This window comes from Lissotriton vulgaris, chromosome 1_1 (genome assembly GCF_964263255.1).
Source record: "Lissotriton vulgaris chromosome 1_1, aLisVul1.2, whole genome shotgun sequence".
Lineage (NCBI taxonomy): Eukaryota > Metazoa > Chordata > Amphibia > Caudata > Salamandridae > Lissotriton > Lissotriton vulgaris.
This window is the reverse complement of record NC_141685.1, coordinates 1,794,486,865-1,795,640,297: the sequence shown is the minus strand read 5'-3', so window position 1 is coordinate 1,795,640,297 and position 1,153,433 is coordinate 1,794,486,865.

The following is a 1,153,433-nucleotide window of genomic DNA, read 5'->3' as shown; positions in this document are numbered from 1 at the left end:
CTTACAAAAATATAGGAGCAAAAATATAGATGTCAACAATATCGACATCCTATCTACAACATGGTAAGTACAAAAATATCGAGAAAGAAAATATCGATGTCAAAAATATCGTTTAAAAAATATATTGTTTTTTTAAATTAAAAATAATATGTAAAATAAATTAAATAATTCTCAAAAATATAATAAACATAATTATTTTTTATAATAATTAAAATTAATCAAAAATGTACATAATTAAATAAATAATTTATTAAACATACATATATGTAATATAGATACTTATTAATCAATTTTAATAATTATTTTAATAATTTATAAATAATTAAAAATATTATAAATTACACATTCATCTATACACATAACATAATAACAAAAAAAACATTAAATAATTATGCAAAACAAATTAAAAACAATTAGAAAGATTTGGATAGCCTAGTGTGGAAAAAGGTAGGGCTGATGACCTTTTTCAGAGTTGCCCGGCGTTAACCGCCTCTATACCCACTCAAGTTACCAAACAAAGAGGCAGGCGCTGGAGACTGGAAGGCAGGAAACAGAAGTTTTATTCCGACGGAGCAGAACACATCAAATCAGACAACAGGGTATCTTCTCAAGGTGCTCTAACCGCATCTCTGAGGCCTGGCCTCTTATACACAAGTTTATTGTTTTATTACGTCAAACATATCGCTGTCATTACTTTGATGTAAGGAAAGATATCCCCGGAATCCCCGCTTCAGGCCCGTTCCCACACACATTTACAGTTGAAGTCCCCACCCCGGTCACAACAGGTGATAATTATCGCGCAGCTGGACATTCCGCCGATTCACGGAATGTATGAGGTCGATCGGATCTCATGGGGTGGGGGCTTCAATCAACTCATGGATCCTTTGATGGGGGAAGCTTCCTACTGTACAGGAGGGGGGGCACTAACAGTATCCGCAGGGCCAGGTGGCGGCCTGGGAACGAGTAAGACAAACGGGCACAAAGGAAAGGGGGTTTTATCAAAGGATCCGGGACCATGAAAGGAATGGAGGGAGGTGTCCCGCTGGGAACAGGATGGGGTTCCGAGGCAGAGCTGCGTGGAAGAGGGGTTTATGACCCAAGGCATGTGAGAGCGGGGGTTGTCAGCGTGCGGGGGATGCTTTGCGAGGTCAGGAGAGAGAGAGAGACGCGCTGGCTATCGACGATGGGCAGAGAGGCCATGGTACTCAAAATGGCTGCCGCTTACTTGCACGAATGGGCTCGAAAAGGGGGCAAGATGGCGCCGATAATGTTGACGCTGCAGCCTAAGTTTTAACACTAGGGGTAAAAACTACTATTCCAACTCCAGAAAGTGCAACAGTAGGGAAAGTGTTGGATAGCGTAGGGTTACATTTACTATTCCCACTCCAGACAGTGGAACAGTAGGGAAAGTGTTGTATAGCGTAGGGGTAAAAATTACTATTCCCACTACAGAGAGTGCAACAGTATGGAATGCTTTAGATAGCGTAGGGGTAAAAATTACTATTCCCACTCCAGAGAGTGCAACAGTAGGGAAAGTGTTGGAAAGCGTAGGGTTACATTTACTATTCCCACTCCAGACAGTGGAACAGTAGGGAAAGTGTTGTATAGCGTAGGGGTAAAAATTACTATTCCCACTCCAGACAGTGGAACAGTAGGGAAAGTGTTGGATAGCGTAGGGGTAAAAATTACTATTCCCACTCCAGAGAGTGCAACAGTAGAGAAAGTGTTGGATAGCATAGGGGAAAAAATTACTATTCCCACTCCAGAGAGTGCAACAGTAGGGAAAGTGTTGGATAGCATAGGGGTAAAAATTGCCATTCCAACTCCAGAGAGTGCAACAGGAGGGAAAGTGTCGGATAGCGTAGGGGTAAAAATAATTATTCCCACTCCAAAGAGTGCAACAGTAGGAAAAGTGTTGGATAGCGTAGGGGTAAAAATTACTATTCCCACTCCAGAGAGTGCAACAGTAGGGAAAGTGTTGGATAGCGTAGAAGTTAAAAACAACATACTTATAACTAAATTAATATTTTAAAATATTAAAGAAATTAATTATTAAATAAATCTAAACTATTTACAAATACCAATAAATAGTTATTAAAAACATAATTACCAATGAATAATTAAGTAACAATAAATTAATAATACATACCAATTAATAATAATTAATAAACATAATTACCAATTAATAAACATTGAACAATAAAATATTTCTTATAGCAAAAGCATATTAATTATTAAAAATAAATTAACAATGAACTAATTTTGAACAATTACATAATTTGCTAAACCAAAAATATTATTTATCAAACATTAATTACCAATAATAATGACTTATTAGTATATGAACTAAAAATATCAATGCATATTATGTAGTAATATTTAATTACCAATGAATGATTAAACAACAATAAATTAATTTTCATAACCAAAATATTATACTTTTAAATAATTACCAATTAATAACTAATATCCAATAAATCAATTATCAATACCCAACTACAAATGTAATAATTATTTAATTACATATCAATTACTTTACACAGTATTCCCCTATACACACACAAACTCCAATAATAAAATAATGCACTTAACATAATCATCAAATAATCAATTAATTAAAATGAATTACCAATTAATAATTCATTAACAATAATATAATTAACAATACAAATTAATAACAATAAATTATTACTTAATTACATTTAAATTACTTCCCACCCTATTCCCCTATAAACCCAGAACCCGCAACGGAACATAATTATCAATAAATCAATTAATTGAAATTAATTACCAATTAATAACAATGAATTACCAAAAATTAATTAGCAATAATATAATTAGCAATACCAATTAATAAAAATAAATTGTTACTTAATTACATTTAAATTACTTCCCACCCTATTTCCCTAAAAACGCACAACCCACTACAGTACCAAAATACAAAATTAACTTAAAATAACATTAAACAAAATAACACATACATATACATAATAATATACATAAAAATCGATATTAGTAACATCGATATTAAAAAACGATATTACTTACCTTAGAAATTCTGTCTCTTCGATATTAAAAAAATCGATATTACTTACTTTCTATATTCTGCCCGTTCAATATTTTAACTTCGATATAATTGTAGGTCGATATTTACATTTCGATATTTTGTCTGCCCACTGTGACAAACGCCTCTACAGATCCATCTTTTCCAAGACCTCTAAAACCTAAATGATACCTTTTCAGTAGTATACTGACCTTTGGCAAATAATGTAAGTCAAGTTTAGTAATTTTGTACTCATTTCGTTTAGCAATTTCATACTCATTTAGATCTCTTGTGTCATTTGGAGTTAGCTCTGGTAAAATTTACAAGACATATTGTCCTTCTGCTCTCAAACAGTGTAGTAAAAGGGCATGCATTCTTTCAGCGGTGAGATTTTTGCCACAAACCTTTGAATAATTCCCAAATAATATTTTCTATTTACTCCATTTGAGAACTGGCTCCCCAGGGAGGGCAAAACTTATGATGGTGTTGTGACATTTTGTATTTCACACCACTAATATTGTAAATAATCACAAACAAAGCAAAACCACAATGTTGACTGTGGAGCTATTGTTTGCAGGTTGGATAAGCAATAGTAACAGTCAGAATAAAAGTACAGGAAGTAGTTGTACAAGGGCCGGGTGAAGAACTACCACTAGTCACACATAAATAAACGAAATAGGTCATATCTTTGAGCGACATATCGCAAGTATAGCCAGTGTGAATTGTCAATGCTGAGGAGTTGTAGAACCAAGAAAAGCCCACCTCAAGGAGGAGTGGGGGCTTGGAGGTGCGGGAATCACCCGAGTCTACTCTTACCCTCCTTATATAATAAAGTGGACCCGGAAACCTTCGTCTGCAGAGAGAACCACCTTTATTACAATAGACCGGGCTATGGAACAGAGTCCCAAGCTAGTCAGAGACAAAACCCCGGAGGCTGCTGCTTTATTCCACCGCGAACAAGCCTTATATACATTTTTATTCCACTCTTTTGGCATTCAGTCCATTGTTCAATCAGGGCGGTGTTTGTAGTTGATGAACTGATCAAGGCGGTGTTTGTAGTTGATGACCTGATCAAGGCTCGGCATTCAGACCATTGTTCAATCAGTTTGATCAAGGCTCGGTCAGTCAGACCATTGTTCAATCAGCTTGATCAAGGTTCGGTCAGTCAGGCCATTGTCCAGATGATCTGATCACGGCGTCAAGGATGTTTACCAAGCAGGGAGCAGAAGATGAAAAACAAGCTTGTTTACACAGGGCGTAGGTGTCTCATGGCTCTCTGTTGATGAATTCGTTAACTGCAAAGAACAGGGGGGTTTGGTATGTGATACTTTTCTTAGCGTCAGCAGAAATGGAGGCTGTAGGCAGGGTTTTGGCACGAGATGGCAAGAAATGCAGGAATGTAAGGAAATTAATAGGACCTAGTAAAAACTCATTTTCTTCAGACCCTCCTTTTGCCATTGAGTGGCAAAACATGTTCTTAGGAAATGTCTATCTGCATTAGGTCCCCAATCTCTTGTTGAAGCATTATCCTTACGTTGGTGTCACGTGTACTGACCGGGGAACTTTTAAGGGCCTGTATACACATAGCACAAAGCATAGGCAAGCACTGGATACACAGGAAGCATGAGATGATGACTGCTGTTCCTAAGGCAACAAAAAATGAGGATCCCCCATCCCCATCTGGAAAGGAGGCTCCAAGCTCAGCCCATGAGGGACCAGTTGTCTTGTTGTTGATGAATCTCAGAGGAAAGTTTATGCAGACGTTGGATAGCTTGATAGACTGATGGAGCATTATCAGGTATGTAAATGCAGCAGCTGGAGCCGATTGGCTAACATACACCACCACGGTCAGCAAGGATGATGTCAAGTACCATTCGATGTTGTAGTGTCATCAGGCGGTCCGCCTGAAGCTCTGTGGTGATGTTGCCCAATGCCGCTGCTGTTTCATTAATGTTTGCCTCCACCACTCGGGTAAGGTGTTGTATGTTGCGGCTGTTGACCATAGGACCCAAGAACGGCAGGAATCCTTTGAAGAAGTCCCCCGCCTCCTGTCCTTCAGTGTCATCAGCCTCAATTACTCTCCTAGGCATACGATGGTGGAGGTGGGGATTGGTCAAGTGATGTGTCCCAACAGCAGTAAAGGTAGGGGGAAGAAGAAAGGCCAAATAGCACACACCCGACCAATTTCCCGGAAGCCAGGTATAATCAGACTGTCCACAAACAAAATGGGTATTTGGAGAAGCCATTAGGAGTGGTGGTGAGGTAATTTTCAGTGTGCTGACTATTGCGCAGTCACGGACTCCTACCTCCCGGGTCCCCGGTCCTTTAATGCACACTTGGCCATGCGTGTTGATCACATTGAAAGCCTGCAATTTGGTAGGAACTTTGCGTCTGGACTGAAAGCGGGAGGAGATTAGTCTACTTGAGGTGTTGAACACAACCATCTCATTGCGTTCAGCACGAGAGATGTTCAAGATTTCAGATGTCGTAGTGGGGCAGAAAGGATTACTGACATTGCCTGTTCCGTTTTGGGGGAAAGTGTCATAAAAATCACCAATGATGGAGCTTGTTGTTCCATTGATCGTATATGCATCGGTGACGAGCATCCTTTAAGCCAGACAAAACCCAAAAACAGAAAATGGATAGACGAAATAGGGGACAGTGTGTGTCATAGAGTGTGGCATGAGCCCACATACCCAACAGTTTGAGGTATTAATCACAAGCTGATGCTGGTGCAATAATTGTACAAAAGTATTGTTCATGAATTCCAGGCGTCGTGGTAGTTCATGGGGTGACAAGGTGGCGTGGAGATGTTCTGCAGGTGTCAGTGTCGTAGCCAGAGGAGCAGGGGGAGAGGTCAGTAACAGAAACCATCCAACAACCAGCAGGATGAAGAGAGCAAACAGTATAATTATCGTGGAAAGGAAGCATTTATTGTTCAGAAGTTTGACATATTTCTTGTGCGCTTCAGACCCTTGGACCGCTGCCATTGTGCTCAGCCTGTTGTCACTAGCGGCTGTCTGTGAATGGTGGTTGCTTCACTGAATGTGGATACCAAGAGTCCTACGGATTTCCCATTGGTCCAGCATATCAGCAACGGTCTCAGCCGGAGATATCACAGACCTGCAGCCTATTAGACACCAGACCGAGTCAAGGGCCTGCCCCTTTTCTTGGTCTCAAGTTGTAGCGAGTGGAAGAAGGTATGGATTGGTGTGGAAAGAGAGCTTCTTGTTCCTTCCTCTGATCCTGCAGAGGAGGGATGGCTGGACCCCCTAAGATTCGATCAGTTTCGGCTTCCGTAGTGGTGTAATGAAGCTGAGCATCACTGAAAGGGACAAAGGTCGGTACTACTTCTGTGTCGCAATCCAGCAGTCTTTCTTTCACCCATTGGTCGTACGGGAGGGGGAGAGGCACCCTTTTACAATGGGTGGCATGTATCCAGTTCTTTCTCCCTTTGACTTTTACAGCAGTGCGGGTGGCCAGAGAACCTGTCGGGGTGCGACCAGCGGGGCTCCAGACACTGGTATGCTGAAAATTTCAGATCACCACCCAGTCACCTGGTTGAATGGTGTGACCTGGGCCTTCGCTCTTGTTGGGGATAGCAGTGTGTACCTGATGATAAAGAGTACGAAAAGAACTGGTTAACTGGTACAGGTAGTCAGTCAATACTGGGAACTCAACATCAGACAATTTCTTTGGCCTTGGTACGCCCCATACATTAGCTGGTCTGCCGAATACCAATTCATAGGGAGATAATCCAATGCTTGAGTGGGCAGTCATCCTTACTGACAAGAGAGCAAGGGATAGGGCATCTACCCAGGTAACACCTGTTTTGGCCAATTTTAATTTAAGTACCCCATTGTATTTCTCCACTAATCCGGCTGAAACATTTGTCTGACACCAAGCCCGGAACACACAAACTGGACCACATTGGCTGTAAAATATTGGCCATTATCACTCCAAATCAAACAGTGCAACCCAAATTGGGGAAAGCATTCTTTCAACAAAACTTTGGCCGTTAATAGCTGTGCAATCCTTGGTGGGGGAGGCCTCCACCCATCTGCTGAAGGCACAGACCACTTCAAGGACATATTTCAAATTCGCACACCTGTCCATGTGGATATAATACATCTGGATGGCCGCAAAAGGAAACGTAGGTGGGGAGAAGCCACCAGCGGCGGTAACTGTACCTTTACCTGGATTGTGCATAAGGCAGATCATACATGACTTAACCACTCGGTCAGCATATAGGGGTATTTTTTCATTATACCAAGTTGGCTCTAGTAACTTGCATAGTCCCTTTGCACTGATATGGGCAGGGCCATGGGTCATAATGAAAACTGGGAGGACATGCCTCCCTTCGGATATACGCACCCAACATCCCTCTATCTCTTTCTCTGCCAGATGTTCCTCCCATGTGTGCAGTTAGTTTACAGTGGCATGAGATTGAATCTCGACCACACTCTGACTAGTATTTTCCACCATTCCTCCTTCCACCACCCATCTGGCTGGTCCTGTCACAAACATTCCATCTGATTTACTTAGAGCAGTCTGTCTTGCTGTTTGGTCTGCAAGGGCATTGCCTTCCCCTACATCATCAGCCATTTTCTGGTGGGCTTTACATTTAATCACTGCAACTTTTCTAGGTAATGTCAAGGCGTCTAGAAATCTGTGTATCAGGGGCCATGCTGTATTCTGGTCCAATGTGAGGTGAGAACATGTCTTTCTTTCCAGACCAAAATTGTGGGCCACCCCAAAAGCGTACTGCCTGTCCGTATAGATATTAAAAGTCATATTTTTACTGAATTCACAAGCTTGTGTCAAGGCCATTAATTCAGCCACTTGGGCAGATACCTGTGGAATTTGTGCTGTCTCAACTACTGTAACAAGAGTGGTGAGGGCATATGCAGCAGATGTAGTTCCATCCGATCTTTTAAGACATGAACTATCTATGTATAGTGTTCCCTCAGCATCTGTTAGGGGGGTGTCTTGTAGGTCCACACGACACTTTGTCTCTTCTTCAGTCCGTAATATGCAGTCATGAGGGTCAGAATTTTTCCCTTGTGTCTCAGTAGGGAGTAGTGTAGCTGGGTTTAGAATATTACATCTCCTAATGGCAATGTGACTGTAAAAAAGAGTGAGCTCATAACCTGTAAGTCGTGCACTGGTAAGGTGTTGTGTCTTGGTGTTATTGAGCAAGGTACCTACTGCATGTGGGACCATTAAGGTCAAGGGTGAAGACATAACAATACCTGCGCTCTGGTGCCCATAAGTGCAGCAGCAGCAGTTGTGCGTAAACATCCAGGGAGGGTTCGTGCTACTGGGTCAAGTGTAGCCGAGAAATAAGCACAAGGGTGATGTTTGTCTCCAAAAATCTGAGTTAAGACCGCTCAAGCGCAGCCATGTGTCTCATGGACAAAAAGGAAAAATGGTTTGCCAAAGTCTGGGGTGCCTAACACTGGAGCTGTACATAAAGCATCTTTGAGTGTCTGAAAGGCAGCCACATGCTCAGTTGTCCATGGAAAACCTCTTTCTGGCATATCTTTAGTAGTGAGAGCTAAAAGAGGTTTGACAATGGCCGAGAAGATAGGGATCCGATGTCTGCAATAGGAAGTGAGGCCTATAAAGGCACGTACTTGTTTCTGTGTCAAAAGGGGAGGCATGGAGGTAATAAGGGACGCTCGGTCAGCGGTAAGTTGTCTTCCCTCCTTCGAGAGGAGGTGGTCGAGGTAGGTCACTGTCGCTTGGCAAAATTGCATTTTGTTCAAGGAAACCTTATGATTGTGGGAGGCAAGGTGGTGAAGCAGACGTACTGTTGCTTGTTCACAAAGTGGAGCAGACGTGCCTGCAATTAAGAGATCATCTGCATATTGCAACAGAGTGGCTCCTGCTGGGAGCATCAGGGAGTCCAACTGATTCTTGAGAGCCTGACTATAGATGCTGGGGGGCGCGGCAGAACCAGAAACTACGCCCTCCAAGGGAGAAACCAAAAGGATGTCTACTGTCCAGATGTATGGGAATGCTAAAAAACGCATTCTTTAGGTCGATAACAGAACAATGAGTGGCAGTCGCTGGGACTATGGTCATGAGGGCTGTGATATCAGGGACAACAGGATACTGTGAGACCGTAATTTTGTTGAGAGCCCGCAGATCGATGACAAACTGATACATTTTGGGGGCCGTGGGAGAGGGATCAATACATTTTTTAAGAACTGGAATAATTGGGCTGTCACACTCATTACCACATGTCTCCTCAACTACTCCCGTCTTCATGAGATCTGACATTATAGATAATAGGGCAGCCTCACCTTCCTGGGGAAGGCAATATTGGTGAAGCCAGGGCAGTTGGGCACCTTGCTGGAAACGGACAGTATGTCGAGAAGTCCTACATCAGTGTCAGAAGTGGCCCAAAGTGATGAGGGTAAGGCCTGCAGAACGGGAAGGAGGGGTCCAGAGAGGAACATAGTGGTGGAGGAATCTGGTAATATGGTAAGGGACACGCCTCAGGACTACAAGAAATGGTAGCATGTAAAGCCTTTAACAAATCGATACCCAGCAAATTTTCACTACATCCAGTCGTGAGAATCAAAGGAGCATCCATATGAGCTGGACCAAGATCCAGGGGGAGAGACTTAGAGAAGGGGTTGGTGACAGGGACCCCAGAAAAACCCACGGAGACATTGAGAGACCCAGAAAGGGGTGCCTCCGGTAACAAGGTGGGTGCAACAGAGGATCTAGTAACCCCGGTGTCTAGGAGAAACTTCTTTTTATCCCCCTGCAACTGACATCCGGACATAGGGACCTCGCTGATCCACAGGAATCGTCACTCTTAAATTACCCCTTTCCTGGCTTTCCTATGGCTGGTAGAAACCTGTCTCATCGGTCTCAGCATAATCATTGTTAAAGTATGTCCTAGTGACCTCATACCTGTTGTCAAATCTGTTTACTGTACCCTGGGGCGGACCCATACGGGGTCGAACATTAGGATCTGGTGCACGCCTCTGCCTAGGAGGTCCCATATTTCCTTCCCTTTGAGTTCGGGCCTAGTTTTTCCTGACTGAATAGTCTGGGCTAATACCAGGCATTCACTAACCCAGTGGCCATAAGCTTAACAGTAGGCGCACTGGTCTTTATCGCCAGCACCTGCCAAACTGATGGACTTCTGTAAAGGAGACTGAAGGGGGCACTGGGGCAGCCTCTGGAACTGGTCCAAAGGCGGACCTTGGCCTCTAGCATTTTGTCCCCGGGGTGGATAAGCTTGTTGTAACAAAACTTTCATTTTAAGGTCCTTGTTCTTACTAACCTCTTTGTCTTTATCTTTATTCTCTCGATTCTCATGATATTGGGCCATGGCAAGGATGCCTGCCATAGTCTGAGCTGACCACGTACTCTCAACCTTCTTAAGGCGGGCAGAGAGATCCGGTAATAAATTAGATACAAATTTATCAATAAAACACTGAGCCCTAACCAAGGGCTCTAGCGTCCAATCCACTGTGACTTTGGTACTCAGTTTTGAAGAGGGTGAAAAAATCAGCAACAGACTCATCCTTACGTTGTTTACATGCATTTATCTTATCCCAATTAACAGCTTTTTGCGGGCAAAAGAGTCTTCATGAGTTGCAACAGATGGCCTGGAAGAGCCAGAATAGCCGGATCAGGCTTAGTCCCCCCCTCTCTGTCATGCTCCATCTTCTCAAAGTCGGTCCAGTCACCATGCAAAGCGGCATTATGGTTGGCATGGCGTATTTTGTCCCACATGTTGGGTGGTACTACTGACCCAAATAATAAGTCAATATCCTCTAAGGTAAGGACAACAGAGGAAACAATCTGACCTAATTCCTGATAGTAAAGAGCCGGATTCTTACGGGGGTCTGGTAATTGGGATTTCAATTGAAGAGCATCCGCTCTTTTCCATGGGACATGCACCCACATCCTACGCCAGTGGGCTGGGGCTGCTCCAACACCCTGGTTATTGGCGAGCACTGCAGGGATAAAGACTGGAGCTGTCTCTCTCATAGGCATAGCTTTGTCATTCGGAGATGGCGGAAAAGCCGTTGTGTCTCTGAACGTAATCATGGTAACAAGGGCTTCATGCATATCATCTCCCTGAACGTGACACTTGGCAATGGTTAGTTTTAAGTCAATCAATCCCCTAGGATTATCTATAAACAATGCTTTGTATCTTTTCATTATAAGTGCACATGTACTCGGCCATGTCTGTTTGTTGTGTGGCCGTCCATTGTCTAAACCCCGAACAGCTATCTTTAACGCCATAAATATTACCATTATTTACCCAAAATGCACATTGTTTTCGCATAGCATCCCTTTCACTACCGCCAGCGAGTTCAGCAGACCTCAAAGACTCCTTTCTAGGGGTACCGAAGAATCCAAACAGGGTATTGGGCATAAGGAAGGACCATCTTGTTCATTCCGGAGTGGCATAAGAGTCACCAACAGGGGTACCAAGAGACTTATTATCAAGCAGACAGGAATGTATGGTGGGGGTTGGGTCAATAGGTGGGGCGGTATGAACTCTCGGAGGGAGGGGTGCTGGCACGATGACGGGAGTCAAAGGATCAGGCAGTGGTGCAATGGGTGGGGCAGCCTCAACCACCACTGGTGGGGGTGGAGCGTTAGGAACATTTTGAGGAAGAGTGGGATACATAGGAGCCGGAGCATAGGCAGAAGGTAGACCTTCAAGAATAGCATTCAACAACGAGTCCCCCTCTTCTCCTTCAACCTCAAGGTCCCTGGGAGAACGAGCGGGGTAACATTTTGTTGCCTTAGCCCTGAGGTTCCGTGACGATCGTAAGTGGTGTTTTGGACTCGCACGAATATGGTCGAGTCTGGTATCTATGAACCGCAAATGACGAGTTTAGTGGGTGTACGCGTTTTCGCTGTGCTAGCCTAAACCGTTCGTTTGTTTCGTGGGTTTCTACATCCGAGCCCACGGGTTCCATCTTAGATGCGGCATCCATTTTGTTTCTTGCCCTCAAGTAGCCAGCGAACGGACGCTGTCCGCTTCGCGACCCTGGGATTCCCAAGACTCTTGCGGAAGACACGTTTCCTTTGTAAGTGTCTTTATGATGAGGGGGATGACACTGTAAGGCAGATGGCCCCGCTCGAGGCACATCTTGCCGTGTCGCTCTATTGTCTCAGCCGTGCATCTCAATAGGCACGTCCCTTTGATGCCTGTAGCTCGTGTTTTCCGATACCACCCCTTTTACACCCTTTTCGATCTCCCCACTGTTTCTGTCTTCCTCTGCACCTGTTTCTGTTCCTTCTTCGATCTGTTTACTACCGATTGGAATGTACTAATGGTGGGAAGATGGGTTTTTACAGTTGGGAACAACCAAACGTTTCCGTACTTATGTTCCGGGCTTTGAATACATGAAAGCAACCCCTTATGTTGTTATGATGGGAACCGAGTTGTAAACCTTTGTGTACTATGTTAACCTATGAGCCAAAACTGTATAAAAAGGAGCGACCCACAGTAGCAATTTGAAGCAGTCTCCTCTAACCTACACACGTTGTACTTCTTGTGACTTCTGTGTTCCCTGCAGTAATAAACCTCGAATCTTTGACGCCGAAGGAAGTGTCCCGTGTCTCTGTCATTTGTACGCCGGAACAGGTTACCCACAAAGGTTTTAGGTGTTATCCCTGGCACCGCTGGGTCTTAGCAGAACCCAGTCCTTCAGTTGGCGCCCAACGTTGGGCTGCATCAGTGGTACCGGTCCAAGCCCGACGATCGTGAGGAACTTCGTGTGAAATCTCCGAGGGAAGGTGCACCCCGCTTCATCGATCCTGTTGTCGAAACAAGTGGCCCGACGACTTTTCCTGCGAAGATCCCCGCCTCCTGACGGCTGCGACGGACTGCTGCCCTGACTGTAGACCTGTTTTGGCGCCTGGCGTAGACCGTGGTACAGCGAGACGATAGACGGGCCTTCCTGGTGACGCCATCGATCTTTGAGTTAAGTATTTGTGGGTCGCTCCCAGAGTCCTTAGTTGTGGGTGCTTAGTTGTTGCATGGTTCCATTGCATTTATGGTTCTTAGTACTTGGTTCTTTGTTGTGATATTTGACGTCTGCAGTCGCCAAAAACCGAGGGTTTTTGCTCTTTGCAGGGACTTTGTTAATCCTATAACCCTTGAAGTTTGTGAAACTCGGTTAGTGTACAAGATGCCTGGCCGTAGTACTTTGTTCAGTTGTTTTAGACGTTGTGGTGCGGATTCCCAATTGGAGGACTCGCGTCCGATACCTCCGATTGGAACTCCAAATTATGAGTTGTATAGCAAGCAAGGGTTAGGTCCGATTACATTCAATGAGTGTTGGATGCGCTATACTAAAAATGACGGTGCCCTTAGTTGGCCACCTCATGGTAGCTTTGAGATCCCGATTCTAGATAATCTTGAAGCCAAATTGTTTAAAAGAAAATCAAGGCCGGCCATGTTTGATTCCTTTCGGTTGTGGCGTAAAGAAGCCAAGCAGAAAGAAATCAGACAGATTAAACGTAATCAAAGAGACGGAGTTGTTACTACGGTAAGAAAAGCAGAGCAGTTTCAGCGAGAAAAGGAGGAAAAGGAAAAGGAAGTTTTCGATAGATTGCAGCGTATGTCTGTAGATAAGTGCTATCCCGCTTTACCGGCGGATACGGATAAAAAGGAGGAAGGTACCGAGGACCCCTTAATGTCTTATCTCATGAAGTCACCACCTCCGTATGTACAGGGTACTACTGCTCCTGTGGTTCCCCCTGTTCCTGTTCCCCAGCCAGCTCCTGTCCCTGTACTTCCAGCTGTCCCTGCTCCTCTACCTGCTTCTGTCCCTATTGCTCCTCCGCTTGTACTTCCTCATACTCCTGCTCCCGCTGCCTCTGCTGTTCTGGTTTCTCCTGCTGTTTCTTTTGTTCCTGGTACTTCTCTTGTTACCCCATTGGGTTATTATACTACCCCGTCTACTGGACGTCGTGTCCCTTCTGTAGCCGCTAACTTCTTCAATTCCCTTGGTCCGATTCTTGAGACCGCTGGTTCGGATGGTCCTCAGAGACGTAGTCAGCTTCCCGGTAGTCGGGAACGCGACTGTCTACACGATATGGCGATGGCTTGGATGAAATACCCTAATAGAAATCCACCACGTGTGGTACTCAACACGTTTTCTCAGTTTAATATACCGACACAGAGGTTTGTATTTGAGGAAATGTGCAAGGCTTTGCGAGATCTAATATCAGTTGATGCATCCGAAGAAACGATGTCTGCTTTAACTAACCTTCAGCTTCAGTTTTTGAGCGGAGTGGTAGTAGGTAGCAATGTTCGACGTGCTGTCGAGCAGTTGCTGTCTTTTCGTCCTTCTATAATGCCTCGAGCATTGTTTTTAGAAGACATTGAAGGACCGCTAGGAGCACCTGGTCAGTACCCCATGCGTGAGGTTCCACCGGTGTGGATGCCAGGTGACGCTAATGCCGTTCCTATCGTCCTGCCGCACTTTCAGAGAGTATGGATACATCTCCCGTGGAAACGATCAGAAGTTTTGCAGGTGAAGCAATCTTTGCCTGATCCTCGCAAAAATCCTGCAGGGTACTACAAAGAATTATCGCAGCTCGTAGATGCTACGATAATGAATCTTGCTGATATCGATATGTTGTTCGGTAATGTTGTACCGCAACCGGTATGGGCAAAGATTCGTCAGGAAAATCATGCGGCAGAATTAGGTGGTGACTGGCCTGCTCTTGTGGCGGCAGACACCCGTCAAATTGGTGAGGCTAAGCCTGAACAATTGATTACGGATCTTCCTCAGAGAATTATCACCCTTATGAAAACACTTATGCCAGCCATGAAGGTGAATTGGGACAAACTGTCTGCTTGCAAACAAAAGAAGGACGAGAGTGTCTCTGATTTCTTTACGAGATTTGAGGAGGCATTCATCGATCATAGTGGTCAGGATATGGGTACTGAGGGTGGACAGTGATTGTTCGTGGATAAGTTTGTCTCAAATTTGTTGCCTGACCTTAGCAACAAATTGCGTAATTCAGAAAGTGCTTGGGCTGTTTCTACTTCTGCTCAAATATTGGCCACAGCACAATATTATGAGAACAGAGAGAAAGAAGAGAATGATCGCGCTGATAAAAAGACGAAAGAGCTCAAAACGAAAGTGTTGTTGCAGCAAGCGTATCCTCCACGTTTGAATCAAAATGATTCGCAACAGCGGAATAGATCGCAGTCTCAGTCGAACAGATCGCAATCTCGGAATGACCCTTCTTCTGACAGATCTTCATTGGGGTACAATCAGTGTGCCTATTGTCGGAACGAGGGTCATTTGAAATTCGATTGTCCGGTTTTGCGTGATCGCAACAGCGGTAATTCTTCCAGAGGAGGTCGTAGCGGCCCCCAACAAGCATCACGTGGTAGGGGTCGTGGTGTTCAAACTGATCGTTCCAATAATTCTTCTGATTCTAACAATTGCTTTGATCAGCGTGGATCGTCACAAAGCAGATCTCCTCAGTACAATGTAGACGATTATTATGTTGATCACAATATTGATGATAGTAATTACTAGGACAGCCATGTACAAAGAGAGGGAGTAGTATCAGTTCCGGTTGATCAGAGAGGGCCTTACGTCGCAGTTGCCACCTCGGGCGTCGTTGAGCCTTTTCTGTTGGACACTGGTGCAGCGAAAAGTTCTATCATGCATTCGAAACTCCCTGGCGCACCTTTGTCTGGCTTAACAAATGTTTCAGTTGGATTCTCTGGCGCCCCTGTTAGCAATCCGGTTTCGTGCCCTTTGCCCCTTACAATTGGGCCTCGTGAGCTGCAAACTCCGTTGATTTTGACCACTGGTTGTGGTGAAAATCTTTTGGGCCTGGATTTGCTAAAAAGATTGTATGCAACTTTGTATTGTTCTCCTGCGGGAGTAAAGCTGACGTTGGGTGAGAGAGTTATCTCTCCTATGAACTTGTCTCTTGATAAGCTTCCACCGGAATTGAGTTCTCTTCCTGCATCTTTGTGGGCAACAGGTCCCAATGACGTGGGCCTGCTTGACATCTCCCCTTATGTTGTTCACTTGAAATCTAATGTGCGTTTGCCACGTATTCCCCAGTATCGTATCTCCCTTGATGGTGAAAGGGCATTGTTAGCTATCATCTACGATTTGATTGAGAAAGACGTTATCGAGGAGACTCGGGGAAACGTGTGCAATAGCCCTGTACTTCCCATTTTGAAGCGCACTGATCCATCGAAACCCCCTGTTTATCGTTTTGTCAGCGATTTACGGGAGGTGAATAAAATTGTGGTTCCTCAGTTCCCTGTGGTGCCCGACATCACGGCACTACTAACTCTGATTCCAGCCTCTGCATCTTGGTTCTCCGTGATCGATCTGAAAAATGCGTTTTTCAGTATAACGATTGCTGAGGAGAGTAGAGATCTTTTCGGTTTCTCTATTGGTGGCCGCAGCTTCCGGTTTAAACGTGCTCCTCAGGGCTACTGTGAAAGTCCATCGATATACAGTCAAGCCTTGAAGGGCCAACTTGATGCGTTTGTGTTGCCGGCCGGTGCGGCCTTAATCCAATATGTCGATGACTTATTGGTGGCTGCAGACACTCAGGACATTTGCAGAATTGCTACGGTGTCGTTGTTGCAACATCTCTGTGACTTACATCACAAGGTGTCACCTTCTAAGCTACAATATTGTTGTCAAGAAGTAACCTATCTAGGTCACTTATTGTCAAAGGAGGGAAGAAGGTTGACCCCAGAGAGAATTGCAGCGATTGCTCGAATGACTGTGCCAACAACTCAGAGAGATGTGCGTGCCTTTTTAGGTATCACGTCATACTGCAGGCAATGGATTCCAAATTTTTCATTGCTAGCGAAACCATTGGTGGCTCTTACGTGCAAGGATGTTCCAACTCCTTTGCCATGGATGGAAGAATGTCAGAAAAGTTTTTCTGAACTGCGTGACGGATTGTGTTCGGCTCCTGTGTTAGGTACCCCTGACTACAGTAAGCCGTTTACACTATACGTTCACGAGAGGGAAGGTTGTGCGTTGAGTGTTTTGACGCAACAATTCGGTGGTAAGCAGCGTCCATGTGCATATTTTTCCTCGACCTTGGATCCAGTAGCAAGAGCATTGCCGAGTTGTCTAAGGGCAACAGCGGCAGCTGCGGTGTCCATCCGACAATCTGCAGGATTGGTCATGGATAATATGCTTACGGTGATGGTTCCGCATGCAGTTGACACTCTCTTGAATCGTACGAAAACTCAGCACTTGACGAGTGCAAGGTTGTCTGGGTATGAGTTGACGCTTTTGGCAAGTCACATTCAAATAAAACGCTGTAACATCCTGAGCCCGGCGACTTTGTTACCAATCAGTATGGAATCAGATGAAGTAGCAGCTCACGACTGCTACTTACGAACCGAAGAGGAAACCAAAGGTCGTGTAGACCTGAAAAATACTCCTTTGGAAAATCCCGATGGGACTCTGTATGTGGATGGGTCGTGTTTTAAATTGCCGAATGGTGATGTGACGACCGCGTATGCTGTAGTGACATTGAGTACGGTTGTGGAAGCTGCAAGATTGAATCAGAATTCTGCCCAGGCTGCAGAACTGATTGCTTTGACTAGAGCGTGTGTGTTGTCGAAAGGGAAACTGGTGAATGTGTTTACCGATAGCCAATATGCTTTTGGCGTCGCGCATAGCTTTGGACGATTGTGGCGTGAGAGAGGTTTTATGATGTCGCATGGCACTAAGATTCAGCATGGACAGCTTGTGAATGATCTTCTGGATGCACTTACATTGCCTGAGCAGGTGGCGATTGTTAAATGTAGTGCGCATCGTAAGGTGACGAATGATGTTGGCCGTGGGAATGCGTTTGCGGATGAGACTGCTAAGGAGACTGCTCGGAACCTTAGCACGAGAATGTATGTGACTAGTTCGGTAAGGTGGCCTACAGAGACTGGTATGTGTGAGGATACCATCGAGAGTGTGAAAGCGATACAGAATGAGGCCACCGAGACTGAAAAGACGAAGTGGAAGGAAAGTACGGGAAAGTTGGATGTGAATGGTTGTTGGATTGATTTGTCGGAGCACAAGAGATGGATGTTGCCAGATGCGTATGTACTAGCCGTTGTGACGATGGCACACAGGTTAGCACATATTAGTGCGAAAGGTATCTGCAAGTTGTTGTCCCCTGTATGGAAGAATGACGGTATCACTAAATGTGCTGAGAGACTGGTTAAGAATTGTATGATATGTATGATGTACAACCCTGGAAAAGGAACCCCTACACCTCCTGGCCATTTTGCACCCCCTTCATGTCCCTTTGAAGTAATTCAGCTAGACTTCATCCATATGGAGCGATGCAATAACCTGAAATACGTTTTAGTTGTGGTTTGCGCATTCTCCCGATGGATTGAAGCCTACCCTCTCAAAGACAACACTGCTATGTCCACTGCGAAAATCCTGCTGAAGGAATACTTTCCTCGGTATGGAATGCCACAAATTGTATGGTCTGATAACGGAAGTGAGATTGTGGGGAGTGTGATGAAGAATGTGTGTAAGGGCCTTGGAATTACTCAAAAGTTCCATAGCGCCAATCATCCTCAGTCAGAGGGTCTGGTTGAGGGCTATAATGGCACGCTCAAACTAAAGTTGGCGAAGATTCAGGCCACTACTGGTCTCTCATGGCCTGACGCTTTGCCTCTAGCTTTGTTGTCAACAAGGGCGACTGTACACTCCCGAGTAGGGCTCAGTCCCTATGAAATAGTGTTCGGCCGACCTGCAAATGTTTGGGGGGTCCCTAGGCCAAGTGTGTTCTCTGATCTTGAATATCCAATGTTGATCGATTATCTTCATGATCTGACTGCTAAACTGAGGTTAATTCACCAACAGGTCTTTGAAGCACTGCCGACGCAAACGGAGGGTCCAGGCCACCAGCTCCAGCCCGGAGACTGGGTGGTGATTCGAAATTTTGGAAGAAAAAGAAATCTCGAACCTCGCTTTACTGGACCCTACCAAGTATTACTCGCCACGAGGACTGCAGTTCGTCTGGAAGGTCGAAAGCACTGGGTGCATGCCACCCACACCAAAAAGGTGCCTATACCTTTATCAGCAGACTCGTGGGTGAGGAAAGGCATTGCTTCATCGGAAACGGAAGTTCCACAGACTTTCGTCCCTTTCAACGACGCTCAACTTGTTGGAGAGCCCTCAGTGCAGCAGAAAGACATTGTTGAACACTTACCATTGAGAAATTCAAGATCTGAACAATTGACTGATCAGCAGAACTCTGTCCCTCCATCGGATCAGTTGTTTGACGACCAGACACGTCCCGGGAAAACACGATACTTTTTGCGATCCAATACCAAGGACTAATAAAAAGCTTTTGCTCCCCCCTTTTGACGTTCGCATTACCCCATTGATACCATTCAAATCTGAACACACTCGTATGATTTTGGTTTTTGTAAATATTGTGAGTTTGTTTCCATATGTGTTTTTGCTTCCACAGCTAGGAGATTTTTGTATATACTTGTATATAAAATACCTTGCATTCGGGTGAGCCGTAGGGCCGCGCGTGTACTTCCTTCTGGTTAGTAGGTCTTGACACTAGGTCGAAGGCCGTCGGTTCCTGGGAACTCCTGGGGATTGACTACTGCTACACAGAACGAAGTGCGTCAAGAAACGTTGCGGACGGTTTTAGAGGATGCCGTTCTCTAAGCTAGTGGATGTGGAAAAAGCTCAGGCGCAAAGATTCAGGTTGCAGCAAATCACTCGTACCAAATGCTTCATGTTTCAAGTGTTCCTTTTGTTTCTAACTGTTTCTTCGCTATTGGTGGGTGGGGTGTATTACCTGATATTGACGTTCTTGCCTTCTGCCTCACCTACCCCTTCTCCCGAGCCTAAACTTACCTCTACTGTTTCCCCTCATTTTTTCCACATCTTACCTCAACACGAACAGGCTAGACGTGCGGAATTTATGAACAATTCCTTCATTCAGCTCCTTCATCAACATCAGTTGGTGGTTAACACTACCAATTGTTGGGTGTGTGGGTTGATGCCACATACCACCGATAAGGGAATTCCGTGCTTGGTTCTTCCTTATAGTTCTCAGGGTTCAGCTCGAGCATTCCAAACAATGTTTCGAAGTGCACTAGATTCCTACCCCAATCGAGAGCCACGTCCTCCGCACTTTGGTCCCGGTCCGTACCACAAGCCTTTGGCTATAGCGATCGCTGATTTAGATAGGGATATCTTATCTATGAGCCGTCGCTCATCCCAGAGGAAGAGGTGCGAGCCTATAGGGATCTGAGTGAGGCTGAGTATAGTGCGCTCGTGGGTGAAAGACAGCTTAGAAGCTCGTCTCCAATATGGATCGTACCCCACCTTGGTAATTTTTGTCTAAAAGGTTGTGGCCGAAGATCGAGAGCATATCTTGGAGAGAGTGCTTGCTCCGAGACGTATGTCTTACCAATGCTCTCTTCCCCTGTGTTTCTGACTGCCAAGGGTACGTACTTTGTTTGTCATGATCGTGCGTATACGTGGTTGCCCTCCGACTTTGCGGGCACCTGTTACATTGCAAATTTGTTGCCACCGACTTTTACAGTCGCCTTCGATTACCACAAGACTCGAATTGTGAGGGGCGTGATTAGCGAAGAGGACACTGCCGGTCAAGAGGCAGGAGACTTTTTCAAGGGTTTCTTTCCGTTTTGGGGACCTATAATCAATAGTAGGAACCTGAGACAGTTGACCCGAGTGGTGGAATCGACAGCTAATATCACTGCCAGTGCCCTTGGTAACATTACGGCAGAACTTCAGGCGGATAGGCTCATGACGTTACAAAACCGTATGGTTTTAGACGTTGTTTTAGCAGATCGAGGTGGAGTATGTAAGGTGATCCATTCGAGCTGCTGTATTTTCATTCCAGATAACGCTACGACTGTCTATCAAGCCATTTCAAAGTTGCATAAGATCTCCGAGTCCATACACGTGGACATAGGGGATTGGACGCTACTTGGGTGGTTTTGGGGCCTAATGTCGACCTGGGGTTGGAAGATTCTGATGATCATCGGGGTTGTTGCAGCATTTCTGTTCACGTGTTGCCTTTGTGTACAGTGTGGTCCTGCCTTATGTGGCCTCTGTGCTACGACGTGTATAAGACAGCCGCCTGTTACCAAAGCAGCTCAGTTGGATAGAATGATGTTGCAGCAGCATCTGGATGGTCTGATGAATATCGAGTATGATTCCGACTAGTGCTTGCCTACATGAGGGCAAAAGGAGCGTCTGAGGTTCCGTGACGATCGTAAGTGGTGTTTTGGACTCGCACGAATATGGTCGAGTCTGGTATCTATGAACCGCAAATGACCAGTTTAGTGGGTGTACGCGTTTTCGCTGTGCTAGCCTAAACCGTTCGTTTGTTTCGTGGGTTTCTACATCCGAGCCCACGGGTTCCATCTTAGATGCGGCATCCATTTTGTTTCTTGCCCTCAAGTAGCCAGCGAACGGACGCTGTCCGCTTCGCGACCCTGGGATTCCCAAGACTCTTGCGGAAGACACGTTTCCTTTGTAAGTGTCTTTATGATGAGGGGGATGACACTGTAAGGCAGATGGCCCCGCTCGAGGCACATCTTGCCCTGTCGCTCTATTGTCTCAGCCGTGCATCTCATTAGGCACGTCCCTTTGATGCCTGTAGCTCGTGTTTTCCGATACCACCCCTTTTACACCCTTTTCGATCTCCCCACTGTTTCTGTCTTCCTCTGCACCTGTTTCTGTTCCTTCTTCGATCTGTTTACTACCGATTGGAATGTACTAATGGTGGGAAGATGGGTTTTTACAGTTGGGAACCACCAAACGTTTCCGTACTTATGTTCCGGGCTTTGAATACATGAAAGCAACCCCTTATGGTGTTATGATGGGAACCGAGTTGTAAACCTTTGTGTACTATGTTAACCTATGAGCCAAAACTGTATAAAAAGGAGCGACCCACAGTAGCAATTTGAAGCAGTCTCCTCTAACCTACACACGTTGTACTTCTTGTGACTTCTGTGTTCCCTGCAGTAATAAACCTCGAATCTTTGACGCCGAAGGAAGTGTCCCGTGTCTCTGTCATTTGTACGCCGGAACAGGTTACCCACGAAGGTTTTAGGTGTTATCCCTGGCACCGCTGGGTCTTAGCAGAACCCAGTCCTTCAGCCCCTTGATGCCTATCTGCCATTTCAAGCCCTTCCTGAACCTTATTTTCTAAATGTGCTTTTTCATGATCAGCCATAGACATCCTCTATTTCTTTTTATTCAACGCTTGCTTTTTCTAATATTTTGATCTATTTCTTTCCTCCACAACTCGGTGGTGTCAAACATGGCTTGAAGAGACCGTTTGCATAGGCAGCTGATCCTCCAGGCTTGAGAGGACCTGGAGATCAAAGGAGCCAAACTGTGGCGACTGTAATTCAACATTGCTTCGTTTCGTATATTTTACCCATAAGGAAAAAACATGATAGCAGATGGCCCATATTTAACATACATCTCATAACTTGAAGTTCCTCCTGGAGGAAGTGGGCAGGCTGCCTCCAGAAGGGAGTCCTCTGTACATACGCAACAACATAACTTTCGGAACTTACTACTGGTGGACTTGGCCCTTCTGGCAGGTTCACCCCTGAACTTTTTGCCTTTTAGTGTTACCTAATTATAATGATTTCTGGTCTTTGCGCACTTTAATACTGTGGTGCAGTGTAAAGTGCGTGCGCTCTCTGAGTGCGTGTGTGAGAAAGGCCTGCCCTCCCATAGGAATGCATGGGGAATGTGTGTTTCCATGGTAATTCCTGATGCGTGGGGAGTGCAAGTGCGAGTTTGGTATGTGAGGACTCGTGTGATTAAATGCTGCGCGATGATGTGTGCGGCGTTCATATGTCTAGTGTGGCAGTGCCACTTCTAGAAGTTGGCCTGTCTGTGCAGTGAATGTGCTGGCTTGTGATTGGCTGGAGCTGGCTGGTGTGCCAGGCTCCTGGAGTCTGGGTGGGTCTGCCCGGGTGGTGAATGGGGAGATCTGCATGTTGATGGCAGGGAGGGGCTGCACCTGGGACCTGAATAGGGCTGGGCTTTTCCCACACAATGCTGGCTCCGCCCACTGTGGTGCATCTAATGACCCTAGCCTGGCCAGTGAATAGTGAGAGGGGCTGAGCCCATCAGAGTGCTCCCAAACCAGCTGCGTCTGGTTTTGCCCCCACTCTACACCCTAGAGACAAAGGGATTTTCTGTATAAAAAGAGGCTGTGACCTCTTGTAAAATGTTCTTGTTTCTGACTGGAATCTACCAGGGGCATGCTGCTCCTGGGGCCCAGGGGAAGGCTTGCCTCCCTGGGCCCTGCCCAGCCCCTGGATGCTGGAGGACACTTTGGGACCCCTCTGCCTTTCCTGGGATGATTGGAGACTTTGCTTGACCCTGGAAACCTTGTCCTGTGTTGCTGGGACCCTTCTTGCTATAGGGGTCATCTCTGGGGGCCTGTTGGTGCTATCTATGTCCCCAGCGCCTTGAGAGCGCTTTATTTTCCTTGCTGGGCAGAGCGCTGCTGTTTTCCCTAGGACGGAAGCGCTCCTGCCCCTTTTATGCCCCTGAGTGCACAGGTGCCCACCCCGCATCTTTATTTGCAACTTTTTATTATACAGGAGCCCGCCCTGTTTATGTGCTCCTTAGCGAGTGCCCACCTCGCTTCTACATTTTAATTATCCACCAAGGGAGCCTACCCCTCGTTATGCCCAAAAAGAGTTCACCACCGCAGCCCGGGGGAATCGCCGGAAGGAGATGTCCGGCCCTCTGCCTGGTTGTGGGCGGGGCTGGGAGGACATTGTTTCCGCTTCCCCCTGCCAGGGTGAAGCCATTGTCTGCCCTTCCAGTCTCCCGTGTGGCCAGGACATGGGCGGGGCCTAGCGCATTCTTCTTCCGCTTCCCCCGGCCTGGGGGAAGCCGTGCAGCACCTCGCCGGTCTCCTAAACATGTCGCCGGGCAGAGTAGCGGCTGGAGGAAGCCCCACGTTGGCCAGGGAGAGAAGAAGTCCGAGCTTCTATGACACCGACCAGTAAAAGAGGCTGCCGAGAAGGTGAGCAGGGTCCCGGGGGTGGGAAATAGCTGAGGTGCCTGCCCCCACCCATGGGGGCCCCAAGAAATCTGCTGGTGCGCCCCCCGAGAGAGAGGGGGGGCTGAATGCCCCACAGTACTGGTGCCACCAGAGGACATGAGCGGAGCCCGGTCAGAGGGCTCAACCTTATTCCCTGTCTTGACTTCATGAGCGGATCCGCCGTCGCGGGCCACAAGGGGGGTACATCATTGTTTAAAGGGCCTGAGGGGCCGTGCTCTTCCCCCGTGCTGTGCCCAGTACTCATTGATTAAGGGGCATAGTGGTGGCCAGAGCCACAGAGTCAGTATTTAATCATCGACCCGAGGTCCCATTGACCCGTTGTTTTAGGAGCCAGTGTGTTCCCTGGGGGCAAAGTTATTTGTAGAGCCAGCGGGCTTCAACGATGGGCATGTTTATTTTCAGAGCCAGGGGGCTCCAACGGGCACAGCGTTAGTTCCTGAGCCTAGATGGCTCCAGAGGGGACTATATTTCTTTTAAAGGCCTACGTTCTTGCCCACACTTCTGCCTTGTTTTTCCTAGAGCCAGAGGGCTCCAACGTTTTGGGCGCAATGTTCTGAAGGGCCAGTGAGGGCCCCTGTCGCAGTCTTGTCCTCAGCTGCCCAGCAATTAGTGGGCAGCTGCTCCGTTTAGGTCTTTCTTTTAGGGACTTGTTCTTTGGACTTAGGAGCGAGTTGCACTCCTTCATCCCTACCTTGGCCTTCCCCAGCTGCAGCGTTTAGGTCCTGTTCTTGTCCCTCAGCTGCCCAGCAAGTAGTGGGCAGCTGCTACGTTTAGGCTTTGGCGCAGTAGCGCAACCTGGACTTTGATGTGAGTTATATGCCAAATGTGATTTCTGCGCTAATGTGCATTATGTGCTGTTATGATTTATGCGCTAATGCTTTGGGTGTTAGGAAATGTACTGTGTGTAGTATGTTTTGTGCACCCTGTGTTCGAACACCTCTGAATATGTTTTTATGCATTGTGTCTTACCTACACCTTTGAATGTGGTTTTATGCATCATGTGTAATGCTCCTTACCCATACCCCTAAATGTATTTTTATGCTTAGTTGGTTGTGTATCCTAGTATAGCTATGCTAGTGAGTTCATGGTTCACTGCGTAATATTTTCCTAAGGTGGTTAGGGTTGCGTAGGTGGTACTTACCTTTTACTAGTGGTTACTGGTTGAGTGCTACATTTGCTATTCGGTGCTTAAAACTATCTCCAAGGGCTTGATACTGAGCTTGCCCCCTGACCAGAGTCCCAGGACCAGTGGACTCTATTGTGCTTTCCCTGACAAATTGCTGGGACTTATCTGATCTCCTTGGGCTGCTGGGGCCTCGCCTGAAGTGTGCCTTGTTCACCCCCCTCTGCAGCGCGTGCCTGGCCGCCCCTGTCTAGAGCTGCACCGCTCCTTGTGAAGCCGTGCTCTGCTCCGCCTGGGCCGCCCGCATCCTGCACCTCGGCAGCTCGTGCCTGGCCGTCCTCATGCCTCGAGCTGCGCCGACTCCTCTGAGCCGTGTCCGCTTCGCTGGGCCGCGCGCACCCTGCCCCCCTCCTCCTCTGAGCCACACACCTTGGTCGCCCCAGTCAAATGCTTGTAGCATGCTGGTCGCCCGCTCAGGCCTACTGAGGAGATCACTCGCATTATCCCGCGCAACTAGAACGGAAGGTACTGTCCGTATCCACCGCCAGTTATTATATGTTCTATGTTCTAAAAGTGTTACTTCTACAAAGTGCTAATTCTACCAACAGCTAGTTCTAAAAGTGCTTATAACTGACAGTGGTCCAGGTGGCCCTATCCCATGTACATAATCCCTTGTAAATTCTGCCCGTGCCAATGGCACATTGTAAAGTGTGTGTTTACTATCTAATGTGTTTGGTAATACAAAGGCTATATTTACATATACTTTGTGTGGAGTTCCTTTTGTGGGGGGCCTGGGAAGTTGTTGCTGGTGGGTGCGTGCGCAAATGCTTTACACATCGCCTCTGAGATAAGCCTGACTGCTCGTGCCAAACTACCAAGAGGGTGAGCAGGGGTTATCTTGGCGGGTGACTTCCTTGCCTTGACTTAGAATGGTGGTTTCTGCCTGGCTTTGGCGCAAGCCTTAGCCAACCAGAAAATCCCATTTCTAACAACTACTGACTGGCATATTTTTACTTCAGGCAGACAACAGTGGGAGAAAAACACTCACCTCACTGGCTTGGCTTTTGCAAAAGTCAATACAGACAGAAAACAGAGCACAAGTGGTGGATAACCAGTCCACCCTTACCCGAAAATGTTGTTCTCTTCTGCAGACGTAGGCATGAGTCCAGAACCAGACAGAGACCGCACTAAAGGGGGCACCAGCGGGTGTCAAGGCGACGCTTTCCTCAGGATCTGTCGTGAAGTTATAAAGACCCACCTCTCGATACCTCCAATTCCGAATGTAATTACTACACAGAATCTTGGAGTGATCAAGCGGGGGGGAAAAGGGAATTAGGAAGGGGACAGCAGGGAAGGAGATCTGGAAAGGAAAGGTTAGTAGCAACACATTCCGTAAATCACAGTTGACCATAAAACCTAAAACCAACACTGAATTCTACTACTGAAACCTTGTTGCTTAATCACAGACTCTGAAGATACATGAAGCTTCAATGAAATAAATACTAAAACTCTTATTGCATCCTTTTCACCATTTAGTTATTCTCTTGTGAATAGCGACCAAAACATCCTTAAAACAATTCTGTTATTCTCTTGTGAATTGCGACTGATTCACCTTAAGCAACAACAAACTCACTCCTAGTAAATAACCTCTTTACCAAGGTTTAGTGAAACAATCCAAAGCACAAATCACACTATTATCTTAGTCTTCAATTAGAACAAAGCTTCTCTTGACCTTTCCCCCAAAAGACATTTCAAGGAAAGAGTTGCGCAAAAACAAACTGTTCAAGAAATGAATGCATGCGCCTTTATATACTTTGCACCTTTAAGTTAAACATCTCTTGCCAGCAACCAGATGTAAACGCAGTTTCAATGTGCAAAATATAACAATGATTTCACGCTTCTGCGTTCATAATTATTCCTCAAAAAACATGAACTATTAGTTTTATCAAACATAAATCAAGAAAGTTTTCCTTAAAGACTTTAGCGCCAAGAAACTAGGATTTGCTAAGTCCTACCTGTAGAGTACGACCTACTCTACTACCTTGAAGGACAAGACGTCCCCAAAATGGCTCTTCCAACCGATAACCTGGCCCTCAAAGCAAGCAGGATCAAGACACGCCCCTTGGAAAACGATCCTCTAGGCCACCGATGGATTCCTTCTTTGAAAGCAGCTGGAACTCTGCAGAAAGGAGAGGGAGCAAGAAGAGAACACTGCCACTCCCCAGACGATTCCAGAATAGTGAGCACAGAGGATAGGGCGCGGTCGCGTAAGCTAACGTGCTTACGGCGCCCACGTATGCGACCGGGCTAACAAACCTCACGCATTACGCGTGAGCATGCCAAACCTCACGCATTACGCGTGAGCATGCCAAACCTCACGCATTAGGCGGAAAACACAGCAAACAGCAGCCAAAAGACCTGGAAACCTGCACAAACCTATAAACAGGGATGAAACTTAGCAGCACAAGCAGGTTTGAAGCACATCAGCCACCAACGCCCTCCCAAAGAGGATTGATGCATTTTGCCACAAGGGCAACTCTGAATGCAGAGTGGGGCGGGCCCTAGACCACAAGCCACCCTAGCCCTGACAGTACTCCCCCCTCCCAAGAGTGGTCTAGGGCCCGGCTTCAAAGGGTGGAGGAGGTGGAAACGGCGTACCAAGCGTGGGGCATGAACATTTGCAGCCGGTTCCCAGGAATCATTCTCAGCACCGTATCCCTTCCAGGAGACAAGATACCACAACCTGGAACCCCGACGTCTAGAATCCAAAATGTCTCGCACCTCATACTCCCAATTACCATGGACCAAAATCGGGGCTGGACGGGGAGCCAGATTCTGATTAGCAGGTTTAAGCAGGGAAGTATGAAACACTGGATGAATTCTGAGAGACCTAGGCAACAACAACTTGAATGTCACAGGGTTCACCTGTCGAAGAACCGGGTAAGGACCAATGTACTTGGGTTGAAACATACTTTTGTGTTTGAAGTTCAAGTTCTTGGTAGACAACCAAACTTTATCCCCAGGGGCATACACAGGACCTGAACGATGTTTTTTGTCATACTGTTCTTTGTATTTCTTCTTACTTTGCAACAAGTGATCCTGAATTTGACGGTGAATAGTTTGCATGAGTTGTACAGAGTCTCTAACTGCTGGTACACCACCATCATCTTTAGCCATAGTTAATGGTATGGTGTTAGGTTCATAGCCATAGAGTGCCTGGAACGGAGAGGAACCGGTTGATGAATGTGAGGAAGTGTTATATGCAAATTCAGCAATCCAAAGCAAATCCAACCAAGATTTCTTAGAGTCCGTAACATAACACCTCAAGTATTGCTGCAGAGTTTGGTTCAGTCTTTCAGTCTGCCCATCAGTTTGGGGGTGATAACTAGTGGACATATTGGAGGTGATGTGTAGATCTTTGCACCATTGCTGCCAGAACTTGGAAGAGAATTGAGACCCTCGATCCGAAAGCAATACTGAAGGCAGTCCATGTAAGCGCACCACATGTTGCAGAAATATTTGTGCTAACTGTGCCGCAGTGGGTAGCTGTTTACAAGGGATGAAATGAGCATATTTGGTGAAACTGTCCACAACCACTAGAATCACAGTATGATGTTGAATTGGTGGTAGGTCAGTAATGAAGTCCAAAGAAATATGTTTCCATGGTTCAGTTGGTGTCGGTAGAACCTGTAGAAAACCATTAGGCTTAGTGTGATCGGATTTAAATCTGGCACAGACCTCACAATCATTAGCCATTTTCAGCACATCCTTTTGCAGCGTTGGCCACCAAAACATCTTTTGTATTTTTTCCACAGTCTTTCGAGGGCCTGGGTGCCCGGCCATAGGATGTGAATGTAACCAGTTAAACACAGTTTCTTGTAATTGCAAAGAGGGCAGATAAACTTGTTTTCCATGGAAAGGTATCCCTTCTTTGATGGTTTGGTTAGAATTGGAGTTCAGCCATGATTTCCACAGAGAAGAAGGAAAATTTTCATGAATATTCTCTAAAAATTGGTCTGCCGAAAGTACATTAATAACTTTGCCTGGATCGATTATTGGTTGAGGAGTTCCTTCAAAGCGATGCAAAGAAGAGTCTTTTCTGGACAGGGCATCCGCTTTCTTGTTGTCTTGGCCTGGACGGAAGGTGATTATAAAGTCATATTCGGCAAAAAACATCATCCACCTGAGTTGTCTCGGGGTCAACATTCTGGCTGAGCTCATAAACTGTAAGTTTCTATGATCAGTGTACACGGTTACAGTAAATTTCGCTCCCATTATGTAATGTCTCCATTCTTTAAAAGCTTCCAAAATAGCTAACAGTTCTTTTTCAGCTATTACATAGTTTTGCTCTGCGGGATTTAGTTTTCGAGACATGTAGGCAACCGGATGCATTTGTCCGGTAGTGTGATGTCTTTGAGAGAGGATGGCTGCTATAGCTACATCAGAGGCGTCAGCTTCAATGATAAAGGGTTCCTCTACATTGGGATGCATGAGAACCGGAGCTTCAGTAAAGGCCCTTTTTAACTTCTGGAATGCAAGTTCAGCTTCTGTGGACCATTCAAAGTTCACCTTCTTTCTTAACAATCGTGTGATGGGAGCTACTACAGCAGAAAAGTGATCAATGAAGCGGCGATAAAAGTTTGCAAATCCCAAAAAGCACTGAATGTCTCGAACAGATGTCGGAGTGGGCCAATCAGCAACAGCCTTGATTTTTCTGTCTGTCATTTTCATGCCAGTTGGAGTGAGGAGGACTCCTAGAAATTCAACTTCATGAACATGGAAATCACATTTAGATAATTTGCAGTACAAATTATGAGATTGCAGGGTGCTCAAAACCTTTTTGACGTGACCTTCATGTTCAATTTCCGAATCTGAATAGATCAAAATATCGTCTATATAGACAATAACAAAGAGATCTAGAAACTCTTTCAAGGCGTCGTTCAAGAAAAACTGAAAAGCAGCTGGTGCATTGCACAGTCCGAATGGCATCACCAAGTACTCAAACAATCCATATCGGGTTTTGAAAGCAGTCTTCCATTCATCCCCTTGCCTGATACGAACCAAATGGTAGGCTCCTCTGAGGTCCAACTTAGTGTAGATTTTTGCCTTTTTAACTTGGTCCAATAGCACAGGGATGAGAGGCAATGGGTACTTATTTTTGACTGTGATTTTGTTCAACGCCCTATAATCGATGCAAGTCCTCAATTCCCCATTAGCTTTCGGAATGAAAAATAAAGGAGACGCTGCCGGAGACTTGGAGGGGCGGATGAATCCATTCTCTAGATATTGATCGAGATATTGTCTTAGATGTTGATTCTCTTTTTCAGATAAAGCATAAATGCGACAATTTGGTACACTAGATCCAGGTACAAGATCGATTTGACAGTCATAGCTTCGGTGAGGAGGAAGGATGGCTGCCTTAGCTTCACTGAAAACTTCTGCGAAGTCCTTGTAAACTTTTGGTAACAATGTTTCTTTTTCCTCAGCTGTGGCCACTTGACTCAAAATTGGTTTTGAGGTATTGAGACAAGACGAATGACAAAAATCAGACAGGAAAACCAGTTCTCTCTTTCGCCAATCTATGGTTGGATTGTGTAAGCAAAGCCAAGGCATTCCTAAAATGAAACCATACTGGGGTGCTTGGATCACATCAAATTGAAGCTCTTCCTTATGTACCTGTTGCTTAGCATCTTCGCAGAACATAACAACTTTAGATGTTTGCATGGTTACTGGACCTCCAGCTAGAATTTTTCCATCCACAGCTTGCACTATTTCTGGAGTCTCTTTTTGTTCACAGATGATTCCTAAACGTTGGGCTGTTTCCAAATCTACAAAATTTCCTGTAGCTCCAGAATCGACTAAAACTTCCATTTGGCATGTTTCATGAATTAACCTGATTTGTACAGCTAACCTGAAATGAGCTTTGTAATTAGAAACACATGAGTTCACAGAAGGGAAGGCAATAGTACCCAAGAGATCTCCCTTCAAGCATCTTGGGTCAGTTAGTTTTCCGATTTTGGATCTGTTTTTTCCAGAGCAGCTGATTTACTAGAATTAGGAAATTTTCCCTTTGGCTTAGTTAAGCAGTCCTTCACGAAGTGACCTTTTCGACCACAATAAAGACATTGTCCATTCTTTCGACGGTTGTCCTTCTCCTCTTTTGACAATGGTTGTCTTAAGGTTCCTATTTCCATTGGCTCTGAACCAGTTTCTGAATTCGCAAATTGAGGCCTGGATTTAGCTTCTGATCTCCAGTTTGGCTTATCTGTTCTTTTTTTATCTGACCTCCGTTCAGAGAGTCTATGGTCTAAGCGCAGCGTTAAATTAATCAACTCAGAGCAAATTACAGGTTGAGGATCAATTTGTGCCAGAACATCCTTCAGGTCATCTTTTAAGCCTTGATAAAAGAGGGCTGCTCTTTTTTCCTCTGGCCAAGAAGTTTCAGCGATTAATCTATTGAAATGAGACAGATAAGAAACAAGATCCCTATTGCCTTGTTTCAATTGAAGTAGTTCTCGATCAGCTGACAGAGTAACAGTTCTGCGATCAAAAACTTTTTCAAATTCCTCCACAAATCGTTTCCAGTTGTAGAGCAAAGTGTCATCTTGTCTGACCAAAGGAACTGCCCAGTTTGCGGCATCTCCGGTCAAGTATGAAATTAAGAACGCAATTTTAGACTGTGGGGTTGGGAACGCAGTTGGTCTACAAGCAAAATGTAACTCGATCTGGGTCAAAAAGATTTGCACCTTGGAGGGGTCCCCAGAAAAACGTTCAGGAGCTGCCAAAGGAATTTGAGGGGGCACGGTAACAGCTATGTTTGTATTACCCCTGCTAGCACCAGTTTCTTGAACCTCTTCCGGAAGAGGAGTATTCTGTAATTGAATATTTTCTACCTTAGCTGCTAACAAAGCAGTTACATCCATGGTTTCTTTTAAATCTGTTTGTATACGCATGATTGCGGACATTAAATCATTGATGGTGGTCATTATGACTTCACGTTCAGACCAGGAGGAAAAATAATTCGTGGGCTCACTATTCTGTCAAGGCGACGCTTTCCTCAGGATCTGTCGTGAAGTTATAAAGACCCACCTCTCGATACCTCCAATTCCGAATGTAATTACTACACAGAATCTTGGAGTGATCAAGCGGGGGGGAAAAGGGAATTAGGAAGGGGACAGCAGGGAAGGAGATCTGGAAAGGAAAGGTTAGTAGCAACACATTCCGTAAATCACAGTTGACCATAAAACCTAAAACCAACACTGAATTCTACTACTGAAACCTTGTTGCTTAATCACAGACTCTGAAGATACATGAAGCTTCAATGAAATAAATACTAAAACTCTTATTGCATCCTTTTCACCATTTAGTTATTCTCTTGTGAATAGCGACCAAAACATCCTTAAAACAATTCTGTTATTCTCTTGTGAATTGCGACTGATTCACCTTAAGCAACAACAAACTCACTCCTAGTAAATAACCTCTTTACCAAGGTTTAGTGAAACAATCCAAAGCACAAATCACACTATTATCTTAGTCTTCAATTAGAACAAAGCTTCTCTTGACCTTTCCCCCAAAAGACATTTCAAGGAAAGAGTTGCGCAAAAACAAACTGTTCAAGAAATGAATGCATGCGCCTTTATATACTTTGCACCTTTAAGTTAAACATCTCTTGCCAGCAACCAGATGTAAACGCAGTTTCAATGTGCAAAATATAACAATGATTTCACGCTTCTGCGTTCATAATTATTCCTCAAAAAACATGAACTATTAGTTTTATCAAACATAAATCAAGAAAGTTTTCCTTAAAGACTTTAGCGCCAAGAAACTAGGATTTGCTAAGTCCTACCTGTAGAGTACGACCTACTCTACTACCTTGAAGGACAAGACGTCCCCAAAATGGCTCTTCCAACCGATAACCTGGCCCTCAAAGCAAGCAGGATCAAGACACGCCCCTTGGAAAACGATCCTCTAGGCCACCGATGGATTCCTTCTTTGAAAGCAGCTGGAACTCTGCAGAAAGGAGAGGGAGCAAGAAGAGAACACTGCCACTCCCCAGACGATTCCAGAATAGTGAGCACAGAGGATAGGGCGCGGTCGCGTAAGCTAACGTGCTTACGGCGCCCACGTATGCGACCGGGCTAACAAACCTCACGCATTACGCGTGAGCATGCCAAACCTCACGCATTACGCGTGAGCATGCGAAACCTCACGCATTAGGCGGAAAACACAGCAAACAGCAGCCAAAAGACCTGGAAACCTGCACAAACCTATAAACAGGGATGAAACTTAGCAGCACAAGCAGGTTTGAAGCACATCAGCCACCAACGCCCTCCCAAAGAGGATTGATGCATTTTGCCACAAGGGCAACTCTGAATGCAGAGTGGGGCGGGCCCTAGACCACAAGCCACCCTAGCCCTGACAGCGGGACGCAGTCAGGTGGCCCAGACCGGATGGGGAAGACCGTGTGCAAGACTTCTGGTGTACCGGACTCAAAATGGTACCTCGCGTAGGGTACTTCCTTCAGACTTGCACCACAGACCCCCTCACGACCACCGGGCCAGACCTACGTCTCCATGGTGTTCCTGTTCAGGCGCCATTTGTAGAACCAAGAAAAGCCCACCTCAAGGAGGAGTGGGGGCTTGGCGGTGCGGGAATCACCCGTGTCTACTCTTACCCTCCTTATATAATAAAGTGGACCCGGAAACCTTCGTCTGCAGAGAGAACCACCTTTATTACAATAACCCGGGTTATGGAACAGAGTCCCAAGCTAGTCAGAGCCAAAACCCAGGAGGCTGCTGCTTTACTCCACAGTGAACAAGCCTTATATACATGTTTATTCCACTCTTTTGGCATTCAGTCATTGTTCAATCAGGGGGGTGTTAGCAGTTGATGACCTGATCAAGGTGGTGTTTGTAGTTGATGACCTGATCAAGGCTCAGCTTTCAGACCATTGTTCAATGAGCTTGATCAAGACTCGACATTAAGACCATTGTTCAATCAGCTTGATCAAGGCTTGGTTAGTCAGACCATTGTTCAATCAGCTTGATCAAGGCTCGGTCAGTCAGACCATTGTCCAGATGACCTGATCACGGCGTCAAGGATGTTTACCTAGCAGGGAGCAGAAGAAGAAAAACAAGCTTGTTTACACAGGGCATAGGTGTCTCATGGCTCCCTGTTGATGAATTGGTTAACTGCAAAGAACAGGGGGCTTGGGTATGTGATAGTTTTTTAGCATCAGCAGAAATGAAGGCTGTAGGCAGGGTTTTGTCACGAGATGGCAAGAAATGGAGGAATGTAAGGAAATTAATAGGATCTCTCAAAAACGTATTTTCTTCAGAGTAAAAGTCCTGTAAGCTATATCAGGTATTTGTTCAACATTAACAATGTTACATGTTTTTTAAAGAAGATAGTGAAGGATTAATTCGGATTTCAGAAGGTAAAGAATTCCATGTTCTAGGGGCAATGCCAGGGAATGCCAGACCGAACATTTCTTTCTTTTTACATTTCTGTGGTTTTAGTAGTAAGTACGAAGTGCTTCCTGAGGATCTAGTGCCGCCAAACGGCTCCAGTTTTTGTGTAATGTACCTCAGGTGTTGGAGTGTAAGGCTTGGTGTGTCATGCAGGCAATTTATAGTTAAACACTTGCCTCAAGAGGGAGCCAGTTTAGTGATTTCAGATCCGGTGTGATGTAGTTGTTGTATTTAGATCCGGTAATGAGCCCAGCAGCTGAGATGAGGAAGGCCCTAAGAGGGGCCAACTTAGATCTTGGAAGGCCTGAAAGGTACTCCAAGTACAACAATGTACTATTTCCATAGTGCAGCCTGAAGATTACTAGGTCTTGAGTAACTGACTTGAAGTCATCGAAGGGAAGGAAGGGTTTCATTTTCCTTAAGATGCTCATTTGGAAGTTAGCTCCTCTGGTGGCTGAACTGATGTCTTCCTGCATGTTCAAGTTCTTGCAATTCCCAATGATTTAATTGAGTCGATAACATGTAGATTGCAATTGAGTGCTGTTAAATGTTTCAACAATTTCACAATGTTGACTGAACATTTTGGGGGGTAATTGACAGCAATTTTGTTTTTAGAGTATTTAGTCTAAGGTGGTTGCAGGTCAACCAATTTTGAGTTTTTCGTAGAGTTGCATAAAGAGACCTAATATCTTCAGGGGAGGAGATTTTCAGGTAAAGTTGGGTGTCATTAGTGTACATGTGATAATTGATGTTTGATAATTTCATAAGTTCAATTAACGGTACCATGAACAGGTTAACAGGAGTGGGAGATAGCACGGAACCCCGCGGAACAACTAATGTGACAGTCGTGGGGTTAGATAGAGAATGATAAATCTTCATTCTTTGGGTTGTATTGTGGAGGAAACAGGCAAACCAGTCTTGGACAGGACCGGAGAATCCCATCCTGTGTTCCAAAAAATCAAGGAGGCTGTCATGTTTGACCGTATTGAATGCTGAAGAGAGGTCGAGGAGGATTACAAGACAGGATTCATTATGATCAAGCATTTTTAGCCTGTCATCAACTATGTGAGTGATGGCTGATTCGGTGCTGTTGCCCTGACGGAAGCCAGATTGGTATTCGTCTAAGAGATTGAAATGATCGATCTGATTGCACACCTAGGTATGGACACAATTCTCAAGGAGCTTTAAGAGAGTTGGGATGTTAGAAATAGGGCGGAAATTATTTAGATCTGTGTGATCTGCCATGGGTGTTTTAAGAATGGGGGTTATCTGTCCAGATTTGAGACAGTCTGGCATAGTGCCTTGAAGTAATGAAGCATTTACTATTTTGTTCCAAATTGGGAGAAGAGGGGTTTAATCTCCCTGCAGAGATTGACAGGAAGCAGGTTGTTGAAGTGGATAGAAGGTGTCAGTATTGATAGGATTTTTAGAATAGTAGTTTCATCAACCGATTTGCATGAACTCCACGAGGTGTTATTTTTGGGAGTGAAGGCTAGGTGTTCCTGCTCCAAGGGTGAGGGGGCTAGAGTTTGAAAGCACCAGGAGAAGCTTCATTGCATTTCCTAGGTCACTTTCAATCTTTGCCATCTTCCCAAAATCTCTGACTCATTGTCAGTGAAATTGCTCTCCTTCCTTCGCAGCTCCACAATTAAGTGAGGCCTTCCCCGAGCCCCTGCACTCTTGAGTGTTGGTGTTCGAGGCCCTCCTCCACCCGCAGGTTTCACCTGCACCTCACTCCTGGTGGTCCAGTGGACCTCTGTCTCCATTCTCTCGCTCCGCTTTTTCTCTCCTTTTCTACTAGTTTTTTGCCCTCACTTCTATCTCCCCTCTTCATTCTCCTTCTGGGTCCCAACCTTCATTTTCTGTCATTTTTCCCTCATTTCAAGCTCTCCCCTTCACTCTCCTGTGTCTTTCCTCTGTTTTTCACTCATTTTGTACCCTCATCTCAATCTCCCCCTTTCACTCTCCTGTGTCCTCTGTGTCTTTCCTCCACTTTTTCTTGCACTTTTGCTGCCTTATTTGCACTTTTCTCTCTTTTTGCCTTTTCCTTTTGCCTTTTTAAGCCCATTTTCCCCGCCGCGGCTGCCCCTGCGGCCTTCCCCTAGCACCACCAGTGCGACTGGCCCAATCCAGCTCCCCTCCTCCTCCCACCTCCCAGCTGTCCAGCCCTCCCCGACCCCTACTTAATGGCAGCCACTGCAGGGACAGGCGAGCAAGACCACTGACTCACTGTCAGTGAAATTGCTCTCCCTTCCTCGCAGCTCCACCATTAAGTGAGGCCTTCCCCTGAGCCTCTGCACACCCGAGTGTTGGTGTTTGAGGCCCTCCTCCATCCGCAGGTTTCACCTGCACCATATCCCTGGTGGTCCAGTGGACCTCTGTCTCCATTCTCTTGCTCCGCTTTTTCTCTCTTTTTTTACTTGTTTTTTTCCCTCACTTCTATCTCCCCCTTTACTCTCCTTCTGGGACTTAACTTCCATTTCCTGTCATTTTCCCCTTATTTTAAGCTCCCCTCTGTGTCTTTCCTCCACTCTTTCTTGCACTTTTGCTGCCTTATTTGCACTTTTCTCTCTCTTTTTGCCTTTTTCCTTTTGCCTTTTTTAGCCCATTATTCCCCATCACTGCTGCCCCCACGGCCCCTCCCCCACGGCACGACCAGTGTAACCTGCCCAATCCAGCTCCCCTCCCCGCTCCGGCCTCCCAGCTGTCCAGCCCTTACCGACCCCTACTTAATGGCGGCCAGTGCTGCCGAGGTGCCAAAGTTAAGTCAGTCTGCGCCCGTCCGCCAGGAACCCTGGATCTCTGCACCGCCAATGCAACGACCCAGTGACACTCCACGCTCTCAACCCAGGCCGCAACAACAACTGCAAGCATGCATCACCAGCCAATACCCACGGACCCTTCAGCTGTCACCGCTGCAGACACACCTGCAGCACCGCCAAGACCACTTACCCAGCGCAATCTCCAGGATGGACCGCCCACCCGCCCTGGAGGAGGAATTGCCATTGTCCACAAATCCCCCCTCCGCCTGAGCACACTTCCAGACGAGCCCACAGACCTGATGGAACACCTCCACTTCAAGATACTGGCCAGCCCTACCTCCACCCTCTGTGGAACCCTCGTCTACCAACCCCCTGGACCCCACAGACTTTTCACCAACTCCATTATGGACATCATCTCCCTGCATGCCATCACGTCCACCAACTACACCCAACTACACCCTACTGGGAGACCTCTACTTCCACCTCGACAACCAACTGGACCCCAGCACAACATACCTCTTAGACAACCTCCACAACATTTGACTCCACCAGATCGTGACCGAACCCACGCACTAAACAGGAGACACACTCAAACCCCTCTTCACAACAGGAAACTCCATCACCTTCAGCCACACCACCGAACTCCCATGGACTGACCATAGATGCGTCCATTTCACCTTCAGAACACCCACCATCCACAGACACCAGCACCTGCTCCCACGAAGAAACTGGACTAGAATCACGAAGACCAGCTAACCTCATCCCTCAGCAACTCCACCCCAACCATCGCGGAAAACGACAACGCCAATACTGCAGCCCGAACCCTGCACAGATAGATCTCCGACAGCGCCAACATCATAGCCCCCCCTCAAGAAAAACAACAACACCCATGCCAAGAAAGCTAGATGGTTCACCACCAAACCTCAAGAGTACAGACGCACTTGCCACCGCCTCGAAAAGGCCTGGAGGATCACCAAATCCACAGAAGCCCACAACATCGTCAGACGCCCACCACCAACTCATTAGAAAAACGAGGAAAAAAGCGATTGAAGACAGAATCTCCACTCATGCACACAACAGGAAAGAACTCTTCAACATCATCAAGCCACCACCAGCGAGTCCACCGACATCCCTCCCTCACAAGACCTTTGCGACAAACTCAGCACCTTTTCCACCACAAAATCAAGAGCATCTACGACAACTTCGGCGAAGACAGCCAACACACTGAACCCTCACCAACCACCTCGACACCCTGAAGCCAGCAATCGACAACTGAACAGCCCTCACCACTGAAGACTCACTGAAGACGATGAAGTCAATCCACTCCGGGGACCCCACGGACCCCTGCCCTACCACATTTTCAACAGAGCCGCTAATCAACACCATCGCACCCATGCTCTGCCACACCATCAACCGCTTCCTGGCAACCGCCTCATTCCCTGATGACTGGAAACACGCTGAGATCAACCCCCTCCTGAAGAAACATTGGCGGACCCTACTGACCTAAAAAACTACAGACCCATCTCCCTGCTCCCGTTCCCAGGGAAAGTCATCGAGAAAGCCATATACCTCACAGCGGCGTTCGATACCATCTCCCATCCAATATTGATAGGGAGACTAAGAGATATTGGAATTTCGGGGGTAGTACTGGCGTGGATTATCTCATTTTTGACGGAGAGATCACAAATAATTGCATTGGGTCCTTTCCTTTCCAAGGAAAAAAAGGTATTGTCTGGAGTTCCTCAGGGCTCCATTTTGAACCCACTCTTGTTCAATATTTATATGGTTCCTCTCATCTCCCTTATTGAGTCATACGGCATACTTGTGACATCTTATGCCGATGATACTCAACTTATTGTGCCTCTTGAGAAGAACTCCACCAATGCGGAACAATACCTCAAGAACTGCCTTGAGGATGTGTTTCTTTGGATGGAAAGGAACCATCTCAAATGCAATGTAAATAAAACAGAGATTCTTCCTATGGGAAAGTCCCAGAATTTTTGTCCCAGCAAATGGTGGCCAGAGGATTCTCCTGCTCCCCCACAAACTGTGATATCAGCAAGAAATCTAGGTGTCTTATTTGACACCGAGCTGTCATTTGACCAGCATGTGAGGAATGTGGCAGGAAGTTGCTTCAGTATTATAAAATCTTTAAAGACATTTTTTGACTTCCTGCCCTTTGACTCACGAAAAGCTGTCGCTGTGGCCTTAATCCTCGCACGTCTGGATTATTGTAATGGTTTGATGGCAGGTGTTAAAAAAATTACACTGAAAAAACTTCAAAGCGTGCAACACGCAGCTGCCAGACTCGTTCTTAAACTGCCAAGGAAATCTTCAGCGTCAGCCGCCTTAAAGACCCTTCACTGGCTGCCTTTACATAAGAGGATACTATTTAAAATCCTGATTGTCGCCTTTCGAGCATTTAACGGTGCAGGCCCGAAGTATCTCATTAGGCGCTACCCCCACTACAACCCTTCCAGGATGTTACGATCTGCAGGAGACAATCTAATTAAATTGGCCAAATTTAACTTTAAAACCAAGGGGGGTAAGACCTTAACCTTCCTGTCATCCAAAGCCTGGAATGCAATGCCTAAGAACCTCAGATTGCTGACTCAGGAAAACCAGTTTAAGAAGCACCTTAAAACCTGGATTTAGCGCCAGGATGCTCCTTTCGGAGCGATAGTCTGCGCTTTACAAATAACCAATACAAATACAAATATACAGCCAACTCGCCACATTCATCAAAGAGCACATCCTCGACTCCTCCCAATTCGGCTTCAGAAAACACCACAGTACGGAAACCGCCCTCCTTGCCACAACAGACAACATCCATACCTTACTGGACAAAGGAAAAACAGCAGCCCTCATCCTCCTAGACCTCTCAGCAGCGTTTGACACAGTCTCTCATCACACCTACTATGCAGACTTGACGACGAAGGGATCCAAGACAAGGCCCTCGACTGGATCCACTCCTTCCTCTCCGGCAGAACACAGCGGGTCAGACTCCCCCCTTTCCTCTCAGACCCTACATCTACCACCTGCAGAGTCCGCCAGGGGTCCTCCCTCAGCCCTACACTCTTCAACGTCTACATGGCTCCGCTCACCCCATCGTCACAACCTACAGACTCAACATTGTGTCATACGCAGACCACACCCAACTCATCCTCTCCCTATCCTACAAATCCAACACCACCAGACACAACTTTCGAGAAGGCATGGAAGCCATCGCCGCATGGATGAAAAACAGCTGCCTACAACTAAACACAAACAAAAAAGGAAGTACTCATCAGGGGCCCAAACCCAGATGACTGGAACGACATCTGGTGGTCCCCCGCAGTTCAGAAGCCCGCCCACCCCCAAGGACCACGCACCCAACCTGGGAATCATCCTGGACTCAGAGATCAAAATGGACTGCCAGATCAACTCCGCCTCATCCTCCTGCTTCCACACCCTCCACCTCCTACGTAAGACCTTCAAATAGATCCCGCTCGAACACAGAAAGATAGTCACTCACACCCTGGTCAACAGCAGGCTTGACCACGGCAAAGCACTCTATGCCAGAATAAACAAAAACCTCACCCGCAAGCTACAGAACATCCAAAAACACCTCCACAAGACTGGTCCTCAACCTGCCAAGCCACTGCCATATCTCCCAGCACCTACTCACACTCCACTGGATCCCCATCGAAGCTAGAGTCCCCTTCAAGATGCTAACCCACGCTCACAAGGCCCTCCACGACACCGGACCAGCATATCCGAACAGCCGACTCAAATTCCAGGCACACCAAAGGACCCTGCGATTAGCCCAGCTCTCCTACTCTATTGATCCCCGCACCAGAAAGACCAGATCGGGAGGCCGCTCCTTCTCCTTCCGTGCGGCCAGGGCCTGGAAGAACCTTCCGCTCCACCTCAGACAGATAACATCTCTCCCCATCTTTGCAAGAAACCTCAAAACCTGGCTCTTCGACAGACCCCCTTCTTGATGGACTGGAACCTGCAAACCCCCCACACCCCCAGTGCCTTGAGACTTTTACAGGTGAGTAGTCACGCTTAACAAACACCTGATTTGATTTGATTTGAAAGTGGCAAGTTCTTTGTAGTTTATGTTGCAGTTTAGACCCCAATAGAGGTTTGGGTGATCTGTTAGATTGTGATTTCACAAGTTCAAACAGTTTTTTTGGTCTGTTCCTGGCGTCATCCAGCTGCTTCCTAAAGAAGTTAGCTTTTGCGCTTCAAATGCACTTGTTGTAAATCCTTCTCAGAGATCTAATGTGCGTGAGGTGATCGTGACTGGGGGAGACTCTCCGTGAACTTTTAGCTATTCTTAGATTGCATCTTATCATGTTTAGGCTGCCAATGAACAAAGGCTTAAAGTATTTCATAGACACTCTTTTTAGTTGGAGAGGCGCCATATAGTCTAGAATGTTTGTAATTGAATTATTGTTATGATCAGTAAGGACCTGGACATCTGACATGTTATCAGTTGGGGTTAGTATATGGGTGGTAATAGATGTCAATTCATGGAGGTTTATGTTTCAAATGTTCCTTTTGCAGTGACTTGTTTTTTTATTTGTGTCTTATAAGAGGACATTGATTCCGTGATGTGGAATTCACTGGTAAGATTTCCTGGTGTCTAGTGCACCTCCTTGAGGAGTAAACCCCCAAATCTGCCCTAAAGATGGTTGACGGGATTTATGACGAAAGGAGATGGGGGTATGAGCCCATAACGAGGGGACAGCTCCACTCCATAGTCTATATTTCAATTCACAAATCTCTGGTGTTTAGTGGCCCTTGTAACCTTCTCTGGGAAAACTCGGAGGGTAAACTGCCCCCATTCTGCATCTTTGGTTGGGCTGAAAGTGATTTATGATTCAGCGGAGTCGTGGTCTGATCTGTGCGTCTAACGCAATTCTTCTGTCAGCCACTTCTAGGGCAATAATTATTGATGTAATTTATCTGGCAAAGGAGAATCAAGGGAATGATGTGTAAGTACTTTCACATCAGCCCATGGTGGAGGAGGAAATGAGGAAGTCTCTGGTGAAAACCAGTTCTTTCCCCATGCCCCATGTTGAGATTGTCACTTCCACATCTTCCTCAAAAAGAAGTGCATATTGAAGGGGTTACAAACAATATGGCCTGAGCAGAACTTATCTCATGATGGGTAAATTATGTGAAAGGTTTTTCTATAGAGCATTTATGGCCCTCTGCCTCTTCATCCTAGTACAATTAATCACCAAACACTGATCCAAACCCTGGCAGTATGTTTGACACAGTTTTGAAAAGGTTCACCTCCTTGCTTACAAACCTTCATCAACTCGTACAGAATACAACTGAAAAATTCTAGAAACTTCCCATATCCTGCAGAGCATTCCACTCTTTCCCATCATCTTCAAAGTTTACATGAAACTCCTCAGACAGATGATCTCTGATAACATATAGATCCATTTATACGAATGGTGGTACTCGTCTCTTTCTCCACAACCAATGATGCACAGTGATTTAAAAATGCCTTAAATGAACCAAAATGAATAAAAATCATCTACCCAAAATACAACTGAATGAATGAATGAATGAAAAATGTATTGTTCAGTTACTAAAAACTTACAATTAAAACAATATTATACAATTCTTCCTACATTTCATACATTATTAAGACCACATAATTAAAAGAAACTTTTCATCAGTGTATAAAACCGATTATAAATGAAACCATCCGCATTGTCCACAGTTAAGCAATTTCTTCTCCACTATTTCTATAAACTTCAGAAGTCTACCCGTAAGTGAAGGTTCATCTTACGGCTTCTGGCCAGTTCCATTATAAGAACTAGCATTTGAATATTAATAATCATCCCCATGCCATTAATAAACCCTGTTTGATTTTTTGGGAGTAAATTACTGGCAGCAACCCAAGCCATGAGTTCTGTTAGCAGACACTTAGCAAAAAACATTGCTTTGCAATCCATTAAAGCTATAAGTTTATAGTTAGCAGGATCCGAGACTTGACCAGCTTTGTAAATCGGAGCCAAAATTGAACCCCTCCATTTGTCTGGGACTTTTTCCTTCCATAAAACATAATTGAATAAGTTTGACAAGTTCTTTGCCAAATATTGTGGATTTTCTTTACATAGTGCTTGAGGGAGGCCATTTGGCCCTGGTGCACTACTCAGTCTGCTAGAACTTATAATTTTTCCACTGTTGCCAGCTGGATCATTTGCTGGGCGTTTTCCCTTTCATTATCATTGACCCATGTATTTTCTACTGAATTTACTTCTGTTGGCTTTATTATATTTCTGGTGTAACCTGTCATTGATCCCAAATGCTTCTCCCAGACTTCTTCCAAAATGTTTGTAATCAGTTGTTGTTGTTTCCCTCCATTGGCTTGATTGACCAGTCTCCAAAATTCATGTGCATCTTTACGTTTTGCTGTATAATTAATTTTACACCAGAACAGATCAAGCTCAGTTTTTGTTTGTATCCATACTTCTTTTTTATAGAATGACCTCAGTTCTGGTAATATCTTACTCCTGACATTGGAGGATGGGTAATTTCTTAGGACCCTCAGCCATTTGTTCAATTTCCTTTTTGCTATCTTAAGTTGAACCGTAATTTTTTGGGGAGAGCTGTAGCTGATGTTACCATGCCTTTTGAACGCACAGCATATTTCTCCACTAGATTAGTTATGAACTGCTCCCAGAGGGTCAATGGATTTTGATCTATTCTATTGAACTCTTCCTCCCACTGGTCTCTTGCTTGCTGTTCAATCTTTTGTATATTATTTACAGTCCAGTTTATCCTTCTAGAGGTCAGACCCATAGGTTCCCCTAACTCAGGGGCGCTTTGTTCGTGTCGGGTAATATGAAGATTGAGGCTGATCATTTGTGGTTGGTGATAATTTTCCAGTCTATTTCTCAGATAATAGCTTATTATTGATTGGTATAATGGGAGAGACACTATAGTGTAATCAATAACAGCATTGGATTGTGCCGTAAAATGGGTCGCCTGAGCTGGGATGTCCAGATCCAATCGGCCGTTCAAAACTCGAAGGTCATGATGTTCCAGGTTTATAACTGTATCTTTGCCCATTTTGTCCAATCGTTGTTTAGTTGCATCAATTGCTGGGATATGGCAAAATTGATCAGTCTCCTCTAATATTAGATCCCTAGGCGCCCAATGGAAGAAATTTATATATATATATGAAGTAGCATGGTATCATCCATCTCTCTTGAAGGAAGTGAACACTCTCTTCCAGAAACATTCAAGCCCCTCTGTAAGGCAGCAGCTGTCTCCTCAATAGCGATCCAGACACCACTTTTGCACCCTCAAAAGGCAGTCAACAAACTGCATCATGTCTCATCAAGGGAGTAAATGAGCTCAAATATATCACCCCTACACAGAAGGAACAATACTGGCTTCTTCTGCAGGTCTTTGGCATCTTCAGGACCAGCTGTATCGCCTACAAGACCATCACAAATGACATTCCTGCATATCCGGCAAAGAAAAAACCATTGTGCGTGGACAACACCACACCAAGAGACAGGATTATTCCTGTGGAGGCAAAGTGGTGCAAGAGGAGCATAACTAGAAGACACAGATTCATCAACTCATTAGGTGTGAAATAATATCCCATCACCAAAACAACCACTCCATCCCTCATGGAACTCAGAAAGAAACTAAAGGTGTATCTCTTCAAGAAGTATTATCGTTTGACATATCAGAAATTACATGTTACATATCTCTTTGTAAATTCTCAGATTCATACTCTTGGACTCTGCACAATGTGCAGTGGTCTGTAGCTTCTGAGTTCGGTTGCACTTGTATACATATATAGGTAGGTACATATATACATAATCCCTCTCACCTGTATCCACCACCCTGATCAGAGTTCAATGGAGAGCATAGGTGGGCAAGGGAAAGGTGTCTAGAATGAGAACTTAAGAGAAAAAGGAGAACCTACTAAAAGGAGCACATGAAGGGCATCTGGGTAAAACTTTTACTAAGAGAAGGGTTTGTGAACATTTTTGTGGCCACAGATGGATAAAGAAATTGACATGATGTGGAGGAATGTGTTGTTTGTTCTAGCGCAGAGAAGAGTCTTAAAGTACGTTCTCCACCTCTTCGTCCTATTCCTTACCCTGCTAGACCATGGGAAAAGATTGGAATAGATTTAGTTGGACCTTTTGTTTTATTGCCTTCTACTTCAAGATATGCTAGTTGTTGCCATCGATTATTATTCCAAATGACCAGAGGTTAGATTTATAAGTGAACCTAACTCAAAAAATGTGATTGATTTCTTGAAGGATTTGTTCTTACGTGAAGGTTTTCCTTCTTCTATAGTAAGTGACAATGGAGTACAATTTTTTTTTTTTTTTTAAATTTTTGAAAACCTTTATTCGTGCATGTAAAAAGAACAAATACGGGCCTACAACCATCAGGCCGGCCACGATACTTTTAAGCACTGGTACAAACATTGCGGCCCCCTAGCGTCAACGGACAAAAATTAGCAACAATTTATGAATGTTACACTGAGGGGAAACCATGACACCAGGGGAAAGGAGAAATTAAGGTTAATTTTAAAGTCTTTTATAATTTTATCAGGGAAAAAGGCAGTGAAGAATAAGTCCCAAGGAGATTCGAGTCCGCATACCATCTTCACATCACGGGAGAGCGGCAGTATTTCGGAAAACAACCGTGGAAGTTTAAATCTCAGGCAGTGAGGCGGTGCGAAGCAACAGCAGGATAGTCACACCAGTAAGTACGCACCCCTTCAGCGCCGCCCCAATTCAGCCAGCCCCAAGCCCGGACCCCGAATCGAACCAAGGAAAAAGCACAGAAGACAAAAGAAAGAAATAAAGGCCCATAGAACCAATAAGAAATACTAAATTACCCCCCCACCCTACACCAATGCGGAGGCTACGGCCTACCCCCCCCCCAGCATAGTGCCTGTCGCCCAGTAAACCCGAAATATAGAAGAGAAAGAAGAGCAAGAGAAGAATGAGGAAGAGGAAAGAAAAACGTGAACACCTATGATATAGGGGGTGAGAAAAGAATGAACTATTCTGATCTAAACTCCCAAAAAGAAGAAGGTGGGGAGGAGCCTACGTAGCATCAGAGCACCCGGGACCCCCGGCCATCTACAGCTTCCACACACTAATACCTCCTACTCCGAAAGCAGCAATGCTGTAATCAATTGCAACAATAGCATAGATGGAAGAAATCATTTCGCAATGTGTGCTAACAACATATACAAAGCAGTTCCAATCCCTGTTCAGCCCACCCGGGAAGCCATATCGTTATGAATCAGCCCAATCCTGGCTTGATAGCGGGCGCAGGACAAAGCCAGCTCCTATAAATAAAACATTAACACTTAGAACCCCGGGCCCGTACAGAACCGCCTTCCCGTCAGCAAGAAACACAGACGAACGTAATAATCGCAATCTCAAATGGGAAAAAAAGCTGCACTTGCAACAAATCAGCATAGCAAAATACAGTACAGTCCGGGTCTCCGCCAGCCGGTCAAGCAAAGCCGAGGTGAGGGGCACCTTCAACCCTGGCCAGTACGACGAAATCTCTCCAAGCATGACCATCTCCGCGGACACTTTGCAGGCAGAACAAAGGAGCAAGATGGCCGCTCTCGACATGGAAGGAGCAAAAGTGAAGAAGACGAGTGTTCCCAGTCTCTAACAAATGCAGCGGTCAAAATGACGAACCCCCCCTGCCGTGCAGGATGACACTCACTCCAGCTGCGTGGAAAAAAGGCTCCGAAGGCAAAATCCTCGAAGGGGGCAAACAACTGGAAGGGCGATAAACGGAGCTCTGGTAGCAGTTGTTCAGGCACAGTCACAATTCCCGGAGTGAGGGTAGACTTTGTAGCAATGGCATCGTCGGTAGGGAGACACGCAACATTGTAGCCAGGGACACCTCGATCTTCCGCTCACACATGCAGCAACATTGTATCCATTGTAGAATCACACGTAGGCAGCAGGGAGATAGGCAACCTCGGTCGCCTTGTGGAAAACGTAGCCTCTTCGATCTTTCTCCCCAGCTCTTGAGCATTGCGCCGCCATGTTGCCCGCAAGTCTGCAAGGGCATCAAGGATATCACCACAGGTCAGAACACTCTGTAGCCCCAGCCGATCCGCTCTGCACAGCGTCACATTCCGATCAGCCTCCGGTTCAAGTGCAGGCAGGTCCACGCAAACTGGGGATAAGGGAGCAGCCCTCTGTCCATGCCGGAAGGCAGGCGCCATTGCCATCTCTTCCGCGGAACCACCCTGGAGGGAGGGGGGGCGGCTCCGTTATAGAAGAACCGTCGTCCCAACACGAAAGGGCACGCGGCTATCAGTGCAGGGGGCCACGCATAGTGGGAGCCCCCTCGTCCCTCGGCAATCGGCAAGCAGTCCCAAGCACCGGTATCTCCACAGCCCGTCCTACCGGCTAAGAGCAGCAGCGTCCAGCGGCGTCAATCGGCGCAGGGTTCATGGGGAGCCCCGGTGATCGGCTAAGTCCACAAGTTTCCATCAAAAACGGCCGGCGGAGACCGCAAATGAACGCGACTGTCACCAGCGCGTTCATGTCCTCATCTGAGCGCGGTGTAGGAAAGGATAGAGTCCAGTATATCGATGCGAAGTCAGACGGCTCGGGGAGCTGGGCGCTCACACGTCCGTCCCGTCCGCCATCCTGGCTCCTCCCCGGAGTACAATTTTTGAGTCAAGATTTTAGTTTGTTTTTAAATCAGAGTGGTATTATTCACTTAAAAGGCGCTCTTTATCATCCACAAACAAACGGTTTAGTGGAGCGCATGAATAGAGTTTTAAATAATTGTATACAGTGGGCTCTTTCTCAAAAGTGTAATATTCAAAATGCTGTCAGGTCCATGTTATGGTTCTATCGTACTACACCACATTCCACCATGAAAGTGTCTCCTTATGAACTTCTCCGTGGAAGGAAACCTTGTTCTAAGATTTGTCCAGGATGGATGTCACAATGGGTGAAATTGAATTCTTTAGAAAATATAGATGAAATTGTGAGGCACAATGTTTCTCAAGCTCAAACCCAACAAAAAGTTATTTTTGATTCTAGAAAAAGAACAATTAGGAAAAGTTTTGTTGTTGGAGACAAGGTCCGCATTAAAATACCTACTCATAGAAACAAAGGTAGTTTTATATTCTCAGAGATTTTCACTATAGACAAAGTGTGTGGAAATGCCATAAGATTGAATTTTTAGAACTGGTGGAATGTTGCAAGAGTTGTAAATATTTCTAAGTTATCTGATCATCTTTCTGTTCCTGATGTTACTCAAGGAAAAGATAAAGATCAAGGAAAGATAAAGACTCTAATGATGAAAATTTTTCTGTTCCTGATGTTGTTCAAGCAAAAGTCAAAGTATCTAATGATGTGTTGCGCAGAAGCACTCGTCAACATAGTATTCCGGTTAGGTATCGTTAGCAGTCCTCTTAGGTATTCATGTTTGATTTATTATGGTATGTTGCCTTGTTTATCCAAATGGAAATATACTCTGTTTCATGTTTTTTTTAATTCTATTTTCTTTTTCTTTTTTTGTTTTTTTATTTTTTTTATTTGTTCAATTATTCTAAGGAAAGGGATAATGTAGTGTTCTAGTCTTTCTAGAATGCTTCAGTTAGATTTCTCAGGGAGATTCTTTAGTAATGTTCTATGCAGAGCTTATGATTCAAATGTGTATTCTACAGTTGGTGTCCATGTGAGTTAGCTGCTGCGCAGCACCTGTGTCACAATAAACTCACTTTCTATCCACCTTTTCATTGTTGTGGATCTAGTAACCTAATGTATGCTCTGTACCATTGATTATCTGAGTGAGTACAGCTCCCAAACCCACTCCACTTGCATCTACCATAATGGTGCACATAGCATTGGGATCAAAAGGTTTTAAAATTTTAGTTCCTACAAGTTGCTTCTTAATCCATGAAAAAACAGAATCTCAATAAGAGTCCCAAATAAAAGGAACATCTCTTTTGAGCATGTTGGAAAGATGTTGTACTTTTGACGCATAGTGAGGTATAAATCTTGAATAAAATTTGCACAAACCTATAAAGGATTTCACACCAACTTTATCTTTTGGAGGAGAGCTATCCGCAATAGCCTTTACTAAACCTGGTCTAGAATCTACACCATGTTCAGACAAAACATGACCCAAATACTCCACCTTTTGTGCCCTGAAAACACACTTTTCCTTCTTCAACACCACTCCTTCATCCCGTAAAGCTTCCATAACTTTCAACAAAGTGTTGTCATGCGATTCACAAGTAGAACCATGAATCAAAACATCATCTTGGAAGACAAATACACACACAATGTCTTTCAAAAGGTTGGACATAATTCTTTGAAATACTGCCGCCGCAGAGGCCAACCCAAACGGCATGCAACAGTACTGAAAAGCACCAATAGGAGAAATAAAAGCAGTTTAGTGTCTGGAAGATGGATCCAAAACAACCTGGTGGTAAGCTGAGGCTAGGTCCAGCTTGCTAAACCATTTTGAACCATTAATAAGGGACAACATATCTGGAATCTTTGGCAACGGGTGCGAGTCCTACCAAATGTTTTTATTAAGACAGCGCAAGTCCACGCAAACACGAAGATCGCCATTTCTCTTTTTAGCCACAACCAAAGGAGAAAGCCAAAGAGAAGACTCAATTGGCTCGATAATTCCTTTTTTACAAAGACCATTGCGTTCTTCTTCAAGTTGATTTCTAACACTGAAAGGTACATTTCTTAACCTATGCTTAACCTATGCTTAGCTGGAATAGCATTATCTTTCACTTCAATAGTATGCCTGAAACCTTTTACTTCACCAAGATCATCACCAAAAACCGTCGGAAATTGTTCTATTAATTCATCAACAAAATCCTCAATTTGAACAACAGAAATAGGATCTTTAGTACCTGGTCTAAGAACCATCTGGAACAGACCTTGATGAAACCAACCAAGGATATTTAATCCTTTGATTAAAACATAAATTTTACCAAAAATTCTTCTACCTCTAAACTCCAGTGTGTCCTCAAAATAACCTGCAAGCTCAATCTTTCTGCCCTTGTAAGAGACAGGAGACCTATCTGGTGGTAGTAATTCACGATTATCCCAAACTTCACTGAAAAGTTTCTGAGTCAACATGGTTATTCTGGCTCCAGCGTCAACCAATAAACAGACAACTTTATCACCAATACCTATGTCAGTGTATGGATGAACACATTCAGTAGCCAACTCAGGATTGTTAGACGAATTTCCCACAACAACAACAATGTCCCTCAAATCATCCTGAATGCTGCTCCAATCCTCTTGTTTGCATTCAGAGAAATTCACATTAACAACTGACAGAGAAGACACCACTTGTTTGTTATCATGAAAATTTGCCAAATTACATTTCACATTCTGACTCACTTGCAAAATGCCCTAACTTTCCACACAACCTGCACGTGACATTCCTAGCAGGGCAAGGTCGACCAGACTTAAAATGTGGGTAATTTCCACATTTAAAACAAATATTACTCTGCTTAAAGAACTTGTTTTCATTTCTTGTATACATATTGTTTCTAATTTCTTTTGTTTTGACAACACTCACACAATCTTCCTTAGTAGACGTTGAAGGAACTTTTTCTTTTAATTCTTTAACAGATCATTTTGAAAACTCAATACTTTTCGCAACACGTACTGTTTCCTCAAGAGTCGGATTACCTAAGGAAAGTAATTTTTGCTGAATACTTTTTACTTTTCAATTTAAATCACCATTATATTTGCATAGACATACAGATTTACTAATAAAACTATAGAGTGCACAGACGGATATGTGTGGAAATTGAATCACCTACTGTAATGATTTGTTTTGATCGTATTAAAGTGTTTGTTTCCAACATACTTCAGAATTAACAAAAAAATAGCTTTATTTGTGTGCCTAATTCTGATATATTCTGAAATATTTATGCAGTTCATTTAAATGATGTGTGCTAGAAAAAAACTCTTTCCTACCCCCAGCATCTAGCAAGATTATCACATAAATCCTCTCCCTTTGAAGTCAGCGAAAAAAAAGTAAACAAGAGCACTCAGAAACCAGAGCCTGGCATTTGACCTTGGTCTTTGAAAGCACATTAAATGTGACAAGATAAGAACAAGATTTACAGGCCTGTTTGCAAAAAGGGAGCACTTGGAAGGATATTGTAATTAAGGTTTGAGCAAGGGAAGGTAGGAACTCAAGCTTGACAGCCAAAAACAAATAAAGCCAGCAAATGAAATGAAAGAAAACATTATTTATAAACCACAAAGCCAATGGCAAGCAATGGGCAGAATGCATTCATAGGCCACCTTTCTGAATGTCCCCAAGATGTCTTTAGCAAACCAGACAGCTGCATTGTCTAGTAGGCTGTGACCTAAAAAATACCTCACTTCACATTCCACAACTGAATTGTGGATTGAGCATTAGACACCCTAGGGCGAATCACCTGACTAATGTCTCCATCAACATCCCTCAATCAATTCACCGTTAATAATAGTAACCATTTGCTGATTTTTTTATAATGCGTTTGCTCTTGATAGCTATTCTCTGGTCCAAAAAAGCCACCTGTTATAATCCAATGCTGGATTTTTATTAAAAAAACACCTTTATTGGTAGCAGCACATCACACACAGGACTGCACAAAAATAAGGATTCTAGAATATCTTTCCGGAGAAAGCAGAATAAGAACAGCCCTTAAAAGTGAACACTATTACACATAAGGTGTAAACAAATGTAACACATCTCTCCCTGTTAAACAACAAACACAAAACGCAAGAATCTAAGATAAGTCGTCAAACTTTTTTGGTGGACGACTGATCCTACAGCTCATTTTAACCATGACCCCACAGATTCATACTCAGTCTTGTGGTGATCGGAGGCGACTGTAAAAGTCGGTGGCAACAAATTTGCAATGTAACATGTGCCCGCAAAGACGGAGGGCAAACATGTGTACGCACGATCAGGACAAACAAAGTACGTACCCTTGGCAGTCAGAAACACAGGGTAAGAGAGCATCGGTAAGACATACGTCTCGGAGCAAGCACTCTCTCCAAGATATGCTCTCGATCTTCGGCCACGACCTTTTAAACAGAAATTACCAAGGTGGGGTACCATCCATATTGGAGACGAGCTTCTAAGCTGTCTTTTACCCACGAGCGCACTATACTCAGCCTCACTCAGGTCCCTATAGGCTCGCACCTCTTCCTCCGGGATGAGCGACGGCTCATAGATATCCCTATCTAAATCAGCGATCGCTATAGCCAAAGGCTTGTGGTACGGACCAGGACCAAAGTGCAGAGGACGTGGCTCTCGATTGGGGTAGGAATCTAGTGCACTTCGAAACATTGTTTGGAATGCTCGAGCTGAACCCTGGGAACTATAAGGAAGGACCAGGTACGGGATTCCCTTATCGGTGGTATGCGGCATTAACCCACACACCCAACAATTGGTAGTGTTAACCACCAATTGATGTTGATGAAGGAGCTGAATGAAGGAATTGTTCATAAATTCCGCACGTCTAGCCTGTTCGTGTTGGGGTAAGATATGGAAGGAATGAGGAGACACAGTAGAGGTAGGTTTAGGCTCAGGAGAAGGGGTAGGTGGGGCAGAAGGCAAGAACGTCAATATCAGATAATACACCCCACCCACCAATAGCGAAGAAACAGTTAAAAACAAAAGGAACACTTGAAACATGAAGCATTTGGTACGAGTGATTTGCTGTAACTTGAATCTTTGCGCCTGAGCTTTTTCCAAATCCACTAGCTTAGAGAACAGCATCCTCTAAAGCCGTCTGCAACGTTTCATGACGCACTTCGTTCTGTGTAGCAGTAGTCAATCCCCAGGAGTTCCCAGGAACCGACGGCCTTCGACCTAGTGTCAAGACCTACTAACCAGAAGGAAGTACACGCGCGGCCCTACGGCTCACCCGAATGCAAGGTATTTTATTTACAAGTATATACAAAATCTCCTAGCTGTGGAAGCAAAAACACATATGGAAACAAACTCACAATATTTACAAAAACCCAAATCATACGAATGTGTTCAGACTGAATGGTATCAATGGGGTAATGTGAATGTCAAAAAAGGGGAAAGCAAAAGCTTTTATTTGTCCTTGGTATTGGATCGCAGAAAGTATCGGGTTTTCCCGGGACGTGTCTGTTCGTCAAACAACTGATCCAGTAGAGGGACAGAGTTCTGCTGATTAGTCAATTGTTCAGATCTTGAGTTTGTCGATGGTAAGGGTTCAACAATGTCTTTCTGCTGCGCTGAGGGCTCTCCAACAAGTTGAGCGTCGCTGAAAGGGACGAAAGTCTGTGCAACTTCGGTTTCCGATGAAGCAATGCCTTTCCTCACCCACGAGTCTGCTGATAAAGGTATAGGCACCTTTTTGGTGTGGGTGGCATGCACCCAGTGCTTACGACCTTCCAAACGAACTGCAGTCCTTGTGGCGAGTAATACTTGGTAGGGTCCAGTGAAGTGGGGGTCGAGATTTCTTTTTCTTCCAAAATTACGAATCACCACCCAGTCTCCGGGCTGGAGCTGGTGGCCTGGACCCTCCGTCTGCGTCGGCAGTGCTTCAAAGACCTGTTGGTGAATTAACCTCAGTTTAGCAGTCAGATCATGCAGATAATCGATCAACACTGGGTACTCAAGGTCAGAGAACACATTCGGTCTAGGGACCCCCCAAACATTTGCAGGACGACCGAACACTATTTCATAGGGGCTGAGCCCTACTCGGGAGTGTACAGTCGCCCTTGTTGACAACAGAGCTAGAGGCAAAGCGTCAGGCCATGAAAGGCCAGTTGTAGCCTGAATCTTCGCCAGCTTTAATTTGAGCGTGACATTATAACCCTCAACCAGACCCGCTGACTGAGGATGATTGGCGCTATGGAACTTTTGAGTAATTCCAAGGCCCTTACACACATTCTTCATCACACTCCCCATAAACTCACTTCCGTTATCAGACCATACAATTCGTGGCATTCCGTACCGAGGAAAGTATTCCTTCAGTAGGATTTTCGCAGTGGACAAAGCAGTGTTGTCTTTAAGAGGGTAGGCTTCAATCCATCGGGAGAATGCGCAAACCACAACTAAAACATATTTCAGGTTATTGCATCGCTCCATATGGATGAAGTCTAGCTGAATTACTTCAAAGGGACATGAAGGGGGTGCAAAATGGCCAGGAGGTGTAGGGGTTCCTTTTCCAGGGTTGTACATCATACATATCATACAATTCTTAACCAGTCTCTCAGCACATTTGGTGATACCGTCATTCTTCCATACAGGAGACAACAACTTGCAGATACCTTTCGCACTAATATGTGCTAACCCGTGTGTCATCGTCACAACGGCTAGTACATACGCATCTGGCAACATCCATCTCTTATGCTCCGATAAATCAATCCAACAACCATTCGCATCCAACTTTCCCGTACTCTCTTTCCACTTCGTCTTTTCAGTCTCGGTGGCCTCATTCTGTATCGCTTTCACACGCTCGATGGTATCCTCACACATACCAGGTTCTGTAGGCCACCTTACCGAACTCATCACATACATCCTCGTGCTAAGGTTCCGGGCAGTCTCCTTAGCAGTCTCATCCGCAAACGCATTCCCACGGCCAACATCATCCGTCACCTTACGATGCGCGCTACATTTAACAATCGCCACCTGCTCAGGCAATGTCAGTGCATCCAGAAGATCATTCACAAGCTGTCCATGCTGAATCTTAGTGCCATGCGACGTCATGAAACCTCTCTCTCGCCACAATCGTCCAAAGCTATGCGCGACGCCAAAAGCGTATTGGCTGTCGGTAAACACATTCACCCGTTTCCCTTTCGACAACACACACGCTCTAGTCAAAGCAATCAGCTCTGCCGCCTGGGCAGAATTCTGATTCAATCTTGCAGCTTCCACAACCGTACTCAATGTCACTACAGCATACGCGGTCGTTACATCACCATTCGGCAATTTAAAACATGACCCATCCACATACAAAGTCCCATCGGGATTATCCAAAGGAGTATTTTTCAGGTCCACACGACCTTTGGTTTCCTCCTCAGTTCGTAGGTAGCAGTCATGGGCTGTTACTTCATCTGATTCCATACTGATTGGTAACAAAGTCGCCGGGTTCAGGACGTTACAACGTTTTATTTGAATATAACTTGCCAAAAGCGTCAACTCATACCCAGACAACCTTGCACTCGTCAAGTGCTGAGTTTTAGTACGATTCAAGAGAGTGTCAACTGCATGCGGAACCATCACCGTAAGCATATTATCCATGACCAATCCTGCAGATTGTCGGATGGACGCCGCAGCTGCCGCTGTTGCCCTCAGACAACTCGGCAATGCTCTTGCTACTGGGTCCAAGGTCGAGGAAAAATATGCACATGGACGCTGCTTACCACCGAATTGTTCCGTCAAAACACTCAACGCACAACCTTCCCTCTCGTGAACGTATAGTGTAAACGGCTTACTGTAGTCAGGGGTACCTAACACAGGAGCCGAACACAATGCGTCACGCAGTTCAGAAAAACTTTTCTGACATTCTTCCGTCCATGGCAAAGGAGTTGGAACATCCTTGCATGTAAGAGCCACCAATGGTTTCGCTAGCAATGAAAAATTTGGAATCCATTGCCTGCAGTATGACGTGATACCTAAAAAGGCACGCACATCTCTCTGAGTTGTTGGCACAGTCATTCGGGCAATCGCTGCAATTCTTTCTGGGGTCAACCTTCTTCCCTCCTTTGACAATAAGTGACCTAGATAGGTTACTTCTTGACAACAATATTGTAGCTTAGAAGGTGACACCTTGTGATGTAATTCACAGAGATGTTGCAACAACGACACCGTGGCAATTTTGCAAATGTCCTGAGTGTCTGCAGCCACCAATAAGTCATCGACATATTGGATTAAGGCCGCACCGGCCGGCAACACAAATGCATCAAGTTGACCCTTCAAGGCTTGACTGTATATCGATGGACTTTCACAGTAGCCCTGAGGAGCACGTTTAAACCGGAAACTGCGGCCACCAAGAGAGAAACCAAAAAGATCTCTACTCTCCTCAGCAATCGGTATGCTGAAAAACGCATTTTTCAGATCGATCACGGAGAACCAAGATGCAGACGCTGGAATCAGAGTGAGTAGTGCCATGATGTCGGGCACCACAGGGAACTGAGGAACCACAATTTTATTTACCTCCCGTAAATCGATAACAAAACGATAAACAGGGGGTTTTGATGGATCAGTGCGCTTCAAAATGGGAAGTACAGGGCTATTGCACACGTTTCCCCGTGTCTCCTCGATAACGTCTTTCTCAATCAAATCGTAGATGATGGCTAACAGTGCCCGTTCACCATCAAGGGAGATACGATACTGGGGAATACGTGGCAAACGCACATTAGATTTCAAGTGAACAACATAAGGGGAGATATCAAGCAGGCCCACGTCATTGGGACCTGTTGCCCACAAAGATGCAGGAAGAGAACTCAATTCCGGTGGAAGCTTATCGAGAGACAAGTACATAGGAGAGATAACTCTCTCACCCAACGTAAGCTTAACTCCCGCAGGAGAACAATACAAAGTTGCATACAGACGTTTTAGCAAATCCAGGCCCAAAAGATTTTCACCACAACCAGTGGTCAAAATCAACGAAGCTTGCAGCTCACGAGGCCCAATTGAAAGGGGCAAAGGGCACGAAACCGAATTGCTAACAGGGGCGCCAGAGAATCCAACGGAAACATTTGTTAAGCCAGACAAAGGTGCGCCAGGGAGTTTCGAATGCATAATAGAACTTTTCGCTGCACCAGTGTCCAACAGAAAAGGCTCAACGACGCCCGAGGTGGCAACTGCAACGTAAGGCCCTCTCTGATCAACCGGAACTGATACTACTCCCTCTCTTTGTACATGGCTGTCCTAGTAATTACTATCGTCGACATCGTGATCAACGTAATAATCGTCTACATTATACTGAGCAGATCTGCTTTGTGATGATCCACGCTGATCAAAGCAATTGTTAGAATCGGAAGAATTATTGGAACGATCAGTTTGAACACCACGACCTCTACCACGTGATGCTTGTTGGGGACCGCTATGACCTCCTCTAGAAGAATTACCGCTGTTGCGATCACGCAAAACCGGACAATCGAATTTTAGATGACCCTCGTTCCGACAATAGGCACACTGATTGTACCCCAACGAAGATCTGTCAGAAGAGGAGTCATTCCGGGATTGCGATCTGTTCGACTGAGACTGTGGTCTATTCCGCTGTTGTGAATCGTTCTGATTCGAACGTGGAGGATACGCTTGCTGCAACAACACTTTTGTTTTGAGCTCTTTCGTCTTTTTATCAGCGCGATCATTCGCTTCTTTCTCTCTGTTCTCATAATATTGTGCTGTGGCCAATATTTGAGCAGAAGTAGAAACAGCCCAAGCACTTTCTGAATTACGCAATTTGTTGCTTAAGTCAGGCAGCAAATTTGAGACAAACTTATCCACAAACAATCGCTGTCCACCCTCAGTACCCATATCCTGACCACTATGATCAATGAATGCCTCCTCAAATCTCGTAAAGAAATCAGAGACACTCTCGTCCTTCTTTTGTTTGCAAGCAGACAGTTTGTCCCAATTCACCCTTATGGCTGGCATAAGTGTTTTCATGAGAGTGATAATTCTCTGAGGAAGATCCGTAATCAACTGTTCAGGCTTAGCCCCACCAATTTGACGGGTGTCTGCTGCCACAAGAGCAGGCCAGTCACCACCTAATTCTGCCGCATGGTTTTCTTGCCGGATCTTTGCCCATACCTGTTGCGGTACGACATTACCGAACAGCATATCGATATCGGCAAGATTCATTATCGTAGCATCTACGAGCTGCGATAATTCTTTGTAGTATCCTGCAGGATTTTTGCGAGGATCAGGCAAAGATTGCTTCACCTGCAAAACTTCTGATCGTTTCCACGGGAGATGTATCCATATTCTCTGAAAGTGTGGCAGGACGATAGGAACGGCATTAGCGTCACCTGGCATCCACACCGGTGGAACCTCACGCATGGGGTTCTGACCAGGTGCTCCTAGCGGTCCTTCAATGTCTTCTACAAACAATGCTCGAGGCATTATAGAAGGACGAAAAGACAGCAACTGTTCGACAGCACGTCGAACATTGCTACCTACTACCATTCCGCTCGAAAACTGAAGCTGAAGGTTAGTTAGAGCAGACATCGTTTCTTCAGATGCATCAACTGATATTAGATCTCGCAAAGCCTTGCACATTTCCTCAAATACGAACCTCTGTGTCAGTATATTAAACTGAGAAAACGTGTCAAGTACCACACATGGTGGATTTCTAATAGGGTATTTCATCCAAGCTAGTACCATATCATATAGACAGTCACGTTCCTGACTACCGGGAAGCTGACTTCGTCTCTGAGGACCATCCGAACCAGCGGTCTCAAGAATCGGACCAAGAGAATTGAAAAAGTTTGCAGCTACAGAAGGGACACGTCGTCCAGTAGACGGGGTAGTAGAGTAACCTAATGGGGTGACAAGAGAAGTACCAGGAACAGAGGGAACACCAGGAGAAACCAGAACAGTAGAGGCAGCGGGAGCAGGAGTATGAGGAAGTACAAGTGGAGGAGCAGTAGGCACAGAAGCAGGTAGAGGAGCAGGGACAGCTGGAAGTACAGGGACAGGAGCTGGTTGGGGAGCAGGAACAGGGGGAACCACAGGAGTTGTGGTACCCTGTACATACGGAGGTGGTGACTTCATAAGATAAGACATTAAAGGGTCCTCGGTACCTTCCTCCTTTTTATCCGTATCCGCCGGTAAAGCGGGATAGCACTTATCTATAGACATACGCTGCAATCTATCGAAAACTTCCTTTTCCTTTTCCTCCTTATCTCGCAGAAACTGCTCTGCTTTTCTTACCGTAGTAACAACTCCATCCCTCTGATTACGGTTAATCTGTCTGATTTCTTTCTGTTTGGCTTCTTTACGCCACAACCGAAAGGAATCAAACATGGCCGGCCTTGATTTTCTTTTAAACAATTTGGCTTCAAGATTATCTAGAATCGGGGTCTCAAAACTACAATGAGGTGGCCAACTAAGGGCACCATCATCTTTAGTATAGCGCATCCAACACTCATTGAAAGTAATCGGACCTAACCCATGCTTGCTATATAGCTCATAATTTGGAGTTCCAATCGGAGGTATCGGACGCGAGTGCTCCAATTGGGAATCCGCACCATAACGTCTAAAACAACTGAACAAAGTACTATGGCCAGGCATCTTGCACACTAACCGAGTTTCACAAACTTCAAGGGTTATAGGATTAACAAAGTCCCTGCAAAGAGCAAAAACCCTCGGTTTTTGGCGACTGCAGACGTCAAATATCACAACAAAGAACCAAGTACTAAGAACCACAAATGCAATGGAACCATGCAACAACTAAGCACCCACAACTAAGGACTCTGGGAGCGACCCACAAATACTTAACTCAAAGATCGATGGCGTCACCAGGAAGGCCCGTCTATCGTCTCGCTGTACCAAGGTCTACGCCAGGCACCAAAACAGGTCTACAGTCAGGGCAGCAGTCCGTCGCAGCCGTCAGGAGGCGGGAATCTTCGCGGGAAAAGTCGTCGGGCCACTTGTTTCGACAACAGGATCGATGAAGCGGGGTGCACCTTCCCTCGGAGATTTCACACGAAGTTCCTCACGATCGTCGGGCTTGGACCGGTACCACTGATGCAGCCCCACGTTGGGCGCCAACTGAAGGACTGGGTTCTGCTAAGACCCAGCGGTGCCAGGGATAACACCTAAAACCTTTGTGGGTAACCTGTTCCGGCGTACAAATGACAGAGACACGGGACACTTCCTTCGGCGTCAAAGATTCGAGGTTTATTACTGCAGGGAACACAGAAGTCACGAGAAGTACATATCATGTAAGTTCACGGAGCCTGATTCGAATTGCTACTGTGGGTCGCTCCTTTTATACAGTTTTGGCTCATGGGTTAACATGGTACACAAAGGTTTACAACTTGGTTCCCATCATCAAAACCATAAGGGGTTGCTGTCATGTATTCAAGGCCCGGAACATAAGTACGGAAACGTTTGGTGGTTCCCGACTGTAAAAACCCATCTTCCCACCATTAGTACATTCCAATCGGTAGTAAACAGATCGAAGAAGGAACAGAAACAGGTGCAGAGGAAGACAGAAACAGTGGGGAGATCGGAAAGGGTGTAAAAGGGGTGGTATCGGGAAACACGAGCTACAGGCATCAAAGGGACGTGCCTAATGAGATGCACGGCTGAGACAATAGAGCGACACGGCAAGATGAGCCTCGAGCGGGGCCATCTGCCTTACAGTGTCATCCCCCTCATCATAAAGACACTTTCAAAGGAAACGTGTCTTCCGCAAGAGTCTTGGGAATCCCAGGGTCACGAAGCGGACAGCGTCCGTTCGCTGGCTACTTGAGGGCAAGAGACAAAATGGATGCCACATCTAAGATGGAACCTGTGGGCTCGGATGTAGAAACCCACGAAACAAACGAACGGTTTAGGCTAGCACAGCGAAAACGCGTACACCCACTAAACTCGTCATTTGCGGTTCATAGATACCAGACTCGACCATATTCGTGCGAGTCCAAAACACCACTTACGATCGTCACGGAACCTCACACTGGGACTTCCTTCTTCTGATTCCCTTACAATTCTGTACTTGATCACCCTTCTCACATTCCACACCCTATCATCTTGAGTGACCAAACTGTTCTTTTTAACCTTCACCACCTTCAACGCTCGACCAAACTTGGATCCATCCTTCATAATAAACCACAATTTGAGTATCCTCACCCAGTCTCCCACTACAAAAACAGGCTCTCTTGCTTTCTATTTTTCATCATACCTCATTTCCATCTTCTCCTATTTCTCCTTCACCCTTTCAACTACTTTAGCAAGATCCATACTGTTCACTTTTGTCATGTTCTTCTTTAACCTCCATGGACACAACTTCTATACTGGATCTTGTCCTTTCAACAAGTGGAAAGGACTCACTCCATTAACCGAATGGGGAGTAAAGTGATACATGCATAATCTCTTTCTTAGAACATTCTTCCCAGACCTTTGTGCTACTTCAATACCATCCTTAAGAATGCAGTTGAAGTGCTCAACCTCACTATTCTACTGTGGTTCCTATAATGCTGTGGTGGCATGCTTGCTGCCACATTTAATCAAAAACGACTCTATCTCACGTGACTTAAGTTGCACCCTGTTATCAGTCACCAGCACCTCTGGGGACCCTTCCAAAGCAAAAACCTCTTTAATGACCTCAAATACTCCAGAGAGGTGCCATGTGCAACAACCCAGACCTTTGGCCAGCTTGAGCGATAGTCAATTATGACCAAAGCACATCTGGCTTCCTGGGGAAAACTGTTATACAACCCCAGATATCGAAAGCCACTTTCGCTCAAGGTGAATTCAGCCATTACACAGGTTTGAGGGAGGCAGGGAACACCTTGAGTATTTTGTCACTGTACACACACAGCACACTCCCTCACCATTTGGTCTACCATTATATCTATGTGAGGCCACCAAAAATTAGGCATGATGAGCCTTTTCATGGAAGGCATCCCCTGGTGCCTATCATGCGCCAGTTTCAAAATCCCTTCCAGCATGGCGTCTGGAGGAAAACACTTCTCCCCTTTGAAAATGAAATCCCTCTGTATTTCCAAATCCTCAGAAACTTTGAAGAAATGCCTTATCTAAGGAGATACTGTAATGTGTTTGATTGGTTCAGATGCTTCGTCCATCACCACCCCCTTTTGTCCCGCTTTATCTAAGGAGAAGCACATTTCTCCTTGGGCCACCCTTTTATTAAGTACTTTTTTACAAGTTTTACACTGCATCCTCATCTATCACTCTTTTCCAAACCTCCTCTGACATGCCCATGAATTCTGCACTCACAAAGTCTTTAACTGTCGCAACCATCTCAATTTCGTTTTGCTCTTCAGATCTTCTTTCATCCTGGCATGGCAATCTGGAAGAACAATCTTCAGTGACACTATATTTTCCTGGCACATACTCAACACTAAAGGTGTATTCCTATAACCTAGATGTACACACCTGACTATGTGCATAGTGGCTTTCCACCCTTGGCCTGGTGACAAAATCCCCACCAAAGACTTATGGTCAGTCTTCAGGATGAACCGACTTCCCCACACATAGCTGCGGAACAGTTCAACGGCTCACAAACATGGCACAGTTCCTTCTCAATTGCAACATACCCCCTCTCTCTATTACTGAGTGCTGTGGACGCAAATGCCATGCAACATTCATCTTTTCCTCACTTTTGACCCAATACCCTTCCAATATCATAATAAACTGGCATCTACAGTTATAATGCAAACTTTTTTCAAACAAAACAGCTTGCAGAAAGAAAGAGCAACTCTTTGCTCCTGTTCCATAGAGTATGTGTCATTGCTGGTCTTCACACATTACCGATCTACATCATATGGCAACCGAAGTGCTGGATATAAGGTCAGTCTGGTTTTCGATTCATTTTGTGCCAATAATTTCAGTGAGCTGCACTCCTGCATGGTGCACAAGATCAAGGAAAAGGCCTTAGGTTACTAATAATCATAATGTCTGATCTGCAAGGATTGTTTTCTGTTAAGCCATTCTGCCACCACATGGTGCCTCCACCTTATGGCTTACTTCTGGGGAACAGCGCTGTCCTGCCTCCAGTTTTCCTCTTCTCTGGGCCCTTTGGTTCTGTCTCCTTGTCTTTAAAGGTCCAGCACAGGTACTGTTTTCTGCCTCTGCATTACAACACGGACAATAACTGCAGTTGCTGCCTAAGAGCCCAGTGACTGTGGGTGGGTGTACGAGAATTCATTTAGAACTCACTGGGTAAGGATGCGAGCCCACACATTGTGTGCTTTCAAAGCTGTCTCTGGGGAGTGCCTAAGTGCTGATAGGCACATTTATATCTCTTCATTATGTCAGGATGCAGCAAGAAAATGTTTCTGCCCAGGTGGCACCTCAGAGCACCACACAAACACTACCCTCTTCCTTGGTGGGCAAGCTTTGTCCCCTATTGTCTATTATCAACCGTTCACTACTTCCGAAACTCATTCTCTGTTGTTTCAGACCTAAGAAATTCATTGTATATCTAAGCCTATAACTTCAATGGACCTGCTGCTAACAAAATCAACATAATGTATTAGTCGCTGAGGTTCTACTACTTCTGATCTACCCATCACTTCATGACTCAAACGTTGTAATGATAGCCTTGGTATTCATGTTTCACCTGATCTAATTACTGCACCCCAAATCAAAAGTGACACTTTTGTTTCCATCCATGAGCTCTATCTATACAGCATCCTAAAGATCATGAGTTCTGTGTCCTTTCAAAAACAGTTTGAAAAACCTCAAGCTGAAACAAACACCCGCAATTGTCCCAAATAACAATACTAAGTGTCAAACCAAAGCCACTTGTTGACCTCCCTGTGATACCAGAGTGAATAACTAACTACTACCCAAAACAGGATGACCAATTGGATTAGCACCCAAGTAATGCCAAAGTGGTCTGGGTAGATAATCATCTGCTTCACTAGGCCTAATAACCACTTCCAAGCCCATCACCAAACTCCATTTTGAATCCTGTGTAATAAATTAGTCAAGTGGTACTGCTAGATGAACATCTGCTGCTACATCACTTTTATTAGATACCCCAATGCACAACAAAGATCAAAAATGCCTTAGAGCCAAGGAACCATCACTGACACACCTGATAATACAACTATGATGGCCTTGGGGGTGTATTTTCAGACCACTGTCCAATTATTAACATCAAAATGCTAACTCAATCTTCGGAGAAGCAATTTCATTCAACAATGCTTGTGGTCTTGGAAAGTGATCTCATCATTGCAGATTATACCCTAAATGTCAACATCCAGACAAAATAATGTGAGATAATGGTAGCATTATGAACTACTCATCTGTGTGAATAAGAACACTTCTCCACATTTGCCTTCAGCTCCTGTTCCCCACCACTCCTAGATCTCTCTAATGCCACCTCTTGTTGACAACCCTCCCTTATTTCATCTAATTCCCCACAATGTTTTCATTTCCATCTTTCCCTTCCCTCCATAATGTTATATTCCCTTAATTTTTATAATACAGGTGATCATTACGAACCTTTTCAGTCAACATCGAAAGTTTTCAAGAATCAGCCTTGAGGCGCAGAAGCCTAATGGTCTCCCAGTGTAACTGGTCCTCCTAGTCTCCCTTAACTGGTATTCTTTACCATGATATATTGTGGAACATGTGCGGAGGGTCAATGTCCACAGCTATGCATGTTTTTAGATAAGTGCAAAATCTAAGTAGGTGTCTGACTGAGTGCATGGGTGAGTCCATATGACTTCACATGTGTGTGGCAACCTCATATGACGGCAGGCTGTTAGACCTGGCACCATTGGCGTGGGTCTTCCTTCCCTTTTTGCTGTTGCCTCATGTATTTTTGCTGGTGTTAGATGCTTTGGGCACTGTGCAACTGCTGTCCAGTGCCACAGTGCGAGTGCTCCCAATTGTAAATTGATATTTTAATCAGTGGTAACATGTTTGGCTATTTGGTTTACTTGTCAGACCCTAGTCTAGTGCACTGAGTGTGCCCAGGGCGTGTAAATCCAAATGATGCTGGTGGGCCTGGAGCACTCATTGTGCCACCCACAGAAGCAGCCTTGTAAAATGTGTCTAAGGTCTGCCATTGCAGAACCTGTGTGTAGTCTGGTACTGTCACACTGACTGGGCAAGTGCACCCACTTGCCAGTCCCTAAAACCTTCCCTTTACTTCATATCAGTCACCCCTATAGTAGGCCCAAGGGCAGGGTGCATTGCAAGTCTAGGGTAGGACATGCCCTGATGTGTGTGGCACGTCCTAATAGTGAATTACAGCCGTTTTCGTTTTTCACTATTGCAAGGCTACCTGTTCTCCATAGGCCAGAATGGGCTGTTGAAATTATTACATTTTATAATCCTAACTGACTCAGAGAACATGGTTGAAATTTGAGTTTAGTATGCCTGAACTCAGAATGAAAAAATACATCTTTTAGTGAAGTTGGTTTTTAACATTCTGTGTTCGCAAATACCACTTATAGAAAGTAGGTATTTGCATGCCTAACATTTCAAGCCTGCCTCTGATAGGTTGTGTATTCCTTTGTCTGGTTTTGTGAGTGACAGGGCTAGGGGATTCCAAGAGACAGGATGAGTCAGCCCAGTGGTGAATAGAGAGATCTGCATCTAGATGGGAGGGAGGAGTTGCACCTGAACCTTGAATAGGACTGTGCCTGCCTTCCACAATGCTGGCTTCACCTCTGGGGGAACGGCTGATGTCTCTTCCCTGCACACTGAAAGAGGAGAAGGAGTCCTGTAAACAAAGTGCTCCAGGACTGTACTTGCCTTCCACAATGCTGGCTCCACCTCCTATGTTTCTGCCCTGCACTGTGAAAGGGAAGGAGAAGTCTGGTAAACAGAGTGCTTCAGAACTGATTTGGACTGGGCATAGGCCCCTCTCCCCTCAGAGAACAAAGGATTTTGGGGTATAAATATTGGGACCCTGATCCAAAGAAATTAGATCACTTTGGACTACAAGAAGACCTTTACTGAGGAGAGGAACCTGAAGAAACTGACAAGAGACTATTCCCAGGCTGAAGTGCTGCTTGGGGGATTGGCCTGCAGTGGTTGCCTTACTGCCAAAATAAGGAGAAAGGAACTCTGTGTACTTTACTTTCAACTTGTGAAGGATCTCCAAGGGCTTGGAAAAGAGCTTGCCTCCTGTTGAAATCTCAGGGACAACAGACTTCACCCCCAGCTCCCCAGAGTTTTTTGGAAGTGCCTGCTGCTGTTTTGGGCCTTCTGAGGAACTGCGTGTCGCAAGGAGCTGGAAGCGCGACTCATCAAGGAAGAAGCGTGTCGCTGTCGCTGTGCCTGCCATCGCAACTCCGAAGGAGGGTGTCGCCACTGGAACTGTTGCATTGCACCACATCGAGAGAAGCATCTTGCAACGAAAGGAAGCATGTTGTCGTCACTGCTGCTGCCGTTGCAACTCCAAAGGAGGGTGTCGCCGCTGTAGCTGTCGCATTAACAGGCATCAAGAGAAGAGTCTCGCAACAAGGACAGAGCGTGTCGCCGTCACTGTGCCTGCCGTCGCAACTCCGAAGGAGGGTGTCGCCACTGGAACTGTCGCACTGCACCACATCGAAGAAAAGCGCCACGCATCCCCGAGAAGCGCGCCGCCATCGGAGCTGCTGCAGTCGCATCGTGGATGTCGCCGCTGTAGTTGTAGCATTGCGTGGAAGCTTCATGCATCGTGGGAGAAGAGTGTCGCAGTTGGAGCTGTTGCCGTCGCATCGCTGAATAAGGTGTCACCACTGCCGTCCACGCATCGAACTGAGAACTTCTCGCATCCCCAGAGAAGTGTGCCGCATCTGAAAGATCTTCATGTCTTTATTTCTTTGTACTCGAACTTTGCCCCATTTCCCTCGCTGCGACATTGCTTGTTGTGGAAATGCAACGCAACCTAAAGTACATTGATGCAAAGTGTTGCATCTTAAGAACTCAACTAAACTAAGCTAAATCTACCATCTTAAAGTAACAGTTTTGTGTATTTTTGTTGTTTATTGTTTTGTGGTAACTATATAAAGTATACTTATTTTTTACATAAAACCTTGTGTGGTGTCCATCTGTAGGGTTGTCACTGGGTTACTGTATGTGGTCACAAATGCTTTATACACTGCCTCTGAGATAAGCCTGTCTGCTCGTGCCAAGCTACCAAGGGGGTGAGCAGGGGTTATTTTACGAGTGTAATCCCCTTACCCTGACTAGAGGCAAGGGTACCTACGTGTCACAAGTACCTACTTGTGCCAACTAGAGACACCCACATCTAACATTGGTGGCAGCTGTGAGATTCTGGACTTGCATTTGTGACTCATGTACAGTGATTGGTGATCACACTACTTAGTGCAGACTATAACACAACCACATACTTTTTTTTAAAAAATTTTTTAAATTTTTTCTATTTTTGAAAGATGCCTGGTTCAGTTGTAGTGGAGAGAGCAGAATCCATAGTCTCTACTGATCTTGAATGGGAAGAAGAGAAATTGGAAAGCTACAAAGTATCACAGCTTAAGCACTTTTGCAAAAAGTTCAATGTTTCCACTGCTGGATTAAAAAACAAGGAAGAGTTTTACAAGGCGCTGAAGGCCTGGGTAGAAGCAAGGAAACCCCCTGATATTGAGGAGGGGGATGACCATGCAGAGGTACAGAAGGAAGGGCCATTGGGCTTTGGAGGATGGAGAGTACCTTCCTCGGCATGTAGCAATGCTTCTAAAAAGAGTCTGTCTCCAGAGGAGTTGGAGGACAGAGAGAGATCAAGAAGGCATGAAATGAAGATGACCAAGTTCAAGGTGAATAGGCAACTGGAAATAGAAAATAGGAGGTTAGATATAGAGGAAAAGAAAATACAGTTTGAGCATGAAAAGGTTTTGAGGGAGTTGGATTTTAAAACCAAAAGTTTGGAGGTTACTCCCTCTGGTGGCAGAGAACTGTCAGTATCTGTGGAGAGTAGAGTGCATATTCCCATAGATATGGTGAAAGAGTTTAACAAAAATGATGATATTGGTCAGTGGGTCCAAGCCTATGAGGTAGCCATGTCTTCCCACCGGGTCCCTGAGAGAGTTTGGGGAGCAGGGTTGTGGGGAAGGTTCCTTAATGAGGGGCGGGACACACTGTTAGACTTGCCTTCTGAAGTCCACAATTCATACAGCCACATGAAAGATGCATTAATGACTAGATATGGTTTGACCCCTGAACTCTATAGACAGAGGTTCAGGAAATGGAAAAATTAGAAAACAGTACCTGGGTTGAATGTGTCAATTTCTTTTGCAGAGCATTGGATGTTTGGGTGAAGGGCCGTAAGGTTAATGATTTTCAAGGTCTCTGTGATTTGATTGCATGGGAGCACTTGTCTGATAATTGTTTTCCAGAGCTGCACCAGCATCTGATAGTTAGCAAGCTGACTAACCCTAGGAAGCTTGCTGAGGAGGCGGACTGCTGGGTGAGCACCCGGGTCCACAAGGGTTACTTGGGAGACTCAGCCAAAGGTGGGCAGGGTCCCCAGCAGAAGAGTGGGGGGGGGGGCAAGGGTAAACAAAAGGAGTTCTGCAAAGATCCCCAAAGTAGTCCCCAAGGAAACCAAGGGCACCAAGGGAAAGGTTCCCAGCCTTCCCCTGAGAGAAAACCAGGGGCCCAACAGGTAGTCCTGTTCCCCAGGGGCCCCTGAAAGTGTGGCGACCTGGGTCATAAGCGAATGATACCAGGTGCCGCCTGTTTGGCTTCATGTGAGTCTATGGTAAAACAAAATGGAGGAGGGCCTTATTCTGCCAGGGAGCCTGCACTTTACATCTCTTTCCCTCTCTCATATCCTCATATAGGGGGCTACAGTGTCATGTTGGTGGCCCTTCTAAATACCTCCCTTCGTGGAGCATCTGCAGTAGCCCACCACAGCAATATTAGCCCCACTCCCTCTTTCTGCTGGCCCTGCATCACAAAGGAGTTGACATAATATCTGGTAGGTGTGCCATAAGGAAAGTATCTATTACCGTATACAATGTCTTGAGTCCAGGGGAAGGACTGTCACCACCAATGTCTTGTAGTGAGTCCCATTTGTCACTAACCTCACCATCTCTACTCAATACCTCCATGAGACTTTGAAGAGTGCCTTGGTCTCATCACCTGCAAAAACCCCAGGTGATGGGCAGAATGCAGAACAATGTCATACATTCACCCCAGTACAGAGATTTGGGCCTAAATCCATCGTTTTTTTGCCCTCCACACCACCTCAGTTCAGACCTGGCCATATGCAAATCAGCCTTGACCCTGTGCCTCATGGGAACAGTCCTGCCCGAACTGCCAAGCCATGCCTTCCCTGGACCCGAAACAAGCTTCTGAGGACCGGTTTCTGGCATTCCAGCCTTCTTCAGCCCGGCTTGCTTGAATCCAGTGGTGTGGAGTGCATGGGACTCACGTCTGAGTATACCCATCCCACTCGGGGTGACAAATGCAAAAACGATGGATTTAGGCCCAGATCTCTGTACTGGGGTGAATGTATGACATTGTTCTGAATTCTGTCCATCAACTGTGGTTTTTGCAATTGTCACCCCGAGTGGGATGGGTATACTCAGACGTGAGCCCCATGCTCTCCACACCACTGAATTCAAGCAAGCCGGGCTGAAGACGGCTGGAATGCCAGAAACCGGTCCTCGGAAGCTTGTTTCCGGTCCAGGGAAGGCATGGCTTGGCAGTTGGGCTGGACTGTTCCCATGAGGCACAGGGTCAGACTGATTTGCATATGGCCATGTCTGAACTGGGGTGGTTTGGGGTGCAAAAAAACAATGGATTTAGGCCCATATCTCTGTACTGGTGTGAATGCATGACATCGTTCTGCATTCTGTCCATCAACTGTGGTTTTTGCAATTGGTCTCATCACCTGGCCTGGAGATTGTCACAGAGGTAGTTACGAGAGACTGGTCTCAGCACTGCAAAGAGGAATGTGTGTTTTCATACTATGAGCTGTAAGACTCATGAGTGAACTGCTTAAAATATTACTTATATGCATTGATTTGGGATCTTTAATGCAATAACAAAATTATATAAAGTTTGTCTAAGCCTTTATTATATGTGTCTTAATGTTCTTTCCATACAAACTCTGCATACAATTATCTGATTTCTAATGCATGATGGAGAGAGAGTCATGGATCATTTTCAGAACATCAAGTACTTTTGCCTTTGTTCTGTATAGCCACAGCAGAGCTTCTGGTATGCGTGATTCTTGTTAGATTGAACTTCTTCTAAGGTATGGTCTTCCAATTGTAATACTCTATTTCTACAGCATAGTTCTGAGAGTAGCGTATTTAAATTTGATCACTAATTTGTGAGTTGGCTACTAATTATTAGTCCTCCTTAGGTTGCCAGCAGTTCCACTGCCTGATTTCTCACCCCTCACTGTGACAAAGCAAGGTCGATCGGAGGACCAATGCCTCTATGTAAGAAGTTAAGAATCTGAGTAAAGTGACCAAGTTGTAAAGTTATTGTTGGGCCCAGACACTGTCACGAAGATCACTTGTAGAGCGATTCATTGACCAGTTTTATTATCCATTCTAACATCTACATCTAACATATACAAATGCAATTACAATACGATACAATACAATCTATTGGCCCAGTGGTTCATACCCTCACAGTTAAGTATATGCTCTGCCAACACCCAGTGACCCCTGATACTCCAAGGTCAGCCCACCAGTTAATCTGCTGTGCATTTGTGTAGGGTACCCATAATGAATTCATTATCAAGTGATCAAGTGATCTCCCTCTGGGGCACTTTACTGTTTCATCTATACATACACCCTGAATTCAGCCTTCAATCAGAATTAACATTACATAAAGGTCTAACAGCACTCCAGCATCATTTATAAGAACAAAAAACTAAAAATCCACAAAGGAATGTTACAGCAATTTCTGTCATTCCCAGACAGTAGTACCCAAAACGTTCAGCAATACTGACACATAAAAAGAAAATTGGAAAGTATTCATGAAATTCACATCCTTAAATTCTGAGAGCCTGACACGTGCGTTTCCCATTCCTTGATGTGGAATATGTACGCCAGATGCTCTGTTCAGTCACGCAGAGCGAAAACACTGGCGAATCCCGGGGAATGTTGTGCTTGGTTTCTTAAAATGGCTCGAATGGCTTGTTTTCCTATTTGTCACTGCTCAATAAATCACACATCAAGAGGGAAGGTCAGCTTTAAGGCAGGGTTTATGTTTACAAGTTAGAAGAGAGGTCTAAAGTTAGATTGCACTCAGGATAAAACCGCTGATGGGGACAGCAGAAGTCAGGGGCATCGGTGCCCATGCGCTACCAGGAAAGGTCAGCCATTTGCCTTGAAGACTCATAAAACACGTCTAGCGCCACATTCCCCTAAAAAGAGAAAAAAAAAGAAGACAAAACAAATCAATATGCGTGCTCTCTCTGCGGGGCTTTAGGACGGTTGCAAATCTTACAAGTCAAACAGCTTTCTAGACCTGGAATGGAATGAAGGGGGTTGGACACAGGGGAACAGAAAAAGAAAGCCGGTTGGAAGGAAGAGCGGCCGTTTACACGCAATTCAATTGGCTTTATACTTTGAGACACGTTTGTACGATGCAAGGATGGTTGAGAAGCAACAGAGGAACCTCGGAAGTCCATTATTGATAAGGCAAATACTCCTCACAATCAAAGCTATCGCTATTGTCTTGAAATATTTCAACTTCAGATCCTTGCACGTGCAGTACGTGCCATTAATTGAATGCCTCCTTGATCCCTCTGTTTTTATCTAAATATTTTTATTTTGATCGGATTGAATGAGACAAATTAAAATGTTTTAAAATATTCATTTGACTGGGTAATGTTATATTAAATTATATAGCTATGCATTTTTATTAAATTGTATATCGGTGCCAGCGCTCTAACAACTCATGAAATGCACAGAGTTAATAGTCTGGCTACAATCTCAAGTAGCCATACTCTCGTGGGTTAAAACATGCTCCGATATAAACACCTGTGAACTTCTGTGACGTTCTCAAGCCTCTCCACTCATCCTCATTTAGAGGTTGACAGATTCCTCGGAATCATCTTCAATCTCTCCGCACGCCCATGACTCGGAGACTTCCATGGGATCACCCTTCCACCAAAACCATCACTTTGGATTTGTTGACTGTGAGCTCACAATTCTCAAACATCTCATCATCCTTGTTGTTGAAGTAAGAGAAGAGTACCCGTTACTTGAAAGGACTTTTCTTGTCAGCTCATTCAGATTGAAAAACCTTTGCTTTTTGTCGTAAGCGGTGGCAACACTTTTTTATATTTCAGAAAAAGGTTGGAGGGAGAAATGTACCTCGTCTTCCCCTAGGAATGAATGGCAGAGGGATGATGATCATTAAAGAGGAACATTCCAAGCAAGAGCCAACCCTCGCCATTTTATTAACAGCTGTGAGACTAGGTCTCTACTTACTGCTCCATGGGACCTGGTTGCAGTGGCATAGCGAAACTTGAGGGGACCCCTCTGCAAAGTAGATTGAGCCCTAACACCCGGAGACTCATTTAGGAGCTCTCAGGCCAAGGTACAGTGCTGAGGGGGTCCCCTGTAGCTCGGGGCCCCCTGCACTGCAGGAGGCTACGGGGGTCTTTGTCATGCCACTGCCTGGCTTTCTTTTGCAACTAATCCTCAGTGCCCGTAACTCCTGCATATTGGGGAAACTCTCTAGGGGATCCCGTTCTTGAAAGTGTTGCTGTGTCCTACACGTGGCGTGTTGGACACAGCAACGTCATTTTGAGTTCACGTGATGACAAAACTACTCATAGTGCTTCATTGGGCCTTCTTCACCATATTGAAAGATAGCATTTCTACTACATCTGCTGTTCGCAAGTGTGTTATACGCTGCCTTACTATGTGATCGGAAAATCTCTGACATGATGGGATAGTGTGCTCCAACAATGCACCTTTTAAAATGCTACATTTCCACTTGTATAGTGTGTTTAGCCTGTCTGAATGTATTACAGATGCATTATGTCAACCCCATCTCTCCGTCCACAGTTTCAGAGCTTGATCATTGGAGGAGGTCATACATCATTAAAAGTCTTGAAAGAGCGCTACCAGCCCAAAGCGAGGCTACCAATGAAAGGGACTGCCTGAATGTCTTGAGAATATTAATATAGAAATAATATGCCCAATGTGATGCGTGGCTCTATCTACTAAGCCTAATCTTGACGGAGATATGCATAGTATGGGGAATTTTTCACCCATATCCCCATTGCTTGGTTATCATTTACAAGTCAATAAGAGAGAAGAGAAATGGTGGAGAATAGTGCAAGTGTTGTATGAATAACATTCTAAATGTCTGATATCTCACAGTGATGAGTGTAATATGTAGCCTCCAGTTATACCATAACCCTTTCATAATAAGGGTATATGAGCAAGGCCCGACTGGGAACAGCAACCAGCACTGGCAGATTGCTGCCCGACCGTCCCTTGGAGCGGTGGGTGCTGGCAAAAAGCACTGCTGAAAAACCGGCTCCCTGTAGCAAAACCGGCCACCTTTGCTACATCCAGGCCCCACCCCTCCGGCTCACCGGGGAAATGCCTGGTGCCCGCTACAGCCAGTCCGCACCTGTATATGAGTGTGCTTCTAGAAAGTGATCATGCTGGAGAATCTCCTCAGATAACCCGTTGGGCTACACATTGGGAATCATTGAGTTCTTTACTATTCGTAAACAGATTATAAATCCACCTCTGTTCTCTCTCCAGCAAAGTCCTAGTTGGTTGTCTAGTTGATGCAGCAATCTGTATTTGTTTAGAAAATGTCCACTTGAAGTCCTTCTCTGTGTGACCTTTAATAATCTAGTCGGTAGCCATCTTGGTAGTGGGCCCCTTACACCTAAATCCTCTTCGGTGTTCACAGATCTTTAATTTAACTTTTCTGCATGTCATACACACATAACGTAAATTACATGGGCAAGTAATGAGGTAAAACACATGGGTTGAACTGCAATGCCTATGTTTCTTCTGAATCCATTCCTTATCTAAGCCCAAATTAAGTTTCTTAGTCGCTTTTGCCAAGTGGGTCAGACTACAAAAGCTGCAGGGGTAGTGACTCGCAACCTGTGGCTTGCCCCTAAGGGTTGAGCCAGAACCTATATCCTCCCCCCTTTCACGATTCTTAGTATGTGCCAAGGAATATTTTAAATTCATATCACGTTTATATGCAAAAATAGTTTTTTCGCGCCTACGGTGAGCAGTGTTGAGTATCCACCAGCTCCTGTTTATTGCCTTTTATACTTCATTAGATATTACATTGTATGTGGTAATGCTGACCAACTGGTCCTTCTTCTGTTCAGGATGGTTGTGTTCTATTAGGACTTCTTTGTGTTTCTTTGCTCTCTTAAGTGATTTCTAGATGATGGTCTCTGGGTAATCATAGTTTTAACCTTTCACTGAGCAATGCTTCTTATCGGTTAAAATCACTTATTCTTGTTCAGTCATAGCAGAGTCCCAGAAATTGCCTGAACTATGAATTCTCCCTCACATTACAGGGAAGAAAGCTACTGAATATAAGAAGGTTATTCCTGTCAATTGGTTTCTGCTGTGTATCTGTTCTCAGAGTCCCATTATCCTGAAAAGTTTTACATCCAAGAATGTGGGAGTCTCCTTATCAATTTTGTGAGAGGAATTCAAAAAGTCATTCTGCATGTTTAGCCACTCTAAAAAAAACCTTTGCTTTCTCTTGATCTCTGTTACAGACTACTAAAATAGTGTTTCCATAGTTGCATAGTTCATCTGAAAGGATTATCGGGAGTCAGTACTTTAGACTCCTCAAAAAAGCTGTTCACACAAACAGGCAGGGCCGGACTGGGAACCACAACCGGCCCTGGCAAAGTGCTCGACCGGCCCCCCTACCCACTCGGGGAGGTTGGAGGTGCCGCCAAGCTCTTTGCCAGGGCCGGTTTTGGTACAGGACCGATTTTGCAGCTATGCTGCATAAACGGCCCTGTAACAAAAACGGCCCCCAGGGGCCCAAAACCGGCCCCCACCCGTAAGGCGTATCGGGGGATTGTCCGATGCCCGCTATGGCCAGTCCAGCCCTGCAAACAGGCTGCGCTGGGGGCAAATGTACTGGCCATCGAGGTACCAGGCACCCGTAGGTAAATGGTGGCCTTGAAATGATTTTTATCACAGTCATTTGCATGCCCTCAAAGACAAAGTGTTATGCATCCAAATGGTAGAGTGCAGATCTATGACTTATTAGCATCTCTTCTTGACGAAAGTTTCAAGATTTGGAACTGACTGAAAGATGAAGACCAACAAGAAGAAAGAGCACAATTTCTGCTTTTTATACACCTATTTTTAGGTCGAGCTATTTATAGCTCTGAACTATTGGGTTTAAACAAACTCTCTTGAACAAGCGGATTTCTCAGAATGCATGTTGTCTGCTGGAGCGTGAAGCTTCGGCAGGCGCGCGCTTGGCCTCACTCACACCCCATATGCCTGCTCCCCTCCCCGGCCCCCCACGCCTTGCACCAGACTTCATTGGAATGTGCTCCCAAGCTGCTCCCCCGCCGCTCGCCATATGCTCATTCCCTCTCACTCACTCGCTGCCCTGCTCCTGCAGCCTCTTTCACTTCTCCCCACCACCACAAATCCCCAGCATGCCACCCGCTGCCTATTCCACCTCTCCCCATCACCACCAGCCCCGGCACGCCATCCGCAGGCTCTGTGCGGGAATTAATCTATCCCTCCTCTCCTGGTCTTCCCTGGCAGCCCCCACCCCTCCTCTCCCCTTCCCCAGCACCCACCGGCCTGGGCAACTTATTTCTCAGAGCCCTGATCAGCATGCTGCCGTCCGCTCATACACTTCCAGCAGCTCTGGGCTCTCATCCTCTCCTTCCCAATCTCCTCCTTCCCACTCTCTCCCGGCCGCCTCCCTCTCTCCTCTCTTCCTCATCTCCTCCCCCTTATCTGACTACCTTCCCAGTAGTGACGTTTTCTCCTCAGTCACCTCTCACCCTAGTTCCCTCCCTTCGTCTCCTCTTCAGGCTTCCTCACACATACAGAGGCCGCTTTCCCAGACCGATGATAAACCTCACGCAGCAGCGCCTCCTCCTTGTTTTTATTTTTTATTTACATCTTAAATAATGGCGGTCAAGCATCTAGTCCTGTGCGGCTTGATTTAAATTTCTCACACTCTGTTTGTGATCTCCCTCCTCCCTCTCTTTCCCCCCTACACTTCCCTCCTACTATTTACCCCCCAGGACGAATGTTATCTCCATCTCTGACGGTGCCAGAGACTCTCGAGCAGACTGTAACATTTGGGCCAAGCAGGCAGTAGCCCTTCCTCGGGAAACTGAGCCCCTTCTCAGAGCCACAGGCCCGACTCTTCACAACCCCCCCACACACACACACACACAACCCCACACACACAAGCCCCCCCACACACACACAACCCCCACACACACACAACCCCCCCCCCACACACAGCCCAACACACACTCAGACAACCCCTCACACACACAACCCCCCCCACACACAGACAACCCCCCACACAAACACACAACCCCCCCACATACAACCCCACACACACAACCATACACACACAGAGACAACCCCCCCACACACAACCACACACACACACACACAGACAACCCCCCCACACACAAACACAACCCCACACACACAACCCAACACACACACAACCCCACACACACAACCACACAACCCCCCACACACACAACCCCCCCACACACACAACCACAACCCACACACACAACCACAACCCACACACACACAACCCAACACCACACAACTACCCATACACAGCCACAACCCCACACACACCCACAACCCCACACACACAACCCCCCACACACACAAACACACAACCACACACGCAAAACCCCACACACGCAAAACCCCACACACAACCCCCCACACACAACCCCACACACACAACCACACACACAACCACACACAGACAGCCACACACACTCACACACACACACAACCATGCACACACAACCCCACACACACAACCACACACACAACCACACACAACCACAGAAACACACCACACACACACAACCACACACACACACAACCACACACATACCCACACACACATACCCACACACACCCACACAACCACACCCACACAAACAACCACACCCACACAAACGCACACAACCACACACACACAACCCCACATACACAGCCCCCACCCACAACCCCACGCACTACCCCCCACACACACACAACCCCACCCACACACAACCCCACACACAACCGCACACACACACAACCACAAACACAACCACACACCAGAATAGCAAAACATAGCATAGCAAAACAAAACATAGCATAGCATAACAAAACATAGTATAGCATAACAAAACACAACAAAACATAGCATAACAAAACACAACGAAACATAGCATAACAAAACACAACAAAACATAGCATAGCATAGCATCACAAAACATAGCATAGCATAACAAAGCAAAGCATAACAAAACATAGCATAGCATAACAAAACACAACAAAACATAGCATAGCATAACAAAACATAGCATAGCCTAACAAAACATAGCATAACATAACATAGCATAGCATAACAAACAAAACATAGCATAACAAAACAAAATCTAGCATAACAAGGCATAGCTTAACACAACACAACAAGACATAGCATAGATTAACAAAGCATAGCATAGCAAAACACAACAAAACAGCATAGCTTAAAAAACACAACAAAACATAACACAACAAAACATAGCACAACAAAACAAAGCATAGCATAACAAAACAAACATAGCATAGCATAACAAAACACAACAAAACATTGCAAAACAAAACCTAGCATAACAAAACAAAGCATAGCATGGCATATTATAAACAAACACAACAAAACATAGCACAGAATAGCATAACAAAACATAGCATAGCATAACAAAACATAGCATAACAAAACACAACGAAATATAGCATAACAAAACATAGCAAAACAACATAGCATAACAAAGCACAGGATAACAAAACAAACCATAGCATAACATAAAACATAGCTTAGCATAACAAAACACAACAGAGCATAGCATAACAAAACATAGCATAGCATAACAAAACATAGCATAGCATAACAAAATAAAGCAAAGCATAGCATAACACAACAAAAAATAGCATATCATAACAAAACATAGCATAGCATAACAAAACACAACGAAACATAGCATAACAAAACATATAATAGCAAAACAAAAACATAGCATAGCATAACAAAGCACAGCATAACAAAACAAACCATAGCATAACATAAAACATGGCATAGCATAACAAAACACAACATAGCATAGCATAACAAAACATAGCATAGCATAACAAAACACAACATAGCATAGCATAACAAAACATAGCATAGAATAACAAAACGTAGCATAGCATAACGCAATAAAGCAAAGCATAGCATAACACAACAAAACATAGCATAGCATAACAAAACGTAGCATAGCATAACAAAACACAACTAAACATAGCATAACAAAGCATAGAATAGCAAAACAAAACATAGCATAGCATAACAAAGCACAGCATAACAAAACATAAACAAAACCTAGCATAGCATAACAAAACACAACAAAACATAGCATAACAAAACATAGCAAGGCATAACAAAACAAAGCATGGCATATCCTAACAAAACACAACAAAATATAGCATAACAACTATTGCACTCTCTATCGCCATCACTCTATTTATCTATCTATCTATCTATCTATCTATCTATCTATCTATCTATCTATCTATCTATCTATCTATCTATCTATCTATCTATCTATCTATCTATCTATCTATCTATCTATCTATCTATCTATCTATCTATCTATCTATCTGTCTATCACCCTCACTCTATCTATCTGTCTATCTATCTATCGCCATCACTCTATCTATCTGTCTATCTATCTATCGCCATCACTCCATCTATCTATCACCATCAGTCTATCTATCTATCGCCCTCCCTCTATCTATCGCCCTCCCTCTATCTATATTTCTATCGCCCTCCCTCCCTCTATCTATCTATCGCCCTCCCTCTTTCTATCTATTGCCCTCCCTCTATCTATCTATCGTCCTCCCTCTATCTATTTATCGCCCCCCCTCTATACATCTATCGCCCTCCCTCTATCTATCTATCGCCCTCCCTCTATCTATCTATCGCCCTCCCTCTATCTATCTATCGCATCATCACAGCATCACTCAGGGGCACCACAACATCACTATTCGCTACCACAGCATCACTGAACACCATAGCATCACTCGTCACCCCCACAACATCACTCAGCGCCAACACAGCATCAATCTGTGCAGTCATTCAACAACAACTTGTTCAAATATGTTCTCTCTCAATGTTTCAAGCTTTATTACAAATAACACAAAAAAATGTTAATATTTCACTTCTGTTCTTGGATTTTCGTCACAATAAAATACACTGAGCATAATCTTCACAAAAGTTATTTACAAAAGTTTAAGCTATTGTCATTATAAATTACAATAACTTTTATTTAAGTATTCATTCTTAAAAAAAAATTAAAAGCCATTGTTATTTGTAATACCAATACATCTATGTCACGTAAATACAACGCATATTGCATTACAAATGCTATAGGTGTCACATTTGCGAAAGTTATAACTATTGGCATTGTAAATAACAAAGCTATTAATTTCGCTGTTTTCAAAACCAACACATAAATAAAAGATTTGTCATTTACAATACCAATAGCTCAAACTTTCCTAATGCGAGACCTATTGCATTGCAAATGCTTGTTTTAACCTGTCAAGGGCACCCCCTAATAATCAAAATGAAGGTATCACCTACAGGCAATTTTAACTGTCCTCCAAGGATCCCTATGACGTTAGAAAAATCTGTTGTCTGTCAATGTCAAAGTGCTCCCTCCAAAAGTGGGGTTGAGCGCACCCGGTAGATGCACTTACACTGGATAAGGAACCACTAGCGAAGCATGCCACATGGGAATGATAGACCTCTTTTGATATAGACATAGCAATCTGTTGTTTGGAACATTTCAACAACTTGTATCAATACCTAAAACACATATCCATTTTGTAGAAAAATGGTTGACATTTAGCCCTCAATCCTTGTTGTACATCATGTTCATACTCTGGCTCTTCCTTAACACTCATATTTATGTTACATTGAATGTTTGCCTTCCTATCTCTTTTAAGCTTTCTCACTCTACACTAGGCCAGCAACCTATGCGAAGTCAATCAGACCATGTCAACCCTTTCACTGTAAGTATTTGCATGGCCAAAATCTAGTTAATTTTAGCTTTTTCTACACCACCTGATGAATGATCTGGTTAGTCAGGTTTCAGGTTTTAAAGTCTTTATTTCGATATAAAAATCATAAAAGACAGCATTGTAACATATTTAAGAGTTTCGGTGTTTTAAATAAGCTTAACAATGTTCATAGTAATGATATTTTTAAAAAAACACCAACATCGGCATAATTCCATATAACTAGACTAAAAACACTTTTAAGATTAAAATGTTATTAAACATCCAAGAAATACAAAGACAAACCTGACCAAGACGTTTAAAAATTGGAAGAGTTTGAAAAGGTACAAATAAGCGAAACCATTCCTAATACAAAAATACGTAAAACATTATCCTGTATTTAGGAAAAAAACGGTTAAACTTTAAGTAAACACATTGGGAAGCCCTATTAAGGGTTTTGTCTGCTTTTTACCCTGATGAGCCAAGCCCACCCTAAAAATTTGGCTAAGCTCACCACAGTTACCTCTGAGGTATTTGTTTTTAAAACCCGTATAACCTCAGAGGACTTTCTGAAGGGGAGGCGCTGGAACAGGGGTTTTAACCATTTAGTTCGCGGCGCTGAGTAGATCGGGCAGGCAAACAAAAAATGACCCTCGGTTTCCTTATGACCTGGACACCATCTGCAGAATTCCGTGGCTCCATTGGCCCAATTTTTTGTGAAGGAGTTCAATGGCAGAGCTCCTACCCCAAACTGATGGTAAAGTTTCTTATCCAGCGGTTTAGTGATAGTGTCGCAGTATGTCTCACGGGAGGGATCCAACTTAAAAGTCAGAAACCTTCCCGTTAGACTGGCAGAGCTGGAGGCAGACGCTCGCGATTGACGAAGCGAGGCCCAGTACAGTGGCTTGAATTCCTGTTTGGAGGGAAAGACGTTGGTAGTAGGAGATGTCCACAGCTGTTCTAGTCCCATATCTGTCAAAATGGTTTTTATCGTTTGTAGCCATGGAATTCTCCCAGAACCTCTGATTGACCTGACTTCGGACAATTCCTTAGCAAAAAGGGTAAGGTCGGGGGAGGTCCATATGCGCCTCCAAAAGGCCACCAATCTAAATCTAGCCATCTCGTTAATTGGATGGCACCCCAGATCCAAAACAGAGGGGTATGGATGGAGATGATTGGGGTAACCCTATCAGATTCCGTCGGAACTTACACTGGATTTTGAATAGGCTTGAGAGATCCCTGTATACCCAGAGGTCTGCACCATATAGGACTGCAGAGTTAATCTTGGTATCATAAATCTTTAGCGCTGGGGTAACCCGTTTTGTGATTGATCTCTTTTGCTCATTCAAAAGACAGCCCGTGAGTCTGGCGAGCTTAAGCTGTTGAGCACTGACTTGGTCTTTCCATCCCAAGCGACGATCCAGGGTAACCCCCAAGTACGTCATGGTCTCAACTTGTTCAAAGTTGACTCCACTCATGCTTACAGAGCTCCGGACAGAATGGTTCCTGGTAAGGACCATAAACTTGGTTTTACCCACATTTACCTTAAGGTCATTGGTGACACAGAACTCCTCGAAGCGGTCCAACGCCCGCTGTAGACCGCTACGTGTTTTTGAGAGGAGTAGGGTGTCGTCGGCAAAGATGAGCATTGGGAACCTTGTACCTGCCAGCGAAGGGGCATCAGTGGAAGTGTCTGCGAAGAATTTGACTACCTGATCGATGAATAGCAGGAAGAGTGTTGGTGCCAGGACACACCCCTGACGGACACCTCGGGTCACGGGGAAGGGTTCCTTCACTTGTCTCGGACCTCCCCACCTCACCCTTGCATAGTTGTCCTCATGCATTTTAACTATTAGATCAAGTAGTTCCATTGCTAATCCTAAATCCCTCAAGACGCACCACAATTTGTCCCTCGGCACTAGATCAAAAGCGGACTTCAGATCGATAAAAGCAGCAAAGATGGTACCACCGCCGTGCAAGACCACCTTCCAGTAGATCAGACAGAATCTGAACACCTGGTCGATGGTGCTCGTACCCGATCTGAAGCCCGCTTGCATGGGAGATAGTATGTCCTCTAGTTCGATCCAACCTTGAACCCTGCCCTGAACCATGCGTGCAATAATTTTTTGGAGGGAGTCGATGAGACTAATCGGGCGGTAATTGCCCGGATTAGACCTGTCACCTTTTTTGTGGATTGGGAGTATCTCCGCCCCCTTCCACGACTTGGGGATTCTAGCTCCTTTGGCTATTGCATTAGCAATCTTTGTTATGTAGGGCACCCAGAGGGCGGGGTTAGCTTTGAACAGGTCAGCAGGGATAAGATCCATCCCTGGTGCTTTCCCCCGCTGGGTCAAGCCAAGTGCTAGTTCTACCTCAGTTTGAGAGAAATTAAGTTTCTCCCCACAGATAGGTCACAAGAGCGCCTCACCCGATGTAAAAGGGGGATCAGTGTTCTCAACACTGAATTGTGCCGAATAATGAGTCACCCAAACTTCAGGGGGCACATGGTTTGTAGGAGTACGTGAGTCTGGGTCCTTGCCCCACTTTACTAAGTCCCAGAATTTAGTCGGGTTATTCGAAGTGGAGGCATCCAAAAGGTCGGACCAATACATATCCTCCCACTCCCGTTTGGCTTCCCACTGAGTTTTCCTATAATGCACCCTAGCTGCCTTAACGGTGCACATGTTCCTGGATTTAACTGCTTTAATAAGGTGACTGTGGGCCTCCCTGCACTTTTTATTGTACCATTTCTGACGGGGGACATTTAATTTAGTAGTTCCCTTCTTACATGGAAGAGAAAGGAGAATCTTTAGTTAATCAAAACAATGCTCATGGAGGTCAATAATAATGTTTGTGTTTTCAGGGCTACCCCCCTGCAAATCATAAGGCAATATTTCATTAAACATATTAGAAACCACAGTCTCAACATTCTACTGCAGGGTCTCATCCCCTGCGAACCTGGACCATTTTAGCCTTTTTTGGTCGTTAGTCAAAAACACATCCCCTGTCCGGGAGGTGTCTAATTCCTTCAGTCTCTTCATTCCCGGCGGCCTTAGTTTGAGTGTCAGGGGGTTGTGATCGCTTTCTGGCGGGGTACCACTTCCATGTCCACCAACAGAGGCCAATATTCCAACTTTAACAAAAGATAGTCTATCCGACTTTTCCTGAGTCCATTATCAAAGGTGTAATTGGCACCTAGATCTGATCTTGTGCGACCATTAATGGCCCGTAGACCCCGGGTTAGACATAGAGCCATCCAGTTCACGGCTGCCTCTGTCGAATTAACAGTTTTATTGGTCATCAGATCAGGAATGTTCCAAGCTGCATCCTCTGCGGACCCCCAACTGTCCCCTGCATCATAAAGCGGCTCAAAAGTGCAATTTAGATCTCCTGCCAGGAGAATAACATTTTCACTGACCAGTCCAGCAAGATAATGGTCCAGTACATCCAGCATAGCGGGGCACCGGCCGCCGGGTAGGCCTCGTGCATATATGTTAAAAACAACCAGGTCCCAATGGCCATCCTTACTCAATTTAATTGCCAGAAGGTCCGGGTTCTCTACAAGTATCTCAGTTGGGTGGTATCCCAATGACTGCTTCACCCAGATCAACAAACCCCCTGAAGCTCGCCCTTTACCACCTCTAATAGCTGATTTGAAAAAGTTTACAAAACCTACCCTATAGATTGGATCTGGTGCCCAAGTTTCCTGTAGTAGAATAACATCAAATTTATCAACAAACTCGCGGCGATGAGGGCCTTTTCTGTGCTGTAGTTGCTGTGGAACCCGGACTGGGACGGGCCCAGGATGTTGTTCTTCACGAGGTAGCGAGTCAGCTGTTTGTTGACAGTTTTCTCGATGATCTTCGCCAAGAACGGGAACAGGGTGATGGGCCGGAGGTTCTTGAGGTCCTTGGGGTCTGCTTTGGGCTTCTTGAGCAGGGCGTTGATCTGGGCATGCTTCCAGCTCTCCGGGTAGGTCGCGGTCTCGAAGGAGATGTTGATGGCTTTGCGGAGGTGGGGTGCAATGGTGGCGCTGGCTTTGTTAAAGATGTAGTGTGGGCACGGGTCTGACGGGGGGCCGGAGTAGATGGTGGTCATGATTTTGATGGTGTCGTCGTCGTTGATGTTGGTCCAGTTGAGGAGGGGGTCGCCGTGGGCGGTGGTCGTGGGGTCTTAGGTGTCGCGGGCTGTAGTGGAGGCCTGGTTGTCAAAGCTGTTGTGGATGTCTGCGATTTTTTTGTGGAAGAAGGAGGCCAGGGAGTCACACAGGTCTTGCGAAGGTGGGATGTCTTTGGTGTTGGCGCTGGGGTTGGAGAGTTCCTTCACAATGTTGAAGAACTCTTTGCTGTTGTGCTCGTTGTTGTCGAGGCGGTCCTTGAAGGAGTTCTTTCTGGCGGATCTGATGAGGTGATGATGTTGGTGTATGGCGTTCTTGTGGTTTGCTTCGTTCTCTGGTGTTTGTTTGTGGAGCAATTTCTTCTCCAGCTTTTGGCAGTTTTGTTTTGGAGGTCTGGAGGTCCGCGGTGAACCAGCCGGCAGTCTTGTTGGTGTGGCTATTGGAGGGATTCTTGATCAGGCGAGGGTGTTGGTGTAGTCTTTGATCCAGCGTCTGAGGTTGCTGGTGGCAGCGTCAGGGTCAGTGGGGTCTGTGGGTGGGCTGTGGGCAAGGGCGGTGTGTAGCTGGTCTTCGGTGATTTTCCTCCATTGGCAGTGGGGGATCTGTTTGGTGCGGTGATGTGTGGTGGGCTTCTCGAAGGTGAAGTGGACGTAGCGATGATCGGTCCAGTGGAGTTCGGTGGTGTGGCTGAAGGAGACGTGGGAGCTTGCGGAGAAGATGGGATCAAGCGTGTGTCCAGTGGAGTGGGTGGGAGTTGTAATTAACTGTTTGAGTCTGAGGTTGGCGAGGTTGTTGAGCAGGATGGTGGTGTTGGTGTCATTGTTTTTCTCGAGGTGGAAGTTCAAGGAGGATGTAGTCCGTGGATGCAAGAGCTTACGTGCTGACGAAGTCGGCAATGGAGTCACTGAACTGTGGCCAGGGTACGGGGGGCATGTAGATCAGAGTTCCTCTGAGGGGGGTGTTGGTGTCAGAGTGGATCAGGAAGTGCAGGTGTTCGGCGGTGTTGAGGGTGTCGTCAGAGTTGGTTGAGACCTTGAGGGTGGATTTGTGGATGATGGCGATTCTACCTCCTGCTCTGTTGGTGTGGTCTCTGCGGGTGATCTTGTAGCTGTCCGGGATGACTGTGACGATGTCAGGTGGCGAGGAGTCGTTCATCTAAGTCTCAGTCAGGAGAGTGATGTCCAGGGAGGATGTGTAGAGCAGGTCCCAGAGTTCGATGGCATGTTTGCGTGTGGAGCAGGTGTTTAGGAGTATGCATCTGAGGTGGTTGCATCCTGTCCTGGTGGGTGGGTTGGCGGGTCTGTTGCTGGTGAAGCTGCAGTTCTGGCTGGAGAAGCGTCCTTGGGTGTGCTTCAAGGCAGCCTGGAAGCAGGAGTGTGTTCTTCCGGTGTTGAGTACGAGGAGAGTGCTGTCATTGTAGCGGAGTTGGGCATCTTGGTGTTTGTGCGGGCCTGGGGTTCTGGTGCTGGGTGCGGTCCAGGTGCGGATGGGCGCAGACGGGCTTGCCTTAGGCATGCCTCTGGCGCGCTAGCGGCGTGGCCGCACAGAGCCGCCATAAGAAGGGGAGGTGGGAGGGAGAAGCAGCTGGGAGGGAGGGAGCAGACGAATGGGAGCGGGAGGCGAGGTCACAGGGGATGCAGCGGCGTGAAAGCAGGACCGGCGAGGAACAGAAGGAAAAACGGTACAACAATTGGGGGGTATGAAAGGAGGAGGAAAACAGGAAATACAAAATATAAACAGTACAGAGCAGGCAATGACAGTAAAAACAACAGTGAAACAGTCAATCAGGGGGAGTGAAGTGTATGCTAAGATGTTGGACTATGGTTACACACTCTATTTCTCATAAAAATGTTTATCATTAAGGCCCTGTCTGTGTTTGCTTAATCTATACGCCCCTCTTTGTTCCCATATTGTTAGCATCATGGAAGTGTTCTGGGTCATTTTTACTTTTTCCAATACCTTCCATTTTATATCTTCTTCGCTATGTCCTTTAGATATGAATTTGTTTGTTATTTTGGTAGCATTACAGCTATATCTAATTGTATTGTGATGCTCTGTAATTCTCAAGAGCACCTTTCTTGTTGTCATTCCTATTTATCACAGGTCACATGGACATGTGATCATGTATATTATGCTGCTTGAGTTACAGTTGGTGTAAATAAGCATGTATTGAAGGCCAAAATCCAAGGTGTCTGTGTGTGTAGTATATATTTTTTGTTATAGGGGTATGTCTAGTTAGTTTTTTTGAAAGATTCTGTTACTTTACATCATAATCTGCTCTCTTTATGGGGACAAAACACAGACTTTTACTCAAGACTGACATTTCTTCCTCTGTGAAAGTATGTGGTGTCAAGTTCACTACTAAATCTACATGTCACTTGTCCGTGATTGGGGTTGGAGTTGTGGTTGATGTTCCAGTGGTTTGCTTTTGGTGGCACCCCTTTCTGTTGTTCCCATCTCACTTTTTGATCCGGTTAGTCCGTAAAATGATATTTGTGTCATTGTTGGAGATGGACCATATGGTGTAGGCCAGATGTACATTTATGGTGGTGGGGATAGAGGACAATTTCGCAGAAAAAGTGTAACCTCTGTAAAGCCTCCTCCCTCTTTGTTGACATCTCCTGTTTCTGGTACTTTTACTGCTGCCTCCATCTGAATCTATGTAAGATGCCCAATCCTCATGTGAATTTCCCATTTTATTTGATAATCTGTCTTTGCATTGTTTTATGTATTCATATGTTGTATATGGGTACACCTTGGAATGGGAAAAAGTCTTAACATCCTCTTGTAGTTTAGCTATTTTGCTTTGTGTCAGGAACGTCTTATACCCTTAGTTTCCTTGTTGATCCATGAATTTCACAAAATGATTCTGTGCTTAGTCTGGAAAATGCTTAAAGAATGTCTTCCTGGACATGTAGACTATCCAAACAGCATTGTGTGTTGCAGAATGGCGATTTGAAGGCAGAATATTTCATTCAGTAAACAGTAACAAGCATTGGTCAAGCCAGTTGGTTGGACATGGCAAGCTGATATGATGGTCAAAATTTTTACAGTTTTTTATTACAAACATATGTCATAAACATAAGAGGAAACAAGAAAATATGCAGCTTCATAATGTGGTGCAGGTATCTTTGTAATAAAATGTGTTAATCTAGAAGGTCGGCGTTTTAATTTTAATGCACATCAGAGAAAACATGATGTTTATTGCTTCAAAGAAAGGATGCTCTTTGCCTTAAATTACCGCAAAGTGACAACAATAGCTAAAATACACAAATATGACAATAAATTATAAAGGATGAAGAGAAAAAGCATTGATAAAGTAGTATTGACCTACCACCTCTGGCACTGAAATGTGCTTCTTTTTGTTCTTATGTGCACAAATGATCCATGAAATACTGTCCGTCACAGTGCAAGTGAGCCAATAGCTTAAATATGCTGATCCGTTGGTCCATTCTGTAAGCTGGGGTTGGCAGAGCATTATGTGAATTACAGTTGAACAGACCAATGGATGAAGAGAGCTCACTCAATGCCCCTCTATGTATGTATGTTTGTATCATGTATTCATTTTTATTCTTACATGAGGCTTAAAAACAGCTAAAGTTGCCTCTATGCCAGTCCTGAAAGTATCGCGTTTTTCAAAAGGGTCAGGGCAAATCTGATGATTCTAATGATGCTGTCCATTCTTGTATTTATTTACAAATGTCAAAATCCATGGCCATGTCTGTCTTTATTCAATTAATGCACAGAACTTTATTTTCATTAAGCCACTGTGGCACCCACAAGCCCTTACAAGGCCTGTACGATTATTATTTATTGTGACAACGGATATTTTTGATCACACTAAGATGTCTCTGAACCAGCTTCTACTTCTATGTAGTAAATACTACAGGAGGATATGTCATCATTATGCAAACGTTAACCCTTTGCTCCAGTTTAAAAAGAAACATCAACTTCCCTCCTTAAACTACATAAAAATGACCCCTTGCGTTTTACGATGAAAACCACAAGCTATGAATGGACAAGAACACAGGGACAGTGATGGGGAAGAAGCTGACTCAGATTATTAATGATTAGCATTAAAGTAATTGGGCAGTTCCACTGGTACTTCCTCATTGTCACAGGTCTTACAAAAGAACATTTGCTTATTTAATATGTTTATTTGTTTTCTAGTGTTCAGATTAGGCCCAAATGGAGAGATGAACAAAATGTTTTATGGAAGAAGAATATTCAAAGCCTACATAACATCAGCATAGCTAATCGAAAGACTAAGGGCATCTTTTTAATCGTAGTGGACTAACCACTGATGGAGCGTAAAATTTAAATAATGGTAGCCTCTATCAATTCTCACTTTTAAAAGAGATGTGCGATAAAACTTACTTGATGTAATCGTGTACAATGGCTGAAACGAAAAATAGGAGGTTTCCTACTGCATCGTAAAAGGATGCAGAAATGTTTTGGAACATGGAATTGTGAAAATGTAAATAAAGAGAGAAACAATGTTTATATAGCTATGCATGTAAACACATGTTTGAGAGATTAAACATAGTTAACATAGAAAATGTTCTGACTATAACTTCTAAAACGTGTCAAATTAAATTAATGTCTGTATAATAAAACACAAAAAATGGTAAAATGCTTTGTTCACAGATGATTAATTAGCATTTGGGAGATAAAAACATGTAATTCAGAATGACATGTAAACATTTGTTTTGAAAATTAAAAACATGCAAATGATTTTTTGAAGTAGTGCCTAATATTGACATTTAACTTTTGAGAAAACAGTAATGATTGAATTAACTGGAAAAATTGAAATACTCATATTAATGTGTGTTCTATATTAGTTATAACATGGAAATGATTCAGCAAATTTTAATGTAGGCCTCAAATGCTTTTCATTTCTTGTCCGAAAGACAGAATCTAGCTGCAGTAGGCACTTTAGACGCTGTGAGAACTTTCCGTGAAGTTTCTTTCTTGTGCTCTAAGACAAAGACCTCTCTTTTGATTCAGCAGCACTTTTGCAAACCTAGAGAGAGCGTCTGGGACTGGACAGACAGTGAACAAAGTGAATTTTCTTACTTCCGAGGAAAGGATGGAAATATAAGATAATTGAATTTGATGACTTTGCCAAAGGATTACTTAATGGTTCTGGATTTTTCAGTAGGGCATTTATCGCACCATTAACAACCCACTGTGGAGGACCAATGGAAATCACATAAGATGACCAAAATGGATACTTTGTGGGCATAAACTAGAACGTTTGGAAGTATAATTGCACCTTGAAGGAGGAGTCGGGCTGGCTATCATTTTCTAATTTCCTGCATGGCATGCTGTCAGACTGAACTCTGATTTCTTTTAATGCCACACTCATTTGAACTTAACTTTCCTCAACTGACTCAAACCTGCACTTTGCCGGCTGGTAAAGTGTGCAGAGGAAACTTTTCAGCTGAACGGTTTACAGACTACTTTGTGTGGCACGTTGTGATTAGACTCTGCATTATTTGGTTTGTTTAATCTAAATGCTGAATCTCGATTTTCCCATGTTTCTCTCTCATTTCCTTCCCTAGGCAGCCTGCAAATGTTTTCTTTATTTGAATGTGTATGGTATTGTGTGGCTAATTTTATGAATTGACTGTTATTAAATCTGATTACGAAATGCAATTTCAAGCTTCTTGACCATTCAAATCAAGGCTTTAGATAAATAATTTACATGAGTAAACTTTATCATATTTAAGTCATTCTTGGAGTGGACTTCCTACATTTAATGAATTATAAAGTGGGTGACCTTGTGAAATAGCTTATTTTTGACATTTCGTTTTCCAGATTCTCGTAAGAATTGTCTCTGAATAGCCAAGTCCTATTAGCTCACTTAAAAGATCCATTGGAGGACCAGTGATTGAAGAAGGTTATTATAGTGGGCCCAGTGGATGAAAATGATTAAGACTGTACATTAGGGGTTTTATAGGAAATTTTTCCCAGCTTTCTGCGGCATCACCACCAGGCTGCTTGAGCAGTGAAGGCCCTCTACTGCCAACTCTGCAATGATCCTTTGGCCAAATATAGACTCCATGCTGTGCTGGCTAGATTTGTTTGCCCGAAGTGCTTCACCAACATGGTGGGAGAACTTTCAGTGAAAAAACAATGCTGGCTGGACTGCCATATCATGACAGCTTAGTCCATATAGTTTTGTGGGGTGTTTTGAAGCAACTTTTCAAATTTGTAATTTGTTTCTAAAAGACAAGAAAAATGAATGCTCCTGATGTTTTTGCTATTTTCATGTTTATGACTACTATTCCTTGCATACCAATCATGAATCAAAAGAAATCTGCATCAAAATACCTTCCCTAAATAGGGCGATCAGTGTCCTAAGGCAGCTGGCCCACTGGTGGGTTGTTTCCCTGGCGGAGCTGGGTGAACTCTGCCATCAGAAACTAAGCACTTCTGTTACTCTAAATGAGACTGGTGAACCGTGATTTGAACTTTTGATTAGGACTTTGGACAAAGGCATGATTTTAATGCTTTACAGAATTTGTTGATGATTGTCACTTCTCCTTATTTGAGTAGGCATTGAGTTTCAATGTTTGGCTGATAGAATGAAAAAGCAGGTTCGACATGTGTCTATCATTTTTAATGGAGGCACAGACAGAAATGAGACACGCCTTGACTGCAAAGGTCTAGCCTGAGTTTGGATATGAAAATATTTTGAAGGAAGATTGCCCAAGTCACATGGATTGCTTGGTGAGCTACAGCTATTTTGTAAATGTGATTCGATTGGCCAATGGGCGCCATTCTGAGGAAATTAGAGTGGGCTTCATGAACAACGCTTCTTAGTATGCTGTGCTGCTCTTTGGTAGCCATACTTTAGTTTATCAGTACATTTCAAAGCCTTAGTAGGAATGTATATACCATTGGAGTAGTCAAATGGGAGAATATTAGCATTATGGTGATTGGAACATTTGTGGAATCATTGTTTCTCCTAAGTATCTTAGAAGATCAAATGTGAATCAAAGGCACAGTGCTGGACTGGTTCAAGTACTACCTTTCAAATTGTTCTCAACATTTCAAGCTTTCTAACTCTCACTCCAACTCTGTGCCTCTGCGTCAAGGAGTACCATCAGGTTCCATTCTGTCACTACTACTATTTAATCTTTATATCGAGCTCCTGGAAATTTCAAAAATGTATTTTCATCCTTATACTGGTCAAGGTCAAGGTCAAAAGAAATGTTTATTTAGATGCTTGGCCCTTAAACAGAAAAGAGCTTAGCCCCCTTTTATTTATAAATAACATATCATTAAATATAAAAAGCCATAATAATTATACATTTCATAGTTATTCAATTTTCCTACATAGTACATTTCATCATAAATTATGATACCTAAAAATCGCAACTCTATACACTTAAAAACTTTCTAACTTCAAGCATACATCTCACACTTGCACATGCTATTTCCAAAAAGTGCATCTCGGTTAACAGGTCTGCTGCCCGTACACAATTTTCAATACTATATATTTTTTTAAAAGCTCGTAAAAACAATTTCCATGCTGCAAGGACCTTAAAGCAATCTAATAGTATGTGCAAGAGATCGCAATTTGTGCCCAGGTTGCAGGTACACTTCCCTCCAGAGTCCATCATGGTCCCTTTTATTGTGTTGATCGCATAACAAGGATTAATTACTATTCGTAAACTTAAGGTAGCGATTGGGTAGTATATCTATATACAGGAACTATAGGTCGGATTGCCATAACTTAATCATGAAATTCACAGGTTTTTCCACTCTATGTACTGGCGCTCCTGATCTTTCGAAATTTCTTTCCCTAATATCTTAAGTTCTCGCTTTATGTCATCAATTTATAGGTCCTGGGGGCACAATTTAACTGTGTGTAAATCAAAGGAGAGAGTAAGGGAAATTACACCGGCTATGTGTAGTGGGAACTCCTGGTCCCCTAGTAAAGAGTTTAATAACAATGGAGGAGTACCCCCTAGATGCAAGATATACAGTGTAGGGATTTCCTCTGTATCTAAAGCATAAGGCTTAGGTTAGCAATAAGTGCCCCAACCTTGAACCGGACAATAATTGTCTTTTTGAGAAGACCCCTCACTCACCAACCTAGTTGGTGACATGCTTCATCATCGGGGTCCCACCCCATAAGCCGAATGCCTATGGGGTGTGCTGCGACACCTGGTTACAGTGGAGCGGGTTCTTTTGTTTTTTTTATATGTGAGAAAAATTAAGTGAAAAGTGTGTTAAAAAGGGACAAAACTGCTCACTGCAAAGACTTTATTCTTGAGTGATTTGTCCCTATTAAAAATATCGTGTGGCACCAGTGCCTATTTAGGAAGGCTGTGGTGTCTCAAAACGTGTGGTATATCTAAAAATAGCGTAGTGTGCTATGTGTGGTTTAAAATTTAGGTCTACATGTTTCAACCATTTCAAAAAGATTCTATTGGTTTTCTTCAGGACCGTGTTTTTTGAACGGGGTGGTCCGCACACGCTAAGGCGCGTCCAGCCCTCGTCCAATTTGAAGACCACAAATTATGGTCTTGTGTAAAAAGTTGTGTTTTATCCTGGATCAGGAAAAAACACGTGAAGCGTTAGAATTTTGCTTCATGGGCAGCGGGAGTTCCAAGACGGCAAGGATCCGTCGCTTGCGGCTTCTGCTCGTCTGTCTGTAAACCTACTTGGTTTCCTCTCTGTCCTGCCCCATCGAACCGAGTATGGACCAACACGAGGTGCTGTAGATCGGTTTCTACAGCACCTCGTGTTGGGCCTGTACGCGTTTCGAGGTTATTTGGGAATTTCCATGATATTGGAGTCCACACAATGAATTGCGAATTTCGGAATTGGAATCTGGCATAAACATGAAATCGAGAAGAGAAGTGATAATAATTTATTGACATCATCTATATGAAGATAAGAATACAGTAGCCTAGCTATAGCCCTGAAGAAGTCTGTGGCCAGAACCACGATAGACGAAACACGTGTTGGCGGCTAGACTGTGTTTGGGAAGATTATTTTTTGTGAATAAAAGAAGAAACAAAGACTTCTCGACTTATAATTGATTGTACCAACCATTTGTGTTATTTTTAGCACAGGATATATTGTGATTTTGGTTCATACATGGTATTGATTTTTCACTACCGGTTTGGTTGATGGTGGATGGCCATCTCCTTATCTTTTGAGCTTGCTTGATTGTACATACAGAGACTCCCTTGTCACCACTCAGCGCAAATTATCACCCAGCCATCCAACTCTGTTCTTTTCCATTTTTGATTGGAATTTTCTTTGACAATGCCCCATCTGTATTCAGGATGACCTATGCCCAATTGTGGCTTTGGAGCCCTTGTATCATAACCAAATGCCCTTTTGGATATTAATACTTGTCAACATTTCCCACAACCATTTTTGGTCTACTAGATCAAATGGCACCTGATAGTCGACACAGCAGATAAACAGCCTGCCCCCCTGCTCCACTGACTTCTGCGCAATGGACCAAAGGAAAAAACAATGGTCTATAATACAGTGCCCTTTCTTAAAAACCCCCTGTTCCAGGGCTATCTCCTGAGAAGGATGGTAAACCAATCATACTTTGGGTAAGGACTTGCTATTAGGAAGGGACACCATTGTCGGGCCATTGTCCCTAAACCTATTTTGATTGATTTAACATGTCCATCAACCAATTAATCCCCCCAGGCCTGATCCCCATAATGACCTTTAAGCCTACCTCTTGCATGCTGCCTTTTACTACAGTCACCAGCCTGGTGGCACCCATATAAAACAAACCATTGCACCTCAACCTTACTTCTCAATTCAGCTAATTGCAGTAGAAGCAACATCAAGCTGGAAAAATAGAATGAACTTGCCATGTTTACAATGATATGGATATTCTCAAGCATATACTCTTTAATGTAGAGACAAATTGTAAAACACGCTGTGCATGCATGCACTGCTCTGGAAATACTAAAGGAATCATGTTTTCCTAAGGGCAGGCTTTGCTAGGAAAATATTCTAGCAATGGACTATGCCTACTTTATTTATTGTTACTGCAACAGGCAGATTCTACTTATTCTACCTTTTCATCCTTGCACATAAAAAGATACTTGAAGCTAATAGAAGACACTCAGAGTCCAATTTAATTCTTGGCAGGCAGCCATTTCTTCACCAGGGCAGTGGAGTAAAGTTCTCTGTTACCCTGAAGGAGGTGCCGCCCACCAAATTCAGAAATGTTCACTAGCCCAACAGACGTTTCTAGCATTGACAGGAACCGCCGCCATGGCAGTTTCTGTCAATGTATGGAAAGTTTTGATGCACGGCTCCATTAATGTGATGGAGCTGTCTGGCAAACTTTCAATGTTGTTTTTGATTCTTCAAAATTAAAAAGATCAATGCCCTCCTTGCCATGGGAGTTTCAGCCCAAGGCGAGGGAGTTGTTGAGCACTTCTCAATGCCTCCTACAGCCACATTTTTACTGGTGGTGACGGGTATTGAAAATCTGCTGTATGCCCATACATCTAAATTAGATGGGGGGACATACAGCCACATCTCCGACTCATACATTGTTGAACCATTAGAGGGGTTCCACCTCGTCAGAGATGGAGTAGTTTCTGCTGTCATCAAACCTATGGTCAACTCGATTCTAAATCAGGCAAGCTGATTATAATGTTGGTGGGGAGGGAATTCCATTGCTGTTGCAATGAAGTACCCTCTCCGCCAAAATTTAAAGCAGAACCTCGATTACTCATCTCTTCATTACCACTGTATTGATCAATCCATGCACCATCATCTTTCCAAATGGAGACAGAATTCTAAAAGAAGAAGTCATCTTTCCATGCCGGACTGTCATTTTAACTTTTTGCACCTATGTCTATCCTTGTCTTTGTAAGGAAAATAAGAGACCCATTGATGGAACACACAGATATTCCACTAACTCTTGCTAGTGAATTGGCAGTTTAAAAATTATATTTGTGCTCAATAGAATATTTTTTAGGTTTCAGATCATTTCCTAGCAAAGACAGTAACTTTCTTGAGGAAACTTTCCGTACCTGAAAGCTTTAGTCACATACTTCATTAGAAATGTGCATCAGGCAGTGGTTTGATCTACGTATGAGTATCAAGGTTCTCCAATGTGGTGCTTGGGTATTCTGGGAACACATTCCACAAGTAAACCTGATGACATCGCCTTCAGCCACGCCACTGGACTCCACTGGAAGGACCACAGCTGCGTCCACTTCACCTTCAGAAGAACGATGATCCACCACCACCAGCAACAGGTTGCCCGCAGAAGCTGGAGCAAGATCACCGCCGACCAGCTCGCCGCTTCCCTGAGCCAGCACCCTCCCGCCAGCTCAGCGAACCCCAGCCAGGCCGCCGACAACCTCACGAAGTGGATCAGCAACTGCGCGGACGAACTCGCCCCAGTGAGGACCCCGCCCAGCAGACCCGGCAGCCAGAAGGCCCCATGGTTCACCGACGAACTCAAGAGCTCCAAGAAGAACTGCCGAGCCCTCGAGAAAGCCTGGAGAAGGGAGCCAACACCGGACAACATAACCACCCTCAAGCTTGCCACCCGGAAGCACCACCAACTGATCCGCGCCACCAAGAAAACTGCATTCAAGGACCGGCTGGACAACAACGCACACAACAGCAAGGAACTCTTCAACATCGTGAAAGAGCTCTCCAACCCCAACGCCGGAAACAACGACATCACCCCATCACAAGAACTCTGCAACTCCCTCGCCTCCTACTTCCACAACAAGTTCGTGGACATACACAACAGCTTCAGCACCCAACCGACGAACGCCACGTCCGACATGACTGAACCAACGCCCCCCACCACCACCCTCCGCGCCTGGACCCCGATCAGCACCGAAGACACCGTCCGCATGATGAACTCCATCCACTCCGGATCTCCGACCGACCCCTGCCCTCACCACATCTTCAACAAGGCCGACGCTGTCATCGCACCCCACCTGCGGGACATCATCAACACCTCCTTCACCACCGCCACCTTCCCTGAGAGCTGGAAGCACGCCGAACTCAGCGCTCTACTCAAGAAACCAACAGCGGACCCCACCGAACTCAAGAATTACCGCCCCATCTCGCTGCTCCCGTTTCCGGCCAAAGTCATTGAGAAGACCGTCAACAAGCAGCTGGCCGCCTTCCTCGAGACGAACGGATCCCTCGACCCCTCGCAGTCTGGCTTCCGGGCCAACCACAGCACCGAGACTGCCCTCATCGCTGCCACCGATGACACTCGAGCCCTGATGGACAACGGAGAAACAGCAGCCCTCATCCTCCTAGACCTCTCCACGGCCTTCAACACCGTCTGCCACCGCACCCTAGTGCAGCGCCTCTACAACGTCGGAATCCAGGAGAAGGCACTCGAATGGATCATCTCTTTCCTCGACGGAAGGACACAGAGAGTCCGCCTACCACCGTACAAGTCAAAGGCCACCGAAGTCATCTGCGGCGTACCCCAAGGATCCTCGCTGAGCCCAACCCTCTTCAACGTCTACATGAGCCCCCTCGCGGCCATCGCACGCCAACACAACCTGAACATCATCTCCTACGCCGACGATACCCAGCTGATCCTCTCCCTGACCAACGACCCCGCCGCCGCCAGAGCCAACCTTCACGAAGGAATGAAAGAGGTAGCCGAGTGGATGTCGACCAGCCGCCTGAAGCTGAACTCGGACAAGACGGAAGTCCTCATCCTGGGATCCTCGCCCTCCACCTGGGACGACTCCTGGTGGCCCCCCGCCCTGGGAACCGCACCCAAACCGACAGACCACGCACGCAACCTGGGCTTCATCCTGGACTCCTCCCTCTCCATGACCAAGCAAGTCAACGCCGTCTCCTCGTCGTGCTTCAACATCCTGCGCATGCTACGGAAGATCTTCCGGTGGATCCCCACCGAGACCAGGAAGACTGTCACCCAGGCCCTCGTCACCAGCCAACTAGACTACGGCAACGCCCTCTACGCCGGAACCACCGCCAAGCTCCAGAAGAGACTCCAACGGATCCAGAACGCCTCAGCCAGACTCATCCTCGACGTCCCACGACACAGCCACATCTCCGGACACCTAAGAGACCTGCACTGGCTCCCGGTCAACAAGAGAATCACCTTCCGTCTCCTCACCCACGCACACAAAGCCCTTCACGATCAAGGCCCGAGCTACCTCAACAACCGCATCAACTTCTACACTCCCAAACGACACCTCCGATCAGCCAGTCACGCCCTCGCCGCCGTCCCCCGCATCCGAAGAGCGACGACAGGAGGAAGGTCCTTCTCCTACCTGGCCGCCAAGACCTGGAACTCCCTCCCGACCGACCTGCGCTTGACCCAAGACCACCTCGCCTTCAGGAAGAAGCTCAAGACCTGGCTGTTCAGGTAGTAGCAGCACCCCCCCCCCCCTAGCGCCTTGAGACCCTCCGGGTAAGTAGAGCGCTCTATAAATGTCTATGATTGATTGATTGATTGATTGATTGATTGAATATGCCTATGGAATACATATCCAAATTTCAGAAAACCATGCGGAAAACATTGCGAGATTCCATAGGGTGCAATCTCCTAATGGTGCAGTAATTCTGCACCAGTAAATTACCAGGGATTAGGATTTCTATGTATTACCGATGTATGCTGTTATTGCATCGGTATCATGTTAACTAACTTTATAAATAAATAAATAATGAGAGCTAAGGACCTTATTAGATTTTAGCGGAGGGGATACTCAGTCAAAACATGGCAGTAGTCCTGTTCACCGTATTACAAGTAACGTAGGCTATATGGCACTTGTAGTATGGTTTAAGGGGCAGCCACCAAGTTACTGACATAGTATCCCATTTACCAAACTCTAAATACGTTTTTCTGGAGATGCCAACACATCACACAGCAACAAGGACTAAGTAAGTGACCCGTTAGTAAAGAAAAGGTGATTAAAGTATCTTGCTGCATACAGGAATATCTCTGATGAAGGACTGAGCACAGCTTTGTCAGACACTAAAGAAAAGCATTCATCACTGTACTGTTCTGCTGGCTATCAGCTTCCTTCCAGTCACCAGCAAGATGCCTTGCAACCCATTACTTCACCCTTAAAACAAAGTGATTGAGATTTGTCCCACCATCCCGAGTTATCAATTACACCCCAGGGATAACCAGCTGCTGCCTTATCCTGTATCCCATATCTCTAAAATGAATCCAGGGACTTATAAATGGAAATGCAAGGAATATGTTGCAAAGTCAATGTTTAACGTGAACAATACAATAGCTTGTGCAGTGACGGCTTGTCTGGTCACATTCCACGAAGGACTTTCACCGACCCCTTTCTCTTTTTTTATAAAGAAACAACCTCATGTTTTTATGCATAATCTTTAAATTGCTTGTAAAATTCTACTTCTAAACTGAAAGGAAAAGCCTATTGTGAAATCTGTTTCTCATTCCACGCTTTAAGCATCTCTCGTTTAATAGCCTTTCACTTGGAAGCAGGTTGTAGAGCGATCTTTCCTTTGAAGTGCCCTCCATAATTACTTTAGCAGACTGCCTGCTGGAATCCTCCAAGTCTGTTTACTCCCACAGTTTTACACAATGAAAAAAGATTTACTTGATTGAAAAGTTTACACCCCCTTTTCCTTATACACACAATCATAAATGTGAAAAAGATGTGTCCTGTCTTGATTGATGTGATTCATGTGAAAAGCGTAGAGAACAAAGTATTTTGTTTGTATACAAGTCTTAAGGTCTTTAGGTTATTTCAGTGCCAGGTTACTTAAAAAACAAGCAAAAGATTGAGTTCATCACGGAAGGAAACAATGAAATGAGTTTGATGAAAAGTATCTGTAAGCATAGTTAAAGCTTATTGGAGAAAGAAGGCTTACTCCAAGACAATATTTGTGGTACTGTCATGGAAATATCGGAATGAAAGAAAAAGAAAACAAATGTATAAAGGATAGTAGTAGAACACACATTATTTTAAATAGTTCAAATCGTTCATTTTCGCATTTAAATGCAAGTTTTATAATTCCAAAATCAGCACCCTAAAAATCCCAGAAAAGTAATAATTGCAATGCAACGTTACCAGAAACTCCATGACACGTTGGCTAAATATCACCTCTTTGCATTTTCACCATCTCTGCTGAATCTACTCACATAACTCCGTGGAAGAGGTGTGGAGCAGCGGCCAGGGCGTCTGTGGAAGAGGTGTGGCGCAGCAGCCAGGGCGACCAACGCCGGACGCTGGGGATCACGGTTTGATCACCGGCGGCAGGGGTCTGCCCAGCGCCATGTGACTCTGGGCAATAGCTCGCTTAATCTTCACCACGGCCCCCAGCGCTGGGAAACCTACGGGTAGCTGTGCGCTTTACAAATACAGGATTACTATTATTGTTATGTTGCACTTCACTTATATAAGTGTATTTAACCCATTCCGTTCTACCGTCGGCCGTTGGCCAACAGGAGCACTGCCTCCCCACTGCTGCCGTTGGCCAACGGGCGACGAAGCCCAGCCCACCCTTTAGAACGCCCGCACCACGGCGGAAAACCCGCCACTTAAGGCGTTAAAGTAGTGATGTTAGTGATGTCCTACCGTGGGTGTAATCCTGACAACGTGCTTCATGTCTTAAACAGTGCATTGGGAAATATTTTGGTGCTGAAGTTCACTATAACAGGCTCATTTTTGAATTGTAACAATATTACTCTTTAAAAGTAGTTCATTTTTGTTTAATGATATAGTGTAGCAAATACTTTAAAATCGGATGTATCACTCCCCTCAGAACTCTTTGGTCCTGATTCGCAAACTGCATTTTGCAAATCACAAACCACACAATACACAAACCTCTAAGTGGAAAATCTTCACCTCCACCTCTTCTATCTTTTCTATGGGGAAAACCTCACATATGTAAGTTTACTACTAAAGGCTAATAGCCAATTGCTGAGGAAAGCCCCTGAACCTGTGGTAAAGGCCTGGAGGGCCTATAACGAGGGAGAGAGCCTCTAACAATTGGTATAGCACGAGTCAGAAAGTCTATAAGGCTGTTAGATAATTCCATCCACTAAGGGTAGAATGTTCTAAATTAGAAAGGGAGAAACGTGAAGACATGCATTGGAATGTTGGAGCTTCGGGCTTATACCAGCCATTATAAGCCCAAAACTACTTCATTGTCTTCAGTGGAACTCTCAACAGGATCGGTTTAGGGAGGGCTAACAATGTTGTTTAGAGAGGGACATATATCCAGGCACAACAGAGTAAGGTCCTTTCTTATGGCAAACTACACTTCTATAGTTACTACATTAGGAAAGGACCCACAACAGTAATATATATACTGCTGGAAATAATCCAGGTCTAAAATGAAGTACATATACTACTGTTTTGGGCCCTTTCCGACTGTAATAACTATAGAAGTGTAGTTTGTCAATAGCACACCGCTTCCGTTAAAGCCCCTGAAGAGAAGCAGATGGAGCTTCGAAACGCGTCGGGCAGATCCAGTACGGAGCGGCGTCTACAAGCGGATCCCCGTCCTCACCTACACATAAATAAAGCTGCTGCTCGCGTGCTACTCAAAGGTGGACAACCGGGGAGCGAGAATATATATATATATATATATATATATATATATATCTGCAATACCTCGCAGCAGCAGCACTCCACCCCTCAAGTGGAAAAACGAGGCATGGACAAACTTGTTGCAGCATTCAATTATTTATTGTTCCCAAACAGCTTTGCCACGACACGCTTCGGCCGTCCCTGCGGCCTTGATCACATGACAATGCATTATATATATATATATATATATATATATATATATATATATATATATATATATATATATATACAAAACAAGGTTCCCCAAAGGGTGGAGTCACACACAGGGAATCGCATGCATCTCACCAGAACATAAGCCCTTCCATCTTTCTGTCGAAGAGTTTCAGGCCAAACCACCCTTCCTCATGGGGCAGCCTTTGATGAAAAGATTAATGGCAAACAAAACCACCAGTTTGTGTCCTTCCTTTATTGCCATTACAACACAATTAGGTCATTCTAAGCATTCTGGTACTGGTAGTCTTCATACAATCATCCCCAAATGGGGTGCCGCCATTAAAACCATTCAAATTCAATCAGTTCTTTGGGGAATGTCTGAATAGATGCAAATGCAATCACACGCATCTCCTGTTCCGCTGCCGCTCAAATCATCTGGCAGCAGCCGAGCCGGAATGTTCGTGCGACGGTGCCATCCATGACCGGGGCGGTCACTAAGATACAAAACAAGGTTCTCCAAAGGGTGGAGGCACAAACAGGGGATCGCTCGCATCTCACCAGAACAGAACCCCTTCCATCTTGCTGCCGACTCGTTTCAGGCCAAACCACCCTGCCTCATGGGCAGCCTTTGATGCAAAGATTATTGGCAAACAAAACCACCAGTTTGTGTCCTTCTTTTATTGCCATTACACCACAATTAGGTAAAAAAAGGTCAAGGCATTCTGGTACTGGTAGTCTTCATTCAATAATCCCCAAATGGGGTGCCGCCATTAAAACTATTCAAATTCAATCAGTTCTTTGGGGAATGTCTGAATAGATGTTTGACAGTAATCTTTGCATTAAAGGTGAGCAGACGCTTTACTACAGTGATCTAATGAGCAACTAGAGTGCTAACATTCAGAATTCATGGCAAATGTGTGACACATCTGAATGACCTTTTGATGGAAGCAGAGTAACCAAGCATTGAAAATGCAATAGGTCTCGCCCTGGTTTAAGTTAAAGCAATTCTGTTTGTAATTAGGTGGCTTTTTAGCTTTGCTTTTATTATTTTTTTACAAACGTTCATGTACATAACATGCATATGTATGCATATATATATATGAATAGGTATGCATGCATTTATATTTGTATTTATATAGATATGCAGATTATATACAGTTTATATATGTATGTATATATACACAAACATATATATACATTCATATATATGCACATATATATGTGCATATGTTTGCATGTAGAGAGAGTTAGAGAGGCTAGAGGTGTAGAGGTAGAGGTGTAGAGGTAGAGAGGTGGAGGTAGACAGGTAGATGTAGAGAGGTAGAGAGTAGTAGTGAGAGAGGTAGAGAGTAGAGAGTGAGTAATAGAGAGTAGTAGAGAGTAGTAGAGAGAGTAGCAGAGAGTGAGTAGTAGAGAGTAGTAGAGTGACTAGTAGAAAGTGAGTAGTTGAGAGTGAGTAGCAGAGAGTAGTAGAGAGTAAGTAGTAGAGTGAGTAGAAGAGAGTAGTAGAGAATGAGTAGTAGAGAGTGAGTAGAAGAAAAGCAGTAGACAGTGAGCAGTAGAGAGTGAGTAGCAGAGAGAGAGTAGTAGAAGCAGTAGAGAGTGAGTAGTAGAGTGAGTAGTGGAGAGTGAGTAGTAGTGAGTAGTAGAGAGAGAGTAGTAGAGAGTGAGTAGTAGAGAGTAGTAGAGAGTGAGTAATAGAGAGTGAGTATTAGAGAGTGAATAGTAGAGAGTAGTATGGAGTGAGTAGTAGAGAGATAATAGTAGAGAGTAGTAGTAGGGAGTGAGTAGTAGAGAGTAGTGGAGAAGTAGAGAGTGGGTAGTAGAGAGTAGTAGAATAGTAGAGAGTGAGTAGTAGAGAGTAAGTAGTAGAGATTGAGTAGTAGAGAGAGAGTAGTAGATAGTAATAGAGAGAGTAGTAGAGAAGTAGAGAGTAGTCAGTCAGTGTCAGTCAGTGTCAGTCAGTCAGTGTCATTCAGTGTCAGTGTCAGTCAGTGTCAGTCAGTCAGTGTCAGTCAATCAGTGTCAGTCAGTGTCAGAGAATCAGTGTCAGTCAGTGTCAGTCAGTCAGTGTCAGCCAATCAGTGTCAGTAAGTGCCAGTCAGTCAGTGTCAGTCAATCAGTGTCAAGTTGAGTAGTATAGAGTAGTAGAGAGTAGTAGTAGAAAGTAGTAGAGAGTGAGTAGTAGAGGGAGAGTAGTAGCGAGTAACAGAGAGTGAGTAGTAGAGAGTAGTAGAAAGTAAGTAGTAGAGAGTAGTAACGTGTGAGTAGTAGAGTGAGTAGTAGAGAGAAGTAGATAATGAGTAGTAGAGTGAGTAGTAGAGAGTAGTAGGAGCAAGTAGTAGAGAGTAAGTAGTAGAGTGTGTAGTAGAGAGTGAGTAGTAGAGAGTTGTAGAGAGTGAGTAGTAGAGAGAGTAGTAGAGAGTAGTAGAGCAGTAGAGTGAGTAGTAGAGAGTAGTGGAGACTGAGTAGTAGAGAGTGAGTAGTGGAGAGTGAGTAGTAGAGAGTGAGTACAAGAGAGTGAGTAGTAGAGAGAGACTAGTAGAGAGTGAGTAGTAGAGAGTAGTGGAGTAGTAGAGAGTAGTAGAGAGTGTGTAGTAGAGAGAGTAGTAGAGTAGTCGAGAGTGAGTAGTAGAGAGAGTAGTAGAGTAGTAGAGAGTAGTACAGAGGGAGTAGCAGAGAGTGAGTAGTGGAGAGTAGTAGAGAGTGAGTAGTAGAGAGTGAATAGTACAGAGTGAGTAGTAGAGAGAGTAGTAGAGAGTGAGTGGTAGAGAGTAGTAGAGTGAGTAGTAGAGAGTGAGTAGTAGAGAGTGAGTAGTAGAGAGTAGTAGTAGAGAATCTAAATCCGAAAAATGCTTTATTCGATTTTTAAATATCATAAAAACCATAAAAGCCACAAATATCATAAACAATGCAATTCATTTAAATATATTAACAAGTTAAAATACATCCAACAGCTGTCCTCAAGATACATATATTTGATTAAGATTATTTCATTTAAAAAGTTACACTTTTCCTTTTTTTATTGCACTTTTCAGAAAGCCAGCCATAATTCCAATTACGTAAACATGTTCCAGTAATTGTAATAATAAAAAGGCTGGACAACATTGCATCCATGCGCCTTTTTAAAAAAAAGGCATAATCCATTTAGCACGTTCATTCACATAGAATTTACAAAAGAGGGTCACATGCATGGTAGTCTGTATGGAAAGATTATCACATGGGCATGGACAGAGCTGTAAGGACCAATCATTGGTGGTAGGGAAAGATACTAGGCGATGGAAACTGTCAAACCTGAACCTAGTCAGACGTATCTGTCATAGCCACCAGGACACACTACTAAATATGGTCAAATAGTGTGGCAAATCAAGGTCATTTGATGCCGGAGGACAGTACTTTTATTAATTTCCTGCCCAAATCTTAAGGACTCAAAATGGCTTAAGCAGATTCCCTTTAACTCTTTTCTAGACATAGTATTCATTACACTAGGATCAGTATAAAAGTCTGTTATCCTTAGATCGTTAGATAGCTTTCTTATGTAGTTTAGCCATGGGATTTTTCCAGACTGTTCTAGACCCATAGAGTCTATTAAGATCTCTCTGTTTAGTGCTAAGTGTGGTGATGTCCAAACTTTGTGCCAGAGTAGAATGGGATGCATTTTGATCAAATCGGCAATGTGCAAAATCCCTAATTCGCTATGACAGTTAAAAACCGATGTACTTTGTCGGACAGCTAATAAAAATCTTAAAAAGGCATTTTCTATGACCGGAATAGGAGAGACATCTTAAAGCCCCCAGATACCTGCCCCATACATGGCTATGCTTAAGCATTTCGCTTGGTAAATTTTTAACAGGATCCTAGGGGGCCTTTTGCCCATTTTCTGTGAAAATAACATCACGGCTACAATTGATCTTTTAAACCGAAGGGACCTATTTTTAATTGCAGATTTCCCAGATCCCATATCCTCTAAGAAAATACCAAAATAAGAAAACCTTTTTGTCTGCTCAATTTTCCCTTTGTCCACAACTAGGTTACATTGATTGTTTCTCCCCTTACCGCAGGACATAACAAAGGTTTTCTTCATGTTAAGCTGCAAGCCCCTATTCTCCATGAAATTAATATAGGTAGAAAGGGCTTTTTGTAGACCTAATTGGGTTCTAGACATCAGCACTGCGTCGTCCGCGTAGAGGAGGGAGACAATGTGTTTGTTATTGATTTTTGGAGGGTCTCTCGCGCTGGCCACCAATTCCTCCTCTAAAGCGTTGGTATATATAGAGAATAGGAATGGAGCCAGGACACAACCTTGTCTAACGCCCTTCTCCACGCGGAACGACTTGGTACATTCTCCCTTTAGGCCATACCTTACCCTTGCAGAGGCTCCTGCGTATATAATTGCCTCAGAAATGGAGAGTGGACAACTGAGTCTAAGGCCGTGGTTAAATCAACAAAAACCATGAATAATTTCCCCTCTTTGGCATGCGTATACTTCCCCTGAATTAAAATAAAATGTAAAACTTGTTCCACCGTTCCCCGGCCCTCCCTGAATCAATATTGCACAGGGCTTAGGATATTTTTGTCCTCCGCCCATTTTTGCAATCTATTGAGAATCAATATGCCTGCAACTTTCATTAAGTAATCCAGTTTTTATGAATCCCTCAGCACAGCAGGCGTTTAGCACTCGAGTTAACAATGGTGACCAAACGTCCGCTATAAACTTGTAGAGGTCTTTCCGAGTCCTGTCAAGACTGGGAGCTTTTCTACCCTTGCTCTCATTAATGGCCATCAGTACTTCTCCATCAGTAAGGTGTATGTCAATTGGGAGGAAAGAAGGAGCAATATCCACTGTTAACTGGTCTGCAGGCGTACCTTCTATCCCATAAACTTTGGAAAAGAAATCGACCCATGTATCTTCGCTAATAGCGATATCCATTCTAGCAGTTTCCTTGTTTGCGAAAAATGGCGCCTTCACTGCCTGCCAAAAATGTGAACAGTCCCACATAAGGGATGCCTCGTAAAGATTCTGCCATGCTTTCTCTTTAATTTCCTTCTTTCTATTCCTCCTCGCACTATTATATGCCTTCCAAAGCCCCCTAATTTCATCATAGTCTCTGACTGTCTTATGTAGAGCAGCCTTTAAAGCAGAATAAGACCTGATGCAAGTTACATCAAACCAGTCATTTTTGTTATGTGATTCATTTCTGCCGGGCCGACTCAATATCTCTTGGATCACTAGCACTATCTGTGAATGCACAATAAGGATGTCCTTGTGGGCGATCTTTTCACTAAGACACTCTAAGATATTATCTTTTGCCCTGGACATGATTTTTATAATCAGGGCCTCTGAGTTCTTATTGCCCCATCTCAAGAAATATCAATTTTTCCTGTCAAGTACAGGGTCTTGTGTCCAAGCCAAGCTCTCAACCACCGAAGTGCCACTATTACAGGGGAGACTAATTCTCCCAATAAAAGTTGGACCAAATTCAACAGGAGGTAAGCACAGCTTATTGACAAAGCCGAGATAATGAGAAACCAGGATCTCATTACAAATTTCCCCACTGTCGGTATGAACAAAGTGATACGTAAGGGTATGGTCATCTGCTTCATTTTTCCCCTGGCCTACAGAGCGCCTGCGCACAAATTCCAGTATTAAAATCCCCCCCACACGATAATAACATCTAACCCTGTCAACGTACATAAATCACACAAATCCTCATTGAGATTCCTTAGAACATTAATACCATTTCCCTTACCTATGTTGTTGTAGAAGTTAATAACTGCTACAACAACTTTTTTAGAAAAATTAATGTTTACTATTTGATAATAGGTACAAATTCTAAATACTTTGATCTTCCTAACCTTCAACAAGTTTGAGATATATACGCAAATCCCCCCTTTATTCCTACCATGAGGGGAATATTGTGCTGGTATGTGAAATGTTTTAAAGCCATCTATATGCAATTAGGCCAATAACCAGGTTTCCTGGAGACATAGTGTATCAAAATTCCTAATAAAATCACTCCATTCCCTATTGGAGACCTTGGATCGTAGCCCTGAAACATTCCAAAAAATTACGCTCACCAGCTCATGTGTTAACTCTGTTTGAGATTCCAATGCCTGTGCTTGTATTATCAGGTTTAGGATTGTCCCATCTTGTGTATCTGTAGCGGGAGAACCTATCACCATTGTTAGAATGGGATTGACGCTAAGTGTTTGACCACCTGACTCAACATTACAAACTTCATTCTCCGTATTGACAGTCGCTAGAGACTCTGGTTTGTTAAAATCCTTGCAGGCATTCAAATGTATAGGGCTACAGGGCAAAAAAGGTAGCACTTCTATTACACCTTCTGCAGTATTCCTTTCCAATGATTTCCCTATGGTTAATAAAGGGTTCTCTATAGTAGAGAACTGCTTTATTACACTAGATTGATTACCCCTGTTATCCTCAAGTCAATCAACCTCTTCTAGGGAGTATCGGGGACGATACCTATTTTATACTTCCAAATTATAACTCCAATCACTGTTCGAACAAGAGGTTCTCACATGGCAAATGTTTTTCTGCTGCCCTGTCAGATTATAAAAACCAAGGGAAAAACCTTTATGCCATCAACCTTTGATTCATTGAAGTCTAATTGTTTCAATATTTCGTGGACTATTGCAGGTGATCCTAATGTTAAACGACACAATCCCCCTTAAAAAATTTGACTATGGGAGCCTACCCATGATACTCGTCTAACCATTTTAAATGACTGAAACATCTCTCTTGTTAACCCTGTCTTAACACCTAGGTAATGGATTGTTTTGTTCTTTAGTGTAACCCAAGATTCATTTATAGTTCCAAGAGATGGTGGAACATTTACCAGAATTATTGTATAAGGGACTGCAGCAGGTGGAAGATTTAGGTTTACATTATTAGAAGAACATTCTCGGGCCTGAAGCGCATATTTACTCTGGTTAAGTGCATTAACTTATCTTCACCACTACTCTGCGGGCCACTAGGAGGTGCAGTTGTGGGAGCTGTAGAGGATGGAGCACCTTGTGGTGGATCGCAGTGGACCTTTGTGATGTTCTTAGGTCTATTATTACTAGTATCAGTGTATTAAGGCTGTCTACAGTTATCCCCTGTACTTACTCCAATTGTCTTAAGAATTGTTGCCAAGACCTGTTCAATTTTGTCTAATCTGGTTACCAGAGTATTAATGGATTCTTTAACTAAGGTAGTTAACTGGGTTATCATATCTGGTAGAACTGGCACACCAATTGGCTCTTGGCCTTTATTTTTGGGCTTAGGTTTTCTGGTGGGACAGGGTATTGGCTCCTTAATTTTAGTTGTGATTGGGCGATCCTTTTGCAGGTTTGGGACAGAATTAGATTTTCCTGGGTCTACTGTAATTGAGACCCGGTGGACTAAAGGTGGCAATTCAACTTGGATCTAATTTTTCTTTTGATTGCAAGGTCGTTTAGGTGAGGGTAATTCTACGCTCTCATGATCAAATTTCAAATATTTCATTTGACCCAGATTGAACACATCCATTGGAGCCAGTAGGAGACCCCGCCGAGCCCTTAGGTGGTGCTTCATGCGCTGCCCCCCCCCAGTTTCCTGAACGTCACTGAAAGACCTAGTGTTCATATTTGAAGGCAAGCTTAGCGATTCTTTGTTCATGGCCTCTTCAACATTATTTATTTGCTTTTCTAAAGCACCGACCGCCCCAGTCAGATATTTCATTAACAAAGTACTCGATTCAGGTACCTTCTTTATTTTCGGGCCCTGCGCTGAAACATGGAGTTTTCTCTTTCTCATATTCGGGCCTGCTCACAAACATTGTGTAGTCCCGAAAAAGTTCTTCACTCCCAATGTACCCAACTTAAATCAACAATAAAAAGGAGCAAATCATTGCTTTTATCTAATTTACTTAATAACACAAACTACCCTGTATAAACGTACTTAAAAAGTCTTACTAGAAATGAAAAGCCAAGAGTCCTGGCCCAGCCCAGCCTCCTCCGGGCGACGACGGGCAAGGACAGGCCTGCCCTTGGCCCGGGCTTTGCCCGGGCAGTGCCTGGGCACGCCTGCGCTTGTCCCAGGCCGCGTGAGCCCACAAGAGTTCTTGTAGCGCCTCCTGGCTCTGCCGCTATGACGCGGTACTCGGCGTCAGCTGGGTGCCGATGGGCGTTGTAGTCCCTGCACGTGGGAGTTGTGAGGATCGTTGCAGTCCCCCCGGGACTGTTTGGAAAGGCAGCAGACTTCTCGGGCGTCCCGCGCCGCGGGAGCCCACGAGAGTTCTTGTAGCGCCTCCTGGCGCTGCCACTATGACGCGGTACTTGGCGTCAGCTGGGTGCCAATGGGCGTTGTAGTCCCTGCACGCTTGAGTTGTGAGCATCGTTGCAGTCCCCCCTGGGACTGTTTGGAAAGGCAGCAGGCTTCTCGGGCGTCCCCGTAGTAGTAGAGAGTAGTAGAGTAGTAGAGGGTGAGTAGTAGAGAGTGATTAGTAGAGAGTAGTAGCGAGTGAGTAGTAGAGAGTGGTTAGTAGTGAGATAGTAGTAGAGAGTAGTAGTAGAGAGTGAGTATTAGAGAGAAGTAGAGAGTGATTTGTAGAGAGTAGTAGACTAGTAGAGAGTGAGTAGTAGAGAGTGAGTAGTAGAGAGCGAGTAGTAGAGAGTAGTAGTAGAGAGTGAGTAGTAGAGAGTAGTAGAGAAGAAGAGAGTGAGTAGTAGAGAGTGAGTAGTAGAGTGTAGTAGACTAGTAGAGAGTGAGTAGTAGAGAATATTAGAGAGTGAGTAGTAGAGAGTGAGCAGTAGAGTAGTAGAGAGTAGTCAGTCAATGTCAGTCAGTCAGTGTCAGTCAGTGTCAGTGTTAGTCAGTCAGTCAGTGTAAGCCAATCAGTGTCAGTCAGTGTCAGTCAATCAGTGTCAGTCAGTCACTCAGTGTCAGTCAGTCAGTGTCAGTCAATCAGTGTCAGTCAGCAGTCAGTATTAGTCAATCAGTGTCAGTCAGTCAGTGTCAGTCAATCAGTGTCAGTCAGTGTCAATCAGTCAGTGTCAGTCAGTCAGTGTCAGCTAGACCAGCTCTGCTGACCTGGTTCTCTGGCTCTAAAGCAGCTCTGCTAACCTGGTTCTCTCCCTCTAAAGCAGCTCTGCTGACCTGATTTATCTGGCTCTACAGCAGGTCTGCTGACCTTGTTCTCTGGCTCTAGAGCAGCTCTGCTGAACTAGTTCTTAGGCTATAGAGCAGCTCTGATGATCTGGTTCCTGGCTCTACAACAGCTCTGCTGACCTGGTTTTCTGGCTCTAAAACAGCTCTGCTGACCCGGTTCTATGGCTCTAAAGCAATTCTGCTGACATGGTTCAATGGCTCTAAAGTAGCTCTGCTGACCTGGTTCTCTCCCTCTAGAGTAGATCTGCTGACCCATTTCTCTCCCTTTACAGCAGCTCTGCTGACCTGGTTCTCTGGCTCTAGAGCAGCACTGCTTACCTGGTTTCCTAGCTCTAAAGCAGCTCTGCTGGCCTGGTTATCTGGCTCTAGAGCAGCTCTGCCGACCTGGTACTCTGGCTCTAATGCAGCTCTGCTGACCCGGTTTTCTGGCTCAAAAAGCAGCTCTGCTGACCTGGTTCTCTGGCTCTAAACAGCTATGCTGACCTTGCTATCTGGCTCTAAAGCAGCTCTGCTGACCCAGTTCTATGACTCTAAAGCAGTTCTGCTGACCTGGTTCTCTGGCTCTAGAGCAGCTCTGCTGACCTGGTTCTCTGGCTCTAAAGCAGCTCTGCTGACCTGGTTCTATGGCTCTAAAGCAGCTCCGCTGACCTGGTTTTCTGGCTCTAAAGCAGCTCTGCTGGCCTAGTTATCTGGCTCTAAAGCAGCTCTGCTGACCTGGTTCTCTCCCTCTAAAGCAGCTCTGCTGACCTGGTTTCTCTGGCTCTACAGTAGCTCTGCTGACCTGGGCCTCTGGCTCTAAAGCAGCTCTGCTGACCTAGTTCTTAGGCTCTAGAGCAGCTCTGCTGACCTTGTTATCTGCTCTAAAGCAGCTCTGCTGACCCAGTTCTATGACTCTAAAGCAGTTCTTCTGACCTGGTCCTCTGACTCTAGAGCAGCTCTGTTGACCTGGTCCCTTGGCTCTGAATCAGCTCTGCTGACCTGGTTCTCTCGCTCTAAAGCAGCTCTGCTGACCTGGTTCTCTAGCTCTAAAGAAGCTCACTGACCTGATTTCTCTTGCTCTACAGCAGCTCTGCTGACCTGGTTCTCTGGCTCTAGAGCAGCTCTGCTGACCTGGTTCTTAGTCTCTAGAGCAGCTCTGCTGACCTGGTTCTCTGGCTCTAAAGATGCTCTGTTGACCTGGTTCTATGGCTCTAAAGCAGCTCTGCTGACCTAGTTCTCTGGCTCTAGAGCAGCTCTGCTGACCTGTTTCTCTGGTTTAAAGCAGCACTGCTGACCTGGTTCTCTCCATCTAAATCAGCTCTGCTGACCTGGTTTCTCTGCCTCTAGAGCAACTATGCTGACCAGGTTCTATGGCTCTAAAGCAGCTCTGCTGCACAGGTTCTCTGGCTCTAGAGCAGCTCTGCTGACATGATTCTCTGGCTCTAAAGCAGCTTTGTTGACCTGGTTCTCGCCCTCTAAAGCAGTTCTGCTGACCCGGTTTCTCTGGCTCTAGAGCAGCTCTGCTGACCTGGTTCTCTGGCTCTAGAGCAGCTCTGCTGACCTTGTTATCTGCTCTAAAGCAGCTCTGCTGACCCAGTTCTATGACTCTAAAGCAGTTCTGCTGAGCTGGTCCTCTGACTCTAGAGCAGCTCTGTTGACCTGGTCCCTTGGCTCTGAATCAGCTCTGCTGACCTGGTTCTCTCGCTCTAAAGCAGCTCTGCTGACCTGGTTCTCTAGCTCTAAAGCAGCTCACTGACCTGGTTTCTCTTGCCCTACAGCAGCTCTGCTGACCTGGTTCTCTGGCTCTAGAGCAGCTCTGCTGACCTGGTTCTTAGGCTCTAGAGCAGCTCTGCTGACCTGGTTCTCTGGCTCTAAAGATGCTCTGCTGACCTGGTTCTATGGCTCTAAAGCAGCTCTGCTGACCTAGTTCTCTGGCTCTAGAGCAGCTCTGCTGATCTGTTTCTCTGGTTTAAAGCAGCTCTGCTGACCTGGTTCTCTCCATCTAAATCAGCTCTGCTGACCGGGTTTCTCTGCCTCTAGAGCAACTATGCTGACCTGATTCTATGGCTCTAAAGCAGCTCTGCTGCACAGGTTCTCTGGCTCTAGAGCAGCTCTGCTGACCTGATTCTCTGGCTCTAAAGCAGCTCTGTTGACCTGGTTCTCGCCCTCTAAAGCAGCTCTGCTGACCTGGTTTCTCTGGCTCTAGAGCAGCTCTGCTGACCTGGTTCTCTGGCTCAAGAGCAGTTCTGCAGACCTTATTCTCTGGCTCTAAAGCAGCTCACTGACCTGGTTTCTCTTGCCCTACAGCAGCTCTGCTGACCTGGTTCTCTGGCTCTAGAGCAGCTCTGCTGACCTGGTTCTTAGGCTCTAGAGCAGCTCTGCTGACCTGGTTCTCTGGCTCTAAAGATGCTCTGCTGACCTGGTTCTATGGCTCTAAAGCAGCTCTGCTGACCTAGTTCTCTGGCTCTAGAGCAGCTCTGCTGACCTGTTTCTCTGGTTTAAAGCAGCTCTGCTGACCTGGTTCTCTCCATCTAAATCAGCTCTGCTGACCGGGTTTCTCTGCCTCTAGAGCAACTATGCTGACCTGGTTCTATGGCTCTAAAGCAGCTCTGCTGCACAGGTTCTCTGGCTCTAGAGCAGCTCTGCTGACCTGATTCTCTGGCTCTAAAGCAGCTCTGTTGACCTGGTTCTCGCCCTCTAAAGCAGCTCTGCTGACCCAGTTTCTCTGGCTCTACAGCAGCTCTGCTGACCTGGTTCTCAGCGTCTAGAGCAGCTCTGCTGCACAGGTTCTCTGGCTCTAGAGCAGCTCTGCTGACCTGATTCTCTGGCTCTAAAGCAGCTCTGTTGACCTGGTTCTCGCCCTCTAAAGCAGCTCTGCTGACCCAGTTTCTCTGGCTCTACAGCAGCTCTGCTGACCTGGTTCTCAGCGTCTAGAGCAGCTCTGCTGACCTGGGTCTCTGGCTTAAGAGCAGCTCTGCTGACCTGCTTCTTAGGCTCTAGAGCAGCTGTTCTGACCTGGTTCTCTAGCTCAACAACGGCTCTGCTGACCTGGTTCCCTGGCTCTAAAGTCACTGTCTGAGTGGCTTCTCCTCTCCTTGAAAATACGACCCATTCAAATGCAGCACTTTGCGATGAAGGGGTGTTCTATGGGTGTTGATGTGTCTGTTCCCACACAACACCCATGGAATAACACATCTCGAGACTTATGAGAAAGTGTAAATCTGTAGATACGTGTGATGGTGCGCCACCTTAGAGGTGGTGGAGCGAGGCACAACAAGGAGAAATGTTTTCATTTCTCCTCGTTATTTCCTCTTTCAATGCATGCTGCATTCCACAGCACACATTGAAGGAGGAAAATGCCTTTAGTGATTGTGTTTGTGCAGGAAGTAGTCCCTTCCTGCACCTAAACAATCTCCCCATGACACAGATATCCTTGCACCATGGCACTAGGGTGCCTGCGTCACTTCATGGCTGCAGTTTGTGTGCTAGTGCAGAGGGAACACAGAATTGTGACATATTCATGTAAATATGTCACATCCTTGAGCTTCAAAAGTGCCGCAGCGCGGTGCAGCTAAAGGGATTGTAGTGTCAAGCTGCAGCACTTCCCCATAGATCTACCCCTATAAATTCACCATACAGTACTAATGCATTATTTCAGTCAATCATGCTCTACACATACATGCAACCAAACTTTCAGACATTACCATGCAATTATAGCTCTTTTTCTAAACCAGATAAGGCAGCTCCGAACTTTTTTTTCTTCCATTTTTTGTTTTCTAAATTTGTTTTTTTTTTAAACAATTTTGTACTTTTTTGGGTATTTTTTTAAAAATTGAACTAAAAAGGAACTAAGTAAACAATTAGCTTGTGGAATTCAACATAATTCCAAAAACAAAATAATAAAAATAAATTGCATTTGTGGTTCCGTGGAGCTGCACAAATAGTGTCCACTGACTGTTCACCATAACAGATGATGGTTTTTCACTTAGTGCAGTGCGGCTGCAGAAAAGCAAATTCTGGGCGAATGTCTACTGGTGGTGCTGAAGTGGACGCTCCGGAGGTACTAGCAATACCTGGTGGTGGATTTTTTGCTGCACACCTCATTTCTTCTCGTGCCAGATTCTTCAGGTGAATGGTCAGCAGATATATATACATACTCGCTGTTCCACAGGAGTATTTCTTGTCACTGGCTCGCAACAGGACCCTGTCACACAGCAAGCATGTGGCTTTTCTTGGGTTGACCTTTTTTCCTCAGGAAAGGTGAAAAATTTCCATACCACTGATTCAGGCCTCTGCTTGGGTGGATATTCCTCCAAGATATCTTCATCTGAAGAATGATGAGGAGCTTGCGAACCAGATGCCATTTCTTCAATGCAATTTTTAAAAACACCCCAAAAATTCCAAAACCACCTCTGGAGAAGAAGAGCTGTCTCTCATCAACTGCTCCAAACAGAATAATTAAAATGGGTGGGATCCTTCAATAGTTATAGCGGGAAATGTTCAACTAATCTCCATCTTGCAGTCACGCCAAAAATTAAAAGGGTGAGAAGCGGAGGCAGATCATTTGCTTACAATGTGGCCAGACTCTGGAACACAATGCCCCCACACATCCATGCTGAATACAGTGCCATAGAGTACAGTGGCATGGAGTGCAGTGGTGCAGAGTAGAGTGGTATGGAGCGCAGTGGCATGGAGTGGTGCAGAGTAGAGCGGTGTTGATTGGTGCAGAGTAGAGTATAATGCCGTACAGTGCTGGGGCATAGAGTGCAGTGGCATAGAGTGGAGTGATATACAGTAGAGTGGTATAGAGTACAGTGGCTTAGAGTGCACTTGCATAGATTATAGAAGTGCGGAGTAGAGTGGCATAGACTTTAGTGGTGTAGAGTGCACCACTGTTTAGTGGTCAAAGAGTGCTGTGGTGCTGTTTGGCGTAGAGTGCAGTGGCATAGAGTAGAGTGGTGTAGAGTAGAGTGGCATAAAATGCAGTGACATTGAGTACAGTGGTGTAGAGTAGAGTGCAGTGGTGTAGAGTAGAGTGGTGCAAGAGTAGAGAATAGTACAGTTGCATACAGTGGTATTCTATGATGTAGAGTAAAGTGGAATGTGCATTAGCATAGAGTGTTGCAGAATATAGTGGCATAGTGTGCAGTGACGTAGAGTGAAGCACCATAGAATTCAGTGGCGTACAATGCAGTGGCAAAGAATGCAGTGGCATAGATTAGAGAGGTGCATGGTAGAATGCAGTAGTGTAGAGAGCAGTTGTACAGAGTGCAGTGGTGCAGAGTAGAGTGGCATAGAGTGCAGTGTATTATTAGCATTTGTAGAGCCCATAGCTACCCAAATGCATCCCAGCACTAGCGTCTAGATTGAGGTTGCGGCTACTGTTTAAGAAGCCAATTGCTGGAATAACCAGATCTTGAGAAGGTTCCGGAAGGGAAGATGACGGGATTCAGCATGGATGTGTGGGGGCATTGTGTTCCAGAGTCTGGCCACATTGTAAGCAAATGATCTGCCTCCGCTTCTCACCCTTTTTTTTGGCGTGACTGCAAGATGGAGATTAGTTGAGCGGAGGCATTTTCCGGGGTGGTTTGGGGTAGCGAGAGGTCTGTTGATAGCCGTGCCAATACCCCAATAGGTCCTATAGCTTATGCACAGAGCCCTAAATTTGATTCTTTCAGAGACAGGTAGCCTTTGAAGCATCTCCAGGACCAGTTTGGACGATTTATCTTTTGGTATCCCCAGCAGTAGTCTAGCCGCACAGTTCTGTACAACTTGGAGTTTCCTTTAAGTCGCTTTGGATACTCCAAGGTAAAGAGAGTTCCCATAGTCCAAGCGTGAGAGGACCAAGGCCTGTAATAGGGACCTCCTTGCACTCATCGGAAGGAAGGAGAGGACCTTGCAAAGTAGTCTACTAGTGCCAAAGCAGGCTCCAGCTACTCTTACTGCTTGGTCCTCGAACTTAAGGGAACTGTCCATCCATATGCCCAGGCTTTTTATCTAGGTTTTTGGAGGTGGGACAGGTCCCAAACAATTGTGCCAGATCTGTTTGAGGTCTAAGCCAGAGGTGTTATCCAGGAGCATTAGCTCTGTCTTTTCACCATTCAGCTTGAGGCAGGAGTGTTCCATCCACGAAGCCACTTCCCACAGGCATGCCCAAAGTCAGTGGGGTAGTTTCCTGGGCCACTGAGGGGGATTACCAGTGGGGTATCATCTGCGTAGGTGACAATTTTGATCCCATGTTGCAGAATGATATCCGCTAGTGGCTGCATATACACATTAAATAATGTGGGGCTCAGGGAGGATCCCTGAGGGACTCTGCAGCTGATCGCCAGGGCTCTAGAGGTTAGAGGTTGACTCCCCTGAGAAGACTTGAAAGGTTCTATTATCTAGATAAGATTGGATCCAGTTAACTGCCTCACCTGAGACCCCTCTCCTCCTGAGTCTCTACAGTGGGATGCTGAAATCCATAGTGTCGAAGACATAGAGTGTAGTTGTGTAGATTATAGTGGTGTAAAGTAGAGTGGCGCATAGTAGAGTGGAAAATAGTTTAGTGGTGTTGAGTGCAGTGGTGCAGAGTGGAGTGGTGAAGAATAGAGTGGCATAGAGTACAGTGGCATAGAGTAGATTGACATAGAAGGCAGTGGTGTACAATCAGGGATTTACCCATTTAGTGTGGATACAACTGAGGCAGATGTACTTCTTAATGACTCACTCTTCACATGGTACCCCACTACCTTCTGATATCTTGGTATCTTTATATACCGGATGTCTGACAACCTATTCAAGGGCAATTTGATAAGAGCCATCTCGGCTATAAGAGCCCACATGCAATTTTGGAAGTCACTCCCACTGAATGTTAGGAGTCACATTACCCTGTTGAAAATGGTCGTTCTTCCCAAACTATTGTAATATTTATCGAATCTCCCACTCTATGTCCCACCTAGGATTTTCCGAGAATTGGAACGTCTCTTCCAAGACTTAATATGCAATAAAGAACGGCCCGAGTTGCCCTTTGGAAGATGTATGTTCATGCTAGTCAGGGCAGGCTGGCTGTCCTGAATATGGAGCTGTATCACATAGCTGCCCAGCTCCAATGGGTTATGAAATGGCTGGAGGGCAGATGTCTGGAAGACACTGCGACTTTGCAACAGCCCTGGACCCACTCTCCTAACTGTCATCTGTTCCACCCGGCTGCCAGGCTTCCACGACCACCCCAATTACACTTGGAATTGGCGAATAAATGTTATAGGATGAGTTTATATCTTACCCACACCACACTTCCATATGCTCCAATTTTAACATTGTTGGGGACACCAAGGGGAAGACTGGGTACCTCAGATGCAGTTCTAATGACCTGGCATACTGCAGGACTAGACACTTTGGGCGATCTATACAGAGACGGCGTATTACTCACGTTCGAGGCATTGGCTGGAGATACTGATTTACCGAAAGGCCAATTCCTCTTGCATACCTCCCTTCTGAAGGCTTTGTCAGCCATATGGGGAAACCTAACGACTACTACTACAGTATTTGCATGTAATGGGGGTGGGATCACATATAGTGCATTGGTTAGTAGAGGCACTACTAGTGCACACGTAGAAGCCGATGCAGCAACTCTGAGTCCGTTGGGAGGCAGACAGAGGCCAGCCTTTGATTCATAAGGATTGGGATCCTAGCTGGCTCCAGGTGTATACCGAGGAACTCTAGGTTCAGGCGTATACAAACGTAGATTATACAAAGAGCATACCTCTCACCCGACAAGGTAAATAGGTACTTTTACATTGCCACTTCTGCATGTCCACGCTGCCAACAGCTCAATGCGGACCTGCTTCATATGTTATGGTCCTGTGCCTCCCTTCAACATTATTGGCAGGAGGTGGCCACAACCCTTGTCTTATGCACAGACATACCCCTGCCAAGTTTGTATTCTAGGGCTTTGAGCCAGATCAAAAAAAAACCAAAGTCACTCAGAGATTCCGGGATCTAGGGTTGATAACCGCAAAATGACAGATAACTAAGAAATGGAAGCATGCCGATCCTCCAGAGGCAATGAACTGGAAACGCTCACTCACAATATGGGCGCAGGCCTGAAGCACAGCATTAAATAGAGAGATAACAGCGGGGCTGTGCAAATACCCTATAACGCAAAGCTGGGATACACGACTCACTGCCCTCCAACACGGCGGAATAGTGGAAAGAGATGATACTCAATCTGTCGTTCTGTAGCAAACACACTAGAGACTCTGAGCTCAGATGGAAGGAGCAGTTACACTTTACAGCGCATAGTACTGACAGCTTATGCACCCCCTGGTCGCTGTGGGAGACTACCCAAGCCCTGCCTACCTCCGGGCGTAGTAGTGCCCCTTATTTTTTGCTATGTGAACAGATTAAAAGCCTGATTAGGCAAGTCACTATGTTGTAGAGTAACGATAATGCACCTCTATACCCAGTCATGCTGGATTGACTTTATCTATATTTCACTGATGGCGGTTTTTATATTATAAAGGTTCAGTTTTGTTTGTACGTTAGAGAAAATATGTCTTATTGGCACCGTTCAGTGTTTTATTCCTTTCTTTTCATCATGTGATCCTTTTCTTGCAGTATTGTGTTGATTATATCCTGTGACAATTTTTGCGTGTTTAGACTGTGTATGTCAGGCACCGTCAGGTCGGTCCGACCTGATGTGTTATAAGCAGGATGTAGGTGGTCTGAATGCAACTTACGAACCGAGATGTAGCAATAGGTGTGAGCAATAGCATGCAGAGATTCAAGAGCAAATATTCATCTATGGTACATGTGTCTGTAACTAAGAATAGTACCCTAGCAATAATATCACGCTGTTGGAATGCGTAATGCTATTCTTTATTTGTACCATACATGTATGTAACTAATTTTTGGATATCCTGTACCAAACTGTGATATAAGAAATGTTCAAATCAAAAAATACCAATAAAGATGTTTAAACAAAAAAAAATAGAAGACAGTGATGTAGAGTAGAGTAGAGTGGCATAGAATGGAGAGGAACAGAGTGTAGTGTCTTAAAGTGGTCCAGAGTGGAGGGGCGTAGAGTGGAGTGCTGCAGAGTGCTTTGGCATAGATTTCAGTAGTGCAGAGTAGAGTGGTTTAAAGTTCAGTGGCTGAGGGTGCAGTGCTGTAGAGTACAGTGGTTAAAGAGTGGCTTAGAGTGCATTGGTGTAGAGTGAATTGCTGTACAGCACAATGTTGTAGAGTAGTGTGGCATAGAGAGCAGTGCCATAATGTGCCGTAGGATAGAGTGCAGTGATGTATAGTGCAGTTGTATAGAGTGCATTGATGTAGATTTCAGTGGCATAGACTGCATTGGAATAATGGGCAGTAGAGCAGAGCAGAGTGGAGTACAGTTAATTTGCAGAGAGTGAATAGTTGCAGCAGAATAGAGCGGCATAGAGTGCATTGGTGTAGAGTGCAGTGGCATAGAGTGTAGAGACAAAGATTAGAGTGGTATAGAGAGCAGCAGTGGTGCAGAGTAGAGTAGAGTAGAGTGGCATGTGGGAGTGGCATAGAGTGGAGCAGAGTAGAGTATAATTCTGTAGAGTGCAGTTGCATAGAGTGGAATGCTGCAGAGGTCAATGGCATAAAGTGGAGTGATGCAGAGCAGAGTGGCATAGAGTGCAGTGGCATTGAGTGTACTGGCATAGAATGTATTAGTGCAGTGTATAGTGGTGTAGAGTTTAGAGGCATAGAGTACACTATTGCAGAGTAAAGCGTCATATAGTGCAGTGGTATAGAGTAGCGTAGATTGCATTGGTGTAAAGTACAGTGGTGCAGAGTAGTGTGTAGTGGCATAGAGTGCAATGGAGAGGAAAAGAGTGTTGTAGTGTAGAGTGCAGTGGCACACAGTGACATACAGTGTTGCAGAGTAAAGGGGACTGGCGTAGAGTGTTGCACAGTATAGTGGCACAGAGGGCAGTGACGTAGAGTGCAGCACCATAGAATTCAGAAGCATACAGTGCAGTATTATAGAATGCACAGGCATAGATTTGAGGGGTGCATAGTAGACTGCAGTGGCATGGAGTGCAGTAGTGCAAAATGGAGTTGTGCAGAGTAGAGTGCATAGAGTGCAGTGGCATAGAGTACAGTGGTTTAGAGTAGAGTAGGGTGGCATAGAGTAAAGCATAATAGAGTGCAGTGTTTTAGAGGGGTGCAGCATGGAGTGGCTTAGAATGGAGTGGCATAGAGTGGAGTGTTGCAGAGTGCAGAGTGCATTAGCACAGAGTGAAGTTGAGTGGCGTACAGAGCAGAGGCGTTGAGTACAGAGGTGCAGAGTAGAGTGTAGTGGCATAGAGTGCAGTGACATAGGGTGCAGTTGTGTAGAGTGCATTGGTGTACAGTGTAGTGATTAGAGTGCGGTGGTTTACAGTACAGTGGCGTAGAGTGCAGTGGCATAGAATGAATTGGTGTAGAGAGGAATCAAGTGGATAAGAGGGCATTGGCGTAGAGTGCAGCAGCATAGATTATTTCAGAGTTGAGTAAAGTGGCCAATAGTGGAGTGGTAGAGGGTAGAGTGCATTTGTGTAGCATAGAGTGATGTAGAGTGTAATGGCATGGACTAAAATGGTGAAGAGTGCAGTGTCATAAACTGCAGTGGTGTACAGTGGAGTGGTGTAGAGTGCAGGTGAGTAAAGTGGATTGGTACATAGTAGAGTGGCATAGAGTTTACTAGCATATAGCGCAGTGTTGCAGAGTGGAGTTATGTAGGGTGGCGTGGCCTAGAATTGAGTGGTGTAGAGTGCAGTGACAAATAGTGATGGCTCAGAGTGGATTGGTATAAAGGGCATTGGTATAGAGTTGAGTGGTGCAGAGTAGAGTAGAAAGGTATAGAGCGAAATGGTGTATGGTTGTGTGATGCAGGGTGGAGTAGAGTGCAGTAGCACAGAGTGCAGTGGCACAGAGTGGTGTAAAATGGAGCACTGCAGAGTAGAATGCAGTGGCATGGAGTGGTGTAAAGTAGAGAGGAGTGGCATGATATAGTAGCACACTGCCATTACAGACAACATATTTTCAAGTGAAATGACCATTGTATTTGCACAGATATACAGTTTTACTAATAAAACTATGCAGTGCACAAATGAAGATGTGTGGAAATTACATCACCTAGTGTATTTGTTTGTTTTGATTATTATGAACAATTTGTTTCTAGCACACTTCAGAATTACCAAAATACTTGCTTCATTTGTGCTTTCCTAATTCGTATATATTTTGAAATACTTGTATTGATCATTTAAATGTTGTTGTGTGCAAGAAAAAATAAACTTTTTTACCCCCAGTATCCAGCAAGATTGTCACATAAATCCTCTCACTTTGAAGTTAGAGAAATAAAAGGAAACACAAAGCTACCTCCAAAGACAGAGGCTAACATTTGACTTGTGCCATTGAATGCAGTGCAAATGTGACTAGTTAAGAACAATATTTAAAGGCCTGTTTCCCAAGAAGCTAGGAGAGGTAGTGTAAAAAGCATTTGCTCCTTTGGAGGGATAAACAGATTAAAACAAATAAAGCCAGCAAATTAAAAACTAGAAAATGTGAGTTACAAACTACAAAGCCAATAGCAAACAACAGGTGGAATGCATTCCTAGGTCACTTTTCCGTATGTCCCCAAGATTTCTTTAGCAAACCAGATAGCTGAGCTGTCTGATAGCCTTTTACTAAAAAGGAGCAGCTGGTATAGACTTGTGTTTATCTGGTAAAATAGCCAAGGCTTTGTATGTCTTACCTCTGTTTAGCACTAAGGGGCTTAGTAACAGACTGCATTTTGTAATGCATGAATAGTGCTACAATAGAACGACTAACATATTACAAAATGGTAACAAAAACTCACAAAGCTATGTGTGGAGGTTCTTTCTTTTTGTGTGTGGAAATCTTTACCTGACAGCGGAGTCACAGCACTCAAAAGTATATGTTTTAGTATTAAAAATGGGAGAGAAAGAGGGAGTTTCTGGGAGATCGAGAATATTTACTACAAAACAATAAGGGTTAAAGGCACAGTAAACAGGGGTTAAGGGAGGACTAAAGAGAGGTTTAGTGAGGGGTGTGCACACACCCACAAAAGAGTAAGCTCATTCCTTTTCACAAACTGCACTTCTATAGTTACGACAGCCACAAATGATGAACAACAGTTGTGAATCTACTCCAGCTCAGAGCAGGAGTAAGTTAATCTCTACGTATGGCACACAGTGACATACAGTGTTGCAGAGTAAAGGGGACTGGCGTAGAGTGTTGCACAGTATAGTGGCACAGAGGGCAGTGACGTAGAGTGCAGCACCATAGAATTCAGAAGCATACAGTGCAGTATTATAGAATGCACAGGCATAGATTTGAGGGGTGCATAGTAGACTGCAGTGGCATGGAGTGCAGTAGTGCAAAATGGAGTTGTGCAGAGTAGAGTGCATAGAGTGCAGTGGCATAGAGTACAGTGGTTTAGAGTAGAGTAGGGTGGCATAGAGTAAAGCATAATAGAGTGCAGTGTTTTAGAGGGGTGCAGCATGGAGTGGCTTAGAATGGAGTGGCATAGAGTGGAGTGTTGCAGAGTGCAGAGTGCATTAGCACAGAGTGAAGTTGAGTGGCGTACAGAGCAGAGGCGTTGAGTACAGAGGTGCAGAGTAGAGTGTAGTGGCATAGAGTGCAGTGACATAGGGTGCAGTTGTGTAGAGTGCATTGGTGTACAGTGTAGTGATTAGAGTGCGGTGGTTTACAGTACAGTGGCGTAGAGTGCAGTGGCATAGAATGAATTGGTGTAGAGAGGAATCAAGTGGATAAGAGGGCATTGGCGTAGAGTGCAGCAGCATAGATTATTTGAGAGTTGAGTAAAGTGGCCAATAGTGGAGTGGTAGAGGGTAGAGTGCATTTGTGTAGCATAGAGTGATGTAGAGTGTAATGGCATGGACTAAAATGGTGAAGAGTGCAGTGTCATAAACTGCAGTGGTGTACAGTGGAGTGGTGTAGAGTGCAGGTGAGTAAAGCGGATTGGTACATAGTAGAGTGGCATAGAGTTTACTAGCATATAGCGCAGTGTTGCAGAGTGGAGTTATGTAGGGTGGCGTGGCCTAGAATTGAGTGGTGTAGAGTGCAGTGACAAATAGTGATGGCTCAGAGTGGATTGGTATAAAGGGCATTGGTATAGAGTTGAGTGGTGCAGAGTAGAGTAGAAAGGTATAGAGCGAAATGGTGTATGGTTGTGTGATGCAGGGTGGAGTAGAGTGCAGTAGCACAGAGTGCAGTGGCACAGAGTGGTGTAAAATGGAGCACTGCAGAGTAGAATGCAGTGGCATGGAGTGGTGTAAAGTAGAGAGGAGTGGCATGATATAGTAGCACACTGCCATTACAGACAACATATTTTCAAGTGAAATGACCATTGTATTTGCACAGATATACAGTTTTACTAATAAAACTATGCAGTGCACAAATGAAGATGTGTGGAAATTACATCACCTAGTGTATTTGTTTGTTTTGATTATTATGAACAATTTGTTTCTAGCACACTTCAGAATTACCAAAATACTTGCTTCATTTGTGCTTTCCTAATTCGTATATATTTTGAAATACTTGCATTGATCATTTAAATGTTGTTGTGTGCAAGAAAAAAGAAACTTTTTTACCCCCAGTATCCAGCAAGATTGTCACATAAATCCTCTCACTTTGAAGTTAGAGAAATAAAAGGAAACACAAAGCTACCTCCAAAGACAGAGGCTAACATTTGACTTGTGCCATTGAATGCAGTGCAAATGTGACTAGTTAAGAACAATATTTAAAGGCCTGTTTCCCAAGAAGCTAGGAGAGGTAGTGTAAAAAGCATTTGCTCCTTTGGAGGGATAAACAGATTAAAACAAATAAAGCCAGCAAATTAAAAACTAGAAAATGTGAGTTACAAACCACAAAGCCAATAGCAAACAACAGGTGGAATGCATTCCTAGGTCACTTTTCCGTATGTCCCCAAGATTTCTTTAGCAAACCAGATAGCTGAGCTGTCTGATAGCCTTTTACTAAAAAGGAGCAGCTGGTATAGACTTGTGTTTATCTGGTAAAATAGCCAAGGCTTTGTATGTCTTACCTCTGTTTAGCACTAAGGGGCTTAGTAACAGACTGCATTTTGTAATGCATGAATAGTGCTACAATAGAACGACTAACATATTACAAAATGGTAACAAAAACTCACAAAGCTATGTGTGGAGGTTCTTTCTTTTTGTGTGTGGAAATCTTTACCTGACAGCGGAGTCACAGCACTCAAAAGTATATGTTTTAGTATTAAAAATGGGAGAGAAAGAGGGAGTTTCTGGGAGATCGAGAATATTTACTACAAAACAATAAGGGTTAAAGGCACAGTAAACAGGGGTTAAGGGAGGACTAAAGAGAGGTTTAGTGAGGGGTGTGCACACACCCACAAAAGAGTAAGCTCATTCCTTTTCACAAACTGCACTTCTATAGTTACGACAGCCACAAATGATGAACAACAGTTGTGAATCTACTCCAGCTCAGAGCAGGAGTAAGTTAATCTCTACGTATGGCACACAGTGACATACAGTGTTGCAGAGTAAAGGGGACTGGCGTAGAGTGTTGCACAGTATAGTGGCACAGAGGGCAGTGACGTAGAGTGCAGCACCATAGAATTCAGAAGCATACAGTGCAGTATTATAGAATGCACAGGCATAGATTTGAGGGGTGCATAGTAGACTGCAGTGGCATGGAGTGCAGTAGTGCAAAATGGAGTTGTGCAGAGTAGAGTGCATAGAGTGCAGTGGCATAGAGTACAGTGGTTTAGAGTAGAGTAGGGTGGCATAGAGTAAAGCATAATAGAGTGCTGTGTTTTAGAGGGGTGCAGCATGGAGTGGCTTAGAATGGAGTGGCATAGAGTGGAGTGTTGCAGAGTGCAGAGTGCATTAGCACAGAGTGAAGTTGAGTGGCGTACAGAGCAGAGGCGTTGAGTACAGAGGTGCAGAGTAGAGTGTAGTGGCATAGAGTGCAGTGACATAGGGTGCAGTTGTGTAGAGTGCATTGGTGTACAGTGTAGTGATTAGAGTGCGGTGGTTTACAGTACAGTGGCGTAGAGTGCAGTGGCATAGAATGAATTGGTGTAGAGAGGAATCAAGTGGATAAGAGGGCATTGGCGTAGAGTGCAGCAGCATAGATTATTTGAGAGTTGAGTAAAGTGGCCAATAGTGGAGTGGTAGAGGGTAGAGTGCATTTGTGTAGCATAGAGTGATGTAGAGTGTAATGGCATGGACTAAAATGGTGAAGAGTGCAGTGTCATAAACTGCAGTGGTGTACAGTGGAGTGGTGTAGAGTGCAGGTGAGTAAAGCGGATTGGTACATAGTAGAGTGGCATAGAGTTTACTAGCATATAGCGCAGTGTTGCAGAGTGGAGTTATGTAGGGTGGCGTGGCCTAGAATTGAGTGGTGTAGAGTGCAGTGACAAATAGTGATGGCTCAGAGTGGATTGGTATAAAGGGCATTGGTATAGAGTTGAGTGGTGCAGAGTAGAGTAGAAAGGTATAGAGCGAAATGGTGTATGGTTGTGTGATGCAGGGTGGAGTAGAGTGCAGTAGCACAGAGTGCAGTGGCACAGAGTGGTGTAAAATGGAGCACTGCAGAGTAGAATGCAGTGGCATGGAGTGGTGTAAAGTAGAGAGGAGTGGCATGATATAGTAGCACACTGCCATTACAGACAACATATTTTCAAGTGAAATGACCATTGTATTTGCACAGATATACAGTTTTACTAATAAAACTATGCAGTGCACAAATGAAGATGTGTGGAAATTACATCACCTAGTGTATTTGTTTGTTTTGATTATTATGAACAATTTGTTTCTAGCACACTTCAGAATTACCAAAATACTTGCTTCATTTGTGCTTTCCTAATTCATATATATTTTGAAATACTTGCATTGATCATTTAAATGTTGTTGTGTGCAAGAAAAAAGAAACTTTTTTACCCCCAGTATCCAGCAAGATTGTCACATAAATCCTCTCACTTTGAAGTTAGAGAAATAAAAGGAAACACAAAGCTACCTCCAAAGACAGAGGCTAACATTTGACTTGTGCCATTGAATGCAGTGCAAATGTGACTAGTTAAGAACAATATTTAAAGGCCTGTTTCCCAAGAAGCTAGGAGAGGTAGTGTAAAAAGCATTTGCTCCTTTGGAGGGATAAACAGATTAAAACAAATAAAGCCAGCAAATTAAAAACTAGAAAATGTGAGTTACAAACCACAAAGCCAATAGCAAACAACAGGTGGAATGCATTCCTAGGTCACTTTTCCGTATGTCCCCAAGATTTCTTTAGCAAACCAGATAGCTGAGCTGTCTGATAGCCTTTTACTAAAAAGGAGCAGCTGGTATAGACTTGTGTTTATCTGGTAAAATAGCCAAGGCTTTGTATGTCTTACCTCTGTTTAGCACTAAGGGGCTTAGTAACAGACTGCATTTTGTAATGCATGAATAGTGCTACAATAGAACGACTAACATATTACAAAATGGTAACAAAAACTCACAAAGCTATGTGTGGAGGTTCTTTCTTTTTGTGTGTGGAAATCTTTACCTGACAGCAGAGTCACAGCACTCAAAAGTATATGTTTTAGTATTAAAAATGGGAGAGATAGAGGGAGTTTCTGGGAGATCGAGAATATTTACTACAAAACAATAAGGGTTAAAGGCACAGTAAACAGGGGTTAAGGGAGGACTAAAGAGAGGTTTAGTGAGGGGTGTGCACACACCCACAAAAGAGTAAGCTCATTCCTTTTCACAAACTGCACTTCTATAGTTACGACAGCCACAAATGATGAACAACAGTTGTGAATCTACTCCAGCTCAGAGCAGGAGTAAGTTAATCTCTACGTATGGCCCATGATTGGTACTGCAGAGCACTCCATTGAAAATAATGGAGGTAGAGACTAAAAATGTAACCCATAGGAAATAATAATAATTCAATTAAACTTTTTAAACAAGTTACAACTGTTACTATATTTTATCTAATTTTCAAAAAAGTATTAAACAGAGTGAAACTATAATTCACAGAATCCACAGCGTGGTTGCCTAAAATACAGGATTATGTGAAGGTGCTTACACTTGAAGCATGAATCTGCATGCATTGTTTTAAATTGAGCAGGATCTTAGGGCAATGGCGGCTATTGCCCATTTCTCAGTGCCTGCCTGTCCAGAGCACCCCCGTGCTGCCCCTCCATAAATTGCATTCGATGTTCAATTGGCTGCCAGTGTAAGTCATGGAGGCGGCTGTAAGAAAGTAAATTTAGGAGAAGCATTGCAGCACCATTTTGCACTATTTGAAGCTGCTTAAACACAGCCTTTGATTCACCCAGATAAGGATGTTACGGTAATCCAGCCTGGAAATAACCAAAGCTTGGATTACATTTCTCTGGGCTCAGACCGGAAGACACCTAAGAATTTTCCATCTAAGAATACCAAAACAGGTGGCAGTGACTTTGGTAATCTGGTGACTTATTCACAGCCTGTCAACAAGACAGATGCTGTGTGTGTCTTGGAAGGTACATCTGAGCACTACCCCTTTTAATTCCATTGGTGATGTCCCTTCTAGGTAGCTCCAAGCAGAAACGTGTGGATAGGAATGCTAACTCCCACATTTACATTCATCTTATCCTGTTAAGATGTCAGGTGAGGACACCAATGCAATTAATGAAAAGCCGATTCCAGCTACATCACCCATGCACCGAAACCTAGGAGCAATTTTTAACGCATATTGCACAGAACATGGAAAATCAGGAAATTCCACCTATGACACACAGGCTGTAGTTTCCCGATTTGCTTAACTAAGCATGAACAACTGAAAGTATGGAAAAATCCCAACAAAAAGCTGTTACTGATGGATGGTGTTAAAGATGAGAATTTAAAAGGATTCTCAGAGGTTTATTAATGTGTGCAGATTCCATTTTATATGCATAGTGGGAGATGAATACATCACTTTGTGTGCCAGACCATCTGATCTCAAATTGCATGACAGTTTTCAGTTTCAGTAATTATGATCTGTTTGTTCCTCACAGGGAATGAGGTGCAAGAGTAGGATCCAAAGTTAAATGCACTTTGGAATAATATAATTCTCAAATAGTAAAACGACACCATTGTCATGTACCCCCCTCTCACAACCTCAGTGTGATGAGTTATCTGGTTTCTTTTTTTAAAAAGTGGCAGACATTCAGACCTCTTTTTCCACTACACTCGACCCTGGCTCCCATCAAGTACAATTCTATTCAGGAAAATTCTTGGATGTCTTCCGGTCTCAGCCCAGAGAACTGTAACCCAGGCCTTGGTTATTTCCAGGCTGGATTACAGTAATATCCTGTATGTGGGTGAGTCAAAGGCTGTGCTTAAGCGGCAAATAGGGGAAACTTCAGCTGCAATGCTTCTCCTAAATGTATGTTCTTACAGTGTGCTAGGATACTATACTATTTAGTAGCAGAGCGCGTTACAAAAGCCTCTATAAAGAATAAAGAATGTGCTCCATAACCTTCACTGGCAGCCAATTGAACATCAAATGCAATTTAAAGCTCTTTGCTGATCTTCTCAGTGGGCTGATCCCTTACTTGCACAGCTCCGCCTGGTAGTTGCTGCCCCCGGGCTCCCTGCTGCTGACCAACTGACCTCCTCCACCTGTTGGATCCCAGCTGCGCCTCGTCCCTGGTGGTCTAGTGGTAGAGCATCTCTAATCTGCTGCTGGGCTGCCCTCTGTGACTCCTTTCTATCTTCTCTGATTCTTTTCATTTCTTTTCACCCTTTTTTGCACTTTTCCTTTTCTTTTCATTTTTGCACCTTGCATCAAGAACCTTGGTCCTGAGACCAACCACTGTTATGACACAGGCATCTTCCCAGCCCTGGACGCAACACTGCCTGCCACCTCGAGAAGTCATCGTACACCATCATCAACAGCACCTTCCCCCGCAGAAGCTGGAACAAGGTCACCAGAGAACATCTCACCACCTCCCTTAGCACAACCTCACTGCCAACATCCACAGGTGCCAACACATCAGCACATAACCTCTACCGATGGATCTCCAACTGCCTTTATACTCTGGCAACCCTCAGAAAGCCCCCAGAAAAGCAACACTCCAAGAAAGCCAGCTGGATCACTCCTGCCCTTCAGGAGTCCAGAAACACCTGTAGACAGCTTGAGAAGAGCTGGAGGAACAACAAAATCCCAGAGGCCCATGAATCCTTCAAAGCCACCGTCACTACACACCATTTCCTCCTCAAAACTAATAAGAAAACGTCCCTCCAAGACAGAATCAATCCTAACGCACACAACAGCAAAGAACTCTTCTCCATCGTCAAGGAGTTTGCCAGACATCGAAACTACAGATGTCGCACCCTTCCAAGACCTCTGCAACAAACTCTGAAACTTTTTTCACCACGAGATTAGGCAGATCTATGACAGCTTCAACACCCAATACCCTCCTACCATGCCCGCCACAACTGCACCCAACATCGCTGCCCCCAAAAAAGATAATTCTCAACTAGACTCAGTACGCCACATATGACACACTCAACACAATGAAGAGCATCCACTCTGGAGGTTCCTCTTATCCCCTGCCCGTACCATATCTTCCATAGAGCTGCCACCTCCATTGCCCCGAGCTACACTGCACCATCAACTGCTAAATTGAGATTGCCACCTTCTATGGTGGCTGCAAATATGCTGAGATCAACCCCCTGCTGATGGAGCCATCCTTCCGACCTGCCAGACCTCAAGATTTTCAGACCCATCTCCCTGCTCCCCCTTCCCAGCCAAGGTCATGTTAAGGGCGATAAATGCCCACTTTTCGAGTTCATCGAAGCCAACCACATCCTAGACATCTCCCAATCCAGCTCTGGACTTCCTGCCCCTGGGTTTGAGAGCTTGTTGCTAGCTTTTGGTTTTCTGTAAACTGCTAAAAATGTGGCTGTTTTAAATTCTCTGATAGTGAACAGGTATGACGCATGTTATCGTCATGAGCTTTGCACTGGGAAACCCTTTTTGTGTAGCCATGAACCTTATAAATTGTGTATAATAATAATAATGTAGCTATCAATTCAATTTCAATTCAATTCAATTTTTATTATGGTTTAGAATTCCGAAGAATTCCACATAAAATACATAATTAAAACACAATTCCATACACCAAAAAATTCTAATAAAATTACAGATTCTCATTTTCATTTAAAAATACATGAGCTTTAGGTAATAAAGTTGCCGTATATGGATCATTACCAATTTATGCAGATTGTTTAAGCTAATTCTGTTCTAAAAGCATTAAATTAAAAGAGAACAATTTTTCTATTCACTAAACTATACTCTGCGGTGGTCAACTTAATTACAATGCAGATGGTCTTTCAACATATACATGCTTATTTCAGATACAACACATCATTGTTTATCAGAGAAACCTGATTAAGTAAGCTACGCAGAAAAATGTATATACGGTTATTATCTAAAAATAAATATCAAACAATACACAACATTTGAAAAGATGTACATGTTTGGTTGTAAACATAAGAGCCTAAACTTAGGGACTGAAGTCAGAAAAAAGTGCAAGTGCTCTGTGCATCTTCTTTTGGAAAAGCTAAGCCAATTAATACAAGTAGCAAAAAGTTTTTATAAGGTGCGCAATAAAGTGCTAATGCTCTAAGCATCCTCTATGGCACACTCTATACCAACAATTAACTGGCAGCAAAAAGTATCTTATAAAGTGCAAGTAAGAACTTGAGCAAGACGACTAACGTGTCAAAAAAAGTGCAAGTGCTCTGTGCAACTTTTTGGGAAAGTATTTCCCAACCACCCCTAGCAGCAGGGTATTTTTTAAAGTGCAAATGCTCTGTGCACTTACCTAGACCAGGGGGCATATGTATGTAATGATTTGTATTTGCAAACGCTGCGATTTGCAAAAAAACTGTGTTTGCGAATACAAAATCGCAAAACGCGATGTATGAGCCTTTTTCGCATCGCATTATTAAGGAATCGCTAATTTTGCGATTCCTTAATTTTGCGTATGCGAATTGCGATTGCGATTCCTTAAATGATATGTAACAAGCACCCAAGTTGTGCGATTTCTCCTTAAGAAATCGCAAATTACCACCAACTCTACTTTGGTGGTAATTTGCTTTGAAAATTGCACTTTTTGGCATTTTTCAAAGTGCCATGTGGCGCACATACATGCCCCTAGGGCATGTATGTGCACCATATGCGCACACATGCTCATTTCAGGGGTGCATCAGGGTGTCCTTATGACACCCTTGAACCCTTGAAATTATTCTCAATTTGCGATTCTCTAATTGTGAATCGCAAAGTGAGAATGACTTCCCATTCATTCCTATGGGCTTCCTGGTCCATAGGAATGAATGGAAAGGTATTCCTTAATTGCGATTTCGCAATTTGCTAATCGCAATTAAGTAATACTAAGGAATCGCAAAATATTTGCGCATTTTTAAATACATCCCGTTTAGCGATTCTCAAATAGCGATTCTCAAAAAATCGCTATTTGAGAATCGCAAAAACGGATTTTGATACATATGCCCCCACTAGCCATATGAACGTGCACATTTTCCCATAAACACATAAGTAAATTCCTTTTATGCATCAGTCCCGAGTTTCGTTCTTCTCCCGTTTTTTATTGCCTCCCTTCATAGATTCAAGACAATAGATACTAGAGTGAAACTAAACCCAGGACTCCTTGAGTGACTCACACCTAACATGGAGCCACTTGAGATGGGGGTATTGATTCTACTTTGCATCTTAGCCTGTTTGTAAAGGAGGGAGTCACACATGAGGAACGGCAGCGTCCCACATGTACACCAAAAAGACATGAAACCGTCACTCATAAGGAAACTGAAAACAGCTCTTCAATTTTACCCCTCCCCCATGACCCAAGCGTCATCTGTATTGTGCTTTAGGGTTCAGTAGTTCTGAGGACACTCCTAGAGTCATCTACAGGCCTGAACTGGCCGTTGCGGGCACCGGACAATCCCACGGTGCGCTGCAAGGGTGGGGGCCGGTTTTGGGCCATGGGTCCGTTTTTTTGTTACAGGGTCGTTTTTGCAGCGCTGCTCCAAAAACGGCCCTGTAACAAAATCGGTCGAAAACCGGCCCTGGCAAAGAGCGTGGTCGCACCCCCAAACTCACCTGCACCCCCCCCCCCCCCCCGCTGGTGGGGGGCAGCCGAGCACTTTGCCAGGGCCGGTTTTGGTTCCCAGTCCGGCCCTGGTCACCCATTGTTTGTGGACATGCCATGTGCATAACTAGGTTAGTAGTGTTTTTTACATGGCGTTAGTTATGACTTGTCACCGAGTGAGGAGTATATTCCTTTAAAAAATTGCATATAGATTCGAACATACCAACAGTGAAAAAATCAGTTTGTTTTGGTGGTTTATGAAGTTCTCACTCTGCTTTTTTTTCATAGGTACATTATGCTTGTGTTATTCCAAAAAGTACAAAATGGTGTCTGCGTTTATTAGCATGGGTAAGGTGGACTGCCAGTGTGTGGTGTGCTGGGAGGCGGTATAATTAGGTAAGACCTGTCTATATGACCATATTTGGGCCAATTCACAAACATCTGTCCTTTACAGTTTGTAAATAGACAAGTATTAAAAATGGTTTTGATGTGTGTCGAGACAGTGTTATGGACAAAAAGAAGCCTTCAGAACTGAAAAATTAATTTAATTGAGTTAGTTTAAGCTTCTAATTTTGTCACCAATATTTACAGCAGCAGTTAAGCTGGTTCGCATGAATGCAAGCACAATCCAACTCAACAAGTGAATTTTTACAAAAACGTTAAAATATCAATGCTTGTGGCCATTGTGATGATACATGAACATTTGCCGATATCTGGCAGATAAACTGTTCCATGTTGGAAAAATTCTCATGAGACATCACATTGCAAGTGAAATGAAAAGTTTTAGAGTGGACAGTCATGGAAAGTAGATCTTTTGTTGATAACGCATGTTTTCAAACATAACTATTTCAAGGTACAGGTTTGAGAAACAAAGAAGAAAAGCTCCAAGCAATGATACCCAAGATTTTTCCATGAACCGTCATCTGGAAAAGTCTTTCGCAGTTAGGCCTGAATTACAGAAATCTAACCAGGTCAAGTTGTTCCTAGGCTGGAATAGCCTCGCAGGCTGCTAAAGAAGGAAAAGAGTGAGTGGCTCAGGTGGCACAAGTGAAAACAGAAAATTATTTTTTGGAAAGAGCATAAAGAACCTCATAGGTCAGTGTAATAATATTCACTGATCTCCTGGTGTGTACTTAGATTCAATACTTCGAAAAGATAGATTTGGGTCCCGCCCACTGAAATATTTGACCCACATGACCTCTGGCGCCCCTGGCAATGCCCTTCACAGCACTTGCCTTAGGCGTCAGGAAGTCAGTCAGGGTAGAATTCTGGAACAGAAAGTGGACAGGGCTCTTAGGGCCCGATCGATCTACCTTCAGTAATTTTCACTTTTCCTTGCCACTAACACCTCAGCAGCAGGTGGGAGGCTGTTTTGGAGTTAATGCCTGGAGAACGGGGAAAATCAATGGTATTCAATGATATGATCATGAAACAAGGAGGTGTGACATCACTTATGCTAGCCTCATTCTTCAAATAGCCAGAGTGGCCCCACCAGTTCGATACAAAAAAAGTACTATCTCCTTCTTCCCTGACTACACGACAACAGTAGCAAAACAAAGGCAAAACTTCTTTGTGGTAATGAAAGAACTACGGAACCGCAAACTTAAATACTCAATGATGTTCCCTGCGAAGTTAAGAGAGGAGGCAGAAGGGAAGGTATGGTTCTTCACATCGCCGGAGAAGGCACAAGAATGGCCAAGTCACTAACCGTGGAAGAGCGGGGAATTACTGTGGTCGACAAACGTCAGGAGCGGCAGTCAAAACTGGGTGGGACAGTGACTGCAAACGAGGACCCTGACAAAGAGAACTGAACATATGGAGGTCTACCTCTCATCAGAGACTACATGCCACAGGCACAACCCTTCACTATGAAGTATTTCCATATGAAAAGTGACGAGGTGATCTAATCACTAACAAAAACACCCGGAAAATAATGACCAACGGCCTGCTGATCGATGACATCCGATGCAACCTTAGAAGCGCCAAGAGACACATACTGAACAGCCGTTATATGTGAACAATGTGATAATTTCTAATAGTTCCAGTTTAATTTTTCGTTATTCTTTGACACAGTTCATGGTCCGACTTACATACATTCTAAAGGGACCTATGACTCAATATCAGAGTCAAGATTCCAATGCAAACAACTCTAATGCCACACACAACTACACAAACTAGCCACACCGCTTCCACGCCCACACGTTCTCAGCACCTACCACTGATCTCATGGAATGTGACTGGCCTTAGAGATAAATTAAAGAGGGGATTGGTATTACAATATCTTAAGCGTAAGGCGCCAATGGTAGTACTGATACAGGAGACCCACCTAGTTGGGACAACTTACAAGGCCCTCGACAGATGGGGCTTTAAACTGGCAGTCCAATCCGAATTCACGCCATGCTCATGAGGGGTGAGGATCTTAATCAAGAAATAATGCCCTCTCATCATCAAACATACGCAAACAGATAAACAAGGTCGTTTTGCAGCCGTCTCATGCCAATGTCAAGGATGGACAATCAACATTGTGACAGCATATATCCCACCAGCACTTCACTCGCTGGAACTCCCTGTGCTTAGCACATTTCTACTCCGACTTCCAGAGGGAGAACTAATAATAGGGAGCGGCTTTAACGCGACCCTAGATGACACTCTAGACCGAACAACCCCCGGCAACAACACAGAACGCACTCCAATTTAGCAGACTTCCTTAAGATAATAGGCCGAGTGGACGTTTGGCGTTCACAATTGCAGCAAACGTGACAATATAGATATGGCTGTGAATGCTGGCACCAGAGGACTGTGTGGGGAGATTTGACAGAATTACTCATTTGCCAAGGGATCTATCGGATCACTCGCCCATATTTGTTAAACAGACATGGCACACATCAGCACAATGTTGTATATTCCCGATGCACCCAGGCTACCTTAAAAACCCAAAGATCGGGAAGGAATGACCACTGCCACAAAACACTATTTTAGCAAAAACGAACCCTCGGTTTCTTCGCCCCTCATCTTGTGGGAGGCATATAGGACCGTTCTTCGTGGACAGGCCATCTCGCTGATCACAGACTACAAAAGAGAAAAGGCAAGAACGGTGTCGAGACTTGAGCCGGAGATGAGCAAATTAGAATCACTCCACTCTCAAGACCCCCGAGACATAAATACACACCAACTTCCCCTCAAAAAACAAGAATACAAAGAATACTTATGGGAGGACGTGAAGACCCGACTGACTGCCACCCAGCATACAGTATATAAAATAGGGGACAAAGCTGTCAAGCTCCTGGACTGGTTTGATAAGCAGGAATGAGCAGACCGATGGGTGGCACAACTCCAACTTGAGAAATCGTAACAGACCCCCAAACAATAGACGACACATTGGCGTTTCACTATGCGCATGTCTATACCCCAGCGACCACAGTACAGCAGGTGTAAGAGGCAGCATTCCTCCGAGACATCCAGTTCTCCACACTCACAGAGGAAGAGACTCAATTACTAGAAACATAACTCTCAACCGAAAAATGAACAATAGCGATAGGGAACATAGTCAGGAAATGGGATCCCTATAGAACTATATAAAAGAAGTGCAACTGCAGCCCCCCACACCTACTGAAAATATACAACACCAGCCTGGAGACAGGAGAGCTCCCTAAAGACCAGAGAATGGCTACGATAGTTTCCATCCACAAACCTAGAAAGCTGGCCCAGGAATGTCGTTCATCATTCTCGCCTTCAAACTTCTCATGTCATCTGCGGTGCAAGGCCCATTCTGTCTTGCTTCTGACAGAGCGGACTCACTCCTCGAAACTTCCCCCTCCCACTTTAGCCAAGTTTATGGAGATGGCTGTCTCATCCAGCACACTCAAGTAAATTAAAATGAACATTTATTAATTATATGATAATGAAACCCTCATGTTTACCACCCACCTTGCACTATTCCCCATTAATGGTACCTAGCATAAGCTTAGTGCAAAAAGTGGCATTAATTATCATTCCAAAGCAGGATGCAACATGCAAACACTGATGCACATGCAGCTTTTTCATTCAACGTCTTCTTTTTCTTACCAAGCACAAAAGTTATTACAGTATGTTTTATTTATGTGTTAGTTATGGCATGTGCCAAGCAGTTTCCCTTGTGTTCATGTTGGGTGTATGTTAGTTTATCTACAACTACTTACTGTTAGTATGTGTTATAGGGCTATCAATTCGAGCAGGTTTCATTTTTGCGAAACCCTGCTCCATCACACAAATGGCCTTTGATATGGCTGAGTGGCCTTTTCTTTTTGCCGTTCTCACACGGATGGGATTCGGGCCGAAACGTTGCTCATGGTTAAGATTACTATATACAAAACCACTCGCACACTTAGTGGCAAATGGGCATATATCCAGAGAATTCCCTTTAGGATGAGGAACAAGACAGGGCTTTCCTTTGTCACAACTCCTTTTTGCTCTCGTACTGGAACCTTTGGCAGCCTGGATAAGGCAAGCTCTGATTTTTCGCGGGCTTCACTGGAAAGAAGGATGGGAAGATTGCATATCCTTATATGCAGATGATGTTCTATTATAAATGGCCTCCCCCAAATGCTCACTGCATAAACTCTTAAATATATGTGAAACCTATGGGAAGCGTACTGGGTACACAATTAATTGGAGCAAATCTCTTCTCTATGTTCTGATGGGCCCACCGCCGATGCAGCCTAGAGGGTGTGAAGTAAAGGTAGTGGAGGATAGCTTTAAATATCTGGGGATCCATATTACCTCAGATTCAGAGGACTTCATAGCCCTGAATCTTCTAGAGCCCATAAAAAGACTACGCAGGGACACCAAACACTGGCAATCCTTACCATTAACATTGCTAAGAAAAGCAGCACTTTTCAAAATGATGGCGCTTCCTAGATTCCTCTAAGCTCTGCATTATACCCCATTCTTAGTTCCCCTGTCATACTTCTGAGCAATAGAGGCAGAGGTAACCAAACTCTTTTGGAATGGAAAACCGTCTAGAATAGCTATGATTAAACTAGTTAGAACTTGGTATGACGGTGGCATTGCTCTCCCAAACATACAAACGTACTATTGGGCGTCCCAATTGACTGTAATTATTCAATGGCTCCATGTCTCTCACATGGACCTGGCTTACCGACTAGATAGACGTCCTGGGAATGGGAGGGATCAACCGAGCGCTATATAACAAGAACCAGAAAATGGCCTTTCTGGGATTGACTAAGCAGACACTCCATATATGGCACACAGTACTTAGAAAGCTAGGCTGGGACAATAGGATAACGCAAGCAACACCACTTTGGGAAACTGACAAGCTAGGCACACTACGCAACAGCAAAGGGTTGCTTTCTCCAGATCAAGCACGCATTAGAAGCAGTCATCCCACCTGACACTATCCTCCCTGAAGCCTCCCCAGTGGAGGACAGACTCCTAACAAAACATATGGACAAAAAAGCCACATCCCTAACCTACCCCAAAATTATTAACAACCAACCTGATCGCACACAGCTTCTCCTTTGAAAATTGGAAGAAAGATGTGGGAGAATTAGATGATATGGACTGGCAGGAGGCATTAGAATCCCCGAGGGAGGTGGTGATGTCCTAAACTGCACCTCATACAATTTACATACTCCCTGTTAGGACTTTTCCCCCCTGTGCTAAGCCTATTTCTTGCTATTTGGTGTAGTTCGCGCTTGGGGCCCCTGTAACTTTTTGACCACATAAGTTATCCACGCCAAATTTGCATCCTTTTTTTCCAACACCGTGGAGATTCTAAAAAATGTCCACGATTTTGGGATTCCACTGGAAGGGACTCAGAAATTAACCAAAATACAGCTAAAGTTATTTTTTGTTTTGAAAAATGGGAAAAAAGAGCTACAGATGAAAGCGTCTGGTTTTTACCCTGCAAATGGTATCAAAAAAGGGCTATGGTGCTGAAATCATCATCTACCCAGCTTTCAGGGACACACAGACTTTTGTCATAAAACAACATTTATTACACAGTTTTGGCATTTTTCTGGGACATAACCTGTTTTTGCTATTTTATGTGCTTTCAACCTCTTTCCAGTTAATGGTAGAAATGGGTAAAAAAGTAATAATGGATCCTCAAAAGCTATGCATTTTAGAAAAGAAGACAACATTTTGAATTCAGCAAGGGGTCTTTTTGTAGATCCTTCAAGGTTTCTTTATAGAAACTAACCATTGAATATAGGAAAAATGGAAAATTAGTTGAAAAATGCAGCCATTTGTGTCAATGTTTTCACCTGTAACTTCTTCTAATTATGACAGCTGTTTGAAAGCCATATACCGTTACATCCGATGGACCTTTCTGATTGTGAAGATATATAGGACTTGTAGGTTCCCCAAGAACCCGACAACCCAGAGCTAATAACTGAGCAGCGTCTTGCAATGGTTTTTTATTATGTACGGGGTATATAGTAATTCATTTGGGAAAATATATACATAGAAAAATCGGTATGAAAGACACCAATGTATTTCTGAAATTGGAATAAAATATAGTGGTTAGAAACAGTAGATATTTGCACATTTCCAAAATTGTGAGTACCCATATTAGCATGAGAATTATAGGTCATTTTTCAAAATGACTTGTTTTTTACACATTGTCTTTCATTTGGAAGGCAGAAATGCATCAATAGTCAGTAGATAATAACAGTTACTCTACAATTCTGTATTACCCTAAGTCTCCCGATAAAAAATGGTACCTCACTTGTGTGGGTAGGCATAGTGCCTGCGACAGGAAACGGCTCAAAATGAAACGTGGACACAGTTTATTTTTACGGTGAAAACTGACCCTTTTTTGTAGAGTGCCCAGCTGTAGATTTTGAACCCTAGCTCTGCCAGCACGTAAGGAAACCTAGCAAACCTATACATTTTTGAAAACTAGACACTGAGAGAAATCCAGGATGGGCTGACTGGCTCTCACCAGGTTCTCTTACCCAGAATCCCTTGAAAACCTAAAAATGTGTAAATGAAAAACCACATTTTCCTCACATTCTGTGGTGGATTGTTATGGAAAGTGCATGGATCCACAAAATTCCTCCAACCCTGCGTTCTACGAAGTTCTCAGAGAAAAATGGTACCTCACTTGTGTGGGTAAACCTAGTGCCCTCGACAGGAAACGGCCCAAAATGCAACGTGGACACACAACATTTTCACATTGAAATCTGACATTTTTTTTGCATTTTGCAGGATGGGTTGACTTGACTGGCTCTCACCAGGTTCTGTTACCCAGGATCCCTTGTAAACCTAAATGTTTGTCCAAAAAAACACATTTTCCTCATATTTCTATGGTGGAAAGTTCAGGAATCTGCGTGCATCCACATAATTCCACCCACCCCACATTCCCTAAAGTCTTCCAAGAAAAAAGGTATCCCACTTGCGTGAGTAGGCCTAGTGCCCACAACAGGAAATGGCCCAAAACGCAACATGGACACACCACATTTTCACAGGGAAAACTGACCCTTTTTTTGCAAAGAGCCTAGCTCTAGATTTTGAACACTAACTCTGCCACCACTTAAGGAAACCTAGCAAAACTATACATTTTTGAAAACTAGACACCCAGGGGAACTCATGATAGGGTGAATCGACTGGCTCTCACCAGGCTCTGTTACCCAGAATCCATTGCAAACCTAAACATTTGTCAGAAAAACACTTGTTCCTCACTTTTCTGTGTTGGAAAGATCTGGAATCTGCATAGATCCACAAAATTCCACCCACCCCACATTTCCCAAAGTCTTTCAAGAAAAATGGTACCCCACTTGTGTGGGTAGGCCTAGTGCCCACAACAGAAAATGGCCCCAAACGCAACGTGAACACACCACATTTTCACAGTGAAAACGGACCCTTTTATTGCAAAGTGCCTAGCTGTAGATTTTGAACCCTAGCTCTACCGGCACCCAAGGAAACCTAGCAAACCTATACATTTTTAAAAAACACCTGGGGGATTCCAGGGAGGTATTACTTGTGTGTATTCCCCAATGTTTTCTTACCCAGAATCCCCTGCAAACATCAAATTTAGTTGAAAAAATCACTTTTTTCCACATATTTTTGTGTGGGAAAGTTGTAGCATCACAGCGCTGACTCGAATTTCCTACCACCCAGTGTTCTCCCAGGTCTCCCAATATAAATGGTGCCTCACTTGTGTGTGAGGCCCAAGTACCCACGACAGGCAAGGTCCCAAAACGTATTGAGGCAACATCAAATTTTCTATCACAAAATAAACTGTTTTTGCAAGAGGGTCACCTGGGTTTTTGGCCCCGTGCTCGACAGCAAGCAGGGGAACCTACCAAACCCACACATTCTGAAAACTAGACACCCGGGGGATTCCAGGGAGGTATGGCTTGTGTGGATCCACCAATATTTTCTTACCCAGAATCTCCTGCAAACCTCACATTTAGCTGAAAGAAGCACGTTTTCCATACATTTTTGTGTGGGAAAGTTGTGGCATCAACGGGCTGACACAAATTTCCTACCAACCAGTATTTCCCCCGGTCTCCCGATAAAAATGGTGCCTCACTTGTGTGGGGCATAACCCTCTCCCACTGTAAAAGAATGGTGTAATGACATGGATATGGCTATGTGGGGAAAAATGGTACACTTTCAGAGTTGGCATATGTACTATACCCACAATGGTGTCTTCACTAAAAGTTGCAAATAACATAATTCTATAAGTGTGCTCATGTAAAAAAAATGCACAATTACAGTTGTAATGAAGTACTGCAAAAGAATATGTAATATGTAAATGTCTCAATGATTGCTAAAGATACAGATACAAGTCATGTACCAAATAAAAAGAGTTAAAAAAATAATAATCACCTATGAAGTGCAACATGCCTGAGGCACTCACAAGTGTAGCAAAACTAACATGACAGCAAGCCTGCCACTGTAATCTTGATGTAGCATTTTTACAACTGTGACCAACAGTAGTAAAGTAGGATCTGCTTTCATTGTTACCCCCACTTTTTGCTTGATGTAATGCTGTTTCTGACTAGTTTGACTGGCATCCTGCTAATCAGGACCCCAGTCTCAATGCTTTCTCCCCTAAATTGGTTTGGTAAGTACTTATGTACATCCCAGATTGGACACTGGTGTACACTTATCGGTTCCTAGTATATGGTACAATATATATCAAATTGCCATCCATGGGAGGCCACTCAATTTGAAACTACAGGCCTGCCTTTGCAGCCTGTGTAACCTGGTGCTAGCACCACTTACAAAAGATATAGGTTACATATATCTTGAGTCACTACACTTAAAACCTATAAGTCACCCCTAAGGCAGGTGAGAAGACAGCACATGTAGGGAGAGAGAGAAATGCCAGAATTAAACTAAAGGAGCTGCGTATAATTATGCAGATGCTCGTTGGGATGAGGCATAACAGAGATGGAGGAAAGCAATAGTTGAGGGGTCTAGACTGTAACCATGAAGGAAGTGAGCGACCCGAAATACCCTTGAGGGCTTGGGTAATAAAAGTGAAAAGGTAAAGTTGCCTTCAAGGGACTCTATTTAGTCTATGTTTTGTTTAATTCAAATTGTTATAAAAGGACCAGTCGATTGTCCTTGAAGTGAATAAATCAACAATTTACTATCTTAAAAAAGAGCATTGCATCAACATATAACATATAAACAAAGACACAAGGTGTATACGAAAAAATGTTTTTATCAAGTGGTTCATTCAAGGAAATCAACTTCATATACAGATTAATAAACAAATAAAGGTTAGGACTGTGGGTACACACATAAGTAAATTACTAGGTGACACAACAGAACCTAAAAAGCACCTATCCCAAGACACATTGAATAAAACAAAGAAAGGGATAAGGTGTATTGTCGACGTTTCGGTTTCTCAGGCGTTAATTGCTGAAACCATCCTCAGGACTGTTATTAATTGTGGTCTGTATAGAGATATTGTAATCTGAAAATCAGAGGATATTTACAGTTACAATATTAAACTGACTGTATTCGTTACACCCTGGTGACAAAACAATAAGACTTGAACAATTGGGGACAAGAAGACAATATCATAATATGTACAACATAAACACCATATAGATACAAGGTTTATTTACATAAAGACAGTGTGAATCTAGAATTCATTTACCTAAAAACAGAAAACTTCACAATAATTCCTATATGTTTATCTAAAACAAACAGAGTTATTCACAGTATTCTCTATTTGGTATATCCAGATGTTTTGGAGACCTTGTTTTTTAAGTCAGAGCAGATATGGGGTTATTAGATCTTTGAGACAAAAAGCTTCTATTTCATTAAGATCTATTATTTCATGTCAGATAGCTCAATTAATTCTGGTCTGATTATTATATCAACATTGATTGGATCAGTCATATAGTTACATAACATAGAACATTGGTAAAAGTTTAACCCTCAGAGATGGTGACTTCATATCTTTTAATTGGAACATTATTTTATAACGGATATTATATGAAACCACATATGGCAAATGTAACTACTTGTAAATCAAACTATTTTTATCACAAGGGTCTGAGTACCTGTTCACAGAGTAACGTTACTGCATCCCATAGAAGATTTGTTTGTGGATCGCAGTGTCTTTAAAGCCTGACTGAAACATAAAAAGTCAGGTGTTTAGGGTCTGTATTTATCAGAACGGCATAAGTGGACCTATTTGGTTAGTGTAAACATACCTATTAGTTGTAAGGCAATGGGCTTCATGTGATATTTCAAGCTGTAGGTGAGATCGAATACTTCCACACAGAGCTCAGGTGTTTTGTAAAGACAAGGAGCATCTGCAAAACGTAATAATCAATATTTACTAGATCTTATCTATATCATAATAAGATAGCCATATAATATTCAAAAATGAATCTTACCCGGTGTGAACGGAATGAAATCTTGTCAATCACCGGTATCAAGATCAAGCAATTCAAATCAATTCGAATTGGAGTAGGTAACACGTTGAGCAGTCATTAGTCCTGCACCGCCTATCCATAGGTGGAAAAGAAATGCATGTGCATTAAGTACGCGAGTATCTTAAAAACTGATGGCATAGAGTCAGTTAACACAATATGTCCCTTTGACTTGGGCGCATATGTTCGAGTTTTGAAGTACTACAAAAGTTACTAGCATGTAGACTTGTTTGGAAAGCTTGTGGCAAATGCGGCGCTGCTTTAAATGTTACAGGCGACAGCGACGACGTCGTTCTGAGCATTTTAGCAGTTCGCAAGATGTGCACCGGCAGCTTGAGCGCATATACCAGTCATTGAGCGCTTTCAAGATTAATGGCGCTTCAGAGATTCAAACAGTATGTACTATGATAGCAAAGTGCTGGACAGAGAAACAATTCGCTAGGTATATATCAATGGCTTAAACGCATATACAATTCGTTACGCGCTTTCGAGATTACTGGTGCTTCAGAGTTGCAAAAAGTGTATTTCAGGATAGCAAAGTCCTGGGCGCAGTAAGATATAAATTCAGTTCCAGTATTCTTACCTAGTATTCAAACGAAATGGAGTTGAGGAGCATCTCGTCAATACGGAGCCACGAATTGTTACTGACCGTTCTCGTGTTTATAAAGGGAATGTTTGGAAATAGAAATAGGACTATACTTGGCGGCCATATTGAACTAGTCAGTGAATAACGTTAAAATAAGACAGGGAGTTTCATGGATTTATTCACAGAACATCCGTTGTTATAATTATCAATTCAGAAGATATCAAGGAATGACAAAGAGTTCTATACAGCATATAATCATTCTGACATTCATAAGTTTGAAATTTATTCTTGGCAGTCACATATCGATCTATAGAGTTGTTATTTCAGTATTAGATATGTATTGAAAAGGTAAATTGCAACATAGCGATCGAACTGCTTGCCTGTTTAATACAGATCTTTTTAGGCAGATGGAAAAAAGTTCAAGTGAGGCATGCAAGGGCATGCCATTCTGTTGCTGAATTCAAACCTCGCTTAACAGTATCAGTAAGGCATATCAATTTGCCTTCTCGCATTGTTAGTACCTTATCAATATTATTTTGCCTTTTGTTGGGCTTTATTACTTCTAAGACCCACCATGTCATTTCAGTTTCCTTATGGCCTAGACGTAGGAAGTGTTCTACTAAGGGAGCTGTTTCCTTTTTGCAGCGGATGCGCAACTGATGTTGCAAAATGCGCTTCTTTATGGGTTGGATTGTCTTACCCAAGTAATGCAGAAGGCAGGGACATTGAATGCAATAGACCACATTGGTGGTATTACAATTTGAGAAACTTTTATTCGTGAACTGAATGTTGTTAATTGTGCAAGCTTTCACTGTTCTGGTGGTAGCACAGGCAGCACAGTTATTGCATTTAAAGTGGCCTATTACAGGACTCAGTGGCCTCATATTGTTTACAATGTTTTCTGTAGGCGGATTCTCATATGCATGAATCAACCTGTCTTGCAGGTTCGTGCCTCTTTTGAAGGCAAACAGTGGTTTCTGCTTTAATTCAGGAAAGGAGTGAAGTAAATTCCACTGTTTTGATATGATTTTTTTAATCGCATTTGAATGCGTGCCAAAGGTAGTTACACAAACTATATTGGTCTCATTTGGTCGTTCTTTTACTGTTAGCAAAGCATCTCGATCTTGGTACCAGGCCCTTTTCATCGATTTCCTCAGTAATTTACCTGGGTAGCCACGAGAAAACAGTTTGTCTTCTAGTTTTTTAGCTTCCAGGAAGTAGTCGTCTTTATATGTACAGTTTCGCCGAAGACGAAGAAACTGTCCAAAAGGTAGACCATCTTTCAACGCCTGGGGATGATGGCTGGTATACTTCAGCAATGTATTCCTTGCAGTTTTCTTGGTGAATAAGGTGGTGAAAAGCTGATTATTCATATCCACCTTGATGTTAATGTCCAAAAATGGCATTTCAGTGTTGTTATAATCAAGGGTAAATTGAAGATTAGTATTTCTGGAATTTAGCCATATATGAAATTCTTTCAGTTGATCCACCGTGCCTTCCCATATTAAAAACACGTCATCAATATAACGTAGCCATTTTAAAATTCTTGATGAAAATGGATTAGAGGAGTGCCAGATGTGTTCATCCTCAAAATGTGTAACATAAATGTTGGCAATATCTGGGGCAAAAACTGCACCCATGGCTACACCTTTTTGTTGTTGGTAAAACGTGTTTTGGTATAGAAAAAAGTTTTCACAAAGAGGTCATCTTGTACACTCTATGATGAAGTCAGTGGGGACAGAGTGGGGTCTCGGTCTAGTTTCCAAAAGTTTGTAAAGTAAATCTAGAACATCGCTCTGTGGAATGTTTGTATACAAACTTTCTATGTCCATAGAAGCAAGTATACTTGTTGTCGAATCAAAATGAAATCCTTCGACTTCATTTATTACAGCTGTAGTGTCCCTCATGTATGTGGAGCGTTCAATAGCAAATGGTCTCACAAAAAAATCTGCGTATTGTGCCAGTGGTTTAAGCACTGAATTACATCCCGAAACTATTGGGCGTCCAGGGGGGTTGTTTAGGTCTTTGTGCACCTTCGGGAGCATGTAAATTACAGGTATAGTAGGTGTTTTATTGACCAGGAAAGACGCCTCTTTTTCATTAAGCCAACCTCCCTTTAACCCTTTTTGGCTTAGATTAAAGATTTCTGTTGTTAGTCTTTTAGTCGGGTTGCAAGTTAGTTTTTTGTAATGAGCTGAGATGGAAAGTTGTTTGAGGATTTCATCATCATATTTTGATTTCTGCCATAAAACTATGCCTCCACCCTTGTCAGCCGGCTTGAGTAATGCATCCGGTAGATTCTGAAGGTTTCGTAAGGCTGTCTGCTGTTCTTTCAGTAAGTTGGAATTGAATCTACGTGGTGTCTTAAAAAGATTTTCTATTTCCAATAATGTAGCATTCTCAAAGGTGATGATGTCTTTATTCACCATAGCGTTGGGTGGGTAAAAGGTGGAAGGATTTCTCAATCCTGTGTAGCCAGGTTTGGGGTCAGATGTGTTATTTGCAAAACAGTTCTTTAATCTGACTGTTCGGAAAAAGCGATACAGTTCTAATTTTGTTTGGAAGAGGTCGTTTTTGTAAGTTGGTACAAAGCTGAGACCATTTGAAAGGACTGCCATCTCTTGTTCAGATAATTTATAAGTTGACAAATTGAAAATAGGTATGGTTAGATCTTGGTTTACCATTCGTAATACCGGTTCCGGGTTTGGCGAAAGCCCGGGGTGTATTGTTTCCGGTACCATCCCCTCTTCGGTGGTTGATGTCTCCCTGGGGGTCTGGAACCTCGTTGGCCCTGCCCTAAAAAAGGGGATTGATGAGATGTTGACGGTTCTTGATCGTTATGACGATAGTTGGAGTTGAATGATCTGTCACCCCCAGATTCAGATCCACTTTCAGAGAATGTAACTCTTTTGGAGGATTGGTTGTTAGGACCTTGTGATGTAAAAAAGTCCTTCCTTAAATACGGATAGGTATTTTCTTTGTTGTATCTTTTTATGTCGTTCTGGAGTTTTTCTGTTTTTTTGTGGGAATTAAATTCCTCAAACTCTTTGTCGGTCTGTTGCACTTTGTCTAATAGAAGTTTACTATTGGTGATGGTGCTGTCACCAGAGATCTTCTTTTGTAAGGCTTCTATTTCTTTAGTCAGTTTTGTAATTTGACGAAGAGCAGTTTCTATACTTAACACCATCCAGGTGCGCAAGCATCGGTTGGCAGAGAAGCTGAAACCAGTCTTGAATTCTTCGTCATCAATAAAAATTATCGGAAAACATTACGAATCTGTAAACCTGCCGGTATGATATTAGCGTTAAGGCAACCTGTTAGAAATTTTGAGTGCAGTTCAGTGCGTACCAGTTTCTTTTTCAGTCTTTCCAACTGGTTAAGATCTGACTCATAAGGTGAAGTGGTGGCTGGACCTTTATTCCCTAAGAGGGAAGGGCCAGATGCAATTTTTAACATATACTCATCAGTATAGGCTAAGGTTTCAGCCTCAGACATTTATTATTCGAGTTATTTAAAAAGGAAGAGGGAAAGGAAAAACTACTGGTTAAAGCGGCTCACACCAGACAATCGTCTGTGCAAGAGTAATTTTGAAGGAAGTGAGCGACCCGAAATACCCTTGAGGGCTTGGGTAATAAAAGTGAAAAGGTAAAGTTGCCTTCAAGGGACTCTATTTAGTCTATGTTTTGTTTAATTCAAATTGTTATAAAAGGACCAGTCGATTGTCCTTGAAGTGAATAAATCAACAATTTACTATCTTAAAAAAGAGCATTGCATCAACATATAACATATAAACAAAGACACAAGGTGTATACGAAAAAATGTTTTTATCAAGTGGTTCATTCAAGGAAATCAACTTCATATACAGATTAATAAAAAAATAAAGGTTAGGATTGTGGGTACACACATAAGTAAATTACTAGGTGACACAACAGAACCTAAAAAGCACCTATCCCAAGACACATTGAATAAAACAAAGAAAGGGATAAGGTGTATTGCCGACGTTTCGGTTTCTCAGGCGTTAATTGCTGAAACCATCCTCAGGACTGTTATTAATTGTGGTCTGTATAGAGATATTGTAATCTGAAAATCAAAGGATATTTACAGTTACAATATTAAACTGACTGTATTCGTTACACCCTGGTGACAAAACAATAAGACTTGAACAATTGGGGACAAGAAGACAATATCATAATATGTACAACATAAACACCATATAGATACGAGGTTTATTTACATAAAGACAGTGTGAATCTAGAATTCATTTACCTAAAAACAGAAAACTTCACAATAATTCCTATATGTTTATCTAAAACAAACAGAGTTATTCACAGTATTCTCTATTTGGTATATCCAGATGTTTTGGAGACCTTGTTTTTTAAGTCAGAGCAGATATGGGGTTATTAGATCTTTGAGACAAAAAGCTTCTATTTCATTAAGATCTATTATTTCATGTCAGATAGCTCAATTAATTCTGGTCTGATTATTATATCAACATTGATTGGATCAGTCATATAGTTACATAACATAGAACATTGGTAAAAGTTTAACCCTCAGAGATGGTGACTTCATATCTTTTAATTGGAACATTATTTTATAACGGATATTATATGAAACCACATATGGCAAATGTAACTACTTGTAAATCAAACTATTTTTATCACAAGGGTCTGAGTACCTGTTCACAGAGTAACGTTACTGCATCCCATAGAAGATTTGTTTGTGGATCGCAGTGTCTTTAAAGCCTGACTGAAACATAAAAAGTCAGGTGTTTAGGGTCTGTATTTATCAGAACGGCATAAGTGGACCTATTTGGTTAGTGTAAACATACCTATTAGTTGTAAGGCAATGGGCTTCATGTGATATTTCAAGCTGTAGGTGAGATCGAATACTTCCACACAGAGCTCAGGTGTTTTGTAAAGACAAGGAGCATCTGCAAAACGTAATAATCAATATTTACTAGATCTTATCTATATCATAATAAGATAGCCATATAATATTCAAAAATGAATCTTACCCGGTGTGAACGGAATGAAATCTTGTCAATCACCGGTATCAAGATCAAGCAATTCAAATCAATTCGAATTGGAGTAGGTAACACGTTGAGCAGTCATTAGTCCTGCACCGCCTATCCATAGGTGGAAAAGAAATGCATGTGCATTAAGTACGCGAGTATCTTAAAAACTGATGGCATAGAGTCAGTTAACACAATATGTCCCTTTGACTTGGGCGCATATGTTCGAGTTTTGAAGTACTACAAAAGTTACTAGCATGTAGACTTGTTTGGAAAGCTTGTGGCAAATGCGGCGCTGCTTTAAATGTTACAGGCGACAGCGACGACGTCGTTCTGAGCATTTTAGCAGTTCGCAAGATGTGCACCGGCAGCTTGAGCGCATATACCAGTCATTGAGCGCTTTCAAGATTAATGGCGCTTCAGAGATTCAAACAGTATGTACTATGATAGCAAAGTGCTGGACAGAGAAACAATTCGCTAGGTATATATCAATGGCTTAAACGCATATACAATTCGTTACGCGCTTTCGAGATTACTGGTGCTTCAGAGTTGCAAAAAGTGTATTTCAGGATAGCAAAGTCCTGGGCGCAGTAAGATATAAATTCAGTTCCAGTATTCTTACCTAGTATTCAAACGAAATGGAGTTGAGGAGCATCTCGTCAATACGGAGCCACGAATTGTTACTGACCGTTCTCGTGTTTATAAAGGGAATGTTTGGAAATAGAAATAGGACTATACTTGGCGGCCATATTGAACTAGTCAGTGAATAACGTTAAAATAAGACAGGGAGTTTCATGGATTTATTCACAGAACATCCGTTGTTATAATTATCAATTCAGAAGATATCAAGGAATGACAAAGAGTTCTATACAGCATATAATCATTCTGACATTCATAAGTTTGAAATTTATTCTTGGCAGTCACATATCGATCTATAGAGTTGTTATTTCAGTATTAGATATGTATTGAAAAGGTAAATTGCAACATAGCGATCGAACTGCTTGCCTGTTTAATACAGATCTTTTTAGGCAGATGGAAAAAAGTTCAAGTGAGGCATGCAAGGGCATGCCATTCTGTTGCTGAATTCAAACCTCGCTTAACAGTATCAGTAAGGCATATCAATTTGCCTTCTCGCATTGTTAGTACCTTATCAATATTATTTTGCCTTTTGTTGGGCTTTATTACTTCTAAGACCCACCATGTCATTTCAGTTTCCTTATGGCCTAGACGTAGGAAGTGTTCTACTAAGGGAGCTGTTTCCTTTTTGCAGCGGATGCGCAACTGATGTTGCAAAATGCGCTTCTTTATGGGTTGGATTGTCTTACCCAAGTAATGCAGAAGGCAGGGACATTGAATGCAATAGACCACATTGGTGGTATTACAATTTGAGAAACTTTTATTCGTGAACTGAATGTTGTTAATTGTGCAAGCTTTCACTGTTCTGGTGGTAGCACAGGCAGCACAGTTATTGCATTTAAAGTGGCCTATTACAGGACTCAGTGGCCTCATATTGTTTACAATGTTTTCTGTAGGCGGATTCTCATATGCATGAATCAACCTGTCTTGCAGGTTCGTGCCTCTTTTGAAGGCAAACAGTGGTTTCTGCTTTAATTCAGGAAAGGAGTGAAGTAAATTCCACTGTTTTGATATGATTTTTTTAATCGCATTTGAATGCGTGCCAAAGGTAGTTACACAAACTATATTGGTCTCATTTGGTCGTTCTTTTACTGTTAGCAAAGCATCTCGATCTTGGTACCAGGCCCTTTTCATCGATTTCCTCAGTAATTTACCTGGGTAGCCACGAGAAAACAGTTTGTCTTCTAGTTTTTTAGCTTCCAGGAAGTAGTCGTCTTTATATGTACAGTTTCGCCGAAGACGAAGAAACTGTCCAAAAGGTAGACCATCTTTCAACGCCTGGGAATGATGGCTGGTATACTTCAGCAATGTATTCCTTGCAGTTTTCTTGGTGAATAAGGTGGTGAAAAGCTGATTATTCATATCCACCTTGATGTTAATGTCCAAAAATGGCATTTCAGTGTTGTTATAATCAAGGGTAAATTGAAGATTAGTATTTCTGGAATTTAGCCATATATGAAATTCTTTCAGTTGATCCACCGTGCCTTCCCATATTAAAAACACGTCATCAATATAACGTAGCCATTTTAAAATTCTTGATGAAAATGGATTAGAGGAGTGCCAGATGTGTTCATCCTCAAAATGTGTAACATAAATGTTGGCAATATCTGGGGCAAAAACTGCACCCATGGCTACACCTTTTTGTTGTTGGTAAAACGTGTTTTGGTATAGAAAAAAGTTTTCACAAAGAGGTAATCTTGTACACTCTATGATGAAGTCAGTGGGGACAGAGTGGGGTCTCGGTCTAGTTTCCAAAAGTTTGTAAAGTAAATCTAGAACATCGCTCTGTGGAATGTTTGTATACAAACTTTCTATGTCCATAGAAGCAAGTATACTTGTTGTCGAATCAAAATGAAATCCTTCGACTTCATTTATTACAGCTGTAGTGTCCCTCATGTATGTGGAGCGTTCAATAGCAAATGGTCTCACAAAAAAATCTGCGTATTGTGCCAGTGGTTTAAGCACTGAATTACATCCCGAAACTATTGGGCGTCCAGGGGGGTTGTTTAGGTCTTTGTGCACCTTCGGGAGCATGTAAATTACAGGTATAGTAGGTGTTTTATTGACCAGGAAAGACGCCTCTTTTTCATTAAGCCAACCTCCCTTTAACCCTTTTTGGCTTAGATTAAAGATTTCTGTTGTTAGTCTTTTAGTCGGGTTGCAAGTTAGTTTTTTGTAATGAGCTGAGATGGAAAGTTGTTTGAGGATTTCATCATCATATTTTGATTTCTGCCATAAAACTATGCCTCCACCCTTGTCAGCCGGCTTGAGTAATGCATCCGGTAGATTCTGAAGGTTTCGTAAGGCTGTCTGCTGTTCTTTCAGTAAGTTGGAATTGAATCTACGTGGTGTCTTAAAAAGATTTTCTATTTCCAATAATGTAGCATTCTCAAAGGTGATGATGTCTTTATTCACCATAGCGTTGGGTGGGTAAAAGGTGGAAGGATTTCTCAATCCTGTGTAGCCAGGTTTGGGGTCAGATGTGTTATTTGCAAAACAGTTCTTTAATCTGACTGTTCGGAAAAAGCGATACAGTTCTAATTTTGTTTGGAAGAGGTCGTTTTTGTAAGTTGGTACAAAGCTGAGACCATTTGAAAGGACTGCCATCTCTTGTTCAGATAATTTATAAGTTGACAAATTGAAAATAGGTATGGTTAGATCTTGGTTTACCATTCGTAATACCGGTTCCGGGTTTGGCGAAAGCCCGGGGTGTATTGTTTCCGGTACCATCCCCTCTTCGGTGGTTGATGTCTCCCTGGGGGTCTGGAACCTCGTTGGCCCTGCCCTAAAAAAGGGGATTGATGAGATGTTGACGGTTCTTGATCGTTATGACGATAGTTGGAGTTGAATGATCTGTCACCCCCAGATTCAGATCCACTTTCAGAGAATGTAACTCTTTTGGAGGATTGGTTGTTAGGACCTTGTGATGTAAAAAAGTCCTTCCTTAAATACGGATAGGTATTTTCTTTGTTGTATCTTTTTATGTCGTTCTGGAGTTTTTCTGTTTTTTTGTGGGAATTAAATTCCTCAAACTCTTTGTCGGTCTGTTGCACTTTGTCTAATAGAAGTTTACTATTGGTGATGGTGCTGTCACCAGAGATCTTCTTTTGTAAGGCTTCTATTTCTTTAGTCAGTTTTGTAATTTGACGAAGAGCAGTTTCTATACTTAACACCATCCAGGTGCGCGAGCATCGGTTGGCAGAGAAGCTGAAACCAGTCTTGAATTCTTCGTCATCAATAAAAATTATCGGAAAACATTACGAATCTGTAAACCTGCCGGTATGATATTAGCGTTAAGGCAACCTGTTAGAAATTTTGAGTGCAGTTCAGTGCGTACCAGTTTCTTTTTCAGTCTTTCCAACTGGTTAAGATCTGACTCATAAGGTGAAGTGGTGGCTGGACCTTTATTCCCTAAGAGGGAAGGGCCAGATGCAATTTTTAACATATACTCATCAGTATAGGCTAAGGTTTCAGCCTCAGACATTTATTATTCGAGTTATTTAAAAAGGAAGAGGGAAAGGAAAAACTACTGGTTAAAGCGGCTCACACCAGACAATCGTCTGTGCAAGAGTAATTTTGAAGGAAGTGAGCGACCCGAAATACCCTTGAGGGCTTGGGTAATAAAAGTGAAAAGGTAAAGTTGCCTTCAAGGGACTCTATTTAGTCTATGTTTTGTTTAATTCAAATTGTTATAAAAGGACCAGTCGATTGTCCTTGAAGTGAATAAATCAACAATTTACTATCTTAAAAAAGAGCATTGCATCAACATATAACATATAAACAAAGACACAAGGTGTATACGAAAAAATGTTTTTATCAAGTGGTTCATTCAAGGAAATCAACTTCATATACAGATTAATAAAAAAATAAAGGTTAGGATTGTGGGTACACACATAAGTAAATTACTAGGTGACACAACAGAACCTAAAAAGCACCTATCCCAAGACACATTGAATAAAACAAAGAAAGGGATAAGGTGTATTGCCGACGTTTCGGTTTCTCAGGCGTTAATTGCTGAAACCATCCTCAGGACTGTTATTAATTGTGGTCTGTATAGAGATATTGTAATCTGAAAATCAAAGGATATTTACAGTTACAATATTAAACTGACTGTATTCGTTACACCCTGGTGACAAAACAATAAGACTTGAACAATTGGGGACAAGAAGACAATATCATAATATGTACAACATAAACACCATATAGATACGAGGTTTATTTACATAAAGACAGTGTGAATCTAGAATTCATTTACCTAAAAACAGAAAACTTCACAATAATTCCTATATGTTTATCTAAAACAAACAGAGTTATTCACAGTATTCTCTATTTGGTATATCCAGATGTTTTGGAGACCTTGTTTTTTAAGTCAGAGCAGATATGGGGTTATTAGATCTTTGAGACAAAAAGCTTCTATTTCATTAAGATCTATTATTTCATGTCAGATAGCTCAATTAATTCTGGTCTGATTATTATATCAACATTGATTGGATCAGTCATATAGTTACATAACATAGAACATTGGTAAAAGTTTAACCCTCAGAGATGGTGACTTCATATCTTTTAATTGGAACATTATTTTATAACGGATGTTATATGAAACCACATATGGCAAATGTAACTACTTGTATATCAAACTATTTTTATCACAAGGGTCTGAGTACCTGTTCACAGAGTAACGTTACTGCATCCCATAGAAGATTTGTTTGTGGTTCGCAGTGCCTTTAAAGCCTGACTGAAACATAAGAAGTCAGGTGTTTAGGGTCTGTATTTATCAGAACGGCATAAGTGGACCTATTTGGTTAGTGTAAACATACCTATTAGTTGTAAGGCAATGGGCTTCATGTGATATTTCAAGCTGTAGGTGAGATCGAATACTTCCACACAGAGCTCAGGTGTTTTGTAAAGACAAGGAGCATCTGCAAAACGTAATAATCAATATTTACTAGATCTTATCTATATCATAATAAGATAGCCATATAATATTCAAAAATGAATCTTACCCGGTGTGAACGGAATGAAATCTTGTCAATCACCGGTATCAAGATCAAGCAATTCAAATCAATTCGAATTGGAGTAGGTAACACGTTGAGCAGTCATTAGTCCTGCACCGCCTATCCATAGGTGGAAAAGAAATGCATGTGCATTAAGTACGCAAGTATCTTAAAAACTGATGGCATAGTGTCAGTTAACACAATATGTCCCTTTGACTTGGGCACATATGTTCGAGTTTTGAAGTACTACAAAAGTTACTAGCATGTAGACTTGTTTGGAAAGCTTGTGGCAAACGCAGCGCTGCTTTAAATGTTACAGGCGACAGCGACGACGTCGTTCTGAGCATTTTAGCATATCGCTTTTTCCGAACAGTCAGATTAAAGAACTTTTTTGCAAATAACACATCTGACCCCAAACCTGGCTACACAGGATTGAGAAATCCTTCCACCTTTTACCCACCCAACGCTATGGTGAATAAAGACATCATCACCTTTGAGAATGCTACATTATTGGAAATTGAAAATCTTTTTAAGACACCACGTAGATTCAATTCCAACTTACCGAAAGAACAGCAGACAGCCTTACGAAACCTTCAGAATCTACCGGATGCATTACTCAAGCCGGCTGACAAGGGTGGAGGCATAGTTTTATGGCAGAAATCAAAATATGATGATAAAATGCTCAAACAACTTTCCATCTCAGCTCATTACAAAAAACTAACTTGCAACCCGACTAAAAGACTAACAACAGAAATCTTTAATCTAAGCCAAAAAGGGTTAAAGGGAGGTTGGCTTAATAAAAAAGAGGCGTCTTTCCTGGTCAATAAAACACCTACTACACCTGTAATTTACATGCTCCCGAAGGTGCACAAAGACCTAAACAACCCCCCTGGACGCCCAATAGTTTCGGGATGTAATTCAGTGCTTAAACCACTGGCACAATACGCAGATTTTTTTGTGAGACCATTTGCTATTGAACGCTCCACATACATGAGGGACACTACAGCTGTAATAAATGAAGTCGAAGGATTTCATTTTGATTCGACAACAAGTATACTTGCTTCTATGGACATAGAAAGTTTGTATACAAACATTCCACAGAGCGATGTTCTAGATTTACTTTACAAACTTTTGGAAACTAGACCGAGACCCCACTCTGTCCCCACTGACTTCATCATAGAGTGTACAAGATTACCTCTTTGTGAAAACTTTTTTCTATACCAAAACACGTTTTACCAACAACAAAAAGGTGTAGCCATGGGTGCAGTTTTTGCCCCAGATATTGCCAACATTTATGTTGCACATTTTGAGGATGAACACATCTGGCACTCCTCTAATCCATTTTCATCAAGAATTTTAAAATGGCTACGTTATATTGATGACGTGTTTTTAATATGGGAAGGTACGGTGGATCAACTGAAAGAATTTCATATATGGCTAAATTCCAGAAATACTAATCTTCAATTTACCCTTGATTATAACAACACTGAAATGCAATTTTTGGACATTAACATCAAGGTGGATATGAATAATCAGCTTTTCACCACCTTATTCACCAAGAAAACTGCAAGGAATACATTGCTGAAGTATACCAGCCATCATCCCCAGGCGTTGAAAGATGGTCTACCTTTTGGACAGTTTCTTCGTCTTCGGCGAAACTGTACATATAAAGACGACTACTTCCTGGAAGCTAAAAAACTAAAAGACAAACTGTTTTCTCGTGGCTACCCAGGTAAATTACTGAGGAAATCGATGAAAAGGGCCTGGTACCAAGATCGAGATGCTTTGCTAACAGTAAAAGAACGACCAAATGAGACCAATATAGTTTGTGTAACTACCTTTGGTACGCATTCAAATGCGATTAAAAAAATCATATCAAAACAGTGGAATTTACTTCACTCCTTTCCTGAATTAAAGCAGAAACCACTGTTTGCCTTCAAAAGAGGCACGAACCTGCAAGACAGGTTGATTCATGCATATGAGAATCCGTCTACAGAAAACATTGTAAACAATATGAGAAAACTGAGTCCTGTAATAGGCCACTTTAAATGCAATAACTGTGCTGCCTGTGCTACCACCAGAACAGTGAAAGCTTGCACAATTAACAACATTCAGTTCACGAATAAAAGTTTCTCAAATTGTAATACCACCAATGTGGTCTATTGAATTCAATGTCCCTGCCTTCTGCATTACTTGGGTAAGACAATCCAACCCATAAAGAAGCGCATTTTGCAACATCAGTCGCGCATCCGCTGCAAAAAGGAAACAGCTCCCTTAGTAGAACACTTCCTACGTCTAGGCCATAAGGAAACTGAAATGACATGGTGGGTCTTAGAAGTAATAAAGCCCAACAAAAGGCAAAATAATATTGATAAGGTACTAACAATGCGAGAAGGCAAATTGATATGCCTTACTGATACTGTTAAGCGAGGTTTGAATTCAGCAACAGAATGGCATGCCCTTGCATGCCTCACTTGAACTTTTTTCCATCTGCCTAAAAAGATCTTTATTAAACAGGCAAGCAGTTCGATCGCTATGATGCAATTTACCTTTTCAATACATATCTAATACTGAAATAACAACTCTATAGATCGATATGTGACTGCCAAGAATAAATTTCAAACTTATGAATGTCAGAATGATTATATGCTGTATAGAACTCTTTGTCATTCCTTGATATCTTCTGAATTGATAATTATAACATTGGATGTTCTGTGAATAAATCCATGAAACTCCCTGTCTTATTTTAACGTTATTCACTGACTAGTTCAATATGGCCGCCAAGTATAGTCCTATTTCTATTTCCAAACATTCCCTTTATAAACACGAGAACGGTCAGTAACAATTCGTGGCTCCGTATTGACGAGACGCTCCTCAACTCCATTTCGTTTGAATACTAGGTAAGAATACTGGAACTGAATTTATATCTTACTGCGCCCAGGACTTTGCTATCCTGAAATACACTTTTTGCAACTCTGAAGCACCAGTAATCTCGAAAGCGCGTAACGAATTGTATATGCGTTTAAGCCATTGATATATACCTAGCGAATTGTTTCTCTGTCCAGCACTTTGCTATCCCAGTACATACTGTTTGAATCTCTGAAGCACCATTAATCTTGAAAGCGCTCAATGACTGGTATATGCGCTCAAGCTGCCGGTGCACATCTTGCGAACTGCTAAAATGCTCAGAACGACGTTGTCGCTGTCGCCTGTAACATTTAAAGCAGCGCCGCGTTTGCCACAAGCTTTCCAAACAAGTCTACATGCTAGTAACTTTTGTAGTACTTCAAAACTCGAACATATGCGCCCAAGTCAAAGGGACATATTGTGTTAACTGACACTATGCCATCAGTTTTTAAGATACTCGCGTACTTAATGCACATGCATTTCTTTTCCACCTATGGATAGGCGGTGCAGGACTAATGACTGCTCAACGTGTTACCTACTCCAATTCGAATTGATTTGAATTGCTTGATCTTGATACCGGTGATTGACAAGATTTCATTCCGTTCACACCGGGTAAGATTCATTTTTGAATATTATATGGCTATCTTATTATGATATAGATAAGATCTAGTAAATATTGATTATTACGTTTTGCAGATGCTCCTTGTCTTTACAAAACACCTGAGCTCTGTGTGGAAGTATTCGATCTCACCTACAGCTTGAAATATCACATGAAGCCCATTGCCTTACAACTAATAGGTATGTTTACACTAACCAAATAGGTCCACTTATGCCGTTCTGATAAATACAGACCCTAAACACCTGACTTTTTATGTTTCAGTCAGGCTTTAAAGACACTGCGATCCACAAACAAATCTTCTATGGGATGCAGTAACGTTACTCTGTGAACAGGTACTCAGACCCTTGTGATAAAAATAGTTTGATATACAAGTAGTTACATTTGCCATATGTGGTTTCATATAACATCCGTTATAAAATAATGTTCCAATTAAAAGATATGAAGTCACCATCTCTGAGGGTTAAACTTTTACCAATGTTCTATGTTATGTAACTATATGACTGATCCAATCAATGTTGATATAATAATCAGACCAGAATTAATTGAGCTATCTGACATGAAATAATAGATCTTAATGAAATAGAAGCTTTTTGTCTCAAAGATCTAATAACCCCATATCTGCTCTGACTTAAAAAACAAGGTCTCCAAAACATCTGGATATACCAAATAGAGAATACTATGAATAACTCGGTTTGTTTTAGATAAACATATAGGAATTATTGTGAAGTTTCTGTTTTTAGGTAAATGAATTCTAGATTCACACTGTCTTTATGTAAATAAACCTTGTATCTATATGGTGTTTATGTTGTACATATTATGATATTGTCTTCTTGTCCCCAATTGTTCAAGTCTTATTGTTTTGTCACCAGGGTGTAACGAATACAGTCAGTTTAATATTGTAACTGTAAATATCCTTTGATTTTCAGATTACAATATCTCTATACAGACCACAATTAATAACAGTCCTGAGGATGGTTTCAGCAATTAACGCCTGAGAAACCGAAACGTCGACAATACACCTTATCCCTTTCTTTGTTTTATTCAATGTGTCTTGGGATAGGTGCTTTTTAGGTTCTGTTGTGTCACCTAGTAATTTACTTATGTGTGTACCCACAGTCCTAACCTTTATTTGTTTATTAATCTGTATATGAAGTTGATTTCCTTGAATGAACCACTTGATAAAAACATTTTTTCGTATACACCTTGTGTCTTTGTTTATATGTTATATGTTGATGCAATGCTCTTTTTTAAGATAGTAAATTGTTGATTTATTCACTTCAAGGACAATCGACTGGTCCTTTTATAACAATTTGAATTAAACAAAACATAGACTAAATAGAGTCCCTTGAAGGCAACTTTAACTTTTCACTAGACTGTAACTAGGTATTACTACTGAAACACCTGAGAATTCAAAAAGAAGAAAATATAGGGGAAAGATGATGAGGGAGCTGGAAAGACATGATATTCCATAAGAGATTCAGGGGATGAAGTTTTGGATACATTGTTAACACACATCCATCACCTTATATGCCCCCTGGAAAAATACTTAGGTGCCTTGACATCAAATATGACAGTGGCTAAAGCCTCTATTGACCCAAGTGCCATTGAAAGTGAAAGACCATCACAGATGACACAGCCTACTGTAACACTTGTGAAAAGAGTTAGGAGTATCTAACCAAGATGAAGAATGCACAGAGTCCTTTATTTATGGATCACTGACATAATATCAAGGGACAGAATATCGACCATCAAGAATATCGTTGACAAAATATCGACAGTCAAAATATCGAGTTTCTATCTACAAACAGGTAAGTACAAAAATATTGAGTTAAAAATATCGTTTACTAAAATATAGTTTTAAAAAATATCGACTTTACTAAAAACATAATGTTAAATTAAATTAATATTAAAAATTAATTACTAAAATATACTTAAAAATACTTACATTAACTTATAATAATTAAATAATTCCTGAAAGTTAAAAAAATTATATTTCATATTTGTTAAAACATATATATATAGTAACAAAATATAATTAAATAAAAGCCAATATTATTAACGTACCTTAACAAAAGTGTAAAAATTACTATTCCCACTCCAAAGAGTGCTAGAGTAGGGAATGCGTAGGATAGCCTAGGGGTTAAAATTACTATTCCCACTCAAGTGGGTGCAACAGTAGGGAAAGCGTTAGATAGCGTAGGGGTAAAAATTAATATTCCCACTCCAGTGGGTGCAACAGTAGGGAAAGCGTTGGATAGCGTAAGGGTAAAAATGACTATTCCCACTCCAGTGGGTGCAACAGTAGGGAAAGCGTTGGATGGCGTAAGGGTAAAAATTACTATTCCCACTCCAAAGAGTGCAACAGTAGGGGAAGCGTTGGATAGCGTAAGGGTAAAAATTACTATTCCCACTCCAAAGAGTGCAACAGTAGGGAAAGCATTGGATAGCGTAGGGGTAAAAATTACTATTCCCACTCCAGTGGGTGCAACAGTAGGGAAAGTGTTGGATAGCGTAGGGGCTAAAATTACTATTCCCACTCCAAAGAGTGCAACAGTAGGGAAAGCGTTGGATAGCGTAGGGGTTAAAATTACTATTCCCACTCCAGTGGGTGCAACAGTAGGGAAAGCGTTGGATAGCGTAGGGGTTAAAATTACTATTCCCACTCCAAAGAGTGCAACAGTAGGGAAAGCGTTGGATAGCGTAGGGGTTAAAATTACTATTCCCACTCCAAAGAGTGCAACAGTAGGGAAAGCGTTGGATAGCGTAGGGGTTAAAATTACTATTCCCACTCCAGTGGGTGCAACAGTAGGGAAAGCATTGGATAGCGTAGGGGTTACAATTACTATTCCCACTCCAGTGGGTGCAACAGTAGGGAAAACATTGGATAGCGTAAGGGTTAAAATTACTATTGCCACTCCTGAGAATACAACATTAGGGAAAGTAAATACTTCATATATTATTTAAAAGTTTAAAAATTAATATCTATTAATAATTAATTAAAAATAATTGAAATTGTTATATAATATAATAATTAATATATTACAATTACTAATTAACAATAATTATTTCAATTGATCACCTATTAATACAAATTAATTAAAATTTACAATTAATTATTTAATAATTAACAATTATTTAACAATTATTTCCAATTAAATAAATTTAAATACATTTAGTTATTTTATTAATTATTAACAAATTACTTCCCACCCTATTCCCCTATAAACCCACAACCCGCTACTGAATTTTTTTTATTAAAATTAACATAATTAACAATTAATCAATTAAATTAAATTAATTGGCAAATACATTTTTTATAATTACCCATAAATACTTAATTAATAATTAATTCTAAATAAATACCAATTAATAATTTTACATATTTAATTAATTATGATTTAATTACTTCCCACCCAATTCCCCTATAAACCCACAACCCGCTACAGAAAATAAATTAGTAAAATTTACATAATTACCAATTATTCAATTAATTAAAATTAATTACCAATTAAAATTTAATTATTTAACAAATATAAATTAATTAACAATTAATTATAAATTACTATCAATAAATAAATTTACATATTTAATGAATTATAATTACATTACTTCCGACCCTATTCCCCTATAAACCCACAACCCGCTACAGAATTAAATTACGCAATAATTATAAAAACAAAATTTATTAATTAAAATTAATTATAACATAAATACACACTTTTCACACATATTATAACATAAAAATACACTAGAAAAAATTAGATCTTATTAAAAATTCGATATTTTTAACTATCTATATTATATACTTCGATATTTTAACTTTCTATATTTTTAACAGTCAATATTAAATCACTTACCTTAAAAACGATATTTTGGTTATCTATATTCTGTCCTGTCAATATTTTGACCAGTCTATATTTAGTACTTGATATTATGTCAAATCGATATTTTGGAGTCGATATTATGTCTGTGCACCTTTATTTATCTCTTTCAAATTTCCATTTTATTTGTGGTTAGGGGCTCAGGGCCTCATTTTGATGTCAATGGGACTGCCAATGCCCGGCCATCGGTGGCTGACCCACCGACATCCAGGCCTTCAGTCGAAACAACGTATTACAATGTGGAAGGTTGAACCACAGTGGTTTGGGGGACTGACTGCTGCTTCTGACAGGCTCAAGGAGCCCATCAGGCTGGGAGTCAGACACTAATTCCTACAATGGAGGGGGTGCCTGCACAGGCACCACTTGAGGGATTAGGATGTCCATTTCCCACAGCCTTTTCATAGTGGTCATACTGCCATGAAAAGACTTACAGACAGGGACTTTGGGGGCCCCAAGCAGGGCACCCACCCCCATGGGCCAGAGCTAAGTGGCCAGGGTGCACTTTTTTCGGCTGCAGCTTGTTCTGTGGCCCTTTTCCAGGCTGCACCAGAAGCTGTCGCTGAAAAAGGTATATTACGCCTACCTGCACAATGATCCTATCGTAACGGGGAGGCGGGACTGCCAAAGTCTTGTCGGGTGGTCACCTGTCAACAGCGATGGCCATGGTGATGAGGCCCTCAGTGTTTATTCCACTGTCGGTTGTTCCAACAAAAGGTTACACCTATTCATAGTACTCTGTGGGCAGCCCACACATGTTTCGCCCCCTGTACAGCTCAATAGACTTGAGCTTTCTCAAAGTTGCAAAGATACAAATAGTGTAGTTGTGGTAAGTCATTGGGTTGGCGGTATCCATAGCCCCCATACTTGCACATGGAGTTCTCCTAGTTAAGCTGGTTCAATTTGTAGGAGTATAGTATGAGGCACGCAGAGTTAAGGTAATTAACCTGTGCATGTTTTTATAGTGCTTGACACTTGCCTGTAGCTGAAAATCAAGAGAGGTAAGTGACTAAGAAAAACAGCGCAGTGAGATAAGGAAGGGCCCATAGCCAATTGGTGATATGACTCTCTGAACACAAAAAAAAAGCTGTAGTGAAATAGGAAAGGGCCCATATCCAATGTGTGATATGTTGCTCTGAATATTATACAATTGTCAAAACAGAAATACCTCCTTCCTCCATTTGGAAGTTTCCTTTTTGACAGCTCTCTCCAGGGCCTGAAAGTTGTTTCTTCCTGAAAGCGTCTTTGACTGGGTCTGTCGAGATGTGCCAGTACCTGAGGTATCAAAAACGTCATTAAGTCTGCTGTTTCTTTGCTCTCTGAAATTCCTGTAGTCCTCCATATCATCAGATGTTTGCAGGTTTCAATTATGTTACTGATAGTAAGGGTCTCAGGCAAGACGGGCGAGAGGAGTGTAATTAAATGGTTATGATGGTGTGCATCAAGGTCCCGCTGTCCTTCCTGTTGAGTAATGCCTATTGTCCAGGGTGGGTAGTCCATTTAGTGTGGTGTGCACCTACTTAGCCTCTGTGTTATTATACTTGTAGAAATAGTTAGGTATATCTACCCAAAGATGAAGAATGCCACTACCCCGTACTTAATTCTCAGCCCCAGAGCTGTGCAGACCCCACACACTTGGATGCACCTGAGATGCTCTACAGCCAATGTGCTATCTGACATATTCCTTTATGCTGTGACCCACTGGCTTCCAATCAACCCAATGCAGCACAAACAGCCTAGTAAACTGATTGACTTGAGCCGGAAGGCCATGCACACTTCAAAATATTTGATGGCAGGGAATCTATGCGGACTAGGTTTGTCATACTGTAAATAACAGACTCTCCTGATGACGATACCCGGTCCCTAACTGTCTATATTATTTTTATTCTCTAGATTAATTTTCAATTCTGACTGAGCCCCATGCATATCTGGCCTTACAACCATGCAATTCTCATAAAACTTGTGATTTCCGATGGCCAGACTTCAAGGCATGTTATATAAAATGTGCCTGCACGAATTGAGAAAGTTCCAACAATGATACGTCCAGGTGTTACTGCTTCTAGTGTAACTGTACCACCACCTGTTACTAGGGTTGTAACAGCACAGCTATTAGAAATTTGTACAACAATTGCTCAGATTAATATTGTTCCAGATGCTGTAATTCCAAGAACTACTCAGGGAACAACTATGACAGGGTTTATCCCGACATTGCAGAAATTGCAAATTGTTGCTTGGAAATCACCACAAAGAATTTAATTTCTGAGAGAAGGTATTAGGGTTGTCGTTCCAACACCAATAACACATTGTAAGACAAACCTATTGAAAGATTGGATTTTTCCCCTATGGTTTGAAGAAATGTCAGGGACTAAAAATACTGAAAATCAGGTTCCCACTGCACAAAAGACAGAGAAGGAATGACCACTAAATGTCTCAAGATTAAAGACAAAGCTAGAAGAAATAATTAGAGGTTGTTTGGATCTTGCGCATGTGAATAGATTCCAGGAGAAAGAGCTGATATACTTTTGCAAAGAAATTACCAGACGTACAGCAGTTACTCATACTAAACTAACTGATTTAACTGGAAAATACAAAGTCGATCTTTCAAAAAGATTCCCATTGCAGAAAAATGTCAGGATAGATTTGGATGATGAAGCTATTGAGACAATGTGTTCTTATGAATACAAGTACACATAATGAGTTAGTAAAATGCATTTGGAAATGGAGTGATTTTGAGACAATAGAGAGCAATTGGGCAAGGAAGCATGAGAAGAAACAGAAACAATCAGAGGCAGTTGGAAAAAAATAATACACCAGATGAAGGACGAGCTCTGGCTTATGCATTGAGAGAGATACCAAGTGGAGGGTATGTTCATGTATCTTGGAGCAGAGGTGATCTTTCAGCATCTACGAACACTTTTCCAAAATTGATAGATAAGCCTGTACAGTGGTACACACAAGTTGACAGATTTGTTACAAATTTCAAAAGTGCTGTGGATTGATTTGAATACAGTTGCTGATATTGTAGTGGCAAGAGATTTTTAGGCCGAGTGTAAAGTTCCTGCACAATAGCCACAGGGAGAACCAATGAGAGATGCCTACATTAATGCGCCATCTCTTGTTGTTACGGAAAAATATAAAGCAGTGATTACATTTCTGAAAGGCAAGGTTCCTCCAAAGGATAATGAATGGGTAAAGATTAAAAGAACCCCACAAGACCCAAAAGCATCAGTGCATGATTATTATGAATGGTTGCTTCAGGTCTTTCAACAACACAGTGTAAGGAAATATCCCAAACCGAGTGCTATGGGATTTTGTGTGTCTCAGTTTGCTCTTTGTTATACTGCTAGAACTGTGGAAGTACTACACCTAACCCTCTCGGTAGAGAAGATCCAAGTAGTAGGAGTTTCAAATAAACTCTTCTGAGAGCCCTCCTTCAGAAGATCCAATTGTGGGCAGATGACAATGCGATCTTATCCCAATACCAGGCCGGCTTTAGTGGAAAAGATGGGGACAATCAATCAGGCATTCCGTCTCCTACTCCTTTATTGGAAAGTGGTAGTGATTGGCAAGGCAAGACTTTACTTAGCCTTTATCGACTTATAGAATGCCTTCGATTTATTCCCCAGGTACAAACGTTGTCACTTAAAAACATAGGCATCCCGCTATCTATTCTTAGCCTGGTAGTTTGGTTGCAAAAGAGAACTACGCAGAGATCAGCTGGGGGTCACAGGGACAACTCACCTAGCGTATCCCAGTCAGCAGGGGAGTTCGACAAGGCTGTGTTTTGGCAACCACCCTATTCTCTCTGTACAAGAATGGAGTGGTCAGCTTTTTGCAACAAGAACATGCTGACGCACCAACCCGGGGGGGGGGGATAAGGTATCAACTCTCTTGTTCGCTGAGGACACCCTGCTGGTGTCGAAGACCCCGGCAGAGTTGCAGCTCCTACTCAATAGATTTTTTCTCTTCTACGACAGAAGGGGGTTTGGTTATTAACACCACTTCAACCAAATTCATGGTTTTTAACTGTCATAAGTCTTATTAAGGCAATCCAATGGTAGATCCCTCTGGAAAGAGTCAGTACTTTTGATTACTTAGGTGTTCGCCTTTCAGACAAAATGTCATGGAAGCCTCATCTAACTAAGATGCTACTGGCCTGGTCACAAGCGAGACACGGGCCCTAGAAAAGAAACAGTACAGCTCTGTATGGAGCAGAACTGTAGAGGTTCGATAAGATACTTGAGCTCAGGAGATCACTGCATAAATTCCTAAGGGACCTTGTGATGCTGCCCCAAAGTAGCCTGCTTACTCCCCTAATGCTTGATATGAGCAGGTGCTCCATTGGCGATATAGCGAGGCTCTCATCAGGCGGACCCCAGAGCTCCTGCCATACGCGAAAGCCCTATCTGAGGTAATCCGTTTAGACACAAGTAACAAGGTAGGCTGGATCAGAAACGCCAGGAAACTGATGTCTGAATAAAGGCTTCAGGCCCTATGGGAAAAACAAAATCCACCCCAAAAAGAGGTACTCAAATGACATTATTGGGAATGGGTTGAGCAGCAAGAATTTAACAAACCCAACCAGATAAACCTCACCTCAGAATTTCATCTCCATAAACAGACCAGTTTCCTGGAGCCCTACTTAGACATAATCCAGGTCCCTCAGGACAGGATGTTAGATATTCATTTTAGGATTGTTACCCTCCCTGTTTGTGAGGTAACAGCAAAGTGCCATCCACATGACCCAACCCCCAGCTACTCCTCAAGTTGCATGGCACCAGTGGAGTCTGTTTCTTGCTCACGCTATGTTTACCTGTCCTGCTTATGCCCAGCCCAGGTCTCAATACCTAAGACCGACCTGCCGTCAATTGGGCACACTGAACCATCGGGAAGCCATGCGCTTTTTAAAATCGGATCCCAGACCACTTTTTGCTTGTGGAGTGGCCACGTTTTTAAGTCATATGTGGGGTATCAGGAGGAAGGCCCTAACAGGAGAACCACAGTAACCAGCAGGATGATCTCTATACCTAGTTGTCCAAGGGTTCATTAGCTTCCCAACCCACAAAACTCTCGATTCCTTCAGCTGTTATGCACATACACTTTATTGTACATGGATGCCCCCACCTTTCAGTCAGCTCTAAAAGCTGTGGCGGGCAGGATGGCGAACAATCGACTCCAACTTAATGCCTCTAAGACCGAGGTCATTATTTTTGGTAGGGAAAGTGGCTTATGGGGAGATCAATGGTGGCCTTCTAAATTAGGCCCTGTTCCCTCCCCCGTGACTGAAGTCAGAAACCTCGGGGTGTGGTTTGATGACAAGCTCTCTTTCACCTCCCATACTAAACGTGTGGCTGGCACTTGCTTAGGTACTCTGCAGTGTCTCCGACCAATTTTTAAGTTTATTGATGCGGAGACCAGACAGATTATAGTCCAAGCTCTGGTTCTTACCAGATTGGACTACGCCAGCTCCCTGTTTCTGGGTCTAAATCAGGCCGAGCTATCCCGCCTTCAGAGGGTCCAAAATGCGGAGGCCAGGATGCTTGTCGGCCTCCCGAAGTTTGTCTCGGCGCGTCGAAATATCCATGATCTACATTGGTTACCGGTAGGGCAAAGAATTAAGTTTAAAGCTCTCTGCTTAACTTTTAAAATTCTTAAATTAGCCTCCCCTCCTATTCTCTCACAGACTATTCTGCACTATGTCCCTGCTAGAGCTCTTCGCTCCGCTGGATCAAATCTTGCCATTGTACCACGTTTTAAAAAAGCTAGAATGGGTGGACGCTCTTTCTCAGTGCTGGCGGCAGCCCTCTGGAACTCTCTGCCGGGTCCTCTCCGTTCAATCCCTGACCTGTTCCTTTTTAGGAAGGCACTAAAAACCTTCCTCTTCTCTACAGCTTAGTCCCTGACTCTTTTATTCTCTGATGTGTTGTGTTACTCAATTCTCCAAAGCGCCGGGACGCCACTTTGCTGCGGCATCCGCGCGCTATATAAAATAAAATAACATAACATATATAAGCACTTCATAATTCTGCCTTGAGAGGGTCAAAAAGGTAACCAATATGACTGCTGGGCATGAAGACTAATCTAGGAGACTCTAAGTGTTGTAAGACTGCGATGGTCTATCTTCCCCATCCATACCATTTTAAGCACTTTTTAACCTTGTAATGATTTGTCAACTGTTTTTAACACTGACTTTTTAACTCCATGGCTGCTAAGGCAATTCCCCTCCTGTGCTGCAGATTGCTGTTTTACATTGTTTTATGACGAGCTGGGCTCGTCATCAGTGTTTGAGGAGGCTACACCATGACGAGCCCAGCTCGTCATGAGTGTGGAAGGGGTTAAATCTTCTATTTTCTCAACTGTTGCAGTTCCAAACTAAATGAATTTATATTTCTGTTGTAAGAATGAACTTGTTCAACAACTTGTTCTTAATTTATTTATGTTGAATGGGCTTGGCACCCCTTCACTGCCTTACAATCCGAATTGCCTTCCACCAGAGGTGACATACGTAATAGCACTGTGTGTTTTAAGGTACTATTGTATGCTATTTTAATACGACATCCCAGCATAGGAAACAGGATGCTGAACCTGTACTATTGTAGAAGGGAAAATCTGTATGCTTATTGTAATATGTGTTGCATGAATTGTCCATTTTTACATTTTACTTGCATTATAACTGGTGTTCCTTTTATAGCTTTTATGACACGAGTTATTGAAATAAAGCTTATACATACAGAATAAACAAATAAAAAATCCAGTTCCAGAAAAGGTCCCTGTAAAAAATTGGTTAGTTTGAATAAAAACATTGGTTCATTGTCCGTGGGTTCTAGTCCTGTGAACCTGTTAGGAAGAGATTTATTGTCCAAGTTAAATTGCACCATTTACTGTATGGCGGAGATTGTCGAATATTAAATGCATGATGAAGATGTTGAAGTTAAAAGGGCCCGACAAGACACAGCTGTAGGATTGTACCCAATGAGAACTGAGGAGTGGCCTCCAGATTTAAAAGATACAATGAACCCAGAGGTATGGGATTTCACATGGAATGATATTGACTGAATAAAGATGTAGAACCTGTCTGAGTTACAGTGAAACCCAATTTTGTGTAAAACTGATATACAATTTGACCTCCGAAACAAATGCACTTTCTGAGGTCCCTGTACCTCTCCGATCATTGGTTTGCAGAAGCTCAATGGTAAATATTGGATTATGCAGGACATTAGTAATTCTTTGTTTTTTCATGTGGTCTTGTGGTACTGAACCCAGTCACCCATACTCTTCCAGATCCTGTGCACTGCAGAATTGTTCACAGTTGGGGACTTCTGCCAGGCCTTCTTTTCTGTACCATTGCACGAGGGCAGCCAGTTCTTGTTCTCTTTTGAATTTCGACAGAGGGTTTTGGCATAGTGTTGAGTTCCACAGGGGATATACAGAGAGCCCGTCTATATTCAATCAAATCTTGAAAAAGAATCTTGAATGTCTGAGGATCACCTTACAATTCAATTTTCATGCTGTACACTGATGGCCTACATTTGGCATCAGATACACGAGAAGCTTGCAGCAGGATATGATTGCACTGCTAAATCACCAGCCTAGAATGGAAATAAAGTGTCTCCAGGTAACCTGCACTACAGTCAAAAAGAAGTCCAGTATTTGGGACATATCATTGAAAAATTCAAAAGAAAGGTGTCACCAGAGAGAGTTGAGATCATTCTTTAAATGAATCCTTGCAGAACACACAGAGAAATCAGAAAGTTTTTGGAATGGTTGGCTACTGTAGACAGTGGATAATTAACTCTTCCCTAGTGGCTATGCCTTTACTGAGACTGACACACAAAGATGTGCCTGATCCACTTTCATGGGGCAACGAGTGTTTGAAAGCTTTCCTAGAGCTGAGAGAAAGTCTCTGTTATGCCCCGTCACTAGGAATGCCTGATTAGAGTAAAATGTTCACACTATTTTGCAGTGAGCGGGGAGGCTGCACTCTCTCAGTGCTTACTCAAAAGCAAGATCTGTGGCTTATTTTCTACTCTCCTTGACTCTGTAGTTGCAGTACGTCCTGAATAACTTAAATCAGTAGCTGTGGTTGGTGTTGATATCGAGGAATTTGAGAACATAGCGATGGGTCATTCCTTAACTATTATTGTCCCTCACTATAATAGTCTCACCAGAATTAAAACCAAGTGCATGGCAAATAGTAGACTTACATGGTACAAGCAGCAAATCGTAACTGGATAGAATATCATTTTAAAGAGTTGCCAAATTTTTAATCCGTAAAACCTGTTGCCTTCAAATGAGGAATTCAACGGAGAAGTTGAACATGATTGCCTAAATGTTATGGATGCATGCACAAAGCCAAGGCCAGACGTAAAAGATAAACCTTTTGAATGAGCCTGATTATGTCATTTATGTTGCTCGTTCATGCCTGAGAAATAATGAAGGTACCATGAGAGCAGCTTATGCTGTCTGTACAATTTATCATGTTGTGGAAGCTTCATAGCTTCAAGGTGTTACCTCAGAACAAGTTGCATAATTATTTGTCCTTGCAAGAACTTGCAATCTAAAAGCCCAATTGAGAGTGACTATATTTACCGATAGTCGGTATGGTTTTGGTGTTGTCTATGATTGTGGTCACAAAGAGATTTCATGTCTTCTTCTGGTACTCTCATTAGAAATGAAGAAATGTAAGAATACTTTTTGAGGCATTACAATTAGCAACAGAAGTCGCAGTGGTTAAATGTACAGGTCATAGTAGTGGCAATGGATATGTCACAGTTAGAAACAGATATGCTGACGGAGTTGCCTGAAATTGTGCACTTGTGGCATGCACATTTAAAAAGGGCTTACACAAAGGAATCTGAAGAGGACACTGTCTTTTTGATGTTGTTGTCAGTAGCTGACTCATGGGAAGAGCTCAAAAGATTGCAGGAAAATGCTTCAGAAGCAGAACAGCAGGGATGAATCAGAGCAGGATGTGTTAAAATGCAAATAGAAGGGTAAAATTGCCTTCAAGGGACTTATTCAGTCTATATTTGTTAGTTGAAATTATTCTAGAAAGGATCAATGGATCATCCTTGGGGTGAATTAATCAAAACTGATCAATTTATATTATCAACATATAACATATAAACAAAGACACAAGGTGTATACGAAAAGGTTTTTATCAAATAGTTCATTAAATCAACTTCATATACAGATAAATAAACAAATAAGATTTTAGGACTGTGGGTACACATATAAATAAATTGCTAAGTGACTCAACAGAACCTAAAAAACACCTATCCCAAAACACATTGAGTAAAACAAAGAGGGGGATGAGATGTATTGTCGACGTTTCGGTTTCTTAATAATGATTTGATGAAACCATCCTCAGGACCATTATCAGTGCTGATCTGTATAGAAATATTGTAATCTAGTAGATGTGGAAAGCACTCATCAAGGCTGGATATGAAGTCAAATCTTCACTCCCATGCATGTATATTATAACGCAGAAATCGCCCGGTGTCACTCGTGCGGAGTCTTATCTGCTTTTTAGACACAGTCTGAAATAATTGTGACCAGTATGAATTTTAAACAGGTCAGTAAACAGTCATTTGTCCTGCAGCGCCTAGGATTCTGGCGAAGTGGAATCACAAACACGTCCCGTCTGAGATGAAGCCACTCAGACGGGACGTGTTTGTGATTCCACTTCGCCAGAATCCTAGGCGCTGCAGGACAAATGACTGTTTACTGACCTGTTTAAAATTCATACTGGTCACAATTATTTCAGACTGTGTCTAAAAAGCAGATAAGACTCCGCACGAGTGACACCGGGCGATTTCTGCGTTATAATATACATGCATGGGAGTGAAGATTTGACTTCATATCCAGCCTTGATGAGTGCTTTCCACATCTACTAGATTACAATATTTCTATACAGATCAGCACTGATAATGGTCCTGAGGATGGTTTCATCAAATCATTATTAAGAAACCGAAACGTCGACAATACATCTCATCCCCCTCTTTGTTTTACTCAATGTGTTTTGGGATAGGTGTTTTTTAGGTTCTGTTGAGTCACTTAGCAATTTATTTATATGTGTACCCACAGTCCTAAAATCTTATTTGTTTATTTATCTGTATATGAAGTTGATTTAATGAACTATTTGATAAAAACCTTTTCGTATACACCTTGTGTCTTTGTTTATATGTTATATGTTGATAATATAAATTGATCAGTTTTGATTAATTCACCCCAAGGATGATCCATTGATCCTTTCTAGAATAATTTCAACTAACAAATATAGACTGAATAAGTCCCTTGAAGGCAATTTTACCCTTCTACTTTCATTACCCAAGCCCTCAAGGGTATTCCGGGTTGCTCACTTCCTTGATTAAAATGCAAATGACATTTGGATTTCAGCAGATGAAAGGCCAGTGTTGCCCAGCAGTTTGTTGTTTTCTATGACACAACATTTTCATGGCTCAATGCATCTAGGAAGAGTTGCAATGGTCAGGCTATTCAGACAGAGTTGGTTTAATCCAGGTTTAGCATGCTTGCAGAAAAATTGTACCATCGATGTGTGACATGTCAACAGATGAACCAAGGCAAGAGAACACCAGTAATACTAAGTCACATAGGAATGCCACATGGTCTTTTTAACGGAATGCAAATTGAGTTGATCAAGATGCCTCTTTGTAACGAGTTGAGATATGTGCTCGCTCTAGTGTGCATTTTCACTCGATAGGTGGAAGCCTACCCAACAATGAGAAATGACAGTTGCACTGTAGCTAAACTGCTGTTGAGGGAGTTGATACCTAGATATGGACTACCAGTTTTTCTGGAGTCAGATCGGGGGACTCATTTTAACAATGAGGTCATAAGGATGCCTTGTGCAGCATTACAGATTTATCAGACATTACAGTGTAGCTCTAGACCAGAATCCTCTGAAATGGCTGAACAGCTCATTGGAGTCATAAAGTCCTGATTGGCAAATGTTTGTGCCTCTACTTCACTGATATGGCCAGCTGCTTTATTGTTGGTGTTGATGAGTCTCTAAAGTGTTCCTGACCGGAAGACTGATTTACCTCTTCACCAGATATTAATGGGTGTGTGATGAGTCTGCCTGCTGTACCTATAAATGCATTTTTGAAAATCACAGATGACATGATACTCGATTATTGCAAAGAATTGGCTGATGTGGTGTGCTCTGTTTCTCACCAGGTTGAAGCTGTTATCCTAAATCCGCATCAAGAACAGTGCCACAACCTCAGTTCAGGTGACTGAATGTTAGTGAAGATGCGAGTGTAGAAGTCCTGTTTGGAACCAAGAAGAAAACGTCCCTTCCAAGTGATTCTCATCACAAACACTGCTGTTAAGTGTTCCTGACTACCAAGAGTATTAGTGTCCGAATCACCTCAAGTTGGTGAATTGCAGGGGGCAATACAGAAAGAGAGGTGACAGGAAGAAGGAGAAAGAGATGAAGATCTGCAAACAGTTGCATCGATCCAACTTCCTGTGATTTCGCAAAGTGGAATTGAAGTGTCCAAAGAAGCAGAAGAACAGAACAAATCTCAACCTGAGAAAGCAGTTGAAACAGCTCCAGAACAAATAGACCATCAGGGCAAAGGAACAAACACTGGATCAAGAAGATTCACCAGCAATTCTAAATGGCCATGAAATTATGGTCAAAGGAGACTGAGAACAAGTGTTTCGGTTGACATGCATTCCAATGACTATTGCTTAGGAGACTGAGTCACATGGTGTGACAGGGAAGATCAACAGACAAAAAGAAGATCAAAGAGAGCATGAGTAACTTGTCAAAGGTATTCTGCACTTGAATGAACACACTACATGAATCAAGTGCTAAATGCATCAGTGGAGGATTTGATTGACCTGAGATCCGAACTGTATGAGCCCCCATGACATCACAATAAGGAGAAAAATTGTGACAAAGCTACTTGAAAGATTTCTGAAAAGAAGCAAAAGATGGGAGACATTATTAAATAAGGAAGTACAAAAGTCTGGAATAATAACAAAAAATATTGTTTTAAAGACGATTTGCCTAGGGCCAAGGCGGCTGAAGAAGACTAGAGATAACCCAGTTAGAAGAATATGGAGTAGGTTTAATGTTGACTATATAAAGATTGCTTTAAATATGAGACTGTTTAAGGAAATTATCTGCAAAACAAAACTGCTTGAGAAAGACTGAACTGAACTGTTGAATTATTTCTGCTATATTATTGCTTAATGATCTGACTACAGACAAACTTGTTTCCTAATCAGAAATATATGCAAGATTATAATGGGTATTAAATAGTTAGTAACAATATTAGTGATTATAACAGTATTAGTAGGGTTTTAGTTCACATCTGATAAGGATATGTTTAGGTCAACACTTGCTCCTATGACATCTACATACAGATGATCCTAAATTCAAGGCATCACTTGTGAGTTACAAGAAATAAAATTATTGTACTAATGTTTATTCTAGGATTGCTCAAGAATACACACAGGTACTAGACAAAAGGGACTGTTATGGCTGTGCCCACCAACATTCATCAGCTTAAGAAGAAGTAACTTGCCACCACATACCTTTATCATAAGCAGTCACATGTAGTATTTTGCCTGGGGACCTATTACGAGTCTGGCGGTCCATGGACCGCCAGACTTATGGTGGCCCGGCGGTGGCGTATCCAGCCACTGCCCCTCCGGCAGTCCGACCGCCCCATTAAACGTTCGGCAGTCAGACCACTCGTGGACTGCTGGCTCTGCACACCGTTCCCTGGTGTTGGAAAGGCAGTCAGAGGCCGCAATATGCCTGACGAGACCGCCGCTGACCTGCCAAGCATATTGTGAGTTTTCTCTCCTCCAGTGTTTACATGGAGGTTCTTACTCCATGTAAACCTTGGATGAGAGGAAACAGAGGGGCCCTACAGGCCCCCCTGTTCCTCAACCTCATGTGGATGCACAAGGGGGGGATAACATGTCCCGCCATGTGTACATGCTCATATGTTCCTGTTCTTTTGACTGGGTGTGAGTGTTTGATTGATACAGATGCTCCGTCCATCACCACCCCCTTTTGTACCGCTTTTGGACTCCATAAGTGTGGCAGGCTATGCTCAGACGTGAGTCCCTTGCTCACTTTGCCACTGGATTCAAGCAAGCCGGGCTGAAGACGACTGGAATGCCAGAAAACGGTCCTCGGAAGCTTGTTTCCGGTCCAGGGAAGACATGGCTTGGCAGTTCGGGCTGGACTGTTCCCATTAGGCACAGGGTCAGACTGATTTGCATATGGCCATGTCTGAACTGGGGTGGCAGAGTGGGCTAAAGAACGGTGATGGATTAAACCCAGATCTTTTGACTGGGTGTGAGTTTTTGATTGATTCAGATTCTCCGTCCATCACCACCCCCTTTTGTACCGCTTTTGGCCACCATAAGTGTGGCAGGGTATGCTCAGACGTGAGTCCCTTGCTCACTTTGCCACTGGATTCAAGCAAGCCGGGCTGAAGACGGCTGGAATGCCAGAAACCGGTCCCCGGAAGCTTGTTTCCGGTCCAGGGAAGACATGGCTTGGCAGTTCGGGCTGGACTGTTCCCATTGGGCACAGGGTCAGACTGATTTGCATATGGCTATGTCTGAACTGGGGTGGCAGAGTGGGCTAAAGAACGGTGATGGATTAAACCCAGATCTTTTGACTGGGTGTGAGTGTTTGATTGATTCAGATGCTCCGTCCATCACCACCCCCTTTTGTACCGCTTTTGGCCACCATAAGTGTGGCAGGGTATGCTCTGATGTGAGTCCCTTGCTCACTTTGCCACTGGATTCAAGCAAGCCGGGCTGAAGACGGCTGAAATGCCAGAAACCGGTCCCCGGAAGCTTGTTTCCGGTCCAGGGAAGACATGGCTTGGCAGTTCGGGCTGGACTGTTCCCATGAGGCACAGGGTCAGACTGATTTGCATATGGCCATGTCTGAACTGGGTGGCAGAGTGGGCTAAAGAACGGTGATGGATTAAACCCAGATCTTTTGACTGGGTGTGAGTGTTTGATTGATTCAGATGCTCCGTCCATCACCACCCCATTTTGTACCGCATACGTTCCTGTATGTCATGGACTTTCAAGTCCATGCCCTGCAGGAACATTGAAGTGCGGTCCCACTGCAGTGCCTTTTTTAAAGACACTACCCGCCTGCCAGACTGCTGAAAAGATGTCATGTGGCGGGTGGGCGGCGGTGACCTACAGCAGAGCGATGGAGCGGCGGTATGCACCGCCACGCCACCGCCGCCAAAAGTCGTAACCGGGGACTTAGTGTAAAGGCGAGCACATTTTGAATATTTTTATACAAATTATTACATGGTTCTTTGAAGAGTACTATTATAGATGAGTATGAATTTATACCCACAGGCAAAAGAAATGTACACTTCTTGGTATCTTTCAAGAACATCCATGCCTACAGTTAGTGCTAAGGCTTATGAAAACAATGTAAACTGCTTGATGAGACCTTTAGAGAAAGTATTCATTATGACATTGAAGGGAAGGAGTACAAACATTTCACATAGTAAAAATAGAGAGGAAGATATTTTGAAAAACGCTAGGAAGAAAGAAGAAGATGAATTTTCAAAAGAAAGTGATCTATCCAAAATTAAAATTAGACAGGGAACAAATGGGTAAAATATGTGTTTACAGAAGAAGGACCCAAATTAGAAGTAGACACATAGGAATTATGTGTTGAGACAACACATTTGAAAATATGGAGGACACATGGTAAATCTTATAAGGCGAAGAAACGGTCAGTCCCGGACTTTATTTCATTTGTGGAAGGATGCGTATTTTCAATTACTACTTGAGAGGGAGGGTATTTGCTCATTAGCTTGGTTATGTCCTAAAAGTTATCATGTATATAGTATATTGTTAGACCTGGCACCATTGGTGTGTGTCTCCCATTTTTCGCTGTTGCATCCTGTGTTTTTGCTGATGATAACAATTTTAAAATAGATTTCATGTTTGTTATCCCTATCGCAAACCATCAATAAGAGAGACAATTTTAACATCAAATGCGGTTTTGTATTTAGGTCAATTATCGATATTGCCGATGCTGAGTATATGCCGCACCTAAATCATTACGCTCCATGGTGACAATTATTTTAATTTCAGGTAATGATCCAGCTAGACCTTTCTATATGGAATTTGGAGATTTGTATTGAGTAGCCATATTTTGAACGGCGGGCATGACAATAGGAGAGCTATTAAAAACTTACCTATAACGCCATAATAATCATGGGAGCAGAATGTGAATTAAAAAAAACATTTTCTCTGTACCTGACCATAATATGTGACTAGTCATAAACATCGTTCAAATGTCACTACAGTAGTTAAATATGAATGCATGAAATAGTGTATGCCAATTTTAAAGCAACCTTTGTCTGTCAAAATGCGGTTTACTTATAACGGGGTTTCAAGATGCAATTAGAAATTTATATCTACGGCAATACAGAATAATACTGTTGTAATATTGTATTCACTTGGCAGAATTAATTATGTTCTGAGAATTTCCATATGCATATATTACAGATATTGTTACCATTTGAGTAAGCAGCGAAGACATCTACAGTTAATAGTCAGTTTACCTGTGATTCAACAATTAAGGTACATATATATGCAAAAGTAAATGTCTATTACTATTACAAATAGTGCCCCATCTGGAATTGAAGGATACAAAGGCTATGGGCGATTCAATGCACCCTGTCCGATACTGGTGAAATCATGTGTATGGTTAATGAAAATTTGTCACAGGATATAAATTATGAATTATCTTAATCATAGGAATTTTGAGGTGTGTTACATTTCTTAAAATTAATTTTACAGTAAATATTTGCCCAAAAGGGAGGTTGATGTAAAATATCTGTTTAAGTTAAAACAGAATATGGGTGTTATATGTTTAGTGACTAATCTTATGTAATTGATATGATATAGAATGTTTTTTAATAATAACTCTATATCACTTTTAGGGTCTTCAGAAATTGTCCTTTGTCCTGAAGATGGTCTCAACATGGAATATATAGGAGACCGAAACGTCGCATCACGCTTTTCCTACCTGGATTAGTTGATCAATTGTAATAAGGAAGGAAAGCGTAGACAATTGTTCCAAAGAAGTGCTCATTTGATTGTCTATCATGTACTTCTTGTAACATTGTTGACATTGATTTTGAACCCTGTTTTTAATCTTTTTTAGAATATTAAATACAATTTTTCATATACACCCACCACCTCTGTTATTTCTCCTCTGATCACTCACTGTGACTGTTTTAGAGTGAATGAATTATTGTTGTTGCATTTTTGCAGCCTTGTCCTAAATTGATTCCGGTCATCAATTATTATTACAAGCTTGAAGCTCTAACTGACATTAACAAAATCCCTTGAAGGTACTCTCATCTTTCCATATTGTTTGCCCGAACCCTCAAGGGTATATTGGGTTGCTCACTCTTTTTGTTATCCTTCAAGCATCGTATGAAAAAAACCATTTTGTCGCATCGTACCGGATCGTCACATTGCATCAAGGCACCATCTTGTTGCATCATCACCGGGTCGCAGTAAGAAACGACGCATCACCTCCCCACACAGTAAGGAAGTGAGTCTCAACTTCCCTGCACAGCAGTAAGGAACCGACACATCCACTCCCCTGAGTGTAAGGGATGGTGCATCAACTTCCCTGCAACCCATTTGTTTGCATTGATTGACGCATCTAATGTACTTTGAGGGTAAATTGACGCATTTACCATCTACATTGAACTAAGCTACTTTCTACCATTTTAAAGCATTATTTTTGATTACAGTATTGTGGATTTTTGTCGTTTGGTCTTGTGTTAAGTCTAGTAAATGTTATGTATTTTTCTAAACTGGTGTGGTGTTCATTTGTTGTGTTTTCACTGTATTACTGTACGTGGTCACAAATGCTTTACACACTGCCTCTGAGATAATCCTGTCTGCTCGTGACCAGCTTCCAAGAGGGTGAGCAGGGTTTATCCAGGAGTGTACCCCCTTTCCCTGACTAGAAGCAAGGGTTCCTATTTGGACAAAGGTACCTACCTCTGCGAACTAGAGACCCCCATTTCTAACAACGCTTTAATAATGACACAATTGCATAGACATACACGCAGTGCAGGAGATGGAACACAATTAGTGGGAGACATTTTTGGTGCAATCATACCACCAGTGGGGGTTATATTAAATGATGAAAAGAATAGAAAGCTTTCAACAGTTGTCAACAAATTGGCAATCAGTACTTCTGGAGCTGTCTATTTCTTGAGCTTTCCATGAACATTTTTGCAGATAAATAATTGTTGCAGAAATATTTTCATTTAAACTTTGCAAAATGCTTCTACTTGCACAGAGAAAACTGTTAACTCTTAATTAGTTTGGTCATTTAGTGAGGTATTGAATGCAATGAAGGAATTCATATATAGAGAAGCAGCATGTTAAAGGTGAACATGACCTTTTTAACTTACTTGTGTTTTTCCAATTAATGATTGTTATGCTAAATGTTTTATTTTTGTTACTACAGATGTTTCGATTTCTACATACACCATTATTTGAAATTTGAATGATTTGATATTTTGAAGGTTAGAAATATAGTATTATACATGAGAAAGTAGTCTTGAATTAAGAAATGGCCCACATGAACTTAGAAACAATTCAAGAAAGTTACAAACTCAACATTCCTCTCTGTGGACTATTGTATTCTGGTGAGAAGAAGGAAAGTGATACTGTTCCCAGGAGAGGATCAAAAGTTGATTGACTGAATGGAGATGGTAGAAGCAACATGTTGCAGAAGCTTAAGAATGTGTTTTCTATAACAGTGTGTTTTCCTAGAGTATGTTACCATTTGCCCATATGATATTTCCATTTTATTTTTATTCCACACTGTTCTGAGAATTGACTGAGTTTCTCATACCTCTCTTTAGGGGAAGTTCAGCTTTGATCGAATTTAGATTTATTGAATTGTTTTATGTGGCGAAGCTTTATGTTTACATTCTCTCTCCCTCTCATGCTCGGATTGAAGCTCTTTATGGATTCTGACTGACACAAATTTCTCCTGATTCCTAGAACAGAGATTCCATCCTTTATGGAATGCGCTTCATGCTTTGTCCTGTAATTTAATTGATTGCTTATTGAATGATTTTTAATAAGATTCTAATGACTAAATTCGATGAATTTAACTTGTATCTTAATAAAGATGACTGCAAAAATATGTGAATACTAATCCTTTTTCTCATACCTAACTCTCATTATTGTCTGAAAATGAGATTAGAAAGTGTGATTATAATTAATGCCATGTTCCGCTGCTGATATTCACTAAAACAATGGCAAAGATTCATTGTCACATTGAGAGAGGGAATTGGCTCCTGAAATGGTAAACAGAGAAACTTTAAATTGAAAAACTGATTCCCACTCCAGTAAACTAATTAGCAGAGGGAATAGAAGTGATAAAATAATTACCCCGAGTTAGAGTAATGCCGAGTTCCATATCCCAAACCTAGAATTTGAAGACCATCAAGGAGTGGCTTCTAAATGGGTGGTTGTACTGGAGGTGTGAGCATCAATAGGGTTATGCGTCATGAATTATGATCATTGTTGTGTTTTTGAATATGAGGTATTGGAGTATGCATGTTGAATGAATTGGTGATGATGTTACACATGAGGTACAAAAGGGGGTGGTGATGGCAGAGCATCTGAATCAATCAAACACTCACACCCAGTCAAAAGATCTGGGTTTAATCCATCACCGTTCTTTAGCCCACTCTGCCACCCCAGTTCAGACATGGCTATATGCAAATCAGTCTGACCCTGTGCCTCATGGGAACAGTCTTCCCTGGACCGGAAACAGGCTTCCGAGGACCGGTGTCTGGCATTCCAGCTGTCTTCAGCCCGGCTTGCTTGAATCCAGTGGCAGAGTGGGCTAAAGAACGGTAATGGGTTAAACCCAGATCTTTTGACTGGGTGTGAGTGTTTGATTGATTCAGATGCTCCGTCCATCACCACCCCTTTTGTACCGATGTTACACATGATACACCAATTCGATGTCTTGCCGCTCCCAACATTAATAATGTCCTTTCTTCCAATAAATGCCTTCCAACGACAACAACTACTGCGGCTACACCCGTTACGTTATAATCATTTTCATACCTTTGGACCTTGGCCTCCCCCTGACACACAAATGTTACCACCACATGCAAACTGCTCTCCTTTATCCGTGCGCCACACTGCGTCATATTTCTCACAAATGTATGTTACTTCTATGGTAAAAACAATATACCTTATGTGATGATCGCTGGTTGATGACAAAACTATTACTGCTATCTAACTGTACTTTAAACCAACCAATATTGTGAACTATCTGTACTATGCAAACTCATATTTGAAATGTGTTCTACAACTTGCCCACTTGTATTGTATTGTATTGTATTGTATTGTATTGTAATTGTATTGTAATTGCATTTATATAGCGCTTACTACCCCTGACGAGGCGTCGAAGCGCTTTTTCGGCGGGTAGCACGCTACTCCGGGACCCACAGAGGGTTAGTTTTGAATTAGTATAGTGAAACATGCAAGTACATTTTATTGGTGGATAGGTAAGTCAGTTATTTGGATTTGGAATGATAGCAGAAGGATAGAGTAGGACAAAGGTTAGTATTTATTTAGCGCTCGCTTGTTGACGCATGCTATTCAAGGAGCCTATAAAGGATAAGTGGTGAATTAATATGGTGAAATATGAGGTAATTTCAGTGGTGGATATTAGTCTGTTACTTGGAGTGAGAAGGATAGCGGATGGAAAAAGGGGAAGAAAGATTTGCATTCATATAGCACTAGTTACCCCTTATGGGTGTTGAAGCGCTTTTTTGGCGAGTAGCACGCCACTCCGGAACCCATAAAGGATTAGTGTTTAAAATTAGTATAGTATAAATATGAAGTAATTTGAGTAGTAGATATGTTATTCAGTTATTTGGGCAGTATATTAGTATAGTTGAATATGGAACATGGAATATGAGAAGTGAACATGTTAGTCTGTTAATTTTGATAGAAAAATGATAGTGGAGGGATAAAAGAGTGATGGATTTTTTTTAGGAGCAAAAAGGGCAGCATTTCTGGCCCTAGTCCCGACCAGTCTCGAACAGGCCCAAACAGGCACCTACCCTTGTCCTATCCACCCTTAGCCTCGACGCCCAGGCTGAGACGCCCTAAGCCTGGCCCTTTTTGTAGCCCTAGTAATCAGGTGACCCCTTCAGCCAATGGGAACCCTAGCCCTAACACTATCCAATCACAACACTAGCCCTAACATCTAGAACCAATAGGAGACCAGGAGCTTGCAGCCAATCTTAACCCTAGTGCAAGCACCCAATCAGTTCAAAAACCCTGATCTCGACATCCAATAAAGGCCTTAGTCCTACCACTAGTCCCAACCCAAGTCCAAGCAGCCAATAGTACAGATAGCCCTAGTCCCTACTTCCAATAGAAAGCCGAACCCTACTCTTAGTCCGACAACTGGTCCAACAACCAATCACACCAGAAGCACTAAATACCTACTTCTAATTAAAGGTCTAACCCTAGCCCTAGTCCCACCCTACTCCCAACAACCAATAACATAGGAAGCCCTAGTCCCTACTTCCTATAGAAATCCGAACCCTAGCCCTAGTCCCAAACCTGCAATGATTGAATCACAGACCGAGAAACCATTCAGAACCCTCAAATACCCAACCAATGAGGACATTAACCCTAACCCAATAGAAACACCAGATACAACCACCAATCAGTGTACACATGTGCCAACCATGAGCACACCATATAAGGTCCCAGCAACCTCAGACAAGGTTTGCTGGCTGGGGAGTTGGAGCTGCTTGCTCCTGTTCAGAATCTCCTAGGAGACAGACAGGCTCAATCCACAACTTTGGACTTCAGCAGGTAAAGGCTTCACTAACTCGAAATCTAACAATACTGTTTGAATAAAGCTTTACTCCCCCTGCTGGCCAAAAAACGAAGTGCACAGGCCCCAGTAAATACAGTTTCAACAGCTCACAGAAGCACCCTCTGATGTGGAAAATCCCTGTTGCCTGTGGGGGGGGGGGGTGGAGGGGGGGCAGGGGGCTGGCCTCACTGGCTTGTGAACACAAAATGGTGGCTGGGGGTGCACTGTTTCAGCACACAGGCCTAAGCACAGAGCAGAGGAGAAATTTGGAGGGAAAACAGATTTGTCCCCAAGGAATGAGAGGGACAAACTACAGAAGTTGGACTGCAAATCCCACAATTCAACACACTAAATGAAGGCAATCATTGGCAGGGAAAACCACACATTTAAAACACAACACAGGTGATAAAATATGCAATTACAGGCAGGCTAAAACTACAATTTTTAACTGTAACAACCACAGGCATAGACAGTAAACACAGAAAGTGAAAATCGTTTTTTAAACAACTTTTTGTCTTGGGAAGAGACAGCACTAGTCTGTCTCCTTACCACTTCCTGGACTCTGCTCAAAGCAATCTGGGGCACATGTGGGCTGCAACTCACAAGATGGAGGAGAATGAATGATTTGGGGTGCACCCAGCTAGTCCTTCAGGGGCCTGGGCAGGTGTGAGAGGAGGACTCAGACTTGCCTGGTAGCTGAATAGCCAATGGTCTGCTGGCCTGGGGGTGGGGTCTGGGCAGCTGCTTGCTCCTGTTCAGAATCTCCTAAGAGACAGACAGGCTCAATCCACAACTTTGGACTTCAGCAGGTAAAGGCTTCACTAACTCGAAATCTAACAATACTGTTTGAATAAAGCTTTACTCCCCCTGCTTGCCAAAAAACGAAGTGCACAGGCCCCAGTAAATACAGTTTCAACAGCTCACAGAAGCACCCTCTGATATAGAAAATCCCTGTTGCCTGGGGGAGGCTTGGGGGGGGGGGCAGGGGGGCTGGCCTCACATGCTCGGAATGCTTCCTACCCCTTCTCCTGTCTATATCCCTTCTCTTCAAACCCTGTCGTTGTGTCACTATTCTTGATTTCCCTTCCCTGTCTTTTCTCTCTCCTTTCAAATTTTTTCCAATCCACTCCCCACCACCCAATCTACGGCCACTGCCCCAACTAACAAAAGTTCCCGCCCTGTGCCTTTCTCCTTTACTAACAAACTCTGTAAATATTTCACTTCACATTGGGGTATACACATTACCCCCATTTGTTGTTAATTATGTCTGCATGCACAGCCCTGAAGAAGCCCCAGGCCAGATGGCCATGTAAAGGGGTGAAATACGTGTTGGTTGTCTCTTTACTCACTCTTAAAGATAGAGTGACAGTACTTTCATAAACAACTCACACCACAAAAACCAGTGTGTAATTGGAATTTTTTCCAGGAAAAGCTCATGAAACCATTTTTGCCCAGACAATCTGGTTGAACCGTGTTTTAGAAGATTGTTGGCAGTTCCATAATGCTGTTGTACCTATGTCTGCCACAAAGGAATTAGAAGACATTGGTTATAGTCGCAGAAGAGGCAAATTTTAATAGATTATCTGGATAAACTGTAGCTGAAATACATTATAATTGTAGTTGTAATTGGATTTATATAGCTCACAAAGCCTTCTCCCACCATACTTCTGAACTCTGCTTAATTTCCCTACTTTTCTTCTTCGCATTGAGCCTCCTTTCATCCTCTGAATTCCTTTTACATCAGTGCGAAAGATTAAATAGACAGCACATTTTTTTACTCTAATTTTCTTACAGTGTTTAGCAAACAAGAGTTTAAGATGTTGTTTTTATAGATGTTTGAGGAGAGCTGATATAACATGGAAAGTGGCAAAGAGAGTGTTATTTTACACTCTGCTTTGTTGGAAAAAGTAGTCCTGCAACCTTATTTGTACTGTGCCACAAATAATGAACACAGATTTGTGTTGATGAGGTGTAGGTGCAACATGGCGCATCGATTAGTGATATTCCGAAAATGGAATGATTGGTCCAGGTCGCTGTCTTTTTGTCCTTGTGATGGGTTTCCCCAACAAAGCATATTGCACTTTGTTATATTTCTGTACATTTTATGATGTGGTTAGAAACACCACTGTTAAATCCATTATTCTGAAGCGCTTAGGCACTGTAAGCCAACGACAAGATACCTTTAGCAATTAGGCTTAGTAGGGGGTTTGTCTCACAGCATCAACCTTTATTTGGCATGCCATTCACAGTTTGAAGAGGACAGGAGATGTATGACAGGCATTATAAAACCATCTGTGAACCAACTTTATCCTTGACCTTTGCATTTGTGGATTTCTATTTGTGATGATTTTTAAAAATGTTTTTACGATCGTAATTTTATGTCCTGTTGAGGCAGTTTAACATTTTGACATTTAAAGCATCTTTTATTACTGTCTGTGTTTTTACAAGTGTCAGAACAATTTGTATGATTTATTATGAGGTATTGTTCTATTTTACATATATATACTTAATTTTTTTTAATGAAACCGAATAAAGTTTATACCGACTAACTGATATACATCATTATGTGACAACTATCGAAAGCTACTTTAATGTAATATAGGAATATTTGGATTGATCAAGTTAGATTTTTTTAAACAAACAAATAAAGTGAAGTGGATTGAGGAAACAGTTGGCTGGGAGCGGGAGGGAGGTGCAGAAAACACTGTGACTGAATTTGTCTTCACAAACCTTTCACACCTTTTTTCGGCGCCTTGCGACAATGAGGGCGAATTCCCATTAATAAGTGAGGCACAACACACACTCCCTAGGGCAAGCTTGACTGCCGCCGAGGAGCATTTATTTAGTTTCCTTTGACTTAACTTCATTGCAAGAGTTTGATAAATGAGCCTGCTTGTCTTTTTTTCCCCAGTAAGAACCAACATGTCTGCACGAGAAGCCAAGAAAAAGGAACGTTCGGAATGAATAGTCCCTTGTACCTTTCGCTTGCAGTGGCCTGGCTCCATGCACAGCGCTGCATGGCGAGCTCAGCCATGAAACTCCTCGTGAAAAACCTACCGCTGCATAGCATCATTGCCATTGCTTCCCACAAGAGAAGCGCTTTGAACCCATACCGATGGCAGGATGAGTGCTACCCAATACCAACAGCATAACATTAAAAGGACAGCTGAAATGTCATTATCAAATGAAAACTTATCTCAGAACGATAGCTTAAGCCTCTTTTATGACGTGACAGCCAGTGTTGCACAAATTTTACTATTACTATTTAGAGGCAGTTGCTGCTCCCAGTCCTAAAACAAGCATTGGCATAGCCAATAGGTCTTGCCTTTGGGAACTTATAACAGGCTCTAGGCTCATGGAGGCCCTGTGCAGGGAGCGTAGGTGGGGGCCCCGGAAGAGGGGGTCCGGACAGGGCGGAGCTCAGGAAGGTGTTTTAATAATACGTCCAGAAAAGTCATTAGATGATTGTTTGATTTACAACAAAAAATGTTTTTAAGTCTTACAATTGTGGTATAGAAACAATATAAATTTCTTATGTCTCAAAATTACTGCAGATGACGCAGTGCTCACAGTGAACAAATATTTATAAAACATGGAACAAGACTCTGAACAGGACCTAGGGTTGCATACACATTTTGGGGAAATAAACAAAAGTAGAGATCCTATCTGCACATATACAGTATCTTCTAGGGAACCCTGTAATTCTTGAAAGCAATGTAGGGATGGGATGTTGACTTTTCAACCCGTGACAATTTTTCGGGTCTCATCTGGACATGTCTTCCATCTAAAGTTCCCTCAAACTTAAATCTTGGGACCTTCAATAAATCATCCATTCAACATTACAGATAGAGAAATTCTAAAAAAGGACCAACAAAGTACTTTGGGCCGCTGTATTTCCTTAAGGGTCCTGCCTGTAATTCCAAACTAATCAGAGTAGATACACCATTCCAATATGTGTCAGTCAAGCTGCCACCATGTTTCCATAAGGCTCTCTTTAATTGTTGAATATATCAGTGATCAATTAAGTTTGCACACCTCTAAACTATAGGAAGAGCATAGCTGCCAAGGTTTCAGATTGCCATGTGTGACATTTTCATAATTTCAGAGTAATTATGAGTGACATTTTAATGAACATGAGTGACATTTTCTTGCGCGCAAAATCAAGCTATGAAGATAAGGAAAAACATAAAAATGTGAGAAATTACACTCATTTGAGGAACGAGAAACTCTAAATTAACTGGTGCACAGAGTAAGAAATAATTGTTAAATGACTTCCATGTATCAGAGTCATGTCTAAGTCATACACTTGGAATCATACAAATATCCGAAACAGGCACCATTTAATTTATGAAGTGCCTCTAAGGCCCGGCTGGGGCCCATCGTGCGTGCGCACGATTTAATTTATTATAAGAGGCCGTGTCACTGGTTGCGGGCGTGGTGCGCAGCATTTCATTGGAGAAGTGTGGCTCAATGGTTAGAGCAGGCAGACCTCGATGCAGAGCTCTGGCCAGGGACCAGGGTTCGATTCCCACCTCGGCGGGTCTCGAGCTCATTAATTCCCCTGACCGGATATTCTCGCCTCAGTGCCTATTCTGATCATGGGTCCCACGCTGCAACTCTGGGCAATAGCTTGCTTAGTCTCCACAATGGCCCCCACAACACGAGGGATGCCTGGTCTGCACCATGGGGGTGCCCAGGATAGGACACTTCACAGGGAAAGCCAGGAAGGGTTCCCTTGCGGTATTCGTACAAGCGCCTGGAAACCCACTGTGAGTAGCTGTGCGCTATACAAGTACAAAAACATTTAACATTTACATTCATTCATAAGCAGCAGAAGTCAGAAAAGGCTTGCTGAGTTGAGTGGGCCCCTGAAGTGCGGGCCCCCCTCGCATGCCTCGGGCAGACTCACCTGACTGACTTGAGGGCAGGCCTGCAGCTTCAGACTCAGAGGCAGGCGCGAACCGGCAGCACAAAAGGCACGGCAAAGGCAAGCTAGCCAGGCACTGCAGCAGGGCCCAGGGCTAGTAATAATTAAAATTATGGCCCGGGGCCGGTGACGGTCCTTTTCAGTGTCTGGCCGGGGCGTTAGGCATAGTGTGACAGGGTCACGATGCCTCGCCCTCGCTCACCTCAGGCTCACAAGTCTTACCATCAAGCGCACTTTTAATTGCGGGCGCGCCGCTTCGCAATGCGCATGTTTGACAACTAATTTAAAATAAAAGGCATTGGTTGGTCATCAGCCCCTGACGGCCCACTCGCGATGACACCAGCGCGCCGCCAACTAATTTAAAATAAAAGGCATTGGTTGGTCATCAGCCCCTGCCGGCCCACTCGCGATGACACCAGCGCGCCACCCACACGCACCCGCCACAATTTAATAAATTAATAAAGATCCTCAGTCAGGCAGAGGCTCGGTCCTGGCCGGGGCGCACACCACCACCATTTAGTGTGTGTGTTTGAGTGACAGTGCAAATGTATCACTTCATTACCCCATTCACTATTTGCACATCTCATCATCGACATCACCGGAGGTCCGGCCGGGGCACAGGCGTGCGTGCGCACCTTGACCATTTCATTAAGAGGCTGCCAGGCGGCCCGGGCCATTTAATTAATGAAAGGCTGCTGAGTCTGTGAGGGGGCCCCTGGAGCGCGGGCCCCCGGAGGTGTGCATGCGCACCATGTCATTTTATTTGGAGGCCGTCAGCCGGCCAATGTGCATCATAGTTGCTGAACATGCTCCTCAAGCAGCTTTGTGGTGCAGAGCCCCTCCTGTGCCTTTAGCTGACAAAAGTAATGAGGACACGAAGGCACTCTCGAAAGTTCAAATATTTTATTTTCCTTTAAGTTGTTTGCTAGTCCTTAGTGAGTGAAATGCCATAGATTGCCCAAACCAATTCAGACCATGTTCAATTACTTCTTTGTACAAATTTCTCACCTAAAGACCAGCCAACGCATTTCGTATCTCTACAGGGAACTTCTTCATGGCAATATGTGGCATCGAGGTTACTCAAAATATATGCTTCTGCCAACACCCTTGGCCCTGTAAGCTTAAAAAAACTGTTGCTTGTATATCTGAGGTCAGTACTAAGTAACTTTGTTTTCACAGGTACAGTTACACTCACGTAGTGAGATTCAGTGCGCTTCTTTAAAACTCTTTTGATCTTCTCTAATTTATGTTAGTCACAGCTTTGTAGAAAAATGCAAACATAATTTGAGTCTCTGGGACCCTCACACCCCTGAGCCTCATTGCCACTGCTTTCTGCGCCATTGATAGCCAAGTCCCTGAAAAAAATTCATGAAGAGAGTCTGTGTTATGGGGCCCCTGGAGCGGGAGGCCCCCGAGGCGTGAGTGCAGCACGCATGGCGCACAGTTTTATTAAGAGGCCGCCAGCCGGGCATTTAATTCATGAAGAGGCTGAGGGGCCCCCTGGAGCGCGCCCCCTCCCCCGCCCCCCCCGGCACTGCGTGGGCCTTTGTTACGCCCCTGCTCCCAAGTGAACAATTCACTCACAGGTCGGGGATGATGCAGTCACATATGAATTGAAGACAACAACGCTCACGCTGCCATTGCCCGGAGGCCGCCAAATCCTGCCAGGGGGCCGCCAGTGACCTTCGGCTTCCGATCCGATCCTCGTTGTGGCGGCCCCTGGAGTTTGGCGGCCCTGTGCAGGAGCACAGTTTGCACATGCCTAGGGCCGGCCCTGCTTATAAGTATTTAGTTTTGCAGCGGGTCCCAAAGGCTAGACCTATTGGCTATGCCAATGCTTGTTTTTAAGGGAGCCACGCCATCCAAGGCATTTACATTCCAGTCGGTGTAGCTATACACCATTTGCTCTACACTATTGGTGGCCTTGGCCGTGTATCCAAGAGTGCTAAGGTGCATTTTGATCTCTGTAAAATGAGTTATGATCCACTAATGCGCTCAATTGTTTCCCCTGGGTCTCTACTTGCCAATTAACTGCAAAATGATCCATCCAGCTTAATGTCATAGTAATCTGGCCATTAAAAGGGGAGTCATTAGAAAAGATCCAGTCCAGCATGTGGCCAGTGCGATTGGTGGAGTTGTTGGCTCTTAGTGAGAGCCTGAACGCTGTCATGGTGTCTATAAGTCTTCCGTTGTACAGGTCGGACTTCTTTTCGAAATGGAAATTAAAGTCGCCTAGTATTGTAAAGTGGAAGTTAAGAATATTTGACTCCATGAGAGTGCAGATATGGTCCGCAAAACTCGATCTAGGTCCTGGGCGATGTCAAAGAAGGATACCATTAAATGTTTGTGATTTTATGAGCTCAATGTTAAACAATCTATCCCAAAAACTGGGGGAAAAGTTGCATATAGATGGTCACGAAAAACCATCGCTAGCCCTCCACCTTTTTTTTCTCTCTGTCTAATGGAAAGATATCTTGGCCTGGAGGAACTGCTGCTATGATATCAGGGCCAGAGCATTGGTCGGCCCAAGTTTCTGTCACAAACATTATATCAATGAGGTACATTAGTAAGAATTCACAGAATACCGAATAGTGCTTCACTAAGGATCTGCTATTCAAAAAAGAGCAGTTGAACTGAGAGGAGTCCTTGTGACCCTTTCCCTTAATGGTAGAAAGTACTGGTTTAATGGCCAATGAGTGCTTCAAGTGAGGTGGTGAGCGCCCACTTCTATTACATGATTTGCACAGTGGAGTAACAGGTTCCAGTAAGGTATTAGATCACCAGGTGGCGCATTGCATGGTTTTACAAGGGAAATTTAAGGCCAGAAGTGCTTTACGGGAATAGGTGAGCCTTTGGCCCAGGTCTGGAATAAAATAGCCAGGGGAATGGGTGCTGGGCGCTACCAGCTGCTTTTTCAAGCCCGTCATGAAAGGGTCGTGGTCAGGGATGTGGCGAGTGCCACAAGCGTTCCGGTGGAGTTGAAGAAAACAGATAGGGAAAAGTAAAATGCAAACTGAGGTCCAGAGACCTCTGACCTCAAGCACAGGCTCCCCTGTTCAGAATGACCACTGGCAAAAATGAAGTTTTAAGGCAAATTAAAAGGGAGTAAAAACACATAAACTTATTAAAAGCAAGCTAAAAAGGGATGAGCCATTCACCCAAGGTGGCGCCACTGAGGGAGTCAGGGCACGCTAATAATCGGCACCTCCATGTTGTCCAAGGAAATTAACTTGCACCAACCTTGTTGCAGCTGCGCAGATGTGCTTCCAGCTGCTTTTTCAAGGGAGGGGTGTGGTCAGGGGAGTGGCGATTGCTGGAAGCGGTCTGGTGGAGTTGAAGAAAACAGGTAGGGAAAAGTAAAATGCAAACTGAGGCCCAGCGACTTCTGGCCTCAAGCACAGGCTCCCCTGTGCAGGAAGACTACTGGCGAAAAGAATGTTTAAGGCAAATTAAAAGGGAGTAAAAACACATAAACTTATTAAAAGCAAGCTAAACAAGCATTTGCAATGCAATAGGATTCGCATTATTAAAGTTTGAGCTATTGGCATTGCTAAATAATGCAACACCAATAGCTCAAACTTTAATAATGCGACGGTTCGGTCAGAAATGTCATTGTAGGGCAATAGAAAGAAATAGAGTTTCTAGCGAGATTTAGAACAAACTATGCCATACTCTCACTAACACAGAAGTGAAAGATACAAATATAAGAATGGCCACAGGAATTATGTGAATACGCAGCTTCTGCATTTTCCACATAGTAATTTACCGCATTTGCCGTATAAACCACCATCTTCTGCATAATCTGCAAAAGTTACCAAATATGCAGCAACACGTTTTGTTGTGCAGTAGAAGTACCTTCGCAAAGGTTGATTGGTCACCTTTCTGTTTATTATTACTGCATCTGGATGTTATATTGGTACTAATGAGGTGAAACCTGCATCCAAACAGTGTTAAATTGACAGTAAGTAAATAATACTACCAAAAAATGTGCTGCATAATTTGTCTTTTATTTAATTTGGATAGCACCAGCATCCATTATGGTCCTCAATGCCAATGCCCTGGAGTTAGCCGGGTGTTGGTTAACAGCATCTCTCAAGGTATAGAACAGGAGACAACTGCCTTGTGGTAGCTGCATGAGGACTGCACTCATTGGGGGTTCGCACTGCTGCCCCCATCTGTTACACGCGTGCGTCCCACTGTTAAAGTTACGGGATCCCGAGGCCTTTTAATAAGAATACTAGAGGAGTGCCCTCGCTGCAGGCATCCCCTCCCTCCCCAAGTGATGTGCCCTGTGGCACCTGGTGCCCAGAGGATCCTCCACTGCATGCAATGCATGGCCTGGCACAGTATGCACAGGGAATTGAAAGTGAAAATAAAACCCTTTGCAATACACTTACTGAATGGTCTGGCAGTCATAGAACGTTCCCGGGCCAGAAAGGACATCTCATCTGAGTAGAAAACAGAGCCCACTAAGAGATTAAACCCGGATGAGAATGGTTTAGAGAAGATCTGTACAGGGATGTTGGTTGGCAAAGTGCTCTACACGTGTTCACCTCCAGCCCCAGCTGTACCCCCAAATCTTAGCATGAGCCTGTAAGACAGCCCTGTAATGCAGCCACAAACCCTCTGCTCCAAAAAGGTTGTGCTTGATCAACGTACCAAGGGCAGGTTGTTATCTGAATATTTTGCACTTGTTTATTCATTTTTAATAAATAACTAAAGATGGTATTGTTCAGTGCACAAAAGCAATACCCTTGAAAGGTTCTGCATAGCACGGAAACCTAAAGGGTTTGCGTTTCTGCAGAACCGAAATGAGTGTAGACATTGTAGTACCTGAGTCCCAACGGGTCCATCAGGCAGAGACGCAATCCCTCCCCCAATCCCCTCTTTTTAGAGCACACAATGTATGCATTTCAAAATGCACTACACATAATTATACTTCTCCGTTAGCGCTAAAACATGTTTAACAAAAAATACTCCGGAAGGATTTTCACCCGTCCCATGGTGCGCTAATGCATGTTAGAATGTATATGTCAAAACAGACAACAAAGAAAGTCTGGCATCATTTGTAATGCACAGTGCGTGCTACCCAGCTCACCCTCCTATATAATGTCTTCCCGGATCTACTAAGACAGGGTTAGATCAAGTTTTCGTAATCGATTTTCTGCCTGTGGCGCACATGTGGCTCTCACAGATTGCCCTCCTCTCTTATCTGTCCCTGACAGGCCTGGATCGCATTCTCGCAGCATGACAGCATTCCTGCTGCTGGTACGGAGAGAGCACCTTCCGAGTATCGGCTCCTCACAGAGCGCCTTTGTTCCCTGGAAGCCTGCTCTGCACTGCTGTGTGATAACTAAATCAGGCATGCTATTCCAGTTACTGTGGAAGGTTTCGGAAGAGCCCACGGTCCCACAAGTACACAGTAATTGTAAAATACACGGCATCCACAGAGACCAAAGTTTCCTTTAAGGATTTATTTATCTAGATGTTATTAGAATGCCAAAACGTTGCCTTGGTCACTCCCCAAGCTAGTAGGATATCGACCAGGTGAGATATTGCATCGATTGTCAAATTGGTAGGGTCCGCGCCCTCAACATGGAATGAACCATTCTGGTCCGTCGAACCCATGTCAGTCTCCTCCATCTGTGAGAACCGGGAAAGGTGCAAGCAGTCTGCGAACACTTGCTTCTTGCTGCAGTTGAAGCACATAATGAGACCTATTCTCGCAGCCAAGTGAAAATTCCAGATGGTCGGTTACTAACGGACTCACTCCCTGCAGCTCCTCGAAGGTCGAATATTTTTAAAGAAAGTGTCCTTCTTAGAATGTTTCCAAAATGTAACAAAAGACTATTCAAGCAGCCATACTTGGAAAAGTGCCACAACTGGCATCCCATGGTACACAAGAAAAAACTTGTGAAACTCTCTTCACCTTGCTTCATTCCACTACACACATATCAGTTACACTACCAGAGCGACATGATTAGTACATTAGACTACTCATCACGCATACCACCAAAACAATTGCCACATCCCACATTTGTTCCGAGCACACTCCTTGCTGTAGTATGCTACCCATTCAGCGAGCTCTCCAGTGCCTCATAGTGGGTAATAGGAGCTATATTAATGCAACTCCAACCCAGAACGAGACGTCAGAGATTCTTTCATTTACTTGCTTCCCCGTGAAATGGATAAAAAAAAAAGAAGCCCGGGAGTGGTGCGCGTTCGCGAGCCACAGCGAGACATGTGGCTTCAATTATCACGCCTGTGTCGGGGCACGATAATTGAAACCACATGCGGGCCGGTGCGCGTAACAGACACCAATAGGCCATGGGCGGAGCAATGCACCTGCCTTTGGCCTATTGCGTGCTCTGTTTGTGAAATACACGCACGCACGAGCCAATCCTGTAATACAAAAGAAAAAGCACACGCACAAGCGTGTGCCATTTCTAGGTACATTTTAAAACCCCCTTCAAAAGGGCTCATGCTGCGCGATAGTGCTGCGCACTGCAACGCATGCACGAGCCCTAAGGGTGTGGTCAAGGGGGGTGGCGAGTGCTGCAAGCGGTCTGGTGGAGTTGAAGAAAACAGGTAGGGAGAAGTAAAATGCAAACTGAGGCCCAGCGACTTCTGGCCTCAAGCACAGGCTACCCTGTGCAGGAAGACTATTGGCGAAAATAATGTTTAAGGCAAATTAAAAGTGAGTAAAGACACATAAACTTATTAAAAGCAAGCTAAACAAGTATAGGCATGGAAGACAAGCCTGAGAGTTGTGTGCGCAAGCACGTGACGCGACCGTCAAAGTGAAAATGATCGCAATTGAGGGCTCGAAGGGTGCTGCGAGCGATGCACTTAATGAGCCACGACGGAAGCGCGCACCCGTGCGTGTAACCGCAAGCTCCAGGCCACAGTGGTAGCATTTTCTGAAGCCCTTTCTAAAAGTCTCGCCAGGCAGCGCATGCGCTGGCTCAGGCGAGACCTAAAAAAGCAGAGCAGGAAGCTGTTCCTGTTCCGCGCTCAGACTCAGCGCGAGGACTGTCGGAAGCGCCGGAGGGACTCAGCAATAGTAAGATGGTGTTGGAGGTCGAGCTTATGTGTGTTTCAGGGTGTGTTTGCACCAACTTTGATTGATTCTGATGGCTAGCAAATGCGAGTCCGAACTTTAGTTGGGACCGATATACGATCAAGAGCGTTGTATGCTTTAAGAATGAGCAATAGCCGTATATGTTGGATTGGGGGTCCTAGTTAACAGCATAACTCCTGCCACTTATGTCTGCAGTTGGCTCTTTGCAATCGGGAGAATGATGCTGGATTCAAATGAAATGTCCTTTGGAGTCATTTAATAACGAGCGTAGGGCTTCATACTGCTGGGGAATAGGAACAGTATAGTTTTCTCCCACTACTTCCTACCAACTTGTCATTAGCGTTCTAGCTCGTGAAGTTCCATCTGACGCTTAATCTGTTTTTAACATGTACAGGTGGCTGCGACTTTTTCCGGTCACATTTGGGACACGTGAATATTTGGCACGGTGTCCTAATGAGTGGTGCTGGTACGTGCTGACGTAGCGCCCTCAAGGTAAATATGCCTTATCTGTGTGTCAACATATGCTGCATCGGTTGTGCCCCCTATGGGAGGGGCATGAACAGCGCTTTGAGCGTTTCTTTGTTTTATTCCTTCACACAGGTCCACATTTGTTTGAAAAGACTGAGAATAGATAACCCCTCCTATGCCCTGATGAAATCGCTAAAACGTGGAGCGATGAAACATGTCGGCTTGAGGACATAAATCACCATGGTATACAAGTAACGATTTTTAAACTAGTGGGGTTTGCTGCATCAGAATAAAACGGTAAAGCAACCAAAGCCTTGCTACACAATTATCTTTTTGTGTTTTATTAGGGGTCTATTTATATGTTTCCGTACACTACAAGTGGGTGTCAGTGTTGATAAATTTCTCACTATTTGTGTTTTTCACCACTATTCTCACGTCCGCACTGCTATTCTTTCTAGTGCACGTTTGTCTTTTCACATAGAGAGAGTGGCCAATGATGAGAAGTGGGTATAACGGCAATTGTTAACCGGGAACCCCCTCGGGTTGTTCTACCGTGAGGTACTCTCTCTATTTCTCACACCTTTCTCTGGGTGAACTGAATGTGGTCCTGTGTGATTTTATATATTGAAGAAGTACGCATCTTGACCTAAGGACTTATGTTATTGGACATATTCCGGGGAGTATTAATGATAAGTAGTCCCTATCTTGTTGGTCTTCTATATGGATGCAGTTGCATTTAGGTGAGGCTCTAATTGTTTGAATACTGTGTGAGTGGGGGGCTGCCTTACCTATTCCCCTCCCCCTCCACCCCTTAAGATTGTTTTGTTTTTTAAATGCCTATCTAGGCCCAGCCTCAACCTCCTGTTTTAATTCTATACCCTTCCCATTCCACGTTGCTTCCCTACCATTAAATTCTCCATTGCTCCTCCAACCCCTGTGGTCATAATTTTTCTTTCATTTAATTTTTTCTGCCAGGATTGGTAACAAAACATGGCACCCACACCATTCCCTAGCCAAGTGCATTTGTGGTGACGGATATATCATCACACATACCTGTGCCTAAGAAATGATGCCGGATTCACAGCTTTGGCAATAAAATGGACAAAGCCTACAGGTCAATAAGGCAAGAACAATTGGCTTTGACATTGCTTGTGTAATTCTGGCTGATTCTCATTTCCTTTGAGAGTTGTTTAAAGTACTTCTATTAGCTCTGAGAATAAACTAGAAAAGGCTAACTGCATGTGCCCAAAACACATTTAAATATAATTTACGTAAGAGATTGGATCCACCTCTTTCCTTAAAAGATTTGTTACTAGTTTATCAACATGAACATTAATATTTTGCAATGATTTACTCTGATGCAAACATGTATGTTAAGGACTGTTTGTCAAGGAATGTTCATTAATTCCAAAACAAATACATATGAACTGAAAAATAACTGACAACCCCGTTCCTTCTCTACAGTCTGGGTTAGGTATGTTTTTTTATTTAAATCGATCTAAACCTAAGAACTTCAATAAGCAAAGCAAACTCACATGTGGAAGTGGCTTTATTAGTTTGAGGAACTGTTCAGAGTTACCTTACAGTTTGAGGAACTGTTCAGAGTTACCTTACAGTTTTCTTCATAAAGGAATAGAGTTGGCCTACTTGCTGATCCAAGGATATTCAAACAGCGGGTCCTGCACTTGTGCAGTCTAAGAAAGCGAGTAGAAGAGTGATACTACTCAATATAGAACACTAACATCCGTCATAGGAGATTCTGATAAAAATGTCTTTCTTTATGCTAAAATGCTCCCCTGTGCATGCCGACTAGGGCAGGGGCTTTGCTCAGAGAGTGGAACTTAGTGCCTGGAAATGTAACTCTTGCAGTATGTGAACATCAATGCCTTACATGAAACAGGGGAGAGTATGGGCCCAATTTATATCTTGACTAGTGGTCCGTTTCTCAACTAGGGCCACAAAGTATATTAGTCTGTCGCCCTAATGGAGGTGTCACTCACCAAATTTAGAAATGCCCACTGCATATTTCTAGCACTGGCAGTAACTGCTGTAACTACACTTACTGTCAATACGGATGAAGGATGACTCTGTCAAAATGATAGAACCATGCAGCAAACCTACAATGTTTTTTTTATTCGCAAAAAGAAAATACGAAGCAGGTTATTTTTTCGAATATAACAAAGTCACTTCCCCCCTTGCCACAAGAGTTTCCTCCCATGGCAAGGGTGGAATAGAGAACGTTTTAATGCCCCTCATAACCAGATTTTCCCTGGCCATGACAGGCATTGAAATTCATCTGGATGTCAGCCCATCTAAATCTGATGGGCAGACACATGCCCAAACATTTGACGGCCCTTTCTCGGTTGGGCCACCGGAACGGGTTTGGCCACTGTGGAGACAGAATAGTCTCCCCATCGTCAAAGCTATTCCCCCCCCCCCCGAATCTAAATCAGACAGACAAACCATAATAATGGCAGGGAGGGAACTCTGTTGCTTTGACGACAGAGTTCCCTTTCTACCATGATTTAAATCAGGTCCTAAGTCTTTTCTGCTTGACCTCCCCAATTGCCTTACCTAAACTTGCAACTTGGAGAGATGCATATAGACCTGGCATAGTCAGGTTAAGCCCTTCATATGACTGTCCCCTAGTTGGTTTCGGCTAGGGAATTATTATTTCCAGCTGAGGCCAGCTCACCACTTTGTCCACAATCAGTGGCAACAGAGTTTTCGGTGTCTGCCAGCCATAACTCTCTTGAAGCTCAGTCAAAAAGTCCCCAGAGGAGGTACCTATTCCTAAGACCTTCCAATGATTACTTCCCATTCAAATAAGGCTGAGGGAGGCAGGCACTACCTCCCATCCTTCACAAGGGATGGTACAACCTTTTCCAATCTTAGGTAGTGAGATGCAGCAAACTGACTGATGCAACAGTTGACAGCTTAGAGCAACACTGCTCACGACAGATGTCCGCATTGCGGTGAAGTTTAGGACCTCATTTCCTTTACACTTGAACACATTGAAAGGTCAGACCTATCTGCCAAGTATGAACCATGAGAGTAAAGCGCTGACGCTCTTTTGGGGCTTACGATGGAGCCAGACACACTCATGCTGAGGCTAGGCTGGTGGGGTCGCCAGTCAAACTGATTCCTCCGGTACCTGAACTGTGTTGAGCGCGCATGGTTGTTTTCTAAAACTAGTACTGATAACGCTGTCCACTGGCATGTCTGTTTTTCCGTTTTCGTGGCATTGTTTTCAGTCGACACAAGTCATGTTCAGAGAACTCACATAATCTTTAATGCACACACATATGAAGAAAGCCAACTATTCACCCACACAGCAACAAGAAGAAAGACTTTCGCCATAACACAGCAGAGCGTCCATCAACTAGCAGTAACAGAAGAAACAGACTATACACGGTCCTGTGACAACAGAGGCGAACACCGCAGAGGAAACAAGCCACGCCCCTTTTGCGTTTACCAATGCCGATATGATTCTTTCGCTGACTGAGCCAAACTTATCTGGAAGAACTAATCCTTCTCCCGCCGCGCCACCAAAAGTACACGCCTATCCCAGCCTTCGCACCTACCCTCTGTGTCGCCGGCCTCATCCCCTCTGCTGCTATTATTGTTGCCCCATTCCGCCACGCATCACTGTCCCGCAAGACACCGCCTCGTCCTATTCCTCAAACCGCCTCCCCCTGTCCACCCGCCGCAGGCTGCGCACATAAAAGTCACGTGAACTGTTCATGAGGCACGCGTCGTGATCTGATTCTGCCACTAATGTAGAAGCTCAAGCGCGCGACCTCTCCCATTCACAATGATGCGTGCGTGGCCATCTCTTGTCTGCTGAGCCAACGACTATCACTTTCAAAAATGTATCTACTCTCTCTCAGAATGACATTCTGTTGCTACCAAGTCACATCATTAAAAAAAGCCAACAGCACGAGAACCAGGTTACCTTCCAGAGATTCTTTTAACGGGGTCACAAACCGCTGGAATTCCATCTCCTCAGTGGCTCTGTTAGAGGAAGCCCCGTGAGAGCCCGTGGCCGAGAGCTCCGCTATAAATGATTAATTGGGGGGGGAGTTAGGAGGGGGGTGGTCCTGCCATCTCTGCATCGAGAGCAGATTTCAGCTCCTGTAAAAGGCACCTAATGCCGTAGAGCCACAGTGAGGGGCATACCAGACGGTGGCCCCCATCATTCCGAGCCCCCACGACCCCCCAATTAAGCCCACGGTCTGCTAGTGTCTCTGAGATGTGGGAGTCTCTTGGGGCTTTCACCGCACTTGGCATGGGGTCTGATGGCATGCCGCCACTCGGCACAGCACCCCCTCCCATGGGAGCGCGGCCAGCTGTAGTGTGTGAGGAACGTGTTGCCGTACTTACTTCTAATGCAGTGTGTATCCTTTGGCGCCAGTTTGTCGTCCTCGTAATGCAGAATACTTCCTTTCTTGCCAAAGGGTATTTATTATTCAAAGTTTTGTTTAGGGCCACATGATGTTTTTCGGTCACTTTGCAAAGGAGCAAATCAGGAGGTGTTTGGCTGTATCGTCTCAATGGCTGTATCCCATACTATACCAGGGCGTCCATGGCAGCTAAAACATCGCCCGCATTCAACGTTTTCCATTTCCCTTTCAAAGCGAAATTGTTTGCACTAAGGTTATGGAGACAAGTAATAATAAAAAGAGCGACGGGGTGGCGGCGGCGGGGTGGGGGTGGCGGGGGAGGTGTGGTGTGTGTCTGTATGTGTGCGCTTGTGTGTGTGCGTGCGTGTAGGTGCGCTCGTGTGTGTATGTGCGTGTGTGTCTCTCTGTGTGTGTCTGTGTGCGCGTGCGTGTGAGAAAGCAGGGGGAGGCTGGGGAGGCGGTCTTAGTGGCGTGAGCAACTGGAGGCTTCCAACGAGCGAAAGTGAAGATGGGATATGGGCACAGCAAGCGCGTGTTCAAGCGCGTGACCAAATCCTCCTGCTCGTGCTCATCTCTTGTCTCCACTTTCGCTCCTTGTCGGCTGAGCCGACGACTATAGTTCTCTTGTGAGAACGCGCTTCGCGCGCTTCTAGCCGAGACCTAAAAAGCCCTTTAGAATGCAGAGAAATACCCTAATAACTTGTATGACAGTCGACTGTTTGAGGGCTTGGTATGCTGAAGGATACTCAACTCATCCAGCCACAAAGTTAGAGAGCAGAACATACATTTCTTATAGGAACCGAAAGTATTTGCTGCTGCTACAACATAATGCTTCTGATCGCTGCGCAAGGGCGTGGAGTGCTACAATATATTATGGAGTTCTCTTCGGAAAGTTTTTTTAAAGAATATGACATTTAACCATAATGTTCGTAAAATGATGGTGCTGTTAAATTAATATTTCTTTTAAAACATTCTTAGTGGAAGAACTCTCTTGCTTCACACCATAAAAACCTACTAAATATATATGAGCTATCTTCTACACAATTTGCTATAGGGGACAAGTTTTAAAACATTTTATATAACTGCTCTTAGCTACAAATATTGACTGTTAGTGGTGCACTCCTGAATGAGAGTTGGCCTCAGTGCAAGGATACCATCGCACACAGCTGAGTTAAACACTCACCAGCACACAATAAGCAAACACAAAAGGGGAACTGGCACAATAGGAGGATTGAATTGCAAACTTCCATTATCCACTTGGAACAGGAGCCGCGCAGGCACCTTCATCCTAAGTGTCCCTTATAAATAGAATAAGTGCAATACAGAGAGCATTGCTGCAAGCATTGACCGCACAGAAAGGCTGGGATGAAGACTCTAGTTCCTAGCGGCCACATGCATCATTGCACCCGTTTGCGATTCCTAAATTGCGAAAATTCAGGAATCGCAATTTAGAAATCGCAAACTGCAATGCATTAACAATTCGCATTTATTTTTGCGAATCGGTATTTTCCTTAATTGCGATTCACAATTTGCGAATCCCAATTAAGGAAAACCCTTCCCATTGATACCTATGGGCCAAAAGGCATGAGTGGGAGGGCATTCACATTTTGCGAATTTCAAATTGCGATGTGAATGCAATTTCAAAGGTGCAGGAGGGGGTCCAAAGAACCCCTCCCTGAACTCCTGAAATGTAACTTTAACTGCAATTTACACACACACATGCCCCAAGGGCATGTGTGTGTGTACATTAAACTTTCAAAAATGCAATTTGTGCGTATTTTAAAGTTTTCGGTAAATTAGCATGAAGTTCAACTTCATGCTAATTTACCACTTCCAAATTGCGAATTTGCAATTAAAAAATGATCATGCATTGCATTTAAGAAATCTGAAATTGCGATTTCTTAAATGCAATCGCAATTTTAGAAATCGCAACATGGTTGCGATTCCTAAAATTGTGAAATGCATGATGCATTCCAAATTAGTCAATTGCATTTGCAAACGGCCGAAAATTGCGATTTGTAACATTTGCGAATGCAATTGACTTTGATGCATGTGGGAAAGTACTGAGTGGTGCCCTGTGCACCACTCTGATTGAAAGAGAGGTAGGTAGCCCCTGGGCAGGCCACCTCACCCCAACAACAGTTCTTTAAGATTTCCTGGAGCATATCAACTCAAAAATGAATATTTTAATTTTTGAATAGTTTACAAATCTCTAGGCTAAAATGTTGGTTGTAAAGCCCCACTGCCTGTAAGAATAGAATGAGGAAACATATTTTCTAAGTATACTTATTTATTAAATAATGAACCAATAGATCAATATAAATCTTCAGTTTAAATCTTTGTAGTTCAGTCCTAGCTAAAGCTGTCTTGCCAGACTCACGTAATGTAAAAAAGCATAAATAAAAAATACATACATCTAAACATTTGGAGGAGATTGGGTCCGCTTTTTTAGGTCGAGGACTATCGGTTCTGCCGTAAGGCAGAAACCGGATGTCGGAGATCTAATGATTCTTAGAGTGCTGCATTTATCCCTCCCTCTTTTTGCTCGTTCTCCATTGGCTGGCTTCCTAAAAGGAGGCCAGCCATTGAAGGAGAGAGCCGTCCATCCAAAGAAGCTCCGTCTTTTTCGGATTCGGGGGCGTGATTTTTTGCATTCTTTAGCCCTGTGACGTCGTCTGTCACTCAGGGCGCAAAAACACGCCCCCGATCCCGAAAATGGCCGTGCGTTTCTCCGAGGCATTGTCTCCTTGCCTCGGAGAGACGTGGTCGTGTTTTCGTAGTTGCTCGCCTCCCTTCCCTGCTGCTTTTAGCAGCTGCTCGAATCCGCTCGCCTCCCCCCTCCCTCTGCCCTCCTCCGTTGTGCTCTCGCCTCTTCCCCCTCCCCCCTCCCTCTGCTGCAGCTCTCGGCCCCCACCCCTTCCTCCCCCCGCCACATCCTGATGCGCGAAGCCGACCCGGCCTTCCTCGGAGGTCCAGCAGCAACAGGAGCCCGGGTGAACCTGAGGATTGGGCTGTCGAGCCCTGCTGGGCCTGCCACTGCATCACAAATCGCATCAGGTAGGTGGTCCTTGATGTTGTCTGTGTTTTTGGGCTCCTGATCCAGCGCTGCTGAGACCGAACACTGACCAGCCTCGCTTCCGGGGTGGCCTAGCTGAGACTGGGCTGGGTGGCGCCATGGCTTTCCATTAGCGACCGTGCAGCGAGGAGACACAGTGAGGTTTCCCCCCCGTCAGAGACATCCTTCGCCCTGTAGTAGGGTGCGACGGGGGTTCAAGTTCAGGGCTGCGGGTGAGTTTCTCCATACCTTTAGGAGATCCCAGGCTATATTATCCTGCGGCCTTGGTCGGGCCACCACTTGCTGCCTGTGCGTTGCCTGCAGCTCTAGTGTGCTACCGCCCTAAGACCCCTGCTTCTCTCGGGGGTCTGGATACCCTGCACTGGGCATTGCTGTTTCCCCTCTGGGGGCGCGGTGGGGGGGGGGTGAGCCCCCAGCTGTGCTGGAGCGCTTCTAGCCACATCGTACTCGCCACTCTGGGCCCTGCTTGTTGGGAGCATACTGGCCCAGCTTCCACACATTAAAACCCCTGCATCACCGGACAATAAAACAAACCTCTGCCTACCAGACCCGTCTCCCTGGTCCACGTACCTACATTCCTGAACTGCATTAGAGGCTCCTTGGGGGACAATGCGCCACACGTGCTGGATCACTCCCACTCTAACGCACTTTGCCAGCCAGTGCCCTCGTGGTGCCCCTTTTTTGACCACGATGAACTGCTGTGTGTGGGGCGCTTCAATCCAGTGCCTCGAACTGGGCCTGTACACCTCCTCCTCTGCAAAAGCCTCTGCTAATCATCCCCTATTGCCACCATGGGTAGGGGGGATCCTAAACAATGTAAGCTCCCATTTGAGAGAGACAAACAGTCTGATAAAGCGAAGATCATGTAAGACTCCTAGGAGCAAGTGTCTGATCATGGAGCTGTGAAGCAATTAACAAGGACAAATGCCATCATGGCAGAGTTGCGGGCTGGATTCTACTCAACAGATGCTATTTCAAAACATTAACCAGCCGCCTAGATCGCATGGGAGAAGGAATTGAACATCACAGCACTCACTTTATGGGGCGGAGGAGCGTATCGCAGGCCTGGAGGATAGCACTACCTTCCTTAATAAATGTCTGGATAAGGTGGAATGACTTCTCAAAGCAGTTGCTGCTAAGAACGAAAGTCTGCCTGTTGAACTTTGGGGCCAGAGATACAGTGCTCCGTCTTGCTCACGAGTGGGGCCCATTACAGTATCTGCCAGATCCTTATATCAAGATGTCAAACCTCTCCTGTGCACAAAAGGCTTCAAATATGGTATGTTATACCCTGCTTGGCTCTGGGTGGATGTAGACTTAAAGGATAGGTTCTTTGATTCCCCAGCTGAATAACTTTCCTTCTGTAAGGACCTTCCATCTAGCAGTGCCCGGTCGCCGCTATCCACTCCATATCGTGTCTTGGCAGATTTGCAGGACTTGCAGAGTGTGGGCCTTTTCCCCCTGGCTGAGATGCTTGTACTCCGTTTCTAAATAGTGTTATTCTTGGATGATCATCTGCTGAGCAGTCTCTTACACTCACCTTCACAGTAATGTCTTAGACAGGACAATCACACATATGCCTGTAGCCATATAATGTATCACATCAGATGTTTATTCTTGTGGGCTCCGTTTCGTAGAGTTGTCCACTCTTGTGAATACCATACCATAATTTGTGTGTTTTTTATTTGCTTGTTGGTTTATTCGGGATCTACCTAGCAGTTTGGTATTCATTTTACTTGTAGATTGTTGTTGTCTTTTGTTTTTGCACTTAACAAATGCCTGGAATGAATTACTCTCGCTGTTTTATTATGCAAATCATACATATTCCATTACAACTGTGACTTCAAAAGGGCGATCTTCTTTTGCTGAGATAACATTTCTGGCTTGGAACGTCAGAGGCTTAAATAAACACCGCAAAAGCAAGCAAGTATTGGCTTATCTCAATAGACATCGGTCAAAAATTACTTTCTTGCAGGAGACACAGCTCCCTCCACAGGACTCCCCCGGATTTACAAAAACCTTGGGATCTCACAGATATTTTTCTAGCTACAGTACTTATTCACAGGGGTGAGGGGTGTACATTCATAAAAGCATCCCCTCCAGCCTTATCAATAACTTCATTGATAAGGAGGTCCGTTATGTTGTCCTTGCTGGTCATTTGGCTGACCACTGTGTACTACCAGTGAATGTGTATGTCCCTAATGTGGATACCCCTGATTTCTTTCACACGCTCTCATCCATACTGGGACATTTTGACGCTGCCCCTTTTAGACTGGGAGGACCACAACAGGGTGCAGAGCAGTGAGTGCAGGTGCAGAGTGCTGTGTGCTGTTGAGTGCTGTGTGCTGTTGAGTGCTGTGTGCTGTTGAGTGCTGTGTGCTGTTGAGTGCTGTGTGCTGTTGAGTGCTGTGTGCTGTTGAGTGCAGAGTGCTGTTGAGTGCAGAGTGCTGTGTATTGGCAATGTAAATGACAATGCCATTTATTTGTGATTTAAAGAAAAAAAAAGAAATGTCGTCGTCCTGCTCTGCCCCCCCTTCCCTCCGCCCGCAGCTCCGTCGTCCTGCTCTGCCCCCCCCCTTCCCTCCGCCCGCAGCTCCGTCGTCCTGCTCTTCCCCCCCTTCCCTCCCCCCGCAGCTCCGTCGTCCTGCTCTGCCCCCCTTCCCTCCGCCCGCAGCTCCGTCGTCCTGCTCTGCCCCCCCTTCCCTCCGCAGCTCCGTCGTCCTGCTCTGCCCCCCCCTTGGAGTAATGTCATGCTAGCTGCTCTCAACTAAACACGTACAAGAAAGTAGTTGCCAACACTGAGAAGTGATTACACAAATTAAGCACTTGCTATTGACAGTTGTTGGGATTTGCAGATGGCATAATCAACTCGGCCTTTCATCCTTCCAAGGCACATAAATTAACTGCTTTAAATACTTGCGGCAATAGTAAGACGTGTCATTTACAGCTCTTGAAAATGACTCAAAACTGTGAACTAGCGCATTACATAAAAGTAAGGAGATCTTGCAAGATAGGGCAGTGGAACCTACAAAAGTGTTCCGAAGTGAGGTCAAAATATCAATTTTGTTTCATTTGGTTGCAAAAATATTGTCAAAACCAGGTGAGTACAGGGCCGGTGGTAAATTTTCCATCCACGCAAGGTTTACTAAGCTTCAAGCTCAAAATGACAAACCTCACACTCTTGGTTGATGGGTTCGCTGGAGTGCTAGGTAGTTACTGCCGGAACAGGGGAGGGTGCCCAGATCTAATGCCCCTACCTGAAATGTAAATAACCAGGAGACAACACTAAGAGGAGGAATTTTCACTATCTTTGACAACCTAAACCATACCTCATAGCACTATCTCTTAGGTATTTGTGACTTTCTAGAAACACACACGGGTCGTAAGTGGATTAAGGGGCGTGGCTACGTTTTTTTACAAAATCACTTCTCTTGCCAATTGATTAGGCGTCACAAGATCAAGCGGGTCAATAGGTGACAAGCTCATGGTAGGATCTGCCCTTTACGCTTCCAAACATGTATACCTCCCATTGTCACCAGAATTTCTTGATTAGATCCTAAGATTGACATTCCAGCTCTCTTCCATACAGATCCTGCTCTCAAATACTCGGAGTATGCTAACCGTTGTAGGAGACTTCAATAATAAGTTTTCACAGTCCAGCTCTGTCCTTCCCTCCGCACGCAGCTCCGTCCAGCTCTGCCCCCCTCCCCCATCACTCCGCCCGCAGCCCTTCTTCGCCCCGGTCCCGCTCCCCCCCCTCCCTCCGCCCGCAGCTCCTTCGTCCTGCTCTGCCCCCCCCCTCACTCTGCCCGCAGCTCCGTCGTCCTGCTCTGCCCCCCCCCTTCCCTCCGCCCGCAGCTCCGTCGTCCTGCTCTGCCCCCCCTTCCCTCCCCCCGCAGCTCCGTCGTCCTGCTCTGCCCCCCTTCCCTCCGCCCGCAGCTCCGTCGTCCTGCTCTGCCCCCCCTTCCCTCCGCCCGCAGCTCCGTCGTCCTGCTCTGCCACCCCCTTGGAGTAATGTCATGCTAGCTGCTCTCAACTAAACACGTTCAAGAAAGTAGTTGCCAACACTGAGAAGTGATTACACAATTATATAAAGTCAGACAATCAGGCGGCAATACTGTGGCTCATATAGGAATGCATTACAACCACTGCATTACAACCAGGGCTGCTTTATCCCTCCCTCTTTTTGGCTCACAACTACCTCACAACTTTACTCTCTATCTCACTCTCTCTCTATCTCACTAGCTCACTCTATTTCTATTTCTATCTCAATCTCACTCTCACTACCTCAGTATATCACGACTCACTCCCTCAAAAATTCACTAACTCACTCTATCTCACTACCTCACAACTTCACTCTCTCTCTATCTCACTACCTCACTCTCTCTTTCTATCTCACTAAGTCACTTTCACTCTTTCACTACCTCACTCTCTCTCTATCTCACTACCTCACAAACTCACTCCCTGTTTCTATCTCACTACCTCAGAACATCCCTCTACCTCACTCTTTCACTACCTCAGTCTCTGTCTCTCACTACCTCACTCTATCTACCTCTCTCTCATTACATAACTCTCTCTACCTCACTACACCACTCTATCTCACTACCTCACTATCTCACAACTTCTCTCTCTCAAAACATCACTACCTCACTCTCTTACTACCTCACCCTCTAGCTCACAACTTCACTCTCTCTCTCTAACTCACTACCTCAATCACTCTCTATCTCACTACCTCACTCTTTCTATCTCACTAACTCGCCATGAAACCCCTGGGTGTCTGTGCGCTTAAAAAGTTTAGAATAACATAACTCACTTTCACTCTCTTTCACTACCTCTCTCTCTCTCTCTCACTACATCACTCTATGCTTATACCACTACCTCACAACATCCCTCTCCCTCCCTCACTCTTTCACTCCCTCACTCTCTATCTACCTCACTCTCTCACTACCTCACTCTCTCTCTATTTCAATACCTCACTCTCTCTCTCTCACTACCTCACTCTCTCTCCGCTAATGCAATAGGTATCACATATGCAAAAAAAGCTAATGCCGATAGAAATGACAATGCCATTTATTTAGGGATACAAAAAAGATAAAAAAAAATAATGAGCAATACCAATAGCTCTACCTATAATATTGCCGAGACCATTGCATTGTAAATGCTTGTTCTTCCATTGGTCTGCTGAACTGTCATTCACATCTTGTTTCAAGACCACCACAGCATAGAGCGAAAACAATAGGTAAGTCCACTTGAGCTATTGGTTCTCTTGCACTGTGAGTGATGTCATATTCCTCATCAAATATCCTCATCCACCTAAAATAAACGCACTTCATTGCTAAGGCTGGTGGGCCCATATTTTACTCTGAGTGTTTTCTTTCCGTTCTTTATTCTCGTGTTAGCCTTTCTAGTATGTTTAAACTTTGCCTTTAAGCTACAGTTATTCAAAACCAGTAGTAGACTCTTTGCATTAATAAGAATAATGTTTCGCTGTGATATGCATTAAAACTAAAAAAGGATTTGGTATACCATGTCTAAAAAACAACCTGCCTGCTAGGAAGTACCTGCGCGTTCCTAATAACATTACATACGATGGGTAATTTCTGAAATTAAATGAAAATATTTTACTGCAAGCATATAGTCGACATTTAACGGGTGCAGGGTTTTCTTTAATAATCATTAACATTTTTGTGGCATATGCTGTGGAATAAAAAAGTAATAAGAAAATTACCCATCACACCAGCCTTTTAAGGCCATGTGTGGCTCGGCCAGAGCTTGTTAATATATATTGAAATCGTCATTGAAAAAAAAGCAATTCGTGAACAATTGTTACCCACCGCGCTATTAACAATAACCTCTTTTAACAAAATAGTATATTTAGAAAAACATTGGGCCTTTTTTTTTTTTACAAAATACCAGCTGACAAGACTACCACTGTCTTGCTGAGGAGGATTTCCAATAGACAAAACATTTCTAGAAGTGGGGATTGGCTGCATTGCACCTGGTGCGGATGAAGGCCCATATTTACAATAACATTTCACACTTCCAGGCAGTGTCAAGCTACCAGTGACAGGCAGCGGGGTTAAAGGCTACAACACCTGGGCCTGCCTCTAAAACTAGAAATGTCAAAACACTGGCTGATCATTAAGTTCAAGTGTTAAAGATCAGAGCCCGGTATTTTTAAAACCTTCTGCCTACACTCTGTACTGCTTAAACTGTCTGCGCGCGAGCAAGAGGTTGCTTTTAACTTCCTGCTAGGTTTATGGAGTTTTACTACGCTGCTTTTGTGGAACTTGAGTCATGCAACGTAACCTGCTTCCTCGGTGACCCCCGCAGATACGACTGGCATCAGACTGCCCCACCTGGGCCAATGGCGTGGCCTCCCCTTTCCCAAAGGTACTGCCTTGTTCTTGGGCGGGATCAAAGGCAATGACCTGGCCGGTGACTTCAGCGCAGTGAAATACGCTCCTGTCAATTGCAGAGGAACTCGGAGAGCACCTTCAGGGGTCAATTGTTTAATTAAAAGTTCAGGGTGCTAGCCTAGGTGAGGGAAGAGTGCTTGTAACAGAGGAATGCTTCTTCTGTGTTAGAGGTAACTATACTTTTAGAAAATGAGCATCTTGAGTTTTACATTTATGTCATCCTCCAAGATAGACAAACATTGGCCAAGCCAATAGGTTTTGTCTATGCTACATCTTATGCTTTTTCAATGTTTATTTAGACATGTTGCAAAGCAGTGCAAGCTGCTGTGAAATACGGCTTAAAGTTAAGTAAAACCAAGCGCCACGACACCGCCAGAGTTGACCCCATCCTAGCTCTTTATTTTTCATTAAAGTTGCACAGCAGGTTGCGTACTGTGCATTATGTCTAAATAAATATTGACAAAGTCAAATAGCTCTCCCGTTGTGCGAGGTTAATATTTTTTGTGATAGAAGTGAGTGGTGGGGCTGCAACATTACACCAGAGCTGCCGACACCTAGGGAATTTGAGGATGATTTCCTAAGCACAGTCGTAATTTAATCACAATATCGCACAAGTATTTATTTATTTATGTATTTATTAAAAGTTTTATATAGCGCTAGCTTGACCCGTAGGTATCAGAGCGCTTTACATACACACAGAACAACAGCAGGAGTACATTACAATTGCATAGTAGGCCTACAGTAAGGAAGCAAACCATAGATCCGAAAACAACAAGGGAATGAATGAATATGCAGTACAGCGGAGGGGGAGAGAGCAAAAAGAAAGGGTGAGAACGACATTGTCCGGTCACCCACTATCCATGAAGGTCGACGGAGAGGGGAGACAACTTAGAAAAGGAAGACTGGGTTAGTTGACAATGGTCATGAAAGTATTTGTTTAGGAGATGGAGTTTCAGGTCCCTTTTGAAACAGGAGAAGGAGGGGTTGCATCTGAGGACTCCAGGGAGAGCGTTCCATATCCTGGGAGCGTTGCCAGAGAACGATCGGTATTGGGTACTTTTCTTTTTCACTTTTGGAGGAATAAGAAGGAGTGAGTTGGTGCTTCTTAGTGTTCTGGATTGAGTAGTTGGGGGTAGGAGAGTGAAGGGTTTTGTGTGTGATGCAGGCCAATTTGTAGATACATCTCCCTTCCATGGGGAGCCTATTGAGGCAGGAGTGATGTGTTCAAATCTATTAACTCCAGACACTAGTCGAACTGACATGTTCAGCACTGCTCTTAGGGGGGCTAGGTGTGCTTTAGGAGTCCCTGTAAGGATGGCATTTCCGTAGTCGATTTTGGAGAGAACTAGGGATTGGACCACTGTCTTGAGGTCATCATGAGGTAGAAAAGGTTTTAGTTTCTTGAGGTATTTTAGGGCGAAAAGAGCACTTTTTGCTGAGTTTTTTATGTGGACCTCCATTGATAAGTTCTTGTCAAGGGTGATGCCTAGAGACTTGACTGAGTCGGATAGGGTAAGGTGGCAGTTTAGGGCAACCAAATTCTTGAGCCACTCCTGGATTGGGTATTGGTTACTTTTTGGAGAGAATAGGATTAGTTCTGTTTTGTCAGGGTTGAGCTTTAAGTGGTTAATATAGAACCAAGTTTGGATCTAGGTTAGGGTAGTATTAAGGAGTTGAATGTCGCTGGGAGACTTGATCCTGAAGTAGATTTGGGTGTCGTCCGCGTAAAGGTGGTAATTCACTCCGGCTTTTTTCAATATGATTGTGAGGGGCTCCATGAAGAGATTGAAGAGGGACGGGAGAGGATCGAGCCTTGCCGAACCCCTGGTGTAACTTTAGTTGGTTTTGAGAGACAGGAGTTCATTTTAATTTGTTGCGAGCGGTGTTGAAGGAAGGAGGTGAACCATTTTAGTACTGTGCCATTGATGCCGGACCGTTTCGACAGGGTCTTCAAGAGGGCTGGGTGGTTTACAGTGTCAAATGCCACAGAGAGGTCGATAAGGATGAGTAGGCAGGCATCCCCTTCGTCTAGGGCTTTGTGAATGTCATCGGTGACGTTGAGCAAAGCTGTTTCAGTGCTACAGCCTTTTCTGAAACCAGACTGGAAAGCATCAAGGAGGTTGAACTCATTAATGTGATTATTGAGTTGGAGGAGAACACATTTCACTAATGTTTTTGCAAGGAATGGGAGGTTAGAGATAGGTCTGATTGTCCTTGTTAAGAGCTCTTTCCAAGTGGTCTGGGGAGGTTGAAGGGGGGCCGGTTAAGGGGGAAGGGGGTTAGCAGTTGGTAAGAAGGATTGATACATTTTAGAGACTTTATTTGTGAAGAAGGTGGCAATTTCTTGACAACGCTTATTGGTGGCTTCGATTTTTCAAGAGGGAGTGCAATTAGTTTGGCTTTTAACAATGTTAAATAGTTCTCTTGGTCGGTTTTTTGCTAGATCTAGTTGGCTGCGGAAAAAAGATGCCTTTTCATCGAAGTTGTGTTTTTGTAGGACCGTCAAGCAGATCTAAGATGAGTTAGGTTCAGGGATAGGGGTTTTGTCTCCAAGAACTTTCTGATTGTCTGAGTTGGCGCCGTTCATCATTCAGCTCCACGTTAAACCAGGGTTTTGATTTGGTTCTTCTCAGTTTTTTTTTTTTTCTATGTACTTACAAGCACAAGCCAACAAGAGACAGTGTTGAGACAGTGTCCGCGCGACTCCCTCGAGTTTGAGAGGAGCTACTTGGTCTAAGACCTCTGTCATTCTTGAGTTGAAGTGAGAAGTGAGGTCATCAGCCGACCATGATGAGGGATGGAGTTGAAGATGGGAAAGAATCTTGGCTTCAAGTTCGGAGTGCGTTCCCCTCTGTCAAAATTAACTTATGCTATAAATGCACAGCTAGAGCAAAGGCTGTCGTTCCAGTAAACAACCGGAAGTAGCATGTATTTGCAAAGAATGAGGAATCAAAATAGAGATTATAAATCCTGCCATCTCACCCTGTCCTGATATTTTACTTGGAATTCTTAGATCTTCAATAGTGGGCCTATAAAGCTAACCCGAAAAAGCAAGACCAGAATGTAAATAATAAAAAAATGGCTAGATCTACACTCACTTCACCTAGTAAAACTTTCAGACAGCTCTTTCGCTAAATTTGTAATGTGTTGGAAATGCTTCAGAAGATGGAGGATCCGGTTAATAATATGCTCTCTCTCATGACAGAAACCTCCGAGTGCCAACGCTAACAAAACAAGCAAACAAGCAGCAGTAGGCAGTAGCTGAATGCATGGCTCGCTGGTGGGGGGGCGAGTACGGGGAGGGTAGGGTTGCGTGGGGCGGTCGTGCGGGGAGGGATTTTGGTCACATCATAATTACATTTTTGTTTTTTTAAATCTACCTATCCGCCGGGTCCCGCGTCTTCTCTCCCCCGCTCTTCTGCTCTCCTGACTCCGAAAGGTACAGGAAGCAGGCAGCCATGTTTCCTCCCCTAAACCAATCAATCGTTGCATGCGTTGACCCGTGAGGGCCGACTGAGCAGTCTTTGAGCACCCAGGAGTGGCCTATCAACTCCTCCAATTCCCTGCTCGGAGAGCAGAGCAGCCCCGCCCACCCGCCCGGGTTGGCTTCTCACACAGCGCGAAAGCAGTGGGGCGATGCTCCTCCGCTACGCCCCTGGTAGTAGGCTCAAAAGTGAGTCACTTGCCTGCTATGAGAAAGCAAGGCCGGCAATCAGGAGTCGATAAAAAAAAAAAACGGGTCCCAGAAACAATACCTACAGGACCCGGTAAAATAACACCCAAGGCCCTGGGTAAATAACCTCAGGCCAAAAACAAAACCGAATTTCAGAGTCAGATAAAAAAGACAAAAGCTGGGCCAGGAAAGGGGGTCTGGGGACCCAGAAACAAAAGGTCAGCCATCCCCAGGAAACAAAACTTTCCGGCCCAGCTCAATAAAGATCACTGGACAAGGATTAAAAGAAAACCAACATGCTCCTGATATAACAGCCATTAAAAAAAAATATATATATGGGCCCCAGAAAGAAAGGCCAAAAGGACCACCGACAAAGCAAAGCCCCATCCCCCAAGAAAATAAGCCCTAGCAGAAAGCACCAGGCCCCGAAAAATAATAAAACATGGATGGGAGACGGGGTGCAGGGGTTTAAGTGGGGTAAAGTGGGGTAGACAGAGCCTACAAAGACATGCACTCTTATGGAGTGTCTGATTAAAAAGAAAACAAAAGTACCTGTACAAGCTGCAACCAATGGAGGGACACTGGCTGCAGACCCAGAACTGTACTTGGTCCAAGCTCCATCTATGACCGGATGTCAGTAAGCAACGAAGAGAAAATGGATGCAGCAGGAGACTCTGACAAATCAGAAGCAAGAAGATGAGAGCGATCTGGCAGGCAGCCACTGCTAAGTAACGATAAGTATGGGAGAGGTTGTAAGCCCATTTTTGAGGATTTTTTAAACAAAAGTTTTTGCAGAGAACACACGCGTATTGTACATGTGAAACCTAAGAAATAGTAGGAAAAGGGTTGTGGTGGGACATGCCCACTTGATCTTGTAACCCTAAAGCAACTTTCTGACCTGATGCTCTCTTACCTGCTCACAAATACTCTTCTTTTGATTAATACCAATTGTTTTTTGCGGGTTAATATTGAATTCTTGAGGGTTAGGCCAATTCCACCTCTTTGAATCCCAAAGTCTTTTTATGTAATATCGAGTTTGTATATCCCAGAGCTCGTTTGTAGTAGTACAATGTAATTATTGTATGATGAAATACATGATCAACTATAGTAAATAAAAATATATATGACGAATGCCACAACATGAAAATTTCACCTGTCCAATAATTCTGCAACACGTTTTATACCTTATAACTGCGGTACACTAAATTAAACTTACCTTGCATTTCCCTACTGCATACTAGCTCTGGGAAATTCAGACTCGATATTAGATATAAAAGGACATCTTCTAAAGCTGTTGCATAAGAATGTACAGAAAAGGATAGGCTGCACATTTTTAAAACTCAATAATAAATAATATGTCTTTTAACACAACATTTTCGTTTCGCACAATAGCTAGTCAACTATTTTCTGAACAAATCACTCCATGTCAAAATAGCACAGTATTGCAGCCCAGAGGTGAAATCTTTGTAAATAAATCACGATAATGCAAAACTGACCAATTACACGGAGCACAGCACAAACTGTTTTGTTCTGTTAATTTATATATGTTGTTATTTTCTCTAGAAAAGTACACACTTGATCTTGGAGTTGACTCAATAAATTGAGTTGTATGGTGGTCCTTCATCATTTGTACTCCTTTTTTATTCAATCCCCAAAGGTGTTAGAGCGCATTCAATAAAACAGGTTTCATTACAGGAAATGCAAAGTTAGAAACATTTGCTAGTTATGCTAATAACACACAGAGTGGTGGGTCGAAACAGGAATATTTGCTAGTTTTGGCTGTTACAAAGGCATGCATTACATACATATTAGAAGATGAGGTAGGGGTGAAGGTTTTAGCAGGAAGGTTCTCTTAGATGAGACAGGAGTACTGAAAATAGACTCAGTCTTGGGTACATTATCTTGAGGAAGGTTGGCTAAGAGGCCGAGTGCCTCTCCGGTGTGCTTCAACGCCAGAATTACTGCAGAGCTAGTTAGTGAGAGTGACAAGTGAAGGTGATTGTGTGGTGGGTTCGTTGAATGAGCTGGATAGATTGATCAGCTGTCTCACTGTGCGTGGTCAACATGTTTCTACCTTTATGGTGCTTGGCTAGGCATTCTTCAGGACGAAAGTGGGAACCTCTGAGGTATGAGTGCGCTAAGGCTCACCCTAACCAAGAGGTCCAATGTGTGAACAATGAAAGTTAATAGTAAACTACTGTTACTGAGGAATCCTTCCTATTTGGTGGAACCAAAATCTGTAACGAAAGACAAAAACAAACACAAAAAGAAAGAGAACAAAACTGTTTAAAATGCAGTAGTGATGCGTTTGCCATTTGAAGTACATCATGCACTTGCACTCTTCTCAAGGTGCACTGTAACCTTACCTGTGAAAGCTAAGGTGTATTATGATGAGTAAAACTGTGCACAGGTTTTCACATTATCGCTTATCGTAGTGGCTGAGCGCACTCATAATGTGAAGGTACCTTGTCTTTAGCGCATATTTAACCTGCACGCCAGCTTAGGCGTAAGCGGTCTCCGTGCGTTAGTGAAAAAACGCTGGCGTTAATTAAAGGAACACGCTGATGTAGATTCAGCGAGTGATAAGAAAACACAGACAGAAAAAACATCTTACATGTGATGCAATAATTTATCACACCATAGGTCTCGGGAGAGGGGTGGTGGCTAGTAGGCACACCCTGTGTGGGAGAAAAAACAAAGGGAAAGTAAATCTAGATGCCCAGCGGCAAGCAAGTTACTTATTTCGTTATGTAGCATGGTTGCAGAATCTCACTCACTCCGGCAAAGCCAAGCACCTGCTTGGTACCTGAAGTAGCCCCCAGTAACCGGACCCCATCAATGGGTGATCCGGTGTTCCATATGTTGATTTATAGGACCAGGCAATCCAGTTAGACACCACCCGAACAGGGGCGGGGGATTGTCAATACCGTATTTGCGCATGCGCGATTGCGCATGCATCATTTCGTCAAAGAAGTAGAACGGATTTAGCCAACCCGGGAAGTGGATAGTAGTCAGGTGCCGCGCCGTACTCTGTGAACCACTGCACTGCCGCCTTCAGTAGGTGGTGGGTTTTCAACCAACTTTATTGGCATTAAAAAGAGAGAGAGAGGCAGTACCCATAGTATTTTGAGTGCTAGCCAAGCGCGACTTGCACATGCAAGCTACAGAAAATGTGAAACAAGACCAGGAGAGCTGGAAGGTAAAAGGGAAAACTAAAAAGTCTGTCAGAGCCCTCGGAATCCATGCGATTTCTGAACTTTGTGGGTTTATGAGACATGAATCTAGCATGAGATGTCTTGTGTACTAGGAATCTATTTGTTATAAAATATGTCTATAACGTGATTCTGCTAGTGTTTTGTATTTGTTTATTTTAAATTTTAAGTCATTCTCAGGGCAAAGGTGGATGTGCCCATTTTCCTTATGGGGTGGTATATATAGGAGCCAACAGAATCTCTGCAAGAGCAATATCTACCAGTTCAGGGGTGTCATGAAATCAACCATGTAGCACAGTACCCCAGGGGATTTTATCATTGAGCCCTTGTTTGTGTGTGCCCAAACGGTAGACCCACCTCTGCTCTTTTTCAAACAGGGTCTGTTGTATGTTTCTCCCTGTATTCACCTGTTCAATAGTCGCCCATCTTAGATCATTTGTTGTGTGGTTCTGTTGTATGTAGTGTTCACTTAATTTCGTCATGATTCTCCTACATCTGATGTTGCTTCTATGCTCGCTCAACCGTTGCTTAACCTTCCGTGTCGTCATACCCACATATTGCAACCCACAAGGACAAGTGATCAGATAGACCACATTTGTGGAGTTGCAATTACTGTGGGTGCGCTGCGTCCATGTTTTCCCTGGTTCTAGGTTGAGGACCTTTGTGTGTGTGGTTAAGTGATATATGCTACAGGTTGCGCAGGGAGAGTGTCCCACTATTTTTGGTAAACCCCATGCATCCGTTATAGTGAGAGTGTCCGTGGGGTCTCTGTCTCTGGGGCTTGTGTGCACCAGGGACTCTCTAGGCTCTGTCCCTTCCTAAATGAAAAGAGGGTTTTTTCCCATGCCCTATTGCTGCTAGTAATTATCCTCCAATGTTTGTTTACTGCCTACTTCACAGTGGTGGATGTAGTGCTGTAGGTCGTAACACAGGTCAGTGGGATTTACTTTGTCTCCCTAGGGTTATCTTCTAGAAGAGTCTCCCTCGGTTGGTTGCGTGCTCTCATACAACTTCTGTTGAGGATTCTTTCAGGGTAGCCCTGGTTTTTCAGTCTTGTTGTCAGGTCAGCTGATTGGTTGCGAAAATCCTCCAATTTACTACAATTTTTCCTGATTCGAAGATATTGTCCATAAGGCAGATTTTCCTGTAGGGGCCTTGGGTGGAAGTATGAAAATTCTAGCAAGTTGTTTTTCACCGTTGGTTTAAAATGTGTCTTGGTAATCAGACCCCCCTCTGATTTAGAAATGACTCATCCAGTAATACCACCTCCTGTTGGTTACAGGTGTGGGTAAATTTGAGGTTCTGGTCCAGGGTGTTGATCCAGAGAAGGAAATCATTAAGGACATCTTCTGGTCCCTTCCATATTATGAGGACGTCATCAATATACCTCTTCCAGAACACTATGGAAGAGGTGTATGGGGGGGCAGCAGCTAGAATAAATCTGCGTTCCAAATCATGAGCGTACAGCTCGGCCACACTGGGGGCAAAAGTGCTACCCATCGAAGTTCCAGTTCATTGGACAAACTGGTTGCCTTTGTATTCAAAGAAGTTATGTTTGAGTGCCAATATGGCACACTCCAATATGAACTCTTACGAGTCTGGTGTTCCCAAGTAATTCCGTCCAATGCCTCACCCCGGACACTGATGGTTTCGTCATGGGAAATACTTCAGTATAGACTTTCTATGTCGAGAGCCACTCGTATGGTCGATTCCTCATCGATGATTACTTCCTTCAAGAGGTTTAGAAGGCTCTTAGTATCTTTAAGGTACGTGAATGTCTGTTGGATGAGCGGTTTGAGAAAAAAGTCACAGAAGCGTGACAGCGGCTCAAGTAGTTAGCAGTTCCCACAGGCCATGGGGCGGCCTGGAGGGGGTGTCCAGTTTTTATGCGTTTTAGGTAACGTATTAAAATATGGTATTATGTTGTCTCCCTCTGTCAGTAAAGCGGCCTCATGTCTGGTAATGTGGCTATTTTCTTCTGCCTCTTTGACCAGATGCTTGATCTGTGTCTTCAATTCAGTCGTTAAGTGTGTGTAATTCTTCCTGTCATTCAGGAGGCGTTGGCATTCTCCCTCGTAATCTACTGTGTTCTGAATGACCACACCTCCACCCTTGTCAGCTGGTTTTATGGTGATTGCAGAGTTTGATTGTAAGCCCTGGAGTGCCTGAAACTTAGCTGTGCTTACATTTTTTAAATGTGTTAGACTCTTCAAATGAATCAATTTCATGGAAGACCGCCTGTTCACAGGCTATGATTTCGGCGGGTACCACATGTGGAGGAGGGGTAAATGATGACTTCAACCTAAGCCCTGTTTACTTCGTCTGCAGGTGGTTTCTTGTCTTCTTTCCCTTCAAAGTAAGCTTTCCATTTAAGCTTTCTAAAAAATTCAGCTAGCTGACAATGCAGTCTGAACTTAAGTGGCCAACTATCCAAAATGTGTTTGAAGGAGAAGGGCTTTCCACTCTGTTTTGAAGATCGGCAATGAGGTGGTGGTACGTCCTTTAGGGGCTATGTTGCTTCACATTCTAGTCACACTACTCGAGAAGGATTGTACCATACAACATTCCTTTGTAAAAGCTTGTTCAATTTGCAATGGTCTAATGCCTTTGGAATGTTTCAGTTTGTTAGCTGGGTAGCGAGAAGTGGCTGTATGCAAGGCCTTGTCGGTGATAAAGGCAGTTTTATATTTTTATTTTATTTTATTTTATTTATTATTTATTTTGAGAGTTTTATACAGCGCGAACAAGACCCTTGAGGGTATCCTAACGCTTTACAGGGAAGTGTCTTAGTTACATAGTAAATGTAAATGACATAGGGTTCAATTTAAGTCAATGACAGTATAGACATAGCCTCGTAGATACATAGTTATATGGTAAATAACAAAAATGATCCCAAAATAACAAGCATCATCTAGTTACACTATCTAGGATATCTGGATGGACAGTAGGCATTCTAAAGTTCCATATAGAAGATACGTTGGGTCGTTGTTAGAAATGGAACTTCCGGTTGGCTAAGGTCTGCACCAAAGCCAGGCAGAAACCACCACTGTAGTCAAGATAAGGGAGTTACACTCCTAAAATAACCTCTGCTCACCCTCTTGATACCTTGGCGCGAGCATTCAAGTTTATCTTAGAGGCAATGTGTAAAGCATTTGCACAAAACCAGCAGTAATACAATGTAAGCACTGCAAAAGGACACCACACTGGTTTAGAAAAAAATCCAATATTTTTATATACTTAAACAAGACCAATTACGATAAAAATCCACAATACAGTACTTTAAAAGTAGTTGCTTCACCAGATGTCTTTTAAATGGCAAAATTACATTGAAAACATAGTTCGTACGAGTCGGTAGATCGGTCCGAGTCTGCCGCGATGCTGAAAACAACTCTCACAGTTCTAGCTGACCGCGTCGATACGGGCCAGCGACAGCGGGCCAGACTCGTTTACAGTACCTTTTTTAGTGTGGCTCACATGGAGGTGCGAGTCGGTCTTGGCCTCCATCGTGGTTGGAATATAAAGTGGCAGCAGTGCACGGTGCGGTGTCCTTCGATGCGGTGTGAGCAGCGGCTCGGTGATGATCATCTAGATGGTGTCGGTGAGACCAAGGTGGGCGGTGCAGGGCGAGACGGTGCTCAATACGGTGCTGGCAGGTTGTGATGCAGGGGACAGAGGCGGTTGTGGCGTCTGTCGCGGTTACGATGCAAAGTGGAAGCGGTGCACGGTACGGATTCCCACGGTGCGAGCAGTGGCTCAGTGATGATCGCCCAGGCGGTGTCGGTGAGACCAAGGCGGGCGGTGCAGGGCAAGACGGTGCTCGATGCGGTGCTGGCAAGTTGCAATGCAGCAACAGAGCCGGTTTGTGGGAATCAGTGCTGCCCGAGCCGGACAGCTGTACGAGACGAGGCGGTCAAGGGTGTCGAGCCAGTGACGACCGAGTCGGGGAGACCAGGCCAGCGAAGTGAAACGAAACGGTGCTGGTTGCGGTGCCTCTCGATGTGGTACAGACAATGGCTTGGTGACGATCGTGCAGACGGCGCCGATGAGACCAAGGTGTGCGGTGCAGAGCGAGTCGGTACAGCCTGCGGTGCCTTCAGGACACAAGGCCAGCGGCGGAGTTGGTTGACGGAGTCGGCTGACGGAGTCGGTCGCGTTTCCCTTTTCTCTGTGGCAACTGAAACAGTGGTTCCAGGAGCGGTACCCAGAGGTTGGTGAAGTCTTTGCAGTTCCTGAGACTTCTTAACAGGAGGCCAGCTCGGTTCCAGCCCTTGGAGATACTCAGCACAAGTAGAGAAAGTTCAGTCCAGGGCTTCTACTGCCCAAGGCAAAAGCAGCAGCTGCAGGCCAACCCAATAAAGCAACAACACAGCAGAGGGGGCATTACTCCTCCTGGCAGCTCTTCCAGCTCTTCTTCTTGGCAGGTTCCTTGATTCCAGCGAGATGTAAAGTCTAGGGGTCAGGGCCCCAATATTTATACCAGCAATTCCTTTGTCCTCTGAAGGTAAAGGGGCCTGGACCTAGTTCAAAACAGTTTGGGGTGCCATCTGCCAGGGTGCACCTTCTCTATTTGTCAGTGTGTGCCAGGGTCCTCAGACGCACCACAGGAGGTGGAGCCAGCTTTGTGGAAGGCGAGCCCAGCCCTATTCAGACCCAGGTGCTACTCCCCCCACCTATCTAGGTGTAGATGTGCCTATTCAGCCCGGCTGTATCACCCTGTCTACCCCCAGCTCCTGTCACTCACAAACCAGACAGACAATACACAAGCTAGCAGAGGCTGGCTGGCTGGTTAGGTCAGAAAAGACCCACTTTCTAAAAGTGGTATTTTCAAACACAGAATGTTAAAACCAACTTTACTAAAAGATGTATATTATCATTCGGAGTTGAAGCATACAAAACTCGAATTTCTACCATGTTCCCTGGGTCAGTTAGGATCATAGGATGTAATGATTAAACTGCCCATTCTAGCCTATGGAGAACAGGTAGCATTGCAATAGTGAAAAACTAAGTAGGCTGTAATTCACTATCAGTGTTAAAAGCAAAATGACAATTGTGAACATTGCCTGCGCCATCTTGTTTAGTGGAAATTTCTATGTGCACATAAGCTGGAGCCATTTTATCCATCACAACCATTTTGTACTCTGTTGGTCACCTTTGTTTTACCCTACACTTACTAGCATCCATCTCACCCACTGATCAAACCGGATATGTGTGCTGGGGGCTTTAAACCCTATTGTCAAGACAAACCTCAGCGCCACGTGCTGCCACAAACTAATTTTTCCTTTCATCTCTGTTTGGAGGCAAACCTTTGAAAAATCTACCCCTCAACGCACCAAGTTACTCAAACCAGTTCCAGACACTAAAATGACCCTTGCAAATATGCTTTATTGCACTACAAACAGCGTGACTTGTTTTTACCAACAATGGGACCTGTTTTTATCAACAGAACGGACTCTTAGATCTGGCCGGTCTCACATGTTTTAGACCTGAAGCAAGGTCCAGCTGCAAGATAAGATTGTCTGTTTGACCTGGGTGGGAAGAGAAATACTGTTGGGCTTGTGTGGAAACCTGCCCGGGACGGTGACTCCAAGCTTGTATAACCATGTTGATGAAACAAATGCATTGTATATAACCTGTATAAATGGAAGAGCTAAAAGAGATGCCAGCAGAACACCTCCCTCAGACATCCCGGTGTCTGCAGTTGACGTGGTCGCCTCATGAGAAATTAATCTTTTTCTTGTCTTCCAGTTTCCAGCGCTTGCCTCTTTATTTTGATAGCGAACCCAAGGTGAACCCTGCACCAGGCAGCATTGGGGGTCTTAGAAGACTTGCTGCTTTTCACTAATTGGCGCCCAACCGGGGGCCCATCAGCGACACGTGGGTCCGGTAGAGAGGTCCTAACCATGGAGTGAGCGTCTAAACGACTGGGTTATACCTTCCTGAGAAGACCCTTGTCTAGTTGCCGATCGACTGAACTTCACCGGTTTCGAACGGACCTCTCTCGAGGGACCTGCGGTCCTGACTGGGACCTTAGAGGAATGCCGCATTGATTATTGGAGTGAGAGGATAACCAGGCGCTGGGAGGGGAAGATGAAGAACTGTCCATACGGTCCGGGTAAGGTCGTGAAAAAGCGACTTAAATTGATTGATTGATTGATTGAATAGTTTGATCGAAATACTAGTATTCCTTTTTTATATTGAGTTATTTGAGACATTCCCTGCTTGCAAACAACAGAGAATAGGAATATTCTCTCTCGTTGCAGACAGCAAAGGACAGGTAGTGCAGACTTTTTGTCTAAATTGATTGAAATATTCATTTTGACCGGTAAATACGTCATTCCTATTTTCTCTAGATTGTTTTGTAGTTGTTTTAGACCGGACCGTTTGTTAGAGGTCAGTCAGCCGGCGCCGCCGGAAGGCACCCCTAACAAACACAAGGACAATATGGATTAGCCACCGTAGTTTATAGCAACCTATGGCATAAATACACTAGGAAGGACCGGGTAAATCAGTGGCCACTGATGGGATTTTACGATCCCGCTAAAATAGAAACGTTAGAATTAGCTCTCCACAAAAAGAAAACTACACCAGCCATGCTTGACAGTTTTGGTCTATGGCAAAAAGAGGGAGCTCAAAGAAAGAAAAGAGACGAAGCTAGACAAGACAAAGAAATGCCAACATCGGCTTACCAAGCCTGTAAAAAGTTAGAAGAAGAACTAAAAGAAAAAGAAACCGATAAAAAGGAACATGAATCAAAAATATCAGGTCAATACCCTGTTAGAACTTCCTCGACTCTTTACCCCGAGTTACCGGCAAAACAAAGAATAGATGATGATTTATTATTAGGTCCCCCAATCATATACATGCCACCCCCTGACGCCCCTACTCATCCCGTAGCACAATGCCAGGAACCCTAAAATATAGCCGGAGATGGCACGATGGTCTCGGTCTCGCTGCCTCTGCTCCCACTGAGTCACTCACACCAAATGCCTCATCAAAGGATACAGTAGTGGAAGTAGGATCAAAGAAAAAAAGGGTGCCCAGGGTCCTGCGATTACGTTTAAATGAGCAAGCAGGCATTGATAAAATAGTTAAAACCCTCATGGATAGGGAGGAGACAGAATAATGTGTAACTGACCTATGCAACTCCTATGTCGAAAACCACAAACAATACTTTATTGTACGTCTCTGTTACCACACTCTTAGTGCATATGAAGAGAAGTACCAGGATGTAGGGCCCGAGTGACTAGTGGCTCTCTATAGGAAGGTAGACACTGGAGATGAAGGCAACAACGATGTGACAGAACTCTTTTCATCCACACTAGAAGTATTCCGTCACCTCATAGAACAAGGACAGATAGATAAGGACAGGATATCTGAAATAGCAGGACCCCCGGTAGAAAAACCAGATAGTATGATGCCGATAAAAGAAGCTGCCCCTTATTGGGTTCCTCCTAGAGGACAAGGGACTCATGACGATATAAACCATTAAGAGTTAGAGGAAGGGTGGTCTACAATTGGGTATATCAGCAATGGGACAGAAGGACATCTTGACGTTCCGTAAATCTTTGCCGGATTTTTCGAAAGAACCCCACCGCCTTTTACACCGAGCTAGGTACCGCTTTGGAATCAACAATAATGACACTTGCCGAAATAGACATGTTCTTCGGGTTATTTGCCAGCAGATGTGTGGAAACAGATTAGGAAAATAGACCACACAGAACTGCTCGGTCATACCTGGGAACAACTCAACACACTAGATAAACAGCGGAACCCTGGTCAAAAACCGGTTAAAGCAATATTGGACCTCCCTGACAAAATAGTGCAGAAAGTGAAAACGCTGATCCCAGAGAAAAAAATAGACTGGTCCATAGTAACCGCGTGCCGCCAGAAACTACAAGAGGATGTCTCAGAGTATTTCTCCAGATTTGAAACAGTGTTCTCCGATTATAGTGGACAAGACATGTCCACCGCAACCGGACACCACTTATTTGTGCAGAACTGCATCAAAGGACTACTGCCAGAGGTATCCCAGAAATTACAAACCAGCGAAAGTAGCTGGGCAGCATCTAAACCGGCGGCCATCCTCAAAATGGCCCAGTACTATGAACATCAGAAAAACGAAAATGACAGGGCTAAAGAAAGGAAAAAGAAAGACTTGAAGGAAAGGGTGATAATAGCACAACTCCAGTGGGTGAATACAGGGTGGGAGCAATATAAGGGAGGATACCAGCAGAATGCCCCGAGAGTACAGCCACCTAGAAACAATTCATCGACATCATATGTAGGACGCCAAGACCTAGGACAAGATCAATGCGCATTTTGCAAAGAATATGGACACTGGAAATCCCAATCCCTGGCTTTGTTAGGAGCTGGTAAGAGCAGAGGGGTGAGGGAAATAGCAAGTGGACAGAGAGGAAGAGGACGTGGGAGATGGTACGCGAGTGAACCAAGCGAGGAAAGGCCTGGAAGACTGAACGCATTTGACCATCCCAAACAGAATCAGTACCAACAGACAGATTATGACAATACGTACGACTTTGCATAGGACAGCCAGGGGCAAGGGTAGGATCCAGTCGAGCTCTATATTGATCAGCAAGGCCCTTATGTTACCGCAGAGGTCCTGGGCATGGAGTCGCCATTTTTGGTAGACCCGGGAGCAACACGTAGTGCACTATCCAAACGACTGATTCCAAGGGCACCCTTGTCTAGCTCACAAATGACCTCAATAGGATTTGAGGGTTTGCCCTCCACCAACCCTTTGTCCCAACCAATCCCTTTTAACCTTGACAACAATATCGTTGAAACAACATTCCTCCTCTCTTCTAACACCCCAGACGTCATTATGGGTCTCAACCTTTTGAAACACTTCCATGCGACTATCAGGTGCTCACCGGACGGAGTGCATGTCATCCTGTATGACAACCCCCAGTACCATAGAGAGAACCCTTCTCAGCACATGTTTCCCATCTCTGAGACTGGCACATCCATACTGGACACTTTGCCACCACACTTATGGGCTAGGGCTGATTCAGACGTAGGACGAATGATGATTGATCCAGTAGACGTAACAGTACGACAGGACGCAACCCTACCGAAAGTACCGCAGTACAAAATATCGCCAGAAGGTGAGCAGGCACTGACAGAGATCATACACTCTTTGGTAGAGGCAGGGGTGGTAGAGGAAGTAGTGAGCAACGTTTGTAACAGTCCTACCGATTGTAAAGAGACAGGGAGAAGGAGACGGAAAAGCCTACCACTTCATCATTGACCTGCGGGAGATAAACAAAATCGTAGTGCCACAATACCCAGTAGTTTCCGACATCACAACAATTTTGACTTTAATCCCCTCCACTGCTACCACCTTCACTGTAATTGACCTCAAGAATGCGTTCTTTTCCATACCTATACACAAGGAGAGACGCTATCTATTTAGATTTACCCTAAATTCTCATTCGTACAGATTTTCCAGAGCACCCCAGGGGTACACTGAGAGCCCAAGCATCTATAGCCAGGCGCTTAAAAGACAGTTGGATGCCATACAATTGCCAGATGGAGTGGCACTAATACAATGTGTAGACAACATCCTTCTCGCAGCAGACACCATACCAATAGCCGTCACAGCCACCATCAAACTACTCAAATTTTCTTGCTGAGAATGGTCACAAGGTCTCCCGAAAGAAATTGCAGTTCTGTAAATCACAAGTGACCTATTTGGGTCACCTTTTATCAGAAGAAGGGAGGAATCTCACGCCTGACAGGATCCAGACAATCCTAGACACCCCTGTCCCCAAAAATCAGAACCAAGTCCGCTCTTTGATAGGTCTCACCTCGTTTTGCCGCCAGTGGTTACCGAACTTTAGCCTCATTGTCAAACCCCTTCTCTCCCTCCTAGCTAAAGACATCCCCTCACCTCTCCCCTGGATCCCTGAATGCCAGTCAGCATTTAAAGAACTATGCAATGCCCTTTGTTCGGCGACTGTCCTAGGAACCCCAGATTACTCCAAACCATTATTCCTCCACACGCACGAGAGGGACGGATGTGCATTGTCTGTTCTAACACAATCAATTGGTCACAAACAACACCCTTGTGCATATTTCTCTGCCACCCTCGATCCAGTAGTCAGAGCACTGCCAGCGTGCTGGCACGCTGTGGCAGCTGCAGAAGTAGTAATACGCCAGAGCGAAGCAATAATGCTCTCCAATCCAGTCACTGTTTTAGTACCTCATGCAGTCGACACACTACTAAACCAGACCAAAACCCAACACTTGACTAGCGCCTGACTGACAGGATATGAGTTGACCCTGCTAGCACTGCACATTTCCCTAAAGTGATGCACCACCCTCAATCCAGCCACATTGCTACCCCTACCCGAAAATGATCCTAGCGTGACTCCACTACACGACTGTGTGACACTAACCAATGAACAAATAAAGAGTAGAGTAGATCTTAGAGACACTGCCTTTCTAGAACCAGATGGAGAACTATGGGTGGATGATTCGTGCATCAAACTCCCCGACAGCACCACCTCAGCTGCATACGCTGTCACCACAGCCCGAACTGTTATAGAAACAGCCCGTATTGCCCAACGTTCAGCCCAAGCGGCAGAACTCATTGCCGTCACACGAGCATGTATTTTAGCAACTGGCACGACAGCTAACATATACACCGACAGCCAATATGCCTTCGGGGTGGTTCACCATTTTGGGATCTTATGGAAAGAAAGAGGGTTCCTGACTTCACACGGTACACCCATCCTGCATGGAGATTTAGTCTCCGCCTTGACGCAAGCAGTCCTCCTCCCCAAGAAGCTAGCAGTGATAAAATACCAAGCACATAGGAAAGTGACTGATCTCATTGGACAGGCAATTGTGCTAGCAGACGTTACTGCCCGAGCCACGGCAGAAGACAGAACTACAACCCGAATGTATGTGAACAGGTCACAAGCTGAACAATGGACTGATGCTAGGACCACTGTAAGGGACATACAGACTACAGGCACACAAGACCAATTGACCGAGTGGGAAAGGGTGGGACTAAAAGACGAGGAAGATTGCTGGAGAACTGAAGACGGGAATAAATGGCTGTTACCCAATGCCTATCTCATCCCCATATTGACCATGGCACATTTACCAGCACACATAGGCTCCACCCCATGATTGAACTATCACCAGAGTATGGCATAATGTCAAGATAACAGAATCGGCAAAACGCCTGGTACAGCAATATATAGTCTGCCTACAACACAACCCAGGGAAGGGGACAGTAATACCACTGGGAGGGTTTGGAGTCCCTGACCACACCTTTGAAATCCTTCAAATGGATTACATCCAACTAGAGAGATGCTATGGTCTGAAATATGTCCTGGTGGTTGTGTGCGCTTTTAGCAAATGGGTGGAGGCATACCCCACCCATGACAATACCGCCCTAGCCACTGCAAAAGTATTGCTGAAAGAATTCTTCCCCTGATACAGCCTTTGTAGAATTTTATGGAGCGACAACGGCCCTCACTCCGTAGCCGAGGTGATACAGAACATACTGAGAGGGTTGGGGGTAAAACAAAAGTTCCATGCCGTCTTCCACCCCCAATCAGCGGGCCTTTTAGAAATACACAATGCAACATTGAAACTAAAACTAGCCAAAATAGTTGCCACAACTGGGTTGAAATGGCCCGACGCCCTCCCATTGGCGTTGCTATCGATGCACTTGCTCCACCCCAACCAAACACAGACTGACCCCGTATGAGGTGGTCTTCGGCAGGCCTATGAGCATTTGGGCGGCACCAAAACCCACCTCCATTAACAATGTCCCGAACATATTAATGTCGGATTATTTGTATAAATTGACAAACGAGCTAACAATTATCCCCCAACAGGTGCAGCAAGCCTTGCCTGACATATCCAGGGGCCCGGGACATACAATAAAACCTGGAGACTACGTCCTAATTCGAAATTTCCAAAGGATGAAGAGTCTGGAGCCTAGGTGGATGGGCCCCTGGCAAGTCCTGATCACTACCTGAACTGACCTCCGAGTGGAAGGAAAACTAAATTGGCTGCATGCTCACCACTGCAAGCGAGTCCCTCCAACACTGGCAACCTGTGAAGAGGTGGAGGTGCAAGAGGAAATACTCGTAAAGGATCAACCAGCTCTGAGTTGCAACCCACAAGAAGACACCCTCGAACTTTTAGAATTTCCCGACCCTACGGTGCCATCCAAGAAAGGGTACAACCTAAGATCGACAAAAGGAGGGTGCTCCAACGACCAGGCCACTAACTGAGTCATGGTCTCAGATCGGTAGCACAGTCAACCAACGCTACCAGGAAAAGCACCAGACGAAAGTCTGTGGTCCTAACAGTCGTTGAGCCCCTTGAAGATGATGGAAAAAACTGAGCACCTGAAGAGCAGCCGCAAAGACACCATGACCGCCAACCTGCACAGCACAAAGACAATTGCACTTGTAGCAGCATTTCTCACCTGTCTCCTACTAATGGTCGCATTCTGGATCATTGAAGAGAATGCTCTTGCATACAGAACATTGTCACCCACCATGCAACCAACCACGAAGAAAGAACATTACCTGGTATCACTTCCGCCACATCTCCGAAAACGACGCAAAGAATTCTGGAATAATTATTTCATGCAGCACAATCTTGCCACCAATGCTACCAACTGTTGGGTCTGTGGGCTGTTACCACATGCCACTGAACATTCCATCCCTTTCATCCCTTCACCCTTTTCTATTCACAGATCTTGCCTTGCCTGGATGATGCTCCTACAAGAAAGTTACAAAGACAATGCCACTTCTGACGGGACAATCTCTCAGTTCTACAACAAGTTCTGGCTAAACAAAACAGGAAGAACAGTCGCCCTCTTTTGCCCTCACACCTCTAATGTGACTTTCCCGATGAATGTCCCCTCCAAAGAACGAGTGAAAATACAAGTGTTCAATAATCCTGTCAGAAACACATTTTCCTACCTGAAGAAAAAAACTTCTGCAACACTGACTGTGGCCCTATCTGTGGTGAACGTCTCTGGCCTTGTATGCTTTGAGGGCAGTGGGACTAAGAATGTGAGTCACAGCACTTGTAGTATTGTAAGCACTTTGAACACTGCCAACCCTCCAGCGTTTGTTGCATCACCCAATATGTCCGTGGAACCAAAGCCTACACCTGGCTCCCAAGAAACTGGGGGGGTACGTGCTACATCGCCTTTGTTTTGCCACCAACCTACACAGACCCTGCAGAGCATCATCGAGAAAAGTGTTCTAAAGACACTGTAGAAGCAGACTCTGCCGCATCACAGTTCCTCAACGCAGCAAAAGGGCTCGTCCCACCATGGGGTCCGATGGCAAACAGCCGAGCCATCAGAGATCTGTCTCAAGCGGTGGAAACTACCCTGAACGTCACAGCTGGCATCCTCACCAAACAATACTGCTGAGCTCCAAGCCGTCCGTCTGGTTGCCCTACAAAATTGCGTGGTCCTGGACTTGGTACTAGCGGACCATGGAGGAGCATGCTGCATCATCGGTACCAGCTGCTGCATATACATTCCTGATAATTCATCTTCTGTCTATGGAGCAATCGAACATTTCTATAGACTATCTTCGGAAATTCATCAAGGATCAGAGACTTGGACAATTGGAAGTTGGCTTTGGGGCATCTTGAAGGAGTTATGTTGGAAAATATTAATGATTCTCTTGTTTCCAGTATTGACAATATATGGTTGTTGTTTGGGTATACACTATATACCACCTTTGTGTTCTCTTTGCATAAGCATCTTGTACCCTAAAGCTATGGACACTCAGATAACAAAAATGAGAGTAATGTATGATCATGAGATACAGGACATTATGGAGATCGAAATAGACTGACAAGCTGGCTAAGTTATGTTCAAAGGAGCCACTGTAAAAAGTAAAATGAAAATCGTGAACATTGCCTGCGCCATCTTGTTTAGTGGAAATTTCTATGTGCACATAAGCTGCAGCCATTTTAACCATCACAGCCATTTTGTACTCTGTTGGTCACCTTTGTTTTACCCTGCCCTTACTAGCATCCATCTCACCCTCTGACCAAACCGGATATGTGTGCTGGGGCTATAAACCCTATTGTCATGACAAACGTCAGCGCCACTTGCTGCCACAAACTCGTTTTTCCTTTCATCTCTGTTTGCTGGCAAACCTTTGAACAATCTACCCCTCACCGCACCTAGTTACTCAAACCGGTTCCAGACACTAAAATGACCCTTGCAAATATGGTTTATTGCACTACAAACAGCGAGACTTGTTTTTACCAACAATGGGACCTATTTTTATCAACATAACGGACTCTTAGATCGGTCTCACATGTTTTAGACCCTGAAGCAAGGTCCAGGTGCAAGATAAGATTGTCTGTTTGACCTGGGTGGGAAGAGAAATACTGTTGGGCTTGTGTGGAAACCTGCCCGGGGCGGGGACTCTAAGCTTGTATAACCATGTTGATGAAACAAATGCATTGTGTATAACCTGTATAAACGGAAGAGCTAAAAGAGATGCTAGCAGAACACCTCCCTCAGACATCCCGGTGTCTACAGTCGATGTGGTCTCCTCATGAGAAATAAACCCTTTTCTTATCTTCTGGTTTCCAGCGATTACCTCATTATTTTGATAGCAAACCCAAGGTGAATTAAAAGGTGAACCCTGCACCGGGCAGCATTGGGGGTCTTAGACGACTCGCTGCTTTTCACATCAGGTCATGCCACACACATCAGTGCATGTCCTACCTTTCATGTACAATGCACCCTGCCCATAGGGATACCGTGGGCCTACGAGAGGGGTGACTCACATGTAGTAAAGGGAAAGTTTAGGGAAGTGCAAGTGGGTGCACTTGCCAAGTCGACATGGCACCACCAGGCTGCGCACAGGCTCTGCGTTGGCAGGCTAGAGCTACACTTTACGGGCTGTTAGCGTGGGTGACACAATCCAGTGCTGCAGCCCACCAACAGCATTTGATTTAGAGGCCCAGGCATTCGCAGAGGTACACTTTACTAGGGACTCACACATAAATCAAATATGCCAATCATGGAAAAACTAATCTAAAGCAGTGAGGAAAGTGTGGAAAATCATTACCCCAGCAAAAACAGAGTCAAAACCGGGAGGTCAGAAAGCAAAAAGTCAGGGGAAATGCACCAAAAGATGGCAGGTCTAACAGTCGCATAATATCAGTAATCCAAGCTCAGGTGAATAATGCCATGAGAAGCGATTTCACTTCTTTTTTGAAAGATGCAGTAGAGGGAATAAGTCTAGTTTCTGGGGGAAGAGCATTCCAGATTCTGGGCGCCATCCCTGAAAAGGATCGTTAATATGTTTTCTTCTTGTTGAAACTTTGCGGTTTCAGTAGCAGGTTTTTCGCACTTCTTGAAGATCTGACATAACACGAGGGCGCCAGTTTCTGTGCCAGATAGCTGGGTGCATTGTGATGAATGGCTTTCTGTGTCATACATGCTTTTTTCAAATGAATTCTGGCTTCATAAGGAAGCCAATTAAGGGATTTTAGGTCTTGAGATATATGTGGAAGCGTCTTTTCGAGCCAGTGAAAAGTCTCACTGCGGCGTTGATTGATGCTCTTATCCGGGCTATTGCGGCTTTGGGTAGGCCACAGAGAGAGACACTCCCGTAATCCACTCTTGGGATGACTAGAGCTTGTACTGCCAGCTGGAAGTCCTTTTCCGGCAGGAAAGGTTTCAGCTTTCTCAACGTATTTATCAGAAAGTTTGCTCCTTTCCTTGCGTTGCTGATGTGCTTTTGCATATTGAGGTTTCTGTCCAGTATTATTTCCAACGATTTTGCGGAGTCCACAATGATAGGTTGGCAGTTGAGTGCAGTGAGGTGTTTGATCCAGCCTTGCATTATGAGTACTTGGAGGGGCGATTAGTAGGAATTCAGTTTTGAGGGCATTCAATTTTAGATGGTTTTCTGCCAGCCAAGTCTGAGTTTTTCCAAGAGTTGTGTTGAGCGATTTTATGTCTTCTAGGGCGCGTATCTTAAGGTATAGTTGTGTGTCATCAGCATACATGTGATATTGCACGTTTGATGCGTGGCGAATTTCGGTGAGTGGTTCCATAAAAAGATTGAACAGTGTTGGAGATAGTGAAGACCCTTGTGGGACTCCTAAAGTGACTGGGAGTGGTTGACCTTGAATCGTTGTGATCTGTTTTGGAGGAACAAGGTGAACCAATTTAGAACTGATCCAGATAATCCCATTCTGAGTTTCAGAAGGTCTTTCATGTTTGACGGTATCGAAGGATGAGGAAAGGTCTAGCAAGATGAGTAAGCAGGCTCCATTCTGATCTAGGATTTGTAGAGCATCGTCAACTATATGGGTCATGGCTGATTCTGTGCTGTGACCTGCACGGAAATCTGATCGGTATTTGTTGAGTAGGTTAAAATGTTCAATATGTCTTATCAGCTGGAGGTGTACACATTTTTCTAAGAGTTTGGACAAGGTAGTGATGTTGGAGATAGGGCGGTGGTTGTTTAAGTCCGCTGGGTCAGCCGTAGGTTTCTTTAGAATGGAGGATACTGGCCCAGCTTTGAGTGTGTCTGGGATACAACCTTGTCGTAAAGAGTTCTTTATGTTCTTGGTCCAGAGAGGTAGCAGCAGCAGGGTGAAGTATTTTACAGTGTTTGCTGAGAGAGACTCAGTGAAGTGATTGGCAGGGTTCAGGGCAATAAGCATTTTGCGAATAGATTCTTTGTTGTAAGTATTAAAGGATGACCAAGATGCATTATTTTTTAGGTTGAACTATGTTGAGATTTGATGTGGTGCAATTGGAAGGGATGGTGAGTGGTGCGTATGGGAGACAGAGTGCCTGATTAGAACAATGAGGAGGTCCTTCTTGATGCTGCTATTCTTCTGAGTGTAGAAGGAAGCAATTCTTCACAGTTGGGTCGTGGGCCTAATGTATCATGGGGGCGGTGAGGTGCACCCTTAGATTGAGTTTTGATTAACTCAAAAAGTTTATTGGGCAATTTTTTTCTGGTCTAATTGGTGGCTGAAAAAGTCTGCTTTAGTGTGCTTGATATTTCTGTAGTATACGTTTCTCTTCTTTCTTAGTATCTTGAGGTGATTGGCAGTTGGATCAGATCTCCATATGCATTCAGATGTTCTTAGGGATTGTCTGTCCTCGTTGAGTCTTCTTTTGTATCAAGGCTTAGAATCTTTAGTGGAGACTCTCTTTAGTTGAAGGGGGGCTACCTCATTTAGTATCAAGTTCATGGAATTGAAGTAGTGGTTGGTGAGATCATGAACTTCAGATATCCCTTTAGTGGGTAGAAGTAGTTTATAGTTGGAAGTTGTGAATATGTTAGGATCAATGTTTTTCAAATTCCTCTTCCATTCTTTACCTCTTGTGGGTTGAACCAAGTTGAGTTTGACAGTTTTCTTGATGAAGAAGGTAATAATATGATGATCGGATTAATCACAAGGATGGATCGTATCTAACTGATTGGAGTCAACTTTAGAAATTACTAAATCAAGGATTGATCCTTTATCGTGTGTAGAGCTGTTACAAATTTGGATGAGGTCGAGGTCAGAGAGGAAGTTTTGAAACTATTGACCACAGCATCATTGGGGTCATTCCAGTGGAGATTGAGGTCTCGGAGAAATATTTTGGTATTTTGATGTCGGTATTAGGAGAGACAATATCCATGAAATGTTTGGTAAAGGTCAGGTTATCACCTTGTGGGTGTGCAGAGAGCATACTGGCTTACCATTGCAAGTTATGTTGAGGTATAAGTATTCACAAGAAGGCAATACAGGGGATATGGATCTGTTTACTGAAATATTATTATGGTGTATGCAGGCGATACCACCCCCTGTCTTATTAATTCTATCCAGTTTGATGATGTCGTAGTTTGGGGGTACTAGTATGTCAATGATGGGTGTAGAGGATTCCTTTAGTCAAGTTTCGGTTAAAATTAGCATGTCCGGCTCTTGTGTGAGAATGAGGTCAGCTATGTTGGCTGCGTGTCTTGAGGCCGATCTACAGTTTAGGAGTATACAGTTAAGACAAGGCGAGATGTGGGATGTATTGGGTTCCTGAATGAAGGGAACTTGTCTAAGGTTGTGTTTAATTATTCCTCTTGGGTTGTGTTCAGTGTGTCTGTGAGTATTAGGGGGAATAGTTGGGATTGAAGCCAAAGTTGGCTCAGAAGTCCCTCCAATAAAGCTTGTAATTCTTCTTTGATTTGCTGTAACAAGAGTATGATCTCATCAAGTCTAGAGTCTGGTGAGGGAAGGAGCAAGATTGGAGGAAGTATTGTGGTTGTGGGAGGTGTGCTTAGGTTAAGTGGTTGGTAAGTTGTTGTTGGGCATCTTATCTGGTTCCCTCTCTAGATCGGGGATGGGTGACCTGGAATGGGGACGTTTGAGGCGTAGAGGTGTGCGGTGTGGATGTGGTCATGGGAGTGTTGGTTTTGCACTGGATAGTGTTGACAATGGGGTTAGATATGTTCGTTCCAGGGGAGAATGCTGCATCTGTTAATGGTGTATATGCTGGTGCAGTAGTGAGGAGGGAGTGTCTTATGGGGGAATCACCCTGGCATCAAGGAGTAACCAGCAAAGACTAGTAAGCATTGGTGAGATGTTGTCGCTTCTCTCTGCCCCATAGACACAATGTCCTACTAAATGTAGAACCGATTTCAGAGAGGTGAGGTGGGTTTTAAGGAGACCTATTAAAAGAGGATTGTAATAGTTGCTTCCGGAGAGTACCAGTGATTGAGCAATAGATTATAGATCTTACTCAGGAATGTAGCGGCGTATTCCACAAAAAATGCATAGTTGATGTCGCACATAACTTGCCTAGGTGCTGACTTGGGTTTGAAAGTTTAGCCTTTCATCCGGAGTGACTCCCAAAGATTTGGCACTGCCAATGATGATGGGTTTGCTGTTAAGGATGTTGAGTGTATCCATCCAGGATTGTACAGACAGTGGTGAACTCGAAGAGAAAATAAGGATGAATTCTGTTTTGCAAGGGGACATATTTAGGTTGTGAGAGGTCATCCCATCTTGAACAAAGTTTAAGGTGTTGAGATGATGGAAATTGTCATTTGTGGATAAGACCTTTAAATAGAGCTGGGTGTCGTCTGCATATTGATGGTAGAGGATTACAGCCTTTGTTAGTACGACACCACAGGTTCAATATTGAAGTTGAACAGGGTAGGAGCCAGAATAGTTTATCGGCAGCCTTCAAAAAAGATAGGCAGTTGTCAATTTTGATCCTTTGTGATCTGCCCAAGAGGAAGGATTAAAAACGGTTTAGGACCATGTCATCAGTGCCCAACTGATTACATAGTGGGTTTAGAAGCCTATGGTGATTTACTGTATCGAAAGCTGCCAACAGGTCAAGGAGAATGAGAAGACAGAAGCTGCCTGAGTTTAGGACTCAAATAGTGTAATCAACAACCTGAAGCAGTGCTGTTTTGGTATTGCATCCTTGATTGAAGCCAGATTGGAATTTTTCCAGAAGGATATTGTCTTTGATGTGTTGGGTGAGTAGTTACGTTACACTTCTTTCAATGATTTTTGCAAGAAATGTTAGGTTTGTGATAGATCACGCGCTAGTGAGCTCATTTGCAACTGCTGCAGGTTTTTTAGAAGTGGGGTTACTTAACTAGCTTTGAGGCAATCAGAAAAAGATCCTTGGCTGAGAAAGAGATTTACTAGTTTTGTCCAGTAAGAGAGCATGCGTGTTACAAGCCTTTAAAAAAATATACACTAATGTTGACGAGTCGCCCTTTAAAAGAATCACTGTGCTAATTTGTAATTTCTTCCTTTTTTCTCTTTTTGCCTGAGTTTGTATCTGCTGCTATTATATAACGGCATATTCCTGCCCATAAGTTTACTGACCACAAGCAAAATTGCTCATGGGGGCCAAGAATTGAAATAAAGAAACAATGTCAAGTGTTACGGGGAACAGATGAATCCAGTTAAGGTAGGAACGTTAAAATTATGTGGTGTGATTTTGTCTTTGCTGTCGCCTCTGCAAGTTGGATTGAATTTGGATGATCATTCAAATGCGTGCTACAGGTGTGCCTGCATTGAGGTGCAGTTTTAACGATTTATTGGTATTTCGAGCGATTTTGCACAATCTCAGCTTTTGTTGCTGAGGCATATTTACAAACCGATGTTAGGCGCTATACTTTATGAGAACTTGATGTTAAAGCTTACCATTGAATTGGTATGTATCCTACGGGTTCTATGTTTCTGCTCCTAGGGGGTAGTATTTTAAATTTCTCCTCCCCTTGGCATTGGCTTACCGATGAGGACGAATTGGGTTATGACCTTAATGGGCTCCCACTTGATTGGCCGAGTTGCTCTCAGGTGGTGGTCCAACAAAGAACTGCACTTGGTCTAACAATGCACTGATGTAGGATCTGCGAACTTGCATGTGTTATAATTGGAGAAAATTATATATGAGATTGAGGACAAGGGCACCTAATATATTCTAAACTTCAGGGATTCTCGTTATTTATAGGCTTGGTTGCAATATACATCCACCTATCACTTTGGAATGGTCGGAGAAAAGGAATGTGTATATAAAATTACAGCTGTGTTGTGAATATTAATACTTTTGGAATCCCTATGAGAAGCATTAAAGAATCTCGCCAATGAATACGGTATGCCATATTTAGTATTTGGACGCACATTTGTTTTAGGATTTAATTGCATCATCAATCTTTTGTCTTCATGCTGGATCAGGGGGGCCTTTATCTTTGTCCCTCCCCTCCCCTTCCCCCTTTACAATTTGGTTACGGTTTGACCAGTTCTGCTGTGCCAGGAATGAAAGAAAGTATAGATTTAAGGAGCGAACCATAGGGATTGCACTTACCTATTTGGAATAACAATGAAGGACTACCATGTGATTATAGTGAATGTCTTTGATACATAATCATGCAATCTTCTTAACTTAGAGTTAAAACCTGGTAGGGTTCAGATTAATTTCTTTACTGATTTTTTATATGTAGACACTGTCCCTGATGTAAATATTAATGTCTGTGTGTTTGACCTTGTCTCTTATTAGACTTTTAACATTGTATTGTCTTGGTGTATATAAATGTGATGTTGTCTATCCATGTTGTGCTCTATGTTTGCATTATACTTTTTATATTTTGTATGTTCTACGGCCCTGATGAAGTCCACAGAGGTGGATGAAACGCGTTGGTTGGTTTTTAAAAGATATTTGTGAAGATTAAAGGATATTCTGAACACAAACTTGACTGTATGGACTATGTCTTTTTGGAAATTACTTTATGGTGGTGCATTTTACAATTGAAAAAAGGGAGCATGTGTGTGTAAAGATCTTTGGAACTCTTGCTTGAAATAGGGTTCACAAAGTGATTTGAGGGTTAGGTTTTCATTAACCCTGGGCGAAGCACTACGCTACGCTCGCGTAGTTTGCGAAGTTTGCGCTACTTCCCACTACGCAAATTGCACGTAGCACAGTGCAAACACAGTAGCGTAAAGCAGCTGTCATTTTTTGCTTGCTCCTGGTCCTCAACGGCAAGTTGGCGACCGTGAGCAAGCAAAATGACATCCCGGCGAGACTTTTTCCTCGTTCCCGATCAGCAACATCAAGTTGCCGATCGTGAGCGTGGAAAATAAACCTCCTGGCGAGATTCTCAACGTGGGGAGGTCAAGTTTATCATTGCTAGGGTCGCGTATGCTTGCGACTGCTCACAATGAGAAACTACCAGTCCGCGTTGAGAAAGCTGCCGCTCGAGTAGAAACTGAGTGGCAGAAAACGACCTCTTGCACTGTGCAAGATGCGGTTTGCACTGATTGCACAGTTCGTACAAGCATCCGGCACTGTGCAATCAGTGCGAACAGCATTTTGCACAGTGCACTACGTCTATCGCATAGCTCGTGTAGTGCGAAGTGCACTTCGCATAGCTACGCGTAGCGCTACTATGCAAACAATGTCCAGGGTTATTTATCATGATGTTTTTAAGTAAGACTTTCTCCTCCATAAGGTCAAAGATTTGCCAGGTTTTCTTGGCCTTGCAAACCGTGGTGGTGATGGGATGTTCCTCTTAACAATAGAACAGTTTCACTTTGGAATCAAAATCTTTTTACAAATTCTACTGCTTTCTTAAAGGGGTCCACAAGTTTCATGGCAGAGGCCATGGGAGGGCTGGTGGCAGTTTTGATCAAATTGAAGAGTTTTTTCACTTGGTTTATGGCAGAGTAAAGAAGGGATTTGAAGTGATTTGATTTCTCAGAAAATATGTGCCTTTGCTAATGTGATCTTACATTGTGGAGGCATGCTAGATTAATGGTGAAAGCTGTCTGTTTCCATTTCCTTCATTGCAGATTTTCCGGCTGTGCTGATGTCGATGTTCTTGATGTTGGGTGACCAGTAGACTACTCTTTTTGGTTGGCTTCTGGTCATGGTGTGAGAAAATTGTTATGAGGAAGGTATAAGAAAGTGGTCAGACCAGTTTACCAAAATTGGTTTGTCGACAGACAGCAGGTCATCTTTGTTGTTTATTAGGTCAAGTATGGAGCATTTCTTTTGTGTTGCTTTAAGAATGTGTCGTACCATCTCATTTGCCGAGAGAAAGGTGTTAAGCTGGTTAATAGAAGAATCTTCTGTATTTCCCCAGTGAAGATTTAAATCACCTAGAAAGATCACTTTCTTGATTGATGTTGATTGGTCACTTGGTAGGTGATAGATAACATTAAGTCTGAACGAGGAGCTGTGTTGCACTCGTAGTTCCAAGGTTAGGCATTTGAAAGTGCAAAAAGGGCCATAGAGAAGCTCATAGCATTGTAGGGAGTCTCTGAAGATGGCAGCCACACCTCCCTTTACTCTACCTACTTTGTCATTTCTGATGGTGGAGTAGTGAGGAGGAAGATGAAGGCCAAGTATGGTGTGTGATTTGTTATTGAAGCAGGTTTCTAGGAAAATGATTAGGTCCAAGTTATAGTAGATAATAGTGAATGAGAAGGCATTTGAAAGTGCAAAAAGGGGCATAGAGAAGCTCATTGCATTGTGGGGAGTCTCTGAAGATGGCAGCCACACCTCCCTTTACTCTACCTACTTTGTCATTTCTGATGGTGGAGTAGTGAGGAGGAAGATGAAGGCCAAGTATGGTGTGTGATTTGTTATTGAAGCAGGTTTCTATGAAAATGATTAGGTCCAAGTTATAGTAGATAATAGTGAATGAGAAATCAAGCTTGTGTTTTATTGATAATAAGCAGTTGCGAAGCATGCAACGTAGAGCGAATGTGCATGGTTTGGTGTAAGGAGTGTCCAGGGTTTTGGTTGCAATAGGGAGCATATTTCTGTTAGCCAGTGTCTGATTTGGGGGGGACTGGATTTTAGATGGAGTCAGGAAAAAATTGGAATTAGGTGTAGGTTTGAGTTGTCTGGGGTAGTGACAGTAGGGGAGTTAGAAAATGGCAGAGTTGAAAATATTGTAACTTGGAAGAAGGTGTGCAATATCAGCTTAAGAGAGGTAGGGGTGCATCTCTTGGGCTTAAGGAGGCATTTGCTATTTGGCATTGAATATCTGGGGTAATGTGCCTCGTTTTGGGGAAATAAAGAGTTGAAAGCAGTAGATAGTATAGAGCTTGGGTGGCATATAGTGATGTCAAGTTAGGAGTGTGTTGAGGTGAGCTTATCAAGTTTATGTTCTAAGGTCTGCAGAAAAAAGGAATGTGATGCAATGTGGTAATTGTTTGTTGTTGGAGGATGGTTATTATGAGTGGTGTTTGTGGGATCCATTGGTGAGGTGATATGCAGTTGGTTGTAGGGTTTGTGCAGCATTGCCTGGAAGCTACCAGTGGCGTGTGGAGGAATGTGTAGAGTGGGGTATATGTGGCAGGTTAATGGGCCATGGTGTGTGTGAGGTGAGTCGTGGTGACTTGGGGTGAGAATGTACTCTGTTGAGTTGTTTTAAGGTACAAGGGGAGTGATTAGGTGGGGTCTTGGTGCTGTGGGGTGAGAATGGTAGTAGAACGTGTGAGACGGGGGGGGCAAGGAAATTGTTTGTTGGGAGGACAGCCAATGAGTTATGAGAGTTTTGTTTGTATGGTAGATTAGGGAGGGGAGGAGGACGAGGTGGTGTGAGGTAGTATTAGTACATGGGTTGGAGGGTATAGTGACAGCTGAGGTTTGTAGGTTGTAAGTTAAGGTGTTGGTAGTGTGTAAGGGAGGTAAAGTAGACCAGGATGGGTGGAAAGGGTGATGCTTCATAATATGATAGAGGTGGTGAGAAGTTGCAGTGGTTGAGAGTCGAAAGCAAATTGGCCAGTTGTGGTTTCTCCATAAGGGGCACACGGTTGGCAACCCCTCCAAACATCACGCATCACTATGCATTTTACTGACTACAAATTCCAGCTTTTGCATGAAAACAAACAATCTGCTGATCATTTGTTTACATGTAAATACTGTTACAGCCCATCCTCTCACAGACCTAATACATATATGACATGCTGTACTGGCCTCATGGAGTGCAGCAAGTGAGATAATGGTGATTTGGGGGCCTGACAACCTCTCATTCTATCTGAACTTCTGATTGGGCATAAGGTTCTGAGCCTTGCTCTGGACTTGTTCGTTGGTTCTGGGTAGTTGGAAATTGTGAAGTGGAGTTGAGGACTGCCCAAGGTAAGTTTCTAACTTGTGTGTTTATGTGACAGCATGTTTATGTTGTTTATGTATGTGTCAGCCAGTGTGCACCAGTGTATGTTTATGTGTGTGTGTTTGAGTGTTTGTATGCATGCAATTATACATAATGTTATCATCAAGGAAGATTATGTTAAAAAGCAAACAAACACTGACTATCTCAGAAAAACAGTACACATTTAAGTCAGCGTCTTTGGCATTGAGCGGCTCTGAGAACAAACAAGAGTTTGGGGAGAGTTGAACTTGTTACAGGTCTTGACCCGACCTGACATTATTTTTTTTTTTACCATTTCCCCCCTTTAAGGCTGTACTGGTTCAAAACAAATAGATAAAACAACAGGGGCCATATTATAGAAAGTGCCCTGGAGGTGCAATGGGCACATGCGGCCACTTTGCTTTTCCCCGGGGCACTTTGGTATTACAGAAGGGGCCGCAGATACTTATGCGGCCCTTTCTGTGATGCAGATAGTGCTGGTGCACATATAGCAGCAGTGCTATCACCAGAGGGTGTACCTTCATTTGCATGAGAGCATGTCCCCATGCAAATGAAGGAATTCCTTTACCTCTGTGCCTGCACTGAATTACAGATGTGGACGCAGAGGCAAAGAAGCTGTCTGGAGGCATACTAAGAGTGTGCCTCCTAAAAGGTGACGCACTGTCAGTGTGCCCCCTGATAGCAGCCCTCATGAAGAGGGAAAGGGATTCCTATGCCCCCCCCCCCCCGACATCCCCCTGCAGGGGGGCAGTCACTCAGATCTCTAATTCCCTTAAAAGTGCAGGCAGTTGCCGCCTGCTCATGAAAACAGAGCGGCTGCTTCATAGCTGCTCTGTATTTCACTTGAATGCGCTGCCCCAGGGCATCATGAGTTTGCAGCTGCCCTGGGGCAGCGCAATCAATGTAATATGGTGCACTCATCTTGTTTGTGCATGGTGCAACTTTTAAATGGTGCACCGATGCCAACAGGGAAAATGCGCTGCATTCCGTATAATACACCCCTTGTTCAGTAACCTCAGCGCAAGCGCTCAACAGAATTGGCAAGGAGTACCAACCATCCCAGCATAAGCAAAAAAGCAGTTTATCTGATAAGACTATATTTCAGAACGATTCTTAAGTTCAGCTGAAACACATATTTTCTAGAATGAATCACAGCCTCGCCTAAAATACTTCTCATAAATATGACTGTCATTGCTAAATAACACCTGCAGCATGAAAAGTAAACATATTTTAACATTTCATTTCTTTTTTTAAACCTTCATTTGAAAAACAGCACAGCACATTTCTGAGGGATGTGCTTGGAAAGCCACAACATTTAGTACAATTGGAACTAGCAGTCTTTTTAAAAAACAGAGGGTTTTATTCCTTTTGGTATTTGGTGTACTGCTCTTTTACAATCTATTGAACTATTTATCCTGCAACCTCACTGATTTCTTAAATTCTCTGTGACGCATGTTCCTTTCTGACATCGAATATTAGTGACTTGTGCTTAATGCTTGGGGGATGACATTAAAGCCTTTGTAAAAGGAAGAATTGGTGTTTTACTTTTGGCAGTTTTACATTGAGTTAACTTTGCCCAAGGACATAAAGGCGCTTTAAACCCGTCCTGCAGCAAAACCACGTCTTCTGTTCACTCATAAATACTCAGAGAGTACTCCACCTTCTCGAGATTAGCCTGAGTACGAGCCTTTTGCAACAGGTCCCTGGCCCCCCATCCTCTCTTTTGCCTTCAAATTGCAACCCCCATACTGCTTCCCCATGCCGTGGCCACGAGAGGCACCCCCTTCCCTGTTACAGCAATTGACAAGGGGCTGTTGCCCAGCGCATTTTGAACACTCATGGCATAATTTGTGGTACTCCTGCATGCACATTCCTTTGTTGAAACCCCAGCAAGTGCCTCTCACCCTGTTAATGCCTTTGAAGCTCTACCCACCCCTCCAGGGGTATGTAACGTGCAATATGGCAATTGCGTCCGAACAAGGGAATTTGGTCTTTGATTTAAATTAAAAACATGATTATTTCCTTGGGCACGAGCGGTGAAAAAATACTTAAAATCAGCATGGGCTGATTGGATGCACTATATGGCTCATAATCACTATGGGTGAACATCTACTACAGACTGATATAGTTGACGAGTGAGATCAATGAAACCGATCAATGCTGATGTTATAATGCTTTGAAGATCGAGTAGTCTGTTTCACTTGCTAAAAATTATCATCTAATGAACAAACAACCAAGACTTATTTAAACACCTGTCATGTGATTTAATTTATGCAACCAACATTGAGAAAGGCGATTGTGCTGAAACGCATCTGTTAGGCTTGAATAAATCAGATACAAGAGACCCGTGAGTGCTCCTATTTGCTCTGTGAGGAGCATTGTATTTAAGATAAACATGTATATATATATATATATATGTTCAAACCCTCTCTCCACACTGAAAGAAGCTGAGTCGCACACGTGACTTCGTTATAGGTCATTTTAATTAAAGGAGCAGCATGATACCGGACTTTACGACGCGTTTCGTTTCACCAGGAAACTTTTTCAAGTAGTGTCCTGCACCTCAAATCCAGTCCGTGGGTTCCACAGTTTAGTTGATGTTTTTGCCACATTTCCTTCGATGGAATTTTAATACGGAAAGCATTCCCATTTAATGTTGCATTTTGGAGCCTGTGGTTCCGACGGCTGTTGTTTTCAAACCCTCCAGTGGGCGGTGAATTAAATCTTGCTGTCCAGATGAGCAGTTTTAATGGCTTGAAGTTACCCCGTGTCAGCCCACTTTTCGAGCTGACTAGGGACCAATACCGAGGTCCAGTCCTCGGCGGCACCTCTCTCCCGGTCCGTTTTGTCGGTCCAAACTTTGGTTCCTGCTGGGAGAGCATTGGCGCTCTTATGGCGGTGCGTGACCTCTTCGGCAGAACCACGCCGATGTAAATGTTCAAACCCTCTCTCCACACTGAAAGAAGCTGAGTCGCACACGTGACTTCGTTATAGGTCATTTTAATTAAAGGAGCAGCATGATACCGGACTTTACGACGCGTTTCGTTTCACCAGGAAACTTTTTCAAGTAGTGTCCTGCACCTCAAATCCAGTCCGTGGGTTCCACAGTTTAGTTGATGTTTTTGCCACATTTCCTTCGATGGAATTTTAATACGGAAAGCATTCCCATTTAATGTTGCATTTTGGAGCCTGTGGTTCCGACGGCTGTTGTTTTCAAACCCTCCAGTGGGCGGTGAATTAAATCTTGCTGTCCAGATGAGCAGTTTTAATGGCTTGAAGTTACCCCGTGTCAGCCCACTTTTCGAGCTGACTAGGGACCAATACCGAGGTCCAGTCCTCGGCGGCACCTCTCTCCCGGTCCGTTTTGTCGGTCCAAACTTTGGTTCCTGCTGGGAGAGCATTGGCGCTCTTATGGCGGTGCGTGACCTCTTCGGCAGAACCACGCCGATGTAAATGTTCAAACCCTCTCTCCACACTGAAAGAAGCTGAGTCGCACACGTGACTTCGTTATAGGTCATTTTAATTAAAGGAGCAGCATGATACCGGACTTTACGACGCGTTTCGTTTCACCAGGAAACTTTTTCAAGTAGTGTCCTGCACCTCAAATCCAGTCCGTGGGTTCCACAGTTTAGTTGATGTTTTTGCCACATTTCCTTCGATGGAATTTTAATACGGAAAGCATTCCCATTTAATGTTGCATTTTGGAGCCTGTGGTTCCGACGGCTGTTGTTTTCAAACCCTCCAGTGGGCGGTGAATTAAATCTTGCTGTCCAGATGAGCAGTTTTAATGGCTTGAAGTTACCCCGTGTCAGCCCACTTTTCGAGCTGACTAGGGACCAATACCGAGGTCCAGTCCTCGGCGGCACCTCTCTCCCGGTCCGTTTTGTCGGTCCAAACTTTGGTTCCTGCTGGGAGAGCATTGGCGCTCTTATGGCGGTGCGTGACCTCTTCGGCAGAACCACGCCGATGTAAATGTTCAAACCCTCTCTCCACACTGAAAGAAGCTGAGTCGCACACGTGACTTCGTTATAGGTCATTTTAATTAAAGGAGCAGCATGATACCGGACTTTACGACGCGTTTCGTTTCACCAGGAAACTTTTTCAAGTAGTGTCCTGCACCTCAAATCCAGTCCGTGGGTTCCACAGTTTAGTTGATGTTTTTGCCACATTTCCTTCGATGGAATTTTAATACGGAAAGCATTCCCATTTAATGTTGCATTTTGGAGCCTGTGGTTCCGACGGCTGTTGTTTTCAAACCCTCCAGTGGGCGGTGAATTAAATCTTGCTGTCCAGATGAGCAGTTTTAATGGCTTGAAGTTACCCTGTGTCAGCCCACTTTTCGAGCTGACTAGGGACCAATACCGAGGTCCAGTCCTCGGCGGCACCTCTCTCCCGGTCCGTTTTGTCGGTCCAAACTTTGGTTCCTGCTGGGAGAGCATTGGCGCTCTTATGTCGGTGCGTGACCTCTTCGGCAGAACCACGCCGATGTAAATGTTCAAACCCTCTCTCCACACTGAAAGAAGCTGAGTCGCACACGTGACTTCGTTATAGGTCATTTTAATTAAAGGAGCAGCATGATACCGGACTTTACGACGCGTTTCGTTTCACCAGGAAACTTTTTCAAGTAGTGTCCTGCACCTCAAATCCAGTCCGTGGGTTCCACAGTTTAGTTGATGTTTTTGCCACATTTCCTTCGATGGAATTTTAATACGGAAAGCATTCCCATTTAATGTTGCATTTTGGAGCCTGTGGTTCCGACGGCTGTTGTTTTCAAACCCTCCAGTGGGCGGTGAATTAAATCTTGCTGTCCAGATGAGCAGTTTTAATGGCTTGAAGTTACCCCGTGTCAGCCCACTTTTCGAGCTGACTAGGGACCAATACCGAGGTCCAGTCCTCGGCGGCACCTCTCTCCCGGTCCGTTTTGTCGGTCCAAACTTTGGTTCCTGCTGGGAGAGCATTGGCGCTCTTATGGCGGTGCGTGACCTCTTCGGCAGAACCACGCCGATGTAAATGTTCAAACCCTCTCTCCACACTGAAAGAAGCTGAGTCGCACACGTGACTTCGTTATAGGTCATTTTAATTAAAGGAGCAGCATGATACCGGACTTTACGACGCGTTTCGTTTCACCAGGAAACTTTTTCAAGTAGTGTCCTGCACCTCAAATCCAGTCCGTGGGTTCCACAGTTTAGTTGATGTTTTTGCCACATTTCCTTCGATGGAATTTTAATACGGAAAGCATTCCCATTTAATGTTGCATTTTGGAGCCTGTGGTTCCGACGGCTGTTGTTTTCAAACCCTCCAGTGGGCGGTGAATTAAATCTTGCTGTCCAGATGAGCAGTTTTAATGGCTTGAAGTTACCCCGTGTCAGCCCACTTTTCGAGCTGACTAGGGACCAATACCGAGGTCCAGTCCTCGGCGGCACCTCTCTCCCGGTCCGTTTTGTCGGTCCAAACTTTGGTTCCTGCTGGGAGAGCATTGGCGCTCTTATGGCGGTGCGTGACCTCTTCGGCAGAACCACGCCGATGTAAATGTTCAAACCCTCTCTCCACACTGAAAGAAGCTGAGTCGCACACGTGACTTCGTTATAGGTCATTTTAATTAAAGGAGCAGCATGATACCGGACTTTACGACGCGTTTCGTTTCACCAGGAAACTTTTTCAAGTAGTGTCCTGCACCTCAAATCCAGTCCGTGGGTTCCACAGTTTAGTTGATGTTTTTGCCACATTTCCTTCGATGGAATTTTAATACGGAAAGCATTCCCATTTAATGTTGCATTTTGGAGCCTGTGGTTCCGACGGCTGTTGTTTTCAAACCCTCCAGTGGGCGGTGAATTAAATCTTGCTGTCCAGATGAGCAGTTTTAATGGCTTGAAGTTACCCCGTGTCAGCCCACTTTTCGAGCTGACTAGGGACCAATACCGAGGTCCAGTCCTCGGCGGCACCTCTCTCCCGGTCCGTTTTGTCGGTCCAAACTTTGGTTCCTGCTGGGAGAGCATTGGCGCTCTTATGGCGGTGCGTGACCTCTTCGGCAGAACCACGCCGATGTAAATGTTCAAACCCTCTCTCCACACTGAAAGAAGCTGAGTCGCACACGTGACTTCGTTATAGGTCATTTTAATTAAAGGAGCAGCATGATACCGGACTTTACCACGCGTTTCGTTTCACCAGGAAACTTTTTCAAGTAGTGTCCTGCACCTCAAATCCAGTCCGTGGGTTCCACAGTTTAGTTGATGTTTTTGCCACATTTCCTTCGATGGAATTTTAATACGGAAAGCATTCCCATTTAATGTTGCATTTTGGAGCCTGTGGTTCCGACGGCTGTTGTTTTCAAACCCTCCAGTGGGCGGTGAATTAAATCTTGCTGTCCAGATGAGCAGTTTTAATGGCTTGAAGTTACCCCGTGTCAGCCCACTTTTCGAGCTGACTAGGGACCAATACCGAGGTCCAGTCCTCGGCGGCACCTCTCTCCCGGTCCGTTTTGTCGGTCCAAACTTTGGTTCCTGCTGGGAGAGCATTGGCGCTCTTATGGCGGTGCGTGACCTCTTCGGCAGAACCACGCCGATGTAAATGTTCAAACCCTCTCTCCACACTGAAAGAAGCTGAGTCGCACACGTGACTTCGTTATAGGTCATTTTAATTAAAGGAGCAGCATGATACCGGACTTTACGACGCGTTTCGTTTCACCAGGAAACTTTTTCAAGTAGTGTCCTGCACCTCAAATCCAGTCCGTGGGTTCCACAGTTTAGTTGATGTTTTTGCCACATTTCCTTCGATGGAATTTTAATACGGAAAGCATTCCCATTTAATGTTGCATTTTGGAGCCTGTGGTTCCGACGGCTGTTGTTTTCAAACCCTCCAGTGGGCGGTGAATTAAATCTTGCTGTCCAGATGAGCAGTTTTAATGGCTTGAAGTTACCCCGTGTCAGCCCACTTTTCGAGCTGACTAGGGACCAATACCGAGGTCCAGTCCTCGGCGGCACCTCTCTCCCGGTCCGTTTTGTCGGTCCAAACTTTGGTTCCTGCTGGGAGAGCATTGGCGCTCTTATGGCGGTGCGTGACCTCTTCGGCAGAACCACGCCGATGTAAATGTTCAAACCCTCTCTCCACACTGAAAGAAGCTGAGTCGCACACGTGACTTCGTTATAGGTCATTTTAATTAAAGGAGCAGCATGATACCGGACTTTACGACGCGTTTCGTTTCACCAGGAAACTTTTTCAAGTAGTGTCCTGCACCTCAAATCCAGTCCGTGGGTTCCACAGTTTAGTTGATGTTTTTGCCACATTTCCTTCGATGGAATTTTAATACGGAAAGCATTCCCATTTAATGTTGCATTTTGGAGCCTGTGGTTCCGACGGCTGTTGTTTTCAAACCCTCCAGTGGGCGGTGAATTAAATCTTGCTGTCCAGATGAGCAGTTTTAATGGCTTGAAGTTACCCCGTGTCAGCCCACTTTTCGAGCTGACTAGGGACCAATACCGAGGTCCAGTCCTCGGCGGCACCTCTCTCCCGGTCCGTTTTGTCGGTCCAAACTTTGGTTCCTGCTGGGAGAGCATTGGCGCTCTTATGTCGGTGCGTGACCTCTTCGGCAGAACCACGCCGATGTAAATGTTCAAACCCTCTCTCCACACTGAAAGAAGCTGAGTCGCACACGTGACTTCGTTATAGGTCATTTTAATTAAAGGAGCAGCATGATACCGGACTTTACGACGCGTTTCGTTTCACCAGGAAACTTTTTCAAGTAGTGTCCTGCACCTCAAATCCAGTCCGTGGGTTCCACAGTTTAGTTGATGTTTTTGCCACATTTCCTTCGATGGAATTTTAATACGGAAAGCATTCCCATTTAATGTTGCATTTTGGAGCCTGTGGTTCCGACGGCTGTTGTTTTCAAACCCTCCAGTGGGCGGTGAATTAAATCTTGCTGTCCAGATGAGCAGTTTTAATGGCTTGAAGTTACCCCGTGTCAGCCCACTTTTCGAGCTGACTAGGGACCAATACCGAGGTCCAGTCCTCGGCGGCACCTCTCTCCCGGTCCGTTTTGTCGGTCCAAACTTTGGTTCCTGCTGGGAGAGCATTGGCGCTCTTATGGCGGTGCGTGACCTCTTCGGCAGAACCACGCCGATGTAAATGTTCAAACCCTCTCTCCACACTGAAAGAAGCTGAGTCGCACACGTGACTTCGTTATAGGTCATTTTAATTAAAGGAGCAGCATGATACCGGACTTTACCACGCGTTTCGTTTCACCAGGAAACTTTTTCAAGTAGTGTCCTGCACCTCAAATCCAGTCCGTGGGTTCCACAGTTTAGTTGATGTTTTTGCCACATTTCCTTCGATGGAATTTTAATACGGAAAGCATTCCCATTTAATGTTGCATTTTGGAGCCTGTGGTTCCGACGGCTGTTGTTTTCAAACCCTCCAGTGGGCGGTGAATTAAATCTTGCTGTCCAGATGAGCAGTTTTAATGGCTTGAAGTTACCCCGTGTCAGCCCACTTTTCGAGCTGACTAGGGACCAATACCGAGGTCCAGTCCTCGGCGGCACCTCTCTCCCGGTCCGTTTTGTCGGTCCAAACTTTGGTTCCTGCTGGGAGAGCATTGGCGCTCTTATGGCGGTGCGTGACCTCTTCGGCAGAACCACGCCGATGTAAATGTTCAAACCCTCTCTCCACACTGAAAGAAGCTGAGTCGCACACGTGACTTCGTTATAGGTCATTTTAATTAAAGGAGCAGCATGATACCGGACTTTACGACGCGTTTCGTTTCACCAGGAAACTTTTTCAAGTAGTGTCCTGCACCTCAAATCCAGTCCGTGGGTTCCACAGTTTAGTTGATGTTTTTGCCACATTTCCTTCGATGGAATTTTAATACGGAAAGCATTCCCATTTAATGTTGCATTTTGGAGCCTGTGGTTCCGACGGCTGTTGTTTTCAAACCCTCCAGTGGGCGGTGAATTAAATCTTGCTGTCCAGATGAGCAGTTTTAATGGCTTGAAGTTACCCCGTGTCAGCCCACTTTTCGAGCTGACTAGGGACCAATACCGAGGTCCAGTCCTCGGCGGCACCTCTCTCCCGGTCCGTTTTGTCGGTCCAAACTTTGGTTCCTGCTGGGAGAGCATTGGCGCTCTTATGGCGGTGCGTGACCTCTTCGGCAGAACCACGCCGATGTAAATGTTCAAACCCTCTCTCCACACTGAAAGAAGCTGAGTCGCACACGTGACTTCGTTATAGGTCATTTTAATTAAAGGAGCAGCATGATACCGGACTTTACGACGCGTTTCGTTTCACCAGGAAACTTTTTCAAGTAGTGTCCTGCACCTCAAATCCAGTCCGTGGGTTCCACAGTTTAGTTGATGTTTTTGCCACATTTCCTTCGATGGAATTTTAATACGGAAAGCATTCCCATTTAATGTTGCATTTTGGAGCCTGTGGTTCCGACGGCTGTTGTTTTCAAACCCTCCAGTGGGCGGTGAATTAAATCTTGCTGTCCAGATGAGCAGTTTTAATGGCTTGAAGTTACCCCGTGTCAGCCCACTTTTCGAGCTGACTAGGGACCAATACCGAGGTCCAGTCCTCGGCGGCACCTCTCTCCCGGTCCGTTTTGTCGGTCCAAACTTTGGTTCCTGCTGGGAGAGCATTGGCGCTCTTATGTCGGTGCGTGACCTCTTCGGCAGAACCACGCCGATGTAAATGTTCAAACCCTCTCTCCACACTGAAAGAAGCTGAGTCGCACACGTGACTTCGTTATAGGTCATTTTAATTAAAGGAGCAGCATGATACCGGACTTTACGACGCGTTTCGTTTCACCAGGAAACTTTTTCAAGTAGTGTCCTGCACCTCAAATCCAGTCCGTGGGTTCCACAGTTTAGTTGATGTTTTTGCCACATTTCCTTCGATGGAATTTTAATACGGAAAGCATTCCCATTTAATGTTGCATTTTGGAGCCTGTGGTTCCGACGGCTGTTGTTTTCAAACCCTCCAGTGGGCGGTGAATTAAATCTTGCTGTCCAGATGAGCAGTTTTAATGGCTTGAAGTTACCCCGTGTCAGCCCACTTTTCGAGCTGACTAGGGACCAATACCGAGGTCCAGTCCTCGGCGGCACCTCTCTCCCGGTCCGTTTTGTCGGTCCAAACTTTGGTTCCTGCTGGGAGAGCATTGGCGCTCTTATGGCGGTGCGTGACCTCTTCGGCAGAACCACGCCGATGTAAATGTTCAAACCCTCTCTCCACACTGAAAGAAGCTGAGTCGCACACGTGACTTCGTTATAGGTCATTTTAATTAAAGGAGCAGCATGATACCGGACTTTACGACGCGTTTCGTTTCACCAGGAAACTTTTTCAAGTAGTGTCCTGCACCTCAAATCCAGTCCGTGGGTTCCACAGTTTAGTTGATGTTTTTGCCACATTTCCTTCGATGGAATTTTAATACGGAAAGCATTCCCATTTAATGTTGCATTTTGGAGCCTGTGGTTCCGACGGCTGTTGTTTTCAAACCCTCCAGTGGGCGGTGAATTAAATCTTGCTGTCCAGATGAGCAGTTTTAATGGCTTGAAGTTACCCCGTGTCAGCCCACTTTTCGAGCTGACTAGGGACCAATACCGAGGTCCAGTCCTCGGCGGCACCTCTCTCCCGGTCCGTTTTGTCGGTCCAAACTTTGGTTCCTGCTGGGAGAGCATTGGCGCTCTTATGGCGGTGCGTGACCTCTTCGGCAGAACCACGCCGATGTAAATGTTCAAACCCTCTCTCCACACTGAAAGAAGCTGAGTCGCACACGTGACTTCGTTATAGGTCATTTTAATTAAAGGAGCAGCATGATACCGGACTTTACGACGCGTTTCGTTTCACCAGGAAACTTTTTCAAGTAGTGTCCTGCACCTCAAATCCAGTCCGTGGGTTCCACAGTTTAGTTGATGTTTTTGCCACATTTCCTTCGATGGAATTTTAATACGGAAAGCATTCCCATTTAATGTTGCATTTTGGAGCCTGTGGTTCCGACGGCTGTTGTTTTCAAACCCTCCAGTGGGCGGTGAATTAAATCTTGCTGTCCAGATGAGCAGTTTTAATGGCTTGAAGTTACCCCGTGTCAGCCCACTTTTCGAGCTGACTAGGGACCAATACCGAGGTCCAGTCCTCGGCGGCACCTCTCTCCCGGTCCGTTTTGTCGGTCCAAACTTTGGTTCCTGCTGGGAGAGCATTGGCGCTCTTATGGCGGTGCGTGACCTCTTCGGCAGAACCACGCCGATGTAAATGTTCAAACCCTCTCTCCACACTGAAAGAAGCTGAGTCGCACACGTGACTTCGTTATAGGTCATTTTAATTAAAGGAGCAGCATGATACCGGACTTTACGACGCGTTTCGTTTCACCAGGAAACTTTTTCAAGTAGTGTCCTGCACCTCATATATATATATATATATGTATAAATGTGATCAAGACAGTGGATACTGTCGAAACGCGTAATGGCGGGCATGCTGGGCGAGATTGAGCAAAAATAAACGCACTTGTTTGGCACCATTCCTGGGTTCCTCTCTTCGTTTGTCCAGGGCTGTGTGACATTTGGCAGCGTTTGGAATTTCGAGACGAGTTTTCCTTGATATATATATATATATATATATATATATATATATATATATATATATATATATATATATATATATATATATATATATATATATATATATATATATATATATGTATATATATATATATATATGTATATATATATATATATATATATATATATATATAAAGATATATATATATGTTTGTGAGTTTTTATATGAGTTTATATTTATATACATATATTTTAAATATTAACAAAATATTTAGTTTATATTATTTTAATGTTATATGTTAAATGAAATTTGATGTACTATTTTTTACTTTATTTACAAGAATATTTTTGCATGTTTTACCAATATTTGTGTGAAACGACATTAAAAAAAATATTTTTGTATTTACCATTATAAGTATACAAAAACTATATTTTTATAATCGATATTTTTGACACAATATTTTTGTATCACAATATTTGTGTGATCGATGTTACCTTCCATTTGCATTATAGCCAATTTACCATCTGCATAAATATAACAATATTTGTTTCTAAAAATATGAGCCTGCTTTATAAAATGATTGACTATTTCTTACTTTGCTCTCATTGTCATTCTGGCACCGGAGTTATGTAATTGTGGTCAAAATCAGTTTGTGTTTAGTTATAAAGGTCTACATATAATCCCACGTGGACATTTACTGTACCAACCTCACATTATGACAGACTTTTTTCAAATTTTCTTCCCAGCTTCACCTCTTTTGGTTTACTATAACGTCGTGCAAATCAGACATGAATGGCAATAGATCCTATATGTGTTGTTCCGTTCAGCTTTTTTAAAGGAAAAAAATAACAGAACATTTTAAAAATAATTGCAGAACAAGTACTTTGCTTCAAACGTTTTGTCAGTTGAACTTTTTAAAGATTTTATTTTATTGTTAAATTAAAAATGTGCCTTAATCGCAGTGAACATGCTGTGTTTTTGGACGCATTTATCTAAAAAAAAATGTAAGAGAAGAGCGCAAACTGGGACAGGAACCGGATTTTCCTGCGTACCATTGTGGTCTGGATGCCTGTCCTTACTTATTGAAAAACCGAAAAAAGTATAGGCCAAAAAGATCTTAATCAGGACCTCTGAGATCCAGAATGTTTTGATCAAAGATATGATCTTAATGTGCTAATAAACGTGTCTGCAGTGATAGCTTAATTGCATAGGCGTGGAGCTCCAATCATAGTAATTAAGCTCAGTTTGTGATAAAACTGCTTCCAAGAAATAATACATGGAAAGGATTCAAGTTAAGTTCGTGGAGTGCAGTCAAGATGTTAGTGTGAGGCATCCATGTATTACCCGTGTCATCCTGTTTTGCAGAGGAAAATAAAAATAAAATGCAGCCACAATGTTCTTCTGACACAAGTTCATGGTAGAAATGACTTGATGCTTAGAATAGAACTTGAACAGGAATTGTATTCTTTTCATGGGGAATTGTTATTGGTCCGCAAATAAAAGTGATGGATTGAGGAAACGTGTGTGTGTGTAGCAAAGTGTTGAACAGTGTATTGCATACACAGCCTGAAATTCAATAGTTGTCTCTCAATTACAATTTTTTGTCCTTTGGGAATGGGACTATCTTTAGTTCTTGGCAGGTGTTAATAGTTTTTTAGAACAACCTTGAATTATAATATTGACGGAGCTTCTCTGAGGTCCACTTCCATCATTAACCAGTGCATAGGCTCAAGTAGAGTGAATGATCAAAATAAAGATTTCACCTTGGAAGATTTACAGGTGGACGGCAGTGATGAAACTGATGACGGAGTGGATATAAACTGGCAGAAGTATAGTGAAAAGTACAGGGATTTTAGAGGCTGGGGTCTTAGTATGTTTCTGTGTAAGGAATTTCTATAAGGGTTTATAGTAGGCAGAGAAATAGTGAATGGTGAATTGTAATAAAGTAACGGAATATTTCATTCTCAAATCAAGTATGGATAGTGTCAGGTTTCGGGCTCCCCTTGCGCCTACCTAGCGTATAGCTACAAGTCCCATGAGCCTCCACAACAGGAAGGTACTTAACGATCTCACGCGCATGTGCGGATACGCGTAATTGTGTTTGATTTTCCAGTTCCTTGGTTGTGGTCCGGAGGAACGGGTCTCACTTCGTTGCTTGGTTGCATCCGCCTCGATGTCCAGAGGCTTTTTTTGTTCTTCACTGCAGCAGCGGGTGAGTGTTCAGCTGAGCGCTCCCTCCACTTGTAACGGAACGTTGTGAGTCATCCTACCACACGTTACCGTTATCCTTTAGCTCTCTCCTGTCCTCGGGGCTCCGAGGTGTTTCAGCGCGGCTGCGCTTTTCCTACTTACTGAACGCTGTGTGTCGGCTGGCCACGCGTCCCTGCAGTTCTTCCTTTATTCTACATTGGATAACGGAACTTAGTGGTGGCTGCCACAGGTTACCGTGTTCTCCCTTCCTTCCTATGAGCGGAGCGCCGTGTGTTACCTGCCACGCGCTACCGTAAATGAATAATCATTCCGATGATTGTAGCGGAGCAAGGTGTGTTGGCCAACCACTTGCTGCCGTGATTCCTTGGGGGTACTTAACTCACTACAGAGCAGATTACAGCGATAGCTGCCACTTCATATCGTTTGTTTTGTTTGCGGTGTGATTTCACCCTCATCCTGATTTCCTTTTTGTTTCGAGCTAGATATGCTTTACAATATTTCAGCTGTTAACCACATCAATGCTTAGGAAATTCATCGTCAATGCTGAATTTTTTCAAATCCCATTGTTCATGACGAGCTCAGCTCGTCATGAGTGTATGGAGGTGTACATCATGACGAGCTGAGCTCGTCATGAGCGTCCAAGGAGTTAAGGAACATTGATACTAACCTAAGGAACCTTTGGTGTACTTTGCTTTGGCGGCATTTTCAGGAAGTTGCTGAGAGTCCGTGGTTCTCTCATTTGGAGAGTTCAAACACCATCCTTGTTTTACCTCTGTATACTCTGCTGGTTATCTATTGACTCTGTGTTTCAGGTGTGTGTTAATGTGCCAAACAAGCATTTCACTCTTAGCGAGAATTGATGAGAGTAGTCATGTTGTTGCTATGCTAATTTTAACTGTGTATTCTGTTCTTATATTGTTCCAGAGCCTTTGTCCCAGCAGTCCCCTCCCCGTTCCTGATATCCCTCGCCTAATGGTTCCAATTCCCTTTGTTATATGATCAGGGAGCTGGTAACATTAGCAACGACCGATCTTGTGGAACGTAATCTTGACAGAATTACGCGCCCACGAATTGTGTTCCACCCGATCCGGTGGTTCTGGGAATCATGGCCACTATGGATGATGTGCTTCAAGCACTAGTTTTAGTGCAGCAGGAGTTGATTGCTTCTAAGTCTGAAGCAGCTGCTTTGCTTGAAAAGGTGGACAGTTAGCCAGAAATCCTTTTGACGCTACAGCTGCTACTCCTCCTATTCAGGTTACGATACTCCCTCCCATTACACTGGCTAACCCGAGAGGTATTCTGGTGATCCAACTAAAACTCAGGTTTTCTTGACTCAAGTATTGATGCACTTTTCTTGTAAGCCTTCTTCTTTCCCTTTCAATCATTCGCGTGTAGCTTTCGCGATTTCTTATTTAAGTGGTGATGCGGCCAACTGGGCAGTGCCTCTGGTGCGGAATGATGATGCCATATTGTCCGACTGGACGGCATTCCGTGCGGAGTTTGAGAAGGTGTTTGATAGGAGGGCCACCACCTTTAGCGCTGATAGAGAGCTATTAGAGTTAAGACAAGGGAGACAGGATCTGGTAACCTATCTTACCACCTTTAACAGGTTTATAGCAGAGACAGCATGGCCTGAAGAGAAGAGAATGTCTATATACTATCAAGGGCTACGCGAGGGCTTAAAGGATGTCATAGCACAGATAGATCCTCAGCCTCTCACATGCTCTGACATGATTAACCTTTCCCTACGACTGGATGGGAGGCTCACAGAAAGAGGGGGTGAGAGACGCAAGGCAGAGAGAGGGAACTATCGCCCTGAGTATTCCCCTCGAAAGGTAAGCCAACCTACAGACACAGGCAGCGAACCCATGGAAATAGCTGTAAGGGCCCCTTTGTCTAGAGCAGAGAGGGAAAGCCGTAGAGTCCTAGGCCTGTGCATGTATTGTGGGAAAAAGGGCCATTACTTCAGGGAATGTCCCACAAAACCTAGGGCTCCAGGGTCTTGGTCAAAAAACAAGAAGGCAACTGTATCCTCAATATCTACGGAGGAAGTAACCCCAGTAGCGAGGGAGGAGAAGAACTGGAAACTCCCTTCTCTCACAGCCCCAAAGATACAGGAACATGAATCGTACATTGTGCTCACCATGTCCCTGGAAAACCAGGCTCAGGTTCACCAAGTAATGGTAATGGTGGACTCAGGGGCTACGGGGAACTTTGTAGATAGCGGCTTAAGCAGGATTCGGAGAGACAGCCCAGAGGAAGTATGGGCGGTGGATGGCAAACCGCTGAAATCAGGCCTCATAACTGAAAGAACGGAAGACCTGGTGTTGTCCTTGCCTATCCCGGGGGGGGTGCATAGCGAGGTGATAAGTCTAAACATTATAGAGGCACCCCAATATGAAGTCATTCTGGGTATGCCATGGCTGAGCCACCACAATCCTTTGGTGGATTGGAGAGAAAAGACATCACAGTTCATAGATCCTGGTTGTAAGGTCCATATAATGTCTGAACAGACTCCCCATGTCGTAGCGCTAACGTACTCCCATTGTCTAGCCACTGCGGCGGAAAAGGTGGTGGTCCTTCCTCCCTGCTATCAAGGGTTTCAGGATGTGTTCAGTGAATCTATGGCGGAGCAATTGCCCCCACATAGGGAGTACGACTGCCGCATAGATCTGGTGGAAGGCGCAGTGATCCCTACGTGTAGGGTATATGCATTATCAGTCCCTGAAACAAAGCACCTGAAAGAAAACCTAGACCACTACGTGAAGATAGGTTTCATCAGGCCTTCACGCTCACCTTTTGCTTCTTCTTTGTTTTTTTATCTCAAAGGCGAACGGTGATCTATGGGCTTGTGTGGACTATCGCAAGCTCAACAAGGTTACAATTCGCAATAGATGTCCTTTACCCCTCATTACGGTGTTACTGGACCAGGTTCGTAATGCCAAGATATATACCAGACTTGACCTCCGAGGGGCTTATCACCTAGTCCGCGTCAGAGCAGGGGATGAGTGGAAGACCGCATTCAAGACCCATTATGGCTTATATGAATATTTGGTCATGCCCTTTGGACTTTGCAATGCCCCTGCCGCTTTTCAGTTTTTCCTCAATGACGTGTTGAGAGAGTACATGGACATCTGCGTGGTTGTATATATTGATGACATTCTGATTTACTCTGAGGAGGTTGACACACATACAGCACAGGTCATCATGGTACTCCAAAAACTGAGGGAACATAAACTGTATTGCAAACTTAGCAAGTGCGAGTTTGGGGTGGACTCTGTTGAATTCCTAGGGGTTATGTTACACCCCGAGGGTCTGCGAATGTCAGATCGTAAAGTCTTAGCAGTCCAAGAATGACCCACTCCTAAGTCAGTAAAGGAGGTACAGAGTTTCTTGGGCTTTGCTAATTGTTATAGGCGTTTTATTGTGGGGTTCTCGCAGATGGCGGTTCCCCTGACCCGTTTGCTCTGGAAGGGAGTGAAATTCTGTTGGTCGTTGGAGGCTGAGCAGGCCTTTGGGTGCTTGAAACAGGCATTCACTTCAGCGCCGGTGTTGGCCCATCCAAAGACCGAGTTGCCTTTCATCGTAGAAGCAGATGCCTCCGATGAGGCACCCGAGGCTATTCTTTCGCAAAGAGACTCGGAGACCGGACAACTACATCCTGTGGCCTACCTTTCCAGAAAATTGATCACGGCCGAAAAGAACTATACGATTGCCGAAAAAGAACTCTTGGCGGTAAAGAGGGCCTTCCAGGAATTGAGACAATACCTTTGGGGTGCTGAACACCCGGTGACAGTGTATTCCGATCACCGGAATCTTCAATACATGCATACGGCCAGGCATTTGTCTCAATGCCAGATGAGATGGATGCTGTTCTTTGCTGAATTCAACTTTGTCATTACATTCAGACCAGGCAGTGAGAACAGAAAGGCTGACGCACTGTCCAGACAAGACGAAGGTGATACCGCCACTGTTCCTGCAATGGAATCCATAATAGAACCCGCGAAGGTAGTTTGTGTACTCAGTGCGGAAACATTCCTGAGTAAGGTGCGGAACGTTAAAACCCCTTCGCTTTGGAGTTCCTGGGCGGCAAAAGACAGCAATCGATCCATGAAAAAAGGATTGCCTTTTGTTAACACCCAGTTATTCTTGCCATCATTGCCTTAGAGCAAGAGGCATTTCGGTGGTGTCATGTGTCTCCTCCGGCAGGTCATCAGGGAGTGCTCAAAACAATACATTTGGCCCAGAGGCACTTCTGGTGGTTGACTTTGAGAAAAGAAGTTGCCTTATGGGTAGCCCGTTGTGATGTGTGTGCACGTTCAAAGTCCGACAGCGGAATGAAGAGAGGTAAACTGATACCCATGCCTACGCCCAGAAGACCCTGAGTAAGGTGCGGAACGTTAAAACCCCTTCACTTTGGAGTTCCTGGGCGGCAAAAGACAGCAATCGATCCATGAAAAAAGGATTGCCTTTTGTTAACACCCAGTTATTCTTGCCATCATTGCCTTAGAGCAAGAGGCATTTCGGTGGTGTCATGTGTCTCCTCCGGCAGGTCATCAGGGAGTGCTCAAAACAATACATTTGGCCCAGAGGCACTTCTGGTGGTTGACTTTGAGAAAAGAAGTTGCCTTATGGGTAGCCCGTTGTGATGTGTGTGCACGTTCAAAGTCCGACAGCGGAATGAAGAGAGGTAAACTGATACCCATGCCTACGCCCAGAAGACCCTGGCAAAAGATAAGTTTAGACTTTGTGACTGGGTTGCCGTCTGATCAGGGCAAATCAGCAATCCTGGTAGTAGTGGACAGCCTGACCAAACTGGGACACTTTATACCTTGCATCAACCTACCTACGGCTGGTCAAACGGCACAACTGATCCTCACGGAAGTGATCCGTTTACACGGGGTACCTGAGGTGGATATATGACGGTACCACGCGTACCGTTACCACGCGTACCGTTACCACGCTACTTTTACCACGCAAGTCGTTACAACGACTTGCATGGAGGGGAGCTGGATAGTAAATTATTTAATTTACTATTCCAACTCCAGTCCCCGTGGACTCCAGGGAAAGGAGTTGGATAGTAAATTAAAGTATTTACTATCCTGGAGCGCCCCCCAGCGCATTTCGTTGTAACGACCTGCGTGTTAAAAGTAGCGTGCTAGCGGTACCGCGTTGTAAAAAATGCGTGGTAACCGTTGCATACCACCTGAGGTCATTGTCTCAGACAGGGGCCCCCAATTCATAGCCAGATTCTGGAAATACTGGTGCATTGCTTTACAGATCAAGTCATCCTAGTCCACAAGCTTTCATCCTCAAACGGATGGTCAAACGGAGAGGCTAAACCAGACACTAAAGAAATACCTCCGTTGTTATGCCAACGCAGCACAGGACTCATGGGTGTCGTTGTTGTGGATGGCTGAATTGGCATACAACAATGCTTGGCATAGCTCTGCAGGTGTGTCTCCTTTTTATGCCACATATGGGGTTGATGCTAACATCCTTCTTGTTAAGATTCCTGAGAGCGTGTCTGCTCAACCCACCGTGTATAACAGAGTAAGGAAGCTACACTCAGTCAAGAAGCAGCTCATCAAGCATTTAACCAGGGCCAAGGTGGCCTACAAACGGTGGGCCGATGTTCATCGTAGGGATGGTCCTGACTATCAGGTGGGGAACAGGTTGTGGCTCTCTACCAGGAACATAAGATTCAAGCTGCGTAGTGTGTTTCATCCCCGTTTCATTGGTCCATATGTCATCATAAAGAAAGTGAATCCTGTGGCTTTCAAATTGAAACTGCCTGCAAGTATGCAAATCCACCCTGTGTTCCACAGCAGTCTTCTAAAACCGCTTTGTCAAGTGCCAGGAGGACAGCTCCTCCGGTGTTGGTCGATGGTGGTGATGAGTACGAGGTTAGGTGCATACGTGACTCGAAATGGAAACATGGCCCCCTGTGGTATTTGATTGCCTGGAAGGGTATTCGGCTGAGGATGATACATGGGAGCCGTGTCAGAACGTTCATGCACCTGCGGCTGTGCGTCGCTTCCATGCCACATTCCCGGCTAAGCCTGGCCCTAGGAGGCGCTGAGGAGGAGGACCAACTGTCAGGTTTCGGGCTCCCCTTGCGCCTACCTAGCGTATAAACTACAAGTCCCATGAGCCTCCGTAACAGGAAGGTACTTAACGATCTCACACGCATGTGCGGATGCGTGTAATTCTGTTTGGTTTTCCAGTTCCTTGGTTGTGGTCCGGAGGAACGGGTCTCACTTCGTTGCTTGGTTGCATCCGCCTCGATGTCCAGATGCTTTCTTTGTTCTTCGCTGCAGCAGCGGGTGAGTGTTCGGCTGAGCGCTCCCTCCACTTGTACCGGAACGTCGTGAGTCATCCGACCACACATTACCGTTATCCTTTAGCTCTCTCCTGTCCTCGGGGCTCCGAGGTGTTTCAGCGCGGCTGCGCTTTTCCTGCTTACTGAACGCTGTGTGTCGGCTGGCCACGCGTCCCTGCAGTTCTTCCTTTATTCTATATTGGATCGTGGAACTTAGTGGTGGCTGCCACAGGTTACCGTGTTCTCCCTTCCTTCCTATGAGCGGAGCGCCGTGTGTTACCTGCCACGCGCTACCGTAAATGATTAATCATTCCGACAATTGTAGCGGAGCAAGGTGTGTTGGCCAACCGCTTGCTGCCGTGATTCCTTGGGGGTACTTAACTCACTACAGAGCGAATTACAGCGATAGCTGCCACTTCCTATTGTTTGTTTTGTTTGCGGTGTGATTTCAACCTCATCCTGATTTCCTTTTTGTTTCGAGCTGGATATGCTTTACAATATTTCAGCTGTTAAGGAACATTGAAACTAACCTAAGAAACCTTTGGTTTACTTTGGTTTGGCGGCATTTTCAGGAAGTTGCTGAGAGTCCGTGGTTCTCTCATTTGGAGAGTTCAAACACCATCCTTGTTTTACCTCTATATACTCTGCTGGGTATCTATTGACTCTGTGTTTCAGGTGTGTGTTTATGTGCCAAACAAGCATTTCACTTTTAGCGAGAATTGATGAGAGTAGTCATGTTGTTGCTATACTATGTTTAACTGTGTATTCTGTTCTTATATCGTTCCAGAGCCTTTGTCCCAGCAGTCCCCTCCCCGTTCCTGATATCCCTCACCTAATGGTTCCAAATCCTTGTGTTATATGATCAGGGAGCTGGTAACGTTAGGAGGTGGACCCCCATTAGCAACGACCAGATCCTGTGGAACGTAATCTTGACAAATGGGGTGTATTGAAAATATACTTCAAATGACTATGGAATTATGAGATAATTAACTTTTGTGGACTTTATGTTCTAGTATTGGAGCTAAGTAAGGCATGGTGAGTAAGTAATTTGGAGTCTGGTAGAAGAGAATGTAATACCAGACAAGATAGAAAGGATGCTTAGCAGTGAGAAGGGTTGGTTCGTCTGCTCATTGCTATGTGCAGAATTGAAAACGATCACACTAAGAAAGTATCAGGCGTAATTTCTCAAAAGGGGATTACACTCACTTGGGTTAAAAACACTAGTGAAGTGTATGTTTGTAGAGTATTAGATTTGTTAATTCTTTCCCCATGAGAGGTAATACTTGTAAATTGACAGTGTCTTTCTGTAATAATGCAGTTATGGAGTGGAATGTCAGATTGGTCTGATGATTTGAAGTATTGGACCAATTCTGAGAATAGGTCGTCGATGGAAACTTGGTTGGTAGAGGAGGCTATGATTGTAAAGTATAGGTTACTTTAACCTCAGTTAATGGGGGATCTGGGAGAGACAAGCATGACTTGTTAATTGGTGTGGCTATTTTACCTGTGGTAGAAATGTTAACTATCCAGTTAGTTAATAAATATCATTAAGATGGTCTTTGTCTTGCAGATGCGAAAATGGACAAAATTCGATCTGCGGAATTGAGCAAATAGTACATCTCACAGGATAGTTGTTAGAACTGGCATCTTTTGGCGTGGTTTTCTCTGTCTTTTTGCCTCTGACCTCCTGTTTTTGATTGTGTGCGGGATTTCGGTATTAGCAGTAGGGCTCTGGGCACTTTACCACTGCTGACCAGTGCTAAAGTACAAGTGCCTTCTGTCTAAAATGTAATGATATTTGGTTTTTCCATGACTGGCCTCTTTGGTTTACTAGTAAGTCCTTAATACGGTGCACCGGGAGCGCCCAGGGCCTGCAGTCAAATGCTCTAGTGGACCTGCAGCACTGATTGTGCCACCAACATGAGTAGCCCTACAAACTGGTCACTGGAGTGTCTGTGTTTACAGTTTTAATCTGCCATTTTGACCTGGCAAGTTCACCCACTTGCCAGGCCCAAACCTTCCCTTTTCTTACAGGTAAGGCACCCCTAAGGTAGACCAAAGGTAGTCCCAAGGGCAGGGTGCATTGTATTTAAAAAAGGTAAGACATGCACTGTTGTGTTTTACACGCCCGAGTAGTGAAATACTGCCAATTTCACCTATCTCTCCCGTAGCTTAGCACTGGAGCTGCCTTGTAACACCTTACAAGTGTATCTTCCAAATGGCAGCTGATAGACAATTTGAGTTTGCTGTTGTTGGGCTTCCAATTTAAAAACACTTATTTTAGTGAAGTTGGTTTTTAAATTGCAGGTCTGAAAATGCCAATTTTAGAAATTTTGCATTTTCTTACTTTAACCATTCTGTTCCTTTGCCTGTCTCTGAATACATGTTTTGGGACAAGATAACAGTTGGGTTGTTTGTGCATTCACTCTAAACAGTCACACAAGGGAGCTGAGGTGTACCCTTCATCTCCTGATGACTCATCACCAAGCTGAAGCGTCTTCCTGAGCTAGAGTGGTGGGAGGAGTTGACACTGACACCAGAATAGGGCTGTGCCTGTCCCCACCAAAGAAGTCCCCACCCCTCGTAGTATGTCTGGAGCTAGGGCAGGGAAGGGCAGGGTCTTGTGCACTACAAAACATTTCTTTGAAGGTTTCCTACTTCAAAGGCTGAAATGGGTATAAGTACTGGACCTCTGACACTACATATTCAGGACATTTTTGGACTGAGGACAGAAAGAGCTGCGTTACTGACAGGAGGGACTGCCACTTTGCTGCTTGCTTTGCTGTGCTGACCTGCTGCCTGCTGCTTCTGTCCTGCGAGTGAAAGGACTAGACTGCTTTCTACATCCTTCTTCCAAAGCTTCTCCAAGGGCATGAGTTGAGCTTGTCTCCTGTCTGAAGTCTCATGTTCATCAAAGACTTCATGTGTGAGCCACTGGGCTACTCTGCTGACAGCCCTACTCTGCCAAGTGATGCCAAATCCAGTTCCTGGACCCCTTTTGAAGTGAGTTCTGGTGCACCAAAAAGAAAACTCCATGCTTCAACATCAAGCGTCATTTCCGAACCGGCATTTCATCACAGCACCGTAGCATGATCCCCGGATGATGCAATGACCGCGGCCTGACATTTTGCTTCATCACCTCCTTAGAATCTATGCTGCATGAATCGCAATCACTGCATCACCAAAGTCAGTTGTGCACTGCCTCGGCTCCAATGCAGCACTGCCTTCAATGCTGTGGAATCGACAAAGTGTGGTTTGACTTTCAATGCATCATTGTTATATTGTTCCTGAGCGCTGCTTTCATTATTGACACCACACTGCAGTAAGGAATCGCAGCACTGCAAACAACGCATCACCTCCCCTGTACCGCGCATCATCACCAGGCATTAGTGGATCAATGACTCCACCTTAAGGAACCGATGGATCACTGCCTACAGAGACGCATCAGCTCCTTTGGGTAATGCACTGTCCCCAAGTGGCAACGTGCCAACGACCAGCATAGCAGTAAGGAACCAAAACATCACCTGCCTTTTTGACACCTCACCTCCCCTGCGCCATACATTGTCTTTGATTTTTAACTAATTTTGATATTTTTCATGCACAAATGATCATTTATATTTAGCGCTTTGTTATTTATTGAGCTGGACAAACTATGAAATGAATTGATGGAGGAGCAAGTTTTTTTTCTTCTCGTTTAAAAAAAGAAAAAGCTGCCTTGTTTTACAATAATTTTATCTTTTTTTTATATATGATGACATCCTAAATACTTTTATAAATTTATGGTGTTGTTTGTTGTTCAAAATGGGGTTTCTGGTTGGCTAGGGTATGCACTTAAGCCAGGCAGGATCCACCACTCTAGTCAGGGTAAGGGAGTTACACACCCAAGATAAACCCTGCTCATGCACTTGGTTGCTTGGCAGAGCAGTCAGGCTTAATCCAGAGGCAATGTGTAAAGTTTTTTTACAACACACACACACACACCAGTGACTCAATAAATACACCACAAAAGAGACTCCACACAGCATAATATAAAAAAAATGTCATATACTGTATATAAACATTTAGACCACAATCACATAAACCATAAATCACTTTACCAACTAGGCAATTTTCATAACAATACAGGTAGTGCAATAAAGAAATTAATTATAGGTTGCACACACCATTACAATCACATCACCGCGCACATATTACGTAGCTCCTGAAAGTATATTCACTATCCTATCACCGCAAGGCATGACAAAACATCAATCATCACCACAGGGCAAAAAAGTAGGCTTTTTGATTGCACATAAATCGCCCAAGTTCACTGTACATGAATCACCAAATATCGCTGTTCATGAATCACAAAATGTTCACCCTACGCATGAAGCAACAGTGCTTCTGGGCTTCTCTTACAGGTTATTGGGTAACTAGGCACCAAATTCGGGACATAGCAGTGTCTGCATGCCTTTTAGCAGGAATACAGTATTTTCTTTCCTCCACATGTAGATGACAGGGCAACCTGGGTGGTGCACAAGAAGAACACCGTTATTGGGGAGGACCCTCTGCAACCGGGGTCCTCCTCAATGAGCAGCGCGGTGCCCACACAGGAGCATGACACACGTCCTCCACCAATCAGTCCTGAGCTAGAGTGACTGCTTTGGTTGGGGGGGGGGGGCTGCTGCGCTGGACAAAGCCTTCCCTTTGCCGGCGGGGCACGAAGCAAAGTCTCAGCCAGTTCCGCTCCCTTCTTTCTGGCCTTATGTTTTGGCTGGATCCTGACATCTGTGACATTGATGTTGCAAGGCAATGTGAGGGACTTCAGCCCAGGATTTCCTTCCTCCTTTGTGGCTCCCTTGGCAGCTTACGATCGAGTTCATCAGCGCCACGCTGCCTTGATGAGAGCCACACAGTTCTGCGGTGCCTGCTGTGTGATATCTCTTTGGCAACTTAATCCTCCACAGCACAGGACACATAAGAAGATCTCCTGCTGTAAATTAAAATTTTAAACACGGCACGTGCACTGGCTGCTAGGGAAAGGAAGAGTTTGTTTACCACAATAGAAACCGCTCCTAGAATGTGACCAAATTAAATGAAAGTGAGGTGCCAAGTAATAGTGGGGCAGCTCACAAAAAGTGATGGACTGGCATCACACACCACCAGGTGTCATGCTTCATCATCTGCCAGTCGTCGCCCTCCTGAAACCGCGTTTTTTGGAGGGCGGGCATGCACCCGGAGACAGGGATGCACTTCTAAAGTGAGTGGGGGCGCAAAGAAAAGAGAAGTGAATTTAAAGGCCATCACAGTGCACCCATAGAAACTTTATTCAATAAGGAGACTGTGTGGGGTTAAAATGAAAAGTGAATAAGGATCCAATGATCCCGTCGCCACTGTGAAGTTATTTAAATAGGTCAACATGTTTCTGCCAAATGTCCCAGTGGGTACGTGGCTTTCATCAGGACCAGAATAGAGGGGGGCTCCAATCATACCAAACGTTATTGGCAGTACCACTCTGTGGGTGTGATAAATAATCACTCTCCACTGGCGGGGTCCATTGACCTGTAACAATATATACAAAGATAGAGAACATATTATTTGATAGCATGTGATCAGTAGGGTTTGGTCAATGAGGTTAAACAATTATAAACCCACATCCATAGTTGTGATGTGGGGTTTGTTTAAAAAGAGGAGAAATGCCAGTTGACAGTAAATATGCTGGGAACTGGAGCAACTTCCAAGTCATAAGTCTTACCCTTTAAGACAAGACGACTTGCCCCATGGGAGGGGGAGTGTCAGAGAGTCCTCGTGGTCACACTGTGCTGGAGAAGGAAGACGAGGTATAATGTATACAGAGCATTTTATATCCAATAAAATCGGATATCCGTTGTATAACAACGAAATATTCAAGTGCAAAGTTAAAAATTAAAAACTCACTGATTCCGAGAGCCTTCTCCGTCCGATCACCTATGATATGCGTCTCTCCACCTCCCCGGCGATAGAATGACATCGCGGTAGGTGGATTTTATAGTGTTGCCCCGATACTAATTACTGTGCATCAGCGTAGTCAGTGAAAGGCTGCAGGTGGGTCTGCGCGTTCTGATGACACTGAATTTCCTGTGTCTTCAGCGTGTTCGGTAAAAACCCCACCTTATTGGTACAGATGCCTGGAAGAGGGCGTGATAGAAGCCTCATCTGTCAGCGAATTTGAGTCGCATACGCGGGACGCGGAGTTGTATCCGGTGCCCCGTAGTGGTGTGCCTGATTTGCCTGAACGTGCGTCCTTCCGGGACGCGATTGGCTGAAACAACCATGTGACGTGTCACGTGTATTCCAACCTGATGCGTTCTGCGTGAAATCCCTGGTTACCGGGAGACGCTGGGGGACGCTAAGTTCAATATACATCACATCGATTATCTATCGAGAGTTTTTGATGGTGAATAATTCATAGGGGACGTTGGTAAAAGATACAAATGTTTTTTTTAAAAAAATGAACCCATATAAATTTGTGATCCTGCGTGATGTACTTTGATTTCACCGGGTTCCGCATCATCCGGAAAAAAAACGGAGAGTAAGGACTACATGTTTAGGGGTCTCTTTATGCAGTTAAACCCGTTTAAAACAGAGCCAGTGTGTTTTAAGATATGTTTTAGGTTATGTTAAAAACCGGGGGATCATATTACCAAAAGTATTAAAGGAAATTGTATAAGGCTGCCACAAGGGTCGGACATTGTTGTCATGGATTACAATTTTCTTGTACACAACAACGATTGAGAAGAGGGTCTAAGGGCAGGTTTAACGACTAACCAGGTACACGCTCCGAACTCAATATCAAAACACCAGATTGTACCTAGTAGTCAAAAGAGTAAGTTATTCACCATGGATCACTAGACAAATACTATACAGATAACACCCGTGGGAACACACCATGCAAACTTTTATGTGATGTTGGCCGAGTAAGGGCTCAAGGACGTATGGAAAAAATTCCCATCAGAAGCCACACTGTACTGCCCTCTTTTGCATCATTTGGGTTCTCCTCGCCCAGGAGACAAAACAAAACGGCCGGTCAGATGTTACCGTGACCGAAAAAGAAATGTGAGAGGGAAGTAATGCATGATTTTCAAGTGTTGAGGTGGCGACTGGAAAAAGCAGTGTGAAGTGATAGGGGTGAAATGGTGAGGGGTTATAACATTAGGTGAACTGGGTAGAGGTCAACAGTTTATTAGTGTCTCCCAGTCCCTAAGGCTAAAAGCCAAGTGCAAGTGCGGATTTGACATAATATCCACATTCAGTAGTGGTCAACATGTTTCTGCATATAAAGAAAAGAGTTTCCATGCATTCTTCAGGACCTGTTGTTACAAAAAACGACTGCTTTTCGTGAGAAATATTTAAAAAGATATCACCTGAAAATTCCAGGTTGTGTGTTCAACCATGTACCATAAACGATAGTTGAGGAGCTTCACCCCACCTGGCTGCGGCTCAGGTATGAGGAGCACCGCTCTATCCGTCGGTGTCTCCCGACAGTCATCCGAGCAGCTTCTGATGGAAATTTTTTCCATACGTCCTTGAGCCCTTACTCGGCCAACATCACATAAAAGTTTGCATGGTGTGTTCCCACGGGTGTTATCTGTATAGTATTTGCCTTGTGATCCATGGTGAATAACTTACTCTTTTGACTACTAGGTACAATCTGGTGTTACAATTTTCTTGACCTGGGCTGGATTGTAGACTGTCAGTGTACCATTGGTGTATGGAAAAGCCACAGATCATACAGAGCATTAATGTCCCAGGTTTACATGTTATTAGTTCATTTGTAGCCATGGAATATCATCGTTAAGACCACTTTCAGAAGTGTTGAGCCTGTATACCCATTGCTGTTCTCTTATGTGAAAGGCATGTGTGAGATTAGCTTTCTCTTTCTTTAGTACTTCAAGCACTGTCCACTTCAGATCCCATTCTGTGTGACTCATCTCAAGAAAATGTCTGGTTAACCTAGTGTTGTCTTTTTTGCACCTGAAGGTGCTGCGGTGTTCACTATTGCGATGCTTCACTTTACGTGTGGTCATACCAATATACATTTTCTTGCAAGGGCAGGTTAACAAGTACACCACATTGTCAGTGTTGTAATTGCTGAAATTATTTAACACCCACGGTCTGTCAGTGCCTATATCGACTTCTTTCATCCTGCTGGAAATTGGCACGCAACAAAGTCGCTGCATGGGTAGTGACCCACCGGTCGTTGGTGGCCCCATAGTGTTAGCTGGTTTTCTCTTTCTTTTGTTGTATTTTGTGTATGTACTAGTTTATCCTTGATATTGCGACTCCTTTTGAAAGCAAAGAGTGGTTGTGCCCATTCCTTCTGGCTTGTGTTCAGAATATGCCATTTCTTCCTAATGATATTCTGAACCCTGTTTGAAGCCGGGGTGAACGTTGTCACACAGACAAGTCTGTCTGCGTTCTCTTTGTGTGTAACTTCCAAGAGTGATTCACGATGGTTATTTCTTGCTTGTTTCTTCGCTTTGGTTATCAGTTTCTTTGGGTAATGCCTGGCCAAGAGTTTCTTCTCTAGATCCTCTGCTTGTGTGTTGTAGTCTGTTATTTACGAGCAGTTCCTTCGTATCCTCAAGAACTGGCCCACAGGGAGGTTCTGTCTCAAGGATTTGGGATGATAACTCTCAAACAGTAACAGACTGTTCTTATCTGTCGGTTTGTTGTGGACTTTTGTCGGTATGCCGTATGGGGAGATCAATGTCTAGATCCAGAAAGATGGCATGTTTTTTATCTATTTTGTGAGTGAATCTCAAGTGAGGATCAATGCTATTGACCCACTCCATAAACAAAAGTGCTTCCTCAGTCATACCATTCCAAACAATAAGAACATCATCTATAAATCTTTTCCATGTTTTCAATTTAGTGATGAAGGGGTTGTTATCTGTGAAGATGTTGTCTTCTTCGAATTTGTGGACGTAAAGGCACACCAGGCTGGGAGCAAAAGTGCTCCCCATCGACGTGCCTTGTGTCTGATGGTATATAACGTAGTTGAATTTGAAGTAATTCTCTGTCAGCGCTATTTCTGCTCATTCCATCACAAAATGCTGTGGTGTGATAAAGTTCCGTTCCTGATCAAGGAGTAATTGTTCGACCACCTCCAGTGTGCGTTTCTGAGGAATACTCATATAGAGCGCCTCTATATCCATGGTGATAACGATGTCTTCTTCCTGATTGATATCCATATCGCGGAGATAGCAGAGAACATCTTTGGTGTCTCAGAGGTATGATCTTGATGTTTGGACTATTGGTCTGAGGAACTAATCACAAAACTGCGATAGGGGTTCTAACTCAGAGTCAATACCTGAGAAAATTGGTCTGCCAGGTGGTGGAAATTTATTTATGTGAATTTTGGGCAGAGTATAAAACCTCGACATCCTGGGATCGTTGTTAACAAGAAAGTCTGCTTCGTTTTTAGTTATCCAATCGTTCGTTGTTGCTTCATGGACAATTGTCTTGATTTTATTCAAAAGGGTTGGGGTGGGGTCTCTCTGGTAGATCTCATAGGTGGTTTAATCAGCCAGTAGCCTCAGGCATTCGTCTTGGTTCATGACGGTATCTAATATAACCGTGGCCCCACCCTTGTCCGCTGGTTTGATTACAATTTCTTTGTTTTGTTTTAATTTCTGTAGGGCTGATCTCTCTTCCCTGGTCAGGTTCTGAAATACTTTCATATCATGAAAGTTAATTTTCTCAATTTCGGTCAAGACTGCTTGTTCGAATGTTAGAATATTACACAGAACATTTTGCGTGGGTGGAGAGAAAGAAGACGTATTCCTAAGGTTGGTATGTCCATCATCCTGGGCTATATTGACATTTGCATCCCCAAAATAGACTTTAAGTTTGACTTTACGAAAGAATTGGGAAAGTTCAGTGTGAAGGATAAGCTGATCATTTTGTGGAGTAGTAACAAAGCCTAGTCCTTTCTACAAGATGGATTATTCATCACTAGAGAGTTGGTGCTTACTCAGGTTCACGATGTTTGTTACATCCGGCTCATTGATGGGGCATTGCCTCTGCCTCTGCTCCATGTTACTGCTCCCGGGATCCTCCCAATGAACCCTGGGGCCTCTTCATGGCTTTTGTTTTCCTCGTCCCACTCCCTCTGCCCCTGGCTTAAAAAAGGCTGGGGACCTGGTAGGAAGCCATATCCTGGTGGATAATATGGTTGTTGCCAATAGCCATACGGGTTCATGGGCGGTGCAAACATTTGTTGATTTGGATACTGTCTGGGTTGTTGTCCCTGGTGTGATGTTGTCCCATCTCCTTCATCACTGCTGCCTGAAGAGCTTTGGTCATCCCTGGAGCTAAAGGTCCAGTTCTGGGATGTCGATCTGGCACGTGGTTGTCTCTTGGTTATCTGTGGTTCCGGTGATTTGTCATAGTACTCATCAGTGGTGTATGGATAGACTGTATCTCTATTGAATTTCTGAACATCTTTCCTGAGTTTGGTGATCTTAGATTGTGTCGAAATTTGCGATATTCAGAGTGATCATTGTTAACATCTTCCAGTTTTTTCTTAAATATTTTGATTTCAATACTTGTTTTTAAAGCATTCTCACTTTATTGGATCTCAATGAGTAAAGCGTCCGCTAGTTGTCTCGCGGTGTTGATGATCAGGACTAACCAGTCCTTAGTGCATTTCCCTGCAATGCCAGACCCATTGACACGGAATTCTCTATTATTCAAGAAAAATCTTGGTTCGTTGGTGACTACAAGGCCCCTAGGGGCAGTGTTCTTCCGGAGATACTCTGTCATGAAAGCCCCATGGAGGGCTGTGCGTATCTGTTACTTCTTCTTAGATGTTAGTGTCTCCCATTCATCCGAATGTTTAACTGTGTTTGCTACTACTGTTTCTGCCAGTAGTGATGGTGTTCTTAAAATCTCTGCATACGCGCCTTCACTGAATGTGAGTTCAGTCTCCATAGTGTGAGAGTAAGGAACTTGTAAAAGTCTTTGTGAGGTAGTTGTGGGAGAAATAAACAATTGTATTAAATCCCAATCCCCATTGGGGAGGACGCCCTGTTAATTTGTTCCTGCAGCCAGCCGCTGCACTACGGTGGAGAACACAAAATATCTCAGGCACTAGCCTGAGGAGGGAACAAGAGGCAGTAGGGCGCTGGGAGACGGTCAGCCTCTAAACAGAAATGTTTACCACAATAGAGACCGCTCCTAGAATGTGACCAAATGAAATGAAAGTGAGGTGCCAAGTGATAGTGGGGCAGCTCACAAAAAGTGATGGACTGGCACCTGGTGGTGTGTGATGCCATCGAAACCCCACCCCCCAACCGGACCCCACCTACCTAGCACTCTTACCTGCACGGGCTGTGGCTGAGTATTTCACTATCAGGACATGCCAAAGACACCAGCACATGTCCTACCTTTCACATACACTGGACCCTGCCCATAGCGGTACCTTAGACTTACCTGAGTGGCACCTTACATGTAAGAAAGGGGAAGGTTTGGCCCTGGCAAGTGGGTGCACTTACCGGGTCAACATGATAGTTAAAAACTGTGTGCGCAGACACTGCAGTGGCAGGTCTAGGACACATTTACAGGCTACTCATGTGGGTGGCACAACCAGTGCTGCAAGCCCACTAGTAGTATTTGATTTACAGGCCCTGGCAAACACCATGCACTTTACTAGGAACTTACCAGTAAATCAAATATGCCAATCATGGATGACCAAGCATAATCACAATTTGCACAGAGAGCATGTGCACTTTAGCACTGATCAGCAGTTGTAAAGTGCCCAGGGTCCTATAGCTAAAAAAAAGAGGCGCAGATGGTCAGACCCTTGAATCTCGGGGGATGGACCACTGTCTCTAGGGATCTTCTGATCCCGTTGGGATAGCTGTCAGATTGGTGATCCTGAAAGGAGGCGAGGCCTGCTCAGGCACTGCTGTTTTGGATCACAATGTCCCTTTCCAAATGCCTTTTCTAGCAGCCCCATCGCCACAAAAAGGCAGACAGAAATGCACTTTGGAGCCCCAGGCCGGGCTCCTGTCCCTGTGGGCTACTGCTAGATGGCCAGAGAGGGGCACATGTGGTGCCATCCAACACATCTATGCACCGTGTGCCAGACACCACTTGATGTCTGGTACATGGTCGTAAATGTTTGTAAAGTGTCTGTCAAGCCCTTTTACAGGCCACAGCAGAAGCCACAGTAGAAAAGGCATGTTATGACAGCCTTCAGGGTGGTCACATGGTAATAGGGTGTGTGGGACCACAAATCAATCAATCAATCAATCAATCAATCAATCAATCAATCAATCATCGCATTTCTATAGCGCACTACTCACCCAGAGGGTCTCAAGGCGCTGGGGGAGGGGGGGTCCGCTACTGCTCGAACAGCCAGGTCTTGAGTTGCTTCCTGAAGGCGAGGTGGTCCTGGGTCAGGCGGAGTGTGGTGGGGAGGGAGTTCCATGTCTTGGCGGCGAGGTAGGAAAAGGACCGTCCCCCTGTGGTGGCTCTTCGGATGCGGGGGACGGCGGCGAGGGCGTGGCTGGTCGATCGAAGCTGGCGTTTGGGAGCGTAGAAGTTGAGGCGGCTGTTTAGGTATCCTGGGCCTTGGTTGTGTAGGGCTTTGTGTGCGTGGGTGAGGAGACGGAAGGTGATTCTCTTGTTGACAGGGAGCCAGTGCAGGTCTCTCAGGTGTCCGGAGATGTGGCTGCGACGGGGGATGTCCAGGATGAGTCGTGCTGAGGCGTTCTGGATCCGCTGGAGTCTCTTCTGGAGTTTGGCGGTGGTTCCGGCGTAGAGGGAGTTGCCGTAGTCCAGACGGCTGGTGACGAGGGCCTGGGTGACCGTCTTCCTGGTCTCGGTGGGGATCCACCGGAAGATCTTACGTAGCATGCGCAGGATGTTGAAGCATGACGAGGAGACAGCGTTGACTTGTCTGGTCATGGAGAGGGAGGAGTCCAGGATGAAGCCCAGGTTGCATGCGTGGTCTGTTGGTTTGGGTGCGCTGCCTAGGGCGGGGGGCTACCAGGAGTCGTCCCAAGCGGCGGGTGAGGATCCCAGGATGAGGACTTCCGTCTTGTCCGAGTTCAGTTTCAGGCGACTGTTCTTCATCCATTCGGCTACCTCTTTCATCCCTTCGTGAAGGTTGGCTCTGGTGGTGGCGGGGTCGTTGGTAAGGGAGAGGATCAGCTGGGTGTCATCGGCGTAGGAGATGATGTTGAGGTTGTGCTGGCGTGCGATGTCTGCGAGGGGGCTCATGTAGACGTTGAAGAGGGTTGGACTGAGCGAGGAGCCTTGAGGAACGCCGCAGATGACTTCGGTGGCTTCTGATCTGAACGGAGGGAGGCGGACTCTCTGTGTCCTTCCGGCGAGGAAGGAGATGATCCACTCCAGTGCCTTCTCCTGAACTCCGACGTTGCTGAGGCGTTGTACTAGGGTACGGTGGCAGACAGTGTCGAAGGCTGAGGAGAGGTCGAGGAGGATGAGGGCCGCTGTTTCTCCGTTGTCGAGCAGCGCTCGGATGTCATCGGTGGCTGCGATCAGGGCGGTCTCGGTGCTGTGGTTGGCCCGGAAGCCAGACTGCGAGGGGTCGAGGGATCCGTTCGTCTCGAGGAAGGCGGCCAGCTGCTTGTTGACGGTCTTCTCGATGACTTTTGCAGGAAACGGGAGCAGCGAGATGGGGCGGTGAGTTCTTGAGGTCGGTGGGGTCGGCTGATGGCTTCTTTAGTAGAGCGCTGAGTTTGGCGTGCTTCAAGCTCTCCGGGAAGGTAGCGGTGTCAAAGGAGGTGTTGATGTTGTCCGCAGGTAGGGTGCGATGACAGCGTCGGCCTTGTTGAAGACGTGGTGAGGGCAGGGGTCGGTCGGAGATCCGGAGTGGATGGAGTTCATAGTGCGGACGGTGTCTTCGGTGCTGATCGGAGTCCAGGCGCGGAGGGTGGTGGTGGGGGGCGGTGGTTCAGTCGTGGCGTTCGTTGGTTGAGTGTTGAAGCTGTTGTGTATGTCCGTGATCTTGTTGTGGAAGTAGGAGGCGAGGGAGTTGCAGAGGTCTTGCGAAGGGGTGATGTCGTTGTTTCCGGCGTTGGGGTTGGAGAGCTCTTTGACGATGTTGAAGAGTTCCTTGCTGTTGTGTGCGTTGTTGTCCAGTCGTTCCTTGAATGCAGTTTTCTTGGTGGCGTGGATGAGTTGGTGGTGTTTTCGGGTGGCGAGCTTGAGGGCAGTCATGTTGTCCGGTGTTGGGTCTCTGCACCAGGTTCTCTCGAGGGCTCGGCATTGTTGGCTGGTCACCTGCCTGCGGTGATGTCGGTCAGACACCCATCTGACTGCCATTGTAGTATGTCCCTATAACTTTATTTCACTTTGAAAATTCAAATCTTGAGTTGATGGAGTTTTGTCATTTTGGTCTTGTTTTAATCAGCTACATATTGGCTATTTATCTAAACTGGTGTGGATTCCTTCTTTTAAGTGTGTGTGGTGTGTGTGTATGTACACGAATACTTTGCACATTGCTTCAGAGATACGCTTGACTGCTTTTTCCAGACTACCAAGGGGGTGAGCATGGGTTATTCTGAGGCTATAACTTACTTACTCTGACTAGAGTAGGGGTCCCTACTAGGACAAGGTGCAAACCACTGGCAACTAGAGAACCCACTTGTTATACTGTAAGCAGTTAATGTTTTAGTGTTTTATTTGTTTTATTTAGATTTTCTTTTCAGTGGGAATGAAGAGAATGATTCCATGTATATGCTATTGAGTCTCAACTGTCCCTATTTTGGAGGGAAGCAAGGATTTCTAGGCCTCTAAAGAACATGTCTATATGTATTTTAAATATTTTGACACTTACAAATTCCTCCAGTCAAGATTCCTTCTCACTGACTGTTCTCTAAAGCTGACCTAACCTCCTTCTATCACCAGTTAATGTTTAGCCTGGACCATTCAATTGCAAGGTGTAGCACCATATCTCTGAAACACTGTAGACTATTTTAAAACAAGCTATTCCCAATACAGTGGGGTAGTAAATTGGTCTTGGTAGCTGAAAGTTAGTTTTTAATCACTGGTCTAATGTGGTAGTCACTTGAAAAAACATAATCCTTGGATTTAGTATCAGTGGGGTCTCAGGAGAGAAGTGAAACAACAGACAAATAGCAGAGAAAGTAACCTGAGATACAAAGCTTAACCTTCACCCATTTGAGGTGGGGATTCCAGCACTCCCCTAACTGACACTATGTCATTTCACAGAGGGCATCATGCTCACCAGCTTCTTTACAGATTGTAATCTGGAAGCCATGAGCACACCTTTGCTACAAAGAAGAACAGCATTGCGGGGAGCAGCAGCACAGTAGTGTGAGGAACGAAAGGTGCTGCTGTAGTGTGCCAACTCGTCATGGCATGGTAATGCGCCAGTAGTACTGCATGTAGGTTGATAGTTCAGTAAACATAAAAAATAGATGTGGGTTGATGTCGGAGGCACCACAAAGAAATGGCATTAAAGATATTACCACAGTGATAGAGGGAGAACTTGCATTCCCAGGGTGCATTGATAGAAACACAATATTAGTATATGAGTAAGGCAAGGGCCGGCATCAGATACGCCGCATGTATGGCGGTCGTGCCGGCCCAGGATGGCGCCACGGGGAGGCGGGCCAGGCCGCACACAATTGTGATGCGGCGGCCGCGCCTCCCTTGGGATTGGTTTGCCGGCATGTGCCCCCGGAGTACTAGAGATCACTTCCGGTGCACGCGTCGGCCAAACGCCAGGAGCTGGTTAGAACCGGCACCCGGCTTGAACTGAGGGTATAAAGCTGGGGAGCGGCGAGAATGGCCTCTTTGCTCGCCACCTCCACAGCTTACTCAAGGGAGCTCCGTCAGCCTCGCTAGGAGGCTTCATTCAATTTCTCTTTTGTTTTTTCAGGTTGGCACGCTCGACAGACACGGAGCATTCTTCTTTATTCTGCAGACTTCAAGTGTGAGAAGGAACTGCTTGGGCAGCTGGAGCTCCCAAGTGGGGTCAATTTTCTCTTTGTTCTGAAGGTTTTTTCGGCGCTAAGTGGAAAGGCTTACAGGGCACAGAGGACCAGCAGACACCACCAAGCAACTGGGAGCAGTGTGTTCTGTTTTCTGGATTTGAACTGCAGAAAGCAGCAGCGTGGGAGCTGGTTTTGAAGCCTTTTCTTAGTGCTCGTGTGGATTTCAAGGGGACAAAGACAGGCCAGCATTCCAGCGCTTCTGGGAGCCACGCTGGTTTGAGAATACTCACCTGACCCACTGGATTAGCTGGTGGGAATGGCTCTGGTTGTATGGGTGCTGTGGCCGGTCGTGTACCCACTATGATTGCGAGGTAAGGGTCTGGGCAGTGTCCCAGGCCAAGTAGCACTGTGGAAGTTTATTAGTGACTAGTTCTAGTCTGTGTGGGCTGCCCCAAGGGTGCCTTAGCTTTGTTGGGGTGGCACTGGCAAGTTTGGTGTGTTAGCATATCTGTACACGTGTGTAAAAACATTTTTGCTGTTTATAGTGCAATGGACCCTAAGGCAATGCGGAGTGAGCAGCGCTCCTGCATTGAGAATCTCATGGAAGCAATGATGTGTAAGATGGTTGATATGGAGGACAGATTAAAAAAGGTTCATAAAATGGGCCAAGCCATTGCGGACTTAAGGGATAAGGTGGATGGGCATGAAGAGACAGAGGAGAGGTCCCGAAGAACCATGGTGGCCCCCAAGGCAGCATTCCCTCCCGTGACAAGAGGAGTAGATTCAAGAAAGTGGGGGCACCTAGGACAGCATGGGAGCGAATGGACCCATTGAGCCAGTGGCCCCTATCCCAGTCCCGCCGGCAGTTGGGTGGGCAGCCAGGGCCAGCTGGGGGGCACTCTGCCAGGCAGTAGTGGGGTGATACTCCGTCAGGTACAAGAGGGCAACTGGGACCATCAGGTATCAGCCCATAGACCCCATGCGTCCCTGCGGCAGGGGCCCCGGCGGGGGCTCCTCTGGTTCAACCAGATTTGGTAGCCAGTTTTGCAGTGGTCCTCCCCTGGTTAGAGAAAGTGGGTAACTGGTCCCCGGCAGCTAGGATGTCTGGCAACTGGAAGAACATACTGGATAAGGCCCGGAAGTTAGTGGCTCAGTTAGACGGGGCATTGGGGTCAAACCAGGGTACGGGCAGGGAGCTCCATCTCCTGGCGTTCCAGGGAATGGAGCAGCTCCCCCTGTGGCCAGTAAAGAGTTGCCAGCAGTAAGCACAGGCATGAATACAGCAATAGAGAAGCCAGCGGAGCCAGCAGGGGCAGCCGCAACAGGTAAGCGGCAGACATTGCCAGTGTTAGGTGTGGGGGAAACGCACATGCCCAGGGAAAAGCTGGCAAGACATGTGACACAGGAAATGAAAAAGAAATGTGGAAAGGTAGTTATTTTAATATGTTTTCACTGCTGCTTGATGAAACTGAAAGGGAGGAGGCTAAGAAAAAGAAAGATTTGATGCTCCCAAGAGAATGGGCCAGTAAATTGCAGAAATATAGGACTGAGGAGTCTTTGATTAATTGGGTGAGGGACTTCTCAGTATATATGGCAGTCATGGCCGAACGGTTTCCAAGCCTAGTGGCAAAAATGGTATGCTACCAGAGCAGGATCACTGGGGCACATGACACATATGGGGGGGCTGGGGTGGAAGGAGTATGATAAAGACTTCAGGAGAGCGAAGACTTCAGATCATGCCCTCACATGGGACCAAATTGACATGATTTCGTGGTTAAACCACTTGGGGCATGGGGCGCATGGGGAGCAAGACAGTGTGAAGGGCCAGTCCTTTCGGTCATTCCCCCAGCTAGCTCCAGCAGTGGGGGGGGAAGGGGCATGCTGGGATTTCAACTTGCAAACAAGCACTAGGGCTGCAGGCATGTGTAAGTTCAAGCACTCATGCTCTTTCTGTGACAATACATCCCACTCCGAAACCAAGTGTTTTAGGAAATCAAAGTGTAGGGGGGAAAGAAGCAGGATTGATGGTATTTCACTTACTAAAGCCCATTCACCCATAATAACAAGTGCCTTGAGTCCATGGTTAAATAGATATAATTGACCTTCATCTGCCAGGTTGTTACTACAAGGTTTCAGAGATGTTTTTAGGATTCCCACTCCAGATTATGTAGGGGCACCCGAATGCAAGAACCAGCTCTTAGTGATGGCCAATCCAGGGGTGGCAGCAGTAAAAATAGAGAAGGAGCTGTGCCTGTGCAGAATTGCAGTCCCATGTGACAGTGTCCCAGTAAAACATTGTGTCTTTTCTCGTCTGGGGGTGGGTCCTAAAAACGAACCTGAGGAATTTAGGTTGATTTATAACATTTCAGCACCTAAGGGTCAATCCCTGAATGACGCCATTGATGATGAGCTGCGCACTATCAGGTACTCATCATTTGATCAGGCTGTTGAGATGATCAGGTGTTTGGCCCCTGGCGCTCTGCTGGCAAAGAAACACATAGAGTTAGCGTTCCTCTTGTTGCCGGTCCATCCTTTAGATTTTCATTTTCTGGGTTTCCAATTCCAGCGGAAGGACTACATGGATAAATGCATACCTATGGGTTGCTTGGTCTCCTGTGCTTACTTTGAAAAATTCAGTTCCTTTTTGGAATGGGTTTTTAGACAAATGACGGGGCACCAGTATGATTTGCATTACCTTGATGATTTCTTTTTCCTGGGAGCACAAGGCTCCCAGGAGTGTGGGTGAGTACTGTGGGAATTATGCACGCTCATGCAGGTTTTTGGGGTAACACTGGCACAAGGGAAGACGGTCGGGCCATCCACAGTGATTGAATTCTTAGAGATAGAGTTGGACTCAGCCACGGGTTACTCTTGGCTGCCCAAAGAGACAATCATAAAGTTCAGGTCAGCTTTGCAACAATTCTTGGCAAAAGAGAAGGTTACACAGCATCAGCTGCAGCAGACCATGGGTCAGTTAAACTTTGCTTTGCAGGTCAACCCTATGGCGCGACCATTTTCACGGTCCATCTCACAAGCCATGTCAGGTATCAAAGAAAAACACCATCACAACAGGCTGACCAGCGAGGTTAAGCAGGATATGCGGATTTGGATTGCATTCCTGTGTGACTTCAACGGCACACTACTATGGCCCGGTCCACTCACACCTTCCACAGAGTTAGGTTTAATGACTGAATCTGCAGGTAGTGAGGGTTTTGGAGTTATACTAGGTACTGAGTGGATGGCACAATGCTGACCGGCAAGGTGGCTTCAAAACAGGTTAACATGCAGCATTGGGTTTTTAGAGCTGTTCCCCATCTTTGTGGCATTGACGGTGTGGCCAGAGCGACTGAAGAATCTATCAGTGTTTTTTTGGTCATACAATATGACAGTAGTGGAATGCATCAATCAGCACGCAGCAAGTTGTAAGATGATCCTACGTGTGTTGAAGGAAACAATTCTGTTGTGCATGAAACTGAATATGCAATTTAGGGCTAAGCATGTCCCTGGGGTGTTAAATCATGCTGCTGATGCACTCTCTTGCTTTAAGATGCAGGTATACAGGGCACATTTCCCAGCAGCGGCAAAGAATCCGACGTCTTTTCCAGAACAGCTTTGGCAACTTGGTGCCCCCAACTACCGGACCTTGTGTTAGCTAGCATAGCACCCAGAACTAGGAGGGCATACGAAGGGGCATTTTGGGCTTACTGTAACTTCTTGGGGAAAGAATGGGGAGAGAGGCGGCATGACACAGAGGCAGTTCTCTCTTACATGGGGGCATTGAAACATGAGGGGCGCTCAGTGGCAGCAGCAAGGCGACATGTAGCAGCTATCTCTTTCTTTGCGCAAGCAAGGGGAGGAGGGACCCCACTAGTACTTTCACAGTCAAGAAAGCTTTGAAGGGTTGGCAGCGTCTCCAAGGTTCACATCCAGACCCAAGGCGGCCAATAGGTGTAAATACCATGGCCATGATACTTGGGATTCTGGGCCAGGTTTTCAACACCGAGGCAGAAGTTTTCATGTTCAGTGCTGCCTTTTCACTGGCATTTTACAGCGCTTTTAGGATTGGGGAACTGGTGTCAAAAAACAAACAGGATGGGCCGGTTGGACTACAGTTTAGCCATGTCAGGATCCAAGGCGACTCCGTGTTCATATCAATCCAGAAATCTAAGGCTGATCAGGAGGACCGCAGGGAAGGGGTGGTGCTGCGTCTGGCACAGAGGACCCTTTGCTGCCCTATCACCAACCTAGAGGCCTTCTTGGCGCGCAGACCCAAGGGTGCAGGGGGGCCATTGGTAATTCATGCTTATGGTACCCCACTCACGAGATTTCAATTTAAAATGGTTATGGCAGTGCAGAAGGCAGGCATGAACCACAGCACTTTTGGAACACACTCATTCAGGATAGAGGCCGCCACCGAAGCGGCTGCAAGGGGTTTCTCTAAGAGCGAAGTGCAGAGGATTGGCAGGTGGTCCTCTAATTGCTATAAACGCTATGTGCAGTTGCATATGCTATAAGATTGCCCAAACGGGTTTTGCTTCTGCTACGTTCTTTCTGTTCATTTTACAGTTTCACAAGCCTGTCATGCAGGAGGGAAACTGGCGGCAGCACAGCAACAGTCTTGATCTACGTAACCTGGGACCAGGGAGCACACAGTGTGTGGGTCATTGGCCATTCGTATGTGAAACATTTATACAAATACATTTTTTCTTTCAGGCAATTACGAGAAGAGTTCAAGGCAGTCTGGTTTTAGGATATCCTTCCATGGGCAGAGTGGACTGCGCTTTGACCATTTCAGGGGCCTAGTGTTAGATCTAGAGCTAGACAGGGAAGGGACCCACCCTAGGGTTTTTATCCTACACTTGGGATGATCTCTAACATCTGGGTAGACAAGGTCTGGTTGAAACACTGATCACAGAAGTGAGTTGGTTGGCACAGCTATGTCCAGGGTTCATCCTGGTGTGGTCACATATGATCCCTAGAGCCCAATGGCGGGAGGGAGAGGCCTTGAGGGCATTGAACCACTCTGTGAAAAAAATCAATAACAAAATGGATAGGTTATTTTGAGCTCCACGTTTACAGACTATCGCACATGGGTGCTTCTTAAAAGATGGCATCCACTTTGGTAATGAACTCTTCATTGAGAACCTTCTGGCTTGGTTAGTTGGGTCAAGGGACAGGGCATGACCTTTTGGTGGACTGATAGTCGGGCAACTATGCAGGCCTGTGGCGGTAAGGTCATGATTGGTGAGCATAAATTTAAGGTCCTTATCGGGCGGCGCCATTCTTTAATGGGGTCGCCCAAGAGGGAGGGACAAGTGGTCTCTCATAGAACTCCAGGGGTAGTTAAAGCCGGTTGACTGGAGGGGTGTGGGGGGAGGTGAGCAATGCTTTCCAGTAGGCTGGTTGTCCATCCCACAGGCGCACAAAAGCGCAAGTAAACTGTCCATAACTGCAAGGGCCCCTTATGGAAATAATCTGCGGGGCGTGGGGCGGCTGAGGGGGAGTATTCTCCCGGTGAATGGGCCCTTCTTGCGCATGTGCACTCCGGTTGGAGTGTGGGCATAGTTTGATAAGGATCTGGGGCCAGTCATTGACCTTGCCATAAGCTCAAATAGGGTTAAGCAGAAAGATAATATATTTGATTATTGAATGCTTAGATTCGGATAGGAATGTCTATTTTTTAGAAATATGTTAAGGATTGCAATCAAGACATATGTACCTATCAATGTAATCAATGTAATGCACTGGACTTTCTGTGTACTGTGTATATAAAAAAATTGATTATGAATTTGTAATAAATACGGCTGGGGTTTCTTGACCTCTAATCCAAAAATCCCTTGTGATAATTGACTTGTCGCCTTAAGGGTAAATGGGAGGCGGGCAACCTTGGCACCGGGTAAGGGGCCGATACTAGGGGTTGTTAGTCAAAGGAAGACAGGCTCTAGGCCGTACCTAGCCCTACAGTCTTTATGCAACAGGGGAGGAAAAAGAAACCACAGCCACTCTCTGCAGATAGTGCAGAGGGTGATGAGAGGGAAATGGACAATAAGGGCAGTACGATAGAGTTGGGAAAAGGACACAATATCACAATATCAGTCTTTATGCAACAGGGGAGGAAAAATAAATCACAGCCACTCTCTGCAGTTAGTGCAGAGGGTGATGAGAGGGAAAAGGACATGAAAGGCAGTACGATATAGTTGGAAAAAGGACACACAGTTGTGATAACTGTGACAAGTACTCTACATTCACGAGGTTCAATGCATGATCAGTCCAAATCCAGGTCCAGGGGCGAAGGTTGAAAGAGAGAGGGAGGAATCAGGAGGGGCAGGTACCCAAGGGACATGATTATTGGATAGTTGCAAAGCAGGAAGAGGGGTGCGTCTTATAGTGTGATAAGAAAAGGAGAGGTTTCAAGGGTGTTCCAGTGTATATGAAATTTTAAAATTGAGGGCCATATGTACAAGGACTGGTGATAACTACCGCTAACGCTAGGTAGCGGCAGTTTTCTCATCCCTGTGTACAGCAGAAAACTATTGCCTTGTTAGCGACGTCTTTACAAGTCGTCGCTACAAGGCGATAGATTCAGAGATCAGCAGTGAAAACTGCTGGTAACATTAGCATGATTGCAATAGGAATTCGGGCGTTAGAGGGCCTAAACTAATGAAAGGCCCATTAGCGGCAAAAAAACGCACGTTAGTCAGCCCGACGTGAGTTTTGTTTTGCCTCTATAGGCAAAAATAGCCTATCATTCGACCTCCAATGAAAAATCGGCACAAAAAGAATGAATGCAAAATGGAGCAGCCAGGGACAAGTGCAGCATAGATCAGCAACCCTCTCAAGCCCCCCAACTTCCAGGATGACCAGCCAGAGTCCCAGGAGAAGAGGAAATGCAGGGCTACATCCATGAAAAGAGGCGCATCACGGTGCAACACCAATGATGCATCGTCTCTTATTGCGGACTCTTCGCAACACCATGGTATACTTACCTTGAACTCGCGGACAGTCCCCGGGGCCCAGAGGCCTCGCTGGTCCTGTGTCTGGAGCCTGGATGCCTCGCTGGTCCTGCGTCTGGAGCCTGGATGCTTTGTTGGACATGCGTCTGAAGCATGGATGCCTCGCTCGACCTGCATCTGGAGCCTGGAGTTGGATGCGGAGGTGCTGTGGAGTCAATGAGCCGTACCTGTAGACATTGAGCTGCGGCAATCGGCCTTACCTGGTGGTGAAGTCTGGCAGATAGCATGGAGACACATTGCAGACCTGTGTAAGAAGACTGCCTTGAGCTTCTTGGAGCTGTGAATGGTAGAGGCGCTCCTGCTCATTACTGTAGGGAGGTCTGCATCGCATACTACGATCCACCACTAAACCAGTGTGCACGGAGGGGATTACCAACAGTGGGCGGCGCCTCACTTCATCACAGGCTGGATGAAGTTGCGCTAGCCGGACGCTGTGGAGGGTGATGCCCCTGAGCTGCGCCTAACTTGTGTGGCGGGAGCGCTGCACCTTCATGCCTAAGGGGGCCCTTCTGCATCACCTGCATTGGGAGGTTCCCCAGCAGACTTGGCGGCGACTGCTGTACCCAGGCTTGTGAAATCCCACCTGTCAGAGGCTCCTGCTGGCTGAGTCACAGATTTGGAGAGAATGCAGCTGATTGTGCCACAGTGTCAATGTCCAGGTAAGGTGAAGATGGGACGCGTAGCAGAGGAGCCCCGGGGGTCGAGTAGCTTGGGCCTGGCACCTGGTGTGATGCACCCCTAGTAGTGGCTCATCCACAATGATGGGAGAGCATCACCCCACTGCTTTCAAGCAGTGCAGCAAGAGGAAAACTCATCACATGATGTTAACGATCGGATGTAATCATGCTATGTTTCCTTTGCGGGTGGGAAGCTGGGTATATAGGACTGCTCCACTCATGGAGCAGGGCAGGGGCGGAGTGGTATGCCCACTCAAGTGCACAGTGACTGTTTGGTCGGCCCACTCAGGCTGCCCAAAGCAGGCATGCTCACTTCCCTGTTCGCAGTGCAGGCTGCATTCCAGCATGCATGGATAACATGCCCACCCCTTCAGCCCCTGGCTGAACGCCTTGTCACAGCGCTCAAGAGCAATCCCAATGCTGCATTGCAGCATTGAGATTGGCTTAGGGGAGGGAGCCTGGCTGCCTACTTCCTGTTCCTGGAAGCAGATGCAGAAGCAACAAAGACATGGTACCCCGGCCTTGAGGTAAGATTTCATTCATTAAAATATTTACAACACCCGCTCACACACACACTCCCATGTCCCCACCCCATCCAGCGCCCTTTTCCGCGTTTCCCACCTCCCAGCTGTCCCGTCCCACCCCCTCAGCCCATGCGCATTGGGCGTACCACTGGTGTGCCAAAGGTATATATGACGTTAAAATGCATACCATTGCATTCCATTGCAATGCATATTAATACTACGCATATTGCAACAGTAGGGAAAGTGCACCCCAAAACACCCTGAACCCTAAAGATCATCTTTGACCCCCAAAACAAACCCTAAACGTCATCTCTGACCCTCAAAGCACACCCTAAAATTCATTTGACCCCCCAAAACACACTCCAAATTTCATATTTGACCCCATAATACACCCTAACTTTCATCTCTGACCCCAGAAAACCATATCCACCATGAAACTTAAAAATCTCCATTACTAACCTCACAATACATTAGAATGGCAAGCGATGTAAAGGCACCTGCGTTGTTGAAGTTGCGTTGTAATGGATGTCTCCTGTGCCAAAGGTAAGCTTTAGGCAAGTCCTTCTGCGTCCGTCTGCACCTGGACCACACTCAGCACCAAGGACACTTCCTCTCTGACACTCCACTACAATGATGCCAGCACCTTCCTTGCCATCAACCCTGGATGCAACATCACCAGCTAGGACCAACATCTTCTCCAGACCGGACATCACCATCTGCATCAGTGAATGCTACTAAATCACTCGCAAGGACCACCCTGACTGTCCAGGATGAGGCATTGTCATCACCTACAGAAGCACACTCTGACTGACCATGCACTCTAATGACCCAACGGTGACCATGGAACACCTCAACTTCCAGATTCGGACCAACCCCAAGCCCATACTCTATGTCACCCTCATGTGCGGTGCCCTGGGCCATGGACCCCCATTCTCCAATACCATTGCAGACCTCATTGCACCCCAGGATCACATCCTACTTGGTGAACTCTACTTCCACCTGGACAACCCCAGTGACCAGAACACCACCCTTTCCTGGGGAAGCTCGCCAACATTAGACTCAAGCAGCTACTCACCCCACCAAGCCACATAGCAGGAGACATGGTCGAGCACGTCTCCTCTGCCAGCAGGAACTACAACTACAGCCACACTACCTGACTCTCCTGGACCGACCATCATTGTATATATCATGTCTTCACCATGCTCACTGTACACCACTGCCATCATCGCCATCCCTCGCAGCTGGATCAAAGCCACCAAAGAACTTCTCATCAATTCCCTCATCACCACCACTCCACCAATGCTTACAGACGATAACACTGCAGCATGCAAACGCCATTGATGGATCTCCAAGTGTACTGACACCCTGGCACCCCTCAAGAAAAGACCAGGCAAAATCTAGCACCACATTGCGCCGTATTTGCAAAGTGACGCATATAAGCATATGCGTGACCTTGTGAAGCCTTGTGCCACATCATACATGCATCAGGTATGATGTATGGAGGATGTGCATTCCCACTTGACAGGGCCTCATAGGAGTGGCACAGTGAAATCCATCAGATTTCACTATGACTATTGTAGGACGGCTCTGTGTCAGTACCTTATGCATGCCTGATGACAGGCGTAAGGGTGACGCAGTGCCACAGGGATAGGCTGGCCCAGTGCATTGCTGGAGTTCCGTCATGCTTGTGGCACAACTGCTGCAATGCGTGACTGTAGCGCTGACAGATACGTCAGGATTCCAGACGTATCTGTTATTACTTACAACATGGAGCGCTGTCCAGTAAATACAGCGCATCCATGGTGTCACAAGAAGGAGTAGTCAAAAGTGTTGTAACGCTGTCTTGTCACATCGCTGCAACACTTTTCATGACAGAGGTCCAGGAACGCACACTATATTATTGATCGTGTACATTCCTGCCCTATAGTTTTGTCGCAGGGCAGTGCAGCAATATTGCTTGCAGCGCTGTTCAACCCAAAACTTAGTGTTCTCTCCATTTTTAAGACCAACTATTTTCTGGTCTTAAAAAACTGCCTCTAACTGCAGTTAGAGGTAGGTATTTTGGTCATCCAAACTTCAAAGATTCCCTTGTAAATTCGCACAGTGGGGTTAGCGACCGTTTTTGTACAGGAATCCCTCCCTTGCATGTCATTATCGCTAACAAAAGTGGCGATCTTTTCTACTGACTTTTTCCCTGGAAAACTGCCACTAACTGAGGTTAGCGAGAGCTTGTACATATTGCGATAAACAATCGCTGCAATCACGTCAAAAAAGTGCCGCCAAGGCAGCATTAACTCCTGGTACATATGCCCCTAAGTTTTCTAAACCCTGTTAAAGCCACAAGGGTCACAGGGGTGACATGCGTGTAATGAGGCCTCAAGGGAAAATACGCAACCAACCCATTATTGCTTTCAGAACTACGCTCCTGCAACCAGCAGCAGTTGGTCAGACACGGTGAAATCACCTATAGGTAATCCCTGCCCACAGGTTAAGTCAATTTCCAAATTGGTGCTGTTGCACATAAATAGGCAAGTCTTTGGAAAGTGTGTCTTAATGTCAGTACATCCCTGATTTATATAAATAGTGATAAATACTGCACAGTTTGATAGGTGCACTTCGGAAGACAGGAGAAACGAGGCATTTTATTCATCAAGTAAAAACCATCAAAAAAAGAACCTCAGTACTGGAAGTCAAACCTTTTCCTTGTTCGAGATCTAGAGCTTACAGTCTCAGAATTGCAAGAAATGTGTTTCACGGTAAATGTAGTGATGCAACCCACTTCCTCACAACAGAAGTATTCAACCTTGAAACAGTAAATTCATTAAAAATTAGATGAAAATAGACAATAGTGGAACAGGGCAACAAAGATCACTACAGGAGACCATACTTTTATAGAATGAAACCTTTGTCTAATTGTAGGTATCTTTACCGAATGAAACTACCTTCAATACTCTACAGAGATTATTAGCCCACTTTCCTCCGTGCAAAGACTTGAAGCCCTGTGGCAGAGGGCAGAGGGCAGAGGGCTCGCGCGCTGAGCGCAGAATTATTTTAAACTTCCTTTCTTTTTGCAGCTGAATACGAGCAGCCCTACACCCTGCCCGTCCCGCTGAGTACGAGCGGCGGATGGTAACTTTTATTTTAATTCACTCCCCTCCTATCCCGCCCTCCTGACTCCTCCCACCTCCCGCGTCACAGCCTATTTAGGCTCCGCCCACTTTCCTCCGTGCAAAGACTTGAAGCCCTGTGGCAGAGGGCAGAGGGCTCGCGCGCTGAGCGCAGAATTATTTTAAACTTCCTTTCTTTATGCAGCTGAATACGAGCAGCCCTACACCCTGCCCGTCCCGCTGAGTACGAGCGGCGGACGGTAACTTTTATTTTAATTCACTCCCCTCCTATCCCGCCCTCCTGACTCCTCCCACCTCCCGCGTCACAGCCTATTTAGGCTCCGCCCACTTTCCTCCGTGCAAAGAGTTGAAGCCCTGTGGCAGAGGGCAGAGGGCTCGCGCGCTGAGCGCAGAAATATTTTAAACTTCCTTTCTTTTTGCAGCTGAATACGAGCAGCCCTACACCCTGCCCGTCCCGCTGAGTACGAGCGGCGGACGGTAACTTTTATTTTAATTCACTCCCCTCCTATCCCGCCCTCCTGACTCCTCCCACCTCCCGCGTCACAGCCTATTTAGGCTCCGCCCACTTTCCTCCGTGCAAAGACTTGAAGCCCTGTGGCAGAGGGCAGAGGGCTCGCGCGCTGAGCGCAGAATTATTTTAAACTTCTTTTCTTTTTGCAGCTGAATACGAGCAGCCCTACACCCTGCCCGTCCCGCTGAGTACGAGCGGCGGACGGTAACTTTTATTTTAATTCACTCCCCTCCTATCCCGCCCTCCTGACTCCTCCCACCTCCCGCGTCACAGCCTATTTAGGCTCCGCCCACTTTCCTCCGTGCAAAGACTTGAAGCCCTGTGGCAGAGGGCAGAGGGCTCGCGCGCTGAGCGCAGAATTATTTTAAACTTCCTTTCTTTTTGCAGCTGAATACGAGCAGCCCTACACCCTGCCCGTCCCGCTGAGTACGAGCGGCGGATGGTAACTTTTATTTTAATTCACTCCCCTCCTATCCCGCCCTCCTGACTCCTCCCACCTCCCGCGTCACAGCCTATTTATACGTCCCCCATGTGTCAGGGCAGCGGACGAGCGCAGCGGTCGCGCCGTATACGCGCCGGAGTTGTGCCAGAGTTAAGCCCGTCTGCGCCCGTCCGCGGCCGGACGGGGCGAGGGGCATGTCTTAATGCCAAATTCACATCGTACTCCTTTGAGGAGCTCACCTCCCTCCAGGGCCACTGGCCATTTTCTGAGCCTGTCCGCAGTCACATTGCCTCACTAGGGCTTGTCCCTCAACTCACGCCTACACTGACGATATCCCCATCGGCCTCTATGCCGCCATGCTCTCTTACGCCTGACCCCTCTTCCCCTGTTCCCTCATTATCTGTCCTCTTGCTCAACACCAGGTCGGCGGTCAAACACCACCATGAGTTGTTTGTCCTTCTTGATTCCGAGAAGCCTGACATACTTCTCCTGACCGAAACCTGGTTTTGTGATTCTTCCCTTCCCGCATTGTTGGCTGTTCTCCCCCCTTCCTATGTTGCTCTGCGCGCCGACCGCCCTGCAGGCAGGATAGGTGGTGGGGTGGCTTTAATTGCTCGGTCTGAATTTAATTTTCAATTTCTCTCCTTTCCTCCTATCCCCCCTACCGAATTCCTTGTAGTCCGTTCCCTTTCTTTTTCCCCTCCCATCACATGCCTTTTGATGTATCGTCCACCCCAGCCTTCATCTCTGTTTTTGCCAGCATTCCAAGACCTACTAGCCACTCTGGCGGTAAACTACGCCTCGGTCTTGGTGCTAGGCGATTTTAACTACTTTCCTTCGGACCCTTTAGAATGCACCGCATCTAAAGAATTTACTGAATCTCTCTCTTCCCTTAATTTTGTTCCTCACATTTCCGTCCCCACACATTCTCACGGTCATATACTTGACCAGGTCTGGTCCCTCAATCTTCCTGTTTCCCTGGTGTCTGTATCCCCCTGTCCTTGGTCCGATCATGCCTTTATCTCCTTTTCCATCTTTCTCAACTCGGTGTCCAAGGTTCCACATGCCAAAAACACCTGGGCGCGGAATTGGAACCGAGTTGATCTTCCCTCCTTGACCTCCCTGCTTCGGAATTCCTGTCCGACCCTCTCTTGTCTTTCCTCCAACTCACAAGCCATCGCTATTAATACCTAGCTGGCTGGAGGTTGTGATTCGGTTGCTCCTTTGCGCCGTATTTCCACCCGTCGACCTAAGGATTCCAATAGGTGGTTCACTGACCACCTAAAAGATCTGAAACTAACCGTACGGCAGGCAGAGAGGCAATAGAGGAGAAATTACTGTCCCTCATTAAAAACTCACTATTTAACATCCCTTACGGAGTAGAAAAAAGCTATTATAGCTGCCAAAACCATCTATTTTTCAACAAAAATAATGACAGCTGAAAATAAACCTAGGGAGATTCTTGGCATAGTGAACAACTTAGCTTTTTCCGATAGAGTCTCACCCCAAATTCCCCCTACCCAGTCCCTTTGTGATCAATTAAATACCTATTTTGTGGACAAAATTGTAACCATCAAAGCCAACATCCCCCTCCCCTCCTCTACTTTTGTTGATCCTCCTTCCCCCACTGTTTTAAGCCATCTTACTGTCATTCCCCCCATTACTGAGGAAGCATTCTTAGGGATACTTTCGAAAGTCAAGTCGGGCTCTCCAGCAGATATCTGCCCGGCAAGAATCTTACAACAGATTTACTCTGCTTGTCCTCAGCTCCCCACCACCTTCCTCAATAGCTCCCTTACTCAGGGAGTGGTGATTCCCGCTCTTAAATCAGCCACAATAGTGCCCATTTTAAAGAAGCCCGGTGCTGACCCCTCTATCTCAGCAAACTACTGCCCCATCTCTTTGCTACCCTACCTGGGCAAGGTGCTTGAGCGCCATGTCACCTCGGTACTCAGCACCCACGTAGAAGCAAATGGAGGCTTAGCTTCTCGCCAGGCCGGCTTCCGTCCCAGGCACTCTACCGAACCGATCGTGGTGTCGGTCCTGGACAACCTCAGGGAGGGTATGGATTACGACAATCGTCAGGCGCTGGTGCTTCTCGACCTCTCCGCCGCCTTTGACACGGTGGACCATACCATCTTACTTTCACGTGTCAGGGCGGCGGGAATAGAGGGCTCAGCCCTGGTCTGGCTCTCCTCCTTCCTGAGGGGCCGCACCCAGGCGGTTCGGCTGGGGGATTTCACCACCACACCTCTACCAGTCACTTGTGGTGTCCCCCAGGGTTCTTCTCTCTCTCCCTTATTGTTTAATCTTTATATTTCTCCTCTAATCTTTGCACTTCAGCAGCTGGAGGTCACCGTGTACAATTACGCGGATGACCTCCAGCTCATCTTTAATCTCTCCTCCTCACCCCTTTCTATCTTAAATTTCCAATCTATTATGATTTTCATCAGGGACTGGATGAACCACAACCATCTCAAACTGAACCCGGATAAAACCGAGTTGGTTCTCACTGGTGGTTCTTCCAATCCCTGGAATTCTCTCTTCTGGCCCTCCTCTTTTGGCACTTCCCCCACTCCTTCTTCCACAGTTAAAACCCTGGGTGTTAAAATCAATAACCAACTCACTTTACACTCACATATCAGTTCAGTTGTTTCCTCCTGTTTTCTTACTCTTCGAACTATCCGCACTGTCTCCCGTTTCTTTTCTCCCCAAGCACTTAAGCTGATCATGTCCGCACTGGTGATCTCGCGGCTGGACTATGCCAATGCCATTTACAACGGCAGCCCTGCATACAGCCTGCGGAAGCTCCAGATGATTCAGAACCAAGCGGCCCGGTTGGTATATGGTCTCCCCCGCTTTCACCACTCCACACCCCTCCTAAAGGAGCTTCATTGGCTCCCTGTTAAGGAACGCTCCCTTTTTAAAACCGGCTGTATGGTTTTTCAGGCTCGCCAGGGCACTGCCCCCGCTTTTATTTCCTCTCTGATCCAAGACTATGTCCCGACCAGAGAGCTCCGCTCCTCCTCTAAATCCTTTCTGCAAATTCCACGTTTTAAGCGTAAAAAGTGGGGTGGAGCCAATTTTTCAACTCTGGCTCCCACCTTCTGGAGCTCCCTCCCTGATCACCTACGCTTGGCCACACAATATTCATCTTTCCGTAGAGATTTAAAAACGTACTTATTTCGACAGGCTTTTCCCTTGTAACCGCCCTTTTTAGGTCTCGGACCGGAAAAGCTGGCTTGCCAGCTTCCGGTCAGAGAATTAATGATTTTGAGTACGGAGCTTGAACCCGCCTCTGTACTTGACCTCTCCTCAATTGGCTGGCTTCCTAAACGGAGGCCAGCCATTGGAGGAGAGATCAGTCACTCCAATGTAGCCCCGTCCTTTTCGGATTTGGGGGCGTGATTTTTTGCGTTCTTTAGACAGTGACGTTGTCCGTCACTCAGAACAGCAAAACACGCCCTCAAATGCGAAAATGACCATGCTTTCTCCGAGGCATTTCTGCTTTGCCTCGGAGAAAGACGGTGGTGGTTTCCAGAGCTGCTCTGAGCTGCTCTGCTCGTCCCCCCTTCCCTCCGCTTTCCTTCGTCCAGCTCTGTCCTTCCCTCCGCACGCAGCTCCGTCCCCCTCCCCCATCCCTCCGCCCGCAGCCCTTCTTCGTCCCGGTCCCGCTCCCCCCCTCCCTCCGCCCGCAGCTCCTTCGTCCTGCTCTGCCCCCCCCCTCACTCTGCCCGCAGCTCCGTCGTCCTGCTCTGCCCCCCCCTTCCCTCCGCCCGCAGCTCCGTCGTCCTGCTCTGCCCCCCTTCCCTCCGCCCGCAGCTCCGTCGTCCTGCTCTGCCCCCCCTTCCCTCCGCCCGCAGCTCCGTCGTCCTGCTCTGCCCCCCCCCTTCCCTCCGCCCGCAGCTCCGTCGTTCTGCTCTGCCCCCCCCTTCCCTCCGCCCGCAGCTCCGTCGTCCTGCTCTGCCCCCCCCCTTCCCTCCCCCCGCAGCTCAGTCGTCCTGCTCTGCCCCCCCTTCCCTCCGCCCGCAGCTCCGTCGTCCTGCTCTGCCCCCCCCTTCCCTCCCCCCGCAGCTCCGTCGTCCTGCTCTGCCCCCCTTCCCTCCCCCCGCAGCTCCGTCGTCCTGCTCTGCCCCCCCCTTCCCTCCGCCCGCAGCTCCGTCGTCCTGCTCTGCCCCCCCCCTTCCCTCCGCCCGCAGCTCCGTCGTCCTGCTCTGCCCCCCGTTCCCTCCCCCCGCAGCTCCGTCGTCCTGCTCTGCCCCCCCTTCCCTCCGCCCGCAGCTCCGTCGTCCTGCTCTGCCCCCCTTCCCTCCGCCCGCAGCTCCGTCGTCCTGCTCTGCCCCCCCCTTCCCTCCGCCCGCAGCTCCGTCGTCCTGCTCTGCCCCCCCCTTCCCTCCGCCCGCAGCTCCGTCGTTCTGCTCTGCCCCCCCCTTCCCTCCGCCCGCAGCTCCGTCGTCCTGCTCTGCCCCCCCCCCCTTCCCTCCCCCCGCAGCTCAGTCGTCCTGCTCTGCCCCCCCTTCCCTCCGCCTGCAGCTCCGTCGTCCTGCTCTGCCCCCCCCTTCCCTCCCCCCGCAGCTCCGTCGTCCTGCTCTGCCCCCCTTCCCTCCCCCCGCAGCTCCGTCGTCCTGCTCTGCCCCCCCCCTTCCCTCCGCCCGCAGCTCCGTCGTCCTGCTCTGCCCCCTTCCCTCCGCCGGCAGCTCCGTCGTCCTGCTCTGCCCCCCTTCCCTCCGCCCGCAGCTCCGTCGTCCTGCTCTGCCCCCCCTTCCCTCCGCCCGCAGCTCCGTCGTCCTGCTCTGCCCCCCTTCCCTCCCCCCGTAGCTCCGTCGTCCTGCTCTGCCCCCCCTTCCCTCCGCCCGCAGCTCCGTCGTCCTGCTCTGCCCCCCTTCCCTCCGCCCGCAGCTCCGTCGTCCTGCTCTGCCCCCCTTCCCTCCGCTCGCAGCTCCGTCGTCCTGCTCTGCCCCCCTTCCCTCCCCCCGCAGCTCCGTCGTCCTGCTCTGCCCCCCCCTTGGAGTAATGTCATGCTAGCTGCTCTCAACTAAACACGTTCAAGAAAGTAGTTGCCAACACTGAGAAGTGTCCACTAAAAATGCTGAGTGAGTCGTCCTAGGGCATATTTTAAAACTGCTCCTCTTGCACTCTAGCTAGCACCCACCCCAGCATATGATGGTGATGCAGTCCTTTTGGGACGCGTCCCAACCACTGGGCATGGACGTGTGGAGTGTCTCCTCGAATGTGATGCTGGCACAAATAGCAGGCTCTCCTCTACTATGAGCGTTGCATCATAATTCAGGGGTTGAGAATCTTTTTTTCAATCTAGCAATAATCTGAATGCTATGTAATAACACATTTATTGCGCTATCAAGTACAACTTTCGGGATGGACTGGTTGCCATGCTACTCTTTTCTACAGTATGGTACAATGTGCCATTGTTATTTTTTTATTTTAAAATGCTACGCTTTGCGTATCGATACATCGTTATAGTTTTTACTTGTGTTGGCTTGGATGCTCTTTATATTTTTTTACTTCGTCCCACCTCAACAAGTATGTCCTTTTATTTTATTTTTTTTAAACACTGGCTTTATTAAATTGATTCAAATACACCTTCTAGTACAAGTTGTACCGACTGAGTTAAGTAATGTGTATGTAAGCTTAGAAGTAGTGTTCTGCTGTGTGACATATTTAGTTTGCTTGACGTCATACAGGTGACGTGCCGCTGTCTGCAGTGAGCGTTTCACCCACTGAGCTACTTCACCACACCTGGCACGTGTCACTTGCAGGTCACAAGACGACCCCTGCAGCAGGCACATCAACACTCTGAGCTGCTTCACGTTGTTTCAATCGTGGTACCTGAGCAAGTCCATTAACGCTGGACATACCTCCCCAGTACAGTGCCCGGAAGCTTACTGCAGCTAGACTAGATCTGTGCAACAGGCGCCTTAACCCTGTCATCTATCTACAAAGCAGTCTGTTGGTGACGAACACAAATGCGTTATTATAAGTTACCCTTTGTTTTCAGATTCTTTCTGCAGAGTTTATATAAATCCTGCATTTGTACCGCCAGCCTGCATTCATGACCGTCCTTCCTGGCTCCGCCCTGCAGCCCCCCCCCCCACCCCTCTTCTCCCTCAGTTTTCAGATTCTCACAGTAAATTCTAAGCACTTATAGTACTACTGATTTATTCATTCATATTTTCTCTCTCTCTCTCGCATGCCTGCCTGTCTTCCTTCACTCACCCCGGCCCAATGCCTGCTCCGCGCTCTCCACCTGCCTGCCACCCTCCCTGTGCCCAGCAGCCTTCTCCGAGGGTCTCCCTAACTCCCCCCCACCCTCCCAGTGATAATCCACTCCCCTGCTCTTTTCAAAAACTCGTCACTTGTGCCACTCAGCTCACAGACAGGACACCCAGGCTCCCTCCTTTCCCCTCTGCTGGGGGCCAAATAATTTTATTTTTCTGTTTCAGGTTGCTCCGTGGACTATGTCCAGCCATGGCATCAACAATTTGAGCAGCAACGAAGGTTCCCGCAGGCACAGATCCGGGGCCACCGGCGGCCCGTAATTAGTTTCCTTTTATTTCCTGCAGGTCTGTTGCGGAGTTGTGCAGGAAGACAACCGGCAGCGGAATTGGCAACACCGCGGGTGCACTTAAACCCAGCAGCAATTCGGATGATGTCATACAGGTGACGTGCCGCTGTCTGCAGTGAGCGCTTCACCCACTGAGCTTCTTCACCACACCTGGCACGTGTCACCTGCAGGTCACAAGACGACCCCCGCAACAGGCACATCAACACTCTGAGCTGCTTCACGTTGTTTCAAACGTGGTACCAGAGCAAGTCCATTAACGCTGGACATACCTCCCCAGTACAGTGCCCTGAAGCTTACTGCAGCTAGACTAGATCTGTGCAACAGGTCCCTTAACCCTGTCATCTATCTACAAAGCAGTCTGTTGGTGACGAACAAACTGAGCCACGAATGCGTTACTATAAGTTCCCCTTTGTTTTCAGATTATTTCTGCAGAGTTTATATAAAGTCAGACAATCAGGCGGCAATACTGTGGCTCATATAGGAATGCATTACAACCACTGCATTACAACCAGGGCTGCTTTATCCCTCCCTCTTTTTGGCTCACAACTACCTCACAACTTTACTCTCTATCTCACTCTCTCTCTATCTCACTAGCTCACTCTATTTCTATCTCAATCTCACTCTCACTACCTCAGTATATCACGACTCACTCCCTCAAAAATTCACTACATCACTCCCTCACTAACTCACTCTATCTCACTACCTCACAACTTCACTCTCTCTCTATCTCACTACCTCACTCTCTCTTTCTATCTCACTAAGTCACTTTCACTCTCTTTCACTACCTCACTCTCTCTCTATCTCACTACCTCACAAACTCACTCCCTGTTTCTATCTCACTACCTCAGAACATCCCTCTACCTCACTCTTTCACTACCTCAGTCTCTGTCTCTCACTACCTCACTCTATCTACCTCTCTCTCATTACATAACTCTCTCTACCTCACTACACCACTCTATCTCACTACCTCACTATCTCACAACTTCTCTCTCTCAAAACATCACTACCTCACTCTCTTACTACCTCACTCTCTTACTACCTCACCCTCTAGCTCACAACTTCACTCTCTCTCTCTAACTCACTACCTCAATCACTCTCTATCTCACTACCTCACTCTTTCTATCTCACTAACTCGCCATGAAACCCCTGGGTGTCTGTGCGCTTAAAAAGTTTAGAATAACATAACTCACTTTCACTCTCTTTCACTACCTCTCTCTCTCTCACTACATCACTCTATGCTTATATCATTACCTCACAACATCCCTCTCCCTCCCTCACTCTTTCACTACCTCACTCTCTATCTACCTCACTCTCTCTCACTACCTCACTCTCTCTCTATTTCAATACCTCACTCTCTCTCTTTCACTACCTCACTCTCTCTCTGCTAATGCAATAGGTATCACATATGCAAAAAAAGCTAATGCCGATAGAAATGACAATGCCATTTATTTAGGGATACAAAAAAGATTAAAAAAATAATGAGCAATACCAATAGCTCTACCTATAATATTGCCGAGACCATTGCATTGTAAATGCTTGTTTCTTTTGCGCTTGGTTACTCCGCCCTTGCTAGTCTTACTACTATAGCGCCAAGAAACCGTATGGTGAACGCTGCGCTTTACAAATGTTTTAAATTCTAAATTCTAGTGTGTGGAGTTTGGTTGAGAAGGGATAACCTAAACCAAAATGTGTTCTCGGGGTATGTATTTGGACAGAACTTTACCAAGGTTTCTTTAACATGACAGCACACATATTTAAACATTTGCCTTAAACATATATACAACTTGGGGAGAACAAGAACATAATTTGAACAGAACGGAATAACATTGCTTTATTAAGGCACTTCATATCAATGCATTTCTCAATGGACTCATAGCGGGTGAAACCCTGTAATACACCAGGCCCAAAATTAGGAGAAGAAAGCTGTCAGTGTTCCAAACGAAGCAGCTCAGCCACTAAAGCACCTCTTCCACATGAGTACATGTCAGTACAATATCTAGTATTTACATCTTTGTTTCAATATGATCGTACTTCTCTCTAACGTCAATATTGAAAAAATAAACACAATTGAAAGTGAAACGAACTCTTTTTGGCCTAAATTACATCCCAAAATAACTCCAATAATACCAATGTGATGAACGACTTTACATGCAAATACGTCACACTTGGCCGAGCAACCAGGTTTCCATAGTATACCTGCTGGTGTACTTTACAATTAGTTAGAATCGAAACCGCGACACAACTCTTACTTACAATTAGAGATGTACTGCAGACGGCCATGTTATAACATAGACAGCTTCTTTCTGTTTTTCCAAATGCTTTCATATTCCCATTCTTCACCAAGCAGCAATGTAAATGCAAACAGACCATATTAGCAGACAAAATCAGCTTTTCTCAGAGACAATCTCCGCTGCCAAATTGTCTGTAAAGCTGAATCCTTTGAAGTCTGTGAACATACACACACAGAAAATCTGCAAAAATGTGTATGCATTACAAGATGAATTGGACCAGCATGTGTAAACACATTTCTGGTTATCCATCTTTCCAAAGTTTAGAAAGCAATACAAAATTGAGCACACACTTTCTAACACAAAGAACAAAAGCAGCAAATGATGTTGTGCATTCAGTCACTATGCACTCCTTTTTGAGTACATATGCCTTATAATTGCAAAAGAGATGCCAAATTCCTAATCGTTGCAAACTGTTAAAAAGATTTTTTTTGTGGCTCATATCTTTCTTCACCTGAAGATTTCGTGTCTCGACAGGCTCTTGGTATCTCAATACTGAAAGAGTTTTAATTGGAGGATGTTTGTTATGACAGACTCCATCATAACTAGGTAACAGCTCCCTCTTCCAACAGGGCTGTGGCAAGGCTTGATCAGTTTCTGGCGCCTCACGGCTGGCGACGAGGATGGTATGCTAAACGAGCAGACACGGATCATTTACATAGTATATATCGATGCTGGGGCTCATGTTTAACACTTAGGCTGGAACACATATAAAGCGTAGATACAACCCTTCAACCTTTGTGTCTTGCACAGATAAAGGATTGTTCTGAGTGCTGAATACAATGACATTTGCTCAAACTTTAGTTGTGCTAGTTGATTGTGCAATCGACTCAAAAAAATCTTGAGCAGTCTATCTTACTAATGTAGATGCGAATTATATTCAATTTCCAGAATTTACATCAATTAGTGAAAAACGATTTGTGAATCTGGTGCACTGAATGCAATAATCCCTTAGATCATTCATGATACAATTTTTTTAAGGCGAGTTAGATAATCCACGTGCCATTAAAACAAAACAGCATCAAATGTTCACTGAACTTAGTAGCGAATAGATTCATTTGAAGCAGGGTCACTCTTTGTAACTGGCAGAGCAGTCGTCCCTCGTCTTTAATAAGCAAAAGACTGCATTTCTTGCTGAATTTATACATTGCAAACAAAGTAATAAAGAGTCAAAAACTATGCTAGTGAATAAAAGCAATTGCAGGAACAACTTTTGACGTTAGCTTAAACTGAATTTAAGTCATGGCCAAGGCAAAACAATCAGGAAACAAGATAATAGGGTAATGTCCAACCTACACATTCCACCAAATGAGGTGATATATTGAAGGAGATACATTTGTGTCGAACCCCTCACAGACACTAGAGAAGGAATTCCGTGGGAGCACAGTGCCTCTAGCTCTATTTCACTGTCTAATGAGTAACCTATTCAGTGCAGAGGGCGAGGCATTCGTGCCATTCTTGCTACTTCACCAGTGTATATGAATGATGTTGCATCCCCTGAAGCAGGGTGTGGGTAAAGCACTAACACTTTCACTGGAGGAATCCGCCATTTTTGGCCCCATGGAGGTCAGACACGAATGTGCTTGTTTAAGCCCTCAGCCCTTCTCACACTGGATTAATGACATCTGCATGCCAGGGGCTGCGCTGACATAATTATTGCTCCTGATGACATAGTCGCTAGAGACTGGTAGGTTTTGTGATCCAGATTCGACGGCATATCCCACCGGGCACCTCAGTGTATTAGAGAAGCACAACAGTGTCTCTACCTGAAGGATTTGTGCTCCTGGATAACTGCCAGGCAGCGATCCAGGAGCTGGAATCCTCTTCTAAACCACCAGAAATTTATTTTAGGTGCAGGTCAGCCCCTGTTCTCATCTCTGTGCCAACAAACCTTAAGGGGCAAAGGAATAAAAACCATTTTCCCTTCCCTGAGCGGCTGATCAGGGCTGGCCCTCCCAGATGTCCTGAAAGGGAAGGGAAAAGAGCAATGGGGAATTTAGTTTTTTTTGTAATTCTGCCTGCGTACAGGCGCCCCCTACTCTCCCCCCCCCCCCGGTCAAATATAAAAGTAAAAGGGGCACCATTGATATTTAGACAAAATATTGAGGGGCATATTCACAAGGAGCTATTGCCAAATTAACAGCACCTCCCCATTTTCAAACTGGTGTTAACAGCCCACAGCACCAGTTTACCCGCTATAGCAGCCGCAAAAAACATCGCCACAGAGGACCTACACAACTATTGCTAATGAGATGCAGAGTAGGCTTTCCAGTGCAAAAAGCTGCGACAGCACAACACCTCAACATTCTCAATGACCAGCCAGATCGGTGGTAAGAACACAAAACTGGCAATAAGGCGTGTTAGCAGCAGGAAATTAATACCTGCTCTGACCTGGTGTAAAGTCAGACAGCAGCCTGCACTACAAAAGGGAGCCCAGCCCAGGGGGTCATTAGAAGGGGAACAGATGCCACTCACCATGCAGCCCGGACACCCAAAAGGGCCAAAACACCCACCGCCACCACCCCAGGACCCCAGCCACCACCCAGAACACCCCCGGACCACCACAGAGGCAGCGCAGACAAAAACAGCAGTCCCTCAGGAAACACACCTGCCTCACAGACCCAATATCTGACAATGTCATTGTCCACTACAGGCTGAAAGGGACAACCATCCTATGCATCCTGACCATCATCGCCTAACAGGCCTACGGTACCAACACAGCAGAAATCCAACATCCCACCCCACACCAAGCTGCTGGCTATGCTGCACCTGTTGAACCCTGGCACACCCCAACCAACATCCTCCAGAGTCGGAGGAGTCTCACAGCCAGCCACATCCAAGTCCCCCACACTCTATCTGGACATCACCATCACCCTGGCACCCCAGGCCCTAACGTATAACCCAATGTGCAGTATCCGCTGGAGACCAACCAAGGACCATATGCCATAGCAGGATGCACGCACGTGTTGGGGGCAATCCACTGCAGACATGTCCTACCTGTGCCCCCTGGTGACACAGCACACAATCACTGCAACAGGAAGCACACGTCACACATCAATGTGCAGGCAACATCAGATCACCGTGGAACCTTCACCAATGTCGCCTCCAAATACACAGCCAGTGTGCATGATTCCTTCATCCTCCGACAGTCCATCAGCAACCAGCGTTCCCAGGATGGCACCAAGGGAAATGCACAACCCCTTGGCAAGTTCCAAATTAACACCCTATCTCCTCAACTCCACAACCATGCAATTCACAACTCTGGCAATGCACACGTCACAAAATCACAACCAACATGCACAACAACATGACCACCCAGCTGACATGACAGAACAACTTACAATGGCAACCTGGGCAAGCCGTGAACATGAGCCATCAACAGCATGGCACCTCAGCCACACAATAGCCAAAAGTGGGGAGAGGTGGCAACCAGGCAAGTGTGAAGGATGCAGTAGAACGATGACTGGGAAAGTACACCATGCCTAGAGTGGCGAAGATGTACTGGACACGCAGTATACAGAACACACCCATATCCACAGTGACATACACCTCTGGTGTATGGAGTGTAGTGGACAATGGACGCAACCATGTCACCCCAGCCAGTGGGGGTCCTCACGGAAATGTTTCCTGTTACATCCCCCGTAAGCGTGAGCAGAGTGGGATGGCCCGGCATACGCCAGGCCATCGTAGGGGTGTGAATAAAAAGCACATAGCCCTGGGCGTGGTGAGGTTTCAGAAAGCCCAACGTCTCTGCCAGGGCAGCACCTGTCACCCCGACATGAGGTCGACGCCATCCTAGTGAGCTGAGTAGCCTGTGATCCTGTGCGCCTGCTGTACCCCGGCCCGCTGGACCACAAGCCTGTCAGGCCCGCCCCTGCGCAGCCAGGCCACACTGATCACCTGCAGACACCGGCGTGTGTCAACGAGGGGCCACCACATGCCTGTGCAAGCTCCAAGCCCAAAGCCCATGACCCTGCCAGCCTCTCAGACCATCGCTTGTCCGCATTACTGCTTCCTCATTCACCTACTACACCTGCGTCCTCTTCGGCCCAGTAGGTCCCATATGTAAAACTGTGTCCTGGGTCCTGAATGGCAGTGACCCCAAATCCGGGGCCAGCGGCAACAGCACCAGACTCCCCAATCCCTGAGGCATAGTTCCATATGGGCATCTTGAGACACGTGGTGCTACTAACCCTGTTCATAGCCAGCCTGCTACACATGATGCCACCAACATTGTTCAACACCAGCCAGCTACACGTGGTGCCACTAACACTGTTCACCGCCATTCGGTGACATGTGGATGAGAGACCAGGACTACCCTACGGACCAGTAGTCTCACATCCAGCACCTAGTTGCGAATCACGAATGGCAGAGTCCACACCAGTGGTCGCATGGAGAGGAGTAAGAGGAAGATTTGGCTCAGTCCGGATGAAAGCTGGGTCACAGTCACAGAGGTGACAGAACATGTGGTGCCACTGAACCTGAACTACGCAGACCACTGGGGCCACCAACCTATGCCGGGAACACTCGTGAATGGCCCACGCTGACCGCTGCCTCTGGCCTACACTGCGGTCCAGTAGTCCAGTAGGTCAATGAGTCTTGGTTTAGCAATGGCGGAGTTCAAATCAGTGTAAAGGCATCATAGCAGACTGCATCCCCTCTCAGCACCGGTGCCACTAAGTCTGTTCCCCGACATTCATGGACACTCACTGGTCGTACATTGGTGGCTTTTGAGTCTATGGACTAGGGGCTAGTTTTCATCCTCATGTAGCTGATACCGAATTGGTGGTGAAAACGAGGCTTGCACTTTCCACTCCTCCATTTGCTGCTTCCGGATAACATCAGACCTTCCACATCATGCCCAGGATGTCACCCGCAACCATCCGCAACATACAACTCGGACTTTGATGAAGACCCGCTCAGGTCGCATGGCACATCTGACTGCACCGCATGTCACCATCCAGTGGCTTGGTGCCTGTGCCGGCTGCAGTGCATCCGGGGCCACTAGCTCTGTTCTGGTGGGGTCCGGGTCCCATTTGGATGGCCCCTGAAGCGTTGGCCTTGGGTTCATCAGTGCCATTTCTCTGGGGTCCTGCGCTGTACGCAGCCTCCATGCCCAACTGATTCCCACCAGGGCTCACACACCAAAGTGAGTCCTGACTGGCCCAGTCGTCACATCACTGCAGGATTGAGTTTTGTGCTGTGTAGCCGTTGTGCAGCTATGTCACCTCAAACAGTGTGGGGGCCCTGAGATGTTGTTGGGGAAGATGATGCAGGTCTAACACACCCCACTGCATCTGCATCAGGAATATATCGAAGGGACACAATCCGAGACTTTTCTTCACATGAGCGCGCTCATCTCTAGTGTCCCAACCCCAGTGCACTGCAACTAACTGACACTTCTGTTTGCATGTTGGCTGTCCTCTAGACTTTCTCCTGCTCACTCCATGTTGCTCAGCAGTTGACTCTGTTATGCATGTGTTTTCTGTTTCTGTTGCACTGGTGTCCAATGTTCAAGTCGTTGCCAGCACCAGACATTCCATGCAGAATGGCTTACCTCACACACATCCCGCACTGGCATCACTGTACATGTGGAACTGCCAATAAAGTGGCAGGGCACATGTGGCCGTAGCCAGTTCAACATAATATATGCGTTTGTCCCTATGGTCTTGTTGTATGCATGAGAGCCCTGGGCCATTATGCTGTGTACATTGGATGCAGACATGTCACCGCAGGCAGTGGGTTTGAGCTTGGACATGTAGCTTTGTCCTCACCCACTCAATTCGTAAGGGGAGTGGCAAGGGCCATCACATGCAGAGCCAACATGGGTGTGTGACTGCTATTTGAGCGCTCCTTGGCATCCCTCTTTACTGTGAATGTGCATCTGCATGTGTCTCTATGGCAGTGTGGGTCTCCTTAGTGGGGTGTGAGTGGTCCCTGAAGGGTGATAGACACCTACTTATGTGTTCTAGTTCGCATTCCATGGGTTCAGCTCCCACCCACACCTGTTGGGCCACCGAATTTTGGCGTGGTGACACATGGCATTGGGGTGCCATGTGTGGGTGGGTGGAGTGTCGTGAGCCAGCTGTGCTTGCGGGTGCTTCCTGCTGTGTGGTCTGTTGCAGGCTCAGTGTTCTCCTCTGAGTGTCTTGGCTGGCCGGGTCCTGATGGGGGTTGCGTAGGATATCCATGGGCTCTTGTAGGCCGCCGGTGTCAACGGTGTGGTGGTCCTCTCCGGCATTACAGATGTGTTGTATTCTGTGCTCTGCTGAAGGTGTTGTGAGCCCCTCTGCAATGTGAAGGGGAGATGCATGTTGAAATTGTGTTGACATGTATGTTGGTGCATTGTGATGGTTTGCATGCAGACTGTATGGCAATGTACATTGTGACTGTTTGGGAGGTGCTGGTTCTGCGGGACAGTGTACATTTGGACTGCATGACAGATGTGAGGTTGTATGCGTACATTTCCATTTCACAGTTTCTGGCTCTGTCAGATGTAGTAGGCATGTTTCTTTGCATGTGCAGAGCCAGTTGTGTCTTCTGTTCTGCAGTGTCAGCTATGTGCATTCTATCATGTAGTCGTCAATGTGGGTGTGCTGTTCTTGCTGTGTGTGTGCTGCAGTGTGCCAAGTGGATCTCGGACATGATCCTGGGTGATTGTGGGCGTGCATTGTGCTACACCTCATTGTTCATGTGTGCCATTGTGCCCATCTCCCCCGTGTCCCCAGTCCCTGTTCGTTGCACTCTCTGTTGATGTTGTGTCAGGTCCCATAGAGCAGTGTCCATACTCCCTACTCCTTCCACCGTCTCACCACTGATGACTGTGGCCTGGGTTTCCTCCAGCTCCTCCTGTGGCGCGAAACTGCCACCTGCTGTCGCCAATGCTACCTTCCTGTTGGCAGTGGGTTTGTGCCTGGTTAGGTTGTCACGTCATGCCAGTGCCTATTGGCCTCCTTAGCACTTCAACTGCATTCCAGGTGGTCTGCTTGTGGGTCAGTTGCTGGTAGTGGTCTGTCACCTCCGTGAGGCTGGTCTTGTTTTCCTGTGGTCTTCACCCCGTCTTCCTCTCCCTCTTCTCCTTGGCCTTCCCCAAACACGTTGTTCCTTGCTGGTAGTCTGTGGGGGTTGTAGGGTTCAAGTTGTCCTCTGTGCTGGGTCAGGGTGCATCCATGTTGCTACGTGCTTTGGCTTGTTTCTGGTGTGTTGTTTCTGTGGTTTTTATGGTGCATTGTCCCACCAGACGAGTGGAATTCGCAGGCCTGTGGCTGGTTTTCACTACTTTTTGTACAGCGATTGGCCTCATCACATGTTTTTTAGCATTCGGGTATCGCATTTTTGCGGCATTGCGTTGATTTTCACGCGGACATTGACCCGTTATCTGGTGTCTATGGCATGCTATTGCCGTGTTGTGAATTCCACGTTGACACAGGGTTATTTTCCCGTGATAGGCTGCGATGTTGAAAGTTCTGTTACGCTACTCTTGTGGGAGTTATCACACGTTCTTGTGAATATACCCCTGAGTTTTTAATATTGAGTGACAGAAATATCTGAAAATAAATATTGTAATTCAAAAATATTGTGATGCAGAAATATCGCTGTCAAGAATATTGCTATTTTAGGTAAGTACTTTTATTGTTAAGAATATCGTTTTTAATATCTTTTTCAATAACATAGTTGGTAAAAATATATTTTTTTGATTAATTTAATGTGTTTTAGTGCATATATTAATTTTGTGTTATTGTTTCCATGATTGTTATTCATTTTTTAAAACATAGTTTGCAAAGGTAAGTGATTTTTGCATAGTGTTGGGTTTGTAGGGGATAGAGTTGGAACCTAATTAAGCAATAATTAATTATTAGTTAATTATTCATTTTTAAGCAAGTATGTGATTGATATTAATTTTGTACATTATGTCATATTGATTTATTTTAGTTTTATTTTGAGTGTGGGTTGCTAGGTTTGTAAGGGTATAGGGTGGGAAGTTATTTAAGTAATCATTAAATATAATTAGTTAATATTTTTATAAATATTTTAATTGATTAATAATTATTTATATTGTGAAATAATTATATATTTTAGTTATATTTTCGTTGTGGGCTGCTGGATTTGTAGCTGGATAAGTTAGGAAGCTTTTAAGTAATAATTAGCTTTTAAATGTTAATTCAATATTTAGCTAATTATCAATTATGTAAACTGTGTTACACTTATTTGTTTTAGTTATATTGTAAGTGTGGGCTGCTAGGTTTGTATGGATATAGGGTGGGAACTTAAGTAATAATTAAATAATAATTATTTTTAATTGAAAAATAATTATTAAATTGCTTATTAATTATGTTGATTGTTTAATTGTTTCATATTTTTTACATTTGGAGTTTTTTATTTAAATGAATCTTGTTTAATTAACAGTTTTATATATTTTTATATATTATTAGGGTTATTCAAATATGTAACGTTTTCGAAGTGAAGTACTTTCCCTACTGTTGCACAGGCTGGAATAGGGAATAGCAACTGTAGTCCTTCCGAAGACTAACACTTTCCCCACTGTCGCACAGACTGGAGTGGAAATAATAAACCTTACTCCTCCGAAGCTCAGCATTTTCCCTACTGTTGTAGGGATTGAAGTGGGAATAGTTAATTTAATCACTCTGAAAGTCCAATGCTTTCCCTACTTTTGCACAGACTGGAGTTGGAATAGTAAATGTAACCCCTGTGAAGTCCAACGCTTTCCCTACTGTTGCACAGACTTGTGTGGGAATAGTAAATGTAACCCTTCCAAAGTCCAACACTTTTCCTACTATAGCACAGACTGGGATAGAAACAGTAAATCTTACCCCTCTGAAGTCAAGAGCTTTCTTTAATGTTATACAGACTGGAGTGGGAATAGTAAATCTTAACGTTCAGAAGAATAACACTTTCCTTACTGCTGCTCAGACTAGAGTGAGAATAGTAAATATTGCCCCTCCGATGTCCAACGCTTGCCCTACTGTTGCACAGACTGAAGTGGGAATAGTACATTTAATGCCGCTGAAATCCAACGCTTTCCCTACTCTTTATTCTATTTGTAGTAAATGTGTTTTTTTGAGTTTTAAATTTGTAATGTTTAATTTATTTTCTAAACTAATTAATATATTATTGTTACTGATTTGTTTATTTTTTATGGTTTTATTGTGTATATATACATATATATATACATATATAAGTGATAGTAATACATTTTAAATGTAAAAAAAATAAAATAAAAAAAAAATATATATATATATATATATATATATATATATATATATATATATATATATATATATATATATATATATATATATATTCACTGAAAAACCATAGGTTATAGACCATATATAGTTAAGAATTAGCATTTACAAAACCTTATTTTACTCACACAAAACCATTGAAATTCCATATATAGTTAGTTGCACTAACTATATATCGCGCACCCGCAATCCACTGCTGATGATGTCACATATTACATCATTCATGACATGGTCAGTGACATCACTGATGACATCACTGATGACATCTCAAATGACATCACTGATGACATATCAAATGACATCACTGATGACATCACTGATGACATCTCAAATGACATCACTGGTGACATCACTGATGATATCATTCATGTGATAATACGATGAACCTCTTCTGACTCTAATATAACCTTAGGTACAATCAGTGTAAACAGACACTCACAGACTGTCACTCATCCATGGAGTTACTCACACACCTAGTCAGTCATGCACAGAATCAATCACACCTCCATTTCCTCAACTATACAGTTATACACACCTTACTTATTCAAACATATACTAACACATATTTACTCTCTTATACAATCCCTGATACAAGTTCACAATGATCCATACAGCCACTCACATATTCACTGGCTCTTATGCACAGTTATTTATATATGTCAACTCTCACATGTACTGTGTTTTACATATGTACTTACTTTGACATGTAGCACTGAGATATCCATTCACTCACCAATACACTCATGCACACAGTCAACCGCCCATACAGCTGTTTCCACATGCACTTTTGAACACATACATCTAGTGAATCAACTGCTCAGACATCTATGCACAGAGTCATACACCTCCCAGCCACCCACACACACACTCAGTCTCCCATACAAATACTTGGGCAACCAATCAATAACCCATATAGTTACTCATATAGCTACTTATCAACACATGCAACAGTTTACAGAACAACAGACATAATGATGCACAAATTAAGACAGTTTAGTCACTAACCCATGCACTCAGTGAGACACATTTAATCACTCACTCATACAGTCAGTCATGCACCTACTAAATCCTTCATCCAGACACTTATACATCCACTCATTCTTCAATATGTAAGACATATTTTGGATAAAGAGATTCTATTGTCTTTATCCTCTTATCAATTAAAAACCATCTTGAAGTCCTCCACATGGGAACTTGGGTTTAGACAGGATAGAGATTTCCGGTTGTTGAAAAAAGGCCGTACCCCTGTTATTGAGTCCTGTACTCTGAGGAAAGCTCAACTCTACACTCACGGGAACATCCCTCATCGCGTTAGACGCTTAGTGTTTTTAATAAGACAGGACCTGCTTCCGTTGAAATCTCTTTATGCCAGATGGTATGGCCACTCAGCACTCTGTGATTTTTGTCAGATGTATGACCAGGATTTGGTTCATGTCATTTTTGTTTGTCCTGCCCTGATGTCTTTTAGGCGAAGATGGTTAAGACCAATTTGCCTACAACTTAACATTTTATCTGCCTCTGCTTTTCAGGCGGCCTTGATTAATCCACCAAATGAAATGTTTTGTTTTAAACTGTACAGTTTCTTCAAATGTTTTTTGGACCTGTATTAAGATGGTAATTTTTTATTGTTGTCATTCTGATGTTATTGCATAATCGACATTTTATGTTTAATGCTTTTGTATGTATATTTTCGTCTTTTATGTGGACCTCGTAAAGAGTTCCGTTATCATAATAAATAAAAACTTGAAAACTTGAAACTTAAGACATATTTTAACTTTACAGAAACATACAGTCACTGAATGTTGTCATCAGTGATGTCATAAGTGATGTCATTTGAGATGTCATCAGTGATGTCATCAGTGATGTCACTGACCATGTCATGAATGATGTAATATGTGACATCATCAGCAGTGGATTGCGGGTGCACGATATATAGTTAGTGCAACTAACTATATATGGAATTTCAATGGTTTTGTGTGAGTAAAATAAGGTTTTGTAAATGCTAATTCCTAACTATATATGGTCTATAACCTATGGTTTTTTCAGTGAATTTTCAAGGTTTTGTAAATGCTAATTCCTAACTATATATGGTCTATAACCTATGGTTTTTTAAGTGAATTTCAATGGTTTTTTAAAAGCTAATATCTGTAGCTGTAAAATGTATTCTTCTTTAAGTCTTAAAATATATTTTACATGTTTTTTATACAATTTTTAAAAAAAAAATTTTTTTGTTTCGCTCCCAGTCCCCGAACCGGTCAGCTTCCCGTTAGCTCAATTTAAAGCCGCGACTCGGTCCGCGAACCGGTAAACGTTCCTTTAGCGTAACTGTTACGTTAGAATGACGTTTTGCGTTGTCGCGTAATACGTCATTTGACGCGCCAAGTTAGCGGACCCGGAAGTGGACCGGAAAGCGGAGCAAAGCGCGAAACGTAAACACAGCAGGTCATGTGACTCGGTAATAACACTTTTCATTGGTTCATTTCACTTTTGGTTTCCTAATGATGTAATACTAGGTCATGTGATCTAAAATTAACACTTTTCATTGGTTTAGAACTTATACTTTTCCCAAATGATGAAAACCCCTCCTTCTTTCCTCACTCTGACTTTCATCTTGGTGAGAGAAAGACCCTTTTTCATAGTTGAGCAATGGCTTCAGTAGTTGCTTCAGCTGGTGCACCCCCACCACCACCTTCACCTCCTCATGGGAAGAGAGGACCACCTGCTGAAGTAATCATACAACAAGAAGAGGAAGATCAGGAAGAGGAGGAAGAGCAGGAAGAGCCAGAGTTTTTGCCAGAGGAGCCCAGGAGGTATAATCGAAAAGAAAACTACATTTGGCAATTTTTTTAATTTCCTGAGGGGCAAAAAAAAGTAAATGCAAGATATGTGTTTTGCCGTATATGCGATGATAGACTGTCAAGGGCGACTGATAAAAAATACAGCTACGGCAATTACACTATGCATAGGCATATGAGTAGGTGGCACCCAAACAACTATAGTGCTGCCCAGCTTCGTGATGAGCAACAAAATCCCCCTGCGATGGCAAGAAGATCGGTTGTTCAAGAAGTGTCGGGACCAGAGGCGAGGGAGATGGTCCCAAACATTCAAATGAACTTTGGGGAAGTGAAGCAAGTGTGCGTGCGCTGTAACCAAATCATTTGCTACAGAGAAAGTAGCATTACTCTAATTATGAAAGCTATTAATAATCATGTTTGCCCAAAACGCCCCAAACAATAAATTCTTCTTTTTTTCGTTGCTCCTGTTGAGCCCTTTTCAATGAATCATTTTTGTTTCCCCCCTCCCCCCAAAAAACCAAAAAAATATCAAAATGTTCAGAAAATACAAAAAAAATAAAAAAAATGTTCAGAAAAATAATTAAAAAAATTTAAAACAACAAAAACAAAACAAAAGTTCTTTTCAGAACTACCTCCCCATTATAAAAAAAATTGGTAGAATTTTTGAAACTCTGCCAACCTCTATTTCTTTTAGTTCGCTTCCCGGTTCGCACTCCGGTACGCGAACCGGGAGCGAACCAAAAAAATTTTTTTTAAAAAAGAACAGTAAGTATAAGGGAAGGAAACAGACAGTTATGTTACAAGAAAGACAGCTATAGGGAGTAAACAAAATATACTGTTACCCGCAATCCACTGCTGATCATGTCACATATTACATCATTCTTGACATGGTCAGTGACATCATCAGCAGTGGATTGCGAGTAACAGTATCTTTTGTTTACTTCCTATAGCTGTCTTTCTTGTAACATAACTGTCTGTTTCCTTCCCTTATACTTACTGTTCTTTTTAAAAAAAAAAATTTGTGATCAATGAGAAGTCGAGGAAGCATGTAAACAAATCTGTTTCAGCTTACATGAGAGACCATGGAATGGGCTCCTTGTACAACAATAACTTGCGTTACTACATGCAAGATATCTACAGAGGAGATGGAGTTCACTTCTCAGATGAGGGCAACATAATTTTCATTTTGAATTTAAGACTGTGCATTGGTACCTACTTATAAGTACCAAAATGTACCATAAACCCAAAAGCTCTTCTCAGAGCTACCCTACATCTGATCACTCACAATTATTATTTTTCTCTAACTTTTTTCTCTAATTTTCAACAAACTACGCTCAAAGAGCGCTACCCGGTACGCGAACTGGAAGCTAACCGCGCAAAATTTCTAAAAAAAATGTTTTTCCCCGTACATATGGTCCTCCTCAGCCACCCTCAGAAAACCTAGGGGGTCAAGATACTTGTACCGTGCCCCCTTCTACCCATTCTGAACATTATTTGCCCTCCATCTTGTATCTTAATTCGACCAAAACACAAAATGGTGGACTCCCGTTACGCTGCTGGTTCGCGGACCGGGACGCATACCGGGAAGCGGTCCAATAAAAAAGGTGGGAAAGTAATTCACAGAAAAACGACTGGAGACACTCTCACCAAATATACATTAGCTCATACTACATAACAATCCCTTTCATTTTCACAAATTTGATTGAAATTCCATTTAGCCATTAAGCCTGTAGACCTCTCTAAATACCGTGAGGTAAATTACTTCACAAAACACATCTGAAGTGTTGGAATTGACAACCAATGAAAATGTTACTTTCATTTTCTACTTTTATTACCTGACATTTGATTGGTTATATACCTGAATACATATAAAGGAAGAGAAGAAAACACAGCCATTTTGACTGCTACTTCTTGTTGTACATTACATTTGAATAGTTACTAAACACTTCAACTTGTTTGTGAAGGTAAGTTGTTATTTTTAAAACTGAAGTATATTGTGCACTATAACTTAATATGGTAGACTTTTTCTGATAGTTATATACTATCCCTCTGTAGTAGTTATAGATTTAGATAGACTTCTCTGTTATAGTTATGGATGGAGTTAGGCTTCTCTTGGTTAAATCACATACACTTTTTTATAGTCCTATTTCCACTCTGATACTATACACTGCCAAAAGATAAATTCACTGATAAAAACTGCCTATCTAAAATTAATCCCAACAGTGCCCTATCTCTACTAATATATATTTTTTTAATCCAAATTTCAGGCAAAATGGAAGGCGAGCAGCAAGTTCAATTTAAAATTGTACTGCAAGAGAGCAACCAAGGAAACATTGATGAAAATCAAAATGAATTTATGGATGAAAGTAGGGACCAGGAACTACTACAATGTGTGGAAGCAGTGGATAACCTGCTTAAAAATGAGGACATTTTACACCCTCATAGACTACAAAATATATTCAATGACAATTTTGAAATTTCTGACAATGAAATGTTAGAAAGTTTAATGAATTATGAAACACAATCAAAATAAAAAAAAATGCTTTAAAAATAAAGAAAACAAAAAAAAAATCAACAAAAACAACAAACAATTAACATACAGTATTTGAAAAGTCTATCATTCTTTTATCCTTATAGTACGCTGCCCAGAACGCTTTCCGGTTCGCGGACTAGGCGCTCACCACGCAAAAAAAAAAAATTTTTTTTTTTTGCCCTGCTGGGCCCTTTTAAAACCTCCACATAAAACCTAGGGGGTCAACGAGGATCTACTATGCCCCCTTATGGTAATTTCCCCCTTTGTTTTGGCCTCCTCTTGTCTCTCGATCCTACCGAGAGACAAGATGGCGGCCGCTCCGGACTGTTTAGAATGTTGACAGACACCAGAGAGCCAATCAGCTTCGCATCGCAAAGTTCCGTTACGCGAAAAGTACGCAAACCGGAGCGCTACCCGGAGCGCTGTTACAGATATATATCTTTTTTTGAACGTTAATTTCTCAAAATCCACTGGAGCACATATATTGAGACCTAGCAAAGGCACATCGGGCTAACAGTCCCTACAATTTTGCCAAGTTTCGTGCAAATCCATTCAGCCGTTCGGGCTAAAAGTGAGGCCAACCGCCCTATGGAAATTAACATGGGAAAAACGTGTTTTGGTACCCCCCTTTTTTCTCGGCCCCCCCTTGCCGAACCCCCCCCAAATTTTCAGGGGCTGCTCAGAAACAAAATGTGCCATTTTCCTGAAAATTTCAGCCAATTCCGCCAATATATGTGTGTGTGTGTGTGTTTATATAATTATATATTTATGTATAGTATTAAATATTAGTGGAATTTATTTGATTTACATTATATTAAATGTACTTTGACAATATTAATGTTGACAATAATTTGTTTGCCGATATTTTTGTACTTACCATTCTAAGTATAGGGACACAATGTTTTGGTAAACAATATTTTTGACATGATATTTGTGCCAAATGGTATTGTTTACCTAAATATTGTGCCCATGATCTACACCACTACAAAGAGGAGAGTCTATTTTGAAAGCATATGGGAGTTTGTGCACTACTTGGTTTGTGCCATTCGATCCCAATCATCGTATCCTTTGTTGCATCTTTTAATATGTTTTTTTTAAGTGCATTACAGTTGTTTGCCTTATTTATGTGTATACTGCAATTTTGAAGCCATTGGCGCTGCAGTGGTTTGCCTTTCAATTTAAAATCATAGATTAAATCTCACTCTCACCTGGACTGTACTACATTCTCTTTTTGTGCTTATATCACACACTTACCAGCATTCTCAATAAATAAAAGTTTCTATGAGTATCTCTGCTCTATACTTAGCATACATTATTTAACGGAAAGATTTTTGATAGGAAACAGACATGTCCTCATGTTGGATAACTGCTGCACAGACCTTAAGCCAAACAATGGAGAGCTCTGAGGTTAAAGCTTCTGATATTGAAACTGCGTCTGAGGAATAGGGTCATGAATCCTGGATCGGGATCTGGAAGTGATTTTCCACTTGGTGGAGATGATGATGACTCCTCTTCCAGTGGTTCTGAAGTATATGGCCATGTTTGGCCCTGAAGCACATCAAAGCAGTCAAAGTCAAAGTCAAAACCAGCTTTATTCGGTATATAACAAATATATCCATAAAAGCATTCTACGTAACAGGGACAAATCATCGTAAATTTTACAATAGTGAAGTAATTTCTCCAGTATGAAATCTCCTATGACCTTTCCCCCTAATAAAATTAATTAAAAAATAGTCACATGTTTCAATATTTTATAGATACATCATGGTAATCACTTAATTTTCCTATCAGCACATAAAACTAAAAAATCATACAAGAACATTTGATATATTATTAAAAGACCAAAAATGTTTAAATCATGAGTGTACAACCTATTCCATTTCATAAACATGTGATTCCAAAAAGGAAAGTTTCTTCCTTTGCTTGATAGCCAATTGGGTGTAGGCAATTACCGCATTACATGTCAAAATATATTCTAAGTCAGAGATAAAATAAAAGGCGGTTTTATAGGAGTACAGTCTTTAAGAAATAAAAAGTGGGCATAAAATTGATTTCCGTAAAATCTCTATAAAAATTACTAAATAGTACAAAGTGCAAAGTGCTTTGAGCAGATTTACCAATCCCATGGGCACATTGGGAGATTTGCGCTCCGTTTACCCATTTTTGGCAATGCTATCTGAAAATGCGGCGTACTCAATCTAAATCTCGTTAAATAAAATTTATGTTGAGTACTTCTGATGAAGATAAGGTATGGCTGTGTCCCACACAATAAAGGCCCTTCGCAGTATGTAACATTTGATTTAGTACACAACACAGCTTCCCTTATTGTTTACCTAGATTTAAAAAATCTCCCTTACTAAAATTCTCAATACTCATTGGATCTCTAAAAGCAAATTTCACACCACACTCAGTAAGGAGACCAAGGATGCATTTTAACCACAGTATTTTCTTCGAATGATCAAGATTTAGACAATCACGTATTATTTCCGTAGTGAAGTGGGTTTCATCCTTTGTCCAAATTCGATACCATAGTGTTAGGGCAGACATACTAATCATGTCGCTTAGGAATGGTACATCTGTTTCCCTGTGGACAATATAGGTGGCCATGGAATTGGGAACTGATAGCACTCTTCCTAAAAATGCATTTTCCACAATTTGTGGTGGGGAGGTATCTGCCATACCCCATAAAGCTCCACCATAGCATACCCCTGTTGTACATTAACTCCCATATAATACTAAAATTTCTTGCACTATCTTTGTACCTATATTTTGCGAAAATCTAAAAATAACCTCGCTTATCCTTAAAAATTTCAATTTGCAAGAGTTGATATGTGCATTCCAAGTACCTTTACAATTAAAAAGTAACCCCAGGTAAGAAAAAGTTGATGTCCTTTCAAGTGGTACACCATCGACGTAGTGGCTTCTGTTTTTGGCTTTTCTTTTCCCACATGTCATAACAAGAGTCTTAGACAAATTCATCGCTAAATTTTTATCAGTCATAAAATTTGCAAATTTATCAATCAGGAGTTGAAGGTCGTTAGCAGTCCTGGAAATCAGGACTGCATCATCAGCATATAATAAAACTGGTGTTACACGTTTACCAATGTTAGGGGCATTGGCCTTTAAACTCTGTAGTAAAAGATCAGCTCCATTGATGTACAATGAGAATAAAAGTGGGGCAAGGACACAACCTTGTCTGATCCCTCGGGTTAATCTAAAGTGCGTTGTGCATTCCCCATTTTGTCTGTATCATATCTTTGCTGTTAGATGGGCATACATTTGTGACAAAAGACTAATAATATTGTGTGGGGCACCCATTCCTTCCAGTGTTTGCCATAACTTAGTATGGTTTATCTAAATAAAACACGCTGGAGAGGTCAACACAGCAAAGATGAAGTAAGCCCGCTTTTGTAAGGGTGTATTTCCCTATCAGCAGTTCCAGGTTGATACACTGCTAAACCATACCGATTCCCCTTCTGAAGCCATATTGAGCTTCAGTTAGAATTTTTCTGTCCTTAACCCAACATTCTAATCTGGCTAGCAGAATTCTGCCCATGAGTTTAAATGTGGAGTCAAGAAGGGAAATTGGGCGGTAACATTTTGCGCTAGCTCTGTTACCTTTTTTAAAAATCGTGACAATCACACTTTCAGCCCAGGTTGTGGGCAGCACCCCGTCAGTAATAGCGTTAAAAAGGTTGACCAAAATTGGGGACCAAAAGTCAACATTATATTTAAAAATATCAATCAGAACCCCATCCGGGCCAGCAGCTTTCCCGCTTGCACTATTTGGAAAGGCAGTTCCAATCTCATCTGCAGTAATAGTTTAAATTTTACTAATTTCCAATAAAATGATGTTACCATCATTATCCACTTCATTTCAACATTTAGTGGGGTTGAAAATATCTTTAAAGTGCAGTAGCTAATCTTCTGGGTTAACTACTGTATCAAAACGTGCAGAGGAAGTGTCCTTAAACACAGGCTAATCTATAGTTTTCCAAAATAAGATGAAGTTATTGGTCTCACCTGCCTGGATCAAGTTCTCCCATGCAATCTCTCTAATTTCTGTTTTCCTTGCTAGTTTATAGCATTTTCTAAGGCTTCTAATCGTTTCCCCATTTCTAGGTTTAACTTTCAACGCTTCCTTTAAATCTCTATTTAATTTCGAGCATTTTTGATTAAATCATTGTGGATAATATTCTCTTTTATTTTTATAATTGTTGTTTTTTAATTTCAGATTGTTATTGATTCCTATAGAAATGTTGTTAAAAGCCATAATGGTATCAATATTGTTAGAGGATCCATCTAAACAAACTTCTATGTCACGCTTATTGCTTGCAGCTAAGTTTCCCATATAATTAACAGGATTAACACCAGTCCATTTATTTGAGATCCCATTTTCTCCTTCTGTTCTGATGTCAGCAGCAGAAGCACAAACCTTTTCAGTAACATATAAGCTGGATTGTAATGTTAACAGGAGAGGGTGGTGATCACTAAATAAACTATGCAGTATAATACAATTGTTTACAAAAGGCCTACTATTCCTTGATGTAAAAAGAGATTAATACATAAAGAAGATCTAGCCCCCTCATAAGTATATTCATCAATAGCTCCATCATTGACACTTAACTTCGTAACTTCCAGGCCATATTTATACATGACGTAACTAAGTGTTTCACCATAGGGATTATAAAATTTACCTTCTTGGAATCTGCCGCACGGAGATTGACTCTGCCTGTTTGCTCCTGAGAGACGGACCGGTATTTTACCTTCAAAGGAGCGGGACTGCAGTCCCATAATCCCCTGCGGGCTGTGATCTGCCGCACCTGGGACCTCTTCCCGCCCCCACCTCGCTGCACTACATTACGGCTCGTGGCCCCCGCTTCGCGGGAGCCGCTCGTAGCCGTGGTCTGTGTGGGTGCTAGTGATTTTACCTTCTTGGAATCTGCAGCACGGAGATTGACTCTGCCTGTTTGCTCCTGAGAGACGGACCAGTATTTTACCTTCAAAGGAGCGGGACTGTGAGGCCTATAATCCCCTGCGGGCTGTGATCTGCCACACCTGGGACCTCTTCCCGCCCCCACCTCGCTGCACTATATTACGGCTCGTGGCCCCCGCTTCGCGGGAGCCGCTCGTAGCCGTGGTCTTTGTGGGTGCTAGTGACTTTACCTTCTTGGAATCTGCAGCACGGATATTGACTCTGCCTCTTTGCCCCTGAGAGATGGACCGATATTTTACCTTCAAAGAAGCAGGACTGCGAGGCCCATAATCCCCTGCGGGCTGTGATCTGCCGCATCTGGGACCTCTTCCTGCCCCCACCTCATCCTATTTTGGCAGGGCTGGCATCCGCATTACGCGGGACCGCGCACAGGACTAGCCGGGCTAAGCCCGGGCAAAGGGCAGTCCGTCTATGGCCGTCCGGGGCTGGCCGAGGCTGGGCTGGGCCACCTTATTATTAATTGCCAGGGGACATGCGAAGTAAGAATACTGTATTGCTTTTTTAGTACTTTTATTCATAGCCCCTGCATATAGTGTAATTTCTACCAGCATCAAGTTGTGATGTCCTTTAAGAACTCCCAAGAACTCCTATTCCCCTGCTGTATTTTCCGTTTTTTGATTCTGTTTGATTCAGCTATATTATTGAAGCTTTTGAGGGAGCATGAGCTTACGTACCAGTATAGGAAGGCCATCGTTGGTGGGTGGATCTGTCAGGGGGACTTTAGACAGTTTCATTACTAGGGCGGCTTCAGTATTAGAAAAGGAAATTGCCATGACGGAAAAACGCCTTTCCCTGGAACTTGTACACAAAAAGCGATCCTCCCTGGGTACTATCAAATTAGCTGTTACCCCCCAAAGACATAGGTTAGAAAAAGAGCTACCTAGAGGGACTAAGAATTCCCCACAGTTACAACAAACCTAAGCACTTTTATCAGTGGCAACAAGTAATGATTTAACCCAAGAAACACCATTAGATATCTCCTCTGAGGCAGTATTATCTGCAATTTCCGATAGATCGTTTTTGAAAGACATACCATCCTTAAAAAATAGAGGCCCAGGCTTAACCTAAAAAAAAGAAAGAGTGGGAGGGATACTAAGGGTGGTAGAAGTACTAAAACATTAAAAGCATCTCAAAGCCCTATAGGGAACGTACGTTCACTCACAAGTAAGACTGGATCAGACCATTACCTTTCACCTTCCTTTACAATTAAAGAATTAATGGAGAATATGGAGCAACTATTTAAATCATTAATATTGCCATTGGTAGAAAGAGTTAAAAGAATGGGCGTACAAATGAGCTCTATAGAAAAGGAAATGGCAACGCATACAGAACTGATCGGCGACCTAGGCCGATCAAGACAAACAGAACTTAGCCATAATATTCTATCTGGGCAGACACTAGCTCCAAATTCAAATAATAATGATCTACATCTTACACAAGCCCAGAATATCCCGGTCCCTCATGACACAGGTAAAGGTTTTACTACCATTAGGGGGGGAAAGAACGGAAGGACAGGTAAATAAACAGGGACCCCCACAAACAATTGTTTCTGGGTCCCCTCTACCTACCAAGAGCTGTGGAAAAAATCAGGAAAAAATTGACTTGCCACCCGAGGCCGTACCCTATGTTGTGGTTTTAACTGGGGTCCCGGAATTAGTGGAAGAAAAAATTTAGGATCATCAACAGCTAAAAAATAAAGTGATATATTGGCTGAGTAAAAATAGGCCATTACCTTCACACATCAATGGAGAAATTCTCAATGTACGGAGATTGGGTTGGGTGGGGAATAGACCAAAGGATATAAGGGGGGACATTATTATTGTCAATTTTAGGGACCGAAGAGCAGTAAAATATATTAGCGAGTGGTATGTGGCGGGAGGTTGTAAGGAAATATCTACACACGATTTAAGCTATTTTTATCCACAATCACTGTTGGCACACTCTCCAAGACCTAGCGCCCCATATGGGTTTGGTACAGAACAGTTTGGTTTTAGTGTCCCCGCTTTTAATAATTTTTCTATGCTTTCTGGGCTCGAAGGAGTTGATTGACTCCATAACCAAGCTACTGGGAAAAATTTCAATTCTAATAATTTTCAACTTTTAGAAGCCCAACGGTTGGCATGGTAGGCAATCAACCTAAATCAGCGTGGGTTGACACTTTGGTACCGGCATCAAACTGCATAGAAATTGTGATAGGGAGCGCCACAACTGGCGGCAAAGACTGTATGCCCTTGGTCACAGCACCATCCACTATTGTTCTAGAAAAAACGGCGGAAATCGGTATACTGCGGACTACCACACCATTGGTTAACGTCGTAGCTACCGAATGTCCGTCGATAAAGTTTCTTTTCTGGAATGTAGCCGTGCTTCGTCCCAAGGTAGAAGATGGCACGGGGTTAAACTTTTTGGAGAACCATAATATAATCTGTCTCCAGGAGACTTGGTCTACCACAGAAATCCATCTGGTAGGTTATAAAACCTATTTTTCTCCCGCAATACCCGTAGCATCTGGCAGGGCCAAAGGCGGCTTGAGTATATTTATAGCAAATATAATAGAGGGTGAAAAATAACACCAATAGAACTGGAAGCAAACTTCCAGTTACTCAGTCTTTGCTTTAATAACAAGGATATTGTTCTCCTTCTAAATTTTTATAATAATTTATCAGAGGTAGAACTGCTAAAGGTTCTGCGCAGACTGCGCCATAAATTAGCCTCCCTGATGAGGGGTTTTGGGGGTGGGGTTGGGGCAACCGTTATCTGGGGGGGGGATTTTAATCAGCACCCATGCTAGTATAATAATAGTAACCTATGCGGGATAGTGGATGAAACTGAAGAACCCATAGTACATTTCCTCCATTCAACCGGCGGAAACTATCTAAATGAAACCCTCTTTTATCAGCAGCTACTTCTCACTCAGGCACACACGTACAATGCGGGCCAAGTCCGGTGGGAAAGGGACCTGGGGAGGCAGCTCACTAGGAAAGAATGGGAGGGGGTGTACCATAGAGCCAGACACTCGGCGCACCACACCGGGCTTACCGAGACATTGACTAAGGTAGCCACATACTGGTACCACACCCCTGAGAGACTACATCAATGGGATGCCCGAATCAGTGACAGATGCTGGAGGGGGTGTGGGGAACTAGGGACATTGGAACACCTGCTGTGGAGCTGTGAGGCGCTGCGCCCCTATTGGGACCCTATCCTGGACCTTATAGATACACATCTAGACACACAACTGCCGCGCTTCCCAGCATACATTATATTAGGCCTCCCAAACGCACTCATGTACCCTCTGAAATCCTGGCGAGGCCGCTTGATCGCACTTGCGCTTGGGGCTGCGGTCCAAAACATTGTGGCCCACTGGAGGGCAATTCAGGCTCCGCAGCAATTGGGGTGGCTTCACCGGCTCTGGGCGATCCTGGGAATGGAGAAACTATCACTGGCGGCAGCGGGGAGGGGGGCGGACTTTGCGGAACTCTGGCGGCCATTCCTCGCCTTGCTTACCGGGGAGTTTCGGGAGGTGAGCTGCCCACGCTACCTACGCCTGCTACGCCTGGCAGAAACACCTCTCCCGGACCCCAAGACTCACGCCCGTAAGCGCACGGGCCCTGCGCGCGCAGCACCAACTGACTGTTAGTAGTAGACCACAACCGATAGTTTAATCCCGGAAATGGACAAGGAGAGGGGAGGGCTGGGGTGGGAAGGGTAGGGGGGTTGTTTACAGTTCTTTGTTTCTCGAGTCGCACTAGCACTGATCAGCTTGCACCGTTGTAGCACCTCTTATGACGCGGCCGGCCCAGTTGGGTTGTAGGCGGCTTGCTGTGTTAACAAGATGATGTACCCGCTGGCCTCGTGAGGGGTGTCAGCGGGGTCGCTGACCTAGGCCTCCCTGGAGTGGTGACGGCCCCTACAGATGTCTCTGAGGTGCATTTCTTTGCCTATGCTCAATAAAATATTTAATACATAAATGAAACCCTCTCGGATTTAGACCTCATAATTTCTAACAAAAAGAATGTTACTGGCCAGCTGTTGGACCCAACATTTTTAGGGAGGGGGAGTCAGACTACGATAGATTTCATTTTGATATCAAGTATTTTGGCCAATCGTGTTATCAGCTTTGCTGCATTGACTAACACATTAAGTGATCACTGTGCCCTTAGCCTAGAATTTCGCCCATTTTATCAGCAATTCATGCATACTATAGCCAGTGCATTAAGACAAAACACCTTGCATCTGGACAGAACAAAGGGATTCTCTATAAAATGGGAGAAAGTTGACTCCTTAGATATAACAAGGAAAGTCATAAATACAGCTTACTCCCCTATTCTTAAATGTTTAGACTTGTCCCCAACAAATGAGGACATTTTAAGTAACTTCGGGGTGGTTCTAAAAACAATAAATTAATTACTTGTGGTTAAGACAAAAAATAGCCAATTAAAGAAAGTAGGGTGGTTTAATCATAGTTGTACTATAGCACATTCTAAATTAAAGATAGCCCTACAAAAACCCAACAGAGTGGCACAGGAAATAGGAAGTCTCAGGAGGGAGTACAATATTGCAATAAAGGAGAGGAAGTCTGAATTAAAACAGGCTTTATGGGATCAATTACATAAAAGTTGCTCTGATAAAAATAGTGCAGCTTTTTGGCTAGTGATTAAATCCCCTTTTTTGATTGATCAGAATAACTTACCATCCCTAGATGTGGCCATTGATGAATCACTATGGGTGGCGCATTTCACAAAGATTTTTAAGAAAGGTCTAGATGACATGGGAGGAGACTCAGGTTCTACTATTTTGCTTCCTGAACCCAGTTACCCAATCATACTAGACATCACTATTGACGAGGTACTCCAGTCCCTAAAAGCTAGCAAAACGGCAAGGCCCCAGGACCCGATGGGGTTCCCATAGACCTATTCAAATCAAACTTCGATCTGTGGGCCCCATTGTTGACTAGGGTACTTAAGTCAGCGACAGAGGTGGGTTTACAGGACTCCTGGACAAAATCAATTATGGTCCCTATCTTTAAGAAGGGAGACCGCCAGGAGGTATCCTGCTATCGACCGATCTCACTGCTGGATTCTTTGGGCAAAGTGGCAGGTAGAGTTGTCCTTGATCGTCTCTAGCAGTGGGTGGATGATGGTAGGGTTCTTTCGGAACTACAATTTGGGTTCCGCGAGGGATTTGGAACGGTCGAACAGGCCTTAAATTTGACCATGTTATTGGGCAAATATGTACGAGCAAAGTCAGGTAGATTATATATGGTATACGGTGATCTATCTGCAGCCTTAGACTGTGTTTCCCATGCCAAACTCTGGTCCGTATTAACATCAATGGGGGTGGATCCACCATTGCTGGATTTTCTGTGAGAATTATACTCTAATGCCTCTGCTAGGGTGAGTTTTGGGGTTAAGGGTGAGTTGACAGCGCCATTTAGGGTAGAGCGAGGAGCTCGGCAAGGTTGCGTCCTGGCTCCCTTTCTTTTTACACTTTATACTAACGGATTGGAGCTTTTGTTTCCTAACATTGTGGCGGGCGGTGCTCACTGCACCGCCCGCCACAATGTTAAATTGAGGAATGCGCCCACCACTGTGGCGGGCGCATCCTAATGGCAAATGTCGGGACCCCCGCCCTTTAGGCGGCCGATCCCGATTTCCGCTAGGGTGGTGGGCGGGCAAAGCCCGCCCGCCATCCTAATGGGCCCCTTGGTCTTTGGATTATTCACATAAAATAGGATGGCTGTTTTATATTAAAAATTTTCTACATGATCTAGGACTAGAAAAATATTATGTAGTCCCCTGCTCGATTCGGGAAATACCAAGGAAGACATTAAAAGCGATGTCTCTTTTACATTTGGAGGAGTTACGAATTGCGAAAGAAGCCATTAAAACTTCTGTCCAACATTCTATGGCTGTCCAATTTACCTTTTTAATTCAGCCATTCCTGACCCACGATTTTACAATCTTTGATAGATTTCTCCTGACTAGGTTCAGGTTAAATCTCCTACATCGTCTGGTTGCCTTTCCAACTAGAAATAATTGGGATCCAATACTTCCATTGTGTCCCTGTGATGAGATTTCTACACAGGCAACCATCCACACTTTCTTTTTCTGCAAATATTATAACGGGCATAGAAAAATCTGGTGGGAGATTTAAGAAAACACCCTGATATTTCTTGGGTTGTTGAGAGTCCTCAGACCCAGTTTTACAAATAGAACGTTTTTGTGGTTTTCCATTTGCTCCTTTCTTGGCAGTACTCAAACCGGATATACCAGATGTTCCCACTGCGCACTTCAAGGCATATTTATCAGGATCAGCCTTCCCTATTTCAGTGTCAGTTGCTTTATTTTTATTGGGTGGTGGTAGCTTGACTGGGTCTCTACTTGGCACGGATTTTGGGCATGTTTTGGGGATATTTTGTTGCCTTAGGTCTGTAATCAGCTCTGGTAATTGGCAAATATCCTTTTGTACTGATTTTATTTCAGTCATAATATGCCTTTCAATGGTGTCAATTTTCCTGTGTAATTTCTTAAAGAGGGTGTTGTTGCCAAGCATATTAAGTGGTAGGTCCCCACGTCCTGTCCCTGCATCCCTGCCTCCCTGCCGTCATGTTTTAGATTCTTCCCTTTTTTTGTTTTGATTTCTGTGGGTTAGTCTTTACCGGTGCAATGTGATGTTTGCTCCTTTTGGCCGGTTGAGAGGTCAGTTTGAGTACATCAGATGCTGTGGAGATTTCTAATGGAGTATTTGATACACATGGGCCTGATATATTTAGAGATTTTAACTTAAGGGTATCAGGGCTGTTACTCCTATTGCTACTGTTCCTCTATTCAAGGTCTTGTTCCCCGCCCTGGACTCTCTGGGCAGAGACTACTATCACAATCATAATTCTCTGTTGTAATCATGGCCTCCCTTTGTGCAACATTCAGGGCTGTTTTAGTGGCTGCAAATGGCTCTTCAACTTAAAAAATTTAATCATTTAGAATCCCCATGACGCTCTTGGAATAGTTTGTAATGGGGGCCGTTTTCCCAGATGACTTCCCTTTGTTTGAGGCTAATTCCCCATTCCTCTTATGTCACTCCAGCCTAACAGGTTAAATGTTCAACTACTCCCTACCAGTAGGTTGGCTTTGTGATCACTTGACCAAGTGATGTGGCCCGGCCAGGCCTTATCCGGTCTCGGACAGGTGCAGACGGGCCCACCCTTGGCCCGGGCGTGGCCCGGGCATGCACGCGCGCGTCTTGCGCTGTGGGAATCCTGGCCGCTATTTGAGTGCCTCCTGGTGCTCTCCTCCTCGTAATCTATATGTAGTAGATAGGAAGGATTAGGCCGGTCAAAAGGTTTATTTTTCCAGGTCGACATGGCAGTTTAAAATGACACACACATGTAGCAATGGCCGGCCTGAGACATGTTCTGAATGCTACTTAAGTGGGTGGCACAATAAGGACGGCAGGTCCACTAGTAGCATTTAAAGTAGGGGCCCTGGGTACATGTATTAGCACTTTACTAATGACGTATAAGTAAATTAAATCTACCAATTGGGTGTAATAAGATATAAGGTGTAACCATATTTTAGGGAGAGAACACAGCACTGTAGCACCTGTTATCCATGGTAAAGTGCGCAGAGCCCTCAAAGCCAACAAAAACAGATTCAGAAAACAGGAGGGTGAAGGCTAAATGTATTGGGATGACCCTGCAGAGAGGGCCAAATCCAACATCGCCACGTTGCATTTAAGGGCATTTCCTCTCGCTGGGGATTGGCTCCACCTAACAAGTAGGGTACCTTTTTATTGTGAGTTTGTGAAAAATTGGTGGTAGGACTTTTGTGTATTCCCAATGATTCTGGATGCTTCTCTCTCATAAATGTGAGGAAAATCTCTAAATCTAGCCAACAATACGGTTTTGCTAATGAGAACTGTCGGAATGCTGGGGGTTAGGACTTTTATTGATTTCTGTTAGATCTGTCAGCATTAGGGTGGCCTTCTCCCAAACATTTTGCCTGCTTAGCTCCTCTTTTTGCTGAAACCTTTTGTTGTCCTTAGGACTCTGAGCGCTTTACCTCTGCTGATCACTGCTAAAGTGTTCTCCCCTAATTATGGTAACAGAGGTGTATACACACTTGTCATATTTAATTTATGTGTAAGACCCTTGTAAAGAGGTATACCATATACCCAGGGCCTGTAAATTGAATGCTACTATTGGGTCTACAGCACTTATTATGCCACCCACACATGTAGTCCTGTAAACATGTATCAGACTCTCCACTACAGAGCCTGTGTTTGAGGTTTTACTGCCACTTCGACTAGGCATTTAAAACCCTTTGCCAAGTCTTAAACTACCCTTTTATTATATATGAGTGGCCCCTAAGGTAGGCTCTAGGTATCCCAAAGGGCAGGTTACTGTGTAAGTAAAAGGTAGCAAACACAAACAGGAAGAAGTGCTAAAACTTTTCAGACACTCACCTCCAGTCACAGATCTTGGTTAAATCCATCATTGTTCTTTAGCTCACTTCACCACCCCCTTTCAAACCCAGCCATGTGCAAATCAGTCTTGACCCTGTTCCTCATGGACCAGTTTCAGGGGTGAGTGGCTGAAAAGTTTCAACGCTCTGTCCATCATCTTGTGTTTGCTTTGTTTGCCCCAAGTGGTAATGATAAATCCTCTTTACCTGTAATGTGGGATTTAACATTACCGTTTTGTGAATTCCACTTTTAGAAAGTGGACATTTTTCTGCTCTTACAGCTCTGTGTGCCTGCAGCCTGACTCCAATTCATGTCTGGAGTGGGTGACAGCTACATTTTGTGCATTCCCTCAAGACAGCCACAACCACAAGGTGACACCTGTGAAGAACTCTGCCAGTAGGAAGGACTGCTCTGCTGCTACAAGGACTGCCATTCTGCTGGGCTGCTGCTCTGAAAGAACTGCTGTTCTGCTCACTGTGCTGCCCTTCTGCCTGCTACAATCTGGCATGCTGAGGAAAAGGACTGGACCCATCCCACTTGAACTCAGAGTGACTCCAAGGAGTTGCTGGGTTGCCCCCAATTCTGAAATCTCAGGGATATCAAAGACTTCTGGCAACCCTGCATCAGCACCTGGACTCTGCCATCTGTAAGTCTCAATCTGTCAAGCGGTGCCAACCCAGTCCTGGGCTTTTGGAAGTGAATTTTCTGTGCTGACTCAGCAGAACAAGGAATATTATTAAGCATGGGAGGAAAATCCGTTTCGCTCGCGGATTTTGCGGATTTTCGGTAAATTCGCAATCCGCGAGATTCGCGAATCTCCTGCAAAATCTGCAAATCCGCGAGCAGCGGATTTTGCTCGCACTGTTCGCACTGTTTGCGTGAGTTCGCGGCTTCCCAGTACAACTTCGCACCCCGCGAATAAGTGCAAAATTGCAGAAATACGATCTTAGCAAAACTGAAACTACTTACCAGGTTCAAAAGTTCAGGCTCATCATTAGTAGCCATTTCCTGTAGTGCTTCCTGAGGGGCCCCTCCAGAGTTCAGTTGCCAGTTGCAACTATTATGTGACCCTGCTCTGAACCTCAGAATAGTTACACATATGCCACAAAGGTCCTGAATTACAGCTAAGGGAGACAAGCAGGAGCCAGGCTGGAAGTTCAAATCCATTAATCAGCCCCTAATTCATTATTGTCAGTTGGGGCAGGGCAGGTGTTGTAACTAATTTTGCAACAATGAAAGCACTTAGCAAGTGCAAAAGATCACTAATCAGGAAGCACTAAGGAAGCAGGTGCCAGCTAAAAAAATATTCTGTGACACATTAATCAGCCCCAAATTAATTCAGGTCACTTGAGGCAGGGAAGGTGTGCTTGCGTTGCCACAATAATGTACACTGACTGGACAACCAGAGGGTGCTGTGATGAAACAGAGGGTGGCATGGGTGGGCCAGAGGGTGGCATGAGTAGTCAGAGAGTGGCGGTGGTGACAGAGAGTGGCAGTGATGAAGAAGAGTGTCCCAAACAGGCTGGACACGTAGAAACAACAAGTTCGCGAAACTTGTGACCCGACAGGTAAGTTTGCAATTTGCAACATTGTACAAAACCCTCGCGAACTGGCAGAAACCCGCGCAAACACACAAAAAAAAAATTCGCGAGAATTCGCGGATTTTGCGGATTGCGAGTTCGCAAATCCGCAAAATTCGCGAACGCGAGATTCGCAAAATTCGCCCATGCTTAAATATTATAGAGCACAGAAGTAAACCTGTTAACCCAGTTGAGACCAGGTAAAGTATATAGTAAAAACAACAGTGTCTCAACCGGTTACCATTAGTAAAGGCAGTTACAAAAAATGTATAAATCACTTGAGGAAGGGAATAAAAAGTGAGGGAGACCAAGAGAAGTTTTTTTGACTAAATGATGTTTTTTGTGAGTAGTTATAACAGCACTACAATAAAATCTACTTTAAAGTAACCCTAACAACCAGGTGTGCACTGAACATGCTAGTGTGAGTGAACGGCGCAGTGACATAAAAGGTGAAAAAAACGGCAAGAACGGTGAAAAAACAGTAAAAACAAGTCAATGATACAAGACAGATCAACACAAATCAAGTATTTTGATTTAGGCAAAGTTGATTGACCCCATGGGAACCGAAATTTGCCCTGCGTATTCAACAGCATTTCGACCTGTTCAGTATCAGGTCGAAATCAGGACGATGGCTACTAAATCACGGATAGTGCTGGGAGAGAAATATTGCAGTAATCCAAACTGCAAAGTTGAAGGATGAAGGAATCTGGTATGGGAGCAACTGAAAGCAATCTGATCGGGTAAGGGCAGAGGATCCAAGGGCTGTTCAGGGAAGTGCAGGGTACAGGCTCGACCTGGGCGCTAGAGCAGTGCTGCCCGGAGTGGCGCAAAATGAATTAGGATAGGGCAAGCGGATATGGAATCGCCGCCACAAGGAGTTTGGAACCGGATGGGCGAGGCGTCAGAAGGCATGGTTGTGCACGCTGATAGTCTGAAGAAACCCGGGGGCAGGTGAGAGAAGTGAATTCCCGCAGGATGAGTAAAGCATCTGTGATCACGGCTAGGCATGCTCTGTGATGACTCAGCAGAACTGACACATCATCTCAACAGTGCGGATCGGAACCGAATCATCCTCTCCAATGCATTGCTGCTTCTGGACATTGCTTTGATGACTGTGTGGCTAGACGACCGTGGACTGTGTACCTTTATGCGGACGTATTGCAAAGGGATTCAATGATGAAGCTTCTCCAACTGCGTGGATCGGAACCGACCAATCGCCTACATCTAAGGGATCAATGATGACACATCGCCTCCTCTGTTTCTCGCATCGGGTCTTCGACGCTGATGCATCCTTCAGCCAAGGTTTTCTAAGCGGGCCAAGGCTGGTCCCTGTGTTTGACCCACGCTCCATCATGGTCAGCCTGAACGTTGGATTTGCCCTGGTCAAGCGCAACCAGATGTCCCTTGTTGTCGTTTTATATCTCTAAGGGCCATATGTATCAACAGCCTGATTTGTGATTCTCAAACAGCGATTTTCTAGAAATCGCTATTTGAGAATCGCAAATAGGGATGTATGTACAAAATCGCAATTTTTTTGCGATATCTTAGTATTCCTTAATTGCGATTAGCATATTGCGAATCGCAATTAAGGAATACTTTCCCATTCATTTCTATGGGCCAGGAGGCCCATAGGAATGAATTGGAAGCTATTCTCGATTTGCGATTTGCAATTTGAGAACCGCAAATTGTGAATAATTTCAAGGGTGCAGGGGTGTCCAAAGGACACCCTGTTACACCCCTGAATTAAGCATGGATGCACATGTGGTGCACATACATGCCCTAAGGGCATGTATGTGCTTCACATTGCACTTTGAAAAATGCAAAAAAGTGAATTTTTCAAGGAATTTGCAAATTATCACCAACTTGATGTTGGTGGTAATTTGCGATTCCTTCAGGCCAATTTTCATTTTTTTAATGCTTCTTACATTGAATTTAAGGAATCGCAAAATTTGCGATTCCCTAAATGCAATCGCAAAATACGGAATCGCAAATTTTACGATTCCTTATTTTGTACGCAGATTTCTTTGAAACATACCACTTAGCACTAATGCGTTCGCAAACGCCGAAATTCTGCGAATTTCGGCGTTTGCGAACGCATTAGTGCTTGATACATATGGACCTTTGTTATATATTTTCATTTAACCTTTAAAAGTTCATACCTTCGGCTCTACTTATAGGATTTTGGGTATTTTGGTCTTGATTTACTCATTAAATGATTGTTTATTTTTCCAACGTGGTGTGGAGTCTTTTTGTGGTGTTTTTCATTGTGTTACTTTGTGTGTGTGTTGCACAAATACTTTATACATTTCCTCTTTAGATAAGCCTGACTGCTCTGTTCCAAGCTACCAGAAGGCGAGCACAGGTTGTCTTTTTGTGTGTTGTGGTTCCTGCTTGAACAAGGTGCAAACCTCTGCCAACCAGAAATGCAATTTCTAACAATTCCCATAGGAACTAGTATTTTCCCTGAAAGAAACATAAGAACAATCTGTAATTTTAGCCAGAGTTTAAAGTTTGCAGGGCATTCCATGAACGAACAATTTGTGGAAACATGAAGGACCTGACCACCTTGGAATTCCACAAGGTGTCTAGTATACAGAAATGTCTCTTGTTGATGGGTTTCCGCGGGTGCTGGCCAACACTGAGCCAAATATTGCCCCAACTGACAATGCCAAAGAGAGTGAAATGCCAAGAAAAATCTTGATGTCCCCACATTACATTTGGGGCATTTCCTCGTACTGGTGATTGTGTCCACCACACAAGGGGGGTACCGTTTTATCTGGAGAAGTATGAGAATGCTGGGAGGCACTTTTTCAGATAGCCATAGATTCAGGAATTTTCCCTCTCAGAAGCATGGGAAAGGTCTGTCAACTAAGCCAAAGATTGATGTTTGAAGAGCACTGTGGTTAAGAAAAGTCAGCCCACCTAGGATTTTGCAGGTGTCTACTTTTCTGTAAGGTCATGTGTTTGTAGGTTTTCCTGTATGACGGGTGACCAAGAATCCAAATACAGCCAGCAAGATTGAAATTTTAAGGAACAATCTTGAAATCTTCATATTGCCCTTGGGGTTCTTTCTTGCTGCGGGTGATCAGGCCACCTACATATGTGGGGAGAGTTTTAATTGAGAAATGAGGAGAAGACAGCATAGTAGAACATTTGTTATTATCTGTTGAATTTCAAATCATATTTGGCTTCAAATTGTACTTCAATTATGAGAAAGAACTTGTTTTCCAAATCACTGCCTGAATCACATTTTGAGTAATCCCAAATGTAGATTTGCATAAATAAACAATATTCCTAAACTCCAATTTGTGGGCACTCATTCCAAATGCAAAGCTTTCCCTCATATAAATGTTTCAATCGTTACATTTAAACTTATAAATTAATGATTGGTCAGTACACAACGAAAATAATTAAAAGCTGCTGCTGAGTTGATGGCTGTAGGTATTGTTTGCTTTTCAAAAACACTACATATCCCTGCAACTAGTAGAGACTGACAAACATAATGGAATGTTACTATTACAAATTGGGCATTGCGGTAAAACAAATTCAGATGAAAACCGTTGTCACCTGTTTCTTTCTACCTACTTTCATCATCTTCTTTTCAATAATTGATTTCAAAACATGGACAATCTACAAAATTGAAACCATGCTGAATTCAGAATGTTTTTCTATATTTCAGAAATGTACAGCTTTCTGGGTTAACCCATGGGTTTCACGTCACTTTGCCCCCACAAACTGCAATGAACCAAAAAATAGAAAATATTGACTACCATTTAGAAGACTGCACACACTGTTGAGAAAAAAATGATGTTTTTTACAACTTTGACTGTTCCGGTTCAATCTGGAAAGAGAGTGACCATTACCATGCAAAACTTCTTGTTGGTACAATTTTCTTGAAAAAAAAAAACTTTCTCGCACAGCACCTTTTCCCAAAAACAACTTCAAATTTTGATATACTTTTTATCTATATTATTATTTTGCGCAAGGGGAATCCACAAAACATGGGCACTTTTAGAATCCCCCTGTGCTTTTTCCCAATGCCATGTATCATCAGCCAAAAAAAAAGAACAACACATGTGTGATGATGCATTCGAGCACCTATGAAATGATGTGCCTATGCTCTTTTTTGTTTTTGACTGATTCAGGATCACAGATGGCACATAATTTGGTAAATAATTAAAAAAACACTTTTTAATAGCCTCATAGTCCAGCAACATTTGGTAGTTGCTGAGCCCTGAAAAACAAAGTCAAGAAACTTTATTTAAATGTGCTCAATGGGTGGTGCAGCACCTAGAGTGGGTGAGGGGTGGGTATGGGAAGCAACGGGGAGTGGGTGCGGGCAAGTGAGCAATGGAGGAGGAGAAAGTGTTTTTGAAATGTAGAGTGACCCAACAACAAATGGCATCTCATGGGTCCTCCAAAAATAAAGTAAAACTAATACATGTATTTTAAGAACCACATGTGGTAGAGGAGCAATGGAGGAGTGGGTTGGGCGTTTTTAAATGGAAGCAACAGGTTGGTATTTGGCAAGGGTAAGCCACTCACAGGTGCCAGACAGAAAAAGCATGCAATTTCATGCTGTGCTTAACTATACAAAGAAGAAAGTAGTTCCCCAAATGTGAGCAGTGGAGGATACAAGTCAGCCAATCAAAAGGATGTTAAAGAGGCTATTTTCCATGGGAGGGACAAACACAAGAACAGTAAAGCAAGCCAATGAATCAGAAGCAAGCAAATTAAAGTGACAATAAAGCCACGAAATGGTAAGCAATGGGTGTGCTATAAGCACTCTGTACTACTTTAATATAATTGACAAGAGGTGTTTCACAAACATACAGCCCTGTAGCCAAAACCTAAAAAGTAATGCACGCTTTTCAGTGATGTACAAAATATTATGAGTTACAGGTGCAGCATTCATTGTCTTTTCAAAAGAAAGACACCCTTTTTTTAGCACCAGCTAACACCCATGAGAAAGACTATATTTTGCCTCATGGAAAGACAAAACATAAAACTCATTGAAATACCCTAAGGCCAATCATTTGAAACAACAATTGCTTTGCTTTTGTAATACAAATGTTGCACACACTTAAACATCATGGAGATGTCACACTTGTCATTCACAGGGTGAAAAGATCCTCCTCACTAGAGCTCGCAGCTCCCTCAGTGGGGGAACAGCGTTTACAACGCAACTTTTACAACGAAGTACCTTTACGATGCAACCATTACAACGCAAGTCATTACAACGACTTGCGCTGGGGGGCGCTCTAGGATAGGGAATCGTTTTAATTTACTAAGCAACTCCTTCCCTACTATCCACGGGGACAGGAGTTGGAATAGTAAATTAAACTATTCACTATCCAGCGCCCCCCAACGCAAGTCGTTGTAACGACTTGCGTTGTAAAAGTTGCGTCGTAAAGGCATGCGTTGTAAAAGCATGCGTTGTAACGACGTACATCCCCCTCAGTGGGCTTTTGTCTAATCGGCCTTTATACATTTTTAAATATCTAGTATTCATTTTATAAGCACTGTAGATAGAATTCATCACAGCATAAGTTAAATTGAGTTTGCGTCATTTCTTATAGGGCATTCCCGCACAAAGGGATTTTTTGCATTCTGATCCTGAAAGCCTAGAAGAGCTAGTCCAATTAAGGGGCAAACCATGCCTTTGGGAGACTCCAAAACCTGAGATGAGATGAAGTTCAGCAAATGAGCTGAGGAAGACTATACCAAAGAGAATGTACCAGAACTAAAAAGGTACAGTATGCTCTCTGTTGTTTATGGGCACAAAAATCCCCTAGTAAATTCTTATCATAAGTGGATGCAGACAAGGAAATAGCTGGGTAGATTTAAGGTTGGGAAAGTTGTAGCAAAAGCATAAATAGCTTACTGGAAAATACAAAGAATCTGCAGCAAGAACTTCAGAATCCCATGGTTAAGGACTGCTGAAATCTGAGGATCCAGGAACAATTGAAGTCCACCTTGAAAGGTGCTACCTTAGAGGTCTTGTTGCCCCATAATTGTGAACTTGTTTTTCAATACTTCGGCTTCAGCCAGTTGCTGTCCATGCAGTCCCTCAGCTTTCCAAAATGCTGCAGAAATCTAGATGCACACATTCACAAAATGTACTTAGTTCTACTCTATCTGTCAAGTTAAATGTGTCTAAAGGTAGACCTATTGATGTGATAAAATTAAAGAACGTTGAACCATTTTTACAGGGGAAATCAGAGGAATAGTAATTACCTTATTATAATAATAAGCAAGGTTCATCAAATTAATAGATCCCCTAGTTAGCAATCAAGAGCCAGGTTTCATAATTTTTCCACTGTCTTTAACAAAGGAAATATTTGATGCTGATATAAAGGTCCAATGAGGTACAATAATTCATTTATCCTTGAACAATCACTTCACTCATCTCTCTAGTTACTGTGTCAGTGATCATAAATGTCCGTAGCTGCCAGTCACCTTTTTCCCTGTGTCGCCGTAAGTTTTTTGTAACACAGTATATAACACAGTATATCTCTTTACAGTATTTTTCTGTCCCAGTTTATTCACATTTCTGTGCATATTCCTTTCCAAAAACTAACAAATATGTACAAGCTGTCTGTCTCATGGTCTTGTGCACTGCTGTGAGTGAAAGTAGTTGCCATTATGTAGAGGTGTATTGGGGGATCAGTGCCAATGAATAAAGGTGTGGTGCAGGTATCAGTGTCTACAGGTGCCTTGGCATACAGGTGCAATGCAGGTGGGGTAGTGTGGAACAGGGGTGTTGTTAGTGGATGTACTTAGCATATGCCTTTGAGAGCGTAGGAGACATTGGGTGAAGGTGCCTTTTTCTGTAGGTGTTTCTGGGTGAAGATGTCAAGCAATTGTTGCTATGTGCAGTGTTGACACCTAGTGGCGGCAGGCAAGCAAGCATGTTGCAGATGCAGGACTGGGGAAGATGGAAAAAGCTGCCAATGTGTATAGGGGGGCTTGATGCTAGTACAGTGTGGTTCTGGTGCTGGTATTTACAAGGTCCAGTAGGTGCAGGTGCTATGCTCTTCTGCTGTGTCAAGTGCAGAGCAGATTCTAGCACTTGGAGGTGCATTATAATTGCCAGGGTTTGCAGGTGCAGGTCCATTGTCAGTGTTGGAAATGGCCCTTTTTTCAGAGTCACCCCAAACCTTTACCTTTACCATCCACTTTTTGTTAAATTCCTTTTTGTTGGCATTAGGTAACTGAGCACTGTAGCCCTGCTAATGTTGCAGGGATTCTGCTGAGAAACAGATCTATGCCTGGGATCACAGGTCATCGCAAGTAGGGACTTAGGGCCTGATTGCGATGTTGGTGGGTCCGACACCGATGGCAGTGTCAAACCCACCGATAACTGCCCCTGCTGTTCGCCCGCTGCATTCTGATGCATCAGGTGGAGGCATCTGTCGGAGGGACAATTCGCTGCACTTCTGACTGGCTCAAGAAGTCCTTCAGTGCATCAGATGAGGGAGGTGTCTGCTCAGGCACCGCCGTAGGGATTACAATGTCCAGTTCCGCCTGCCTTTTCATGGAGGTTCACAACCATGAAAAGGCAGGCAGAGAGTGAATTTGAGGGCCCCTAGTGGGGCTTCCTTCCTCCCTGGCCCTCTGCTATGGGGCCTGGGTGGTACCTATGATACCCACCTAAACATACCGGCACCATGTGGTAGGCACCACATGGTGCCTGCCAAATAGCGAAGGAATATTTTTTATGTGTTTATTTTCTTTTGGACTGTGTGCTTCAGCATTCAGCACATGCTGCAATAGAAGATATACACATAGCAACCACCATAAAGGTGGTCTCATCGTAACTAGGGTAGAGGGACCACTGACTTCTATTCGGGCGGTCCTGCTTCCGCTACATGGCCGGTCCGATCGCATTCAGGCCTTTAGTCATCATTCCACATCAGTACCTATGGGCCCAAAACCAGACTAAATCATAGTGCTTTACCTGCCCTCCTAACGCCAAGAGGGACAGGCAAATTAGCAGCCCACTACACAACACTCTGAACTCCTAAGTTGCAGTAACAGGTCATGACCATTTGTTCTCTTACTCACACGTATCCACAATAAAAGGAAAGAGACATGAAGAAAGCTTACAACAGTTATTGAAACTATTGCGCTCTATCATGAAGAAACTGTGCTGCAATTAGGATACACATGCAAGTCAATGATGTGATTAGCCAATTAATAAACTTTATGCAAGAAAAAGCCCTGTCATAGCGAATGAAAAATCAGCCTAAACCTACCCTTACTATGAAAGTACAGTTTGTTTACTAAAGATCTCAGGGACTAGAGCCGGGCCCCATACCTGATGGTTATAATCATTTGGTCTACATCTCAGATGAGCAGCTCTTTCATCTCAAGACCTTTTCTCTGCAAGCATCACTCCTCTCTGTTTTTAAAATGACAAGTCTTGGCTAATATGATAAGAATTGTCTTGTTCGAAAAACATCAGCGGGATTTCTCTATTATGTCTATGGCTTAGTGTCCAACCACAGAGAATAACAGGGCACATTGTTGTTCGACATTGTACAAAGTGTTCCGACTGAATCCCAGCAAACATCTAAATAACAAAACATATACAGCCTATTTTTGAAATAACAGTATGGCACAAAAACAAGCGTGTTACTCCATAAGGTATACAAAGCAAAAGCGCATTCACAGCCCAGGTACTTACCTCTCTTTTCAAAGGCAGCCTCGATGACGATGATGGACTCTGCATTGCAGCCTCGCCTTCCTCGGAACCGATGCATCACCAGCTGCGTGCTACACCCTGACACCGGACTTTGCATTGCAAGCACCACCAATGGGACCCTGCCCGGACAATGATGCAACAGGACCTTGCACCACAACCACGCTGCAGCTCAGAACTGACAAATCACTCTGGCTTGGCGGCGCATCTTCGATGCGGATCCTTGCAACACTCTAAAACAACGATTTAGGGTACTTTGTTCAGTGGGCGTAACTGGGTCCCTGTAGGTGGCCCACGCTCCATCGCCGTTGGCATGAACTTGTGACTTTGTACCGATGCAGCGCGACCAGCTATCCCCAGTAGCGCTTTGTGTTTTTAGGCACTATTTTCACTATAAACTTTAAAATTCAATATGTTCAGTTGTACAAAGTTGATATTTGTCATTTTGATTTTAACTTACTCTATTTTTCTAAATGTGTTGTGAACTCCTTTTGTGGTGTGTTTTCACTATTTTATTGTTTGAGGTGTTGCACAAATACTTTACACATTGCCTCTGAGTCAAGCATGACTGTTCAGTGCCAAGCTACCAAGGGTATGAGCCAGTGGTGGCTTGCATCTTCAGGGGCACACGTGCTTGCAAATATTTTAATTTATAAAAAAAACTTAACAGAATCAACGTCCTGTGCTCCGGACCTCTTCTCAACTGGATGCTGCAGTGTGGGCACCAATCCTGGTGCTGCTCTCATGCTGTGAGAGCAGCTCACTGATTGGAGGGAGCGGCCTCACTCGCTGGGAGCACAGTTAATTTTAGGTTTGCTTCTTCCTTACCCTGACAAGGATTGTGGTTGCTGTTTGACCAGTGCTCACACCTGAGTAAACCAACAATCCAATTTCTTTTTTTTTTTTAAGTTTGATTTATTGAAGAAAATGAAGAGGGGGGAGGAAGGGGAAGGGGGGATAAGAGTTACAATAAGTAGATGGATAAAATAGGCAATGCATTAACGATTCTCGTGAAAGGTAAGCATAACAAGCATCAGGAATTATGAGCATAGCATGTGAGTACAAATGAAAGGTAAAATACAGTATATTGAGACATAATAATTACAGCAATCGGGTAATAAGAAAATCAGGAAATAAGGAAATCATGGGGGTTTGCGTACTTCAACTGTGCTAGAATCTGGAGAGGGATGTACAGGAGCAGAGGAAGGAAGATATGTTACCAAAGGAAGCCAAATCAGGTCAAGTTTAATGGCCAGGGAGATAGGAGACACATAATTGGTATCTAGACGGTGATGAAAGCAGACCGCATTCCACCAAGATTGGTAGGAAATACTTGCAGCTTGTTTCCAGTTTGAAGTGATGGTATGGAAAGCTTCAGCTATGAAGAGGTCGAGTAAAAGGTAGTGATTGGGAGAATGAGGAAGTTCCGGTGAAAGGGAGCCTAGAAAAACTGGTGAAGGAGGAAAGGGAACCTGGAACCGGAACATTTTTTGTATTTGCTTCCAAACTAGGTGCCAGAACAATCCAATTTCTAATAAGTCGGTGACTTTGTTTGGTGGTAGGGTTTAGGTGATACTGGGTGCATGTTTTACTACTCCTAAAGAAAGAACCAGAAGAACATCATTCCAGGTTGATGTATCCAAACGTTGGCATACCTGTATAATAACTAATATGTTCTCTTCAGTGTATGTCTAAGCATTCTCGGGTGCTCCTGTTCTATACTGGTGACTTTTACTCGTCTATAACCAGTAGCTTTCAGAGCAGAAGACGAAACTTTAAATTGTGCGTGTTTTTTTATGACTTGTATTAGTGATTTCGAATACAATTTGCACAATGCAGTTTGACGTTAAATATATTTTATGAGACGCACCTAAGCTATATTAAGCACCTATTATCAGCTGAGATTGTATAATGTATGTGTAGCCATTCATGTACACAAACCTTCAAGTACGATTTGTAATAAATGTTCACGTGTGTATAAGTTCACACGTGCTTCCCTATGTTGAGGTCTTCTGCACCTGCGTCATTGCGATATGTTCAGTATATCCGGAGATAAAAATGTGGGCAGGAGAAATACACGTGAACTCTGGAAGGTTCGCTGGGGACTCAAAGCTACCGGCAACGTGAGGCCACTGGGGAAATATCCTGCAGAACTCTGCTTTCTAGAGTTTACTCTTTTTAAGCTCCCAGGTATACGTGATAACTATTCCTCTTTCAGCGTAAAATAATTTAATTTGTTTAACAATCAATAATTCCAGACACTGCATAAGGCTTTCATTTCACATTGCACTACCATGAGGACCTTGTGTAGGAATGTTGTCTCAGACTCCTGTCTCTGCATTCATTACTTTGAACTTGACGCATTTCGTGATAGATTTTAATTGTATTTATCACAAATGGTATCAGTAGTTTATTTGTCTAAAATAATAAGCAATCGCTCTAATGATATTGGCAGAGCTTGGCTTTCGTACCTCTATGGAACTGAAAAATGCCTGTGAATGCATCATAATAAGGAAATGATAATGGTCAGAACAGCAGTCAGCCTGTTGATTACACGCATTGTCTAATAGTGCACAGGATAATAATCTGCTATAATTTTTATGAAAAGTAGCAGGACTGTTTAATCAATCTCTTGTGTTTAGAGAGCAGAAAGAATTGCCTGGTGGTTGCTGAGCGATATTATTAAGTGATTATTTAAGACTGATGTACCTAAAACACTAACAAAGCGATGAAGCCTACGGTCTGACTTTCTGTATTGTTATACAGATTTTGAGAGTAAAAACACCGCCAGGGTAAAGAACATGGAAAAGGGACTAATGTAGGATCTTTCCACATTTCTTAGTTTTTTATATAGTTGAGATTTTTGTGTAGTGCAGCCGGCAATCTTGAACTTGCTATATGCCATGCCAGTTAAAGAAAATATTTACCCTTTCATTCTAATTGTGTTTTGGGGGGCGGGAGGAAGGTGTCATTTGCTCCACCAGAGAAGGGTCCTGGCTTTCTGAGAATCTACGTCCCAATGGCGTTCTGGTGGCTTTTATCAGGTTTGGAAGAGGGTTGTAGAAGTTTACCAAATTAAGCTAGCAATTAAAATCTTTACTGAAACAAGTAGTGCTTCAGGGGAAACATCAGAGCCACTTCCAACGTGTTCCATGGTGTTGTTATCGATCAATTAAGTTTCACCCTCATGTGTCTCTATGGGAAGGACAGATATGCTTGTAGTCCTATGGTCTTGCGAGCGCAAGGTAAGCTGTTGTATTTATATTTTTATTTTAATTATCTATCCCGTTGTCTTTCAAATTCCCTCCCTCCATCCGCCTACCCCATCGCTCTTACCTGTGCCCACCGCGCCTTGTACACAGTACATATAATTGATCCTTAGCTTCTCTGGGAGGCAGTGCTATGCCACCAGAATGGAAGAAATGTGCTTGAACAATTTCATGTTCAAATCCATTCACACTTCCTTGTTGTGCAGCTTCGGCACATTTGCTTTTTCATTTTGGAAGACTGTTGACTGATATTTTTAGAAGTTTTTCCACAAAAGTATTGGCAATCTTACTAGCTCCATAGAGTTCAAGAGTTTAGTAGTACAAAAGCATTCCTTAGGATATTTTAATGGTAGAACAAACACTTTTTAGGCTTTGCTTGCACAGCACTTGCGCTGTGCTTGCAAAATCTGTTGTAAATAAAAAAAAAATAAAACGGGCTTAGAAGCCGCCCATTACTTACTATCACTTACTATTGGTTAACTCCTACGTCACTCTTGTTTACTTGCTTTATTTCAATCACCCCATCCTCCTCTCCTCCAGATTCCTCCTGGGGCTTCTCTCTGTGTCCTTACTGTGGAGCATGGACCAAGAACAGATTGCTGTCTGTGGCCAGTGTCCTTCCTCTGGCCGTAGACTCCTCCAGGTAATATTTTTTCACTTTTTATCATGCACTCTTATAGAGTGCATGTCTCTACAGAAAACCTCCCTCCTCCCGCAGTTGCTGCTCGTAGTGTTGCTGTCCCCATCCTCCTCTCACTGTCTCTGTAATCCTCTCCCCGGCCCTCCTCCCACTGTCCCCCATTTCTTTAAATTGTGCAAAAGATTGACAAAGTCATTAGATCTAGTATAGGCAAAACCTATTGGCTTTTCAAATGTTTGTTTTAGTTATTCTTGTTCATTTTATGATAGTGAAAGAAACAATTCAATATGAGCAGTCACATGCGTGCACCATTTAGTACAGAATAGAATATAGCCACAGAAATAGAGCAGATGGATGTGAGTAAAAATGTTAGTGATGGATCAAATCCATCCCATGGCAGAAAAGTCAGGGAGGTGCCTATGCACACATCTTACAGGCGAGAGATTCTTATAGCAACCTATTTATACCAGATGTGATTTGAGAAAAGATGTATCATATTATTGCACATTTTGTATTGAACTATTTTGGTAATTAAGGTCAGCCCTGTGGCTCATGAAAGATCCCAGCTGTCTCTGTGCCTGGTCAACAGCAGGAGAGTGGACAAGTAGATATCTAACTTGTCACCAGAGTAGATAGGGACTTTCAACCAGTCATACACGTTGGGGCCCAGACCCCTAACACAGCTGATCGTGACACAATTTTCTGCTACACAGTAGAGAGTGTTTTTCAACCAGTCATGAACATGGGGACCTGGACCCCTATCGCAGCACACACACCTTTCAGCTAGTAGTTCAATTGCCATGTATTTGCTTAAAAAGGCAGAGACATTCAGAGCATACCCCAACAAAACCACAGAGTTGGATGGGAGCAACAGCATCTCTATCATAATATAAAATGTAGTGAAGATTGCTGTCGACAAACTTGTCACTGTCTGGCAGCTCCAGGCGAGGTGAATAAATCCACCCTCTGGATCATGGAAATGCCAGCATCATGCATCTTATGCTAAGCCTTTTTCCTTTAAGGGACGGTAGTATACCCTGTAAAGGACCTTGACGTGTACAGTCTATGCCTTCTAATAAGAGGCTTCTCTGTTATGATCACAGTAGTGGGACTAATGTGAATCAGAGATTGAGGGCTTTAGGACTACTTTCCACCTACCATTAGCTGTTAATATACCACACATGCACTCCTGGAAAAACTTGTAGAGTCTGGTGTCTAGAGGCCTCCAGTCATGACTGGACCAATATCAGTGAGAATCTGGGGGCTGCTGATTGAATAACATGTACAGAACTTGACATGTGGCCGAAAGTTAATAGTACAGGAAAATGTCTAGCGGCGTACTATTTGGTTCATTCTTAATAAACTTTGTTGGCAAAAACCTGCCTCCTTATGTCTGTAGTCCTAACTTTAGTAACTGGATCTTACCCTGGAGTCAAGCGTCGGCCTGAACAAAGGGTGGTATTACAATGGTTTGTTTGAGGAGTGAAGTGTTGCCATACCAGTGCTGATGGCCAGCCTCTGCCCGGTCCATCTGGCACAGCCCAAGGAATTGAGGGAGTCCAAAGGTTTACTTACAGAATGGAGCGATTTGTGGTCAAGAGGCGGGGTGCGCCATGTCTGCTTCCACAACTAGATGGGTAAGAGTAGCAGGTGGAATCAAAAATGGATAAAATTATGGCCATAAATACTACAGTTCAAACTCAGGTCCTGCGAATCAACTTATATGAAGGAGAGTCAGGGTTTCAAAATCAACACAGGGCTGTTTCCCAGTACAAGCAAATGTGATCATTAGATACTTGAGCTGACCAAATACATGTCACTTTAGCAGGTGTGGAATGTTGAGGAATAGAAATAAGAGTTTCGGTAGCACAACCATTTTCACCAGGGCCATTTGTCCTGCAAGAGACAGAGGGAGACACCCCCATCTCTCCAACTGCTCGGTGATTTTAACATAGGTTGTTCCTTAATGACCAAGCTGCATTGCAGTGTATTAGGACTGTTAGGCAATTCCCATTGGCTTCCTCAGTTTATCATGACACCTGAAAGGCGGCCAAATTGAGAAATCTCCCTGATGACTGGGGACAGATAGGCTCCAGGATTTTTAATGAACAATAAAATATTACATGCATACATTGATAACAGTGTCTCCAGACCGAAAGGTGAAATCTCATAACAGAATTGTTATGATGAACGTACACACTAGCAAGAAGGCTAGCGATGTTAAGTTGGCACAAATATAATTGGAGAAATGGGGCATCCCTACCTAGTTTCTCTAGCCATGTGAGCAGCAAGAACACAGCCCCTTGAGTTTGATGTAAGCCACCGGGCTAAAATATAAAAGGTTTACCCAGCTAACAAATCAACACCCCAGGCACAAAATCTCTAGAATGGTGAATAGATACATCCATCCCAGGAGCCAATGCATTGGTGGCATACATGAAGACCACTACTGCAGGCAGTTTTGAGCACATTTGGATAATGATGGCAAAAACTGTGTACAGGATATGGGATACTGAGTGTGCTAATTTGAAGCCTGACAGACCAGGGTAGCCCAGATCAGGCACAGTGACAGAATTCTATTAGCAAGGACCCTATCTAACATTTTTTTATCAGTGTTAACACAGTGATAATGGCTGGTAAAACTAACATTGTTTTGGAGGCTAACCCAGTTTAAGCAATGTTACCTGGAGGGCTTTCTGCAATGAAGGTAGTAGTACACCCAACGACCTGGCCTCCTCTTACTTGGAAAGGAAATGCGGGGAAAGCAGATCTAGGTATTCTTTGAAAAATGAGAGACCATGGAATCTACAGACCATCACCAGGTGTTTCAGCAGCTATCGGCAAGAGAAAATGATCTGTTCACTAAATATCAGCAATAGTAAGTAGGTTGGGATCTGTTATGGGTATAGTGCACTTAATTGAAGAAAGAATCCCTTTTGTGTCACAACTTGTGATGAAATTTGTTTTTCTTTGTATATTACGGATATTGTCAGAAAACTTTGTATATATAAAAAAAGTGTTTAATGTAACAGAGAGATATCATGGTGATGATATTTTGTACATAGTATGAATAATGGTTTTACATTTTTAGACTAGATGTAATATCGATTCATATAAAGGAAATATTACATTCAGTATGTTTTACTCCCACCCCTTTCTGTGGAGGAGGTTGATCTTTGAATTGGGATAGCAGGTCTATTAGTTCGTCCTCCACAGCCTCCGTCAATGCCGTGTGGTGGTCCAGACCAGATGCCGACTCAACAATCAATAAAATGCTTCCACTCGATTTTGTCTACCATTGAGACTGAGATAAGTGAGCCCCTGACACCTCACCAAGGCTCAGTCAGAAATGCTGATTGGCCCGTATCACACCTGTTAGCAATTTAAACAGTCTGACAAACAGTTGCATGGACCTTGCAACTGTTCCAACTCCAGGGAGTGCAACAGTAGGGAAAGTGTTGGATAGCGTAGGTTAAAAATTACTATTCCAACTGCAGAGAGTGCAACAGTGGGCACATTGTTGGATAGCTTAGGAGTAAAAATGACTATTCCAACTCCAGTGAGTGCAACAGTAGGGAAAGTGTTGAATAGCTAGGGGTAAAAATTACTATTCCAACTCCAGTGAGTGCAACAGTAGGGAAAGTGTTGGATAGCGTAGGGGTAAAAATTACTATTCCAACTCCAGAGAGTGCAACAGTAGGAAAAGTGTTGGATAGCGTAGGGGTAAAAATTACTATTCCAACTCCAGAGAGTGCAATAGTAGGAAAAGTGTTGGATAGCGTAGGGGTAAAAATTACTATTCCAACTCCAGAGAGTGCAACAGTAGGCAAAGTGTTGGATAGCGTAGGGGTAAAAATTACTATTCCAACTCCAGTGAGTTCAACAGTAGGGAAAGTGTTGGATAGTGTAGAAGTTAAAAACAACATACTTAAAATAATTAAAATATTAAAAAATAATAATACATTAATTATTAAATATCTATAAACTATTTAAATATACCCCAAAATAATTAAAAACATAATTACCAATGAATAATTAATTAACAATACATAATAAATACCAATAAATAAAAATGAACTAATAATAATTAACAATCAAAAAATATATTAAAAGAACATAACAAGAAAATATTAATGATAAAAAATAATTACCAATTAACAAATATTAATTAAATAATGTTGTATACCCAAAAGAATTAATAAATACAATTAATTACCAATTAATACAAATTAATTAACAATTATTAAAAATTATTTGCTAAATAATAAAAATTATTTGCCAACTAATAATTAATTAACAATATAATTATGAATACCAATTAATAAAAATATATTATTAATTCATTACATTTAAATTACTTCCCACCCTATTCCCCTATAAACACACAACCCGCTACAGAACTTAAACAATAACATTAATTAAATGTATTGATAATTAATAAAAATGAATAATTAATTTACTATAATTAAATTACTTCCCACCCTATTCCCCTATAAACCCACAACCCGCTACGGTACTAAAACACAAAATTAAAATAAACATATAAAATTATTAACAAAATACATGAAAATAATACAAATATCGATATTAGTAACATCGATATATTTGATATCGATATTACTAACTTCGATATTGAAAACATCGGTATTATTTACCTTAAGGTCAATATCCTGTCCAACAAAATTAATGACATTGATATTTTGTACCATCGAAATTAAAACATCGCTATTATTGTATATCGATATTTTAATTTTGATATTTCGGCTACTCACCCCAAGACCATATTATGCATGGCTACATTTACATAGCAACATTTAGAGATATTCAAAAGTAGTTAAAACTAAATCCTGGCTCTCACTGTGTTTAAGGCTAGAAAAACGCACTATGCCCATTCTCCCCACTCACCTCTCCGTCGGTACTCCGTCGTAGTACAGAAATTAAAACCGGAGGTACCGACGGGAGGAAAAGGAAGTCTCTAAATACCAGCAAAGAACCTGAGTCACGGAGCTTAAAGCCCTCTAGGTGTCCTATGGCCATACCTGTGCGTATTAGTGTGGGTGTGTAGACAAAGAATGTCTTATCATTGCGCATGCTCTTAAGTGTAGTGTACATTACTGTGAGCTGAACATGTGCTGACTCTGCTAATTTTTCAACAGAAAAAGGAAAGACGATCGGTGCTAACTTTATTGAGAATAGCTACAGGGGCATTTTAAACAAAAACTGCAGGAGCAATGTAAAATCCCTGTCACTTTTGGCCAAAATCGATCGTGCATATCTAATAGTATTGTTGGGCAGTTTTTAGAGAAATCAAGGATTTAGGTATTTTGTGAGCAATGCAATTATGACAATTAAATGTCCTGCAGGTATAGAAAAATGGATCGTACATGTCTATCTGTTATGTTGACCTTAAGCATTCAAGAGTTTTGTTGATATGTGCAGAGTGTAAAAGTAATACTCCAATACATTGAGATAATCGATGTTACTCATCAGAAAGTATGAACTTTAGGTGGCTAAGACATATTTCTCATAATGATAGCCAGGGAATTTCTTCATTCAGCCCTGTAACATTGCTCTTAAAACGGTACACCCACCGTTGTTCCTGTCGGAACAGAAATGTTGATATGTCCACGATTTGTGGAGGAACATTCGGTTGTTCAAGAACAGTCCACCGCAATTCCTCTGCATGATGATTCATATCTGAAAAAGTGGTTGGTCAGTTTTGTAGATCTCTTTTTACACCGGATGGTGCTTTTGTGCTCTAGAATTCTTGTTTTTATTTTGCGTGTTGTCAACCCTACATAGCGCAAGGCACACGGGCAGGTGATCCGTTATATTACTTTCTCGCTGTTACAGTTGGTATGCCTTAGTAGAGCCCATGGCTTGTTGGTGCCAATGTCTACCTCAGTCATGCAAAATTTCTGGGGACTCGCTGCAGAGGAACCGCATGCAAAATGTTCTTTAACAGGTGGTAAACCCCATAGTGATTCCTGGTCTGAGGGGTTGTGTAGCAGGGATTCTGCTCATACACAGAACTGTGCATAGAGACTTGGAACGTCAGTGAATTAGGGTGTACCAAAACTCACCATAGTAGCCAAAATCCCCTACCAGACTAGCAATTGGTGTCTCATTGGTTCTTCCATACCCCCAATGATTAGACAACCCAGAACATGGAACTTAGAATATCTCAGGCAATGTGGAACACATGAACACTCTTTCATTATACTCTCATATCAGTCCAAAACGGGGAGTAAATGAAAACATGTGCAAGTTTTAAATATTTATTTCTAATGCCGTGTTCTCAGGCACACTATCTTAGCTAATACAAGCAGACGTATTATAAGCAACAAGATTATCAGCATAGTTACTATTCCATAAAATACAAAAGGAGAAAGCATGATAAATGCTAAATGGAAATATGCTAGATTACACCTAGATTTCACCCTCCCTTGCTAGTAGGTTATTTTATATCTACAGAAGGTCTCTTGGGTTTACAAGGGCGGCCCCATACCTCTGGTCCTAGTAGAAATGGATCACATAATTTTCTACACCAGCTCTCTGCATGCGAATGTTCTCCAAATGTGTTTGCATGCCTGCCCAATGCATTATTAAACGCGCCAAAATCAGAGGTGGTCACAACTGCATATATGTTATGTCTATAACGTGCGCTGATCAGACCGAACAACAACCACTGTGTTGAAATAACCTTGAAGGCCTCGGCACTCACTGTTCAGACAAAACTTATCAAGCATAGCTGCTACTATAGGAAAACATATTATTCTTGTGTGAAACAAAACAGTCTGCTAGACTCTAAACATTTGTAATAATGTGTGCCGTGTGCAAAGGCAGCAGAAAGGAAAAATGGCATTTAAACTTCTAATAAGTTCATGCTAACTTAACACAGTGTAAATCCCCATGACACGTGTGCTTGAATTTCGGCCTTGTGTGTACCATCTGGTCCTTAATGTTTGTGCTCCTTTTAAATGGAAACAAAGGAGTAGGTAGATGTTCCCTACCGATGTTTAGGATTTTCCAATGCTTTAAAATACTCTTCTTGATTTTGTTAGAGTAGCTGCAAAAAGTGTTGACGCACGTCAGCCTTGAAGATTCATCCTTGGGGCAAGCCACCTCAATAAGTGCTTCCCTATTGTTATTAGCAGCTCTCTTTCTTGATCTACGAATTATGTTGCTTGGGTAATTTTTGTCCTTCAGGTGAGTACTTAATGTCCCTGCAAGTTCTTTGTATTTCTCCATAGTAGTACAATTTCTCCGTATCCTGAGAAATTGCCCAAACTGCAAGTTCTCTCGTAATGCCTTAGGATGATAACTATCAAACGATAGTAACGAGTTCCAAGCCGTGGGCTTCTTGTATAATTCAGTGCCAAGGCCTTGTCCTTCCGGAAAGATGCGAATATCCAAGAATGGTAGATTTATATTGGAAAACTCAAAGGTGAACCTCAAGAAATTGTTTTTAGTATTCAACAACTGATGGAAAGAAGTGATGGTGTCCGGGGTCCCTCTCCAGATGACAAACACATCATCGATGTAACGCTTCCAGACACAAATGTGTCTACCAAAGGGGTTACTTTCTTGTAAGACGATGGTCTGTTCAAAATGGTGCACATAAAAATTAGCCAAGCTTGGGGCAAAAATACTACCCATTGATGTACCAGACATTTGTAGATGTATATCGTCTTCAAACTTGAAAATTCTCTTTCATGGCTAAGCGTGCACATGTCATTATGAAATGCACTGGAGTGATGCTTTCCATGGGGTTCGACTCCAGTAATGACTCTATGGTTAAAAGAGTCTCATCCTGGGGTATCGAGGTATATAACGACTCGACATCAAAGGAGACAAGATAATCTTGCTCCTGATCGAATGTGGTCTCACTTAAGAGATGTAACAGGTCATTTGTATCTTGCACATAAGTTGGCATTTTTAGTACCAAGGGTTGCAAGAAAAAGTCTACGAAGATGGATAGAGGCTCTAGGATAGACTCTATCCCAGAAATAATGGGTCTCCCTGGTAGTGGTAGCTGTCCCTTGTGTACTGTGGGAAGTACATAGAAGTAGGGTGTAATTGGGTATGGTGTGACCAAGAAAGCTGCCTCGTCGTCAGTGATCCAACCTTCATTTACTTCATCTACCATTCTCTTTATTTCCGTTGAGAGTCATTTAGTTGGGTCCATTATCAGGGGTATGTAAGATTCTCTGTTTCCTAATTGGCGCAGGCACTCAGCTCTATAGGTGGTGGTATCCAGAATAACTATGGCACCACCCTTGTCCGCCGGTTTTATGACAATGGTGTCATCTTTTGACAGCCGTTGCAGTGCTAGACGTTCCTTTTCCTGTAGATTTTGGAACTGTCTGGTCTCTTGTTCAAATAGATTATCCACGTCTTGGAGCACCGCTTTTTCAAACGTGATAACCTGAGAGGGTGTCAAGTGTGCCGGGGGGTTGAAGGTAGAACGTGGTCTTAGGCCTGTATTCTTTGTGTCTTCGGTTTGAGCAATCACTTGTTTGTCTTAAAAAATTAATGCAATCGTATTTTCCGGAAAAAAACTGCCAACTCTTGTCTGATTTGGAAAGAATCACCTTTAAAAGTGGGTACAAATCCCAAACCTTTCTTGAGGGCAGACATCTCATCTTCGATCAGCGTCCGTGCGCCCAAGTTCATAACCAAGTTGCATCATGGCTGCTTCCTGGCTGTACTGGCGGCTGTGCCATGCTGCGTGTTGTCCTGGATGTCACTGTTGAGTTCCAATGCACGTATGCTTGTTGGTTTCTTTGGCGGCCTCTTAACCGTCCTGGGCCAAACCCTAAAAAAGGCTGTGCAGGGATCATGTTGTTATATGTTTGGAAGGGATACATAGGAGGTAGAAAAGGTGGTTGTGAATATCCAAATGGACCTGGAGACCACCACTGTGGGTGTTCTTGGCTGTATTGGCCACCTCTTCTTTGTCCTCTGTTCCTTCTATTCATGCCTCTACGTCCCCATCCTTCATGTGAGGATGAGTGAGTCATTTGAGTCATCTTCACTTGGGGAAGTGGAGTAATTGGACCCATATCGTTTTCCTCTATGACTAAAATATTGAGGCACAAAGGTATCACTTGTGTAGGGGTACACTTTATCAAGCGCATTTTTTGCAAGGTCTTTTTAGAGCTTGGTTATATTCAAAGCTTGTACAGAGTCTTTGAACTCTTTGTTATTTTTGTTTGTCTCTTCTGCATGTTTCTTATACACAGAGGTCATTAAGACTGACTTACTCTGGGTTAATGTTTGTATCTCAACCAGAATAGTTCCTGCGATACGATTGGCAGTACTAATAATTAGTATAAGCCAGTCCCTTGTGCATCGCCAAGCAATAAGGGACTAGTCTTTCAAGACCAAATTGTCTTCTAAGAACAGACGCAGTGCACTTGTTACGATCAGGCTGGTTGGTGCACAATTCGCTCTCAGGTACTCAGTCAGGATTGCACCGTGTATATACGTGCGTGAATGCGACCGTTTGAGAACCAATAATTTGGTCCCATTGTTATTGGGAGTAGAACTGGTACTAGGGGTACTGTTTAGAATACTTGGTGTAAGAAGGATGTCTCGAGCAATAGTCTTATCAAAGACTAGCCCCAAAAGTTCTGCCAATCTCTGATAGTGTTTTAATGCTAAATACAGCTGTGACTACTATATCAGTGAAGTGAGGGACAACAACACACAGCACCAATACTGGTGAGCGTGTAGTCCACTAATGTAATGAACAAATTCAACAGGACCCGCGGCAAAGCCGTACATTAATCGTAACACAAAGAACTCGGAAGGAGGGTCCAAGGGATAAAGTTTAAAGACCTGCGAGAAGTGATTCCCCTAAAATTACAATTATAACACAAAATACTTTTTCGGGTCTATGGCAGCCTAAAATCAGTATTGAAAACAAGGGAGAGAAAAGAAAAAGAAAAAAGAGGTGAGTATACGCCACCCTAAAAACCTCAAAGGGGAGTGATCCCTTTTAGGATGAATGCCCTCACTCACCATAGGCCGCATGCTTCATCATATGGGGTTCTCCTCCCAGTGGGAAAACCTAGTCCTACTGAGGGCTACAACTCCCTCACTGTGAGGTAGGAGCTCTGGGATGTTTTTGTACATTTTCAACAGTTGTTATGGATGCTAAACTCCCATATGTGAGTAAGAGTAGTAAGGTGTGGTGCGAGTGCAGCACAATAAGTGAGTAAAAATGAGTTTAAACTGTCTAGTGTGGATGACAAAAATTCTTTATTGGCTCTTCCAAACTGGGAGGATTAAAAAGCAGTGCAAATCAGTATCAATTTAAACTGCTAAGGTGTAAAGAGAGATCAACATGTGTCAGCCTTTGCCATCTAAAAAAGTATATAGGCTTTCGTCAGGACCAATGGGTAAACAAAGCTGCTGCTGAAAAATAGTGAAGAAAGAATAAGATAAACGATGATACAAAACCAGTAATACTGTGCATGATTCGGTATTACTGGAACTTTATCTGTAAAGATGAGACGTAGAAAATGGTGTAAATCCCAACGTGATGAAAGACTTCTAATGACTAATTATCCATACATCAATGTAGAGTCTAGAAAAGGAGCTTCTATGTTGTCTACTCACCCAACTTTTTAGGACAAGATACCCCACCTCAACCTGGTTACAACTCAGGGAAGGGAGCCCCATTCTAAAACAATGAGAGTGTGTCACAAAACCTTTAGTATGTAGTATGGACAACTATCTATTGAAATCATACTACAGTTGCATAGGAAAGAACTCAACACATCAGTTTAAATACCAGGTTGAGGTAGGTTATCTTGTCCTACAAATTTGGGTGAGTAGACAACATAGGAGTACCATTTCTAGACTCTATATTGATGCATGACTAATTAGTCATTAGAAGTCTTTTATCATGTTGGGATTTACACCATTTTCTATGTTTCATCTTTACAGATAAAGTTCCAATGATACTGAATCATACACAGGATTACTGGTTTTGTATCATCGTTTCTCTTTTTCTTTCTTCACTATTTTTCAGCAGCAGCTTTGTACACCCATTGGTCCTGACGAAAGCCTATACACTTTTTTAGATGGCAAAGGCTGAAACATGTTGACCTCTCTTTACACCTTAGCAGTTTAAATTGATACTGCTTTGCACTGCTTTTTCATACTGCCAGTTTGGAAGAGTCAGTAAAGAATTTTTTTCATCCACACTAGACAGTTTTAAATCACTTTCACTCACTTGTTGCGCTGCACTCTCACCACACCTTACTATTCACATATGGGATTTTAGCACACGGAACAACTGTTGACAACGTACAAAAACTTCCCAGAGCTCCTACCTCACAGTAAGGGAGTTGTAGCCCTCAGTGGGACTAGGTTTTCCCACTGGGAGGAGAAGCCCATATGATGAAGCATGCCACTTATGGTAGGTGAGGGCATTCATCCTGAAAGGGATCGCTCCCCTTTTGGGGTTCTTTAGGGAGGCGTATACTCACCTCTTCTTTCTTTTTCTTTTCTCTCCCTTTGTTTCTCATACTGATTTCAGGCTGCCATAGACCGGAAAAGTATTTTGTGTTATAAATGTACAAGTACAACCTGTAAGCTGCAAATGTGGTTTATTCACACATGCTGTGTTTTTGGACATTTTGTACTGTCCCATGATTGCCAGGGACGGCTACAACATCACGTGCTCATGAGAAGTAATTGTCAATGATAGTGTTCCTACGGGCCATTCCTGCTGCAGCTGCAGTGGGATGTGGGCCACCTGCCCCATCGTGCCCATCATCCTCCGGTACTTCTGGAGCTGGGATCCATGGGGCATTGGTGCGTACACAGATGTTGTGCAACACACAACGTGCAACGATCATCTGGCACACGATGTCCGTGCTGTACAGGACCTTTCCACCTGTGCCGTCCAGGCACCTGAAATGTGCCTTCAACACGCCAAATGTGTGTTCAACGAAGCCCCTGGTGCGTATGTGGGCCGCATTGTACTGCCTCTGGGCGGGTGTTCGGGTCTCGGAGGGGCGTCATCCTCCAAGGGCAGAGTGCATATCCTTGATCACCTGTGACAGTGCAGGGAGAAAAGAGTCAATACTTGGTTCGGCAAGATGTGATGGTAGGCCCACTAATCCAGTGATGCCTGTGCTGGCTGTGTGTGGGGTGAGTGTAAGCCAGACCTCAGGGAGTAGCTGGTGCTGGCAACAACTCCAACAGTCATCAGGAACTCAGAAATTCAATCTCAGGACAACAAGGGGGATGACTTGAGTCGCACAGGGTTAGTGGCCCCGGATGCATAGCAGCCGACACAGGCTCATCACCGCGGGACGCTGACCTGCGGGAGACTGGGGTAGGGTCATGAGGGTAGAGCAGGGTCTCGTATGTGTCATAGGTGCCTTCCTTGGAGTGTATTTGGGAGAATGGGAGGTCTGCCCCCAGGACATGATGCAGAGGGCACATGCCAGCTGTGTCCAGCAACATGGCGGATATGCATGCCACAGACTCATGCCAGACACCAAGTCCGTACCTGCCCGTTGCTGATGACAACCCCCAGGCCACAGGCACAGACACCAACGATGTTCCGCCGGAGCCTGACAGTCACCCACAGCGCACAGGGTTAGTGGCACCACGAGTTGCAGACTTGCATTGAACAGGGTTAGTGGCACCACGTGTCGCCGGCTTAAGTTGAACAGGGTTAGTGGCACCACATGTCACCGGCTTGTGTTGAACAGGGTTAGTGGCACCATGTGTTGCAGACTTGTGTTGAACAGGGTTAGTGGAACCACGTGTCGCCGGCCTGCAATATGGAATTATGCCTCACTGATCGAAGGGAGTCTGGTGCTGTGGCCGCTACCACGGACTTGGGGTCAAGGCCATTCAGGACTCAGGACACAGTTCCACATATGGGACCGACTGGGATGAAGAGGACGCCAGTGGAGTATGTCAATGAGAAAGAAGTAATGTGGGCCAGCATCATGGGGGCCAGCGATTGTCTGCGGAGGCTGCAGAGGTCGTGGGCCTAGGGCATGCACCCGCAAGTGGTAGGCCCTCTTTGACACACGACGGTGTTGGCAGGTGAGCAGTGTGGCCTTGGGGCACTGGGGCAGGCAGGCCTGGGTATCAGTGTCCTGGGGTGCAGGCAGGCGCAGAAGGTCGCAGGCTCCGCTGCTCACGGCGCCGGCCTGTTGGCGGACTGAGAGCACCACCCTGTCAATGACGTTGGCCTTTCTGGGCGAGAACCACGCTCTGCCCCACAGCGTTTCTGTCCACACCCCTCTGCAGCCCTGGCATACTCAGGGCCAACCCACTATTGTCGTTGTGTACATTCCCATTCACGGGTCACTTGCATCCTTTGCACATGTCTGCATTCTACATCTACACACGTTCAGCTGTTGTATTGTATTGCAGTATTGTATTGTATATTGGATTTATATAGCGCTTATCACCCAGGGGTCTCTAAGCGCTTGCCTTGGGAACCCGTCCTGGCTTTTCCCTGTGAGATAGCCCCTACAGGGCATCCCCAGGGTGAAAGCCAGGCATCCCGCCGCGGGGGGGCGTTGTGGAGATTAAGCAAGCTTAATGCCCAGAGTTGCAGAGTGTGAACCCATGATTAGGTCAGGCACCGAAGCGAGAATTATCGAGTCCGTGGACATTTGAGCTCAAGACCCTGCCGCGTCGGGAATTGAACCCTGGTCCCGGGTCTGACCTCTGCTCCAGGGTCTGCCTGCTCTAACCAGTGAGCCACACTTCTCCACAGCTGTTGTGCGGCTGTGGTGCCATGATATAGCTGTATTGAGTGCAGGGGTAGCCTAAGATCACCATGGAGTAGTGTTGTAGTGTGGTGTTGGTGGGCATGTTGATAGACATGTATGTGGTTTGGTCACATGTGCATTCCCATAGTTGTGCATTATATGATGGTGGCTTTGAGGTGTGTGGTGTGTTGTTTTGCCACTTACCAATGAGCAGGCCAGTTCCATATGTGCCATCCTGGAAGCACTGGTTGATGATAGACCGTCGGAAGATGTAGGAATCGTGCACATTGCCGGGGCAGTTTGCGACAACATTGGTGAAGAGTCCCCATTGGTCCACTATTGCCTGCACATTGATGGAATGCTTGTGATTTCTGTTGAGGTAGTGGTGTGCAGTATCCACAGGGGGCACAAGTAGGACATGTGTGCAGTCTATTGCCCCCAACATGGCCGGGAATCCAGCTATGGCGTAGAAGCCTTGCTTGGTCTCCTGTTGTTCCTGCGCAGTGTGGGCGAAGTAATGGTACTGGGGTATGAAGCTGAGGATGGCATCCAGGATAGGTATGATGAACTTTGATAGGGCTGGCTGTGAGACTCCTCCAACTTTGGCAGTTGTTGGTTGGAAGGTACCAGAGGCCAACAGGTGCAGCACAGCCAGCAGCTTTGTCTGCGGAGGTATGTTGGTTCTCAGCTGTGTTGGTACCGTCAACCTCTGGGCGATGTGGGTCATGACGTGGATGATGGTTGTCCTTTTGAGCCTGTAGTGGGCAATGACTTCCTCAGGCATTAGGTCTGTGAGACTGGTGCATTTTCAGTAGGTCCGCTGTCTTACTCTGTGCTGCCTCTGTGGTGGTCTGGGGGGGGGTCCGGGTCCTGGGGGTGGCGCCGGTAGGTGTTGTGGCCCGATTGGGGCTCTGAGCTGCATGATGAGTAGCTCCATGGTGTTGTTTATTCATCGGTTGGGGCTGTGTGCAGGGCTCCGTTGCCTACTGCAGGTAGTCGTCCGGCTTTACACCTGCAGGAGGCAGGTGTTAAATACCTGCTGCTTATCGCGTGGTTTTGACTTGCATCGCGGATCTGGCAGTTTGTTGTGAAAGTGGTGTTGTGGTTTTGTCGTGTGTTTTTGCACAGGAACACCTACTCTGCTTCTCATATGGTTATTTGGTGGTGTCTACCGTAGACATAACTTTTGGGGCAGTTATCTCAGGAATACTGGTGATGTGTGCAGTTTGCACCAGCTTGTGAATGGGGTCTTGAATCTATCTCCACTTTTGATGCGTTAAGGTGGGGATAAACCGGAGATAAATCCTTGTGAATATCCACCTCAGAGAGTTAATATATAACCAAGGCTGGTATCTGTTTGACAGTCTATCTGCATTTTATGATGGAAAAGCTAAGGATAAGGATATACCTTAAGAGCCCAAAGGCTGCCTGCCTGCTGAGACAGGAAACACCTGTGACTTGCCCTGTAGGGACAGGGACTGTCCAAGAGGAGAGGGCTATATGTTACCAGTGGAAGGAGCAATAAGAGGTAGCTAACAAAACTAGAGATCAAACCAGGAGTGATGTGTGCTACAAAGGAGTCCTCCTATTTTCTTTGTGCAGTTCCCACGTAAACTATATTGGAACTCCATCCGGGTGCAGTTGCAATATAGCAAGTGCTTGAGATATTGATACTACTGCTATTAGCAGAGAAAATGAAAGTTGCAATAAAGTGGGAAGTCAAGATCAGTCTGGAGGCTGCAACCGCCAGAGAGACGTTATTGCAAAGAAACTTGACTGGGAGAACCCAACCGCTACGTCGAATCACTGGTCTGCAAACAATCACCAGGGTCTCCACTGCTTAAGATTGATATGACTGTGCTGTAAGTTCACTTCGCAAACCTAGGCCTGAACAAGGCTGCCACTGTGGCCCCCGTCAAAAAAGGACCTACACTGTTAAGGTGGGAGCGTGCCCTCCTTATAGCTAAACACAGGGCTTACCTTGCATATGGAGAGCAGAGATTAATGCAAGCTGCAAGACTACTGTGCCTCGTAGGAGTTTTTAAAATTGGATTGAAGAGACAATGAACGGAGCTGCTCTGCTTCTGAGTGAGAGTACTTTGCATTTTTTATACCTGTGCCTAAACTTTGCTTACTGAGTACAGAGATGGAAATAGTAGAGACAGAAATTTAGCCATAGTTGAAAGGAGAGGGATAGGAAGGAGAAGAGGGGTCTGTAGCCTTCCTTGTAGATGCAAAAAATTACAATCATGTCAAGTTGGGCTGTTTTGTGGTGTATTTAGTTTTTTGTGTGATGCAAGTGCTTTCTTTTTCCGTAGAAGATAACTGAGCTGGAAATAATTAATGTGTCTATTGGATAGTTGTTGAAGACTGTGCTCTTGCTCCCATACTACCTCTATGAGAATTGTGTGACAGTTCATCATCACTATCTCATTTGTCAACTCCAGATGTGGTTGTACTTGGCGCAGTGTGCAGAACCATAGTAAGACATGTTACAGACACTAATGGCAAATGACCTCCACCACCACAACCTGCCTTATGTCTTGTCTGCTTTACAGCCCCCAAACGGCATCTAACATTGGCGATCGTGGTTCTCAGCTCTTCAGCACTTCCAAGGATCACACGCTTGAACACCACGTTAACCTTGGAAAAGTATGAAAAGGTTTAATTAAATTGAATACCCAGGTTCCTGGGCTTCTCTGTTGGGGAGTGACATTGCTTAACATCAATGTCCAGCAGAAAGACAGTAAACGTCTGCTGCTCCTGCACAAAATCACAACCTGCAGAGTAGATCAATGAATGTGCCATTAAGGTACATGAATCATTCCCTCATGCAATGATGTCTATATTCCAGATATTTATGGGTTCCGGAGTGGTGTGCTACTCGCCAGAAAAGCACTTCAACTCCCATCAGGGGTAGCAAGTGCTATATGAATGCAAATCTTTTTTCCCCCTTTTTAGGTCTCAGCCTGCGTAGGCTGATCGAGATCTTATGTTTTTCAGTGTGGGGTTTGAACCCACCCATCCATTGGCTGGCTTCCTAAACGGAGGCCAGCCATTGGAGGAGAGGGGCGTCTGTCCGTTTAAGCCCCGTGTTTTTGGGATTGAGGGGCGTGTTTTTTTTAGGTTCTTTCTCTCCTCCTCCCATTGGCTGGAATTTTACATTCCAGCCAATGGGACGAGGAGAGAAGGAAAAACACGCCCCTCAATCCCGAAAATGACGTGCGTTTCTCCGAGGCATTCCTGCTTCGCCTCGGAGAAACATTGTGGTGTTTTCATGCTTTATTGTAATTACATTTACTACGGAATTGGAACGTAGCCTATCCTTAATTCTTTGTATTGTATCTGCCATTGGGATATTTTTATATTTGCGCTGGTGAGCTTACAATACAAAATACGTTTTACTATCTTTAAAACGATTGTGCTGTGCTGTATTTTAGAGAAGACGACAACATTGAATAGTCTATTATCTAGTTTCAGGATGGAATCGCTGGTTGAATTACATCGGGGATTGAACTTCTGCCTGGCTTCTGGTTTTCCTATGCCAGAGCCTGAGAACACCCCTCCTTGTGATTGGTGTGGCTCTGGGATCGTTTGGTGAGCCTGGCCTGAGTGCGAGCACCATATTAGAATCTCAACGGCAGAGCCTGGAGGAGGCGGTGCGGCTGTAAATGCCCAATCCTGCGCACGAGCCATGGGTGACCGGTCCCGCCACACGATAAGCCGTTAGAGAGCCCGTCTGGAGAAGATGAACCCCTGGGAGCCTGGCAAGAACCGCTGCTTCCCCTACCAGCTCTAGATGGCTGTGGCCGTGGGCTCATGGGCGCGCTGAGGATGCCGTGGCTGCCCTGCCAGGCGCTCGCATGTCCGGCCCAGCCCTGGACTCTGCACAGTGTAGGATTCTCCCGGGAGCCGGTTCTAAGGAGCATTGTAACAGCTGGCTGGGTGGCATCCTTGCCCATTCCTCTCAAGATGGCGAGCACCTAAAGAAACCTCGCCTCTTTAAAAAAAAAAGGCTGTGGAAGCGACTTTCCGAGCACTATACAGGCACCTAGTTATTACGTGATCTCCCCTTGCTCCCAGTGGTTAATAAGTCACCAGTAAGATAATGGTCGGGTCGGGCACCACCATATTTACTTCCCACATCAGGCAAAGTAGGGAGCTTGAAACAACACCACCCAGGCTTTATAAGCGCAGGGCGCTCCGCCTGACGGCAGTGTAATGGTCTGGCTGACTCCCTACTTCCAAGTCCAGGAAAGATTTACGCTGTTCAACAGACACCGTGATGATCCGTTTCAAACCCAGTAGCAATTCCCGGGATCTGGTTGTTGTCTCTATGTAGTATAGAGATGTTTATGACAACTTGCAAGGCACTGTAAAGGATCCTGACTCTCACATCAGACATTTGAATGTATTTATGCCACTTATTCCCAACGTTGTCAGGATCTTTTGACTCTTCTCCCAGTATCCTCGATTGCAGAGTTAGGTTATCGTAATCCCCAAGATGCAGCCTGAGAGCCTCTCTGACCGCCTCGTTCCTGAACAGCTTACAAGAGCATTCATGTTTGCAAGTCTTTTCTGTGGTTGGGGCACAAAACCCACCCAGTTTGTTTTGGGCGTGTATTATAAGACTAACCTTCTTAAGTCTTCATCGTAAACCCTGACATGGCATTTGGTCTTGACTGCCTTATACTGCTTCTGAACATCTTACCATCGTGCATTTCTCTCTCTGTATTGATTGACATCTGGACCATACAGATCAGGGGGTTTATGAGTAGTTTTTTTCTGAATGTCTAATTGTACCTCGTGTAGAGCTGTGTTTATTCAACGGGTAAGCAACCTTGGAGACTGCAGCCCATGTCTGCTTGCGCTTCAACCGTGTTTTTACTGTAATATATGGACTTTGTGGTCTGTATTTGATTAGTGTTCCATTCTTAATGTACAAGTGGGCGCAGAACATACGTACTGACGTGTCCTCAGTGTCTGCCGTCTTGAGATAAGACGTGTTGGGATCAGGGAGCTTCAGTCTGTCTTCTACCCGAGGAGGACTGAGCCACCGTGGCAGGGTAGCATAGTTATCTTTTAGATAATATAGATATCCTCGCTTGTTAGTGCTTATGCTCACCTGGTGACCCTAGGCAGTTTACAATGCGCGCGAAGACCTATGATGTTGGCATGAGATCTCAGGGCTGTAGCTCTCAACATTCCTTTCTCTGGCCTGGGGAGGGGCAAGGCTAGACACACGCGCGAACACTGTCGAGCACAAGGCGGGGTGTGTGTGGTGGGTGAGTTAGTGGCTTGTGCAATTAGCGGGGGCGTGGAGGGGAATCATTCAGAGCTTAGTCCTAGGAAGCGGGGAGAAGGGGGGTACAGGAGTGGATATGTGAGGGGGAGGCTAGGGGTGTGGAGAGACCCATTACTGTGATTGGTGGTGCAGGCCCTCATTGCGCCTGCCTGCTCCCTGTTCCCTCGTTGTGCTTGCTTTCCTGCCCCCTGTTCCCTCGTTTTGCTTGCTTTTCTGCCCCCTGTTCCCTCGTTGTGCTTGCTTTTCTTCCCCCTGTTCCCTCGTTGTGCTTGCTTTTCTGGCCTCTGTTCCCTCGTTGTGAGCGTGTTTTCTGGCCTCTGTTCCCTCGTTGTGAGCGTTTTTTCTAGCCTCTGTTCCCTGTGTGTGTGTGTAGCTCTGTGTGTGTGTGTGGCTCTGTGTGTGTGTGGGGCTGTGTGTGTGGGGGCTGTGTGTGTGTGTGGGGCTGTGTGTGTGTGTGTGGGGGGGCCGTGTGTGTGTGAGGATGTGTGTGTGTGCGGCTCTGTGTGTTGGGCTCGGTCTGTGTGTCTCTGTCTGTTTGTGTGTGTGGCTCTGTCTGTCTGTCTGTGTGTGGCTCTGTCTGTCTGTATGTGTGTGTGGCTCTGTCTGTCTGTGTGTGTGGCTCTGTCTGTCTGTGTGTGTTGCTCTGTCTGTCTGTGTGTGGCTCTGTCTGTCTGTGTGTGTGGCTCTGTCTGTCTGTCTGTGTGTGTGTGTGGCTCTATATGAGAAAAACAAGGGTCCCGTGAGCAAAGATTAGTTCAAATCCTAGGACAGGGAATTCGATTATGTGTGTAACATCCTAGGCATTGTAAAGGATAAATCACAGTAACAAGGAACTCAGGGAGAACAATCAGAAAGCCAAAAGAATTAATGATAAAAACATAAGCTTTTTAATTCATCCTTCAAACACAATACATTCTTTTATAAAAAAGGTTTATAATAAGCATAAATTCAAAGTTAAAACTGTTGTTTCAAAGAACAACCACAAAGTACAGTTATTATGTTAAAAACATTTAAACAAGTAGTGGCAATATGTTATTTTTAATCGGCGCGCGTTTCGGCGTACAGAGGACGCCTTCTTCAGGAGCCACAAATTTTATTCGTTTCTGAAACATATGAAAAATAAAAACCAAATAAATCCATAATTCACAATATTATTAAAGCAAAATCCATTTCTGAACAATAAAAATGATCATAAACATATTATTATACATATTCCAATTGTATCTCCAACTAGAGTCCCCAGTTTCTTCTTTGGTAGTTAATTATAGTACAGATGTCTCATCAGAAACGAATAAAATTTGTGGCTCCTGAAGAAGGCGTCCTCTGCATGGAGTTATTAACTCAGGAATGCACTCACAAGGGTGTTGTTTTCTCTCTGCTTCTATTTGAGGGGGTTAAGATACACAGCAGCAAAGACCATCCTGACAAGAGACAGTCCATATTCAAACTAACCAGAAGCTGTGGACTCAAATGAGTCAGAAAGATCATGAAAGAGGCTTGTATATATATTTACTTTTGACGAATAAAGAACTGCTACTCAATATTACTATGCCATGAGTCTCTGGTCTTTATGTCATAGCATTTCAGCATCCATTGGTAGATTTCTGGCCACATATGACATGGCTTATCTGATTTGTATTGAAAATGTGTGTGCATCTCGCAGCTATTAATGTGGAATTGGGCAGATCCTTGGATTGTTATATGGAGAGGTGGCCAGCAGAAAGTTTTCAGTCAGCTCTGGTAATGTTGTTGATTCTGAATGAATGAATTACAAGAGTAATGTACAGTACCCTAACCTTATGTTGACCCACGCTTCGCCCTGTTTTGAACCACTCCCCCTTGCTCTTTAACACTTGCCCACTAGAGTGACTTCAGGCTCACTATGTTTCCCCGTAAATGTACACGATGATAATCTGCTGCCCCTGCATGGAGCCTGGATAGAACTCGCTGCCTTTCATGGTATGCACTGGTGTTAACAGAGTGTGCTGCTTCTAATGTTCCAGTAGACTGTCCATGAACTTCCTAGAAAAGGAAATAGTCTTGGGCTATCATCCCATTGTGTACTCTGACCAGAAACTATCGCTCCTATCCGGAGGGAGGATTTTTGATGATTTTGCAGATTTCACATGCATGTGAAAAGTCAATTACTGCCCTAGTTATCATGTCCAGCATGGACAACACCAGCTTCCCCAAAGCAAAACCACTTTGATGTGCAGCACGCACACACATATAATACAGCAAAAAATGTGCAGGTGTCATGTAAACCACTCATGTCCCAAACACTCACAGCTGCCACATATCTCCTACTGAACAGGATGAAGGCGTTGACCCTAGTTATGGTGACTGGACAGGCCTGCAACTGGGTAGTGCCAGTGGTCATCTTTGCCACAGAGGCACACACGAAGATGCCTGTACCCCTGTGTTATGAATAAGCTGCCCTCATCACTGGTCACCAAATATCCCACGGTGAGTGGGCAGTGACTAGCAAGGATTCACACTTGGGGTGCCCCTTTGTCGTTAGATCCTGGGTCTGATGATGTACTTTACAGCAAAAAGATGAACACCTGTGGACTCACATGTGGGTTGAGTTCCCTGCAGGAAAACACAGGACTAACTAGAAACAAAACAATTCCCTGGCAGGGCAACATAGATGTCTCAAGCCCCGCAGAGGGCTTTCGCCCCAACAGGCGTTTTTTCTTGTCTTGGAATAGCTTATCTCCCGCCTATAAATGCATATTTTTAAGTGCTGAGCTCTATTTTTAACATTCAGCTTTTTGATTTAATACATTTTCCTTCTGAACAGCAGCATTATCTTGTATTTCCCAAATTACTGACTGCCAATTATTGCAGACCTTCACAAAAAGGAACTTTACGCCCAATGGAACCAGTGAATTAAACCCAGCCCCTCTTCCCGCTCTTAAGTCTATAGGAAAGAGGCGTTCACATGCAAATGGTTCCGGTCTGTTCCTTCCTGCCACGTGCACAGAACAGAAGCTGGACCCAGGTGCGTTGGGGGGGGGGGGGGGGGGGGCGTGCTGCATCACACCCAACCTCAAAGCATTTTTGCGGGTGGGAGGGTCGTTACCGGGCCGCAATTAGCAAACTGCTTAAATGGTTTCCGCACCCCCACATTGAAAATGTTTCCAGCTCCTTTGGCCGTGTGTACACAAGGTTTTGTGCGCTTGGGAAGCAAACATTGCCGTGTTGATTCCCCCCGGCTTGGGGCTGTCTGCCATTTCCTGAACATCTGCATAGCCAATGAAAGAACAAAAGCCCCCGAGAAGCCTTTGACACGTAATGATTGCCGTATGACACCGTTCAATAACACCATTATCGTTATTAATAGCGTGATCCGGCCTAGACAGAGAGAGGGAGCAATTTGTCTATTGAACAACAGGGACGGCCGGTATGCGGGCGGGTGTGAAGGCGAGAGGGGGGTTAAAAAGCGTCAGTCAACAGTCAAGTATTTCACACCTGAAAATGAATAGGAACAGATGCAGGCCGCCAGGTCACTTGATGCCCATGTCCACAGGTGCAGCACTCGCTTGTTGTGGGATCCGAGGGAGGCTGTGGCGGGGAAGAGGTGTACATTTCAGCGGGGAGCAGCTCAGGAGCACGGGCCCTCTGGCCAAAATATCTGTGACAGTCCGATTAAAGCAAGCATGAAAAGCAGGCTTACCAAAATTAGTCAAAGCACAAAGCCCAGTAAAAGCATGTTGCACGTTTATCATATTGAGATTTCCGCTGTCATATTACAGTGAGTTTCTGTCACTTAGCTGCTACCTGGCGTCTGAGTAGGATTTTATATATTCCCACCGAGTATCGAACAGTTTCTACCAAATACATTTATATAGACCTATTTCAGGGTGTAAAAGTCAGATTTTAGGTGGATAATGTTTTTTAAACTAAGTCTAAGGTGATGATGAGCAGCGTGTTCAATTATTCTATTTACGCACAAATACGTGTTTGTACGCATTGAACGCTCCGAAACCTTGATTAATTGCAGCCGAAAGCAAGTAGAAACTAAACTATTATAACCCCCCTTTCCCCCTACCCCAGTACAGAAGTGTTTGTGGTAAGCAAAGCTTACGACGCCATGCGTCGAAGACTAATCATGAAGGAAATTGTAATAATCCAACGCATGTTTTGCATTTAAGAACTTGTTTTAAATAACACTCGTTAGCACAATTTGTGCAATCACTTAACGCTCTAAATAGATGTTTCTATCACCCAAGGCACCCAGGCACACTTTTCACCGATAATAATGGTGAAAGTCTGAGTTACGATGCTAGATGGTTGCAGATAGCCCCAAAACCTTGCAACAGGCTCTTGCTTGGTCGAATAAACCATTTTACGGTTTAGCTCGGAACATAGATTATTTTATGGTCAGAAGTATAATTTATACAATTGATTTTGTTGTTGTGGCAGACACGTGTGGAAGTAAGCGTGGGGCGCACGGCATCAGTAAGCATTAGGAAGCCCGGCCCAAGGTGGAGCAGCTCTGAAGAGGGAGCTCCTATAAAAATAAAGCTCAGGTTTCAGGGCGGAATGAAAAAACACAGAGGTTTCTGGCCAGCATGTTTAGTCATCTCCAAGCACGGCAAGAGGAGCCCGCCTTTCATGCTGACACCAAGCGTAGCATGTAATGATCTGTGCACAGAACGGACAAATGGGAGCGCGGAGGCATCTGTGATAGCAATCTGGCCTTGCTTCACTTCTCACGCATAAAGGGAACATTCAGTCGAGGTTGCCACACACTTCACGTTGACAGCAGAATTCCTGAGCAAACAAGCCCCTATGTTACACATGCTTGTGCGGCCCGGGAGGCTGGCTGCCATTCATAGCGTTGGGAACATGGCGGAGGAGGAGATCGCATATTTTTCTTGCAAATACACACAAGTACATGCAGGCTTGCTGCAGTCTTGCTCGATAGCTCAGAGCCGTTTCCGAACCGTAAAAGAAACACGCGGCTGGGTACTGTGTGCTGTACAGTCTCTGCTCATTAGACTTGCAAAGTTGGCACCGAAATGAAATAACAAACGATATGCATAGATGATTACTGAGATTTGAAGAAGGATTATAAAGGCTGAAACTGTGCTACATTCTCGAGGTACATCCATTGAACAAGACTTGAACATGCTTTTTTTTAAATGTTGTTTCATTCGATATATATATATATATATATATTCACTGAAAAAACCATAGGTTATAGACCATATATAGTTAGGAATTCGCATTTACAAAACCTTATTTTACTCACACAAAACCATTGAAATTCCATATATAGTTAGTTGCACTAACTATATATCGCGCACCCGCAATCCACTGCTGATGATGTCACATATTACATCATTCATGACATGGTCAGTGACATCACTGATGACATCACTGATGACATCTCAAATGACATCACTGATGACATCTCAAATGACATCACTGATGACATCACTGATGACATCTCATTTGACATTACTGATCACATCACTGATGATATCATTCATGTGATAATACGATGAACCTCTTCAGACTCTAATATAACCTTAGATACAATCATTGTAAACAGACACTCACAGACTGTCACTCATCCATGGAGTTACTCACACACCTAGTCAGTCATGCAAAGAATGAATCACACCTCCATTTCCTCAACTATACAGTTATACAAACTTTACTTATTCAAACATATACTAACACATATTTACTCTCTTATACAATCCCTGATACAAGTTCACAATGATCCATACAGCCACTCACACATTCACTGGCTCTTATGCACAGTTATTTATATATGTCAACTCTCACATGTACTGTGTTTTACATATGTACTTACTTTGACATGTAGCACTGAGATATCCATTCACTCACCAATACACTCATGCACACAGTCAACCGCCCATACAGCTGTTTCCACATGCACTTTTGAAACCATACATCTAGTGAATCAACTGCTCACACATCTATGCACAGAGTCATACACCTCCCAGCCACCCACACACACACTCAGTCTCCCATACAAATACTTGGGCAACCAATCAATAACCCATATAGTTACTCATATAGCTACTTATCAACACATGCAACAGTTTACAGAACAACAGACATAATGATGCACAAATTAAGACAGTTTAGTCACTAACCCATGCACTCAGTGAGACACATTTAATCACTCACTCATACAGTCAGTCATGCACCTACTAAATCCTTCATCCAGACACTTATACATCCACTCATTCTTCAATATGTAAGACATATTTTAACTTTACAGAAACATACAGTCACTGAATGTTGTCATCAGTGATGTCATTTGAGATGTCATCAGTGATGTCATCAGTGATGTCACTGACCATGTCATGAATGATGTAATATGTGACATCATCAGCAGTGGATTGCGGGTGCGCGATATATAGTTAGTGCAACTAACTATATATGGAATTTCAATGGTTTTGTGTGAGTAAAATAAGGTTTTGTAAATGCGAATTCCTAACTATATATGGTCTATAACCTATGGTTTTTTCAGTGAATTTTCAAGGTTTTGTAAATGCTAATTCCTAACTATATATGGTCATAACCTATGTTTTTTTCAGTGAATTTTCAAGGTTTTGTAAATGCTAATTCCTAACTATATATGGTCTATAGCCTATGGTTTTTTCAGTGAATATATATATATACATACATATATAAACATATATCATCTGTATATCTATATAAATACAAACATAAATGCATGCATACATATACTTATATGCATACAGATGCATGTTATTTACATGAAAGTTGAAAAAACACTAATAAAAGCAAAGCTAAAAAGCCACCTCATTACAAACAGAATGGCTTTAACTTAAACGAGGGCGAGATCTATTGCATTTTCAATGCTTGTTTACTTTGGTTCCATCAAGAAGGCATTCAGATGTGTCACACATTTGCCATAAATTCTGAATGTTAGCACTCTAGTTGCACATTAGATCACTGTAGTAAAGCTACTGCTCACCGGGGACGTCTGCTGCTGGTATTCAAAGTGCATGTTTCAGTCTGCATGTCAGAATTTTTTTAATGAAATAGAAGAGGATTTGAGAAGTCACTCAAAATGATCCCTAATTTTTCTTTCTGAAGCACTAATCATACTTTCTATGGCAAAATTAACCCCCTCATGTTGTTCCTTTTTAAATTGAGTGTTTTCAGACTTACCACTTCATTCCAATCAAGATGGCTTCTGGTGTGCCATACTTTTGTCATAAGTAAGACTGTTAGCGCTCTAGTTGTTCTTTAGAACACTCTGGGACATTCTGTCATTGGGCTATACTTGGGGTACATCTGAGTGATATTTGGGCTACATTTAGGCTCTTTTGTCTCTGGTGGCCATCTTGGGAGACTGTATGTCATAATTGTTTAATGAAATTGAAGAGGGTTTGAGAAGTCACTCAAAATGTGCCCTCATTTTTCTTTCTGCAGCACTAATCATAATTCATATGGCAAAATATACCCCTCATTTTGTTCCTTGTTATATTAAATGTTTTAAGAGTTACCACTTTATTCCAATCAAGATGGCTTCAGGTGTGCCATACCTTTGTAATAAGTAGGACTGTTAGCGCTCTAGTTGTTCTTTAGAACACTCTGGGACATTCTGTCATTGGGCTATACTTGGGCTACATCTGGGTGATATTTGGGCTACATTTGGGCTCTTTTGTCTCTGGTGGCCATTTTGGGAGACTGCATGTCAGAATTTTTTAATGAAATAGAAGAGGATTTGAAAAGTCACTCAAAATGTGCCCTAATTTTTCTTTCTGCAGCACTAATAATACCTTCTATTGCATAATATACCCCCTCATTTTGTTCCTTTTTAAATGAAATGTTTTAAGAGTTACCACTTTATTCCCATCACGATGGCTCCAGGTGTGCTATACCTTTGTAATAAGTAGGACTGTTAGCGCTCTAGTTGTTCTTTAGAACACTCTGGGACATTCTGTCATTGGGCTATACTTGGGCTACATCTGGGTGATTTTTGGGCTACATTTGGGCTCTTTTGTCTCTGGTGGCCATTTTGGGAGACTGCATGTCAGAATGTTTTAATGAAATAGAAAAGGATTTGAGAAGTCACTCAAAATGTGCCCTAATTTTTCATTCTGCAGCACTAATCATACTTTCTATGGCAAAATATACCCCATCATGTTGTTTCTTTTTAAATTAAATGTTTTAAGAGTTACCACTTTATTCCAATCAAGATGGCTTCAGGTGTGCCATACCTTTGTAATAAGTAGGACTGTTAGCGCTCTAGTTGTTCTTTAGAACAATCTGGGACATTCTGTCATTGGGCTATACTTGGGCTACATCTGGGTGATATTTGGGCTACATTTGGGCTCTTTTGTCTCTGGTGGCCATTTTGGGAGACTGCATGTCAGAATGTTTTAATGAAATAGAAAAGGATTTGAGAAGTCACTCAAAATGTGCCCTAATTTTTCATTCTGCAGCACTAATCATACTTTCTATGGCAAAATATACCCTCTCATGTTGTTTCTTTTTAAATTAAATGTTTTAAGAGTTACCACTTTATTCCAATCAAGATGGCTTCAGGTGTGCCATACCTTTGTAATAAGTAGGACTGTTAGCGCTCTAGTTGTTCTTTAGAACACTCTAGGAGGCTGCAGTAGAACACAAAGGAATCAACTGACAGTCTCTGTCCTTGTTGGATGTACATGTTTTACTGAGAATGTCAGACTTCATTTTCACATGACTGAGAAAGATAATGTGAATTTACAGAAAACATGCTTTCAGTTTAGCTTATAGATCCCCTTCCAAACCACTGTGGGAAAATCATGAGATATTAGTTTTCTTTCAAACAATATTCATGATATCACAGCAGAAGGTTTTTTCACATGGTAAAATCACCTTAGAACCCACCACAATTCCTAAAACGAGTATGGTACCATCAACAAATGATTTATAATGTAACTAAAGTCCTAAAACCCTCTATTAACTACAATGCTTTTTAATGAGGTGCTATCATGTATATTGGTCCCAAGATGGCTGCCAACACTTCTTGGATGAAGTGCTGACAGCCAATCAGATCAGATGTGTGGTTAGGCTCCGCCCAGATATATATCTTTTTTTGAACCTAAATTACTCAAAATCCACTGGAGCACATATATTGAGACCTAGCAAAGGCACATCGGGCTAACAGTCCCTACAATTTTGCCAAGTTTCGTGCAAATCCATTCAGCCGTTCGAGCTAAAAGTGAGGCCAACCGCCCTATGCAAATTAACATGGGAAAAAAGCGTTTTGGGACCCCCCTTTTTTCTCGGCCCCCCCTTGATGAAACCCCCCCAAATTGTCAGGGGCTGCTCAGAAACAAAATGTTCCATTTTCCTGAAAATTTCAGCCAATTCCGTCCTCAAACGCCAAAGTTATTAGACATAGAATTTTCAAAAATCCCATAGAGAAAAAATCCTAACTATATATACCTACTGGCGACCGCCAGTAGGTAATATATATATATATATATATATATATATTCACTGAAATAAACATAGGTTTCACACCAGTTATAGATAGGAATTAGCATTTAAAAAACCTATTAAATTCACTGAAAAAAACAGAGGTTTGACACCAGTTATAGTTAGCAGGTGAGTATCTAAGTATAATGCTTTGATGGTAATTAGTCATCCAATTCTTATCTTGATGTGAAGAAAAGGATATCTGTGGATATACATAAGAAAAAAAGGGGGAGGGACTTATAATCTGAGTCTATATTTGTAGGAAGTTAATCCAAAACATGCATGTTGTTATAATGCTATGTCTGGGAGTTGTCTACATTCTAATCGAATGGGGCATAATGCATTCTATTTCTATTAGTTTGGCATAAAGTATTCTAGATTTTAATCATTAACATCTATATATCTCTAATGCTTCATGCGCTGAAAAAACCAGGAGCATATAGATTTCCTTGAGTTCTAAGCAAACAAGATTTGTTGATGGCATCATGCCTGACAGCCCAATATGAATTCTATACAATTATCACTATCATTAGTCCTTGTTGTAGATAGGGATGGTATACAGACCATGAGCAGATCTCAAAGGACCCCTACATGTTAGGTCTCCTATTTTCTAACAGCGTCCCTTAAGGGCAGAGTACTTGCTCAGTCTACTCTCGTCCCAAAGAGCCCTCGCCTACCTTCTGGTAAATGTTCGGCCTCCCTGCTCCTCCGTGCTGTCGTCTTAGCGATATTTCGAAGTATACGCTATACTTGTGGGGTCGGCGTTTTTATGCTGACGCTTACCATGGTGACCCGGAAGTAGAGGGTCACGGCGACTCCGTAATTTTAAACTACAAATGGTTCAATGAATTATTCCTATATTATTTATTTCCATATACCGGTGCATGTTGGAGGCGTATTTTCAAGAATAATTCCCCGCTTTGAAACGAAAAACGGGCTCCCGAACCCGGAAGTGGATTGCATAGATGCGCAACCACGGCAATGTCCTTTATTTTAAATATAGACAGTAGAACAAATTCCTTACTTTGTTATGCATTACACAGTATGCGTTTATGCCTGTTCTCTAAAAATAAGTTTGTACATACATATTGTTGAACCTACACGATCCGTCATGGCGGCCATCTTAGGTTGGGAGCGCTAAACTTCGCGTTTATGTAGAGTACGATGTACGACTCTGAAGTTACCATGAATGTGGAACTTTGTGCTTCATATATATGATAACATACAATAATACTAGGTTACCAATGCGGAGCACTTCTACTTAGTTTTTAAAATATATAAACTGTATAATTCCGATAGGACGTTACTATTAACATTGTGTACACGTGATTTATTTTGTACATGCAGTTTCAACAGTGCAAGTCCACGTCTGACACCAATCTCAATATACCCGCAATCTATGGACATTTATCCTTTACTGACAGAAAACATAACAAGTGCTATTTATACAAACACAAGAAGAAGTTAATACCATGCATATTTTGTGGTGATATTGCTATAATTTGATATAGTAGTAAGTGATTTGTTCATCAGCTCGTTTGCATCTGCATAGGATATCTACCCATGTGTACAACAGTTTCATTATTAACAACACACTATTTTCAGACAAATTTTTGTGTGTGTTTTATATGACTCTATCTCATTAGTCCAAAAAAACATATCAAGAAGTTGTAACTGTTCTGTAAATTAAAGCTGGTTATCATGTATTGATCCCATTGTGAGGCTGAATTGGGCATATTTCATGTTTTCATAATTCACCGGGACTATAATGGGATAAGCACCCCAGGCAGAGAAAGAACTATGGAAAGAACAATTTTTACAGTAGTTTGGTTTTTATAGGATTAATCTTTCCCATTCCTCTCTGTTGTTCAATCCAGTGCGAAAGGTGTTAAATAAAGACATGTAAAATTGCTCTCTTTTCTTTCTTTTGCTATTCCCATTTCCGCCTCTTGTACTATGTGATATTACCTCGACCGCACACCATTTTAGGGCTTCCAATTTGTGGTTATGTGCTAACCAATGTTCTACTAGCGGGGCGGATTTCTTCTGTGTCCTAATGGCAGACTTGTGTTCTGTTATTCATGTTTTTACCTCTCTAGCTGTTTCTCCGATGTAGGCTTTATTGCAAGGGCACTTTATCATATAAATCAAATCTTTAGTTTTACAGTTTATGAAACCTTTTATCTTGTGTTCTACTCCATTGTAAGATATTGAGTTGCCCTTCATCTGTGATGAGCAATTCAAACACATATTGCAGACAAAATTCCCTGTGGGAAGGGTGTTTTATTAATTGTACTTTGAGTGTTACGGGTCTTTTCCTTAAAGGTATGGACCAGACAGTTTTTTATTGTTCTATTTCTCCGAAAACTAAACATCGGTTTTGGAATCTTCTCTCCTGGTCTGTCATTGAGTAACGACCAATTTCGATTCATGATATTTTTTATTTTATTACTCGCTGCACTAAAATTAGTTACAAAAATTAATTTGTCCTTAGTTCTGTCGTGTTTTTCTTTATTTTTATCAAAGAGTGCATCTCTGTTGTAGTATTTTGCACGCTTATATGCTCGTTTAATTAGATTTTTAGGGTATCCTCGATTTCTGAGTTTAACGGATAGTGCATCTGCGTGTTTATTAAAATCTTGCATGTTGGTACAGTTACGTCTAATCCGCAAGTATTGTCCAAACGGTATATTGTCCTTTTGGCTATTAGGGTGATTGCTCTTATAGTGTAACAGAGTGTTTCGATCAGTTGGTTTGGTATAAAGGTCAACACCTAAGGCTGCATTGTCTACTCTGATTTTAATATCTAGGAATTCAATTACTTCCTTATTGTAATTGGAAGTGAATTTGAGATTCTTATCGCCTAAATTTAACCAAAGAATGAATTCAGGAAGTAAATCAAAAGTGCCGGTCCAGATAAAGAAAATGCCATTGATATATCTCGACCAACATGTGATGTTTTCACTGAATGGTGCTATGTTATTAAATATGTGCTTCTCCTCGAAGGCTGCTACGTATAAACATGCCAGACTTGGGGCGCAGGTTGCCCCCATACTGGTCCCTTTTATCTGTTTAAAAAATGTATTCTTAAATAGAAAAATATTATTTTTAAAAATAATCTCTGCGCAATCAAGAATGAACGTTGCGTGCTGGCTTAAATCTTCTGTTCCTTTTTTAAGGAGGCCCTCTAACATTTTGATGGTGTCATCCTGTGGAATGTTTGTATAGAGGGCCTCTATGTCCAGGGTGACCAGCCATTGTGTAGTGATGTCATACGGTAAACCTTCTATCTTTTCAATCATACACGTTGTATCTTTTATGTATGCCTTCTTATTCATTACAATCGGTTGAAGGAACCTGTCTATATATTTACTCAGCGGTTCTGTGATAGAATCAATGGACGACACTTAAACCTTGAGATTTATGAATTGTCACCGCATTTGCCAAACAAACAGGAAACTGTTTTCGGCGAACATATAAGTCTTTTACAAGCAAAAATCTAGCAGAACAACAACTAATTTGTTGTACTTGCTCAATGCAATCAAATTTTATTTTAAAAAATTCAATTCCATCTCTATTTCTATAATTCACAAAATCAACAACATGACCCATTGCTCCATTTACCAGACCTCTTTCAACATTTAAATTCCTTCTCAAAATGATACGACAATTTAAACACACATTCAGAGTCTTTTCAAAACCAGCAGTTTTAGATATACTCTTCTCTAATGAATCCAATTTTGTTTTCAAATTTTCTGACAAAATAATTGTTGCTCCCATATGCTCAATTTTATCTATTGCTTCTAGTTTCACATCTCTTCATTTTCTAACTTTACCATTTTGTTGTTGAAGATGGAACATTCTTGCAGAGTTGGCATCAAACATATCCCAGATTTCTTCTCAGTAATTTTCTTAAAAATATTCTCTGGAAGAATGTTTTCATTTGGATACAAATTTTAAATTAATCGAGCATGTAAAGCTTCTTTCCCAAGCTCACTTACTTTTCTGATTCTTACATCTTGTAGAATATTTTTATAATCTTCATCCTTTGCCTGTCGCATATTTTAAAGCAGTTCTGCATATTTAAAATTTAACCATATATTAACATTTCCAAAGCTTCCCAGGGACTTCATGGTATCTTCATGCGTGAGCATTTTAAACACTGGTTGTCCTTTTACTGGAGTCAACTGCAGTAGATCTCCAAAAACAATAATGTGTTTTCCTCCAAATAACACATCATACTCTGTTCTAAAAAATTCTTGCATTCTCAAACGCACAAAAGCAAGCATTAGATTTGAGACCATGCTTACTTCATCAATGATAAGAAGATTCATTTTCTTCAGGACTCTGGAAACTTCAGAACACGCATCTCCAGATATCTTGTTGTAATGCAATTTATTATCATGCTCAACTGGCAGAATCAGTAAACGATGTAGAGTAATCCCTTTAATATTATGTGCTGCTAGTCCAGTTGGAGCGGTTACAACACAAGACAGCGGTGATTCAGTCCTTTTCTGTAAATAAGTTGCAATGGCTTTAATCAGAAAACTTTTTCCTGTTCCCGCTTCTCCACTTACGTACAGTCGGGCAGGCTTAAATGATGTACATGAGCACTCTTTTTTCTCATGTCTGAATCCATGTTCAATCTGTTCTGTGACTTCGTCATATATCTTTTTCTGCTCAATGTTTAGTTGCTTTACCAAATCTTTTAAGTTAACTGCATCCTCTTGAGCTTGTTCCATAGCTCTTTCCACTTCATCCATGGCAGTTGCAGCTTCATTTTGAATAATTGGTCCTCCTAGTGGATCCTGACTCAATAAAGTAGAACTCTGACTGTCTTGAGAACTGTCTCTAGCAATCTCTTCAGCAATTGTGGCTTCTTGCTCTATTTCTTCGTTCAACATTTGCAGATAATTTGGAAAAACAGGACATTCTATGGTATCCTTGGTTGCATTAAAAGAGTCTTCATAACAGAGAAAATCTCCAAGTAGTTCCTCTTCTGTACGCCATGGCTTAAAGAGTTGCAAAAGAGCTAAATAGTAAAATTCTCTTTTGTCTGGAGATTCGCAACTCAATTTTCGATGATTAATCAAATGGCCTTTTCTCTGCTTCACTAGACATCCTTCATACCCAATGACAGCATATTTTCCATTATTGATATCTTCTGTGATGTTCCTCTTATAACTGTAGTTTTGCAGAACTTCATACAAACAAGTGTTCTCAAGGTGAGTACTTCTATTTGGATAGTATGTATCCAACAAGTTTCTCTTAAAAATATCTGTACTGTTTGGTTCTTTCTCTGCCAAATATTCAATTTCTTGTACAGATTTCAAAACTTGGTTTTGTGTTGCAGCAAGACCTAGACTCACCCAAATGATTGTTCTTGATTTGGCATAGAGACTTGCTGATGATAACCGATCAGAACATTCATATGCTCCAATTTCTCGATGCGACAACATCTTCAGACTGAAACTTTATAATTTTTTACTTATACTCTTTTCATGTGAAATGTCTTCCCACATTTCCTTCAGTTCAGTCTTTTCTTTTTTTGTGATGTAAGACGTCACATATCGAGCCACAGCAATAGAGTTGTCAGCAACGAACTGAATATCCATGTTAGCATTCCACATGCATAAAATCACTGGGTTGTAGTCGTTGATGTACGTGGACTCTTCGTTTCTTTTTAAATTGTATGTATTTTTTGGTGATTTCCTTGTCACAGTATGTCGCAGAGAAGACATCAAATTATTTACTCTTCCTTTAGAAATCACTGGTCGTGGAAACGCGAAACAACATTTCGTGTAGAATTTGTCCTTGTTTTGAAATTTCGACGACAGTACTTTCCACAACGATGGGATTGAAAACGTAAAACTTGTTGCCTTAAACTGTTTTCTTCAGTAGTTTTCAGAACAGCACATGTTGAATATTCTTTAATGAAACTCATCACTGTGTCATCCGAATCAGTTCCAAATTTGGGTGCATCTTTAATCCATAACAACATATGTATGTGAGGAGCACCTCTCGCTTGATACTCCTTCCTCCAAAAGAAATCCAAAACCTCTCCAAGGGGAGGATTTTTTTTGTTGGTAATAAAAGACATCATAGCTTCAAATCTATGATTAAAATATCTGCAAACATTTACTGGATCCAAAGAACACAGTTCTCCAGGTGTTTTCAATTCTATATTTTGTATGTTTCCATTTGCCTCTCGTAGAAATTGAAGTAAGTCGTCCCATGCATACTCAGTACAGCTAAGAGTGAGGAACCATGTAGGAGTTCCTAAGTTTCTTAGCATACATTTCAATTCCCCATGACGACGGAACCAATACTCGTTTGTTCCACGCTGACATGCCATGAGATTGATTAGCTGAGATTCCAAAATACTGTCTTGCAGATTGACTTTCTCCATAAAGTCCCTCGCCGAAACATTTTGCAGATGAGCTCCACTTTTCAGTATATGATTAACTGCATAAGAAAGCCCAGACAAATCTCTTTCATACAGTAGATGAAACAAATACCGAATGCATTGACGAAACCTTGGACCTTTAGCATATAATCTTAAAGTCTGGTATTCAGCTGCAGGAATAACTCCTATTTTTTGTTTTATGAGGATATTTTTTCGGATTTTTTTACCTAATTTGCTCCCCACCCGTGTTTTAACATAACTTACATTATTAAATAATTGTGAGGATTGATTTTCCCACCCTGAGGAAGCCTCCCTTCTTCTTTTGGGTGTTATTTCCACCCACTTCGAGCTCCGGTTTCACCAGTTTACTTTATTAAGCTTGTTTTAGTTTAAAAGATCCCTTTCCTTCTTTAATGACGTTAAACTGATCCTTTAAGATTTAAGACTCTGCCTTTTGGGGCACATTTATATCATGACTTTTCTTTTTTTTCGTGTTTCTGAATTACTTCGGAGGTACTTAACCAGACATTTGTGTCTTTGTATCACAGGCTGTTGATTCTTTCTTTTATATTATATAAAAAGTCCCTTCTCTAATTAGTTTTCTCCCTTTGGATCTGGTCCTTTATCTGATATATAAGATCCTCTACCTCATGGGGCTCCCTTATATTGTGCATTTTATTGTGCCACATAATTCTAAGGGCTGCCGGAAATTCCATCTGCACATTAGCCCCAAGAGACTTTAGCTCTTGCATATGCTGCCCCAGTTCCCACTGTCTGTCTTGTGTGGCTTTACATGTGTCAGAGCGAATTTTGAAAGACCAGTTGTCCTTGTTTTGTGTTCCACTTTTTAAACCCTCACTTAGTATTTATTCTTTAAGGGTATAAGTCTTAAAGTTTATTAACATTTTTCTTGGGGTTTTCCTTTATTTGCTTTTCCTGAAGGGATCCCTGTGGACCCTTTGAATGTCCTCCATCAAATTGCAGTCTTTCGTCCAAGAAATTAATTCTTCAAAAAGGGAGACAATAAATGATTTTATATCTGATCCCTCCAAATTCTCCGGTACATTTAGTACTCTAAGATTGATTTTTCTACCTTGATTCTCCAGTGATTCCAGTTTCTCTTTAACAGCTCGTTCGCTGTCTTTTAGTTGTTTAATCTCTTTTTGGTTTATGCCCACCTTTTTACTAAGGGTTTCAACTGCCGTTTCTACTGTGGTGACTCTCTCACCCAAGTCATATAGTTTTTGGTCTAAGCCTTCACAGACCTCACGTATCTTGGTCTGATTTCCCTCAGAGACTAAGAATTTTTCCCTCATTTCACCCATTATTTTATCTAAAAATATCTCCATGACTTTTCCGGTTTGATTCGCTACTAGGAGGTCGTTACTTGCTTGATCCATGGTTTGCTCCGAGATTTCTATTTGAGGTGACGTAGAAATGTCCTTGTTTACCTCCATTAGTGATATATTGCTTAGAGCTATATTTGAGGGAACAATATTAGGTTCAGTTGACATCTCGCCCCTGGTTATTTCTGATAGCCCCCTAGAGTTTGAATTTTCTAACTTCTCCTCAGACGTGAAGATTCTGACTGAGCAATCACCAGTATTTGGAGACGGTGGGATGTTATTGTTCTGGATAGAGAAATGACCTCTCACTTGCACCGACTGCTGAACCTTAAAGTAAGACCTTAGGGAGGGGGTTACTTTAATTTTTTGTTTTGACGCGAGCAATCCTTGTGCTTTCGATTTCATGGATCTTAATTTTATGTTTTCTGACAATTCCGCTAAGTTGGGGGACACTCTCTGCTTTCTTTTAGTACTTTTCGGGGTCACACTCTTTTTCAGGGGAACGAGCTGTTTACCTAACTGACGGTTTCTCAGACAATAGGAGGACTTTCCCCCACTTCCCAGCTCTTTCTCTGACTCAGTTAAAGTATCTGTTTCCACTCCGCCTTCAAGTTTCCTGGATCTTGTATTATAAAAATATCCCTGTTTGGGACATATGATTCATCTTTTCATGCACAAAAAACAAACAGCAATTGGTTTCATCAGAGCCAGACAGCCATTGCTGTCCACTGCATGCCATCTTGTCAATTATTCATTATCTGTTCTACTTTTTGTCCGCATCTTCTTCGGAAAGTGAGGGCCCACAGGGCAGCCTCTCCTTTCAATATCAGAAGTAAGTCTGTCAGCAATCAGCAACCATGTAGTCAGTCAGTAATTTCAGTCCCACTTGAGGGGACACGTCGTAATCCATCCATCTACCCTGAGGGAAATGGATAGGGGGAGTCTGAAGGAGCAGTATAGAGGAGCATGATTGAGTTGTGAACTTGTGAACCTCAGGAATGCAGACAGCGGCACCTTCAAATCAATAAGGAATATAGGATGAAGACAGTACTGCTGATGGACTTGTTGTGATTAGAGTTTTGTTGTGGTAAAAGTTGCTAAACAAAGAAAGACACACAGGAATTAAAGTGAATAAGGACGAAAAAAAGGAAGTCATTTTCAGGGCTCGGTGTCAGGGAAGTAGAGCTCGTCCTCAAACTCCATGAATTGAGATGGGAGTAGGTCAGGTAACAGAGAAGAACTTCCGTCACCTAAGTCGGTGTCCTCATCTTCCTGCGTGCATTCACGTACTTTGTCATCTGGTGGTATGAAGTGCTGAATCATCTTGATCAGTATTAACCTCTCCACATTTTTGGCCGTTAGGTGGGTGCTTTTTGAAGTTACAATGGCACCAGCAGCACTAAAAACACGTTCAGAAGACACGCTTGCGAGTGGGCAAGACAAATAATTTAGAGCCAGGTTGGTGATCAGTGGCCATGGAGCCATTTTCCTGTACCAATACAGCAATGGGTTCTTATTAACAAAGACCTCTATTGGGTCATCCAGATAGGCCTGCACCATCGACTCAAGGTTCTCCACAGTTGCTCCACTTTGCGTACCATCTGTGGCCTTTGCAGCACTGGAACGAGCAAACCCTTGATGAGTTAGCTAATCCGCTTCCGACAATATTATGGCTGGGCCTGGTGCAGGTGAGGATGATGATACGGTTGCTGCTGGTGTCATTAAAGGCTGTGAGGGAAAGTGCCTCCCTTCGCCCACAGATTCAGAAGTGGAACTTGACGCCGGATGGCCTGCTGATTCAGTTGGACTTCTGCCGGCTCCTTTAATTTTCTGCCGATTTTTTTCGAACTGAGTGGCTGACACAGCTAGCCAATGTTTGTACTTTGAAACATCTGCTTCATCAAAAGGAATGAATGTTTTGCTGGCCACTGCCTTTTTGTACCGTGGACCCAGAATAAAGGCACAAATGTAATGTTGTTCTGTATGTATGTTTTTAAGCCTTTCATTGGCAACTAGGCGGCTTAATAACCTCTCCGCCTACTGATATGCGTCTTGCTTTTCACCAGAATCTCTGAATGTTAAAGACACCGCCTTCAGTTGGTGCTCTAGCATGACCAACAATGGGATAGCTTTGCCCAAAGAACAGTCCTCCCTGCTGACTTCACGTGTGAAGACCTCAAAAGGACGAAGCATGTCTGTCAGGCTTTTAACTAGCTTCCATTCCTCCAACTCTAGCCTCATGTCTTTCATAGTAGAACCTAGTCGAAAGACATACTCATTGATTACCATGCACTGCTCAGACAGACGCTCAAGCATGTAAAAGGTTGAGTTCCAACGTGTTGCCACCTCCTGGATGAGTGCTTTGACTGGCACTTTACGTTCATGTTGAATGCTCCTCAGCTCCTTCCGGGCCTTAAAAGAATGGCTGAAATGTGTGCAGATTCTTCGGCAGGTGGTCAGTAACTTCCTGACTGTGTTTTCATTTTTCAAGAAATCTTGCACCACGATCTTAATACTGTGCGCCAAACACGGCACTCTGAAATAGTCACCTTGCTGCATGGCCTTAACTATATTACTGCCATTATCCGTGGAAACATAACCAACTATGCGATTTCTTGGATGCAGCCATTCAGAGGCCTTACTGTTAAACTCCTCCAAAATGTTTTTTGCAGTATGAGATTTCTCCATGGCAAACATGACTAATGTTGCATGTTTCCGAGTAGCTTGAAAAAGTGTGTCCAGGTCAACAACTGCATATGACTTGTCTCTAACCCCTGCAAAAGAGACCCAGTGTGCAGTGATGCACATGTAATCAAGGGCTTGGCAACTGGTCCACATGTCTGTTGTCAAGTGGATAATGTGAACAGCACTCTTCTGCAAAGTTGCCCCAATCACCTCCAGCACATCTTGATGTAGTGCTGGAACCGCAACTCTGGCAAAATAGGACCAGCTAGGAACCTTCCATTTAGGGCAGACTGTTGCCACTAATTCTAGAAACCCCACCCCTTCCACGAAAGAAAAAGGGAGAAGGTCCAGCGCTAGCATGTTAGCCAGCTTTGCGTTATACAGACGTACCGTTGGGTGGTCGTGTTCAAATGGTGCCTCCGACCAAAACATGCTTCTAATGGTGGGCTGGACCGTTTTACGTGATGATGATGATGATGATGCAGACTTCAAACAAGTTAGGCTCATTGATGGACTTTTTTGCATTGGTGTCTGTCCCAGACTCTTAGTGTGCCTCATACATGTTGCAGGGGTAGAGGTTGTGGTCGCTACCACTGCAGTGCTGCTGCCAGGGGTACTGGGTGTACCAGAAAAAATGTCCCTCGATTCTTGACATCCCCCCTGCACAATCAGCCCCTCCTCAGCATCAGATGCAATGTGAATGGATACATTTAGATCAGTTCTACTTTGTTGGGCTTCCTCGATCTTACTTAGGTGCGAATACCACTGGATAGGGTGGTGTTGTTTGAGATGACCTCTCTGGCCTCCGGTACCATAGTTGGTACCAAGCTTACCCCGACTAACGGACACTTTACAAATCGAACAAACGACCATGTTTTCCACCTTTGCGCTAATGGTAAAGAAGTCCCAAACTGGGGACTGGTGATGTCTGCTGGTGGTGGAGGTGCTACTTTGACTTTCAATGCCAGATGAAGTGGAGGATGGGCGTGGCTGAATTCATTTCTGTTGTTTACTTACAGCACCACTACTTGAGGTCGAGCTGGATGGAGGTCCCTGCCAGCCCTTATGACTAAAAAAGATGAAAGCTGTAGGTCGTGTTGGTGTTGTAGTTAACTGCGTTGGTGGTGCTACCAGTGCCACGCCACCCATATCCCGCTCAGCAGCCATTGGGGATAAGGTCAAAATGTCTGTCTGCTGCATGCCCGCTGGGGCTGAAGTGACAACTGTGATGACTGGGTCATCATCAGACTGATAAAATGAAATCCAATTGGAAGTTGGGATGCGCACTCCTTTGGTTTGATATTTTTACATCTAAATTTTTCCCTCAAAGTATTGTACCCCTTTGAGTGAATATCATGTACCACACGTAGATTCTTCCGAATACACACTCGATCTGCAAACACACCGTCACGGACTGTTTTTAACACGTGACTCTTGGGTAGCCAATGGTAACATTTGGCACAACGCACACACCCGGCCAATCAGCTTCACTCTGACGATAAAGTAACTTTCCGCCCGCTTTCTAATCTCTGAACGCGGAAGAATTTTCGAACGCGCATTACCGGAATCCCATCCAGGATTCAACGAGAACTTTTCACCCGGTAAGCCCACTTATTAAACGGAGACGAGACTCGTTTTCCGATTTACGTTTCATTTTAAGATCAGCGCGTAGACTGACCACAGCTTACGATTGCACTTTCCTTTTTCGTTTTTCCCGTAACAGATATATCTGACGCCTGTGTGGCATTACAATACGTCAGACCAGGTTAGATTTCGTGAACCTTTTGAGCACTCACATACCGTTATGTATATTCCCTAGGCACCCCCAATTCACCTTTATTCACGACCATCATCGTATACAGAGTACTCACTCTTTCACACCCACAGTGACTCTCCATTCTTTAATACCTCCGACACCCATTTCCTTCCTCCCTTGCATGTATAGAAAATATGAACGATGTTTGACCGAGTCTATACCTACATGAACAAATGTAGAGATATCATTTGTTGAAACTGTACTTTATTTGTCATTGTTACAGAATTGCACAGGGCCCCCGATGAAGGGCACAGCCCGAAATGCATTGGGCCAATGATTTGAATAATCATATACCATGAGATGAATCATGAAAGGAATAATCAGCAAAGAAAAGCTTTGAAATAAAACTACTTGTCAATCGAACTTTTTTTGAACTTTATTGAACAAATCATTGAACATTTAATTTCGAGTGCCCTGGGGAGACACTATTCTCGACAGAACAGTGCATCACTGAGTTGTATCTAACCCAAGTACAGTGGGTCCAACCTCAGGGGCACCACCCACCCTCAATGAACTTACAAACATATCAAACCAAAGGAGTGCGCATCCCAACTTCCAATTGGATTTCATTTTATCAATTTCTGTACTAAAAACAGTGGATACAGCACCCAAATAACAACATGCAATTTGACGAACTATCACACTCAACTGATCAAAGAGCCGACACTTTGGCATTCACGGAAGATGATTCAAAGAGAATCTACGCCCTAATTCAGGAGGATGAAAGCCCCGGCACCAGTACAGGTTCAACGCAAGCAAACATTAAGCAACTACTATACATGTCCAAACGCATAGTTAACCAACGATTACACGCAAGTACTTTAATAAAGTACCACAAGGCACAGCGAATTCCACGAGGTCTACGGATATCCCTCAAATCAACCCTGTGTAAGAATAATGCTCGTTTCACAGAAAAATGGTTCGCAATATTGAATAAATGTTCCCTTGATCTAATATTACTTATCATAGAAGAATTGGCCAAACTTATTGAAGATTTAAATAAAGAAACAGCTACACTCAAGGATGAATTAAACACCATGTTAACCAAAGAGGAATGGGACGAAGTACTACAAGACATCAACAAACAACTAGATATCTACACCAAAGAGATAAATGAACGTAAAATTAGAAAGTTCAAAAGGGACACCACCGATTACCGTACCGGAGAAGTATACAATTGGGCAGATATATATGCCCGCAGACGACAACAAAAACCTCAGTATAAATCATCGGATGAGACTTCATCAGATGATTCACAATCCAACAGAAAAGGTCCTACAACTTCAAGGAATGCTCAAAGATCCAGAGATGAAAATCAAACACTTGACTCAAACCAACAACAAGCAACTACGTCCACTACCACATCGACTCCTTTTTTAGAGAGAGGCCATGGACGCCCAAAAGAACCAGGAGGGGGAGAAGCAGGAAGAACAAGAGACCAACAACCAGAAAGTATAGCACAAAACACCAGAAGTCACAGGACCTAGTAATCAACATTTCAAGCCAGAACATCAACGAATTTCAAACTAAAACTCTACAAAAAGGTACATCATTCGTCCCTACTTACCACTCAAACTTATTAGAAACACAAATCTGTGTTTACAAATTTCTAAGGAACTTACGCCTCAGACATTTCTTTTCTAATGTAGTAGAGAAACCTACAACAGACACCGAAACAGACAAACTGAGAGGACTCAGGAACCCCAGCCGCTACATACCACCAGTGAGCCACAAGGTACTCGATGCCTTTGAAAAAGTAGTAAATCAAGACGTCTTAAAAATCTTCAAAGCACCCAGACCCAAAAGAACCAACTTCACCCAAAAGGAGAGAATGGCCATTCAAAATCTGGCGGAGAATAAAAACATCACCATACGTCAGGCAGATAAGGGAGGCGCCCTTATAATCATGGACACCGAGTTTTACGAAACGAACGTGAAGGACCATGTGAACGACAATAACACTTACATGAAATTGAGAGGAGACCCAACCAACGAATACAAAAAAATCCTGATTACCATCATTCTAAAAGCGGTTGAAACAGGAATTATTGGCAACAAAGAAAAAGAATACCTCATCAAACAAAACCCATCAGTACCCTACATTTACATGATCCCAAAAATACACAAGCACCCCACTGTTCCTCCATTCCGGCCAATTGTCTCTACAGTCAATTCAATCCATGAACCAGTAGGAAAATTCATTGACAAACATTTACAACCACTAGTACAACAGATTCCGACATATATCAAGGACACCACCCACTTCTTGAACATTTTAGAAGAGCACAAGTCTGCATTCACCACTGAGATGATCCTGACCAGCATTGATGTGAAGGCATTATACACTTCAATTCCTCACGACTTAGGACTAACAGCACTTGAGAACACACTAATCAACAGTGAAACGGTCGAAACAAATCTGAAATTGCTAATCATGGAGTTAATGCATTTTACATTATTCCACAGTTATTTTCAGTACAACAATGAATTTTTTGGACAATGCAACGGGACTTCCATGGGAAATTGTGCCGCCCCGGCATATGCAAACATTTTCATGCACTTTTATGAAACAGAGCACATCCTCAATAACCCATCATGGAAAGACAATATCATATTGTACAAAAGATACATAGACGACATTTTTCTACTGTGGAAAGGATCAACCACCGAACTAACTTCAGCCATTCAAAATCTCAATAATGTCAATGACCGGATCCAATTTACCTACAACATCAACCAAAAACAATTATCATTTCTGGACGTACTAATAATCAAAGAACAAGACAAATTACACACTACAGTATTTCAGAAACTGACAGACAGAAACAACTTGTTGCATTTCCAAAGTTTCCACCAACCCTCATTAAAAAAGCATCTTCCATACTCCCAACTGCTACGAGTAAAACGTATCACATCCTCAACACAATTGTATGAAGAGCAGAAAGAAAACATGATGAAGAAATTTAGTGACCGAGGATACCCTGCAACCATACTGGAACCAGCTGTGGAAAGAATAAAACAAATGAACAGACAACAACTTTTGTTACCATCCACTCCAAGGGAGGAACGGAGATCCGTGTTCATTTCAAAATACTCCACCAGGAGTTACAACATCAAAAAAATCATACTAAAACACTGGCCGTTACTGGCCTTGGAAGATGATTTTAAGGGAATTTTTTCTTCAAATCCCAGATTCGCATATGAACGGACGAGAAACCTCAAAGAATTATTGAAACCAAAAATTATGCAAACTCCCACTACATACAAAGGCACGCTGCCCTGCCATAATTGTGGAAATTGTAATTCCATTATCAGAGGGAATGAAATCAACCATCCTTCCAGCGGAAGCAAAATCAAATTGAAAGTTAATGGCACTTGTGATAGTGCCAACCTAGTGTACATGCTTAAATGTCCATGTGGACTCCCATACGTGGGCAAGACATCCAGAAAAATAAAAATCAGACTGACAGAACATCGTAGTAACATTCGCCTCAAATCAAGTAAATCCACCGTGGCAGTACATTTTAATGAACATTACCACAATCCCAGCCAACTGAAGTTTTGCATTTTAGAAATAGCACCATTACTTCCAGGAAGAGACAATGACCAACACTTGTTAAGACGCGAACTATACTGGATCAATAGACTGTCATCCACAACCCCAAGAGGTCTCAATGAACGTTTGGAATTCAGTTGTTATCTGTAGATAAATGTCTCATTACGATTTGTTAAAATGAATTCCCCTGTTACTTGGACACATGCTAAAAGGTGTGAAAGTTTATAGATATGAGTCTCACGATACTAATTAGTATTCACACAGTATGCATTTATACTTTTCATTTAATTCCTTTAATTCCTTAACCATTTGTTTCTCATTTTTCCACACCGTTTTACATCTAAATTTTTCCCTCAAAGTATTGTACCCCTTTGAGTGAATATCATGTACCACACGTAGATTCTTCCGAATACACACTCGATCTGCAAACACACCGTCACGGACTGTTTTTAACACGTGACTCTCGGGTAGCCAATGGTAACATTTGGCACAACGCACACACCCGGCCAATCAGCTTCACTCTGACGATAAAGTAACTTTCCGCCCGCTTTCTAATCTCTGAACGCGGAAGAATTTTCGAACGCGCATTACCGGAATCCCATCCAGGATTCAACGAGAACTTTTCACCCGGTAAGCCCACTTATTAAACGGGGACGAGACTCGTTTTCCGATTTACGTTTCATTTTAAGATCAGCGCGTAGACTGACCACAGCTTACGATTGCACTTTCCTTTTTCGTTTTTCCCGTAACAGATATATCTGACGCCTGTGTGGCATTACAATACGTCAGACCAGGTTAGATTTCGTGAACCTTTTGAGCACTCACATACCGTTATGTATATTCCCTAGGCACCCCCAATTCACCTTTATTCACGACCATCATCGTATACAGAGTACTCACTCTTTCACACCCACAGTGACTCTCCATTCTTTAATACCTCCGACACCCATTTCCTTCCTCCCTTGCATGTATAGAAAATATGAACGATGTTTGACCGAGTCTATACCTACATGAACAAATGTAGAGATATCATTTGTTGAAACTGTACTTTATTTGTCATTGTTACAGAATTGCACAGGGCCCCCGATGAAGGGCACAGCCCGAAATGCATTGGGCCAATGATTTGAATAATCATATACCATGAGATGAATCATGAAAGGAATAATCAGCAAAGAAAAGCTTTGAAATAAAACTACTTGTCAATCGAACTTTTTTTGAACTTTATTGAACAAATCATTGAACATTTAATTTCGAGTGCCCTGGGGAGACACTATTCTCGACAGAACAGTGCATCACTGAGTCATCATCAGACTGTTCATCAGCACCAGAAGACACCACTTCTTGTTCATCGTCATCACACATAAGTCGAAGCCTTGCGGGAACCTTCCTTTTAGGCTTAGCTACCTTTGTCGGCTCATGGCGTGCCTCACTCCCAGACTGCATTTGTGGGTTCCAATCAGGATCAAGGTCATCAGAATGAAGGGGGCTTGAAGAAGAACTTGTAGTAGTAGTACCTTTTTCTTGCTGGCGATCTGGAAGACAATGGATCATCCTCAGGAGGAGTGGCTTCCTCGGATGATAACGCTTGAATATCAATTTCCTGATGTGCCTCTACTTCTGGAGGAAAAAGCGGTGTAGGCAGTTGTGCTGCTCCATGAACCTCTAGTTGCACCTCTCCATGCACCTGTCCATGCACCTCTTCTTGTGCCTCTACTTGCGCCTGTCCTTGCGGCTCTCCTTGCACCTCTCCTTGCCCATGTACTTGCCCTTGTACTAGTTGCACCTGTGGTTGTCGTTGCGGCTGTGATTGTTGAACACTCGTCAGCTGAGTTACACCCAGCGTTGATTGGATGGTACTTTCTTGTGATGAGCCAAGATCACTGGTCGATGGTGATTGAACAACCAAAGTGGCTGCCGCAGCAGCACTCAGGTTCTTGGACCTAACTTGGCATGGTGGCACTGAGCCCAATGAAGCAGAGGTGCTGCTTCCAGCGTGGTCCCCGGCGGACACCGCTGCTGCTGCAGGCGTAGTTTTTTTTTCCCAAAAAAGGTGTCGGTGGGCACACCAGTCTCCTTGGTAGGTGGTGCCACTTGCTTCTTCTACTCTTTCTTACTGGCAGTGGCACTGGCAACTTCTTTCGCTGAGGTGCTACGGCAACCTTTCTTTGGGGCCATCTTCTTCAGATGTCTGAACAGCAGGCCGCAGTTGCACAAGTTGCAGAGTTGTCTTGTCTGTGGCCACACGTGACATCACGTGACGTTGTGCTGCACACACCGCTGCAGGACTTCTTCCTGGCACTAGTGGATCTCTTGTGCACCTAAAAGCAATGGAAGCCATAGGAACATCAGTTATACACCCCAAAAAGTCGAAAAACACTCAAAAATCACCACAATCCAATGCCACCCATGCCCTCAATGATGTTTAAATTCAAGACACCCCACAGAAAGACTAGGCCCATGCACCACTGAGTACCCCTGGGCATAATGGTTGAAAGCAAGGCAAACTGGGGGCAGGCCTGATCACACTGTCTGGCTTCAAAATGGCCCCTTGAACCCCACCACATGGCCAGGCCCTGCCTGTCCCAGGCCTCAAAATGACCCCCACCCACATGGCCAGGCCCCAACGCCCCAAAAAATCGAAAAACACTCAAAAATCACCACAATCCAATGCCATACATGCCCTCAATGATGTTTAAATTCAAGACACCCCACAGAAAGACTAGGCCCATGCACCACTGAGTATCCCTGGGCATGATGGTTGAAAGCAAGGCAAACTGGGGGCAGACCTGAGCACACTGCCTGGCTTCAAAATGGCCCCTTGACCCCACCACATGGCCAGGCCCTGCCTGTCCCAGGCCTCAAAATGGCCCCCACCCACATGGACAGGCCCCAACAACGCCCCAAAAAGTAAAAAAAACACTCAAAAATCACCACAATCCAATGCCATCCATGCCCTCAATGATGTTTATTTTAAAGACACCCCACAGAAAGACTAAGCCCATGCACCACTGAGTACCCCTGGGCACAATGGTTGAAAGCAAGGCAAACTGTGTGCAGGCCTGAGCACATTGCCTGGCTTCAAAATGGCCTCTTGACCCCCACCACATGGCCAGGCCCTGCCTGTCCCAGGCCTCAAAATGGCCCCCACCCACATGGCCAGGCCCCAACAACGCCCCAAAAAGTCGAAAAACACGCAGAAATCACCACAATCCAATGCCATCCATGCCCTCAATGATGTTTACATTCAAGACACCCCACAGAAAGACTAGGCTCATGTACCACTGAGTACCCCTGGGCATAATGGGTAAAAGCAAGGCAAACTGGGTGCTGGCCTGAGCACACTGCCTGGCTTCAAAATGGCCCCTTGACCCCCACCACATGACCAGGCCCTGCCTGTCCCAGGCCTCAAAATGGCCCCCACCCACAAGGCCAGGCCCCAACAACGCCCCAAAAAGTCGAAAAACAATCAAAAATCCCCACAATCCAATGCCATCTATACCCTCAATGATGTTTAAATTCAAGACACCCCACAGAAAGACTAGGCGCATGCACATGGGCGAATTTTGCGAATCTCGCGTTCGCGAATTTTGCGGATTTGCGAACTCGCAATTCGCAAAATCCGCGAATTCTCGCGAATTTGCGGATTTTTTTTTTGTGTTCGCGCGTGTTTCTGCCAGTTCGCGAGGGTTTTGTACAATTTCGCAAAACGCAAACTTACCTGTCGGGTCGCAAGTTTTGCGAACTTGTTGTTTCTACGTGTCCAGCCTGTTTGGGACACTCTTCTTCATCACTGCCACTCTCTGTCACCACTGCCACTCTCTGACTACTCATGCCACCCTCTGGCCCACCCATGCCACCCTCTGTTTCATCACAGCACCCTCTGGTTGTCCAGTCAGTGTACATTATTGTGGCAAAGCAAAGCACACCTTCCCTGCCTCAAGTGACCTGAATTAATTTGGGGCTGATTAATGTGTCACAGAATATTTTTTTAGCTGGCACCTGCTTCCTTAGTGCTTCCTGATTAGTGATCTTTTGCACTTGCTAAGTGCTTTCATTGTTGCAAAATTAGTTACAACACCTGCCCTGCCCCAACTGACAATAATGAATTAGGGGCTGATTAATGGATTTGAACTTCCAGCCTGGCTCCTGCTTGTCTCCCTTAGCTGTAATTCAGGACCTTTGGGGCATATGTGTAACTATTCTGAGGTTCAGAGCTGGGTCACATAATAGTTGCAAGTAGGCAACTGAACTCTGGAGGGGCCCCTCAGGAAGCACTACAGGAAATGGCTACTAATGATGAGCCTGAACTTTTGAACCTGGTAAGTAGTTTCAGTTTTGCTAAGATCGTATTTCTGCAATTTAGCGCTTATTCGCGGGGCGCGAAGTTGTACTGGGAAGCCGCGAACTCACGCGAACTGTGCGAGCAAGCCATAAAATCCGCTGCTCGCGGATTTGCGGATTTTGCGGGAGATTCGCAAATCTCGCGGATTGCGAATTTACCGAAAATCCGCAAAATCCGCGAGCGAAACGGATTTTCCGCCCATGCTTAGTACCCCTGAGCATAATGGTTGAAAGCAAGGCACTGCAGACCTGAGCACACTGCCTGTCTTCAAAATAGCCCCTTGACCCCCACCACATGGCCAGGCCCTGCCTGTCCCAGGCCTCAAAATGCCCCCACCCACATGGCCAGGCCCCAACACCACCCCCAAAAAGTCAAAAAACACACAAAGATCACCACAATCCAATGCCATTCATACCCTCAATGATGTTTAAATTCAAGACACCCCATAGAAAGACTAGGTCCATGCACCACTCACTACACCTGGGCCTACTGGCTAGTGAGGCTTTTCAGGCAACCCAAAACTTTTAAAAAAATCAACATATAACAGTGAGCTAAAATTCCATGACATAAGAATTAAGTTAAAAAAAATAATCACAGAAACAGTTGTATCATGCACCCATGACTAACCCTGGGCCTACTGGATACTGTGGCTACCCACAATATATATTTTGTTAAAGTTGTGAAAAAAGTTTTAGAACTGTAGTTGCCTCAACTGCAATTCCCCAAACAAGCAACACTAACTTTCTTGTAGAATCTCAAGTCCAAAAGTGATTCAAATTCCAAAGTGCAAAAAGTCCTCAAATACAAATATCCAGCAGCAGCCACAAAAAGTATTCCTTCCAGCTCCAGATCCAAATCAAAAGTGACCAGGACATGGCCAAAGCACTGGAAGGAGCCTGCTGGATAGGAACAGGAAGTTGAAGACTCTGGGGCACTTCCTTCCTCCCACCCCACCCCAAAAAATGGACTCCTGCACCAAAAAGTGCAGCCAAATGTCAATATGAGGAGTTATTCTGATCAATATTATCATTTTCACAAGGTTTATGCTTCCTGCGGTGGATTTCTTGTGCAGAATTGCAATTTTTGCAATTTTGGGAATGCGAGCTGTTCAAATCTCCTGCCGGAAGCCAGCTGCGCGCCGCATCTACGTGTTCGACATTGTTTTCTCCCGCAATGCGTGATCGTGGGCCTTTATGACGCACTCGCGTTGTCAAACTCTCGCTGTGCAAGATGGCAAGCCGCGATAACGTAAATGCGTTTGAAAAACTCTTGTGCGATCACGCAGCAAGATCCAAAATGGTGCAGCACACGCAAACTGGGAGAAAAACAACCCGGCGGACTCAGAATCACGTTAAGTCAATGACGCACGCGCGATATTGTATTTTTCTTTTTTTTTAATTAACTTTGTACTTTATTGCACATCCAATTGTAACTCAGCTCTTATAGCCTACAACCCGGAGGCCGGCAGCAGTTCAAAGCAACACATCCGGATAGTCTTAAAATATCTTACACAGCTTTTAAGCCAGCATCCCTGGGGCCTGGCAGCAAAAAAAATAATTAAAGAAGTACAAACGGTGTTGAAACGTTTTTGGCCTTTCCCCAGCACTCGATCACCTTGGGACCTCTTTGCTCTCGACAGTTGCAGACTGCCCTTAACCACTCTGCTGTAGGTACTATAGTACATCCGAACCCCCAGGGCTATAGGCCAAAAATAGTGTCCTCTCTGTGCCTATTCGTAACACCAACCCGTTGAACTACCCTCCCCACCCCAACACCTATCTCCCAACCCAAAGTGTGCCTGCCTACCCATTTACACTGCACCCCTATGTACTGCCTACGCGTGCATTGTGTTGTGTCCTACAGCTCCACCCACCTGTTGTATACTCAGAGTGTTAAAACAGAACCACCGAGTGCCACACCGCATCCCTCCCAGAGCATGTGTCTTATGTCACACCTATTCACCTCTCCCTCTATGCACTAATAAATCCCATGAGGACTGGACTTATACCTCCCCCTGAAGTACACTTAGGTGCATGAGCCATCACTCCCCGGGTGTCCGTTACCCTCATCCTGTACGTCTCCTCTCTCTTCTCCTTCCAGGTCAGGCCCTGTGTCTGCGCTGTCTCTAGCATTCAGGTAGGTCCTGTACAGCCCCCAGAAATTCTTGGGACGACTTTTCGGAGGAAGTAATTCACTGTACGTCTCCGACTGAGTACAGCAATACAGGAGATCAGTCGCCCACCTTTTTTTTGTCGGTAGCGGCCCCCTCATCCAACACATGGCCACTGTTTGTTTGGCAGTCAGCAAAGCTATATCCGCCAGTCGCCTCAGGGCCACCGGAAGGGTCTTAGAATGACCCAGCAACGCCAGTGCCCGGCAAGGCGGGATGTCTACACCCAGTATCAGTCCCAGCTCTGAGAAAACCTCCTTCCAGAACCTGTAGATTCCGGGACAAGACCACGCCATGTGAATGAATTCCGCAATGGGGAAGTGGCAGCGTTCACATTCCACAGAACCCCTCAGCCCATACCTGTGCAGTCACTCCGGTGTGTAGTAGACACGCTGCAGGTACTTGAAGTGAATCAGCCTATGCCGACTATTCAGAGATATCTTCCTAGTATTGGAACAGCAATAACTCCACATCTCATCAGATATCTGCATCTGTAGATCAGTCTGCCAGGCAGCTCAAGTCTTAGATAGCAGATGTTTCTTGTGTCGGTCCCCTATTTTCTTGAGATTGGTCACCAGTTTGCTGGTCGCTGGGGTTTGAATAACATAGGTGAGTTCCGGCACCTCCGGCGGTTCAGCCAGTTCTGGACCAAGAAGCTCCTGTAATGCACTGCGTACTCTATGGTATTGAAAGCTGTGTTGTAGCGTCTTCCCTGTCTGCGACTGAAGTACCTGTTGGAGAGTTTTCATACTCCCGTTAAGGAATAGATCTCCCATCTTTGTAATACCTAGTTCTTGTAGTGCCTTTGTCACCCCTTTCTCTGCAAATGGGGGTATCCCTACCGCCCACTCTATTTGCATGAGTAGTGAGTACAGTTTTTCACCATCCTGTACACGTAATAACTCATTCCATGCGTGGTTCGTGGCCTTTATGGAGTCCAAAATCCCAGTTCTGCGGTCCACCGGGTGACATATTGTGGCCGGGAGAGGTATAGGGTCCGCAAACAGACGTTCTAGTTTTACATGTGGTATATTGGGATTCCCATGAATCCATGTATGCAGATGTGCCGCTTGCGCTATTCTGTAATACTGTTCTAGATCCGGTGCTCCCAGACCTCCCATTTCATAGGGAAGCATTAATATCTGCCATTGGACTCTGGGTTGTTTACCTCCCCACGCCAGTCTGATGAGTGTTTGCGTGAGTTGTCGAAAAAAGGATTTAGGCAGGACCACCGGTATGTTGTTAAATAGGAACAGAAACCGGGGTAGCACCACCACTTTCATTATCGCTATCCTCCCCATCAAGGACAGCGGCAGTCTACACCAAACCTCCACACCGTCCACTAGCTTACTATACGCTACCCCATAGTTCTCATGAACCAGTAACTCGGGGTCAGTGTGCAAACGTATCCCCAGATATCTTATGGAATCTGAGGTCCATTGTAGCGGGTACTCCAATTCAAACGGGACAGTCACCGGCATCAGCTGGAGGGCCACTGACTTGTCCCAGTTAACCCGCAGTCCAGACAGCGCTCCAAATCTCACTACCTCCCGCAACACTGACGTAAGATTGTCTACTGGTTCCCTGACATATAGCAGGGTATCATCTGCATACGTAGATATACCGATCTTATAAGTAAGGAAATGAATCCCCTCAAATTCGTGGTATTCTCTAATCACACACGCCAGGGGTTCTGCCACAAGCGCATATAAGAGAGGGGAAAGGGGGCATCCCTGTCTAGTGCCTCTGCTTATTTCTATCGGGTCGGTGACTGTGTCTCCTAGCTTCAGCCTAGCTGAGGGTTTATAATAGAGAGCCCCCAGCATTTGTAAAAAGGGCTCTCCCAGTCCATATTTCCTCAGTACCCGTAACATGAAGGGCCATTCCACAGAGTCGAAGGCCTTCTCCATGTCTAGAAATATAGCAATCACCTTGTTGTCTTGCTTCACATGCTGTATAGTGCCTAGCACGGTGCGGAGGTTATATGTCAAGTTCCTAGCAGGAACAAACTCAGCCTGTTCCGGAGCGACCAGCTCCAGTACGAGTATAGCCAGCCGCGCAGCCAGGACCTTCGCATACAACTTGGCGTCCACATTTATCAGAGAGAGCGGTGTATATGAACCGCATTCCCTGGGGGGCTTCCCCGGTTTAGGTATTGTGATAAGAAGGGCCTCCCTCATAGATTTCGGCATACTACCCTGTTGACATATATCATCGAAGAGGGACATCAGATGCGGTATGAGTTTATCTTTGAAAGCCTTATAGAAGGCAACCGTAAGTCCATCTGCACCTGGAGCGCTGCCTGATCTCATTCCCTCCAGCGCCTCCAAAATCTCATCTCGCTGTATGGGCATCATCAGGAATTCTCTCTGGAAATTCTCCAGGAAGGGCATTTTGATATAACTAAGGTATTCATCAATTTCCTCCTCCATTTGCCCCAGCCTTAGACTTATAGAGCTTAGAATGGTAATCCTTAAATTCTGCAATGATGTCTGCCTCCTCCGTAACCACCTCACCCTTGGATGTAACCAATTCCTCAACATCCAATTGGGGTCTACTATTCCGCATTAGTCTGGCCAACAATGAACCAGGGCGGTCCCTCTCCCCGTATGTACATGCCGTGGCATATTTCCTTATATGTTGGACCTCCCTATCCGCTTCCTCGTTGAATTCTATAATCAGTTTTTTGATCTGTTCTTCTGTGTCACTATCCGATGAGCACCTATGTTGCTTTTCTAATTCCGCTAATTGTGATTCGAGGCTTTTAAGTCTGTGTCTAATGGCTTTAAGCACCCCAGAATGTTTTGCCATCGTCATTCCACGGATATAGACCTTGAAGGTATCCCACACTATCTGAAAACTGTCCACCGACCCCACATTGTTTTCAAAGAATGTGTCTATGTCCTCCGCTATTTCCCCCTTGAAGACCTCGTCTAATAAGGAGTATGGAGGGAATCTCCAGGTGAACGGAGGGATCCTCCTAGCAGGAGCATCAAGTAACAGAAGCAGTGGTGAGTGGTCCGACAGAGTACGGGGTAGAATTATACAGCCCTTCACAGAGTTTAGGAGCGAGGTTGACGTGAACCAATAATCAATCCTCGTGTGCAAGTCATGGTAGGCTGAGTAATGTGTGTACCCTCCCTTCCCTGGGTGTTTGTGTCTCCATATATCTACCATATCTAACTTAATCAATTCCGTTTGCATAAGAACGGCAGACGCCGCAGGGCTGCGGGCCGCCCCTGCGGACCTATCCAGGTCCGGGCTCAGTACAAAGTTGAAATCACCCCCCCCCCCCCATACCATTCTAGAACCAACAAACGATCTGCACATGTCTGCTAGGGTGGTGTAAAAACCAGGATTGTCGAAATTGGGACCATAAACATTTACCACAATTAAGTCGTGACCTTTACCTGTACAACGTGCAAGGAGATATCGACCCTCTGGGTCAGCCTACAACAGCGTCAACACCAGTTGCGATTGGGGATTGACCCATGTGACCACCCCCCTGGAGTGAGTAGTGAAACCAGCAGCTACACAATTACCCCCTAGCCCTTTAGCAGTCAACATTTTACTTGAGAGTGGGAGGTGTGTTTCTTGTAGGAGGGCCACATCAATGCGGTGTCTGTGCAGGTAGCTCATTACCTTCCTGAGCTTGCGGTAATCATTCAAACCTCTGACGTTTCAGGTCAACATCCTCACAATACCGGGACCACTGTCCATCCTCATTATCATCCATCTTAACTCAATTCGTTTGGTTATATTAAAAACATGAGATCTCAAATACATAAAACGAATAGGCAGTACCTCAGGCGCATCTCTTATACTTCCATTACTTGGCATTGCACATCTCTGAAACCAAACCTTCCAACTTCCCCAGTTGACCAACTCCAACCCGGTCAGGTAGGAACCGCCACCCCCCCCCACCCACAGCCGACCACCCCCAACCTGGTCAGACAGTGCTCCATTCCACCCCCCATCCCACTTGAGAAACAAACTTAGTCAACAGTCCCCTGGAGGACGCTATCCAGAGCCTTTAGGCCAAAAGCGCAGGGGCAGAAGTTGCCAGCCAAAAGCAGTTAACCACAGGTCCGAAACTGCAATGCTGATATACTCTAGTACCATGCCCCATTCCAACATTCGGCGCCCACTGTAGTCCTGATCCAATTTACACATAGTTAAACTCTCCCTCGTGTTGTACCACATTCCTGTGCGCACCCGCTAGCAACAGGCACCACAATCCAGAAATCCAAACCCCCAGCTTTATGACTTCACACCAATAATAAAGCGCTCAGGCTCCTCATTGTATTGATATAAACCAGAAAGATCTCACCTAGCAAGGGTTTCTCAGAGTTCTCACGTGACCCCTCTGGTTGTGAGCAACCGCTGTGCAGTGTCTTTCCAGCCAACGACCCAGCCCGAAGCAATTTCCCCCCAAGGGGAATGGACCGTCCATAGAAACACAATGTCTGGGCCAAGTAAAAACTGGTTACTCATTCCTGATCCTCCAGCTGCGAGGAGGTATTGAGTTCCTCCCGAGTGCTCCCAGGGCTATTCCTGCGCTCTCTAGACCATTTCTTCAGTGATTATTGCAGCTCCTTTGGGTCAGTAAAGAAATGCGAACACCCTTGTCTGTTTATCCGAAGCTTCGCTGGGTACAGCATCGCATAGTCTAATCCAAGGTCGCGCAATTGTTTTTTGTACGGAGCAAAATGTTTCTTCTCCTCTTGAACCTTTGCAGTGAAGTCCGGGTAGAGTGAAATATCCATTCCCTCATATTGTAACTTGCCTTTATCTCTGGCCAAACGTAGCGCTGTGTCTCTATCCCAGTAGTTCAATATTTTCACTATTATAGGGCGCGCAGGAGCGCCTGGTTGTGGTCTCGGTCCCAGCGTGCGATGGGCTCTTTCTACTATAAACATATGGGAAAAAGCCTTGTTCCCTAGTAGTGCTTTCAGGAGTTTCTCCACAAATAGTTTCATCTTGCCTGTCTGTGTAGTTTCTGCCACTCCTGTAATGCGGATGTTTGATCGCCTCGACCTCGCCTCCAAATCCTCCGACTTGTCCTGGATCACCTGCAGAAGTCTGCCAAACTGTTTACGATCTTTGTCCCAGTCCGACTGTGCCTCCTCCGCTTCTGTCAGGCGTCTTTCGGCCATGTCCAGACTCCAGACATTCAGCGTGCTTATCCACCCGTTCCGACATGCGATCCATTCGATATGTCAGGGCGTCGATTTTAGTGCCAATCGATGCAATGCTGTCTTGGAGACCCTTTTCCATTGATACCAGCATTTCGCGGATATCCGCACCCATGGAGCTGTCTGGGGCGGCACCCCGCGGGGACGCCTCCGAGGCAGACGCGTCAGATCCCTTAGCCCTGCGTTGCTCAAACGTGAGCTTAGATTGAGTCCTATCATTCTTCCCCATGGTGTTCCTACTGGACATCAATGCTTACTATACCGCAAGTTTCTATGCGCGACAGGGGCGTATCAGTGACTGTACGTGGTCCGCTGCGGGTCTCAGGCACCTAATGACGGAGCGCAGTTTACTCGTGTGTGTTACCCCAAGATCGCGTGTAGGAATCACAGTGGCGTGCTCTTCTCGTAGATACCAAGGGCCTCCACGCTGTGGCGACCCCCCCCACGCACTGCACGGTAGTGGTCCCGCTTATTCGTATCACTCCAGGAGTCACCACCTTATTACATAGATTCAAGTCCGTTCCCAGGTCTCACATAGCGCCTCGTGACCCCACCAGCAGAATGCGTGCACTGGTGCACACAATCGTACCTCCTGCAGCCTCTAGTGTGTTCGAGGGCACTCCTCCACTGTCCCCTTTTGCCCCAACCGCAGAGCCGTGTGGCAATCCAGAGCATTAGTCGCTGCAGCAGTCGGCCTCCGCCGCGCCACACAGTACCACAAAATGGCGGCCTTTAGAGGGTCGGTTGCACGATAATGAGCCCCCTACAGATAAACTGCTGTGACACTTCCTCGATCACTCTCCTCCCCCTTCACCTCACTTTGAGGAGAGCACAGCTGTGGCACCGATATCAGGGGTAGCCTGGTCCTCCCTTACGCTGCGGTGACCGGGGCCCCAGGTTTACTCACTGTTGCTCCTCCAAGTTAAGGTCAGCCCACCACCGATCTTCGGCAGTTTGTAAGTGCGCTGCTGTGCCCAGTGCCACACTCGTGCACCAGGTAAACGCTGACAGTATATGGGCCTTCCGCAGTTTGTCCAGCAAGCAGGGGTGCACCAAGCAGGGGCCCCCGAGCTGAGCCAGCCGCCGAAAGCGGCCCGAGATCCCAGTGCCGCCTCGTGTATTAGCTGCTAGCAAGACCCTGTATCGCCACAGTCCTGGGCCTCCCTGGTGTCACACTCACAGCAAGTTCGTGGGGCAGCAGCAACGAGGGGGCTTCTCGATTTGTCACCAGGTCCGCACCCCCGGTCTGCCTCCGATCTCCCCTGCCGCACGTAGAGTGACGCCGCCCGGGCAGCGTCGCATGCCAGTCCGCGGATGTTGGCCTGGTCCGCCACAGCCGGCTCCGTTTACCAGGGACGCTTCGTCAGTCCTCCGTACGGGGTGGAAAGACACCGCCACTCACACCGGATAGTAGAAGGGGAGCTCACACCTGCTTTTAGAACCAGTGCGGCACCTTAAGGATGATTTTGGCGGATTTTAACGGGGCTAAGGCGAGGAGCTCAGCGCTCACACGTCCTCCATGGACGCCGGCAAGCTCTGCCCCCCGCAATATTGTATTTTTCAAGTGGGACCAGGCAAAATAATTCGTAGCTTGCTGATTTTTGGGCAAATTCGCACGATTCGCGAAATTGCCAAAAATCCGCAAATTTGCCTGCAAAACGGATTTTACGCCCAAACTGACTTAGAATCTCGGCCTCCCAAAAGAAGTCATCTTTAAACTTGCAGTTAAGCCTGATCCTAAGAAACTGGCCGTATGGGAGGCCATCCCTGAGTACCCTTGGGTGAGCGCTATGGTATTCAAGCAGAGTGTTACACTCAGTTGGCTTTCTGAAAAGGGTGGTGTATAGTTGATCATCTATACACTTAATGGTAACATTTAGGTAGTCTACCTGGTGTGTGTCATAATTAAATGTAAATTTGACATCTGGTTGGCTCGAGTTTAGCCATTCACAGAATTCCTTCAATGCATCCTCGTTTCAGCCCCAGATCATCAGGATATTGTCGATGTACCTGCGCCAAAGGCGAATTTTGTCATGGTATGGGTTGGTGATGTTGAGAATGATGTTAGATTCCAAGTCATCCAAAAACAGAATGGCAAAATTGGGGGCAAAAATTGCCCCCATGGATGTACCCTTGCACTGTTTATAGTAGGTGTCTTTAGATAAGAAATATTTCTTAATGAGAGCGATCTCAAGTAAACTAATTATGAAATCAGTCGGTACTCGATGTGGCGCTGGTCGGTTATTTAGATGTTTTCTAATCACGTCAATCCCCTTTTGTTGCGGGATAATCATGTACAGAGACTCGATGTCAAGAGTGACAAGGAGTTCTGTATTGGGATGGAAGGGTTGTGATTAAGTTGTTAAGGTGAGTAGTATCTTTAATGTAGGTTGTTGTGTCCCGTACAAGGTCCTTTATGAAAAAGTCAATATACTTTACTAAAGGTTCCAGGATAGACCCACACCCTAAGAGAATAGGTCTGCTTGGTGGCTGTTCTGTGTTTTTGTGCACTTTGGGCAGTATGTATATTACTGGAGTGCATGGTTTCTTATTGTTGAAGAACAATAATTAATTTTTACTAATGAATCCATTCTCCAGAGCTTCTTGGGTGATCTGGAGGATGTCTTCACCAATATTTTTCACAGGGTTGCTTTTCAGTTGTTCATAATGCACCGTGTTGTTCACTTGGCGTAGTATTTCAGTCTCATAAGTGCTTCGGTCTTGGATGGCAATCCCTCCACCTTTGTCACACAGTTTTATCACAATTTCCTCATTTTGTTTAAGCATAGCCAGGCTGTTTTTTCTTCTAAACTGACATTGAAAGGGGTGAATCTATAGTTGTCTTTTAGTTTTGCCAGGTCTCGTAGGAATAGGTGCTCAAAGGTGATGACCCTGGGGGGCATAGTGCCACTTGAGGGATTAAAAGTAGACGCCAGACGTAGTCCTGTGGTGTCAGTCTTTTTGGGGTTATTGCGGCCTTAAAAAAAGGCCTGTAGTCTCACTTTTTTAAAGAACTGCAGCATCTCAGTTAATTCAACTCCTCGAGGGAAGTGAGGAAGGGCAGGATACTCATCACGGCCGAAGACCGCGGCGATAAGTAAGTGTACTTTGCCCCATGCAAGTGATTGCCTGCTTTGCCCTGCTTTTCCAAGTTTTAAATCCGCTTTGTTTCGCTACTTGTTCCCAACTACCGGTGGGACTCCGAAAAGCACATTGGTAACTGTATTGTGCTCCTAACTTTTAACTCCTACTCACCTAATGACACAAGCCTGTGAGTGTACTTTTACTATGTCTCTTAATTATAGGTCGTTGCACTAAGTAATTGTAGCATCACGCAAAAACGTACACTGACTAATGACACAAACCCATGCAGCTAATGAGTGTACTTTTACTATGTCTCTTAATTATAGGTCGTTGCCCTAAATATTAAAGTGTATAATGACTCATAAGTTAGCGTATCAGAGACTGTTTATGCCTGATAAACGTCTCCAGTATGTCCGTGCAACTAATGATTGTGCTTTAACTGTGTCTCCTGATCACAGGTCGTTGCACCCCAAAAGATCCTCTTAATTAATCCGAGCACCATGAGAACCAAGACACTAACTCACAAGAAAGCACTGTAGAGACTGTTTAAGTGTGATAAATGTCTCTAATATGCAGACACCAATTGATTACCCTGTCTCAGTTCACAGAGTTTGCACATACGCTGACCTACGTAAGAGGCCTAACTGATTTTGTTCTCTAATTATGTAAGGAACAAATCCCTCCCCTTCCTCTTCCACCCTCCACCCCCCAAACCCCCTCCCAAAAAAACACCCCCCTTTTTCCGAAAGAATCAGGTTAAAAAGCACTACCAGGAAAACCAATATGATTAAACTGTATTATCCAATATAATAGATCCACCCCCTGTAGGAAATCAAGCGAAGCAACAGCAGAGACATCTGATTGATCTCCCTAAATACTCCCTGACCTACATAAGTGGAGTGGATAAGACCTAAACTGAATCTGACCTTTCTTTATGCAAGAACTTCCCTTCTTTAACTCCAGTTTAGCAAGCACCACCTGGGTGAATTAATATGACTAACTGCATTCTTCCACATAATAGGTCTATCCCCTGACAGAATCCAAGCCAAGCAGCAGCAGCAACGTATTCGGACCAAGTGTCTCCTACACTCCCCATCAAATTGCTCCTTAAAAGAGTAAGTTCTACAAACTCAATGAACTTTAAAAAGCTCGCCCCTTGGATCACAGTACTTAGCTTCAAGAAGGCACCCTGCGTGCCCCAAACACGGTTATCATGTAAATATGTGAACAATGTGCATGTAGATTATACCCATCATGCCACTGGGAGCACCAAGTAACTGTGGAAAGAATAAATTGAATAGGGCTAAGGGCTAATTTATGTTAACTTACTTCAGTTTCAGGATGCTTACCCTGTCCTGATGATGATCTTGACTAATTAAAGATCGAATCGTCGTCGACTCCCCCCCCTAGAAAAATCTCCACCCAATGTATGTATTTCTGTGGATTACCCCTTGTTGGATGTGTGATACTTCGTCTATTTTAACTGTTTCACTCAAGTCACAATATGCACTCCATCACTTATGCGAGTCCCTGAACGTATATCTACATGTTGAAAATATGAAATGATTAAAAGTTCATCTAATTTTTCAGGACCTAATTAGGCCAACCTTGAACCATTCTTTTTTTAAATGCCAAATACATTTGGCCTACCCACACCATCTTCTCCTCACTGTGCAGCCGGCGTGGCTGCTGCTCTGTGTGCACCTGGCACCAACTCCTTCTCCCCACCTAACACCTGTCCAGCCTCCTGCCTATCACCGTGCTGGATAACCGGTGTGCCCAGAGCCCCTCCTGACATCTAGAGGCAGCTCAACCTGCTCCTCTGGGCTGACGGTGCAGCCTTCTCACGCCGGGCGGAAATAACGCTCTTCCAGCCAGCTGCCGGCTCCTCCTCTCGACATGAAGATTGCATCCTGCTGGCCCCTAGAGGCTCTGTCTGCCTCGATTCCCTGCATTACCTGGGTCCTGTGAACATCAGCAATTCCTCCACCAGCTCCACCGTGACAGCCTGGCCCCCCCTGCAATGTGGGTCCCACGGTCTTCTGCAAGGCCCTGTTGACCTGCGGTAAACCCCCGCAGAGGTGTGATCGCCACCCAATGCCGACTTGCTGCTCACACTGGTTTTAGCCTTTCCCCAGCTGCGATCCTGAAGCATGCCTTGTGCAACCCTACAAATACCCCCATTTTGTCTCCTGAATTGATGAGCCTGCTATGGAAGGCCCGGCCTGAGTGGAGCTCATTGACAGCCACCAGTCACCATCTTCAACGCTGCCTACTTCACAGCCACCTCTCCCAGCCTCCGCCGGCCCACAGCTATCTGCTCTTTTGCCACCACAACGGCACCTTCAGTGCCCGGGCACGACTGGGGAGGGGGCTCCTAGGTCCAGAGATCACACTGCCTGGCGCTGTCCCTTGCAGCTTCAGATAGGCCCTACCACCATACCCTGGCCTTCTTGTATTGGCCTCCTCTGCCCCACACGACAGTTGATCTCTGACCCGCCTCATTAGCCCTAGGGTTCAGCCACGGATACCCAGCCTGCCCCTCCCTTCTGACAGTGCAGCAAAGCACCGCCCACCATATCGTACACCCTGCTACACCTACGGTGCCCTTTCTTCCTGTTTACACCAGGGGCATACCTCCCGCCTTAGCCTCAGTTCCTCCTCACGTCCACCCGGGGTGCCGCCGCCATGGGCAAGCCAGACAGACAACAGCCGAAACTCACCTTTGAAGGTCGCAAGTCCATGAGAACACAGGCCGAGACAGATGAGGACCACACTGGTACCCCCACGACTGGTGCCGCCACCTCCACAGAAGACCTCAATGCGCTTCTTCTGGTGGTGCACTCCAGCCTGACATGCATACAGTCCAAGATGGGCAGTACGAACACAAGATTGGACAAACTAACACATAAAATTGACCGGCATGAGGAGAGAATCACGGAAACGGAAGGCCGCCTTTCAGATATCGAAGATACCTCTACCACAACCATTGACAAAACACTCAACATGTAGCAAGTCCCTTAAGGTGATCACTGCTAAGAACAAGGACTTGGAATCTCATTCTAGAAGGAACAACCTGCGGATCCTGGGGGTGCCAGAGTCGGCGGCGACTGGCAGAATGGAGGAGTATGTGGAGCACCTGCTCACCACACTATTTGGAAAAGAGGCTTTCTCTGCAGTGTTCATTGTTGAGAGGGCGCATATCTCCTTAGCCCCCAGCCCTGTGCCAGGCACTCCTCCATGTCCCATCATTGTGAGAACTCTCCCGTCCGCGCTAGTCCGTTGCCCATTGCCAGAACCCCTGGTTGAGTTCTACAGCACATGGCCCCCTACGCCAGGGAGGAGTTACTCGCTCTCCGATGTGAGGCAGCATGTGCGACTCATTTATTGCATCCAGGCGCGCACTGCCTACGATGCTCACACTGTGGTTTCACGGCCACCGAAGTCCCACTGACTTCACCACCTGAAAAGATCATGAAATTAAATTTACTGAGCCTGAACTGTAGGTCTCTAGTTAGGCACCATGAGGATGTCCATGATCTTTTGGTAGATTAATCCCCCGATCTACTATTTTTAACAGAAACATGGCTAACGAATGATTCCTCTGCCATTTTGACTTTGACACTACCTCCTGGCTATTTGATACATACCCAGAACAGACCCAAGAAAAGAGGGGGCAGACTAGATGTGATTTTTAAATCCATCTATTCCTGCTCTCTCACCCATTAACATAGTTAACTGCGAACGTGCCCTGTTTAAGATAAATGCAAACAAAACAGGTGATGGACCGAATGTCACACATTCACCCCAGTCCGAAGATCTGGGCCCAAATCCATCGTTTTTTTGCACTCCACACCACCCTGGGTTAGACAATGGCGATATGCAAATCAGCCCTGACCCTGTGCCCCATGGGAACAGTCCAGTCCGAACTACAATAACCATGTCCTTCCCAGAACGGAATCAAGCATCCGAGGACCGGACCGGTTTCGAGGTAACACCTCTCATCAGCCCGGCTAGCTTGACTCCAGTGGTGTGGAGTGCCTGGGACCCACGTCTGAGCATCCCCAGGGCACTTATGGCGGCAATTGCAAACAAAACAGGTGATGGACCGAATGTGGATCAATGTCACACATTCACCCCAGTCCGAAGATCTGGGCCCAAATCCATCATTTTTTTGCACTCCACACCACCCTGGGTTAGACAATGGCGATATGCAAATCAGCCCTGACCCTGTGCTCCATGGAAACAGTCCAGTACGAACTACAAAAGCCATGTCCTTCCCAGAACGGAATCAAGCATCCGAGGACCGGACCGGTTTCGAGGTAACACCTCTCATCAGCCCGGCTAGCTTGACTCCAGTGGTGTGGAGTGCCTGGGACCCACGTCTGAGCATCCCCAGCGCACTTATGGCGGCATTTGCAAACAAAACACATTCTGTCCATCACCTGTTTTGTTTGCAATTGCCACCACACTGTCATATGTCTCATATTCTGCAGCGCTTACACTGACTACCGGTGACACAACATATCCAATTTAAGGCCCTTTGTCTATTTCATAAAATCCTTCATTGCTCTGGTCCCCTAATCTTGCGAGGTTTGTGTTCCACTTATGTTCCCACAACTGCCCTCCGTTCAGCGGATCTTCACCTCACCTTACCATTAAATCCGAAGGAGCATTGCGGGTGGCAGCTTTTGGGACCGAAATTGTGGAATTCGATCCCCCCAGAGATGCGTGATACAAATAACTTTCTGTCATTAAGAAAGCAAATTAAAACCTGCCTGTTTCCTTCTACCTAGGGTTTCTATGTAGTGCTACATGTGTTCTCCTGGGGTTAGGTTGCTTTGTTTCAAACTGTCTGCAAGCGCTGGGACGCCTCGTTGCTGGGGTAGCCATGCGCTATATAATCAATTTTAACATAACATAACATGTCCTAACTTCACTATTGCCGTCCAGGAGGCCCATAGGAAATTTCTTGAAGACAAGAAAAAGCTCCAGCAAGCACAGATTACGTATGCCATGTTGTTCCCGGCAATCAGATCGAGCCTCCCCTTCTCATCAAGTGGCCGGCACCGAGGTCCTGAAAGACGTGGAATGATGCCCAAACTCTTTTGTGCTGTTCTCCCCCACCTAATCATTCTATAGAGGCTAGAGGCGCTTCAGTTGTCTAATAACAACTATACCTCGGTCTGAACTCTTTGCAAAGATTGGCACCATTTATCAACCTCTGAAACTGTCCCTCTCAGCACCCACCAACAGTACAGAGCCCTGCTTCAGGATCCACCTCATGAACTGAACTCTCCCTGGATTGTGCTTTCCCCTCCACTTGTTACACTGAGAATAGGATCACATCAGAAGTAAGATGAGGGTTATATCTCTCCTTATGACATCTAAATCGGCCTTTATTTGGTATTTCCCACAGCCGCTTATCCCATCAGACCACTGCTTTGTGCTGGCACACCCTTTGCTATGGCCGGCCGCATGGCCCCTATCGGGCCTCTTCTGCAGGTGATATAGCCGCTTCCCTAACCAGCAACACCACACAAGTACTTTAGGCAAGCTAAGACTTTCTTATTTTCCTCCCCGAGTGACCTCACCGACGTGAGGAGACTCTGGCTCGCCCTATGAACGTTACCCACTCAGGGAACCCCAACACTTCTCTGGTTTATTAAGTTCACAGCTCTGCATCCACCTTCCCTCATTGGGAATACTGAGCATGAGTCATTGGGGAAGGGAGGGAGGGGATCATGTCAGAGCAGGATTGGGCTGCTGTTGTGGGTGGAGGGAGGGGGGTTTATTTATTGCCACTTACTGTTGACTTGACATACACAGACACAACTGACGTGACTAACCCATTCACTATGTACCTAACGAGCACTACACAATCCCCAATATGTTACCATGGAGAACCGACCTAGCCCACACAAATACAACCTCTTGACTTGGACGTAAGAGGCCTGGGATACCCTTGCAAACGCGGGAACATCCTTGCTTATCTGGACCGCCACAGCATACACTGTGCTATGCTCCAGGAGACGCATCTTAACCCGACCCCCCCACCCTAATTTTCATCCGGCTGGGCCACCGCCGATGTTTTTTCTCATACTCCACTTACGCATGTGGCACAGTTATCTTGATTAGGTGCACGCTCCCCTATACCCCCATTGGATCCTACTCTGACCTGCAAGGTCGGTACAGTGTCCTATGGTGCAGACTGGCTGCTCAATCCATTACGCTTGTCTCCTGTTATGGCCTGAAAAATGATGACCCCAAATTCTTCCCGGTCCTCTGGGGCAAGATCCTAGACATTGGTTCTATGCATGTGGTGTGGGGGGCAAACTTTAATGTCACCCTTGATCCATCACTGGATCACTCACACCCACTACCCCATCATTACTCCAACGCACATCATACCCTTAACCACATCATTACTGACCACAGCCTCATGACGCATGGCGCAGCCTTTACCCACAAGCTAGAGAGGACTCCTGCTTTTCCACTGCCCACTCCTCCTGGTCCCGGATTGATGGATGGCTAATCTCTAGAGGGTTAACCCAGTGGTTGTCCCGCTCTTCCCACATACACGCACCTACTCTGATCACTCTCCAGTCCTCCTCACGCTCACACCCCCCCATGAAGAATCTCTATACTTGTCCTGATGCTTACCCACGCATGCCTTGCTGGACCAGGTGTTTAAAGCGGAACTAGAGCTAGAAATTGTTGACTTCTTTCCACGAAATGAACACTCAGTCACACAATACTCCACCATATGGGAGGCCTTCAAGGTTACCATGTGCGGATTCTACACCACCAAAAGTGGGGGGATTCTGAGGGACATCCGTTCCATACTCCATAAGATAGAGAATGACATTAAGCACACCGAATCTCAGATACAAGCCACACCCACCCCTGATCACAGACGCGCCTACGGGAGCTACTCTCTAACTATCAAGAGACAGCCGACAGGGAGTGCAAGTTCAGAGGGAAATACTATCAGGCCCATCGCTATGGGGAGGGTGGGAGACCCGGTAAAGCATTGGCGGCCCTAATTCGCCCACCAAGATTCTCCAACACCATCCTAGAAATCACTGATGATGATGGCCACTCACAATGGGATACCTCGGATATAGCTGTCACCTTTAAACGCTTCTACAAAAACATATACACCTCACACAGGACACCCCTTTCTTTGATGACACTGCGATTGCCTGGCTTGGAGACACCCAAAGAGAATTCCTCCTTGCACATCATAAAGACAACAAGATCATTACTGCTATAATGCAGTCACAGTCCGGCAAGGACCCTGGCCCCGATTGCCTCCCAGCTGAATTTTACAAGACATTCCGACCTATACTTACACCCATTCTTTAACATGTCTACGAAGAGGCCCGTGAAACGGGCATACTGCCCCAGACAATGTGCAAGGTGCTCATAATTTCCTTACCGAAGCCAGGGAAACCAGCTGCGCAATGTGATTCTTATAGGCCCCTCTCACTCATAAACGTAGATGCTAAAATCCTGGCAAAGATAATCACAAATTGCATTAGTCCTCTTATGACTGCCCTCGTACTGCCTGACCAATCTGGGTTTGTACAAAGCAGAGACACATCCCCCAACCTTTACAGGACATTAACTCTGACACAAATGCGGTGGCTGTCTTCCTTGACACCACCAAGGCATTTGACTTCCTATAATGGGACTATTTGGTGTTTGTTCTCCAGTGCGTGGGCTTCCCCACTCCATTCTTGGAATGGATTAAACTTCTATACACAGGTCTGCAACCTAGCATATTGGTCAATGGTACCAGGTCCTCCCCCTTCAAAATAGCTAAAGTCACCAGACAGGGGTGTCCTCTATCTCCTCTTCTATTTGCCTTAGCATTTGAGCCCTTGGCTGCCAAGAGCCACCAGCATTTTGGTGACCACGCCCTCGGATACCCCGAAAGGCAGATCCTAATCTCCCTATATGCCGATGACCTTACCCTCTATCTGCGCAATCTTGAGGATAGTCTCAACCCCATTTTAAAGGTGCTTATCCTCTTTGGACACCTCTCGGGAGTCACCATAAACTAGGGAAAATCCCCGATTTTCTCCCTTACTGAGGCTACCCACGGTTCACTCCAGACTATGCCCTTGCGTGGTGTGAAGACACAATTACATACTTGGGAATAGTAATCACTCGAAACTGGAACAATATGATGGCAGCCAACTATGGGGACGTCCTAGAATTCCTTACTGACAAAATCACCAGGTGGATCGCCATGCCAATTCTCTGGCCGGGAGAACCTCACTTATTAAGATGGTCATCCTGCCCAAACTGCTCTACCTTTTCATTAACATCCCCTATTCCCTCAGCATACACTTCTTTACAGTCCTAAAAACTCAACTCATCTGCCTAACCTGGGGAGGGAAACAAGCCAGAATGCGATGGGACACTCTCACCTGGCCCTTTAGTGCTGGGGGGTTTAAAATTCCTGACCTGGGACTATATTTCAGCTGTGCTTAAGCCCACTTTGCGGCGTATTGGATGGACCCCCCACTTAGCAGTCAAAGACAGGTATATGACCCAACCCCCTGTTCTGCATATCTAAGCACATCTGCCATCCCGAGGTGCCTTGCCTCCACCACAGTCAACTGCACCACAAGCGCTTGGCGTGACCTAGCTCGTCGCCTACACATAACCAAAATATACTCCCCCTTCTTGCCTATTCAAGGAAGTCACACAGGAATGAGGCTGCCACCAACTCCTTTGAAAGCTTTCCATTCTGATGTGGGGTAAACTATATGCTAATGGCAAATTTTGCACCAGGGACAAATTCTTTGGTGCTGCCACTCCTACCCCCCTGGAGCGTTTTTTTTACATAAGACTGAGGCAGGACGTTAAGGCTCTCACCTCTTGTTTTCCACAGGAGCCCCCTACTATGACTCTGCTGCACAACCTCCTGCAGAAAACTACCCCCAAACATGTAATTTCACTGCTATTCCGCACCACCCAAAAATATTGCACCCACGACCCCCCCCATTGGCTAGCACCTGCTGGGAAGAAGAACTCAACTCCCCCCTCACTGAGGAACAGTGGTCCTTCTGCTGCCAACAGACTGGGAAAGTGTCTGCCAGCAGCAGGCTGAGCATCATCCACTACAAATACCTAAACTGCCTCTATTACACACCAGACGCCTGGTGCATCTTCACCTTTGTGACACTGACCGCTGCGACCGACGTGGGCATGAGGGAGCGGACTTCAGACACCTAGCTTGGGATTGCCCTTCTGTCCTACAATACTGGTGAAAGGTGTAGGGAGCGCTTGATCAAATGACTGGACTGCACATTCCCGATGACCCCCTTGTCATGCTCCTAGGATACACCTAAGCACTGACTGCTTCAGGGCCGAGATACATCTCCTTGGCGCTCTTGCTAGCTAAGAGGTGAGTCGCCTGTAGACAGGGAAGAGGGATGACGCCCAAATTCAAATATTGGTTGAATGACCTTATATACTGCCAAGAACAACTGCATCAGTATGCTGAGCTCCTGCCACCCTCCTTCCGCCCTGTGACATATGGTCTCCCCTCTTGTCATACCACCTGGAGCAGACCGCCACCAACGACGCAGATATGGAGCCCCATTCGGATGGTTGATAAGGTTAATGCAAGGTCTAAGATATAATACATTAGAAACGTAATAGTGTCTAAAAAGCAAACTCTTATGATGATTGCACACAAGGGGCTATGGTTGGTTCATACTCAATGCTCTGGTCATTTTGATGCTGCGTACTGTTTCTTATTGTCAGGATCTGTAGTTCCCCTCACAGAAAAGAGCAGTCTTTAGGCACTGTGATACAACGTTTAGGGCTCAAGCAGAGAGGAAAGCAGTTAAGGAGCAAAAGAAAATTCACGTCTATGTTATAAATGGTTGCTGAAAAGCGCGACAGCAAGCGGAAGGTTAGCGCTCTACTGGTGAACTCAATCAGGAGATTCCAGGTGGTGAAGCCTGCACAACGACACACTTCACCTGAGCATCGGCGACGATAGGAGGTTGAATTGAGCGCTGCGCAAGTCAAATCCTAGAACCAGCGTCGATCGCAAAAGCATTCAGAGAATTCTCGAGGAAATATGACACGCAACTAACTATTCCTGCAGTAAGACTATTCCGTAATTTTTTGAGTGATTAACAAGAAAATTCTGAGGAGAATTCACGCATTATTATTGGAGCTCTGTAGTTAAGGAAACGAGAGATAGATAGAGCCCGAGCATAACATTTATAAACACATTAGTTAGTTAGTGGAGCCTGTTTGTGACATTAAAAGTGCATTTAACTTCTACTTTTCAATTCAATTAAAGTAATTCGGAGTAAATAGAAAGAAGAGTGCTTCAAGAATCAAAAGCAGTCAAGGAATAGTGACTACAAGAGATAAACTAACCTGTGGCATTGTAGTGTACCATAGTATAAGATAAATAATCAGCAAATCAGAACGTAATTTATCAGAAGAAGGAATAAAACTACTTACCTAGGAAAAGACTTACCTTAATGAGAATCCAATAAAAGACAACAGCTGTAATACTTGGGGTGAGGAATCTAGAATAAATAAAAAGATAAAAGAGTTTAGAGACATAGAAGAATAAGGAGATAAACGATATGTTTGTTATTACAGGAAACAAGAGAAAATCAAGTAAGCAGCTAATAGAAGAGAGGCAAAGGCAGCACCAATACTGGGTAGGTGTAGACTAAGGGAAAAAGAAAGAAGGAACAAGAAAAGACTTAGCATAGAGTAGAGTAGAGATTTAATATTGTTAATTCTTTTACAGTGTTCCAGTATTGCAGCAGATCCAAATAAATAGACGTCTGAAGCTGAAGGAAGAGTCAGACCTAGCCTGCAGTCTCTTCTCTGTCCCATCCCCTTTCCCCCATTTCTCAGCGCTTGTGTTCCTAATAGTACGCGGTGCTGGAAATCACTTGGGCCTTGGGAACTTGGGACATTCTGCTCCTGTGACAGTGAAGCACGGAACCTTGACACTTATGCTCAAATCTCAATAAAGAAATTAAAAAAAACTATACTCAACAAAACTACTTTATAATAAACCATAATATTTTACTATTTCAACTCCAAATCCAACTAAACTCAGCAAAACTGCTGGATATTAATCCATAATAATTTACTATTCCAACTCAAAAAACAAAATAAGTAACAGAAAATAATAACTAAACCCCCTCCCTCCCTTTCAAACCCCAAAAAATGAGATTATTAATAAAAAAGGTTATACTTATTTCGTAATAATTATAAAATAAAACAAATAAAAAATGTTCCCCAAAAATAATTTTTTACAAATATTTTCAAATAGTCTATAAATATAAAAAAATTATAAATAATACAAACAACAATTTCAATTAAATTTAAAATATCTAAAACAATCTTTAAAAATTACAAATGTTTGATAACTTTAAAAAATATATTCAAATATGTAAATATTATTACAAATCTTAATGATTTAAAAAAATGTAAATACTTCTAAAATGTATAATAAAATGAAAATAAACATTAATTAAACATTAAAAAAAATATTATAAATTTATTAAATCAAATTTTCTTAACAGTAAGAAAATAACATTAAAATGTTTTGAAAACTACTAAATCGATATTAATAACATCGATATTTTTACCTTCGATATTTACAAATTTGATATTTCTAAAAAAAAATTAAAACTAGGGGGTCAATTAGGAGGGCGGACGGACAAAGTCCGTCCGCCATCCTGTTGGGGTACAGGACCGTCCGCCACAGGGGCGGAGGTCTCGTGCCTCGAATTAGGATGCACCCGCAACAGTGGCGGGTGCATCCCGCAATTTTTAACATTACGGCGGGCGCTGCTGAAAGCACCGCCCACGGCAATGCTAAAAATGCTTGTTGTGCATTTCAAAGCACAACATGACAGGCACCGCACAGTGCCTGCCATGTTGTATTTTGAAACGCAGGGGATACCTCCCATGTGCACCCCCCCTTCACCCTGGGGGCCCGCAATGGGCCCCCCCAGCAAAGACTGTATGCCTTTTTATGGCAGCATTGCTGCCGTGGAAAGGCATTGCCCACAGCACATCATAATATGGCTGGCGGTGTCTGATAGACACCGCCACCATATTAGACCTTTTCCGCCGCGGTCGCAAGGCGACTGCGGTGGAAAAGTGGCAGACGGTCTTCCCGTTCCCACCGGTCCCCCCCGCCATTGTAATATGGCGGGGGGAAAATAGTTGGCGGACGGGCACGGATGGAGGAGGGATCGCCACCGCCTGCATGGCGGTGGCGATCCGTCCACCATCCTTATCAGCCCCTATATTTTTAACATCGTTAATTACCTCGATATTCTTACCTCGACATTCTCGCATGTCGATAGTTCTGCATCAATATTCTTTCTATGCACATACACAAGCTGAGTCATCAATATGATGGCATTCACGTTGAAGGGAATTCATTGGCTGATGAAGCTGAAAAGGGGGCAGCGTGTACTGCTGCAGTAACTGCAATCACTCGTTCAAAAACGAGAATAGACGGACAGATAATGGTAGCTTATCATAATACTATACAAAAACCGGGGGTCTAATGAAAAAGCCAAATGAATGGGCTAAGGAAGGTCAAGACTGTTATCAAAATAAGTCAGGACATCAGTTCCTATCAAGCCTACGAATAGAGGTACCAAAGTAGACACAAAACAGAGATACAAGTGATTGTTGGTGAGACTCAAGGAAAATAATCCATGGATTCCCATCAAAAGTCATGTGATGATCAATAATCTCATTTGGTCATCCAGAAAATTGGGATGGTCTGTCTCTTGATCATTGACCATGAGAGAAGTAAAGTCATATGGTAACAAGTGCAGTGCAAAAAAGAAGAAAGTTAGTGATGAATAAAATAGAGTGAGGAGACAAAAGAAAATACCTTTAATTGAGTTATTGTCTCAACCCCTAATTAAAATCAAGAACAGTGCAAAGAGGGCAGTATTAAACAAATAGATAACCGACAAGGGTGCCAACAAGTTTCAGCCAATAGGGAAAGAGAACCCACAGCTTTCTTCAGGGCCTCTGTTCTACAATAAATTGCTACTGCATAAGGTGATGGAAATAATAATTAAATTGATCAAAATAAAGGCTATGAATGAGCATATTCCTCCGTGTCAACCGATGTGTCTCACATCTAAAGAAACAAACACAATGAAATCTCAGTTAATGCTCCACTGTGTATCTCAAAAGACCTCCATTTATATGGGACGCTATTAGAAAATGATTCTGCACTCACCCAGTATGACCGGGGATTAGACATCACCTCTCCTGGACCATGCTCAGGAAGTAAGAGGCCCCGCTCTGTGAAGGCAAGACATGGGATACATGAAGCAAAAAACCAGCCCATGCAGCGCCTAATTCTTTACAACCCTGGCGTAAACCCTTCAATTGCCCACCTTCACAGTTACACAAACATTCCAGTTAAAAAACAGCTCTAACTCAGTTGAATTATCAATCATCACTATATCTTTACTACATATGCTGTTTGCAGATGGTTGAGAGTATGAAACAACCCAACCCTGGGAGACTTGATCCCAAACATAGAATAAGACCAGTCTCTCTTTTACCTTCAATCCGCTATCAAAAAGCCAAACATTCCCTTTATGGCAAAACCTGCGCAGCCACTGACCTGTCCGTCGTTGCCCCTGGCAATACCCGAGTCAAGGGGGAGGCAAAAACAGGTCAGCAAACAGTGTTTATATCAGGCAGCGTCCTGTGGGGGCGTGGTTTAGTCGAAAAAGGTGCCCGATGTTTAAGCCAGCTGAATACAGCTAAATCAATAGACATCAAAGAGACTATATGCTCTTATTTCGTCCTAGGCATTATCCAGTTACTTGGACGTAGTTCGCTTGGAAAAAACAAAGTTTTTGGTTAATTCCGCAGCTCGCGTGTGTAATCTCGCGAGATGTAGCCAGAACTACAAAATGATGTTATTACCATCTAGGCTGTAGTCTCCTAGGTGCCGCGATCCCTCCGCGTATCCGTCCTTAACCGGGGAGTTCCCACAATTTGTATTAGATAAGATTTCCCATTACTAGCTGCGCAGTTCGTCAGACGTACTTACTGGAACTGTGCAGTCAACCCCTGGAACAACAAAGTTGGACATGGCTTGCGTAGATAGTTATGAAACTTCAGAATGACGTCATGCTCAATCATATTGTAGTTCCAAAAGGTGCCGCATTAAGTCCCCAACTAGTTTCGAAATACAATTCACAAATTGGGTCACAGAATTATGCCCCCGCATGGCATTATCACATGGGGAGTCAGCATCAAACAGTATGGTACCCCAATACTCATAAACCCAAAGTGAAAATCACAGTTTACTAGTGTCTATCATTTTTAACGTTTTTTGTACACAAACAAGGACCCAAAAACGCAAAGCCAGTGAGGCAAGCATGAAAATCATGCGAGGGATAGTAAAACCAAAATGATGCCTCAAAACTGCATTCAGAACGGAGTCACGCAGCCACGTAATGCTCCTGTCACTTAAAGAGAGTCATGTGTGTTACCAAGGAACCCCAAGTCCTATCAGCTACAATATATCAAGCAGATGTAGGACATACAAACATCTTCTTTTTTGAAAAGAAGTAATGGAAAAGTATTTTGCAAAGGAATTGGACCCTCGCTCAGAATTGCAGTGGTCTTTAACCTAGTCAATAACAGCCTCTAAATACAACAGTAGTCTATCTCATACTTTAGCATCTTGGATCAAAGGATGTTAGTTCTAGTGCCTTATTTTACAGACTACTCCAAGGTATATCATCGTTTAAGCCCTTGGAATTCGTGGATAGTTTATAAATCCATCTTTGTTCCTTATTGAATAAATGTTTGGATACATCAACCATGTGAGATGGTATAAATGGTTTATCAAGGACTGTCCATTCAAAATCATCTTCTGCATGATTTTGTTCGACAAAATGCTTGGTAAGTTTAGTTATCATCTTTTTACACCTGAATGCACTTTTGTGTTTAACACCTTGGCTGCTAGGCATATTTTTCCCGTGTGCTGGAAAGCTTTGATCACCATTGTTCATGACGAGCTCAGCTCGTCATCAGCACAGCTCAACCGTGCATCATGACGAGCTGAGCTCGTCATCAGCATCGAAAGGGTTAAGCATCCTCAAGCGTACCTTTCGAGTGGTCATGCCAACATACTTTTTAGCACAAAGGCAAGTCAATAAATAAAATACATATGTGCTATTGCAGTTGGTAAATTGTCATTGCTCCCAAGGTCTGCCTGTTCCAATGTCTATTTGTGTGGTGTTTGTTGTTTGGGAACAAACCGAACAGCTATCGCAGGGATGATGTCCTATCACTGCCGGCAGGTCCCAAAGTGTGCCCACCGTTCTTTTGGGAGTTTCTCTGGGTCGTGTATGGACTAAACAATCACGTATGCTGCTTGATCGCTTGAAGGCAAACAATGGAGGTTCGATCTTTTCATTACTGCTATTTAGGATGCGCCAATGGCGGCGAACAATTTTTTTATTAGATTGGACTTGATTTGAAAGTGCTTACAAAGGTTAGGCAGTTAAGAGGAGGCTTTTCAAAGGAGAGCTCAAGAAGAGCTTCCCGATATGCTGTTATTCGCCCGCTTTCGAGAGCGTTTATTCAGGTTCTCAGGATAGTGTCTTGCCTGTAGTTGCGGCGATAAACCCTCTGCGTGTTTAACATAGGTTTCTTTAGAGGAGCAGTTCCTCCGAACGAGGAGAAACTGGCCATAAGGCAAATTGTCGCTGAGGGCTTTCGGGTGCTGACTTTCAAACAGCAGTAAAGAGTTCCTGGCCATGGGTTTGCAGAACAGTTCACTCTCTAATCCAGTTTCTGTAGCATAGATTGAGAGATCCAGAAAAGAAAGCCGTTCCTTGCTGATCTCTACCGTGAAATGCAGAAAGCGATTTCTCGTATTGAGGCACTGGTGGAATTGTGCAATCAATTCTATATATCTTTTCCACCATTTAATGGATGGAAAGAAATAATTGGTGGGTGTCAGGACGTGGTGCTTTTCAAATGTGTGCACATAGAGGTTCACCAAACTTGGCGCAAAAATACTGCCCATGCTCGTCCCGGACACTTGGAGATAGGTAGTTTGCTCGTATCTAAACAATAATGGTAGCTGTCATTGCTTCACACAAAAGCAGCCCAGCCTTACAAAAAGATTTTCCACTCAAGTACTCCTACAAGTTAGATGCAAACAACATTCCGAATGCTCAGATTCCTGGAGTGGGGGATAGAGTAATACCAAACATGGATGGCAGATTGGGTAAATACTAGCTGCACATGAGGGTCCAGGTTCTGCACACGCAGGGATAACAGCAACAGTTTAATTGTTGAAACAGCGCTATTGGTGGCCTGGTTTAACAAAACAGTCAAAGAATTTTGTCTTAAAATATGACACTTGTAAGCAAGTGAAGGGTTCCCCCGTAGAACGTCCAGCGCAGACACCTTTACTGATATCAGACAGACCACAAGCATGTGTCTATCTGGAACATTGTGGCCCACTAAATTTGGATGGGGCTACAAGTATATCTTGGTGGCAGTGGATTCATGCTTGTGATTCCTATGGGTATGGCCTCAGCGCCCGGCTGATGCTCAAACTGTTAAAAAGGATTTGCGACTCTTCATAGGGACTTACCCAGTTGGCACGTTACATTCTAACCGTGGCCCCGCGTTTAGCTCTCAGGCTTACAAGGACGCCATGGAAGGTTTGGGCGTTGGATTGTGGTACTCCTCTCCATTCTATCCCAAGGGAAATTCGGTCGTGAACAGGAAAAAACAGAACTTAAAGCAGTCTTTAACAGCAAGAGCATTAGGCTTACGAGGTAGTTGGGTCAATCACCTGTATGGGGCACAGTGTGCCCTCAACAACATGCCAAGAAGTTCTCTAGGGGATAACACTCCTCATGAAGTCCTATTTGGGACAAGAATGTGGGTACCTGATCTCGATTGTGAAGGCACAGTGGTGGATGAAAAACAATTTAACATCAATAAACTTTTGGCTGTTTTACAGAAGCTGAATGAATCCAGAGCAATACTAAGCAACATGCCGATCAAATGCACCGCCACTTGAGAAAGTCAAATCAGACACGGCAAGACCTGTCTGGATCCCTAAAGTCAGGGATCTGGTCGGAGAAAAGATCAAGGACAAGAAATTATTTGGTCCATCCTGCAGAAAGCCTGTACCTGTCCTGGCTGTCGAAGGAACAAGGTCAGTACTTCTTCCGCCTCTTGCCGGCAAAAAAGAAAAGAGATTAGTCTCCATTGATCTGATAAAACCACACTATGTGGCCGATACTGAATAGTAGGCCTTGTGGGCTCCTTGGTAGCCACCGCTCTCCTCTCGCTATCATCAAGGAAGTATAGACAGAAAGACTCATAACATTTGAAAAGTCAACATTTCGAAGTGATGGAGTCTCTGACAATGAAATGGAACTCGTTCCTCTAGGATCAGAACTTCAAAAAATACAGGAAAGACAAATATCAATTCGGCCTCCAATGTATATATAAATATGCCTCAACAAGAGACTGCTACCAGTTCAACACAACCTGCCAAGTTACCAAAGAGTGATTGAACTGCATCTGGCTACTTCATCGATTTCGATACCTTCTCTCTTGATTCCAGCGAACCTGAGACACTGCCAGCTCCATCTTCCCGCAAGCAACAAATTTATGAATTTTACACTTTCCTAAAAGAGTCTTACTTAGTATCACCTTGGCTCCAGCTCTGGATAATATCTGGAATATTGGTTTTTCTGTTCTGGGTTGGCCTAGTGACTGTTTTTGCTTACTTGTGAATGGAAATTATCTCCCAGAATGGTCTGCATTATCCAAACTGAACTTGGTCTTGAAACCTCATATATCATCTCATTGTGAACAGAGAAACTTTTTTTCTGTGAACATTACAGCTGTTCCAATTTCTGATGGGACAAGGTTGATCATGATGTATTTGGTCCCACTGAGCATTTGAAGATTCCACATTTATTTAAAATTTCTCTTAATGATATCATTACCTCCAGTACATTTTCTGATGATTGGGATTTTGAAACTCTGAATAATATGTTGTCTGACTTAGAAAAATCTGCGGCATTTTCAAACAATGAAATGTTGGAAGACACATCTTATTTTGATACTATGTACTGTTACCATCATTATAGTCATCAGTTTTAAAAAAAATTGAGTATCCCTTGAGATGATTTCACATATCACTAATGGGAGCATTGCCAAACCGCTGAAAGCTAGTTAAAAAGTTTTTTTGCACAGAAATGTTAATATTTTTCAGGGTTTAACACTTCTGACCCGACCTCATTTTACTATAAGGTTGCACCTACACCTGCACAGAAAAATATGCTGACTAACACCAAACAGATGTATTCTGAATCCTTTATTGTCCAACTGTCTGAGCAGGGTTTCGACTCATGGAAAGACACATTAGTCACAAAATCAGTCTGGGGTTCTAAGGAATGGCAAGTTCATGGAATAGAAGCGCTATTTAGAGCGTTCCTCATTCTGCAACAAATTATAATTCTGAATGAACCTGTGCAACAGACTTCCTAGCTTGGACTGGCCAAGAATAAGGATTTGAACACACCACAGTTCCCCACACCTTCAAACATCAATTTTACATCAAGTGGAGGGGATACAGTAGATGACATAATGCAGTACAATACAACAGACCCTAATTTTGAAGGGATGGTTAGTTTGGCACATAGACACAAACAGATGTCAATCAAGATTCAGGAGTACAACCGAAGGGTTTAGTATCCATAGGCCAGACCCACGATATGTACAACAAGAACATCCGGGGGCAGTGACATCATACTGTGTTGGAAAGTTTTGCCTGGATTAGCTGAAAACCTTGTCACTGTCCCAGGTGAAACAACGCTTATCCTTACTATCAGATGAGGTGGATTTAAGGAATTTTTTACTAGGTCCCCGAAAGCCACCACAGAAACGTTTCTTTTATGCTGTCTATAATGAACTCTGGAAAATCTCTCAACAAGAAGCTGCAGAGAGACTTCGTGAAACAGGTAGAATTAACCTAGAAAAGGCATTAGCTGTAGTTGACAACGGTCTGACTACATTAACATCCAAGAATTATTCACTGGGTAACATTGTATCTTCTACTATTGATATACTAGAACAAGACTTGTCCATACTACAACACTGACAATCTCAACTACGTTGTATTATGTTGTTAAGCTGGACGCTGCAATTGTTGCATGCTGGTTATGTGCCTTCGCGATTTACCAACAGTAAGTTTCTATTTTCAGCCTACAATCTAACTGAAAAGCAGATTACAATGGCACAAAGGGGAGCAAAATATACAATGCTGAACATTGAAAAATTGGTCAAATTACCTTTTACTGCGGCAGAGTCACCATCCACAGAATGGTTAATACATGGCCATATAACACTACCGGTCACTACTTTCCAGTTTCGATATTGCCTAGAACAACACCAGGCAGGCAGATATGAAGCGATGGATGAGAAATTCATCAAGGAATCTTGAGAATTACGTACAGATTTAGATGTTGGAATGTGGACACAGACGTGTTTCTTAGTGGTACTAACTGTGTGAATTCCTTAAGTGGATCTCTCATATGCCAGGATATTATGCTTCAGGAGGCTGTAATGGTTCAGTTGCATACGTATCCTGCCACTTGAAAGGTTCCCAGCTGCCATGATTAATCCAGTGTTCAAGTTACTTTCGAATGGGAGTTGCTTGATGCTTAATGATCAAGGTTGTTGTGGGATGCTCCAGGGCATCGCATATCTTTTCACTGTAAACTCCAGGGTAACTTGCTCTATGCAAGTTTTGTTTCCACCGACCCACACAATCATGGAGGTACTGCTATGGCCTTCATTGAATGTTTCCTTTATACGGTTTGATACTTTGAACAGAATGAAATCCATGCTTTTACAGCAAACTGTGTCCTTAACCTACGGCCGAGAAACTTATGATCGTCAGGCTGCCAGGTCCTCAGCTGAGATCCAGGCACTGATATAAACAAACTGCCCTTTCCGTTTCACAGAAATGGTACAACGTATCTTTAACATGTCTGATATGATGGGTATTGTTAACCTATTTAAGACCATAGGTTCTGTACAGTTAAGCACCTTTCAGACAATCCTCTGAGTTGTTCACAACTTTATACACTCCCTATTCTGAAGCATTTTTGGAGGATTTATGCTGATCCTGTTTCTAAGATCAGGTATCCATTTTTCTGCTACGCAATGGATATCCTAGTCAACAAGGAGATGAAAAAAACACTCTTTGATCGCATGGTAATCTATCTGGGCACACCTCGTCTTCGAGAACTGAGCGAGTCTTGGTTCTTGTCATTTAGACTAGTCTGGATCAACTGTATTCTGCCTGTCCTCCGATGCCTGTTCTGTTGACAAGAATGCGTGTTGGACCTCTGTCTGCCACTTCCAACATTTGCGCCACCGGACCTTTATGCTTTCCTGAACCCGATCACGGCCCATGTTCTGCAGTGTCCTCAGCATATTCCGATGTTTATGTCTGCATTCTTGGAGCCACCACAGGATGCTACTGCTCCTGTTGGGAAGGATACCGGCTCCTCAACAAATGCTCAGGCCTCAGTTCAGACTAGTACATCCCAAGCAACAGCTGTGGTGAATGCGGAGAAACATCTGTGCTCGATTGACCTGATCTGTGAGGTGTTGCAGGGAACGCTGTCTGTGATTGCAGGCAACAGTAAGGTTGCAACTCCCAGCTAGGACACATACACAAAAGGATCATCGTGTGCTGGGACAATTCGGCCTTTTTCAAAGCAACCAAATTCGGCAAATTAAAACAAGGCACTTTATCTAAACTGCATGGCTTTCAGTCGCTCATTGTTTGGCCTATATATACAAACTGATTTAGTACAGACTTCTAAGCATCCACTTTTTTCCTTATTAGCATTTTTTATAAATGTAAAATTTTTAGTATTTTTATGAACTTATTAATAGCCCGGGATGGAGTTCACAGAGTTGCACTATGTAGAGCTACGCGAAGTAAAAAAAAACTGTTGCACTACACGGAGCTCCGCAAGCTGCAGAGAACGGTAGAAAAATGCCGTTTGCGGTGATTGCACAGTGCCGGATGCTTGTCCGCCCTGTGCAATCATTGCGAACAGCACCAGGTACAGCGCAAGCTTACCTTTTCTGCCGCACAAGTAGATTTTTACTTGAGCTGCAGATTTCTCAATGTGAACTGGCAGTTTCTCAACGCGAGCGGTCGTGAGCATATGTGACCACTCGCAATGAGAAACCTGACCCCCCGCGATGAGAAATCTCGCCGGGAGGTTTATTTTCCACGCTCGCCAACTTGATGTTGGCTATCGCGATTATGGAAAAACGTCGCCGGGAGGTGGATTTTCCTCGCTCGCCAAATTGACGTTGGCGAACACGAGCGAGGCAACAACTCCACTACGCAAAGCAGAGTTTTTTGGAACTCCGCAAGCTCCGGGTAATGCGGAGTGCAGGAAACTCAGCAAACTCCGCAAGCAGAGCGGAGTTCACTGCCCAGGGTTACTTATTACTAGTTGCGTACCAAGTTTTAGCAGTACGTAGAGCTTTTAGTTTGTCGTCCAGTTGGATTAGGAGTGGGTGTTATATTCCATATTGGTAACCTAATATAAGCTCAGATAGTCACCTAACCCTTCATCTATATTCTCCCCTACCATTACACTGCATAATGATTCTTAGTACCGAACTTTTACCTAGTTACGGTAGTCTCCAAAGATGACATGGCATTTTTTCTGAAAAGCTTAAGCCTCATTCATTATGCATGAGTATTCTTTGGAATTCCTGCAGGACAGCAGGCCTACCATCTCCTGCATAAAAACTATGTACAAGGGTCATTCCTTCTGTCATCTCAGTCCGGCATGACACAGCGCTGTATATCCCCAAGGGGTAAACACTTGGGTATATATACACCATCTCTATGCTAAGAAAGTCAGAGGAGAAAGGTACTTCCATGCCAACACACTGACGTGAGACGCTGAGGCTCCTGCACACAGACACTCCAGCTCGCAGTGGTCTAACATACCTTGCAGGTTGTTCATATCGACACCAAGATGGGGGTCCCACAGTCTCTCACTTCAGGTAATGGGTTTGACTTTATCCTAGAGGGAGTCTTGGCTTTACACCCACATCCATGCTAGGTACACTTAGATACATCTAGTTAGGGATGCATAGTAGGAGTATGTATTTTTCTGTCATGTATTTTATACACTTGCCTGTATTCATTGTTTTAGCACAATGGTGGAAATCTACCATCCTTCTACGTTGTTAGTGCTTATTAACATTTATATCTGTTAGATTCTAGTGGTTGTTTTATCACACCTATTTCGCACTAGAATGACGCTGGGTCAATAAATGCTTATTGAAAAATGTCCTCACCATTTATTCTGTGTATCTCTCTGAGACAAAGTGAGAATGAGTGACAGAGCGAAAAGTGAGATAAGTTGTCCAATTCACCATTACTACCCCTAAAGACTTTGATGGCACCCATTGTGCTGCTAAAGTAGAGGGTTTAGGTTTTTAAGAAAACCTATAAAAAATTCCAAGATTTGAAATGGATCTCCTGCCACAAGATTTAAATCCTTATGAGATGAGCACTTTGCAAAATAATTCCAGTCCTCTTATAAGAAGATAGAGTAGATTGTTTCCTTGATAGTTGGATAGCCTTTACAACCTCAGTTGAACAACCTAGCTCCTTTAGGGTTCTTCTCTCAAGTTACAAGCTGTTAACTTAAGATTTTGAAGTTGGGTCAACGGTAGCAATGGGAATTGAAGAGGAGATGGAATTAGAGGGAGTTTGACAAATCTGCCTTGGGGTAGATTCATCAATAAAGGAATCCACAGCGCCTTGGCCAGAAAGGGGCACTTAGTATGACCGACATCCTCTCCTCTAGAATCTTCTGAAGCATCCTTAGGAGAAGGGGAGCCTGGGAAAAGACATACGTAAGCCTGTGAGACCGTAGGATAAGTAAGGCATCTGCAGCCCATGCCTCTTGACAATTCTGTTCCGAAAAAAATTATTGCAATCATTGTAGTTGACCCAGAAGGTCCCACAGGGTCCCAAACTGATGGCAAATCTGACTGACCAGAGGATGAGACAGCTGATAATATATTGATGAGGAGAGACTGTGACCCAACCTGTCAGCTCAAACATTTAGATTCCCCTGTATATAGATCTCTTTCAATGACTCCAGATGTTTTACCGCCCATTAACATATACAAATCTAGAATAAATGAGCACTTCTGGTTCCCTATTGGTGATCTAAGTAACATCAATCCACCTGATTATCTGTGTGAACTACAAGCCTCTTGCCCTGTAACTGTAGGTGTAATGACTGGATTGATTCCCACACTGCAGCCAATTGCCTCTAGTTGGAGGAGTGAGATCTGTCCTTCTTAGACCACTGGCCCTTAAACTCTAGGTTCCATATAGTCGCCCACTAATTTCACAGACTGGCATCAGTTGTTACCTGAAGTGGGGAAGGTGTCTGACAGGGGAATCCTTTCGCCAGATTTGGTTTGTGAAACCACTAGCCTAACTTCTGACTTATCCTGGCTGATAGAAGGACTTATACCGTGGCTGAGGCTGCAGAGGGCATGCAGTTGGCTGAGGCTGGATCCCAATGTCTTATAGAGCACACAGGACTACAGCCATTGTTGCTGACATTAGATCTTGGACTATTAACCAGCACCTTGCCGGTGTGGACTGAAAGGAGACCAAAGTCTGTATATTTGACTGAAGAGTCAATATAAAATATAAGTGTAAAATGTGCAGTTTAAATATTCGGGGAAAAAACCCAAAGCGCATTCCCTACATGTCGCAGACATGAATGAATAACAGGTGGTTGGGGGCGGAGGGAGGGGCCTTTGTCTATGGCTCTGTAATGTAAAAGTAAGACTCGTATGTTAAAGCCCTGTTTGTGGACAGGGTCGACCTCACTAAGTTATGACTGGGACAATGAGGTCCTATCACTGGGTAACATTTTCTACCAGCAAAGATATCAAGTGAACTTTAGTTTGGTACTTATGATGCCATTGAACTATAGTTTGCCACAAACCATCGAAGAACTGAGCTGAAATCTGTGAAGACAATGCATCTTATTTCCATACCACTCTGTAAGACATCTTTCCCAGTTTCTAAGAGTCCCAAACGTGGGCAAAGACAATGGTATGGAGGCAAACGGAGGAAAAGTATTTTCCCAGGTTCACACTTGAGATTGTGAAGTTCACATAATTTGCTTTTGCTTAATTATGTGAAATTCCAGAAAAATTGCAAAAAATTATACATATTTACTAAAAATACAAAACTGGCATGTGGCGTGAAATTTTAGCACGTAATGCAACATGCATTTCAACCTAAACAAATTAGCACCAAAAGCACAAGTGCCGCAAACTGCAACTGTTTGCGTTCTAGCAATAGTGAATAAGTCAGCATTTAGGAATGCAGTTTTTACGCACATGTGAATGTACTGTTGTGTAGGTGAGTATTCATGTACCTGTCTTTATATTTCCTATTTGAGCCGGTAAAGTTGGCATGTGTGTCCAAATTTAGTCTGTCTGTAGATATTTGTGAGTCTGTGATGTTTTGTGTATTAATGCCCTTTAACCAGAGATACCAGATTTTTCAATACTTGTTTATAAATATTGTTGACCCTATTTCCTCAGCCACCTATTGATAGCAATTAATGCCTTCATAATTTTACAAAATGTTAGATTTCGAAACTGATTATCAATCTAACAGGAACGTGGCACTTTATTTGTAGCAGGCACAGTGTAAATTAACAGTGTTCTGAGGAATATAAAACATCGCTTAACGTTTAGTGGCGCTGAGCAGGCGCGCTGTGGTTTGGAAGAGTCTGGCATTCTTGTACTCTCTTCAGATGGAGTGTGTTGGAGCCATGAGGGATGCAGTTGATTATGTGTGGCAAGTTTCCTTTGCAGATTACACTCAGTCTGCTCTCTCAGTCGAGAATATGTAAGAGCAAAAAAAGTATAAACTGTCAGACAGTATGTGTAGTCCACGTAAAAAATAAAATACGAATCATCCCTTTCTCCATTTGTTGCCAAAATACATTCAATATCCGTTTACAGATCATATTATGAGTCAAAGAATTTAGACGTCAGGCAAGTGACAAAATATGGGCGAGAAAAAACAAATACATTGAACCAGCTAATTTACAGACAGGGGTCTTGCTTACCCTCCCATGGCCACAGTTCACAAGGATGCACTAGGTTGGAGACTACCTCAGACCTCTAAGAGATCCTGCACGGAAATTGATATAGATGGGGTACCCCACTGTATTCTGAAAAATAAAAAAAAGCTACAATTGTGCATACTTTACTATTCTATATTTAACACTAACCTAGACCATAAGAAGTGCTATGTAAATATTGTAAAACTCTGTAAAGGATCAGCACACTCGTCTAGTTGTAGTAAAATAAACAGTAAACCTCTAAAATGTTATTAAGGGAAAACAAGCTGCTGTTGAATTGTTGTAGAACTGCTAGAAAAATAAACCAACAAATGATTTCATACATGAATAAAATGAAATGAAATTTGATTTGTAGAGCGCATGGCTGCCTGAAAGCGTCCCAGTGCTTGCTTAGGGAACCCGTCCTGGTATTCCCCTGCGAGATAACCCATTACTGGGCATCCCCAAGGTGAAAGCCAGGCATCCCGCTGCAAGGGGCCGTTATGGAGATTAAGCAAGCTATTGCCCAGAGTGGGACTCCATGATTGGAATAGGCACCGAGGCGAGAATTGTCAGGTCCGGGGAAATTTGAGCCCAAGACCCGCCGAGGCGGGGAATTGAACCCTGTTCCGGGCCAGACCTCTGCATCAGGGTCTGCCGCTCCAACCACTTGAGCCACACTTCTCCACATATCCCTAGGTCATGAACGGTGAGTATGCTTTTCGTAGATTCAATCTCTAAAGTTTATAAGTAGAGTAATCAGCAGACTAACATATTGTTCCACCAGGCAGCAGAGATCACAGGCAACAAATGGTGATACTTCGTATGACCAAAAACGGTGTTGATATGTTGGATGTGACACACAGAGATGGTCAGCTTGAATACAGTTATTATTACCCTACCTAATCAGCTTGTTGTCTCTCTTTTACCTGTGACTTTCCTTGTATTTAACATTGAAAACCTTTAAAAGCGTCTACCTTCTTTCCAGAGTCAGAGACATGTTTTCAGTTTACACCATCCTCTTTGAACTTTCTGAAAATTATCGGCAATTTTTGTCCTCCATCCGCCAACCTACTTTGTAACCAGCTGAAATCCTGCTCTGCTGTTCAGAATTAACGAGGAGAGCTGCCACTGAACCCTTCCATGTGAGAAACTCTAGATGATAAACTTGACTTCTCAACACGTCCTTACAGCAGGTGAAGCCTAGGGGGTCTTTCTCAAAATAGTTATAAACGCGAAAGTGTCACAGATGATCTGGATTCAAAACCACGACAGATAATGAGAGAGATGAAAGTATGCCAGGTGAATCCCACCCCCTCATAGGATCTGTCTGAACTCCAGCTCTAACACTGTCTCTCACTACCTGCACCAACTCTGAGGTCACTACCAGTGATGTATCACTTACACTCTTCCAAAACACAGTCTCAACATTAGATTAGCAGGAATTTTGAAAGTGATGAAATGTCTCACCGTTATGCACAATTCTCGTGTTTGTCAAATCTTTTTCTCATCTTCTTTTCTCCAGATGTTTCTTGCTGCTGACACACCTACGGTTCTCAACCTAATAATAGGCAAATAGTATCCTGAAAATAGTTTATCTAAACAAATTTGTCGTTTTCCTTGGTCAGTGATTCACACAGGGAGTAGCTGAGCAGAGGACTAAGCGGCAGACTTATCAGCACTTTGCTTCACTGCAAAGAGACGCAAAGCAGCACAAAGTGCAGAGGAGGTATTTACTTTCCAGTTATTGGAGACCCAGGGCCCTTCTACACATTCTTTGGGAGTGGAAGGGGGTTATTTTGTGTTGCATCCAGGGCTAAAGGGGCAAAGCGGGCACCGGGCAATCCCCCAGTGCGCCGCAAGGGTGGTGGCCGGTTTTCGGCCCCTGGGGGCCGTTTTTGCAGCTTAGCTGCAAAATCGGCCCTGTACCAAAATCAGACGAAAACCGGCCCCGCAAAGAGCTCGGCGGCACCTCCAACCCCCAGAAGTGGGGAGGAGGGGCCGGCCGAGCACTTACCCGGGCCGGTTGTGGTTCCCAGTCCGGCCCTGGTTGCATTAATGTGCACAGCATTGACACAACATTTCACTATGGTCCCATGACAGTCTGAGGTCATGGGAAGAGAATAGCTGCAGGCCAATTTTAGTAATCTAAGTAGCTCAACACAGAGAAGGGAGCTCTCATGTTGGTACTGGATGCTTATACTTGACGGGGAAGAAGAGTTTACCCTACCTATAGAGATTTGGGGAAAAGACCTGCTGTCGCTGGATGTACAAAATCTCTGGCAAATATCAATGTCTAGCTTGTGCTATATTATCAGAGCAGCTCCCCTCAGGAAAAATCATTTATTTACAATGCACAGGGGATACAGGACACCGAAAAAACTGACAAAAATCAGCAAACAAATGGTGAAGTGCTGTCCCAAGTGTGGGAAATGGAAGCAAGGTACTTTCGACAGTGCAGGGTAAAAAACTGGAGGTAAGCTGGTTAATTGATTAACTGCTGAAGTGACTATAGCGTGAGGATCGGTTCTGACCCATTGAATTCAGAGCATACTGCTTTACCGAGAAACACTGACAAGAGGGCGCCGCTATACCTTCTAATTTGAAAGGGAGCCCTCCAAAATTAACGAGGACCTTCTAAAACCGTGGCCTTTGGAAGCAATCTATTAGACAGGTAACCTTTTTGGGAATCTTTATCCCTTGCGGTGCAAAGTAATCTACCTGTCTGGGACACCTCTTGGCTCCCACAAGGTGACTCCACGGAAAAACGCTAATCAATTAACCAGCTGCGGCGCTATGCAACCGAGTCTTTTGATCCGGGCGCTTATATGAACGAGGGTACTCAAGATATGAAACCCATGTCCTGAGGATGGTCTCCTACATGAAAGAATAGAGACCGAAACGTCGACTGTGGCTTTATCTACTATTGAATGTATAATTGATTTTGTAATAGGTAGAAAAGCTGGAGCAATTGATGTAGTAAGGGCTGTATAGATTAATGTATTTGCCCTTCAGCGTCATTGTTGTCTATTATGTACCCACCACTATTTTAACTTGATTTGAAAAAAGATTAAATATATACTTTTTTTTTTGGAGGAAGATGGCGGCCGGCTGCCGGCGGTCGTGAGAGCTCCCTCCTGACTGGGGAAGTCTGGTCTCTCGGTTTAATGTATCGCCGCCCGTCATAGAAGTTTATGCGGTAAGCGAGCAGTTTGCACCCTTCCCTTCTTCTTTCGTGTAGTAAACTAAAAGGGGGTGTCCTACTTTCTTTCTTACGGAGGACCTCTCCGGGGGAAACGGTGCTGCGGAGCCGGAGGCATTAGGACCCGGCGGGATACCTTCGTGACTGATGGGCGTTGACGTGGAGGCTGGAGGTGGAGGCGGAAGGGGCGATTGTGATCTGCACGGACGAGGCAAGAGAGGTGGTTTCTACGCGGCGAGCAGGTTTGGCTTTTTGTGGAGGAGATTACGAGGGGCTGCTGCTAGAGTTTATCCTAGAGGCCACAGATCGATTGCGGTGAGCGGGTATTGTGGTTGGGGGGCAGAGGAGAAGCTGGTTAATGAGTGTGGCGAGTGTGGCATATTTACATCAAAGGCACAGCAGAGATTAAGAACGAATGACTCTGGAACACGGAGGGGGAGACTGGCCTCTTATATACTTATAGAACCTAAGGGAATGGACTCAGTTACTGGCTCAAAGTCCCGGGTCCCTTTGGATACAGCGGAGAGAGCTTGTCTGCAGCAACAGGCTTGTAAGATAATAAGCCCTAATCTTGATTTAAATACAAGCGATCTTTTGCAAGGTGCTGCCCCTCCGGTAGTAAGAAGTAGATACCTCCTCCGTTCTTTGCCGGACAGAGAACTCTCATATCCCTCCTTTAAACGAGATCGTGGGCCAGTTCCGCTAACCCCATTACAGAAAAAAGAAAAGAGAGAAAGGAATAAGAACGTAGAGGGGAAAAAGCAAAAAAAAAAGACATTCGCAGCCTCAAAACAAGCCCCCTCCTTAACGTCATATTTCAAAATTATGGAGAAAACAGCATCCAGTCTAGAACCATCCACCACTGAGCATCTTTCAACCCCCGTGGCTTCACAAAACTCGCATGAAGTGGCCTTGCAAAATAGATATACACCCTTACTGATAGACCCAGAAATGGAGGTAACAGATGATGTATCCGAGGACGTCCCAAGTGGTGATCTACATAGGGATGACGCACAACCTGTGGTTTCCATAATTGACAATACAGGCCCTGAGGTAGCTGGCTCTCCCACTGGAAATGGTTTTTGTGAGGATAAACATCATAAAGCAGGAGGTGAAAGTATAGAGCACTTGTTTAGATCTCTACAGGATGATCTTTTGGCAAAACTTTTACCTAAATTTGAAATTTCTGAAGGTAACCAAAAGGAAATCGCCCAGAAATGCTCTATCCTGGAAGGAAAATTAGATGATGTATGCACAAGAACAGCAGCATTAGAGGGAGAGGTCGCCGTGCTTTCAAGGGCCTCACAAGCGCAGTCCAACGCAATATCTGACCTGAGAGCCAAGAATCAGACCCTCCAACAGGATATGGAAAGGTTGGAAATCCACGCAAGACGCAATATTTTGAAATTTTTGAGAATACCAGAGGAGTCTGAGAATGGTGATGTTAAAACCATGATTTGCAAGCTCCTGAGAGAAGGTATCTTAAAAGACAGACCGGATATTGACTTAGAACGCGAAATTCAGAGAGTCCATAGAGATCCCTTTCGTAGACATTCTGATAGAAATACCCCAAGAAAAATTTTGGTTAACTTCCTATCTTATTCCGTGAAAGAATTAATACTAAGTAGGGCTCTGAGGGACTCTTCACTCCAGATAGGGTCCTCAAAGTATTTAATTCGTTCTGATGTGGGTAGAGTGACGGCCCAAAGACAGTGGGAGTTAGGATCCAGAATGCAGGAATTGAGAGGTCTGGGTGCCCAGGTGATGATGAGATTTCCTGCCTCCCTACGAGTGGTATGGAATAACAAGACTTATAATTTCGCATTTCCCCACGAAGTAGATGACTTTGTAGTAAGTTTGAAAGAGGCTCAGAAAGTATGAGAATAACGGAATGTTTAAACTTGAGACTTTAGTGGATTATATTAACAGAATAATTACTACTTCGTAGAAATACCATTACAAATAGTTACATTAAAGTTGTAGTTTTGGAATATAAGGGGGAGATGAAGGAGAAATAAAACATAAAGAGATGCTTTTAAAAAAAAAGAAAAGGGAGAGAGAAGGAAGAGAAAAGGAAAGGAAAGGGAAAGAAAGGGGGAAGAAATAAAAATAAAAAAATAAAAAAACTTTATGTAAAGCACAATAAAGAAGGGGGAAGAAGGGGAAAAAAGGAGAAAAAGGGAGAAAAAAAAGAAGAGATGTTTTTTTTTTTTTGTGATTAGTTGGGTGAGGGTACATACAATTGTATAGTATGCATAGATTGGACCAGATCTCCAGTTGGGGGGAGGGGCCTCGAATGGCGATATCTTCGCCAAAGGTAATATGGGAAGGTTCCTCATGGGGGGAGGAGGGTGGGGAGGGTAGGGAGGGAGCGCTTAAAAAAAAAAAAATCCTCATATAGCTAGAAACTACGAGAGCACTAAGAGTCAATATGCAACTAAGATCCACTTCCCCTTAGGGGATAATCAAGGAATATGGAGAATAAATTAAAAATAATTAGCTTTTTAATTTAATTTAATTTAAAAACATTTATATAGCGCTCTACTACCAAGCGGTTTCTTGGCGCTTTAGGATTGCGAGGGGGATGGCAGGAGCGGAGGGGATCAGACCTTGTAGGCTTGGGCAAAGAGCAGAGTTTTAAGACCCTTCCGGAACTCTGTGTAGGAGGAAGTCAGTCGAAGTTCGGTCGGGAGGGAGTTCCAGAACGCAGGAGCGAGGACTGCAAACTTTGTTCCTCCGGCCTTTTTCTTACGAAAACGGGGGATGGTCAGCAGGGCCTGATGGGAGGAGCGGAGCTCTCTGCCAGGTGAGTAGGGTTTGATGGCGGAGCAGATGAACTCCGGGGCGGTGCCCATTTTGGCCTGGAATGTGGTACAGCCGAGTTTGAACAGGGCACGCTCTTTCACCGGCAGCCAGTGCAGTGCCTGCATTAGGGGGGTAACCCGATGGAATTTAGGCAGGCCGTGGATCAGGCGGGCAGCCTGGTTCTGCACTAGCTGCAAACGGCGAATGGCGTAGGCTGGGGCGCCATTGTAGATGATATTACCATAATCAAGGCGCGAGAGCACCATAGCCATCACTATGACTTTTAACGCAGGCAGAGAGAAAAAACGAGAGATCTTCCTAATAGTTCTAAGGGAAAAAAAACAGGAGGAAACAACTGAGGAAACCTGTGAGTGAACGGAAAGTGAAGAATTGAGAAGAATGCCAAGGGTTTTGACCTTGGGAACAGGAAGCGGAGGGACACCAAGTGAGGAAGGCCAGTGGGAGGGGGACCAGGGACTGCAACCACCTCCGGTCAAGACTAACTCCGTCTTGTCTGGATTGAGTTTGAGGTGGTTGCAGTTCATCCAGTCCTGGATGAACAACATGACGGACTGGACGTTCAGGGAAGAGGAAGGGGAATGGGAAAGGTTGAAAATTAGCTGGAGGTCATCGGCGTAGTTGAACACCGTGACCTCGAGCTGCTGTAACATAAAAATTAGAGGGTAGATGTATAAATTAAACAAAAGAGGGGAAAGTGAGGAACCTTGGGGGACTCCACAAGCAACCCTGCGAGGAGCAGCGGTGAAGCCAGCTAGATGAACCGCCTGAGCCCTGTCGCTCAGGAAGGACTCAAGCCAGGCGAGGGCCAGGCCCTCGATGCCCGCCGCCTTGACACGAGTGAGGAGAGTGGAATGATCCACCGTGTCAAAAGCGGCGGACAGATCTAAAAGGATGAGGGCCTGCTGACAGTTAGTGTCAATGCCCTCGCGTAGGCAGTCCATCACTGAGGTCACCACCCTCTCGGTGGAGTGGAGGGGGCGGAAGCCCGCCTGCCTTGTAGAGAGGCAGTGGTTGGCTTCCACATAGGCGCTCAGGGTGCTGGTCACGTGGGCTTCTAGAACTTTACCCAAGTAAGGCAGGAGGGAAATGGGACGATAGTTGGGGGGGGAGGAGGGATCTGCACCAGGTTTTTTTAGAATGGGGATGATGGCCGCGAATTTGTGGGCAGAAGGGACCGCTCCGTTGCTGAGCGAGTCGTTCAAAAGTGTGAGGGGGGGAGTGGGGCAGTTTAGGAAGATTTCTCTTAAGATGTAAGCAGGGGCAAAGTCAAGGGGGGAGCCTGACTTTACCTTATGAAGCAGGGGGAAGAGCGTGGCCTTGGTTAAGGGGGGAATGGAAGTGAGTTTAGACGTAATAGCGGGCGGGGAAGGGTTGGTGAAAGTGGGGGAAGGGAGGGGAATGTTGGCTTTGATCTTTGCGACCTTGTCAACGAAGAAATCGTTGAGTGAGTCGCAAAGCGGTTGGGAGGGGAGGATGGAGGCCGCAGCTCTATTGGACGAAGCAAGTTCGTGAACTGTGGCAAAAATCTCCTTGGTTTGAGATTCTGCTGCCAGTATCCTGTTGGAATAGAACAGGGTCTTAGCATCCAGGATACCCTGCTTGTATGTCTTAAGCACGGAGAGGTAGATGGTTTTTTCCAAGGGGCAGTATTCTCTTCTCCATACGCGCTCTGCTCTGCGAGCGGCCAGTTTCATTGCCTTGAGGTCAGGGGTGAACCAACGGTTAGCGGCGTGAGCTCGCTTAACCGTGATCCGCCTCAAGGGGGCGAAGTCTTCGCCAGCACGGGTCAGCCACCCATCGATCATGGCCAACTGATCCGGGGCGGCGAAGCCGGAAAGATCGGGACAGGCGTTAACTAAGGATGAGTGGAAGGACGGCATATCTGCCTTGCCCCATTTCCTAACCCAGGTGTTCTTGGGGAGGGAAGGTTTAGCCACTGGGGTTAAGGCAAGGGAGAAGGAAATTAAAAAATGGTCAGACCAAGGGCATGGGGATATTGCAGGAGAGGAAGTGGGGATGTTCAGGGTCCAAACCTGGTCGAGAGAGTGGCCATGCACATGGGTGGGACTGTGAACATGGGGGGTAAAGTTGAGGCTGGTCATTAGATCAGTGAACTCCTTAGATTGAGAACTTTCGGCCGGGTCGTTGGGCCAAAAGTTAAGGTCACCCAGGACCAGTACGGACGAATTATTGATGACCAGGGTTGCAAGGATGTCCTGGAGACAGGAAACAAAGGTGGGAGTGGGGTTGGGGGGACGGTAGATAAGAACAGCGGTTAGGGGAGTGGCATGGGAAGTAGAGCGAATAATCAGGCAGTCAACTTCGGGGATGGGGGGACAGGGGAGAATCTGGAAGTGATGGTCGGTATGAGCAATAAGGGCCACTCCACCGCCTCTTCTGCCCTCCGGTCGATCTGCTCGAACGATGGAATATGAGGGAGGAAGTGCTGCTAAGACGTTAGGTAGGGAGTCTGCCTTAAGCCAAGTCTCTGTTAGCTGGAATGTCAATGGACTGAGGGAAAGCAGAAAAATCGGTAGAATTTGTGAATTCCTAAATAAGTCTGGCGCCCATATTCTTCTATTAGAAGAAACCCACCTTAATCCACAGGAGTGTAGATTGGCTTTTAAAAATCAAAAATGGATACAGGATATTTTATGCTCCCAGCAGTGCAATAATACTAGAGGAGTGATGATAATTATCAGAATTAATAGTGGAATAAGGGTTGAGAAATATGAAACGGATAATACAGGCAGATGGCTGACCGCATCATTGGTAGTGAAAAACATAAAGATAACATGTACTGTATATTATGGCCCAAACCAAGATGCACAGAGGCCTTGGTGAGTCTGAAAACTAGCCTTATCGAGCTGAATGCCCCCATTATATTAGGTGGCGATTTTAATTTGGTATTCGATCCTAGATTGGATCGCACTTCTAAGGCTCCTGTACCTCCACTACTTAGATCTAAAAGGGAGCTTGGAAACATAATAAAGGACTTCAATTTGATAGATGTATGGAGGACTAAGAATCGGAATAACAGAGATTATTCATTTTATAGCCACAGACATAAGCACCACTCACGAATTGACTTCTTTCTTATTGATCAAAGTCTTCTTTCTGAGACCCTTTCCACTGCTTATATTTCGGCAATATTATCAGATCATTCCTTTGTGGAGCTAGTGATTAAGCTCCCACAGAATCTACAAGTTAGGAGAGGGACCTTAGATAGATCCTTATTATCACAAGAGAATCTAAAGCTTGAACTATTGAATCATATGACAGAATATTTTCAACTAAATAAGAGCACTGTATCGGAGCAAATATTATGGGATGCTTTCAAGCCTTTCTTAAGAGGTATATTTACATCTGAAATGATAAGAAGAAATAAAATTAGAAAAAAGGAAAATGAAGACTCTTTATCTCTTATAAAGCAAAAAGAGCAAGATTTACAGAAAGCTTGCTTAGAACAACGGATCGATGTGACATCCATTCAAAAAGAGTTAGAGAACTTAAAAATTAAATACCGGGCCAACCTAGATAAAATTATTAAATCAAGGTGGGATACGAATAGACTCCAGAATTTTTCATATGGGGAGAAATGTGGGCGAATACTAGCTTGGAAGGCCAGAGCAGATCGTGTTAGGAATCAGATATCCGGTTTGAGGATACAGAGCTCTGGCGATATATCATCAGATAGCGGTGAGATCTTGAGTGAAGTTCAAACCTACATGCAAAATCTATATATGGGGAGCAATGACAAAATATGTTTGGAAGAGGTAGATCAATGGTTGGAGCGAGTAAGTGCACCACACCTAACAGAGACGGATAGCTCTTTTTTAAGCTCACCAATTAAAGAGGGAGAGGTACACGATCAAATTAAGAGGATGGCCAGTGGTAAGGCTGCAGGCCCAGATGGGCTCCCAGCCGAAATATACCAAATAGGGGCGGAAATCTTATGTCCCATTTTAACAGCCCTTTTCAATCGAATACACTTAGAAGGAGATCCTATACCCCCGACATGGTCAGAGGCCACAGTAACCCTGGTTTTGAAACCTAATAAAGACCCCTCACTGGTTGAGTCGTTTAGGCCAATCTCGCTGCTGAACGTGGACTATAAAATCTTTGCAGGGGTTTTGGCAGCGAGATTGGCCAAAATTATTAAGACTATTGTTCATGAGGACCAGAGGGGCTTTATGCCGGGCAGACAATTAAATGAATTGACCTTTCAGGCTATTGCGGCAATTGATTTTGCTTTAGTGGAGGAGGTACCATTAAGTATAGTAGCCATCGATGCCGCTAAGGCCTTTGACCAAGTAAGTTGGATGTACCTATGGGAAGCTCTGTCAAAGTTTGGCATACCGACTAACTTTATAACATCGATAAAAGCGTTATATTGCCAACCCAGAGCTAAATTCTTAGTAAATAACATGCTCACAGATTGGGTTAAAATTACACGTGGTACTAGGCAGGGTTGTCCCCTATCCCCCTTATTATTTAATCTATACTTGGAGCCCTTTGTTATCAAATTACGATCAGATGATCTAATCGAACCTTTTCGCCTGAATGAGCTAAATTTGAAATTTGCCCTATACGCTGATGATCTCCTAATGTTCACATCTAACCCCGAAACGTCAATCCCTCAATTATTTCAACAAGCAGAAGCATTTGGAGAAGTTTCTGGGTACAAAGTAAATAAAGAAAAAACAGAGGTCATGCAATGGAACCAGGAGGTTAGGTTTCCTGGTGTAAAGACCCGTATGAGATATCTTGGTATCCAGCTTGTACAAAACATTACAGACATACCTAAAGTTAATTTGGAGAGGGTACTTAAAGATATCAACACACTTTTACACCGATGGTCGGGATTGGCGTTAAACATCTTTGGTAGAGTTAATCTGTTGAAGATGATCATCCTACCAAAGATCACCTTCCTTTTCAACTCAATACCTCTTTCATTTAGCCCCAAAGATATTGCCAAAATACAGGGATGGATAGGGTCCTTTATTTGGAATTCCAAAGCGCCCAGAATTTCTATGAAAAAACTTAGAAGAAAGATTAAAACAGGCGGGTTAGCTTTGCCAGACATTCTCCACTACTGTCAAGCTTTTCACTTTAAAAACTTTAGGTCAATGGCCGATAAAGCTGACTCATCCTGTTTGGGTCAATTATTCCAAGCTTTGTTACATAATATTCCTCAAGGTAAAGATTTTTTTTTATTTAAGTTCGGAGACCCGAAGTTCTACAAGAAGGTCAGATTAAAAATCTTGGGAACAGCTTTGCGAAATTGGGTGTTTATCAGGAAAAAACGGGATATTTCTTACTACACTCCCCTTGCCCCCATATGGGATTCCCCGGGAACACCGGAATGCCTCAGAGATCAATTATCAATTCCTCTTAGAACAGCGGGCATTGGACAGTGGCAAGACCTCATCGTAGACTCTAGACTAATGGAGTGGGATTCATTATCCAGATTAACAAATGGAACCCTTACTAGATTCAAATTTTATCAATTATCCAACTGGTGTAGTACTATAACTTGGAATCTCACATCTAATCCTAAATTTGATCTAGTAAAGAGAAAAGGGAGCTGGAAAAAAGAAGTTGCCTTTTGGTACGACGCACTAAATGAGAAAGATCAAGTCACGGAACCTGAACTTAACAAATTATGGGGAGAAGAAATAGCTCTACAACATGGCGAACTACAAGGTCTTTGGGGAGATTCTTTTAAACTGTTGCATACAATTGTTAAATCTGCCCCCTTAAAGCAAAACCATCTGTTTACATTATATAGAGCGTATTTTTCACCCAAGAAGCTGTCCAAGTTTACGAATATGGATTACTCTTGTTTGCGCTGTAAACTTTCCAAGGCAGACGACATACATATGTTCGCTGAGTGCCCTAAATTATCTCTCTTTTGGTCCAAAATAGAGGAATTTATAATAGAAGTGTGTAATATACGGTTTAAAATTACTCCGTTGACCATTTTTTTTGGGTTAGAGCTTGGATCTCCGCTTAACGAGATGAGGACTAAATTTATATTTTGTGCAATGATTATAGCTAGACGAGAAATTTGTAAGCTTTGGAAGTCAGAGATCATTCCTACCTTTACAGATTTTTTAAGCTATATTATATATATCAGTGAAGCTGATCTTGCATGTGATAATTCTTGCCTTGACAAAACCTGGGCGGCCCTGGTGGCTTGGCGGAACCGATGATATATATTCCTATGATTTCACCTGGGTCCTGTGGACGCTTGGTATCCTACCCAACTGAGGGCCGTATCGACTATAGGGTATGGAGTGGACCTAGCTCACAGTGGAGACTGGAGGGGTATCCGACCTTCTCTCCCAATCTGGAGCCAAGACGGTAGCTTTGGTCCAGTTGGTCGGAACATCGCATTGAGGAGAGGAGGAGATACCCTTTCTAGAATACCCACTTTTGGTATATGAGGAATAAAAAAAAATAAAAAAAAATATATATATATACTTTTTTTCTATATACACCTGTCTTTTAATCCTTTTTTGCTCTCTCCCTTTACTGATCACCAGTAAGTGACAGTCTTGAATTCATATAATATCTGTTGTTGCATAACTACCATTAGTGGGTTCAAAATAGTAAGCTCACATGATTTCATCCTCTAAGTGACTTTAAAATTCTTTTGTTTATTAAAATCCCTTGAAGGTACCTTCACCCTATAATACTTTTGTGAATAGACACCTAAATGGCCTAACATAGCAGACTATGTCATTGATTAAATTACATAACAAATCAACACGAACACAAAGTGGTATAAAAAGGGTGGCATGGGCCCTAATAAAAGCAAATGAAAATAGCCCTCTCTACCACTGGTTAGTAAAATAATTATACTTGGGTGCAGGGGATGCCTCGTGCCCATAGGTCCTGGTTCACTGTACCTGCTGAACCCAAGATAGCTGTACACCTGTAAAACTTGCTAGGAAGAGGTCAGTACCGCAGTTTCAAGTAAATAAAATGTTTGAATGAATTGATAGATTTTGCCATCAAGAACAGCAATGTCTACATCAGATCCGATGTGGGTGATACTGTATATTGTATTGTATTGTAATTGCATTTATATAGTGCTTACTACCCATGACGAGGCGTCGAAGCGCTTTTTCGGCGAGTAGCACACTACTCCGGGACCAGTAGAGGATAAGTGTTGAATTAGTATAGTGAAAAATGCAAGTACATTTTAAGTGGTGGATAGGTTAGTCAGTTATTTGGATTTGGAATGATAGCAGAAAGATAGAGGAGGACAAAGGTTTGTATTTGTGTAGCGCTTGTTGATGCATGCTATTCAGGAAGCCTACAAAGGATTAGTGGTGAATTAATATGGTGAAATATGAAGTAATTTCAGTGGTGGATATTAGTCAGTTCCTTGGAGTGAGAAGGATAGCTGAGGGTTAAAAGGGGGAGGAAGATTTGCATTCATATAGCACTTTTTACCCCTGATGGGTGTTGAACCGCTCTTCTGGCGAGTAGCACGCCACTCCGGAACCCATAAATGATTACTGTTGAAAACTTGAGTGAGGCAAAGTCATACTGAGCGTCAGATGTACTATCTGTTGAGTGCAGCCCCAAGGACGTGTGTTTTCATATCATATTAATTTTAGCATTGACTCATCGGGCACGTGATGAATGCCTCATTGTTCAAAGTCCACTGTAGAAGATGCTCCGATTATTTTTGCAGAATTATTATTGCTGCATTACATTTGCTTAGAATGTGAATACAATTGACAAAAAACTAAACTGTGAATCAGAGTAAAGTGCACTTCACAGTGGCAGCTGAATTAGGAAAACCCTACTGCTTGTCCTGCTACACACACACAGAAAAACACACACAGACAAAACAGCAGCAACTCTTGCCAGGAGGAGATACTGCAGGTTTCCTCAAAATGCCTCCTGTTGACCAGCCACTAGATCCTGTATCCACAGCTGTGCTTTCTCAATGTCACGAGCACATAGCTTGCCTTATCATAATCTACCACATATAAACCCAAGTGCGGGCCATAAAGTTTGATTTCCTCCAAGATTGCTTTCTTTTTTTCAACTTCTGTATTACATATATCCCGACATGCCTTGGTGCCACACCAGATTTAAACGCATCAGACAGTATTTTCAAATTTCCTGTTTTCTGTGAATTATATTTTCTCCTGTTTTTAGATTTCGATTGGGCTTCAGATTTCATTTTGATGTGTTTGCGAGCGGTGGGATAATTGAAGCTGGCATAAGGCAAGCATACTTGCAAGAGAGCGGCTTTCCTTCTGTGCCAGAGACAGATTAATGTTTAGGCCATTAGCCCTGACGCCATGTCGAATTAAGCCTAACTGCGGCTCCTTTACATGGTTTACCATTCCTGCTCCCATATATAAAATGTCCCGAATAGTGCTGATTAGATAACAGAACAGAGCATGATTACTTGACTGAAAAGATATGAAAGTAGATCTAAGTTGACATGTTATGGGATATCGAAATATGCGACATGTAAAAAATGATTCCACCCAATTTCTCGCTGCCCGGCAAACGTGTATGCTTCATTCACTAGTCTGTTGAAAAATGCAACTTTATTCAACTTTAAAACAATGGTGTTACATCTAAGAGAGAATGCAAAAACCTGAGGAAATACGTGAAAAGTTTGTGCGTGGAGGAAGAGGACGAATAACTCTTTAGGCATAGTGCGACCCAGAAGTATGTGTGGACACCAGTTCCTTCCGAGGGAAAAGAACATGTACAAGAGATAGAATTGGAGTTCCTAAACAAATATGCTTCATAACATGCTGTAGTCAGTGTTGTCATCAGGAGACTATACAAATTCCCAGAGGGGGTTCTACATGAAAGTCCACCAGCTTCACATACAAGGCTAAGGAGGAACATTCTCCATCCAGATTTTCGTCAGTGATGGCACTAATATTTACAAGACCTCATTGCCACTGAATATGTTTTTTAATACATTTGAGTCGATGGCCCTATAATCAATCAGCCATGACAACAGAAAGAGTTTGGTCCTTAATGCACTCTTGTATTTCATACCAACTTTCATTTACAAGGGCACCGAGGTACAGGTAGCTTCAAAATGTGGGAATTTTAATTTCCGCTTGCTCTTTCTAAAATCAATTTAAGGGTTAAACATCCTGTGATTATGTGATCATACAATGTGACAGTAAAAGTTAGATTTACTGATAGATTTTGACATCACACAATTTATCCTTGTTTGGATGTCTACATATTTCAAGCAACATTGGCTGTTCTTGAAGTTGCAAAACTCTAGGGATATGGAAACAATATATAAACAAAGCATGATAGAAAAGTATTTCCACAAGTAGCTGCCATTTCCCTATGAGAGCATCCCATGCTGGCTCTATAATTGGAAGCATTTCAGCTCTCAATACTTCTCTTGACCAGAACCTGGTCATGAACAAACCTTTTACCATTGGAGGGCTCTTGAAATGAATTGGCTAACTGCAACTGCATGTTAGAATTGAGCCTTGGATTTCCAAATTCAAAGTATGTGGAGCCACAGACTAGGGAGCTTATTTACAAGCCCCTTGTGCTGCAGGTGCGTCACTTTTTATCACATAAAAAGTGACGCACTGGTGGTGGAAGGGGCTTTTAAATAACCGCTAACGGCCTGATATAGAATTTGGCAGAAGGGTTAATGTGTCACAAACATGACAGATATCCTACCGGACTTATTACAAGTAACATAGGATATAACACACTTGTTGTGTATGGCTTTCTTCACTGCTGTGTTGGGCTAGGCTGACATGGCTTACTGAGAGCCTGTTAGTCCAGTGCTGCTTATATGCAATGACTGAAAGCAAAAAGCACAGCTGTAAGAGTTGGAAGGAAACAGAGAAGGTGGTAGGTGCTAGTTTAAGGATGGTAGGTAAGGTATTTATTTTTCACATATGGGTCAGGGAAGAGAGGGTATGCCATGTATAGCTATCCCATGACTACTCTGTTGCTACAGAGCAATTGATAGCAGGCACAGATCATTTTAGGGACCATACATAACATCAATTTATAGATGGTTAAAAAGTGATTTACGGGGATGTATATCACCTCGGGGTTCTGAGCAGTAACGGCCAGTGGAAGGAGTTTGGCGTGGCTGTGGGGCGGGATGGGGGAGGAGTAGGGCGGGGTGTAGTAAACTACGGAATTGGGCCGAATGGAGGTAAATAAACAAATAAATAAATAAAACAAATTTCGCTGCGAGCTTTGCATCGCATTTGGCAATGCAGCGCGCGCAATGAAATTCATTTTATTTATTTATGTGTTTACTTAGCTTTGTTCGCCCATATTCCGTAGTTTACTACCCACCACCCTGTCCCTCCACCCCCCCGCCCTGCCCCACATCCCCGCAGAACTCCCTCCACTGGCCGCTAATGGTTCTGGGTGACATCGTAGACAACGCAAGGTTCGCTCTTATTGTCTATTTGATGTTATTTAGAACCCCTAGGTAAAAAACATGCCTGTAATCACCACTAACCAGCTATAATTCTATATGTAATAAAGTGGAAAGTCTGTCAAATTTGTGACAGAGTGACCCTTCCTCCACATTCTAAAATCAGGCACCAAGGTCCACATGTACAACTATTTCCGTTTGCAACTCGTAGTTTGCAAATTTTAGCAACTCACAATTTGCAAGTCACAAACGGAAATGCACTAATTTGTCTAAAACTCATTTTGTGATTCCCAATGGGGTCGCAAATGACCTGCCTCATCAGCATTAAAGAAACAGGGTGCAATTTGTGACCTATTGGGAATGGGCAATAACACAGGCATGATGGCCTGCTAGGGACAGCACTGCCTGCTCTCAAAAAATGTTTTCCCGCCAATCACAAAGGGGAAGGGATCATCTGGGATTCCTTCCTGTTTATGAGTAGCGTACCATCTACTTGAAGTACGCAGTAAACTGCAATTGTTTTGCGGCCACATTCTGGTTGCAAAATAATCATACAATCCCCTGCGACTCTCTGTTAAGAAGACTCGCAAACCCTATTTTGCGAGTTGGTAATAGGTTACAGACTCCTCAAAAAATAGGGTTGATACATACTGCAACCCTTTTTTGCAGTCACAAATTGCCCAAATCTCCATTTGCGACTGCTAATGATGGTCGTACTTGTGACCCCAGATGTTAAATCTAATTAAGGCATCATGAATCCTGAAAGTAGAATAGAAGTGCTTGAGATGGCCAATTTTTCCTGACTGTGCTTTGGTCTACATTACACTTGTAACACAATTAATTCAGGTAATCAAATTTAATGTGCCTAAACTTTGACATTATGTTTATTTGATTGCATTCCTTACAACGAATTGGATTTTCCTTATTGTGACTTTAAAAAGTAATCAGAAAGATATATGTTTTTTGTTGATTATTGCATTTTTCATGTGTTAGGTCTAAGCCATCGGTGTTATGTCCCCATAATGGCATTGCAAGTTGTTGCATTTTGTTATGTTATGTTATGTTATGTTAAGCTAAACTTATAAAGCGCACTGACACCATGAGTTTCCTGGCGCTGAAATAATGATTGTAAGGTGGCGACAGAAAGACTGGTTGGATTTAGAAAAGAGCCAGGTTTTTAGACTCTTTTTGAAACTCAGCAGGGTGTCAGAGGTCTTAATTGCCAGGGGGAGGGAGTTCCACAACTTGGGTGCCAAGTAACTGAATCTGCGGCCTCCCAGCTTTTTGAGTTTAACCACAGGGGTGACCAGAAGTTGAAGATGGACTGATCGAAGATTGCGGGCCGGGCAGTATGTGTCAATGAGTGACTTCAAAAAATCTGGACACTTGCACTGACGGGCCTTGTATATTAGACAGCCAATCTTAAAAGCGGCCCTCTGTTCAATTGGCAGCCAGTGCAGTTTGAGCAATAAGGGTCTTGCTGACTGCCATTTTGGGACTTTATGAATGAGCCTTGCTGCCTGGTTCTGCACAATCTGAAGACGATGGAGTAGGGACTTGGGAAGACCTAAGTAAAGAGATTTAGAAAAGTCAAGGCGGGAGAGAACAAGGGAGATGACAACTTGCACTAGTGCATCATGCGAGAGTAAATGGGAGATTTTACGGATTTTTCGTAACTGGAACAAACTGGCCGAAATAACAGCTCCAACATGGGTTTTAAGAGAAAGGTCGGAGTCAATATTGACGTCCAGGTTCTTGACTGAGCCAGAGGGGCTGGGAGGTGTACCTAGCTCTGTTAGCCAGAACTGTGGGCCCCAGTGAGCCGCACTGTTGCCAGGCAGGTTGAGTTCTGTTTTCTCTAAATTTAATTTGAGCTGGTTGTGGATCATACATTGCTGAATGTGAAGCATCACTGCCTGAAAATCAGATACGGCATCAGAGGAGTCCAAGGGAAAGATAATCTGCATGTCATCAGCATAGTTGAGGACAGTGCATTTCCAGTTTCTCAATGATTGGATTAGTGGCTGAAGATTCAAATTAAACAATAAAGGTGAGAGGGAGGATCCCTGCGGGACTCCACAAGTTGTGAACACCTGAGTTGCTGTAAAAGGATCTAGGTGGACCGTTTGCCCTCTGCCCGAGAGGAAGGACTTAATCCACTCCCGGGCAGGACCCTGGATGCCCGCCTGTCCGACACGGTTAAAAAGAATGTCATGATCCACCGTGTAGAACGCGGCCAATAAATCCAGGAGTACTAGTGCCTGTGGGGTCCCCCTGTCTGCATTACCCCGGAGAGCATCCAGGACCTTCAGGATGACCGCTTCAGTAGAGTGCGCTGGCCTAAAGCCAGCTTGGTTGGGTTCCAGAAATCCGGAGCTCTCTATGAATGCCGACAGGCATGTGGTCACATGAGCCTCCAAAAGTTTAGACATGTAGGGCAAAAGGGAAATAGGCCGGTAGTTGGCAGGGTTAGCGGGGTCCGCTCCCGATTTTTTCAAAAGGGGAACTAATATAGCCTCCTTGGACGCACTGGGGCCCATACCAGTACTCAGAGAGGCGTTCAGGAGGGGGAGAATACTATCAGGTAAGAAGGAAAAAAACGCTCTATGGACTGAAGGGGGACAGCGATCCTTGGGAGATCCCGATTTAATATGGGTAGTAAGCTCTACTGGGGGTTATAACTGAGAATTGGGTGAAGGAGCAGGAATTAAGAGAGAGGGAATCTAGCAGGCTAGCGGGAGTAGGAGAAGAAATGGTATTCTTAATGTCAACAATTTTCTGAATAAAAAAGGTATTAAGCGCATTACAAGTATCTTGGGTCGGTGCCTGGGTAGGGAGAACTCTGTGATCCGATGAGAAGTCATTCATAATTTTGAAGACTTCTTTAGATTTATTGCGGGCTGAAGAGATTCTTTCAGAGATATGTGAGGCCTTTGCTCTAACAATTGCATTTTTATATTCTTTACGGGCCATCACGAACAACAATCGGCCTGCATCGGAGTAGCCACGCCTCCAGTTGCATTCTAATTGGCGTAGCTTCAATTTTAATGCTTTAAGTTCCTCAGAGAACCATCGGTGGGAATTGCCGTGTCTGGTATGTGCAAATTTAGTGAGAGGGGCAAACCTGTCACTAGCTGTTTGCAGCCAGCTAGCAATCCCACCCTCCATAAAATCAATGCCTGATTCAGGGTCAATAGTAGGACAAGTGTTAGCCACAAAATCAAGAAACCCTTGAGAATCATAGGAGTTCCATTTGCGGGACAATCCACCAGCTAGAATAGGGGCCTTAACTTTCCCTTCAATTGTGATAGTGACCTCTATCAGTGGTGGTCCGACCAAAGGCAAGGGGAGATGATTGGACAGGATAAAACTAGATTATGAGTCCAAATATGGTCGAGAATATGACCCTTAGTGTGGGTAGGTAAAGTGATATGCTGTGTCAAATTAAGACTAGTCAGGATTTCAAATAGTTCCATGGCATATGGTCCGGATTGGTCGTTGTAGAACCAGTAGTTAAAATCACCAAATACAGCGATTCTAGTATGGTTAGTCAGCAGGTCAGCTACTTGTTCACTCAGGGAAATGGGGAACGAAGGCATTGACTGGGGGGGGGGCGATAAAGTAATACAAGAGTGAGGACACCACCATTGGTTTCCAGACTGATGACTTTATTGTCTACCCCAGGCAGTGTTAACGACGCAGTAGTAAGAAATTGAACATTTTTATGTATAATGGCCGCTACCCCTCCTCCGGGGCGACTAGATGGTCGGTTCACATTAAGAATATAATAATCGGGAGGGAGGGCCGTCAAGACGTCCGGATGGGAGTCTGGCATGAGCCATGTCTCAGCTAGTAGCAGGACATCTGGTTTATCCGTGGTAAGCAGGATAAATAAGTCTAACTGGTGTTTCACCATAGAGCGAGTATTGAGATAGAGCACCCGAAGCTGTGTGACATTGCATAATACCTGTAAAGATGTATTTGGAGGAGAGCGGGTAGCTCCATAGTCACTCCTGACACATGGACTTAGCACATTCCGAGAAATAGCCAGGTGTGTAATACGCTCATGCGTGCCTGGAGATAGCAAGATGTTCGATGACTGCAACTCTCTGAGCACCTTCGCTGGGTAAGAGATAAGTTGAGCTAGCAGCGGAGTACAAAGTTCCCCAGAGATGGTGTGTATGCGTGGAGATAAGGGTGGGTATGGTCTATACCGTGACCGGAAGACTTCCCTAGTCGGAACTTGGAGAGCCTCATACACACAGAGTAATCGGTGTGGAAAACACCCTTACTGGAGGGTATCCAGTGTCATCATCGGCTCACTGCCCCTCGACAGACCGGCGCTGCAATGTCTGCCGGAGTCCCGGAAGGTACTCTTTTGGCGGGGTTCTTTAGTTCCTTGCCGATGGTGGGTGTAAGTGAGGAGATAGTGGAGTGTAGTCAGTGAAAACGTGAGTGAAGGTAAAAAGGGTAAAACAGTCCACACTGATCTTTATTAACGTGGCTGGTTCCCTGGTTAAAAGGGGTGAGAGAGGGGAACTAGAGACCGTAAAAGTGTACAGAACTCTAACTCAACCCCCTGGTGTGGTCAACATGTTTCTCGCCTGATGGCGATTCGTCAGGACCTAAATACAGTACTACACAGAAAGAAAAATATATGAACACAATGTTCATACAGTATGTAGAAGGTAAATACAACCTCTCTCATTCGGAGGAAAAGAGGTCCTCGGGGTCCTGCTCTATTTAGGCGACCCTAGGGGGATTGGATAAGGCCTCGCAGTGTACTCCCGTGAGGCCAGCGCTATTTAGTTACAGGAACCTTAGTTTTGGCGCTGGAGTGGCGGAACACCTACCCCTCACGCTCGCAGCACCTGGTCAGGGTGCGGAGCAGCTGGTGAGAGGGAGGATCCCTAAGAGATAAGTTGACCATAGTTCCTGGCCCCTAGGCCCGGACTGACGTGGACGGGCGCAGACGGGCTTGCCTTTGGCGCGCCGCCGGTGCGCCCGCTGCGCTCCTGTGTAAGGTGCTGCATTTAGGCCGAACCAACCCACCTCCAAGCTCCACCCCGTGAAGGCCGATTGGCTGAGGCCTCCGGGAAGTGAGCAGGGGGGTGTTAGAAAGGGAGTCGCATTTCGGGGTGAGTGGGCACACAATTTTAAGAATGCATACAAATTATTAAATCAATTTGTTTTTTGAAAAAGCGTGATTTCGCAAAATTTACAACACAGGTAAAACAAACAGCGCGCACCGACAATCAGAATTGTCTGCCTGCTGGACGGAGATTGCTTTTCAACTAACAGCCCGCCTCGAAGCTCCACCCCGTGAAGGCCGATTGGCTGAGGCCTCCGGGAAGTGAGCAAGGGGGTGTTAGGAAGGGAGTCACGTTTCGGGGTGAGTAGGCACACAATTTTAAGAATGCATACAAATTATTAAATCAATTTGTTTTTTTAAAAAGCGTGATTTCGCAAAGTTTAAAACACAGGTAAAACAAACAGCGTGCACCGCCAATCAGAATTGTCTGCCTCCTGGACGGAGATTGCTTTTCAACTAACAGCCAGCCTCCAAGCTCCACCCGTGAAGGCCGATTGGCTGAGGCCTCCGGGAAGTGAGCAGGGGGGTGTTAGGAAGGGAGTCGCGTTTCGGGGTGAGTAGGCACACAATTTTAAGAAAGCATACAAATGATTAAATCTTGTACCTTGAATTTTATAACCTCACTACTTGCTGTTGTTAATGGTTATATATTATGTGATAAACCACTAAGAAAGCCATTTTGCAATTCGAGTAATTTTACTGTATTAGCAAATTTGCACTTTGTACATGTATGTTTTTATTTTGTATTTCGCCCAAATCGAACACATTGCCTGGGTGTATCACAGCTAATGTTCATCAAAAAGCATATTTTGATTTCATATATGTATGTTAACTCAGATGTAACTTTGTCCTTGCTGGCTCAATTATCTCCGAATTCCAGCTCTCAGCTCTCACGATATTCCATGTAAATACATTTAATAATAACTTGGCAGAAATTCTTGTACAAGTATATTTGAACTTTTATTCTGCAGAAATTGTGGCATAAGGTTCTGGAATGGGTGGTACGTGTGGTGATACAACAGCCGCCATCACAAGAGAGTTCAGAGGAAGGAGCAATAATCAGCCCTTTTAAGGTGAAACCTACTAGACTGTGCATATGCTGTCTGTTACAAGAAATATTGTGGGCTTAACAAGAACATACAGGGGATTGGTTACCATTTGTTAGTTTTCTTGTCACTCATTTCACTGCTTCTTACTTGTGTCTCAGCTTGTCAGTCTTGTCTTTGACTCACCAAAGGAGCATAGCTTTTTACCCCTCTTTTGAGTGGCTGGCGTATATGCTTTCACTGTTTGCTTTTCGAGCACCACTTTTTTCCTTTTCTTTTTTGAAGAAACACTCCATAAGAGTTCATTTGTTTTCCAGCTGTCTCCCTAGTGCACGTCTCTTGCTTGCACTGTGTTGCTCTCTGTTGCCTGTGGGCTTTTACCTGTCAACCTCCATTTTGTGCTCACTCTTGTGTGCCCTCTTGCTTTCCCACCAATCTACTACTCACCCACCTGCTCCACGTTGTCTCTTGCCTGTTGTTTCTCTTTCCTACACCCACCCTCTTTCTGACTTCCCCCAATGGCACCCTTCTCCTTTCAGACCTGTTGCTAAGCCTCCTCATGCCCTGGGTTGCTCCCATCTCCCCATTTTGTGTTTTGCTTCCCTCTATTTGTGCCCTCCTATATAAACAGTTGTTTATCCTCCCATTCCCAGTTTTCCCTCATCTTAACACTCCGTATTGCCCAACCAGCATCCTCCATGTTGCTCCCTGACTCTTTTGCCCTCCATGTTGCTCCACCCACCCGCTTCAGCAATTTATTTATTTTTATTTTCCAGTCTAACTCGGAACAGCAAAGTAAAAGAAAAAAGTCACCTACATCAAAAGCTATTCTTTCTTATTTACCATGCTCTACAGCATGACGCATGACTGAAAACCATTGACAAATGACCAACCCCGTAGGTCTCAAAGGCTACAACTATTAGCTTTGCCAATGTTTTGTTCTTGAAGCATTCACCATCGACCTAAGGCAACTTAAGTTCATTTCTAATTAAACAGATTCAGTGGAAACCCCCTGGCAAACCACTGCTTATTTTCTTATCACTCAGGTCTATTTTATACTTGTCCAGAATTAAAAGAAGCATGCCTTGTAAATTGAACCTACTTGACACTCTTGCTGGGATCTTGCTGGGATCTTGGAGAAGTGACGGGGAAGATGTGCAAGTTGCCCCAATATACAGAAATAGAAAAACAAAATTCTATTTTGTCTTTTCTAAAGTTCACACATTTTCATAATAAGAGAGACTGGGCTTCTTCATGCTTTTTTTTTAAGTTCAAGAAAATTTTATTGACAAATATAAAGGTGTCTATAAAAAAATACATAATAATAACTACATATCGGTACATGCAGAATATGCCCTAATAAGAATATACGCATCAGACTTATAATAACAACATATGAGATACCAGTAATACAAATAAAATCTGAGTATCAGTAAATTACAAGTCCAAACGCTTTGTTGCCAAATTTAAAGGGTAAACAAAAGCAGTATCTAACCTGTGGGTGTGGCAAACAGCGAACCACCAGTCTCTGTAAGAAATTTTTGTGAAGTCCTTCCAATTTATAGTAATTTATTGAAAAGCAACTGCTAATAACAGATCAATAATTTTGACATTAAACATCACATTTTCCCAAACAGGTGAAAGACATCCTAAGAAAACATTGGCAAAGGAGAAAAGAAACCAAGGGCCAGATGTAGGTATCCAAATACCAGTCGGTAACGGCCGAAAATACCTATTTCCAGCCGTTACTGACCGGTATTTCGATACTGAGATGTAGGGCATGTCAAAATACGGATTCGGTAATTTTACCAAATCGGTAATTTTACCGAATTGGTAAATTTACGGATTCTGTAAAATTACCGAATCTGTATTTTGACAAGTAGGAAGCACTTCAAACAGTGCTACAGGGCTTTAAGGATTCGTTATTTACCACCAACTATCAGTTGGTGGTAAATAACAAATTCCTATGTAAGTGCAAATATGTGCATTTACACCTAAGGGCATGTATGTGTGCCACATTGCACACAAGCACTTATCAGGGGTGCAACAGGGTGTAAAAGTGACACCCTGCCACCCTTGACTATTTGCCAATTTTACCGAATCGGTATTTACCGATTCATTAATTGACATTCATTCCTATGGGCCTAAAGGCCAATAATGAAATCTCTCGCCAAAGCTTCATAAGCATCCCATATCGTTGAAAATGGCCTGTGCTCAGTTTGATTAATTTCAAAATACTCTTTAGAAAAAGCAGGGAGGAGGCAGTAAACTCTGGGTTTAGAAGAAGAGCATTATTAAAACGCCATATTTTAGTGATTGAAGATTTAGATAACATGTCGATTCCAATTGAAACAGGAGCATGATCTGTGAGTAAAATGGGGCCAATTTCTGCGTTTGCGAGATATTATGGGAGACAAAAATATAATCAATTCTTGATTGGGTGTGGTGGGTGGGAGAACAGAAAGTATCTTCTCTGGTAGTCGGGTTACATGAGCGCCATGCATCTAGGAGTTTATGTTGGGTGATAGTGTGAACAAAGGATTTATGTGGTTTATTAGGGACAAAAGGAAATCTAGAGTTTATGTCAACAAATGGGTTCAAAAACATGATTACAATCACCAGCTAATACTGAATTATCCTCCATGGAGTGCGAAATTTGCTTGGCCAATGTGGACCAAAAAGAGGGTTCACCACATGTGGGGGCATAGACGTTAATAAGAGAAACTGGAACATCCTTTAACAGTAATTTAACATTCAGCCATCTACCAACGTCATCAGATTCTTGAGATATGAGTGAGATTGGAAGGGACTTACGACAGAGTATCATTACTCCATTACGTTTCCCATCACCTGGAGACGAGAAGACATCCCCCACCCATCCTCTTTTTAATTTTAATGATTTGGTATCTGTGAGGTGGGTTTTTTGTAAAAATCCTATATCAGCATTCAATTTTGCTAAATGAGTGAGGACTCTCTGTCTCTTGATAGGGGAATTTAGACCCCTAACGTTCCATGAAATGAATTTCAATGACTTAAATAATCAAAAATTGAATGACTCAAAATTGTAAGACAAAAGTCCAATTCGCTATAACAACATTGTATATTAATAATAAGGAGTAGAAGGAGATGTAAGAATGGTAAGGATTCAGATAAAGGAGGAATATGTAAACCATGAGCGAAAGACGAGATTAACAAAAAAAGGAGAGGTAGGATTAATGATTAGAGAAAGAGGGGATATGGGACTAGGAAAAGTAAGTGTTATAATAACTAGTAAGATTGTGCAAGAGATAGAATAAAAATGGGTAAAAGTACAAAATACACCGGAATCGAAGAACGAGAGAAATTGTAAGACAAGACAAAAAACGAAAAACAAAATGAACAACATACCTACACTAAGGGAACATGAATATGGGGGAAGGTGGAGCTACACGGAGACGAGACATCCAGTGAGGGCTGGACCGGACCGAGGAGGGAACACGCCATGACATAAACGTAACTGCGGAAGCAAAAAATAAATGAAACAATAAGATTAGCTCTAGCATGAATATTAAACATAAACATATAGGAAACAAAAAACTTTGAATAGTAGTTAGCATTGTCAAAGATAATACTAAAATATAGAACTAATAGAATATATAAAACAGCATGACTCCTGTAATCAACGAGAAACATCTATGACTGAACTTAACTATGAAGGAAAACCCAAGATATTGAACTATGTATTAGAGAATGAGCTTTGAACTCCAAAAGAGTAGGACAAAATAGCAAGAGCCATATCACTATTTGAGTAAAGAATGCCAACATTAACATGAGGGTAACATCATAAAGACTTCAATCAGCGGAAGGATATTGACTCATAAGATCACATCAGACAGGTTCTGGAATATGAGATGAGGAAGGAACTGAAGAGTCCATTTTGAACGTTGTTTGCGAATTGATAAAGCTTTGTAGGTGGACAGGATCTTCATACGTGGTTGTTCTGTTATTATAAGTCACCTTAAAGAGACATGGATGAAAAAGACCATGCCTAGCACCCAAAGAGCAAAGGTCCATCTCATATTTAGAAAAGCCTTTCGTCTAACAGTTGTAGCCTTGGAGTAGTCTTGTGCGAAGAATAGAGTGGAGCCAGACCAAGAGATCCATTTGACGGCTCTAGCCGCTGCCAATACTTTCAGCAAGTCAGTATATTCAAGAAAGTATATAATGACTCCTCTTGGTCTTTGCGAAGGAGCAACTGTAGCAGTAGTAGGAGCTCGCCCTTATCTATGAGCACGTTTTATATTAAGTACTGTATCCTCTGGCATGTGTAAAAGTTAGGGAGGAATGATTTGAAGAATGAGAGAGAGTCTGTCCCTTCAGTTACCTCTGCCAGACCATATATACACATATTATTCCTTCTGTTGCGATTTTCATGGTCCTTGACTTGTTTCTGATGGGTTGAAAGCTGAGAATTCAAAAAGGACACAGTCCTTGGCTTCTTAATGTTGAAATCAAGTAAATCAATAAATTAAAGTATTTATAGAGTGTACAGCTGCCATAAACACGCCCAGAGCATGAAGCAATTAAGAAACGAACAACCAAACGTTAATCACTTTCAAAAGAGCCAAGTCTTCAGTTGGGACCTAAACTGGCTTTCAGTCTCAAAAAGCTGAAGAGCTAAGGGTAACGAATTCCAGACCTTGGATGCCAAGATAGTAAAAGAGAGCCTGCCCCTGGTCATAAAGCGAAACCAAGCACATTTTAAAGAATGCACAGGCTGATGATAGCAGAGCCTGTTGCAGAGAAATCTAGGTACCACCTGGTGAATAGAATGGAAGGTGATGACTAAAGCTATGTAGGTGATATGCTTATTCATAGGAAGCCTTTGAATACCTTTCAATTGGGGGGGCAATGGAGTTTTGGGCAGTCGTAATATCAGATTGGCTGCCACTTTTTGCACAGTACTCAAGTGGTTTAGCCGGCATGAAGATAATCCTAAACAGAGAGCATTAGTGCAGACAAGTCTACAATAATACACAATAATTAAAAATGCGTTGAAAGGAACAAATTCCAATGCTTTGTTTTAGGCTCGCATCAGTGAGAAACATGCCCCCACCACCGAGAAGATCTGGTGGCCAAAGGAAAGTTTATTATCAAATTTAACCCCCAGGGTTCTAGGTATCAAAGCAATGGGGAAAGGTGTCTCAACTCATTTTAAATAGGGTTAGTAAACTGAAAACTGTTACTTTTAATTTGTGTGATCTACACAAGGATGAGACTACTTTAGATTATTATTATTTTATATGACTCTCACCATTTCAGTTACAATTATGGGACATTTAATTTGAGAATCATTGAGAATTTAATCCTAGACCTGCTCAGTATGAGACATTAAGTACTTGGGAAAACCTAGCTCATCAAAAGGAGAAAGAAATATATCAGGAAATATATCGGAGAGCCATAGATTATTATGCCGCAGTTAGCTGGGATGCACAACAGAAAGTATGGAGAGCAGATGTTATTCAGGGAACAAGAATGTACCTTTTAGTACCTGCTGAAGGGGAGATTAGGGGGGAATAAGAAGAGAAAGAGAAACATGCAGAGACAATAAAAAGTGATGCTGAAACAGACGCAGAATGTAGTGATGTAGATAATGATCATTTAACTACTTGTTGATGAATTATCCACCAAAATTCAATGAATCTCAGAGTGAGAGTTTGACAGTTAAAAATACAGCTGAGATTCCAAATGCCACTGTAATGACTAAAGTTCCAAAGGAGACTACACTTGTTTCTCCTGTAAGAGTGGGAACAGAAATACTAGCTCAATTGAGCCCATTTGATTTGAATGTTCCAGATGCTTTAACCGTTCCTGTTACTATTGGTCCTGTTGGGCCTTATAAATCTGGGTCACAGGTAAATACTGCCCATACTCTGACTATGCCTGCAGGAGTAAATACTGCACATGGCAATCTATTACATTTGACAATAAGTTCATTGATTCAGACGCCAATGGTCCCGAATCGAAGTAATACTATCTGTACTAACAGTACTGGTTCCATTTTAAATCAGACCCAATTTGATCCTAGAAGCAGAATGGTTCAGCTGATTATACCTTTTTATATCCCCAGAACGAGTGAGCCTCCTGCAATTAGCTACCATGCTTCTGAAATGACTGCCCCAATGGGAATTTCGTTCCTGATATGTCTTCTTTAAATAAGCAACCTGGAGCAAGCAGAGATTTGACTAAAGGAAATTTGCATTCAAATGTTACAAGTGAAACATCGGGATTTTCTCCACAAGAACTGGATGATTGGCTTTGAAGGTTTAGTACCCCAATTCATAATCAAGGTTACAAAAATGTCACAGTCCCAGTAAAGGGAAATATATTAGTTGTGGCCAAGCTAAAATTAGAGTAAGAAGAAATTATTTTGTGAACTGTTAGTCCATCTTGAGTAGATACATTCCAGGAGGAGGAACTATTCTTTCTCTGTAAAGACATTACCCAACAAGCTAGACAGACACATGAGAAGCTAGTTGAATTGGCTCAGAAATTTTAAATAGATGCTCAGAGAGTAAAGAATTTGCAAAAGATATACGGATTAGACTTTAGCAAAAGAGATTTTGCTAACATGGGACCAGTTGGAATTAAATTGAAGATTAAGGAACTAATGACACAGATCAAGAAATGGAGTGAGAGAGAGAAATGTGAAGGTAAATGGTAAAAAAAATAAGGAAACACAAAGAATTAGGATGCAGACACCTCCAGCTGCAATTGACAGAAGCAAAGTAGAACTGCAGATGCATCCTATGAGGGAAGTACCCGGTGGAGGGTATGTAAATGTGCCTTTGACCAGAGCTGATATTTTGTCATTCACAAATTAATTCAAACAAATTGAGAGATAATCCCATAAAATGGCACAGACAAATTGAAAGGGTTGTAAACATGTTGAAAGTTCTGTGGATAGATTTGAAAACCCTGTTTGACATTGATGTTCCTGGAGATTTATGGACAGGGTGTAAAATTTCTATAGATTGGCCCAAAACAGAACCAGAGAGGGATCCTAGAGCGGGTGCCCCATCTCCACTGGTATTGAAGAAATATCAACAAGTCATTACTTTCCGGAAAACTAAGATTTCTTGTAAAGAAATCAATTGGCAAAAAATTGACATAATGACACAAGAACTTAAAGAATCAGTTCATGCCTATTATGAAAGACTGATACAGGTTTTCAGACAGTATAGTGTAATGGAAAATGTGGCAGAAAAGGATATGGGACATTTTATTTACAGATTTGTGACTGGTTTGTGATATTTGAAATTTCTTCCATGATACATCAGCATTTACTATGCTGGCAGAACAGACCCATTGACAAAAGTTTGCGTTACGCAAAGTACCGCATAGATTATTTAGAGGTGAAACTCTGGGCATAGATTTAATTTAATTGCTGTCAGTCTGACACCTAAATACAGCAATAAGCAACAAAAAGTTAGCCAGTCAACCTTTCCAAAGAGACTTCCACGGTACGCCAACACACACTTGTCACTGTGGTTTTAGTAACTTTTGAACCATTTGATCTAGAAACGAATGCTTCACTCAGTCCCAGAGGAGTACTGCAGTATCCACAGTCTAGAAAAAAAACATTTTAATCACTAGGGGCCTCTTCATCTCTCACCCAATTCTACTAATAGCTGGGGCACAGTGTCCATATCCTGCCCCCTTAAATTGTATTTTGATTGTTTTTCAGGACATGAGGACCCAACATTTTACTGACGTGTTGCAGCTGCCCAATCACGTTTTTAGGTACAATCCTGGAAGAAAAGGCTCCCTCAGCCAAAGTAATTCAATTTTCCAACATTTTTGGTACTGCTGGACTCCCACATATGCACATATATAAATGTGCATATGTGTGCGTGTAGAGAGAGGTAGAGAGAGGTAGAGAGAGGTAGAGAGGCTAGGGGTGTAGAGGTAGAGGCAGAGAGGTAGATGTAGAGAGGTAGAGAGGTAGAGATTAGTAGAGAGAGAGGTAGAGAGAGGTAGAAAGTAGAGAGTGAGTAATAGAAAGTAGAGAGTAGAGAGTGAGTAGTAGAGCGTAGTAAAGAGTGAGTAGTAGAGAGTAGTAGAGAGTGAGTAGTAGAGAGCGAGTAGTAGAGAGTGAGTAGCATTGAGAGAGAGTAGTAGAGAGTGAGAAGTAGAGTGAGTAGTAGAGAGTAGTAGAGAGAGTAGTAGAGTGAGTAGTAGAGAGTAGTAGAGAGTGAGCAGTAAAGAGGGAGGAGTAGAGTGAGTAGCAGAGAGAGAGTAGTAGACAGTGAGTAGTAGAGAGTAGTAGAGAGTGAGTAGTAGAGAGAGAGTAGTAGAGGGTGAGTAGTAGAAAATAGTAGAGAGTAAATAGTAGAGAGTAGTAGAGAGTGAGTATTAGAGAGTGGGTAGTAGAGAGAGAGTAGTAAAGAGTAGTAGAGTAGTTGAGAGTGGGTAGTAAAGAGTGAGTAGTAGAGAGAGAGTAGTAGAGAGTGAGTAGTAGAAAATAGTAGAGAGTAAATAGTAGAGAGTAGTAGAGAGTGAGTAATAGAGAGTGGGTAGTAGAGAGAGAGTAGTAAAGAGTAGTAGAGTAGTTGAGAGTGGGTAGTAAAGAGTGAGTAGTAGAGAGTGAGTAGTAGAGAGAGAGTAGTAGAGAGTGAGTAGTAGAAAATAGTAGAGAGTAAATAGTAGAGAGTAGTAGAGAGTGAGTATTAGAGAGTGGGTAGTAGAGAAAGAGTAGTAGAGTAGTTGAGAGTGGGTAGTAAAGAGTGAGTAGTAGAGAGTGAGTAGTAGAGAGAGAGTAGTAGAGAGTGAGTAGTAGAAAATAGTAGAGAGTAAATAGTAGAGAGTAGTAGAGAGTGAGTATTAGAGAGTGGGTAGTAGAGAGAGAGTAGTAAAGAGTAGTAGAGTAGTTGAGAGTGGGTAGTAAAGAGTGAGTAGTAGAGAGTGAGTAGTAGAGAGTAGTAGTAGAGATTAGTAGAGAGTAGTAGATAGTGAGTAGTAGAGAGTGAGTAGTAGAGAGTAGTCGCAAGTGAGTAGTAGAGAGTGAGTAGTAGAGAGAGAATAGTAGAGAGTGAGTAGTAGAGAGTGAAAAGTAGAGAGTAGTAGAGAGTGAGTAGTAGAGAGATAGTAGTAGAGAGTAGTAGTAGAGAGTGAGGAGTAGAGAGTAGTAGAGAAGTAGAGAGTGAGTAGTAGAGAGTGAGTAGTGGAAAGTAGTAGAAAGTGAGTAGTAGAGAGTGAGTAGTAGAGAGAGAGTAGTAGAGAGTAGTAGAGAGTGAGTGGTAGAGTAGTAGAGAGGAGTCAGTCAGTGTCAGTCAGTGTCAGTGTCAGTCAGTCAATGTCAGTCAGCCAGTATCAGTCAATCAGTGTCAGTCAGTGTCAGTCAGTCAGTGTCAGTCAATCAGTGTCAGTCAGTCAGTGTCAGTCAATCAGTGTCAGTCAGTGTCAGCCAATCAGTGTCAGTCAGTGCCAATCAGTCAGTGTCAGTCAGTCAGTGTCAGCCAGTCAGTGTCAGCTAGAGCAGCTCTGCTGACCAGGTTCTCTGGCTCTAAAGCAGCTCTGTTAAACTTGTTTCTCTGGCTCTAAATTAGGTCTGCTGACCTGGTTCTCTGGCTCTAGAGCATCTCTACTGACCTAGTTCTTAGGCTAAAGAGCAGCTCTGCTGATCTAGTTCTCTGGCTCTACAACAGCTCTGCTGACCTGGATTTCTGGCTCTAAAACAGCTCGGCTGACCCAGTTCTTTGGCTCTATAGCAGTTCTGCTGACATGGTTTTCTGGCTCTAGAGAAGCTCTGCTGACCTGGATCCCCCCCTCTAGAGCAGCTCTGCTGACCTGGTTCTCTCCCTCTAAAGCAGCTAAACTTACCTGCTTTCCCTGGCTCTACAGCAGCTCTGCTGACCTGGTTCTTAGGCTCTAGTGCAGCTCTGCTGACCTGGTTCTCTGGCTCTAAAGCAGCTCTGCTGACCTGGTTCTCTGGCTCTAGAGCAGCTCTACTGACCTAGTTCTTAGGCTAAAGAGCAGCTCTGCTGATCTAGTTCTCTGGCTCTACAACAGCTCTGCTGACCTGGTTTTTTGGCTCTAAAGCAGCTCTGCTGACCCAGTTCTTTGGCTCTATAGCAGTTCTGCTGACATGGTTTTCTGGCTCTAGAGAAGCTCTGCTGACCTGGATCCCTCCCTCTAGAACAACTCTGCTGACATCGTTCTCTCCCTCTAAAGCAGCTCTACTTACCTGCTTTCCCTGGCTCTACAGCAGCTCTGCTGACCTGGTTCTCTGGCTCTAAAGCAACTCTGCTGACTTGGTTCTCTGGCTCTAAAGCAGCTCTGCTGGCCTGGTTCTCTGGCTCTAAAGCAGCTCTGCTGACCTGGTTCTCTCCCACTAAAGCAGCTATGTTGACCTGCTTTCTCTGGCTTTGCTGACCCAGTTCTGACCTGGTTCTATGGCTCTAAAGCAGTTCTGCTGACCTAGTTCGTAGGCTATTAAGCAGCTCTGCTGATCTGTTTCTCTGGCTCTACAACAGCTCTGCTGACCTGATTCTCTGGCTCTAAAGCAGCTCTGCTGACCCGGTTCTTTGGCTCCAAAGCAGTTCTGCTGACATGGTTCCCTGGCTCTAGGACAGCTCTGCTGACCTGGTTCTCTCCCTCTAGCTCAGCTCAGCTGACCTGGTTCTCTGGCTCTAGAGCAGCTCTGCTGACCTAGTTCTTAGGCTATAAAGCAGCTCTGCTGATCTGGTTCTCTGCCTCTACAACAGCTCTACTGACCTGGTTCTCTGGTTCTAAAGCAGCTCTGCTGACCCGGTTCTTTGGCTCCAAAGCAGTTCTGCTGACATGGTTCCCTGGCTCTAGGACAGCTCTGCTGACCTGGTTCTCTCCCTCTAGAGCAGTCCTGCTGACCTGGTTCTCTCCCTCTAAAGCAGCTCTACTGGTCTGGTTTGTCTGGCTCTACAGCAGCTCTGCTGACATGGTTCTCTGGCTCTAGAACAGCTCTGCTGACCTGGTTTTTAGGCTCTACAGCAGCTCTGCTGACCTGGTTCCCTTGCTCTAGAGCAGCTCTGCTGACCTGTTTCTCTGGCTCTAAAGCAGCTCTGCTGACTTGGTTCTCTCCCTCTAAATCTGATCTGCTGGTCTGGTTCTCTCCCTCTAAAGCAGCTCTGCTGACCTGGTTCTCTCCCTCTAAAGCAGCTCTGCTGACCTACTTCTCTCCCTCTAAAGCAGCTCTGCTGACCTGGTTCTCCACCTCTAGAGCAGCTCTGCTGACCTGGTTCTCTGGCTCAAAAGAGCTCTGCTGGCCTGCTTCTATTGTCCTAAAGCAGCTCGGCTGACTTGATTCTCTGACTCTAGAGCAGCTCTGCTGACCTGGTTCTCTGGCTCAAAAGAATCTGCTGACCTGGTTCTCTGGCTCAAAAGCAGTTCTGCTGACCTGGTTCTCTCCCTCTACAGCAGCTCTGCTGACCTGGTTTCTCTAGCTCTACAGCAGCTCTACTGACCTGGTTCTCGGCCACTAGAGCAGCTGTGCTGACCTGGGTCTCTGGCTCTAAAGCATCCCTGCTGACCTGGTTCTCTGGCTCTAAAGCAACTCTGCTGACCTGGTTATCTCCCTCTGAAGCAGCTCTGCTGACCTGCTTTCTCTGGCTCTAGAGCAGCTCTGCTGACCTGGTTTTCTGGCTCTAGAGCAGCTCTGCTGACCTAGTTCTTAGGCTATAGAGCAGCTCAGCTGACCCGGTTCTCTGGCTCTACAACAGCTCTGCTGACCAGGTTCTCTGGCTCTAAAGCAGCTCTGCTGACCTCGTTCCCTTGCTCTAGAGCAGCTCTGCTGACCTGGTTCTCTGGTTCTAAAGCAGCTCTGCTGACCTAGTTCTTAGGCTATAGAGCAGCTCGGCTGACCCGGTTCTCTAGCTCTACAACAGCTCTGCTGACCTGGTTTCTCTGGCTCTAGAGCAGCTCTGCGGACCTGGTTCTCTGGCTCTAGAGCAGCTCTGCTGACCTAGTTCTTAGGCTATAGAGCAGCTCGGCTGACCCGGTTCTCTGGCTCTACAACAGCTCTGCTGACCTGGTTCTCTGGCTCTACAGCAGCTCTGCTGACCTGGTTCCCTTGCTCTAGAGCAGCTCTGCTGACCTGGTTCTCTGGTTCTAGAGCAGCTCTGCTGACCTAGTTCTTAGACTATAGAGCAGCTCGGCTGACCCAGTTCTCTGGCTCTACAACAGCTCTGCTGACCTGGTTTCTCTGGCTCTAGAGCAGCCCTGCTGACCTAGTTCTCTCGCTCTAAAGCAACTCTGCTGACCTGGTTCTCTCTCTCTGAAGCGGCTCTGCTGACCTGCTTTCTCTGGCTCTAGAGCAGCTCTGCTGACCTGGTTCTCTGGCTCTAGAGCAGCTCTGCTGACCTAGTTCTTAGGCTATAGAGCAGCTCGGCTGACCCTGTTCTCTGGCTCTACAACAGCTCTGCTGACCTGGTTCTCTGGCTCTACAGCAGATTTGCTGACCTGGTTCCCTTGCTCTGGAGCAGCTCTGCTGACCTGGTTCTCTGTTTCTTGAGCAGCTCTGCTGACCTGGTTCTCTGGCTCTAAAGCAGCTCTGCTGACTTTCTTTCTTTCCCTCTAAACCAGCTCTGCTGGCCTGGTTCTCTGCCTCTAGAGCAGCTCTGCTGACCTGGTTCTATGGCTCCAAAGCAGTTCTGCTGACTTGGTTCTCTGGCTCTAAAGCAGCTCTGCTGACAAACTTTTTCTCCTCTAAATCAGCTCTGCTGACCTGGTTCTCCACCTCTAGAGCAGCTTTGCTGACCTGGTTCTCTGGCTCAAAAGAGATCTGCTGACCTGCTTCTATGGTCCTAAAGCAGCTCTGCTGACATGATTCTCTGGCTCTAGAGCAGCTCTGCTGACCTGGTTCTCTGGCTCAAAAGAGCTCTGCTGACCTGGTTCTCTGGCTCGAAAGCAGTTCTGCTGACCTGGTTCTCTCCCTCTACAGCAACTCTGCTGACCTGGTTTCTCTGGCTCTACAGCAGCTCTGCTGACCTGGTTCTTGGCCACTAGAGCAGCTGTGCTGACCTGAGTCTCTGGCTCTAGAGCAGCTCTGCTGACCTGGCTCTCTGGCTCTAAAGCAGCTCTGCTGACCTGGTTCTCTCCCTCTGAAGCAGCTTTGCTGACTTGCTTTCTCTGGTTCTAGAGCAGCTCTGCGGAACTGGTTCTCTGGCTCTACAACAGCTCAGCTGACCTGGTTCTCTGGCTCTAAAGCAGCTAAGCTGATCTGGTTCTATGGCTCTAAAGCAGTTCTGCTGACATGATTCTCTGGCTCTTGGACAGCTCTGCTGATCTTGTTCTCTCCCTCTAGAGCAGCTCTGCTGACCTGGTTCTCTCCCTCTAAGGCAGCTCTACTGGCCTGGTTTCTCTGGCTCTACAGCAGTTCTGCTGACCTGGTTCTCTGGCTCTAGAGCAGCTCTGCTGATCTGGTTCTTAGGCTCTACAGCAACTCTGCTGACCTGGTTCCCTTGTTCTAGAGCAGCTCTGCTGACCTGGTTCTCAGGTTCTAGAGCAGCTCTGCTGTCCTGGTTCTATGGCTCTAAAGCAGCTCTGCTGACTTGGTTCTCTGGCTCTAAAGCAGCTCTGCTGACCTACTTCTCTCCTTCTAAATCAGCTCTGCTGACCTGGTTCTCCGCCTCTAGAGCAGCTCTGCTGACCTGATTCTTTGGCTCTATAGCAGCTCTGCTGACCTGCTTCTGTGGCTCTAAAGCAGCTCTGCTGACCTGATTCTCTGGCTCTAGTGCAGCTCTGCTGACCTGGTTCTCTGGCTCAAAAGAGCTCTGCTGACCTGGTTCTCTGGCTCGAAAGCAGTTCTGCTGACCTGGTTCTCTAGCTCTACAGCAGCTCTGCTGACCTGATTTCCCTGGCTCTGGAGAAGCTCTGCTGACCTGGTCCTCGGCCACTAGAGCAGCTCTGCTGACCTGGGTCTCTGCACTAGAGCAGCTCTGCTGACTTGGTTCTCTTGCTCTAGAGCAGATCTGCTGACCTGCTTCTTAGGCTCTAGTGCAGCTCTGCTGACCTGGTTCTTTGGCTCTACAACGGCTCTGCTGACCTGGTTCTCTGGCTCTACAACGGCTCTGCTGGCCTGGGTCTTTGGCTTTAAAGCAGCCCTGCTGACCTGGTTTCTCTGGCTTTACAGCAGCTCTGGTGGCCTCGTTCTATGGCTCTAAAGCTGCTCTGCTGACCTGGTTCTCTGGCTCTACACCAGCTCTGCTGACCTTGGTCTCTGGCTGTACAACGGCTCCGCTGACCTGGTTCTCGGGCTCTAAAGCAGCTTTGATGACCTGTTCTATGGCTCTAAAGCAGCTCCTACAATCATCCTGAAAGAAGCATGTCCTTATCTATTCACTCTGCTGAAACATAAGTGCTTATAAACGTATCCTGCTGTCAACTACTAGCACTCTTGGAGCCTAGTCACTATATATGCACTTTCAGAATAACATTGCATTGAGCATTGAGACAAACAGTGGTATAGTCAAATTTGGACAATATATGCAGTTCCTTAACCCCTTGCAGACTGCTGAGTCAGTCCTGCAACAGTCCAGGTAATATCCATGCTTTTCCGGAATCACACTGTAAGTCTGTGTCCACTCCTACAATCATCCTGACAGAAGTATGTCCTTATCTAATCCCTCTGCTGAAACATAAGTCCTTATAAACTTATCCTGCTGTCAACTACTATCACTCTAGGTACCCAGCCACTGTCTATGCACTTGCAGAATGACTCAAGCATTGAGACAAGCAGTGGTACAGTCAAATGAGCACAGTGTATGCAGTCCCTTAATGACTTGCAGACTACTGAGTCAGTCCTGCAAAAGTCCAGGTAATAGTCATGCCTGTCTGGAATCACACTGTGAGTCTGTGTCCACTCCTACAATCATCCTGACAGAAGCACTTCCTTATCTAATCACTCTGCTGAAACATAAGCGCTTATAAACATATCTTGCTGTCAACTACTAGCACTCTAGGAACCCAGTTACTGGCTATGCTGTTGCAGAATGACTAAGGCATTGAGACAAGCAGTGGTACAGTCAAATGTGCACAATGTATGCAGTCCCTTAACCCCTTGCAGACTACTAAGTCCTGCAAAAGTCCAGGTAATAGTCATGCTTGTCTGAAATCACACTGTGAGTCTGTGTCCACTCCTACAATCACCCTGACAGAAGCATGTCCTCATCTAATCACTCTGCTGACACATAAGCGCTTATAAACTTATCCTGCTGTCAACTACTAGCACTCTAGGTACCCAGTCACTGTATATGCACTTGCAGAATGACTCAAGCATTGAGACAAGCAGTGGTACAGTCAAATGTGCACAATGTATGTGGTCCCTTAACCCCTTGCAGACTACTGAGTCAGTCCTGCAAAAGTCCAGGTACTTACCATGCTTATCTGGAATCACACTGTGAGTCTGTGTCCACTCCTACAATCATCTTGATAGAAGCAAGTTCTTATCTAATCCCTCTGCTGAATCATAAGTGCTTATAAACTGATCTTGCTGTCAACTACTAGCACTCTAGGAACTCAGTCACTATCTATGAACTTGCAGAATGACTCAGGCATTGAGACAAGCAGTGGTACAGTCTAATGTGCACAATATATATATACGGTCCCTTAACCCCTTGCAGACTACTGAGTCAGTCCTGCAAAAGTCCAGGTAATAGTTATGCTTGTCTGGAATCACACTGTGAGTCTGTGTCCATTCCTACAATCATCCTGACTGAAGTATGTCCTCATCTAATCACTCTGCAGAAACATAAGTCCTTATAAACATATCCTGCTGTCAACTACTAGCAATCTAGGAACCCAGTCACTGTCTATACACTTGCAGAATGACTTAGGCATTGAGGCAATGCCTAAGCACTTATAAATTAACTGAGCACTCTGTTTGCAGCACCGTCATCATTCTAGTTACTAGTGATGTTCTTATAGAATGACCTAGGCACCAACACAAGTACACGTGCACTATTCTGTGCACAATCCCTACAAACCTCTAAGCAGATACATACTATTGGTACACTCCACTAAATACTGAAGAGGTACTCATGCAGCCTAGGATACCTCCTGTCAGTCTCACGCAGTTCGTCAATCAGCCATCCAGAACTATGTTCTTATTGTATCACTCTGTCAATACTTAAGCACGTATGGGGCAGATTTACAAGCCCCCTCTGCCACCAGTACGTCACTTTTTGTAACATAGTGATGGTGCTGGGGACTCCTCTATATTTACAAGGAGAGGAAAAGCCACCCAGCGTGGCTTTTCCTCTCCTTGAAAATACGACGCATTCAAACGCAGCACTTTGCGTTGAAGGGGTGTTCCATGGGTGTTGCTGTTTCAGTTCCCACACAACACCCATGGAATAACACAGTTCAAAACTTACGAGGAAGTGTAAATCTGTAGATACGTGTGAATGGTGCACCACCCTAGAGGTGATGCAGCGAGGCACAACAAGAAGAAATGTTTTCATTTCTCCTCGTTTTTTCCTCTTTCAATGCATACTGCATTCCACAGCACACATTGAAGGAGGAAAATGCCTTTAGTGATTGTTTTTGTGCAGGAAGTAGTCCCTTCCTGCACAAAAACAATCTCCCTATGACACAGATATCCTTGCACCATGGTGCAAGGGTGCCTGCGTTACTGCATGGCTGCAGTTTGTGTGCTTGTGCAGAGGGAGCACAGAATTACGACATATTCATGTAAATATGCCACTTCCCTGTGCTTCAGAAGTGCCATAGCACGGTGCAGCTAAAGGGCTTGCAGTGTTACGCTGCCGTACTTCCTCATAGATCTGACCCTATAAATTCACCATACAGTACTAATGCATTCTTTCAGTCAATCATGCTCTACACATATATTCAACCAAATTTTCAGACATTGCCTTGCAATTATACTTCTTTTTTTAAAACCAGATAAGGTAGCTCTGAACTATTTTTTTCTTCTGTTTTTTGTTTTCTATTTGTTTGTAGTTTTTTAACAATTTTGTACTTTTTTGGTGTTTTTTAAAAAAATTGAACAAAAAAGGAGCTAGGTAAACAGTTAGCTTTTGTAATTCAACATCATTCCAAAAACAACAAAAATTTAAAAAATGTGCATTTGTGGTTCCGTTGAGCTGCACAAATAGCGTCCACTGACTGTTCACCACAACAGATGATGGTTTTGTACTTAGTGCAGTGCTGCTGAAGAAAAGCAAATTCTGGGCGCATGTCTACTGGTGGTGCTGAAGTGGACGCTCCGGAGGTGCTAGCAATGCTGGTGGTGGATTTTTTGCTGCACGCCTCATTTCTTCTCGTGCCAGATTCTTCGGGTGAATTGTCCACAGATGTTTATACATACTCACTGTTCCACAGGAGTATTTCTTGTCACCACCCCCTTTTGTACCGCAACAGGGCCCTGTCACACAGCAAGCATGTGACTTTTCTTGTGTTGATCTTTTTTCCCCCTGGCAGGACAGGTGAAAAATGTCCATGCCACTGATTAAGGCCTCTGCTTGGGTGGATCTGCCTCCAAGATATCTTCATCTGAAGAATGATGAGGAGCTTGCAAACCAGATGCCATTTCTCCAATGCAATTTTTTAAAAACACCCAAAAAATTCCAAAACCAGCTCTGAAAGAAGAAGAGATGTCTCTCATCAACTGCTCCAAACAGAATATTTAAAATGGGTGGGGTCCTTCAATAGTTACAGTGGGAAATGTTATGAACCAATCAAATCTTTTTTTTTGAGGTCACATGGCATCCGCGCACCGTGCACTCACGAAGCCCGTACCCGACACGACTACGCGAAAATATATTTAAAAATATCATAAGTTTATTACAAGTAGAAATATATTATTTTATGAATACCTTAGATAAACGTTTGCCCTTATATGTACATTAAAGACACCTACATATAATTTTACAACATAAAAAATTTCACAAGAGTAGTGCACCCAGCGCGCCCAGCTTGTATATGACATTACGTGGGGCCCGCCACCGCGCAAGCATTGCGTAACGTAACATGTGTTTCGAATGCACAGGAGCAGGAGTCGCAGACTGGTCGCATACCGGTCGCGCACACCACGTAACATTGTACGTATATGAGGTAACTGAAAAAAAACACGAACTTGTCGCACACCATACGCGGATCCTTTATGACTTTTCCAAAATGGCAGCTGGAATACGCAGTCCCGCTGCGGTAAGTACGCTTTGGTTGCACAACTCCCCAAAAAATGTTGGAAAAAAAATTAAAAAAGAAAATTATATAAATATTTTAAAATATTTAAAAAAAAATATTCAAAAATATTTCAGTTTTAAATTTCTTTTAATTTGTTTTTGCACTTTTCAGAAAAATATATAATTTTGTTTAATAAATAAAATATTTATTAATAAACAGTTAAAAAACTGTAGAAATTCAGTAAAAAAATAGGTATAACTACTATTGCACTTAAAAATGTGCATTTAAAAAACCTTTGAAATTCACTGAAAAAACCATACGTTTCAGAGATGTTATAATTAGGAATTCGCATTTAAAAAACCTTTGAAATTCACTAAAAAAATAGGTTTCATGAGTGTTATACTTAGCTGGACATTTCACTCATACCAAACCATAGAAATTCCTCCGTTATAGTTAGTTGTGCTAACTATAACTCGCGGCCCGCAATGCACTGCTGATGATGTCACACATTACATCATTCATGACATGGTCAGTGACATCACTGATGACATCACTGATAACATCTTAAATGACATCACTGATGACATCACTGATGACATCATCCATGTGACAATCTGATACACCACATCACACACTAGTATAACCTTTGGTCATTCACTGTAAAATACAGAGTACCATATTTGAAAGCATTTACATACACATACCAGTTACTAAATTCACACTCACTGATTCCTAAGTCTACACACACAATTGTCCATTCACCCACAGAATCACTTATACATGCAGTCACTGATCAATGGTAAAACTGTCAAATATACACATACACCTATATAGACATTGACACATCAGCAGTCATCCTAGTTGGTTATGCAGTGATGCTACTCACTCATGAAAAGAATCAATCACACTTACATTTACTCACCTACACAGTTATACACACACAACACCTGATTATACATACACATAGTAAATCATAGTTACTATGTTAAAAAATCACTATTACAATTATGCACTCATTCATACAGTTACTCTCACAATCACTGACTCTTACGTATACTTATTTATACACACCAACTCTCATATACAATGCCTTTTATTTTTCTACTTTATTGGAGATGTAACCACTGACACATATATTCACTTACCAACACAGAAATAAACACACTCAGCCACCCAATCTACTGTTTCTATAAACACTCCTAAACCCATATGCCTAGACAATCAACCACTCACACATCTATGCATAGAGTTACAACTCCCCCACCCAACCACAGATACACTCAGTCTCCCTTACAATTACTCCGCCAACTAATCAATAACTAATATAAACACTCATGTAGTTAGTGACCAATTGATGCATCAGGTTATACAACAACAGAGACAGTGATACACACATTCACATAGTTTGGTTGCTAACCCATATATTTAGTGAGACACATTTAATTACTCATTTAAACAAACCGTCAGACAACTACAAAATCCTCCATCCAGACAGTTATATATCCATTCAATCTTTAATACAGATTGGTATAAATATAATAGATATGTAAATTTCAAACAAAACCACTTTCACTGGATAATGTCATCAGTGATGTCATCAGTGATGTCATTTGAGATGTCATCAGTGATGTCATCAGGGATGTCACTGACCATGTCATGATTGATGTAATATGTGACATCCTCAGCAGTGCATTGCGGTTGCGCGAGTTATAGTTAGCAACACTAACTATAACAGGGGAATTTCTATGGTTTTGTACGAGTGAAATGTCCAGCTAAATATAACACTCATGAAACCTATGTTTTTTACAGTGAATTTCAAAGATTTTTTTAAATGCTAATTCCTAACTAAAACGTCTCTGAAACTTATGGATTTTTCAGTGAATATATATATATATATATATATATATATATATATATATATATATATATATATATATATATATATATATATATATATACGGATGACCGTCCGCCGAGCCAGCACCACCCCATGATTTCCAGGGGGCCACGGAAGCGGATACACCACTTTCAATGTGGAGCAGAGAGGTCGGATTGAGGAAGGAAACTTTGGTCGGGCCCATGCTGGGGCCGTAATTGCGGCAGGAATAAGCGCACCGCTATTAAGGTTGGAGAATATTGTGGCACTACAACTCCTATAAGAATGTTGCAACGTGAATAAGGGGCGTGACATTATAAAGGGAGTAATTGCCTGCCAAGCACGAACCTTTCCTGAATTGCCTCTGATGAAGAGATGAACTTGAAACGCGTAAGGCGCAGGAGATGCTGCTGATTGCACTGACTCCTGCTCCTTTCCATACCTATTATATATATATATATATATATATATATATATATATATATATATATATATATATATATATATATATATATATATATATATATATATATATATATATATATATATATATATTCACTGAAAAAACCATAGGTTATAGACCATATATAGTTAGGAATTAGCATTTACAAAACCTTATTTTACTCACACAAAACCATTGAAATTCGCATATATAGTTAGTTGCACTAACTATATATCGCGCACCCGCAATCCACTGCTGATCATGTCACATATTACATCATTCATGACATGGTCAGTGACATCACTGATGACATCACTGATGACATCTCAAATGACATCACTGATGACATCACTGATGACAACATCCAGTGACTGTATGTTTCTGTAAAGTTAAAATATGTCTTACATATTGAAGAATGAGTGGATGTATACGTGTCTGGATGAAGGATTTAGTAGGTGCATGACTGACTGTATGAGTGAGTGATTAAATGTGTCTCACTGAGTGCATGGGTTAGTGACTAAACTGTCTTAATTTGTGCATCATTATGTCTGTTGTTCTGTAAACTGCTGCATGTGTTGATCAGTAGCTATATGAGTAACTATATGGGTTATTGATTGGTTGCCCAAGTATTTGTATGGGAGACTGAGTGTGTGTGTGTGGGTGGCTGGGAGGTGTATGACTCTGTGCATAGATGTGTGAGCAGTTGATTCACTAGATGTATGGGTTCAAAAGTGCATGTGGAAACAGCTGTATGGGCGGTTGACTGAGTGCATGAGTGTATTGGTGAGTGAATGGATATCTCAGTGCTACATGTCAAAGTAAGTACATATGTAAAACACAGTACATGTGAGAGTTGACATATATAAATAACTGTGCATAAGAGCCAGTGAATGTGTGAGTGGCTGTATGGATCATTGTGAACTTGTATCAGGGATTGTATAAGAGAGTAAATATGTGTTAGTATATGTTTGAATAAGTAAGGTGTGTATAACTGTATAGTTGAGGAAATGGAGGTGTGATTGATTCTTTGCATGACTGACTAGGTGTGTGAGTAACTCCATGGATGAGTGACAGTCTGTGAGTGTCTGTTTACACTGAGTGTATCTAAGGTTATATTAGAGTCTGAAGAGGTTCATCGTATTATCACATGAATGATGTCATCAGTGATGTGATCAGTAATGTCAAATGAGATGTCATCAGTGATGTCATCAGTGATGTAATTTGAGATGTCATCAGTGATGTGATCAGTGATGTCGTCAGTCATGTCATTTGAGATGTCATCAGTGATGTCATCAGTGATGTCATTTGAGATGTCATCAGTGATGTCATTTGAGATGTCATCAGTGATGTCATCAGTGATGTCACTGACCATGTCATGAATGATGTAATATGTGACATGATCAGCAGTGGATTGCGGGTGCGCGATATATAGTTAGTGCAACTAACTATATATGCGAATTTCAATGGTTTTGTGTGAGTAAAATAAGGTTTTGTAAATGCTAATTCCTAACTATATATGGTCTCTAACCTATGGTTTTTTCAGTGAATTTTCAAGGTTTTGTAAATGCTAATTCCTAACTATATATGGTCTATAACCTATGGTTTTTTCAGTGAATATATATATATATATATATATATTCACTGAAAAAACCATAGGTTATAGACCATATATAGTTAGGAATTTGCATTTACAAAACCTTGAAAATTCACTGAAAAAACCATAGGTTAGAGACCATATATAGTTAGCTGGACATTTTATTGACAAAAAACCAATGAAATTCCATATATAGTTAGTTGCACTAACTATATATCGCGCACCCGCAATCCACTGCTGATGATGTCACATATTACATCATTCATGACATGGTCAGTGACATCACTGATGACATCACTGATGACATCTCAAATGACATCACTGATGACATCACTGATGACATCTCAAATGACATCACTGATGACATCATCTAGTGTCTGTGTGTTTTTGTAAAGTTTAAATATGTTTTACATATTGAAGAATGAGTGGATGTATGGAAGACTGAGTGTGTGTGTGGCTGGCTGGGAGGTGTGTGACTCTGTGCATATCAATGTGTACTTGTATCAGTGATTGTATAAGAGAGTAAGTATGTGTTAGTATATGTGTGAAAAGTATGGTGTTCTGTGTTTAACTGTATAGATGAGGAAATCGAAGTGTGATTGATTCTTCACAGGACTGACTAGGTGTATGAGTGCATATGATAGTGTTGTAATAATGAGTGACTGTATGTATGAGTGATTGTATGGGTGAATGAGTGAATGTGTGTGTAGACGTAGGAATCAGTGAGTGCGTATGTAGTAACTGGTATTGGTGTGTCATGATGTCATCAGTGATGTAATTTGAGATGTCATCAGTGATGTCATTTGAGATGTCATCAGTGATGTCATCAGTGATGTCACTGAAGTATGGTGTTCTGTGTTTAACTGTATAGATGAGGAAATGGAAGTGTGATTGATTCTTTACAGGACTGACTAGGTGTGTGAGTAACTCCATGGATGAGTGGCAGTGTGTGAGTGTCTGCATAGGTGTATGAGTGCATATGATAGTGTAATAATGAGTGACTGTATGTATGAGTGATTGTATGGGTGAATGAGTGAATGTGTGTGTAGACGTAGGAATCAGTGAGTGCGTATGTAGTAACTGGTATTGGTGTGTCATGATGTCATCACTGATGTCATTTGAGATGTCATCAGTGATGTCATCAGTGATGTCATTTGAGATGTCATCAGTGATGTCATCAGTGATGTCACTGACCATGTCATGAATGATGTAATATGTGACATCATCAGCAGTGGATTGCGGGTGCGCGATATATAGTTAGTGCAACTAACTATATATGGAATTTCATTGGTTTTTTGTCAATAAAATGTCCAGCTAACTATATATGGTCTCTAACCTATGGTTTTTTCAGTGAATTTTCAAGGTTTTGTAAATGCAAATTCCTAACTATATATGGTCTATAACCTATGGTTTTTTCAGTGAATTTCATTGGTTTTTTAAAAGCTAATATCTATAGCTGTAAAATATATTCTTTATTACGTGACGTATCACGTAGCCACGTGAGACGCCTCATGACGCGTCGCATAACCGTGACGTATCGGTTCTGCAGCGCAAACAAAACCCGTAACGTAAGCGTGCCGGAGCACGCTTACAGATATATATATTTTTTTTAACCTTAATTAGACAAAATCCACACGTGCACATATCTTGAGGCCTTGCAAAGGCACATCAAGCAAACAGTCCCTACAATTTTGCCAAGTTTGCTGGAAATCTATTCCCTTCATTTTTTTTTTACTGTTTCTCTTGGTTTTCCCCTTGTTACGCTTACCGGGACGCTACCCGGTACGCGAACCGGACGCTCCAAAAACACAAGATGGCGGACTCCCGTTACGCTGCCGGGTAGCTGCCCGGTTCGCGTACCGGGAAGCGCCTCTACCGCGAAAAATCGCGGGGGACTTTAATATCCCCCTCATAAATCCTAGGGGGTCTCGAACCTACCGAGAGACAAGATGGCGGCCGCTCCGGACTGTTTACAATGTTGACAGCTACGCTGCCGGTTAGCTGCCCGGTTAGCTGCCCGGTGAGCTGCCCGGTTCGCGTACCGGGACGCGCCTCTACGGCGTAAAATCGCAAAATTTTTTGCCCCGCGGGGCACTTTAATATCCCCCTCATCAATCCTAGGGGGTCAGGAATGGTCTACCTTGCCCCCTTTCCTTCATTTCCCCCTTCGTTTTTCACCACATCTTGTCTCTCGATCGTACCGAGAGACAAGATGGCGGCCGCTCCGGTTTGTTTAGAATGTTGACAGACACCGGAGAGCCAATCAGATTCGCTTCGCGAAGTTCCGTTACGCGTCAGGTACGCGAACCGGGGCGCTAACCGGAGCGCTGTCACAGATATATATATTTTTTTAAACGTTAATTTCTCAAAATCCACTGGAGCACATATATTGAGACATAGCAAAGGCACGTCGGGCAAACCATATCTACAATTTTGCCAAGTTTCATGTAAATCTATTCAGCCGTTCGAGCTAAAAGTGAGTCCAACCGCCCTATGGAAAAATGAATGGGAAAAACGCGTTTTGGGACCCCCCTTGACGAAACCCCACCAAATTTTCAGGGGCTGCTCAGAAAAAAAATGTGCCATTTTCCTGAAAATTTCAGCCAATTCCGTCCACAAACGCCAAAGTTATTAGACATAGAATTTTCAGAAATCCCATAGAGAAAAAATCCTAACTATATATACCCACTGGCTATCGCCAGTAGGTAATATACATATATAAACATATGTAATCTGCATATCTATATAAATATAAATGCATGCATACATATACATATATGCATACATATGCATGTTATTTACATGAAAGTTTTAAAAACACTAATAAAAGCAAAGCTAAAAAGCCACCTCATTACAAACAGAATGGCTTTAACTTAAACGAGGGCGAGATCTATTGCATTTTCAATGCTTGTTTACTTTGGTTCTATCAAGAAGGCATTCAGATGTGTCACACATTTGCCATAAATTCTGAATGTTAGCACTCTAGTTGCTCATTAGATCACTGTAGTCAAGCTAGTGCTCACCAGGGAAGTCTGCTGCTAATCATGGTTTGCAGCCATTTTCCCGCATTTTTTATCCCGCAGACTTTCAGTCCGCATACCATTATCCCGCAAGGTCATTGAGCTCGCATACCATTATCCCGCATTTTTTCAAAACGCATGTGCATTTATCGCGCATGCCTTTACAAAGAATTACGTTTTAAAGGCATGTATGGTAAATGCATTTGCGTTGTGAAAACCACGATGACGAGAGAGGTAAGTGGGTTTGTGTTAATTTTTTCGTGGGTTAGTGATTGTGTAGTGTAGTGTAGTGTTGTGTAGTGTAGTGTTGTGTTAGTGTAGTGTAGAGTTGTGGTGGTTGTTTAGTGTAGGGTCATGCTGGGGGTAGTGTTTTAGGGTTTAGGGTTGTGTTGTAGTGTTTGTGTAGGGTCATGCTGGGGGTAGTGTTTTAGGGTTCAGGGTAGTGTTGTAGTGTTTGCGTAGTGTAGGGTCATGCTGGGGGTAGTGTTTTAGGGTTTAGGGTTGTGTTGTAGTGTTTGCGTAGTGTAGGGTCATGCTGGGGCTAGTGTTTTAGGGTTTAGGGTAGTGTTGTAGTGTTTGCGTAGTGTAGGGTCATGCTGGGCGTAGTGTTTTAGGGTTTAGGGTAGTGTTGTAGTGTTTGCGTAGTGTAGGGTCATGCTGGGGGTAGTGTTTTAGGGTTTTGGGTAGTGTTGTAGTGTTTGCGTAATGTAGGGTCATGCTGGGGTGTAGTGTTTTAGGGTTTAGGGTAGTGTTGTAGTGTTTGCATAGTGTAGGGTCATGCTGGGTGTAGTGTTTTAGGGTTTTGGGTAGTGTTGTAGTGTTTGCGTAGTGTAGGGTCATGCTGGGGTGTAGTGTTTTAGGGTTTTGGGTAGTGTTGTAGTGTTTGCGTAGTGTAGGGTCATGCTGGGGGTAGTGTTTTAGGGTTTTGGGTAGTGTTGTAGTGTTTGTGTAGTGTAGGGTCATGCTGGGGGTAGTGTTTTAGGGTTTTGGGTAGTGTTGTAGTGTTTGCGTAGTGTAGGGTCATGCTGAGGGTAGTGTTTTAGGGTTTAGGGTAGTGTTGTAGTGTTTGCGTAGTGTAGGGTCATGCTGGGGGTAGTGTTTTAGGGTTTAGGGTAGTGTTGTAGTGTTTGCGTAGTGTAGGGTCATGCTGGGGGTAGTGTTTTAGGGTTTAGGGTAGTGTTGTAGTGTTTGCGTAGTGTAGGGTCATGCTGGGGGTAGTGTTTTAGGGTTTAGGGTAGTGTTGTAGTGTTTGCGTAGTGTAGGGTCATACTGGGGGTAGTGTTTTAGGGTTTAGGGTAGTGTTGTAGTGTTTGCGTAGTGTAGGGTCATGCTGGGGTGTAGTGTTTTAGGGTTTTGGGTAGTGTTGTAGTGTTTGCGTAGTGTAGGGTCATGCTGGGGGTAGTGTTTTAGGGTTTAGGGTAGTGTTGTAGTGTTTGCGTAGTGTAGGGTCATGCTGGGGTGTAGTGTTTTAGGGTTTTGGGTAGTGTTGTAGTGTTTGCGTAGTGTAGGGTCATGCTGGGGGTAGTGTTTTAGGATTTAGGGTAGTGTTGTAGTGTTTGCGTAGTGTAGGGTCATGCTGGGGGTAGTGTTTTAGGGTTTTGGGTAGTGTTGTAGTGTTTGCGTAGTGTAGGGTCATGCTGGGGGGTAGTGTTTTAGGGTTTTGGGTAGTGTTGTAGTGTTTGCGTAGTGTAGGGTCATGCTGAGGGTAGTGTTTTAGGGTTTAGGGTAGTGTTGTAGTGTTTGCGTAGTGTAGGGTCATGCTGGGGGTAGTGTTTTAGGGTTTAGGGTAGTGTTGTAGTGTTTGCGTAGTGTAGGATCATGCTGGGGGTAGTGTTTTAGGGTTTAGGGTAGTGTTGTAGTGTTTGCGTAGTGTAGGGTCATGCTGGGGTGTAGTGTTTTAGGGTTTTGGGTAGTGGTGTAGTGTTTGCGTAGTGTAGGGTCATGCTGGGGGTAGTGTTTTAGGGTTTAGGGTAGTGTTGTAGTGTTTGCGTAGTGTAGGGTCATGCTGGGGTGTAGTGTTGTAGGGTTTTGGGTAGTGTTGTAGTGTTTGCGTAGTGTAGGGTCATGCTGGGGGTAGTGTTTTAGGATTTAGGTTAGTGTTGTAGTGTTTGCGTAGTGTAGGGTCATGCTGGGGGTAGTGTTTTAGGGTTTAGGGTTGTGTTGTAGTGTTTGCGTAGTGTAGGGTCATGCTGGGGGTAGTGTTTTAGGGTTTAGGGTTGTGTTGTAGTGTTTGTGTAGTGTAGGGTCATGCTGGGGGTAGTGTTTTAGGGTTTAGGGTAGTGTTGTAGTGTTTGCGTAGTGTAGGGTCATGCTGGGGTGTAGTGTTTTAGGGTTTTGGGTAGTGTTGTAGTGTTTGCGTAGTGTAGGGTCATGCTGGGGGTAGTGTTTTAGGGTTTTGGGTAGTGTTGTAGTGTTTGTGTAGTGTAGGGTCATGCTGGGGGTAGTGTTTTAGGGTTTAGGGTAGTGTTGTAGTGTTTGTGTAGTGTAGGGTCATGCTGGGGGTAGTGTTTTAGGGTTTAGGGTAGTGTTGTAGTGTTTGCGTAGTGTAGGGTCATGCTGGGGGGTAGTGTTTTAGGGTTTTGGGTAGTGTTGTAGTGTTTGCGTAGTGTAGGGTCATGCTGGGGGTAGTGTTTTAGGGTTTTGGGTAGTGTTGTAGTGTTTGCGTAGTGTAGGGTCATGCTGAGGGTAGTGTTTTAGGGTTTAGGGTAGTGTTGTAGTGTTTGTGTAGTGTAGGGTCATGCTGGGGGTAGTGTTTTAGGGTTTAGGGTAGTGTTGTAGTGTTTGCGTAGTGTAGGGTCATGCTGGGGGTAGTGTTTTAGGGTTTAGGGTAGTGTTGTAGTGTTTGCGTAGTGTAGGGTCATGCTGGGGGTAGTGTTTTAGGGTTTAGGGTAGTGTTGTAGTGTTTGCGTAGTGTAGGGTCATGCTGGGGTGTAGTGTTGTAGGGTTTTGGGTAGTGTTGTAGTGTTTGCGTAGTGTAGGGTCATGCTGGGGGTAGTGTTTTAGGATTTAGGTTAGTGTTGTAGTGTTTGCGTAGTGTAGGGTCATGCTGGGGGTAGTGTTTTAGGGTTTAGGGTTGTGTTGTAGTGTTTGCGTAGTGTAGGGTCATGCTGGGGGTAGTGTTTTAGGGTTTAGGGTTGTGTTGTAGTGTTTGTGTAGTGTAGGGTCATGCTGGGGGTAGTGTTTTAGGGTTTAGGGTAGTGTTGTAGTGTTTGCGTAGTGTAGGGTCATGCTGGGGTGTAGTGTTTTAGGGTTTTGGGTAGTGTTGTAGTGTTTGCGTAGTGTAGGGTCATGCTGGGGGTAGTGTTTTAGGGTTTAGGGTAGTGTTGTAGTGTTTGTGTAGTGTAGGGTCATGCTGGGGGTAGTGTTTTAGGGTTTAGGGTAGTGTTGTAGTGTTTGTGTAGTGTAGGGTCATGCTGGGGGTAGTGTTTTAGGGTTTAGGGTAGTGTTGTAGTGTTTGTGTAGTGTAGGGTCATGCTGGGGGTAGTGTTTTAGGGTTTAGGGTAGTGTTGTACTGTTTGTGTAGTGTAGGGTCATGCTGGGGGTAGTGTTTTAGGGTTTAGGGTAGTTTAGTTGTTTAGTGTATGCTAAAGGCATATTCGTTCTAAAAGTTTTCGTTATTTTAATTTGCGGCCTAATAGTACATGCGGGATTTTTTTTGCCGACTGATGGTATGCGGGATTTCGGCATATATTCGCTAATCATACTTTCTATGGCAAAATGAACCCCCTCATTTTGTTCCTTTTTAAATTAAATGTTTTAAGAGTTACCACTTTATTCCAATCAAGATGGCTTCAGGTGTGCCATACCTTTGTAATAAGTAGGACTGTTAGCACTCTAGTTGTTCTTTAGAACACTCTGGGACAATCTGTCATTGGGCTATAGTTGGGCTACATCTGGCTGATATTTGGGCTACATTTGGTTTTTTTGTCTCTGGTGGCCATCTTTGGGCTACATTGGGCTACATTGGGCTACATTGGGCTACATTTGGGCTCCAACATATATATAGCCCAATGTAGCCCAATTTATATTTTTCAAAGTTAATTTTCGTAAAAACCACTGGAGCCTATATCTTGAGACATAGCAAAGGCACATCGGGCTACCAGTCCCTACAATGTTGCCAAGTTTGGTGTAAATCCATTCAGCCGTTCAGGCTAAAAGTGAGGCCAACCGCCCTATGGAAAATTGCATGGGAAAAACACGTTTTGGGACCCCCCTTTTTTCTCGGCCCCCCCTTGACGAAAACCCCCCAAATTTTCAGGGGCTGCTCAGAAACAAAATGTTCCATTTTCCTGAAAATTTCAGCCAATTCTGTCCTCATAAGCCAAAGTTATTCGACATAGAATTTTCAAAAATCCCATAGGAAAAAAATCCTAACTATATATACCTACTGGCTATCGCCAGTAGGTAATATATATATATATATATTTATATATATATATATATATTCACTGAAAAAACCATAGGTTTCACACCAGTTATAGTTAGCTGGAAATTTTACTGATATAAAACCATTGAAATTCCCACGTTATAGTTAGTCGGACTCACTATAACTTGCGCGTGCAATGCACTGCTGATGACATCACATATTACATCACTCATGACATGGTCAGTGACATCACTCATGACATCACTGATGACATCTCAAATGACATCACTGATGACATCGTCCAGTGAATGTGTGTCTTTCTGAAAAATAAATATATTTTATATATGTATATGTTAAGGTCGATGGAAGAATAAATGTTTAAATAAGTGTCTAAATGGATGTGTTTTTTTTTAAATTGATTGGTTAACTGGCTTATTAAGTGTATCTTAGTGAATACATATATTAGCGAGTAATGTTTAAATATTTAAATATATGTAGCAGTGTTTTACTTTGTGTATAAGTGGCTGCATGGGTTGGTGAGCAGCTACATGTGTGTGTATATGGGTTATTAGATGTATTTTTAGTATCAGTATGAGTGTCTGTATGGTTTGGTGGGGCTGTTACTTAGCACATAGATGCATCAATGACTGACTCACTGTTTGTATGTGTTTTGAAGACAGCATTTGTGTAGGATTGTATGGGTGGATGAGTGTGTATATGTGTGTCTTAGAGAGTGAATGCCTCTCTCACTAGTGTCTTTATGAGTAACTACATATGTTTTAATCTTGTATATATGAGAATTGATGTATATAAGTGAGTATATGTGAGAGTGAGAGATTGAAAGAGTTCCTGTTTAAATAAGTATGTGTTTCTATAAGTGATTGTTTAAGAGAGTAAGTATGTGTAAGTTTCCTTAGAAGTAATGTGCTAATGTGTGTATAGTTGTATATGCAAATAAATGGATGTTTATTAGTTTATTTGCATGTGTGAGTATATGTATGAGTAAGTTTTTGGTGACTGTCGGTGTGTAACAGAATGAATAGGGTTATCACTACATATGATGAGTGAGTATATGTATGAGTGAATACATAAAACTGTTGGTGAATGTGTGAATTTGTATATAGATGGTGAAATTACTGAATTGGTTGTTGTAACTGGTATGGGTATATCCACTTTTTTGTTAATGTTAGTTTCTATTTTTGAATATGTGTTTCAAAGGTTACTTTACAGTGAAAGGAGGTCTGTCACTGTGTCACAAGGATGTTGTCATCAGTGATGTCATGAGTGATGTCACTGACCATGTCATGAGTGATGTAATATGTGATGTCATCAGCAGTGCATTGCACGCGCAAGTTATAGTGAGTCCGACTAACTATAACGTGGGAATTTCAATGGTTTTATATCAGTAAAATTTCCAGCTAACTATAACTGGTGTGAAACCTATGGTTTTTTCAGTGAATTTAATAGGTTTTTTAAATGCTAATTCCTAACTATAACTGGTGTGAAACCTATGGTTTTTTCAGTGAATTTCATAGGTTTTTTAAATGCTAATTCCTAACTATAACTGGTGTGAAACCTATGGTTTTTTCAGTGAATTTCATAGGTTTTTTTAATGCTAATTCCTAACTTTTTATACAGACTCATACCTATGTGTTTTTTAGTGAATTGCTAAAGTATGTTTTTGTAAAAATGAACACTATAATGTATATTGAGATAATATTTTTAATTTAAAATATTTTTTTTTTATATTTCACTTTGGTGCGCTTCCGGTGCGCGCACCGGTGCGCGTACCGTCAGCGCACTAACAAAAAAAAAATAAAAAAAAAATGAAGGAGTGACTGTGTAATAGATAGTAAGACAGATAAAAAGTTTAAAAGGAAGTAACTGAGAAAAGAAAAATGAATAAGGGAGCAAAAGAAAGAAGAAATAGGAAGAACACTAAAGTAGAGGTTAAGGGAGAATATAAATGGATATTGAAAGTAAAAAGAAGGACAGATAAGTATGAGAATGACAGGTAGTGACGGAATCAGAGGAAAAGAATAGCAGTGATTGAGGGAAAGTAAATATCAGTGAATATAAGTAAAGAGGGGTGAAAGAGGGTACATATAAGTGAATAAGGGCAACACATGGGGAGTAATAGAGAGAAAGAAGAGAGAGAGTAAAAGAAAGACAAAAGGAAGAACTAACTGAACTACAGTACAATGAGTGTGAAAGAAAAAAAAATGGAGAAAGAGAAAGAGGGTTAGGAAACTAAAGCAGTGGTACTAAGAGAATATAAAAAAGATAAAAAGTGGTGGAAGGAACTGAGGAAATGCAGATAGTTCTTATTACATTAAGAAGTTGTGAATGAAGTACAGTAAAGAAACAGCAATGAAAAAAGAGTGTAAATTAGTAAAGAGAGGTAAATAAGGGTGAAGAAGAAAATGAGTGCATAACAATGTGAACACAATATAAATTACATAATGCAAACTACACAATAACTTCTACAATATGTTACATTATTTATTTTTGCTGTTCTCAGAATATATTGAATTCCACTTAAATTAGTGAGTTCAAAGTCTTCATCATATAACAGCGGGAAAAAAAAAACCCATTCAAACATACATCTCATATATGTACACTAATCTTTGATTCACTTACTTTTCCATGAGGCCAAGTAGAAGATAGTGAAGGTCCTTTTGGTAGAAAAAAAGTCTGCTGTTCCTTATAAGTTCCATTTCATCGACTTCCTATGAAAAAAGATCTAAAAACATCATACCATACACAATCCTCACGGCCAATTTGTGTCTGATATATCGGTATTTTTTACTTTGAGATCCACTTAAAGTATCTACATGAGATAAATAATTTAAAATATTAGATTAACTAACTAACTAACTAACTTTTATTAACTATTCCCGTCTTCAAAGGCCAATTCCCCTTACTAAAACTTTGGTTTTAAAAACACTAGATAAGAATTTGTAGAGTCATAAGGCAAACGTTGTTTATAAGTTAAATGAGAATCATTGCAGTAACTCCATCCATTTTCAGATTTTAAGTAGCATGTATAATGTCCTGAGGTGGTCGAAGGTCCATCATGATAAATAATAGCTTCAGTTGTAAAGGTCCTTCCAGAAATTGATAACTGAGAAGCCACAAATTTTTTTATAGAAGTTGTCAATTTAGTTCCATCAGGTCTACATCGTTGGAAAACTAAAATGATATACTGCCCATACCTTTGTATAAATAATGTGGACAGCATTGTACAGTTACATTGGGTACACACCATATTATGATCTGCTGCTTTAACTAGATTTTTAAAAGACACTGATTTACAGTCTGGTAAAGTCAAATATATAAATCTTTCAGTGTCTATTCTAGTAGTACTTGATAAACTACAATTGTGGCAGTCATGCTGCCATTGATAAGAAAGACTGAAAAGATTATCTACATCTACTCCTTCATCTTCCAAAACACCAAACATATACATTAAAAATTCCTGACAATCCTGCTGAATGTTTTGTGAAAATTTATCTTGACCAGAACACAAATCTAAAATATTTCGAATTTCCGTTACACTTTCTATTTGTGGTGTACCACTGCTACATTTCTGAAACACAGAATTCAATAAACCACACAATCTTTGATCCCGATTTTCAACAATCTGTTCTTGTAAACTTTTAAGAAAAAAAACAACATTAACCACTACATTAGCATAGCAGTTGACACCAGAACTATTTTCAAACTGAAATCCAACAACATTTTCTCCACAATTCTTTTTCTTCCTGTTTTCAATTACAGTTTTCTCTACTTTTTGTCTTTTTGCAACTACCTCACTACAATTATCCTCATTTCTTCTTTTTCGGCCTACCACACGTTTTTCAAACAGAGGATATTGAGGCAAATGTGGAGCATACTCTCTTCTTAACCTATTGTATTCTTTAACACAATCTAGATCGGCAGAAATCTTTGTCTCATCACACGCAATCAAGTACAATCCTGATAAAGTTCTGACTCGAGATAATGCCACATATGCCATACCCTCTTTAAACACAGATCTTCCAATGTTCACCAATGCACTATCTACACTTAAACCTTGAGATTTATGAATTGTCACCGCATACGCTAAACAAACAGGAAACTGTTTTCGGCGAACATATAAGTCTTTTACAAGTAAAAATCTAGCAGAACAACGACTTATTTGTTGTACTTCTTCAATGCCATCAAATTTTATTTTTAAAAATTCAATTCCATCTCTATTTCTGTAATTCACAAAATCAACAACATAACCCATTGCTCCATTTACCAGACCGCTTTCAACATTTAAATTCCTTCTCAAAATGATACGACAATTTAAACACACATTCAGAGTCTTTTCAAAACCAGCTGTTTTTGAAATACTTTTCTCCAATGAATGCAATTTAGTTTTCAAATTTTCTGACAAAACAATTGTTGCACCCATATGCTCTATTTTATCTATTGCTTCCAGTTTCACAATCTCTTCATTTTCTAAGTCTAACATTTTTTGATTGAAGATGGAACATTCTTGCAGAGTTGGCATCAAACATATCCCAGATTTCTTCTCAGTCATTTTTTTAAAAATATTTTCTGGAAGAATGTTTTCATTTGCATACAAATTTGAAATTAATCGACTATGCAAAGCTTTTTTCCCTTTCTCAGTCATTTTTCCAATTCTTACATCTTGTAGAATATTTTTATAATCTTCATCCTTGGCCTGTCGCATATTTTGAAGCAGTTCAGCATATTTAAAATTTAGCCATATATTAACATTTCCAATGCTTCCAAGGGACTTCCTGGTATCTTCATGCGTGAGCATTTTAAACACTGGTTGTCCTTTTACTGGAGTCAACTGCAATAGATCTCCAAAAACAATAATGTGTTTTCCTCCAAATAACACATCATAGTCTGTTTTAAGAATTTCTTGCATTCTCAAATGCACAAAAGCAAGCATTAGATTTGAGACCATGCTTACTTCATCTATGATAAGAAGTTTCATTTTCTTCAAGACTCTTGAAACTTCAGAACACGCATCTCCAGATAGCTTGTTGTAATGCAATTTATTATCATGTTCAACTGGCAGCATCAATAAACGATGTAGAGTAATCCCTTTAATATTATGTGCTGCCAGACCAGTTGGAGCAGTTACAACACAAGACAGTGGTGAATCAGTCCTTTTCTGCAGATAACTTGCAACGGCTTTAATTAGAAAACTTTTTCCTGTCCCCGCTTCTCCACTTACATACAGTCGAACAGGGTCAAATAATATACATGAGCACTCTTTTTTCTCATGTCTGAATCCATGTTCAATCTGCTCTGTGACTTCATCATATATCTTTTTCTGCTCAATGTTTAGTTGCTTTACCAAATCTTCTAAGTTAACTCCATCTTCTTGAGCTTGTTCCATAGCTCTTTCCACCTCATCCATGGCAGTGGCAGCTTCATTTTGGATAATTGGTCCTCCTAGTGGATCCTGGCTCAATGAAGTAGAACTCTGACTATCTTGAGAACTGTTTCTAGCTATCTCTTCAGCAATTGTGGTTTCTTGCTCCATTTCTTCATTCAACATTTGCAGATAATTTAGAAAAATAGGACATTCTATGGTATCCTTAGTTGCATTAAAAGAGTCTTCATAACACAGAAAATCTCCAAGTAGTTCCTCTTCTGTACGCCATGGCTTAAAGAGTTGCAAAAGAGCTAAATAGTAAAATTCTCTTTTGTCTGGAACTTCACAACTCAATTTTCGATGATTAATCAAATGGCCTTTTTTCTGCTTCACTAGACATCCTTCATTGCCAATGAGTGCATATTTTCCATTATTGATATCTTCTGTGATGTTCCTCTTATAACTGTAGTTTTGAAGAACTTCATACAAACATGTGTTCTCAAGGTGAGTACTTCTATTTGGATAGTATGTATCCAACATATTTGTCTTCAAAATATCTGTACTGTTTGGTTCTTTTTCCGCCAAATATTCAATTTCTTGTACAGATTTCAAAACTCGGTTTCGTGTTGCAGCAAGACCAAGACTAACCCAAATGATTGTTCTTGATTTGGCATAGAGACTTGCTGATGATAACCGATCAGAACATTCATATGCTCCAATTTCTCGATGCGACAACATCTTCAGACTGAAACTGTATAATTTCTTGCTTAGACTCTTTTCATGTGAAATGTCCTCCCACATTTCCTTCAGTTCTGTCTTTTCTTTTTTGGTGATGTAAGATGTCACATATCGAGCCACAGCAATAGAGTTGTCAGCAACGAACTGAATATCCATGTTAGCATTCCACATGGACAAAATCACTGGGTTGTAATCGTTGATGTACTTAGATTCTTCATTTCTTTTCAAATTATATGTGTTTTTGGGAGATTTTCTCGTCACAGTATGTCGTAGAGATGACATCAAATTATTTACTCTTCCCTTAGAAATCACTGGTCGAGGAAATGCAAAACGACATTTCGTGTAGTACTTTTCCTTGTTTTTAAATTTTCGACGACAGTACTTTCCACAACGATGAGATTGAAAACGTAAAACTTGTTGCCTTAAATTGTTTTCTTCAGTAGATTTTGGAACAGCACATGTTGAATACTCTTCAATGAAACTCATCACTGTTTCATCTGAATCTGATCCAAATTTGGGTGCATCTTTAATCCACAACAACATATGTATATGAGGAGCACCTCTCGCTTGATATTCCTTCCTCCAAAAGAAATCCAAAACCTCTCCAAGGGGAGGATTTTTTTTGTTGGTAATAAAAGACATCATAGCTTCAAATCTATGATTAAAATATCTGCAAACATTCACTGGATCTAAAGAACACAGTTCTCCTGGTGTTTTCAATTCTATATTTGGTATGTTTTCATTTGCCTCTCGTAGAAATTGAAGTAAATCGTCCCATGCATACTCAGCACAGCTAAGAGTGAGGAACCATGTAGGAGTTCCTAAGTTTCTTAGCATACATTTCAATTCTCCATGACGACGAAACCAATACTCGTTGGTTCCACGTTGACATGCCATGAGATTGATTAGCTGAGATTCCAAAATACTGTCTTGCAGATTAACTTTCTCCATAAAGTCCCTCGCACAAACATTCTGCAAATGAGGTCCACTTTTTAATATATGATTAACTGCATAAGAAAGCCCAGACAAATCACTTTCAAACAGTAGATGAAATAAATAAGGAATGCATTGACGAAACCTTGGATCTTCTGCATATAATCTTAGAGTCCGGTATTCAGCTGCAGGAATTTGAACTGGTCGATCATCATATCGTCCACCACAACCTGTTGGAAATAATTGTGGAAAACAACGAGCTTCCAAACTTTCTTCCCATACACTAATGGGACTTCCTTTTGCTGCTTTCATTTGAAATAAGTCAATTGCATTTCCCATTACTTCTTTGGAATGCAAAGGATGAACAGTATAATGTTCATATATTTCTTCACTTCTAGACACATCAACTTTTTCAATTTGACCAACTGAAGAATCACTATCTTCTTCTGTAGCTGTTTCCTCTACTCCAACACTTACATTTTTGTAGTACTCATTGTTTTTAACTAAATACAACGTTGCCTTCTTGACTTTTTTAACATCCACTAAATCTTGCCAAATTTTCTTACTCTTTGTTGGAACCCCATTAACTAGAATAACTAAAGGATCTTCTTCTACTCTTTCTACACCAATTGTATTAATATTTTTCTTTACATCTAGAGGCAAATAAACAACTCTTCCCTTTAATCCTCTCAGTAAATCTGATGGAGGCAATTTCCCTGTCTTAGGCTCCATGCGTACAATAGCCTGAAAAGGATGGACACATTGAATCAAAATAGATTCATAAGTATTTAGATCCATCAATTCAGAAGGGATATCTATCAACTGAAGATTATTATAAACTGCTCTTGCAGGCATTCTATTTTCATTTAATTTTTTCAAACAATAATTGCAAATACGCTGATCCAAACTCAAATCAAAAGAATTCTCCACCAACAAATAACTTACAAAATCCTCCCATTCACTATTATTTTCCAATTCACTTTTTGCATATAAATCAACTAACCTAGTCTGAATTTTATAATGAGTTCGTCGACAACACACACAAGTTACATTAGGCCTCTCACTTGATTTCACCTTAAACTTGATAATTTCCTCATCAAACTTTTCAATACTTGAAATTTGTCCATTATCTTCTGCATTACCATCCATTACTATATCTATTTCTACACTGTCCTCTTTGTTCCCAAAATAACAAAACTCAATTTCTTCACAAATAGTCTTCACATCCACTTCAGATCCATGCAAAAGAGCACTATTTAACTGTTTAAGCTTAAGTGCAGGACTTTTTGCATAATACAACTTCCTCACTAATTTCCTTACGTTATTATGATGCACTGCTAACATCCTAAAATGATGAAAAACACTCCGACAAACTTTTCTAGAAAGACATGCTAGTGAATGCCCTTGCAAACCTGTGCTTTCTCTCACTCTGCAAGGATCTAACTCTTGCAGGATCTTCATTTTTTGTTTGAGACTTTTTTTACTATATGTACGTAAGAAATTTCGAAGCAAATCAATTGATTCCTGTCGCACACTACAAATACTACTGCATTTCCATGTGTACACTGGACCCTTAGTACGTCTCCCTAAAACTTCATCAGCTAACACCTCTTCTGCATCTCTAGATACAAGTTTCTCTTTTTCCATCACACAACTATCTTTCACCTCATATGCACGACCACTGGTGTCAACTGCATGCACCAAATCATTTTCCTGAAAGTAACTCTCCTCATTAAAAAAAGGCTCAGAACTTGAACTATGCATCCATTCACCAGAAAATACTTCACAAAAATTACTCCGATTAATAATTCTTTTCCATCTACTGTTCGATTTGAAAACATCCATTGCCTTATTAAGTATCCTAATTCTATTGATTATTAAAATAAATAATTTTTTCTTAACTTCAAAAGCCTGATCAACAATCTTTTCTACACTTTTCTTTTTCTTGTAAAAAGCAGCTTTTAGTTTACTTTTCTTATCATTTTTTAGCAAATTTAAAACTACCCTATTGTGGAACATTCGCCTACGAATGTCCCTAAAAACATTTACCCTTCTATTGCTAACCATTCTCTTCTCTCCTGGTCCAATGGAAACATTTTTTGTGGGCTTCTCTTTCCTTTTTAGATTTGTTGACTTTTTCTGTATATTCACATTAGCAATTTCATTTTTTTTCCTACGACATATGTTGCGAAGAAAGGACTTAATTGGCTTACCAGAAGCTTTTCTGGTGTTTTTTGAAGTACTTGTTGAAGAGGATTCCATAAAGTCTGTTGTTGAAGTTCTCCTTTTCCGTATGGTATTTTTGATATTTCTTTGCCTTGAAGGCATTTTTGCTTCCTTTTCAGAAGTTGATTTGAATCTGTTGTTCTGTTAAAAAAACAAATTAAAGACCACTATTAGCAAACAACAAAGTAATGTTAAAAAGCAAACAATATAAACAATAAATTGCAACATATTTAAGTTTATACAATAGCAACTCATGGCTTTATTTTTAAAGGCCTTGCGCCACCAGTGCGTCACTTATTACCCATGTTTAAAGTGATGCATCAGCGGCACATGGCATTCATAAATAAGGGCCAAATGCATATACCAATCAATTGCACCAAAAAATCGATTTTTGAATAACATGTAAGAAACACTGCGCAGAACCTATGTACAACCACTCAATATCATCAAACAAAGTCAGGGCCTGATTTATAAAGGCCTTGCACCACCAGTGCATCACTTATTACCCATGTTTAAAGTGATGCATCAGCTGCACATGGCATTCATAAATAAGGGCCAAATGCATATACCAATCAATTGCACCCAAAAATCGATTTTTGAATAACATGTAAGAAACACTGGGCAGAACCTATGTACAACCACTCAATATCATCAAACAAAGTCAGGGTCTGATTTATAAAGGCCTTGCGCCACCAGTGCATCACTTATTACCCATGTTTAAAGTGATACATCAGCTCCACATGGCATTCATAAATAAGGGCCAAATGCATATACCAATCAATTGCACCCAAAAATCGATTTTTGAATAACATATAAGAAACACTGGGCAGAACCTATGTACAACTACTCAATATCATCAAACAAAGTCAGGGTCTGATTTATAAAGGCCTTGCGCCACCAGTGCATCACTTATTACCCATGTTTAAAGTGATACATCAGCTCCACATGGCATTCATAAATAAGGGCCAAATGCATATACCAATCAATTGCACCCAAAAATCGATTTTTGAATAACATATAAGAAACACTGGGCAGAACCTATGTACAACTACTCAATATCATCAAACAAAGTCAGGGTCTGATTTATAAAGGCCTTGCGCCACCAGTGCATCACTTATTACCCATGTTTAAAGTGATACATCAGCTCCACATGGCATTCATAAATAAGGGCCAAATGCATATACCAATCAATTGCACCCAAAAATCGATTTTTGAATAACATATAAGAAACACTGGGCAGAACCTATGTACAACCACTCAATATCATCAAAGAAAGTCAGGGCCTTATTTATGAAAGCCTTGCGCCACCAGTGCATCACTTATTACCCATGTTTAAAGTGATGCATCAGCTGCACATGGCATTCATAAATAAGGGCCAAATGCATATACCAATCAATTGCACCCAAAAATCGATTTTTGAATAACATGTAAGAAACACTGGGCAGAACCTATGTACAACCACTCAATATCATCAAAGAAAGTCAGGGCCTTATTTATGAAAGCCTTGCGCCACCAGTGCATCACTTATTACCCATGTTTAAACTGATGCATCAGCTGCACATGGCATTCATAAATAAGGGCCAAATGCATATACCAATCAATTGCACCCAAAAATCGATTTTTGAATAACATGTAAGAAACACTGGGCAGAACCTATGTACAACTACTCAATATCATCAAACAAAGTCAGGGTCTGATTTATAAAGGCCTTGCGCCACCAGTGCATCACTTATTACCCATGTTTAAAGTGATACATCAGCTCCACATGGCATTCATAAATAAGGGCCAAATGCATATACCAATCAATTGCACCCAAAAATCGATTTTTGAATAACATGTAAGAAACACTGGGCAGAACCTATGTACAACTACTCAATATCATCAAACAAAGTCAGGGTCTGATATATAAAGGCCTTGCGCCACCAGTGCATCACTTATTACCCATGTTTAAAGTGATACATCAGCTCCACATGGCATTCATAAATAAGGGCCAAATGCATATACCAATCAATTGCACCAAAAAAATCGATTTTTGAATAACATGTAAGAAACACTGCGCAGAACCTATGTACAACCACTCAATATCATCAAACAAAGTCAGGGCCTGATTTATAAAGGCCTTGCACCACCAGTGCATCACTTATTACCCATGTTTAAAGTGATGCATCAGCTGCACATGGCATTCATAAATAAGGGCCAAATGCATATACCAATCAATTGCACCCAAAAATCGATTTTTGAATAACATGTAAGAAACACTGGGCAGAACCTATGTACAACCACTCAATATCATCAAACAAAGTCAGGGTCTGATTTATAAAGGCCTTGCGCCACCAGTGCATCACTTATTACCCATGTTTAAAGTGATACATCAGCTCCACATGGCATTCATAAATAAGGGCCAAATGCATATACCAATCAATTGCACCCAAAAATCGATTTTTGAATAACATATAAGAAACACTGGGCAGAACCTATGTACAACTACTCAATATCATCAAACAAAGTCAGGGTCTGATTTATAAAGGCCTTGCGCCACCAGTGCATCACTTATTACCCATGTTTAAAGTGATACATCAGCTCCACATGGCATTCATAAATAAGGGCCAAATGCATATACCAATCAATTGCACCCAAAAATCGATTTTTGAATAACATATAAGAAACACTGGGCAGAACCTATGTACAACCACTCAATATCATCAAAGAAAGTCAGGGCCTTATTTATGAAAGCCTTGCGCCACCAGTGCATCACTTATTACCCATGTTTAAAGTGATGCATCAGCTGCACATGGCATTCATAAATAAGGGCCAAATGCATATACCAATCAATTGCACCCAAAAATCGATTTTTGAATAACATGTAAGAAACACTGGGCAGAACCTATGTACAACCACTCAATATCATCAAAGAAAGTCAGGGCCTTATTTATGAAAGCCTTGCGCCACCAGTGCATCACTTATTACCCATGTTTAAACTGATGCATCAGCTGCACATGGCATTCATAAATAAGGGCCAAATGCATATACCAATCAATTGCACCCAAAAATCGATTTTTGAATAACATGTAAGAAACACTGGGCAGAACCTATGTACAACTACTCAATATCATCAAACAAAGTCAGGGTCTGATTTATAAAGGCCTTGCGCCACCAGTGCATCACTTATTACCCATGTTTAAAGTGATACATCAGCTCCACATGGCATTCATAAATAAGGGCCAAATGCATATACCAATCAATTGCACCCAAAAATCGATTTTTGAATAACATGTAAGAAACACTGGGCAGAACCTATGTACAACTACTCAATATCATCAAACAAAGTCAGGGTCTGATTTATAAAGGCCTTGCGCCACCAGTGCATCACTTATTACCCATGTTTAAAGTGATACATCAGCTCCACATGGCATTCATAAATAAGGGCCAAATGCATATACCAATCAATTGCACCCAAAAATCGATTTTTGAATAACATATAAGAAACACTGGGCAGAACCTATGTACAACTACTCAATATCATCAAACAAAGTCAGGGTCTGATTTATAAAGGCCTTGCGCCACCAGTGCATCACTTATTACCCATGTTTAAAGTGATACATCAGCTCCACATGGCATTCATAAATAAGGGCCAAATGCATATACCAATCAATTGCACCCAAAAATCGATTTTTGAATAACATATAAGAAACACTGGGCAGAACCTATGTACAACCACTCAATATCATCAAAGAAAGTCAGGGCCTTATTTATGAAAGCCTTGCGCCTCCAGTGCATCACTTATTACCCATGTTTAAACTGATGCATCAGCTGCACATGGCATTCATAAATAAGGGCCAAATGCATATACCAATCAATTGCACCCAAAAATCGATTTTTGAATAACATGTAAGAAACACTGGGCAGAACCTATGTACAACTACTCAATATCATCAAACAAAGTCAGGGTCTGATTTATAAAGGCCTTGCGCCACCAGTGCATCACTTATTACCCATGTTTAAAGTGATACATCAGCTCCACATGGCATTCATAAATAAGGGCCAAATGCATATACCAATCAATTGCACCCAAAAATCGATTTTTGAATAACATGTAAGAAACACTGGGCAGAACCTATGTACAACTACTCAATATCATCAAACAAAGTCAGGGTCTGATTTATAAAGGCCTTGCGCCACCAGTGCATCACTTATTACCCATGTTTAAAGTGATACATCAGCTCCACATGGCATTCATAAATAAGGGCCAAATGCATATACCAATCAATTGCACCCAAAAATCGATTTTTGAATAACATATAAGAAACACTGGGCAGAACCTATGTACAACCACTCAATATCATCAAAGAAAGTCAGGGCCTTATTTATGAAAGCCTTGCGCCACCAGTGCATCACTTATTACCCATGTTTAAAGTGATGCATCAGCTGCACATGGCATTCATAAATAAGGGCCAAATGCATATACCAATCAATTGCACCAAAAAAATCGATTTTTGAATAACATGTAAGAAACACTGCGCAGAACCTATGTACAACCACTCAATATCATCAAACAAAGTCAGGGCCTGATTTATAAAGGCCTTGCACCACCAGTGCATCACTTATTACCCATGTTTAAAGTGATGCATCAGCTGCACATGGCATTCATAAATAAGGGCCAAATGCATATACCAATCAATTGCACCCAAAAATCGATTTTTGAATAACATGTAAGAAACACTGGGCAGAACCTATGTACAACCACTCAATATCATCAAACAAAGTCAGGGTCTGATTTATAAAGGCCTTGCGCCACCAGTGCATCACTTATTACCCATGTTTAAAGTGATACATCAGCTCCACATGGCATTCATAAATAAGGGCCAAATGCATATACCAATCAATTGCACCCAAAAATCGATTTTTGAATAACATATAAGAAACACTGGGCAGAACCTATGTACAACTACTCAATATCATCAAACAAAGTCAGGGTCTGATTTATAAAGGCCTTGCGCCACCAGTGCATCACTTATTACCCATGTTTAAAGTGATACATCAGCTCCACATGGCATTCATAAATAAGGGCCAAATGCATATACCAATCAATTGCACCCAAAAATCGATTTTTGAATAACATGTAAGAAACACTGGGCAGAACCTATGTACAACTACTCAATATCATCAAACAAAGTCAGGGTCTGATTTATAAAGGCCTTGCGCCACCAGTGCATCACTTATTACCCATGTTTAAAGTGATGCATCAGCTCCACATGGCATTCATAAATAAGGGCCAAATGCATATACCAATCAATTGCACCCAAAAATCGATTTTTGAATAACATATAAGAAACACTGGGCAGAACCTATGTACAACCACTCAATATCATCAAAGAAAGTCAGGGCCTTATTTATGAAAGGCTTGCGCCACCAGTGCATCACTTATTACCCATGTTTAAACTGATGCATCAGCTGCACATGGCATTCATAAATAAGGGCCAAATGCATATACCAATCAATTGCACCCAAAAATCGATTTTTGAATAACATGTAAGAAACACTGGGCAGAACCTATGTACAACCACTCAATATCATCAAAGAAAGTCAGGGCCTTATTTATGAAAGCCTTGCGCCACCAGTGCGTCACTTATTACCCATGTTTAAAGTCATGCATCAGCTGCACATGGCAATCATAAAAAAGAACCAAATGCACATACCAATCAATTGCACCCAAAAATCGATTTTTAAATAACATGTAAGAAGCACTGCGCAGGACTTATATAGTAACATACAATTTCACTTCTAAAACATAACTATCTGCTTCCAAATATTCTCCATAGAGCAAATAAATCTTTATCTAAATTAAATGAATCATTACTTACCTTTACAAATGCTTTTGGAGATTGAAAACAGTGTCAGACACACACACCAATTTTTCTTTAGCAGAGGAAAAGGTGTGCTCTCAATACACTGAAACCAAGACTGGCATAGAAAATCTCTATCTTTGTACACATATGCCTTAATTCAACCAATGAAAACTCTTCCCTCACTATTTTCAAACCAAAACCCATCCCCCTCTCAAACCTTTCTATCTGTTACCATAGCAACTCCCTCCTAACTGAACTGTAAGGTTCAAAAGTTTATCTTACAATGTTGCAAATTAACTCAGCAAGGATGTTTGACCTCTCAATACAGCAGCCTATACAGGGTATTTTTGCTTTTGGTGACTTTTTTTGAACCATTCAAATTGCTTCTTTCACACAACATAACCATGCACCCTAACTTTCAGTTTTCAACTATCTGAATCCACCAATCATTGCTTGTGATTCAAGAGCAGAGAAACTCCACAATTATTTTTTTGTAAACTCCTACTGTTCCAACTACCATTTCATTCCCACACTTCATCTGACTGGACCAGAACCTTCTCACATCATGTACTCTGTCTGGATTATTGGACATAGCTACATCCACTGGGCTCAAAGGTATGCAGCTAGCAGAAATTTTCATAACCTTGATTTATCAAATGTGGAAATCAAGTGGATTGGCCACAGAGGATTAAAATGTCACCAATTGATACCATTGGTGAAAACCTTTTTGCATCTGCCAGAACCTGACCTTATAATTGTGCACTGTGGTGGGAACGATCTAGGCACATTGACTGGGGTAGGTCTGGAAATGCTTTTAAAGGACACCTTTCATCAATTGATGATACTTTTTCCCCACACTGCCTTGTTATATTCCAATATATGCCAAAGACAGAAATGGAACTGGTCCAACCAATTTTGTCCACAATTTGAGAAAGCACGGAAACATGTGAATAAATCTGTTTCTGCTTACATGAGAGACTATGGAATGGGTTCAATATACAATAATAACTTGCGTTACAACATGCAAGACATCTACAGAGGAGATGGAGTGCACTTCTCAGATGAAGGGAATAGAGTATTCCTCCTGAATTTAAGAATGTGCATTGGAACCTACTTGTAGGTACCTAAATCAACCACAGAACCCAAAAGCTCTTTTCAGAGCTACCCTACCTCTGATCATTCAAAACGTTTATTTTTTTTAACTTTTTTCACTATTTTTCACCAAAGTACGCTTTCCGGTACGCTCCCCGGTGCGCGTACCGGGCGCTTCCCCCGCGAAAAATATCACATATTTTTTTTTTGTTTTCACCTTTATGAGCCTCCTAAGACCCCCTCAGAAAACGTAGAGGATCAAGAAGTCTCTACAGTGCCCCCTTCTACCCATACCGAACATTGTTTACCCTCCATCTTGTGTCTCGATTGTACCGAAACACAAAATGGAGGACTCCGGAGCGCGCACCAGTAAGCGCACAATAAAAAAAGGTGGGAAAGTAATTAACGGAAAACCCAATGGAGACACTTTCATCAAATATAGAATACGCCCTACTACATAGCAGTCCCTACCATTTGCCCAAATTTGGTGAAATTCCATTGAGACATTTAGGCTACAGGCCTGACTAAATATCCTGAGGTAAATTACATGACAAAAACACACTTGTAATGTTAGAATTTACAACCAATTAAAAAGTATCTTTCATTTTCTACGATTATTTCCTGACGTTTGATTGGTTAAGTACAAGAATATATATAAAAGAAGAGAGGGAAACACAGCCATTTTGACTACTGCTTCCAGAAGTACATTTGAAAACAAATATCACTGACAACTTCAACTGATTTCTCTAAGGTAAATTGTTATTATGGAAGTATATTGTACCCTTTAAGTTAATTTCTGAAAAAATATTCTGTTAGTTATATGCTATCCCTCTTTAATACTTAGAGATAGAGATAGACTTCTCTGTAATAGTTATGGATTGAGTTAGGCTTCTCTGGTATACAGTACCCTAACTCTACTAATATAGTTAATTTCTATGCAATTTTCAGAAAGAAAATGGAAGGAGAAAATAAGACAAATGATACTTCTATCAAAGTAAAGGTGGAAAAAGCAGAAGAGCAAAAAAAAGAAGTTGATTTCATGGATGACTCTTTGGATGAACAGTTTATAGAATGTTTGGAACAAATGGAATCATGTACTTATAATTATGAGGAAATTCCGGACAATATTATGTTAGAAATTTTATTAAATTATGAAAAAGAATCAGAGGAATAAATTTATATTTAATAATTTCAAATTGTTTGAGACAATATTCATTTTTATATGTAATTCATAAAGTATTACGAAAAAATTTTAAAATATAAAGTGAGACTTATAGTATACTGTTCAACTATTTTTCTATTATTACATAGTAAGTTTACTCATAGTTACTACCTTTCTCACACTATAGTATCTCCTATGTATATTTTACACCTCTTTTTCATAAGGGAGCAGGATAGACTACTCATGATCCCCGAGAAATTCTCAGGGAGTGCTTAAAAGATCTGTTTCTGCTTTCCAGACAGACTATGTTATAACTTCCATATACCACAAGAAATACAATAACAACATGCAAGATATCTACAGAGGAGATGGTGTACATTAAATTAAAGTCTCTGCATTGGTACCTACATGTAGGTACTTACAAAAAATAAAAAAAACAATTAATAAACATACAATTTTTAAAAGTGATTATTTTTCCAAAGTACCCTCCTTGGAGCGCTCCCCGGTGCGCTCCCCGGTGCGCGTACCGGGCGCTTCCCCCGCGAAAAACGCAAAAAAAAAAAAATTTTTTTGAGGCCCCGCGGGGCCCTTTAATGGCCCCCATATCAAACCTAGGGGGTCAGCGGGGGTCTACCCTACCCCCTTATGGTCAATTCCCCCCTTTGTTTTTGCCACCTCTTATGACTAGATTTTACCGATAGACAAGATGGCGGCCGCTCCGGACTGTTTAGAATGTTTACAGACAACTAAGAGCCAATCAGCTTTCTGCGCGCAAGTCGCGTGACGCGCCCGGTGCGCGTACCGGAGCGCGTACCGGAGCGCGGCTACAGATATATATATTTTTTTGAACCTTAATTACTCAAAATCGACTGGAGCACATATCTTGAGACATAGCAAAGGCACATCGGGCTACCAGTCCCTACAATTTTGCCAAGTTTGGTGGAAATCCATTCAGCCGTTCGGGCTAAAAGTGAAATCGACCGCCCTATGGAAATTAACATGGGGAAAACGCGTTTTGGGACCCCCCTTTTATCTCGGCCCCCGCTTGACGAATCCCCCCCAAACTTTCAGGGAAGGACCGGAACGCCGCGAGGCCATTTTCAGGAAATTTTCAGGCAGATTCGTCAACCGGCGCAAAAGTTATTCCAAATAGAATTTTGAGATTTAACATTGAAAAAAATCCTAACTATAACTACCTACTGGCGACCGCCAGTAGGTAATATATATATATATATATATATATATATATATATATATATATATATATATAACATTTCTATGGCAAAATGAAACCCCTCATTTTGTTCCTTTGCAAATTAAATGTTTTAAGGGTTAACACTTTATTCCAATCAAGATGACTTCAGGTGTGCCATACTTTTGTCATAAGTAAGACTGTTTGCGCTCTAGTTGTTCTTTAGAACACTCTGGGACATTCTGTCACTGGGCTATAGTTGGGCTACATCTGGCTGATATGTGGGCTACATTTGTTTTTTTTTGTATCTGGTGGCCATCTTTGGGCTACATTGGGCTACATTGGGCTACATTTGGGCTCCAACATATATATAGCCCAATGTAGCCCAATATATATTTTTCAAAGTTAATTTTCGTAAAAACCACTGCAGCATATATCTTGAACATAGCAAAGGCACATCGGGCTACCAGTCCCTACAATTTTGTCAAGTTTTGTGGAAATCCATTCAGCCGTTCGAGCTAAAAGTGAGTCCAACCGCCCTATGGAAAACTCAATGTTAAAAACACGTTTTGGGACCCCCCTTTTTTCTCAGCCCCTGCTTGACGAAACCCCCCCAAACTTTCAGGGGACGCTCAGAAACAAAATGTGCCATTTTCCTTAAACTTTCAGCCAATTCCGTCCTTCAACGCCAAAGTTATTCAACATAGAATTTTCAGAAATCCTTATTCAAAAAAATCCTAACTATATATACCTACTGGCGACCGCCAGTAGGTAATATATAACATTTCTATGGCAAAATGAAACCTCTCATTTTGTTCCTTTGCAAATTAAATGTTTTAAGTGTTAACACTTTATTCCAATCAAGATGACTTCAGGTGTGCCATACTTTTGTCATAAGTAAGACTGTTAGCGCTCTAGTTGTTCTTTAGAACACTCTGGGACATTCTGTCACTGGGCTATAGTTGGGCTACATCTGGCTGTTATTTGGGCTACATTTGTTTTTTTTTGTCTCTGGTGGCCATCTTTGGGCTACATTGGGCTACATTGGGCTACATTTGGGCTCCAACATATATATAGCCCAATGTAGCCCAATATATATTTTTCAAAGTTAATTTTCGTAAAAACCACTGGAGCATATATCTTGAGACATAGCAAAGGCACATCGGGCTACCAGTCCCTACAATTTTGCCAAGTTTTGTGGAAATCCATTCAGCCGTTCGAGCTAAAAGTGAGTCCAACCGCCCTATGGAAAACTCAATGTTAAAAACACGTTTTGGGACCCCCCTTTTTTCTCGGCCCCCGCTTGACGAAACCCCCCCAAATTTTCAGGGGCTGCTCAGAAAAAAAATTTGCCATTTTCCTGAAAGTTTCAGCCAATTCCGTCCACAAACGCCAAAGTTATTCGACATAGAATTTTCAGAAATCCCATAGGAAAAAAATCCTAACTATATATACCTACTGGCGACCGCCAGTAGGTAATATATAACATTTCTATGGCAAAATGAAACCTCTCATTTTGTTCCTTTGCAAATTAAATGTTTTAAGTGTTAACACTTTATTCCAATCAAGATGACTTCAGGTGTGCCATACTTTTGTCATAAGTAAGACTGTTAGCGCTCTAGTTGTTCTTTAGAACACTCTGGGACATTCTGTCACTGGGCTATAGTTGGGCTACATCTGGCTGTTATTTGGGCTACATTTGTTTTTTTTTGTCTCTGGTGGCCATCTTTGGGCTACATTGGGCTACATTGGGCTACATTTGGGCTCCAACATATATATAGCCCAATGTAGCCCAATATATATTTTTCAAAGTTAATTTTCGTAAAAACCACTGGAGCATATATCTTGAGACATAGCAAAGGCACATCGGGCTACCAGTCCCTACAATTTTGCCAAGTTTTGTGGAAATCCATTCAGCCGTTCGAGCTAAAAGTGAGTCCAACCGCCCTATGGAAAACTCAATGTTAAAAACACGTTTTGGGACCCCCCTTTTTTCTCGGCCCCCGCTTGACGAAACCCCCCCAAATTTTCAGGGGCTGCTCAGAAAAAAAATTTGCCATTTTCCTGAAAGTTTCAGCCAATTCCGTCCACAAACGCCAAAGTTATTCGACATAGAATTTTCAGAAATCCCATAGGAAAAAAATCCTAACTATATATACCTACTGGCTATCGCCAGTAGGTAATATATATATATATATATATATATATATATATATATATACATACATATATATATATACATACGGCTCCAGTCGCCGAGTCACAACCACCGCGGCTCCAAATCGAAGAGTGCGTCATCGTCAAGGACTGACTCGACCAAGTCCTTATGTATAAATCAATCCTCTACTCACTGGCACAGGAAGACAACGCCATGTTCTGCTTTTACCAAAAAAGTTTTATTTTACAAGTCGGCTGCTGGGACTCGTTTCGCCAGTTCACCAGGCTTGTTCACCACTGTGCGAGTAAAGATTGCATTACTTAAAGCCCACTCACGTTCAATAAAGTGAATGAAACTACAATTCAATTGTCACTGAAAACAGACTCGTAGTTTTTACGGGTCAGGTATTTTAAAAGCGGTAACACATTCTTTTAACTCTTGTATTTTTGTAAACATTTACACAGTCGGTATATATATACATATATATATATATATATATATATATATATATATATATATATATATATATATATATATATATATATATATATTACCTACTGGCGGTCGCCAGTAGGTAGTTATAGTTAGGATTTTTTTCAATGTTAAATCTCAAAATTCTATTTGGAATAACTTTGGCGCCGGTTGACGAATCAGCCTGAAAATTTCCTCAAAATGGCCTCTTCAAGCTCCGGTCCTTCCCTGAAAGTTTGGGGGAGATTCGTCAAGCAGGAGCTGAGATAAAAGGGGGGTCCCAAAACGCGTTTTCCCCATGTTAATTTCCATAGGGCGCTCGACCTCACTTTTAGCCCGAACGGCTGAATGGATTTACACCAAACTTGGCAAAATTGTAGGGACTGGTAGCCCGATGTGCCTTTGCTATGTCTCAAGATATGTGCTCCAGTGGATTTTGAGTAATTTAGGTTCAAAAAAATATATATATCTATGGCAGCGCCTAGGTACGCGCTCAGGGGAGCACCCCGGGTGCAACACGCGAGGTGCGCACGGAAATCTGATTGGCTCTTGGGTGTCTGTAAACATTCGAAACAGTCCGGAGCGGCCGCCATCTTGTGTCTCGGTAAGATCGAGACACAACAAAGGGGAAAATGACCATAAGGGGGCAGGGTAGACCCCCCCTGACCCCCTAGGTTTGATGTGGGGGCTTTAAAAGGGCCCCGCAGGGCAAAACATTAATATTTTTTCTTTGTTTGGCGCGGGGGAGTGCCGGGTACGCGCACCGGGGAGCGGACCGGGGAGCGTACCATGGGGAAAAATGAATGATAGAGTTTTTAAAAAAATGTAGCCTTTTTTTAGAAATTGGAGGTAGTTCTAAAAAGAACTGTTTTTTTTCTTCTTTTTGTTGTTTTATATTTTTTATATTGTTTTTTTGAACATTTTGTACTTTTTTTGGATTTTCTGAACAGTTTTAGATTTTTTTTGTATTTTTCTTGGGGAAAAAACGAAAAAATAGGGAATTGAAAATGGCTCAACTGGAGCAAAAAACAAAAAGAAAAGAAAAAATTAGGGTTGATTGGGGCATTTATGGTTGTCCCCAGCAAGGAGGATGAGCTTTACGCTCTGTTCTCCGTAGGAGATGGTCTTCCCACAATATTTACAGATAATTCTGAAATCTGCAAATCGGGGCTGAATGCACAGCATCGTCTCACTTTCCTCTGGTGCAGACGCAGTGGGTTGCTTCCTTTTTGAGCTGGTTCTTGTTGATCGGGGAGGGTTACTGGCCAGTTCCCTCATCTCTGCAGCAGAATAGTTTATAGGATGTTTGCGCTGCATGTGGCATATCATTGTGTGGTTCCCAAATGAATATTTTTTATTTGGGTTTCCCCTGGAAAGTTCCATGCCACAGATTTTGCAACTGACCTTGGGTGCATTTACTTTTTTCTTCCCCTCTGGGAGAGAAAAAAACTACCAAATAATGTGTGGTCTTGGCTGGTTTGGGTATTGTGTTCTTCCAGCCATCTTGAACTCCTCTCCTCCTCCTCCTCCTCTTCCTCTTCTTGAAGACCACCAATGATATCTTGAGGAGGTCCTTTTGGTGGTTGTGGTGGTGGATGTCCTGAGTGATGTCACTGACCATGTCATGAGTGATGTAATATGTGACGTCATCAGCAGTGCATTGTAGGCGTGCAAGTTATAGTGAGTCCAACTAACTATAACGTTGAATTTCATTGGTTTTATGTCAGTAAAATTTCCAGCTAACTATAACTGGTGTGAAACCTATGGTTTTTTCAGTGAATATATATATATATATATATATATATATATATATTAGTTCAAGCATTAAAGGATGCCCCGTTAAAAAGGGGAACTAAAACGTGTTTATTTGCTAATTAAAATAGTATTATGCGACAAAGTTGCATAATATTTCGTAGATGTTTGGAAGTATTGAATTTCTATTGATAGATATTTTTTTTACCATTTTATAATGGAGGGGAAAAGTTAAATGGGGGAATCAAAACCTCGTTTTGCTCATATCGTTAGTGATGATTGATGAACCTACATCAAATGTGGAAGACAGTTAGCAAGTTACACCCAGTGCGTTTCTTAAATGTTTCATGTGGATTCAGTGGGGAATGTGGGGTGGGTTAAATGAGCATGTACAAAATATGATCATTTGCTAATACGTTTGACCCAGTTTAAGAAATTTGCACGAAAGTTGCCAAATGTATTTTTCTGTTGATTATGTCAAGTTTTGATCATGTTGAGAGCAGATCTTTTAGAGGGCAGTAAAAATTAAGTCCACAAATAACTTTGGCTCTACTTGATGAATCAGCATGAAATTTGGCAGCATGTTTGCAGATTAGTCCTGTATAAAGCCAGATAGGCACTGTGACTAACTACCTCTGTGCCCAGAAAAATCGGGTTCGGCACATGTCTGGTCGAATGCCAAACACAGTGCAACATGGGTGTTAGGCAGGTGTACATGTTACATCCTTAAAATAAACATGACATAAATAAAAAGCCACAGTTACAAGTTAGTTATGGTTCACTTAACACAACAATGAAAAAGCTTTAACAATTCACCAGTTATAGTGTAAATGCTCAACGCACCCCATAACTCCCGTCTCCTGCCATTCTCAACACACCCCTTTGCAGATGACATGTAAAAAAATAAAAACTTGCTTACAAAGAGGAAAATATGACAGAGATCTGAATTTGGTATTTATGGAATGTTTTACACCATAAGTGGCGAATATCAGGGCTTCTTCAGATTTGTGTTTGTTGAATCATAATAAGTTTCGGCAGACTTCTGCCTGTTCATATCTTCACAACTACATTAGGTGAGTTTATGTTCACAATTGTCGAGCAATGAAACAAGTAACGTTGCAGTGCCTCACATGAAGAGACTCACAGCACAGCCCACACACCCTTTGAGCAACAACCTAAACATTGGGGTGTAGATTTACAAGCCCCTTGCGCCAATTTTACCTCACTTTTCCCATGTTAAAAGTGACGCAAAATTGGCGCAAGGGGCTTGTAAATCTGCCCCTGAATGTACTATCTTGAACTACATCACTGCACTTACCAATATGAGTGAGAAACGCTGGACCAAGTGCATGCCAAAGCAACCGGCATTGTTCCATAAAACCCTTTTTCTCTCATTTTGTTTTTTCAGATGCAGGCCAAGCTATAACTGAATGTGTCCATTCCTTCTTGAGCAGGGACACCAAGAGCCACTTTTTCTTTACGGGTGAACATTTTTCTCAGCTATAGAACCCATTCTAGAACATAGACAGTGACTACTGAGAAATATGAATAATATTGTAATAATCGGATAAAAATACATGGGCTCACATTATCTAATCAATGTTACAAATTACCCACATCTATGTGATAGATGTGTCTAATGAACACATCTTCCCTATACAGTTTTGTAGGCCATGCAATTAAGCCTTATTAAAAGAATGCTGCAACTACTACTGTTGCCGTGCTTGCCCTCCAGATTGCGTTCCAATGATGACCAGCATTTACAGTGCGAACATTTACTCAATTCAATTCAATTAACTTTATTTCGATAAAAATATCATAAAAGTTCATAAATACATGAGTACAATCATAAAATATCTAAAAAACCATTATATACATAAGAACATCACTAAATACAGGTATTCCCTATGTCTTAGTTAATCGAATTTTTACAATACTACTTCCCAACAGCAGTGAGATCTCGGACCTACAAACGGCCATGTATGCTAGTGTACTTATATCTGGATGGGGTCTTTGTTCCAGGCCATGTGTTGACTCGCAGGAAAACTGCAATTCATCATTCAATGTTGTTTTGTTATAGAAAGCTTGCTATTTGGCTCTTTTCTTGTCCACTCTGGAAGAATTAGTCAGGTTTCTCAAGTGAAATGAAAAACATTCCAGTACAACAGTGAGAACATCTGAACAGGAAAATGTTCCACCCACAAAAATTATCTTCAATAAAAGAAAGGAAGCCTTTGTAGTTGAACAGGCAAATGATAAACAGCCATCTGGTTAATTTGAGAGAGCAGGAAATAGACAGGAAAGAGCAATGTAAGAACAATCAGCCAATCATTGAAGCATACACAGGCTGGGATTTTTAAAAAAATGAGAGGGAAAATATCACGAGACGTTTAAAATACTGTTCCTACATACTAGGACGAGGCCAGTGCAGTGCACAGTAACTTCAAAGAGAGTTAGACTAGTGTGCGCCCAAAGAACATTGAAGCGCCGGTCAGAATCAGAGCCCCTTAAGCAATGAGCACCCCATTTACAAAGCGTGTTTTCTTAAATGTGCTTAAGCGTGGCAAAACTGTAATTTCCACGTACAAAAGCCATAGAGGATTCGCACTCTTGCCGGCAGAGATGTCATAAATGTATGTATAAAGAAATCAAAGTAGGAACAGCCTCTTCTGTCATAAATGACAACTGGTTGCGTAGAAGTGGTAGGCCCAAAGCAATTCACGGAATGCGTAAAAAAAAAGCAAGGCTAATAAGGCAAGCACTCAAAAATGTGTACTTCATGAATATACATAAGCATTTTCAGTACTTGGGTTAAAAGTGCATCATCATTCCTATTTCTACGGAGAGTGTGGGAGAAGGAAGCGATTTTCTTGAAAAATATTTTCCAGGGAAAAAGATTAAAACAATAACATTCTAATTGAATTCATGATGAAGTTTCACAATGAGTTAACTCTGAAGCAACAGTTTTAAGAGCAATAACAGTGTGATAACTATTTATGTACATAGCAGCAATTCTTAGTATGAAGAAAAAAGATAAGTAGACCAGCAATCCCAATGTTTTTCCTTACAAGGCTGACCTCCCTCTGACATGGGAACATGCACAGATTGCGAATATCAAGATCTTGGTTTCATGTCATGCCTCTTTTTCCACTGCTCTAAATTTCCTGTTTCTTTATCTTACATTTACAGGTTGTTTACACCCCTACTTTCGTACTCTACCTTTTCACTTCTGGCTTGACAGGGCAGCTCTCTGCTACACCTGCTGTTATCCATTCTTTGAAATACAGATAGAGTGGATCTGGCTCCACCCAATTACACGTTTCTCTCTTGCCTCATGCTATTGTCCCTTTACTGTATCTTTCTTCCTCCTATGGAGGGCTACCATTGTGATACACACAGGACTATTTTATACCCCCAAAGTATATTTAATAATGACAAATTAAATTATTTAGCTCATGGATGCATTGGATGCATTGTTTTGTTTGATCACTGGACAGTTTATACAGAATTAAAAATTCAAGCTTGACCTATTGGTTTAGCCAGTCTTGTTCTCCTTTAGCTCTGGCCCAGAGATAGCTTTAGCTTGTCAAACCCTCATATACTCAAATGCCTCGATAAACATACAAACATAAATACATACATAGATGGGAGGTTAGTGGGAGCCACAGGCAGGCAGTGAATGGGTGAGAGAGCAGCTTTGATGATTGTTTGACTACAAGCGCCTCTCCCCTCCAGTGAAAAGCTTATTGGACTCTAATTAGGCAACAAACATACCAATTGGGTATTGTATTCATGATTAGGTTAACCGGGAGTGGTTAGAGGGATCATTTACTTTGTTCCTTGGTAATAATTATGGCAATCATTGGAAGGACAGTTTTTTCCTGAGAGAAGGTTTTCCATGAATGAAGGGTGGACTTGTTTTGTTTTTCATGTCTTCCTTGGCCCACTAGGGTCCGTACAGTTGCAGGATACTCATGGTGATTTGTTGAAGAGCCAGATCTTGAGATCCGTCAGGACTGGGAGAGAGCTGGGCTGAGCGGAAGGATCTTTGGGGTACATGGAATGAGAGGTGGGGGTTCATGTAGGCGGGGCCGGTGTTGTGGAGGGCTATGTGGGCATAGGTGAGAAGGTGTTCGGTGATGCGGCAGTGGCGCAGTAGGTTAAGGACTAGTCTGGCAGAGGCATTCTGGATGTTCGGGAGTTTGTGGGTGAGGTTCTTGTTGATCCTGGCATAGAGTGCATTGCCGTAGTCCAGTCTCCTGCTGATGAGGGTGTGGGTGATATTTTTCATGTGTTCAAGGTGAATCCAGTTAACATTTTTTTCGTGGGAGAGGAAGGGTGTGTAAACAGGAAGAGGTGCATTGATCTGGCAGTCCATTTTGAGTTCAGAGTCCAGGATGATTCCGAGGTTGTGTGCATGGTCAGTGGGTGGAGGTGGGTTCCCAAGGGCGGGGATCACCAGGTGTGATTCCAGGCTTTGGTATATGGGCCTATGACGAGCTCTTCGGTTTTTTCTGTGTTCAGTTGTAGGTAGCTGTTCTTTATCCATCTGGTGACATCTTCCATTCCTTATTGAAAGTTGTGTTTCGAGATTTTGGGTTCGTTGGATAGGGAGAGGATGAGTTGATTGTCGTCTGCCTATGATACAATGTTGAGTCCATGTGATCTGATGATGGATGCGAGTGGGGCTAATGGAGGATGCTTTAGGGACTCCCCAGGTGGTCAGTGTGGGATCCGAGAGGAAAGGAGGGAGTCTTACCGACTGCGTTCTGTTGGCGAGGAATGAGCTGATCCAGTCTAGGACTTTGTTCCAGATTCCTGCATTGTGGAGTCTGTGGGCTAGGGTGCGTTGTGAGACTGTTGCAGAGAGGTCCAGGAGGAGGAGGGCAACAGTCTCTCCTCTGTCGAGGAGGGAGCGGATGTTGTCTGTTGCTGCAATGAGTGCGGTTTTGGTGCTGTGGCTCTTCCTGAAACCTGCTTGGGAGGAGTACAGGATTTTGTTCTTGTTGAGGAAGGAGGCGAGTTGGAGTTGGCTGTTTACAGCTTTTTTAATGACTTTCACCGGGTACGGAAGTAAGGATATCGGTCTGAAGTTCTTGAGGTCTGGGGGGGTCGCTGAGGGTTTTTTCAGGAGAGGGTCGATCTTGGCGTATTTCCAGTCATCGGGGAAAGAGGCAGTCTCAAATGAGCAGTCGATGATTAAGTGTAGCTCATGGGCAATGATGTCTGAGGCTCTGTGGTAGAAGTGGTGGGGGCAGGACTCCATGGGGGTCCCAGAGTGGGTGATCTTTATGGCCTTTATGGTGTCTTTGATGCTGAGGATGGTCCAGCTGTCCACTGTCGGTTGTGTGGTGCAGGAAGCGGTGGGTGTGGGTTCCTCGTGGAGGTTGTTGTCGTCTAAGTTGTCATAGATGGTCGCGATTTTGTGATGGAAGAAGGTGCTGAGTTTGTCGCAGAGTTCCTGGTAGGATGGGATATTGGCGAACTCACCGTTGGTTTGGGCAAACTCTTTGATGAAGCTGAAGAGTTCTTTGCTGTTGTGTGCATGGGTGGCGATTCTGTCCTGGAGTGTTTTCTTCTTTGAGTGTCTGATGAGATTGTGGTGGGCGGTGGTGGCTGTTTATAGTTGTCAAGGTCCGCAGGGGTTTTGGAGTTCCTCTATACTTTTTTGAGGTGTCTGCAGGTCGTCTAGATTCCCGGAGTTCAGTGGAGAACCAGACGGACTTCTTGGGGTGAGGATTGGAGGACGTCTTGAGGAAGGCGCTAGTGTTTTTGCAGTCTGTGATCCATTTGTGTAGGGTACAGGCGGCGGTGGTGGGGTCGTTGTCTGAGGTGACGGGAGTGGAGCTGCTGAGGGGGAAGGTTAGCTGGTCGTCGGAGATCTTGTTCCAATTCCGATGTTGGTGCTGGGGTGGGCGTCTGCAGGATATGTTTGCTTCATAGGTGAAGTGGATGCAGAGGTGGTCTGTCCATGGGAGTTCGGAGGTGTGGCTGAAGGAAATGGAGTTTCCTGCTGTGAAAATAGGGGTTGAGGGTGTGTCCTACTGAGTGCATTGGTCCTGGTACAATCGAATTGAGTTCGATGATGTGAAGGTTTTCCAGGAGGGAGATGGAATTGGGGTCTTGGTGGTTGTCGATGTGAAAGTTGAGTTCCCCCAGCAAAGTTTAGTCGCTGGAGGTGATGGCATACAGGGTGATGATGTCGGGGATGGAGTTGGTCAAAAGTGTGCGGGGTCTGGGATTTCTGTAGATGAGGGTGCCTCAGAGGGTGGTGGTCGGGTTGACTTGTATCTTGAAGTGAAGGTGCTCTATTAGGTCTGTGGGCCAGTCGGTGTAGGTGTTCAGGCGGATGTTGGACTGGTGGGCAATGGCGATGCTGCCTCCGAGGCGGTTTGGGCGATCCTTCCGGGTGATTTTGTATCCTTTGGGGATGGCGATCGCAATGTCTGGTCCCGAGGTGGCACTTGTCCAGGTTTCTGTAAGAAAAACGACTTCAGGAGGCGTGCTGTCAAGGCGGTCCCAGATTTCCGTGGCGTGTCTGTGGAGGGAGCGGACGTTGAGGAGGATGCATTGCAGGGTTTAGGCTGCGCTGGGGTTTTTGCTGGTAGGTGGAGGTGGGTCCTGGGTCTCGGCGAAGATGAGGGAGTGGCGGCATTTTCTGCAGGTGAAAGGAACGTGGGTGTTGAGAGGTGAGGGGAACTTGCAGTTGTTATTCTTGCCAACGCTGAGTGTGTGGAGAGCCAGGGAGCTGTAGCATTGGCAGGTCGGAGGAATGGGGTTCCTGGCACTGGTCGCGGTCTGGTCACGGATGGGCACAGACGGGCTTGCCTTTGATGTGCCCGCGGCTTGCCCGCTGCACGCATCCACTGTGCGGCCACGCAGCAGCCTCCATTAAGTAGAGGTTGGGGGAGGGCGGGACAGCTGGTAGGCGGGAGCGGGAAAAATTGAGAGCTGGAGGAGGCACTGGGGCAGTAGCTGCGGGCAAGCAGCAGAAGGCGCGGTATGTGGAGAAGAGAGTAGAATAGAAAAATAAGTAGTAGCAGTAGAAGTAGGAAAACCAGTATAATTGAAAAATAAGTGGAAAACCCATAGGACAGTGTGACAGGGGGATGTGGAAGTAGACAAATGAAAGAGAAAAGATAAACAGTCCAAGGGCGAAGCATAGGGCCTCAAGCCGCGGTCTGCGGTGATCAGATGCAGAGCACAGCCTGAGAGAGCTGTGGAGCTGTGCGCTAGGAGAGCAGGAACCCAAGGGGTTCTGTGTACCATGTCAGTTTTTTTAAATCTAAAGTAAAACCATAAAACAATAAATTAGTTGGGTTCTTAGATTTATGCATGCGCACATATGTGTTAGAATGCCAAGGTGAGCCCAACAAGATGATGTATACAGGCACACGCGCCATCACATAGGTACACATATGGGTCGTAATCAGTGGCGGCTTGCAGTGGGAGTGCTGTGGGACGGTGAAGCGGGGCGGGGGAGTGTCAGGGTCGGGGTAGTGGAGTCAGACACACAACATCCATGAGTAAAGTAAGTAAATAAATAAATACAACTATTTACCTTGCGCTCGCTGCATCACCATCTCGGCGATGCAATTTCAAAAAGAAGGTGATGGGAAGGGGCATGGAGCAATGTTGGAGTGAGCCCGAGGGTGGTGGGTTCAAGTAAACGCTGCTGGCTGGTAGTATCAACGGGGATGAGCATGTGTGGCCATACAATAAAGGATCAGTGTGAGGGGTTTAAAAATGCAACAAAAATGCCGAGCGGATCAAGGTGGGAAATATCGACCAATGGAAGAGTTTTATGGTGAGCAACACAGAGAACCTGTGCCTGTGGGGATGTGAAGGGTGAAGCAGCACGTGATGGAGTATTGAACGAAAAATAAGTAGTTCTCTAATGTGGAGCCTTGGACGGTTATGAAGGATATATGCCACCCACACAAAACGATGGTATTGGACACAATAACTCTTCAAAAAAAGCTAAAATCTACCTTAGGCGACACCTAAACATTGCACATTTCGTTAGATCCTCAGCCAGATAAAGGCAAGCGTTCCATTTTAAATGCCTCCAGACATCTAAACAGCATCACAACCTGCCGAGAGTAAAGTTTGATTTGCATATTGTTTCTGCCGATCTCTCTTTTCTCTAGTTCTGTATTGCATTTACACAGGCCTATCTTGATGCATATAAGACTCGAAACTGCCAGACAGTAATTTTATAAAACTCATATTTTCTGTGAAATTTATGTGTACTTATTCATTCGATTTTCTAAAAGTTTCAGATTACTCAACTTGGATGTGTCTGCCAGCACTGGAATCAATTAACTGTGGATGAAGCGGCCACATTTTCCAGAGAGTTGTTCTCTCTTCTTTCTACATCCTCTGAAATATGCAGTGAATTTCCTTCCTAATAAGTCTGCAACTGTGGAAGAGACAGATTAATGTGTACAGAATCGAGCCTGACGCCATAATGCATTAAACTTTTTTTTCTCTTTATGTACTTGGTTTATTATAGCTCGCTGTTTAGATTCGCACTGTTAACAGAACTGTTTAGCTAATCGAAAAAGGATTAATTGACTGGGAAGATACCAAAATAACAATAACCTTTTGAGTGTAATGGGGGCAGATTGGTCATCAGGGGTGTACTGTCCTGGGTGTACACCCCAATAGAACACTATCTAATAAAGCATTGTAGTTACATGCCATGAGTCTATGCACTTTATTCTGAGTCTATGCACTTCATCATCTTGAGTTAGTGTGGAGGGCAGCTCCCCTACCGCGTCTCCCTGTGCCGTTCTGGTGGAGAGAGCGGGCGCCATATTGGGAGGATCCTTAAGAGCACTGGAACCAGAGTCAGCGGTCCAGTTGCCCGAGGCTCACTCCCATAAAACGCTATCTGTCAACGGGAGCGCAGCGGGCGCGACGAAGGCGCGCCGGAGTTGCGCCTGAGTTAAGCCCGTCCGCGCCCGTCCGCGAGCGTTCGGTACCAAGGGCCACGGATTCTGGCCAAATACACATCTACTCCTCTTCTGAGTTAATCGCATTCAAACCTAATGCTAACTCGCGCCCCCCACTATCCCCACACACACACTTAAGCGCATTTCTCAGCTGGAGATAGTGAACACCAATATCTAAGCTGATGATCTAATACCTATAAATATATTGAACCCAACTACCACCGGCCTTACACAAGAATTCAGATGTATTTACCTCAACACTCGGTCGATGGTTAAACACCAGATCGATATCTTTCTCCTACTAATGTCCGAGAAACCAGATATGCTCTTATTGACTGAGACATGGCTCACTCCTGACTCTTTACCAGACATACTCGTATCTTTACCATCTGATTACTACATTCTCTCAGCCAACCGCCTACCTGGGAAAACCGGGGGCGGTGTTGCAGCTATTATTCTCAAATCCCACCAATTTAGAGAACTACCGTCTCTACTCCTTCCAGATACGGAGAACATTGTCATTAAGCTGGATACTGACAGTGGAGCATTAGTACTGGTTCTGTTGTACCGCCCACCCCAGTCGATGGCCACTTTTCCTTTAATTCTAACAGAACAACTTGCCTCTCATGTTACCAATTATTCTAAAATTCTTCTGATCGGGGACTTAAATTACTTGTTTGATAATGCAAAGTTGAACCCCCAGGCAGCTGAACTGACAGACCTATTAACAGATCTAAACCTGAATCAGCATATACACACTCTAACCCATCAGAAGGACCCCAGCTTAGATCAGATTTGGTCACTTAACCTGCCCTTACAGCTAAAGTCCATATGCCCTTGCAGTTGGTCAGACCATTTCACCATCTATTTCTCATTTTCCATCAAGGGGGCCGCTAAACGTATTTTACAAGCAGGCAGAGAAATCCAGAAATGGAAAACCATGGACCTACCCTCATTTTTAAACTCACTGAACTCTTCCCTCCCCGTGCAAAGTAAAGACATAGAGACAGCCGAAACTATGCTCACTCAGTGGCTGCGCCAAGCTGCAGACTGTCATGCCCCCCTGATTAGTTTTAGTAGATCACGAGGGAACGACGCTCATAAATGGTTCACCTCTGACCTAAAGAAACTAAAACTTGAAATCAGACAAAAAGAAAGAAAGTGGAGAGCGAACTATTTACCACTTGATAGGGTAATTTACTGTTCTGCCAGAAAGGCGTACCAAAAGGTTCTGCTCCAACACAAAACTGAATATTTCTCTGCAAAAATCCTGAATTCAGTGAACAGATCTAAATAAATATTCATCATTGTGAACGTCTTGTGCAATGACGACAGGACAGCCCCCCCTCCTACCCCTACCCCTTTAGATGATATTTTTTACAACCCTTCGACACTATACACTTTTCCTACTATTGATCAAAAAATGTTTGTTGAACTCCTCACACGAGTCAAATCGTGTTCGCCCGACGACATCTGTCCGCCTTACATTTTTAATGAAATAGGAGCCACCATTCCCCAGAGCATCCTTCCCTTACTTAATAAATCTCTTACTCAGGGTAAGGTCCCTAGCAGTTTTAAACATGCACTATTGATCCCGTTGACTAAAAAACTGGGCATTGATCCACTGGACCTCACAAACTATAGGCCTATCTCCCTTCTACCCTACCTAGCGAAAATTTTGGAGGCCCATGTCACCAACTGTCTCTCCAATTTTATTGAATCTACTGAATACCTAGAATTCAGTCAAGCAGGGTTTCGTCCCTGCCACTCGACAGAGACAGTCATACTTGCAGTCCAGAATACCTTAAGAACCAATGCTGATAACAACTTGCATCAGGCTCTGGTGCTCCTTGATTTGTCTGCAGCGTTCGACACGGTTGACTATTCCATCTTGGTCGACCGTGTCGAACAGGCCGGCCTCAGGGGCCCTGCCTTGAGCTAGCTGCAGTCCTTCATATCTGAACGCCCTCAATCTGTGAGGTTAGGTATGTTCACATCCCCAAAATCAGTACGTCTTGTGGAGTTCCTCAGGGCTCTTCCCTGTCCCCTTTATTATTTAATCTGTATCCGCGCCCTTTGTTGTATTCTTTGAAAAATCACAATGTTACGATATACAACTACGCAGATGATTTACAACTTATTTTTTCCCTGAGCTCTCCTGATGCAGTTGTAGAATTCCAAGCCACTATGACCCTCATCCAAAGCTGGATGACTTTGAACCATCATAAGCTCAACCCGGGCAAGACAGAACTTGGCTTGCCCGGGAAAAGTGAAATCAGCTGGGGCCCCCATTTTTGGCCCTTGGACTTGGGAAATCCCCCCAGCAAATCTCACTCCGTCAAGAGTCTGGGGGTAACCATCAGCAAGGATCTCTCACTGAAAAGCCAGATAGGAACGGTAGTCTCTTCTGGATTCTTCCAGTTGAGAAAGATAAGGAAAATCGCCCATCTTTTAACCCACTCGGCTCTGATTCAGGCAGTCATCGGTTCCGACGCTTCGTTTTCTTTTGGCTGCCAGTGAGGATATTTCCAAGCATTTCCTAAGTGCTTTCCAGTGCTTTTAGACCGGACTTTGGACTGCAGGACTGCTGCTTGGTTTCCCCCCGCCGCCGCCACAGGGGACATCGCGAGCGGGGGAAACCGGACTACATCACCCAGAAGCCCTGTGGACTACGCCCCCACTTTAGCACGTGACCAGGGGGGCTCAAAAGACCGCGAGTACTGCGGCAGAGCGGGTTCCGACGCTTCGTTTTCTTTTGGCTGCCAGTGAGGATATTTCCAAGCATTTCCTGTGCTTTCCAGTGCTTTTAGACCGGACTTTGGACTGGAGGACTGCTGCTTGGTTTCCCCCCGCCGCCACCGCAGGGGACATCGCGAGCGGCCGCAGAGCGGGGGAAACCAGACTACATCACCCAGAAGCCCTGTGGACCACGCCCCCACTTTAGCACGTGACCAGGGGGGCTCAAAAGACCGCGAGAACTCCCGCATTGCGGGATGTGCCTGGCGGAGCCCGGGCAGAGGGCGGGCCATCTGTGGCCGTCCGAGGCCGACTGAGGCTGGGCTGGGCCTACCCCCTTACATCTAACTTCGGACCTTTTGCAATACAACATGTCTGCTGCTGCTACTACAGGTATGAGTCCAGAAAAGACTTTTACAGATAAAGTGGGAGGTTTACCAGTAAGGGCACCCTTGATAATTATTTTACCAAAGTACTTAATGACGTGGAAAAAGAGACCATGCTTGCAGAGCGGAGGGCAGAGCGGAGGGCGGAGCGTCGTCGCTCTGTAGAAAATATGAGAAAATATTAAATCAGCTGGGGCCCCCATTTTTGGCCCTTGGACTTGGGAAATCCCCCCAGTAAATCTCACTCCGTCAAGAGTCTGGGGGTAACCATCAGCGAGGATCTCTCACTGAAAAGCCAGATAGGAACGGTAGTCTCTTCTGGATTCTTCCAGTTGAGAAAGATAAGGAAAATCGCCCATCTTTTAACCCACTCGGCTCTGATTCAGGCAGTCATCGCCTTGGTCTTATCCCGCCTTGATTTTTTGAACAGTCTTTATCTCGGTCTTCCAGTTGGTCAGCTTAAAAGACTGCAGTATCTGCAGAATCAGGCAGCCAGGCTTATTTATAAGCAACCTAAGTGGCAGTCCATCAGGCCAGGCTTAGAAGAACTACACTGGCTGCCTGTGGCGCAGAGAGCCGCATTCAAGGCCGGATGTATTATTTTTAAAGCTTTGCAAAATAAGGGCCCGAAATTTATAAGGCAGCCGATATGTAAATATATCCCTTCACGCAGCCTTCATAAAGATTTACTTTTGGTACCCCAGTATAAGAAAAAACGTCAGGGAGGCAGCAGCTTTCACTACCTTGCAGCCTCCCTTTGGAACTCCTTGCCACAATCCTTGCGACAAACTGAAAACCTTCTTTCTTTTAGACATGCTTTCACGACCTGGCTTTTTAAACAGGCATACTCTAAATAGATGACTGCCGAAAATGCCTTGCTGTGTTATGTCTTCAAACCCACTGTTCAATAGCGCCATGAAGCCCATGGGCGTACGTGCGCTGAATACATAAACAATTAACATAACATAACATAACATAACAGTGAAATCACCCTAATACCCATCTAATTGTAACGTTAAATCACTACATAACAGTGAGTTGTTACATAATAGTCTCTTTTCTTTGACATTATAGGCGGTCACCTGAGCATCTGCTTTGTAAAATGCCTTGCAGGCAGTAGCGGCCCATGGAGGGAGTTCTGCTGGGCTGTGGGGCAGGATGGGGGAGGGGCAGGTTGGGGGTAGTAAACTACAGAATAGGGCCAAAGTAAGGTAAGTAAATAAATACAACAAATTTCGTTGCGCGCGCTGCATCACATTTGGCAATGCAGTGCACGCAATGAAATTATTTTTATTTATTTATTTGTTTACTTACCTCTGTTCGCCCATATTCCGTACTTTACTACCCCCACCCTGCCCCTCCCACCACCCCACCTCACCACCCCTCAGAACTCCCTCATCAGCCAGCTACTGCTTTAAGGTGTTTTGCTTTATACCTATATTGACTAATTTTTCCACCTACCAGTGTATCAACAAGGTAAGAGGGTGGAAAGATGGAAGTTTCTTCGCAAGTATGTTTACAATAATCTTTTGTCAAGAATTCTATGTCCATATACCAAACTGCCATATAGATCACACAGTTAACTGCCAGGTCGGAGGAGTTATCTATTCCAAACACTATATGCCACCCTCTCTCTCTTTGGCTCTTTCACACTCCGTGGGATTGACTGATACCCTTTATCTAGATTCTGCAGTGTTCAGAACAACACAACTTCTACTGGTAGCAATAGAGATATTTACCCCCAATGAGATGTTCAGTCCAGGGACATGTTCAGTGATAAAAGTAGGAGAGGAAACTCAGGTCATGTTGCATACTTGTGCCTTGCCCAGTGTATTTTGTTCTTGGCATCTGCATATTGCTCTATGCCACTATTCGTGTGCCCACAGCCAAAGGGCACTAGTCCTGCGATCTAATGTTTGCTTTATTGCATGCTGCTGCTAAGTCCAGAAGGGGTCTGATAAAGAATCTTCAGACTTAGGATACATTCTTAGCTAAGTCAGCAATATGGTCTCACTAACACAATCACCACTGCAACATTATTGAGGAGCCTGTATAGAGCAGAATAGACCTAGGCCTTGGAGTGACTCACTGGACACCTCACCTAGGTAGGCAGAATAAGACAGGAGGCCCCTAGCATGTTTGCAAAGTCGGGGGTTGAGTTTTCACTTCATTGCCTCCTAGAAGCACCATTCCCCTTTATCAATCTTTATTTATGTTTCTTTAATAAAAACCCATAAAAAACATTTTAAAATCTGAAAAGCAAGATTAAAAATAGCGCCTAAAATCCCTTGATTATATAACAATATTAAGTGCAAAAGCAGTGATAATAAGCCCTTCAGAGGTGTACTCCACTTGAGCTATTTCCTTAGAATATATGATGCTACTTAGCATGCCATTACTTCGCATGCTTTTAGTGCGATGTTTTAACACCGCATCTACCATTACTCCGCATATTTTTTATTAGCAAACCATTACTCTGCAAATGCATTAGTAAAATTAGAAACTGCTTTTACTCCGTAAATATGTACCATTTTTTTTTTAAATAAAGTAACCTAACCCCTGAGACGGGAAATAGGGGTTTTGGGTGGGGGAGTATTTTTAAATATAGTTTTAATAATAATAGTTGGTTATTAAATTTAATAAGCATCTTTTTTTCACATTTCTTTTTCTTTTTATAAACACCCAAACACTTTGAAAGGTTTTTAATTATTTTTCTAACTTTTAATAAATAAATAAACACCCCTGCACTACGCAAAATACAAATTGCAAATACACTACACTACACAAACTTTATCTCACTACTCTAATCCCTTCAACACTAGCTTTAGCACGACCCTACCCTGTGCCACAGTCCTGCCCCTACACGCAAACACTTCCCCACACGTCCCCCTGACACTACCCTAAACCCTAAAACACTACCCTACACTACACAAACACTACAACACTACCCTAAACCCTATAACACTACCCCTAGTACGACCCTACCCGTAGCCCCAGTCCATCCCCTACACTGATACACTACCCTACATGACCCCCTTACACTACCCTAAACCCTAAAACACTACACTACACTACACAAACACTACAACACTACCCTAAACCCTAAATCACTACCACTATCACAAACCTACCCCTACTACCAGTTCATCCCCTACACTGAAACACTACCCTACACAACCCTCCGAAACTACCCTAAACACAAAAAAACTAAGCTGCACTACACAAAAACTACAACACTACCTTAAACCCCAAATCACTACCCCCAGCACGACCCAACCCCTACTACCAGTCCGTCCCCTACACTGATACACTACCCTACACAACCCCCTTACACTACCCTAAACCCTAAACGACTACACTACACTACACAAACACTACAACACTACCCTAAACTCTAAATCACTACCCCCAGCACGACCCTACCCCTACTACCAGTCTGTCCCCTACACTTAAAGACTACCCTACACAACCCTCCGACACTACCCTAAACCTTCAAACACTACACTACACCACACAAACACTACAACACTACCCTAAAGCCTCAAACACTACCCTACACTACACAAACACTACAACACTACCCTAAACCCTAAAACACAACCCCCTGCACTACGCTAAAACAAAAAAACTACTACTCAAACACCCTTAAAAAAATACACACTCCCACTTCTCTCTCTTCTACTTGCAAGTCCCGTCGTAGTAAAATAATGCGGAGTAATAGCATTTGAGAAGTAACAGAATGCTATGTAAAAACACGCGAAGTAAAGGTAAAAGCGAACTAAAAAATGCGTAGTAATAGCACTTCGTAGTAATGCCCACGTAGTAATGATGTGTTACCATTTCCTTATTGCAGCCGTGCTATGTGCAATTGGTTAAGGTACACTATATACAGTAAAAGCTTTTTCTAATATATCCGCGTTCGTGCATATTCCTTGTTTTATTCTTCCATACCGCATTTATTATATATATATATATATATATATATATATATATATATATATATATATATATATGTATATATATATATATATATATATATATATATGTATATATACGTCTCCGACTCGTCATAAAAGTGCCTGCCCGCACTGACGGGTTTGCAGACAACAAATAACGCCGACGCCAGTCTTCGTTTTAAAGTGCTTTATTTTCTCGTGGTGGTGCAAGTCATCAGACGCGTTTCGGACATGACGTCCTTGCTCACTCATATACATATATAAATATATATCCAAAACAAAGTTGCTCATACAGTGAAGACACCCGCGCAATGTTTGTACTCAACCTTTAATGGTAAAGCAGGCAGAAGTTCCAACAGTCGCGACCTTCCAGCACAATCTCTGCCATATACGCCATACACGTTTCTGGATAGTCCCCTTGATCACTGGCAATGGCTTTTGGTGGAAAGACAGCTGCGTAGGCTTTTAAATCACACTCGCAATTTTTCTAGAATAGTCCTGCCCACCTGGGCGCAGTGCATCCTGGTTCATGTAGTAGAAAACAATATATCCATAGTGGTGCAGCTGTCATTACTCCCTCCATTCTTTAAAATTCCATCAGGTTGCTGTTCTGGACATTGCTGATGTGCCGCTTGATTTGTGCCACGCTAAACCGGCAACTTCGCTCCTTAAATGCACTCCATATTCAAGAGCACAAGGACCCGCTCAGGAGCAGTGGGGTGTCTTCGTGGCCAGAGTAAGCCCCTTAAGATCCAAAACAAAGTTGCTCATACAGTGAAGACACCCACACGATGTTTATACTCAACCTTTAATGGTAAAGCAGGCAGCAGTTCCAACAGTCGTGACCTTCCAGCACAATCTCTACCATATACGCCATACGCGTTTCTGGATAGTCCCCTTGATCACTGGCAATCGCTTTTGGTTGAAAGACAGCTGTGCAGGCTTTTAAATCGCACTCGCAATGTTTATAGCATAGTCCCGCTCATCTGGGCGCAGTGCATCCTGGTTCATGTAGTAGAAAACAATATATGCATAGTGGTGCAGCTGTCATTACTCCCTCCAATCTTTAAAATTCCATCAGGTTACTATTATGGACATTGCTGATGTGCTGCTTGATTCATGCCGCGCTAAACCGGCAACTGTGCTCCATAAATGCACTCCATAATCAAGAGCGCAAGGACCCGCTCAGGAGCAGTAGGGTGTCATCGTGGCCAGAGCAAGCCATTTAAGATCCAAAAAATTTGTTCATACAGTGAAGACACCCATGCGATGTTTGTACTCCTGATTTAATGGTAAAGCGGGCAGCAGCTCCAACAGTCGTGACCGTCCAGCACAATCTCTGCCTTATACGCCATACGCATTTCTGGATAGTCCCCATGATCACTGGCAATGGCTTTTGGTGAAAAGACAGCTGCACAGGCTTTTAAATCACACTCGCGATGTTTCTAGAATAGTCCCGCCCACCTGGGCGCAGTGCATCCTGGTTTACGTAGAAGAAAGCAATATATCCATAGTGGTGCAGCTGTCATCACTCCCTACATTCTTTAAAATTCCATCAGGTTGCTGTTCTGGACATTGCTGATGTGCCGCTTGATTCGTGCCACGCTAAACCGGCAACTTCGCTCCTTAAATGCACTCCATATTCAAGAGAGCAAGAACCCACTCAGGAGCAGTAGGGTGTCTTCGTGGCCAGAGCAAGCCAATTAAGATCCAAAACAAAGTTGCGCGTACAGTGAAGACACCCATGCAATGTTTGTACTCAACCTTTAATGGTAAAGCAGGCAGCAGTTCCAACAGTCGTGACCTTCCAGCACATTCTCTGCCATATACGCCATATGCGTTTCTGGATAGTCCCCTTGATCACTGGCAATGGCTTTTGGTGGAAAGACAGCTGCGCAAGCTTTTAAATCGCACTCACGATGTTTCTAGAATAGTCCCGCCCACCTGGGTGCAGTGCATCCTGGTTTATGTAGTAGAAAACAATATATCTATAGTGGTGCAGCTGTCATTACTACCTCCATTCTGTAAAATTCCATCAGGTTGCTGTTCTGGACATTGCTGATTTGCCGCTTGATTCGTGCCATGCTAAACTGGCAACTTCGCTCCTTAAATGCACTCCATATTCAAGAGCGAAAGGACCCGCTCAGGAGCAGTGGGGTGTCTTCGTGGCCAGAGCAAGCCACTTAAGATCCAAAACAAAGTTGTTTGTTCAGTGAAGACACCCACGCAATGTTTGTACTCAACCTTTAATGGTAAAGCAGGCAGCAGTTCCAACATAGGTGACCTTCCAGCACAATCTCTGCCATATACCCCATATGTGTTTCTGGATAGTCCCCTTGATCACTGGCAATCGCTTTTGGTTGAAAGACAGCTGCGCAGGCTTTTAAATCGCACTCGCAATGTTTATAGAATAGTCCCGCTCACCTGGGCGCAGTGCATCCTGGTTCATGTAGTAGAAAACAATATATCCATAGTGGTGCAGCTGTCATTACTCCCTCCAATCTTTAAAATTCCATCAGGTTACTACTATGGACATTGCTGATGTGCCGCTTGATTTGTGCCACGCTAAACCGGCAACTTCGCTCCTTAAATGCACTCCATATTCAAGAGCGCAAGGACCCGCTCAGGAGCAGTGGGGTGTCTTCGTGGCCAGAGTAAGCCACTTAAGATCCAAAACAAAGTTTCTCATACAGTGAAGACACCCACGCGATGTTTATACTCAACCTTTAATGGTAAAGCAGGCAGCTGTTCCAACAGTCGTGACCTTCCAGCACAATCTCTGCCATATACGCCATACGCGTTTCTAGGTAGTCCCCTTGATCACTGGCAATGGCTTTTGGTGGAAAGATAGCTGCGCAGGCTTTTAAATCGCAATCACGACACTCCCGGCAATACCATTCTACATGCCGGGAGTTTTCATCCACCTAGCCTCATTGCCAGTATCCCCTATGCTGAGTGCCTCAGGATGAAGCGTAATTGTAGCACACAAGACAGTTTTGAAACATCTAAACACCAATTATTCAAAAGATTACGCAGTAGAGGATACTCAGAGAAGACCCTCAAAACAGCAGAGGCAAAGAGCAATAACAAGAGTAGAGAAAGTCTTCTTTTCAAAGACACTACACAAATAACACCAACCAAACAAATAGAGACACCACGCATCATCACAGGGTACAATGTCTACCATGCACAAGTACGCAAAATTCTATACAGGCATTGGCCCATAGTACGCAGTGAACCCACAATAGGAACATCATGTGCCAAATTGTCGCAGATAACCTATAGAAGGGCCAAGTCGATGAAGCAAGAATTGGTATCCAACATCCCGAGACAAGGTAGCAGCACCAACTGGCTACAAAGTAAAAAGGGATTCTTCAAATGCACTAAGTGAAAAGCTTGTAAAAATGGCACAAACACCAGCAAAGTACAGCTCCCACTCAGGAAGACACCACTAGAAATAAGGGAAAATTTCAATTGTAAAACAGACTATGCCATTTATGTTTTACAATGTACATGCAAAAAGCGTTATGTAGGCAGTACACTACATCCAGTGCATGTAAGGATACTACAGCACTTAAGAGCAATCACCAATGACGACCAGGCTTACCCGGTAGCTCGCCACATCAATGCTTATCATAATGGGAGAGTATAAGACTTACAATATTTTGTCATCGAAGGTGTTAAGAAAAATGTAAGAGGTGGCAACAGACTCTTAGCACTCAGGAGGCTAGAGTCGAGATATATCATCATGCTCGACACCAAGACCCCAAATGGCATAAACTCAGATAAAGCCTTGAGTGTACACTTATAGTACAACACAAAGAATGGCCCTGTATCTACAATCTTCAAGTATATTAGTGCTCCTTTGACGCCCCTAACCCGCTCCTCTGAGAACTTCCTACCAAAGGTGCTTATATAACATGAATAATACTACAATTTTTAACTTATCACATTCAATATTATCACAAGCTGGAGCTTGTAGGTAGATTGGCACCGTGATAACTGATAATTGTAAAATGAATTGCATACTTTGATGAACATTGTCTTCAAATTGAAAGAAAGACTATATGTAATGCAGTAGACTACATGCTGAACATAACATACCTTTTCCATGACTGTCAGTGGGAGGAGATTCACCATGGCAACCAACCCATGTCACGAACAAGCTCCCAAAACTTTGTATATATTGCACGTTGCACCCAGTGTTAAGATGTTGTGAACAAGGCGGGTTCCCCGCTGAAACGCGTCAAGCCACTTCGTTTTGGAATAAAACAACTCTTCTTTGATAATTGATTCCCACGGTGTCAGCGCCTTATTTCAACCAAGAGATTAAGGATTGGACTGTATATATATATATATATATATATATATATATATATATATATATATATATATATATATATTTTTTTTTTTTAAGATAAAACTTCCAAGGGATAGCATTCTAGTTTTCTGAGTCAGCATGCCAGAGTAATCACATTTTTGGTGTGAAAATTCTAACGCCTTTGCAAGTCAAGATAATAGATATGCCCTCCATCCAGCAGATCACTGCTTGTCTGCATGTGCGAATATTTTAATCATTAAAGGTAGATTTTAAAAGTAATTTCCTTAAATCCTTAACTGCAGGACATACACACAGCAAACACGTTATTGTTTCATTGGAATAGCCGCATAATCGACAGTTCGCTGTTTGTTCTTTGCTTTTCCATGTTGGCAGAAGATCCTTGAGTCATGCATTCCTAAACGATATTGGATGAGGCTCTTTTTTTAACTCGGTGCGAAAGTAGGCTGCAAAGTAAGCTTGAGGCTTTATGTGTGTGTAGGAGTTTATCACTGTCCATGCATGTTGTCGTTTGGTCAGGATGTTTTTATTTTCCAGAAGGAATTTCTTGTTTGCAGATTTATTGCAAATGGAGAAGTATGCCGCAGTCAGAGCCTCTGTCGTTGCATCTCTGAACAAGGGTGTCACTGCTGCAGCTGTTACATTGAGCGGTAGCGTCTCGCATCAAGGGAGAAGAGTGTCGCGCCAAAGCCGCTGTCATTGCATTTCTGAGCAAGGGTGTCACCGCTGCAGCTGACACATCGAGTCGAGACATCTCGCAACATCAGAGAAGCGCGATGCATCAAGAAGAAGACGCCATATTTGTTTCTTTGCATCAGATCTTCAACGCATCACCGTCCTTGCGTGCCAAGGACCACCGCATCACCTTTCCTGCAACACTTTCAATGCCCTGCGTGTCGCATCTTGAGTTACATTGACTCAAAGTGTGGCATTTTAAGATCTAAAGAGAACTAAGCCAATTCTACCATTTTAAGTACAGTATTGTGAATTTTTGTCCTTTGTGGTCTTGTATTAAATCTATATAAATAATACTTATTTTTAATATACAACTCTGTGGTGTCCATCTATAGATTTGTCACTGGATTACTGTATGTGTTCACAAATGCTTTACACACTGCCTATGAGAGAAGCCTGTCTGCTCGTGCCAAGCTACCAAGGGGGTGAGCAGGGGTTATTTTAGGAATGCATCCCCTTACCACGACTCGAGGCAAGGGTCCCTATTTGTCACAAGTACCTACCTGTGGCAACTAGAGATATCCAAATCTAACATTGGTGGTCAGCAGTGAGGATTCTGGACTTGCATTTGTGACTCATGTACAGTGATTGGTGAACACTACTAGTGCAGACCAAAACCCGACCACATATTTTTTGGTAGACTGTTTTCCTGGGATTTTCTATTTTTGAGAACTGACAAGTTTAACCATGATGGAGAGAGCAGAATCCATAGCCTCTGTTGATTTGGAGTCCCAAGGGGATAAACTGGAATGCTAGAAGGTAAGGCAGCTGAAGCACTTCTGCAAGAAATGTAATGTCTCCATTATTGGGCTCAGCAAGAAGGAGGAGTTCTAAAAGGTGCTGAGGGCCTGTGTAGAAGCAAGGAATACCCCTGAGAATGAGGAAGGGGATAAGAATGCAGATGTGCAGCTGGAAGGGCCATTGGGTCCAGGAGGAAGGAGAGTACCTTCCCCCGCAGGTAGCAGTGTTTCTGCTGAAGGTCTATCGCCAGAGGAGTTGGAAGACAGAGATAGATCTAGGAGGCATGAAGTGGAGCTGATCAAGTTCAAATTGAATGGGCAACTGGAGTTAGAAACTAGGGAATTAGCCCTAGAGGAAAAGAAAATGCAGATGGATTATGAGAGAAGTTTGAGGGAGTTGGAATTGAAAGACAGAAGCGTAGAGATTGCTCCCTCTGGTGGCAGCACAGCGTCAGTGCCTGTTGAATCTAGAGTGTATATTCCTAAGGATGTGGTTAGGGAGTTTTATAAGAATGATGACATTGGGCAGAGGTTCAAGGCCTATGAGGTAGCCATCTCTTCACACCGGGTCCCTTAGAAGGATTGGGGAGCGGGGTTGTGGGGGCGGTTCCTTAGTGAGGGGTGGGACACACTGTTAGAATTGCCTTCTGCTGTCCATAATTCTTATAACCACATGAAGGATGCCTTAATGTCCAGGTATGGTTTGACTCCTGATTTGTATAGGCAGAGGTTCAGAGGGTGCAAGAAGATAGAGAACAGTACCTAGGTGGAATATGTCACTTTCTTTTGCAGCACATTGGATGGTTGGGTGAAGGGCAGCAAAGTTAATGATTTTCAGTGGCTACTTGATTTGATTGCATGGGAGCACTTGTCCAGTAATTGTTTTTCAGAACTGCGCCAGCACCTGATTGATAGTAGGCTGACTAAGCCTAGGAAGCTTGCTGAAGAGGCGGACCTCTGGTTGAGCACCCGGGTCCACAAGGGTCCAGTGGTAGACTCAGCCAAGGGTGGGCAGGGTCCCCAGCAGAAGAGTGGGGGGACAAGGGTAAACAGAGGGAGTTCCAGAAAGGACCCCAACGTAATTCCCAAGAGAAAGGTTCCCAGCCTCCCCCTGAGAGAAAGCAAGGGGTCCTGACAGGTAATCCTGTTCACCAGGGACCCTTGAAGTGTTACAAGTGTGGGGACCTGGGTCATAAGCTGAATGATACACGGTGCCCCCAGTTTGGAAGAACAGCACCCCCTGAAGCCCCACTCCGGCAGATGGTGAGTGTAGCCTTGGAGGAGGAGATTGGTGTCCAAGGTGGGTGGGGTCCCACAGAGATGTCCCTTGTCTCTTTAGGAGACCGTGAGGTGGTCCCAGATACCCAACTGCCCAACAACACTAAGAAATATGGGCAGTGGGTGAGCATCAATGGCCATAAGGTGGAGGCTCTTAAAGGCACAGGAGCCAGTGTGACAGCTGTCAAGTGTCACCTGGTGTCTCAAGAGCGGATTGTCCCTCGTGAATTTTGTTGAGTTGTTGCCACCGACAACACAGAGAGCCATTGTCCAATGGCTCAGGTTCCCTTTGAATGGGGGGGGGTGTCTCTGGAATTCTTCAGGTAGCTGTGAGGCCGGCCATGCATGTTGATTGTTTGTTGGGGAACGATTTGGAGAGCTCACCTTGGGGAATAGTGGAGCGGAGTACTCACTTGGAGATGTTGGGTCTGCCTGACTGGGCGTGTGTGACCATGCGGCCCATGGCAGCCCGTAGGGGTGCTCAAGAGAATCTGGAGCCTGAGAGGGAAGCCCAGGGACCTGCCTTAGAGAGAAGAGGCAGGGGGCACGGGGAACCGCCCCCGAAGTTCCCACGGTCCATGAGGAGGTAGACCCTGAGGGGGATGCCCTGGAGCCTACATGGGAACAGGTAGCTGAACTGGGGACCTGCATGAGCTGACCCATTGGCAGTAGGAAGGAGGATCCTCCAGGGAAGAATTCTACAAGAAGCAGAGAGAATGCCCTTCTCTTGAGGGTTCGCGGCAACAGACTGCAATCCAGGCAGCAGGTGATCAGCCTGGATCACTTTGGATATACTGGGAGAATGGTCTCCTGTATAGTGAGCCTAAGGTTGCTGAGCCTGGGTCAGCCTGTGTGCTGGTGGTACTTCAGCCCTTCAGAGCCTTCCTATTGTGGCTGACTCAAGATGTGCCTTTGGCAGGACATTTGGGGCAGGACAAGACCTTTGAGAGGCTTGTCACCCACTTGCATTGCCCCCAAATGCGCAACAATTCAGACTCTCATTGCAGGACATGTCAGACTTGCCAGGCAAGTGGAAAGAGTGGGAGGAAGCAGAAGTCTCCTCTCCAGCCATTCCCTGTGGTCAGCACTCCCTTTGAGCGGGTGGGTATTGACATTGTGGGGCCACTGGACCCCAAGACAGCCATGCACAACAGGTTCATCCTTGCCTTGGTGGACCATGCCACCTGGTACTTGGAAGCCATACCTCTGAGGACAGTGACGGCCCCTGTGGTGGGACGAGCACTGATGGGAATTTTCTCATGTGTAGGATTCCCTAGAGAGGTAGTGTCTGACCGGGAGACCAACTTCATTTCCAAGTATATGAAGTCCCTGTGGTAGGAGTGTGAGGTAACTTATAGTTTTACCACTCATTACCACCCCCAAGGAAACGGGTTGGTTGAGAGATTCAACCGAACCGTGAAAGGCATGATTATGGGTCTTGAGGAATCTATGAGGCGTAAGTGGGATGTCCTCTTACCATGCATGTTGTTTGAATACCATGAGGTGCCACAGCATTCTCTAGGGTTCCTCCCCTCTGAGGTTCTCTATGGTCACCCAGTGAGAGGACCTCTGAGTCTGGTCAAGGAAGGCTGGGAGCAATCTCCCAGGAAACCTCCAAAGGATGTATATAGCTACATGCTGGCCTTCAGGAACCAGACTAGGCATTTCAGGCAACTCGTTGAGGCGGATCTGGAAGCCAGCCAGGAGGAGATGAAGTGGTGGTACGACCAGAATGCCACTCTGGTAGAGCTTCAGCCTGGTCAGAAAGTGTGGGTCATGGCCCCCGCAGAGCCCTGCGTGCTCCAGGATAAGTGGCCATGACCATTTGAGGTAGTGGAACGTAAAAGTCCTTTTACCTACTTGGTGGATTTGCGGTCTCCCAGGAACCCCTTGCGGGTCCTGCATGTCAACCGCCTGAAGCCCCACTTGGAGAGGTCATAAGTGGGCATGCTCCTAGCAACAGACGCTGGAATGGAGGAGGAGACTGAGCCTCTTCCTGACCTCCTGTCTGCAACAGAGCGAGAGGGGTCAGTGGATGGTGTAAACCTCTCTTCCACCCTGACCCTTGAGCAACAGAATGACTGCTGCCAGTTGCTGGGACAGTTTTCTGATCTGTTATCCCTGGTTCCTGGTGTCACTGATTGGTGCATCCATGATGTAGACACTGGGGATAGTCTTCCTGTGAAGCACACAACTTACAGGGTGACTGACAGGGTGAGAGATTGCATCAAAGATGGGGTCTCAAAGATTCTTGCAATAGGTGTGGTTAAATCCTCTAACAGTCCAGTGCAGCCCAGTGGTTTTGGTCCCAAAGGCTGCCGCACCGGGTGCCAAACCAGTAGTCCGGTTCTGTGTGGACTACCGAGGGCTCAATTCATTCACGAGGACTGACGTGCACCCCATCCCCAGAGCTGAAGAGCTCATTGATCGGCTAGGAGCTGCACAGTACCTCAGCACATTTGACCTAACGTCTGGGTAATGGCAGATCGCCTTGACTGATGGGGCAAAGGAGAGGTCAGCATTCTCCACACCAAATGGGCACTACTAGTTCTGGGTTATGCCCTTTGGGATGAAGAATGCCCCTGCCACTTTTCAGAGGTTGGTGAGCTAGGTGTTGGCTGGACTGGAAGAGTTCAGTGCCTCCTCCCTGGATGACATCACAGTATTCAGCACCAGTTGGGAAGAATATCTGCACCACCTTTGGGAAGTGTTGTTGGCGCTGCATAAGGCAGGCTTCACAATCAAGGTGAGTAAGTGGTGTACTTGGGACAAAAGGTTGGGAGCGGCCAGGTGGCGCCCCTACAGCCCTAGATTTAAACCATCCTGGCTTGGGAGCCCCCCAAGACCCAGACCGAGGTGAGAGCCTTTTTAGGACTCACTGGGTATTACAGGAGGTTTGTCAAGGGGTATGGCAACATTATTGCACCCTTGACAGAGCTGACTTCCAGAAAGCAGCCCAAGAAAGTGATTTGGACTGACACCTGTCAGAAAGCTTTTGAGGCCCTAAAAGCTGCCATGTACAAGGTGCATGTGCTCTTGGCACCCAACTTCTCCAGAGAGTTTATCGTTCAGACAGACGCTTCAGAGCATGGTGTGTGGGCTGTTTTGTCACAGATGAATGAGGAGGGCCTAGATCAACCCGTAGCCTTCATCAGTAGGAGGTTACTTCCATGGGAAAAGAGGTGGAGTGCTATTGAACGTGAGACATTTGCTGTGGTCTGGGCACTGAAGAAGCTGAGACCATACCAGTTTGGGACTCACTTCCGGGTTCAGACAGACCACAGGCCCTTCAGATGGCTGATGCAGATGAGGGGTGAGAATCCAAAGCTGTTTAGGTGGTCCATTTCCTTACAGGGGAGGGATTTCACGGTGGAACACCGCCCTAGTACGGATGTATGATGGTACAACGCGTACTGTTACAACCCGTACCTTTACGACGCAGGTTTAACAATGCAAGTCGTTACAACGACTTGTGTTGGGGGGCGCTGGATAGTGAATAGTTTAATTTACTATTCCAACTGCATTCCAATTGGATAGTAGGAAAGGTATTGGTTAGTAAATTAAACTATCCCCTATCCTAGAGCGCCCTCCAGCAAAAGTCGTTGTAACGACTTTCGTTGTAAATCCTGCGTTGTACCGGTTCCGTTGTAAAGGATGTTTCCCCCTAGTACAGAACACGCCAACACTGATGGTCTGTCAAGATTTTTCCACCTTAGTGATGAGAACTCCCAGGAGGTAGAGTAGTTCTCCCCACATTTCAGCTGGAGGGAGCATGTGTTAGACCTGGCACCTTGGCGTGGGTCCCCTTCCATTTTTGCTGTTGCCTCGTGTGTTTTTGCTGGTGTTAGATGCTTTGGGCACTGTGCCACTGCTGTCAAGTGCCACAGTGCAAGTGCTCCCTATTGAAAGTTCATGTGTGAATTAGTGATTCCATGAATGGCTGGTTTGGTTTACCTGTCAGACCCTAGTACAGTGCACCAGGAGTGCCCAGAGCTTGTAAACCAAATGCTGCTGGTGGGCTTGCAGCACTGGATGTGCCACCCACAGAAGCAGCCTGTAATATTGTGTCCAAGGCCTGCCATTGCAGAGCCTGCGTGCAGCCTGGTACTGCAATGTTGACTGGGCACGTGCACCCACTTGCCAGTCCCTAAACCTTCCCTTTTCTATATATATCGGACACCCCTATGGTAGGCCCAAGGGCAGGGTGCATTGTAAGTATAAGGTAGGACAAGCCCTGATGTGTGTAGCATGTCGAAATAGTGAATTACAGACATTTTCGTTTTTCACTATTGCAAGGCTTCCTATTCTCCATAGGCCAGAATGGGCAGTTAGATCATTAGGATTAATCCTAACTGACTCAGAGAACATGGTGGGAATTCGAGTTTAGTATGCCTGAACTCAGAATGATAAAATACATCTTTTAGTGAAGTTGATTTTAACATTCTGTGTTTGAAAATGCCACTTTTAGAAAGTAGGTATTTTCTTGTCTAACTATCCAAGCCTTACTCTGCTAGGTTGTGCATTCCTTGTCTGGAGTTTGAGTGACAGGGGCTTAGGGATTCGAGGAGACAGGGTGAGTCAGCCCAGGGTTGAATATAGAGATCTGCATCTAGATGGAAGGGAGGAGTTGCACCTGGGGCCTGAAAAGGACTGTGCCTTCCCTCCACAATGCTGGCTCCACCTACTGTGGTGCGTCTGATGTCTCTGCCCTGCACTGTAAAAGGAAAGAAGGTGTCATGTCAACAGAATGCTCAAGGACTGACCAGAACTGGTTTGAACTAGGCAAAGGCCTCTCTGCCTTCAGAGAACAAAGAGAAACTGTGTATAAAAGAGGGGACCCAAACCCCAGAGAATTAGATAACTTTTGGACAAGAAGAAGAAACATTTGCTGAGGAGTGGAACCAGAAGAAACTGAGAAGAGACTATCCCAAGGCTGAAGTACTGCTTGGGGGATTGGCCTGAAGTGGTTACCTGACTGCCAAAGAAAGGAGAAAGGGACTTTTTGTACTTTCATCAACTTGTAAGGATCTCCAAGGGCTTTAGAGAAGAGCTTGCCCCCTGCTGAAGTCTCAGGGACAACAGACTTCAACCCCCAGCTCCCAAAGAGTTCTTTGAAAGTGCCTGCTGCTGTTTTGGGCTTTCTGAGGGACTGCATGTCGCAAGGAGCTGGAAGCACGACTCACAAAGAGGAAGCATGTCACCGTCGCAGCTGCTGCCATCGCATCTCTGAAAAAGGGTGTCGCCGCTGTAACTGACACATTGTTCTTCTTTGAACTTCATTAGCATAAACTGTCGATCTCTCTCGAAACATAAAAGAGATATCTTTGACCTCCTGGAGACAGCCAGCCCAGCAGCCGTGTTTTTAACGGAAACGTGGCTGAACGAGAATTCCGGCCCTGCCATCGCCATGGCTCTCCCCAACGATTACACCTTTGTGGGGCGAAACCGTGTTCTCAAAGAGGGCGGAGGTATTGCCATAATCTTCAAAAGAGAATTTTCCTGCAAATGGGAAGACTTGGATTTTCCTAATTGCGAAGCTGGCCTTTTTAAATTTCTTCTTTCTCCTTACTTTACTTTGACTGGAACGCTGATCTATCGTCCACCTGGCTCGGCTGTTGCATGGGCTTCCTCTTTTCCTGAACTCATATGGCTGAGATACCCGCCACCCCCTCTCAACACAATCCCCAAGAATTGGGAAACCGGAAACAGTTCTTGAACTTTTGGAAGGCGGGAAGGGAGTTACCCTTCCCGGCCGTATTTATTAAAATATGAAACAAAATCAAAACATTAAAATAACAGTTTCATATTATGTACAATTTCATTTCCACATTACGATGTTTGGCTAACCTTAACAGATCTCTAATACAAAGGTTCTCCTAGCCAAACTAACATCCTACAAAACATTTGACTTGAAATTGTACATCCTAACGTTAAGGGCCAACGGCAAGGTCGTAACCGGTGTCAGATCCCTAAACCAGAAAAACCACCCTCACTTGTGAGGGGAGCGACCGCACAGAGGCGTACCTCAAGTGCATCTACCAATTTCCCTTGGACTTGACGGGGGCCCCAATGAACTCGATGCCATTTAACGGTCGTCCGAGGACTCGTGTGAGGTGTCTAAAAGGTAGCGTAAACCCCCTCCCACACCCCACACAACTTACCCATCTGCCGTCGCAGATGTCCTGGCCCCGGGAAATTCCCCAGGAGGGCCCGTAGCCCCTCCTATCCAGGAAGGGGCCTTGACCACCTTTCCTTTCCTTCCGGCGGCCTATCCTTAGACTGGACCGCCTCCCCGTTGAGGGGCCCATGGCCACCTCCCCCGAGCGCTCCCATCCGTAATGGGTGACGCCCCCCCATAGGGATCTTCCAATTACTGCTCACCGATCATGACCTTACCGCCACAGGCCGGATAGTTGACCGGCTATCCGGACCCCCCACTCCTGCCTAAAGGTCATGTTTTAAACCCTTCAACCAAGCTATGAGGTCTCCTATGAGTAACTCATTCCCCACCCGGGACAAATGAACCCCGTCCCCCAAATACATGCTGTCCCCTTTGATACAACCATGCGAAACAGAATGCAGTGTACTTGAACGAAACAATCTACTCTCTTTGTTATTTATTTTCTTTACTGAATGATTCAGAGCAGAAACCGAAATAGCCCCCCGCCACACTTTTCGTGGGATCATATGGGACCATGCAATTGTGCACCCTGGAACTCTTCTTGCCAACCAACTTACTGTGGAAAGCATTGCCTCAAGAAGAAGTCGTCTACCAGTGGCCACCAGATCGTTACCCCCAAGATGGACTATGATTATAGATGGCGGTGACCTCGTCCGCTCTAACAAACCCTCAAAAAAGGATTGAAACTGGTCAATACAGAGCCCGCCCTTTCCGTAGAAGGACACCCTGTACCCGTATTCCCCAGCCACGTGAATCATATCACCTGCTTTGAATACGTCCGCGGCACGCCTCACGTATGAGTGGCCCACGACCCACACCTCCTTTTTCGCAGACGGTGATTTCTGACCGCTGGTCCCCAGGAGTCGGGTCGATTGCACAGTCCGCCCCGCTTCGTAAGCTTGCGCAACTGAAAACCAAACAAAAACAAGAAGCGTGAGTATATCATTACAGCTTCACAACATGTGCAACCGCACATACCTTTTATAACAGTTCGAGGACCAACGCCCCACACGTTTTACTTGTTCTACACTCAGACCCCTGGCTGTAGCCTCAGTAGCAGCCCCTATCCGAAAGGAATGGGTCCCGAACTCGCCGGGGTTCAAGCCCGCGGCCGAAATCGACATCGCAAGCACCCTCTGGAACTGAAACCTCGTCAGTGGGGTGGCGTCAGCGTGTCTCAACAAGGTCCCCCCCCATGCTGCAACCCTCTGAGCTAAATATTCCTCTACGCATACCACAGGGCACATGGAAGACCCGGGGATCCTCTGAATGATTACGCAGTCCCCGATTGCTCCCTGATCGGATTTGGACCTAACAAATGAGATCGTCATCGTCTCCCCCCTGACCTGAATGTGCTCCCGGCACAGTCCCCCCATCGTATCCCGCTTGTTCTTTGCCACTAATTCGCTTACCCGCATAGCCCCATGGAATGCTAGTGCAAATGCGGCTCGGAACAACACTGCTTCGTACTGGGATGAACACGTTGCCGGGAGCACGGACAATAACAGGGTCAGCCTATCCAGACCTATCGGGTGCCTCTCATCTATTCTGCGACCCTCAAGGCGTTGCCACCCACGTAGCGCTTTCTGCACAACGAAAGACGCTGTCGGGTCCTGGATCCCATGAGCCTTTGCCATAAAGGAAATGGGGGCCGATGCCTCTGGGCCGTAGCTACTGATTTGCCTGCCTGATGTAAAGAGAGCAGAAATTTCACTACAAACTCTTCCTGACCCCAAAGCTCCCCCCTAGCAGTACCCAAAAAGGCCCAATAGGAACGGAACGCCCCTTCATATGCCTTCCTCGTCCTGGGTGCTAAACTCTCTCCCACGAGGTTTTGTAGTTCGGGGCACCGAGAGACCAGAGAGCTTCGGGAAAGGGTGCCGCCACCGGGTCCGCTGTGGGCAGAAAACCCCAGAAGGCCTGCATACGGAAACGAGAAAGCGCATCAGCCGCTTGGTTCATCACCCCCGGCACATGTCTTGCCCTAAACAGTACATTCAGTTGCATGCATGACAACACAATTTCCTTGAGCAGTCTCAGAATCAATTTGCATCGTGCTGCCTGACTATTGATACACTCAACCACGGTCATGTTATCAGACCAGAACACCACAGAGTGATCACGGAACCCCTCGGGCCACGTTTTCAGGGCCACCAAAATAGGAAAAAGTTCGAGAAAAGCAATGTTACTTGTCAACCCGCACTCATGCCACCATGACGGCCATTTTTGAGCCGACCATTGTGTACCAACTATGGCACCAAAACCTATACTCCCCGCCGAATCTGTCCAAAGCCCCAGCTCCTCGGAGGACACCGCTGGTTTGTTCCAGACAATTCGACCATTGAAATCCGCCAGAAATGCCAACCAAATGCGCATGTCCTGGCGAACCTCTGCCGAGAGTCTCGTGCGGTGATGTCCTTCCTTCAGGCCGACCATGGCTTGTGCAATCGAGCGGGAAAAGGGGCGCGCCATTGGCATCACTCTCAGGGCAAAATTCAACTGACCCACCACCTGTTGCAATTGATGCAGGTTTACTTTTGTTGCACGAATACATGTCTCAAGGGATAACCTGAATTTTAACACTTTTTCCTTGGGTAATCGAAAACAACCTTCTACCGAGTCGAGCTCGATCCCCAGAAACTCGATCAAGGTCGAGGGACCCACAGTCTTACCTGGCGCCAATGGCACACCGAATTGATTCATTAAGACACAAAATTCATGTAAAGCCTGTCCACACTCAGGATCCCCGGCTGCCCCCAAAAACAGAAAGTCATCGAGATAGTGCATAACATGTTGAAAACCTGTCTTCCTTGTGAATACCCACTGCAGAAAACAACTGAACTTCTCGAAATAGGCACAGGAAATCGAGCACCCCATTGGCATACATCTATCCATGTAATAGCGACCCTGAAACTGAAAACCAAGGAGACGCTGATCGTCTGGGTGTACCGGGAGCAACCGGAATGCTGACTCGATGTCCGATTTTGCCATCAGCGTCCCGGGCCCCAGGCGATTCAACATGGCAACGGCCTCATCGAAAGATGCGTACCGCACCGAACACACTTCCGGGTCTATCGCGTCATTCACGGAAAGACCACGTGGGGCTGACAAGTTATGTATCAGCCGAAACTCACCCGGGTCCTTCTTGGGGACCACCCCTAGAGGGGAACAAACAAAGTTAGCAACCGGTGGCAAATCGAATGGACCGGCGACACGACCTCGAGTCACCTCTTTCCCAATCCTTACCTGCACCACTGCCGTGTGCTGCAAGACCGACAGTTGATTCTTAAAGTTTGCTACACCCTGAAAATCCCCCACTGGGATGCGGAAACCATATGAAAACCCGTTTCGTAACACCCCAGCGGAAGCATGATCCGGGTATTCGTTGAACCAAGGAATCATTGCCATGGTATCAATCGGGGTAGGTAAAGGCGCCCCTCGGACTATATTAGACCTGTTTGGTGCCTCCCTTACCACCGTTATCACCCGTTTTGGCTCTGCACATGGACTCAGGATGGGATGGCTGCCCACACCCCCCAGACTCATGTCTGAATTTGCATGACCCCTGTGGCCTCGTACATTTCCCTCTGTTAAAATTCCAACAGATCCCCCTTTTACCTGTGTTGCCACTCGGCTTTGAGTGGTACTCGTTACCTGCACCCGTCCGAAAGGGTGTCCCAGAGTTTTGGCGGGAAGATTCCCCCCCGATACTCCCTAACAATGGTACCTTCAACATTCCTGTACTCTCCATTTTTTGCCATGACACGGAGTCGTAACAATCCCAAGTCAAAAATGGGTCGTGTTCCTTAGCTTTTCTAAAAAGATTGTCATAGCAGAACCACTGATTGCCCCCATATGCTACGGAATACTCCATGATACGTGATTGATAAATAGGCAACTCGGTCAGCAACTCGGGCCTGCGCTCGCCCATGATGGAGGTAAAAGTGCCCCACGCTCTGCCCCAAGTACCAATGTTTTCGTCAACCTTAAAGGCGGCCATCTTTGCGCGCCAAACACTCGGATGCATGAGCTCCTTTTGGCTCTTTACATGCTCCATCTCATAGTGATCGGTAAGCAAAGAAAAAATGTTCACATACTTATTCGCCCAAATTTTTTCCTTAATTTCTAGTGGCACATGCTGAGCCACCTTTTCCCTTCGTGAAGGTACAGACCCCTCCCCTGCAATCGGCAATGGCCGCTTACCTGAACCAGACGCTGCATCTGCCACCGAACCTGGGCCTGATGCGTTAACAGAAGATGGTGCCTTCGCAGCCTCCCTAGATTCCCGCAGTTGTCTCATTACTGCCCGGGCGTCGTCAGCCGTGGTGCCCTCGCTATCTTTTCCTAACCACGCTGCCAATTGTGCCGCTAACTCGGGAGGCATATCTTCCCCGTTCACGGGGGTGACCACCATGGGGATCGGGTTCCCCTCTTTCGGCACCGGGGTTGGCTCCTCAAGTGGGGTATCGGGAACCGGGGTTTCCCCCCGAGTGCCCCCCTTCTGGACCTTTTGCCTCTCCCACCGGGGACTGCTCCCTGCAAAGGCCGTTTCGGTCCTCCCTCCCCGTCCTTAGCCGCCATCTGCTTCTTCAAATCGGCTACCTCCTTCATGAGCATGCGGAGCATCTGATCGGTACTGACCCGCTTTCCGACTTTCTTGGGCATTCTCAGACGGAATATCTGTAAGACAAAAGAAAGATTACAATGCTCAAAATTGGCTCTTCGTTCCGTCTCGAGCTCACGTGCAGCGGGGAGGTGCAGCTTCAGAGCACAGGAACAAGAGGATGCTTTCTTGGCTTTCTGCTCCTTTTATCCGTCTTCAGGGCGGGCGTAAACCCGCCCCCGCCTGCCTCCGAGGGCGTGGCCGGCCGCGTCAGTGTCTAGGACAACCCACTCTAGGGCGGGAAAAAGGCGCGCCCCGGCTACGCCGCTTCGGGCATACCAGCCGAGACTCGCCTCCCGCCCAAGATGGCTTCCCGGGGGATCGTGGTACTCCACCATACGTTCGGGGGGACCGAATGGTCGCCCCTTTCCATTGCCCCTCTTATAGTACAATCCACTAATTTTCTTGTTGTGGGTGATTTAAATATTCATTTCAATCTAGCCTCTTGTCCCACTAGCACACGCCTACTACAGGATTTAGATCTTCACTTACACAACTCCGGCCCTACTCATAAGGCCGGCAATTTATTAGATCCTATTATTTCAAATCTTAACTGTATTACTCACCAATCTTCCTTTCCTGTTGTCTGGTCTGATCACTTTATTATTAATTTTTCAATCAAGATATCTGCTCATAACTCTTCCATCACCTCACATCCTCATAAAGCCAGTAGGAACTGGAAATGATTAGATAAGGGCAAATTAAACATCTGCCTTGTAAATTCGAAACCTACGTTTTGCAGTGTGACTACCAAAGAGGTGTCTGCTGTCAGCTCTTGGCTGACAACAGCTCTAGATTCTTGTCTCCCAACCCAGAGAAATAAATCGCAGATTCATCACCCTCCGGCACCCTGGTTTAATGATTCTCTTCGCCAGGAAAAATCTTGTTGCAAGAAACTGGAGCGCATTTGGCGTTCCAATTATTGCACGGATGATAAAACAAAATATAAGGCTGCCCTCCTGGCTTACCACTCTGCCTGTGATACCGCCAGAGCTAATCATGCTAATAGCACTATACTCAATGCCCAAAATAGACCGAAGGCCTTGTTTAAAGTAGTAAAAGATCTCTCTGGTGCGTCTTCTTCACCTAAAGATCCCTGTCTGACTCATTGTCAGTGAAATTGCTCTCCCACCCTCGCAGCTCCACCATTAAGTGAGGTGCCCCTGCCCCTGCACTCTTCATTGTTTGTGATCGAGGCCCTCCTCCACCCGCAGGTTTCCCTGCGCCTCATCCCTGGTGGTCCAGTGGACCTCTGTCTCCTTTCTTTCTTTCTGCTCCTTCACTCGTTTTTCTCCCCTTTCTATCTTTCACCTTTCTGCACCTCTGCTCTTTTGCGCCTTATTTCTGCCCATTCTCCCTTTCTCTCCCTCTGATCCTTCACTCGTTTTCACTCGTTTTTTTCCCCTTTCTATCTTTCACCTTTCTGCACCTCTGCTCTTTTGTGCCTTATTTCTGCCCATTTTCCCTTTCTCTCCCTCTGCTCCTTCACTCGTTTTCACTCGTTTTTTTTACCCTTTCTATCTTTCATCTTTCTGCTCTTTTCTGCATCTCTGCTCTTTTGTGCCTTATTTCTGCTTATTTTCCCTTTTTTCTTTATCCCTTCTTTCCTCCCTTTACCTTTCCCCGCCGCTGCTGCCCCCGCGGCCCCTCCCCCCCCAGCACGACCCGCCCAATCCAGCTCCCCTCCCCGCCTCCCAGCTGTCCAGCCCTCCCCGACCCCTACTTAATGGCGGCCACTGCGGGGACAGGCGAGCAAGACCACTGACTCATTGTCAGTGAAATTGCTCTCCCACCCTCGCAGCTCCACCATTAAGTGAGGTGCCCCTGCCCCTGCACTCTTCAGTGTTGGTGATCGAGGCCCTCCTCCACCCGCAGGTTTCCCTGCGCCTCATCCCTGGTGGTCCAGTGGACCTCTGTCTCCTTTCTTTCTTTCTGCTCCTTCACTCGTTTTTCTCCCCTTTCTATCTTTCACCTTTCTGCACCTCTGCTCTTTTGCGCCTTATTTCTGCCCATTCTCCCTTTCTCTCCCTCTGCTCCTTCACTCGTTTTCACTCGTTTTTTCCCCTTTCTATCTTTCACCTTTCTGCACCTCTGCTCTTTTGCGCCTTATTTCTGCCCATTTTCCCTTTCTCTCCCTCTGCTCCTTCACTCGTTTTCACTCGTTTTTTTACCCTTTCTATATTTCACCTTTCTGCTCTATTCTGCATCTCTGCTCTTTTGTGCCTTATTTCTGCTTATTTTCCCTTTTTTCTTTATCCCTTCTTTCCTCCCTTTACCTTTCCCCGCCGCTGCTGCCCCCGCGGCACCTCCCCCCCAGCACGACCGGCCCAATCCAGCTCCCCTCCCCGCCTCCCAGCTGTCCAGCCCTCCCCGACCCCTACTTAATGGCGGCCACTGCTGGTGCACCGAAGGCGCGTCAAAGGCAAGCACGTCTGCGCCCGTCTGCGACCCGTCCGCAACCAGCACCAGGAACCCTGGACCTCCGCCCCGCCAACGCTACGACCCAGCAGCACTCCACGCACTCAACCCAGGCTGCAACAACAACTGCAAGCTAGCATCACCAGCCGACACCCATGGACCCTTCAGCTGTCGCCGCTGCCGTCACACCCGCAGCACCGCCAAGAACAAGGATCCAGCACAACCCGTCCACAAGAACACAACCGAACCGAAGACCCTGCAATGCATCCTCCTCAACGTCCGATCCCTCCACAAACACGCAACAGAAATCTGGGACCTCCTCGACAGCACCACCCCAGACGCAGCATTCTTCACCGAAACCTGGACCAACACCACCTCGGGACCGGACATCGCCATCGCCATCCCCCAAGGATACAAGATCTCCAGGAAGGACCGCCCCATCCACCCAGGAGGAGGAATCGCCATCGTCCACAAATCCAGCCTCCGCCTGAGCACACTCCCTGACGAATCCACAGAACTGATAGAACACCTTCACTTCAAGATACTGGCCAGCCCCACCGCCGCCCTCCGAGGAACCCTCATCTACCGACCCCCTGGACCCCGCGGACCCTTCGCCAACTCCATCACGGACATTATCTCCCCGCAGGCCATCGCATCCACCAACTACACCCTGCTGGGAGACCTCAACTTCCACCTCGACAATCAACTGGACCCCAACACCACATCCCTCCAGGACAACCTCCACAACATTGGACTCCGCCAGATCGTGACCGAGCCCACGCACTCAGCAGGACACACCCTCGACCCCCTCTTCACTACAGGAAACTCCATCACCTTCAGCCACACCACCAAACTCCCATGGACCGACCATCGTTGCGTCCACTTCACCTTCAGAACACCCACCATCCACAGACACCAGCACCTGCTTCCACAAAGAAACTGGACCAAAATCATCGATGACCAGCTCACCTCCTCACTCAACAACTCCACCCCAACCATCGCGGAAAACGACGACCCCAACACCGCAGCTCGAACCCTGCATAGATGGATCTCGGACAGCACCAACACCATAGCCCCCCTCAAGAAAAACAATACCCGTGCCAAGAAAGCCAGATGGTTTACCACCGAACTTCGAGAGTCCAGACGCACATGCCGCCGCCTTGAAAAGGCCTGGAGAAACACCAAATCCACAGAAGCCCACAACAACTTCAGAGCCGCCACCAATGCCCACCATCAACTCATCAGAGAAACGAGGAAAAAAGCGATTGAAGACAGAATCTCCACCCACACGCACAACAGCAAGGAACTCTTCAGCATCATCAAGGAGTTCGCCCAACCCACCAGCGAGTCTACCATCATCCCTCCCTCACAAGACCTCTGCGACAAACTCAGCATCTTTTTCCACCACAAAATCAAGAGCATCTACGACAACTTCGACAAAGAGAACCAACACACTGAACCCTTACCAACCACCCCCGACACCCGGAAACCAGCGATTGATGACTGGACAGCCCTCACCACCGAAGACACACTGAAGACAATGAAGTCAATCCACTCAGGGGCCCCCACGGACCCCTGCCTCCACCACATCTTCAACAGAGCCGCCAACACCATCGCACCCATGCTCTGCCAAACCATTAACCGCTCCCTGGCGACCGCCTCGTTCCCCGACGACTGGAAACACGCCGAGGTCAACCCCCTCCTAAAGAAACCCTCAGCGGACCCCACCGACCTCAAAAACTACAGACCCATCTCCCTGCTCCCTTTCCCAGCGGAAGTCATCGAGAAAGCCATCAACAGCCAACTCGCCACATTCATTGAAGAACACAACATCCTCGACTCCTCCCAATCCGGCTTCAGAAAAAACCACAGTACGGAAACCGCCCTCCTCGCCTCAACAGACGACATCCGCACCTTACTGGACAAAGGAGAAACAGTAGCCCTCATCCTCCTCGACCTATCAGCGGCGTTCGACACAGTCTCCCACCGCACCCTAATACGCAGACTCTACGATGCAGGAATCCAGGACAAGGCCCTCGACTGGATCTGCTCCTTCCTCCCCAGCAGGACGCAGCGGGTCAGACTCCCCCCTTTCCTCTCGGACCCCACACCGATCACCTGCGGAGTCCCCCAGGGCTCCTCCCTCAGCCCGACGCTCTTCAACGTCTACATGGCTCCACTTGCCCCCATTGTCAGAACCTACGGACTCAACATCGTGTAATATGCAGACGACACCCAGCTCATCCTCTCCCTATCCAACGAGCCCAACACCACCAGACGCAACTTTCGAGAAGGCATGGAAGTCGTCGCCAAATGGATGAAAAACAGCTGCCTTCAACTAAACACCAACAAAACAGAAGTACTCATCATGGGCCCAAACCCCGACGCCTGGAGCGACACCTGGTGGCCCACCGCCCTCGGAAACCCGCCAACCCCCACAGACCACGCACGCAACCTGGGAATCATCCTGGACTCCGAGCTCCAAATGGACCGCCAGATCAACTCTGTCTCATCTTCCTGCTTCCACACCCTCCACCTCCTTCGTAAGACCTTCAAATGGATCCCCCTCGAACACCGAAAGACAGTCACTCACGCCCTGGTCACCAGCAGACTCGACTACGGCAACGCACTCTACGCCAGAATAAACAAAAACCTCATCCGCAAGCTACAGAACATCCAGAACGCCGCTGCAAGACTGGTCCTCAACCTGCCAAAACACTGCCACATCTCCCAGCACCTGCGCACACTCCACTGGCTCCCCGTTGAGGCGAGAATCACCTTTAAGATGCTCACCCACGCACACAAGGCCCTCCACGGCACCGGACCAGCATACCTGAACAGCCGACTCAAATTCCACGCACCCCAAAGGACCCTACGATCTGCCCAGCTTTCCTACGCCGTGGTCCCCCGCACCAGAAAGACCAGATCGGGAGGCCGCTCCTTCTCCTTCCTCGCAGCCAAAGCATGGAACGCCCTTCCGCTCCACCTCAGACAGACAACATCGCTCCCCATCTTCGCAAGAAACCTCAAAACCTGGCTCTTCGACAGACCCCCTCCTTGATGGAATGGAACCTGCACCCTCCCACCCCTAGCGCCTTGAGACCCTTACGGGTGAGTAGTCGTGCTTTAACAAACTCCTGATTGATTGATGGGTCTGGACACTGCACAATGTGACGCCCTGGCAAACTTTTTTCTGGAGAAAATTGATAAGATCTATGCTACCTTTAATGCTACTCCTATTGTATCAACCTTTCCTGAGTATGTACCACCTAGCCCCTCTCTTGCTGATGCCTCTAGTCTAACTCCTACTGTTCCCCAACTCCACTCTAGGGAACCGATCTCCCCCATGCTTTTTAAAAAATATCTTCAAGAAATAAAATCTGGTCCTCCCCTTGATCCTATGCCTCCTCAAATACTGAGCACCTTGGATCCAGCCATACTCCAGATTATTCTGGATATTTTTAATGCTTCATTGATCGAAGCTATTGTCCCTAATGAATGGAAACACGCGATGGTGGTTCCATTGTTAAAAAAGGCCAACGCGGATCCAAACAACCCCTCCAACTTCCGTCCTATCTCTCTGCTCTCCCGTTACTCTAAGGTTCTTGAAAAGCATGTCAACTCCTTGCTTAGTTCTTATGTTGAATCTTCTAATCTTCTTCACTGCTCACAGTCCGGGTTCAGGGCTGGCTTCTCCACGGAGACTACACTTCTTGGTGTGTCTGAGACCATCAGAAGACAGGTGGACAACGGGGAGACAGTGGCACTCATTTTGCTTGATCTGAGTGCCGCATTTGACACCGTCTCCCATTCCATCTTGTTGTCCACCTTGAAATCTGTGGGTATTGATGGCCCTGCCCTGGCCTAGATTGCTAGTTTTCTCTCTAATCGCACTTTTCAAGTCTTTTCTTCTACTTCTGCTTCCTCCATCTTTTCCTCCCCTCACAGTGTTCCCCAGGGGTCTATTCTCAGTCCTCTTTTTTTCAATCTTTATGTGAGACCCCTTGCTTTCTTGGCAGAGCAAGCAGGTCTCACAATCTATTCTTACGCAGACGATACACAAATCGTCTACTCACTCTCCACCAATAAACATCTTCCTACGTCTTCCCTACAGTCTGGACTGAAACATATATCTGACTGGATGTACAGACATAAATTAAAATTAAATGGGGATAAAACAGAGCTGCTCCTGTTTGGTCCAAATACATCGCTCTGGGGCCCACAACACTGGCCTCCTCAGATGGGCCCTTTACCCACCCCTTCACCCACAGCCCGTAACCTTGGGGTCCTTTTTGACAACCAACTGTCTCTGAAGCAACATGTTGTAAAAGTCTCCGCCACCTGTACCACCATCATCGGGTGGCTGAGAAAAATCACGTGGATGCTTCCAGCTGACACCCTGAGGACCGTAGTCCAGGCCCTTGTCACCTCACGAATGGACTACGGGAACATTCTACTTTTGGGCGCCTGTAAGGAGGTAATAAAGAAATATCAGGTGGTTCAGAACTTGGCAGTTCGCCTTATCTGTAACTTACCTGCCAGATCCTCGGCTGCCATCCATTTGCGGAAGCTGCACTGGTTGCGATTTGAGAGCCGAGTAAAATTTAAAGCCCTTTGCATAATGCACCACATTAAGACAGGTAAAGCTCCGAAATATCTGTCCTCTTTGGTGCAGCAACATGTTCCCTCCCGCACGTTGAGATCTTCCACACAAAACAAGTTTCAGATCCCACGTGTCAACAGAGCTAAAATGGGTGGTCGCTCGTTTGCTTTATTGGCACCTTCCTTATGGAATTCTTTACCTCAATTTTTGCGATCCGAAATCTGTTATCTGACATTCCGCAAAGGAATCAAGACCTGGCTTTTTAACACTTAATTTGCATGCATATTATTCCTCACACCTAGTTCACCTTCTGTTTGTTTTAGCGCCGGGAAACCTCCGGGTAGCTGCGCGTTCAATAAATGCAATTATAATATTAAAAATTGCACCGCATCCCACGAAACATCTCACAACACTGAAGAAGCACTTCGCTGTCGCAGCCTCTGCCGTCGCATTTCTGAACAAGGATGTCGCTGCTGTAGCTGACGCATTGCACCGTAGAAGCACCTCGCATCCATGGAGAAGCGTGCCGCCATTGGAGCTGCTGTCATCGCATCTCTGAACAAGGGTGTCACCGCTGCAGTTGTCGCATCGAGCAGAAATGTCTTGCATCAAGGGAGAGGATTGTCGCCGTCAAAGCCGCTGTTGTCGTATTTCTGAAAAAGGGTGTCACCGCTTCAGCTGACGCATCGAGTCGAGACATCTCGCAACACCGGAGAAGCACGCCGCATCAAGAAGAAGACACCATCTTTGTTTCTTTGCATCAGATCTTCAATACATCACCATCCTTGCATGCAAGGGACTACCACCTCACCTTTCTTGCAACACTTTCATTGTCAACTGTGTTGCATCTTAAGGTACATTGACTCAAAGTGTTGCATTTTAATATCTAAAGAGAACTAAGCCTATTCTACCATTTTAACTACAGTGTAGTTTTTTTCGTTTGTGGTCTTGTGTTAAATCTATATAAAGAATACTTATTTTTAATATACAACTGTGTGGTGTCCATCTGTAGTGTTGTCACTGAATTACTGAATCTGTTCACAAATGCTTTACACACTGCCTCTGAGATAAGCCTGTCTGCTCGTGCAAAGGTACCAAGGAGGTGAGCAGGAGTTATTTTAAGAGTGTACCCCCTTACTCTGACTAGGGTCCCTATTTGTCACAAGTACGTACCTGTGCTAACTAGAGACCCCAAATCTAACAGTAGTTGAAAAGGGGCGTAAGTTAGTCTGCCCAGGAGTCAGGTGCTTGCTTAAATAGAGCATTTGGGAGCCCATTCAGCTGTTGTTTCCATGAATCTTCACATATTCCTGCTTCTTGTTGGAGTCTTAGGGCTAGATGTAGGTGATCACAATTTACCGATTCTTAAATACCGAATATTACCGATTCGGTATTTAAGAATCGGTAAATGTGATGTAGGTAATAAATCTGTAACATTTACTGATTCGGTAATATTCCTTATTACCGAATAGGTAATACCGATTCGGTAATGAGGAATACCTTACCATTCATTCCTATGGGCCTGGAGGCCCATAGGAATGAATGGGAAGCCATTCACTATTACCGATTCGGTAAATACCGAATCAGTAATAGCGGGAGCATATTCAAGGGTGGCAGGGTGTCACATTGACACCCTGTTGCACCCCTGAATCTTGCATGTGTCTCTCTCAGGATCTTTGTATGTCGATACCCGTGGGGGTCTAAATTTTAGACTCTTTGGCAAGAAACCTGCAGGTACCTCCCATCCTGTTTATGTTAACTGTTATCAGTATTTGATTGGTTTGTTCCATATCTTTTGTCTCTTCTGGTAAATTTACCCTTGATGTTTCTTCCACTTTGGGAGGTTTTTTCATTTTCCTTTCCAGCACTTTTTTGTTTGTTCTTTGTGCCTCCTTTCCTTGAATTAGTCTCTGTGACCCGAAGGCGCTGTTGCTTTGTGGTCCCATGGGTTTCTTACTGCCCCTTCCTCATTTTTCGTCAATTGTTATGTGATCTTGTCATCCTAAGTTCCTTTTTTTGCTCCCCTTGATGAAGCTCTTGGGTTTAATTATGTTGATGTCTACCAGGTTCATTTCCCTTGGTTGCTAGAAGCTTTATCAGACAAATACGCTTGAGTTTTATTTGCTTTTTTGAGGTCGACAGAGTTAATAGATAAAGTGGACCCCGAAATAGAGGTATCTGAAGATATTTCTTTGTTAATCCTGTTTTTTTATTAAAATCTTATCTGTTGAGTAAATATAGAGTAAATTTGTCCGGAACCAGGGGCGAACTGATTACTAAGCTTAAGCCTAGCCTTTTTGGCATGTTTTCATTGCATTTTTGTTGGTTTTACGTTTGGCGAAATATTTCTGAAGGTTTGTTTTGCCTCGGCTTGATTTTCCCTTGTGCCTTTCATTTCCTCAATTTCCACAAGTAAAACGTGCTCCTAATGACCCATTAGTTGCATCCCCCTAGGCACTCAAAAGTAGGTTCCTCTATAACAAAATGAGGACTCCACACAGTTTATTGAAGTTATTCTCTCTTTCTTTTATTGGTTGAGTTGGAGTTCGTGAATTCTTGCTCAATGAAATTCATTTGTCATTCCATTTCATTTATACATCATTATTCTTTATACAACATTGTTGCTTTGTTTGCTCCTATGCATTTCGGGCAAGAGACAGCCCTTCCACAAGGAGCATCACTGTTAAATCAGAAAACATCATAACATAAATATGTATTGCATATACCGGTGCGGCGCAGTTGCCCATGGATGTACCCACGAGTTGCTGATACCAATCTTCCTTGTACTTGAAGTAACTCTGATAAAGAGTAAACAACATCAATTCCATGAGAAAAGTCTGCATCGTTTTTGTGGATCTTTAGGATCATATACAATACCTTTCTTTTTGGATTCTCTTTTGTTAGAATTCGTTGATGGTCCCTGCGTCATAAGCCTTGTCAGCGATCGCATGACTTTAGTTTCATAAATGGTGGTATTCATGATCACTAAGGCTCCGCCCTTGTCTGCCTTTACACAAATAATTTTCTCATTGTTTGCCAGCTTCCTCAAAGTATCTAGATCCTTAATGACCGCATAGAACTGGCATGTTATCTGTAATAACAAACCATAGCTGACAAATTGCTATGCATGTTGCCCGCAATCTTGGTTCAATCTGGTGTATACTGTTTTATTGATATTTATCATGTGTACTTTAGTTACCTTATATTCTAAACAACTCATGCATTGGAATTATATTTTTTCCCATGCACATACACTGATCATCGCACACTCCAGGTTTTTCTTCAGGCGTTTTTTATGTGTTTTTCGTCAATACCCTATTTTTATATTTTGTCGTTTTTTGAGACCCGTTTGTACTATTGAATAAATGCTTTGGCATTTAACATTTTGATTGTAAATCTTAAGTCTCTGTTTTCTAGTTTGATCCGAAGACACATAACAGGTGATCACGGAGGTAGCATCCAATCGCGTACACTCTGTTTTTGGAACACGGAAATGCCGAGAGCGTTCCTTTCAAATTTGATTTACCACGCCGGAGGTGAACTTATGATGTAAGGTCAGTCCACACGAATCTGTGTTTTTGAACGAAATATATTATGAGTAAATCTGGGTATATGAAACTCATCCTTGACCTTTTTCACTTTTAGACTCACGAAATCGGCAAAGTAAAAGACATGTAAGTCTCTGTTGTTACACGCTCTGCATAGATTTATCCGGTCATTTTCGTTTTGCATACACCACATGGGCACTTTTTAAGATTGAGTTTTGGCACCAAGAGACACGCGTGTTACACCATGGTTTGAATAGTTTGCATTTAAATACAAGTGAGTGTTTAGATGATGTTTCTTTAACACATGATAGATACATATTTATGTTCTGATGTTTTCTGAATTAACAGTGATGCTCCCTGAGGAAGGGCTGTCTCTTGCCCGAAATGCATAGGAGCAAACAAAGCAACAATGTCGTAAAAAGAATAATGATGCATAACGGAAATTGAATGACTAATGAATTTCATTGAGCAAGAATTCACGAACTCCAACTCAACCAATAAAAGAAAGAGAGAATAACTTCAAAAAACTGTGTGGAGTCCTCACTTTTTTATAGAGGAACCTACTTTTGAGTGCCCAAGGGGATGCAACTAATGGGTCATTAGGAGCACGTTTTACTTGTGTCAATAGGACACAAGACACCACCTTGTTCTTGGACGGAAGACACCACCCGCGGAGCACCAAAAACTTCCTTTACACTTTTTGAACTTATTTTTGGAACAGTTAAAAGAAGCAAGGCTGTGCACCTGCATCAAATAAAGTTCTCATTTTCTCTATTTCCTCTGCTTCCACTTCCTCTTTTTTCCACTTTCGACTCGTATCTCTTTTGGAGTCTTTGATAGCTTTTCTTTGTCTTTGTTCTCGGCATTCTGTTGATGCACAGTTATGGATTCTGTTTTGCGTGTTGGTTGAACTGCCCCTAGTTTACCTGAAAGGATTTCCAGGAGCATGGCGAGTTTATGAATAATTTTGCCGCAACCACAGTTATCCAATTGTTGTTGGCTGCTTACTTGCACCTATTTGTTGTTCCTTTTTTCAAGTAGGGTTGTGATTAATTCCAATTTTGTGTTTATTCCTGCAATGTGTTAAGCAATCAGATTGATTAGGTCGATCTGCACCTCCATTTTGTCTGATTAGGAATTCTATACTGTTATAGCTTTCTCCAGAGTGCCTAACAGGGTTTTACATCATGGGGCAATTGGTATCTCTTGTGGAGAAATTCCTGGTGACACCGGCTGTGACTCTATTCTGCTTACTGATGAGATTGTTCCTCTATAACTCAAATGCCAGTGTTCCCAGAAACATCAGTGCATGATGGTATGAAGGAATTGCTGGTGCAAGCCCAAAACTTGGCGTGATGAAACCCTTAGGGAACAAGATACAGAGTGTCTGAAAGGAAAGCCTTTTTGAGACATAATCAAAAGGATTTCGGTAGGAGTGTGGTGAGATGAAGAGCAGCGAAGACATTTTTCTCTTTTGCCATAACTTTAACTCAATGCACTCTACCAACAATATGTAGAATCACAAATGTTGTTTTATTTGTTATTCCCAGATCTCATTTAATTCCTAAGCTTCAGATCACAGGGCTCTTTTTACACATGTGCCCTGCTTCACTACCTACTCCTAAATAGCATATTGATACAGCCTTCATGGTATTGGTTACAGTGATAGCTGGTAATTTGAGCAAACGTGGCGTGCAGAATACACACACATGCATACACTCACCCATTCACATGCACAATGACTCACATCCATGCATTCAAAAGCACTCATGTATACACCCACCATTCACAAGAGTATGCACCTGTGCACACTCATTCACAGCACATATGCAATAATACACATTCATACATATAAGCACACATGCAACAAAGTAAAACAAAAAAGAAAAACACTGGTCTGCATCAGTGATCTGGAGTGGCATAAGGGACGCCTCTGTGGTTCCTAGGGGATTGGGATTGCCACATCCTCTCATTGGCACTAGTTCCTCACTCGTCACAATGTAGGATTGGGTGAGTGAGACTGCTGACCCACACTACTATAAGATGAGAGGTCACTGATAGACTCCTGGCCCTGAGCACTTCAGGGCTTAAAACTGAAACATCCAGGTCCGAGCCCCCCAGAGATGCACCTCTTTGTCATAAGGAGAAGGCCCTCAAAGCTCTTCGCTGTGCTGAGAAAGTCACGCCCACAGGGCTATGAGGTCATGAGCTTGGAAAATTCTGCTGAAGCAGCTCAGAGTCTGCGTATTTAGTGCATGTGTACCACCTGGCTGCCTGACCTGAACATGAACAGTGTCAAACACTCACCACCCAGTCAGAGATCCATTGTTTTTTGGCTCACCACACCATTTCAGTTTGGACCCAGCAATATGCAAAGCCATCTTGACCCTTCTCCCATGCTCGCCATGCTACCTGATTCAAGCTATCCTGGCTGATGAGGGTGATACCCCAAAACTGGTCCTAGGATGCATGTTTCCAGTGCAAGGAGGACCGGGCCTGGAAGTTTGGGCTAGAGTGTTCCCATTGGGGGCAGAGTTAACACTTATTTACAAGTGGCTGGGTCCAAACTGGTTTTCACCTGAGAGCTGTTTAGATATCTAATTCAGTAAAGTATACAAAAAAGTTATGGATGGAATGCTTGAATGAAACTCAGCCAATGGTAAGCACTCTTTGCTGCATTCTAGTCCATCGTTATTTTGTACACCATGTCATCTCAGTTTAGACACAGTCATATACAAATCAGTCTTTACCCTGCTCCAATGGGAACAGTCTAGGTAAAATTAACTGGCCAGGTCCTAATTGAACGGGAACACAAGCAACCAAAGACCACTTTGTTCCTTATTGGGGCTCCTGATTTGGGTATACATTGATTTCAATCTCATAGAGTATTTATTTATTTTATTTTATTTTATTTGAAAAGTTATACATAGTGCTGGCTAGTCCTGGAGGTATCAGAGCGCTTTACATGAGGACCAACATTGTTTCAGAGCATAGTTACAAGTTACTTAGTTACAAGTTACACAGTTTCAGAGCAGTTACAAATAGCTGGAGCGTAGTTACATGAGTTAAAAACATACATACTTAAGGTGAAAAGCAGGCAAGGGGAGAGATTCAGGGGAGAGGGGATAGGAGCAGGGGAGGTAGACAAAGAAGGAAAGAGGGAAAGATGTAGGGGATGGTGAAAGAAGCACAACAGGGAGATGAGGAAAAAAAGTGTCCAACGTCAGGTGTACTGTTATCCCAGTGGAAATGGTGTCATTCCCACACCTCCGCAGTGTGTGGCTCCCTTTTTGCTGTGGACACTCTCAGAGGGGTCTCTGAGACTCCAGGGTATACATACTGGATCCCTCGACAACAAGGGGAGAGGGAGTGCTTTTGCAAGTGGGGCCATTCCCCCATCGTCGCTGTGTGTGGCTCCATTGACGCTGTGGGCTTTCTCAGAGGGGTCTCTGAGATTCCAGGGTATAAATGCTGGATCCCTCCCCAACAAGGGGAGAAGGAGTGCTTTGATAAAGGGCACATGGTGACAATAGTTAGAGTTGCAAAAGTCCAATACAGTAGTCCCCAGGAGGATGAAGATGGGGGGGGGGGGCTGACGAGGTCTGGCCTTATACTGTTTTTTCTCAGAGGAGTAGCACAACGTAAAAGGGAACAATGTGGTAGCCATCTTGAGGTCAGGCAAGGGATTAACCGGTAGTAATAAAGACAGCTTAAAAAACTTGCTATTCAAAAGATCATGGTGGCTCTCATGCCCTTCATTACAGACCAGACCTTGGGTAGCATTCATAGAAAATCAAAAGTGTGTAGCAGCAGCTCCACGTGATTCCTGGTTCCAATAAACAGCAAACATCATAAAAGTAACAGACAGAGACATTAGTAAAAAAGGAAAACCTTCATCTGCTTCACCTCCAAAACCAAGGGTTTTTTATGCACATTGTATGAATAGGTAATAACAAAAACTGCAAATTCAGCATGGCATGACTAGTGATAACTCATATTGAGCAAATTGGAATTGAGTGAATAATAGACATATAACATGAACTCATTTTTAAGGAATGAAAAACTTCAGCAACTTTTGCAGCAATAGTGCTGTCTGTAGATTGTACAACACAATATTAAACATTTTTCAGAAAAGACCCATACACTAGGGCATGCTGGCATGCCCACATCAGAACCATCCTGTGGGGGTAGCTTTACGACTGAAACATTTGGAACACAAAGAAAGAATACTTCACAAAACATGGGGGCATATTCACAAGGAGCCATCACCGAATTACCTGCACTTTAGCGCAGCCAAATTCATGATAAATTTACCTTCCCATTCACAAGCTGGTGCTAACAGCCCCCAGCACCAGTTTACCCGCAATAGCATCGGCAAAAAACATTGCCACAGAGGACCCCCAATACTATTGCTAATGAGATGCAGAGTAGGCGTTTCCGTGCCCAAACCCGTGACAACACCACACCTCAACATTCACAATGACCAGACAGATCGGCGATAAGAACACAAAACACGCGATAAGGAGCGCTAGCAGCAGGAAATTTACACCGGCTCTGACCTGGTGTAAAGTCGGACCACAGTCTGCACCACAAAAGAGAGCACAGCCCACAGCCACACCTGAAGACAAACAGACACCATGGAGCATTTGAACATGCGGCAGGGACACCCAAAAGGGCCAAAACACCCACCGACACCAAACTCAGGCCCGTAACACCCCCTCAACGCCCACCCCCAACCCTGGACCAAGAAACTGCACACCAACACCACAAATACCAAAACAAATATCCTGCCTGATGTCGCACAAGCAGGAAAATCAACATACATGCGTGGCCAGAAAATGGAGACCAGTCATACAGCAATGCAATCACCAACACAGAACATCATATAAACAAATACCAAAACTACCATCCGGATGAGACCTAGCGGGTCCTCAATTGACAATCCGTAGGACACAGCCTTGATCACTAAATCAAATAGAAGAAGGTGTGCCATGCGCCCATCAAAATAAAGAGAGGGAATGAGCGAGGGCGAGAGATGGAGTGAAATTGCACAAGCAGGTCAAGGCCTTGCAGGGCATCTGGCTCCACATGCCAACATGTGTGTGTGCATCGCTATCCATACACCATGAGCCCAAGGCTGTGTTCCAGTCTCAGCGCCAAAGCCACATCACATTCCGAAAACGCAAGTAGAAGACAGACAAACATCAGGGATCAAAGGTCTATTTCCCAATACAGAAGGCGGGAGGACACCTGCACCTCTGACCTTGGTCCAGAACGTACCTGGAACACCTTGAGAAAGATGCCATGACAGCTGTGGATGCCTCCCACACCCCGCATAGCGCAAATGAACTATCCGACTCATCCACACCCCACACACAGAAGCCCCTGCCGGAGGTACCACAGAATGGGATGCCCTTGACACTCATGGAAACAGCAACCCATTCAGCCCAGCGTTGCAATCACATTCGAATCATTGCTCGGAGCTGTGGCATATCCTCCACACACCTGTCACAGTTCAGAAGAGAGCCGGTTCCACGAGATGCACCAAGGCAATGGCAGGCCATACCGGGCACATGCACAACCCCGTCACGTGGAACACTACTGTGCACGTATGCTGCATTCACTGGGCGCAGTGCCACTGTCAGTGCTGCGGATCAGTAACAGGCTCAGCATCCGCATTGCCTACTTCAAATGCGTCCAGCCCTGGTTCCACTGCCGAACAACCACATTCGAGTGTACCATGGATGTCTGCCTATCCAACACAACCGTAGATGAATTGGACTATGACTTGAGTGTGCACCCCTGTTGGAACACAAACTGGAGTGTAACCGAGACAGCCGTGCATGGGATGCCTTGACAGACTGCGTATGCATTGGCAGTTGTGCATGGGAGATTGCAGAATTCCTCGTGTGCAGTGACCACATAGAGGCACTCTCCTATTGCGCTGTCCTGCGGATTCGGGAAACAGCGTGGGCTGAGCACACCTGCCCGGACCAGTTATTGGATTGGCTCACCCTGGTGTTCCTTGAACAGGACAACAACGTACTATTAGAGCACATTGCACATGAACCAGCGTGGGCATTCATGGACGAGTAACTACGTCCCTGTAGCCACATCCCATTGTTACCCACAGCATATGTGCCAATAACTTGTTGCATGGCGGGGATTGCTCCCATATCCCACCACAACAGAGGACACGCCTGCCACTATCTGGACTCTGAATGTATGTGCGTGGCACAACGCGTGTGTACACACACCTGTGCAAGGTGATGCAGGTCCTTGGTTGGAGCAACACAGCATCGCTTGGCAACATTGCCAATTCGGACACACTGCTGGGGGAGAGCACACACATGGCAATGTAGCATGACATGTGAACCTGTCGGACCTTTTCTCCTGAACACTGTCGGCAGAGAAGACAATTGGAGCACTCCGGTGGTAGAGCACTATGCAGATCCCATGGGCAGTGAGTCATGCCCCCTCACAAGGGGCAATGGGCAGATGCCAAACAACACATGACTCATCCAGCAAGGCAAGGTGGGCTAGGAGCGTTGCCATCCGTGATGAGTGTTGTACATTTTTGCACCACCATTTCCTGAACCTTGACATGTACCCATGCTGCGTGCAAGTGTCCTAAGCATATCCCTTACTGTTGTGGCCATTGCTTCATCCACACTGACACGCACATCCCAATCAAGTCTATGCCAGCCCACTGGTGTCTAACTGTTAGGTGTGTTGATTTGATTGTCCACTCGTGTGCCACAATAAGCATCGTCCCTACACAGGGAGGAACTGACTGATGCATGTGTAATGGGGGTGGGTCCCTTTTGCAAGCTCAGGCTCTGTGAGCCAGACATTGTTTTGGGATAGGTGCTGGCCGACATGTGCACTTACGTGACTTCAGCAATGTGAGTATAGTGTCCAACTTCTGACCATGTGGAGCAATGTCATGAATCATAACAGAATGTGTCTACGCAGAGGTGTGTAAGTAGGTATGTGTCGTAAAGTTCTGTTATCACATGTGATGTAGGACACCAGTCCTGGCCTGCTACCAAATTGGTCACTCTTACACATAGCCCTATCCAACACATGGGTGTGTGCCTACGTTGGGGGTTTGTGAGATTGTTGTTGATGTGAAATGAGGTCACAGCTAGTACTCACCTTCACAGTCATCCAATTTTGTATGTGTTTCAGGGATACACATACGCATAGATGTCAGTTACCGTGGTGTGCCTTCATGTGCAATCTTTGTCCCCACATCCAGCCATACTTCCATACGTGAGTGAACAAAGTAATGACACATCTGTGTGATTCAGAATGTTTTATTCACATTCAGGTGATTGACAGAGCTGGAGCTGTACATGGCCATCCAAGCCCACATCACATGGAAACCCAGTGGTGGGCAAGCCACAGTCCTTTGGGGATTAAGAAGTGAGTAGGAAGTGGGAGGGTGCAGTCCACAGCAGGATTGCTGTGTAATTGGCCAGCAGTGATGAAAAGAGAGTCCGTGTCGGGGTCCGGGTGAATGTTGTGAGTGTTCCGTGGGTCCGTTTGGAGGTGTTTCCCAGGGCATGCTGCATAGGTCATCACCAGGCAGGGACAGGGCATAAGGCAGTGATGGATACTACTGCCTCCTTCCTCACATCCCCTTCTTACTCCCCTGATACAGGTTCTGTGTCCGGTGTGTCCAGTGTGTGTGGCAGGGTGATGGCTGCATCACTGTGTGCCACTGACACAACAGACTGAGAGGGGGATGGGGCAGCATCACTGTGTGCCACGGACACATCAGGGGTCAGAGCTGTGAATCGATGTTCCCACTGCAGTCATCTGGGAGCAGCTCGGTGGCAGCAATGGCAAGATGAAGTACTGCAAGGCATTGACGTACTCAGTTACTACTCGCTAGTGTCCAGCCGTGGGAGACATACTTCCAGCCTCCATCTGCTCCATGGTCTCCATTGGCCTCCGCATCTGTGCCGACTCTGTGCTGTAATCTCTGGTGCCTATCTGACCAGACAGTTTTTGTAGTAGATTCACGGCCCCAGCGAGGTCAGCCAAGTTCTGTGGCGTAGCATGGTGCATACAGGGGGGTGTCCAATAGGGACTGTATCTGGTCCCTGATGGGACTCAGAAACCCACGTATGGCATCGAGTGTTGCTGTCAGGAGTTCAATACCCACCGCAGTTGTTCAGCCAGCTCCACCTGGCAACTCCACACATCCTCTTCTCGTTGCCATTCCCCGAACACGGGGTTCCATACTAGTCCTCTGTGGTGCTTGTGGGGTTCGGCATGTCCTCTGCACTCGGTCCGGGTGCATCCATGGTGCTAAGCAGTTAGAATTGGTTATTTTTTTTCTTTCTTTATAGTGCATTTTCCCACAAGACGTGTGGGATTTGCAGGCCTGTGGCTGGTTTTCTCTGATTTTTGTCCCCCGATTTGCCTCATTGCATGATTTTTCACGTTCGTGTATCACATTTTTGCGGCGTGGCGTTGATTTTCACACGATCATTTGACACGTTATCTAGTGTTTATCGCATGCTACCGCCTTGTTGTGAATTCCACGTTGACACTGGGATATTTTCCGCGATAGGCTGCGATATTGGAAGTTGCGTTATGCTACTCTATGCTATGCTACAGACCTTCTTGTGAACATACCTCATGGTTTCTAAAGAAAATATCCAGTTATGTCCAGAGGAAGATCAGCCATTTTGTAGGCTGATCTGCCCCTAAAGAAAACTACTAGACAAAAAGAAATGTAATTTTTGTGAATGTTGGGAAGTGGCCCCTTGGACAAGGATTGCTTAATTCTTTGGCACGTGTTTTGTCCATTCTCTGCTCCTCCTGGGGACAGATCATCCACTTTATAGGCCTATCTGCCCCAAGGGAAGCGGAAAGCTATACACCAGGGATTTTATTGTATATTCATGCTAGAGTGCGCCCCCTTGGGTAAGGGTCACTCCCTGTTATTGGGGACACATTTTGGCCATTTCCTGCCCCCCCCCCCCAGGGGCAGATTGGCTATTTTTCAGACTGATCTACCCCCAAGAGGGAAAGAACACTATTAGGTACCAATAATTTTATTGTAATATGTTTCTGTATGTTGGGGAGTGGCACCTGGTGCATGAAGCCCTCTCTATTTCTGGGCACTTGTTTTGGCTTCTTTCTGCTCCCTGTGCCGGGGGCACATTGGAAATATTTCAGGCTGGGCTGTTCTGGGGGAAATGGGGTGACCAACAACCACTAGACACTGGTGATTTTATTTTAGTATGTGTTGATAAAGCAGCTAATTGCCAATATTGCCCAACAAATGTCCTTTATTTTCTGCTCTCAGAATCAGACTTTTCTTAGGCTCACTGCCCACGGGAGTATTTAGAAAACACTAGACACCCAGGGAATATGTTTCTGTGTGTCTATGTGTGTGTAAAGTGGCATTTGGCTGGTGGTGTGTGTGTTCTGCCATTTGGCTGGCGGTGTGTTTGTGGACTGGCTTCTGGTTGGCGAAATGTGTGACTGACGTTTAGAATGTGTTTGTGTGTGAACTGGTGTTTCATTTGTTTTTGGCTGGTGGCTGGAGTAAGGGTCACTCCCCTCTGGGTGCCAATTTCTTGCTTATGCTTAATGGCACCCTTGGGGGCAGATCAGACATTTGTGATGCCGATCTGCCCCCAGGGGCAGACTTTATAGAGTTTTATAATGTTAACTGTTGGATTACATTTGTGATCTTAATATTTTATTCTCCTTTTATTGTGGTGCAAAGATTTTTTATTACCTTGGTGGCAACTTCTGATTGCAGTTGCAGCACTGGTAGATCTACAGTTTGTGTAGTTGCATGTGGATGGTAAGGAAACTTTTTTATGATGTTTACTTCAAATGAGTATCATTTCTCTGCTTGATTTTTTTTTGTCCAATTTTTTTTTTATTATTCAGCATCATGAGCAAATAGTAGAACAAACATATAGGAGAGAGCGCAGTACCCTGGGTCTAGGCAGTCAGCTAATTATAGTCCAGCTTCACGTGTAACAAGGTCTGTTACAACCCCCCTGCAGCCAAAGAAGAAGATGCCTGATTTTAAACCGTCAACTGTAAGCGTAACCCCTTAAAATGAGAAAGAAAGAAAATATGAAATCAACCCCCCCTCTCAGCCCTCCCTCCTCCCCTCCCCTGGTGGTGGTGGATAGGCATGAAAATGAGCAGATATCGCAGGCGTATCTAAGAGTCAGCATACATAGGGCCACAGCTCCTAAGAGAGTGGCAAGTGCATCCCCCAACCCTCGTTGGAGAGATCAAAACTGAAAAAGATGCATCGCCCTTAAGGAGGGTGGGCAGACTGCTGAGGGCAGGCCACAGGTCAGGTAAGTGACTAACGGGCCCCATTTATATTCAAAATTCTTAAAGTTGTCCCGGAAGATATTAGCCAAGCATTCCATAGATAGGATTCTCCACAGGCAAGCGTGCCTTAGTGATATCGGTGGAGAATCTTTCTTCTTTTTACTGCCCCCAAACAGGCCCAATTATAGCCTTGTCAGCTTTTATTTTGGTGTTCCAAGGCAGGATCTCTAATACCCAGTAGTGATCCTTCTATAGTTATCGGGATGGGATAACCCAGCATGACCTTGATATGTGAAAGGATTTCGTCCCAAACTGCCTAATACTGGGGCAGTTCCATCAGAAGTGGTGGAAATCCCCTTGTACACAGCAGCCCCGCCAGCAGAGATCTGAAGTGTCAGGGAAAATCCGTTTGAGTTTAGTAGGGTAGAGGTACCAGTCCAAGAGTGTCTTGTAGTGCGCCACCCTTAAAGCCATGGAGTGGTTATTATTAGTGATATCACCCCAGATATGTTTCCATTCCTTGTCAGACACCCTCCTTCCCAGCACCTGTTCCCAGAAGGACATATAGTGTGCCCGTGGGGTGTTTATGGTAGCTAATAGCATTGCATATAGCGAGGAGATTGCTCCTATCATGGAACCTGCTTTGAGAACCAGTCTCTTCATGGTTGTGAGCTCCCTAGTGGCAGCTTCTCTTATGTATGGTAATATGGCCTAATGCTTAAGTTGGAGATAGTGATAATGCTCACTGTGCGCCACCTTAAATTCCCGTTTGCAGCTCTTGAATGTCCATATATCAAAGTTGTGGAATAAATCTGAAAGTTTCAAGCAACCTCCCTCCCTCCCTGCCCTTCACGCAGTGCTGTTGGAATTGCCGGGTTAAAATTAATTGGGGTATACGGAGAGGGGAAAGATGTCCAACCCTCCCTCCTCGTGACTTGGACCCAGACCGGATATGCATTTGTCGGAAAGCCTACCTTCGGTTTCCACAGAACATCCCAGATCATTCACCCCATGATTGCTCTATGTTACTCTCTCTTTTATAGCGCACAAATCACCTGGGGGCATCTCGGCGCTTAACTCTATGACAACCCAAAGGGCAGGGAGACCAGAAGGTAGAAGAGAGATTTAGAACAGTAGAGCTTTAAGATGTTTACTGAACATCAGGTAGGAGGGGGTTTCTCGCAGGGACAACGGCAGACTATTCCAGTATTTAGGCGCAAGGTATGAAAATGCCATGCCCCCAAATCTGCGAAGTCTGGTACGTGTGACTACCAATAACTGTTGGGCACTCGATCTCAAAGAGCGTGAGGGGACATATCTTTCCAGTTTCTTCTGAAGGTACTCTGGGCCTTGCCCCTGCAACGCACAGTAGGAAAGGCAGCAGATCTTTAAAAAAGACCTCTGTTTTATAGGGAGCCAATGAAATCGTCTCAATAAAGGTTGTGAAGGGGTGCCAGATGGCAAGTTCATGACCAGCCTTGCTGCCGTGTTTTGAATGACCTGTAACTTCTTTAGGGAAGTGGTTCCCACTTCTGCCAGCAGCGCGTTCCCGTAGTCGATACGGCTCAAGACCAGGGCTTGCGTGACTGTTCTACGTTGTTCGAGGGGAATGAAAGGGAGGATCTTTCTAAGAAGTCTGAGCCTATAATAGCATGCGCCAGACACTGCGGTCACATGGTCCTGCATGGTTAAAGACTGATTTAGATTAATGCCCAGATTATTGACACAAGATTTAGGCGTGGGGGGCGAGCCCAATTGTGCCGGCCACCAGTCACTATTCCAGATGTCTGAGGCTTTTCCTAGGAGCATCAACTCCGTCTTGCTCGGGTTCAACTGGAGACAATTATTAGTCATCCAGTTAGAGATCAACGATAAACCCGTAACAAAGCGAAGTCTGTCCGCCTCAGCATATTGTCCGATGTTAAATAGTAACTGGGTGTCATCGGCGTACGATATTATTTCAAACCCCAGGGCCTCCGCCACCCTGGCCAGAGGGGCCATATAGATATTAAAAAGGGTGGGGCTAAGGCAGGAGCCCTATGGGACCCCCTTATCCAATGATTATCTCTCAGATTGATAAGGGCCCATTTGGACTGACTGTGAACGGCCTACCAGGAATTTCCGTAGCCATTTAAGGGCAAGACCCTTGATACCACAGGAGCTTAACCTCTCCGCGGAGAGGTCCAACAGTATCAAAATAGCAGAACCTCCTGTTTTTCGGAGGGAATCAGTCACGGCTAGGAGGGCTGTTTCAGTGCTGAAACCCCGTCGGAAACAGGACTGAGAGGAGTCCAAGATGTTATTCGCCTCTAAGTAGCTATTTAATTGCCTATTGATCAGGCTTTCTAATATTTTACCAAGAAGTGGGAGCGAGATATCAGGCGATAATTGCTCAGCTCTTTCAGGTCAGCCGTGGATTTTTTTAGAATTGGGCAAACGTAAGCCTCCTTCCAGGATATTGGGATTACTCCTTCCCTAATAGAGAGATTAAATATCCCTTGGACTGTGGGGGCCAGGCTATGAGATAAAAGCGCTATGATTTTGGGTGGGCAGAGGTCTGTCGGTGAGCCTGATTTAGCAGAGGTCAAAGCCATCTGTGTCTCTACAAGGGTGACTGGCTCGAAACCGTCTAAGGAGCAGTCAGATCTAATAACATCATCTTCTGGGAGACTGTCACCTGTTGCTGTCTCCAGCTTAACAGTGGAGAAATTCACATAGATTTTATCAATTTTCTCAGAGAAGAACTCTGCTAAGGAATTACAAAGGTCCATTGTCTCAATGGCAGGTTGTTTGCACACCGTCGGTTCCACAAAGTCCTTCACAATATCGAAAAGGGCCTTGGCTGAGTTCTTAGAATGCTCAATTTGATTGGCAATGAACACACGGCGTGCAACCTTCAGGTTCCGGTGGTAAGCCGCCAGGGCTGTTTTATAAAGGAATTTGGATTTCACCGTTTTGTTATGTCGCCATGCACGTTCCAATTTTTTACAGGCGGCCTTCTCCTGGCTCAGTTTTGGGGTATACCATTTAGCTGAGACCCGGCTAGGAGTGGGCCTGAGATTGTATTTCCTAGGTAAGATAGCAGCAAATGCTTTTTCCAACCCAGCATTAAATTCAGTCAGCATGTTATCTACCCCCTGGGCTTCTAGCTGAGACGGAGGCTGGTAGGCTTCCTCGAAAGCCTGTGGGGTAAGTTTATCCCACGGTCTATATGCGGTAGGACACCGACCAACAGCCTGATCAGTTTGTGGCCGCGTAGGCAGCAAGTATGTAAACTTGATCATCAAGTGATCTGTCCATACAAGAGGCAGTGGAATATCAAATTTAAACGCCTCTACATTGGAGAAGACTAGGTCAAGAGTGTGACCACCACTATGCGTGGGCCCTTGTATTCTTTGATGGAGACTCAGCTGCTCCATATCAGTAAGGAGTTTCTGTACTTCCGATAGGGGGCCTAGTTCACCATTGAAGTTAAAGTCACCTAATACCAAAAATGTGTTCGCCGCAAGAGCGTGCATGGCTATCAGGTCTACAAGTGAGTCTGTGAAATAGGTTTTTGGGCCAGGAGGCCGATAGACTAGCGCTCCCAACCAGCACTCCGACGCTGAAAAAATCATTTTAAAAATCCTGATTTCCAAACTCTCATCCAATTGGGAGTTAGTCCAGGAAATGTCAATATGCTGTCTGTATGCTATAGCAATTCCTCCCCCGTTTTAACCGTCCTGTCGAGGTGAATAAGTTTATAATTTTCTGGGATGGCCATGTTAAATGATGGATGATTTGTGGCGTTCAACCAGGTTTCCGTCATAAAACATACTTCAGGGGAATAGGTATTAAGCAGATCCCAGATTTCAAACTGATGTCTGGGAAGGGACCTGACATTACATAATATAAAGGTAGGGGCCTCCTCCCTGATGGGCCCTAGGGTGTGTTTAACCTCCCAGTGGCAAATGGATTTGTTGCCCTGGAAAGTGCAGCTACTACAGGCCACCGGGCCTTCTAACTGGGACGGGAAATTTAATGGACTGGTTATCATACCTTCCACAGAGCCAGATGCAATCCTCCGAAGGTTATGGAGTTCCGCTGAGGTATAACTTATGTTTTTTCGCTGGGTTGTGGAGTCAGTGCTTATCAGACTCTCTAGCAGTCCATTCCATCACCTGCAGTTGTGCTGTCTGGTACTATAACTGAAAGTCTGGCAGTGCCATTTCCCAGTCTTTCTTTGGGTGTCGCAGGACATGAAATGGGAGGCGCGACCTTTCCCCCTGCCAAATGAATCTAGTGATGAGTGAGCGCAGACGCAGTAGAAGACCCCAGTCATGTTCGATAGGAAGGCCCTGAAATAAACAGAGGAGCTTTGCAAGACCGTCATTTTGATGGCAGTGCTCCACCCAAGCCAGGAGATATAGAGAGGTTTCCATCTCTTAGAATCCAGTTGAAGCTGTGTTTCCAGAGGGGGTAATTAGCCTTGTATAAGTCTTTAAGTCTAAGGGTAAGATGGACTCCCAGATACAAAAGGGAGTGTTTAGCCCATTGAATGGTCGTTTGCCCCTGTAGTCACGTTGCCTATGCGTCAGAGAGTGTGTGGTTTAGTATGGAGGATTTATATAAATTAACTTTAAAACCAGCTACTAGTTAAAAGTTCCTCAATTCCTCCTGTACCGCCTGGAGGGAAGAGGCCGGCTCCATGAGCGTGAGCAAGATGTCATCCACGAAAAGGGACACTATGTTCCGTGCCTCCGAAAAGTATGCCTCGGATCTCCTCGTTGGCACGGAATTTCACAGCCAAGGGTTCAATACTAAGGGCAAATAAAAGGGGGGAGAACAGACAGCCCTGTTGTGTACTCCTGCTCAGAGTGTAGGGGAGCAGTGAGAAACCATTGACCAGCACTCAGGATTGGGAAAGATGATAGTTAGCCCAGACCATGTTAAGGAACCCATCTCCAAAGCCATATTTCTGCATTGTGAGAAAAAGAACCAACCAATCCAACATGTCAAAGGCCTTCTCATCATCGAGGCCCACTAAGATTGCAGAGAGTCTGAATTTAGACACCTTCCTAATAAGATGTATAGTGTAGTGGATGTTATCATGTAACTGCCGTCCCTTAATAAAGCCATATTGATCAGGGTGGATCAGTGTAGGAATCAACTCTTCAAGTCTAGGGGCTAGTATTGTGGAGTACAGCTTCGCATTGAGGTTAAGGAGGGCTATGGGCCTGTAGGAATCGCAAAACTGGGAATTTTTCCTGGGTTTTGGACTAACAGATATTAATGCCTCAGCCATGAAATCTGAGACCTTAGAGTCCATTGATATGGCAGTGAACAGCTCGGTAAGATGTGGAGTTAGTTCGGGAGCAAAGCATTTATAAAATTGTGCCGTAAGGCCATCAGGCCCCGGAGCCTTATATATTTTAAATTTAGAAATGGCCTGACCAACCTCCTCAGCTGTAATGGGAACATCCAAAGGCTTTGCAAGTGCCGTGCGGATGTGGGGGAGATTCACGGATTCTAGGTATTGCTGTTGCAGGGTTGTATCGGGGGGGGGACACAGCAATAGAGTTCCCTGTAAAATTTGCCAAAGATGTTGGCTTTAATGTCATCTGCGTGAGTGAGATGGCCTGCCCTATCTAAGATACCTCCAATGAATTCTCGCTCCCTCTTCACCCTCAGCTGTCACGCTAGGTGAAGCCAACTTTATCACCCTGCGTGTATGATATCTGTCGCAGTTTAAGCATTGTGTATTCAACCATGTTATTGTAGATAGTGCACAGTTTGCCTCTTAACTCGGTAAGCTGTCGCTGTAGCGCTCAAGTGGGAGTTTCCTTATGAACTTTAACTACGATCACGAGTTACTCTTCGAGCAATAGACGTTCCTTTGCTCTTTGCTTATTTAGGACCGAATTGAGCTGGATGCATTTTCCCCTCAGTACCGCCTTGAAGGCATCCAATTTTGCTGTGGATTAGTGGCCTGGGGAGTATTTAGCGTAAAATATTCGGTGATAGAGGTTCTCAGTTCATCACGTAGGGTCTTATCTCGAGTGATTAACACCGGAAATTACCACCTAGAGGTGCCCAACTTATTCCCCCCATGCTAGGCTGAGGGATAAGAGGCTATGATCTGATACTGAAATATGCAAGATCTGGGCTGCCTGTAGGGGACCCATGAGTGCCTGACTAATGAAAATGTAGTCAATCCTGGAGTAGGCTCGATGGACATGGGAGAAGTATGTGTAATCTTTTGGAGGTAGGGTGCAATTACCGCCAAGCATCGCAGAGTCCCAGTGCATGTATTTTCTGTTTAATCTTATTCGAAGAGCAACTGAGGGGAGCCTTATGGTTGTGGGAGCTATCAGGAGACTCGTGCCATGTCAAGTTGAAGTCTTTCATAAGGATCACTGGTCCTTCCGCAAAGCCTCCAATCAAATCTAGTGTGAGGGATGGAAATGCCATCTGACCCGAATTGGTGCGTAAAGGGAAATAAATGTGCAAAGAACACCCTGTAATCTCCCCTTCACCATTATGACTCTCGCTTCCCAGTCAGTCTTTACCGTCCCGGGCTGGAATTTAGCTGTGGAGCTAAAGAGCAGAGCCACTCCTTTGTGTTTCAGTGGAACATCGGTAAGATCCTGTGAAAGGAAGGGCATACGTTCCTTAAGTACTACATTCAACACCTTCCAGAAAGCGATTAAATCAGGCAGGAGTGTGCTTGTTTTTTGTAATTGTTTGCCAGGACCTAGTCTCTCTTTGGGGTCGACCTGTATAATTTGAGAGACCCGCAGTGGACTCTGTCTTCAGTGCTGGTAGGCCCAAAATGCGCAGGCCTTCATTTAGGTCTATCAGGTGATGGGACTCATTCTTGTTGTTGAAGGTGAGCCCAAAGAGTAATGTCCAGCGATAACGAAGATTGTCCTCCAGTAGTTTGGTGGTGATAAGCCAGAACGCCTGTCTACGTGCCAGAGTGGAATGTGCCAAGTCTTGGAAGAAAGTGCATTTGTATTTTTGAAAGGAGATATCCTCCTTCTTTCTGGTGGTGTTCAGGATAGCTTCTTTAACTTTAAATGAGGGCATCTTCACCAGAACGTTGTGAGTCTGTCTCCACTCCCCAGTTTGCTATGTCCCCACTCAATGAACCCAGTCTATCTTGAGATTCATCTGGGGGGGCGCCAGAAGCTCAGAGAAAAGACCCACCACATACACCTCCAGGTCAGACCCCTCAGTGTCCTCGCCCAGGTCCAGAATACGTATATTCTCCCTACGAGATCTATTCTCCAAATCCTCTGCTGTCAGGAGGGGCTGTTGCAATGGAAGTTGAAGACTCTGTTGGGTGTCATGTAGGTTCGGGGAGCGAGCGACAAGTTCTTTGTGTCTGTTCTTCCACCTCCTACACCTTAGTGCCCACCACATCTACATCCTGCCAGAATGCTGTCCTCTTCTCTGTGAGATCGGCCTTAAGCTGATCCATTGATGCACGGAGGTCTTGCTTAATTTCCTGGCAAAGTTCAGCTTTGAAGTCCCGAAGAGAGGCTACTAAATCTGCTCTGGTGAGGGCGATAGTTGGCGCTGGATCACTCTCAGCATGGGGCACATTTGTATCCTGAGGCCAAAATAACGAGAAACTTCATTCACAGCTTTCTTTGGTGGCATAAGGGCAGAGCACGGTATCAAGGTCAGTCGAGAGCTGCCACCTTATGTGATGTTGCCTCGGAGCTGGTGCTGGGCGATTGTCCGGTAAAGATGAGGGGGGATGAGAAGTGCCAAAGATCAGATTCTGGGGGCATCGCCAGGAGAGGAGCAGCCACAGCGAAGGAGAAGCCTTGGTGATTTCTTCCCCTGGCTGGGTGGGAAAGTCAATGTTTAGATTCCTTGCTTACCTCCTACTCCCCCGCCGCCAGCAAAGCAGAGTCAAAGCCGGCCCCAGGAGCTCACTAATGCGCGGGCCCCATTTTAAAGTAAGGCACAGCTACTCAAGGCAGGCCTCTCCTGAAGATCACCCTTGTTCTATTTTAATTCCAGCATAAGGCAACCCGATGGATGGGCCGCATCTTCTGCAGGCAGCATGTTTCCCCAATCAGGCCTCTACAGATAGCATCCCTCACCTTGCTTCTGGCAATTTAGACGTACCGCGGCTCTGACTCATCACTGTTGGGCATGCCGCCGCCCCCATCAAATTTTGTCAGAAAACAAGGGGGACCCACTGAATGGCTTTGGACCATGGGTAACAGTTATTTTTAGAAACGAAGGTCCTAAGCCTACAACATAATTTCAAACCAATGTAATATAGACCACAATCAGAAACTATATACTATTTTCTTATACCCAGCCGGGCAAAGAATTTATTTCGTAAGATTTGACAAATATTTAAAGTCAGAAAACAAGGGGCCGCCCCCATCAAAGCCACGCATCAGACCGCCGAGGACGGCACTTAGTCTCAGAGCTCCCCTGTGGCATCGGTGCAGGTAGGGAACCACATCGCAGGCAGACAGGTGATCTGACAACGCCAGAGGACAGCGGACGTTCCAGTGGTAAAAGGCGCTCCACTTTACGCCATCCTCTGTGCCATTTTGGGGCCAAAAAATAGCCCACCGATCCGCTGTCTTCCTTTCACTTTCCTGGGCTAGGAAGTCAGTGTCAGAGTCCAGAACCTTGCTCCTGGTGATCACGGCCCGGTGACTGAAGAGCCCATGCGAAATATAGCCCTCTGTGGGTGCTGAGATCGTTCATGGCAACCTAAGGGGTCTGGAGCTGAAACGGATCACAACCGTTCAGCCATCTTGCTTGGTCACGCCCCCTGTTTTTTTATTTTTACATTTGTAATATTTGTAGCATATGTAACTTAGCATTTTTTTCAAATTCATGTTTGGATTCGTGCAAGATCTGTATGGTGTTCTCTTGTGCGTAATTTATTTTCCTTTATAGTGGGATATCTTTGCTGCTTGTTCTGTCTGTGCAGCATAGGGGCAAGCAAGAGGTATCTTTGTTAAGTACTAACAGGCACATGCATCAAAGGATTTTGCGATCGCAAATGGTGCGAATCGCAAACATCAGACGTTTGCCATCACAAAATCTGCTTTTGGAATGCATGAAGGGTGAATGCACTCGCAATTTGAGAATTCTCAAATTGCGATTGCATATAAGGAATCGCATTTTGCGATTCCTTAAATGCAATGCATGAAACTTTAAAAAATTGCGATTTCGCAATTAGGGGGAGCAAATTACCATGAGGTTGAACCTCAAGGTAATTTGCAAAAACTTTGAAAAATGCACTTTTGTGCATTTTTCAAAGTTTCATGTTGTGCACACACATGCCCTTAGTGCATGTGTGTGCACAACATATGTGCACCGATTGATTTCAGGGGTGCAACAGGGTGTCCTTTGGACACCCCTGCACCCTTGAAATCGCATTCTCAATTTACGATTCGCTAATTGCGAATCGCAAATTGAGAATGTCTTCCCATTCATTCCTATGGGCCTCTAAGCCGATAGGAATGGATGGGGAGGTATTCTTGAATTGCGACTCGCAATTTGCAAGTCGCAATTAAGGAATTTTAAGAAATCGCTATTTTTTAAGCGAGTTCTTTATGCATAGCATTTTGCTATTCCTTATTAGCGAATCCTTATTTTTTGCAATTAAGGAATCTCAAAAAGCAATATTGATGCATGTGCCTGTAAGTTCATTGTATGGATTGTAGATCACGGTATGTCAATAGTAATATTTCTTGTTTTATACAGCTGAGTTCGTTGACTTCTAATTTGACACAGATTTGTTTATTGTTGTCTTGTTTGTTGTGCGAGTTTCATAAGTAAGCATTTTGGCTGCCTGCAAGCTGACCACCCAGATGGTTTTATGTTTGCCTTTTTAATCTGCCTCAGAGACAAACTCTGCATCTGAGGCAGAGGATTAAATTGATTATTCTGGCAGTGAATTTTATGTTCAAGAGGAATCATCTGATGATGAATTCACTAGTAATGCTGATGAAGTGCCTCTTTTAGAGGAGGGCAGTGATATGCCGTAGTACAGCAAAAAGCAAGCTGGACTGCAACCAGGGTCTGGAAGGCTTTCCATTGGAAGTGCTGAGCCCTGGGTTTCCCCTGACATGGTTCCGCCTATTTTGCCTGCCTTTCGTGGTGTTTCAGAGTCCATACAAAGAACCTTTTGCCTATCAATTTCTTCCAACTTTTTGCCAATGGTTTGTTTTTGACTGATGTGGTTCAGCAGACACATTTGTATGTAGAACAGTTTTTGAGAGACAACAGTGCCACAGTTAAGACCCACCCAGAGCTACCTAGTGGACTCCCACAAGTCTCAATTAAATTAAGCCATTCTGGAGTTTAACTTTCCTGATAAGATTGATATGGAAGCCATCACTGTATTTTTATTGGTCTACAAGCCCCTTGATGGCAACTGCTCTATTTCCAGCGACTATTAGTTGTGTTCTGTGTTTTCTTCTGCAGCGGATGCTGCATTTTGTGCATGAGATCACCCTGATTCTGACAGTGACTTTAAGATTCGGTCTCTCATTGACCATTAGGAGATTGTTTCTCAGAGATCTATGTTCCAGGGAAAAAGATATCTGTGAATGAGTATCTGGTCTTGTCCAAGGGTTGTTTAGTTTCCTGAAAATACATTCCCAGCAAGAGAGCAAGTTATGGTATTAGGCTGTATATGCTGTGTGAAAGTGCTACTTGACATACGTATAATTTCAGGGTGTATACTGGTAGGGGTTCTTCAGTTGAACACCCAATTGCCCTTCCACATTTGGAGTCAGTGAAAAGAAATGTGTGGGAACTTGCCAGCAGACTTTTAAATGAAGGTCACCATTTATATACGGACAATTTCTACACAGGTGTGCAGTTATTTAGGGATTTGTTCAAGGTTAACATCCTGGCATGTAGCAAAATCTGCTTTAACTGTAAAGGCTACCCAAAAGAGGTTGTGTGGAAAAAACTTTAAAGGGGACAGAGCAGTGCCTTGCATAGTAATAAACTTTTTGCTTTGACATTTTTAGATAGCAGAGATAACATTGTCACAACTATGCATTATGGAAGTACTTCACCTGTGCCTGTTTGGGGTTGGGTAACAGAAGTGCACTAACCTGTGTACATTTTAGACTATAACAAGCAGACGGGGGTAGATAGAGTAGATCAAAGTTTGGAGCCTTTAAATGGTGCTTCGAAGTCACACATCTGGTATAAGTCGTTGGGGGTTCATTTGGCATCCTTCAATGCTTACATTTTGTTTCTCAACCCAAAGGTATCAGTGCACTTTACATGAGCACATTAATTTTTGTTGAGCATGGGGAAATTAAGTGATTTGCCCAGAATCACAGGATGCTGAGCGTACCTGCCGAGACACAAACCGCAGTTGTTTTGTACAGTTTCAGCAGTCTGTAATAGGAAGCCTTGTTGGAGGTGAGCAGGCAAGTTTCCTAGAGTCGGAGTGATAGAGGATGTGGAAATATTGAAAGATCGCCACTTTCCTGAATACATTCCTCCAACACCCACAAAAGACTTTCCTTATTGGAGACTTAGAGTATGTAGTTGGTTCTTTCTATTGGAAAATAGATTGCTGATTTTAGTTGAATGTTTTCTTTTTTCTTTCTGTGCTTTGTGTGTGTGTAATCCTTTGATTGTGGGAGTGATTTAGAAATGAAAGTGGTGTGGAGATTTATGGTGATGTCTGAGTGCCTTTGGTTGACGGTGTGTTTGGCTGGTGGTGTGTGTTGATTGGTGTTTGTATGCCAGTGTGTGTGTAGGCAGTGCCCAGCAGCAAGTCACTACACACACACACACTGCAACTGAAATGCCAGCCCACACATTTTGCTAGCTTCTAGGTGGTGTGAATGTTGTGTCTGAACTAATATGTGGCTGGTGTTGTGTGTGGCTGGTCTCCTGCTGGTGGTGTGCGTGAACTAGTATTTGGCTGGTGGTGTGTATGTGTAGGGACTTGCTACTGTTCACTACACACACATTGCCAGCCAAACATCAGTTCACACACTCCATCAGCTGCCAGGCGATGAAAGTGCAGTGTCAGTCATGTGTGCATATGAAAATGAAACAAATACAATGCGATGACCAGGTAATATACAGGCGCTCAAAAAGATTAAGGCAACAGTAAGTTATCCTTTGTAAGAAGTTTCTGCTACAAAGCAAAGAGAAGGAAGGTCACCTTTCTTCCTTACAGACACCAGGGAAATTCCTCCGGTTAAAACATTTACAAAATTCTTTGCTGAGCAGACTATAATGTATGTTTCAGGTCCAAAGTTGTCCTAGCAAATGCACATATCATTGATAAATTTATAAGTGTCCGACTTTATATCCAAAGTGATGTATTCTTCTTAATAACAACACCAAGGTCTGTTGTCATAGCATCATTTTCATTTATTTCAGTCTGGTTTCCATCAATCAAAGACACAGCTAACACATGTTTCGTCGGGCATTAATGTCATGCCTTTCGACTTCTTCAGGGCAAAGCAAAAATCAAATTCTTCCTGCAAATCAGACCTCCAATAGTATAGCCGTGAATCACACCCTCAATTTAGAGGGATTATCTTCAAAGTTGAAAAGTCAACATCTATGTCACAATCTGTACAATTAATCGCAATATCTTCAATCTCGTCAGGTAAACACAATTAGTCTGATTGTGTTTACCTGTCGGCGTACACGCTGTACTTTGGAGATCAACTCGCCACGTACCCGTGTTGAGATTGAGAATTTTAATAGCTTTGGAAACAATCAGCCCAAGTACTGAATAATAAAAATATATACATAGTACATTTTCCGATGAGATTGAAGATATTGCGATTAATTGTACAGATTGTGACATAGATGTTGACTTTTCAACTTTGAAGATAATCCCTCTAAATTGAGGGTGTGACTCACGGCTATACTATTGGAGGTCTGATTTGCAGGAAGAATATGATTTTTGCTTTGCCCTGAAGAAGTCGAAAGGCATGACATTAATGCCCGACGAAACACGTGTTGGCTGTGTCTTTGATTGATGGAAACCAGATTGAAATACATGAAAATGATGCTATGACAACAGACCTTGGTGTTGTTAATAAGAAGAATACATCACTTTGGATATAAAGTCGGACACTTATAAATTTATCAATGATATATGCATTTGCTAGGACAACTTTGGACCTGAAACATTGATTATAGTCTGCTCAGCAAAGAATTTTGTAAATGCATATGAAAGTGATGGGCCCTTGAATGGCACTGTTTGCTGATATGAGAGTTGTAATGTGCTAGGCCCGCGGCTGGCCATGTGAATGGTTTTGTGTGTGTGACATATGAAAGGTGTGCTAATGGCCTGTAAAGAGGTTTGTGCTTTCTTTTGGCTTTACAGCTCATTAGCTATGAGTCACTGGATCAGTGGTACACATCTTATTAACTGTGATTTCTAAGTTTTCATTTTCATGAAATCTTTTGTTATTGAAATTTACATTTGAACTTTTTCCTCACCCATGTCCCAATTCCAACCAGTATATGTGTCTACTTGAGTAGTAGATGGTTGTGCAGTAATATTTGTCTTTTCTATTTTTCTCTGCCAGAGTGTAAATTGTCTCTAGAGAAAATCTACCAACTCTAGATATTTTTGTAAACTATACACCAGGAGGACTCCAGGGTGGCTCATATGGATCCCACAATGTTTTTGTACCCAGAAGCCCTTGCAGCCCTCAAACCTAGGCTAAAAACATATAATTACTTCATATTTTTGTGACTCAAAGTACTGGAATCTGTGGGGGGACGCATATTTCCTGTCACCCAGAGTTCCCAATGTCTCCTGATATAAATGGTAGCTCACTTGTGTGGTTGGACACAGCACCCGCAAAAGGGTGGGGTCCAAGATACAATGCTGCATTAACAACAAAAGGGGTAGCTGCAGTTTTTGGGCCTGGATTAGGCATTGGTTTGCCGTCGCAGGCACTAGTCTTACCTACACACATAATCACTATTTTTTATCAGGAAACTTAGGGTAATAGTAGTAAATTAGTTGCTCCCTGCCGATTTCAGAACTTTCCATCCCAAAAATGTGCGGACAATGTGTTTTTAAGTCTAAATTTGAGGTTACAAGTGCTCCTGAAGCTGACCTAGTGCCCAAAATCCACATCTAGGCACATTGCAATAAAATGGCCAGTTTCCAGTGGAAAAATGTGATGTGTCTATGTTGCGTTTTGGGCCCTTTCCTTGTACAGGCACTAGCCCTCCCCACACAAGTGAGGTACAATTGTTTGTTATAGGGAGATGTGGGGGAATGTTAGGTGGTTGGAAATGTGATGCTCCCTACAAATTCCAGAAGTTTCAATCACAGAAATGTGAGGAAAATGTGTTTTTATCACATTTTGAGGTTTGCAAGGGCTTCTGGGCAGGTATAGCCTGGTGAGAGTCACACAAGTTACCCCTCCTTGGAGTCCCCTAGGCGTCTAGTTTTCAAAATTGTGCAAGTTTGCTAAGTGTCTCTAGATGATGACTGAGCTAGGACCAAAAATCCACAGTTAGTCACTTTTCAAACAAACATTTACAATGCAACAGTCTCGCCTTTGCAAAAGTTAGAGCTATTGGCATTGTAAATGACAACATTTTTATTTGGGTATTGGTTTTGAAAACAGATAAATAAATGGCATTGTCATTTACAATGCCAATAGCTTAATCTCTCGCAAATGCGAGACCATATTGCATTTGCACACACACACAGAGCCACACACACACAGAGCCACACACACAGCCCACAAAAGTATGCACAGCTGTGCTGGTCTAATGTCTTCAAATGACAATCCAAGAGCTATATATGTTCTAATCATATGTCATGCAACACACGCAGGGAGGTTTACTGTACTGTACGTGGAGAAGTGTGGCTCAGTGGTTAGAGGCGGCAGACCCGGATGCTGGGATCGACCGTGGACCAGGGTTCAATTCCCCGCCTCAGCGGGTCTCGGGCTCAAAATTCCACTGCCTCGACAATTCTCGCTCCGGTGCCTACTCGACTCACGGGGTCTCACTCTGCAACTCTGGGTAATAGCTTGCTTAATCTCCACAAAGGCCCCTCGCGGCGGGATGCCTGGCTTTCACCTTGTGGACCCTGCCGGGGCCTCTCACAGGGGAATACCAGGAAGGGTTCCCTAAGCAAGCGCCAGGATGCCCTTTGGGTGACAGGTTGCACTATATAAGTACACCTACATTTACATTTACATACATTCACATCATCACGACTAACACCATAGCAAAAGTAGTGATTCAGAAGAGACAAAACAACCAGTCAAAGAATACTAGAGTCACGGCAGTGGCACAGTATGGTTAGTATAGCTAGCCTGTGTGTGGGAGCAAATCGAGCCTGGGTGATTATATTTTTATGGATATAGATTAATGTAATGAGCCCAAGTTCGCCTCTCATTAAGTACTCTACTCGATAATAAACACAGATTTATTTGACCACCACAGTATATAGGTTCCTTGATTACACAAAAGTTCGGTAACAACTAGTTTTGATGTCTCCAAAATGCAGTGAGCCCACAGCAAAAAAAATATTAAACTAAATTGTTGGCCCTCTATACAGTACTCCTTAAGGCAACAGTACAGTACCATCTAAGTCTCTGAGGTAACTGCATCTCTGTGCTGGTTATAAGTTTAAAATAGTATAGCCATAATAATGCGCCTCTAAGTAGTAGAGCACCCCGCATTTCCCAACAGAATAGAAACACAGCCTTCTGTGTAGTGTCATAAACCTTCCCTCGGTATACGGTGCCACCCACCACGGAGTACCACTGTATCGGCACCGTACATTCCAATACACACTCCTGAGTTTACAGTGCTCTTTATAGTCAGCGTGCATGCACACCTACAAGTGTCTTTTAGACTCCCACAGGGAACAGGGCCCAACAAATGCACGGCGCCATTCAGGCCAGCACCTGTGTGCGCCCCGGCAGACTCCTCACGACCAATATCCAGCACCATTCTTCAGAGTACTCACACGGCAAGTCTAATGTCGAAGTTTTCGATAGAATTTACACTCCACCAGTGCATTACGAATTGAATTTCAGAACAAAGTGTGGACAACCTATAAATTTTCACTTAGGAACCACCACCTTCTACAGTGTCCGCCGAACTCCTCAGCTATGCTTGAGTATGCAAGCACCTGCGTCTACACCTTCTCGCAGTAGTGTCTTAAGAGTCCCAGCTCCCCCAGGACGTACCTGCGTAAAAGCGGATGAGGCAGGCGATGCCGGGCTCCAGCCCCATGTTCTGCAGCCTGCTCTGCTGGTGGAAGCCCAGGCGCTGCAGGTAGTGGTTCTGCAGGTGCAGGGGCTGCTCGTGCGGCCACAGGCGGCAGGCCGGCTCCCCGTGGAGCTGCACATGCAGGGCGGGCGGCTCCCCTCTGGGGGCGCATCCGGGCACAGCTCTTAAGACCGAGGAGGCGCTGCCCCCGCCGGGGCCCAGCACATGCAGTGCTCCCAGGGCCCCGAGCGGCCCACCGGCAGCAGCAGTCACTGCGCCAGCGCCCCGGCCGTGGTGCTGAGGGTGCAGAGCACAATTCGCAGGGCGCAGACGCCGGGGGCCAGGGGGACAAGATGCAAGCAGCAGTGGCCAGCTCTGCCCGCACCCACATCCGGTCGGCCGGCTACAGTGTTGCGGAGCCAGCGGTGGAGGAGGGCAGGCTGTGGCCGCGGGAGACTGCAGTAATTGTCACCATTTTTGGAAGCTGAAAAGACAATGATGGCTATTTATTTACATATCAACCTCCTTTTAAGCTTTTTTGAGAGTATCTTGTCACTTGTTTTTACCTAACAGTTTCCACTCTAAAATGGCCACTCACGCTCTATTTCCGAGGAAGCCTTTCTCCACTTTAGTCCTTCTTTAGTTTGCATTCTTCACGTCGCTCTACCAAAATGACAGGGCAAATATGGGTGGGGCAAATACCCAAAAGCAGCTACATTATAGTGTAGGTAGCCCAAGAAGGCGTGGTCATTACATATCTTTCTCCTAATTGGTTATTGGTGAAATTCCCACACACGCAGGCTGTATTCTTTGTGTTAAATTCAATTTACATTGCAGACCTCAATGTGTACTCGATGACGTCTGTGCTTGCCTATTGTGATGAAGTGGTAATCTCACACCCGAAAAAAGAACTCTAATTCCGTTCAAAGGAAAACACCCGTCAGACGGTGTCACATTGAACGGTGAAGAAATAGGCAAGTCACAGCGCGAGGCAGCTGTACAAGAGCAGTGCTCGAGCCTTGAGAGAACGGAGAACAACAGCGCTGGAAACCACTGCTCAAAACATGCACAGCAGCTTCGGAGAAACAGGTCCTGGCTGAGAACCATTTGCACGTGATGTTTGCACACAGCCTTTTGTTTGTAAGTGCCATCCTTTTCAGACTGGGGGGCGTGTTTTTGACTGTCGTAAACAACAGTGAAAAACACGCCCCCCCAATCTGAAAAGGACGTGGCTTAGATAGAAAGAATTTGAAAGAAGAATGTCACTAGGACCTCTTCTCCAATGGCTGGCCACCGTTTAGGAGGCCAGCCAATGGAGAAGAGGGGCGGGGCTTAACCTCGCTAGTGATGTTCTCTCTACCCCATTAAGTCTCGACAGCGAGACTGCGCATGTGCGCAGTCTTTCGCAGGTGGAGACCTAAAAAGGGTGCATTTTCCGTGGAAAAATGTGATGTGTTAATGTTGCATTTTGGGGCCTTTCCTGTTGCAGGATCTGGCCCTGCCCACACAAGGGAGGTACCATTTTTTATTGGGAGTCTAAGGGGAGCATTAGCAAATTAGTTTCTCCCTAAAGATTCCATAACATTTTGTCACAGAAATGTGAGCAAAATGTGTTTTTAGTCAAAGTTTGAGGTTTGCAAGGGCTTCTTCAGTGGTGTAACAATAGCCTCCGCAACCCCTCAACCCCTGCAGTGAAGGGAAGAACGAGCTCCAGGAGGGGGCTTCTTCGGCACTCTCCATGGGTGGCAGTCCCCTAGCCTGTGAGCTTCTGACTTGGTGGACCTCTTAAGTTTAGTTACGCCACTGAGCTTATAGTAGGGAAACCTGGTGGAGCCACACATCACCCCACCCTGGATTTCCCTAGATGTCTAGTTCAAAAAGATTTGCAGGAATTCAAGTTTTCCATGGGTGCTGGCTGAGATAGATTCCAAAAACCACAGCTATCCACATTAAAAAAGGTTCCGTTTTCAGTGAAAAGTGTGATGTGTTTATATTGTGATTTGGACCTTTCCCAGTCACAGGCTACCTACACATATGAGATTCCATTTTTATCTGGCAACATGTAGAAATACAAAGTAGAAGAACATTTGTTATTTCCAATTGTATATCTCTTCATTTGTGCCATCCAAATGTAAGCCAGTGTGTAAGAAAGAAGACATTTTGAAAAATGCTCACTGAATCACATGCTAGTATGGGGATCCACACATTCAACGATGTACAACTAACTACTGTTCCTAAACTCTGTATCTAGTGTCTATTTCACAAATACTTAGGCTCCCTAGAAACCCATTTTTTAGGCTTTATATTTTGCCATATGAATTGCTCTACACCAGCTACACACTACACTGTAAGGCGCAGTTCAGTTGTTGACTCCGTGCACCTCAGGTTCTTGGAAAACCTACAAACCCTATATATCTATGAAACCATAAGGGTCTAGCGAACATAATGGCATAATGCTTTTGTAAATCCTCCATTGTGACAAAAAGTACAAATGCAAATGTCACAAATGACTGTTTTTTTCTACTCATATTCAATATTTGTTTGTGTCAACAGTTAGTTTCTTTGGGAAAAACGTAAAGGATCTACACAAGTGACCGCTTGCTGAACTTTATCTGTAGCTGGTCAGAAGCACTACTTCCAGTTTGTGGTACACATCGGGGTAATCGGGTTTCACCCTGATGTGTACCACAAACTGGAAGTAGTTTAAAAGCACATTCATTTGAAAAATGGGCTACCTCGTTAAAACATGCCAAAACTGTGGTAAAAATATAGGTGTTTTGATTCAGCACTGTATGTTCCTGAAAGCCAGGAAAATGTTTACTTTAACACAGGAAACCCTTTGTTGATCCAATTTTGTAAGACAAGAAACAGATACTTTTTTTTGCAGAAAACCTGTAATCCTATTCCCCTCCGCCCCCCCAAATGAAACAAAATGTATCTATGTTTTGGCAATTTTTTTCAGTCCCCTCCAGGGGAATCATCAAACCCTGGGTACCTTTGGAATCCTTCAGATGCTGGAAAAAAGTATTCAAATTTGATGTGGATAACGTATGTGGGGAAAAAAGTTATGGAGGCCTAAGCGCGAACTACCCCAAATAGCCAAAAACTGGCTTAGTATTCTAAGAGGGAAAAGCTTATCAGCAGATATAGACAGTTTTGGTGGGAAACCTGGAATGTAATTTCCTGTCCAAATGGATGATGGGAAATTGACTGATGTCACTTCCTGAACAGGTGAACAATGGGAGATCCAGTGATGTCACGTCCTGTGCTGCTGGGTGGTAGGAAATGAAGTCCTCTTGTTTGACTTCTTCTATTAACGTCCTGTTCAGTCTAATAAATTAGAAGCTTTTGATTGGCTAAATGAATGTCCGTATAACAGAATTAAAACGTATTTGAGATGAAAATGTGTGTACTTTTAGAGCCCATTAGATGATGGTTGAATTTCCAGAATATAGTTGATGCTGACATTTATGTGATAAAGTAGGTTGTATTGGGTTGAGTTATTACTAACACTATTACCTTGATACCAGGAGTGTGGCAGCTATGGCTTTTATGTACTACTTGTGTTAAGGCATTCAAACTGGCAACGCCTTTTCTACTTTATTGCTGAGGACTTTGCCTGATGCACTGACATGATTCGTGCTGGTAAATGTGCACATGGCATCCACTAATACAATCTTGTCGAATGTGGTCACTAATACAACATTAATATTATTAGTAGCTCAGGAGAATGTTCATTGAAAATATGTCGCTCATCTTACAGAAAAGGTTCAAGACCCCTAGTCTGGAGGAATTGGATGACTTGGGAGTCTAAACGCTTTGGGAAAATTCAGGAAATTAAGTATACAGAACAGCAGCCTAAGGTGAAACAACTGTAGAAATTTAGAGAGCAGAGAGTCTAATAGCGTGGCACTATTTCTGACCGGCCATTCTGAAGCAAGGCAGGAGAGGTACATTATAAAGTTCCACTGGCTACATAGTCAAATAAATAATGTATTTGACAAAATTATGGTTTTTGTCTACAGCAGACTTGGAGATGTATTCAATATTATGGGCGAGGAAGGGGAGGTGACGAGAACATCAACTTGAATTACAGAAATAATAGCCATAAAAAGTGGAAGCAAAGCCCAACTGTGGTTTTCATGGTCTAAATTTGTGCCTCTAATTGTCAGTAATATTCGTTTTGTCTTCTTGTTGAAACAGATTAACGAGCCTCTGGCTTTGCCGCAATAAGAAATTTAGTAGCATTTAAAAGTTGGAAATTGTTGGCTGTGGGTGGGTGTAGGAATATTAGAAACTAAAATCTAGAAAGTTACCTATAGAAACAGTGTACTTTAATAGAGTTACCACTGTGTTAGCGAACAGCTCAATCAAAGGCAGCCGTTGATAAGATTTCACAATAGAAGAAAGAAGGGTACCATTACTTCCCTGCTAATGTCAAAACAGAAGACATTATTGTCAAAACGGTCAGAATGCGGTGTGGAATATCACTTTGTGCCCTTGAGTATTTGTTTGATTTATTCTTGGAATAGTTGTAAAAAAAAACACATTATGAACATTGAACATACATTGTCTATCAAGTTGTGTCGATAAATGCACCCATACTATGCATTTTTATACTTTTGCAGAATAATTTTCATTTCACTTCCTCATGTTGAAGGCATCTGTTATAGTCCAGAGTATAATGTCCTAAATTACTCTCCTGGCATTTCTTTACAAACCCGCAATATTCCCTCACTATTAAGCATTTCAGACTCCATATTTACATTTTTACAGAAAGTGCTCTCGCCGAGGCAGGGGAGAGCACTTTTAGATAAACTGACAATGATCACCAACTCAGCATGCCAAGGCACCCCAGTAGTCATTGTTTGTTCTTTATATATGCAAACTATGATAGCAGTGGTTCATTTCTGAAGTGTAAATAAAATAGGAAATGTCCCTCTGGACATTTTAAGGATTTTGGGGGCCCTGGCCCAAACGTAATTTGGGGGCCCCTGTTCGGAACAGTTCAGAATGTATGATCCAGTTTCAGCTCGTTCTTGCCGTCTTTGGCCAGGTCACTGACAGTGCACAGGCGCACTTCCCCAAATTGTAAATGTGTTTCCATCTAATATTCAGAGACTGTAATGTGTGTTTGTAATATTGTAACACAGCAGCAGCTCACTAATGTTATTGACGATAATCTCTGTGACCCCCTCCAATTTCACATATGTGAGCAATGGCAAGCGACACAAACAAGAAGTGGTGAGGCGGGTGGAGAGACGCAGGGGGTGTGGAAGAGGGAGCACGGTGGGGGGTTTCAATTAAAAAAAACAGGAGTTATCTGAAGCTGCCGCCGCCTCACTCCTTGCCCCTCAGTGTTCCACTTCTTCCGGTTCCCAGCAAACACTGAGACAGCATCAGAGATTCCCTGTGCAATCCCCACTCTGCTCTCACACTATGAGAGCAGCGCGGGAAAGGCCTGGATGGGCTAGTTTTACGCTCGCTCAGCGCACAGCGAGTGTCAGGGCCGGACTGGGAACCAAAACCAGCCCTGACAAACTGCTCGACCGGACCCCCTGGGATGTTGTGGGGGTGCAGCTGAGCTGTTTGTTACGGCAGGTTTCGGACGATTTTTTACAGGGGGCTGGTATTGCTGGCCCCTGGTAACAAAACCAGCCCCCACCCTGGCGGCCTACCGGGGGAACGCCCAGTACCCGCTATAGCCAGTCCGGCCCTGTAGTGTGTGCTGTTTCTCCAAACCGACTGTGCAATACAGCTGGGTTGGAAAAATCTAACTGACAAGCGCACTTATAGGTGTACTCCACTCTGCCCTCCCATGGCCCTGCCCTGCCCCTCTCTACACACGCTGGCTCAGCCAGCAGGTGAAAAATAAAATAATACTAAAATATTGTATTATTTTTTTAGCTGCTAGCTCTGAGCCAGTGGGGCGATGCTCCTCCGCCATTGCAGAGGAGCTGTCGCTGTATGTGAGGTCCTATTTTGATCACAAAGAAACTTTTTTTTGATGAATGATGCATGAAAGTTAAACGCATACTTTTTCTACAAAATTTTATGTAACCTTTGACATTGGGTCTATGCTATTGTGGCACCTTGGGTAATCACAGTTGTTGCTCAGTTTCTGTGTTTCCTGAATGTCTGTGCAGTCAACATCTTTCGAATTAGGAGTACATTCCAGGCCTTTAGAGTGCCTGAGCACATGATAGAAAGATATTTGATGGCAGATGAAACTCGTGGGTACTATTTAGAATCATGGATATACAGATGGAAATATAGATTCCACATTCTGTGCATTACAAACCTTGGACATGAGGGTATTCTTTCCCTTAACTGTAAGAAAGTTAATTCATGCACCCATGGCCATATTCAGAGATTGGTGCTCAGAGAACCCTCTCGCCAAACCTTTGCTCCACCTGCCTTATTTAGAAACAGGCATAGCTTACGTATTCACTCAATGGACCCCACATTGGCTCCATCAATGGAATGCTTCCTCGATGGATCAGCAGGGTTTCCACACCTTACCAGATCCAACGACGTAAAATATCACACAACAGTACCAACAACTGCTAAAATTATTTTAGGGAGAACCCTGACATTTTTTTAACTGTTCTTACGTTGAGATATTGGCTGCATTTCTTTGAGAACAATGACACCCCATATCATGGTATTGTACAAGAAAAGTAATCTTGATTCAGCTCTGAAAAGGACTCCCCTCCGACTTTTCAAAGTGTTAGCCCCCACTCCCCTGAAGTTTGGGCCTAGTGGCACCCCTGGTTGGAGGTACTGACCGGTCCACAAATTATATAACCTTCTGCAGGCAGACACTTTAACCTCTCAGCTCCAAAGAAAAGCGCTAAAAATATCAAGCAAGCTAAATAAAATATAACCCGCAACCATTCATTCACAGTCTTTGTTATGAGGTCGGTACTGCTTTGAAAATAATTTTTTTTGTCTTTCTGATAAAGATCGAACACACTTTTGCTACCAGTTTAACACATTCTGCTATTTATTTATTTACTTTTTTAAATATCGGACACTAAGCAGCCAACATAATTTCATATTTAAAATTCTGTGTATTTCTATTTTGAAGTGAAGGATTTTAAAAGGTGTTAAATAGCGACTAAAAGAGAGATAAGTGCAATGTCTCCTAGATTAAGAAGACTGCTAAATACCTAAAACAAAGTGGTGTAAAGAAGCATTTAATATTTTAAACAAACATCAATGTTGTGTAGCACAGAAGCTACCCATACTCCAACGGCTCTGCTTGTCCACACACTTCTGCTTAATTGTGCAACTCTGACACTATCAGCAGCAGCAATTACAAGGTGTGTTCCATCTCACCTTTCTGGAGCACAGAGAATATAAGATATGGTGGGAACATGAGCCGACTTGTTAGGGCAGATTGCTTGCAGTTCACTTCACAAAGCCCTGATTGAGAGCTGGGAGAGGTGATCAGCCTGTGTTTGGATTGGCTCGGCCAGCTCGGCTTTCACGTCTCGTGCCAGGGTGGAATGATAATTGGGCGTTGATGAAACGCATCCGTCATCATCTTATTGTGACTGGATCTTGGAATATTATTATGAAGGTAAACTTGACAATGCAGTGAAGGAGTGAGGCGGAATTTGGAAGCTGACTTGAAGAGACGTATCTCCACAGCTATAGGCAAAGCGTGACTCACCCCATGAGTCGACGAATCTTAACCAAATCCTCGTGGATAAGCTCCAAAAAGTTCACAGGGCACCTATGACTGAGTAAATAACCACAGTCCTTTATAGGGTTACCCTGGCTGCATCCTACTCAGTTTGAATATGGAGGGGATACTTTGATGACCTGAGCCCAAAAAAAAGAGGAGGAGGCTACCCCTGCCAAAGACTACCCACCCTTCCAAATGACAGCCTGTGCCCCAGTTTCTGTTGTTTTATTAGATATATCACATCTAAGGCTGTATATATTTAGCTAAGCATTAATTTAAAAAAAACGTGTAATAAATTCTACACAGCACTACTATTTACATAGTTGTAACATAAGTGTGCACCACAATGCAAAGACCAATAGACATCGAATCACCTGCAGCCCAGTACCTTCTTGTGCAACAAAACATTCTGTGAACTCATGGTCTGCCTTTCAACCTGGTCATTCTGGCATCTCTGACCTTGATGGGCTCTCCAATGGCCCTCCCCAGAGCATAAACAGAACAATCACTCTTACACAAATCCTCAATCTCTATATTCATGCAAGAGGCCCGCTCACCTTGAAGCCGCCCTAACCTAGAGCACCCCCAAGATCTGACAGAGACTTAATCTGGGAAACCGGGGCATGTCTTGGTCTCCTGGGGCACACTGCATCCTTCCACCCCCAAAGGACCACTGTCCCATAGCTCCAATTCAAACGTGTGAAAGTTAGTAAAAGGGCAATGAAAGTGACCACCCAAATACCCTGCAAAATTGCAGGTTCTTTCATGAGTGCCTTAAGCATCCCCTTTGAGGTTCCCATGACCCTGTTGTTCTCTGAGTCTAAAATTCCTGTGAGTCGCCAACCAAGAACTCACCCCACCCCACCCTATAAAAGGCATTACAGCAAACCATTTTCTGAAAAAGAACAAAAGAATTAGAGACAACAATAAACTGGAACAGCTTTATGTTACTTGACATTAAAATCATGACCACACATAACATAAAAATGTAAACCCTATCTAATGAGGAATGAGTGACTGAGAGAAAAGATAATCCCACGCACAGCAGCTCCTGATCACACAGCGGGTCTTGCAACGGTTGGAGGCAGCAGTGCTTGCAGTGAACAGTGTAGAAACAAAGAGTCCGAGTCCTAACTCACCGCACCTAGTGTTCGCTTTTGCCTGAGGTCACGCACACTGCCACCTCCCACTGCCACGAGATCTTTGTGTACCACTAGAAAGACATACGGGAACAGGAAGATAGTGGGCAATAGCCAAAGTATGGGTATCGCCTGATGGCTCAACATCTTGGCGAGCCCAGACTCGACACACCCTCCTTAACTGTCAGAAGGAGAGCCATAAGACAGAGTGAGGGGACACATCGATGACCTCAGCACGAACTAAAGGATTGGGGTCATCGATGCTAATTACTACCCACCCTTTACAATGACAGCCTGATAACCAGTTACTGTTATTTGGTTAGCGATATAACATCTGAAGCCTTACCTATTTAGGTAAGCATAATTTAAAAACATATAATAAACACTGCTTTGCATTCCTATTTTCCTGTACGTAACATCATTTTTCTCCACAATACATAGACCGCTAGACATTGAGACACCTAAAACCCAATACCTCTTTGCATATCAAAACATTCTGTAAACTCGTGATTTGGCATCCAACCCTATCCCACTGGCACCTCTGGTGTGATGTGATAAACAGGGCAATTGCTGTTATGTGAATCCTTGCTCTTTATACTTGTGCAGGAGACTTACCACAGAACAGCCTACCTGCAACACCCCCAACATCTGCCAGATAGAAGTCTGGGCAACCAGGCTACATCTTGTTTTCCTGGCACAGACTGCATCCTCCAACCCCCAAAGAGTCAATATCCCATAGTGCAGAAGAGCGGGCATGATAGGTGGGTAAAGGGCCATTAAAGTAACTGCCCCAACCCTTCCAAAATTGTTGATTCTTAAACATATGCTGCTGTCGTGTAGTTCCTATGGAAAATTTACAGGATCTGTATGTTTAGACAACTTACACTGTAAGATAGGTGACCGACGCACTCTGATCACCCCAACCGGGTATGCTAGCCTTTCTGTATCAGCTAGCTCACTGTGCCACTATAATCTCCTCTTACCAAGGAGAGAGTAGTTTCTGGCAACCTCAGAACATGAAAACCCTGATCCCTCAGGACGGTGGAAACAATATACTACTTTTCGCTCAGTCACTTGTGCTTACTTAGTTTATCTCAGAGAGATACACCGAATAAAATAAGCTGGGCATTTTCAATATTCATTTATTGAACAGTTGTTATTTTGGTGTAGAATAGATGTGCTGCAACAACCGTTAGACAGTATGAGATATAAATGATTAACAGTACTATGAAAGTAAAAGGATGGTATAGATTTACTATCCTACTAAAATCATGAATATATTCAAGTATATAAAACACATGATAAAAGATGCATACTCCTACGATGCCTCCTTATCTAGATGTACCTAAATGTACCTAGCATGGGTGTAGGTGTTAAGCAAAGAATTCCTCTAGGATCTAGTCAACCCAATTATCTTAAGTGAGACTGTGGGACCCCATCCTGGTCTTGAGTTGGACACCCCACAAGGGATATTTTCAGACCACTGCGAGCTGGAGTGTCTGCATGCAGGAACCTCAGCGTCTCTGGTCAGTGTGTCGGCTAGGAAGTCTCAATCTCCTCTTACTATCTTAGCAAGATGTAATGTATATTTACCCAATCAATCAATCAATCAAGACATTTATAGAGCGCACTACATACCGGTAGGGTCTCAAGGCGCTTAGGGGAGGGGTAGGGGGGGGGGGTGCCGTTACTGCTCGAACAGCCAGGTCTTGAGCTTCTTCCTGAAGGAGAGGTGGTCTTGGGTCAGGCGCAGGTCGGTCGGGAGGGAGTTCCAGGTCTTGGCGGCCAGGTAGGAGAAGGACCTTCCTCCTGTTGTCGCTCTGCGGATGCGTGGGACGGCGGCGAGGGCGTGGCTGGCTGAACGGAGGTGGCGTTTGGGAGCGTAGAAGTTGATTCGGTTGTTGAGGTAGCTCGGGCCTTGGTCGTGTAGGGCTTTGTGTGCGTGGGTGAGGAGACGGAAGGTGATTCTTTTGTTGACGGGGAGCCAGTGCAGGTCTCTCAGGTGTCCGGAGATGTGGCTGTTTCGTGGGATGTCGAGGATGAGTCTGGCTGAGGCGTTCTGGATACGCTGAAGTCTCTTCTGGAGCTTGGCGGTGGTTCCGGCGTAGAGGGCGTTGCCGTAGTCCAGTCGGCTGGTGACGAGGGCCTGGGTGACGGTCTTCCTGGTTTCCGTGGGGATCCACCAGAAGATCTTCCGTAGCATGTGCAGGATGTTGAAACACGCCGAGGAGACGGCGTTGACTTGTCTAGTCATGGAGAGGGAGGAGTCCAGGATGAAGCAGAGGTTGCGTGCGTGGTTCGTCGGTTTGGGTGCGGTGCCCAGGGCGGGGGGCCACCAGGAGTCGTCCCAGGCGGTGGGCGTGGAGCCCAGGATGAGGACCTCCGTCTTGTCTGAGTTCAGTTTCAGGCGGCTGGTCGTCATCCATTCGGCTACCTCCTTCATCCCTTCGTGCAGGTTGGCTCTGGCGGCGGCGGGGTCGTTGGTCAGGGAGAGGATCAGCTGGGTGTCGTCGGCGTAGGAAATTATGTTGAGGTTGTGTTGGTGTGCGATGGCCGCGAGGGGGCTCATGTAGACGTTGAAGATGGTAGGGCTCAGCGAGGATCCTTGAGGGACGCCGCAGATGACTTCGGTGGCCTCTGACTTGTACGGCGGTAGGCGGACTCTCTGTGTTCTTCCGTCGAGGAAGGAGACGATCCATTCCAGTGCCTTCTCCTGGATTGCGACGTTGCTGAGGCGTTGCACTAGGGTGCGGTGGCAGACAGTGTCGAAGGCCGCGGAGAGGTCTAGGAGGATGAGGGCCGCTGTTTCTCCGTTGTCCATCAGGGCTCGGATGTCGGCGGTGGCGGCGATGAGGGCGGTCTCGGTGCTGTGGTTGGCTCGGAAGCCGGACTGCGAGGGGTCGAGGGATCCGTTCGTCTCGAGGAAGGCGGCCAGCTGCTTGTTGACGGTCTTCTCGATGACTTTGGCTGGAAACGGGAGTAGCGAGATAGGGCGGTAGTTCTTGAGTTCGGTGGGGTCTGCTGTAGGTTTCTTGAGAAGAGCGCTGAGTTCGGCGTGCTTCCAGCTCTCGGGGAAGGTGGCGGTGTCGAAGGAGGTGTTGATGATGTCCCGCAGGTGGGGTGCGATGACAGCGTCGGCCTTGTTGAAGACGTGGTGAGGGCAGGGGTCGGTTGGAGATCCGGAGTGGACGGAGTTCATCATGTGGACGGTGTCTTCGGTGCTGATTGGAGTCCAGGCTCGGAGGGTGGTGGTGGGCGGTGTTGCTGTGGTCCTGGCGTGCGTCGGTTGGGTGCTGAAGCTGTTGTGTATGTCCGCGATCTTGTTGTGGAAGTAGGAGGCGAGGGAGTTGCAGAGGTCTTGCGAAGGGGTGATGTCGTTGTTTCCGGCGTTGGGGTTGGAGAGCTCTTTCACGATGTTGAAGAGTTCCTTGCAGTTGTGTGCGTTGTTGTCCAGCCGGTCCTTGAATGCAGTTTTCTTGGCGGCGCGGATGAGTTGGTGGTGCTTCCGGGTGGCGAGTTTGAGGGCGGTCATGTTGTCTGGTGTAGGTTCCTTTCTCCAGACTTTCTCGAGGGCTCGGCAGTTCTTCTTGGAGCTCTTGAGTTCGTCGGTGAACCATGGGGCTTTCTTGCTGCCGGGTCTGCTGGGCGGGGTCCTCAGGGGGGCGAGTTCGTCCGCGCAGTTGCTGATCCACTTCGAGAGGTTGTCGGCGGCTTGGCTGGGGTTCGCTGAGCTGGCAGGTGGGTGCTGGCTCAGGGAAGCGGCGAGTTGGTCGGCTGTGATCTTGTTCCAGCTTCTTCGAGCAACCTGTTGCTGGTGGTGGTGGATCGTCGTTCTTTTGAAGGTGAAGTGTACGCAGCTGTGGTCCGTCCAGTGGAGTTCTGTGGCGTGGCTGAAGGTGATGTCTTTGCTGGATGAGAAGACTGCGTCGAGTGTGTGTCCGGCGAGGTGGGTGGGGGTGTTCACCAGTTGCTTGAGTCCAAGGTTGGCGAGGTTGTCGAGCAGGGTGCTGGTGTTGCGGTCGTTGTTGTTCTCCAGGTGGAAGTTGAGGTCCCCCAGGAGGATGTAGTCAGCGGAGGGGAGGGCATGCGGGCTGACGAAGTCGGCGATGTCCTCGCTGAATTGAGTGCGTGGTCCCGGGGGTCGGTAGATCAGGGTGCCTCTGAGGGTGGTCTTTGGGTCGGTGTGGATCTGGAAATGCAGGTGTTCAGCGGTGGTTAGGGTGTTGTCGGTGCTGGTCGTGATACGGATGGTGTTCCTGTGGATGATGGCGATGCCTCCTCCCACCTGGTTGGCGGTGCGGTCCCTCCGGGTGATCTTGTAGCCCTCTGGGATGGCGATGGCGATGTCGGGCGCTGAGGAGGCATTCATCCAGGTCTCCGTGATGAAGGCAATGTCAGGGGCTGTGGCGTCTAGGAGGTTCCAGAGTTCGATGGCGTGTCTGTGGACGGAGCGGGTGTTGAGGAGGATGCACTTGAGGTGCTGCCTGCTGGTGTTCGGCTTGGCGGGTGCTGGTGCCGGGCAGGTCCGGATGCAGGTGAACTTGCAGGCGTGGCAGCTGAAGGGTCCGTGGGTTCGTCTCGGGATGGCTCGGTAGCATCCTGGGGGTCGACCGGTGTTGAGTGCGATGAGGGTGGCGGCGTTGTACGTCAGGCGGGAGGGCCGGGGTCGTCGAGGGCCAGGGTCCTGGCACTGGGCGCGGTCCAGGCGCGGACGGGCTTACCTTTGGCGCGCCTTCGGCGCACAAACGGCGCGCCCGCTGCGCGTTCGCACGGTCGCCATATATGGCGAAGTGGGCGGGGGGCGGAGCAGCTGGGAGGCGGGAGCGGGGAGGGTACAGAAGGAAAAGGGGCGGGGTTAGCGGCGGTGGCGGGAAGCGGGGAGGGAGGACGAGGGTCAGAGAAGGCAACACAGGAAGGAATTACCAAATACAGGAAAGAAAAATACAGGCAATACAGAATGACAAAAATACTAAACAATGCAGAAACGGCAAAAACAACAAGGCAGGACGAGCGAGCACGGACCACGCCGCTCTAAGGCAGGGGGCGTGGTCACGCGGCGGCAGCGAGGCAGCGAGGCACACAGGCAGGGAGGCGCACGCAGCAGCTGGTGGCCGTGCGGCGCGGGGGTGTCCTAGAACTCCCCAGGGGTCCTACCTTGCTGTATGACTTTGTCGGCCTAAGGATGACGTCAGGCCTGAACTTTGTACACACATTTAATTATGCAGGAGATGGCAGTCCTGCTGTGCTTCCAAGAACCCTCATGCATAATGTATAAGATTGCAAACTAGGTAAAACCCTCGTTCTGAATGCAGTGTAATATCTAGGTAAAAGGGCAATCCCAGAAAAACGTGACAAGTGAAATTTAGGGAGAGAATATAGATGAAGGGTGACAAGTTTACAGAGTCCTATATTATAGTACCTATATGGAATATAACACTGCCAGCACTAGTGGTCTCTATTGCTAAAATTTAAGTGAAACGGCATGGCAACCTAAAGTGTCCCCCCAACTACGAACTCCCCCTATCATGGTCCAGCATGGTTCACCTACCATCTGGACTCCCCACTGGCTGTGAGATATTGACAGGCATTCCTTTCCACACCTCTTGCCTGCTGAACTGCACCTGAGCGCTGGAGGACTGACACACAGCGACCTGCGTTTGTGCTGAAGTGCATCTGAAAGCGCTACTTTTCGCCGGACCCGCTCCGCGGGTCCCGCTTCACTGGGTCTGCTCCTTGCTGCTACTGTCATCTGAGGAATAAGGGCTTGAGGCACTCAGGGCTGCGAGCGTGCAGACTGCTGGACTCCAACTCCCAAGAGTCCCAGCAGCTGCCTCACCGATCACACCTGGTGACGCTCTCCCTCCAGGCCACGCCCCCTTCTACCCTGCAAAAGGCGCCAGATTCCTACCTGCAGTGGATTCCTTTCCACACCTCTTGCCTGCTGAACTGCACCTGAGCGCTGGAGGACTGACACACAGCGACCTGCGTTTGTGCTGAAGCGCATCTGAAAGCGCTACTTTTCGCCGGACCCGCTCCGCGGGTCCCGCTTCACTGGGTCTGCTCCTTGCTGCACTGTCATCTGAGGAATAAGGGCTTGAGGCACTCAGGGCTGCGAGCGTGCAGACTGCTGGACTCCAACTCCCAAGAATCCCAGCAGCTGCCTCACCGATCACACCTGGTGACGCTCTCCCTCCAGGCCACGCCCCCTTCTACCCTGCAAAAGGCGCCAGATTCCTACCTGCAGTGGATTCCTTTCCACACCTCTTGCCTGCTGAACTGCACCTGAGCGCTGGAGGACTGACACACAGCGACCTGCGTTTGTGCTGAAGCGCATTTGAAAGCGCTACTTTTCGCCGGACCCGCTCCGCGGGTCCCGCTTCACTGGGACTGCTCCTTGCTGCTACTGTCATCTGAGGAATAAGGGCTTGAGGCACTCAGGGTTGCGAGCGTGCAGACTGCTGGACTCCAACTCCCAAGAGTCCCAGCAGCTGCCTCACCGATCACACCTGGTGACGCTCTCCCTCCAGGCCACGCCCCCTTCTACCCTGCAAAAGGCGCCAGATTCCTACCTGCAGTGGATTCCTTTCCACACCTCTTGCCTGCTGAACTGCACCTGAGCGCTGGAGGACTGACACACAGCGACCTGCGTTTGTGCTGAAGCGCATCTGAAAGCGCTACTTTTCGCCGGACCCGCTCCGCGGGTCCCGCTTCACTGGGACTGCTCCTTGCTGCTACTGTCATCTGAGGAATAAGGGCTTGAGGCACTCAGGGCTGCGAGCGTGCAGACTGCTGGACTCCAACTCCCAAGAGTCCCAGCAGCTGCCTCACCGATCACACCTGGTGACGCTCTCCCTCCAGGCCACGCCCCCTTCTACCCTGCAAAAGGCGCCAGATTCCTACCTGCAGTGGATTCCTTTCCACACCTCTTGCCTGCTGAACTGCACCTGAGCGCTGGAGGACTGACACACAGCGACCTGCGTTTGTGCTGAAGCGCATCTGAAAGCGCTACTTTTCGCCGGACCCGCTCCGCGGGTCCCGCTTCACTGGGTCTGCTCCTTGCTGCTACTGTCATCTGAGGAATAAGGGCTTGAGGCACTCAGGGCTGCGAGCGTGCAGACTGCTGGACTCCAACTCCCAAGAGTCCCAGCAGCTGCCTCACCGATCACACCTGGTGACGCTCTCCCTCCAGGCCACGCCCCCTTTTAAGGGCAGTCAACAAAAAGAGTCTTTGTATCCCGCTGCGCGGGAGCGCACGGGTAGCGCCCGGGAGAAGCCCGGGACAAGGGCGGGCCCTCTGAGGCCCTCAGAGGCACGAGAAGGCCAGGCTAGGCCCACCCCCTTAGGCCTGGTAAGTTATACCTTACCCCAAACTACCCGTAAGACCGCACACAAAGCTAGTCTGCAGCCGGGTAGCAACTTACGCTCCCTCCCCTAGAAACATTGACCTGCAGCATAATCCCAGAGTCCCCTATCGACCTAGATCACGTTCCTTTGCAGCGCATTCACGATAGTGTTCCCCAGTCACGATGACAAAGAAACTAAGATCTGGTAAAATAATAGTAGGAAGATCCAGCACTAAAACAAAATCAAATCCCCTTCGAAACAAACATAGCCAATCTACCAACATGAAAAGTACGTGTCAGCTATTCAACTTTTGGGAAAAGGGTAAAAACAAAGTATCGGGGGTGGACAACAAAGTAACGGATCCAAAAGTCTCCGGAGTTATCCATTTAGATTTTACCCCAAATGATGTTCGAGAAAGCCCTGAAATTAAAAAAGCAAAGGCAGACTCAAGTCCAGTTAGGACGTTACAATCCCCCCCCCAAGAGCGAGTTCTCACCTCCCATGTTTTCTACTTTGAAAAATAATATTGACCTGGCTCCTGAGGTAATCATAAAAACAAAAAAAGACATAGAGCAAGATAATTTAAACATCATGGCAATTCCCCTCGATGTAGCTACTCAGCCAGTTAATAGTTCACTAACCAAAACGTCATTTCACAACGGTTTGTCCCCTATGATTTTAGATGAAGTCCTATGTCAACGGTATTTAGAATCTGATCCCACAACAGTTGAGTTACCTCAGAACACCCCGCTAATGTCAAACCATGCCGGCCTACAACTTTACAGCAGTACCCCTTCTAAAACCTCACACTCTCATTTTTCCTCTAGCCCAAATTTAAATCTGACCGGAATAAATTCCTTCCAATTTAAGGGGCCCGACAAACCGCTTTCTGACTCCCTCCACATCTTAGAACATCTATTGGCTTCTATTCTACACTTATTGGAGAAATTTGTGGGGGGATCTGATTGTGTGTTAGATACAGTGACCCAAATTCTAAAAGTCCTGCTGAGGTCCCAAAAAGAGAAGGAAGCAGATGGGAAGGGGTCTTCCCTCCCTCCCACGGCCTCAGATCAGATAGGAATAATTGAGCATCCTCCAGTAGCAATAACCTCCTCAAAAATAGAGCAAGAGATAACAGGTGCTCCCCAGCCATTTCCCAACTTAAACGGCTCAGTAAATCACGAATCTGCAATAAAACCTCTTGGGGAAACCCCGCTAAAAACTGGAAATGACTTATTCCCTATCTTTAAGAAACAGAAGGGGGACGGGGAAATAGAGGAGGAAGCTATTCAGGGGGAAACAGATAATAGAGGGAAAACTGTACCATTAAAAAAGAACGGAAAACACAAGAGGAAACTGTTAAGACGGATAGATAAAAATAGGCGGAGGAAAATTTTATTCAGGAAACACTTAAACTCTCCCCTACTGGAAGCGCCACCCCAAGTACTGAAGGCAGTGGGAAATAAGTCAGCCAAAGAAAGCATTCCCTTAACATCTAAGACAATATCACCCTTCTTACCTACCCATACATCCCCCTTGACAGCAATTACTAACATATTCACCTTTGGCCAACAAAGCAATAATACTAGGGATTCAAAAGTGGCACACAAATCGACCTCCCCAGGTCAGGTTCATAAGCCACTTACCCAAGCAACAACGGCACTTTATCCCTTTGCTTCTGTCTTCCAGGGTGCAACATCTCAGGGTGCTCTTCCCCAAAGCTCTATGAACCTAGAAGCAGATAAACCAACTCCATTAGGGCAAGAGCATAATCATTCTGCCCAAAAAATGTCTTCATTCAATCCCTTTGTCATTACACCCATGGAAGCTCTTGCAAAGGTTACCATAGGCAAAGAATACAAGGATAATAATATAGATACTGTATGGGTCGATTTCTTTCCCCTCTTTGAAGCTGACTGCATTCTGAATAGATCCCTCTTGTTGAAATATTTTCAAGAATCTGCCAATCTGAAACTTATTCAATCGGCCGACCTAGACATAGTTTTGCAACAAAAGTCTGAAGTGGGGACGGTTACGAGGGTGAAGTTTCACTCTAAACTAGTAGCTAACCTCATCCTACAACGGGCTGAAGACCTCCAGAGTAGGGGAATAGATGTAATTCCTGTATTAATGCCCCCCAGCCGGAATAATGCTGTTAAAACGTTAAACCAACAGAATCCACCCTCATCCCTGCTGCTAGCCGCAACAGGCAATATAAATAACTTGGGTGAAATCAAAGAATTAAAAATAAGCAAGTCTAAGGACTATCGTATGGTATCCTATGCTCAACCATCTTTTTTAACTTATCAAACTACCCCAAGAGAGGAAAAGGATCACTGGAATTGGCTTCCCAAAGTACTAGCTGACAAATCTTCGGGAAATTCATTATCTAATCAGTTCCTTTAGCACGGATCTATCCATAATATCGTGGAATTCAGCAGGCCTAAAAAATAATACGGAGAAAATACAATTTCTCTTATCCCTAAAGGCAAACATTATATGCCTCCAGGAGACATGGTGTAATGGAAATATCCAAATAGGGAAGGACTATATTGTACTAGAAGGCAGCGCCATTGCGAACAAAAAAGGCCACGCCAGTGGGGGTATAGCCTGCCTACTATCCAACCATATAAACTGGGACTACAACCACTTCCTGGACCCGAGTAAACTTTTCCAGGTAGTCACCTTGTTTGGGTCAGGCAACCCTTTAGCTGGAATCCGCCTGGCCTTGATAAATGCTTACATCCCCCCTGAAATGGGATTCAATACAATTTTAAATAAAATCTTCCTCCACATACAGAGCATTAAGGAGAAAGATCCCGGAATGGCTATCATCCTAACCGGGGACTTGAATTGTAAAATATCCAACTTTAGTATAAATCTTTTTTCTGATAAAATAAGAGAAGAAACACTCCACATTCCTCGGGCTACGTTCCCCGAAAGCATATTAACAAACAAACGGGGTAAACTATTATTAAACGAGTTGGCAGAAATCGATGGGATAATTGCAAATGGGCGCCTCCCCTCGGACTCTCCAGCAAACTTTACCCACAAATCGTATCAAGGGGAATCGATTCTTGATTATGTCATAATAGGGTCTCATTCATTTGAGTTATTAAAGGATATCGCTGTAATCGACACCATTTTCAGCGATCATAAAATCATTTCCATCTCAATGAATGTACATCCCCCTAAATGTGACCAATGGTCTCTAAACAGTAACCAAATAAATTTTGGTAACAGTTCTGGAAGATGTTATTGGAATACAAGGGCTCACCGCTACCTAGAGGATATGCTAGATATAGCAATCTCTGAGCTCCCCTCTTGGTATGGCCGCGAAAACGAGCTCTTTTCTCTATTTCTGAATGCAATAATAACAAGGGCCCAAAAGCAGAACAAGAAAAAATCGACCAAAATAACCAACTGTCCCTTGAAATCGCTTAACGTAGTCCTGAACAATCTTATAAGGGCCCAATATTTAAATAGAACTGAGGATAAATCCCGACAAATAACAACACTAAAAAGGAGAAGGAGGCGACTTTTATATGCTCTTCGAAAAGAAAAAGAGGATACCATCTGGATAAAAATAAGGGAAGCAGCTACTAACGGAGAATTGAGACAATTTTGGGCCCTTATAGGTGAAGGGTGCGGAACGAGAACCACTCCACTCCCCATACCTATCGAGGAACACATATGGAGGGATTTTGTCTCAAATCTCTACGCAAGTAACCACTCAGTTATACCCCAGGTACGGTTTACAGACACTAGCCTGCCGACAGAGTCTTTTTCAGAAAAAGACATAGAACTCGCCATTGGGGAAATGAGACGTTCAGGGGCCATGGGCCCCGACGAAGTCCCAATCAATGTGTTAAAGCAGAACAGGGTCAAATGGAGCAAGCTCTTATGCCCTATCTTTAATTCCTGCATATTAAGTGGAAAGGTCCTACCTTCCTGGAAGGGAAGTATCCTGGTCCCATTGTATAAAAAGGGTGATCGTCTCCTCCCCCAGAACTATCGCCAGATTGCATTGTTGGATGCAATCGGCAAAGTTTTTACTAGATGCCTACTCAAACGGATAAATGCCTGGGTTGAATCTGCAAATATCCTTCCACTTGAACAGACAGGCTTTAGAAAAAACCATGGGACCATGGATAATCTAACCGCCCTCCAGGTAATTGTTGACAAGTACATAAGAGCAAGGAAGGGGAGAGTCTATGTGGCTTTCACAGATTTCTCCACGGCCTTTGATAAGGTTGACCGCCAGGTATTGTGGAGAAAGCTACACATCCTAGGAATGCCACAAAGCCTCTTACGTTTGGTCCAGGATTTGCATGATGATACATGGTGCAAGGTTCTGTTGGGAGGAGAAAGAGGTCTCTCCCGACTCATTCCATCTGCAAATGGCCTCAAACAGGGTTGCCTTCTAGCTCCCCTACTATTTTCCCTTTATGTTAGTGATCTTCCTCTTACTTTATCAACGTGTGTAGGAATTGCCCCACGCTTAGGCGAAAGACACATCCCTTGTCTAATGTATGCAGACGACATTTTAATATTAGACCTCTCCCCCAAGGGTCTTAATAACCGTCTACATGCACTACACACCTTCTCTGAAGAGCACTTTTTGAAAATAAACATTTCTAAAAGTAAGATAATGTGCTTGGAGGGACGCAACAAACTAAAACTGGACCACATCAGTTGGGAATTAGGAGGTCAGAAATTAGAAAGAGTAAAATCGTATGTCTTTCTAGGTATGGTAGTCACCAGTAATTTGGGTAACAAATTACACATTGAAAGCAGTTCTCGAAAAGCAAAGTCACAGGGTAAAGGCCTAAGAACACTGTATAAATCAACAGGCCAGAGACATTTTGTTCACCTGTTGGAGGCCTTTCGAGCAAAAGTCCCCCCGACTCTGCTTTACGGGATAGAATTAATTGACCTAGCAGAATGGGGTTTTTTAGATACAGTGGAGGGTTCCCTACTGAGAAATTTAACCTCAGTTAATAATAGTTGTAGCGCTGCAACCCTGCGTCTAGAACTAGGTCTTAGGAGTAGCTGGGCTCAGGGACTTGCAGGAGTGATTCGCTGGGTCATTGGTCTGATTAAAGGAAAGCCATCTACTCTCAGATCTCTTATCACAAAAGAGTTGATGGGCCCCCTAAATGAATACTCGATCCTAATAAAGAACTATAGGAGAGCTATTACTCTCTTGGAGTTGGAGGAAGCCTCCATCTTAGAGCTTTCCATGAACCAATTGAAATTACTTCTAAAACAAGCTACATGGAAGCTAAGTTATGAGAGGGATCAGAATTTAATAAAACAAAAAAAGGGGGCCATACAAGTTGCTGATTCTTATTTAATCAGACAAATCCAACCCTACCTGTCATGGAACATCCCGCATGGCTTACGCCGTTTTTGGCTACTTCTCAGGCAGGACTTACTCCCCCTGAATAAGTTGCTGGCCAAATGGTATGGAATATCCAATGTATGTAATTACTGTAACCTAGCAATTCAAGACTCCAAACATGCCCTGCTGGTTTGTCCTGCATTATTGTCTTACCGCCGCCTCTGGATAAAACCGGCGTGTATTCAGTTTGGAATTTCTTCTGCAACAGCGTTGTTGGATGCTATTCTTAGTCCCCCAAATGGAATCTTTTGCAACAAAATTTTTAATTTTTTTAAATGTTTCTTAGAACTTTATTAGTATATTGGTAAATTGCTTTTGTATAATTACTGTCTGCATGAGTTGTTCTTATGGTCAAAATTTTACACGGTGTTTTGTAATTGTATAATATGTGGATCTCCACGGAGTTCCAAAACATATTCAATAAAATTGAATTGATTGACGAATTGATTGACAGGCATATGTGAATAAATTATTAACAGAAATGTTGTTATCCGCACATGACACGGTGAACCCCCATCAGGGAGAAAAAAATTAATTCACGATAAAACTATGGGGTATGCACCCTAGCCTAGGTGACTTCAGGAGCTTAGATGCTTTTCTGTTCAGGCACTTTACGGATTTGTTAAGCACTCATCCTCACAATTCTTGCCTTAACACTATGTACGGCCAGGCAATAATTTTCTCTCAGAAACACTTCATCAACCACATTACTTCTACAACTAGTTAATCAAACAGGTCTCTGCACCCTTGCTCCACTAAATCATGCCCCCCAAATGCAATCCTGAAATTCTTGACACACAGACCTTCTTGGCCATACCACCCTATGATGAAACCCTCTTTCCTGGCACACTCAGTGAAGTCACCCATCTGGGTCACTTCACAAGCTCTCCACATGTAAGAATGGCCCAACACTAACAATTTGTGAGTAGACATAATATCTGATGCACAGACAAGAGACATGTCGGACTAAGAAAAATGTGTCCCTTTAGGTTGACCACCAGATCATGCGAAGACCTACATACTGGTCATAGTATAGAATGGTTGACTAGTGGTTCCAAAATTGGTGACATGGGGGAGGTTGATGCTTTCAAGTGATTGTTTTGAAACACAATTTATACATATATTTTTATTATTCTGTGTTTGTACTATTGTGTTTGATATATAGAACCACATAGGGAATGCAATATTGGGTAAATCAGATGAAGGATCGGTTATATGCATGAGTTAGATAAATGATTGGTGACATGACACCAACCCTACCCACATCGCAGCACACATCCTTTTTTACGTCTAGCAACGGAGTCAAGTATAACCATGTGTCAGAGCTCACCTGGACCTTGCTCACTTTGCCACTGGATTCAATCTAGCCTGACTGATAAAGTGCTTGTTTCCGGTCCAGGGAAGACATGGCTTAGTAGTTCGGGCTGGACTGTTCCCATAAGGCCCAGGGTCACATTGATTTGCATATAGCTGTGTCTGAACTAGGGTGGTGAAGTGATCCAACCCAGACCAAGCTGCAAAGAACTTCTCCCAGTGGATCACAGAATGCACCAACACAATTGCCCTATCCAAACCAGCCAAGTCCAAAGGACCTCCCTGAAGAGCCAGCCGGTTCACCAGGGAGCTGAAATCCACCAAATGCACCTGCTGGCAACTAGAAAAGAAGTGGCGCACCAGCAAAGAGACAGGAGACCATATCACCTTCAAGACAGCAGTCAACCAATACCACCTCCTCCTAAAAAAAATAAGAAGAACACCCTAGCAGACTGCATAGAAGCCAGCACAAACTACAGCAAGGAGCACTTCGCTATTATGAAGAAGTTCTCCAACCCTTCAGCTGCTGAGAATGGTATCACCTATTCCCAAGAATTGTATGCCACCCAAGCGGATGTCTTTCATGACAAGATCTCAGTCAATGACAAAAACTTCAAACCCCCAACCCTCATCGCTGACATCATCAGCCTGCTCACCTACACAAACACAAACCCCAAACAACTGCTCACCCAATGTTAAGCTCTCACACCTCAAACCACAATCTCCATTGTGAACTTTGTGTAATCAGGAGCATCCACATACCCCTGTCGCTATCATATCTTCAAACTTAGGAGCAAAACAATTGATGACATGCTCAGGAAAGTCCTGAACATTACCATCACCACAGCCTCCTTCCCTGGGAAATGTAAACATGCTGAAGTGAAGCCCTCCAAAAGAAAACGTCTGCCGACCCAACAGAATCGAAGAATTACTGGCCCATCTCTCTGCTCCTCTTTCCAGTGAAGGCTCTTGCAAAGGCAATCAACCAGCAACTCACCAAACACCTGGAACACAACAACCTTTTGGACCCCTCTCAATCTGGAAATCAAGCAAATGACAGCACTGATGAAGGCCTGTTTCTAGCCACGACAACATCACAGCCCTTTTAGACTGCAAGAAAATGGCAGAGCTCATCCTCCTGGATCTGTCAGCAGCCTTCAACACCATCTCTAATGACATCTTGTTCAACAAATTCCACCACTTTGGAATCCAGGGAGAAGCCCTCAAATACATCACTTCATACCTCACAGGAAGAACCCAGAGAATCTGTCTCCCACTTTTCACATTCGAACCCAAGCAGATCATCTGTGGCCTCCCCCAAGGAGCGTCCCTCAGCCCATCCTCATTTTTGGGAACAAACCTTGCCATGGAATGAGGCATGGTGGCCTGTTGAACTCGGCCCATCCTCCGCCCCGACAGACCACGCGCGCAACCTCTGCATCATCTTTGACAGCAAGCTATCTATGAAAAACAGGTAAACTCAGTCTCAACATTGCTTCCACACCCTACGGATGCTCTGCAAAATCTTTAGGCGGCTCACAGTCAAAACCAGAAGGACAGTTACACAGCCCCTAGTCATCAGCAGACTGGACTATGGGAACACACTCTACATAGGAAACACCACATGCCTTCTGAAGAGACTACAGACTATACACAACTCAGCAGCAAGATTCATCCTTGACCTCCCCAGTTGGACCCACATCACACCCCACCTGAAAAAGCTACACAGGCTCACAATCCAGAACAGATGGCAGTTCAAGATGTTGAACCACGCTTACAAGGCCCTGCACAACAAAGGACCAGCATCCATCAGCAAACGCATGACCTTCCACCAACTGAGCAGATACCTATGAAACACCTCCCTCTCCCTCGCAGACACGCCCTGGACCCGCCAAAGCAAAAGCAGAGGATGCTCCTTCTCACACCTGGTGGCCAAAGCTTGCAGCAAACTTCCTCTGCACCGCAGGAATTTCTCATCACTCCAGCAATTCAGGAAAGGACTCAAGACCTGGATGTTCGATTGAACAGATCACCAAGAAGAAGTTAGCAACTTGATGAACGATGATGATGATGATGAATGATGAAGTGCTGATACTCACACTACTGCAGGCTATACCACGCGTTTGTTGTGCTTTTAAAAATCGTTTTGCTCACTTGGAAATACTTTTAACTTTGTTCTTTCCCTCGCGCTTGCCTCCCGCTTTGGCCCCGGTCCCCCGCAGCTGACTGCTGTTTGTGGGGAGGACGGACCGGTGAGAGCGAGACACGCCCCCTGCCACAAACCTACAAAGGGCATTCAGCTCAGGGACGCCTGAATGATGAAGTGCTGATACTCGCGCTACTGCAGGCTATGCCACGCATTTGTTGTGCTTTTAAAAATCGTTTTGCTCACTTGGAAATACTTTTAACTTTGTTCTTTCCCTCGCCGCTTGCCTCCCGCTCTGGCCCCGGTCCCCCACAGCTGCCTGCTGTTTGTGGGGAGGGCGGACCGGTGAGAGCGAGACATGCCCCCTGCCACAAACCAACAAAGGGCATTCAGCTCAGGGACGCGCGAATGATGAAGTGCTGATACTCGCGCTACTGCAGGCTATGCCACGCGTTTGTTGTGCTTTTAAAAATCGTTTTGCTCACTTGGAAATACTTTTAACTTTGTTCTTTCTCTCGCCGCTTGCCTCCCGGTCCGGCCCCGGTCCCCCGCAGCTGCCTGCAGTTTGTGGGGAGGGCGGACTGGTGAGAGCGAGACACGCCCCCTGACACAAACCAACAAAGGGCATTTAGCTCAGGGACGCACGAATGATGAAGTGCAGATACTCGTGCTACTGCAGGCTATGCCACGTGCTTGTTGTGTTTTTAAAAATCGTTTTGCTCACTTAGAAATACTTTTAACTTTGTTCTTTCCCTCGCCGCTTGCCTCCCGGTCCGGCCCTGGTCCCCCGCAGCTGCCTTCTGTTTGTGGGGAGGGCGGACCGGTGAGAGCGAGATGCGCCCCCTGCTATGCCCCCCTCGGGCCTGCCCTTCCCCGTCCCATGGGAACATAAAAACCGGCCCCCTTTCAGATCATGCAGCGGACGCGCGCAGCGGACGCGCGCAGCGGACGCGCGCAGCGGGCACGCCGGCAGCGCGCCGAAGGCAAGCCCGTCTGCGCCCGTCCACGCCGGACCGGCCCAGGTGCCTTAGATTCTGGTCAACTTATTACGTATTCCTCTGAGGCATTAAAATTACTGAGGCCCACACTGGAACTCTGCCCTCCTTTAGCGTTCACCACTTAAGACCGTATAAAAACTAATGGTATTGCCATCCCTCACACGGAGTGCAATACTCCCATTGTCACTCGCTCTCCTTCTCCGGCAGTCACATCTAGCACTGACTGCATCGACACCTTTCTTCGTTTCAACTACCTCAGCACGCGATTCCTGGTAAAACATCAGTTAGACATCTTTCTGCTACTTATGTCAGATAAACCAGATGCCCTCCTCCTCACTGAGACTTGGCTTACCCATGATTCTCTGCCCAACATTTTAGCCGCTCTCCCGGCTTATATATTGACGACTAATCGGGCACCTGGGAAGGCAGGTGGAGGAGTGGCCGCCATTATTAACACAACCCTCAAATTCACGACCTTGGCCCCTCTGGCACTCGCCGAAACTGAGAATCTGGTCATACACCTTAACATGGAGTCGGGCTCCCTGGTGCTGGTTCTTATCTACCGCCCTCCCAAGTCAGCGCCCACTTTTCCCACGAGCCTTAGTGAACAAATGGCTACGTTGGTGATTAACCACGACAAGGTGCTCTTGGTTGGGGATATGAACTATTGGTTTAACGACACATCTGGAGGTCCTCAGTCGGCTGAGTTGTCTGAACTTTTATCCAATCTCAATCTTGTCCAACAAATCCTCACCCCCACTCATGAAGGGGGTCACATCTTGGACCATATATGGACCCATAGCATCTCATTTCCCACCCCAGACATCCTGCCTTGCATTTGGTCAGACCATCACCTGATACAATTTACCATCGCCTCCACTATCTGCAAAAAACCCATGATGCCAGCAGGCGGAGAATCTAGGAAGTGGAACTCTTTAAATAAACCAGACTTCATTAAAACTCTAGAGAACTCTGTTCACTCCTTCTGTCGCGATGTCAACACTATGGAGGGAAAAAGTGCCGATTGGCTTATATCTGCAAGTGACACTCATGCCCCCATTAACTTTGCTCGCGCCCGCCGCTGGGAGGCACACAGGTGGTTCTCTCAGGACCTTAAGCAACAAAAACTTGAACTACGCCACACTGAGAGGAAATGGAGATCCACCTACTCTCCCAAAGACAGGGAACTCTTTGTCATTTCTCTTAGAGAGTACACAACTGCTATCTCTTCCACTAAAGCAGCTTACTTTTCCTCTAAATTACTTAATGCCCCCAACAACTCTAAAGTAATTTTTAAAATTATTAACGATTTGTGCAACGACACCAGAACCTCGCTGACACAGACTCCTACCCAAGAGCTCTGTAACTCTCTAAATCGCTTTTTTTGCGATAAAATCTCTGCCATTAAAGCTACTCTCCCCAACACCTCTAACTGGGAACCTCCACAAGACATTGCAAGTAACCAAACTACCCTAGATACGCTCCAACCCATCTGTATTAAAACCTTAGCAGCACTCATGACCCTTGTTAAATCAGGTTCCTCCGACGACTGCTGTCCCCCGTACATCACCAAAGACATATTTACCACCTTGCCCCAGAGCGTGCTCCCCTTTCTTAATGAGTCTCTGTCTCAAGGCATGGTCCCAAGTGCTTTCAAACACGCTACAGTCGTCCCCCCTAAAGAAGCCTGAGGCGGACCCCAGTTATCCTATTAATTACCGTCCTATTTCCCTTTTACCCTTCCTCGCTAAAGTCTTTGACGCCCAGGTGACCAGCTGTGTGTCCAACTTCATGGAATGATTAGATTACCTTGAACCAAACCAAGCGGGTTTCCACCAAGCACACTCCACGGAGGCTGTGATCTTAGCGGTAATGGACACTATGAGGGCAAACGCAGACAGAGGTGAACATCAAGAGCTGGTGCTCCTGGATTTGTCGGCCGCGTTCGATACGGTTGACCATAACATCCTTCTAAACCGTGTCGAGCAGGCCGTCTTGTGAGGAGCTGCCTTAGAATGGGTCAAATCTTTCCTCACAGACCGTACCCAGGCAGTCAGGCTTGGAGAATTTACTGCTCCCAAACTTCCTTCTACCTGCGGGGTTCCGCAGGGCTCCTCTCTGTCCCGCTGCTTTTTAATATCTACCTCAGACCTCTCATTCACTCTCTTAAAACCAGAAACATTACATTATTCAATTGTGCCGACGATCTCCAGATCATTTTTCCCCTCAGCTCCCCTAACGCTGTAAGCGAGTTCCAGGCCACCTTACTCCATATTCAGCGCTGGATGGATATTATTCATTTGAAGCTTAACCCAGGCAAGACCGAGCTGGTCCTGCCTGGAAATAGTAAGTCCAGCTGGGGCCCGCAATTCTGGCCACCCGAACTCGGGCCCCCCCCCGGTCCCCTCTTCCTCCGTGAAAAGCTTGGGGATCATCATTGAGGCCGACCTCTCGCTTCGCGGGCAGATGGGGGCTGTGATCTCTTCCAGCGTCTATCAGCTACGGAAAATAAGAAAGATCGCTCACCTGCTTACTCGCTCTGCCCTGATTCAGGTGGTAATAGCATTAATACTCTCACGGCTTGACTTTTCCAACTCCATCTACCTCGGCCTTCCTGCTGGTCTGCTAAAAAGGCTCCAAATGGTCCAAAATCAAGCAGCCAGACTGATATTCAAACTTCATAAGTTGTCTTCGGCCAGCCCCTGCCTTGCTCAACTCAATTGGCTCCCGTTGACCCATAGAGTGTCCTTTAAGTCCTTTAAGACTGGCTTTTTGGCCTTTAGAGCTGTGCATGGCAACTGTCCCAAATTTATCAGCAGCTGGCTCACCAAATACATCCCGAGGCGCTGCCTACGCTCAGCCCACCACCTTCTGCTCACCACCTCGTCTTTTAGACGTAAATGATTGGGTGGCTGCAGCTTTTCCCATCTTGCCCCAAAACTTTGGAACTCTCTGCCTCTGGCACTCCGAAGCTGCAAAGACCTTATCAGCTTCAGAAAATCTTTGAAAACATGGCTATTCGTGCAAGCGCTGGCTAAGCGTTCCCGTCATAAGAGCCTTCTTCTCTCAGCGCCATGAAACCCATGGGTGTACGTGCGCTTAACAAATATCTGTTAACATAATATAACAACTTCAGTGCCTTGAAACCCTCATGTGTGATTTCCTTGATTGCTTAACTAGATTACAATGTGAGAGGTTGTCTGTGGAAGGATGAATTAGATTGGTAATTAAGTATGTTTGGTTGGACTGTGCCTATCATCTGTATTGGGACGAGACTCTTCCTGCTGCCCTGCTGCCATTCTAAGGAGACCAGCATTGCCTTTCCCTGACACTGGACACCGTCACTTCATGGGGAAAGCAGCTGTGGGAGTACCTTTGGCTGCTGGGGACTGCAAGTCCCAGAACTCCCTGCATCTGTAATCACCTGAGGCTCATCTGCCAGGCTCTATTGTTGGCTTGCTGCAGTCCAGTAGCGTGGGACTGTGCCTGTCATCTATACTGGGGGCAAGACTCTTCCTGCTGCCCTTATTAAGGAGACCCTCATTGCCTTTCACTGGGATAGCCGCTGCGGTTGTACCCATGGCTGCTGGAACTGCTAGTCCCACAGCTCCCTGCATCTGTAATTACCTCAGTCTCATCTGGACAGCCCTACTACTGGCGCACTGCAGTCTGATAGCGTAGGACTGTGCCTGTCATCTATACTGGGGGAAAGCCTCTTCCTGCGGTCCTGCTACTGCTATTAAGGAGACTTGCATTCCCTTTCAGTGGCGCTGGACATAGCCACTTCACAGGTCAAAACAAGCCCATACATGCCCGTCAGAGCCAAGAGGAAGCTGGACTGGGACCTACCAACATCTCTTGTACTTGTACTGCATGCCCAGTGAAATCATTACTGAGGCCTCCACAAGCGATGTCATGTGTTTCCTTTATTTAACTGACTCTTCTATCTAGCATGCTCCTTGACATGTAAAAGCCATTGTATAGCATGGTGAAGCGTAAAGCCTCTGAGGCATCTAAACCCCCAGTCTGTGCAAACAAAAATCAAGAAAGTCCCTAGGGAAAGCAGTGGGTGTGTCTTCCACCACTATCAGGGACCATACTCTTGATGATATTGATCATCTTATTGAAGAAGTCAAATCCTTATTGAACACCTACAATACTATATGCAGTGATAAACCTTCCAAAATCCCTGATATGTTCAAAAACGCCTAGACTGAAGCTAATGATGCTGCTAGCATTACCACTGGTCTGCGCAGATCTATTACATGCAATACTGATTTAATTGGAGCCTCTGGTTTAGTTCCTGTAAAATCTGCTACCTGCACGTAGCTAGCGTTCTTTGGCAGCTAATCTGGCAATCACTCTGAGGATCAAGAGATCTACAATGGGAGGACGAGCGTTCGGCGTAGCAGCTGCCCGCTTATAGAATAGCCTCCCCCCGGAATTGTGGCAAATACAGGATCTGCTGTAGTTCCGAAAGAAAGTCAAAACCTGGCTCTTTCCCAGAGTGTCCCCAGCCGGCCAGTCAGTCTTTGCAGCTGCTTTTTACCTCTTTTTACTGTGTCTCAGCGCCAGGATGCCCGTAGGGTTACAGCGCGCTTTATAAGTGTAAAATACAATACAATGCAATACAATATCGAAACAAGTTCCAGTGCCTGCATCTCACCACCCACAGTTCGTTTCTCTCCCAAAGTGAATATTATTTTAAGCATACCCTACTCCTGCAGATTTCTTCCCTAAACTGCACTGAGGTCACCATCCAGCCCTTTTCTCCTTGTGCTATTTAACCTTTAGCCGGATTGGATTCCAGTTGTGACCCTGCCCTTAATCCACTTTTGCCAACTAGTAGTATTGACTGTGTGTTACTCCATCACAAATTGGACAACCTAAAGAGTCTCCTTAGGTTTGTGCTTGTACAAATTACAGAGCTGTGAAGATCAAATTGCTGCTGCAGGAGTATTTGTGGTACGGGAATCAAACGGAGAGACAATCTGCCACCTGCCAGGGGCAATTCCAATAGACTGGAGCCTTCATTAATGGCTTTGGAGTCCGTTTTGGGGGCTCCTGGCTCAAAGGTTTCTAATCAGCACCCCGGATTTCTTACCAAGGAGAGTGGCAGCTCGGATCATCAACTAAGATCTTTGCAACCAGAGCTGCCTATCTTTATCGTTAACAAAGAAGACTAGCTCAATATGACTATTATTGTTTGGACTCTGACTAGTTTTGTCAGTGAACAATTAAAAGCCGTTTTAATTGTCACTTCACCTACACTGCACTCTCAGTAACATACCAGCTCCGCTGTAATCAGGCGTCGAAGCACACCCGGGACACATTAGGTGTCACTGGGTGGGCCCGATGATGAAGCATGCCACCAACTAGGTTGGTGGGTGAGGGCTTCATGAACACACCAACATGGTGTCCACTGACAAAAATAGTCAGAGTCCAAACAATAATAGTCATATTGAGCTAGTCTTCTTTGTTGATACTTATAATCCCACGGGGACACGGACTAGCTATCAATCTAGTCCTCTCTCTCTCTCTTGATACGTCTATCTTTATAGTTACCCACTCCCTCCATTCACACTGAACGACCAACCTTTAACTATTTCCGCACCGGAGATGGGCCGCTCGAACCACAGAAGGCTTCTTCAGCCCTAGGGGGCTTTCATCATTGATTGACCAAGTTACCAATGCAGAAAGTAGTATCTACCTGACTCAAGCGCCTAAACTATTGTAAGGCATTTTTGAGGACATTGACTCAGTGACAAAGTCATCTATTGGTGTAGGTCCAAACACAAGTGTTTTTCAATAATTAAAGCCCGAGATTGTTTTTTTTTTAAAGGCATTGTTGATTTGATTCTGCTACCTATGATCATATCCATTTCGTTTTGTGTAATGGTTGGCTCAGGGCACAAGTCCTAAAAAAGACAAAGGGGGACTAACCTAGTTAATCAGAATGCAAGTGGCATCAGGCCACGTGACATCGTGGCACGTGAAATCACGGCACGTGACATCACGGCGCGTGACAGCACAGGAATTGGCACCACAGGAAGTGGTATCACAAGAAGTGACATCTGATCTTAAGCCCTCACAGATGTCTTTAACATGTCCATCATGAGTACATTGGAGCATATTTCGAATATATAGGGAAACCCTCCTGATTCTTGCAGAAGATTCACACTTCTGTGAGCTACACACAAAACAATGTTGCCTTTTGTCAGTGTAAACTTCCTCTACCCATAGTGCTTTACAAGGAAAAATAGGGGTACTTAAATGATTTCAACGCCTCCTTAGGAGTAGTAAGGGCTATTTAAATTACATTTATTTTGTGTAATTACTGGGAAAGACCAACACATCTGACATTCTTATGGCGCAATCATATATAGTAAACAGAGAAGTGTGGCTTATTTATGAGGAGAAGTGTGGCTCACTGGGTAGAGGTGGCAGACCTGGAAGCGGAGGTCAGCCCGGGACCAGGGTTCAATTTCCCGCCTCATGGGTCTTGGGCTCAAAAATTCCACGGACTCGACAATTCTCGCTCCGGTGCCTACTCGATTCACGGGTTCACACTCTGCGACTCTGGGCAATAGCTTGCTTAATCTCCACAACGGCCCCTCGCGGTGGGATGCCTGGCTTTCACCTTGTGGATACCCTGCCGGGGTTATCTCACAGGGGAATACCAGTACGGGTTCCCTAAGCAAGCGCTTAGATACCGGGTTGGTGATTTGCGCTGTATAAATACATGTACATTTACATTTACATTTTACATTTACATTTACAGAATGAACAAAGTAAAAAGCTGCCTCTCTTATGTATGTGTGAAGTTCTAACAAGGTGTGAGCCTTTGTTTCCCCTCTACAGCATTTGCTTTTAGGTGTGAGGCTCCTGACTGCTGCCAGCCAGGAGACTCCAACAAAAGGAGGCCTGATGACCCTTCAGATTCACCTTTGTTATGGGCCCAGCAGGAGTCAGAACTAAGAAAGCCCCCTCCCCGCCTGCACGTTGTTGGGGATCGGAAGAAGACAACATGCAGGCGCTGCTGAATGTGTCCCAATGTTTGCAAATTACACCGGGACAAGTTCAGCATACATTTTCAGTGGGGCCCAACTTCTTGGCAGGGTGGACGTCGTCCACCCTGTGAAAAGGGCAGACGCCGTCCACCTGCGTGTACCCCCGACTTGTGCCCTGTGTTGGCTGATTGAAAATTTGATTAACTTTGAACTCTGTACCTGCCACCTTGATAATATGTCAAAGACCAATATTAAGTTGGAATGTTCCTCTCCTGTCATGAATATTATTTGACCCATTCTGAGATTTCCTGTAACCGATGCCAAGGGAACCTAACTTGTACTGTTTTACCAAAGGAGCCCAAGTCGAGCTTGTCACGCGGCAGATCGCCTTGTGTCAAAAACTCCTCCATCTGTCGCCACACATGGTAATTGTAGTAACATTAATACTGTCTCAAATACTAAGTTTGCGACTCCAGGGCTAAAGAAGAGGATCAGTACCTATTGTCCATCTGCTGTCAATTGGATTGATAGCTCACTTTTATATATTGCTGAGTTCTCCAGTAATGGTTGTGCCCCTCAAACTGATATAACTATCATGCATGGAATCTGGCCAGTATTATGTCTAAACTGAAAGACCCTGATTGGTTGTCATATATTAATAATTCTAATGTTTACTTATTGCAAGAGACTTGGGCTTCTAATAAAGTGCATGTAGATGGTTTTGTATTCTATAGTGTAGAAGCCCAGCAACCGAGGAAATTTGGAGGGGCTATTGGTGGGCTTTTGATTTTAATCAAAAATGATCTCTCATCTGCTCATAATGTCTTGATGGTTGACTCGCCTGACATTATGGGGGTTACATTCAAATTCTCCCTGGACTGAATTTGGCAAGAATCAACCTCTATGCAAGATCAGCCCCAGCTGGAAATGTACAGCCTGTCCCGCTTCTCCTGGACAATTAAATTGAATCCTGCAAGCATGATGCTAAGATAATAGTCACAGGTGATTTTAATACCTCATTTGATCCTTCACCATACATCAATAAGTTGACTGAAGCTGAAGATGAACAATGGCAAATCCCTCATTAAATTAGGAAATATCAGCGTAATTTCTCAGCCTTGGTATTAAAACTAGCTTCTATCTCTATAAGTCATGGGTTAAGAGCTTGCAATGGATGCACTTTCTCAGATAAGAACAAGGAGGCCACCTATGAAAGAGGGTCCTACACTCGTACCATATATTAAATTTTCTTAGACATAAAACTCTGGCCACTTTCAATGGATATGAGAGTTGATCCTCAAACATCCAGTGATCATAATTGTTGTTGACAACCTTAAACGATGAATCCCTAAACAGGGTTCAAAAAGACCCCAAGACGACGGTACCAGAACCATATATTGTTAATAACAGCAGATGAGTCTCCTGACCTCATTTTTTGGCAAGTCAGAAACTTCACACTGAAATCTATTGCTTGTTTATGAGATTCCTGTCACAATATGGAAATCTGCCCTCCTGTGAGATCCCTATCTCAAATATACACAAATAGTTTTCTCTTAAACTGCAAGGTATTTTTTAGAGAGAAGTTACCTTTAAACGTCCAGTGAATGGGAAGGCAGCTAAATGTTGTAAATCAGATTGCACACAAACCAAACTAGCACTAAGATGAGCAATCATGAGTTGCAAATTGCCCGAGATGATAGAGGCCAGAAGGAATTATGATGCTGCCTACAAGCAAGCTAAAGCTACTTGGGAAGACAAATTATTGCAGGAACTGCTCCATGCACCAGAACAAATCACAATAGTTCTTTCTGGTGCCTAGTGTCAGATAATAATACTGAGACTTCTAGATCTTTTAACTACCACCTACAGCCTGAAAGTTGGGTCACACATTTTTCTTCTGTGTCTGTTAGATGGTGTCCTGTTCACCTCCTCTCGTGCCCTGATTTGTAGATGCCAACTTGCACATCTGCAGGTAAGCAAATTAAGACTGAGAACCCTCAAGAGAAAATGTTCAACATCCTGGCTGATATGGGGACCCCAGGGAACTTATTATCGAGAGACTGCATGAAAAAATGATGCCAAAGTATGATGGGGCAGAAATGGAGTGAATCCCAATATTGAGAGGAGTATGCCGGGGTGTGTCCTCGCCCCAGCCTTATTTTCCCTGTACATTAATGATGTGGTGAAAGACATTTTGGACTGTAGGAACGATTCCCCTGCACTAATTTGTAGCAAGGGGCCCATCCTACTCTTTGCAGAGAATTCTCTCCTCATTTACAATACCCCTATGTGGGTCTAAATTTTGATCAATAGATTTGTGTGATTTTATAGTGCTAGAGGGCTTGAACTAAATACTAATAAAAGTATGTATATGAACCTTAGGAACTAGTCCTGCGAAGAATGGTGTAGTCAAAGTTGGGCACAAACTGCTGGAAAGAGTTGACAGTTTTGACTACGTGGAGGTTAGGATCTCTGCCAAATTTAAATGGGGACCCCAACTCACCAAAAGCATGGTGCTAGTCCAGCATAGAACTGCGCCTGCACAGGAGAAAACAATCCCATTCAGTTATTCATGCCTTAGATGTTTATCTCACAAAGGCACATGTAGGTAAAGTACATTTACCGATTCTAAAATACCGAATTTTACCGATTCGGTATTTTAGAATCGGTAAATGCTATGTAGCAAAAAAATCGGTAAACATTATCGAATCGGTAAGATTCGGTATTTACCGAATCGGTATTTACTGATTCGGTAATTGCCATTCATTCCCACCTGAAGCCATCTTAATTGGAATAAAGTGGTAACTATTAAAGCATTTAATCAGGGAGTTCATTTTACCATAGAAAGTATGATTAGTGCTTCAGAAAGAAAAATTTGGGCACATTTTGAGTGATTTCTCAAATCCTCTCCTATTTCATTAAAAAATTCTGGCATGCAGACTGAAACATGCACTTTCAATACCAGCAGCAGACTTCCCTGGTGAGCAGTAGCTTTATTACAGGGATCTAATAAGCAACTAGAGTGCTAACATTCTGAATTTATGGTGCAGACTTGTCAGGTATAGTAGTGCTTTACATCAGCATTGGTTACATCACACAAGAACAAATTCATTTTGGTTTTAGACATGGGGAGATTAAGTGATTTGAAGAGAATCACAGAATGTCAAGCTGAAGCAGAAACTCCCACCTGGTTCCCCAGTTTCAAAGTCTGCAGCTCTGGAAGTAAAACCACATCCTCTCCCCCAAGTGTAACATGTAATCAAGTGGTCAACTGAATAAAAAAACATTAAGATAACAAATAATTTAAAAGTGCTTTGTCGGAATTTGAAAACTCAGAAAATATGTCCTCATGTTAGTTTTTTTAGAGCATTAACCCTAATTTGGATGCAAATAAGACCCTCTCATATATATCATTTCTAAAGGAAATGCTCTAGGTATTACAGTTTTGATTACATCAAGATGACGTCAGGAGTTCCACACTTGTAATAAATATAGAATGTTAGCAATCTAGTTGTTCATTAGGATACTGTTGAGAGGCAGAGGCCAGGGGCACGGACTCTGAAAATTGAAGGCAGGTAGGAGGGTGCAGAGGCAACAATTTGACCACACTGGGCGGGCAGGAAGGGCACTGGCAGCACAACAGACTATGAAGGGCAGTGGAAAGGGGGACAGGGGAAACAAACCTACAATACAGGACTGGCAAGAAAGGCTGTGGCAATATATTAGACCATTGTGGGCAGAAGGAAGAGGCAGTGGGAGTACAACCATAGATGCCAACAGACCCGATTCAGCCAGGAAACGTCCAATGTTTTTAAGCCCAAATCGGCTTTATTTGATCTGTCTCCTGTCTACAATCTACACTTTTTCAATGTAAGTCAAAGGGAAAAATCAATACCACAGTTTTTTTTCAAAATCTTCCTCTTACCAAGTACAAAATGTTAGCAAGCTTGGTATCTTGGATCATGGAAGGCAGGAGGATTGGGGTAGGGACATTGACTCGGCTAACAAAGGACAGGAGGGACATGAAGAGGTGCACCAAAAGGACCCTACAGGGCAGGCATCAGGGTTTGCAGCAGCACAATACACCATACAGGACATGCGGGACGGGAGTGCAGCACAATAATCCATAGAAAGCAATAGGGAGGGGACAGGACTATACACATGGACAACAGAGAACAGTGGGGAAAGAGGCAATGGAAGCTAGCTGACCATAATGGGCAGACAGGAGAGAAAGCTGCAGCATAACGGACCATAAAGGGCAGGAGGGACGGATAAGGGGCATTACAATGGAACAGACAAGCCAGGAGGGAGGGAATAGGGGTCTGCACATGGAAACAGAGGGCTAGGGGCAAGGGGGCAGGGCAGGAACAGCAAGATTACCATGGAGGTCAGGCAGGATAGGCACTAGAAGTAAGACACACTATGGAGAGCAACAGTGAGACTATAATGGCATACAGACCATGGAGGGAAGGTGGGAGGGGGTCAGGGACAGCTAGCTGACCACATAGGGAAGGTGAGAGGGGCCGTGGCAGGACAGAAGACCATGCATGGCAAGCAGGAGGATTAGTGGCAGCACAATGGCTATGACGGGCAAGAAGGAGGGTGCAGGGGCATGCACAAAGGACCATGGAGGGTAGAAGGGAAGGTCATGACCTGGGCACAGACAAGAGAGTTCAGGGGAAGGGGCCTCACAACAGACCACGCGGGGCAGGCAGGAGGAGCAATTGCAGCACAACAGACCAGGGAGGGCAGAAGGGTGTAGCAGTAAAATGGAACATGGAGGACAGGAGAAAGGGGATAGGGGCATTTAATATGGACATGCAGGGTGGAGGTGGCATTGACAGGTTACAGTTATCTAACAATGCTAGGCAGGTGGGAGGGGAGTGGCAGCTCAACAGAACACTCAGAGTAGATAGGAGTGGCAGGTCCATGGAACATGGTGGGCAAAAAGGATGGAGCAGGGGCATGCACACAGACATCGTAGGGCAGGGGGAAGGAGAATAGGGGCAGCAAGCTAAGCACTGAGGCTAAGCAGGAGGTCAATGATGGGACATAGAATTGGGAAATGGAGGACAGGAGGAGTGGACTGGCAGTGGCAGCACATCAGACCATGCATGGCAGGATGGAGGAGGCTAGTCCATGGATTCAGACAACAGAGGATAGGGAGGAGGTGGATGGAGTAGCAAGCTAACTGTTCCCTGTTCAGAGAAGGCGGGAAGGCCAGTGGCAGAACAACGGCCACACGGGGCTCTAATAAGGGAGCAGGGACATGGACTTGGACAATGGATGGCTAGGAGGAGGGAAGTCAGAAGCAGCAAGCTTGGGTGGGGGCAGCACAATGCCAGGTCCTGCTTCCAACCCCCCACCATCCATTGTGAAATGCATCTTACTTAACATAAAAAACAACTTAGAAATTTGCCGAAAAAAACTAAGATTACAGGGACGGTATAGTTAGACTCAGATTTCACTCATACACAACCGGTGAAATTCAGAAGGTATAGTTACCTGAGCTAACTATAACTTTAGCCCCCGCAATGTACTGCTAATGACCTCAGGCATTATATCATTCATGACAGGGTCAGTTACATCACTCATGACATCACTCAAGACATCTCAAATGAGCTGTGAATGGAATGGAACTATAATCGCTACAACTTTATTTAGGGATAGTGTGTGTATATTAACACCCCTTTTTTATCTTTTCTTTCATGTAAGAACCATTATAATACGCAAAGGGCCCAGATTAATATGGCCGAAAGCCTTTCACTTTAAAGTAATGTGTTCATGTTGATGTTTGCAGTCCTAAGTATGTTTATTATGAATAAGTCATGTTGGCGAACATACAGGTATCTCGGTCACGGGGCAAGATGACATTTTGTGCATATTAACACTTGTTTTCTTTTCTTTATTGTATCAATTCCTGAATTTTCACATCGTGACCAGACCAATAAGGCCGCCAGCTTTTTAATTAAAGTAATATGTAGTCCTTTGTTAATGTTGGCAACTTTAGGCATTTGTACATTTAAATAAGGATGCTACAATGACGTCTTGTATCATTATCAAGGTTCAGATGAGCCGAAACGCGAGGGTCTTGTCCTTTGCAGATTAAATACTTCCAAACTACAACCTGAGTGCTGAGTCCTTCCTCGTAAAAGTAAAAGGAGATTAAATACATATATTTAAAATTCACTGGAAAAAACGCAAGTTTCAGGGACATTATAGTTAGAAATTAGCATTTAAAGAACCTCAGAAATTCACTGAAAAAAACACAGGTTTCATGGACGTCATAGTTAATTGGACATTTCACTCGAACAAAACAAGAGAAATTTGGCCGTTATAGTTAGTTGTGCTAACTATAAGTCGCGCCCCCGCAATACACTGCTTATGGCGTCACATATTACATCACTCATGACATGGTCAGTGATATCACTGATGACATCACTGATGACATCTCAAATGACATCACTGATGACATCATCCACATGATCATCTGATGAACCTCCTCAGACCCTAAAATACAGACGACCATTCTCGAACCCATAGACACACCAGTACTAGTACAGCTGCAATATTCTGTGCACTATGCATGCAGACCTCTAACCAGCTACATACTATTGATATGCTCTTTTAAATACCCAGTTAGTACCTATGCAGTCTAGGAATTCTTCTGTCTGTCCAATGCACTTCTCCACTCACCCATCCAGCACTATCTACGTATCCTTTCACTCCACCAATACCTAAGCACTTATAAATTCAGCCCGCACTCTCTTGGCAACACTGAAATTACTCTAGTTATTAGTCGTATACTTAAGGAATGGCGTAGTCACTAACACAAGTGCAGGTACAATATTTTGTACACTATGCATGCACACCTCTAACCAGCTACAAACTATTGATACACTCTTCTAAATACCCAGTTAGTACCTATGCAGTGTAGGAATCCTCCTGTCCGTCCCATGCATTTCTCCAACCACCCATCCAGCACTATCTACTTATCCTAGAACTCCACCAATACCTAAGCACTTATAAAGTCACTATACACTCTGTTTGTTATACTGTAATTATTCTAGTTGCTAGTCATGAACTTATGGAATGGCCTAGCTACTGACACAAGTACAGCTATAATATTTTGTGCACCTCTTACTAGCTACATACTATTGATGCACTCTTCTAAATACCCAGTTAGTACTCATGCAGTGTAGGAATCGTCCAGTCTGTCTCATGCACTTATTTAATTACTTATCTACCACTATCTACTTATCCTATCACTCCACCAATACGTAAGCACTTATAAATTCAGTGTTCACTCTATTTGCAGCACTGTCATCTTTCCAGTTACTAGTGGTATTCTTATAAAATGACCTAGGCACCAACACATGTACACATAAAATATTCTGTGCATAATCCCTTCAAATCTCTAAGCAGTTACATACTATTGGTCCACTCCATTAAATACTGAAGTTGTACCCATGCAGCATAGGATACTTCCTATCAGTCTCAAGCAATTCTTCAATTCCCCATCCAGCACTATGTTCTTATTATATCAGTCTGCCAATACCTAAGCACTAATGGGGCAGATTTACAAGCACCCTGCGCCACCAGTACGTCACGTTTTGTAACGTAGTGATGGCGCCAGGCACTCCTTCATATTTACAAGGAAAGGAAAAGCCACCCTGCGTGGCTTTTCCTCTCCTTGTAAATATGGCCCCTTCATACACAGAACTTTACGTAGAAGGGGCGTTCCATAGGTATTGCTGTGGGTGTTCCCACATAACCCCCATAGAACAAGTCACATCTCCAGATTTATGTGAAATCATAAATCTGGAGATGTGTGTGAATGCTGCACCATCCTAGAGTTGGTGTAGCAAGGCGCAACAAGGAGAATTGTTTTATTTCTCCTAATTTTTTCCTCTTTCAATGCATGCTGCATTCCACAGCATACATTCAAAGAGGAAAATGCCTTTCCTGATTGTTTTTGAGAAGGAAGGTATCCCTTCCTGTACAAAAACAATCTCCGTGCGACACAAACATTCTTGCCCCAAGGTGCAAGAGTGCCTGTGTTACGGCATGGCTGCAGTTTGTGCAGCAGTGCAGAGGGAAGCACAGAGTTGCAACATATTCATGTACATATGAGACATCCCTGTGCTTCAGAAGTGCCACCGTGCAGTGCAGCTAAAGAGCTTGCAGTGTCACTCTGCAGTACTTCCTCATACATCTTCACCTATAAATTCAACATACACTACTAATGCATTCTTTCAGTCAATTATGCTATTTACATATATTCAACCAGACTTTCACATTACCTTGCAATTATAGTTCTTTATTTAACCAGATAAGGTAGTTCTGATAAGACCTTTATTTGTTTCTTTTTTCTTTTGTATTAAAAAAAAATGTAAACAATTTTGGATTTTTCTTGTTGTTTTTTCAAAAAATGAGCAAAAAAAGAATAAATAAAACAGGAAACTTTTGGAATTACTTATCATTAAAAAAAAATATTAACAACAATGGTTGCGTTGCGCAGCACAAACTGCATCCACCAACTGCTCACCGAAGCATATAAGTTTCTTACACTTCATGCAGTGTTGCTCGAGAAAGGCAAATTCTGGCCTAATGTCCATTGCAGCTGTTCCTGAGGACGCTCCAGACGTACTTGCCACAGCAAGTGAGGGGTTCAAAGCAGCTCGCCTCATTTCCTCCCGAGCAAGATTGAGATGATGTGTGGTCCGCAGATGCTTGTACATAGGTGCAGTGCCACAAGAGTATCTTTTTTCACTGCCTGTTGACAGGACTTGGTCCCTAATTTTGCACGTTACCTTTCACGCATTTACTTTCTTCTCTCCAGGTGGAAAAGTGAAGAATTTCCACACGACAGATTCTGGCATCTGTGGACGTGGTGCCTCCTGCAAGAATTCTTCTTCAGAAGATACTTCTGCTGTCCAGATGCCATTTTGTTTGATATTTTTTGAAAAACACCAAAAAACACAAGCAAAAAGGGTTCTTGTAGGAAATTAGAGGTCTCTCTAAAGATGCTCCAACAAGAATGATTAAAATGGGTGGGGTCGTTCAATAGTTACAAAGGGAAATTTTATGAACCAATTTTTTTTGAGGTCACATGGATCCACGCACTCTGCTCTCACGAAGCACGCACCCGAGGCGACTTCGTGAAAATATATTTCAAAATAATATAAGTTTATTATAAGTACAAATATATTATTTTTATGAATATCTTAGATAATCTCTTGCCCTAATATGTATATTAAAGACACATGCATATCATTTTAGAACATAAATTCTTTTTGCGGGAGTCGCGCACCCAGCGCGCCCCAGCATGATTATGACGTCACGCGGGACCCGCCACCGCGCAAGCGTCGCGTATTGTAATGCGCATGTGGTCCCAAATGCGCGGGAGCAGATGTTGCAGACTGGTCACATACCAATCGCGCACATCACATAATATTAAATTTATATGATGTAACTGAAAAAAATGCAGCCATTGTACACCATACGTAGATCCTTCACAACTTTTCTAAAATGGTGGCTAGAATCTGCGCACCCACTGTGATATGTACGCTTTGGGTGCGGGACTCTGAAAAAAAATTGGAAAAAAAGAAAATAATATAAATATATTAAAATAAAAAAATTAAACAATATTTCAGTTCGAATTTATTTGTAAACATTTTTGGAAATTTTCTGAAAAATATATCATGTTATTTAATTAATAAAATATTTATATTTAAACAGGTAATAAACTGTAGAAAATCAGTACAAAAATAGGAATAACTACTATTACACATGAAAAGTAGCATTTAAAAAGCTTTGAAATTCACTGAATACACCTTAGGTTTCAGAGACGTTACAGTTAGAAATTAGTATTTAAAAAAAGCTTGGAAATTCACTGAAAATACCATGGGTTTCAGAGACATTATAGTTAGAAATTAGCATTTAAAAACCTTAGAAATTCACAGAAAAAGCCATAGGTTTCAGGGGTGTTATAGTTAGCTGGACATTTCACTCGTACAAAACCATAGAAATTCCTCCATTCTAGTTAGTTCTGCTAACTATAACTTGTGCACCCACATTGCACTGCTGATGATGTCACATATTACATCATTCATGACATGGTCAGTGATTTAACTGATGCTATCACTGATGAAATCACTGATCACATCACTGATCACATCACTGATGACATCATCCACATGACAATCTGATACACCCCATCATACACTAGTATAACCTTTCATCACTCACTGTAAAATACAGAGTACCATATTTAAAACCATTGACACACCAATACCAGTTACTACATACCCACTCACTGATTCCTAATTCTACACACACAACTACCCATTCAACAACAGAATCACTTATACATGTTGTCACTAATTATTAGAACACTATCATATGCACTTATACACATATATAGACATTGACACATCAGCAGTCATCTTAGTCGGTTATGCAGTCATCCTACTCACTCATGAAAAAAATTAATCAGACTTACATTGACTCACTTACATAATTATACACACAACATCTCATTCATTGAAACACATAGTAACTCATAGTTAATATGTTAAAAAATCACCATTACAATTATACACTCATTCATATAGTTACTCTCACAATCACTGACTCTTACATATACTTATTTATATACACCAACTCTCACATACAATGCCTTTTATTTTTTTACTTTGTTGAAGATGTACAACTAAAACATATATTCGCTCACCAACACACAAATAAATACACTCAGTCACCCAGACAACTGTTTCTACATGCACTCTTAAACCTATACACCTAGTCAATCAACCATTCACACATCTATGCATAGAGTTACACACACCCCATCCAACCACACACAACTCAGTGTCCCATACAAATACTCACCCAACTAATCAATAACTAATATACACCCTCATGTAGTTAGTGACCAACTGATGCAGCATGTTATACAACAACATAGACAATGATGCACACATTCACATAGTTTAGTTACTAATCCATGTATTAAGTGAGACACTTCTAATTACTCACTTAAACAGGGAGTCAGACAGCTACTAAAACCTCCATCCAGACAGGTATAGATCCACTCAGTCTTCAATACAGATTGGTATATATATAAAACATATGTCAATTTCAAACTAAATCACATTCACTAGATGAAGTCAACAGTGATGTCATCAGTGATATAATTTGAGATGCCAACAGTGATGTCACTGAACATGTCATGAATGATGTAATATGTGACATCATCAGCAATGCATTGCGGGCGCGCGAGTTATAGTTAGCAGAATCAATTAATAAATCAATCAGAGTACTTGTAGAGCGCGCTACTTACCCGTGAGGGTCTCAAGGCGATGAGGGGAGGGGGTCCTGCTACTGCTCGAAGAGCCAGGTCTTGAAGAGTCTTCTGAAAGCGAGTAGGTCTTGGGTCTGCCGTATGTGGGTAGGGAGGGTGTTCCAGGTCTTGGCGGCGAGGTAGGAGAAGGATCTGCCACCAGAGGTCGTTCGTTGGATGCGGAGGACAGGGGCGAGGGTAAGGCTGGCGGAGCAAAGCTGGCGGATGGGGGTGTAGAAGCTAAGTCTGCTGTTAAGGTAGGTTGGTCCGACGTTGTAGAGTGCTTTGTGTGCGTGGGTGAGGAGCTTGAAAGTGATCCTCTTGTCGACGGGGAGCCAGTGTAGGTCTCTCAGGTGGGGGTGATGTGTCTGCTTTGGGGGACGTTGACGATCCGTCTGGCGGAGGCATTTTGGATGCGTTGTAGTCGTGGTAGGTGTTTGGTTGGGATTCCTGCGTAGAATGCGTTGTCGTAGTCCAGTCTGCTGCTGACGAGGGCCTGTGTCACTGTTCTTCTTTTTCGGTCAGGATCCACTTTTAGATCCTGCAGAGCATGCGGGGGGTTTTGTAGCACTAGGAGACGGCGTTGACCTGCTTAGCCATGGAGAGGGAGGAGTCAAAGATGAATCCTAGGTTGCGTGCATGGTCGGTGGGTATTGATGCTGTTCCCAGTGTGGTCAGCCACCAGGAGTCGTCCCAGGCTGAGGGGGTGGGTCCGAGGATGAGTACCTCCGTCTTGTCCAACTTCAGCTTCAGACGGTTGATCTTCATCCAGTCGGCGACGTCATTCATTCCCTCGTGGAGGTTGGTTTTGGCGGTGTGTGGTTCCTTGGTGAGGGAGAGGATGAGCTGAGTGTCGTTGGTGTAGGAGATGATGTTGAGGTCGTGCTGGCGGGCCACTTGTGCGAGGGGGGCCATGTTGATGTTGAACAGCGTCGGGCTGAGGGATGAGCCCTGGGGAATGCCCCAGATGATGGCGATGGTTTCGGATCGGAAGGGTGGGAGGTGGATGCTCTGGGTTCTGCCAGAGAGGAAGGACGTGGTCCAGTAAAGGGCCTTCTCTTGGATTCCGGCTTCTAGGAGGCGTGTCTTTAGAGTGCGATGGCAGACCTTGTCGTAGGCGGCCGACAGGTCCAGGAGGATGAGGATTGATGTTTCGCTGTTGTCTAGTTGGCACCTGATGTCGTCTGTGGCGGGGATGAGGGCTGTCTCGGTGCTGTGGTTTCGTCTGAATCCAGACTGAGATGGGTCCAAGATGTTGTTGTCTTCCAGGTGGTGGGCCAATTGCCTATTGACGATTTTCTCTATGACCTTTGCCGGGAACGGGAGCAGGGAGATGGGCCAGAAGTTCTTGAGGTCCTTGGGGTCCGCCTTGGGCTTCTTGAGGAGGGCGTTGATTTCAGCGTGCTTCCAGCTTTCCGGGAATGTCGCTGTTTCGAAGGAGATGTTGATGACCTTCCGTAGTTGGGGTGCGATGGCTGCGTCTGCTTTGTTGAATACGTGGTGCGGGTACGGGTGTGACAGAGATCCTGAGTGGATGGAGTTCATGACCTTGCGTGTCTTGTCGTTGTTAATATTGTACTAGGAGGTCAGGCAGATGGGGCTGGTGGTGTTCGCAAAGGAGGTGGAGTCTGACGTAGTCGGCGCGGTTGTGGTGTTGAAGCTGTCGTGGATGTCAGCGATGTTGCTGTGGAAGAAGATGGCTAGTGAATCGCACAGTTCTTGTGAGGGCAGGATGTCGTTGGCCCTGGGGTTGGAGAGTTCCTTTATGATGCTGAAGAGCTCTTTGCTGTCATGTGCATTGTTGTCCAAGCGGTCTTTGAAGGAGGAACTCTTGGCTAATCTGATGAGGTGGTGATGTCTGCGGGTGGCGTCCTTGTGGGCTGCATGGTTGTCCGGTGTGCGTTTGTGGTGCCATATTTTCTTCAGTTTCCGGCATGTGCTTTTGGAGGTCTGGAGCTTGTCGGTGAACCAGGTGGCTCTCTTGCTGGTGTGGCTGTTGGAGGGTTTCTTGAGCGGGGTAAATGTGTAGGCGCAGTTGTCGATCCACTGTCTGAGGTTGCGGGCTGCGGCGTCTGGGTTGGTGGGGTCAGTAGGTGGATTCTGGGCGAGAGTGGTGAGCAGCCAGTCTTCAGGGGACTTTGCTCCAGCAGCAGCAAGGCAGCTGTTGGGTGCAGTGGTGCGTGGTTGGTTTCTTGAAGGTGAAATGAATGCAGCAGTGGTCGGTCCAGTGGAGTTGGGTGGTGTGGTCGAAGGTGACGTGGGGGCCTGTGGAGAAGATGGGGTCGAGCATGTGGCCGGCGGCGTGGGTGGGTGCAGTGACAGGTTGTTTGAGGCTGAGGTTGGTGAGGTTGTCGATCAGGGTGGCGGAGTTGGCGTCATTGTTGTTCTCGAGGTGGAAGTTCAGGTCCCCGAGAAGGATGTAGTCCATGCAGGCGAGTGCTTGGGTGCTGGCGAGGTCAGCGATGGCATTGCTGAACTGAGCCTAGGGTCCAGGGAGTCTGTAGATGAGAGTTCCTCTGAGGGTGGTGTTGGGGTCGGTGTGGATCCGGAAGTGCAGGTGTTCGGCGGTGTGGAGGGTGTCGTCTGCGTGGGTGGTGACCTTGAAGGTGGACTTGTGGATGATGGCTATTCCTCCTCCGGTTCTGTTGGCATGATCCCTGCGTGTGATCTTGTAGCCGTCCGGGATGGCTATGGTGATGTTGGGTGCCGAGGAGTCGCTCCACCAGGTCTCGGTCAGGAAGGCCACATCTGGGGAGGAGGTGTCAAGCAGAACCCAGAGCTCGATGGCGTGTTTGCGAGCGGAGCAGGTGTTGAGGAGTATGCAGCAGAGGTGGTTGGGTCCAGACCTTGGAGGTTTGTTGGTTCTGTCACAGGTGAAGCTGCAGGTGCAGCAGGAGAAGGGTCCGTGGGTTCGTTTCGGGGTGGCCTGGAAGCAGGTGTGGTTTCGGCTGGCATTGAGTGCGTGGAGGCTGCTGGTGTCGTAGTGGAGTCTGGTGTCGTGGCGTTCGCAAGGTCCAGGGGTTCTGGCGCTGGGCGCGGTCCAGGCGCAGACAGGCTTGCCTTAGGCGCTCCTTTTGAAGGGGAGCTGGGAGGGAGGAGCAGCTGGGAGGTGGGAGGCGGGAGGCAGGGAACTGCAAAAGGGCGTGGGGGGCGGGCCGCAGGGGCAGTAGCGGCAGAAAATGAGCAGTGGGTATAGGGGGTGAGAGATAGAGCAGCACCCAGGAATGGGCAGAAAACAGACCAAGATGCGGGCACAAGCGCAGGTGGAGCTGCAGCGGGGGGAGCGACCTACCTAGAAGGTCAAGGGTCGCTCTCCTCACCGCACAGCTGCCGCCTTTTGAAGGAGAGCTGGGAGGGAGGAGCAGCTGGGAGGCAGGAGGCGAGAGGCAGGGGACTGAGATTGGGCGTGGGGGGCGGGCCGCAGGGGCAGCAGTGGCGGGAAATGAGCAGTGGGCATGGGGGGGTGAGGGAAAGAGCAGCGCCCAGGAATGGGCAGAAAACAGACCAAGATGCGGGCACAAGCACAGGCGGAGCTGCAGCGGGGGGGAGACACCTACCTGGAAGGAATTTCTATGGTTTTGTACGAGTGAAATGTCCAGCTAACTATGACACCCCTGAAACCTATGTTTTTTTCTGTGGATATATATATATATATATTCACTGAAAAACATTTCACTCGTACAAAACCACAGAAATTCCTTTATTATCGTTATCTATATCTATAAATATATATATATATATATAGCAGGTACTCGGGCACCAATTTGCAGAGAGAACTTGAATAACAACATCATATGCATATATCGGTACATCGATGATTTATTTCTGATTTGGAGGGGAGAGGTGACATCGGCAAATACGTTTATTGAGGAAATTAATGTAAATTCCTTGAATTTGAAGTTTACCTCTCAGATTAGCAAAACATCAGTTAACTTCCTGGATGTAGAAGTATTTATTCACGAATAGACACTCCACACGAAATTGCACAGGAAGGCTACAGCAGGCAATACCTTGCTTCATGCCACCAGCAATCACCCGCAACATTTAATTCGTAGTATCCCCTACGGGGAGATGCTTCGAATTAAACAAATTTGTAGCAGGCAGGAAGATATGGTGGAAGCCCAATCTGCCTGTCGTGAACGCTTCCTAGCTAGAGGGTACACAGACAAAAGCATTATGGCAGCTATTAGACGCACGCAGCTGCTGCCTAGAAAAGAGGCCCTAATTACTAAAGCGATGAGACAGAACAATGTGGAGGTTCCTGTTGAAGACACTATAAGACTGATAATCACATATAACAAGCAACATCTAGACATTAGGAAGATCATGACTAAACACTGGGATCTTATTAAGAACGACCCGGTGTTAAAAATAGGAACGGTCAATGCCCCAACCATTACTTTCAAAAAAGCGGGCTCTATGCAGAATAGTTTGACTAGTAGCAGCCCTGAGATCTTAGCCAAGACAGACTGGTGGAATAGCCGGAAAGGGTTTGTTAAATGTACCAACTGCAAAGCCTGTCAGAATGGGGTGAATAAGAAAACTTATACCTCTCCCTTTTTCAAGAAAGAGATTTGCATTTCGAAATATTTAACCTGTAAAACTGAGTTTGCAATATATGTTCTTGAGTGTCCTTGTGGGCTTAGATATGTTGGTAGTACGAGACTTCCGGTCCATAAGAGAGTACTTCAACATTTAAGAGCCATCATACATTGCGATGAAAGTTACCATGTTGCCAGACATTTTAAAGATTGTCATAAACAAAACTCTAGTCTATTGAAATATTATGCCATAGACGCAGTCATGCCCCTAAGGAGAGGCAGCGACAGGGATGGGGCTCTCCGCAAACTAGAAACTTACTACATTTTGAACTTAGACAGTAAGCATCCAAATGGATTGAACGCAGGGGAGGACCTCTATACATGTTTGTAATGGGAAACAATCATGTCTATTCAGGTGTTCAAGACATTGAAATCAAAGGTGCTATGCATTGGTTACAGGTTATTCAATAGCATTTAATCTATTTGCAAAAACTCTTAATTACATGTATGTCGTAGTAGCTATATGAAATAATTCATTTTATATTTTTAAATTATAAATCTATTTTGCACTGGATTTTAAGATTTATTGTGTTATAAATGTTATTAAGACATGTCTTGCACTTTTTACATATACACGGGTTGTAATTTATATTGTTTACATTGCACTGCTTTGCACAATAGGATATGATCCTAAGATATTTTTGATAACACATATCATGAAATACCCCGTAATAAGCGTTTAATGTTGGGACAAGAAATATTCTATACTGAAAGGCATTTTGTTCTTTGGTTAGAATACCTGTATTTTACAGTTAGTATCCCGACGAGGTTTTCCCTGGTGTGACATCAGTATGTAGAAAAAATGTCACAGGTTGTCATATGCTACTATAGCAGCAACATATTGCACATTTATGATGATGTTTTTGTGTATGATTTTTTAAATTATTTATCATATATATCTATTTGGGAAAATGCTTTTAACTTTTTTAAAACAGTCCATTCAATGCTGTTTTTTTAAAGTGTATGACTCAATGATGCTAGGAAAGTATTTTGTCTATATTGGTTATGACGTGGATTACCCAATTGTGCACTGCCACTTTAAATTTCGTTCTATCACTCCAAGGCGCTGTCATGTGATCAAGGGTCGAGGAAGACCCGAAACGCGTCATGGCAATGGTGCGGGGGCGCTTGTGCACTAAATAAAACGTTGCACCTTAAATTCCTGGGTCCGCTGTCGTCCTTCTGCATGCTACAAGGTTGCGACTTCCTGAGTTATATATATATGTTTGTGCACAGCCCTGACGAGGACCTCTTGTGAAGGATGAAATGAAAATTTTGATTTGAGGAATAAATCATTTTTGACTTAACGCTGATCCCGTTTCACAAAGGTAAACTTACACTTTTGAGTAAGGTTACTACTTTTCGGTAGTCACAATATTAAGCTTAGTGCAAAAGTATAACTTTACTACTTTTCGCTATTCACAAAGGTAAAGTTAGACCAAATGTTTAAATTACTACTTTTCGGTGATCACAAAGGTAAGTTACAGTTGGTAAAGGTAGACTTTTAATCGAAGTTTACTTTTGTAAATCCCAAAAAGTAGTAAAGTTAGACTTTTGGTATAAGTTTACCTTTGTGAATACCCAAAAGCTGTAAAGTTAGACTTTTGGTCTAAGTTTACCTTTGTGCATACCGAAAATTAGTAAACTTACACAAAAGTGTAAGTTTACCTTTGTGAATCGGGCCACTGACACCTGTGTATTAATGGACTGAAGGAAGATTCATCATTCCAATGGAATGTTTCATATGTTCCATACCATTTAGATATAAGCAATGATAAGTTATATGTTGCTTGTGTGATATTGAAATAGCTCCCCTTTGTATACTGTTTATAGTACCCCGATCTCCATCTCCAATGCTTTGGACTATACGGCCATCTAAGTCTTACCCAGTAGCAGATATGGCTTCCCCTATTCAAAAAGAGTATGAGTTAAAATAGTCCAGATCGATACCTGCTGTACCAAAGACCAATTTCAACAGTTTTTTATGAACTGGAATCTGAACAGTGGAGCTCCATCAGCATGAAGGAACAATGCCCTCTCCTTTCCCTTAGGTGAATAGCAATGTACTCCTCCATGGTCCTGATGGAACAGCTGTGATGTCCAGGAGCTCTGTTAAGGATAATATGGCCCCCTGCCTCCCATCTGTTTTTAGAAAGGCAGGGTCACTGCCAGTAACCCCCAGAGATCCCCATTGATGTCCTTTTTTGATCTCAAAACCAGCTCCCCTAGCTTGAAAGCCCCATTAAAAGCCAAAAGAAAGCTGCCCTGAAAGGCAGACCTTTTATCACAGACTGGTGCACCCCTGGGAGGCCGGCCACAACAATGCCCAGCTTAACCACGTCAACTTGTTGCCTAGAATCTTGCCTACCTCCCTTGAGCCTTTGCCAGCCCCTCAATGCATTCTTAATAGGAAAATAACGAGTTCAGTCTTTATGACCCCCAAAAAGACTGCTGTTGCCTCACATAAGCCAAGGTTTGGTCCTCTTGCCTCAGTAGAGTAAGAAATGCAATCCATGATGCCTCAGAGAATACTTCATCTTCACCCCTTTGACCCACAAAAGACAGATAGCATAGAAATACCCCTTCATAGGTCCTTTTGGTCCTAGGAGCTATGTTAGTTGCCATGAGGTCTGGTAAGACAGGGCACCAAATTTCCATAGATGATCTGGGAGTGGTGCAGGTAGTTCTGCAGCCTTTGGATGAAGGAGCCTGAATTCCTTCAGCTTCATGCAAGATAAAGATTTAGCAGCATTCTTCAACATCACTGTTACATTTACAGGTTTGGGCAAAAATCCAGGTGCAGGCACAACTCGATTAATTTTATCGTAATCACATGGAATTGCCTGAGAATTCCGCAAGATTCTGCAGAATTATGAGAGAAGAGTACTTTCTGCCACAGAACACAAATAGCAAGCAAGAACAGCCGCCCTCGCTCTCTAAATGTGCCTATGGGGTATGATTTTTCCCAAACTTACTCTGGGCATTAAGCGCTATTGTTTAGAAATAGCGCTAAATGCAGCAGAAAACAAATAGCACACATCCGCTTAGGCTCGATGAATGTGCCCTCACTATCAGATTTCCCCCCCAAATTACGTGAGTAGGAGTAATCGTGCAATTTAAAGGGTAATGTGGAATTACTGAAATTACTCAAATTACTTCGGTGTAATTGAAATTCCACCCAGGCCTACAAACATTTTAATTATGCTGGAGTAATTTCTGTAATTTCACATTATTCTTTTAATGCGAAACGACAGAAATTTATGCCATTGCGCCTGTTCGCATAATTACGACTAATTTGGCACATTCTAGTGCAGTAGCGCAGGAACAACTAATTTAGTGAGCTTAGGTGGCTGCTGCTTGCTGCTGTTCCTGTTCTGTCTCATCTAGCTCTATTTTCTTGGCACCAAATGCATTCTCAGGTCCATTTTGGACGCTAAGGTGCATTTTGTGCTAAGAAAATAGCGCTAAATGCTGGGTTACACTACTTGTGCAAATCTGAATATTTACACTAAAGACAATTATGTAAGTTATGCCACACCCCTAATTTCAAGATGTAAATGTGACATTATTCTACTGGCACAGTAAAATTATTTATTTTAGCCACTTGAGCACTGTTTTACAGCCAGCCTGTTGTTGGTTTATGGAATCCACCGCAGCCATGTTGTATGAATAGAATATTACTGAATGAACAGGAAATTGGGCAGGCCACACTGTCAATCCTACCAGTATGGGAAACAACTCTAAAATGGTTGTGTCGTTCACCAAGCCAAACTCTAACCATGCAGTGAGCCATAGCTTTTGCTCACCACTCTGTGCCCAAAATCGCACTAAAACTTGCATTCCTGGTTACATCTGTAAACAAGCCGAGTTCCTGGATGCAAATGAGAGAAGGGGAAGCTGGCCATACTACAGATCCATTGAACTGCTGTACGAAGCATCCCAAATTCACAGATCCTGCCTCACCTCCCAGATGGCCTTGTTATGTGATAGTTTTGCTTAAGGTCAGGCATCACCTGCACAATGGATCTTTGAAACTTGGCATCCCATGGGTATGATGAGGATTGCAAAGCTGAACTGCCCTCCCAGTACCTGAAGTTGGAGATTGGAATGTCACTTTCCTAGCAGCCAAACATTCCCTTACGGATTTCTTTTAACAACTCCACCTTTTCCTGGAGAAGCCTGTACACACATGCAACAGAATCCAATTATATATCCAAGAAAGTAGCATTTATTACAGGGCCACATGTCTTGATAAAGGAACCCCAAACTTGTCAAGGAATCTCACAACCCCTTATGAGTTGTCCTTGCAATGTGAGGATGATGGAGACCCTATACATTAAAAACTCATGACGATAGTCCAAAACCAAGGGGGAACCTGACTCTTTCTTAAATACCCGCTCCAGGAATTAACATAAAACTTCACGTGAGCACCTCACTGGCATTCACATGTCAAATTAGAATGAGTCCTCAAACTGGAAAGTTAAGAGGTAGAAAACTTCTGGGTGCACAGTCAACAACCTGAAAGCTGTCTGGATGTCTGCTTTGGACAATAACTTCCCTGGGCCAAAATATTGTTTTACTCCTTATTTTTTCTCTTAGCACATGTGAGGCATTCTGCAGTAGTTATACATAAAGGAAATAGCCTTGAAGGTTAGTTTTATTGCAGAAAGGCACTTTTTTCTGCTTAAAAACTATCCAAACCATAATGCAGACACTGTAGGGGTATAGTGGAAGGATGCCTGCAAGGTGTGCCAAGTGTAGTGTGTTGTGAGTTACCAGTGAAGGAACCCTTTTGGCTCCCAATGGACTCTGTAGAGCTGTGATGTATGTGTTAGAGGGGAATGAAATGAAGGCTGGTTTAGAATGTTGAGGTTGCAGTTACACACAGAGGAATACAAATCTGTAATACTAAGCTCTGTGTGTGGAGTTGTAATTGGCACGCACCCAGGCATAGGGAGAATTCTACAACTGGCGATGATATAGTAGATAAGTAACCCAAAGATCACCAGTGCTCTCCCGGAGAGTTTGTCACGGTCCAAGCAAACTGCTCATGCGTACTACATGTGCCATTGTCAAAGTATGGAATCAATGCTTCATGCATGTGGAGTCAAAGCGCAGCTCCAGACGATGTGAAGCAGTTGAAGATAATGAAAGTATTGCAGAAAATCTACATGTTGTTGGTCGAGAACCTGCAGGTCAGGCAATAGATAAAGGTAGCGTGCTGCCACGCAAGACAAAGTTATATGTTACACAGAGTGTTAACACTTGAGGCTGATACAACTAGATTTTCAAAGAGCAGTCACTGCTAATCGAAAATTGCTAAATAATGCTGCAAACAGAAGTGCTGCAAGGCGCTGATCAACTAGGTGTCAGAAAGTACAAAATGACATTTTGAGGAGAAGAAAAAATTTACTTACAGAACCCATTAAAGAGAGTCATCATACAACCGCACTCAGTGAAGTGAGTCAAGGAGAAGTACCTAGTGTTGTGCTTGCAAAGCTGTGAATACCCTAAGCGGTGTGCCACTGAACCTAATCAGTGGGGTTCAGAATGATGCTGTAAGCCATAGGAGAGTGAGAGTCAAGCAAGATGTTCGAAATAGTGAAAGGTTGTTTTCCGATGGAGATTAAGAGGAAAGTCATGTTCACAGGTATCATTGAAGATGCTCTATAGGCCAGCATATCGCAAGGCCTCACAGATGGTTTGAATAAACCAATTCACAGTGATCTACAAGCAGTGTAATTAAGTTTCACACTGGTCTACACCGCTTCTGCATTCCTGAAAACACCACCATCTTTTGATACTGCCAAAAAGCAAAATATTGGTGTTAGATGGATTGTGTGGATAGAATCATTAAAAGAGTTCATTGATGCACTTGTAGAGACCAATAACAAAAAGATGATCAAATACCTCTAAAATCTTGCTGGTGATGATATAAAAGAAGTCATAAAGAAAATGCTGTGAATTGACGAAGAAGTCACAGACCATCAGATTGAAGAAGTGTTGAACCTCAAGTTTAATCCAATGTCCAATGTTGATTACGAAAGATACATTTTCAGTCAAGAACAACAGAAAATTGTTGTAACCACTGATGAATTTGTGGAGAGACTAGACACACTCATCAAACGCTGTAAGTACAATGAACTTAAAGATGTTAAGCTATGCATCTTAGAGTCATGGATGGATGCTTGTCAGATTTATTCAGAAAACAAGTGCTGTGAGAAACATTTTGTCGGAGCGAGTGAAAATGGCATGCTGATAGACAAACTGCTGACATGGAGGCCAGAGGTGGCCAGGATGAATCAGTTATGAGTGTGAAAAGTATGGCAAAGCTAAAGACTTAAGGACACAAAGGGATGTCTGCATGTAAAAAGAAGATCCGTTTTAGATGTGGATATCCGTTTCCACACAAAGATAAATGTCCCACCATTGGGTAGATATGTAAAGGCTGTAGGAAGGAGAACCATTTTGTGAGGGTTTGCAAAGAGAAGGAAAAAGCGAGATTGTCCTGGCGTGAAGCCAAAATGCCCACCGGACCATTCCAGAAGCAACGTTTGACGCACACTCACAAGACCAAGCCCAAACATCCGTTAAGATAAATTGACACATAACGAAGTTTATTGTCATCTTGTAGTGTAGTTCCTATATTCCCAATAGGATCTGTGCATTGGAATAATATATCCTATAGATTTGATGTAGGAATTAGGTCTACTAGGTCTCTATCGAATATACTAGACTGAATTGTGAGTGCCAGCTAGCTCAGAGGTCACTAGAAACTTTCTCGAATAAACAAGAAGGGATTATTAACTGACAACCACATAAACATGACAACTTTGTTTCCCCAAGATAAAAACGTATCTCCAGAGTCGGTGAAACAATAGATAGATATTTCACTCAGTCAATTGTGCATTCTTTGTTTCATCAGAGGTGGAGAGAAATAGAGAGACAAGCGTTTTCAATACAAGTATTTATTGAACAGTCTTCTTTCTCATGCAGAAGAAATGAACTGCTACAATCGTAATATTGGCTGTAAAGTATAATGCGTACAGCAAGAAGAGTATTATAAAATAATACTGTAAAAGCATGGTATGGTTTCTAAGCCATAAAATACATACATAAATAAATAAATACTCAAACTTACTCAACTGGTGCTTCTAAAATACGCCTACCCGAATGTACCTAACCTAAGTCTAGTACGAGGGAAGAAGTAAGTGAGGTGAAGTATAAGTTTAGTATTCTTTGCCAAGAATCTATCTAAGATTTCTATTAGGGTCTAATCAGCTCCGTACCTTGGTTTAGAATGAAGGAGGTCTGGTATCTCTCTGTCTCAGGACTTGATTTCCCAACACACCGCAAGGGGACCCTGGAAACACTGGAGCTGGATTTCTCGGCAAGAGAAAAGACAGCGTCTCTCTCAGTGCATCAGCTAGAGGGTCGGCTCCCTTCGGCACTTGCTGCAGCGAGCTGTGTCGCGCAAGTAGATAGTCAAACTGCTCCAAACCACTGTGTGTTTGCTAGGGCAAGTGTGGGCATATTTATACCTTGAAGGTGCTGAGTTTGACATAAAGTTGGACATAATAACTTCATCAAAGAATCGCAGTTCTTTGAAAACTCCATGAGTTCTTGGACAAATCAATATTCAAGCAAGGGGAAGTCCCTAACTGCTTAAGCCGAGTTTTCCAAGAAATCGTTGTGGCTTTTCGGAACTAGTGGAAGTATCCATGCCTGTATTTGGACTGCATGGGCTATGTCTAACTATGGTTATGATTTCTATGCCTATATAAGGACAAGGTGATTTATACCTATATAAGGGCATGAAGCGGGACAATTACACTAGGGTCCTAAAATGCTATACAACAATCTAAATCATTGTCAAACAGTTCTTCAGTATCAGTATGAAGTCAAAGTGAAGAAGGTGGTTGTGCCATGTTGATGTCTACCGCAGAAAAACATGTGCATGTTGGACTGGTCACATGTATAAAAAAGTCAAAGAAAAGTAGACGTGCTAAGCACCAAAGCCATTCAAACATTGTTCAAAGATTACTCTGAAAATAAATGGTTGTTCACCCAAGTACGGGGTGGGTCCCTTAATTTAGACAAGATTTCGCTTCTGGAAGTAAATCACTGAGGAGATTGCAAGATAAGGTGCATTTACAAATTTTTACTTGAACCGACCCTGAATTATTTAGAAAAGGTTGAAGCAAACTGGGCCCAGAAGGTAGGGGACGGGGTGCAAACTTAGATATGTCAATTGCACTGGGGATGAATGATGATTGAAGGCCCAGCACTGTAAAACAGTTTTTAATCTATTCTTCACACCTGCGAAGTTATTCGATTGGGGGAATAGGGAGAATGATAAGTGCCCTAGATGTCAAGAAGGACCCGCTGAAATTATGCATAGGTTTTTTTCTTGCAATACATTTCAACTTTTAAAAATAGGAATTGAGACATTTTGGACCCTCCTGTGATACCCCCGTACTTCTCCTCGGTTTGCACTAGTCTTTAACGTCCAGGATGTTAAGAAGGCTATTAAGGACTCCACTAGTAAAAAGGCCCCCGGACCTGATGGGGTCCCTGTAGATTTTTATAAAAGCAACATCGATCTCTGGGCTAATATACTTAATAATGTATTTAACGCTAGTGTCACCCAGGGGTTTCCAAAGTCTTGATCCAAAGCAATCATAATCCCTGTCTTCAAAAAAGGGCAGAGAAGCGACCCAAAGTGCTACAGACCCATTTCATTAATCGACTCTGCTGTTAAAATCCTGGGGAAGGTAGTTCTGGATAGGGTGTCAGACTGGGTGACTAAGAGGGGGATCCTGTCTGAATCTCAATATGGGTTCAGAGCTGGTAGGGGCACAATGGACCAGTGCCTGAACCTGTATCTATTGCTAGGCAAGTATACCCTGGCCTCTAGGGTCTCGATGTACCTGGGCTTTATGGATTTATCCACAGCCTTTGATCTGGTCAACAGATCAAGGCTGTGGATTATCCTCTTAGATATGGGGCTAGACCATTGCCTGATGCACTTTTTAGCTGACCTTCACCAGGATATGTATGCGGCAGTAAGAGTGTCTCATGATGGTAATTGTACTCGCCCTTTTAAACCAGGTAGGGGAGTGCGCCAGGAGTGCATCCTGGCCCCTCTACTTTTTACATTATATATTAATAGCATCAACAAAACCCTAGGGGAAGCAACGCTGGATACTCCGCGTGTAGGAGGCCAAGCCATTCCGGTCCTCCTATACGCGGACGATGCAGTCTTAATAGCTCGTACCACCCTAGGTCTGCAAAGACTCCTGAATTCCTTCGGTGACTTTATGAGCTCCTTGGACCTAGTTGTTAACATAGCTAAATCTCATGTTTTAACTATGGGCCTCAAAAAAGATAAATCCAGAACCTTTCATTGTATGGGGTCAGCCGTCACCAGTGTTAAGGTTTTTACTTACTTGGGGGTCCTGTTTGATGACAGAGGTTCATGGGCCCCCCAACTCTTAGCTAAAAGAAACAGTGTAAGTCGGTCTGCATCCGCTATACAAAGCTTTGCGCAGCGCTTGGGTGACAAGCCCTGTGAGGTGGTATTGAAAGTTTACAAAGCTAAATGCATCACAGTAGCAACCTATGGAGCTGCTATATGGGGGTACAAGAATGTAGAGGTGATTCAGTTGGTCGAGAATACATTTTTTCGATCCCTTCTTTCTATCCCCCAATCTTCATCCACTTTCGCCGTACATCAAGAGCTGGGGATGGGATATGTTTCCGACCTGTTAAACCTGGCCCCTCTAACCTGTTGGGTTAAAACCTGGCTGAACCCTAAACTCAGTTTGAATCGCCTGATCCTAAAAGACTGTTTGCTCCTGGATAGAGCTTCCGCAATACCCTGGTTTACCTATATAAAAAACATGTTTGTTAAACTAGGGCGGCCTGAATTGTATTTGAAGCCAGACCTGATCACCAAAGGTGATGTTAGCTGGGTGAAAACTAATTTTTTACTATTAATGGCCCAGGATCGTGAGTCCGCGGAGTTGAAAAAACCTACAGCTAGGGCTCATTTTCTTTTAATCCCATCCCCCTCAATAGAACCTTACTTAAGGCTAGTATCCAAGCTGTTTCATCGCTGGCTACTGACAAGGTTTAGTTTTAACCTGATTCATTTTATCTTGGGGAATTATCAGGTCTGGATCAAACCAGAGGAGGGCGCTTTTTGCGAGTATGATCACAGCTCCATTCAAAATACTGCACATTTTTTACTGTTTTGTGACTCATACTCCGAGCCTAGAAAAAAGTTTACTCTACCACTTTTAAAAGGTTAAATGTTTCTCCAGGTCAAACCAGCCATAATGTACCTGCAGCTACTGGATACCCCATGGGTTATTTTTAATATTGCAAGTTTTTTGGTGGCAGCTGCTAGAAAATAAGAAGCCCTGTACAGATTTTCTCTTGATTATGTTTTTATACCCGTTTTTAAAATATTTATATTTGATAGATGTTTTTCCTTTTTTATGATATTTGTCACTTTTAATCATTTTTGGTCTCCCATTTGTATTGAAATGTAACATGTTTGATGAACTTTTATGATTTTAATTAATCGATTAAAGTGATTTTGACTTGACTTGACTTGAGACGTTTTGGCAGGAGGTGTTAGGCAAAGAAAAATCTTGTATCCCGCTCACGATGCTTCTGGGATATTGTAGTTATGCTGAACTGGATGCATCCCAAATCAATTTCATATTTATCTCAGTCGCTGCAGCCTGCATGCTGATTGCAACAGCATGGAAAGACTCAGAGCCCACTAAATATCAGGCTTGGCTTAGTCGCCTCTTGGGTATATACAAGAAAGAAATAGCTCTGTGTAATTGTAAGGCAGATGCTTAAAGAGCAGGGTCCATAAGATCTGGGACCCACTGACGACATATTAGTAACACAAAGAAGGGTACAAGGTTCCCCGGGAAGAGTGACAGAAAAGAAGTGCGTCTACTAGACAGAAGGGGGAATCCCATTGATGGAACTAAAACCCTCACACACTCAGATAACTAGGTGTCATGCTTCATCATATGGGTTCTGCTCCTCGTCAGACTGGCGCTGCAATATCTGACAGGCTCCCGAAACCGGGGCTCTTTATCGGAGATCTTTTGTTCCGGCCATATGGTGCATGCATGTGAGAGGGCGGGGAGGTGTGGTCGTGACGTGAAAAGGTGAAATTAAAAAAGGTGGGTCAGTCCGCAATCTAAATTATTCACGTGGTAGACTCCCTTAATTAAAAGGTGGGAGGGGAGATAAATGCCCTGAAACTATCTGAGCATGTTAACTACTACCCTCTGATTAGGTCGACATGTTTCTTGCCGTGATGGCAATTCCTCAGGACCTCGGTAAATAGTACCACACAGTGAAAAGATTATTAAAACTTGCAATATGGTATACAACCTTCTATGGTCGGTAATAACGGAAAGCAGGCCGATTGGTCCTGCTGAAGTATTGCAACCTGTAAGAATAAAGACAATTCACAGAACAGCAAAGTGAATGCAATATTCCAACATGGAAGGTCCGCACAAGTTCAATCGGAGTACACACACAAAAAAAGTGAAGGGTTAAAAACAAAACAAACAGCATAGTGAGGCGGTAATTGTATCAAACAATCATTTCACTTATGCAGAGTCATACAACAGTGGAGTTGGAAGAAGCAAAGGTTACTCCAAAATGAAGGGGACCGGGTTGAATTGCTTACCCCAGAGAAATCCCTAAGGTACCTCGCAGTCTGCTCCCGTGGGACCGGCTGTCAAGGTATGGTACCTAGTAAGGGGAAATATAGTGGGCGATGTGTAACATCATCGTGGTTCAATGGTTAAAAGGGAAGGGGGTCAGGAAGCCCCATACGGGACAACACTTGGAGGCTGACAGTCAACCTCGTACCCGGAGTGGCGGTTGTTTTGATAAGACAAATGTCCCGTAACTTAGTAGGGGCCAGCAGCAGCTGTAGTCTGCCCAGGGTACGTGGGAAACCAGGCAACAAACACAGCCCGCACCACGTCTCTGCCGGAGACCCGACAGAGAGCAGCGGCTGCGGCGATGCGCAGTGGCCCGGCACACCGCGGACAACCAGGCAGCCAACCAGCCCCGCAGACGGTACCGTGGCACGTAAACAACTGGTTACCTGGACACCTAGATCACCTTCGGTTGATATCATGACACCGGCGAGTTGTGCAGTTCTGACTCTCATCTACTCTTGAGTTTAGGTGTCTAGGTAACCAGTTGTTTACGTGCCACGGTACTGTCTGCGGGCTGGTTGGCTGCCAGGTTGTCCGCGGTGTGCCGGGCCACTGCGCATCACTGCAGCCGCTGCTCTATGTCGGTCTCCGGCAGAGACGCGGCGCGGGCTGCAATTGTTGTCTGGTTTCCCGCGTACCCTGGGCAGACTACAGCTGCTGCTGGCCCCTACTAAGTTACGGGACATTTGCCTTATCGAAACAACCGCCACTCCGGGTACGAGGTTGACTGTCAGCCTCCAAGTGTTGTCCCGTATGGGGCCTCCTGACCCCCTTCCCTTTTAACCATTTAACCACGATGATGTTACACATCGCCCACTATATTTCCCCTTACTAGGTACCATACCTTGACAGCCGGTCCCACAGGAGCAGACTGCGAGGTACCTTAGGGATTTCTCTGGGGTAAGAAATTCAACCCGGTCCCCTTCATTTTGCAGTAACCTTTGCTTCTTCCAACTCCACTGTTGTATGACTCTGCATAAGTGAAATGATTGTTTGATACAATTACCGCCTCACTATGCTGTTTGTTTGTTTTTAACCCTTCACTTTTTTTGTGTGTGTACTCCGATTGAACTTGTGCGGACCTTCCATGTTGGAATATTGCACACACTTTGCTGTTCTGTGAATTGTCTTTATTCTTACAGGTCGCAATACTTCAGCAGGACCAATCGGCCTGCGTTCCGGTATTACCGACCATAGAAGGTTGTATAACATATTGCAAGTTTTAACAATCTTTTCACTGTGTGGTACTATTTACCGAGGTCCTGAGGAATTGCCATCATGACAAGAAACATGTCGACCTAATCAGAGCGTAGTAGTTAACATGCTCAGATAGTTTCAGGGCATTTATCTCCCCTCCCACCTTTTAATCAAGGGAGTCTACCACGTGAATAAATTAGATTGTGGACTGACCCACCTTTTTTAATTTCACCTTTTCACGTCACGACCACACCTCCCCGCCCTCTCACACGCATGCACTATATGGCCGGAACAAAAGATCTCCGATAAAGAGCCCCGGTTTCGGGAGCCCGTCAGATATTGCAGCGCCAGTCTGACGAGGAGCAAAACCCATATGATGAAGCATGACACCTAGTTATCTGGGTGTGTGAGGGTTTTAGTTCCATCAAGGGGATTCCCCCTTCTGTCTAGTACACGCACTTCTTTTCTGTCACTCTTCCAGGGGAACTTTGTACCCTTCTTTGTGTTACTAGTTGTTGGACTTGTACACTGGACCCCTTTAAACATTGTCCTTTTCTAGTCCCTCCTTTGTTAAATAAAAACCCACTGACCACATGACTTACTAGTAGGTGGAGATAATGGGGTGTGCTCATTCCAGAGTATTGTGGGGCTGAGGGCTTTTTAAACCTGTTCCTTTAAGTTCTTCTAACTTAGAGCTTTGAGAAATCCAGGCCCCCATTCCTTATTTAATTAATATTGTGTCTATTGTAATGAAGTATTCTGAATTATTGTATAAAGCTGACTTTCTATTTAGCTTTATAAGTTTTAGAAATGTGATGATGAGATTCTAAAGTGAAGTATATTGCTGGTTTAACCTTACATACCCGGCTATTTATTGTTCTCTTTCCTTAATTCAGCTGACTACTGAATTTTTTCAAGGAAATTAATGAATAGACGATCCATCATATACTATATGTTTTTGAGTCTAACAAAAAAACAAAAAGAAATGGTTGTTTGATGTCCTTCATTATCAACAGTGGTGCATCGATCAACGACTATGCCTGAGGTGAAATATAAAGAATTGTTTCCTTTACTGCAACTTATGCCATTGAAAACCAAAGTGTATACATGGGCTGCATCAACGCCCTTAAAAAGTCAAAGTTTATTTGCAGTGACGATGAAACACAAAGCATCTTTCCATCCAGGTGCTTTAAGGTACAGCTTTAAGTGCCTATCTACTCAGTTTCAGCACAGCTGTTGATATGGAATTGATTACAGCATAAATGCTCACCATGAAATAGTAAGTAATAAATTTGTTGTTTCATGGTTTGAGAAAGATTAATTTCTTTTTATTAACAAGAAGCTGTTGAAAAAGGATTTGAATTGTTACTTAAGCATGATATCATTGAGCGTTCAACTGGTCAAACACCTTGGGTTTTCCCACACTGGTAGAGTCCAAAAAGGACAGTGAAGGACCTGTATGCATATGCAATGACATGCATCAGGCAAATAAGGCAATTGAAAGAGAAAGACATCCAGGTCCACACATGGCTGACATCATAACACAACTACATGGTGCAGAGGTCTTCTCTAGTCCTTGATTTGAATAAAGGTTTGTCAGTTGGTACTCAAAATTGCAGGTACATTACAATCTTTTCTATACATGTTGGTCTATTTCGATACAAAAGACTGTGTTTTGGTGTGTCATGGGCTGCAGAGCTTTTTCAAGATGGCATTCAACTTATCATACAGCCAGTAATAAATGCATTCAATTATAGTAATGACATATTGGTTTTCGGTGCTACCCAAAAAGAGCATGATAAAGCTCTCACACAAATACGTCATTTACTTGATGATGCAAGTTTGACTTTGAGTCTCCATTTACTGCCGAACCTTTTCACGTTGTGACTACCAAAGGAAACATGGCAACTGCCAAGTCCCCTGGGAAGTCTGTTATCAGAGACTCTTCTCATTTTCGGCATTTAACTCATCATTCATCAGATCTACATTCCAAAATAGAGACTGGTTCTGAAGCATCAGGGACAGCTGTCACCTCTACATCATCAATGATGATCCTGGACATTGATAGAGACAGCTCCCAATTTTCCATGATGAGGTCAGGTCAAACAATTAAAGCACCAAAAAGATTAATTGAAGAGATTTAATTGTATGTCTATATATATTTTGTAAAAATGTTAATTTTTAATTTAATAGAGGGGGAGTTCTAGTGTCTTGTGAGTTAGCAATCACGGAACCCTTTTGGCTCCTGATGAACTCCGTAGAGCTGTGATGTGTTAGAGGGGAATGCAATGACGGCTGGTGAAGAATGTTGAATTTTCAGTTACATGCAGACAAATAAAGATGTTTAATACTAAGCTGCGTGTGTGACGTAGTCCTTGGCGGATATCCAGACTGGGGAGGATGCACCATCAGGATTTGCCCACTTAATGAGTCTTGGGTGTATTATAGGACTATCTTCTCCATGTAGAGCTCTGTACAGGGCGAAGGCTGCACATAGTAGGGACTAGCCCGTGCAAATGGGCTTGGGTGTGATGAGAGAATGCATTCTCTGTGAAGATATCTATACAGGGTAACAAGCATGAGCAGTAAAAGGTGGCCACACTATAGGGAGTGGGTGTGTTGAGGGACTAGCCTCTTATTAGAGAGCTCTGCACAGCTACTGAGCTTTTAGTTTCAGTCCTCACCTGCAGGAGCCAACCTAGACCCCAGGTGTGCCCTAAAGGTACTCTTGCAGATCGGCAATGGGGGATTCTTTTTTTATTTTATCTTTGGCTGGGGTGGGTCTCTCTGGGACCCCTCACAAGTGCCATGGAGTCAGAGTACCACTACCCTGCCCTCTTCTATGTTATTATTTTTTAAACTCTGGAACCAGAGACTGAGTTCTCATGTCCTGAAATGGCGGCAGCAACATTTCTGTTCAGATCACTTGCTTCCACAAGTTGATCGGTAAAAAAGACTTCTCGGTGAATAGAATTGCTATTTTTTTTACTTGCTTTCCCATGAGACTCCTATATGACCAGCCTCCCAAATATCTCTATTTTCTTAATGATATTTTCTCCAAAGCAGCTGAGCAAATTTACACCAAATCATACAAACATGCTTTTGGGTAAATATCTTATTTTCTGCCAAATTTGATAAAAGTCTGTTCTTCTGTTTTCTTTATATTGCTGTTCAAAAATCACGATGGGGAAATTGCATTTTGCATGGGGAAATTGTGTTTTGGGACCTATCCCTTTTCTTGGCCCCCACTTGACAGTTCATCTTGAAACTTTATAGTAAGGAGCTGAGATGGATGAACTTATTTTTGGAATATTTCATGAAGATTCATCATACTGTGTAAAAGTTATTAGCACAGCAGAACATGTTCACGTTCTTCCTAGGGAAAGACTGATCTAATTATAACTACACAGAGTTGATTGCCACAATGCAATATATACAAATATATATTCAAAGCGGGGCACAATTTGCTTTTGCACACAGGGATCTGCATGTTAACAGCTCCCTATTTGTAAACGCAATGCCAGCTCCCGCAGGACGTGGCGACCCTGCAGGAACCACGCGTCCTTCAGTCTCCCCTTGCTGTCTCCATCAAAGGCAGTGGGTGCCCTGGGTGGGACCAGGGCACAAACAGCACAGGCTGGAATTGGCCTTGGAAGGGGCCTGCGTGGCCCCCCTCCCATTACTTCAAAAAAATTTAAAAAATGAAAGGCCAGGTCCTGAGGAATGGGAAACCGGGCCTAAATCGCCCCAAGAGGTGGGTTGCTCAGCTTTCCTCCCTAAAAATTATAAAAAAACAAGAAAAGGTCTGGTCCCGGGGATGGGGATGGGAATGGGGTCCCTGGGATCGAAACCGGCCTGGGATGGGGGGCCTCCCTTACAAAAATGGAAAAGAAAAGCCTCCAGCAAGTCACCGGAGGCTATGCCCCTTCACCACCACTCTGACAACGTACCTTCTGGCACAGTGGTGTTGGGGATAAAGTTACTTGGATGATGAGGGTTCTTGAGGCCCAGGAACTCCTTCTGTTACCTCCACTAAGTCCCAAAGAGCAGGGTTGCTGAGAGGACTTGGAGGCCACACTGCCTTTCTCCACCACTCTGCAAGCAAGCCTCCTGGTGGTGCACTGCTGGTTGGGTAATGCAACCCATTTTACTCCTGAGGGCAGGACTCAACCAGTAGTGCACAAGGAGGTGCGCTTGCAGAGCGGTGGAGAAAGGGTGTGATCTCTGAGGAACTCTCTGCCTTCTAGCTGTTTGAATATTTGTTTGAAAGTCCACAAGTGCTTGCTTAAGATTGCTTGACTACTTACGGTAAAATGAATGAAAGGATTAGAATGTATTCGTCACATGAATAAGGGCCAGTAGTATGACTCTTTTTGCATGCGCAAATTGGTTTGCGACCAGTTTGCGCATGCAAAAACCTACAGGGCCATGTACAAACCCTATTTAGAAGGTGCAATTTATTTGCAACTCGCTAAATAGGATTTGCGACTCGAAATTAGGAAGGGGCGTTCTAAGGGCATCACTTCCTAATAGCGACTCTCAACCCCATGTATAAATATTTTGCATCCGCAATTGTGGTTGTAAAACATTTGCAATTTACCGCCGTCTTCAAGAGGGTGGTAATGCAGTCTCATTTGGGAAGAGCTCCCCAGGGGACCCCTTCCCCTTTGCAAATGCAGGGGAAAATAATTTTAGGGGCAGGCAGTGATCCCAGGGACCACTACCTGCCCTTACAAAATGAAACGAAAACGTTTCATTTTATTTTTTAACACAGCCCATTTTGCTTTATGGAAAACGAGCTGGATTTTTAAAAAAACTGCTTTATTTAAAATCAGTCCCAGACATGGAGGTCTGCTGAGCCTAGCCGGCCACCATACCTGGAAGGGCCAGCCATTCTCAATGGGGTTGCAAATTTCGAGTGCCTCATAAATATTGATGAGGTATGCAATTTGCGACCCCTTTGAGAATTGCTAACAGTGTCTCAGACACTGTTGTACATGGCATTTTGAGACTCGCAAATTGGGACTCGCAATCGAGAGCAATTTGGGAGTCGCAAATTGTTGCGGTCGTACACCTGGCCCTAAGTCTTTACTTTCTTCATTTTGATGTAGTAATAAAAAGAAAATTTGCACATAAATATAATTTTCATAAATGTCTCAATACATACAACTGAAAGAGATCAATTCTGATTATCTGTTTTTTTCTTCACACCACTTCATTCTTCCTACAGTTAAAACAGGAAGAATGAAGTGGTGCGAAGAAAAAAAAACAGCCACTCAGGATTGTTAGTAGAAAGGGTGTTGGAAATATGTAGCAACAATGAAGTTTGTGATTATTTATTTGACAGTGACAAGCAAACTATTACAAATACTTTGACCAGGCAGATATTCATCTGGTGAAAAATTCTGTGACACTCATGGTAGGAAGTTAAACAGATTGGGTTGTGGCAGGCGAGCCAACATGGAAGATGCATAGCTTCGTGACTCTACCATAGTCAACACAGCTCACTTTCTGAAGCAGCAGAGATCCCTCCAGTGACTGCTGTGGTGATGATTGAGAGGCAGACATTTGATGCAAGGATGGAGGTGCGGCTGACAATGGTGAGCAGCTGTGAAGGGGCTGCAGGGATCGTGGGCGGCGGAGTGCCTGGTGCCTCTTCTTGCCCTTCGCTGCTAGCTAGCTGGCTGCAAGATCACAGAGGGCTTAGGGGTAGGCAAGTGTTGTGGGGGGCTGGCTATCCGGTTGATCAAGCAGATGTGGCTCCCAGTGGGGCCGTCTCTGATTTCCTTCCCTCATCCCTCTGTTGGAGGCTTGTGGCGCAGGGGCACTAAGAGGACCTTCTTGGGTTGGCGTATGGACCATCACCTCACCCCATGACTGGATGAGAGTGTCTCGGGGCCTGGGAATGGGCCCAGACTATGAGGAGGAGGCATTATTGAAACTGAGAACTAAGCTGAGGCCCGGCTTCTACGAATGCTGTGAATTTCTAATGAGGAACAAGGTTTGTTGAGGGCTGATTGCTGTTGGGTGGGGCCCAGTTTTCTGTCACTGAGCCTTCCGGAGCTTCCGGACTACTAAAGAACCATTAGGAAGTCCTCAGTGATTCTTTTTGTGGGGTTGGGCGATTGATCTCACTGTATTCACACAATCTTTCCAGGTTTTGTGGAGGGTGGTGCTTCCTTTTTAAAAAATAGTTTTTGTCTTCATATCTCCACGGCTTCTGCAAACTCAGGCTATAGCATGAGTATTATCAGTCTCCCAGCCTGGTTCATTTGTGTTGGCCCCACCACACCAACCTTAGTTGAGTGGCCCCTCTCACATAGTGGCGCCTCAGTGTAATCATAGGACCACTCGTTCTGCCTGCTCCGGTACCAACCTACCACTCTATCTGAAGAAATCGGCCCATATCCTATTGGGTCCACCAGACCTAACCTTAGTGCACAGCTGACAGGTCCAGTAGATTGCTTTTCAGTGGCAGGGGGGATAATGGATTGGCCCATGGGCTTACAGATCTCCGGTCTGGCTGAGAGCACAAGATAAAACAACAGACTCCTCTGTTCTATACTCAAAAGGTTGCATGAGATCATTTCCATCCTCAACAGAACCATGCCAGAACTTAGATTGATGCTGATTTCCAGGATTTCCTTTCCAGCATTGCCGATATCCTTCCAAAACTGGCCGGACACTGGGCTAGTGAAGAACAGATGTTCATCATTAGCTTTTCGATGACCACACGCCTACATCTGGTAGTTGGATCCTGCCCAAACTTTGCAGTCTTTTGAGGGGTCCAGTACAGTCTGCTAAGGGTGAAAACATTATTTTGTTTCAGATTGGCTGGCTTAACCACAGAGTCCAATGCCAGTTGGTGACCTCCTTACTTTTAGGCCTCACATCCTGCAATATCAACTCATCTTTCCAGGCGCCCCCCATTTCCCGAGTGACATTTGCAAACCAGGAAAAAGGTTGCAGGTATTTAAACCATGATAAGAAGCCTCCAGTTCTAGCTTTTAAAACTTCACTTGGTAGCACCCCCTGTACTGAAGACAACTCCCCCAGGTAGCAATACCGGCTCTCCCCATGGAAAGGCTCAACAAACACTCTGGGGTACCCAGGGAGTCCTAAATGGGTGAGAAGTCAGAGTAATAGCCAATGCCCAGGACCCTCATGACTCTAAACCATAGAGAGGGTGATGTTTCCATTGTGTTGTTTTATACGTGAGCATTTTAGTTGCTATTGGGTGACAATTGATTTGTCCCCATCCCCTCCTTTCCTGTGCAGACAGTGGTACAAAGTGTCATCAGACTCTTTCCAGGAGGCATTAGTCAAGCCCCGTATTACAGCCTCTGATAACATCAAGCTGGCCTTATCCAAGTATAATCTTGCCATCTCCACCGCGGTTGACTCCTTAGCTCCCATGAAATTATGTAGGCAGCGTCCTGCACCCTGTCAAGAGGTTTGGTACACTGATCAACTACGCTCCTACAAGCAGGCTTGTAGAAAGTTAGAAAAGGAGGAAATCTCACTTGGAGGAAGACAAAAGTGACTACCATACTGCCCTGTCTACATATCATAAAAACATTAGACTGGCCCGGAAAAACCATATCACCGCTCAATTAACTGAGGCAGGCAACTCCTCCAAGGTGCTGTACCGGATCCTTCAATCCTTCACCAAACCTACGGCTTGTGAGAGTCTTGACTTGTCTTCCCAACAATTATGTGACAACATCTCTCTATTTTTTACTAACAAAATAGAGATGATCTACGATAAAACTATCAAGACAAATAGCCCTATGTGTTGCCCTTTTGTGTCACCACAGAATTCCAAGGCCACTGACTCTATCTTGCTTACGGCATTTCCAGCTACAAGTCTAAGCGACATAGAGACACTAATTGGCCAAATTAAGACAGGATCCCCCTCAGACCTTATCCCTGCCAGATTGATTACACTTTTGTGCAAGTCACTCGGTCCCTTGGTCCAATCCTTGGTTAACCTCTCTCTTTCAGAAGGTGAGGTACCACGGGAGTGGAAGAAAGCTCTGGTGAGACCCATCTGTAAAAACTCCACCATCCCTTGGACTGAATTATCTAACCTCCGACCCATATCTCTCCTCCCGCACTTGAGCAAGATAACGGAAAAACACGTCAACACTCATTTGTCGACTTCATTGAGTCAACTGGAGGCTTGGATTATCCCCAGTCCAGTTTCAGGCCCAACTATAGCACAGAATCAGCGCTCCTCTCTGTGACTGACACCATCAGAATGTCGCAGGATAAAGGGAGCTCTATGATTCCAGTGCTATTGGACCTGTCCGCAGCATTCGACACGATATCGCACGACATCTTGCTCAGTCGCCTGATGGAGGTGGGGGTAGGGGATTCAGCACTATCCTGGATGCGGAGTTTTTTATCTGGCCGCACACAGAGTGTTAGTATGGGTTCCTTCCATTCTGCACCTGTGGAGGTTACCAAGGGGGTGCCACAGGGTTCGTGCTTGAGCACCATGCTTTTCAACATATACGTGGCCCCCCTGGTGGACCTTATGAGGTCTTATGGATTCATTCCTGTGTCATATGCTGATGACACTCAGCTTCTCTTCCCTTTCCAGACACTAACTATGGCAGTTAAACAGTCCTTTTCAGAGGGTATGAGGGCTGTATCTCAATGGATGGCCGCAAATTTCCTGCAGTGCAACGTAGGGAAAACTGATGTAATGCTCTTTAGGGAGGCCACCCTACTGTGGACCCCGGACTGGTGGCCTTTAGACCTCGGCCCCCTCCCCAGCCCTAAGCAGGTAGTGAAGAACCAGGGTGTCCGGCTGGATCAAGGCCTGTCCCTAACAGAACACGTAACTCAAACAGCCGGGTCCTGTTTCCACGTAATTGGACTACTTAGAAGAGTGTTTCCTTTAATACCAGACTCCTCTAGGAAAACCCTTGTTCAGGCCCTGGTGCTCAGTCGCCTGGACTATTGTAACGGGTTATTTATATCTGCCAACGACAGTTTACTCAGTAGTCTCCAGGTGGTTCAAAACACCGCCGCAAGGCTGGTTTTGAATGCCCCCCCCCAGATCTCCCTCTCGCCCCTTACTGGATCAGCTTCATTGGTTACCGATTAGACAACGAGTCAATTTCAAAACCTGTCGTATCATCCACAAGGGCATACACAACTTGAGGCCCACGTATTTGGCGGAAAAGTTTGTTCCCTACAATCCAACATGAGCGCTCCGCTCCAGCAATCAGTCTCTACTTCAAATCCCCCCAATTAGAAGGGCGAGGCTGGGCGGAAAGGCTCTTTCCTACCTGGGCTCACGTCTTTGGAACACACTACCCGCCACCCTTAGGCTTTGCACCAACCATCTGGCATTTAGGAAATTGCTGAAAACTTTCTTGTTTTAAATGTAGCTCCTCCTTTAAATCCTGAGAGCATTACTCTCTATCTACTAGGTGAATTAAGCGCAGAGATACTCCTCCGGGAGTCGATTCCAGCGCTATATAAACCTATAAATAAATAAATTAACTATAGGAAGGTGGACTTGGAGAAAAGGGATATTTTTTTTGCTTTGAATGTTTATCACAGTTAATTCAGAAGCAACAGTGCAATGAGTTTCCATGCGATTCCACTATGGATAAGAGGAGCTCAGTGTGACAATCATTCAGCCAGCCGGTGATATGCGTTAGATGGAGATCATCTAGGCATTTCTTATCCCTCCTACTGTGTTGTAGTTACCACGGCCTTACATGTCAGCTCCAAGTTCTGGGTTTGAGGGGGGAGACCGAAAGGAGCCCTTGTGCAGGAGGGGGGTCTTTGTTTTGGAATGTCAACGGCTTGAATAATAAGACTACATGGGGCAGTGATGCCCCAGATATCCTTCTCCTCCAGGTGACATATTTAATAGGAAAACACTGTAATTTCTTGGGGCATCTGGGTTACTAAAGAGTGTTACTCTCTAAATATACCTGTTGTTTGTGAGGGGTCCGCATATTGCTTAAAAGATCCTTCCCACTGGTCATTGCAGCTGCTCTGACAGATACTGTGGGTAGGTACAATATGATCACTGGCTCTGCAAATGATGAACGTGAACGTTGCTGTGTGTTTTCTCCACCAGGTTTGATTGATGATACACCGGCTCAAGTCATGAAAATACTTGCTGATTCTCGGGGGATCTGACATTTCTGGGTGATGACTTCAACTCTGATATGGAGGCAATTCTTGATATCCTGTCTCCTTGCCACCTTTAGACTGAGAAACCTTGTTAAATGGAGTTCGGGGATTGGCGTCGTAGATGACTGGTGCTAGTGGAATGTGGAGCTTCGCAGCTATACTTATTACTCAACACAACATCACTCAGTGGCATGCATTGATTCTTTTTTTGTCCCTGTAGTAGATGACAGAGAGGTAACGGTGGTCCAGGCGCTTCCCAGGTTTCTCTTGGACCATTCCCCAGTGGAGCATCCCTACGAGAGGTTAAAAGGGGAAAATTGAGCCTTTGGCACCTTAACCCAGGATGGCTTCATGATGTTTGACTCATCAACTTGCTCTGGGAAGATTCATTCAACATATTTGGGATTAACTCCCCATCAGTTTCTTTTGCCCTACATTTTTGAGAATTGTTTAAAGTAGTGATTGAAGGCAAGTTGATGTTCTATACCCAGAGGAGGGACACGTATTGTAGTTAGCTGGTTACTGATCTAGAACAAGAATTATTGATACACCCTCTCAGGAACTTACCAGAAGTCTACGTCAAGTTAAGCTCTGGCAGACCTTCTTCAGTACATCTCAGTTGGTGTGGTTACTTTCCCAACACCTATGAGTGGGGTGACAAGGCAGAAAAGCTGATCTATTGGTATGCAACTGAAAATCGGAGGTTAGATTGGTCCCACCCATGCATATGTATATGGGATGACTACTTACAGACAATATAGAGATTATGGACACCTTTGCTGAATATTATCGGAAGTTATACAAGGCCATTACTCCCCCACAGGTAGAAAGAGACAGCCCGATATTGTCTGTTCTCCTACTCCCCTCCTTCACAGATGAAGAGAAACGTGAACCAGATGTACATATTATGATTGAGGCGATTCAATTGGCCATTGCAGCTATGCCTTTGGGAAGACACCTAGGCCCAAATGGGCCCTCCAAAAATAGTACTAAAGAGATGAACCTGCCTATATATAGGATAAACTGTGGCCACTGGGGTTATTAAATAATCAACAATGCTGGGCTAACATATAAGTATTTCCCAAGATAAAAAGTCAAGGAATACATTTTACAAAATGTGTACATTTTTATTTTCATTATTGGCATTCATATAATTTATCAAAATTAGCAGAACAAGGATAAAGACATATATATATTAATACACACCAAACATATAAATATAGATACGGTCCCACACTCAAGCGCTCATAAACCCAGCATTCATTCAAAAATACATGCACACTCAGACATTACTACCAGTGAAAAACATTATAACAACAAACAGATCCATGAGATTTCAAAACAATGGGGGACCCTATACAGAAATGTGATATTAATAGGAGAGGCTTTTCTGCATTCTCTTGGTTGAAGATTGTAGCTAGATCCAGAAGCTGAATTGTCCGTCTACTAGGAGTATATGTGGACGCGTCCCGGTCTGTAGGTGAACTAGAATAAAACAGTATACATTCTGTTACAGGGTATACCACAGCTGTTAGACAACTGCTTCCCATTTAGGAGCACTGATAGGGCCTTTAAGTACTCGGAAATGTGGATTGCAGAGAACCCTAACATGGATAAGCAGCGGAAGTCTCCTCGTTGCTTCGACATATAAAACCTAACTTTGAGGGCTGGACATTGCTCTCGCTTAACATAATGGGACAAACTGCTCTCTTGAAATGATTCATTGCACACTGCAGAAGTATACATTCCCTTTACACAACTCTTTTTCCAAAATCTGCAGTCCCTGTTGTACGGATGTCTGTGTTTGTTTTTAAGTAAAGCACCTTTTCTTTTTTTAAATGTAACCCGTTTTCCTTAAAGGAAAGCAAGATGTGTTTTAAAAAGAAAAACAAAACATTTCTATTTTATATTTTAAGAGTAGTTAGTGTTCCATGGGGCCACTGCCTGCTCTTGAAAAACGGTTATGCTGCCAGTCACAAAGGGGTAATCTGTGGAACCCTTCCTGTTTGCGACTGGCTTACCACCTACTTGAAGTAGGAGGTAAACTGCGATTGTTTTGCAACTGCATTCCGGTCACAAAACAATCATACATCCCTCTGTGACTCTCTATTAGGAAGGGATGCCCTTGGCGCACCCTTTCCTAATAGAAATTTGCAAACCCTATTTTGTGAGGCAGTAATAGCTTACCGAATCGCAAAATAGGGTTTGTGCATAGTAAAATGCGTTGCACATCTGGCCCACAGTCAGAGATACGTGTTTGAGGTAAAGGATAAAGGTAGGTAGCCAAAATTCAGGTAACACCGACTTGTGGCTCTGTGAGGCATCGATGATAACGTATCTCGCTAGGCCAAACTCTACAACTGAGGATTTGGGGTTGGGCTGCAGTTTTGAATTAACACGTTGTGTGCTGGAATCAGCCGGTCAGTTGGCGGGAGGAGTCTTTGCGGAGGCAAAGCATTTTGCGTGTGTGAAAAGGCCCAATGAGCGCAGCCGGATGCCATTTTAGTAGTAATCGTGGGGTTGGGGTAAGGCTGCACTAAGTGGCTGTTGTATTTCATGCTCTTGTTAAAATGAGTCCCGCACCAAAAATTGACGCAAGGGCACAATTTGCTCTAAAATATGGCAAAATTACAGATTTTCATTCACATAATAACGTTTAATTTTGTGTAATTTTGGCGCAATTTCATGTGATTATGCCAACACAAGTTATGCAACTTTCACACACTTCTAGTTCTACTGCAGTTGTGTAGTGTTCGGCTTTGACTGGTTTGTTGTGATGTGCTCTGTTATGTTTTGCATTGCTGCGTTACTTTACTTATGTTATGGTGTTCTGTTTTGTTGCTCGCTTTAGATATGTAAAAAATGCTGCTACATTTCCAAAAGCAGCTCGTGCCTTTGCTGTTCCTTTACGCTGTCTAGAGTGATAAAATAGCAACGGTCCAGCTTTTCGGCTCCTTAGGACACCAATCAGCCCATGGCGGAGACGGTGCCTAAACGTTGTGCTCAATTCATGCGATACATCCCTTCGACATGGAAGGTGAGTCTATTACAGGGCCCGAGTCAGGGTACTACGCAGGTGGATGGCGTCCCCCCACTTATTTTACCAGGAGCTCGATAACTGGAGCAAATGGAGCCACACATTTACTCTTTGGCCTCTCATTCAGAACGCTGCTCACACGCTGGCTTCTCTGATGCAATCGCATCTAAGAGGTGAGGGAGGGGAGGCAATGAGATCAATGTGGTGTAAGGAGGAGACCGCTTTCAATAGAACAATAATTAAAGACTGTCTCCGTCTGGATAATTGGTCTAAGATTCCCTGGCTAAAATACATTGTACATAGTTTTAATGAAGTTTTTAAATTAAATATTTTGGATGACCCTAACGACGTAGCAGAGTTGCCGAAATCAGAAATGAGGAATTTGTTCTTGTTTCATAGGAAAAGAAGGCACATTAACAATTCTGAGCATTTATCAACTTGCCAATTTTATAATTGTTACTCAGATACGGAGGGTTTCCAAACTTATCTGAGCCAGGTAACCAGAATCTCACACAGATATGTACTTACCAGATTGAGATTTGGGCTTGCTCACCATTTGGTAGCATTTCCACGTATAAAAGAGTACCCAGTTTCCCCTTGTCCATGTGACTGCCACACCAAACAAAGCACCTTGCACTTTCTCCTGATCTGTGACTTGTATATGAACTTTTGTATAGCGTTCTTAAAACCACTGTTTTTAAAATATTGCACTTTCACTACAGATGCTGCTATGAGGTTGATCTTTACAATGCAAGTACCCGATATATGTTTTTTTACAGCAACTTTTATCCTTAAATCTATTGAAGCAAGGACAAATATGTTTTAATTGTATTTACCATCGGCTGGATTTTTATTATCAAATGTACAGTAATTAATTTTTTTCCGCCTTTGTATGTCGATGTTTCTTTTTCTGTATGTGCTTTTATGGTTGTTTTTTAATGAACCGAATAAAGCTCATTGAAATGAAATGAGTCTGATGGTGCAAGCCACCTTTCCTGACGTCACTTCCTGTCGTGACGTCAGTGTCCCCCCGACTTCTTTTTTAGGACTTGTGCCCTAGTCTATTATACTATCGTAAACCAATACAATCAAAGCCCGCATTATTTACACCGCATACAATACTACATGTTCCATCAGAGGCTATATAGCATAAGCAGCTGTTCCAAACTCATGAATATTTATTTAGTCATATTCGTTTCCTTTATTATGTAATGATGTCATTTTACTATTTGTTAGTGCCAGTTTATTGAGGGTTCCAAGTTGTAACTTGCGGATAGAGATAGTGATATTTTTCTAAGTACAACCTTCTCAGGCTTCTGACTTGCAGGATTATCCAGGGAATAAACTGCGGGATTAACACATTTAATTGTGTTTTCTAATGCTCCCTGGACGGCTTTCAAAGACCTACCTGGGTGTTTGTCTATGTGAGACATGCTAACTCATGCCGTTCCCTTTTGTGCTGGGCTCTGCCTCTGCGGAGTGAGCTGAGCGCAGGTATTTCTGTTGCTGAATACATGGCACTCGAGCACTGCTTTGCTTTTGCAGTTTGTTTTCTCAGCGGATGCCTCTCTGTTTGGAAGTGTTATAGATGGCTAGCACGGGCATGCCTTGTATGATCTCACGCATCCCAAAACGGAGATGCAAAAGCGCTGTCACCGGCGGTCGTGGTTTGCGTTGGTGACATAACTGAGCTGAGCATGGCTAATTTCAAGGTGACCTTGCTGTTTTACAATCACCCAGGGTTAGTCCTTGAAGTAAACAATCGCGTACATAGCGCTTAAAGGCACGATTCACACAGCAGAACCGACATTAACTCTATAAGTATATCGGGTGTAGTGATTTGAGCAAAATGTACTTGTTCGTTCTGAAGATAGCCAAAAGCGTTTTCATATGGTATCATTTAAAATGTGCTTGCCAAAAGGCGCTGCTTAAAATAGCAACTTATTAGGCACGTGACTATGGGTAAACTGAGGTTTATTAGTCGGGCGAATTCTGAGATTTTCGTACTTCATGAAGAAGTACAACGTTTTCAGAATATTCCCCTGGGGTGCAAAGTAAAAATGTTCCCATCCGTGCAGTCACATTTCCTGGCAGACATGGGTGGGTCACCAGGCTGAAGGGGTTTGGTTCCCTGCTGTGACACATGGTAGAGGGGAAACACATTCTGCTGCTTGGCTGCTTCACAGGATTCATCTCTTGTTCATGATCTTCGAAGTGCTGTCCTGCTTTTATCAGCAACAGGGAAATAAGAAGAGAGCAAAACCAGCAGGGCAAACGGCCAGGGCAGCATGCCCTGGTCGCGCCCAGAATAGAAGAGTACCGACGTCACTGCTAGGCCCCTTTCTTTCAGATTTTTTTGAATTGTAAGTCATGCACTTAGGGAAATTATTTATCTTTTTTAAAACTGTGTAGAGCTGTAAAACTTGCACATCCCTACACCTGTTGTGAATATGTATTGAGCACTAAACTAGAAGCCGAGCACAAGCTGAGCATCATTGATAATATTCTACATGAACTACTCCTGCTGAAGAAGGCGATAATGAAAGAGTGGCGATGGGCAATATAAAGGAATCCACTTATAAGTGGACAGGTGGGCAAAGGGATAATGCTGCCTACTTTCCATCTTCGGGCTGGCCCATTGTATCATGTATGCTGTGGTAGGTATAAGCGAAACGTGTGTGACAGTTGAACAGAGCACTCGATCAAGAGGGCTGATCCGAAGCCCCTCTGTGTATATATTTATATTGTATTACTTTTTTTATCACAAGAGGCTGGCAAGACCTCAAAATAGAAGCTTGTCAGACAGAGCATGTTGCAAACTCTGCCCAAAATAAGCTAAAAGTAGGACCAGCAAGATCCTACTACTTTGGTTAAAAGCTACTAGCTATTACATGGAAGCAAAACCTGGCTGAGCTGTGAAACTCAAGTGAACCTCCCTGTTCCAGTTTCCTATTATTGATAAATTAAGATCAAAAAAGCTGATAACCATAAGTCCAAGGCTGGTGCTATTCTGAGGCCAATGTGGACAGATGTTTCACAATGTCACCTACCATGGCTACAAAGGGTACACATTAGCAATAAATGGCCTTGTATCTAAAGAAGGGGATCACCCAAATGCAAAACACCTTTTGACTAGGTTTAAGGAACACCTTTCACTGGGGCTGCCTTGGTATCAAATTGGGATAGTAATGCCTTTACTAAGAAGATATACTAACGTATACCATTATTATTTTGCACACCATGACACCTCAGTCTGGACACAGCTATATGTGAGTCAGTCTTGACCCTGCTACAGAGGGAACGGTTCAGCTCCAACTTCCAGCCCAAAACCTCCCAGAATTGGAACAGATGCAACCTGAGACCGCATTCGCCCTAGTTGAGGCTTATCAGCCAGGTACAGCTTGGTTCCAGTGATGTAGGTAAAGGTATTACCTTGGGATAGAAATGCCTTCACTGAGAAGACAGGCTTCAAACTCCTATTCATTGACACAAATTTATCAATCATGGTTCAAGTTATAGACAAAATTGTGGGGTAAATTGTGGGCACTCAGCTGCAATGGATGTTTCCTAGAGAATGATTATCACCTGGCACCCTATCTGTCATAGGACTAACGCAGATCATTTTGATAAACTGGATACTTTCTTAAACATAGCAGACTGGACAAATATTTCATTTTGAATCCTTCTTTGAAACTGTGTCTTTCTGAACATTTTAGTAGTTGCAATGGTTCGGAGAAAGTTAGGCTGGTTTCGAGATCCCCAACCAAGGTCTAAAAAGGTAGCATGGGTAGCTTCAGACCTGTTTTATGTAATCCAGCAAAACTGACTTATGGAATGCCTCACACAATGTCTCCAGGGGCATCTGATCCATCAACAGTGCCAGGGCGCCGCCTCATCACTACTTCTCCTGCCGGCAGCCTTCCTCTTCAAATACCTGCTCCAGATGATGGTAAAGTTTTAAATGAAAACAATCGATCTGTGAGATCTATAATTTTTATTCAAAAAGTGCAATATCATGTCAAGCAGCAGTGGGCGCTCTACTATGTCCATTTGTAGTGTGAATATGTGAGTCTGATGGCTGTATCAGCCCAGCCTCACAAATTCACAATACATAGATGGTATGTGGCACTCGCCTTAGATAGGGCAGCATGCCGTCTAATGGAGCCTAAGACCTTGTCTATCTTGCGTCCTCAAGCCCTATCAGAAGTAAGGATAGAGAAGGAGAGCCGTCCTCCAGCCCTTTCCTCACTCCTTATTTGGCAGAAGCTTGCGTTCTCAGCCAGTAATAAGCAACGCCTGGCCATTGTGACGGTTTCCACTGGTTCTTTCTGGATGCTTGTATGCTGAATTTGGGAGGCACGAAGTCCTTGAACCTTGAGAAACAGTAAAAACTAGAGTACTTGCATAAGAAGACCAACTTTGCCGTTCCTGTCTCAAGGTAAGTTTAGATACTAGTTTTGTGTGTGTGTGTGTGTGCGTGTGTCTGTAATGTGTATCATTGTATTTATGCATGTCTGTCAGCGGCAGCCATAAATTAAGCATTCAAGTTTTTATATGAAAACTGCTACTTAAGTGTCACTCCTTGAGCAGTGGGGCATTATCTCTGCTCTTGCAGTAACAAATGAAAAGCATGTTTTGCATGAAAACGTGCATGCTTCTTAAATGCGAAGACCGCTTGGCCTGGGCTAAACCCCATGTGATGCAGAGGCAGAGCTGAGATGTTACTCAGCAATATTGGGTTAGAAGCAGAAGGTGTGTTTGAATCTAGTTGACATAATGGTAGGGTTGTTGATTGTGAAAGGCAATACAAGTTTGTTGGATCACAGCAGCAGTAGTGCCTAATAGGGAAGTGCTGCGAGGCACAACGCGTGGAGATCGATTGGTGGAGAAAGAGAACGCTTTCTTAAAAAGTTTTATTGTGATGCTGAGATTCACATGCACATTAGCACTAAGGCCAGAGACAAAAATGGTCATTGAAAAACCAGACCCTATTCCTGGATATGTTATGTTTTGTAACGTAGACCCCTATTCCTGGATATGTTATGTTATGTGCTAGGCTGTTATTCTACACTACCAGGTTGCACTGCTAATTCTGGATGCTTTGTTGTGCTACAATGATATGCTTTGCTATGCATTGTTATGTTCAATTATACTTAGTTATGTCATGCTATGATAACAGTTGCATTATGACGTTATGCATGGATGTGTCTGTTCAGTTATGTACTGTTTTACCACACTATGCATCTATTTTGTGCTTCTATTTTGTGAGAATTTGTTTGCGATAGCTGATTATATTTCCCTATGCCATCAGTAGAGATATGTGTGTGTGTGTATGTGAGAGAAAGTATAAATTACCTTTGTGCTATGCTATGTGGCTATGTTGTGCAGCCATATTGTGCTGCATTGCACCATATAAAATTCTACCTGGTTATATTACGTTATACTGTTTAACAGTTAGATACCTTGCATGCATGCCCACCCCAGAGAAGGCCCTATCCTACAATGAAAAATACTGTGTTGTACATGAGTCCTAGTATTCTCCTCTTTTGTGCTATGCTGCCTAGCTTTGTTGCACAGTTGGTCGTCTGATTAGGACTCAGAGTCTAGCCTGCTCTGGAAATACTCCAATAGGATTGAAGTCAGTCTTGCAACCAATTTCCATATTAAGTGAGAACATTCTGCCCATTGTGTATGAGAGAGGCAGGGACAAAAAAGTAGCACATCCTCCTTGAGGCTGCTTGATAATTAACCCCTGCTGGATAACGAAAAAACTAGATATTGTAAGCATGACAGTTCAGTGATGTCTCCATAAAGAATTTGAAATGGATATAGAATGTACACTCAATTATATACTCGCAGAAATAGTTACATGTCAAACACTTGGACTGTCTAAAAACGCGTGATAGAAAACATTGAATGCATTTTCTCTATGATTCCTCCTTCTGTTCTACTTCCCAGCATCTATCTGTCATTCTAACTCCCATTTTTGGCCGTCTCGAAGCTTAATCACTACTTAAAGATATTCCTACCTCTTGTTCTCAAAGGTTTCCTCTCAAGACCCTCTTTCTGCAGGCTACATTCCTTTACTTTCGGTATCCACGCTGAGATCTCTGCGCAATTGAAAAACTAGAATTTTAAATGATTCAAGGGAAAAGCGTGTTGTATATTTCACCATTTGTGCCTGTATTTCTCTGCATTTAAGGAAGGATGAACCCCTCTTCAACTGGGTTAAATAAGGGCAGGATTGTTGTTTTTGAACATTCAATCAAAATCGATGAAAATATTTACGTCCGACCCTTTCAATGTTGACCAGCCACCACTGAATATCTCCTTGTCAGTTTTGCACAACAATACTCTTGCATTTTTGCTTTGGTAATATTATGAGAGACCCGCCAATCTTGATGTAATCAAAATCAGATGATATTGGACTGCTGTTGATGATATAATGTGATCCGCACTCCTTCAAGTCGCTGAAAAGGCATCTGGATCACATTGTGCAATGCTCCCCTTCAAGCATGGGATCATTGCAGCGGACTGCCTTTAACTTCAGGTTTGACTACTGAAACACTGTGCTTTGAAGTGGATTGTTAAATTGAAAATAGTACACAATGCTGACATTCCACTTTGAACATGGATTTAAACATTGAAATAAGTGTACAAGATTGCATGTCTCGGGCAATCTTAAGTCCCAGAATAATACTGCTTCAATTTAGGTACAAGAAATGTCAAGGCTAATTAGTCAAATCTAGCACTGTGGTCTGCATATCTCCATCACACATAAAACACCCAATTCTAAATGTTTTCTAGACGGTCTACCACTGTTCATTTTCTAATGAAAATATGGAAGAGCTCTGGATGCAAGTGAATGAAAAAAGACACCATTAGTGGGTTTTGAACGCTATTGAAGTTGACATGGTCAGACAGTATTTATAATATGTACATCCTTTGATGAAAAATAATGATTTATCAGTTTAATATTATTACCACATTAATTATTACAATATGTAGTATTGTTGTGTATCGATTTAGATTCCATATGCATTTTCCAGATTCATGCCCATATATAAGTATAATTCACATTGCCCTTATATAAGCATAGAAATACAGCCCTTATTTAGGCATAGCCCATGGTACCCAAATACAGGCATGGCTACTTCCATCCGTTCATCTACGTCACAATGATTTCTTAGAAAACCAGACTCTTAAGCCGTTAGGGACATCCCCTTGCCTAATATTGATTTCTCCAAGAACTCATTATTATGCATGAACAACTCAAAGTCAATACTGGCATTCCTAAACATCTTTTTTTTTTATTTATTTTTTATTTCCGTAATTTTTTATTGGATAAAAAATATATATTTACATGGAGCATGGAATATACATGAGTGGAGGGAGAGAAAGGAGAGAGAGAAAGAAAGGAAAGAAAGAAAAAGGCGCCGGGGGCGGGGGGAGTGTGGAGTGTTGGCCATCTGCCTTCCTTATCCTTGCAGTAGTTCAGTCTTTGCAATGGTATGATAGATCGGATAGTTCGAGTAGTTCAAAAGTCCGTTTTCCAAGTCCTGCTTGTCGTTGTCTTTTGCCTCCCCCTTTGGGATGCTTGGCGGGTGTCCTTGTTCACGCCCGGGCGATAGAGAGGATAGGGAAGTATAGAAGACGGAAATGAGAGAGGAGAGGAGCCTTGCTTACTGCTTTCTTTTGTTAGAGCGCGGACCCCCAGAGTGTGCCCCTTGATGGTTGTCTATGTTCTGCGCCTAAGGGGGTTTGTGCGATGATAGGTTGAGGGGGGTACAGGCAGTCAAACATGTGGGGGTAGGGGCCCCCACATGTTTGACTGCCTGTGGGTTTTCGGTGAGTGTTCCGCTGCAATGTTATCTGCCCCCCTTAGGAACGTGACCCAGTTGAGCCATGCCTCAGGCGCAGCTTTCGAAGTGTCCTTCCAGTTGCTTAGGATACAACTAAATATAAATGTGAAGGATGGTTATCCAGAGCAATTGTCCTATATAAAAATGCTCACAAGCTGTATATTTTTTAATAATTTTGAATCGTGAATCTTATCCAGAGCAACATCCTTGTTAGTCTTTATCCACAACCTTGTTATACAAACAAATTGTGTTGTAGCCAGCCAACATGTGTTTCATTCGTGATGTAAGTCACAGACTTCCTCAGGGCTACTAAAATAAACAATAAAAACATATAACCAATTCTTGGCATTTCAAATATTCCCTAATCTAACTGAATCTAACTGAATCTAACTAAGCCAAAGCCGAAAAGAAAATTACATTTGTGAACAAGATTTCTATCTTTTGGGAAAGAAGAATCATCCATTGAAAAGATGCTTGATTCTATGCTAAATAGTATTCATCCTTGAGTGCACCATATTCTTGAGGTGCTGAATGTTAGAACATAACATGCGTGTGCTAACAAGAAAAGAAAGTAGGAGGGGAAAGCACCAATCGTGTTCAGTGCTCCCAAATTCACCGAAAGGATATGCCACAGCCTCTACCCATGTGTGAGTTCTTGTGACCAAAGGGAGGTGTGTTTTACCACCCTGCCTTTACATGCATACTACTCACCCAAGCATGTTTTAAATTGTAAGTGTTTTTTTTAAAACCTATCAATAAAGATTATTACTTGCTATTACTTACTTACTCACCAAAGCTTCTTTTTGTTCTAAACAATATTGTCGTCTTTTATAAATTGCTTCCAAAAGCTCAAATGTCTACTGAATAAAAAATCCACACATTATAATCACACCTACAGGGCTCATTTGGTTAAAATAAGTTATTAATATTGAACATATTACCTAAGATCCATGGCCACCTCAAACATCTATTGCGCAATAATCCTATATTCCAATAACCATGTAACATCTGCAGGGTCAAAATGCTCTATTTGCTGTCTACCAGCAAATAGAGATATTCATCATCATTCAATAACCTTTGTGCCAACCATTGTTTAAGATTGGTATTAATATTTTTGGCAATGCTGTGTAGTATTGTGGAGGGATGTTTGTCGTTACAATGCATACTTTTACAACACATACCTTTACAACACATTTTTTGCACCACAACATCCATTACAACGCATGCCATTACAAGGAAATCTTTGAAACTACCTTTACAACGCATTCCACTACAACGCATACTACATTTACAACGCATACCATTACAACGCATACCATTACATTGCATGTATGGTAAGTATTGGATAGTGTAGTGGTAAAAATTACTATTCTAACTCCAGGAGGTGCAACAGTAGGGTAAGTATTGGATAGTGTAGGGGTAAAAATTACTATTCTAACTCCAGGGGGTACAACAATAGTGTAAGTGTTGGATAGTGTAGATATGCGCTGTAATGTTATGCGTTGTAATGACTGCGTTGTAAAAGTATGCGTTGTAGTGGTATGCGTTGTAGTGACATGCGTTGTAATGGTTGCGTTGCAATGGCATGCGCTGTAATGGATGTTGCGTTGTAAAAGTTTCGTTGTAAAGGTAGTGCGTTCTAAAAGTTGCGTTTTAAGTGTTGTTTCCCATTGTGGAGCACTGAACACTTTCGGGCTTCCCCATTAAAATTTCTTTCTTTTATTGCTATCACACGCATGTAATGTTCTAACCTTCACCACCTCTATAATATGGTACACGCAAGGGTGAATGCTATTTAGCATGGAATCTAGCATTTTTGATTGATAAATCTTTATTCCCAAAAGAAAGAAATCTTGTTCACAAATTACATTTTCCTGTTTTACTCTTTTCTTTTCTGCTTGGGCTTCATATAAATAAATGCCAAGGATTGGTTATATATGTTTATTGTTTATTTTTGTAGCCCTGAGGAGGTCAGTGACTTACATCACGGATAAACACATGTTGGGTGGCTACAACACCATTTGCTTGTATAACAAGATTGTGGGAAAAGACTAACAATAATATCACTCAGAATAAGATTCAAGATTGAAAATCAAAGAAAAACTACAGCTTTTCTACTTTTATATATTGGACAATTGCTCAGGATAACCTTTCTTCTGTTTCTGGTGGCTTTTACCTCCGATTGTGTGGCCATTTTTGTATTCCTTGAGCATATTGTACTGATCATTGTGACTCACAAATAAGATTTTCTGCAAAGGATCATTCTTGCCACCTTCCTATTGTAGGTAAACCAAAAACAAGATGTCTCTAGCACCACCTAAAATAGACATTTGGGTCAGAAGGTTTCTTTGTGCTAAACAGTGTGTTGCTCCACACTATGGTGTTATTTTATTTTATTTATTTATTTAGATGATTTATAAAGCGCATGAATCTCCGCGCTGAGGACTATGGAGGTAAAGATCATCTTGCTTAGAACAGGAATGTCTTCAGTTTCTTCCTGAAACTGTAGTAATTGTGAGTTAAGCTAAGTGTCTCAGGTAACTGGTTCCACATTTTTGGCGCAAGTGGGAGAAGGCTTTTCCTCCCCATTTGGCTTTCTTGAAATGGGGGATGACTAGAAGACCTTTGCCTTCTGAGCGGAGCTTGCACGAGGGAGTGTATATCGTCAGCTTGTTTGATAAATATGTCGGGCCAAAGTTGTTTACAACGGTAGTGGCGACTGGTGACATTTAAAAGTAGTGGGGTGTAAAATTTGTGTATGACGTTTATGTAGCAAGAGAAGAGAGTAGGCTTATTGGACTAACATAAGGTCCGGTGGTGTGGGGCACCTCCTCTGGAGACAAAAACTGAAAAAAAAGTGGCAAATGGTGCAATTTAATGCAAATGAATTTAGTAAGAAACTAAGGTTTATAACACAGTGGGAATGTATAGTCTTGAAAAATTGAAACACATTGAAACTGCCCATATCTTACTGCATAAATAAGTTCAACAGTTACTGTATCGTGCAAATTGTACAGTACGACAACTTCAGGCCATTTAAAGTGTGCGCTTGTCTAGTGTCTTGCACTACATGTGGCATCGAATTTGGAAGAAAATGCTCTAACCAGGGTTTGGGAGCATACACAGCTGCAGGCTGCAATCATTCATGCTGAAAAATGTGCATGCAGGTCTTTAAGTGGGCTGAAAAAAGTGGGGGCTCTCAAAAAAGGAACATGAAAAATAGATTCATGTGATTCCCATAGTGTGCCACTCATCATCATCATCATCATCTTCTTTATTAGATCATATTAGAAAATGATCATAAAAGCACATATAAATACATCAATAAAAGTTATGATTACCAAAACTTTATTTTTAAAAATTCAAATATTTCTTCACAATCCTAGAATAAGATGAGAATAGATAAAAGTAAAAAATATGAAAAAAATTAAACAATTCATATTGCAAGTCTAGGTGCGTTCTCATTGCTGATCGTACTCAATGAGATATGTGTCATCACATTCCTCTTCCTCATGCAGGCCCATAAGAATGTTGCTACTAAATAGCAAACCAAAGGGTCTGGCAGTGTTTTTAAAAAGAATAGTGCTACTCGACACTGCCTAACCGTCATTTTCTTTAAAATTGGTTTCAAAAAGGCTTTCCTTTCGCTCTCATAGAGCCCGCAAAATAAAACCATGTGCAATTCAGTTTGGGGTGATAATTATCACACGGGCACAAAGTTAATTTGGAATGGTTGTATGTTTTCTCAGGATAACCAAGCATAAGGGGAATCAGATTAGTACGGGATCTTAGCAAAATGAGTCTGTGTTGCACACTATTTATGTTAACTAAATATGAGAAATCTCCCTCCATTGCTAGAGGGTTAAGGCGATAAAGCTGTGCTGCGTATTTTATAATGGTCCCTAAGCTTGTATTCAGCCATCAACATAAACATGTTGGCGACTTTCTGCTTCAACACCTTTTTACAAGCCAGGGGATCATAAAAAAGTTTGTGGAGCCCTATCTCTTTTAAAACTGACTCTACGTAGGTTAGCCACTTAGACTCTTTCCAGTTGTCCATCGCTATGCAACTCCTTATTACCGTTTGAGTGAAAGGTAGTGTGTCTCTCTTCCAGATAGAATGCCATAGGAGGAGTGGGGCTAATCGTATTTGATCCAATATGTAGGGAAGGGACAACTCTGTGTGTAAGATCCCATTCGTGAAGGAGGAGGGGAGGTCCACTACAAATTTAAAACATTTGTTTTCGATGATTTGTAGTGATAAGGGTTCAACCGTGCCCCAAACCCCAGCTCCATAGGTCACTGCTGCTTTTACTCTAGCCTGGTATATGTTTTTATTGGAAGTAGGGGTATAGCACCCAATTTCTTTGCAACGGATTTTATGGCAATAATACCCCTCCAACCTCCTTCCTTCTGTCAATTTTGCCCATAACAGATCTTTGTCAAACAATATGCCCAAATAGGGGAAGGAGTCTACGACCTCGCTTTTTCCTGTGTCCGCTCTAAAATGTGGGGCTTTGTCTCTTTTAGTACCCCCAGCTATAATTATCTTCACTTAATTACGCACAACAGGCATTTCCGGGGAAACTAGCGAGAGACCTAGAAAAAATCCATTGCTCAGCCTATAAAAAGTTATTCAACCTCCCTGTATGCAGCAGGAATAAGCTAGTGTGGTTAGAATTCAACTTGAATCAACAAAAGCTGGAAGAGATGGACTCTCTGAGTAAATACCTCTATCTTACTATGGCGGCACCAGAGAATACAATGAAGTCTATCATAAAAAATATTTTTCTGGAACCTGGTAACCCCTGGTCAGCCAGCCTTGCTGTTGCCATAGACATTTTGAAACTTGCATTAGAGAACTGGAACCCCGAGACAATCAATTATACTGCCATCAAAAGCACAAAAAAAACCAGTTCGCCTTTTCTCCCGTACCTTAGACATGGAATCATTGGAATCAAGAGGCTTCCATGAATCCCAAAGCCTCCCACATACAGAGTACAATTCCAAACGACATCTTACTCAGGCGGTGGGGAGACAAGCCCTACACAGGATCATCGCGTTCAGATTACATCCTCTCCCCCTTAAAGAACTATACCTCTCCGGGTCGACAAAAATGGTTATCATGGAGTGTTGGGTCGGCAAATACAAACCTGAGTCCTTGGCCCATATCCTTTTTTACTGCCTGGCCTTGCGCCTAGTCCGTAGACTATACCTTAGGCCCATCTTGCTACAACGGGGGACTAGAACTGCAAAGGAGGCAGTCCATCAACTGTACACACTGGACACAGTGAAGCATATGGCTATGTTTGGTAAATTTGTACAACAGACTCAAATGAATCTGATGGTCTCTCCCAGCTAAGTAACCAGCCAAGCTCCGCCACTGAGGTCACATATCATCTTGAACTAATTGCTTAGCTTAACAGGAACATGAACAAATGTGGGCTCAGTTCAAACAAGCTTTATTGGACTTAATGATCATTGAATTTAAGACTTGTAGGTTTTAATCATAATGTTTATTAATTTAAAATTGTTCGTTTTTTTTAAAAAATGGAGCGTTTTTTTTTTAACTTTGTTTTAATGTAATGGTTTTGAGTAACCACACAAATAAACTATTCAAAACTATAATTACGAAGCGCTTAGATTGATTTACTTTTAGGTGTAAAGAGTCCCTGAAAGAGATGTGTGCCGTTATTAGTCTTTGTAGCCCAATCCCCGTTCTTGCAATTAAAACAGCATCATCTGCATAGGACAATATTGGTAGCATCTGGTTTTTGAAAAGGGGAACATCCCTAGTGGCCACTGTGAGCACCTTCTCTACTCCATTTGTATATAGGGAGAAGAGAAATGGGGCTAGTACGCAGCCCTGTCTTACACCTATGGAAATTTTAAAAGATCGTGTGCAATCTCCAGTTTTAGTATACCGCACTGAAGCTGTTGCATTTGCATACAATTGCCTGATAAAATTTAAAATAGCTGGTTCAACCCCAATCTTCTCCATTATGTCCCATAGTTTATCATGGGCCACGCAGTCAAAGGCCGCGCTTAGGTCCATGAATGCCATATATAATTTTCCCACTTTCATGGTGGTATATTTTTCGATGGTCAATGCTAAATTCAAGCATTGTTCCACAGTACCCCTTCCCTGCAGGAAGCTAAACTGGGCCTGGATCTGGATCTTGTTTTCTCTAGCCCAGCTCTCTAATCTAGAGAGAAAGAGGTGACCCATAAGCTTTGATGTTGTGTGTCCAGCAGGGATATTGGTCTGTAGTTTTTTGGGACGGCCCTATCCCCTTTTTTATGGATGGGCACAATAACCCCCGAAGACCACAAAGGTGGGGGGTCTGTCAGGGCTATACTATTTAGGACATTGCTTAAAAGGAGAATCCACAAGTCGGGGTTGGTTTGGAAAAAGTCAATTAGAACCCCATCCGGTCCTGGAGCCTTTCCTGAGCTACATGAGTTCAGCGCTACCTGTACTTCATTTAGTGTAAAAGATACAGGTACATAAGACGTTACCTCGGTAATCGGATGGTGGTTATTAATCTCAGAATGTGGGGCAAACCTGTTCTCCTAGTGAGTAACCCATGACTCCTCATCAACATTTACATCTGTTGTGGGGTCATTGATAGTTTTAAAGTATGGTGCATTAACAAATTTCCCAAATTCACTGCTATTACCCGCGGAGGCTGCCTTTATCCAGGTCAGCCCATAATTCCTTAGTGATATTTTTTTCTCTTGTTTTCCTTACCAATTTAAATGAGGCCCGGAGCATTCTTATCAGATCATTATACCTGGGCTTGGCTTTTAAAGCACACAACAAAGCCTTTCTTGCTCTTGTACATGGGGAATCAAACAAAAACCTGCCACTTCCACTATTTACAATTTTTGTTCTTATTAAGGCCAATTATATTTTTAGTAGAATGTTACAAAAGGCTGAAACCACTACGTCTGGCTCAGCTACCGGGTCTAGGCACAATTTGCTCTCATTTTGTGTATTTGATATAAGTTCAAGGACCAGCTGCATTACGTCGATATTGGCCCATTTCAGCTGTATCCCATTTTTCCTAGACACAATTGGCCTTTCCACATTTCTATGAGGTTGTCTCCCAAATGTTGGTACCTTCAGCTCCAATGAGACCATAACATGGTCACTATATATCGTGAAAAAGTTAGTTATCCTTTCGACCCTCTCAGCTAGGGGGGCAGTCATGAGTATGTAGTGTATCGTGGACTCTATCCCGTTTCGTAGAAAGGAACCCGGCAAACTTTCTGTTTTAAGATCTGGATCAGTGATTATTTCAAAGTTTAATGAACCCATTAACTTATTTAATCCATTACCATATTCACTATGTTTAAAATGGTATATGGGGTTACCCCTCATATCATCTATCCCACACACTGGGGAGTCTTGATAGTTGCAGGGGTGAATGTTAAAATCGCATAGCCATATAATGTTGATATTAGAGATCTTATTTTCACAAAAGATCTCTGTGATCGCTTTTTCGATTTCCCCCCCCAATCGTATGGACCATCACAAACAAAGGCACTAAGTCAAGCGGGGAAACAGTTCTCTGTCCAAATCAGCCGAGCGAGCAGTTAAAACCCGGCCAACCTCAATCAGCACTAATGGGTTCTGACCCGACCAAAGCGACGACTGAAAACGCCGGGGCCCCAAGTGGGTGCACAATCTGCACGGACCACCAAGTGACAGGGCCAACGGCCAGTTTAGTGACCTTGGCCCCCTCTAAATTGGAAGTGCTGCCAGCTCCTCTACCACCTTGTAGCAAGAGAGAGCGCAAACGCCTGCACAAGCAGAGAAATAAAACAAGGGCCAAAGCAACAGCTGTCCACCCGGAATTCTTTCCCCTCTTTGCAACGACAGCTAACAAATAAGCTCTAAGTGAGACAGTTGCACCATTACCCCGAGTAAATTCTAGTGTCAACAATCCAAAAGGGGACCCACTAGCATCCATCATCCAACTAACCGCGGGGAGTTCCCATGATCTAACCGAGCGAGCGGCGCGAACAGCAATAGATGAGTCCAACAATAAGGGATCTCACCTGCGCTCCTAAATATCTAATATTCAAAAAAAGTCAAGTACAGGTTAGAGAAAGAAAAATGAAATTGAGCTTAACACCGCTGTGTCATATAACACAGTTATAACATCATGTTGTAACCGAGTGTAACTGGTCACAAAGGGCAGTATTCATTCCTCAAATCTTGGTACAATAGCTTCAATATATCCAAAAAAGAGTCCAAATTTAATGTCCACAAACTGTATATTCGGTCGTAGAAAGCTTCTTTTACTCTTGATTTCTTTTTCTTGATTTATTTTTACTTGATGTATCAGACTTCTATACATTCAGTTCACAGCCAACACGTGTTTCGTCTGGCATGTCACATCAGCCAATGACTTTATCAGGGCTGCATTATAAACATCAAAATTACATATCAATCTACTGTTGTTGTTCCAAAGTCATTCTTAGTAACTAAGGAATAAGTAAAGGAGTAAGAGATTACAATAGTCTCCTCCAGTGATATGAGGAATGGAAAAAAGAAAAAAGTCCACTAAGTCACCAGGGTTATAGGGTCACCACTGTGCATACCAAATCATCCAAGATCTAGTTAAAATCTCACCATAATCACCTTTTCAACGTAACCAGAATCACGTCATAGAAGACTCATCTCATCCTCTTGATAAGAAACGATTTTCTTGTCCTCTAAATAATACAAATGACTCAAGTAAGTAATGGTTCTAACTTAACCTCAATACCCTATCATATTATCCTCGCCATCTATTGCACGATCCTAAATCCAACACTATCCTAGATTAGGAAATATCAATATATAACATTTGTCGTCTGCCTCTGCTCCGGCCCGTGCCCTTACTGAGATTGAGCACGCGGTTCTGAATAAAGGCTTGGGATTTTTTCCCACAAACCACGGAGATCCTTTCCTTCTATGCTAAAAACTTGAGAAGTTCTTCCGGAAAGTACAACTTCATTTCTTTTTTTCGAACAGTACAAAAGACAATGAAGGAGATGTGAGGGATAACAATACAGGTCTAAAGAGACAGTCTACTTTCACACCACTCCTTCAACAAGTACTTCATATGGTAGGGGCTTTTGAGAAAGTGGTAGCCCATGTTATCATGTCTCTTAATGTCTCAAAATCAACGACATTTCAGAACCTCTCCAACATTGAAAAGCGGCTGCTGATGGTCTGTCCAGAGATATGACCATCACGATAAAACCAGCCGACAAAGGTGGGGCCATAGTGATTATGGACACCACATCTTACCGCACCGAGTGCCTCAGACAGCTTAATGACACCAAATCATATCGGCCCCTGACTACTGACCCTACAAAGCGATTGGCCACCGAGATAGGCTACTTGGTGGAAGAAGCCAGTGCAGAGGGATGGATCACGCCTAAGGAAGCACAGTTTTTGGTCACACCGTACCCAGTAACCCCGTATTTCTACATCTTGACCAAAATTCACAAGGCAATAAGACCTCCACCGGGGCAACCAATTATATCGGGGATTGGTGCTCTACTTGAACCTCTGTCCACTTTTGTGGATTTTTTTCTGAGACCCTTAGTCAAATGCATGCCCACATATCTTCAGGACACAAAAGATGTCCTCATGCTGCTTCCTGAGATAGAGTTCAACGCTGAGACTGACTTTTTAGTAATTTTTGACGTTGAATCTCTTTACACCTGTATCCCCAGGAAGAAACTTTACAGGCAATCAAGGGCCTCCTTGAAACATGCGACCGTGATAGTATAACACCTGTGAACTTCATAATTGATTGCGCAAGATTAGCGCTTAAACTTTTTAAGTTTGAAAAGTCTTTCTTTCTCCAGATCTCGGAGACCTCAATGGGGAGTGTCTTTGCCCCAAGTTTAGCTAATCTATATGTCCATCTTTTCGAGACAGAATGTGTCCTCAACCACAGCAACCCATTTGTCCAACAGGTGTTGCTGTGGAAGAGGTACATCAACGACATTCTTTTCATTTGGCGTGCAGATGCTACCTCCATCCTAGACTTCCAAACCTGTTTAAACACCAAGAACCAGTTCTTGAAATTCACGGTAGAATATAGCAAGTCTGAACTTGCATTTCTGTACTTGCTCATTTTCCCAAACGAGGGCAAAGTAGAGAGTAAGCTATATCGGAAACCTATGTGTAGGAATTCCTTGCTTTCCTTCAATAGTCACCATCCCAGGTCCCTTCGAGAAAACCTGCCGTTCGGCCAATTTTTGCGGGTCCGACGGAACTGCTCGGAGAGGGCAGACTTTGAAAGTCACTCAAAGGACCTGTCTACGAAAGTGAAACAACTAGGCTACCCAAACCATCTGGTACGGAAAGCCCGTAAGAGAGCCTCAAATAACCATTGAGAAGCCCTCTTAGAATCTCCAGTTACTAAACCTCCTTTGGAGAGACTTACCTTCGTCACAACATTCAGCACTCTGTCCACTAAAGTACAGAAGACGGTTCGGAGGAACTGGCACATCCTGAACACAGCAGGAAGAACCATACCTCTCCCACTCAGAGTTTACAGGATGGTCTGATACATACAAGACCTAGACTCCAATGCCAGGAACCTGCCACTACACTCTGGGGCCTCCCGTCTGTCCAGGGCCACTATCCATGGGGCTCTTGTACTGCCTGTCCGCAAACACAAAAGACACTGACGGTAGATATTGGCACTTAAAGACCATGGGTAATAAAGAAACATACAAACTGCAACAGTGACAAGGTCATCTATATGGTCACGTGCCATTGTTCTCTAAGGTACGTGGGGGTGACAACCAGGAAAGTGAAGCTTAGAATTAACGAACACAAAAGCACCATAAGATGCAAGAAACAAGCGACGGGCCTGACGAGTCACTGCTTGACCAAGAAACATAAAGCTGAAGAGATGAAATGGGTCGTACTAGAACAACCCTTCATCCCCCATCATGTCAGTGACATTGCACGCTATGTATTCATCAGAGAACAGCAATGGGTTTTCAAGCTAAAAAGTGACACAGAAGGCCTAAATGACGACATTCCTTGGGTCACGATCTGATTCATATCATGAAATAACACTTTTCACATTTTAATGGTTTAACATGGCAATCTCGAACCTGGGACGTCCATAATGGACCTGTGCAGATAAGATGAGCTGTCACCTATTACAATGATCTCGAGGCGACACAGTGCCATGCTGATGGGTCTGTTGAACAGACCTATATTCGCAATAAGGATTTCCCCTGAAAAATAAAAAACTATATATAGAAAAAACTCTGATATCACGGCTTCATATAAGCACCTGTTTGGTGGTCTAATAAGGGACTTTTGAGGAAGAAACATCACAAGTGGTCCCCACGAGTGCATTTCGAAATTGGACATATCGACACACTCACATGGTAAAGAGCAACTATAATAGCCGCTGAATAATATCTTTGTGAGACATAATTGCCCATTGTACAACCCTGTTTGGACCATTAGAATAAATACCAATATCGATTCTACAGTCCACACATATATTATGTACAATGCCCATTTGGCTTTGATTGGACATCCATCACGTTTGTTAACATGCTCACAATCAGGTCCGCATCCCGTAAAGCATAATAAATAGGCATCTCTACACTAGCCTTTGCCATGTTATTGGTTAGAAATCTAAGTTATGCTTAACCAATGGGTACTGTTTTCGAACCGGAATAGTTTCCGGTTCCCTACTGACATTTGCGAAAAACAGTGTACTGGCTTACAAATGGGCAATTCTACTGAGCACGAACCGGACTGTTTCCGGTTTTTAGACCCTTTTCAAGTTCCCTCTATTGTCCGACACTAGTTTGCATCATTGTGCCTGAATATGATCCAATCAGAGTGAGCAAAACCGGATACAAGCTTATCTTCCGGTTTGTGATCAGTTCCCACTCTGGTCCGTGGGCTCTAATTGAAACACTCAGAAACAGGATATAAATAGCGGTCTTCCTGTTCCGTCGGGTACCTCCCCCTCGGCTTAGGACAAAGCCCAAGATACTTACGGACAGGTATGGCTGCAAGACACTAGGAAGATGTTTGGAAGGATCGGGGCTTTTGCTTTCTCTCGTCGCATTGCTAAATGACGACATTCCTTGGGTCACGATCTGATTCATATCATGAAATAACACTTTTCACATTTTAATGGTTTAACATGGCAATCTCGAACCGGGGACGTCCATAATTGACCTGTGCAGATAAGATGAGCTGTCACCTATTACAATGATCTCGAGGCGACACAGTGCCATGCTGATGGGTCTGTTGAACAGACCTATATTCGCAATAAGGATTTCCCCTGAAAAATAAAAAACTATATATAGAAAAAACTCTGATATCACGGCTTCATATAAGCACCTGTTTGGTGGTCTAATAAGGGACTTTTGAGGAAGAAACATCACAAGTGGTCCCCACGAGTGCATTTCGAAATTGGACATATCGACACACTCACATGGTAAAGAGCAACTATAATAGCCGCTGAATAATATCTTTGTGAGACATAATTGCCCATTGTACAACCCTGTTTGGACCGTTAGAATAAATACCAATATCGATTCTACAGTCCACACATATATTATGTACAATGCCCATTTGGCTTTGATTGGACATCCATCACGTTTGTTAACATGCTCACAATCAGGTCCGCATCCCGTAAAGCATAATAAATAGGCATCTCTACACTAGCCTTTGCCATGTTATTGGTTAGAAATCTAAGTTATGCTTAACCAATGGGTACTGTTTTCGAACCGGAATAGTTTCCGGTTCCCTACTGACATTTGCGAAAAACAGTGTACTGGCTTACAAATGGGCAATTCTACTGAGCACGAACCGGACTGTTTCCGGTTTTTAGACCTTTTTCAAGTTCCCTCTATTGTCCGACACTAGTTTGCATCATTGTGCCTGAATATGATCCAATCAGAGTGAGCAAAACCGGATACAAGCTTATCTTCCGGTTTGTGATCAGTTCCCACTCTGGTCCGTGGGCTCTAATTGAAACACTCAGAAACAGGATATAAATAGCAGTCTTCCTGTTCCGTCGGGTACCTCCCCCTCGGCTTAGGACAAAGCCCAAGATACTTACGGACAGGTATGGCTGCAAGACACTAGGAAGATGTTTGGAAGGATCGGGGCTTTTGCTTTCTCTCGTCGCATTGCTCATTGCCTATAGGCTTGTAAACAGGCGTCTACATAGCGGCCTCTGATACTTGAGGAACCTCCCTGTGAGCAGGATTCGTGAATCACCATTCTTTTCTCCAACCTCGGCTTGGTTTGGGGTTTTGATGAGCTTTCTTATAACTTCCCCATCCATGTGCGTAGAGTACTGTTTATATATGCAGGTACTTTACATCAGCCTGCACATACCCAGGCACCAATTTGATTTTCCACAACGTGAATTGGTTTGCCCACAACGCAAAAGGATACATTTCCATAAAAATATCAATAAAAAATATCATTAAAACATCTAAAGGTCTGCTGTAGACAGTTCCCCCGTGTTTATAACGATTATCAAGGTTGATTGATTGCTAATATGACAAAAATGGCAGGATAATATGTGTTTTCGTGCTATTTTTTCCTTTTTGCACATCTATAGAGCGGTGCCTCATTGCCTGAGCGAGCGCCAGGAGAGGTGAGGTCTGATCCCAAGAGGTTTCTGGGTGAGTTAAGTTGATATACCGGATGGATACCAACTAAGTATGCTGATAGAATACAGTAGCTACAGCATGCAGCTATGTGGCTATTTATATGTTATTATAGTGGCGTCAATAAATTGTTTGTGTCTGTATATGTATATATGTTATCTTGCAGGAAAAGAATAGCATTACAGAGACATCATCTCCAGAATCTGGAACCTCACAAGGGTAGGATGTTTCTCTGATTATTTATCTTTTTTCGCACTTGTTTTTTGCAGTACTGTTAAATAATTGGTCCTGAAGAAAACCACTGGTCTACTTACCGTCCTTGAATGGCTGAAACATGTTGACCTCCTTAATCATCACTAGATAGTTACCATCTATTCATACTATCTAACACTATTTTTAATCTTGACATTATGATGGCCTCTCAATAAACTTGCTCCTTGGCATCATAATAGTTCATTTTAGTCTCACCTTTTGCATTTTCACACATTTTCAACACTGCAAATTGTTTTTCAGCATCACTGCATCTTCATTTTTGGCTGTTTCACATCACTGGTGGATCCAGACTAGGATATCTCCTGATAACAACTAGTGAGACACCTAGAAGAGATACCAGTTTATCTACAAAATCCCAGATGATGATGGTCCGCCACTGGGTGGGCTGATGGGTTCCCTTTTCTCCAATTTTGGTACATCATGGAGACACATATACAAGACATTTTTCATGCCACTGTGGTTTCTTCTTTAGCCTCATACTTCTAGACCACTAGTATCCCTTTTTGTTATTAGTACAGTTGGATTGGGGGATAGGACACTAGAGGGTCAGTAATCTCAATTCCCCTTGGACCTTCTATCAAAAGTTATATTTACAAGCATATTAGTGCCCCCTTCCATTCCCTGGGCAACCTGTCCCCTTCTATTACCTTCATCTCCACTTGGCTGTACCACCGGAGCATGTGTACCATTGTTTAAACTAGGGACGGGGAGGCTAGATAGATTTATCCCCGGTGGTACCGTACCAAGGCTTGTTTGTACATTTACCAAGTTTCCCGGCTGCATACATGGTACAGCCCCTAAGATGTTGCATCGGACTGTCCCATTAGCATGGGTAGTAGATTGGGCGGTATTCCTTGGGTTGCTATTACATAAACTTTGTTCTATCTTTTCTAGCCTTTCAACCACTAAATCCAATCTCTTGGATATTGGGTCGATAAGAGCTGCTAATTGTTTACTTATTAATAAGCAGAGTTCCTCTACATTAAACTGATTGTTGGAGAATGTAACCTGCTTAGGTTGGGAAGTTAACGAAGTTGGTGCTAGATTGCTGGCAGAATTTACAACAGAGATAGTGGCACCCGACTCCCCAAAAATGTGAAACCTATTGGGTTCCTTAGTGGTAGCTAGTGGGTTGTGTTTGGCTAGTTTTCGGCCTTTCCTTTTTTTAGTTGGTGGTTCAACCATGTGACCCCCCATGGCTTTCTTCCCCCTAGTTGTTACCATGAGAGGGCTTTGTATACCAGCCTGGGCTTGTGGATTAGCCGTAGTGGGAGACGAGGACACTTCATGAGACAGACTAAGAGAAGTTATATCACAGGCTGGTTCTGAGTCATTACTTGGCAAATTTTGAGGTATCTGGGCACAAGACAGGGAGCTTTCCCAGGGAGGTAAAGGTTTCAATGAGAGCCTTCGCTCGGTACCCTGAATCTCATATAAAACAGATTTTGCGCGATTTAAAAAAGCATCGAGAGTACCCACCACCCTATCCCCAACCTTCCTTTTGCTCATATTTAAAAGGGCCTCGGAGCCACAATTAACTACAACCAATCAAATTTACAGAGAAAGGAACGCTAAAAAGGGAATGAAATGCTTACAGTTCAACACAAAATGTCAATAACGTGGCCCGGCCCGGCCTCCTCTGACCTCTGACGGACACGGACGGCCCACCCTTGGTCCACGCTGCGCCAGCGCACGTCCCGTGCCATGGGAGCCCGACCGTCCTTTTGGGCACCTCCTGGCGCTGTCTGCTGGCGTCAGCGGCGTGCGAGCCACAGGGGACGCTGGGAGGTGTAGTTTGCCTCCCCTCCGGCGTCCGTCCTCACGAAAATGGCACGATGACTCTCGGCGGTGGCGTCTCCTGCAACAACGATGCCCCAGCAGGTAAGATCAGGGTGAGAATGACTCTTGGCAGTGGCGGCGAAATCACAACGAGCTCCCCATATATATAGCAATCTGACTTGAAGACTGAGTGGATGTATAAGTGGCTGAATGGAGGACTTAGTAGCAATTGACTGTCTAAGTGATGAATTTAAAGTGTCTCACTAAATATATGGGATAGTGAATAAACTGTGAATACCTTTATCACTCTCTCTCTTGTTGTGTAAACTACTACATAAGTTGGTAGCTATGTGAAAGTCTATATTCGTTATTAATTAGTTAAGTGAGTATTTGTATGGGATAGTGAATAAATGTGTGTGGTTGGGTGGGAGGTGTGTGACTGTCCAAAGATGTGTAAATAGTTGATTTAGTAGGTATATTAGGTTAAAACTGTATGAGGAAACAGTTGTTTGGGTGAGTGAATCTCTTTATGGGTGTGGTGATGAGTAAATATATTTCTCAATGATACATGTCTAACAAACTAGAAATATAAAAGGCAGTATATGTGACAGTTGTTGTATATAAATAACTATACATAAGACTCAGTGAGTGTATGAGTGACGCATGGATAACTGTATACTTGTAATAGTGATTTTATAACATACTAAGCATGAGTTACTATCTATATCAATAAATAAAGTGGTGTTTGTGTAAGTGTGTAGCTTAGTAAATATAAGTATGATCAACTGTTTGCATAAGTAAGTAGAATGACTGCATAAGTGAATAGGATGTGTGCTGGTGTGTAATGTTGATGTAGGTGTATAGGTATATTTAATAATGTTCCATTGATCTTTGTTGGCAGGGTATGCTCAGACGTGAGTCTCTTGCTCACTTGGCCACTGGATTCAAGATAGCCTGGCTGATGAGGATTATGAATCCGAAACCGGTCCCAGGATGCTTGTTTCCGGTCCAGGGAAGACATGGCTTGGCAGTTCGGGCTGGACTGTTTCCATGAGGCACAGGGTCAGACTGATTTGAATATGGCCATGTCTGAACTGGGGTGGCTGAGTGAGCTAAAGAATGGTGATAGATTAAACCCATATCAGTTGACTGGGGGTGAGTATTTGATCTTTCTCAAACGCTCCGTCCATCATCCCCTTTTGTATCTCATTGATCTTTGTTAGCATGTATGTGTGAATCTATAGATAAGTGTTTAGATGTGTGTTTTTGATGTAGGAATCACTAAGTGGGTTTTTAGAAACTTGTATTGGTGTGTCAATGGTTTCAAATATGGTACTCCATATTATATAATGAGTGTTGAAAGGTTATACTAGTGTATGATAAGATGTATCAGATTATCACGTGGATGATGTCATCAGTGATGTTATCAGTGATGTCATTTGAGATATCATCAGTGATGTCACTGACCATGTCATGAATGATGTAATATGTAACATCATCAGCAGTGGATTGCGTGCGCACGAGTTATAGTTAGTACAACCAACTATAAAGTGAGAATTTCAATGGTTTTGTACGAGTGAAATGTCCAACTAACTATAACACCCCTAAAACCTATGGTTTTTTTCAGTGAATTTCTAAGGTTTTTCAAATGCTAATTCCTAACTATATCATGTTTGAAACCTATGTTTTTTTCAGTGAATTTCAAAGGCTTTTTAAATGCTAATTTCTAACTATAACATGTCTGAAACCTATGGTTTATTCAGTGAATTTCAAAGGTTTTGTAAATGACAATTTTTAAATGTAACAATTCTTATATTTATTTTTTTATACTGATTTTCTAAATGTTTTTAAATTATTTATTTTTAGATATTGTATTTTTTAAATTACATTATAACTACATTACAAAATATACTTTCTCAGAATGAAGTATTTTAGTTTAAATACTGTGCAAATAGGCAACAGAGGTTTACGTACAGTAGTTACAGTTGTTGCAATGGACAGCACAATTTCAAACACAATGCAAAATTGAGCTGAATGGGAATTTCTAGTTAAATGCAATTAGTTACTTTATGGATTACTTTTCTAGCTACAGAACTGGATCCTAGATTCAGTCCTGGGACATCTCCTCTAAACAGTTGAGTAAAAGCGTTTTGGTTACAGTAGTGATTTTTAAGGAATATTATTGTATTTTAAAAGTTGACACTTACCAATGTTATCCTTTGGGAGGAAATTCACTTAGCAAGTAAGTAGTGTTATCGTTACTTTTATTTACTCACTGGTAGATCCTGGATCCAGCACTGCTGCATCTCCTGTAAACAGTTGAAAGAATGTGTTTAAGTCATACAGGTGATTTTTAAGGTATATTTGTAGTTTGTGAAAATAGACACTTGGAAACTTTTCTGGTGAAAACCAGACAATGGATTGCTATGAAAGGAAATACCAGTTACTTGTAAGTATGGTTAGAATTACTTTTTAGGGTCAGAGCTGGGCTAAAAGATGCAGCACTGAGGTCTCTCCTGATAACAAGTGAGTAAATCAGAATTCGTTGTTTGGCTGATTTTAGGTGAATATTTTAAAGTTCCAAAACTCCACACTAAGAAGAATTTCCAAGTGAAACTAGTCAATGTTACCCTAAGGAAGGAAATTCACTTAGCAGGTAAGTAGAGTTATCGTTACCTTTTCTTACTCAGTGGTGAATCCTGGATCCAGCACTGGTGCATCTCCTGTAAACAGTTGAAAGAATGCGTTTAGGTCATACAGGAGATTTTTTAGGAATATTTGTAGTTTGTGAAAATAGACACTTACAAACTTTTCTGGTGAATACCAGACAATGGATTCCTATGGAAGGAAATACGAGTTACTGGTAAGTATGGTTAGGATTACTTTCCAGCGTCAGTGCTGGGCTAAAAGATGCAGCACTGGGTTATCTCCTGATAACAGGTGAGTAAATCAGAATTCGTTGTTCGAATGATTTTAGGTGAATATTTAAAAGATGCAAAACTCCACACTTAGAAGAATTTCCAAGTGAAACTAGTAAATGATAGCCTATGGAAGTAAATTCAAGTTACTTGTAAGTATGGTTAGAATTACTTTTCAAGATCAGTACTGGGCTCAAAGATGCTGCACTGAGGTCTCTCCTGATAACAGGTGAGTAAATTTGAATTCGTAGTACATCCAGTAAGTGCCACAGAGCTGCATAGCAGAAAGATGTAAAAATGGACACGGTCTGCACCACCTCTCTGCAACGCAGTGCAGTGGCGCTTCCTGGAAGCACCTGGTGGGCTACTTGGCCCCCATGGTCCCTCAGGTTTGAAGTGGAATTTTTCCCCAACTTAAAACGCTCCAAAGGGCGTGTTTGCACACATCTCGTCAGGCCCCTCCCCTTCCTTCACCACTGTGTAAATGCGCCCTGTTACAGTTCTAAGTTGAGAGATTAAGTCCCCTTCAATCCTAAGGGTCCCTTGGGTCAAACTAGCCCACTAGGTACCTCCAGTAAGCGCCACAGACCTGCATTGCAACAAGGTGTAAAAAGGGGAGTGGCCTCTGAACACCTGTCTGCAATTTAGCTCCCTGGCACATACTGGAGATACCTGTTGGCCTATTTGCCCTCAGGGTTCCTCAGTATTGAAAGAGAATTAATTCCCCAACTTAAAACGCGCCACAGGGCGCGTTTGCACAGTGGTGAAGGAAGGAGGCGTGGACTATGGTGATATGTCTGCAAGCATACCCGGTGGCGTGTTTTAAGTGAGAGAATTAATTTCTCCTCAATCCTGTGGGTTCCTGGGGGCCAACTAGCCCACCAGGTCCCTCCAGTATGCGCCACAAGGCTGCGTTGCAGAGAGGTGTAAAAAGGGGCATGGCCTGGAGCACCTCTCTGCAACATAGCCCTGTGGCGCTTACTGGAGGTACCTGGTGGCCTAGTTGGCCCCCAGGGACCCCCAGTATTGAAGGGGAATTATTGCCCCAATTTATAACGGGCCACATGGCGCGTTTGCAGAGTGTGTTTTTGTGAGGGGGTGGGGCCTAGGGACGATCACGTCTTTTAAAAAAAAAAGAATTGGAAGGGAGCTGTGTGGCACCTCTTCCTTTTACTTTTTTGGGGCCCTGGGGACCCCATCTCCCAGGGCCTGACCCCCAAATATATATTTTTTCATTTTTTTGTGGGAAGGGGGCCATGTGGCCCCCCCCTCCCATGGCAAATTCCAGGCCCCGGGGAATGGCCAATTCATTTAATTTTTTATGCCTTCTCAGGCCACTTCAAGACCACGAGGACCCCATCACCCGGGGCCGTCCTTTTTTTATATATATATTTTAATTTCTTAATGGGGAGGGGGGCCGTGTGGCCCGCCTCCCGGGCCACTGGTAGCCCCTGGGACCCCATCCCTCGGGGCTGGCCCTCACCCTTTGGGACAGTGAGGGGGTTCCCAATCCCTCCATGGTCCCTCCAGCTCCCCGCCTAATGCTGGAGCCGGCATTGCTTTTCCATGTGGGGAGCAGCTAACATGCTGCTCCCCATATGGAAAAGCAATTTGCTTTGCTTCATTGAAGCTAGACCAGGTGTCCCTGCTCTCGCTTCAATGAAGCAAAGCAAAGTTTGCAATGGCAGGGTGGGAGTCCCGAGGCTCCCGCCCTGCCATTGCAAACAACAGTGTCCGAGGGGTGGGCACCACGGGACACTGCAGGAGCCGGCCCTGGGGGGTGGTGGTCCCCAGGGTCAAGACAAGGCTCCAGGAGAGGGGTGCGCAGCCCCCCTCCCAAATTTTTCAGAAGCCCTGGGGGTGGCTGTCCCCGGGGCTGTGGGGCCTCACGAGCTCCCCCTTTCCAAATGTTTTTAAGCCCCTGGGGGTGGCAGTCTCTGGAGCTGGAGGGGCCTGAGAGCCCCCCATTCATTTCAAAGAAGCCCCGGGGTGGCAGTACCCGGGCTGCAGGGGGGCTCCGTGAGCCACCCGCATGTATCAAATTAGAGCCCCCAGCTGTTTTAAAGCCCCAGGGGTGGTGGTCCCCGGGGCTTTTGGGGGGCCATGAGCCCCCGCATATATCAAATTAGAGCCCCGGGGGTGGCGGTCCCCAGGGTAGTGTGGGGGGGTTATTGGGACCCTCCACACTATTTTTTTAATAATGCCCCGTGGATTTGGCCCCCGGGGGCAAATTACAATATTTAGCGCGGGAGATGGGGTTTCTTTTTTTTATATCGGTAGGATGCGTGGATCCTACGCGCATCCCGCGATTTAAAAATATTTAAATAATAATTTGACCCTGGGGGTCCTTGTGGGACCCACTGAGCAGGCCTAGTGGGTCAGGGTCTGCCTGCCCCCTTTTCGCTTTTTGCGGCGTTTGTTTTGGGTTTTTTGTGCCTTCGTTCTATCCAGGCACAAGATGACTGCCTTGTCCTTTTTAACTTGTTGTGTTTTGTACTGCTTTTAAAGATATGTTTTCATCAAAATAAAGCCTATTTAATCTGAATCTGACTGCCAACACTTCCTGATTTAGAGTGTTGACAGCCAATTAAAATACAGCTCATGCCCGGCAGGGGGCGTGCAGGCTGTGCTTAGGGTACGCAGACCCTCCGAGCCCATAGATATATAAATGACTTTAATTGTCATTTTCTCAGGAACTATTGAACGGATTTACACCAAATAAGCAAAATTTTGTGTAATTCCGTTAAGCAGTTCGGGCTGTAGCTGCGGCTAAAGGTCCTATGGGAAATTGCTTGGGAAAACGCGTTGTTCTCGGCCCCCACTTGATGAATACTCGTGAAACTTTTAGGATAGGAGCGGATTGGAGCTGGCCAAAAGTTTGGAAAATTACGTGTAGATTTGTCAATTAGCGCCAAAGTTATTCAAAATAGAATGTTGCGGATTTCCTATGGATAATAGGTCCTAAGTATAACTACCTATTGGTGACCACTACGTAATATATATATATATATATATATATATATATATATATATATATACATATATATATATATCTATATATATTCCTTACTTTCAGTCCGTGATTCCGCCGAACCACAGTGTGAAGCTCACTCAAAGCAATAAGAAATAAAGGAATTAATAGCGCACCCCACTGTGTGCAAAGCAGCGCCCGCGACGTCGAGGTGCAATGTCTAGTGGATTAGAGTCTTTAAAGAAAGAAAAAATATATATATATATATATATATAATATACCCAACCCAACCCAACTTCCTGTAAAATATGCCTCTTGGAACTGAGTTAAAACAGAGTTAAAACAGAATATTAATCTCCCTGCTGATTTTTCTACCTTGGAGGGCATCATTATAATTTTTATAATGCATGATTATTTTTGATCCAATTTTTTCCCCTAAATTCTTGCACTTTATAACTAACAGGTTTTTATGGAATAGAGCAGTCTAAGACCATGGTTTCTCTTAGAAAATTAATTTTTAAACAATTTTTTATCCTGTTGATAAGATTGTTAATAACATGTTTTTCCTTGATACTAGGCACTGATTTTGCACATTGTAAATTTGTAAATTTGCACTAGCACTTTTTAGGGAATTAATTGTATTTATAGGTAGTACAGACATCAATAAAATTGAAGGATCTATGAATTAATATGGTTCCATCATCTATGGCCACTTGGCCGATATGTCAATGGTGCTAAAAACAATATGAATTAACTCTGATTTTTAAATTTTGAATAATATTGTGTGTTTTATATGCAAATATTTTATCGTAATTTATATACTTGATCTTAAAGCATATTTATATGTTTTTTTGCTAGTATTTACGATTTACCATGTGAATTGGATCCAGGATTTCAATGTGATTACATAAGTATTTTGTCTGTTTTTACCTATAAGGCAATTTAGCCTGACCAGGAAGTGTAACTATAAATACTGAGCACTATGTCCGGGGTGTCATGTGATCAAGGCTGCTTCCCTGCAGCCGAAACGCGTCCTGCTGGCGAACACCGAAACTGAATAAAGATTCTTGCACTAAATCTTTGACTTGGAGCATGTTTTTGTGGTCGCTACCTGTTTCTGGCGTCTGAGGATTCAGAGAATTCAGGACTTGTTCTGTTCTATATATAAATGACTCATTTTCATCTATGAATTTATTTAGCATAAAAATTGATGTTTACTTTAATTGACTATTTGACTATATTGTGCCTATTATGATAGAGTGAGAATAATGAAGTTTAAACATCTCTCTATGGATTTTGGCTCACTTCATAGTATGTTGTTTATGTTTATATGTCACATGGTGTGCACAACAGCATATACAAATAAGGCATTTCTAATTGCATGTTACTGTAATCAAGGGCATCCGCCCGAAATGCGTCAGTCCGCTGAGCTTTTGAACTTGGTGCAATAAAACCATTTTGCCTTATCTTTGGGATTCGTCTGGTCTCTGTTCGCCGGAGTCGGAGGTTCGGGACTATTCGTTTGAATTCATTCAATCCACGGAAGGTGGGTGCTTCCGTTACGAATCCACTCCCTGAAAGCAGTCCGCCATCATCAACCAGCCTTTTTCGTCTTTGTGTAAGCAAAATTTGACGACAGACCCTTCCTGCATTGATACGCCCACAATCGGCTTTGCCACGCTGCGAACAACACTCGGAGTCAAACCGGAGACGAGACGGGACCGGAGAGCAGTTGTTATCACAGCGGCGTTTGTGCGGGGTGAGTGTCGACACTGCATCACAGGCGGTGGGGAGGCTTTAGGCAAAAGCGAGGGGTTGTAGAAACATCAGATTCCCCACGCTAACAACACTGCACACCATACAACTTCTACTGAAGCGCTAGTGGCAATGTCGGAGGAAACAGTACGAGGGCGGGAGGCGGCCTCGATAGAACTATTTAACAACCTGCCTAAAATAACGAACAAAGGTGCAGCACCTCATCGGGCATTCAATCAAATCCCTTGACTAATGAAGGACAAATAAAGAATCTTATGAAACGTATGGAGAAATGTATGCGCAACGAAGTTACCAAGTGGTGGGAGCACAAGTCGTTGTCAATGTATATAGCGGAGGGTTGCGTTTCACGTGGGCTGTGAATCCTCTTAGCACCCAGCTACGAGAAACCCCACCCAGAGATGTTAAAAAAATGGGGACAGAGCAACTTGGACGCATCCAGCAACCTGGTTAGGATCCTCATAGAATATGCAGAGATTGACCGTTTGGAGCTACTAAAAGAAATTGATGAAATTAATATGGAACTGTTGAAATTTGAACCAAATGACCTTATAGCAACATCCAAAAAAGAAATACAGGAGCGTTTGACCAAACATGAGGAAAAGATAAAGGCTCGTAAAGCTTGGATATTTGCGCGCGACAAAGATGATTACGAACATGGACGTATCAATACATTTGCGCGCAAGTTTGACAATGCCAAACAAAGTAAAATGAGCCAAAAACGAGCCCCCGTAAGTTCAACATCAACTTCAATGGTGGAGCAACGTAATAGTCATTTAGAGTCCGCTCCTGGAACAAGTGATACAGATTCAACAATCAGCAGCCTATACTCGGATGATTGTAGCTCGGCAGGGGAAAGTTCAGGAGGGCCCCAAATGGTACTAGACCTAGGTGAGGAGGTTGATTTTTTAGTGAATGCATGTCTTCAAACTCTGCGGCCACGAAATCAGCGGCAGCCGCAGCAACAAAAAGGGCCAGAATCAACCGCCGACGTAAAGAACGCCGCAAACAACACAAATGTAAACAACAAAAAAAGAAACAACATTGGCGCAACAGAAAATAAAAGACAACACTATTGTCAACCTATCTACCAAAACGTTAACATCAGCGGAAAATCAGCTATTGAGTCTAGGACTGTCATTTTGCCCCCTTACTGACTTCAATTATTCCTCTAAAAGAATCAACGTCTTTCGCTACATACGTAAACTTAAATTGCGCACGTTTTTTAACATCAAAGATTGACTAAACAACATTAATGGGACCAACACAGAACCTCCGGTTTCAACACTTGAGGCCAGGGATGTAAGAGCATTACTGACTTTGCAACAAATGTGTAATATAAACACTAGCACAGACCCAATTGTGTCCACACAGCAAGAACTAGTGGAAGCGGAAATTGAGCAAACAGGCGCGGGTATGAGCCCGTTTAAACCCGTATCTTGCTTTATACCGACTATGCCGAGAGATGCCATAGACTCCTTTCATGAGGTGGTAATATCGGATTTGAAGAAATTGTATCACCAGGTGAAACATCGGAAAAGAATCAAAACGAACGAAGAAACACAATATTGGGCACTCGTATCTAAACTTAAAAATGACTATAAAAACATTGTGTGCAGCTCAAACAAGGAAGGCAACATTATGGTTTGGCCTCAAGAACAATATATCACTGAGGCGAATAGGCAACTTTCAGATACCACATGTTATCAGAAAAAATCTATTAAACAGTATGATCATGCTAAGGACTCCCTAAAAAAATTGCTCCACAAGTATAGAAGAGAAGGCCTAATATCCATCCAAGAGTTCAAGTTTTTGAATGTTGACCAACCGGTCATGCCCAGGTTCTATTTAATACCCAAGATACATAAGGGAACCTTACCAATTCCGGGCAGACCAATAATATCTGCCATGCAGAACATTTGGCGCAATATGTTGATTATTTTTTGCAAAACCTGGTGTCAAATCTACCTACCTTCATAAAAGACACAGGAGATTTTTTAAAGAAAATCAAAGATATACCACGGACAGAAAATCCCTTGTTAATAACTTTGGATATCGAAGCTCTATATACGAGCATAGAACATCAAACGGGTCTGAAGGCATTAGAATATTTTCTGAGTACCAGACCTGTCCAATGTTATAACGATAATAAGATGTTGTTGGATTTTGTATCATGGAGTTTACATCACAATTACTTTGTCTTTGGGAAGGATGTCTATATACAAAAGAGAGGCGTCGCCATGGGGGCCTGCTTATCCCCCAGCTATGCGTGCTTGCACGTTGGCTGGTGGGAGAAGCGGGTCCTCATGGGGGAGCACCACCAGACATTTTCGGAGCATATAGCACTATGGGTTTGTTATATTGACAATGTGTTTTTAATCTGGAGGGGAGATGAAGAGAGTGCTAGAACCTTCATTACTAGTCTTAACACCAATCTAGAAAATTTGAAGTTTACATATTACATTAGTAAACACACTGTAGATTTTTTGGATGTGAAGGTGTTTCTAAAGGGAGATAAAATAACTACTACCCTACATAGAAAAAATACAGCGGGGAATTCCACCCTCCACGCGAGCAGTGCTCACCCATGCCATGTTATTGACAATATACCCTATGGGGAATTGCTCTGCCTGAAACGGATTTGTAGCAGTGAAGAAGAACTACTTACATGCACCACTGAAGCACTTGCTAGATTTAGAGCTAGAGGGTATAGTGAGAGAATTCTCAGCAAGGCAGTCAACAAGATGAAGGAAAGGACTAGAGAGTCGCTTTTTACATCTAAGGTCCCCACTGGTGAGACGTTAGAGTATCCTGAAAAATCCAATATCAGGTTCATTATGTCTTTCAGTTGTCAGGAAAGAGGGATTCGGGCAATTCTGACTAAGAGCTGGCCCATACTTATGACAGATGGGGTCTTGGCACCCCAACTTCCTAGCAACCCTAACATCACTTTTCATAGGGGCCCTTCTATGCATACCCATGTATCTAATTCCTTCCCAGAACTACTTAAAAGTCAGTCTTGGTTTAAACCCTGGCTGGGGTTTTTTAAATGCTCAAGTTGTAGGGCATGCAAGTTTGGCACCAATACCACTAAGTACAACACTCCATTCAGTCCTATTCCATTGCCCATCAGAGGGAGCTACAATTGCAAGACAGAGTATGCTGTTTATGTTCTGGCGTGCACCTGCGGCCTGAGATATGTTGGCAGCAGCAGGCTGCAGGTGCATGCCAGAATATTGCAGCATCTTCGTGCGATTGTCAACAATGAAAGCTCCTACCCTGTCGCGAGACATTTTAAAAGTGTACACAATAATGACTTACAGTGTCTCAGCTATTTTGTACTCACCTCTGTTCCTAAACCTCGCAGAGGAGGAGACAGGGACAAGATGCTTAGGCAATTAGAATCTAAAATGATTCTTGAATTGTACAGTAAAGTTCCAAATGGACCGAACACGACAGAAGACCTCTATTATTTTTTTATAGGGTCCCATCATGGAGGAACTGTTGTTGGCTTGCACCATTTAATATCTGATAAATTAACAACTTGTCTAAAGCCGCCTCCACCTTTTGTCAGTACTATTCCGGAATTTAATAATTTGAAATGTTTTCTAATTTTTGTGATCCAACTATAACTCCCCCCTTTTTCTTTAAGTCACGATTTATATCACTTGGGATGCAGACATGGTTTATTAAATCCGGCTGCATTGGGATCATGTATTACACCAAGGAGGTTATTTCCTTTTTTCTCAGCACATTCAGCCAAATATCCTAGGGTTTAGCCTATAGGTTTACAATACAGAAGGGTTGCCATCTATACGTGATGTCCCAGATGCAAGTTATGCTGTTTTTACCGCATTTTAGCTATAGTTATAACAGTGCTTAAATTATTTGCGTATATTGCACCAATTATCATGTTTACATTGCGAAGATTTGCACATCCTAATGGAAAAAGTTTTTATGTGGTAATATTGTGTTTCCAGTATGGTTTTAAGTATATGAATTATTACTTTTAACATGCGAAAATTTGCACATTTTTCAATGTTTACAATCACGATATTTTACACATTTGCATTACGTTGCAATACAGCACTGTAAACACTATGTTTGGTATCTTCACATATGCATTTATGCAGGGACTCATTTTCATCTATGAATTTATTTAGCATAAATGAAGAATAATGAAGTTTAAACATCTCTCTATGGATTTTGGCTCACTTCATAGTATGTTGTTTATGTTTATATGTCACATGGTGTGCACAACAGCATATAAAAATAAGGCATTTCCAATTGCATGTTACTGTGATCAAGGGCATCCGCCCAAAACGCGTCAGTCCGCTGCGCTTTGGAACTTGGTGGAATAAAACCATTTTGCCTTATCTTTGGTTTTCGTCTGGTCTCTGTTCGCCGGAGTCGGAGGTTCGGGACTATTCGTTTGAATTCATATATATATATATATATATATATATATATTTGTTACCTACTGGCGGTCGCGAGTAGGTAGTTATAGTTAGGACCTAGTTTCCATAGGGAATCTGCAACATTCTATTTGGAATAACTTTTGCGCCGGTCAACGAATACAAGCGAAACTCTCCAAGAAAATGGCCTGCTCTGCTCCGCTCCTTCCCTGAAAGTTTCGGGGTGATTCGTGAAGCAGTGGCCGAGAAAAAAGGGGGGTCCCAAAACGTGTTTTCCCCATGCAATTTTCCATAGGGACCTTTAAGTGAGGCTACAGCCCGAACTGCTGAACGGAATTACACCAAATTTGGCAAAAAGGTAGAGTTTGGTTCACAGATTACGCTTTTTGTTAAATGGTGTAAATCTGTTCAATAGTTCCTTAGAAAATCAAAAGTAAAATCATAGATATATCTATAGACGAAGTACGGTACGCGTACAGTACGCGTACCTTCTCGAGCACAAGCTTTATGCTAATTGGCTGTGAACACTCCAAACCAGGAAGCGTTGGCAGGCATCTTGTGCATACCGAGGCACAAGAAAACAGAAGAAGAAACGTGAAAAATGCGAAAAGGGGGCTGGGTAGAAACACCCTGACCCCCTAGGACTGCTTAGGGGGTCTTATCAAAGGTTATATTAGGGTGAGAGGAGGTCTGCCACTCTTTCACAAGAATGATGTCATCAGTGATGTCATTTAAGATGTCATCAGTGATGTCATGAGTGATGTCACTGACCATGTCATGAGGGATGTAATATGTAATGTCATCAGCAGTGCATTGCGGGCACGCGAGTTATAGTTAGCTGAACTAACTATAACGGGGGAATTTCAATGCTTTTGTATGAGTGAAATGTCCAGCTAACTATAACATGTGTGAAACCTATGTAAACATAGGTTTCAGGCCTTATATAGTTAGGAGTTAGCATTTAAAAAACCTTTGAAATTCACTAAAAAAACTATAAGTTTTAGGGGTGTTTAGGGGTGTTATAATTAGTGAGACACTATAAATTGGTAAACAGTCAATTACATTGCTACTAAATCCTCCATCCAAATATTTATATTTATATATCCACTCATTCTTCAATGCAAACTGCTAGTAATATATTGCATATTTAAATAACAAAGCAAACCACATTCACTGGATGATGTCATCAGTGATGTCATCAGTGATGTAATGAGATGTCATCAGTGATGTCACTGACCATGTCATGAATGATGTAATAAGTGACATCATCAGCAGCAGTGGAATGCGGGTGCGCAAAATATAGTTAGTACAACTAACTATATAGGAGCAATTTTAATGGTTTTGTATGAGTGAAATGTCCAGCTAACTATAACACCCCTAAAACTTATAGTTTTTTGAGTGAATTTCAAAGTTTTTTTAAATGCTAATTCCTAACTATATCAGGCCTGAAACCTATGGTTTTTTTCAGTGAAGTTCCAAGGATTTTTTAATGCAAATTCCTACCTATATAAGACCTGAAACCTATGGTTTTTTTCAGTGAATTTCAATGATTTTTTAAATGCTAATTCCTAACTATATCAGGCCTGAAACCTATGGGTTTTTCATTGAATTTCGATGGTTTTTTAAATGACAATTTTTAAATGTATTAATTGTTATTTTTTTTATACTGATTTACTACATTTTTGCAGGCAAGTGTTCAGAGGGCACGCCCCCTTTTTACAACACTCTGCAGCGCAGCTCCATGGCGCTTACTGGAGATACCTGTTGGACTAGTTCCCTCTAGGGGACCTCTGGATTGAACAGGAATTAATTCCCCAACTTAAACTGTGCAAACATGCCCTGTAAAGTGTTTTAAATTGGGGGATTAAGTTCCCTTGCATACTGGGGGTCCCTAGGGGCCAACTAGCCCACCATGAGCCTCCATTATGGGTTGCTTTTCCCCGGGGGGCGGCGGTCCTTGTGGGACCACCTGGGCAGGTCTAGGGGGTCAGGGTGTTTCTACCCTGTCCCCTTTTTGTGTTCTACACGTTCGTTTTTCTGCAGTCTTGTGCCTCGGTCTACCGAGCACAAGATGGCTGCCACCAGTTCCTGGTTTGAAGTGTTGAAAGCCAATGGGCATGCAGCTCCTGCTCGGAAAGTTTTAGAACTCAAAAAGGGGGCAGGGTAGAAGCACCCCGACCCCCTAGGCCTGCTCAGGGGTCCCACAAGGACCCCCAAGGCCCAAATAATTTTTTTGGGGGGGGGAATCGCGGGGTGCGCGAGCGGTGCGCGCACCCCGCGATTTTTGAATTTTTTGCTTTTTTTTTAGCATTGGGGGGTCCCTATGGGACCCCTGAGCAGGCCTAGGGGCTCAGGGTGCTTCTACCCTGCCCCCTTTTTGAGTTCTACACTTTGGTTTTTCTGCTTTCTTGTGCCTCAGTCTACCGAGGCACAAGATGGCTGCCATCAATTTCTGTTTTGGAGTGTTGAAAGACAGTGGCAGCCAATCAGCATGCAGCTCGTACACGGGAAGGTGCGCACACGGTGCGCGCTTATAGATTTATACATTTTTTCACATTTGATTTTCTCAACAACTACTGATGGGATTTACACCATTTAAACAAAAGGGCGATCTGCGAACCAGACTCTACCATTTTGCCAAGTTTGGTGTAATTCCGTTCAGCGGTTCGGGCTGTAGCCGTGTCTAATCGTCCTATGGAAATTAACATGGGGAAAACAAGATTTGGGACCCCCCTTTTTTCTCAGCCCCCACTTCATGAATCCCCCCAAAACTTTCAAGGAAGGAGCGGGCCGTCTTCTTTGAGAAAATCACAAAGATTCATCAACCGGCACCAAAGTTATTCTAAATAGAATGTTGCAGATTTCCTATGGAAACTAGGTCCTAACTATATATACCTACTGGCGACTGCCAGTAGGTAATATATATATATATATATATATATATATATATATATATATATATATTACCTACTGGCGGTCGCCAGTAGGTATATATAGTTAGGATTTTTTCTCTATGGAACTTTTGAAAATTCTATGTCTAATAACTTTGGCATTTGTGGATGGAATCGGCTGAAATTTTCAGGAAAATGGCACATTTTGTTTCGGAGCAGCCCCTGAAAATTTGGGGGGGTTCCGTCAAGGGGGGGCCGAGAAAAAAGGGGGGTCCCAAAACACGTTTTTCCCATTCATTTTTCCATAGGGCCTTTGGCCTCACTTTTAGCTCGAACGGCTGAATGGATTTACACGAAACTTGGCAAAATTGTAGGGACTGTTAGCCCGATGTGCCTTTGCTGGGTCTCAATATATGTGCTCCAGTGGATTTTGAGAAATTAATGTTTTAAAAAACAGATATATCTGTGACAGCGTCCTAGATAGCGCTCCAGATCGCGTACTTTTCGCGTAACAGAGCTTTGCAAAGCGAAGCTGATTGGCTCTCCGGTGTCTGTCAACATTCTAAACAGTCCGGTGCGGCCGCCATCTTGTCTCTCGGTAGGATCGAGAGATAAGAGGAGGAGAAAAACGAAGGGGGAATTTAATGAAAGGGGGCAAGGTAGACCCCTCTTGACCCCCTAGGAATGATGTTGGGGTTATTAAAGGGTCCCGTGGGGCAAATAAAAAAAATTGATTTTTCGCGGTAGAAGCGCTTCTCGGTTCGCGAACCGGGTCGCAAACTGGTAGCGAAACGTGAATTCGCCATTTTGTGTTTCAATTTAATTAAATTTCAAGATGGAGGAAAAACAATGTGAGAAATGGGTATAAGGGGGTACGGGAGACGTATCCTGACCTCCTATGTTTTCTGAGGGTGGTTGAGGAGGCTCATATATGTTGATACTTGTCTTCCAGCGGTTGCGCATGAGCGTTTTTTTATTTTTTTTTTGCCGCTTGACTTCTGTTAACGATCGATTCGAAGGAAATTAGGAAGTGTTGATCGCAATTTTGACACTGCGAGTAAATATATTGTTAAAAATAATTGTTATAAATTAATTCGTATTGATAAACATTGTCTGCGCCATCTTGCCTTTTTTCCAATGCCACACTTTTGTTGTGTACGGCAGCCATTTTAGATGTCTTGACCAGACCCACTCTCTGTACGCCGCAGATCCTCAGCATGGCTCCCCACCCTCGCAAGCATCTGCCCCACGCACTGGTCACCCGTGCTCTCTCTCTCATGCATGGGCCATAAACTTCCCCCCATCTGCGCTGCTCTTCCCTGAGTATCACACCCTGTGCCCGCCCGACACCTCCCTTTCACCCTGTTCACTACCGCACCCTCTGACACTCCTCTTCCTCTGTGTCTGATTGTCCAGGCCGGTCCCAGGCTATCACCTAGCCCTGCGGATGTAGTTTATGGCCCCAACTGTAAAGAATCACCCCTGTTCAGAGGAGTTACAGTAGATCAAGGTCGCCACCTCATGAGATCCGTCACAGCACACGCGTTCCTACTATCTGATAACGATCCGATATTGTGATTGGGGAGGGGATTCTCACTGTAAGGGTGTGTGGGACCTAGCCTGAAGCGGAAGATTCCAGGGATGCCTTTTTGTACATCAAAGTCTTCACAATTATGAGTCACATTAAAAATATATAGCACTCCAATAAAGTAGTAGGATTATAACACTTTAATAACTTATAAATATATACAACGCTCCAACAAAGTAAACACGTTAAAAAAAAACTTTTTAAACAACTATTTATATGACATTGCTTTAACCAGGATAGACAAAGAAATGACACAGTGATGTAAAAGTTTCGGAAAGAAATGCCAAGAACGTCCCATGTGAAAGTGAATTTTATCTGGCAATTTTTTTCTTCTCCTTCTCATGAAAAGAAAGTTAATGCCAGGTTCGTTACCTGCCTCATCTGCAAAAAAAAAACTCTCGAGAGGGACCGAAAAAAAATATAGCTATGGTAATCATACCATGCATCGGCACATGGAGAGGTGGCACCCTCTTAATTATTCTAAAGCACAACTTCGAGATTTGGTGGATAATCCCCTTTCGGCAAAAACATCCATCAATGACTTAGCAGTAAGTGAGTCAGAGGCAAGGGAAACGGTCCCAAATCTGCAAAAGAACTTTGGGCAGATGAGATTGACTTGTGTAGCATGTTGAAAATTAATTTCATGCGTAGAGATGAGTATTACTTTAATAAATAGATCATATGAAAATCATCAATGTCCAAAACGTCCTAGAAAGTAATTTTTTTCATTTTTGAGGAAGAGAGATAACTTACAGTGGTACGGGGTCGTTTTCGTTCGTACTAGGGGGGCCAGGTGACATTCGTTCGGGGTGGCTTAGGGGCATTTAAAACAACTTCCCTGATACAGGTAGCATATAAAGTAGAGGCTAAATACCAGGATCTTTATCGATTGCTTTATGCTGTACAAAAATGAAAAACACATACAACAAACTTGGACCATTCATATTTTCAATGTTTCTGCGTACTATACTTTTTAACCCTTAACTAATTGAGCTGCTTGATTTCACCTGCTTTTTTAAAAAAATAAATAAAAAATCGGAAACAGTGGCCATTTCTTCGAAACTTACCAATCTACGCGTTACAACTACGTTTGCTTTTTCAAAAACCTTTAATAAAAATGTTGGTGCCCAAATACGGGCCTACAACCCCGTGGGCCGGCCACGGAGCAGGCTGGAACTGTAAATGGGGGGGCGGGGGGGTATTTATTTGTGGAAAACATAACAGAGTCAGTGGTCTTTGATTTCATAGTAAAAAGTGCGACAAGTGCAACAAAATCATATCGATAATTCATTGTGAGCAAGTACCATTAGTGTCGACAATTCCAACCTTCAATAATAAATACAGTAATCAATGATGCATTAGAACTTAATATCAATTCATTGTTCGAACGTGTAATCAGTCTTATCCCATATCAATTAATGTGCTAAAAACTGCATACCTATCTCATGATATCAAGGCTGAGCAATCGGGGCACAACAAGGAGTTGAGAGTTTCATTTGTACCGGCGCCATTTTGGGTGAGGTCAGGAAGGTCCAAGTATAGTCAAAATGTCTCCACCAACTCGTGGTTGGACCGGGACCTCTTTCGGCAGTCCAAAAGTTTTCGTTGAAGGGTAGCAGAGGGGACTGGCGACATGAACCATCAGTGAAAGTGGGGTGGGAGGAAACAATCTCTCCTACCGGGTCATACTGGTGTCCCACCGGAACTGATCAAGTTGGTAGTCTTGCAGGATTTTGATCATTTCAAGACTGAGGCCGGCGACCGGCATGAGCGCGCCGACGTCCCTCGGCTACGTCGTGGTCGTTCCGTGGGTGATCATGGCAGTCATTTCTCATCGGGGGCCCCCGTGGCTCTTATAGAATCTTCAAAGTTGAGGAGAACGTTTCTGGACGCAGGACTCATTTTCTAGCTGAACTGAAAAGCGTCATTGTACTGCAAAAGTAAAGGAGACCCCCGCTGGGTGAGCGGAGCATCATTGCCTCGCAATAGTGGACGAGACCTTTTGTCGGGTGAGTGCAGCGCCGCTGCATCGCAAGAGTGGAGGAACCCTTTTGTTGGGTGAGTGGAGCGTTGGGGGTGCAGCTGAGGGGCCCCCACCTGGGGGGGAGTGGGAGAGGCTCGTTCGTGCCGCCTCTCCCTCCCAGCGCACCCCACGCCGACACCTGGCTTTGATATCCGTGATGTCCGGACTAGGCGATAAGGGGGGGGGGGTCGGAGGCAGAGGCAAGACATCCCCCCCCCCGTGGCCTGCAGGGCGTCGCTTCAGGACCGAACGGGGAGCTCATATCAAGCTGGGGCCAGACAAGGAGATACGAGGGGAGAGTCGGTGGCATTTGCAAGACATTCCTCTCCAGTGTTGTCGCAGCTAGAGTTCCCGTCGGCATTGGCTCTTTGCCTGTTCCAGGGGGAGGGGTTGGTGGCATGTGCAAGACATCCCCCCCAGTGTTCTTACAGCCATTATTGAAGAAAGAAGAAGATACCGTCGGCCTCGGCTCCTCTCCTGGTGCACCTTACGCGACGACCCTTTTGATGGGTGAGTGGAGCGTTGGGGGTGCAGCTGAGGGGCCCCCACCTGGGGGGGGTGGGAGAGTCTTGTTCGCGCCACCTCTCCCTCCCAGCGCACCCCACGCCGACACCTGGCGTTGATATCTGTGATGTCCGGACCAGGCGATAAGAAGGGGGGGATGGGGTCGGAGGCAGAGGCAAGACATCCCCCTGACGTAAATAATTAATTTACTCTCTTAATTTCTATGCAGGTAAGTACTTAATCAATAATAACTCAATCAGAATGAAGGAAAACAGAGTCCGTGGTGTAAGAGTTTCTAAGGGGTTTATTCCTCATAAAGGAATCAGGATATCATGTTCTGACCACCACACAGGGTGTCAGAAGGGATAGAGCGCTACATTTTATTAACAGTACATAGCTTATATACTTATTTCATTCCATAAGTAACAGTGCAAGAGGCGTAACAGCTGAGAGAAGACAAGATAACAATATACACGTGGCACATGTACGTAATCAGGAGGCGTGAACTAGAGGTGTGTTCTGGAAACGTCACTGATAAGTGACACAAGTGGGTGGCACCAAGGGGTGGTGCTAACAGAATGTTGCAATGTCAGCAGAAATCGGAAGCTTGGATGCGCGCGCAGCTGCATGACGTGTAACTGGAGGGGTGCAGGGGACTTGACATTTACACTGACGGAAAGAGACAGAAGTCTGGCATGTCAGATCAACTTGTGCTTCTATCATATCTGATATCTGATGTTTAGGAACTAAGCTATCGGGGCAGAAAGGTCTCTAGGGCAGAAGCTATTCTATACTTGCTGTGAGTGCGTGTATAAGCGCCTGGGTGTCTGTATGAGAAGCGTGGGGCAAGGGGCCTTCCATGAAAGCATGGCAACGGAGGCTATGAATTACTTGCATAGAGACAGGTCGGCCCTTTAGCCCTGTAGCTGAGGAAGGATGTTTACTGAAGCTAGCAGGCTGGAATGTATTTTCGGGGAGGGAAACAGATAACTCGAAGGTTATAGTCAATCTTGGCAGGCAGCAGGCTGAGCTGAGCACGGAGGGCCGCGCTAGAAGTAAGTCAGAGTTCACGGATACGGGGGCTGCCTGGGCAGAGATTTCTCGGAGTCAGAAGCCAGAAAAGAGGTTCGGTGGCAGAGATTCAGGGCCTACTTCAGCCAGGGCTGAAAAACGTAGGAGTACACTACAAAAAGACGTTGGCATAGCATACTTAGGAACGGACCATCCAACTCATTCATGGTGGGTCTGAAAGAGGACAAGTTAACGTTGGACGCAAATGTATTTGCGTCTTCATAGCTGGTACAGGAGGGAAATTACATGCACTTTAACTCGTACATGGAGTCGGTGGGGTACGCGCTAGGGAACATAACTTGACCATAAAATTTATATTACCTCATTCCCTCCTTGTTCCCTACGGACCCTTCATGATATATCGATCCTCATGAATCGATCAGTCTGTTCTTGTAACATTATATGTTCATCTTTCTTTCTTTGACTGTTTGAGAGACAACTGGAATGTTCAATGCACGATGTGGCACACAGTCCACAAATCGCTGGCCCACACTGCAGGCACAGGCAGCAGCTGAATACTATAACAAGGCCAATGCCTAGGAAGGATAAGATCTTCCATCCCCAAGCTGTTAACGTAGTCCAGAACCAACCGGACCAAGTCCAGGTGCCTGGATTCTGATGTATCTGATTTGCAATTTTATGCAGACGGGTAATAGCTTGATAGACAGATGGTGCATTTTGTGGAATGAAAACACAGCAACTTGACCCGATGACCTTACAGGCTCCACCTCTATCTGCCAAGATGACGTCAATTACGAGACGATTTTGAAGGACAACAACCCGCATAGCAGATTGCTCCTCTGTTAAGTTACCTAAGGCGGAGGCAGTTTCATGTACTACTGCTTCAAGTGTTCTGGTTAATCTGCGTATCAATTTACTGTTTTGGACAGGTCCTAGGAAGAAAAAGAATCCTTTATTGAAATCAGTGTACTGTTCCCATGCCGTTTCTGTGTAGTCGACAAGGGGAATATCTCTTTTGGGTCTATTCGGTGCTAGATTCGTATTTCTATGGTAATCAGGGGGAGCTAGAAAAACAGGTGGCAGAAGGAATGCAATGTAACAGGTACCATCCCAATCTGGAGGTAGACGGAGGTATGCGGTATGACCACAAACAAAGTAGGAATGACTGGTAGCTTTAAAGGACGATTTACCATGGTCACTGAACTCGACCACAGTAGTGCATTTACTATGACCTACGTGTACTGAACCTTTCTTGCTAACACATAATTCACCTGTGACTGGTAATACTAACATATGGGGCAAAACTGGAGCAGCTTCGGATTCAACAGTAAGGATCATAAGGCTAATTGTGTAATTACCTAATCCATATACTTCATTTTCTAGATCAGTTCCTATTCGAGTGGGAAGTCCCTCTTTATCAGGGTAACAGACGTTGAGCAGGACTAAGTTCAAGTTTCCCCAAACCCAGCCCCCATCGAAAACAGCAATATCAGGATCTAAGGAATTAATTATTTTAAACCATGCTCCACAGGAGCCATTGTGAGTGAACGGGTACGGAAAGAGGGGCAGAGCTCCCTTGTAATTCTGGTAGGGAGGGAGTCGGCCACATATCCAGCAGTCGGTAGCATTATTTGTCTGATGGGAGTGATGTAACATACTAATGAATGTATTGTTGCGCAGCGCAAGTCTGTAAGAGAGTTCATGTGCAGGAAGTTCACTAAAAGTGTGTTCAGCAGAGACATTGTAAGCAGATTGTTCACGCCTGAAAATAGGCCAATATATAGGTAGCAGAATGCTGGCAATAATAATTAGAATACTTAGAAAAAACATTATTAACAACGTCACTATACAGTGACTACGCAGTGATTTGCAGTAAGTACGTTTCTTTGCTTCTCTCTCTCTCTCTCTATCTCGATCTAGGGGATACATGTCAGAAACTATTTAACCGATTCACCTAGGGGAGGACTTAAACAATTAAACTGTCTGACTTGCTAGATCTGAGTTTCATTCGATATAGTTCTTGGGGAGTCTTTTCTCGTTCGGTAACGGTAAAATCTTTCGTTTCAACACAGTCTTTGGTGGGGGTGGACGAGTCAGAGTCCTGTTTCAGTCCGTTTTTTAGTTCATTGCAAAGTTTGATGTGACTCGTATGGACCCACCCCTTTCTCCCCTCGATTTTCACAGCGGTCCTGGTCGTAAGGAGGACGGTCTTCGGAGACTTCCAACGGGGCTCCAGCGGACTTTTCCGGTCGAAATTCCGGACGAGTACCAGGTCCCCAGGACGGACCTCATGCGCCTTCACATCGGTGTTGTCAGGGAAGGCTGCGGCAACCTGTGAACGACATGATTGGAGTGCAGACATCAAGGAGGCAAGGTAATCTGTCAACATATTACAATCAACATCAGTGATTTTCTTCGGAATGGGCGTCCCCCACATATTCGGTGGTCTGCCAAAGACCACTTCGTACGGGGATAGCCCTGATCTTGAGTGGGCGACCATTCTCATGTAGAATAGTGCCACGGGCAGGGCGACTATCCAGTCGACCCCTTTTTCCTGACAGATCTTGGCAAGGCGGATTTTTAGTGTCTGATTATGCCTTTCTACAAGGCCTGCTGCTTCGGGATGTCGGACACAGTGGAACCTCCACTGATATCCTAGCAAAAGGGAAACCTGTCTCATCAACTCGGACGAGAACGGCTGTCCGTTATCTGAATACACGACACGGGGCAAACCGTACCGTGGGAAGAATTCACGAACCAACTGTCTGGCAGTGGTCGGAGCAGTGTAGTCTGGGACTGGGTATGCTTCGGTCCAACGGGACAGAGCACAAACAATTACAAGGACATATTTAAAACCTCGACAGCTATTCATCTGGATATAATCCATCTGGAGGACTTCAAAAGGGTGATCGGGAGGATGAAATCCTCCTTGCTCAACAGGGACGCTTTTACCTGGATTGAACTGACAACAGATCATGCAAGTACGCACTTTCTGTTTTGCTGCTGCTCGTAAGTGTTTGTTGTACCAGAGATTCTGTAAACTGTCTAACATCGCCTTCTCTCCTAGATGTGCCGGGCTATGTGCTGTATTTATCATGACCTGAACCATTGAGTCGGGGAGAAACCATATAGATTTTCCCTTCGTCACCCAACCTTGATCTGTCTGAATCCCTCCTAGTTCAGTCCATTTCTTTATCTCCTCTGGAGTAGCATGTGTCTGGATATCAATTACGTCTAGGGCGGGATCTCTAACTGCCATACACTTTGTTGGTACTATTGTTTTTGTTATGTCAGTAATCTGGGTGTGAGTTAGTGCTGTATGTTTTGCTGTCTGGTCTGCCAGGTCGTTACCCTGGGAAACAGAATCTGTGACTTTAGTATGTGCCTTACACTTCATGACTGATATGCCCGAGGGCAAATGTATTGCTTCTAACAGTGCTTGAATGAGGGGGCCATGTTGTATCTTGGCCCCATGGGAAGTCAGAAAACCTCGTTCTTGCCAGAGGACTCCGAAGTCGTGTACAACTCCGAAGGCATAACGGGAATCAGTATATATGTTAACATTTCTGTTCTTGGCTAGAATACAAGCTCGGGTCAGAGCGATGAGCTCGGCTGCTTGAGCAGACAGTGTATCAATACGATGTGTTTCTTTAACTTCAGTTTCAGTGGTCACGGCATACGCGGCCACTAATTCTCCTGTACTTGTTCTCATGCATGAACCGTCCACATAAAGTGTCAGGTCTGGATTTGTCAATGGGACATCTGTTAAGTCTCGTCTAGGCTTAGTTACTGCATTAATTATTTCTATACAATCATGTGGAGCTGGATCTGTCATAACTGTAGGTAACAGTGTTGCTGGGTTCAAGATACTGCAGCGTCTGATTTCTATGTGTGGCTGGAATAGTGTTAATTCATAACCTGTCAATCGTGCTATAGTCAAGTGTTGAGTCTGGGTTCTGTTTAACAAAACCTCTACAGAATGTGGAACTTGTACTGTTAACTGATGACCTAGAACAATTGAATCGCTCTGTCTGATTGCTAACGCTGTTGCTGCTACTGACTTTAAGCACGCAGGGAGTGCTTGGGCTACTGAATCCAATGTACTAGAAAAATAAGCACAAGGCTTATGTGAACCTGCTTGGTCTTGGGTGAGGACAGACAACGCTGTACCATCACGTTCTGTAACAAAAAGTGTAAACGGTTTGTTGTAACATGGTGTCGCTAAAACTGGTGCTTGACATAAGGCTTTCTTTAAGTCTTCAAAAGCTTGTGTGTGTTCCTGAGTCCAAGGGAGGGCAGTCGAAATCGCTGCCTCCTGTGTTGTTAACTGGATGAGTGGCTTGGCTAGAAATGCATACTGGGGAATCCATTGTCTGCAGTACGAGGTGAGGCCTATGAAGGCCCGCACTTCCTTTTGTGTCTGCGGTTGTGGCATATTTGCAATTAACTGAATGCGATCGGGAGTGAGCTGTCTCCCCACTTTGGACAGCAAGTGACCCAAGTACACAACTTGCTGAACACAGAATTGTAGCTTCGAAGGAGACACCTTGTGTCCCTTGTCGGCCAGAAAGTGTAGAACTGTTAATGATGCTTTTTCACATTCGGGCTCACTTCGTGCGGTGATCAGCAGATCATCGACGTATTGCAGTAAAGCGGTGTTAGCTGGCATTTGAATACAATCTAGTTGTCTTTTCAGTGCTTGACTATAGATGCTGGGGCTTTCTGTGAATCCTTGAGGTGCGCGCGAAAATTTGAAACTGCGTCCATTTAAACAGAATCCGAAGAGATATTGGCTCTCTGGATCAATAGGCACGCTGAAGAAGGCGTTCTTGAGATCAATTACAGTAAAGAACGTTGCTTCTGAATCAATAGCAGTCAATAAGGATGAGATATCGGGGACCACAGGATACTGTGGGATAATGCATTTATTTAATTCTCGAAGATCAATCACCAGCCGGTATACTGGCGGTGCATTGGGATCAGTACGTTTAAGAATCGGAATGATGGGTGAGTTACAGATATTGGAGTCGGTTTCGACGACCACTCCTTGGGCAATGAGCTCTTCAATGATTTTCAGTAAAGCCACTACAGCATTGGGTGGTAACTTGTATTGTCTGATTCTGGGTAATACAACACCTGCCTTGAGTGTAACGCGGTATGGTGTAATGTGCATACATCCTACATCAGTTGGGCCTTTTGCCCACAAGTAATCTGGTACATTTTTTAATCTGACATCAAACTCACGCAAAACGTAATGGCCCTTGAAATCCCGCAGAAAGAGTCTAACTCCCTCCGGGGAACAGCAGATTATAGCTCCTAGAGCCTTCAATGTTTTAATTCCTAACAGATTTTCTGGACATGATTTCGTGAGTAACAGGTCTGTAACGCGTGATAATGGACCCACAGCCAGGGGAACTGGTTCTGATACTTCATTTACAATAGGCTGTCCTGAAAAACCAAGGGAAACATTTTGTGAGCCTGAGAGGGGTGCCCCTGGAACTTCGTCATGACTTATTGTAGTGCGACTTGCCCCTGTGTCAATTAAAAACTTTCTGTCTTTTCCCAATACTTGACTGTGTACATAAGGACCTTCTTGATCTACAGGAATCTCAATAAGAGGCAAGCCACCTTCCCTCTCTAGGCTGTTTCATGTATATCGGGAATATTCGGGGTAAGCAGACTGGGCATACTGGTACATTTGTTGTGAAACTTGCTGAGTTGCAGCAATGGGCTGTGGCTGTGGTACTGCTACGGTCTGTGCTGTCTGTGCGGATGCATGCATAGGCTGTGTATTCTGTGTAGACTGATGCTGGTTATGGTCTTGTCTAGGCGGATGCGGTCTTTCTTTAGTTTTACCTGTCGCTATGTTATGTTTCAGAACTGGGCATTCGTGTACGTAGTGACCTGGCTGCTTGCAGTAGTTACATGTCCCTTTAACGGGAGCCGTAGTGTGACTTGTCTGGGTCGTACCTTTTCTGTGACTGTCGGATGGGACCGTCTGAGCTACTAACATTTTCATTTTCGTGTCTTTCATACGTTTCTGTTCCTGATCTTGTTCTTCCCTAATTCTATTCTGGTGATATTGTAACATTTGTAACATCTGGGATGGCGTATTTGCTTGCCATGTACTCTCGACTTTATATACTCTATTTTTAACTAATGGTAGGGCGTTCTCGACTAATTTGGTTACAAAAAGGTGTGGATATGACTTGCTACTAGTTTTTAGACCACTATTTATAATAAAACATTTCTCGAATCTTGAATAAAAGTCACTAGTATCTTCATCTTGTTTCTGTTTACAGGACGAGATTGCATCCCAATCTTCCTTTCTAGTTGTCAACAATCTGGGCAGGACCTGTACTATCAAACCTGGTAATGCTTTAGTTTTGTCCCCAAGGCCTAACCCTGGGACCCGTTTTCTTTCTTCGTCCTCTATTTCTGCCCATGCTATCTTTGTGTCTCCCACCTCCCATTCCTTTTCCTTTAATTTCTCGAATATTCCCGTAGGCAATAATACTTTCAACATTTTCATGATGTCATCATACGTGTAATCTCCCATCAGTAACATGTCTTTAAGCTCTCTGTGAAAACCTGCAGGGTCTTTATCATGGCATGGTACTAGTTTCTTCATTTCTAACAGTTCTAATTTAGTCAGAGGCGTGTGTACATACACGCGTTTCAAAGTTTTATCCTCACCCATAACAGGGTGCACTTCTCGTAAGGGGTTCTGACTTTCAATGCCACCCCCGCATTGCATATGGTACATTTTCCTTTCTGGAGGCGGGGCGGGAACGTATTCAGAGCTTACAAAGGTATCATATCTGTGTCGTTGTTCTAGAATTGTTTGAATTAATTTAGTGCTTAAGCCTCTCCATCTATCCATCAGTAGTGCTTCTAGTGTTTCGTGTAAAGGACCTGGATCAGAATAGTGTTTCCTGTATTTGATAAGAAGGTGCTGAATCATGTATACACCTGCTAATTTCTGTTCGTCGGGGGAGAGGTTCAGAAATGTCTGCGCTACTGTGTCATCATTATATATGTCTGCATTTTCGGCCCATGATACAGCTGATCGGGCTAGTTCTTGTTCATCCATAGAATTGAGTACATGGTACCCAACTCGATCTCGAAGCCGTTTATCAGTTTCCTGGAACTGATGCTCAGCAGAATTCGGATTTGTTAAGGCAGAGAAGAAAACTCTCTTGCTCTCCGGACGGATACCCTTCCTAAGGTAAGTTCCCTTACCTACATATGCTATTGTTCCTATATCTCTTTCGGATTCTTCCTGTACTTCTTCCTCCTCGGAGGAAGCCTTTTCTTTCTCTTTCTGGTGTACTGCTATCACTGCTTTCTTAATCTTCTTGTACATGGACTCTATGCAATTTTGTCTGTCATGTTTTCCATCAGCTATATTTTGACCCCACTTGTTCAATGCGTCTAATTCACTCTGATCTGTTCCGGGCCTGTCTCGTTCTCTTATTAGACAATTTATAAAAAATCGTAGTATCAGTGCTTGCATGCCAACTTTCTGTTTCTCCATGGCATCCTTAATACTGTCAGAGTCCTTTCCTGTTTGAACAAACTCATATATTCTGTCTAGACGATCCTTCATTCCTGCATAGCATAACAAGCTATCAGTAGCGGATCTTAACCGTAATGATGCCAATATCATTAAATCGTCCTTTCCGGGTACTGGATCATATCTGCAGACTGACATGTTTTCTTTTAATGCGTCAAGGCGGGATGAATTAGAGGAGTGGGGAGACCTGTACGTGAGAGGACTCTGCATATCTTTGATATTGAATCTGTGAGTTGGTGGCGGGGTCTGAGGACCCGCGGTCGCACCTCCTGAAGCGGACGCTTGTACATTACCTCCCTGTGGGGTCTGTATCTGGACGTGAACTTGTCGTTTAGGTGGATCAGGCAAACGTGGTTTCGGCAGGTCAGTTTTGAGTAGGGGAAGTGGCGGGGCTGGCGGAACAGGAGAAGTCTGTTGTGGTACCGGCGGAACGTGACCTGGGGGCGGAATACCACCCCCGTCCCTGTCTGTAGGCAGGGCACGAACAGGCAGATTGGTGTAAGCTGGTGCTACATCGTCTAGATAGGAATTTAGGAATATGTCTTTAGTAGTCTTGTGCATTACTTTAGTTGGAACCAATGGTGACGGCAAATTTTTCGGTATTTCTGAAATGGCGTCAGGGGTACCTTCGGCCAAAAGATACATGTTGTTCACTTGGCTATTTTGGATACGATCTATTTGTTCTAATTTTACTCGAATTCCCTCAGTAACTAATTCGTTTTCTTGGGCCTTTTCTGATTCTTTAAGTCTGTCTTCTCTACGGAGTGCTCTTTCAGCACGTTTACGTGATTCCTTACGCCAAAATTCTATGGCGTCTTTCTGAGATTGTCTGGCTTTCTTTTTCCGTAATACTTCTTCTACCTTTATGATGCACTCGGCATCCCATGTTCCGTTAACTGGCCATCGGTATCTTTCCTCTAAGTGCTTGGTATAATCGGTCCATAATTCTAGATACAGGATGGCGTCTATGCCATGCTTATTATACATAAAATTACCTGGAGTGTCCCTAGGGGGGATTGGAATCTCTTCCTCTAACATCCCTTTCCTAGTTCCTATCTGCTTTAACTTGTTGAAAAACGGCATTGTGCCTACTTGATACGGAAATGCTTGATCCTTGATACTCAATTTCGACTGTAACTATTTATACAAGAAAACACAATAATGCACAAAAACAATCACATTCATACCACGACATTAATTACAAAAACATTTAAAACATAGATGACTACCCCTCTATACTAGATGTACTGCTCAACAGTACAGATACACTGTTGTAACAGTGCAGAATTTCAGAAATTCGGAATACTAGATATACTGCTAAACAGTACAGATACACTGCCTAAAAACAGTGCAGACCGGACTTGCGTACCCAAACCCGTCTAGATACGACCCAGCAATGGTACTCACCGGGAAGCACGGAAAACAGAAGGCCTCGGAAAACTCGACTGGACTCGACTCGGAACTTCGGAAAACTTCGGAAAAACTTCGGAAAACTTCGGAAAACTTCGGAAAACTGGTGGGCCTCTTCACACCTCGGACCTTGCTTCTTTCGGCTGGGCTCTGGTCGGGATCCTCCGCACTCCTCACCGCCTCGTCTGGGCACTGATTGCAGTCTTCGTCACCTCCGTGGGTCAGAGGGAGATGCAGGAAATCCTGCCAGTACACGTGTGTTCCATCTAACTGATGGCAGGGGACACAGTATGCAACGCGCCAACCGGCGTGTGAGGTGGGGGAGGGGTCCCTATTCGGGCGCCAAAATGACGTAAATAATTAATTTACTCTCTTAATTTCTATGCAGGTAAGTACTTAATCAATAATAACTCAATCAGAATGAAGGAAAACAGAGTCCGTGGTGTAAGAGTTTCTAAGGGGTTTATTCCTCATAAAGGAATCAGGATATCATGTTCTGACCACCACACAGGGTGTCAGAAGGGATAGAGCGCTACATTTTATTAACAGTACATAGCTTATATACTTATTTCATTCCATAAGTAACAGTGCAAGAGGCGTAACAGCTGAGAGAAGACAAGATAACAATATACACGTGGCACATGTACGTAATCAGGAGGCGTGAACTAGAGGTGTGTTCTGGAAACGTCACTGATAAGTGACACAAGTGGGTGGCACCAAGGGGTGGTGCTAACAGAATGTTGCAATGTCAGCAGAAATCGGAAGCTTGGATGCGCGCGCAGCTGCATGACGTGTAACTGGAGGGGTGCAGGGGACTTGACATTTACACTGACGGAAAGAGACAGAAGTCTGGCATGTCAGATCAACTTGTGCTTCTATCATATCTGATATCTGATGTTTAGGAACTAAGCTATCGGGGCAGAAAGGTCTCTAGGGCAGAAGCTATTCTATACTTGCTGTGAGTGCGTGTATAAGCGCCTGGGTGTCTGTATGAGAAGCGTGGGGCAAGGGGCCTTCCATGAAAGCATGGCAACGGAGGCTATGAATTACTTGCATAGAGACAGGTCGGCCCTTTAGCCCTGTAGCTGAGGAAGGATGTTTACTGAAGCTAGCAGGCTGGAATGTATTTTCGGGGAGGGAAACAGATAACTCGAAGGTTATAGTCAATCTTGGCAGGCAGCAGGCTGAGCTGAGCACGGAGGGCCGCGCTAGAAGTAAGTCAGAGTTCACGGATACGGGGGCTGCCTGGGCAGAGATTTCTCGGAGTCAGAAGCCAGAAAAGAGGTTCGGTGGCAGAGATTCAGGGCCTACTTCAGCCAGGGCTGAAAAACGTAGGAGTACACTACAAAAAGACGTTGGCATAGCATACTTAGGAACGGACCATCCAACCCATTCATGGTGGGTCTGAAAGAGGACAAGTTAACGTTGGACGCAAATGTATTTGCGTCTTCATAGCTGGTACAGGAGGGAAATTACATGCACTTTAACTCGTACATGGAGTCGGTGGGGTACGCGCTAGGGAACATAACTTGACCATAAAATTTATATTACCTCACCCCCCCCGTGGCCTGCAAGGCGGAAGAAGAAGGGAATCGGGAGACCAGAACATTTCGGCCCATCCACGCCACGGCTGATGGTGGTTAGCTGGGTTCCGCCCTGCACGTGTCGAGGTCTCATCTTCCGGATGGGCGTAACCGTGGCCCAGTTGCACTTCAGGAGTTTCCGGAATGGGAGGTAGGTATCTGCTGATTTGTATCTATTTCATGTTACCGTTAATGGGCGTGGCGGGCGGTGGGACAGACATGCTTGGAGCAGTGGGGGGGTGGCGGAGCCTAGCTACCTCGTGGCTGCCGTAACGTCAAGCTTGGCTTTTTTCACTACTTTCATGTTTCTTATTTCTAGCAAAGTCAAAAACTCATCAGTGGCCTACTGATTTTGTTTGATTTCTTTCCCTTCCTTTTCAGGTGTGTTTCAAGATAATCTACAATATACACTTGTACATATGAGTCTGATACAGGGCGGATCTCTGTATAACTATGGATAATTAGATATTAGGATGGCATACAAAGCTCCCAACCTTCTTATATTTTCTTTTAAAGGGTTTCAAATTGGGGACAAATATTAGGCTGTGCTCTAGAGGTTGACGGTGTTGCTCCACTGGTACTCGGGCCTTCTCATGAAGCAGAAGGAGCCCCTCTCAATCTCCTTAACTCTTCCCTTGCAAAGTTGACCGGATTCTTAGTCTGCAACTGCTTCAGCATACTTGCAGTTCCACACAAGTCCTTTTTATTGGGGTCTCCTCTTGAAAGCAGTCTTGCATATGCGGCAAGTAACTTTTCTTGCATTCACCTTTTTTAAGACTTGTGAAAATTAATTTCAAAACATTCAATAAATACGGTGTTACTATGCATTGTGTCAAATGCTTTATTAAAAATATGCAGAAAATGTTCCCTTTATTTGTTGTTAAGGTCTTTACAAGAGAATTTGAAAGGAGAAAGTAGGAGATGAATAACACATGTAGGACGTTAAATCTCAAACTGCAAAAATTGATAAAGAGGGTGGACCAAAGTCTGCATGATGAATGCCAGTGGAAGCGTTTCAGGCACACTGCGAAGATTTTAAAAAATATAAATATTGTCAAGTTTTACATTGACTTGTGATGTTTGATCTCATTTAGTCACTTCAATCTAATTTTAAACACTAATTTTCTTTTTGTTTTGCAGATTAACTACAATACTTATTTTGGACTCCATATTACATGTTGTTTATTATATTATTTTGTTACTTATAGTTCTAGTTATTTATTGTAGTGTTATCTTTTAGTTATAGTTCTGGTTATTGTTTTAATAAAAGTTAATTAAAAAAGTACATACGTCTGTTTTTTGTGGGGGTAGCAGTCATCAATAGAAATAATATTTATAATTTGAAGTATAATGCTGAAGCTCACTCATTAGCAACATGTTGTGGTGAAATTTTAACCTATGTGCTGACGTAAGTGTTCCATAAACTACTACTATGGTAACAGGCAAAATACTGTTTGGGGGTAGGGTATAATACGCAGGAATGCTATAAAAATAAATGGGCAAGGACTGTTTTGTTTTCCACTGTTGCAACATAAAGTGATCGATAAAAATCCGATAATCAGGCCTATCAGCGACTAAGACAGCAGGCCGAGTCTCTTTTGCTCAACGGCTCCCTCATGGGATGAAGAAACGCCCTTTTTCACGAAATAGGAATATTTTACTTGCAGGACAGTTGTTAATTTCCCGTGAAAATACATTAGCCTGGAACATTGTTAGTGATAAACTGTAAATGCATCTGGGTCCTTTGCTTAAAAAAATATATAAAATATATTTGTGTATTAGAATAAGAATATATGTTACAGCTGTAGATATTTGCTATTAAAAAACCATTGAAATTCACTGAAAAAAACCATAGGTTTTAGGCCATATATAGTTAGGGATTAGCATTTACAAAACCTTAATTTACTCGCACAAAACCATAGAAATTCGCATATACTGTTAGATGCAATAACTATACATCGCGCACCCGCAATCCACTGCTGATCATGTCACATATTACATCATTCATGACATGCTCAGTGACATCACTGATGACATCTCAAATGACATCACTGATGACATCACTGATGACATCTCATTTGACATTACTGATGACATCACTGATAACATCATTAATGTGATAATACGGTGAACCTCTTCAGACTCTAATATAATCTTAGATACACTCAGAGTAAATAGAAACTCACAGACTGTCACTCATCCATGGAGTTACTCACACACCTAGTCAGTCATGCAAAGAATCAATCACACTTCCATTTCTTCAACTATACAGTTATACACACCTTACTTATTTAAACATATACTAACACATATTTACTCTCTTATACAATCCCTGATACAAGTTCACAATGATCCATACAGCCACTCACAAATTCACTGGCTCTTATGCACAGTTATTTATATATGTCAACTCTCACATGTACTGTTTTTTACATATGTACTTACTTTCACATGTAGCACTGAGATATCCATTCACTCACCAATACACTCATGCACACAGTCAACCGCCCATACAGCTGTTTCCACATGCACTTTTGAACCCATACATCTAGTGAATCAACTGCTCACACATCTATGCACAGAGTCATACACCTCCCAGCCACCCATACACACACTCAGTCTCCCATACAAATACTTGGGCAACTAATCAATAACCCATATACTTAATCATAAAGCTACTGATCAACATATGCAGCAGTTTACAGTACAACAGACATAATGATGCACACATAAAGACAGTTTAGTCACTAACCCATGCACTCAGTGAGACACATTTAATCACTCGCTTATACAGTCAGTCATGCACCTACTAAATCCTTCATCCAGACACTTATACATCCACTCATTCTTCAATATGTAAGACATATTTTGACTTTACAGAAACACACAGTCACTGGATGTTGTCATCAGTGATGTCATTTGAGATGTCATCAGTGATGTCATCAGTGATGTCACTGATCATGTCATGAATGATGTGATATGTGACATGATCAGCAGTGGATTGCGGGTGCGCGATATATAGTTATTGCATCTAACTATATATGCGAATTTCTATGGTTTTGTGCGAGTAAATTAAGGTTTTGTAAATGCTAATCCGTAACAATATATGGCCTAAAACCTATGTTTTTTTCAGTGAATATATATATATATATTATATATATATATATATATATATATATATATATATATATATATATATATATATATACACATACATACATACATACACACATATATATATATTCACTGAAAAAACCATGGGTTATAGACCATATATAGTTAAGAATTAGCATTTACAAAACCTTATTTTACTCACACAAAACCATTGAAATTCCATATATAGTTAGTTGCACTCACTATATATCGCGCACCCGCAATCCACTGCTGATGATGTCACATATTACATCATTCATGACATGGTCAGTGACATCACTGATGACATCACTGACGACAACTCAAATGACATCACTGATGACATTATCCAATGACTGTATGTTTCTGTAAAGTTAAAATATGTCTTACATATTGAAGAATGAGTGGATATATAAGTGTCTGGATGAAGAATTTAGTAGGTGCATGACTGACTGTATGAGAGAGTGATTAAATGTGTCTCACTGAGTGCATGGGTTAGTGACTAAACTGTCTTAATTTGTACATCATTATGTCTGTTGTTCGGTAAACTGCTGAATGTGTTAATCAGTAGCTATATGAGTAACTATATGGGATATTCATTGGTTGCCCAAGTATTTGTATGGGAGACTGAGTATGTGTGTGAGTGGCTGGGAGGTGTATGACTCTGTGCATAGATGTGTGGGCAGTTGATTCACTAGATGTATGGGTTCAAAAGTGCATGTGGAAACAGCTGCATGGGCGGTTGACTGTGTGCATGAATGTATTGGTGAGTGAATGGATATCTCAGTGCAACATGTCAAAGTAAGTACATATGTAAAACACAGTATATGTGAGAGTTGACATATATAACCGTGCATAAGAGCCAATGAATGTGTGAGTGGCTGAATGGATCATTGTGAACTTGTATCAGGGATCGTATAGGAGAGTAAATATGTGTTAGAATATGTTTGAATTAGTAAGGTGTGTATAACTGTATAGTTGAGGAAATCGAGGTGTGATTGATTCTTTGCATGACTGACTAGATGTATGAGTAACTCCATGGATGAGTGACAATCTGTGAGTGTCTGTTTACACTGATTGTATCTAGGGTTATATTAGAGTCTGAAGAGGTTCATCGTATTATCACATGAATGATATTATCAGTGATGTTGTCAGTGATGTCATTTGAGTTGTCATCAGTGATGTCATCAGTGATGTCACTGACCATGTCATGAATGATGTAATATGTGACATCATCAGCAGTGGATTGCGGGTGCGCGATATATAGTTAGTGCAACTAACTATATATGGAATTTCAATGGTTTTGTGTGAGTAAAATAAGGTTTTGTAAATGCTAATTCCTAACTATATATTGTCTATAACCCATGGTTTTTTCAGTGAATTTTCAAGGTTTTATAAATGCTAATTCCTAACTATATATGGTCTATAACCTATGGTTTTTTCAGTGAATTTCAATGGTTTTATATTAGCAAATATCAAAAGCTTTAAAATGTCAAGTACGTGGTAGGTAAAAACATTTTCGTGTCTATGCACGCTGATGTGCTTTGAACGCTGCCCCCTCCCCACCTCTTTTCTTTTAGGAGTATTCTCTCTTTGCAGATAGTGAAGGGTAGGTAACGCAGGCCTTTGCCCCCGTTGTAATCCATCGTGCCTGCTTCCCTCTCCATTTGATTGATTGTTATCCAAGCATTTACTGTTTTAGAATTGGTTCTCTTTGGTTCATTCTCTATTTACAAACAAGCACAGAGTCGCAATACTCTGTTTAGTCTTTGCAGATAGTGAAAAATCGTTAGAAACAACAAAAGGAATCAAGCAAAATCAGTAGGCCACTAATGGGATCTCTTTTTGACCTCGCTAAAATAGAAACATTAGGAACAACCCCTCATGAGAAATATGAAACTAGTGAGAGGAACTGAGCTCGACGCCATGATGGCTGCAAGACAGCTCGGCTCCGCCGCCCACCCCGCCCAAAACAACGACAAACCCTATGCAAATATTATAAATATATACAACACACCAGCAAAGTAACAGGGTAAAACGTTTTATTAAATAACTATTTACATGGCAGCCTGCTGCAACATCGATCCAAATGCATGCCGCCGTTCCCGGGATTTCTCCCCGACTACTCTGCGGCCTACGAGATGGAGAGGCCGGGGCGTTGACTAGGCGGGGCCTCCGGCCGCAACCACAGCGCCAACGATCGCTGCTGACAGCCACTGATCTGAAGAACCTCTGCCTGCGGTGCCTCCCTGAGCCGCTTGACGGAGGCCCCCGAGGGGCGGTGTGATGGCGTGGACTCGGAGGGGGCGCTTGACTCCTGCCCCATCCCCAAGTCTTGTTGCCCTGGTGTGGCCTGAGATCACCCCCCGACATAGGCGTTCGGCTCCCGGGGTCAGGCGGAACTTGTTGCCTTTTGGTGACTCTTCCATTCTGGACCTAGTCCCACAATCCGTTTGACTTGAAGACACGTCCTGCGGTGCCCTGGTCCAACCATCACATATACCTGCGCCAGGAGACGGCGTGGGGTGCACTGGAAGGGAGAGGCGGTGCGAACGAGGCTCCCCCACCTCCCCAGGTGGAGGTTTCTCAGCGACACCCCAGCGCTTCACTCGGCCACCTGAGTTGCGCCTGCTCCTGCGGCACAGGGCCTCGCTCGGCCAGCTGAATTGCGCCTGCTCTTGTTATTATAGCGTCTCACCCGCCATCCGGATGAATTGCACCCACTCATGCAGTACAGCGACAGGCGGCTGCCACGGAGCTCAGGAAATGGCGGTCGGCTCCACAGACTTGGGCCTGGCCTGCAAGGATGGCTCTGGGCAACCCTGGAACTCAGACGCTTGACTGCTAGGGCATGGACCCCATTCCCAAAAGCGTCCCCTCAGCCTTGAAGATTCTACAAGAGTCACCGGGGCCCCCGACTCCCGCAGACTTCCGGTGGGGAGCGACTGCCATGATTGCTCGCGGAATGGCCACGACGTAGCCACGGAATGCTCTCATGCTGACGCCAGCTTCAGTCTGAAACATCCAGAAACACTGTAGACTACCAATTCGATCAGTTCCGGTGGAGCCCCAACGTGACCCGGTAGAGAAGAACTTGCCCTCCCCTCTTTGACTGATGGTTCTTGTTGCCTGTCCCTTCTGTCATATGACGCGCCGCGTTAGCGCACCCGGAAGTGCTCCGGTGCGCGAGGCGCGAAAAGCAGCTACCCGGAAGCGATCCGGGGCGCGGCGCGCGTAACGTAAGCATAACAGGTCATGTGACTTGTTAATAAAACTTTTCATTGGTTCATTTCACTTTTGGGTTCCTAATGATGTAAGGCTAGGTCATGTGACCTAAAAACAACACTTTTCATTGGTTGAGAACTATTTTTTGTCCCAAATGATGAAAACCCCTCCTTGTTTCCTCACTCTGACTTTCATCTTTGTGAGAGGAAGACCTTTTTTCATCACTTAGCAATAGCAAGTGTTGTAGCTTCAGCTGGTGCATCCCCACCACCACCACCACCTCCTAGGAAGAGAGTACCACCTCCTCATGTGGTGGTTGAGCAAGAGGTGCCCCCCCCACACCTTCGTGTTGCCTGATTTGGCCAGCTCAATCGATCGAGCATGAGATTCTGTTGTGATCTGAAGAACCGCTGCCTGTGGTGCCTCACTGAGCCGCTTGACGAAGGCCCCCGAGGGGCGGTGTAGTGCCGTGGACTGGCAGGGGGCGCTTGGCTCCTGCCCCCTCCCCAAGTCTCGCTCGGCCAGCTGAGTTGCGACCACTCTTGCAGCCTACGACATGGAGAGGCCGGGGCATTGACTAGGCGGGGCCTCCAGCCGCAACCACAGTGCCAACGATTGCTGCTGACGGAGGGGAGCCTTGCCGGTGAGAGCCACTGATCTGAAGAACGGCTGCTTGCGGTGCCTCCCTGAACCGCTTGACGGAGGCCCCCCAGGGGCCGTGTGGTGGCGCGGACTGGGAGGGGGCGCTTAGCTCCTGCCTCCTCCCCAAGTCTCTCTCGGCCAGCTGAGTTGCGATTACTCTAGCGGCCTACGACATGGAGAGGCCGGGGCGTTGACTAGGCGGGGCCTCTGGCCACAACCACAGCGCCAACGATTGCTGCTGACGGAGGGGAGCCTTGCCGGTGAGAGCCACTGATCTGAAGAACGGCTGCCTGCGGTTCCTCCCTGAACCGCTTGACGGAGGCCGCCCAGGGTCGGTGTGGTGGTGCGGACTGGGAGGGGGCGCTTAGCACCTACCCCCTCCCCAAGTCTCTCTCGGCCAGCTGAGTTGCGCCTGCTCTTGCTATTACAGCATCTCACCCGCCATCCGGCTAAATTTCACCCACTCTTGCGATACAGCGACTCTTCCATTCTGGACCTTGTCCCACTATCCGTTTGACCTGAAGACACGTCCTGCGGTGCCCTCGCAATGCGGCCTGGTCCCTGAATGTGTGCAGGGGGACGGTATTTCTCGCTCGGCCAGCAGAGTTGCGCCCACTCTTACGGCCTACGACATGGAGAGGCCGGGGCGTTGACTAGGCGGGGCCTCCGGCCGCAACCACAGCGCCAACGATCGCTGCTAAAGGAGGGGAGCCTTGCCGGTGAGAGCCACTGATCTGAAGAACAGCTGCCTGCGGTGCCTCCCTGAACCGCTTGACGGAGGCCCCCGAGGGGCGATGTGGTGGCGCGGACTGAGAGGGGGCGCTTGGCTCCTGCCCCCTCCCCAAGTCTCTCTCGGCCAGCTGAGTTGCGCCTGCTCTTGCTATTACAGCGTCTCACCCGCCATCCGGCTAAATTTCACCCACTCTTGCGATACAGCGACTCTTCCATTCTGGACCTTATCTCCCCAGAGGTACATCACCTTACACAGACATGCACTCTGATCTCCTTGGCCTGAGTCAAGCATCAATAGTAAGATTTTCATAGGTGAGTGTAGGTTCATGGTTTTCCATCCACAGACTAAAAGCCTGGAGTGGGAGTGAAAGAACCATAACTAGGTAAGAAGGAAGGCTGAGGCTGTAGGAAGGACTCTGGATATGGTATGTTGCTTGGTCCCTGAGATGCTTCAATGTCACTGCCTTGCACAAATGGCATAAGTCCTGGATGTTGGGTGGCATAGTTGAGGGTTCCGAGCAGTGCTTGTAACACTGTCTGAAGCTCATTTGCACCTGCTGCAGCTTCACTATTCTCAAAGTAAGTGGGGGCTGTTTGAGGACCTGACTGCATTGGAAAGCAATGTGATGCGGTGCCTCCCTGAACCGCTTGACGGAGGTCCCCGAGAGGCGGTGTGGTGGCGCGGACTGGGAGGGGGCGCTTGGCTCCTGCCCCCTCCCCAAGTCTTGTTGCCCTGGTGTAGCCTAAGATCGCCCCCGACATAGGCGGCCGGCTCCCGGGGTCCGGCGGAACGTTTTGCCTTTTGGTGACTCTTCCATTCTGGACCTTGTCCCACAATCCATTTGACCTGAAGACACGTCCTGCGGCCTGGTCCCTGAATGTGTGCAAGGGGACGGTATTGATTGGATCAAGATGGCGGCTTCACACAAAGCTGACTCAAGTGTTGCTGCTGATGCTATGCAAACAAAAACTGGTTTTCAGTTTGTACATTCTTCAGGATTTTTCCATCCAAGGCTGGTTGAGAGTTTGTAGAACGATGGCTTCAGATTTTCAACATACTACTCTTCAACATTCTTCATAAATGTAACAATGTGAGACTCACTAGGAGAACGGCCGTTTATCTTTCCTTTCAAAATGCTGCCAACAATATTTTCTGAATGGAAGACACCATCTTGTAGCATAAAGGGCTGCGTCAAGGGTGGTATTGCCCAGAATGTCTTTTTTTCTAGTGCTCGTAATGACGAAGCCAGAACTGCCGAAAGGGATTCTGGTCCTGCCGCTACTTATTGGAGACATTGAACTATACTCTGGACCTGCCTGGCCTCGACCAAAATGGCGCCAGTATGGGAGCGACTTGCAACTCCTTATGACGTTCTAGTTACTTAGCCTTGACGTTATGGGGGATGTATGCGGTCTTTGTGCACATGGCGGGCGGGGAAGGGTACTGACTGGGAATACGGACAACCCTATTGATGTTGATTTTTCATTATTGTTTATTGTATTAATAAAGCTTCGAAGTAATGTTACCCATGATACTCGCCCATGGTGTGCGTATGGACGATATTATTGTAACTGATCCTGTTATACTTTCAATTAAAAAATCAACCTTCACTGATCCTACAACCGTTTGTCACGTTTAGTTTTTTCAATTAAATGGCTCGCTTGTTACATACTCCTATACCCCTGGCTTTTGAAAGACACCATCTTGTAGAATAAAGGGCTGCGTCAAAGGTGGTATTGCCCAGAATGTCTTGTTTTCTAGTGCTCGTAATGATGAAGCCAGAACTGCCGAAAAGGATTCTGGTCCTGCCGCTTCTAACTGGAGACATTGAACTATACTCTGAACCTGCCTGGCCTCGACCAAAATGGCGCCAGTATGGGAGCGACTTGCAACTCCTTATGACGTTCTAGTTACTTAGCCTTGACGTTATGGGGGATGTATGCGGTCTTTGTGTACATGGCGGGTGGGGATGGGTACTGACTGGGAATACGGACAACCCTATTGGTGTCGATTTTTCATTATTGTTTATTGTATTAATAAAGCTTCGAAGTAATATTACCTATGATACTCGCCCATGGTGTGCGTATGGACGATATTATTGTAACTGATCCTGTTATACTATCAATTAAAAAATCAACCTTCACTGATCCTACAACCGTTTGTCACGTTTAGTTTTTTCAATTAAATGGCTCGCTTGTTACATACTCCTATACCCCTGGCTTTTGAAAGACACCATCTTGTACAATAAAGGGCTGCGTCAAGGGTGATACTGCCCAGAATGTCTTGTTTTCTAGTGCTCGTAATGACGAAGCCAGAACTGCCGAAAGGGATTCTGGTCCTGCCGCTACTTATTGGAGACATTGAACTATACTCTGAACCTGCCTGGCCTCGACCAAAATGGCGCCAATATGGGAGCGACTTGCAACTCCTTATGACGTTCTAGTTACTTAGCCTTGACGTTATGGGGGATGTATGCGGTCTTTGTGCACATGGCGGGCGGGGAAGGGTACTGACTGGGAATACGGACAACCCTATTGATGTTGATTTTTCATTATTGAATATTGTATTAATAAAGCTTCAAAGTAATGTTACCCGTGATACTCGCCCATGGTGTGCGTATGGACGATTTTATTGTAACTGATCCTGTTATACTTTCAATTAAAAAATCAACCTTCACTGATCCTACAACCGTTTGTCACGTTTAGTTTTTTCAATTAAATGGCTCGCTTGTTACATACTCCTATACCCCTGGCTTTTGACCCTTTCCTACGCGCGGTTTGTACTACCGCCCTCGGGCGATCTATTTAATGAACAGACTACCATTGCCGAAACACAAGGGAATGCATCTCAGAGAGATAAGTCAAGTACGTGGTAGATAAAAAAAAATTCGTGTTTATGCACGCTGATGTGCTTTGAACGCTGCCCCCCCCCCCTCCTCATCATTTAGATTACCACCGCCCTTTGCACAAAAGCGTACCGGGCGCTCCCCACGCAAAAAAAACGTTTTTTTTTTTTTTGACCCGCGGGGCCCTTTTAAAGCCTCCACATCAAACCTAGGGGGTCAGGGAGGATTTACTATGCCCCCTTATGGTCATTTCCCCCTTCGTTTTGGCTTCCTCTTGTCTCTCGATCCTACCGAGAGACAAGATGGCGGCCGCTCCGGACTGTTTAGAATGTTGACAGACACCGGAGAGCCAATCAGCTTCGCTTCGCAAAGTTCCGTTACGCGAAAAGTACGCGAACCGGAGCGCTACCCGGAGCGCTGTCACAGATATATATATTTTTTTGAACGTTAATTTATCAAAATCCACTGGAGCACATATATTGAGACCTAGCAAAGGCACATCGGGCTAACAGTCCCTACAATTTTGCCAAGTTTCATGCAAATCCATTCTGCCGTTCGAGCTAAAAGTGAGGCCAACCGCCCTATGGAAATTAACATGGGAAAAACGTGTTTTGGGACCCCCCATTTTTTCTCGGCCCCCCTTGACGAACACCCCCCACATTTTTAGGGGCTGCTCAGAAACAAAATGTGCCATTTTCCTGAAAATTTCAGCCAATTCCTTCCACAAATGCCAAAGTTATTAGACATAGAATTTTCAAAAATCCTATAGAGAAAAAATCCTAACTATATATACCTACTGGCGACCGCCAGTAGGTAATATATATATATATATATATATATATATATATATATATATATATGCAGAGTTCACAGTTACCCAAAGGTGCGGGGCGCACTCTCCCAACAGCGCGTTCAATTTAGTGGCAAGAAACAGGAGCATCCAGCGTCAGCAGCGCCTGACGCGTTTCGGGCTACGCCCTTCCTCTGAGGCTTGCTGCTTGCTCAATAACTGCCAACTCAAGGACTCCAGGTATACTCCCATATTTATTCAAATATTAGTACTCAGGTGAGTATGATAACCTCAAAGCTTTCTGGGACTGGTAGTCCTCAACATCAAAACCCCAGTGGGCTGCTCGCAGATATTGAGTAAATGTCATATGAATTCACAGGTGCTTCTGTTCAGTTCTCACCCGTGTAGGTAAACGCCAGTTGTATCTGTAGCGCTGATCGTAGATCGGCCACGGAGCTGTCTCAGTCCACAGCGGTGCGCCCCCCGGCCGGGTCGGCCGTATTTAATGCAGAGTTCACAGTTACCCAAAGGTGCGGGGCGCACTCTCCCAACAGCGCGTTCAATTTAGTGGCAAGAAACAGGAGCATCCAGCGTCAGCAGCGCCTGACGCGTTTCGGGCTACGCCCTTCCTCTGAGGCTTGCTGCTTGCTCAATAACTGCCAACACAAGGACTCCAGGTATACTCCCATATTTATTCAAATATTAGCACTCAGGTGAGTATGATAACCTCAAAGCTTTCTGGGACTGGTAGTCCTCAACATCAAAACCCCAGTGGGCTGCTCGCAGATATTGAGTAAATGTCATATGAATTCACAGGTGCTTCTGTTCAGTTCTCACCCGTGTAGGTAAACGCCAGTTGTATCTGTAGCGCTGATCGTAGATCGGCCACGGAGCTGTCTCAGTCCACAGCGGTGCGCCCCCCGGCCGGGTCGGCCGTATTTAATGCAGAGTTCACCGTTACCCAAAGGTGCGGGGCGCACTCTCCCAACAGCGCGTTCAATTTAGTGGCAAGAAACAGGAGCATCCAGCGTCAGCAGCGCCTGACGCGTTTCGGGCTACGCCCTTCCTCTGAGGCTTGCTGCTTGCTCAATAACTGCCAACACAAGGACTCCAGGTATACTCCCATATTTATTCAAATATTAGCACTCAGGTGAGTATGATAACCTCAAAGCTTTCTGGGACTGGTAGTCCTCAACATCAAAACCCCAGTGGGCTGCTCGCAGATATTGAGTAAATGTCATATGAATTCACAGGTCGCGCCCCACAGATTGAAGACCTCTGCGTTAGGGGGTCACCAAGCCCTCAAATAACCCATGATCCAGCCCAGTGGTGTTGGTTCCAAGGGCTGCCCCTCTTGGTGTTCCATCTTAACTTAGGTTCTGCATGGACTACCGTTGGCTCAATGCAGTCACCCAGACTGAGGCACACCCCATCCTCAGAGCTGATGAGCTCACTGATCGGCTTTGAGCTGCTAAGTTTGACTTAACCCCTGGGTACTGGCAGATTGCCTTGACCTAGGGGGCTAAAGAGAGGTCAGCATTCTCAACACCAGAAGGCCACTTCCAGTTCTGGGTCATGCCTTTTGAGTTGAGGAAAGCCCCTGCTTTCTTCAACCCAAAAGGTCAATCAGGACCTGGCTGGGTTGGAGAACTGCAGTGTTGCCTACCCAAACAACATTGCGATCTTAAGCTCTAGCTGGAAGGACAATTTGAAGCACCTCCAAGAAGAGCTTCAGGCTCTGCAGATCGCAGGCCTGACTTTTAAGGCCAGTAAGTGCCAGTTAGGGCAGGGTTCTGTGATCCACTTGAGTCACCAAGTAGGACGCAGAAACGTTCAGCCCTTGCAGCCCACAATTGACACCATTCTGTCTTGGGAACCCCCCCACGACCCAGACAGAAGTGAGAGCCTTCTTAGGCCTCACTAGATATTACAGGAGATTCATCAAGGGAAACAGCACTATTGTTGCACCTTTGACAGAGCTGACTTCTAAGAAGCACTCACATCCGGTGATCTGGACAGAGTTGTGCCAGAAAACCTTTGACATCCTGATGGATGCCATGTGTACAGCACCTGTGCTCAAGGCCCCTGATTTCTCCTTAGAGTTTTTTGTGCAGAAGGACGCCTCAGAACATGGCATAGGGGCAGTGCTCTCACAAATAAATGAAGAGGGCCTGGATCTGTCCTTAGCCTTCATTTGTATGAGGCTACTTTCCAGGGAACAGTGGTGGAGCACGATTGAAAGTGAAGCCCTTGCTGTTGTCTTTGGTGCTTTGCGCTGCTTCAAATATTAGTGAATCTGGGCATTATTTTTAATATTATCTGACTACTACTAAATATCCTTTGATTCATCCACATGGTGTCTCTACTGTTTCCCAGAAATCAAAGAAATCTCTGAAAGTTAATTGCATGGATGCAACTGTGACATAATTTCTTTAATTTCTTTTGGTAAATCTTTAATTATAGTTTCAGAACTACAGAGTGCAGGCAAAGCAGAACAGTGCAGTGAGGTGTAGAAAAATACAAAAATAAAAGAGGGGCTAGCTGAGGCTACAAGTATCCTATTCTGGTATTAGTTTGCAATTTGATCAGCCAAAGGGGAGGTAGGTCGGAGGTGGAGGAACGTGCTGTGCATACTGAGGAGGAAGTCAATTTTGGAAAAGGTGATGGACAGAGTTTCTGAATGATGCAGAATACTCCTACCCAGTCAAGAGATCAGGGCTTGATCCATCACCGTTTTTTAGCTCACTGCACCAACCCAGCTTCAGAACCTGGCTATATGCAAATTAGTCTGTTCCTGTCCCAGTGCATGATGGGAACAGGGCAAACCAAACTACCAAGCCAATTCTTATACTGGGAAGGAGACAAGCTACCGGGGACCGGTTTCTGGCATTTCAGCCTTCGTCGGCCCGGCTTGCTTGAATCCTGATGGTGCAATGAGCTAGGGACTCACGTCTGAGTTTACCCTCCCACACATAGTGTAGATAAAATCAATTTTGGAAAAGGTGATGGACAGAGTTTCTGAATGATGCAGAATACTCCTACCCAGTCAAGAGATCAGGGCTTGATCCATCACCGTTTTTTAGCTCACTGCACCAACCCAGCTTCAGAACCTGGCTATATGCAAATTAGTCTGTTCCTGTCCCAGTGCATGATGGGAACAGGGCAAACCAAACTACCAAGCCAATTCTTATACTGGGAAGGAGACAAGCTACCGGGGACCGGTTTCTGGCATTTCAGCCGTCGTCGGCCCGGCTTGCTTGAATCCTGATGGTGCAATGAGCTAGGGATTCACGTCTGAGTTTACCCTCCCACTCATAGTGTAGATAAAATCAATTTTGGAAAAGGTGATGGACAGAGTTTCTGAATGATGCAGAATACTCCTACCCAGTCAAGAGATCAGGGCTTGATCCATCACCGTTTTTTAGCTCACTGCACCAACCCAGCTTCAGAACCTGGCTATATGCAAATTAGGCTGTTCCTGTCCCAGTGCATGATGGGAACAGGGCAAACCAAACTACCAAGCCAATTCTTATACTGGGAAGGAGACAAGCTACCGGGGACCGGTTTCTGGCATTTCAGCCGTCGTCGGCCCGGCTTGCTTGAATCCTGATGGTGCAATGAGCTAGGGACTCACGTCTGAGTTTACCCTCCCACACATAGTGTAGATAAAATCAATTTTGGAAAAGGTGATGGACAGAGTTTCTGAATGATGCAGAATACTCCTACCCAGTCAAGAGATCAGGGCTTGATCCATCACCGTTTTTTAGCTCACTGCACCAACCCAGCTTCAGAACCTGGCTATATGCAAATTAGTCTGTTCCTGTCCCAGTGCATGATGGGAACAGGGCAAACCAAACTACCAAGCCAATTCTTATACTGGGAAGGAGACAAGCTACCGGGGACCGGTTTCTGGCATTTCAGCCGTCGTCGGCCCGGCTTGCTTGAATCCTGATGGTGCAATGAGCTAGGGACTCACGTCTGAGTTTACCCTCCCACACATAGTGTAGATAAAATCAATTTTGGAAAAGGTGATGGACAGAGTTTCTGAATGATGCAGAATACTCCTACCCAGTCAAGAGATCAGGGCTTGATCCATCACCGTTTTTTAGCTCACTGCACCAACCCAGCTTCAGAACCTGGCTATATGCAAATTAGTCTGTTCCTGTCCCAGTGCATGATGGGAACAGGGCAAACCAAACTACCAAGCCAATTCTTATACTGGGAAGGAGACAAGCTACCGGGGACCGGTTTCTGGCATTTCAGCCGTCGTCGGCCCGGCTTGCTTGAATCCTGATGGTGCAATGAGCTAGGGACTCACGTCTGAGTTTACCCTCCCAAACATAGTGTAGATAAAATCAATTTTGGAAAAGGTGATGGACAGAGTTTCTGAATGATGCAGAATACTCCTACCCAGTCAAGAGATCAGGGCTTGATCCATCACCGTTTTTTAGCTCACTGCACCAACCCAGCTTCAGAACCTGGCTATATGCAAATTAGTCTGTTCCTGTCCCAGTGCATGATGGGAACAGGGCAAACCAAACTACCAAGCCAATTCTTATACTGGGAAGGAGACAAGCTACCGGGGACCGGTTTCTGGCATTTCAGCCGTCGTCGGCCCGGCTTGCTTGAATCCTGATGGTGCAATGAGCTAGGGACTCACGTCTGAGTTTACCCTCCCACACATAGTGTAGATAAAATCAATTTTGGAAAAGGTGATGGACAGAGTTTCTGAATGATGCAGAATACTCCTACCCAGTCAAGAGATCAGGGCTTGATCCATCACCGTTTTTTAGCTCACTGCACCAACCCAGCTTCAGAACCTGGCTATATGCAAATTAGTCTGTTCCTGTCCCAGTGCATGATGGGAACAGGGCAAACCAAACTACCAAGCCAATTCTTATACTGGGAAGGAGACAAGCTACCGGGGACCGGTTTCTGGCATTTCAGCCGTCGTCGGCCCGGCTTGCTTGAATCCTGATGGTGCAATGAGCTAGGGACTCACGTCTGAGTTTACCCTCCCACACATAGTGTAGATAAAATCAATTTTGGAAAAGGTGATGGACAGAGTTTCTGAATGATGCAGAATACTCCTACCCAGTCAAGAGATCAGGGCTTGATCCATCACCGTTTTTTAGCTCACTGCACCAACCCAGCTTCAGAACCTTGCAGCCCACAATTGACACCATTCTGTCTTGGGAACCCCCCCACGACCCAGACAGAAGTGAGAGCCTTCTTAGGCCTCACTAGATATTACAGGAGATTCATCAAGGGAAACAGCACTATTGTTGCACCTTTGACAGAGCTGACTTCTAAGAAGCACTCACATCCGGTGATCTGGACAGAGTTGTGCCAGAAAACCTTTGACATCCTGATGGATGCCATGTGTACAGCACCTGTGCTCAAGGCCCCTGATTTCTCCTTAGAGTTTTTTGTGCAGAAGGACGCCTCAGAACATGGCATAGGGGCAGTGCTCTCACAAATAAATGAAGAGGGCCTGGATCTGTCCTTAGCCTTCATTTGTATGAGGCTACTTTCCAGGGAACAGTGGTGGAGCACGATTGAAAGTGAAGCCCTTGCTGTTGTCTTTGGTGCTTTGCGCTGCTTCAAATATTAGTGAATCTGGGCATTATTTTTAATATTATCTGACTACTACTAAATATCCTTTGATTCATCCACATGGTGTCTCTACTGTTTCCCAGAAATCAAAGAAATCTCTGAAAGTTAATTGCATGGATGCAACTGTGACATAATTTCTTTAATTTCTTTTGGTAAATCTTTAATTATTGTTTCAGAACTACAGAGTGCAGGCAAAGCAGAACAGTGCAGTGAGGTGTAGAAAAATACAAAAATAAAAGAGGGGCTAGCTGAGGCTACAAGTATCCTATTCTGGTATTAGTTTGCAATTTGATCAGCCAGAGGGGAGGTAGGTCGGAGGTGGAGGAACGTGCTGTGCATACTGAGGAGGAAGGCCTGGGTTGCCCCACCGGAAGGGAAAGGAGGGAAGGTGGGTTCCATGAAGAATAGGTACATGAGGCATAGTGTGCGGCAGGCAGCGTAAGTAAGCCTATATATGTGTATGTAGGAGATGAGGGGCATGAGATACCCTTGCTAGTGGGGGTGTGATCTTGGTGCCAAGAGCGGACGAGTATTTATGAGGGGGAGTGGTATGGGGTTTGTGTATGTAAGCCTCCAGAAGTATTGGAAAAGATGTCACAAAGCCGCTTTGGCCAGGGGTTGGGGTCCACCATCCCATTCCACTGGGCATCATTTAGAAAAGGAGCCCACATCTGTTGGTAGTTTCCAGTTTACCAGTGAGTGTATAGATAATTTTCTTATAGTAGGCCATTTTGAACATCTCAGTGTGGACGTGTCTGTGGAATGCAAAGGTGGAGGATTTAGAGTTTAGCCATGCCAATGCCTTAGAGAGAAAGTGGCATTCATTATGTGTCAGCAGGGAGATGTCTGCAGTTTCTTGTAGGGGTACCACATGTCGGTGTATTGGGGAGGGGAGAGATAGGTTTTTGAGTAGTGTATCTGTCACTGCAGTCTACAGGTCCCAGATGTCCAGACTGTCGTATACTATATGTACTATGTTGCACAATTTCTTTTAATCAGAGGAATTCAATTATGCACTTACAGTTCCAGCTAAACATGTCTTTTAATTACAGTAAACCTGGGTATGTTAATAATGTGCGAATTACAAATTCAGTTGAACATGAATACAAGATTGTTAGTAGATTGTATCCATGTCAGCATCACTGGACCTGATGGCCCCCGGATATGGGCTGGTCGGAAGATCATTTGATGATCTCAGCGAAGATTTTGGTCTGCTCCTTACAAGAGATTAGGCCTATTACGCTGTAGGAGTCTGAACAAGCTTTAAGAGCTTGTAAGTCCAGTGTGCTTGACAACCAGTGTCCTCCTTATATCCTTGTGACTAGTTGCACAGCTATCAATTCCATCCTCAATTTCATTTGAAATAGTTCATTATGCTCGGCTATGGTACCTAGCTGATGGAAATAAGCCAAGCGTAAAGAAGCAATCGACTGATAGGCTAATTTTGGCTAACTTTGACCTATATTGCTACTGCCTGCTTTCTCTAAGGTATTGGAGAAGCTGGTTAATAGTAAACTGTCCAAATACTTAGAACAATGCCAGCTGTTGCATCCTTCCCAATCAGGCTTCTATCTGGGTTTTAGCAAGGAATCCGCTCTTGTGGAAGTCTCCGACTCCATCAAGTTGGCAGTAAACCAAGGGAACAGGTTGCTACTCTTAGATGTATCCCCAGGTTTTGACACAGTGTCTCATTCTTCTCTTCTACTATGGCTGGAAAATAGAGGCATTAGGAAATCTGTGCTGGCTTGGATTCAATCATTTCTGTCTGACGGAAGCCAATCGGTTTGGATGTTACCCTTTGCCTCTGACCCCAAGTGTTCAAAGTTCCGTGTTCCCCAGGGCTCTGCTCTGAGCCTGACACTGTTCAAAGTTTATTTTACCCCTCTGGCTGCACTGATTGAATCCTTCGGCTTTCAGGTGGTGGTCTACACCGATAACACGCTGAACGTCCTTACTCTGGACAGAAATCTATCAAATGCCTTGAGTAGTTTCAAAAGATTGACATTCGGCGGTGATCCAGTGGATGTGTCTTAGCAACTTGCAGTGTAACACAACAAAAACTGAAATCTTGCTATTTGGCATACCTCCCCCCATGTGGGATGGTGACTGCTGGCCCATCCTTGTTTCCTACCATAGCATAGAATCACTTATTTTATTGTTTTTCATTGAGCAGAGCAAAGGAGATGTATCTTCATGGTTAAATTACAAAATATATACAAAGGAGTTGCGAAAAACATGAGAATGCATTTGATGAATACATTATCTCAAGTATATCATATTATTTCACAATATTGCAACATAAGAAAGATCGGGCGATTTATTTAAACCACATCCTCCAAAAAGAAATCCCAGATTGCAGAAATGTTTTAGTGCCCCCCACGCGTTTTGCATTAGTTTCCTTAAACTTTATGATTTTATTTAACCATTTCTCATACGGCGGGGCCTCCAGCGATTTCCAGTTTTGTAAAATTAAAGAGCGAGTCACTAACATAACAATAGCTAAAAAATACCCCTCACATCTAGACAAGATAATCCCTTAGTTTGTTATCTCAAATACAGCAGCTTCTGCTATTGATGACAACGGTTTCTGGATTGCCCGACTAAAGTAGCCAAAAATCCTTTCCCAAAACAGTTAAAAAATATATGCCACCATCCCCCTTCTGTAGGGGAAAGACACGGAAACACAGAAATGCAAGGTACAATTGTATAACATGACTTATTTTGGGCCACAGGTCAATAGTCTGGTGGGCGTTTGTTTTGGTCTTCCAAAATCACTAAAGAAATTCCTGTATTTGTTACTTTTGGTAATCAAAAGATGGTAATACATGAGCTCACCAATTCCCGGCTTGAATACCCCAACTCCCTCAATTGGGGCATACCGGCATGCCAAATTAGAAGTCTCGAGCTAGTACAAAATGCCACAGCTCAGCTTCTATTTAAACTGCAAAAAAACACTACATTCATCATCATCTTAAAGACCTGCATTGGTTGCCTATCAAGAAGAGAGTATTGTGTAAAGGGTTTATTTTGGCCCGTAGAGTCATTCACCAGGCAGGGCTTCGTTACCTGGCTAAGAGGATTATTCCTTACCTCCCTGCAAGACCCCTGCACTCTTCTGAGATCTTGTTGGTTGTCTTGTTGGTTGTGGTCCCGCGAATAAAGAGGAACAATGGCACCGCTACTCCATTTCTTTTCTTTTCTTGCTGCCACCGCTTGGAATTCTCTTCTTTTCCATCTGTGCGTGATGAAGGACGAACGTGCCTTTAAACGCTACCTTAAGACCCGGCGGGTTGAAGTGACATATTATTAATGTGCTATTTGTATAGGTGGTCAGTGCGTCTAGCAACGCCTGTTCACTCTGAGTAGCTGTGTGCTATACACATTTGTTGATTGATTGATTGATTGATTGATGCCATGTGAATTAAGTACCGCAGTTCGATGTTCGTGTTCAATCAATAGATGATTTATAATAAACGTTTACTTTCTAAGCGTGATGTCAGGCCAATTTTCAGGGAACTGAGAAACGCAAGAGAAACTAGAGCAACTAGTATCTTTTTTGTCCCAGAAACTACAGAATATTGCAAGCCCATTGGACTTGTTGTCTCCGATTTCCAAGGTGTAGTAAAGTTAAGGCATACTCCTGGGGGGGGGGAGGGGCTGTTGAGTAAAACACCTATTTCAGATAGCACTTTTACAGCTCACAATAAATATGATGTTCAAAGTATGTTATCCTTTATTAATAAAAACAAGGCATTTACTAAAAATGGTTCTGAGTTATTCTTAGCAATTGCTCTGTAACTAACTCTGCGTTATCGAGCCCCGTGTATGACCACTCCATGTGCGACCATCACAAGGTTACAGTCAATTTAATTTTATAATTTAATTAAAGCATCTAGCTGCCAGTGCCAAAGATTTAAAAATCATTACGTTGCTCAATGTTCGAGCGAATGGACCAGCTGTGGCTCTCCGGGAGAATCTGTCTGGGAGTACCAGCGTGTGTGCACCATCAGTTCTGGCAGCAGATGCTCTTCTCTTCTCTTCTCCCAATTGAGGAGACAACGTTTGCAGTTCTTGGTGAGAGAAGCAGCTCAACATTGTTTTTGGGTTCAGCCATGGAACTTAGGAAAATGTAGTACTGTGTGCAGATTTGGGAGTAGTGGGTCCTCACTTCTCGCACAGTCCAGCAGGATGTGGGACGACGGGGTCACTGGCACATGTGGATTCTCGTGCGTCACCAACTCAACGGGAACAAAGCTCTGGCAATAAAGATCAGAGGCACACCGCCGTCATGTCATGTCAGCATCCTACTTGGGGAACCTGATAATGCACCAGCAGGGTGTGGAAGCTTGCAGGCACTCGTGGTCTTTGTACTACCGCCGTTCCCTGTACATAACGACGCTGCAGCAAAGTGCTTAGGCACATGGGCCCTCAGGCTCAAAGGACTGCAGCCCGCAGGGGAAAAGGAAAGATTCAACAGCTGGTTGCACAACCAAAACGGGTCTTAAAACTCGAGTCAGCACACCTCAGATCAACAGTTCTTGGTAGGGCCGGGAAGCTGTCACAAGCCTGACGTATGAACCCTTGTGTAAAGAAGACAGTTAAGTTTCCTTCCTCTGGTTAAAGCATTTGCCAGCATATGTGTAGTGGGGGGTGGTATACATTTTTAAAAGGTGTAGCGTATGTACAGTAACAATGGCAGTCTTTATAAAAACAACAGTCTACTAATTTCAAAGATGGCCACAAACCTGTCACGAAAGACAGTTATTAAAAAGATTGCAGAGTGGAGCCAGTTGGCCTCTGTCTTGGTTTCTTGCCTCTTGTCCATGGTATAGGTATGTGGCACCTCTCTGTGTGCACATGTGCAGCTTCGGCCATACCCTTGCCAACATTTCTTTTTACATTGATTCTTTAATTCCATGGACTGAAATACTGGAAAAGCCTCCATCTAGGGATAGTGAACACAAAGGGTATTTCTTGCTCCATTCAAGATCATTTGTTTCCCAACAAAACACTTACCTTTCACTTTACAATGGTTTCCGTAGGGCTGGTAAAAAGCAGCACAGGGTACCACACAGGGAAAAGGGGAACCACTAAATCATATGGATCACCATGAAACAGAAGGGCTACATACATGCATGGTGGAATCCAGAGATGAATATTCTGCCTCTCATGTACTCCAGATCAACTTAAACAACACATGCAATGAGATGAAGGCGAAGACAAGCTCATGATAGACTACATGGATTAAGGATGCAGTCAGAAAAGTTATGTACTTCATATCAATTCATCAGCTGTCACCACCCGTTAGTTGTTCGATGGCCTGATTATTGGGACAGTAGTCACTCATTATAAGAGAAGTTCCACTTTGATGTGTCACTATCACCTGACAGAGTCAAGCACTCCGTTGCTGGTCAATAGACAAACAAATGTATAACACCTATCATGGGAGACGTGACAGCAGGAAAACATAACAGGCCAGATGGAATGATTAAATGAGGAGCTGAATGTCACATAGCCTGTGCTCCAGAGATCTTCACTCCCTTATCAGTCAAAAGCTTTTATTAAATCATAAAAAGTGATGGTTGTCTTAAAAAAGTCAACAAATTCGTCTTTTAAGGTAAGTGTACAAACTATTATCCAAAAAAAGGGGAGTGACAGTAGAAAGCACATTTAATAACTAAAAATTATAACTTAACACAGCTCAGAAAGAGATAACTGCTAGATAAATCCTGCAGGAAAGCACTTAGATTTAAGAGAATATAGCAAGTTGAGTCATAAGGAACAATCAATATTAAAGGGGCGAAAGTAGATTTAGCATATTATTTCCCTTTGCTGTAATATCATCCAAGACAAGAGAGGTGGTAATAATTCTAAAAAAACTATTGCCCAGACCCTTTACGTCAAATAAGGAAGATTTACATCAATACCAATTCTTTCTTGCTAATCCACCATCCATTTCGCATAAACAGCAGAACACCTCCTCGGCTCTCATACATCACGTTCTTAAAAACTGTTTGAACATTCTAGAGCACATGGCATTTGGACCATTTATACTTTAGGGTTGGCCCCAGTCCCTGTCTACTCATGTGCCTATGAGGGGCTTCATTATATGCTGGACATCACTTTCAATCCGATTCCAGAACTAAGTGATGTGACAACACACCGCAGCATTTATGATAATCCAACCGGTTCCCTAGTCTTTTTTATGTAGCCCACAATACTAATCACTGGAACTTGACACTGTTGGTTCTCTTGCTGTGCCAATTGAATTCAATCAATCAGTGATCTGTACTTTCAAAGACTCCCTGTACCATATAAACCTATTTTCTTTATGATCTCCTAGATTACCAATGCCTCTGATTGTATTCCCAGGTTTATGAACAGGAGTATCCCTGAGATGGTTAACTCTGTTTTTCAGAAGCAGTAGGTGTCCAAAATGTGTGACTAATAGCAAACTGACCACATGTTAATTAACATAAATCAGAGCTCTTAGTAAAGAACAACAAATGTCATTTAGGAACAGTCCCGTCTTGAATTGCATACATTCATCGATTCATTAATTTATGTTTTTATTTAACTTATGTAGTCTTACAGAACAACAAGTAACAACAGCTCTGATCCATGCTCAAAGAAGAAATTACCGATACCTTAAGGGAATGCGTCTCAAATTGAAACCCAAATGAAATAAAAACGTCTTTGGAATGTATCTTTTATAACTAAGTCAACATGAAAAATCAAGTAAATTAGGTGTTAATTGTTAATATTTGCTGCATCTGTCTAGTGAGGACAGCTGTTCATTAAAGAGAACAACAACACAATATTTGCAAAGCCTGTCAAAAGGGCAAAGTTTGGATTTTGCAATTCAGATTTTTTTTGGCCTACTAAATAAATATGAAACAGACTGCAAAGTATACAAAATCAAGCCGCAGAATTGCAACAAAAGTCAAGCCTGGTGACCATCTTCATAAGATGTTTCACCGGGCATAAATGTAAGAAACCTGCTCTGTCACAAAAAGTATAGAGGTTTTAACGCCCCAAAGAGTTAAAAGCAACCTCAATTGCTGTGATTATACCAGTGACCAGCGCATATTGAAAAAAAAAACCTTGAGAGCCCATCTGGTCTTGAATCCGCTGCCTTTTTCATATGCCTCTTTGTTGTTTACTACTGAAGTTTAACAAATAACCTTAATCTAAAAAAGCAAAAAACAAGAATCTAGCCTTTGCTAAGTGGGCTACCTACCAACCATCCAGCATATGGCATAAACAACATGGCGCACCTCCACCCCCATCAAACGAAGTACCAAATCTAGTCGTAATTATGCATTCTGCCATTTCCCTTACACCTCAAGTGAATCAAGTTACCTCAGCTATCTTTTCCTTAATGTGCACAAGCCATCATTAACTTAGGACTCTCCTGTTTAGATCAAGTTGTCTATAACCTGAAGTATCCCTTCATCTAATTCAGAAACATCTGGGTATTCAGAACACAGACGTTACATTTTTTTGTGTTTACTATGGTTTTTTGTGTATAGTGTAGCTCCATCTCACCTTTTGAATTTTTCTGACTACTGTTAGGTATAACGGAGTCTGACTGTGTTGTTTGGAGGTGCAGGTGTCCCTGTTTTTTGATAAGCTCTTTTGTGTTTGCAGTTAAGTGCCTATAAGGTTGCCAGGTTCCCGTGCTGTCTGTCGCCTTCTCAGTTCAAACAGTTAAGATATGGAAGTCTTCACCTGCTAAAAGAAGAAGAATAGGCAATTATCTCCAGTTTTGAAGAACATTCAAAATCTCGTTCTCCCCAAGCCCATAACTACTATTAACACCTAAATAAAGGGTAGTTATATGCATGTATGTCCCTTTTTATCTCACTTTTCTTCTCCACCTCATGCTTGTGGACAGTGACCATGCTACAACATGTTTAAGGCACACAAAACTACACATATCACGCATCTCGCTTCTTGTATCGATTTTCAATCAATCACTCCAAAAGGGCGCCATAGACTGATGCAAATTGTAGCACTTTGTGAACCTGTCAGGGCTATGAAGTACTATTTAAATGTTAAAATGTAATGTAGAAACGTTGTAAAGTAATGCTCTGGTACATTTTGTAAAACTTTTTCTACTTTACCTGCATTCCACCATGCATTTATGTTCTTAATATATAACTGTCGCTTTTCTTGACTTCGAAGGTTACATTAATTAAAGTCTAACTAGTTGTTATTAGGTCACTATAAATTTAAATTGATTTGTTGTAGCTCGTTTTTCTTTTTCTTTTTTTTGTGCTGTCGTTTATTTCTGAACTTGCTTTAATATGCACTCTGCCCCTCATCCCCACAGGCGAGCGTGTAATTCCTGCAGGGCTATGTACAACTTTATTTTCTTTCACATTTTCTGTTAACTGAATTTGCGTCGTCAGGACTGCTGATCTACAGCGGCTGCTAGGCTCGAGCGACACAAATCAACAGAGAAACTGAACACTAAACACAAGTTTGGCTGCTGCATGGCTTACAAGGGTGATATAAGCGAAGGCTTGTTATGAGTCATGCAACAGGTAGACTCATTTTGGTTTATATATTCAGCTGTAAAGCTAGACAGTGCATCATTCTTTTCAGAAACCAGCAATCCCAGTCATGTGGAAGATGGAGTCATGACGAACACAAACCTGCTCTGCGCCTCAGCTATGGCGAAGAAAGTCTGCCTTGTCTCCATCACTTCCTTCCCATAACCTGGCTGAACATGTCTCTTCAGTGGGTGGGGGAATTAATGAATCGGCTATTGTATGAAGCTATGCAGCAGTGCATGCTTTCCTTGCTGCTCCACTAAGCCAGATCTAGATGACAGGAGTTTGTAGCACAGATAACTGACCATTAGGAGCAAAGTAATCGTTGTGAATGCACAGTCTTAATTATTTGCTAGGAAATCTCCCTGGATCTCGTACAAGGGCTGAAAGAAAAAAAAAGAACCGATTTCCACTAAATGTTTCTAAAAAAGAAAAACACAGCTACGCAGTTAGGTCGTACAAATATTGAAAATTATTTAATGACGGAAAAAACAGTTGATTACCTGTGAAATTCCTCTGACAGCACACAGGGACGTCTAGTGGGAAGGGTGTCTAGCCACAGGTATTTTTTTAATACCTCAAGTGACTTTTCTCCCTTACTGCTCCTTTTACTAACATTAAATACTTGCGGTCGAGCTTAGTTGAAGCTCATAGTGACACGTGTAAGCTGAAATCTATACCTACATACAAACAGAAACCCACACACACATGCATACACAGCAAAGCAAATAACAGAAAGCAATGATTGTTTTTTCAATGGTGAACACGGTCCAAGTCAGACTTTGAACATTTTTTCAGCACCGAAATAGAATTTCAATCAAATAACCATTTAACAGATTTGTTTATCAATAGACTGAAATCAGAATAACATGAAGGGCAGCTTGCCTTTTTATTGTTATGAGTTTGTCTTTTCTTTGCGATTGGTATGGATAGTGTCATTTTGAATGGCATCTTAACATACTGTGTCAAACCCAGGATTATAATTCTGTGTCTGACATACCATATTTCTTTGCCCAAAGCAGATTTTCCAGAGAGTGAAGCCGAGCCAATATTTCACTACCCATTCACTGAGGTCAGACTTTACTCATGTCTTGAGACTCTCAGTTTCCAGAAAAGTCTGCTCTAGAGAAAACATTTTTATTTGCTTGCTCCACAACCATGTAATGCCCAATCTTTACAAATGTGCACTGTAAACACATTCAGGTTTAGAAAATAGTCCTATTCACCTACTCCTCAATTAACACCATGTAACAGTTACTCCTATGTTGTTTGTTACTTAATATATCATGCTTTTTCAGCCTTCCTCCACTGCTGAGAAGCCCGAGAATGAAGGATTGCTTTAGACGATATGGTAATGTAACATACAGGGCCGGCTTTAGCACTGGTGGCGCCCAGTGCGACAATTTATTTGGCGGCCCCCATGACCTCCTCCTTGGATTCCCTCACTACCACCCTGCAAAAATGCCCCTCATCTCTCCATAGCCCCCCTCTCAAATACATTTCATTTGTTTTAAAGCACTGTTAAAGTGTATTAATCCACTCAGCGATCCACATGGAAAACAGCTCTGTTCTTTGCAGCAGGATTATTACCCTCCGCACTACTTTATGGTGAGTCAAACCTGCCACTAGAAAAAACTCAGATTTCTCTCTCTAGCTGGAACTTTTACCACAAGAGTTATCTTGACATCTTAATATTTTAATTGCTGCCTGGAAACTGGATGCACAAAGAACTCTGCAGCAAGTGCTTTTAAACTGTAATTTATTTCTAAACACAGCCCCTCCCCCACTGAGGTCAGTGCCCTCCGTCCAAGCCAGCTCCAGTGTGGCCTCACCGGTTGCACCACCCTTAAGCAGGGCCTGGTAACATGTCACTATTTACAGAAGTAAGTTGTGCTGTTTGCTTAATTATCATAATTGGGCTTTCCGGGAAAAGAATTGCTCCACGCTCTAAAGGGTTCAGAGCACATCACAGAGCAGTCTTCTCAGGAGCAGCTGGCTGTGCAGTGCACTACTCGGAGACTCGAGCCAGGAGTGGAGGCTTCTGGCAGGGGCCCTTTACCAGGTTGTGTGCTACCAATCGTGGCTCACTCCCATGCTCCAGTGGGTACGTGATTCACGATGCGGGTCTCTCTAACACTCCGGTGAGGACTTAGTGCTTCTTCTTGAGCAGGACAGCCACACACCTGCAGATGATGACTCATTGGTGCAGCAGATACCAGGCGCTATCTTTGGCACACAGTGGCTCAGTCTGATGACCTCAATACTTCATGAGGGGCCCCCAGGGCATGTCTTGGTTCGCCTAATATTCCGCACTTTTCCAATGACACACTAGGCAGTGCCAAAGTCACCCAGTCCACTTGTGGACCAGCAACTGCTTATCCGAGCTTCACTTGGGCATACCACAAGGGCATGCAGCTCCAGGTGCCTTGTGCCTACAACGGCAATAAATGATGAAGTTTGCATGGACCGATCTGGTAGTAACACAAGTCCTTAGGCGTACTTACTAAGTCTCTGTCTGACAGACCCTACACCAGGGTTAAATACAGCAGTACCTTCCATGATCCACTCAGGGTTGGTGTTTCCTTCCCTCTCTTATCGGCACAATATTGTGGCACCCATGACAGTCCAGTAAGTCTTCTTTCAGATCTGACCGCTGGGGAGTTGATTGTCATTGTAACACTAACCCTAAGCCACCAGCAGTCCCTCAGTATTCAGAAGAGTACCCTCTTCTACGATAGAAGAGACCACGACAGCAAACAACAATGGGTCTTGAGCTCAGATCTTTTCACCTGTTTCACAGACAGAAGATGTTTATTTCAGGCCTGCTTCCTTTGAATCGGTTTGGGTTGGTTCCCCTTTCATGTGCCCTGGCCAGGCCACATAAAAAGGCTTGGCTTCTGTCTGCAAGGATACTTTGCCCAGTAGAATAGTCTCCAGGTAGAGTGCCATCACAGAAGTACATAAAGTTGAGAGTAGGCTATTGTGACCCCTCTTCACAGAGACCAGGGAGATTTAAAAGAATCTGTGCCACTTCAAAAGTTTATTTTCCCTAACAACAGATATGCAGTCTTCATGCACTACCCCCTGCCATCTACATAATGGCAGCTGCAGACAGAGCCATTTACACTCCAATGTATTAGTAAGGAAAATGTGTAAACTGTTCAACCCTTAACTTATGGCAGAGGTATTGCATTCTGCACCAACTCCGTCTCTCGGTCGACATATCTTTGCCATGGTGTTAGAATGGAGCACAAATCAAAATTCATCAATTTCTAGCAGTTTAGAGGTGACTCAATTATGATAGGTTTGGTATAGTTTTATATCTCATTAACAGATTAGCAACAGTTTTTGTCTTTTAATCAGATATATCCAGTTACAGAAATATCAAGAAAAATGTATTTAGAAGCAGCAAGGAAAATAACAGTGCACTCCATACAGGAAATAGTCCTATCTTAATCTGAAAGGACTACCCTAGCCTAGCATCAAAACCATAAAGAGTTCCTTTTGGAAAAGAGCAAGGGTTCAGCACAATGGAAAGCGCATCTCTCATTAAGAGCAGTTCTGGAAACTCAGTCGAGTACCCCAACAGTTGCAGTAGCAACCGTTAATCCAAGTTAAAAGGAAATTAATCACAGCAGTAGCTGTGATTTAGCATAAAGAAATAAAGTCTCCTCATGAATGTTAAGGAAAACAAGACAATTCTCCAACAGTAGCTTACAGTAATTCACGCAAGCACACAAAGGTACTAAAGGGCAAAGCAGGGTAGGTGTGCATAGAATGCATTAACTTTCTAACTAGGAACATGTACAATATAGAAAGCACAAAACATATTTTGCAAAAACAGGTGCTTATGTCTTTTCAAGACAACGAAGAAGTGTCTTCTGATGGTCTGTCTCCTCTCCTCTCGGTTCCAATGGAAAACATGCAAGTTGGGGTAAAGTTACCTGGAGACTGCTAAAGCTTTAAACAGTAGATACATTTGAAGAAGGTTCTCACAAGAACCTCCAATAAGCATATTCTGTTAATTGTTCAATGTTCCACTTTTCAATACACTAGTCTAATAAATTAAACATTTTCTGTTCTCAATGTCCTGGTTAGATCATGAGAAACATTTTCTTCAATAAGCCATAATTTTACTAAACATTTTAATTATTATAGTACATAGCATGGTGAATTGATTTACTATGATGACATCATATGGTGTGGGGAAAGAAAGAAACAGCACATTTTCTGACAATGACACCTTCTACAGTTAAATACTAGAATAAATCAGTAGTTTTAAAAGGCATTATTTATAAATGGGAATGAGAAGGTAGAGCAAGAAGGAGGAAGAAAGAAAACATGACACCTAGTCATGTAAGCACTATGGAAATGGGAGCTTTGTGCTGAACCATAAACTGCACATTAGTTTTTAAACATTTAAAACATGCATATATTACTACTGTTTGTTCTTGTTAAACATGCTCTACGTTATTATCTGGGGGCATTTTAACATCTGTGTAAGGTTAATATTTTCTAAATGTTTCAGCTCTAACACAGCTTATCTCATCCTGGGCTTTAAATGGTCATATCAGTTCACGTGACCATCTAATTGGATGCTCCCATAAAGGGACAGACTACCTCTCTTCTTAGTAAGAACACAGGTTTTGATAGGGAGGAATTCCAAATGCACACACATTAAGATGCGAGTTTCTTTAACTGGCGTTTCGACGTCCCATACATCCATTTCTTTTATTCTCCTGGTGAGAACAAAATAAATAAAATGGGGCATGATGATCCTGTCTGCTGCTGACATCGCCGTCACAAGAACATTGTCTTCTCATTTTATCTGCCTCGTAATGTCTGTCCAATTGTAGTCTATATGCAAAGACCTAATACACATAAATAAGGTTTTGTTTTCCCCGGATACAACTTTCCTGCACGGGAAAACACGGATAGAGAATTTTGCTTCTATCTGGAAGAGCAGTAAAACTGTGTACACTTTCAACGACATTTTCCATAGGATCTGCGTTATAGGCAAATATCAGGTGGACTTTGTGGTCTTTAAATGATAGTGTTTCTATTTTCAGCGCCATAAGTCAGACGTTCTCCAATATTACTTGCTGCTGCTGCACACCACTTCTTGCACTCAAATCACCATGAGGCCACATCTTCCTTACAGCTTCCTAAAGCAACACTGTTGTAAAAAAATGGGAGTATTGTTTGAGGGGGGTGATTACCCACCTTAAGCAATAACCATAATCTTTGTCAGGCGAAACCACGAAAGTCAATAAATTATCCTGGGCTCAACCCCCTGATAGCTACTGTATAGAACAGACAGACGTAACTCAGAGTCAATGTGTAAAGAGTTTATGCAGCATCAATTCCTAACCAATTTAGAAAAATAGAGTACAATATAGGAAATATATTGTTACAAATAAAAAATCCAATATGGGGAACCAGAGTTATGAATATTTGAAGTATAAGGTTAAAAATAGTGCCAAAAAGCATTAAGCTCCAACATTGGTCAATCGGTCACAGTAGACTGGAAACTAGGCGCGATTTGAGGCCGAACTCCAGAGAGTGCACGTCGGCTACAGAAACCAGGCTCAGCCAGGTTGTACGGTTTTTCGGCTTAGTCTCTTAAATGGAGGTCCAAAACCTTCAGCATGGCACAGCAGCAAGCTGTGGCCGAAAAGGGTTCCAAGAGGCCGGATTGCCATTAGCAAGGTGCAGTGGAGCTGTTGGCTTTTAGTGGAAGAGTGGAGGAAGTTTAAATTTCCTGCCCAAGGAAGGTCCCTTGCTGGACAGATACTTTTGGCGATTGTATGTCTTAAAAATGACTTCCCCAACCACGACATCCCTAACAACGAGTTTGCAACCACGACCTCGTCTTAACCACAATTTTTTTTACCACAAATTTCTTTACCACGTTTTTTCGTGGTAAAGGAATTTGTGCTAAATAAAATCGTTTCCAACAAGTACCCCAATCCCCCCACCCCTTAACAACAAATTTCCCTCACCCTAAAAGCAAACAAGATTATCATTTTAAGTAACCCCTACCTCTACAAACGAATCCCTAAGCCTCCCGACCCCTGTATATTTACCCCAAACACCTCTCCCTCTAAAAACGATTTCCCTTATTCTAAAAAAAACTTGGTTTAATAATAATAATAACGAAATATTATTAATAATAATAACTAAACTCCAGCCCCTAAAATCTAACCCAAAACCGCCCTAACCCTTAAAATTAACCTCTCTTACCTGTTCCTCTGCGTCGCTCTTCTGCACTGACTGCTTTTATACGTTGACATCATCTTTGCACTAAGATGCGAAGTAATTCCTCCCTCGAGTGTGTCACTTGTACGGAAATGTGAACGGCACAGTGGTGCTCAATGGCAGGCAACGAATGACGCTGCACCTCACGTACATCACGTACATAAGAGTCACACACGAAAATATTGCTAGCTGGGAAACATTCCTAACAACAACTTTCCCGAACTCCTCCCTGCCCGAACACTAAATCGTTGTTCGTGCAAGTCGTTGTTCGGGCAAGTCGTTCTTCTGCTTTCATGACTCCTGAACCTGTTGTTCCAGAGTCGTCGTTTAGGATTTTTCCCACTTTTGGCGCCTTCGTCCTGTGAAGATTTCTAAATTTGGATATCTTCTCTGCAAATCCCAGCTGAATCAGATATGATGCTGAAGGAAAGCTCCAAGAGGGGTAAACCTGAATCAAGTAGCAATTAACCTTTGTCTGATCAGCTTTGATAAGTGTTAGAAATGGGATGGCGGGTTGGCTGAGGATGTATGACGGTACCACGCGTACTTTTACAACGCGTACCGTTACCACGCTACTTTTATCACGCAAGTCGTTACAACGACTTGCGTGGAGGGGCGCTGGATAGTAAATTATTTAATTTACTATTCCAACTCCAGTCCCCGTGGACTCTAGGGAAAGGAGTTGGATAGTAAATTAAAGTATTTACTATCCTGGAGCGCCCCCAAGCGCATTTCGTTGTAACGACCTGCGTGGTAAAAGTAGCGTGCTAACGGTACCGCGTTGTAAAAAATGCGTGGTAACCATTGCATACCGTTGGCTGAGGTATACACCCAGGTCAGGCAGGAACCAACACTCTAGCCAGGGTAACCTAGGTACACAATAAGGTAGCCTGTGATCACCTTCTGATATCTTGGTAAGGAGTTGTCAGGCTAATCTCCAAATGCATGTAAAGTATTTGTGCAACACACACACAGCATAGTAACACAATGAATACAACACAAAAAGACCCCACCTAGGTTTAGAAAAATACAGAATATTCATCTGAGCAAAATACGACCAAAGCAACAAAAATCCAATCAGTGGAAAACGAGATATGAATATTAAAATATTATATACAAAAATAGTGCCTAGTCGGAGTGAACCATCATCCCAGGATGTGGGTTGCTACCTAACCTTCTTGCACAATATGTAGACTTTTTCTCAAAACCTATAGTCAGAGAAACAAAGTCATACATTAGGGATTTGATGAAGTTTTTTGCCAAATATGAACGACTATTTACAACACCGATATATTGGTTACATTGGACTTTCAGTCATTGTACACCAATATACCACAAGATGAAGCCTTAGTTATTATGGAACATGGTCTAGATAATCATGATTGAAATATACCCGTTCCCACTAACGTTCTTGTCAATCTGGCAGGCCTCTGCTTAACAAAGAACTTCTTTGCATTTAAGGACCAGCTATATCTACAAGTCAAAGAAGTGGCAATGGGGTGTTCTTTTGCCCCAGAAATAGCAAATATCTATATGGCCTACTTAAAGGAAAAAATGGATATATGGCACTAGTAACATTTGATGAACATCAAATCCTAGCATAGGTATATTGATGATATCTTTTGTGTGTGGCAAGTACCTACTAGCAGCTTGATGGAGTTTCTTGAGTGGCTTAATCATTGATCTCTAGACTTACACTTCACAATGGCACATAGTAAGGAAAGACTGAACTTCCTTGATTTATGGGTTTCCATGTATGAATGCTGCATTTACAGTAGTCTCTACACTAAGCAAACAGATCGTAACACTTTGCTCAACTATACCAGCAGTCAACCAACGTCTTTAAAGACAATTTACCTTAAGGACAATTACTGCACATTCGCAGAAATTGCATCCACAAGAAGACTATTTCCAAAATGAATGATCCTTTGTCAAAAATTGATTGAACAGTGGTATCCCAGGAAACGTGTTAAACACTCCTTAAAGAGAGAGTGGTTCACACCAAGAGAGTTTCTCTTGGCTGGCTCCAAGGGCTAAAGATGCTATTATTCCTTTAACCTGTGTGCTTACTTTTTCCAATCTGACTAATGATGAGACCACCAAGATAATTTCAAGCAACATGAAGATGATAACTTCTTTCAAGATCGTGGAATCGCTTTTTTCATTTAAACGGGGCAAAAACCTGAGACAACATCTTGTAAGGGCAGCTAGGAAAACTGAGCCAAAAGGTTGTATTGGATTCCTGAAGTTACCCCCAGTAACTGGACATTACAAATGCAGACAAAGAGTAGCATGCAACTACACTTCAAATTCGAAAGAAGTCATAGTTTGTGGAGCCATACATAAACAAAAGAGATTCTCCATTTGCAACACCAAGAATGTGGTGTTTTGCATTTGGTGACTATGTGACAAATGTTAGATAGGCCAAACCACTCATCCTATAAAAAACGTATCCTGCAACATAGATCGAGGATTCGGTGCAAAGCAGCGGGGTCACCTTTAGTGGAACATTTTTCTGAGAGACAGCAGACTGAAAATGACCTGAAATGGTCAGTGCTTTTCATATCTTCACTGGACAAACGTGAGGGAACGATGGACTCATTGCTGCTTCAAACCGAGGCCAAATGAATTACTACATTTATTTATGAAGTTTTATATAGCGCAAACTTAATCCCGAAGGATATCAGAGCGCTTTACAAATTGAGGGAATGAGGTAACATATCAGTACAAGAATCAAGTAGGGAATATACACAGGCAATGCAAGAATTGTGCACATTAAAAGACCCAATATAGGCCTTGGCTAGGCGTATAATGTGCTAGGCATTTGTTAAGGGGCTCTTCTATAGCACAAGACTCACCCAGGGGCATCTCAGGGCTTACTTAGCAGATAAAAGGAGGCAAAAAAAGTGGGAAGCAGGTGGAGCAGAGAGGTTAAAACAAAAAGGTCTTTAGTTGTTTCCTAAAGACCAAATAGGAGGAGCATTTACGTAAGGCATCTGGTAGCAAGTTCCAGTACTTAGGGGCAACATACGGAAAGGCTCTGCCTCCAGTGCGAGTGAGACTAATACGAGGGGTCTTTATTAGGGCTAATGAGTTGGACCTAAGATTGCGGCCCGAGACCAGTTTAAAAAGCTTCTTTTGTTAGTAACAGGGACCCTTTCCATTCATAGCATTAAATGTGAGGCAACAAATCTTGAAAAAGGACCTTTTTTTCACTGGAAGCCAGTGAAGCCCTCTCAGCAGAGGAAGTGAGGGAGACCCAGCAGGACGATTTAATACCATCCTTGCTGCAGTGTTTTGAATCACTTGTAACTTAGCTAACAGTGTCTCGCCCACTTCTGCCAATAACGCAATTCCCGTAGTCGAGGCGACTCATAACCATTGCCTGGACCACCGTTCTGCGATGTTCCAGTGGCAAGTACGGTAGTATCTTACGCAGGAGACAAAGGTTATAATAGCAGGAGCCAATAGTGGTGTTAATGTGGTCCTTCATCGTAAGAGTTTGGCCGAGTTGCAGTTCCAGGCTTTTTACTCAGGGGGTTGGGATGGGAGCCACTCCCAACTGAGGAGGCCACCAGTCAGCCGTCCAGGTGTTGGATGCTTTACCCAGGAGCATGAGCTCGGTTTTTTCGGGATTTAGTTTAAGGCAAAATTCAGTCATCCACTTTGAGATGGCAAGCATTACCGCTAAAAAGCGTGATTTCTGATCTGCGGGATTCGAACCAATTGGGAACATCAGCTGAGTATCGTCAGTGTACGATATTATTTTGAACCCATATGGTTCAACAATCTCATTCAGAGGCGCCACACATTAAAAAGTGTGGGGCTGAGGCACGAGCCCTGAGGCACACCCTTATCTAGTCAGAATTTTTAACATTATGTTTTGCCATCTGTCTGATAGAAAATCAGTGAGCCATTTTAAGGCTATATCCTAAATACCACACTCATATAATGCCTCCAAAAGCAGTCAATGGGAGATGGTATTGAATGCTGCGGAGAGATCCAAGAGGATCAATATAATTGATCCTCCTGCCTCCAGAGTCTGTCTTATGAAATCGGTGACAGCCAAAATGGCTGTCTCCGTGCTAAAGCCTGGACGGAAACCAGACTGTGAGGTGTCAAGGATCTTATTGGATTCTAAGTAAGAACTTAGTTGATTGTTGAGGGTTCCAGTATTTTACCAAGCAGAGGCAGCAAAGATATGGGTGTATAATTAAGGAGGACTTGGAGGTCAGCCATAGGTTTCTTAAGAATTGGCCAAACATAGGCTTCTTTCCAGGCAGCTGGGATTGAGCTGGATAGAACTGAACAGTTAAACATTTTTTGTATTTCGGGTGCACACACAGGGAAAAGAAGTGCCATGATTTTTGGTGAGCATGTATCACCTGGTGAGCCATATTTATCGGCAGACAATAATCTGTCAATCTCCTCTAGCGGAATTGTCTCAAACTGGTTCAGGAGACAGGCAGAGGACAATGCCAAATCTTTAAAATCAGTGAAAAGTCCTACATTTTTTGTGACTGTTATAGGAAGATTGGCATATATCAGGGACTCAACTGGTTACTGTTTACAGGCATGTGGTAACACAAAATCTTTGACAATATTAAACAAAGCTTTAGAGGAATTGCTAGATTGTTCTATTTGATTCAGAATATAGGTTCATATAGCCACTTTTATTTTTTGATGGTAGCGAGATAAGGCTAATTTATAGATTTGTCTGTCTGCAAGTTTTTTTTTTGCTTCTCCAGCGTCTCCCTAATGCCTCACAATTTTGTTCATCAATTTTCAATTCGCCTGAGTACCAGGGGGCAGAGTGCTGCAGATGGACTGGGCTCTGATTACTCTGAGGAATGACAGCTTCTAGTGTCATTACCAAGGCCGAATTGAAGCTTGCCAACAAATTAGAGGCATCTTGGTCATTGTGGCCGTGGTCCTTACTATGGTGAGGGAACGCCTCCTTGAAAGACTCCAAGGTGAGTTTAAGCCAGGGCCTACGCAATTATCTCTTTGTCAGCTTTGGATGGATCATAGGAGTTGAACCGGTTCGGGGTAGATGAGTGAACAAGATCATATAATGGGCTGTCCACGTGAGCGGGAGAGGGGATAGCTTCTTAGATATTCCATGTTTGTAAAGATAAGATCCAGGGTGTTCCCTGCTCGGTGGGTAGGCCCGATCACCCTTTGTGAGTTACCGATGTAATTCAAGCTGGAAATAAGCTTATTTACCTCAGGGTTAGCAGAGTCTTCCCCATAGAAATTAAAGTCACTGAGTAAAATAAATTTACTGGAGGCCAGAGAAAGCATAGCAATTAATTCATTAAAATAATTGACAAAATACGTTTTTAGGCCTGGTGGACAATAGATCGGGGCTCTGTTCGAGGTATCCGAGGGGGACATAGTGATTTTAAAAATGCCCAGTTCAAATGTGTCATTACATACAGAGGACAACCATTGCACTTTAAGAGGGTTTTTAAAGGCAATTGTAATACCTCCCCCTGTTTTCCCCACTCTATCAAGATGAATGAATTTGTAGTCCTCTGGTATTGCTAGGTTGATCGAAGGGTGGTTAGTTGGAGTCAGCCAGGTTTCTGTAATGAAACAAAGCTCCGGAGAGTGGTAAGAGATCATATCCCATATCTCGATTGGATGTTTAGCTAAGGATCGAGCATTACACAGAATGTACTTGGGGCTGTTGGAAATTTGGGCTGAATCATTTAGAAAATCATGGGAACCAATAACACCAGGGTCACAGTGAAACTTGCAAGTTCTGCAATTTACAGGGCCTTCAAGCGTTGAGGGAAACTTAATGGGACAACAGCTCTCGGGTACCTGGTCAGTGCATGTTGTGGTTCTTATTTCGTGTAGTGCAGTTCCAGAGTAGGTTTAATGAACTGTGGGCATAACAGTAGACGCAGTTTGGGCAGCGTTTCCCACCTCTAGGCTCGGTCAGTGCGGACGGGCGCAGACAGGCTTGCCTTTGGCATTGAAACCTAACGGCAAAGTCGAGAAAATACAATAGAAAAATGCTAGAATTACATCCTTTCTTGAAGAGTGTCCGATGCACTAAGAGCAGACATTCGCTCTTCGTATGAAGGTAAGAATTTATTCATGAGGAATCTTTTTGCTTCCAGTTTGAAAGCAACCTTGGAGGATATTCTCCGGATTTCCGGTGGAAGAGAGTTCCACTATGAGCACTGATTAGACATTAGAACGTTTTTTGTTCCTTCCAGACTTTTCCGAATTTGTGCAGCTCACATCACATATTTTATTCCATCTTGTACATTACAGTCTACCTATGGTTTTCATGATCATGAATTCATTTTGTATTTTGTAAGACAAAACATGAAGGGACAGTCAGTTTCTTTTTTATTTATTCATTTCCACTTGTGATTACAAATAAACCTTTTGATCTGGGATCATTAATGCACATGTATGTATTTGTACATATTTGGGACTTTGATATTGTAAGAAGCTGGCCTGGTATATGAGGTCCACTTATGTAAGTGGGCACCCTGCCCCAGTCCAGACAACCCTTAGAGTGAGTTAAGAGGTCTTTGACAACCTTTGAAAGCTCTTTCAGTGGTAGCTGATGAGAGCAGCCTGCAGGCTTAGTCCAGAAGGAGTTTAAAGCAGCTTGTTTTACCAGAATGAAATCCTATATGTATAGATTAAGCAAAAAAGAACCACACAAGGTATTCATGAAAATATGTATTTATTATATAATACTCTCTAATACTTACAAATATCTCCTTGCCGGAGATATGCACAATGCATACAATATTTTGTTGGCATTCATGTAAATAGCACAAAACACACAGTGAACTCCGGGGGGGGGGGGGCAAACAATATACTAAGTAAATGGTATAAGAACCTGATTCGGATCAAGACAATGTTGAGAGGATGTAGAAGTTTCTGGGGAAAAAAAACAACAGAAGCCCCTGCTCTAGGATAAAAGTAATTAGAACTCAATGGTTTCTGTTTGGTGTGTCAATATTGACTAAAGCACATTAACCATGTTACAGAGTCAGTACACTGTGCCCAGAAAGAAAGTTCGTAATGGAGTAGAATTCTTCTTAATGAAAACACTTTATTGTTCCTCTTGTTGTGGCCAACACGTGTTTCATCGCAGGGAAACAGACTGCGAATCTTCAGGGCCTTTCTTGCGAGAAAAGACGGGATTTAAGTGTTGAGGCCAAACGCCCAGGAGGGCGAGAGTGTGGGGAAAGCGCTATAGGCGCGTGGTTTATTTCATACCTTATTATGTTCATAAGGGGGCCATAACCGGGAGGAGAGTTGAATTACAGCTGTTACGCTCAGTAACGGACCGTCTACGACAAACGGCGCCGGGAACCACAAGAGGGAGAACAAGCTTAACCAGGTGCACCCGCCTGTATTCCGTTACTGAGCGTAACAGCTGTAATTCAACTCTCCTCCCGGTTATGGCCCCCTTATGTGTTTTCATTAAGAAGAATTCTACTCCATTACGAACTTTCTTTCTGGGCACAGTGTACTGACTCTGTAACATGGTTAATGTGCTTTAGTCAATATTGACACACCAAACAGAAACCATTGAGTTCTAATTACTTTTATCCTAGAGCAGGGGCTTCTGTTGTTTTTGTGCATTGTGTGTGGATTTCTGATCCACCCTTGAGCGGTTACGAGGGATTACCGCCCGCCCCATTGCCTGGAAACTCATACCCTACTACACCACAATACCCTACGGTTACTCGGCTGTGCGCCTTCTTTAATCTGGAATACCTTAAACCCTCTCAGCAGATCTATAGAAGTTTCTGGGGACCCAAGGAACCACTCAAGCTGAGAGACTAAGAGGCCCACAGAGATCGTGTGCAGTGTGGGAACACTACAGCATCCTCCGTACAAATCGACGTGAAAGCCGTGGTTGGAATTTCAAAGATTAAGGACCCTTCCCAGTGGGCCCTGAAGAAACCCTGTGATAGACAGAAGGTTGGAGAGCCATCCCACTCATGGAAGCCGGGTGCATAAGTGTGAAGTGGTGTCGGAAATCACTGTCAAACCCAATCGAGGACTTAAGAAAGTGCCGCTGCTGGAGAAGGAGAAAATGCCGGGTGATTCTGAAGGTTGATTCAGGATGAGAAGTACCTGCAAGCAGAGATGACAGTGTCTATGTCACTCAGGAGTGACCAGGAGATCTGGAAGACAAATGCCCACCGATGTCGGGAATTGCAGGAGAGTTGACTGTGACCTTGACTCTGCAGCTGTGAGGACCAAGCGATGCTGAGGAAGCCCAGGAGCTGTACACAAGCTGTCCCACATTGGATGATGAGAGCTGAGGGGTCAGTGTCTTGTAGGAGAACCAAGAAGCCTTGGTAACTGCAAATAATGTAGAAGTTGAAGAAGGTGAAATGACGGGACCAGCAAGATCCAAGAGACTCACCACAAGCAGTCCCCGAGCAATCAGAGGGGCCCAAAAGAAACAAAGGTGACCCTCAACAGGGCCCACAAGCCAGAGGCACTTGAGTTACAAGAAGACCATGAGCAGCTCACCAAAAGATGCAGGCCAAGGTGCAAACCATGTGTTGTGGATAAAGACTGTGGCCAAGGGAGATGCTTGTGGTTGGAGCTACGTGGAGCCCAAAGAGCTTGGTAGAAGGAAGTCGACAAGTCTTTGCAACTGCAAGTTAATGCTGTGCACAGGGGTTCAGTCCCTGCAGCTCCCATGAGGGATACTGGCTTTAAGCTTGGTGAGAGGGCAGGGCATGCCCCTAAAGATGTGAAGGACCACCACCTGTGTTGTAGAACTCCTCAGATTCCAGAGGAGCTCAGGATCAGCAGCTCAGCGAGCTTATTTGCGGTGTTTGCGAACGCAGGGAAGTGACTCCTTCACTTCAAGAGAGATTCCTTCAGGTGTCTTTGATGCCCACAGGCTTTCGAAGGTTCCTGTATGGTGCAGAGGCACAGACAATACAGCATACTGAAAGGGGAACAAATTTGAGCCCAAACGAAGTCCCGCAAAGTCCAGAGTGCTCGGATGGTAGAGGTAGAAGTGGTGTCTGAATTGAATCTTGTCCCATAACAAATCTAGGGACCTACATCCAGGTAAGCCCTTAAGTACCCTAAGGAAAGGGTGGGATGATTCAGAGAAACTTCCCAGGGGAATGTTTGGACTGGGGGAGGTTACTCCCATGTCCTTTGTCCAGTTTCACACCAGAGTGGGAGCCAAAGGCTCCTAGAGCTGGTTTGAACTAGACTATGCACAGAGACTCCAAATGTGCCCCATATGCAGACTGTTTGGCACAGAAAAGAACCCCAATAAACTAAATCCTGTCTGGGAGGTGGTCACACCTCCCTGTGAAAGGATACCTATTGTTCTGCCTTCTCCTGCTCAAGCTTGGCTCAGCAGAAGGAGGGAAGAATTATATCTCTGGGCAGCAGCCGCCATGTTGTGTTCTCCGTGTCTAGAAGACTGGCACTGGAAGCACTGAGAGCCTAACGGAGGGCTCTTCCAGTGCTTGGAATCATACCTCGGTATGGGAGTATGATTCAAACATGCTTGATACCAAACATGATGGGTTTGTTGCAGCCAATTTCGAGATGGTCATCGCGTAATTATACGATGCCCCTCTATACGGTATATGGCTGCTACACCTACAACCTGGGAGAATGGACTTTGTTTACTGCAGGGGTGTAATAGTCATGCAGGGGCACCCTCACACTTAGAACCAAGCACCCTGCCTTCAGGATTAATAAGGCATGCTATAGGGGTGACGTATAGGTGCAGAAACCTATATCTTTCGAAAGTGGTGCTAGCTGACAAAGGCTGCATTGGCAGGCCTGTAGTTGCATTTTTAATGGTCTCCCATGGGTGTCATAATGCATGCTTCAGCCCATGGGGGACCTCTGGGTACCTATGCCCTGGGTACCTTAGTACCATATACAAGGGACTGATAAGAGTACCCCAGTATCCAATCTGGGAAGTACCTAAGTACTAACCACAACAATTTGTAGGGAGAAAGCAGCGATACTGGGGTCGTGATTAGCAGAATCCCAGTCAGACTAGTCAATGACAGATTAGCACCAGGCAAAAAGTGGGGGGAACCATAAAAACAAATCCTACTTTCCTACAGATAAATACTTTTTCATCTAACTACTATACACTTCTGTTTAAAATATGTAGTGTCTTGATTTTGTCCTTGTTTTTTTACAATTTAGCTTACTGTAAATTATACATTGTGTTCTACCCTATTTTTTAATGTTTGTTTATGTTTATGTTTATGGCAATTTTTAAAGCGCACAACTCCCCGGGGGTGTCTCGGCGCTAACTGAAACAGTGCGATAGCTATGGCTGATTTAATGTGGGAAAAGCCAGGTTTTTAATTTCTTCCTGAAGCTAATGAGCGTGGAGGCTGTTTTAATGGAAAGGGGGAGTGCATTCCAGAGTCTGACTGTGGATATCATGAAGCATCTATCGCCCCAATTGACCTTTTTTGTTCTTTGAATTTTGAGCAGGTGGGCTGAGGAGGAGCGAAGTGTTGTTAGATTTTCTAGCGGACCAAGGGCGTCCTTGAGAATATGTGGGACTAAGTTGTTAACAGCTTTATAGGCAATACACAATGCTTTGAATTTTGTGCGACTCCTAACAGGGAGCCAGTGAAGCTGTTGGATATAAGGAGAACTGGAGGTGAACTTAGGAATGCCCAATAGGATTCTAGCTGAGGCATTCTGTACTAGTTGGAGCCTGTTAATGACTTTCTCCTGTGCATTAAGAAGGAAGGCATTGCAGTAGTCTGTTTTAGCAAAAACCAGAGTACTGATTAGGGTTTTGCCAGCTGAAATGGGAAGGTATGGGAGAAGTTTTTTGATTTTCTTCAGAGTGAAGAAGGAAGTGGAGACTACGGAGTTAACATGATGGTGAAAAGTCAATCTGTCATCGAAGATAACTCCAAGGTTACGAACCTTGGTGACAGGTTGTGGAGGAGGTCCCATCTCAGTAGGCCACCATCGAGGGGACCAGGTAGGTTCCAACTTCCCGAATGTCATCACCTCTGTCTTGTCAGAGTTTAATTTAAGACAGTTTGATGACATCCAGGAACTGATTGCGAGCATTCCTTTTTGGAAGTTTGCAGCGATTGTCGATCCGTCATTGTGTACGGAGAGGACCAATTGGGTATCGTCGGCATAGGTCGTGAGGGCAATGCCGTAAGATTTGATCACCCTCGCTAAGTCCGAAACATATATATTGAATAAGGTCGGACTTAGCGAGGAGCCCTGTGGTACTCCGCAAGGAAGAGAGAAAGTGGGGGAGGTGAAAGGGCCCATTTTGACTGCCTGTGATCGGTTAGCCAGGAAGGAGGCAAGGAGTTGTTTGGCCTTATGCTGGATACCTATTGCTGAGACATGGTCGATCAGGGTGGCATGATCGACCGTGTCAAAGGCTACGGAGAGATCTAGCAATACTAGTACTGCCGCTCCTCCTTTTTCCAGAGTTAGTCTTATTTCATCTGCCGCTTTTATAAAAGCAGTTTCAGTTCCATGTCTCTGCCTAAACCCAAATTGGGTTTCATCCAGTAGATTGTTTTCATCTATGAATTTCGAGAGTTGCATATTCATAGCATTTTCAAATACTTTTGCTGGGTAGGGGAGACATGCGATGGGTCTATAACTGGATGGGAGGAAGGGGTCAAGGGTGTTTTTTGTAGGAGTGGCTTGATGATAGCCTTTTTCCAGATGGAGGGATATGAGCCAGTAATGAACATAGCATTGCAAATGTTCGTCAAAGCAGGGGAGATGGCTTCTGGGATAAGGTTAAGAATAGCCAGGGGACAAGGATCTTGGGGTGACCTAGATTTGGTACTGCAAATTAAGCGGTGGATTTGTTCCTTGGTGACAGCTTTGAATACAGAAAAAGATGGAGCATTGGTAGCTGAGGATTGATTGGTTATAGTGTTGGGAGGAGATTTTTGAATGAAAGCTGAATAAATAGAGGTGACTGCTCTGAAAACAATCTGCAAGGGAGTTGCAGAGGGTTTGAGAAAGGTCACCAGGGGAGGCCGGAGGATTTGAGAGTTGATTAACCACTTGAAATAGTTTTCTTGCAGAATTATTTGCCTGATTAATTTGGGAGGTGTTATTACATAGTTTTTTCAGACGTGATGAGGTCTTTATATTTGGAAAGGGCGCTTTTATATAAGATTTTGTCTGTGGGATTATAGTAGCGGCGCCAATGTCTTTCCAAATTTCTGCAGTGTTGTCTCTGCAGACGTAGAGATTCCGAGAACCATGGGGCAAAAGGAGACTTTCCATTAAGTTGTGAAGTTTTTAATGGTGCTAGTTTAGAACAAGCTATGTCTAAACTGATGAGGTAATTACTGGAGGCTAGTGATGGATTAGATTCGGTGGTAATGATGCTCTCGGTCAGCAGAGAAGCAAGATGGGAAGTATTGATGTTTTTCCAGTCTCTGAATGAGATGGAAGAAGATGATCCGGTTGGAGGAGGTGGAGATTTAATTTTTATGGAGAAACACACTGCTGAGTGGTCAGTCCAGATAAGGGGGATCACATCTGACATCATAATATAAGGGTTATTGGTGAATACCCCATCTAAGGTGTGGCCTGCCTCATGAGTGGGCTGGGTGACAATTTGCTGGAATCCAGCTGCTGATAGATCGTTAATTAGAGCAATGGTATCAGTGTTGCATGGGGTTTCAAGATGGAAATTGAAGTTGAAGGCGGTAGATTAGCGTACCTACAAATGACTGATTGCCAGAGAGGCTGAATGGAAAAGGAAAAAGCTTCACAGTCATTGTATTTAAGATCGGTGATTTTGAATTTGAAGCGATTCCTATAAATGATGGCTAGACCACCACCCTTTCTTATTATTCTATCTAGTCTGTGTACGCAATAGTCTTCGGGGATGTTTGCCTTGAAATCCGGGCCAGAGGAGTCATCGCCCCAGGTCTCGGTGAGAAATAAGAGATCGAGGTTATGAGACACAATGAATTCTAGGATTTCTGTTTTATGTTTAGGGAGGGAGCGTACATTGATAAGTGCTGCTAAGACCTGAGGGGGGGGTGTTAGCGGGGGGGTTGGGAGTGATACAAGAAGGACATTTAAGGGGTCCTACCATGGGATCCGTGTGTAACAGATGTGGTACGGAGTGTGCAAGGTCCTCCGGAGTATTGAGATTTCGGAGTTGAGAAGAGGTATATTTAATCACGGTAGAGTCTGTAAGGGTCCGTGATGGGACACAGCCAAGGGAGGTGGCCCTGAGCCCGGTCTAGGCGGGGATGAGTGCAGACGAGCTTGCCTTAAGCGCACCTTCGGCGCGCAGTTGTCGTGCCCTCTGTGCTCGTCCTCTGCGCGTCCGGTAGATGCACATGCTTTATGGGATCGAGGAGGGTATTGGAGGGGGGGCGTGGCCAGCACAAGTGGGCATGTCTTGTTGCTCCAGCAAATGGCGGCAAGAAGGAAAAGCGTTCGCCCGCGGCAGCGTTAACTCCGCTGTGCGGGGATGCCGGTGCCTGAGGACTAAGTGCCCAGGGGAGAGGCGAGGTTTTTAAAAACACAGTATAACACAGTAAAATAAGACAAGCTATCTCTGCTCCCGGCTTCCGCCTCAGGAGTATGCACAATGCTGATTTTCTAACATTACCCTTTTCTGATGAAGCACTTCATACAACTTAGTTTCTAACACTGTTTTTTTCTGAATGCAAGAGCCTATGGGCATATTAGTTTCTGATTATTCCATTTTTTACATGTCAACCATTTGCAGTCAAGCACGCTGGCATATTCACATTGTACATATTTTTGAGATATTACCATCATATCTTTCAGAACCTGACATTATAAAGCTTTGTCTCAGTTCCAGCAGAACATATGATTTAGGAACCCATAGGCATTATACCTGTTTCAGCAATCAGCCTACAAGATGGCGGTTGTCCCAAGGTGTTTCTATTCCTGGGACGTGGTCCAGCTCCAAACTTTTCAAGAAAAAGCGTTGTCTAGAATTAGATCAATGTCCCCACTAAGCCCACCTAAAAAAATTCAATAATTTCAACTCCTTTGAATGCTTTTTGAATTCTTGCACTTTATTAAATCATGGTTTTCATATCGAGTTCATCGTGCTCAGTAGTCACACATAGAACCATAAATTGCTTTTCCTAATTTTAAATCAATCCCAATGCATTCGGGACACAGCCCTTCATCAGGGGTACTTCTCCTGTAACGTGACAAACAATGCATATTTTCAGAGATCCTGACAAAACAATTGTGAAACAGTCATGATTTCAAATTAGGGAAAATAGAGAATTGGAAAAAATTGAGAATCGATTTTTTTTTTATAGAGTATAATGAAAACATACAAACCACCTGTGTGTTTAGGGAGCATCTTGAGGGTATAAAGGTGAAAAGAATAAACAGCTATATTACTGGAGCCAAGTGAGTCTGTACCGAAAATTCAAAACCGAAAAATCCAAGTAAACTGTGTAGTTACAGATATTCATGAAAGTCAATATTAAGTAACCAAACGTGAGAAAAGTATACGAAAACAAGCGTCACACCAAACAGTAGCCTACCGTTCATACACTGACCAGCGTTTTTCTAGCGTGTCTGTATGCACTGGCGTGCAATTTAGTTAGTGCTGTGGTCATTTTTACGGCTCAGTTTCAGAGACATAAAAAGTGGACTTGGTGCAAGCCGACTCAACCATATGAGAAAACAAAGTGCCCTTGTCAGCCATCTTAGAGAAGGCAAACTGTCCGTGGAAGTGTACATGAAGTGCAAAAACCAAAAGAAAGTGATACGACCATAACTGAAAATGTCAAACCAGTAATAGCTAATAAAAATAGAACTCTTAAACCCCTTGTGGTGCATTAAACACAAGAAAATACAATGTAACAGGGTATAGTAGATGGAAAAAAATAGGGAAACAGTGTTCAGAAGTTAAGAGTTATAAATAACAACTTAGATTCAGTCTTTCATTTATCCAAAATGATTCACTTTGAAAAAAACAATTTCAGGTCTCGCCTGACCCAGCACATGCGCTAGTCTGACGAGACTATTAGTAAGGGCTTCAAAAAATGCTACCATGGTCGGCCTACAGCTTGCGTGCATGTGCGCTGGTGCGCGCTGACGACCTGAGTCGCCATATGGCTTTTCTCGTCAAGCGCACCGCTCGCCGGGCTTGATCCCGATCACTTTCACTTTCGCGGTGGCTTTGCTGTTCTCAGTAAGCCAGTTTTTTCACGGCCATGCAGCTGTGTTACTTTTACGGCTGTGCACCTTCTCCTCGTGTTATCTGTGCCTCTCCTCCTGTTATCCCTGGTGCTAGCGGCACCCCGGTTCTCCTTGTCTTTCTATTCTCCGTCTTCTTTGGTTCTCTGTATCTCTCATAACCTGTGATCTTCCCTCTCTCTCACCTTTATCCCACCCCTGCACTTTCTTCCTGCACACCCTCTTTCATAACATTTTAGTGTCTCTCTGCTGCTTTGTGAACCTCCCCCTCTGCATCACGACCCTCCCCTTTACCTCCTTTTTGCACTTCTTATCTCACTTTTCTTTCATGGCTCCGTTGTGATCCCTTCTTCCTACCTCATTTTCGTCCACCTCTCCTCCCCTTCCTCTTACTACACACCTCTTTCCTATTGATCCCTGTCTTCCCTTCAAACCCTTGTCACCTCACACTTCTCTACATCTGTCGTTCTTTCCGCTCCAGCATCAGATAACCCTTGAGCTCCTTTTTTTCCACCTGTTCTCCTTTTTATCGCTTCCCCTTCCACCTTCCCCCATTCCACCTACTCACTTAGACCCCCTGTTTTTCACCTCCTTGCCCCTCTGATCTCCCCTTCTCTCCTGCTTGTCGGTCTCCCCTTGTCCGCCTCTATATATTCTTGTTCCCCTTCACCCCCACCTGTTTCCCTGCTGCTGACCCGTTCTCTTCTCTTCTACCAGCAGAAGTTGTTGCCCTCATAAGGGCCTCTCTGACTTTAGCCCTGTGCGGCCGCCCCTCGGGCCCCTGCCAGCTCAGTATCGGCTACTTCCCTAGTGAGACCAGCAGAGAATTAATTTGAGGCCAGTGTTTGCCAAGAACCTGACATTATAAAGCTTTGTCTCAGTTCCAGCAGAACATATGATTTAGGAACCCATAGGCATTATACCTGTTTCAGCAATCAGCCTACAAGATGGCGGTTGTCCCAAGGTGTTTCTATTCCTGGGACGTGGTCCAGCTCCAAACTTTTCAAGTAAAAGCGTTGTCTAGAATTAGATCAATGTCCCCACTAAGCCCACCTAAAAAAATTCAATAATTTCAACTCCTTTGAATGCTTTTTGAATTCTTGCACTTTATTAAATCATGGTTTTCATATCGAGTTCATCGTGCTCAGTAGTCACACATAGAACCATAAATTGCTTTTCCTAATTTTAAATCAATCCCAATGCATTCGGGACACAGCCCTTCATCAGGGGTACTTCTCCTGTAACGTGACAAACAATGCATATTTTCAGAGATCCTGACAAAACAATTGTGAAACAGTCATGATTTCAAATTAGGGAAAATAGAGAATTGGAAAAAATTGAGAATCGATTTTTTTTTTATAGAGTATAATGAAAACATACAAACCACCTGTGTGTTTAGGGAGCATCTTGAGGGTATAAAGGTGAAAAGAATAAACAGCTATATTACTGGAGCCAAGTGAGTCTGTACCGAAAATTCAAAACCGAAAAATCCAAGTAAACTGTGTAGTTACAGATATTCATGAAAGTCAATATTAAGTAACCAAACGTGAGAAAAGTATACGAAAACAAGCGTCACACCAAACAGTAGCCTACCGTTCATACACTGACCAGCGTTTTTCTAGCGTGTCTGTATGCACTGGCGTGCAATTTAGTTAGTGCTGTGGTCATTTTTACGGCTCAGTTTCAGAGACATAAAAAGTGGACTTGGTGCAAGCCGACTCAACCATATGAGAAAACAAAGTGCCCTTGTCAGCCATCTTAGAGAAGGCAAACTGTCCGTGGAAGTGTACATGAAGTGCAAAAACCAAAAGAAAGTGATACAACCATAACTGAAAATGTCAAACCAGTAATAGCTAATAAAAATAGAACTCTTAAACCCCTTGTGGTGCATTAAACACAAGAAAATACAATGTAACAGGGTATAGTAGATGGAAAAAAATAGGGAAACAGTGTTCAGAAGTTAAGAGTTATAAATAACAACTTAGATTCAGTCTTTCATTTATCCAAAATGATTCACTTTGAAAAAAACAATTTCAGGTCTCGCCTGACCCAGCACATGCGCTAGACTGACGAGACTATTAGTAAGGGCTTCAAAAAATGCTACCATGGTCGGCCTACAGCTTGCGTGCATGTGCGCTGGTGCGCGCTGACGACCTGAGTCGCCATATGGCTTTTCTCGTCAAGAGCACCGCTCGCCGGGCTTGATCGCGATCACTTTCACTTTCGCGGTGGCTTTGCTGTTCTCAGTAAGCCAGTTTTTTCACGGCCATGCAGCTGTGTTACTTTTACGGCTGTGCACCTTCTCCTCGTGTTATCTGTGCCTCTCCTCCTGTTATCCCTGGTGCTAGCGGCACCCCGGTTCTCCTTGTCTTTCTATTCTCCGTCTTCTTTGGTTCTCTGTATCTCTCATAACCTGTGATCTTCCCTCTCTCTCACCTTTATCCCACCCCTGCACTTTCTTCCTGCACACCCTCTTTCATAACATTTTAGTGTCTCTCTGCTGCTTTGTGAACCTCCCCCTCTGCATCACGACCCTCCCCTTTACCTCCTTTTTGCACTTCTTATCTCACTTTTCTTTCATGGCTCCGTTGTGATCCCTTCTTCCTACCTCATTTTCGTCCACCTCTCCTCCCCTTCCTCTTACTACACACCTCTTTCCTATTGATCCCTGTCTTCCCTTCAAACCCTTGTCACCTCACACTTCTCTACATCTGTCGTTCTTTCCGCTCCAGCATCAGATAACCCTTGAGCTCCTTTTTTTCCACCTGTTCTCCTTTTTATCGCTTCCCCTTCCACCTTCCCCCATTCCACCTACTCACTTAGACCCCCTGTTTTTCACCTCCTTGCCCCTCTGATCTCCCCTTCTCTCCTGCTTGTCGGTCTCCCCTTGTCCGCCTCTATATATTCTTGTTCCCCTTCACCCCCACCTGTTTCCCTGCTGCTGACCCGTTCTCTTCTCTTCTACCAGCAGAAGTTGTTGCCCTCATAAGGGCCTCTCTGACTTTAGCCCTGTGCGGCCGCCCCTCGGGCCCCTGCCAGCTCAGTATCGGCTACTTCCCTAGTGAGACCAGCAGAGAATTAATTTGAGGCCAGTGTTTGCCAAGGACACGTCTCCTTGGTAAACATGCTAGCTGTGATACGAAGCTTCCAGCCCCAGCCGTGTCTGGCCGGCGCGGCTTGATGAGAACGGGTCCACGCTGTATGCAGAGCATGTTCTCGCTAATACCGAGACTGCTGCTGTTTAGAGTCCTCTGCACCATCAAAATATATTCATAGGCCCCAGACACCGCGACGTGCGGGAGGAGACAGCCGCTGATTGCGATACTGCGTGTAAAGGGAGCACTGATGCAGTCACACCTTGATACAGACACTCAAAGACTGCCAAAGGGACTCTTTTCCTCAGACCCTGTGCTTTGACAGCACCGTTGCTTGTACTACAAAATCTATGCACAGGTTTTGAAGCTAGCATTTTGTGCTTTTTCGTGTCTGCTGACGCATTTGAAATCCTTAGTTGGTGGCGGAGACTGGAGCCACTGTGTTTTCTCTTTCACATAACACTTTATTTTTAAACATCAAAACAGGCGCTTGTGACATGGGGCCCTGCATAGTTGCTGACAGGCCTGGTGCTGATAGATGCTCCTCATACTCTGCCTTGCACCCTTCTACCCCTCTGCCTTGCACCCTTTTAACCCTCTGCCTTGAACCCTTCCCCCCTTCTCCCCCTCTGCCTTGCACCCTTCTCCCCCTCTGCCTTGCACCCTTCTCCACATCTGCCTTGCACCCTTCTCCCCTTCCACCTTGTACCCTTCTCCCCTACCACCTTGCACCCTTCTCCCCCTCTGCCTTGTACCCTTCGCCCGCTCCACCTTGCACCCTTCTGCCCCTCCGCCTCTCACCCTCCTCCCCTTCTGCCTTGCACCCTTCTCCCCTTCTGCCTTGCACCCTTCTCCCCTTTAGCTTTCCACCCTTCTCCACCTTGAACCCATCTCCCCCTCTGCCTTACACCCTTCTCTGTCTTGCACCCTTCTCCAATAAAAGAGAGGGGGACCCTAAAGCCAAAGGGATAGGGTTCCGCAATTGACAATAAGTCAAAATATAATTCCCTTTGGGCGAATTACCGTAGAAAGACTAGTTCTTATAGACAAAACATATAAAGACACACCATTTCAAAACAGTAAACAACAAGGAAGCAATATAAAAACAACTAGTGAAAACACTGTAATAAAAGTAAATCTAGACAGTTTATTCATATACACTATATGTCGTTAAAAATGGGAAACATACAGGACGGAACACTATAAAATAAATAAATCCAACATTCCAATAAAAAAAGGAGGTACAGGTAAAGGACTAAATTCAGACGATGATTCAGAATTTTCCTCAATTTCTTGACCCAGTATTGCTCCTTGTGCATCGATGCGTTTTGGTGGTGTATGAAAAATTGAACCACCTTCATCAGGACAATTGTAATGAAAGTTTCCCAATGGTTCTCGATCATTAAGTATCGTTTAGACTATAATAAGGGGTACTCAGCCTCCTTCCCAGTCAGAAAAGATATTCGTCCAGCGAGATATCTTCTCAGATTAAACAACAATATAGTCCTCCTATTACTAATGCAGATAATTAGGGGACAGCGATGCTTGTGTATTGTTTGGTTTCTGAACTTCAACACAATCTACCTGATTTGATTACTTGGGGTAGAAAATGTTGAGACAAATGCCATTCTTTCAGATTTTTTAGCAGATTTCTGAATCGTTTCTATCTTTCATCTTGTCACATTCAATGGCTTATTTAACTATATTGGCTGGGTATCTTCTTTGTTTAAATTTTTTGACCATTTTATTGCAATTAATGTTGTCGTTTTCTTCACTGGGTGAAATTCTTACAACTCTTAATAACTGTGAGTATGGTAAATGTCCTTTGAGTGCTTTTTGATGACAACTCTGAGAGTGTAATAAATTATTCCTGTCAGTGTATTTGGTAATCACATCCGTAATCAATTTATTGCCTTGTATCGTAATAGCTACATCCAAGAATGTAAGATGATTTTTACTTATGGTATTGGTAAAACTGATACGTTCATCAATGGTGTTCAAATCTTGAGTGGCAATAATGAGTTCAGATTCCTGGCCTTTCCATATTAGAAAAATATCAGCGATATATCTCCAAAAGGTGATTACATTTTGAGACCATTCATTTTTTTGAAGAATATGATTGGTTTCAAATCTGTGTATGAACAAATTTGCATAGCAGGGATCTGCACAATTTCCCATAGTTGTCCCAGAAAGTTGTAGGTAGTACTCTCCTTGTGATATAGCTGTGGGAGAGTGTAAAATGCAGTATTTCTAACAAGAACACCTGCATCTTGTGATTCAGCAAAAAGATTAGACGGCATGTAAACCTTGGTCATGAGGAATAGAGGTATATAATGAACGTGCATCAATAGTATATAGAATAGGAACTGTGTTGTCATCAAATTGTAAAGATTTGATTTTGTTTAGAAAATCTGTGGTATCTTTCAAGTAGGTTAACATGCCTTGAACAATGGGTTGTAGGTGCTGATTTAAATATCTTCCGATAGGTTTGTCAATGGAACTTCGGGTAGACACTATTGGACGAAGGGGTGGTTTATGTAAAAACCTATAGATCTTTGGCTGCAAGTATATATATGGAGTGCATGGAAAATCCTGGATGAGGTATTTCTTCTCTGCCTCTGGTATGGTTACCATCATTATCTAGAATGATTACCCGTGGGATTTGAACCAAGTTTTATGTCTGTTGAAGTATCTTGCACATTTTCATCAACACTCTTCAAGAAAAAAATCTATGTCTAGAACAACTAAAGCTCCTCCTATATATGCCTTGCTACAGGTGATAGATGGATTTTTGGGGACCTGAATGTTTGCACACCATTGTTTCTGTGTTAAATTGGAAGCCTTAGAGGTGGGCTTTTTGAAAATGTCATGAATGTCTTTAAGAACAACCGTTTCAAAAGAATCCAACATTTTATGGCTTGTTGGAGCTAAAAAGGTGTTCTTTTTTTTAAAATCCATAAGTGACCTCTCATCTTTATTAGGGTGTGGTACAATCATGTTGTCAAAAAGATGTCTATGACACAAATTTTTCATGAATTTATAGACACTTATTTGAGTTTCAAATTCGTTTGAATGATAAGTTGGAAGAAATCAAGTGTCTTTTTGTAGGGTTCTTGTTTGAAAGGACGTCAGCTAACTAGATTGTTTGACACCTAGTGGATTTTGCTACTGGTTGACCTTTTGTTTTTGTTGTTCTGCCTCCTCCTGGTTTGATGGTGCTGTCCTGGCCTCTCTTTAAAAAAGTCACAGCTGTGGTGGATTGACTAGACTCAATTGAAGTGGAAGGTTTTGAAATGTGTGTTTCTCTGCAGGCTCTGGCCTTATTGACCTATTAATTAGAAGTAGAGCTTTCACCATCCGTGAATCTGGTGGAGAATAGTTTTTGTTGCCGTCGCCTTGCATAGATTTTGGCCCAATTATAGACTCCTCACATTTTATAATCAATGGTGTCACGCTTGAATTTACAAATTTTTCTGTCATTGATGTCTTTCGTGTATTGATCCAGTTGATTATTGATATCTGCTAATGTTATGTCCCATACCTCTTTGGACATATTATTTGTTAGGTCACTTTACAGTTGGCTAGTTTCCTTATTCAGTTTGTCTAGTAGTTTGGATAATTTGCCCACTATCAATAAAATTATATCAAGGGAACAGTTATTTAAAATGGCGTACCATTGTTCTGTAAATTTTGCATTGTTTTTACATAGAGTAGACTTTCAGGAAATTCGTAAACCTTTTGAAATTTGTTGTGCTTTGTGGTGCTTGAAAAGCGTACTCGTGTGTTACCGCTGGTTTACTTCCCTTTTAGTGATAGTAGTTGTTTGATATTGCCCTAAATGGGTCCTGTGTTGGTTGTAGTCAAGTCTGTTTCTTGGATCAAAGAATATATTCTTTGTGCTTCATCAAGTTGAAAAGCCAAAAGTATCAGCTCTTTTATCCGTGATGTTTGAAATCTCTTCGTAGGACATCTTGTGGGTTGGGTGCTCTCTTGTGGGTTGGGTGATCACAAAAAATGATCAGTGGCAATATATACAAAATGTTGTCTTTGAATTGTGGCACTCTGGTAAATGAATATTCCTTCTTGTCTTTAAGGTAAACCAAGTGCCAGTGGGTATAGTTCTCTGATCCTGGGCATACAATCCAGCAAGGTAAGAAAAAGTATTGTCTAGAATTAGATCAATGTCCCCACTAAGCACAACTGAAAAATATTTCAATCATTTCAACTCCTTCAAATGCTTTTTGAATACATGCATTTCATTAAACCATGGTTTTCATATCACGTTCATCGAGATCATTAATCACATATAGAACCATAAATTGCTTTTCCTCATTTTAAATAACCCTGGGCAGTGAACTCTGCTCCGCTCGCAGAGTTTGCAGAGTTTTCCGCACTCCTCGCTACACGGAGTTCCAAACAACTGTGCTCCGCTCCGCTTAGCAGACTTTTTTCCTCACTCGCATTTGTCAACGTCAAGTTGGCGAGCACGAGCGAAGAAAATCAACCTCCCAGCGAGATTTTTCCTTGTTCTCGTTCGTCAACATCAAGTTGGCGAACACAAATGTGGAAAATCAAATTGCCGTTGAGATTTCTCAATGTGGGGGGGGGGGGTCAGGTTTCTCATTGCGAGTGGTCACGAATGCTCACGACTGCTCGCATTGAGAAACTGACTGTTCGCGTTGAGAAAGCTGCCGCTCAAGTAAAAATCTACTCGAGCAGAAGAAAAGCAAAGCATGGACCGCTTGCGTTGTGCAAGGTGCCATTGACAATGATTGCACAGCGAGGAGAAGCATTCAGCACTGTGCAATCACCGCGAACAGCATTTTTCTATTGTACTCTGCAGCTTGCGTAGCTCCGTTTACTGCAGCAGTGTTTTTTTGCACTTTGCTGAGTTCCGCATAATGCAACTGCGCAAATTCTACCCACGGTTAATTTTACATCAATCCCAATGCATTTTGGGACACAGCCCTTGATCAGGGGGACTTCTCCAGTAACGTGACAAACAATGCATATTTTCAGAGATCCAAACGAAACATTGTGAATCAGTCATGATTTCAAATAAGGAAATATTGGGGCTCTTTTACATTCTGCTGTTATTATTTTTACTTGGCTTATTAACTTTTTTTAAATTGTTGGATTTTGCTATGACTTGCAAACGATCCACTGCTCCTAACAGCATGGTCTACACATTTCAGGGTATTGCACACAAGATGTATTTTTCAGTCCAATTTGCAGTAACATCTAAATGTGAGTTCAATTAAAATTGATTTATTTTATTCCTTTTGCAAGCTTGATTGATTCTCGTCCCGCACTATCCTGGGAAAGCCATAACTGGAAGGCCGAAATGCAAAGACTCTTACTACCATGGACCAACGTCATTCATTCAAAAAAAGATATCCATAAAACCCATTGGGTATTAGACCAAAAAAACACTGTTGGATGCAATCATTTTGAACTATGTATTAGTTGGTCTATTATAAAATGACTTTACATGGAGATGGTTTTTCTATCGGTTTTGCCTTAACAACTGCAGGTTATCCATCATTACGGTAACTTTGTTCACCTAATTTAAAGTATACTTTTGTTATATGCTTGTATGATGAACTGATAGATTGCAGTACTTTTCAATGTGTTGTTGTTCGCTATTTGTTTTGTAAAATCGATGAAATACCTTTTAATAAGTAAATGGTTTGAATAATAAATCGTTTTTGAAGTCAGTGTTTTACTTTACTTTGATGCAGCAATGCCTCTAAAAGTTAAAGCGATTCATGTTACATTATTCAAAATGATGGCATCACATTAGGCAAGTTGTTCTGTCTGAGGATGCAAATAAAGAGTATACCTTCTTTCAAATCCATTTTATATTTATTCCGCTACAGCACCTCTTTTGAGTCCCACGCATACTTCAGATACATTTTGGATGGGATCTTCTCTAATGACCCTACGATTGAGGTGATGGATCCTATTCCACTTTTCTGGTCTGCTCATTTTGCCATCCCATACCTTATGGAAATGCCAGTATCTCACCTAGACCCTAATTTTAAGAACAGGATGGAGTTGAAGAGAAACTTTAGCCGGATTAATAAGGAGGAACTTCTTCGTAAACATAGCAATTATTGCTGCCTCCCTTACTTGGATGTCAACTCTATCTATGACGACTTCACCAACTGGCTTTCAGCGGCCTTGGACTCTCTTGCCCTTCTTAAGGAGCACTATGTAGCCAGAAAATGCCCGTCGGCCCCATGGTTCTTTGAAAGGCTGAGAAAGCTTAGACAGGTCTGTACACCAGGACGTACCCACGGCCCATTCGCCTGTCACACCTGCAAGTTCACCTGCTTCAGGACCCTCTCCAAATCCACTTCCTCCAAACATAGCACCGACTCCAACCACCTGAAGTGCATCCTGCTAAACACCCGCTCGATCCACAGACACACCACTGAACTCTGGGACCTACTCGACACTGCGTCACCGGACATCGCCTTCCTTACAGAAACATGGATGAACACATCATCAGCACCCGACATCGCCATAGCCATACCGGACGCTTACAAGATCATCCGAAAAGACCACACCGTCCAAACAGGAGGAGGCATAGCCATCATCCATAGGAAGACCATCAAAATCACGACCAGCTCCGACGACAATCTTGCAACCGCCGAACATCTCCACTTCCAGATCCACACCGACCCTAGGACCACACTTAGAGGTACCCTCATCTACAGGCCTCCAGGAACCCGCACTCAATTCAGCGATGACATCACTGACTTCGTCAGCCCACATGCCCTCGCCTCCGAGAACTACATTCTATTAGGAGACCTCAACTTCCACCTTGAAAACAAACACAACAGCAACACCAACTTCCTTCTGGACAACCTGGCCAATCTCGGACTCAAACAACTTGTGGACACCCCCACCCATGTAGTCGGGCACACGCTTGACCCTATCTTCACCTCCAGCAAGCACATTTCCTTCGACCGCACCACAGCTCTCCATTGGACGGACCACAGCTGTGTTCACTTCAGCTACAAAACCACCTTGACCCACAACCGCCCACAACCTATTCCTCGAAGAAACTGGAACAAAATCACCTCCGACCAACTCCTCACATCACTCAACCAAAACCCTCCCACCCTCTCATTGGACCCAAACCAAGCGGCCACCAACCTCAAGCAATGGATCACCCACAGCGCTAACGAATTAGCACCCCTCAAAAAGCACCAGATCAATTCAGGCAGCAAAAAGGCCCCCTGGTTCAATGATGACCTTAAAAAATCCAAGAAACTATGCCGCACCCTAGAGAAAACATGGAGAAAAAACCCAACCACCGACAACATGGCCACCCTCAAGGCGGCCACCCGCAAACACCACCAACTGATTCGATCCACCAAGAAATCAGCTTTCAAGGATCGTCTCTCCATCAACCCCCACAACAGCAAGGAACTTTTCAACATCATCAAAGAATTCACCAACCCCGCCGCAGCATCTAACGACATCACTCTCTCCCAAGACCTCTGCGATGCGTTATCCTCCTTCTTCTACAACAAAATTGCCGACATTCACAACAGCTTCGAGAACACTCCCTGCGAATAACCCTCCCCACCCCCCTCAGATCCTACACCGCCAACTAACAACCTCAGCGCCTGGAACCCAATCACCACCGAAGACACCATCCGCCTAATGAACTCAATCCACTCTGGCTAGCCAACCGACCCCTGCCCCCACCACATCTTCAAGAAAGCTGACTTCATCATCGCACCCCATCTCCATGATATCATCAACTGCTCATTCAACTCTGCCACCTTCCCAGAAAGCTGGAAACACGCCGAACTCAGCGCCCTCTTGAAGAAACCCACAGCAGACCCCTCTGAACTTAAAAACTACCGACCCATTTCCCTCCTCCCCTTCCCCGCCAAAGTCATTGAGAAAGCCGTCAACAGCCAGCTCGCCGCCTTCCTTTAATCCAACAACTCCCTCGACCCCACACAGTCCGGCTTCCGAGCCAAACACAGCACCAAAACCGCCCTCATCGCAGCTACAGACGACATCCGAACACTACTGGACAATGGAGAAACAGTGGCCCTAATCCTACTTGACCTCTCCGCCGCTTTCGACACAGTCTGTCACAGCACCCTTATACAATGCCTCAGAAACGTCGGCATACAAGGAAAAGCCTTGGACTGGATCATCTCATTCCTCGCCGGGAGAACTCAAAGAGTCCGACTTCCCCCATTCAACTCTGAGGCCACTGAAGTCATCTGTGGAGTATCACAAGGATCATCACGCAGTCCCACCCTCTTCAACGTTTACATGAGTCCACTCGCCTCCATCGCGCATCAACACAACCTTAACATCATCTCTTATGCCGACGACACCCCGTTAATCCTTTCCCTCACCACAGACCCTAACACCGCCAAAACCAATCTTTACGAAGGCATGAAACAAGTAGCTGAATGGATGAAACATAGCCGCCTAAAACTCAACTCAGACAAAACGGAGGTGCTCATCCTAGGATCCTCCCCCTCTGCCTGGGACGACTCCTGGTGGCCTTCCGCTCTGGGCACAGCACCCACACCCACAAACCACGCACGCAACCTGGGCTTCATCCTAGACTCCTCCCTCTCGATGTCCAAACAAGTCAACGCTGTCTCTTCCTCCTGCTTCAACATACTTCGTATTCTCAAAAAGATCTTCCACTGGATCCCCCTCGAAACAAGAAAGACTGTCACCCACACACTGGTCATGAGTCGACTGGATTATGGTAACACACTATACGCCGGAATCACAGCAAAATTACAGAAAAAACTCCAACGCATCCAAAACGCATCAGCAAGACTCATATTGGACATCCCTCGCCAAGATCACATCACCGGACACCTAAAAGACCTCCACTGGCTTCCCGTCAACAAGAGAATTACATTCCGTCTTCTCACCCACGCACACAAGGCCCTCTACAAACTAGGACCCGTATGCCTCAACACTTGACTGTCCTTCTACACACCCACCCGCCAACTTAGATCGTCCAATCAAGCCCTCGCCGCAGTCCCGCGCATCCGAAAATCCACCATGGGTGGCAGATCCTTCTCCTTCCTGGCGGCCAAGACCTGGAACTCACTCCCCACTCACCTCCGCCTTACTCAAAACTCCATTGCTCGCATTACTCCTGAGGCGAAAAGCCGGGAGGTGTCATTGCCGATTTTTTTAAATTGTATGTTGTGTATTGCTTTTAAAAATACCTGCCTATTTTGCACAAGTGACTTGACTTGACACTCACCTGGACTCCCAGAGCAGCTGAATATTAGCTGTTGGGAAACGGAATTCACTTGTTTCTTGGCGCCATTGCTCGCCGAGGGAGACGATAGCCACGCCCATCTCTTGCTGGCCACGCCCCCTCCACATAGATAAATAGGGCGCGCTGAACTCTAGCGCTGCTCCATTGCTCGCATTACTCCTGAGGCGAAAAGCCGGGAGGTGTCATTGCCGATTTTTTAAAATTGTATGTTGTGTATTGCTTTTAAAAATACCTGCCTATTTTGCACAAGTGACTTGGCTTGACATTCACCTTGACTCCCAGAGCAGCTGAATATTAGCTGTTGGGAAACGGAATTCACTCGTTTCTTGGCGCCATTGCTCGCCGAGGGGACGATAGCCACGCCCATCTCTTGCTGGCCACGCCCCCTCCACATAGATAAATAGGGCGCGCTGAACTCTAGCGCTGCTCCATTGCTCGCATTACTCCTGAGGCGAAAAGCCGGGAGGTGTCATTGCCGATTTTTTAAAATTGTATGTTGTGTATTGCTTTTAAAAATACCTGCCTATTTTGCACAAGTGACTTGACTTGGCACTCACCTTGACTCCCAGAGCAGCTGAATATTAGCTGTTGGGAAACGGAATTCACTCGTTTCTTGGCGCCATTGCTCGCCGAGGGAGACGATAGCCACGCCCATCTCTTGCTGGCCACGCCCCCTCCAAATAGATAAATAGGGCGTGCTGAACTCTAGCGCTGCTCCATTGCTCGCATTACTCCTGAGGCGAAAAGCCGGGAGGTGTCATTGCCGATTTTTTTAAATTGTATGTTGTGTATTGCTTTTAAAAATACCTGCCTATTTTGCACAAGTGACTTGACTTGACACTCACCTTGACTCCCAGAGCAGCTGAATATTAGCTGTTGGGAAACGGAATTCACTTGTTTCTTGGCGCCATTGCTCGCCGAGGGAGACGATAGCCACGCCCATCTCTTGCTGGCCACACCCCCTCCCACGTCACTCGCTACCACTATAACTCATGTGTCAATACCGGAAGCGCAGCGGACAAGCGCAGCGGGCACGCCGATTGGCAAGCTCGTCTGCGCTCGTCCGCGACGAGGACGCGCCTAGCGCCACCAACTCTGCCCAATCCAGCCCTCAATCCCCCTGCTACACCCGGGATGCACTGCTCAATCTACGAGGGTATGCGCATGAAGGTAAGCTCATCTTTGAAGAGACTGCTTCTCCTTTAACTGACTTCACCCACAAGGGCTTAATCGTAGGAGGCCTCTTGAATGTCAGATCCCTACCTAAGCATGCCACTGAAATCAATCTCCTTATAGACTCACACCATCTAGATATCCTTTTTCTAACTGAGACTTGGACACATGCCAACTGTGAGATCGATTTAGCGTCTGCCTGTCCGCTAAACTTCAACATCCTACATCTCCCCAGACCCAATGGCCGCGGCGGCGGAGTTGGCGTCATCTTCCGAGCCTCTTAGCAAATAAACAGCATTGACATTGATCCAGTACCTGGAACTGAGCTCTTTGGTTTGGCCATAAACTGCCACCCAGGAGTCACCTTTACGGTGATCATCTGTTACCGACCGCCAGGGGCCTTTTCCCTCCCGCAACAGCAAGCTTTTCTCACGATCATCACAAACATGGCAACCTCCCATAACAAACGTATTATTCTAGGAGACTTCAATCTTTGGCCAAACGGCAGCCTAGACACAGGTCTTGACAACCTCTTGCGGTCTTGTGACAGCGTGGGGCTTCACCAACTGATAAAGGACCCCACCCACTCCGCAGGCAACCGCCTTGACCTTATTTTCTCGAGTCCTGATCTAACTCAAGTAGGCGACATTCTGCCTATGAGCTGGACGGACCACTCGCTCATCAAACTTTACATCACCAACGCCACAATAAGAAAGCCCAAGAATAGCTCTCCCCCACAATTTTCTTACCGAAATTGGGAAGCCTTAGAAAAACTTAGCACCACCACCAAAGTCTTTGAGGTGCAGGATAGTTTCTCTCCTACCAGCTCGGTGGAAAACAACTATAGATCCCTCAGCTCGAGAATTGCTTCCATCACGGACTCGGTTGCCCCATTAAAACACTGCAAACCCAAAGGTAGAGCACCTGCTCCCTGGTACAATGACTCCCTCAAATCAGCCTGTAAACAGGCCGAGAGAAAGTGGAGACACGAATACTGTGACAATAATAAAGCCCTCTGGAAAAACTCACTCCGTGATTACAAATCTGCCATCGCAGAGAGTAAATCGAATTACTACTGCACCACTATAGCTAACGCTGCTAACAGCCCAAAAAGTATATTCCAAATCCTGGATAATATTATACATCCTGACTGCCTCAAGAACTCTGTTCCACCATCTCAGACCCTCTGTGACAATCTTGCTAATTTTTTTACCGACAAAATTGAGACCATCATCAACAATCTGGCAACGCCCCCTTTACATAACCACCCAATCCCCCCCGGAGTTGGCTCCTCCAACCCTGATCCTCCGAGGTCAGCGTGCCCTCCTGTGAATAGTCTCCTGTCCTTTCCCCTGATCTCTCAAGCAGAATTTGAGAAATTGGCACTGGGCATTACCTCGGGATCCCCCCTTGACCCTTTGCCCCCGAAAATCTGGAAAGCATGCGGGCACGAGTTATTCCACACCCTCCGGATGATTTGCAATCAATCTCTCAGCTGTGGTCTCATCCCCATCTCCTGGAAGCAAGCGCTCATCACCCCGCTACTGAAGAAACCTACGCTGAATCCAGAATGCCTTTCCAACTTCCGCCCCATATCACTTTTGCCATTTCCGGCGAAAGTGCTTGAACGTTGGGTCAGCAACTGCCTCTCAACCCACCTCGAGCAGCATCACGTTCTGGACGAATTCCAATTTGGCTTTTGCCCAGCCCATGGCACAGAAACTGCAGTGATTACTGCCATGGAAGAGCTTCGAATGCGTGCAGACAGGGGCCAAGCCGTGGCCTTGATCCTATTGGACCTGTGTGCCGCATTCGATACTGTCAACCACGTGACCCTGCTTGAGAGGCTGAGAGAGGCAGGGGTCGATGGCACGGCCCTGCTCTGGTTTCATTTCTATCTCAGTGACAGAAAACAGGCTGTATCCCTCCCCCCTTTCCAATCTGTCTTCTCCCCTGTCCCTCACGGTGTTCCCCAAGGCTCCTCTATCAGTCCGATCCTTTTTAATGTTTACCTGAAACCACTGGTCACATTAATTAAATCCCACAATATGACTACAGTAAACTATGCGACGATACCCAGCTCCTTTTCTCTTGGGAGGGCGAAGATTCCATCTCTTTAGAAGCCTTCCATACCTGCCTAAGAGACACCGCAGGCTGGTTACACCGGAACTCCCTCCAGTTCAACTCCTCGAAAACCGAGGTTCTGTTCTGTCCCGCGAGCCGCATACCCCGCCCTCTGCCTGCCGAGTTCTGGCCCCCGGAGAACTCAAACAACCCGCTACCTGTCACCAGCGTTCGCAATTTGGGCGTCATGCTAAATCACCAACTGAGCATGGAAACGCAGGTTTCAAGAACAGTCGCTACCTGCTCAGCCCTTATGCGCTCACTGCGCAAAATCCTGCCTCTACTACCACCTTCAGCCCGAGCATCGATAGTCAGGTGCACTATTCTCAGTCGCCTCGACTATTGTAATGCCCTCCTGCTTGAATCCCCTGCGACACTGCTAGACAGACTCCAACGAGTTCAGTCGGCAGCAGCCAAACTGGCTCTTGGATGGACCAGGAGATCATCGGCCACCGCTGCCTTGGCCGAGTTGCACTGGCTTCCTTTGAAGCAACGCATTGCCTTCAAAGCCCTTTGCTTGGTCTTCAAGGCGTTACACGGTGCAGGACCTAGACCTCTTCAATGTCTGTTCTCATGGTACATCCCCACCAGAACACTCAGGTCCGCAACCGCCTGCCTTGTGAAAATACCCCGATGCATGAAGGCCAGAATTGGGGGAAGATCCTTCAGAGTGGCTGCGGCCAAGCTCTGGAACAGTCTGCCTGCCGATATTCGCCAAATCCCTCACCTTCTACCCTTCAGGAAGCGAATCAAAACATGGCTCTTCCCCCACCCCTCAAACCCCGCCCGTCCCTAGTCACCCCCCCCCCGCCTAATAACCCCAGGAGTAAGCTACCAGCGCCAGGATACCTGCCAGGTGACAGCCGCGCTCTATAAATGTTTTAAATAAATAAATAAATAAATAAATAATAAAACCACATCTCCTTCAGAAAAGAACTTAAAACCTGGCTATTCGACAAAAATGCCCCCCCTCCCCCAAGCGCCTTGAGACCCTCTGGGTGAGTAGTGCACTATATAAATCCCTGAACTTGAACTTGAACTACCTCAGTCGAAAGGGATCTGTACAAACTTAGATTGAAGGAACATAAGCGTGCCATTAATGAGGAAAAGGTCACTTATTATTCCAAGATGACGGAATCCATTAAATCCCCAAGGGAACTTTTCACTGTGATCAATTCCCTCCTACTTCTACTGCCAGGATCTCTGTGATAAAATGGCATGCTTCCTCTATGCCAAAATTGAGGACATATACTTCTCCTTGGAGATATCCAACACTTTAGGATCTAAGTCAGACCATCTTTTGGATCCTCTGTCAGTTCCTCTGAAGGATTGCCGCTTGTGCTCCCTTCCTCTCCTACTTCAAAAGGACACTGAGCGGATGTTAAGTGGAATAAGATCTGGGTCCCCCTGGAGTCCTGCCCCCTGAAGATCCTGAAATTACGAAATGAGGCCATTACCCCACCTTTGACCTCTATCCTTAATGCTGGCCTTTGGCCAATTTCCACCCACATGGAAAACTGCGGTGGTTAAACCTCTCTTAAAAAAGCCCTCTCTGGACCCTGCAGAATTAAAGAACTACCTCCCTATTTCCCTGTTACCCGTCCCAGCCATAATTTTGGAAAACACCTAAACCTCCATCTTAGTACCTATTTGGAGGAACACCATTTGCTCAATGGCTCACAGCATGGGTTCATAAGTGAACACAGTACCGAGCAAGTTGTTTTAAACAACTTTCGACAACAGGTTGATGCTGGTGATACCACCTTACTGATCCTTCTGGACCTGACGGCAGCCTTTGATACGATCTCCTCCCTTAGATTGGCTGGGAGGCTCCAGGAAATAGGGATTGAGGGCCCTGCCCTCAATCGGCTTACATCCTTCCTCATGAACCGCACACAAAGAGTCAAGATGAACCAATTCCTCTTCACCCCTAAACAATTGTTCTGTGGTGTTCCCGAGGGATCCTCTTTGGGTCCTAACCTTTTTAATACTTATGTAGCCCCTCTTGCCAGCGTGGTAAGGTATTTTGGCCTAGAAGTGTTATCCTACGTTGATGACACTCAAATCGTGATTACCATCACTGAGAGTGTTGCAGCATCAACAGCAAATTAAATAAACTGAATGCTGACGGTGGCTTCATGGATTGTGAAGAACTATCTAAGACTCAATGGGGATAAAACTGAGGTCTTAATTTTTTGAGACAAAAATATCTAGTCGGAAGCCTGGTGGCCTGACACGCTTGGATTCTGCCCTCGCTTTGGCTCCAGTGCAAAAAATCTGGGCATCATAGTGGATACCTCCCTTTCCCTGGGCCCCCAAATAAATAGAACAGTTTCTACCTGTTTCGGGATGATACATATTCTCAAGAAGATATTCCGATTTCTCTCCCTCCCCTCACGGAAACAGGCAGTGGTGGCCCTTGTGCTGTCTAGATCTGACTACTGCAATTCCTTTTATGTAGGGATAAATAAGGGGCTCCTACATCAGCTTCAACTCGTGCAGAATGCCGCCGCCAGGCTGGTGATGGGCCTTCCTAAATTCCACTCTGTTTCAGCTACCATCAGAAGTCTACACTGGCTCCCTTTGTGGAGGACAATTGTGTTTAAAGCCCTGTGCCTGAGGCACAGGGCCTTTTACAATATGGGGTCAGAAGGCATAAAAAAACTGATATGTTCCTGGCAAGTAGCCAGCAAGAACTGGGTAACAGTTCCCAGGATAAGGAAATCCAGATGTGGGGAGGGCCTTTTCGCTGGCTGGAGCTAACCTGTGGAATTCCCTCCCTCCCTCAATATCGACTCTGGAAATCCATTCCTCGTTCCATAAGGCCTTGAAGACCTGGCTCATCACCTGCCCGAATCTGTAAGCCCTGTTACCTATGGACATCTCTGATCCTGATCCCTCTCCGCAGTGCCTTGATGCCCCTGGGCTAAGTTTGAGGTTTGTAAAGCTTACATTCATAAATTTTGTTCATATGTCTAAAAGGTTACTTGTGGTCTCGAGGTGCCAGGGCAAATACAAAGTCAGGCCAACCACGATAGAGGGCAGGCTGGCCACAGGACCCAGACAGGTCCCGCTGAAGAACTATCTTAGCTGGAGCAAGTGTCGGCTTCGAGCACCTACTGCATCAATGTTGAGCCGTGTAAAGGGGGTCCTGCATCATTGTTGAGCTCCGTTGAAGTGAATGCAATGTGTCATTGTTGAGTTGCGCAGAGCGTCATGATCGAGCTGCGCAGGCTGTGGATCAAATGTCATTGAGCAGTCTCTGATTAGACGTCGAAGGGCGATGTGGTGAAATTTCTCATGCAGTCCAAGCAATGTGGCTGTTTTCATTAAAGCAGCTGCAAAATCTCCTTCTGAGGCTCAGAACTTGGAGGGGGCACCTCAGGCAAAGGTTGGCCTCACAAAAGGCAGAGTCCAGCAGCAGGTTTGCAGAAAGTATTTTGTATCCCTGAAACTTCAGAAAATAGGAGGAAAGCCAGCAAGCCCTTGGAGATCACTTAGAGGGAAGGCAGAGTCCAACTCTCCTTCATGCAGAGTCAGGGAGCAGCAGGCAGCAGGGCAACAAGCAGAAAAGGGGAAACAACCATTACAACGCAGTCATTACAACGCACTACCTTTACAAAGCTACTGTTACAACGCAACTGCCTTTACATCCCATGCCATTACAACGCATGCCATTACAACGTGTGTCATTACAACACATGCCATTACAACACATACCATTACAGCGCATGCCATTACAATGCATTATAAGGTAAGTAATGGAGATTTTTTTGTTTTAGGTTGGGTATGGGTTTTGGGATACATGGGAATAGTAATTTTAACCCCTACACTATACAACACTTGACCTACTTTTGCACTCAATGTAGTGGGAATAGTAAATTTTACCCCTACACTATCCAACACTTGCCCCACTGTTACCCTAAAAGTATTATGCGTTATAATGGTATGCGTTGCAATGGTATGCGCTGTAATGGTATGCGTTGTAATAGAAATTTTTAATAATTTACATAATGTGTTGTAAAATCATGCGATGTAATGGAAGTTGTGATGTAAAAACCATGTTGTAAAAGCATGCATTGTAATTGTTTGCGTTGTAATGTCATATATTTGCAGAAAACTAGTGTTTCCAGAAAAGCAGCCCAGTTGAGTCCTTTAAGCTCCACAGCTGTCTTTCTGACAGAGTTTCAGTTCAAGTACCAGAAGTGTCTGGTTTTAGGGAGTCGTAGACCCAATACGTATATCCAAAATTGCCGTTGATGTAGGGAGTGGCTTCAAAGGAACTTTCTGAAGTGCACAAGGATCCCTTTAAACCCAGTCCTGCCTGCCAGGCTAACTCTGCGGGGGTAAATCAGTGCGAGGTGAGCCGATCTCCAGAGGGGACATTGAGAGGCACTACCTGCTTTGCTGCGAGGGGCTCGTCCGACGGGGGTGCCATGTGGTTGCCTGACTCTGCAATGGTGGCGCCTGTGACCCAGCAGTGCTGATAATTCTCGCTGCTCACTGTGTCGACTCCTGGGACCTGGTGCTGTGTGGAGGGCCCTGGGGGTGGCAGCGCGACTTCCACCACGCGCACCTGCTTGCTGCTGTGAGCTCGTTATATGGCTCTGTCTCACGGAACCCATGCCTGATTCTAAGATGGCGCCTACAATACACAGCTACCGCTGTCCCTGCCTGCTCATCAAGTGTGCTGTTACGACTGTTGCTTCGACTGGGGGGTCTTGTGCTGCGGGCTAATTCTGGAGGGGACAGACATCTTGCACACCATGCTCCCCTGTGCCCTGCCATAGCCCAGGACCCCAGCCCTCCCAGACATCGGAGCTCAGGATCGAAGGCCTGAGGCATGACCCCCCCAGCTCTCCCAGACATCAGAGCTCAGGTCTTTCTTCCCTGACCCCTGGTCTCCGGATTGATCTCCTCTGCCCCAGCTCCTCATGGATGATGAGGCTGTGACTTTACTGCGGACTGCCTTTCTCCCCCACCCCTGGACTTGCTGGCTATGGCAGCCCTCTTCCTGGACTTTCGGACTTGGACCTTTGTGCTCCTCGCCATTTTCTTTTATGACTCGCTTCTTCTTCTACCTTTCTCCTCTGCAATTTTAGTGATCTCTAACCTCCCCCCCTGTCCTAGTGACCTTTCTATTGTCTCTCCTGTTGCCTCTGACACACTCCTCACTGTCTCACGCATTACTATCTGCTTCCCTCTCTCGTTTGTCTCCCTTTCCTGCCTTTCTCTGCCCCCCCCCCCTTGGTGCTGTGACTGCATCCCCCCTCCGACCCCACTTCATGGAACTGTGCTTTTCTGTATATAGAGATAACTCTAATCACTAGTATATGCAGTAGACCTTTGTATATCTACCATTCCTATGTGACTCTTAGAGTATATACATTTGTATTCCTTCCCTATGTATATAGAGATAACTCTAATCACTAGTATGTGCAGTAGACCTTTGTACTCTCTACCATTCCTATGTGACTCTTAGAGTATATCCATTTGTATCCCTTCCCTGTGTATATAGAGATAACTCTAATCACTAGTATATGCAGTAGATCTTTGCATATCTACCATTCCTACGTGACTCTTAGAGTATATCCAGTCATATCCCTTCCCTATGTATATAGAGATAACTCTAATCACTAGTATATGCAGTAGAACTTTGTATATCTACCATTCCTATGTGACTCTTAGAGTATATCCAGTCATATCTCTTCCCTATGTATATAGAGATAACTCTAATCACTAGTATATGCAGTAGACCTTTGTATATCTACATTCCTACGTGACTCTTAGAGTATATCCAGTTTTATCCCTTCCCTATGTATATAGAGATAACTCTAATCATTAGTATATGCAGTAGACCGCTGTGCTCTCTACCAATCTTATGTGACTCTTAGAGTATATCCATTTGTATCTCTTCCCTATGTATATAGAGATAACTCTAATCACTAGTATATGCAGTAGACCTTTGTACTATCTACCATTCCTATGTGACGCTTAGAGTATATCCATTTGTATCTCTTCCTTGTGGGACTTTACATCTTGTACATTTGCAATTTTTTTCTGTGTGTATCCTTTATGTAACGGATGTAATCCTAAGTCCTTATGTTTTTCAAGTGGTTCTTATGTAAAGCGCTCTGACACCTTCGGGTAAAGTATACGCTATATAAAATCGCATACATAAATACATACCTATTGAGGTGTAAGTGTTAGTCCCTCCCATTTTTCCCTGCCCAGGAAGACCCATCAGGATGCAGATGAGTGCTCATAATGCAGATGAGCCTCACCTTCCTGTCTTTGTGGATGTCTAGATGTGTTGTGTATCTCCTAGAGGCCCACTGTGTTTTTCGCTTATGTTACCCTAACTGCACATGTTAGCTAGCATTTGCTTTGCACATGTTGCAAAGGAACATGCTTGTTTTGGTGCTGCACATTTATTTTACAAAGAGGCTGCACTATAATATGTTATTCAGTTTTTCTGTTGAGATTCAGATGGAGCATTTCATACAAAGCCAAAAAACACCGCACTCTGTTTTCTCTGTGGTTACTCACACTAAATCTTAGACATAATAGAAAAATCCAGCTGCTGTTTTAAACATGCAATTCTTATTATATAAGCTGGGACTTGTAAACAGAAAGGACACATTCTCACAGAGCAAAGGTCCTGAGACAAGAGTGAGAGAGTTCAGCTGCCTGAAATGTAGAACAACTACCTATGTATACAAGGTATGGGGTCCCCCACTAATCCCAGAGATTTATAATATAACACTGTGTTTCTGTAGTGAGGGTAGACTTAGGCAGATCAGTCTTTCAATATGACAACACTATGAAAATTGATGTGATTATGATAATCACATTTCTGACCTCTATATGTTTTTTAATTGTAGCACAGTTATTAGATAATAGAGCACAATAGTTTCAATAAATATTGTCTGAGCCCTTCATGCCTCTTTTCAGTTTATTGTGGATATGTGTGAGTGAGTAAATGAAAGATAATGGCTTCCTACTGCGATCCCTGAGAGGGTCTAAATTGTAATGCTCTGGGCTGCACATTTTCTGGTTGCTCTGAAAAGGCAAGTAAGGCACTATGAGCTGGTCTGTATTTGTACACTTAGATACGTTATGGTATGGTGACTCCGTTCCTACATACTGATGCTCTATGGTGCCAGTCATAGTTCTGTTACTAGGCAGAATCCCTGTAACAGAGGGAATGCACAAATTGAAGTTGTTTCCCAACACAGATGTGTATTGGAGACAGGCGATCAGGCACAAAGAGCAGTACAGAGAAATGTCCACTTTCTAAAAGTGGCATTTCTGAAACATCAAGGTTATATCCAGTTTTAACAATAAGGATGATTTATCATTACCATTCCAAACATATTATGCATTAAAAAGCTACTGATCTCTTATCAGGAATTACAGCAAAAAAATGTATTAAGGAATTCCAAATGCTGGCCCATGAGAGAGGTAGGCCTCACAGTAGTAAAAAACGAAACAGGCTGTTTGTCACTACCAGGACATGCTAAACATCCAAGTATATGTTCTACCTTTCACTTACATGGCACCTTCCCCTTAGGGTTACTTAGGGCCTACCTTAGGGGTAAAATATGTCATAAACAGGGATCTCCTACATATGCTGTGGGCATGTCCCAAGTTACGGACGTACTGGCATGATGTCACCACGCTATTGACGAAAGGGACGGGGCTAAGCGTTCGACACGACTGGGACACTTGTGTACTGGGCCTCCTTACCAGGAAGAAACAAACCAAGGCACACATGAGGTTCTGGGATTTAGGGCTGATAACCGCCAAAAGACTCATAACCCGCCACTGGAAGGCCGCAGAACCACCGCTAACGAAACACTGGAGTGCCTCCCTCACCTACTGGGCGACCGCAGAGGGCACAGTGCTAAGTAGAGAGGAGACGGCGGGGCGGAGAGCCATACCGATAGCCCAGATATGGGAGGGTTTCCTGCGAACATTCACCAGGGCCTGCCATGATAAAGGGGTGATGTAGGGGGGGGTAGTGAGGAAGGGGAGTAACAAGAGCCACGCGCAGTCAAACAAGAAATACCACCCCCGTGACCCACCGCCCTCCCCCTCCCCCTCCCCCCCGCCCCCCCCCTTGCTCGCCCCCCCCACCTCCCTTGTCCCCCCTCCCCCCCGCCTCCCCGCCCGCTCCGCCCTCCCCCCCCCCGACTGTCGACGGGAGCCACACACACAGGCGACTCCGCCAATGCACTCCCACCCCGGGATTCAGAGACATCACGCACCACCCGTATCACCTTCCCATGAGCACCACTGGGCGGCACCCTACGAGACCACTCCGCCCGAAACCTTCGAGACAAGGCCCGTACTGCAGCACCCCCTCCCCCAGTTTGGGTTCATTACACCCTCACTTCCTATCCTGTTCTTCCCTAGATTGGAACAGTGACACCCACGGCAGAGGTCGCCCCCCAGTTGACCACACCAGATCTGCCTTCCTACTCGCACCTTAATTGCAAGTTTATATAGCGCTAGGATCGACTCCCGGAGGAGTATCTCCGCGCTTCGACCGCTGCGAAACCCTTCCTGGCTTCCCTGAGAGATAGTCCCTTAATGGGTATCTCCAGGGTGAGACCAGGCATCCCCGGCGGTCTGGTGGGGCCGTTAGTGAAGATGAGGCAAGCTAGTGCCCAGAGTTGCCGAGTGCGATCGCTGATCAGAGTGGGCACCGAGGCGAGAGAATTATCGAGTCCGCTGACCCTGGTCCAGAAACCTGCCGCGTCGGGAATCGAACCCTGGTCCCGGGCCGTCCTCTGCTCTCGGGTCTGCCGCCTCTAACCAGTGAGCCACACTACTTCACTTCACTTCTAGTACACAGCGACTATACACAGGAGTGCAGCACATATGCAAGCCACTGCCGCAACCTTCCACCCCATGGCAACGACATCCTGGACAATCTGGCCGCCCACAGCACACGTACATGTCGCCCGGAACCGGGCCTGGATGGTCATTCACACTGTCGGGGAACTTCACACTTCATCACAGACCAGAAGGCTGCGGACACCGGGGGGCGGCTGGTCATCAGGCTGCCCACCAGGGCGGGCGAGGTTGGAAGTCCTGGTAGGAACGGCACTGCGAGTCACACTGTGATACAACAAAGGAATGAATGGTCTGGTGCATGCAGTGTCCACCCATAGGTCAACAGGCGGAGTTCTTTGTATAAATGTGCATTTATTGGATTTTCCACCATCGTCAACATTCGCTCTGATACTGTACGAGCCACTCCAATTGTTGTTTCCCCTTTGAATTATGCACATAAAGAAATGTACCTGTATACCAAGAGTTTCAATAAAACAGATTTAAAAAAAATAAAAATAAACAGGGAGTTTAAGATTTGTAAAGTACTTTTAAATCCCAAGTCGAAGTGGGAGTAAACTGCACACACAAGCACTGCAGGGGTAGGCTTGAGACAGGTTTGAAAAGCTACTTCGGTGGGTGCACACTCAGGGCTGCAGATCACTAGTAGCATTTGAAGTACAGGCCCTGGGTATATGGTATACCACTTCACAAGGGACTTACCAGTACAAAAAATATGCTGTATCAGATAAATCAGTTATAGACCAATATCATCATGTTTAGGGGAGAAGAACATGCACTTTAGTACTGGTTAACAGAGTCCTAAGGCCAACAAAAAGAATCAGCAAAAACAGGAGGCAAAAGGTTGTAAGAAAGACCACCCTAAGGATGACAGGTCTAGCAAAAAGTTTGTCCCAGTCCTCCAGAGTACTTTAAAACTAAATGTTTCTAAGTCCCATGTTTCTCAGGCTTTGACACAGCCCAGGGTTCCAAGACCTCAGCAACAGCAGTTGGGGGTCAGGACTCACTGTGGAAGAATCCACCAGCAGGATCTAGGGCAGGTCCAGTTGGAACTGGTCACCTGGGCAGTTGTAGGACTGGCCTCTTGCAGCTTGTTATAGCTTGAACTCTGCAGCTGGAACAGTCAGCTTTGTTGTCCTCGGTACAACAGCGAGAGCAGAACATCCGACATATGCCTATGACAGTGGAACATCCGACATATGCCTATGACAGTGGATGGCCCTTTGAGGATAATTAGGTTCCTTGGCACTGCCCAAACGGCCAGTCTGTCAGAGGAAAATATACACCTCTCCACATCCATGCTTTTGTCTCCTGCTCTAGGAGCAGTTTTCACAGCTCATTTAGGGCTAATCACTCAGAGGGCTGTAGCTGGAGGTTAATGCAAATTAGCCCTCCTGAGGCTCTGGGAAGGGAAAAGGTAACTTTCTAAAAGTACTTTTTTCCATAAGATATATTGCAAATCTGACTTAACCAGTGAATTAGGCTATTAATAAATAATACAAAGCTACCAGAAAGGAACATATTATTATTTAAAAGGAAGGTTCAGGCCTGTCAAAAGGTTGAATTGCAGTTTAAAAGCTGTTCAAGACAGACTCCAGTGGCATGCCTGAAGTCATGTTTTACACTGTCACTGTATTGGATGTCACCAAGAGTCATACAGTTGACAAGTGACATTTACTTACAGGCCCTGGGTATATTCTGTACCATATGCTAGATATTTATAGGTAAGTTAAATATGCCAGTTAGGGTGTATCAATTCCCTCATGTTGAAAGGAGGAGCACATGCATTCTATGACTGGCTAGCAAGTAGTGTAGAGTTGTACAGACAGCAAGAAAACAGGATTTAGCAAAAAAGCAAAACATTCAAGGTGACCGTACAAGACAGACAGATTTTTTTACAACTGTGTAATAATGACCCTACTCTCTACACTAAAGATGATTGATTACTATATTTGTTCTACTCACTTTAAAAGAAGGGCATAGAAGTCTATCTCTTGCTCCAGAAGACAATGAATGCGCAAATGTCAAATTTGACTATATATATATGGTTACTGTCAGGGAAATTCTCTCTCCCTTGTTTAAGCTGAGACTGGTATCACTACTTCCAGATAGCTTGCTTTAGTCATTGACATTCAAAATCATAATCCCTTGCTCTTTTGTGGGCATATGTGTTTCTTTTTTTAGTGCATTTGCATAGACGTTTCGCTACCATGCAAAATGTCTTACTTGGGAACAAAGTTACTAAATCACTTTCTTATCACTGGATTTTGGTTGTGTTGGCGGAAGGAGGAATAATGTACATAGTTATTTCAACAGAACCCGCATTTTGCATATTATCTTTAAAACATTTGTGAGCGAGAGGGCATTTGTAGAACCCTCATAAGACTCCATCTTCATGCCTTCCTTTTGAAGCCTTGTTCATAATTTCTGTATGTCCTGCAAGATAATCTGATCTTGCTACTGTTTATACTGTGCCAGTTGGTGCCAACATTCTTTGACATGCTGGGAGTGGTCATCAATGAAAGGGTGAGAATCTGACATTGTCCACCCAGATTATGAAGAAAATGTCTCTCAGTAATGTGAGGACAGATAGCATGCAGACGGCAGTACAAAGATGAGACATGTGATGAGATCCAAAATGTGCTGATCTACTTCCAATGCAACAGAACCAGCAAATCCCATCTCTAAATGGCATTCATCCCACATATTATACTCTATTTGACATCCTCTCTATTTATGGCTTTGAAAATCCTTAAGTACATTTTTGGAAAAGTTTGTATTTTTATCATTAAGGTGATAATGTTTTGCCATGCCTACCTCCCACAATGTTATCTCCCAATGCAGCTTTAGATCAAGGTTCACCTGCTCTCTAAAACAGCTATATGTGCATTCGGCAAATAAACCTCTGGAATGACTAATTGAGTTTACAAGTACTTGCCTTCTGTTGTCCTGGTTCTGTCCACTGGCCGTTTCAGAGACATAGGGGTATATTTACAATAATTGCTACTAAGCAAGTTTGATGTTGCTTAGTGGCAATAGTTTTACTGTTGACTATCGCCAAAATTCATTGCCATGTAAGAGATGTATTTACAATATGTCGCTACATGGCGATAGGATCAGCTAGCCACGGCGAAAACTGCCCCTAACAATAGCGTCAATGTGATAACAAATTTGACATTAGCAAGAGAAAAGTGACGAAAGGCTAATTAGTGGCAACAAATTCACGATAGTCATCCCAACGTCACTATTCAGCTTCTAGAAACACAAATAGCCTATACATCCACCTCTAATGAAAAAAATTAAAACTAAAAAACAGTGGAATGCAGAATGGAGCATCCAGGGCCAGATACACCACAAGTCAACAACCCCTCCAACCCCCCCCCCCGCAACAGCCAGGATTTCAGGCCAGAGTCCCAATGGAAGAGGAAATGAAGACTCAGGGCCTCATATATGAAAAGTGGAGCATCGCTGGGGAAAAACAGTGATGCAGCACTTTTTCTAGTGTCATCCTTGCAACACCATGGCGGCCGATGCCTGGAAGTGTGGACAGTCCCTGGGGCATGGAGGCCCAGCTGCTTCTGCATCTGAGACCCAGAGTAGGAGGGGCCGGTGCTGTGGAGTTGGTGCGGCCAAGCTGTGGAGGCAGTCTGCGTTGGGCACGAACCTGTGGGCCGTGGCAGTAGACATTGAGGCGTCAGCCGTCACCCTTATCTGATAGCATAGTCTTGCAGATAGCATGGAGACACGTTGTTGACCTTTGTGAAAAGACCGGCTGGTGCTCCTTGGAGCCGTGATCGTAGAGCACTCCTGTGCACTGATGTGGGGAGATCAGCATTGCATAACTTAGCCAGGCTCCAACTGGCTAGGTCACAGATTTTAAGAGAGCACAGCTGATTGATCCCCAGTGTCTATGTCCAAGTGAGGAGAAGGTGGGATGGGGAGTAGTGGAGGTCCAGGGGTCGATTTGGGCCCAGGCCTAGCTCCTGTGGGTGGCGCGCACCATACCCTGAGCAATCCCTGTGCTGCGGCAGACCTTCATCGACAAGGGCACGGAACAACACTAGTGGGGGACTCCACTAACTGGCTTTAGTCGCTGATATCGGCCGTTGATAGTGACGGGTGGCTGGGGCATGGGGGTCGTTCAGGCAATGGCCCTTGCACACGCTGCCTGATCTGCCGTCACTCACTGGGACACTGTGGAACATGGAATCTGGTTGCCACTGCTAGCTCGGCGGAGGTGGCCGGGTGGTGCTGTCTTCCCTTTCCTCCTGGTAGTGAGATCTTGGGTGTACAGGGAATTTCCAATGGTACCACTCGAATTAATATTCTTGGCTAGCATACACCTGACTGGAGGAGAGGCTGCCTGGCCACAGTGCAATGCACCGCATGTCATACGTAGTGCCAGGGTGTTTGGCTCAACAATGTCCCACCTGCAGATGGGTGAGGTGTCGACATATGATCGCTCCTACGTGTTGGTGAACCGAGCAGATGGGGTTCGCTGTCCGGTGGGGCAGGGGACAGAGGACACCCTGGAATCCAAACTAGACTCTGTACTCACAACGGGTACCTCCCTCAAATAACCTTGGGCGAAGTACTAAGCTACGCTCGCGTAGTTTGCGAAGTTTGCGCTACTTCACACTACAGGAATTGCACGTAGCACAGTGCAAACACACATAGCGGTCATTTTTTGCTTGCTCTCAGTCCTTAACGTCAATTTGGCGACCGCGAGTGAGCAAAATGGCATCCGGGCAAGACTTTTTCATTGTTCGCGATCAGCAACATCAAGTTGGAGAGAGAGGTCAGGTTTCTCATTGCAAGTGGTCGCATATGCTCGCGACCACTCACGATGAGAAACTACAAGTCTGTGTTGAGAAAGCTGCCGCTCGAGTAGAAATGTACTCGAGCGGCAGAAAATGACCGCTTGCACTGTGCAAGATGCAGTTTGCACTGATTGCACAGTGCGGACAAGCATCCGGCACTGTGCAATCAGTGCAAACAGCATTTTGCACAGTGCAGTACGCAGTTCGCGTAGCTAGATGTAGCTCGCGTAACTTGAGTAGTGCGAAGTGCACTTCACGTAGCTACGCGTAGCGCTACTACGCGAACTACGCCCAGGGTTACCCTCAAACAAATGCGTACTTCCTTTGCGAGCCACATAGAGAAAATCACAGTCAACTTCACCCTGTAGTATGCAGATCATCACAAGCTGAATTACAAGGTACACAACATTGAGCAAGAACTGGCCAAAGTCCTCCGAATATCCTGAGCTCAGCATCAGAGGTCCAGCAGCTAATAGTACATGTATAGTCACTGGAATGAATAGTGGAGGATGCAGAGAGCCACTCCCAGCATAGCAACATGAGGGTGTTGGGTCTGCCAGGGGGAGCAGAAGGGGCTGATGCAGTGGCAGGTACTAAAACATGGTTCTGTGACCTACTGCCAGCCGGTGCACTCTCCCCATTCTTTGTTGTGGCTCAGGCCCATAGAGTGCCGGCGAGCCATCTGCTGCTGGGGACAGGTCCTAGGCACTTTCTCTTCCACCTCCTACAGGGATTGTGATGCTGTCTTGAGGGAGGTACTGCTGGGGAAGGAAAAAGTGGATAAGGCCACAGTTATATTCTTCCCTGACTATGCCATGGGGGTGGAGAAGTAGAGGCACTCGTGTCTAGTGGTTAAGCAATGGTTTCAGAGAGTTGGACATCAAATACTCTTCTACCTATAAAGTCTGTGAGTGATCTCAGATATTGACACGCAAATCATTGATGCTGCTGGACAGGTCGGGACCTGGCTGGAATCTACTGGTCGCCAGGTCCTGCGGACAGTGAATCGAGGGTCTCCGCAACAAGCTGTCATTTGTGTAGCTAATTGTACTGGGAGGCATAGGAGGAGCAGGGGTCCCCCGCCATAACAACAAGTCACCCTCAATCTGCAGCAGGGTATCCAAGAGAGGCGGAAGGCGCTGCATGCTGTGGTGACCATGCACAATCACACTTGGAGACAGGATCCCAACACTTTCCATGAATGCTCCCCCAGTGACGTGGGCTCCACTGCGACATGGTCATCCAGTACGCAGTCCGTGCATCTCCCTGATGTGACTCCTTAGACAGCAGATAACCTAAATTAATGTTGGCTGGTTGTACGTCTCTCCTTCTTCCACAGTTCCAGACAGCTCTGGAGAGTCTCTGACTCTCTGCGGTTCCTGATCTCCAGCTTCCTGTTGCTGAAGTTCCGGTTTACTGAGGTCAGCACTTAGAGGGGATCAGGTCTAGTTATCACCCAAAGGGAACAGAGCAGTTGTTCAGGTGAGCGATCAATGTTGGGGTGGTGGTCTCCTTGGTACTCCGAGCTGCAATGGCAGGAGGTCCATGGCATTGTTGAACTTGCCAAGGATGAATTGTGGGAGTTCTTCTATTATCCAAGGGCCTACTTTATGAGGTCCTAGCAGCACTCTTGCAACTCTGCAACGTCACTTGTTTGACGTTACGGTGGCGCAATGCGCCACAGCATGTTTACAAGACCACGTAAAGCCACTTTACGTGGCTTTTTATGCCTTGTAGATTTGTGTTCCTTTCACGCATTAAACAGTGTGAAAGGGGCTTTCATTGGGTGTTGCTGTGGGAGTTCCCACAACAAACCAATGGAATCTGATTCATTTCCATTTTTACGAGAAACCGTAAACCTTCGGAAAGCATCAGAATCTAACACCACCCCAATGGTGGCATTTGGGAGGCGATAAGAGAATAAATTTTTTCATTTCTCCTCTTTTTTCACTTTTTCTATGTGTGCAGACTTCTGCAGCACCCAGAGAAAGAGAAAATATACTGGATTGTTCTTTTGCATTTAGGTGTCCCTTTGAGCACAACATCAATCAATTCTGCAACACAGTCACCCTTGCACCATGGCGCAAGTGTGCCTGCATTGGTGCATGCCAGCCATTGTGCGCCAACATAGGGGAAAAAGACAGGGGGACTTATTCATAAGCCCCTTGTGACATTTTAATGCTGCCGGTGTGCCATTTTGTTATGTACTTGCAGCGTGAATGTTGCACCGTAGTTACAAAGTGACGCATCTAGGCATATGTGTGACCTTGTAAAGCCCTGCGCCACATTAAACCTGCATCCGGTATGATGTTTGCAGGGTGGGCGTACCCATGCGACAAAGCCTCGTAGTAGTGGCGCAGTAAAATCTATCAGATTTTGCTACAACGATTCTAGGACGCCACTGCGTCAAAACCTTACGCCTGCCTCATGGGAGGCGTAAGGGGGATGCAGTTCCATAGGGATCGGCTTGCACCATGTATTACTGGAGTTGATGATTTCATGATTTCATTGATTGCGACATTGGTTTCAAAGAAAGGGGAGTGATTCTTTTCTGGACCAGAGAAGCTGGAATCAATTCTGCTATACGGTTTAACAAATGCCTCTCGAACCATAGAGTCTGAAATCTTTAACTTCGCTGGTCTCCTATTAGTACCTACGAGTATATTCACTTAGTGAACTGTAGTTGCTTCAATACTTTTTAAACATCATATATTTGTTTCTCCATTTTTTAACCAGAAATTACTGCAAATGAATATTTATAGCAAAATAATTGTCATTATATTTATGCTTTAGATCAGTCATTCAAGCTAGCACAGCTACAATGACTTAAATGAATTCTGCACATAAAACGTAATATACAATACATACAGGGCACTGATAAATCAGAAAACATACCAAAAATGCAACAAAAAACTATAAATATGGGCTAGTATGGATCGAAACTGTCCTACTATATTTGGATGCATAGGGACCATTTGTCTATGACTCCTCGATATTTGTTTAATGTTCGGTCCAATAGGGAGAGTTCAGAGAACACCTGTGTTAGTTCATAGTTAAGCCCGCTAAATCAGGCTTAGACTTTCTATCCTTAGACATTTGGATGTTCTAAACTGGGATTCTCTTGGCCTCAGTGTAGGGTAATTTCTTATCTTGGTATGCTGATCACTCAGAACGCCAACCGAGACCGAAAGAAAGTACGAAAAAGAGAAGTACGGGTGCCAGGCAGAAAGAAAAGACAAACTCTAAGCATACCAAGATAAGAAATTACACGAAAAAGGAGAATCTACCGCTTAGACACATTCCATTTACATTGGACTTTTATGCCTGGTCAAGAAATACCATGGCGCATACTAGTGTCCTACACAAATTTCCCCAGCCCTGAGGAAGACCGTCTGAAAATCCTCATGGTCTCCACATGAAGGTCAAAACGCGTCGGCACACTCTCCAGCAGCTGCCCATGCAGGTAAGAGCGGTAGGGAGGTGGGGGCGGGTGGGAGGGATTTCAACAGATGACAACAAGGGAAAATTAATTATTTATTTAATTTTCCTTCATGGTCATCTGTCAAATCCCGCCCAACCGGGCCCCACTGCCCCACTGCTCTTACCTCCATGGGCCACTCCTGGTACCACCTTCAATTTTTGAATATTCTTTTTAGTTGTGTCTGCATATAAACTATTGCAGTAGTACAGTCTGGATGTAATTAGCAAAGGCTACTGTCTTCGTTGCTGAAGAAGGGAAGTAGTGAAAAATATTTTTTCTGATTTTTTTAGTTTGAAGCATGTTCCTGTTACTGTATGAGCTTGTGGACGGAAGGATAAAGTAATGTCACATTTAACACCCAGGTTTTTACTACCTAAACTGTGTTAGGCGAGGGAGGTGCAAAATCTGGCAATCGGATCAAAGGAGTTGGTGTTACCTAGAAGCATGATCTCCGTTTTGTCGGTGTTGCATTTAAGATGGTTGGACTGCATCCACCAGATGACCTGTTAGGCAATATTTAAAGTTCAACTCAGAGCCAATATATGCTTTGTCAAAAGCCAAGATAAGCTGTGTGTCATCTATTTATAATGCGGTTTCAGTTCCAAAAGTGGAGATCAACATGATAAGGGGCCCATGGATACATTAAACAATGCAGGGCTAAGGGATGAGCCCTGTGGTACCCCTGAAGTGATGTTTTTTCTGGTGCTAGAAAAGGTCCTAACGCCACTGTTTGCCTCCGGTCCAAGGCCAGATGGGAAATTCCACAGTTTTTGATATGCTTCAATAAGCTGTTGTGTGAATTGGTGTTGAATGCAGCTAGTAGATCTAATAAGATCAGCCCTGCGCTCACCTACATCCAATGTTAGTTTAAGAGTGTCTGCCACTTCCAGCTGAGCTGACTCTATAGAGAGTTTAGGGCAGAAGCCAGACTGTTGAATTTGGAGAATGTTGGCTTCTTCTAAGAATGTCATTATTTGGCTGTTTACCAGCTTTTCAATGATCGTCCCTAGCACAGGAAGTAAGGAGATGGGGCACAGATTTGAATCGGTTGATATTTCCAAAAGATGTTTTTGTAGTGGTTTAACAGCTGCAGATATCCAGTCAATTGGAACTACTGCAGTGATCAAAGAGGTATTTGCAATTAATTAATGGATTCACTGTGTCCACAATTTTATAGAGGATGAAAGGAGCGAAACCCCCCACAACTAATGAATACTCCAAATTTCATTACATTACATACCAAGGTGTTGATATTATTTAGTGGGTAATTTCTATAGCCTAGCATACAAGGTCCAAGAAGGAGCCTCTCTTAAAGTGAATGGCAATCTCTTTTCAACACACATTTGAATTAGTATTGGAGCAGAAAGAAGTATGGATTCAATCATGTTAGGCACACAAGATAAAGCAGGTGATACCCCAAATCATGTTCCAACTAAAGGTAGATATTTATATATTTTTCTTCCTTTTCTTAGTAAAGCTAACTTACAGTATAACAAATTTGGATAAGCACCAACCACTTTCCAGCCACCCCTTCATTAGTAAAAAGATACTAAAGGAAGCAAAAACAATTCAACGAAGCATACTGGTTCAGGCCTCTCAGTGAGACTGATGTCACACTTGTTGATAGAATCAAAGGTTTGAATGATGTCCATACAGCAGCCATGATACTGCTAGGTTTTTCAGCAGCACGATAATTACCCACTAAAATTACTTTCATATTTCACTATACTAATTCACTACTAATCCTTATTGGTTCTGGAGTAGTGTGCTTCTCGCCAAGTAAGTGCTTCAACACCGCATTAGGGGTAACTGCTAAATAAATGCTAAACTTTTTTCCCTCTTCTATCCCTCTGCTATCCTTCTCAATCCAAATAACTGACTAATATCCACCACTCAAATTACTGTTATATTTCACTATACTAATTCACCACTAATTCTTAATGGGTTCCGGAGTAGCGTGCTACTCGCCCAAAAAATCTCTTTAACACCCCATCAGGGGTAACAAGCGCTACATAAATGCTAACCTTTTTCCCTATTCTATCCCTCCATTATCCTTCTGAATCCAAATAACTGACTAACCTATCCACCACTCAAATTACTTTCTATATTTCACTATTCTAACTCAACACTAAACCTTTATGGGTTCCAGAGTAGCATGCTACTCACCGAAAAAGCACTTCAACGCCTCGTATGGGGTAGTAAGCGCTAAAAAAAATGCTAATACAATATAATAAGATGGTGTATTATGTCATCCTCAAACAATCCTTAAGTGATTGGATTCAGTGGCCTGACCAAACATTTCCTTGGCAAATTGGGCTTTTTCTTCTTCAACAAACCATATTGGATTGAATAAATTGCAACATGACACTTTATTTATGATTTCCATGTGCCCTCCCACAGGATATTCAACAACATAAATGTATTTTTTCATATATTCAATAAAGATAACTAAGTCCATCTTTTTCTTGACAGCAGACTGGAAGAGCAACATCATGGGTTTTGTCAATCACATATACAGTTACATGAAGTACAACTTTCTCTAATTAATAGGAACATAAGTAGAAGTTATTCTGCTGTTCAATACTTCTCTTGTATGGCTATAAATGCATTGCATCGCTCATTGGTATTGGCCCTCCCTCCAGTTCAAAGAATCCAAGACTTGGATTCCTTATTGAAATTTGATCACTCCACGAGAGGCGATGTAATTTCAACAGTCAATAGAACACACAACCAGTTGGACATGTTCTTCAAGATTTTCCACTTAGTTCACCATTCAATAAAATATCTGGCTTTGTGTTTCTGGACTTGTAAAATATAATATATGCATATCTTTCCCAAAACTACTTCTGAAAACAAAAAGGAACTAGAACCAGGGGGTGAGAGTATATCTTAACTCAAAGAAGCAATACAGCATCAAGCTAGCCTTATTGTTGTTATATTTTCCCCTTATTCAACATAAGACAGCGTTTAAGCCTCCAAGTAATAAAGGGACCTATCCACATCACTGGACTTTTCCTGGACCCTTTTTTCACCATCTTCAACAACATCCAAAATAAGGAGCTCACACCAGTCACCTGGACGGACCATGCTCTGTGGAAGTTCTGCACCCCAGTCCCTGACTATGCACATTGAGCACTGATAGACCAGCCCACTGAAACTAGAACAGTATCACTTTCAAGGACTGGAACACCTCCCTCAACACCCACCGACCTGAACACAGCAACAGCATCCCCAAAGCCATCAAGAATCTAAACAATTGGATCACCTCCTGCATCAACTTCCTAGCCCTCCTCAAACACAGCAATACAAAAAGATCCAGATGTATGCCAGCTGTATACAGAGGAATTCAGACTGACGAAATGCCACAGCAAACAATTGGAGCACAAATTGAGAATTAATGAGTACATTGCAGACAGGAGCACATTTAAATCCACCCTAAGACACGGCCACCAAATAATCCAGATGACCAAGCGTGCACACTGGTGGACCGCATTGATGCCAGCACAAAACTAAGCAAAGAAGTCTTCGCCGTTGTGAAAGATATCATTGAATTTATAAGCACAGGTGCACCACATACGAAGATTGTACAAACTGAGTGACAAGTTTGTCACAAAAGGTACTAAGAGTAATGTCCAATTTTTTCAAAAAAGATTTTTCTTTATTGTTCCATTTGTAAGAGAGAACAGCCAATGCTTTTCATCCCCAATTAGACTTCTTCAGGGCTGTATTGTAACAAAAACAAAACATATAAACATGCCATTAAAATCATGAAATATCTGCAAGCTCAGCCGAACCACAAATAATCACACGTTTAAAACATCTAACTGCCAGTGTTACAATATCTAATTCTATTTTGATACAGGCGCGCAAACTGAGGCCTGGACAATAGCCATAGCTTCCCCAAACCCCTTACAAAGTTGTATACTCAAAGCTTTTTGTTGATTGAGTCTTTCTCAGTTCCTGATGCCAACATACAATAGGTTAAGTATAAGAAAAATACATTTAAAAATAGAGGAGAGACAACTCTAGTGATCCAGCGGTAGAACTATCCTATGCCTTTACAATTCATGCAAAAACAATGTTGTATTCGAAAAAAAGTATTGTAGTAGGAAAAGAAAAAGAAAGAAGAAAAAGAAAGATGCATACTGAGCCATGGCAACACTATGGCTAGAACATTAAATGGTAAGAATGGTGTTTAACTAAAGACCTACCGAGTTGAGCTTAAAGAAGATGATTTTTCTTGAGCAGTTCAGCAGGTTGTGTAAAGATGGACAATCGTAACGATGATTGCTGTGTTATATACAGCTTTGTTGCATCTATTCCAAAGAATACAAGAAGAAGTAAAGAAAAGTGTGTAAGTCTGGGAGCGGCACTATTCACATTGATCTAATTAGGCCAGTTCCTACCCACCTCCCTGTCATCCATGATGCGGTGGGTGGCTATATGGGGAGGAGAAAAAGGAGGAATGGTCACTAACATTTCAAAAAGATCACTTTATTATTGAAGGAGACCAGGTTCCTGTTTAGGATACGACGGATAAGGAGCTGAGATTTAAACTGTGAAGAGAGTATATATGTATTGGATTTTAGTATATACTTATGGACGGTGGGTCTAGCACTGTCTAACATAAAAAGTATCATTATCAAGAAAATGTGAAAGAGTACATTATTTGTTAAGTACATGCAAATCTTATATCTCCTAGTCCTCTTCGTGTCCATATGACTAGAGCCGGGTGCACATGTCTTTGCTTAAATGACCCCTAGGGGGGGCCCCAGCAATGGACCATGCCATAGTCGCACTTCTCCCAAGACCCCATAAACATGTGCATGATGAATAACGGCATTCCCCTAGGGGAGCTCCCATAGAAAACCATGTTATGTTCCCTCCTGTGTAGGTGATGCTTACCCTTTTAATTTTCTAGGCAACCCAAACCCTCATGTAATGTCAAGGCAAACACCATATATCAGGTGTGTCCCTAAGGCCTAAAAAAACGACAATGGAAAAACACGTCTATGAAGTAGATCATGGCAGTTGGTATAATACGTAGACGTTACACACGAATATTGTGTTACCTGGTTTCCAGTTCCAAACCAAAAATCGATATTACCAATAAGTCAAAGAAGCAGCCTTCCTATATTTCTGGATAGTTCTACGAATAAAGATTAGAATAAATTACTCGAGAAGAGTGTACATTTTAAGTTGTGAAAGATATCACCTCACTAGCAGCCACCTCAACTCGATCACCTCCTCTGAGGACCTCAGCAACAATCTTTCTCAATTCTTTAGCACCAAACTCACCACCATTTGCTGTAACTTCAACTCGCAGCCAGACCCAACAGACATTGCTAAAAGCCTCCCAATATTATCCAAAGAACCAATGCTAACCACATGGCCCGTCATCACCCAGAAGAAACTACCACCACCATGAAGTCCATCCACTCAGAAGACATTTTGGACCTCTGCCCCCACCACACCTACTCCAGAGGACTGCAACCCATCTGTGCCATGTTCACAACCATTCTGAATTCCTCCACTTCTTCTGTAACCTTCCCAGATGCTTCAACACATGCAGCTCTCCTCCGTTTGCAGAAAAAATCCTCTGCAGACCACGCTACCTTTGCCAACTACAGACCGATTTCCCTGTTACCATTCCCGACCAAGCTCTTGGAGAAAATCATCCACAGGACACCTTACTGAATACCTTAACGACCACCAACTTATTGACAATCAGTCTGATTTCAAACTCAACCATAGCACGGAAACTGCCCTTATTGCTGCCACAGATGACATCTGCATGACTCAGGACCGAGGAGAGATAGTGGCCGTCATTTTCAGCGACCTCTCTGAAGCATGCAACACATCCCATCCTCAACCAATGCTTGCATGACATTCACTAAGATGGAACCCCTCCTTTCAGACTGGAAGTGACACTGTCAGTCAGCCAGGCATTGTATACCACAGAAGCCCACAAACTCATCTGAGCGATTCTGCAAGGATTCTCCCTCAGCCATACCCTCTTCAAAGCATACATGATCCCTCTAGCCAACATCATTTGCTCTTACATCATCAACATCCTCTCCTAGCTTGATGACTCACAGCTCATTCTCTCGCTCATCGACAAGATCAAAAACCCGGATCACGTTCAATTCCTGCATGACTGCAATCCTCCCTGAATGTAGACCAACGGTTTAAAACTGAACACCGACAAGACTGAAAAACTCAATATGACTACCAAAGTCAATGCCATCGCCACCTCATGCTTCCATACTGGAGTTCTGGACTTTTTGGTTCCGTCCAGAGGTGTCAGGGAACAACACCCAAAGACCCCGGAGTTCCACCTGCCTTGGTGCGCAAATGAACAGAAACACGGGCTTCTCGATGGTGGCGTCAAAGACCAAAGGTTTATTACTGCAGGGACACAGAAGTCACAGAAACCACACATGGGCAGATTCTAGGAGCCTGTTCAATTTGTACAAAGAGGGTTGCTCCTTATATACTAAATTTTAAGCTGGGGGCGAATTCTTTACATGTAATACATTCTCAAAACCTTTGTGTCTAAAACAATAAATATTTGGCGTTTACACAGGAATCGTTGATAATATCTGATGCCAAACATTACGAAGAGGGGTTCCCACTAGTTCATCACAATCCCTTGTCAATATTGCATTCAAGAGCTGGACCGCCTCATCGTAAATTTCGTTACCTCCCCCTAATAAAGATTCAGAAAGAAAGGAACGGAGCCAGGTGTGGAAGATAGAAAAGCGGGATAAGAGATGTTTGTGGGTTGTAAATGGGCAAGGCTACCGGCTTCGGCCGCCTAATCATGATCGGGACAATGGACACGGGAACCAGTTCAGTAGGGCTGGCCTCGGGCAGAGGAGGCAGCCTTTGTCGAGTCATGCAGCTACAGCGTGTTCTGGTTTAAGGTGCACGTGTCATGAAAGAGGTGAATCTCCGGCTAAGGCTACGTGTCCTTAATCGAAATGAAATGATTCAGAGGTTATTGCGTATGTGAGGGCAAGAAACACAAAATGGCTGCCATGATCTGAGATGGACGCCATGAGTAGATCAGAAATGTGTTCATAACAGGAGTGCTCTTGCTCGTAGCATAGCGAAAACACCAGGATGTGCTAAATGGATTATTTGCGGTTCGCTGATACCAATATTATGTATTTCCGACAATATTGAAAACACGGGTTCAAATCGTCACGGAACCTCAATACCCTGAAGATGCTGAGGAAGATTTTCAAATGGCTACCAATAAGCACTCAGAAAACTGTCATCCACACCATGGCTACAAGCAAGCTAGATTACGGGAGCACCTTCTATGTCGGGATCGACAAAAACCTCACCTAAAGGTTGCAGACCATTCAGAACTTGGTGGGTGGAATCACCCTCAACCTCCCATACTACACTCCCATCACACCATATCTAAATGAGCTCCACTAGCTCCCCATTCACAAACGAGCACAATTCAAACTCCTCACCCACACTTTCAAGGCACTACATAACACTGGCCCAACATACCTCAACTATCACATATGCTTTCACAAACCTTCCATTCACCTCCACTCACCCGGTCTCCTACCTGCACACATCTCAGGCGTACAGGAAACCAGATCCGTTGGTCAAGCCTTCTCCTGCATTGCTCCATAAGCATGGAATGACCGGCCTCTACTGATAAAACCTCCTCCTCACTTGTAGAATTCCATAAGAAGCTAAAGACCTGGCTTTTGGAGTTGTCCACACAGGCCCTAGGTGTGGCTGGACTCACACCTGCTCAGCACCAGGACACCTCCCTGGTGGTAGTGCGTTCTACAGAGCTGCATAACTTAACATTACATAACACATTATGTGAAAGCCTATTGGGTTCGTATATTTCTATTTATGATGCTACAGAAAATACGTAAGTAGAGGGGAAAGGTGCTAGACTGCTGGTCATGTATGGCTTGCGGAGTATATCTGCTAAAACTTCGAATTAAATAATGACATTGTTGAACCAGAAAAAAATTGCTATTGAGGAAATACATCTCTAAATTTAATTATCAAGCTGATTAACTCATTTTTCAATTTAACACGTGAATTACAAGTTGAATTGTTGAAAACCAAGTTCTATTCCAAAAAAACACCAAATATGGTAATGAAATGCAGAAATATAGGTTTATTGTTTGCTCATTCAAGGGAGTGTGAATGATGCACCAATGAAATGAAATGAAATGAAATGAAAAACGATTTTTAACGCGCAACTAAGCCCAGATGGGCGTCAAGGCGCCTAATCAAATAATACCAGATAACAGAGACTGATCCTAATTACGGATAAGCCCTGACAAAACACCAGGTCTTGAGCGCCTTTTTAAAGGAAGACAGAGAAGGTTGCATATAGCATATAACAGTTTTCACTGTGTGTGGCTAGGTTGCCAAAAGGCGTATATCTGTTAAACCCAGGAGGAGTTTCTACCTAGGGGACTTAATGCTGCATGTTTCTACAGCAGCCACTATTGAGAATGATGCTAAACGTGGTTTGTCAGTGACCTGACTTTAAAAACAACAGCTAAGCGCCAGAAATGTGAATGACTCTTACTGCTCCCTGAATGGTCCGAGTGTGTCTATAATGTGTAATTGGAGTGCCTGGCAGCATTGATTTCTGTTTTTATAGGTTGCTTGTAAGAAAGATCGAATGAAAGCTTACAAGATTTTAGACAAAGCTTCAGTGATTCAGATATGTGAGGCTTTTCTATTACATAACTTACTCCACATTCAGGGACATCAGACCTCAAGAACAAAATGCGGGAAACCGGTGTCCACATTTCCTTACAGGCCAGTGGTGACTTGGATTGCCATGTTGACTAGTCCGAGGGGACTTTTCCGCCCCCTTTACTGCCCTTAGTATGGAGAGAGTTTTTATTGTTCGGGACAGCTTGCTTGTAGAGCTTCTTGAGGTAACCCATTCCATATCCTGCACAGGGGTAGGGCATTTACAGTGGTCTTGCTGATTATTTTCATCATCGCAGAAAATATTTCGACACTTATCATACTGAACTCTGATGTAACCTGGAGCCCCACTGGCCCTGGTCATCTACTTTACTTGGTATCAACTTCCTATGCCACAGCGAAAGAGCCCAGGGGACCCTCTTCATGCAGGACGAGGTCTGCCTGTGCGGACCCCAGATCTTATCAACATGAAATGTGCACAACCCGACTGAGCACTGTTCCTTGCCATCCGAGCATCCATCCCTCTTTAGCCTATTAAGTTCACGGATAGTGCTTAAGGGTGACGGGACCGATATCCTTCAGAGTCACTGACTTGCCCATATATAGACAAAGGATCTGAACTGGTATGCTGTGCTCTTGCCGTTTGGTGTGATGCATCAGGGACCTATTTCTGGTTCTGTTTAACGTGTTCTTGTTATTTATAGCAGTTCAGTATTTCCAGAAATGAAGCCCAGGTCATCATCTGGATCGCCTTGTTATTGCATTACTCGAGCTCTGCAGTTTTGATTACATGAAATAGTGCCTTGCTGAGTCCTAATGGAGTTAGTCGTCCTTGCAAGGAATGGACGTATTGTTTTAGTAACCGGAACAAAGGGCAGGATATTGCTTGGCCAGCATACAAGAAGTTCTATTGTTTTAAACATAGCCATGTTTAATGTTCCATCACTTCATACTGCCTTGGAAAGTACTGTATATGTTTCTAATATACAACACCATTCTTCTGGCTTAAGATCTTGGAGCTTTGTTCAGAAAACATAATTCTGTCTTCAGTCTGTGAAACTGATTGCAAAGCCCACTCGGGCCAGGGAGGACATGGAATTTGAAAGAGCACAGAATTGACGTCGCTAAAGCTGTGATCAGAGTGGAGAAAACATCTGTTGGGAAATGAAACACATGGAAAGAGGCCCTGTGTGGACTGATAGACACAGAGCAGAAAGATCATGGGAGGGAAAAGTGTTACATGATGCGACTGGATTGAAACAAGGGAGGTGATAGGATGGGACAAGTGAGGGGGTAGATACCAAAACAGAAATGACGACATGTCATGACTTAGCGGTGTGGTCATGGAATTATTATTTTTAGGTCCCCTCTCATAAAAGTGGCAACAGATTTGAGACGCCAAAATCAAAACTTCAAAAATCTCATTTGCTTAGCCTGATTTTATTGTATAGTCTTTGATTTCCTCTGATTTCCTCATCAATATTAACAAATGAATGAAAGTAGTGATGTCACAAAACAAATACCTGAAGAAGATATTCAGCAGCTTTAAAGCAGAACAGTAGTAGAATTTAAATACAATTGCATATTGATGTGGTGCTGTATGCAACTAGGTATTTTATGATTTCAAAATTGTTATTTTGTATTTGACATTCAACAATTCCCTCCACAAATGTGTTTGATTGCCATGGGAGTGTGTTACAACCCCAGCTCTGCCTTCTCACCATACACTCAATGGACACTCAATGAACTCGTTCTTCAAAATGTTGGCTACACCTATTGAGTTCCATGGAGACTACGACAGGGGATACATCCACTATTCAGGATGGTTAAGTATCTTGCTGGGTGACTTCAAGAGGTCAGCCTGCCCACTGGAATGTTTAGACAGGCCTCCCACAAACTTCCAGTTTCATACGGGGGTGGCTCAAAGGGAAATGTGCAACGAGCAGGAATCAGGAATAAGTAGGAGGCTATGAAAATTCAGATGTTATAAAGGGGTACCACAGTGTGACAATCCATAATGTTGGCTCTGGAACCCCAGCAATGAACATGAGAGTACACACACAGTACAGCCAGATATTGAATTACAAACAAACAGAACACATTGGGCGGAACAACAAACACAAGTCCAACACATTGCAGTTTTTTGTTTTTTTAAATTTTTCAAAATCTGCGAGAGAGTAGAATGTGTTCCCCGGGTAGAGGTACGCTACCGTAGTCAACCCCATACAGGTGGCGTGTTTAGCTTGTTCCAGTTCACTTGTTTGGCTGAATAGCCAACAAACTGTATGACCTTGCACACCAGAGGACTAAGATTTTCCTTCGGGGTGGAGGACATATAAATAGATGTCGTACGCATACATGGAGACCGAGAGGGCTCATGCCCCAAATCTGATGCCCCTCTGAGTGTGGTGTTGTCGGAGTCTGGCCACCAGTGGTTCCATCGCGATAGGAATCTCGCAATTCGGGTGGTGTGTCCTGTTTAAGGAGAAGAGTCAGCATAGCCTCACGGAGCGAAGGTGGGAATTGGCCGCTCACGACAGACTCATTGTACATGGCGGCCAGATGCAGTACCAAAAGTGGAGTGAAGGTCTTGTAGAAAGTGACGGGAAAGCCGTCCAGACCAGGGGCCTTGTCACCGGGCATACCATTGATGGTGGCAAGTATTTCCTCTTTAGAGAAGGGCTTGTCAAGGAATTCCCAGTGATAGTTTTCGAACCATAATAGCAGAAGGGTATCAAAATAATGGTCAAGGCCCTCACGTGGGGTGGGGGGATTCCGCAGTGTATAATTGCGTGTAAAAAACCATGAATAGAGCCTTAATTTCTTCAGGGGAGGTGGTCCAAACTGGGACACCGTCCCATAGCGCTGTAATATAGGATGCAGAGCGAGCAGATGGAGGAGGTTGGCCAAGGTTTTACCAGGCTGGTCGCCCTCGCCGAAGCGGCATGCCCGGGCCTATCTGCCGAGAAACGAAAGCTCTCTGTCTGCCTCCTCAGCGAATTCAGTATGTTGCTTGGCCTGGGTTTTAGCTTTGCAGTAGATCCGCCTGGCAGATCTGATAACATCCATATTCTTTGTTTTAATGGCTGCAGCTAATAGACCATATTTCTCCCTACACTGTTTGTTATACCAGTTTTTGAACTTGGGTTGGCCCGTTTTTTCCTTGAGATTCCCAGATTTAGTAAAGTGCATTTGTAGGCCAGAAAATAGGTCTACATGAAGTTTTGTTATCTTCCTGTTTATGTCTGCCTGTGTTGGGAGAGAGCGCAGGGTTTCAAGGGCCCTACTTACTTTGGTATTTATCGCATCTAGTACCCCCGGGTCAATACCAACCTTCGCCCAGCGCACCCTATGTTGATCATTTGTTAAAAGGGCATCAGCCGTGACTATCTCCACGTGCTCTTTACAACGCAGGTCTCCGCTTAGCTGAAAGGTAGCTTCAAGGGGATTGTGGTCGCTCTCAGGGCGATCCACAATATCCATATCCCTTAAGGTTGACCAACACTCAACTTTGATAAGGACATAATCTATTCTATTTTTGCGCAAGCCATTATCATATGTATCCCTGCCCATTTTGTCAGAGACGGTCCGCCCATTTGCAGCTCTAAAACCACGTTCTAGGCAGAGACCCATCCATTGTAGGGCGGATTCTGTCCATATCTTAATCGGAGGAAGTTCAAGAGGGGGGATTATTCCATTGGGCGTCTGATTCTGTCAAAAGTATATCCCCGTCAATATACAGTGGCTCAAAAGAACAATTTAGGTCCCCTGCTATTATTATGTTTATACCCGGGCTAACTGAATCCAAAAAACTATCAAGGTTTTGAAAGGTAACCGTCCCACGCCGCCAGGCAGGCCTCTATTATAGACATTAATAATGAGTATTTCGGGGCCGCCGGAAAAGTGTAACTTTTGAGCCAAAAGATCCGAGTTGTCAATGGCTATTTCCATGGGGCTACATTTGATGGTTTGCCTAACCCATTAAACTGATCAAATGTCTCTCCTCTGCGATAGTGGGGGAAAAAGTAGCCCAGGGCTAGGGTGAGAATTCCCTTTTCACCCTGATTGCTATAGTAATCACCGATGAACCTAACCACACTTGGGTCCCTGAAGTTTATGATTATACAATCTCCCTCCACGTCCTTTCTTCTAGTGCCCAACCAACTTACCCTTCTAACAGATAACATTTCTGCTTTCATGTTGGGGGGAAGTGGCCTATTCCCATTGAGCCAGTGGGTGACCTTGTTTTTAAGCTCTCTGTGTGACTCTAGCTTGTCTTGGTGCAGCCCTGGAACAGGAAACATCCTTTACAACAAAACTTTTACGACGTAAAGCTATTACAACGCAGGTTTTACTACGCATACCTTTACAACGCATTACACTGGGGGGCGCTCTAGGATAGGTAATACGTTTAATTTACTATCCAACACCTTCCCTAGTGTCCACGGGTACTGGAGTTGGAATAGTAAATTAAACTATTCACTATCCTGCACCCCAAAGTGTAATGCGTTGTAAAGGTATGCGTAGTAAAACCTGCGTTGTAACAGCATGCATTGTAAAAGCATGCGTTATAATGTCATACATCCCCTGGAACACCAGCCAATATTACTGTATAGGGTGCTACCTCTGGGGGTAAATTTATACAGGGCACTTTTTGTGGAATCGCCTCATTCCGATGGAGGTTTTGCCCTCTTCTAGTAGATTCAGTTTTGGGGTCATTTGTAGCTACCCTCTTCCTACCCTCAACAATAATTTGGTCTACTACCACCCTAGATTGGGCTGTATCTCGTGGATTAATAGCACCTGTAGGAACGGGAGTGGGATGCTGTTTCGCACTCTGGTTAGACAGTAAAGAGTGAGAAATACCATTTGGGCCATTCGTACAAGCTACAGCCATATATGGAGGTGGTAGAGGCCTATGTCCAGTTACAGGCCCCACAGCCCTTTCCAAAATAGCTGAGTTTGCTATTACTATGTTTTCCAACCTCCCTACACTCTCACTGAGATGTTTAACTCTCTCGAGTAATGGAAGTATTAATAATTTTAAGAGTTGTTCTAAGGTTTCTACTGTACTTCTTGGAAGGGGGTTTGCTGCAGGTTGTTTGGGAGTAGCCATGGTAGCTGGGTTACTTGGGCAATTAGCCAATGTTTGGTGCAGTATATGGGGGGGTCTGTTTGAGTGGTTGTGGTGGAGATTTTTTGTACTTTCACACGTCCACCCTTCTGTGTCCCTCTGCCACGCTTTCTCTTTCCTACAGTGGGCTGGGTAGGATTTCCCTTACTTGTTTTTTCTACCCTGGAGTTAGTCTTGATGCACAGGTTGCTGATAGTAGGGAGATTAAGTTCAGGTGGTCTACTCCCCAAAATTGATAAACTATCGGTGGTGGTATCTAGTGAAGAACTAATTCTAGAAGTGTCATCCCTCACCCACTCAGAGTTGATACTTTAGATTTTGTTCACTGGGAGCAGGCAGTCGCTCTGGTGTGACAGCGGTCATAATTTTGCCCAGAGAAGATCTTTTAGCAGCTAACTCTTGGAATAGCCTTTTTTTGGTGAGAGAAATTTCATACTCAAGAACATTTGCTGCTCTCGTTATGATATGCTCCAGAGTCCCTGATACAGAGCCCCCCACACTACCCTGTGCAATCTTCCTTCCATTTCTTAAATGTAACACCATTTGCTAGTACTCAATATAAGGTGTAAACTACTAAATAGACAAGGTGAAACTAGCATCAACGGCATCAACAACTTTAACTGGAATTATGGGAAGATTACACACAATTAAGAGTCGGTTTATCCACTACCACTAGTAGACTTATGAGGGTTTGAACTCTGTACATTGACACGTACAATGTTCAACCAGACAATGCTGCCTAATGTTGATAACAATAAAGGTCTTACTTCACGGGAACACAAATGGAAAGGGGAGGGCCCCATCCCGGCCTCCGTTGGCCCCCTGATGGCCACAGACGGCCCGCCCTGTGCTCGGGCTTCTCCCGGGATGCTCCCACGCAGCGGGCGCTCAAGCTATTAATGTATCGCAAGCGGAATCCAGTGGACTAGGTGATGTTGGTGAAGCAGGGACTCCTGGTTGATCGAGTCCCTGCAGACATCCTCTGCGCAATCTCCTTTAGTGAGGAGTCACCCCAGGTTGCAGGCACCAGCTAATGCCCAAGTCAGTGCAAAATATCGGCCAAGAACCGTGAAGCGGCATCCGTGAAGCGGGTGCGGCGAGCAGCGGCGGTGTTTAGAGCTGAGTTCTCCCCAAAGCAACGGGCAAAGAGCGGCAGTCAGTACTCCTCTCCCAACAGCGGCGTGACAAATGATCTCTTGCTGAATTCAGAATGTTGTCTATTTTCTGGAAATGTATTGCTTTCCAGGATCCACTATTGCTTTTATAACCATTTCTACCGTTAACTGGAGGAGGTTGAAAGCACAAAAAATTGGGAATATAGTCTATGTCCCAAAAAAAAGACCAAAACTGCGTAAAATGTTTTGGTTTAATGTCAAATGTCTGTCAGTCCTTGAAAGCTGGGAATATGGCGATTTTAGCACCAGAAACCCTTTGCTGATACCATTTGCAGGGAAAAAAACAGATGCTTTCTTCTGCAGCACTTTGTTCCCATTTCCCCCCCAAAAAAATTTAACTGTATTTTAGCTAATTTCTGGGTCCTTTCCAGGGAAATCAAGAAGCCCTGTGTACCTTTAAAATCCCTATGATGTTGGAAGGAAAAGACGCAAATTTGACGTGGATACCTTATGAGGTCAAAAGGTTACAGGGGTCTAAGTGCAAATTACCCCAAATAGCCAAAAATAGGTTTAGCGCAGGACAGGGGAAAGGCCTAGCCCCAAAGGGGTTAAAAGAACACAAGAAAATACATAAGAAAATGTTTTTTAAAGCCACATTATTCCAATTAGACTCATAAGTAAAATCTAAATTGTCAATAATCAAGTTATTAATAATCATTGTTTTTGTCTTGTTATGAAGAAAGGATAAACATGTCATAAAACATTTTCTGTAAAAGTTTCTATTATAACTATTTCATATTTCTTCGTGTAAGTTTTTAAATGCATATTTATTCAAGTCTATCTTCTCATAACATGTTGGTTCATGTAAATATACTTCACGATTTCCATGCTTTCAGCATGTTAAAGGTTGCAGTTTCTATTTTACTAAACATGTTGTGCCTTTCTTGCACAGTTTCACGTTGTACTTTCAAATATTCCCATGTACATAATATTAATAATTTTCACACTGTTAGCCACTTGTCTTGTTAATAACACACGTATGAGCATATTTGATCAAGCAAGATCATTTTGCAAAAATCATGCTTAATCAGTGTCAATAAATTGCTATATATGAAGCCTGGTGCTATAATTTAGCAAGATTTTAATTGCTTTTTGATAATCAAAGTTCTGTGGGGAATGGGAAGATTTGTGTTCATCATGGCCAACCGTCAGTAGCATTGCCTGCATAGCCTAAAATCCTATGTAATATCTTCAGCCAGTTCTGACTTTTTAGATGGCTTTTCAGCCAGTAACACTTTGCATTAGTGTAGTGGAGGAGTGTGACTCACTGATCAGAGTGGCAGACCCTGATGCAGAGGTCTGGCCCGGGACCAGGGTTCAATTCCCGACACGGCAGGGTCCTGAGCCCAAAAATGTCCACGGACTCGATAATTCTCGCCTTGGTGCCGATTCTAATCATGGGGTCCCACGCTGCAACTCTGGGCAATAGTTGCTTAATCTCCACTACGGCGGCCCACCCGCTGCGGGATGCCAGGCTTTCACCTTGGGGATGCCCAGTAGGGGTTATCTCAAAGGGAAAAGCCACGACGGGTTCCCAAGACAAGCGCCTTGATGCCTTCGGGTGATACGTGTGCTATATAAATCGCAATACATTTACATTTACATTAGCATACACATGGCACAGAATGCAATGTGCTGCTCACTAAAAAACAAGGACTAACTGAAGGTCACAAACCTGATATGGTGTCACTTTACATTCACATGTATGTTGATTTCTATACTCCCAAGTCCATCTTCCATACTGCACAGAAAACTGAACACAACCTCTGAGCACTAGCTGACAGCTAACCAGTGACTATTCATTTTTTTGCACCTGGGATGTCTTACCATAAACTAGACTGATTAATCAATGTATGGTCAGAACAGCCATTAGGAACATATACTGCACATCTGAAAAGTGCCATCACTGGCTGAGATGGATCCAGAGAAGAGCCGGAGAGTGCATAAATGGGTTACTGCCCCAAAACATAAAACACAACAATTCTTAGAATTATAAATTTTTTAACACTGGTTTATCAACAGATACTCTTGGATAGTTTGTTTTCTTACATGCCAATGAAACAAGACGCTTGTCTGAGATTAATCATAACAAGAACTATTCCATGAACTAATGACCTAAATTCACCAAGGCACCCAATCACTGGATCCCATATTTGACAGCAGCGGATGTTTCAACATGGCTAGCGCAGCAGTGTTATTGCAATATCAGAAAAAGTAATATAGCTATGGCGATATATCTATGTAGGAATATTTACAGATATTTCTTGGAAATTTAACTTATTGTCTTTGTGAAGGGCGTTCCTGTATGCTAAGTTGCTAACATCAGTTTTGAAGTTAAACAAAGTAAGCAAACATCACATTCATGCAGTTTGTAAAGTGTACAACATTTGCCCAGCTTGGCTACCGCGAAATGTTGTTGCCCAAATATTTTGCAAGAGCGTTTTCTTTCTTTCCTTATGCTGCTCCCATTATGTTGTTCTATCAGAGTGATCTCTCTCCCTGTTTGAACGGTAGATGGAGCTGGTTGGGTAGTGCACTCAGAGGCAGGAAGCAGGACATGGCTCAGCCAACCTCAAGCATCTCAGTTCGTTCACTCCCTGCTCTGATGGACATCATGCGGCAGCAAGCTTTCAAGTGACAGGGCGCATGTGGTGACTGTTTCTATCCTGATCCCACTCCTGTTACCTCTTTCCATTAGAGCGCTCATTACCCTTCTCAGTCTGTGTGGTTAGTGGAGCTTTTTAGGCAGTACAGACGCAGCACTGGGACACGAATCACCCAACCAGCGACATTTCAGCCCCTTTTCAAATTTGCAGAGGATGCTGACTTGTTCACAGCCTTTTATGCTGAATCTAACGTGTCTTTGAGTAAGCGACTGGGAACATTTGTGGCTGTCTCCAACCCGAACTCACTTCCATTTCCAGGGCGGTCCCTCATAGTCTGCTTTGCAGATGGAGATTGTCGCACAACACACAAGCAGGATGTAGGACATGACTTGCCCTCCCATTGGCATCTCACCATTCCCATTTAAAAATGCTGGAGTGTTGATTGGCTCTCAACCCCCTTGGCTGGATATTATGGGGCTTATTTATGAGAGGGTTGCATCACATTTGTGCCATGCAATGTAGTACATGTATGATGCAAACCTCTAAGTCATATTTTTGAAGCCATTCAAAGTCACTTTGTGTGGCTCTGAGCGGCTTCAAAAATCTGGAGTAACACAATGCGTTACTGTGCCCTCGGTAGGGATTCCATGGGCGTTGCATGGTTGTTCCCATGTAACTCCCATTGGTTTTGATGTATCATCAGATTTACAAGAATTTGTAAACCTGGGAATGTGCCAAAATCTTACATCTTTCCAGGTAGGCGTAACAAGGAGAAATATCTCTATTTCTCCCCGTTTCTGCCTCTCGGGATTGTTTTTGTGCAGGAAGGTGCAGCTTCCTGTACAAAAACAATCCTGCATGCAACATAGGCACGCTGGTCCATGGTGCAAGGGTTCCTGCATTGAAGCTAGCCTGCTAAAAGGGCATAAGCGCAAGGGAAAGGAGAGGAATGCTCTGTATTCACTGTCTCTGTCACACAGCACAGCAAGGTGACCTGCTGCGTTGCACTGCATCACAAGCTCATAAATGTGCCCCTATGTTTCTGCTGCTATAAGCAACTTTATCCCTGTGTTTTACAGTATTCACTGTTTTAGGAAAGTCTGCGTCATTCAAATAATTTATTATTCTACTCTGTAGTAGGAAATTGCCAATAAATAGAAGAGTTAGCTGCAGACCAAACATATATTTATTTGTTGTGGTGGAGATGTTTCCTCAAAATCGAGAGATCATCTTCGATTAGACATTACCTGCTTCTTATAAAGCTAAATAAACTAGTCATCAGAAAAAGGTGGAGGTGTAACCTGGGTTTATTTATGTATTTATTTATTTATTGAAAGCGTTTTATATAGCGCTGGCTAGACCCGAAGGTATCAGAGCGCTTTACATGAGAATCAACAATGTAACAGAACAAGTTCAACAAATTACACAATACATCAAAAAATAGGCAATACAATTAGGAGGGGAGAGAAAGGAGAGAGAGCAGTAGTGGAGGGGGTAGGGGAGGTGAGAAAGGGAGGATAAAGGAAGAGACAATAAGGAGAGAAGAAAAGAAGTCTGTCTAAAGACCGACTGGGTAGGTGACGACCAAGGAGGGAATCCACAGCCCATCTCCCCTATAGCTAAACCAGGTAGCTCCATTGGGCATCAGACAAAATAGTTTAGTCTGAATACATTGAGAGAGGAGAGAAGGAGAGACATAACTAGAGGGAGGATGCGGGAGGAGACAACAGGAGAGACGAAGGAAAGTGCAACAATGTGGTTCAACAATATAAACAGAAAAAGATAGACAATTACACATTACGTCAGACAACCAGCAATACATTAGGAGAGGAGAAAAAGGAGAGAGAAAAGTAGTGGGGGGTAGGGGAGGTGAGAAAGTGAAGATAAGGGAAGAGACAAGCGTAGAGAGGAAAGGAAGTCTGTCTAAAGACCGACTGGGTAGGTGACGACCAAGGAGGGAATCCATGGCCCATCTACCCTATAGCTAAACTAGGTAGCTCCATCGGGCATCAGACAAAATAGTTTAGTCTCAAGTGTCGAGGGAAGAGGTTCACTGAGAAACAGGGTGGGGACAAGGGGCAGGGGCAGGTGATGGCAGAGGACAGAAGCTGGAAAGAGTAGGAGTGGAGAGGGGAGAGGGTTGGGGGAAGAGAGAGGGGGAAGGTAAGGTCAGGAGAGACGCGGTAGCATCTGCCCGAAGATCGGCTAGGTAGATAATAGTCAAAGGAGGGAGTTCAATGGTAATCTCCCCTATGGTTTGCGAGGTAGCTCCACCGGCATCATACAAAGGTAGCTTTAGATTTAAGGCCAAAGAGTTGGGACAATAGACTGTAGTGACGCAGTCTACCTTCACCCCCCACTGGAGTGAACACTGTTGTTATGTTGTCTTCTTCACTACACTGTGGCACCCCTTAGGGTGTCCCGTGTCTAAGGCGGTTTCGGTTTCACTTTTCCTCCCAGCTGCCTATGAGGGTGTTCATTTCTATTGCTGCCTCCGTCATCACTCCTTCAAATCCCATATGTTGGACCCAAAGTCTGTGTGATTTATTGTTTTGAGTGAGACTGGCATCACTTTGTTCGGCCGGGTGTCAGCTCCATGGGTCAGCTCTACGGGGCCTAAAAGCGAAAGATCCGTGCTAGCATGTCTGCAGGTAGTCTTCCCAGGGGGTCACGTGTGCCGAAGGGTATGGAAGAGGAGGACACCCCGTCCTGGAGTCCACCGTTATTCTGGCAGCAGCGTTATGGCTAACAGAGCGGCCAAAATGCCATATCTCCCTTCAGACGTGCTCTCCTTGAGGGCTCAGGCATCTACTTGCAGGGAAGGAAGATGCTTAGGGCGACACGCCGCCATGAAGAGGCCTCGCGGCCGCCATGTCAGAGTCAGGCAAGAAAGGGCAGGGCGTCCCACAGAAGCCGCGGAGTCAAAAGACCCACCAGACTCTATCCGGAGCTCACCACCAGTGCCCCCAGTGATCCGATGCAGCAATCAGGCCTTCGCGGAGTCCGCGGCGATCCCGGGAAGCCGCCCGCTGCTGCTCTTCGCCAAACTCAGCCCGCCATCTTAGTTCACTCAGGATCACCCTGCGGGAGCCGGGACAGTCGTGCAAGCACCTCGGAGGCTTGCGGAGGGCAGCAGAACTTCCCCCACCGATGCCTCACATCTTCACCGGTCAGTAGGTGCCGTTTACTGACAATTTCGTCTCAGGAATGCTTGTTTTGATATGTGTTAGAAATAAGCCAAAAAGATAAGTGAACTCCTGGCTTGTGTGTGCTGGCTTCTTTAAGAACTGAACTCCATTCATTATTTTTCGCAGTTTTTCCTCAACAAATTCACTTTTAGGGTTGTAATTCAAATCACGAACGGTGTGCCAAAAGAGTGATGGTCTAACTGAATTGCACTGTAACAATTGTTATATCCCCACAAAAGCCCTTTTGAAAGTTTTACATGCACACATTAAGCTGGTGCCAATTAACAAGCGCATTATTTTCCATTCCCAAAACCTGCAGACGGATTCAAACAACCAGTCCTAAATATTGTAGAACAGCAAAATAAAGTGAATATCTGCGGGCACAATTGTATGTTCAGTCCGTAGGAATTCGACCAGTTTTTGTTTGTAACTTTCTTCGTTTTATGGAACACGCTCTGTTGCCTCTGCTTGAGTACAGGCAGTTGAGCTGGGCATCTTCCTGTGCTAAAATTGTAATCCTCGGTTTCCTAACAACGTCTTCAATTTACAAACTCCTCCGAGTTAAGCGTTGTGGGCTACATAAAATTCGACTTCAATTTCGGACAATTGTGGTTCATTTTATAAGTTAAGTGGTTCCTTTTATAAGGCGATCACAAACTTTAACAGACATGTGGTTTGTTTTTTGTAATCTATTTCTCCTGTTTGCTGAGCGCTCCTATGTTGTACAGTTTCATCTGCTATTTTAATTGAATGCACTTGACATTCTCCTTAATTTAAGCTCCTATCTGTACTTTATTTCTCAATGTTGTGCTACCTCTGCTTTTATTAGTTGTATGTCCTTGTTAACTATTATTTGCCGTAGCACCACAAGAATTTGCTGCGGTATACTTTATTTAGAAAGAGCAATGCCATGTGTGTGCTCCTTTCATCTCAAAATCGGTCTAGTTTATGTTAATGATGTGGAGCTCTACAGAGGAGGTTTTCTGAGGGAGTCACTACTCAAAAATTATAGTGTACCCGAATTGTGATCTTTTTTTTTCAGTCCTAATTTGGAAGGAGGTGGGAGATCAGGAAAAAAAGAGGGCATTTTACAGAAAAACTGCAATTCCTTACTTCCTGGTCCAAACCCTCGTGCAACCATTTGTAGGAGGTTTGTGGTGGCCCTGTATTCTTTCCTTTGTTGCTTGTTTCTATTTTGTATTCATTAGACATTAGCTTTATGTAACTGAGGAAACTCATATATCCCTAAATATTCCCTTATTTCAGTGCCACGAGGACTCCCCCATCTCTACTCCTTTACTAAAATGGCAACTGCGGTCTAACCTATTGACGCACTGAGTTGAGATTACCGAATCCATAAAAATCAGAGGTGCAGATGACACACATTTCATACAAATCTCCCTTTGTGCAAGCAGGATTAGTGAAAATAATAGTGATGACTGCTTTCTTCTGTAATTTATCAAGGAACCACCACTTCTAAGATGTCAAAAATCACCAGTTACCTTCATTTCCTTTCGCATTATCTTAGATACAGCTTTATCCTCTTCTTGCCAGATCACCTGAATAGCGGGTCACTGCAAGAACACATGAATGTCATCTGCGCTCTCCATACTACACCTGAGGCAAACCTTTGTGCTCTACCTTCTAAGCTTGATTGACACCCTATTCACTGTAAATAGATGGTTTTTTCTGAAAGGTGCAGATTTTCCTGAAGCCCATAGAGTAGACATGGATACTTACCATAGGTGCGTTAACTCCAGCTTCCTCAGGTCCCTTTTCCAAGTCTCATTTATTTTATTTATTTTGGTCGCAAACTGATTCCGTAGTAACCAGTCTTGCGTAGATGCCCGTACAAACTTTGCCATCTTCCATTCAGTAAGTAAACTAAACCCGTTCACCCTTTATTTTCATTTGATTTTATTTATCTTCCCGACCACTCGAACCCCTTTTTGGCTATACGAGCTGTCGGATAATTCGTATCATTGCTTTTTAGAACGCAACTGGCGTCTGTCACTTTTGATTACAACACAGCACTTTACCTTGTTCTGGGTTTCACGCGTTTTTTCACTCTTGATTAGTCACGACTCTTGATCTCGTTAATATTCATACCCTTAGGACCATATGGAATTTCCACTTTATCTTCATCTATATTCACCAGAGCACATCTATCTTAAACTGCACGAACATAACCACATGTTGAATTAAGGCTTGTTTATCATGCATATTGTATGAAGCTATAACATCACGGTTAATCACTATATTTGTAGTACTATATAATTATCTTTAACGTGTTAGTGAGACATTAGAGATGTGTTAATTTTTGTTTTGTATAAATGATGTTTTGTATAAATGATGATATGGTACTTAGAACAACTTATGTCGTTTTGGTTTAAATGCTCCCCGACGAAGGGCAATGCCCGAAATGCATTGGAGCGAATATAAAATGGAATGAAAGAGAATATTGGCATAGCTTGTCTTTGAGAAAAACATGATTTATCTGAATCAAAGATGAATTAATGCAAAATAAATCTTGAAAAAGCGAACTTATGGAATTTGTGTAATGAACAGAGGAGGATTATTTCCTAAACATTGGTGTGCCCTATGGGATGTTGTCAGTTGCTAATTGACCACGCTTATTCACATTTATTCTTACTCGCCTAATGGGTGAAGGGCGATACCATAGGAGCACCCTTCGAATTAACTATTGGAGCATTGAATTTGATTGAAATTCAGGTGTGCACGTGTCAAAACAAATAATACATGATATCAAGCCAAATTTCCATTTTTGTGTCTGCTTTCCTTTCCCTATTCTACTATATTTCTGCGCCATGAAAGACTCCTTGATTATAGAATGTTTACAAGACAATGCCGCAAGGAATATTTTAGATCTTATGTTAATAGAGAGGCTTCTTTAAGATGTTTGAACTGTACTAATGACATAGCGTTCAGCAATTTTTTTTTACCTAGGCATTTAAATATATACCTTCATATTTCTTTTTTTTGTTTTTTGTTTTGTTTTCGGGGGGATGCTCGGCGGGGATGCTGGAGCGGTCTAGACGGATGTCACGTCCCTGGATCCTCCTGGACCAGGTAACCTCTAGTGGTGGCGGTGGGTGGGGGGGTGGGATCCTTGGATGGGGGAGGGGGGGAGGGAGGGTCGAGGGGCGGGATTGGTTGGTGGAAGGGTGGAAAAACGAGAAAAAAGGAAGGTGGTACAATTTTGGACAAAGATTCGTTGAGAAGGACAATAACATGATTAGTGATCTGAGTGATGAGATATATAAACAATTAAATGGCAAGCATTAGAATATGCACTATTAATGCGGGAGGACTGAATGACTGGAGGAAGAGGCAGAGACTGGCATTCTTAGTAAGGCATGAAAGGATTGATATTATCTGTATACAAGAAACCCATCTCCCATGGTCAAAACGTAATCTACTTTCACAGGGTGGCTTTGAGTTAATAGCTTGCTCTACACAGACGTCTACAATCCGAGGTGTAGCTATATTAATTCGTGGTTCTCTAGGTAAAGCAAGGAAAGTGAAGGCGGATAGCAATGGGAGATGGGTAATAGCTGACTTAGACCTCGGTTTCTCGTTATGTGTAGTGTACGGCTCCAATCAAGATGAGCCTGAAATATTCGACTTTTTAGAAACTGAACTTGTGGGTTGGCCTACACCGTTGATAATAACGGGGGATTTTAATATATCGGCTGATTGGGTCGGATCTGAACCATATGCAGGTCGAAAACCCAAGGTCTCTCAATCTATTCGATCTCTTCTGAGCTCTCATGGGATGATCGACGTATGGGGGGCCAAAAACCCCTTGGATTTTGGATACACATACTTTTCTAATCCTGCCCAAAAATACACGAAATTAGATTACTTCCTGATCTCGTCCTCTGAGTTATCGAAAGTTGACATACTTAAACTTCCTAAAGTGGTGTCTGACCATAACCCATTAATTCTTTCATATAGTATAGGTCAGAGAGAAAGAAAAAGCAATTCCTGGTCCTTTGAGAAAAAGCTCCTCAGTGATAAAAGATTTATAGATCATCTGAAAAATTGGGTCCCACAATTTTTTGCAGCAAATAGGTACAGAGCGTCTAGAAACACAGTCTGGGAAACTTTTAAGGCAGCATTGAGGGGTGAAACTATTAGCTGTTCAGCTAGATTAAGAAAGGAAGATAGAAAGAAGATTGAGGGCTTAATGAAAGAGTTAGTGAAAGTAGAAGAGCAACATATGACTGATATAATCAAAGGGGTTAATACTACTGCAAGTCAGGAAGCTTTACTTACAATCAAAGCCGCACTCCAGAGAGAAGTAACTATGAAAGTCACAGGAGAATACCAATCGAATAGGGTTAAAAGATATGAGACCGGTGAGAAGGCAGGGAGAGCACTTGCCCTCAGGTTAAGGCAGGAAAAAACAAGAAACACTATTGTATGTATAGAAGAGGATGAGATCAGGTATACAGAAAGTAAGGACATTTTAAGAGTATTCGAGAAATTTTATCAGCAGTTGTATGAGCAGGAAGAACCTACTAAGAAACCAGGGGAAGGAATACGAGATCGGGCCCACTTTTAGAAGACTCAGTTAAAAAAAAATTGGAAGAAGAAATTTCATTACTAGAAGTAACAGTTGCATTGCGGGAATTGGCCTCAGGTAAAGCTTCAGGCCCCGATGGGATACCTTTAGAAGTCTATAAAACAATAGAAACCGAAATCACTCCGCTTCTGGTAGATTTGTTTAATGGGGTTATGTGTACAGGATTAACACCCTCCTCTTGGAAAGAAACAAATATAGCAATCTTCCATAAAAAGGGGAAACCAGCGGAAAAGGCGGGGTCCTACCGACCCATTTCACTAATAAATTCCGATACTAAGCTTTATTCTAAAATTTTGGCAAAGAGGTTGGGCAGGGTCATTGGCGGTCTAGTATCCCCATGGCAGCATGGGTTTGTCCCCGGTCGGGGTACAACGGATCATACATGTAGGGCAATATATTTGTTTGATGCCCAGGTTGCCGTGGGGGGGGGATGTCGCTATGATCCTGCTCGACGCAGAGAAGGCGTTTGATCGTGTGGACTGGGGCTTTCTCTGGGCAATTTTAGAGGCGAGGGGATTTGGTCCCAATATTATAGGGGCCCTTAAAGCCATGTATGTAGAACCAACAGCTAAGGTAACAGCAATGGGCGAGAAATCAGGGGTTATACATATAAAAAGAGGGACTCGGCAAGGCTGTCCCTGTTCCCCTATCCTATTCACGCTGTATATTGACCCCCTTATACAGTGTATTCTTGACTGCCCAGAGATAGCTCCAGTGATATGCAATGGCTATTCAAGTAAAATACTGGCCTACGCTGACGATCTTGCAGTGCTAACAAATAATCCACAACAAACTCTTCCTATTCTAATTCAGATGGCTAAATTGTTTGGGGAAGAGTCAGGCTATCTTCTAAATGAAACAAAAACGCAGGTTATTTGTTCTAAAAATATAGCCAAAACTGACTATAGATTCGTCGACTCTGCCATATATTTAGGGGTAAAAATCAATGCCAATGTTGAGAAAATTGTAAGTGAGAATTATCTGCCACTTATTAAGGATATTGAGAAGGAATTAAAAAGAATAGATGTGCTACACCTCTCATTAATAGGAAGGGTAAATGCAGTTAAAATGTCTATGTTCCCTAGAGTTCTCTACTTATTTCGGGCCATCCCTTTAGCAATAGAGGACAGGATCATGAAACAACTTGAATCTATGTTTATCAGATTCGTATGGCAATATGGCAGGGTAAGGCGATCTACAAACTTAATGGCACTGCCTAGAGAAAGGGGTGGGATGGGATTGCCGAATTTAAAGTTATATCATTGGGCATGCTTGCTAACCCATATGACCACTCTATTTCAATCTACATCTGTACCTGATATAACACCTGGGTTTGTAGATCAACAATGTCCGCCCCAGATATTTAGGATGCTATTGGGTGAAAAGACTATAAATGTATTTCAGTGTGAATTGGAACGAAGCTTTTATAAAAAAACAAGATTGAAGACACTGATTGGCGCATGGAAAGTTTGGAAAGCAATTATGAAAATGTTTAATATCCCGAAAATCTATTCCTATCTGCAACTGTATAACTCATCTCTCTTTCCTCAACTAAAAAATGATAATAATTTGCTGATGTGGAAAATGCTGGGGCTTAGAACCTTGGGAGATTTATTGGAAGAAGGTGAAATTCTGGGGTTCGAAATGCTGCAGGAAAGATTTGGTATTCCAGACAGTCAATGGCTGGTTTATGGTCAAGTTACCAGGGCAATTAAGGCAGTCAAGCCACAGATTTCACACACAGTAGATTTCACACTGATTGAGTTACTAAATAGAGGTTGTAGGAAGATTAAGATTTTATATAATTGCTTATTGGACCAAATCCCGGATGATATTGAGAAGGTTGAGTCTAACTGGGCGACAAAATTAGGAGATTCTGATGTTGATCTGGATCTTGCTCTCGTATTGAATAAAAAAAATTTCCGGGCATCAAATCTTCGCGCACAACACTACAAGACTATTTTTAATCTTTACCATACACCCGCGAAGATATTTGCCTGGGGTCTAAGCGAAAATGATAATTGTCCCAGATGTAATGAAAGCCAGGCAGACATTGTACATATGTTTTCTTCATGTAAACAGTTGGAAAATGTCAAAAAAGAAATAATGAAATTTATGGAGGGGCTGCTAGGTCAGTCCATCGACATATCCCCTACCTTAATTTTACTGGGTACAGACTCTAAGTTGGGTTTAGGCGAGGCTGAAAGAGATCTAATATTTTTATCTGTTGCTGTACTTAGAATCTTAATTTCTGCGGCGTGGAAAGATACGAACCCCCCATCCTTTCAGATGTGGCTCTCGAGATTTCTAGGAATTCATAACATAGAATCCTGCCTCTATGAATATAAAGGCCTGAGGCAGCGTAAGGAGGGTATACGCTTATGGGCTCCTGTAACTAATTGGAGAACAGATAGAAATGGATAAAATGTTTGTTCGTCTCCAATTAATTGAAACTGATTTCTAACCCTATTTATCTATTTATTTTTCTCGTTCCCGCTAACAAGATGTAATTAAAAATGTATGTAAATATATCAAATATTTATCAAATTCTTATCATGTATGTAATAATTGTTGAAATTTGTCCATTTATGTACCATTTTTATCAATAAAAAAAAAAAAATAAAAAAAAAATTGATATCAAGCCAAATTTAGTCATATAGATGGTCTAACAGCTTTTCTTCAAGACCAGTGTCACCTAATCTACATAGTGACTGGAGTTTCAATGTATAGATTCCAATGTCTGCTCCCAATTACACGTACAGTAAACACCATTTACTGCGCATGCAATACAATGCATGCCAATACAACATGGTCATTACAACAACTGTGTTGTTACGTCACATACCATTACAACGCATGTCGTTTAAGCATGGGCGGAAAATCCGTTCCGCTGGCGGATTTTCGGTAAATCCCCAAATTCGCACGCGGCAGATGTTTTTTTCTTGATGATACAGTTTCGCGGCGTGCGGCGTTCACTTACCGCCATTCAGCATTTGCTGAGTTGTTTTTCTCGATATTTTGTGAGTGCTGCGCCATTTTGGATCTTGCTGTGGGATCCCGCGGGAGTTTGGCGACCGCGATTACGTCAACGCGGCTTGCCACCTTGCACAGCGAGAGTTTGTCAACGCAAGTACGCCATGATCACGTATCGTGGGAGTTCGCAATTGCAAACACGTAGATGCGGCGGGCAGCAACAATCTCGCACTAGCGAAAATACAAAAATTGCAATTCTGCACAAGAACTCCACCAGCAAGCAGCATAAACCTTCTGGAAATTATGATTTTTATCAGAATAACTCCTCAGGTTGACATTTGCCTGCACTTTTTTTTGCAAGGAGTCCATTTAGGGGGGGGGGTGGGAGGAAGGAAGTGCCCCACAGTCTCCAACTTCCTGTTCCTGTCCAGCAGGCTCCTCCCAGTGCTTTCTTCATGTGCTGGTCACTTTCATTTGGATTCTTCACCTGGAAGGATTACTTTTTGTGGATGCTGCTGGATATTTGGATTTGAGGCCTTTTTGACTTTCTTTGGATCACTTTTGGATTAGAAATTTCACAAGTAAATTTGTTTGGGGCATTACAGTTGCTGCAACTGCAATTTTGGAATTTTCGATTTTTGGGCTGTTGTTGGGGCCTTTTGCCCAGGGGTACTCAGTGGTGGGTGGACTGAGTCTTTCTGTGGGGTCTCTTTAATAAAAACATCATGGAGGGCCTGGATGGCTTGGGATTGTGCTGATTTGTCTGTGATTTTCGTTTTTTTGGGCTGTTGTTGTGGCATTTTCACCAAGGGTATTGAGTGGTGGATGGGCCTAGTCTTTCTGTGGGGTGTCTTGAATTTAAACATCATGGAGGGCCTGGATGGCATGGGATTGTGCTGATTTTTCTGTGATTTTCGTTTTTTTGGGCTGTTGTTGTGGCCTTTTCACCAAGGGTAGTGAGTGGTGCATGGGCCTAGTCTTTCTGTGGGGTGTCTTGAATTTAAACATCATGGAGGGCATGGATGGCATGGGATTGTGCTGATTTTTCTGTGTTTTTCGATTTTTTGGGGTGTTCATGGGGACAGGCCATGTGGGTGGGGGCCATTTTGAGTGCTGCTACAGGCAGGCCCTGGCCATGTGCTGGGAGGCAGGGGGCCATTTTGAATGCAGGCAGTGTTCTTACGTCTGCAACCATTTTGCCTAGCTTTCAACCTGTATGCCCAGGGGTAGTGAGTGCTGCATGGGCCTAGTATTTCTGTAGGGTGTCTTGAATTTAAACATCATGGAGGGCCTGGATGGCTTTGGATTGTGCAGATTTTTCTGTGACTTTCGTTTTTTTGGGCTGTTGTTGTGGCCTTTTCACCAAGGGTAGTGAGTGGTGCATGGGCCTAGTCTTTCTGTGGGGTATCTTGAATTTAAACATCATGGAGGGCATGGATGGCATGGGATTGTGCTGATTTTTCTGTGTTTTTCGATTTTTTGGGGTGTTCATGGGGACAGGCCATGTGGGTGGGGGCCATTTGAGTTCTGCTACAGGCAGGCCCTGGCCATGTGCTGGGAGGCAGGGGGCCATTTTGAATGCAGGCAGTGTTCTTACGTCTGCAACCATTTTGCCTAGCTTTCAACCTGTATGCCCAGGGGTAGTGAGTGGTGCATGGGCCTAGTATTTCTGTAGGGTGTCTTGAATTTAAACATCATGGAGGGCCTGGATGGCTTGGGATTGTGCTGATTTTTCTGTGATTTTCGTTTTTTTGGGCTGTTGTGGCCTTTTCACCAGGGGTAGTGAGTGGTGCATGGGCCTAGTCTTTCTGTGGGGTGTCTTGAATTTAAACATCATGGAGGGCATGGATGGCATGGGATTGTGCTGATTTTTCTGTGTTTTTCGATTTTTTGGGGTGTTCATGGGGACAGGCCATGTGGGTGGGGGCCATTTTGAGTGCTGCTACAGGCCGGCCCTGGCCATGTGCTGGGAGGCAGGGGGCCATTTTGAATGCAGGCAGTGTTCTTAGGTCTGCAACCATTTTGCCTAGCTTTCAACCTTTATGCCCAGGGGTAGTGAGTGGTGCATGGGCCTAGTCTTTCTGTGGGGTGTCTTGAATTTAAACATCATGGAGGGCTTGGGATTGTGCTGATTTTTCAGTGATTTTCGATCTTTTGGGGTATATAACTGAACTGATGTTCCTCTGTCTTCCATTGCTTTTAGGTGCACAAGACTCAAGAGAACCACCAGTGCCAGGACGAAGTCCTGCAGCGGTGTGTGTGTGCAGCATAACGTCACGCGACGTCACGTCTGGCCACAGACAACTTAGCAACTCGGGCAACTGCAGCCTGCTGTTCTGACCTGCTCTGAAGAAGATGGACCCAAAAAAGTTCCCCGCAGCTCCTCTAGCAAGAAAGTTGCCAGTAAGGAGCAGAAGAAGCAAGTTACCAAGGAGACTGGTGTGCCGCCCGCCACATTTTTTGGGAGTAAAAATAAAGTACGCCTGCAGCAGCAGCGGGATCTGCTGGAGACCAAGCTGGGAGCAGCACCCCCGCTCCATTGGGATCAGTGCCATCACCACAACCACGCCAACTTAAGTCCAAGCCCTTGAGTGCTGCAGAGGCACTTAGTCTAGTTGTTCAATCACCATCGACCAGTGATGTTGGCTCATCGCAAGAAAGTAGCAGCAATGTCCCTCAATCAACACAGGTTGTTGTAACTCATCTGATGAGTGTTGAACAGCCACAGCCGCAACAACAACCACATGTGCAAGTACAAGCCCAAGTACAAGTGGAAGGAGAGGCAGCGCAAGGAGAGGTGCAAGCAGAAGTTCATGGAGGGTCACAAGTGCCCACAAGAGTTGTTCCTCCTTAAGTAGGGGCACATCAGGAAATCGACAATCAAGGCGAGGTATCATTTGAGGAAGCCACTCCTCCTGATGATCATTCATTGTCTTCCACACCCCTAGCAAGGAAGAGATCAAGGGTGGTGTCTACATCTTCTTCAAGCACACCTCCTTCTGATGATATGGATAAAAATTGGGAGCCAGCACCACTGCCGCCTGAGAGTGAGGCACACCATGATCTGACAAAGGTAGTTAAGCGTAAAAGGAAGCTCGTCCAAAGTCTCATACTTATGGAGTGTGATGAGGCTCAACAAGAAGTGGCGGATACTGCTGCTGATGAAGACTCTCACGACGACGACCCAGTCATCAATAAAGGTCACTGCAGCCCCAGCGGGCATGCAGCAAACAGACATTTTGACCCTAGCCCGAGAAGCTGCTGAGCGTGATGATGATGTTGTCGACGAGGAGGCAGTGGAAACACCACAATCATTGGAGTTAACTAGTACACCAACACGTACCGCTTCCATATTTCTTCCTCGCCAGAAGGGACCTCCATCCACCTCGACCTCAATTAGTGGTGGTGAAAGTGCACAACGTACTAAAGTTCGGCAATCCACATCCTCCACTTCATCTGGCATTAGCGGCATGACCACCATCACCAGTATCGCCGCCTCCTCCGGACCCCACAGACAATTCAAGTCCCCAGTTTGGGACTTCTTTAGTGTTTGCCCAAAAAGGGAAAACTTCGCCATTTGTATCATTTGTAAGCATGTAGTTAGTCATGGTAAGTGTGGTACCAACTATGGTACCGGAGGCCAGAGAGGTCATCTTAGGAGACAGCACGCTGTCCAATGGTTTGCGCACCTAAAGGAGATCAAGGAAGCCCAAATTGCAAGTCAAGAAAACGTTGATGTTTCATCTGATGATGACGAAGAGGAAGAAGACGTGTCAAACATTTCACTTACACCCAGTACCCCTGTCAGCAGCACACCCCATGTGAGCCACACTACGAGTGTGGGAGAGAGTGAGACACCAATGCGAAAAAGTTCATCAGCGAGCGTAACAGGGTCGAAGAAGTCATCATCATCATCCCGTAAATGCTTGGTCCAGGGTAACATTAGAACCATGTTGTTTACAGAAGCGCCATATGAACGCAACCACCCACTGACGTGTCTGTATTACACTAAGCTGGCTAAAATGCTAGCTCTGGACCTTCTCCCTTTTTCTTTTGTAGAAGGGATTGGTTTTCTAGAATTAGTGGCAGCGCTCTGCCCTAAATGGAATGTTCCTAGCAGGTTCTATTTTGCCAGAGTTGCGGTTCCAGCACTACATGAAGATGTGCTGGAGGTGATTGGAGCAGCTTTGCAGAAGAGTGCTGTTCACACTATACATCTGACAACAGACATGTGGACCAGTGGCGCAGAGGCTGATTACAAGTGCATCACTGCACACTGGGTCTCTTTTTCAGGGGTTAAAGCAAAGCTAAACGCAGGTGTTGACCCGGACCAAGTTTTTAAAGCTGCTCGGAAACATGCAACACTAGCCATGTTTGGCTTGGAGAAATGTCACACAGCAGGAAACATTTTGAATGAGTTTAACACAAAGATCTTTCACTGGCTGTCCCCAAAACAACGCCAGATTGGTTATGTTTCCACGGATAATGGCGCCAATGTAGTTAAGGCCATGGAGCTGGGTCAATATTTCAGAGTGCCGTGTTTGGCGCACTGTATAAACCTGGTTGTTAAAAAATTCTTGAGTGATGAAGACAGTCCAGCGTGCGAGTTAGTGGCCACCTGCCGAAGAATGTGCAACCATTTCAGCCATTCTTTTAAGGCTCGTAAGCATCTGAGGAGCCTGCTACATGAACGTCGAATGCCAGTGAAAGCACTCATACAGGAGATGGCAACACGTTGGAACTCAACCTTCTACATGCTTGAGCGTCTGTATGAGCAGTATACGGTACTCGATCACTATTTCTTAACACTGGGTACAGCTCAGAAGGACCTGAGGCTAGATGCGGCGCAATGCAACCTATTTAAAAGCCTGACAGACATGCTTTGTCCTTTTGAGGTCTTCACGCGTTCAGTCAGGAAGGAGGACTGTAATTTGGGAAAAGCTATCCCATTGTTGCGCATGCTGGAGCACCAACTGAAGGCGGTGTCTTCTATGTTTGAAAAAGATGAAGAAAAGAAAGACGCTTTTCTTTTGGCGGAGAAATTATTAGAGCACCTACTTGGTGATGAACGTCTTAAAATGATCCACTCAGAACAGCATTACATTTGTGATACTATTCTGGATCCACGCAACAAAAAGGTGCTGGCAGGCCAAGCATTCTTTCCTTTTGGTGATCAAGATGTTACAAAGTACAAACGTTGGCTAGCCTTCTCAGCCAAGAGGTTTGAAAGAGAACGGCAGCAAATTGAAGGAAAAGGCAGTACATCAGCATCAGCAGGCCATCCCAAGTCAAAAGAATCCACTTCTGCACCTGTGGCTGTGGCACAAGTGACCTCTCAGCCGTTATAGACACCGGCAACCGGATCATCTGCACCAGACACAACAGTAACATTGGATGCAGAAGAGGATTGGCTAAATCGGCTTGGGTTTGGTTCTCAAAAGGTCACAGCAAAAAGTAAGCAAAGTGGAGGAACCTTGGAGGACCTTGAGTCTATGGTACAGGACTATCTGAATGACTCAACAGAGGTTTATGTTAATGCTGACCCATTGGCGTATTGGCATGGGAAAAAAGAATTGTGGGCACAGCTCTCCAACCTGGCTATAAACTACTTGTCTTGCCCACTCGCAAGTGTCTCTTCTGAACGTGTTTTCAGTGCAGCTGGTGGCATTGTAATGCCAAACGGAGACGCCTCTCACCCATAAATGTGGAGAGGTTAACAATGATCAAGATGAATCAGCACCTCATACCGCCAGATTACAAAGTACGAGAAAGCACGCCGGCTGAAGACGAGGAGAATAGCAACGTAGATGAGGGAATTTCTTCTCTGTTAGGTGACACTGACCTCATCCTGCCTGAATTTGCAGAGTATGATGACGAACCCTTATTCTTATTGCCTGACACCGAGCCCTGAAAATGAGACAATGAATCAATAACTTTCTTTTTCGTCCTTATTAACTTTTATTCCTGTGTGTCTGTCTTTCTTTGTTTTGCACAGTTAATATAATTCAAACTTTAATCACCTAATCACAAAAACAAGCCCATCAGCAGAACTGTCTTCACTTGTTTGCTTATTGATTTGAAGGTGCCGCAGTCTGCATTTCTCAGATTCACAAGTTCACAAGAACATGCTCCTCTATCCTCCTCCTCCAGACTCCTATTTCCCTCAAAGCAGAGGGCTGGATTACGCCCAATGAAGAAAGACTCTGCACTTGTGGGGGTGTTCTACTTCTTTGTGGGTGAGTTGACGGCTCTGGGGCCATTGCTGGGAAGCTCTAATACCGGATACAAGTGGTTTGGACCAAATCGGAAGCGAACATTTTTATGCGTTTTTTCTGACTTGCTTGCCTTTGAGGTGCTCTTTGGGGGGGTTCCGGGTGTTTGTGGGTGAGTTTTGGGGTCTGGGAGCACTGCTGGGACACTCTAATTTTGATTGCATTTGCTTTTCAGGAAATCCGTGGTGGAAAACGGGAGTTATGACCTAGCTGCACAGCGCGTTTGGACCGAAGGCCGAGAAATATTGTAAGTATAAGATTTTCCTTTTTGGCTGTTTGGGGGTGTTGTGCTTTTTTGCGGGTGGGTTGGCGGGTCTTGGGGCATTGCTGGGAAGGTCTAATACCGGATAGAAGTGGTTTGTACAAAATCCATGCAGAATTTATTTTTGCTATTTCTGACATTTTACTCAATGCAGCGTTTTCGGGGGCCTGTTTGGGGGGCTTCCTGGTGTTTGTGGGTGGGTTTCGGGGTCTGGGAGCACTGCTGGCTATGGATACTTTAGATTGCAAGAGGTTTGAAGCAAATCGATGGTGGCAGAGGGGAGTTAGGGCCTAGCTGCAGAGCGCGCGCGGAGTGATTTTGGAAATTGCCAAGAAAATGACTAAGTTCCCATTTTTGTACTTTTGCTTTTTGGCTGTTTGGGGGTCTTCTACTAATTTTCGCCTGGGTTGACGGCTCAGGGGCCATTGCTGAGAAGCTCTAATACCAGATAAAAGTGGTTTGGACCAAATCGGAGGCGAAATTGTTTTTGCGTTTTTGATGACTTGCTTGCCTTTGAGGTGCTCTTTGGGGGGGTTCCAGGTGTTTGCGGGTGAGTTTTGGGGTCTGGGTGCACTGCTGGAACACTCTAATTTTGATTGCATTTGCTTTTCAGGAAATCTGTGGTGGAAAACGGGAGTTATGACCTAGCTGCATAGCGCGTTTGGACCGAAGGCCGATAAATATTGAAAGTATGAGATTTTCCTTTTTGGCTGTTTGGGGGTGTTGTGCTTTTTTGCGGGTGGGTTGGCGGGACTTGGGGCATTGCTGGGAAGGTCTAATACCGGATAGAAGTGGTTTGTACAAAATCCATGCAGAATTTTTTATTGCTATTTCCGACATTTTGCTCAATGTAGCGTTTTTGGGGGCCAGTTTGGGGGGCTTCCTGGTGTTTGTGGGTGGGTTTCGGGGTCTGGGAGCACTGCTGGCTATGGATACTTTAGATTGCAAGAGGTTTGAAGCAAATCCATGGTGGCAGAGGGGAGTTAGGGCCTAGCTGCTGAGCGCGCGCGGAGTGATTTTGGAAATTGCCAAGAAAATGACTAAGTCCCCATTTTTGTACTTTTACTTTTTGGCTGTTTGGGGGTCTTCTACTAGTTTTTGCCTGGGTTGACGGCTCTGGGGCCATTGCTGGGAAGCTCTAATACCAGATAAAAGTGGTTTGGACCAAATCGGAGGCGAAATTGTTTTTGCATTTTTGCTGACTTGCTTGCCTTTGAGGTGCTCTTTGGGGGGGTTCCGGGTGTTTGTGGGTGAGTTTTGGGGTCTGTGAGCACTGCTGGAACACTCTAATTTTGATTGCATTTGCTTTTCAGGAAATCTGTGGTGGAAAACGGGAGTTATGACCTAACTGCACAGCGCGTTTGGACCGAAGGCCGATAAATATTGAAAGTATGAGATTTTCCTTTTTGGCTGTTTGGGGGTGTTGTGCTTTTTTGCGGGTGGGTTGGCGGGTCTTGGGGCATTGCTGGGAAGGTCTAATACCGGATAGAAGTGGTTTGTACAAAATCCATGCAGAATTTTTTTTTGCTATTTCTGACATTTTGCTCAATGTAGCGTTTTCGGGGGCCTGTTTGGGGAGCTTCCTGGTGTTTGTGGGTGGGTTTTGGGGTCTGGGAGCACTGCTGGCTATGGATACTTTAGATTGCAAGAGGTTTGAAGCAAATCGATGGTGGCAGAGGGGAGTTAGGGCCTAGCTGCAGAGCGTGCGCAGAGTGATTTTGGAAATTGCCAAGAAAATGACTAAGTTCCCATTTTTGTACTTTTGCTTTTTGGCTGTTTGGGGGTATTCTACTAGTTTTCGCCTGGGTTGACGGCTCTGGGGCCATTGCTGGGAAGCTCTAATACCAGATAAAAGTGGTTTGGACCAAATCGGAGGCGAAATTGTTTTTGCATTTTTGCTGACTTGCTTGCCTTTGAGGTGCTCTTTGGGGGGGTTCCGGGTGTTTGCGGGTGAGTTTTGGGGTCTGTGAGCACTGCTGGAACACTCTAATTTTGATTGCATTTGCTTTTCAGGAAATCTGTGGTGGAAAACGGGAGTTATGACCTAGCTGCACAGCACGTTTGGACCGAAGGCCGATAAATATTGAAAGTATGAGATTTTCCTTTTTGGCTGTTTGGGGGTGTTGTGCTTTTTTGCGGGTGGGTTGGTGGGACTTGGGGCATTGCTGGGAAGGTCTAATACTGGATAGAAGTATTTTGTACAAAATCCATGCAGAATTTTTTATCGCTATTTCCGACATTTTGCTCAATGTAGCGTTTTCGGGGGCCAGTTTGCGGGGCTTCCTGGTGTTTGTGGGTGGGTTTCGGGATCTGGGAGCACTGCTGGCTATGGATACTTTAGATTGTAAGAGGTTTGAAGCAAATCCATGGTGGCAGAGGGGAGTTAGGGCCTAGCTGCTGAGCGCGCACGGAGTGATTTTGGAAATTGCCAAGAAAATGACTAAGTCCCCATTTTTGTACTTTTGCTTTTTGGCTGTTTGGGGGTCTTCTACTAGTTTTTGCCTGGGTTTACGGCTCTGGGGCCATTGCTGGGAAGCTCTAATACCGGATAAAAGTGGTTTGGACCAAATCGGAGGCGAAAAATTATTTGCGTTTTTGCTGACTTGCTTGCCTTTGGGGTGCTCTTTGGGGGTTCCGGGTGTTTTTGGGTGAGTTTTGGGGTCTGGGAGCACTGCTGGAACACTCTAATTTTGATTGCATTTGCTTTTCAGGAAATCCGTGGTGGAAAACGGGAGTTATGACCTAGCTGCACAGCGCGTTTGGACCGAAGGCCGATAAATATTGTAAGTATGAGATTTTCCTTTTTGGCTGTTTGGGGGTGTTGTGCTTTTTTGCGGGTGGGTTGGCGGGTCTTGGGGCATTGCTGGGAAGGTCTAATACCGGATAGAAGTGGTTTGTACAAAATCCATGCAGAATTTTTTTTGCTATTTCTGACATTTTGCTCAATTTAGCGTTTTCGGGGGCCTGTTTGGGGGGCTTCCTGGTGTTTGTGGGTGGGTTTCGGGGTCTGGGAGCACTGCTGGCTATGGATACTTTAGATTGCAAGAGGTTTGAAGCAAATCCATGGTGGCAGAGGGGAGTTAGGGCCTAGCTGCAGAGAGCGCGTGGAGTGATTTTGGAAATTGCCAAGAAAATGACTAAGTTCCCATTTTTGTACTTTTGCTTTTTGGCTGTTTGGGGGTCTTCTACTAGTTTTCACCTGGGTTGACGGCTCTGGAGCCATTGCTGGGAAGCTCTAATACCAGATAAAAGTGGTTTGGACCAAATCGGAGGCGAAATTGTTTTTGCATTTTTGCTGACTTGCTTGCCTTTGAGGTGCTCTTTGGGGGGGTTCCGGGTGTTTGCGGGTGAGTTTTGGGGTCTGTGAGCACTGCTGGAACACTCTAATTTTGATTGCATTTGCTTTTCAGGAAATCTGTGGTGGAAAACGGGAGTTATGACCTAGCTGCACAGCGCGTTTGGACCCAAGGCCGATAAATATTGAAAGTATGAGATTTTCCTTTTTGGCTGTTTGGGGGTGTTGTGCTTTTTTGGGGGTGGGTTGTCGGGACTTGGGGCATTGCTGGGAAGGTCTAATACCGGATAGAAGTGGTTTGTACAAAATCCATGCAAATTTTTTTTTTGCTATTTCTGACATTTTGCTCAATGTAGCGTTTTCGGGAGCCAGTTTGGGGGTCTTCCTGGTGTTTGTGGGTGGGTTTCGGGGTCTGGGAGCACTGCTGGCTATGGATACTTTAGATTGCAATAGGTTTGAAGCAAATCCATGGTGGCAGAGGGGAGTTAGGGCCTAGCTGCTGAGTGCGCGCGGAGTGATTTTGGAAATTGCCAAGAAAATGACTAAGTCCCCATTTTTGTACTTTTGCTTTTTGGCTGTTTGGGGGTCTTCTACTAGTTTTTGCCTGGATTTACGGCTCTGGGGCCATTGCTGGGAAGCTCTAATACCGGATAAAAGTGGTTTGGACCAAATCGGAGGCGAAAAATTATTTGCGTTTTTGCTGACTTGCTTGCCTTTGGGGTGCATTTTGGGGGTTCCGGGTGTTTGTGGGTGAGTTCTGGGGTCTGGGAGCACTGCTGGGACACTCTAATTTTGATTGCATTTGCTTTTCAGGAAATCCGTGGTGGAAAACGGGAGTTATGACCTAGCTGCACAGCGCGTTTGGACCGAAGGCCGATAAATATTGTAAGTATGAGATTTTCCTTTTTGGCTGTTTGGGGGTGTTGTGCTTTTTTGCGGGTGGGTTGGCGGGTCTTGGGGCATTGCTGGGAAGGTCTAATACCGGATAGAAGTGGTTTGTACCAAGTCCATGCAGAATTTTTTTTGCTATTCCTGACATTTTGCTCAATGTAGCGTTTTCGGGGGCCTGTTTGGGGGGCTTCCTGGTGTTTGTGGGTGGGTTTTGGGGTCTGGGAGCACTGCTGGCTATGGATACTTTAGATTGCAAGAGGTTTGAAGCAAATCCATGGTGGCAGAGGGGAGTTAGGGCCTAGCTGCTGAGCGCGCGCGGAGTGATTTTGGAATTTGCCAAGAAAATGACTAAGTCCCCATTTTTGTACTTTTGCTTTTTGGCTGTTTGGGGGTCTTCTACTAGTTTTCGCCTGGGTTTACGGCTCTGGGGCCATTGCTGGGAAGCTCTAATACTGGATAAAAGTGGTTTGGACCAAATCGGAGGCGAAAAAATTATTTGCATTTTTGCTGACTTGCTTGCCTTTGGGGTGCTCTTTGGGGGTTCCGGGTGTTTGTGGTTGAGTTTTGGGGTCTGGGAGCACTGCTGGAACAGTCTAATTTTGATTGCATTTGCTTTTCAGGAAATCCGTGGTGGAAAACGGGAGTTATGACCTAGCTGCACAGCGCGTTTGGACCGAAGGCCGATAAATATTGTAAGTATGAGATTTTCCTTTTTGGCTGTTTGGGGGTGTTGTGCTTTTTTGCGGGTGGGTTGGCGGGTCTTGGGGCATTGCTGGGAAGGTCTAATACCGGATAGAAGTGGTTTGTACAAAATCCATGCAGAATTTTTTTTGCTATTTCTGACATTTTGCTCAATTTAGCGTTTTCGGGGGCCTGTTTGGGGGGCTTCCTGGTGTTTGTGGGTGGGTTTCGGGGTCTGGGAGCACTGCTGGCTATGGATACTTTAGATTGCAAGAGGTTTGAAGCAAATCCATGGTGGCAGAGGGGAGTTAGGGCCTAGCTGCAGAGCGCGCGCGGAGTGATTTTGGAAATTGCCAAGAAAATGACTAAGTCCCCATTTTTGTAATTTTGCTTTTTGGCTGTTTGGGGGTCTTCTACTAGTTTTCACCTGGGTTGACGGCTCTGGGGCCATTGCTGGGAAGCTCTAATACCAGATAAAAGTGGTTTGGACCAAATCGGAGGCGAAATTGTTTTTGCATTTTTGCTGACTTGCTTGCCTTTGAGGTGCTCTTTGGGGGGGTTCCGGGTGTTTGTGGGTGAGTTTTGGGGTCTGTGAGCACTGCTGGAACACTCTAATTTTGATTGCATTTGCTTTTCAGGAAATCTGTGGTGGAAAACGGGAGTTATGACCTAGCTGCACAGCGCGTTTGGACCGAAGGCCGATAAATATTGAAAGTATGAGATTTTCCTTTTTGGCTGTTTGGGGGTGTTGTGCTTTTTTGGGGGTGGGTTGTCGGGACTTGGGGCATTGCTGGGAAGGTCTAATACCGGATAGAAGTGGTTTGTACAAAATCCATGCAGAATTTTTTATTGCTATTTCTGACATTTTGCTCAATGTAGCATTTTCGGGGGCCAGTTTGGGGGTCTTCCTGGTGTTTGTGGGTGGGTTTTGGGGTCTGGGAGCACTGCTGGCTATGGATACTTTAGATTGCAAGAGGTTTGAAGCAAATCCATGGTGGCAGAGGGGAGTTAGGGCCTAGCTGCTGAGCGCGCGCGGAGTGATTTTGGAATTTGCCAAGAAAATGACTAAGTCCCCATTTTTGTACTTTTGCTTTTTGGCTGTTTGGGGGTCTTCTACTAGTTTTCGCCTGGGTTTACGGCTCTGGGGCCATTGCTGGGAAGCTCTAATACTGGATAAAAGTGGTTTGGACCAAATCGGAGGCGAAAAAATTATTTGCATTTTTGCTGACTTGCTTGCCTTTGGGGTGCTCTTTGGGGGTTCCGGGTGTTTGTGGTTGAGTTTTGGGGTCTGGGAGCACTGCTGGAACAGTCTAATTTTGATTGCATTTGCTTTTCAGGAAATCCGTGGTGGAAAACGGGAGTTATGACCTAGCTGCACAGCGCGTTTGGACCGAAGGCCGATAAATATTGTAAGTATGAGATTTTCCTTTTTGGCTGTTTGGGGGTGTTGTGCTTTTTTGCGGGTGGGTTGGCGGGTCTTGGGGCATTGCTGGGAAGGTCTAATACCGGATAGAAGTGGTTTGTACAAAATCCATGCAGAATTTTTTTTGCTATTTCTGACATTTTGCTCAATTTAGCGTTTTCGGGGGCCTGTTTGGGGGGCTTCCTGGTGTTTGTGGGTGGGTTTCGGGGTCTGGGAGCACTGCTGGCTATGGATACTTTAGATTGCAAGAGGTTTGAAGCAAATCCATGGTGGCAGAGGGGAGTTAGGGCCTAGCTGCAGAGCGCGCGCGGAGTGATTTTGGAAATTGCCAAGAAAATGACTAAGTCCCCATTTTTGTAATTTTGCTTTTTGGCTGTTTGGGGGTCTTCTACTAGTTTTCACCTGGGTTGACGGCTCTGGGGCCATTGCTGGGAAGCTCTAATACCAGATAAAAGTGGTTTGGACCAAATCGGAGGCGAAATTGTTTTTGCATTTTTGCTGACTTGCTTGCCTTTGAGGTGCTCTTTGGGGGGGTTCCGGGTGTTTGTGGGTGAGTTTTGGGGTCTGTGAGCACTGCTGGAACACTCTAATTTTGATTGCATTTGCTTTTCAGGAAATCTGTGGTGGAAAACGGGAGTTATGACCTAGCTGCACAGCGCGTTTGGACCGAAGGCCGATAAATATTGAAAGTATGAGATATTCCTTTTTGGCTGTTTTGGGGTGTTGTGCTTTTTTGGGGGTGGGTTGTCGGGACTTGGGGCATTGCTGGGAAGGTCTAATACCGGATAGAAGTTGTTTGTACAAAATCCATGCAAATTTTTTTTTTGCTATTTCTGACATTTTGCTCAATGTCGCGTTTTCGGGGGCCAGTTTGGGGGTCTTCCTGGTGTTTGTGGGTGGGTTTCGGGGTCTGGGAGCACTGCTGGCTATGGATACTTTAGATTGCCATAGGTTTGAAGCAAATCCATGGTGGCAGAGGGGAGTTAGGGCCTAGCTGCTGAGCGCGCGCGGAGTGATTTTGGAAATTGCCAAGAAAATGACTAAGTCCCCATTTTTGTACTTTTGCTTTTTGGCTGTTTGGGGTCTTCTACTAGTTTTCGCCTGGGTTTACGGTCTGGGGCCATTGCTGGGAAGCTCTAATACCGGATAAAAGTGGTTTGGACCAAATCGGAGGCGAAAAATTATTTGCATTTTTGCTGACTTGCTTGCCTTTGGGGTTCTCTTTGGGGGTTCCGGGTGTTTGTGGGTGAGTTTTGGGGTCTGGGAGCACTGCTGGAACAGTCTAATTTTGATTGCATTTGCTTTTCAGGAAATCCGTGGTGGAAAACGGGAGTTATGACCTAGCTGCACAGCGCGTTTGGACCGAACGCCGATAAATATTGTAAGTATGAGATTTTCCTTTTTGGCTGTTCGGGGGTGTTGTGCTTTTTTGCGGGTGGGTTGGCGGGTCTTGGGGCATTGCTGGGAAGGTCTAATACTGGATAGAAGTGGTTTGTACAAAATCCATGCAGAATTTTTTTTTGCTATTTCTGACATTTTGCTCAATTTAGCGTTTTCGGGGGCCTGTTTGGGGGGCTTCCTGGTGTTTGTGGGTGGGTTTCGGGGTCTGGGAGCACTGCTGGCTATGGATACTTTAGATTGCAAGAGGTTTGAAGCAAATCCATGGTGGCAGAGGGGAGTTAGGGCCTAGCTGCAGAGCGCGCGCGGAGTGATTTTGGAAATTGCCAAGAAAATGACTAAGTCCCCATTTTTGTACTTTTGCTTTTTGGCTGTTTGGGGGTCTTCTACTAGTTTTTGCCTGGGTTGACGGCTCTGGGGCCATTGCTGGGAAGCTCTAATACCGGATAAAAGTGGTTTGGACCAAATCGGAGGCGAATTTTTTTTGAGTTTTTGCTGACTTGCTTGCCTTTGAGGTGCTCTTTGGGGGGGTTCCGGGTGTTTGCGGGTGAGTTTTGGGGTCTGGGAGCACTGCTGGAACACTCTAATTTTGATTGCATATGCTTTTCAGGAAATCCGTGGTGGAAAACGGGAGTTATGACCTAGCTGCACAGCGCGTTTGGACCGAAGGCCGATAAATATTGTAAGTATGAGATTTTCCTTTTTGGCTGTTTGGAGGTGTTGTGCTTTTTTGCGGGTGGGTTGGCGGGTCTTGGGGCATTGCTGGGAAGGTCTAATACCGGATAGAAGTGGTTTGGACAAAATCCATAAGGAAAAGCCTTTTGGCACTTTTTGTAACTTAGGGTTCATTAGGGTTAGCCCTAGCAGCAGGATTGCATGTGTTTCGGGGTGTTCTAGAATTTTGCAACTGAGTTCTGGGGTCTTAGAGCACTCGTGGGAATGTGTAATTTTGGTTGCAAGTCATTTGAAGAAAATCCATGGTGGGAAAGGGGGGATTTGGCATAGTTAAAGAAAGCATTTGCCACTATTCTTAACTTAGGGCTCGTTAGGGTTAGCAGTATTTCTATTGCATGTGTTTGGGTGGGGGGGTTTCGAGTCTTGGATCGATGCTGGCTATGGATACTTTTGCTTGCTTGCAAGTGGTCTGAATACAATCCACGGTGGGTAAGGGGGTATTTGGGCCTACTTTTACTTTCAAAGTACGTTTTGTCACCAGTTTTCTGCTAGGCCTCATTTTTTGAGATCTGATTGGGGGTCTTCTACATTTTTGCAACTGGCATTAGTAAGGGTCTGGGTGGGAGCACTGCTGGGAAGGTCTAATTTTGTTCTAAAACACAGTTTACGGTACACCTAGCTTGAGGGGAAAGATCCGCTAAATTAATTTGCCCATACTTATTTATCCTTCAAAAGGAGACTCAGACAGAGTACGCACTTTCAAAAATATTGTACTGTCTATTAGGAAACTCAAAGTGTGACTTTTTGCACTGCACGATTCAGAAAAGGGGGTGGTGATGAACAGAGTGTCTGAATTAAGCAGACCACTCTTACCCAGTCCAAAGATCAGGGCTTGATCCATCACCATTTTTTAGCTCACTGCACCATCCCAGCTCAGAACATGGCTACATGCAAATTAGTCTGTTCCTGTCCCAGTGCATGATGGGAACAGGGCAAACCAAACTACCAAGCCAATTCTTATACTGGGAAAGAAACAAGCTTCCGGGGACCGGTTTCTGGCATTTCAGCCGTCGTCGGCCCGGCTTGCTTGAATCCTGATGGTGCAATGAGCAAGGGACTCACATCTGAGTATACCCTTCCACGCTTATGGTGGACAAAATGATTCAGAAAAGGGGGTGGTGATGAACAGAGTGTCTGAATTAAGCAGACCCCTCTTACCCAGTCCAAAGATCAGGGCTTGATCCATCACCATTTTTTAGCTCACTGCACCATCCCAGCTCAGAACATGGCTACATGCAAATTAGTCTGTTCCTGTCCCAGTGCATGATGGGAACAGGGCAAACCAAACTACCAAGCCAATTCTTATACTGGGAAGGAAACAAGCTTCCGGGGACCGGTTTCTGGCATTTCAGCCGTCGTCGGCCCGGCTTGCTTGAATCCTGATGGTGCAATGAGCAAGGGACTCACATCTGAGTATACCCTTCCACGCTTAAGGTGGACAAAATGATTCAGAAAAGGGGGTGGTGATGAACAGAGTGTCTGAATTAAGCAGACCCCTCTTACCCAGTCCAAAGATCAGGGCTTGATCCATCACCATTTTTTAGCTCACTGCACCATCCCAGCTCAGAACATGGCTACATGCAAATTAGTCTGTTCCTGTCCCAGTGCATGATGGGAACAGGGCAAACCAAACTACCAAGCCAATTCTTATACTGGGAAGGAAACAAGCTTCCGGGGACCGGTTTCTGGCATTTCAGCCGTCGTCGGCCCGGCTTGCTTGAATCCTGATGGTGCAATGAGCAAGGGACTCACATCTGAGTATACCCATCCACGCTTATGGTGGACAAAATGATTCAGAAAAGGGGGTGGTGATGAACAGAGTGTCTGAATTAAGCAGACCCCTCTTACCCAGTCCAAAGATCAGGGCTTGATCCATCACCATTTTTTAGCTCACTGCACCATCCCAGCTCAGAACATGGCTACATGCAAATTAGTCTGTTCCTGTCCCAGTGCATGATGGGAACAGGGCAAACCAAACTACCAAGCCAATTCTTATACTGGGAAGGAAACAAGCTTCCGGGGACCGGTTTCTGGCATTTCAGCCGTCGTCGGCCCGGCTTGCTTGAATCCTGATGGTGCAATGAGCAAGGGACTCACATCTGAGTATACCCTTCCACGCTTATGGTGGACAAAATGATTCAGAAAAGTGGGTGGTGATGAACAGAGTGTCTGAATTAAGCAGACCCCTCTTACCCAGTCCAAAGATCAGGGCTTGATCCATCACCATTTTTTAGATCACTGCACCATCCCAGCTCAGAACATGGCTACATGCAAATTAGTCTGTTCCTGTCCCAGTGCATGATGGGAACAGGGCAAACCAAACTACCAAGCCAATTCTTACACTGGGAAGGAAACAAGCTTCCGGGGACCGGTTTCTGGCATTTCAGCCGTCGTCGGCCCGGCTTGCTTGAATCCTGATGGTGCAATGAGCAAGGGACTCACATCTGAGTATACCCTTCAACGCTTATGGTGGACAAAATGATTCAGAAAAGGGGGTGGTGATGAACAGAGTGTCTGAATTAAGCAGACCCCTCTTACCCAGTCCAAAGATCAGGGCTTGATCCATCACCATTTTTTAGCTCACTGCACCATCCCAGCTCAGAACATGGCTACATGCAAGTTAGTCTGCTCCTGTCCCAGTGCATGATGGGAACAGGGCAAACCAAACTACCAAGCCAATTCTTATACTGGGAAGGAAACAAGCTTCCGGGGACCAGTTTCTGGCATTTCAGCCGTCGTCGGCCCGGCTTGCTTGAATCCTGATGGTGCAATGAGCAAGGGACTCACATCTGAGTATACCCTTCCACGCTTATGGTGGACAAAATGATTCAGAAAAGGGGGTGGTGATGAACAGAGTGTCTGAATTAAGCAGACCCCTCTTACCCAGTCCAAAGATCAGGGCTTGATCATCACCATTTTTTTAGCTCACTGCACCATCCCAGCTCAGAACATGGCTACATGCAAATTAGTCTGTTCCTGTCCCAGTGCATGATGGGAACAGGGCAAACCAAACTACCAAGCCAATTCTTATACTGGGAAGGAAACAAGCTTCCAGGGACCGGTTTCTGGCATTTCAGCCGTCGTCGGCCCGGCTTGCTTGAATCCTGATGGTGCAATGAGCAAGGGACTCACATCTGAGTATACCCTTCCACGCTTATGGTGGACAAAATGATTCAGAAAAGGGGGTGGTGATGAACAGAGTGTCTGAATTAAGCAGACCCCTCTTACCCAGTCCAAAGATCAGGGCTTGATCCATCACCATTTTTTAGCTCACTGCACCATCCCAGCTCAGAACATGGCTACATGCAAATTAGTCTGTTCCTGTCCCAGTGAATGATGGGAACAGGGCAAACCAAACTACCAAGCCAATTCTTATACTGGGACCGGTTTCTGGCACTTCAGCCGTCGTCGGCCCGGCTTGCTTGAATCCTGATGGTGCAATGAGCAAGGGACTCACATCTGAGTATACCCTTCCATGCTTGTGGTGGACAAAATGATTCAGAAAAGGGGGTGGTGATGAACAGAGTGTCTGAATTAAGCAGACCCCTCTTACCCAGTCCAAAGATCAGGGCTTGATCCATCACCATTTTTTAGCTCACTGCACCATCCCAGCTCTGAACATGGCTACATGCAAATTAGTCTGTTCCTGTCCCAGTGCATGATGGGAACAGGGCAAACCAAACTACCAAGCCAATTCTTATACTGGGAAGGAAACAAGCTTCCGGGGACCGGTTTCTGGCATTTCAGCCGTCGTCGGCCCGGCTTGCTTGAATCCTGATGGTGCAATGAGCAAGGGACTCACATCTGAGTATACCCTTCCACGCTTATGGTGGACAAAATGATTCAGAAAAGGGGGTGGTGATGAACAGAGTGTCTGAATTAAGCAGACCCCTCTTACCCAGTCCAAAGATCAGGGCTTGATCCATCACCATTTTTTAGCTCACTGCATGGCGACATGCAAATTAGTCTGCTCCTGTCCCAGTGCATGATGGGAACAGGGCAAACCAAACTACCAAGCCAATTCTTATACTGGGAAGGAAACAAGCTTCCGGGGACCAGTTTCTGGCATTTCAGCCGTCGTCGGCCCGGCTTGCTTGAATCCTGATGGTGCAATGAGCAAGGGACTCACATCTGAGTATACCCTTCCACGCTTATGGTGGACAAAATGATTCAGAAAAGGGGGTGGTGATGAACAGAGTGTCTGAATTAAGCAGACCCCTCTTACCCAGTCCAAAGATCAGGGCTTGATCATCACCATTTTTTAGCTCACTGCACCATCCCAGCTCAGAACATGGCTACATGCAAATTAGTCTGTTCCTGTCCCAGTGCATGATGGGAACAGGGCAAACCAAACTACCAAGCCAATTCTTATACTGGGAAGGAAACAAGCTTCCGGGGACCGGTTTCTGGCATTTCAGCCGTCGTCGGCCCGGCTTGCTTGAATCCTGATGGTGCAATGAGCAAGGGACTCACATCTGAGTATACCCTTCCACGCTTATGGTGGACAAAATGATTCAGAAAAGGGGGTGGTGATGAACAGAGTGTCTGAATTAAGCAGACCCCTCTTACCCAGTCCAAAGATAAGGGCTTGATCCATCACCATTTTTTAGCTCACTGCACCATCCCAGCTCAGAACATGGCTACATGCAAATTAGTCTGTTCCTGTCCCAGTGCATGATGGGAACAGGGCAAATCAAACTACCAAGCCAATTCTCATACTGGGACCGGTTTCTGGCATTTCAGCCGTCGTCGGCCCGGCTTGCTTGAATCCTGATGGTGCAATGAGCAAGGGACTCACATCTGAGTATACCCTTCCATGCTTGTGGTGGACAAAATGATTCAGAAAAGGGGGTGGTGATGAACAGAGTGTCTGAATTAAGCAGACCCCTCTTACCCAGTCCAAAGATCAGGGCTTGATCCATCACCATTTTTTAGCTCACTGCACCATCCCAGCTCTGAACATGGCTACATGCAAATTAGTCTGTTCCTGTCCCAGTGCATGATGGGAACAGGGCAAACCAAACTACCAAGCCAATTCTTATACTGGGAAGGAAACAAGCTTCCAGGGACCGGTTTCTGGCATTTCAGCCGTCTTCGGCCCGGCTTGCTTGAATCCTGATGGTGCAATGAGCAAGGGACCCATATCTGAGTATACCCTTCCACGCTTATGGTGGACAAAATGATTCAGAAAAGGGGGTGGTGAACCGTTTTTGGCCACTATAGGTGTGGCAGGGTATACTCAGACATGAGTCCCTTTCTCACTGCACCATCAGGATTCAAGCAAGCCGGGCCGAAGACGGCTGCAATGCCAGAAACCGGTCCCCGGTAGCTTGTCTCCTTTCTGGTGAAGAATTGGCTTGGTAGTTTAGTCTGCCCTGTTCCCATGATGCACTGGGCCAGGGACAGACTGATTTGCATATAGCCAGGTTCTGAGCTGGGATGGTGCAGTGAGATAAATAACGGTGATGGATCAAGCCCTGATCTTTGGACTGGGTAAGAGTGGTCTGCTTAATTCAGACACTCTGTTCATCACCACCCCCTTTTCTGAATCGTTTTTGGCCACTGTAGGTGTGGCAGGGTATACTCAGACATGAGTCCCTTTCTCACTGCACCATCAGGATTCAAGCAAGCCGGGCCGAAGACGGCTGCAATGCCAGAAACCGGTCCCCGGTAGCTTGTCTCCTTTCTGGTGAAGAATTGGCTTGGTAGTTTAGTCTGCCCTGTTCCCATGATGCACTGGGCCAGGGACAGACTGATTTTCATATAGCCAGGTTCTGAGCTGGGATGGTGCAGTGAGATAAATAACGGTGATGGATCAAGCCCTGATCTTTGGACTGGGTAAGAGTGGTCTGCTTAATTAAGACACTCTGTTCATCACCACCCCCTTTTCTGAATCATTTTTGGCCACTATAGGTGTGGCAGGGTATACTCAGACATGAGTCCCTTTCTCACAGCACCATCAGGATTCAAGCAAGCCGGGCCGAAGACGGCTGAAATGCCAGAAACCGGTCCCCAGTAGCTTGTCTCCTTTCTGGTGAAGAATTGGCTTGGTAGTTTAGTCTGCCCTGTTCCCATGATGCACTGGGCCAGGGACAGACTGATTTGCATATAGCCAGGTTCTGAGCTGGGATGGTGCAGTGAGATAAATAACGGTGATGGATCAAGCCCTGATCTTTGGACTGGGTAAGAGTGGTCTGCTTAATTCAGACACTCTGTTCATCACCACCCCCTTTTCTGAATCGTTTTTGGCCACTATAGGTGTGGCAGGGTATACTCAGACATGAGTCCCTTTCTCACTGCACCATCAGGATTCAAGCAAGCCGGGCCGAAGACGGCTGAAATGCCAGAAACCGGTCCCCGGTAGCTTGTCTCCTTTCTGGTGAAGAATTGGCTTGGTAGTTTAGTCTGCCCTGTTCCCATGATGCACTGGGACAGGGACAGACTGATTTGCATATAGCCAGGTTCTGAGCTGGGATGGTGCAGTGAGATAAATAACGGTGATGGATCAAGCCCTGATCTTTGGACTGGGTAAGAGTGGTCTGCTTAATTCAGACACTCTGTTCATCACCACCCCCTTTTCTGAATCGTTTTTGGCCACTATAGGTGTGGCAGGGTATACTCAGACATGAGTCCCTTTCTCACTGCACCATCAGGGTTCAAGCAAGCTGGGCCGAAGACGGCTGAAATGCCAGAAACCGTTCCCCGGTAGCTTGTCTCCTTTCTGGTGAAGAATTGGCTTGGTAGTTTAGTCTGCCCTGTTCCCATGATGCACTGGGCCAGGGACAGACTGATTTGCATATAGCCAGGTTCTGAGCTGGGATGGTGCAGTGAGATAAATAACGGTGATGGATCAAGCCCTGATCTTTGGACTGGGTAAGAGTGGTCTGCTTAATTCAGACACTGTTCATCACCACCCCCTTTTCTGAATCGTTTTTGGCCACTGTAGGTGTGGCAGGGTATACTCAGACATGAGTCCCTTTCTCACTGCACCATCAGGATTCAAGCAAGCCGGGCCGAAGACGGCTGCAATGCCAGAAACCGGTCCCCGGTAGCTTGTCTCCTTTCTGGTGAAGAATTGGCTTGGTAGTTTAGTCTGCCCTGTTCCCATGATGCACTGGGCCAGTGACAGACTGATTTGCATATAGCCAGGTTCTGAGCTGGGATGGTGCAGTGAGATAAATAACAGTGATGGATCAAGCACTGATCTTTGGACTGGGTAAGAGTGGTCTGCTTAATTCAGACACTCTGTTCATCACCACCCCCTTTTCTGAATCGTTTTTGGCCACTATAGGTGTGGCAGGGTATACTCAGACATGAGTCCCTTTCTCACAGCACCATCAGGATTCAAGCAAGCCGGGCCGAAGACGGCTGAAATGCCAGAAACCGGTCCCCAGTAGCTTGTCTCCTTTCTGGTGAAGAATTGGCTTGGTAGTTTAGTCTGCCCTGTTCCCATGATGCACTGGGCCAGGGACAGACTGATTTGCATATAGCCAGGTTCTGAGCTGGGATGGTGCAGTGAGATAAATAACGGTGATGGATCAAGCCCTGATCTTTGGACTGGGTAAGAGTGGTCTGCTTAATTCAGACACTCTGTTCATCACCACCCCCTTTTCTGAATCGTTTTTGGCCACTATAGGTGTGGCAGGGTATACTCAGACATGAGTCCCTTTCTCACTGCACCATCAGGATTCAAGCAAGCCGGGCCGAAGACGGCTGAAATGCCAGAAACCGGTCCCCAGTAGCTTGTCTCCTTTCTGGTGAAGAATTGGCTTGGTAGTTTAGTCTGCCCTGTTCCCATGATGCACTGGGCCAGGGACAGACTGATTTGCATATAGCCAGGTTCTGAGCTGGGATGGTGCAGTGAGATAAATAACGGTGATGGATCAAGCCCTGATCTTTGGACTGGGTAAGAGTGGTCTGCTTAATTCAGACACTCTGTTCATCACCACCCCCTTTTCTGAATCGTTTTTGGCCACTATAGGTGTGGCAGGGTATACTCAGACATGAGTCCCTTTCTCACTGCACCATCAGGGTTCAAGCAAGCTGGGCCGAAGACGGCTGAAATGCCAGAAACCGGTCCCCGGTAGCTTGTCTCCTTTCTGGTGAAGAATTGGCTTGGTAGTTTAGTCTGCCCTGTTCCCATGATGCACTGGGCCAGGGACAGACTGATTTGCATATAGCCAGGTTCTGAGCTGGGATGGTGCAGTGAGATAAATAACGGTGATGGATCAAGCCCTGATCTTTGGACTGGGTAAGAGTGGTCTGCTTAATTCAGACACTGTTTATCACCACCCCCTTTTCTGAATCGTTTTTGGCCACTGTAGGTGTGGCAGGGTATACTCAGACATGAGTCCCTTTCTCACTGCACCATCAGGATTCAAGCAAGCCGGGCCGAAGAGGGCTGAAATGCCAGAAACCGGTCCCCGGTAGCTTGTCTCCTTTCTGGTGAAGAATTGGCTTGGTAGTTTAGTCTGCCCTGTTCCCATGATGCACTGGGCCAGGGACAGACTGATTTGCATATAGCCAGGTTCTGAGCTGGGATGGTGCAGTGAGATAAATAACGGTGATGGATCAAGCCCTGATCTTTGGACTGGGTAAGAGTGGTCTGCTTAATTCAGACACTCTGTTCATCACCACCCCCTTTTCTGAATCGTTTTTGGCCACTATAGGTGTGGCAGGGTATACTCAGACATGAGTCCCTTTCTCACTGCACCATCAGGGTTCAAGCAAGCTGGGCCGAAGACGGCTGAAATGCCAGAAACCGGTCCCCGGTAGCTTGTCTCCTTTCTGGTGAAGAATTGGCTTGGTAGTTTAGTCTGCCCTGTTCCCATGATGCACTGGGCCAGGGACAGACTGATTTGCATATAGCCAGGTTCTGAGCTGGGATGGTGCAGTGAGATAAATAACGGTGATGGATCAAGCCCTGATCTTTGGACTGGGTAAGAGTGGTCTGCTTAATTCAGACACTGTTCATCACCACCCCCTTTTCTGAATCGTTTTTGGCCACTGTAGGTGTGGCAGGGTATACTCAGACATGAGTCCCTTTCTCACAGCACCATCAGGATTCAAGCAAGCCGGGCCGAAGACGGCTGAAATGCCAGAAACCGGTCCCCAGTAGCTTGTCTCCTTTCTGGTGAAGAATTGGCTTGGTAGTTTAGTCTGCCCTGTTCCCATGATGCACTGGGCCAGGGACAGACTGATTTGCATATAGCCAGGTTCTGAGCTGGGATGGTGCAGTGAGATAAATAACGGTGATGGATCAAGCCCTGATCTTTGGACTGGGTAAGAGTGGTCTGCTTAATTCAGACACTCTGTTCATCACCACCCCCTTTTCTGAATCGTTTTTGGCCACTATAGGTGTGGCAGGGTATACTCAGACATGAGTCCCTTTCTCACTGCACCATCAGGATTCAAGCAAGCCGGGCCGAAGACGGCTGAAATGCCAGAAACCGGTCCCCAGTAGCTTGTCTCCTTTCTGGTGAAGAATTGGCTTAGTAGTTTAGTCTGCCCTGTTCCCATGATGCACTGGGCCAGGGACAGACTGATTTGCATATAGCCAGGTTCTGAGCTGGGATGGTGCAGTGAGATAAATAACGGTGATGGATCAAGCCCTGATCTTTGGACTGGGTAAGAGTGGTCTGCTTAATTCAGACACTCTGTTCATCACCACCCCCTTTTCTGAATCGTTTTTGCACTACACAGCGTGCATACCTTATATTTATTTATCATTGGTGTTGTAATATCACTTCCTGTTTTTCGTTCAATAATTACAGGCCGGGTTTCAGTCTGTGCAATGGGGAAAAAAGGATGGAGTCAGGCTTCACATTAGGGAGCCACAATTCAGCATCCGCCAGGCAGGCAGTGGACAGGGTGTCTTCTGGTCACCAACATTGATGGACGAAGCGTCAGCTGGAATGGAGGAGTGCCGCTAATAAGAGGAATTGTTTGCTGCATGCAACTTACTTACCAAATTCAACAGGACAACTACAACAACATACAGATACAGTATCCATTATTTTCTTGTAGGAGTGTGACTGACTGCATTTCTTGGATCTCTCTCTGCTTCTAAATTGATCCCTACAGCCATTCTATAGGTTTTACTTCGGCTATTTTTTTAACCTAATTTAATGTAAGAAGTGTGAGAAGTTGGCCCGATATGCAGCGTTCGCTATTCTAGCGACCGCTATGTATCGTTCCAAACGACCCTTATGGCGATTGGTTGTAAGTCAACCTTAGACCAGCTATCCTAGTAGCGTGGATACGAGCAGTCTTCGGGCTAAACACTAGAGGGCGTGTTAAGCCAGCTGTTATACCATCACATACCCCTTGAACCCCAAGTGAAAGGACACCACACAAGTGTTATGAAAATAAACAGAATATTTATTAAGAATCACAACAGCCCTGGACTCTTTATGAGGACAGGGTACTAAGCACAAAGCAAAACTCTTAGGAAAATACTTCAAGTGCACAATTAAAACAAGTGTCCAAGGACACGGAAAGTTTAGTGGTCTCGGGCGGACCTGATAAGGCAAGTCGAAAGCGAGGGACTCGGGACCCTAGAGTAAGGAGGCTATGCAGGCACCGAAATGCCGAAGTTACCTAGCCACGAGGGCTGCGGCTGCACAAGTCTTACAGGCGTCGGGGTCTTCGCTGACGAGCCAGGAGCCGGAAGAAAAGGAGTTGCTGGCCGGCGACCAGTGCTGAATAGTTCGTAGAGATCCAAGCCTGGATCAGAGATCGTTGATACCTGAAAGCAGAGGGGACCAAGTTCGTACTACTAGCCAGTAGTCAGAGGGTACCAGGAAGGTACCGGTTGGCCGTCACCTCGACTAGGTGAGTGGGCGACGCTAGGCTCTGCAGTCTCACGGACCAGGAGGCGTTGTCGGCGACCAGGATGGAGGTGCGAGCTGTCCCCCGAAGGTTGATGCTGTCGGCGTCGCTGGGCCCAGGATTGGGGCAACAAGCCTTGGCAGATTTCAGGGCCACGTGGTGGGCCTAAAATGGCGTCTTGAGTGGACCAGGAGGGTCCGGGGTGCTTCTCTCAAAGATGGAAGCAAAGGCCAGTCTGGAGCAACCAGACCAGCAGCGTTGGTTGTCGGATGTCGTCAAAGAAGGGCACAAGCCAGCGGCTAGTGACCAGACAACGTGCTGAGCAGTGAGCAGAAGGGCCCCATGCAGATCGTGGAGATGCTGGGAGACTGCACTTCGGTGCTGGAGCTGCTCAGGGTCGGGGCTTCTCGGACCCCAGAGCACTCACCAGAGAATTGCTTCGATGGTCGTGCTGATTAAGAAAGCGTGCAGGTTTTGATGATGGCCGGTCCCTCGAGGTCTCGTCGCACCCACAGATCTCAGCTGAGCTGACAACGTGGGTAGAGGTCAGAGGTGCCAGGGAAGCCGGTTCTCGTCGAGCTGGGCCGTCGGATTCCTTGAGGAAGGACTTGCAGCAAACCGCAGAGTTCTTAGATGGTGCCCGCTGGTGCAGGGTGACTACTCCTTAGCCACAAGGGAGAAATCTTGAGAAGAGTCTCGAGGTCCTTTCATAGAAAGTATTCTTGATTCAAAGATGATCTAATTTGGAAGGGTCCCCGCTCTGGCCTTTATCCTAAAGAAAGGGGTGGGTACATGACTAGGTCCTGCCCTAAGGGTGGGACCAAGAAGGGGGGTAGTTACACCCCTCTCCCCTGCCGGACTTTCCCCAGGTCAGGGGCTGCGCGCCCCTGGAACTGGTTCTGACCGGGAGATGCGTAGTGAGCACCGGGGTGCCACTCCGCAGTCACCTTCTCGCAAAGCCCTACCTACCCAGAATACACAACCCTGTCTGGGACGGTGCGAACACCGCCCTCGGCAGGAAACCCTTTGTCCAAGCTCTCCTCGCTGGAAGGACTCCCAGCAGCAGGAGGTCAGACTCGTGTCTGTGGTGGCAGCATCCATTTTGTGGAGCTGAGGCTTTAGTTAACTTTAACCGGGGTTCACAGTTACGTACATGTCGTGTCCCTCTAGAAGGGCGGAATGCTAACCTCGTCGCCAGAATTGGTGAGGGGGCAGTATCCCGATTCGTATGACACCTTACTCGACATGTCTTGATAACGCGATACCGAAGTTACCGATATGGTACGCGTTATCATGGAACAGCCATTGGGTCTTGGTTCCGCAAGCTGCAACCGGGCTCGGCTCGGGCCAGAACCCGATTCACACGATTCCAAGCACTCTGCCTTCAGGATTGTCAAGGCCTGCCATAGGAGTGTCTGATAGGAACTCGGGTGTCCAGTGTATGGTTAGATATAGGGCTACTATACCTAAAGCAACGAGCGGGTACGCTACGTTGCCCCAGCTGTCGTGCAGCCAGTTGTGCCAGATTTAGATGGCCATCCAGGGGTGGCATAATACATGCTTCAGCCCCTGGTAGGCCCTGGGTACACCGATGCCCTGAGTTACAGGGTCTGACAGGGTAGCCCAGTTCCAATTGGGTAATGCACCTAAGGTACACGCATCAATTTAGAGAGAGAACAGCTAGGCTGTGGGTCTGATTGGCAGGCCCACAGCCCGAGAAAGTCGTAAACCAGTGAAACAAAAGCAAAAAGTCCGGGTGATCATAGGATTGCAGACCCTACTCTCCTACAAGAAGTGTTTCTCTGAGTGCAGAGATAGGCAAGTGAAAACGCTGCAGCCCAGTACTGTCGCATTCTGTCATTCACGGTTGTAGAAAGTACTACTTACTTTTCAGTAACAATGCATGCAGTAGTGCATGCACCTCCTTTATGTCACTTAAAAGATTTATGTTTAGCTTTGTACCCAAAGATTTCTTTATCTTCAATTATTGTTTGTCCATGCTGTGCTTTTTTTTTCTTCTCTCAACAAAACCTACCCAAAAAGAAACCCCCATTCCCATCCATTTTCCAAACCCTAACCCTCTTCCCCTGGGCTGTGCGGTTTTGATTGATGTGTGACTAAATGACATCAATAATTCCACACACTTGCTGGGGAGGATAAGGTCATAGCAACAGGCTGGTGAAGGAATCCGAGGATATATTCTAGACTTACTCAGCTTCAGTACTATTTCTTGTAGTAGTAGTCAATGTCAAAGAAATTCAACGCAAGTACTAGTTATACTTTCAATACTTTACCATTTGTTAGGCTACAATGTGGCACTGTTCTAGTGTACTGTCACCTGCTATATTCTCTATCGTACCGTTGTAATGCTACAGTAAGGACAAACCAGGTTTCATTTTCTTTTTTTCCATAGGCATGCAACTGCCACTGTGTCACACCACTAGTACCACCGCAATGAGGAGGACATTTCATCCGCCCAGGATTGCCAACCTTAATCGCCATTTCCCGTGGAGCCAGCCCTGGGCCTAGCCCTACTTTCAAACACAAATTACAGGTAAGATAAGCGTTTGGTGGGAGGTAGTATAATGGAGTATTAGGAGAAACGAGAGATTGACGGTAGTACTACTAAAGTCCTAGGACTCTTGAATTCACTTACTCTGTGAGAGGCACTTAGTGTTGAAAACATTTAGCCATTTACACTTAAAGGAAGAAAATGACACAGACTTAAGTTTCAGGAACACAAACTTTCTGTTAAACCCCCACCCACCAGACTCAAAAACAGTAAAAAAAAGGGTATGCTCAGATAAAGTTTCAAAAAGTATATTTTTGTAGCCCTAACAAAATAATCTCCCGCAAGACCATCCCTAACTCCAACGATTGTCCTTCAAAAGCCCCAAAAACAACCCAACTACCAATTCCCACCCCCCAAAAGTCTCTAAAAAAGGGGCAAGGGACACTACGGCAGGCTGCTGTTCACTTTTGCAGCCAGGGCATCATACTCCTTGCGGAGGGTGGCATGGTCGGAGCGGAGGCCCTCCACCAAGGTCTTATACGTTAGGACCTCCTGCTCCAGGTAGGACACTCTGAGGGATAGGCGGTGCTGGCGTGTCTTGAAACGCCTGTGCGGGACAGCTGCTGTCTTTGCTGCTCGGCGGTGGCGGTTGGCTTTGGTAGCCCGGCTCCGTACCGCTGGAGCACTGCGCTGGCTGGCAGCCCGTGGGGGCACGGAGGAGGATGCAGCTGTCCCAGTGGATGTTGTACCGGTAGACTGCATGTCCTCCTTCTCCAGGGCCACCAGCCGCCGATATTCGGCAACAGTGGCATCCAGCCTCCGTTGCCGGGCCATTCGAGCCAGCTCCTTCCTTGATGGTCTGTTTGATTTGGAAGGAGCAACTATATGAAGAAAGAAAGACATAGTCTGTAACCAATGCTCCTTAAGATTAACACAAAATGATTGAGCAGAAAGTTGTGTCACAGTACAAGTAGCAAATTGAAAGCACAGTACATAACTATTAAGGACAGTATCTATCTAACCTCCCACTTCTTCATCCTTGCTCTAACTTTAGTGGGAGTTTAAGGAACAAATTCTACGAGCACTATGGACTTCCATTACAGTCGACTATGACAGTACACCAGTCTTATTCTTCTTCTTCTCTCTTGTTTAGGAAAATTGGTACGTTATCTTATGCAAGCCGGCATAATGCCAGCGCAGTGAACTTGCACCCGAGAAAAACAGACGAACACCATGATGAGTGAGACCGACTTGCGTTACTGTACCGGTCCAGTACATGCAGGTGGTGAAGCTCTTACTTTTCTATTACGGGTGGCACTGAGAATACTCTGTTAAAAGGGCTACTGCTTAATTAATTTAGCTTTCACCCTACAGTGCAAATGAGTACTAGAAAAGGAAAATGAAGAAGCTAAATAATCTGATTATCTATCACTTCACATGGGATGTATTTGATTACATATGGGATGACTTTAGGTGCTTTGCATATTATTGAGTGAACAGTGATACACCCACACATGAACGACTTACTACTACTAAACTAAAGTTATTAAGAGAGGTAGGGAGTGTCCACCGTAAGAACCGGATATATGCTGTGCTTGCAGTTGCAATTCAAACTACTGCTACTATTCATGGTAGTATTTGGACAAAATTACAACTTCTTTTCCTTGCCTTTCATACACTGGAACGGACGTGCGGGTGCGGTGTTACATGCTCTTCAAAGTAACACTTAGTTCATCCAGTGACCGTCTACTCTCTCTAGATACACATATGCTATCTAAGAGTATATGCTATCTAAGAGTCAGATAGTACCATGATCCAGGCATCCATCCATTCAAAGTATATGCACACATACATTTTCTGTTTCACCCACCCAGACTGTTCTCCTTCCACCCATCCTTGCTTCATCATTCACCCAGCCATGCACCATACCATATTCTTTCCTTCCCAGCCACCTCGGGGACCAAGCAAACACATATCATTATTCTTTGCCAGTCATCATTAAATTTCTCGTCCTTCCACACTTACTTACACCCTTCTTTCGCTTTTCGTTCATCCCATCCATCAAGTTCATCTCAGATCTGATTGGGATTCTTCTCGCCAAAAACTACACAGCTAAGTCGAAGTACATTTAGAGGAGGCTACTACCTGGTTGATTTATAATACACCCGTGCAGATAGCGGGCGCAGGCTCCTTGCACTTGCTGGTGCGCCCCCTCCCAGAGCCCCGGATAGCACACTCTGCAGTCTTCAATCTCAATAAGTAAGGAATATATATCTTACCTTTGCCCGCCACCACCGTGTGAACCCTCACAGGCACACTAGTGTCATCCGGCACTTGCACTGCATCCTCCCCAGAAGTGTTCTCCTCATCCACCACCACCACCTCCGCGCTGGCCCCGCCACCAGATGTTCCACCTACAAAGAACATTTAAGAATGTTAGAATACACCACTCACTACTATATAATATTTGGTCTAGGAATAAAGAACTGTTAATAAAACAGCAAACAATGTAATAATTTGTGGCTGTCTACGCTAAAGTAAAAATGTCCTTTTTTCCAGGGAAGGCTGTTGTCTTGCTGCACTTTTTGGCACAACTGATGAATGCTTGCTTTTTATTTTTAACACACACCACTTTTTCTCCTAACAGACAGAAGCTTGATTTCTAAGAACACAAGCAAGATCAAGTTCAAACCAGGTGAGAGCTCGGCTCGACCACAAGAAATATGTCCAATTATTCGTCAGCACTAAGCACTTTTCCATTTTCAGTTAAACGTTTACTTTTATGACAAACTTGATTTTAATAAATGAGTTTACTTTTAATAAAGCTTCTAAACTTAAATAGACTCTGTGGTTTTTGGTCCTCCAGAATAGAGTGGCTGAGCTAAAGGTTTTGGAATTTTTGCAAGCATGAGTCCGTGCCTCTGACACTTCTTGACTCTGACTCCGTACTCTTGTCCTTCGTTGGATAATCTAATCATCATTGGGGATCAATCATCGGTGACTTTGGGAGCTAAATGACTCTGCCACACTATCTAGTCAGTAAGGAGATTGGGGGTTCAACTACAAAGTCTGTTATCACTGAGGTATGTGGAAAGTCTAACAGCGCCTATTATAATTGATAAGCTAAGCAATGCATTATTTAGTGTCCATAGTTCTGTTTGTGCAGATTTGTCCCTGCAACAGTAGTAGAATGGATTGTCCTCCTATCCAAACCAAAAATAAAGTAGTATCTTATTCTTTCTTGGTGGTCATTCACCTTTTTATTGTTGGCAATTGTCAAAGCATAAACATTTAGAAGACTTGAAAAGACAGTATGGACAATCCCAGAGAACTGCACTCAGTGCATAGAGCTATTGCTGACTAGAACGGGAGTCCAATGGAATTGCCAAAAGTGCAATCTTAGTTAGCTACACAGACAGACTAATAAGAATGTAAATGTAAATGTAAAACAGTTTTTGTAAAGCGCATTCTATCGCTCCAAGGAGCATCTTGGCGCTGTAGTCCGTAGCCTAGAATGGTGGGCCGGAAAAACTACTCACATCAATTTCATTTTCTCTGAGAGTCATTTAGAGCCTAGGCTAGCAGTTTGCTAACCGTGTCTGGTAAATTAAAAATCCAGGGCTTTCCTGAATTCGCTCTCAGTGGGAATTTGCCGTAGGCTTTGTGGGAGTTTATTCCAGGCCTTGGTACCTAGAACGGCCAGGGATTTTCCTCCTTTGGTGGCCAATCTAAATCTGGGGACTGTCAGAAGACACATATCTGATGACTTCAGGTTCCGAGCTGGTATGTACGGCTTGAACCGTGAGAGCAGATATTTAGGCCCTTTTTTGTGGTACGCTCTAAAAGTAATTACCAGTATCTTAAAAAGCACTCGCTTATGTATGGGGAGCCAGTGTAGCTGTTTTAGGGCAGCAGAGGCAGAAGACCTCCTAGGAAGTTTAAGCACCAGGCGTGCAGCAGCATTTTGGACAACCTGCAGCCTATGCAGGGTAGCTCTATTCACTCCTGCATATATGCTATTGCAGTAGTCCAAGCGTGATGAAATTAATGTCACTGCAACTGTCTTCCTTGCTTCCAAAGGGAGAATGTTAAACCACTTTCGAAGTCCACGAATGATGTTAAAGCAAGATCCTGCCACTGCAACCACTTGCTGTTTAAAACAGAGTTTTTCATCAAATCTGACTCCCAGATTACGTGCGGATAATACTGTTTTTGGCGGAATTTCCTCATTAAGGGGCCACCACATCTGAGGGGAAAACAGATTTTGGGAACCCACAGGGAGAATTTCAGTCTTGCCCATGTTGCATTTTAGATGGTTAGCCTTCATCCAATTGAACTTGCTGTCTAATACTAAGATGAGCTGAGTATCATCCGCGTATGATACTGTATTGATGTTAAATGATGTTATTAGCTCAACTAAAGGTGTCATATATAGATTGAGCAGCACCGGGCTTAACCTTGATCCCTGGGGTACACATGTGGGATTTGACTTTTTAGCTGATAGATACTGTCCGAGAACAGTAATCTGTTTCATATCCACAAGGAGATTTTCCAGCCATGCCAAGGCCGTGCCCCCTATGCCCACCGTAGCTTAACGGTTGATCAGTATCTCATGCGAGATCGTGTCGAAGGCCGCCGACAGATCCAGGAGAACTAGGACAGCCCTGTCCCCCTGATCCATGGTGGCCCTCAGTGTCTCAGTTGTGTAAAGGAGAGCTGATTCCGTGGAGTGGGATGCTCTAAAACCCGATTGGTTGTGGTGTAAAAGATCCTCATCCTCCAGAAATTTGGTCAGTTGTTTATTTACAACTGCCTCGGTGAGCTTAAAGAGGAACGGTAGTAATGAAATTGGCCGTAGGTTTGATAGAATGGAGGGATCGGCCAGCGCTTTCTTCTGCAGAGGTTTAACCACCGCTAACCTCCATTCCTGATGGATTGTGGCTGATGCAAGGGAGGAATTTATTATGTTATTAATAATCGGGTTCACTAGATCAATCAAAGAATGTAGTACCTTGGGGGGGGCACGGATCAAAAGGAAATCCGGATCTTCCGGTCAAGATTGCCTGTCGGCTGTCTTCCAAACTAATTGGAAGGAACTCATTCAACTCCGCCCTTCTGGTATCTGGGTCTAATGTTCCCTTTTCATATCCCTTCAATGGTGTAGGGAAAGCTTTTGTGAGCTCCTGGACCTTTGCCTCAAAATAGTTTGCAATGGAGTCACATAGGGTCTGAGAGGGGGGGATGTCTTGCTTGGTAATCTTTGGATTTAGGAAGTCATCCACTATTTTAAAGATCTCCTTCTGCTTATTTTCTGCCGACGAAATTGCCTCAGAGAAAAATACTTTTTTGGCGTCTTTAATATGCACATGATATTGATTTCTTGCTTCTTTATAAATTTGTCGTTCTTCTATTGTGTATGAGCGTCTCCACTTCCTCTCCAATAGTCTAACCTCCGCACGCTTCTCTCTAAGGGATTGTGAGAACCAGAGTGCTATTTTTTTTTTCTTAGACATGCTCTTTAATCCCTTGGTACTAATTAATTCTAGACTTGTCGCGATCCAATGATTAAAGGTCTCATTATCTACCTCGGTGTCACCCGTCAGGGAAGGTTTGCTCTCTTTCATAAGATCCTGAAAGTCCGGGTCCTGACTAATTTTACTCCAATCGTGTTTATTTTGGGAAGGTACTATTCGCTGCCTTTTGTTCGCTGGTTCCTTTGCTATAGTTAGTTCCAAAGGAATAAGCATATGATCGGTCCATATCTGAGGGCATGGTTATTTGCCTTAAGGGTCATTAGATTCGTACAAATACAGTCTAGAATATGTCCAGCTTCATGAGTAGGGTCTCTGTTTACTAACGATAGCCCCCACATATTAAGAAGTTCTAGAAACTCCCTGGTATTAGGGTCAGTATTCGTGTCCAAATGGAAGTTTATATCTCCCAACATAGTAAAGTTAGCGTATTTAGGGATGATATTACTGAACGCTTCGGTAAAACTCTCCAGAAACTCCTTATGAGAACCGGGAGGGTGATATATCAGAGCTCCAGAAAAGATATTTGATTATTGTGTATGAAGGCAGAAGCCTATACACTCTGCTCCTTTTACATCAGGGAGGTCAAAGGTGGTACACTTTATGGAATCTCGGTGCACAATAGCAATTCCTCCTCCTTGTTTGATTTTCCTATCAGAGCGTTGGATATGATACCCCTGTGGTAAGGCATTGACCACATCAGGGGTACACCAGTCCTTCAGCCACGTTTCCGTGACGAAGAGCCAGTCGAAGTCATTCTCTTCGATCATATCGTGGATATGTGCAGCATGTTTGCACATGGATCTTGCATTGATTAAACCTCCCTTCATAGTTTTGGAAAGTCGGGGTATGGTATTACAGTTTTCAGGGATTGTAAGTAGGCCGCAATAACTACAGAAAAGCGGATCATAGCAGTCCGCCACATTTAAGATATTTAGACATCTCTCATTAGGAATGTTTAATGAGAGTAACTCCTCTCTAGTATATGAGGTTACTGACGTATTTTGACCGGGGGGGGGGGTCCTGTGCCCGGCCGCAGCACGGATGGGCACAGACGGGCTTACCTCTGGCACACCTCCGGCGCGAATGCGGCGCGCCTGCTGAACGCGTCCGCTGCGCGGAGCCATGACCAGTTGTTTTTATACAGGTGACTCACCCAAGATGACCGCCGTAATCACTTCCACCCGAGTCCCTGGAATCCCAGCCCTAAAATCGGCCGGAAACTCTGGGGGAAGGCAGCGTTAGCTAGGTAGGTAAAACTAAAGTGCCAATGCAATTGTAAAAATAAAATCTACACCCTTAAATCGGTGAGATGACAGCGTCGCAATTCAGATCGGCGCGCTGGTTCTGGGGGGGAAGCGGACACACAGGGCAAGTGCTGGCAGTACAATAAAAAGTCTCAGGTTAAAAAGAGGACCGCCCGGCTCAAGCCTCAGGCGAAATTGTGCAGTATTCTCGAGAAATGAGCCCCTGCCTTGATTTTATACAGGTGACTCACCCAAGATGGCCGCCGTAATCACTTCCACCCGAGTCCCTGGAATCCCAGCCCTAAAATCGGCCGGAAACTCTGGGGGGAGGCAGCGTTAGCTAGGTAGGTAAAACTAAAGTGCCAATGCAATTGTAAAAATAAAATCTACACCCTTAAATCGGTGACATGACAGCGTCGCAATTCAGATCGGCGCGCTGGTGCTGGGGGGGAGCGGACACACAGGGCAAGTGCTGGCAGTACAATAAAAAGTCTCAGGTTAAAAAGAGGACTGCCCGGCTCAAGCCTCAGGCGAAATTGTGCAGTATTCTCTAGAATAATCTAGTAATACCACAGGGAGTCATAGTCGAGGCAGGATAAGAATTTAGATCCAGTCTACAAGAAGATCAAAGACGATTTAGAAAAAATCGAATGAGGAACGCCAGGAAAAAATAGGTACTCTATATTAAAATTAAAACTTAAAGGAGCCCTCGCCTGCCCGATCCTGGCCTGCATCCTGGCGAACAGCAGCCTCCTCCTCCTGTGTCCTCTTGCCCCTCGGGGGAGCTGATGTATAACATGAAAGAAAGAAAGACCAGAAAACATGAATGAGATTTGTCAACCAAATCAAACATTTCAAAAGAACAATAACAAAATATTTTGGCGAAATAGCAAATAGACAACTATTCCACGGGATATATTGACCTATCTCATGTGGTCTACTACGTTATTAGTATTGCTTGATTTGCAGACCGTCGACTTGGAAAGTTTTTATGTAACTTACTAAACAAAGTACTAAAAAGGTTTGCCTAGGACTGGCAGGCAGCAGTCCGCAGCATGCGAAGTGACAGACAAAGTCCATCGTGATTGCATATCAGCGACAACACTAAAGTTTCCTACTACATTAACCAGTCATTAAAATACTCAAACTATCAATCCACCACCACTATTTCTTCTTATCGCCATGTGTACAAAGGAAGGACTGGACTTGAGTCTGTAGGGGATGATTTAGAAGCCCCTTGCGGCTCTTTTGCTCCATTGTTGCGTGACTTTTGTGACGCAGCGGCAGAACAAAAGAGGCGCCATGGTACGGCGTATATTAACAACGTGACGCATATGGGAGATGCATCACGTTGTAAAGCCCTGCGCCATCAGGGGGCGTTCCGGCGCAAGGGAGGGCGTTCCTGCGCAGGAACGCATTGTAAAAAGTGGCTGAGGGAAATCTACAAGATTTCAATCAGTCACTTTGAGGACAATGATGCGTGACTTAAACCCTGCGCCTACTTGAAGCAGACGTACGCCTTGACGCAGCATTGGGGAGATAGGGCACCCCAGAGCATTGCTGGAGCTGCGCCATCATTGCGACGCAACTCCAGCAATGCGCCGCCTTTATGCACAGATGCGTAACGCTTTGGTGATGTTTTGGGCCCATGGTGGGCCGCATTGTAAATACGGCGCACCATGGGTGGTGGTGGCGTGGCGCACAATTACTGGCGCATCCCTGCCACTTTGCAGGGATGCGCCGGTAATTAAAAATCTGACCCTTAGTGTCTAGCATTAGGCAGTTCTTTAAACTACACTCATGCATAATTTCACAGGCCAATGAAATCAGCATAAAATTGAAAACAAATAAGCATAGTAGCAGCGCTACTGAGAAGGAGAGCAGTGCACCTGAAATGCACAGAAGATTTTGAAATATAATTTACCTACAATGTAATCAGCAGCATTATTGCTCTTGGGAAAAAAAAAATTGCAAGATAATAACACACAGAGCAGGAGAAAACATAGTAAAGAAATAGCTACTACTACTCACCAAGCCCGAGGATCTCAAGGCCGAGCAGGTCGAGCAGATCGCGTTCCAGGACATCCGTCAAGCGGTGGGTGGCCTGGTTGTAGCTGCGCCATGTGGTGGTACATGGCCCGGCACACCTTCTCCCACCGCTTCCGGCGCTCCTGGATCCCGTACCCGCTAGCGATCTTGCCGCCTGCCATGATGGTCCTGGGGAGGCGGCGCTGAACATAAAAAATTTGTGCGGCCACCTCCTCCGGGCTGAAGATCTCCCGGTGTGCGACCTGCTCCCCCCTCAAACACCCGCACGGGAGCCGGGCATGGGGTGCGGGACCCTTCCCCTTCTCGGGATGCTTCCCGGCTCCCTTTACTATGGTCTGGGCAGAAAGGAAGCTAAATATTAAAGAAAATAGAATAGGGAAGAGAAGAAAAGAAAAGAGTTTAAAAAAGGATTTTAAAATTAACCAAAAGTAGCAGAAAACACAAAAATATAGAGCTAGAAAAATAGAGGGATAGATAATAAGTAAAATAGATTAAAAAAAACTTCAAACAAGCAAAGGATGGCAGAGATTCAGAGAGGATAGAAAAAGCATGCCCAGAACCATAGCAATGAATGAGAAACAAGATGGCCGCGTCCGTTCACGACCGCGTGGGTACGTTCGCGCGAGATTTTCCTCGCGAACACACGCGAAATTGTACTAGCGAGCCGCACACTTTACAAGATTACACATCGCGCCCGCAAACGTCATGCAAACAAGATGGCCGCGCCCGTGAACGACCGCGAGGGTAACTTCGAGCCGGTGCGCTACAAGCGGCTCGCTAAAACGCTCAAAACCTTGCGAACTAACACGCCACAAAAAACAAATCGCATATTCGCACGAATTCGCGGCTTCCGAATTCGATCTCGCCCAAGTTCGCGCCCCGCGAATCCCGCGAAATTGCAGAAAAACGAGTTTTGCAAAAGTGAAAGCACTCAGTAGGTGCAAAAGTTCAAACTCATCATTAGTAACCATTCCCTGTAGTGCTTCCTGACTGGGGCCTCTCCAGAGTTCAGTTGCTAGTTGCAACAATTGTATGACCCTGCTCTGACCCTCACAGCAGGCTCATAGAATAGCTACAAGTAGGCCACAAAGGTCCTGGAAAAAAAAATGCACTGCAACAGAAAGCAAATTACTGATAAGGAAGCAGGTGCCAGACTGGAATTTTAAAACAGTGACACATTAATAAACCAACCCCAAATTAATTCATGTCAGTTGAAGCAGGGCAGGTGTGCTTGCTTCCCCCCCCATAATCTACAGTGATGATGAACCAGAGGGTGGCATTGATGTACCAGAGGGTGGCATGGGTGAAACAGAGGGTGGCAGTGGTGAAACAGAGGGTGCTGGGAACCTGTGATGATGAACCAGACGTAGAAACAACATAGTCGCGACCGTTGCGAGCCGACAAGTAAGTTCGCAATTGCGAACTGGTACCAAACCCTCGCGAACTGGCAGAAACCGTTTCGAACACCAAAAAAAATCTGCAAATTCGTGAGAATTCGTGGATTTTGCAGATTGCGAGTTCGCAAATACGCAAATTCGCGAACGCCAGATTCGCAAAATTCACCCATGCTTAATGTCGTTACAATTATTTCTGTCTGTCTTCTGGCTAGCAAAATACCATAAAATAAGAAGGATCTAGCTGGTCCTGTGACTTGCTCGGGGAGGCAAAAAATGATCAAAGCCATGTCTATATGAATTGGGAAACCCAAAATCTCCACCAAAGACTTCCCAACTTCAGCCCAAAAAACTACGATGGCAGGACAGTCCTTGAACATATGTATATCCAAGGCTGCAACAAACTCACATTTCTCACAGCTAAGAGGAGCCCCCCTCGCAAATGTATTCAATCTCAGCAGAGAGAGATAGGCCCAATATACGGTGAAGATGTAGTTTCTCTTTAACACAGAAGGTTTTCTATACCAAAGAGAGTCTTAAATGAAGCCTGCCATAGTTGTTCATTTGGTAAGAGTTCGTCCCATTGTTCATCTGCGAGCTTGAATTCACCCTGCACGGCCTCCCCCAGAGACCAATGCCAAAAAAAGACCTCCTTTCTCCCCGGCAGCCTGGATACTAACTGATGTCCCAGCCAATGAGATTCTTCAGGCTATGTTGTGATTGGGATATTGATAGGGGGGTTGACCCAGATACAGTTACGGGGACCTGGGTTATCAAATGAGTAATAAGAAGGGGTCCCAGTAATATAAGAGCAATAACCAAAGATATACAAATAATCAAACAGACATAACTTCAATCCACATTGTTTTATTCACAATGTGGTGATATATTGCATATATATAATAATTCACACGATCATGAATCTATGGTTATTTACAGTGCCCCAAAGGTAGGAGACAGGGAGGGTGGTGTGATAGTGTTGGGAGTTGGTGAAGGAAAAGGATTCTTAAATGACAGTAAAATCAGCGAATAAAGCTTATTTCACAAAGTTACACACTTTGTACCAAAAAACAGGACCGACAGGTTCATACGAATTCTTTTACACACAAATCATACTCCAGATGTACAATGAATGAAAACAATGGGGTGTGGAGTTGACGGCGAAGAACAATCCGTTGTCGACGTTTCGACCCTCGTGCGTGCAGATATAAATGTTAATCTTGCTGTGGGGTCTTCCTCAGGACGGGGGAGTAGGGGACACGTTACCACAGATGTGGTATACACAGGACCCGGTTAGATGTGGGTTCAGGGTCGATATCAAGAGCGAATCGTAGTTTCACTAAGATGCTGTTTAGTGTATTTCCAGATTCTTGAAGGTCCCTTGTACCATCGATAGTATATACTCCGTATGCCGTGACCAAGGTACGTCCGGCGTGGGTCGCGTTCAATGGCGATCTGGCGGTGTTTAGGTGATTGGCTGTGTCGATCGTGGAGTGAATCCTGTGCCGATCTCTGCTCGCAATCGCATGTTGTGATTGGACCCAGCTCTGTAGATGAATATACTTAAACTTTGAAAGGCCCTCACCCATTCTTTCTCAAAGTTGCTCCCATGAGATAGGTGTACCCTCATGGATCAGATCTCCCCAAACCATCAGACCAGCTACTCTAAGAGGTAAAGCGAGTCTGTCCCTCAAGCATTCTGGTGCACCCGGTGAATCCCAGAGTGGGGCTAAACTTGAGAAGTAATTAAGGCCTACTAGTCGCTTTAATCTCGCTCATCTTCTAACCGTTGCCTGGAGGACTTTGAGTGTAATAATAACAAACAAAAGGAGTGATACCAGGATAAAACGTCCTATCACGAAGAGCAGGGATAGCGAGAAAAAGAAGATTTTTCTTTTTTAATAAACCACTCACTCACCGACGTAGTCGGTGACATGCTTCATCATCGGGGTCCACCTGAGTGCCTGAATGCCACTCAGGTGTGCTACGATGCCTGCAACTGCAGCTGAGCTGTTTTTTTGTGTGAAAAGTGTGAAGTGGTGAAGATTAAAAAGTGTTATGCGTGTCCTCTCTACAAACTTTATTGTGGAGTCAGTATATCACTATTAAAAACAAATGGGATACTATTAATGGTATAATTTGACCAAAGAGTATCAAATTCTGAGTGAAAAAATGGTCAACATGTTTCAACCGTGTTTGAATTATCGGTTTTCATCAGGACCAAGTGATATGAGCCGGAGGGTCTACACGCGCTAAGGTGCATCCGTCCCTGACTCACCAGTGGGCTATACAGTGTACTTACAATATAGCTTTTTTACGAACTTCCTTGTAAGCGTAATCTGAAACAATAAAACAAAGAATAATGATGGTGCACAAGTTTATTTGTTGTGGTGCAGTCTTCTACTTCATGCTATGTGCTTCATGTCTCCGTGATTTCTCAATTTTTCATGCAATACTACATTAAAATGCATGCTGTGTCACACCATTTCATGTGGCACGTGTGACCCAACTGGGTGTATTTTCGGAGAATATTCTTGTAAATGCCGCACTATGTGATCACATTTAGTTGGTGTGTGTCTAGCGTACCACGTGGTGAATTATACGGACGTTAATTGACTATATTCAGTCAATGTGCGCATTACGTCGAAACGACATATGTGCACATAATCATGCAAAAATAGGCCGAGATGGCCAAGGTCTCATTTACTAATGTAATTGTAGGTACGATTGAGCACACTCAACAACGGACTTACTGGTTTTTAATGGAGAATGTGCCCCATGGATGTCAGTCGGGGGCCGCCTAAGAGCGTTCTGTAAACAAAAAGGCAAATTATCGAGCGTTTATCAAATAAGCTCGAGCATTGTTTTTTGGTAGAAGGCAGCGGGAGAGGGATGTCTCGGAGTAACTTGGTGTTTACCCAGTTTTTTAAGTCCCCCCGCAGCACTTACTTGTCAATAGGCAGTGGCCCGGAGGATACCTATCCAGACCGTACGACATCCCGAGGATAGTGCGAGTCGCACTTCCGTGTATTTTAAAGAGAGTTGTGTGATTTGTTTAGCGTTGACCTATCAGGGTGCGTTGTTTCTAGTCAGGTGACCGCGATCAGGAAAGGGCGATTGCAGCGTTTCTCAAGGGATCGGGGCACAATGAACTGATTTCGTTTATCAGTAAGGGATTGGAAGGAAACAATCAGATTATTGACACGTTGTTAAACTTTATTGATCTTTCGTTTTGTGATACAGTCTTGTTCTTATGCTACAGCCTTCATGAGTTTTGCATATATATATATGGGGATCATGTGTTTATCCAGTCACAGCACCACAGGATGTTAATAAGGATAATCAAAACACTATTAATCTCACTGTAGGGGTGTTTTTCGGACGTGTGTGTTACTAGTAGCCACAAATTATACTAGTCCCAGAATTGTGTCAGATAGATCATCGCTGTCTGACCATATTCCAAGGTATATTGTCGTTTAAACCAGATAGGTTCGTAGAAAGTCTATAGATCCATCTTTGCTCCTTTTCGAAAAGACGTTGTGTCGTATTCCCGCCAGGTTCGACAAGTTCGATTATTGTCCACCTTATGTCGTTCGTGGTGTGGTTCATTGCTATTAAGTGTTCTGTCAGTTTTGTGGTCGCCTTCTTGCACCTGATAGTGCTCCTATGCTCACAAATGCGCTGTTTCACTTTTCTCCCTGTCATGCCCACGTATCGTAAGCCACATGGGCAAGTGATTAGATAGACCACATTTTGACTATTGCAGTTCGTGTGAGTTCGCTGTGTCCAGATTTTGCCTGTTTCTAGTTGTAAGGTTTTTGTGGTGGTAGTCAGGTGACACACACACTGCAATTGCCACATGGGTGGTGCCCGGTGACTTTAGGTAGGCCCCAGGCGGTGAGTACTGTAGTTTCCTCAATTTGCTTCCCTGTTCTGGGGCGGGTATGCACATTTTGACTATTGTAGTTGGTGTGAGTTCGCTGTGTCCAGATTTTGCATGTTTCTAGTTGTAAGGTTTTTGTGGTGGTGGTCAGGTGACACACACTGCAATTGCCACATGGGTGGTGCCCGGTGACTTTAGGTAGGCCCCAGGCGGTGAGTACTGTAGTTTCCTCAACTCGCTTCCCTGTTCTGGGGCGGGTATGCACAAGTGTGTCTTTTATACTCCTTGCTCATTTAAATGAGAGCAAGGGTTTTTCCCAATGAAGATTCCCAGTGTTTAGTATTTTCCAATTTATGCTGATACTCTTCGTTATTTTGTTAGATAATGTGTTGGATGTGGTAACACATGTGAGAGGTGGTTGTCTGTTCTCCTTTACTTTCTCTTCGAGGAGAGCATCCCTCGGCTGGTTCCTTGCTCTTTTGTGGCCTTTTTTCAAAATGTGGTTAGGATAGCCTCTGCCCAGCAGTTTTTCAGTGAGTTCTTTAGCCTGGCTCTGATAGTCATCTAGTTTGCTGCAATTTCTTCTTAAGCGAAGATATTGGCCGTATGGAAGGTTTTCTTTTAGTGCCCGTGGGTGGAATCCTTCATATCTCAGTGCGTTATTCTTAGCTGTGGGCTTATAGTGGGTCCTAGTCTGTATACCTCCATTTTCTTTTGTTATGACCAAATCAAGGAAGATCATATTTTTACTGTCAGAACAGTAGGTGAATTTTAGATTTTCATCACACGTGTTAATTCACGTGAGGAATTAATTTAATGTTTCCACCGGTCCTTGCCAAATAGCAAGGACGTCATCGATATATCTCTTCCAGAATACCAGATGTTCTCCGAAGGGATTCACTTCCCCTAGGATAAATTTCTTCTCAAAATCAAAGACGTATAATCCGGCTACACTGGGAGCGAAGGTGCTTTTCATCGAGGTACCCCCAACCTGTAGGAAGAGGGCTCCCTCGAACTCGAAGAAATTTCTTTTCAGTGCTAGAGTCGCACATTCGAGCACAAAGTGTTTTGGAACATTGTACCGCCATGTAGTCTCTTCTAGAACTTTGCCTAGAACCTCTAATGTTTTATCTTGGGGCAGGCTTGTGTAGAGGCTCTCAAAAACAAGGCTTAGTAGGATTGTGGCTTCATCTACTTGAATTGTTCTGAGAAGTTGGAGGAGACTTTTTGTGTCTTGGAGGTAGGTTGTTGTATTTTGCACCATTTCCTTGAAAAAGCAATCACAATATCTGGATAGGGGTTCCAGGAGGGACACGATGACAGACACAATTGGTCTCCCGGGCGGTGGTATTTTATTTTTATGCATCTTTGGAAGAACGTAAAAATAAGGGGTCCTCTCTTCACTTGTTTTTAGGAAATCAGCTTCCTGTTTTGTTATGTAGCTGTTGGATTCAGCTAAATCCACTAGAGCTTTTATTTCCTGTTTTAGTGTCTGTGTGGGGTCACTGGTCAATGGTAGATAGTTCTTCGTGTCAGATAAAAGGCGTTGGCATTCAGTTTGGTATGCGGCCTTGTCTAGCACCACTATCCCTCCTCCCTTATCTGCTGGTTTAATTACGATCTCCTCATAGTTCTTCAAGTTTTCAAGTGCTTGTTTTTTCTTTTTATTCATATTATAGAAAGGTCTCTCTTCACTAATTTTTTCAATGTCATTATATACTGCCTGTTCGAATGTTGATATTTCAACAGGCGTAGTGTGCGGGGGTGGTAGGAATGTGGATTTGTTTTGCAGTCCTGTGTCTTGTTGGATTTGTGTGTCCACGGTCTCGTTTCCCTTCTCAAAATATGCCTTCAGTTTAAGTTTTCTAAGGAAACGGGCTAGCTCACAGTGTAGTGCAAACTTATCTACTCTGGCTGTGGGGACAAAGCCCAATCCTTTGTTGAGTGTACTCAATTCCTCCTCAGTTAGGGTCCTAGTGGATACATTTGTCACTGTTATTTTTTGCTTGTCCCTGCTTGTGGGGTCTGTGTCTTGCTGCGTGTGTGGTTGCCCACATTATCTTGTTCCTCCCAATGTACCTGGTTGTTCCCCTTCCATCGTCCTCTGCCTCTCTGACGCATCCCTAAAAAGGTTGGCGAAAAGCGTTTTGGGGGAACAATGGTTGCGGAAAAGGGGGTTGCCAACCATATCCCTGGAACTGGTTGTGTACATTGAAAGGGCCTGGATAGTCCCCCATCATAGGTCTGTTAAAATGTTGCCATGGAGGTTGACCTCTGCCTCTTCCCCTCTGTCTGTTCCTACCACTACTTGTACTCGACCCGCTGCTAATGGAGGAGTCATCAATGGATGTTTCTGAGTTCCTATCTCCTCTTTGTGGAGGTTTAAAGTCGGGGTCTGAGATGGGGTAGGTTTTTACAAAGGAGAATCTTTTGAGATCCTTTTGTAGTTTCTGTGCTTTTTGTTGTGCTAGATTTTCTTTGTATTCATTGAGTTCTTTATTTATCTCGTCTAGTCTTTTCTTGTAGCCGGTGATTGTAGTTTTTATGTGGCTTTCGGTCTGTTGGATTTCTATCATGATAGCCTCAGATAATCTTTGAGTGTAACATTCTTGAAGAATTTGGGTTCACCGAATTTAAACACAAAACCCTCTTCAGTTAGGCCAGCTCCCCCTAACATAGCCAAAAACATACCTCCATTCGCAGTGCTTTCTGGCATTTTTAACAGTATCTGGGAGTGTGATAACTGGAATGCCAAGGCATAATATTGTAGATCAGGAAAAGCAAGACACCTTTCTCTCTCCTACGCCTCAGCTTCTTCCAGGCTATTCTGGTAGTTCTATAAAATAAGACAAAATAATGTATTTCCATACTCAGACTTTTGGACACCCCACAGCTCTCCACGATCTGCAAAACGCTTAAACTCTCATTAAGAAATGCCATAGTCCCGGCTTGTTGGAAACATGCCATGGTGACTCCACTGTTGAAAAAGCCCACTGCCAACCCCAAAGTTCCTTAAAATTTTTGGCCAATTTCTCTGCTGCCGGCCTTCTCCAAAGTCTTGGAGAGACATATCCATCTCCATCTAGCCCAGTTCATTGCAACCAACGATATACTTCATTCTTCCCAATCTGGTTTTCGCCCGGGTTTTCCACCGAAACTACTCTTCTTGGTGTTACTGAAAATCTTCTGCATCTTTTAGATAGAGGAGACACAGCTGTACTGATCTTACTTGATCTCAGTGCAGCTTTTGATACCATCTCTCATAATATACTCCTCAGATCCCTCGCCTCTATATGCATTGGTGGCCAGGCTCTTGACTGGCTGACATCTTTTTTGACCGACCGGACTTTTCAGATGTTTTCTAATACGGCCACCTCTAAAATCCATGCATCCCCTTACAGAGTTCCTCAGGGCTCGATTCTCAGCCCTCTTCTTTTTAATCTATATGTCATACTTCTGGCCCACATTGAGGAACGTATAGGGCTTACTCTGTTTACCTATGCTGACGACTCTCAGATTGTTTTTTCTCTATCACAATCCGACCAAGCCTCCACCTCCCTCCTCCAGTCAGGTCTTAGGGAAATATCCAATTGGATGAACCTTAACCTACTTAAACTGAATGGAGGGAAGACTGAAGTCTTGGTCTTTGGTCAAAAACAAGAACTCTGGAGCTCAAAGCATTGGCCATCAGAGATGGGCACCCTTCGATCACCATCTGAACATGTGCGCAATCTGGGAGTGACCATGGATAATGGCTTAACAATGCAATGTCAGGTAAACAAAGTAGCAACCATCTGCTTCACCATTTTGCGTTGGCTGAAGAATTTTCTTCTGGATGCTGCCACCTGACACCCAGAAGTCCGTAATAAATGCCCTGATAACCTCTCAGTTGGATTACGGAAATATACTTTATCTAGGGGCAACCAAGGCAGTTATGCGATGTCTCCAACTAGTTTAAAATGCTGCTGCGCATTTGCTTTGCGGCAGCCATAAAACTGATCACATCACGGGGCGCCTCCGAGACCTTCACTGGCTTAAAGTGGAGAGCCGAGTCAATTCAAAACCTTGAATTACATGCATAAAATAAAGACAGGTAGCGCACCCAGTTATTTGCAATCTCTCGTTAAAATCTACACACCTGCCCGCTGTCTCCGTTCCTCATCGCAAGGCTTTTTCTGCGTGCCCAAATATAGACTTGCAAGAATGGGCGGCAGGTCTATTTCCTTTCTAGGCCCTAGACTTTGGAATTCTCTTCCCCTTAACATCCGTTTAGAGACCAGCTACGTCCGTTTCCGTAGAGCTATTAAGACCTGGCTGTTTAACCAATAATCCCTCAGTTTTGATTGTTTCCTTTTGGCCTATTGGCTCATTGTCTATTTCAGCGCCGGGAAACCCATTGGTTAGCTGTCGCGCTCTACAAGCTCAATAAATAAATAAATATGGCCTGCTGAAGTTTATCAATAGCAGATTTCTCAAACTGTAGGGGTATTGAATTAAAGAGAAAGGTTATCTTAGGGAGAACCACCATTTTAACCAAATTCACCCTCCCAAGAATATCTAAAGGAAGATGTGTCCAGGATTTTATCTGTCGCTGACACTCCCTTGACACTAGTCCTAAATTAACGTCAGAGATTTTACTAATGTCCTGGACAATTCTAACACCCAAATATCGCATACTGGGGCTGACCTGTAGTTGACTACCCTCGAGGTTCAACGTCATGACCTCGGTCTTCCCGGAGTTTACCTCATACCCAGAAACCTGCCCGAATTCCTGTGCCAATCTGATCACTGCCAGGAAGGTAGCAGCCAAGTTTGTGGAGAGAACCAAGATGTCATCTGCATACAGGGCCACCTCCCTCTCCCACTCTCCATATTTAAAGGGCATGATAGTAAGATATTCCCTGAGTCTCTGAGCAAAAGGCTCAATATAAACATCGAAAAGGAGAGGGGAACGGGGGTAGCCCTGCCTGGTCCACCGAGTGATCTTGAAGGATTTGCTCAGATTGCCATTGACCTGCAGCCTGGCTGATGGATCTTGATATATCAGCCGAATGGTCTGAAAAAACCTCTTGCCCGAGTTAAATTTCCCCAAGGCTTCCAACAGGTATACCCAATTGACTCTATTGAAAGCCATGGTAGCATCAAGTTTCAAGGCCGCGAGATGAACTGAATAAGTAGTGGCAATATCTATCGCTCTAATAAGGTAAGATCGGATAAATGTGTGACTTTAGCAAACCCCTTCTGATCAGTGTGAAGGACATCACTCGCCTCTGACCCCAACCTAGTCGCCAAAATCATAGTGAACATTTTATAATCTGTATTCAACAGAAAAATGGGCTGATATGACCCACAATTCACTGGATTTTTACCAGGTTTCAAAATCAGAATGACTGTAGCGTCGTTCCAAGACTCTGGGTGCTTGAGACCATCTTAACCCCTCGCCCAAGGTCCTATACAATTCAGCTGGAAGTCCATCGGGCCTGCAGTCTTCCCTCTCTTACAGGCAATTATAGCTATAGGTAGGAGGACCAAAGTACTACATGTTTATTATTAGTCTTATAAGATGCACTCATTTTTTCTATGGGGTTCTAATTTTTTTTTTTACTTGATCGATATCATTTGACACTCACTAGGACGGGATAGAGCTAGGTGGTTCCGGGGTGCAACACCTGGACTATATAGGTCCAGATTAATGGTGGGAAGATTCTCCAGGGTGGGGGGAGTTTAGAGAGCACAGGGGCAAAAAACATAAAAAATACCTCACTTGCTTCAAATTTAGCCCAGAAATTTGTTTTGGGGATTTCTATGGACTTGGTGTTGGTCGTTTCCTGGTTCTAAGTTGATCTTGTGCCTCAGATTTAGACCACCATGGCAATAATTCAGATACTGTCCTGGAATGTCAGTGGTCTGCACGTGAGATCTAGAAGAGCTAAGATTTTACAATATTTAAAAGACTCACCCGCGTAGGTCATTGCCCTCCAGGAAACACACCTCCTTAGGGAAGAGACTAATGTCATTTTTAAAAACAACAAATGGGTGAACTCCTTTATCTGTACAAACCAGACTGCTAACAGCAAAGGGGTTCTTATCCTCTTTAAAAAATAAGTAAACGCCCAGATCTTACACCATTTGGAAGACCCATGTGGCAGATGGGTAATACTGAAGGTCACCTTAATGGGTTTCTTGCTCACTTTGATTGGCTATTATGGTCCAAATCAGGATGACCCCTCCTTTCTTAAGACCATTTTTTCACATCTTCTAGATTTCCCAGATCCGGTTATTATGGCCTGTGATTATAATATAGTTTTGAATCCAATTCTCGATAAATCTGTAAGCAGTAGAGCAGCCATCCCTTCTAAATCTAGGACATATTTACAGATCATGATGGCGCAAACTGCCGTTTTTGATGTTTGGAGGGAAAGATCAGGTCAGTAGGTGGGTGTCTCATACTGTAATAACAAGTTTCGACACAAATCAAGAATTGATTATATCCTGGTTAGCCATCTTTTAAGGGGCAAGGTCAGAGATATAAAATATTTAACTTCACATCTTTCAGACCATTCAGGTATATTATTAGACCTTGATTGGGGTCAGGTCCAGCAGCCCAGAGTTTGGCCATTTGACCGAACTTTATTTCTTGAGGAGGAAGAGATGTGCTTCTTAATGGGAGATTGAATACTTCCTAAAGGTTAATTTAGGCTCAGCCATGATTACCGTGGTCTGAGACTCCCTCAAAGTGTTCCTAAGGGGCCTTATTACTAGTCGGGTGAGCTTTAGGAACAAAAGGTATAGAGGGGAGATTGCATCTTTAGAGGCAGAAATTAAGGTAGTAGAGATGGAACTCAATCGTCGGGTTGAGCTGGGAAGGCAGCAAGAAGCTCTGGGTAAACTTAGTAAATTAAAGGAGCACTTGGAGAGTATTCTTCAAACAAGGCTCATGCGTAGAGGGGAGGAAAGTAAGATCGCCCATTTTGAATACGGGGAAGGGACAGGAAAGGTCCTGGCATGGAAGGCAAAAATGGAGAGGCTTCATAATCAGATCATAGAAATCACTGTAGAAAATGGGGGACCAGCCTTATCCTCTGATGAAGTGATCAGTGAGGCCTTCTTTCATTTTTTTCAAGATCTATATCAAGAAGACCACGGTGTTGACAGGCCTAAAGCTAAAGATTGGCTGTATAGGACCACAGTGATATCTTTGAGTTCTAAACAGCAGGAAGAACTAGAACAGGCATCACACAGGAAGAAGTAAGGAGTGTGTTGGATTTTCAATATTTTCATGCCCAGAGAGGTATGTGTGATTAGGAGTAAACATAGAAATATAAATTAGGTGCTAGATCATCTATATGATTTTAACCCCAGGAACTCCAACCTTCTACTGTGAAGATGTTTGGTTATGGGGGAACGAAATTGAGGTTGAAAGCCAATTCGACAACGTTGTAGGGATTCTGCTCAGGAACAAAAATATGCTTGGGACCACAGAACATCAGCATGTAGGGACTGAGTCAACATATCACCTCGGTATCTATGGGATCTCAAACAAGAGACATGAAGGAAGTTTATAATATTTATTTAAACTATCATGCTCTAATATGCAGTATTTGCAACACAATTTGAAAACAAATGCATACCAACAATATCATTAGCATGGTTACGCATCAATATACCATAAAAAGCCCGGTCATAATATGAGGCAGATTAGCCTAAAGACATTACCCATACTTACTGAAGCTAAACGATAATATATCAAAGATCTCTGGGATGAGTCGCAGACCCCATACCTTAGCAAAGATAGATGGATTTTCTACATCTCAGCTGGTGCAGTAATCTTGCCTCAGGACCTTCACTCATTGTGTTTTTTTAGTACTCCCATCCTTAGTTATATTACAAGACCTGTATGCTCACACGCAGCAACTGCATGCTCTTGATATGTCTAGGTGCTAGTGTCTGACCAGAGACAATACCCAAGGGTATTGTTTTTGACCTTGTCTAGGGTATTCAGACTAAATCCCGGGAAAGGAATAGAACATGAAATCCTATGCAGGTTTGATATGAAAATACGATGTGGGACAAATGCAAGCGGGTTTAGATAATAACATGTGCATAAGAAAATGAGGCCTATGACATGCACAACTAGGCTAACATAGAGAAAACAACAATGGGCCCTGCAAGAAACAAGACAAAAAGATAAAAAAAAGTCAGAGCATAGTGTAAAAATAGGAACTATTGAAAACTAATAAAATAATTGTCAATTTTGAAAAATAATCAAATCACTGTGTTTCGGACGAATCCATTGCATCATTTGCCAATTCATAGGCTAAGGATTTCATGAAGGAGTCCGACTCCACACATGATAATAAGGCAACAGCCAAAGTCACGAGCTCTCCAAATAACAAACATGATCCTCGGTCTCAGCTGATGTCGAGGTAATTACTGGACAACCTGCCTCTGTGTTAGTAGAGCATGTAGCCCATGATTCATGTGCAGATGCACATGTTTCCTCAAAGATGAGTGTCTCACATTTTGCATTGTGGAAAAGATTCAAACCTAAAGGGCAGTCATGAAAATGGGTCGCCTAGGGACTCATCAGCAGTACAATGTCCAAGGCAGCGGGTGTTTTTTTATTTTATTTATTTATTTAAGACGTTTTCTATAGCACTGTCCAGACCGGGTGTATTGGAGCGCTTTACAGTAGGTGCTTAGCATATAATCCTCGGATACAAGACATAGGAGCGACATAGGAACCGACGAGAGTCAAAGTAACGAGCAGCATATTGTAGTGCAGGACATTTTTGGCTTCGAGATTCTTTGGATTCTCAGGTTTGGAGCAGAGCTCGCTGATTGCTCTCTGTCCCAAGCTATGCACTTCCTAGGGAGCGGTTGAGGAACAGGGTTTTGAGTTGTCTTTTGAATCCTACAAAGGAGGGAATGGTTCTAATGTACGGGGGAATGGAATTCCAAATTTTGGGGGCACTTCCAGCGAAAGAATGGTCCACTGTTCTTTTCCTTCTGGTTTTCGGTGGGATGAGTAGGAGGGAGTTTGAGCTTCTCAGATTCCTGGATTGGCAGGCTTTTGTGAGTTTTTTCGCCAGGTACTCGGGTTTGGCGGTGTGAAGGGCTTTATGGGTTAGACAGGCTGTTCTGTAGGTAATTCGCATTTCTACTAGAAGCCATTTCAGTTCCTTGAGTGCAGCAGAGATATGATCACATTTCTTGATGGCGGTGATCATTCTGGCAGCCGCATGTAACGTTGTTTTGATGGGGGCCAAGTGCTATTTAGTGATTCCGATTAGGACTGCGTTCCCATAGTCCATTCTTGACAGTACCAGAGATTGGGTGGCCTGTTTGAGATCATTGGTTGGAATGTCGGGTTTGATTTTGTTCAGTAGTCTGAGGTTAAGGAACGCATTTTTGGCCGAGTTCTTAATGTGTATCAACATGTTCCGTTTTGGGTCTAAGGTAATGCCTAGAGATTTGACAGAATCTGCTAGAGTAAGATTCCCCTTGAGCGCATCGATAGCCTTTAACCATTCGGTTATTTGGGGGTTATCATCCTTGTTCGAGATGAGGAGTGTCTCAGTCTTGTAGGGATTTAGTTTCAAGTGATTACTTGTCAGCCAGTGTTGTACATCTTTTAGGACATTATTTAGTCTTTGAATGTCTTTGAGAGAGGTAGTGTCCAGATAGATCTGCGTATCATCAGCATAGAGGTGGAAGTGGATGTTGGCTTTTCTGAGTAGTTTGGAGAGAGGTTCCATGTAGATGTTAAAGAGTTGTGGTGAGAGCACCGAGCCTGGAGGGATGCCCTTGTTGACTTGCTGAAGTTCGGAGGTGAAGTTTTTGTTTTTTTTTGCATGCGATTGTGGATAAAGGAGGAGAACCATGTGAGGACTACCTCACCAAGACCAGCTTTTTCTTGGAGAGCCCTTATGAGGAGTTTGTGATCAACAGTATCAAATGCTGCAGAGAGGTCAAGGAGAATGAGGAGGAAGCATTGGTCAGAGTCTAGTGATCCATGAATATCGTCCATGATGTTGAGAATCGCGGTTTCTGTGCTGCAGCCTTTTCTGAAGCCAGACTCATTGGGGTCCAGAAGGTTGATGTTGTCCAGGTGCTGTGTTAGTCGATGTAGTGTGCATCTTTCTAGTGTTTTTGAGAGCAAGGGGAGGTTTAACACAGGTCAAAAAATTTTCAGATCTGTAGGATCTAGGCCGGGTTTTTTCAACAGGGAGGTGACCTGCCCCATTTTAAGGCAGTCAGGAACCACTCCATTTTTTAGGGAGCTATTTATGATTGTGCTCCATTTTTTTAATCAGTAGGGGAGGAATGGGGTCTAGGACGTGAGCTGAGGGTTTGGAGGTGGAGATCATCGTGATTATCTCATTTTCTTGAATGGGAAGGAAGCTGTGCCAGGAATTGGGAGAGGAGCCAGGAGAGAGATCATGTGGCACAGCCGTGATGTTCTTCATGAGGTGCGAGTTGTTGATGTCCAATGATAGATTGATTTTTGAGATCTTGTCGTTGAAGAAATGGGCGGTTCTTTGGACGCCAGTACAGATGAGGACACTGGCTTGGAGGTTTGTTGTCTAATGATGCTATAGAGCTCCTTAGGTCTGTTTTAAATGCGAGTCATATAGGCCCGTTTCACTTCTAAACTGTGAGTAAAAGATCTACACACAGATTTTGGCAAAAAGATTAGGGGCAGTGGCAGGGTCCCTAATCCATTCAATCCAAAAGGGATTTATAAAGGGCAGACAGATATCCAAACTACCACACAAATTTATAGCCACTATAGAAATCGCGACCCAATATCACACACCTTTGGCAGTCATAAGATTTGATGCTCCCAAAGCTTTTGACAGGGTCAGTGGGTCATTCTCTGGCTAAGTTTTATCTGGGGAATAATTTTGAAAACGCGTTAAAGAACATATACAAAAACCCAACAGCTAGAATACTGGTTAATGAGGCACTTACAGAAAGTGTGCAAATAAAAGAGGAACCAGACAGGGTTGCCCCCTGTCCCCCTTAATATTTAATTTTTATATAGAACCCTTAGCATGTCTTTTAAGAACTGATGAAGAGATTATACCTTTCCCTTATCAAGGATGGGAGAAGAAAGTCACATTGTTTGCGGATGACTTAATGATATTTACGGGAAACTTAACCATTTCACTTCCAAAAATAGAAAATATCATAAGTAAATATGGGGCAGTCTCAGGCTACCAGGTAAATCAATTAAAATCAGAAATAATGGAGTGGAATGACGTGTCTGGGAACCCTTTAGTGAAGAACAAAATAAAGTATCTGGGAATTGAGTACATCAAAAGTATTGAAAGAATAGCCAGTTTAAACTTCAAGAGAGTACATAAGGAAATAAGCATACTCCTAAAGGTTTGGTCTGGCTTACATCTTTCTTTCTTAGGGAAGTCCAACCTAATAAAATGACAGTGTTGCCGAAATGCGCTTATTTGTTTAAATCGCTCCCACTAGAGTTTAACAAGGTAGAAGATTAAAAAGCTGCAAGGGGAGATATCTGGCTTTATATGGGCTTCAAAAGGAGTAAGGATTACCTGGAAAAAATTGAGAAGAAGGAAGATACAAGGCGGCATAGCCAGCCCAGATATATTGGACTATTATAAAGCTTGCCAGTTCAAAAATACAAGGATTTTGCTAGGCATAAGTGAAAAGTGGCCTATGCACTGGAAAGTATTAATCGGACCTGGAAAGGATCACTACCTATACAAATTTGGACACCCCAAATTCTTCAAAAAAATCAAACTAAAGATTATAAGATCAGCAGCAGGAACCTGGTACGATATAAGAACTACCCTGGTAATACCTTATTATAGTAAATCCTCCCCTATCTGGGAATCCCCAGGCACACCGGAATGTCTAAAAGAAAGCTTAATAAACCGTCTAAAGGAAGCCAATATAAACTACTAGGGTCAATTGATAAAAGACAACAAGATCACAGAATGGGAGATCCTAGATAGAGAAACCCAGGGGACGCTATCCAGATTAAAATACTATCAATTAAACTGCTGGCTTAAAGGAGTTAAAGAGGATCTACAAGGGGATGAAATTATTGAACAAAAGCTCTTGAACACAGAACCATTCAAAAAAGAGATATCATATTGGTACTGGGCTTTGATAAGATCAGGTGAGGAAAAAGTACCTCAAGATATCTGGGGAAAATCAATGCCAGACCTCAACATTGCAAACCTTTTGGAAACCTCGAACATCATTGTTGGCAGGGTGGTAAAATCTGCTCCACTGAAAAAAAAAACACTTCTTCACAATACATAGAGCGTATTGGACCCCAAAAAAGCTGTCAAAATTTAAAAACAGTACAGCAAAGAAATGTCCCAAATGTGGAACAGAGAAAGCGGACGACCTACACATGTTCCGAGAGTGCGTGCTGCTGGAGGAACACGGGGACTAGATCGTTAGGACTCTTTCCGAGGTATTAGAACAACACATCGAGGTAAGCATTGATTTAATTATCTTTGGGGTTAGAAATAACTCACAAAGCATTACACTGTCCAAGGGTCAAGAAAGTATCCTCTTTTTATTAATCCTCTCAGCCAGGAGGGAAATCTGCATAAATTGGATAAAACAAACATCACCAAGCTACTCCGAATGGTTAAACTCAATTTTAAGGGTGTACAAACTGGATAAACAGGGGAGGCAGAGTAAGAAAAACAGGTTCTGGAATATCTGGGAAAAATACAATTTGGTAACTGATAGGGGGGTCCAATGATTAAGGCAAAGGTAACATCGATTTCAAGCTGAGCCTTAAACTGAGTAGTCAAAATGACTAGCTCCTCCCGCACCGATAATCATGTGCCTAGACATGGACAAAGCGGGCCCCTGAGAACAAGGTAAACCGTACCCATCGAGAGGAATAAAACGGTGCAGAGGAATGGGTCGGAACTATGAAACGGGGCCTCTGACTATTCCATACTCTAAATACCTTTTTGCTTGATGAGGACTAAAAAAAACGAAAAAAAAAACAAGAAGACTTGGCAAGGAGATATGTGACATGGGTCTCCTGTAAAAGAAAACATACTGGGTCTTTCAAAATGGAAAAATGAGGAGCAAATTGTCACATTGACACTTAGTCAAGGTCTTTCAACTCTACCATAATACGGGGGGAGAGAGTTCTAGTTCTTTGATGTACTAATTGTGAAGGTTTGTGTGGAATGCTGCTTCTTGAAGTTTGGGATATTCAGGGGTAGATTGTTTTTGATGAAGATGCCTCTCATCTTCAATGGGGAGCAAGTGGCAGGAGATGAGGAATCAGGTATTGCTATCAAAGAAGCTGGTGCCTGAAATCATGGATGCTGCTGAACACTTTTCCTAGTGCTGTATTGCATTGCTGCAGTGAGCCATGAAATTATTGAATCATGGACGTTTTAGCAAAGCACTGATTCTGTCGATAAGATATAGAAAAGTTTATTAAAGGCACAGCTGTAATTGCCCCTCCTTAGCAATGCCTTGAAAGTTGTTTTACAGTTGCAAAAGTGAATAAGATTGGGGAATTCCAGCATCTGAGAGAGTCACTAACAGGTTTTAAATGTGGATATTGTATTGAGAGTAGGAGATAAGGAGATAAATAAAGAAAACTCCGTTTTCAAAAGTGATGTGACTTTCAGCTCTGAATCTTAAGCCTCATTTTACTATACAGCAAACCCCAAAACATAAAGCATAAGACAAGGAACACTAAGTGCATCAGAAATTTTGCACACACATCAGAAACATTCCGCTCTTGCTCTCCATATTAAATGAATGTTACAGTTCACCAAAAATCCAAATAAATACCTCAGTTCTCTTCTAATCCAAAAAATCACCTTTGCATATAATCTCTGCTAAGATTCCGAACACTACCATTGGTTGTGCCTTATCGATTTCACATCTTTGATAGGCTGGCTGACATTTGAAGAACCTTATTTCACTTATTTCAACCAAACCATTCTTGCAAAAAGCAAGTCCCTCTTTTTCTTAAACCATTAGCATTCTGGGCGTGCTGCCATTGTCCTCCGTGGCCGTTCTTTTCCTCTGCCTTTTCATGTTGTCCAAAGCTCCATTTAAACATGGCCACTACCATAAGAAATTCTCCACTGCGTTTTTAGGGAGAGTTGTGGTGCAGCGGCCATAGCGGCTGACTCCTGAGTGCTGGGGTGATGATTCGATCTTTGACTATGGTGGCAGCTCAGTTCATCATCATGTAACTCCGGGCAATAGCTCACTCAATCTTCCTGACTGCCACCAGCTCCTTGAAACCTTAAGGAGTGATATGTTTGTGCTTTACAAGTATGGATTATTATTATTTATACCACCACAATCGCACAGACTTCTTGTTTATAGAAGAGCTAGACATTCTCCATGCAATTTCATCGCTCAGTACTGACTGCAGGATACGGATCCTTTTGGCATTGTCCCAACATCTCCAAGCCAGGTGGCTATACCTAGCTGCATTGTGGCAGCTCCCAGGTGGCTTTGCTTGCCTACATGGTGATTTTTAAGGATCTGTAAAATCAATCAGCACAGCTGTCGCCACAGAAACTGCCATTTGTCCTGTGCTCACCTTCATGCAGATATGTCCAATACCACCTGACCATCTCTGCCACAATGTAATTCTCTTATCAAGGCTCCTAACCCTTTTCATTGACATTTGCAGGTATTGATCCCTGTCACTTATCCTCCTTGCTCCTGGCTCCTGTTCACCAGGCCTACATGACCTTCATCTGTTACTCACTGCGGTGAGCCTTCTTCTCCAACCTTTGTTTGTTGCCCGACCGTCATGGATCCTGTTATTCCTACTCTATCTCTTTTTCGAATGCCTTTGATTCTGTAGTGTCTTGAGATTTTATGCACTAGGACCCTAGCGGTTCTGGGCGGACTCTAAACAGCAATTATGCAATCTACTCTGAGATGTTAAGGTGTGGTTATAAAAGTTGACGCAATGTGCGCATGTAGTGTGTGGTTGTATGTTGAGGAATAAAGACGGTTATTGCTGTGTGCAGGTATTTTATTTGCATGCTCCCGGTCTGGGGAGGATGCTACAGATTCCATCTTCATGTTATATTGCTGTAAACATTTCCCACTCTTATTAGCTTAGATATAATTGCACCCTGTGTTTTAATTTTAATTTCCATTTCCATTTTTTTGGTTCTAACTTCCAGTTCTCTCTCAAGTTCCTTATTCTCAGACTCTTGATGATTATCGTATATCTCTGAAAGGGAACAAAATATTGTTGTTCTCCATGGTGGACCTGTTAAAAACCGCGTGTAATTTAAAAGTAAATGAAATATAAATAAACAGGCGGTTCCTTTTTTGAATATGTAATATGCACACGGACACTTTTATTCACACGTGTTTATCACCCTTTAGAGAGCAAAAAGCACATTTTCACTTGCACCCGCTTTGTCATCGTTTTACTAAGTCCTCCATAAATTACAATTTGGTAATAATTAACATTGTACTTTTACTTTAGAACTACTGTTTACTTAATCACCTAACTATACCAGGTCTCTAGTGATTATTGGATCTCCCTTTGTGTGTAAATGCTAAAAATAATCAACAACATTATTTTGGCATCTGATTTTTTACAAGACATCTATAGAGTGTATAACTTCTGAGAGGATGCCGTAGCAATGGAAGCTCTCTTGCTCGTCTGTATAGAGTGAAATCATTGTGAAACAAAACAAACTCTTGGTTTTCGTTGTTTCAAATTGTATTTACAATAAAACTTCATACATAAATATATCAATCCAACACATATGCATTATACAGTAAAATAAAAGGCACGTCAATTCATCATGAAGCGAAAAGGGACACTTTACATATTTCCCCTCCCACCTAGAGGATAAGAAAATCATTCACTACAATTGTTCCCAAGTTTCTAACCGTCGCTTTGGTCACATTTCCCTTTGACGTTCAAAATAGCAAATTCAAGTTAATAAATAACTACACATCAATGTCCACGTAGTATTTTATGAGGGATGAAATTGTCTTTTCCACCCATGGGCTATGCATTATCTAGCTATAATAATAGAAATGCATGCAATAGGTGTAATCAAACATGACAATTTCAGATTAGTTCCCAAGATCATATTATATAAATTAAATTCCACATTTACTTGGAGTTTATCATTTACTTGGAGTTCATCTGATAAACACCCAGCAATTTCACACCAATATATCAAAAGTGTGGGACAATTAGCAAACACATGGATTATATCAGAGCCTTCAAGTCCACAGTGGGGACATTCTGACTTTGACCTGTTCCCTCGCCCCTGTTTGGAAATCTTCTATGGTGTATAATGCAAATTACACATCGATTTTAATTGCTGTAACCTTAGCCTGGCAGATACTAATTTTGTTCATGATTCAGTAAATGCTTGCATAATTTATTATGAATCAATTTCCTGCCCAATCTTGCCTGCCAATTTATCAGCCCGTTTGCTCGAATCTTTTTTTCCATGAACTAGAGAAGCGGGCACAAAAGTCTCGAATAGGTGTCTATTCCTAGCTGAATGTATTAACTCATATAGGTCATTGCCATCTAAATTAAGCATCTTTTTTTGCCTTACATAGTCACATGCTTGTGAATTTTGAAAAAGCTACGAGGTTAGGGGTTATATTTGGCCTGTATGTTGGAAGATGCTTGAATCGTAACATAAGAAAACAAGCATTTACAATGCAATAGGTCTCGCATTAGCGGGAGATTAAGCTATTGGCATTGTAAATGGTAATGCCTTTTATTTATGTTTTAAAAAACAACACGTAAATAAAAGGCATTGTCATTTACAATGCCAATAGCTCAAATGCTCTTAGCCCCAACCTGACATGCGACTGAGCATCTCAGCAGGAGGAGGACTTCAGAGAACAGATGTCTGCTCTTTCCCCCCTGATACCCCTCCTTTCAACTATCTCTTTTCATCTTCAAGCCAGTCTTCCTTTACCATCACCGACGTTGGTTGGTGATAGTAAAGGAGGGCGGTGAGTGGTATCCATCCACCATACTGCCAAAATCCCCCCCTCCATCCACCCCACTGCTCCCAGTCCTCATGAGCCTCTCCATCTGCCACCTCCTGAATTTATCATGCATTCCCCGTACTCAGCGCCCTATGGGCGTGCCGCTGCCCTCACACAAGCCGAAGGGTGGAAGATGCTGCATGTAATCCACAATGCGCCTAAAGATGCACTTCTGTGTGCACCAGTGTCTAATTTGCGAGTTCCCGCCTTGATGTCTTCGGTGGCTGGGGCGGGAAAGTGCACGTGCACACCTGTAGAACGCAGCAACGCCCCCCCCAAAGTACGTTCAGGTCCTTGGAGCTCCTGGCTCCCTCCTCCCCAGATCGTAATGCGTACACTCCACTGTTTCCAGTCAACTGCTGAGATAACGGGAGGCAGCTGTGGTCGGGGGCAGTGGGAGAAGACAGGGGTGCGAGAGGGTAGAAGGAGAGAGTGGGGTAGAGTGCAGCACACAGGGCGCCACGCGAAAGAGGTGGCACCAGAGAGAGCTGCAAAGAATGAGGCGGGAACAACTGGGATTGCGAAAGAGAGGATGGTAGAGGTAACTGCACGAGAGAGAGAAAAATGTGACCGCAACAGAATGGGAAAGCGAAGTGCACAATAGAGATCGTAAACATAAAAATAAATACTAAGACTCAGAAGCCTCCTTTACAATAGAAAGACAGTGTTTATCAAGCACAATGACGCAAACCAATGAAAACAAGGGGTGGGCCTAATCACCACTTCTGAAATGTCTTTGATTACAAAAAGCCTCGCAGAGCGAGCAATGCATACGTGCTGCAATGCTAGACGAGACCTAAAAACTACCCGATAGTTTTCAAACCACTTATGCTATTTATAGTATGTAGAACGATAAAAGATCAAGGGAAATACAGTTTTTTTTTTAAAGTTGTGCATATGCATTAATGTTAGTAATTTTGTACATTTTTTCCCAACTTACACCATATTTTCAAGGCAACTTGGACTATCTGAACCTTACTTGTTTAATAGCTACGATCATCACAAGTAAAGCAACTCTGAGCTTTACAGTTTTAGCCGCTCCATGGCTAAAATATACATATATTGCTCTTTTCAATCACTATTTCTGATAAAAGACACAGAACACTTTGTTCAACTGATGCCCAAAAGTATTATTTAAAATTGGGCAAAGCCCACCCACCCTCTTCTGGAGGTAACTTATTAAGCTCAATTGCTCTTTTCACTTTCTTAGACCTTCATATGAAGCTGCCAACAGCTGAGTCGAGTCACTTAAAAAAAAGTTGGAGGCAAGTAGTGGAATTGTGCATAGCAAATATAGATATTTCACTAGCAAATTAATTTTAAGGATATTGCATCTTCCAAATAAGGTTAATCTGTAATCAATGCCATAGTCACATTATAGCAATGCTTTGTTTTAGCATCACCTCATAATTTAGCCATACAATATCTCCATGCAACTGGAATTTTCTATTCCCAAGTTTAATGTGGGTTTGGTAACTCACCCATCCAGCACCCCTTCTTTAAAATATTTTGAGTTTTATTCATATTCACTTTATATCCAGATAATATTCCAGACCTAGAGTCCACCTGTTCCATATAAGAAATATTGGTAATTGCATCCTCTGAATATACAGTGATAAATTGGTTATTCACTAATCAAACTAGATAGGGTTCAAGAAAAATTGTAAACAGCAGTGGGGACATTGGGCATCCCTGATGAATAACCCGACTGATTACAAAGGATTCCAATATTTCCCCTCCCTGTACTACTTTAACCCTGGGATTTTTATATAAAGTCTGAACATGGTTCAAAAACTTGTTCTGCCAAATCTCATCCTTCCCATAGTGGCTAATAAATTACCAAGACACCCTCATAAAAGCCTTCTCAGCATCTGAAGGAAGTGAACCTTAGGGGTCACTCGGGTTACTTACAACCACTGGCTATGCCTTCCCCAGAATGAGGAGTCGGTCCGACAGTAGAGAATACAAACATACATTTTATTAGCTATACTCTGCAAAGGAGTCCATCCTGACATGCACCCTAAGTTGTCTCCCGAGGGACTGGCCCCCCAACAGTCCACAGTGAGTAATCATCTCTCCCGAGAAGCCTTCAACTACGACCACAATGGAAAACTACCGGACTGGGCTGAACATGAACAAAGAAGTAGGATGAGCTACCACCTGCCAGATGAGTACATGTTATCTGCAATTCAAGGCTACGACGCTGGGTCTCAGTGTCTCCTAACGTGGGAGCAGAAACTACACACTTGGATAGGTATGTGAGGGCAGAATGGCCTATTCATTAGTGAGTTAGGAAGCAGCCTTGAACAAGAGGGAAAATAATAACGAAGTACAGTGTTCTGCTGAGGCAAGCAATACTGAATAATGAGGCCTACTTCCGCACAGCCTAAACAGTCTAATAGGGATTACTAAATACAAAATGGAGTCACACTTACTAACTGAAGCTTTGCACTTTACAGGGATAACTCAGTGAGTTGTACAACGTGAATACAAATGGCGTATATTTAGCCACACACTGCTAACCTTAATACAAAATTAAATGCGTGCGTTGCAGGGATGGGATTTTCAAACCCAACAGACCCTCCTTTTAGCACGGGTGGCTAAATGCTTTATTGGGTTGTAGGGTCTTTACAGTTCTAAGTGGGGAGGGAAAATTGCATAGTTGCTCAAGTTACGGGGAAGAGTACAGTAGCACACAAGTATTGAAATCCACTTAGTATTCGAATATGTCCTCGTCGATGAGCATCATGTCCTTGATATCCTGCATCATCATAGTGGAGACCTTATGAGCATGTCCTGGCAATTGAGGGGCAGGGATGAGCATGCTCATACAATAGGCACAACAGCACAAGTCAGCAGACCCCAGAACCACCCTGTCAAGGACCATGACCCGTTATCTTGGTGAATATCAGATGCAAGCTTGTGGAGCTTTGGTATGGCAGAATATACATTGGGGGCGTGATCAGGAATGTCCTAACAGCAACTGCTACTGATGACGCGACAAACTCCACCCTTATCTGTGAGCATGACATAAAAAACCATCCAGTTTTGAAGAGCAACAAGTCTTGTAGCCTGAAGCTCTACTGTAATGTCGGTCAGTATTCCTGCAGTCATATTGATAACCCCCTCCACCACCCTGGTGAGTCATCTAATATTGAGGCTATTAGCCATAGGGCCCCGGATGGGTAGCATGCCTTTCATTGCATCAGTAAACTGTTGCGGGGTTGTGTCAGTCTGGTCTATATCGTCTGTACTAATCAGCCTCTTAAATTGGGAGGCTAGGACACCCCTGCGCTGTAGGGCAATGAGTGTTGTGGTAGTTGGGAGGGGCTATATAGACAAAGGGAAGGAGGTAGGAAAGATAGCACCACCCGACCATCCCTCATGGAGCCACACATAACCACGAGCACCACAATCAAAATAAACATTAGACGCGGGATCAAGGGCGGACTTTTGGACATCCTCAATATGGAAGTGGTGCTGCATCTCCTGTCCCCCACCTATATGTCTCCTGCCCCTTGAATGCGAAAAGGAGCCAGTACATCAATTTCCGCCAGGGGTATGAGCGTATCTCTGGTGACATTGCGAGCTTGGAAGGATTGGTAATATTCAGATACATTGAACTGCGAGAACCCATCTCTGTCCATCTCTGTCCTGTTTGTCTTTATACCTCGATCTGCTGCTCTAAGGCAAGAACTCAAGAAAACTCAATCACCCATTTCCAGGGGAAACACCAGGCGGGGACCCATGGTGGGAATAGACATTCATTATCAAGGAACGGGAACTGGTGCCTCTTTGTTCCAAGGAGTCAACTTGAGAGAATAAGTGGCTCATACTATGTAAGGTGAGCCATCCCTCACAACTATTAACATAGGATAAGGGCAAAGGCAGCAAGTACTCAACTTGATGCTTGACAGAAGGTAACAAACCACACACAAAACATTTCATCGTATTATAAGCAGCATGTGTTTGGTGCAACGTCTGAATAAAAACATTGTCCTTATTGGACTTCCGGTGTTATTCTTTGTGAGTCGCTAAGGTGGCAAAAATATGTTCAGGAGGGGCTGGCGTAGTACTTCTCCAAGCTTGCACAGGATATTTTTCTTCTAGGAAAAACAGCATCCCCAATACAAACATCAGGGAAAGCAGAATTTTTACAACAAACACTATTTTACTCTTAGTGGACCAAGAGGACCAAACAGGCCCATCTGAAGTGGGATGTGGAGCCGCAAAGGGCTGCTCCTCATCATGAAGAGGATGACCAAATGGATACAATTATAAAACTTCATAGGCAACTTATATGTGTCACAAAGGGAAAAAACACTAGCTGGAGCCACTATTGCTACAACAGTACCGGGTGGGCACAAATCAACCAGCATCCATTTAGAGCTTTGCTGGTAGGCTCCTGAAGGAGCTATGAAGAACTCCCACGAAGGAGCTCCACGATCGTAGCCCTTGCAGAAAAACAAATTCTTTTTTTGCAAGATAGGGCACCTTCCCTCTGGGACAAGTACACTTAACTATCCTGTCCAGTGTCGAGGGCAGTGCACCAGTGTAGCTCACTCTAGTCTAATACAGGCATTTTAGGCACAGCACCTGAGCCCTAAACTCAATTCCTTCCCTAACTCCTGGACTGTTTGGCTGGTGCACCGTCCTTCTTTCCGGCCACAGGTTGTACCTTGTTATTTCAAGCACTGTTTCAGCAACAAAAAGGGGCAGAAACTGTGGGTCATGTGGGCATTAAGACTCAGATTCTGGTGTATTGGAAACCGGGTTATCAGAGGCAGCCCTTATCTCTGGTGGGATCGCCTCAAACAAGGCTTTGTCACTTTCTTTGGTCCGTCTGCGCCCACGTCAGAGAAGAGAACGAAGCATGGCACCCGTTCTCCTTCCTGATCAGTGGTGCCTTTGAGGACCCAACGGTCATACGGAAGCAGGAGTGCTATCCATTTGACATGTAATCCATGAACTCAGTGTTTTCTGCCTTCAAGCTTCAAGTCTGGGCGGGTGGCGAGAAGGACGAGGAGGGGCCCCTTCCACCTTGGCTCCAAGCAGTTTTTCAGTTGAAAGTTCTTTACAACCACAAAATCCCCAGGCTGTATCAGATGCCTGTGACGCTCTCGTACTGGTTCAGTGTGGCGTGAATCTGTTGGTGAAGAGAATGAAGATCTTTATACAATTCATATAGATAATCTACAAGCAGGGCGTACTCTATCTCCGAAAAAGGCTTGGGTCTTGGAACGCCCCAGACATTAGCAGGGCATCCGAAGCCCACTTGGTACGGGACAACCCTGTTCTAGAATGCGCTGTCGCTCTGGTAGATAAAGCCAAGGGTAACGCATCTGGCCATCGCAAACCTGTGCTTTCTTGAATCTTTGCTGATTTTAGTTTGAGAGTACCATTGTGCTTCTCAACAAGGCCTGCTGACTGGAGGTGGTTCGCTTCATGAACCTTCAGCTTAATAAGTAGGCCCTTGCACACCAATTAAATGAACTTTGAATTTAAATGACTTCCGTTGTCACTCCAAATCACACGTGGCAATCCATAGCATGGGAAGAACTCTTTTAAGAGTAGCTTCGCTGTTGCCATAGCTGTATTCTCTTTAGTAGGGTAAGCCTCAATCCATTTACTGAATGCACAAATCACTACTAGCACATACTTCAAGTTATTCACCCATTCCATTTCAAAGAAATGCATCTGGAAAACCTCGAAAGGGAAGGATGGCAGTGCAAAGTTACTTGCAGGTGTAGGAGTGCCTTTCCTAGGATTATGCTTCAAACAAACAATGCAGTGTTTCACTAGGTGTGTGGCTACCTTAAAGATATTATTGTTCTGCCATACTGGGTCTAACTACTTACATATTCCTTTGGCACTATCCAACACCCATCATCATCCAGATGCCCTGTTCTCTCCTCCCACATTGCCAATTTATCTAGGTCGCCTCACCCTGAATTTTCCTGACATTTTCCAGTGTGTCCTCAAACATTCCATTGTCTTGGACCCACCTCGTGGGACATGCCACAAACAACTTTTTCATCTTTGATTGAGCCATCTCCTTAGCTGTCTGGTCTACAAAGGCATTTCCCCTCTCAATATCATCAGTGATGGCTTTGTGAGTGCTGCATTTTATTATAGCTAACTTATCAGGGAGTGTAAATACGGACAGCAATCTGTGTATCAATGGGCCGTTCTGGATTCGCTGTCCATGCGAAGTCAAGAACCCTCTTACTGCCCAGAGGCGCCCAAAGTTATGGGCCACCTCAAAGCTATACTGGCTGTCAGTGTAGACATTGACTATCCCTCACTCAACTCGCAAGACCTAAGGAGTGCAACCAGCTCTGCAGCTTGGGCCGATTGGTTTAGGTACGTGATGTCTTAACTGCAGTGTGTAATATTGTGATTGCATAAGCTGCTGTGGAAGTGCCATCTGGTAGTTTGAAACAAGAGCTATCAACATATAGTTTATCTTTGGTGGTCTGACAAGGGAAGATCATTAAGGTCTACCCGTCCTTTAGTTTATTCCTCAGTCTGAAATAAACAATCATGGACATCATTGTCCTTCTCTTCCGGCTCAAAAGGCTTCTGGTAATCAGAAGTAACAAGCACAGGAGCAGAGCAAAGCGCAACCTTTAATTGGTCAAAAGCTTGCTGGCCTGCAGGTGTCCAAGGCAAGGGTTCATGCACATCCTTGGTGGTCAGGTAAAGAAGGGGGTTTGTTAGTAAGGAGTAATTAGGGATCCAGTGCTGACAATATGAAGTTATCCCAATAAACGTGCATACCTCGTGTTGGGTCTTAGGAACAGGTATATTAGTAATAGCAGCTATGCGTTCAGGTGTTTGTATGCGACCCTCCTTCGACAGTACTTGACCTAAATAGGTGACCCCCTATCGACAATATTGAAATTTTGAAAGTGACACCTTGTGGCCATGGCGTGCCAAATGTAACAATAATTTAACTGTGGCCTCTTTACAACCATCTTCAGTGTCCGAAGCCACAAGGAGGTTGTCAACGTACAGCATTAGCACATTACTGGGGGAAGAGTCAAAGAGTCTAATTGAGCTTTCAAAGCTTGGCTGTAGTTACTAGGACTTTCAGTATAGCCTTGTGGAGCACAGCAGAATCTAAAGCTTTGGCCACCTATTGAGAATCCAAACAGATATCTACTATCTGTATGGAGCAGGATGCTGAAGAAAAGCGTTCTTTAAATCGAATCCGGAAAATAATTTTGCTGACAAGGAAATCATTGTCAAAATCGTGGTAATATCTGGAACCACAGGGTATTAGGGAACCACTATTTTGTTCACCACTCTAAGGTCAATTACTAAGCAGTAAAAATCAGGGTGTGCATCAGAAGATTCCAAGGGTGCCATTTTAAGAATAGGGAGGATAGGGCTATTACACACATTCACCTCTCTCTCCTCCACCACACCAGACTTAATCAAATCCTGTATTATTTGCAATAGGGCCTTCTCTCCTGCCTGGCATATCTTGTACTGGGGAAATCGTGGCAACACAGAATTTGTCCTTAATCTGTATAGAGACCGGTGGGATCTGGAGTAACCCCACAACCGTGTCTCCTGTAGCCCACAGAGTGTGTGGCACATCATTAAACTCAACTGGGATGGGGGCGTCCTTTGCAAGGCATTGCTTGGCGCGAGCCACTTGTGGTTCAATAGTCATGTAAACATCGTCTGGAGAACAAACTATTGCCACATGCAATCTTTTTAACAAATCCAATCCCAACAAACTCTCCCCACAATTCAACATTAGTAAAAATGGTGAGTCAACTGTAAAGGGGCCAATAGTGAGGTCAAGGGGTATGGAAATAGTGCTAACAACCGGCACACCTGAGAAACCCACCAAAACATTATTTTGGCCAGACAGAGCTGCCCCCGGGACCAGTAAAAGGGAACAGAGCTATTCATAGTCCCTGTATCAACTAAGAATTTTTCAGTCGTACCTTGTAAATCAGCAGTGACGTAGAGTCTGTGCTGTTCTATAGGCACCAGAACTGGTCCCTTGCCCTGTCCTTGGCTGTCCTAGCTGTGAGACAACCCCGTCACCTCATCCATGTTGTAGTCATCATGGTAGTACTGTCGACTTCAGGGGTCATCAAAATAGTTCCCACTCTGCCTACTGTGCAATGTATCCTCTGACTGCATCCCCCCTCGGCTTCCTCCTCCTCGCCCAAGTCCTCAAAAACCCCAACCTCTCGGGGCCTCACCTTTCTGCAACAACTCTGGACACTCGTTCTGCCGATGGCCCTCCTGCTTACAGTATACAGATTGATTGTGCCCGAGGGGCGCACTTAAAGCCCCAGCCTTGGGGCTCTTTTATATTTATGCCACAATGTGCTAAACATAAAAGGGCCAATACCATGCTTGAAATATATATCAAAATTTGAGGAACCCTCCGGAGGCACAGGCTGGATCTCTTCCAATCGACCATCAGTGGAACATCATCGACACACAAAACACCCAGACATACTCAAACAAGGCATCTTAATATAAGACACATGCGCTGTCCTCAACAGACAATTATATAACACCAACAAAAGTAATAAAAGGAAAAATAAACAAAAGAAGAATAGTTCAAGTACCAAACCACAACGGTCCGAAAACCACCCTCTGCAGTCCAGAGACTGTACTTGGTTCAAGAAGACAGGCTCTAGCCCCAGACCGTTTTGAAAGAAGACAAAATTACCAGTTGACCTGGCAGATTCTTCGCAAACACTATATGACTTTTACAAGCGTCCTCAAACCCACCAAATTCAGATCAAGGCAGCCCAAAAAACCGTACCAAGACACAGCCAGTCGGCTCGTGGCATCCAAGCAAGGCAGTTCTAAAACTGCACCAAGACAGTCAGGAGACTGTATCAAGACACAGCCCGCAGGCCCGCTGGCCCGCAGGCTGCCGGCCTGTGCCGTTCAAGCATGGCGCCATTTTCCAAGAATCAAATCACTCACCTGGTGCACTCAGGTTGAGTCAAATTATTCTCCACTGCTGACTCTTCGGCCCAAATGGTCTACTTCAAGGTTCCCCCTTCTCAGGACCCCAACCAGTGACCATTAGACGAAGAGCCGCACAATCATATAAGCGGGGCAGCTGCGAGAGCCAAGCTCGATCGTGTGGGATACCCCGATCCGCCTCACTGACCGGACGCAACCCGACCCTGCGACCCATTTGGGGTTGAGTCGGGTCACCTTACGGGGTCCCTGTTCAGATGTCAACTGAAGGAAGTGGCTCTTAGGGACTACCCAGGTTACTTACAACCACCTGCTGTGCCTTTCCAAGAATGAAGAGTCAGTCAGACAGTAAAGATACAAACATTCATTTTATTAGCAATACTCTGCAAAAGGGTCCATCGTAACCTGCACCCCAAGATGTCTGTTGAGGAATTGACCCACCCCAACAGTCCACAGTGAGTAATCATTCCTCCCGAGAAGCCTCCAACCACGCCCACAATGGAAAACTACCGGCCTGGGTCAAACATGAACAAAGATGCACAGTAGGATGAGCTTTAACCTGCCAGATGGGTACATGTTATCTATGATTCAAGACTACAGCGTCTCCTAACATGGGAGCCGAAACTACACACTCGGATAGGTATGCAAGGGCAGAATGGCCTATTCATTAGTGAGTCAGGAAGCAGCCTTGAAGAAGAGGGAAAATAATAACGAAGTACAGGGTTCTGCTGAGGCAAGCAATACTGAATAATAAGGACTAGTTGGGGCACAGCCTAAGCAGTCTAATAGGGATTATGAAATGCAAAATGGAGTCACACTCGCTAACTGAAGCTTTGCACTTTACGGGGCTAACTCAGTGAGTTGCACAATGTGAATAAAAATGGCTTAAATTTAGCCACACACTGCTAACCTAATGCAGCATGAAACGAGTGCATTGCAGGGATGGGATTTTCAAACTTAACACACCGACGATCATACCTACTGACTTATGTAAAGTGTTGGCAGCTTCAAATAATGGTATGGCTGTTTTTGTGCGAATAGTAGTATCCCACATTGGAGTAAGCTAATGCTGTTGTGGATTTGCAAGAGTTTCAGTTACTGAGGTAAGTCTGGCTGCTATGATTTTAGAATACATTTTTGTTCGAATCAGCATTGATGAGTGAGATAAATTTCAATCATTCAATCAATCAGGGGTTTATAAAGTGCGCTACTCACCCGTGAGGGTCTCAAGGCACCGCAAATTTGTATGATTCTCTCTCCTCAGCCGCTTTCCCCTTTGTGAAACTAAGTTATGTTAATCGAATTCTATAAATCTGGAATATTGTGTCCCTTATCAATGCCTATCAGAATTTGCAGAAAAATAGGTAGTAGTGTATCCCTATATAATGTACAATATTCAGCAGGGTGCTGTCCTCTCCCGTGGCTTTCCCATGTGATTAAAATAATATGGCTAATTTACATCCTCTATTGTAATTTCAGCAGTCAACATATTATTTGACATTCATTAAACTGTGGCATATCAACTGTTTTAAAATAAGAATCAATTGCTGCAAAAAGTTGATCAGACTCCTAACTGTATAAAGCTTGATAAAAGTCATAAATTGACATAAGATTTTCCCCTCGCTGTCCCTCATGCTGACTATAGTCATCTTATGTTGTCTTTCCTTAAACTTATAGGCCAATATTTTACCAATAGATTTGCCATACTGGGGGTGTGGCTATGGCGCGGTGCAAGATGGCTGCCTGCAGAAGGAGCTCCGCAAGCCATGTTATACAATCCTGCCATTACCATCCTAAAAACCCCATCTGAGCTCGTTAAAAGCATGAGTACCCCTGCGGGGACATACCTGTGACTTGTGGCTGAGATCCGCCTGTCCATAAACCTAAGCATACCACCATTCTGAGCGATGGCGCATCGCGGCGAGAACGAAGGGAAAATGGCCGCCAGTGGTTGAGACACGGCCGGGCAAGAGGAATCCAAGCAGGAGGTGAGCTTCGCCTGCGTTGTTGTGGACCTGCCAGGTGTCTCGACGGTGGCGCTGGGCCGATTCATGCTCCTGCCGACATCTGCAAGGAGCTGCAGGGGAGCAGTGACCAGCGGTCATTGGAGGCGTCTGTCTACGGCTGGGGACCACTAAGACACTGTGCGGAGAAGCTGGTGGTGCCTACTGTTGCAGCGGAGGTCCCCCCCACCCGGAGTGTAGTGGGGCATGAGGTGAGGGTGGCACAACCTGGATTTGTCTGGTGCTGGGCTGACTGTCGCTGTGCAGCCCGGGCCATTCTATGGGTTTATCGCCTTGAAGGGGCCTGTGACTGGTGCCGCGCCTGGTTGGGCCTGTGCAGTGGACCTGGGCCTTCCTTGCTCTACCCACCCGGGGTGACCCTTGCTGGGCAGTTCAGTGCAGTGAAGGAGGGTGTGACAGTGGGGGGATTGCGGGTGCCATTGGGCCCTCCTTTTCGCAGGTAACGTAGGTGGCTGTTCTGGCGGTGTGCAGGCCTTCTGGGTCTCCCCTTCTCCCGCACCACGGACTGGCTGGGATCTCCTGGTTCCTCGCCAGACATAGTTGGAGTGCACTCTGGACTAGGGAACTAGCTGGAAACCGGCGAGTGTGACCAAGAGGAGTGGCATGCACATAAGCTGATGCTGGGTACCTATCTCTGGGGCCTGGGGCCTGAGAACTGAATGATGAGTGATCCTTTGGTGTGGGCCAGGGTCGTCACCAGTCACCTTTGACTACTCCGGTGCTATCCCCTCACATGTTCATCTGCTGCATCAGAGCTGCGTCATTTATAATTGCAACAAAAAGGAAGGGTCGTCTGCTTTCTGCCCTGGGAGTATTACTCGGGCTTAACTGATCTGAGGCAGGCTTGGGCCAGCACCCAATGGCACAGCATGTTGCAGCATGACACAGCAAACTATGGAATATGGCCGACTGCACCGCCACTAACCCTCGACCATAGGAAAGACGGACCCTAAACAGCAAAAGATCCCATTCGAAGGCCAATGTCACACAGGCACCATGGATGTGACGACGGAGCCCGGTGCTGCTCAGGTCGTACTTGGAGGAAGATATGCGGTCTATATTGCTGGAGGTGCGCACGGGTCTCAAAACTATCTATAGCAAGATAGATGACCTCACATCCAGTCTTGACGCAGTCAAGAAAAAGGTGGACACACAAGAAACCAGACTGGATGTGTTGGAAAACAGGCTGTCTGATACTCAAGACTCCACAGCTGAAGCACGAACACAGATCCTTAACATGGAAAAGGTGATGGGGGTCATAAGGTTGAAGAACGAAGATTTGGACGTGTGCTCCAGACGGATCAAACTTCGCATAATAGGCCTTCCTGAATCGACAGCCATCACAAGAATGGAGCACTTCATTGACAATCTCCTGCGCGAGCTGTTTGGTTCAGTGTTATACCTGGTCATGATCGTTGAGAGGGCGCACGGGACACTGCAACCTCGACCTGTGCCGGGTGCACCACTGCGCCCGATAATAGCATGCCTCCTCAACTACGCAGACAGGAACGCTATTCTCTGTGAGACGGGGGTTAAGAGCCCCATCACTCATCAGGATAACCAGTTGTCCTTTCCAGACTATACCCCAACTGTACAGGCAGCACAAAATGTATGCCAGCGGAACGGATCCTGCAGTCTGCCTCTGTTCATTACGTAATGCTTTACCCGGCTAAATTGAAGATCACCCACGATGGCCAAGAACATTTTTTTACAGATTCCAAGTCAGCTCTGAAATTCACGAAACACATCTGTCCTCGCAAACCCTCTAAAGCCGACTCAAAGAGTTTAACAACGTCGCCATCTCTTAGTGATTCTGATCAATAACTGACTAACTTGATTAACATAATTGCTGGTTAATCATGTAACTGCACATGTGCACACCCTAGCCTATGTTACAAAAGTGAAGCCCCGCGCTCTGACCACGGCGCTGCGCTGCGCTGACAGAACCCTATTATCAGTGCTAGACTATATTATTTATGGATGTTTCTTTTTCTGGTATGTCTCCCCCACCAGAGATCCTAGAGCTAGGTGGTTATACTGATATTGCAGCCTGTCCATCCTGCCGTTTGGTAGGTGTTTGCTGTTGTTCCTCTCCCCAGAGGGTCATCCCCTAACTGTTTTTGTAGTTCTATATGGAGAGTGGGGCAAACATTGAGATGGGGAGGGATTTGTTTATGTGTAGACCATTTTGGATAACTCCACACCTGACTAGATTGTGACATCATATACAGGAGAATTAAGGTAGGCGTTGGCAAGCCGTTTGGTGGCTGATCTAAATTGCAAGTTTGTTTTCGCAGATAGGCTAATTTGGTACAATCGTCTTTTGTCTTGTAGAATTTGTGGTTGGTCCTGAGGAGAACCCCGCAACTAGGGTGTTCGAAACGCGTCGACCTTTAGGTCCAGTGTCAATTGTAAATAATCTCAAGTACTGAGACAAGCACAATACGATCCGGTCTGACCAATTATTGCTGTTTTCAACATTACAAATGATATTATATACTGCATTATATGATTTAATGAAATGTTTATATTGACACAGACCTATAGCTCAGAGGTATTTGTTTTGTTTATAGGAATATGAATGGTATGTCTGTGGTGTGAAAGCTTTAGTGTGGATGTGTTGTATAGTGGTTTATGATTTGTATTGTAAATATTTGTATCTATTTGTATATTCTGTATATAGTTGTGATATGCACAAGAAACGTTGCTTGAAAAAATAAGAAATCTTTTTGAAAAAATATTGAAATAAATTAGTAACAAATGTTATGGCAGGCTGATATGCTTTATTCATAACAGATCTTTGGCGATTAGTAACCAAGTTAGTCCAGTATTGGCAATCGTGTTGTTAGTTTAGTTTAATTTCCCATGTAGCAGTCAAAGACGGTGATGCCTCTCCGGTTCCTCTTCACAGTATCATTACACATTCGTGAGGGGACACTCCAAAAACTGAAATAAACACAATAGATACTACGGTGGCAGGGAGGCAGGCCATTGGGAGAATCACTGACAAATTGCCTATATATGCCCCGGCGATGCCATTGGAGCATCATTTGGTGCTTTCGGCAGCAAAAAGCTTTCTTTTAAATGTTCGATCACTCCTGCGACATCATGTCGAGATATGGGACACTATCCAGTGCCTCAAACCGGAAGTATGCTTTCTTACGGAAACTTGGCTAAAACCACATACTGTCCCATCCATAACCTTGGGAATTCCCCTAGGATATAAAATCTTGAGACAGGACCGCCCGGAAAAAATTGGTGGCGGAACCGCCATTATATACAAAGAAAGGCTTCACATTACAGTGATAGAACAAACTATATTACCTTCTATGGAAATAATGATTTTTAAAATAAACACAGGAACTAAGGACCACTGGAAAGGTGCTTTAGTGTATCGGCCCCCTGGGCCCAATGCTGGCTTCTCATTAGCCCTAACCGAAATATTAGCTCCACACATGAAGGCCAAAGAAAATTTCATTTTACTTGGAGATTTTAATTTTCATGCCTATGTATCAGAGCACTCTGACACAAAGCTCCTTTTAGCTGACCTTGCTCTTTTAGGTCTTCATCTGCGAAACTGTGGCCCCACTCACAGGGGAGGCCACACTTTGGATTTAATCTTTACTAATCATCCTTCCATACACTGTCACCCCCCTAAATTCATAAACTGGTCTGAACATTGTATGCTAGAATTCTCCTTCATACACCTGGCCAAATCTTCTAATCCTCCCGCCACTCTGAGCATTAAACGAAGACCTTGGCATAAAATCACTCCGGATACATTTGAGCAAGCTTAGAGAGAGACAATCATCTCTGACTCTGATAATACTGAGTCGGCTCTAGCCAAACTCAACAATACACTCTTGGATGCCATAAATCTTTTAGCCCCTCAAAAACTAGTTAAACAATCCTCTACCACTAAAAAAGAGATATGGTACACTGAAACATTAAAACTAGAGAAACAAAGATGTAGAAAGTTGGAAAAACAATGGAGGAAGACTCATACCAGCGCTAGTAAGGAGCTCTACCTACAGGCAATATCCATCTATTATAAAGATATAAAAAAAGCAAGAAAAACCTGCTTAATATCTCAACTAGATGAAGCTGGCAATTCGACCAGGGAACTATAGAAAATCCTCCAGACCTTTACTAACCCTTCGGCATGTGAAAGTCCCGACACATTCTCCCAAGAGCTGTGTAATAAGATTTCTCAATTCTTTGAGGATAAGATTGAAACCATTCACAATAAAATTTTGGCCAAGCACCCCACCAACATTGAGGACTTTAGTGTCCCTTGCATAAAGACTCACACAGATACCTTCCCTGACATCCCTGAAGCCACTGAGAGTGATATTTTATCACTATTAAAACAATGAAAACTGGCTCTCCCCTTGACCTGCTCCCTGCCAGATTGATGACCAACCTGAGCATGATACTATGCCCAATCATCCGGAAAATCCTGAACCTTTCTTTTAAAGAAGGAAAACTCCCTCAGCAATGGAAAGAGGCAATAGTGAATCCTATACGTAAAAACTCAACCTCTCCTTGGACGGAACTCCCAAATCTCCGTCCTATCTCTCTTCTGCCCCTCCTGAGCAAACTGGCTGAGAAACATGTCAACACCCAAGTTTCCAGTTTCATAGAGGCGACAGGGGGCCTGGACCACTCACAATCTGGGTTCAGGCCCAACTACAGCACCGAATCAGCACTCCTCTCCATGACCGATAACATCAAGATGTCACAGGATAGAGGAGGCTCGATGATTCTGGTGCTGTTAGACCTGTCGGCCGCTTTTGATACTGTGTCCCACAAAATTCTTCTGGGCCGTTTGCAGGGAGTGGGCATTGGAGGACAGGCCCTTTCCTGGTTGGAGAGTTTCTTCTCCGGGCGTTCACAATCTGTTAGCTTGGGCCCCTATCGTTCCATCTCAAGGGCGCTCACGAAGGGGGTGCCACAGGGCTCATGCCTAAGCCCCACATTGTTTAATGTGTACGTGGCCCCCCTTGCAGAAATTGTGAGGAAGTATGGATTCACACCGGTGTCCTACGCCGACGACACCCAACTTCTTTACCCTTTCCACTCCCTTAACTCTAATGTTAGGGAAAATTTTGCTGAAGGCATGAGGGCAGTTTCTAATTGGATGGCTTCCAACTGCCTCCAATGCAACGTCGGGAAGACGGAAGTAATGCTTTTTGGGAAAGCTACTATACTCTGGTCCCCGACTGGTGGCCTCTGGACTTAGGACCAGTGCCATCCCCAAAACTGACTGTTAAAAATCTGGGTGTGAAGTTAGACCAAAATCTAACCTTAAAGGAGCACGCTAATGTGATCGCTGGAGCATGTTTCCGCACCATTGGCCTGCTGAGGCGAGTTTTCCCTCTCCTGCCAGATATGTATAGAAAGACTCTTGTACAGGCCCTGGTGATAAGTCGATTAGACTACTGTAATGGGCTCCTGATACTAGCTAACGAGGATGCCATAAGTCGACTACAGGTGGTCCAGAATACAGCGGCAAGACTGATTCTGAACGCTCCCTCAAGAACCACTTCCAGGCCCCTACTGAGAGAACTTCACTGGCTTCCAATACGGCAACGTGTTAAATTCAAAATTTGTTGTACCTTTCATAAATGTCTTTTCGGAAATGGCCCCAAATACCTGACCCAAAAGCTACAACTCTACAAACCAGACCGTTCTTTGCGTTCAAGCAATCAACTGCTACTAAAATCCCCTCTCATTAAAAAGACCAGACAAGGCGGCCGCGCTCTTTCTCTTGTGGGGCCGACCCTGTGGAATAACCTGCCCTTTAGTCTCAGACAAATCTCCAACCATCTATCCTTCAGGAAAATGCTTAAAACTAACCTGTTCCTAGAGGATTATCTGGCCTAAATTCAGCCACCAAGACTCTACCTCTTCTGCAAGTTACACCAATATCCATCCTGGCGAGCAAAGCGCGGAGATAACCCGAATGGGGTCGATTCTTGCGCGATATAAGAAATTAAATAAATAAATTAAATAAATAAATAAATAAAAAAGAAGCTGGCCCAATGCGCCTGCTCAACCTGGCGAGTCTGAGCACTATGCAGGATCTCTACCCTGGTGGCACCTTCCTCACCTCGAGGACTCGCAATATATTGTTAATCCCACACTTCTCTTTCGCTTTGCTGTGCATAGGATGAGACTTGCTATTAAATCACATTACCACACATACCCGGCTGAGCCTCCGGCTCTTCGATCCCTACAGCTCATACTGACTACACCCACATGTCAGAAACTAATCACAAAGCTATACAGGGCAATACGGACGTAGAAGACTAAAGGGCGAGATAAGAGCTTTGACCGTTGGAATGCCTTGTTGTCCCCCACTATGACAACAGCAGAATTGGAACATGTGTGCAGCCTCAATGGTAAGCTTACCCCGAATAGAAACCTCAGCATATTTCCTTTTAAATACTTGCATCAGACATAATACACGGCCATTCGCTTGCACAAGTACGGTTTGCAAGACACTAGTAGATGTAAACAGCGTGGTCAGATGGACACTGATTTCATGCATCTTGCTTGGGACTGTGGGAAGGTGGCCTCCTATTGGAAGCAAGTGGTGCAGAATATACAGGAAATGTCTGGGTCAGAGATCCAATGTGTGCTGCTGGTATGTCTCTTTGTTATATTCCTCATGTAAAAGGGGTCTTGGGAAAATTCATACGTATCGCCCTGCTCCTGGCTAAACGAAGAGTCGCTATCAATTGGGAAGGCACACAGGCGCCGAAATTGTGCATTAGATCAATGACATGGTATACTGTAAAGAAAACTTGGAACTATATGCGGAGGAACTGCCGATATCATCCAAACCCAGGGACATATGGGAACCATTACATCAGTTCCTTCAACAACAGGCCATACCTGTCCCGCAAGCTGAGACAGAATATACATTATAAATGGCATCGCCCTGGAACATTTGATGTGCACTCTTTTTAATGATTGAAACTGATGTATACTGTCCTTCTGGTGTTAATTGATCCCAGTTTGTACATGGCTTGTTTGACGCAGATGCTACTCTGTGTAGTAGTATTGATGTTTATTATTTTTAAAATGCAAATAAACAAAAAAAAAAAATATATATATATATATAGATTTGCCATACTCATGATCAGCTACTTTGCTTGTTATGATAGGTTCTGCACCTTTTGCCTAAGTGAGCGGCCAAATCCCTTTATTATTGATTTTGGGCTAAAATTGTTCTGGCATATTTGATCCCTAGCATCTGTAAATCAGAAAACACTGAGGGACTGATTACCAAGGCCGTGAACCCGCCAGCGGCAGGGTGCCGGTGGCGGGCTCCCCACCATCGTAAGGCCAATTACCACCCGCCAGATTAGGATGCCGGGGTGTGTCTGTCGGGCAGAAAGCCCGTCCGCCACGGGTCCGACAGAGGCAATCGTTATGATTGCCTGTCCGACTGCACCGCACATCCACAGATTGGTGGCCGTGCCTAGCAGGCACCGTCCGCCAGATCAGGATGCTGGATCCCCGCCAGGCTTTCCATAAGGGTTAGACCGCAATGGAAAGGCTAGTGGGGATGTACTTTGGGGGGCTTTTGTGGGCCGCCCTTGTGCAGTGGGAGGTGGTGTGTTCACTTGGGGGGCACCATAGGTGGCCCACTGAATTTCTCTGCACCATGTGCCAGGCACTGCATGGTGCCTGCCACGTAGTCCAGGGAAATGTAAACAGTGTTTTTTTAGCATTGCGGCGGGTGTTTCAGCGAGCAGCACCTGCCGCAATGTTAAACATGCCATTTGCAGCTGCCGTAGTGGCGGGCGCATCCTAATTTAATTCGCCAGAACTCCGCCTCATAGGCGGGCAGGCCCCATCCTCAGGACGATGGTGGACGGACTGAAGTCTGTCCGCCATCCTAATGACTCCCACAGGTCTCTTTTTAGATCTGATTCCTCTTTCAATCAGCGACAAACTTGATAGCCCCCCCTTGCATATGCTTTAACAGTGTCTTACACAATAGGGGCCATATACAGTTCATCCTATTAGAAGTCTTGAAGAATGTAGCACTTTTTTGCAATCTACATCCAAGAGTTGAGATCACTCAAGAGTCCATTGGTGCGAGTTACCAAGTATTTGATTGCCCCTAAATGAAGGGGATTATTATCTTACATCACTTTAGGACAAACTTCAATTTTAGTATTGTGAACACTTTTTAGGGTTGCTAAAACAAAATCTATTTTCTAATAGTGATTATGAGAGTGAGAAAAATAAGTATAGCTCGGTTCTCTTTTTTTTTAGAGTTCGCCAGAGATCCGCTAATCACTGAATATTCAGAAAGGTTCGAATTGCATGGCGCATTTTGTTTATTCAATGTGTTTGATGATTAGTAGAGTCAGCCTGATAATTCATGATTCAATTTAGATCTCCCACCACTATTAATGGCCTCAGGCAGGTTTGTCATTCTAAAGACAATTCATCAAAGTTCTGAGGATTATCATGATTGGGGCCGTGTATCGCACATATGTTGTACATTGTTTGGTTTGTGGGGTCTGAGATATAACCCATCTCCCATATTGACCCAAAGTCATCCTAACCAATTGAATTGACCTTAACTCTGCTATCAAAACAGCTACCACCCAAATAGAGGTTTGTTGTGCTGTAACGTTCAGAGGAATATGATCTAGCTGATGGAGTAATGTCCAATCTTTATAAGCAATATGTATCCCTACTAGGCAGAGGCTGTGTGCTCTGTATGCCCTGGCTAATTTTTAAATAAGCTGTCATTTTGCAGGGCTATTTAAACCTCTAACGTTACAAAAAAATAATATGGTAAATGCCATGTAATTATATAGTCACTATTGGGTATTGTCATCCGCTCAAGTACCCCTGGATCCTACATATCAGCAAATAGGCAATATTTAGGATTGATTAAACTAGAATGCAAAACCACTCACCACCTTTGAAGGCAACAGACCCGTAAGCAGAGAACGGCCCGGGACCAGGGTTCAATTCCCGACGCGGCAGGGTCGTGGACCAGGGTCAAAACGTACTCGATAATTCTCGCCTCGGTGCCTACTCTAACCAGGGAACACACTCGGCAACTCTGGGCATTAAGCTTGCCTCATCTCTACAACGGCCGCCCACAGACGCCGGGGATGCCTGTTTTCACCTTGGAGATACCCTTAAAGGGACCATCTCACAGGGAAAACCAGGACGGGTTCCCCAGCGGTCTTCAGCGCTAGGATACTCCATGGAGTCGCAGTGCGCTTTACAAGTACACCCACACACACCCACACACACATAAACCTTTGTCCTTCTCTACTAGCCACCGCCCAACTGCCTTTCCTTTTGATGCCGAGTGGAAGAGAAGCAAAATGTGCCCACATCTGTCTGTTCACCTGCCCCACCAACACACTCATTACGCCATTATATTATTTTTGCACATAAGAGCTGTTAGACCTGACACCCTTGGCGTGGTTTTCACCCATATTTTTGCCTCTGCCTCCTGTATTTTTGATGCTGTGCTGGATTTCGTTTTTGCTGGTTTAGATGCTTTGGACACTCTGCCACTGCTTATCAGTGCCAGAGTGTAAGTGCTCCCTATGTAAATTGCCATATCAATTGGGAATATCTGATTGGCATATTTGTATCACCATGAAGTCCCTAGTAAAGTGCAGTGTGTGTGCCAGGGCTGGTGATGACAGATGCTACTAGTGGGCCTGCAGCGCAAATTGCGCCACCCACATAAGTAGCCCTAAAATGGTGTCTCAGGCCTGCCAGCGCAGGGCCTGTGTGCAGTCAGTGGACTGCCATGTCCGCCTGGCCAGTGTCCCCACTGGCTGGGCCTAACCCTTCCCTGTCTGTGCACATCAGTCACCCCTATGGAAGGCTCAAGGTACGCCCCTGGGCAGGGTGCAGTGCATGGGTAAGGTAGAGTGAATGTACTAGTGAAGGTAACATGCTCTGGTAGTGAGCAGCAGCCATTTTGTGTGCTCACTGCTGCAAGGTTATCTTGCTCCATAGAGTAACATGGGGGAGGCTGGTCCCACTAGATACCAAAGAAAAGAACGCCGGATATGAACCCACAAGGGACTCTATTACCATGCCACGTGTATAATATAGAAACACAGGTCACCCCTAAACTAAACCCACAAAGTGGTCAGTGAAGGATGCCCATCAGTCACCACACGGAACCGCCCTTCATCATTTGGGTTTCCTTTAAGACCACCATTGGCAATGTCTATTGTCTTTCACATGGGGGGCTTAGATTGTAGGAAGACCCTCACATGATCAGACAGATCTTCTGTGGTCCTACTTCTAAATTAAGAGGATGTTATCATGTTAAAGGGGGACTGATGTCGCAGTGCAAAAAATGGTGTAAAACAGAAGAGAAAACGTGTGTGTTAAAATTGGATAAGGGGGTACTGAACGTAAACTTTATTCTGGTGCTACCCACTCTACCAATGTTAAAAAGTAGTCAGTGACAATAACAATATTCTTGGATTGTCTAGATGTATTCTAAGGTCAACATGTTTCAGCAATTTATGACATAGTTTGTCATTGCTTTCATCAGGACCACAACAAACTGATTGCTACTACAAACAACTGATAATGAAACAAAAATTGTGCTCAAAACCATAACCATCAAAACTGATACAGAGATCACCTGAATCCACTAGGTGTCCTCATCGGTTGCTTCACCTTTCCAAGTCATCAAAGATTTCTAGGAATAGTGAACACATGGAGATTTAGAATAGATATCTTGTTAATAAACACCGCGTTCATAAACTTGTGTAGATATACTAGGTTCTGACTTGACAATCCTAGTAGTAAGTGTCATATAATTAAATACACCTATAGCAAAATCTTATTCTGTGCTGATGTCTCAACAGTGGATTGAATTGTCAAAATTACCAAAGGAGATAACATCTTACCCCACTTGGAAGATGTATAGACCTCACCCAACCTGGCCACGGCTCAGGGAAAGGGGAAACACCACTCTATAGAAAAAAGAGGCAAAAAAACAGCAAGCTGAAAATGCCACTCATTTCTCATTTGTTCAGACAGAAATAAATCAGCGCCATACACTGCTAAGTGCTGCTTCACTCAAAAGAGGGAGTTAACAATGACCCAGCACACTTAAGTTTAAGTTAAGGTGCCCACCAAGACAAAAGGCGCCAATTAATATAAATAGTAAAAAGCGAGCGAGACCTCTGTCTCAGTGTCCGGCGATTCCTTAAAGATCTCAAACTACCGGCGTCTACATGGCAAACACCCTACCTGTCCGACGGTACTTCGTATCGGCATCCGAACCGATCGGGAAGGTGCGTGAACAGACATCGGCTGCCGTATATGACGCATCGCGTCATTCGCCGATTGTTAGTCACGTGAACCTCGAGTTCATCAATCGAAGTATCTGATTGGTTGGACAGGCGGCCAATAGAAACACTTAAAAAGCGTTACCTTGCTAGATTGTAAACAAAGGTTTTTTTTTGGAATACATAAAACTTTAGCCACAGATTGCAAGTAACAAGGAGCAAAACGTTTTACTCTGCATTATCCTCTTCTGGTTGTACATTATTGTCATGAACACCGTGACTTTAGCCACACATAAGGAAAAGGGGGTGATCGCATCATCGCGAAAATTGCTCAACATACTATGGGAGAAAGGTGACCATAACCCCATGCAATTAGCCCAAGAGTGGTTCAATATTCCCTATGCTATATGGATAGCAGGGGGATTCAGGACTCATGTGAAGATATTAATCACACACATGAAGAGAACAATGACATAGTTGACATTTCATACATTCAAGGTCAAATAATGGCCATCTTCGGTTCTCACTAATGTCAGTTTCGCCCTTCGTGCTAACTAGTGAGAGTCCTATACAACAGTAGCTGGAGACATATTCCAACCTGATGGAGATCAAAGGGTAGCCCAGGGTATATCATCATTGAGCCCCACCCGGTTCATGTCCATTTTGAAGACCCACTTTTGTAAGAGATACCTAGTTATGTCAGTGATTTGGGTAGGGATGTGAGGTTGTTCAATCACCGTGGAGGGATAGCGTGCCTCCAGAAAGTGATTGGTTAATTTAGTGGTCTGCCTCTTACACCTAATGGTGCTCTTATGTTCGGATATTCTGACTCGAATCTTGCGAGTGGTCATCCCTACGTACTTGAGTCCACAGGGACATGTAATAAGGTAGACCAAGTTGTCGCTGTTACAGTTTATGAATTTATTTTGAATCCATGGTCTTGTCGTTCCTATATCTATTTCAGTCGATTTTTTTGTCTGCGAACAGGAGTGGCATGATCCGCAGGGATGGTGACCCCTAACTGGGGGAAGGTCCCAGAGAGAACCCAGAGCCCTGGGTTCTTTTGTGTGTGGTCTTGTGTGGACCAATAGATCCCTGAGATTGGGCCCCTTTTAAAGGAAAAAAGTGGGGTCTGTATCGCAGCCTGATCAGAATTCAAGAAGGACCAGTGGCGCTTTACCACTTTCTGTATCTTATTGGATAAGGTCCCAAACGTGGTGACAAAAGTCAACCTCTCCAGGGGAGGCTTTGGGGCTGATGGTTCCAAAAGCGCCAAACAGTTATTATTTCTGGCCTTTTTGAGGGAACTTTGTACCAGACTTGTTGGATACTTACATGAAATCAGTTGTTCCTTAAGAGCCGTAGAATGGTTTTTAAAGGCCCCAGCATTTGAACAGTTCCTCTGAACTCTGAGAAACTGCCCATATGGCAAGTTCTCCCGTAGGGATTTAGGGTGGTGACTATCAAAACATAAGAGGGAATTCTTTGCCAGAGGTTTTCTATAAAGTTCAGATTGTAAATCCTCTGCAGTGGATGTGATGAGTAAATCCAAGAAAGCCAATCTGTCTCTTCCTATCTCAATTGTAAAGCAAAGGAAGTTGTTTCTGCTGTTTAGCCATTTCAGAAACTCCTGACAACTCTCACTCGTGCCTCGCCAAATCACTAGGACATCATCGATGTACCTTCTCCACGTTCTGATACATCCAAGAAAGGGATTGGTGCTAGCCAGCACGTGCTCCTGTTCAAAAGAATTAACATAAAGATTTGCCAGACTGGGAGCGTAAACGCTTCCCATGCTGGTGCCTGATATCTGAAGGTATATTGTGTCTTCAAATTTGAAGAAGTTGTGCTTCATGGCCAGGGTGGCACAGGCCATGATAAAACTGACCAGAGTGATACTGTCCAGTGTTCTAGATTGTAGTAAGAGCTGAATAACTTCCAGGGTTTCATCTTGTGGTATATATGTGTAAAGGGTCTCCACATCGAATGAAACGAGATCCATGGTGCTGTCGAACTCTATTCCAGGCAAGAGGCGCAGTACATCAGTTGTATCTTTTAAATAAGTAGGCACCTCTTGTACCAAAGTGCGCAGAAAGGATAACGGTTCAAGGATTGAGCCGATACCCGATGTTATGGGGCGGCCAGGTGGTGGTCTTTGTTCCTTGTGCACCTTTGGTAAGGCATAAAAATATGGGGTCACAGGATGTGGATTACACAAAAAAGCAGCTTCTTGTGATGTGATCCATCCTTCGGATAAGGCTTCCTCAGTCATGATAGAAATTGTGGTCTTGAGTTCCTCAGTTGGATCAGCATCAAGGGGGAGATACGATTTTACATCGCTCAGTTGGCGAAGGCATTCTGCAAGGTAGGTGCTAGTGTCCAAAAGGACAATAGCTCCACCTTTGTCCGCAGGTTTTATCGTTAGTTTCGGATCCGCAGACAGTGTTTTGAAAGCCAGTTGTTCGTCTTTGGGAAAGTTGTGGAAAACACTCTCTTGTTGAGTGAACAGATCCTCTATGCTCTTCTCAACTGCCTGTTCAAAGGCAAGTACCTTTGGAGGCATGGTATGCAAAGGAGGATTGAAGGTAGACTTTCTTTTTAGTCCTGTGTTGATTTCCCTTGTCTCCTCCATGTCGGATCCCTGTTTATTGGCAAAGAAGAAATGCAACTTGACTTTGCGTAGGAATTTGGCTAATTCAAGACGCGTTTCAAAGTGATCATTGATATGTGTAGGGACAAAACCTAATCCTTTGTTTAGAGCTTTTTCTTCGGTTTGTGTCAACACATGTTGGCTCAAGTTGAGTGGTCTGCTCAATTCAGACACTCTGTTCATCACCACCCCCTTTTGTAAATCGATTTTGGCCACTATAGGTGTGGCAGGGTATACTCAGACATGAGTCCCTTTCTCACTGCTCCATCAGGATTCAAGCAAGCCGGGCCGAAGAGGCTGAAATGCCAGAAACCGGTCCCCGGTAGCTTGTTTCCTTTCTGGTAAAGAATTGGCTTGGTAGTTTAGTCTGCCCTGTTCCCATGATGCACTGGGCCAGGGACAGACTGATTTGCATATAGCCAGGTTCTGAGCTGGGATGGGGCAGTGAGATAAATAACGGTGATGGATCAAGCCCTGATCTTTGGACTGGGTAAGAGTGGTCTGCTCAATTCAGACACTCTGTTCATCACCACCCCTTTTTGTAAATCGATTTTGGCCACTATAGGTGTGGCAGGGTATACTCAGACATGAGTCCCTTTCTCACTGCTCCATCAGGATTCAAGCAAGCCGGGCCGAAGAGGCTGAAATGCCAGAAACCGGTCCCCGGTAGCTTGTTTCCTTTCTGGTAAAGAATTGGCTTGGTAGTTTAGTCTGCCCTGTTCCCATGATGCACTGGGCCAGGGACAGACTGATTTGCATATAGCCAGGTTCTGAGCTGGGATGGGGCAGTGAGATAAATAACGGTGATGGATCAAGCCCTGATCTTTGGACTGGGTAAGAGTGGTCTGCTCAATTCAGACACTCTGTTCATCACCACCCCCTTTTGTAAATCGATTTTGGCCACTATAGGTGTGGCAGGGTATACTCAGACATGAGTCCCTTTCTCACTGCTCCATCAGGATTCAAGCAAGCCGGGCCGAAGAGGCTGAAATGCCAGAAACCGGTCCCCGGTAGCTTGTTTCCTTTCTGGTAAAGAATTGGCTTGGTAGTTTAGTCTGCCCTGTTCCCATGATGCACTGGGCCAGGGACAGACTGATTTGCATATAGCCAGGTTCTGAGCTGGGATGGGGCAGTGAGATAAATAACGGTGATGGATCAAGCCCTGATCTTTGGACTGGGTAAGAGTGGTCTGCTCAATTCAGACACTCTGTTCATCACCACCCCCTTTTGTAAATCGATCAAGTTGATCACGAGCCCGGTTCCAAGTTGGTTGTCATCTGGTCCTTGTTCTTCGTTGTTGTGCTCCTCAAACTCCTGGTTGAGGTCGTCGGAGGGCTGTAGTGTACCTGCGGTTGTTGTTGACCTCTCTTCCTGCCTCGTGACCGTCCTCCACCTATGCCTAAAAAAGGCTGCCCGGAAAAGTTAGTCGGGAATCGGGGTGGGAAAGGCCCCATGTGTGGTTGAAACGGACCTATATGTTGTGGCCCCATCTGAGGAGGAAAAGAAGGCCCACCGTATTGCCACAATATTGGAGGCCACCACATCGGTGTATGGTTTTGTTGATTTCCCCTCCAGTTGTTACGAAAGTTTCTCCTTCCTCTGCCTCTTTGTTTTGGACCTTGATTGGTGGACCCAGTGTCGCTTCCTGATGTATTGTCCTCAGAACTAGAAGTTCCATAACTGGACCCATTTTTTCGTCCATTGGCAGTGAAATCAGGAGGGACATATGTCTCACTCGTGTGGGGATATACCTTATCAAACTTGAATTTATCCAGAACCTTTCTGAAATTCTCGATTTTGACTGACAAAGTGAACTCCTTGATCTCCCTGTTATTTTTGTTGGTTTCGTCTTGGTTTTTCTGAAAGGCTTTGCTGGAAAGAGTTGTTTTGATATGAGACTCTAAAAGTTGAATCTCAACCAGTATAGTATCAGCAATCCTCTTAGAAGTTTGAATAATAAGTATGAGCCAATCCCTAGTACATCGCCAAGCGATGAGTGACCAGTTCTTAAGAAACTCTTTATCCTTCAAAAACAGTCTAGGACTGTTGGTGACAATAAGTCCAGTGGGTGCACAGGTGTTGCGTAGATATTGTGCCATCACTGTTCCATGCAATGTGGTACGTGTGTGGCATTTTTTTAAAGTCACAATTTTACCCCATTCACCTTCATTGCTAGTTATAGCTACAGGTAGTGTCTCTAGTAAATCTGGATGACTAGCCAAAGCGAGTTGCAGATCATCCTCGTCAAGGGAAAGGCCTTGATTTTCGGCCATGATTAAGGAAGCAGGTAAAAGCACGACAGCACTAAAAAAAGACGAATAAACAAAAGAAAGAGCGTACCGCCTCACTATTTGTGACGGCGTGAACAGACCAATAGTGGGTCCGTTATTCTATAAATGACCCGCAGTCACAGCGACTGCTCCAAAACCAAGAACAACAATCAATTTATGAGGGTCAAAGGGGATTTTAAAGACCAGACTCTGATACGCCCCATGCATACACTGAAAGACAAAAAATATCAGAGGGTCTGGAACAACAAAGAAAAGAACGCCGGATACGAACCCACAAGGGACTCTATTACCATGCCACGTGTATAATATAGAAACACAGGTCACCCCTAAACTAAACCCACAAAGTGGTCAGATAAGGATGCCTATCAGTCACCACATGGAACCGCCCTTCATCATTTGGGTTTCCTTTAAGACCACCATTGGCAATGTCTATTGTCTTTCACATGGAGGACTTAGATTGTAGGAAGACCCTCATATGATCAGACAGATCTTCCGTGGTCCTACTTCTCAACTAAGAGGATGTTAGAATGTTAAAGGGGGACTGATGTCGCAGTGCAAAAAATGGTGTAAAACAGAAGAGAAAACGTGTGTGTTAAAATTGGATGAGGGGGTACTGAACATAAACTTTATTCTGGTGCTACCCACTCTACCAATGTTAAAAAGTAGTCAGTGACAATCACAATATTCTTGGATTGTCCAGATGTATTCTAAGGTCAACATGTTTAAGCAATTTATGACATAGTTTGTCATTGCTTTCATCAGGACCACAACAAACTGATTGCTACTACAAACGAGTGATAATGAAACAAAAATTGTGCTCAAAACCATAACCATCAAAACTGATACAGAGATCACCTGAATCCACTAGGTGTCCACATTGGTTGCTTCACCTTTCCAAGTCATCAAAGATTTCTAGGAATAGTGAAAACATGGAGATTTAGAATAGATATCTTGTTACTATTTCACCGCGTTCATAAACTTGTGTAGATATACTAGGTTCTGACTTGACAATCCTAATAGTAAGTGTCATATAGTTAAATACACCTATAGCAACATCTTATTCTGTGCTGATGTCTCAACAGTGGATTGAATTGTGAAAATTACCAAAGGAGATAACATTTTACCCCACTCGGAAGATGTATAGACCTCACCCCACCTGCCCACAGCTCAGGGAAAGGGGAAGCACCGCTCTATAGAAAAAAGAGGCAAAAAAACAGCAAGCTGAAAATGCCACTCATTTCTCATTTGTTCAGACAGAAATAAATCAGCGCCATACACTGCTAAGTGCTGCTTCACTCAAAAGAGGGAGTTAACAATGACCCAGCACGCTTAAGTTTAAGTTAAGGTGCCCACCACGACAAAAGGCGCCAATACATATAAATAGTAAAAAGCGAGCGAGACCTCTGTCTCAGTGTCCAGCGATTCCTTAAAGATCTCAAACTACCAGCGTCTACATGGCAAACACCCTACCTGTCCGTCGGTACTTCGTATCGGCATCGACCTTAGAATACTTGATGACAATCCAAGAATATTGTGATTGTCACTGACTACTTTTTAACATTGGTAGAGTGGGTAGCACCAGAATAAAGTTTCCGTTCAGTACCCCCTCATCCAATTTTAACACACACGTTTTCTCTTCTGTTTTACACCATTTTTTGCACTGCGACATCAGTCCCCCTTTAACATTCTAACATCCTCTTAATTGAGAAGTAGGACCACGGAAGATCTGTCTGATCATGTGAGGGTCTTCCTACAATCTAAGCCCTCCATGTGAAAGACAATAGACATTGCCAATGGTGGTCTTAAAGGAAACCCAAATGATGAAGGGCGGTTCCGTGTGATGACTGATGGGCATTCTTATCTGACCACTTTGTGAGTTTAGTTTAGGGGTGACCTGTGTTTCTATATTATACACGTGGCATGGTAATAGAGTCCCTTGTGGGTTCATATCCGGCGTTCTTTTCTTTGTTGTTCCAGACCCTCTGATATTTTTTGTCTTTCAGTGTATGCATGGGGCGTATCAGAGTCTGGTCTTTAAAATCCCCTTTGACCCTCATAAATTGATTGTTGTTCTTGCTTTCGGAGCAGTCGCTGTGGCTGCGGGTCATTTATAGAATAACGGACCCACTATTGTTCTGTTCACGCCGTCACAAATAGTGAGGCAGTACGCTCTTTCTTTTGTTTATTCGTCTTTTTTCAGTGCTGTTGTGCTTTTACCTGCTTCCTTAGTCATGGCCGAAAATCAAGGCCTTTCCTTTGACGAGGTTGATCTGCAACTCGCTTTGGCTAGTCATCCAGATTTACTAGAGACACTACCTGTAGCTATAACTAGCAATGAAGGTGAATGGGGTAAAATTTTGACTTTTAAAAAATCACACACACGTACCACATTGCATGGAACAGTGATGGCACAATATCTACGCAACACCTGTGCACCCACTGGACTTATTGCCACCAACAGTTCTAGACTGTTTTTGAAGGATAATGAGTTTCTTAAGAACTGGTCACTCATCGCTTGGCGATGTACTAGGGATTGGCTCATACTAATTATCCAAACTTCTAAGAGGATTGCTGATACTATACTGGTAGAGATTCAACTTTTAGAGTCCCATATCAAAACAACTCTTTCCAGCAAAGCCTTTCAGAAAAACCAAGACGAAACCAACAAAAATAACAGGGAGTTCAAGGAGTTCACTTTGTCAGTCAAAATCGAGAAATTCAGAAAGGATCTGGATAAATTCAAGTTTGATAAGGTATATCCCTACACGAGTGAGACATATGTCCCTCCTGATTTCACTGCCAATGGACGAAAAAATGGGTCCAGTTATGGAACTTCTAGTTCTGAGGACAATACATCAGGAAGCGACACTGGGTCCACCAATCAAGGTCCAAAACAAAGAGGCAGAGGAAGGAGACACTTTCGTAACAACTGGAGGGGAAATCAACAAAACCATACACCGATGTGGTGGCCTCCCAATTCGTGGCAATACGGTGGGCCTTCTTTTCCTCCTCAGATGGAACCACAACATATAGGTCCGTTTCAACCACACATGGGGCCTTTTCCACCCCAATTCCCGACTAACTTTTCCGGGCAGCCTTTTTTAGGCGTAGGCCGAGGACGGTCACGAGGCAGGAAGAGAGGTCAACAACAACCGCAGGTACACTACAGCCCTCCGACGACCTCAACCAGGAGTTTGAGGAGCACAACAACGAAGAACAAGGACCAGACGACAACCAACTTGGAACCGGGCTCGTGATCAACTTGAGCCAACATGTGTTGACACAAACCGAAGAAAAAGCTTTAAACAGAGGATTAGGTTTTGTCCCTACACATATCAATGATCACTTTGAAACGCGTCTTGAATTAGCCAAATTCCTACGCAAAGTCAGGTTGTATTTCTTCTTTGCCAATAAACAGGGATCCGACATGGAGGAGACAAGGGAAATCAACACAGGACTAAAAAGAAAGTCTACCTTCAATCCTCCTTCGCATACCATGCCTCCAAAGGTACTTGCCTTTGAACCGGCAGTTGAGAAGAGCATAGAGGATCTGTTCACTCAACAAGAGAGTGTTTTCCACAACTTTCCCAAAGATGACCAACTGGCTTTGAGAACACTGTCTGCGGACCAGAAACTAACGATAAAACCAGCGGACAAAGGTGGAGCTATTGTCCTTTTGGACACTAGCACCTACCGTGCAGAATGCCTTCGCCAACTGAGCGATGTAAAATCGTATCTCCCCCTTGATGCTGATCCAACTGAGGAACTCAAGACCACTATTTCTATTATGACTGAGGAAGCCTTATCCGAAGGATGGATCACATCATAAGAAGCTGCTTTTTTGTGTAATCCACATCCTGTGACCCCATATTTGTATGCCTTACCAAAGGTGCAAAAGGAACAAAGACCACCCCCTGGCCGCCCCATAATATCGGGTATCGGCTCGATCCTTGAACCATTATCAACATTTGTTGATTTCTTTCTGCGCCCTATGGTACAAGAGATGCCTACTTATTTAAAAGATACGACTGATGTACTGCGCCTCTTACCTGAAATAGAGTTCGACACCACCATGGATCTCCTCGTTTCATTTGATGTGGAGGCACTTTATACATATATACCACAAGATGAAACCCTGGAAGGTATTCAGCTCTTACTACAATCTACAACACTGGACAGTATCACTCCGGTCAGCTTTATCATGGCCTGTGCCACCCTGGCCATGAAGCACAACTTCTTCAAATTTGAAGACACAATATACCTTCAGATATCAGGCACCAGCATGGGGAGCGTTTACGCTGCCAGTCTGGCAAATCTTTATGTTCATTCTTTTGAACAGGAGTACGTGCTGGCTAGCACAAATCCCTTTTTTGGATGTATCAGAACGTGGAGAAGGTACATCGATGATGTCCTAGTGATTTGGCGAGGCACGAATGAGAGTTGTCAGGAGTTTCTGAAATGGCTAACCAGCAGAAACAACTTCCTTCGCTTTACAATTGAGATAGGAAGAGACAGATTGGCTTTCTTGGATTTACTCATCACATCCACTCCAGAGGGTTTACAATCTGAACTTTATAGAAAACCTCTGGCAAAGTATTCCCTCTTATGTTTTGATAGTCACCACCCTAAATCCCTACAGGAGAACTTGCCATATGGGCAGTTCCTCAGAGTTCAGAGGAACTGTTCAAATGCTGGGGCCTTTAAAAACCATTCTACGGCTCTTAAGGAACAACTGATTTCACGGAAGTATCCAACAAGACTGGTACAACGTTCCCTCAAAAGGGCCATAAATAATAACCGTTTGGCGCTTTTGGAACCATCAGCCCCAAAGCCTCCCCTGGAGAGGTTGACTTTTGTCACCACGTTTGGGACCTTATCCAATAAGATACAGAAAGTGGTAAAGCGCCACTGGTCCATCTTGAATTCTGATCAGGCTGCGATACAGACCCCACTTTTTTCCTTTAAAAGGGGCCCCAATCTCAGGGATCGATTGGTCCACACAAGACCACACACAAAAGAACCCAGGGCTCAGGGTTATCTCTGGGACCTTCCCCCAGTTAGGGGTCACCATCCCTGCGGATCATGCCACCCCTGTCCGCAGACAAAAAAATCTTCTGAAATAGATATAGGAACGACAAAACCATTGATTCAAAATAAATTCACAAACTGTAACAGCGACAACTTGGTCTACCTTATTACATGTCCCTGTGGACTCAAGTACGTAGGGATGACCACTCGCAAGATTCGAGTCAGAATATCCGAACATAAGAGCACCATTAGGTGTAAGAGGCAAGCCACTAAATTAACCAATCACTTTCTGGAGGTACGCCATCCCTCCACGGCATTTCAATGGACGGTGATTGAACAACCTCACATCTCTACACACATCACTGACATAACTAGGTATCTCTTACTAAAGGAACAAAAGTGGGTCTTCAAAATGGGCTCGAACCGGGTGGGGCTCAATGATGATATACCCTGGGCTACTCCTTGATCTCCATCAGGTTGGGATATGTCTCCAGCTACTGTTGTATAGGACTCTCACTAGTTAGCACGAAGGGCGATACTGACATTAGTGAGAACCGACGATGGCCATTATTTAACCTTGAATGTATGAAATGTCAACTATGTCATTGTTCTCTTCATGTGTGTGATTAATATCTTCACATGAGTCCTGAATTCCCCTGCTTTCTATATAGCATAGGGAATATTGAACCACTCTTGGGCTAATTGCATGGGGTTATGGTCACCTTTCTCCCATAGTATGTTGAGCATTTTTCGCGATGATGCGATCACCCCCTTTTCCTTATGTGTGGCTAAAGTCACGGTGTTCGTGACAATAATGTACAACCAGAAGAATATAATGCAGAGTAAAACGTTTTGCTCCTTGTTACTTGCAATCTGTGGCTAAAGTTTTGTGTATTCGAAAAAAAAACCTTTGTTTACAATCTAGAGAGGTAACGCTTTTTAAGTGTTTCTATTGGCCGCCTGTCCAACCAATCAGATACTTCGATTGATGAACTCGGGGTTCACGTGACTAACAATCGGCGAATGACGCGATGCGTCATATACGGCAGCCGATGTCTGTTCATGCACCTCCCCGATCGGCTCGGATGCCGATACGAAGTACCGACGGACAGGTAGGGTGTTTGCCATGTAGACGCCGGTAGTTTGAGATCTTTAAGGAATCGCTGGACACTGAGACAGAGGTCTCGCTCGCTTTTTACTATTTATATGTATTGGCGCCTTTTGTCGTGGTGGGCACCTTAACTTAAACTTAAGCGTGCTGGGTCATTGTTAACTCCCTCTTTTGAGTGAAGCAGCACTTAGCAGTGTATGGCGCTGGTTTATTTCTGTCTGAACAAATGAGAAATGAGTGGCATTTTCAGCTTGCGGTTTTTTTGCCTATTTTTTCTATAGAGCGGTGCTTCCCCTTTTCCTGAGCCAAGACCAGGTGGGGTGAGGTCTATACATCTTCCAAGTGGGGTAAGATGTTATCTCCTTTGGTAATTTTGACAATTCAATCCACTGTTGAGACATCAGCACAGAATAAGATGTTGCTATAGGTGTATTTATTATATGACACTTACTACTAGGATTGTCAAGTCAGAACCTAGTATATCTACACAAGTTTATGAACGCGGTGTTTACTAACAAGATATCTATTCTAAATCTCCATGTTTTCACTATACCTAGAAATCTTTGATGACTTGGAAAGGTGAAGCAACCGATGCGGACACCTAGTGGATTCAGGTGATCTCTGTATCAGTTTTGATGGTTATGGTTTTGAGCACAATTTTTGTTTCATTATCACTTGTTTGTAGTAGCAATCCGTTTGTTGTGGTCCTGATGAAAGCAATGACAAACTATGTCATAAATTGCTGAAACATGTTGACCTTAGAATACATCTAGACAATCCAAGAATATTGTGATTGTCACTGACTACTTTTTAACATTGGTAGAGTGGGTAGCACCAGAATAAAGTTTACGTTCAGTACCCCTCATCCAATTTTAACACACACGTTTTCTCTTCTGTTTTACACCATTTTTTGCCCTGCGGCATCAGTCCCCCTTTAACATTCTAACATCCTCTTAATTGAGAAGTAGGACCACAGAAGATCTGTCTGATCATGTGAGGGTCTGCCTACAATCTAAGCCCTCTATGTGAAAGACAATAGACATTGCCAATGGTGGTCTTAAAGGAAACCCAAATGATGAAGGGCGGTTCCGTGTGGTGACTGATGGGCATCCTTATCTGACCACTTTGTGGGTTTAGTTTAGGGGTGACCTGTGTTTCTATATTATACACGTGGAATGGTAATAGAGTCCCTGGTGGGTTCATATCCGGCGTTCTTTTCTTTGTTGTTCCAGACCCTCTGATATTTTTTGTCTTTCAGTGTATGCATGGGGCGTATCAGAGTCTGGTCTTTAAAATCCCCTTTGACCCTCATAAATTGATTGTTGTTCCCACTGGATACCAGCCTATCTTCCCATAGGAACAAGATGAGACATAAGTGATTGATATCCCTGAACTCAGAATTTAATGACACATCTTTTAGGAATGGTTGTTTTTAAATTCTGTGTTCGAGAATAGTACTTTTAGAAAGTGGCTGTTCTCTTGTCTAACCTTTCTGTGTGCCTGGGACTGTTTGTGGATTGACTGTCTGGTTTGAGTGTGACAGGGGCTGCAGAGCCCCCAGGAGGTTGTCTGAGTCAGCCCGTGGATGAAAGGCAGCATCTGCTGCCAAGGAAGTGGGAGGAGATAGCACCTGGGAGTGACTAGGGATGTGGATTGACTAAGATTGATGCCGCCGCACTCCCATTGGTTGGAGGAGCCGAGCCCCCTCAGCAACGCCGTGACGGGATAGGCCCGTGCGCCGCAGTGTCATCATTGTTGCCGATTGGTGATTGGCTGCCCCGAAGCGCGTCATTGCAAGCCTGTCCCAGGAGCCGCACTGCCATTGGCTGACTCCCGGGCGTGTGTGGAGGCTCGCCCGAAGTGCCGCGACAGGATTGGTTGGCGGGACCGGGACCGGCGAGTAGACTGACCCGACCTTGCCGAGGGATTCCCGTGGAGTGATCTCTGCCCCCACCCCCCCTGGCCTGTGTCCCAGCGCCGGAGCGCCGTGTCAGCTCCCCACCACTCCCCAAGGACCTCGAGCGGGCGGAGGACTGCGAGGACCGGCCGGGGCAGAGAGGAAGTCGAGAGTGCTGGCGCGAAGGCGCTGAAATCATCAGTGAGGTGGTGCCGATCGGCCCTAAAGTGTTCCTGGACCACGCGGGGAGGCGCGCCTGCAGTGCTAGGGGCCCATACAGTGAAAGGCTGATTTTTAAATATAAATAACACGCTGGCATTGCTTGACTGTTCATTTCTACACCTATTTGAGATAAGTCAGTGGCATTACTTGAAATACTGGCTTAAGAGACTTGAGACTATTGGTTTTTAATAAGATCTTCCTGAACACAAGAGTAACCAATTAAGATTAAGTGCAACATATTCCTGAAGAAGTGATTATCGTGTATTGATGATTTTTACTACTGCAACTAGATAAAGTTATGTGTTTTTATATATACTCACCTGTGTGGTCCCAGTTTGTGGTGGATTGGGGATTACTGTTGTGCTAAGTGCATTTATTATACACATTGCCTTGGGGATAAGCCTGCCTGCTCGCGCCAAGCTACCTAGAGGGGGAGCAGGGGTTATCTACTGTGTGTATTCCTTCACCCTGACTAGAAGCAAGGGTCCCTACTTGGTCTAAGGTACTTACCTCTGCCAATTATAGACCCCCAGATCTAACAAGAGCCATATGGAAAGGGCGGAGAAAAAAGGAAAAGGGAGGTTTAGATTTGCAGTAACAAGAAGCAATCTTGATCAATCTGCATCACTAGTATCAGTACCACTATCGGTACCATTACCATGTCTTTTTCTAGAGTAGCCATATTGATGCTTTTTCCATTGATTCATAATGCCTGTGGCTGCCCCTTCTGTTTGGCAAAATTAAGTATAACCCTATCTATGAATTTTTAGTCTGTCTGGCTCCCTCTGATCAGTCTTCGCAATCGCCACTGCCTTCATCTGTTGACAGTTAAGTGACAAAAATCAGATTTAACAAAAAAGGATACAACACCTACCATGAATGGAGTTGTAGGATGTGTTTTCCAGTAGAATGATTGCAGAAACAAGAAGTAACTAATCTAAATCAGGGCTGGCCTAGGTGTACCAGACCTAGAATGTAAATTTATGCAGGTAGCTATCTGATTTGCACACTGAACTTGACAATCAAAATCGCAAATGGCAGATTTGTAAATGCTTTTGGAAATGAATCATTTCAAGGGGTTATTCCCCTCCTGTCTTTCAGAAATAGTAGTACTCACTGATTGTCAACCGTGTTCTTGAGTTGGTAAGGCCATCCATGCTGTCTACTCTTCCATTTCATCCTTACCGGTCAGTCATTTCATCAGTTAAGATACAGGTATTACCAACCACATCAGCTATCATTTGTTGTGTCCACATGCTGATGGATAAGACCTCTGAGTAGTGCTTCTATGCCTTCTGTTGATATGCCTGAAACAATTTGAATACACCACTCGAAGAGGGTTCCTGCATGCTATCAATGAATTTCTTAAGGAGTTCCAGAGCTGATAGATCAGTCGGAGGATCAGAATTACTGGATAAACTGTGGTTGCTGGTGAGCATCAGACAACTAATAAGGTGTATCAAGAATAGCTGGCGTTCCCCACCAAGGATCCTTGGACACTCTCCCTCTGCTCCTGCACTTACCTTCCTACTAGAGTTCTTAATGTTTGAAACCTCTGCATTGGATTTACTCTGTCATTTAGGTCCTCTTTTCTTTTAGCCTGTCTTTAATATCAGTTGTCATGTCAGTAAGCTTATTTGCCCATTTCAAGATAGAGGGGTTCTTAGGGCAGTCCCTTGAATGTCTCTATTTATTTTAGCCTCACATTGTCTTGAGGTTGAAATACATTATGTAAGATTCTGCACCGATATTCTATCAGCTGAAGTGGGTGGATTAGTTTTGTCATGCTCAACATTCCCCTTTGATAAGGAAATAGTCTCTCCGTAAGCTCTTTTATAGCTATTATGTTCACCAACCGTGTTTGTGCAGCTGTCCTCTCACTTCTTTACCGCCCTATTGATACCTGAAGCAGAAAAGCAATGATGAATTTTTATATTTCTTTTCCAGCAACATCATGCATTTGAGAAATCCCTTCTCCAGATATGATAGTTTTACCTAATCCTCCAACACCCCTTAAGGTTCATCCCTGGAGCAGCTTCTAAACAATTTTGAATGATCATCTAACACTCTTAATCTAAGAACTAAATTCAACATACCATCAGAGTGACATAATACCTGCCAAGATTCTCAAGCAATATTTTCAACAGTTCTCCCTTCTCTGGTGTAGAGTAGTCACCAAATAGGTAAAGTAGGGAATATTTCCAAAGTTACTGAAAACCAGAAAAATAACACCTTTATTAAAGAAAACAAATGTGGACACTAATAATCTGTCACATTATTGTCCTTAACTAACCTTCCCAAGCTAGAAAAGGTCCTTGAGACATGTTTTACTGCTCAGCTGAACAGCAATTATCTTTAAGCTTCCTACAAATCTGGATTCATGAACTATAGCCCTGAAACAGGTAGGATGTCTGTCTGATTATTCTTTTAGACTTGTAGGGTGCCTTTGACACAACTAATCATGGTAGAATCACAGATTTTAGAGCACTTCATACCCTTTAGGCTATTTTTTCTGTGCTGGTTTACATCTTTCTTAACAAAGCAATGATAGTTGATCATACTTGGAAGACACTCATTGAAGACTACCTCTCTAACTCCAGCGTTCTTTAAGATGTACATGGAGCGACTGAGAATTTAATTGATAAATTAGGGGTGGACAACCTGCAATTTACTGATGACACTAAGTTATGCCTTCAAATCTATTTTGTTCCAGATGTTAGGTCATTAGGATATGTCTAGAGAAGATTTAGCAAGAAATGATCACCAATTTAAATTTAAATGAGTACCTCCTAGTACAAACTTTAACAGGATACAAATATGAATCAAGTGTGGCTGTCTGGCATCCCTTGTGAAGGTTCTTCTCCTGTATCAGCCTCAAAAGTAAAGTCTTTGGGAGTGTGTCTTAATTCTAATCTCTCCATAGAATACTACACTGAACAAATGTCCTCGAAAGCCCAAACACAACTCTGTTTAAAATCAACCTGAAAACATTTGTTCAGCCCAATTTTTTCAGAACTGGTGTTTAATCATTAGTGCGCTCCAAAGTTGATTATGAAAACTATGTTTTAGATGTCTTAAAGTTCTCTAACCTAGCTGTCAAATTGTCTAACCCCACCAAAGAAGTGATGTACTCAGCAAAAAGACTTCTTTTTGGAACATAACATTTGAACACATCACACCAGTACTCAAGGACTTAGTCTGGCTCCATTCAAAGACAGAAAAAATCAAACTAGCCCCTATTACCTAGAAAATGCTATTAATTACCAAACCTGATTGCTACCGCAAAACCATCAAAAAATCCAAAAGTACTAAGAACCTGAGACGTATACAGGCTCACACTCGCCGAGTGCCAAAAAATCAACACTAATAAAGCAGCTGCAAAAGCCTCCTCCAGTGCTGTGACTACAATTTGGGACTTTCCGCCCATCAGGTTCATGCATTCAAACTCTATAATGACATTGTCTAACATATTAGGAAACGTCCTTTTTTATCTTTTTTGACCGGCATCGGAACCAAAAACACAGAGGCTTTCCTGCTTTCAGTTTCCGCTTTTCCCACTCATTAGCCCTTTAAAATTAGCACTTGTTTTTTTTAATAATTTTTATTTATTTTTTTATTTATATATGTTTATTTGTTTGTTTGTTTTGTGAAGCCCTAGTCACTGCTGCAGCTAATAATGCAGATCATATTCAAACCCACCTTCTGCCAAAATCTCATCAATGCTAATGCTATTAAAGCAAATATAATTCCTTTCACTCACACTCACTCCAATTTCAAATCCCCAAGTGCTGCCTTTCTGATGCCACAGTTACTTTAATTGCAAGATGGAACTAAGTATCACTCAGATAATCTTTTGTGGTTTCTTGAAGTGTGAACAAATTCTTAATGGTACTTTGACATTCAGCACATAAACAATGTTCTAAGAATGACTACTACTACTGTACAATGCAATTTGGAGCAACACTGAAGTAATATAACCCTTGGCCTTCCATGTAAGTGAAAGTTCACAAAGTGTGAGACATATATTCTCCATGATTTTGACACACTAAGTCTGAACACACAAAATTTCATTTACTTAAACAACAGGCATCATTGTAGGATACAGTCTACAAAACCGAAACACAACCAAATAATATAAAACGTTTCCAAAGGTGTATGTTGAATCAATGTTGCTCCAATTCAGTATTTTCCCAAAGCAGTACATAATAGTGGAGAATAGGAAGCACCTTGTTGGCACTGTAATGGTGGGCCCAACATTAAGTGAAAAAGTGGAGCATTTTATCACATAAGAAAGCACAATCCTATGTCACCACAGGTATAACATTGTGTTCACTTGTATGCAGAGCTTTAGGCCTCTTAACTGCGCACATGTTATATTTGATTCTTCAGAGGAAACCATGAATCATTTATGGTTATAATTTCAAAGTAAGCTTATATAACTATCTGATCCATATCTACAAGTAGTTTCTAGTAACACCCAACTTCTACAAACAACCACTATGATATAAGCTGGCTAAACAAGCACAGGAATGTATTGGCTTTATAATAAGCAATGAGAGGCAAGACAGTAATAGCGGTATGTCGCAAACACAACTATAATCGTTTGGAGCCAAGAGAGGGTAGATGAGCCTGCTTGGAGAGGTCTACACTGCCAACACAAACTCTAGATGTCATGACAGATGCAGCCTTCTAAATATCTAAAGGTTTACTTCTTACAAAGGAGGAGAATAAGGGGTCTTGACTCCACAAATATTCAGACTCTTAGCCTTGGAACCTGTCTATTAGGCTTTGCCTATGGCTCATCTTAAGTTGCATTCCAGGAACTCTATTTGAGCAGAGAAGCATCATCCCACAAGTGCCAGAGCTGAAAAATAAAACAGTAATAAAGTTTCTTTATTTCTGTTTTTAGCAACCAGCCTGAACTAAGTGCCTGGACGGGACCATGGCTGCTGAGTGGCATCAGCAGGTAGCTGTGTGCTTTAAAATGTGAATGTCTCTTTGGCTGGTCATCTTCGGTTTGCCTGCCTGACATGCACATCTTAAAGTTCTCTAACCTAGCTGTCTTACACATCTGGGTTTGAGAAAGCGCAGGCCTCCAGTGCTCTTAGGATCGCTGACAGAGTCTGCTCTATCTAATGCTGCCACTGGGTTCATGCTGTCAAAGCAGCACTAGGATTGGATAGTGCAGTTTCTCTGCATCAAGAGTTTCCTGGAAGACAAACAAGGGAGGAGGACGTCGCACTGCAAGAAGGTGTGCAAATGTATTTATTTTTTGTGGCTCACCACCACCCTCGGTACAAGCCAGTCACAACTGCACGAACGACTCGCCCGCATATTGGAATGAGGCAAGGAAGAGTAGGATTATGTGTATTCAATTATTTATATACTATGTAAGAGTTCTTCCAATTCCACCAATGCATCTTCCAACAAATTATTTTTGAAGCACAATATATGTAGGGAGGCTTGTCCTACATTTACTATGGTCCACTTATACCTTAGGGCCAGATGCAGCACATTGAACAGAAAATAGAAGGAATACAATTTGTCTTATCAGTTTTCTGTCCACTCCGCCAATCATATTGCAAATTGTCTGATGCACACTACATTCCTTTTAGTTTGAGTCTAAGCTTTGACAGAAGAAACCAAAGTCCGATAATCTCACAATCTCGCACCTGCTCCTGCGAGATCGTGTCTTTAGTTTGCCTGGTAACGCGGCTGTGCAACAAGGATAACTATAGGCAGAGCACATACGGTTATTTAGTACAAACTTAATGTAATACATCTGGCAAACAGAAAATTGTTTTTAGAGTAATTATATTAAAGTTATAAAATCCCTTTTGTAAAACACCCCCTTTTCAAATAAGTAATTAATTAAAAATGGTAGTTGAGATCTCATTGAAATGGAAAACAGTGCAATTTAAACATGCTTATCCAATTGAGCAAACCTGCATTTTCACAATTCTTCAAAAAATTAGCCCTTTCGAATGTATAATTAATGAACGAGAGAAAGGCTGCAGGAATTACGGAGGAGTGGTTTTATGTTCATGTTGATTGTTCTTTGACAGACGTCTACTTCTATAAATGTACACAACAAGCCGATTTGCTTTAATTGATTTCAGACGAACACTCTGCTTGGCTGTGTTGAGAATACTTTATATGGTTTTGTGAGCGAAGATATTCATACTTCCATAAATAGCAGCCTGGATTTTTAGAAAGCTCAGAAGACAATTTAGAAAGCACCCTGGCTTTGGTGAAGACAGTTATATGCTAGTGTTCTCTGGATAAAAATAATTCTTATTATAAGCTATAACAAAGCAACAATTAGTTGGAAGAGTAAAAGACTGTATCAATACCTACAAAGCAAGTGGTTAATTGGAAACAAATGTAATATTGAACTAATCACTTGTTCTCTTTTTTAAATACACGGACACACCTTATTATTATTATTATTATTTCGAGTTTTTTCATCCGTTATATTATCATTATATGCTGAAAATTAGCTTATATAAAATGACTGTTTTCATTAGCTCGGTGTTTCCTTTGAAAAGACTTAAGAACTTGCTGCTGACTGCTGTGTACGAACTGAAAGTCAGGTGCGAAACCTGGCAGCGCCACCTCGACCTTCCGTCCTCGAATGGTTAATAAATCAAGCGTAATTGAGTTGGACTTTCGCAACAACTGTTATTTTACAGCTCTATAAAACTCCAGAAGATGCAGTTAAGAAATGCAAGACATATAATTTGTTTTAACCATTCATAGCCCAAGCATACATCAATATTATAAATAGACACATAAATAGTAAAGTATATTATAGTAGAGTATAGTACCAATTGTGCAGTTTCTGCAATACATATCATACGCCTCTTCCCAGACTCTGCAGGTCAGTGGGCTACCTTTCACTTCATCTACAGGCCTGCGGGCAGAATACATACTTCATAAATAATCGAACCTCTACATATATCTGTCAAGCCCCCCCCATTCTTCCTAGTGGATTTAACTTACCTGACAACCCAAACATTAAAAGGCAAGAGACATTCTCCTCTCTCAGGAACGTGATTCTAAAGAGAGGGGCTCAAGGAGAGATGCCTGGGTCTGGATTTGAAGCTTGGACAATCGCCTCCGGAAGCCACCTTGCCAGCCAGTGAAGGAAACACGAAGCTAGAAAGTACCCTCAAAAGTACCGCTAGGAGGAAAAAAAGCGAACAGCAGAAAAAAAACTCGTGAATTCACCCACAGTGTTAGCAGAACACAGTACTCGGAGGAAAGGGTAAGAATGAAACCAATAAACCAGAAAAGAGACAACTAAGAGATATTCGGGAGCTTTGTGATGCCCCGTATTGAAAATTCCCACATACTAGATGAGCCAACTTCATAGAAATGAATGGGATGACAGCCATGATGGATCAGACTAAGGATAAGGGAGCTCAGCCCATCATGGCGCTGTCACTTCCTGTCTGACTTGGTCCCTGTTTGAAGCACAGTGTCCCCAGGGACTCCAAATCCCCAAATGGCTGCTGAAAAGGAGCACTCTGCACTGGACCCAGCAGCTGCAGATGAGTGGGACCATGGCTGCATCCTATGGATGCTCTCGATCCTGCCAACAGGACACGCTTAGCGGGTGCACAACAATCTCTGCAAGGGCACGTCCTGCAGGCATGCCCAACAGCAATGAGCTGTTGTGACATGTCACACACCTAATACACTTCAAAGGCCAAAAACTAAACCCAGTCTGATTTAACCACCTAGTCATCCTCATCGCTTTGCTGAGGTACAACTAGCACATCAAGGCCCAACCAAAAGAGAACAGCAAATCTTGAGATTATTTAAAAATTCTAAGGAGAATCTAAAGCTTAAACTCATCTCTCACTGCAAAGTCAAGGTCTGAAGGCAACACCCTTCTAAACTACATAAAATGGATTTCCTCAAAATCATGTGAAGAACAACTCCTGAACTAAAATGTGCCAGTGCAAACCAAACTCTTCAGCATCTTTGTAGTCTAAAGACTTTGCCAATAACAAACACTGCATCCACAGGCAGAGAAATAAATGGAAGAAAAACAGAACCGCAAATCTCATTCATATACAAGCATCACCAAGGACGCTGCCATAAGAAGCATACTGCTCTCTAAGCCAGCCAAGCACTGAATCAGCCTAATGCCTGGCTCTCTTATACCACACACCACAGACAGATGCATTTCCATCAATCTCCTCTTCATTGAAAAATGCAGATCAAACAGAATATTGTAAACACCGATCCCACTTCTCCCTCTCCCCCTCATGCTCAGCATTCTGCAAGTCATCCTTCAAACTCATCTTTGCATACCTTGCCAACATCCCTCAAAGTCACCTTCTATGAAGATATCGTACCTTCGTCCTTCATCGAGTGCTCTCTGTAGAAGCTCTTCACGCCATGTACCGTCAATAAGGTCTCCATCACAGTCAATATTTTCTCAGAAGCTTTCTGTTGTTTCTGGCCCCTTTAAGTGTTGTATTCCCCAGAGAATGTTCACTACGTCACAGAGAACACTGGGACGACAGAGTAGAGAAGACTGTGTAGCTTACCGGTCGCTGCCAACTCTTCATTACTTTCAAGACAGACCAGACCTCCTCCAACTCCTGAAAAAACCCAATCCTGACCCTGCTGACCTTCTCAAGTACTTGCCTATGAGAATTTGGGTTATTGGTTGGGGGAGTGATAACTTACTCAAGCAATAACCACAATCCTTATCACTGTGAACCACAAAAAGTCACTAAATGACCTGTGCTTAATCCTGAGGTATCTTGCCGCAAAAGCAGCAAGGCTTAACTTAGAGGCAATGTGTTAAGTACTTCTGCAGCACAAGAAAATCCTACCCTAATTTAGAAAGATAGAGTAAACTTTAATATCTTAATAAATTATTTTCAATAAAATAGATACACGTCCAATTAGTTGAACCAGAGTTATGAATTTTTAAAGTTTAAAGTGAAAAATATCACCTAAAAGATAAAAGTGTCAACCAAAGCCATCTAGTCACACAAGACCAGGGCAAAGTCTATAGCTATGACTGACCGCAATGAGGTGTAGTTCTGGTACACAAAATGGATTGGGCCTGGTCTCTGCTTACCTTCCTTTTTTTTTTTAATTGATTTATAATTTTTATTGAATTTTTACCACATACAGCACAGCACAAAGAAAAACCAAGAATGCATAATTATTATTTATACAGCAAAGAAGAAAGTAAAGAAGAAAGAAATATAGCGAAAACGATCAAAATGCAAGCATAAAGACAGAATCAGAAAAAGAGAAAAAAAAAAAGAGAAAAACGAAGGAAAGGGAGGAAAGAGACATTACATTGCATTATATTACTTTCATATTCCAATACTGTAGTGCACAGCTAACTATTCCCCCATAGAAACTAATCTGCAGTTCTACCCTCTCTCCACAACCTTATCGGGTCCCAGATTTTCTTCCCTAGCGCCCTTCCTCTCCTACCCTTCCTTTCATAACTGCCCTTTTCCATGTTGTAAACTGCCAGTAGGCTAGCAAGCCAACATTGCGGGGCTGGAGGAGATTTATCCAACCAATTCGTAGCGATCGATAACCTTAAAACAGCCATAGCTACAAATATAAATTCTATATATACACTAGTAAGGTCTGATGCAACTCCTAATAGCATTAAATCCGGAGTAAGGGTGATGTTATCCCCCAATATCTGTGACAAGAGGTGCTCTATACCTTTGACAAGAGAACTTAATTGTGGGCATGTGGAAAAAATGTGTACAATATCAGCCTCTAAAGCATTACAACGAAAACAAGTAACCCCTGCCATACCTCCCCACTGAGCAATTTTCGCCGGAGTAAAATAGAGTAGAAAGAGAGTTTTCTAATGCTGAGATTGCAACAGGGCTGAGCATAGCACTGTACATCCTAATTCCAGTGACTCTTGAAAACTGTCCAGCCCTATTCCCAATTTACTGGCACACTTACTACTATATTTCTCAATATCGTCTGATTTGGTATTTATCAGACTAGCATAGAAACTACAAATAGTGAGTTCCCCCCCTCTTTCTATAAAACCCAGTATAACATTATTAGTAAATCCAGCCGCAACCCTCCATTTATTAGGCAAAAAGCTACGGACCTGCAGGTATTTAAAAAAGCTACCCCTGCTGATGTGAAACTTATCCTGTAGCTCCCCAAATTGTTTAATACTTTCGTCGCCCAATAAATCCCCAATTGTTCCAATCCCCTTTCTTGCCCAATCTGCCATCATTGAATGTGGGAAGATTTCTGCAGGGAGGGATTTATTTTTGAATAACCTGGTGTACCTATTGAACCTGCCTAGATCAGCTCTCTTTAAAAAAGGCACCCCATAGCTTATATGCTGCCCATACTGTCTTGAACTGTGTCCTTTTAAAGTACGAAGAGTCCATACCGTTAAAGAACGTGTTCTCCGCTTCAGACCCGAGAACAGTTGCATAAACCTCTGTGGAATTGATGGTGATCATAGACGACAAACCGCCCCCTCCTAACAAACCCTGCATATACTGCATAGCGGCTGCCCAGTGGTACAATCTGAAATCCGGGGCCCCCCCTGCCTCCTCTGTCCCTAGGGAGGGTCATACATCTATTTGCCGTCCTTGTCTTCCCGTGGCCTCATATAAATCTATTCAAGACCTGCTCTAGCTTATTAAACCAGCTTGCTTAAAAAATCAAAGGAATTGCCCTAAAAAAATATAAACATTTAGGAAAAATAATCATCTTAATCACTTTGGTGCATTTAAAGTTAAATGTAAATTATTCATTCGTACCAAATCTGAAGATACTTTGGCTATTAAAGGTGCAATGTTGCTTTGCACTATAATGTCTAAATCCGCAGAGATCTGTACACCAAGATAAACAGCAGAGCTCACCACCCGACATGTAACGTGCGAGTTCTTAACAATCTGGGTCTTATCCTGGTTTAGTCTACAGCCTGAAGCCTCACCAAATCGGTGAGCTTCCACTTATACCTCGCATATGGCTATAGTGGGGTTAGGGGAAACAATTGCCACGTCATCCGTGTAAGCAAATGTTTTAAATTGTCTGCTATTTATCACCAATGCCGGTATTTTTATATTTGCTTCTAATCTCCTAAGAAGAGGATCCATATAGAGCGCGAATAATAATGGTGAAGCTGGGCACCCCTGCCTCGTCCCTCTACTAATCTGAACTGCCGATGTATATCCTCTATTAATCTTTATCCTGGCAGTTGGACTCCTATAAAGTACTTGTATGGCTTGAATAAACCCTGTGCCCAATCCATAGCGGGTAAGTACCGCCCAAAGATAATCCCAGGAGACCCTGTCAAATGCCTTTTCAGCGTCTAGGAACAAGGCCGCGACAGGGTCCCCTGAGACCCCCTTGGCGTGGAACAGGGTGATCAACTGCCTGACATGTTGAGTTGTTCCCTTCCCTGGAATACACCCATGTTGCGCGCTGCTTACCATACCCTCAATACCCTTTGCCAACCTATTGGCTAATAGCTTTGAATACACTTTAGAGTCTGCATTCAATAGTGTAATCGGCCTGTAAGACCCTGGGGCTGTTTGTTTCTTTCCTTTTTGTAAAATGACAATAACATTGCCCCCCCGCCCCCCAGGATTTTGGGATAGAGTTCCCCTGTTGGGCATGGAGCATTACCCTTAACATCTCTGCAACAATTACCCCTTGAAATACCTCAAAAAATTCAACCGGGATCAGATCTGGGTCTGCTGCCTTACCTGCCGGGAGGTCCCCCACTGCTTTGATAACCTCATCCAAACTGATTGGTAAATCTAAGGCTGTCCTCTCCTCTTCCGTCAGAGTCGGTGCACTTGTACCTAAACTCTGATTAATGTACTCCGATAGCCCTACGCCTCCGCAGCCTATTTCTGTCTTATATATATCTGCATAAAATTGCCTGAAAACCTCTCTAATACCATCTGGGTCCCTGGTTATCCTCCCTTGGCTATCCTTAATCTCTTTAATTTCCCCTGAAGCTGCTTGCTGTCTAGTCCGGATAGCCAGAATATGCCAGACTCTCTCACTTAGCTCAAAAGTTTGCTCTTTTTTGACCAGATACTTTGCTGCTTCCTTGCTACTAATATCCAATGCTGCTTCTGCTTTCAACTGAATAATTCTAACTAATATATGTTCCAGGGCTAGATTCTGCTGTACTGCCAGACTTAGTTCTTCTTCTGCCTGTGCGATTTTCCGTACCACCTGCTCTATTCTGTCCCTTTCTTGCTTCTGTTTATGCAGTGTGTAGCTCATCGTCTCCCCCCGAATCACAGCCTTAAGCGTGTCCCAGACCACCCCCACTGATGAACTTTCCCTATTAAACTCCCAAAACTCCTGTATCCACTTATTCATATGCATAACATATTTTGGATCCTTCAGGAGAGCTCTTTTGAATGTCCAATTGTTTTCCCTGGATCCTTCCCCCACTAAATTTACCGACAAGACCAAGGGGTTGTGGTCTGAGATAATTCTTGGATGTTTTTGGATCTTGCATCTTTCCAGCAGGGAGTTGGGGATTAAAAAATAGTCTATTTATTTTATTTATTTATAGAGTTTTGTATAGCGCGGACAAGACCCGTGGGTATCAGAGCGCTTCACATGTAAGGATAGGTTACAGACAATTATGGAGGCAATAGTAACAACAGATATACATGGGTATAAGGTCTAAGGCGATCAGCTATAAGGGGGATTATAAGTAAGAGTTATTCGGCCTATCCAATTAGTATTAGGGGGTGAGTGAGGTAGGGTTGTATAGCATAGCAGTGCAAATATCATGTGTAAATAGCATTAAGGAGTAAAAAGTATTGCCATGTATCCGGGATCCTAGGCAATAAAACAAAGTGAGGTAGAGGGTACATCGTATTGTCTGAGAGTTATGGATATCAGATCCCTGTGATTTAAGTTAGTAGTAACGTGTGTGTCCAATGTATAACATGGAATCAATCTGATAGCAGATAGTTGATCTTCAGGAAGTTCCAGTCGAGGCTGTCTCTCTTTGGTGAAGATATTCTCATCAGTAACCATTATTCTTCCCTAAGAGAGGTATTTGCTCATCATGTAGTTCTTCAGTTCGCGTTTGAATGATACCAAGTTTTTAATCTTCCTGATGTTGGGAGGTAGTGAATTCCAGACTCTGGGGGCGGCTCCTGAGAACGCTCGGTTGTAGGTCTTTTTCTTACGGAAGAAGGCTGGCCTCAGTAGCAGTTCTTTAGCGCTTCTCGTTAGTCTGTTGCTTCCTGATAGCTTAATTTTCTTGGCGAGGTATCTCGGCATGTTGTAGTGAACTGCTCTGTGGGTAATACAAGCAATCTTCATTTGAATTCTGGCTTCATAGGGTAGCCAGTTTAGCGTCTTCAGGTGAGGGGATATGTGGTCGAATTTCCTCGATCCCGTGATCAGTCTTGCCGCTGCATTGAGACAGGCTTTTAGCGGTGCTATGGATGATTTCGGTAGACCCGCTAACGTAGTGCAACCGTATTCAATCCTTGAGATAACTAGGGATTGTACAGCTAGTTTTAGGTCCGTCTTTGAGATGTATGGTTTCAATTTTCTTAGATAGTTCAGATGGAAGCGGGCACCCTTGGCCATTGAGTTTATGTGGTCTTTCATGTCAAGGTTCTCATCCAAGGTAATTCCAAGTGATTTAGCCGACTTAACTAGGATCGGGGTGCAGTTCAGTGCTGTCACCAGTTTCGTCAGTTCCTGTACCTCGGGACGGTTCTTTGTCGGTGAGATTAACAGGAATTCAGTTTTATGGGCATTTAGTTTCAAATGGTTCGTAGTTAACCACTGTAGAGCTCTCTTTAGTGTCTTGTTCATTAGGTCAATGTCATCTCGGGAGGCGATCTTTATGTATATTTGCGTGTCATCTGCATACATGTGATAGGGTATCTGTGATCCCCGAAGGATCTCCGTAAGAGGTTCAACATATAGGTTGAATAGATCTGGGGATAGTGTTGAACCTTGTGGGACCCCGACGGCAGTAGGACAAGGGGAAGAGGTCGCTTGATTGACCAGGAAACGTTGGGTCCTATTTTGCAGGAAAGATCTAAACCAATTCAGTACATTTCCCGACAAGCCCATCCTTTCTTGTAGCCTGGTCATCAACATTTCATGATTTACCGTGTCAAATGCAGATGACAGGTCTAGGAGAATCAGTAGGCATGCTTGATTTCTGTCTAGGGCTTGTAGGGCGTCATCCACAATGTGCAGGATCGCAGTTTCAGTACTATTCCCAGCTCTAAATCCAGATTGGCAATCGTCTAGTAGTGAGAACTTAGCAATGTGTTGACTCAGTTGGACTTGTACGCATTTCTCAATAGTTTTGGCCAATAAAGGTATGTTGGTCACTGGTCGATAGTTGTTCGGGTCAGTTGCATCCGCTGTCGGTTTTTTGATGATGGGCACAACCTGGCCTGTTTTTAGGCAGTCGGGCAGGGTCCCTTGGGTAAGTGAGGCATTTATTATGTCAGTCCAGATCGGGACTAGGGTATGGCTAATTACTCTAACGCACTTTGCCGGTAGAGGGTCCTGATAGTGGTTGTTCGGTCTGATTCCCATTAGCGTTTTGGTGATCTTATCTTGGTCATACAGTTCGAATGTGTCCCATTTTGCCTTATTTTTTGTTTGGGGACTCTCTGCTGGCTCATTGGCCTCTTCTGTAGGTGAGGTAGGGGTCGAGATGTTGATTGCGGCCGTTGTGAGTTCCACTTCAAGCATTTTCGTTTTTTCCATGAAAAATGTAGAGAATTAGCCCTACCAAAACTCTATGGGGCGCGGAATAAACAGTTGTACCGTCCACCTGTGGATTCAACCCTGCCCAAACATCGCACAGTGCGTTATGTTGCGCCATGGCTGTAATTGCTCGGTATACTCTTTTTTTTTCTACCGTTATAACCCTGACCTGTCTGTACTCCGACATCTGAGGGCATACTGATATTAAAATCCCCACAGCATATAACAGGTTCAGGCCAGCGTGCTAGTTCTGCATCAAGATGTTCAAATATCTCTGGGTCATCTTCCGTAGAGCCGTATACCGAGGCTGTAGTAAACCTCACCCCCTTGTGCATTATTTCACTTACCACCCATCTACCCCACTGATCCTCCTGTTTCTTAATCACTAAATTATCCTGCCCTTTTGCTAATATTGCAACTCCTCTGGTCTTGGAGCCTTGCCTTGTATGTGCTAATAGAGTAAAACCTAACTGCTCTAAGGGAACGTCCTTGCCCCCTCAACATGAGTTTCCTGCAAACATACAAAGTCTAGTCTAATCGTTTTAAGCAGTGCCGCCACCCAAATTCTTTTCTGGGGATCATTCAAACCGCAAACGTTGATTGAGGGTATTTTACATTTCATCTAAAATACGTCAAAAGGTTCGCCCACATTCCTACTTGGAATTTTTTTGAATAACAATGTCTGAGAAGAGAAAGTGCAGTGGTGAAAGGCAGCTGGAGGTGTCCAAGGTGGAGAAGCCACTAGACGAAGTTGTGGTGAAAATTTCTTAGATAAGATTTACTCTCTTTTTTGAATGTTGAAAATCTTCAACGAGACAAAGCTGCAGGCTGCAGCCAATGAGGGCTCCACGAAGCAAGATACCCCTTCTGCTAGGAATCACTGAACAGGATTTGCTGCTGTGGAAAAAAACATAGTGAGAGCTACCGCAAAGAAAGGCCAACAGGCGACATACTTGGTGACAGCTTTGAAGTGAAAGAAACTTCTGGAGACCCCCCTCCCCCATAGATGTGTCTGGAAATTCCTGCCTCCCTGCCCTGCCCTGGTCAAGGATGCCTGGATTCTCAAACAGCTAGTGTGAAGTTCTATGTTTGAGTACTGGGGTAATGCCTGACAGCACCCCCATCCTGACAAAAAACTCACTCCCTTTATTGTGTGTCTGCCTGGGAGGAATACACAAAGGCCAATTACCAACTACACATAGTCTTGTGACCCAGAAAATAGGCTTCAGAGTCCCAAGGTCAACAAAAACAAATTGAGTAAAATAGGAGGGGAGAAGTGAAAACGTTTTGGGTTGAGACCACCCTCAGGCTGAAAGATCTAACACAGCACATCACTCAATACGCCTTCATCGGCATGACCATCAAAAAGCATGCTATCTTCAACTCCAAAACACAATCAACAAGCACATTTCCTGCACGAATACCAATAGTGCTTCAAATAATGCTGAAGAATGAAGACAGTTATCTTGCAAGTTGTAGATGCTACCATTGTAACCACAGATTAAAATGACCTCCACCTCGTGATATTGCTGGATATCTCAATCACCTTCAACAGCATTGAACATGTCATCCTCATCCACAAGTTTTGAATGGGATTCACTTGCAACATTCTTTATTGGTACTGATCCTACCAATCCAACAAACACTAGTTAGTTCACATGGGTACCTTCCTATCCAACATGGAGACCTAGAGGGTTACATAATGCCCCCATCATTTTCACCCTTGAGACTCTATCCACTGATACCAGTATCTCCTTTCCTGTGAATCCAACACCTCAAACACTACCTTCCCCTCCACCAGAACTGTATAACCTGCATTTCACTGATGCTCAATCCTGCCACTACAACTTTGCTGTTATTTGCAAAGAACAACAAGCAAGCATTAGGCCAAACTTGGCTCATCACAACAACTCGAACATGTCTGAGCCCCAACTTATGCCCAGTGCCAAGTCACTCCGATACATCCTGAACATCCACCTCACCCTCAAGCAACAGGGTAAAGAAAAGCAAGAAAGTCTGTTACTAGCTCTCTCTAATGAAGAAGGTGAAATATTTCCTCCCAGAAAGTGACTTCAGAAAATCAGTTCAAGTACTTCTCCTCTCCAATGTGTATATTTGCAAAGCCCTGTTACATAGCCTACAAAACTGCACGCTGTCACCCTTGAAGGCATTCTACATGCTGCAGTATGTCTCATCAAATGTCCAAGGAATTATGATCATATTAGCTTAGTCCGATGGAACTACCATGGTTACTTTTGGGGCTTGCACTATCTTAAAATTCAAGTGCATCACCTACAAAGTCATCACAACTATCACCTACCTATTGGACCAGTAAATTCACCATTTCCAGAAGCTCTTAGCACACCCACAGACAGAATAACATCAGACTGCAGGGGAAGGCATGCAAAAAAGAGAAAACATAGAAACAGTCCTTCTCCCTCTGTGCACCCAGGAATTGGAACCACATGCCTCTATCCCTCAGGACTCCCCGAACTACGCTGCTATTTATAGAAAGAGCTGAACAGGCACGGTCCGTGCAGGTAACAGCAGTGTAGTGTTGTTCCTATTTTCCCAATAGGCTCTGCACATTGGAATAACATAAACAGCAGTGTAGACGTAGGACTGAGGTCATCTAGGTCTCTACTGACTATGTTAAACTTAATTTAGGTTTGCGCCAGCTAGCTCAGAGGTCACTAGAAACTTTCTTGAATGAATAGGGAGGGCTGAACTTCCCTGATTCAGACGAGAAGAGATTCAGTTTCTGACAACCGCATAAACATGACAACTTTGCTCCCTCAGAATAAGAGTGTATCTCTAGAGTCGTGTGAAAACAATTGGCAGCTATTTCACTCAGTCAACCGTGCATACTTAGTTTCACCAGAGTGCAGAGAAATAGAGAGACGGGCGTTTTTCAATAAAAGGTGTTATTTATTGAGCAGTCTTCTTTCTCATGGAAGAGAAATGAATTGCCACAATTGTAATACTTGGAAACAAGGAGGGAGCCAGGCCCGGATGGACAGGTGAGGAGGCAGGGCCTTCTATAAGCAAACACACAAAATAGTGCCTCACCACCTACATTAGAATCCACACTTGAGGAGAGTTAACCACGCAAGTTGTCGTAATCAACTGGGAATTTTTATTTATACCAACGTTTTTTATCAATTAATCAAAGTTTGTCGAAAAATCATGAATGAGGAAACACACAAAGACAGTTATCAACATACATATTTACACCAAAATTAATAGACTAGTCATTAAGCAAATGAGTTGTGGTCTAATAGAAAGACATTCAAGCATAAATGACAAAATTATCTCAAAAAACAAACAGAATAATTTAAGCATGTGCAGTATAAAACAGTGAATTTACACAAAATAGGAAATGGGTTTAGTGCCCAGAGAAAGTTAGAGAAAAGGAAAGAAATTAGCAATGAAGCAAATACAGTTTGTAACTCTTTTTACAACCAACAAAAGCTGGTGTAAGGGAACAGATCGCAATAATTCTTTGCTAACTGGCCGACGCGTTTCAATTCCAGGTAGTGGTTTCCCGGAATCTCATCAGGGCGCAATGAATCTGTCTGTGGGGTGAAAGAGGGTAACCGAATTTAAGGTATGGAATGGTAGACACTAGGCCCCTTTATAGTGACACCTCATTGTTTAAATGGAACCTACCAGTGTAGGCGATGAAATGAATTCGAAAAAGAGCACGTTGAGTCAGAAAGTGCAGGATTGGGCTTTTCGTTATGTGGTCGCAGTAAGGGCGGGGCCACCTGAAAGAGCGAAAGAGCCATTAGATTGCTGGCTCAAACTTGCAATAGACAGTCGGTGAATGGAAAAGAAAAAAGCCTACCGTCAGCTGAGAAAATTTAAGGAAGGCTGGTGTATGGCATTGTATTCAATTAGGCTTCTATGGCAATATTAGGATGAGCCGTGCTGGGCGGGCACTGTAGAGGCAAGAAGGCATAAACATCAGGATAACATTTGGGGGTTACTCAATTGCGCTGTGTAGCCCTCGATTGGAAACGTACCTGAGGGAATCAGTCCCGGTACAGAGTGGCCTCGTGTTTTAAATTTTTTCTTATCCTCGTGAAGTCAGGATATTCCACGGCATCCGCTGCAAGAAGTAGCGCAGTCGGTTAGTGAAAAGTTAACCCAAGCCGTGAATTGAATGGCACGGTTAGAGTGTGGAGGATCGTATCGTACCTGTGTCAGCCTCAGTCCTGGTGCACGGCGTTCTGCGCTGGTTTCAGCGCGGAAGTGGGTGTGTGTACCTAATACGAGCCCTCAGGTGGAGAGCTAAGCTTTATGGGAGATGTAGTTTTTGTGTGTGTGCACCTGGCCTAAGCCTAATACTTGGGAAGGAGTGAGTAAGTAGCAGTTTAAGTTAAGTTGGTTAAGATTGTTTTGCCAAGAATCTGCATCAAGAATTCTCTTAAGGGTTTAGTCAGCTCCGAACCTTGGTAATAGAATGTGGGAGGTCTGATATCTCTTTCCTCAGGACTCGATCTCCCAGCAACCCGCAAGGGTAGGCTGGAAACACCAGAGCTGGATTTTCTCGGCTGGAGAAAAAGACAGCGTCTCTCTCAGTGCGTCAAACGGGAGGGGCGGCTTCCGTGGGCTCTCGCATCAGCTGGGCTCTCGGGCAAGTAGATGCCGCTCTGCTCCAAACCACCGTGTGCTTGCTTAAGGCAACTGTTGGTATATTTATACCTGAAAGGTGCCGAGTTTGACGTAAGGTTGGACATAAGACGTCACTAAGAACTAACAGTTCTTTCTGGACTCCAGGAGTTCTTGTTCAAATCAAAACAAATGCAAACAAAACAGGTGATGGACCGAATGTGGATCAATGTCACACACTCACCCCAGTCCAAAGATCTGGGCCCAAATCCATCGTTTTTTTGCACTCCACACCAACCTGGGTTAGACAATGGCGATATGCAAATCAGCTCTGACCCTGTGCCCCATGGGAACAGTCCAGTCCGAACTACAAAAGCCATGTCCTTCCCAGAATGGAATCAAGCATCCGAGGCACAAAAGCAGGGGGGATTTCCCGGGCTGCTGGAGGATTGTTTTTTTTAAAGAACGTGTTGTGCTTTCTAGGAGTCGATGGGAGTAGCCATGCTGTGCTTTGAACTGCATGGGCTATTACTGAATATGGATATGATTCTTATGCCTTTATCAGGATATTATTGATTATAACCACACAAGGGCATGAATCGGGAATATCGAATTAGGGTCCTAGATAGAAACGCAACACCCACTCCACGGATTAATGTCCATCATTACTAAAAAACTAAGCAATAGTAAACATTTAACGATGCATGTGTGTTTTCCAACCCACCCCAAAATACATATTTTGCATTTGAAATGGTATATGGTAAATACACGAAAATGAGTGTTGGTACTGTACGCTTTCAAGCAGTGTCATCATTCAGATAAATGCATATATATGTCAGCTGAATGAATTGCGAAATTACACATGAAATGGCTCTGAATACAGAAAAGAAGGTCGAGACCATTCCATCACATATTTATACAAAATGCTGTATATGTGCTAGAGGCTGAGGTAAAATATTGTCTCTAGTATCCTAAAAATAGAAGCTCTGTTCTATAAGAATAGTTCTACTTAAAGCAGAGTACCATGTGCCAAAAAAAAGGTAAATATTTTGGTAAATGGACAAAAATAATTTCGCTTTCAGGGAAAAAATAGTTTCAAATATTTTCTGTAGCTTTGTTTATCAAAAACTGAAGGCCGAATTCAGAGTTCAGGGAACGCTGTGTGCTCATTGTTTTTTTAAGAGTTATTCTCGTTGACTGGAGAGAACATCATTTCAGACAGACTCGCAAAAATTGGTCTACAACATCAGGTGAAAGTTCGACCAAGTTCAAAAATACTGCAACTGTGCAGTTCTCTGCGTGATTGCTATCATCAATGTTTGGATCAGCAATGCTCACAGAAGGTTGTACCTGTTTGGTGCTGCTTTCCTCTCGTACCTCACCGCCACCTACTCGTAGTGGTGAAGTCTCAATGAATGCCGTCATCAGAATGGGTAGTCGCTGGGGACAACACGATGCATGAGTCGTTACAGGACCTAGCAAAGTATCGATATCCTTTGGTACTGCTGATGGTAGTGTAAGACAGACGTCCAACACGCATTCTTCTCCGCATAGCAGACATCGAAGCACAGGTAAGATGCAATTCTGCCAGATTGGTCTGAATGAAAGAAACCAGGTTGTGTTCAGATCTCTTAGCCGGGCCAAAACGAGGACCTTAGTGATAAGGTCCCGGTATCGTATTGCAAGGATCGTTTCTTCCATCGTTGCTGGAGTCTTGTCTATGGATTGGCTTGCCATATCGGTGCAGAAGGAGCAAAAATACAATTCCTGCCACGAGTCTCAAGATTAAGGGTAGGGCGCCAAACACAGAATGGACAAAATTCGGGAAGATGCCCAGAACTGTTTCAAAGGGTGCTAACAGTCCCGAAAAAACTGTCTTAAATACATGTGCAATGCCACTGGTATCAGACATGTTTAAGATTTGGCTTAGTATTTCTACGAAATGCAGGGGGCAATTTGTCGATAAAAGGGAATGTATCTCTGCCAATGTCCTTGCCACTTGCAGATCATACATTTCTTTGGATGACGTTAAAGGCACAGTTGTCTGTAAAAGAATAGACTTCATTCTGCTTAAAGTATCAATTCGAATAGAAGAGATATTCAACGAAGGCCATAACGCAGCCCCCATATCTGGAATGCTGTGTGGATACAATACTTGCATACAGCAAACGGCCCTGGATGTTACAGTTGTCAGATAGGCTTTTCCTGGCAGCATGCCACAACAGCTGTGGTCACTTATTAAAACGTAACTGTCTTTAGAAAGTGCTCTAAAAAATGGCTCTATCTGTTTTGCAGGCGTGCCATGCAGGTGACATGAAAGGTTATTCGAAGACCCTTCGCAGGCTCCATGCTAATTAATACCTTGACACAGAAGTGTACCGCTTAGTGATTTTTTACAATTTTTACCACTAAGGAATAACTCCTTGTTCCCTTCACTATAACATCTGTGTGTATAAGGTAAATCCCAGGTTGATTTGATGTATTCTTTACCCAACCTTTCATACTGGCCTGCAGGTATATACTCTTGCAGTATTTAAACTGGAAAGTTGTTATCGGAATTGTAATCGTTCCATGTATTATCCATCCAAAGACAGGTCTCTCTGACATTGTCAATGGTAATCTCTCAAGTTTTTCAATGCTCAGAATCATATAGTCTGCTCCTTTTTGTGCCAAACTGATTTGTTTATCAGTAAGGTTAAAGATACCGAATAATGACGTTGTGTTGATTAAACGCCATGGTACGTAGCCTGAACGCAGATTTTGCAAGGTCAAACCAAGCTGTACAATAGAAAGTAATTGAGATGACCATGTTGTAGCATTAGTAAGTCCTGCTCTATTATATCAAAAGCAGATGATACAATGCTGTCCAGTGAATATACTCTGGAGGACAGAGTCGTTAACCCATTGTCCACTACAGAAAGTGATTTTTCCAAATTTATACGATCAATTTCTCGTATTTTTTCTGCTGTCTCTATTTGCATTACTTTCCAAGCTTCGTTATAAGCAGCGTACATACCGGCCGCTATAAAACGTTTTTGACGCTGTTTGCATGATCCCAATATGAAATCACGCAAGTCAGCACCGTTTTTAAGTAAAGTCAAGTGTTGCTTAATTTCAGCCAGTGTGGATTTCTCTAGCCACTCAAGGCATAGTTTTCCTACACTGTATGTTGTAACTATCCCTGGATGTTATCTCTGGGAGCATCCTGGGGCTGGTCTGGTCATTTTGAACCCCTGTGTTTTGTTCAGGAATCTATCTTGACAGTTATTTGTGTCTGTTGGCCAGATCAACCACTTTTTCCAATCAGGATGTGTTCTGTTTTGGTGTAAAATATGGGATACGTCTATCTCCACATCTATAGTGCTGTCACTATCAGTGATGGGTTTCGGAATCGACGGTGTATTTAAGTCTTTTATCTTAGCTAGGCCAAGACAAGTAGTTTGTTGAATTGTGTCATTCAAGAATATAATTTGTTCTGGGATCATGCAGGTCCTAAATAATGCTTCTAGGCCTTGTACTTGCCAATCTTTGGAACCCCAGATCGTTTTTGTTTCAGTGGTGTTTTTCCAAAATTCGAAACCAAATGTAGACATTTTGTCATAAAATCTTTCAGAATAAATCAATTTAGTATTTGTCAACATAGTTTTCATTCCTGTCCTAAATAACATTTTAAAATAAAATTTGGCTGACATTACTAAATCTGACATCATATTATTAATGTTTTCAAAGTCCCAATCATCAGAGAAGGTACTTGGTGTCACAAAGTCACTTAATGAAACCTTAAACTGGTGTAGATAGTTCAAGAGCTCAACCGGGCCAAAAATGTCATAATCAGTTCTGTCCCATGCTACCCCACCGGGTATTGGATTGGCTGAGATGTTTACTGATGTCAGTTCTCTTTTCTCGATGTGGGAGGATATGTGAGGCTTTAGGGCCAAGTTGATGTTCTGACTTGCTGTGTCCATTGTACTATATTTTCCATCAATGTATTTTTCCAAACATAGAACCATGATGAGCCAAAGCAGGAGAGCAAGTACACCTAACACAATCCAAAATTTAATCCATGGTGAAATCAGATATGTTTCTTTTAGATGGTGAAAAAGTTCAATTACTTTGTCTTTGAGAGTTTTTGTTGGAGGCGTTTCTTCATGCTCGCTTGGATCTTAAGAGAAGTCGTCGAAATTGATGAAGTAGCCAGATGCAGTTCTGTCAATTGTTGGAGTTTTTTCCATTTTTCATTTGCTTTTGCATTTTTCTTTGTTTCATTAGCATAGTCAGAGGCTACCTCATTGTAGACTGGTGTTTCTTGACGAACTGTTGCAAATTGGGTTTCAAGAGGCACTAGTTCCATGGCATTATTGCATAGTCCTTTGTTATTCACTGCAGGTTTATCAAATGTGATTAGTCTCTCAGTATGAGCCTCTTGGATTGTAGCAAATTTCGGTATTCTGCTATTTCTTGGGAGTCCACTTGGCCTACTACTTATTATTGGCCACATGATTGTGGTTTTACCAGGTTGAAGGATACAACTCTGTTCTCCTTTTTACCAGCAAGGGGCGGTAGTACAACTGATCTTGTTCCGCTGATAGCTAAGACAGGTACTGCTTTTCTGTAAGAAGGCCCAAATTCCTTCTTCACCGCGATCTTCTCTCTGACCAGATCCCCAATCTTTGGAATCCAGACAGGTCTTGTTGGGACAGGTGGTTTTTCTTCAGTGGCTGTCGGCTGTTGTTTCAACTTTATGTTACTCAGGTTTTTTTCTTGTTTCATTTAAATCCTGTAAAACAGCCAAACGATCTTTGATATCAAAGGATTTTTCTTCTACCACTGAAGTGTGACAATCAAGATCCTGAATGTGTATTCTAGTTCCGAACAATTGTTCGTATGGAGTGAGACCTTTTAGAGAATTTCTTGGCAGATTATTAAGACTACGTTGGACACTTGTTAAATGTTTGACCCACCCATCACCCGAACCTAATACCCTCGCCGTTATAGATTGCTTTATGTCCCGTTTTTTTCTTTCCACTACCTCATTTTTCCTCTGGATGGAAGGGAGAAGAGTACCGCAATGCAATGCCCATTGCTGTTCATGGCCTCTTTGTAAGCTTGAGAGCTAAACGCAGGACCCTGATCAGAATGTAGCATGCCAATTGCGTATGTGCCGATAAAGACTCGCAAATCTTTTATAACTGTTCTGGCGTCAGCCGAGTGCTGGGGTCTACATTTTAAATGAATTCAGTCTTAATAATTATGAGGACGCATTTCTATGGCTGGATTTCTGCACAATAGATAGCCTGATGCTCTCTAATAGTGGTATCTGGGCTATTGGCTGGTCCAGTTCACAACTGCAATCTCTGTTGCAGTCCTCACAATTTTTTGCAAAATTGTAGATATCTACGCTCATTCCCGGCCACCAGAAATTTGATTGTAATTCCATCAGAGATTTCAGGATCTCTTGGTGCCTCAGACCCAATCCCATGTGTGCTTCTTGTAGCAAGAAGATTCTCCGGTTCGTGTTTAGAATTACTCTATCCCCCACTCTAGGGATTTGAGCAAAAGGAATGGAGTTTGCATCTATTATGTATGTATTACTGAGTGGATAGTTGAGAGGTAATGCTGCATAATCGCCTTTTAATGAGGCTTTTACCGCCAGCAGGTTTCCCCATCTATTTGTTTTTCTGAACACTATATAGTAGCTACGGAAGCCGGTTGAACCGCTGGGGCTGTGTTAGCCAAAGAATTCCCTGCAACTTGAACGCCATCACATCGATGACTCAGTGCGTGTATCATGTGAGTCTTTCGTAGTTCTTTCTTTACAAGAACTACTTGTTCCCAAAGCGTTTTATGCTTTATTGTGGCACCTGTGTCATCTTTGTCTCCGTTTTTACTCCATGTATGCATGTCACTGTTGTATGATTTGACGCAGAAATACGAATCACACACTATTAGTGTGGGGAATTTGCGATCGGCATTTTCAAGCGCCATCTTTAAAGATCTTATTTCAGCTCGCTGAGCTGAACAGTTTCTGAGTGATTCAGTTTTGGTGATCATCGGTTTGAATTTACCAGAGCGCCAGCGACCTTTAACAATCGCGCACGCTGCATTGTAGGATTTTTTATCTACATCGTAGTATTGTGCGAATCTGTCCATATAGATTATGCAGGTGTATTGTTCCAGAGGTAGAATTTCGATTGGCAGAGGATATTCTCGTTCATATTGTAGATCATCTAGTTTTTTCAGTTTCGGGTCAAAATAGTATTTCACGTCTTCTGTAGCAAAATAATTTTCCCATTCTATCCATTTTGGATCTAAGGCCACTGTAATCAGGTTACGTGGACTTGTTAATGCCTCAAGGGCTGATTCTGCTGTATAAACAGATATTCTCTTGCCTTGGGCTAGGGCTCTTTCTTTTGCTACAGCAGTTTGAACCGCTGTCAGAATTTTTTCTGTAGCGCTGAATTTCATTTCAGCTTGAGTGTACAAATGTGATTTGTAAGCTATAGGTACTGTTTCTCCCTCATTAGAGGTCAGGTATGTGAATCCGCATCTTCCTGGGTTGACTCGGATTACAAGGTTGCGTATGTTTTCGCGAGTTTGTAGTTTTTGTTTTAGTTAACATGTCTGTTTGCAATGATCTCAAAATCTCTGTGTGTTTCTGAGTCCAATTGATTTTTTTGAAATCAGGTCTTATTAATTCATAGAGAGGTTTAACCCTCTCTGCATAATTTAGAATGTATGTTCTTCCGAAATTCAGGAAACCTAGTATTGATTGTAAATTCTTCAGCGTTTTTGGTGCTTGGAGTACAGCAAATTTCTCTAAGAAATTGTCTGTCAGGCTCTTGCCTTCACTTGATAATTCATATCCTAAAAACAGGACAGTTAGATGGGCAATTCGTGACTTTTTAAAGTTGAATTTGTAACCCTCTGAGGTGAACCCAAGTATTATGGTGTTCACACTTTTCAAGTGAGTCTCCAGGTCATCATCTGTGAGATAGATGTCATCGACATAGGATAATGCCTCATCATCATATATTTGTAGTAACTCCATTACCCTTGCTGAGAATAATCCTGGGCTATTCTTGAATCCCTGTGGGAGTCGGCAAAAGTTTTTGGCAATCCCATTATTGAGAAAGCGGTCAAATACCTGCTTTCAGGTGCAATGTTTTGACAGAAGAATCCATTAGAGATATTTATTGTTGTTTTATATTTTTTGCGCACAATGTTATTCATTAGTGGTGCACTATGTGAGTTTTGTACTGCAAATGTTTTACAACAGGAGTTAAGGTGTCTGTAGTCCAAAACTAGATGATATGAATCATCTGGCTTGGAGACAGGAAACAAAGGATTGTTCATTTGAGAGGTGCATGTTCTGATCACCCCTTGATATTCAAGTTGATCTAAGATCTCCCTGACTTGCTTTTTACCTTCTTGTTTAACTGGGTACTGCCTTTGTGCAGTGGGCTCATTTTTTAACTGGATTTTGTGGTGAGGAGAATCATCATCCCATCCTACATGATATTTGTATAAAGCAGGAGCTTGGGCCACTGCCCATTTTCTTGCCACAGTGTATTTTTTATGAATCGGAATATGATTTGAGAAGGCAGGCATAATCATTTCTTTGCCATGAGGGCACTCCCTGACAAACTCTGGTGGCCAGTCTTTCCCAGCTAACAGGATGTAATAGCCTTTAGAAAGTTTTTCCCAAAACAGACCTTTTATTTTCCTAGTTCTATCTCCCTCTACACGTAATGTTATTTCATATAGTTCATGGGGCACACTAACTCGTGTGTCTGCAGTTTCCACCTGAATGTATTAATTCGTGTCCACTGTCTCCAGAAGATTCATCAGGATCTTACAAGCTATTGTCACTTCTGCTGCGCTGTCTAGCATTGTCTGTGCCCACTCTCCGTTTTTCAGTTGTGTCCTCAGAATTCTCGGCAAGTTTAATTTTAATACTTGCTACCTTATTTCTGGCAAATTGTACGTTTTTACTTTGATGAGCAGGTTCCTTGTCTTTGGACTTGACGTTCTCTTCTCTGTGTTCTGACCGTCCATTTCTTTCCGATTACTGTGAGGAAGATCAAGAAAGATTGAGTGAGAAGGATCGAGAGGGACGTGTATCAAAATCTTGATATCTGTCAGGTTTTCTTATTTTATCCCTATCTCTAAGGTTATATCTTTTTTCAGAGGGCTCCCTTTGGGGAGACTTGTCTTCTCGGCCTGGAGATCTCTCTATCCGCTGAGGAGACCTTCCTCTGAACTGGAAATGTTTTTCCCTGGGAGTGGATTGTTTATTACCATCCCAACTCTTTTTTGGAGTTTTTAAATTATTTTTAATAAATGTTTTTTCAGGATTTTCAGTTAGTTGGGGTTTTACCGGTTTCCCACCCAAACTATCTCTTCCTAGTTCTTCATAGGATTTTTCTATGATTCTGGTGAGTTCAAATGGTTGGTCTGCTATATCTGTTTCCTTCAATTTCTGGCGGATCACCACAGATGCTGCTTCTCCTTTTATGTTGGCTTATAATATAGCAGAGACCTGCTTGAAGTCTTTCAGTAATTTCATACCCAGAGTTAAAGCAGGTTCTGGACCATATTCATTTTGAATCTGTCTTAGTACATCTGGTATGACCGCCATAGACGGGACACCATGTGATTTTTTGTAGATGGAAGCAAAGACTGTGCCCCAAGTGTCACAGTCCTCCACATGTGCTGTGATCCCCATTGGAAGACAGATAGTCAGAATTCTGTGTTTCTCAGTAGGAGTAGTATCTGGAAATACTGCCTCTATTTGAGTAATTTTTTGTGCTAACCAGAATGGAATTTGTTCCCGTTTTGTGGGTACTTTACCAAGACATGATTGTATGTTCTGTGGTGTGATTTTGTTTGTGTTCCCCTGATGAGGGGTCAGCTGTGGAATATTAATTGTGGGTTGGACTGTTGAAGTCTGCATGACATATTGGACCAATTGTCTATGTATTTTAATTAAGAGTTTTAGCTGAGCTAAAAGTTCCCGGTCTGACATTCTATCAATGTCTGGATGTGGTGTGTAGCTGGCTAGAACCGGGCACGTTGCTCCTGATCTACGTAGTGGACCGAGTCTGGTGATGTGATTATTATGTTTTAGGGCGTCATTAAACCAGAGCAGGTGCTCTCGGTAATTTAGTGGGATTTCGATCACCTCAAAAGGAGCGTATTCTCCCGGAGGTTCCTCTATTTTGTAATAGTGGCAGTCTTTTGTCACTGCTGGAAAATATATCCATGAATAGAATACCTCTGTCTGCCGATATTCATGTGCCCCTACCACGAATATGACTGTACCACCTCGTGGTGTCAGTCCATTTTCTATAAGTTTAAGAGTTATAGTTCTTCTTACATTTACCGGGATGATAATTGCACCCGGTTCATTTTCATTAAACCCTGTAACATCGAAACCCGGTTGATTCGCATCTACTGCAGCTCCACCGGTTTCGTTGCTGTCGCCGTTAGTCGACATTGTTTTAATGAAAGTTTGCAGAGCAGGTTTCCAAGGAAACAAAGATTAGGTGCACAATACTTTGGAACACTGTATCCTTCAACGTTGATCAAACCAAAAACTAATACATAGGATTCTCATCCTACTAAGTTCCGGCGGATTTTAACCTTTCACCCACTCCAGACGTCTTTTGTAGTTTTTACGGGGAAAGGGTTCTGTGTGAAAAAGCACGACTGAGTTACTCTAGTGTATTGCGTTAGATTATCGCCTTACCAAACGTTGGGCGCCATGTAGTGTAGTTCCTATTTTCCCAATAGGCTCTGCGCATTGGAATAACATAAACAGCAGTGTAGACGTAGGACTGAGGTCATCTAGGTCTCTACTAACTATGTTAAACTTAATTTAGGTTTGCGCCATCTAGCTCAGAGGTCACTAGAAACTTTCTTGAATGAATACGGAGGGCTGAACTTCCCTGATTCAGCCGAGAAGGGATTCAGTTTCTGACAACCGCATAAACATGACAACTTTGTTCCCTCAGAATAAGACTGTATGTCTAGAGTCATGTGAAAACAATAGGCAGCTATTTAACTCAGTCAACCGTGCATACTTAGTTTCACCAGAGTGCAGAGAAATAGAGAGACAGGCATTTTTCAATAAAAGGTGTTATTTATTGAGCAGTCTTCTTTCTCATGCAAGAGAAATTAATTGCCACAATTGCAATACTTATCATAAAGTAAAGTGCGTACAGTAAAAGTAGTATTATGAAATAATACTGTAAAAGCATTGATATGGTTTCTTAGCCATATGATACTTTACAATGGATAAAATATACACATACATAAAAACATTTGACTAACGTACTCAACTGGTGCTTTTAACTACGCCTACCCCGGTGTACCTGACCTAAGCCTAATACTTGGGAAGGAGTGAGTAAGTAGCAGTTTAAGTTAAGTTGGTTAAGATTGTTTTGCCAAGAACCTGCATCAAGAATTCTCTTAAGGGTTTAGTCAGCTCCGTACCTTGGTAATAGAATGTGGGAGGTCTGGTATCTCTTTCCTAAGGACTCGATCTCCCAGCAACCCGCAAGGGTAGGCTGGAAACACCAGAGCTGGATTTTCTCGGCTGGAGAAAAAGACAGCGTCTCTCTCAGTGCGTCAAACGGGAGGGACGGCTTCCGTGGGCTCTCGCATCAGCTGGGCTCTCGGGCAAGTAGATGGCCGCTCTGCTCCAAACCACCGTGTGTTTGCTTAAGGCAACTGTTGCTATATTTATACCTGAAAGGTGCCGAGTTTGACGTAAGGTTGGACATAAGACGTTACTAAGAAAACACACCACCGTGTGTTTGCTTAAGGCAACTGTTGCTATATTTATACCTGAAAGGTGCCGAGTTTGACGTAAGGTTGGACATAAGACGTTACTAAGAACTAACAGTTCTTTCTGGACTCCAGGAGTTCTTGTTCAAATCAAAACAAAAGCAGGGGGGATTTCCCGGGCTGCTGGAGGCTTGGTTTGTTTAATGAACGCGTTGTGCTTTCTAGGAGTCGATGGGAGTAGCCGTGCTGTGCTTTGGACTGAATGGGCTATTACTGAATATGGATATGATTCTTGTGCCTTATCAGGATAATAATGATTATAACCGCACAAGGGCATGAATCGGGAATATCGAATTAGGGTCCTAGATAGAAACAAAACAGCAGTGGGGTGCTGGGCTGCATTGGGGGGGGTGTTAGAGGGATGATGCGGAGGGAAAATTAATTATTTATTTAATTTTACCCCAGCATCGTCCCTTGAAATCCCACCTAACACCGACCCACAGCTGTTACCTGCACAGACCGTGGCTGGAGCTGAATACACATCTCTTTAAAGAACATTATATCACCACATAACAAATGTCCCCTGACAGAATTTAGCTAACCTTCCAATCCCTTGTTGAGTGTATCTTTGCCTTTGGACTTGTACAGTTTTCACCTGCCTTTCAGCTAAGCTTATGCTATGGAAAAAACACACACATACATACATGCAAAGATAAATACATACAATACTGTAGTTAAATCACCACCTGGTCCCCTTCAGCTCATCGTTAAGCAAATAGAAGATATAATAGAAAGCACAAGCACACACTGAAATGATTAGTTTTAACTAATTCTTGCTTTTCGATGTCTACTTTATTGATGATGTCATGAGGTGATGTGAATGAAGAACAGCAAAATGCAGAAGGCTAAAGGCAATAGGTGCATAAACAGTTAAAGTGCAGAATGCTAATAGCATATCTAAATGCAAGATAGAACCAGTTTAGATTGGCTGTCTAATACAGGCCTGCGCTTTTCAAAACCACTTTGAATTTCTAAAATTACGGTAAAAAGCTGCTTTAAGAATTCCATAAATAAAAGCCCTATATGTGAATGAATTAAAAATTAATATTTGCTGAAAATATCTTCAAGAGTCCTTCGGAAGATAGATTTCTCAGGGGGAGTCTTCCTCGGCTTCAGATCTCACAAGAACATGTGGCATCTCAACATGGTGATATTCAGAAAGGAACACTCAGTATTACGTGGCATCATTCTACATAGTGAGCAGACATCCATCTATAGAGTTAAGTGCAGACGTAAATAGGAACAAGCACTGGCATAGTAGTTCACACCTATTGAGCCGATTGGGTTTACCAGCGGTTGTTAGCCATGTTGTACGTAGGAGAAAAAAAGATTACAAAAATTAAAAGCCACTGTGATGTTGTGGTTGCTTCATCTTGCCTATACACTCAAAACATTTGGGGTGGTGAGGAGGAAGAGAAGCAACAGTGAGAGAAAGAAGGCACAGTGGGGGCAGGCAAAACAGAGGGCCGGGGTGAGGGAGAGTGGCAAAGGACCAGACAGCAATGCATAGGAGTCAGGGGAGAAGCGCACAAGTGAGCAAGCAATGGGGGAGTACGAGGGTGGGCAGGAGAAGCAATGGGTAAGAGAGAAGAGTATAGGTGGGGTTATCAAAACCAAGGTCGGTGGTAAGGAGAAGAAGCAATGTAAGGAAGAAGAATCGCACAAAGGAAAGAGATAGCAAGCACATGCACTCTTGTGGAGTACTTACACAAAAATAAAAAAGTCGCATTAAAGCAAGCATGAGAGCCAGACAGAATGCAAAGAGGAAATACTCCATGAGAGGGACAAACAAAAAATTGGAAGAAAAGCCATAAGGAAAATTAGGGACACAGTAAAGCCAACAATGGTTAGCAATGGGTGGGCTTCAAGCCCTTGTATGTCCTTGATAAGCCTACAATATGGATTGCAAAAACAGTGTGCATGTGCTGTCGGAGACGAGCGGCTCGACCTGAAAATAAATCTATTTTGACACAAGTTTATATTTGTCAAAAACGCTGGTCATGAATGTTAAAGGTGCAAAACAATTTTCCAGCTGGTATGTCTTTTAAGGCCGAAAGGCTGAGCCAAATATTTTACTTCCATTTTTGATTTTGCTACTATAGCATTTTTCTATCCCATATCCATCCTCATTGCCACTGCTTTGACGTTTTGTCACTTGTCTGGTTTCCCATTGTACTGTGTTTGTATTTGATCTCTCTAAACTGGGCACTTTGTAGTTGTTTTCCCACTTAGTCATATCTTTCATTGTATGTTTAAATAAAAATAGAAGTACAATTTCAGTATTTCATTCTGTGCACTGAAGGCTGTATCAGTCACAGGGAGATATTCTCAAGAACTTGTGATAATTATCGCAAAATTAGCTTAACACAACTATTCACATCACAGTCTATCACGGGGAAATAGCGCTGTGTTAACGTTTTATTCTCAAAACGGCTGTACCATGCGATAGTCTCACGATACCGGCTCAAATGACCTCATAAAACTCAACGCGAGGCTGCAAAAATGCGAAACACGAACGCGAGAAAAGCAACGATGTCCCAAACCGCGAGACAAAAATCTGCGATACCCAGCGACAGGCCTCCAATTTCCATGCTTCCTGCATGAAAATGCACCATAAAGGCAGGTGAGATGACAATGTACGAGTACAACCTCACATCCTTGATGTAGAACAAATGTCCATTGTCCCGCATCAAATAGGCATCTCCTCACACACAGTCACAATGCACATTGACATGCAGTCTGTATGTAAACTGCACCAATGCGTAAACATACATGGAACGCAATGTGAAACCACATCTCCCATTCACACTGCAGTGGGACGATCAACACCTCCTGCAAACAGATGTGACATGTCTATGATCAATCAAGTATGAAAACATGGACGAATGTAGGGGCAGTGACCCCCCTTACGTACATGTTGCTCATGTTGTGGGACTTGAGTCACAAGGTGCATCCATGCATCTTGGTGGTACAAAACTGACCCCAAAAGAAGCCCTGTTGTCACTTGTAGGTCAGAAATGACAGCCCATATATAATGATTTGCGGCACATGTGAAACGCTGAAGAGTGGGATTCCATACTATCTGTGACACACAGAACTGGCATTTCGAAGACTTGACACCCTAAACAGCCTCTCTGCATAGAGGTGACACACCCACCATCTATTTTCAAATCATGAAATTGCTAGCACTACATGTTGCACTTACACTCGTCAGAGTGATCTGCTTGTACAGATGAGTGACAGGCACGCAAGAAATGTGTCTTGGAATGCATTTATTTGCACATGCTGTGCCTGTGGTCATTTTGTACTTTCCGATGATTACTAAGGACTGTCACAACGTAACGTGCTCATGTGAAGAAATTGTCAATGATGGTGTTCCGATGGGCTATTCCTGCTACGGCTGCAGTGGGGTGTGGTACACCTGCCTCATCATCCTCATCATCGTACGGTGCATCTGGCACTTGTATCCATGGGACATTGGTGCGTACACATATGTTGTGCAACACACAACATGCAACGATCATCTTGCACACAATGTCTAGGCTGTATATGAGCCTTCCACCTGTGACGTCCAGGCACCTGAAACATGACTTCAATACGCCAAATGTTCATTCCACGATGCCCCTGGTGCATTTGTGGGCCGTATTGTACTGCCTCTGGCCCTGGGTGTTCGGGGCTCGGAGGGGTGTCATCATCCAAGTGCAGAGTGCATATCCTTGATCACCTGTGACAGCGCAGAGAGACATCAGTCAATAGTTGGTCATGCATGATGTGTTGGCAGGCTCACTGGTTCATTGGTGTGTGATATGTTTAGAAAATGAGCAGCATCAATGTGTATTACGAAGCCTCATGCTGCTCCTCCATCCCCCCGGGGCTATTTACTAGTGTGCGTAGCGTGGTTGCATCGCTTGCACACCTACGGCACACCATTGTCATGCCTGTCTGCGCATGTCCACACGCCTGACAACAACACAGTGATGTTGTGCGCTGAAGTTGGACAGCCACGTGTGTGTAGGCCTATGGTAAGGATAGGGCGGACACAGATGAGAAGTTCATGGCTGGCTGCACTCGTCATGCGGTTGAGGTACAACCTTTGGCTTATGCTGCGGTAATAGCGACACACACAACAGTTGGCATGTATGATCCCAGAGCCCGAGCGGGCTTGCGCTCCCTCATTCACCCCTTAGGCCGAGCCCGCATAGTACATTGCAACATTGTCCATTGTGGGACGGGAGGCGCCAATACTACAACAGAGACACACGCATCAGGTACCTCCCTGGCAAGGCCACCACCTTAACCTTGCCCAGAGCCCCGGGTTGATGAACCACACCCCAACGCTGAACTGTTGTATGCAAGTCCCCTCCGCTTACGCTCACAGGGGGGTACGACACAGCTACATGGCCCAGGTTTACCCCACTGCCTGAAGTGACATGGTTGTGTCCGCTGTACACAGCACAAAGTAATTGGGTAGGGCCCGGCACCCTTATGCATACATACTGACCCCACAGACACACTTAGATAGTTTGTGGGACTGGTTACGGGCACGTGCGCCCGGACACTTTTATTGCCAGGGTCACATGTCCAGTCAGGCCTGTGCTAGATGGGGTGAGTGTAAGAGAGCCCTCAGGGAGTGGTTGGTGCTGGCAACAACTACAACAGTGATCAGACAATAAGAAGTTCAAAGTTCAAATAGCAAGGGTCCATGACTTCAGCTGCCCAGAGTTAGTGACCCCGGATGCACTGTGGCTGTCACAGGCACACCGCCACGGGATGGTGACTTGTGGTGCACTGAGGTAGGGCCGTGAGCTGAGGGGGTCCTTGTTGATGTCCAAGGTGAATGTCACAGAGGGTTGCGGGGGACTGTGGAAGGTGTTCTTCCAGGGCATGATGCAGAGCGCAGAAACAAGCAGAAACGGCAATATGGAGGAGATGAATGCTACAGACTCATTTTTACCACTGAGTCAGTATCAGCTACATGATGATGAGGACAACCCCCAGGCCATATGCAGTCTGCGACGAGGCCCGTACAATGATAGAAACTCTGCCATAAATAAATCAAGACTCAGTTCCAAATGTATGACCTACTCGATCGCAGTGTAGGCCATAGGCAGCAGACAGCAGGGGCTCATAGCCACATGTCGTTGGCTTGCGATGCAGAGAGTTAGTGACACCAGAGCAGTTGTTGGAAGTGTTGGATCACCTCCGTAATGATGATCCTTTTTTCCTCCGGACTGTAACGCATCTTCCTCTTACACCTCTCCTTGCGTGCAATTATATAAACTCTGCCATTGAGAAATCAAGACTCAGTTCCAAATGTGTAACCTACTGGACCGCAGTTTGGGCCAAAGGCAGTAGTCAGCAAGGGACCACAGACTTGTGTCGTTGGAATACTAAACACAGAGTTGGGGACACCACATTGAAAGGAGTACCATGATATCAAATGTCCCATGAACATATGAACTCAGCCATCAGGATATCAAGACTCAGTTTCAAATGTGTGACCTATTTGACTGTAGTGTAGTCCGGATGCAGCGATGGAGTACGACAACTGGAAAGTACTGCGGACCTGTGTTGTAGAGGCTGTGATGGTCTGAGGAGACTGCCAAGGTCGCAGGCCTTGGGCTTGGAGCTTGCACCGGCACGTGATGGGCCCTTTTTGACACACACTGGTGTCGGCTGGTAAGCAGTGAGGCCTGGGTGTGCAGGGGCAGGCAAGACGGGTTTGGGGACCATCGGCCCAGGGTGCAGCAGGCACACAGGATCACAGGCAACAGGTACCAAGCTACATTTCCACAAGCTTCCCCACTGGCTGGGGCGACATGGTTGCATCGACTGTCAACTACACTCCAAACATCAGCAGTGTATGTAAGGCCAGCACATCCACGCCACACTTGACATTGTATACATTCTCATTCATGGGTCACTTGCCTCCTTCGTACATGCCTGGTTCCCACCTCTCCCCACATTCTGCTATTGTGTGGCTGAGGTGTGGCTGAGGTGCCATGTTGTTGATGGCTCATGTACATGGATAGCCCAGGTTACCCTAGTAAGTTGTGCTGTTGTGTCAGGTGGGTGGGCATGTTGTTTGGCATGTTGTATGTGAGTTTGTAATGTGTGCATTACCAGAGTTGTGAGTTGCATGATTGTACTTACCAACGAGCAGAGCATTTCCGTAGGTGCCATCCCGGAAGTGCCGGTTGATGATGGACTGTTGGAAGATGTAGGAATCATGCACACTGCCTGGGTAGTTGGCGACGACATTGGTGAAGAGTCCCCGATGGTCCACTATTGCCTGCACATTGTTGGAATGCATGTGCTTTCTGTTGCGGTAATTGTGTGCAATGTCAGCAGGGGGCACAAGTAGGACATGTGTGCAGTTGATTGCCCCCAACACGTGCGGGAAGCAGCTATGGCGTAGAAACTTTGCTTGGTCTCTAGCTGTTCCTGTGCAGTGTGGGGGAAGTTAATGTACTGGGGTACCAAGCTGATGATGGCATCCAAGACAGTTGTGAGGAACTTTATAGGGATGGTTGTGAGACTTCTCTGACTCTGGCAGTTGTTGGTCGGAAGGTACCAGAGGTCAACAGATGCAGCACAGCCAGTAGCTTTGTCTGTGGAGCGATGTTGTTTGTCCGCTGTGTTGGTACCGTCAGCCTGTGGGCAATCATGTTCAGAATTTCGGAGGATTGTTGTCCTTTTGAGCCTGTGGTGGGCAATGACATCCTCTGGTGTTAGGTCTGTGAGGGTAGTGCATTTTCTGAAGGTCCACAGTCTGCGCTGCCGCTGCGGGAGTCCGGGAGGGGAGTCAGCGGGGGGCGAGTGGCGGGCCGGGGAGTGGTGACGGTGGGTGTTGTGGCCCTCTTGGGGCTCCGAGCTGCATGATCAGTAGCTCCATGGCATCTGTTGTTCATCTGGTGTGGCTCTGGGCTGGACTCCCTTTTATAGTGCAGGTTGTAGTCCGTCTTTACATCAGGTAAGAGCAGGTGTTAAATCCCTGCTGTTAACATGCCTTATTGCATGTTTTGTGATCTTATTTCTGATCTGGCTGGTCGTTGAGAATGTTGCAGAGTGGTGTTTTTGCTGCTTTTTATACTGGAACGCCTACTCTGCATATCATTAGCGTTAGTTGCCATGGTCATCGGTGGCGATGTTTTTTGCGGCAGCTATCGCAGGAAAACTGGTGATATGGGCTGTTAGCTTCAGCTTTGAATGGGGAGATAGATTTATTTCCACTTTGGCTGCAATGAAGTGACGATAACTCTGCGATAAGTGCTTGAGAATATGCCCCACAGTTTTTTTAAATAAAATGTTGAAATTTTTTTTAACTTGACCAGTGCAGGCACATATCATCACACTCTTTGTCCCATAAAGCCCATCTAATAGCATGAGGTTGCACCATTGAACAAAACAGCAAGCCATACATTATCATACACATTATCACATACATTACACATTCATGCTCACCATCACACACACAGATACTGTTACATCCTTCATCACACATAGTCTATCTTTCAAAAACACACCATCTTTCTGATATGAACACATCATTAAACATAAACACCATCACACCATCGAACAAAAGTGCACGTCTGACCCATACTCTCATGAAACTTACAAGACACACACAACACACCATCATACATATATCACACCAATGCATAGATAACCTAGTAGTCACACCATTTGACAGAAGACACTGTCACACCAACCCTTACAACAACATACCAGCACATATTGCGTTACTGAAAAGTCACCTACTAGCACACAAACACCATAACACGCAGGCATATACAATAAATCACTGCACTCAACAAACCAAGTCGCCATGATTTCACACACACTAACTCACGTACACACGCCAAAACATACAAACCACTAAACATACATTGTGACATTAACACACCATCAGACTGTCAGGCAGGCACTATTACACAAACACACTCTAACACCATCCCACTTTATCCCACAAACGAATAAACGCACAAAAAGATCAACAATCACACCCATTGAATTGCTTAAAACTTTGTTCTTTCACCTATCTATTTCTAACTCTTTATGGGTTCAAGATACTTTCCTCTACTTAATATTTAGAATAGGGGGTCTACTTATATGGAAAACGCTTATACAATTGATGATTAATAAGTAACTATCGACTAAAAGAGATTAATACTCTTTACACTCATACCAAAATCTCATAATTGACTTCTCATAACCGATGTTTAACTGTGATATTTAATTTGAATGTTTATTTGCAGCTTTTGATTCTTACCTACGGCAAAGTTCTGTAGCCTTAGGACCCAGTAAGAGCAGGGACTTTATTTCCAGGTATAATGAGACACAAATTCTGAATTGTAAACCAGATATTTTTTAAGGTCCCATGCTCTACCACATACATTGTGATATCAACACACCATCAGAATACTAAAAACACACTTTTACACAACAACCTCACATACCATAGCACATTATCCCATAAACTCACAGAAAGATCAACACACACACCCCATTGCACAAACACCCACTCCAATCACTTAGCGGCATATTTACAAGCCAGAAACCTCCACCGGAACATCTCTTAATATGACATTCCTGTGGTGATATTAGCTTCGACTTATTTACAAGGCAGCGTTAAGCCACTTAATGTGGCTTAATACTGCCTTGTAAATAAGGCCCCTTTCACACTATGCTTAATGTAAAAGGGGAGGGCAATGGGTATTGGTGTGGGCGTTCCACCGCAACACCCATTGAGTCTGACGCTGCCCCCTATTTACAAGGGAGGCATAAATAGGAGGCAGTGCCAGAATTAAGACCAGCGAGAACCTGGCCATACCCCGGCGCAACGAGGAGACATTTTTAATTTCTCCTAGTTTTTGCTGTATTCATGTGTTCTGCGTTGTGCCACACACATGAAAACAGCAAAAGGCCAAGGATTGTTTATGTACAGGAAGGCCCCCTACATGCACATAAACAATATTTTTTTTTAAATGTCGTTTTGTAGCTTCTGTGTGTGATGCATTAAGCAGCACACAAAGATGTTACAAAATTGTATTTAAAGATTGTTTAGGTGCACCAAGGGGGACCTTCCTGCACATAAACAATCTTACCCTGCAAGCAGACACCGTTGCACTATGGTGCAAGGGTGACTGCGTTGGTGCTAGGTTGCTAAGTGTAGCACCAGCGCAGGGGGAAATGCAGGGCTGCACCACATTCTTGTAAATATGGTGCAGCACTCTTTTCTCAAGTGGCAGAGTGAGGCGTTAAGCCAGGAAGGCCCTCACTCCGCCACTTCCTTTTTAAATATGCCCCTGAATATAGCACCAATACACATCATATTAACATACATAACCCCTTTGGGTTCCATAACACACATACATACACCACATACATGCACCACCTGTCATGCACGATTACAGACATACTGTGATGAAAGCATGCACTATTTCTGTGTATGCTGTTACTGTCCTTTGTGTTTGACTGGAGCTCATAGTGTCCCTGTACCTGCTGTATGTGGTGTGTATGTGAGCTGGTGGGGGAGAGAGAAGATGACTGCTGCTTCCTGTGCCATTAATATTCCGAGTATTTGAGGGACGCTTGTTCTGCTGCTGAACATTCTGCAGTCACATTCTGTTTTTGAAGAAGGTGCTCTACTGCAACATTTCTTGTACCTGTTAAGTGTCCATCCATGTGTGTGGAAACAATGCAGGAGTGTGCGGTGCCAATTCACTCCATTTGACATTTTTCCACTGCTCAAAACTAGTTCAGGAGACCCATTTTCCTTGCTTGCTTCAGGGCCTATCTTTCGCTTTTTTTACATTACTGGCAGCGTTGCGCCATCCACTGGCCGTGAACCTGTTCGTTTGTTAGGGAATATAAACTTTCTTTCTAAGCCCAAAATGTCAGTCAATTATTCATATCGATTTACTTTTCAGAAAATCTACTGTCCCTGCCGCTTCTTATTGGCTTCCAATTTAAGTCGGATGCCTTCTGGGATGGAGACAGAGGAGGAGTTCATTCACTCTGTGAGTCGGAATAACCTGACGCTTTCAAACACCCAAGGAAATTAGATTATTTGAAAGAAATCACTGCATAAACCACCAGGCCTAAATTTCTCTACACCTTGCCTTTTATACGTGTTGTATTTGCCTTAGAAAGCTAAACTATTGCATTCGAAGCTCTTTACATCTATATTATACGCGGTCTGAAGTCAATCGTGCTTCAAACGCCCCTGGTACCGCGGTACTCCTGGTATTACAGAAGTTTAAGTGGCTTTAACGCTGACCTTATCTTTGGGCACATTCCTGTTTAGTCTTCATCTAGTGGCTTAAAGATAAATGCAAAAGTGATGAGAGTTTGCTTTAGCTTTGGCCTTTATTATCGGATACCCGCACGGGAATACGGCTTTGATCCACCTCCTCGGAAAGCTTATGGCAGTGATTATGAGGAGCTGAGCGCCATGGCAGCTACAGAGATATACACATTTAATCTCATGGCGTTGAATACTTAATCCAGCACCAGTTCTTGGCAAGGGGATTTAAGAAGGAAGAAAACTAAGAAGCCTTTTGCAGTCCCAGCTTTTAAAGCGTTTCCTGTGACTATAGTTGCATTTTCATATTTCCATGGCGGTTCTGTGCTGCATATGCAATAATATTTCACAGTGAAATACATTTGATTTTTTTTCATGGCCACCTAACTATAAATGTGTCCAGTTTTCTTTGCGCAATTTTTGGTTTTTAAAAATACAGTTTTGAAAATGCCAGGATTTTTAGAGAGTTTAGAAATATATATGCATCACTTTTAGATTTAGCAAAATCACCCAAAACGGTAATTATTTTCAGATTCATGATTAAAAGTCCTATTTTTCTAATTGAACGGTCAACAAATATAATTTTCACTTTAAATCTACAGTGAGTAAGAGTAAGGTATGAAAAGCCCTCTCCACTCACATACCAAGAGCCCTGCTACATTTTAAAGGAGTGTTTCATTCAACCTCTCAGTTTGTCCTGTAGAAAGATATGCTTCAAAACATGTCAATCAATCTTAAACAATATTGCAGAGGAATAGATTCAGCAGGGGTTAGGCTGCTAGGTAGCACTAATTGACGGGATACATTTTTCCTTTGACCTTGGTGTTCAGGCGACCTCCTTCTACAAATGTAATGTTAATTGCACTACACGTGCAGGTGCGGCCCGAAACAGAAAGCACTTTCAGGCGTGCAATTGGCTTGCACATGCAAATAGTGCAAAGCTACTTTTGGAATTCTCAAAATTTTGTTTTGCATTCTTTAAAACTTGAAGTGATTAAACCTACTTACAGCTGTGGGAAGTTGTAAAACGATTACAAGAATGGCAAGAAGACCTTCCTATCTCATAATTTTGTAGCTTGGAAAATGTCGGAAATGTACTCCTGACATGGGCAGGAGGACTAAATCGCTTTCTAGGGTGGAAAATGAAGGGAACAGGCCTTGAATGGCAGGGGTGTGTAAGGACAGCTGTATGTCACTACAATGTCTACTATACATCACTACAACGTCTATCTTGAAAATACCAGTGTTGTTTTTACCACTGAGGGGTATATTCACATGAACGTGTGATAACTTCTGCAAGAGTAGTGTAACGTGACTTTCAACATCACAGCCCATCGCGCCAAAATAACCCATCAACGTGGCATTCACAACACGGCGGTAGCATGCGGTAGTCAGCTGAAACCGCAGACAATGTCCGCAATACAACCGCCTCGATGGAGACAAAAACACAAACCACAACACCAAAAAACCTGCGATGGGCCCAAGCGCAATGAGGATACCAGAGATAAGCAGCGCCAGCCTTGCAACACACACCTGTCAGGCAGGAAAAATCACCATAAAAGTAGAAAAAACACCCAAACACAAACTGACCAACACTCAAGCACCATGGAGGCAGCCAGAGCAGGCGTAGAGTACGAGCGCAACCCCGCAATCACCCCGGACGACCAGCACTGCACCTCGGGGACAGCGAAGGGCAAGGACAAGAAGAAGAGGAAGACGAAGTTCAGTCCGCAAGCAAACAAGATCATAGTCACGGAGGTGATGGAACACCATCAACAACTGTTCGTCACCTCCAACGTGTCATTGGGCACCAAAAACGGAATATGGCGGGACATCGTGGACAAGGTGAATGCCATTGGGGAGCACAAGAGGACAATGGGCGAGGTCAAGAGGCAATGGAATGATATCAAGTGGCGGATCAAGGAGAAATTCTCCCACAACCGGAAGGCAGCAACGCAGACAGGAGGAGGGGGCCAAGTGCCACAACTCGAGCTGGATGACATGGAGGAGCTGGTGTCGACAGTCATCAGTGTGGAGACTGTGGCCGGAGTCGGGGGATCGGACACTGCTCGACAGGACACAACATAACTGCAACAGGGTGAGTGACCACCAGGTACTGGGTGGATGGGTGGAGATGGGCACAATGGCACACATGCACAATCAAGCAGAGCACAGTGCACACCCAAATTGACTCTGGGTCCTCGTCCAGATCTATAGACTGTCACAATGCACCATGCCATGCTGTTTGAATGTCAACGTGTACCATGCGGCTACACACATGTGGACACATTGTAATACACCATCTTCCCTTCACATCACAGGGGCACAGTCAACACCTCCTGCAGAGCAGTCCCAGCCACTCTTCACTGATGAAGTGGAGGACAACCATAGTATCGACACCCACCGCCATCCAAAACATCATGGACATCATCCGCAACTTACCTCCAGGATCAGGGCAGGCAAGCTGCATCGAAGAGACCACATCCACTACCCAAAGCACTCAGCAGGAGGCACCCACAGCCCGGCACCCCTCCCCCAAGACACCCAGGAACAACACATGGCTTTCCAACTCTGTGTGCTGCAGTGCCAGAGGAAGACCGCAGAGCTGGTCCAGTTGGGCTTCAGCAGCATGGCAATCAAACTTGACAAATAACAACAATTTGCAGGAGGGTCCAAGGGCGAGATTAATGACCAACAAATAGACACATGCCCCAAGCGTACATACTGAAAACAGAAAGTGTCTAAGGGTCAATAAGAGGAACTCAACTGTGTAAACCGTCCGAGACACAACTAATAAGTGACCAAATGGTGATTATAAACTAAGCATGCTGATATGTGTTGAAGGCTTAACACAATATCTCTGGAGTGTGGAAAAAATGTCCATCAGTTCTCACTCGGTACCACCCTTTTTCATCATATGGGTTCTCCTTACACCCAGGAGAATGTGCTCTCAGCCACTAGATGTTTTGGTGGCTGGTGCTTGACCATTGTTAGGTATGTGTATAAATGGATGATATCAAAACTAATATCTTAATGGGTAACTGATTTGCAGTGCAATTGTGAAAAAATGTGAAAAAGTGAAGTATATAAAATTGGATAGAAGTGAGTAGAGAAAGAATTGCAATAGTGTCTCTCAATTCTTCTAAAACTTAAAAACAATGTGGGATACCAACAGATTTACCATAATATCTGTTTGCGGGAAAGGTCGACATGTTTCAGCACATGTGGCAGCTACACCACTGCTTTCTGCAGGACCAGAGTGTTTGCTACTGCAAAATTCTTAGGAATAAAAAGTTATATCACCTGTAGAGTCCTGGTCATATTGAAATATCCTCCCAAACACTGTAAATTCGTTTTGTCAAGGGCAGGAAGCAGGGAGAACTAAGAAAAGAAGGTGGACAAAACAATACAATAATGTCACAACACACAGTACACTTTGTATATCTTGTCAAAAGAGAGTATGGATGAATTCCCATTACTCATGAAGGAATAACCCACTTACCTAGTAGTTATGAGGATAATGTATCACCCCCACCTGGCTGCAGCTCAGGTAAGAGGAGCAGCGTTCTAGTTAAAAACAATAAAGACATTCAGTCAGGAGATTGTTAGACTATCCTGTTGGTTTGTAAATACTGATACCCTAAGGAAGATAACAGGTACAGATTTGATTAGTAACTGTTCATGATTTAGCAATTCACAGCTGCGATCTTTACTACTAATATGACTCTTTCCAGTCCTGTTATCTTCCTCGACTGCACTCAAAGTACAGTAGCGATGCTTTTTTTTTTTTAATAAATTACTTTTAAGAAGAACACGGCGTCTGCTTCAGGGACACAGTGCTTTTTTCAGTTGTAAAAAAACATAAATAAATAAACTTGCATGCTGAGTGCAGTACCCACTTTAGGTACACCGTGCTCAGTTTCAATTTAAAAAAACTTTAATATTGAGCGCGACGCTTGCTTCAGGGACACAGCGCTCTCTTTCATTTTTTTATTTTTCAAACTTTAAAAGTGAGCACGGTGCCTGCTGCATGGACACCGCGCTCTGCAATACAATAGGTCCCGCTTTTGCCGAAGTTTGACCTATTTGATATTGTAAATGACAATGCCTTTTAATATTGTAAAAGGTATTGCCATTTACAATTCCAATATCTCAAAATCTCAACATTTCAAGACCTACTGCATTGTAAGTGCTTTTTTAAATATTGTCTTTATGTAGGATGCTTTTCTAAATTATTTATTATTAATTATATGGAAAAGAATCATGTTTTACAATGGAATACTGTTGAAAAATTGTTTTCATATAACATATTTTATTCAATTTCATAACACAAGTATACATGTGACATGACATACGTATCCTCATGAACAGAATGAACACTAGGTTGGTACAACTCACTTTTTCTTCATATAATTGAAGGAATGTGGCCAGACATTTTGTGTGTGATTTTGTGGGGTGCTCCCTACATCTCCTTGCAAGCCAACTCTTGTTCATGCAATCCCATTTACTTTATGTCTAGCAGCACATTACTTTTAGGCCTTTTAGGCCAGTGTGAAATTTGAATTATGCTGAAGTAATCAGAGTAATTTCTATAACTACCCTTACTATTGTGATGAGAAATTACTGTAATTACGTGACTATGCCACCTTCAGTGACAAAAACTTATTTCGGACAGAATTCCTGCCATGGGGGCACAAGAACAATAATCCAAGAGAAAGTGAACGGCCTCTGGCTATTGCTGTTTATGTCGTGTAGCATTTAGTGCTATTTTCTTAGCACAAAATGCATCCTCAGGCACATTTTGGATGCATCTGTGCCTTTTGCACTAGGAAAATAGTGCCAACTGCTGGATTACACTTCTCACATAATTATGCATGATTACAAGTAATTTTGACGCAAGCACGCTAGAAACAATTACACCAGTTTTGCGTACGGAAACATATGTAAGAAAAATGTATAAACCATAACCATAATATTATTCCCACCTTCCTTCCCCCAGCACCTCACGAGACCCATATAAATGAAAAATTGTAAAGGGATACCTCCATATAACCTCTATAAATGTGTGCTGCATTGACTATTATATTCATCTCTAACCCCTAGGGTTCGAATCTGAGGTGGAAGCAAGTTGTCTGTGTCAGGTTGTCAACTGCTGGAGAACAAATTTTATTAAATTTCTTATTAGATTAAAAAAAGCTCTAGATTAACCTTTCTGCCAGAATAATGAGTTAGACCTGTCATCATTGCTGTGGTTTCCCCTGAATTTTTGCCTTCAGACCTCCTGTTTTTACTGTTGTTGCTGAATTGTAAAATAAACGCTACTAGTGAACCTGAGTCACTGATTGTGCAACCCACTTAAGTAGCCCTTTAAACATGTCTCGGGCCTGCCACTGCAGAGGCTGTATGTGCAGTTTTAAATTACCTTGATGACCTAGCAAGTTAACCTACTTGTCAGTCCCAAACCTTCCTTCTTATTACATATGTGACACCCCTAAGGCAGCCCCAAGCAGCCTTTGGGCAGGGTGCAATGTATATAAAAAGTAGGAAATGTACTTTTAAGTTTGATATGTATTGGTAGTGACATACTCTTAAATTCGTGTTTCACTACTAGAGGGCCTATCTATCCCATTGGTGTAGTTTCCAATTGGAAAGAGATAGGATCCCCAAATTTGGTGTCTCTGGAATCACAATTTAAAAACACAATTTATGTTAAAGTTGGATTTTAAATTGTAATTTTGAAAATGCCACTTTTAGAAATGTTTGATTAATTCAGCATTCCGTCCATCATTTGTTCTTTTTGATTTGTCGCCCTAAGTGGTAAGGGCGTGACCAGACATGGGTCTTGTGCTCGCTACACCACCAGATTCAAGGGGTGTTAGCCCAAAACAGGTCCCAAGATGCTTGTTTCTGGGCCTGGCCTGGCAGTTCAGGCTGGACTGTTACCATGTGGAACAGGGGTGGCGTGCAAAAAAAGATGGATTTATCCCAGATCTGTGACTGGGGTTGAATGTTTGATTAATACAGAATTCTGTCCATCATCTGATCTTTTTGCACTTTTAGAAAGATGGGATTTTCTTATTCTAACCATTGATGCTTTCTTCCTGTCTCTAAAATGCACATCTGAGCTGGATGACAGCTGGTTTTGTGCATTCCCTCCAGACAGCCAGATACAAAGGAAGGGTAGGTGTGACTGAGTGGCTACCCGCATCCTGAAGGGTCATTCTGGGAGGACAGGATTGAGGAGCTGACACTTTCAGCTGAACATCACAGAAAAGCTGCATACCCCTGTAGTGAATCTAGAGCCAGGTCAGGAAAGAACAGTACCTGTGCACTTTAAAGGCATCTCTTTGATGTCTCCCCTCTTCAAAGGCCCAAGTAAGTATGCATACTGGATCTCTGACACCATCAACACAGAACACTTCTGGAACTGAGGCTATTTTACCAGGAAGAAGGACTGCTGTGCTGCTTGAGGGACTGACATTCACCTCAACTGCTTTGTTGTGTTGGCCTGCTGCGCTCATGCCTGGCAGTGAGAAGGACTGGACCTGCATCTCTACCATCCCAGAGTCCAAGCATCTCCAAGGGCTTGTTGGCTTGCCTCTAAGCATGAGCGCAAAATCCGTTCCGCTCACGGATTTTGCGAATTTTCGGTAAATTCGCGATCCGCGAACTCCCGCAAATTTACCGCGAATTCGCAAATCCACAAGCGGCGGATTCCGGGGGCAAAAGTTGAAGCCTGCTGGCCTGTCAACTTGTAACTATTTTAGGATGGCGCCAGCAAGCTGCCAGCGCCATCCTAAAATAGTTACTAAGTTAGCTTCAACAGGAAGCTCTAATAGATAAAATGAAGCAGGTGCTCGCACCTGCTTTATTTTATCTATTAGAGCTTCCTGTTGAAGCTAATTTAGTAAGTATTTTAGGATGGCGCTGGCAGCTTGCCGGCGCCATCCTAAAATAGTTACAACATGCCCTAATCGTGAGCGTCGTCGAGGCAGGTGTGCCTTCTTCACAAATCTACCGTGGAAAATCAGCTGTGATGCTGGATAGAGGCTTTTGCATCCTTGACTTTCACGAGCGCAATACCCGTGCTGTTTCTGTGACCAGGAGCTTATTTCTCTTCATCTGCTGAACTGATCTTTCTCTGACCTTTTATACACACAAGAAGCATGTGTGAACTCGCATGGTAGCCCTGCCCGTTTGGCCCCGCCCACACACTCGCGGTTTGCACCGTCTTCCCGCCATTCACCCACTATGATGGACAGCTCACTCAAGGGACCCCTGCGCCCTTCGGGGCGATTGCATGGTAACACACACATGGTCGCTCGAACTAGTTGATGCTCAAATTCAGTGACTCATTCATTAGCCCAAAAACAATCGTGAGCGTCGTCGAGGCAGGTGTGCCTTCTTCCCAACTCTACCTATGAAAATCAGCTGTGATGCTGGATAGAGGCCTTTGCATCTTTGACTTTCACGATCACAATACCCGTGCTGTTCTTGTGACCAGGGGTTTCTTTCTCTTCATCTGCTGAACTGATCTTTCTCAGACCTTTTATACACAGAAGAAGCATGTTGAACGCGCATGGTTGCCCTGCCCGTTTGGCCCCGCCCACACACTCGCGGTTTGCACCGTCTTCCCGCCATTCACCCACTATGATGGACAGCTCACTCAAGGGACCCCTGCGCCCGTCGGGGCGATTGCATAGTAACACACACATGGTCGCTCGAACTAGTTGATGCTCAAATTCAGTGACTCATTCATTAGCCCAAAAACAATCGTGAGCGTCGTCGAGGCTGGACAGGTGTGCCTTCTTCCCAACTCTACCGTGGAAAATCAGCTGTGATGCTGGATAGAGGCCTCACAAGAGGCATGTGCACTCGCATGGAAGCCCCGCCCCCGCCCCAAATCCGCGGATCCGCAAAATCCGCCCATGCTTACTTGCCTCCTGTGTTTTGTTGGCTTGCCTCTTGTGTTCTGAAGTCTCAGGGATATCAAAGACTTCTCTCTTCAACCTACAGACAGCACCTGGACTTCGTCTGCTATGAGTTCTGCTCTGCCTAGTGGTACCAATCTAGTCCCGGGGTCTTGAAAGTGAGGTGAAAGTGCTGTAACTGTGAAAATCCATGCATCTATAACATTGTGCCAATGAGAATCTGAGCATCTCCTTTGACACTGACGCATCACAGCTGCTGCACGGACCACGGAAACAGCATTCCCAATTGTGTGATGCATCATCTCCAGTTTCTCTGACTTCGGGCGGCTTAATGTCAATGCATTGCTTTGTGCTGCTTCATCGCTTGCAGACAAGCGGTTCAACTACAACTCCTCTCCTCTCTTGGTTCCTTCCATGTTGACATATCCAAAGTACTGTTCAGGGGGCCAACGCTCGTCCCTGTATCCCACCTGCACTCCATTGTAGTCAGACTGAACTTTGGATTTTACCTGGTCAAGCGAAACCAGATAGCCCAGGTTGGTGCTGTTTGTTGCTAAGCACTACAAAACAGTTTATTCATTAGAAATGTAATGCTTTGACTTTCACTTGTTGGATTTTGTTGGTTCATCTTGTTTTATTCATAAAAATATAAGCTATTTTCCTAAACTGGTGCAGTGTCTTTTTGTGGCGTTTTCACTGTGTACTGTTGAAGTGTTGCACAAATACTTTACACATTGCATCTTAAGCCTGATTGCTCTATGCCACACTACCAGTCAGAAGTTGAGCACAAGTTATTTTAAAGTGTGCTTCTGACTTACCCTGACTAGGATTGTGGTTCCTGCTTGGACAGGGTCCATACCTCTGGCACCAGAAACCCAATTTCTAACATGGTGATCAGCGGTGAGGATAGGACTTGTATTTGTACAGTGCCATCAAGTAATTGGTGAACACTACTCTCCATAGTGAAGACCATTTCAAACCTTTTTCAATTTTCCCTGATTGCTATTTTTTTCCTCCAAAATAATGTCTCTGACTGGAGGAATGGCATCTGCACCTCCAAAACTGGATTTTAAGCTGGCCAAACTTGAGAGTTGTACTGTGGCCCAGCTCAAGGATTTCTGCAGGGGATTATGCTTTCTTGCATAGGGCTTCACCAGAAAGATGGAGCTGCAAAAGGTGCTTAAGCTCATGATGCAGTAACTGTGGCCTGAAGGACGATGAGGAACGGGATGATAATTAGGAACTGGACAAGGATTCACTGGATAATCTAGGACTGCCTGTGGGACAGAGGGCCAACATCCTAACATGATAAGTGGTCCCACCAGTGCAAGAAGCAGTGTAACATCCAGAGGTCTGTCCCCAGAGGAACCGGATGACAGGAGGGAAGGGAGAAAGTTCACATTGGAGCTGGCTAAGCTCAAATTTTAGAAAGAAAAAGCTTTGCAGTAGAAAACATTGGCCATAGAAAAGGAAAATAATGTTATCTCACGAGCTGAGCCTGAAAGATCTGGACATGAAGGCCAGGAAGGCTGAGTCCAGTCAATATGGTGGCTGCATTTCTTCAGTATCCTCTGACAAAACAGTACACATACACAAGGATCTGGTAACTGACTATGGAATGAGAGATGACATAAATAGATGGGTTGAGGCTTTTGAAATTGCTTCACAGTGGCACAAGATCCCTGAGGGGAATTGGGGTATAGTCTGTGGAAGCGGGGAAGAAGAGTTGGCCCAACATCTAGGGCCTCAAATCAGGGGAACTGGTTTCAGTCTCAGCAATGAAACTGAACATCCTGTGGTTCTGGACAAATCACTTAATCACCCCGTGCCTAACAAAAAATAAATGTGTCCTCATGTAACGCAACTGGTTCTATGTAAGGCACTCTGATACCCGATTCGGGTCAAGCTTGTGCTGTATAAAACTCTGTAAAAAATAAATTTAAAAAAGCATATCCCTGCTGAGGGGAAGGACACCCTACTATCCTTAGATGGGTGTGACAAGATGAGGTATCTCTCGATGAAGGAAGCCCTGATTAGAAAGTATGGTTTGACACCAGAGAAGTACAGGCAGATGTTTAGGAGCAGTCAGAAATTATCTCCACAGACCTGGGTGAATGTGTCGATTCTTTCTACAAGGCACTGGATGGTTCGGTGAAGAGCAGGGATGTTAAGGATTAATATGGGCTGTACAACTTGACTGCAAAAGAACACATGTTTAGTCTTTGTTTTCCAGATCTGTGGCAGCACTTAATTGGCTAGGCTCTCTGACCCCAGGGAACTTGCTAAGGAGGTGAACCACTGGGTCAGCACCAGGGTCCACAAGAAGATATATTGGGGAAGGGGAGGTCACCACAATGGTGGGCAGGGTCCTCACCAGAAGAAGAGAGGGGGCACAAACAAAATCAAGCAGTGCTCTAAAGGCCCCCAAACTAGTTATTTGGACCAGTACTCCCATCCCTCTGCTGAGATGAAAAGGAAATGGTTTCCTGACAGTAAGTTTGAAAGGAAGGCACCCCTTAAGTCTTCTAACTTTTTTTTTCTCAGCCCCCCAAAGCAAAATATTTTGAAGTTTGGCCCCTCCAAAGCATAAGGCAAAATGTGGACAGTAAGAAGGGGCAGGGCTAAGCGTGGGTATAGGGACCCATTAAATCATTTCACGGAAATGTCTTCAGTAGCTCATAATCAAGAATAAAATATGATATTTATAAAATAGAAAATTCATCAAAAAAACCTGAATTGAGCAAAGGATTCTGGTCCCCTTAAGTGGAGTGTTGTAAGCCTCTCGTACTGCCGGGCCCCAATGCAACTGCACCTGCTGCATTACTGACAGCTGTAGTCCTGAGTAGTAGACTATTGCCTTTGCCACTTTCACCCCTTTCCCACCATGCCTGATCATCACTACAACCTTGAAACAAGCTCTTTTTCCTGTTTACATTTTATATAGCAGAAACATGGCACAAAGTCATTGAAGCACTCTTCATGAGCACCAGTTGCATTACACAAGAGCAGATTAATTTCTGATAAGCAAAAGGAAATTAAGTGATTTGCCTGGAACCAAAGGATATTGAGCCAATGCCGGGACTTTGAACCTGGTTTCTTAGTTTCAAAGTTGGCTGCTGTCACCATTAGGCCACATCTCTTCCTTTTCAGAAATATATAGCTCCCATGTGTTGTTCTCCTTTGTCAGGAAGTGTGCTCTCCACCCTAATGCTAGCAAGAAAAATTAGCCTTCTCACACTTTCTCTTAGAGAAAGACAGCCATACGTGTGAGACAGAGGGCCCCTCAGACCTCTGGACCTTGTTGCCACTGTATTTGCTTCATCAGAGATAGGCACTGCCTTATAAAGGGGGCTGTCTCCTCTGCCCTTTGTTAAAAACATGGGATCTGGGGGCGTGGCCGAGAGTGCCATCATGGCAGACGCAGCCTAACTGAGCTCCGTCCCGCCTGACAAATATCCATCGAATTATCATGTGTTCCCCTGCCCCGGTGCGCCCCAGAGGGGAGAATTCTACGACGGACATCAGTAGCGGACCCTGTGCGCAATCCTGCTCGAAATAGTGCACCGGAGGCCGGAGATCATGGCCCTGGGCAGGGGGGCCTACACCGCAAAGTGAAGCCAGGGCCCTCAAGTTTCGTGGGTCCCAGCAGCGGCTGCAGCAGCGGTGAAGATGGCAGGGGGCGAGTGGTGCTGGTCCCTGGTTGGCGAGACAGGCGTGGGTGCCCGGAGGCTCCGACCGGACCTCCGGCAGCAACTGGTGGTAGGGAGACACAAGAAAATGGCAGAGGAACCGGCCCTGAGCTGAGGAGAGGCAGTGTGGCCTAGCTGGATTTTGGTGTGCTCCCCCGGGAGCTAAACCCGGGCACCGGACTACGCAGTGACTTTCCCTGGCTGCAGCCGGTCTGAAGGAAGGAGGTGTGCGGTGTTCCCTTGGAGGTGTGCTGGGGGGGCTCTGCGGAGCTGCATGACTGGAGGGGCAGGTGGTGGCTGTTTTCCAGCGGTTGGATCGAGCCGCGTCAGTGACGAGGGGCGTGCTGGAGCCCATTCGGGGCGCGCCTTAGACCTTGCAGCCGGCGGTCGAGAGGCGACTGGCACAAGAAGGCCCGGCAGACATTGGGCCCCTTTTCCTGGCATGTGATGTCCGAGGGGGCGCAACTCGTCAGACTTGGCTTGGCGAGGGAGGTCGGGCATTGTGCCAGAATATGGGCCTGTCCAGATAGAGGCCTGACGCACGAGGGCGGCTCTGGTGATCGTAGAGCGGAGCCCGTGGTAGCAACAACGACTGGCCTCTGACCAACGCCGGACCTGGGCCCATGTGTTCGGGGAGTGGTGGACAGACTGGGCTCACATAGGCCAGCGACACTAGGACCCTGCTGGTGGCTCGGGGGAGAGGCCAGGGCCCCCTGTGACGGACAGTTTTGGTGAAGGGTGGCAAGCCTTGTAGCCGGACGGCCGACCTTTAACGCGGGAGCTTGACTAGCAGCAAGGAGAGGGTCTGCGCACACATCGGGGACCCCGGAGTGGCAAAGAGACGGTACTGGTGGCCGGGACGTCTGGAGCACTGGTGAGGGTTCCTGATTACTGCCCAGGATGACGAGAGGTGGGAGCGGTGGGGGCGCCACGAAACATGGGCCAATTGATAAATATATGGAGCCGAATGGAGGGGCCGGAGCCGTATAATGCTATACTCTTAGCAGCCATAACCCAATCCAGGGATACGTTGGATGCAAAAATAGAAGCTGTGGGAGCAGACGTTACCCTATTGAGCCAGGACCTGTGCAATGCTGTAGCCCGCATCACGGAAGCCGAAACCAGAATCTCGGGAGTGGAGGATGATGTGGCGAACTTGAAGCGCATGGTCGCCGACATGGAGAGCATCCAGAAGAACCTCGCACTTCGGGCAGAGGATGCGGAAGGGCGGGCTCGGTGCAATAACTTGCGCTCTGTTGGGCTCCCCGAGGGCTGCGAGAAGGGCAACATCAAAAGATTTCTGGCTCAGTGGTTGGAGAGCTGGCTCCCCCCGGACTCCCTGTCAAGCTGCTTTGTGATAGAATGGGCAGAGAGGGCGCTGGTTCAGAAGCCGCCCGTGGGGACCCGCCCCCGGCCTGTAATTGCCAAATTATTAAACCATCATGATCGCAATACTATTTTATGGCAGGCACGGGCAAAAGAACCTCTCCATTTAGAAAACCAGCGTAGCCTCATCGTCCCAGACTACATGCGACTGGTGCAACAACAGCGGCAGTCATTTTTATGGCAGCAAAGGCACGTTTTCGAGATCTCAAGCTCCCATATGCCCTGCTCTATCCGGCTCGCCTGAGAGTGGTTTTCCAGTCTCGCACCCACTTTTTTGATACTCCAGAAGAGGTCTTACAATGGTCCGATGAGAGAGTGAAAGTGAGGCGCATACCCCGCCGGGTTTGGAATCAGACGCTTCGCATAATGGGGCACAGTCACAGCCTGCCAAGGGGACACTGAACGGGGGACATTGGCGTTCTAGGTCCATGAGGTGCTCCACCTCTGAGGGGGCGGCGGGATGTTCAAGGGGTGCATCAGATCCTGTGGCAGATCCCTGATTTCCGGTGGAGCAGGCACAGATGACATTGACATACAAGTGATTCTATTGTAACTGGTATGCCTGAAGTGTCAGGGTGGCGAGCCGGGGCCACAGATAACTTATAATATGTGATAATTGTGATGTTGGTGGAGAAGCGGTGGGGGGAGAAGTACGAGGGGCGGGTCATACTCCCTAGTTATGGGGTATGTTCAGGGGATCCATTGGAAGGGGTGGCTCTTGGTCCCCCGTTGGGGGCTAGGTCGCGATCCGTCCGTGACAGGTGCTTCCATGTTGGGAGGTGCGGGTGGGGGGAGGTGGGGGGTGTTGGTGGTTGGGTTGAGGTGGTGGGGGTTTTGGTTGCGCTTATTTTGCTGCTGTCTGTATGCTGTGATGTTTGCATGTGGGTCATCGGGCCATCTACAGCCCATATAGTGCTATCTTCAAATGTCCACTGTTAACAGAGGGGGGCTGGTAGCTCCAGGCACACTTTGCATCCTGAGTTGGAATGTGTGGGGGGAACTAGACAAAGTGAAACGAGGGGCGGTTCTCCGGTATGCCAAGCAAGCTGGGGTAGATGCTCTGCTACTTCAAGAGACCCACCTACTGGGCACAAAAGTGCTTTGCCTACAACGCTTTGGGTATACATCTGTTTATCATGCAGGGTACACGAGGGGCTCCCGGGGGATTGCCGTCCTCATACACCGTAGGGTTTCCTTTACCCATGAAAAGAGTTGGTCCGACCCCCAGGGCAGGTACATCTTTGTCCAGGGGAGGGTTGAGGGTGACAGGGTGACACTTGGTAGTATATATGCACCATCGCCGTTGCAGTGGCCCCTAGTGGAAAGGGTCTTGTCTCTCTGGAGTGCAATGCCAGATACCCTCACCATAGTTGGGGGGGATTGGAATGATGTGATGGACTTAAGTATGGATAGGTGGCGGAAGGGATCGACTGACTCAGGTGTTGACATGGAGGGGCCCCCAACCAAGCTACGCGCCCTAGCCACGGGACTCGACTGGACAGATGTCTGCAGGTATAGACGTGGCGCGCGCAGAGAGTAGACTTATTTCTCTTCGGTGCATGGCTCGTTCTCCAGGCTGGACTATTTGTTTGTACCCAGGGGACTGGCCCAGAGGATAGTGTCATCAGACATCTTGCAGAGGGCTCTCTCCGATCACTCACCGGTGGCCCTCACCTTTAGCATAGGTCCAGCCAGGCAGCCGTTCCGGTGGCGCATGTCTGGATGGCATCTGCTACAGACCGAGAATAGGGAGTACATGTCTAGGGAGATTGAAAACTACCTGACGGCTAACCACAACTCTGTTGACTCCTCGACGACTCTCTGGGAGGCTCTAAAACCTACATTGCGAGGGGTGGATATCTCCTGGTGCGAGGCGGCCCGGGCGGAGAGGCGGCAGGATCTGGTGCTGTGGGAGGCGGAGCTGGAGGCTCTGGAACGCAGAAGCAGGGAGGAGAGTGGTGGATCTATTGGGCCGCAGCTAGTCTTGGCCCAGCAGCAGTATGCAGCTGTCTTGCTTGATGAGGCGCGACAGGCCTGGCTGGCTACCCGCAGCCAGGTGTACCAGTGGGGGGACAAATCCTGTAAGATGCTACACCACCTGTGTCAGGGCACTCTTCAGGCCCAGCTGCTACCCCAGCTGTTGGACTCTGCGGGATCGCCAGTCTTGGAGCCCCCTGCCATCGCGGAGAGTTTCGCTGCCTATTACGATGGGTTATATGCACCTCAGGAATGCCTGACGGCCGAGGTCGTTCAGCGGTTCATAGATGACCTCCCCCTGTGGTCCGTCCCAGACGAGACGCAGTACCTGCTAGATAAGCCTCTCACAGATGAGGAGCTGGGCGCGGCCCTGGGTGAGCTGAGCCCCGGTAAGGCGCCGGGCCCCAACGGGTTTTCATAGTGAATTCTTCAAGAGATTTTATGTACAGCTGTGCCCCCGCTTGTGTCCGGTGATTGAGGAAGCACGGGAGGGTGGAGTGCTCCCCCAGACTGGAGACACGCCAAGGTGGTGGTCTTTCTGAAGCCAGGTAGACCCCCGGAGAGCCACGCATCTTATCGCCCAATATCGCTACTCAATAGGGAGGCCAAGGTTCTGGCCAAAGACTTGGCTAACAGGCTTAAGCCCCACATCGCTGATCTGGTTCATCCAGACCAGGCAGGCTTCTTGCCGCGGAGGGCTACCTAGCATAACATCAGGTGCGCCCAGGTGGTGATTTCTGCCTGGAGGAGTTTGGGTGAGCAGGCTGCATTATTCTTGGCGGATATGGATCGTGCCTTTGACTCCTTAAGATGGACGTGTTTGTTTACCCTGCTACGGCACCTCAACTTGGGCCCTCACTTTTTGGCTTACGTACAGCTGCTATACACTGATCTCACAGCCTCCATGCGCATTGGGGGGCGGTCTCTAGGTCCTTTTCGGTCCAGCCGGGTACGCGACAGGGGTGCCCCTTCTCCCCTTATCTGTTCGTGCTCGCTATAGAGCCTTTGGCTGCGTGGGTGCGCATAGACGCCCAGATCAAGGGCTTTCGGTGGTCCCCGGGTATCACCGACAAAATAGCGTTATACGCAGACGACATGCTGTCGTTTTTCACGGACCTGGATCGGTCAGGGCTGTGGCTGCTGCGCATCTTGCAGATTTTCGGCAAATCCTCTGGCCTATATGTGAACCCGGGTAAATCCACACTATGGGTACTGGGTGAACGGCGGCCGGTCGGTGATTGGGTGGCGGAATTGCAGTTGGCTTCTGGGGGATGAAGTACCTGGGGGTCTACTTGTCGGAGAGTGCGATTATCTCCCGAGATCGCAACCTTACTCCGGTTTGGGATCGCACACGTAAGGATCTGAAAGCGTGGTCCTGTATGCCACTTTCAATCTACAGGAGGTCAGCCATATTCAAAATGGTGGTGCTCCCACGGCTCGTGTACCATCTGCAGAATCATCCGCACCCGGTTCTGCCTCGCTGATTCCAGCAAGTCAACTCTGCTCTGGGCGGGTTCCTGTGGGAGGGGGGACTGTACGGGCAGTGCTGCGGACATGCTTCTTGTTGACCTTTACGGGGGGCCTGGCCACATCTGATAAACTTTCCTACTATCAAGCGGCACATCTGTTGGCCCTCAATGATTGGTGGTATGGGGACAGAGGCGATCCAGCCTACGCGGTAGAGCTCCACCTAATGGGCTCGTCGTCCATTCTATATTCGACGCTGCTTTGGCGGGCTCTTCCATCCGTCACGCAAGTGGTCTTTTCTGTCTGGCGGCAGTCGCTGTGTAGGATGGGATGGTGGAATGTACTCACTCGGGAGACCCCTCTTTGGCACAATGGTCGTCTGCCCCCCTTGGAGACCCTTAGGGGCTTCGGGGGGTGGGACGCAATAGGTATCTCCTCATTGGGAGATGTGATGTCGGGTGGCACTCTGAAGTCCTTGCAGGACCTACATGACGAGTTTGGGTTGCCCCGCTCCTAATTCTTTTGATACCTTCAATTCCGACATGCACTGACACAATACGTGACAGACATTGAACACCAACACCTCCCAGAATTTAGCCCACTCGAGGCCAAACTGTTTATGGGGGAATTGACGGACAGAAAACTTTCCCGTGTCTACCAGTCCTTGGTCCGACATTGTTCCCCTGACCTACAGAGACTTCGGGCAGCCTGGGTGGGGGACGTAGGGGAGCTAGAAGAGGAAGACTGGATGGAGGCCCTGGCGAGTCCTAGGGGGCAGCAACCTCCACACGCCTGAGACTCATACAATTCAAATACCTGCACCGCACCTACTTCACCAGAGAGCGCCTATGGAAGGCGGGTATGATAGGTTCTCCTAATTGTCTACGGTGCAGCTCGGAGGTAGGCACACTCCTACACACCACATGGGGATGCTCAGCATTGCATAGGTTCTGGACCGGGGTCTTTAGATGCTTATCAGAGGTACTGGCCTAGGAGCTTCCTAGGGATCCGAAACTGGCCCTACTACATGTTATGGTGGGGGTGGGGGTCAATCTCTATAAACATCATTTATTGTTACTTGGTCTAACATTGTCAAACGGGACTCTTGCTGGGGCCTGGAGGGTGCCTCGGGCCCCGCCCCTGGTGGCCTGGAAGAACGGCATGGACTTTTGCGTGGGGCTGGAGCAGCCCATCTTTCTGGCCAGGGGGTGCCCCCGCAAGCACTTCCAGATATGGAAAAAGTGGGCAGATTACGGGGTGCTGGACTTGGACCCCCCACCGGAGAGTGATGCCCTTCCGACGCTTTAACAGATGGGGGTTGCTGAAGGTGCTGTTGGGGTGCTCTGATGGTACTGGCATGTACTCACTGTATATATTGAAATATCTCTAGTGAACGGCAGCAGCGCAATTTGGGGGTCAGGGGATTGGGCGGGGGGGTGTTTGTATTTCAGGAAAACATCTGATGATGTCATTATTGTTTAACTACGATGTGCAGCAGATTCCGGAGTTCGGAGCTATGCATTTGTATATGTGCAGACTAATACAATTAAAAAAAAAAAAAAAACACAGGATCTCATCTTGCCCCATCCCCTCCCTGCAATCTTTCTGATGTCCAAACTATAGCTTCAACTAGTTATCCTCGTCCCTAGGGCATTGCTCCAATGCCCAGAGTAACACTGCCACGGTAAGTGTGTATTATTCCCTAATGCATAGGGAAGGAAAGTAAAGTAAGCATCACTGAGGTTTATCTAGCACCTCATACAGCTGGGCCCTCGTGCCACTGTACCTGCAGCACCAATGATACCTACAGCTATGCGTAGCAAGCTGTCTTCTCTGCCCACTCCACTAGGCCATAAATCCCCACGTATCTCCCACCCTCGTTGTTTGGACGCGGCTCCATGCACAGCAAGCATGGCCTGGGCCATGATACTAGCAAAACGACTGCCACCACCTCATTTTCATAGTAAGACAGCCATAAGTGGGGTGCCCTGGCCACTCCACCCTTGTGGCAGTGCCAGAGCATCTGCTTCACTAATGGTAATGATGGACCTTAAAAAAACTAGACCCCCATACATCGCCATCCTTCCCCATGGGCATACCTCCGGACAAGCTGTCTCTGTCCATATGCAAACCAGAAATGAGCCCAAATATCTCCTTGATACTATCCATGGATCTTTCCTCTTTCCCCTGGGTCCAGAGGAACTGGACTTTGCATCTGAATGCAATCCTGCTGGCCTTCTCCCTGTCTTCTCGTGGACTCACTCTTTTACAAAAACAACCATACTTTTAAGCCAGAGCCATTGGAATTATGTGGTCGGTCAGGACCAAATAATGTTGATGCATTGGCAAAATTATGTGGCAAAAAGGCAAATTATGCAGAGAAATACAGCACATTTTGTGATAGCATTACTTCCTTATGTTGTCATTTCTGCACAGGTTGACACTATCCAGGCAAAGGTTGCACCACATTAGTACCTGCTTAATCCTTAAATACAGCAATAAGCAACAGAAAATGAACAAATCCATTTGTTCAAAAGGCCTTCCACTGAGTGCCAATACGTATTTTCTGTAACTTTTATCCGTTCGAGCTAGAAGCATTTTTTTTTAAATTTGCATATTATGCAGTTAATGAGGGATTATGGGACACATCTAACGAATCGTTAAGTATGCAGACAATGCAGCAGCTGGAAAATTGCATAATTCCAGTGGCCCTTGTTAAAGGTTAAGGCTGACTTTGAGATGGCTCTGCCCAAAAGTCACAGGGATGGCTGCTGGGCTGTGCTTCTTTTTGAGAGGTAATTTGAGGGTGTTGATATCTGAGTTGTGGAGTGCATCCTTTTTTATATAAACTTCTAAAACAAATTCTAGGTACAGGGAGTTATAGTGAGGACCAAGTTTCCATTGGAAAATCGTTTTTGTTTTGCTAATAAACAATAAACGCATTTTGACAAATCCTCATAAAGGTTTCTAAACTAGTTTGTCACTCACTTCAGCTGCTGTCTTGAAAGCATTAGGATGATCTGTACAGTGGGGGATGAGTCATATAGCTGGGTCTGTACTGGGGTGGCCAAGTGAGCTAAAGAACGTTAATGGATTCAACCCAGATATATGACTGGGTGTGAGTGTCTGAAAAGTTTCCGCGCTCTATACATCATCTCCTTGTTTTTACTTTTAGAAAGTTGGCATCTTCTTACTGTAACAATTTGGTGCCTTCTGCCTGTCTCTGGAATACACGTCTAGAGTGGGTGTAAGCTGTTTTTATGCATTCCCCCTAGACAGCCACACAGAAAGAAAGGGTCAGTGTGACTAAGTGGCCATCTGCATTCTGATGGGTCATCCTGGGCAGGATGGGAGGGAGGACCTAAGACACCTGAAAGGGCTGTGTCCTGTCCCCACAAAAAGGGTTGCATACCCTTCTGTAGTGAGTCTGGAGCCAGGGTAGGAAAGAAACAGAGTTATGCGTTTAAAAGGCATCTCTAGGGATTCTCCCCATTCCAAAGGTCCAACTGGGTATAAGTACTGGACCTCAGACACCACCAGCTCTGAACACTTCTTGAGCGGTAGATATTCTATCAAGAAGAAGGACTGCTGTGGTGCTGGAGGGACTATCACTCTTCTGAATTACTTTGTTGTGTTAGCCAACTGCCCTCTGCCTGGGAGGGAGAAGGTCTTGACCATCATCTCCACATCCCAAAACCTAAGGATCTCCAAGGGCTTGTTGCCTTGCCTCCAGTGTTCTGAAGTCTCAGGAATATGAAAGACTTTCTCTTCAACCTGAAAACAGCACCTGGGCTTTGTATGCTGTGAGTTCTGCTTTGCCAAGTAGTGCCAATATTGTGCTGGGCCATTGGAAGTGAGGTTATAGTCATGCAACTGTGAAAATGCAAACATCAGCGACATTATACCGACCGAAACTGGTGCATCTCCTTCGACGCATTGCTCCTGCTGCAGAGACTGGAAAAATGGCATTGCAGACTGCACAATGCATCATCTCCAGTTTCTGATGCACCGCTTCGTGCTGCTCACATTGCTTTTAACCCAGCGATTCAATAGCGACGACACATCGCCCCAGTGTTTTTCGCATCTTGACTCTCTCCGCATCTTCCATGGTGCACTGCTCGGATGTGACGAATCGCCTACATCTGCAAGATCAATGACGCATCTCCTCCCTTGCTTCCCACATCAGGTCAATCTGTATACAAATCTCACTCCATCACTGTGGGCCTGAACTTTTAGATTTTACCTGGGTAAGCAAGACCAAATAGTTCCAGTTGGCGCTATTATTTGCTAAGCATAAAAACTGTTTAATCTTCAAAAATTCATATGATGGCTTCTACTTATTGGATTTTTGTCATTTTAGCCTTGTTAAATGCATAACAGTATAAGCTATATTTATAAACAGATGTGGAGTATTTCTGTGGTGTTTTCACTGTGTTACCTTTTGAAGTGCTGCACAAATACTTTAGACAATGTCTCTTAAGTGCTCTGTACCAAGCTAAGAGAGGATGAGCACAGGTTCATTTAAAATGTGTTTCTGGCTTACCATGTCTAGGATTGTGGTTCCTGCTTGGACACAGTACATACCTCTGCCAACCAGAAACCCAATTTCCAACAACGTGCCATATATTTCGGACCTATTTCCCCTTCAAAAGGGTTTTCCATTATTTTCCAATATAGCGTAATTAGGGGCTTTGCTGCACCTGGTAACTTATTTAGAATGAATTTGCTAATATACTCTCCCCACTCTTCTTGCCCTACTTCATGTTTAGTAAAACTCTGAATGGGCTTCTAGAAGAGGTTTGCCACTGATGTTCATGTGGCTGAGTGGTTCCTTCAAAAAGAAGTTGATTTTCTCACCTTCCCACCATATATGTACGTAAGTGTCACTATTGGTGCCGCAGCACAAGCAGACATCTGGACCCCCGCATATATTTGTTTCAGTCTGCTAGGGGAAAGGTACCATCTCAAGATTAATTATAGTCTGTCTGAAGGCGCTAGAAGCTTATGAAAACTATAAGTAGATCGTTACAATCATACTTCCATTCTGCCTCATTAATTTCACTCCTGCCTCTGTTTTCCATTGCGTTTGATAGGAATATCTGGTGGTTTAGAGGCATTCGATCATAAGTTGGTCTAATTTCGTAATCAGCTCTTTGGACATGTTGTATGTTGCAAGGAGCTTCTGATATGGTGTTAATAATGCAATGGCTGATTTCTGATGTGTGGCTGCTTAACATAATGGACTATTTATTTATTTAAGAGTTTTATATAGCGCTAGCAAGACCCGAGGGTAGCAGAGCACTTTACAGCATTGTCACACGTAAGATAAATTTACACAGTAATATGTTCATTGAGTCAGGACGCATCACAGAGTATCTTCATAGAAGAGCACATTGTCCTTCTTAAGATATGTTAACATAGTAGGGTGTATGGTATCTCATGGTGCTTCACAGAAAGGACGTTGTAGAAGCAACCAAGACTCTTGGTGAGATTAATGAGGTAGGCCTTAATGTAAAAGTGCCTGTGTGCTGCTATAGGCAGGCTTCGTTGGTTTAGGCTTTAGCTATCCCTTCATGGGAGATCGATTAAGGAGGAGGTCTTTGAGCTGCCTTTTGAAAATTAGGTAGGAGGGATTGGTCCTGCTATGGACTGGCTTGGAGTTCCAGATTTTGGGCGCATTTCCTGCAAAGGAGCGAGATGTGTTTTTTTGTTTGCGAGTTTTCAAAGGGATAAGGACTCCTTAGGCTTCTCGTCCGAACGGCCTTCTGGAGTTTTGAGGCCAGGTAGGTGGGATTCCCTGTGTGCAGCGCTTTGTGTGTGAGGCAGGCAGTTTTGAAATTGCCACAAATTTCGATTGGCAGCCATTTTAGCTGTCTGAGTGCAGGCGATATGTGTTCATATTTCCTGACTCCGGTGATCTTTTTTCTGCTGCGTTCAGATTTATCTGAGGGAAGCTAGGTGCGATTTTACTGATCCTGTGAGGGTTGCATTCCCGTAGCCCAGTCTTGACTGCACCAGGGATTGAGTGGCTTGTTTGAAGTCATTGGGAGGAATGAATTGTTTTATTTTGCGGAGTAGTTTAAGGTTGAGGAAGGCGCTCTTTGCAGTGTTCTTGATGTGTTTGCTCATGTCTAACTTAGGGTCTAGAGTGTTTCCCAGCGACTTTACAGAATCGGCTGGGGTGGGGTTAAGTTTGAGAGCATCAATAGTGTTTAGCCATTCTGTGATTTGGGGGTTTGTTTCCTTGTTGGAGAAGAGGAGGATTTCTGTCTTGTCTTGGTTTAGTTTCAGGTGGTTGTGTGATAACCAGTGCTGGACTTCTCTCAGAGTGTTGTTCAGTCTTTGAAAGTCTTCGATGGAGGAGGTTTTCAGATAGATCTGGGTGTCATCAGCATAGAGTTGGAAGGAAATGTTGCTTTTTTTAAGTATGTTGATAAGTGGTTCCATATGGATGTTGAAAAGCTGCGTTGAGAGAACTGATCCTTGTGGGACACCCCTGCTAATAGGGAGAAGGTTCGATGCAAAGTTTTGGATTTTTATTCTTTGGGAGCGGTTTTGTAGAAAAGAGGTGAACCATTCAAAGACCACCTCTTCTGCTCCAACCCTTTCTTTAAGTGTCTTAATGAGAATTTTGTGGTCAAACGTGTCGAAGGCTGCAGATAGGTCCAGGAGTATAAGTAGGCAACATTGACTTGTGTCAGAGATTTGTGCATATTGTCCATTATATTTCGGATCGCTGTCATCCTTTTCTGAAACCCAATTGGTGGGGGTCAAGAAGGTTTGTGCTGTCCAGGTGTTGAGTAAGTTGGAGTAGAACACTTCTTTCCAGGATTTTCTCTAGAGAGAGAGGTTGGAGATGGGTCTGAAGTTGTCCTGATCGTTTGTGTCAGAATCCATTTTTTTTTAGTAGAGGTGTGACTTGGCCAATTTTGAGACAATCCGGCATGACTCCAGTGCTTAGGGAGCTGTTTATAATCTCGGTCCAGAGCGGGGCTTGGGAGAGTTTGAGCTTTTTGGCCAGTTGGGCAGGTATGGTGTCCAGGACGTGTGCTGAGGGTTTGAAGTTGGAAATTATTTTGATTTTCTCTGCTTCGGAGATGGGATTGAAAGATTTCCATAGGGTTGCGGGGTGCTTGTGAGTGGTCTCTTTCATTTCTGGGGGCAATTAACTGGTGGGGGACTGTGGTGAATGTCCAGGGAGAGTTCTATCTTAGTGATTTTGTCATTGAAGAAATTGGCAAAGTTATCGAATAGGTCTTTTGAGACCGCAGCTAGTGTCGAAGTGTGTTTGGAAGTTTGTTGCCTAATGAGACTGAAGAGTTCTTTGGGCCTGTTTTTAGCATTACCAAGGACATTACAGAAGAAGGAAGATTTTTCGTTCATTATGTGCATTTTATATTTCCTTCGAACTGATTTGAGTCTATCTTGTAGGATTGTGGACGGTTTGCTTCCCCATAGTCTTTCTGCAGCTCTTAGATTACTTCTTTCGGAGTTTATGTCTGTGTTGAACCATGATCTAGATGGTATGTTCCTGATTCTTTTTAGTTTCAGGGGGGCTATTTGTTCCATGCTGGAGGTCATAGTAGAGTTATAGTGAGAGGTGAGTTCTGTTGTTGAGAGCTCGCAGTTGTGGATGGGGAGGAGGGAGTTTACCCTTTCCTCCAGGTCTTCAATTGGAATCTGACTTAGATTTCTAGCCCAGCAGGGGGGATCTTGTGTACGGGGCTGGCGCTCGATCGTTTGGTTGATGTGGAAGAGAATGATATGGTGATCAGACCAGTCAACAGGCAATGTGTGGTTGATAGAGACTAATTCTGGTTGTTCAATAGGATTGAGCCTCTGTTGTGGGTTTTCTCGGTGCAGTGTTGGGTGAGGTTGTAGTTGACTAGGAGATCATTTACGGTTTTCATTAGCATGTTTTTTTTCATTCCAGTGTAGATTGAGGTCACCTAGAATTAGGCTGTTGGAGTCACGGAGTGAGTAGTGAGTTATCAGGTCGGAGAGGTGATCTCCGAATGAGGCAGTGTTTCCTGGCGGATGGTAGAGGAGATGGCAGAGTAGTGTTTTGTTATTGCTTGTGTTGATGGTGGCAATGAGACATTCAAAAGAGTTATATTCGAGGGCATCGGTTTCCGTCACAGGGATGTTGTTCTTGTGTATGATTGCTATACCTCCTCCTCGTTGTTGTTTTCTGTCTTTGTGGATGATTGTGATGCCCGGGGACACAAGCATGTCCATAGTTGGGGGGGAGATCTCATTTAGCCATGTTTCAGTGATAAACGTGATGTCTATGCCATGGGTGAGGATGGTCTTAGGCAGTTCTGTAGAATGTTTGGTGGCCGATCTGCAGTTAACAAACATGCAGTTAGTAGATGATCTCTCCTCTGTTTTGGGTTTTTTCTTTTGGGGGGCCCTGTGGATAATGGTGAGGAAGGCTGGGGATCTTGAGGATCTGGGAGGGAGCAGTCTCTTCCAAATCCGGTGATAACCTGGATCTTTGAGCTGGAGGGGGCAGTAGTGGATAAGTCATATGAGGAGGCAAGATCCATTGCTTCCCTCGGGTACATTGCGGCTCTTGTTCTTTTGGGTCTCAGTGTCTGGTCTAGGAGGAGGGGTTGTGGTTCAGCTGAGCCGTTTGGTCTTGTGGTCTTGTGTGATTGGAGTTGGTGAGTGTGGGTTTTTCAGAAATGGGAGTTTGTTTGGGTTTAGTGGTGTGGTGAGGTTCCGTAAGATTTCGGTGAGGCCCAGTATTACCTTCCAGCACGGCAAGACGGTGGGTTGTCTCTGTGGGGGAGAGGGTGGGAGCGTCCAGAGAGGTTGTTCTGTCTCTTGTTCTTTTAGGTCTTTGTGTCTGGTTACAGATGGGGGTGGTGGTCAATCTGGGTCGTTGAGTCTTGGGGGGGCCTTGCGTTGGCGTTGTAGAGTTTGTGTGTCGAGTGTAGGTGTTGGGTGGGATCTTGGGAATGGCTTTTGGTGTTCAATCAATCAATCAATCAATCAATCAATCAAAGCATTTATATAGCGCACTACTCACCCGGAGGGTCTCAAGGCGCTAGGGGAGGGGGGGTCCGCTACTGCTCGAACAGCCAGGTCTTGAGCTGCTTCCTGAAGGCAAGGTGGTCCTGGGTCAGGCGGAGGTGGGTCGGGAGGGAGTTCCAGGTCTTGGTGGCCAGGTAGGAGAAGGACCTTCCTCCTGTGGTGGCTCTTCGTATGCGGGGGACGGCGGCGAGGGCGTGGCCGGTCGATCGAAGCTGGCGTGTGGGAGCGTAGAAGTTGAGACGGCTGTTGAGGTACCCTGGGCCTTGGTTGTGTAGGGCTTTGTGTGCGTGGGTGAGGAGACGGAAGGTGATCCTCTTGTTGACTGGGAGCCAGTGCAGATCTCTCAGGTGTCCGGAGAAGTGGCTGCGACGGGGGATGTCCAGGATGAGTCGTGCTGAGGCGTTCTGAATCCGCTGGAGTCTCTACTGGAGTTTGGTGGTGGTTCCGGCGTAGAGGGAGTTGCCGTAGTCCAGACGGCTGGTGACGAGGGCCTGGGTGACCGTCTTCCTGGTCTCGGTGGGGATCCACCGGAAGATCTTACGTAGCATGCGCAGGATGTTGAAGCACGATGAGGAGACGGCGTTGACTTGTCTCGTCATGGAGAGGTAGGAGTCCAGGATGAAGCCCAGGTTGCGTGCGTGGTCTGTCGGTTTGGGTGCGCTGCCCAGGGCGGGGGGCCACCAGGAGTCGTCCCAGGCGGAGGGTGAAGATCCCAGGATGAGGACTTCCGTCTTGTCCGAGTTCAGTTTCAGGGGGCTGTTCGTCATCCACTTGGCTACATCTGTCATCCCTTCGTGTAGGTTGGCTCTGGCGGTGGCGGGGTCGTTGGTGAGGGAGAGGATCAGCTGGGTGTCATCGGCGTAGGAGATGATGTTGAGGTTGTGTTGGCGTGCGATGGCAGCGAGGGGGCTCATGTAGAGTTTGAAGAGGGTTGGGCTGAGCGAGGAGCCTTGAGGAACGCCGCAGATGACTTTGGTGGCTTCTGATCTGAACGGGGGGAGGCGGACTCTCTGTGTCCTTCCGGCGAGGAACGAGATGATCCATTCCAGTGCCTTCTCCTGGATTCCGACGTTGCTGAGGCGCCGCACTAGGGTACGGTGGCAGACGGTGTCGAAGGCCGCGGAGAGGTCTAGGAGGATGAGGGCCGCTGTTTCTCCGTTGTCCAGCAGGGCTCGGATGTCATCGGTGGCTGCGATCAGGGCGGTCTCGGTAATGTGGTTGGCCCGGAAGCCAGACTGCGAGAGGTCGAGGGATCCGTTCGTCTCGAGGAAGGCGGCCAGCTGCTTGTTGACGGTCTTCTCAATGGCTTTTGCAGGAAATGGGAGCAGCGAGATGGGGTGGTAGTTCTTGAGGTCGGTGGGGTCGGCTGATGGCTGCTTTAGTAGAGCGGTGAGTTCGGCGTGCTTCCAGCTCTCCGGGAAGGTAGCGGTGTCGAAGGAGGTGTTGATGATGTCCCGCAGGTGGGGTGCGATGACAGCGTCAGCCTTGTTGAAGACGTGGTGAGGGCAGGGGTCGGCCGGTGATCCGGAGTGGATGGAGTTCATTGTGCGGCCGGTGTCTTCGGTGCTGATCGGGGTCCAGGCGCGTAGGGTGGTGGTGGGGGGCGGTGGTTCGGTCGTGGCGTGCGTCGGTTGAGTGCTGAAGCTGTTGTGTATGTCCGCGATCCTGTTGTGGAACTAGGAGGCGAGGGAGTTGCAGAGGTCTTGCGAAGGGGTGATGTTGTTGTTTCCGGCGTTGGGGTTGGAGAGCTCTTTAACGATGTTGACGAGTTCCTTGCTGTTGCGTGTGTTGTTGTCCAGTCGTTCCTTGAATGCAGTTTTCTTGGTGGCGTGGATCAGTTGGTGGTGTTTTCGGGTGGCGAGCTTGAGGGCAGTCATGTTGTTCGGCGTTGGGTCTCTGCGCCAGGCTTTCTCGAGTGCTCGGCAGTTCTTCTTGGAGCTCTTGAGTTCGTCGGTGAACCATGGGGCTTTCTTGCTGCCGGGTCTGCTGGGCGGGGTCTTCAGAGGGGCGAGGTCGTCTGCGCAGTTGCTGATCCACTTCGCGAGGTTGGTGGCCACCTTGCTTGGGTTCGTTGCGCTGGTGGGATGGTTCATTCTCAGGGAAGTCGCGAGCTGGTCGGCTGTGATCTTGTTCCAGTTTCTGCATGCAACCTGTTGCTGGTGATGGTGGATCGTGAAGCTGAAGTGGACGCAGCAGTGGTCCGTCCAGTGGAGTCCGGTGGCGTGGCTAACAGCGATGTCCTTGCTGGATGAGAAGACGGGGTCGAGTGGGTGTCCGGCGTAGTGGGTGGGGGTGGTCACCAGCTGCTTGAGACCGAGGTTGGCGAGGTTGTCCAGCAGGGTGGTGGTGTTGCGGTCGTTGTTGTTCTCCAGGTAGAAGTTGAGGTCCCCGAGGAGGATGTAGTCAGCGGAGGGGAGGGCGTGCGGGCTGATGAAGTCGGCGATGTCTTCGCTGAATTGTGTGCATGGTCCCGGGGGTCTGTAGATGAGGGTGCCTCTGAGGGTGGTCTTGGGGTTGATGTGGATCTGGAAGTGCAGGTGTTCGGCGGGTGGGAGGGTGTCGTCGGTGTTGGTCGTGATGCGGGTGGTGTTCCTGTGGATAATGGCGATGCCTCCTCCTGTCTGGTTGACGCGGTCCCTCCGGATGATCTTGTAGCCGTCCGGGATGACGATGGCGATGTCGGGCGCTGAGGAGGCGTTCATCCAGGTTTCCATGAGGAAGGCGACGTCTGGGGCTGTGGTGTCGAGCAGGTTCCAGAGCTCGACGGCGTGTCTGTGGATGGAGCGGGTGTTGAGCAGGATGCACTTGAGGTGGTTGCTGCTGGTGTTCGGCTTGGTCGGTGCTGGTGTAGTGCAGGTCCGCTCAATCGGTGCTCCCGCTGCGCGCGTCCGCTGCGCGGTTGCTCTGGGGGCGTCATAAGAAGGGGGACGGGAGGGCGGGTCAGCTGGGAGGCGGGAGCGGAGCGGCCTATTGGCCGGTGGTGGGCGGGGCCGCAGGGTGTCAGCGTCGGGAAAAACTCTCGGGCGGCTCAGCTGTGGCTGGGCCGCTCAGGGGGGGCAGGGGCGGCATCGGCGGCGGCGGTCAGGAGCTTGGCAGGCGGGAACACTGGCGTAGGCAGGAGCAGGAAGCGGCAGGAGCAAGGGGGTGACCCGGCCTGGTTAGAGGCGCAGTGGTGTTGAAATTGCTCAAGTTGTCCCTATGGGTAGTCCTGGATGTGGGGAGTGGGAGATCACGGCGTGGTTTGAGCGGCGATCTCTTGTGTGTTGGTTGTGGGTGTGAGTTGGGAGTCATTTACTGCGGGCTTGATTCACTGGTTGTTAGTTGTTAGTGGGGGTTTAAGGAAAGAGAGAGTGTGTGTGTTGTTTAGTAGGGGGTTGTAGAGCCTCATCAGTGATGGGGCTCTGATTGCTAGAGGAGGGAGGAAGAGAATTGAGAGCTATCGTTGGGGTGAGTGTTGTTTCGTAGGAGGTTGGAGAGCCTCATCTGTGATGGGGCTCTGACTGCTTGATGAGGGGGGAAAAGAGTTGGGAACTATCAGGGGTAGGGGGAGGATGGTGTCTGGAGTGGGGAGGTTGGCTTTCAAGGTAGGGGATTTGTGGTTGCTTTGTGCGATCTTCAGGATGGGCGGCCTAACAGGGGCTAGGGAGTTGGACAGGTGGGGGCAGTGTAAAAGCGATGGGGTGGTGCGGAACAAGGGGAAGAGGGAGTCAAAAGCTTCTAGGTTGTCATTGTTGGCTTGGATCATGACGGTGGGGAGCGAGGGGAATAGGGAGTCGAAAGCTTCAAGGTTGTCATTGTAGGCTTGGATCATGACTGTGCCATTGGTGTAAATGGTCACAGAGGTGTAGCCGCTGTGTAAAGGACGATTTGGGAGGGTGATCATTAGTCTGCAGCTGTGGTGAAGGACTGGGTTATTTAAGACCCAGCGGTGCCAGGGAACAACACCTGAAACCTTCGTGGGTAACCTGCTCCGGCGTACAAGTGACAGAGACACGGGACACTTCCTTCGGCGTCAAAGATTCAAGCTTTATTTACTGCAGGGAACACAGAAATCACGGCAAGTACAACATGTGCTACTTGTGGAGACTGCTTCAAATTGGTTCTGTGGATCGCTCCTTTTATACACAATTCGCCCATAGGTTTACATGGTACACAAAGGTTTATGGCTTGGTTCCCATAGTTATCCCCCAGAGGGGTCGTTTTGGTCACTTTGATACACACAAGGTCCGGAACATAAGTGCGGAAACATTTGGCGGTTCCCAACTGTAAAAAACCCATCTTCCCACCATTAGTACATTCCAATCAGCAGTAAAACAGATCGAAGAAGGAACAAGGACAGGTGCGGAGGAAGATGGAGACAGAGGGGAATTGGAAAGGGTGTAAAAAGGGAGGTATCGGGAAACGCGAGCTACAGGCATCAAAGGGACGTGCCTAATGAGATGCACGGCTGAGACAATAAACCGGCACGGCGAGATGAGCCTCGAGCGGGGCCATCTGCCTTACAGTATCATCCCCCTCGTCATAAAGACACTTACAAAGGACATGTGTCTTCCGCAAGTATCTTGGGAGTCCCAGGGTCGCGAAACGGACAACGTCCGTTCGCTGGCTACTTGAGGGCAAGAGACAAAATGGATGCCGTATCTAAGATGGAACCCGTGGGTACAGATAGAAAAACCCACGTAACAAACGAACGGTTTAGGTTAGCACAGCGAAACTGCACACACCCACTAAACTCGTCATTTGCAGTTCATAGATACCAGACTCGACCATATTCGTGCGAGTCGAAAACATCACTTACAATTGTCACGGAACCTCAGACGCTCCTTTTGCCCTCATGTAGGCAAGCACTAGTCGGAATCATACTCGATATTCATTAGACCATCTAGATGTTGCTGTAACATAGCTCTGTCCAACCGAGCTTCTTTGGTAACAGGTGGCTGTCTTATACACGCTGTAGCACAGAGGCCACATAAGGCAGGACCACACTGCACGCAAAGGCAGCACGTGAACAGGAACGCCACAACAACTCCGATAATCATCAGAATCTTCCAACCCCAAGTCGACATCAGGCCCCAAAACCACCCAAGTAGCGTCCAACCCCCTACGTCCACGTGTATGGACTCAGAGATTTTATGCAACTTTGAGATGGCTTGATAAACAGTCGGAGAGTTATCAGGAATGAAAATACAGCAGCTCGAATGGATCACCTTGCATACCCCACCTCGATCTGCTAAGATCACGTCTAGAACCATGCGGTTTTGTAACGTCATAAGTCTATCCGCCTGAAGTTCTGTGGTGATATTACCAAGGGCACTGGCAGTAATATTAGCTGTCGATTCCACCACTCGAGTCAACTGTCTCAGGTTCCTACTATTAACCATAGGCCCCCAAAACGGGAGGAAACCCTTGAAAAAGTCTCCTGCCTCTTGACCGGCAGTGTCCTCTTTGCTAATTACGCCTCTCACAACTCTAGTCTTGTGATAATCTGCATCTACAGTGAACGTCGGAGGCAACAAATTTGCGATAAAACATGAGCCCACAAAGTCGAAGGGCAACCATGCATACGCACGATCATGGCAGATAAAGTATGTACCCTTGGCAGCCAGAAACACAGGGGACGAGACCATCGGCAATATGTAATTTTCAGTGCAAGCACTCTCTCCAAGTCGGGCTTTCGATCTTCGGCCACGACCTATGAGACAAAAATTACCAATGTGGGGTACGACCCATATCGGGGGTGAGCTTTTAAGCTATTTTTCACTAGTGAACACACTATACTCGCCTCTACTCAGGACCCTATAGGCTTGTACCTCTTCTTCGGGAATAAGCGAGGGATCATAGATATTGCTATCTAAATCCTCTATCGCTATAGACAAAGGCTTTTGATACGAGCCAGGGCCAGAGTATGGAGAACGTGGTTCTCGAATGGGGTGGAAACCTAGTGCGCTTCGAAACATTGTTTGGAATGCTCGAGCAGAACCCTGGGAACTATACGGTAAAACCAAATATGGAATTCCCTTATCTGTGGTATGTGGCATCAACCCACACACCCAACAATTAGTAGTGTTAACCACTAACTGGTGCTGGTGAAGGACCTGAATAAAGGAATTATTGCGAAATTCTGCACGTCTAGCCTGCTCGTGTTCGGGTAAGATATGGAAGGAATGAGGAGATGCAGTAGAGGTGAATTTAGAGGCAGAAGTAGGAATAGGTGTAGGTATGGCAGAAGGTAAGAAGTACGACATCATATAATACACCCCACCCGCTAGTAATGCAGAAACAATCAAAAGCAATACAAATATCTGGAACATAAAACATTTCGTACGACTAAGTTGCTGTAGCTCAAATCTTTGTGTCTGTGCTCTTTCCACATCCATCAGCTTTGAAAACGCCATCCCCTATGACCGTCCGCAACGTTTCTTGACGCACTTCGTTCTGTGTAGCAGTAGTCAATTCCTAGGAGTTCCCAGGAACCGACGGTCTTTAACCTAGCGTCAAGACCTACTAACCAGAAAGAAGTACGCGCGCGGCCCTACGGCCTTTATTTATAATATATATATGCAATGTCTCTCAGCTGTGGAAGCAAAAATACGTAGGAAAAAAACCTTCAATATGTACAAGAATAATTACAATGATACAGGTGTTCAGACTGATCGTGGAAAACGGGATAATGCAGTTGTCAAGGGACAGAACAGGATCTTTTTATTAGTCTTTAGTGCGGGATCGCAAAAAGTATCGGGTTTTCCCAGGACGTGTCTGTTCGTCAAACAAAGGATCCGTTGAAGAGACAGCGTTCTGCTGATCAGTCGAATGTTCTGGTCTTGAGTCTTTTGATGACAAATGTTCAACAGTGTCTTTCTGCTGCACTGAGGATTCTCCGACAGGTTGTGCGTCGCTGAAAGGAACAAACGCCGGCAATCCTTCGGTTTCAGTTGATGCAATGCCTCTCCTCACCCACGAGTCTGCCGGCAACGGAATAGGGACTTTCTTCGTATGGGTGGCGTGCACCCAGTTTTTCCGACCCTCTAGACGAACAGCAGTTCTCGTGGCAAGGAGGACCTGGTAGGGTCCGGTGAACCTGGGCTCCAAGTTCTTATTCCGAGAAAAATTTCTGGTAACCACCCAGTCTCCAGGCTGGAGCTGGTGGCCTGGACCCTCCGTCTGCGTCGGCAATGCTTCGTAAACCTGTTGGTGAATTAACCTCAGTTTAGCAGTCAAGTCATGAAGATAGTCAATCAACATTGGGTACTCAAGATCACAGAACACACCCGGTCTAGGGACCCCCCAAACATTTGCAGGACGACCGAACACTATTTCATAGGGACTGAGCCCTACTCGGGAGTGTACGGTTGCCCTTGTTGATAGTAAAGCTAAGGGTAAAGCGTCAGGCCACGAAAGACCAGTCGTAGCCTGAATCTTCGCTAGTTTTAGTTTAAGGGTGCCATTATACCCTTCAACCAAACCAGCTGACTGGGGATGATTGGCGCTGTGGAATTTTTGATTAATTCCAAGGCCTTTGCACACACTCTTCATCACACTCCCCACAAACTCACTTCCGTTATCAGACCACACGACCCGAGGCATTCCGTACCGAGGAAAGTATTCCTTCAGTAGGATTTTTGCCGTTGACAAAGCAGTGTTGTCCTTGAGAGGATAGGCTTCAATCCATCGGGAGAACGCGCAAACCACAACCAAAACGTATTTCAAGTTATTGCATCGCTCCATATGGATGAAGTCTAATTGAATCACCTCAAAGGGACACGAAGGGGGAGCAAAACTACCAGGAGGAGTTGGGGTTCCCTTACCAGGATTGTACAACGTACATACCATACAGTTCTTAACCAATCGTTCAGCACACTTCGTGATACCATCATTCTTCCACACAGGAGACAACAACTTGCAAATACCTTTCACGCTAATATGTGCTAACCCATGTGCCATTGTCACAACAGCCAGCACATACGCATCTGGTAACATCCATCTTTTCTGTTCCGACAAATCAATCCAACAACCATTCGCATCCAACTTTCCCGTACTTTCATTCCACTTCTTCTTTTCAGTCTCAGTGGCCTCATTTTGTATCGCCTTCACACTCTCAATAGTGTCCTCACACATAATCGACTCTGCAGGCCACCTAACTGAACTCGTCACATACATTCGAGTGCTAAGGTTCCGGGCAGTCTCCTTAGCAGTCTCATCCGCAAACGCATTACCACGACCAACATCATCCGTCACCTTACGATGTGCACTACATTTAACAATCGCTACCTGCTTAGGCAACGTAAGTGCATCCAAAAGATCATTCACAAGCTGGCCATGCTGAATCTTCGTACCATGCGATGTCAGAAAACCTCTCTCTCTCCACAATCGTCCAAAGCTATGAGCGACGCCAAATGCATACTGACTGTCAGTATACACATTCACACGTTTATCTTTTGCTAACACACACACTCTCGTTAAGGCAATCAGATCTGCAGCCTGGGCAGAATTCTGATTCAATCTCGCAGCTTCCACAACAGTACTCAAAGTTACAACAGCATACGCAGTGGTCACATCACCATTCGGCAATTTGAAACACGAGCCATCTACATACAGTGTTCAATCTGGATCTTCTAAAGGAGTGTTTTTAAGGTCCTCTCGACCTTTTGTTTCCTCCTCTGTTCGCAAATAGCAGTCATGGGCTGCTATTTCATCTGACTCTGTACTAATGGGTAACAAAGTTGCCGGATTCAGAACATTGCAACGTTTTATCTGAATATGACTTGCCAGAAGCGTCAACTCGTATCCGGACAACCTCGCACTTGTCAAGTGCTGAGTTTTCGTACGATTTAAAAGAGTGTCGACTGCATGCGGAACCATCACCGTAAGCATATTATCCATGACCAATCCTACTGATTGTCGGATGGACACCGCAGCTGCCGCTGTTGCTCTCAGACAACTCGGCAATGCTCTAGCTACCGGGTCCAAGGTCGAGGAAAAATATGCACATGGACGTTGCTTACCACCAAAAGGTTGCGTTAAGACACTCAAAGCACAACCTTCCCTCTCGTGAACATATAACGTGAATGGCTTACTGTAGTCAGGAGTACCCAACACAGGAGCCGAACACAATGAGTCACGCAGTTCAGAAAAACTTTTCTGACATTCTTCCGTCCATGGTAAAGGAGTAGAAACATCCTTGCACGTAAGAGCCACCAATGGTTTCGCTAGCAATAAAAAATTTGGAATCCATTGCCTGCAGTACGACGTGATACCTAGAAAGGCACGCACATCTCTTTGTGTTGTTGGCACAGTCATTCGCGCAATTGCTGCAATTCTTTCTGGGGTCAACCGCCTTCCCTCCTTTGACAATAAGTGACCTAGATAGGTTACTTCTTGACAACAATATTGGAGTTTAGAAGGTGACACCTTGTGATGTAAGTCACAGAGATGTTGCAGCAACGACACCGTAGCAATTTTGCAAATGTCCTGAGTATCCGCAGCTACCAATAAGTCATCGACATATTGGATTAAGGCCGCACCAGCCGGCAATGTAAACGCATCCAGTTGACCCTTCAAGGCTTGACTGTAAATCGATGGACTCTCACAGTAGCCTTGAGGAGCGCGTTTAAACCGGAAGCTGCGCCCACCGAGAGAGAAACCGAAAAGGTCTCTGCTCTCTTCCGCGATCGGGATGCTGAAGAACGCATTCTTCAGATCGATCACCGAAAAACCAAGACGCAGATGCTGGAATCAGAGTCAGTAGCGCCGTGATGTCAGGCACAACAGGGAACTGAGGAATCACAATTTTATTTACCTCCCGTAAATCGATGACAAAATGATAAACAGGTGGTTTCGAAGGATCAGTACGTTTTAAAATAGGCAGCACAGGGCTGTTGCACACGTTTCCCCGAGTCTCTTCAATAACGTCTTTGTCGATCAAATCATAGATGATCGCTAACAGTGCTCGTTCACCATCAAGAGAGATACGATACTGGGGAATACGTGGCAATCGCACATTAGATTTCAACTGAACAACATAAGGGGAGATGTCAAGCAGGCCCACATCATTGGGACCTGTTGCCCATAAGGATTCAGGAAGAGAACTCAATTCCGGTGGAAGCTTATCAAGAGACAAGTACATAGGAGAGACAACCTTCTCTCCCAACGTAAGCTTTACACCCGCAGGAGAACAATACAGAGTTGCATACAAACGTTTTAGCAAATCCAGACCCAAGAGATTTTCACCACAACCAGTAGTCAAAATCAACGGAGCTTCAAGCTCACGTGGTCCAATCGTACGAGGCAAAGGGCGTGAAACTGGATTGCTAACGGGGGCGCCAGAAAATCCAACGGAAACATTTGTTAAGCCAGACAAAGGTGCGCCAGGGAGTTTCGAATGCATAATAGAACTTTTCGCTGCACCAGTGTCCAACAGAAAAGGCTCAACGACGCCCGATGTAGCAACTGCGACGTAAGGCCCTCTCTGATCAACCGGAACTGATACCACTCACTCTCCTTGTCTATGGCTGTCCTAGTAATTACTGTCGTCAGTTCCCTGATCGACGTAATAATCGTCTACATTGTACTGCGCAGATCGTCCTTGCGATGATCCACGTTGATCGAAACAGTTATTAGAATTCGATTGGTTATCTGAACGATCATTTTGAGCACCGCGACCCCTACCGCGTGATGTCTGTTGTGAACCACCACGACCTCCTCTAGATGAATTACCACTATTACGATCGTTCAAAACAGGACAATTGAATTTTATATGACCCTCCTGTCTACAATAGGCACACTGATTGTACCCTAAAGAGGATCTTTGGGAAGAGGAGTCATTTCTAGATTGTGGTCGATTAGATTGCGACTGCGATCTATTTTGTTGCGAAGCATTCTGATTCGAACGCGGAGGATACGCTTGCTGTAACAACACTTTAGTTTTAAGCTCTTTCGTCTTTTTATCAGCACGGTCGTTCTCTTCTTTCTCTCTATTCTCATAATACTGGGCTGTAGCCAATATCTGAGCTGAGGTAGAAACGGCCCATGCACTTTCTGAATTCTTCAGTTTATTGCTCAAATCGGGCAATAAGTTAGAGACAAATTTATCCACGAACAACCGTTGGCCACCCTCAGTACCCATATCCTGACCACTATGGTCGATGAATGCCTCCTCGAATCTCGTAAAGAAGTCGGAGACACTCTCGTCCTTTTTCTGCTTACAAGCTGACAATTTGTCCCAATTCACCCTCATAGCTGGCATAAGAGTTTTCATTAGCGTAATTATTCTCTGAGGGAGAGCCGTAATGAGCTGCTCGGGCTTAGCCCCACCCACTTGTCGCGTATCTGCCGCCGTAAGGGCAGCCCAATCACCACCCAATTCGTTCGCATGGTCTTCCTGACGAATCTTAGCCCATACCGGTTGCGGTACAACATTGCCAAACAGCATATCGATATTGGCAAGATTCATTACCGTAGCGTCTATAAGCTGCGATAATTCTTTATAATACCCTGCAGGATTTTTGCGAGGGTCAGGCAAAGATTGCTTCACCTGTAACACTTCAGAGCGTTTCCATGGGAGATGTATCCATACTCTCTGGAAAAACGGCAAGATCGGAGGTTGGGCTGCAGGATTACCTGGCATCCATACTGGTGGAACTTCACGCATAGGAAACTGACCAGACTCATCTGGCTGTCTTTCAACATCCTCAACAAACAAGGCTTGAGGTATAGGAGTGGGACGGAAAGATAGCAACCGCTCAACCGCACGTCGAACGTTGGTATCTACTATCAGTCCATTCGAGAACTGAAGCTGTAGATCAGACAAAGCGGACAGCACCTCATCAGGCGCATCGGCAGATATCTGATCACGAAGGACCTTACACATTTCTTCGAACACAAATCTTTGGGTTGGTATATTAAATTGACAGAACGTATCGAGTACAACACGTGGTGGATTTCTAAGAGGATGTGTCATCCAACCCATCGCCATATTATATAGCGAAGCGCGTTCCCTATTACCAGGAAGCTGACTACGTCTCTGAGGACCATCTGAACCAGCGGACCCAAGAACAGGTCCGAGAGAATGAAAGAAGTTAGCCGCAACAGGAGAAGTACGACTACGAACAGAGGGAGAAGTATAGGACACAGGACTGACAAGGGAAGAGGTAGAAACAGAGGCAACAACAGGAGTTAACAAAACAGGAGCAGTAGCGGGAGCAGGAGTATGTGGAAGCGGAGGAGCAGTAGGGATAGCAACAGGCAAAGGAGCAGGAACAGTCGGAAGAACGGGTGCAGGTTGAGGAACAGGCTGAGGAACAGGTGGTGGAACAGGTACAGGGGGAACCACTGGAGCAGCGGTACCCTGTACATACGGGGGTGGCGACTTCATAAGATAAGACATTAAAGGATCCTCAACTATTTCTTCCTTCTTTTCCGACTCCGTAGGCAAAGCAGGATAGCACTTATCTATGGACATACGCTGTAGCCTATCGAACACTTCCTTTTCCTTATCCTCCTTATCACGCTGAAACTGCTCTGCTTTCTTTACAATGGTAGCAACACCATCTCTTCTGATTTCGTTTAGTCTGTCTGATTTCTTTCTGTCGGGCTTCTTTACGCCACAACCGAAAGGCATCAAACATGGCCGGCCTTGACTTTTTCGCAAATAATTTAGCCTCTAGATTATCTAGGATTGGAGTCTCAAAGCTACCATGAGGTGGCCAACTAAGGACACCATCCTTCTTAGTATACCGAATCCAGTAATCATTAAAAGTAATCGGGCCCAATCCGTGCTTACTGTACAATTCATAAGTGGGAGTTCCAACCGGAGGTATCGGACACGAGTCCTCCAGTCGGGAATCTGTGCCACAACGTCTGAAACAACTAAACAAAGTACTACGACCATGCATCTTGCACACTAGCCGAGTTTCACAAACTTCAAGGGTTACGGGATTTACCAAGTCCCAGCAAAGAGCGAAAACCCTCGGTTTTTGGCGTCTGCAGTCGTCAAATATCACAACAAAGTACCAAGAACCACAAATGCAATGGAACCATGCAACAACTAAGAACCACAACCAAGAACACTGGGAGCGACCCACAAATACTTAACTCAAAGATCGATGGCGTCACCAGGAAGGCCCGTCAATCGTCTCGCTATACCAAGGTCTACGCCAGGCGCCAAAACAGGTCTACAGTCAGGGCAGCAGTCCGTCGCAGCCGTCAGGAGGCGGGAATCTTCGCGGGAAAAGTCTTTGGGCCACTTATTTCGACAACAGGATCGATGAAGCGAAGTGCACCTTCCCTCGGAGATTTCACACGAAGTTCCTCACGATCGTCGGGCTTGGACCGGTACCACTGATGCAGCCCCACGTTGGGCGCCAACTGAAGGACTGGGTTATTTAAGACCCAGCGGTGCCAGGGAACAACACCTGAAACCTTCGTGGGTAACCTGCTCCGGCGTACAAGTGACAGAGACACAGGACACTTCCTTCGGCGTCAAAGATTCGAGCTTTATTTACTGCAGGGAACACAGAAATCACGGCAAGTACAACATGTGCTACTTGTGGAGACTGCTTCAAATTGGTTCTGTGGATCGCTCCTTTTATACACAATTCGCCCATAGGTTTACATGGTACACAAAGGTTTATGGCTTGGTTCCCATAGTTATCCCCCAGAGGGGTCGTTTTGGTCACTTTGATACACACAAGGTCCGGAACATAAGTGCGGAAACATTTGGCGGTTCCCAACTGTAAAAAACCCATCTTCCCACCATTAGTACATTCCAATCAGCAGTAAAACAGATCGAAGAAGGAACAAGGACAGGTGCGGAGGAAGATGGAGACAGAGGAGAATTGGAAAGGGTGTAAAAAGGGAGGTATCGGGAAACGCGAGCTACAGGCATCAAAGGGACGTGCCTAATGAGATGCACGGCTGAGACAATAAACCGGCACGGCGAGATGAGCCTCGAGCGGGGCCATCTGCCTTACAGTATCATCCCCCTTGTCATAAAGACACTTACAAAGGACATGTGTCTTCCGCAAGTATCTTGGGAGTCCCAGGGTCGTGAAACGGACAACGTCCGTTCGCTGGCTACTTGAGGGCAAGAGACAAAATGGATGCCGTATCTAAGATGGAACCCGTGGGTACAGATAGAAAAACCCACGTAACAAACGAACGGTTTAGGTTAGCACAGCGAAACTGCACACACCCACTAAACTCGTCATTCGCAGTTCATAGATACCAGACTCGACCATATTCGTGCGAGTCGAAAACATCACTTACAATTGTCACGGAACCTCAGAGGGGGGTGTTAGTTGTTTTAGATATGAGCAGAAGTGTTTTGAGGGTAGCGTTCCAAATAACAGGTCTCACCGTATGGAATAGGAGATCCATTTTTAGCTGGCCTTTCGGAGGAGCAGTGGTATATGTCCGCGAAAATAATTTCTGGGTGTTGTCAAATTAGTTTGTGTTTGAGGTTTCTTTTTTCTTTTGGTGTGAGGTTGGGTGGGAAAATCATGGAGAAGAAATTCTGGCCATGAGGTTTCAGTTCGTAGGGTGTGCGGGGCAGAGGGGAGAGATGGTGGGCAGTGACATTTTAGCTTCAGGTTGGGGAGGTTGCCCAGAGATTGTGTTCAGTCTGCTGGTCGGAGAGGATATGACTGTAAGGAGAAGGGGTTGGTACCCTTCTCTGTGGCTAGGTGGGAAGTGGGGAAGGGTTTATTGGCCCCTCTGACCGTAAGAGCTCAGTCTTAGAGTCCACGGCGTAGGTTAGTAGTGAATTAGAGAGGTTGTAACTCTTCTGCATTATCTCTTTTAGGTTTGGAAGGGGTGAAGGTGTGGAGTGGGTTCTCTGGAGAGGTGATGAAGTGTGGTGGTCTGCTGGTCTGATGAGTTTTCCCTCAGTTACTTTCCATATTTATTTTTTCACAGATTCCTAAGTTGAGTTGATTATTCCTGAGTTACCATTAATATATTCCCACAATGGGTTGTTCTGCATTCTGTGTGTTTCATATAAGTGGAAGATGTTTGGCAATTTATAAAGGACTTTATTAATCCTTTTTCATCAGTCATCACCCCATGCTAATTATTAAATCTCATTCCTGGTGAGAAAGGAGGAATAGAGTGAATGGGAGTGTAGGGTGCTAAGACTGTGGTGAGGCCCTAGTACATAGCCACTCTGTCCCAAATCATTAATGACATCTTGGTGACCTCTGATATGTAGAGGGATTTAGGATGCACCTGATTTGTTAGCCAAGGGATGTCCAAAGAAAGTGGCCTGCTACTGCCCTGTCCATGAAGCAGTAGCATTTCCTAACCTCCTTTTTTTATCGGTGCCATCATTAATTTCTTGCTTAGTTTCGCCCTCTCTCCTCCCCATATATCCTTATTCACTTGTTTTTGCATGCCTTTCAAGTCTGTTCATGGGATCAGCGTGGGAAAAGATTGGAATCAATATAACAACCTTGGAGGATATTAATTTTCACCACCTTGATTCAATAAAGGTTTTTTAAAGTGAACAATAAATGTAAATGATGTGATAATCTCTAGCCATAACTACTTTATAAAAACCTGTCTGAAGAGAGTAAGCAGTTTCAAAGAGTGATCTAGTGAGCAACGTTTAAAAGTTCTGATTAATCATTCCATAGTTGTTGGTATTTGAGCAGTGTTTTTAGGGACGAAAATGGGATGGTTCAATTTTGGGGGATTGTTGGGCATTGTCCAGCTACTGGGAGCGGAAACTTTACCCAAATTTCTCTGAACCTGAGGTGCAAGTAGGAAAGTCTCAGGAATTTGCAACTCTTGAAGTTTTTCCAAACAATCTGGCCTATTGATTCACTCTCACTTTCGGACTCCCATGTAGAAATAATGACATCTTTCTGATGTATAACATTGTTTCATATTTTATCTTCAAAGCTCAGAAATCTTTATTACATTTAGAAACTTTCTGATTGGGGTTGTTGCTACTATAATTCCATAAAACCCCTTTATAAAAGTTGGAATTCATGAGGCTGTGTTGATAGAATCACAACATAAGCATTCAATTAAAGACATGCTCAAGGATGGCAAGAATCAACTGTCTTTTAAAAGCATGATCTAGTTTAATATCAATTTGTTAATAGCAGGTGTGTGAAATGCCTGTTATTGCATGATCATCCCCATTTTCGCTGAAGTTTATAGCTTTCTATTTACTCTATACACTGGGGCACTGCTGAACACTGCCCAGTTTATGTGCTATGACTGCTATAACATGTACAAATTGGATAATATCTGATTGTCATATTTAACTCTGCTACAAGGTCATAGTATATGGTGTGGAACCAACAGCCATTTTATGGAAAGTTAACTGTCAGTTGTGGCTGTAGCACTTACTGTACCAACCACTAATGAGACAAGGAAAACATGGCTTTAGGCCACCCATTGTAGCCTAACTGCTGCCATTTAAACTTACAGTGCGACCTGTTGTAATAACTATTTTTGGCAGTTAAAAACCTCTCTTTTACATATTAGTAAGTTTCCCTTATGTATTTCTTGTAGCCCACAAGGTAGGATGTATGGTATTAAAATGTTGGCTTCTGCCTGACACCCTGTGAGTCTCTATGTCCCTCCTCTGATGTCCTGGGTGCCTTAGAAGTGCAAGCATGCTATGTTCAGGAGAAATAACACAATTATTAGTATTTTGCTGTTTGTCTTAGTTAGAGTGCTGCAAGGTGGGGAGAACCACCGACCTCTTCAAACCTAGTGGCCTCAGCCAACTAACAATTATACAACAGAGATCCTCAGCACACGTATGTTGTATAGCAATAATGCATAAAGTAAGCACATATTAAATGCAAGTAGATACATTCAGTTCTTTTCCTTTTATTTCTGGGTGTTCAGACAGCCAACACGGCATTTGTGGTGATGCTTCCGAGTACGGTGCACATCATACGTGCACCATACTCGGTTACACGAGGAGCGACGTCCGTGTTGGTCATTTTTGTAACATCATAAGATTTTGAGCGTTTGGGACTTACGGGTATCCCTTGGTCATAAGGTCAAGTATTTGGGAGGTCGCAGAGAAAGAGAACCCCTTTGTGGGTTGGAAGTATGACCACAAATAAATGATACCTAATAAGAAGACAATAGCCTGGATAAAGTCACAGGACAAATTCCCATGTACGGGACGAAACAAGTGTAGGCTGTCTGAACACCCAGAAATAAATGGAAAAGAACTGAATGCATCTACATGTATTTCATCTGTGCTTCCTTTATGCATGTCCACAATTTTACTATACAGCATACGTGTGCTGAGGATCTCTGTTGCCTTAAATGTACACTCCTCTGGTTTTTAGGGCACCAGGAAAACCTTTCCTCCAGACCAATGGAACTTCCATACTTTGTGATTTTCAGATTTTCACTGGGACCAATCAATTAGATATATGCAACCCGCGGTGTGTCTGAAATAGCACCTTGTTCCTGGTGTACCACAACCATTGACTATCATTGATGTTTTAGCTTTTCTTGTTTAGTTTTTTTTCACTTAGCTCTTTAAGAATGCATATCTCTGCTTCCCCTTCTTGTATTTTTGTCATCTTGTTGTCATTTTGCTTATTAAAATGTTCTCTCTTTTTCCAAATTGAGTGAGATCTTTATTTTGTTGCATTTTTGACTTTTTAACTGTTTTGGTATAACAAAATGCTTTGCAAATGTTCTCTAAGTGAATCCTGCCTGCTCTTTGCCATAGGTATCAGGGGTTGAACTCAAGTTTAAATTACTGAAACCTTTCACGGGACCAAACTAGATAGTGTCTTTATTACCTGAGGTTCACACCAACCCTTCCCCAACTAATAAACCACTTTCTTACAGCTGAGCCTTGTTATTTCTATAACGGAAACCAGCGAAGACTGCATCCTCCATTTCAGCCATTTGATCCATTATTCATCTGTGCTTTTCCATCTGTATTTGTCTACAAATGTTCAAATGTACTTACCACTGTTTCTGACAGCAGTGGTATAAAGTTTATGACCCACGTTATGGCTCTATCATAGAATATATTAGCACTGCTCATTGGGATATAGAAAAATACCAAAATGCCCAGCGAAATGCTTACAATGTCAGTCTAGCCTTGTGGAGCTGATTACTGGGGTCATTGGGGAATCATATATTTAAAATTTTGCATAGACATTTTTTCACTTTCTTAGCACTTTGTTTCAAATAGTTGAGGTTATAGTTTTAGGAGCACTCTAGTTATCTTTCTGCCTGTCTACTAGCTATCTATAAATGTACCTGTATATTTGCCAGTTAGTCTATCAGTCTGTCTATCTATCTACCTTTTTATCTATCAAAATATCTAACAAGATTCATGTCCAGAGTCAGAAAACAATCACAATCATTAAAGACAAATGTGCAACAAATGTGAAACTGATTATCACAACCCAAAACATAGTTCAGTACTACTCCCATTAGTGCATCTAATCCCAACAGTAAGTATTGTCTCAAGGCATATCAAGACGTTCTCTGTGAAAATGACAATGTGACAATAACAATGACAATTAAATCATTATCCAGAGACAAGAGCTTTGCAATTCACATGTTGACACTTAAAAAAAAAACATAAATATGAAGATTGATGACACGCCAGCAAAGATACTCCAAGAAAAAACAGTTTGTTAAACTTGCACTATGGCAAGCATGAGCATGTCATTATTCCAATGTCTCTTTCCTGGTACAAACAGACGTTACTGAAAAGGATTAAACAATGAAATCACAATGTACATTTCCTACCAAAAGCCCATGTCAAAGCCAATATTGGGAAAGTTGCAAATTATTTTCTGATAGCTTTAAGCAGGCAACAATACTGACCCTGCTGATAAAAGACAAAGTTGTATCTCATTCATCTCATGGTCTTTGACCCACTAACAGTGATAGAATCAATGTGGCTAAAGCCACAGCAATATTCTAAACATTTTTTTTGCGTGAAATCAGCTGCTGTCTGATCTCCAGTCACAGCTACTCCAGCACATGAACAATGTCTTGGAAAAACAGAAGATTGTTTAACCTAAGTACTCAACATTGCTTGCATGGACGAAGTCTCTTTCTCAAGTAAACAGGATCCTACCCTGAAAAAGCTCTAAAAGCAAGAGTAAGGGCTTTGGTTTGAATTTGATTTTATACGGGAAGCCAATTAAGTTGTATCATATGAGGTGATATAGACTGCTGGTATGGAACTCTTCGGATCAGCCTAGCTGCTGCATTTTGGACCATTTGAAGTCTTTAAATCAGGTAGGCAGGAAGGCACAGATAAAGACTATTTGCATAGCCCAAATGGGAGGTTACCAGTGGACCACAATCTAACATGTATCATCCAGGATAAAATGCAGAAACATCTTTAGCGATTTGAGTTTGGCGAAGTAGCTTGATGACACTTGTTTAATTTGGGTGGAGAAAGAGAAGTTTGAATCAAACACTATTCCCAGGTTTCTAGCTGTGGAAGCATGGGTTGGGGGTGGATTCATTTCCTCAGGCCACCAAAGACTAGGAGGAGGTGGGCCACAAAGAACTTCAATTTTGTCAGAATTCAATTTGAGAAAATTGGCGTCATTCCATCCAGCGACTTCCTTAAAAGATTTTTTTAACTTATTGAAGGAACGACAATAGTAGTTGAGTCTCACCTGCATAAACCACCACCTGCAGCCAACAGGACTCGATTAGCTTGGCCAACACTGTCAGTTAAAGAGTAAACAAAGGAGAATTTAGAGCTGAGCCCTGAGGAACACCAAATAGAAGTGGCTTAAGGTGGGATGAGAATTGAGGAAGAGTAATCCGCTGAGATCTGTACTCCAGAAATGGCTGTGCCTTGTAATCTAGCCGCAATAAGGGCCTGATTTACATCTTGGCAGAATTCCTGTCATCCCTCTGTAGGGGAGTATCCAAGTACTACTCCAAGCTGACGGTATCCAGCTGCCGTATTTAGATGTTTACTTGCTGATCTGCCGTCTGCATAAACATACTGTTTCCCCTATGTAATTGCCACACTGTAGTCGAGGGGCTGACTCTTCTGCTGGCTAAATTGGCCGGTGTGTGGCGAGCCTATTTAGATGTCCCCATTGTGCTGGCATTGTCCTGTAGGCTGTTTGCTGATGGATTGAGAGCCTGGTGAAGTGGAGACTGGTAAGTACTACTGATTTATGTGTCAATACACATATATGTTGTGTTTTCATTTAAACAAGTGTAGGTAATGTGTTATGCACCTTTTCTTACATATGACATAGCACACAAACAACACACACACACACTATTGTATACGCACCCACAGGCACCACAGCGCAAAACTCACAACAGTATACTTTTTTCTAAGTGTCAATACAGGTGTTACCTTGATAAGTTGTAAAATATACAGTAATGCATTACACATAAAAGAAATGCATGTAAGAACAATGTAAACATACACAGACTAAGCAATTCTCTACACGCTATTCATAATAAGACAGGTGTAAAAGAAGCTTACCTTAGATCCTGGTGGCAATGTTGTTGATTAGAGCTGTGGTCATGTAGTAGAAGCAAAAGGAGGACCTGCACAATGGGGTTCAAGATGGAAACAGATGTGGGAATCAGACAAAAGGTACATTTCTACAACATTTCCTTCAATTCCACCAATTCAAAGTATTGGTGTCCCTGCAACAGGTTCCTGGACGGAAAAGCACATCATGATTGGCCCGGCGGTAATCTTAGCTGGATTCCCACGGGCAGCCGCTTCTGCCTATAATGCCAGTGACGCAGGTGAAATTTCCTGGTGGAGTGAGCAGCACTCGTGCGGTCTTTCATGCATGGACCCATTAACATCTAAATAGAGCAGGCAAAGTAGGCAGGTGGTGAACCCATCGAAAAAGTGACTGCGCAACCAGATCCACCAAGAACTAAATAAGGCCCAGGGTCTATTCAGAAGGGTGGCATGGTGGCATGTGAGACCGTATTGAATGCTGCTGATATGCCCGGCATAACCACCATCGCAGACCGGCCACAGTCCAGGTGTTCTCTTTTTTTTTTATGCCAGGAGCAGAAGATGAACAGAGAATATGAGCGATAAACAATGAAAGCAACATCAGAAAAACAAGTTGAATATATAGGCAAGTCGAGAAATAACATCAAGGAGGATTTACATCATTCTCTACTTCATAACAACAAAAGTATAAAGAAGAGACAAAACAGAAAAAAAATTATTAGAAAAAAATACCAATAATATTTTGCCAAAGTATGCAAGCAGTTCTACAGTCCATTATATCCAATCAGTTATGGGGGCCCATATTTTTAACCCTCTTATTCTCTTGCGAATATTCTTAGTTTTGAATATAGCGACTTCAATATCATACATGGATAATAACTGTGCTCTCCATGAAGAAAATAACGGGGGATCTGGAGATATCCAATCCTTGGTAATACAGACACGTAAGACAGCCATACATATAAAAAGAAATGCGACACGTGCCTTCAATCTATTTTGGACATTAGAATCAATACCTAACATCACCAACTCTGCTGAGATACATATCACGGAAACGAGTATCTCTATCAAAAACTGTTAAATAGACGTTAAAAGAACTGAAAGCTTAGATAGAACATAAAAAAACATATGCTGGGCGCCTGCAGCGTAACAACCAAATCTGCTGCAACTGGCTTCAGCACCGGTACACCATTTAGAAACTTTCCTGGGATAATAGTACAAATCATACAAAACCATATAATGTTGTGCCCGCATCCTGCTAGAAATCAAAACGTAATTTGCCAGCGTGATAGAGGGATGAAGGACGATTATCCCTGAGTTTAAGTTAGTTTGCCATTTATCTTGACATTGGTCTAAATCATCTGGCAATATCTGAATTAAATTTGCGTAAAAAAACCAATGGACATCCCTGTTCCAATCCCCTCTGTCAAAGGAATTTTCAGGAACCCGAGAATTATATTGCCCCAACGACGCGAAGTAGCTACGAATTTGTAAAAATTAAAAAAAATCCTTCTTTTGCACACCATATTTACATTGTATCTCAGTGAAAGACAGGGGTTGGATATCTTGAAACATATCCCCTAAACTGCTTATACCTAGCAGACACCAGTTCTTGGTTATTACATCTCGAAAGACAATAGGGAGGCGACCAACTGAATCAAAAGGAGTATAACGGTTTATTTGAGGGAGCCCTAGATGACGCTTATTTTGTCTCCAAATCGAAAAGGCAGAGATCAGCACTTTAAACTTAGTTTTTTTTATAATAACTAGGTTCTAGAATTTTCAAGATACAACTGTTGGCCTCTTCACCAATAGCAAATTTATATATTGAAGGATTATTGCATGGCAATAGTTTGGTTTTTTCACCTACAACTAAGGGAGAGATAAATTGCAAAACCGATGCCCACAAATAAAATAAAAAATAAGGAATACCCCACCCCCCACTGGCTCTTGGAAGTGCCATTTTTTAAGAGCCCTTCTACGTCGTTTATACCCCTACAGAAATCTAGAGGAAATATTTTCAAGTCTTTTAAAGCAGCTTAAAGGAAATTCTAAAGGGACAGATCTAAATAGATAAAGGAATTTGGGGAGAACCATCATTTTTAAGACGTTTGCTCTTCCGTATAATAATAGAGGAAGATGATTAATGCACTCTAAGATGGATTTCACTTTATCTAAAACAGGATTAATGTTAATTTCAGGAATCTTATTAACTGGTGAGGGGATTTTGATCCCTAAATATATTGCCTCTGTTACAATTGAAATATCCCTCGGATATCACTCCCGACATACCGGATCTGAGTCTTGTTTATATTTAACTTATACCCTGAAAATTGACCAAACTTCCCAGCGAGATTTTCTACAGTTGCTAAGGCCAACGGTAGATCTGTGGTTATGACAACAATGTCGTCTGCATAAGCGAGGGCCCTATATTCCACATCACATATATTTACCGGTTTAATCTGTATCGAATCAGTTAATTTTGCCCCAACAAAAATCGATATATAACGCACATAATAATGGTGACGTGGAACAGCCTTGCCTGTTACCACGTAGGATAGGAAAGATATCAGAATCTCTTCCAGCTAGGCGAATTGATGCCTTAGGGGCCAGATACAAATTCTAATTGCCTGAAGGATTCCTGGCCAAAACCCCTTCAGATGAAGTACCTCCCATAGATAAGGCCAGGCAACCCTGTTGAATGCCCTTTCGGCATCCAACAGAGTAACGCCTATAGGTGTTTTTGTAGCCTCAGTCCAGTCCATCAATGCGATGACTCACCCCACATGATCTGTCATATAACAACCCGGGATCAATCCATGTTGTAAATGTGATACCAGAGAGGAAATAATTGACGAAAGTCCCTTGGCTAACATTTTTGAATAGAGCTTGCTGTCGGCATTAATAAGTGAAATTGGCCGATACGAGGATGGAGATAGAGAGGGTTTATCCTTTTTTAGAAGCATAGTTATTATAGATTTCTGCCAGGAAGCCGGGGGTGAGCCTCTTTGTGCAGTTACACAGATTATCAGCAGTTGTTCCTTCAGGATTGAAAAAAAAAGTACGACAAAATTCCAAAGGAATCCCATCAGGACCAATCGCTTTCCCTGATGCTAAGGATACAATCGCAGACTCAAGTTCTTGTATTGTAAAATCGTCCTTAAAAGAATCACTCTGAATGTGGGAAAGCTTAGGAAATTCCTGATCACCAAAAAACTCAGCAAGCTGGTCTACATTATCCAGAGAGTCCTCATTTAAGTAAAGATTGCTATAGAATTCATTGAATGTACCCAAGATTTTTTCCGGATTAGTATGTATCAGACCCTTTGCATCTTGTATCGCATCTACTTTCCTAGCCACTGCCCTCTGCCTTAACCTTTTAGCTAATAGTCGTCCTGAATTTTCACCCACCTCATACATAGCACGATAGATAGCTATTTGGGCAGCTAGTTTATCAGCGAAACATTCATATATTTAAATTTTTTGAATGGCAAGATCACAAACCCTCTGTTCATAAGCTTGATTGGTGCTATCTATTTCACGCAATTTGGCCAATTCTTTATCTTGTTTGGCCCTACTCTTGCACTGCATCTTAATAGAAAAGCTGAGTGTTTCTCTACGAACTCCCGCTTTAAAAGCGTCCCAAACTATGCCAACTGAGGCAGAGCCAGCATTGAACTTAAAAAACTTGGGTATCCACTTGGCCATATGTTGTAAATAAGCATGATCCAGCAGTAGCTGACGCTCAAAAGTCCACAAACTCATATTTGGACGAGAGAAAATATCTATTACTAATTCAAGAATAATAGGGTTGTGATCTGATATAATTTTGGGAAAAATATCAATTTTTGCATTAGTTAATAGTTCTAAAGGGGCAAAAAAATAGTCAATACGAACGTGCTTTTGGGGTGGAGCAGAAAAAAATGTGTAACCGAGGACTCCAGATTTTTTGAGCCACCATGCATCAACTAACCCAAACTCATTAATAATGCCCCGAGTAGCTCTAAAGATCTTATGCTTTCTACTCGCATAACAGCAATTATTGCGAATATCAAAATCTGCAGGTACATGCAGGTTAAAGTCACCACAGATCACAAGTGGTGAAGACCAAGAAGCCAATTCAATACTGATATCGTTCAACATATCTGCATCATCCAAATTGGGTCCGTATAAGGAACAGATGGTAATTAGGGAATTATTAACCTTAAGTTCAAAAATCACCCAGCTCCCATGTTGATCTGCTTTTGCACGTTTACACTCCCCCCAGCCATATTATTTTAAGATGGCCACCCCTCTGGTTGTTGATCCCTGTCATGTACATGCCAAAACTTCAAAACCCAAATCCTTCAAGCAGGCCTGGTTATTCCAAACAATATGTGTCTCTTGAATGCATAAAAGCTGAACCCCCATAGTTTTAAGGATCTGTGCCATAACCCCCCTTTTCTTCCTATTGTTCAACCCACAAACATTCCAAGAACAAATAAAAAATGTATCCATTATCATACAAAAAAACCAAGTAAATGACACTGAAGATTTATTGTTGCACCAATGCGGTTGCACATTTATATAACCCAATCCCACACCTCTGTTCCTTCTGCTCCTTGCCCCCTGATCCCAGTCCCCCCATCAACCTAGTCACACTTCCACACCCAACCCTATGAGGCAAAGGGACCGAAGGGTCCCTATATGTGATGGGAAGAAAGGAGTGAGCGCTCTCCAAGCCACCCCACCCCTCCTGCACTAATTAAAATCCTACAAGAAGAAAAATGTTATCAAATAAGATAGACTTCAAAACAAACGGGGCGACATTTATGCCCCTGAACAAGTAGCACAGCTTAATAAACGTTACACGACACGACAAGATGATTTAACGGCTCTGTCTTCACATCTTGTTCACGAGATGTGAAGACAGAGCCGTTAAATCATCTTGGCAGCCTACCCCTGAGGAAGGACTTGTGCAGTCCGAAATGCATTGGGTGAAATAAAGAATATGCCAAGGATGAATTATGCGTTTGTCGTGTTTTTGAAAGAAGTCCGGATGGTCACATCATTAACACTTGAAACTTTGGAAATATCATGATCCATCATGTGTGGATGAAGTGGAATTGAGTTTTAAAAAGAGGAATTTGCATAAAAGCATTGACGAATCGACTGAAAAGCTGATTAACTTGAAAAGAACGTGTATCGTTTATTAAGCTGTGCTACTGGTTCAGGGGCATAAATGTCGCCCGTTTGTTTTGAAGTATTACTTAGTGCAACAAGGGCAAGCACAACGCCAGTATGCACGCACTCTTGGAGGATTTTAGGATTAACGTTAACGATTATTGAAAAATAAGGAGTGCATTCTATCATCTCTTTGAACATTTATCAAATAAGAAAGAGACACATCATATGTGAACCTAGCAAGGAAAAAAAAAGAGACAAAGGCAATTTAAGTGAAAAAAAAATAAATGAAAAAGACCACCAAAAATAGGGCAATTCGTTAAAGAGTATCTAAGTATTCATTTGCCTTGATCTACGATGTGAAAAAACATTGTTTTATCTCTGGAGATAACCTTGAGCTTCGCAGGGTTTAATAAGAATGCCTGTGCCCCTTTACCTTGAAAAGTGTAAATCAGTTGGAGCAGATGCCATCTTAGTTGTACCGTAGCCTGGCAGTAGTCAGGACGAACAAAAAATGTGCAACCTTTAGCCTTAGGTTTACAATCGGGGCGAGCCAGATCATATAATTGCTCACGTAATATGAAATTGTTAAGACAAATCAGGATTGCCCTTGGTTTAACCACGGCTCCCCTGGGCCCGCACGAATCTGGAAGCGAAATCTATGGACCTGTTGGAGCTCCCATTCCCATTTCCATTCTTTTAACTCAGGAAAGCTTCCATACACAGCTCTATGACAAATTGACGTATGTCTTTCCCCTCCAGGCCCTCAGGAACCCCCAGTATTCGAAGCCCAGGTGTTCTTTAATGTATTCAGTCACTTCCAACAAGGCAGTTTCAGTGCTCATTCCTTGCTGGAAGCCAGACTGTGAGGTGTTCAGTTAGCTATTAGATTCTAAAAAGGAAGAGATCTGGCCATTAACCAGTTTTTCCAGGATCTTTGCTGCTACTGGTAGAAGGGATAGGGGCTTATAATTACTTATAGTTGCCAGATCTGCTGTAGGCTTAAGTAAGGGCTGGAGAAATGTTTGTTTCTGATCAGAGGGGTAATTGCCAAACTGCTTACATCTAGGGATGTGTGTGAGTATTTTATTGAACTCCAAGTTGATGGTAGAGGCAATTAATTGTAAGATTCGAGGTAGGCAAGGATCTGATGGAAATCCTGATTTACATTTCTCAAGCTCTTTCAGTGAAACGTCCTCTGAAATTGTAGGAACATTTGTTAGTAGATGACTTTGTTCAACCCTGACTCTACTGGCACCTCTGGAGTTTTGCTGTAGGGAAAGGTAGCATGAATTGTTTAAATTTTTTCTATAAAAAAAGATGATACGATATCACAAAGTTTGCGAGAAGGACATATTTTACTATTTACTGCCTCTGCAGTGAGAAAAGAGTGCACAGTATTTGATACATCTCATAAGGTATTTGAGGCTGCCAAGTTTTGAGAGGGAAAATACTCTGTGCTTTGCACAAAATATTCACGAACATTTTTACTGATCCTTAGCCTTTGGACAATAGGATATTTTTCAGTATTGCTCCAGGTTTTTACACCAGCTCGTCCCTTCCATTAACGCAGGAGAGAACCACAAGGCTGAGGGCTTGGACTTTTTTGTTACCTGGAGTTTTAATATAGGTACTTAGTCAAGGTCGTTAATAATTTATTTATTAAAAATGGTTACATCTGTACTTTCTGATGGCATTTTCCCCTCAGACTGGAAGAAAACGAGGGTAGTTTCTTTGGTATAGGAACCTACCACTAACTATTACGGGCAACTTCTGGTCGTTTTCTCTTTTGCTCTTTTCAGTATAAATCATGGATAGGATGTGTTTAGGATACCTCCAGATCACCTGAAACCACCTGCTGGATCCAGCTCAATCAAGCTTTTGACCTTTTCATGGAATAGAAGTAATCTTGGCCTCTGTCATGAATAATCTTCAAATAATGGCCGACAAGAGCAACTTTGTTACCCTGATATTATTAGTTCTATCATCTGTCTTCAATAATGTCAGTCATGAGGCCCTGACAAACATTCTGTCAGAGGTCGGTGTCAGAGAGACAGTGCTAAAATGGTACTGCTAATTTCTTAGCAACAGACGCAAGGCAATTAGTACACCATCTGACTGTTCTGAATTTGGGGCCATCAGTCAAGAAGTACCACAGGGCTTCTCGTTGAGCTGTACTCGATTTCACATTTATTTTAGGCAGCTAGCACAGATGATTCGTAAAAATGCAGATGATATCCATCTCATTATCTCCGTGGATCAATCTACTCTAGCTTCTTTTGAAATATTTTAAACCTGCATGAGGGATACCTCTACGTGGCTTACACAGAATACCCTTAAGATCAATGGAGCTTAGACGGGGGTCCTCTGTTACAAAGGAAAAGTACCACAGCCCCTGCCTGCTAATTTCTGACCTTAAAAGGAGTCTCCCCCATCTCTGCTCTGGCAATAAAGAACCTTGGGTTCCAATATGATGCAGACTTCGCATTAACATTGCAGGTAAACAAACACATTTTCACATTTTTTGACATTTAACCCCTTCGATGCTCATGACGAGCTCAGCTCGTCATGAGGCACGGTTGAGCTGTGCTGATGACTAGCTGAGCTCGTCATGAAACAATGGGAATTACACATGCTCCACACAGGAGGGGAAAACCACTAGCAGCCAAGTGGTTAAAAAACTGTTTATAAGATCTTACTGCTACTTCTGACACACATATGGCTACCAATGGTTCAGGTGGTGATTCTAAGTAGGGTGGTACCTCTTTATTTCTAAGCTTCTCTGTCTAGTTTTCTGGTCGCGGCTCCAAAACTATGGAACACTCTTCCCCAGTTTATCAGGACCAGCCCCTCGCTCATGTCTTTCCGAAAAAAACTGAAAACGTGGTTGTTTAATCAGTAATGGCCAGAACGCAGTAGTGGAGAAGTTTGCAGTAGTAACAGCGCCGAGATGCCTACGGGCAATTGTTTGCGCTTTATTAAATATCAAAAAATAAATAAATAAATAAATACTTACTGAAGTGGATATACAAGATCCAGAATGCTGCAACTCGGTTGTTCTAGCCATTCCCTGCGTCAGTTATGAAAACCTTAGATACATTGCACTGGCTTTCTGTGCCCTAAAGGAATTTATTTAAATCTCTATGTTTGGTGCACAAGGCCAATCATAGAGCTGGGACTGTATACCTCCATAAGAAATGTCTTTAGAATCAATCAATCAATCAATCAGAATGTATAAGTGTGATGAAGCACCTGTGAGGGTCTCAAGGCGCAGAAGTTGTTAACTGCGTTGTAGACAACCCGGTACAAAATTAGGGAAAAGCAGGAGAAAGCCCTCAGAAAAAGAGGGAGCAGAGGAAGGATATAGCAGTGAAAAGAGGCAGGAGAAAGCACTCAGATAAACAGGGGAAAGGACAGAGAAAGCAGTAAATAAATGAGGCAAAAGAAGGACAAAACCCTCAGAAAAAAAGGGGAGATGAAGGAGAAAGCATTAAATATAAGGCAAAAGCTAGAGAAAGCACTCAGAAAAAATGGGGGGGGGGGGAGATAGGAGAAAGCAGTTGAAAGGGGTAGGAGAAAGTATTCAGATAAATAGGGGGGGACACAGAAAGCAGTAAAACATGAGGCAAACACCAGAGAAAACACTAAGAGAAAAGGGGGAGAGGAAAGGGAAGCAGCAAAAAATAAGGCAAAAGCAGGTGAAGGCACTCAGGAAAATAGGGGAAAGGAAGGAGAAAGCAGTAAAAAAATTAGGCAAAATCAGTAGAAAGCACTCAGAGAAATGGGGGAAATGATAGATAAAGCAGTAAAAAATTAGGCAAAAGCAGGAGAAACGACTCAGAAAAACAGGTAGTCCTGGTCCCTTGATATATCTCTGTAATAAAATAGTTTTCAAGATATATTCATTTCTGATTTGTGTTTTTGTATCATTAGAGAAGCAATTTAGCTTGGGTAGGCATTGCTAATCCGGGTCGAATTGTTTTGGACAACATTTTGAAAAATGGCGGATGTGTTGCCGTCATGATGTAATATTTCAGGATCCATGCGACCTTTATAGTGCATTTTGGGGGTCAGGCAGTATTATTGAGTGAGAAAATAACTCCTCAGAGCAACCCTTCCACCATTTTCTAAAATGGCGGCTTTACACAATGTGTTTTAGCCATCATATTGGGAATACATTTAATTTTGTTTTTGTTTCAAGTTTTCTGTTGATTCAATTTCGTAAACATGGGTGAAGTAAGGAGTAGCAGAGGAGCCTTACCTCCTGACAGAGTGTTGCTAACTATAACATCTAAGGTCTCCTTCAACAAGGAAAAATGTGTCATATGCCAAACTAAACCGAAAGAAAAGCTAACATCAATTGCTTCTGGACAGAGTTCGAGATGCTGCAGATATAAGGCAAGACCAAGTTCAATTAAGATTGAAACTGATGGATGAAGAGCTTCGAATATTTTATCATTCGAACAACAAGTGCTCTAAGTCAAACACAATAAAAAAAAGCCTAGAAAAAATTGTCAAAAAATGGCAGAAACCGGTAAATTAAAACAAGAATTCAAGTCTTCTGAGAAAGTGACAACAACCAAACCCAATACACATCCACTTAGAAGAATGATGGCTACCCCTCATCCACCTCCAACAACTGACCAGAAAGCAGAGGATCTTCAATGTGTTATCTGTAGTTTAGCTAGAACAAGGGGCAACAGGATTGACGAAATAACAAAGTACAGAGTATGTGAGTCTTAAGGGGCAAACATATTTCTCTGCAGCTAGTTTCTTCCAAGATTATGTTTTCAGCTAAGTAACTGATCTAAACAGCGAGGTGAATGTATTTGCAGCGGATTTGTATGCCCACTCAAACTGCATGCGTGCATACATTTGACAATATGAATGTACAATGAGCTCCCAGCAGCAACTTAGCCACCAGCCTTCAGTTAAGTTTGCACTCTTTGTAAATGCAAATTAAGTTTTAAAGCCACTCTTGAGTGCTGTCTATGGGTTCACACTCCATGAGATCAGGGAAATAATGGTAAACATTGATGAAACTGTATTGATCCATAATAATAAAATAGATTTTTCTGGTGAGAATGTATGATGACAGGATTCATTTTTGCCAGTCTAATAAAAAGAATGAGCCACTTATGATGTTCTCAGCTGATTTGACTTCTGATGTTCTTCCTGACAAAATAAGATCACAGGATGCAGTAAAATCAGCAGAAACCGTTTTAAAAAATATCCTGAAATATTTAGATTTTGGACTTAATGACAAATTTTGCGATGCCCAAGAGCTCCGCAAGGCTTGAGAGAGACAAGGGTACCCCAATACGTGAACCTGGAGTTTTCAAATGTTGTAGAAAAACAATGGTTCTGGTGTGGACAAAAGTCCATATACAAAGTGAGCCTGTGGGGGGCATGCTTTGAGAAAAGGACGTAAATTCCTCTTGGGATTATAAGCAATGTAAAAAAGAACGTAGGGCAGCTTATGCCTGAGATTTATTTCCAAAAACAAAGTATTCAGGTGCTCACACAATAAGTGAAAAAAATGTGACGTGAAAAGTGATAGTGAAGGTAAAATCACGACAGTGCATTGACAACAACAATAGAACCTCCTCAAAGACTTTTTACACAGTGGGAGGAGTTTTTGTTTTAGGGGGTCAACGGCGTTTCTATCTCAGCTGTTTGAGATCATCATCAGGACATATAGCAGGTGAGCAAGCTGAATCTAAAATAAGGAAAACTAGGGAAATGAATAAAACAGTTGAGCCCTAGATGAGGTACATATCAGGATATGAACATTATTACAAATCCTATTATTTGGTATTGGAATGAACAGTTACACACTGTATGCAAACAATTTTAATTAGAAGATGTGCCAATAAAGGACCAAGTTGGTGGTAGAGGCACCTGAGGAGAGGGTCTGAGCATGGCTCAGCAGAATAAGCCCAGACAAATAAGAATTTAGACATATTTACATTTGACTGTTTAAGACAAAAGATCGGTGATGTAGACTAAAATTTCAGAGGGAGGGTCACTTTGTAGATGACCTTTTGGTCACACTAGAACAATTGTGTTTGTAGAAGAGCTCCGGAAATCATGGGAGTCAACATCATTGTTTAATATCAGCAAAGCAAAATTGTTACGAACTAAAGTTCTTGAGTTTGGAACAAAAGCCAACAACATTGATGATGGCTTGAAGTTTCAAGCGAAGAAGTGGAAGACAATTCCATGAACCAACAGGCTTATGTTGTAAAAATGTACTGTCTATTCCAAATCCAATTTTATGAATTACATCACGGCAAAAGAAATTTCCTATACACAATATGACTGCTCACGCAATCTATGACTAGTGCAAAAGTAGAAAGCAAATCCATTCAATGAAAAGAGTTGGTGTATAAACAAGCTATAATGGCATAGTAAGGAGCAGTAACTTGTTAGCATTTCATGCTGTAAAATCTTGTGAATCTGACAGCACACTACTTCCAAGTCACTTTACCAGGAAAAGATTTACAATTTCTGCTCTTGATAATTTTGATTTTGAAGATAGCTCTTCTGTCTCTAAAATACAGCACGCATGATACTGCCATGGTGCTTTCTCAAGACTGTCCCAATGAATCAGCTGCTGGTAAAAAAGTTGTGTCTGCTGTAGGGATAAGCAAACGCAGCTGCAAACTTATAACCCAACTGCCTTGCCAACGTGTGCAAAAACACTACAATCTATAAACACATCCCAGTTTACCGAAAAGTTTCAAACTGGCAGAGCACATGGATCTTCTTTTACCTTATGCTGTGGTCCACATAGCTGATTTAACTGAATTTATTTTATCGCGTATTCAGTGCTTACTGAAGGATGAAAAAAAAGCTAGTTTCTCTGGGGGCTGAAATTCATGCTCTAATCTCTCATAGACCGTCCCACTGAAGAAGGTTGGGGTTTTACCAGTAATACTATCTCCAGACACAAACTACTTAACAGTATACACAGCTCTAAAATATTTCCAAAATGTGCATGCTCAGCTTGAAGACCAGCATATCCTGCAATGAAGGTGTTTTCCATATTGTAGCTGACATTTTTATCCTGTAGAATTTCATGATGTTTATCCAATGATGGGTGTTTTCCACATGACAAAAGTTGTGTTTTGTGGTGTGCAGGAAGTTACCTCATTGGATGTGGCATAGATGATGCACTTATTGAGGCTGAAATCTTTGGAAGCAAAACTGTCCAGTCAGTATTAAGTTGAACTCATTATGTTTGTTTGTTACAAGCTATGCTCATCTTGCATGAGGCTTTGGAAACATTGTGTTGAAATGCTTTCTGGAACAAGAATGACAAATTAGGTTTTGCATATCCTATCTCAGAAGTGAACAAGGCACAGGGTACACTTCATTCAAAATACATAATGCAAAGTCATTGCAATGTTCAATACACTCGGTTCAAAATCAGAAACCTTGAAAACCAAGTTCATAGAGTTTGTCAAAGAATGAGAAGAAAAATCAGAACTTTGTAAGCACTGGGGAAATTATTTACACATGATAGCTCTAGTGAACAACTTGGTACATGCTAATCGGGATGGTGAATGGGAGCTGCCCGTAAAGAATGTGGAGTTCCTGGTTACTGTGTTTCACGAATTCAATTGCATACATCACCTGAGACATTTTGCGGTGAAAGACAGAGGAGGAAGGTGCAGTGCTGTGGCTCCAGATATGAAACTGGGACAGACGATCCAAAGATCACAGAAAATCTCCAAGGGAACTGTTGGTCAGACACATAAAAGTGATTCTGACACTTAATGGCAGCTAGTTTACCTTGAGGTCTTTCTATTTGAAATATTTCAGAGAGATTACAAATTCAAAATTATTGGACCATTATGAAACTGTTCCTCACCACAAGCTTGTGAGAAAGAGAGGGCAACGTTTCAATAAACATGCTGACGGCTGTCTGCATTTCTTTCAACAGCAAGGAAATGATTGAGTCTGTGTGGCTACACAACTTTGTGACCAAACAATTTGTGGATAATGATATAATTACACATCGAAAAGATGTTGTGGAACATGGATTGAAACTACACACAGATCTGAAGCAGGAGAGATTTGTTTTAAAAGAGAAAAAGCTGTCTGACGTAATCTCTAAAGCTAAACTTCCATGATTTAATTGCCATAGTAAGAGTTTTGTCCAATCAGCCACTACAAAACAGGTTTCAAAAAGCAACTTTGGCAGGCACATAAAGAGATGGATGTAGGAAAAAAAAGGGGTGAATTTGTCAAGGACATTCTGTCGCATGATCTTCTTTCAACGAACGCATTATTTGATGGAGATGCTGCCACCAAACCACTGAAGTGCAAACTCATACAAGAGCTTGAAAAAAACTTTCACCTGAAGAAATTCAATTCGAAAAGGTTTCCTCAATGAAAACTGCTGTTGTTGTGGACTTTATGTCACAATTGCGAATGGTCAAGATTTCATCCATGCAAAACTTTGGAGAGGTCATTCAGATTGTTCTAAATATATCAGAGTTAGTGTGAACCTAGCAAGAACTGCACATTGTCTTTGACAGTTAACTTAAAGAATCTGTCAAAGAATGTGAGTGAATGAGAAAATGCTTACAAGTGAAACAATTGACCTTACCTGCATAAAAGAATTTGAAACCTATACCTGTACAACTTGATAAATTCTGGTCATCAACATCGAACAAGATGAACTTGGAGATGTCAACTTCAAAAAACTTTGCTGATGCTTAAGTGAACACTGAATTTCCAATTATTGCAAGTAGAATGATTGTCAATGAGGAGTTGGTAAGATATATTCAAAAGGCAAGGGCTCTATTGTTCAAGAACTTAACAGCAAATTGGAGGAAGCTTACCTTTGTGTTGTGCCCCATGTTAAGTGGGCTGTTCAAAATGGCTCAAATCGAGTCAGTGTACTGTCAAATGTGCTACTTAGATTTGTTGCAATATTCATAAATCAAGAATTGTCAGAGTTATGGATTCACTATGGAACAGGTGAGAAAAGACACTTAATCCTGCTTCATATTCTGTACAAGAAACTTGACCCAGAGAAGCCAAGTGTTCTTATCAAGGTAAATATTCTTACAGGTAAAGACACTATGAACAAAAGTTGGACCAGAGCTTGGAGCTTTAACTGCTGAACCTGTGAAATGTCTAAAAGGTATTTCTAAGACAGAAGAAGAGTGTGACTTTAAAGACATAGAAAAATACCTTGTGCGTGTGTGAAAAATGAGTTCTGACTGTCACAAATTTGACGATCATCGGTACAGTGAGTGCAAGAGATCAGTCCTGCTAAGGGACCTTCCACGGATGTAAAATTCTGTGCCTGGGCACATTAAAAGAGCATTCTACTTGATCAGAAGATGTGTTAATATTTTGGATCATGCATCTGTAGAAAAAAATCTGTGTGAATTTGGTTGGGAATGTATTGATGCGGTCCTAAAACGAACAACATTTCTAAAGCTTCTACCCACAGAACTTACACATACATGTACTTGCAAAACCTGCGTAAAAAAAGATGTCCTGTTGATATGCTCTTCTCAAATGTTCAACATTCTGCAACAGTACCACGAGTAATTGCCAAAGCAAATAAATAAAGTAAATTATGAAAAGGAGTGGAAAAATACGGCAATGTCTACCCAAGCCAAATTACTTTTTTAATGTTCCAAAAACAAAAATCAAAAATCTGAAATTCTCTAATTAACAATGTTTACAGAGGTATATCAGGGGTGCAGTGTTAAGGGGAAAGGAAGGATAATGCAGTAAAAAATTAGGCAAATGCAAAAGAAAACACTCAAAAAATGGGTAGAAAGGAAGGAGAAAGCAGAAAAAAACTGAAAAAAGCTGGAGAAAGCACTGCAAATAATTGTGGAAAAGGAAGGAGAAAACAGTAAAAAGCGAGGCAAAAGCCAGAGAAAGCACTCAGAAAGACAGGGAGGATGCAGAGCGGTGCAGCTGCAATAGAGAGCTGGACCTCGGACCAACCCTTAAGTAGATTGCGCTCCTCAGACATTAGTCTTCTGTTCCAGGCATCTCATCTCTGGAATAATCTTCCCTCTTCCATACCTTCCACTACAGAATTGCTGCAGTTAAGGAAATCATCGAAAACCTGGTTCTTCACCCGTTAAGCTAATCACAGAACAGAATAAATGGACTCTTGTTAGTTATCAGTGCCATGGCACATTTCTAGGTAGCAGTTGCGCTTTACAAATGAAAAAAGAAAATTATAAAATAAATAGATTTCCAGCTAAAAGCAGCACTTTTCATTAAGGTGAAGTGACAAACAATCATTTACCATTGTCTATGAAGGTAAAATACCACTTCTGCAGCTTTTTAACTGTTTAAGGATTGTGTCACCCCAAAACGGTGGCAGATACCATACCTATAATTAGCACTTCGAGTGCTCACTATATGTTCTATGGTACATGGCTGCCTGAACCGAATGTCTCATTTCTTAAAGAGCACTTTTCCTACTGGATCCAAATTGAAAGGACCATCATCGCGGCATTTCAAATTTTAGTCTTTATTAAATATTAAAAACCTTGCTGTAGTTCTCAAAGATACATCATGAAATCAGATTGTATTTCCTTAATCAGGTAGGAAAACAAACAAGCATAACTAAATAAAACATATTATGCTGGAGAAATGTCAAATTTCCCTTTCATCATTTATGGGTAAACATCCATTACAACGCAATCATTACACCCACCTACTGTTACAACACAACTGCCTTTACAACGCTTCTCACAAAGAGAGTACACAAAATACATAACATGCAAACTACACACACACAAATCGTTGTAACAAGCAGCAGAACCAGAAACACATCATGTATATTAGCGAACATACCATTTTTGTATGAGAATTTACACAAATATGACACTCAGACATGCACACAACCAAAGAGAATACATACACAAATATACACACACAGCGTACAGAACACACCTGGCATGCCAAGCACACATATACACACTGAGTTGGCAATCTGCAATAACTGTTTGTTGCACACAAAAACAGAACACACAGAGTTTGAACAGAATATAAACACCTTCTCTATGTACAGAAAATATCCATACATTGCACATAGAAACTACATATCATAAACATTCACTCTAAAACAAAAACATGCACACAAAGAACACACAGCACTCTGGATTACTCCGGATAGCTCCCTTGTATGCGTACCTGGTTAGATGTTAGCTTGACGGCAAGAATAGTATCCTACCATTAAAAACAGATGATCTGATTCACCGCATTGGTATTTGCAGGAAAGGTCTGAAGTTGATATATTACTAAGCTTTACTGCTATCCCTCATAGACACAAAAGAATGTACATTCTGGCACGGTGATGCGGCAGCTGTGTGGATATTATTCCAAGACATCTGGGAAGAAGCAGTCATTCTTCCTTGATTTTCTAAGCAGAGAGCAGAAATAATTGGAAGTAATTGGCTCTTCGGGCAAAAATCACATTGCATTTGACTGGTATGTACGACTGACTAAAAGAGTTTGCGGTTCCTAATTGTAGGGTCAGGCCAGCAAGCAGTGAATGGGGAGTACACGGTTACTTGTTTGCTCATTATTTCACTGCGATATTTTTAAATGAAGAGCACCTACTTTTCCTTTTCCTTTCTCTCCGCTTTAGTAAACTTTTTCCACATATGGCTAACTTTGACTTGCTTCTAAAGCTGATGAATCAGAAATCTGTTATTTTCTGATGAATTCGCTTCAGTTACCTTTAAAATGTTTTCTCTGTAGCTATGTTTATATGTTCTTGTCCTACCAAGCACCATGCCCCTGACCGGTCCTCACCCATTTAAACTGAAGAATTCAACAAATGTATATTTTATATATCCCTCTGTGTCAGGCCAGTTCTTTGGAGCCTGTAACCCCAGGGAGAAGGATTGCCATTGTCCTTGAAATGTATGAAGCCAGATATTATTGCAAACCAAACACCAATCATTTCCTAACAAATAAACCAGAATCAAAAAATGTAAAGGTTATTGTGTCAGTAAAGTAAATACATCAAACAAAAGACACACAATTACAAGTGACACACCCGGTCAAAGCTGCTGTCTTAAAATGGATCACTTGATACCCCTTCACCAAAAACTAAAGCAATGTACCACATTACCTTCAGAAGAGCAATTAGATATTGTATGTGACTTGATACAAAGTCACTTCTAGCATCCCTTTCCTGATGCAACTCCAGAGTTGTAGTTAGAAATCACTGTAATAAGATGTTGTGATCCATCCGTCATAGCATTGCTTGTTTGCAAAACCAATCAACTAGTTTGAATTACAAATGTGTGGTAGTATACTTCGAACATATGTGTCATGTGGAAGCTGCTAGCCTTTTAGTGAAACACACAAAAGTTGATGTAAGGCTACTTGCAATAGGTCTAACCATCGGCAAAGCTCTGGATAGCACTCCAACCATCGTTCTTTTGTTCACTATGCCACCTCAGTTTGGACCAGCTATTTGCAAGTCAGTCTTGACCCTACTCAATGGGAAAAGTCCAGCCCAAACTGTCAAGCCAGGACTTCCCTGACCCAGAACACAAGCAACTCAGGACAAGCTTCACCCTAATTATGGGTTTATCAGCCGGGTACATCCGAGTACAGCTTGGTTCCAGTAATGCATGGGACCCCTTAGGGCAGTACATGAAACACTTAAATGGTGTTGAGAGGCTGCTTGCAAATAAGTCTAACCACTGGAAATAGCTCAGCGTAGCACTCCAACCCATCATTCTTTTGCGCACCATACCACCTCAGTTTCAATCAATCAATCAATCAAGTGACTTGTAAAGTGAGACTACTCACCCGTAAGGGTTTCAAGGTGCTGGGGAGTGCCTGCTGATCTGTCAAAGGCACTGTGGTTCAGTCGAAGATCCAGACCTTGAGGTCCTTCCTGAATTGATGCAGTGATGGTGATTTCCTGAGGTGGGAAGGTAGGGTTTTCCAGTTCTTTGTTGAGAGGTAGGAGAAGGATCTTTCTCTGGCTGTGGTCTTGTGGATATGTTGGAGGGTGCACAGGGCCAGTTGGATTGAGCGAAGGTCTCTGGTGGTTATGTGGAATGTGAGGCAGTAATTGAGATATGCAGGTCCTGCATTGTGTAGGGCTTTGTAGGTGTGTGTAAGGAGCTTGGAGGTGATTCTTTTATTTACTGGGAAACAGTGGAGGTCTCTCAGTTGGCTTGTGCTGTGGCTGCAGTTGGGGAAATTGAGGATGAGTCTGGCAGAGATGTTCTGAATGTTCTGCAGTTTCTTGAGGAGTTTCTGGGTGATGCCAGCGTAGAGTGCATTGCCTTAGTTGAGTCTGCTGCTGCTGAGCGATTTGGTGGACTCAATCTGGACTTGGTGGGTGTCCACTTGAAGATCTTTCAGAGCAGGCGGTTTGAGTGGAAGCAGGATGATGAGAAGGCGTTCATCTTGCGGTTCATCGTGAGCGAGGAGTCCAGGATGATTTGGAGGTTTGTTGCATGGTCTGTGGTGCGGACCACCAGATTCGTCCCAGGTGGAGGGGGTGGAGTCCAGGATGAGGACCGATCTACTCTGAGTTGAGCTTGAGGCAGCTGTCCTTCACCCAGGTGGCGACAGTCTTTATCCCTGGAAGTTGTTCTTGGAGACTGTGGGTTCTTTGGTGAGGTAGAGGATCAGCTGGGTGTCGTTGGTGTAGGACACAATGTTGAGTACGTGACTCCTGATGATGGTTACAGTTAGAATCGGCTGTCTCTAGTTGGCAGAGGTATACACTTCTGACAAATAGTGTCCCACCTCCTCTAGTCAGGGCAAGGGGATTACACACTCAGATAACCCTTGCTCACCCCCTTGGTAGCTTGGCAGAGCAGACAGGTTTATCTCAGAGGCAGTGTGTTAAGCATTTATGACCACAAACAGTAATAAAGTGAATACACCACAAATGGACACAACACAGGAGTTATTATAAAAATAAGGATGTTTATATGAGGCTTAGCACAACACCAAATTACGACAAAAATATACCGCAATCTCAATAAATACTCTTTGGAAGGAAAGATAATAGTTCCGGTAACGTTTCTTCTTAGTAACTGTTCTTTAGCAACAAAAGTAAATCTTCTTCTTAAAGCACAGGTCTTGGCAACCAAGTACCTCCCACAGAAGTCACACGACGTCGATGCAAAGCTATTCCCAAGGTTCGGCGTCGACCGCAAGGAGCGCTACTTTGAGCACGGAGTCAAGATAGACCCCCCCAAACACAGTTACTTTGAGAATGAAGAAAACGATCATCCAGGGCGTCGAAAAGTATCGGCGTCGATCAAGCCTCGGAGTTGGGGCGATCCGCAGCGGTGTCGAGAGATGTCGGGCCGGAGCAGCGCTCACTGTGGCGAAGCAGGCTGCGGCGTCATTGTTGATGTCGTCGTTGCAAGAGTGAGCAGCGCTCACGGCGTCGAGAAGGGCTGTGGCGTCGATGCGATCAGCAGCGGCGTCGAGACGGGGTCACTTGGAGCTGGAGCCAAACTTGCTACTCTTTGGCGTCGCTACTGGCATCGATGGGGCCCGGCGACCGATGTCGAAGGTGCAGGACACTGGAGTCGTTCTCACGATGTCGAGCTGGATTCGGCGGCGTCATGATTGCTGGTTTCGTTCTGCACACTGGAATACCACGTCCCAGTAGTAAGCAATTTAGCAGATGGTGAAGTCCTTTAACCCAGTGACTTCAACATGAGACTGGCACGCTTCCAGCCCTTGGAGATTTTCTTGGCAAAGCTTGAGAGTACACACTTAGTTCCTCTCTCCTTGTTACTTGGCAAAAATAAAGAAGCAACTGCAGGATTCCCCCCAGCAAACAGCACACTGGCAGAAGGGGTAGGCAAGCCCTTGGATCAGCAGACTTCTTGTCCTCGGTAGAGGTTGCCTTGTCAGAAGTGATCTAAATTCTTTGGTTCAGGGATACTTCTTTTATACCCCTTTTCCGCTTTGATCCATTTGTCCATGCAGGGAGATTTCCCCCATCCCAGGTTTGTTGTGGGTGTTGCCAGGCCGAGGCACCTGGCCTATTCACTGTGCAGGGCAGGGTCGTCAGCCGCCCGGCAGGAGGTGGAGCCAGTATTGTCACTGGCAGGGGCAGGACCATCTAGCGCCCGGCAGGAGGTGGAGCCAGCATTTTGTCAGGCATGGCAAGCTATCAGGAACTACTCTTTCCCCACTCTAAAGGATGTGTTATTACATTTTGAGTTCAGGGATACTAAACTCAACTTTCTACCATGCTCTCTGAGTCTGTTAGGAGTATATAGCGTAATAATTCAGCAGCCCATTCTGGCCTAAGGAGAACAGGTAGCCTTACAATAGTGAAAAACGAAAATGGCTGTAATTCACTATTAGGACATGCCACACACATCAGGGCTTGTCCTACCTTATGCTTCCAATGCACCCTGCCCTTGGGCCTACCATTGGGGTGACTAACATGAAGTTAAGGGAAGGTTTTAGAGACTGGCAAGTAGGTGCACTTGAGCAGTCAGCATGGCAGTACCAGACTGCATGCAGGTTCTGCAATGGCAGACCTTAGACATATTTTACTAGGCCGCTTCTGTGGGTGGCACAACCAGTGCTGCAAACCCACCAGCAGCATTTATATTTACAAGCCCTGGCACTCCCGGTGCACTATACTAGGGACTGACAGTAAACCAAATAAGCCAAACATGGACTCCAATTATTGTACCAATTTAACATAGGGAGCACTTGCACTCTGGCACTGATCAGCAGTGGCACAGTGCCCAAAGCAATATTCCAGCAAAACATCGTAAACACAGGAGGCAAACAGAAAAAAATGGAGGAGAGACTCATGCCAATGATGCCAGGTCTAACACGTGTTCCCTTCAGCTGAAATGTGGGGAGAACTACCCTTCACCTAGGGAGTCCTCATCACTTAGGTGGAAAAATCTGGACAGACCATCCGCATGGGCGTGATCTGTACCAGGGCTGTGTTCCACCGTGAAGTCCATCCCCTGTAGGGAAATGGACCACCTCAACAACTTTGGGTTCTCACCCTTTATCTGCATCAACCATCTGAGGGGCCTGTGGTCTGTCTGAACCCGGACGTGAGTCCCAAACAGGTAGGGTCTTAGCTTCTTCAGTGCTGAGATCACAGAAAATGCTTCTCGCTCTATTGCACTCCACCTCTGTTCCCTGGGAAGTAACCTCCGACTGATGAAGGCTACAGGTAAGTCTCGGCCCTCTTCACTCATCTGTGCTAGAACAGCCCCCACGCCATGCCCTGAAGCATCCGTCTGGACAATAAATTCCTTGGAGAAGTTGGGGGCCTGGAGTACCGGTGCTGTACACATTGCAGTTTTCAGGGTGTCAAAGGCCGTCTGACAGGCGTCAGTCCAGATCACAAGTCTTGGCTGCTTCCTGGAAGTCAGCAAGGTCAAGGGGTGCACAATGTTGCCATACCCCTTGACAAACCTCCTGTAGTAACCTGGGAGACCTAGGAAGGCTCTCACCTGAGTCTGGGTTTTGGGGGGTTCCCAAGCCAGGATGGTATATATCTTGGGTTGCAGGGGGGGCACCTTGCCGCTCCCTACTTGGTGCCCCAAGTACACCATTGAACCCTGCCCAATCTGGCATTTGCTGGCCTTGATTGTGAGGCCTGCTCTGCGCAGGGCCAACAACACTTCCTGGAGGTGGCGCAAGTGTTCCTCTCAGTTGGCACTGAACACTGCTATGTCATCCAGGTAGGCGGCGCTGAAATCCTCCAGTCCAGCCAATACCTGGTTGACCAACCTCTGGAAGGGGCATTGTTCATCCCAAAGGGCATAACCCGGAACTGGTAGTGCCCATCTGGTGTGGAGAATGCAGACCTCTCTTTTGCCCCATCAGTACCCAGACGTTAGATCAAACGTACTAAGGTACCAGGCAGCCCCCAACCGATCTATGAGCTCATCAGCTCTGGGGATGGGGTGCGCGTCAGTCTTGGTGACCGAATTGAGTCCTCGGTAATCCACACAGAACCGAAGTTCTGGTGAGGCACCAGGCGCTGCAGCCTTTGGGACCAAGACCACTGGGCTGGCCCAAGGACTGCTAGAGGACTCAACCACCCCTAAGGCAAACATCTTGGAGATCTCATCCTTGATGTATGCTCTTACCTTGTCAGTCACCCTGTAAGCCTTGTGCTTCACAGGAGTGCTGTCCCCGGTGTTCACATCGTGGACACACCACTGAGTGACACCAGGGATCAAGGAAAACAGATCAGGGAATTGTCCCAACAGTTGGCGACAATCTTGCTGCTGCTCAGGGGTCAGTGTGTCAGAGAGGACAACACCATCCACTGACCCATCTTGCTCTTTTGCATACAGGAGGTCCCCTAGAGGCTCACTCTCCTCCTCCATTCCAGCATCTGTAGCTAGGAGCATGTCCACTTCGGACCTTTCTAAGTGGGGCTTTAATCGGTTGACTTGCAGGACCCTCAAGGGGTTCCTGGGAGACTTCAAGTCCACCAAGTAGGTGACATCACTCTTTTTCTCCACAACCTCAAATGGTCCAGTCCACCTGTCCTTGAGCGCACAAGGTTCAACAGGGGCCATGACCCAAACTTTCTGACCAGGTTGAAGCTCCACCAGAGTGGCATTCTGGTCGTACCACCGCTTCATCTCTTCCTGGCTGGTCTCTAGATTTACCTGAGCAAGATCTATGAAGCGCCGAGTCTGGTTCCTAAAGACCAGCATGTAACTGTATACATCCTGGGGAGGTTTCCTGGGAGGTTGCTCCCAGCCTTCTTTGACCAGACTCAAAGGCCCTCTTACTGGGTCTCCATACAAAAGCTCAAAGGGGCTGAACCCTAGAGACTTTTGTGGCACCTCATGCTAAGCAAACAGCAGGCATGGTAAGAAGACGTCCCATTTAAGCCTCATTGGTTCTTCAAGACGCATGATCATGCCTTTCAGGGTCCGGTTGAATCTCTCAACCAGCCCATTACCTTGTGGGTGGTAAGGAGTGGTAAACTTGTAGGTTATCCCTCACTCCTTCCACAGGGACTTCATGTAATTGGAAATGAAGTTGGTGCCCCGGTCTGACACCACCTCTCTGGGGAACCCCATCCCCACCCGACCAAAGGGGGTACTGATTATGGGAAAAGGTTGGAGGCGAGCCTTCTGCTTCCGCCCGCTTTTCCCACTTGCCTGGCAAGTTTGGCTGGTTTTACAATGGATGTCTACATCCCTTCGCATCTGAGGCCAAAAAATGGGTGACAAGCCTGTCATAGGTCTTGTCCTGCCCCAGATGTCCAGCTAACGGAACGTCATGAGCCAAACCCAGTAGGAAGGCTCTGAAGCGCTGGGGTACCACCAGCACACGGGCTGACCCAGGCTCAGCAGCCTTAGGCTCGCTATACAGGAGGTCGTTCTCCCAGTAAACCCAATGTGATCCTGACTGATCACCTGTTGTTAGGGCTGAGGCCTGCTGCCTCATACCTACAAGAGAAGGGCACACTTTTTGCTCAGCACAAAATTCTTCCCTGGAGGGACCACCATCCTGCTGACAGTGGGTCAGCTCGGGCAGGTCTCCCCGTTCAGCAACTTGTTCCCCTGTAGGTTCCAGGGCATCCCCCTCAAGGTCTGCCTCCTCCTGGACTGTGGGAACGATGGGGGACGGTTTACTGCACCCCCTGCCTCTTCTCGTCACAGCAGAGTAAGCGACGTGAAGGGAGGAGCACTTTGGAGCGGCAAGAGGCAGATCGAAGCAAAAAAAATAAAAAATCGGAGTGCGGTGGCGGTGGCCATCTTGAGGAGGGCACACAAACTTGCGAACCGGGCCAAACGAAGCCTACACCTCTTGCTAAGAGTGGGCACACAGAGCGGCAACCAGAGCAAACACGCCACTAGCAGCAACGGAGAGCCATAACACGAGCCAACCTGGGAGTCAAAGCCAAGGGGAATCCCTTGCGGAACAGAAACAAAGCGGTGGCCATATTGGGAGGGGCCCGCACTCAGTACAAGGCGGCCATCTTTGGGGTGGGTGTGAGCAAAGCGAACACGCTGCCAACAGCGAGTACAGGGCTAGGAGGCCCTAAGGCACAGCGTAACCCCTGGGGCGAATCAAGCTTCCCGCGAGACAAATAACATCACACCCAGACGTGCACAGAGAAGCACAAATCACGAAGCACGAATCATCGAGTAAAAATAGCGCAGAAGAAAGTGAAACCAACATAGGCACTAAGCGCGGAAGGGACAAGCCCACCAACCCAGCACATAAGCAGGTACGCAGTGCACGACGCAACACAAGAAGTGCAACCGGACCCAGCAGCTAAGTGAAAGAAGCACGCAGCTCAAGGCAAGCAGCCATGACAAAGGAGAACCAATAAGTCACTAAGCCAAGGGGGGTACTCCAAGGAACTGGTGGAGACAAAGACCAGAACCAGAACAGTCAGGGGGCCAAGTCGATTTCGGGAAGGAGGTCCACTGACACAGAACAGAACGACCACAAAGGCGCCCGGAATCCCAAAGAAGAACCCCGACAGACAGCAAAAAGCAGGCAGGCACCTAATGCACCAGATCAGAAGAGGTTTTGAAACAATTGCGGGTAAGGATGATAAAAAGATCGCCAATGATCCAAAAAAGAGCAGGAACGAATACCCAGAATCCCCAGGCAAACTCAAGAACGGCCAAAGTAGTGAGGCAACTACGCTAGACGCACTCCTAAAGAAAATTACCGAGGGTAACGACCTGGCTAAAGCTACGAAAAAGACAGTCGACAACATCCAGATGAAACTAATAGCCATAAGAGCAGCGCAAAGCAGGGCGGACGGCAGAATAGATGCAGCAGAGAAAAGAGTCGGTCACCTTGAAGACCTCACAAGAGTGACCCACAAGGACCTGGGCATTGTAATAAGAAAGACAAACACCCTGGAGAGAATCCAGGCAGAGTACGACGATAAGAGCAGAAAAGGGAACATAAGATTACTGGGAGTGCCAGAAGAAGAAGAGGATGCCCCAGGATCGTGCGCAGCCATGCTGGAAAACCTACTACCTAAACTCACGGGTCTGAGATTCGACAGGCCCTTCGAAATAGAAAAAGCATACAGGATCCCAGCAAGGAAGCTCCAAAACCACAACAGCCCAAGGACAATCATCTGCAAACCACTGCGTGGCAACCAAACAGATGCAATCTTTGCAATCGCCAGGAAGGGCCAACCGCTGACCATAAACGGCCAAAAGATAACAATCATGCAAGACTACTATAAACTCACAGTAGAGACCAGGGAAGGGTTCCTAGCCCTTCGGGACAAAATGCGAAGAGACAATATCACCTTCAGCTTTGCCGGGCCGTCCAGGATGAAAATAACTGACAGGAACAGCACCCTCCTATTCGACGACCCCAACGAACTACAGAGATACTTAAGAGGGCCAAAACCAGAGAACATGGAGGCACAGAGCCCAGGAGCAAAGAGAAGGGACTCGTCAGACGCTGCAGAAGGCGGAGAGGAGTAAAGCCTACCTAAACCGACACTGGAACATTTCTGCCCAAGGCCGGCGAGCACTGTTTTGAACTTTGATGACACACCTACCTCAACTCGGAAGAGAGAAGATAAAGAACACTTCGTACAATAGCAGAGCAGCGCCAGCGCAACTGAAGTACGCAACCTCTGTCTACCTCAGTCTTTTCAGACAAACACAAGCGTGATGACCTGACCAGGCCTACCCCAAGCAATTGGAGGAGAGGAAGAAGGACACAACAAGCTACCTCACAAGCACACGCAGCGGCACGGAAGGCGCAGCAGTGCAACCATATCCTTTTTTCACAGACACTATCGAGCTAAGGGGGGAATTACTATGCGAGGACACAGTGTGACAAAGGCTTTCTTTCTCCTTTCAGCATAGATACGGACTTGGGGGGAGGGAGAAAGGGAGGACTCTTGCTGTCACAAGCTCACAGTTCAAAAAGCGGGAGGAGGAGAGGGAGGGGGGAGGGCGGAAGGGAGGGGGGAAGAATGGGAGATCGCGATTGAACACCACAGTACAGAAGCATGCATTACTTTTTCTTTATGTCTTTACTATCTCTACATCCCTACTCTTACTAAGCCACAGCCCAGGTGGGGGCATCTCTAAGTGGGAAGCGTAGACCAATGGCGCCCAAAGCAGGTAACCTAAATGACCCACTGACAGGCGGCGACCCCAAGAAACCACCATGAGCACATCAACACAAGCCAGGCCAGCCACAAACCTCAAGGTAGTGTCCCTAAATGTCAAGGGCCTCAACCACCCAGTCAAACGCAGGAAGACGCTCGAATATCTGGCAAAACTGAAAGGGGACGTCTATATATTACAAGAAACCAAGCTCTTACAAGAAGAGGCCTCACACCTGAAAGCGAGGTGGATAGGGGGAGTCTTCTACTCACCAGCCAAGCACAAGAAGCGTGGGGTAGTCACAATAGTAAGCAGGAAGGCCAACCTGAACCTAGAAAAAACACACACAGATGAAGAAGGCAGACTACTACTTACGAGTCTGAAAAGGGGGGACGAAACAATACACGTAGCCAACATATACGGACCAAATTCGGATGACAAAGAATTCTGGGAAGGAGTTACCACAAGACTATCAGGAATTCCCCAAGAAGACCTCCTCCTCGTGGCAGGAGACATGAATTAAGTCTTAGACCAAGCGACAGACACCCGCACAGAGCAAGTCACGACACCCATAATCCCAACATCCTGAAAGATGTTTGCACCAAGCTTCAACTCACAGACCCATGAAGGCTGCAGCACCCTGATGCGCACGAATATACTTTCTACTCACATCCACACAACTCCTACAGCAGGATAGACTACATCCTAATGTCCAACACGCACTCACACCTGATTGACCACACAGAAATAGCGCCGATAACCATCTCGGACCATGCGCACATCACACTCTCAATGAGCAGGAAACACAACGACAAACCAACTAGCAGATGGAGACTGAACAGCGATATCCTACAAGACCCGAGCAATATAAAGGAAATCGAAGAGGCCATAAAAGACTATTTGGACCTCAATGAAAACGTCGAAGTGGAGAAAAGCACCATCTGGGATGCCCTAAAGGCAACAATCAGGGGGAAGCTGATAAACATCAAGGCCAGAATGAACAGAGGCAGGAACAAGAAGATAAAGGAACTAGAAGAACAAATAGGCCTCTTGGAGAAAGGCCACTGTGCAAACATCACAGACAAAAATACCCTAACAACTTTAACAAAGAAAAAATACGAGCTTAACAAGATCCTGAGTGAAAGAGCAGGCACATGGATAAATAAATTCAAAGCCATAAATCTATGCTCAGCCAACAAGGCAGGGAAACAACTGGCATCGTAACTGAAAGCGAAGCAGAGGCAGCACTCAATCACAGCTATAACTGACAAAACAAACAAATCACAAACGACGAACAAAGGGATCCTAGAAGTCTTCAGACATTTCTACCAGGAATTATACAGTGCAGACACAAACCTGGACGTCGACGGAGGGGAGAACTTGCTCAGTAGAGTCAAACTGCCAGCACTGACAACTGAACAAAGTGAGGTACTCGAGGAGGACATAACAGATGCGGAAATCGATGCAGCAGTCAACCAACCACCAACAAGGCACCAGGGCCAGATGGGTACACCGCAACCTTCTACAAAAAATTCCTCGAACAACTGAGACCAACCATGGCAGAGACATACACGCACTGTATCCGCAGAGGTAGAATGACAGACTCAATGGCAGAAGCCAACATCATCGTGATCCCCAAAGAAGGGAAAGACCCACAAAACTACAGACCCATATCACTCATCAATGTGGACTGCAAAATCTACGCAAAAATGCTGGAAAACAGACTAAACAGAGTCCTGCCACTACTCATCCACAACTCGCAAGTAGGCTACATCAAGAACAGACTATCCCAAGTGTTAGACCTGTCTGCTTCTGGGGATGTTCTAACCATTATTATTTATTTTTGTCCCCCTTAGCCTCCCAGAGTTCTATTTGTATTTTTATATATATGTCCATCAGGATTTTTCAGTGCTGTCAGGGGGCTAGGTGTTCCTTGGCTATGACGCCATTTTTCCCTCATAACCTGTGAGGCCTAGTCAGGCCCCTTGAAAATCTAGGGACATCCAGAAACCTAAAATGGTGTCCACCAACTGCCATAACGGACACTACTGGAGGACAGGCCCATAGGTTTACATGAGGAACTTTCCGGAATCATCTAGTGACTTCTGCAGGTCTCAGGCCACCCTATAAAAGGCCAGTGACCAGCAGCCATTTTGTGCTGACCCAAGAGTGGAGGAGTGAGGCAGTGGTGAGAGGAGGTGGACGCACTGGGAGCAGCTAGTTTGTCTTTGAGGCAGACAGTCACTACAGAGAGACGTTCCCCCTTCAACCTCTGACCAATCCCTCCCCAAACATCAACTGCTGAGAATCAGAATAAGCTACATGTGAAGGAAGACCCTTCTAAGACTGAGCCCCAAGGCATCCTGACAGGTCGCTCTGAGTAGAGGGTTTCCCTAATTGCCAATACCCAGCGCTGCACCTACCAGCGTGGGGGAACAGCTGTGAGCCCCGTGACGTGGCTGGAGTTCCTTGTCGTGCCCTGGTGACGTCGTGGGTCTGTGGAGCCATAAACGTCCTGAGGAGCGAGGGCGCTGCTTGAGAACATCCTTCCTGTGGAGCCGGAGAGGGAAGTGTCTGAGGGAGAGCAGCGGCGCTGCTCCGATCGTCTGCAGGACCCCGGGGGCACCGGCCGCGTCAATATCACCCCAAGGCTTGGAGAGTGTAGAGGCGCTTCCGCGCATGCCCGGAGCATGTCCGCTCCTATAGACAAGAGGGGCCGGGAACCGAGCAGGTCCAGGCGAGTAGCGTCCTTCCTGTGAGCGGCCGCCGGAGGAGGCGGGAGAAGAGCGAGCGCTTCCGCGCATGCCCGGTGAGGAAGTGTATCGCCTGAGGAGAGACGCCGAGGGAGCGTCTCCGGATCGTCTATGGACCGCCGCGCAGAGGGCGCCAATCCTTCCTGGTGAGGAGAAGAAAGAAGGCCAAGGTGTGTTGCTTCGTCTTTGCCCTTCCCCGCTCGAGTGTCACGGAAAGGAGCTGACACGAGCAGGAAGGGGGGGAGTTGTGATCACCGTCGTTCCACCGCCCCAGCCCCAAGCAAAGCGCCGGCTCGGCGGGAGGAAGAGAAAGTGAGGCAGTGAAGCCGGAAGGAGCCTTAAGGCAGCGGTGACGCGTGGGGACTGGGACAACATCGTCCCCACGCTAAAGTAAGGAGTAGGGAAGAGGGGCCCCTGGGAAGTTCTGAGAACTGGGGATAACTTAACTCTGGTTATTACTCTCAGCTGTGGAGAGGAGGAATAAGAGCACACTACAGAATCCAATGTTAATTAATGCTGAGGTCTAGCTTGGTATCCCAGGGTATTTACAGAATTGAATGCAGAGTAGTGATGCTGAAGTCTGATGCAATGTCTTATTGAGAATAACTACTGAAGCAGGCTAATATCACTGCAAGTGGCACACTGAAACTGTAATGAAATGTACATGCCAGGTCTGTAATGTAAATGTGTAACCTGTATAGTGAATATTACTGACTGTGAAGACTGATTGATAAAGTAATTTTGTGGGATTGATAACAGTTTCTTACAAAGGAAATGTACCTATGAATTAGCATTCCTAGAGTGGGAAAAATACTGAGGTTGGTGTAACACAGGTGCATTATTGCTAAACTAATTGTAAACCCATTTTGCATAAAAAGAAGAGTCATATTATTTTTATAAAAGGTAATGGTATTTTTCCAAAAATCGGTGTTGTGTCTTTTATTTTAGTTGTTCATCACTGAGTTACTGTGAGTGGGTTTTGTAAGCACTTAACCAACGCCTTGAATTTAGCTGTATCCACTACTGTGCCAGGCTACCATATGTAGACTTGGATACCCTAGGTCCAACACCAAGACAACACGCGACTGCTCTGTCACGTCATCAATCAAACAACACACAGTGAAGAACAGGCTGAGATGATAGCACTGGACGCCGAGAAAGCCTTTGACAGAGTTTCCTGGCCTTTCCTAGACTCATGCATGGCGAAATTCGGTCTGGGTACTAAATACAGAACAATGGTAATGGCCCTGTACAACAAACCAAGGGTCAGAGTTGTGGTGAATGGAGGCACGTCAGAACCCCTAACGCTAGAAAGGGGCACAAGGCAAGGCTGCCCCCTATCACCGGGACAATTCCTGCTAGCACTTGAACCTTTACTAGCCATGATAATAGACAACAATGACATAACCGGCGCCAAAATCAAAAACAAAATGGTGAAACTGGCAGCATACGCAGATGACGTTCTCATTACAACCACAACACCGACCACATCAATCACAGACCTAATGGAGACCATAGGAGAATACGCAGCTGCCTCAGGGTACAAGCTCAATAAGGACAAATCTGAGTGCAAGCCGATGAACATACACACTACAAGAGCAGTATTGAGCCAATCAGGCCTTGCCTGGCAAACAAACCCCCTCAAGTATCTAGGCCTACTGTTCGGGAGAGACCTAAAAGCAACCCTAGAACACAATGAAGAAGCCACCCTGAAAAAGATAAAGGAGAGACTAGACCTCTGATCGCCCAAATACATCAGCAGGTGGGGAAGGGTTGAAACAATTAAGATGATGGTGACACCAGCCGTCAACTTCACACTCAGCATGCTGCCCCTAGCAATGACAGAGAACTTTCATAAGAAGCTTGACAAACTAATAAACAGATTTATATGGAGAGACAAGAGACCAGGAATCAGTCTGCAGAAGCTGAGACTAACGAAAAACCTGGGCGGGCTGAACATAATGAACTTCAAACCCTTCCAAACAGCCTGCCTAGCCAAGCAAGGAATATTCTGGGTCACAAACACACAAGACTACGAACTGGAGTGGCTGAAAGTAGAAAGGTACATCCTGGGGGGGACTAAACCCAATAGCATTGTTCACAGCGAACAAGCACCCTGACAGACTAAACCCCATCATCAAACACACCAAAGAAGCCCTAATGAAGGTGGACAAAGTTATGGAACAAAGGATCGGGGGAACCAACTGAGAATCAATCTGGTATAACTCGAGGATACTATACCAAGGCAAGACATTAGACAACGAAACATGGATGAAGAGTGGAGTCACCACGCCAAACCAACTGGAAACGAAAAACTCCCCTATCACCTTCCAGAATCTGAAACAGATCCACGGCCTCCCAGACATAGAACTATACAGATTCCTAAAAATAAAAACGGCCACAACGAAGGCGAACCTAAGCAAAACACCACCAACCATCATCAAATACATGGACAACCTCAACGCCACAGGCCACCAAGCAAGCACAGGAGAACGTACGGAACCCCAGGAGCCGGAGCACGGACAAACTAAGTCTTGACTAACGGACACCATGAAATGATACACTCCGGATCCCATGAATGACTCCTTATCCATAAGGAGGTACAGCAATTTATTCTACACTATCCTACGCCAACACCAGAACTAATTGAGAGAGGTGGTACACCAAACAAGATACACCGGTGGTTATACGCCGGGTACCAAGATGAACACGATTTAGTGATTGAGATACACTGTTATAAAGTGTGGTCCTGATGAGAACTCGAAAAATAGGAGGAGTTTGAAACGCGTATACCCTGTATTGTATGATGCCATAAGAACTTGAAAGAATTGTTTAATTGCTTATAAAAATTTACAAATAGGCCGAAAAAATGTCTATGGCACTATCGGAGATATGATTTATATTGAACTGTATTGAACTGTTGGTATTTTTGTATTGTAGAGAGCGTGTGAGAGTGGCTGATTGTGATTGATTGTGATTCACAACTGAGTGTATGTGAGAGTGTTGGTTGTGGAGTGTTTTAAATGTATATAATGTGTTCCATATTTTGTAAGTCATATGTTTTTTCAAACTGAAAAAAAGAGATTCAGAAAAAAACTAAAAAACCTCTAAATGAAGAAATATAATCAATAAAATTGAAGATTCATTCAAGAGATATTGATCTCCTCACTTTATGTTTAAATCGATTGTGAGATGTTAAGATATTGAGAATCATTCAAGGGCAGCATTGGCGTTCTTTGTTTTTTGATACATTAGGCTGTGGCTTGGCCTTGCTGCTTGGGAGCCCATACCCAGTAGTTTTCATTTACAGGCCACCACAGAGCAAAAATTGACAGACTACTGTGCCCCAAACATCCACGCTGAACAAGAAAGTGATGAGCGCATGGGAAGTATTGACAACAAGACAACTCAGTGACGAGGAAAAAAGCAAACTGTAGAAGTCAGCCACAACTAACAAAGCCACTTTCAAAAACTGGATAAACTGGGTCACCTTCCTCAGAGGCGCAGATAACATCACTGGCAAATTCTCGAAGGAGCACAATGCCAAAACCGACATGTGGGAAGCCCTCTACGCACACTTGGAAACATGCCGGACCTAAAACCCGACCCCCCCCCCCCACTATCTCCCTCTCTGCTTTCTTTCTCTCTCCAAGGGGGGGTAATGTTGTATACTCAAGGACAAGCCAAGCCTATACCCTAACTATGTATACAGCGCACAACCTGGTGACGAAACAAGCCCAACCCCTGAATGTATACCCCCCCCCTGCATTGCTCTGTACTGTTTGTATCTTCTGATATGCAAATTTATATTTTAATAAAAACTTTTGAAATAAAAAAAAAGAAAAACAGAGCCGCACAGTAGAATCAAAACAATACTCCCTTGGTATTTGGCACGCTGACATACAATAGCTTTTACCACGGGTTTCTGGGCAAAACTTTGGGTCCCAACGCTTATTTCTTTTACAAAAAAGCACTGGCACTGAGGCTAAATTGGGATAGATTATGCATTGCTTTAAAACCCAGAATCAGTGGTTTGGGGATCATTGTTTATTGGTGATAATGGGTCTAGGGACGTGCTTAGGAAGGTTCCCAAAGGGGTCTAATAGCAAAGTTTGTTACTGTGTGAAAAAAGCGAAATACGTTCAGGGAAAACTCAGAAAGTGGGCAGCTACTAGTCCAGCTTGCTCTCAATGAACATGCATGTAGGTGTTTCACATGTGGGAAAGGATTTAGCAGATAAAGTATGTTGTATAGGTCATCAGAGACTGTGAAAGGAAAGTGGGTTTCCAGGGTTAAAGTAGTCTTTAGAAATAAACCACGCTTTCATGGCTGAAGGTAAGGACAAGCGTGTCAGAGGCAACCCGGGATGGGAACTGGAAGAAGATTTTAGGATTCTGATCTGACCGCATGCTAAATAATTTCTCTGTTATCGGGGATTTGTCTAAGGAAAAAGATAACGGTCACGAGGCAATCAGAAAAGTTGGAGTGGAGTTTATTTATTTTTTACATTATTAATTTGTTACATTTGTTAGGCGCACAAATCATCCTTACTGGGATCTCTAGGCACTGTTGCAACATGGGAGTAAAGAGAGATTTGACTATTGAGAGAAAAGCCAGGTTTTCAGGAGTTTATTTTATGTAGTAAAATCTGTACATGCTCTAATAGATAAAGGAAGCCTGTTCCAATGGTAGAGGGCCCAGAATGAGAAGACGCTGGCTCTGTGCTTCGTTGTTCTGATGCGTTTTGGGCATAGAAGCACTGGGTCACTCGACCTGAGTTGCTGCCCCTGGATATATGGTTGTAATTTCTGGCTCAAATACAGAGGGCCCTTCCCCTGTAAGGTCTTGCATACTAGGCAAAGGAGTTTAAAGAGAACACATTTTTTAATCGGGAGCCAGTGAAGGGAATATAGAGAGGGTTCAGAGGAGGAGCGAGGAGGAAGATTTAGTATCAATCTAGCAGCTGAATTCTGCACCACCTGGAGCCTGGCCAAAAGGCCTTCACTACTCCCCACTAGGAGACCATTGCCGTAATCCAGGTGGCTCATTATTAGCGCTTGTACCAGTGTCTTCCTGACATGCAGAGGAGTCCATTGAAAAACCTTTTAAGGGTTCGCAAAAATGTTTTGACATGCTCCTTCATGGAGCTTAGGGGTGAATTTTAGGAAGAGGAAGAAAATGCGCACATCTTAGGTATTTACAGCCAGATTCATGAAGCTACCATTTTGCGATTAGCAAATAGCGAAACATAGCGAATCGCTATTTGAGAGCCGCAAAATGGCATTCATGATAAAATGCAAGGAAAAATAGCGATTCGCAATCGATCGCAATTGGCGATTGCGATCTAGCCGCAATCGCTAAATAATCGCAGTTTCGGCATTTTCCCATGCCGAAATTGCGATATCGCAAATTGCGATATCGCAATTTGCGATCTCGCTAACTGCGAGATCGCAAAAACGGGAAGTCGCATTTCGAGCCCGCTGATGACATCACAACCAGGAAGTAGGCTCACCACACCCACAAACAGAACACAGAGCCAGGGAGTGGCAGCAGGAAAGTGAGGAGCTCCAAAAGCAAGACCCTGCAGCACCCCAGCCTGAAGGAAAGTTTAGAAAGATGTCCCAGGATGCAGCAGGGAGCAGTGGGCAGGAGAGGAAGAGGAAAAGGAAATTTTCTGAAGCTGAGTTGGAGCATGTAATTGAGGGGGTGTGCAAGGACTATGGCAAGCTGTTTGGGAAAGACTCTCGGAGGGTGCCAGAGCCCGAGAAGCGCAGGATCTGGCAGCGCATCCGCGCCAAGGTCAATTCTGTCGGTGTCACCCAGCGCTCCATTGACGACATCAAAAAGCGCTGGTACGACCTGAGAGGACGTTCCAAGGAGCGGATTGCTTTGAGGCTTGCGGACCAACTGGGCACCGGTGGAGGGGAAGCATTAGCCACACCTAACACCCCATTGGAGAACCTGATCGAGGAGACCATAAGGCCAGCAGCCTGCGTGGGGGTCCTTCAGCTGGACTCCTCTCGACCCAGCCAACAACAAAGTCAAGGTAAGTGCCATGCGACTGCGACCCAGTCCCCTAACAATGCCCTTACATCCTGAACTAGCAACATGACATCCCCAAATATGCAGACCAAGCTCACCAAAAAAGCCCAATTGCATTATGGTACTTGTAATGTAATCATGAGCCCTCAGTCAGCCCAACAGTGCCAGAGCACTCATTGCTAAGTCTAACCAAAACCCAGTCAGGGAAAGCAAGGCTGCGTGCATGTGTTAACATTTCCTGCGCAAGACACATCACATTAATCATGCACCCTTTCACATTACAGGTGCAGGTGATCAAGCCAGCATGGACAGCGATGCGCTACACATCGCTGAGAGCCCGGAGGACACTGAGGGTGAGGGACAGTCCTCCCAACAACCTGGCACATCACAGCAACCAGCAGTGCAGCCAGCACCACCCACAGCACCAACACCCCGTGCCGACAGGGCCACCCCTGCAGCCACTGCAGTGCAGCCAGCACCACCTACAGCACCAACACCCCGTGCCGACAGGGCCACCCCTGCAGCCACTGCAGTGCAGCCACCACCACCAACACAACCACCACCCCGTGCCGCCACAGCAGTGGTACAGGCTCCACCACCAGTGCCTCGGAGGCAGACGAGGCACACACCTGGTGGCAGGTCACAGACCAGCGCACAGAGGCGCCAGCAGCGCCAGGGCCCAGCAGGCACCGGCAGGGCACTAGAAACACCCGACCCAGGCCTGGTCATTGAACGCCGCATGCTGGCGGTGCATCGCATGCAGGCACGCCACATGGCAGCTATGCTTGCACAGATGCAGGCAAACGGACAACATATTGCCCAGATGACAGCAGCTGTGAGACAGAACAACCAGCTGCTTGTATCCCAGCAGGACATGACCCGTCGACGCCACCGCCAACTACTGGCCCGCCTATCGGCCTACACTAGGTCTAATCATGTTGTTGGCCACGCCACATCTCAGCTGGCACGACGGTCACTTGCTATGCAGGCCCAAATGGTGCAGTGTTGCCAGGATGTGGCCAGGTCACTCGACCTACTCACTGCAGCTGTGCTTGGCAGACAGTCCACTGGCCAGGAAGAAGCAGAGGGGGGTGACGACGCAAGTGAGGCTGCGTCGACCAATAGCAGTGCCTCCTTACCACCGTTGCCTGCACCTCGCCGCAGCAGCAGGCCAACATCAGGAAGTAGGGCCAACACCGTCCCTCAGGATGCGGAGAGACGACTTGGGGCGTCTCGTCGTCAACATCGCTGAGGACTGTAAAACTATGAGGGAGGCCATGCAGTCGACTCCTGCAAACCCCCTACCCCAGCATGGGGAGGTATGGAGCAATGCACTCCCCATCAGACAATTTGTTAATTGAAGGCCTATTTATTGTGCTGTAACATTAAAGAAGAAAGGTCAAACTTCATACATACTCATGTCATTATTTCATTCGTCATGCATGGGTGCAGTGTTGTGATAGTGGTATGTGTGCACTAGAAACAGTTTGTAGTGATGTGGTTGCGGCGCCTGTGCCCTTCCGCAGGATCTTCTCCGCGGGCATGACGTACATATGGAGGTGGCCGGTCGTCCCCTTCAGAATCACTGCCATAGATGTCGACAGGTATCCGGCGCTTGGTTGCCATGTTATGTAGTATTGCGCAGACAGCCACAATGCGGCAGCACACTGCTGGACTGTAATACATGGCTCCACCTGTCTTGTGCAGTATGCGGAACCTGCTCTTGAGCAGGCCAAATTTCCTTTCTATGCAATTCCTTGTCCGTATGTGTGCAGCATTGTAACGCCGTTGCTGGGGTGTGGCAGGGTTAAAGTAAGGGGTCAGGAGGTATTCACGGAGGGCGTAGCCACTGTCACCTGAATGAGAGGAGCAGATGGTGATTGGCTGTGCTGCGCAGTTACTTCATAGCAATGTGACATCGTCGACAAAGTGCACTTACCAAGTAGGTGTCCTTCCCCAAACTCTCCCCTGACCAGTCGTGAGTGGAGGCCGCTGTGCCGGAATATGAAGGAGTCATGGGTACTCCCTGGGTACTGGGCCACATTGTCAGTGATGTATGACTTAGCATTGCAGAACATCTGTATGTTCAGGGAGTGGTAAGACTTTCTATTGCGGAACATATACTCTGTGGCAGCTGGTGGGCAGATGGCGACGTGGGTACAGTCTATGCATCCAAGTACATGGGGAAAATGGGCTATATTGTAGAATTGTAGCTTGGTCAAGTCCAATTCCTGTTGGCTCGTGGGAAATTTGATGTGACGGTGTAGCTGGGTGAGCATGGCGTCAACGAAAGTGTGGAGGCAGCGTGACATGGTGGGCTGGGATATCCCCCCAGCAGCCGCTACTATCCCCTGGAAACTCCCGGAGGCCAGGAGGTGCAGGCTACACAATACCTGCACATGTGTAGGCACCGCATTGGTACGGCTTGTTGGGTGCTGCATCAGGGGGTCAAGGTCCTGTATTAGCTGCATTATCATTTCCCCATTCAGCCTATATTTTGCATATATCTGCTCTCTGGTTTGGCCCAGCAAGGTGACCCGCTGGAGGAAAATCCTGTCCTGGATCCTGCGTCTCCTCTGTGCTGCTCGCTGTAGCCTTCGACTCCTCACCACCATGTACATTCCTGGCATTGTGGCACTCCAAATGCTGCTGCTGAAAGTCCTTATGTGTGATTGGTCAGGCCTGAACCTGTTGCTGATTGGCCAACGGTTTTTCAAATGTAATTTTTTCATGGCTTTTATGGTTACCACCTGCTTTGAGTTGTCCTTAATTTGCGCGGCACAAACAGCGATTTTTGGGTTTTTCGCTATTAGCGATTTTTTATGAATGCCGATTGCGATTATATAGCGAATTCGCAATTTATTTCGCAGAATCCGTGGTTTGTCGCATTTTCCGATTCGCTAATGCTCGCCTACCGGGATTCTGCGATTTTTATTGTGAATTCGCTATTATGTGTTAGCGAATTCGCTATTTTGATGTTGAATGCCGATTACGTAAATTGCGCCCGCAATTGCATTTTCGCAGCGATTGCGGGCGCAATTTCACTTCATGAATCTGGCAGCAAGTTAATAAGAGACGCCGAATGATGAGTTAAACAAACTTCATTTTCAACATTCTTAGGTGGGGCTATTTGCTTTTATAGATTTGGGCCTTCAAAGCTCGGTGCACAAAGGATGTTGGCAAAACAACGTGATTGGATAAGGGTGTCACTCAAGCCAGTTGCCAGATAAAGGAGGGTTAATTCATCCTTAACAGTCCTCAAATTACCTATGCAATTGGAATGACATGGCCAGCCTGCCTTCACATTTTACTTCGCATAATACCTGTATAAATACATTTTTAATATGAAATATAAACCTACAGTGGTACAATTTAACGTGATTGTCCCTTAAGTGGGAGGACTGGCTCAACATCTGACACTTAACATCAAACAATTCGACAGCTTTGTATTTCTTTGAGCAGGACGGCTCTGTAGACAACAGATCACACGAGTTTCCTCTTCCATCACTCTTTTTACAGATTTGCAGTATTCACAATTCGTATTTTCGAATTGCATCTTCAAGTGAATACTTGTAGAACATTTCCACATCCAGAGAATTTGTCAATCCATGTCAAAATTAACTAGTTAGCTAGTGCCCTTTCATTTCACTTTCAATTTGCAGTCAAAAATTTCAACTTTCTTATTGAAATACTGTTACATATTCATCTGGTCAATTGCATTTCAATGCTGCTTCTACTAAGCTTAATGTACCTCGAGCAGTATTACACTGATGTACAACGTACATTGTTCTACTGAAATCTTTCTTGCATTGCAGTGTTGAATTTAGCCCAGGCACTGTTCACTTGAATTAATTTCAGGCTCTGTTATCACGAGTATTTATAAGCGCAGATCCTATGCTGGAGTTCCATGCACTGCTGCTAATTAAGGGATTTGACTCATTGTTCTGTTCACATAAACTTTTACGCTGCCTAAATGAAGTCATTCGAATGTATTGTAATTGGAATTTTATAGCGCTTATTACCCCAAAAGAGGTATTGACGTGCTGCTCTGGAACGTAAGGTTAGTGGTAATCCAGTGGTTATTGGTTATTGGAATTAGTCTTGTGCTCTCAAGACAACGTTTCCATGCGGTTGCACCAGTTCTTTTAGGTGGTTTAAATTTATAGAAGTTAGGTGTGATCATAAGTGGGAGTTGGGGGCGGCTTATGTGAGTTCATGCAGATGACTGGTGGGATTAACAGATGTAATGGAGGAGATAGGGTATTGTTAGGTTGCAAGTATGATTTTCAAAGGAGAGATGATTTTTTGAAGTTTTAGAATGAAATGAGGGCAATTTGCAAACATGCAACAATAAAGATTCCATCGTCCAGCCTGTTTCATGAAATTATTTTATGTAATACAGTTCTGATTCTTCTTGTGTGTTCCATGGCACTATTCTATTAACGTACCCCAGTTCAACATTCTGTTAAAATAATCAGATGAACTGCACTTCAGGAAGTAATCCCATTATCATTCAAGTGCAAGTTTCGCATTTGCACTGTGTGGCCACTAATGAGAGGACCCTAGGGGTTGACACAATGAAAGTTTCCCTCACCCCAAACTGATTCCCTTGCTTTCCTCTATTATTCCTATGATCACTTTCCAGCACACAAATACAGTTTAGGCCAAATCTACAGCAAACTCTTAAACATTTTGATGTAAAGGAAGACTTCAGAAAGTGGCCTACACCACAAAAGAAGATAAAGTGAAGAAGCCCCCCCCCTCCACCCTTAACCAAGAAGTGAGTCAGGGGACGGTGCCCATCACTTACCCACTGATCTGAGACATGGACTGCAACAGGGAGGCACTGCTGGATCTAGAATTGATAGCTGCAGACTTCTCCCGGCAATATGTGTCCCAGTCTCCCCCCCCTGCTACTGATTATATGCCTCGTTACAGACCTCGGAAAGTAGAACTAAAAGGACATATCAGATCATATATTCTGCTTATTGCCAATTGAATGCCAACAGAAATGCATCTACAATGCCTGAAGTGACTCACATATAATTTATAAGATAAAACTGCATCTTGGAGCAGGCTCACATCTCTAGAATTGAGACTCTGCACATCTTGTGGGTGAAAATTGATAGATAAAGATCCTGACAACTCTTACTTCATCATTCACAGTTATTATTCCTGGGTGAAGGAGGCATATCTCTTAGGTCCATAGTTGAAAACTGATCCTGCTCATTAGTCCCTATTCTGAGAGCCAGTGAGCAATATATCTAAAACCAGTGTGATAGAAAATACCCTGGCTTCAGTCATTCTAGGCATGCTCCTGACTGAATTAAAGGACATTAAACCATCAATGACTCCATTGAAAAATGAACAGTGGACATCTATAAATACATTAAAATCCTGCAGACTGAATTAACCATTATGAATCTAAAAATGGAGAAAATAGATGCCGGTCTGGCAAGAGTTGCCTCATTGGAGTAATGATATATGGAACCTGCAATATAACGTAACAGACTTTAAAGGCCACTATAAGTGGGATAACATGCACATCCTTGGCTTTCCGGAAAAAGAAAAGGGAGATAATGTAATATCCATTCTGATGTCCTTCTTTCAACTCTTGTACACATTGATTCCTAACTGCAGCTTGAATTCAATCGTGCTCATATACTCCATTTCCAGCAGCCCAATATCCCAAGACCTGTGACTACCTGCCTATTAAGACATCAGCATGTTCATAACAAATTATACACACTGCAAAAATGAATGGTCCCTTCAAATATAAAAAACCGCAATGCATCAATTGCAGCTGATTTTTCAGCAAAACTAGCCTTATACAGAAGAGGGTATTTGGTCTAAGACCCATCCTGAAAAAATAGAACACTACTTGTAGCGACCTTGAACCAGCTACAATAATAATCATCACAGATGGGCACACCTGAGAACTTATCAATCCTGAGAAGTTAGAAGGCTTCTTGTCCATGTTTGTGGCGCCACCAATAGATACCAGATTTGTGCCATTTACATCAGCATCAGATGACCGAACCATTCAGGCAGAAATTTTACTTGGTAAAAAAACTTTGTTGCCATTCTCCAATGGCTCCACAAGGTACTCCCACACTTTCCACAATAATGATGACCAAGAAACCAGAGACGCAGCCTGTGCCATATGTATGTGTCTTTTGCAAGAGTGACGGAGACTTCTGCACTGATGATAGAGTACCCACTATACCTCATATGTAGAAAGAGACTCGTACTGTGTTTGTCAACCATAACAACATTACTTCCTACACCACTTTCAAGTATATATCTACAAGGAATGCTGACATGTTTTCTTCCAAAGGCTTAGAGCTCCATCTGGAGCAAGTATTGACTTATTCTTTTATTTATTTCTTTTTCTTTGTTCTTATACGGACCCCACTCAGAAGGTTTTGTTGCTCTTTCTGACCATGTCTATGATGATGACTGATTTGTAAATCTACTCCTTAAACGTGTACGGTGTGAGTAACTACTTCAAAAGGGAAAAAGTCCTAGCTTATCTGGCTTTGAGAAAACACACACTGTTCTATTACAAGGAACCAACTTGTCACACTTAGAGGCTGCTAAACTAATAATAGACTGGGCGAGTGCAGTAATCTTAGCATTTGGGTTCCCTTACAAATTGGTGGAGTAGCTCTACGGATTCATAAAAACTTACTTGTGCAGATTCTGAAGACCAGAGATGACAAAACTGTCCACATTGCCAACCTATCTATATAAAGCTCCCACTTTGTGATCGGATCGGTATATGCCCCCAACACAGGCAAAATCTAGATTCTTCTCTTCCTTAAACAGAGCCATATCCGAGAATGACCATTCCAAATTATTGTTCGGAGGTGGCTAAAATGTCGCAGCAGATTCAGTGTAGGATAGATCTGGACCTCCAAACGAAAAGTCTAATCCAGACAGAGGGCTACTTGTAGATTTTATGACGGATTATGCCTTAAAGAACTCCGGTGATTAATTTGCCCCACTGACATGCAATGTATTATTTTGTCATGCAGCAGCGGTACAGAAATGAGGATTGACTATTTCTTACTCACTACTCCTCTGCTATAAGGGTATTCCACTTTACAATTATTGATCATGGAATTTCAGATCACTTCTTAATTAAGATTGACCTTGATGTGAAATTACAAACACCAAAGTCACATGGATGGAGAATAGTGACCATGAAATATAGGAATCTGGCTGACAAAGAAAATTGGGCATTTACCTCAAGGACTATATAAACCTGAATGAGGTTTTGGATACCTCTACCAAATCCTTTGCACAGCCACAAAATTCTATTTCTGAGGTAAAATAATGAAAGATATGGTCGTAGCCAAGAGCCAAACTTCACAGAAAGAGAACTTGTTGAAAACAGACATAATTTCCTTGTTGAGCAGTACCACAGATGACCAACATCCTCTGACTTATTAAACAAAATAAAGAAGGCAAAATTTGAGCTCAAATCTATTGTTATGTCAAAGATTGAATGGATCTTGACAAGACTCATGCACAAGTCCAATAGACAAAGGGAGAAGGCTGGCCAATTGTTAGTTTTTCAATAGAGAAAAGCCATGGCTTCCAGAGTAATCCAGACAATATGAACCTACTCAGGAACACTGGCTGTACCTCATCAAGACATTTCATCAGCAGTCAAAGATTGCTTCTTCTTCCTGTATCAGTTACTGGTAACACACAATCTCAAGAGACCATATTTTTAGGGACACTTCAGTTGTTCAGACTAAACCAGTAAGCAAAAGCAATGTTTGAGGAGGGCATCACAGAAAAAATGTGTGACACCATCAGAGTGATGCCCACAAATAAAGCATTTGGAGAATATGGTCTTCCTCTCAGGTTTTATAAAACAGCTGTCCCTAAATGGTACCTTTATTAAACAAGGTCTAACCTGAGCCAATCTGTCCTGATGGCCTGCACCATGAATTTAATAAAGTACAAGGGGGCATATTTATCAAGCCCTTTTCCCGTTCGCAAACGGGCTGATTCTCAGAATCGGCCCATATGCGAACGGGAAAAGACCTTTTGGGATGTATAATTCCAAAAGGGCAACGCAACTTACAGAATCGCAAACTTTGTGATTCTCTATTTTGCGATTGCATTTAAGGAATTACAAATTACAATTCCTTAAATGCGATATAGAAAGCACCTAAATTGTGTGAATTTGGTATAAGAAATCGCAAATTACCACCAACTGACAGTTGGTGGTACTTTGCAAATTCTTTGAAAAAGCAATTTTTTGCTTTTTTCAAAGTGCCATGTGGCACACATACATGCCCTTAGGGTATGTATGTGTGCCACATGTGCACACATGCTCATTTCAGGGGTGCATCAGGGTGTCCTTATGCCACCCTGGCAACTTTGAAATTGCATTCTTGATTTGCGATTCTCTAATTGCGAATCACAAATTGAGAATGTCTTCCCATTCATTCCTATCAGCCTCTACGCCCATAGGATTGAATGGGTAGGTATTCCTTAATTGCGAATCGCAATTTGCGATTCACAATTAAGGAATATTAAGGAATCACAATTATTATTGCGATTCCTACATACATAGCATTTTGCGATTCCTTAATAGCAATTTCGCTAAAAATTGCTATTAAGGAATGGCAAATGGGCTTGTTCATGCATATGCCCCTTATTCTGTTAATAGCGCCGAGACACCCAAGGGTAATTGTTCGCGCTTTATAAATGTCAGAAAATAAATAAATAAATAAATATTGAAACTGAGTAAAGACCCACAATTATGATCTAGATATAGACCTATTTCACTTATCAGTAAGGGCATGAAGGTATTGGCAAATGTCTTGGCCACAAGGCTGGCATACATGTATTCTGCTGATACACAAGTAGCAGGTTTGGTTTGTGCGGGTAGATCTTCAGCCATTCATCTTCAGACTATTATGCATCTAATCTGGAAACAAACTTGTATTCAACAAATGTCCCTGGTGATCTCAATACCTGCTCAGAATCTTAGGAGCCTTCGACCTCGAACGCAAATTCATCAAAAAAAATCTGACGGCTATATCTAACACCAACTGATGCCTTCTATTGTGAGGGATATATATCCAAGAAGTTCACCATCCACAGGGGCATGAGGCAAAGCTGCTCTCTGTCGCTTCTCTTCTGTCAGTTCATGCTTGAACCCACATGATTCATGGTATCCAAAATGAATTGAGAGAACTGAAAATATTCTTTACACAGAATCAGATTATTTTACTCTTACAAATCCAGGACAATCTCAGTTTGCCACTCTATCATTTCCACCTTTTACCTTTTTTGAGGCTATAAAATAAACTGGGACAAAAGAGAGGTGCTAGCTATGAACTCCTTGACTATTAAAAACGGTTCCCTGATAAATTATCAATGTTAAAAATATGGAAGTAAATAAAATCGATGAAAAAATATAGAATGTAAGTGGGCACTGCGCTGAACATCAATTCACATGACGGTGTGGAGAACATTTCTTTAAATACCCTGATTCATGTTTAAAGTGAACATTATGAATTGCAACATTAACGCAGGATTCATCCAAGTTCAGACAAGAATAACATAAATGAACTATAATGCATTGTGGGACATGTATTTTGAATTTACCAGTTATGTGGTCGGAAGTATATAAAAAAGCATGCAGAAATGCACTGGGCTAATGTGATTGTTTCCACCTGTGATCAAGACTGATAGAGGCACCGAAACACGTAAGGACTTTTGGAAACTCTGTGTGGCTATGCCTGTGATTAAAAGCCACGACTCCGGTATTGGGCCTCATTGTGTGCTTTTTTTGTGAATTTGGCGGGCTGCTCCATGCCCGTTTCTGAGGCTGCCCTGAAGGGTTGGAGGCTCCTGTCCTCGGAGAACTTTGTCTTATGTAAATGGGGAGCATGGCCCACTCACGTTCACTTGCCTGCGAGAGGAGAGGCTAAATAGCGAAGTAGTGAACGTTCAGGAAGGGATTTAGGGGCATATGTAGGTAGCCGTTTGTGATTCGCAAACACCGAAATTCAGCAAATTTCAGCGTTTGCGAATCGCAAACGGCGTTTTGATATGTAGGTGCCACTTAGCAAATTAAGGAATCGCATAAACTGCAATTCCTTATTTTGCTTATAGCATTTAAGGAATCGCAATTTTGCGATTCCTTAAATGCTATGTAGGGGTGCTTTAACCCCTTCCAGGCTCATGACGAGCTGGGCTCGTCATGGTGTAGCCTCCTCGCACACTGATGACGAGCCCAGCTCGTCATGGAGCATGGGTTTTTTAAAATCTCAGCACAGAAGGAGAATTCAACTAGCGCGGATGTGGTTAAAAATTGCATTTTTTGCATAAGGAATCGCAAACTACCACGTACTTCAAGTAGATGGTATTTTGCAAATTCCTTTCAAAATGCATTTTTTTTTTAAATTCAAAGTGCCATGTGGCGCACAGACATGCCCTTAGGGCATGCATTTTCGCCACATGTACTTACAGGCACATTCCAGGGGTGCAACAGGTGTCCTTTGGACACCCTGGCACCCTTGGAATTGCGATTCTCATATTGCCATTTTCTCATAGAAAATCGCAATTTGAGAATGTATCCCCCTATGGGCCTCTTAGCGCATTGGAATGAATTGGACACTCATTCCTTAATTGCGATTCACAAATTGCTAATTGCAATTAAGGAATGTTAGAGATTCGCAAAAAAATTGCGAATTTTTACCTACATTCCATTTTGCTATTCTTAAATAGCGATTCCTTAAAAATCGCTATTGAGGAATCGCAAAATGGAAAGTACCTACATATGCCCTTTGGAGAGGAACCATTTACCTCTCTAATCATGCCGGAGGATAGGCTTTTCTGAAAAGCAAACTGCAGTAAGTGAGCACTGCGCTGAACATCAATTCACATAACGATGTGGAGAACATTTCTTTACTTACCCTGTTGCATGTTTAAAGTGAACATTAAGAATTACAACATAAACACAGGTTTCATCCAAGTTCAGACAAGAATAACGTAACTGAATTATAATGCTTTGTGGAACATGTATTTTGAATTTACCAGTCATGTGGTCGGACGTGAATATAAAAAACAGCACGCAGGAATACACTGGGCTAATGTGATTGTTTCCAGCTGTGATAAAGGCTGATAGAGACGCCGAAACGCGTAAGGACTTTTGGAAACTCTGAGTGGCTATGCCTGTGATTAAAAGCCATGACTCCTGTATTGGGCCTCATTGTGTGCTTTTTTTGTGAATTTGACAGACTGCTCAGGGCCCATTTCTGAGGCCGCCCTGAAGGGCTGGAGGCTCCTGTCCTTGTATATAGGTATATATGTATATATAAATATATATATATTCACCGAAAAAACCATAGGTTTCACACCAGTTATAGTTAACTGGAACTTTTACTGACATAAAACCATAGAAATTGCAACGTTATAGTTAGTTGGACTCACTATAACAAGCGCGCCTGCAATGCACTGCTGATGACGTCACATATTACATCACTCATGACATCGTCAGTGACATCAATCATGACATCACTTATGACGCCATCCTTGTGACAGAGTGACAGCCCTCTTTTTAGTGTAATGTAACCCTTGAAACACATATTCAAAAATAGAAACTAACATTTAAAAAAAAATGGAGATACCGGGGGGCGCGTCGCATAAGCGTGTCGGGTCATGTGACCTGAAAATAACACTTTTTATTGGTGCTGAACAGTTTTGGTTTCTAAATGATGAAAGACTGGGTCATGTGACCTGAAAATAACACTTTTCATTGGTTCAGGACAGTTTTTTTTCAAAATGATAAAAGCCCCCACCTTTTTTTCCTTATACTGATTTGTCCTTTGACTGAGGAAGACCTGTTTGGAGATCTTAGAGTAATATTTTGTACTTGGCTACAGTAGCAGCATCAGCTGGAGCATCTGCACCACCACCACCACCACCAAGAGGACCACCACAACATCACATTGGTGGTCAAGAAGAAGAAGAGGAGGAGGAGGAGGAGGAGGAGGAGGAGGAGGAGGAGGAGGAGGGGAGGAGGTGGCAGCCAGTAGACAATACCCCATACAGGCCAAAGCTGCACATTGTATGGGAGTTTTTTTTCCATCCCAGAGGGCAAGAAGAAAGTGAATGCACCAAAGGTGACTTTCCAAATCTGTGGCATTGAACTTTCAAGGGGGAACCCTAATAAGAAATATTCATTTGGTAATAACACCATGATTTGGCACATGCAGCGCAAGCATCCCAACAAATATGCTGTGGCAGAGGTGAGAGAACTGGCCAGCAACCCTCCCCAATCTTCACCCAGCACCTCCAAACGAAAGCAACCCACTCCTTCGGGACCAGAAACAAGGGAGATGGTCCCAAACATTCAACAAAAGTTTGGGCAATACAAGATCTCTTGTTTTTTTTGTGGTAAGACCATCACCTATGGTGAGCAAAGCATAACGCTCATCAACCGTGCTGGTGACAACCACAAATGCCCCAAAAATCCCTAATTTTTTCATGATTTTTTTTGCTCCAGTTGAGCCGTTTTCAATTCCCTGGTTTTTGTTTCTCCCCATAAAAACAACAAAAAAAATATAAAATAGTTCATAAAAGCCAAAAAAAGTACAAAATGTTCAAAAAAACATCAAAAAAATATAAAACAACAAAAAGAAGAAAAAACCAGTTCTTTTTAGAACTACCTCCAATTTATAAAAAAAGGCTACATTTTTTTAAAACTCTGTCTTTCTTTTTTTCCCTATGGTACGCTCCCCGGTGCACTCCCTGGTGCGCGTACCGGGCGCTCCCCCTGCGCAAATCAAAAATTAATTTTTTTTTGTCCCGCGGGCCCTTTTATAGCCCCCAGATCAAACCTAGGGGGTCAAGGGGGGGCTACTCTGCCCCCTTATGGTAATTTCCCCCTTTGTTTTTGCCACCTCTTGTGTCTCGATCGTACTGAGACACAAGATGGCGGCCGCTCCGGACTGATTGGAATGTTGACACACACCTGAGAGCCAATCAGCTTTCCGTGCGCGAACTCGCGTAGCACGCTGGTACGCGCCCCGGTGAGCGTACCGGGGCGTGGCCATAGATATATATTTTTTTTTAACCTAAATTACTCAAAATCAGCACAGGAGCACATATCTTGAGACATAGTAAAGGTACATCGGGCTACCAGTCCCTACAATTTTGCCAAGTTTGGTGGAAATCCATTCAGCCTTTCGGGCTAAAAGTGAGGTCGACCGCCCTATGGAAATTAACATAGGGAAAACACGTTTTGGGACCCCCTTTTTTCTCGGCCCCCGCTTGACAAATCCCCCCCAATCTTTCAGGGTAGGACCGGGGCGCCGCGAGGCAAATTTGAGGAAATTTTCAGGCAGATTCCTCAACCGGCGCCAAAGTTATTCACAATAGAATGTTGAGATTTTCTTTTGAGAATAATCCTAACTATAACTACCTACTGGCGACCGCCAGTAGGCAATATATATATATATATATATATTCAAACCAAAAGTTGCCTGCTGAGAGAGTACCACCAACAAGTATATCGTTTGCCATATCTTTAATGGAAGACAGCATTGTTCAAATAGCGCAAAAGCCTCGCTGCATATCACAGTCCTGCCCAACGCGTTTCGTGCTTCAACAGCACTTCCTCATGGGCTGGTGCATCGTTAGGAGTGAAGGCTCAGCAGTTTCAGTAGCACCGGTTAAGTGTTGATTTCTCCCGCCCAGATGGGCGTGTCCCACCGCATGTGCCGCTGGTACCTGTAGTGCCACACATCTTACTCGTGTGAGTCGCTGTGCACTGCCATCCCACTAAAACACATTTGATCCCAAGTGGGTTGCGAAAGCATAATCCGCCATCTGTTATGCTCGTGATGTCTTGCATCGACATACTTATCCCAATACCGCCATAGTGCCTCGTTTTAAAAGGGCTAGAGTGGGTGGTCGCTCGTTTTCAGTGCTGGCGGCTGCTCTTTGGAATTCTCTTCCAGCTCCACTCCGCTCAATTTCAGATCTGCTTCTTTTTCGAAAGACCTTGAAGACTTTTCTTTTCTCCACAGTTTAGTCTGTTTCTTGTCCAGCTTTCTTAATCGTGTTGTGTTATACAGATCTCCAAGCGCCGGGACGCCTCTTGGCTGCGGCATCCGTGCGCTATATAAAAAATAGTTAACATAACATAACATAACATAACCGCGACGTCGAGTGGCGCCGAAGTTGGAGAGCAGGGCCGAAGACGGCTGAAATGCCAGAAACCGGTCCCCGGAAGCTTGTTTCCTTCCCAGTGAAAGAATTGGCTTGGTAGTTTGGTTTGCCCTGTTCCCATGATGCACTGGGCCAGGGACAGACTAATTTGCATATAGCCAGGTTCTGAGCTGGGATGGTGCAGTGAGCTAAAAAACGGTGTTGGATTAAGCCCTGATCTCTTGACTGGGTGAGAGTATTCTGCTTAAATCTGTCCATCACCACCTCCTGTTGTTTAATTATCTAAATCCCACAACCTGCAGCTAAAATTAATTACACAATGTCCGTAATTAATTTCCTATCAATTAATTATTATTAATTTATAACTGATTATTGATTAATTAAAAATAAATTACTTCCCACCTTTTACCCCATAAACTCCACAACCTACACCTAAAAAAAATCAAACATTTTCCATAACTAATTTTCAATTAATTAGTTAATATAAATTGACAGCTAATGATTAATTAATTAAACATACATTACTTCCCACCCTTCACCCCTATAAACCCCACAACCCACACCTAAAATAAATAACACAGTTTCCAAAATTGATTTTCAATCAATTAATATAAATTAACAACTCATTTTTAATTAATCAAATATAAATTACTTCCCATCCTTTACCCCTATAGACCCCACTACTAAAAAACATTACACAATTATCATAAATAATAATTACAAATAAATAACTTTCCGCAATTAATGGTAAAAAATCTAAATTAAATAAATAAAAAATCATCATTAATTATTATAATTAAATTACTTTCCACGCTATTTTCCTATAGACCCAAAACCTGCTAATCGGAACTAAAATATGCAAAATGTAATTAAAATAAAGTTCATAGCTAATAAAAATTTAACACATATATTAAAAAACATAAACAATGTGTATACAAAAAAACATACATCACATAAATTTAAAATATAAACTAAAATATATAACACTAATAAAAAAACGATATTTTATACATCTATATTTTTGCAAACAATATTAATGACTTCTATATTTTTAATAATGATATTTTTTGCCTTAAATTCGATATGCTTGCCACTTTATTCTTGCTGTCAATATTTCTGAATATTGATATTTCCAACTATATATTTGTGTAGGTCGACATTTCCAACTCGATATTCTGTCTCAGCACCATTAAAAACTATAGACTCCCCTGCTGGTGAATGTCAGATAAGTTGAAATACCTAGCCATCTGGATCCGCTCTATCATTAACTGATTGACAGCTTAGACCTACCCTCCTCAAATGGAAGCATTAGCAACTGTTGCTAGGGTGCAAGCACTTAAAATGCTCATTGCTCCAATATTTAATGATGTCTTCAGCATTACTTTTTCAAGTCCCAAGGAAAATTCTACTTGAAATAGAGAACTTTATCAAACTATACATTTGGGATGATCAAAGGCTGAGGCTCAAATAGGGGAAATTATATACCCTCAGACCCTTAGGAGGACTCTGGCTGACAGATAAGGGCTGCATTATGCCATTGATCACACCTAGCCTACATCTTCCCCACCTCTCAAAGGACAACTGCTGTGAAAATTCTCAGGATCGTTGTGCATATATAGTATGAAACTGTAGCCATCTGAATAACCCCAGTGTGACGCCAGAAAGAAGACCTTAATGAAGGTACATTCGGGACTCAAGTTAAAGGGATACCTTTATCTTAACATGCTACCTACGGAACAGTGTAAAGATCGTGAAATGGTTAACTAGGGCATGTTACAGATAGCCATTATAGAAACCTTACAACATGTTTTGGCAAATGAAACTTAAGCTTTTTCAGGACCTGGTAATATCTTTTCAAAAATAAGGAATTCAAATACCTACAACTGAAGCATCGCCCGGTCAGGGCTCTAGCACCAATACATCTGAAACTGGAGAACTCGCCTCTTCACCTTTATTTTTAACTGTGGAGTAGCTTTAGGTGTGTGATCCCCGGCCTTTTAACAATACTGATAGAGGAATTATATTCTAAAACCTTGCGTACCTCCCTCTGAGTGTGTTAGTCTAATCTTGCAATAACATACTGATCAAGATAGGAATTATTTAATTTTAATGTAGTTTTACTAGTCACCTGTGAAACTCTGTAAGGCACACACAGGTTGTTCCAACACTTGCAGGAAGTGCAGAGCCCCTAAAGCAGATTCCATTCAAATTCACTGGACATGTCAAACAATAAAGCTATACTAGCAACAAACCTGTGACCTAATCACATTTTCTCTCTCTCATAACTACTAGAGAACATAACGCCCCATCAGTAGCTTTAACCATTTTTTGTAGTTCTTTTAATCCTGCCTAAAGAACTTTCAGATTAAAACAAGCTTTTTGGTATTTCCTGTACAGTTTACTTCTTTATTTGTCCTAGCTTTGACCACCCTACACAGCCATTACACCATCACACATACAACTTGCCATTATACAGCAAAATCAAAAAAAAATCTTCACCAAAGTGAGGCCTGTAGGGCATTGCAGCACCAGCCCAACGATGCCTCTCTCACCTGTGCAATGCCCAATGATCAAGCATGGCATCACTAAGAGGTGTGTGAGGGCGGAAAGTAATAATAGTTAGGATTGCCCCTCATGCTCATTAATCTATCATTCTGTGATATCATTCAGCTATCGCCCTCTTTTTTATCCTTTCCTTTCTTTAGGAACAGTACATTCGTGGTTGAAATTGCAGTTGCCTTCAGTGCCAGGGTTCTGGACCTTTATTGGCTCCCAGACCCCACTCTTTTTGTTTTGTGCGCAATCATAGTTTTTTACATACTACAAACTTTTAGTCTTATACAAACATCACACTTTGCTAAGCATAATTGCCAATCCACGAGTCAATACATTTGAATGAAAAACAGTTGCATTTATTTACTATAAGTTCTTTTTTTAAATTAGGAATACACACTTGATGTATAATTAAAAAAGAAAACAAAGCTAAATTTAGCTAAATGAAATTGAAGTGAATGCAAGGTTATTGTAATGCTTGATTCCAAAGATTTAAGCATGTATGCGCAAGATCGAGGTAAGGATATTGGAAATGAGAGCTCCATACATCTGAAATACTCATCATGATTTGTGTGAAAGGTCTTGATACAAACACCCACACACTCCCAGTCTCGAATTGCTGCAATTAATCTGTATTTATCTGGCTTAGGTAGAGCTATTCAAGTATTTAAAGTAGCTGAACCTGGGAGTCTTTTTCACACACAAAGAATTACACTAACTGCGAGCTCAGCCTCTGATATATTTTAAGGGTGGGCGGGCAGCTACGCTCCGTGCACGGAGTGTGCGTAGTGCCGGCTTCTACGCATTTTGCGTAGCAGGCGTAGAATTCGGCACTACGCACGCTACGCATTACTCACGAGAAATGCGCATGCGCGGCCGCCCGCACATGCGCATTAGTACCCAAGACGGCGGCGATGAAGAGAGGGTGCCCCGGAGACGTGGCGGGCAGCGGCGGGCAAGGTAAGTGCCTTTTAATTCTTTTACACATTTAATTTAAAGTATTTAGGGAGGGCGGGAGGGAGGCCTGCGGTGCGTAGTGGGGCTACGCGGAGTGCGGAGGTGGGCGTAGTTTCTCGCCCACTTCACGTAGCTCCGCGAAGCCCCACTACGCCCACTACGCCCAGGGTTAATATATTTTCCCTTTTTTAGGATAGTATGTTTGAAAACTAGGCATTATCTGGGAGGCCTGCACAAATAACATGACTACATTTGTCCTTCACTGGGAACCAAACCCCCAATTGTAGCGCCTTACTCTCAGAGGGGAGTGTTGCAGAGCAGTCTGAGGCTCACTCAAGGGAGGTGGTGTAGGCTAGTAATCTTCATTTGCAGGTGCGGAGAAATGACACCTAATAATTGATTGTCCAGTCTGTACTTTGCTTTTAAAAGTAAGAGTACATTTATTAAACACACACACTATTAAATACTATGCACCAATTTACACATATACATAAGCTGTTGAAATTACTTTGCAACATTGCATAACATCTCCACCCCTTCCGCAGGGGGAGGTGTGGTCTAGTACCACCACTCCCATGTATGCACATCATCTTGCCCCCAATGCAGTTAGTTGAAAATAACCTGGAGCCCTCGGCACATTTTCACCAGGAGCGCAATGGCCCTCCCCAGCCTCATGTTCAGCGGGGGCCAGGGTGGGCTCCTGGCACCCCACAGGGGAACCTGTACGGGGTGCATGATGGTGCACCCTGACTTTGCTTCTCTTAGGGACAGCCTCCGGTACCTGACACACCCCAGGGGCACATCATGGACCGGCGGCAAGGCCCCATGCACTTCGCCCTCGGTCCTTCCAGAGGTCAAAGGTCACCTACCTTCTGAGGGGCATATCTCGCCCCCAGGAGGCCAATTTTGGTGATCTTGGCCTTTTCTTGATCCTGGTGGCGCACCCCAGCAACTGGGAGCACTTTCCTTCACCCTCCTGGACACACGGAGAGTGGATTCAGCAGGGAGCTGTCTTCACTGGCTCCCTGCGCCAGCCTTTACACTGGCTCTCCTCCTGGACCTCTCTTCTCTCTGCACAGAGGCCCCTGCTTCTGCCCACTGGTCCTGGTCCCTTCTCCTGGCACTGTTCAGGATCCTGGGATAATCAGGGGTCTTCCATCCAACTGCCCAGTGCACCAGGCTCCAGCACCTTCTGCCTCAGCAGACCACACCCCAGAGAGAGCTTCTCTTCCTGTGTGAGTTCTTTTAAGACGTTTGGTAGGGGGCTGTCAGGAAGTCTCTGTTTGCCCTATCACACAGCGACACACCACTTCTCTGCCCCTGCTCCGACCTTCCTGCCCAGGCCTCTGGGTTTTTTCAAAAGGGCGTTGTCCCGGGTCTCCTGCCATTTGGTCTCTGAGAGCCCCTTCCTCCCAGGCTGCCTTCACTCCAGAGGGGCCTGGTGCCTGGTACCAGGTGTCAGCTACGGATGGATAAACCTGTAGCTCCACCCATCTTCTCTTCTTGGCGTGGAGGCCTTAGCTCTTGAAAGAAAGGTCATCAATCCAGCCTGTTGAGATCAGCCCCCATCCACATACTGGTCATGGCTGACTCAGAGAAATATGACATTTCTGAATGACCCAAAAGCAGTACAAATATGTCTTTGGACTCTGCATAATACTTCTTCTCACACCCGTTACAGTGGACTTTAGTGCGTGTCTGGAATCTTTAGGCCTTAGGAAAGTTAATCTAGCCCATGGGCTCCACATCCTCATAGGAGAATAATGAAGTGAAACAGTAAAACACACTGACTTTCCCTGGCATGTTTCTTCCGAAGTGTATAAAGCCTATTCCATGTCACCACCCAATTCTGCATAAGTCCTGCCACACCATTCACTTTGTAGCTGCTCCTGGGCTGCGCAAGCCAGGAATCTTCCCTGAGCAGCCCACACAAATGTGCACACGCAGGTACAAATGTGGTTGCCTGTAACCCGCCCGGTGCCCCTTACTCCATCTGCTTTGCAGGGGCATAGTCAAGCTAGAGGGACACCATTAAAATCCACACACAGTCTCTTTCATCATTAGTTCACTGTGGGTGAGTCCCAACTTATGAGGCTCCCCTACAGTAAAAGCTCAATAAATAGGTGCTCAAAAAGCAAAAAATCTGGCCAGCCCAGAGTGTCAGAACCACCTTCTAACAGTTTAGATTTTCACCATACTAGCAGCCTTAGGAAAGTGATCACAAATCTAACTGCGGCAGATTCATGATCACAATTACACATAATTAAAATGATGTTAAAATGATGTTTGTTCAACTATCCTGTGTAATTATGAGGTCCAGCGTTTGTGGTCGTAAAACACCATGGAATGAGTACTAATGTTCCTGCAAAAACAGTAGCAGGCTAACCATCATTCAAGCAATACCAAAATAAGCATTAGCAAATCCAATTGATCTGGCATTGGCTGCTGTCAATATTGTTTTTGTTTTGCTATAAATTTGAGAATACATTGATCTGGCATTGGCTGCTGTCAATATTGTTTTTGTTTTGCTATAAATTTGAGAATACATTGACATAGGAGCCATCAGATCTTTGCAAATACTTACATTTTTAAATTTCTTTGCAGTTTTATATAGCAAAAATGCTCAAGAACGGCACAGCGGAGTGGCGTGGCAAGCAACATGGCCAAGTAGCCACATCTATGCAGAGCTCCAGCAGCCCACACAAGATCCTGCACATAATCCTGCCCTTCAGCACATTCGAGCGACCAAAGCATAGATCCGGTTAATGTGAAACATACAGCAGAAAAAAGGGTAACCAAGATCCAGATCAAAGCAAAGGAAATGCCTGAAAGTGGGATACCAACGGAACACACACAAGCCAAGAGACGCATGATGGCGATGCCTCTGGGCCAACAAAAAGCAGAAGCGGAGAATTAAAACTGGAGAGGTTGATACTCTTGGAGTCGTCCCCTGCCATTTGAATTCTGGAAGATGTGAAGCTGAGTCAGAACACCCCCACCAGCAGACTTCAGAATTGGAGAATCGCCATGTCCCTGCGGACCGTAATAATGGGGAGAGAATAGGAGAGTCCACGACAGGCTGCACATGTGAGAGGGGTGGTGCACCTAACGAGATCCGTCTTTGCTGCACTTCGGGGAGGAAACCTCTGGTCATGGGAGGCAGACGCAGAGGCAGAAAATGAAGGGGCGTCCTGCATCTTAGCAGGTGGAAATAAATCAGAGACAGAAGCTCTGACATACTCAGAGTCTGCCTGGGATGGCTGGGCTTGGCAGGAGAGGCACCTTGGAGGTGGTGATCGCACTGGAGAGGTGCCATAGGCCTCAGATTACAGGACAAAAGGGATAAAGCTGGTTTAAGCTTATGAGACTCAAGACGCAGGAAGCAGCAGATAAGGAGGAAGTTAACAGACCCCCTCCACATGCTAAAACACAGTGAGACCACAAGTGAGGCCTATATAGGCTGGAGCTACTTACACCAATAAAGAAAGTGTGAAGAAAAAAGGACAGTGGCGCATAAACCTGAATCACCCAACCCTCCCTTACTTGTTATGGTTGCTGGAGACGAATGAATGACGTTAATACGCATAATTTACATTGTGTTTGTTACAATGCAAGTCGTTACAATGACTTTCGCTGGAGGGCGCTGGACGTAGAAATAGTAGGATTTACTATTACAAATCCAGTCTACATACAGTAGGGAAGGTGTTGGAATAGTAAATCATACTATTCGTTAGGTTAAAGCGCCATCCAGCGCAAGTCTTTGTAATGACTTGTGTTTTAATGCCCGCGATGTGAAGGCATTGCGATACAATGCCCGCTTTGTGAAAGATGTTTCCTGCAGGAGACATATGAAGCGTTGCAAGAAATCTCAGCAGACCCTCGGGTGAACAAACAGCCTATCACAACAGAAAGGAAGCTAAGTTTAGGGCTGGTCATTGAGGAGAGCTCCCCCACCAACCAACTGGGAATAGTCTATGGAAAAGGAACAGGCGGTAGGGGTACCTTTGCCTAGAATGCTTGCTGAGAATTGCGAGGACCACAGACAAAACTTGTCAAGCTCACAGGGCATATGGAGGGGGCAGAGATCAAGAACTAGAAGAAAACCACTCGGCTGAATATTCCGGGAAGACCAGCAACTCCAACCGGTGAGAGAAAGTATAGGGCAGCATAACGCACACCATTACATGTAATCACCGCACAAGAATTAAGATTTTCACCAGAAGGGGTAGATCCTCAGCGAATAACCATGGCCAGAGACAAAGAACCTAAACCATCAAACAGGGAAAGATGGACAGATACAGAAAGGCGATGCTCCCCCCACCCTGGGCACAAAAGGAGAAGCATTAGCGCCACTAGAAAACGTAGCCCTCCTGCAGGTGATCCATGCCTCACGGAAGATACGGGAGGACAAAATAGCAGAGATACGCTCAGATGTGACCCTTCTGTGGCAAGATCTATGCAGAGTTTCTGAGAGAGTAACAGAGGCAGAAAATCATATATCAGAAGTTGAAGACACATCACGTACACTATGCAAAGAAGTCTAAAAAACTGATGGCCGACATGAGAGAACTTGCATAGAAGATTGATAATGCAGAAATCGAAAACACAGGAACAACATATGCTTTTGTGGCTTTCCGGAGGTTTCGGACACGGGCGCTTCCTGTCCACATGGCTAAGAGACACCCTCCCAATTGCTCAGTTATCGACTTGCTTCTTCATAGAATGGGCACAAAGAATACCCAACATTAGACTGCCTCCCGGGCTGCTCCACGACCACTTATTGCACGTTTCCTTAACTTGCAGGATTGAGACCTGATACTCAGAGAAATAAGACAGGAAGGTAAAACTAAACATGCCAAAATAATGGTGTTTCCGGACAACTCTTAGGAAGTCCAAAAGCAAAGGCACACCTTCAACTCTGTCGAAGAAAAGCTGAGAGCCCTGCAGATCCAATACATGTTACTCTTCCCGGCTAAACTTAAAGTGCTCTTCCAAGGGAAGACTATGTTCTTCCAAATGCCGGAAGAAGCATGGTCTTAGGTCGAAGAGCACCCACAACCAAAGAAGGGACGGAATTTGACAAAGATCTCCCCTTCTGCAGTCCCTAAGAATGTTAGGCCTAAGTAATAGAGACAAAAAAAGGGTGCGTCGTCACACTCAAATACACAACTGACATCAGGTAACACCTTTTTTAGACTGGAGCTACAGCTGGAAACTAGGGCTGGCAACTTGGACTCAGAGACTGAAGGGCCGCAAACAATGAGGCGATGAAGGCAGCCCAGGACTCAGTGGCCGCCCTTCTTGGATCCATCCGAGCTAGAACACTCAGTAGGAACAGATAGTGATCACCCACTACGCCAAAAGATTGCACACATAGAAGAACCAGCATCAGAAGTAGACGCCATGGAGATACCACCAGAACAACAAAAGGAGGGCTGCAATGAAGATTGAGATGCATGGGACGGCTGACAGCCAATGGGACAGTATGACGGCACTAGGTGCCCCTAGACATTCACAAGGCATAACGCATTGGTGCTTACTTTAGAGTAAGCATCACTTTCAAGGCTCATTGTAGGAATTAATGAGGTTGAGGGTGGGGACACAGACCTCTCAGTCTAGACCTACATCACTGTTGTCATGTTGAACAGTTGGGGAAAGTACGTGGCTAGTGGGAGTGAGTGGGATGGGGCATTTACTTTAAGATTGGAAATGTTGGGCTGATGAAAGAAAGATATTTCGATCACCAGGAAGGGGAAAGAGAAACATTAAGAACACAAGCAATGAGATGGGTCACTGGTTCCGATATAGGACAGAACAGAACCACCACATAAAAATTAGCTGTACTAATCAGGTGATGGGAAAAACTCAGTACTGACATGGAATGCCAATGGACTCTGGAGTAAATTTAAGAGGGGGATGATGCAGTTGCAAAGGCTTGTTGGCTTCTTTCCAAAAAGATCTTCGGTCTCCAAGTAGCCCCAACCTCGAGCCTCTCCAGTGACCAGAATCTTGGGCCACACTGCATTGTGTGCACAGTGGCCTGCTTATTTTTGGTGAGCTGCTTGAGGTCCTGTCGCGACTCCAGTACCTCCAGCCTGTGGGTCCATTTGAGGGTCACCGCTGCTTCACTTGGGCTCCCCTGATTGCTCGGGCCTGCCCTGTCTCCCCTCCTTGGGGTGACTTGTATGGAGCAAGCAGTCATGTTTCCACACTGCCCATGCTCGCAGTGGGGTTCCTAGTCGCTCACCCTGGGTGATTCCTTGGGTCCCCAGCGCTTCTACGGACTTTCAACACTGTCTTGACCCGAGTCGCGGTTCTTATTCCACTGCCTTAGTATATGGTTTGGTCCCTCCTTGGGGGCGCACCTTGTATTCTGTGCTATTTACTGTGTTTCTTTGAAAAGTATTTTGTGCATTGTGTTTATCTCCGGGTAGGAGATATCTAAATGTGTTCGAGAGTATAATGAAATAAATACATATTTTGTATATGCATTGTGTGGCTCTTTTTTACTTAAGCATTCTGGTGAAACAAGCTGCTTTACACTCCTTCTGGACGAAGCCTGAACGTTGCTCTACACAGCTACCACTTAGAGAGCTTCTAAGGTTGCCTAAGAACTTTTAAATCACCTTAAGGGTTGTCTGAACTGGTACAAGGTGCCCACTCACATTAGTGGACATCAAATATGAGGCCAGCTTCTCACATGCAGCCATGCTGCATACTGAAAAATCTAAATCAGTTTGAGCTCTCTGACATCGATTAATAATTTACAGGTATACTGTTGTCTGAAATGTCCAGCGCAGCCTGATGCAATGTCAGGATCACACATTTTCTTTGTGGGGGTGATTAGTGATCCTCTACTGAGGCCATGCCACTCCACAGCAAGCTGTGCTCCATGACCCCAATATTATTAACTGAAGCTTGTACAATACACTTGTGATGGGCACAATATTATTAGGTGAAGATTGTGGCTAGTGCGCAGACAATATTGAGTTTTAAATATCGAATTGCACAAATATTGAGTCAGAAATATTGTGATTGAGAAATCTCGACAACAATAATATTTCAGTCAAGAATATCGACTCAAGGTAAGTAACATTGAATTTAAAAATATCAAAGTGTTTAATATTTAATTGTTTATATTTTTTAATATATGTGTTAAATTTTTAGTAGTTATTATTTTTTTTCATTTGAATTTTATGTTTTTTAGTTCTGTAGTGGGTTGTGGGTTTATAGGGCAATAGAGAGGGAAGTAATTTAGTTATATTAAATTAATGAATATATTGTGCATTTATTAATATGTATTTAATAGAGATGTTATTGCGTAACATATGTAAATGAATGTATTAATAAATAATTATTAATTGGTTGTTAATTAATATTAATGAATTAATTGGTATTTAGTTATGGTAATTGGGCAATACATTTTAGGTGTTCGTTTTTGTGTCTATATGTGTAAAGGGTGAAAAATCACTTTTTTATTGAATTAATAATTTGTTGTTTATTAATATTATTTGGTAATTAATTATGGTAATCATGTAATTAATTTCAGGTATGTGTTTTGGTGTTTATGGAGGAAAAGGGTGGCAAGTAATTTGTCTTAAATTAATTAATATATAGTTGTTAATTAATGTATTATTTTAAAGTTTAATTTAGGTGTGTGTTGTGGGGATTATAGGGTTAAAGTGTTGGGAGTAATATGTTTTTCATTGATAATTATGTTAATTATGGAAATATATGTATTTTTAAATCTTTAGAAGTGTTTTGTTGTTCGTCTGGTGTTTATGTAATGAATAATGTTTTTTGTTCAAACTTTTCTACTTTAAAATATTTATTTTTAGGAACTGTAATCATTATTTTATTTTATATAATATTTGTATATATTTTTATATGTAATGAATATTATAATATTTCCTATATTTGAAATATACAGTTTTAATATTTTTTAACATATTTATAAATGTATTTATTCATTTTTATAATATTAATTTTTGATTTTTAAATATTTATTTATTGTTTATTTTGTAACTGCTTGGAGCGTTAATATGAAATGTACCTCTATGCCATCCTACATTTTCCCTACTGTTGCATTATGTTTTCTGTATTATGTGTGTGTGTTTATCTTTTTTTTTAATTAAGTTAATTTGTTATATTTTGTTAAAATGCATATTAAATGTAATTTATTTCGTTGAAATTATTATTAATATTTAGGGATCGATTCCGATTCGGTAAACAAATCCGTACGATGATTCGTATTCGTAGCCGTTTACGTCCGAATCGTACCAATCCGTATGAATTGCGGAGTACGATCTGTAGGAATAGAATACGTACGAATGTCTGCGAACCGTACGAAAAACGAGGTTAAATCCGTATGACATTGAGCCGCACAGTGAACCGTACAATTTGTAAACATGTCGTATGACCCGCCATGTACGATCCGGACCGGGGACAGAGAAAGCGATTCGTACGGAAAGCGGCAATTGAGCATTTCGTACGTAGAACCACACATACACTTACGCACCATACCCATGCGATCATGGCGGTACACATTGTACCCCTATGCTCTGCACCCCTACATACCGTACACCTACACACTGTTCACCTACGCTACATACACCCATGCACCGTACCCCGATGTACCGTACCCCGATGCACCGTACCCCTACGCTTCGTACCCCGATGCACCGTACCAGTTTGCACCGTACCCCTGCAAACATGGGGTGCACTAGCGTACCCGGGGGAGTCCGTTTCGCAAGCGTTTAGAGTCGAAATGTGCTTTTACAGATGTTTTAAAGTCCCGTAGAGAAAGAGTCGTATGGAGTGTCGTCCAGATGAATCGTACTTGCTGGTTTGTAAATAGCTGCCTCGATACGTACAAACATCGTGTACTGCGTGTTCCGAGTGAAATCCATACAGTGTCTTGAATCGTACGGTCTTTTGTACGATTCGTACGGAGAACTGCATTGAGTACACTTCGTACTACATCATACGTACGGGTACGGTTTGGCGTACGAATCGTACGGGAAAAACGCTCCGTACGGCGATTCAGACTGGATTTTACCAAATCGGAATCGGCCCCTTAATGTATTTAATATATTATTTTGCTTTATATATATATATATATATATTTAAATCAATATTTTTTACATCTATATTTTTTACGTCAATATTTTTGAGTCAATATTTTTGTACGTACCTGTTTTGGTATGGGAGTCGATATTTTTGAGTCAATATTTTTGTACGTACCTGTTTTGGTATGGGAGTCGATATTTCTGTAGTCTATTTTTTTATTAATATTTTTAACATTGATATTTCTGTCATTAATGTTCTATCGGTGAACCTCGTGGCTGAAGTGAAATGAAACAAATCGGGCTGTAGAAGAATCAAATAAAATCATAAACTGAATGTCACATTCAATCAATCAGTCATTTGTTAAGCTCACTACATACCCGTGAGGGTCTCAAGGCGCTGGGGGGAGGTGGGGGCCACTACTGATCGAACAGCCAGGTCTTTAGTATCCTCCTGAAGGTCAGCAGGTCTTAGGTCTGTCGTAGGCTCAGTGGGAGGGTGTTACATGTCTTGGCAGCAAGGTGGGAGAAGGACCTCCCACCGGTGGTTGTTCTTCGGATGCGCCGGACAGTGCCAAGTGAATGTCAGCAGAGCGTAGCTGGAGGCTGGGGGTGTAGAAGGAGAGCCGTCTGTTGAGGTAGGCTGAGCCGGTCTTGTGGAGTGCCTTGTGTGCATGGACGAGGAGCTTGAAGGATATCCTCTTGTTGACGGGGAGCCAATGCAGGTTTCTCAGGTGGGGGGGTGAGGTGGCCGTGTCGTGGTTCATCGAGGATCAGTCGCGCCAAGGCTTTTTGGATGCGTTGTAGTCGATTGATGAGCTTGGTCGGGACTCCCGCATAGAGGGCGTTTCTGTAGTCTGCTGCTGACAAGGGCCTGGGTGACTGTCTTTCTTGTATCTGTTGGGATCCATCTCTAGATCTTGCGGAGCATGCGGACAGAGATCTTAAAATCTCAGCAACCTTCTTTTCCCTAAAAAACAGAGAGGCCACATAAAACGTAAACAATTCCTTGGTTGGAAGAACAAGAGTCAGGAAGAACATCATAATATGAATTATCAATAATGGCCCTCAAGAATTATGCCATGTGACAGGATTCGGTGACTCTTGGGTCTTAGAAAATGCAGTCAGTCTTGGCTGGCAATAATGAAAAATAAATGCACTACTGATTACAATATCTGTGCAAAACCTTAAAATAAAAATGTTTCATGAGTCTAAAACTGCTCTACCTTCTTGTGCAATTGTTCAAAGATTACCCTATTGTGTAATTTCTTCTGTCATTGCTATTTAATAACCCACCACAGTTCATCTTCGGAGAGGTGGAGAGGGAAATAGGTAAATCCAGAACCAGGAAAGTGCCTTGTCTGTATGCGTTTAATGTAGGGTGACCAGAAATTGAAAGCCAAAAACCGGGACATTTCCCAAGAATAGAAAAGGGACTACAATTTTACTTCAATCTGAGCACAGAATGACAGTGCTCCTTAGCAGAGAATTACAGAAGAGACAACAAGAACATACATGAAATGCCATGTTTAAAGTCAGTAGCATGCCTGTAAATTAAATTGCTTTCTTATAACACCTGCTAACTATCCATGCTTTGCAAAACATAAAAAGATATCTCCTACTGTTTTCAGCCGACCCTCTCTAAAAACTGGGGCATGAGCTTAATTTCTTGAAATCTGCTGGGACAACTGGTGAAAAAACAGGCCTGTCTGGGCAAATCCTGGATGCCTGGTCACCCTAGCTTAATGATACCTGGGCCCTAATTTTTCAATTCAATAGAATTTGTTCTTCTACTATTTATTCTATTTATTTTAAAAACGTGCTGAGGACGGTGGAAATAGTCAAGGACAGTAGATAAGGCTTGGCCATTAGGGACAGGGGATGGACAGAGAATGAAAAGATCTTTCCTTCTCGCCCAGAGAAGACAAGGACAGTGTCCACTTCTCCTGCTTTGCCACTGTCAGCTGCACCCCTCTTCTCCTTTTCTTCATCTTTCTTTTATTCCCTCTCTTACTGTCTCTGACTTGGTCCTGCTTCACTTGATGTGTGAAAACCGTGGCCTCAAGAAACGGCTCTTACCCAGTTTCTATCCTCTCATTTCCTTTATTCATTCTCCTGTGAAATGGATCCAAAAAGAGAAAGAAACACTTCTTCTGGAAATGTCATCTTTTTTTTTACCATTTTGGCTATTCCAAAGTGCATTAAAAAAAGGTTCAAAATTTGAAAAATAACTAAATAAATCAAGACAGAGTGGCTGCAAAGTGGCCAGATTGGTTTTATTCAAACCCAAACACATTAGTGCCACTTTACAGAGTTTGCCATTGAAGCGCTACTTTTGTTTTTTTGTCTTTCTTTGAACAGATGCACTCTCCTGGAGGTACTGCAAAACCTGGTTGATGCATGAAGTGGAAAATGTTTAATGCAATCCTTATCAGATGTTTTCCTTATTTTAGTTTATAAAAGGTATACTGCGGCTCTGTATTCAGGAACGTTGGCTTTTTAAACCACAGTGCTTACATTTTGTCAGGATATAAGCAATGGACATTGAAACAGGTCACTTCTAGGCCCTGTAGTCATGCCCTTCACTTTACAGCCAAAAACACTCATTGATTTCTTAATAAGTGTGAAAGCGTTAAGGTAACCCTGTTGTTCCTACTTACATTTCACAAGCTTTACTTAATATTGCATTCCCTATGAGTGTTTACTTTTTCCAGAATGTTATTACTTTTTTTGTTTCAGGTAGCAGCTAGTCTAGTGCATAATTTGAATTGAGTTGCATCCAGATGTTAATAGCACAGCACAATTGGGTTGTAGCTGAAGGCAGTAAGAATGTATTTCAGTGGGGCAGTATGGTGTTCAGTGGGCGAGAGGATGTGGCACTAGGGCCAGAGCTGCTGAATTTGAAATTGAGGAACCATTTTCAGCCTTCATGACCAGTTCCCCAGACCACTCTCCTGAGGGAACACATTCCCATGCTAGACCTTAGAAGGCCCAGCTAGACCTTAGAAGCCCTGGTGTCTTATCACCAGCAGGTGGAACCTAGCGGAGGCATAACCTTGAAGGGCTGTCCGCCACAATCTATACTGAAGTTTACCTCCATTCTTGCGGGCAGACCTACAAAGCAGCACGCACTAGAGTGACAGTGACTGTCACTGAGGTCACAGGACCCTTGAGGCCATCTGCCTCACGATTGGTACCTCCATTGGCCTTGTTTCAGCAGTAGTAGGCAACTCACCAGAGATCGTCAATGCAGAATTTGCACGCACACTAAACTAAGTTTGCAAACTTCATGATCTCTCTGCTTTATGCACAAGCACTTTTAACATATGCTGCCTGATTTGGGGGCATTTGAATTATGCAGCAAAGGAGGACACAATTATGTCACAGTATTGATTAAATTATGCAGGAAAAAAAGGTTGCAGCATAATGCGGTACATTTTATCATACTTTATTATTTAGACATTTTTACACACACTTAGGGGCCTATTACGATGGCGGGCGGACTTTCGTCCACCCGCCACTCTAGCGGTGCTTGGACCGACTGCCAGTGGTGCGGCGGTCCCGCACCGGCGATTAGGATGCCACATTGGTGGTGGCATCATTCCATTACTAGCATTGTGGCGGGCGGTGCTCACAGCACCGCCCGCCACAATGCTGGGAATGCACTGTGTGCATTGTCATCCACAAGGTGACAGGCACAGCGAGGTGCCTGCCACCATGTCCATGACAATGCAGGGGGGTCCATGTGCACCCCCACCCCTCCAATATCCGCCCGAAAGCAAAATCTGCATGCCTTTCCGTGGCAGCAACGCCTCCACTGAAAGGCTGCTTCTCGCTCACATGCTAATCTGGATGGCGGTGTCTAGCAGACACCGCCACCATATATGGACCCTTTTCCTCCCGGTCGGCTGGTCAACTAGCGGAAAACCGGTGGACGGTGTTTCCGTCCGCCGGGGTCCCCCCGCCATAGTAATATGGCGGGGGAAATGGGTGGTGGGCGGGGTAGGATGTAGGGCGGATCGCCACCGCCATGCCGGCGGTGGCGATCCGCCCTACATCCGAAAAGACCCCTAACTGTCTCTGCACAGCATTTGCCTCATTAGTACCAGTGTAATATGCAAATGCAGCAGTGAGAAAGGTGGCCAGTCTACCTTTGCAAAGGGCCCTCCACTGCGCAGCACCACAAGTCACAATTTTTTGTACATTTTTAATTCGTTTGAGCTACAAACAGTTTTATAGCTAAAATCGTCAGATTATTCAGCAGATGATGTATTATGTGTGAAAGATGGCAAGAAGCCATAATTATGTGTAAAACATTTGCTAACTAGGATATTTTGCCATTTTTGTTTGAACTGTTCTTAATTGTGTTATAAAGGAAGAGAAGTGCTGATGACAGAAACTGCATGGCTCGGAGACAAATGGTTTGTGATTCCACTTTTAAGCATATTTGGGACATTCTGTAATTGGAAACATATCCCACTTTGTGAATGTCAATACCTTATATTAAACCTTAAAAAAATGTGTATCCATTTCTTGAATTATTAACATAATAAGCTTTAATTTGTCAGTGAAATGCCAAACAAATACTAAAAATTGGGACGTCCACTGACCCAATCCTCAGGTTATTCCCGCCCTCCGATTCGCTGCTCACCATTCCCCTACTTTTGTTTCCCCACTTCGACCACTCATGATACCCAAGACCCCCTTAGAAGACAAAGCAATTGTGTTCGAGGACCAGTGATACACCCTTTGCGGATTTAGGGTACTATGAGCCCTAGTGTATGTAATGAAATTAACCCATTGACCACTGGTTGCTTAGTAAAATACAGCAATAAGAAGAGTTCAATGGGCCCTTTGGTCGATGGGCCTTGTACTACTGCACTTGCGGCACCATTGATAGTTAGACCCCTGTGATGGGCAGTCTAGCTGAATGGTGCATTAGCGATGGATATTCCATTTGTGTTTAAAAGGGCAAAAAGATAGTTGTTTCATCCATAAAAATGTGACAAGAGCAATGGATGGCGATAGCCGCACACATCAGTGCTCCAAGTTATTTTGAGCAGTTAGCAGACACTCAGATGGGGGGGACGTAGAGGGGGGGGGGGTTGCTGTCACAGAATCTGGTCTGAAATGTATGCGGAAATAATGACTCTGAACAGATGTTTTTGTAATTCAGAAAGCCTGAATAGTAGCAACAGATCAACGCACTAGTAGGTAATATTATTTAAGCATGTTTTAATATCACATGGGAATAAATGTACTTCCAATGGCGGAGAGCGAGTGTTCTAGGGCATTCCTGGTAAGTTTGTGTGCACCCACAAACTCAATGTGTAGTGTTTTGCAAACATTTCTCTAGGTCGTTTTCCACATAAAAAAATTGGCAAATATTAACTACTGTCAATGGTAGAAGAAAATTCCTTTCAAGGGTGGGAATGGTCAGGGAATACTGAAAAAAAAACATCAGGGATATAGGGGAAGCGGTTTCTCACAGGAGAAAAGTATGTCCCTGTGGAGAAACAACAATGCATTTAAACTAACGTGAAGCAATTTTCACATACACAATTCTAAAGTATGTACATTTACAAACCCATAAATTACTTTACATGAACTTAAATGGGAGCACACAAAAGTTTCCAAAGAGTACTTTTGGAAATGTGAGATTCATAAAAGAATCGAAAAATACCAGGAAGTATAGTTCAATACATTTGTAAATTGCGAATAAGAACAGCTGTGCTGCATGTCTAATGCCTTATTGATCTTTGCCAACTCTACAAAGAACATCAACCCATTTCAGGCCTTGGATCACAACACTATTTTAAAAGCATTCTCTGTTTGATCATTTTAAGTCTATTTTTTCTATCAACAGTGGTGAGTGCACATTTCGTATGAGTGTTAGCAATCTACCATATTGCTTTTTATACAGAGAAAACGTTTAAGATTCGCATTTTTGGAAAAGTTCATTGTTATGGCAAGAGAAGACAATGGGGAGCGGATTTAGAACATTCCCCATGTCCAACTCAAACCAAATGAAATCCCTTTATAGATCATGCTTATTACAACATTGCATCGAGACCTCTTCTGCAGGTTCTATTTTACAACTCGAGGCTTACATATTGTAAATAGGAGCAAATGGTAGAAGCTGTTGGTCAGCTTAACTGAGGCATGGGAAAGGTGAGATGGAAATGCACACAATCTGTTTGTTTTGCATCCTAGTTTTAGCATTTTAAATGTGTCAAGCAGATGCAAGTATCTGCACATCCTGGAATGCAGAATCCCAGAGTAGACGACATCCTGTGTGTCAAGCCGTGCCCTGGGAGGTCTTTAAAGCTGCACCCCTGGGGCTCTGGATCCCATTGATGAGTCAGCCCCGGCCCCAGCCGGCTGCAGGATGCTGGGAACAGGCCTCCATTTCTGTCAATCGTCCCACTGTGTGCTCAGCCACGCTCACACACAGGCTAATTCTCCTCTTCTCTTGCAGCTGCTGGCCCTTGGGTTGTTGACCAGAATCCGCTGACCTTTGATGAACAGTAGGAACTGCACCAGAGAGCTCCGGAATGCTCGGGTTCATCTCAGAATAGCAGTCATGGATGGGGAAGTGCACTGAAAAACTGGCTGACAAGTCGGGTTCTCACACTCAGCCAATGAGCTTTGAGCATGGCTTAGCTGAGCACCACCGAAGCGCCGTAGTAGGGCCTCTTTGTTGGTATCATTGATTGTGTTGTTTACATATTGAGGTGACCGCTGAAGTAATTCCGTGAGTAAAATTTACGCATTACGCACACAGAAAGCGCCATTTGGCTTAGAAAATAGGCTGACCGAGAAAGGGGCTTTGCAAACGCAATGCAAGTCGAAATTCTCTTTGCACAATTAGTAAAAAAAAAAAACATTTTAAAAGCGAATGAATCAGTAATAAGAGGAAAACGAATCGATGCGCTTAGTTTATGATCAGAGCAAAATGTGAAAGGATGCCATTAAGGGACTTTAATCCTTTTAACAGGCAAATATTGTTAAAGAACTCGTAAATACGTATTTACCTAATCCGACACGTACATTTATTGCGCATTCGACTTTGCCGAGAATACACACCCAAATCCTAACCTTTGTCATTTTAAGCGTGCGCTCGACCTCATTTCTGTGTAAAATTCCAAATTTCCATTTCCAACATTTAAACAGCATATAGTGAAAATATTATTATTGGTATACCCGTTTCTCTGCTGATTCTAATACACAAGCTTTACTTACGTCTTATGTTTTAATTGAACGGGTGAATACGTTACATATATATATATATACGTGTGCATACACACGCACACACATAAACAAACACACACACAATTTACAAAATATGTATCGTACATTTAATTCTCAGGTATTGAAACTGCCTGATTCAGGACCACATTAAGACATTAAGGGGTCTATTACAATGTCGGGCGGATCGCTACCGTCCGCATGGTAGTGGCGATCCACCCGACAGAATCTCCCGCCCGCCTCCCATTTACCCCTGCCATCTTATGATGGCGGGGGTACCGCGGCAGACAGGAAGACCGTCCGCCTCTTTTCCGCCAGGTCGACCAGTCGACCGGGTGGAAAAGGGTTGAATATGGTGACGGTGTCTGCTAGACATCGCCATCCATATTACAATTGCTACGTGACCCAGCCTTTCCGTGGTGGCATTGGCGCCGTGAAACGGCATGCGGTTTTTGCAGTTGGGGGCCCGTTATGGGCCACCAGGATTTTCAGGGGGTGGGGAGCACATGGGGGGGTACCTATGGTACCCCCCTGTATTTGCATGCACGACGTGGCAGGCACCGCGCGGTACCTGCCATGTTGTGCATGCAAATGCACAGATGCCTTTTTTGTATTGCGGCGGGTGCTGCTGACAGCACCACCCGTCGCAATGCAAAAAATGCAGGATGCGCCCGCCAGTGTGGCGGGCGCATCCTAATTGTACAAGCGGGACCGCCGCACACATAGCGGATAGTCCCATCTCCCGCCATCGTAATAGACCACTAAGAGTGAACTTTTACTACAGACGTGGGTGTTATAGTAAGTCCCAAACTAAAACCACATGCAGCATTACCGTGGGGTCTTCGGGGACAAATGCCACTGTGTGACCTTGAGAAATATATTCTGTTGGAACTGCGGGGTTCTGATTGGCTAGGATTTATTTACACCTAAGCCAGGCAGAAACCACCACTCTTGTCTGGGTAAGTCAGATGCACCCCATAAATTAACCTGTGCTCACCCTCTGGTAGCTAGGCGCAGATCAGTCAGGCCTAATTTAGGAGGCAATGTGTAAAGTATTTGTGCAACACTTAGTACAGTTAAACAGTGAATACACCACACAAGAAGAATCCACAATAGATTACTAAACTATAGCTTGATTTAATAAGTAAAACAAGGGAAAAACAACAAAGATCCAATAAGCAAATCAAGATATTTGAGTAAAGCAGGTAACACACAGTATTTCAGGACTGGGCTCCTCCTAGATCCTTTAGAGTGATTTTAGGTCAGTATTTGGGTATTCAGAAGATTGTAGGCGGTTAATGCAGAGGGAGCACTGAGTTAAATGCTGGGACCGCTCGGGTCCATAGTGAACAGTACACCAGTTTGATTCTTGGAATCAGTTAGGTAATACAGGTTAGCAGGGGGTTGCTGTTGATTTTTATAGATTACAAATAACCTGATCTTGTTGCTGTAATAAATTCTAGGATCTCCATTTAAGGGAGTTAAGGTAAAGCTTTAGAGGGCTTGCTGGTTGCTTCTGTTGCAGAAATGGTAGGACCGTAGTGTGAAAGAAAATTGCTTTTGCGGTATAAACACAGGAGGGGCCGAGTTTCGGTGATCCCAGTATGTCAGTACAAGGATCCCCCCATCCGACACTGGCAAGGTTTACTGCCTGCAAGCACTGTTAGGATTACAGGGACTGTGCAGGTCCTAGTGATTACAGTACCTTGTGAGATATTGCATGTTGTTCATAGATGGGTGCAACAGCCTCCTGCTGTGGAGGTTGGAGGTGTGGGGCTGTTGCTCTGCTGCTCTACTCAGATCTTGACCTACTGATTTGTGAGGTTTTTGGTGTGCAGGGAGAAGTGTTGTTCGGCTGGGGAACAGATGGAGTGGCCCAAACCATCTGTGGCTGACACAGTGTTGTTAGCTGGCAGCTCTCCAATGGTTAGGGCTGTGAAGTAACCAGGAAGGCCTTCTTGCTGCTTTGGCCCCAGTGAAGTTCGCAACAGGAGCTGTCAGTCTTTGGTGCTCCTCCTGGGTTTTGTCAGAACTGGAGTGCTAGGGCCAACAGTAAATCTAGTGCATGGCAGGACTCCTTTGAAGCTCAACACTTGATTCTTTGGCAATAACCCGACATGCTCTTGTAGCTGGGAGTGCGCCAATAGCAGTTAGTTGAAGCACAAGGTACATGTTGTCCCAGGGACCTAATAAAACCGAAGGCAAGCCAACAAGCATTTGTAGGTCGTGGGGAATTGTAGGATGTAGAGGGCAAGATCCTTCCTCCCTCACTGCAGAGGCAGCAGGCCAACACAGTGGAACACAGTACAAAGTGGCAGTCCCTCCTTACAACACAGCAATCAGCTTGTAGCAGGCCAACACAGCAAAGCAGCGGCAAAGTGGCAGTCCCTCCTGGCAGTGTAGCTCCTCTTGTTTGCAGATTCTCTTCAGGACCGGAACTCAAAGTCAATTAGTTTGGGGGTGTCAGAGGTCCCGCACTTATACCAAAATGTGTCTTTTGAAGTGGGGTAGACAACAAAAGAGGCCTTTGATCCTAACGAGGTCCCTGCCCTACCTTCCCTCGCTCCAGATGCACTGCAAAGGAGTATGCTGCTCTTTGCATGGGGACAGGCACAGCCCTACTCAGGTGCAGATGTCACCCCCTCCCTCCAAATCTGTCACAGGATGGCCCATCCGCCTGTTCGGCCATCAGGTCGGGCCATCAGGATGCAGATGTCACACCTCAGCTCCCTTTGTGTAACTGTCTAGAGGGAAGGCACAAAGCATAGCTGTCTTCCTAACCAAGACATGTATTTAGAGACAGGCAGAGGCACAGAATAGTTAAAGTAAGAAAATGGCAACTTTCTAAAAGTGACATTTTCAGACCTGTAATTTAAAAAACAACGTTACCAAAATATGTGTTTTTAAATTGTCCAGAGACACAAAACTTTTATCAAGTATGTGCTGGCACTTCCTAAAAGTGCTCCAACTTACTGTAGCCATATTGAGTTGGGTATGGACTATAATATTGATAACATTAGGATTCAGCCCATTCTCTTATGGCACCGAGTGTGGACCACGGAGCAGTGTCATTTGACTCGTACCCTTATTACTGATTGCCTGGGCTTGGTATGCTGGGCTAAAATCCCCTGGTTGGCCTATGTGAATAATTTTCTGGTGGACTTAGATCTGTCTGTGTATTTTCTCGAGACATTAACTATGTTAAACATCTCAAGGAAAAATTTGAAAATGTTATGTTTATCACATTTGAGGGAGTTGCGTTTATCCCAAGAAATTAGCAGGCCCTCTAATATTCAGATTCTAACTGTCCAAACCACTTTAGGCATCCAACCGTATTTAAAATATCATTTGAATGCGCATAAAAAATATCTCCTTACAAGGTTTCGTTTTAATACTTTCTTTCATATGATTTCTTTTCCGAAAAAACAGGATTGGTCTAAATCTATCATTAAATTCCCATGTGACGACTCCTCGGACCAATCCAGAATTCATGTTATACTATTTTGCAAGTTTTATGAATTGCCACGAAAGCGATGGATCATCCTTTACTTTCACTCATGGGCCTGAGATCCTGTCGTCCCGCTTTTCTGGCTTTGCAATATTTAGATTCTGTATTCATTGCCAAATATGTAGCATGTTTTCTTAAAATGTGTATACAATACCGATGTAACTACGATTAATTGGCTGTTTTAATGTTCTAGCACTTTATTGCCACACCCTCTGCCTTTTTTTAACAATTTTAGCAAATTGTATTTCTTTTTTAAATGTAATTATGTTTCTCGGAAATACTTTTACTGTTGACTAAATGTTATAAACTGTATGCTGGAATGTACTTTTTATGGTTCCTACAAAATTATGGCAACCGAATAAAAGATTTATGAGTGACACAAAACTCAAATTTTCTATCTGCTCCCAATAAAAAGTTACACTTAAAAGATGTTTTAACGCAATCCCCATGTAAACCTATGCTAGAGATAGGCCTTACATTAGTGAAAAAACGAGTTTAGCAGTTTTTCACGACGAGGACATGAAAAACTCTAAAGTACATATTCTACCTTTTAAATACACTACACCCTGCCCATGGGACTAGCAAGGGCCTACCATAGGAGTGATTTACATGTAATAAAAAGGAAGGTATGAGTCTGGCAAGTAGGTTAACTTTCCCGGTTAAAATGGTAGTTTAAGCCGGCCTGAGCCATATTTAAAGGGCTCATGAATGGCTGGCATGATCTGTGCTGCAGGCCCACTAGTAGCATTTAATATACAGGCCCGGGGCACACATAGTGCACTTTAATAAGGACTTCCAAGAAAATGAATCATGCCAATTGTAGATAAGCCAATGTTACCATGTTTAGAGTACGGATCATACACACTTTAGCACTGGATAGCAGTGGTAGAGTGTCCAGAATCCTAAAGGCAACAAAAATAGGGTCTGAAAAATAGGAGGAGTATGGCTAAATGTTTGGGGATAACCCTGCAGAAAGGGCGAGGTCCAACACATCCCTTGAAAAGTGTCAGAATTCCATGTGGAAAGCTGTGCAGCAACAAAGATTTCCATATGCTGTTTACTATTCCAAAGTCTGTCTAAATTGGATTACTCACAAAGCCACACCAGCAGTGCACCATAAAATTACAGACACCTGCAGTGTTGCAAGCACCGGACCAGACCAGAGTAACTCCCAGCTGTTGTAATGAGGGCCTTAGTGGTATTCACTTTATCTCCACTGATAGGTGAACCACCAGATCGGTGGTATTGGGGTTCAAATTGCCGACATGAAAGTAGCACACAGACCTCTAGAGTGCATACTCAGTTTACTGAGCTACCTACTTCACAAATATTTGTTGCTGGTTTGAAAATGCTGACTATTTGCAGCAACTGAAGAAATTAGTTTTCAGCAGTTTAGACTTCAGTTTTGCAAAGAAATTGGCGTTCCATGTTTTGAGGTAGATTTACTTTCAGTAATCCAAGGTAATACACAGTAGCTGAGTTTGTCCTAGTACATGGGTCCTCTGAAACATTTTTCCAGGGACCAAAATGTTTGGTCTGTGATGTGCCTGAGGGCAGCATTGATGCCTGTGGATGGCAAGCGGGTTCAGGGGATTGGCAGCAAGCTAGGTGTAGGCGAAGCAAAGGATATACATCTTGTGTTTGAATTGAACAATGTGAAACCAGAAAACCAGGTATTAATTTCGGCTTCCCCACTTTACCAAATTGTGTGATCCTAGCCAATGTTTAATTTCATTTTCCCTCTCTTTTCTTCATTATCATGTATAACATGAACTTGATAAACATGATTACAGGGTGTGTGCCAAACAAAACCTACTGCTGTGTTTGCTATTATAAACTATAATGTGGTTCATGTGTAATAGGAACGCAGTGCACATACCAACTGACTTGCTTCTTTAAGTCACTATTGGCGTTGTTGTCAGGGTAGGGAGAAGAAATAATGTTTATAAATTCATGTTTAAAAACTGTAACTTTTAAATTAATACTTCTCAATGCACTGAAATAATAAATTGTACTAAGGAGAAAAGGTTATGCATGTTAATTAAATATGATTTCGGATTTTGTAGAGAGTGCCATATTTTTAAACTTTTGGTGCAAGATGTTTTTAAAAATGAAGGTATTTCTAAAGTTAAGCACATGCATACCTTGCTCCTTCTTTTCTTTAACACCAATTAACCTTGAAATAAATAATTGCCTGTCTACTTAATATCTTTTTATTGTTAGTTCTGAGTTGAGTAAACAGCAGCCCAGTGCTGCATTTAAAGGTTAGGGGGACGTGTGCGGCCCGAGCCATACTTTGAGTATCCATGTGCTAGTAGGAAGCCTTATTTACCAATGTCCAAAACTGTAATTGAAAATGGGAATGCCTATAGACCCCTTTGAGATCCTTTGATAGTGGCAAGAGAAGAGGGCCTTGGACTCCTGCAATTCCTCACACTGTCACAAACCAGTCAATGTGTTTAGGAAAGAAAATGTAATATCTACAAAATGACCCTGATCTATGGAGGAGAACATTCATGAGGACCATTGCAGAATGTGAAAAGTATGATCCACACCCACAGGTATGGCTTGCATCTAGCTTCGTTTCAATGGACAACAGGTTTCCAATCTTGGGTTTTCTGCCACAATTCATAATCAAGTGTGTCAATAACATTGATTTAATGGAACAAAGGCATAGCAAAACATACTTAAATGTAAACATCTGAATGCACCACAGCGTGGTGGGGTGCTGCATGTAGGAGTGGACCACCGTGATGAGGAGGGGATACTGGTAATTGTTTACTATGGTTTGTTGCCTGTGAAAATGCCCTTCTGGCAGAAGAGAAGGGGGCTTGTCACATCGTAGCCGGTGGCAGTTTGGGCCAGCCCTGAAGATGAGCTTCTAAAGGGTCTAAGACTAGACCTACCTAGTGACCTCTTTCATCATCCTAACCAATTGCCACCTCCTATCTTGCATTATCATTCAGGGAGGGGGTCTTGGCTTTCTGCTTTCTGTCACCTTTGTTCACAGTATCAAAATGCCAGTAATGTAGGGTTTAGAACCAGGGCTATTGCCCATGGATCTGTTTCTTATTAAATCTGTGTACCTCGCTATCTGGTGTCTCGTGACAAGTCAAAAGTGATTGACGAAGCCCTGAACTGACTACTGGTCTTTAATCTGGGTCCTCCTGGGACTACCTGCCTCTTTCTCAGACTATACAAACGGTCTGGATGATATACCTGCACCACCTGTGGTGCACGCCACCACTCTAAGGACCTTAACTGTTCTTTAAACTGGTTTCCACCTGGTGCATTCGCTTCACCCTCAGATCTCTACACCGGTATCAATGCTAAGTCCGCTTTACATGAGGTGCATCCCACCCCTCTAATTTCTTGAGTAGGTGGCTTTTATTCTTGGCTTCGCACAGTATGATCTCTGCACCCCAGTCTTACTGCCCTCACGCCCCCCTCACTTTTTCTTACTGAGAGGTCTAGGAGCGACACTACATCCTCTCCCTTCCATATTCTCCCCTATGAGCTATCCTTCTCACTAGGATTCCTTCTCAAAATGAAGATAAGTCCAGATCCCAATGGCCTCAACGCCTTCATCATCAATTACCCACCCAACCTCTCCAGAAATGCAGCCAAAAAATATAAACATCGTATACTCAAAGCCAGTCCAGAAACTCTAATACGACCCCTACTTCTGCACCAACAAGGGTACTCGGGTTACCGACCTCATCTTTTATACCAGAAAGCGGGCCTGCTGGCGAACTGTGCAAAACAGAATGGGTTTCTCCTATCAGGTGCTCCAATGGTTCTCATCCTTCCTTCATCAGAGAACACAGAGTCAAGTCTAACCACTCTCTCTCCCAGCCCTCTCCAGTTCTCATGGGTTCCCTCAAGGGTCTGCCTTTCTCCTATTCTATTCAACCTGTTCTTGAAACCTCTTGCTAATGCACTAAACTCCACGAATATTCTCTTCCACATGTATGCCGACGACACACAACTATACTTGAAAATGTTATCCCCGGATAACATCATCTCACTCAACTCCATCCTAACGTCCGCTCAAAATTGGTTAATCGAGAACCATCTCCTGCTTAACACCTCTAAAATGGAGTTACTGCGCATCTCTCCTCCGAACCACCTCCCCATGCTAGATCTCTGGCTGACTCGCCTCACTGTTTTCAACTGCACACCGATTATCATAGACTCAGCCAAATCTCTCGGAGTTATCTTGGACAAGCACCTGAATATGAATATCCATATCAGCAATGTATGTAAGGGAGCAAACCACTTGATGAGGACTCTCAGAAATATCAAACCTTTCCTTCCACAAAGTGACTTCAAGCATGTGGTCCAAGCGCTTGTCTTGCCGAGGCTAAACTATGGCAGTGCTACCCTCTGTGGCCTCCCCAAATACGCTCTTGCCCCACTAAGGGCCTATCTGAACACTGTGGCCAGACTGGTGGCAGGTTCCAAATGAAACGAGCACATATCTGCAGTCTTAATATCTCTCAATTGGCTACCCTTTGAAGCAAAAATTTAGTTAAAGATTGCAGTTCTGGTGCACAAAGCCATCCACTTCAAGACTCCCAGGTACCTGGCGCAAAACCTTGAAAAATCCTGTGGCGAGAGAGCTTCAAGAAGCGCCACGACTTACCTCCTGAAACCTATCATCCTTAGCAAAAAGAGAACTTGTCGCCGAGCCTTCTCCGGTGCTGCCCCAAAGATATGGAACTCTCTCCTACCGGAAGTACACAGAATTTCCTCTATGACGGAGTTCAAAATTGAAGCTAAGAGTTTTTTGATGAGTAAATTCCTACCTTAATTGGCTAGGCTCACTTGACTGGTTGACTTTTTCTGCTATCACCAAGACTACTTCCATTTGTTATGGCTCCTCTTTAATGTACATTTTTTGTTGTTGTTTGAATTCATCAGTTTACTGTATTATTTTCCTTTTCCCTATTGATGTTGATACCTCATTCATGTCGTCTCTTTCATACTACTGTAAAGCGCTCTGATATCTTTCGGGATCTTGTTCGCGCTATATAAAACTTTATAAATAAATAAATAAATAAAATGTGTAGAAAATTGGGACATCAAAGTCTGGCTGTTATAAGTGCTATTTGTGACTGTACTTGATCTGAGATTCTCAGTCTTCTGGAAAGTTTTGGATAGGAAATTTGTTTTAGGTTGATTGCTAACAATTTCGTTATCCTGCAATGAACTTTTCAGAAAGTATGTCTGCCACCATTCAAATGTTCGATGGGCTGAGGCAACATTCCAACCTGTGGATTTGGTGCAGATAATGCAAAAGGCTTGCTTTAAGATGCATTTGGCCGAAGGCTGCAGCCTGTTTAGGGTGACAATGAGGAATTTGACCTGGGGGCTGACTCTGGTGATTCTTCATATTAGAGGTAACTACTTGGTGCACCATGGTCACCATGGTCAAATATCTGATTGAAGACATTTCTTGGCTAGCACAAACATTTCCTAGGCCTGTGATTACCATAATGGTTTGAAAGGATGGAACTTCTGTGAGCAGCTTTAACAAATGTGCCAAGCGTCTAAATAGATACATGATTAGGCTCATTAGTACTAGTTGTTTGAACACTTCAGTCAGTAAATTAGAGGCTACTAAATGGTCATAGAAACATAAAATTTTGCCATCTCAACGTGTCATTGTCTAGTAGTGCTTAATTTGTAAAAATATACGTGCCAATGCCCTTGTCAGGAATCCAATGTAGCTTTCACCGCCCTTTGCCCCTGCCAGGGCTGCCACTAATTGCGATAATACAACTACTAACCATCACACTCCTACACATGTGGCAGTGTAGCTTATTTCAAGCCCGAAAGCTATGAGAATGACAGGAGCTATTAGTCATTTAATATATATTGAATTAATACACAGTTGGTCTTGTGCTCATCTGTAAATCACACAAACAGCGTCACCATTTGGAAGACTGCCGTAAATGTCGGTGTTGATGATTAAGCGCAAGTGTGGCGCCCCGGAAACCCCCAGCTCAAATTAGGCAATGTTGTCTATTTTTCTTTCCTTTTTGTCTATTGTCTAGTGCCTCATTCCTTAGTCTCAACAGTCTTCATTATTCATTAAAATTTGCATTTACACTTATAAATCAATACAAAAGTGACATTAGACATGTCCAGCCTTTGTAAAAGCTCATTACTTTTTTAGTAAGAAGTTCACTGTGTTGCAGGGATTCTGCACAAACACAGAACTATGCGCAGGAGTATAGGACCTTGGTACTTAGGGACTAAGTCATCCTACCACCTTAGTGCCCAGGACCGACTAGCAATAGTGTCTCACTTGCTCTCCTACTCACTCACTGAATATTGTGAGCACGGTCAAACAACAATGCCCATGTGACAACTGAGTGGTATCACCTCACGCCAACCTGATCAACAAACACTCTTCTGCTTAATTCCCAAATAAAATACATAGCAAGACGCATTGCAAAATAAATACCACGAGAAGACTGGAACATCAGAAACACCTACAAACACCATGCCGTGCCACACACCAGTGGATACAATACTTATAAAAATTGTTAGATCTCAAAATGACAAACAAAATGAACCTCCATTCATTACTACTTTCACTTCAATCCAAAACCGCCAACCGAACACCAGAGCTAAATGCTATTAGAAGCACCATAACAAAGGTACAGTGAATCTTTGCCTATTCAGACATGTGGTAGGACTAATATTGCCTTAGATCCCTTAAAAAACACATTTATTGTAGTTCCGAAGCTACATTCCTCTCAGCCATTATTCAGCTGTTATATATCCACATTTAAACTGTTCTGTATAACCCTAAAACTAATACTAATGAACTTTCAAGTACAACAATGTAAAGTTCCTAGGTTCCATAGAAGAAAACAAATGAGTCTGTGATGCCTTAAGAATAGCAGCTGGAAATATCTATTTTAACATCCTCAGTAAGCTTCCTGCATAACTCAGTCCCTTTACAGCAACCAACTTCAAACCACCACTTAATTTAATTGCTTAACACCAGAAGGGCAGGTAGTGATCTTAAAAACTCTTTTAGACAATCATAGAATGTATCAATACCAGATAAACAAAAATCACAAATTGAGCTTCCACACATAAGGAACAGAGTTCTTCAGCTTTGTCAAATAAGAAATAGGTAAACTCCAATCGAACATTGTCAGTGCTGTATCACCATATACCACATCCTCACCTGAAGCAATCTATTCAATGTTTAACCCCTTGTCTGCTGATGACGGAACCGCTCCGTCATCAGCTGCGGTGGTGCTGTGCTGATGACGGAGCGGTTCCGTCATGGCCCGCTCGCTGCTCATGCGTGGTGCGAATTCCGCGCCTGCACTGAGCGTTCTATTGAGCGGGGCGGGCCGTGACGGAACCGCTCCGTCATAAGCACAGTGCCACCGACGCTGGTGATGGAGCGGTTCCGTCACCAGCATGCGGCCGCCGCGCGGCCGCCCCGCACCCTTAGCACTGCGGCGGAATAGCCGCCGCAGTGAAGGGGTTAAAATGATACAGCCTAATTATCCACAGGCAATAGACATTAAAACATTAAAGCAGCCCCAATGCAGTTTGAGCACCACCCACCATACACAGTCAGATCAGCAGACCCACTTTTTAGTCTTCACCTCATAGTAGCACTGTAAGGCAACACAGAAGAAGGAGAGATTGTAAACCGAACCAAAAAACAAGCAGTACAACTAGAAGAACCTGCTAACTTGATGAGTTACCTCATATATAGGTTTCTGTGAGAAGCTGGCCTGGTATATGATGTCCATTAATGTAAGTGGGCACCCTGCACCAGTCCAGATAAACCTTACAGTAATTTAAGAGGTCTTAGACAATCTTAGAAAGCTCTCTATGGGGTAGCTGTGAAGAACAGCCTTCAAGTTAGTCCAGAAGGAGTATAACGCAGCTTGTTTTACCAGAATGCAATCTTATAGTATAGATTAAGTGAAGAAGAACCACACAAGGTATTTATAGAAATATGTATTTATTATATAATACTCTCTAACATGTTTAGCTATCTCCTACTTGGAGATAAACACAATGCACACAAAACTTTGCAAAGAAATACAGTAAATAGCACAGCATACACAGTGGACCCCAGGGGGGACCAAACCACATACTAAGAAAGTGGCATTATAACCACAACTCGTGTCAAGACAAGTTTGAGAGAGTGTATAAGTGCTGGGGACCCAAGGAACCACCCAAGGTGTGTAGATAAGGACCCCACAGAGGGCGTGTACAGTGTGGGAACAAGACTGCGTGCACTGTACCACTTAACATGTAAGTCGTGGTTGGAAAGTTAAAGATTAAGGATCTTCCCAGTGGACCCTGAAGAAATCACATGGAAAACAGGAGTTTGGAGAGCCACCCCACCCGTGGATACCCTAGTACCCACGTTACCTACATTAGGGAAGCCGGGTGCATAGGTGTGAAGTGGTGTCAGAAACTGCTGTCGAAACCAATGGAGGAATTCAGGGAAGTGCCGCTGCTGAAGAAGGAGAAAGTGTCCAGTGAAATCTGAAGGTGGATTCTAGTTAAGAGGTACCTGAAAGCAGAGGGGACAGAGTCTCTGTCACTCAGGAGTGATCAAGAGATCTGGAAGACGAATGTCCACCAACGTCGGGAGTTGAAGGAGAGTTGACGAGGACCTTGACTCTGCAGCTGTGAGGACCAGGTGATGCTGAGGAAGACCAGGAGCTGTGAATGAGCTGTCCCACGTTGGATGTTGAGTGCTGAGGTGCCTGTGTCCAGCGGGAGCACAACAAGCCTTGGCAAATGCAATCAACAAAGAAGTCGAAGAAGGAGGAATGTTGGGACCAGCAAGGTCCAGGGGATTCCCCACAAGCAGCGGAGTCAGGGCAGGCCTCAAGTAATCAGGGGAGCCCAAAAGAAACAAAGATTCACAATGTTCTTTATGTTGTATATATCACTGTATTGTTATTGTCAACGTTGTAAAGATTTTGTTTTGTCACCAAGGTGTAATGAATATAGTTAGTGTAGATTTGTAACTGTAAATATCTTTAAATTTCAGATTACAATACCTCTATACAGATCATAATTGACAGCAGTCCTGAGGATATTTTCTGCAATTGATTCTTAAGAAACCGAAACGTCGACAGCACATCTTATCCCTATCTTTGCTTTATTCAATGTGTTGTGGGATAGGTGTTTTTTAGGTTCTGTTGAGTCACGTAGTAATTTACTTATGTGTGTACCCACAGTCCAAAACTTTATTTGTTTATTTATCTGTATATGAAGTCACTTATCTCAATGAATTTTTGATAAAACTATTTTTCTTATACACCTTGTGTCTTTGTTTGTATGTTGTGTTTTGATGAAACGAAGTTTCCATATTGAATGTCGAGTTAAATAGTATTGGATTGGTTCATAACAAGGATTATTGATTCATCCTTCTATAACTAATTTGATCTGAATCTTGTCCCACTACAAATCTAGGGACCCACCCACAGGTAAGCCCTTAAGTACCCTAAGGAAAGGGTTGGGACGATTAAGGAAAGGGTCTGGAGAGGGGGGAGGTTACTCCCATGTCCTTTGTCCAGTTGCACGCCAGAGTGGGAGCCAACGGCTCCCAGAGCTAGTTTGAACTGGACTTTACATGGGGACACCAAATGTGCCCCTCTGGCAGACTTAGTGGTGCTGGCAAGCGCATCCATATGGCCCCAATACACTAAATCCTATCTGGGAGGTGGTTACACCTTCCTGTGACAGGATACCTATTGTTCTGCCTTCCCCTGTTTGAGCTTGGTTCAGCAGCAGGAGGACAGGATTTTGTCTCTGGTCTGCAGCAACCATTTTGTGCTGTCCAGGTCTAGAAGACTGGTACCGGGAGCACTGAGAGCCTAACGGAGGGCTCTTCCAGTGCTTGGAATCATAACTCCCAGGGAGATATGATGCCAATATGTTTGACAGCAAACATTATCGGTTTTGTTCAAGCATGGGCGGATTTCACGGATCCACGATCCGCGAATTTGCGGATTTGCAGATTCGCGGATACGCAAAATCCGTGAATTTGCGGATTCGCGGATTTTGTGGATTTTTTTAATGGGGGGGTCTTCTGTGCGAGTTCAAGTTCCTCTTGTGTGTATAATGGTCAGAGACCGATCAGAGCAGCAGATGAAGAGAAAGAAGCTGCTGGTCACAGGAACAGCACAAGGATTGCGCTCGTGAAAGTCAAGGATACAAACGCCTCTATCCAGCATCACAGCTGATTTTCAACGGTAGATTCGGGAAGAAGGCACACCTGCCCAGCCTCGACGACGCTCACGATTGTTTTTGGGCTGATGAATGAGTCACTGAATTTGAGCTTCAACTAGTTCCAGCCACCATGTGTGTGTTACTATGCAATCGCCCCGAAGGGTGTACAGACAAAATATCGACTCCAAAATATCGACTGGACATAATATCGAGTTTTAAATATAGACTGGACAAAATATCGACTGGACATAATATCGACTACAAAAATATCGTTTTTCAGGTAAGTGAAGTAATATCGACTGTATAAAATATAGATAGCAAAAATATCGAATTTTTAATAATATATAATATTTTATAGTGTATTTTTATGTAATAATATGTGTGAATAGTGTGTATTAATGTTATAAAATATTTTATTAAATGAATTTTGTTTTTATAATAATTGCGTAATGTAATTCTGTAGCGGGTTGTGGGTTTATAGGGGAATAGGGTGGGAAGTAATTTAATAATAATTAATTAATTAATATATGTTTGTTAATATTTTTAATTAATAATTAATTGATAATTAATTAATATTAATTAGTTAATTAATTAATATAATTTTGAACATATTTTGTATTAGTAATTAATTGTCAATTAATTAATTGTAATTAGTTAATTACATTAATTAGAGTAAATTTTTAATATATATAATTTTGTGTTATTTCTAAGTAATTAATTTGGAAAAAATAATATTAATTATTAAAATAATTACAGCTAATGTTCTAATATATTTACTTTATTGTTATTGTTAATCAATAATTAATTGGTAATTAAATAATATTGATAAATTTTGGGTAAAGGAGCATTTTTAGGGTTCAGGGTCAGTTTTCAGTTTTAGGGTAAAGGGGTATTTTTGGGGTTCAGGGTCATTTTTCAGTTTTTGGGTAAAGGGGCATTTTTAGGGTTCAGGGTCAGTTTTCAGTTTTAGGGTAAAGGAGTATTTTTAGGGTTCAGGGTCAGTTTTCAGTTCATGGGTAAAGGGGTATTTTTAGGGTTCAGGGTCAGTTTTCAGTTCATGGGTAAAGGGCTATTTTTAGGGTTCAGGGTCAGTTTTTAGTTCTTGGGTAAAGGGGTATTTTTAGGATTCAGGGTCAGTTTTCAGTTTTTGGGTAAAGGGGCATTTTTAGGGTTCAGGGTCAGTTTTCAGTTTTTGGGTAAAGGGGTATTTTTAGGGTTCAGGGTCAGTTTGGGGTTTTTGGGTAAAGGGGTATTTTTAGGGTTCAGGGTCAGTTTTGGGTTTTGGGGTAAAGGGGTATTTTTAGGGTTCAGGGTCAACAAATAAGATTGTAAAAAATTATTTTTATTATTTTCATTTATTATTTAATTATTATAATTTAATTTAAGTAGTTTTAAGTATATTTTAGTAATAAAAATTTAATATTAATTTAATTTAACACTGTTTTTAATAAAGTCGATATTTTTTACATCTATATTATTGTTAACGATATTTTGTACTCGATATTTTTATACTTACCTGTTTGCAGATACAAACTCGATATTTTGACTGTCGATATTTTGTCCACGATATTTTGTCAAGTCGATATTTTGTCCCTCGATATTATTTCAGTGATCCGCCCCGAAGGGCGCAGGGGTCCCTTGAGTGAGCTGTCCATCATAGTGGGTAAATGGCGGGAAGACGGTGCACAGCCACCGCGAGTGTGTGAGCGGGGCAAAACCGGCGGGGCTTCCATGCGAGTTTACATGCCTCTTGTGTGTATACAAGGTCAGAGACCGATCAGAGCAGCAGATCAAGAGAAAGAGAAAGAAGCTCCTGGTCACAGGAACAGCACGAGGATTGCGCTCGTGAAAGTCAAGGATACAAAGGCCTCTATCCAGCATCACAGCTGATTTTCGACGGTAGATTTGGGAAGAAGGCACACCTGCCCAGCCTCGACGATGCTCACGATTGTTTTTGGGCTGATGAATGAGTCACTGAATTTGAGCTTCAACTAGTTCCAGCGACCATTTGTGTGTTACTATGCAATCGCCCGAAGGGCGCAAGGGTCCCTTGAGTGAGCTGTCCATCCATCATCCTGGGCTGTAACTATTTTAGGATGGCGCCGGCAAGCTGCCAGTGCCATCCTAAAATAGTTACTAAATTAGCTTCATCAGGAAGCACTAATAGATAAAATAAAGCAGGTGCTCGAGGCCTCTTTTCCAAAAATCATAGAGTGCACATGGTAAGTCACCAAGGTTAAAATCTTTGTTACATCTCTGCACTATTGCACAATTCCACTTCCACCTTGTATGACCAGGAATGCCCAGTGTTTATTGTATCCTTGTGAGCAAAATAGACTCAAAGATGTATTTCATACTTAACAAGCATTTACAATGCAATGGTTTCGCCTTTGGAAAAGTTCGAGCTATTGGCATTGTAAAAGACAAAATTTGTATTTATGTGTTGGTTTTGAAAACAGATAAATAAATGGCATTGTCATTTACATTGCCATTAGCTTAATCTCTGCAGTCACTCTGCAGTCCCTAGCACTCCATAGCACTCCCTAGTCACTCTGCACTCCCTAGCACTCTGCACTCCCTAGCACTCCCTAGTCACTCGGCACTCCCTAGCACTCCCTAGTCACTCTGCACTCCCTCACACTCCCTCACCAGCTACTGCTAGAATTTGTGCCAGTGCCTCTAAAAGTACCTAGCAAAAATGTAATTTCCAAAGTCGCTAAACAAATAGAGCTTATAATGATATGCCCAGAAACCGTAAAACACAAGACAATATTTAAAGCCTACGTGGCAATGCCGATGAGTCATCCGACTCGTGACTTTGTGGAAGCCGAAACAAACTTTGAACCAGCATTTTCACTTTCAGTATGAGAGAAACAGGAGCTTCACACCTGCCCAGACTTGTCCAAACGGAGGGACTGTCTGCCTGATGACACAGTGGAGTTGGGTTGGTTGGGTGTCCAGAGTCAGTACCAATGCATCAAGAAAACTGTAGATGTATCTCAGACATAGTTGGCAAAACCTGAAGAACCACAGATCTAAAAATTACCCTAAGGTGATTTGAGCTGTAGCACCAGCCAGCACTGCTCTTGCAGCACCCCCTTTTGGCTTGGTACTGGAAACATCCATTCATAAAACGTGACAGCCTAGTTCCGAGCCAAGGACCGGAGCATGCATCTGTGCAAAGCATTTACCAAATGTTCAGCTTCAGTCTCCGCTCCCCTCTCAGAAACAGATCCAGCACAGGTAGAAAATCGCACTCTGAGCCCTGCAACCTCCGCTCGAAAGAAAAGTACATCGCGCCCAGGTGGGCAAATGTTTTTGCCACACAATAGGCATGAGCAATGCAAATGCACACACACGGTAAATGCAAAATGCAGGGCCGGCAGCAGGGGCGTCTGTATGACTTTGGGTTTCCTGCTTTTGAGCAAGCCTGGATGAAACTTGTGTAATTTCCTTCACAGAAATCATACAATATCCAAAATGTACATGAAATATGCATTATAATGCAAAAATGTCAGTCATTTTGGGCTACTTTTTAGGTTTCGTCTGTCGAAAGCTGCTCAAGCAGCGTTTCGCGCAGGCGAAATCTTATGTCAACAGTATGTGGCTTGGTCACCGCCCCTCTGTTCCATTGGCTAGCTCCATAAATGGAGGCTAGCCATTGGAACAGAGAGCTGTCCGTCAAAGCGGGAGCAGATTCGGGGGCGTTCCGGCGATTTTTAGGCATTCAGCCCATTTGGTAACGTCATTGCGGTGGTTGGCGGTTCCTATTTTTTTGGGGGGGGGAAGGTTTGTTTTGGTCATTGCAGCCCGACCGCCGCCGGACGAAGTCCTGGTGAGTGCTCCCCTCCCGCTGTCCATTCCTTTCCCGTCCCCCCTCCCGCTGTCCGTGCCTTTCCCGCACCCCCTCCCGCTGTCCGGGCCACAGACTTGGGAAAGCACTGCGAGCAGCCCTGCAGCTGCACGGCTGTTTAATTCAACAACAACAGAGTGTCTGTATTCAGACTCTGCAGTCAGTCCGTGCCTTTCCCGTCCCATCACACACACTCCCTCTCGATGCTGCTTAGAAAACGGGGCTTTCAGCGTTTGTTGCGCACACTTTTAAACTCCTTGGCAAAGTGTTGAGCAGCAGAATACTCTGACATCGGGCAAGCTAAATTAAGTGCTGTCTTGTTTTCTTTCACTCTGGCGCCAATTGAATTATATAAGTGCAAGGATGAGCTGCTTTACACGATGGTTCCTAAGATGGAGTCACTCTGCACAAAGAAGAACTCTTCATTCTACTTTCACCTTTCCACATTCAGGCTGCAGGTGGCAGCCTTCTCGGAAATGCAGTGATCTGAGAGAGCGCAATTTGAATGAAAAGTATATCCGTACCATATTTACAAGCCTATAGCGTAAAGTTAGCATATGTAACTTGAGTAATAGGAAATGTATCTGTATTTTCTCTAGAGAGTGCATTAGATGCATTAGAATTAAGAAAGCCGTATATAGTGGGCTAATATAGAAATGTGTGTAAATGTTTAAGAACAGTAGAACGTGCTAAACAGAGAATGTAAGTATGTAATTATAAAGCGGAGAAAGAAGATGAAATGTAAAGTGAAGAAATGTGCAGAACGTATAGCACTGCGTAAAAATAAGAGTATAACGTTGTATTTTATGTAATACGGATTCACTTATAATCAAAAGATTTGCTAATTCGATTATATATATATGTGTTAAAAGTCATACCGCATAGAAGAGTTTGTAGGAATTTTAGAATAGTGTGTTCATATGTGGTTTTAACCTAAACTGACCAAGGGTTCGCAAGAGTGTAGTTCACTGCATGTAATTTAGTGGGCTCACAGGAATAGGGGATAGCTTTGATCTGAACGTGCGAGCCAAGAGTCAAAGGTCTTGTTAAATTTAAGTGACAATGCTGGACGAGGTTTATGGCCCAATGAGATAAGAGACGCTTGGAATTTGGGGTCTTGTTTAGAAGTGACTGTTCACAGGACCAAAAGAGGTTATAATCACAACTGTAATGAATAGAGTTCTTTTGAGGTGATAGACTTTGGACTGAAAGTGTCAACTGGAATGTCATGAGGTTACCAGCACGAAGATGAAGTTGGCGCCTAAGAAGCAAGGTCAACTTAACAGACGACGCGAAGAGACAAAGCTATGGAAAGAACCAGAAGCGGGACCACGTGAAATGAGCACATGGTGGGCGTCTCAAAGGGGCGTTTCACCCATACTGTGATTATGTATTTAGGGACAGCACCCCGGGGAGGAGAAGTCAGAGCAGCAGAGATCAGCGCAGATGGCCTGAGCAAAAGAGTAGAGAACTCTTAGAAACGAGAGAGCAGTAGGCCGAGGACCCTTAGAGAGCGGATGGGTAGGCAGAAAGGGTACTGCTTCTCGACATAGGTTTCCATCAGAGACTAAGAGAGTTTGAACTTCTTTGGAAGTCAAACTGCTGACACCTTTTTAGGTAAAGGACTTGCTAGTAGGGATGTCATCTAGCATAGAGTAGGGACAGATTTAACTTGTTTATTCACTTTCTGTAAATGACGCATCAGATTCACTTTGTGTCTATGCTATTCAATCTGTTAGTATTGGAATTAGTTTTGATTGTATTCTTTTGTAGACTTAGATTCTTTAGGGAATTTATGTTCCTTTTAGTTCCTGTATACTTGTTGAATCTTATCTTGAGAGGATTGTATTTGCAATTATCTATGATTTTATATTAAACTTTTAAACTTTATCAGTCGTAAGTGGTTCTTCAGAGTTGTGTCAGTCTATGGGGTTGATTTAACCTATGTGGGTTTGCCTTTTACTCAATGACAGACAATAATCGATCCAAAATTGGACGAATGAGATAGGTATCTAGGTGATCAGAAAAGGTATCAAAATCTCATTCCCCGCAGTTGGTAGCAGAGAAAGATGGTTTTCTTCTTGAGGAAGGCAACCTAGGTCAGGTCTAGATTACCCCAAGGTCCCTAGTCATCGACGACCAGAAGAAGAATCCCTGCCGAAGAAGGTGCTGACGGTGCGAGAGAAAAGCAGCAGAGTCGGTCGAGAGTGAGTATAAGGGTCATGCGTTGCCAGATTGCGGTGTTTTGTGTTGTACCTGTGTTGTAATGTCAAGCGGAGTTGAATGCCTGTAGTGTGATTGAGGGAAGGTTGTGAGCGCGCGCAACCGGATAAAATCTTAGTCCAGAGAAGGGCTTAAGTGGTTCGGGTGTATCGAACACCCAGAGTAATTGTCTACCATTGTAAAGGGGGTCATGAGGTACCATTGATCGCCCGCAGGACCGTTGATAGGGGGAATGTCAGAGTGAGTGTATGAGTAACGGACGCTGGTCGGACGTTTACTGTGTGTAAGTAACCTATCAGTTAAGGCGAGCGTCGGAAGTGAGAGGAAGACGTCTCGCCAGTTGAGGTGACAATTACAGTTAGACTGTGGACGTACAGTCAAGAAAAGTGATCGCTTGGTCGGAAGTAGTCATTTTTCGGTGTATGAATGAGACGCATGCAAGACCGCGAGACAAGCTGAGAAAGGAGGGGAACTGCTGCAGAGGGGACGAGTGACGTCAGCGTAGAGCCGCGCTGGGATTGGCCGGTTGGTGTAGAACCGCGCTGGGATAGGCTGGTTAACGAGAGCCGCGCAGGGATTGGTGGTTTGTCATCGGGAAGTAAATAAGGAAGTAAATAAGGAAAATCGTAGATTCTTGAAAATGAAGTGTTTTAAACGTTTAAGGGCGATCTTTAAGAGAGATAGAGGAAACTCGTATGCAGGGGAAGAAGCCCCACCGGAAGGCACACCAGCTTATTATATGGCTGTGAATGTAGGGTTACACTCAATACTATGGATCTCCGAGTGGAGTAAGCTAACAGAAGGAAATGAGGAACTGACGTTCCCGAGATACGGGACGTTTAGGGTAGAAGCATTGAACCAACTGAAAGCGGTAATGCTCGCAACGAGACCTCTACCGAGGCCAACACAGTTCGAAGCCCTCAATGCATGGTTCAGGGCGGCACACGACAGGAGCTTGAATAGACGCCAAGAAAGAGTGAGACGATCGGTAAGAGCAGTGCAGGATGCTAAATGGGACGATGAAGCTAAAAAGTGGAGGGTGCAAAAAATAGAAGCAGACAAATTGTACCCAATGCTAGAGGCTACGGGAGAAAAGAAGCCTCTAGAAGAAGATGAGGACAGCGAGTCGGATGATGGTCTGATAGAGAGGCTATTAATGGACAGACCACCTCCGTACAACAGAGAAGCCGAAAGTCCCGAATTACAGCAGGGGGACGGGGCTAGGCAGGGGGAATATAAACCGCTCCCCATGTCGGAGTGGGAACCCAAGAAAGGTGAAGAAATATCTCAATCTAGTCCCGTACAGAGAGTGGTAGGAAGATTCGTGGTCCAGAAGGTGCCAGAAACGGAACATGCAAGGTCGTATCAACTGCCCGATGCTCTTCAAGTACCTGTTACCATAGGTCCTATAGTGTCAATCTACAACCCGGAGGGAGCCCAGCAGGAGGAACAGGCACGGTGGGACAGGGAAAGGGCAGAGATGGAAAGTAGGAACAATACGATCAATTCCCAAAGGCAGTTGCTAGGACCAAGGAGTCGGAGTACCCCATTGGATCCAGTAACGGGTCCCTGGATAGAACAGGGGGGTCAGAGAGGACACATGAATTTGAGGGGACCGAAACCGAAATCCTTTAAGGAATTAAGGGAATGTTTGAAAGAATGGGATGCTGCCGTAGAGACTCAGAATAAAAGAATAGAAACAGAAACAGAATGGAGAGATCAGGATAACAGGATCCTCTCTCACTGCGGAGCTGGCGAAAGCAGTCCGGAGTGGGAGGGAGGGAGTCAAGGAAGCAAAGGAGATACTTGCCATAACATCAGTGGCAATAGACAAATGTGTGAAGACAAGAGCACAGGATGTGGGGGAGTGTCTCGCCCCATCCTTAGTGAGGGAGAAAGAAGGACACAGGAATACCGAGATAGTTTCAGGTGCCCGCACCATACCCCGGACGAAAATGTGCGACATTGGAATTACGAGAGTATAGGGAGTCGCGAAGGGTCTCGCCATGCATCCGGTGATCACGGACGGGATCGCGGAAACATGGAGGGCCGTGAAGGATCTTATCGTTTATTTAGCGACACCAGACAGCAAGGGAATTGCAGTGATTTAGAACAGAGCGGAGGATCCTATCTCGCACCTAAAGAGTCCGAGCTGAAAGGACAGAAGGCAGTAATGGGGAATAGAACATTGTTCCACCACACCCCTAGGGAAGATGGGAAAGCTTGGGACCTAGAGAGGTGGGAACAAAGAGAAGCAAGAAGAACTCCTCATAACTCACCTGTACCTAGACGTAGGACTCGTAGTGGGGGTGAGAGGGATGTAAAGGAACCACCTAGGAGTGAGGTACTGAGAGCTGAGATAAAAGCAAAACGGCTTGATGTAATGAGTTTAAAATCAGACTTGGAGGAAATAATAGACGGCACATTGCCAATGGAAAGGATCGATCTGTACGAACAGGATGAAATACTGTTTATGTCTAAGGATGTTACTCGGAAAGCGAGGTCAGTTCATGAAAAATTATCTGAGTTGGCAAACAGGTATATGATAGACCTATCACGAACTAAAGCTTTACAGGGTAACCATAGGCTAAACTGCACGGATCAGGATCTAGATGAGCGTAGGACGATTGGGCTGAAAATACACATAAAGGAACTGATCCTGAGTATCAGAATGTGGAGGGATCTAGATAAGTGGGAGGAAAGATGGTCCAAGAGGGGAACCGTCAGAAGGAGTATACTTGCGGGGTCCCCGGAGGGAGGGCTAATGCGAATGGAAGCTTTCCCTTTGCGAGAAATCGCGAACGGAAACTACGTGCATGTGCCCTGGAGTAGGGGGGATCTAGCGGCATTTACCAATTCCTTCCCAAAGCTAAGGGAGAATCCCGTCGAATGGTACAAACAGGTAGAGAGGTTCGTGAAGATCTCTAAGGTGCTGTGGGTCGACTTGAACACCTTGTTTGACATCGTAGTACCCGGAGATTTGTGGACGGCATGTAAGCTTAATGTCGAATGGCCCATTTGTGAACCCGAGAGGGATCCCCGGACGAATGGACCATCAGAGAGAGTAATGGAAAAGTACGAGAGGGTAATGGCATGGTTAAAAGAGAAGGTGCCGTTGCAGGACATAGACTGGGTTAAGATAGATCGAACAACTCAGGAACCTAAAGAGACCGTTCACGAGTTCTATGAGAGATTGCTGAAAGCATTCAAACAGTACAGTGGATTGGACGTGATGGATCCTAAGGACATAGGACAGTTTGTGTCGAAGTTTGTCCTGGGATTGAGATCAGACATAAGCTTAATGATTCAACAGCATTTGATCTGTTGGCAAAACAAACCTTTAGATGAGATCCTGAGGTATGCGAGGTATTGCAGCGATGAAATAGATACGAAAGCAAAGAAACTTAAGGAGAAGCTGATGTTAGTGCAGATGCAATCAGCTGGAAAGGGTGGACAGCGGCAACAGGGAACAGGAACCCTAGGGAAGAAACAGAATAATCAAAGTAGAGATGAGGAGGAAAAACCGAGACCTAGGGTAGATATCGCGACATTGAAAAAGACAACGAGGTGCCATCAGTGTAACGAGGTGGGACATTGGAGACGCGAGTGTCCCTATAATGTCGAGATGGGGGAATTAGAACAGGAGGAGGATGAGGTTCAGAACAGCCTGGTAAAGGGAACAGCGGTCCCGAAGGGAAAGTTTGTCTAAGGGGGGACTCAGACTCCTCGAGCTCAGTTCCCTCAACCACCACGAATTGCAAATGGAGGGAAAACTTATAGACAACTGCCACTGTTCGTAGGTGGAGAAGAATGCTACTACGTTGATCCCCTTACGGGACAACGAGTGAATAGGGATGAAGACTGTACTCTAGGAGCAGCCCTGGAGGTAGACCAGAGAGGACCATACGTGGAAGCTGAAGTAGCTGGATGTCCTACGACCTTTTTGGTGGATACGGGGGCCACTCGATCCACTTTGAGATCGGCGGTAGTCCCAGGTCTGCCAATGTCGGGAGAGACGATTCAGGTGGTAGGAGTCGCAAATAGAAGAATGACCAATCCTCTGACAGAACCAGTATCAGTGAAGATAGGGAAATACAGTGATGAACACCAGTTTGTGATTTGTGATTCTAGCCCTGTGTGTCTGCTAGGAAGAGATCTGTTGTGTAAACTAAACTGCACAATATATTGCACACCTGAAGGAGTAGAAGTGCAGACTAACGATGATGATGCCGACTTTAAGGTTGTAAACTCGCAGGGATGCGTGGAACTATATCCTACCTTAACGGTGGAGGAGCTTCCACAGGATCTGAAGGAGACGGTGTCAGCTGAGGTGTGGGATTTTACTGGAGAAGAAATAGGACTGATCAAAGGAGTAGAACCGGTAAAGATCATGGTAAAGCCCAATGCCGAGTACCCAAGAACACCACAATATAAGTTGACACCGGAGACGATTGCAGGAATAAAGCCTGTGATCGAATCCATGATTAAACAGGGAATACTGAAGGAGATCGTGGGAAGTCCATGTAACTCCCCGATTATGGGTTTGCAGAAGCCTAGTGGGAAATACAGAATAGTGCAGGACCTTCGAAAGATTAATAATATTGTTGTTTCATGTTGTCCAGTGGTACCAAATCCGTCAGTGATATTGTTTCAGATACCGTTCCAAGCTGAATGGTTCACAGTGATAGACTTGTGCCAGGCTTTCTTTTCAATCCCTTTAGATGAGGAGAGCCAGTATCTGTTCGCTTTTAAGCTGGAAAATCGCGTTTTAACATGGTGTCGTATTCCCCAGGGGTATACAGAAAGCCCAGCGATTTTTAACCAGCTGCTGAAGAAAAATCTTGAAAGTCTAGTACTGCCCATGAACTCGGTTCTGGTCCAGTACATAGACGACCTACTTGTGGCGTCAGAAACTGAGGAAGCTTGCAAAACAGACACCATCACCTTACTAAATCACTTGGCCGAGAACGGACACAAGGTGTCTCCAAGTAAATTGCAGTATTGTCTGACCGAAGTGCAATACTTGGGCCACAGGATTGAAAAGGGAAAACGGAAGGTGTCTCCAGACAGAATAGAGGCGATCATGAAAATGAATGCGCCCAAAACGCAAAGAGAAGTCAGAATGTTCCTAGGCATGGTTGGTTATTGTCGGCAGTGGATAGCCAACTTTTCACTGAAGGCAAAACCATTACAAAAACTGACGCACAAGGGGGTGAGTGATCCGGTACCATGGGACAAAGATTGTTTGATGGCGTTTCTGCAGCTGAGGGAGGACTTGTGTCGTGCCCCGGCTTTGGGAATGCCTGATTACGAGAAACCATTCTTGCTTTACTGTTGTGAAAGGGAAGGTTGTGCTTTAGCAGTTTTGGCCCAGATACACGGAAATGCCCGTAGACCAGTTGCATATTTTTCGGCTACCTTAGATCCAGTAGCCGCAGCGTTGCCCGGATGTCTCAAATCCGTTGCTGCAACGGGTGTCAGCATTGAAAGGTGTGAAAATGTGGTTATGGGACACCAGTTAGTGGTGTACGTGCCGCATTCTGTGGAATTGTTAATGACCAGGACCAAGACTCAACATCTGACGAATAGTAGGCTCACACGCTACGAGCAAGTCATATTGGCTGCTGAGAATGTGACCCTAAAGAGATGCTCTGTCTTGAATCCTGCTACTTTGATGCCACTTCCAAATGATATTGATGATGAAATTTGTACAGATCATGACTGCCTTGATGTGACTGAACTATGCACCAAACCAAGACCAGATATCGTAGATGAGCCATTGACTGACCCCGATGAAATATTCTTTGTTGATGGTTCATGCGTACGGGACGATATCGGTCAGCTGAGAGCAGCATATGCAGTTTGTACTATTACCGGAGTAGTGGAAGCCGCCTGCCTGGAAGGAGTACATTCCGCTCAGGTAGCTGAAATCATTGCTTTGACCCGTGCCTGTTTGGCAGGCAACAAAATTCGAGTCACCATATACACCGATAGCCAGTATGGGCAGTTGTGGTCTCAAAGAGGTTACATGACCTCCTCGGGTTCTCCTATTAGGAATGGAGAATTCGTGAGATTATTGTTAGAAGCATTACAGGGTCCAACAGCTATAGCGGTTGTCAAATGTGCCGCGCACACGAAAAATACAGATTTTGTATCGCAAGGTAACCGATACGCAGATGAGGTCGCACGTTACTGTGCGGAACAGGGGTATTCTCACACCGAGGTAAAAGTGGGGGGAATACAGGAAAGAACTGATTTGACTATGTTGTTAGATACTGTGGACACGTGGGATGAACTGAAGTGTGTCCAGGAGAATGCGCCTGATTTTGAGAAAAAGGCATGGGAAACAGCAGGTTGTACCAAAAGTGAGATGAATTTTTGGATTTCTGCAGATGGGAGAGCAGTTTTACCAAACGAACTTGTTAGTCCAATGGCAAGGAGATTGCATGGACCAACACACATAGGTAGAGATGCTATGGTGAGAGTATTCAGACAAACGTGGTATAATCCGAAGTTTAGAGTAGCGGCAGAAGCAGTATGTCAGCGTTGTGCGATCTGTCAGCAACTTAACGTAGGGAAAAGAACACCAGTCACAATGAGTCACATAGGGAGGTCTGGGGGGCCTTTCAATAGAATGCAGCTGGATTTTATTGAAATGCCCAAGTGCAATCGACTCAGATACGTCTTAGTGATTGTCTGTATATTTTCCAGATGGGTTGAGGCTTACCCTACACGTAGGTGCGATACACTTACAGTAGCAAAATTGTTGCTTAGAGAGTTGATACCGAGGTTTGGGGTGCCAGCCTCTTTGGAATCAGACAGAGGAACTCATTTCAACAGCGAAATAGTGAAGATGCTATGTTCAGCCTTGAGTATAGACCAGAAGCTCCATTGTAGTTATCGACCAGAAGCTTCGGGGATTGTAGAACAAATCAACAGCACAATAAAATCCAGACTCGCCAAAGTTTGTTCATCGACATCCCTGAGTTGGCCTGATGCACTTCCATTGGTCCTTATGAGCATACGTAGCACACCAGATAGAAGAACAGGTCTCTCTCCACACGAGGTGCTAATGGGGAGAGCTATGAGACTGCCATCGGTTCCGACTGCAGCATTGTTGAACATCACAGACGATTTGATCTTGGACTACTGCAAGGGACTATCTGATGCCATTCATTCTGTGTCCCTCCAGGTCCAGGCTGCAGAGGTTCCATCAGCTCAAGACCTGTGCCATGACCTGTGTCCAGGGGACTGGGTCCTTGTGAAGAAGCATGTCAGGAAGAACTGTCTAGACGTGCGCTGGCGTGGACCATTCCAAGTCATACTAGTTACGAACACTGCAGTAAAGTGTGGAGGCTTGCCCAACTGGATACACGCCTCGCACACCCGAAGAGTTCCAGCACCTCTGGAAGAAACAGCTCCTCTCTCGGATGAAAATCCAGCAGAAAGCGGAGAAGCCACAGAGAGGGAAAGTCAAGCTGTAGAGGTGATTGAAGAGGCTGAGCCTGTGTCGGAGCAGGCTGATGACGGTCAGGACACCAGTGAGACCGAAGCTGCCTCAGAAGAGGAAAGAAGTTGGGAATTCGAGTCAGACACCGAACAAGCTATAAGTGATCAAGAGACGAGTCCAAGAACAAGGAGCAGGAGGACAAGGAATGGAGAAGCTAGTTGGCCGGAAGGAAGGAGAAGGTCAACCTTGGGAGCAAATCCAGAGAGCACCCTTGTCCCGATCTCTGAAGATTCAGATCTAGACGAAGGAGCTACGGACTCAGGCTCTGAGAGTCCGAGAAGATCCAGGAGGGTATGTGTGCCCTGCAGAAGATACGCCACCCCAGAGTGGACTTATCTAGCAGATGTCTTGGGGACAGAGATCTGGGAGAGTGAGAGAAGTGCAAGTGACCAATCTCGATCCAATTGTGACGGTGGAGATATGGATGTTGACGCCTGGAATCGAGACTGAGGGGTTACTGACCTTCACACTTCCAATTCCCCTTTTCCTAAATCGGATCAAAGACCTGGTGCTGAATCGATTAGAGTTTCCGACTTTGGGTCATCCAATACCAGCACAAGAAGAAAAAGTCATTCGTTTAGAACTATTGGAAAATGTTATTAGAGCTGCAAGTACGAGAATCATTGTAGATACATAAAGACTTTTGTGTTTAAGCTATAAAGAAGAAGATAACCTAGCGCCGAGTGGAAAGAAGAATAAAATTAGGGATTACATTTAGAGGACGGAGAAGGGTTAGGGTTGTCTGTTGCTAAAGATAAAAGATATTGTTGTGAAAAAGAGACTTTTGTTGATTAAGAGCGCTTCACAGACTGAGAAATCAAATAAAGAAAATAAAGACTTGAAAAAGAAAAACTTTTCCATGAGAAAGAAAGAGCTACATTGTTTGATAACATGGAGAATGGCAACCCAAACCGAAAAGCCAAATGCATAATAGGTACACTAATAGCAGTAGTAATTTTTCTCATTATTACAGTAGTTACCATATCATACATAGTAGGACATACAAGCGTAAAGGAGACAACAGATGTAAAGCCTGTAACGACTTTGAAACCTGCTCTTGTTGGGAAGAAGGAGGAGAGCAATGTAATCCGTGAAAAGGTGTTACTGGCAGATGAAGCTCGTAGGTTACACATAGACGAGTCGCAGGGAAATTTTAGATCAAACGCATATGCCAAGCTATTGTACGAGTATATTGATGCCATGGAGGCCAAAGATTGTTATGTTTGTATGCAATTGCCGGCTTCTGTAGATGAAGGCATCAGATATCATCACCTCCCACTGACGTATGGGATAACATGTAGTTTATTGCTTAGTATATTTTATGGTAGAGAAGGGTTTGAGTACTACTTTTCAAATTATGATTCGGTACTGCCTGAAGTCCCGAATTATAAACAAATGAATAAGTGGGACTACTACAAAAAGGAAGATAGATTGGCAAAATTCTTTCTTCCTTGGGATACATTAGATACTTCATATGCACGCCGAAATAATCTGACTTGCAAAGTGTCAGAGGTAGAGAAGAAATTCATTGGACAAGTAGATGACAGATACAGGAGGCAGAAGATTCTAAAGATGTCAGGACAGTGGAAAACAGATTGGACCGAAGAGGAAAAGGCACATAAAAAGAAAGGTAGTAATGGTCCAATAGCTTTGGATAGAACGCAGAAAGGAAAGTTATGTTTAACTCGAAGCAAGACATATTATGAGAGTGTATTTGTAGGTGAAGTAAGTTGTGAACATGCTTTCAGGTTAGAGTATTATACGAAAGATTTCATGAAAGAGATGCAAGCGATTCCTAATGTATATTTTGTATGTGGAAGAAATGCCTATGTAAAATTGCCTGACCATTGGTATGGTTCATGTTATTTGGCAATTGTCTTCCCCAAAATATATCATGCGAAGGATTTAGAGATCATAGAAGGAAAGGCTTCGACAAGAGCGAAAAGGGAAGTAGGAGATGCTGAGGTAGTTGGAGACATATTTGGAGCAATGTTTCCTATTTTAGGTTTGATACTTAACGATGTTAAGATCAGGAGACTAGCTACAGTTGTGGATAGATTGTCTGCAAGTACTGCAAGGTCACTGATGCTAGTAGAAGGAGAGATGCAGTCGATTAGAGCAATGGTTCTTCAGAACCGTCTTGCTTTAGATGTTCTGCTAGCAAAAGAGGGCGGAGTCTGCAAGGCTTTGAAGGTCCAGGAATGTTGTACTTACATTCCAGACAATTCAAAACCACTTGAGAAAGTTATACAGAACATTACAGAGATACATCAAGAAATCGAAGATTTAACAAGAGTAAATGTTTGGGAAAAAGTAGGTCATGGAATGGGTAAAGTTGGAGATTGGTTTGCCAATCTTGGTAAAAGTGTTGTTTGGTACATCTTGAAACCTGTCTTAATAATATTGATTTGTATAATCATATTGTGGGGTTTAGTGAGACTGTACAAATGGTATAGGACGAACCGGTTGCAAAGATCCATGAGAGAGCAAGAAAGGAGATTAGCTGCTTTACGAGATCAGCAGTATAAAAGTTTGAGAGCTCTCGAGACGATAAAAAGAGGGAGCCTTGTAACTAGTTCTGTGTAAAGTAACATTCAAATTGAGGTGTTAGTGATGACCCCTAGAGGTCATCAAAGGGGGGAACTGAGAGAGCGCAATTTGAATGAAAAGTATATCCGTACCATATTTACAAGCCTATAGCGTAAAGTTAGCATATGTAACTTGAGTAATAGGAAATGTATCTGTATTTTCTCTAGAGAGTGCATTAGATGCATTAGAATTAAGAAAGCCGTATATAGTGGGCTAATATAGAAATGTGTGTAAATGTTTAAGAACAGTAGAACGTGCTAAACAGAGAATGTACGTATGTAATTATAAAGCGGAGAAAGAAGATGAAATGTAAAGTGATGAAATGTGCAGAACGTATAGCACTGCGTAAAAATAAGAGTATAACGTTGTATTTTATGTAATACGGATTCACTTATAATCAAAAGATTTGCTAATTCGATTATATATATATGTGTTAAAAGTCATACCGCATAGAAGAGTTTGTAGGAATTTTAGAATAGTGTGTTCATATGTGGTTTTAACCTAAACTGACCAAGGGTTCGCAAGAGTGTAGTTCACTGCATGTAATTTAGTGGGCTCACAGGAATAGGGGATAGCTTTGATCTGAACGTGCGAGCCAAGAGTCAAAGGTCTTTTTAAATTTAAAGTGACAATGCTGGACGAGGTTTATGGCCCAATGAGATAAGAGACGCTTGGAATTTGGGGTCTTGTTTAGAAGTGACTGTTCACAGGACCAAAAGAGGTTATAATCACAACTGTAATGAATAGAGTTCTTTTGAGGTGATAGACTTTGGACTGAAAGTGTCAACTGGAATGTCATGAGGTTACCAGCACGAAGATGAAGTTGGCGCCTAAGAAGCAAGGTCAACTTAACAGACGACGCGAAGAGACGAAGCTATGGAAAGAACCAGAAGCGGGACCACGTGAAATGAGCACATGGTGGGCGTCTCAAAGGGGCATTTCACCCATACTGTGATTTTGTATTTAGGGACAGCACCCCGGGGAGGAGAAGTCAGAGCAGCAGAGATCAGCGCAGATGGCCTGAGCAAAAGAGTAGAGAACTCTTAGAAACGAGAGAGCAGTAGGCCGAGGACCCTTAGAGAGCGGATGGGTAGGCAGAAAGGGTACTGCTTCTCGACATAGGTTTCCATCAGAGACTAAGAGAGTTTGAACTTCTTTGGAAGTCAAACTGCTGACACCTTTTTAGGTAAAGGACTTGCTAGTAGGGATGTCATCTAGCATAGAGTAGGGACAGATTTAACTTGTTTATTCACTTTCTGTAAATGACGCATCAGATTCACTTTGTGTCTATGCTATTCAATTTGTTAGTATTGGAATTAGTTTTGATTGTATTCTTTTGTAGACTTAGATTCTTTAGGGAATTTATGTTCCTTTTAGTTCCTGTATACTTGTTGAATCTTATCTTGAGAGGATTGTATTTGCAATTATCTATGATTTTATATTAAACTTTTAAACTTTATCAGTCGTAAGTGGTTCTTCAGAGTTGTGTCAGTCTATGGGGTTGATTTAACCTATGTGGGTTTGCCTTTTACTCAATGACAGACAATAATCGATCCAAAATTGGATGAATGAGATAGGTATCTAGGTGATCAGAAAAGGTATCAAAATCTCATTCCCCGCAGATCCATTCCAGCCGGATGTAGAAAGGCAAAATTGCAAAACAGAGAGCGTGCACCGCCATATTGGAACGGCTTCTACTTCATTGTCTAACGAGGTACAGCCGCTATTCCCATTGTTGGCTAGAAGTGATGTTAAAGGCTATCCGTGTAGGGATGGGCTGTGATGGAGCCGACGAGAAAGGGAGGTGTGCGGTTTAAAGGGGTGTAGGTGTGCGGTCTCATGTCTGCCAGACCAGCGTGCACTGAGTGGCCCTCAGCCCCGCGTCTCGGCACACGTGGATTTTGTAACCAGGTCTTTCCCAGGGCGGCTTGCATTGCCTCCAGTGCTGCCGGCTTTTTATTCTACTTTGGTGGTAGTGCGCCTTTGGCTCTTCTCCCAGCCCGACCAGTGGCCCAGGCCTCCAGACCTTATTTCCACCGCAAGCCTGAATGGGAAGACCCGGTGGCTGGGCACGGCCTGCTGCGGAACTGAACGCGGGTGATTTACTGCTCATTTTAATGCATTAATTCCCGGTGGAGTTGAGTTGAGCATTTACATCATTTTAGCACTGTTAGACCTGAGGTGGGACACAATTGGTAAGATCCCCAGTGTCCTGAAAAGGGTCAGTATGTGCCACCCTGTGCACCACCCCGTCAGATGGCCAGTGTAGCCCTAAGTGGGGAGGAGATGGGTGCCCAAGGTGGGTGGGGTCCTGCAGAAATGTCCCTTGTCTCATTAGGAGACTTTGAGATGGTCCCTAGAACTCATCTGCCAGATAACGCTAAAACATACAGGCAGTTGGTGACCATCAATTGCCATAGAGTGGAGGCTCTGAGAGACACTGGAGCCAGTGTGACAGCTGTCAAGTGTCACTTGGTGTCTGAAGAGCAGGTGGTCCCCAATGCGTTCTTCCCAGTTGTTGCTTCTGACAACACAGAGAGCAATTGCAAGGTGGCTCAAGTTCCCTTTGAGAGGGGGCGGTCTCTGGTACTCTTCAAGTAGCTGTGAGGCCAGCCATGCCTGTTGATTGTCTTTTAGGCAAAGATTTGAAAAGCTCCCCTTGGGTTAAGGCGAAGAAGAGGACTCATTTGGAGATGTTGGGTCTGCCTGAGTGGGCGTGTGTGACCACTCAGTCTATGGCAGCTAAAGATGTTCAAGAGACCCTGGAGCCTGAAAGTTTGGCTCAGGGACCTGCCTTAAAGAGAAGAGGTAGGGGGCATGGGAAACCAGCCCCCATTGTTCCCACGGTCCAGGAGGAGGCAGACCTTGAGGGGGGTGCCCTGGAACCTACAGGGGAGCAAGTTTCTGAACTGGGGAACCTACCTGAGCTGACCCATTGGCTGCAAGAAGGGGGTCCCTCCAGGGAGGAATTTTGTGAAGAGCAGCATAAGGGCCCTTCTCTTGTTGGTTTGAGGCAACAGGCCACAAACCAGGCAGCAGGTGATCAGTCTTGATCACATTGGATCTACTGGGAGAGCGGTCTCCTGTATAGCGAGCCTAAGGTTGCTGAGCTTGGGTCAGCCTCTGTGCTGGTGGTACCCCAGCGCTTCAGAGCCTTCCTACTGGGTTTGGCTCATGATGTTTCTTTAGCTGGTCATCTGGGGCAGAACACGACCTTGTCTCCCACATTTACCGGCCCCAGATGCGGAAGAGTTCAGATAATCATTATAGGACTTGCCAAACTTGCCAGGCAAGTGGGAAAAGTGGAAGGAGGCACAAGGCCCCTCCCCAATCTTTCCCTGTAGTCATTACCCCCTTTGAACAGGTGGGCCACTGGACCCCATGACAGCCCTGGGCAATAGGTTTATCCTGGCCTTGGTGGACCATGCTACCCGGTACCCGGAAGCCATTCCACTCAGGACAGTGATGGCCCCCGTGGTGGGACGTGCACTGATGGGGATTTTCTCCCATGTGGGGTTCCCCAGAGAGGTGGTGTCTGACCGAGGTACAAACTTAATTTCTAATTATATGAAGTCTCTGTGGAAGGAGTGTGGTGTTACCTATAAGTTCACCACTCCTTACCACCCACAAGGTAATGGGCTGGTTGAAAGATTCAACTGGACCCTCAAAGGCATGATCATGGGTATTGAGGAACCAATGAGGCGTAAGTGGGACGTCCTCTTGCCATGCTTTCTGTTTGCCTACCATGAGGTGCCACAAAAGTCCCTAGGGTTCAGCCCGAGCTTTTTTATGGTCACCCGGTAAGAGGACCTTTGAGTCTGGTCAAGGAAGGCTGGGAGCAATCTCCCAGGAAACCTCCCCAGGATGTATATAGTTACATGTTGGCCTTCAGGAACCAGATTAGGCGATTCAGAGATCTCGCTTAGGCGAATCTGGAAGTCAGCCAGGAGGAGATGAAGCAGTGGTACAATCAGAATACCACTCTGATTGAGCTTCAACCTGGACCGAAAGTTTGGTTCATGGACCCTGTGGAGCCTTGTGCGCTCCAGGACAGGTGGACCGGTCCATATGAGGTGGTGGAGCACAAGAGTGGTGTCACCTATCTGGTGAACTTGCAGTCTCCCAGGAACCCCTTGCAGGTCCTGCATGTTAACCGCCTGAAGCCCCACTTAGAAAGGTCCGAAGTGGGCATGCTCCTAGCGACAGATGATGGAATGGAGGAGGAGACAAAGCCTCTTCCTGACCTCCTGTCTGCAACAGAGCAAGATGGGTCAGTGGATGGTGTCAGTCTCTCTGCCACACTGAACTCTGATCAGCAGCAAGATTGTCGCCAACAGTTGGGGCAGTTCTCTGATCTATTCTCCTTGGTTCCTGGTGTCACAGAGTGATGCACCCATGATGTGAACACTGGAGACAGTCCTCCTGTGAAGCACAAGGCTTACAGAGTGACTGACAAGGTTAGGGCTTACATTAAGGAGGAAATCTCCAAAATGTTTGCTTTAGGGGTAATTACGTCCTCTAACAGTCCTTGGGCCTGCCCAGTGGTCTTGGTCCCAAAGGCTGCCACGCCGGGTGCCACACCTGAATTCCGGTTCTGTGTGGACTACAGCGGGCACCAGGACTGACGCATAGCCCAGCCCCAGAGCTGATGAGCTCATTGATTGGTTTGGGGCTGCACAGTACCTCTGCACGTTTCATTTGACGTCTGGGTACTGGCAGATCGCCTTGACTGATGGGGCTAAGGAGAGGTCAGCATTCTCCACACCAGATGAGCACTACCAATTCTGGGTTATGCTCTTTGGGATGAAGAATGCCCCTGCCACCTTTCAGAGGTTGGTCAACCAGGTTTTGGCTGGACTGGAGGATTTCAGTGTCGCCTACCTGGATGACATTGCAGTGTTCAGTGCCAGTTGGGAAGAAAATGTGCACCACCTCTGGAAAGTGTTGATGGCACTGCCCAAAGCAGGCCTCACAATAAAGGCGAGTAAGTGCCAGATCGGTCAGGGTTCCGTGGTGTACTTCGCTCACCAGGTAGGTGTTACAAAATATATATGAATATCCATATACATTCATTTGCATGTACTTCCAAAGAGTTCATGATTATATAAGATCACATAAACATGAGGTCTGGAGCTCAAAATGGCTTCCTATCTGACCTTGACTGGACAAGCTTCAACAAGCTATTCTGTACACCCTTACAGGTCACCTTGCTTTTCTTGACTACATGATATGCAAATGTTACACAGTGCAGAGCCTGCCTTTCTGGTCTGCCCATATCTGGCTGTTTTGCATGGTGCAGACATTGCACATCCATGTCAGCCATATTTGGCTTGGTGCCTTATTCTAGTTCAGCTGAAATGAATGGCACTTCACACAGTATATAAGACCTAGAAACTTGTCACTCTGGGAAGAAGTGGTCTGAGAGCCTCTAAGGTGGCAGATCTAACTTCTTCCTTGCTAATTAGCAATGATGCATGCTTTTGGTACCAATAAATACATTTCACTCTGTTTCTGAGCAACCCTGCTATGTCTGGTGAGTTTCATTCATGATATGCTCCTGGGAGGGTGCCAGTATCTCCCTATCAGAATGGTGTCAGAAGAAAGTGGGACATATTGGAGGACTGTGATGTCACCAGTTGATAAGTGAGATGTAAGTTAAATAACTAACTTGCCTTGCTGCAAGTGACCTTTCAGTCTTTCAAATATGTATTTAACTCATAGTATTAATAAAAGGGACATTGACTGGCATTTAAAATAGACAGGGGACTGTAGAGAATGTTTTTTAAAAAAATATTCTCTGTACCAATAAACTAATTGGTATGTGGATGCACTGCAGGAGAGCCTGGGTTAGAGAATAATTTATGTGTACCTACACATATAAGAAGTAGTGGAGCAGGTGACTGATAAGTACCTAAGTTACTTCATGTCAATAAATATTGACAAATGGCTAGACTCTTTGGGAGTTTTATAAAATACATTTCAGGAGAGCTCTGCTAGGACGGGGTATTAATTTTACCCACAAAAAAAAAGAAACACTCCCAGAATATAGTGAGAGGAGCTTCTGATTTGCTGGTTGCACCGGAACACAGGGAAATAATTTTGAAATATGCGTAGTTATGTCATGAATGAATCACTGCATTTGAATAGGTTATTGATCTTCAGTACTGAATATCTATGTTTCATGATTTATAAAAAAAAAAAAAAATTAGGCGCATTAGTGCTTGAGAGAGGGAAATTGCCCTAACACTTTTTCGTTGCAGGAGATATTTTGAATTTATCTTTCAGGGTAAGCACACATTGTAAGTACAAAGAAGACATCACAAGACAGGATCTCAGATGAAAATAATGGTAAGCGCAGTAGAAAGCTGTTTAAAAAAACCATCAGGAGAGAACTATTCAAATGAAAGTAAGAATATGAAGTAAATTAATATGGACAGTGAAGCAAGTACAAAGTAGGGTTGGAATGCCCTTTTGATTCTGTGCAAACCTAGTGACTTGCGTGTTTAATAGTTTGCACCAATTCTTCTAAAATATTCTCATAATGAGGGGGGTTGGAAATGTACTCTTGACAGTGGCAGACATAAAAGTTCTTCCAGTGTTAGGAAAAAGTGGTTGGAGGAAAAGTGAACTTGGAAACATTTAGATTTTCACAAGAGCAAATAAACACATGCAGAGTTGCTCATGGAAAAATGCAGTTCACAAATATTTTCTAGGAGTACTATTTCTTGGCCTATATATGCAAGGATAAACACCATGCCTGCACTTTTTGAGACTTTGTTTAATAAGTGGGCTTTTAATTAGGCCTGGCGTTAGCCATGACTTTTTGTGTATATTAAAAGTATGCCAGTCACTCTCTCTCTCAGCTGGCATCACTGTGAGTGACTGTATTCTGCTCTTGCACAAGGAGCATATTGACCCACAAAGTAGTTTTGTACAGTGCACAGAATTCCTGTGGCAATGAGTACTTTTGAGACCAAAAACGATTTTTGCTTTTGCCAATGCTTGTTAGAATGGTGAGATCCCAGTAACTACAACACTGATATGGGTTTAGAAAAACAATGCTTAGAAAAAGTCATGCATTGAAAATAAATAAATAAATAAAAAGACCTCCAATTTCAGACCTACTGGCTTTGGCAATGCTTATTAATATTGTTTTTATAAATGTATTTAGACTACTTAAACTGATATTCCAATATAAGTATTTTGGGAAATACTACCACACATCCTCATGTTACTAGGAGTATTATACATAGCCTCACTGGAATAACCTTCTGTAGAATAAGAAGATTTTGGCAGCAGCTGTTGGCCCAGGACGTGTCAGAAAGGGCATTGCAGGGCCTGGGGTCAAGCTTTAATAGATTTGTGAAGGGAAGGGTGTTTAGGAGCACGGAGCAAGATAGTGCGGAGGAGCAAATGGGATTGATTCAATCTATACCATTGTTGTATTCTATATCTATGGCAGTTAATTGAAATGTTTCTTTGTGTGCTTTATCTACATCCTGTTGTGCTTGGAGATATTTGTAGGCTGGCTACCGCTCTGTAGGAGGTTGAATTCTAGCCGCGGAGATTGAGTGGGTGCTTTTGCTGCACCATTGCTGTGCCATGGAAAAAGGCAATAAATAGGAAAAAGTAGGCCTCACGGAGAAACACGAATTTGTGTGTTTCTACAAAACTAGGACATAACAAATATAAAAAATAGACATTGATGTGGAATAGATTTGACTATCCTTAAATACCTGATATTACATATTAAAAGGCATTCACATTAATTGGTGGTTGCTCAGGGTGGCTGCGCAGAGAATGAGCTGCTGTAAAATAAAATATGCTAATAGATTTAGACTGGTTTGGAATATTTAGCACTGTTGAAAATTATTCTGTGCAATGTATATCAAAGTATATATCCAGATTTTTAATGCGCACATTAAAATTTATCTCCAACTGGTTAAACTATGTTGTTGCACCACATGAAAAGTGTGGATATTAAGTTATCTAACTACACCAATATTACAGTCTCTTAGTGACAAACTTAAAATGTAATATGGCCTAATGGCTGCAGTGTCAAATACAAAGACTTTCAAAAGAAATGCAGAGTGGCTCTGGAGACCTGAATTACATTGCAAGCCTTTATGCAATCTTTTGCTTTCATGCACAAGAATACTGGGAGAAAATTATGGCATTCTGAAAAGTGAGATGTTTTAACCACTTCTTGGGGTGCTGGAGGGGCGTAGTGCTAAAGAATAAAATAAATAATAAAGATCCTACCTTAAAAGAAAGATATATGGGCGTGCTGGCGCGGAGCAGCAATATTTTTCAGCCATGCTTCTCGAGAGATACTTTCAAATGTGATCGTAACTTTAAAAATATCACCACGGAGGCACGGACCCTCAGTCTTGCTTCTGGAGAAGTTCCTTCAACAAATAACACACATAGGGAACGCCTTGGAAGAACAGCTGCTAATAGGTTAGAAGGTCGAGGTCCACATTTAGAAGCCTAAAAGGGCTCAAGAGCAAGGGGTGTCTTTGACATTTTTGACCTCTTAGAAAGTTTGAAAGAGGAGATGGCAGCGCAGGGAGAGACTGAGAAGTTTGCGTACTTTGTTTTTGGCCAAAGAAAGAACTATATGCACTCATGCTAAGGGAAATGCTGCTTAAATATGCTATTTACTTCCTAAGAGTTTGTTTATGCCTAGTTTCTACATATACATGTTGACAGAAGTGAAAACTGTTTCAGGTTTTCTACTTTCAAAATGGGGCAAGGTGGTTAGCGGTACGAAAAAATGTGGTTGCTCTCTCCTTTTCTGAATTTCTTTTGAGCCTGTCTAAACTGTCTATGAAATAGCTATGAGACATTTAATTGGCGATTCAGTAATACGGTTTTAAGAAGTATTAGCATTAATAAAATGAATATATATATGTATATGCTACGTTAAAGCCCATCCTGTCTGATGTTTTAATGAGAGGATAAGTAGTCTACATTGCTTTATTACCTAGTCTGTGTAAATAAGCTGACCCTGCTTATTAGAGCTGATGTTGCATAGATTGGATCTTGAAGAAAATGTACCCACTAGAATGCCTGTAGAATCAGCAGTTTGGAATTTTCCTGCTGTAGGTGCTTTTATTAAAAGAAATAATTTCAGAAGTGTCTGCAGTCCTGTACAAGTAATGTGAAGTCTGTCCATGCAGGGAGTTTAAAGCATTTTGTATCTGAGGTTAAGCCAATGTGACAGTATGTGATTTCTACATTACACTATGAAAGCTTGTAATGTTGAAGAGTAGTTTAAACAACTTCAAATACTTTATATTAATTAAATATCCCGATTCTACCATTGTAGGGTACAACACTACAGGTAAATGTACATTTTGCTCTAATGACGTCTAAATATATAATGTACCTAGGGAAATTAGGGTCCAAATTAATCTCAATTCATGGTAATAATATTAGGGATATCACATTAGCCTTCCTGGAACCACATTGGACACCAAAGATCTGTTTAGGTACCATTAGCTAAAAGATAAATTGCATTGTTTTAGGAGCAGATGGGGATATAACCGTTTTTTTTTTTAGAAATATTGACTTTGCAAGAGATATACAGGGTAGGTTTATTCCACTGAATAACATTATCAAGGGGTGCAGCGTAGATACCAGAGAGTAGATAAGAGTATGGTATCAGTTTTATTGTTGCACAGTGTATCAGGATGAAGATATCAGACATGCCCAAGGAGAATATCATGGTTCCACTAAAGGGGAAGGTGTTTCCACTAATGTGGGATATAAAGGGATACATTTCACAACTTTAATATAAATAAATATAATTTTGCAACAGTATATATATATATTTTTTGTAATAAATGGAATTTATTCACAAATGCCTAATGATAGGTTAGAACAGGGCAAGTACTGCTTACAGCTTCAGTAAGGATTCTCTGTTGTACACAACCTCTGTAATGCACGTATGGATGTGTTGAAAGATGATGAATGATGCTGTTAGACTGCAGCTTGTTACATATGAAAAGGAAATTGATGGATGTACACATAACTAACAAGAAATTTTTTAGATATAGGGAACGGAGAGGTTTTGGATAAATGTATTTATTATAAAGTTTTATATAGCGCAAACTTGATACCGAAGGATAAAATGCCCTCACAACAAAGTGATATTTAAAATAAATTAAAAATAAATAAATAAATAAATAAAAAAAAAAAAAAAAGAGAGGCTGGTGAAAAAATGCTGTCCCCATAAAGTGATTACCTTGAACTTGTGGTCCCCTTAGAGCCTGTTGTGCCTGACACCAGTACAATATTATTATTTATACCTGTAGAGGCAGAGTATTTTTCTCTCCTCAGTGGGTTTTAGCATTAAAGTCCATCCACTGGGTGGAAAAATCTTTGCCATCATACTAAGATACCAAATCCACTATGTTCACTGTGAGTCCCAATGTCAATGCGCAGGCAGTAAAGACAGACTTGGGCCACCTATGCCTGGAAGGCGGTAGATTGTCTTACAGTAAGCTGATAAGCTCCTTGTGACATCTCCATCACTTGAGGCCTGTGAAAGACTGTGACAAAAGACACTGTAGCTCTGCTGAACTACCTCCAGGAGAGAAGAGAAGACTCATTGTCAAAATGCCAGTGCTGCCAAAAAGAGATGACTTACCTGGGTTTTGTGATATTCCAAGGTACCCGCAGCATATTACCGGACAGAATTAAATTCAGGGCATTCAGCTCCTGCCCACCTAGAAAGGAATGATGTCCTTCCTGGGGATAATGAACTGCTGCCATCAAAGGGTCCATAAATGCAGATGCTATGACTAATGAACTTGCAAACTGTTTCAAGAAATTGAAAGAGACATTGTGTACTGCGCCATCATGGGACTGCCTGACTATAAACTGCCTTTCCATCTCTGTTTCAGAGCAAAATAACATTGCAAATGAAGTGATGCTGCCAATGATGTTCTGACACATCTGGAAAAGAAAGGCCTGTGGGACACAACTATGTGACTTTGCTTTCTGCAGTGATTGGGGGTCAGCAGCTGTGATGGTGGAGAGGACGACTCTCATTGTGTTGGACTATACCTGTATTGTCTAGGTGCCATATTTGGTGCAGTTGTTGCTGTCTGGATCGACACAACATTTTTCTGCTAGCAGGCACACAGGTTATAATGGCACCATGTAAGATGCCCACCTGTTAATTTGTCAAAAGTATTACCTGCAATAGGTTATTCTGATGAGATACATTCTCTTAGGAAAAGATATGACCCCTAAGTAAGTTAGTGTTGAGATTGTAGAAAATGGCAACCCGCCAAGATTAGACACCATTAAAAAAAGGTAGACTATAGGAGTGGTACACTGATGGCTCCTCCTGCAGACTGATAGACACTGATTACAGAGCAGGGTATGCTATAGCAATAGTTGAAGTGCAGCTCTGCTTCTTGGAACATCTACCCAATAAGATGAGCTGTTTGCTGTGACGAAAGCATGAATACTAGTCAAGGGTAAAACTGTTAAACTTTTAAAATGACTCACATTATGCTTTGCAGTTCTTATTTGTGGCCAGCTGTGGAAGGATCTTGTTAAAAGAAATACTATTGTACACTAGGATAGCGGTAATAAATAGTGAAGAATACATAGGAGCTAATACTAAGTTAGCCAAAGATGATGCCATTGCTGACACAGCATTAAATGAAAATATGTTACAGCCAGTGCAGATGTGACTAATGAATAAAGCATTCCAAAAATACAACTCATTCAGAGACAATTGTTGTAAGATAATGTAAAGGAAGAACAATGGTCTCCAACAACAGATGAACATAGAGGGAGGATTGATGATGGATGTGAGCTGAATAATGAAGAGAGTATGGGCCTACCAGGATGAGACAGATGCATGTTTCCCCACGCAGTATGTTACTTTCCCTTAAAAGACTAGAGCAGGGACACTCTGATAATGCACAAGGGAGGATGAATGTGCAGATGCAAATTGCTTCCCAGTGAAAGGGAACTTCTGATATTGCACAAGGGAGGAGGAATGCGCAGATGCATGTTGCTTCCCAGTGAATGGATTTAAATATTTGCTGGTGTGGGTGGATATATTTTCAAAATGAATGGAGGTGTATCCAACAGGGAAAAATGATGCAGCTACTGGGGCGCAGTACTTCAGTAAAGCCATCTCTCCAAGGTTAGGACCCAACAGGGCATAAATAGAGATAAAAAGGAGATCACTTAGTGACTACATTTATGCTGAAGAGGTTGGTTTTGGGAATAAAGTATAACATGCGTACCCCATACCACCCTCCAACTTGAGGCCAGGAGGAGAAAATAAACTCCAAAATAAAAATAAAAATAGATTATTAGTAAAAGCAACTGATGGAACATTCCTAAAAGGGTCTGGTGCTCTGAATTTGGGACTGCCTGCAATGTGGCAAGGACTTCTAAAAGTGATTATGGATACATGGTCATTGCGAGAAAAATAAAAGCTGTTTCTTTTAGTTCTAGGTGGACTGGACCACAGACGGTGAACACACGCCATGAATGGATTGAGGGGAGAAGATGCAAGGCAGCGCCCCAACGCCTGAGAGGACGGTACCAGAAAGTGATGACCATCTGTCACCAGAGGACCTGAGCAACACAGCAGTCAAGAAGAGGACAGACCAGACCATTTCTACGATCCATGAGGGCCCATCATAAAGTGTCAGAGGGACACGACATCTACATCTACTGATGCTGTTGAGTGAAGTACACATGATGGTCTGCACATGCACCTGCAGAAAAATAGACTGAAGAGGACAATGCAGGGCAGGTCCGTGACACAGCCCCTGAACAAGACGACCGCTCACTGCGTGCCTTTAAATTACTGACACTTGCAAAAATGCCCAGGAACTGAGTAAAAAGTGTCACTGTAGCACTATGCATTGAACGGAGAAAATATTTGTTGGACACTTACTGCTGGTATCACAACAGCCTGCTGATATAATATTGATATCATCAAGATGTATCAATGTGACAATATATGCATTTTATGCAAAGACTGTGTAATGCCATCCAAAGATATGTAACTAATGTTTCCTACATATATAGACATATATATATATTTTGGTTTTACACTAATGTTGGACAGGTATATCCAAAAGGGGGGATTGTTACAAAATATATATGAATATCCATATACATTCATTTGCATGTACTTCCAAAGAGTTCATGATTATATAAGATCACATAAACATGAGGCCTGGAGCTCAAAATGGCTTCCTATCTGACCTTGACTGGACAAGCTTCAACAAGCTATTCTGTACACCCTTACAGGTCACCTTGCTTGTCTTGACTACATGATATGCAAATGTTACACAGTGCAGAGCCTGCCTTTCTGGTCTGCCCATATCTGGCTGTTTTGCATGGTGCAGACATTGCACATCCATATCAGCCATATTTGGCTTGGTGCCTTATTCTAGTTCAGCTGAAATGGCACTTCACACAGTATATAAGACCTAGAAACTTGTCACTCTGGGAAGAAGCGGTCTGAGAGCCCCTAAGGTGGCAGATCTAACTTCTTCCTTGCTAATTAGCTTTGATGCATGCTTTTGGTACCAATAAATACATTTCACTCTGTTTCTGAGCAACCCTGCTATGTCTGGTGAGTTTCATTCATGATATGCTCCTGGGAGGGTGCCAGTATTTCCCTATCAGTAGGAAGCGGCCAGGTGGCGCCCCTGTAACCCAAGATTAATACCATTGTGGCATGGGAGCCCCCAAAGACTCAGACACAGGTGAGAGCCTGTTTAGGACTCATGGGGTACTACAGGAGGTTTGTCAAGGGGTATGGCAACATTGTTGCACACTTGACTGAGCTGACTTCCAGGAAGAAGCCCAAGAAAGTGAACTGGTCTGACACCTGTCAGAAGGCTTTTGACGCCTTGAAGACTGCCATGTGCACAGCACCCGTGCTTCAGGTGCCCAACTTCTCAAAAGAATTCATTGTGCAGACAGACGCTTCAGAGCATGTTGTGGGGGCTGTTCTATCATATATTAATAAAAAGGGCCTAGACCATCCTCTAGCCTTCATCAGTAGGAGGTTACTTCCACAGGAACAGAGGTGGAGTGCAATTGACCATGAGGCATTTGCTGTGGTCTGGGCACTGAAGAAGTTGAGACCATACTTGTTTGGGACTCACTTCCTAGTTCAGACCGACCATAGGCCCCTCAGATGGCTAATGCAGATGATGGGTGAGAACCCAAAGTTGTTGAGGTGGTCCATTTCCCTACAGGGTATGGACTTTATGGTTGAACACCGCCTTGGTACCGAACACGCCAATGCTGATGGTCTGTCCGGATTTTTCCGCCTTAGTGAAGAGAACTCCCAAGGGGAAGGGTAGTTTTCCCCACATTTCAGTTGGAGGGGACACGTGTTAGACCTGGCATCATTGGGGTGAGTCTCCCTTCCATTTTTACTGAGTGCCTCCTCTGTTTTGATATGTGTTTGCTGGTTATATGCTTTGGGCACTGCGTCACTGCTATTCAGTGCCACAGTGCAAGTGCTCCCTATGTTAAATTGATGTACTAATTGGTTATTCCATTATTGGGTTATTTGATTTACCTGTCAGTCCCTAGTACAGTTAACCATGTGTGCCCAGGGCTTGTAAATCAAATGCTGCTGGTGGGCTTGCAGCACTGGTTGTGCCACCCACAGAAGCAGCTTGTAAAGTGTGTCTCAGGCCAGCCATTGCATGGCTTGTGTGCAGGCTAGTACTACCATGTCGACTTGGCAAGTGCATCCACTTGCCAGTCCCTAAACCTTCCCTCTGCTTCATATTAGATGACCCTATGGTAAGCCCAAGGGCAGGGTGCATTGGAAGTATAAGGTAGGACATGCTCTGGTGTGTAGCTTTTCCTAATAGTGAATTACAGCCATTTTCGTTTTTCACTACTGCAAGGCTACCTGTTCTCCATAGGATAGGCAGTTAGATTATTACATTCTTATAACCCTAACTGACTAAGGTAACAAGGTAGAAATTCGAATTTAGTATGCCAGAACTCAGAATAATAAAACACATATTTTAGTAAAGTTGGTTTTAATATTCTGTGTTTGAAAATACCACTTTTAGAAAGTAGGTATTTTCTTGCCTAACTGTCCAGGCCTGCCTCTGCTAAGTTGTGTATTCCTTGTCTGGATTTGTGAGTGACAGGGCTGGGGAATTCCAGAAGACAGTCTGGGGCAGCCCAGTGGTGAATAGAGAGATCTGCATCTAGATGGGAGGGAGGAGTTGCATCTGGGACCTGAATAGGGCTGGGCCTTCCCGTTACAATGCTGACTCCACCTCCTGTGGCTTGTCTGATGTCTCTGCCCTGCACTGTGAAAGGAGAGTAGGAATCATGTCATCAAAGTGCTCCACAGCTGTATCTTCCCTCCCCTGTGATGGCTCCACCTCCTGTGGGGCAGCTGATGTCTCTGCCCTGCACAGGGAAGAGAGTTATGTAAACAGAGTGTTCAGGAACTGGTTTGGACTAGGCAGAGGCCTCTCTGCCTTCAGAGAACAAAGGAGTTTGGAGTATAAATATTGGGACCCTGATCCCGAGAAATTAGATGACTTCTGGAACAAGAAACCTTTTGCTAAGGAGAAGAACCAAGGAAGCTGCAGGAGTTTGGCTGCCCCTCTGCCAGTGGGCTATTTGCTGGGTTGGCCTGCAGTGGTTTCTTCATTGCAAAGGAAAGGACAAGGAACTTTTTAAGGACTTTCATCATCTTCAGAATATTCTCCAAGGGTTTGAACTGTGCTTGCCTCCTTCTGAAGTCTCAGGGACAAAAGACTTCATCTCCAGCTCCCCTCTGAATTTCCTTGCTGGGAATTCTCAACTCCAGACATTTGTGTGTAGCTAGGAGCTGGAAGTGCGACGCATCGAGAGGAAGCGTGTCGCCGCCGCAGCTGAAATCCTCGCGTCGCCGGAGAAGCGAGCCTTTGCCGCATCTCCCTGGAAGCTTGTGTTCATCGAAGCTGCCTGCTGTCGCATCACCGGAGAAGCATGACGCCATCGAGAGAGTCGCCACCGCACCACCGGACAAGTGTGTCGCAGGGCATGTCGCGGCTCCAAAGTATAGAGTTGTCGCAAGGCTGCCAGGGCGTCTACGCATCGTCATCGCATCGCCGCATCAAGGGCACCATCTTCTCGCATCACGACCAGATCATCGCATCGCATCACATCGAGGCACCATCTTGCGCACCGCAACGGGTCCGCAGGCCGAGAATCTACGCATCACCTCCGCACCAGTAAGGATTCTGATGCATCCCCTACTCTGTGCAAGCATTGAGGCACGACGCATCATTCCTCCTGGATCACGGACCTGACGCATCTTCCCTTTTGCGAGCCTTTTGTTTACTTTGCGTTACGCATCCAGGTACTTTGCTGAGAACTTTGTCGCATTTATCATCAACTTAAACTAAGTAACTTTTATCATCTTTAAAGAAATCTAAAGTGTAGTATTGTGGATTTTTGTTGTTTGTGGTCTTGTGTTTAAGTCTTTATAAAGAATACTTATTTTTATAAAACCTGTGTTGTGTCCATCATTAGTGTTTCCACTGGTTTACTGTGTATATTCACAAATGCTAAACACACTGCCTCTGAGATAAGCCTGTCTGCTCGTGCCAAGCTACCAAGGGGGTGAGCAGGGGTTATTAAGCAGTGTAATCCCCTTATCCTTACTTAGAAGTAAGGGTTCCTATTTGGACAAAGGTGTATACCATTGCCAACTAGAGACCCTCAGATCTAACACAGCCCAATAGGCAACTTCCAACAGCAATTGCAAAAAAGCTTAAGCTCATCAGTATCCGACCCACAGACCTTACAAATAACTAATGGTTGTTTCGCTGTATGAAATTGTGTCTTTGCCCAGCAACCCCAATCATCACCCTTAATATATAGACATGACCATTTACTTATTCATTAAGAGTTTTTATACAGTGCAAACTAGACCTACAAGGTGTAAGCGTGCAGCACAAAATACATTTTGAACAAGTAATAACAGGAAAAAATAGATAGCAAACTATAGCTATAAGACCTGAGAGGTAGGCAGAGGAATACGAGAAGCAAGAATATGTGGAAAAATAGGTCTCACTGTTCCTTCTTGAATAGGTACAAGTTGAGTGGAATTCAGGTTGATGGAGGGATAAAGTTCCAAGGGCCAGATGTAGGTCGCCAATTACCGGTCGGTAACGGCCGATTTCGGCTGTTACCGACCGGTAATTGGTTTTTGAGATGTAGGGGCCCTTATTTTACAGAATCGGTAAATTTACTGATTCAGTAAATTTACTGATTCTGTAAAATGCCGAATCGGTAATTTGACCGATTCGGTAAATTCCAGATGTAGGTAGCACTGTTTACAGTGCTACAGGCCTTCAGAATTCGGTATTTTACCACCCAATCCAATTGGGTGGTAAAATACTGAATTCAGGTGTACATGCACATCTGTGCATGTACACCTGTGCCATGTGACACACAGACATGCCCTTATGGCATGTGTGTGGCCACATGTCACACAAGCCTGTACTTGGGGTGCTAGAGGGTGTCAAAGTGACACCCCCTGCACCCTTGCAGGATTCGGAATTTACCGATTCGGTAAATACCGAATCGGTATTGCCCATTGATTCCTATGGGCTTTCAGGCCCATAGGAATCAATGGGCAATACAGATTCGGTATTTACCGAATCGGTAAATACCGAATCATACAAATTCGCTAATTCTAAAATAAGAATTACCTAAATCTGCCCCCTTCCGATTTACCGACTCTTAAATACCGAATCAGTATGATTCGTTATTTAAGAGTCGGTAAATCGGAATTACCTACATCTGGCCCCAAATCCCTAGCTTCTCAAGGTGCTTTGTCTGCCTTAGATGGTAAGTTTTGGGTTAAGGCAGTTTGATGACTAGCATGAATAGTTATATATGTGATAATGTGAAGCTGTCATTAGCCTCTTGCTTCATTTGGAAGCTAATTGAGTGAGATCAATAGCAGGATGAAGTGCAAAGAATAGCAAAGAATGGAATTCCCATAGTCGTGTCCTGAAAGCACTAGCATTTATGATGCAAATTTGAGATCAGCCTCAGGGTTGAAGCACATGTTTTCTCTCATTAGTTTCACGGGAATTGTGCTCCCTTAGTTTGGGAATTTATGTAAGTCTATAGGTTTTTCTTTCTGTGTAATATAAAGCTAAGTGATGTAGCACATTACATAATCACTCTTTTTTTTATCTAGATGGCCCGGATTGTTTGGCAATTGTTTTAGGGGTGTGGTGAAGTTAGGGGGGCTTCTAAGAAGAAACTTTGCAATGCCACTGAGAGAGGAGATTTCATGTAGAGCTGAGAATCATCAGCACAAAATATTAGTGAATTCCAAATATAGGCTAGCGGTTCCAAATACAGGTTAAAAATTGTGAGTGAGAGAACTGTGACTTGTGGAACTTCTTTATCTAATCTAATGGTGTCAGATATTGTGTTTGCAGTTATCATGCTTTGGCTTCTATTATCCAGATAAGTGGTGAACCAATTGAGAACTTTGTCTCCAATGCCTGTTTTGTACCTTGGGAATTTTATCAGCACGTGACGGTTAACTTTGTCAAACACTATGGTGAAGTCTAAGAGGTTACCGAGACAAGAGTCCTCTACATATAGAATCCTCAGGGCATTATCTAAAATGTTTAGAATAGCAGATTCCAAAATGCGGCCTCTCCTGATTGATATTAATCCAGAGGATTGTTGTCATTGATCTATTGATTGAGGTGCATCAGCCTATAGTTTTTTAACACTTAGTGCAAAAGTAAAGGTTTGAATGGAAGTTATTAGATCCTCAGAAACCTATCCTGCTTTCAGCAATCAGGGACTTTTCCTTGAGAGACCAAAGAATTAAACTGACTTGGCCAAAATGCTGCAATAGAGTGAGAGATTTATCATAAGGTCAGTGTCTTATTGAGTTGTCAAAAAAGTGTGAGAATGGTCATTTTCTTGTATGATCTCTGCAAGCAAGATTTTTTTCACAAATTAGCATAAGAGCCATTCCTTTTTTAATTAGAATGCAACTACCTCTCCTGGAATGGGTGAGAGGAAAAACTCAATCTTCTTGATCGTTCCTCAAAAAAGATTACAATTTACTCACATCTCTGCTTGGAAGCTTGCACAGACAGCATTCCGTAGGTGGCTTCCGCAAACATCCTATGATATTGCCATGAAGATAAGTTATTTGCACTGTTTCCTCACTTACATTTTTAAGGTTGTGGGTTTTTGGTTTTGTCATCATAGTTGCTCAAACAGTCTCAGGATCCTTCTTTTGCCACTTTAGAGAATCATTTTAAAGAGTTTGTTTATTTTAGATATTTTTATTCTTTGAAGCACAGTTTTGCTAATATTATCTGCAAAGTGTGCACATATTGTCTGGTAGTGTCCTTTATGTCTTGATCAGTGGTGATCTTATGTAGGGAGAAGCTAACTGAGGTTTCTAAAGAGTTGAGATTGATATTGTTCAGGGCCCTAATCCAATATTTATATATTCCAGATTTCATTCTCAGTAAAATCTTATATGAGGGAAGGTTGAAAACAGTTAGGTAATGATCAGACCAGGCTAGGGGACTCTGACCAGATCTGCCCTACTGGATAGACGTAAAGGTCTAGGCTGGCTCATTTCACATAAGTGGGAGTTAGGCAGTATTGCATCAAACCATTATTAAGACTGCTGAGCAACCACTTTCTCACCCCAATTCTGATTAAAGTTGTCATCCAGAAACACATTATACTTTGAGGGGATCAATATGTCTATAATTAACTTAGTGAGCTATTCTATGAATTAGGTGCTGTCTCTTGGAAAATGTTGAATTAGTTATTCTAATTTTTCACCTTTAATGACAGGCTCTGTAGGAATGAAAATTGTTCTTTTTGGTGAATCCGTGATCATTGAATAAAGTCACACATCTTCCTGTTTTATCTTAAAGATCAGGCTAACAAAGGAGAACCCAGAGGAATTGGTAGGCCCAACACTGGCTTCATTTAGTCATATCTCTTTTAGCAGCAGAAGGGTGAAATTCAATAAATTTAGATTTTCACTTATATGTTTTTGCTGACTTGCAGTTTCATCAAATGCCTTCCAATATGATTGTGTACATTTTTTGTTTGTTGTGTTTATGGAAGGGAAAATCTTAAATGTAATGGGTTTCCCTCTGTGAATTCCTTTCTCTTTCATTTTATGCTTTTTCTTTCTTGGGTTGGAGAATGTATAGATGCTTTAGGTATTGGAATGCGGTAAGATCTCAGGAGCTCGTCTAGCATTTCTGCATTAAGCACAGATTGCGCTGTTCAAGGGACCGGATCTCAAGCATTGCGCTGCCTTGTTCAAGATTGAGGAAATATAAGATTGCAGTGTTTGAAATGTGCATTGAATGGATGTTCTAGGCTAAAAAATGGTGACTGTGTGCATTTCATGTCGCATGTGAGAGTTCTCACTTATTAGAACAAAGTGTCTACCTATATTCAAAGGGAGTATAGAACTCAAATGTTCGTTGTGGTAATGTGTTTGGCCTGTTAAGCCACTGGTTTTCATTTCTTGTTCAATCTGAATTTTGGGTGATTCCTCAAATTGTTGTGGGTAGCAAACAATTCTGTTGACCTCCCCATCTTTGTTCTTCACAGGAGTTCTCATCAACCTCTGTGAAGCAACCACTGGAAATGTAGTCTCTTCTTACTTGTTACTGTTTTTATGAGGATGGATTTTTCATTGCTTAGTAGCTAGTGGGTTTTCAACGATCAAAAAACAGGATGCCTTCATTGACCAAGTTCTCTGGGTGACAACAATTGAACTCTTTTAAAGGAGAAGATAATTGGTTTGGTGTGTGGAATGTCATGATCTTTGCTCTTAGCAAGTAGATGTAGAGAAGATTGGGGTAAATTTTTGTAAAGGAGTCCTAGAAGGTTGAGACATGGATGTTGTTTGTTGCCTTTGAGGTACCCTTAAAATTAGGAGATGCTGATCATACTAAACTGAGGCACTCCATTCTAGTCAAAAAGTCTGGGAAGCGAAAGGCAAACAAGTTGTCTTCCGAGCCATGAATAATTAATTTGATGTTGCCGAAAATGGAAATGGTGATCTCAGCTTTAAAAGAGGGAGTGATGCTGAGCTTCCTTTCATATGGAGGTTTTGAGAATTTAAACACTTTAAGATAATAGAAGAAGCATTGCCATTTAATAGGTGGATTTGATAAAAACAGGCCCTCTGTTTTCCTTCCCTGTATGCAAGTAGTTAATAATCATGAATACGTTTCAGAGAACTCAAAAGGGAATAAAGATTCTGTGCTTGAAGTTCCTATGTGCATCTTTATATGGACCAAGGGTGGGTGAGCAATTAATTGTAAATGATTGTGATCCTATTTCTTCAGATTATCTGTCTTCTGTGGTTGTGCCAAAGAAGACATTATCTCCATAAGTGGGATTGAGTAGATTTATGAGTAGTTGTTGTGTAAACAGTGATGGAGGAAGTTTGTCACGACAATCTTAAGGGAAGAATGTAGTTAGGTTGCAGTGCCTTTGAAAGAATACAATTACATTATAACTTGAGGTTATTTAGTAAGTATCCCAAAGCAGTTGCTGAGTATACAAAGTTTGCATTAAAGGTGATTCAGACATTATAGGGAATGACAAGACTTTAAAGCTTTTGTGTACCATGATCTCCGTCACAGGGTTCCAATTCTTGACTAAAGCAACACCTTATATTCCTTTGCTCATAGGAGACAAACCAGGCTTTACTCAGTCTGTTTCCTATGCTAGCTAACCTCTTTTAGCAGTCTTTCCTTCATGTCAGCCAGGTTTTACCAATGTCTCCAGCTATATGGAAGTATTTTTTCTATAGTTTTTAGACTTTCAAAGAGCTTTATGGTCAGGTATTCCTCCTCAATGCTCAGGCAGTCTTACTTTAATTCTTGTAATGCCAGGCAAATCTAATTAATTCCTAGGTAGTCTTTTCTCTGAGCCCATGAGATCAGACATCTCCCTGAACACAGTATTTTCAATATCCATGAAAGTTGTGCATTGATGTTTAATAAGGAGGGCAACAAACTCACTAAAATAGATTTCTATAAAGGTTGCATCCCTAACTGATTTCAAAGGGATACTGAGCAATCCGCTGTTACAAGTACAGTGTAGACTGTGGAACACTTTGTGATTTTAGGGCTTGGTTATGCATAACTACCCTCACTTTGTTACCATATTTGGACCATGCCTCAAGCGTTACAGAGGGAGGCTGGTCCAACATCTAGGAGTCCTTTAATCTATGGCTCTAGGGGGACAGGCTACCCTTCGGTGTCTCCAATGCCAGGTGTTTTCTCTGATCACAAGACCACGTAGAGCCCAGGAAGTGTTTAATAATAAACGTATTGCCTAGGGATCAATACTCTCTATTCATAGGAGGATAAATAAATGAATCCTACCTTCAATATTTAATAGAGAAACAATCAGTTTATCTTTTTCAAAAGTCTATAACCACGGGTAATCAAGAGAAAAATTTCAAAGCATATATATCATCCATTTTTCCATATGCTTTAAGTACTGTCTTTTTTCTTTTTTTCTATTCAAACACATATATATACAAGCACAGATTACATATATATATATATACATCATACACAATATGAACATAAACAAATATAATACATTATGGACAAAATAACATATTGGACATAATTGCCCTTGTTCAAAAAAGAAAGGATGCTTTCAGAAATTATAAATGGCATTCCTTCAAATCCAGATCACCCGTAATACGGTGTAGTCACCCGAGGTGCAACATTTCCACCTATATATTTTGTGTACTCTCTTCTTTTTACTGCATTATTTTTTTTTTAATTCATCAGGGGTGTCTTTGTATAACTTTCGACGCGTTTCAGCCCTCTGGCTATGGGCCTCATCATGATATGGGCTTTCCAGGGTCCATCACCATTCAAAAAGATCACGAAAGGGCACGAAAAACAATAGCAAAGTGTCCTCTAATGGTATGCTAGCATATCCTGTGTCTTATTCTATACTTTATTTTCTTCAATATGTACAGCAGCCAGACGATCTCCTCTTCCTCTCTTTACTCACTTCAATCTTCCAATGTGAGCGCTGGTGGTTGGAACAAATTCAAATGTCCGGAAAACACCGTTCTGGAATATTGCTTCTGATCGTGTCTCATCTCTCTTGCAACTAGCTATCCAGGAAGTGTGGCAACTCCTGGAGTCTAAAAAAGTGGTGGCAGTTAACTCAGCGACATCCCCCTGGGCACAGCCCAAAACATGCGTGCAGCAGGATATAAAACGCTTAACAAAATCTTTTTCCAAAGAATGTTGAAAGCTGATCAACAGTTCATGCTTTGAATTCTTTATTCATTCATGAGAACTGGTTGCTTCATTTCCAAATTAAATCAATTGACTTACAATAAATCCATATATCCGTATATACATATCTCCCCATGCATTTTGGGCAAGTCGCCCTTCGTCAGGGGAAGTGCCTGTAAAGGCAATGAGCGGAGAATACCATATTGGTCATCAAACAAAAACGAGGAAAATTATCCCTACACCAATGACCCCGGTGTTACGAAAGGATGAATAGCAGTCCCCACTAATTGAGAATGAAAAACCTACAAGCAATGCAGGATAGTCGAACATGTGAATGGTGATACAAAAAATAAAATCATTTAAATCCTTTGTGTTTAGTAATCGATATAAGCACGTGAGGTGATAATTCAGGGTGAGAATTTATTCATTCAAAGCATGCATACTGTGTTCAGTCTATTATAACATTCATCATGCTGGTTTCGACGCAACGGTGATTAAAAAGGCATGCGCCTTTGTTGTGATACACATGGAGGGAGAATCATAGTCATTCTGTGCAAGTTCTTACGTCCATATAACTGAACAGAGATCCAGACAATCAGCGCTGTTTTGACCATAATAAACTTACAGCGTGTGCCTGTGCAAGAAGTTTTGTGAACAATTAAACAGAACTATTGAGTGAAATGGTGACTCACTTTATGGGTGTTCCCCAAGGCGTGCTGGTGAATGACCCTGGCTCGCGCAAGTGGTGTCAATAAATTGCGGGTAAACCGTGTCATCAACATAAAAAAGAGACTGAAAAAGCAAATAGCTAATGTGCTCCGAAAACTCGGCTGCCATCTTAAAGTGTGAAATCCGAAAACAGATACGCTTAACAAACCAAATGCAGGTGATAATGTGCGTGACAATTAAAGAATTTGCACTCTGAGTGAAAAAAAGTTAAATAAAAGATTGTGAAGTCAACACGTAAATAACACTTTGCGAGTAAGCTTGCTAAATGATAACCTGTACTGAACGATGTACATAATGGGTGAACCAGTATGCAAACAAATATATGTATATTCGGATATATTGATTTATTGAAAGTCAATTGATTTAATTTGGAAATAAAGCAACTAGTTCTCATGAATGAATAAATAATTCAACGCATGAACTGTTGAATAGCTTTCAACATTCTTTGAAAAAAGTTTTTGTGAAGCGTTTTATGTCCTGCTATACGCAGGTTTTTGGCTGTGCCCAGGGGTATATCACTGAGTTAGGCACCACCACTCTCTTCAAATTCATACCTACACCCTGGTCAGAGGGTGATACCCCAGGAGCAAACCACAACCATACATCTCAAGCACAGGTATTGGAGTGCATGTTCTAAACACATTTAAGCTCCTGGAGTCTGCCATCTGCTCAATCAAAAGTAGATAGCTGTGGAATTAGGCAGAAACTTATCTTGACTTCAAGATTCTTGTTCTAAATGATAAGATGTTCCCATAGCTGGGATTTTTGTATCTGAAACATCAGGTATAATCATCATATAACGCCTGCCATTTTGTGAGTCGACAAAGAGAGTGGATAAGTAGCAAACATTTACATTTATTATCATAAACAGTGAAGATCAATTGGGGCTCCCCAGGAAATGGCAAGGACAGATGAAATGAGTTGAAAGGATTTATTAACAAATTAATTCAAACCAAATTTTTTATTCATAAAGTATTCACATTTTAGTAATTACAGTTACAGATTCAAATATTCTAAAAGTTGATATTTCAGAATAAGAAAAAATTGGTAAGAATTACAAATAGAATACAGAATATGCAGCAAGTGTGTCCCAGAAGGGAAAATACCTAATATAAATTAAAGAAGGTCTGGATGAGAATAGCATTTAAATTATACAAAATCGGGGAGGGAGTCAGCTTCCGAAAACCAAATGTTGAGACAAAAGCGATGCATAGGCATGTAGCCTTTGCACTCAGGCCGTAAAGATTAGCAAACACTGTAAAGGTCTTGTCAGCTTAAAGTCATCAAGCATTTTTAAGATCAGCCCCCTCTATTCTACAGAACACACACTATTATAATTCAACAAAACACTAGGTGTAACAATGCATTTCATTCCCAATTTCAGTAACCTATCATTCTCTTCCAAAGGCTGGGTAGGTAAACTCCCCATTTTCTCATGTCTTTACAAAATGGCTCATCCATGACTAAGGGCTAGATGTAGGTAATGAAAATTTACCGATTCTAAAATACCAAATTTTACCGATTCGTATTTTAGAATTGGTAAATGCAATGTAGATAAAAATTTGGTAAGTATTACCGAATCAGTACGATTTGGTATTTAACAAATCGGTATTTACTGATTCGATAATTCCCATTAATTTCTATGAATGTGAATTACCGAATCTGTAAATACCGATTCGGTAAAATAGGGAACCATTCAAGGGTGGCAGGGTGGCACATTTACACCCTGTTGCACCACTGAAAAGTGCTTGTGTGCACATGTGGCACACACAGGGGGTGTCCCACTATTACAGGCCTGAAAGCCTATATGCAGAGGTAATGCGATCTGTTTCTCTGTATATTGCGAGAGACTCAGGACCCAGGACCCAGGGTAAACTTTTCTCGTGATGTTTAGGAGGCAAAAAGGACTAAAGGCAACAATCATCTGATGTGTAGCTAATGCAAAAGAATAGCAAGGATATCCACAGATATTACAATGTCTATTATTACTAATCAGTGACAATCAAATAAACTAATACAAATAACATTTAGTAAAAAAGTGTACAAATTTTATTATTTCACATACAATCTAAATCATTTGATAATTATGCTAAAAACAACCATAAGGGTAATCACTCAACATTTTATCATACAGTTCATCAAAATAAAAACATGATACAATAAAACAAGAATCACAAGTTAGTCGACGTGGCGTTTCCGTTTTTTCTTTATATAGCACCTTCTTCAGGACTGCTTCTAGATTTTAAAAAAAAACACAGAATTACCTACTATTATTTATTTGTACACATATCACATTTTTCAAATAGATCTGTCTTGGTTTACAAATCACCCGCCATTATCATGTCACTTTACAGGTTATATTCTCAATTTCTTTGCTTATACAAGGTTCACTTTAACCAAATAGCTCGTTGTGGCTACACAGAGCTGATTGCCTTATTCACGTAAGAAATACATAGTATCAGAAATTGTTGCCTTTGTCTATTGTCCTAATCTTTACAGAAAACTATCTACCCCCAAACAGTCCTTTGCAGTTTTAAAAATGCCAATTTCAAATTAGCATTGAAGGTTATCGAGGGGCCCAAAATGTTCAACTACCTTAAGTTTAAAATCGTTATTTCTGGACGCACTTATAGTCGGTGGTACATTGTGCCTCAGTCTTATACGATCTGTTGGCTTCTGATGCTACCTTTACTGGAAATTTCTATGCATCAGAGATAGAAAACATAGTTTCATGTGCTTTAGTTTTCCCAAGTCAAAAAAGTATCTAGGGGTTTATCTATAAGTATTGATATGCCACGCCACTACTTGTATGTAGCCCTCCTTCTAAAGAACATCTAAATTACCTCTCTGTACAATGTAATGACTATCTAGCCCAATATCAAAATATTACTGTTGGTTTAATCCAGCTTTTCAATGTTTCCTGCAAAATTTTCAACCACCCACCTATCTACATTCCCGTGAGAGATATCATGCTTAAAGTGTTGATAACTCACCCCAGCCATCAGATAAATCACCTGCTTCATGACTGTTATACCACAGCTATCGGACTCAACTAAGCCTCGGCCCTGGGCATAACGTTCTTAAATCCACTATCCTGATTTGTGAGAAATGTGAAGAAGATATATGAATGTTATATTAAGGTTGCAAATTATATAGCTTATAGAAGGCCGTGGTTGTTCATCATAGTCTAACAACATACAGTGCTGAAAGGCAAGAGATCCTAGTGTACAGCAATGGTACCTTAGAGAAGAAATCCTCCTTTTTCCCGTCTGGTATTTGCACATAACAGAAGAATCCTCATTACTAAAGACAAATGTGATCAATAGCAAAAGGAAAGTCTTCCCATCATTCTATATTTAGATGTACTCGGTGAAGTACAATCATCACCGTGCACTTCTCATAGTACCTAAGGTAATTCAGCGGCACTTTTCTATACCGTTTGCCAAAGCGGCACTTTATCCTAGAGCAATGAAAGATTACGATCTCATCATGTACCACACAAAACGATTCACACCTGTATTGTATTGTATTGTTTTGTATGTAACATTTATAGAGCGCGACAAACACCCTACGGGTACCCTGGTGCAAAAGATATGTGAACACAGACCCGGGTGGAGCGAGAAGGACAGAACCTAAGATAAACATTACTCGGAAATGACAGAATCAGTTTCTTGGGAACAACCACGTTTTACTCCTTTTCCTGAACAGGGACAAGGTACTACTTTGTCTGATTTCAAGTGGAAGTTCATTCCAGAGTTTCGCAGCAGCAACACTAATAGATCTTCCTCCCATTCTGGCCCTGTTGAGCCTGCGTACCTTTGCCAGACATGCAGAAGATGAACGGAGGTTCCGGGTAGGAGTATACCAAACCAATTTCTTCTGTAGCGGCTTAGGACCAAGTCCATGCAGAGCCCTAAACTATATGCAAAGGGATTTGAAATGTATTCTTTGCTGCAGAGGGAGCCAGTGTGGCTTAGCCAGGCACATTGAGGCAGAGAAGCCTCGTGGTCTAGACAGGGCTAGTTTCGCTACTGAATTACCATCGTGGTCTAATCCTATACACCCACACACCGATAATTTCCTGAGCGCACATTTTACACGCAAACAGTCAAAAAGTCACAGCATTTATGAAATAAAAAATAAACACAATCCTTCGATATTCTACTGTCCTCTTGTCAATCAATGCAAACCTATTAAAACTCCAAACCAACATACCAAACACTACATTAAATTAACTTCAAGTTGCTGTCATCAAAGATCGAAAGTCAATCCATTAGTGTACAACATTATTTAAAAAAGAAACCATAAAACCAATGTCTTGATTTCTTTAGTACTTACTTTAGCGGTTACCTGTCCTTTTAAGTAGAAAACTGTAAAGTGAACTTTTATTCTGGATTCTCCATAAATTATTACCATTTAATGTCGTATTGCTTTACAATACAAGGATGATCTCCTCATCAATCCCTGCACAGAAATGTGAATGTATAATGAGATCACACCTCACTGTGGCCATGCCCTTTAGATTGGAGCAATTGGTGTAACACATTTAATACCATATTAAATCATGTTCAATAGGATATAAAAACAAAATATATTATCCCAGATATGAATGATCAAGTGTCACATAGAGCATGGGCCACAATAAGTAGCAGTAGATCTGATGCACTCCACTTTACTCTTGACCAGCAGTGGAAGCAAGGCGCTGGAGAAGGCAGATAGCAGAGATTAACATTGGTAGGAATACCATGAGCAGATGGAGCACACTGCAGGAGACACTTTCGGCTTTAACCCGGGGTCTGGCTAGGTGCAGCGCATGACACACTACAGATAAGAGTGGATCAGCGCATCCCTAGAGACCAGTGTTACCTTACTTGATGGGACAAGATAGGAGAAGGCTTACCAAAATATTATACAGAACTGGGCAGGTTTCAACCAAGGATTTCTCAACCAAGGTAACTCCTACCATGGCAGAGGCAGTGGCTTTTACCAAGAAACCTAAATTGACACACCTTCATATTTTGCAAAGCCTTTCTGACACAGTTTCTAGATCTTCCATGCTGGTGGACAGAAATTCTTCTGGCAAACTCTAAATTAGCCCTACAACAGGGGCCATCTTCAGGATGGGTCAGAGCCACCCTCCTCTTCACGTAGGTGAGTCACTTTCTACAAAGTGAACATTGCGTTTGGAATATGAATTGTAGACAACAACATGACATGTTGTTTTCAGTGCTATGCCAGACTATTCAGCCATCCAGCCTCTAAACCAACGAGTTTCATACAATGTGGTTTTCATAGCATTTTCAATATGTTCTCTTTGAAAGGATGCTCTAAAACAGCAGGGAAATGCGAATATATTCCAAAAACATATATTGTGATTCAGTCCACATTCTTCTCCATTCCGCCAGGGCCAGCTAATAAAATGTGCAAGATGTCGTAACTAATGTTTATTTCCATAATAAAAATAAGTATTGTGCATTGCACAATCCTGGGAATATGGTCAGGATCCAGTAGAACTGTATGTGGCCACATTATTATTAACCGATTGCAAAACAGATACACAAAGTGTTCTTCTAGTGCAGCTCCCAGAGCAGCACATTTTAGATGTGTACATATACAAATACACTTATAGAACTGATATTGATATCAGAATTGGCTCTATATTTTTTTAATGTAAAATTAAATCTTAAAAATGAACGAGCCAATGCCCTCTTAAAAAAAGAGCTGCTCTTGATTGACAGTGGCTGCAGGGGCGCTTACAGCTAGCCGAAGCCCTTGCAAACTCGCTTCTGGCAGCACACTTGGGGCCCCCTTGGTGAAGATTGCATCAAGAAATAGATAGGTGAGGTGGAAAAAACAAAATTGCTGCGCTTTCACACTAATACCCTCGTAACCACAACATTACATTCTCTTATACTCATATGCTTGTGAAGAGTAGGATAAAAACAGAATGTGACAAAGGTGTAATGTTATTCATAGTCATTCGACGGAACATTTGGAGACATCAGATGGTACATGACATTTCAATACACAGCAATATTCCACAATAATTCACCATTTGCAACTTGAAGTCACGCAGACGCATGAAAGAATAGAACTCAGTTTACGGAGAAGTAACCTTTGTAAGATTAGAGTTATTGGCCCAGGGAGCAACGCCAACCGATTGCGGTCCCCCAAGACAGGTGTGGCTGGTTCATACTGGTGCCGGGCGGTCCCAATGGTGGCGCCGCAGTTTTTGAATTTTTCACGAGTGGGGTGCCCGCGATAGATGATTGGCCGGTCGGCCGAGGGGGGGGGGAGGGGGGGAGGGAAGCGTTGGCGGTCACGGGGGCAGCCAGGTGAGGATAAATGGAAGTGCATCCAATACAGTTACCTGTTTTCCCCCCTGCCTGGCTGACACCGACAGCCTCGTTGTTGTGCCCGCGCCCTGGACCTTGCTGCTGCTGCGAAGGAACGCAGCGATGAAGCTGCCTTTTTCCCACCCTCCCATTCCCTTAGACGGTCTCTTTTTGTGGGGCGGGGAAGGAGTCATGTTTGGTCACAAAACAGGTGGACAACCTTGGCATCAGTAATTGAAGTGCAGGCGAATTCTGATTCCTAAAGCCTTTGGCTTAAAACTGGGGCTGGGGTTGCCGAGGAGGTGGAGGGAAGGGGTTGGTACTCCCGCTACAGCAATTGTCCCTAGCCTCTCATGGTACTCCATCACATGGCCCCAGAGTATGCAGAGGGATGGCATCTGTACTAGGGGACCAAGGTATGGCCCAGTTGCCCAGGCCCATCCCATTGGGTACCAGGGGCATCCCTTCTTGGGTTGGCTCTGGCACAGTATGTTGGGGGTCCAGTTTTCAGTGCCTTGTGATACGCATTTTGTAATATTGGGACCACAGTCCTGAATCATTTGGAATAGTCAATGCCATAGTGCCTGGGGGGTGGCCAGCCATGACTCCCTTTGAGGATCTGTTGCTAGTAGATGACATGTATCAGTTCCCCTAATCAAAGGATTCTTGATGAAAATCTTGTAAATGTCATGTGAAAGTTTGGATATTTGAATAATTCTGTTGATATAAATGTTGTGTTTATGTTGATTGTAATAAATGCGGCCTGAGAATAGTATATTCTCTAACACAGTGATGGTGTCTGCGAGTCTCTGTCTCCCTTAGGGGAATCCCCATTTGGGGGGAGGGATGATTTGGGTAGGTCTTGGGCCGGTCCACCACCTATGTATAAGTCATTGTATAAGAAAAATGCACATTTTAGAAAGCAGCACTCAACATACAGACAGTCTTTACCATTTTTACACTTGGATCGTCATAACAATGTCATGTTTGGGCTGCTCCTCCACGATTAACTTTTTATCAATAAAAATAATATTTTCTGGTTGTGATGCAAGTAGTGTGTGATTAGCACGAGCTACATACACCTCAAACCAAAGGAGCCTCACGTGACACAAAATTGATAAGGTCAGAGGAAGCCACAGAAGTGTGTCCGTGTCACTTAGACTAGCATCAGAAGATTGTAGATCAGGAACTCACCCGCTACAGCACAACACCAGGGAATCAAAAATAGAGTGTTTTTTTTCCAAAGGGGTTTACAGGACAGACAGCCCTTCTAACCTAACAAAAGTGGCTGGTTCATTTTGTAGGCTCAAGCCTGAGTCATTAGATATGTGTGCCAACAAAATGATGTGGGTCATATATATATTGATCAGAGATGGAATAGTAAATTTAATTTCATTTGAAAGAAATAGAGCCAAATGCAATTTGTAGCCTTCACTTCCTCCCCCATAACATTTTTGATGAAAGATGGCTGGCATGAAGGCCAACAGAGGAACCAATGGGGGAGCAACAGGGAGTGAGCCGGGTGGGGGGTTTAGAGGATTCAGCGCGCGAGGGAGGGCAACAATGGGCACGGAGAGAAGCAAATGAGAGAGAGAAGCAACATTGAGGGAGGGGGTAGGGAGTTTGGTGGGGAGAAGTACATGAGAGAGCTTGCAGCAGAAGGAAGACAGCAATACGGAACAAAGGTGGCAAAAGCACATGAGGATGAGCAGCGGAAAAGACATGCACTCACATGAAGTTCTCAAAGAAAAAGTCTTTTTCTAAAAGTGAGCAGTGGAAGGACAGAAAACAGACAATCTCATAGATGGAAAATAGGCTATCATCCAGGGGAGAGTTAAAGACAAGATGGACAAGCTGGGACAAGAAAAGTCATTGAATAGCAACCAAGCAAATGAGAGTGATAATAAAGCCAACCAATGGGAAGCACAGAGCAGGTTGTAACCCCCTGCAAATTCCTGTTAAGCACACATTAGGTATTTTGCAAACAGAGAGCTTGCGCTGTCTGATAGGATTGAACATAATCAAAAGAGGAACAAGGAAACTGATTCCAGCAGTATATGGAAGGATTATACTCATAGATTCTGACAAAAGCTCATCGTAGTATCCAGTATGCTGAGGGAAGGTATAAGTAGTTTCCTTCATGTCTGTTGAAAATGAAATGGACTCTGATATCTGTGCACGTGTGATATTAGGTGATAGGATGTTTTGGGTAATTCATAAACACTGAACACACTAACTTTCCTGTCCTTTCTGGCTCCCCACGGCATACCGAGGCAATAACCCACAACACACCAGGAACTATAAACTAGGAATCCTCGTGTAAAATGCATCCATTAGGGATCTGAGGCACACATAGAGGCTTATTGTTTTGTATTCTATTGTAATTGCATTTATATAGTGCTTACTACCCCTGACGAGGCGTCAAAGCGTTTTTTCGGCGAGTAGCACGCTACTCCGGGACCCATAGAGGATTAGTGTTGAATTAGTATAGTGAAATATGCAAGTACATTTTAAGTGGTGGACAGTTTAGTCAGTTATTTGGATTTGGAATAATAGCAGAAAGATAGAGGAGGAAAAAGGTTTGTATTTATATAGCGCTTGTTACCCCTGATGGGGTGTGGACGCACGTTTTTCAGGAAGCCCATAAAGGATTAGTGGTGAATTAATATGGTGAAATATGAGGTAATTTCAGTGGTGGATATTAGTCAGTTATTTGGAGTGAGAAGGATAGTGAAGGGATAAAAGGGGAAGAAAGGTTTGCATTCATATAGCACTTGTTACCCCTGATGGGTATTGCAGCGCTTTTCTGGCGAGTAGCACGCCACTCCTGAACCCATAAAGGAATAGTGGTGAATTAGTATAGTTGAATATGGAATTTGAGAAGTGAACATGTTACTCTGTTAATTTTGATCGAAAAGGCTAGTGGAGGGATAAAAGAGGGAAAGATGTTTTATTGTTTTCATCAGTAGGAGGAGGCTTTTGGATGAGTAAAAAGGAGTTTTGGAGGGGAGGAGTCCGAGGGAAGAGTTTAGAAAGGTTTGTTTTAGGGGATCGGTATAGTAAAAGAGGTGTCAGATGATGCAAGGAGGGGTAGAGTAGGAGAGAGTCTAGAAAGGGTTATTTTGGGGATCATAGTAGTGGTATGGGGTTTGGGATAAATGAGAGTGAATGTAGAGGATATATTGAGCAAAGTATAGGCTGAGAAATAGGGTAGTGCATTGGAAATGCTAAATTAGAAGAAAGTGATAAATATATAGATTCATAAGTATGTGGATGTGGATGGTGTGGGCTGGGTATTGCTAAATGGCCCTGGCCCTGGTCCATCTCGAACAGGCTCAAACAGGCAATTGCCCTTGTCCTCTCCGCCCTTAGCCTTGACGCCCGGGCTGAGACGCCCTAGCCCTGGCCTTATATAGCTCTAGTAATCAAGGGACCCCTTCAGCCAATAGGAACCCAAGCCCTAGCACTATCCAATCACAACACTAGCCCTAAAATCTAGAACCAGGACATAACAGCCAATCGTAGCCCTAGTCCAAGCACCCAATCATTTACAAAACCCTGAACTCTACATTCAATAGAGGCCCTAGCCCTACCAGTAGTCCCAACCAAAGTCCAAGCAACCAATGGCACAGGAAGCTTTAGTCCCTACTTCCAATAGAAAGCGTAACCCTACTCTTAGTCCCACAACTAGTCCAGCAACCAATCACATCAGAAGCTCTAATCGCTACTTCCAATTAAAGGTCTAACCCTAGCCCTAGTCCCACACTACTCCCAACAACCAATAACATAGGAAGCCCTAGTCCCTACTTCCAAAATAAATCCTAACCCTAGCCCAAGTCCCAACCCTACATTGATTGAATCACAGACCCGGAAACCAATCAGAACCCTCAAATACCCAACCAATGAGGATACTAACCCTAATCCAATAAAAACACCAGATACAACCACCAACCATTGTACACATGCACCAACCACTAGCAGACCATATAAGGTCCCAGCGACCCAGACAAGGTTTGGTGGCCAGGGAGTTGGAGGCTGCTTCTCCTGCTCAGAATCTCCTAGGAGACAGACAGGCTCAATCCATGGTATTGTGTATGAACAAATGGCAAGTTTCTAAATTAATTATGGACCCTAAAGGTTATAGCAATTTGACACTGGCAGTGTGATAATAAGCCATAAGGCCTCTTCTAATTTAGATTTTGTTTTTTTTACTTTTAGTTCTCAAGACTGCATTATGAACATCAGGCACAACACAGAAATCTTACTAACATAACTGATGCAGTAGCTTGAGTGAAGGCAATAGTTTCCTACTCTTAATAAATACTTTTGATCTTTATTTATCTTATAAGTCAACTTAGTTATTTTGGATTGATTAAGAGAGATCCATGGCAACACAAAAAAATGATTGATGGAATGATGAAGATTGTCAAACATTTACCCCAGTAACACAGATCTGGGTTAATTCCATCATTATTTTGCTCACCCTGCCACCCCAGTTTTGACCCAGCCATATGCAAATCAGTCTTGATCCTGCTCCTCATGTGAACAGTCCAGCTCAAACTACCAGGTGAGGCCCTCCCTGGACTGGAAACAAGCATCCTGGGACTGTTTTTGGGGTATCACCCCTCATCAGCCAGGCTGGCTTGAATCCAGTGGCATTGTGAGCACTCGACCAACATCTGGGCATACCCTACCCAACTTAGAAGCCAGTGCCATTGCAGCCAGTGTATGTGTGCATTTCAAACTGCCATTTCGACCTGGCAAAAAAAACCTCTGCCTGGCCCCAATCTTCTGTTTTAATACATTTGTCACTGCAGGGGTAGGTACTGGAAAGCCCAGAGGGCAGGGTGTAATCAAGGGTAGGTCCTGGATAGCCCAGAGGGCAGGGTGCAATGTATTTAAAAAGTAGGATATTTACTTTTAAGTTTTACATGTCCTGAAACTCTTACATTTGTTTTTCACAATTGCATGGCCTACCGCTCCCATAGAATAACATGGCAGATACCTTATTACATTAAATATGCTGTAATTTCCAAATGAGAACAGGTAACCAGTTCATGTCTGGTGTCTTTAGAATTGTAATGAAAAGCCCTCTCTTATGACTCCTAGAAATCACACACATGGGAGGGTTTAGGTACACATGGATGGGCCATCACTGCCAGGATGAGAGGAAGGAGCTTGGCACAGTTCTACGTATGCGTAAATAGGCTGTGTCCGGTCCCCACACAAAAGGCTACATATCCCCTGTAGATAGCCTGGACCCAAGGCAGAGAAGGTAGGAAACCTGCACAATTCAAAGGTAAACCTCTATAAGCTTCTCCCACTTCAAAAGAAAGTCCAGGCATAAATATTGGACCTCAGGCACCTGAACTTACTTAACTATGATGCACGATGCAGAGCTTTCTGAATTAAAGCCCTTAATTGCCATTCTGGTCTAGGGTTGTATGCACTCTGTAGGCAATTGACACCATAAGCTTCACGGTTTCGGACGCGGGAGACTTCATCACTGCGTGATTTCAGATGACCGTCATTCAAAGCCATAGATCCCACTGTTTCATCAGGTAAACAGACAGAATATTGAGTTTTTTTCCCGATGTACAATAATATTGAGTTTCATATATCGAGGTACAAGAATATCAACATCAAGAATACCGTGGTAGAGAATATCGATAGTAAGGAAAGAAATATTGTTTTTTAAAATGTCAAAGACAGTAATATTGTAAGTAAAAATACTGTTGTTAATAATATTGATATTTATTTTAGTGTTCTGTATTTTAGTATGTTTGTTAAAAGTATGTGATGTAATTTTTTTGTATAACTATAGCAATTTTTATTAATGTATGTGTTACATTTTAAGCAATGATTAAATTTATGTTAAATAATTTTTGCATATGTTAGTTCTGGAGCGGGTTCTGGAATTATAGGGGAATAGGGTGGGAAGAAATTTAATTGTAAGAAAGTAATTATTTGTTTTTATTTATTAGTATTTATAATTAATTTATTATTAATTGGTTATTAATTATTTAATAGATAATTTTATTAATTGTATTTTTTTAGGAGAGTGTTGTGGGTTTATAGGGGAATAGAGTGGGGAAATAATGTATTTATAATAAAGTAATGATTATGTTTTATTTATTACTATTTATAAATAAATAATTATTTATTAATTATTTATTGGTTACTATTTTTTACATTTATTAATTGACAGTTATAATAATTGAGGTATTTATTTTATTAGCGGATTTTGGGTTTATAGGGGAATAGAGTGGGAAGTATTTTAATTATTGTAAAGTAAATATTAATTTGTATTTATTAGTACTTTTGAGTAATGGATTATTAATGAATTATTAATGTGTTAATAATTTATTAATAATGGTTAAATTGTTAATTATAGTAATAGTGTTATTTTATTAAAAAGTGGGTTGTAGGTTTGTAGGGGAATAGGGTGGGAAGTAATTTAATTAAAATAAGGTAACTAATCTTTTTTATTTATTACTATATATTTTATATTTTATTTTATTGTGTTTTTTTGTTAATTTATTGAATATTGTTTAATTATTAATTGAAAGTTCAAAATATTCAATTGGTAAATATGTTAATTCTGTAAAATTGTATGAGGTGTTTGTGCGTTTATAGGGGAATACGGTGTGAAGTAATTTATTTATTTTCCTAGCCTCTGTTTATGTCTTTAAGATGACCACCGAGTAGGAGCCTCCCAAGGAGCTCCCAGTTTGGGGATAACCAATTGGTAGTATATCCCCGATAAAACCACCTCACCGGCCATCCACCCACCTGCCCTCCTGGACTGGAAAACTGACCCCCCGAACCATCTCCCTGAAACAGATTTTAACAGCCAACTTACTCGGATCATCGACTGCTGCTGTTTTGAACTGCGCCTACACTACCCGGTCCTCAGCTCTACCCGGCTGATGCCCAGCTACCTGGCTGATCTGCTGCCTGAGGACAGCAGCCAAAGTAGCAAGCCCTTAGTTGTCGGTGTTAGCTCTCCAAACGTCTGTGCCAGCCCCCAGGGGATTGAGATCGCCCTACACTGGAGAGTTGCCCGGTGTGCAGGCACCATCAGCTAGTACTCGCCTGCTGTCCTGAAGATCCCAGTAGCTGCCTGCTTGCCTGGAGGGCTCAGTGGCCGGAGCCCTGCCGGAAACCTGCGACTACTCCCGGTCTCTTCCCTAAGTCTCCGGAGCACAGGCACCAGCAGTTGGGAATTTCCTACTGGCCGTGGCGGCTCCATGGCTGTCTGCCTGAGGAGCTCATTGGCGGGTCCCAGGCTGGCCGCCGTCCCTCGTCCCGGGGGACTTGGACAGAACCTTGCGACCAACACCCGGTACAGGACTCCCCTAGACCAGGAGGGGATCATGATATAATTTTTCCCATCCTATGTCAGCCAGAAACCTTCTCACATATGATACCATCTGGATCTGTGGCAATTCTACAGAGTCATGCAATCTGAAATTATCATCTGCGAGACGGTGGCTTTGTCCGACATCCAAATGTGACGCCACAATAAAAGAGGTTGGATTCCGGCCATATCAGAGACGTGGGAGAGTCCCAACTCTGAATGACAAGAAAAAGTGATGTCAGTCATTGTTGGCGTTGTGTCAGTCAAAACGTAAAATGTTGCACACGTCACATGGTGGATTGCAATGACATGAGTCCCCTTTCATCTCACATAGGAGGCAACCAAATGTGCATTGTCCCTTCACAGTGCTGGTGGACATGGAGGATGAGGACCTCATGCGGAAATTCCGTCTGGATCGACCCACCCTACAAGACCTATGTGCTCTGTTGGAACACCCCCTTCGGCCTTGCAGAATGTATCCAACTGCTTTGAAACCAACGTGTACGGTGATGGCGGCCCTGCATTTCTTTGCTACTGGTTCATTCCAGAACACGATGTCCAGCACAGGTGGGATGTCGCAACCTATGTTCAGCATGATGCTACGTGATGGCATGTCCACTATGATGACCTACAAGGACAGACACATCCATTTTCCCAGGAGGCATGAATTGGCAGCTGTGAAGCAGATTTTTATGTCCTTGGGCACATTCCTAAAGTTGTTGGTGCATTGACTGCGTGGCCAGGTTCCACCACAGGCGCTTGAGCACATCTACAGGAACAGGAAACATTTCCATTCCATCAATGTGCAAGTGGTGTGCCAGGCGGATATGATCATCTCACATGTCTGTGCCAAAATTCCTGGCTCGGCCCATGACTCGTACATCATGCGTAACAGCATTGTGCCACATCTGATGGCTAATCTGCTTCTGGAGCGTGCATGGATTGTGGGTGAGTACGCAGAGTCAAGTAGCATTTTGTGTGTGTGATATGCTGTCATCGGCCACAGTTATATTACAAAGCTGGTCTGTGTATCTATCAGCTAGGTGACTCTGCAAATCCCAACGGCCTTGGTTGCTAAGCCCACTGCAGAATCTCAGGACCCCAAGTGAAGTCCGCTACAATGATGCCCATGGGAGGACCAGTCGTGTGGTGGAGCGTACTTTTCGTCTCCTAAAGTCACGATTTTGCTGCCTAGACAAGACCGGAGGTACACTGCTGTACTTGCCAAAAAAGGTGTGTCAGATTGTAGTTGCATGCTGCATGCTCCACGGCCTGGCCTTGTGCAAGGAGATCCCCCTGCTCCTGGACGCTGATAAGCAGCTGAGGCTTGCAAACCAACCCATGTCCAGTGACGAGGCTAGTGGAGAGGAGGAAGGGGTCAACCTGCATCAACAGCTCATCAACCGCTACTTCCATTGAAGGTGAGTGACAATGTACAACGGGGCCATTGTCTGCTGATGTCGTTGTTGGTGAAAATGTCTATGTGAGCTTTGTGACTGCAGCCTGTTGTTGACTCTGCGCTGGCTGCTAATGTTTCTGGGACATGGTAGCTTAGCACGGTTACAGAATGTCTATGTCAGTACTGCTGCTCATTGTAATGTGTGCAGATTGGGGAACCTTGATGATTGTGGTGTGATGGCTGTGATGCCACCGCCTGCCTAGTGAATATTGTTCTGTTGTGTTTTCGTAGGTCCCTTCAGCATCTCCTTGCCTACAAACAATCTGTGCTCCTGGTACGTTGTGATCCCGGTGAACATTGTACATCCTGTGATAAACATGGAGCAGACACAACTACCTAGGTGTGTAAGGAGTGTTTATTTACAATGGGTACATTTGACAGGGGAGTGAATATTTACAAAAAAGTGAATAGTGAATCAATGAGTTGTCAGTGATGGAAGATGAGACAATTGAGTAGTCACCGCATTGATGTGGTGAGCCAGTCCAACAGACGGATGCCATTAACATGGCAGTGTGAGAAAGGACAGTCAACATAGTCAATGCAATGGTGAAGAGGTGTGCCATCATGGCTGGCTCCTTGACTGGCGTTTGGCAGGGGCTTTGCCATGAGATCCTCCCTTGGATTTCTTAGAACGGCCCCTTGGTCGTTTGACAGGGGGGTGCCTCTGGGTGCCTCTGCTGCGAGGCCAGTGGGTTCTGAGCAATCCCCCCTCTCTGTGGCTGCAGGGGAAGATATGGAACTGTCATTCTGCGGGCCACCAGAAGGAGGTGGAGGTGTTGTTTGGGCCGCAGGCCTGTGCCCCAGAACCACCACTAGCTGGCCCAGGAGATCCACGATTTGGCCCATGCGGTCAACCTCAGCAGTAGGCAGAGCTCCCAGGAATCTTCCTGAGCCTGGCTTGTTTGTCGTTGGGCCCCCTAAGGACGCTAGTGATGTTGTCCAGGACTTCAGTCCCAGTGTCCGGTTGGCTTTGACGTCCCCTTGCCCTCCCACCTGCCCTGCTGTCACTTACCTGTTGCCTCACCATTGTATGCACCCGCCTAGTCTCCCTGCCCACCTCAGTTGGTGGGGTGGGGTGGGCATCCTCTGGGGCAGGGAGTGTGTTGCAGGCAGCACTGGTGGTGGCCCGCATAATTAAATAATTTTTTTATTAGTATTTATATAGATGTAATTGTAATTTAATTTGTAATTGCTAATTATTTAATTTTAATTGGTAATTCATTTTTATTATTTGATTAATTGATAATTATGTTAATGGTATGTATTTAATTTTTGTAGTGGGTTGTGGGTTTATAGGGGGATTGGGTGGGAAGTCACTTAATTGTATTTAATCACATGTATTAATATAAAAATTGGTATTTATTTTGAATTAATTGTTAATTATTTTTAAATGTTTTAATAATTTATTGTTGTTTGTAAATAATTTGTATTAATAGGTAATTATTTTTTTAGTAAATAAATTAATTTTATTATTTTAAATGGAATAATTATTATAATATCTTAAATTGGGATTTTTTTAAATTAATTTGTAATTGGTATTAATATTTAATTTCTTTTCAAATATATATGAAGTATTTACTTTCCCTACTGTTGCACTCACTGGAGTGGGAATAGTAATTTTTTCCCCTACACTATCCAACGCTTACCCTACTGTTGCATTCTCTGGAGTGGGAATAGTAATTTTTACTCATATGCTATCCAACGCTTTCTCTACTGTTGCACTCTCTGGAGTGGGAACAGTAATTTTTACCCCAACGCTATCCAACGCTTTCAATACTGTTGCACTCACTGGAGTGGGAATAGTAATTTTAATTTCTATGCTATCCCACGCTTTCCCTACTGTTGCACTCTCTGGAGTGGGAATAGTAATTTTTACCCTCCCACTATCCAACGCCTTCCCTAAAATTGCACTCTCTGGAGTGGGAATAGTAATTTTTACCCTCTGACTATAAAACGTTTTCCCTACTGTTGCACTCACTGGAGTGGGAATAGTAATTTTTACACCTACGCTATCCAACGCTTTACCTACTGTTGCACTCACTGGAGGGGGAAGAGTAATTTTTACCCCTACGCTATCCAACGGTTTCCTACTGTTGCACTCTCTGGAGTGGGAATAGTAATTTTTACCCTCCCACTATCCAACGCTTTCCCTACTGTTGCACTATCTGGAGTGGGAATGGTAATTTTTACCCCTACACTATCCAACCCTTTCCATACTGTTGCGCTCTCTGGAGTGGGAATAGTAATTTTTACTCCAACGCTTTCCAACAATTTCCCTACTGTTGCACTCTCTGGTGTGGGAATAGTAATTTCTACCCCTACGCTATCCAACGCTTTCCCTACTGTTGTACTCTCTGGAGTGGGAATAGTAATTTTTAACCTCCCACTATCCAACGCTTTCTCTACTGTTGCACTCTCTGGAGTGAGAATAGTAATTTTTACCCCTACGCTATCCAATGCTTTCCCTACTGTTGCGCTCCCTGGAGTGGGAACAGTAATTTTTACCCTCCCACTATCCAACGCTTTCCCTACTGTTGCACTCTCTGGAGTTGGAATAGTATTTTTTACCCCTACGCTATCCAACGCTTTCCCTACTGTTGCAATCACTGGAGTGGGAATAGTAATTTTTACCTCTACGCTATCCAACGCCTTTCCTACTGTTGCACTCTTTGGAGTCGGAATAGTAATTTTTACCCCTACGCTATCCAATATTTTCCCTACTGTTGCGCTCTTTGGAGTGGGAATAGTTATTTTTACCCTCCCACTATCCGACGCTTTCCCTACTGTTGCACTATCTGGAGTGGGAATGGTAATTTTTACCCCTACACTATCCAACCCTTTCCATACTGTTGCGCTCTCTGGAGTGGGAATAGTAATTTTTACTCCAACGCTTTCCAACAATTTCCCTACTGTTGCACTCTCTGGTGTGGGAATAGTAATTTCTACCCCTACGCTATCCAACGCTTTCCCTACTGTTGTACTCTCTGGAGTGGGAATAGTAATTTTTAACCTCCCACTATCCAACGCTTTCTCTACTGTTGCACTCTCTGGAGTGAGAATAGTAATTTTTACCCCTACGCTATCCAATGCTTTCCCTACTGTTGCGCTCCCTGGAGTGGGAATAGTAATTTTTACCCTCCCACTATCCAACGCTTTCCCTACTGTTGCACTCTCTGGAGTTGGAATAGTATTTTTTACCCCTACGCTATCCAACGCTTTCCCTACTGTTGCAATCACTGGAGTGGGAATAGTAATTTTTACCTCTACGCTATCCAACGCCTTTCCTACTGTTGCACTCTTTGGAGTCGGAATAGTAATTTTTACCCCTACGCTATCCAATATTTTCCCTACTGTTGCGCTCTTTGGAGTGGGAATAGTTATTTTTACCCTCCCACTATCCGACGCTTTCCCTACTGTTGCACTCTCTGGAGTTGGAATAGTAATTTTTACCCCTACGCTATCCAACACTTTACCTACTGTTGTACTCACTGGAGTGTGAATAGTAATTTTTACCACTACGCTATCCAACGTTTTCCCTACTGTTGCACTCACTGGAGTGGGAATAATAATTTTTACCCATATGCTATCCAACGCATTCCCTACTGTTGCACTCTCTGGAGTGGGAATAGTAATTTTTACCCTCCCACTATCCAACGCTTTACCTACTCTTGCAACTCTCTGGAGTGGGAATAGTAATTTTTACCCCTACGCTATCCAACGCTTTCCCTACTGTTGCGCTCTCTGGACTGGTAATAGTAATTTTTACCCTCTCACTATCCAACTCTTTCCCTACTGTTGCACTCTCTGGAGTTGGAATAGTAATTTTTACCCCTACGCTATCCAACGCTTTCCCTACTGTTGCACTCACTGGAGTGGGAATAGTAATTTTTACGCCTACTGTATCTAACGCTTTCCCTACTGTTGCACTCACTGGAGTGGGAATAGTAATGTTTACCCCTACGCTATCCAACGCTTTCCCTACTGTTGCACTCTTTGGAGTGGGAATAGTAATTTTTACCCCTACGCTATCCAACGCTTTCCCTACTGTTGCACTCACTGGAGTGGGAATAGTAATTTTTACGCCTACTGTATCTAACGCTTTCCCTACTGTTGCACTCTTTGGAGTGGGAATAGTAATTTTTACCCCTACGCTATCGAACATTTTCCCTACTGTTGCGCTCTTTGGAGTTGGAATAATAATTTTTACCTCTACGCTATCCAATGTTGTCCCTACTGTTGCACTCACTGGAGTGGTTATATTAAATGTAACCCTCTCGCTATCCTACGGTAAAAATATTGTATATGGTTTGGTAATAATATGAATATATATATATATATATATATATATATATATATATATATATATATATATATATATATATATATATATATATATATATATATATATATATATTATATATATATATATATATATATATATATATATTTTTTTTTTTTTTTTTATTTTAAAGTTACATTAACTATTTAATAATTTTACATTTATTTAATTATTTTAAGTATGTTTAAATTAATTATATTTATTATTATATTACTTTTAAATTAATTTTAAGACATTTAAAAAATTTGATTTTTTGACAGTCTATATTTTTCACAATCGATATTTTGGAGTCGATATTTTTGTACTTACCTGTTTGTAGATAGGCAGTCGATATTCTGGCATTCTATATTTTTACCTCTATATTTTGGTAGGTTGAAATTTTGTCTGTCGATATTATATCAGTGATCCGTCCTTGGCATAACACATTTGTATGCTTTTGAAACTTCATCTCACCCTGACTCCCTTCGAGAAGGGGTCCCATATGGGAGATTTCTTATTTAGAATCTTTTTACATTGGGCGCTCAGGCTTCGCATTTGTTTTCCTTGACTAGCTGTTTCATGCTCATTTGATTATTGCATCACTCATCCCTGTGCTTTCTTTAGAAAATTATGTTAATCTAATTCCGCCACACCTGGATGTATTTTAAACTACTGCAACTGTCTTAAATTATAATATAAATCTGCAAATACCTTGGAGTCACAGAAACACAGAGATCCGCAGGCATGGGCTGTGCCTTATTAAGTTAAAGAAATACTGAGCTACAATACTACACCTCTGTGGGTTCCTTAGTGTAAATATTTATTGTGATGTAGTAATAATACATGAAATTAAATGAATACTCAAAAGTGTCAGACTCCATTCAAGTTAAAGAAAGTAGGCAAAGCAGCATATGATTCTGATTTGGAACTCCAGTGTTAAGTCGAGCCAGGGAAGAAGAAATGAAATTGGCAATGCTAATAAAATTGAATGCCTTCATAAGATTTACCCACTTGAGTGGTCATGCTGGACGCAAGATTGAAGGCTGCCATAAAGAGTGGGGATGGAAATGTTAGGTTATTTGATTTAGTGATAGCCATTTCAGAGATTTGGCACACACTAACTTGATTGTGCCTCAAGGTTAAGACACGATGTGAAGGATTCTTGAAATTGGATTGGTGATATATGTTCAAATCAACAGAGACCAAATAAAAGTTTAGTGCAAGAATATTAATTTGAGAGACGTGCAAATAGCAAGTCACTTTTGTTTTCACTGTAGTGGAAAACATTCATTTGTGAACTTTCGGTAGCAAAATTATTCAAATGGATTAAAGAGTAATGGGTAGATTTAATACATAGAAGGTGAACTATATGGAGTTAATAATGAGAAAGGGTTTTTGTATTGTGATTTCCCTCGGATTAAGACGGACATTAAATATAACTTTATTGCCACCTGATTAGCCAGGACATTTTCCTGCTGAAATTCTAGCCAGTGGAAACTCATCAGCAGACGACACCAATTTGCTCTGTGGAGCTTCGAGTAATGGACGGTCTTCAAATGCTCTATATTGACTACACCTTATAACCGCACATAAGACGCAGGTAATTTACATTTATAAGCAAAAACATGTTTTTCAATAAATGTGCTTTTAGAAATCCTTAAGAGACCAATATATCTGAACTTGGCTTAGCTGATTGTGCAGGTTCAATGACTGGTAGTGGAATTGTAATTGAATCTTCCATGTCCCAAAGCAAAAGCATGCATATGCACAATGGATTAGACACAAAGTGCTACACGTATTATTATATTTTTTCATGATCTTCTTTTCTTTTCTTTTTTTTGTTTAGAATCATTTTGCAGAAATAGCAACACAATAAGGTGAAAGCCTTAAGCAGGTTAAAGACGTAGGCATAGGCAAGACGTAGCATTGAAAATATCTCAGCACAAGGCAAGTGGTACAGGCATCACCTCGTTGTGACAAGGCCTATGTCGATAAATATGATACTTGCATCCACATCAGAGCTCAAGTCACTCGCTGGCATTTGTTTGGAAGGAGTATGCAGGAACGTTAAGTGCTCTGTTAGATGCCAAGATCACATCTGTATCCGGCAAAGTCTCCCCCAATCCCCACCGGTCTGGCTTGTAAGTGGGTTCCATCTATCTCAAGAAGGGTATCAGGGGTTGTCAGGTGTCTTTCGGACGGGACCGAGGTGGCATGAGTTCATAATAATTGGAGAGTTGTTCCTTGCAGTATACTGGGTCTTGCAGCCAAATCTCAGCTTTGGGCGTAGGCAACCAGTTGTAGCAACAATGCGGTGAGTCATTGTGCATGGGAGGAACATGACCAATGAGGCTGACCAGGGGGACTGTGGAGGTAAGTGGCCCATTATCTTAGCCAAGTAAGTATATACCGCAGTCCAGTAGTCGGCAATACAAGGGGAACTCCCATGCCGGATAAATGAATTTGGCCTGCAGGACGCACATCTCCGGAAGCATGCCTCCTTCACCAGTCCCATGCAATTGCACCAGAGTGTGATATAGCCAATGTAGAAATTTAAAGTGTATGCGCGGGAGTCTATAGTTGAGTGAGAGGGCCTCTGTTTGTCTGCAACAATAGTTCCATTAAGCATGTATGAGAGGTGGATATTTGTCCAGCTCCCAGGCCCTACGTACCACCGGAATAGGCCCTGGCGTCTGGCCTTGTATTTTGGAATACAAACAATGTTCATTTTTTCTCAAATATATTCTGAATTAAAATTCAAAAACAAGAAATCTTTCTTACGGTGACAATTTCATTGATAACCATATGCATGAGAAGGGACAAGAGACATAGACCAAATTTAAATGCCATTTCAACAACACTGGTTCTCTTATAAAAAATGTAAGACAAATTCTATTCACAAAAAAAACTTTACTTGTAATGAGTGCTATCGAATCTATGGGGCTGATTACGATGGCGGGCGGAACACCGACCGGACTACCATGGCAATGTGAAATGGCTCGCAGCAGCACCGCCGGTCCCATTACGATGCATTGTGGGGAAAAAACACCCGCCGCGGTCGGAATCCATGAAATACCACCGTGCACGTGCGTAAAAGCTGAAAAACCGTCCACGGCGGTCCTATTCGCCGCGGCAAGCCCACAAACCGCTGATACAGCAGCGGAATTCCAGCCAGTGCAACTATGATTGCAAAAATAACAGTTGATGGACAGAATGCAGAACAATGTCATACATTCACCCCAGTACAGAGATCTGGGCCTAAATCCATCGTGTTTTTGCACTCCACACCACCCCAGTTCAGACATGGCCATGTGCAAATCAGCCTTGACCCTGCGCCTCATGGGAACAGTCCAGACCGAACTGCCAAGCCAGCCGGGCTGAAGGCGGCTGGAATGCCAGAAACCGGTCCTCAGAAGCTTGTTTCCGGTCCAGGGAAGGCATGGCTTGGCAGTTCGGGCTGGACTGTTCCCATGAGGCACAGGGTCAGACTGATTTGCACATAGCCATGTCTGAACTGGGGTGGTGTGGAGTGCAAAAAAACGATGGATTTAGGCCCAGATCTCTATACTGGGGTGAATGTATGACATTGTTCTGCATTCAGTCCATCAACTGTGGTTTTTGCAAGTGCAACTATGATGGCACCGCGGTGCTTGCATAACGACTGCGTGTTATCGACCGCCGCAAATGTCAATAATGATGAATGTGAGCCCCGGTGACCGGACCATTGCGGTCCGACCACGGCAGTACTTTGGAAATAGTAATGGCGGTCGAAGGCTACTATAGCACAAAACCAACTATTGTGGAAGTGCAACTGGCTCAGCCAATAGAAACAAGTAACACATCCCATTGACAGGTGCCCCTGGAATACATAAACTACAAATCCCAGCTCAACACCGACAACACACCTGACATGAATATTCACCTGAAAACACACCCACATAGCTGAGCATAAAAGCAGGCCCTGCCTAATCCACATTCCCCATCAAAACTCCAGAAGCGAAGGGCCCTACCTCATCACACAAAGAAAAGGCAAACCTGAACACATCACCCAATCACAAACACACCCAAACCCACACCCCACACATCATCACCACCCCCACCCACAACTGCACTCACAACCACTCAGCACATCACACACCATGGCACAGAAAATGCCAAAATTCACTGATGGTGAGGTGTCAGTCATGGTGGATGAGATTATAAGAGTAGAGCCATACATCTTAGGAAGCAAGGTACCACAGGCACCAGCAGCCAGGCAAAGTCAAATCTGGGCAAAGGATAGTGGAAAGAGTCAATGCTGTAAGGAAAGTTCCACGCAACAGGAAGGAGATCAGGAAGAGGTGGACTGACCTCAAGAGCAAGGCCAAGTAGAGGAACAGCTAGAACCGTGAGCTGGCCAACCGTACTGGCAGTGGACCTCCCATACCACCAAGAACATTCAACCCATGGGAGGAGAAGGTGCTGGGTATACTGCATCCAGAGAGTTGCACTGGAATTGAGGGTGGATTGGAGTCTGGTAAGTAAGAACACAATAATGCCATAACACTGCAATGTAGCATCTTGCACAACTGTAAAGCAAGTGTTCCTAGGCCCAAATCTCCTCATGTCCAAAACACTACCACCAAACAGGTCCCACAGATCCCACATCAACTCCCTCTCATTCAGCACAAATATACCTAGCAGTATTTTAGTGGTGACACATGTACAGGCAGCCTACACTAAAACTCCCACCATGCCGTCTTGTCCTACAGCTGAGCAGGATGTAGCACTACCCCAGAAGCGTGTGGCAGCCATTGCATCATTCACCTTCACCAAGCAGGTAGGTAGCCATCTTGCCTGGGAGGCCTGTTTGGGGGGAGGGAGGCCTGTACCAGCACTCCCTCCAAGGCCCCTGTCCCACAGCCTACCAAGATGGAGCACTCACTCCTAACCCACCCAGGAGCACCTGGAAGACATTGCATCACACCAAGCGAACTAACAGATAGGTAGCCATCTTGCCTGGGAGGGCTGTTTGGGGGAGGGAGGCCTGCACCAGCACTCCCACCATTGCCTCTGTCAATGGGAATAGTAATTTTTACCACTACGCTAGCCAACGTTTTCCCTACTGTTGCACTCTCTGGAGTGGGAATAGTAATTTTTACCCATACGCTATCCAACGCATTCTAGAGGTTTCCTTTGAGGTCCCCTGACATCCTGCCTTCGCCATCCCCACCACCCTGGCTCCAGAATGTCGACAGGGAGTATGCAGTCTTTTGTGTGGAGGCAGGATGCAGCCTATTCGAGTGTAAGTAGGGCTCTGACCAACCCTGCCCTCCCATTCTGCCAGAGGTGGCTCAGCCAGGCACACCCAACCTCTCTATTAGTATGGCTGTTTAAGAGGAATACACAAAGCCCAACTGCCAACTACACCCAGTCATATGACCCAGAAACAGGCTGCAGGCACTAAATGGCTAAGGCAGGAAAATGCCAAATAATGAAGTGGTGCATTCGAAATGCGTTGGCAACCTGCATACTATAATAGGAGGCACTCCAATAAGGATAACAATTTTGAACTTGAAAGATAATATCTTGATTGGACAAGCAGAATATTGTGAGGTTGTATAGGCAATGAAAATAGGAAAAGTCAAGTAAAAAAAGTGTTACTAACTAATGTATTTTCTTGGTTCATGTATTGTTTTAATAGTTGTGTAGGGTGAACAATAATGTTTGTGATTTTGTTATTGATTGATTTGTGTTAAAATTGTTTGATATATTTGTTGGGCGGGTGTTTGTAATTGTTTTTTTTTTTTTTTTTTTAAAACCTTTATTTACAAATGCACAATACACAGCGTCTGCCTACAACCCCGCGGGGCCGGCCGCTATGACAAAAACAGGCTGAGTGAAAAGTGCAATACGAGGCAGTACGTTGTTGGAGCAAACTATCGCATCGACATTATCGGCAAGAGCGTAATATTCTACAAGTAGGATAAGAAAGGTTTAATTTTATGTTTTTGTCGAAAAGAACACAAACAACAAACACATGGTATCATATTGGCAAGGGTTGCTGGAGGTGGGAGGGGGGGAATGGAAGCTGGAGAAACAACGAAGGCATGGGGGGGGTGGCGCGCACAAGAGAGCAAAGAATATGGAGAATAGAGGAAGGGAACGTAAATTACGGAGAGGAGGGGAGAGGGACTTCGTAGTCAAGTGGAGGGGAACAAATATCTCCACGGTAAGTATTCCAGGGGGCCCAAACTCTGGACCATTTCCCCGGACGCCCCCGGGCCTCATATACCGTCTTCTCTCGGAACATGGACCAGTCCATGTTCTCTTTCCAGTCACTTAGCACCAGCGGTCTAGGGGAGCCCCAGAGTTGCGCAATATCCCTCTTCGCAATCATATTGCCTAGGGTGACCCAAAGTGTCTGGGCAGCAGTGCAGTCGGTCGGTTCCCACACATTCAGTAGACAACGACGCGCTTCAGGAAGCAGTGGGATCCCTATGACACGACTCATAACATCATGCACCCTAGACCAGTAAGCTACAATCATTGGACATTCCCACAGAACATGAAGAAAGGTAGCATCCATCCCACACCCACGCCTGCAGCGCCCGTCAGTAACCAGACCCATTCGCACCAGACGCATTCCAGTGAGATACACGCGATGGAGAATTTTCAGTTGGACAAAACGAAATCGTGCTGGGATAGCCACCTCCTTAGGGGAGGACACAGCGGACTGCCAGTCCTCGTCGTCCAATTCGAGTCCATCAGCAGTCCAGGCAGCCCGAAGCTTCTCGAGCTGGTCAGCTCTGTTGTTAATAAGCTTCTTATAAATCAGGGAGATGGTACTATCTGGGACATGGCCATCTAGGACTCGATCCTCCAAAGGAGAGGACTGCGGAACGTTCGTACCGGAGGGGAAGACAGAAGACAAGGCATGTCTCACTTGCATATATCGGAAATGCTCCCTATCATCAAGCCGGAATTCCAGCTTTAATGATTCGAAGGACTTAACCGCGCCACGTGTCCAGAGGTCTCCCACAGTACTTATCCCAATCATGTCCCATTTCTCAAACCCTTTCGTCTTCCGCAAGTTGCCCAGTCGTTCCGAGTCGTACAGTGGCGTCATCTGTGTCAGTCTGCCACCCCAACCTGTGGCAACCGTAGCGTCTCGCCACGCCCGCACCGCACACTTCGTCGGGCCCGTAAGGAGTCGGAAGGGGGCCTTAGAATATAGCGCCCTATTAAAGTTACCACCGGGCAGCAGCAGTTTATCTAAAGCAAAGGCAGGGGCGGGCTCCGGCGAGTACGTAGCATGGTTGATGGCGCTTAGGTGCGTGGCCCAGTAATATCGTCTAATATCCGGCAGCGCAATACCTCCATCGTACCAGGAAAGAGTGAGCTTAGACAAGGCAATGCGGGCACGGCCATCCCAGATAAGTTGCCGCTGCAAACTCTCAACTTCATGGAAATAGCGGGCCGGGACGGGGTCGAAGAAATTCTGCAGGGCGTAGAGGAAACGGGGAAGCGACATCATTTTGAAGAGCGCCGCCCGGCCCAACGGAGATAAGGGTAGATCGCGCCATCGCCGAACATCCTGCTTCAGCCTGCGAAGCGGGGCATACAAGTTCCGCTCGTAGCGAACCGAAGAGACCATGGATACATGGACCCCCAAATATTTAAAACCGTCAGTCGCTACAAGGATGGGAAATCTGCGCGGGAGAGGCGGTAGAGTACCAGCTATAGCATAGACACAGGACTTGGTCAAATTAATGACCAATCCCGAATTTTTACCGAAGGACGTGAGGACGTCGAATAGAACATTGAGTGACTTCTGAGGGGAAGTAAGATAAAGAAGGATGTCATCTGCATACAAGGAGACACGGTCCTCGAGGTCAGGGGACCATCGAATCCCTTTGATCGAGGGTTCCCATCGGAGCCACGCGGCAAGAGGTTCGAGTGCCAAAGCGAACAAAAGCGGAGAAAGGGGACATCCTTGACGCGTGCCGCGGCCCAAGGGGAAGGGGTCCAAGCACCTCCCATTCACAGCGACCTGAGCTAGCGGCTGTTCATAAAGAAGCTTGACCCATGCGATAAAGTTAGGGCCAAAGCCAAATTTGGCGAGGGCTGCCCATAGGTAGGGCCATTCAATGGTGTCAAATGCCATCGTGGCGTCGAGGGAGGCGATCACTGCTGGCTCGGCGAGAATAGAAGCTCTCGCGAGAACACTGTGGAGCCTACGCAAATTAAGAGCAGTGTTCCTGTGAGGGATGAAACCGGATTGATCCGGGTGGATCAGGTCACAAATCACAGTAAGCATCCGATTGGCCAGCACCTTAGCGAGGATTTTGGGTTCCGCATTGAGGAGGGAGATGGGGCGGTACGAGGCACATTGGTCACGAGGTTTGCCATCCTTATATATGACCACTATGGTAGCGAGGCGCTGCTCAAGGAGGAGGCATCCAGCCTCTACCGCCTCAAGAAACATGTGACGCAGGTGGGCGGCCATCTTGTCGGGACAAAGTTTGTAGAGTTCAATGGGGAGTCCGTTAGGACCCATTGCCTTACCCGAGCGAAGGGAACGAATTGCGAGGGCAATCTCGTCCACAGTAAAGGGAGCCTCCAGAGCGAGGCAATCTGCTTCAGACACAGTGGGCAAGGCTATGTCACGCAGGAGTAGCCTGGAGTCGGCCTCATCTCGATCACTAACAGGCGTATAAACCATACGGAAGTGGTCAACAAAACACTGAACAACCTCACCCGGATCAGAGACATTCACACCAGAATCACGAACAATGGAGGGAACTACACGACTCGCACGCTCAGTCTTATCCAGCCACGCAAGAAGCTTACTAGCCTTGTCACCCACGTCATATAGTCGACCAAGTTGATTGGATCGCATCAATTTAGCAGCGTCCTTGACACAGGCCTTATAGTCCGCTTGTTTCAATTCCAATTCGTGCAACAGCGCAGGCGTGTCATTCCCACCCAACTCACTTTCAAGCGCAGTGATTTCGGTTTCAAGAGCAACAACAGCCTCCCTCTTGACCCTACGCTCAGCAGCAATGAGTGACAAGGCGGAGCCCCGAATAACCGTCTTGAAGGCCTCCCAGAGAACAGTGGGGGAGGTGACAGAGCCCAAGTTATCAGAAAAATAGCAATCTATTGCCTTAATCACATCGGAGCGGAGCCGGGGGTTTTTAAAATGCCAGGGCGGGATAGGGGGAATTCTATTGCCAGGCAGACTACCCACGGAAATCGTAATCAGAAGGGGAGAGTGGTCCGAGATACCCCGGGGAAGGTGCCGAACCTCACGAACAGTGGACAAAGTGGAGGCTAACATAAGAAAGTAGTCGATACGGGAGAGGCTGCCGTGCGCTCCAGAGTGGAAGGTGTATTGTTGGAGAGCGGGATGCAATGAGCGCCAGACATCAACTAGACCAAAAGTGTCAGCCATTTCACTGAGCCACTTCTGGGACTGTGGCAACACTCTGGGGGGTAGTCGGTCGCAGTCACCGGACATGACAGAGTTAAAGTCCCCACCCAGGACTAACAAGCCATCTTGCAACCCAAGGAGAGTCCTGCCCAAATCAGCATAAGTGGTAGCCTGCAGTCCCGGGGGGATATAAACAGCAACAAACACTACCTGTTTACCCTCCCACCTCCCAGAGACAGCAGCATACCGCCCACGCCCGTCAAGTACAACATCATCAATAGCAAGAGCAAGGGAAGACTTCACCATAATACCCGCACCCCGGGAACCCGAGGTGAAACCCGCGTGTGCAACCAGTCGATAACCCCGGCGGTTTAAGGCCTTGCAGGCATTGCCAATCAAGTGGGTCTCCTGAAGGAACACAACATCAGGGGCGTGGCGCCTCAAGAATTGCAGTACAATGCCCCGCTTAATCCTGTCGCCCAAACCATTTACGTTCCAAGAAAGAATCCGCATTTCACCCCCCCCCATTACGGCAAAAACATTCCACACCCACCCCCCAGCGGCACCCACTATATACAGTAATTGCAAGAAATGAAATACCATGAAACAAAGAACAGAACAAAATAAACGAAACACAACCCAGTCCCCGAACACCAACCCCAAAACCCAAACCCGTTACAACACCCCCCTCCCTGCACCCCTGCTGACTGAAAAGCCACCCCCAACTGCAGTGTGCCTGTCGCCCCATACTTCTACAGAAAGAATCCCCTGAGGAGGAAGGGAGAAATCACCCGTTACCGCACCGCCACGGGCAGAGTCATTCAAGAATAAGTCAATATGTACAATACGTTGCATAGTCTCAATCGAAACCTCCAGGGCATCTGTTACTCCTGGGCCGCTGCACCACCTTCCGCACCACCAGGGCCTCCGCTCCCAAAGTCCTCTGCCGGCAACGAGTCCAACCAGTCGGCTGCACGTTCAGGTTGATCGAAGAAATAGGCACGTTCCCGATATTCGATCCGGAGCCGAGCTGGAAACAGCATGGCATATTTCAGACCCCGGTCCCTGAGGCGACGCTTCACTCCGAGGAAACCTGATCTTTGCCGCTGCACTTGAGGAGTGAAGTCAGGATATATTGAGACAGAGGCATTGTCATACTTTAGGGGACCGTGTTTACGGGCGGCCTGGAGGATAGCATCTCTGTCCTGGTAGTGGAAGAGCCTGGCAATGATAGGTCTCGGTGAGGTCCCCGGCTTCACTTGGCCTCCGGGAAATCGATAGGCACGCTCTACAGCAAAGAACTTACTGAGTCCTGCCGGAGCCAGTTGGGCGACTATCAGTTCCTCGACCAAAAGATCAGTCGCTACCGCACCATCGCCTTCCGGCACTCCGACAAGGCGTATGTTGTTTCGCCTGGCCCTGTTATCATAGTCCTCCATCCGCCTGAGCAGCAGATCGTGCGATGCACGCAGATTGCCAATTTCGGATTGCGCCTCAGCCATATCGTTCACCAGGCTCGACGTTTTAAGATCCAGTGCCTTGACCCGCTCATTCGTCTTGGCCAGGTCGGCCCGAATCAGAGTCACATCCACCGCCACCGTATCTATTTTGGTCACCACGGCTTCGAACTGTTGGCCCATGTCAGCCTTGAGTCCAGTAATGGCAGCCATAAGGTCCTGAAGCGACACCTCCGCCACAGACGATGTGTCCGTTTGAAGTCCTTCAGCACCCAAGCATACGGTCCCGGGGGAGCCTCTCGGCTGGGTGTAGCGTTCAATCATGTTCGCCTGGATCGTTCCCCCCCGGGACGCAGCCTTTCGGCGTCTTTCGGCCTCCGCTTTCGTCGCCATCTCGCAATCAGAGACGGCCGGTTAGCAAGGGAAGTGGCGAGCAGGTAGAAAAGTCTCGAAACTCCGATGCGCCACTGAGGCAGAGGTGTCGCGGCCTCTTTACCGGTCCAACGGAGGAGCGTGTAGACTGAGGGGGCAGCAGGCAAGGCCGAATAGGAGGAGACAGGAACAAAGGAAAGGAAACCGAAAGTGAAAGCAATACACCTCCGGCGGGCCAGATGCCAGGCAGCCGTTGTTGTTCAATTACAGGTCGGCCACAGTGGGCAGCCGAGTCCCCGGTCGCGCCCGTGGGCAGGCCAGAAAGTTGCAAGTTGCAGAGAAGTGGTCCCCAAGGTCCGATTTCGACCGGAGAAGGATCAGTAGCATCAGCGAAGATAGCGCTGCAAAAGCCCGTCAAAATGACCAGGATAGGTGAAGGATAAATAAAGGAGGACGGCGCGGGTCTCGGGAGCTCTCTGCTCACGCGACCATCTTGGATGCCCGCGTAGCTCCTCCTCCCGTTTGTAATTGTTTTTGTATAATACAGCAGTCATGTGCTTCTGTATATGACAGAAATTGCTTTAGAACAAAACAGAAAAAAGTAAAAAAGAAAAAATCATGTGATCACTATTATTACATTTAAATAGTGTTCAGAATAGAAGGGATGGGTCAAAAAGAATTTGTCAGTATTGGCATTTGTAATGTTGGTAACTTTCCAAAAGTGGCATTTTCAAACTTGTAATTCAAAATCAGACTTCATCATGAGAGAGGATTTTTCATTACATTTCCAAAGACATCAAACACAAACTGGTGACTTGCTTCCATGTGGAAATTATTTCTTATTAGGTGTAAAAAGGTAACTCCAATGTTAGCCTATGGGACAGGTAGGACATGTTGAACTAAAAATGTATGTCCCACTTTTTCAAAACACTGCACCCTGCCTTTGGGTTGTCCAGAGCCCACCCTAGGAGTGGCTTACATGTATTAAAAGGAAGGTTTGGCACAGGCAAAAGGTTTAATTTATCAGGTCGACATGGCAGTTTAAAACTTGCACTCACAGGCTGCAATGGACTGAGACATGTTTAAAATTCTACTTAAATGGGTGGCACAATCAGTGCTGCATGCTCACTAGTAGCATTTAATTAAAAAGGAGAAAGGAACAGCAGCTCTCAAGGGCCAGTGGCTAGTAAGAGACCGGAACACTAGAGATGAAAATACAAGAACGCAGACAAAAGCCACTGCCTGATCACAGTTAATGACCCCCATTGAAGATATCCAGCGGGAAAGGGAAGGAGGCAGAAAGGAAGGCAGAAAGGCAGAAGTGTACATGCAACAGTGGTATCCTGCATGACCAGTGCTTCAGGAATCTCCAAATCATCATGTCAGTAATCGCAGGGTAAAGGCAAATCCTTGATAACAGGGGTGTGATGAAGATGTTAGAGGGCCTGCAGTGGATCAGCAATCTCAGCCAAGAACACTCTCCAAAAGCGTCTTGTAGGTGTCTAACTTGTCTTAAGTCTGTATGTAGTCTGTTCATGAAAGGTCACTCTATGGCATGTGGGATGGCACAGGTGGCAATCATATATATTTTTACTGTGGCCAGTGCTGCCGCTAGCCAGCAGTGAGTATGTTCTTCCATATCCAGTGCATCTGGAAAATCATGAAGGAGGACCAGGTGCGCGAAAGGAAGAACATAGTGAGAATGAAGCCGTGTCTGATATGACCACAATGCTGGCTAATGGGTTCTAAGTCTTGAGCAGCTTCATAGTACGTGATGCAGTCCTCCTTCAAGCATGTCCAGCAACAACTAAGGGGCAGCAGTCATGCTCAGTGTAATATCCTTGGAGTTCAGTACTACTTGTGGAGAAGCATGTACAGAAACTTCAGATGAGATTCCCTAAGAACTTTGTCATGAGACAGGAGCGACTACGGCAAAGCTCTCTAAGCTGGAATTTCCTCCCTGCTTCTCAGAAGACTCCAGACTATGCAGAATACTGCAGCCAGACTCATCCTGGACCTCCCCAAATGGACCCTCATCACCCCCACCTTAGAAACCTCCACTGCCTCCCCATCCAGAAGAGGTGCAAGTTCAAGATCCTCACGCATGCCTGCAAAGCTCTACACAATCAAGGACCATCCTATGTCAACCATAGACTCAACTTCCATCTACCCTCAAGATACCTGTGCTCCTACTCTTTCACCCACACAAGCACCCCCTGAACCCATTGCAGCCTCTGTGGGGGCGCTCCTTCTACAGCGCTGCCAAGACCTGGACCGACCTGCCCCTCCACCGCTGATCAGCGCCCCCCTGGGCAGACTTCAGAAAAAGTAAGACATGGGTGACTGATGGAGACATGGCACCCCCAGCACCCAGATACCCCTAGTGGTGACAGTGTTGCACTATACAAGTGCTGATTTATTGATTTATATGGGTATTGCCACCTCTTCCTCTGTAACCTCACCCTTCAAAATTGTCTGACCCGGGTGTTGGGGGAAAGCATCACGGTGCTGGAACCTTATATCAGGCATGTGCTTCAGGTCTCATTTGCCTCCGGAACACTCACGGATAACTGGAAGAAAGCGATAGTTCTCCCCATTAAAAAGAAACCCAAGGTTAGCCATGAAGTTCTCGAAAACTTAAGACCTATCTCCTTACTACCGTACCTGGCCAAAGTGGCAGAGAAAGTGGCCAACATACAACTAATGGCCCACTTAGAGAATAACAACCTCCTGCACTCCTCTCAATCAGGTTTTCGACCGGGTTTCTCTACGGAGACGGCCCTTTTGAGAGCAACAGAGACCCTGCGGCAAGGGGCGGACTCCGGACACACCATGGCACTGGTAATGCTCGACCTCAGTGCGGCGTTTGACACTGTAGCTCATTCCATCTTACTACAGTGTCTAAACAAAGCAGGTGTCACGGAGTCCGCGCTAAGCTGGCTGAAAGCATTCCTCACTGACCGAAGCTTCCAGGTCCAAAGGGGCTCCTTTAAATCTTCTGCCATAGCGCTAGAACAAGGGGTGTCCCAGGGCTCAGCTTTGAGCCCAAGTTTGTTTAATCTGTATATGGCCCCCCTGGCAGAAGTGGTGCAAGCGTGTGGAGTGGAGTTAGTCTCCTACGCTGACGACACCCGACTGCTGATCTCCCTGTCCCAAGCCCCCGCTACAGCGGCATCTAACTTCAAGGCCTGTATGCAGGCCTTGGCAGGATGGATGAACTCGCACTGTCTAAGGCTCAACGGCTCCAAGACGGAGGTTATGGTGATTGGAGGGAGGAACTCAAGCTGGACAGTGGACTGGTGGCCAACATGCCTAGGACCCATGCCCACTCCCTGTAAGGATGCAAAGAACCTGGGAATTTGGGTTGATCCCAAACTATCCTATGAGGGCCACGTCAACCGTCTGGTGGGAAAGTGTTTTGGGATACTGAAAACTCTCAATCACACATTAGACTTACTCCCGCTGGAGGCTAACATACCATGACACAAGCTCTGGTCACGTCCTGTATGGACTACGGAAATGTTCTGCTCTCAGGCAAGACTGAAAAAAGCTTAGGGAGATTGCAAGTCCTTCAAAATACAGCTGCCAGTCTGGTGCTGAGACTTCCTAAAAGAGCAGCCTCTAAACCAGCTCTTGCGGTGCTACACTGGCTACGGGTCAGAAAGAGAGTGATGTATAAAGCGCTCCTAATATGCCACAGGATTATATGGCATAAAGCACCATCCTATCTTCATGCCCTGGTACACATTTATGAGCCAACAAGAGCACTACGCTCAGTAGGAGCGGGTCTACTGAAAATCCCCCTCGTAAAAAGAGCAAAATTGGGTGGTCGCTCTTTCAGACTGATGGTAGCCAGAAACTGGAACAGACTCCAGATTAGCCTCAGATTAGAAGGATCTGAAGTCAAGTTCAGAAAACTTCTAAAAACCCACCTGTATAATCTTTAAATACACAGCTGAACAGAGGAGCCTTCCTATGCTTCTGAGCGCTTCCTTTCTCCATAGCGCGGGGACACGCCGAGATGGCGTCACCAGGCGCTTTATAAATCTCTTTATTATTATTATAGCTGTGAGAGAGGAAAGGTCAAGCGGTGTCAGACAGCACTCAAATCGTTTCAGGATTGCAAAGGATTCCAATTTAGAGAATGAGGAATAGAACACATCAAACCACGCTACATTCTTTGGTAGGTGGGTACAAAGGGTACCATTCGTACAATAAATTTCAGGGACTGCCTACAGCTGTCTTGGCGTCAGTGTACTCACACTTTCGAGTACACTGACGCCAAGACAGCTGTAGGAGGTGGAAAGTCTCTTTGCAGACGTGGAGGATATTATACTTACTTGTTGTTGTGGGGTTATAGATGCCCCTGTTCTTCTGTTCTTCTGCCTTTCTGCAGCTTCTACCCCCAGGTCTGCATCCTTTAACTACAGTTCTGTCTGAGCACTTTACTCTGCATAAACAGATCCATCTTCTACGTTATCTGTGCGTGTCCGGAGTGTGACTACCTCTGCCTTCAATTGATACGATAGAGTTAACGTAATCCTACATATTACGTCTCCTCTGTAGGCTGTAAGAAACTTAATCAACCAGCAACTTGGAAACTCTGTGTTTGTTGAATACACCTGGCTTTCATACGGGACTCCCCTATAAGACTTTCTAGCCCTGACGAAGTTCCTACGGGAACGAAACGCGTTGGCTGAGGCCGTTTAAAGAATTGGAATAATAAAAGAACTTTTTTTAAATATCACAACTCTCTTGGACTCCTACATTTTGTGCACCATCCCTACCTACAAGAACATACAATGATCTGTGACAGCTGCCTACTGGATGTCACAACTGTTAAAAATGGGGAGTGGCATGCCCTGGATAAGGAATAGCCAGTTCGAGATTGAGTGCCACGTGAACAGGAAAGAAAAGTGTACAGGGGTATGCACCATTCATCGACTTATGCATGGTCTGACATAAGATCCCACAGGACAGCCATGTCTGATCTGGAGTGCAGTTTGGGTTTGCCAGGCCAGCATAGGTCATAAGTGTTCGAGAGAGGCATGCCAGGAAATGAGTGGCATCACTGGAGAGAAAGAGTGGTGTACCCTATGTGGCTGATGCTTCAGGGATAGATAGGGATGCATTGCAGGCATTCTGGCATTTCAGGGTCATGTCAACATAGTGTCTCAGAGGGGTCTGGAAGTGCAGCACCTCACCCCCATGGACGGAAGGGGTGGTCTGGCCTTAATTCAGTAGTAGGGTGAGGGATCAGAGCCGAGCAGCATGTCTAGAAGGGCTGGCAATCTTTGTTGACACCTAGCTCAACCTCCTCTAGTACATAGTTTTATGAATTTCTGTAAAACACTATCATCACATTTACTGCAAAATTGTTCAAGCAATAGTGATGAATAATCCACAAACAATTTCTTCCGGGTCTCTAGGTCCTGTTTGATGAAAGACATCATTAATACTGTATCTGTTAGAATGTACAGGCCATTAAATAAATGGGGTTACCCAGTAAAGTCAAAGGACCTGGGTGTCGGTCGGTATAGAAAAATAGTGGTCCTAGACTATTATGGCTCAAGATCAAAGCAATACCATTAAATTAGTAGAAAGGTATTCATTAGGCACATGAGAATATAGGCATCAAAGTTTCAAGGCCACTACCAATGACCGATAATGTCATTTTATTCAGTCATGATGGGTTACTCCAAAAACAATGATTCAAAAAGCAAGATATACAATGTTATATCCAAACGGTTATCAACAATAAGAAGGGAGTGTGTGAAAGTTAGTGCTCATGCGAAGAAATAGAAAAGAAGGGAAAAATTGTGGTTGCATCAAGATGGAAATTCAAATAAATTATAACATGAGGGATTCAGCAATTGAAAGGTACATTACGGGAGCCCGGCCTGATGAAATTCGCCGGTCCTTCAGAGTCCTGGTAGTCAATTTTACTTAATTTTTTGAGCACTGCACTGTTTTCATTCACATCACTTCAGGGTGTCACAACAAGACTATGTTCTTGACAACCTTTCCCGCATCGACACTATATGGTCGAACTTGGGATGGTAAGATTAGTATTTCCCATGTGACGTAAACTCCACCACATGGGTGGTCTGATGGGAATTACTTTAGCCTTTTGTGACTAATAGTCTCTATTTCTTACAACCCTTTGTCTCATACACTCACCACCAGTGCCTCACGGTCGCTATTGCAGTTACACACCGTTTTCAGACCTGGTCTGCTCTTTTGTGTGTTTTGTACCTTGTTGTAGGGGAGCGAGCAGAAAGGTCATTAAATATTCCCCCCGACCCTCCACACATCTGTTTTGTTTTTTCAGTATTTAGTGCAGCTTCCTAGTTGCGGGTCGTTTTGATTAGGATGCAAACGCAGTTCAGTTTGCACCTCATAGCTCACCCAACTTAATTGTGTGTGTTGCCTTTCTGTCCACCCTCACTGACACTCAAAGATAATAACATCCATTTTCATCACTGTAAAGCAACAATTATTCCTCATGGGGTCTTGTCACTTTGTTATTACACAGTGACCTATGATGGCATATATGCCCTTTAATCTAACTAAAAGTCTTGATTCTGCCTCAGACACCTCCGTTTTCCTCTGTATAATCAGCAAGCCGAGGAGTCACTCTTTAAGTATGTTCCATCGCACATCATACACCTTGAGACCCTTGTTGACGAAACTCTTTACCTAGGATAGATGTTTCCGAATTAAAAATTATCACACTCTATGGAAATAATGGAGGAACACTCTTTACTCCATCTGTCATTGTTGATATACATTACGGGAGCCCGGCCTGATGAAATTCGCCGGTCCTATGTTATGGAAGCAGTGTCTCCTGTAGGGGTATGCAATCAGGATCCTGACTAAGCCCAGTGAAACTATCGTCATACAATTTTTAGTCCAACCTCCACAGGAGCTGTAGTTATCCAATATGAGAATATTTGCTCTCTAAGGTGCCAACAGGGGATATCTATTTCCGCTCATTGGCGAGACCTGGTGACTGCGCATGCGTCAGAGAGTAGTGGTTAACATCCTCTACGCATGCGCGAAAAAGCAGCGGCTTCCTCGACGCGATCTGCCGCGATTATGTTTAATCTTTACTCCACGGAGATCTCATCACCTAATTAACGGGAGCTATATAAAGAGGAAGGGCGGGATCACTTTCACCTCCACTTCCGCTCGTTTTAGAAGCAAGGGCACCGATGGACAGGTGAGTCGCAGAGTGCTCGCACTTGACTTAAGTGAGGTCCTGTTTGGGATACTGGATTAACCATTCCCCGTTGAAGCAGCCAGTTCAGTAGGACCCGGTATGGCCCCTATTTTCAATCTAATTTAGGGCCATGGTATTCTGCCTTTAGATATTCCTATACAGGTTAAGAGCCCATGAATATGGGTGGCCCAGGCAGCCACTCAGGGGCGTTTTCCAGTAATCTCCCACTAATGCAAAAGTGCTGTAGTCTTTAATAGGTCTTTAGTTCCCCCATCTCTATATATTTTTTTAAAAATATGATTTTTTTTTTTAAACTTTGTATATTGGTTTAGGATATACATTATATCTTAAAGAAGTCACCTAGAGACACACAGTAATGTCAGTGAACTGGACTATGAGGAGGATCGCTAGATGTGCGATTTCTATGTACCCCGTGGGAATCTTTGTGGTGGTCAGTGTTGGGTGTGACATCTCGTCTACTATCACACGTCTGTTGGGTTGGGCACTGTAAAGTTGTGTGCTTACTGTTTCTTTTATTTCTACACTATAGAGCGGGGCCTCATACTCCCGAGCGGTTGCCGGGTGAGGTGAGGTCATCACCCACACAAAGCTGGGTGAGTATCACTGAGAGGAAATGCCTCACAATGATCAAGCTATCATGCTTTTTAGAATGTAGAATGTAAATTATCCCTGCAGGTGTGTCTGCATGGTCTCTGTGTGTGTACGTTAGGTGGATGTGTGGGATTTAGTGTTGTTTGACATATTGTCTTTGTGTTCTTTTTCTCTTGATAGGAAGAAGACACTTTTCTTTCCCTCCAGTGGACATTTAAGTATACAAGTTCCTGGTATATATGTAACTCTGTTTTAGTACATTTTTGTTATCCTTCACTTAAACACATCATATGTAGTTGCAGTAGCCATTTTTCTGTCAAAGGTCCTGAAGAAAGCTGGGCTAATTGCCCTTATAGCTGAAACATGTCGACCGTACTGCACAGCGCCACAGAGTAGTCTTACTACTTTGCATGTTTTTAATCTTTGACACTTGGACTTCTATTGTAACGCTCTTCAGAGTCCTGGTAGTCAATTTTACTTAATTTTTTGAGCACTGCACTGTTTTCATTCACATCACTTCAGGGTGTCACAACAAGACTATGTTCTTGACAACCTTTCCCGCATCGACACTATATGGTCGAACTTGGGATGGTAAGATTAGTATTTCCCATGTGACGTAAACTCCACCACATGGGTGGTCTGATGGGAATTACTTTAGCCTTTTGTGACGAATAGTCTCTATTTTTTACAACCCTTTGTCTCATACACTCACCACCAGTGCCTCACGGTCGCTATTGCAGTTACACACCGTTTTCAGACCTGGTCTGCTCTTTTGTGTGTTTTGCAGCTTGTAAATACACCTCCCTTCCATGGGAAGCCAGTTGAGGGAGTTGAGAGCTGGAGTGATGTGTTAAAATCTTTTTACTCCAGATATGAGTCGAGCGGCCATTTTCAGCACTACCCTTTGTGGGGCTAGGTGAGCTTTTGGAGTCCCTGTTAGGATGGCGTTCCCGTAGTTGATTTTAGAGAGAAATAGGGATTGAACTACTGTCTTGAGGTCATCATGAGGAAGAAAAGGTATCAATTTCTTGAGGTGTTTTAGTGAGAAAAGAAAACCTTTTGCAGAGTTTTTGATGTGGGCCTCCATTGATAAGTTCTTGTCAAGAGTGATGCCTAGAGTCTTAACTGAGTCCGATAGGACGAGGGGGCAGTTTAGGGCAACCAGATTCTTGAGCCACTCTTGAATTGTTCAGTGGTTGCTTTTTGGAGAGAATAGGATTAGTTCTGTTTTATCTGGGTTGAGCTTTAAGTGGTTAGCGTTGAACCGAGTTTGGATCTCGGTTAGAGTGACATTAAGGTGTCGTATGTCGCTGGGAGACTTGACTTTGAAATAGATTTGGCTGTCATCATCGTAAAGGTGGTAATTCACTCCAGCTTTTATCAAGATGATTGTGAGGGGCTCCATGAAGAGATTGAAGAGGGACAGGGAGAGGATCGTGCCTTGGGGGATCCCAAGTGTGACTTTTGTTGGCTTTGAGAGACAGAAGTTGATTTTAAATTGTTGCGAGCAGTGTTGAAGGAAACAGGTGAACCATTTTAGTACTGTGCCGTTAATGCCGGAGCGCTTCAACAAGGTCTCCAGAAGAGCTGGATAATTTACTGTGTCGAAAGGCCAAAGATAGGTCAAAAAGGATGAGTAGGCAGGCATCGCCTGCATCTAAAGCCTTTTGAATATCGTCAGAGATGTTGAGCATAGCTGTTTTAGTGCTACAGTCTGAAACAGCAAAGCCCCATGGAGATAATATTGAGGGTGAGATAACCTTCTGGCAAACTGGCCTCCTCCACAAGGTCACTCTGGAAGGAGGGTGTCACCTAGCACGGTCTTG